General features: G+C 42.6%; 4 protein-coding genes, 1 non-coding gene and 2 pseudogenes across 7 annotated transcripts; 6 read left to right on the forward strand and 1 right to left on the reverse strand.

The window, feature by feature from the left end:
* The first annotated feature begins 135,900 nt into the window (after window positions 1-135,900).
* LOC126417694 (uncharacterized) lies at window positions 135,901-676,242 on the forward strand. 2 transcript variants are annotated; one of them, XM_050085139.1, is made up of 4 exons: window positions 135,901-138,755; window positions 387,268-387,453; window positions 661,864-661,915; window positions 673,584-676,242. In XM_050085139.1, the coding sequence occupies exons 1-4, from the start codon at window positions 136,117-136,119 to the stop codon at window positions 674,040-674,042; spliced, it is 3,336 nt and encodes a 1,111-aa protein (XP_049941096.1). In that variant the 5' UTR covers window positions 135,901-136,116; the 3' UTR covers window positions 674,043-676,242. The 2 variants fall into 2 exon arrangements, with proteins under 2 accessions (XP_049941096.1, XP_049941097.1); XM_050085140.1 differs by lacking the exon at window positions 387,268-387,453.
* Window positions 279,928-280,000, forward strand: Trnak-uuu (transfer RNA lysine (anticodon UUU)). Its single transcript has one exon. It is a non-coding gene; the product is annotated as a tRNA-Lys (tRNA).
* LOC126424878 (5S ribosomal RNA) lies at window positions 377,448-377,565 on the forward strand (annotated as a pseudogene).
* A 48,549-nt stretch (window positions 676,243-724,791) lies between the features above and the next one.
* LOC126417720 (small RNA 2'-O-methyltransferase) lies at window positions 724,792-726,508 on the forward strand. The gene has a single exon (XM_050085141.1). The coding sequence runs from the start codon at window positions 725,102-725,104 to the stop codon at window positions 726,353-726,355; it is 1,254 nt and encodes a 417-aa protein (XP_049941098.1). The 5' UTR covers window positions 724,792-725,101; the 3' UTR covers window positions 726,356-726,508.
* A 120,488-nt stretch (window positions 726,509-846,996) lies between these two features.
* On the reverse strand, window positions 846,997-963,708 carry LOC126456041 (conserved oligomeric Golgi complex subunit 3). Its single transcript, XM_050091799.1, has 15 exons — window positions 963,550-963,708; window positions 963,327-963,455; window positions 958,570-958,689; window positions 938,011-938,118; window positions 937,267-937,434; window positions 928,870-929,135; window positions 911,822-912,040; window positions 911,413-911,552; window positions 893,393-893,553; window positions 869,458-869,611; window positions 865,802-865,977; window positions 863,705-863,831; window positions 863,026-863,237; window positions 856,425-856,625; window positions 846,997-848,766 (listed from the first exon to the last, which is right to left on the reverse strand). The coding sequence occupies exons 1-15, from the start codon at window positions 963,706-963,708 to the stop codon at window positions 848,587-848,589; spliced, it is 2,520 nt and encodes an 839-aa protein (XP_049947756.1). The 3' UTR covers window positions 846,997-848,586.
* LOC126429006 (5S ribosomal RNA) lies at window positions 934,837-934,953 on the forward strand (annotated as a pseudogene).
* Window positions 963,709-990,917: 27,209 nt separating the features above from the next.
* Window positions 990,918-1,064,085, forward strand: LOC126417757 (sphingosine-1-phosphate lyase). 2 transcript variants are annotated; one of them, XM_050085142.1, is made up of 10 exons: window positions 990,918-991,362; window positions 991,442-991,657; window positions 999,641-999,849; window positions 1,020,440-1,020,676; window positions 1,020,851-1,021,060; window positions 1,036,477-1,036,612; window positions 1,036,882-1,036,984; window positions 1,037,057-1,037,203; window positions 1,046,270-1,046,390; window positions 1,062,831-1,064,085. In XM_050085142.1, exons 1-10 carry the CDS (start codon window positions 991,206-991,208, stop codon window positions 1,062,963-1,062,965), a joined length of 1,671 nt encoding a protein of 556 aa, XP_049941099.1. In that variant the 5' UTR covers window positions 990,918-991,205; the 3' UTR covers window positions 1,062,966-1,064,085. The 2 variants fall into 2 exon arrangements, with proteins under 2 accessions (XP_049941099.1, XP_049941100.1); XM_050085143.1 differs by having other exon boundaries at window positions 991,224-991,362; window positions 991,462-991,657.
* The last annotated feature ends 66,531 nt before the right edge of the window (window positions 1,064,086-1,130,616 follow it).

The raw sequence follows: 1,130,616 nt of genomic DNA on the forward strand, positions 1-1,130,616 counted from the left end.
GAGATTATCTTACAACAAGACGCACAGTTTAGCGCTACAGTACATGTATTTGAGTGATTAATTTTATACAAACATTTATTTTTAAAGGTTTTTGGATTACAAAGAAAGTTTTCCATGATACATTTTATTCCATTGCAATAATCTGTAACACCTGAGGGTTTAATTACATTAATCCTCAGAGGGGTACACGCTTACTTTGTGTACCATGTGTTTGGCAAGCACAAGGAGCCATAGCTAATATGGTATTTGCTTATACAACTTTACACATCGGTACCATATTTCTCTAACACACAAATTACACAGCTATCTGATCATGTAACTGAGAGATAAACATTTTTTTTACTACATCAGTGACACATGTTTACACAATTACACAGATGGGTAACTTCACACTTATGAAACTGTATTTTGTCTGTACTTTGTGAACTGTTCATATTTTTTCAGAACCATTGTGATACTATGAGAGCTTTGAATGATGTATTTGGTATGGGATCATGATTTTTAAAGTACGTTTGAGGTAGATGACACTTTTGACATGAGCAGAGAATTTTTTTAGGTTTTGGAATTACTGAAGGAAGCTACGACGATTTTGAGATTTGGCTGAGGTTTTTAAGATGTTATGATGACGATGTGTATTACGCTGTTGCGGTATGTTTATGATCAATAAGCTGATGCTATATGAGTTATCTGAGTATGCTACGTATCTGTTATGATGAAATATTGAAGAAGTGTCGACGAATAAGGTAAGGAATAATGAGTAGTGGTTAGGGACTCTGGTTTGTGAAAAAGGTTGTTGGAAACCAAGAATCGTACTTTAAGAGTTATGAAATGTATGTAAATGCGTGAATGTATTACAATGCCGACGAAAATTTTTTGGCCTCTGTTATATCAATAGGATTTTGTTTCTACAGATTTGTAACGCAAATTCTTGACCTGTGAAATATTTTTATATGAGACTGTCACTGTAGCGGAAACTTCTGTCATAAATATTTCCATAAGAAAGTTAAGTGACCACCTGCACGTAATGCATCGTGGGCAGCTGCGCGACAGTCACCTGGAAAAAAAGCCATTAGTGTGTGCCTTTCAGAGGCACAGGTAAAAAACAAAAAAAAAGAAGCCATTATCCTCGCTATTGACATTCCTTTGTCGAAAGCATCACAAATACGACACGCTCAAACTTGAAAACATATGATTACACTGTGGAGCTCTTAATTTATGATATTTACTAAAATGCCTAATGAAATGATGAGAAACATTTTTACATCTATTGTCTTTCTAGTTGAGAGGTTGCTCAATTTGTTTAATATCTAGTTTCTAGCTGCCCTGCAGCATTGGTTAAAATAAAATTTTATACATGTACTAATATAAATATTTTATGCCTACAGACCCAGTAAAGAATAACTTTATGATGTACTTCAAAAAAACGAAGGAGCACAAAAAGACATTTCCCTTCACAGGAATTGCATAAATAATTTTTTAATGACTTGGTAACTTTCTTGCAGAGTACGTTTTTGTGATGCATCACACTAGTGTTAAGATGTGACATAGGTATTAAACATGACCATTTTTACTGTGATATTTTTTCTGCTTGAGCTTTGTCATGTTTAGATATAAGTTATTGCATTTGCTGTTGCTGTTTGCCAGGCATAATGTTTCTGAATTTGACTTTGTATTACTCTGTTAAGCCAGTTTTACTACGAATTTATTTTTCTTGTTTGCTGCACAGTGCCTTATATTAGTTGTAATATTGCAGTTGCTTTGCCAATTTGAATTTTTTGTCATTGATGTTTGTGTTAATTTGTTATGTGCTGCTGCATTGCCTCGTCCCTTGGTATATATATCTGAGCTCAGTAGATTTAAGTTAGCTTAAGAGGGGGTAGACTATATAAGAGAACAAGTTGTGATGAATTGGAAGAAATGCATTGAGAAGTTATAAGAATATAGTTTGGCCAAAAAAAGTATTTTGAAAGAGGATATGAACCAAAAAAGTAGGGTTTAGGGACAACAGGTTTAGGTATGATTTTCTTGGAAATAAATGATGAGGTAAGATAATGGAAAATAGATAATGAGGTAAGAAATATGTGAATATATAAATACAGAAAGCATGCTTGGATAGGATTTTTTTGGTGGAAACAAATGTTGAAATAAGACGAAAGATCTATGGAATGAAGTTTTGGGTTGTACTGCAGTACCAAATGTCACACTGAAAAAGAACCCTGTCCTTTCCTTTTGTATTATTCCGCTATGTGTTTATGTACCCTTGTGTATTTATCTTTTTCCTGTCTGTATGTGTTTAGCAAATAAGATTCATGTTGTAGAATTTTTCTGATAATATGTTATTTACTTTGTAAAGATGCTTAGACATTATTTATTCTGTTCTGTTTTAATGTTTATGTGTGAAATTAATGTTTCGAAAACTATTCTCATTATTTTATGTATGTACTTATGTCATAATTCTTGTAACACTGATGTACATGTTTATTTCTATTTTTTTGTAAAGCCTGTATTACTACAAATGTTATCTGTATTGTTATGTCCTTTAATGATGTATTTTGTACCTTTGTAATTGTATTCTTATGTTATAAGATTGTAATTGACACCAGTTCATCATATTATTAACTTGTAAGTTACATTTCACTGCGCACGTTTCTGTTGGTCATAGTATATGGACAATATGTGAAAAGTAGGGACTGATAGTGTTTGCATGTGTGTTAATAATTCAGGAAGGGACTGGATAACATCATTGCTGGTTCTAAGGACAATTCCAAAAACTTTATGAGTGCACAAGTGGTGGTTATGGACTTGCTATATTATCCACAAGACTCTTCAATGGTGATTGTGCACCTGCACAGTCACAACAGATGGCTGCTGGCCATCTCTACAAGGACTACAGTGGGTCTACACCTTTGATGACCCACCAATACCATTATTTCCACAAGGACTACAGTGGGTCTGCACCTTTGATGACCCACCAGTACCATTATTTCTACAAGGACTGCAGTGGGTCTGCACCTTCCATGACCCACCAATACCATTATTTCTACAAGGACTGCAGTGGGTCTGCCCCTCTGGTGGCCCACCAATACCATACTCTCTACCAGGACTACAGTGGGTCTGCTCTGTGATGACCTACCTACCAATACTCTTCAAAATTTCGACTGACTCTGCTGTGGGTTTGCTCTGTTGTGGACCAATACCTGTCTGCATGTCAAGAGTCAGCACTGTCTTTCCGTTGGAAGGACAACACTACTTCTTCAAGATTGCATGGAAATCCACTACTTCCGTGTGCATTTTCTTCTACTGCTCAGAGTTTGAAAAAAACACTGCAATTTTACTGTGATGGACGATCACGACTGTCTTTATGGACTGTGAGAAAATTTTAGCTTTTGACCAACATTGTATCGATAAGTGTGTGCATTTGATTTCTTTGTTATTGTAATTATGAAAAAATTTTTCAAATGTGCATTGGCCACTGCCCAAAACAATTTGTAAAATTTTTTGTGGGGAGCATGGGGGCTATGTAAGTAGGCTGTCTTGGTTTTTATATTGGTAACGCCACGTAGCGCTCTGTATGAAAATCACTGGCTGTGCTGTGTGCAGTCTGTGGCTGGGTGGCATTGTTGTAATATTCGCTATTGTAGTGTTGGGCTGTTGGCTGTTAACAGCGCATAGCGTTGCGCAGTTGGAGGTGAGCCGCCAGCAGTGGTGGATGTGGGGAGAGAGATGGCGGAGTTTTGAAATTTGTAAGACTGGATGTCATGAACTGCTATGTATATTGTGAGTTTTCAACACTATTAAGGTAAATACGTTGTTTGTTCTCTATCAAAATCTTTCATTTGCTAACTATGTCTATCAGTAGTTAGTGCCTTCCGTAGTTTGAATCTTTTATTTAGCTGGCAGTAGTGGCGCTCGATGTATTGCAGTAGTTCGAGTAACCAAGATTGTTGTGAGGTAAGTGATTTGTGAAACGCATAGGTTAATGTTAGTCGGGGCCATTTTTTTGTAGGGATTTTTGAAAGTCAGATTGCGTTGCGCTAAAAATATTGTGTGTCAGTTTAAGCACAGTCTTGTAAAATTTTTCAAAGGGGACGTTTCAAATATAGCATCTGTGGAGGAGAAAAAAAATCTGAGACAAACATACTTTGTTCGATTATAAGCGACTGGAAAATTGGATGCAGCTGCTAGCTTCAGAAAAACACTCTTTGTTCATTCTGAGGCAGACATAGAGCTTTATACTTCTGATGTCACCTGCATCCTTTGAAATACATGTTGTTGCTAGTCAGGGTGTAGCTGTGGGGTGAAGACACTAACCTCGCCTTCTTTTTCTTCTTCAAGCAGGCTTGGTGCTGGTGGGTGCTGTGGGGCATAAAAGATTCTATGTAGCATATAGAGGGCCCTTCTGAAAACATGGTTTGTTTGCATGCAAGTGAATGGAAAATTGGAGACATCTGCTATCTTTAGAAAAACACACTTTGCTCATTCTGATACAGATTGATAGTTTGGCACGCTCAATGCCAGCTGCATCCTTCGAAATATATGTTGCCGTTTTCTTTAGGACAGAGCTGTAGGAGAAGACGCTAATTTCGAAAACAGATATATTGTTCGTGGTAGATGCCAAACAAAGCGCGCTTTGAGAATGCCTTTTACATTACAATCATCTCCCGATTTCCAACTACTGGCATTTTTGGTATACACTGTTCTCTCTTCATTCAGTTATGAACATCCTCCCGCAATTAACAAGGAATACCTTGGAATAAGAGAACACTGTGGAATATTACATCAAACGTGTTCTCAAAGCGAGCAACAACTCTACTTTAGTCCGGTGGCGATAAATTTGAAATAAGAAACAGAGGAAAGAATATTCATCTTCAAGTGATTTTCGTCCGAAACCTCACTATGTGCACCCGTCTGTGCCACATTGCAAAAGAAAGGCGGAAAGCAACATGAACAATCAAATGTGCTGTTAAGAAACAGTTTTGTGAGTCTCAAAGTATTTTCTTAGATTGTATGTATGTTTTCTAACATTACATGTATTTTATAGTGAAGTAAGGAAAAACCCACTTACAATGGTGTAAAATCAACAAAACATGTACGGGAAACAGTAATCCAGAAGAAATTGAATGTTGCACAAAGCGAAATTCTCAAAACACATTTACACGCGAAAGAAACTTTCAAACAAGAACAACCAATGATGTCTTAGCTCTCTTGGATCAGTAGGTACGGTAATGATCAGCTTTCTGTTAACTGAGGACACAAGACAATTTTACCGTGAGGGGAATGCAGCAACTGGCAGAGGCCGCTCGTAGCGGCGCTGGCACAGCTATCCGAGTTTTGCGCTTTACACGAAGTCGGAGGCGGCACTCTCAGAAATATTACCAACTTAAACGATACTTCCCTCGATTTGGAAATGACATATTCATGCTCGAAGTTTTATCTACAACTTATTTATTATTTATTTAGCGAACGTAATGAAATGTACGACTCAAAAGCACCCCGTCTTCAGGCCACGAGTGGCCTACCGGGACCATCCGACCGCCGTATCATCCTCAGTAGAGGATGCGGATAGGAGGGGCATGGGGTCAGCACACCGCTCTCCCGGACGCTATGATGGTATTCTTGACCGGAGCGGCTACTATTCGGCCGAGTAGCTCCTCAATCACGAGGCTGAGTGCACCCCGAAAAATGGCAACAGCGCATGGCGACCTTGATGGTCACCCATCCAACTGCCGACCACGCCTGACAGCGCTTAATTTCGGTAATCTCACAGGAACCGGTGTATCCACTGCGACAAGGCTGTTGCCATAAATGTACGACTTATGACACCATGAATCGAAAGTCAAAAACTGATTTTTGGGATCTGTTCACACATTGCACTTATTAAACAAAGCACAGCAGTAATGTTTACAAAGCATACTTAACTATGCCTGAAAGAATTGTAAAAATGATGTTCATTGAAGATCACTTTCGTTTGTGTTTGATTCAAGAACATCATCATCATCGTCATCATTGCTTGTGGGCATGATAATGATGATACTACATCGACGGCCGGCTCCATTATTCCATCTCGTGTTCAACACTCCTGCTCCTTCTGCTGCGCTTTTCTGCAGTAACCTTGCCAGGCCTGCGCAGTGACAGAAAGTAATGCAGCATTAGCAAAATTCTGCAATCTTTCTTCGATGTGTCACTAGTGGTGTTGTTCTTATTCAAATTGTGTTTTATTTTGGCCCATGCTAATTCTATCGGATTTAGATCGCAGTTATGGTGCGGTAAACGGACTACTCTGTGGCCTCTGCCCTTAGCGATTTTATCTGCAACGTAGTGTTTCACAGCTATCTTGTTTTCCCTTATTTTATATAATAGTTCAGCCTTTCACATTGAGTAGTTGCAATTTATTTGCCTTCATCGCAACCACTCTAACATCGTAATTCTGAAATCATATTTATTAGGCATTCTGTCGCACTTCCTGCTATGCTATGGCGCATTATACAAACAATCACAGAATTTGGTGGAATATTAGGAACCACCGTATCTGCATCACCCGTCGACGTCAGGTACTATCGTACACTTCAAGAAGTTCGCGAGTCTCTAGAAACAGTTTCTTGCATGAAACTTCCTGTGAAATTAAAACTGTGCCACGTGGGTTTCCAGGTCCGAGTACAGGCCAGGCACACAGTTGTAATTTGTCAGAAACTTTCAAATCAGCGCACACTCCGCTGCAGGGAAAAATTCATTCTAATTTCTTGCATCTTCCTGCAAGTACTTGCCGAATTTGTCATTTCGTGGAAGTTTTTCTCAAACTGACGGAAGTTGTGTGTGTTCAGTACTGGTGTGAAAATACCAGTGTCGAAAAGCAGAATGACACAAAGACAGATGGGCGAAAAAAAGTAGCATTGGAATCCTAAACAAAAATAATTGGCACCACCAGTTAAGGAAATGCACGACATTGCCAATCAATTTTTTTCACCAGTAGAGAAAGTAGAAGGGGAGCACAAACGACTTTAAATTTTAGCTGATTTTTTAATGTTACTGTAACAACAAATGCTTTACATTTTTGATAAAAGTAGTAAACACAGCTTTCAAAAATCGAAGAATAATTAAAACGTAGTCTCTTTGTGACTTACTGTGCCGCATTTTTGTTTCCTGGTATGTAATATTTGTTTACATATTAGACAAGAGATGTTCAAAATTTGCATATAAATTCTCAAAGTATTCAATCTAAGTGAAGTACTGTCATTTTAGTTAAATGAATAGTGTTTCTTTGTAACTTCAATATGTACTCTACAAATTTTTCTCTGTTTTTTAATTTTCGGATTTTGTCACGATTTTTATTCATTAATAATAATAAATAATAACTCCGCTTAAGCCAGTCGCAAGCATGGTTGGAATAGGAGGAGGGGGAGGAGTAACACCTCATTAAAGAAAAATCGTGGTTCATCTGACCCAGGTGAGAGTATCTTGCCATGGTTCCTTGCCAGCATGACAGTGAAGACCTCAACGGCAGTGATAGCGGAGATGCAGAACATCTGAACGGTGGAACTCGTGGAAGGGGCAAGCTTTATAAAGAAGATAAAGCATATTTAAAAGTCCAGATACCCGTGTGTGGTAACCACCGGTACGCTGGCCAGCGTCTGTTCATCATGTGAGGTGTGGCTGAATATTTACCTCCAGGAATTAACAATATCTGGTTCTATCCAACCAGCATTAGCTGGAACCTGATTACAATCAGAATGATTCATACAAGTAATATCAACATTACCCCATGTGGCCAATCCACTCGCCCTGGCCGGACGGGGTGGGCTAGTGGTTCTAGGCGCTGCAGTCTGGAACCGCATGACCGCTACGATCACAGGTTCGAATCCTGCCTCGGGCATGGCTGTGTGTGATGTCCTTAGGTTAGTTAGGTTTAAGTAGTTCTAAGTTCTAGGGGACTGATGGCCTTAGTAGTCCCATAGTGCTCAGAGCCATTTGAACCACCCGCGCTGAGGCGACAACCGAGCTATCGGATTCTGTGGAGCTTGGGCTCGTACGAGAAAGTAAGTCAGAGTTCTCTGGTAAACTTCCACGATAATTTCACACAAATCTTGGTACTTTTAACATACAAATACTTATTCAAACTGTCAAATTACAGAATCTTACTACAAAACTCAACAGACATAAAATTCAAGTCCTTGCACTTCAAGAGACTAGATGCACCGATGCGGAAAGAACACACTCCAACAACTACCGTATCTTTAAAAGCAAAACAGACATGAAATTATGCAAAGGAGCTGCATTATGTGGCATGGTCTTTATTGTGAATAAGGACATCCTTGACTCTGTTACAGATGTAAATCAAATCAGCAATAGACTAATGACCGTGCAAATTAAGGACAGCAACAAAACATATACAATTATTAATGTTCACACACCTACTAACAGTGACAACAGAAGAGAATTTTGGACATATCAATTTCAAGTTTTTCCAACATTTTTTCTGTCTTCTCAGAAGGAGGATGTAAAAATTCTTCTCGGTGATTTCAACGCACAAATTGGCAAAAACTAAATCATAGACTGGCTCATCGAGTTGTGCGAACAAAAACAATTTAAAAATCATGTCAACATAACTTTGAAAAAACCATAAAAACAAAGAACGTGGCGGTCCCCAATCCTTCAGCTAGGTGAATTTCAAATAGACCCAGTTGCGATCCCATATGATTTCCAAAATGAAATACACAACGTTCAACTCCGCAGAGGGGTAAATATAGATTCTGACCACTTTCCTACCGGAGTCCAAATTAAATTCACACCTAAAAGGAAATACCGAAATAAAATATCACTAATTCCCAAATTTGATTTGAAAACATCTAAGAATCGAAAATTACTCAAATATGGGAAAAACAATCAACAAACAACTGGAGAGATTTCCAAACGACAATTATACAGCAAGCAGGAGAACTGATCTCATTAAAGAAAGAAATCCAAATACCAATGGTGGAATTCAGATTCACATAACGCAATAAATGAGAGACAATGAGCATTCTTAAGCTACAACTGTGACATTCAGCAACCACACAACAGAAATTTTTCGAAGTCAAAAAACAAGCAACTAAAATACTTTGACAAACTAAAAGAAAATATCTTAATGAACAGCTAAACTCAATAGAAGAAGACTTTATGAACCTCAAAACACACGACTTTTGCAAAACGTTTGCAAACCAAATTAAAGGATACACTCCATGAAACCTCTGTTTCAGGAAACAAAAAAATGGAAAATGGACACTAACTAACAAAGGAAATCGTAAAGAATTAGCCATATATTTATCACAACTTCTGAATTGCCCACAACCAAGTACGGGATTCCCCAGATTACAACCAGAACACACGGATGAAACTTCACTACCGCCAACGCAAGAAGAAATTTATAGTCACATTGGAAAGTTCAATAATAATAAGTCATTGGGAGAAGATGGAATTGTAGCTGAACTACTGAAGAACCTTGGCCCAAATTCCTTAAAAGCGATCACGCAAATCATTCTAGAAATTTGGCAGACAGAAAATATTCCAGAGGACTGAAAATGTGCACTAATTCATCCATTGCACAAACAGGGAGAGAGATCAGATGTAAACAATTACAGAGATATCTCACTTTTGCCGGTCTGTTACAAAATTATATGCACGTGTCTCCTAAGAAGAGCACAAGAACACCTAGAACATACAATTTCAGATTACCAGACAGGCTTTCGACATAAGAGATCGTGCCCAGAACAGATCTTTAATCTTAAAACTATTTTAAAAGTTAAAGCAACCAGATAGAAACCAATAGTTCAACACATCCGTTGATTTTAAAAAAGCATACGATTCTATGGATAGACAATCTCTATGCAATAATCTACAAGAATGCGGACTAGACACGAGAACTCGAGAACTTAACGAGCAAACAATGACAGAATCCAAATCAAGAAATTAAATTCATAGATGAAATTTCAGAACTATTCTTAGTTAAAACAGGAGTAAGACAAGGAGATAGGATCTCGCCACTATTATTCAACATAGTGTCGGACAAATTAATTAAAGAATGGGAAATGGAACTAAGAAAACAAAACTTTTGGAATCCAACCAAGCTAGGACGAGGTCAAAGAAAACTGAACGTTCCATATTTAGCGTTTGCAGATGACTTAGCGATTCTAACCGACATTGAAGAAACAGCAGTAAAAAAATCGAGACCGTCAAAGAATGTGCAGGGAAGGTTGGCCTGCAAATCTTCTCTGAGAAGACTCAATTCAGGTGTTCCAAGTCAGATATTCCCAAACTTAAAATAAATTATCGTGATAGCAACAGAGTCAAACACTTCAAGTATCTCGGTGAAATTATTGAACCAACAGAACTTGAAAAATAGCACAAAAAAACAGATTGCAGAAAATCAGAAAAGCGTCCAGATTTGTTTCAAATTTGTATCACAAAAAATGCCTGTCAAAAGGCACTGAAGTCAGACGCTGCAACACAGTAATTAGACCGACAGTCACATACGCAAGGGAAACTCACTCATTGAATCGAAAACTAGGTTTACAAGAAATTGAGCAAGTAGAGAAAAGGATTATTAGAAAAATTCTTGGACCACAACACACACATGATGGATACAGACTGCAAACCATCGAGACAACAGATAAAGTACCAAACATCGAAACCGACATCAGAAAGAGACGAATGAAGTTCTGTTGACACCTATGTCTCTTGGACTATGTGACATCACTTTAAGCGTCAGTACCCTGTGTAACTGAAGTTGGTAGGATTTGACAAAAGCCAAAATTGACATAACAAACACATCAGTTCAGAAGCAAAATTGAGAAGTGGAAGTTTACTCCAGAGACAGAACCAAAATCATACCGACCAAAGTGGACTGAAGAAAGAAAGGCCTTTTGTGAGAAAATGAAGATATGTTGGAAAAATAAGAAGAACCCTAAGAAAGACTGAAAACCACCTGCTTATCTTTCTCCAGTGGGGACATTCGCTAATAATAATAATAATAATAATGCAACAATGCGGCATTAATAATAATGCAACAACAATGACATCTGCTCTGGTATTTAAGAATAACGGCACTTTCGCAACAAGTAGTTGTAGCAAATTCCTGAAGTAAACGTGCCCAGTTACTTTAAGAAGTTTACTTGATTAAGTTTTTGTTCTAATGTAAACTCCTCAGCAAGTGTTTACAGAAGTCACAAACCTTTCTTAATACTTCACGCCTAGGAGCAGCTTGACGTTGCCAGCGCTCGGAGACAAATTAATATCTTTCAAGTAGTGCAGATTTTCTCCGCTACTGGCAGCACTAGTGGAATCGTCAAGTTGTCGTACCAAACAGTATGAAAATGTTGTACGTTGATTTCAGAAAAGCAGTAAGGAACGTAAGAGTCAGAATGTCATTGAGTTTGTTTTCCTAATCCGAGGAGAATCTTCCTACAGCCATCAGTGCTGAGATACACATAATTTACGTGCGACTAGGATGACGGATTTAGTAGAAATTGGTACGATCTTTGTTCATATGCAACACGACCTGCGCGAAATTATGTTTCTGAGTAAGTTCTCAACGAAAAATGCGTGCTAGCCACGTCGATATACTTAGGTCAATAAGATATAACTGTGGGCATCGGTGGTTCAGTGGTCAGTTCCGTTTCAGCCGCGCTCGCGAGTGGCCGCTGTTAACTGTTGCGCTGCACTTCAGTGTTTACATCGCCGTACTTATGCTTCGCCGAGTGCCGTCCGTCCGTTAATCTCCGTGTTCCTTCCTGTTCCTTGTGATCTGATCGCTCTTTCTGGTCTTGCTGCTGCTACTTGGAATTTCGGTTGTTTAACCGAAATTGCTTCGCTGGATTAACCATGGCTACAAACCTCAGGAAGAATACTCTGGTATTTGCTTTTGACAAAGAATCCCGTCCTGTTCAGCCGACATCCCTGGAAATAGATGACTGGATTACACAGGTAATTGGTCTAAATTCTGAAACCGTTCATACCTGGCAACTGGATCAGAAAAAATACTGTGTTTTTGTCAAGTTAATCAGTGCTTCGACTGTTGATAAAGTGTTACGAAAGTGGGGCTATGAAGTAGATTTTGTGCATAGAAATGGTTATAAAAGTAAGGTTTCCATCTATAGAGCGGACATTCATTACAAAACCGTTCGTGTCTTGAATCTCCCCATTGAAATTGAAAATGATAAGATTAAGGAAGCTCTTTTAAACTACATCTACATCTACATCTACATTGATACTCCGCAAGCCACCCAACAGTGTGTGGCGGAGGGCACTTTACGTGCCACTGTCATTACCTCCCTTTCCTGTTCCAGTCGCGTATGGTCCGCGGGAAGAACGACTGTCTGAAAGCCTCCGTGCGCGCTCTAATCTCTCTAATTTTACATTCGTGATCTCCTCGGGAAGTATAAGTAGGGGGAAGCAATATATTCGATACCTCATCCAGAAACGCACCCTCTCGAAACCTGGCGAGCAAGCTACACCGCGATGCAGAGCGCCTCTCTTGCAGAGTCTGCCACTTGAGTTTATTAAACATCTCCGTAACGCTATCACGGTTACCAAATAACCCAGTGACGAAACGCGCCGCTCTTCTTTGGATCTTCTCTATCTCCTCCGTCAACCCGACCTGGTACGGATCCCACACTGATGAGCAATACTCAAGTATAGGTCGAACGAGTGTTTTGTAAGCCACCTCCTTTGTTGATGGACTACATTTTCTAAGCACTCTCCCAATGAATCTCAACCTGGTACCCGCCTTACCAACAATTAGTTTTATATGATCATTCCACTTCAAATCGTTCCGTACGCATACTCCCAGATATTTTACAGAAGTAACTGCTACCAGTGTTTGTTACGGAGACGTTAAATCAATTGCAAATGAAAGATGGTCGCCTCGCTTTAAACTGCAGTGTTTTAAGGGGGTCCGCTGTGTAGAGATGGACGTTAAGACGAATATTCCGTCTCACATAACTGTTTGTGGGTATAAGGCACAAATTGTTTATACAGGTCAGGAAGCTACATGTCATATATGTAACGAAACCGGCCACTTCAGACAGGAATGTCCGCGGCGAACTGTTGTGCTTAAAAGTAATTTGATACAGCGTCAGAAGCTTACCTTAAATGATCCATTACCAAAGAATAGCCCGGAACAACTGGTTGAGGATGTTAAAACAGCGGGACAAGCTGATGTCTCCCTTCACGATAACAGTCAATTTCCTCCGTTAATAACAAAAGGAAACCCCGTTGCCACTACTCGTGAAACTGAAATGCAACCGAAAAAACGACCTCTGGAGATAACTGATAGTTGTTCAGAGGACGAGCTGTCTTGTCCCACTCCCTCACTTCGCAAGCAAAAACAGTGCGATGAGAAGGCAGAGGAACCTGAAGGCAAAATGCGAATGGAAACTAATGAACAGAAAGATAATACACATACGGTACCAGAAAATGAAGAGGGTGTAAGCAGCATTAATTTGCAAGAAACAACAGGTGCAGTAGCCGATTGCAAAGATAAGAATCTATCTGTTAATAAACAAATTCAGGGAGAGGATGCAAAACTGCAGTCTCCATTTGTTTCCCTCGATCAGAAAGTGAGTGAAATTAATAAAGAACGAGGAAGTGGTGGCCAAACTGAAATCACGGTCAACATCTCAGGGCAGGCGCCGGCAACCGAAATTGCGAAAGCGTCTGCTGCTGCTCCAGATAAGCCGCGGAGTAAAATACCGACGCAACCAAATGAGAATGTAGCTCGTAACCAAGGGAAGGGAAAATCCAGTAGGGGCGACCCAAGCCCAAAGAATGTTCAGTCCGAAACGGTCGTACACGAATCACTGGAGGAAAAATCAGAAAGTTTACCAGGAAATCAGTCTGCTTGCGGTACAAGAGAAAACATCAGAAGTAGAAAAAAACGGGACAGTAACTAATAAACTGATTGAAGTGTTATTCCATGTTCAGCCTTCCGAGAAAACTGTTACAGCTTAACTGAACCCTGAACCACAGTAAACTAAATTAGTTCAAAAAAACAACTACATAGTGGCAGCACAATGACGCAATCTTATTCTGTCACCACTATAAACATAAATAAAATCACGACCGGTTTCAAATTATCGGCCCTTAAGGAATTTTTGTACGAATCCGCGACTGATATTGCCCTGTTACAAGAAGTTCTAATTTCGGATTTGGTAATTCCCGGTTTTGTCAGTTACATAAATGTGTCTCCCGAAACAAGTGTTGGAACAGCTATTTTGGTAAGGGAAGGGATTACAGTAAGCGAGGTGGAATGACTGGAATTCGGAAGGGGAATAGGACTAAATATCTATGATGTGACTATCATCAACTTGTACGCCCCTTCAGGAAGTTCTCATCGAGCTGACAGGGCACGTTTCTTCAAAGATGACTTGATATACTTGTTAAGGAAATCACCAAGACAGTTATTACTTGTGTTTTAAATCGAAAAGATCAGTTACCTAATTTTAATTTCTCAAGTGAACTAAAACAATTAGTTACTGGTTTAGAATTAAAGGATATATGGGAAATCAAATACCCCTCCACTGTTGAGTTCACTTATGTCACGGCAACATCACGTAGCAGGATTGATAGACTATATATTTCTAAAAATCTTGTAACTTCCGTGACAAAAGTAGAAACCATTCCTACGTACTTTTCAGACCATTCAAGTGTCTTAGCTTGCATAAATCTAACAAGACAGCCGGTTCGCAGATTCAAGAATCAGTGGAATTTGAACACTCCCTTGTTAGTTAATCATGATTTAGAAGATCTGATTAAAGAAACATGGGCAATATGCCTGCGAGCCCGTAGTAGATATGCCACTGCTATTGACTGGTGGGTTAAAATGGCAAAGCCAAAGTTGAGGAAAGTTCTTATTCAATACAGTGCCCAGAGCCCAAGGGAAATGAAATGCACTATAGAGTATTACTATTCCGTTTTGAGAGATCTATATGATCAAGTCTCAGCAGGTTCCTCACTTCGGATAGCAGACATAAAAAAAGTCAAAGCCAAGTTACTTAATATTAAGAGAAGTCAAATGGAAGGGTTGAAAATAAAATCGAAGGCAAATTCGGTGTCAGCAGATGAAACTACTTCCCTATATCATTTAGTGAAGCATACGAAAAACGGGAGAAGGACTTTTATTGAAGAAATTCGAACAAAACACGGCACGATTCTCAGAACCCAGCAGGATATCATGGACGAGATTTATCGCTATTATTGCGAGCTATATTCTGTACATCAAAGTAGTGATGCTTCCTTGGAAGAATTCCTTGACATCCTAGCCCCACAGCTGGCAGAAGATGACAACGAACATTTTCTCGAGGTTGTCAGTGAAGAAGACGTGTATGAGACTCTGTGCGCCTCGCCACCAAAAAAATCCCCAGGACCGGATGGTCTGCCAGCAGAGTTTTACATCCGTTACTGGCCAATAGTAGGTGCGAAAATCACGGACATTGTAAATGAGGTTATTCAGGGTAAAATGATTCCGGCTGAGTTTAAGGAGAGTAAAATTGTTCTGGTGCCAAAAAATAATGGAAACAAAGATTTAAATAATTTTCGTCCAATTTCACTGCTGAATTCTGATTATAAATTAATAGCTAGAATAATAAGCAAGAGAATTTCATGCCTTACAGATAAAATTATGAGTCAACATCAGAACTGTGCGCAAGGCAGAACCATTTTTCAAAAATCTAGCGGAATTCAGGGATATCATTGCAATAACTTCTGTAACAAACATAAAGTGTGCTTTATTGTTTTTAGATTTTTATAAGGCGTTAGATGTAGTAAACCATGAATATCTTCTACAGACATTGAAGAAAATAGGTTTCAACGATAGGGTTATACAGTTGATTAAGAACATAGCAACTGGAATAAATGCTAAAATAGCGGTGAATTGTCAACAATCCAGGCCGATGCAAATACAACGAGGTGTTCCTCAAGGAAGTCCTCTGTCCATGTCGCTCTTCGCAATTTCGCTGGAACCTTTCCTCCGACATGTCCATGCTACATTAAAAGGCTTAACATTATCAGGAAACAAAACAGTTATAAGAGCCTATGCTGACGATATAGGGATCATTATAAGGAATAATGACGAGGTAACCACGCTAGCAACAGTGATTGATTCGTACTGTAGAGCATCTGGAGCCAATGCAAACGGAAAAAAAAGTAAGATGTTAAATGTCAGAGGTTTTGATAATATCAACGTCGAGTGGGCAAAATTAGTCCGACAACATAAAACACTTGGGATCACCCTGACAGCATGCCCTATGAAAATGACGGCTTTAAATTGGAAAGTTGCAGCAGATAAAGTGCAAGGAGCCATTGTAGAGAATTTAACTCGATATATGAACCAAGTTCAAAGAACACAGTATGTCAACTCATGCATCTTTGCTAAGGCTTATTATACTGCCCAGCTGTTTCCAATACCGAGAATGATAGCGAGGAGAATAATGTCCAAAATCACAAAATTTTTGTGGAGAGGTGAAGTGTTCAGAGTACCTGCTAAAGTAGCCACTTTAGATCCTAAAAATGGTGGACTAGGATTAACTGATATAACGGATAAAGCCTCTGCTCTTTTTATCAAAAGGCAAGTTAATTTAATAAGAGACTCGCGAGAAAGCATAACCAGCCAACTTTTCGAGATCATTAAACCACCAAGCCTGCTTCCCCCGATTGACGTGCACAATATCAACAGTCGCTTACAGCACGTGAGGATTTTCTATGTTGAGTTTAGTTATGTCAGTGTCGAACTCAGGCAGTCCCGACCCTTAACATCGAGAGCCATAATGCGGGAACGAAAGAAAAGCGAAGGAAGAAACAAAATAGAACGACATTTTCCAAACATTGAGTGGACTGAGATTTGGAAAAACATTAGTTCTAATGTGCTCACGTCTAATATAAAAACGTCATAGTACAAGACAGTTAACAACATAGTTAGCACCAATGAAAGACTGCACGCAATCGGACTCTGTGAAACAAATTTATGTCAACAATGCCATCTAGTTGACACAGTAATTCATCGATATACTTGCAGTGGTCACATGAATAGTTGGAAGTGGATCCGGGAGCAAATAGCTCTGATTACAAGAACATCCCCTGAGTATATATCGCTGTCATTGATACACAGGCCTGAAGCACGCTATTTCCCAGAAGCAAAAAATAACGCTGTGTACTGGTTGCTGGGAAATTTTGTTAACTACGTCCTTAACAAATTAGGATCCGATAGCATCATAGAGTTCAAGGTACACATGCTGTGTGAGTTCCACAAAATTAGAAGCTATTCGAATCACAAGAAAAAGTTCGGTAATATGCTAAAAATCGTATTTGAAAGAATGGGCATTGGTTAATATAAAAAAGAAGACTGTGTTGACAGTGATGTATTGTAGTTACCTTAAGGATACTATTTAAGATTTTACAGTATATTTATGATGTGTGCTTTCTCTTCTTCAGAGAGTAGTTTTTTGAAATTTATAAGCTAATGTACAGAACTTATGTGACATTGAGATTGTGTGTCTAATAGTGCCAAACACAAAACATGAAAGGTGCATTATTGGCTTATACTAGAAATTTGGAAATAGACAGTTTTTATAGAAATCTCCTTATCGATTGGTTAAAACCATAAGATTCTATCCGATAAATGTAATATTCAATGGCTGGCACATTGCCCTGTTCATTTTTCCAGTGAAAGACTGCTTATATAGATCTGATCACTTCAAATACTTAGATTCAAATAATGTCCAGAAAGTGTAGTTGGAAGGCTAGTCAACTTTATTATATATCTCCTTTCCATCATTCTCAAGTATTTATGTTTAATTTAATTCTTTCTGGTGATTTAGTCAGTAACACAATCTCCTGTTGTCTTTCCTTAATGTCAGCGCAATTGAAATGATCAAACCGCTTTGTTTAAATAACTTCATGTATGTATAACTTAGTATGTATTTGCAATGTGTAACATTGTTTTTTTAATAAAGGTTTTATTAAAAAAAAAGTGGTAGAATGCTCGCCTGCCACGCGGGCGGCCCGGGTTCGATTCCCGGCCGATGCAACTTTTTTTTTTCTTTTCATTCTACACTAGAGGGAAGATGAACCTTTACAATAGGAACTTCAAGACATGCTCCCAGTTCTATATCAATGTTCATGTTATGTAGTAGCGGCGATAAACCAACATTTTTTACTGCTTTTTTTCAAATTTTCGTCCTGACCAACAACAATCTCGTAACAAATTCAATTCTTCTTCTGTCCTTGTTCTTTTCTATTTTTACAGTACTTCTTCATCTTCTCCCCATATTGTCTTTTACTTTACTCTGTCCATGATGTTCCCAGTTTCCTATTTCTTCTACGTTGAAATGCTTCTAAAGTTAGGATTTTGCTCTTAAAAAGATTTCTGTTTTTTTCCGATTCTTTGATGTTGTTTCTTTCTAGATCTTTCCTCATTTCTGCAATACACGCTATTGTCGATTTCTTCTTCCGGAAATACAGGAATATTGTATCGTGAGCCTGTTCTCATTCATTCGGTAGATGTATCCAAAAAAAGTTAATCTTCTTGTGGTAGTTTCTCTATTTCTTTTTTTTTAATATCTCCTCATTACTTCTCATTTGCCAGCCACCTGCAGTTTGTATTGCACCCATTATTTTTCTAACTATTCGTCTTTCAACTACTTCTATTTATAGTTCATTGTTAGGCATTCATACCCATAACAATATTCTGGTCATACCACCGTGATGTAGTGTTTCAATTTTGTTTTTCTAGATATGAATTACTTCTTAGAAATATTGTCTGTCAAACCATATGCTGTCTCCATTTCATTAACGCTTACATCGAATGCAAATTTTTCTAATCCATTCTATTGTATAGTTTCTCCAAGATATTTGAATTTACTTACTCATTTTATTTTAACTATTTATATTTCCATGAATTTTGGTGTATTTTTTATGCTTGTGATATTTTTTTTTTCAGCTGAAATTTTGACAACAGCTCTACTGTATTCCTTACCGAAGATTTGTTTGAATAAATTGCGTCCATCGGTTTTTCTAAAAGGGTTGCAAAATCATTTGCAAAAACCAGGCAGCCTACCTTAATTCCATTTGTTTTCCTTCCTAAACTCCGTCTGGGATCAGTTATCTTGCAACAGCCACTTCCGGTCCCAAGCCCAGATAAAGGAGGAGGGTTTTGTTACGAAATACAAACTTGCCTTGGAAGTGGATGGATACAATGGAATACGAAAACTGCAAAGGACAAACAGCATACGATTTAGAAATTTTAACTTTGGATCTTGGGAATGTTCAGAGCCTGTATAAACCAGGAACCATCCAGACTATGGTCTCAGAAATTAACCGATATAAACTGGACCTGGTGCTGGCACAAGAGACAAGATGGCTAGGAGAAGGAACTCACAAAGAGGATGGATACACACTATTCTAAGCCAGATGTGTAGATAAACACGAATTCGGCACTGGTTTTGTAATACACAACAAAGCAGCAATTTCGGTGAAGGAATTCAAAGCTGTTAACTAGAGAATATACTGAGTACTTTGAAACCGAGTGTCAGACGTCACATTCATCAATGTTCGTGCCCCAACTGAGGATGAAACAGACGAACCTAAGACTAAGTTCGACTTACTTCGTACACAAGAGAATATATAAAGGAACATGGTGTTCACCAGATGGAAGAACCACCAACCAGCGCTATAGCCATAGAGTCATGGACGTCAGGTCGTATAGAAGAGCCGACTGTGCGTCAGACCACTTCCTCATCGTGTGCACGGTTAAACTCATGTTCACCTACATGCACAAGAAGAAGGAGACACTAGAACCTGCTTTGAGTGTTGAGAAACTACGAGAAAGTGCCATTAAAGAACAATATGCTACAGAAATCAAAAACCGTTTTAAGGTCCTAGAGACCCTGAAACCAAGAGAGAACGTGGAGGAAAGGTGGAAAGAAATAATGTCCACGGTACTAAGTGCAGCGGAGGATATATTAGGAAGAAAGAAGTTAATGAAGAAGAGGAAATGGTTCAACGAGACATGCCAGAAGGCTACAGAAATGAGAAGGAAGATGAGTGGCTAGCTTACAAGGAGAATGAGCAGAAAAGGGAACATTTTTTCAATATCAGAAGGGAGACAAAGCGAATCCTAAGGACAGAGAATAGAATATATCTAACCAGTTTGTGTTAGAACAAGTTGCGGCAGAGAGCCAAAACAAGATCTCAAGGCAATTCTTCCAATACATAAAAAATTGGAAATGTGGGTTTCAGAGCCCAACGTTTTTCATTAGAGATAAGAACGGCAATTTGTAAATGATATCTACATCTACATCTACATCCATACTCCGCAAGCCACCTGACGGTGTCTGGCGGAGGGTACCCTGAGTACCTCTATCGGTTCTCCCTTCTATTCCAGTCTCGTATTGTTCGTGGAAAGAAGGATTGTTGGTATGCTTCTGTGTGGGCTCTAATCTCTCTGATTTTATCCTCATGGTCTCTTCGCGAGATATACGTAGGGGGGAGCAATATACTGCTTGACTCTTCGGTGAAGGTATGTTCTCGAAACTTTAACAAAAGCCCTTACCGAGCTACTGAGCGTCTCTCCTGCAGAGTCTTCCACTGGAGTTTATCATCTCCGTAACGCTTTCGCGATTACTAAATGATCCTGTAACGAAGCGCGCTGCTCTCCGTTGGATCTTCTCTATCTCTTCTATCAACCCTATCTGGTACGGATCCCACACTGCTGAGCAGTATTCAAGCAGTGGGCGAACAAGCGTACTGTAAACTACTTCCTTTGTTTTCGGATTGCATTTCCTTAGGATTCTTCCCATGAATCTCAGTCTGGCATCTGCTTTACCGACGATCAACTTTATATGATCATTCCATTTTAAATCACTCCTAATGCGTACTCCCAGATAATTTATGGAATTAACTGCTTCCAGTTGCTGACCTGCTATTTTGTAGCTAAATGATAAGATATCTATCTTTCTATGTATTCGCAGCACATTACACTTGTCTACATTGAGATTCAATTGCCATTCCCTGCACCATGCGTCAATTCGCTGCAGATCTTCCTACATTTCAGTACAATTTTCCATTGTTACAACCTCTCGATATACCACAGCATCATCTGCAAAAAGCCTCAGTGAACTTCTGATGTCATCCATAAGGTCATTTATGTATATTGTGAATAGCAACGGTCCTATGACATTCCCCTGCGGCACACCTGAAATCACTCCTACTTCGGAAGACTTCTCTCCATTGAGAATAACATGCTGCGTTCTGTTATCTAGGAACTCTTCAATCCAATCACACAATTGGTCTGGTAGTCCATATGCTCTCACTTGTTCATTAAACGACTATGAGGAACTGTATCGAACGCCTTGCGGAAGTCAAGAAACACGGCATCTACCTGTGAACCCGTGTCTATAGCCCTCTGAGTCTCGTGGACGAATAGCGCGAGCTGGGTTTCACACGATCGTCTTTTTCGAAACCCATGCTGATTCCAACAGAGTAGATTTCTAGTCTTCAGAAAAGTCATTATACTCGAACATAATACGTGTTCCAAAATTCTACAACTGATCGACGTTAGAGATATAGGTCTATAGTTCTGCACATCTGTTCGACGTCCCTTCTTGCAAACGGGGATGACCTGTGCCCTTTTCCAATCATTTGGGACGCTACGCTCTTCTAGAGACCAACGGTACACTGCTACAAGAAGGGGGGCAAGTTCCTTCGCGTACTCTGTGTAAAATCGAACTGGTATCCCATCAGGTCCAGCGGCCTTTCCTCCTTTGAGCGATTTTAATTGTTTCTCTATCCCTCTGTCGTCTATTTCGATATCTACCATTTTGTCATCTGTACGACAATCTACAGAAGGGACTACAGTGCAGTCTTCCTCTGTGAAACAGCTTTGGAAAAAGACATTTAGTATTTCGGCCTTTAGTCTGTCATCCTCTTTCAGTACCATTTTGGTTACAGAGTGTCTGGACATTTTGTTTTGATCCACCTACCACTTTGACATAAGACCAAAATTTCTTAGGATTTTCTGCCAAGTCAGTACATAGAACTTTACTTTCGAATTCATTGAACGCCTCTCGCATAGCCCTTCTCACACTACATTTCACTTCGCGGAATTTTTGTTTGTCTGCAAGGCTTTGGCTATGTTTATGTTTGCTGTGAAGTTCCCTTTGCTTCCGCAGCAGTTTTCTAACGCAGTTGTACCATGGTGGCTCTTTTCCATCTCTTACAATCTTGCTTGGCACATACTCATCTAACGCATATTGTACGATGGTTTTGAACTTTGTCCACTGATCCTCAACACTATCTGTACTTGAGACAAAACTTTTGTGTTTAGCCGTCAGGTACTCTGTAATCTGCTTTTTGTCACTTTTGCTAAACAGAAAAATCTTCCTACCTTTTTTAATATTTCTATTTACGGCTGAAATCATCGATGCCGTAACCGCTTTATGATCGCTGATTCCCTGTTCTGCGTTAACTGTTTCAAATAGTTCGGGTCTGTTTGTCACCAGAAGGTCTAATATGTTATCGCCACGAGTCGGTTCTCTGTTTAACTGCTCAAGGTAGTTTTCAGATAAAGCACTTAAAAATTTCACTGGATTCTTTGTCCCTGCCACCCATGATGAACGTTTGAGACTCCCGGTCTATATCCGGCAAATTAAAATCTCCACCCAGAACTATAACATGGTGGGGAAATCTACTCGAAATATTTTCCAAATTATCCTTCAGGTGCTCAGCCACAACAGCTGCTGAGCCAGGGGGCCTATAGAGACATCCAATTACCATGTCTGAGCCTATTTTAACCGTGACCTTCACCCAAATCATTTCACATTTCGGATCTCCGTCAATTTCCTTCGATACTATTGCACTTCTTATCGCTATAAACACGCCTCCCCCTTCACCGTCCAGCCTGTCTCTGCGGTATACATTCCAATCTGAGTTTATAATTTCATTACTGTTTACATCTGGTTTCAGCCAACTTTCTGTCCCTAGTACTATATGGGCGTTGTGACCGTATATTAATGACAGCAGTTCTGGGATCTTTCTATAGACGCTCCTGCAGTTTACTATTAGCACATTAATATTGTTATTCCCTGTTGCATTTTGCCTACTCCTACCTTGCCGTGTCTCAGGAGGCGTCTTGTCGGGCCTAGGGAGGGATTTCTCTAACCTAAAAAACCCCAATGTGCACTCCACACGTACTCCGCTACCCTTGTAGCCGCTTCCGGCGTGTAGTGCACGCCTGACCTATTCAGGGGGACCCTACATTTCTCCACCCGATAGCGGAGGTCGAGAAATTTGCACCCCAGATATCCGCAGAATCGTCTGAGCCTCTGATAAGGAAAGAATTGTAGAAAGCTGGAAAGAATACTTCTCAGAACTGTTGAATCGCCCAGACCAAGATGAGATATTACCTGCAAACACTACGGAGGAACGGAAAGATGAAGAAGAATGGGAAGTTAGTGAAGAAGACGTGAAGACTGCAATCAAAGGACTCAGGAACAACAAAGCCCCAGGGAAAGACAGAATAACATCAGAATTAATCAAGGAGGGAGGTGAGAGCTTACAGTTAGAGATATATAAACTGATCCAGTTGACATGGGAGAAGGAGACACTGCCAGAAGAATGGAAATTGGCTATAATATGCCCAATATATAAGAAGGAAAGCAAAATGGAATGCGGTAACTACAGAGGAATCCGCTTGTTGAATGTAACACATAAGGTGCTGTCCATCATTATCTTCAGAAAATTTCAACCATTCACAGAAAACAACATACAGGAGTACCAAGCTGGCTTTCGATCAAACCGATCGTCAATGGATCACATTTTCACACTAAGCCTATTGTTTGAAAAACACTGGAAATATGATAAAGATATCTACAGCCTGCTCATCGATTTTCAACGTGCATATGACAGTATCCACAGGAATAGCCTATACAATGCAATGCGTGACTTCAGAATCCCTGAGAAGCTAGTGAGAATGGTGCAGCTTGTATGGAAGGCTCAAAGGCAGCAGTACGTTTCCGAGGAGCCACATTCGAGATTGAGGCAAGCCTCAGACACGGGGATGCTCTCTCATGTGTTTTGTTCAATGTCATCTTAGAGAAAGTAATAAAAGAGTGTAGGCAACAGGTGTGGGCTGGAGTAGAGATGGACGGTAACTTTAACTGTCTCGCATATGCAGATTACATAGTACTACTAAGTGAATTAAAAGCACGAGTTGAAAGAATTGTACCAGAAAATGGACAATTATGCACAGACGATAGGGCTCAAAGTGAATCGAGACAAAACAGAGTTCATGCAATTAGGAAGAAGACAAGGGCAGGAAGAATTTCTTGACATAGATGGCAAGAGTTTCAAGAGAGTACACCAGTTCAAATACTTGGGATCTTGGTTTACCACGGTCAACAACATAAAAATGGACATCGAGGAAAGAATAACAGTGGGAATGAAATGCATGCATTCCCTCAGAGAGACGCTCGGCCCTAAATCGATCTCAGTGAACACTAAGACGAAAATCTACAACCCAGTGACATGCCAGCAGTAATATACGCTTCAGAAACATGGAGCATGACCAAGCGAGAAAGGGAAAACTGTTAATATTAGAAAGAAGAGTAATGAGGAAGATATGGGGACCAGTTTTAGACAACAGAGAATGGAGGAGGAAAAATGAGGAAATTTGCCTTCTGATGCGACAACCAACAATCCGACAGAAGATAAAGAGCAAAAGAATACAATGCGTGGGCCATGTAGCTCATATAACAGACGGAAGACAGGCGAAGATGGCACTAGCGGGGAAACTAAACACCAAACGCTCCATTGGACGACCAAGGCAGCGCTGGATGGACCACCTGGCGAAGGACCTAGCAGCCCTGGGAATTGAAGACACCTTGAGGAACCGGGCACAAAACAGGAAGGAATGGAGGCAGTTTGTGGGAGCAGCGCGTGGTCTGCAGGGCCTGTGATCGCTGAATATCTATCTATTCCTTCCTAGAATTATTGTCTCAGTTTTATGACTCTTTAGCTCCAAATTTCATATCCTTACAATTTTTTAAAGAACATTGTTTAACACTAAAGGTGGTAAACCATTCCGTTGTCTAACACCAGTTTTTATTTCAAATGGCTGAGATAATTCTCCCATAAGTGTAACTTTAGATATCTTCTTTGTTAGAGTTTCATGAATTATGTTTGCTAATTTTGCTTTAACACCAAATTCTCTGATGATTTTATCTATTGTTTCTCTGTCTACTGATTCAAATGTTTTTTTTAATCAACAAATGATACTACTATACGTTTGCTGGTTAACATTCTATGGCGAATTATTCATTTTCAGTTAAATATATATTCTACGCAGGATCTTCCCCTTCGAAAACCTCCCTGATATGCTGACTGTTTGTCTAAAGTTCCTACAGTTCTGTCCAGGAGAACTTATGATAAAAATTTTTATGGCACAGACAAAAGTGACATTCCTCTATATTTGTTGTCATTTTGTGTGTCTCCCTTTTATGTAATGGGTGGATGAACGCTATTTTTCATTCTTCTGAAATCTTTTCAGTTTTCCAAGTATTCTCAAAAAGCAGTTGTAGATCATTTATATTGGTTCTGACCATTTCAGCAATTCCTGCTGTAATGGAGTCTTCACCACTTGCTTTGTTGTTTTTGAGTGATTTGATGGCTTCACGAATTTCGTGCTCTATTGGTAGAAAATATTTCTCTAGATTTTTTTATATTGCTGGAAATTCCAATTTAATTGTTGCAACAGGACAGTTTAAGAGCCCGTCAAAAAAATGTTGCTAGTATATCGACATTTTCTTTGTTATTTAATGCTATTCTAAAACTTTCATCTTTGAAACAAATACCTGGTGCTTGTACATGTACAAAAGTTTCTTAAAACTTCATACTGTTATTTTTAGTAAAATTTTCTTATATTTCCATGGGCTTAGTGTGGGGCGGTGGATTAATAATAAGAAATATTGTTCACGGTCTTCTTATTTTGTTCACTGAAAGATATATTTCTACTCTCTCTTTATTCAGTGGAACCAGAAACTACAATTATAAATAAAAGTTCTGAGTTCTAACTGATTCAATTATATTTATGAAAATTTCACACGCACAGTATAGTAAGATTGCTAATGATAATAAGAGTAATGCTATCTCTATCATAAACAGCTCTATGAGCAGTTCAGTGGCGACCTCTACGGTAAGTTCCCAATAAATGGTCTTTCGCCCTGACTTATAATAATCTAAATTAACTTGTCGCCACAAAAGTGGAAAATAATCGCACTACTTGCCACACGTTTTTGGTATCATTAAAGGCGGCAGTTACTTATGCGAAATCTAAGAGATCCAGGACGGTATACAGTCTTCGCGAGTTCACTTTCTACTCTTACTGAACATGCTTTTATTTGCAATCTGGCTGTGACATCAACCGAGGCAATGGAGGCAATGCGTAAGCCAGCGTTCGACAGACGCGGACAGTGCGAAGTGAAGTCGTTGCCTTTTTTTTTCTTTATTGTTATTTCACTCCAGAAAATGGGGCGGGCTGGTAGCGGCACATTTACAGAAACAACATAGTCACATGAGAAAAGAACACATGACAGAGAATGGTATAAAGTGATGAAAAAAAACAAGAATAGAAAATTAGAAGAGTATAAAGTGTAGATATAAAAACAAAATAGACGAGACCCACATACACATACGAAGAATGAACACTGTGAGTCGACACAAAAAACAAAGAAACGAATTATGCTGGCGACACTGTTGGTGCTGGTGGAAGGTAGAACTGCACATGGCACTGGAGTAACACTGACACCACAACAGAAACGTTAAAAATCACTGCACCGAAGGGGACCTACCATCGGGAAAGGAGCTAGAAGCCCGGGGGGGGGGGGGGGGGTGAAAAGGAGAGGAAAAAGAAGGTGTTCGGCAGGGGAAAAGGGGGAAGAAAGGAAGGGGGACAGGGAGGGAGAGAACGAGCCCTGAGGAGGGGGGGGGGGAGGAGGAGGGGTTATATCTGGTAGGAGGAGGAGATGGAAGGCACGAGGACCGAGGACATCATCCAGGAGAGGAAGTTGAAGTCGTATTTATATAGGAACACAGCGGACTGCCGAAGGAACACCTGCAGTCATCCGCTCTATGCCCCGGTAGTAGCCTCTAAATGGCCTCTTTCTCGGACACATAACATTTTATAACACTGTTGAGTCTTAATTTAGATTCTTTGTAATTTTTGTATGAATGGAATTAAGTTGGCTATAATCACAGAAAAGAATTTAGCTCGCCTGCATTTAAATTTTGCCACCTAGAATTTTTGTAACGGAACTGACAGCAGAACAGGACTTCTGAACTACAAGTTCAAGAGATGTTGTAATGATTGTTATTTACATCAAAGTCTCGAAACTCGTTATAGCTCTATTATGTAATGGGTTTCATCAGCTACTGTAATCAAAAGTCTCTTGTCATTAATGGTACTTAATCTACTACAAATAAGGACGTTTTTGTTCCAAATATAGTTTTCAGTAAATTACTCGAAAACTATTAGAGGTAGCTCCAGGGGGTCACATAGTTACTGTTTTTATAACGAACTTAGGCTTCATACAAATTTTCATATTACTAAGTGTAATATTTAGTGCCTTCAATTTTTCTTACAAAATCCGATTTTGACAAAAATATTGTTTTGATCAAGTTGAAGCTTTCAATAGTTGATTTTGACATACATTTGTACGTTCTAACCAATTTTTGGCTTTCTAGCTTTATTATTTAGTATCACTTGTTTTTTACTTAAAATAATATATTTAGGGAAACATATTCATTGATCACTCTGAAATTTACCAAATTAAACATTAATATACTGAAGCATATGTTGACGAAGTTTGCAAAAGCTTCTTTAATTTTTAATTTCATTCATAAATTATGGCGCAATACTTAGTAGCCGGCCGAAGTGGCCGCGCGGTTCTGGCACTGCAGTCTGGAACCGCGAGACCGCTACGGTCGCAGGTTCGAATCCTGCCTCGGGCATGGATGTGTGTGATGTCCTTAGGTTAGTTAGGTTTAACTAGTTCTAAGTTCTAGGGGACTAATGACCTCAGCAGTTGAGTCCCATAGTGCTCAGAGCCATTTGAACCAATACTTAGTATGCTACGCACAGGCGCGTTATGATGACGTGGCGTTATTCGTAGAGAACTGGCACACTCTCTCGCCTCTGTATCTCTGACAATGATGCAACGCTTGTTTCCCCACAGCCCGTCAATCATCATCATCATCATCATTTAAGACTGATTATGCCTTTCACTGTTCAGCCTGGAGCCTTAACCGAATCCAGGTACCTTCTCCTCGGTCTGCCCCGACTCCTCCTACCCTCTACTGCTGAATCCATGAGTCTCTTGGGTAACCTTGCTTCTCCCATGCGTGTAACATGACCCCACCATCTAAGCCTGTTAGCCCTGATTGCTACATCTATTCAGTTAATTCCCAAATTTTCTTTGATTTCCTCATTGTGGACACCCTCCTGCCGTTGTTCCCATCTACTAGTACCTGCAATCATCCTAGCTACTTTCATGTCCGTACCCTCAACCTTATGGATGAGGTAACCTGAATCCACCCAGCTTTCGCTGGAATACAACAAAGTTGGTCGAAAGATTGAACGGTGTACAGATAACTTAGTCTTGGTACTGACTTCCTTCTTGCAGAAGACAGTAGATTGTAGCTGAGCGCTCACTGCATTAGCTTTGCTACACCTCGCTTCCAGTTCTTTCACTATGTTGCCATCCTGTGAGAATATGCATCCTAAGTACTTGAAACCGTCCACCTGTTCTAACTTTGTTCCTCCTATTTGGCACTCAATCCGTTTATATTTCTTTCCCACTGACATTACTTTCGTTTTGGAGATGATAATCTTCATACCATAGTCCTTACATTTCTGATCTAGCTCTGAAATATTACTTTGCAAACTTTCAATCGAATCTGCCATCACAACTAAGTCATCCGCATATGCAAGACTGCTTATTTTGTGTTCACATATCTTAATCTCACCCAGCCAGTCTATTGTTTTCAACATATGATCCATAAATAATATGAACAACAGTGGAGACAGGTTGAAGCCTTGTCTTACCCCTGAAACTACTCTGATCCATGAACTCAATTTACCGTCAACTCTAACTGCTGCCTGACTATCCACGTAAAGACCTTTAATTGCTTGCAAAAGTTTGCCTCCTATTCCATAATCTTGTAGAACAGACAATAACTTCCTCCTAGGAACCCGGTCATATGCCTTTTCTACATCTATAAAGCATAGATACAATTCGCTGTTCCACTCATAACACTTCTCCATTATTTGCCGTAAGCTAAAGATCTGGTCCTGACAACCTCTAAGAGGCCTAAACCCACACTGATTTTCATCCAATTGGTCCTCAACTAACACTCGCACTTTCCTTTCAACAATACCTGAGAAGATTTTACCCACAACGCTGATTAAAGAGATACCTCTATAGTTGTTACAACCTTTTCTGTTTCCATGTTTAAAGATTGGTGTGATTACTGCTTTTGTCCAGTCTGATGGAACCTGTCCCGACTCCCAGGCCATTTCAATTATCCTGTGTAGCCATTTAAGACCTGACATTCCACTGTATTCGATGAGTTCCGACTTAATTTCATCCACCCCAGCCGCTTTATTGCACTGCAATCTATTGACCATTTTTTCCACTTCCTCAAATGTGATCCTATTTCCATCATCATTCCTATCCCATTCTACCTAGAAATCTGAAACATTACTGATCGCATTTTCACCTACATTGAGCAACTCTTCAAAATATTCCCTCCAACTGCCCAAGGCATCCACAGGATTCACCAGCAGTTTTCCTGACCTGTCCAAAATACTTGTCATTTCCTTCTTACCTCCCTTTCGAAGACTGCTAATTATACTCCACAATGGTTTTCTAGCAGCTTGACCCATAGTCTCCAACCTGTTTCCAAAGTCTTCCCACGATTTCTTCTTGGATGCTGCAATTATCTGTTTGGCTTTCTTTCTTTCTTCAACATAACTTTCTCTGTCTACCTGGGTTCTGGTATGTAGCCATTTTTGATACGCCTTCTTTTTCCTTTTACAGGCTGCCTTGACTGTATCATTCCACCAAGCTGTTTGCTTCATCCTACTTTTACACACTACTGTTTCAAGACATTCTTTAGCCACTTCTAGTACTGTACCTTGTCCATTCCTTTTCCAATGACTGTAATTGACTACATTCAACTAACTGGTACCTTTCTGAGATCGCTGTTATGTACCTGTGCCTGATTTCCTTATCCTGAAGTTTCTCCACTCTTATCCTCCTACAAATGGACCTGACCTCCTACACTTTCGGCCTCAGAATCCCAATTTCACTGCAGATTAAATAATGATCAGTCTCATCAAAGAATCCCCTGAATACACGTGTGTCCCTCACAGCCTTCCTGAATTCCTGATCTGTTATTGTATAGTCAATGACAGATCTGGTTCCCCTACCTTCCCAAGTATACCGGTGAATGTTCTTATGTTTAAAAAAGGATTTTGTGATTACTAAGCCCATACTGGCACAGAAATCCAAGAGTTGTTTCCCGTTCCTGTTGGCCTCCATATCCTCTCCAAATTTACCCATAACCTTTTCACACCCTTCTGTTCGATTTCCAATCCTGGCGTTAAAATCACCCATGAGCAGAACACTGTCCTTGTCTTTTACTCTAACAACTACATCACTGAGTGCCTCATAAAAACTATGCATCTTATCTTGATCTGTCCCTTCACAATGCGAATATACTGACACAATCCTAATTTTCTTGCTAGACACTGTCAAATCTATCCACATCAGTCGTTCGTTTACATACCTTATTGCAACTACGATGGGTTCCATTTCTTTCCTGATGTAAAGCCCTACACCCCATTGTGCTATTCCTGCTTTGACTCCTGACAGGTAGACCTTGTATTCTCCCACTTCCTCTTCTTTCTCACCCCTTACGCGAATGTCACTAACAGCTAAAACGTGCAGCCCCATCTTACTTGCAGCCTCTGCCAGCTCTACCTTCTTCCCAGAGTAGCCCCCATTGATATTAATAGCTCCCCATCTCATTACCATGTGTTTGCCAAGTCGTATCTTAGGAGTCCCTGGTTTGTCAGTTAGAGGTGGGACTCCGTCACCTCCAAAGGTCCGAGGCATTTTGCTCTGATTATTGCCAGCATCATATATAAAGCACCAGGGAAGCAGGTTGCTAGCCTTACTTGCCCCGAGTCCCATTGGGTTCTACCCCTAACGGCTGAGGGACTAACCGGTGGATTTGGTAGTCTTTGCCGTATGAGCACAAAGGTGACCACGACTCAGAATATGTCCGAGATGCCCAGCCTTATTCCCAAGTAACTGGTATCCCGACTGTCGGGACCACTTACCTGGCCACTCATACGTTGCCCGTGGTTCATGAACTAGGACATGACTACAGGAACCCACACCAATCAGAAGAGTAAATAAATACAGTATCACCACACTTCGGTCACTTTTTAGCTTCACAATTTGCACGAGAGATGCGATTAATTTTGCTAACTCGCGCACAGAAGTGGCTTCGGAAGCTTCACCGATTTACGTGGGAGCGTGGAAGCAAGCCCCAGTTTCGTCATGCGAATGCGGAAGCAAAGATCCGTAAAATTCGTTTCATCGGTGTGAGACCTTTTGTTCCGTCCGACCGCCGAACAGTCATTCGACAGCCTCGAACGAGCCCAGTTCATATCTAATGCGTTTTACAAATTACATTTTAAGATATTTAGACGGGGCAGTCAAAGTAGTAATGAACATGCATCTCAAGTGCGTAAGTCGAAATCATTCCGCTCGACGATCGAGCAAGGTGACTGGAACCGGATGCAGTAGGCCTTTGGTTCAAATTCCCCAGCCGTCCACGTTTTGCTTTTCCGTGGTTTCAAATGCTCTAACGGGAGTGCTGCACTCATTTCTTCCACATCGTTTCCATCTGCAGGCTCGTGCACCGTCTCTAAAGACCTAGTGATGGAACGGACATTAAATCCTAATCTCCCTTCTTTCTTACTTTACGGCTTTTCCCCCATTTCAGGAAGTTTTTTTTTTTGTTTTTTGATTTTTTTTATGGTCTCCACACGGCTTCCTTCCAGCCACACTTCAGAACCTGAATTGTGGATCCAGTGCACTGTACGGACTCGTCCTGACACGCTGCAGCGACACAAAAACTGAAGCATCCCGAACGGAAAGAGGAAACGAAATCATACTTCACGGGTTTGAGGCGGTCTGAGCCCACTGATTCGATTGGGAAGCTATTCAGAAAGCCATCGCATGCTCTGCTGGGACAGTCTGGCCCACATCTGTCGTAACTGATCACTTCCCAGGTTTCGTCGGCGACAGACTGGTGGTTCTGCTGCCCACCGCAGTATCTCGACACCAGGCAAACGGTTCATAGAGACGTGTGCCAGCTGTGTACAGCTGAAAAATGGCGCCACGGTACTGTTGCACGAGAGCTAAGGCACGAGGAACACAAGTGGGAAAATTCAAAAGTGTCGTTCAGTGTACCTTAGACAAATATGTTCCGAGCAGGGTCATGAGAGAGGTAACACACGAGGACACAGGACGTACTTGATGTACCATTGTGCCCTCAGTCACTAGGCCTACCAACGGTATCCAGAAGTCATAACCTATTGCTCCCCGCACCGTGATATGATACCAGGGGAGTAACACCGCTGTCCCTCTCCAAAATGTTGAAAGAATGGAACCTCTGCCACACTCCCTGACGATGGTCATCAGGGGTCGTGCAGAACCGCGTTTCACGGCCGAACACAATGTGACGCAGCTCGTCAGCAGTCCGTGCCTCCTAGTAGAGGTAACGCTCCAGACGCGACCGCCTGTGTCGTTGTCTTGACGGCAGCGTGCGCGTGGGACAGTGATTCCCTAGTCTGGCTGCTGGCGACCTCCGACGGATGACGCAGATTGTTGCAGGGCGTGCACTACATGATCTTAGATACCAGGCATGGATGTGAAGAGGTTACCGAGTGTTCGGTCTACTATACGATGATCCTCCCTCGTGGTGGCCAGATGTGGTGGACCAGAACCTTGGTGACGAGTATGCCTCCCCTCACATGCCATACAGTCCAACATTGGGCCACTGTCACACCCGAACGCCCCACAAATCTGGATATTGCACGATTCGACCAGCTTTCAAGGAAGCTGCTTTCAAACTTCGCCAGGCGCCGATTAACGTCGTGTTACAGGAGCATGTGGCACCTGTAGAGTTCTTCACTATGACCACCTGACATGTGACGCTATTCACGCCCCTCATACACTACTGGCCATTAAAATTGCTACACCAAGAAGAAATGCAGATGATAAACGGGTATTCATTCCACAAATATATTATACTAGAGCTGACATGCGATTACATTGTCACGCAATTTGGGTGCATAGATTCTGAGAAATCAGTACCCAAAACAACCACCTCTGCCCGTAATAACGGTCTTGATACGCCTGAGCATTGAGTCAAACAGAGCTTGGATGGCGTGTACAGGTACAGCTGCCCATGCAGCTTCAACACGATACCACAGTTCAACAAGAGTAGTGACAGGCGTATTGTGACGAGCCAGTAGCTCGGCCGCCATTGACCAGACGTTTTCAATTGGTGAGAGATCTGGAGAATGTGCTGGCCAGGGCAGCAGTCGAACATTTCTGCATCCAGAAAGGCCCGTACAGGACCTGCAACATGCGGTCGTGCATTATCCTGCTGAAATGTAGGGTTTCGCAGGGATCGAATGAAGGGTAGAGCCACGGGTCGCAAAACATTTGCAATGTAACATCCACTGTTTAAAGTGCCGTCGATACGAACAAGAGGTGACCGAGACGTGTAACCAATGGCACCCCATACCATGACGCCGGGTGATACGCCAGTATGGCGATGACGAATACACGCTTCCAATGTGCGTTCACCGCGATGTCGCCAAACACGTATGCGACCATCATGATGCTGAAAACAGAACCCCCCAGGTTCGTCGTTGAGCACACCAGCACAGGCGCTCCTGTCTGTGATGCAGCGTCAAGGGTAACCGCAACCATGGTCTCCGAGCTGATAGTCCATGCTGCTGCAAACGTCGTCGAACTGTTCGTGTAGATGGTTGTTGTCTTGCAAACGTCCCCATCTGTTGACTCAGGAATCGAGACGTGGCTGCACGATCCGTTACATCCATACGGATAAGATGCCCGTCATTTCGATTGTTAGTGATACGAGGCCGTTGGGATGCAGCACGGCGTTCCGTATTACCTTCCTGAACCCACCGATTCCATATTCTGCTAACAGTCATTGGATCTCGACCATCGCGGGCAGCAATGTCGCGATACGATAAACCGCACTCGCGATAGGCTACAATCCGACCTTTATCAAAGTGTGAAACGTGATGATGCGCATTTTTCCTCGTTGCATGAGGCATCACAACGACGTTTCACCAGGAAACGCCGATCAACTGCTGTTTGTGTATGAGAAATCGGTTGGAAACATTCCTCATGTTAGCATGTTGTAGGTATCGCCACCAGCGCCAAACTTGTGTGAATGCTCTGAAAAGCTAATCATTTGCATATCACAGCATCTTCTTCCTGTCGGTTAAATTTCGCGTCTGTAGCACGTCATCTTCGTGGTGTAGCAATTTTAATGGCCAGTAGTGTATATCGTACCAGATATGGTAAAAACAATAAACACAAACACTAATACCCTGGTAACCAGTTATCCCAGTCACAGAGAATTCCAGTCCTAACCATTTTACACTTACATCACTTACATCCGACTTTGTCTTCTGAATGCAGGATGGGAGGATGGACACAGCCACGGCACAATGGGAACAAACTGTGACCTCTCCTTCAAAAGGCAACGATGCTGCAGGTCCTTTGGCTCTTGTGATTTCGTCGTCTCAGAAGGGACATATCTCTGCTCAAACAGGAACTGTATTTTAATATTTGTACACGGTCCCAGCTCACATTGCTAACAACACCTGCACCAGCATGTGATTGTGTTGTTCACGGTTTGTTCACAACAGTGCTTGCAGTCTTTGAGGAGGAGAGATTAACACGCTAGTCGATCAGTTAGCATAGCAAAATGTTCAAATGTGTGTGAACTCCTAAGGGACCAAACTGCTGAGGTCATCGGTCCCTAGACTTACACACTACTTAAACTAACTTATGCTAAGAACAACACAAACACCCGTGCCTGAGGGAGGACTCGAACCTCCAGCGGGAGGGGCCGCGCAATCCGTGACACGACACCTCTAACCACACGGCCACTCCGCGCGGCCTCACATAGCAACTACTGTAGTTTACGTGTTTAGTACACGTGTGTCAGCATTCTCATACACACACAGCAAAAACGAACGAAACCATTAATAATGGCGGAAGATTAATAAGTGATTTAAAATTTGTGCAATGGCTGAGACTTGAACCCGCATCTCCTTGCTTTTTTTCCCTAACAAAAGAAATAAAATTATAGCCATCCCTACGGGGCACCGCCACTTGTGTCCCTGCCAAACAAAAATGAACTCGTACCTCTTCAGGCGTTGCCTCCCTATTTATACGTACCCACCCACCTACCTCCCTTCGAAAATGTGAAGAAACTATACTAAACGGGACTAACGTGTGTACGCCAATCCACAAAAACACGATGAAAGGAAGGAGGGAAGAGTATTTCTAGGAGGGTGCGGAAGGTATATATATATATATAATTTTTTTTTTATTTATATAGATTGCAATGTGCGAACGGTCATAGTTAATCAAGCCTGGAAAACTAAAAGATAATGAAGACACCATCGAAGATAGTAAACATAAATAACATGATAATAAAGCTTCCACTTCGCAATTAGGCTTTCCAGCGACTGTATGATCGTTTGCACTTCGTTCTGACCTCATCGACCACTGCCTGGAACATTCCAACTACAAGGCGGGTTGTGAAAGGCACTCCATAGGTAGTTTGCGAAGTATTGTCAATATCTGGTATGCCCGGCAATAGCTTGATGTCTTTCTTGCAAATAGAGCCAGAAGTCAAGTAAATTCTTGTGTCCGTCACGATAGAGGTAATGGTCCGCGTATCCATGTATCTAGGTGACGGAGTAGGTCTGAGTCGTGGGGTAAAATGTCTCATCCGGAAACAATAACGTGCGTGCCGATATATGCTTCGGCGTAACTCGCAAGAGATAAGCTAGCATCTGCCGCACTAGGTGCGAAACCGGTTCCGCCTCACCACGGCTGAGGCGGTGCTCATCAGAATCTACTGTATTACAACCCACACAATTGGGAGATTCTGCCATGTGGATATTGTAGAGACGTTCTTGCGTCACCAGCTTCCCATTAACGACTACGTACCATTGGGAATCAACATCGGAATCAAGCATGGCATCATGTACAGTCTTCCACACCAGGCGCCACCGTACATAAGGATATTTTAGTTCGACCACATTTAAGGGGGCGGCGTTGCAACATGTCGTGATATAGGCGTCGAGTTGTGGCCGTTCGTGATGTCGTGAGGGCTACACTGGAATAACTTTGTTCTAAATAGAAACGTCCTACGTAAAAGAGGGGCGCTGGGATGTCCTGTAGCGGCACAGTGAAGCAGGTCGTAGCGGCGTCAGAAGTAAACTCATGAGGCTTGTAGGACAACGGCGCAGCAGACATAAATGTGAGCTAAAATGGAGGGCAATGGCCCTGTCATGGACGCTAACTAGGCCGAGACTACGTGTTTCCTTGGGGAGGGTAAGAGATACGTATCTGATCTTCGTAACTTACCACCGCTGACGAAGTACCCCTGCGCTGCCATAATGCTACGCGCCAAGGGGTTCGGAATGCGTAGCGTTTGGGCGACATGTGGTATGCGGAACGCAAGGTACACATTGGCATAATGCGCCCGCTGAACGCTGTTGAGGGATCGCAAGAGCTGATTTGCAATTCCGGCCCGAATATGGTTAAGAAGGCGTCGATAATTGAGCGTCGTCGTGCGTCGCATGTCGTTCATGAAATCTAAGCCCAAGCTGCGGATAGTATCACTGAAGGGTAAAGGGGCAATGTGTTCCTGCGGTAGCCCAATCCCGATGCCCAAGCCGACGGACTTCTCAACGTTGATTTGACTATCAGAAGCAGTACCGTAGGTTGCAATCCAGTCCAAAGCCGCCGCCACAACGTCAGCTCCACGTACGGCGATCATCAAATCATCCGCATATGTGGTGCAGTGATAGATGGAGCCGCCAAACTGTATCTCAGTGAGCCTGTCTCGGAGACCACACAACAAAGGTTCTAAAGCCAATGCAAATAACAATGTAGATAATTGACATCCCTGTCGTACTGATCGGCGGATCGGCATGGGTGGCGTCAGTCTTCCATTAACAAGAACTCGAGAAGTAGCACCATTCAGAAGGCGTGTCAACACTGTGATAAAGGGGTGGGGTAACCCATGGGCCGTAGAACGGCCGTGAGGAAAATGTGGCACACACGGTCAAAAGCCTGGCTAAAGTCGATAGACGCCAGAGCTGCCGGCAAACGTCTCACCCGTGCAGGACAGATGAAACCTCTGTAACGACATAACGCAGTTCTGATGTTGTTGGGTCCCCCACAAGGACGTCTGATCGCTGGACAGGACGTACAATAGTGTGCCGCGAATACGTTCTGATAGCAGCCTCGAAAAGATCTTGAAGTCGCAGTTCAATAACGTTAAGGGGCAATAATAGCGGACATGATTCCGTCCCTTCGGCTTATGGATGGGTACAATCAGTCCTTCCAAGAACGGTGCAGGCAATGGTATACCCGGGGACATCAATTCCTGACAAATTGCAACCCAACACGGTACCAACAGTTGTTTAAAGGCTCGATAGAACCCTAATGGTAATCCGTCGATTCCTGGTGATTTATGGTGAGCACCTTCACCAATGGCGTCGAGCACTTCCTCTTCTGTCACTTCTCCTAGTAAAGTAGGTACCATGTCTGGTGGAACTGTACCGTGGACATGTGCTGAAAAGGTGTCTACCGTCGCCATATCAGGGCGCACTGCTGAATAAAGGAGAGCGTAATTCCCACAGAAGGCTGCAGCTAAATCTGCTTGTTCTACCACGTATCGACCGTCGTCCGTTCTCATGTCGGTTACCAGCGCACTACGGTGCCTACTGCGCTCTAGGAACACGTGCTGCATAGATGTCCTTTCTGATTTTATCATGTCTGGAGCACGCGACCGTATAACAGAGCCCTGTAAATGATGGCACGCTAACGAGACGAGCTGCGCTTTCGCGTGATTGACTATGATCTGCCTGTCAGGTGAGAGCTCCATAGCAAGACATTCCCGTAGGACGGTGTAATAAAAGTTTTCCGTGCTCCTCCTCCATGCCGCCGCTTCCCGGCAGTGAGCCACGAAGGTGCGCCAAGAGCAGGCTTCGCACATTCAATCCACCAACTGAAGGTCGATCGGTAACGACCACGACACTGTAAGGACGCGTTCCACGACTCTTCGATAGCACCTTTACATGCCGACTCGTCCAGATGGGCGACGTTCAGTTTCCAGGGGGCCTACTGCGCCACACACGTGCAGGTTGGAGGGAAATGGTGCAAACATAGGCTGTGTGGTCGGTGAATGCAGTGGGCCAGAGCTCTGATCCTCTCGTCGCCGTCGGAAGGGAGCTTGTGACGTAAAACCTGTCAAACCGACTTGACGAATGACTTGTATAATGGGTGTAACCAGGAGCTGGGCCATGGATGTAGCGCCACGTGTCGAGCAGGTGGAGGTCACGCACTAGCATTTCCAATTCCGCTCACGGGACGTGATGTGGCTGCTGATCAGACGGAGATAAAGTACAGTTAAAATCTCTTCCGATCACCATATCGTCTATGCGGCCCGTAATATCTTCCGAAAAAAGCGAGCCCGATCTCTCCATCTCCCTGATCCTGAAGCGGCATATACATTGATGGGTCGTACACCGTTGACAGTTACGGCCATGGCTCTTGCACTCGGTAGGTACAGTACGCCCGTAGCCGCCAAGCCTTCCCGTAGCAGGACAGCCACACCACAATCGATAGAAAAGGCGTGGGAGATATGGGCGGTATATCCTCTGAAGTCAGGGAAACTAGCGACATATACTTCCTGTAAGAGAGCAACGTCGATGTCCGCCGCATCGAGCATGCGTTGTAGCATTGTCAGTTTGTGTGGTGCCCTTATCGCGTTGATATTGATTGTGGCAAGGCGAAAGTTGTGCTGCCTAGCCTCTTCACCTAGGGTAGACGCCATGACAATCAAAGATAACCGCAAGAGATGCCGGACCCACCGAACCCGTTACAGATTATGAGTCTTTCACGCTAGGAGTGGCATCCCCATGCCTTCCCCTCCTCTGTCACCCGTGCACTCTCCAGGAAGTTCCTCAACATCGTCCGACCACAGTGGGTGCAGCACGATGCTGTGTAGCTGATCAGCATCTATATCTCTCTCGCCCACGTTGTCTTTGGAAGAGGTGGACGAAGCGCCATCCATCGACGCGACCTGCTGCATCTGTGGTGCAAGAAGTAACTGGGCACTCGTAGTATGGGCAAGCGAAACGTCTACACCACTTAGATCCTCAGCAGACGCAGCATCCATGCCGTCTGACGAGATGTCACCTTCTTGACCGGCCGTGTGTAGAAGGGGTCCGCCGACGACGCTTGCGTCGTTGAGGTTCAAATGGTTCAAATGGCTCTGAGCACTATGGGACTTAACAGCTGTGGTCATCAGTCCCCTAGAACTTAGAACTACTTAAACCTAACTAACCTGAGGACATCACACACATCCATGCCCGAGGCAGGATTCGAACCTGCGACAGTAGCAGTCGCGCGGTTCCGGACTGCGCGCCTAGAACCGCGAGACCACCGCGGGCGGCAGTCGTCGAGGCGAACGTTGCTTTCAACCGTGGACATCCGTATCCGAACGTGGGAGGCAATCCAGCGTCGTATCGCCTTCCGCTAGGAAAGCCGCAGTCGGGACAATGTTCACGACCACGTCCATCTCGTCCTGAATGTTATGTTACGTCTGGACTCCGTGCGACTGTCGCTGCTGTTGTTGCTGTGGATGGGGCGACATCTGGGTTGGCATCGGGGGTCCTTCCTCTTCCTCCCTTGGTCCTTCTGACGTCGATGGATGTACCCGATCGCTCGTTTCGTCCTCATCTATGGTGCGCATCGTCGTTTGAGCGTACGTGAGGGGCAGGATTGTCATCCCCATCGGGGAAACGGAGTCTCCCACTGGTGTCTGCGTAATTCTGCGTTGTAAGCAGCTCGATCGAACATGGCGTTCCTTCCCACATCCGGAACAGGTACGCAGTTGACCGTCGTACATGATTGCACGACAGCCACCGATGCTCAAATAGGACGGCACATGTTTCTGGAGCTCAAGTTTAATTTGGCGCACATCATTGTAGACCTTATACGTCGAAAACGTTAGCCACTTTCCTGCAACGTGGATGTTGACATTGCCATATGGTCGGAAGGCGTCCTTGATAACCTCCTCTGGGACCTCGAAGGGGAGCTTAAAAACCCTTACAGTCCTCAGGCCCATGATCCACCGTTACTGCACCGATATGCCCGTCACAATGTTTGAATCTGAGTGAGTTAGCGTAGTTGGACACCACTGTCGCGCAGACCTCTGCACTGGTCATTTTAACATAAACCACGATCGCCGTTACAGAAAAATGTATTCCGGCGACAGTCACGTAGATTGTCGCGTATGAACCGTTCTATTTCAAGGCTCGAGGACGCGCGTGATCTGGTTGGAACGTAATTTTGATCGTATCGTGGCGTCATGTGTGTGCCATAGTCGCACTGAATTTGGGACAAATACAACTCGCGCCGCGAGAAGGTAAACAACACAAGCAAGCGCTCACGGTCGCGCACGGCGGGGCGCAGCTGACGTCCTCGCCCCACCGCAGCCGAAAGCAGACTGTTAGTAGGCAAGTATGTTAGCAATTACCCACCACAGCAGTATAGCTAACACCGTTTCACAGACTACCCTTGTCCAGTCGTCACTGAAAGGGGAAAATAAGCTGAAGATGTGAATTTTTAGAGAAGGCATTGCACTAAGGTAGTCTGGGCAGCTATGTTAGCTATACTGCTGTAGTGGGGTAATGGCTAATATAACTGCCCAAAAAAGACAGCACATCTGGGTGCAAGTCCTGGACATGGCATAAATTTTAAATTATTTCTTCAGCTTCCATCTTTATGATAGATAAAGATGAGACTCAAATGCCTCGAGGAAAATTTAATTATGCCGGAAACCAAGTTAACAAGGCGTTATCCAACGGTGTATGACAGGACGATGACACTTCGCAATGGTTTTGGTGAATCTGATTATTCAGAAAGATAATACTCATTTGACTGACCAACTGAAATTATATTGGACAGTGTAGTGGGTAAGAAAACGACTTTATAGGCGATAACGCGATTAATAGTGATTAAGACTGCTGTGCTAGGGGCAGCGGAGGAAACGGTACTGCTCAGAGAGAAGCTAACAGTTCTGGTGACTATCGATCTTCACCAGGAGAGAAATTCAATACCGTTAGTATTTTAATAATATTTTCTGAAGAACGTCTTGAATGTATTTAAGATGATTGCCATACACCTCCAAGTAAAATTGTGACCAACACATTGTAATTGAAGACACAGCCACCTATGGAAAGCACTTCGAATATCAAAGGAATATTTGATTATGCGGAGAGAAAAAGACGTAATGAACACCCATTTCGCGAAAACAAGGCAATCAAAGAAGTGAAGATTAAATAACACATTCCATCCCAATTTCACATAGCAAGAAATGAAGAAAAATTTGTCCATTACTGCACCTGAAATTTTGGGCAATTCAGAAAGCGAGAGGAACTGGGCACAGAAAGTTTAAATATTCTGCAGTTTTCATACCACGTCTCAAGAAAGTACACAAAATGTGCTGTAGACACATCACTGCTTCTGTGGCAGTCAGAGATTTGCAGAAAGATCGAGATATTTGCCAGTCTGGAGCTCGTTTAGTTGAAGACGTGAACAACGTTTGTCATTTTAATGATGCGCTTCTATATGTAATGTCCATCGTGGAGATCGACCAAAGCGTTCAGATTTTAGCATTCAGATCTTTGTTACAAAACTTGTTAATTCCACTTTAACAGTAAATCCTAAACTATTATAGATATGATCAATATTCAAGTTTTATTGGGATCACCATGAAAATTTATGAAGGATGGTAGATTCAAATAACTGTGGCTTAATTCCCTGAATTACTAAAGAAGTAAATAGTTTCCATAAATGTTTCCCTTTATGACCGGTCTTACGTCCGCCATATTTAACACTGCTACGTATCCTTGGCCACAAAAGCCTTCTACTGGGTTTCCCTATGACGCAGGTTCTCGTCTGCCTCACTCGTACACTACAGTGCTTAGGCCTCAAAGACAATAGATGCCTGTGCGTTTCCCCATCTCGTCGTGAATCTGCGCCCTTTGGGGCATCCGGTCCTGGACGACAGGGTTAGTTTCACAATTCCTGAATTCTGACTCTCTCGGCCATATACTTAAATGAGAGCGAAATGCTCGATAGCTCCCATACCTGCACTTCATAATACGTTGGCTTGCCATATATGTTATGAAGTAGCACCGAAATTTATAAGACACAAATTCATAACACAGTTACACAAATATCCTAAGTGCCAGATCAATAGTGTAATTATCTGTAGTGGTGTTGATGCAGCATGCTCAAAATTTAAAGACATTTATATCTAACATAAATTATGAATTGTGGCGTATTAATTAAATGCCAAGTAAAACTATACATTTATCAAAATAGACCGTCTATTGAAATGCCGCAGAAATATCAGCGCCACTGCCCTGACTTTCACAGAACGTTTTTGTCATAACGAAGTCTTCAGCGGCACTCCACAGATTCGGAGCCGAGTGCCCCGCGGAAATTCTGTATGGCTCTGCATTCAATGGCCAACGTTTTTCGGGAACAAATCTATTGAAATTCGAATCGGGTGTAGATACCAGGAAACAAACTCTTCCCGAAACCACCCAGGATCTGCACTGAACGGTGCGGTTCTAGGCGCTACGGTCGTAGGTTCGAATCCTGCCTCGAGCATGGATGTGTGTGATGCCCTTAGGTTAGTTAGGTTTACGTAGTTCTAAGTTCTAGGGGAATGATGACCTCAGAAGTTAAGAGGGGTAGCTATCGACTGGTTTCGATCATACCTAACAGATAGAATACATAGAGTAGAGATAACACATACTTCAAATAGATCTAAACATTTAGTAAAACACTTATCAGAACCAAAATACATTAATATAGGGGTTCCACAAGGTAGCATATTAGGACCAATACTGTTCCTGATATACATCAATGACTTTCCCAAAAAAGTCCTCTTCACTGATGACAGCATTATTAAAGTCACTGAGAAAACAAAAGAACTCCTTGCTGAGAAAGCAAATGAAACTCTCAAGGAAGTTTACGATTGGTCAATAAGTAATAAAGTGACATTGAACATAAAGAAAACTAATGCCATGAATTTCAGTTTGAAGAGGGAAAATGACAGTGTTAAATTAGGCCTAAATGTAGATGGCACTTCTAAAGACTGTGTAACAAATGCAAAATTTCTAGGAATGAATACTGATTTTCAGTTGAAGTGGTGTGAACACACAAAGGCACTTGCAAACAGAATGTCATCAGCTTGTTATGCCCTTAGAATCCTATCATCAGTGTGTAACATGAAGTATCTTTTAGTTACATATTATTCATATGTACACTCAATTGTTAGCTATGGCATTCTTTTTTGGGGAACAAATGCCCAAAATATGAACACAATTTTCAAACTCCAGAAAAGAGCCATAAGAATAATAACCAAAAATACTAGTAGAGCTCATTGTAAAGAATTGTTCAGAACACTGGGGATTTTAACTGCTCCATGTGAATACATTTACCAGTAAGTTGTAAAACACATTAAAAATAACATTGGTAATTACTGCACAAACAGCTCTGTCCACGACTATGCAACAACAGATAGACTCAACTTACATTTACCAAGAAAAAATAAACGTAAAATTCAAAACAGCATTTTCTATCAAGGAATAAAACTGTACAATAAATTACCAAAAGAGATTAAAGAAATTGCAAAAATACGCTTATTTAAAAGGCCAGCTAAAAAGTACCTGTTACGCAATACATTTTATACATTGAAGGATTACTTAGCTAAAGCAGAGTGATAAAAGAATGTTACACAAATAATAGTAATCATTATAAAATATCGAACATTCCACATAACATCCTCACTTTATGTTTTTTTCCTTCTTTTTTTCCTTTATAGAAATACTTACCCGCAAGCTATGCATTCACAACACTAATACCTCTTCCTCTTTCTGAGCTCAACATCTCAGTCATTATGGAGGGATGCTGACTCAGTTTTTCAGGATAGCAAATGGGAAGTTGCAGTGCAGAAAATAGCCCAGAGATGACCAGTGTGTGTGTGTGTGTGTGTGTGTGTGTGTGTGAAACAAAGTGTATGAAACAATGTGTGTTTAGTGCGTGCAGTGACTGATAATGAGATATGAATGAACAATGTGGCATTACATTATTTAATAAGTTATTTGTAAAAAAAGTATTGTATGCCCGGAGTTAATCAAATGATTGTCTCTAACAAGACGTCAGTAAAGATATGTATATACGAATTAGCTCATTTCAAATTGATCTAAATTTGTAAATACTTTGACATGTCCTATATCCCTGTAAAAAGAGATCTACCGATGAATAAAGCTAATACTACGTGCGTGTTAGCAATATCTACCTCAGCGTCGTCCATTATACCGGAGTCGACAGTCAGAGTAGATGGTAAATTAGATTAAATCATATTGTTATTTTGGGAAATGGAACTCACGTTTTCCGTGCTGCTTTGCAACTGTTTCACCGCAGAGTGGTTACTATCATTTTCGACATTGTTGTCAATAATCAGAAATTCATCCGTTTCGGTATCTTTAATCGTAACGTTATGCACCGGAACCCTAACACTTTTGCGCGGCATCGTAAATCAAATACAGTGTACAAATCCAAAGACAAAAAGTACTGAACAATCAAATCGATGGAAAACAAGGCGGAGCATAAGGATGCCGATGAGCTGTGAAAAAAAAAACTATTATTATTGCTACAGAGTGACTGAGGGAACAGAATATGTATATCTATTTTAATATCAAAGATTTACTAAGCGAACGACTGGCAGAGCTGCTGCCAATTGTAAAGTTCTTCAAAAATATTTAACATTAGATTATGTTGTATGAATGTCTGAACTGTAGAATGGAAACGTAACTCGAATTATCGTGCTGCGTGTTTTCGTGTGCTTATTCTGTGTTATTGTTAGCAAAACTTTACACGAATTGATTGCTCCATGAAACTCCCAATACCAAAAATGAAATACATTCACATTTCAGCCCCTTAGACACTGAATCCCCTGGCCATGTTCAAAACTGTTAACTTTGGTACCTGTGCACAAACAAATAAATTAAATTGACTTATCTCTAAAGCAGCAACGGTGGAAAGCGAAATATTCTGGTCTCTCATGGAAAAAATATGCTAGCTACAGGCAGCGGTGTGCAATGCTGGCTGTAATACTTTGAAATGTACACGACATTCTTTTGGCTGATAAATGGAAACATTTGAGAAAAATCCAACTTCTTAGAAATACATATGACCTGGCCAGGGAGGCGGTACTGATCGTGGTGAATTACTAACACTGATGTTTCTTCAGCAAAATTATGTTGTAAGTTGTCTTTTCAAAACATTTGACAACTAAATTTGTTCAGAAAAGTACATCTTACTTACTAATTGATGCACAAAGAATGAAGTTTATACAGCAAGTACTATCTGACCTCACTAAACCAGCATAAATAAAAATTATCAAATTACATATAGCTCTTTTAACTCATCTTTGAAACATTACAAAAGTGAAATATCTAACTAGCCTTTTTATCAAATCAATTTACGTACATTATGGGGTTACTCAACAATTACAGATTATCAGCCAACTCCTCTATACTAACGCGATGGCAAAACGAAAATCGTAATTATTTAACATCTTTACCTTGCTTTTAAGAAGACTTCTGCTTCCATGTTGTCGTAATTCCTACATTAATCTAACACCTGGTGGCTTCACAGAGCAAACCACAAAAACTGCCTACACCATCTTTCGCTCACAGACAGCTACCCACAACTGTGGACCAAGCCGAAACTACAATCTCACACAAGAAGCAATATCTTTGGCTCTGCGGTCGTACACAGTCAGCGATCCGCATTATAAAGCCTATCAGAGACACACATCGTTTATGATATACTAATTTCATTTTAATTTACATTAATATTATTGTCATATTCGCGTGCCACTTACAAGTGTGCCCCAGTTGACTCCTTTCAATAGAAGACAATCTGAGTAGCGCTTTTAAATTGTTCGCAGTTGATGATATCATTTACCGTCTTACGAAGTCATCAGATGACCAAAACGACTTGCAAAATGCTTTAGAGAAGATATCTGTATGGAGCGAAAAGTGGAAACTAATCCTGAATAAAGAAAGGTCTGAAGTTATTCGCGTGAATACTAAAAGGAAAGCGTTAAATTTCTGTTACAATATAAGTCACACAGATCGAAGTACCTAGAGATGAAATGAAATGATCGTATGGCATTTATTGGCCGGAATATCCACTTCGCAGTTCTGCCGCGTTACTGCAAGTCTTTTTAGTTGACGCCACTTTGGTGATCTGCGTGTCAATGATGATGAAAGACACACAACACCCAGTCCCCTGTCGGGAATCGATACCGGGCCCCCTTGCGTGGTAGAAATGCTACAAGCCATCCCAATGTCTAACCCAATCCTGCTTTCCTCTGCTTCGCTCCCTGTGTTATTGTCCTTCCGCCCTTCGATGGCAACTGGATTATGCTACGCAGGCGGAAACCTAGAGATTACAGTTACGAACAACTTAAACTGGAATGATCACATAGATAATGTTTTGGGGAAGACTGCGTTTTATTGGCGGAACACTTACAATATGCAACAAATCCACTAAAGAGACTGCCTGTACTACGCTTGTCCATTTTCTTCTGGAGTAAAGCTGCGCTGCGTGGGATCCTTACCTGATAGGATGGAAGGAGTATATCGGAAAATTTTAAAGAAGGGCAGTTGCCTTTGCATTATCATGGAATGTAGGGGAATTTTGACAATGTTGACTGGAATACTCTCTTTCAAATTCTAAAGGTGGCAGGGGTAAAATACAGGGAGCGAAAGGCTATTTACAATTTGTACAGAAACCAGATGGCAGCTACAAGAAGTCGGTGGGCATGAAAGGGAAGCAGTAGTTGGGAAGGGAGTGAGACAGGGTTGTAGCCTCTCCCCGATGTTATTCAATCTGTATATTGAGCAAGCAGTAAAGGAAACAAAAGAAAAATTCGGAGTAGGTATTGAAATCCATGGAGGAGAAATAAAAACTTTGAGGTTCGCCGATGACATTGTAATTCTGTCAGAGATAGCAAAGGACTTGGAAGAGCAGTTGAACGGAATGGACAGTGTCTTGAAAGGAGGATATAAGGTGAACATCAACGAAAGCAAAACGAGGATAATGGAATATAGTTGAATTAAATCGGGTGATGCTGAGGGATTTAGATTAGGAAATGAGACACTTAAAGTAGCAAAGGAGTTTTGCTATTTGGGGAACAAAATAACTGATGATGGTCCAAGTAGAGAGGATATAAAATGTAGACTGGCAATGGCAAGGAGAGTATTTCTGAATAAGAGAAATTTGTTAACATCGAGTATAGATTTAAGTGACAATAAGTCGTTTCTGAAAGTATTTGTATGGAGTGTAGCAATGTGTGGAAGTGAAACATGGACGATAAATATTTTGGACAAGAAGAGAATAGAAGCTTTCGAAATGTGGTGCTACAGAAGAATGCTGAAGATTAGATGGGTAGGTCATGTTGTGTCTAGACAAGACAGCCTAGACACAATGAGAGGAAGCCGAAAGGCACGCGCTAAGCTAAAGCAGGATGGCGTGAGGTCTGAAACAGGATACGTAATGAATGCTATAAAGAAAAGTACGTAGCTTCTGGAATACGTAACTTTAATCCATCCTTTTGGTACATCTGGAGATTGTGGCGATACAAGTGAGACTCTTTAGATACATGCAATGTTACTAATGGCGCCTTGCTAGGTCGTAGCCATTGACTTAGCTGAAGGCTATTCTAACTATTGGCTCGGCTAATGAGCAATGCTTCGTCCATGTAGTCTAGTCGCTAGCAAAGTCGTCCGTACAACTGGGGCGAGTCCTAGTCCGTATCTCGAGACCTGCCTTGTGGTGGCGCTCGGTCTGCGATCACTAACAGTGGCGACACGCGGGTCCGACATGTACTAATGGACCGCGGCCGATTTAAAGCTACCACCTAGCAAGTGTGGTGTCTGGCGGTGACACCACAGGTCACATAACTAATGAGGAGGTATTGAACAGAGTTGGGGAGAAGTGGGGTTTGAGGCACGGCTTGACAAGAAGAAGGGACCGGTTGGCAGGACATGTTCTGAGGCATCAAGGGATCACCAATTTAGCATTGGAGGGCAGCGTGGAGGGTAAAAATCATAGAGGGAGACCAAGAGATGAATACACTAAACAAATTCAGAAGGATGTAAGTTGCAGTAAGTACTGCGAGATGAAAAAGCTTGCACAGGATAGAGTAGCATGGAGAGCTGCATCAAACCAGTCTCAGGACTGAAGACCACAACAACAACAACATAGGGGAAAAGAGTGTGATGGATTAGATACGCGAGTTGGGATGGCAGTCAATGACACAAAGGCACTTCTCTTTGCGGTGAGATGTTTCCACGAAATTTCAATCACCAAACTTCTCCTCCACAATGAAATATTTTGTTGTTGCCCACCTACATAGGGAGAATTGATCATTGTAGTATTACAACTCGCACGAGAGATTAGTGTCATTTTTGCCGCGTGCTGTTCGAGAGTGGAACGGTAGAGAAATGGCATGGAAGCCGTTCGACGAACGCTGTTGCCAGTCCCTTAAACATTAATTTCAGAGTAGATGTAGATGTACACGAATCACCCTCCGCAATACTCGACGGTCCCTGCCAGTGATTTCCCTAAATCGTTCCAGGCAAATGCCGTGATGGTTCCTTTGAAAGGGCATGGCCGATTTCCATTCCATAGTCGTCACAATCCGAACTTGAGCTCCGCCTGTAATGATCTCGATGACGTCGACGGGACTTTGAACCCACTCTTCCTTCCTTCCTTCCTTCCACGCCACCCGTCAGTACACCACGTCTGGCTGGTCTCGGTTTAGCTGTGGTGTTCCTTGGTGCCTCCACTTCTCAGTCACATGGCCAGCAGACCAGTTGGCCACCTTTAGAGTGGCTGAAGTGTCTCTGATGAGTCTGGTACTCGGGTGACGTCCAGTAGACTGGACTGATTCACCCACAGACATAGACGTGGCATCGGGTGTACAACAGGGATGCATGTTGGGACCCGCTGTTCACGTTGTATATTAATGACCTTGCTGACAGTACTAATAGTAACCTCGGACATGGCGCAGGTGATGCAATTATTTGCAGTGAGGTACAATTCGAAAGAAGCTCCACAAACAGATTAGCTACTTCCTTCAAATGTACAGAAATGTAAAATTGTGCACTTCACGAAACAAAGTAACGTAGTATCCTGTCACTATAGTATCAACGAATCACAGCTGGTATCTGCCAGCTTACACTTTCTCGCGGAACATGCTATGATTAGATTAGATTAGATTAATTATTCATTCCATAGACCCATAAAAGAGGGAGTCTAAGCAGTTAGTTGGAAAAAGAGATGTATTATTTACAACAAACTTCATTAAGGAATAAATTGCTGAGAAGCTGCGGTTAATATGCCTAATTCTTCAAATAGGTTTCGACATGATGTTCTTGGATTTACACTACTCATTACTCTTATTATACGCTTCTGTAATCTAAAATTTTTTTCTCTGTTTGTGGAGTTACCCCAAAATATGATACCATATGACATAATGGAGTGAAAATAAGCAAATTGTGCTAGTTTCTTTATATTTTCATCTCCTATGTCTGATATCATTCACATTGCAAACACAGACTTGTTTAGGCGCTTTAGCAGTTTGTTAGTATGTTGCTTCCAACTGAGTTTATTATCTAGTTGTAATCCCAAGAATTTTACACTCTCAACTTCTCCTATTTTCATGTCATCATATTTTATACACACACCAGAAGGAAATCTCTTGGAAGTCTGAACTGCATATAATGGGGCTTTTCAAAGTTTAATGACAGTGAATTGGCTATGAACCACTTATTAATGCCAGTAAAAATTTGATTTGCTGCCCTTTCTAAATTTATATTTGATTTACTATTTATTGCAATGTTTGTATCATCTGCAAATAAGACAAACTAGGCATCTGGTAATATAACAGATGACAAGTCGTTAATATACACAAGAAACAGTAGTGGACCTAGTATGGGACCTTGGGGAACACCACATGTAATTTCTTCCCAGTCAGATGATGTCTGATTGCCAATTGCTCACGTGTTACGTAATGACATCATTTGTTTTCTATTAGTAAGATATGACTGAAACCACTTTGCAGCACTACCAGTGATGCCATAATATTTTAATTTACTTAAAAGAATGCTGTGATTCACACAGTCAAACCCCTTGGACAGGTCACAAAATATGCCAGTTGCCTCTAATTTGTTGTCCACTGAATTAAGGACATTTTTGCTGTAAGTGTAAATAGCTTTCTCAATATCAGAACCCTTAAGAAACCCATACTGTGACTTTGACAGTATGTTATGGATCTCCACTCTGTTGGTCCACCGTGGAAGGCCTAGACTCCACTCGAGACACTTATTCTGAACAGTCTGAAGACTTTTACTGTTAGAATTACAAACTGTCCCCCGCGCAAAGCTGCCGTAGAGCAAGGTGCGTTGATCTGTCGCCCTGTGTAGCCTAAGTGTGGTCGGCAGGTTAAGTGTTTACTAAGGAACAGTGGCATTAGTGCCCCAATTTACTTAAAAGAATACTGTGATTCACACAGTCAAACGCCTTTGACGGGTCACAGAATATGCCAGTTGCCTTTAATTTGTTGCCCACTGAATAAAGGACATTTTCACTGTAAGTGTAAATAGCTTTCTCAATATCAGAACCCTTAAGAAACCCATATTGTGACTTTGACAGTATGTTATGGATCTCCCCTCTGTTGGTCCACCATGGAAGGCCTAGACTCCACTCGAGACACTTATTTTGAACAGTCTGAAGACTTTTACTGTTAGAATTACAAACTGTATCCCACGCCAAGCTGCCGTAGATCATGGTGCTTTGATCTGTCGCCCTGTATAGCCTAAGTGTGGTCGGCGGGTTACGATGTTTACTAAGGAACAGTGGCATTAGTGCTCCAGTTATTTTTAGTGTTGACTTTTTCTTTTCTCTCACGTATGTCGTCAATAGGAGTCCTTCGCCTAATCACACACCCAAGTATTTCGTTTGAGCTTGTAACGGGATCCGTTGGTTGTAGATCGTTAGTTGTGTATCCAAGATCGTCGTCTTTTTAGTCAACAGCGCTGACACTGTTCTTGTAAGATTAATAGTGTTCTTGTTTTGCATCGCCCAAGTTTCCAGTAGGTCAAGTTACGTCAGATCATCTGAGGTATGTTTCGACCTGTGGTTAAAAACTAGGCGAGACGTTAGTGTCTAACAGCAAGTCATTTATCTTTATATTAAAAAGCAGAGGTCGATGTCACAGGGCGCTATTGAACCAACTCAGCGACCGGTTTCGAAACACAGTTTCGAAACACTTAACATGATGCGGTTGGAGCAGCTATGTCCTCACCTGGCAGCGATCTAACAGAACAGTTGCGGGGCTCTGAATGGCTTCAATTGCAATTTTAGCTACGGCGACGCTTAGTGTTTGTCACGTATGCGAAAGGGTAAGTCGTGTTAATAACGAGAAAGAAGTTGCACCAACCAGGGTTCAAACGCTAAACCTTCCGATTTTATGTTAACATACTCGCCAACCAACTGCCCGTTAAATCTCAGACGATAAAAAGAAAATGATAGTAGCTCATTGTCCCACAGCTGTTTGGTAAGACTGCTCTTTGCTATTAAACTGCTTGCGGTTTCAAGTGTACATATTTTCTAGACCATTTCTCTGCATTGTGTTTAAGTATAATTTGTGAGTTCCTGACTACCAACTGTCTCCGGCTGCGGTGGCCGAGCGGTTCTAGGCGCTTCAGTCCGGAACCGCGCGACTGCTGCGGTCGCAGGTTCCAATCCTGCCTCGGGCATGGATGTTTCTGATGTCCTTAGGTTAGTTAGGTTTAAGTAGTTCTAAGTTCTAGGGGACTGATGACCTCAGATGTTAAGTCCCATAACGCTCAGTGCCAATTGAACCAACTGTGACTTCCACGTAATTGGGATGGTTTTAAAGTGTAATACACCCTAACCGTCATTTTAATCGGAAATTTGCATCAATTCGGTTTATCGCTTTCATACTTTGCGATTACGGTTTACAACCTAAAGGTAATGATGAGTAAAACATTCGTGTAGCAGCTTTGCTCTTCTGTTGGATGTGTAAGATTTTCGAGTTGTTAGAATGTTGAATTTTTATGGTAACATGTAGTAACTTTCTTTATGGGTTCCAAGGAACGAATAAGGGCTTTTAATATTTGAATACAATAACGAAAACATATTACCCAAGGAAATCACAAAAGACCTGAACCTCACAGGAATTAGAAACTATACAAACGTCTGGTGTCACGGATACTCTTGTGCCAGTTTTGCACTTGTAATGACCACTTTTGAGCTTGCAGGTCCTAGTTTGCAATTGTTTAGTATCCGGAAGTCAGTTTTGTACTTGGTACAGTTGTAGCATATATATTTGCAATTATAAGTAACTTAACAAAGCGTTGACTCATTACGAAGTGTTTCGGAAGCTTTTCGCCAACATATGGTTTCAATTTAAACTCTTAGGTCAATAGCATTGCTCTCGGAAAGACAAACGTGGAAAATTCTAAAAAAAAATTGAAACTGTTGTGAGAAACAGAAACTTTCACTGACTTTGGATAGGCTTTCAGACTAAAAATAGCGTATTTTAAATTTTCAGTACCATTTCATTCGGGAAAAGCTTGTGGTTATCTGTAATAATGAAATCTCAATAAAATGTTTGTAAAAATGTATTTACTTGGGCTCAGAATCAAAACCTGTCTCTACGCACTTTCAATGGGAAACAATAAAGGAAACCGTAGGCTGCTAAAACGAATAGAAAACAAACTCGCTCTCCGTTTTAAAGAAGTCTTAAACTGGAGGCATATGGAATTGATATATTTCATAATTCAAATTCACGCACAGTTTCTTATCAGTTGAATAATGGGAATTGGCGATATATTGACTGTAAGTACTCACTCACAAAAACACATTTCCAAACGTGTGAAGTTTATACAATCTTGTATAAAAAGTGGGGAGGGGGACTGTTCAGTTTCACCGAAGGGAAAGAAAGTCCTAACATTATTAAAACATGATTTAAGACATTGACGCGATGTCCCATTGCAGAGGCTACGACTAGTTCAATGCTGCAATTCCTTCTTAATAACAGCGCCGTAGACCTTAAGTCTTATTTTCTTTATCGAATAAAGAACAAGTTTTCTGTTAAAAGCCACTATTGATTTGGAAGGAGTGACAGCATTGGTCGTATATTTTTGTTTACTATCGCAAAATCGATTTTCGGTCACTTAGTGACCATCTTCAGTGCTAGAAGTTAAAAATTTTTTTCACATTACGATCAGAGAGTATAAAACTGAAAATCACAATTACATCTGCATGTGAACATAACACTTGTTAGGAACATACCTGTAATATATAACTTAAATTAGTAAGCACTGGTGTCAATAAACTTACGGCGATCACATAGACTGAGGTCGCTGTTTACATGCACTTGTTCAGCAGACCTCGGTGTGACGGGGCTTGACACGCCCTCTATGTGACATGTGTCACGTGAAGACATAGTATTACTGGTTTTGCGAGATATTAACACTAAATAACTCTTGTGCATTTGTGAATCGTGCAGTAATTCAAATCTAAAATGTACGTACAACACATCGCAGACGAAGGGGGAAGGAAATATCTAAAATACATTGGCGTATTGTTTTTTCAAAAAACAAACTTATAAAACATAAAACAGATCGATGATAAGTTGTCAGAGTGCAGGACATATAAAAGAGCAAAAGATAATGAAAAAGAATAATAAATGAATAACATGAAATGAGGCGTAACACAGGTTTTTTAAAAAAACATAATACCCACCATCTGGCGTGGGAAATTAGAAGTACAACGTTCGTGATTTACGTAAAATGTTACGTTAAGACTAAGGAGTCCAATATATAAAAAATAATAACAGTACGAAACTGCCATTACTTAATAATTAAAATGCCGTGAAACACAATGTTCATTACAAAAATGTTTGTAGGTGTGGATAAACAATTTTGTTATCATATTTAACCGACATGCTGATGTACGTCTCGTTTGTCCCTTTGGGCAAGCCAGCAGTGTTATAACACTGATTATAGGCTTCCGCATAAGCACTGGGTCAGAGACCATCTCCCTGTCCTCCTCACCATTTCAGACGGTCGTCGCCCCCGCCCCGACCCCCGTAATGACCCTAAGTACGTCCGTGACTATTCCCGTGCCAACTGGACTGCCTACCGGGATACCCTTTCCACCCAGGTCGATAGCCACCCCTTCACCTACCACCACCCTGACGATGTCACCCATGCCGCCTCCTTTCTCCAGCAGACCTTGTCTGAGGCCGTGGAGGCCCACGTCCCTACTGTCGCCGTCCACCCCCACCGTCCTACCTTACCCCCACAGGCCCTCCTCCTCCTCCGTGAATCCCGTCGTCTCTACCGTGCCTTCCTCCGCACGCGTGACACAGACGCACTACGATGCCACCGGCAACTCCAGTGACACATTCGTAATTTGCTCGCGGCTAAGAAACGCCGGGACTGGTGACAGACATGCACCCGTTTAAATGCTACCCTCCCAATCAACTCGTCCAAGTTCTGGTCAGCCTTCCGTCGCCTTACCGGAACTAAACCCTCCCCCTATTATCCTCTTCTCCATGATGATCACCCTTTCCCTGACACCCTTAGTAAGGCCAATCACTTTGCCTCCTACCTCTCCGATGTATTTTCCATCCCCGATGATCCCCAGTTCGATTACCCCCTCTTCCCGGATATCCGCGATCGAACTGACACCTCTGTCCCTCCCTCGCTCCTGGTTTCCAGTACTTGGACAACATTGCACACACGGAACTCAATGCCCCTATCACTACATAGGATCTCATTGATACACTCCGCACAAAATGCAACACCGCTCCTGGTCATGATCGTGTCACCTACCGTCAGCTTCGTGAAGCTCCTGTCTCTTTCCTCTCCACCCTGGCCAGGCTCTACAATGTAGTCCTGTCCACCGGTTACTACCCCGAACTGTGGAAAACCTCCCATATCCTCATGTTCCTTAAACCTGGCAAACCGCCGTCCGCTGTCTCCTCCTACCATCCCATCAGCCTTACCTCGGTCTTCAGCAAGGTGCTGGAATATATCCTCACCCGACGCATCCACCAGCATCTCCGCCAGCACCGCCTCCTTCCCGTTACCCAGTGTGGCTTTTGACCGTCCTTCTCTTCCGACGACCTTCTCCTTCACCTCACTCATCTCCTTTCCGAACAGCTTAATTCCCGTCGCTCCGCAATCTTCCTCTCCCTGGACCTCGAATGTGCTTATGACCGCGTATGGCATTCCGGTCTCCTCTTCAAGCTCCAAACCTTCGCCCTTCCCATTAACTACGTCCGTCTGATCGGCTCCTTCTTTTCCGCCGTCCTTCCTATGTCACCATCCATAACTCAGATTCTTACACCTTTTACCCCTACGCCGGTGTGCCCCAAGGCTCCGTCCTCTCCCCCCTTCTGTACCTTTTGTACACAACGGACATGCCGCCACCGTCAGCCCCCGTCCACCTTCTCCAGTTTGCCGATGACACCGCCTTCCTTGCCCTTGCCCCCACCCTACAGCGCTCCCAACACCTTCTCCAATCCCATCTTGACCGGTTCACGGCTTGGTGCAACCAGTGGTTGCTCAAGGTCAATCCCTCCAAAACCCAGGTGATCATTGTAGGCAAAACCACCCCTTCCTTCCGCCTCCTTGATTTCTATATCACCATCTATGGCCGTCCTATCGCCCTCACTCCCACCCTTAAGTACCTTGGCGTCACCCTCGACCGTCGCCTCTCCTGGACTCCCCACCTCCGGACAATCCAAGCCAAGGCACGCTCCCGACTCAGTCTCCTCAAGCTCCTCTCCGGCCGTACGTGGGGTCTGGACCCCTCCGCCATTCTCCACACCTATAAATCCCTCATCCGCCCTATCCTTTGTTATGCCCATCCGGCTTGGATCTCCGCCCCCCCTACTTTTTACAAATCCCTCCAAATCCTTGAACGCCATGCTCTCCGCCTCGCCTCTCGTATCCGTCTCCCCTCCCCTACACGGCTCCTGTATGATCTCATCCCCTTCCCCCACCTCCTCCTTTTCCTTGAAAGGATATGGATCCTGTACACCTCTCGTAAACTCGATCCTCCTCACCCACTCGTCTCCCCGATCCTCTCCCACCCCTGCTCACTGCCGCGCCTGTATTCCCACGTCCCACCCGGTCTCCATCTCTCCACCCTCCTTACCCTCTCCCAAGGTGGCTTCCGCCAGCTCCCCCTCCCTGATGATGTCCTCCTCCCCTCCATCTACCCCTCCTACCAACTTTGATCCTCCCTCCCTCTTCCTGTATCTGTTCCTTTGGGCACCCTCCATCCCTCCTCCCCTTCTCACCACTCCTCCCTCGGGCCTCCCCTCCCCTGTCCTTCTACTCCTCCTCCCATCTCCTCAGCCATTGGCATCTCTGTTCTCCCCTCTCCACCCGCCCTCACCCTTCTTCCCCTCTTGGCAGGTCCCCGGACTCGCACACGCTACGTGGACTTTCACGCGCCGGAGATCATCGCCATCTGTGTCTCGTGTGTGTGACGTCGTTTTGTGTTTTTAGTGTCCGCCGTCCCGCTTCTACGTTCACTTCTGCCGTCGGATTCATCAGTGCTATCTGCGCCGTGTCAACGTGTTTTCAGTGTCGTTTTCGTCGCGTGTGAACGGCTCCGTGTTTTTTGTGTATCTGTGACCACTATTTTTTGCCCATCACTCTATTCATTTTAAATTCTCCATTCTTGTACTGTTATTGTCACCACTATGGCTGAAGAGCGGCGTAGCATGCCGCTGCCAGCCTACCTGATTGTTCAGGTGTTAAAATAACAATAAAGTAAAAAATACATACATGACATCAAATATACACGGTTGCTTACTGTAAAACATAGCCCCATCATTTGGCGTGGGAGGTTAGAAGTACATCGTTCTTGATTTACGTAAATATTACGTTAAAACTGAGAAGTCAAATATATAAAATAGTAATAGTACCTAAAAGCCACTAAGTAACAATTCATATGCCATTAAATAATAAACGTTTTGAGGGTGTAGAGTATCAATTTTGTTATCATATTTAACGGCGTGATAATGTACATATCATTCGTCCCATCACTGGTTGTACGCTTCCGCATAAGCACTGGGTCAGAACCCATATGTACATTCACAGGTTGATAAAACAGTAATGAAGTTGCCAAGCAACCGGTTTTGAATATTAATAAACTAATTTGATTTTACATAACTTATAGTAGTAGTGGGACCCATATGAAATACAAGCAGACTTGAGAAGTACCTATAATTCTAATTGTGTATTTGAAATAAATTTGAAAATATAAGGTGCGAACAGGTAGTATACATCAAACATCGAGAAACCATCATGACGAAGGACAGGTAATAGTGCAACTTATACCAAAAATATACATCATACTTTAGAGAAATTAAACATAGGCTATGCACGATATCCAGCACTTATTCAAACAGCAAAGGAATTGTTAACATACATTAAAAATAATTACGTAAAGTGATAACCGGTTCGTATTACTTTGTGTCAACGTCTACGAGATGTCGACTGTAGTAAAATTATGTTCAGTAGGCGTCCATGAGTTCTGCAAATTACGGAACAAAAAAGGAGCATCTTTTTTAAAAACCGAAATTAGTAATGTTATTAAAACAAACCGAAACATGTGTGTCTACGTGTTGAGATAGTTGGAACAGCGGCCATTGTAAGTGTTCTCGTAGCAGCTATGACTGAGGCGTTGTATATAAGGGATAACAAGCAACTGACTACGAATTGCTAATTGTGATAATTGGCCACAAGTTTACTTTTTTCATAGGAAATCGGAGAAGCATTCCCAAAAATGTGTGCTTCTCGATATCATCTGCTCGTTAAGTAGCGCGATATCTGGAGCTTTATTATGACAAAAGATCTCCATCTCTTCCATAAGGTCGAGGAAGCGACCTTTTTTACCCTTGTTGAACAACTTCAATTGCGATGTCAAATCTGGAGTTGTATGACCAGTTGCTACCAGATGGGCTGCGAAATTCGATTTTTCGGCAATATCTTTCCTCTCAAGTGCAACGTGCTCACGGAACCTTGTTTCCAATTTTCGTCCGGTTTGCCCTCTGTAACCTGCATTACACGTGGCACACATAAGTTTGTAAACACCTGATTCATGTAAGACGTTGCGTTCATGAATGTTATTCCTTAAAAGCACCCCTAGTCTGTTCGTCGTCTAGAAACCTACATTAATAGTCCTCTTCTTGAATACTGTGGCAATTTTATTGCTAATGGGACCATAGAAAGGCAAAGTGATAAATTTTTGATTTTTAGTTTCGCTTGTCTCATTCTGACTTAAATTATCTTTACTATATTTTTTTTGGATACCATCTCATAAATGTTCATGACGTATTTCAACGGGTAATTATTATTTCTTGCAATTTGTTTAACTATGTTTAACTCTTTCTCATGGTTTTCATTACATAATGGTAATCGGAACATATGATGAAATGCAAAATGGAAAAACGCTTTTTTGTGTTGGTCAGGGTGTTGTGAACCATAATCTAAGATGATATCTGTGAATGTTGATTTTCTGTAAATGTCAAATGTATGTTTTCCATTTTCCCTTCTAATGGTTAGGTCTAAAAAATGAATGACTCCATTCTGTTCTGTTTCAACTGTGAAAGCAATTTTGTTGTGTAAACCATTAAATGTACTGACGACTTCGTCAATATCAGATTGACTGCCATTAATAAGCAATAGCGTGTCGTCTACATATCTATAGTAGTATACGATCTTTTTAGCTAATGTGGGAAAATCTTTTAGTAATTTCAGTTCAAGATAGTTAATAAAGATGTCTGCCACAATCCCTGACACAGAGTTTCCCATGCTGAGTCCTTCCTTTTGGACATAAATTTTGTCGTTAAATGTGAAGTAGTTACATTTTAAGCAGAATGATAATAGTTCTATGAACTCATTGATTTCCACGCTAGACATATTACTGTGGTTTCTGAGATTAGCGTCAATAATTTGTATTGTTTCCTCAATCGGGATATTCGTATATAAATTGACAATGTCCAGCGAAAGAAACGTCATAGTGTCTGTAATAGGTATATCTTTTATTTTCTCTACTAATTGGGAACTATTTTTAATCGAGAACTGTTGCACAAATTTATAATGCTTATTCAAAATAGTTAGGCATTTTTTCGCAATATTCACCAACGGGCCCCCTCTCCCATCAACTACCGGCCTAATGGGATTAGATTGCTTATGAACCTTGAATTGTGATCGTAGCTTAGGAATTTCATTACCTTGAGATACTGTATCTCACGAGGGGCTATTACATTTGAAAGTGATTTAAGTTTCTCATTTAACTTTCTTTGAATCTCATTCGTTGGGTCTCTCGCAATTGTAATACCGTTTTCTTGAAAAAATTGTAAAGTTTTTTCTACATACATTTCTTTTGTAACAATAATAACAGAATTCCCTTTGTCTGTCTTTGTGACAATTGGATTACTTTCTTGTAATTTATTATTCAAGCTTTTTACTGTCAAATGATCCCTCCTGTGTATATTTGATGTCATGTATGTATGGGTTCTGACCCAGTGCTTATGCGGAAGCCTATAATCAGTGTTATAACACTGCTGGCTTGCCCAAAGGGACAAACGAGACGTACATCAGCATGTCGGTTAAATATGATAACAAAATTGTTTATCCACACCTACAAACATTTTTGTAATGAACATTGTGTTTCACGGCATTTTAATTATTAAGTAATGGCAGTTTCGTACTGTTATTATTTTTTATATATTAGACTCCTTAGTCTTAACGTAACATTTTACGTAAATCACGAACGTTGTACTTCTAACTTCCCACGCCAGATGGTGGGTATTATGTTTTTTTTAAAAAACCTGTGTTACACCTCATTTCATGTTATTCATTTATTATTCTTTTTCATTATCTTTTGCTCTTTTATATGTCCTGCACTCTGACAACTTATCATCGATCTGTTTTATGTTTTATAAGTTTGTTTTTTGAAAAAACAATACGCCAATGTATTTTATATATTTCCTTCCCCCTTCGTCTGCGATGTGTTGTACGTACATTTTAGATTTGAATTACTGCACGATTCACAAATGCACAAGAGTTATTTAGTGTTAATATCTCGCAAAACCAGTAATACTATGTCTTCACGTGACACATGTCACATAGAGGGCGTGTCAAGCCCCGTCACACCGAGGTCTGCTGAACAAGTGCATGTAAACAGCGACCTCAGTCTATGTGATCGCCGTAAGCTTATTGACACCAGTGCTTACTAATTTAAGTTATATATTACAGGTATGTTCCTAACAAGTGTTATGTTCACATGCAGATGTAATTGTGATTTTCAGTTTTATACTCTCTGATCGTAATGTGAAAAAATTTTTTAACTTCTAGCGCTGAAGATGGTCACTAAGTGACCGAAAATCGATTTTGCGATAATAAACAAAAATATACGACCAATGCTGTCTCTCCTTCCAAGTATACCCATTGTCTGGTCGCAGTGCACAGGACACTATGGAGTCGCCAATCAACACTATTTATTTATTTCCACGAAATGTTTCGGAGTTTTTAACCTCCATCATCAGATAGATTTATGTCGGTTGATATGGCATGTATGTGCTGTGTTGTTTTACGACTTAGACGTGACCTGTGTCACTGTGTACTACAGAAAGCAAGCACTATTTCAGTACGTGGCTTATAGTTTGTAGATGCCTTTAATGGAATGGATGAACGAAAATATAAATGTGAAAAAACAAAGAAAATTAGAACAAAGAAAAAAGAAAGGAAAGAGATAAAAATACCTCCAGTGGTCAAAGGCTCCTTTTTCTGTCGTGTTAAATCATCTACAGCACCATATTTTGTAAACACTGACAGTAATGGAGATGTCATTTAGAATCCAGTAAGTATAAAGGAGATATAACAATGCAAAACGTTATTTTGTAGCAACTCGCACAATGTTGTGGACATCTTTGGTTGCACAGATGAACAGAAATGTAAGTATGAATTGTGTCCATTGATCGCAGAGTCTTTTGTGTCAAGTTTACACATGTTAACGCATGCTACAAATGTAAGTAATCAGGGAGCATGGTAGAAGCATTAAGTTAGACTCCCAAGCTTTCAGTGATTGCCTCTAAGTCTGACTTAGCCGCTGACGACGACGATGAAGGTAATCAGCGAAAGCTTGGGAGTTTGTATGAATTTGGCGCGGCAGGTAATCCGAGAACCTCCTCTGTTAGAGCATATACACTGAAGAGCCAAAGAAACTGGTGGACCTGCCTAATATCGTGTAGGGCCCTCGCGAGCACGCAGAAGTGCCGCGACACGACATGGCATGGACTCGACTAATGTCTGAAATAGTGCTGGAGGGGATGGACACCATGAATCATGTAGGGACCGGCAGCGGTGGCTGAGCAGTTCTAAGCGCTTCAGTCCGGGACCGCGCGACTGCTACGGTCGCAGGTTCGAATCCTGCCTCGGGCATGGGTGTGTATGATGTCCTTAGGTTAGTTAGGATTAAGTAGTTCTAAGTTCTAGGGGACTTGTGACCTCAGATGTTATGTCCCATAGTGCTCAGAGCCATTTGAACCATCTGAACCAATCATGCATGGCTGCCCATAAATCCGTAAGAGTTCGACGGGGTGGTGATCTCTTGTGAACAGCACGTTGCAAGGCATCCGTGATATGCTCAACAATGTTCATGTCTGGGGGGTTTGGTGGCTAGTGGAAGTGTTTAAACACAGAAGAGTGTTCCTGGCGCCGCTCTGTAGCAATTCTGGACGTGTGGGGTGTCGCATTGTCCTGCTGGAATTGCCCACGTCCGTCGGAATGCAGAATGGACACGAATGGATGCAGGTGATCAGACAGGATGCTTACATACGTGCCACCTGCCAGAGTCGTATCTAGACGTAACAGGGGACCCATATCACTCCAACTGCTCACGCCCCACACCATTACAGAGCCTCCACCAGCTTCAGCAGTCCCCTGCTGACATGCAGGGTCCAAGGATTCATGAGGTTGTCTCCATACCCGTACATGTTCATTCGCTCAATATAATTTGAAACGAGACTCGTCCGACCAGGCAACATATTTCCAGTCATAAACAGTCCAATGTTAGTGTTGACGGGCCCAGGCGAGGCGTGAAGCTTTGTGTCGTGCAGTAATCAAGGGTACACGAGTGGGCCTTCGGGTCCAAATGCTGATGATGATGTTTCGTCGAATGGTTCGCGCGCTGACAGTTGTTGATGGCCCAGCATTAAAATCTGCAGCAATTTGCGGAAGGGTCGCACCTCTGTCACGCTGGACTGTTTTCTTCAGTCGTCGTCGGTCCCGTTCTTGGAGGATCTTTTCCCGGCCGCAACAGTGTCAGAGATTTGATGTTTTACCAGATATTCACGGTACACTAGTCAAACGATTGTACGGGAAAATCCGCACTTCATCGCTACCTCGGAGATATTTTGTCCCATCGCTCGTGCGCTGACTAACACCACATTCAAACTCACTTAAATCTTGATAACCTGCCATTGTAGCAGCAGTAACCAATCTAGCAACTGCGCTAGACGCTTGCTGTCTTATATAGGCGTTACCGACCGCAGCGCCAGATTCTGCCTGTTTACAGATCTCTTTATTTGAATACGCATGCCTTGGCGCTTCAGTGTACATACCGGGTATCAAAAAGTCAGTATAAATTTGAAAACTGAATAAATCACGGAATAATGTAGACAGAGAGGTACAAATTGACGCACATGCTTGGAATGACATTGGGTTTTATTAGAACCAAAAAAATACGAAAGTTCAAAAAATGTCCAACAGATGGCGCTTCATCTGATCAGAATAGCAATAATTAGCATAACAAAGTAAGACAAAGCAAAGATGATGTTCTTTACAAGAAATGCTCAATATGTCCACCATCATTCCTCAACAACAGCTGTAGTCGAGGAATAATGTTGTGAACAGCACTGTAAAGCATGCCCGGAGTTATGGTGAGGCATTGGCGTCGGATGTTGTCTTTCAGCATCCCTAGAGATGTCGGTCGATCACGATACAATTGCGACTTCAGGTAACCCCAAAGCCAATAATCGCACGGACTGAGGTCTGGGGATCTGGGAGGCCAAGCATGACGAAAGTGGCGGCTGAGCACACGATCATCACCAAACGACGCGCGCAAGAGATCTTTCACGCGTCTGATAATACAGCTTCACTAAAAGCGCCTTTTCAGGTAACGTCAACGTGCTGCGACTGCTGGGGCATCTGATTCTGTCTCTCATTGCAGCGCCTTTTATACACGATTGTCATGCGCAGTCACTGACGTTTTGCTGTCCAGCACCATCTGTCGGACATTTTGTGAACTTTTTTTTTTTTTTTGTTCTAATAAAACCCCATGTCATTCCAAGCATGTGTGTCAATTTGTACCTCTCTATCTACATTATTCTGTGGTTTATTAAGTTTTCAAATTTATACTGACTTTTTGATCACCCGGTATATTCGCATTGTTCTACACAACTAATGTAATTTACGTGTTGTACACTTTATGATATTATTTTGGTGCTATGCTAAAATTGGTATTACGCTTACAATGAGGAATGCGCCTCGTATTAATATCCAGGCGCACGTCGCGTGCTGACGCGACGAGGCCAGCCGATCCGCCGGCTGCTTCTCCAGTGCTGGATGCACTCTTGCGCAAGGTCTCGCTGCAATTATCTGCAGCGGTGTCCTGCCACGGTGGCTGCGTCATCCAGTCATTACCCACACTTAGTGCCCAACTAAGTGCAGTTGCAGTTCCTCCTCTGATGCCTATTAGTTAAAGACACTTCACTCTTCGCGAAAGTCACATTGGCGGAGAATGTTGTGAAAGCTTTTGCCCTTTTTTTTTTTTAAGTCTCGTCTCGTTACTCACAACGCGATTGTTGGTGTAAAAAACCCCTTACGTGGTTCAACAGCTTTGGTCTATCTTCTAGCCATTGCCGCTGTGGTATTTTGCATTACCTCATTCCCGCTGTGCTAGTTTGCATTTCCTGTCGGTCAAACTATTTATTATTATTATTATTTTACTTGTGTGAATGTGACGATGATGGATGACAGGAGCAACAGCTGTAAGGGTGCAGACAGAGCCAAATGAGAGGAGGCGCGGATCCAAGAGGTGAGGGTGGGTGCTTCATCAGGGTCAAGGCTCCCCACCAAAAACGGACACTTTACTAAATTTATTTACTTTCTGGATGCATCGACTTTCAACATTTTCAGTCACCTCTCGAAGAGCCTGCCAACAGACGCAGGTCGGACCTCAGCCAAGCCCCCCGGCGTGTTCTCTTCTGTTTATAACTTTGGGACGGTAGTGACGCCCACAAACCACTTTACTGATAATTTTCCTATCAAAATTCTACTGTCCTACATCGGCTCCTCCAGTGGAAACTCTACTGGAACACCATCCGAAATAATTCTCCCTCATTTGTTACTCTTATAAAATGTGTTTTTAACACTTCTCTAGCCGACCATTCCTTGGACTATACATCAACATCTACATCTATGAGGTGTGGCTAGAAACAAACCGGACTAGTACTGGTGAAACAATAAAACGAATGCAATAAGGCTGAAAGTCGCGGGGCCTGTCACGTGACTCTCGCTCCGCCTACTGCTCGAGTTTCATCTGCCTCCTGCACTCAGTCTGCCCGTGGCGTCTGTTTTAAGTAGTTGACGTTTTGTCTGTGCGCCGGAAAATGTTGAGTGTACAGAAAGAACAGCGTGTTAACATCAAATTTTGTTTCAAACTAGGAAAATCTGCAAGTGAAACGTTTGTAATGTTACACCAAGTGTACGGCGATGATTGTTTATCGCGAACACAAGTGTTTGAGTGGTTTAAACGATTTAAAGATGGCCGCGAAGACACCAGTGATGACACTCGCACTGGCAGACCATTGTCAGCAAAAACTGATGCAAACATTGAAAAAATCGGTAAACTTGTTCGACAAGATCGCCGTTTAACAATCAGAGCAGTGTCTGAGTTAACAGGAGTTGACAAGGAAAGTGTTAGGCAGATTCTTCATGAAAGTTTCAACATGAACAAAGTGTCTTCAAAAATGGTTCCAAAGTGTCTCACAATTGAACAGAAGGAACGCCGAAGAATGATTTGTTCTGACATCCTGGAAAACATTGAAAGTGATCCCACCTTCTTACAAAATGTTATTACTTGCGATGAATCGTGGTTTTTTACTTACCATCGCGAAACTAAACGCCAATCGATGCATTGGAAAACTCCTGGTTCTCCACGACAAAAAAAAGCACGAATGTCAAAATCGAAATTCAAGGCAATGATGATTGTTTTTTATGACATCAGAGGGATTGTGCACATTGATTGGGTACCAGAGGGACAAACAGTGAATCAGCATTACTACATTAGCGTCCTGGCTACCCTACGTGAGCGAGTACGGAGAAAACGGAACGATTTGTGGAGAAAAACGTCATGGATCCTTCACCAAGACAATGCCCCAGCTCACAGTGCGTTGTCAGTGAAGACGTTTTCGGCAAAACACAACATTCCCATCTTAGATCATCCACCCTACTCAACTGATTTGGCCCCCTGTGACTTTTTTCTTTTCCCTAAAGTCAAGTCAGCTTTGAAAGGAACTAGATTTGAGACTGTTGAAGCAGTAAAAGAAAAAGCGACGGAAATAATGTATGGACTTACCGAAAATGATCTGCAGCATTGCTATGAACAGTGGAAAATTCGTATGGAGCGGTGTAGAGACCGAGGAGGAGAGTACATTGAAGGAGATAACATGAAATTGTAAATAATTGTAAATAAATGTTTTTTCCAGCATCAGTCCGGTTTTTTTCTAGCCGCACCTCGTACATAGATACTCCGCAAACCACAGCACAGTGCGTAGCGGAGAGTACCCTGTACCACTACTAGACATTTTCTTCCTGTTCCACTCGTAAACAGAGCGAGGGAAAAAACGACTGATTATAAGCTTCCGTAGGAGTCCTAAATTATCGTGTCTCACACGTGAAACATATGACGGCGGCAGTAGTATCGTTCTGCAGTCAGCAGAGGGCATCACCTTCCCTTCATGGATTCCCATTTGGGTTTCTGATGCATCCCCGTAACACTTGCATGTTGTTTGAACCTACCAGTAACAAATTGCATCCAGCTTTTCGTTCTTACCCTCTGTATTTTTATCTGTAATCCTGATAACTTTCCGGTGCTGCGCTCTAAAACCTGCCGCAATGAATCGGTGTCGGTGGGCGCTCTCTCGTCCCACCTTGCGACAGTAGATGCCTCCGGCTTCCGCGCACAAACTCGAATTCCTATTTCACATCTTAATTAAGACTGAAATATTTCGTGATCTATAACTCCGATCACCATGCGGTTTTCACCAAACGCTGTTAAATAAATGACCGTACCCATACATGTTATGCTCTATCGTCTTCGTCTTATTACTCAGTTGTTACGATTACAGAGCCAAGTACAACGACAGTGAGAAGGACAGTAACTGTACCGATCACAGCCACTTCTCTAGTAGAGACCGGCCAGTACAAAAGAATGTGGGGGGAGTCCCGTGTTGCCAGCAGTAAGAGCAGCATGTCGCCGTCAGGTAACCTAACCGGCCTCAGACATGGACTAGTCGCTGAGTCTGCCTCCATAGCCGAGTGGTGAATGTGACAGACAGTCCCCCCACGGGGGTCCTGGGTTCGATTTCACGAGCTGCCAGTGGTTTTTCCTTGGTGGGAGGACTCGACAAGGGTGCAGTCAGCCTCGTGATGCCAGCTGAGGAGGAACCTGACTGAGACGTAAAGGGGCTCCAATGTCTCAAAGTCGACAGTGACTGGGCGTGCAGTGTGCTGACCCGACGTTTCTCCACAGCGCCACCGCCGATGAATGGCTGAGGATGACACGGCAGTCGGTAGACTGTCACGTGGTTTTCAGGAGCTGATGGCGAGGTGTCCTTTCCTTTTCCTAGTCGTTGGTTGTCACCAGAGTAACAAATCCATCAGGGACATTTCAGACCTTCTAAAGCTGCCCAGGCCGACTGTTGATGGCGTGATTGTGAGGTGGAAACGCCACAGTTGAACCGAGACCAAGCAGATCCCATGTACTGAAGGACAGAGACCATCACGATTTGCGGAGGTTGATTGTAAAGAAGCCATATGAAATCAGCGTCAGCAATCACTCGTGAATTCCAGAGTGCTACTAGCAGAAAGACAGGGAAAGAGTGGAAGATAGTGGTCAGGCAGCTCCTCAGAAGGCGCACATTTCTGCAGTCAGTGCTAAGTGACACATTAGCTGGTGTAAATGGTGATGCCAGAGACAATACACCACCGAAAACGAGTGATTTGGAGCGATGTACTCGTATCATGTTCTACGCTGTTGCAATCTGGTGGGTGTGTTCGGGTTTGGCGAAATCATGGAGAACGTTACCTGCCGAGAATGAAGCAGAGACGGGGTGGTGTCACGCATGGGCGTACATAAGGGGCGTGCGGAGGGTTCAGGGAGTCCGGACCTCCACCCGCCTTATCTTACGCAGAAAACGCGAATAATTCCCGAATACCCGCTTTGTGGAACTTCGTGCCCAAAGTTTAGTGATCACGCACCGCAATTGGTTGAGACAGCAACAAACCGTGGAGTTGTGATTCAACAAACGATAGCTGTGTTCTGAATTGTGTTTTGTCTTGGCTCCACCTCTCCCGCCCCCACTGCTATGCGCGCCGCGGACTGTAACCAGTCGGGTGTGTAGTTTCACTTTGGCTGGTCAGCAATTAACGGTGAAAGGTTCGGGTGTCGTGAATCAACCGAGATTAACCTTCGCGTGCGTGTGTTTCATCAATCACGTTTGAAAAACCTATGAAACGGACAAGTCAGAAATCTCACTTGGCGTTCGATCATCAGGGAGAATTTTCTTGAATTTATCTACATAGAAGATGTTTCAGCTCAAGCACTGGCAACAACGATAATAACGCATCTCATTTCTTGTAACTTGGATATGAATAAGTTTATTGGTCAAGGATTTTATGACGTTGCAGGGCTGGTTACGAGGCGTTTGAATAACAATTGCAGAACGATACCCAAGAGCGCAATTCGTACACTGTGGAGCGCGCGTTCTTAACTTAGTTGCAGCGCATTCATGCGAGGTACCTACGATATGGAACTATAATGGAGCTACAAAAAGTGTAGTAAACTTTTTTCGACAATCTCCACCTCGTGACAACCTTTGGAAGAAAACTGCGGAACAAATTAACTCCTCTTATTCGACGCTTGTCTCCCTTTGTGAGACGTGATGGACCGAAAAGCACGTGGCTGTCGAAAGATTTGCAGAAATGCTTCCTGTAAGTACGACCAGCATTTGAGGCATTTCAGGACGCTGATAGTAGGGATGTCGCCACTCAAGATACCAACTGCAGACCACCTTATAAAACAGTGTCGCTAGTTATACTAAGAACAGTTTTTTCATGTAAAGTGAATGTAAAGAAACCAATGCAGAAGGTCAATGTGGACTTGATCAACACTTGAGCTACGCGAAAACGATAAAAGCTACTTTGCAAAATATTCGGAATGAAAGTTAGTTCTCAGTCCTTTTCAAGCAGTCAAAGCAGATGAGTCCAAATGAATTTAGAATTAGTTTTAATACCTTCAGCTGCTGACGGGCATTGATATATATCAACGGGGACAGGTAAAAATGCGTGCCCTGACCGGGACTCGAATCCGGGATCTCCTGCATGCATGGCAGACGCTCTACACATCTTTACTTTTTTGTTTTAATCTCATTTTGTTCGGTTTTGTTCGTTGCGTTTGTTCGGGGCGGACGTCTCATGACACCCATTGAAGTTCAGCGTTGGTCAATGAACTTAGTTTTTTTAATACAGAGGGCATCTAACCCTCTGACCGAACACGCTGAGCTACCGTGCCGGCGGCCCATCTGAGCCACCGAGGGCACACAGGATAGCGCGACTGCAGGGACTATCTCGCGCACGCCTCCCGCGAGACCCACATTCTCACCTTGTATGTCCACACACTACATTCGTAGTGTCCCACCCCAACACACTCATTACTCGTGGAAGATATTCTTACCAAGCCCCGTAAGAGTTCGGGGAATATGTGTGCATCCTCACAGAAGAAGAAGGTCATGGCCGGTATTGCCAGAACGATATACTTATATGGATATGCTGTATGTTCTTTCGGACATGTCCGAAAGAACAGACACCATATCTATATAAGTATAGGGTCCAAGTGACGTCGTTGTTCCAAGAACGACTGGAAGGCAAAGCCAACCCAGCAGTGTACCAGGAGAAACTGCGGAAATATATCGCCACCGAAAGGTATTTCACCCTTCTATTGAACACGTGATTACGGTACTCGATACTCGTTTTAAACCACGTGAAGGAACGATCGGAGGGATTCAGAGCTTGTGCCTGGGAAAGCCAGTAATGACTCCAGGACAAAAGAAATTCTTAAAAATACAGCACAAATATTTCGGGGTGAAAATGCAGGCACAATATTTCCGACCGAGTATGGGATATGGCACAATCACTGTAAAACTGTAGAGAAAAATCGTGCCACTGCAATAGAAGCTATTGATCAGTGCTATGAATAGATTTTCCCTTTGATAAAAAAAAAGCTTCTCACCATTTTAGCCACATTCCAGGTGTCTACTGCGACCCCAAACAGATGTTTCTCCACTCTAAAGAGGCAAAAAACTTACATTAGAAACAAAATGGGAGGTTACAGACATACTGGTCTTGTTCTAACGAGTGTTCATCGTGATCTGCCAGTGCAACTAGATTACGAAGAAATTGTAAATAAGTTGGCAATAAGAAGTAAAAGGCTAAATATAATACTTTAAATTAAGTCATTTTTGTTATTTATTAAATTGCAGTAACTATTGCCCAAAACTTACAGCCAAATGCGAAAGTGCCACAAACGTAAACATAGAATACTGTAACAATATTGTGATATTTTATTTTATAGTATAATACAATTAATTATACAATTTAATAATATATAAAAAGCTATAATTTTAGATTTGTTTCTTTTGTCATCCATAAGTACCTTGTTACATACCTTACATAATTTTTTATTTGAAGGTGCCTAGATTAATTAGTGCATACCTGCAGTTTTACTAGCATGTGACGTGGATTCTAATGCGCTTGCGGCATTTTTAATTTCCAAGTGAATGATTTTATTGGGGGTAAACAACAATGTGTTTTTATGGCGTGAACGAAGTTACGGGCAAAATCTTGTATACCTTCGTAAAGTGCAGTGAGGGACACCCCTCTTTTAAAAGCTATAGGTACGTTAGTGGCGTCGTGGCGTAGGGGTGTTTGTCGTGGCTAGAATACGTGTAACGTAACACGTGTGCTTCAGAAGGCCCAGCCAGCTAAGGTAAGATGTTAAAATCTCAGGAGCACGGAAGTATCGTTCAGCTGAGGTGTCGACGGTCCGGTCACCAGTTCGAGTGGCGCCAGGGAAGTCCTGAGCCAGCGGTGGTCGGCCAGCTGGTGCAGACGGCTGGTCAGGCGGGCGGGGTGCTCGGCGAGCACGACAACTCACACTCGTGCTACTTTTGAAAGTGAGGGAGTCTCCACGTATTACAGACCCAGTTGTAATTCAGCCACTCATCGTATAACTAATCTGAGAACACAAAAATCACCAAGCACTCATAGCGCTTCTATTGAAACACTGTTACCTGTGATCTCTCTGATAATAAAAAGTTAGTTTTTGAAGCGAGCAAATCAGTCGAGAATTAAATAGAGTTTAATCTCGAGTAACTGCAGCATGCGGTCTTGACGGACATTGTGTGATTCTGGCTAGCTATTGTGAACGCTACAAGGGCAGAATCAACAAGTATTAAGTTACAAGATTTAGTTCATACCATAGTCGGGTCATGATGTCCTCCATATCAACGCAATCAGTGAACCTAACTCGATATTTTTATCATCAGTCATCCATGCATCCAAGTTGTTAATTATTTCTTTAATACCGTGCTGTGTGCAAGTGTGTTATAGAATGAGATTTTCACTCTGCAGCGGAGTGTGCGCTGATATGAAACTTCTTGGCTGATTAAAACTGTGTGCCGGACCGAGACTCGAACTCGGGACGTTTGCCTTTCTCCGGCAAGTGCTCTACCATCTGAGCTACCCAAGCACGACTCACGCCCCGTCCTCACAGCTTTACCTCTGCCAGTACCTCGTCTCCTACTTTCCAAACTTCACAGAAGCTCTCCTGCGAACCTTCCAGGAGTGCTAGTTCGCAGGAGAGCTTCTGTGAAGTTTGGAAAGTAGGAGACGAGGTACTGGCAGAAGTAACGCTGTGAGGACGGGGCGTGAGTCGTGCTTGGGTAGCTCAGATGGCAGAACACTTGCCTCCGAAAGGCAAACGTCCCGAGTTCGAGTCTCGGTCCGGCACACAGTTTTAATCTGCCAGGAAGTTTCAAGTATGTTATAATTATTTATATGAAATTATTGAATGAAATGTATGTTGTCTGGTACTGTTCGAAACGGAAAGAACTGAACTTTTATACGACGTATACACTTTCAGTGTAATAATATAAGGCAAAGCGTGGTGGTCCATTTTATTAAGCATTCCAGTTTGTTAAGCATCAGATGTGAGAGAGACCCCGTGCAGCCCACCTTGCGAGCACCTGTGCGCGGTCCCGCGCCTTGTCGCCGCTGAGCAGCGCTGGAGGTGTGTCCAGACCCCAGCTGGTGGCCGACGGACCGTGTGAGGTGGGAGTCCACGTCACGCGACTGAAGAGCCAGCTACGTTCGGGGAGTCGGAAGAACAGATTCCAAGTGATGGTTTAACTTGGCCGGTAGGCGGTCGCACTAGGCACTTCAACAATTGTCGGGAGTCTGAAAATGTTTGTATGTTGTGGTATGTAGTCAAAATTCAACCGAGCGAGGTGGCGCAATGGTTAGCACACTGGACTCGCATTCGGGAGGACGACGGTTCAATCCCGCGTCCGGCCATCCTGATTTAGGTTTTCCATGATTTCCCTCAATCGCTTCAGGCAAATGCCAGGATGGTTCCTTGACAGGGCTCGGTTGATTTCATCCCCCATCCTTCTCTAATCCGATGAGGCCGACGACCTCGCTGTTTCGTCTCTTCCCCCATGTCAACCAAACCCAACTCAAAATTCAGCAGTTGAGTCGAGCTCAATGAACAGCTAGTACTTGGGAATCTGATACAATTCGACATTAGTGCGCTATAGCAGGCTTCACGCATTATTGTGGCCAAGATAGACACAAAGCCCACGCCTACTACAGTAGTACAAGTTTATATGCCAACTAGTTCTGCAGATGACGAAGAAATTGATGAAATGTATGATGAGATAAAAGAAATTATTAAGGTAGTGAAGGGAGACGAAAATTTAATAGTCATGGGTGACTGGAATTCGTCAGTAGGAAAAGGGAGAGAAGGAAACATAGTAGGTGAATATGGATTGGGGCTAAGAAAAGAAAGAGGAAACCGTCTGGTAGAATTTTGCGCAGAGCATAACTTAATCATAGCTAACACTTGGTTCAAGAATCATGAAAGATAGTCGTATACATGTAAGAACCCTGGAGATACTAAAAGGTGTCAGATAGAGTATGTAATGGTAAGACAGAGATTTAGGAACCAGGTTTTAAATTGTAAGACATTTCCAGGAGCAGATGTAGACTCTGACCACAATCTATTGGTTATGAACTGTAGATTAAAACTGAAGAAACTGTAAAAAGTTGGGAATTTAAGGAGATGGGACCTGGATAAACTGAAAGAACCAGAGGTTGTACGGAGTTTCAGGGAGAGCATAAGGGAACAATTGACAGGAATGGGGGAAAGAATACAGTAGAAGAAGAATGGGTAGCTTTGAGGGATGAAATAGTGAAGGCAGCAGAGGATCAAATAGGTAAAAAGACGAGGGCTAGTAGAAACCCTTGGGTAACAGAAGAAATATTGAATTTAATTGATGAAAGGACAAAATATAAAAATGCAGTAAATGAAGCAGGCAGAAAGGAATACAAACATCTCAAAAATGAGATCGACAGGAAGTGCAAAATGGCTAAGCAGGGATGGCTAGAGGACAATTGTAAGGATGTAGAGGTTTATCTCACTAGGGGTAAAATAGATACAGCTTACAGGAAAATTAAAGAGACCTTTGGAGAAAATACAACCACTTGCATGAATATCAAGAGCTCAGATGGAAACCCAGTTCTAACCAAAGAAGGGAAAGCAGAAAGGTGGAAGGAGTATATAGAGGGTCTATGCAAGGGCGACGTACTTGAGGACAATATTATGGAAATGGAAGAGGATGTAGATGAAGATGAAATGGGAGATATGATACTGCGTAAAGAGTTTGACAGAGCACTGAAAGAATTGAGTCGAAACAAAGCCCCTGGAGTAGACAACATTCCATTAGAACTACTGACAGCCTTGGCAGAGCCAGTCCTGACAAAACTCTACCATCTGGTGAGCAAGATGTATGAGACAGGCGAAATACCCTCAGACTTCAAGAATAATAATAATTCCAATCCCAGAGAAAGCAGGTGTTGACAGATGTGAAAATTACCGAACTATCAGTTTAATAACGCGAATTCTTTACAGACGAATGGAAAAACTGGTAGAAGCGGATCTCGGGGAAGATCAGTTTGGATTCCGTAGAAATGTTGGAACACGTGAGACAATACTAACCTTACGACTTATCTTAGAAGAAAGATTAAGAAAAGGCAAACCTACGTTTCTAGCATTTGTAGACTTAGAGAAAGCTTTTGACAATATTGACTGGAATACTCTCTTTCAAATTCTGAAGGTGGCAGGGGTAAAATACAGGGACGAAAGGCTATTTACAATTTGTACAGAAACCAGATGCCAGTTATAAGAGTCGAGGGGCATGAAAGGGAAGCAGTGGTTGGGAAGGGAGTGAGACAGGGTTGTAGCCTATCCCCGATGTTATTCAATCTGTATATTGAGCAAGCAATAAAGGAAACAAAAGAAAAGTTCGGAGTAGGTATTAAAATCCATGGAGAGGAAATAAAAACCTTGAGGTTCGTCGATGACATTGTAATTCTGTCAGAGACAGCAAAGGACTTGGAAGAGCAGTTGAACGGAATGGACAGTGTCTTGAAAGGAGGGTATAAGATGAACATCAAGAAAAGAAAAAAGAAGAAAATGGAATGTAGTCGAATTAAGTCGGGTGATGCTGAGGGAATTAGATTAGGAAATGAGACACTTAAAGTAGTAAAGGAGTTTTGCTATTTGGGGAGCAAACTAACTGACGATGGTCAAAGTAGAGAGGATATAAAATGTAGACTGGCAATGGCAAGGAAAGCGTTTCTGAAGAAGAAAAATTTGTTAACATCGAGTATAGATTTAAATGTCAGGAAGTCGTTTCTGAAAATATTTGTATGGAGTGTAGCCATGTATGGAAGTGAAACGTGGACGATAAATAGTTTAGACAAGAAGAGAATAGAAGCTTTCGAAATGTGGTGCTACAGAAGAATGCTGAAGATTAGATGGGTAGATCACATAACTAATGAGGAGGTGTTGAATAGAATTGGGGAAGAGAGTAGCTTGTGGCACAACTTGACTAGAAGAAGGGATCGGTTGGTAGGACATGTTCTGAGACATCGAGGGATCACCAATTTAGCATTGGAGGGCAGCGTGGAGGGTAAAAATCGTAGAGAGAGATCAAGAGATGAATACACTAAGCAGAGTCAGAAGGATGTAGGTTGCAGCAAGTACTGGGAGATGAAGAAGCTTGCACAGGATAGAGTAGCATGGAGAGCTGCATCAAACCAGTCTCAGGACTGAAGACCACAACAACAACAATAGCAGGCTTCACTGTAGGATTTATTTTATTGGGAATTTTTAAAATAATTTATGTGGAGCCATCACGTTTAATTATTTCAAAGAGCTACTAGGTGAATCAACCAATAATTTCAGTTAATATCTTCTTGGTCGAATACATCATTTAATTGTGACATTGTCAGATGCCATTTATTTTATTTAACGCAACCAGTTGAACTTTATGTTGTTAATGATTTGCAATGACTAGCCAATGACAGGTAAATTAGGCTGTACTGTCAGTGGCAGCTGATGTATAACTTCTGACAATAAAGTTCGGCGAATAGCCCTGTAACATTAACTTAGATAAACTACGAACTACATTGATCGGTGACTCCATGGAGTGCTGTGTGCACAACGGGGGAGGAGGAGGAGATTACTGTTTAACGTCCCGTCGACAACGAGGTCATTAGAGACGGAGCACAAGCTCGGATTAGGGAAGGATTGGGAAGGAAATCGGCCGTGCCCTTTCTAAGGAATCATCCCGGCATTTGCCTGAGGCGATTTAGGGAAATCACGGAAAACCTAAATCAGGATGGCCGGGCGCGGGGTGGAACCGTCGTCCTCCCGAATGCGAGTCCAGTGCGCTAACCACTGCGCCACCTCGCTCGGTGTGCACAACGACCAAATATGTTAAATTAAAAGGAAGGTCAGCGTTGGCCGTAATATCGATGTTTTATTAATAGGAGAATCGATTTTCCATCACATAGTGATCATCTTCAGTGCTGTACAAATTAAACTCAGACACTGGTATCAAGTTATCAATAACCAAAACTGAGACAGTTATTGTGATCGCTTCTCAGTTTTGGTTATTGATAACTTGATACCAGTGTCTGAGTTTAATTTGTGCAGCACTGAAGATGATCATTATGTGATCGAAAATCGATTCTGCTATCAATAAAACATCAATATTACGGCCAACGCTGACCTTCCTTTTAATTCTACGAATTACAGTTACTTTACTGTCCTTCGAAATAGTCACCTCCCGTAACTATGCACCACTGCGCTCTGTGCTACAGGTCCTGGAAACTAAGCACGAAGCGTCCATTTGGGATGGTGTTCAAAAGCCGAGTCACGTTTCGTTGGATGTCAGCAATATCATCGAATCTCTTTCCATTCACAGCGACCGGCCGCTGTGGCCCAGCGGCTCTAGGCCCTTCAGTCCGCAACCGCGCTGCTGCTACGGTCGCAGGTTCGAATCCTGCCTCGGGCGTGGATGTGTGTGATGTCCTTACGTTAGTTAGGTTTAATTAGTTCTAAGTCTAGAGGACTGATGACCTCAGATGTTAAGTCCCATAGTGCTCAGAGCCATTTGAACCAACTTTCACAGCGAGTTTGAATCGTGGGAATAGGACTGAGATCCGGCGAGTATGGTGGATGTTCAAGTTGCACCACCCCCTTTTTGCCAGGAACTGTTTGACGATATTGGCTATGTGTAGGCGAGCGTTGTCGTCAACAAAAAACCAGGAACCTTGTTGTGCGTACTGGGGTCATACCCTGCTAGATGTTGCATGAAACGGATCAAATTTCAATATGCTGCAGCGTTCAACGTAGTTCCCTCAGGTAGAAATTCTTTGTGGATAATGCCTTGACTATCGAAAAAGGTGACGAGCATCATTTTGATACGTGATTTTTCGCCTCTGACCTTTTTCCGATCATTTGATCTCGGAGAACGCCATTCCACGCTTTGCCGTTTCGTTTCAGGGTCGTACCAGAGACACCAGGTTTCATCCTCAGTAACAATACGGTTCAAGAAATTGGGTGTCGCACCCACCGTTTCGACAAAATCCTGTGAAGTCTCTAAACGTGCCTGCTTCTGATCGTCTGTCAAGTGATGTGGCACAAGACGACAACACGTTTTCGTCTTCCCTAACTCCTGGGTAAGGATTAGTCGCACTGATTCAGAGTTCATTTGCAGGTCATCTGCTGTCGTCCGTACAGTTAATCGACGGTCGTTCGTGATTAATGTCCTCACTTTCTAAATGTTTTCGTCACTGACTGTGGTCGCCGGTCGTACACTACGGGGATGGTCAGATACACTTTCCCGGCCTCCTCGAAAACGGGCGAACCTCTCGTACACACGCTTCATTGGGAGTTCTTGATCCTATACACACATACCAGCATTGCATGCGTTTCTTTCAGTGTCTTGCCAAGCTTAAAACAAAACTTTAAATTGATGACTTGCTCGTTCATTGTCCTGTTTCAGTTCAGAACCAGCGCACTAAACAAGCACTTCGTCCATCATGTCTAACACGGAACACACACGATGCTCAACTGAACTACATTGGGGGCAGGCTGTCCACACCGGCCACTACGCAGGTGCAGCGTTGTGAGTCGCCAGTGTTGTCTGATCGACTGTTCTGACTACATTCACCGAACTTTATTGTCAGAGGTTGTATGTTATGCAGTACAGCTACTGCAGGGCGTTAAAGCTGACGTGCTTGGTGCGTGGTTCAACCTCCGCGCGTACAGAGAGCCAAATATCTAATCTGAACCACACATTACCCTATACAGGTCGTCATCACAGTCTTTCGCAGTAAGTCGCAAATGGTTTGTCTCATCCGGGATTATGAAATGCGATCCTGACTTTCCTCATTCTTTCCACTCTCTTCACTGGCATGCCGGGCAAGACCTCCTTACTGAAATTAAGAAAACACTAAACAGTGAAGGCTATGGACGAATTTTTCAGCAGTGTGTATTGCTTATAGCAGAGGAACGATTATTTTTGCATCAGCTTAACGATACACGCTGCCATAAAGCAGCACTTGTGAGGCATTAGTCTCTGGACAATAACCTTCCTGAAATGGACCAGCCTGCCGAGACATCCTACTTAAATCGAATGGAACACTGTTGGGGTGAATCATAACGTCGACTTCGGTCAAGACGCCAGCCTCGAACAACACTGCTTCCTCTGATTCCGGATCTTGAAGGAGATTGGGCTGCCTGCCGCTCCTCCACAGACATTCAGAGACTTCACTGAAAGTTTCGCCAGCAGTTTTGTGCGCTGTTATAAACGCAAAGGGTGCACAGAACCAATATCAATGCTCACTAATAAATGTCCAGGTCTTTTGATTGGGTAGTGAATGAAGTCCCCATCTCCATCATCCTTTAAGTGGTGATCAAACAGTTCCCTTTCGAGGGTCGTAGTGTGCAAATCAGTATGTCATCCAGGCAAAATCGCCGTCAGCATTGAGGCAATCACACCACTGACGCACCAGGTCGAAGGTATCCGTTTGGTTAGACACTGTGTCCTGCTACGTGAAGAAGTCCGTAACTGCCAGCTGCAGATCCTCGTCCGACGGGAATCGTCGACGCTTCGATGTCTTGTTTAAGGGATTGAAGGTGTGATAATTGCACGGGGAGAGATCAGAAAATTTGGGTGCTCCAGTGTCTGCTACTTGACTTGGCGTAACTTGTGTCTTACGACATTTCCGATTTTGAGACTTGCATTATCGCAACCAGCGCGGAATTTGGTGCACCAATCCCCAACAGTGGCCCTCGACAGACGTGCTGCCACATACACATCCCTCTTTCTCCAGTTGATGTCTACCAGTGTTTGTCCTTCGGCAGCTAAGAAAATGATAACAGCACATTGCTCCTCTTTGGACACATTTGGTAATAACGTCGTCATAGTTCGCATATCTGCATTTACAGCACAGTCATTGGAGAGATACAAATGTCAGATTCATCCCTTGCCTACATGTCGGTGCTCATATAACCACGTCAGAGTGAGACTGTGTTGCGTACACGCTGTGGCAACATCCTCAAATGGAAACTTTTTGATCACCCCTTAGACAGTGATTGCTGGATTCATGGCCGAACGACATACTGAGAAAGAAGTGTCTCCTATGGAAGCATCATGTACGATAAGCGCTATGGACAGAACGAAGCTCAGTACCGAGGTAGCTGGAGAGGTCGAAGGCCAAGGGGCAGCCGAGAGGTGGTGGTGCTCTCTTCTGCGATAGAGGAACCACCAGACAACCAACTGGAGCAATAACACAGCCACTAATGGTCACGGAAAATTCACTTGCTGTCCGTAGAAAAAAAAAACACTCCAGTAATCCTGCAGCAGATAACTGGCTACAGAGGGTAAGAAACTAGACACACAGAACTGAACTGCCAGCTCTGGCTGTAGCAGCGGTTCTCTGTCCCATTGTCACAGGATCGGAGTGAGCCGAGATGCCAGACCCGTTCCATCGTTCCTCGCTGCTGGAGCCCGTGCCGGCGACCACGGGCCGCAGTGGGCTGGCGAGAGGTCGCCTGCTGGCCGCGACCGCCTGTTGCCGGGCCGACGCTCTGAGGTGGATCGGGGCGGAGAATTCGGCGGGCGGTGTTGCGTTATCGTGCTGAAGGTAAATGTCACGGAACCCTCGAAAACAGGGCTCGCCTCCGGTCCTGAAACGTCAGAAACACGTGACACCTGCTGTCCAAACTAACCACGGCATCACGTTTTAATGGCCAGCAGTATACATCTTTAGCAAGCACAACGCTAGTTACTGAAAATCACGAACTTTTACAGTTTAATCTTTTTGGTACTAAAATCCTAAGGTTGTGATGTTTTCTCTTTTTCCATTCTCAGTTTAACCTTGCCGTAACTGTGTACTTTGTCAGCAAAAATTGTTTCAAGCTTTGGACTTGAGTTAACTGAAGAAACAAAAGAACCATGTATTGCAGGAAACAGCGATATGGTTTTATATCTATTTTTCTAGTGTCAGTACCACCAATCCATTTATGGTTTAAAATTTAACAGCTTTACAGTTTTATTGGTGATTTCATACTTACTTACTCTTTCCCTTTGTAACTCTTTTAAAACTTGCAGTAACAATAACTTCGTGAGCAAAAACACTGTACACTTTTGATGCCAACTACCTATAGAGTATTTCCGCCTATTGCAATAACTTTTCAGCGGTGGTACTACAGAAGAATGTTAAAGATTACATGAGTAGATCGGATAAGTAATGACAAAAAAGAAATTTCTGACACAACCTGACTAAAAGAAGGTGTCGGCTGATAGCTGATGATATCCTGAAGCACCGAGGAATTAGGTGCAGGCAGTTGCGGGAGGAGGGAGGGAGGGGGGGGTGGCAGGCAGGTACTGTAGAAGCAGCGGACCAACAGAAGCTCGGCTGCGCCGAGCGCCCTCACCTGCACTACTGAGCTGTGGCTGCGCGAGTTTTGCATAGATGGAGTGGCTCGTAGACCACCGACGTACAGATCTGCGCCAGGTCAGTCTTCGGACTCAAGGTCACAGCAGCAATAACAACACTGCAGAGTCCAAATGTACCATTTGTAAATTCAAAATAGTAGATAACGCCGATCTTAGCCACTAAAAACAAATCACAAGTGAAGACGAGCAAATGATAAATTTACAGTTATATTCAAATTTCTGTACGCAGTAACACTACAGAGGTGAGTTCAAGTTTATCGGGTGGAGAGCCTCGTGTTGCTCACATCTTTGAGGCACACTGTACTAAAAGGTCTTTCTGTACCAAGGGGGAGAACAAGTGCTACAGGTGACGCGCAATCTTCGGTCCAGGGTGGCGAACCCTCCCCACAAAGCCGCTTACGGTGAAGCTGGCGTTCCTGTCTCACCTTGATCATCGCAGAACAGGAAAGGGAAGCGTCTGACAGAGGAGGCCGCGCCTGCTCGCCATCACCGATTCCGTCCAGACTGACGGTGTGTGCAGGGCATGGCCAGAAGATAAGGTTGGTCAGTTGGGAGCTCGAGACGGCCGAATTGTTAGGAAAAAAAATACCATCTTTGGTGCATTTAATGCTGTATACTAATGACCTTGCAGACAGTGTTAATATTAACCCCACACACTTTGAAGATGATGCAGCTAACTCTAGTGAAGCACTGTCGGAAAGGAGCTGCATAAATATTCATCCAGACCTTGATACGATTTCAAATTGGTGCAAAGGTTGAAAACTTATTTTAAATGTTCGGAAGTGTAAAATTATGCACGTCACAAAAGTAAAAAATCTAGTATCCTATGATTTTAAATCAGTGAGGCACAATTGAAGCCAAATACCTGAGCGTAACACTTTGTACGGATATGAAATGGAATGATCATATAGGTTCAGTACTAGGTAAAGCAGGTGGTAGACTTTGTTTACTGCTAGAATACTGTGGAAAAAATGGTTCAAATGGCTCTGAGCACTATGGGACTTAACATCTGTGGTCATCAGTCCCCTAGAACTTAGAACTACTTAAACCTAACTAACCTAAGGACATCACACACATCCATGCCCGAGGCAGGATTCGGACCTGCGACCGTAGCAGTCGCGCGGCTCCGGACTAAGCGCCTAGAACCGCGAGACCACCGCGGCCGGCGAGAATACTGTGGAAATCCCAACAGTGTAGAAAGGAGACTGCTTACAAATCACTCGTGAGACCCTTTCTGGAATATTGCTCAAGTCTGTGGGACTCGTATCAGACGGGACTAACAGGGGATATTGACGCATACATAGAAGGGCAGCACGAATCATCACAGGTTTGTTTGATTCATGGGACAGTGGTACAGAGATGCTGGAGAAATTGAACTGGCAGGCTCTTGAAGACAGACGCTAACTATCCCGAGAAAGCCAATTTACCAAGTTTCAAGAACCGGCTTTAACTGATGACTCCAGAATACAGTACAACCGCCAACATATTACTCTCACAGAGATCGAGAGGACAAGATCAGATTAATTACTCCACGCTCAGAAACATTCAAACAATCATTCTTCCCACTCTGCCGGCTTGAGTGACCGAGCGGTTCTAGGCGCTTCAGTCTGGAACCGCGCTGCTGCTACGGTCGCAGGTTCGAATCCTGCCTCGGGCATGGATGTGTATGATGTCCTTAGGTTAGTTGGGTTTAAGTAGTTCTAAGTTTAAGGGACTTATGAACTCAGATGTTAAGTCCCATAGTGCTTAGAGCCATTTGAATCAATGTTTCTTCCCGCTCTCCGTACGTGAATGGAACGGGAACAGAACCCATCAAATGGCACAGTGACACATACCCTCTGCCATGCTCTTCAAGGTGTAGCTGTAGATGTAGATTTGGCGCGGGTATGGCGATGCATGAGCCATTTACTGTATGACAGCGTAGTTTCCAGGCAGCGGCTGTCGCAGCAAGAAGAGAGTGAGACGGTAATGCAAGGGTCGTGGGGGACGAATCGCTGTGTCAAAGTTTTTTAGACCTTCAAATTACTTACACTGAAAATAAACCGAAATATGAACGAAGTCATTGATTTATTGAGTTCAGTATGCTATAACCCTTTCTGGAAAATCATTGCCGGCAATCTACGTATGCCTACAAGAGACTGACCGAGGATTCAAAGACGATAGATTAGTAAGCCGCAAAAAATAAAAAAGTTGTCGTTACTTCGTCAAAATATGCGAAAGTTACAACAGCCTCATAAAAAAATGTTTTCGTCAAGTGTGATGAAGTTTTACGTGCTGGAGAACAAACTTCATCTGTTAACTGACTCGGGGTAAGACAATCGAATCTACAATCATACGGCGGGGATTTTCAAGTCAAAAAAAAGTTTGCTATCTTGCGGTGTTAAAGTGATTAACCGAGTGCACTCCACTAATTCAACCCTGCGATGTCGTCAGATAAAGAATTTGATCAAAAAGCGCCAGAACTGCTCTTATCTCATCGAGAGAGGAAACGTACCCACAACCGGAGAAGACTGCATCAAAATCCATTTTATTGCATATCAACAGCAATCCTCGCCGATATTTGGCGACACGGTGCGTGAAGCGTGCTTTGCTACCAAAATCTGCAATGCGATGAGAGCGAACCTTCAATGAATAAACCAAGTTTTGTTTTCCATAACGACTGTATAACAATCGTGCACTTGAAAAAATGCGGCGCTTATAATGTTTGCACGACGCCGAGGAAATTACTGCTTGCCCTGTTTTTACGATGAATACCACCCCAGCACGTGGAAATCATCAATTGTGAGGTCACAAAAATAGCAAATTTTAGGTACGAGCTGTCGTGATCGTCCTATAATCTCTTCGTGAAAATTTAAATGCCAACTTTTCCTTTGCGTTTTCTTTGTATGCCTTTTATGAAAATATTAATAAGTACAATATCCTGAACATTATATCGGTTTATTTGCAGTGTACGTAACGTAAAAATTGAAAATAACAGTTTCCGCATATGGAATTCCACCTCCGCCCCTCGGATTACCATTCTGTAGCCTGCTCTTTCCGCTGCGGCAACGGCTGCCTAGAAATTACGCTCTCAGAAATGGTCGATGCCTCACTTTCCTTTTTTACTTTCTGTGTTAATCAGCGTAAAACCAAGCGCAGCCGAATTCTGTGCATATTTGTATACATAGCTTAATAATGTACATTACAGGAAGAGATCTAATAGGGATACTACAAGGCAGCGCACTCATCAGCACTGCCTCTGGCTACACTGGGTCCACAGCGTAGTGGTCTTGTCACACCTATCTGATGATTAGCATGCAGCGGATCGAAAACGTGTTCGTGGTTGAACAAATCGTAAAAAAAAAGCGACTGGTTGAATATTTATTACCAGATCAATCGCCAGAGTAATTTCGGTCGTACCACGTTGCGGTTTTACATGGCCTTTCTTTTCGAGAGACAATACTATTATTATTTTCGAATATTCCCTTTCATGACAGCATTAGAGCTTGAGCAGTCATGATTTCCCCTTCGTCCTTCCCAAATTCTCTTTATACCCTCGCTGTTGCGTTTTTCCGACCTCTTATTTCCTGTTCTCTTTTCCATTTGTTTTTGTATATATGAACTGCTCTCGACTGCTCACGTTCTCTCGTGTGATTCACACTTCTGTAGTATCTTCTGCTTGTGATCCATTTTCTCTTGTTTCTGCTACTGTTTGCGATCCTATTGTGTTCTGCCCCGATAGATGTTCCGAGCGCGTAACTTGTGACTCCGCCTAATGCCGGGTTACAGTGGGGATATTGTGTGTACCCGTCCGCCCTCAAGCTGAGTGGTCAGCGCGACAGAATGTCAAACCTAAGGGCCCGGGTTCGATTCCCGGCTGGGTCAGAGATTTTCTCCGCTCAGGGATTGGCTGTTGTGTTGTCCTAATCATCATCATCATCATTTCATCCCCAATCGACGCGCAAGTCGCCGAAGTGGCGTCAAATCGAAAGACTAGCATCCGGCGGACGGTCTACCCGACGGGAGGCCCTAGTCACGCGACATTGATTCATTGTGTGCAGCTTTCCTCTCATCTACTGAGTTTTCTACTAGCGCTTTTTAGGCCTTTTTCTGTGAGCTTTCTTTAAGATTGTCCAGATCAAGTTTAGCTTCTTCTCTGTTGTTTATTAGAATAGCGAGATCGCCTGCGAACACTAGACACTTCGCGTTGATTCTCTGCTCTATTTTAATCCCGAGTTGGATTCCCTTTTCATCATCATCATCATCATTTAAGACTGATTATGCCTTTCAGCGTTCAGTCTGGAGCATAGCCCCCCTTATACAGTTCCTCCATAATCCCCTATTCAGTGCTAACATTGGTGCCTCTTCTGATGTTAAACCTGTTACTTCAAAATCATTCTTAACCGAATCCAGGTACCTTCTCCTCGGTCTGCCCCGACTCCTCCTACCCTCTACTGCTGAATCCATGAGTCTCTTGGGTAACCTTGCTTCTCCCATGCGTGTAACATGACCCCACCATCTAAGCCTGTTCGCCCTGACTGCTACATCTATACAGTTCATTCCCAGTTTTTCTTTGATTTCCTCATTGTGGACACCCTCCTGCCATTGTTCCCATCTACTAGTACCTGCAATCATCCTAGCTACTTTCATGTCCGTATCCTCAACCTTATGGATGAGGTAACCTGAATCCACCCAGCTTTCGCTCCCATACAACAAAGTTGGTCGAAAGATTGAACGGTGCACAGATAACTTAGTCTTGGTACTGACTTCCTTCTTGCAGAAGAGAGTAGATCGTAGCTGAGCATTCACTGCATTAGCTTTGCTACACCTCGCTTCCAGTTCTTTCACTATGTTGCCATCCTGTGAGAATATGCATCCTAAGTACTTGAAACCGTCCACCTGTTCTAACTTTGTTCCTCCTATTTGGCGCTCAATCCGTTTATATTTCTTTCCCACTTTCGTTTTGGAGATGCTGATCTTCATACCATAGTCCTTACATTTCTGATCTAGCTCTGAAATATTACTTTGCAAACTTTCAATCGAATCTGCCATCACAACTAAGTCATCCGCATATGCAAGACTGCTTATTTTGTGTTCACATATCTTAATCTCACCCAGCCAGTCTATTGTTTTCAACATATAATCCATAAATAATATGAACAACAGTGGAGACAGGTTGCAGTCTTGTTTACCCCTGAAACTACTCTGAACCATGAACTCAATTTACCGTCAACTCTAACTGCTGCCTGACTACCCATGTAAAGACCTTTAATTGCTTGCAAAAGTTTGCCTCCTATTCCATGATCTTGTAGAACAGACAATAACTTCCTCCTAGGAACCCGGTCATATGCCTTTTCTAGATCTATAAAGCATAGATACAATTCGCTGTTCCACTCATAACATTTCTCCATTATTTGCCGTAAGCTAAAGATCTGGTCCTGACAACCTCTAAGAGGCCTAAACCCACACTGATTTTCATCCAATTGGTCCTCAACTAATACTCGCACTTTCCTTTCAACAATACCTGAGAAGATTTTACCCACAACGCTGATTAAAGAGATACCTCTATAGTTGTTACAATCTTTTCTGTTTCCATGTTTAAAGATTGGTGTGATTACTGCTTTTGTCCAGTCTGATGGAACCTGTCCCGACTCCCAGGCCATTTCAATTATCCTGTGTAGCCATTTAAGACCTGACATTCCACTGTATTTGATGAGTTCCGACTTAATTTCATCCACCCCAGCCGCTTTATTGCATTGCAATCTATTGACCATTTTTTCCACTTCCTCAAATGTGATCCTATTTCCATCATCATTCCTATCCCATTCTACCTCGAAATCTGAAACATTACTGATCGCATTTTCACCTACATTGAGCAACTCTTCAAAATATTCCCTCCATCTGCCCAAGGCATCCACAGGATTCACCAGCAGTTTTCCTAACCTGTCCAAAATACTTGTCATTTCCTTCGTACCTCCCTTTCGAAGACTGCTAATTACACTCCAGAATGGTTTTCCAGCAGCTTGACCCATAGTCTCCAACCTGTATCCAAAGTCTTCCCACGATTTCTTCTTGGATGCTGCAATTATCTGTTTGGCTTTGTTTCTTTCTTCAACATAACTTTCTCTGTCTACCTGGGTTCTGGTTTGTAGCCATTTTTGATACGCCTTCTTTTTCCTTTTACAGGCTGCCTTGACTGTATCATTCCACCAAGCTGTTTGCTTCATCCTACTTTTACACACTACTGTTGCAAGACATTCTTTAGCCACTTCTAGTACTGTGTCCCTGTACCTTGTCCATTCCTTTTCCAATGACTGTAATTGACTACATTCAACTAACTGGTACCTTTCTGAGATCGCTGTTATGTACTTGTGCCTGATTTCCTTATCCTGAAGTTTCTCCACTCTTATCCTCCTACATATGGACCTGACCTCCTGCACTTTCGGCCTCAGAATCCCAATTTCACTGCAGATTAAATAATGATCAGTGTCATCAAAGAATCCCCTGAATACACGTGTGTCCCTCACAGCCTTCCTGAATTCCTGATCTGTTATTATATAGTCAATGACAGATCTGGTTCCCCTGCCTTCCCAAGTATACCAGTGAATGTTCTTATGTTTAAAAAAGGATTTTGTGATTACTAAGCCCATACTGGCACAGAAATCCAAGAGTTGTTTCCCGTTCCTGTTGGCCTCCATATCCTCTCCAAATTTACCCATAACCTTTTCACACCCTTCTGTTCGATTTCCAATCCTGGCGTTAAAATCACCCATGAGCAGAACACTGTCCTTGTCCTTTACTCTAACAACTACATCACTGAGTGCCTCATAAAAACTATCCATCTTATCTTGATCTGTCCCTTCACAATGCGAATATACTGACACAATCCTAATTTTCTTGCTAGACACTGTCAAATCTACCCACATCAGTCGTTCGTTTACATACCTTATTGCAACTACGCTGGGTTCCATTTCTTTCCTGATGTAAAGCCCTACACCCCATGTGCTATTCCTGCTTTGGCTCCTGACAGGTAGACCTTGTATTCTCCCACTTCCTCTTCTTTCTCACCCCTTACCCGAATGTCACTAACAGCTAAAACGTCCAGCCCCATCTTACTTGCAGCCTCTGCCAGCTCTACCTTCTTCCCAGAGTAGCCCCCATTGATATTAATAGCTCCCCATCTCATTACCATTTGTTTGCCAAGTCGTATCATAGGAGTCCCTGGTTTGTCAGTTAGAGGTGGGACTCCGTCACCTCCAAAGGTCCGAGGCATTTTGCTCTGATTGTTGCCAGCATCATATTTAAAGTACCAGGGAAGCAGGTTGCTAGCCTTACTTGCCCCGAGCCCCATTGGGTTTTACCCCTAACGGCTGAGGGACTAACCGGTGGATTTGGTAGTCTTTGCCGTATGAGCACAAAGGTGACCACGACTCAGAATATGTCCGAGATGTCCAGCCTTATTCCAAAGTAACTGGTATCCCGACTGTTGGGACCACTTACTTGGCCACTCATACGCTGCCCGTGGTTCATGAACTAGGACATGACTACAGGAACCCACACCATGAACCACTCCCTTTTTCTGTGTCTTCACAATTTTTTGCAGAACTCTGCTAAGTAGGTGCGAGGAGAATCCATCTCCTTGTCGGACACATGTATGGATTTTAAAAGCTTCTACAGTTTCTTCCACGAATTTAGCTTTGGATGTTCTATCTGTTAATGTCTCTTGGATAACTGCCCTTATTGTCTGACCGATTTTGAATTCCTCTAAAGTTCGGAATAATGTTTGCCTGTCTATCGAATCGCAAGCCTTCTTCAAGTAAACGAAAGTTATCATAGTCTTTCTACACTTTCTTATTTGCAAAATGTTCTTTAGTTCCATAACTACTGTATTCGTGATCGCCCTTAGCGAAATCCTGCCTGATATTGTCTTATTAATGGGTCTACCAGTTCTTCCAGTCTACTGAAAAGGACTTTTGAAAGAATTTTGAGCACAACAGGGAGCGGCGAAATTTCCCGGTAATTATTCGCATCTGTTTTATCTCCTTTCTTGTGACGACAATGACCTAATGCGCATTTGCACTCTGCATATATTTATCCAATTTCCCAAATGTTTTATATAATTCTGTGAACTGCTTGTGTGAGATTACTGTCATGTAATTTCTGCTATGATTCTGTCTTCCCCGGGACACTTGTTATTTTTTAAAGAATTCATTGTTTCCTTTATCTCTTCAAGAGATGGTGGTCACGAATCGAGATTGTACGAGAGTTTTCCAAAATCTACTTTTTCTAACGGGCGCTCGCAGTTGAGCAGTGAGTGAAGGTACTAGCTCTAAATTTGACAGTTATTTTTTATGTTGGTTTCCAGTGATCCGTGGGCCCGACAGAAACATAGGTTAGGTGCCTGATGGCCTATTAAGTTTTCTTTAAAAATTTTATAAAGTTTCTTGTGAGGTTCTTGATAAGCCTTCCTTAATATTATGAACTGTTTTGTATCAAACATCCCTTTTTCTCTTCACATCGACTTGGACGATCTTTCCGCATCTTTAAAAACTCCTGCCATTTTTCTGAGGTTTTGTTCGCACTGAAAGTTTTCCATATTTGTATTCTCTCTTCTATTTTCTGGTCACAGACAATGTTCCATCACTTCTGTTTTCTTTTCCTTGGCGGTTTTCCAAATGTCATAGTGTTTTCTGTAGGTCTACAAGTTCCTTCCAGTTCTTGGTATTTGATTGCATAATTGCTTGAAGAATGTGTTTCTTGTTGAGTTTCGGGTATTCTGGATAAATTCTTAGCATTTTGTTCATTTGTGTTTTTCTGTTAATTAGAAATCTAAACTTTATTTGCAGGAGATGGAATCTGACTAAAAAAAACCTTTCTTGTTCACATTTTGAGTATTTCTTTGTTATTCTCTTTGGATACAGCAAAGTGGTCTATCTGAAAGTCTCTAAAGTTAAGTTTGGACATTTCCATGTTTTAAGTTTGTCTGAAGTTTAATGAATTGGGTGGACTTGATTTTTAAACTCAAAAATATCGTACAAGTTTATTAGTATCTCGCCGGTTTTATTTGTTCTCTCGTGAGCCGTGTCAGCTCCTGTCGTTCCCTTATTTTTTCCTCTTTGTCGAGCTATTCACTGAATTCTTCTAACGGAGTTTTTACGTGGTGTTTACTGTTTTTTTTTTTTTTTAAGTTTCCTCCAATAGCCTCTGGACCCATTGTATTGTAGTCGTCTGTGGGAGCATGTGCATTTATCGGTGTGTATGTTTTGTTTGTAGATTTTACTGAAATTGTGGAGATTCTCTCGGATGTTGAGTTGAAGTTTACTCCTGAATGTATGATGCATTTGTGCACAGAAAAGCCGTGTTGAGCTGGATTGTAGGTTTTCCTTTATAGATTCTGAAGTTTTCTGCATCAAAATGATTTTCATCGGTAAATCGCGTTTCGTGAATCACAGGGATATTTACGTGAAATTTTTCCATGGTGTCTGCCAGTGGTTTGAATTTACCTGTTTTGGAGGGATTGTTCGTGTTGAGTGTTCCTATTTTGTTTTTCTGTTCCAGTCGTAGAGATTTTGAAAAGGCTCATGTCTTCTGCGCATGATTTTCCTGATCCCTGAGAATCCGATGACCAGGAACAGACTGAGGTGTGGGGCAGTGAATTTATTTCCTGTTGTTCCATGACGCTGATTCAAGTTGAAATCAATTTTTTGGGTGGTCTACCGTGCAACATCACATGTTTAGGACTTGGTTGTTGAGATCAAGAAATGTAACTAGGTGAACAGACGCTGGCCACTAAGTGCTGGATTCCGGGGGAGACGCTAGTAGACTGGACATGCGAAAACTGCGCCCAGTGAAATGCGCGCCCAACCAGGGATCTGTAGAACGTTCCTGGGAACACCTGCTCACCACGTTACGGCCTGTTCCTGGGAACTACCTGCTCACCACGTCACGGCCTGCCTTAAGACTCCTGTAACCTACGCTGAACTGTCCGCCCTGTTTTCCCCAGAGTATACGATATTCATACTTGTTTACATATTGTGTGTGTGTGTGTGTGTGTGTGTGTGTGTGTGTGTGTGTGTGTGGGATGGGAGCGGGGGAGGGGGGGGGGGGGACTAGAAACGACGGAGAGGATTCGTCCCGCCGTAGCCCTCAGTGGTACACAAACCCACAACAGGCCACAGCAGTCCACCCACCCCACCGCCTCCCCACACCGAACCCAGGGTTATTTTGCGGTTCGAACCGCATGCATGAGGCAGGCTTTTATGATACAATTGGTGCGTTCATTTTGGCAACAAGTTTTCCAGAACCGCCTATTACTTGCTTATGTTATATATAGGTAGAAGACAGAGTACAAAACTATTTATTGATACTTCTCTACAACTTCTTCACTGAGCTGTACAAACCTACCATCAAGTACACAAAATGATTACTGGTTAAATGAAAGATGAAACTATTAATGAAAATTCGTTTCACTGTGAAATGAAACATACTCCCCCGCCCCCCCCCCCCCCCTCTGTACGATGAAAATGACGTATTTGTTAAAGTACCTTCTTCATCATCATCGTCGTCTTGAAGGATTAGGTCTTCTGGCCTGTTACGCCTCAGATTTGTTCACGCCATTTCTTTACGCGACGTTCAACGTTCCTTTTCCCGATTTTGTTACACGGCATTGCCGCTTTAGATATTCTATTATTAGACATACGTTGGACATGGTCTTCCCAGTTCAGCCGGTATTTTTCCGTTACATTTCTAACAGGTTCAAAGTTTACTTCCTGTCTAAGAGCGGTATTTTTTCATGGTCCAACAATGAATATCCCGCTACAAAGCGGAGGAACTTCATTTCTGATGATACGATTCGTCGTAATTAATCAGACATAAGGGTCCAACATTCGCTACCATACAGCAGCAGAGGTAAGACTGTTATTTGTAGAGTTTAATTAATGTTACTTTCCTTATGTTTTAATGTACGTCGCATAGTTCCATGGAAATGTCTAAATCGGGCCAATTTCAGCTCAATCATCTGACATGGGAAATTTAAAATTGCATCCTAAATTTTTATGTTTTCTTACTTGTTCAATTATTTGTCCTTTTATAACAACTTTGGCTCTAATGGGTTCCAATCTTTGAAATGCCATCTGTTGGCATTCTCATTCCGTGTTTTGCGGCAGTTTGACTCAATTTGTGTACTGAAATTTGAATTTTTTTTCAGATTCTCCTAATATAATGTGGTCATCAACAAACAGCATCGTCATGAAATTAAAATCGTCACTTCTTAATGTGTCATTTAATAAAATCGACCATTTATGAATGATATCGTCAACGTAAACATTAAAAAGGCAGGGGGAGAGAGGGCAGCCTTGTCTGGGTCCTTGTCGCATATCAGCCGATTCTGTCTCATTGCTCACACTACAGATCCTCATTTATCATTCTTATACACTGATTCGGTTGCCGTAATCAGATGTGCTGAAACTCCCAATTCCTTAAGTGACTCCCATAGCATTTTTTGCTTTAACTCGTCAAATGCTTTACCTTGTCAAACACCTTCTCATAGTTAGAAATCTAAATTCCCTTCTTTTTTTCGGTTACTTGTGCCACAATCAGAACACACTCTACTTTTTCTAAAACCATGTTGCACCTTTAACGTATGTGTTTTTGCTACTATTGATACTAATCTCTTGTTTATAATTTTAGCATACCGTTTATAGCAGAAATTTAGTAGACTTATTCCTCGGTAATTTGCGCTGATTTAGCCTTGCTTATAAACAGGACATACAAAAGCTTTATTCCATTCGTCTGGCACTATTTCGCTCAGCCAGTGAACATACTTAAAATTCAAGAGTCTATGCTTCAGTTGATGAGATCCATATATAATCAGCTCCATGTTTATATTATCCGTACCAGCAGACTTTTTGTTTTTTGTGTCGTTGATCACGTTTTTTTTCATTGTTGTCAGATCTACAGTCATTTCTCGTTCTTTTTCATTGTCAGTTCACAGACATTTGAAGTATGTTAACCATTCTTTTTCAGATATTACCTTTAATTGTAAAGTAGCTTGTTCTTAGAATGAGATTTTCACTCTGCAGCGGAGTGTGCGCTGATATGAAACATCCTGGCAGATTAAAACTGTGTGCCGGACCGAGACTCGAACTCAGGACCTTTGCCTTTTGCGGCCAAGTGCTCTACCAACTGAGCTACTCAAGCACGACTCACCCCCCCCCCCCCCGTCCTCACAGCTTTACTTCCGCCAGTACCTTGTCTCCTACCTTCCAAACTTTACAGCAGCTCTCCTGCGAACCTTGTTCTTGTTTATTCAAGTCTTTCATTATCTTGTATGCTTTGTTTTATCCTCCATGAATATCATGTTCTATTTCACTCAGATATCGCTTCCTACATTCACATTTAATTTTCCATATTTCTTTCTTTATTAAAGCAGGTTTACTTTTATAATTCTCTCTGTAATTCACATTATTAGACGATGACAAAATTTTTAGATACGCTTCCGCTGTGTCTTTTATTAACTTGCTAATATGATCATTCCAAACAGTTAATTTCCTTTTAGGTATTTATTTTTCTTCGTTCCTAATGTTTCAACTTCTGTGTGCATTGTAATTTCTTTAAAAGTACTCCACTCTCTATTTATGCTGTTGCTTACTGGTTTCATTTGACGTTTCTTATTTTTTCTCTTTTGGCGTACCGTAGCTTACCTACTTATGATTAAAAAACAAGCAGTGCTTTTGCTAGAGCCTATATACGAACAAAAACTAATAAACAGTCAAAGGTTGTTACTGCAGCCATATTTGAAGATATTAGTACTGGCACTTGGGCATTTGGGCTTGTCAGTTTTTCTTCAGATCATGGCAAGCAGATTTAATTTCTGTTATTTCTCTGAGACTGCAAAGAACAACTTGCTCGCAACTCTATTTCTTTAATTCGGCTTTGACAATCATGGAAAATATCGTTCCATTCGCAAATGCAGTATTATCAATTTATGGAACGTCTGAATTACAAACATGATTGGTATTTGTAATGTAGGGCGTGGGAGCGTGATGAACCCATAACCCAGAAGCCCGTGGATCGAAACCACACTCTGCTACCAAAATCGTACACAATTACTGCGTGAGGCTATCTAGGAAGCGAAGTACTAGGTCAAAGTAAGAGCTGAACATCATTCGTGACGTGTGTTAAATTTATTGAACAATGTATGCTTAAAAGATCAGTCAAACCAGTTAAGAAAAATTTACTTGTAAACTTTCAACAATTAATTAAAAAACACGTTATGAACAACAACAACAATTCTCAAAATTTCATAAATGTGCACATCCCCAAACATGTGCAGTGTTAACTTTGCATTCAAGTAACACTTTACTACAGTATAGCACTGACCCACATTGTACATTAAAAACATAGGAAACCCAAAACGGTTATGGAAATATCTATGTTCAGAGACAACGAATGAGCTTTGCACTTAACTATCACAGTTATAGAGGCAAACACTTTCAACACCTCACATCGCAGAGTCAAAGAAATTTGTTGCAGTCCCTTGGAAATTAATGACTAAGTTTCAATTCCTGTAATGAGATACCATGTAGTTAGTAGGACCCAGATTTTTTTGGATACAGGCTTATATGACAGAAGAACGATGGAAAAATTTAATACAGTATCTATACTTCAAAACGACAGCTACAACAAGAAGAATTTGTGTCACAAACAATTTAGCGATTCACTTATCGTATTTTCTGACAGGCTGTTCACTGATTTACAATTGCTTGATATCACGGAATGTTCCACAATATTACTGACCAAAGGAATGAAAATTTACTAAAGCAGTGACCTTAAAATTTACATTCAGTTCTTCAAAAAGACACTCATCCATATTTGAAAAAATACATATTTTTTTAAAAAAAAAGACAAAGCGTTACAATGTTATGTCAAGCAGTTTTCTCGGCCCACGCAAGTCCTGTTGGTAAAGAGGCAGCGCAACCCGCGACTTCAAAATCCAGCAAGCTGTACCCAGGTAGTTACCAAGCGCAAAACAGGTATAGAAACCTAACAGATAATTTGAGACAACTCTGCGCATGGGGCTAGTAACTGGTTGTACTCATATTACCTGGAAAGAAAAAAGGATCTTCAAGTTCAACAAATAATCAAATCATAAATGATCTTTAATGTCTCATCTATGGAACCGAGCACATGCTACGAGCATAATTACACACCCACATGGCAATAAGGGAACACAAACTATGGCCTCCAGTGTTAATAGCAAAAAAAAAAAAATAATCAGTTCATTATTACTGAACTCACATCAAAATCTCAACAAGGAGATAAGAAGATTACCCCGTCAACCGCAATTCAGTTTCGAAACAACGATAGCAAAGGCCCGCCACGCGGGACGGAAAATCAACAAGATTTGAATGGACGCACACAGTTGGCAAACAAACTTCAATTACATTAACAGACAGTACCAAAAATATAAAGCAATTGGCACGAATTCTTTTCTATCAGAGTTAACAAGTTAACTGGCAAGCATCAGAGCCACTCACAGCAATAAATGCGGTAACTTAAGTCAAAGTCAAGAAAGCCATCACATAGCAGGTGGTTATAATTAAACTTTCCCTATTTAACACGTTATAACACGGAAACTAATTACCGTACGAGGACCAAACTTGGTAGTATTAATATCAAGGACATGGGGAAGATAAATAATGCAGAATCAATCCAACTGAAACTCTTTTAATGTTCTGCTACGGTACATCATACCATTACTGCTACAAAAGTGGCTCAATATGGCTCCCATCAGTGCCCAGAAGAGTCTGAAAACGCCGGATTTCATTCTGCACAGCAGAACGAAGTATGTCCGAAGGTGCACTAGCTACCTCTCTTGATATGCTCCGCTTCAGATCAGCTCATGTGTGAATGTTCCCCTGGTAAACCCTGTCCTTCAGGCAACTGCATAACCTGAAATCACAGGGAGTGAGAGCAGGCGATCGTGCCGGCCAAGGATTTGGAACCGCTAGGCTGATAATTCGATCGTTTCCATATGTGTTTCGGAGAAGCAGGTGAATTTCACTAGCGATGTGCGGTGAGGCCCCCTCTTGCATGAAAACTGTCGAGTTCAATGCGTCTCTCTCCTGTAGGGCTGGTATGACATGCTGGCGATGCATATCGCAGTAACGCTGGTCAGTCACACTGCACGCCTTTGGTCTTTGAGCGCCAACCTGCTCACGAAAGAATGTGCCAATGATGAAGGTAGCTGTTAAGCCACGCCATACGGTGACGCGTTCACCATACAGAGGTACTTCATGCACACTGACTAGAGGTGCAGATCCCCACACTCGGCAGTTCTGTATGTTCACCTCACCTGTCAGAGAAAAATGAGCTTCGTCTGTCCATAGGATTGTCCAGGGCCAGCCCTCGTCAATCCTTGTGAGAAGGTGGAGAGCGAAGTCAACACGTCGTTGCGCGTCCCTTGACGCAAGCTGCTGTTAGACAGGGATCTTGTACGGATACCATTTGAGAATGGTTCGAAGCACCTCCCGCACCGTGGACCACGGGATTTTCAGTTGTCGTGACACAGCGCTTGCACTGCCTGACGATCGGGAATTGTGCGCAGCGTAGTCTGCCATAGTAACAGCGACTTCATCAACCACCTGTGGTGCAACCGGTCGTCGACCTCTTCCCGGAGCTACGCCCTGTTCTCCTGTTGATACCGACTTCTTCGTCATGCTCCGCACAGCAGTTGGAGAAAGAACACCCTTCCATAATCCTTTCAGCCGGCGACATTCTCGAAGTGCAGTTGCAGCATTACTGTTGTTTTGATAATAGAGCTTCACCCTGATGCCCTGCTCCTTTTGTAGAAGCTCATGTTGACACGGCAACAAGTGCACTGCGGCTGGTCAGGTGTGTGAGACTATGAATCACGATGGCTGATCACGCCACCTGGTGGCTATAGTTGGAGCTGGACAGTGGCGCCGTGACGCATTGAAATCGTGCACCCCATACTCTGGAGTTTAATGCTGCCAGGTTTGGTATTCGTACGGTAATTCGTTTCCGTGATATAACGTGTTCAATAGGAAAGTTTAATTATAACCACCCAGTACAAGGAGGTAAAAACACAGTATGCCTTAATTGCAAAAAATCGCAAATTTACGCTGCTATAATAAGCAGTTGAGAAAGAAAACTGGCATTCTACGGATCTGAGCGTGGAATGTCAGATCCCTTAATCGGGCAGGTAGTTTAGAAAATTTGAAAAGGGAAATGGATAAGTTAAAGTTAGATATAGTGGGAATTAGTGAAGTTCGGTGGCAGGAGGAACAAGACTTTTGGTCAGGTGATTACAGGGCTATAAATACAAAATCAAATAGGGGTAATGCAGGAGTAGGTTTAATAATGAATAAAAAAATAGGAGTGCGGGTTAGCTACTACAAACAGCATAGTGAACGCATTATTGTGGCAAAGATAGACACAAAGCCCATGCCTACTACAGTAGTACAAGTTCATATGCCAACTAGCTCTGCAGATTATGAAGAAATTGATGAAATGTATGACGAGATAAAAGAAATTATTCAGGTAGTGAAGGGAGACGAAAATTTAATAGTCATGGGTGACTGGAATTCGTCAGTAGGAAAAGGGAGAGAAGGAAACATAGTAGGTGAATAAAGACTGGGGCAAGAAATGAAAGAGGAAGCCGCCTTGTAGAATTTTGCACAGAGCATAACTTAATCATAGCTAACACTTGGTTCAAGAATCATGAAAGAAGGTTGTATACCTGGAAGAATCCTGGAGATACTAAAAGGTATCAGATAGATTATATAATGGTAAGACAGAGATTTAGGAACCTGGTTTTAAATTGTAAGACATTTCCAGGGACAGATGTGGATTCTGACCACAATCTATTGGTTATGAACTGCAGATTGAAACTGAAGAAACTGCAAAAAGGTGGGAATTTAAGGAGATGGGACCTGGATAAACTGAAAGAACCAGAGGTTGTACAGAGTTTCAGGGAGAGCATAAGGGAACAATTGACAGGAATGGGGGAAAGAAATACAGTAGAAGAAGAATGGGTAGCTCTGAGGGACGAAGTAGCGAAGGCAGCAGAGGATCAAGTAGGTAAAAAGACGAAGGCTAGTAGAAATCCTTGGGTAACAGAAGAAATATTGAATTTAATTGATGAAAGGAGAAAATATAAAAATGCAGTAAATGAAGCAGGCAAAAAGGAATACAAACGTCTCAAAAATGAGATCGACAGCAAGTGCAAAATGGCTGAGCAGGGATGGCTAGAAGACAAATGTAAGGATGTAGAGGCTTGTCTCACTAGGGGTAAGATAGATACTGCCTACAGGAAAATTAAAGAGACCTTTGGAGAGAAGAGAACCACTTGTATGAATATCAAGAGCTCAGATGGCAACCCAGTTCTAAGCAAAGAAGGGAAGGCACAAAGGTGGAGAGGGTTTATACAAGGGCGATGTACTTGGGGACAATATTATGGAAATGGAAGAGGATGTAGATGAAGATGAAATGGGAGATAAGATACTGCGTGAAGAGTTTGACAGAGCACTGAAAGACCTGAGTCGAAACAAGGCCCCGGGAGTAGACAACATTCCATTAGACCTACTGATGGCCTTGGGAGAGTCAGTCATGACAAAACTCTACCATCTGGTGAGCAAGATGTATGAGACAGGCGAAATACCCACAGACTTCAAGAAGAATATAATAATTCCAATCCCAAAGAAAGCAGGTGTTGACATACGTGAAAATTACCGAACTATCAGTTTAATAAGTCACAGCTGCAAAATACTAACGCGAATTCTTTACAGACGAATGGAAAAACTGGTAGAAGCGGACCTCGGGGAAGATCAGTTTGGATTCCGTAGAAATGTTGGAACACGTGTGACAATACTAACCTTACGACATATCTTAGAAGAAAGGTTAAGAAAAGGCAAACCTACGTTTCTAGCATTTGTAGACTTAGAGAAAGCTTTTGACAACGTTAACTGGAATACTCTCTTTCAAATTCTGAAGGTGGCAGGGGTAAAATACAGGGAGCGAAAGGCTATTTACAATTTGTACAGAAACCAGATGGCAGTTATAAGAGTCGAGGGGCATGAAAGGGAAGCAGTGGTTGGGAAAGGAGTGAGACAGGGTTGTAGCCTCTCCCCGATGTTATTCAATCTGTATATTGAGCAAGCAGTAAAGGAAACAAAAGAAAAATTCGGAGTAGGTATTAAAATTCATGGAGAAGAAGTAAAAACTTTGAGGTTCGCTGATGACATTGTAATTCTGTCAGAGACAGCAAAGGACTTGGAAGAGCAGTTGAACGGAATGGACAGTGTCTTGAAAGGAGGATATAAGATGAACATCAACAAAAGCAAAACGAGGATAATGGAATGCAGTCAAATTAAATCGGGTGATGCTGAGGGGATTAGATTAGGAAATGAGACACTTAAAGTAGTAAAGGAGTTTTGCTATTTAGGGAGTAAAATAACTGATGATGGTCGAAGTAGAGAGGATATAAAATGTAGACTGGCAATGGCAAGGAAAGCGTTTCTGAAGAAGAGAAATTTGTTAACATCGAGTATAGACTCAAGTGTCAGGAAGTCGTTTCTGAAAGTATTTGTGTGGAGTGTAGCCATGTATGGAAGTGAAACATGGACGATAACCAGTTTGGACAAGAAGAGACTAGAAGCTTCCGAAATGTGGTGCTACAGAAGAATGCTGAAGATAAGGTGGGTAGATCACGTAACTAATGAGGAGGAATTGAATAGGATTGGGGAAAAGAGAAGTTTGTGGCACAACTTGACTAGAAGAAGGGATCGGTTGGTAGGACATGTTTTGAGGCATCAAGGGATCACAAATTTAGCATTGGAGGGCAGCGTGGAGGGTAAAAATCGTAGAGGGAGACCAAGAGATGAATACACTAAGCAGATTCAGAAGGATGTAGGTTGCAGTAGGTACTGGGAGATGAAGAAGCTTGCACAGGATAGAGTAGCATGGAGAGCTGCATCAAACCAGTCTCAGGACTGAGGACCACAACAACAACAACATAATAAGCAGTTAGTACAAACACGTGCAGGCCTCATGAACTCGCACTCAACGTACCCACGACCAGGCCTTCAAGCAAGCAGGAAGATTGGGGTGGTATTTTTACAGTTCTACACTGAAGACCCAGAGAAACTGGTATAGGGGTGCGCATTCAAATATAGAGATATGTAAACAGTCAGAATACAGGGCTGCGGACGACAACGTCTATATAAGACAACAAGTGTCTGGCGCTGTTGTTTGATCGCTTACTGCTGCTACAATGGCAGGTTATCAAGATTTAAGTGAGTTTGAACGCGGTGTTATAGTCGGCGCCCGAGGGAAGAGATACAGCATCTCCGACGTAGCGATGGAGTGGGGATTTTCCCGTACGATCATTTCACGTGTGTACCGTGAATATTAAGAATCTCATAAAACATCAAATTTTCGACATCGCTGTCGCCGGAAAAAGATCCTACAAGAACGGGACTAACGACGACTGAAGAGAATCGTTCAACGTGCCAGAAGCTCAACACTTTCGCAAATTGCTGCAGACTTCAGTGCTAGGCCATAAACAATTGTCAGCGTGCGAACCATTCAACGACAAATCATCAATTTGGGCTTTCTGAGCCCAAGGGCCAGTTGTGTACCGTTGATGAGTGCTCGACACAAAGCTTTACGCCTCGCCTGGGCCCTTCAACAGCGACATTGGATTGTTGATGACTGGAAACATGTTGCCTGGTCGGACGAGTGTCGTTTAAAACCATATCGAGAGCTTATGGACGTGTACGGATATGCATACAACTTCATGTATCTTTTGACACTGCATGTCAGCGGGGGACTGTTCAAGCTGGTTGAGGCTCTGTAATGGTATGGGGCGTTTGCAGTTGGAGTGATATCGGACCCCTGATACGTCCAGAAACAACTCTCCCAGGTGACACTTACATAAGCATCCTGTGCGATAACCTGCATCCGTTCATGTCCATTGTGCATTTCAGCAATTCCAGCAGGACAATGCGACACCGCACACGCCCAGAATTGTTACAGATTGACTCCAGGAACACTCTTCTGAGTCTAAACACTTCCGCTGGCCATCAAACTCCTCAGACATGAACGTTGTTGGGCATATCTGGGATGTCTTGCAATGTCCTGTTCAGAAGAGATCTCCACTCCCTCGTACTCCTATGGATTTATGGACAGCCCTGCATGATTCATGGTGTCAGTTCCCTCCAGCACTACTTCAGACATTAGTCGAGTACATGCCACGTAGTGCTGCGGCACTTCTGCGTGCTCGCGGGGGCCTACACGATATTAGGAAGGTGTACCAGTTTCTTTGGCTCTTCAGTGTAACAGCCGTGAAGCCGGGTAAGGCGCACAAGCAGACGGCGACTCACTGGGGAAGACAATAGAAAGGAACATTTTGCGAACCTCCAAATTCGCTGAACAGAAGGAAGGTACCTCACCATTTTGCGAACCTCCAAATTCGCTGAACAGAAGGAAGGTACCTCACCATAGCTGTAAGACGAGACGCTTGCCTCTAAACTGAGGCACCGTAACCACGGACTTCCGCAGTAGGAATAGCTTCGGCTCCCTCGTGTCGCTCGGAGCCACCAGGTTGAAAACATTCTCAGACACGCGGCCCCAAGCGGAATACCGAAGTTCAGTCGTCCGACGAAGAAACGGCAAGGCCCAAACCACAGCACGCCGCGCCCCTAGACCCCTCCCTGCTCCGCCGCCGACTGACTCACTCCTCGCACTGACAGCCTCTTACGTCAAAACGGCTCACCCTCCGCTAGAGGCGAGGATGACACGCTAAGGGCGCACCGCGACCTATCGACTAGATGCGGCTCAATTCCTAAAGCCGAGCAATGTCACATTTCAGTTTTCCTGTTATATGAAAAGGGCATTCTAAATATCTCTACACACATTAATTACTGTTCGGCACCATTCATACAAGCAGTATCAAATGTTTTATAAGAAATGTTATGCGAAGTTGCGTGAATACGTTAACCACCCTCAAGGTAACCTAAACATTGCCGAGTGCTCAAAGTTGGGGAAAACATGGCTGACGATTCTGCCCGTTATATAGGAGCTCTAGGCTACCACCAGACAGAGTCCTCGCTTGTTGCCGGCTGGTGTGGCCGAGCGGTTCTAGGCGCTACAGTCTGGAACCGCGCGACCGCTACGGTCGCAGGTTCGAATCCTGCCTCGGGCATTGACGTGTGTGATGTCCTTAGGTTAGTTAGGTTTCAGCAGTTCTGAGTTCTAGGGGACTAATGACCTCACATGTTAAGTCCCAGTGCTCAGAGCGATTTTAACCTCGCTTGCTCGACCCTCCCCCCCCCCTTCCCCCACCCCCCGCCCACTGTGAGGTGCATCACTGCTCTGTCTGAGTCGCCAGACGCCATGCAGATGACCAGCGACAAAACACCCTGCTGTCTGGAGAAGGGCAAGAGCGCCGCCAGTTCTCGACTTAACATTCTATGGCACGCCCTCTTATGTACGCACAAACCACTGGCTGTAGTTGTTTTGTCGTTCAAATCTTGCTTTTCCTTCTTTTATCATACATATTCTCTGTCCTAAAATGAAAAAGTTGCCACTTTAAAGCTTTTTGTTGAAACGTCCCCTTAGAAAAATCAAGAAAGACTGTGCTGGTAAACTTCTACGTTATTTGACACGACAGCTGAGTAAAACTGAACGTACTCAGACTGTTTTCTCTTTACTTATTCTGATCATCACTAACCTGACACACAATATTTTTAGCTCAAGGCAATCTGACTTTCAATAATCCCCACAAAAGAATGGCACTGACTAACAATAACCTATACCTTTCATGAATCACTTACCTCGCAAAAATCTCCGTTACTCGAACTACTGCAATACAGCGAGCGCCAGTACTGCCAGCTAAATAAAAGATTCTAATTACTGAAGGCACTAACTACTGATAGGCATAGTTATCAAATGAAAGATTTTGATAGAGAACAATGTATTTACTTTAATAGTGTTCAGAAGTCATCATATCCAACTTGACAAATTTCCTTTTTCTGACGGACACACGTCCAGATCTTCCGCTCATGTCAGCATCTCGGCATCTCTCTCCCCACATCCACCACTGCTGGCGGCTCCCCTCCCCCCCAACTGCCCAACGCTACGCGCTGTTCACATCCAATTGCCCAACACTACACAAGCGAATATTCCAACAATGAGTCCAACCAGCCACAGACTCCACACAGCGCAGTCAGCAATTTTCATACAGAGAGCTACGTGGCGTCACCAACATGAAAACCTAAACAGCCTACTTACATTTTTTCCTTAATACATAAATCATTTTTAAAGAATATTTTACTTAATACATAATTTTATAACGCTCTTATATCTTTCATTTCGCAACAACGACAATGGTATGAATAATCATCGGGAAGTATTGCTCCTACTTAATTCTCGCACTACTACGAAGATAACTGATATACATATTAATGCTGAGAAACAGCTGAAATCACCAAAACTGAACAAAGCTTCACGATCCCATGGAATCGCTATAAGATTCTGTAGCAAATTTGGAGTTGAGCTAGCCACTCTTTAACCATAATCTACCGTATATGCCTCAACAAAAAAAACCTGTGCAATAATAAGAACAACGCACCTGTCACACCCGTCTGCAAGAAGTGTATCAGAAGTGAATCACAAAATTACCGTCCAGTACCCTTGAGATCAGTCATTTGTAGAATCGTGGAACGTATTCTGAGTTGAAACGTAATGAGGTATCTCGAACAGAACCACGTCCTTCGTGGCAAAAAGTATGGGTTCAGACAACATCGACCGTGAGGAACCAAACTCGTGTTTTTTTGACCTGGTGTCCTTTCTAGGTACGGATCGAGTTAGTCGGGTAGGTGTAATTTTTCTTGATTTGTGGAAAGCATTTGACTCAGTAGCACACCTACCTTATTATCAAAAGTACGACTGGTTGGGGAATCAAGCGAAATTTGCGACTGGATTGAGGATTTCTTAGTATGGACGACACCATACGTTCTCCTGGAAGGAGAGTCACCGTCTGGTGTAGAAGTAACTTCGGGCATTCCCCAGAAAAGTGTGTTGGAACCCTTGCTGTTCACGTTGTATATTACTGACCTTGAGATCAGTATAAATAGTAACCTGAGAATTTTTGCAGATGACGCAGTTACCTATAATGAAATACAGCTTGAACGAAGATGCACAAACATTCAGTAGTCAGACCTTGACAAGGGTTAAAAGTGGGGCAGATATTGGCAACTTGCTTTAAATGTTCAGCACTTCACAAAACGAAAATACGGAGTATGCTGTGGCTGTAATATCAACGAGTCACAATTGCACTCTGTCAAGTCATACAAATACCTGGACGTAGAGATACGAAATGGAATGATCACAAGTAATATAGTTGGGATGGTTCTCGGAAAAGGTGTGTCGTTGACGACGTAATGAGTTTTCCCCAGACCCCTTCCTCACCCCCACAACCACCCCAATCCCCACCCCACAGCCAACCCTTCTGACAAAGGCCAATTACACTATTTATAAAATGGTGGGAAGCTAAAAATTTGGGGGGAAATTCAAAATAGTGAGCAGAAATTCAATAAAACAGCCCAATTGAGCTAGTGTGGAAATATAATTGCTGTCCTAAGTATAAATTGGGGGGAAACTCAAAATGGTGCATTGTCATCCTGGCTGACTTGAAATACTGAGACAGGGAATCTGACACTTGGAACACTGCTGACATCTTACTATGACGTCAGAACACAACATGGCGATGCAAGATGGTTGCCCTGCATAAAATAAGGGCGACCTGGAGTTTTGGTGCAATCTCAGTATGATGTAACAAGCCAAGACTTAGAATATTGATGCAGTCTTGCTAAGATGTCAGAATACAAAATGGTACCCGGATAAAATATGGCCAATCTGAATACGAAACTGCGGTCAAACTTCCGACAAACAGAACACGATCTTATGTCAGGGCTAGTAGTGCATTTTAAGTCCCTCATCAAATAAATTATAGATGTTTTGCACTGTACATGGAACATCTAACATTTCCAGCAACCACCACAGAATATTTGGTTAGATGTAGAATGTTCATTGGTGATGAAGTTGTCCTCAAGCAGCCGGTAGCGAATTGGAGGGAAACTTGAACTAAATAAATCCAACTACTACACGTCATTAGAACTAGAAATCGTATATACTATCGCAGGAAACATTAACTATAGTAAAATACATGGCAGGTAGCAGCTGGACCTAACATGATGTTGTTGCTTATGGGGTGTACGGGCGCTCAATGGCAAGGTTATCAGCGCCCTTACAATTATTAAAAGCAACAAATGTGGGTAAAATCGCTAAAAACGTTGGTGCACTCACTCACTCACCCACTCACTCACTCCTACCTCACTTGCGTTACCCCACACAGTCACCCCTATCACACGCTATAAAACAAAGGAGAAATAGTGAAAACAGAAGTAACGTGACAGAGAAGCTAAAACAATGGCACAGGAACATGTGACTGGCTGATCATTTACAAAAATAAAACAAAAAGTAACATGGATGAGCCAGTCACCATGTTAACATGAGAGGTGGCATGAGCCCCCTCTCATGTTTCTATCTTACTCTGAGTAATTCGATTTTCCTCTCTAATTGCATGCGGTGAAAAGTTGTTATTCCTTCACACGCGGACTTCCCACGCAGTGTCTCTCGTCACCCGGGTGGTCCGGTGACAGGCGCGTTCTGCTGAGCTTGAAAGGGTTAAGCCGGCGGGTGTGAGGGAGCCGAGTGGATGCTTTCCAGACGCCGACATTGTCATAAGAGCGGGAGCGACACGCCCAGAGGGGCCAGAAGGGGCGGCTGGGCTAGAGATTCCGTTACTTTGCAGAAACTTAGTGAAAAAACTTTCTGGCGGGCTACCAGCGAGGCGTGGGAATGACTTGTGTTCCTAGGCAGTCTTGGCGGGCAAATTCCCGCGTTTTCTGCAAAATCGTAACTGTGATTGGCTTGCTCAGGGCATAGCTCCGTAACGTAGCAAAATCGGCGCAGAAATTGCGCCAAGAATCTCCATTGGTGGAATGGTAGTGCTTCGGCAATAGAGTGGAATTTTCCGGCGGTTTTCGAGTTGCTGATTGGAACATTTAACCACGGCCACTGTCATGGGGGCAGGAAAGTTCTGTGTTCAGTTTGTACGGGTGCTCTTGAGAGAGTCGGCTCTCACCTTTCGGCCGGAGTAGGTTACAATACTGAGCTCTCGCTGCTCTGGACAGCCTGCCTTCCGTTGGCTGTCTAATATACTTTTATTTAATTGTAACTGTTTGACAAAGTTGCTGAATTTCAACTTCAACGTAACTTTACGAGTACAGTTGGCAATTGACCGTTTTGCATACAAGCGGCCTATGTTGTCTGTCTTGAGCAGTTTTGGCTAAAGTTGACTGTATCGGAGTTACTGTGTGACTTCGCTTGTTAAAATCAATCACTGTACTGTCAGTGATTGTGTGGCGGGCCTTCTTCGTCTCACTCAGAGGCGCATTTGTATTGATAGGAAGTCTTTAGTCTGGAACAACCAGACCAGGATAATTTGTTTCCGGCTATACTCGCGACATTATCATCACCACGACGGGACGTCAAAGCAACCAGCCATCGCTTCCGGTACACCAGATCGTGTCCTTGCAGTTAAGAAGACAGCTTGGTAATGTATGTCCGCAGCATCAGCAGATTAGGGAATTTTCTCTGTGATAATCAGAGCGCAGCAGAGCGCGCCTGGTCCCGTCTTTTCTTACGTGGTTCTGTCTTGGATGTTCATTGTCTGAGTTCTCACTACTGTAGCAGCAATTAATGGTGGGTTGACTGGGTGTTTCTCTCAAGATTTGAGTTGCAAGGAATTGGCTCCACATACCACTTTGTCATAAATGTCACAATCTAGTTTATAGACAACTTCACCTTCACAGCATTTATTTGAGTATCCAATTTGATGTATTGTAAATGTTTCATGTGTTTTGTTTATGATTTTGAGTTTAATCATAATAAATCAAATTGTTATTTTGGACAGAATTTTCATTCTGTTAATCAGTAGAGCAACCCTTTCATTTCTCACTACGATAATGAAACTTTCCTTTATTTAATTAATTTCCATCAAATTAAATTATTGCAGGTGCCAAACTCTTTTCTACTCCACTTGCAGGGTCTACTCCACTTGCAGGGTTTCTTCTTAATCCATGTGCAACAGCAAAAGTCGGAGTTAGAATAGGGGGGGCTTAGAGCATAATTTACATATGAAGATTCTAGAAGAATTTAGTGTTAAATACACTGCTAACCCTGGCACCTCGCAAACACATTAAGAAAATCCCCAACAAATATGTGGAAATAAGTTGTAAATTGACCACAAAACCTTAAAACTCAACAATATCCGTTTCACTGTCACTTAAAAAGGTGCAACTGCACTGGTAAAACTCACAGACTGGCAATCAGCCCTCTAAAGTATGGAACGCTCATATGGGGGGAGAGAATGCTGAGAGTAGCGTTAGTAATGATGGAAAATGTAGTTTAAGGTGCATTTTGCCACAACTGGCGTATATTGTGGTGGACAGTTTGGAGACATTTTGACACAATGTTTTTCTTTGCTGAAATGTGTAGGGGAGCTGAAGTGTTGTGTTGACTCCACTGATCAATTTCCTGTTTTCTCGAACTCCAAACTTCATATGAAGTATTTGAGATTTATCAGAACACTTTAGAAGTATACCTTGCCATGTATTTATCACATGTTACTCATGTATGGCATTCCAACACAGAAAACCCCTCAGCAGGATCCCACCACTCATTTGATGTCATAGGCAGCCTCCCCATAGCGATGCATATTGCAGAATACGAGTCTCACAGGTAGACCACAATCACATGTTTAAAGTTACATGACAGGGGCATAGAGCCGTTCTCCCATTGCTCCACACTCAGGTGGAATAGCAAAAGGAGTCAACTAATAGCGATAGAAAATATTCTCCACAATGTGCTATATGAAGGCTTGCAGAGTATACATAGTCGTCTTTCTAAGGTTTGAGGTTTAGCGTAAGTGGCAGCACAGTCTGTATCACCTGACACGACATATACCTCTCATCATCTATGAATTTTGAGGGTGTTTGTACAGGAAAATGTGCTATAATAGATCATACAGACGTGTGGGTCACTTTGGCTTAGTTAGCATAGTACCATACAAGCATCTGTAGTACTGGATTTCAGCTTGCATTAGGTTCCCAACAAACCATAGGATTCTCAGCCAGCTGTACAATAGCGACCCACGCATTCTTTTGAAGGGTGGCAGTAAAGCTTTTCTAACACCAGTCTTCACTATAGACATGCCTTGATATTGATGTAGACAAAACATTAAACTTCAGCATTCCTCCTATAAACATAACTTGATCCAATGTCAGGGTTCACACTGCTTTTTTAAGTGATTCCTCACATAAATTGTAAATGTTTTACGTTGCACATAAGTCACCTAAGATTTCCAGCAGATTTTTATCCACTACTCACCGTTAGTGTGCATGCTTACTAGCCATCAGAATGAAGTCTCTGCTATGAATTTCTAACACGTTATTCTCATATGACATTCCAGCACTGTAAACGACTGAGCGTGGTAACGGTATTTCCATGACGTCACCTTGCAGGTACTAATCTGCATGTTTCTACAATTAGAATCCATGATGACGTCAGTATTCAAGATAGCAGACATGGGAATATGAGGGCAGTCTGAGATAGTTGCTCAAATTCTGGTTGCTCTGCGATCGTCTGCTCCCCACCACTAACCCTCAGCACAGACTTACTAACAATGAAACGGAGCCAGCACTTGTGCTCATCATGAAGCCTCATCAAAGATACACGTTTCACTCTGTCTGATAAGAAGAATCAGATGGTGCAGTTTGCAGAACGAGCATGTGAGACAGTGCACACATTGATTGCTTGGGATTTTGCCTATTGTGCTGCACGTAATGGTCCGTGGGAACAGGCAGCCTGTGATCACAGTCGCTTCCATAGATGTATCGAAGACCTGTCCAAAATTTGGACCTATTTCTCCTTCTTCTGCAAACTGCACCTTCTGCTTCTTCTTATCAGACAGAGTGAAACGTGTATCTGCGGTCTCAGGTTCGAATCCTGCCTCTGGCATGGATGTGTGTGATGTCCTTAGGTTAGTCAGGTTTAACTAGTTCTAAGTTCTAGGGGACTGATGACCTCAGACGTTAAGTCCCATAGTGCTCAGAGCCATTTGAACCATTGTTTTTGAAACGTGTATCATTGATGAGCCTTCATAATGAGCACAAGTGCTGGGTCCGTTTCATTGTTAGTAAGTCTGTGCTGAGGGTTAGTGGTGGGGAGCAGACGATCGCAGCGCCACCGGAATTTGAGCAACTATCTCAGACTGCCTTCATATTCTCATGTCTGCCATCTTGAATACTGACGCTGTGGTGTCACCGCCAGACACCACACTTGCTAGGTGGTAGCTTAAATCGGCCGCGGTCCATTTAGTACATGTCGGACCCGCGTGTCGCCACTGTGTAATCGCAGACCTAGCGCCACCACCAAGGCAGGTCTCGTGATACGAGAGAGCACTCGCCCCAGTTGTACGAGAACCTAGCTACCTACCAGATGTACGAAGCTTTTCTCTCTCATTAGCCGAGAGACAGAATAGCCATCAGCTAAGTTAATGGCTACGAACTAGCAAGGCGCCATTAGCCATACAGTGATTGTACTTAAAGTCTCCTGTGTATCGTCAAGATCGATGTACCACAATGATTGAGTAAAGTTAAGTATAAAACCTGCTCCGTACTTTTCTTCCTAACATTAATTACGTATCCTGTTCCAGTACTTCACGCCCGTCTGCGTTAGTCTAGCTTGCCTTTTCAGCCATCTCAACTTCACGGTGTCGGCCCAGCTACCGACACAACATTGGCGACGAGGGAAAAAGAGTTCTTTCTGATTGCTTACATTTAATTGTGTCATGGCTTCGCCACATTCTCCAGATGTACTGTCCGAATTTTATCGCTTGCAGAATCAGCAGACGCAGGCGTTATTGGATGCCCTTGGACAGCTCGTCCAGGGTCAACGTGCGCTGCACACCGATGCGGCCGCCGCCGCTTCTTCGCTACCGCTGCCACTAAACGCTGTTGCACCTCCCTTTCGACCATACGTGGCAGCCGATGAGACCTGGCACGAGTGGTCTCGCCAGTTCAACTTTCATCTAGCGGCCTACAGAATTCAAGGTAAAGAGCGGCAGCCGTTTTTGCTTTCTTGTGTCGGTGTGTCCACCTACCGTGTGATAGTGAAATTGTTTCCCCGACGAGACGTAGCAACTCTGTCCTACGAGGAAATTTTATCTGCATTAGATGCCTATTTCAAAGAAACAGTTAATGTGGTTGCAAAACGGTATACGTTCTTTCGTACAAAACGTACGGCCGGTCAAACTAATAGGGAGTGGGTAGCAACATTGCAAGGACTTACTAGGGACTGTGCCTTTGAATGTGACTGTGATCTTTCTTATTCCGATACAATGGTGCGTGATGCAATTGCACAGAACGTTTCTGATGTTCGCATACGGGAGCAAATTTTGAAACTAGTTAATCCCACCCTTCAACAAGTGATAGACATATTGGATAGACAGGACACACTTGACTGTGCTCAGGAATCTTTTGAAACTTCGCCAGCCGTGTGTAACATTAACCGGCCCGCTGGACGCGCTGCGCGGCCCGGTAACCGGGCCTCGCGCACGTCCACACAGCTGCCGCCGCGCGCTAAGCCACGTGTGCCGCGCCAGCCCACAAATGTAGTGAAATCGTGCCCGCGGTGTGCTACTAGACATTCGCGTGAACATTGCCCGTCACGCCAAGCTATTTGCTTTTTCTGCAATAAGAAAGGACATGTTCAAAGTGTTTGCCAGAAAAAGCTCAGATCAGACAATCACAATCATTCCAGGCCCTTTGCTTCGCGCCGGAATCGAACCAAGGACACTCAGGCTCGTGGACCTTCGCCTATGGACATTCATGTCGTTAATTCCGCTTCGTCCGGTGACACTTTCTCTAACAGTGACTGTGATCGTCCCACAAAAACTGTGCGTCGGCGTCGCCGGAAATCCCGTCAATTAGCAAGTGATTCTGTACCAGTGTCTGTTCCAATTGCACAAAACAGTCGCTCTTGTCGTCAGCAGAACAATAAACTTTTTGTGGACTTAGACTTTGAAGGCAAAGTGATACCATTCCAGCTCGATACCGGAGCTGCAGTTTCATTGCTCAATCACGACACGTACAAACAACTGGGCAAACCTCCGTTGCGTTCCGCAAATGTTAAGCTAACTACATATTCCGGACAGAAAATTCCTGTGTTAGGACAGTGTAGCCTTCTTGCAACATACAAGGGACAAACAAAACTTGTGTCATTTTACGTTCTTCGTTCTTCTTCTGCAGTGAACTTGTTTGGTCTAGATTTATTTCAGTTGTTTAACATGTCTATTGTAAATCAGGTCCTATCAGTGAATCAGACTGTGCCTACAGACAGTGTTTCTCGGCTGTGTGACGAATTTGCAGACATTTTTGCACCGGGCTTAGGTTGCGCTAAAAACTATGAAGCACATTTGGAACTGGAAGGAAACGCGCAACCGAAATTTTTCAGAGCGCGCAATGTTCCCCACGCATTGCGTCAGGAGGTCGCAAGAACATTGAACAATGTAGACTCACACGGTGTGAGTGAATGTGCGCAATGCCTCTTTCATTTCAGCTCCGCTTCATCGCTTACGCCGTACAGGTGTTCCGTTTCTCTGGACGACGGAATGCGAACGCGCCTTTCGCCAGTTGAAATCGGCGTTGCTTTCTAATACTTGCCTTACGCCATTCGATCCCCAGAAACCCCTTTTGTTGATGGTAGATGCATCGGATTTCGGGATCGGTGCTGTGCTTGCGCACAAAGTTGGCTCCCATGATCGCCCTATTGCCTTTGCGTCCAAATTGCTCTCGTCTGCGCAAAGAAATTATTCACAGATAGAGAAAGAAGCTTTGGCTCTCGTGTTTGGTGTTACTAAGTTCAATGATTTCTTGTATGGTCGTCACTTTACCATCATCATAGACCACAAACCTTTGACATCGCTTTTTCATCCGACCAAGCCTGTACCTCCACGTACAGCGCAGAAATTCATTCGCTGGTCTATTTTCCTCTCGCAGTACCGCTACGATATCTTGTATCGGTCCACTGCTAAGCACGGAAACGCCGATGCGTTGTCCCGTTTGCCTGTTGCTGAGGATAAAGCATTCGATTCTTCCGAACTTGCTTGCATGTTCATTGATTCGGAAACAGATGAAGTGGTCGAATCGTTTCCGATTGATTTTCGTCGTGTCGCTACAGCCACAGCTGCTGACCCTGTCCTTGCTACTGTTTTACGTTTTGTTGCTACGCAATGGCCTTTGTCAAAGTCTCGGATCGAGGATCCGTTGGTTCGCCGATTTTTTGCTCACAAGGAGAGACTTTTTGTTCGACGTGGTGTTTTGTTGTTGCGTTCTGATAATGATCAGTCCAGAGTCGTGGTCCCACGTTCGTTACAGTCCTCTGTTTTACGGCTTCTTCACCAAGGACATTGGGGTATAGTGCGAACGAAACAACTTGCTCGTCAGCACTGTACTTGGTTCGGAATCGATGCTGCGATTACGAATATGTGTTCTTCGTGCCCGGCGTGTGCCGAACAACAGTCCGCACCGCCGCGGAAAGTCTTTGCGTGGCCAAACGCCACTTCCCCTTGGCAACGCTTGCACATTGATTTTGCTGGTCCATTCTGGAATGCTCGATGGTTGGTTCTGGTCGACGCCTTCAGTAATTTTCCTTTTGTTGTCCGGATGTCTTCCACGACGTCCTCCGCCACCATCCAAGCGTTGTCTGCTATCTTTTGCATTGAAGGTCTTCCGCAGACTATTGTTTCCGACAATGGCCCACAATTCATGTCCGCGGAATTTCAGTCATTCTGCCAGGCCAATGGTATTCAACATCTGACATCCGCGCCGTTTTCGCCTCAGTCCAACGGTGCCGCTGAAAGATTGGTCCGGACTTTCAAGTCACAGATGTTGAAATTGACAGAGTCGCATTCTCGGGAGGACGCATTGTTGCTCTTTTTGTCTTCGTATCGCTCTCAGCCCCGAGATGGTCGCTCGCCGGCTGAGTTGCTCCACGGTCGTCCTCATCGCACCTTGATGTCTTTGCTGCATCCGCCGCATCAGGTTCCTGTGCAGCGGCAGACTCCTGCTTTTGCTCCAGGCGACGTTGTATTTTATCGCAACTATCGAGGTTCACGGCGTTGGCTCGCAGGGCGCATTCTTCGCTGCCTCGGCCGCGCGATGTATTTGGTTTTGGGGGCCTCTGGTGAGGTGCGTCGGCATCTCAATCAGCTGCGCCTCTGTCGTCGCTCGGGTTCTGCCGCTCCCCGTCTGCTTTCAGCGACGGTGCCGTCCGGTCAGCGCCCTGGGGACCCATCTACTGGCTCGCCTCATCCCCAGGTGTTACCGACGATGCCTTCCATTTTGCCCCATGGCGACGCGCCGCCGCCGCCGCACCAGCAGCAGCCGCCGCCGCCGCCGCTTGTTCTCCCGCCAGCGCCGCCCGCATTCGACGCTTCGTTGCAGCCGCCAAGCGCCTCCCAGGGTCACGCGCCGCCGATCGCTTCCCGTGACCAGCTGTCCTCCGCCATGGAACTCCCGCCCGCTCCGGACCACGTGACGTCATCGCGCGTCGGCTACCCCGACGCAATGGAGGTTGATCCTTCGGTCCCTCCTGTCTCTTTACGGGCGCATACACCGCATGTTGACGTGCACCCTGGACTAGTTTTTCAGGCGTTTCCTAGCTCCCCTCGGACCGAATGGCCGGGTGCGGGTGGCACAGCCTCGCCTGTTGTTAGGCTCCCCACCTCATCGCATACGTCAACATGTGGTCCTCCCCACGGCGGGCGGAAGCCTTATCACACGACCGTTCGCCGATTTGCGGGGGAGGAATGTGGTGTCACCGCCAGACACCACACTTGCTAGGTGGTAGCTTAAATCGGCCGCGGTCCATTTAGTACATGTCGGACCCGCGTGTCGCCACTGTGTAATCGCAGACCTAGCGCCACCACCAAGGCAGGTCTCGTGATACGAGAGAGCACTCGCCCCAGTTGTACGAGAACCTAGCTACCTACCAGATGTACGAAGCCTTTCTCTCTCATTAGCCGAGAGACAGAATAGCCATCAGCTAAGTTAATGGCTACGAACTAGCAAGGCGCCATTAGCCATACAGTGATTGTACTTAAAGTCTCCTGTGTATCGTCAAGAGCGATGTACCACAATGATTGAGTTAAGTTAAGTATAAAACCTGCTCCGTACTTTTCTTCCTAACATTAATTACGTATCCTGTTCCAGTACTTCACGCCCGTCTGCGTTAGTCTAGCTTGCCTTTTCAGCCATCTCAACTTCACGGTGTCGGCCCAGCTACCGACACAACAGACGCCATCGAGGACATCATGGATTCTAATTGTAGAACCATTCAGGTTAGTACCTGCAAGGTGACGTCATGGAAATACCGTTACCATGCTCAGTCGTTTACAGTGCTGGAATGTCATATGAGAATAACGTGTTAGAAATTCATAGCAGGGACTTCATTCTGATGGCTAGTAAGTGTGCACACTATGGGTGAATAGTGGATAAAAATCTGCTGGAAATCGTAGTTGACTTATGTGCAACGTAAAACATTTACAATTTAAGTGAGAAATCACTTAAAAAAGCAGTGCGAACCCTGACATTAGATCAAGTTATGTTTATAGGAGGGATGCTGAAGTTTAATGTTTTGTCTACATCAATATCAAATTCCCATCATATCAAGGCATATCTACAGTGAAGGTTGGTGATAGAAAAGTTTTACTGTCACCCTTTAAAAGAGTGTGTGGGTCGCTATGGTACAGTTGGTTGAGAATCATACAGTTTCCAGAATGAAACTTTCACTCTGCAGCGGAGTGTACAGTGCTATGAAACTTCCTGGCAGATTAAAACTGTGTGCCGGACCAGGACTCGAACTCAGGACGTTTCCATTCCGCAGACAAGTGCTCTAGCCAACTGAGCTGCCTAAGCACAGCTCAAGACCCGTCCTCATAGCTTTACCTTCCTCCAGTACTTCGTCTCCAACTCCTGCGAAACTTGCAGAATTAGCACTGCTGGAAGAAAGGATATTGTGGAGACATGGCTTAACAACAGCCTGGGTGATGTTTCCGGGATGAAACTTTCACTCTGCAGCGGAGTGTGAGCTGATATGAAACTTCTTGGCAGATTAAACTGTGTGAAAGGTAAAGGTCCCGAATTCGAGTCTCGGTCTGGCACACTCTTTTAATCTGTCAGGAAGTTTCATCCTGCAGTTTGTTGGGAACATATTACAATCTGAATTCTTCATGGAACCTACTTTTTTAATCTATTGAATCTACTCCCACAAATGCTAATATGGTACAATATCAACTGAGCCAAGGGGACACACACATCTGTATGATCTATTATAGCACATTCTCCTCAAAATTCATCGGATGTGAGAGGTATATGTTGGGTCAGGTGTTAGAGACTGTGCTGCCACTCATGCTAAACCTTAAATCTTAGAAAGATGTCTATGTATACTCTGCAAGCCTTCATATAACACACCATCAAGAATATTTTATATCGCTGTCAGTTGATCAATTTGCTGTTCCATCTGGGTATGGAGCAACGGGAGAATGACTATATGCGTCTGTCGTGTAACTTTAAGCATTTGAGTGTGGTCTACCTAAGTTACTTGTACTCTGCAATATGGATCACTGTGGAGAAACTACCTATGGGGGACATATCATGACTGCTCTGAGATTATGTTGTCAAATGTGAAGTGGAATTCTGCTGAGGGGTTTGATGTGTTTGAATGTCATATGTGAATAGCACATGGGTTGTGGATGGTTCCAATAAACCTGACTCAGTTCTCTCACTGGGGGTCCACCTTTTAACCCTACCCCAGATGTACCGCTCTGCAAATCATTCTTTAGACACCATTATGGATATACTGGATCCAGCTTCGAACCTTGCCCCGGACGTAACACATTAGGGATCCAAATCTAGGCACTGTTCCAGTTACAACGCGTGGTGAATCCACATTCTAACACTAACTCAGGCCTACCCTGGTTCATTGGATCCACCCTCAACACACGCAAAATGCAATGCATCTGTAGAATATTTTGTTGTGAGTGACTGGGTGCATTCGAGAACAGTGCCATACTACACTGTCCGACTAATTGACTGTTGTACGTAAGAATAATACTCACGAAGGACTGTCTCCATCCTACCAGCGGACATATAGCACACGAAATGGTGCAACTGGGGTGATCATGTGCCATCATCGTGGGTCTTTAAGAGTACAAAAGGAGGTGTGATAGGTGCAGCAGGATGCCTTGGTTTGTTGTTATTACTGCAGAATCTAGAAAATATTGTTACGAAATATCGGCAATATAACTTCCATCGAATATATTATGCCCTTTAGCAGGATGTATTTAAATATGCTTACTTCCCCTACAGACTCGTTTTGCGAAGAGTTTTCGCTATTTGCGGGGCTGTAGCACTGTTGAAAATAACATGGTTGAAATCGAACTTTCGCGATTGGTTCAAAATGGTTCAAATGACTCTGAGCACTATGGGACTTAACTTATGAGGTCATCAGTCTCCTAGGACTTAGAACTACTTAAACCTAACTAACCTAAAGATATCACATACGTCCATGCCCGAGGCAGGATTCGAACCTGCGACCGTAGCGGTCGTGCGGTTCCAGACTGTAGCGCCTAGAACCACTCGGCCACTCCGAACGGCTCGCGATTGGTAATGTGCGTGCATAGTCTCTATATGTATGTATGTAGAGGTGTCAGTGGCGGACTGTTCACCTATAAAACTTCCTGGTAAATTAAAACTGTGTGCCGGACCGAGACTCGAACTCGGGACCTTTGCCTTTTGGGGGAAAGTACTCTACCAACTGAGCTATCCAAGCACGACTCACGACCCGTCCCCACAGCTTCAATTCTGCCAGTACCCCGTCTCCTACCTTCCAAACTTCACAGAAGCTCTTCTACAAACCTTGCAGAACTAGCACTCCTGGAAGAAAGGATATTGCGAGGCACTGCTTAGCCACAGCCTGGGGGATGTTTCCAGAGTGAGATTTTCACTCTGCAGTGGAGTGTGCGCTGATATAAAACTTCCTGGCAGATTAAAACTGTGTGCCGGACCGAGACTCTATCTCGGGACCATTGCCTTTCGCGGGCAAGTGTTCTACCAACTGAGTTACCCAAGCACGACTCAGGCTGTGGCTAAGCCATGTCTCCACAATATCCTGTCTTCCAGGCGTGCCAGTTCTGCAAGGTTTGCAGAAGAGCTTCTGTGAAGTTTGGAAAGTAGAAGACGAGATACTGGCAGAACTGAAGTTGTGGGGACGGCTCGTGAGTCGTGCTTGGGTGGCTCAGTTGGTAGAGCACTTGCCCACGAAAGACAAAGGTCCTAAGTTCGAGTCTCGGTCCGGCACACGGTTTTAATCTGCCAGGAAGTTTCATATCAGCGCACACTCCGCTGCAAAGTGAAAATCTCATTCTGTTCGCCTATAAATTACGCTGGCGGGGATGCGCACTTTGTAGGTAAGGAGAAGGGAAACTCTCACTTTCTACGATGTTAAGTGCAGTCGACACACTGTCAACTAACGAATAACGTATTACCACGATAAAAAATACCCAAAATTTACAGGTTGTAGATGTCCTGACAGGGTTGTGGGGACGTATTAGAGCTGTAAGGTATAAACAAAACTATCGAAGCTCATCTAGTAAGCAATAAAGCATGTGTGATTCTTCAGTGTCTCCTGGCGTATTTCTTGCTCGAACAGTCCACGGGTGTACTGCTGGTCCATAGTGTCCAAGGGGCACAATATTTCGGCGATCAGACATGTCGCCATCGTCAGGTGCGCTGACGAACTGAGCTCCTGAGGGCGGGCGGCCGTCTTAAATTCCCCCCCCCCCCCCCCCCCCCCCCTTCGAAACTGGCATATACCAGATCCCGTGTCAGTGTGGGAAGACTTATATTGGATAGACATTGCGCACCATCGAAGATCGTTGCCGAGAACATCAGAGACACACTCGACTTAGGTTCCCAAACAAGTCGGCAGTCGCAGAGCACTGTTTGTCCGAAAATCACGAAATGGATTACCAACATACCAGGGTCGTGGCACAGACATCTAATTACTGGGACAGCGTCGTTACAGAGGCTATCGAAATTCGTACCAGGGACGGACTCATCAACCGAGATTGCGGCTATAACCTCAGCGGGGCATGGGGACCAGCACTGAGTCTAATTAAAAAGGCGCTCAGCAAAGAAAACGAACAGGCGACTAGGGCGGATGAGGCATTTACACCGACGCCACCACAGACGCCGAAGCCAGCGTCTCACCGACCACTGACGAGCGGGCGCGGACCGCGGAGAAAACGCCTCACAGGGGGAGGGGATTTAAGACGGCCGCCCGCCTCCTATTAATGTTTTGTTTTTGTTTTTTTTCCAAAAACCTGTAGTAACGAAATTGTCAACCATATATAACACCGCACTTGCAGGAAAAATAAATTGTATCAAATAAAAGTAAATATGTAAAAACCCTACGGCTGAAAAGGGACGCCAGCATGCCCTCAAACAGCCAGCCTTCCGGCTTCAGAGGAGGGAATGAAAAGTGCAAAAAAAAAAAAAAAGAAAGAAAGAAAAACCTCAGGAGCTCAGCGCACCTGACGATGGCGACACGTCTGATCGCCGAAATATTGTGCCCGTTGGACACTGTGGACTGGCAGTACATCTGTGGACTGTTCGAATAAAGCATATACTTATGGGAGAAAAAAATATCAGAACAGCAGCAGAAATCAACTCTGTACCCATGTCAGCTCCCTGCTACAGATCTCTACACGGTAGAGTGGAATTCAAAAGAACGTGAAGAATTGCACCAGAGTTTGAGTTTCCATCAAGTGCATCGCTACATGAGTCTGCAGACAAGCTCTCTGATGTGCCACAGCAGTACACGGATTTGTTTCCAGACTTCGAGTACCCAATTTGCATCACTCGCGGAGGCTCATCTGGGTACGAGACGAGTGTTACTATACTTTTCATGATCTTCATGTCCAAAATGCATGTGTGTAGTCCAAAGAGGGGAATTCTTACAATTTTGTAGTAGGCCGGTGTCTGGACACGCAAATATCCTCATATAAAATCAAACAAAGCATTGTAATGCCAGCAATATGAATATATACATACGGAAAACTATCGAAAAAATATGAAAAAATGACATAAAATCGGTAAAAATCGAAGTACAATTACAACAAATTGACGTGACATACGTAAAATTGATGGAAATACGACGAAATATATAAAATCGCGAAAAACTTGCAAAACTACGTAATTTGACTGAGAATACATAATATTAGAGGAAAGTAGCATGAAATGCGGGGAACTGCGGTGGGTTCCGGGTACTGGGTCACTGAAGACCGAGAAAAGCTTAAAAATTATACTCGTGTGTGCATTCAGTTTTAACCCTCCCCCTCCTTCTATAAACTACCAGGGTTTTCGTTAACACATACTTCAAAAAAGGCCATACAAGTATTACACAGAGGCGCTGTATTAAAGCAGGAGAAGCATATGTATCCCAATCCATAACTGTGTTCTCACACATGAAATCGAATATATATATTACCAAATTACGTGTGGTTCTCACAAGCAATATTATTCGTTAAGTATTAAGGAGAAAAATCTATGCGTTTATCAGACTTAAGCCATTCCCTACCGTGTTCTGCAGGAGATGCTACATATATCACCCTTAATAGTGTGAGAAGGGTGTACTCGAGAGACATAGGGCTAAGACTAAATTGCTGTATTATCCTACACATGAGAAAAAACTACTTAACATCACGCCAGGACTTCTTTGTGCAAGATTAATGCCACCAGAGCTGTGTCGATGCTACTGTAAACAGCAATAAGACTTACATCTCCTTTGGCTACTGATCGTGATGCTTACTCCCTCATAAGAAGTTGGTGCTTCTTCGTGTGCATTGTCGTGCAGCAGGGCGTGGGCAGTGATTCAATGTATCAACTATCGAAATATTCATGTCGTTTTCTCCTCGATTTATTACCTAGTGAACCATCAAAACCGTTACTTCTACTAATAATAAGCACGACTGACACGGTAAGTGTTATTGGGGGTAAGCACGTTTCCAACTTAAAGAGATGTATAAAACCCAATAATTTCCTAAGAGGCAGAACAGCAGTCGCCTGACTTCATTCTAGTTGGTTAATAAGCAGCTCGAGCGGCGGATATACACCGACGATGCCTTCCTATGACACCAGAACAGTGTAGAAGAAAATATTTTTGTCATTTTAAAGTTTGTCACCGTAGTGATTGCGGTAGAAAACTTGCAGGGTGGTTGTATGTCTGGTGTCCTGCATTAGTAATTACTTACGATTTGCCGATCTGCGTTTCCTCACATCTCGTCTGGAAACGTAGATCAGCAAATCGTAAGTAATTACTGTTTTTACAAAAAATCGCGAAGTGAACTGTTTGATAATCTAACAAAACTGTATCGTTATAGATACCACTGATGATGCCTTAGAACAGGAGAAGGCGAAACGCGTGTGGGATAAATGAAGTAACTAGCAGCAGGAAAAGGCAGTTTGATTTGCAAAACAAGTATTTATATGTTTGCTGTGGAGGGTGGCCACACAAACAAACTTGCTAGTATATCGTACTTGCAAAGTAGTGGAGGGGTGACTTAGTGATGATACAGAAAGTGGGAAGCATTCTGCTGTGTCATTGGCTTCATGGAACAATTGGTAAATGGAAATTCTTTGTGGCTAGGGCCTCCCGTCGGGTAGACCGTTCGCCTGGTGCAAGTCTTTCGAGTTGACGCCACTTCGGCGACTTGCGTGTCGATGGGGATGAAATGATGATGATAAGGACAACACAACACCCAGTCTCTGAGCGGAGAAAATCTCCGACTCAGTCGGGAATCGAACCCGGGCCGTTAGGTATAACATTCCGTCGCACTGACCACTCCGCTACCAGGGGCAGACGGAACAATTGGTAAAATTGCTAAAATTGATCGTGCTATCAATTGCGTTGCTTATTACAGTACATCGTCCCATATTGATGGTGTCTTTCACACCTCGTCCATCCATTGGTACTCTGCTGATTACCACATAATGACTGACTGACGCCACTTGGTTGGGATGGAGAGAGCCTTGGCGGAATACTGGACATCTGCTACTTGTCACTGTGGAGCACAGGATTAAATGTAGAGGTCATCACCTTCAGACAGTTGTTTGGAAGCGTTCCTCAATGCTGCAGACTCATCCTATTTCTGTATGTTATGATGACCTCCACATTTTTTTCACTAATGAGATAACAGTGCTTCTTTTTATTTCTACTACCCACACATGTTGTGAATAGCATCTTCCAGCGATGGTCAACCCTGGAACAGAAATCATGCACATGACTGTAAAATGAGGAAATAATGCTCCTCAAAACAAAACACTGAGACATCTGCTATCCTGTCACTGTGGAAGATTAGATTAACCGTATAGGTTATCACCTTTGGATAGCTGTTTTGAAATGTTCTTCAATGCTGTAAACTCTTCCAGTTTCAATTCATTGCAATGTCTTCCTCATTTTTGTCAATGAGAAACATTGCCTCAGTGTTTTATTTCTACCATTCTGTGTGCTGTGGAGGCAGCATAGTTTACACAAAGACGATATTCGGCTTTCTGTGAGAGCCAATGGATCGAAATGTGTTAATGTCAGATTAGCACCTGACACAGACTCCGAATCATGGTAGAAAAACAAAGTGTATGGTGGTGAACAAAGCTGTAGTCATACATTTCTTGGATGTGTTACAGCTGAAAAACCAATGTATTAAATTGCTTGTGAAAGAACAACAAAGTAACCCACTCTTGAGATTGGTAGTCTGTTGGATATGGTCTTTCTCCAGTACAGGTGACAAAACTTTACACAGGTCTGTGCAAGCGACTTCGACCACTGACCACTTGCTCCAATGGAGTGATACATGTGTGTGTGTAATATGCACGATGTCAACACTCAGACGGTATTTGTTTTTCGATATATCGGAAGTGAGATAGCTCTGAGCACTATGGGACTTAACATCTGAGATCATCAATCCCCTAGAACTTAGCACTGCTTAAATCTAACTAATCTAAGGACATCACACACATCCATGCCCGAGACAGGATTCGAACCTGCGACCGTAGCGGTCGAGCGGTTCCAGACTGAAGCGCCTATAACCGCTCGGCCACACTGGCCGGCTAGAAAAGAGAGATGTGGTAAAATCTTATAGGACCTTCTATTACAAGAAGTGGTATAACTGGTTAAAGTCTGATGCAGATAGTTTGCAGTTTTTTATCTACTCTAGATGTTACAAAATAACGACGGGGAGTGCTCTCAAATGTACAAAATGCTGATCTGTATCGGTATTTCATACATCTGAAATTAATGTAATGCCCTCATACACGACAATTGGTAATTTGAACACACAGAATGCTTTCAAAACTACATCAATTTTGCTCATAAAACTAGTAGAAATCAGTTATGTCTATTCTCGTGGAATCATGCCTGTTTTTATTATTATCGTCATGACAGCGCATTAAAAAAAAAGGTGTTACTGCAAGTACTTCATAATCTCTAATTATAAAGTAGACACCACTTGAATTATAGCTCGTTGTGCAACCTAGAAACGATAGTGTTGTTCCCTACATATGTGTAGACTGCGTGTAATAAGCTGTTCTGTGATGATCAAATTGCTTACGAAACTAGAATGCAACAATCTGCTGCTATTGTGAATGACTATCTGCTGGATGACAAAACCTTACACATTGGTCGCTAGAGGCGAGTTATGGAGCAAAAAATGTCAGATGTCATCTTGTTTTTGATGTATTGGGTGAATCTTACGGGGTTCTCTAATAGGTGATGTTACAGGGTTATTACAAATGATTGAAGCGATTTCACAGCTCTACAATAACTTTATTATTTGAGATATTTTCACAATGCTTTGCACACACATACAAAAACTCAAAAAGTTTTTTTAGTCATTCACAAATGTTCGATATGTGCCCCTTTAGTGATTTGGCAGACATCAAGCCGATAATCAAGTTCCTCCCACACTCGGCGCAGCATGTCCCCATCAATGAGTTCAAAAGCATCGTTGATGCGAGCTCGCAGTTCTGGCACGTTTCTTGGTAGAGGAGGTTTAAACACTGAATCTTTCACATAACCCCACAGAAAGAAATCGCATGGGGTTAAGTCGGAAGAGCGTGGAGGCCATGACATGAATTGCTGACCATGATCTCCAACACGACCGATCCATCGGTTTTCCAATCTCCTGTTTAAGAAATGCCGAACATCATGATGGAAGTGCGGTGGAGCACCATCCTGTTGAAAGATGAGGTCGGCGCTGTCGGTCTCCAGTTGTGGCATGAGCCAATTTTCCAGCATTTCCAGATACACGTGTCCTGTAACGTTTTTTTCGCAGAAGAAAAAGGGGCCGTAAACTTTAAACCATGAGATTGCACAAAACACGTTAACTTTTGGTGAATTGTGAATTTGCTGCACGAATGCGTGAGGATTCTCTACCACCCAGATTCGCACATTGTGTCTGTTCACTTCACCATTAAGAAAAAATGTTGCTTCATCACTGAAAACAAGTTTCGGACTGAACGCATCCTCTTCCATGAGCTGTTGCAACCGCGCCGAAAATTCAAAGCGTTTGAATTTGTCATCGGGTGTCAGGGCTTGTAGCAATTGTAAACGGTAAGGCTTCTGCTTTAGCCTTTACCGTAAGATTTTCCAAACCGTCGGCTGTGGTACGTTTAGCTCTCTGCTTGCTTTATTCGTCTACTTCCGCGGGCTACGTGTGAAACTTGCCTGCACGCGTTCAACCGTTTCTTCGCTCACTGCAGGCCGACCCGTTGATTTCCCCTTACAGAGGCATCCAGAAGCTTTAAACTGCGCATACCATCACCGAATGGAGTTAGCAGTTGGTGGATCTTTGTTGAGCTTCGTCCTGAAGTGTCATTGCACTGTTATGACTGACTGATGTGAGTGCATTTCAAGCACGACATATGCTTTCTCGGCTCCTGTCGCCATTTTGTCTCACTGCGCTCTCGAGCGCTCTGGCGGCAGAAACCTGAAGTGCGGCTTCAGCCGAACAAAACTTTATGAGTTTTTCTACGTATCTGTAGTGTGTCGTGACCATATGTCAATGAATGGAGCTACAGTGAATTTATGAAATCGCTTCAATCATTTGTTATAGCCCTGTAGGAAGTTCTATTACAAGACAGGCTCTCACGATTTTTTTTTTCGTGCATGCCAGCATGATATAGCATTGCACTGGTAAAATGGGACTTGTCGTAGTGTATAAAAAAAAAACAATGTCCTCTTGAATTATAGCTTGTTGTTGTCAAATGATCGTGTTTTTTCTGACATGTGAGCAAATGGCGTGAAACAGGCTGTTCCGAGATGTTATTTCACATGTCTGAATTGTCTGTAATACACATGTGCATGACAATTTATTTACTGATACTGATTTGAAAGTGAGGGACGCTCTCAAGTCATGTAATTTGTCCATCAAGAAATTGCTTAATATAGATGTTTTTTCTTCAGAGTTTAAATTCTAGCTTTTTCTTTACTCCAGTGGCAGTTTCGAAATAATAAGGACATTCTGCATGATTGGCAGTTTTTGCAGCAACTTTGTTGGATATCGCAAAACAACAGAGAGAGAGAGGCGTGAATTGCATTCTGTAGTCAAACGTAAAAACTGAACAGAATTTGCTCATAAAACTAAATGAAAATGGACTGTGTCTATTTTCATGGAAACAGGACATTTATTAACGTCACCAGTGTGTTTTCCTTATAGTACGTGCATTGACGTTAAATAAAAGTGTTCTCCATCACAGAACGGGGAGTGCTTGCAGAGGCGTGTTTAACTAACAAGTGAGTTGTACTTGGGTTTTCCGTCATTTATCTCACTTTTTTCTGTAGGCATTATGATGGCCTTTTTTGTTAGCGAAGATCCGCCGCCTCGACCACAAAGCCACGTGCTCCACTGGGGAGGCTGCTGCAACTGCAGCTGGTCAAAGATTCTGCTCCCAGATACGGCAGGGGCTGCAGCCAGCAAAGGTGGTTGCAGCTGACTTTGAAAAAGCGTGTATCCCCCACCATAGGTGGAGGGAGAGGGAGGGATGAGGGGAGGTAAGAGTAGCTCCAATTTCACTAGTTCCTGACTCCACACTGAGGGAACGCATGTTCAACTGCTGCCCCTCTCTCCTGGTGCAATCTTTTGGGACGACGATTTTCCCCAGTCCCCAGTACATGTGTTGGATTATGACCCATTGATTATGAGTGCTGGCTTTTTAACGACAATTTCGATGTGTAATTAGAACAGTGAAGCATTTTCCATCACTTGTGGTAGCATGTGTTGACTTCGATTATCTGGGTTACAGGATGATTGTCGAGCAATGCAAGGGGAGGCACCTGTAGCGAAATCTAACACCAAAAGGCGATAGATACAGTCCTCTGTTGTACGGTTGCTGGTAACACACTCATTTAACCGCTCTCTGTCCAACACCAGCGTCTCATCAGTTGAACATAATTCCCGCCAACAAAAATAAAGATAGTACCTCCCTTGCAGCCTTTTCCTGTCAGCTTGTAGGTGAAGGATAGGGTTTGAGCCGGACGGAGTGGCCGTGCGGTTCTAGGCGCTGCAGTAGGTTCAATTAGTTCTAAGTTCTAGGCGACTGATGACCTCAGAAGTTAAGTCGCATAGTGCTCAGGGCCATTTGAACCATTTTTTGATAGAGTTTGAGAACATCTGCCACCAGTTTCAAGTGATATTGAGAAATTTTTTCCAGCGGGATAATACCAGTTCTATGGCAACGTAAATTTTTGAGCTGTATTGTGATTTTAGGAGCTCCTTGTGTAGCGGTACGTATGTACACTGGTGTCCAAAATTAAAGCAACAAACTGTTATTACCACATCCTGTGTTTAATTCATGATATAATCATACAAACTGTCAACAGATATCCGTACGATCGTGTTCTGCATGGAAAATAGCATTCCGGTTAATGGACAACCACGCCAGCAATGTTGTCAGGGCACCTATGAAGCGGGATAGTGTTTGCAGTGTAGTCCCACATCCACAATCGCCGTGTACGCAGTTACAGACAGTGCAAATTCCACAAAGAAGAAGCCTACAGACTCCATAGGAAGAATGGAAGCAGGAGACATGCAAAGTGATGTGGCCCTATGGCTTAATGTGAATCGTTCTGTTGTTTCTTGGATAAGGCGACAGTTTATGGAGATGGAAACTGCATTCCGGAGACTAGGACAGGGCCGACCACGTGTGACGTAAGAAAGAGTGGACCGTTATTTGGCTGCAAGGGCACAACGATACTGCCATACTACTGCACTGCAACTGGCACCTGACCTCGCAGCATCCCCTGGACGTGTTGTATCGGGGCAAATGGTGTACAGAAGGCTTCAGCAGAGGGTCCTTAATTGTTGGATACCTGCTGTGTATTTACCTCTGACGTGTCTTCACAGAAGTGAACGTCTAGAGTGGAGCCTTCAACGTGCCACCTGGATTGTCGAACGGTGGGCAGATGTCCTTTTCACAGATAAGTCCTGATTTGGCCTGAAGAGTGATTCTCGACGGATTCGCATCTGGAGGGCACATGGAACACGATTTCGGGATCCAAGCATTGTGAAAAGAGACCAATATCAAAGGGGATTCTTAATGGTGCGGGCAGGGATGAATTTGACCACTCGAACGACTCTTCATGAAATTGGATGGATGAATCAGCAAGATTTAACTGCTGTTAGGTACCATGAGGAGATCGTGGGATCTCACGCGCAGTTGTTGCGACGTGCTGTTGGCCCAGACTTCGTATTGATGGACGATAATGCTTCACCTCATAGAGCACAGATGGTTGGTGTTCTCTTGGAAATGGAAGATATTGCACTCATAGTGTGGCCTGCTTGAGCTCCCGATTTGAATCCCACAGAGCATTTCTGGGATACATTATGGAGATGGATTGCATCACATCAGCATCCACCAAGCACTCTACAAGATTTGTGAGCAACTCTGCACAAAGAATGGGCATTATCGCCTAAACATGAGATTGATGACATCATTCCCAGCACGTCCCGACGTTGTCAGGCCTATATTGGTGCCAGAGGTGGCTACATTAACGAGTTGTCAGAATGTGTGTGCAAATCTATTAAGTTGGAAAAAAACAAAGAACATTTTTGTCTACCATTATGCATGTTGCAGCTGATTACATTCTGTACTTTTTACAGTGTTTCTGCTTTGCTGTGTGGGTGTTATGATGACGAGTTGCGCAATGGATTGATCTGACAAGTACCCTTTGGCTCCTGCAAGAAGCAATTTCCACTTCACGCTACTACAGAAGTCAGACAGGCGCTCCTAACGTACCAAAACGAAATGCCTGAAAAACTTTCAACAATAAATATCTTCTGGAGTCTTCGGCTTTAAGGAAAAGACACAAAAATATTCTATTTTCTTAGATAACTAGTGGGGTACTTGGGTAGTGGAGTATTGCTAGTTAGTTTAAGAAAACGAACAGACAATATTATTTATTGCAAAATTTAAGAAAAATCAGATGAAACTTTTATTTATAAACTGATACACAAATTTCCAGGTTCTTTTCAGAATAGGAGGTACCCCTTACGGATAGGAATCCTGTTAATGACATTTATATACAAAGTGTGGGAAAGCTGTTTTATCCCTTTTCTTTAAGAATGTTATTAACTCGGTAGAATGGCTGAGAGCCACGCCTACTCAAATTGAATAATTATCCGATTGAATTTTTCTAAGTACAGTCGAGGCTGTTGCGTGAGAAATGTAATGGGGTGACGTGAATGAAGTATGTTATTTCTAATGGAGCAAAGATGGGGCTCGCCTACGCTGTAGCGCACAACACTGTGAGCTGCGACGACTGCTGCCTGCTTCGTTTGCCACTGAAAAATAACAAAACTGTCTCTTTCTATCTGGATTGACCTTCGCCAACGCCTTGATGAAGTCAAGGATTTCTGTCTGCCCCTAGTCTAACTGTTGGCGTGGTACACCGGTCAGATAACCAGTCCACCGCGATGCCACTCAATGTTTGCTCGCAGGCTCTACCTAATACTCTCTCTGTGTTCACACGTTAAGTGATGCGGCCAACACAGTGAACAAAAGCTTAATCGTGAGGACTCAATATAGAGTATCACTCCGATTCACTAGTGACAGAGGTGCTCTCTCAGTGCAGTACTGAGTAGAGATTTTGTTCCTCGCTCTCTGCATACACGCACGAGCGCACTCGCTCCCGCTACGTGTTCCCACTGCAAGGGCGTCACCGGAACTACTCCTCTCCACACAAAAAGCAAAAGGGTATATCATCCGCTGTCTTTCCCTCACTCCTCCAGCGCATTGCATCAGAAACAGTTCGCCAATCAGCGTTATTCTTACAAACGTGAGAATGGCTAAGCCGACCAATCCGGAAATATATAGCATCTGCGTTAGGCATTTACTGTCCACAAGTGGACTAATGGACTGAAATTGTGCACTAGGTCCATCAAAAAATGTGTATACTGCGGCTCTCCCAAACAATACAACGGGTTTTGCTTTTAAGGTGAACACGCAGGCCATTATCCCTTTTCTCTGGCAAAAACTGTTTTGGTCTTCGGGCGGTCGGCCGGACGGCGCACCTGCATTCTAACCCACCCTCCTACAGACTTTCCGGCGGGCTGGTTGCTTCTGCCAAACAAAAACTCTTGTGGCCGTCGTGTCTTGAATGTTTGTGTACGCCAGCCTCGACTTTTTAATCTCAGTGCGCACACGCGATTTATTTATTAGATTTACATATCGATTACATGGAAATATGTAAAATTGACTCTACCCTATCGAGTTTGGGCTCGAATGAAACGTCTTGATACGCAGAATACGATGGTGAGGTCGGAATATGTAAGAAATGAAGGTCAGGAGACCACGCAACCTTACAGTATTTATATTGTTTTTCGTCAAAATAAACGCAACTTTGCAAAATTTCAGTTTGTTGCTTTAGTGTTGGACACAAGTGTAGTTGTGTCATTGGAACCAATCTTTATGATTAATTATATAATTTCGACCGATCTTTATTTCAGTTTCCCAACCAAAGTAAAGAAACTACATTAACCTAACCTTCTTCTCCTGCATCTGGACAGTTTCCATATGTTTGGGGAGGAGGGGGGGGTTGCACCTGGCTTTCTCTCCAGAAGGACTGGGGTACGAATCCCAGAAAGGGCACCGCAATTTTTAATTTCCCATATGGAGGGTAGGGGGGAGGGACCTCATCACATCCCTGGGACAAAGAAATTGCCACCAAAATTTGAAATTCCCGCCAAAGTTCGAAATTCCTGCCAGCAGGTTAGTTGGGGAAAGGGGGAGGACGTTGTGACCCACAAGCCGGCTGGGAAAAGCACATGACATCATGAGAGATGGAATTGGGGTGGAGGTAATTAATTGATCAATTTAATTAAATTGCATATCAATTTGATATCAAAATTGGGTGGTGCCACCCTTACCCCACTACTTGTTGCCCCATCATGCTGTCATGTTAGTGGCCGGTAGAAGTCCAGAGACAACCCAATCTGTGCAACACAGTGAAACTGTGCTCCTGTCAAGCTGACTGCAGCTGTCAACACGAATCTGACCCGATCTTAGCCGCAGCCTGTGCGTCTGAACTGCTTATTATCCGTATTTCACTTTCCAGACAAATATTTTCAGAAAAGACCTCATAAGTCTTACATTTATACGAGATGTTAACAAACTGCCACTCGTGACGCAGGTCTTATCAGTAGCTTGGACGACAATGTGGCCACTGTTGCGGACAGTGTGCGCTGAGGTCTGCGAAGCCACCTTTAACAGAATGAGAGGGAGGAAAGCCACCTAGGATGCTTAGCGCAGGTGATTATGGGATCGAGAGGAGAAGCTGCGATTCATGGGAAGTTAACAATAGAGCACACACTTTAGGCTTCAATTGGAGAACAATATATTTTCCCGATGGTTTAGCCTTATCTGGAGAGGTGTCTTCCAGTGGCTGTATATCTTTGCAAATCAATGAGCACACCCTACCACCCTACATGTCAGGCCTTATTAGCAAGTCCCGGTTTCTGAGCTCTAGTCTGCTCTGCTTGCGACTCGTTCTGACAATACACAGTCAAATACCTTAATCACAATTGGAGACAAGTGCGAGAGAGCACTTGTTCCTCTTTATATTATGACAGACAGAAAATGTTAACTGTTACTCACTGCGATTCACGCTGCAGGTGACTTGTTCATACTATGTGACCACCTCACCTCGTATGTAGTTCTGGCCTGGAAACCCGTTTCCTGTTGTCCATCGCGAGACCGCCATTACGTTGTCTTAACATCGCTACTTAATAAGGTTCCTTTTTCGTAGCATCCACGATAGTTCTTCCATTAATAAAACTTGACAGCCTCGACAAATTCCTCTCTTTCAGAACTGCTTTGCGTGCCGTACCCTGCTGCATTTTATATTTTTTTTCTACTTCGCTTATCATTAGTTATTTTCCTACCCAAATAGCAAAACAACGTTTAGTGTGTAATTTCCTAATCCTAATTCCCTCATCATCACCGGGTTTAATTTGACTACATTCCATTACCCTTGTTTTACTTTCGATGTAGTTCATCTGACAACATCTTTTGAATACACTAACCATTCCTTTCGTCAGCGCCTCCAAGTCCGTCGCTGTCTCTGACGTAATTACGTCACCTGCAAACCTTATCTGATTGTTGTTGTTGTGGTCTTCAGTCCTGAGACTGGTCTGATGCAGCTCTCCATGCTACTCTATCCTGTGCAATCTTCTTCATCTCCCAGTACCTATTGTAACCTACATCCTTCTGACGATCCCTTCATCTAGTCAAGTTGTGCCACAAACACCTCTTCTCCCCAATTCTATTCAATACCTCCTCATTAGTTATGTAATATACCCATCTATTCGTCAGCATTCTTCTGTAGCACCACATTGCGAAAGCTTCTATTCTCTTCTTGTCCAAACTATTTATCGTCCACGTTTCACTTCCATACATGGCTATATTCCATATAAACACTTTCAGAAACGACTTCCTGACACTTAAATCTATCCTCGATGTTAACAGATTTCTCTTCTTCAGGAACGCTTTCCTTGCCATTGCCAGTCTACATTTTCTGTCTTCTCTACTTCGACCGTCATCAGTTATTTTGCTCAACAAATAGCAAAACTCCTTTACTACTTTAAGTTTCTCATTTCCTAATCTAATTCCCTCAGCATCGCCCGACTTAATTCGACTACATTCCATTATCCTCGTTTTGCTTTTGATGACGGTCATCTTATATCCTCCTTTCAAGACACTGTCCATCCCATTCAACTGTCTTCCAAGTCGTTTGCTGTCTCTGACAGAATTACAATGTCATCGGCGAACCTCAAAGTTTTTATTTCTTCTCCATGGATTTTAATACCTACTCCGAATTTTTCTTTTGTTTTCTTTACTGCTTGCTCAATATACAGATTGAATAACATCGGGGAGAGGCTACAGCCCTGTCTCACCCCCTTCCCAACCACTGCTTCCCTTTCATGTCCCTCGACTATTATAACTGCCATCTGGTTTCTGTACAAATTGTAAATAGCCTTTCGTCCCTGTATTTTACCCCTGCCACCTTCAGAATTTGAAAGAGAGTATTCCAGTCAGTATTGTCAAAAGCTTTCTCTAAGTCTACAAATGCTAGAAACGTAGGTTTGCCTTTCCTTAATCTTTCTTCTAAGATAAGTCGCAAGGTCAGTATTGCCTCACGTGTTCCAATATTTCTACGTAATCCAAACTGATCTTCCCCGAGTTCGGCTTCTACCAGTTTTTCCATTCGTCTGTAAAGAATTCGTGTTAGTATTTTGCAGCTATGACTTATTAAACTGATAGGTCGGTAATTTTCATATCTGTCAACACCTGCCTTCTTTGGGATTGGAATTATTATATCCATCTTGAAGTCAGAGGGTATTTCGCCTGTCTCATACATCTTGCTCACTAGATGGTAGAGTTTTGTCAGGACTGGCTCTCCCAAGGCTGTCAGTAGTTCTAATGGAATGTTGTCTACTCCCGGGGCCTTGTTTCGACTCAGGTCTTTCAGTACTCTGTCAAACTCTTCACGCAGTATCATATCTCCCATTTCATCTTCATCTACATCCTCTTCCATTTCCATAATATTTTCCTCCAGTACATGGCCTTGTATAAACCCTCTATATATTCCTTCCACCTTCCTGCTTTCCCTTCTTTGCTTAGAACTGGGTTTCCATCTGAGCTCTTGATATTCATACAGGTGGTTCTCTTTTCTCCAAAGGTCTCTTTTATTTTCCTGTAGGCAGTACCTATCATGGAAACTTTAACAGGTTTAGTGAGTACACGAGCGACTGTTGCGGTCTCTGTTATCTGGTTTGACATTTCTTCGCTGATTGTTTGGGGGGCAGCGGCTCCACTTTGGTTTGTTCTCTGTGTGGCTGACTCTACTGCATACTCTACAGCAAGTGTCTTTGAAAAAAGTGAATCTGGGCAGAGACACAGAGCTATAATGATATTCCTTATAAGTCCAACTACTTTCCTAGATTTCAGTCCCGAATTATCCGAGCTGGTAGATCTGCTTTTCCTTATTCGTCTGAGATAATGCCCAGAAAATATTAGCAGGTTTCTGGGAATCAAATCAGCGAAATTTGAACTAAAATTGTCCCAAAATCACAATCCATTGATATAAATTGACTCTAATTCGTTTTTACAGCAGTATCGCGTCTTAAAACAGAATTAGAGACGGAAATTACTTTTTTTCCTGTCGCTGGTCTCTCTCTCTCTGTCTGTCTGTCTCTCTCTCCCCCCCCCCTCTCTCTCTCTCTCTCTTTCTCTCTGGTTCGTGCAGAGCTGTCTCATTAGAACCGGAACAGCAATACCGACCGAAGATATTTAAATATTTTCTCTGGTGAACGAAGATTAGCTTTAGCTGAAGCATTTACTTTGTGGTTTGTTTCCGAAAAAGGCAATGGATCTCAGTTTGATGACCTGGAGGCTAACACCCAAACCTCCAGATGTCAGACACTCAGGTCGGTACCAAACGTTGTGTGTCGATAGAGTATCAGCCAAAACACCAATTTGGGTTGTGCTGTGTGCTGTCGTCCGGTAGAACACACGTAAACGGTGATTAAAAGTAACACCAGAACTGCGGATTACAGGGAACATGCATCTGTGAGGTGTAAACGACAAGATACCTGGTAAGTCACTCGTTAGAGTGTCAGATAATCGCAATGAAGTCCCGATTCGAAAACCACTGAAGGCGATTTTTTTAACTGTTTACGCATGAAATTGCTATATGGGAGAACATTTTCTGACTTGTAAAAGGACGTTTCGAAGTTTGTAGAAATGTTCTTTCGGCAGTCTGCTTTCGCTTCGTTAGCTGAAAGTAGTAAACCTATAGAGTACATTTGTATAGACTGGTGTGGTGTTATCTATTCAAATGTACGCTATAGATTTACTACTTTCAACTTATGAAGCGAAAGCAGACTGCCAAAAGAACATTGCTACAAACTCCAAAACGTCCTTTTATATGTCGAAAAAATGTTCTCCCATATAACAATTTCATGCGTAGGCTGCTCGAAAAGGAAAAGTCGCCTTCACTGGGTTTCGAAAAAAAAAATGGAAATTTGTGGTAAGTCCTACGTGACCAAACTGCTGAGGTCATCGGTCCCTAAGCTTACACCTACTTAACCTAACTTAAACTAACACAAAAGACAACACACACCCATGTCCGAGGGAGGACTCGAACCTCCGACGGGAGCAGCCGCGCGAACCGTGACAAGGCGCCTAAGACCGCATGGGCTTCGAACTCGCGACCTTCAGTCGTTAATCTGAAGCTCTACCAACTGACCTACCACGTTTCCTACAATCCGTAGTTCTGGTCTTACTTTTAATTACCGTTTACGGATGTTCTACTGGACGACAGCACACAGCACAAACTAAATCGGTGTTTTGGTTGGTACTCTATCGACCACAACGTTTGGTACCGATCTGAGTGTCTGAAATCTGGAGGTTTAGTGATAAGTACCAAACAACAAATTCTGAGTTTTAGGCTTTGATATTACGGCCGACTCTTGGATATTTTTTGAACGTAACATGGTCAACATAAATGGCAGTGATTGGTGTGTATGAATAGTTAGTGCAAATGCCGCAGTGGTTTAGGTTTGATGTCCAACTTGAATACGATGCACGCTACTGTAGCTGTAAGGAGATGAACACGCCTAGAGTGACGAACTGTCAAACTAGGCTACAACAACAACAGGTATACATTTATTCAGTTTAATTCATTCATTTTCTCCGGTTTCGTTTGCGCATCGAGCACTGGAAGAGTGATCGTTTCATTGGCTCTATGAGCTTTGTAATTTTGTCTTCCCAACCACTACGGTGACCACACATAGAAGGCTGTAGAATATTCGTAAATTACTAAGGTAATACTGGATCTTGAAACTTGGTAAGTTTTCGCCGGATAGATGGCGCCCGTCTTCAGGCGTCTGCCAGACGAGGTTTGCTCAAAAATTACTTGCTCAAAAATTACTTGCCCTTGAGTCAAAATTAGCAAAATGCAAAAAAAGCACAAGTGACCATTGTTACGTGCATTCTGTACATATGTTGTCCACACGTTCTTCAGCTGTCTTGTACGAAAGTGACGTTCCAGAATTGCTTCCGGTTCTGTCACCTTCCATAGATGTATCGGTAAGCAAGTAAATTTAAAACTTGTTAGAGGCCGTTACTTAGTTTAGGACGTATGTCAATTGAATACTTTTGCTGATGTAAACCCCTTGAAACGGTAAAAATTAGTTAAAAATGATGTGGAGCAGAAGCGTAAAAAAATGAGTAGATAAAAATAATGTAGGGCTTAAGCGTTAAGGCAATTCAGCAATTAAACACAGTCACCGATAGATCATCGGTCGCTTGTAGTGATGACAACTGCAACTTCCAGGAAGGAAGGAAGAGTGGGTTTAACGTCCCGTCGACGTCGAGGTCTGTAGAGACGGAGCACAAGCTCGGATTGTGTCGAGGATGGGGAGGGAAACGGGACGTGCTCTTTCAAAGGAACCATCGCGGCATTTGTTTGCAGCTACTTTAGGGAAATCACGAAAAACCTAAATCTGGGTGGCTGTACGGGGGTTTGAACCATCGTCCTCCCGAATGCGAGTCCAGAGTTCTAAAAAGACTGCGCCACCTCACTCGGTGCAAGTGCCAGGCCTTAGGAAATTTTGTACAGTAAATTGATTCCCTACCTTGTGAAGAACAGATCATGAGAATATCCACAGAGCAAAACACGCTCATTTGTAAATTATATGCTAATTTGACCAATGAGTAAAACACTGAGCCAGTCCTTCAACATTTGAACAATTTATGAAAGAGTTAAAGCATGAAATCACAGTGTCAGTTCACATGGTTTTTGATATTTTGTTTTATGTAGGAGGCAGGAAACTCGAAAACTGTGTTACAAAAGCAGCATGAACAGTAAACGAAATTTCTGTACTAAACTAAATGTAGCTGAATACAAAATGATTTTGACATCTCCGTTGCGCCAAAGTCCATTTTCTTGTGCCTTAGCATACGTTTGTGCTCAAAGAAAGGCAGCCTAACGTATAGCGCAATCCTGTTTTCTCCTGTGTTAATAAGGAACACAAAGAACGAACGGGTGAGCATTGTCATAACGTGTAACATATACTGTGAAAAGAATGACACTTTTTTTGCATTCATGTCAAGGAAACAGATTCGCGTATTTCCGCTTTAATCGTAGATATGTACCTGTTCACATTGACTTCGGTTTCCAGTCTCTCTCCTTTTCTATTGCGCACACACACACACACACACACACACACACACACACACACAGTCATACCTCACACAGATAAAGAAAGTTTGTTTACATGGCGTGAAATTTCTAATACCGCGCAATTGCAATACACGGTGTTTCCAGTCTATCGAAGCTGTTGAGGACAAGTGACGACCGAAAAGCGACTGTCGCAGCTGCAGACACCGGAACGTGGGTATCGATTATCGCTGCCGTTCCTCTCGATAGCGTAGCTATTATCGACGCCTGTTATTTTGTACAACCCTACCCATGGTTCGCTGTGGATAGTGGCCATGTTGAATCGGGTCTGTTGCAGTGTGTTATGAAGTGTGTGACTTGTCGGTATTTTTTGTTCGTATAAACATTGATTTTGGAGCTTATGTTTCCCGTGGCCCGACTTTTAAGTGTCATGGATTATGGTTTTCCTTGTGTTTATTGGTGTAGATGACGGTTTGAGGAGTACAACTCCTCAAATCTCACTGTGTTCGGGAGGTGGCCCGTTTTCGACAGCCTAACATGGCTGATAATTTAAGTCAAAAATCGCCAAAGGCAGGTGAGAAAACAAAAGTTAACAGCGTGTTGACACGTATCAACAGTGACGTCGATAAAAATCTAACCACATCAGCAGCATCTCCTGTCACAACACCGAGTCAGAGAAAGAAAACACCAGCGTTTCAAATAACGAGTGTCACAGTTTTGCCTAGTATAAGTGCAGACGGAGGCGAAGATTCAGCTGACGATTTGGATGAATCTCACACGGATGACACGTCCGACGTCGTAGATAATTCCAGAATCACTGACATAGAAAACGAAACTCCAAGTTTTTCGGAAGACACCTTTTCCAAAGAAGACGTATTTTTCAACGCCACTGCAGCATCTTTGGGATCGGCTCCTGTTATTCCTACAAGTTCACAATACGGACTTGCTATTGTCGCTAACGAAGCCGGCAGTGCAACTTCTAATAACGGTAGTGTACCAGCATCTAACGCCGCTGCTAATACAACAGGTGACGTAAAGGCAGGTGCCACTGATTCCACAATTGCTGTCAGCAATTCCAATAGTGTAAACAAGCAAGAAACAGAAATGAGGGACGTCCACGCTCCAGCTAGTAGGAACGAACGTTTTAAGGTGGTTAAAATTGAAAGCACTGTACCCTTTAAGAGGGGCAGGTGGATGTGTATGGATTATTTGGACCATACGATGTCGCAGAATCAACAAAATTCGCAACAGGCTATCATAAACGTTGTTAAAAATGTGGATGGTGAAACAAATACCAGCTCTGTAAAGTATGGAACTGATAGTGGAGTTGTGATTACAGATGGTCTCATTGTTCGCAGCATAGACAGTCAAGGTATAACAAACCAGGATTCTTCGAAATCTGTATTTGTTAACGAGCAGCAGCAGCCGCCACCAGCTGGTTATATGACACAACAAGGAACTACTGGGAACTTTACACCAGGCCAGAGTGTAAACATCTCTCTTTCTCCTGGACAAACACTGCAACAGCCGTATGTGGCAACAAGTCAGCAAAATAACACACTTATTACACAGGTTCCACAGCAAAATTTGCAGCAACAACAGCCACAGCAACAGCCACCGATGTTGCAGCATCAGATGTCAGTGATAGCTCAACAACAGCTACAACAACAGCATCCAGCACAGGTACCAGCCCAGAATGTTCCCATGCATCACACCCAGAGCATGTCACAGGTCCCTATGCAGCATAATGTAATACCTGGTCAACATCAACAGTCTGCTCAGCACCAGAGTTTACCTCCACAACAGTTTCAACAGGTAATGTCTACTGCCAATTCCCAATATATTCATCAGCAGCAGAACTTGCCAGCAGGACAACAGGTGCACCAGCCTCCAAATATAACTGCAAATCAGCAAATGTACCATCAGTCCCTGCCACCAGCCTCTTCGCAGCAGCAGATTTCACAAGCAGCATACATACCACCACCTACACAACCAGTGCAGCAGCAACAGCAGGTTCCTACTGGCTTGATAACTGTTCAACAAGGTCTTCCACAACAGATAATAGTTCAGCAACAACCACCACAACAACAGCAGCAGCAGCAAATGCAAGCCACTTATTATACCCCACCACCACAAGGTGTGTCTGCTCAGGCCACTCAGCAAGGAGTAATCACAATGGGCCAAGTTCAGCAAGGAGTTAATGTTGTTTCACAGCCTCCGTCAGTTGTGTCACAGCCAAGTATCATCCAGACTTCAGCTGCCAGTCAGACGAAAGTGCCAGTTCAAGGTCAGCAACAGCCACAAACCATTCCTTTATCTCAGCCGTCTGCTACACAGCAAGTATCAAACAGTGTTCCAATGTCTGCTCCAGTGATTTCACAGAAGGCACATCTTCCACCGATTCAGATAGTGAATTCACAAATCCCACCATCACAGGATCAAGTACAACAGCATATTCCTGTCTCACCGCAGCCTCAGCTGCAGCCACAACAGCAAATACCATTACAGCCACAAGTACCAGTGCAACAGCAACAGATGGCACCTAATCAGCAACATATTCCTCAGATCCACCAGCAGCAAATTATTAATCAGCAAATAACTCCACAGCAACAGCCACCAGTACACAGCTCAAATTTGCAACCTGTGCAGCAACAAGTGCATAGCATACAGCAGCCGCAACAACAGCAGCCGCCTCAGCAACCAACGTCACAACAGCAGCAGCCACTGCCTCAGCAACCACCTCCACCACAGCAGCAGCAGGGACAGCAGCCAGCCAGTGTTATGGGGCAGCAGCCTATGATTCCTGTGCAAACATCTGTTCCTATGTCCACTATTACTGGACCAGCACAGCAGATGTATTCAAATAGTGCTACACCAGTGCAATCGTATGCAAATCCACAACCTGTCACTGTCACAACTGCTAGGACTCCAGTTAATCCAGTGCTGCAACATCAAGTCTCTGCAAGTGGTGTTGGTGCAACAAATATAAGTGTGGCTTCAAATTTACCAAATGTGGTGGATCCAAACTCAGGTACAGTGATTGGTATTGTCAGTAATCCTGCTGAAAACCAAATTTCCCAGCCAGAAATTAATGCTGCCAAAACTGAGTCCCATGAGATTGGAAAAAATGCCGAGGAGAAGCAGACTGCCATTGCCCCAGTTGAGGACCAAGAAAGGTAAGCTCCTTTTATTTTTCTATTCTGCTGCTGTTTCTTCTGCCGTTGCTTGTTAGTTTGTGCTAAGTTTTGTTTTTTATGAGAATGAAAATAGCATTTGAGATTAGGCATAAGTGCTTAAGACCTGTTTTGTGATCACATCCATATAATTTCTATATTTCTAAAGTTTGTATCTTACATTGAATGATCTTATTTTCTGGATGAAGATGTTTGTCATGTTGGCCTAAACAGAAACATTTTACTGTGTCAGTCATGGGACTGACCTCATAAATTCCAACACATTCTGGAGAAGATTAATGCAGATGGTTTTTGTTTGTTAGAGATTTAAACAGTGCTGTGACTATTCATGCTACTGTAATATTATTGACTGTGACACAAATAGGGCCTACTGTAGCAGATATAAGTTGCTTAGGAATATTGCCATTGTACTGTGAAAATTATCTACTATGTTGTATGTGTATACAATTTTCTTTGTTACACACCATCATTGAACCTAAATTTTTACTGTAGTGTAAACACTGATTCTTTTTGGATGAATCAGCATTTATCCCTTCATTTCTCTTCCCTCTTTATGATGTAAGAGGCTACAAATTGCCCAGTAGGCTTTCACATATTAGTGATGTTCGTCTATCTTATGTTTCATGGAATCCTGTGTATTGACAACCATTTTCATTCAAATTTATCTTGTGTGTATGGGATGCTATGCTGTGCACACCTGTGGTTAATGTAACAGTCTAAAATTTTAACTGTTAATTGTACAGTTTATTTGTGGCATCCTGAAGTCATGCAGCAGTTGCAGAAATTTTATATACAGTCTAGTCAGTATTTCTATCGTTGGCTTAAAGTACGCATTGACTCACAGGAGCCTGTCATTAAACCACCCCTGAATGTGGCAAAAGGTTTATAGTTCTGTTACTTTCATATTGGCCTAGGTAGTTTCCATGCTATGAATTTTGTCCACAAAGCCAAAGAGAACACACAGTTCAAATTTTGCATAAAGTAATAAAAACGTACATTGTTATCAAAACAAATTATGTAAGAGTGTGTCAACTGAATTTCTTCATCATTACAAAAATAGAAAAATTCTTCAAGAAAACAAGCTGTTGCTAAAATAATTATCCAGTAAGGAAAAGAAAAAAGTGTTGACAGGCTGTTTTTTTTATGGTGCAATGTCTCATGATTTTTGTCACTCCAATATATGATTGTAAATATTTTTGTCTCAGTAGCTGTAGCAATCATTGAGTGAGAGTGGCACAATTTCAAACTCTTTGAAACTTCTGTTGAAGAAGTGTACAGTGCTCAGTAGAACAAAAGTGGATGGCAATTTCATTACTATGCTATAAAAGGCTGAGTAGTGTTTAACTCTATAAATTGAGTGTGAATAATAGAACTTTGATTGACAAAATAAGATTCAGAACTGGCAATTGAAAGAAAACAGCCCTCGGTCACTATTTTTAACGAGGGCTGTTTTCTTTGAATTGTAACTATTCACGGTCTCTGAACATGCAGCCATGTAAATAATAATAATTCAAAACTGGGCTGACAGTAAAAAGTGATCACAGGTTGCAAGCAATAAAAACTTCTTAACCAGAAGTGTGATAGTCCTATTCAGAAATGAAGTACGCAGGCACAGGAAATCATTTCAGGGTAAAGTATACATGTAGGTTTTGTTCATAATGTAGAAACAGAAATAACATCTCACATATAAATAACTTACTGTAATTATGAATGATGATAGAAAGTTGTCTAAATACTATGCAGCATAGATTGATAGACTTAAAAGTGCTTACTGGTTACTAGGTTTCAAACCCCGAATTCTTTTTAATACTGGAGTCTTTTTTTCAGTTGCAGCAGTGTTCAAATCCTTGTCCAATCATCCAGAATTAACTTCCCGTAAAGTTTTAAATCTCATATAAATGTGATTGCAGTGGTGGTTTCTTGTAAAACTTATAACTGGTTTCCTTTATCATTATTCTATCTGTGTGTGAACTCTGTTTTTGACTACCTCATCAGTAGTGAGGTGTTAAGCTCCAATGTTACTTTGATCCAAAATTCCTTTTGCTAGAAAAAGATATAATGGTTTGGAGGCCCTGGAACTTTAACAAGGTTCAAGGGAGACAGGACAGGGCAAGTGGAAAACCAACCCACCTGGCCAGTATTTCAAAATTCTGAAAGTTAATGATTGTGAACTTTTGTATTAGGTATGTGTATACATATATTCTTGTATCACTTCTGACCTAGTATATAGATAGTAGATATTTACTACCTTTATTCACTTGCATTTTCACTCAACTTACTTTCTTCACATGAATGTTACACATGTGTATTCCATTTGTCATCTACCATATGCACCCAGTGCCTTACCTTTTTCTGCAATTCAGAATATCAAAAATTTTGTTGCTTTTCTTCAGTTTCATTAATTCCTGCAAAACAAGTGATTCTGGATTGTTGTTAATGGTCCATGATCAACGTGTTTTGCAAGTCACCATTGATGACAATGTTATCATAATTTTCAGGTTTTAAATCTCTTCAGAAGGGTTTAAATATTCTATTAAAGGCAGTGTTCTAGGACAGAGTTGTACATAAAAGATTTAGGTCCTCAAAGTTTGCTTGCATCAGCTAAGAGAGATCCCTAGATAGCTTTTTCGAAAAGTTTTAAGCGCATTTTCTTCCCTGTCCTTGTCCATTCCAAGCTTGTACTCTGTCATATTTTAAAGCATCTTCAGTGATCACTGTATCAATATGGTTTCTGTTATAAATTTGTTTGCCAAGATTAGTTTGTCATATTTTTTTGTTTCCCCACATCATTTCTGATGTTCTTCTACACAAAGGTGTTTTAGTACCCCATATTTCACTGACATGGAATGTATTTTTGTTTTCTTGACGTATAGATCCTCTTAGTCTGTGTCTCGTTATTACTTTACTATGGTACTGTGGTGGCTGATTGTGGGTGGATATGTTGCCTGGTTTATGTGATACTGATTTTATAATAATACCTAGATGAGTTTCTATTTATCTACTATATGTTTTGTTGGTTTAAATAACATTTTAGTGAAGCCAGACCTTGTGATGGAGGAGGTAGCACTGTTAATGTAGTTTATTAAATAAATGTTTTTAAATAAAAATTGTTTGCTGCCTTGACTGCAATTTTCCTGTTCTTGTTAAAGTTTGATAACTGGCTCCAGTTGCTACCTGCAACTATCTTCAGACCTGTAAACAAATTGAGGAAAAGAAGCCTAAGAAAATTTTGTACAAGTAAGTTGTAAAGGTGAGCAAAGAATGTAATGGGGAAACAATCCTAATACTAAAAGTGATCAATTGGCAGACCCCTTTAACAAAGCAGTACAAAGTATGGTAATGCTAATAAGATAACATACCATTCAAAATGTAAAAAAGAAGCTATGAATATGCATTGGAAAGCATCATTAACTGTAGTCATCCAATGTCTTGCATTCATAAATGCCAAGGTAATGACAGTATGTATTTAAAACAATATAGGTAATAAAGGTATGAAGTTAAAATTACAAGGCAGGGATGCTGTATTAAGATTTCTGTTATAAAATTCTTTCAGCGAGTCTACAACCTGGCTTGATCACGGTGATGTTTTTAAACTACATACTGTCATTGTTTTGGTATTTACAAATGTACGACATCGAGTGGCTACAGCTAATGACACTTTCCAGTGCATATTCACAACCTTTTTTTATGTTGTGAATTGTGTGTTATGTTAAGAGCTTGAACATATTTTCTTTTACACTGTTACATGGATTTGTTAAATGTTCACCCTTCTTATTAGAATTGGCTCCCCATTATAATTTTTGGTCACCTTTTATAAAGTTTTTTTATATCTTACTTGATTGTTCAAAATTTTGTTAGTCTGGTTTTCCTCCATTTGTTTAGAGATCTGAAGATGGTTGTAGATAGTTACCAAAACTAGCTACTATACTGTGTGTCAGGAAAATTGTGATGTAGGCATTAAAAGTTTTTTTTACATTAAAAAATTTTATTTAATAAATAATGTTTGGTCCCTAATATTTGTCTGGTCATTTATTGGTGTACCATCGACTGGGGGGAGGGAGGGGGGTCTCATATTCATTCGTCTTCGAGTATTGTTTTTGTCTTCTTTTTGTAAAAAAAATTAAGTGTTAGGTGTTATACTGCTTTGTGCTACATTGTTTTATTCCTTTTGCTGCTAGCTATAGAATGCAACTACAGAAGTATCTTTTTATGTTTGCTCTAATTGCACCGTTGATAAAAACATTTATGAATATTAACCACAGATGAAAATACTCACTCTTTTCCAAAAGAATTTGTTTTTATATTTTGAAAGGATCATGATGTGTATGTGATGGAGGGGGAGGGGTTACTGAAAATTCGTGACAGTTGCTATTGGAGCAAATGAAGTGTAGATTCTAAAAAAGAGTCATCTACAGTTATATTCTTTGTTGTGCCACTTTCTTTTCTCATACTCTAGGGTTTTTGCTCTGAGCAAATATCTGAGAAGTCACTGTGATATATAACAAAATGCAAATTTCAGAGCTGCCCACTTACAAAAATGTGTATCATTATTTAAAAACATGTTGACGGTACAGGAGACCCTAATCTCATTAATCTTCCTTTGTGCCTGTCTGCAAGAGAGAAATAATCCTGAATGACAACTTTACAGAGCTAGATGTGATGAATTTAAAAGTTTCATGTAGCTCTACTAAGTCATCCTACAGTTTTTCAACAGGTCTGTAGTTGCTGCACTGTTAGTCATAAAATGTGTACCACTTGAATTCGGATACTTTCATTTCAGTTTTCAAATAATTTATATGTGTCATTTTTTCCATTTTCTGTCATTCCTTGGTTGCTTCAGATGTCTTTGCAACTAAATGAAAGGCAGTTTGTTTTTCACAAAAACATTCATTCAGTTCAAAAATGGAACATACCTCCATAATTTATATACTTTAGAAAATCTGAAGGTGGCAAGCAGCACTGATATTTGGAATGTTTTGACTTCTTTATGCTGCTGAATGATCATCAGATATGTAGGAACTGCTAGAGAAGTAGCTACCATAGGAGGAAGATCACCATAAGCTATGCCGAGACACTCTGTTACTTACTATTGCCTCATCCGGAACAGATATTTCGTATTAGTAGTGACATTTGCTTTGGCATGGGCACCATTCACAGCTATTTAATTGTGAATAGTAGTATAACATTAAGAGTTTCAGTTTTAATTGGCAGTAAAAAGCAGTGTTCTTGTGAGGCCAAATTAGTAGTTTTATTTCTTAACACCCTCTCTTTACCTACTGGTACATCACATAGGTGTTACATGTCACTCATCTATATAGAATAGGTTACACAGATCTCTGAAGCTAGTAGTATCATTTTTTACCAGTTCTAGTACCTTTTACATATTTCAAGTCTGTACAGCAATAAGTTTTTAATACATTCTTACATTTTAGTGTAGTCCCTGACAATGATTAATTCCACTACATTTCAAAATATATATTGCTATTAATTTGTTTAGAATCTTACATCGCATCCCCATACATCTACCCTTCATGAAATTTTTGACCAGTAATAAAAATTAGTTATTGGTGGAACACGGTTTTTAAAGGCACGCTAAAGGCCAAAAATTAATTCCAAGCTGATTTTGCCTGCTTTTTTAGGGCTCAGAGTGCAGTACAACATTCTGTCGCAGGCTTCTGACAGGTGTAAAGTAAGAAACTAAGAATTTCTGCAGTCTAAAGCCAATTAAAACATTGCTACTAACCATACGTACAACTTCTACAAATTGTCTTATTACAATACTGTGAAAAGGATAGTTGCTACTCACCATATAGCGGAGATGCTGAGTCGCAAATGGGTACAACAAGAAGATTGTCGGAAAGTGAGCTTTTGGTCAACAAGTCCTACGTCAAAAATACACACACACACACTGGAAAACACAACTCTCACACGCGTGATCACACTGAGTGAGTTGTGTTTGCATGAGAAATGTGAGTGGTCTAATGGTCTAATTTCTCAATTTTCAATTAAGCCCTTGTTGGCCAAAATCTCACTTTCTGATAGTTATTTTTTTTGTGCCTATCTGTGACTCAGCACCTTCGCTATATGGTAAGTAGCAACTATCCTTTTCAATATTGTTACAGTCTATCGTGGATTTAAAATTGTCTTATCGTGTAGACTGTGTTTTGGGAACTTCTTGCACATAAGGAGTCAGGTAAGAATGTTCATTTTAAACATGTCTATTCATATGACATGTAGATAGCAGATATTCATCAGTAGCCTATTTATTGATTGAGTCATGTAAATACTAACAAGCAAGTATAAGTACGTGAACAGCAACTGTTGTTGTTGTTGTTGTTGTTGTTGTTGTTGTTATGCCTGCACCAAGCCTCTTCATCTCCAAAAAACTATTGCAACTTTCATCCATTTACTGTATTCTTGCCTCGGCTTCCCCTCTACAACCTGAAACCACACACATACACTTCCCTCCATCCCCATATTGCCCTTTCCTTGATGCCTTAATGTGTGTGCTATCAACTGATCGATTCCTTCTTTTGGTCAAGTTGTGCCATGAATTTGTTTTATCCCCTGTTCTATTCTGTACCGCCTCATTAGTTACCCAGTCTACCCATGTAATCTTCAGCTTTCTCCTGAATCACATTTCAGAACTTCTGGTCTCTTCTATCGTGTGATGTGGCACAGTGGTAAGCACACCGTCAGGATGATGGTTAAAACCCGTGTTCGGCCATCCTGGTTTAGGTTTTCTGTGACTTCCCTAAATCATTTCAGGCAAATACTGAGATGGTTCCTTTGAAAGGGTAAGGCCAACTTCTTTCCCCATCCTTACCTAAACCGATGGGACCAATGGCCTTGCTGTTTTGTCTCCTCCCCTGAATCAGCTGACCAACCAAGTGATCTTCTTGTCTGCACTGTTTATGGTCCACATTTCACTTGCATACAAGGCTACACTCCAAAAAAATTACATTTACATTCGATGTTACAAAATGTCTTTCTTTCAGAAAGGCATTTCCTGCTCTTGCCAGTGCTCCCCCCCCCCCCCCCCCCTCCCTCCCTCAGTTATTTTGCTGCACAAATTACAAAAATAATCTACCATTTATAGGCTCTCATTTCTTAATCTAATACCCTTAGCATTGCCTGATTTAACTATACTACATTCCATTATCCTTCTTATACTTTTGTTGATATTCATGTTACTACCTCTTTTTCAAGTCGCTATCCGTTTTGTTCAACTGATCTTGGAAGCCCTTTGCCATCTCTCACTGAAGTACAGTCTCATTTGCATACCTCAAAGGTTTTATTTCCGTTCCCTGAACTTGAATTTGCTCTCCAAATTTTTCTTTTGTTTCTTTCATAGCTTACTTAATGTGCAAATAGAATAATGTGGGGGACAGGCTACGATGCTCTCTCACTTCCTTTCATGTCCTTTGCTAAGTACAACAGACAAAGCAGCAGCTCTACTACACAATTTTAAAGTTTTCATAATAGCCCATGCAAACACAAGTTACATTTAAAGACAGTTATAATTATTAACACAGCATATTAAATTAGTTTATTACAGCTCATCAGATTTCTTTAAGGTGTCCCTTCACTAGTTCCATATTGTTGATAGTCCTCCATTATGGGATCCATAAAGTGGAAGGCTATATGGATGCTGCTACAGGTGGAACAAACTCACCTATGTTGTATCTCATTTTGACTAAGCCTGTAAGGCAGTATTGACTTCTGTACGGCTACTCCCCAATTCACATTTCATTGTTTGGCAGACTATTTCTCAGCTCTTCACTCTCGAATAGGATGTAGAAAAAACGAACATCCAAATATTTCAATACGGTCATGTCTGTGTGTGTGGGTGGGAGTCAACAAAACATTTTAGCATTTGGAGGAGAAAGTTGATGACTGCAATTTCATGAAAGAATTTGTTTTAATGGTTCACACTCCAACTTCCTTATCATATCCTTGACACTCTCTCCTGTTTCACAATAATACAAAATGAATTTCCCTTCTGTGAACTGTTTTGGACTCCTCTGTTATTTCTATCTGGTAAGGATCCTGCAGCAAGTAGCAATACTCCTTAATAGAATGGACAAGTGTTGTGTAGGCAGTCTGTTTAGTAGGTTTGTTGTGTCTTCTGAGCATTCTGTCAATGAAAGATAATCTATATCTTTGCTTTGGTTCCTCTTTGAAAAAAACATTTTCAGTGTGATCGTTCCAGTGTAAGTGCTTTGTAATTATAATCTCTAGGAATTTACTTGAAACTACAACCTTTCAACATGGTCTTTAAGTATGTCTGCTAACATTTGTGAGATTCTCATTATGGTATACCATGTTAATCACACACATTCATTGCTGGTAAGATTTTTCCACTGCCAAATCACCAGCTGGATTCGTTAATGTTCGTTGGAATACAGAGGATGGGAAAAATAATGGGAATTCTAGAAACACAACTCATTACCATGCCTAATATGGTATAGGAAACCTGTTGGCACTCAAAACATATTCCAATTATCTCAGAATGGATAAATACAGGTCATGTATGGTTTTTAAGGGAGTCGTATACCATTCTTCTTGCAAAATAGTGGCAATTTCAGTTAACAATGATGGAGGTGTATGGTGACCACTTGCCCTTCTCTTCAAAGTAGGCCACAAAGGCTTGATTTGAGATCAGCTAGCTAGTGGAGATGTGAAAATCCAGTCCTGTGCTCACAAAACCAATCCTGGACTAGGAGAGCTGTGTGAACGGCGGCCCTGTCACCATGGAACACAACTTCACTGTTGGGGAACAAACATTTGCACCGTGGAATGGACCTGATCAGAAAAAAGGGTCACATAATCACTGGCAGCAATGCAACCTTACAGGGTAACCATTGAGCCCACAGAATACTACTATATGGCTGCCCAAATCATCACCGAACCCTGGCCACATTTCCGTTGTGGGACATAAACTTAGTCAGAATTTGGAAACAGTGTGAAACAAGATGCATCTGACCAGATGCTTTTCTTCCATTGCTCCATAGTCCAGGTTTTATGGCTTTGGCACTACGTTTTCCTGTTACGGGCTTTTGTGTCGCTGATGAGTAGCATGGGAATTTCACCTCACTCAGCAATTGCCTGCTTATGGAGCTCCTCTCGCATTTCGGTACTGGCCAGGTTCGTGATTGTGACATTCAGTTCGGAGTGGCTTTGGAGCTGTCGTCATGTTATTTTTTGTCACAAGCTTCTTCGATGACCATACGTCACAATCACTCAACACACACTTTCGTCCACGTTGTGATGCAGAGGACGATGTTTCAAAGCTTTTTCCTGTATGTGGTATAAGTCTTTGATATGGCACGTCTTGAGAGCCCAGAACACTTCGGCTCCTTTGGCCTCATGTCGGAATTCCCTTAGTTCCAAAATAATGCTTTCACATCTACACAAAACAATCTACTGACAATGACTGACACTTACAATGTATTGAGGAAATTACAGAAGTGCTGTTCGTGGTGAAGTACTGCAATCTGCAGCTTCGGCTAGCATCTGCATTTATATTCAAACATGCATTTCTTGCAGTGTTTCTATATTTTTGTCAAACCCCTCTAAATGCACTGTATATTTTCAGGTATTTTGCATTGGCAGGTTTTCAGCAAGTTGTTAAGGTGTTTCTGAGAATGATGGTTCATCCTACATTTTACATAAGTAACTACTCATGTGTATCTTGTGTTTGTGTTTAATGCATATAGGATTTCCTCTGTTTTACATTTGAAGTATGTCATGAGGCAGTTGAGGATATTGTTGGTGTGGCGGAGAAAGACGTTTTAAATTTTGTTAGACTTATACATAAATTTACATTCCATAATATACCTCTTGTTATTTGACAGAGGATACAGTGTGTACCGTAATAGTAGAAAGTGACTCACCTTGTATTACATTGATGGATAATTCGTGGAAAAAATGAAAGTGTGTAAGTTTATATTATTGTAATTTTATGTTGTTACCCTCTTCCTATGTGAGAAGTAATAATATTGACATTGATTTGTCTTGCAAAATAGGTCTTCTGTATTTTGCACTCAGTCCTTTTCAGGGTTCTGTACCTCATTTAGTAAAAATGGAACCCTTATAGGATCACCTTGCTGTTCATCTGTCTGTTCATCCTAACTTCAACCCCCATTTTCTTAGTGATGGGTATGGGTATCAAGTTGAAATTTATGCCATGTATTGGCATCTATGGTCCCTTGGTGGAGTAAAAAATTTAAGCTTCTAAGTCACTGCAATTGAAAGATTTTCTCAGGATTGGGTGTTGGTATAAAGTTGAAATTTGTGTCAAATACTAAGGTCTACAGTCCCTTGGAGGTGTAAATAATTTAAGCTTCTAAGTCAATGCAATTGAAAGTTATGGCCATATATGTCACATATTTTGATACTCGCGTACTCACTCATCAAAACCTGTAGATGAAACATCTGTATAGGCATCAGGCCCATTGGTGTAGCAGTGAGGTGCGTTCCTGGAAATCAAGAGGTCATGGGATTGAATCTCTGTCATAATGTGGATTTTTTTTTAGTCTTCGTTTTAATCTGGCCTTCATTGCTGAACAGTGCGAGGAGTTGCTGGAAATACCATGTGGTCTAGATTCCACATTAAATTGTAGTCCTCTTTCCCCGGTCGGGTAGCTGGGGTAGGTTTGCCATGTGCAAGTCGCCAAAGTGACGTCCAATAGAAAGACTTACACCATGCCATTGAGCCACACGAAACTATTGTTATTATCTACATACATAATTAAGAATACTCAGAGTGTGAGTCCAACTTACACTTGTCCAGTTTTTTTTTTTCCCCCTCCCTGAAGCATAACACTTAGCATTTTTTTAAAAAAGATTTTATCCAGTCTTTTGGTGCACTGTTCCTCTTTGAACTTTATCTCCCATCTGTTAATCCTCTTTGGTAATGGGGAAAGATAGAGGTACATCCAGGGTATTATTTTCTCTCAGCATATACAAGGTGTCCTAGGAGGAATGGTCAACATTCAGGTATATGACAGGAACAATCGTTCATAGCAAAACAATCTAGTAAACATGGGCCTTAAGGTGCATACCTTAACCACTACGAGCACTTCTTCTTTTTCGATACTGTGAAACAAATCTCGACTATAGCAACCTCGTTGCTTTCCATATTTTGATCGGTGGTAGTGTGTGTCATATCTAGAAAAAATGTCCGGTAAACATGGGCTATAAAATGCATACCTTAACAGCTATGAGCAATTGTTCATCCTTCCCACTGTGAAAGACCACTTGTTTACTGGACACTTTACATCCCCCCCCCCCCCCCCCCCCACTATCACCTTTCAGAATATGGAACGCAAGGAGCTTGTTTCATGGAATCTAAGATTAAAAATGCTCATAACTCTGAAGTATCCACGGATGTGCCTGTCATGTCACCGAATATAGATCGACCCTCATGAATACCCTGTATATTAATTCGTTGCATGTAAAAAAAAAGCTATGGTATTGCAGCATTTTATAAGAAGTAAACGTTTATTAATAATTGGTATGAAAAGGACATGTACTGAAATTTGAGAGAACAGGAACACGTACTTGCCAACCATTGGAAGTGGGAACAACTGGCACTCACCCAACAGAAACACAAAGCTAAAAATATAGATCACTGAATTTCTGAAATGAGAAAATAGGACAGGGTAAGTTAAAGAAAAAAAATCCTCTGAAAATTCTGAATTGTAGGTGAAGGATGCAAGGAATTGATTTATCAGGAGACAGACAAATATTGAAATACAAATAACAGTTATCAGTATTTCAGATTAAACGCTTGTCTGTAACTTCTTTTCTATTTATTTATTCATTATGAGCCAGGCTTGCATCTTCAAACTTTACGGACACCTACAGTTTATTATAAGGGGCATTCTGGGATTTGAACCTGGGCCTTTAGTGAGCGGTTGCTTGCCATCTCCCCCCACACCCCCCCTACCCCCACCCCACCTGTTTCCCTCTCTCCCTCCCCTCTCGCACCCCATCCCCAATCCCCGCCCACACCCATACCCCACCCCACCCCCACACCTGATGCACTGTTAATCCACAGTTTGGAGTTACTTTTCATCCTATTATATTACTTGTTCTTCTTTCCATTGAAGAAATTTTAAAAAAAAAAAAAAAGAAAAGAAACTGTGGAAGCTTATCTAATTTGTACATTTAAGTGTGTGTGTTTGTGTCTCAATTTCCTTTTTCTAGTAAGTTAATGCTAGTTGTCTGTCATAGCTATTCATCAATTTTTGTTTCTAGTTTTATTTTGAATTTTGAATAAATGAAAGTGATGTTTCCTGATAAATTTATAGATTTTTTCCTGGGACATATACCATGGTTTGCCGAAGGGAATGCCACAGTATTTAAAGTTCTATTCTGGTTTGTGCCTGTAAGTATCCTATATCTGAACTGATGTTCTATACTCATACCAATCCAGAATAACTGTGCACATCCAGACTATACACCTGTGGAGTTCAGGACAACGTCTTTTTGATGAAAGATTCTAACTTGGCACTGCTGTTTACTTTCTGTCATTAATTCAATTCAGATTGGGGTGGAACATGATAGTTTTTCTTAAGATCTCAGGCTTTACAGGACTGAAAAATGAATTTGCCAGTAGCTGAAATTTGTCTCATGTTAATTAGGATTTCTTGTTGTACTTTATTAGGGAAAAAATCTGTTTTACTGCTTTTATGAGTAGAAAATGTCATGTTGTTTCTAATAATTATTTTTAGTTACCACAGGCCACACCAACTAATTAACAGTAACAGAGATGCATTCCATTGAATAACATGACCTACTGCAAAGTTGGAGGAATCTCAACAGAACACTCTTGGGCACCTGCGAGTAAATGCACGTTTTCATTTATACTGATCCTAACTTTACAGTCGCTACAACAGTGCTGTGGAAAGAGCTTCTGGGTATTTCTGGAATAGTCGAGAAAAAAAGTTTCATAATAAATTGTTAAAAGATTTTGAAAATAACTCCTAGTTTCCTTCAAGTGATAGCGAATCATATTTTTTAAAATTTCTGGAACCCACTTGTCGCAGTGCAAAAGATCAGTCACAGTTCCTCTGCTTTGAATATTTTCAATATTTGCCATTAATCCAACACTAGATGTGTCATTGTACTTCACCACTGTTACAGGGTAGCATGGATAAGTGTATCAGCAACAATTTTCCTCTGTGCAGGAGAGTTGATTTATTTTTTATTAAACTGTTTAATTTTGTCTCTTAAGTTGTTCACCAGTCTCGCAAACATGACTTGAAAGACTGCAGCTGGGACTTACTGATTCCCAGATATAAAATTTGTCATTGTCTTTACGTGGCAGAGTTCTCATCGGTATGGGGATGGACATTTGTATTTTTGCGTTTCAATTACATGTGATTCTAGAAGACAATTAAGTCAATGACAAATGAAAGTTGTAAGTACTAATCATTTTCAAGGAATTAATATTGAGCCGGGACTTTGTTAGTTCTATCATTCTTTTGTGAGAAACTCAGTCGTCAGCTCTATTGATGTCATGGCTGTTAAACCATAGTAATGTCGTTATTGAGAAATACTGTTTCAAATTAGACCTCTTGTGGGACCAGTTTATGTCATGGTATGCTTTTTAGATCTCGTGGAATGTATAAGCTACCTAGTTACCTTGACTGTCTCACTGTTTCAAAATTTTTTTATCTATTCATTCACCATATCAGTTTCTATAAATCTGGTTTCATCTGTACATCCATGTTTTGCGTAATGTTACACAGTGTACTATCAGGTGCCTATATACTGGCAAAGTCAAAACTTATTTAATGCGTACTTTTAGAGGCAACTGAAATTCAAATAAATGAGTCCAAATATTCTGATAAATTGTAGGAGTGGCTAACAAGCTGCTATTTCACATTATTTTTTAAACTGAGCTTGAATGCAGTTTTGTAAAGCCACAAGTGTTGCAAAGTGTGCAGATTATTGGGGAATCAATTTTTGCAAGTTAAAATTCTTTGATCTTAATTTGTTTTTATGCGGGTGGTGTGATAAGTCTGATAAAGAGGTCTCGCTTGATTGACGTGCACTCGGTTCAGCGATCCTCTCGTTGACTACAACTAGCACTTTCTCATTTGATTAAAATTCCTTCCCAGCAAGTCAAAGTTTCCCCCAAGTTAGGAAACAGTAAGAAGTCATTTAGGCCAAAGTCTGGTGAATAGGATGGGTGATGAACCAATTCAGAACCCAATTTATGCACTTTTACCATTGTCACCGTTAATGTGTGGAATGGTTCATTATCCTGGTGAAAGAGCACTTCTTTTCATGCCAACCTTGGTGTTTTTTTCACCCAACACGTAATTCAAATGGTCCAGCAATGAAGCATAATAGGACCCGGTTATGGTTCTTCGTTTTTCCAAGCAATATATGGGGATTATTCCTTGGGAATCGGAAGAAAGAGGGAATCACCTTACCAGCTGATAAAAATGGTCTTCGCCTTCTTCAGTTTACTTTCACCAGCTTTATCCATTGTTTTGACTCTGGTGAGTAATGATGGCTCCAGGTTTTATCAACCGGAACAAATTGTCCCAAAAAGACTTGCAGATTGTTATTAAAAATCGCCAAGCATTGTGTTGAAATGCTGTGCCAGGAACACATTTGGTTAACTGTGAGCAATTGCTTCACCCACCTCACACATAGCTTCCTCATAGTTAATTCTCCGTGCAGGATGTTATGCATTCACTTAGTTGAGACGTCTACAGTGTAAGTAGTATCACGAATTTTTATTCGGCGGTCTTGCATTACCGTATCATGCATTTTGTGAATGGTTCCCTTTGTGTTGATCTCAGCTGGACGGCTGGAGTTCGCTTCATCTTTGGTGCTTGTCTTACCATGTTGAAATTCATTTAATCCCAAGGTAAATGCTGTTGCAGCCATCCAACCATTCAAATGAAAATGTTTACAGCACAAAACTTAGTTTTCTCCGTTTTCAATCGCAGTCAACACACGTCCAATTCAGACGCCTGTCAACAATGAACTGTTCGCTGTACGTGGTTGAAATTCTTTATACGATCATTGGAATAATTGAACTTGCAAACCGTGTAGTGCAACAAAAAATGTTCCATTCTTTCATGGAAATTTACCAAACTTACGAAACAACTGTCGTAAGTTGTTACATAGTGTCAGTCTTCTATTAATACTGGTAATATATTTCTGTTGTTTACAGTCTTTGTGACAAAATCATTGCTGTCAGTACAAAAAATATTTGACTTTTTAGTGAAATAGTGAACTCTTTGAACAGTTTGAGTGAACATGTTCTGTCATCATTGTAAAAAAAAAAAAAAAAAAAAAAATTGAAAATCTTTAGTATTTACGGAGGAGAGTTCAGTTAATTTTATTCCAATGTAAATAAGGGTTTTGAAAAGTATTTATAGCAGTTCGAAGCAGCACAAGTCTTTGCAAACTGTTGATGTGGCAACAGTTTCTTTAATACAAAATTAGTATTGTACCTACTAGTGTGTGGATGCTACAAACTGTAACATGTTTAACGCTGCTGCTGCTGTTGTTGTAGTCACCATCTTCAGTCAGAACACTGGTTTGATGCAGCTGTCCACACTATATCCTGTGCAAGCTTCTTCACCTCTGAATAACTGCTGCAACCCACGTGAATTTCAACTTCGTCATTGTTTTCATGCCGTGGTCTCTCTTTACAATTTAACTCCCCACTATTAACTACAGTACCAGAGTCACTATTTCTTGATGTCTAAGGATGTGTTCTGTCAACTAGGAGGAGGAGGATATTAGTGTTTAACGTCCCGTCGACAACGAGATCATTAGAGACGGAGCACAAGCTCGGGTGAGGGAAGGATGGGGAAGGAAATCAGCCGTGCCCTTTCGAAGGAACCATCCCGGCATTTGCCTGAAGCGATTTAGGGAAATCACGGAAAACCTAAATCAGGATGGCCGGAGACGGGTTTGAACCGTCGTCCTCCCGAATGCGAGTCCAGTGTGCTAACCACTGCGCCACCTCGCTCAGTTGTCAACTAGGCCTAATACTTTCTTTTAGTCAAGCTGTGCCAAGTTTTCCTGATTCAATCCAGTATTCTTCATTGCTTTTCACTCTATCCTTCTAGGTTCAGCATCTTTTGTAGCATTACATTTAAAAACTTCTGTTCTCCTCTTGTCTGAACTGGTTATCATTCACCTTCAACCTCTGTACATGGCTACCCTCCAGACAAATACCTTCAAAAAAGACTTCCTAAAACTTTGATTTGTATTAGGTGTTAACAAATACCTCCTTTTCAGAAATAACAATGGTGTTATGAAAAATATAGATTGCTACTCACTATATAGAGGAGACATCGGGTCACAGGCAGATGCAACAAAAAAATGCTATACATTTAAGACTTTGGCCGAAAGGCCTTCTCCTGACGTAGAAAAAACATACACAATCACAAAAGCACAGTTCACACACAGATGGCCACTCTCTTGGTCCCATTGAAATTAGATAGTAGCTGCAGGCTAATTAGGTTGCTTTGTTTTATAACCAGCTAAGGTGTAGAGGGAGGTGGGACAGACATTGTGGATTTGAAAAATATTTTAGTTACTTCTCTGAGAGTTATTGTCTGATTACTGACGAATAAATAACTACTATTTTGTTTTTCTAGTTACTCTTTCTAACTACTTATCACAGGCCAGATTGTTCCTACGATGTTCCAACTTCTGTGTGCTCATCATATATTTCTAGATATCCACTTATCATTTGTGTAAAACTTGTTAGTGACAACTTGGAACAAACGTGATTTATTCCAGTTTCCAGTCACCATACTAAAAATGTTCAAGTTTTCTACATTTGATCCTTAACTCACAAAGAAGTTCACTCCTGTCTCAGTGTTAATCTGTCTCGCTAGCTCTCATAGTTAATTTTTGTCAACAAATGTAACAAACTGTATCCTGTTGGTTTCAGCAGAGCTGCCAGATTTTTAACAGTGGTATACATTCCAAGCTCGTGACACACTGAGGCACCGAGAATTTTATTTGTGCAAATAATATTTATTGCCTATTGCTCACAAGTATTTGCTTCTGATTTCAAACAGTGAGAGTACTGACAATGTACTGAACACCGGACGGAGAGTCGTCAGCAGATGTAGAAGTAACTTCTGGTGTGCCCGAGGGATGTGTATAGAGACCGTCAGTGTTCGTGGTTTGTGTTAGTGACCTGGCAGGCAGTATGAAAAGCAAAATCATATATTTTCTGGATGATGCAGTTTCCTCTGATGAAGTACTTTTAGTAGAAAAGCTGCACAAATATTCAGTAGGATCTTCATAAGAGTTTAAAGTAATGCAAAGAATGGTAATTTGCTTTAAATGTATAAAATGTAAAATTGTGCAAGTCAGTGAACAAACAACAGTTATATCTTACGATTACAACATCAGTGAGTCACAGTGTGCCTCATTGTGACAATTTGTACGGATATGAAATTGAATGGTCACACAGGCTCCGACAAGAGTGTGATGGGTTATGGCTTGTTGGCAGAATGCTGGGATGGTGCAGTCATTCCACAAAGGAGACTGCTTGCAAAATACCTGTGAACGCCATATTAGAATATTACTGAAGAATGAAAGACTTGTACCAAATTTAACAGGGGGTGCGGAAGGCATAGAAAGAAGGCTGGCACGAATGGTGGAGATGCTCACAAATCTAGGATGGCTGTCACCTGAAGATGGACACCAATTATCTCTACTTGCAATGTTTCGAACACAAGTGTTAAACAAAGATTCTAGAAATATACAGTGTGCGACAAAATTAAAGGATACCGTTTTCGAGATCCTGTAATTGTCTTTTGTTGCGGTGCAGGTGTTTGTAATTTTGTTCGGAGATGCCTACAGCCTTCCTCTATAATGAAGCGAAGACGTGCCGTCCTGTGGCTTTATCCTTGGGCTCGGCGACGCTCCAAACAGCGGGGTCTCGACACGTTCGAAAAGAGGCCACAGCTCAGAAGTTCGTGTGAGGTGTCACATTGATACACAGCTCCGTGAACTTGTCACACGACGCGAAGGTCATCAAACCCCCTCTCTTACATTTCACACCTTGTTTTGACGCTTCTGCGACGGAGGTCAGGACGACGATACCTAGGGTTGATATCACGCGGTTTTCTTTTGTGTGGCCGAGGCAAGAATTACACATATACCGCCGCTCACAATCCTCAGAAAAAGGCCTCAGGGGATGGCATAAAGGGCGCAGTGAAACCGTCCTTCACTTGGCGCGTCAATTCCCACACATTTCGTATTCAGTAGTTGCTTGGAAAAACAACAAACTCTCTTTGACCACCAAAATTCTTGTATATCAAACTTGCGTCCTCAGCATCCTTTTGTATGCATCGGAAACATGGACTACCTATGCCAAACAAGGACGTCGCCTTAATGCTTTCCACATGCGATGCCTGAGATCCATCCTCGGGGCAACGTGGAAGGACCGAGTGACAAACGAAGCAGTGGTATCTAAAACTGCAACAGTATTTCAGCTATCTTGAAGCAGAGACAACTCCGCTGGCTGGGACACGTCCACCGTATGGATCCTGACAGATTACCACGTGAGGTGATGCTTGGAGAGATCTCTATAGCCAAAAGACCTGTAGGACGCCCTGTATCGAGGTTCAAGCACTCCTGTAAACGAGATATGGAGAGCTTTGGAATCGACACAAACAGATGGGAGGCACGGGCTAGCATGAGACCAGAGTGGCGTGATAATGTATCATCTGGAATGTCGAAGCACGATGAAGGCTTGTTTGACAGATTAAGGCAAAAAAAGCTTCGCAATGCTACCACTGCACCTGCCTCAGCAGCCAGATACACTTGTGATAATTGCTGCCATTGGCTTGACAAGTCATATGAAAAAATGCATAAACACACAGACACTGCAACAATCATCTACCAAGATGTCGTGGCCAATATATATATGCTTCTGCCTGTCGACGTATGACCTGACTAATTGCACGTGCGTGATTGGTACCCTTTATGTTTTGTTTTACGAAATATGCTGTGTGAATGATTACAGTGTGCTATCTATACGCTCTTTACAACCATTTGCAAAGGCTTTCTTAACGTCCTCAGAGTACGAACGTTTGTATCACCCCTTTGTGCTACTTGGCCGTTATTTCGTCCGTGCAGCAGAAGTTACCGTTTTAAACATCGGGAAGTGTCGCTCAAGCCTATTCTCCGAAACAGTCATAGACAAATTTCTTCTAATTGACTCGTTCTCTCCTTAGAGAGTGTTTTTTTCCCCAGTTAACGACTGACATACGGTACTTCCGGATTGTGCGTCACTGATATTTGAAAGTACTCAAAGGCCTACCCAGCGTAGCAAAGCAACTCTGACAAAGCAAAGTTAAATAGAGGCATTCGATGGCACTCGACTGCTAGTGGACTGGGACTGCTTCAGCCGTCAGTAAATACCGTATATCATTGGAAGCCTGGCAGTGTCGGGTCTCGCTGTGGTTCCACTTCCTCTGCGCAGAGGAGGAAAGTTTCCAGGGCGCATGGAATATCGCCTGTTTCTGATTTCTATAGAATCTTGCTTGACGTTGTCATAAACTTGTACCGTATGTCAAGTTCAGAATTCTTGCTTGATTTTGTAGGAGGTGCACACTTTAAATTTCCTAGTTTCTACCATGTAAATATTGACAAAATTCTAAAAATACATCGTTTTCCGAAGCTTAAATATGACAGACGCAAGTTGATACACAACTTTGAAAAGATCTGTTACCGACTAGATGTACTTTGGTAGCAAAAGAGAAAAATAGTAGTATTTCAGTAAAGTCCATAGTTTTCGAGATGTGAAGACATCAGAGCTCTTTCCAGGACTGGAAAATTCCACCAGTTTCCAAAAAATTAACGCAGCTGTGGTCCAGACTAAAATCAAGATAAAAGTTTTTATGGTCTTAGAGACTCTGTAGCCTCTATACCGTGCGTAAATTTCGCATTTTCTGTGTGATTTTCGTACGAGGTAGACGCTTTAAAGTGTTACATCTTGTGGGTGTACCCGTACCAACTTTGCACCTTAAACATCAAATGCCACTTAATTTAAATCAAACTGTAGCTATCACGATTCTCCGAAGCATTCTAGACGTGTGGCGGATGTATATTTTTGGACGCATGTGCACCACACAGTATCCGCATTCATCTGCCACGCAGAAGAAACAGCTGAGGATGAAGGGGTCTGTGTGTCGGTGGGGTAACCAGTCTGACGCTCGGCGTGTGTGCGGAGAGTGCTTGCCTGTGACAGCGGCCGAGTCAACCTCGTGGCACGAGCGTTCGCACAGTGACTCACCGCTGCCTGTCTGGAGGCAGATAAACCTGTTTGGAATGGATAGGACCGGTTATTTATAGGTCCAGTCGTTTCAAAGTGCGCTGCTCTTCACATACACTCTGGAACCAAAAATGCAAACATTTAGGCAGAGAAAATAGTCGGTGTTATTCGAGAATGCATCTGTGAAAAATCAGATAGGCGGATCTTCTCGTCATATGCGTTTTAGTCTGAGAACTGAAAGATTTTGTGATTGCGTCTCAAGCTTAGCAAAAAGACAGTCTCGTTTTCTCTCATCTGATAATAACGATATCTAACCTTCGGCCGTACTATTTTCACAATACACAACAGAACGATGTTAAACACAGTATTCAGTCACGTCGTATGTGTTGTGAGATGTGTGAGCGCTTACGAAATACAAATTCTGGGAGGCGAATTCGTATACAGCTCATTCAGCTACCTGTAATAATACATTCAGGTAATGTAAGACTGCCTTAGGACCTCTTGCCCGTCTAACTGAACCTCTGTCTATTCAGTACTCGAATGTTCAGTTGTACTTCAGAGCTTGAGTTCCCTGTGGTAAAGAGCGTTGTGGACGGTTCTATGTTAGACTTAATGTACTGAGGTAGCGGTAAGCTTAAAGTGTCGTTTCGTGGTCAAATGCTTGCGTCAGAATTGATATATTGCCCAGAGATAAGTTATTACTGATGCGAAAAACTAACAAACCAACCACGAGGTGGGTAGAGAGAGCTTTGTTTGAACGGTACGGTCTATATCATTGGAAGCACCATGCTTCGGAAGTAATGTTAGAATACTATTGGCAAATGGCTGATCGATGGATGGCGGCAAGCAAGTTGCACATACTGTATACTCAGCGGCTGTCTGTTTTCTGCGGCTTACTAGTATTTCTAATTTTGTCGAAAAAGGGGAGTGCAGTTTTCATGTTTAAGGTAACGGCTGTTTCCTCCATAGCCCGAAAACCAAACGTAGGTCGTAAAATATGTGGGGAAGAAGTCATACATAGGTCTGCCACTTTCGCACTACAAACCTGATTGGCGCAAGAAAAGGATATGTACGGTAAAAGCAGAGTACTGTTGTGTTGTTGGACGGGCTCCCCAGCCTTCAGGTAACCTTTGCCTGTCCCAGTAGTTCTATTTCTCTATCTGAAGGGGGGGGGAGAGAGAGAGAGAGAGAGAGAGAGAGAGAGAGAGAGACGCGGACGTGTGTGTATGTACTAGCCCTGGACAAATGAAACTAATGAGAGAGAAAATATTTCTCAACGGCCGTGAAAAGTATGAAATATACCACGGTAGACGTAGTTATGCTGTTAAAAGGAGATGGGGGGGCACACGCGCAGAGATCCTGACAATGTTGATCTTGTCCAAAGACTACTTTTTACCCCCTACCTCTACACACACACACACACACACACACACACACACACACACACACACACACACACCTCGTGGACAGTCGAACAAAAAAAATCGAAAGTAAAAACGTAGTAAGTTGGCAACACTCACGAAAACAAATGACACTCAAGACACAGAAAATGGCTGTTACATGCTTTGTTTCGAAAACAGCGACCACAAGAAAAACTGCAAGCTTTCAACCAGTTTTCCAGGTGAGAGGAAGCTGTTTGGCTGACAAATAATGAATCAGAACCTAATCTGTAAGTACCTTTCCATTTCTGTATAAAAACTTCCACGGACTGTGTTAAATATGTGCAAGCGAAAAAAATAATGTAATATTTCAGAACACCCACTTAATATATGCAAGCGAAAAAAAGTGTTATATTTCAGTACACACCCTGAAGATGCCTTGTAAATAAGGCGAAACGCGTCTAGCTGCGCCGATAAAATAAAAAAAAAATGAATGTGTAGCGTGCAGGAGTAGTTTTCTTTTAAGCTGCTAGAACGTATATATAGATGCTGCGAAAATGGTCACCAAAAGAAACTTATTAATTGGAGTTATTAAATAGTTCTTGAAATATGAGAGTATTTCACCGTCTCTCATATCCTGCACATAAGGTGGGATACTTTTGTCATGACTGGCCCTTCGAAAGATTTCTGTATTCTGAGGTAATGTGTAGGTGGGTGACTGCACATAACTGTCAGTGCAACTGGTTAGCATTAAGTTAGGAAAGTGACCAGACACCTCAGATGCTTCATTTCTTTTTCTTTTTGGAGGTAACCATCACCATCAGCCGCCCGGACAAAAATTATCACCACACAGACGATTTCCCAACATCTGCCTTAGCCACACACATTCCATCGTATAAACTATGATCGTTTGTTAATAAAATGGAGAGTTGGACGTAAAATCTATACTTCTGAAAACAAGACGGTTTAAAGATACAGGCTACATACTTTTAACATTTGTAATATATAACCATATCATAATATTAATACGTGAACATCGTAAATTGGAATGCTGATTTTTTAATATTAATTGTACAAGGACGCCCACTGAAACTTACATAATTCGAGGGTTATGAGTGTCGATAACCGTTAAGAGAGGTAAAGGGAAGTAAACATACACACAGGAGAAACGTTTTCCTGTTTCTCACACAGCTACCAACTTCTACCCCGGTACCAATCACTTGTGGCAGAACTGACTCACGAAAGTAATAGCGTTTCGTATTTAAATCGCGTTGTAGGTATTTTCATGTTTAATTGGTGCCAACGGTTAATTTGCTGCAACGCACGCACCGGTAGCTACAGTGGCACAACTGCCGAGTCGTTCATGTCGTCGACAATGAAAAACCAAACATCGTAGTATCGAAGTCTCACACAGACTGTGCGTAATGTTGTTTATTTGCTTCGTTTTTATACTTTCCTTTGCTTAAGAGTAAACCGAACTGTGTGTTCATTTGTCGCCGTTATCACAAAATTTGAGGTAAGTTCCTAATTTTCAATTCCTGCATTTTGAGTAGGTTCGAGTTCGCAAGTTATACGGAAATAATATTTGTTTTAGGCTATGGTTCGAAGAACACAAACGTGCTCGAACGAAAGACAAAGAGCTAGAGGAACACTTTTTGCGTAGAACACAGTAATAGGAATAATGTGGACGTTTATAATGATAATTCTATTGTTGTTTTGAAAGATACACTTACGTGTGTACTCAACGTAATTCCATATAATTTTGAGAGTTATAATAGCGGTTTGATGAATTTACAGTGCAGTTTTTGTAATGCATAACATTTCGCATCCGATACAATGGCATACGCATTGTGTCATAAGGGTAAATTTGGTTTGCCGCCGTTAACAGAAAATTTATTTTTCAACGCACTGTATCAAGGATCCACTCCAAATGATCGAACAACAAAAGAGAAATCGAAAACTTGTTTCAGTAATATTCGTAGCTACAATGCAGGATTTGCAACTGTCAATTCTGAGGGTAAAATTATATACCAAGTTTTACTTAGAGTGCATCACGTTAAGATACACTACATATATATATATATAAGGCGCACGGTTCCGAAATCCGCCGTATCCACTTTTGCAAATTTTTCAGGAAACGAAAAAAAGTTCCTTGCTTGCCTTCAGTAAAATAATATATTTATTTATGTTTAATTATCGACGTTCTTTTATTGTTTATGTATTTGAAATCACAAAATATTTCAATCATAGTATATAAAAATATGAAATGCCAATAATTAAACTCAATATCAATCATAATGTAACAAAATTTTCCAAAGATGACAAGTAAATGTTGAACGATGCACATTACTTAAAGTGTAATAATGTGTATCCAGAAAATAATCTAAGTGCTGATTTAACAGCAAATCATTCATATTCTGAAGTCAATGTCTTCTTCATCACCACATTCATTTTCCCCACCGTCTAGCTGTTCAGCGAAATCTTCATTCTCTGCTTGTTCCTTTTTCATCAGGCTGGAATACAAGACGAGGTCCTCATTACTTTGCCACGCTTTGCCAAACCGGTTCGAGAGCAGTTTATCGATATCCTTTAGTTTTTCCGTTTTTGGTGGCACATCTTTCGGTAGAGTACTTAAGGTAATGTTGTCAATTTTCTGATGTTTTTTCAAGAGAGAACAGAAAACATCAATGTCACATATACAGGGTGTTACAAAAAGGTACGGCCAAACTTTCAGGAGACATTCCTCACACACAAATAAAGAAAAGATGTTATGTGGACATGTGTCCGAAAACGCTTAACATCCATGTTAGAGCTCATTTTAGTTTCGTCAGTATGTACTGCACTTCCTCGATTCACTGCCAGTGGGCCCAATTGAAGGAAGGTAATGTTGACTACGGTGCTTGTGTTGACATGCGACTCATTGCTCTACAGTACTAGCATCAAGCACATCAGTACGTAGCATGAACAGGTTAGTGTTCATCACGAACGTGGTTTTGCAGTCAGTGCAGTGTTTACAAATGCGGAGTTGGCAGATGCCCATTTGATGTATGGATTAGCAAGAGGCAATAGCCGTGGCGCGGTACGTTTGTATCGAGACAGATTTCCAGAACGAAGGTGTCCCGACAGGAAGACGTTCGAAGCAATTGATCGGCGTCTTAGGGAGCACGGAACATTCCAGCCTATGACTCGCGACTGGGGAAGACCTAGAACGACGAGGACACCTGCAATGGACGAGGCAATTCTTTGTGCAGTTGACGATAACCCTAATGTCAGCATCAGGGAAGTTGCTGCTGTACAAGGTAACGTTGACCACGTTACTGTATGGAGAGTACTACAGGAGAACCAGTTGTTTCCGTACCATGTACAGCGTGTGCAGGCACTATCAGCAGCTGATTGGCCTCCACGGGTACACTTCTGCGAATGGTTCATCCAACAATGTCAATCCTCATTTCAGTGCAAGTGTTGTCTTTACGGATGAGGCTTCATTCCAACGTGATCAAATTGTAAATTTTCACAATCAGCATGTGCCGGCTGACTAGAATCCGCACGCAATTGTGCGATCACGCCATCAACACAGATTTTCTGTGAACGTTTGGGCAGGCATTGTTGGTGATGTCTTGATTGGGCCCCATGTTCTCCCACCTACGCTCAATGGAGCACTTTATCATGATTTCATACGGGATACTCTACCTGTGCTGCTAGAGTACGACACAACATGTGGTTCATGCACGATGGAGCTCCTGCTCATTTCAGTCGAAGTGTTCGTACTCTTCTCAACAACAGATTCGGTGACCGATGGATTGGTAGAGGCGGACAAATTCCATGGCCTCCACGCTCTCCTGACCTCAACCCTCTTGACTTTCATTTATGGGGGCATTTGAAAGCTCTTGTCTACGCAACCCCGGTACCAAATGTAGAGACTCTTCGTGCTCGTATTGTGGACGGCTGTGATACAATACGCCATTCTCCAGGGCTGCATCAGCGCATCAGGGATTCCATGCGACGGAGGGTGGATGCATGTATCCTCGCTAACGGAGGACATTTTGAACATTTCCTGTAACAAAGTGTTTGAAGTCACGCTGGTACGTTCTGTTGCTGTGTGTTTCCGTTCCATGATTAATGTGATTTGAAGAGAAGTAATAAAATGAGCTCTAACATGGAAAGTAAGCGTTTCCGGACACATGTCCACATAACACATTTTCTTTCTTTGTGTGTGGGGAATGTTTCCTGAAAGTTTGGCCGTACCTTTTTGTAACACCCTGTATAATTGGGCTCACCTCTAACCAAAACTGAAGACTTGCCTTTCTTGAAGATAATTCAGAAGTGAAGTCGGAAATGCCATCAACTTTGAGTTTTATTTATTTAAGATGGACCATGTTTCCAGTGTTGTACGAGAAGATCACTTCCGAGCCTTACAACAGCACCTTCCTCCTCAGACAGTTCAATATATTCTCGAGGATTCACAATGACATTTCTTCTCCGCACCTTCTTCTCTATTCTTCCAAATACACGGCAATATATTCTGCAGGATCCACAGTGATATTTCTTCTCCGCACCTTCTTCTCTGTTCTTCCAAATACACGGTCTGGAGGTAGGAAAGAACGCCCAACAACAGGAAACGTTAGATATACTTCGTGAATGTTACTGGAGATTCAAGCTGCAACCAATAACACAGCATTCCAGCCATTGCAGAATTCTTATTTTGGCCAGGGCATCCGTCTGCATATATTTCAACAGTTGTAACATGAAGACCATATTCTTCCGACAGTCGAAAGAAAATTTGATCGCCGCTGACTCTTCTTTCTGTAACAAGGCTTTAAAAGCAGCCGCTTTGAGCTTATGGACACGAGATTTTGTCATTGCAGATAACATGTCTTTCGATGATAGGTGGGCTGACGTCATTTGCAGGGCGAGGAACTGACATTCAGACATACATCAGTAGCTGGTGTCTTGAAACTAATATTATAATCAGTAACAAAAAATTATTCTGGTATAATCATACTAGAATCTCGTAGATTTGCACCTACATTAGTGAGAATCGACTGGCTGTAATTTTTCAATGAAGATTTTAACCTCTTCTCGTATTTTGAGATACTTGGGAGACCTCGTGTCACCTCCTCTACTCTCCTTTGGTGTCAGACCTGGTTGAATGATTTCGTACACACTCCTTTCTCTCTGTCCTTGACTATGTCCAGTTTTGATAAGGTCTTCTGACAAGTCTGCGCTAATGTGGGTCCACTGCTTGCCTTGACTCTGATGACAGACACGCATTTCCTGGAACTGTTCGGCTTCACAGCTCTCTCTCTTTTAGGCGCTTCTTGAGTTGTGTAGAATAAATTAATCTTGTCTCTCCTTGTCACTAATTTCCTAATACGCTAGGTGAAATCGCCTTACATCTTGCATTTTAAGTTCATTGCACTCGAAGACAGTTTTCGCGTGTTTGCAAGTGGGCATTGTTGACATACGTTTTGAAACATACCTGAAACGGAGGAATAAGAGTAAGGCGGTGCTATGGTTTACGAAATAAGTCTAACCTATTTCTATAGTTTTTATAAGGAGAGACTGAGACATACGAAAGGTTATGTTGAAGCCCGTGCGGCTGGTCCCAGCGGAGGTTCGAGTCCTCCCTTGGGAATGGGTGTCTGTGTTTGTCGTTAGGATAATTTAGGTTAAGTAGTGTGTAAGCTTAGGGACTGATGACCTTAGCAGTTAAGTCCCATAAGATTTCACACACATTTTTTTATGTTGAAGCAAAATATAGGTAAGCGTGTATTCTTTTTCCATCTTGAAGGATCTCTTGTCTTCTTCCTGCTATGTACATGGCTGATCTCCAATGCACTTCTGTTTTCCATTACTACAGAAAATAAGGTACACTGTTTTACCGAAACTCGTAACACCACTGATACGCCTTACAAACACGTGCGTGTGAGAAGGTGGCGCGAAATGATCGGGAACAGTACTGCCAACTGTTTCAAAGAATACACAGTGAACTCGACACTTCATGAAGATCGTACTAATGTTTATTTCATTCAGTATTATTTGAGATACATTCCAGATGCGGTAACACGTGTTTGGAGGATAAGGCGGGTTTTGGAAACGTCAACTGAATTTGTGCTATATTTACATTGGGAAAAAGCGAGTTTAGGAACAGTTTTCGTTCAAACTGTAACAGAAGCCCGAACGACAGGGGACCGACGTACAAGGACGTGCACTGATACTATGCAATAGTGCATTGATAATGGCTCGGCACTAGCGAAAATCTAAATTTGCCTAATAAAACCTGAAAGAAAAGGACGACTGAGTGTTGTGCCCTATCATTTAAAGTCATATCACATTCGTTGAGTGCACCCACATTCCTAATGGAAGGTAACTTGATTTCCTTTTTATTTCTTTGTTTATAAATGAGTGGAATTGTAAAACAAGGGATGATGTAAATTACTTGTAAAAGTGGTCGATTTACCAATACGTTTTGAAATGGTCGTAGCATGAAGCGTTACGTTTCGGAACGTGGTTTGCAATTCGAAATATTAGGTGCTCAGCATTGGCGGCCGAAGACCTCCGGCATAAGAAGTCACTCTCATTCTGCCAACGGCATTGTCAAGGAAGAGGAAGGAGCCGACAGAGGTTCAGGGCACTCTCGGTCCTTGGAGTGGGAAACTGCCCCTAAAGGCGGAAGAATCAGCATGATCAACGGCATGAGGATGCAGAAAAGAATGGAAACCACTGCATTAAAGGCACGTAACGTGTATCCACAGGACATGTGGCCTGTAATTGAAAAAAGTGTCATGATGATCTCTCCATTGGTAAAAGATTCCGGAATAGTCCCCTCATTCGGATCTCCGGGAGGGGACTGCCAAGAGGTAGGTGACCACGAGAAAAAGACTGAATAACCAACGAAAGGATAAAATTTTACTGGTCGGGGCGTGGAATGTCAGAAGTTTGAACGTGCTAGGGAAGCTAGAAACTCTGAAAATGGAAATGCGAAGGCTCAGGCTATATACAATTGGGGTCATTGAAGTGGAATGGAAAGAAGACAAGGATTTCTGGTGAGATGAGTGTAGCATATGTAGAAAATGGTATAGTGGGAGTAGGATTGGTTATGCATAATAAGATAGGGCAGAGAGTATAGTGATAGGGTTGTTCTTATCAGAATTGTCAGCAAACCAACACCGACAACGATAGTACAGGTATACATGCCGTCGTCGCAAGCTGAAGATAAAGTACGAGTGTATGAGGATATTGAAAGGGTAATACAATAAGTAAAGGGAGATGAAAAGCTAATAGTCGTGGGGGACGGGAACGCAGTTGTAGGGGAAGGAGTAGAAGGAAAGGTTACAGGAGAATATGGGCTTGGGACAAGGAACGAGACGGGAGAAATATTGAGTTCGGTAATAAATTTCTGCTAGTAATACCGAATGCTCTGTTCAAGAATCACAAGAGCATGAGATACACTTGGAAAAGGCCGGGTGATACGGTAACATTTGTTATATTGCAACATGATCAGGCTTACCCAGGAGAGATATAGACTCAGATCACAATTCAGTAGTGACGAAGCGTAGTTTGAAGCTTAAGAAGATGATTAGACAGGAAGAATCATTATACAAAGAAGCGGGATACGGTTGAAGTTCTCTAAGGCTATAGATATAGAAATAAGGAATAGCTCATTAGACAGCACAGTTGAAGAGGAATGGACATCTCTAAAAGGAGCAGTCACATAAGTTGGAAGGAAAAACATAGGTATAGAGACGGAAACTGCGAAGAAACCATGGGTAACAGAAGAAATACTTGAGTCGATAGATGAAAGGAGGACGTACAAAAATGTTCAGGGAAATTCAGGAATTCCGAAATACTAGTCGTTGTAGAATGAAATTAATAGGAAGTGTAGGGAAACTAAGACGAAATGGCTGCATGAAAAAGTGAAGAAATCGAAAAAGAAATGTTGTCGGAAGGACTGACTCAGCATATAGGAAAGTCAAAACGACTTGGGAGAGTGGTAATATTTAGAGTGCAACGGGAGTTCCACTATTAAATGCAGAGGAGAGAGCGGAGATGTGGAAAGAGTACATTGAAGGCCTCTATGAGGGGGAAGATTTGCTTGATGGGATAGAAGAGGAAACAGGAGTGGATTTAGAAGAGATAGGGGATCCAGTATTAGATTAAGAATGTAAGAGAGCTTTGGAGGACTCATGATCAAATAAGCAGAAGGGATAGAGAACATTCCATCAGAATTTCTAAAATCATTGGGGGAAGTCGCAACAAAACTACTGTTCACGTTGGTGTGTAGTGTGTATGAGTCTGGCGACGTACCGTCTGACTTTCGGAAAAATATCATCTACACAATTCCGAAGACTGCAAGAGATGATAAGTGCAAGAATTATCGCACAATCAGCTTAACAATTCATGCATCAAAGTTGCTAACAAGAATGATATACAGGAGAATGGAAAAGAAAATTGAGGCTGTGTTAGATGACGATAAGTTTGGATTTAGGAAATTTAAAGGCACCAGAGAGGCAGCTCTGACGTTGCGGTTGATAATGGGAGCAAGACTAAAGAAAAAGTAAGACATGTTCATAGGATTTGTCGACCCGGAAAAAGCGTTCGAAAATGTAAATTGGTGCAAGATGTTCGAAATTCTGAGTAAAGTAGGGGTAAGCTATAGGGAGAGACGGGTAATATACAATATGTACAAGAGCCAAGAGGTAATAATATGGGTGGACTACCAAAAACGAAGTGGTGGGATTGAAAAGGGTGTAAGACAGGGATGTGGTCTTTCGCCCCTACTGTTCCCCCTACTGTTCAATCTGTGCATCGAAGAAGCAATGACGGAAATAAAGAAAAGGTTCAGGAATGGACTTAACATTCAAGGTGAAAGGAAATCAATGATAAGGTTCGCTGATGACATTGCTATCCTGAGTGAAAGTGAAGAAAAATTACGTGATCTGCCGAATGGAATGAAAAGTATAATGAGTACAGAATATGGACTGAGAGTAAATCGAAGAAAGACGAAAATAGTGAGAAGTAGCAGAAATGAGAAGAGCAAGAAGCTTAACATCAGGATTGATGGTCACGAAGCAGGCGAAGTTAATAAATTCTACTACCTAGACAGTAAAGTAACCAATGACGGACGGAGCAAGGAGGACATCAAAAGCAGACTAGCATTGGCGGAGATGTCATTCCTGGCCAAGAGAAGTCTACTAGTATCAAAAATAAGGCTTAATTTGAGGAAGAAATTTCTGAGAATGTACATCTGAAGCATAGCATTGTATGCTAGTGAAACATGTACTGTGGGAAAACCGGAACAAAAGAGAATAGAAGCATTTGAGATGTGTTGCTACAGGCGAATGTTGAAAATTAGGTAGCCTGATAAGGTAAGGAATGAGAAGGTTCTGCGCAGAATCTGAGAGGAAAGGAATATGTGGAAAGTATTGACAAGAAGAAGGGACAGGATGATAGGACATGTGTTAAAACATCGGGTACTGACTTCCATGGTACTAGAGGGAACCGTAGAGGGCAAAAACTGTAGAGGAAGACAGAGATTATGATACGTCCAGCAGATAATTGAAGATGTAGGTTGCAAATGCTACTCTGAGATGAAGAGGTTGGCACAGGAGAGAAATTCGTGGCGAGTTGCGTCAAACCAGTCTGAAGACTGATGACTCAGAATAAAAAGTGCTCTGTGCCCCTCTACAAGTCCTAGAAGTTTGTAAGGGGCTTATTGGAGCAGCCTAAATAAATAGCACATCCTATTGCAGCAGAGAAAAGAACAGAACAAGCGGAAGAAATGCTAATATGTACATCTTTAATAGTGGAGTACTAGCTGCCGCATCAAAAACTTTTACGTGCAATCGTATTCGCGCATTTTTGTGATGAAAGAGAGTAGGAGAGAGACTGTGACGGTGGAAGAGGGGGAGGAGACATTGAAAAGGAAGTGAAAGAGAGATGAAGTGGGAGTCAATGAAACGGGAGATATTGATGGTCAATGAGAAACAGTGACGATAGGAGAGGAAGAGAGTTGGTTAGAAGCAGTGAGAGCAAGAGAGAGAGGTGACAGTGGAAATGAAAAATAGATATGAGTGGAGACCGTACATAAGCTTGGGAGTGTGGACCCTTACAGACCGGCGAACCTTAACACGTATGTATAGGGGAGGGCGCATGTTGAACCGAAATTTTAAACACGTTCGTATCGGAGAAAAAATAAGTTGGACTTCTAAATATTTCTGGGCAGCCCAGGTATGGTGGAGACATTGGCTGAGGGAAAGAAAGAGAAAAGGAGATAGTTGAAGTGAGAGGGGAGACAGTGCAAGTGGGATATACTGTACATGGATGGAAGAAAGAGGAGGCAGTGGGAAAGAGACATGTATGGACAGTGGCAGTGAGACGGAGATGCTGGGTATGAAGGCTTAACTACAGAGAGAGACTGGAAAAAGGATTTAGAATGGTGTGTTTTAAAAAGAGCGCGAATATGTTCGCATGCTAAAACTCTTGCTGAGAGGGGCGGAATGAGGACTGTGAGAGCTGATGCCCCACTTTTCTGTCAGTCTTTCAAAGAGGGGCGCATACGCTTTTTTCCCACCTCCGAGATGATCAATAGTAATCATGTATTAAATAAGAATTTATTTTCGTGACTGAACTACAATCGAACTCTTTTTTTACCCGGCAGAAAATTGCATTTTACACCCTGGGAACCGTGGGAAGCAGTCGTCAGTGAGTGGCTTCGTCTGGAGAAACTTGTGGAACCTCTTCGTCTGCTGGGGGCGGCCAGTGCCTACTGCCACATGCGGATGGTGAAACTACTACTGCCAGTAATTATTCTTTACCGCTGACCTGACCTGACACGACCCCGAACACCTTGCACGACCCGTCTTGGACTTGTCGCTGTCCCACGGAGACTCAAGTGCCTCAATGACCTAACGGGCTCGTCCAATTGCGGCCAATTACCCGTGAGCCTGCAATTTGGCGAAGGTTTGTTCCTGCGCGCCGCGCCGCGCGCCCCCTGCCCTGGCAGGGAATCCACGCACTCCTTCAAGTCGCTCCTGTACATTTCTGAAACGATGTCCTCCACCTTCGACTGCTCCAGCTGTAATTATTATATGGCCAGGTTTAGTAATTAAGAGATTTCATGGGTATGACGGCCAAACGCGAGTTTACGTCTGTTGTGCAGTTTTTGTGTCGACACGAACGAGAGTATCGCATCGACGTTTACTTAATTGCCGAGGTCAGCTCGTTGGCAACTGCCGTTGCTGTGACGGCTTATTTTATTACAACTGTACAGCGCCGGGTAGTCTCCTCGCGTCAGCAGCTACTTTTAAAATGTTTTCGCATCAGTCGTGTAGTGACTGCTTGCCGTTAAGTTTTGTGTGCGCCCGCCATATGCTGGTGGCTGATAGCTTGCGACATTCGCGTTATTTAGTCTAACAACTGAAAATGGCCGATGATGAAAATAAATATGTCGCCGTTTCAGGGGCCTTTTTTCTGTGCCCGTAATCCTGTTTTCTGCGTTGTTTCTTATCGAACCTTGACCCAAGTAAACGCAGTCATCGTTCCAGTTGGAAAACTTGTCACTTGCGATCGAAAATCCTTGTGTCGGATTGTTCTGACTGGAACTCGCCAGCCGGCCAGGGTGGCCGAGCGGTTGTACGCGCAGTCTGGATCCGCGCGACCGCTACGGTCGCAGGTTCGAATCCTGCCTCGGGCATGGATGTGTGTGCTGTCCTTAGGTTAGTTAGGTTTAATTAGTTCTAAGTTCTAGGGGACTGATGACCTTAGAAGTTAAGTCCCATAGTGCTCAGAGCCATTTGAACCATTTGGAACTCGCCAATGACAACGAAAAGGTGGGGGAGAGAGAACACTGTGGCAGTATATCCTGTACGTGTTGCTGAAAAGGAATACGTAAACATCCTGATTTTACTTCAACATTGAATGATGACAAATGTCGATATGTAGAGTATTTTTAAAACTTGTCCAAAGGGCCTGTATAATATCATCTCTCACGCACCAATTTTTGTTTCTGAAGAAAATAAATGCCTGTTGAAGTTTCGCGCGTAACATGCTCCGTTGACCATAAGAGCGATAAACCGAGAGTTCAAATGTGCGAGGAATTGATATTTTGTTTACAGTTTCGTGTTAATGAAGGGATCTAAGACACATAACGGACACAAGTGTTTCTTTGGAATTAGAAAAGCGTGATGATACAGTACTGTCATAACGGAGAAGCTGTAATTGTGAAAATACCATAAAATGTTACGGAATTAGCGCCGCCAGGGCCGCCGGCAGAAACAGTTAAACCGTAGTGAAGTAAAAGATAGCGTAGACCGACTTCGGGAGTAAGTTCGTATAGCTCCACATGGTACACAGGATTCAGAGTTGAACAGTGATTCCACGTAACCATATTTTAGGATGTTGACGTGCTTCCTTCGTGGTGTGCTTTCTGAGAAAATTGAAGGGATATTCCTACTTAAATAAGACACCATTTGTTTAGTTTTTCTTTACTAAAACATTTTTCAGCATCTTTGTGCCAATTACAGCGGACTTGTTATCAATTTTTCAGTCTTTACATGACACTAGAAGGTACTTTTGTGGTGGTAGCTTTATTACTACCACACATCTGAATATTTCGTCCATGAGGGACGGCGTTATGAGGGCTGCAACTTTCGACAAATACAAATAAAACAGTTTCTGCATCAGTCACTACATGTTTAGATTGTTCACACCATCATCTTCAGGTGGAGAATTTTGTGAAGAGTGCAAACGTCTTTTCACGATGACAGAGGGCGGTGTTGGTTATTTTGCGTCTTTTGCTAATGATAGAAATTTTTTATTTAGAAAAGGCACTTTAGAGGTTAAAAAACGTCAATTTCTGACAGTGTATTATACTTACAGGACGATAGAGCTATAAAAAGTCGGTATACTGGTGCCAGATGTACCTCCTCTCCACTGAACATTGCATTTACACTGTCACTTCAAAGATGATTGTTACATGTATGTTTGTTTATATTGGATACAGAGATAAAAGATTAAATGGTTTCTACACAAATATGATTTGTTTCACACATTTGCATCCTGACATTTTAATTATGTAGCCTTGTTTCCCGTTAATTTCGATGTGTTTGGACACCCGTTTTCTTTGCCAACGGCAGTTTTGATGGTTACACATGTATTTTTACGTATCTTGTCACAAAACACAAGGTTCCAATTGTAATTTCACATTGTCTATTGAAAGTGTCGTTCATTGTGGATCGCCGCTGTGTGCCCTGTCAAGTACTCGAATGTAAGAACATAGCATCTCTGTGGCTTTCAGAAAGAATATAGGGGGAAGCAGGTTAAAAGCAGGTACCTTCACTTTTAATTCGCGCAGATTATTTTCAGTGATCGATACGTTGTCAAATCAACGTTATTCAAATCTTTTGTACGAGATGGTCAGAAACACCCTGAAAAGCTGTAAGGGTTTTGCAGGGTAGGTTGTGCTGAGAAATAATCGTTGAGAAAAAAAAATCTGTACGTTGTGCCGTTTCCGAGTAAATAACGTTGAAGTTGGCCAATCAGGCAGTCGAGCGCGCAGTATCAAGCGGCTCGTAAGATACAGTGTCAGTTGTTTTGTACCGTACGTGAGTAGCGCACGTGATTGCTCAGCCTTTGGTTCCGCTTCGATCCTTACTAACACCCCATGCCCAGTTCTTGTATCGCTCTTGTGTTCGGTTTTAGGAAACCAAACGAAAGAACACGTTTGACGACACCGTCTATGGCGGGCCGCTTGAATTTACGCGTGCAAGGGCCTGATTGGCTAACTTCGATGTTAATTAACAGGGAAATGGTGCAACGTATAAAATTTTCTTAACAATAATTTCTCAACACAACCTTTTCTGCAACGCCTTCACAAGGTTTTTAGTCTGTTTCTGGCCGCCCTGTATAAGAGGCATTCAAATAAAAACGAGGATGGAAAAAAGTAAATTGTTTATTATGTCAAAAGTAATCGCTGTAACAGCCAAACATTTATCCCACTGTGAGACAAGACGGTCAGTGACTTCATGGAAAAATGTTTGCGATTGTCTACGTAACTATGATAGTATCCAGGCGTGCACCTCTTTGCGCGAAGAAAAAGGACGCCACGAATGTCTTTCTTCAAAGCTCCAAAGGTATGAAAATCGCACGGAAGAGATCGGGACTGCATAGAGGATGAATAACGGCTTCCGTGCGAAACTTCTGCACCGTAGTCCAAACATCCAGGAAAGTTCATGGACGGCGTCATTGTGCTGCAGAAGAATGCCCGCCCACGTGTTTCCAAGCTTGTTTCGACTACTCTGCGGAAGTTTCGCTGTGAAGCCATTATTGGCCCCAACCGCGAGATAAAATGGGTTTACTCATTTAAGTAAAAGGAAGGGAACGTGAAAACAAAAAAAAACGTTTATTCTGCTATAAAAAATGTGAAAACGTGTAGGAATCTTTAAATATGCTACCAAACGGTGCGATAAACCTATCTTCAGTACGAAAACTGGTTTTTAACAAAAAACTTAGAAAACTGAAAATATATCGCTAATATAGGCAATGTTTTCAATAAGTGGTCTTTACGAAAAAATCGAAAACACTTTGTGAGGAACAGAAGTTACAGACAACGTACATGTCCTCTTCCTCGGGACTGGAACATTGTTCATGAGCCCAGCCACGACACGAGATGGGCGCTGGATCTGTCCCTGCATTGGTAATGAGCCTGAATATAGCCCTTAACAGAATATGCACGCTACGTCGGGGTGTTCTTCGCCTTCGTTAGTTTGAACTTTTTCTTTCTCATAAACACTCTTCGTTTTGAGTTTTTCTTTTCCTGGCTTTTTTTTAAACTTCCAAATCATTTTTGTATGGAAAGGAAATCAATATTACTGATTTGCCCTTTCTCCTATAGGTGATTTTCTTTGCACTTTCTACGAAATCAGCCTTTGGAGGAGGCATTAGAAGCTTTTGTGACAGATCGCGACGATGGCGTACTAGCAGTTCCAGCAATCGCATCCCCTTCCGCCAGATGTCACTTCCAAAGTTCCAGAAACAGCGATCAGTTAGTGTTATGGTTCCGGAGATCATACAGTTGTAGAAGACTAAGGAATTTTGTCTCTGAGCAGATTGGTTTTGGGGGACGGCATCTTTAAATGTCAGCTTCTGATAATTTCACTGCGGTGCTTTGCCTTGTGTTTCTTCATTTCGAGGCACTACGCCAACGGCTGCACCTGTTGCGACTCTTGAAGGCTGCGGAGCTGGCGGTTCGTGGTTTCTGCTGGGGCAAACCAGTGATGTGGGAAATATGCCTGTTTTCTCTTCTCTGAGACTCCAAGTCAGGTGATCGAGCGTCCAGTCAGATCTCTATTTCATAGTATGCGTTCAGAGACGTCTAACGGTTGCAAATGATGTTTGATGTAGGACGGAAAGGACAAAATAATTAAATTTTTTTGTCCTAGGTAATTCAGGAAGAGCAAGGCCCATTGCATGTGTTGAATGACGGTCTAATATTAACACTATGTCGTCCGGCAACACCACAGTGGTGTGCGCGAAATAGCTGTCAACGGCCGGCGACACCACAATGTTTGCCGTCCGCACGTCTATATTTAGTGCAAATTCATTCACATGGCGGCGGCAGCGCTAACTCGGATTACTTGGCTTGTCGCTGCCGTTCTTGAGATTATCGGAAGATTATAAATTTAAAATTATAAAGAATGTAGCAACCAGTCGGGGAAAGATAAATAAATTATCTTGTTACAAATCGATTTCGACTGATATCAGTCATCATAGGTGCTAAAACAAATACAAGAGACAGGGTATAAGCAACAACTACTTTAAAAAACGAAAAATAACAATAAAACATAGTTACATCAACTACAACGTATACAGATGTCTGAAACTAAAATTCAAAGTCACAACATACCATTTTTCTAACCGGTACATGCCATAAGTAGAAGTACTGTCCTTGGCAGATTTCTATTACGAAGTGGCACATCATAGGTCAAACACTACAACAAGACAACATGAGGTAATGTAAAATACAAGCAACAAGGAATATATCACATTACAAAAAATGTATATAGTGATGGTAATTGATAATACCAGTTTAAATAATTACAAGTGAAAATTTCTGAAAATTGTTGTAATCTATTACAGAGATCGTTCGCGTCGTTTTAATTTTCGAAGTTCTCCATACCTGTGCGAGCAGTTCACTTTTCTATTGATGAAAAGCTTCAAACACAATGACTTCTGCGTGCTTTAATTTTTCTGTAAATCCTCTATTTTGCCGTATCGTTACACAAACTCGAAGTTTCTTTTCAAGTAACTTCTGCAAGTTTTACACTTATAATAAATGTCATTGTAGAGGTGATGCCACTTTCCTTAAGTAGATGCCAATAGTTCCATCACTGTTTTTGCTAAAGGCTCTCCAGTACCGGAATATATCTTGAATGAGGAAATGTAACCCGTACTCGAATCATACAGCATCCGAATGAGTATGGCATATTTCGTAATTTTCGACGGATTTGAAACTTTAAATTTGAACCGCCCACGCCACAGTATCATTCCTTCATCAATTGGATGTTTTGACTTAGATTAAAAGTTTCTTTAAACTTTTTCGAACAATAATCACTTACGAATTGCAGTTTGAAAAGCCGGTCGGCATTATCCGGTTTATTGTTATTGTCGGAAAAATATAAAAATGATATTTGTCTGAATCGGTTGCGGGACATCGTTTTGCGAAATATCGGTGTGTGTATCAACGAATTCACTGACCAATAATCGTCGATCCTTTTTTTTTTTTTTTTTTTTTTTTTTTTTTTTTTTTTTTTTTTCCAGTTAGCATAAAGATAGCAAGCCAAAACCATTTTCTAAGATCGGGCCCTGTAACGTCGACAAATTTGGCATTTTTAAAATCCAATTTTTCTTCCATTGCAATTTTGACTGTAGTATTGGTTGGTTTCGTTGCTAATATATTCAAATAGATCGGTTCCAATATACACACATCAAAATAAGTTTTGCATCACCGCAGTTCCCAGAACTCCTGAAGATAGACGTTGACTGTGGATATTGTATCACACACACAGTCCCTTTGACTGTTGAGAGATGTCACTAAACTCGCCCAAAGATGTTAACAACCATGCTTGGGCAGCGCCTATTAGACGGAGGAGGTCCGGCAGCCGATCAGTTCCAGTCACTCCACCAGGAAGGAGGTACACGGATCGTGTTGTCTGTAGTTCAACCATGCCTAGACGGTCAATACCGCGGTTCGATCGCGTCCGCGTTGTTACTTTGTGGCAGGAAAGGCTCTCAACAAGGGAAGTGTCCATGTTGTTCGCACATGGAGGAGATACAGAGAGACAAGAACTGTTGATGGCATGCCTCGCTCAGGCCGCCCGAGGGCTACTCCTGTAGTGGATGACCGCTACCTACGGATTGTGGCTCGGAGGAACCCTGACAGCAACGCCACCATGTTGAATAATGCTTTTTGTGTAGCCACAGAACGTCGTGTTACGACTCAAACTGTGCGCAGTAGGCTGCATGATTCGTTACTTCACTCCCGACATCCATGGCGAGGTCAATCTTTGCAACTACGACACCATGCAGCGCGGTACGGATGGGCCCAACAACATGCTGAATGGACAACACTGGACTGACATCACGTTCTCTTCACCAATGAGTGTCGCATATACCCCAACCAGACAGTTGTCGGAGATGTGTTTGGAGGCAATCCGATCAGGCTGAATGCCTTAGACACTGTTCAGAGAGTGCAGCTAGGTCGGGGTTCCCTGCTGTTTTGGCGTGGCATTGTGTGGGGGTCTACGTACGCCGCTAGTGGTCATGAAAGGCGCCATAACGGCTGTGCGATACGTGAATGCCATCCTTCGACCGATAGAGCAACCATATGGGCAGCATATTAACGAGGAATTCGTCTTCATAGACGACAATTCGCGCCTCCATCGTGCACATCTTGAGAATTACTTCCTTCAGGATAACGACATCGCTCGACTAGAGTGGCCAGCGTGTTCTCCAGACATGAACCGTATCGAACGTGCCTGGGATAGATTGAAAAGGGCTGTTTATGGACGCTGTGATCCACCAACCACTCTGAGGGATATATGTCGGATCTCCGTTGAGGAGCGGGACAGTCTGGACCAACAGTGCCTTGATGAACTTGTGGATAGTATGCCACGACAAATACCGGCATGCGTCAATGCAAGAGGACGTGCTACTGGGTATTAGAGGTACCGGCGTGTACAGCAATCTGGACCACCACCGCTGAAGGTCTTGCTGTTTGTGGTTTCCATGAGGAATAAAAAGGACAGAAATGATGTTTATGTTGATCTCTATTCCAATTTTCTGTACGGGTTCGGGAACTGTCGGAACCGTGGTGATGCAAAACTTTTTTTGGTGTGTGTATTGTTCTACGATACCCTCGACTCTCTGTGTACCTTTGGGAAATATGGTTGGACCCGGAGATCCTTCAGATTTATTATTGGGTCTCAGTAAATCAATGTCTCACCACTGTACACTGTCTTCTTCGTCTGATTCATCCGAATCAGTTGGCAACGGTAGCGTCCCCGAATTCTTGTTGGACGTATATCTCTATCTTCCGACGATTCTGCTTCACTCTCATTTTTTTGATATCCAGTATCTTCTTCCCAATCGGCTAAGTCTCTTCTGTTTCATCTGCCATGATGAAAGGGCACAAGTACTTACAAAAACGAAAAACTTGTTGACGTGTGTAACGTATTGTTACCTAAACAAAACACTAAAAGAATGCAGAAGATACTAAAGTGCTGTCGCCGGCCACTGCGTGACACTATGCTGGCATCACTGTGGTGTCGCCGGCCACTGCGCGATACTATGCGCACCACACCACTGTGATGTCGCCGGACGGCACAGTGTTAATAAGCCTGGATTGTTCTCTGGTGTATTTGAGAACTCAACAAATATCTCGGACCATAATATGATAGATTATTTTGTTATCCAACCACTTTCACGATAAGCAGCAAACGATCCAGGTAGTGCGTCGTCCATTATTATTTTACTTTCTTTCTTCCGGTAGAAACAAACATTAGGGGGGGGGGGGGGGGGCATGAAGCTCCCCGAAGCATTCGTGCAAATCTCTACAGTAACTAAAGCTTCACACTCAGCAGAGGATGTGGTTTCTTTTTGAACTGTGCATATTCCCGTTTCATCTACACTGTAAATTTCAGTGGGCTGGTTTGTATGGTTTTATAAATTGACTCCAACAATTCAGTAATTTGCCCGTTGATACTTTATTAAAACCCTAGCTCTTACGAGAAAAGTTTTTTCAGAGTAGGGAAATTTGCGACCGTCTCTTGAGAAATCCATACATCCAGTCTTTACCTGCCATTTGCGTGTGTTTGTTAAAAGAATGTCGGATACCATTCCTGTTGTCAGCAACAGATATTTAACAAGTTGTAATTCTCGCTCATGTGTAAACATTTCCGCCTGCCCTCGAGCACCTGCGGCCTGCTGTGCCACAGGCTCCCCTTCATAACAGCAGACGTGACCTCTTCTGGCTGTCGGTCTTACCTACGTACTTCGTCGGCGTCGCTTCGTAGACAAAACCAGCCTTTATAATTTACTATCAACGGTTTTGTACCTATAATACGTCTTAGAAGAATAAATGGCGAAATTGTCGACTTTTTTATTTCTTAATGCTTAAAAAATTCCAATTAAAAATTGTTAGCTGACGAATACTCCAGTAGAAAAAGTTTAAAACAACTTTGAGAACAACTGAACACCGATGTATTATTAGTATCCTTTAAAGGACGGGGCGAAATCGGTTTTGCCCCACGCAGTGAATCCGATTTTGCCCCATAGTCCAGTGTTGAATAAAACACAGCATTGGAAAGTTAACATTGACATTATCTGCATCATACAGAAGAGCGGAGAAAGTTTCAGCAAAAATTTTAAAAATGTCTTGAAGAAAAAGCATCAGGTGCCCGCTGAAGACGGTTAGTTCGACTCTCAAAATGGCGGTTACTCGTAATTCCGAGTGTTATCAGACCTATGACAGCACTATTCGCGGAAATCGGAAACCACCCGGTTTGACTCGCTTACTGGATTTTACCTTGCTTTCCCCGAAACAGTCTAATAACAGTGTCGTACCTCGGAATCTGTACACTTTTTCTATAGTAAACATGAAATTGTCACCACCTCTGCTTATCATCGCGTACTTCACATTTGGGGTGCAGCGTTAGCATGTGCTTTAGGTGTGTTCAATATATTTAGACAATTTCTACGTTGCCTACAAACCCATATTCATTTTTACTGTTCACCCAACTTCGTCCGGTTCCGTTTTACCCCAGTTTTATATTAGGTAGGAAAAAGGAATAAAATCTCTCTTTAGTTATTTACATGTTTTGTAAGTGTATTCAGGATCTGTTGTCACTGATAATGGGGATTGCAAAGCTGAGATCCAATAGGCGAATTTCTATTACTATAAATTCTACAGAAAAGCTTACTGTCATGTGGAAGGACACCTCAATCACTGCCAAGACAAACGGTCGCCCTCATCCAAACTGTAGTCGTGAACCAGAAGCAGAAACTTGGATGTTGCGGGCAGCGGATTGTCGCTGGATTGATGCTGTGGAAATGTGGTTCTTAGAGGATCACTTCGAATACCGTAGCCAGCACATCGAACGAAAGAGTCGATCCTGAGCCAACTCTACAACAGAAAAAAACCGTCGACTCTTATCAATCAAAATCGGTTGAAATATCTTGGTTACATTGCCAGAAGCCGAGAGAGAATAGGAAGAACAATGATACAGGGAAAAATCGGCGGCTGAGACCTAGAGGACGTACACTATTGAGGGATGGACTAGCTTAAGACCGTGACACAGATGGGCTTGCGGCAAGCGAGTTACCGTACCAAAGACAGAGGCTTTTGGAGGTAGGTCGCCAGGGGGCTTACCGCGTAATATCACTACACTCTTGTGTAGCGTTAGACCAAAGGTGTAGGAACACGATATACATTTTATAAACATGTTTTTTTTTTATTTACTCAGTGGCAGCTCTGCGATTGGCAACATATTGTAACCCTTTCTTATCTTGTAACTGGAAATAGGTTGATGGCATTGTTATTGTGATGCAGTCGTTGAAGAGGAATAAGCACAGCTTAGTGCAGATATCCAGAGATGAATAATCGTTAGAAGATACATACATAGGAATATTTTTTTGCTTCTCTTGTATCTTTAAGCAGATTCTGTTCTTTTGACTCGACCAAAATTGATAGAACTGGATTTAGAACTGTCACTAATTATATTAGCTACCCATAAAACTATGGTGTCCTCATTATATCGCACGTTTTTTGTTTTTCTGCAAGTCCTCTCCCATCTCACACTCCAGCCCCAGCACATATGGTAGCCGATTTCGATTATTTTTCCAAATCATCTTCCCGCAATAGCTCACAGCAGTGCCATAGTGACTTATCCGTACAATATTTTTTCCCCGGAAAGTAAGCCCTAAGTGTAACAGTTTACGTTGGAGTTCCTCGGAGCGTTCCAGTTGTGCTTTACTTCACCACCCCTTTTCATCCACTACTCCCGTCTGCGGGGGCTAAATGCTATTGGGTCTGTCGCAGTTGGCCCATCAACACCGAACATTATGCATATCCTTAATTTTCACTTACTTTTACATGTCACACCCTCATTTGCTTAAACAAAAAGTCATTAGGTGATAAATCGAGTAAATACGGATGACGAGACATTCATTCAAAGTTTACTCTCGTCAAACAAGTAATATTTGAGGATAGGAGGGCAGGCTTCAGAGAACTTTGACGTTGAGTATCAGGTTACACATCTGGTACCGGCCAGAGTGGCCGAGCGGTTCTAGGCGCTACAGTCTGGAACCGCGCGACCGCAACGGTCGCAGGTTCGAATCCTCCCTCTGGCATGGATGTGTGTGATGTCCTTAGGTTAGTTAGGTTTAAGTAGTTCTAAGTTCCAGGGGACTGATGACCTCAGAAGTTAAGTCCCATAGTGCTCAGAGCCATTTGAACCATACACATCTGGTGTCAGATTACACACTTGGGATTCTTAATGAAATTGTCCGAGCTGGGCTGGCGACTCTTATCAGAACTATTTTACAAGTCAAAGAGTGCAATGGGTGAGTGATTTGTTACCACTTGTTAAAATTTCCATCGACTGGAGAGCGAGAGCGACAGCAGCAGACCTCGGCTTACAACTTCACGCCGGAAGCGTCGTAACACTGCAAGCTATTCGAAAGCAGTTGCATCTAAACAGGCGCCTGTATCGAGATTTCTATGTGAATGTTCATCAGCTGACAGGTTACCGCCCGTCTGATCGTGCTCGAGCCGCTGGCTGCTAGCGCAGAGGTCCCGAGTTCGATTCGCGGTGAACCCGTCAGGATTTGTTGTTGTGAGGACGTCTGGCTGGTGCTGCAGGATGAATACCTGCTTGCTTAAATAAGCAAAGAAATGGAGTCACAAATCTCAAAAGTTGCGCAAAATCGAAAGGACCACGTGCATTTAAATAATTTCGCTTACAACTAATACTACGCCGATGGAAGATGTGCTGGTGAAGTGTTTCCTTATCAGACCGGCAGTACAACTAAACGTGTACTCGTGTCTTAGCAGTCGTCTCACTTTGAAAGGACTTGATTGGCGTGTAATGCGTATTATGCTCTTCGGCATATGGATTGACCAACGGATGACTTTTCAAACTTATTGTTTCAGTTTTTACTGTCATTTCAGTTCATGTAATGGAGCAGTCGGGCAGTGATTTAAGCATTCATTTCAGACAGTGAGGCTTACTTAAGTCTGACGGTTATTTGATGGCAGTGTTGCTTAGTGCTAGATGTCGTTATGGCGAGGGAGGTGAACGAAGGGCATGAAAACTTGTGACAGCGGAGAAATTACTGCCGTAATACGTTCAGAAATATTGCATTGGCGCTAAGTGCTGGGTGGTGAGTCGAAGTAGGATGAAGAGAGAATGAGGTTAGAATATAGCTGGTACGATTAATGTATTTCACAACCGTTTCATTGTTGGAAACTAGCTCATAGGGTGTCAGACTACAAAACCAGCTGTTTGGGGGCTCGCTTTTCAGTCGTTATAACACGATTGTCGTCTGTCGCAGTTTTTCGTTTATATAAAAATGCTTAGTGCCAAGTTAAACTGTGATCTTATAATTGGCCGGTTCAGCTATTTCCCACGTCAGAAACAACCCAATAAGGCAGTGTCTAGTAAACCACTGTGGTATATAAAACAATTTTCGAACTGACCACTAGTTAATGATATCTACATAATGGTAGGTGATGACAGTGTCATTTGGATATTATTAGTAGTCGATTAGGATATTTGTGTAACACATTGAAGAGGTGGTCGTTTCAGATTAGCTTTCTGTGTGTGGACAAACCGACTAGTTAACTGAGTTGCTGGTCGATGGAAAGAGAGAAATCACAACGTCGACATCACTAGTCGTTCGACCGTAAACAGTACGGTAGGTTTTTCCGATTGATGTAGTCTTCTCACTTGTTCGGTCATAACAAAGACACGGAGCACGGTCGGTAGCAACGTAACCTTTGGTGTCATTGAAGTAAGACGAAGGCACGGAATGTAACAGAAACGTGCCTGCCGGGTGGAGAATACATGGGAGAGAAGTGCAAAGTCCCCTGCGGTCCACTATGTAAACTCGGGCGTGGACAGTTCAAAGGTCGCTGTGCCGCATCCACTCCAACGATGACACATTTGTTTAGTCGTGGAAACATCCGTAACCCGCGCGAACTTCTCGTTTGAAATTCCACATTTTCCAGACACTTCAATTTTCACCAACAGCACATACCGAGTTGGCCGCAACGAATAAGATTTATCGATATAAGGCACAAAACCGAAGTATTAAATATGGAATACTCTCTTTCAAATTCTGAAGGTGGCAGGTCTGAAATACAGGGAGCAAAAAGCTATTTAAGTTTGTACAGAAAACGGATGGTAGTTATGAGTCGAATGGCATGAAAAGGGAAGCCGTGATTGAGAAGGGAGTGAGACAGGGTTGTAGCCAATCCCCGTTGTTATTCAATATGTATTTTGAGCAAGCAGTAAAGGCAACAAAAATTTGTGGTGAAGAGATAAAAACTTTGAGGTTTGCCGACGACAGTGTAATTATTTCAGAGGCAGCAAAGGACCTGGAAGAGCAGTCGAACGGAATGGACAGTGTCTTGAAAGAAGGATATAAGATGAACATCAACAAAAGCAAAACGAAGAAAATGGAATGTAGTCGAATTAAATCAGGTGATGCTGAGGAAATTAGATTAGAAAATGAGACATTTTAAGTAGTAGATGAGTTTTGCTATATGGGGAGCAAAATATCTGATGATGTTCGAAATTGAGAGGATAGAAAATATAGACTGGCAATTGCAAGGAAAGCGTTTCTGAAGAAGAGAAATTTGTTAACATCGAGTACAGATTTAACTGTCCGGAAGTTTTTTCTAAAAGTATTTGTATGGAGTATAGCCATGTATAGAAGTGAAGCATGGACGATAAATAGTTTAGACAAGAAGAGGATTGAAGCCTTCGAGACGTGGTGTTGCTGAAAGTGCTGAAGATTAGATTGGTAGATCACGTAACTGGTGAGGAGGTACTGAATAGAATTGGGGGGAAAGGAATTTGTGGCACAACTTAACTAGAAGAAGGGATGGGTTGGTAGGACAGGTTTTGAGACATCACGGAATCACCAGTTTAGTATTGGAGGGCAGCGTGAAGGGTAAAAATCGTAGAGGGAGACCAAGAGATGAATACACTAAGCAGATTCAGAAGGATGTAGGTTGCAGTAGTTATTCCGAGATGAAGAGGCTTGCACAGGATAGAGTAGCATGGAGAGCTGCATCAAACCAGTCTCTGAACTGGAGACCACACGCGACAATCTTACCACCGTACTTTCGTTCGATCGCCGCGCAGAGTCGCAAGTTAGTGACACTGAACTGAGAAACACTCCCTTTATTGGAAAACGATTGAAACTTTTCATAACGAGCAAGGTGTCAAGACCTGACGGAATTCTATTGCATTGTTATTGACTGCGCTGAGGAATTAGCCACTTAGTTATCAAGAAACTCTCGCGCAATAGAAACTACGAGACCGGAAAAAGGTTGCAGGCACTTTTATCTACAAAAAATGACAAAAGGACAGTATTGCTAGCATCTGTCTTTCGCAGGCTGCTATACGGTATACTAAGATGGAACGTTCTGACGCTTGTAGAGGAAGAGAAGCTCCCATCAGACAACTGAAATCCACTCGTGTGCGGCACAACCTCACATTGCAAGAGCTACATTCCAGACTCCCCGATTTCTGAAAGGTGATCAGCACTCTCCCGTATTGTCAACTGATAACCAATGTACGAACACTAGGAGTAACTTTTCGAATTTCTGATAGATTCTAAGAATTTTTGTATAGTACTATAATCCATTTCTTTAAACGACATGGTGAATATTCACCATAAAAGAAAATAACATCTATTATACCCTAAGAAAACGAACAGAACTGCGTACATCAGCTATATATATATATATAAACGATTTTTCAGACAGGAAGTGTAACCGCAGGAAGATTGCAAGGAAATATCCATTGACTTGGACAAATTCTCCACTTGGAGTACTAAATTGGCCACTTTCTTTAAATGTGAATAAATACGAGGCCCGTAATCGAGAGAGCTAACCCCAGTAGTATTTATTTACAAGACTAGTCGTCAACTCCTGGAGCCTGTGACATCGTTTAAATGTTGTGAGAAACTGTAAGAAACATCTCTAACTCGCAACATCAGTAATAAAGAAACTGAATCGAAGATTTAGTGCTGTTGGGAGAATTAGAAGCAAGTTCGGTGCATCTCGAAAAGAAACTACTCCGCTGTTTCGAGTCTTATCGAGCAGTCGTGACAGTAGCTAGTAGCTACTGAACGAATTGAGAGCCGCACACTTTTTATCGTAAGTAGGCGATATAAGAGTCTAACAGAAGTGCTCTGGGAACGTAGATGGTAATGGTAGGGGGGGGGGGGGGGGGAGACGCTTGAAGGATTCGGCTGTGGCCTCTAAAGGTACAACCACCCTTTGCCTGCAGAGATTTAGGGACATTGTGGAAACAGAAAAATCTTTACCGGTTTCTGTAAGGCGGAATGTGGGGGCCAGTCCAGCATTTGCCCAAACGCCCATAGGCCACATTCAGTTTGTACGTGGTCGTTAATCGGTCGGGTGCGGCTCACTGTTCCACTCTGGGAGGCTAGCGCGCTGTACGAGCAGGTCCACAGCCACAAAGACAGAGAAATACCACAATTTAAAGAGTAAATCATCAATATTGTAAACACCATTGAAGCATTGTGTCTGCGCCCAAAATTTCCTTTACCTTCACGTTCTACATGTAGTAATAATTCGATTCGTAACCACGCACTAAGAAAAAACTAATTGAGTTTTTTTTATGATGTTGGGCCGTACTGATGGTTGAAAAATTGTATCAATCTCAGGTCTTTGGCACGTTTACATACTAGACAGTATTGTTGATTACTAAAAGTAGAACAACTTAAGATCTGAAAGTAGTGTGGTGAAGAGTTTTGTTACCCTAACTAAAGAAAGAGGTTGTGAAGAATGCGTCCAATAACAATCACACAAGTGTCGCTCCGAATAACAAAAAGTTCAGTTTTCCTTACTACTGCTTTTATCGAATGGCATCCATTGCCCAAGCAGTACATAAATCTAATTTATTCGAGTACCCGTCGAGTTAATCTGGTGTGCTTGTACGTAGAACAGACGTCGCAATGTCTGAATACCACTAAAATTTCCTGTTAACCTACAGTATTTAGTATTTGATGAAGTGGTATGTCTTCTTGGAACACTCTCATGAATTTAGTATTGATATGACAGTCTTAAAAACGCAAAAACAGAGTAGAAAAAATACGTATAGAATGTATAGACATCAGTAAAAATAATTTTATTTGTCCAGAAAGTTCGTTGTAAACATCTGAGAAAAAAGCGAGTGCTTTCCGTAACAGTCTATAGCTGGGTTAGGGAAGCATACGTGCTCTTTCCAGAGCCATTGATAAATAGAAATGTGTTATAAAACAAATTTTCGTTCTGATTATGGCACTTGTAGAGGAAGTTCAAAATACCACTTCCGTTCATGTTAAATCATGCTTTTGGCATTAAATCATCTACTATTTAGGTACTGTTACGGTTTTCAATAGTGTAAACGTTATAGACAACCACTTGGGTCATGAACTATTTGTAAGCGTTACGTTCACGCAGAACTTACAACTTTGATTTGTTAAATACCGCGAGGAAAATAACGTTACGTGGAACAGCTTCGCTACCTTCATATCACACTTACAGATGTGCTGCATAGAAAGACACAACTTAATTTAAATTTACAGAAGTTTATTTTAGCTGTCTGTTTATTAAAAGTTTAATTCAAAATATACAAGTGATTCGTCGTGTGACATATTTGTGTTGTACTGCGTTCAGTCTCACTGTCACGGTTTCTCTGTTGATTCTCTCTCTTTTTCTATCAGCTGCTATCACTGTCACTACATATGTGTTAAAAGCGTCTTGGGTAGCGGAATAAGTCTGCTAAGAAAATGAATCGTGCGATCGAGAGCTGCTTTTAAATAATAAAATTGGTATTTTTTTCTAATTTTGTTTTTTCTCTGACCGTGTCCGCGTATCTTTAAATCTTTAATGCTAATATAAAAGACGGCATTCGCACGGATTCTTTCTGTGTCTATATTTATTACGGTCTGTCCATAGGAACGTAATTACGGCTGCTACCGTACTTTGACCACGGAGTATTGACTCTTAATGAGAGTATAGGTTTGAAATTATCGTCATTTTTTTCCCCTTAACGACAGGATTAGCTTGTCGTTCACAAGATTTATATCAGTTTGTCGCGGCACTGTCGCGTATATCTGAGCTTCACTCGTTCATCTCATTAGAATCTTTCTCATTTTGTACATAGGCTAGTTTGAAACGTCGCTTCGTCTGTTTCCAGTATCGTACACCTGGCTTTTTGCGTTTTCCTCATTGCTCTAAGTGCCCCTGCCAAATGTAAAGCGCGATTTAGATGGAAAGCGCCGTCTTTGTGTTTTTATAGCGTACTTGGCTTCCATAGTCGCCCCAACTACAAGGACGAACATTAATACGCTAGACATAAAGTTTTGTAAATGTTCTCGTAAATATTCATTCCTACGAATAATGCTCGTAGTATACAGCAGTCTCCGGTAGTAACGCTGGCACATTCGCCTCCTTCCCGGGGACCGTTAAGAATGCAAAATGTGATTCTTCTTTAATCATTAAGACCGCTTTATTACCCAGACATCCATTCATAATGGTTTCTCGTATTTACGGGCAGCAGTCGTCTGTCGCCTTGGTTTCGTACAGTATTCCATTGGAAACTGATTTTTCCCGCGACCGAAGCACAATTCCTCCCAAGGAAAAATTCGCTGACGGTAGTGAACAAAAAACAAAACGTATAATATTTGCTTCGCCCTGTTCCACTTTCGTACCCTTTCGAGGCAGAGTACCGATCGTACATGATTTACGTTCGTTACAGTGGCGCTTACCAAAGAGTGAAGTAAACGGGGAAGTCTCTTAGCACATGCATATTATGTAGGCTATTACTGGTAACTCCGTACTATATCAGGTAGTAGCTGCTACGTGCCCTCGCCAGTCTGCGAAAAAGTCGATGGCTCATGTCGTACTTGGGGTATTTCTACTGTTTTATCATACCAGTTTTAGAATTTTATAAATGCATTCCAAAGTTTTTATTTTTTATGTTGCTCATTTTAACCACACTAGGTTTGACGGGGAAATATGCTCATAAAGCCCCCACGCTCTTTAAAATTAACTTTCTTCCTAGCTGCTTATAAATGGTGGTGTTGGTATGAACGGAGATAGGAGATTTTGTTCGGAAGGGAGAATGACGCGTATTATTTTAAAAGTTACATCTGACAACAATTTGTTAGCTTAAAAGATGGAAGTCATTTATATTTTGTTTAAAATTAATAAAAGCGTTGTCTTTAGCACAGGACACAAAAACACATCTGAAAGTGAGATACTATTTGAAATTTGAAATATTATTTTCTTACAAGCGCACAATAATTACCAGTAGTATGTTGATTACTGTTGTAAAGGGACAGATGTGAAATAATTGACGGGATGTATAAGAAGTACTTTTACAAATTTTAGATCGTATTCCTCACAACAAGATAAGGAAAAGGTCTCTGTAAACAAATGTCTCAACTACATGTTCTCAAGTCAAGAGAAACTTCTGTCATATATTAAGAATGCCCTCCGCTTGCGTCTAGCACGCAGAAACTTGTTGGATCATAGATTCACAAACTCGTTGGATCATAGATCTCTACCTTTTCAAACACGCCCCTACGTGTGGTTTAGTATCTTTCAGTTTGGAATTTCTCACTATTCTGAAGAATTCTGTTGGAAACAATGGCACTCATCCATACACATACACTATACGTTTTACATACCTGCCAACGCTCCCGATTTAGGCGGAACACCCCCGCCTCCCAATTATTCCTCCCGATTTTTACTAATCAAACCTAAGATATTCGTTACGAAAACCTGTCATTTCAGCCTTTTTTTCCAAATTGTTGGAATTTGTCTGATCATTAGTCGATTGTAATCGATTTACATATGTGTTTTCGTAGCCATTATATTGGTTTGTAACGTATTAGAGAAAGACTCACATCAGTCGTCTTGGGTTTATACAGAAAGGGGCCGCGCCTTTTTGATCACGCATGTCTCCTGATTTTTAATGATTTTTTTGTTTTGTTTTTGAAGGTTGGCCAGTATGCGTCTAGATACTCCGCACTGCACCTTACGGTGGCTTTTGCAAGCAGTCGCAAATACAGCGAGGGGAAAACGACTGTTCATACGGCTCCGTACGAGCCGTAATTCCTCATATCTTCATGTGTTCTTGGTGTTTATGGGAACTTTACCTCTGCAGCAATGGAATCGTTCTACAATAAGCCGAAAAAGCCGGTTCTCTAAATTTCTAAAATGTGTCTCGCGAAAAGAACTTATTCATCCCTTCATACCACGAATTATCATTTGAATTCACGAAGCGTCTCTGTAATACTGGCTGTATTGGTCGGACCTACCCGTAAGAAATCTAGCAGCACGCCCCTGAGTTGCGTCGATGTTTTCCTTTAACGCTACCTGGTGGAAATCCTGAACACTCGAGCCTTGTTCAAGAATGGGTCGTTCCCGTGGTCTATACGCTGTCTTCTTTGTAAAATAACAAGCCGCGCTTATCTAGAACCCTCCAATGAACCGAAGTCAACCATTCGTCGTCCCAACTATCTTCCTTACACGCTTGTTCCATTTCATATCGCTTTCCTACATTACGACTAGATATTTAATACCCGCGACAGCGTCAAACAGTACACCAATAAACTGTATTCGAGCATTACAATATTGTTTTTCCTACTCAACTGCACGAACTTACATTTTTCTACATTCACAGCAAGCTGCCATTCTTCTTACCAAATAAAAATTCGAAGACACATACGAGATATTTTCAAATAACAACGAGAATTTTTGTTTTTTGGAAAAAAATTCATTTGTTCGTTTACATCAGATCAAAATATTTCCTGTCACTTATATATTTATGCCAGCGCATTTTCCAATCCGCGAAACACTTCTGGAAATTCATCTACGTCTACGTGACTACTTAGCAATTCACATTTACGTGCCTGGGGAAAGTTCTTTGAACCATTGTCAGAGTATTTCCCTACTACCATTCCAGTCTTCGGAATAGCATTTAGATCCCTCAGCGATGTTTTAAATCTCATCTATGCTTGTAAGACGATGGCTCTTTTGGGGTGGTGGTTTTTTCTCCAAAGAAGTATGAGCGCATGCATTATCGCGCTGGAAAAGCCATGAATTGTTTCGCCACAGATCCGAGCGTTATCCTTGCGTACTGCCTCAAGCAAGCAGCGTTGAAATTGTAAGTAGTAGTGCTTATTTATCATTCGACCTTGTAGCACAAACTCTTTGTGCTCTACGTATTCAACATCGAGGAACACAGCGAGCATAACCTTCACAGTTTAGCGCACTTCTTTCCGTCTTACGGATCAAGAATGCTTCTGGTGGGACAGTGGAGCTGTAGTTTCAACCCATATCCGTCACATCACCTATTGTGACATGTTCCACCAGTCTGTATAGTCGTTGTCATTTAGCGACTTGTGTCCATGCTGCATTCGGCACTGATTTTGTTCGTAATTCCGTCACGCGTATCATATTATCAGTACACTAACGTAGATTGAATCAGTGTCTTGTTTCTCTCGAGCCGTTAGCACAGATGATGGTGAAACGGAATCAGTAACATTCCCAAAATCTTTTGATCCTAGACAAATTGGCAATTCATACATAGTACATAGTTGTAGAATTTCATTCATAACTTATAAATTGCCCATTGTGATGTATCTGCTCTAAAGCCAGGATATTTCGTTATTTGAATGTGTTGATTATCTGTATGAATTAATTTTAGTTGGTGGTTACAAACCACAGTTAGTGGGTTTTCTCTTTCCAATCGTTTATGTTGTTTCGATTTTAGGAATTCACTTCGCTAATTTAAAAATTGTATACGATGCACCTTCTATTTTAAATACTCGCAATAGCCTTCGTTTTTCGTTGTATGTCGTCGTGTGTTCATGTTTGTGGCTTCCGCAATATTTGGTCGGCTACGTAACGTATCTGTAGAGGAGTAAGATGGGCATGAGGAGTTTTATCGCTGAGGTGCACTTTTTATTTGTCGCGAGATACGTTTGTTTGAAAGTTTCAGTCGAGTGCAACTCCTAGATAGTCTTTCTTAAAGCGCTGAGCTGTGTGCTGTAATCACGGCTTTTAACACGTTATCTTAGTAGTGCGTGATAACCGGAACCCGTACCACTAGAGCAGCACGCGTAGGAGTCGATAAGAGAGCCTTATCGTTACTTCAGGAAGAGATTAAGCGGAAAGTCGCGTCGGTGAAAATGTTTTCCACTCCTGCTGTCAAGTTCTCGTTTACGAAAGACCAGAGAAGGTTAAGTCCATGTGCCATTTAGGCATATGGTCTCGAGATTTTAACGCTTTTTAAGTCTGCTGTGGTTGTATATATATACGTCTGTCTTTCCCCATATCATTCCAAATATTGTAATCTCCAAATCCTCGAAAAATAAGCGAAAAATATACCTATTCAAAAAAGCAGATAACAACTCAGTTGACGCCTTCCTGAGAGACAATCTCCACCCATTCCAAATTAATTATACACTACTGGCCACTAAAATTGCTACACCACGAAGATGACGTGCTACAGACGCGAAATTTAACCGACAGGAAGAAGATGCTGTGATATGCAAATGATTAGCTTTTCAGAGCATTCACACACGGTTGGCGCCGGTGGCGACACCTACAACGTGCTGACATGAGGAAAGTTTCCAACCGACTCCTCGTACACAGACAGCAGTTGACCGGCGTTGCCTGGTGAAACGTTTTTGTGATGCCTCGTGTAATGAGTTGAAATGCGTACCATCACGTTTCCGACTTTGACAAAGGTCGGATTGTAGCCTATCGCGGTTGCGGTTAATCGTATCGCGACATTGCTGCTCTCGTTGGTCGAGATCCAATGACCGTTAGCAGAATATGGAATCGGTGGGTTCAGGAGAGTAATACGGAACGCCGTACTGGATCTGAACGGCCTCGTATCACTAGCAGTCGAGATGACAGCATCTTATCCGCATGTCTGTAACGGATCGTGCAGCCACGTCTCGATCCCGGAGTCAACAAATGGGGACGTTTGCAAGACAACAACCATCTGCACGAACAGTTCGACGGCGTTTGCAGCACCGTGGACTATCATCTCGCCTCGAGTCAGGATGCCGCGCCAGCCAGCGTGCTACGCCGCTGCTGCCTCCAGGGGGACGCCCATTAAAGCATTAAATGGTTACAATGGTTACCACGAAGTTTTCCTGAACACCCGCGAAAAAATACCCTGGATCTTGGTTTCTTCCTGCGCAATGCCACGTGTGTAGCGTACTTTACGCCAAGTTGATGATTTTGACATTTTATTTACTTCGAAACATACGTAGGAAATACACTCCTGGAAATGGAAAAAAGAACACATTGACACCGGTGTGTCAGACCCACCATACTTGCTCCGGACACTGCGAGAGGGCTGTACAAGCAATGATCACACGCACGGCACAGCGGACACACCAGGAACCGCGGTGTTGGCCGTCGAATGGCGCTAGCTGCGCAGCATTTGTGCACCGCCGCCGTCAGTGTCAGCCAGTTTGCCGTGGCATACGGAGCTCTATCGCAGTCTTTAACACTGGTAGCATGCCGCGACAGCGTGGACGTGAACCGTATGTGCAGTTGACGGACTTTGAGCGAGGGCGTATAGTGGGCATGCGGGAGGCCGGGTGGACGTACCGCCGAATCGCTCAACACGTGGGGCGTGAGGTCTCCACAGTACATCGATGTTGTCGCCAGTGGTCGGCGGAAGGTGCACGTGCCCGTCGACCTGAGACCGGACCGCAGCGACGCACAGATGCACGCCAAGACCGTAGGATCCTACGCAGTGCCGTAGGGGACCGCACCGCCACTTCCCAGCAAATTAGGGACACTGTTGCTCCTGGGGTATCGGCGAGGACCATTCGCAACCGTCTCCATGAAGCTGGGCTACGGTCCCGCACACCGTTAGGCCGTCTTCCGCTCCCGCCCCAACATCGTGCAGCCCGCCTCCAGTGGTGTCGCGACAGGCGTGAATGGAGGGACGAATGGAGACGTGTCGTCTTCAGCGATGAGAGTCGCTCCTGCCTTGGTGTCAATGATGGTCTTATGCGTGTTTGGCGCCGTGCAGGTGAGCGCCACAATCAGGACTGCATACGACCGAGGCACACAGGGCCAACACCCGGCATCATGGTGTGAGGAGCGATCTCCTACACTGGCCGTACACCACTGGTGATCGTCGAGGGGACACTGAATAGTGCACGGTACATCCAAACCGCCATCGAACCCATCGTTCTACCATTCCTAGACCGGCAAGGGAACTTGCTGTTCCAACAGGACAATGCACGTCCGCATGTATCCCGTGCCACCCAACGTGCTCTAGAAAGTGTAAGTCAACTACCCTGGCCAGCAAGATCTCCGGATCTGTCCCCCATTGAGCATGTTTGGGACTGGATGAAGCGTCGTCTCACGCGGTCTGCACGTCCAGCACGAACGCTGGTCCAACTGAGGCGCCAGGTGGAAATGGCATGGCAAGCCGTTCCACAGGACTACATCCAGCATCTCTACGATCGTCTCCATGGGAGAATAGCAGCCTGCATTGCTGCGAAAGGTGGATATACACTGTACTAGTGCCGACATTGTGCATGCTCTGTTGCCTGTGTCTATGTGCCTGTGGTTCTGTCAGTGTGATCATGTGATGTATTTGACCCCAGGAATGTGTCAATAAAGTTTCCCCTTCCTAGGACAATGAATTCACGGTGTTCTTATTTCAATTTCCAGGAGTGTATAATAACCCAAGAAAGAGAGGGTTTACAAAACACTTGTTGGACTGATCCTTGAGTGTTGCCCACCAGGCTGGTACCTGAGCCGATGTGCATCACGAAGAGGTCTGCTGTTCAAGTTCCGATAAAATATGTTCCGGGAAGAGTCGGATAATTTTTTCTTGTTTTTCACATAATTCGTGCGAAGTGACACAGTTAGAAAATCCCAGAAATTAGAGCTAATACGGAGATTTACCCACAGATATTCTCTCCATGCACCGTTCGCGGGTGTAACAGGGAAGGGGGGGATCAGATAGCGTACCAGAAGTACTCTCTGCTGTGTACACAGTAAGGCGTCTTTGGTATTATAGATTCAGAGTCGCTTAAGAAGGGGGCAGGGGACAAATCATGAGCGTAAGGGAGAAAAGTCCCAGTAGTGTTATGCTCAAGTTTTTGAAGAATTACTAAATTGATTGGCGACTCCATGTTGTCTTGTGCACTACGACCAGATAACAGGTATACTTGAAAAAAGAGACAGCATTGGTCGTATATTTTTTACTATTGCAAAATCGATTTTCTGTCACTGAGTGACCATCTTCAGTGCTATATTGTATAACTTAAATTGGGATGCACTGTTGTCACTAAGCTTACGGCAATCACATAGCCGTAAGCTTAGTGACAACAGTGCATCCCAATTAAAGTTATACAATATAGCACTGAAGATGGTCACTCAGTGATAGAAAATCGATTTTGCAATAGTAAAAAATATACGACCAATGCTGTCTCTTTTTTCAAATTACTGAATTGTTCAAGTTCCGGAAAATGCTTTAGAAACCGAAATCCTAATTCCACAATTCCAGCTTTCAACGGTGGTATTAACGTCCTTGTTGATTGTTGTTACATAGGGACTTGCCTGTGGTGTAGGGCATGTTTCTGGGCATAACGGTTCACCTACTAATGCGGGAGACATCGTAAGCTGCAAAGACTCGTAGAGCAATTCCTGAACCAAATAAGGCCAGTGCGGGTTACTGAGTTTACGATGATGTCTCCTGCTAGGACGTGAACAGTTATGCACAGAATCATGCCCTATATCACTGTCTAGTCCCTAGTTAAGAAAAATGAATAACATAGTAAATTTTAATCACCCAAAGTATATATCTGCGAAGCGCATGTAGGAAGAAGGAAAGAAAGAACGTTTTCTTTCTTGTACATTTCATGTAACAGAAAAACATGATTGTTTGTTCTTATGGTGGATGTTTGAAAGTAATTGGTTATTTGTGAATTATACCACATAACGCTAATCGATAAGATTATACACTAAAATGCGAAGAACTTCGGCCTGCTTTTATTCAGCAAGCCTACACGTTGATGTCAAAGCTGTAGATTCTGAACGGCGATCTTATATAGCACTAGGCCTACTAATTTTGGCGTTGGGTCTTCCTTACCTTCATAATGTAACCTCGCGTCGACCTATGCAGGTGGTAGCTTGGTGAGAACGATGAAAAAAAAATGAGGCGCACTTTGACAGGTTTTTTAAATGTATTTCGATTACTTAAAAATTCGCATTTGCTTCCCTTTTCGATTGATTGGTAACCACAATGCTTCATTTTCTGGAAACGGCATCACTCTCTGAGGATTAACCAATAAGCTTGAATCCTGTAATGGAAGAACAATTAACAGAAATTTGAAGTAACTGGATGCCGCCATCTTTCAGACTGAACTTTTAGTTAATTTTTCGTCAGTTCTTTGTAATTTGTGTACATATCATAATTTTCATGTAAGACGCACGTTGTAGGACACTCTGAACATCTCTCTTTTAGCCCCACACTCCTTTATTTTGGCTTTGGGTTACGACGACCATGCAGCGAACAACGGTTGTAAAGTGCCAAAGAAACATAATGGCAAAGAAGCAGAATATCACAAAATTACGAAGTTAGCATACAAACACACTCTTAAAGTAAAAGAAAAACGTAACTAGACAAACACCAGACAGCCGACGGCAGTGATGACAATGACATTGAAGCAGAATTACAAAAATCACTATACAGCAACATTATGACAAACATACATACCGGTTCTAAGCAAGGAAGAGAAAGCAGAAAGGCGGAAGGAATACATAGAGGTTATATGTCTATATAAGGGTGATGTACTCGAGGGCAATATTATGGAAATGGAAGAGGACGTAGATGAAGATGAAATGGGAGATACGATACTGCGTAAAGAATTTGATAGAGCACTGAAAGACGTTAAGTCGAAACTAGGGCCCGGGAGTAGACAACATTCCATTGGAACTATTGATAGCCTTGGAGAGCCAGCCACGACAAAACTCTACTATCTGGTGAGCAAGATGTATGAGACAGGCGAAATACCCTCCGACTTCAAGAAGAATGTAAAATTCCAATTCCAAAGAAATCCAGTGTTGACAGGTGTGAAAATTACCGAACTATCAGTTTAAGAAGACACGGCTGCAAAATACTAACACGAATTCGCTGCAAAATACTAACAGGAATTCTTTAGAGACGAATGGAAAAATTGGTAGAAGCCAACCGTGGGGAAGATCAGTTTGGATTTCGTTGAGATGTCGGAACACCCGAGGCAACACAGACCGTACGACTTATCTTAAAAGATAGATTAAGGAAGGGCAAACCTACGTTTCTAACATTTGTAGACTTGGAGAAAGATGTTGACAATGTTGGCTTGAATAATCTCTTTCAAATTCTGAAGGAGGCAGGGATCAAATACAGGGAGCGAAGGGCTATTTACAATTTGTACAGATACCAGACGGCAGTTACAAGAGTCGAGGGGCATAAAAAGGGAAGCAGTGGTTGGGAAGGGAGTGAGACTGGGTTGTAGCCAATCCCCGTTGTTATTCAATATGTATATTGAGCAAGCAGTAAAGGAAACAAAAGAAAAATTAATGGAGTAGGATTTAAAATCCATGGAGAAAAAATAAAAAGTTGTTTGCCGACGAAAGTGTAATTCTGTCAGAGACAGCAAAGGACTTAGAGAGCAGTTGAACAGAATGGGCGGGAGAGCAGTTGAACAGAATGGGCGGTGTCTTGAAAGAAGGATATAAGATCGGTAGTCGGCAGCCGGTGTGTGGCAACACTGTAGCAGCAAGTGACAGACGTCAACTGTCAATGGGACTATAGTAGTTGTCTTGGCTTGTGCTTGCTAAACCTGATCAAGGCGTAGGTTCCGTTTCCAATGCTTTGTGTCGTTGTTTTCTAGTTGCGCGCGTTTGTTTTATTACTTACGCAGGGGCGGAAAATATTTAGCATGAGTAATTAAAGCATAATGAGACACTTACTAACAACCAGTTTTTTCATCACTTTCGTATAATGAAAAGAAACAAGCGATCATAGTGGGCTACCATGCCCAGCTCTCAAGATGTCAAAACGTGTGCAAGGTGCGAGAGGAGACTTGGAAAGCCATTTCCGTAGAGCAGTGTATGATTTTGCCGAACGGCTTCAAATTTAACAAATTTATTTCGTCTGCTACTAGAATTGATATTTTATTGGAATGCCGACGAAGATCTGAAATCGAGCTGCACAATAAAAATGTCAGGGAGATATTAAAGATGCTTGTTAATGCCGAATATTGTTCAGGGAGACAGGATTTGCGATTCCGAGGTCACAATGAAAATGAATAGGCCTTTGACAGGGGGAATTACATGGAATTTCGTATTGCCAGTGCTGAGTTTGATTCTACACTGAAAGAGCATTAGCAACTTTCAGAGCCTTCTGCGGAACCCCAGCGAGTATTCAGAATGATTTAATAATTTTTGTGGCTGATGTTTTGAGAGATAAGAATTACAATTAAGTAAAGAAAACGGATTTTGTGGCCACCATGCTTGATGAGACATCAGATGTGAGCACCAAGTCTCAGCTCTCGACAGTGATGCTATATTTTCCTTTTTTAAAAAAAATCCACTTGCAGAAAGACTTGTTGGATTCGTCCAGAGTCCAACAAAGAGGTAAAAGTCTTCCCCAGTGGTCTTAAATCCGTACCATCTTCCTTTTTTCATTCTCCTAAAAGGCTGCACGAACTTTCGGTCTTCATGTCTAGAAAGCTTCGGTCAGTACCTCATACACGATGGAATTTTCCTTCGAGGCTTATCCATACAGCAGGTAACAACAGAGAAACATTGATAATGTTTTTAGAACACCTCTGTGAAAGTGGAGATTTCGACAATTTGACTGAAATGTTAGCTATAAGACTTTATAGCTTTTTGATAGAATTCAAAAATATATTTTTAATAGAAATGTCGTCAATCTTGCTGGCATTTTAAAATGTACTGTTCTGCGTATTCCAAATTAATGTTGACGTTTTGTGTTGTTGTAATGAAATAGTTGAGTTACAGCAACAGTTGCAAAAGGAGAGAGAGAACTTTGAATCGTTGGGGTCATCTGTTTTGGATAAAACTTTGAATGAGGAACTTACACCAATGAAAAGAGGAATGCTGAATGATGAATCTTATGGGAACTATTTTCGACGACTGTATTTGGGAATCGTACGTAATATCAGCAATCAGATAGAAATTACATTCCCATCTTTTGAGACGTTGCAGTACTTCAGTTTGATAAATCAATCAGATATGAACTACCTTAAAGACAGAGAGAATTTTTTCCGTGTACTGAAAAAAGTTACAGGGAATATACGGTGATATTTTCAATTTGAGCAAGCTCCAGACCGAACTTTTCGTGTCATATACTTCTGACGAAGGATCGGACAAAACACCAGTTCAGATTGTTAATTATTTGCTGGGAATTAATATGCAGAGTGGCTTTACAAAAATTTACAAACTTTGTTCATTGCAACAATTTTCTCCACGACATCATCTGTGGAGAGGTTGTTTTCGTCCTTAACCGAATTCACACAAACCCAGCATCGCATGGATAATCAAAGCCTCGCCAGTATTGAGAAACAGTTAATTCCTAAGATACTAGATAACAATTAATCCAAATTCTACAAATGTCAGACACTTAAATGTGATTTGCAGAGTATCCATGTAGGTGTAGAAGATGTGACCAAGAAATTCTTGCAGGAAGATTTGAGTTAAAATTCAAATAACCACGTGCACGATTTGTTGCTGTTAATTTATGTCTTTTTGTAATTTTGATCTTTTTTATATTTTGATCTTTTTTTATATTTTGCTAAACGTTTAACGTCACACTCGCGCAAGAAGGCATTCGGGGACGCAAGGATGGGAAGAAAATAGGACTGGGAAGGTTGCATCCATGGCTTCAGCATTCGCCTGTTGTGGGAACGGCAAACCACGGTAAACTACTTTCAAAGCTGCAGTAACGACAAATCAGAATTTGAACTGATAAACAGTTGCTGCAAGGCAGTGGATGGCAGGCGCGGTTGAAGCGTGGTGAAGGTCGTCGCAAAGAAATACAACTGCGCCGCGGCGGCCGGAGGTCGTGTTCGCGTCGCAGCCGGTACAGCTGACAGCGGGTATGGCGTAGGAGTGTCCGTCCACAGGGGCTGATCTAAGCACGAAGCAGGCTCGTTGTCCAAAACATTGATCCTTAAGCGAGTCAGTTTTTTCCGTTTGTTCCATCGTTGCGGGGGGCGATCGTTGATTCACTTGCGTGTGTCATTTTTTACCGTACCGGTACGTTAGCAACTGCTTCCCCCCCTCCCACGGTAGTCTGTGTGCTTCATCCCCTCCGTCCTCGAACCACAGCGATTGGAGCTCAGTGTAACTGTTATTCGTTCACAAGACGCCGCTGGTCTGCAATGAAGTCGTTGTCGACGGATCTTTAAAATCGAGTCTTCTTTTCTTCCTCCAAAGAAATGTCAAGTGTTCACTCTTAGTGAAATAACAAACTGGACATAATAATCATTCAGTCTGTTTTCCTTTTTTTTTTTGCCACACACACACACACAATTCTGTTGACTGTAGTTAAGTTGCCCAGACCTGGGCTAACAATAAAGGGAGCTATAATAGGTAAATGAGAGGCGTCTCCACAGTATCACTTGTTGAAAGCAAGAGTGCATTCGTAGGTCAGTATCGAATGCTTGGTTGCTATATAGTTTATCAAACCACATACAGTCGCGTTTAGAGTTTAGGATTCAGTTTGTGATAGGCTGAGTTGCTTATTTATACAGGCTGTTTCACAATTCATGTTACACACTTTGAGGTTGTTGAGGGGACTTAGTAGATCGTGTTTTAAATAGGAACCCATGTCCAGAAACGCCACCGAACGACGCTGCAGAGAATCAAAGCTATAGGCACCGGCACCTGTGAATGTATATATAGAGTGATTCTGTGATGATGATACAAACTTTCAAGGATGATGGAGACGGATAAATGTATTAATTTCAGGTAAGCGGTCCGGGTCCGCAAACGACCGAGTCGAAACTTACAAGCGAAAACTGTTGTGATACCTCTCGAGAGTCGAATACAAGTACCGATACTGTTGTTGCTAAGATTGTAGCTTAGGCAACTTTCAGAGGTGGTAATATGGACCAAACAGTGAACATGGCCTCTAAAATGCATATCTGAAGAGCTATGACCACTTGTTCGCCGTCGCTGCTGTGATACGTATCTCCTCTGTTTAATAAGTGCTCATAGGTCTTAAAGTGTGCTAAAAACTATTCAGCAGCCAAGATCGTGTACTTTTTATTAATGTAAAATAACTGGTTCAACAGACTATGCTTCAGATCTGTAAGAAAGTGCATATACAGGGTTATTACAAATGATTGAAGCGATTTCACAGCTCTACAATAACTTTATTATTTGAGATATTTTCACAATGCTTTGCACACACATACAAAAACTCAAAAAGTTTTTTTAGGCATTCACAAATGTTCGATATGTGCCCCTTTAGTGATTCGGCAGACATCAAGCCGATAATCAAGTTCCTCCCACACTCGGCGCAGCATGTCCCCATCAATGAGTTCGAAAGCATCGTTGATGCGAGCTCGCAGTTCTGGCGCGTTTCTTGGTAGAGGAGGTTTAAACACTGAATCTTTCACATAACCCCACAGAAAGAAATTGCATGGGGTTAAGTCGGGAGAGCGTGGAGGCCATGACATGAATTGCTGATCATGATTTCCACCACGACCGATCCATCGGTTTTCCAATCTCCTGTTTAAGAAATGCCGAACATCATGATGGAAGTGCGGTGGAGCACCATCCTGTGGTACGTTTAGCTCCCTGCTTGCTTTATTCGTCGACTTCCGCGGGCTACGCGTGAAACTTCCCCGCACGCGTTCAACCGTTTCTTCGCTCACTGCAGGCCGACCCGTTGATTTCCCCTTACAGAGGCATCCAGAAGCTTTAAACTGCGCATACCATCGCCGAATGGAGTTAGCAGTTGGTGGATCTTTGTTGAACTTCGTCCTGAAGTGTCGTTGCACTGTTATGACTGACTGATGTGAGTGCATTTCAAGCACGACATACGCTTTCTCGGCTCCTGTCGCCTTTTTGTCTCACTGCGCTCTCGAGCGCTCTGACGGCAGAAACCTGAAGTGCGGCTTCAGCCGAACAAAACTTTATGAGTTTTTCTACGTATCTGTAGTGTGTCGTGACCATATGTCAATGAATGGAGCTACAGTGAATTTATGAAATAGCTTCAATAATTTGTAATAGCCCTGTACATGGAATATACACTCAAGCGCCAAATAAACTGATATAGGCATTGAAACACATACACATGTAAAAAGGCAGAGTACGGCGCCGCGGTCAGCAATGGCCATATAAGATAGCAAGTGTCTGACGCAGTCGTTACATCGGTTACTGCTGCTACAATGGCAGGTTACCAAGATTTTATTTGAGTTTGAACGCGGTGTTATAGTCGGCGCAAGAGCGATGGGACACGGCATCTCCGAGGTAGCAGTGAAGTGAAGTGGAGATTTTCCCGTACAACCATTTCACGAGTGTGCCGTGAATATCAGGAATTCGGTAAAACATCAAATCTCCGTTTTCCCTGCGGCCGAAACAAATCCTGGAACAATAGGACCAAAGACGACTGAAGAGAATGGTTCAAAGTGATATATGTGCAACCCTACCACAAATTGCTGCAGATTTCAGTTCTGGGCCATCAAGTGTCAACGTGCGAACCATTCGACGGAACTTCATCTATATGGGCTTTCGTACCGTTGATGACTGCACGACACAAAGCTTTACGCCTCGCTTGGGCCCGTCAACATCGACATTGGACTGTTGATGACTGCAAACTTGTTGCCTGGTCGGACGAGTGTGGTTTCAAATTGTATCTAGCAGATGGATGTTTTCGGGTATGGAGACAACCTCATGAATCCATGGACCCTGAATGTCAGTTGGGAAATGTTCAAACTGGTGAAGGCTCTGTAATAGTGTGGGACGTGTACAGTTGGAGTGATACGGGACCCCTGATACGTCTAGGTACGACTCTGATAGGTGACACGTACGTAACATCCTGTCTGATCGCCTGCGTACATTTATGTCCATTGTGCATTCCGACGGACTTGGGCAAGTCCAGCAGGACAATGTGATACCCCAAATGTCCAGAATTGCAACAGAGTGGCTCCAGGAACACACTTCTGACTTCAAACGCTTACACTGGCCACCAGAATCCCCAGACATGAACATTATTGAGCATATCTGGGATGCCTTGCAACGGGCGATTCAGAAGAGATCTCCGCCCCCCTCGTACTCTTACGGATTTATGGGGAGCCTTGCACGATTCTTGGTGTCAGTTCCCTCCAGCACTACTTCAGACATTAGTCGAGTCCATGCGACACTTCTGCGTGCTCGCGGGGGTCCTACACAATATTAGGCAGGTGTACCAGTTTCTTTGACTCTTCAGTGGATATAAGTTAAGATGTAACATTTGATACAAAAGTTTTAGATATGTACTGTACTACAAAAACCGGAAGTGGACCTGTTCATTTACATATCTTAAAATCTTTTGTTGTGGAACGTGTTCATTTTACGCTGAATTCACGCACAACATGTCCAGTGGTTAAAAATCCGCGCACTAAAAAGCTTTGTCATCGCTAAAATATTTAAAAACATAAAGCACCTTGTTGTGCAACAACAGGCTGTGTCCATATACATATTGCTCGCAGTTGCTTGTTGTGTCGTACAAACACGGTACACAATAACAAAACTGCTTACATGTGATGGACATATTCTAAACAGTGCAAATCCAGTTTAAATGGTGTATAAGGAACGACTGACAGGTATTATTGTAAACATAACCTTTGTGTAGTGTCTTGTATCACTAGATGGCTCTCACATCGGAACCATGTAACATATTGTAAATAATTATCTTTTCATATTTAAAATTAACTACTTAGGGTGTAGCCTAATAGAATGGTAAAGATTACAAAACTAAACTTTACTAACAACTGAAACACATATTTAATTCTCAAACTCACCATTACGCGTTGTTGTTAGTGCATGCATAATATGAAAATTAAGGTATTTACTCTGCAGTAGTTAATTGCGTTGTAGCTGTTGCGCTCACCCGCCGCAAACGCGACAGACGGACAAACACACCGCCTCTCGCAGAACACACACCAGCGAACAAAAAATCCCGTACACACCTCTCCCAAGCAGACCGCAGAACCCTGAGGCAGTAACGTGCCTGCTGCTTTTTCAAGGTTTGAGCATACAAGATCACAAATATTTCTAATAAGGGTCTCGGCACAGTGACAGCTTGCAGTGTATATTATTTCTACACCTGGCGGAGCGCAGCTAAAGGTGTAACCTAGAAGTACCATCATTTTTGTGCAAAATATTACAGAAACTAAAAACAGAAGAGTTCAATATTATAAGATAATAGTCACAGTAGATTTTTGCTCTGTGGAAAGTGTCGGGTAATGATACCATCATCTTGCGTATAATAATATTAAGGATACAAAGTGGTGGTGCATTTTCTGGCATGCTAATATTTTAGAACCCATGTTTACTTGATATTTTTTTCCCCTCGCCGTACTAACACCTCTAAAAGTTGCCGTAGCAACAACACTAACAGTATATGTATTCCACTGTCAGAGGTATCAGAACGGTTTTCGCCCATAATTTTCGAATCGTTCGTTTCCGATACAGGTTCCCCATTTGTCCTTCTCCATCATCCTTGAAAGTTTGTAACATTATCACGGAATCACCCTTTATGTATGTTTACAGACCACAGCGCTTATAACGTTGACGCTCTATAGCGTCGTTGGATGACGTTTCCGCAGATGAGTTTCTGTGTGAAACATGATCTACTCAGTCCCCTCTAAAACCCTTAGCAAGTGAGTAACACGAATTTCGGTACCCGATCGTTCACTGAGAAGTACTCGTAAAAAGAAGTGAGCTTCACGGTAGCCATAATGGCTATCCTTGGCCGTACCGAGACCGTGAGGACTTCCACTCCGATGATAACACGCCATAAACGCCTGAGGTGTGCAAAAGAGATCAGTAAATTTCGCGTATTGCACGTTTCTGACTTGGCGTAAGAACTCGAGTCCTAATAATGCAGTGACGTAGAAATCCACATTAGCATACTTCTTAAGTATTAGCGTAGTGACGTAGAAATCTACATTAGCATACTTTTTAAGTATTAGCCATTGAAAAGGCGGCAGACGGGTTTTATTAGCGAGTTTTAGACTACGGGAATGAGTTTATTTAGACCCGGACATGCTTTATGTAATTGATAGGGGGATTTTCCTTTGCCTGCAATTCCTCTTTAATTGGTGTCTATGGCGCTGGCGACCTTGCCGCGTCACGCGCCAGCTGCTGCGAGTTGCGTGACTGCCGGTTTCCGTGGGAGCGCCCACGCCGCTGAAGGGAAGCGGGGCCTCTACACCGCACCGGGCGCGGCGAGCAGCGCAGAGCGTTGCACCGCGGCCCGCTTTCTCCGCCACCGCAGCGACGGGCAGCACAAGTAAAAAGGCGAGCAGCGGCGTATCGTGGGGAGCTAAAAATAGCAGTCGGTGCGCATGCGCGTGGCTGTAGAGCGGCCAGCCTGGGCGTCTGGGTCGCGTTTAACTCAGTCTGCCGCGAGGCAGTCCAGCCGTCGGAGCGCTGCCAAGTCAATTCACCGAGCCATAGATCCTCCAGCAACAGCCCCCATATCCACGGGACGTTAATCTTCCCTTACGTGGTTAATAGTCCTACTCCAAACCTGCACTAACTAAGACGATTAAATTGTTATCGATAGCTACTTCGAATGCTGTTTAGGAATACTCTTTCAGTGACCTGAATGAAGATATTTTAAGGTTTACAGCAGTTGCTCGTCACGTTAATCTTCCCTTACGTGGTTAATTGTCCTACTCCAAAGCTGCACTACCTACGACGATTAAATTGTTATCGATAGCTACCTCGAATGCTGTTTAGGGAATACACTTTCAGTGACCCGAATGAAGATATTTTAAGGTTTACAGCAGTTGCTTGTCGTATTTTGTGACCGTACACGGGTTAACATTTCAAAGCTCTCATTTGTCACCATAGAGTCGGGTTGTAGTACGTCGGTCGTGTCACAACGAATTCGCCGACGGCGGTCTACTAGCCTAAGAGCAAGATCGATCCTACCCTTACATTTCCGTTATCATACATAACATTAGCTACACAGTGTGGGCTTCACACTGATAACGACTGGATATATTCGCGTAGGTTGGATCTTAGCAGTCATAAACTGCACCCACCAAAATGTTGACGTGAGAACCTGGTGTACATCGGTACACTTTCCGTACTTGTACTGGACTGATGGGACAATTTCCCTGTTTTTACTTGTCTCCCACAATCTTCAACTATCCCGCATATCGCTTACTTACAATTGTATCAAACAATGAATGCACTGTGTCGCGATGAAATAGAATTGTAGGCAGTAATTCAATTAAAAGACACATTTTTCACATCTCTTCAATCCCACGTCGTATCTTTACAAGAAGTTGATTGTTTATTTTTCGTCTTAATTACGATGTTAAGAGCTTAATGTCTCCATTCACACACAATTTAAGGCTTTTGCATTGTAAAATGTTCCCAACCAACTCTGTACATTTAGGTCATACATTATTGCCTTCGAAATCTGACTTAAACTTCAAAACTGTTTTTAAATTTGGAAGCTACATCGTATCTTCCTTCGACCACGAGTAATTTCGTTTACCAACTTGAATCGCATCCCGAACTCGACAGTTATTGTATGTCTCGTTGAATTTGCTAGACGCGTGTCTCCAGCGTGATTTGTATATACTTTATCAAGTCGCAAACAGAATTACTTTCATTTTTTAAGAGAAAATTTAATTTACACGTACAGGGGATGGAAAAATCGGTTTATTAAAAATATTGCTTTAATTGTATAAAATTAATGTTTATCTTCAAATGAAGTGGGTTGAAAACAAATTGTGTACCACAGCCAAGTGCAGTAATTCCTTATTAAGGATAAATTGTTTCCCGGGGATGCGTGTATGTGTGTGTGTGTGGGGTAGAAGTGCATGGGAAGTTTTGTCGCCGCATTGTGTTCATACACCTTTTCTTCATAGGTTTGCAAACTGAAGTTCGAGCAAGTAATTCCACACACTAGCTACGTTACAAGAAGCAACTACGGAATGTTCCACAAAGTTGTACGGACCTTCCATAGAGCGCTTCATGAATCACTAGCGATGCAGGGTAGTGTTCATTTTGCACTAAATGCGTTAACATTACGTGGATAACAGACACGAGTTACTAATCTAATGCTAAAGCAAGTAACCCGTATGGACAGAATCTGCGTTGTTCTACGCTACTAGAGGGGAAACTGACTCTTAGGAGAGGTCCCCAGCAGCGGGCTCTACTTTTTGAAACGGTCTGTACTGTGGTGTGGGGTAAGGTCCAAGGAATCGCACTCTGCAACCATTCATCCTGATGGACTCACGGTTAATTTCTTCACTTGCTCCTATTTCTTCTTCCTGTCATTCTTTTTCCTCTTGGAGTCTTTGTGGATGTGAATCTAACTACTTTTATTTATCTAACATAGTGTTTAAACATTTGAAAATGCCGATCTTCAGTTTAAAAGATTAAATAATCTGTTTGTAGTGGCTGTGCAATGACATGAACAATCTGTTTTTCGTTACAAGGTGGCAGTCATCATACAAACATTTAAAACATAAATTCTAATTACACTACGGACAAAATAACGAAAGCAGGAATTGTAAGCAAAACGAAATCCAAGGAAAATGAGAAATAGAAACAATGAATGCAATAACATGGACGGAAATGTCAGATGACAAAATGGAAGCAATTAAATCAATTTTAGTACGTAACAGTTATCAAAATCGCACGAACAAGGATTCCAAGTGGAAAACGACTGATTATATATTTCATACGACGACTAACATGACGCGACATATGAATAAAAAAATTACATTTAATCCAATTAACTAAATAAAAATAATGATCAAAGGCATTTCGATAAAGATTTAAAACTATAAAAATTTCAATGTAGAACCGACAACCATTGACATGTGAGGTCAGTACCTTAACTACTACTCTATGCAACCCATCTGTAGATTGTTACCATTTTAAATTCTGTACAGCATCATGCGAAATTCCGAAATTCCTTTTAGTCGATTGTTCGCAAATGAGGGACCGCCTTGGTGAATGGCTGCCTACGTCACCGTATAAATTGTTTCCGAAAATTCGATCCCATTGCCTGAGACCTCTCCTTGTTAGTCAGCCTACGTGGCAGTTTTAGTGTTCTCCATGGAAAGGCAAATTCCCCCGCCACGAGTGCTGCTTCCTTTTCAGTTTGCACGCAGACTATACCTCCCCAGCATTTCCTGTCCAGTTCTATTACGTGAAAAGACAAAGTAACTTCACTGAGCAGTGAAGTGAGCTGTTGTGTAAATTCCAACTAGAAATTTCGTCTAAGTCATCTTGGATCCTCCTGAGGTCACTCAACTTCGACATTTCCCGTAATCACATCATCAGCAGAAAACACCAGCAGATTGCTGCCCACCCTGACTGCCGTATCATTTGTATCTACAGAAAGTAATGGCCATCCTATCACACTTCCCTGGGGCACTCCTGGCGATACACTTTTCTCTGATATACACTCGCCGTCGAGAACAACATACTGGATTCCATAACTTAAAAAGCCATCGATGATGATGTTTGGTTTGTGCGGCGCTCGACTACGCGGTTATCAGCGCCCGTAAAAATTCCCAACCTTTGCTCGGTCCAGTTTCGCCACTTTCATGAATGATGATGAAATGATGACAACACAAACACGTAGTCATTTCGAGGCAGGTGAAAAACATTGACCCCGCCGTAAATCGAACCCGGAACACCGTACTGGGAAGCGAGACCGCGACCGCGAGACCACGAGTTGCAGACAGAAGTCTTCGAGCCGTTCACATATCTGTGATCATGTTCCATATGCTCGTACCTTCGTTAACAACCTGCAATGGACACAGTGTCAGGCGATTTACGGAAATCTAGAAATATGCAGTCTACCTGTTGTTCTTCAAGCGTACTTCGCAGCCTGTCATGTGAGAAGAAGGCAAATTGGGTTTCACACAAGTGATGCTTTCGAAAACCGCGCTGATTCGTGGACATAAGCTTCTTGCTCTCAAGGAAATTTATTATACTCGAATTGAGAATATGCTCAAAGATTCTGTGGCAAACCGATGTTACGGGTATTGGTCTGTAATTTTGCGGGTCCATTCTTTTGTACTGCGCGTTTTTTCCACTCGCTTGGGACTTTGCGCTGGGCGAGATATTGGCAATAAATGCAAGCAAGTAAAGGGCCAATGCCGTAGAGTACTCTTTCAAAAAGCGATTTGGGATTCCATCCGGACCTGGTGCTTTTTCAACTCCCATCAGTCGTTTCCCTATGCCAGGGAGGTCACGCATATTGGACTCTGTCCGATTGTTAAATGACGGTGTGTGTACGATTCTCCTGCGTGAACAGTTTCTTGAACGTGAGATTTAAAATTTCGGCTTTCGTTTTGCTGTCTTCGGTTGCCACACCAGACGGGTCACTCAGTGACTGCATGGAAACCTTAGACTCACTTAGCGATTTTACATAAGACCAGAATTATCTCTGGTTCTCTGTCAGATCTCTTGCTAAGATGCGACGGTGTTGGTAGTTGTATGCTTCGCGCATAGCTCTTTTTACAGACACACGAATATCTAACAACCTTTGCTCTTTGTCATTTGTGCGTTCTCTCTTGGACCGAGACTGCAACGTCCTCTGTTTCCTCAGCATTTTCCGAATCTCGTTATTAAACCATGGTGGGTCTTTTTCGTCCTTAATCCGCTTGCTAGGGGCATAATTCTCCAGACTCGATTTACAATTCAATTCACTGTCTTAAGTGAGAGGCTAAGAAAATGCTTGTATACTTTTTCTAGTAGAAATACTCTCCTAGCCTTCTAGATTGACTTATTTTTTTATCTTTCGTAACCGCAGTTACTATAATGACCTCGTGATCGCTAATCCCGATTTGTGTAAGGATGTTGTCGATGGGGTCCAGCCTGTTTGTAGCTACAACGTCCAAGATATTTCCATAGCGTGTGGGGTGCCGAACTAGATGCTCAAGATAGTTTTAGAAAAATGTGTTCAAAAGTACTTTGCATGTCTGTTTGGCTGTACCCTCTGCAATGAATCAATTGAAATCCCAGTCTATATTCGGCAGGTTGAAGTTTCCCTAACAAGTAATGTAGATCTGGGTATTTACGAGCTATTAACCATAAACATTCTTTGATTGACTCTAGAAGTGTCACGGCAGAATCTAGTGGGTTTCACCTAGACATGTTATACGCGACCAGACAACTTCGATGTCACATTCAACTTCGTCCTCAACAGAGGCAATATTTTTGTCAGCTGCAGTGAACACTCCTCCTCCAATGGCCTCTAATTTCTCTTTCTGATGTACGTTCCGTGGCCCGCTAAATATCCCCAGCTTTGCAGTTCGGGTCCAGCCAGCTCCCGATCCCGAGAATAATTTGAGCACGAGAACTTTTCTGGAGGGCCGTAAATACGGGAACTTTGCTAGGAATATTCCGCCAATTTACTGATAAAATTTTGACAGTGGAAGTGCCTTTACTCGGAACGCTGCCCGACTTCCCCTACTGCGTATCGACTGGCGAGTTTTCATCATAATACCTCAAACTGCCGCCAAGCCTAAAAAACCCTCGTGTGCACTCGACAAGTACTCTACTGCGTCAACAGTGAATCGTAAGGCATGCTGTAGAGGGTCCGTATAACTTTTGCTTCTTATGACTTTGCGGGGCAGGTAGAGTGGGGAATCACCTGCTCAGTCTTCGATTTTCAGAAGTGAGTAGGAGGGAATTGCACGAACGCTTCCCTCGCACTTGGACACCACGTATCTCCCCCCCCCCTCCCCCTCCACCCTGTTACACTCTCGGAAAACTGTGATTGGCTTAGATTGGTACACACATTTAATATTTATTTTTAAAGATAAACATTAAATACCATTAAATGCTCCCACCCCACACCAACGTTCACACCCCACCGGTCACGGTTTTTAATATGTTGATCAGGACACTGCCTCCTAACTCTGTTCAAAGATTTGCAAGTACTCGACTTTTTCGTAATCGACCTTTTTTTGGGCTTCGTTGACAGGGCTACGTTCCAGGAAAAATAAACGTGTATTAACTGGGCAATATACACTCCTGGAAATTGAAATAAGAACACCGTGAATTCATTGTCCCAGGAAGGGGAAACTTTATTGACACATTCCAGGGGTCAGATACATCGCATGATCACACTGAGAGAACCACAGGCACATAGACACAGGCAACAGAGCATGCAGGGTGGTTGACTTACACCTTCTAGAGCACGTTGGGTGGCACGGGATACATGCGGACGTGCATTGTCCTGTTGGAACAGCAAGTTCCCTTGCCGGTCTAGGAATGGTAGAACGATGGGTTCGATGACGGTTTGGATGTACCGTGCACTATTCAGTGTCCCCTCGACGATCACCAGTGGTGTACGGCCAGTGTAGGAGATCGCTCCCCACACCATGATGCCGGGTGTTGGCCCTGTGTGCCTCGGTCGTATGCAGTCCTGATTGTGGCGCTCACCTGCACGGCGCCAAACACGCATACGACCATCATTGGCACCAAGGCAGAAGCGACTCTCATCGCTGAAGATGACACGTCTCCATTCGTCCCTCCATTCACGCCTGTCGCGACACCACTGGAGGCGGGCTGCACGATGTTGGGGCGTGAGCGGAAGACGGCCTAACGGTGTGCGGGACCGTAGCCCAGCTTCATGGAGACGGTTGCGAATGGTCCTCGCCGATACCCCAGCAGCAACAGTGTCCCTAATTTGCTGGGAAGTGGCGGTGCGGTCCCCTACGGCACTGCGTAGGATCCTACGGTCTTGGCGTGCATCCGTGCGTCGCTGCGGTCCGGTCCCAGGTCGACGGGCACGTGCACCTTCCGCCGACCACTGGCGACAACATCGATGTACTGTGGAGACCTCACGCCCCACGTGTTGAGCAATTCGGCGGTACGTCCACCCGGCCTCCCGCATGCCCACTATACGCCCTCGCTCAAAGTCCGTCAACTGCACATACGGTTCACGTCCACGCTGTCGCGGCATGCTACCAGTGTTAAAGACTGCGATGGAGCTCCGTATGCCACGGCAAACTGGCTGACACTGACGGCGGTGGTGCACAAATGCTGCGCAGCTAGCGCCATTCGACGGCCAACACCGCGGTTCCCGGTGTATCCGCTGTGCCGTGCGTGTGATCATTGCTTGTACAGCCCTCTCGCAGTGTCCGGAGCAAGTATGGTGGGTCTGACACACCGGTGTCAATGTGTTCTTTTTTCCATTTCCAGGAGTGTATTTCTGAAGATCTGTTCGCATAAGAAGCCTGTTGGTCTCTCGTGGGACTCGATTTTTTCGCCTTCAGTGCAAACTAGTAGTTTATGGAAAAAATGTCTGTAACAAATATTACTACATATAATTAAAGTACGGTGACACTTGTTAGAAGCATTATGGTGCAGTACAATAACATTTTTCAATGCAGCCGGATTCCTAAGACCGTATATTCAGAAAATAAAAGCAACTGAAACGGAAAGAATCCGTGATAAAAAATGTCTTGTAGGTATTTCAGTTTCCCGTTGATGTGTATCCTTCTGTCATTTTATCCCTTTGCTAATGTGCTACACGTTAGAATTATAAAGTAAGTTCAGCACTTCCACTCGATACGTTTTAGCCGCAGATGCGAGGCGTACTCGGGGGTAAGAGCTGCAGCCAGCGGTTACGGAGGGAGGAGACGAGCGACTCTACCTCGGCTCGGTAGCAACAGTTGCTCGCATACCTGTCGCGGGTACAGAAAATATCGCAGAACGAGCTGCCATACCGCGATAATTTCTTCCTGTCTTGGCGCTATTTCTATTTTCGTGCTTCGCTCGTGATCACTCAGTCGTCATGGATTTACCGATTTCCTCCTGCCGGCCGCTGTGGCCGACCGGTTCTAGGCGCTTCAGCCCAGAATCGCGCTGCTGCTACCGTCGCAGGTTCGAATCCTGCATCGCGCATGGATGTGTGTGATGTCCTTAGGTTAGTTAGGTTTAAGTAGTTCTAAGTTCTAGGGGACTGATGACCACAGATGTTAAGTCCCATAGTGCTCAGAGCCATTTGAACCATTTTTTATTTCCTCCTGCAAATGTCACGCTCGTCACCGACCCTTGCGTTGTAATTTACACTCCCCAGATCCCACGTCGTCGTTACGCACTCGGAGTAGGCATAGACCACCTTCATTGGCCACATGGCTTTGAGTACCGTTTCCAACAGTTATCGGCCGACTGTGAACGAGACCGGCATAGGTAAACCTAGTTGTTTATGAATAATCGGAGAAAAGGCCATTGTGGGGTCAGCGCTGACCCCCACGGTATCTTGTATGGAAGTGCTCTTTCTAGTAGGAACGTGGAGACCGCGTTGGGGAAAAGGGTATTTTCGTAGGCGTTTAACCTATTACCCAAGTGTTTACGCACTGCAGCGGCGTTGGGTCTGCGAAGACCCCACGGTATCTTACGTGTCCCGTTTCCCTGCTGTACCGTCGGAGGGTTACGGTACGTCACATGTGCGTAGATGCGCGTCGCCGCTGGAGCCGTGGCACGGTCGCTGAACGACCAGCGTGCTGCACGCGCCACGGGCACCCGCCATCGATTACACCATCCAGGGGCAACCAAGATTTGAGTTTAAGTATTTCACATACTTATTGGCCCAATTAAAAATTTAAAATGCCCTCATTTTCTTCTCAGAGCTATAATTTTACGATGAGACAGGCACGTGTGATTTGTGGAGTATCAATGTAGATGAAGATATTACAGTTGAAACTTGTGTAAGAGGTGATTCCGTGTTGACGTTACGCAGAAGGGCAAATGTATCGGTTTGGCGTAAGGGACCCTGGTCTGGAAACGACCGGGGCGCTTCCGACAATGGAATACGTGTACTGGTAGTGTTCTCTGTAAGACTGTAGGGTAGGCAATTTCCAGACGGACCAAAACGAGAAAAAAATGTCTACTTTAAGAGTATGGGAACTTGATGTAGGAGAGGATGTGTATCAACGATTTTCGCTTGCATCTTTCGACTTTATCGTTTCCGGTCTACGGGCTTTTACCTCAAATGATAGATTTACTCTTTTCCATCGTCCCTGGAAGTTTGTAAGTTCGTAACATCACCACGGAATCACTCCGTGCCGGCCGGTGTGGCCCAGCGGTTCTAGGCGCTTCAGTCTAGAACCGCGTGACCGCTCCGGTCGCAGGCTCGAATCCTGCCCGGGCATGGATGTGTGTGATGTCCTTAGGTTAGTTAGGTTTAAGTAGTTCTAAGTTCTAGGGGACTGATGACCTCAGATGTTAAGTCCCATAGTGCTCAGAGCCATTTGAACCATTTGAATCACTCCGTATATGTGCTGAGACTGTATAATTCACGCGGACGCGCAAAGACCCATGCTGAATTGACCCAGTATTTGAGAAAGTACAAACTGTACACATAATTTGACAGCCTCGCGAAACTTTTTCTTGCTTGCAGCTTAACGTCAAACATTCAGAACACCCACAAAACTGATTCTGGCAGGGGAAATATGCGCTCTTACATTTTCGAAATTATTTCGTATTCTGAATTATAACTGTATTATTCTAAATCAAACAGCGGGGGTAGTTGGGTACACAACAAATCAGCACTGAGTGTTTTCCGTTGGAGAACCTGGATGAGTTCTCGACTTGAAAATGGTTCAAAACGTAACTTCGATTGCAGTGTGCGGTTTTATCTGTCAGACTTATCATTGTCATATTCAAATTCATTTCAAACTAATCAAATGAAACCGTGGTTGTAGAAACCCTTGCAGTCTCAAACACCTATGATATATACGGACTGAAGTGATGACTGAAAACTTATACCAAGACGTCCTCCCCCCCCCCCACCCACACACACACACAAAGAGAGAGAGAGGTGGGGAGGGGGGAACTGTGGAGAAGCGGCAGGGGGAGAGGGCGGAGTGTTGTTTGATGTACCGAAAACTGCGCCCACAAAGGGGCGAAGAAGGGTCCGCTAATCCCCTTTCCCGGCAGGTAGAAGAGCTGAAGGGCGCTTACTTTAAAGGCTTCCGAGCTCGCATTTTCAAGTCATAATATACAGACCGCTGCGTACTAAAATGGTCAATGTTACGAGTGCATGGACAGTTTTCTATAAGAAATCGATACACATTGTAAAACCATGGAACGAATGCTGTTTCACATACTAGTCACTTGATTAAAACTTCAGAAACGAAACGTCTCACGATTATACGAAAATCTGTTGAGAGTTATCATGAGGTTGCTGCAGACGTATCTTAGCATAAATTTCAGGACTAAGATATTTTCCCAGACTGTTCCCAACTTTATTTTGGCGCTTAGATTTTTCTAAACTTTGTGTGTTTCGATAACGTTGTGTAAGAGATTTATTTTTTTATCTTGGGTTCAGTATGAGTCAAGCATGACTGACTAGTGTTTAAGCAATAAAAAACGAGCTAACTGAAGAAACCGATACTGATTAGGCAATTTCAAAATTTTCAGCCGAAAAAGAAGGAAAAAATTATGAGCTATGTGCTATTCACCTATCGCTAAGGAGATCTTCGGTTACTTGTTCTGCTTTCTTCATAATCAGTTAAACTCTGTTTTTTTACTATTTGTAAGTTGCTATCAACATTTCGTACATTTTTGTATCCATACACATCTTTCGATAAATTTAGTCAAGTTTTTGTAGGTAGGAGTAGCTTTTAAACAAGCCCTTATCTCACCATCCTCTTAGTACTATTTTACTATTTTTTCCAACCTTTCACGCGGATTCATATGGACTGCTTTTTTCGTTTACCTTCCGTACTGAGCTCTGACCTCATTAACGCGCACGCTGAATTTTCTGCTTCTCTTTTCATACATCTAATTAACATAATTAATGCATTGGTTTTCAAATTTTATTTAGCAAGAATGTTGTTAATTTTGTGGAGCCAGCCTTCGACAGCGTTGGTCGTTCGATGGCGCAGTCTGTAGCAGCTCCAATGGTTTTTCCAAACCATGCATCTACAAAGTTGTCGAAGAACTCGAATGCCTGGGAATATCCGGTGCCTGTATCTCGAGCCAGCCATTATGTACATCTTCAGGCCGTAGAAACGCTAGTGCAGCACACATGCGAATTTGTTGTCTCACTTCTACGTATTCATGAGTAAGTTCTAGATCTTGCACTTTTCCTCAGACAGATTTTTTTCATTTGGAAATAACATCCATGCACTTCGGCTGTCGGAAGTACAACTTCAGTCGCAGAAATCGCTGCTGATTCGAGGTCTGCGATCACGTTTGCAGGTTTTTCATTCTGGAATATTTTCCACCAACCTTCGGAAAAGACGGATATATGTGGCTTTTCTTTTGTTTGGCAATAATTCAATGGCAGCTGGATAGATGCTTCTCTCATTATGTGTACACTCAAAGTCTGCGTGAATGGTGTGGATTTGCTAAAACTATTTGCTACAGCACTTGAACGTACCTTCGTTAAAAGTCTTGTTTACTTAGAGCTTCTCTCCCTGCCCTTCCTCTAAAAATTAGTATCTTTTCTCCTAATTTGTCGTCGCTTAACAGGTAACTGCTGGCATCATTCATAGTTAGTAATTCTGCTTTGGGGTCAATTTCTTGTCTTGTTTGCCAATCTTTCTCATTACCTCGCGATTTTCCCGCTTGGAATATAAAGTTCTCTTTGTTGCTTGCTGCTCTGGCCTTTCAGTGAAAAGATCATACACTCGATTATGGAGGCAACCCAGCTCCTCTGTATATAATTTGGAAACAGAATCTCTTCCTCTCACGTCCTTTTCTTTGGTTGGTTCAGAGTGTTCCTTACTTTCTACGGAGCGTCGCCCGAAGCTCCACGTTGATGCTAAAGTCAAAAAGCACCGTCGAATCCTCGGTTTTAAGCATTCTTCGGCAGTGGTTTGTTTTCTGTCTCGAACAGCGCCATGTCACAGTCCCACCTTCTTTTGTTCTCTTCACTATGTAAGAATTGTTGTGCTGGCAGAAGAGCCAACACCGTGTTACTAGAGGAGGCCGAAATGCACGCGTTTTAGATCACGCAGGCTGGCGTGAGGAGGGAAGGACTCTACTGACGTGAGGTCTGGAACATGACATGGAATTAGAATTCAGAAAGCGGACGTAATTAGTTTGATAATTAACTTTAATCTATTAATGATGAACGTCACTCTTGAAGGAACATGATTCACAATATTATCAGTTCAGAATACATTCTTGAAGAATATAGCGCCTTGCCAGGTCGTAGCAAATGACGTAGCTGAAGGCTATGCTAAACAGTCGTATCTGCAAATGAGAGCGTATGTAGTCAGTGAACCATCGCTAGCAAAGTCGGCTGTACAACTGGGGCGAGTGCTAGGGAGTCTCTCTAGACTAGACCTGCCGTGTGGCGGCGCTCGGTCTGCAATCACTGATAGTGGCGACACGCGGGTCCGACGTATACTAACGGACCGCGGCCGATTTAAAGGCTACCACCTAACAAGTGTGGTGTCTGGCGGTGACACCACAAGAATAACCTTCATAGTGGTAGTATGGCTTCCGCGAATAGTCTGTGAAACTTCCGTATGGAACTATTTTGACAGAAGTATACAAGTCACACGATGTCAATACTGCGACACCTACAGTGGTACCTAGGCTGTTTGCTCACACAGTCGGTTACTGTGCAGAGGAGGTCTCTTGGGGCGCAGTTGGGCCGTGTCTGGGGAGCAGGTAGTCTAGGGCAGTTCCGACGGTCCGGGCGCAGGTAAGCCGTGACACAAAGGGAGCAGGTATGGGGAGCAGATTTCACAGATTTCTGGTTGGGCGCAAATTTCACTGGGCAAATTTTTCACGGATTCGCGTTGGTCACCTGAGGAATGAGATGCCTCTCGTAAATTGAGTGACACCTCACGCCAGAGTTTCTCCTGCCGGCCTGGCCTAGGGCTCGCTGCACGGCCGCGCCGGCTCTCCTCTACTCGTCCCTTCCGTTACGTAAATGGCCTTCAGTTTGTACTGCGCAGCTTCTGCGGCACATGACTCACTCTAATGGCCAGCCGGCGTATTTATTTGGGCACTAAAATCGCGCCCTGTCGAAAAAAGCGCCAGTCATCCGAATCTGTATAGGCAGGTGCTGAAAGAAGGAATTTTCTTCCGGGAACTGATTTGTCTTCTTTTGAATGGCTGCTATCGTAGTGCCACGGTAAACTCTCGACGTAACGAATGTATCATAAACGAATACATTGGGAATCGTCAATTTTGGGGGGTAGTTATAAAGTTGGTTGTGCTTACCACCTCGGAAAAATTAATTTACAGTTGTAATTACTTGTTTATTGGGTGCAGTCCATGTAGACACCGGAATCCCCGCGGCGTAGCACCGCAACACGCCACTGGAGGGGCTCCGAAACAAACTGGCGCAGACCGTTAGTGGAGTGGAGTGGAGTGGAGTGTGTTAATTGGCAGACGTTGCAGTCTCTGCCGTGTTCGTCAGTCACTCTGTTCAGACTCCTTTGGTGGCGTGCCGCAAGTTCTGCACACAATAAGCAAACAATTACACGTGTTAATTTACGTTTTGTATGTGGTAAAGTTTTGGCTAGCCCTCGTTTTTATTTGTTGTAATAGTCATGTCGTCCAGTTAAGTCTTACATACTAGAGTGTAGGTAGCTTAGCAACGTTTCTGTGGAGTTTGTAGTTTTGTACCGTCAGTTGACAAAGAGCTGAATCGCTGATTCATTTAAGCACCACTTTTGGCAGCGCCCTTCGAAATGAAAAATGCAAATTTATAAGTAGTAGCGATCTAGTCATCCACGTCTGTTCTAATAGAACTAGGTGACGACGAGACTTGTGTAAAACTTGGATCAATCTGTGAAAATTCCCATCGGGTCTCTGATCAGAGGGTCAAGAAGTACACACGAAGCAAGCGTGCGAGAATAGTTGACTGCCCGGAACTGACAGCAGTGAAGCAGCCGTAGCCACGGCGTCCAGGTAGTGTGTGTGTGTGTGTGTGTGTGTGTGTGTGTGTGTGTGTGTGAGAGAGAGAGAGAGAGAGAGAGAGAGATAGAGAGATAGAGAGAGCGCACAATTTCCAGACCTATAGTGGCCGACAGTTGTTCTCTCCCCCCTCCGGGTGGACCCAGTACCGCGTCAGGTCATAGGGTAAAAGCAGAGCTGGTGTCGCCTTTTTCTTTTGTATTTATATTTTCCTGTTGATTTTCCTTTTACGAGACTGGTTCTTTACCCACATCCCGTTGTTTGGAAGGAGGTATCTCTAACGCTGCATGCTTGTCCACCTCCTCCCGATGTCATTTTTGGCTACTGAAACAACTTACTATGCTCTTTGCGGAATAAAAATTAGATTAAATATTTTCTGGAAGTTAAAATTGTCTGCCATACCGGGGCGGCCACTTGTAGCGCACTACCTGGGAAAGGCAGGCGTCCAGGGTTCTGCTCTCGGTGCGGCGTACCATTCAATTTGTCGCGAACTGTTAATTTTCCCCGTGTTCGCTGCGAAATTTCACAAGTTAGGACCCACCATAGAACAGTGCGCGTTAATGTCTCTTCAGAATTGCGTCATCGATATAACAGCCTATTCCGGATTCTCTAGCTGGTAGCAGTTTACCTGTGATTTGTTCAGGAAAATAGGAAACAAACACGCCTAACTGTATTTTCAGTGCGCACAGAGCCGAGACGATAGTTTACCGACACCATTCGTGGGAATTCCATTATGTGCTCCGAAGTTTGTAGCACCTTCATATAACAAACAAAATGATTTTTCCTGCCAATCTGGAAATTGCACTTTCCTCGTTGAGTTTAATGGACTTAATGTGAACACATTATACAAAGTACTACAAAACATTTACTGTTCTCCGTTCTCAAATGAAATGGTGACGACGTGACCGCTTTTACATCCGTACTTCTCCTAGCATGCAGAATATGACCGTCACTTCAGAGATAAGGGATCTACACTTATCTTAATAACGAATCCGCATTTTATCAGATATTATGATATAGGTTGCTTAATCACTAATTCCCAATTCGTGGCCCTAATAGATAGTGAAGGAGATCCCTGAAGTGCATCGGACTACAACAGAGCTTCGTGATGTTCATTTGTGGTATTCACATAGAGTTTTGTACGAGCAAATCGCTAGACGTTGCTACACAACGATGCCGCCATAGTGTGGCTGCTAGTGTTGCTTGCTTTTGCAGGACGTCCGCATTTGTCGTACCTGAGTCGTTTACTTGTTCGAAATAGAGTATGTAACTCTGTGTATGAAAAAGCGGAAACTGTTAAAAATTAATTTTTCTATTTGTTTACATAGATTTCGGCCACAAACTGTGGACCAGAAGCTAATTCGCGCTGCCTCTAGGCTGACACTTGTGTTTCTGTAAGCTTTTGAGCAGATTTCACATCTGGTGCCTCGGTTACGCCTGTAGGTTTCATTGGAATTGGCAGTCATCTTTGTTTAAAGAGATCTGTGTTTGGTTGGGTGACTTAATTTACTTTTCACATTTCTACTTTTGTCGCCTGCACAGGAGACACACAAAATATTATGTTACTCTAATCTTTATTCCAAATTTGATGATGGCAATCGTTAAAACGTCGTAATAAATTTGTTTGTTTACAAAATAATGTTACTGCTACCATTTTTTTGTATTCATCCGGGCCCACTGCGTCGTATATGTTATATAAGGACATTATATATTAAGCCTATGTTATGTTTACTTATATTGTTTATTACTATAGGTCTATTTCGGCGTGATTCCCATCTTCAGGTTATAAACAGGTGGTCTTGATATCTAATTGACATCGACGTCTCAGTTGTTAAACGTTAATTGGAGCTGTTATTTGTGTTTTTGTCGAATTATGATATTTTATTTCATAATGACTGCTCCAACAAAAGTTTATCATCTGCTGTAGCTCCATTAACGTCAGAAGAGCAAACTTACACAGTACTATGACAGCAACGGAGACATCAGTGTCATATGGACATCAAGACTCCCTGATATTAACCTGAAGATGGCAGTCGCGAAGAAATAGCCCCATAGTAATAGACAATGTAATGAAACGCAGCAGCGTCTTTGGTCTCGTAACATAATATATAACGTCCTTTTCTGCTAACTGTCTTGATTTTTTTTTTTTTTCACGGCACATTTCGGAAAAAGATTCCCATTTTCGAGTATGTTTTTTGGATGCCGTTGTGCTGTTGTAAAATAGTCGTTTCCCGAAATCCACCGAGTAAAGTGTAAGTAAAAAGAAAATCTAGACTGTTAGCAGAAAATTTATTTTATACGCAAACCTATGTTCTTACAGTAGCGTATTTTCACTAACCTTCTCTAAAGGATAAAAATCAAAAACGTCGCAAGAAATGAAAATGTATTAATGTATTAATCTGTGTAGGCGCTTTTATTTGTTAAAAATCATCGCAGGAGGATATACTACCGCCTCAGCTCGTAAACCACGCGTCAGATGAGGGACGGACAGTTGTCACATTTGCCGTTCCGAGTGATGTCGGCACTGGTGGAGAGCGATGTCGCTAAATAAATATGCATGATTTTGTAGGTGGAGGTGTGGAAGTATTTTTAAAGTCTTGGACGGCAGCTCAAAGCCTGGCGGCATTGTAATCGGTTACTCTCGCCCAGCTGTCCCTGTGGCATAGTTTGAAGCGTTAAACTAACAGGGACATGAGGCAGCGCAGAGGTGCAGCCGCCTCACGGGGCGAGTGCGTTCCGTGCCATGTCCGCAGTGCCGATTTAGTTTGCCTTGGGTTTCTCCTAATCACTGCCTACAAATAAAGATACGCTGCTCTCGGCAAGACCACAAACCCTCTCTCACCCAGTGCTCTCAAAACTGAGCCAACTCTTGTGGATCAGCGATACTGCCAAAAGAGGCAAAACGAAAACGAAGTGAAAAGGATTAATAACTTTCAGAATTCAGATTGTTTTCATCCGGACCTCACTAGGTCCATTGGATCTGTATACCAAATATTACGCGCATCGGTTTTCTTTGGTTTACTCCAGAGGCCATAGATATCGTCAAAGTAAAGGGAGCGCCAAAACATCGTCCCTAATTTAAAGTTCAAATAAAAAAATAATTGCATCAAAATGAAGAACCAGTATTAACACGAATAATATCTATGGAGTGGGAAATTTCATTGATATGCATTGCCACATGGAAACGTTGACAATGATAGTTTCATGTTCCATGGATCATTAGTGCAGTTAATCGTAATGATATCAAACCAAGAACAAGGATTGAGTAGGATATTGGATACGTGGAACTGAGATTCAGTTACTGCAAACTGTGATCTGTTTGACAAATTCCAACCTTGCCGTGGACCGATGAAAAACGTATAGACTGCGGGATCACTTCTGATATACGGTTATTTCGTTGTCCCTGCCAACGGTGCTTTCCGAAGACGCTTCCTCATTCCCCTGGAGGGGTTGTGCCACATCGGAAAACCACTAGGTTTGTGGATATCCGACTTCGGAGCAAGTGGTGACTCGGTTAAAAACACGCCGTGTTCGAACTCTGGGAACATTAGTCCAGTAAGGCGTTCATTACAGCAGTCTCGGCCGGCCAGAGTGGCCGTGCGGTTCTAGGCGCTACAGTCTGGAACCGGGCTACGGTCGCAGGTTCGAATCCTGCCTTGGGCATGGATGTGTGTGATATCCTTAGGTTAGTTAGGTTTAATTAATTCTAAGTTCTAGGCGACTGATGACCGCAGAAGTTAGGTCGCATATTGCTCAGAGCCATTTGAACCATTTTAACAGCATTCTCCAGACAGATATGTAGCTCTTCAGGTGTCCGAGCGGAGTGTGCGTCAGATTTTGCAACAGGGCGTGCGATTTCATTTGTTGTTCAACTATGAACACGATTGTATGTGCCGGCTGGTCCCGGCGGAGGTTAGAGTCCTCCCTCGGGCATGGGTGTTTGTGTTTCTCCTTAGGATAATTTAGGTTAAGTAGTGTGTAAGCTTAGGGACTGACGGCCTTAGCAGTTAAGTCCCATAAGATTTCACACACATTTGATTTGATTGTATGTATCGTGTGAGATCAAATCCAAACATCGTTGAATACGTGCCTGAGGGTGCTGTGATCCTTTGCAGTGATGAATCACATTTTCACTTATCGCGCTGCGTCAATCACAAAAATCTGCTATATTGGAATAGACAGAACACTCGTGAATTTCACGAATAAATCAATAACGACTGTGTTAGAGTTTGGTGCACGATTGGAAGGGTGGATGTAATTGGCCTTTACTTTCTCGAAGAGGACGATGCTACTATCACCCGTCTCAGTGTGCATTCGCATGGGCACCGACCCTCGATCCGCTGCAGGCTGACGAGGGTGAGTTTCTGCAAGAGGGAGCCACTCAGGGCCTTAATTACACGCAGTAGGGACATCTTATGGACCAGGTGTTCGAATATCGGTCGAAAACTTCTCCAGGCCCGAGAAAAACGAGACGGGAAGAAGTGAGTGGTGCCAGTGTCCGGCGGTCAGCGTCGCTGCCCCTACGTCCGGCGGTCGCGCGTTCGATTACCGGTCGGCTCCGAGATTTTCTTCGCCCGGTGACTGGGCAGATAGTGTCATCCCGTCTTCGCCTTTACCAGAGTCGCGAGTGGCGTCAAGTAGTAGAAAGACCAATCCCAGGGGGGGGGGGGGGCGGGGGGGGGGGGGGGGGAGACACACGACGACCCCGGCCAACAGTACGGTCGTTTCATTTCTCAAGAAGCCATCTTTAGAGTCTTGCAGAATTTCCAGAGTCGAATTCAGTCACCGTGGAGACACCATTTAAGTGACATATTGTTCAAAAAATGAACCATTTAAGTGACACAGTGTTCAAAAAATGAAAAATTTCCACTCTGTAGCTACCATTCGTGTTTACGTAATTTCTTTAATCTGATACACACGTTTTTTGTTTTGACTTTGAAGTGGGAAGATGTTGTGCAGCTCCCTATACAACGAAAGCAGGAAAATGACTTAAAATTTGAGACTATTCTGGAGCTGCTACAAACTCATTGACGCGGGTTGAGAAAATAAACGCTGACAGAGAGCTCTTGGGCCTGTCACCAGTCGGCTTGCTGGCCCTTCTCTGAGGTGAGGCGAGGTGCACGTGAGCGGAAATTGCGACACTGGCTACCTAGTCTCCCCCCTCCCACATTTCCACGTTGTTGTGCAATTTGTTTCTCTAGGTTGGGGCACAGCCCTAGTCTTCCAGCTTTACATTTCTTAGTTAGTTTCATATTCTGTTTCGTTTTCTATTTCACCTCTGTTTCTGGAGAATTTTCAGTCGTTCTATGTGTAGTGTACGTATGGCAGTTTCTTTTTATTTAGCTCCCTTACTTTGAGCGCTCATTCTTCTCACGATGTTCATCTGCATAGGCATGTCTTCACCGGAAACAGTTGTCCGTTAAATAAACTAGACAGCTTTTGAGCCGTGTTCTCTAAATATGTACGTCACTGTGATCTTTATTCTTCGTTGAAAAACCGATTTGTGAGTCGACATTTCTGTAGTTTCTTCTCAAACTTCACCCATTACTCTCATGTGTTACTATTCTCGTTTCCATTTGGCTAGTATTACTGATTTACCCTGCTGCAGGGAAGACAAAGACATTGGCACCCCCCAGTTCTTTCCTGTGGCAGCAAAGTACGGATCGCGAATGCCGGCAACAGATGCCGAGTTCGACAAGCCACAGCAGCGAAGTCGCTGAAAGCGAACGAAGGCTGCATCAGCGTGCATCGCATACGCAGTGAAAACGCAAGGAGGGAACTGAGGACCTTCTCAGTAGTAGTAAATAACGGAAGAATATATGCCAAAAATTGATCGGCTGTGTCATTCGAATGAGCAATAAGCAAATACCAAAACAAGCTTTGAGTACAAATTAATATACCTTTCGGCGGACCATGGAAGAGGTGAACTGAAGGACCGCAGCAAGCCTACAGGCCCAGTCTGCTGGCGACAGTTTCACTGAGGTGCCTGAATTCGGAGATGATTATTATTATTATTATTATTATTATTAAGCATTACAATCCATGAAGGCTTTTTGCTGCAGAATGGACAATGTTGAACCACTTTGCTCTGTCTTTACAAGTAATTTGCCACTGTCTGTCATGTCCTAGTTTTCTGAGATCGTCTTGAATATTGTCCAAGTATCTCATGCGTGGGCGTCCAAGAGGTCGTCTTCCGGTGGGAATCTCTTCAGTCACTTTCTTGATGGTCCTGTTTGGTGGTGCTCTGATGACATGCCCTATCCATTTCAGTCTTTTGGCTTTAATTTTGGCCACTATATCGGAGTCTTTATATAATTTGTAAATTTCATTGTTATTTAGCAATCTCCATTCATCACTGATCCTATCTCTTATGGGTCCAAATATTTTTCTCAAAATTTTTCGTTCAAATACTCTTAATCTGTTTTCCTCTTTTTTTGTGAGAGTCCAGGTTTCAGATCCATAGGTGAGTACTGGTATAATCAATGATTTGTATACTTGTAGTTTGGTGTTCCTAGAAATTAACTTGCTTTTGAAAACTGTCAAGAGACTATAGTAGCATTTGTTAGCCTTCTGAATTCGTGATTCTATTTCAATTTTTATGGAGTTGTCAGAGGTTACTATTGTACCAAGGTAATTAAATTCATTTGTCTTTGTGAAAGCTGTGTTATTAATTTGCAGTACATTATTATTTGATGGATAGCGGGATAAGATAAAGTACATTGTTTTGTCTGTATTCAGCTGGAGGCCTGTGCCATTTGTGGCTTTAATTAATTGTGCTGTAAGAAGCTTCAAATCATTCTCACTGTCAGATAATAATGCAATGTCATCAGCGTATGCTACAATGTTAATTTTGCTTTCCAGTTGTGCTCCAATTTGTAGTAGCTTTACTTTTTGGATTATTCTATTGATTACTATGTTAAAAAGAACTGGTGAGAGTGAATCCCCTTGTTTGACTCCAGTTTTAACCTCAAAGTCTTCAGAAAGTTTGCTAGCTACTTTTATTTTGTATTTTGAGTTTAAAGTGCAAGATTTTATTAAATTTATCAATTTGTTAGGGATGCCAATCTGCCTCATGCACTTCCATAAATATTCCCTGTTGATACTGTCAAAAGCTTTTTTAAAATCAATGAAAAGCATATGTACATTTTGATTGAATTCATATTTCTTTTCACCCAACATCCTTAGGACATATATATTGTCAATAGTCGATCTGTTAGGTCTAAATCCACATTGGGCATCATCTAGGGAGTCTTCAACGTAAAGGCTTATCCTTGCTAACAGTATATTTGTCAGAATTTTATATGTTGTGTTTAGTAACGCAATTCCTCTGTAGTTTGAACAATTTGTTGGGTCCCCCTTCTTGTATATAGGGCACACAACTACTTCTTTCCAATCATGTGGGACCTGTTCCTGCTTCCAGATGTTGGTGATGATTTTGTGTAAGCAGTTTACAAAAGGAAATTTACTGAGCTTCCATATATCTGTGTCTATACCATCACTTCCAGGAGCTTTATGTCTCTTCAGCTTCTTGATGCTTTCTTTAATTTCTGCTAAGCTGGGCTCTTCGTCCGATGGGTCAGCAGTAAGATATTCATTGTCATCTTCCTGAGAGACGCTTATAGTTGGAGCATTTAGTAACTCATTAAAATATTCCTTCCATCTGTTAGCAATGTCACTTCTTTCTGTTAGCAAGGAACCATCTGGGTCTGTTATGAACTGTCCATAATTTTTTATGTTCCCACTTTTAAACATATTTATGCTCTTGAAAAATCCTCTGGAGTCTGTGGTACGGTCATTCTCAGCTCTTTTTAATTTGTAATTCATAAAATCCCTTTTCTTTTTCCTAATGAGTTTCCTGGCAAGTTTCTGTTTCTCTTCAAAAATAAGTTTGTTTTGTGTTATTGGTTTTTGTAGGAATTTTTCCCTTGCTAATTTTCTATCTTCGATAGCGTTCGAGCACTCGGCATCAAACCAGGGGTTCTTAGTTGTAGTAAAATGTCCCAAAACTGAGGTAGTTGCTCGTGTGATATTTTCTTTCAGAGCGTTCCAGGCTTGATTAGTATCATCATTGTTAATTTTACTTTCCACTTCAGGTTTGTGTGTTTCTAATTCTCTAATGTACTGGTTGAGAATGTTTGGGTTTTTCAGTTTCATTGTATTAAACCTAGGAACACCATTTAATTTAGACCATTTATGTCTTGAGAGTGAGATCTTGAACTTGGCTTTTACAAGAAAGTGATCCGAATCACAGTCTGCTCCCCTTTGACTTCTGATATCATGTATGCATTTATGATGTTGTTTTTCGATTAATACATGATCAATTTGATTTTTTGTGATGCCATCTCTTGAAGCCCATGTTTGTTTATGTATATCTTTATGTGCAAAATATGTACTTTTGATCAACATGTTTTTGGAAGTGGCAAAGCTAATAAGTTTTGTTCCGTTTTCATTACTCTGCTGATGTAGACTATGAGGTCCAATTGTAGGTTTATAATGATTTTCATGTCCTAACTTGGCATTGAAATCTCCTAGAATTATTTTAATTGAATTTTTCGAGAATGTATCATATACCTGTTCCAATTTGTTGTAAAATTCTTCTTTAATATTGTCCTCTTTATCCTCTGTTGGAGCATGGCAATTTATAACATTTAAAGTCTTATATTTGCATTGAATCGTAATGTGAGATATCCTTTCATTCACTGCCTCAAATTTCCTAATAAAAGGTAACAATTTGTTGTTTATTATAAATCCTGTCCCTAGTGCATGTATTTGTGTATCATTTCCCCCATACATTATTGTATACTTATTTTTGTTTATACTTCCATTACCCGTCCATCTGGTTTCTTGTACTGCAACTAAATCCATTTTATACCTTTCAAGTTCCTGTATGACATTTATCAGTGATCCTGATCTATAGAGACTTAATACATTCCATGTTCCCATATTCATAACCTTTAAATTTTGCAAGTTCGTCATCAAGTTTGGTGGCCCAGCATTCTTGTCATTCTGATTCGTAGCAATCCATTTTCTCCTACAGGATCCTGTGATAGGGTCGCTGGCCCTAAGCACAACCCCCAACCTGGAGGACCAGGGTCTTGATTTCGGGGATGCCTACCCCTAGAGCAGGTGCTTTCACTTCAGCTAACGAACTTGCTCTGCCCGGCCTGTTGGTCCGCGGGAGGTATTTGATTTCCCTCCTACCACCCATATCTGGGAGGCGTTCCCCGATCCGCCACCTGGGGACGCGCCCTCTAGGAGTTACAGGCTCTCCCGAGGGAATTCGGAGATGATGACTGATATATATGAATTCGTACTCAAAAGCTTGTTTTGGTATTTGCTTGTTGCTCATTCGAATGACACGGTCGATCCATTTTTGGCATATATTCTTCCGTTATTTGCTAGTACTGAGAAGGTCCTCAGTTCTTCCTTAAGAGAGCCAAAGACGGAGAAGGTAATAACGTTGCACTCTGGCGTATGGAGGAAGTCCACGTTGTAACCACGTCCCAATGGTGCCCCATTTTTGGTACCCTGTCATGGCCAGCCCGTTTCAGGAATGTTACTGTACACAGACCATTGTCTCACAGCTTGCTTTATGACAGGTTACATTGCTGTGCTGATAGTCAGTCAGTCATCATCTTCGAAATGTTCATCCGCTGCACACAGAACACAATACTTTCGCATTTAGCGTACTCGTAAGTGCAATAGGGGGACCACGCCCTAACGAAGAAAAACTCTCCCATACCGTAACACCACTTCCTCCGTACTTCACTGTGGCCGCGACACACGATGGCAGTTAAGACCGTTGCGCCCCTTTCTTCTTAACTCCCTATACGCAGTCGTTGGGCTAAATGGACTGCAGGTAGGACTGTGGAACCGAAGAGTCATTCCTTCCGCAGATTTCACGTGGCTTTTTAGAACCAGCCTTCTCAATGCTCGACGGTCCCTCTCCGTCAGTAGACGAGGTCTCCCTGGTCTCTGTTTAGCTGTGGCCAATCCTCCACGACTCTACTTCACAGTAACATCACCAGCAGTTGACGTCGGCAGCTGTAGAAGTGTTGAAACGTCCCTGATGGGTTTGTTACTCGGGCGACATGCAGTGACCAGTCCACGTTCGAAGGCACTGAGCTATCCTGACCGAACCATTCTGTTGTTCTGCTTCCCTGCTGGGAATACAATACTCCCCGCCCCTACCCAGGTCGGTGCCAATGACTGCCTTCTAAAAATGGGTGTGGCTCGTAACATTGTTTTACACCAAGGTTGGAACAGATTATCACCTTAGCTGTTTCTGGCTTCCTTTTTGTCCACCTATCGACGACTTTACCCATTTCTGTCACTTTGGTCTAATTATAATGGTGTGATATTTTGTGTTACTTCTTTCATTTCTGGTTTACGTAATATATTCGATACCGGTGACAGGAACGTTGACTCACATGTTTTGCGTCGATTGGAAAACATTTGATTTATAGCTGTGCGGTGAACTGGTTACATTTAAGAACTTGGTTATACGTTTGTTAGTAGGTAACTTAGACTCTCACACTGGTGTCAATTAGCGAAACTTGTCACATGTTCTTGCAAACTGAACTCATAATTTTTTATTTTTTCGTCTGGGTTCCCACTTCTCAGGGTCTCATGACGTAATCCTATAAGACCATTAGTCAGGCAACGTCAAGTTGCGAATCTTTAAATGACGCAGACTGTGCTTAAGTTCATATTGCATATCCTTTCTCTTATTTCATGCTGTGAAACAATTATGGGCGGATGACTGTATTCTTACAATTTTTGTCAGCTTTTGGTCTGAATACTCAGGAAATTTTTTTGTAGTTTTTGCGTGATGCTGGAATACGTAAGTAGTTTGGAATAATTTTTTTCTCTTTGGATTACACTCGTTTGTGCGATTAACTACGTAGAGTAACGAAGTAGAGGACGTTGAATATTGTTTTATGTGCAAAGAAGGAAATACGTTAGTTTTTATTCACATTTGACTTCTTTGCTCGATGACGTCTGCTGTTACGTTCTTGTTTCCATCCTCCTCCTCCTCCTCCCTCCCCCCCCCCCTCTCTCCCTTCCTCCCACAACGCGAAAACTAAGGTGTATACACGTAGTTCTGGCAAATTAGATGATCTAAGTAGCCGTTGCTCGGCACCTAACGACGCCAGTGACCGGTGCAGCAGATTAGAGCAAGTAACAGCCTACAGTCGAACGGTGTTAATTTCAGAAAGTAACCATTAGCACTTTGTTGCTCTTCAAAGTGAAGAATTTTTTCAATGCCTCGTGCGTCTGTGTGGAACGTCGGAGACCCGAAGCGACTACTTAAAAAGATAGATTGTAGCGTTGTAGTCTGTACCGTTGCCGCTTAATGTTACCGAGACTGCCATGCTTGGGAGACGTAGTTTGTGAATAGTTACAGATATGTTGCTCGGACTTTCCAAATTGTGATGTTGTGGATTTTGTATAAATCCTTAGACGGACCTCGCAGTTTCCTACGATTACGTCGTACATACAACTGACGTGAGCCTCAGGCAAGCAGCCTCTTCCTGTAATGCCGACGAATTATGGGCGCCCATGTGCTGTACAAGTTGCGTGTGTATTTAAAAGATGAGTGCGTTCCACACGGTGTGCTGACGTTGAAAGCAGTGACCGGGGTGGCCGCGATCGGGTGCTCTGGCAGTCCGAAGAAATGCGCTGCGTGGTGATGGAGGCGGCGCTGCTCGCGAGGTCGCAGGTTCAGCCTTCAGTAAGGATAATTTGGAAGTGTTGTGTTAACAGTTATGACTGGAAAAAATATTAGGCGTCAGTGACCCACCGTGTGCATCAGGAGAGCGACACAAAATGAGTACCCGCGACGTGCGGAGATCAACCTCCTGTGGGACGTATGTTACACTCCCCAAAATGGACATGGTCGACATTCAAGAAATGTTCAAAGTAAACCATTAACTTGCACCACGAACACGAAATGAAAAGTGTATGCGCCACAGTGATCACAAACGTTCGCACCACCAAGAACGAAGGCGAACTCCTTAGAAGTTACGAACCGTGCAGGACTTTCAGCTAGGTATCCAGCCTTAAAGAATGCATATAGAATCATATTGGTGTAACAGGGTGATGAGAACTGACCTAATGTGACGGCAGGTAACCGAATGCGAAACAAACTGGCGTGGAGCTTATCGTGTAACAGGCTGTCCTTCAAGGCGTAGCTCCAGTTAGTGCGATAATATTATAGGCACGGAAAAACAAACGTCCGGGAGCTGAATTTGGCCAGTGGTTCCAGGCGGTATGAAATTCAGTGTTACACACTTTTCAGGAGGGTTAGTTTGCTCTAAATGAGTGTGATTTTTATACGCAGACCAGGAATCAAACAAAAGCAAGTTATTTTGACCAGTTATTGCCCAAAAGCTGGACTTTTACCCCCATTTTCCCCACACTTGCTTGTTATGACGTAAATATTCACTGCTACCCTTGCTAGATCGCCCATACGAGAAAGAATCGTAGAGGGCAGAGCACCTCAAACTTCTCGCAGCTCAATAAATAACTTTCCAGCCAATTTACCGTCCAGATTAATAGTCGGAACAGTTGTATACGAATGCGACAGGGCATTGATGTTAGTTTATCTTGATACATCTCTCCTCGTTCGTCTAATTTCCAGGTTTTCTTTCATGAGCATTTCCTCTTCAAATCCCGATTGGTCGGAGTTGAAAACAAATTCCTTACTGAACGATGGGGTAAGTTCGTTTATCTCCTCCACAAATTTTCGGGCCAATTTCGCAGTTTGATGTAAATCGTCAAGTTGACGCTTTGTTTGAAATTTCATTCTCTTACATCTCCCAACTCTGCAGCACAACTGTTCGAAGTTATGCAACCATCCATTACTTCCCTTGAAATTACTGTAATCTATGTTGCTCGCAGTTTGATGCGCATACGTAGTAGGTCACTATCATGCACATTTAACGAGACTTGTCTGCTTGAAGTACATGTACATGATGTTCGCGATTAAAGTTAAGCGAAAGACACTAACACTGGTATCCTATCCAAATGTCACGCAGATTTCAGTCCCATATCCTCTTCCTTTGCCTGATGTTCTTGCTCTTTCGTTCCCTTGAGTTTATTTGCCAGTTAAAGAATGAACTTCCTTTCCATTTTCTTGTTCGCTACTAAGTTAAAGATGACCCAAGCATATATTGCCGCCATATCCAGTATGTTGTAGAAGACATGCATTGGCCATCTCCTACATGCAACCTTCGTAGTACATTTACGGATCATTTGATCAACCACGTCCACACCATATTTTGTTGAATTGTAGAACGTTATGGTTTCAGGTTTTTTTCTTTCCTTCCTTCCTTCCTTCCTTCCTTCCTTGCTTATTGCCACTTCAGCATGCAGCGTACTCAGAAGAATGACATTTTTATTCTTCTTTCCTTGGTATACAGTCAAGGTGCAGTCTGTGTTGCCACTATTGTCCAGTATTGTGGCGGAGTGTATTTCAGCATTCGGCTACTACACTTCATCGGGGATTTCACGGCGGATTTTGTTGATTTACAAGTGGCTCCATGAGACGCAGAAAGACGTACTCTTCCAAGTGGATTTTTCTTTCTGTGCTTCTCCTCTTTGCCGAGGTATGGGAAAGGATTACATATATACTTCGTCGTTACGTCAACAGACAGCCGATCGTAATGTGAGACCATATTTGTCTGGTTTGTGTGCCATGAATTGAGTAAACCAGCATCTTGCGTTGTTTGGTAACAACTGCTCGTCAATGGCTGTATTTTCTCCTCGGTGGTAAGCACGAATACTGTTTTCAATGAACTTTCACCAAATTTCAGATACAAGACCGAATTTGTTGGCTGCAGGCGTTCAGCCTGTGTTGACTTTTCATCAAAACAGAGAAATCTGAGAAGCTCCCGAAATCTGTCCCTTGGCATAATTTCCTTGATAAAAGCAGGCCCCCAAGAGTGCGACCAGAGGTCATCCACAGACATACCTTTTGTGCACAATACACCCCGAACATATATGACGGCTATCAGTTTCTCCAATTCCTCAAGGGACACAGTCTAGTCGATGTTTTTTAGTACTTTTCGAGCATTTGATTTTGTGTGTTTCTTAACGAGACACACAGCATTGCTTCATCAAAAATAAGACGGAAGGCACTGATGACAGAGCTGGTTACTCGTTGGCAAACATAAGCAGTGGGACCTGCTCTCTCGTTCAGAACATTCACAGCTGACCGCATTCCAGAAGATGAATAATTTCCAGTCTCCCACATGATTCCATCCCTTGCAATCATGTTTGTAGACGCTTCCAACTGTACCTGCTGTGGTGAAAGAAGTGATGATTGACGTACATCAACATCTGAATCATCTTCCACTAATCGCCCCCCGTTCACAATGCCATCTTCAATTCGGCGACGATACATGTTCGAAAACGTGTTTCACGGACGACTGCCTGAGTGACAGAACATAAGCTGTGGCGAACTGGAATGTACACGTGCCAAAAAGTTGCAACTATGAGGAGCAACTGCTCTGCGTCACTGCTCACTGTTGCTACTGTATTGTTGAGTAATTTACTTGTATTCAGAAGAGAAATTACAGTGGGCTCAAATTGAACCCTTCCGCCGTTCTAGGTATACTGAATGAAATGGCGAAGAAAATTAAAATATTTTGTTAATACTAAAACATTTTCAGAAAGAGGAGAAAAAATTATAAAAGTCACATAATTTCGTCGTCGTTGTTGTTGTTGTTATCTTCAGTCCAGACACTGGATTGATGTAGTTCTCCGTACTACCCTATCCTGTGCAAGCTTCATCATCTCGAAATACCTGTTGCAACTTATATCCTTCTAAATATGCTTAGTGTTTCATCTCTTGGTCTCTTTCTACGATTTTTACCCTTCACGCTGCCCTCCAATACTAAATTGCTGATCCCTTGATGCCTCCGAACATGTCCCATCAACCGATCCCTTCTTCCAGTCAAGTTGTGCCAAAAATTCCTCTTCTTCCCAATTCTATTCAGTACGTCCACATTAGTTACGTGATCTATCCACCTACTTTTCAGCATTCTTCTGTAGCACCATATTTCGAAAGCCTCTGTTCTCTTCTTGTCTAAACTATTTATCGTCCATGCTTCACTTCCATACATGGCTACACTCCATACAAATACTTACAGAAAAGACTTCCTGACAGTTAAATCCATACTCGATGTTAACAAATTTCTCTTCTTCAGAAACGGCTTCCCTGCCATTGCCAGTCTACATTTTATATCCTCTCTACTTCGACCATCATCAGTTATTTTGCTCTCCAAATAGCAAAACTAATCTAATTCCCTCAGCATCAGCCGATTTAATTAGACTACATTCCATTATCCTCGTTTTGCTTTTGTTGATGTTCATCTTATAACCTCCTTTCAAGACACTTTTGTTGATGTTCATCATATAACCTCCTTTCAAGACACTGTCTATTCCTTTCAACTGCTCTTCCAGGTCTTTTGCTGTCTCTGACAGAATTACAATGTCGTCGGCAAACCTCAAAGTTTTATCTCTGCCCCATGGATTTTAATTCCTAATCCAAATTTTTCTTTTCTTTTCTTTACCGCATCTTCAGTATACAGATTGAATAACATCGGAGATAGGCTACAACCCTGCCTCATTCTCTTCCCAACCACTGCGTCCCTCTCATGCCCCTCTACTCCTATAACTGCCATGCTTTCTGTACAGATTGTACTTGTAAATAGCCTTTCGTTCCCTGTATTTGACCCTTGCCACCGTCAGAATTTGAAAGAGAATATTTCAGTCAACATTGTCAAAATTTTCTCTAAGTCTGCAAATGCTAGAAACGGAGGTTTACCTCTCCTTAATCTTTCTTTTAAGATAAGTCGTAGGGTCAGTATTGTCACACGTGTTCCAACATTTCTACGGGATCCAAACTGATTGGCTTCTACCAGTTTTACCATCTTTCTGCTGTACCTTCTTTGCTCAGAACTCGTTTTCCATCTGAGTTCTTGATATTCACACAAGTGGTTCTCTTTTCTCCAAAGGTCTCTTTAATTTTCCTGTAGGCAGTATCTGTCTTACCCCTAGTGATATATATGCCTCTACATCCTAATATTTGTCCTCTAGCCATCCCTGTTTAGTCATTTTGCACTTACTGTCCATCTCTTTTTTGAGACGTTTGTATTCCTTTTTGCCTGCTTTATTTACTGCATTTTTATATATTCTCCTTTCATCAATTAAATTCAATATATCTTCTGTTACCCGCGGATTTCTACCAGCCCTCGTCTTTTTACCTACTTGATCCTCTGCTGCCTTCAGTATTTCATCTCTTAAAGCTACCCATTCTTCTTCTGTATTTCTTTCCGTCATTCCTGTCAATCGTTCCCTAATGCTCTCAGCGAAACTATCGACAAACTCTGGTTTAGTCAGTTTATCCAGGTCCCATCTCCTTAAATTCCCACCTTTTTGCAGTTTCTTCAGTTTTAGTCTAAAGTTCACAACCAATAAATAGAGGTCAGAGTCCACATCTGCCCCTGGAAATATCTTACAATTTAAAACCAGGTTCCTAAATCTCTGTCTTACTATTACATAATCCATCTGAAACCTTCCACTGTCTCTATGCCTCTTCCACGTATACAACGTTCTTTCGTGATTCTTAAGTCAAGTATCAGCTATGATTAAGTTATGCTCTGTGCAAAACTCCACCAGGCGGCTTCCTCTTTCATTCCTTACCCACATCCCATATTTACCTACTACGTTTTCTTCTCTTCCTTTTCCTGCTATCGAATTCCAGTCGCCAGTAACTATTAAATTTTCGTCTCCTCTCACTACCTAAATGATTTCTTTTATCTCATCATACATTTCTTCAATCTCTCCGTCGTCTGGGGAGCTCGTTGGCATGTAAACTTGTACCACTGTGGTAGGCGTGGGCTTCGTGTGTGTATCTTGGCTACAATAATGCATTCACTCTGCTGTTCCTTGTAGCTAACTCTCGCTCCTATTTTTTTTTTTTCATTATTAAACCTCACCTGCATTACCCTTATTTGATTTTGTGTTTATAATCCTGTATTCGCCAGACCAAAAGTCTTGTTCCTCCTGCCACCGAACTTTACTAATTCCCACTATATCTAACTTTAACCTATTCATTTCCCTTTTTAAATTTTCGAACCTGCCTGCCCTGCATGACATCCCACGCTCTGATCCGTAGAACGCCAGTTTTGTTTCTCCTGACGACGTCCTCGTGAGAAGTCCCCGCCTGGAGATGCGAATGGGTGATTATTTTACCCAAGAGGACGCCATCATCATTTAACCATAGAGTAAAGCTGCATGCCCTCGGGAAAAATTACGGCTGTAGTTTCCCCTTGCTTTCAGCCGTTCGCTGTACCAGCACAGCAAGGCCCTTTTGGTTAATATTACAAGGTCAGATCAGTCAATCATCCAGATTGTTGCCCCTGCAACTACTGAAAAGGCTGCTGCACCTCTTCAGGAACCACACGTTTGTCTGGCCTCTCATTAACGAAGTAAATAAATTGTATATGACAATGAACGAAAAACGTATGAGAGGAGTCATTTGACCCCTTCCGCCTTTCTAGTTTTATACTAGGATGTCGAGGTGGGTGAAGAGGAAGTGAATGTGGTTGTGGGAGTATGTGGCTTGGGTTTTCAGGTGGAATACTAAGCAGTTAACTAGGGAGATTTGCTGAGGGATATGGGGCCGTTGGAAGGGGTGGATACTTGGGAGGACGATGGAAAGGAAACGGGCAAGGTCCTCAGTAGTGCCGGCTGGGTGGAGGAGTTGTTGGAATGGTCAGTAGGGCAGACAGACACGGTTAATACAGGTTTGGCCTTGCACTTGGCGGAGTAAGTAGGGTGAGCATCATTGCAGGTGTTGGGGAGCTAGGTTGGGGCATAGTTTAAATCGCTTTCCTCTGCTCGTCTGTTACATCGACCTCTTGCTGTGGTGGCGCTGCTAGGCGTAGTGACGGTGTGGCTACGTCAGCGCTTTCCATTCTTCATTTCAGTGTGGAGCGAGCCATCGTTATCTTCTGTGGTATCGATGCGAGGTGAACTGCGGTCTTTTGACGATACCACTCCCATAGGACCTCGCTCTTCTTTTCCTAATTTTGGCCTGTAATTTTTCAACGTGCTGTTAGTTCTTGATATAACATCATCTTAATACCTTTGTTTTTCGTGATTTTTCCCTTCTATTCTGCTGATGGTAAAATTAGTTTCTCTGATGCATATCTACATGTTGCCCTAATTAGTGTCTCGTATTTATATATTTATGCATAATGATTTTTTATCGTAAACCTCTTTTATTAAAAAATGAGATGCTAAATCCATTTTCCATAATCTTGTTTTGATGGTTTCTTCTTCCTCTGCATTAGGCTCCTCTATACTTAAAATTTGTCTGTTCTTCTAGAATTTCCAAACTTATTACGTAATTTTGACGGTGCTGTATCCTTTCTCATTACCTCTGTTATGTCGGAAGAGATGTAGCCCTGCTGTTCCTATTGTTTAACTATTTCCGTGCGCTTTTGTCCTACTACTCCACAGTCATCTGAACTCTAGATCATCTGCAGTTACTATTAATTCGGAATTGAAATTGTCACTTTTCCAGTAAATTTTGTATTCCACTTTCTGATTACTGCATTGTTATAATTATATTTGGTATGGTATAGCGAATGCTTGCTTACGGACAAATGGGCTATTGACTTAGGTAGTTGATCTGTGAGTGAGTGTGTGAGAGATAGATAGAGAGATAGATTGAGAGATGGTGTAGCACGTCGTCAGATCTTCGTGACGGCCGAGCGCCTGCTTACGACGGTTGTAAGCGCGGTGTTGTCAGCGTGTTCTCGGCTCCCGGCTCGACGACCGCCTGCCGAGGTCGCGCAGGCCTACGACGTGGCGCCGAGTCCCTCCTCCACCGCGGCTTTCCTTGGCCCTCCCTACACCACACGGGAGAAAGGGAGAGCGTCAGCGGCAGAATGAGCGCACCCTGTGTTCGTTAAAGTCGTGTGTCATCCTGCTGACCACAATGCTAACATTTTGTTTACTCCATGCTTCTATCATAGCAACTGTTGTCGCACGACAATTGGAATATTTTTTGTATACAGGGTGAGTCAGGAGGGAAGGTACATGCTCGAGGGATGATACTGTTGTTGATTCTGACCAAAAAAACTTCATCCGAGCATTTGCTCTTTCCTTAACCGCATTCGACGTACAGCTCTTTCAAAATTGGGGGCGTCAGTCTCGTGTCGTCCTTCACCAGCATCCACACGCGAATGCGACCAAAGCGACATTAGACTACGTTGTGTTGTCTTTATTGACCGAAGGTCATTTCAATGAAACTACATGCCCCCCTCCCTCCCCCACACACACACTGAGATAGTGGGCACGCTGCTTTCAGCAGTAGCGTTCCGATATGTCTTCGTGGCAATTGACTTGATCCAGATTCGACTCCAACTAAGGACATTTCAACGGAGACAATAGCTAAGACATTCCGTAGTACATGGAACGTCTCGCTGGTATTTTAAGCACGTGCGCTAGAATTAAGGACCGCATGAATTACCTCAGATGGGCAACACAGTAGCAGTCTACAAGAGCTGCAAAATGCGTTGCCGTTGCCGGTGAACTTTCGAATGTCTCTTGCGAGGAAATGCACACAATTAAACAAAACTGTAGTTCACAATGTTTCATTTACTATCACCTGCATTGCCCCCGTTCCCCAGTGTTTTCATTAGTATTCCCTAACTGATAAGAACAGGACATACGTTCATATGACGGTTTTTTGTTCAGAATCAGTAATACAATCACTCCTCAAAGCTTGTACAATTGCTCCTGTCTCACCCGGTGAACGAATAGTAACGGAAAACATTCAAAGTGCCAATTCTGACATTTGTCAGAAGAATGAAAGAGAAATGTGTGTCGGTGCGTAACTGTTTCGTATAAAAAAAAAAAAAAAAATTGGAAAGGCACTCTGATACCGCGGAATTGTGCTGTCCACCGGATGACATTATTACTAAACGACATTTGTGAAATTTTCTGGCCGGCCGGAGTGGCCAAGAGGTTTTAGGCGCTACAGTCTGGAACCACGCGACCGCTACGGTCGCAGGTTCGAATCGTGTCTCGGGCATGGATGTGTGTGATGTCCTTAGATTAGTTAGATTTAAGTAGTTCTAAGTTCCAGGGGACTGTGGACCTCAGATATTAAGTCCCATAGTGCTCAGAGCTATTTGAACCATTTTTTTGAAATTTTCTGCGGAATGCTGGGACAGCGAATGTAGTGTGCCACAGTTTGTCGTCACATTACACAGTATTAAATGTTAGTAATCAGTTTCTTTTATCTAATGTACGTTAATTCGCCATAATGTTGAAAGATTGCAACGTGTAGTACTTGTCAGGGTAGCTAGCGTTACACGATTTCTATCGAACGTGATATACAAACAGGAATTAGACCGTGACACGAGGGTTCTAATTGCCGGAGTACCCTAGAACACCTGTCATTCCGCTTTTCACGGGCTGTCGGTAACTGCGTAAGTGACCACTGTTACTGAAAACTGAGCAGGGTGTACTCAGTGTGCGTTTTATTTTACGGGAAACTTTGATTGCGTATTCAGCCCTTCCGTGCGTCAGCAACGTAACTGTACTCTCCATTAAGGCTATTATAGTTAACTCTTCCCCGAAAGTGTGACGACGGTTACTCTGAACGATGACAGCAACAATATTAATAATTAATATCGGCGGCAATTAATGCAGATGGGTGAAAATCGAAATATCGACATCGTTATATAATTTGTAACTGCAGAGTAATTATTATCGCCGACATTGTGGCTATCCGCGTCGACGTAAGGTTTTATACGCAAAGTATTTGCTGTTGCGGACGTTCGCTAGATCTCTGTGCGACGGGCAGGAGCGAAGGAGAGAGCTCTACACGCACGCTGCCAGCAGGTTTGTTTACGGACCCGCTAGGCGGCGGACCGCTGAATGGGCGGGGGGGACCTTGCAGGCAGGCGCGTTTCAAGAATAGCCGCGTAGCGAAAGTACTCGCGGCGCACGCAGATAACGGGAACGTGGCGGCCTCCGGCATCAGGAGGAGGGGGGAGGGGAAGAGGGCGGTAGCGCGGCTGCACCCGAGGGCCGCCGGCGCCGTGCAGGGCTACCAACACAAGGAGGAGGTCGTCTGTGGGGAAGGAAACAGCCCAGTAGAATCCTGCACAGATTACAGTATAGTCGTTGATGATGCACCTACTTTATGAATCGTGTTATAAGGTTGCCCGTCCAAAACGTTCCGAGACATTTTACTTCTGGCGTACAAGCGACGTCAGGGCAGTAACTAAGGTGGCAGCTTTAACTGACAACTTTAAACAACGCGTGAATTCGACCAGTCAGTATGAGCAGGCGGTGTTCACTAGCGGACGTGCGGCACGGAACACAATGAAGCGACGTATCTACATCAAGTATTGAAGACGTTTTCCAGAAGGTTTTGAAGAAGAGAAACGTGTGCGCAGTGTTTGTCCCGCGCACCTCGACTCCCGAAAAAAAGCGACGAAGCATGAACGTCTGCAGCGACTTGATTGAAACGCAAAACGCGGAAAATTCTTTTCTGGAAATAATCTTCAGGGCTGACGAGTCTTAGCAATACGAACCTCTCGCAAAAGACACGTCGCAGCTCTGATGGTTCGCCGAGACAGAAGAAGAGCGAAAGTGATGCGCAAGTTGAGCAACATCATCCCCCCCCCCCCCCCCAAAAAAAAAACTTTTCTCTCACCTTCACGTGTTTATACCGAACGTCCTGTAGCATTGTACTTACGTGGGAGGGGAGGGGGGGGGCGGCTACTTAGAACACTTAAAGCGTTAAAACCACCATTTTAACGTCTCTCTACATTTAATTTTTTTTTTAGTAATCCAGTCTCAAAACTTTTGGGACGAGTAGGGTAGACGGAAGAGATCACAAGCGTTAAAACCACCATTTTAACGTGTGTCTATATTTAATTTTTTTTAGTAATCCAGTCTCAAAACTTTTGGGGCGAGTAGGGTAGATTGTAAAGATCAGAAGGTATTGGAAGGTTGCGATTGATTATATAATGGGAAGACAGACATTTAGAAACCAGATTTTACAGTGTAAGACATTTGCAGGAGCAGATCTGAACTCAAAGCATATTTTGTTCTTTATGAACTACAGATTAGAAACTGAAGGACATTGCCGAAAGATAGGATACTAAGCAGGTGGGTTCTGGACAAACTGAAAGGCTCACAGGTGGTTGATAGTTTCCAAGGTAGTATTCTGCAACTATTGACTGAAACAGCAGAAAGGAATATGATACCAGATGAATGGTAACTTGGAGAGATAAAGTTCTGAAGGCAGCAGAGGCTCAAATAGGCAAAAGACCCACTAGAAACTATAAATAAACTGTACATATCAGAGCTGTCAGTTTAACAGGTCACGGTTGTAGAGTACTGGCACGAATTAGTTACAGAAGAATACAAAAACTGTCTGAAGGTACCAGCGACAACATACAGGTAGCGAAAGATTATCTACTACTTGTACAGAAACGAGATGGCAGTTATATGAAGAGGATATGGAAGCGAAACAGCGGTTGAGAAGGGAGTGAGACAGGATTGCAGGCTCTCGTCGATATTTACTCAATCTGTACATCTAGCAAACAATAAAGGAAACCAGGGAGAAATTTAGGAAGGGAAATGAAGTACCAGGACAAGAAATGGACACTGAAGTTTGCGAACAGCAACAGAAGTAAAACAAGGGTAATGGTATGTAGTCGAATTAAATCAGGCGATGCTGACTGAAGTAGATTAGGAAATGACACACCAAAAGTATCAGATTAGTTTTGTTATTTGGGCAGCAAAACAACTGATGATGCCGCGGTAGTGAAGTTACAAAATGCAGACTGTCAATTGTAAGAGAACCGTTTCTTAAAGAGGAAATTGTTGACATCTGAGTTAAATTTAACTGTTAGGAGGTCTTTTTCTGAAGGCATCTGTCCAGAGTGTAGCATTTTACTGAAGTGAGAAGTTGACGATAAACGGTGCAGGCAAGAGGAGAATAGAAGCTCCTGAGATGTGGTGCTTTAGAGAGATGCAGAATATTGGACGGCTAGGGTGGATAACTGCGAGAAATGACAGCGACAGCAAGGTAGAAATAAGAGTAGAATGCGACACATGAACTTTGTTTCATGCTTTGCAACGGTTAAAGCTCTTACAGACAATTATGTATGGGAATGATGTGGCATAGAAGCTGGCCAGAGAGGCATGTAGACCGCAAGTAAATGTTAGCAGCAGCAGATGTCCATAGTAGTAATTCCGAGTATCTTAAACTACTAGTGCAATTCTTCCAATTGGACGCCACCTAGGCCAGTTGCGGGTTCCAACCGAGGAAAGGGAACTTAGAGATTAGCTTGAAATCCGGGCCAAGTGTTGTTCCTAGTGATTCTCCCCTTTGTCAAAAGTTGAAGGCTGGATTAAAGTTCTATGATGTGACCGAGATTCGATCCTGTGACCTCCGCCACTGCCAATTCAGTACTGAGGGACGCTACAGAGAGAGCAGTGTAGATGGCAGTAGTGAGGCAGCGGCAGGCACGGCACAGCCTGCGCTCTACATCATACGTACGTACTCCGCGAGCCACCGTACGGTACTCTGCGGAGGCTACCCTGTACTACTTACAATCAGGTCTTTTCTTGTTCTATTCGCAAATGAGAGCGAGGGAAAAACATCTGCCTAATATGCCTTCACATTTGCCCTAATTTGTCGTATGTCTTCGTGGCCGTCGCACGAAATGTACTTTGCCGGCAGAAGAATCGTTGTACAGTCAACTTCAGATGCCGGTTCTCTAAATTTTTTCAGCCATGCTCTCGAAAAGATGATCTCTTTCCCTCCAAGGATTTCCATTTGAGTTCCCAAAGCATCTCCGTAATACTTCCGTGTTTTAATAAATCTAGCAGACCGCCTCTGAATTGCTTCCGTGTCTTCCCTTAATCCGACCTGGTACGGATCCCAAACACGTGAGCAGTACTCAAGAATAGGTCGCACTAGCGTCCTATATACGGGTTGTTTTACCAATGAACCACACTTTTCCCAAATTCACTCAATAAACCTGTCATACCGCAATCCTCATATGCTCGTTGCATTTCATATCGCTTTGCAGTGTTACGCATAGACATTTAAACGACGTTAGTGCGTTAAGCAGGACACATATAATGTTGTAGGCCAACATTACGGGTTTGTTTTCCTACTTATCCGAATTAATTTACATTTTTCTAAATTTAGAGCTAGCTGCCATTCATCACACCAACTAGAAATTTTGTTTAAGTCGTCTTGTATGCATCTACAGTCACTCAACTTCGACATATTTTCGTACACCACAGCATCATCAACAAACAACAGCAGATTGCACCCACCCTAGCTGCCAGATCATTTATATGTATACAAAATAATAGCAATCCTATTCACATTTCCCTGGTCCACTCCTGACGATACCTCGTCTCTGATGATGGACATTCGCTGTCGAGGACAATATAGTGGAGTCTATTACGTAAGACGTCGTTGAGCCACTCACATATTTGGGGACCTATTCGATATGCTCGTACCTTCGTTGAGATTCTGCAGTGGGGCAACGTGTCAGATGATTTCCGGAGATCTAGAAGTATGGAATCTGCCTGTTGCCCTTGATTCACAGTTCGCAGTGTATCCTGTGAGAAGAGGGCAAGCTGAGTTTCATAAGAGCGATGCTGTCTAAAAACGGGCTGATTTTTGGACAGAAATTTCTCGGTCTCTAGGACATGTGTTATAACCGAACTGAGAATATGTCCAAAGATTCTACAGCAAACCTATGTTAAGGATATTGATGCGTAATTTTATTGGTCCGTTCTTTTATACTTCTTATATACAAGTGTCATCTGCGCTTTTTTCCAGTCACTTACGACTTTTCACTCGGCGAGAGTTTTAAGATAAATGAAAGCTAGCTAAGGGGCGAGTGCCACAGAGAACTCTTTGTAAAACCGAATTGGGGTTCCATCCGGACCTAGCGACGTATTTATTTTCATATCTTTCAGTTGTTTTTCTGCGCAAGGGATGCTTATTACTGTGTCGTGCATGTGGGAGTCTGTGCGATGCTCAAATGACGGTATGTTTGTACGATTGTCGTGTGTGAACGATTTCTTGATTATGAAATTTAAAGCTTCGGCTTCTGTTTTGATATCATCAAATGTAACACCAGATGTTTGGGGAAGTGACCATATAGAAGCATATTGAAGTTTGTGCTAGGAAGGACATTGGATTTGTGTATTCTGTGCAGCAATGTTAGCTATAGTGCTGTGGTGGTGTAATGGCTAGCATCCCTGCCTAGTAAGCGAGGATACTTGGGTTCAAATATGGATTCATTATCGTAGATAAAGATGAGACTGAAATGTCTCGAGGAAAATTTAATTATAAGCTCTTTAAATATTTCAGACAGTTGGTGGCCGGCAGCTGTGGTCGAGCGGTTCTAGGTGCTTCAGTCCGGAACCACGCGGCTGCTACGGTCGTAGGTTCGAATCCTGCCTCGGGCATGGATGTGTGTGATGTCCTTAGGTTAGTTAGGTTTCAGTAGTTCTAAGTCTAGGACACTGATGACCTCAGATGTTAAGTCCCAACGTGCTTAGAGACATTCAGACAGTTGGTCGATTAGAACATGCATTCAAATTTGACCTCATATTGCCACAGGATTTTTACATTTCCTCTAAATAATTTCCAGTGCTTGTTTACCAATTTTTTCCAATATTCCTTTTGCTTCCATATTGTTGTTCTCATATAGGAGACACAGTAGCTTCGCCTTGGCACCATGTTTTGCTGAGATGAACTAGGAGAATTTGTCTTGTAGACGATTTTTAAATGCAGCACAGACTTCGTTCTTTAACATTATAGATCACCCATTACCCAACACATGTACGGCTGTAGAATTATGATCATGAATTGAAAAACATCTTATCTTCGTACCAAAGTCTGCCGGCCGTGGTGGACGAGCGGTTCTAGGCACTACAGTCTGGAACCGCGCAACCGCTACGGTCGCAGGTTCGAATCCTGCCTCGGGCATGGATGTGTTTGATGTCCTTGGGTTGGTTAGGTTTAGTTAGTTCTAAGTTTTAGGGGACTGATGACCTCAGAAGTTAAGTCCCATAGTGCTCAGAGCCATTTGAACCAAAGTCTAAGTTGTCTGTATCATTTTGTCAGAAAACTTGTCTTAGTTGTGCGAAAATCTTACGCGACTTAACTGCTAAGGTCAGCAGTCCCTAAGCTTACACACTACTTAACCTAATTTATCCTGGGGACAAACACACACACACACACCCATGCCCGAGGGAGGACTCGAACCTCCGCCGGGATCAGCCGCACAGTCCATGACTGCAGCGCCCTAGACCGCTCGGCTAATCCCGCGCGGCGGCATAAAATTATGTATTTTACTTAGTTGTTCTGTACAGTTGGTTGGATGTGATGTACTATTTGCATTGGAGTGACATCTGGCATATGAAAGACACGGAGGATGATGCTTTAATTAACACATTCCACAAAATTTCCTCGATATGTAGATGTTTTGGTGAGTAGATAAACACTGTGCACGTTCATGTTGCTGGTATTAATACGGAAGTATGGTTATAGATCTCTGATTGTAGTGAAAAATGAAAGTTTTGCTTGTATTATTTATCTAAATATGTAGGATTTCGAGTATAAGCACACGTATAGCGCTAGTGTTGTAACATACTGGTTCTGTAGTTGCACGAAATTAGACATGAATCACATATTAGCTGTACTGGGGTTGTGGGTGACAGTATGCATACATGATCAGCATGATGTATACACTCTCTCGCAAGTGTTCCGGTACTAAAATGTGGTACCACTGTTTACCAATTTCCAACATGCCAGATGTTGAAGGGTCAGCAACTTGTGATAAAATGGTTCAAACGGCTCTGAGCACTATGGGACTTAACTACTGTGGTCATCAGTCCCCTAGAACTTAGAACTACTTAAACCTAACTAACCTAAGGACATCACACACATCCATGCCCGAGGCAGGATTCGAACCTGCGACCGTAGCGTTCACGCGGTTCCAGACTGTAGCGCCTATAACCGCACGGCCACTCCGGCCGGCTCAACTTGTGATACTATTTCAGTATGACAAAGAGCCAAAGTTACAAAATAGTTCTTTTTATTACTTGATGATGACTAGTTTCGAGTTTTTATTCATAACCCTTTCTAAAATTACCCATCCAGTCAGAATAAATATTACTCCTCATAGCAAAAAATCTTGGCGATCCCCATCCAAAGGAGAACAATGCAAATGATCATGAAACTGGATACAAACAGAGAACTAGATGCTTTTATAAAGGGGCAGCCATGTCAGCGTCATCATACATGTGGCGTAGCGATCGTAATAATATGATAAAAGAGATATATACCTACAGAGGCATATAGGCAATCATTTTTTCCCATGGTCAGTATACGAGAGACATAATAAAGAAAATCGATGATACTGTTACAATATATATCCTGCACCATCGTTGTACAATGGCTTTTGGTGTATGTCTTGGGATGTAGATGTAAGCTGCTTGCAGATGGTGTAGCTTTCTTGGAGCAGGATAACGTGTGTGTAGCTAGTAGACGTCCGGATGCTTTCGATCAGATATTGTATGCACGTCAGTCACACAGCACGTGTATGGGGACTGGCATACGTAGAAAAAACAACTACCACGAAGGAAGAAAAATTGCTTGTGGGAAGAGAGCAGACCCTTGAAGATGTGCAAGCAGTGTTTACAAATTACTTCCAATGTGAATGTGGAGGGGACGGAGGTTGAAGATTGTAGTGCACTGCACCAGACATCGTAAGGTGATCTGAAGGGGTTTCACATCTGATTTTTGGTACAGTATTCGTAAAGACAGTATTAGCGTCTGGGAAACAGTCGTACGTACAATGTCGTCTGTTGTAAACAGTATAGGGAGGACAGGTGTCAAACGCTGGGTGTGAAGACGGAACAGCAGTGTGTGCCTCCCAAAGAATCATTGTAGTTTTTAGCGGTATATTCTTCTCGTTGTGATATCAGTATACATAGCCGGCGACCGGTTGGGAGTCGAGAGATCTTCCTGTATAATGTAGTGGTGGTGTTGCACCGTGATAAGGATCACATTCTTAGGCAGCAAGACGAGGAAACTCGTGGAACAAAATCCTGTCTGATAGGGAATCCGTACACGTACAGTACTATAGAGGAGGACTGACAGGTGTTGCGTAGCCCGTCTCTTTTTAGTAGATTTGCCCTATATTCAAAATGTTCTGGCAATAAAACACTGTTCAGTTATGTTCTTTTTTAAAAGGAACCATCAGTCTCATGTGGTATGAATTCTTTACAATATCAGTGACAACGGTCGAGTTGTGAAATGGGGGAGAGCACGGGATCGTGACCCCCTTAATGTGCTGTTTTCGGTTATAGTGGAGAAAAAACTAGACCTTCAGTTTGGGGATGGGCGGACCACAGCCCGGACCAGAGACGTCGGATGTCTTCTGGGGCGTTCGGCGCGCACTGCACCCGGCGTGGCCTCGCGCTGCAGGTGTGCGGTAGGGACCGGCGGTGATGGCTGTGGCTGTGCAGCGTCGTCAAGGTGGGCGGCTCGGCACGGTGGTGGGGCTGGCGGAGCGCCTACTAGGCCGAGCCGAGGGGAGCTGACACTAGCTCACTCAGAGCGATTTAACTTGAGAACCGGGTGGATCAGTTATAGTGACACGGTACACTGCCTTTAAATAATAAATTTGTCAGAATTACCTTCCCGTGATATACATTTTTGTGCGGGAGGCCGACATTGGGGGGGGGGGGGGCGGGGGGGGGGGAGACCATACCTGCCTAAAGGGGAAGCCGCAGATTGATTTTTGTCGCACGGCGGGGGAGTGTGGAAGGGGAGACGGTTGCCGCTGACTGGTTCATTTGCCGCCGGCGTTCGGCAGACGAGGTGAGCACGTGGTGCGGGCGCCTTTTGTTCGCAGGCCGCTGCATGGATCAGACGCTTCTGCATAATAAAGTCTTTTGTAATTGCACCCTTTCATTCCCACAGTGTACTTGCTAAAGTGAAACGCAGTGGAAATGTGCCGCAAGTGTGTATAATGTAATAAAGACACTGCAGTTGTATCCTTCCTTCTCGACCACATTCCCACAGCATAACTGCTAAAGCGAGAGCGTATAAATGTGTATTGTGTAATAAAGACTTTAAAACACTTGTTAAACTGTGAAAAAATCCGGTATTGTAATACCCCATACAGTCAGTGTAAGTGTTCTTATAAATCATCCGATCCAATAAAATTTGAGCTTGAATTTGGGCACAGTCTAACCATTGTAGGTCAATTAGACTAGGTTCGGTTGGATCTGGCAACCGTGCAGTCTGTGCCAGCTTTCCTATCCGGTAGGATAAGGTCCGTGTGATTTTCAGGCGCGTAGGAGACGAAAGGGTGAAGTTATACTGATCTTGTCGGAGTTCTGGTAAAACTGCATGCAATGGTAGCTCTGCCATTGCCCCATTTTGAGTTTCGTAGCTCACTTTGCAAATCCAACTGCCATCTTGTGGCACGTTGTGAATTCGACAGGACACGTCGTCCAGTATAACCTGCTCCTTGCGGGGAATGTTGTAACTTCGGGTGTGCGGTACTGGATTTTCCAGACCCTTTATGCACGTGGGTGCTACTGATCAGTGAGCGTATGCCTCAGAGTGTACCATGGAGGCACCATAGTGAACGGAAGTGTGTGTCTGCAGTGGACACACGAGTGTTTATTTGTTAAGTTCTCTGGAGTAGCACTTTGCATGTGATGAAATAAAGCATTTTTGCGTAGCAAGTAGTGTTCCGTCTCATTATGGACCAGAAGTAAGGGGAGGGCAGTAAGTGCTCTCGTACCGTACACACGAAACTTAAATATTCCAGTGCGTGACCGGAGGCGTGCAAGGGAACTGCGCACACTTTATGGTCCACCGGGTCTGATAGTGAACACGTGGAATGGTCGTGTTCGCGCGCTTGTTTGTCTATTTCGGTGTTTATGAAAGTGTAAAAAGCGCGAGAAACTAACCACGTGTGAGTTGCACACATTCTCCGTTTCGTCGGTCAGTGCTACCGAGTGTTCTGAGGCCTTACCACTAGTGTTCGGAGTATTTTTCGCCGATAGTTAATATGTCTCGTCGAATGCAAACAATGGGTAGCTCAGGCACGACCGCAAACTACGGGTAGTTCAGGCACGGGCGGCGCCAACTGTCTTCTGCGACATCACTCGCTTCCGTCAACACCCGCTCCATCGGTCACTGCAGCCGCGACCGCGCCAGCTGCTAGCGTCTGAGGCGCCCTCGCTGTTCCGGTTCGCGCCGACTACAGCCTGGTGAGTGCGACTGCTTGTCCCCGAAATGGAATCCTCTGAGAGAACACAATTAGTCGAACGGGGGTTGCAAAAGCCGCTCTCGCACGATTAGGAAGTTTTTTTTTCACACTGGTGACAGTGCTAGCATTGAAATGCTGCAATCAGAAAGTAAATACGGCGCGGGTTCAGATATGTTCAGATGTGTGTGAATTCCTAAGGGACCACTCTGCTGAGGTCATCGGTCCCTAGACCTACACGCTACTTAAAGTAACTTTAACGTATGCTAAGAACACACACACACACACACACACACACACACACACACACACACACACACACACCCGCGCGCGCGCGCGCGCGCGCGAGGGAGGACTCGAACCTCCGGCGGGAGGCGCCGCGCAGTCCGTGACATGATTCGTCTGAGAGTCGGCTGGAAACGGAAGACGAATCCGCGGATCACTGTATGGACAGGGAGGAATTCGAGAATTCCTGGGACTTCATTGAATCTACTATCGAGGGGTTAACGAAGAGGCACGTTAAGCCACTACAGCCTGGAACGGAATCCGAAAGGCAGTTGTCAGTACTTGAAACTACTTGCTGTTAACTTGCCTAATTTCAAAAGGGACTGCCTTGTGTGGTCGTCCTACAGAAATGCCTTTTTGAGCATCATTGTGAATAATAATTCAATTGATGGCGCTAAAAAACTCTTTATCTAAATTCCTCTTTGCGAGGTGAAGCAGAGGACCTATTGAAACATATACACTCTGCAGAGCTATGATAATCCAAAAATAATTGCAGTCAGACATGTAGATGCTTTGTAGTCCTTGCCTAGTGTCGACCATGGCACGGAAACCGATTACAGGCAATTAATTTATCACGTGTGTAGCCATTTGACGACCTTACAGGGTCGTAAACTTGACGTCATTCTTTAGGAGACTGTTCTGACTTGTTTGCGACCCGCAGATCGTCGTGAGTTCGAGGGTTCGCTTTTCACTGCACAATACACACAATGAAAAAAAAAAAGATGGAAGTGTAATGAAATTTGACTCCTAAACGAGTGGGTGTACTCTTGCATAAAGCACTTGTCGGTGAAGAGAAGCGAACATGATTGCTGCAGGGAACATTGCAGCTACTCCCTCACCTGCCTGTAACTGGTGACATGGTGTCATTGCTGCGATGTTTTTTAACACACACACATGCAGCTCACGCTGCCTGCATCGAGTCAGTTTCGGATTATTTTTCACATATCATGCAGTTTCCGCCAGGAAGTCAGTGTGCAGCTGTGTTACATTTTGTTTGGATCCACATTCACCACGTTGAATCACCTAATAGATTTCTTGGAAAAAAAAATGTCAGGCTCTTGAGTTGATCAGTTTAGGGACATCACCTCAGAGGGATCCGCATGGAAATGCCTGTGACGCAAATCGAAGGAGACATGTGAGGAGGCTCATCTGGCTGATGCTGATGCTGAAGGGCCATGTAAATTTTATATTGAATCTCATGCTATCAGCAAATTCAAGGGGTTTCAGGCAATAGGTATCGACGATCGATACCTATTGTCTCGAAAAATAAGCTGTGTTTTTTGTGTAACTGCCCAGATCACTTTGCTAGTACGTGCAAGGCTCATATTGTGAGATGTGTAATGGCAGGCACGATACATTGCTCCACAACTCAAGTTGATTCAAGGTGTAGTCAGATTGATGATTGTAGAAGCTGCTCCTTGTGCTATCGGGTTACTAAGGGGACACTCCATGGCAACTGCAATGCATTGCTGGCAACAGATGTTGTCAATATTAAAGACAGCATGGGCAGACAGCAGTCCTGTAGGGTGCTGTTACACAGTGCAACAAGCCAACGGTCATTTATTCCCAAGCGCAGAAAAAAAACTGTCATTCCCAGTGACTAGCTTAAACAATAGCCTTGCCACGTCTGCTCTTAAACTTGTAATGTCAATGTGTGTTAGGAGCTTAATGATTCTCGCCTTATAACCACTTGTGCTGTCGCAGACAGTGTCAGCAACGAGTTGCCGTCTAGTTGCGTGGACGCAACAGGTTGGAACATTCCGTTTGGTCTGCCTCGAGCTGATTCGGACTTTTACAAGCCTGCCGTCATAAATACGGTTGTGAGGGCAAATGTTTTCCTCGATGTTGTAGGGAAGCCAAAGTACCTGAAACTCATCGAAACAAAATTTGGTTGGATTTCATCAGGTAGATTTTCTCCAACTCTGCGTGCTCTATGCAAGCAAAATATGTTGAGTGAGACATGCAGTCTGCAGCATACAGCTATTGAAGGGATTCGGAGATTTGTAGGCGGGTTTGGTAAATCGCCGAATTCCTCTCGGCGATTGGAAAATCTGATATTTAATGGGGGAACCCCCTTTGTGTGTATCTTCTGTGCCTCAAACCCTCTTTCCTTGAGATTCCCGCCAACATGTTGCACAGATGACAACTAGTACAACGAAGGAATCAGTCTTTGGAAGAGGTGACTTACATCAGCTGCAGCAACACAGTTTTGGACGTGCGAAGGAGCGTGGTAGCGCCAGATCGGCCTCTCGTCCTGGCCAGCAACGAATCAAGTGATTTGTCCCCCTCTTATTTGTGTGGTGATACGCAGTGGAAGCCCATCGCCAAATTGTCGTTGTCAGCAACAAAATCTTTTTTCATAGTACCAGCTTATGAAGCTGTGTGTGTGTGTTTTTTTTATGGACTGACTGTTGTCAGTACTGATTTCATAAGTTTCATATACAGTGTGACAGTAATATTTTAGTCACTTTTATGTGTTAAATGTTAGTTCCTTTCATATCTCTTATGGAGTGTGACAATAATATGTATTGTTTTTTATATCAAACGTGTGGCAGTATTTTGTTCATTTTGTGTATCCTAAATGTTACTTTAATTCATTTTTATATGCCTGGATATTGTGTCTAGGGGTATTCATTTTCATTGTTTTCCTTCGTTGGAACTGTCATTTTCATTTGTTGCGTGGTAAATTTATGTTTATCTTGTAAAATGAGAAGTCTCATTTTAGAGTGAGAGTATGTTGAGTTCCATGTTTGCCACATCCTAGTTCATTTAGTGTATCCTAAATGTTACTTTAATTCATTTTTATATGCCTGGATATTGTGTCTAGTAATATTTTAGTCACTTTTATGTGTTAAATGTTAGTACCTTTCATATCTCTTATGGAGTGTGACAATAATATGTATTGTTTTTTATATCAAACGTGTGGCAGTATTTTGTTCATTTTGTGTATCCTAAATGTTACTTTAATTCATTTTTATATGCCTGGATATTGTGTCTAGGGGTATTCATTTTCATTGTTTTCCTTGGATGGAACTGTCATTTTCATTTGTTGCGTGGTAAATTTATGTTTATCTTGTAAAATGAGAAGTCTCATTTTAGAGTGAGAGTATGTTGAGTTTCATGTTTGCCACGTCCTAGTGGACTGGCCAAGGTGGCCTGGACAAGGTGTCCAGTATAACCTGCTCGCTGTTAGGAATATTTGAGTGTGCGGAAGTGGACTTCCCAGGTACTGGAGAGCGGATGCGTCAGGGCAGTCTTGACACACCGTAGCGGACGAAAGAATGTCTCGACCAGCCGAACACTGCGGCGGGCACAGGCGTGTAATACCGCGGAGTAGCGCCTCGTGTGCTACGAAAAAAATATTTTTGCGTGGAAAATTGTGTTCTGTCTCATCACTGTGGACTGGAAATACGGGGAGGGCAGTGAGTCCTCTCGTACTGCAACTCAAAACTGAATGTACCAATCCAGGACCAGATGACTGCAAGTGAACTTCGTACGCCCCATTACTCGTAGTTTTTATAATGAACTGAATGATCTTCACCTAGAATATTGCAACAGCTCCTGCACCGTCTTCATCATTCATCAGCTCATCATCACTCTATCACTCAGGACAGCATGGACAGGGGCACAGGTGATCCATTTTCTGTTTTCCTCAGTATTCACATTGTGTTCGTCGTTTGAAAGACCACATTTGACAGGGTCGTCCCTGGATTTACAAACACCCGATCTTAGCCGGCTGAGTGCTCTCCAAGTGGACTAAAGTACTTCTAGGCCGTGGACTGAGTTCGTTACATTCAGGTTTGATCACATCTAGCTTCCCACAGTCGTTCTGGCAAAATGCGGAGGTGTAGTTCAAACTTCGCTATTTTAATCTAGATCTTGGTGGTTGATGACGCCGAAGAGGATATAAATGGTTTAGTTCAATCTTTCTAGTTTCAGTGGCTGGAGCTGCTTTGCGATGTACATAAGGTGGTGCAATACCTGCCAAGCAATAAACGTTGTCCATAGGTGTCAGTTTCAGGCATCCAATTGTCACTCGTCAAATTTCATTCTTTTCCTCGCAGTTGTCAGTCGTGAAATTTCATTTATTCTTTTCCTCGCTGTGTTGAAACCTCAGTGGCTTTTACAGGTCTCTTGCCGTGACTGCTGACGCAACTCCAGCCTTTATGGCACCCTCTCCTTGCTTCGTGCCTGAGCATAATATGGTTTTTATTCTTTACAGATCTCTAAGTTGTTTATGCGACAGTTGAGACTATTGTGTTTCAACTTACGACACTAGTAGACTTTTTTTGTTTTCAGTGAGTGTTACAAATTATGCACATTGAATTTATTCACAGTAGGGACCGTAGCTCGTTAGAACGTGTTCATTAACTCATTATCGGTAATCATCGTCATTCCATTTCACATTGAACCCTATCAACACGAGACGCTACAGCAGTCTCTGTCGACTCACACTCCACTCTGAAGACGTGTAGGATACTGAAACTTCACAAACTGCTGCGTTCATCTTGTGTTATTTATGTTTACTCTGTCTTTTGTTATGTATCGTGTTTTCATGCACTTGTTCCTGTGTCCGAATCGAATTTGTCATGCATCAGAATGTATCGTGGTCGTGTTCTTATGCTTTCTTCGAATAACTTATTTCCTTTTTCTACCTCTCTCGATATTGTTGTTCAATGGCGGTGATAAATTCCTAGTTAAATTGTACTCAATTCAGTGTTCTGTGTCAGGCGTCTGCAGGTCTGCACTTCCCCTTTCCTTGTTACGAGCTCTTTCACTTTTTCGGTATTTGATTTTCTGCTTATATTCCATCTTTTTTTTTCAAATTTTAGATTTTTGTGTGACACAGCTAGTACATTTTAACTGTAATCATACTTCAGGTTTGGCTTATTGACTCTTATTTACGGTAGTCATTTTGCATCTGGTACAGCCAAAAGGTAATTTTCGATGTGAGGTTATTCGTTTTAGATGCTTATTACGTTGTTTGCAAAAGTATCTCCAGTCAATTTGGGACCTACACTAGTAGCTGCTGTGATAATGTCTTGCATAGAAGCGGTAAGTTAAATAAAAAAGCCACCTTTAGAACAGAATGGAATTTGTAGCATTCTCTGTAATCTGCGTCGCGGATTACATGTAGATCAGTCCGGTAGTGCTATAACTACTAGAATGAATGTGCATGAAAGGAGCTGGAGACAGGAAAAGAAAGATTCCACCTTTGCTGAACATGTTCTGAATGAATGTCATTCATATGATGTCAAATGTGATATTCTCTGTAAAGGAACCAAAGCCAGAAAACTTCTTGTTGTTGTGGTGGTCTTCGGTCCAAAGACTGGTTTGCTGCAGCTCTCCATGCTGCTCTATCCTGTTCAAGCCTCATGTCTGAGTAACTACTGCAACCTACACCCTACCGAACCTGCTTACTGTTTTCATCTCTTGGTCTCCCTCTCTGATTTTTACCCTTCACGCTTTTCTCCAGTACAAAATTGGTGATCCCTTGAGGCTCAGAACGTGTCCTACCAACCGATCCCTTCTTCCAGTCAAGTTGTGCCACAAATTTCTCTTCTCCCCAGTTCTATTCAATACCTCCTCATTAGTTACGTGATCTACCCATGTAATCTTCAGCATTCTTCAGTAGCACGACATTTCAAATGCTTCTATTCTCTTCTTAGCTAAACTGTTTATCGTCCCTGTTTCACTTCCATACCTGTCTTCAGTCCATAGAAATACTTTCAGAAGAGACAAATTTCTCTAGTTCAGAACCGCTTTTCTTGCCATTGCCAGTCCACATTTTATATCCTTTTATATACCTTGACCATCATCAGTTATTTTGCTCCCCAAATAACAAAACTAATCTAATACTTTTAGTGTCTGATTTCCTAATGTAATTCCCTCAGCACCGCCTGATTTAATTCCGTTAAATGAAAACTACATTACCTTAAATTGTGCCCATGAACAAACACCAATCGAAGAATCCTGACCTGGTTCTTAATGACCAAACACAGTTCCATTACCTACCCATGTAAAAGTAGCAGCAGCCAGTTATTATTTCCCTCACCATTACATAATAAACTTGTTTTAACTATTCTTCATCCATACTCCATATATTTCTTTCTCCCCCTCCGCATTTTTTGATCTGTAGAACGTTTTTGGTTTCTACATTCGTACAGTTTTAAAGTTTGAATATACTGTGATATAAAATCTATTTGTTCAGAGTCTCATTAGGTATTGCATCATGTTCGTGTTTTGTATCAATATACTTGTAGTCATAAAATGTTACATATCTTTGTGCAGCTATGAATTCTCGCTGAAGTTGTGTGGACTATCTGTTTGGTATTAAGCTATTTGACGGTGGCCTAACACGACGAAAGCTAGGCGCTTTTCCACCTTAATGTTGGGAAAAGCCCATCGTTATGTTCACAAAACTACTACATTTGGAACAAAGTTAGCAGGTTTGAACGACAAATGGTGTACATGATTTCCCTTCGTGTAACAGACGAACTTATCAAGAGTCAGAATTATCTGTATCGTCTATAGTAATAATTAATCTGTAACACTGTCGTATCTGTGTGTTTAACACGCGTCTCCAAAGCTACTAGACGAATTTTCGTGGCGTTTGCACAGTTAACTTAAGCATATCTTGTGGTAACCGTATAGGCTTTATTTCATCAAAACCGGATCTCGGAGGGGGAAAAGGCATATCGTACCTGAAATTTTATCCATACCGATGTTATAAACGCGAAAGGGCCGTCGCATGCCAAGTGGTCTGATTTCGTAAAAAGCCCCTGCATGACCGTCACCGAAATTTGCTGAAGTTTTGCCTTTACATTCGCGTACATGCTCGGAATGCACGTTGGTAAAGTTTCACTTTTGCCAATTCAGTACTTGCAGAGATACAGTCATTTGTTTCACCCCATAGAACAGCTGTCAGCAGTGCACCCGTGAGTTTGCGGCAATTTCAGACGTAATATCTCCAGCAATGTTTTCTTCACAGGAAAATCTTGTACAATTTTTTCCACTTTCTTAAGCGAAATAAAGATTTCCCGAGCGTTTCGCATATTTATAATTTGCAGCAAAACCTGCATAAAAAATAGACGCTTGGAAAAAAATGCGGAGTTCAGCATTTATATCTCCGAAAGTAATCTCGGGTAAACCTGAAACTTGGAGCCTATAAACTTACCAATGTGATGTCTCAGAATATAAAATTTCATTCTTCTACTTCCTTTCAGTAGTTTACAAGTTGAGGGCAAAGTTGACAGTGTTTCTAAAAACGCCAGAAAGGCTATTTTTGGTCCACTTTTACAAAGAGTCCTCTGCCAGCTCTTTTAAAAACCTTTTTCATTAGAAAGACCATGTTTTAAACCAACCAAAAAACTATATTTGGTTTTGCAAGGCCCTAAAAAACGACGACAGGTTGAAGGTGGACTGAAAATGGGCTCATATTCCGGTGGCACTCAAATCTAACATATTTTATTGTGTTGTGCAGATGTTTAGTACTGATAATATAAAAAGTTCTGGTGACTAGTAAGTTACCTTGAGTCAGAAAAACACCAAGTAAGTAGTCTCTTTTGATTTTTTTAGACATCTCTACAGCATTCAGCTCTAAAAATTTCTTTTTATAAAAATGAAATGGAATGGAATAAGGAATCCAATACAGAACTGTCTATCTTTTGTGGCTCTAATAATTCGAGGTAATCACATATGAAAAAATTAATCTTTTGGGTTCTGTCTTATCAAAATGTCTTCTCAAACAAAGACATCAGTGACATCTATGGCCGGCAGTATAGCTTTCGTCCTGACATTCTGCAACAGATTAATGAAACCTGCAAAAAATTCAAGTAGCTTGAAGAGACCTCTCCTGTCTCTGGTCCTGATGTATATGCAGTCCGGTGTCCTGTGTGAAGAAACCCTTTTCAAGCTCGGTAACCAGTGGCTCCGAAACCCACCTGTGGCTGCTGTTGCACGGATGTCGGGCGTGGCGCCCATGGCGGTGGCGATGCTGGTTTTGTCGCTTTAAAAGGAACCAGCAGTGATTAAGCCACCGTAAACCATAGCACACTAATGTTCCACATAAACCACAGACTGTGCGAACTGTAAGTACACTGTACCTTAAACGGGAATTAAAGTTGCACATCAATAGAATTACACAATAAAAAGACATGTTGTTGTTGTTGTTGTTGTCTTCAGTCCTGAGACTGGTTTGATGCAGCTTTCCATGCTACTCTATCCTGTGCAAGCTTCTTCATCTCTCAGTACTTACTGCAACCTACATCCTTCTGACTCTGCTTAGTGTATTCATCTCTTGATCTCTCTCTACGATTTTTACACTCCACGCTGCCCTCCAATGCTAAATTTGTGATCCCTTGATGCCTCAGAACATGTCCTACCAACTGATCCCTTCTTCTAGTCAAGTTGTGCCACAAATTTCTCTTCTCCCCAATTCTATTCAACACCTCATTAGATATGTGATCTACCCCTCTAATCTTCAGCATTCTTCTATAGCACCACATTTCGAAAGCTTGTATTCTCTTCTTGTCCAAACTATTTATCGTCTATGTTTCACTTCCATACATGGCTACACTCCATACAAATACTTTCAGAAACGACTTCCTGACACTTAAATCTATACTCGATGTTAACAAATTTCTCTCCTTCAGAAACGCTTTCCTTGCCATTGCCAGTCTACATTTTATATCGTCTCTACTTATACCATCATCAGTTATTTTGCTCCCCAAATAGCAAAACTCCTTTACTACTTTAAGTGTCTCATTTCCTAATCTAATTCCCTCAGCATCACCCGACTTAATTCGACTACATTCCATTATCCTCGTTTTGCTTTTGTTGATATTTATCTTACATCCTCCTTTCAAGACACTGTCCATTCCGTTCATCTGCTCTTCCAAGTCCTTTGCTGTCTCTGACAGAATTACAATGTCATCGGCGAACCTCAACGTTTTTATTTCTTCTCCATGGACTTTAATACCTACTCCTAATTTTTCTTTTCTTTCCTTTACTGCTTGCTCAATATACAGATTGAATAACATCTATGTAAAATGAATTCATTCCAAAAAATACAAGGAAGACTAATAGAAACGTCTCCAAAATTTACGCAGTGTGGTAATGGTATAAAACCTAGGGTTCCTTCCGTATCGAGCGCGGGAAGAATAATTGATTGAATGCCTTTGAGTCTTAATAGACTTTCTCGGAATAGTTAATAATAATCTTCAAGAGTTTCCCAGTTCAGTTTATTCAGTATCTCTGTGACACTCTCCCACGGATTAAACAAACCTGTGACCATTTGTGCTGCCCTTCTCTGTATATGTTTGATATATCCTTGTTAGTCCTATGTGGTACTGGTCCCACACACTTGAGCAATATTCTAGGATGGGTCGCACGAGTGATTTGTAAGCAATCTCGTTTGGAGACTGATTGCACTTTTCCTGTGTTCTACCAGTAAACCCTAGTTTACCACCTGCTTTTCGATGTATGCTACAACTGCTTTGCAAGAATTTTACTACCTTGATTTCCACTCCCAAGGTAATGCACAGTTAAATCGTGAAGTTTATAACCAGTTTGATTCTGTAGTTATGGCAGGAAAAGTGACTGAAATACGTCATGATGGGTCGTGACAAAAGACACCCCTTTTTATTTAAGTTTTGCGAGTTAGTCTTTATCTCACTTCTTAGTCATCAAGCTTTTTGATATTGCCTTCTCAAGAGAGTATTAATGAACTGTAGAATATAATAAAAGACATCAGCCTTAATTTGATTACCACAGGCATGTGGACCCATTGTCAGTGCACATTCAACTTGTTGTTTTTTAGGACTCGCATTGCAAAACTAAACATAGATTTTTGGGTGGTTTAGAACACGATGTTTCTAATGAAAACGGTTTAAAAGAGTTTGCAGGTGACTATTTTTGTAAAAGTGGACCAAAAATATCCTTTCTGGCATTTTTAGAAAAACAGACTTTTCACCAGATTTTTAAACTATTGGAAAGAAGTAGGAGAATGAAATTTTATATTCTAAGACCTTGTATTGGTAAGTTTATACGTGCCAAGTTTCAGGTTTATCCCGCAGTTACTTTCGAAGATAAAAAAAGGTAAATTTCATATTTTTTCGAGCGTCTATTTTTTCGGTTGCCTTTGCTTCACATTATCCATATGAAAATTGCTCTGGAAATCTTTTAGATTATTTCGTTTAAGAGAGCGGGAAAAGTTGTACAAGATGGCCTAGCGGAGTGGCCGTGCGGTTCTGGGCGCTACAGTCTGGAACCGAGCGACCGCTACGGTCGCAGGTTGGAATCCTGCCTCGGGCATGGATGTGTGTAATGTCCTTAGGTTAGTTAGGTTTCATTAGTTCTAAGTTCTAGGCGAATGATGACCTCAGAAGTTAAGTCGCATAGTGCTCAGAGCCATTTGAACCAAGATGGCCTAGTTTTGTTCGTTTGAAGAAAATGTTACCACAGATACTACGTCTGGAAGTTGCCGAAAACTCACGGGTGCACTGTTAACGGCTGCTCTATTGGGTCAAATAAATAATTGTGTCTCTGAAAGTATTGAATTATTGATGACGAAACTTTGCCAATGTTCACTGGGAACATGTGCGAATGTACATACAAAATTTCATCAAAATACATTGTGGTCATGCGGGAAGCACTAGACCACTTGGAATGGAATGACCTGAAATTAGTTGTTACGTTTTCATTACAAAACCGCTCAACATATTTCGATGAAATTTGGTATGGAAATTGCTTGGACTCCCAGGAAGAACAGAGGCTACTTTAGAAAGTGTGTAATACAAGACACTTACTGAATTGAAAAATGTTACACGAACTGGGGAAAAATATTTACTCTATGAAAAAGCTATTTCCTCTTGGACTTTTGTTCTTTATTAAATTTGTAAAAACGCTTTTATTGGTTGACATGTGCTACGTGATATGACTCAAAGTAATTGTTTAATCTGTACTTCCACACTGTATGTTGCATAATGTGTGGCTGCTTTTGCTTTAGTAGCACGATGGTCTCATGCCTGTAGGCCCCCTCTGTATGCTGATATGATAAAACTGTGGCCGTGCGGTTCTAGGCGCTCCAGTCCGGAGCCGCGCTGTTGCTACGGTCGCAGCTTCGAATCCTGCCTCGGGCATGGGTGTTGTGTGCTGTCCTTAGGTTAGTTAGGTTTAAGTAGTTCTAAGTTCTAGGGGACTGATGACCACAGCAGTTGAGTCCCATAGTGCTCAGAGCCATTTCTTTTATGATGAAACTGTACAACATGAAAGAGACTTTCAAAAATTTAATGTGTTTTGTGCAATTTCGCGGGAAAAGGTGTATGGTCCATGTCTCTTTGCCGAGAACACTGCTCGGCAGCGAAACTGCGCTTGCCAGTCGTGGGGGGGGGGGGGGGGGGGGGGGTTGCACATCACGAGCTGTGCTTACCCGAGCAGAGAGAGACGTGAGAGCAGCTGACGTCCTTTCAGGTACTCGAGTGTTCTTACTCAGCACCACAAAACTGCTGATATGTGAACACAGCCGTCTGCAACAGCAATTAACAGAAATAAATACAGGGTGTATCAAAAACAATCATCCGATCTAATAATAATAATAATAATCATAACTATTATGTTACTTGAGATATGTGCGTGAACAATACACTGATGGAAAGAGCAGTCTGGTATTTTACATGGCTTCCACAAGGTGGTAGCAGTGTGCCCTCACTTCAGTTGTAAAATAGTGTCGGGACAACAGAAAGCGTTTTATGTTCCACGGTTTGCGCAGTGCGGGTCAGTAATTACTGTTCGGCGCGACTTTCGTACTGGGTATGATATGGGCCCTCCTACAGCACAGAGCGTTAAACGATGGAATGAACAATTCCGAGAAACAGGTTGTTTGTGTAAAGACAAGTCACCAGGCCGTCCCCGAGTGTCTGACACAGATGTTGAACGCATCCGCCATAGTTTCACAAGAGGTCCGCAGAAATCCGTTCGCCGAGCAGCTCGGGAGCTCAGTATGCCCCCGATGTCCGTCAGGCGTGCGTTGCGTTGATGTTTACACATGAAACCGTACAAAATTCAGCTCTTCGTGAAGGTGACGAACAGCAATGTGTGGGGTTCTGTAATTTTGTTCTTGGCGAAATGGAGGATGACAGTTTTCTTCCACGCTTAGTGTTTAGTGGCGAGGCAACAGTCCATTTAAATGAAAAGGTGAACCGTCATAATGTGAGAGTATGGGGTGCAGAGCAACCACATGAAACTGTACAACATGAAAGAGACTCTCAAAAATTTAATGTGTTTTGTGCAGTTTCGCGGGAAAAGGTGTATGGTCCATGTCTCTTTGCCGAGAACACTGTTGCAGAAAGCACTTATCTGGATATGTTTGAGAGCTTCCTTTTCCCACAGTTGGAGGCTGATCAGACCGACTTCATTTACCGTCAGGATGGGGCACCGCCGCAATGGCATATGGAAGTGCGGGAATTTTTAAATCAAAGGATTACTGAACTATCGATCGGTCACACTGGACCAAATGATTCAGCCGTACATTACTGGCATCCGAGATACCGGAGCTGTCTGTATGTGATTATTTCTTGTGGGGCTTTATAAAAGACTCTGTGTGTCTCTGTTACCAACAACAATGAATGAACTGAGACATCGCATAACAGCAGCTGTCGACAAGACATGCTCGCTGCAGTGTGGCATCAATTTGAATACCGCATTGACATATGCCATGCATCTAAAGGGAGGGGGAGGATGGTCAACCCCTATGAAAATGTATGAAAAAAAATCTTTTTGAGTTTCCCGTTCGTCAAAAGACGAAATTCATTGTATGTGTGTGTTAGTTTCAGAAATATAGATGTGCTAAATCGGATGGCACCTTTTATAAAATCATGCTTGGGTGATTACTGTTTAATAGTGAACCTTGCCACAGCAGGATATTGGAGAGAGAGAGAGGATGGGGGGAGAGGAGGAGGAAGAGAAGAAGCAGAAATATTGCTGGGATAGAAATGATGTCCAATCACTTTCGTTGTGCCTGGTGTACTGCACAAGGTTTCTCATTTTTGTTCAGCTATTAATCAAATAATTTTCAATTCTTTTGCAGCATTTTAAGTTTGTTGATCATGCTTAAACATTCTTGTGTTTGTCTTTTATAACAGGTAAGCTGCTCGTCCACCGGCGTCGGTAGCGTCAGAAATTTGCTGGGGTGAGGTCCGAAAACAACTGTGAGCAAGTCAGTCGTAAATTATTTTTAAACAGCTAACCAATGTGCTTTGTTTACTACTAATGTTGGAACTAATTAATGCCAGCTTTTGTAGATACGTAGAGATATTTTCACTTCGTGCATTTGTTTTACGAGGGTCATTTGAAACAGGGTCAGCTGGGTCTCTCAGGTTGAGACTTTATTCCACATACAATAGTTCTGGTACACGGCTGCCTTAGTGAGTGTTGGAATAAATTGTTTTCGTAACATACTGGTAATGTTGAGAAGTAATTGAGTACCACTGCCGTACTACTACATATGTGAATTGGCCATGAAGGTTCTTATTACAGTGCATTCGAATTATTCTCATAAATATGGCCCGCATTTGACCTTTTTCTATTTGTCGTTCCAATGTTGAGCGTTATGTCCGTAAGTAAACTATGAGATAGCGAAAGTATCCTAATGTTGTCGTTTCGAGCTGTCCACTGTGCGTCATTTGTGCTTATGGATTCTATGATTTTCGCTACGTGATTTATATTTTACTCTGTCCTTAATCATTATACTGCTTTTATACTTCCGTTTCATCACTTATTCTTCTTGAACTATACGTTTGGAAAGTTGCTAATGCCGGCCGCGGTGGTCTAGCGGTTCTAGGCGCGCAGTCCGGAACCGCGCGACTGCTACGGTCGCAGGTTCGAATCCTGCCTCGGGCATGGATGTGTGTGATGTCCTTAGGTTAGTTAGGTTTAAGTAGTTCTAAGTTCTAGGGGACTGATGACCACAGATGTTAAGTCCCGTAGTGCTCAGAGCCATTTTTTGAAAGTTGCTAATGGTCTCAAATGTCGAAAGTGGAACAGGCACTGAGTGTTATGAACCACACTGCTGCACGTCTCTCCAAAGTGTCGATTTTAATACGCGACAGACGATAGCTTCTTAAACAGCATGATAGAACCTCGTTTGTAGCAAAATTTAGACAAGATTCGGATACTTTCCCGCAAATCCGCATCATTGATAATGTTATAACGAACTACCTACCCCGTGTGAACAGTGTAAAATAACGTTATGTGAGAGACGTCTGATAGTTAATGGTTTTGTTTTTAACTGTAGAAATTACCCCACGTAATACGGACACTGTAAGATATACATTAGAAGAAGGCGTTTTGCAATATAGCCCACGGTAGTAACTTTCTTGTGTAGTGAAAAATTTTTTAGTTGAACGATACTCATTTTTATAATGCAGTTGCATTTGTAAATTTTGTAGGAATAATTTTAAAAATGTCTTAAGAGACAGTTCATCAGCGTACACATTTTAGAGGCCCCTGCAGAGAGAGAAAATTGTTTATCAAACAGACTGTGCTGCTTCGTGGAGTTTAAGTTTTGGAAAGCCTCGCTTCGGTAGTGGCCGTCTTGTCCTCGCTTGCCGAGCGTAACATATGAGTGATTCCGAGTAGTTGGTACAATTTCCAGGAGATTGTACCTCCGCGGGCCGTAAAAACGGCCAAACGAAACGTTGTATTGATTGGTACAAGGCAGGACACACCCAGCTGAACAATTTTTTGCATTGGAAGGAAAACAGCACTAGACGTAAATCGTATCAGACAAAAGACGCTGGTGCGCAAAACTTCAGAACGAAAGCAACTTCCGCATGACGTGTCACTGCGAGGTAACAAAGTTCTGTGAAACCTGGACCAGACGTAGAAAGTAGTGATACACTACACTTCGGGAGGTAACTGTAAGAAGTACGCAACGGGACGAAGAGAAATTACACTGAATTCGCCACTGTATATCACGGTCCCTCGGACATTACAAAAGGCGGCACGTGGTTCGTAATAGTGTGTGTGATCACCACGAACAGCAGTGTACACGCTTCAACGACCTCCCACGCTGGCCACAAGGTTCCCCTACGCATCACAGGTGCTCGATGTATTAAGTTGGTGGGGGGGAGGGGAGGGGGGGGGGGAACGGGCAGGCCAGTTAATTCGTCGAATATCTCCACCTCCGTTGTTCGATGTGGTCGCTCATTGCCGTGCATAAAAATGAAATCAGGGCCGAATGCACCCCTGAAAAGACGTACAGGAGGAAGGAGTAAATTGTTTCAGTAACGTTGAGTAGTGAGTGTACTGTGTTGGGAGATTTGGAGGTCGGTAGACCCACGCAATATTGTGCCTCCCTACACCATAACACCGGGACCAGTAAAACAATGGTGTTCGAGAAAGTTCCTAGGTGCATTGCGTCATGCCACCTCTCGCCGTGTGAGCATCAGTACTAATACTGAATCTGCTCTCAGCCGAGAAGAGCGCGCGACTCCACTCCTAATTGGTCCAGCCCCTATATTCTTGACACCTTCGCAAACGGTGCCACCGGTGTGGTGGTGGTTGTACGTGGCTGCGCTGCACCCGCTCTTTGACACGGCTCCTCTGTTGCCCAGTTACCTGCTGATGCAGTTGACCGTGGTCGACCACCTCCTCACGTCGCGGCAGCAGTGCCTTCGGTTCGGAACGCGCCACACGCACATGGAGCGATACTATGACCAATTCCAAACTCGTGGGCTACAATCGTCACACGTCGCCCTCCATCCAGTCTCCCGGTGACTGTTTCCTGTACGAAGTCATCCAGATGCTGTGCCCGGGCAGTGCTGTAATGAACAACATCAGAGTAGTGAGTAGACCTTAACTGCCCGCCGATTGTGTCCCGTTCGTTCAGCTGCCTCGTGTCCCGGGGCCAGCCATAGTCACGCTGACGTCCGACGTTCGTGCACGTCAAATGTTGAGACTGGGCGCCAAAACACGTAGCTTTGTTTGTTTGTTTTTTTAAGTCGTTAACACACTGCTATCTACAAAAGAAATGGGATGACCTCACGAGATGTCAGTTTTCTGTAGCAATGCAATGCTACACTTATACGAACGAGCTGGCCGATAATTCACATTTTGTAGCAGTTCGGAGCGACACCTAACGTGACCGTTTCGATTCTGGTTTTATGTTGTTTCCTAAATGCAATTCGTTAGCGTTGTTGCGTACACCTGCCATCAAGATCATATCGGATTGTTTTCTTGTCCGTAACATTTCCATTGCCAACTAATAATAATAATAATAATAATGATTCTCGCGTTCGACGAATAGCGCTATCTTTTAAAACTTTTGCCATCTCTTCGACATAGAAACGAACTATGGCTTACCTTAACTTCTCAGCTACGTAAACTGCTGCGGAATTTCACACAAATACACTACTGGTCATTAAAATTGCTACACCACGAAGATGACGTGCTACAGATGCGAAATTTAACCGACAGGAAGAAGATGATGTGATATGCAAATGATTAGCTTTTCAGAGCATTCACACAAGGTTGGCGCCGGTGGCGACACCTACAACGTGCTGACATGAGGAAAGTTTCCAACCGATTTCTCGTACACAGACAGCAGTTGACCGGCGTTGCCTGGTGGAACGTTGTTGTGATGCCTCGTGTAAGGAGTTGAAATGCGTACCATCACGTTTCCGACTCTGATAAAGGTCGGATTGTAGCCTATCGCGATTGCGGTTTATCGTATCGCGACATTGCTTCTCGAGTTGGTCGAGATCCAATGACTGTTAGCAGAATATGGAATCGGTGGGTTCAGGAGGGTAATACGGAACGCCGTGCTGGATCCCAACGGCCTCGTATCACTAGCAGTCGAGATGACAGGCATCTTATCCGCATGGCTGTAACGGATCGAGCAGCCACGTCTCGATCCCTGAGTCAACAGATGGGGACATTTGCAAGACAACAACATCTGCACGAACAGTAGACGACGTTTGCAGCAGCATCGACTATCAGCTCGGAGACGATGGCTGCGGTTACCCTTGACGCTGCATCACAGATAGGAGCGCCTGCGATGGTGTACTCAACGACGAACTTGGGTGCACGAATGGCAAAACGTCATTTTTTGGGATGAATCCAGGTTCTGTTTACAGCATCATGATGGTCGCATCCGTGTTTGGCGACATCTCGGTGAACGCACATTGGAAGTGTGTATTCGTCATCGCCATACTGACGTATCACCCGGCGTGATGGTATGGGGTGCCATTGGTTACACGTCTCGGTCACATCTTGTTCGCATTGACGGCACTTTGAACTGTGGACGTTACATTTCAGATGTGTTACGACCCGTGGTTCTACCCCTCATTCGATCCCCGCGAAACCCTACATTTCAGCAGGATAATGCACGACCGCACGCTGCAGGTCCTGTACGGGCCTTTCTGGATACAGAAAATGTTCGACTGCTGCCCTGGCCAGCACATTCTCCACATCCCTCACCAATTGAAAATGTCTGGTCAATGGTAGGCGAGCAACTGGCTCGTCACAATACGCCAGCCACTACTCTTGATGAACTGTGGTATCGTGTTGAACCTGCATGGGCAGCTGTACCTGTACAAGTCATCCAAGCTCTGTTTGACTCAAAGCCCAGGCGTATCAAGGCCGTTATTACGGCCAGAGGTGGTTGTTCTGGGTACTGATTTCTCAGGATCTATGCACCCAAATTGCGTAAAAATGTTATGACATGTCAGTTCTAGTATAATATATTTGTGGAATGAATACCCGTTTATCATCTGCATTTCTTCTTGGTGTAGCAATTTTAATGGTCAGTAGTGTACATTTCCTTTTAATTTGCCAGACATGTTTGCAATTAGTGTCACTGGAACGTAAAATCCTGAAAGAAGAAACATGGGGGGGGGGGGGGGGTGACTGAAAACGGACAATGAGGAATAATCATCTCATTCTCAGTATTAGAAATGAGAGTTTGGACACGTGGGGCACAAGTCACGCTATTAATTATGTGCTGATGGGCAGTTGGGGTTTTGCTGCAGGCGACTTCAAATCCACAATCACAGCTACAACCATGGAAACATCCTGGAGCTTTTCAGCAAGCCGGAACCGAGGAGAAGGAAACACTCAAAAATAAAAAAAATTCTTAGCTCTCCATTCTACTTTGTCTATTTTTTAACCCTAGATGCCACAAGTTACAAAGTGCTTCATCTATTTCGTACTTTTTATTAAGCTTGTAGTTGTTGGGACACTAATTCTATCAATTAACTTTTTTTTATATTTTAATCATTTATTATTGCCGATATCGTGTGTGTTGAACATTTCTTCTTCTGATATTCCTCCTTCATCGCTTTATAAATCGCTTCACACGTTTCTTGAATTATTTTGTTTATTGTGCTCTGTGACATTGAAGCGCGCACGGAGGCTTTCAGACAGTCGTTCTTCCCGCGAACCATACGCGAGTGGAACAGAAAAGAGAGGTAATGACAGTGGCACGTAAAGTGCCCTCAGCCACACACCGTTGGGTGGCTTGCGGAGTATAAATGTAGATGTAGATGTAGATGGTAAGCTAGAATAGCTCTCCCATGTAGCAAAAAATCGCAATGTTATGGTGATCCTGGCCTGTGCACATATAGCGTTTCTGAATTGGGTACTTTGTTTTCCAATATGAGGAGCCACTTGACTGAGCAAATACTGAAATGCGCTCTCATCCATTCGTAAGTAATTTATATAAAACTGAACGTCCTCCACTTGCGACTCTCTTAAAAAAATTTGATCAATGCTTTTACTAACTTGACGTTAAAATCAATTGTGGTACAGGCAACTGCAGCGCATAGTAACAAGTTGTTGTTTCAAAAAAAATTTTACGAACATTTGATAAAACTTCCTTGTCAGAGAAATACGATAGTGTAATACCGGTAAGAATACCTCAACACACTGACACGCCTTCTCCCCGTAGCAGCACTTGTGCAGTAGGCACTGTTAAGTCACGTGCACAGCCACTGGCATTGCGTTTGTGCACAGCATGTACCTTAACAGCGCGTTGGTGTACAAATACATCATCAGTTCTATGTGACACACACACAGCTTGTATACGATACCAGAGATGTGTGACTGCGTATGCTCTACGAAATCCACTTCAGTTCCAGTATTTATTTTACCTCATTCTCGTAGAATGTGTTCCAATTACGGCAGATGGCTCTTCCTTCGTGTCAGTTCCAGTATCGTAGCGATCAGACACATGTACACACTGTTTCACTCCTAGGAATCGTCAAGCATATTTCATTTTCGTCGTCAGTTAGAACAATTCGTCAATTGCGCACGGAAGGAATGCATGCCAGTCAGAATTTTTGCGCTATAGCGTAATTCCATAATCTTATTCGTTGGATTTTGTCAACGAGTCAACAATGTAAATTTGGTCTGCCTGTATATATTCCATAGCTGAACTGTTGAACGAAGATGCTAAATTACAAGTTAACTGCGTGTTGCCGATGTTTAACATTTTCTTCCAGAAGTCATGGAAAAAATCTTGGAACGTTTGTATACTTAGTTTGATGCTATCTATACACGCTGCTACATGCTATTTGTGCAGCGTCATTTATTAGTTAACAATCTTTTGACGAATACGAAATATAATATAAATACATTGCAACCTGCTTTCGTGGCTGATATATTCATTTGCTCTTTTCTTATTTTTAGGATGGAAAGGAAGTTTGTCTCTATCGATCAAAATTTTTGAACTACAGAGCAATGTTATAGCATTATTCACAGGACTTTATCTACAAGTCAACAATGTGAAATTGTCTACTTATTAAAATGTCTATCCATCCATTTATAAGCGCACAAAACTCACGGACGAACGTTGTCCCTCGCTGCATGATTTGCATCTAATTTAAATTTCTTACAGACGTCTTGTTGCGTTTTGCACAGTCAGTACGGTTTTTGGAAACGGAAATGGGAATGGCCCTCTTATCACCATCGGGTTGTCCAAAATTATCCGCACATTTTTCTATAAAAGTAAACAGACGTATTACAAAGCCTATTTATTTTTTATTCGATATCTTTAAAGCGCAGTTTAATAGAAGGTGTGCCAACTTTTGATGTCCGAGTGCTGCTGCTTCCTGCATGGCGTGGTTTTTTTCTCCAGTATCTGCGCCTTTGAAAATTCATCTATTAAAACTCCTACTATCGATATATAGATATACCCCACCATAACATATTTATCGAGAAAAGTCGGAAATGCCGCTGCTGCTGAACGTCTCTCGGTAAAAAAAAATCATCTTATTAGGTCCTAATTTTCTCATTGCAGACACTTAGCGAGATGTGTGTGTGATGGTGTAATATGTTTGTCCACAACATCAAAAGATTAACCTCTGTGCCTCTAACTTTTACCGGGATGGTTCCTCTGAAAGGGCACGGCCGACTTCCTTCCCCATCCTTCCCTAATCCGATGAGACCGATGACCACGCTGTCTGGTCTCCTTCCCCAAACCAACCAACCAACCAACCTCTAACTTTTATCTGAGTATCGCTTATCCCCCCCTCCCCCACACCCACTATTATCATAATTAACGAATCTTCCACTCTTCTATATGGTTTTTACGTGTACCTGATTTTGACGTGTAAGGCTGATTCTAATGTCGCCAGCCAAGTCGAGACCTCTGCTCTTTATGTTACGTTGAGGAGAATTCTGCTGATTTTGGCAGATATCAGACTGACATATGGCAAACACGCAAACTTCTTCGTCTCTTCTAGTACCTCTTCAGACACATCTGGTGGGGAAACAGGATGCAGTGCCCTTGAACATCTCCAGATGTGTATCCATTTTTGTAGAACACAGGTTGTACATGTTCTGTCTCCACCGTCAAATTACTAGGATCTGACGGAGTTTGTGCCCAGTGAACCAGAGTTCTGAGTATTCCATTTTTCTTTGCTGGATGGTGGCAACTGCTGGCTTGCTGGATGGTGGCAACTGCTGGCTTGCTGGATGGTGGAAACTGCTGGCTTGAAAGGTACACGTCAGTATGAGTGGGTCTGCAGTACACACTGTGACTGAAGGTACCATCTGCCTTCCCCTTGACTAGTACATCAAGGAATGGGAGCAGTCAATCCTTCTCCAATTCCATGGTGAACTTAATGTCAGGATGGCTCGAGTTTAGGTGGTCCACGAAAAATCGAGCTTATGGGGCCGTGTAACAAAGGATCCACGTACCTATAACAGCTTTCAGTTAATCTGAGTTTGATGTGTCTCCACTTCAAAGGTCTCCATAAAGAGATTGGCCACCACCAGTGAGAGAGGGCTGCCGATGCCACCCCTTCCGTTTGCTCGTGGAATCGATGCTCCCATATACTAAGTACGTACGTCCATATGTGGCTGAATAAGTCCAAGAGAGCACTGTCGAACTTTTCTACAGTCAGCTCAAGTGAATCATTCAGTGGTAAGCGGATGAACAGGTAGAACTCGTCGAAACTGACCATAATGTCAAGAGTCCCTGATTTATATCTGCCTGAGGCGCTGTAGGAAATCCTCTGAGTTACAAATGTGATGGTAATACTTCCGCAAATATGGCGAGAGCATCTTGCTAAGGTGTTGAGCAGAAAAATAGGTGACTGCACCAGTGTTGCTGACTAATGGACGAAGAGGAACCCCTTCCTTGTGTACGTTAGGCAGTGATTATGCCCTTAGCTGGTTAACGATATTTTCTGGAAGGCTAGTTTCCTTTAGCAGAGCCTTGGTTTACATTACATTTATCATTTTCCATGGATCCCTTGTAGAGAATGGCGGTAGCCTTCTCCTTATCTGCTGGGAACACCACAGTGCTGTCGTCTCCCCGTGGTTGGTATTGGTCGGCGCGTACCACGGACAGAGCGCCCGACGTGGCGCGGACAGCAGACGGAGCGCCTAGCATGACTTAGGCGTAAATACTGGACTCGTTCCACAAAATAGACCAGGCAAGGCACTACAAGTATCAGAATTACAAAAGAAACGAGATCAAGAGATCTCCAAAAGTCAAGTGAGTGACTGAAATCAGTATCAGCCAGCTACAAGCTTAATAAAAAGTACGAAACAGATGAAGCACTTTGTAACTTGTGGAATCTAGGGTTCAAAAATAGACAAAGTAGAATGGAGAGCTAAGAATATTTTTTTATTTTAGAGTGTTTCCTTCTCCTAGGTTCCGACTTGCTGAAAAGGTGCAGGATGTTTTCATGGTTGTAGCTGTGATTGTGAATTTGATTTAAATTCTGAGTTAGTCTTCGTATTTCGCCCGTGCGAGAATTAACTTTTAGCTTCGGCGCCTTTTTTTTTACAAAGTCACGTAGACAAAGTTTCTCAGCTGGGATTTAGGGTCGGTACGAGCAAATAATAGTTGGTATGTAATCCAGAAAAAGCATTCACTGACCAGAGGGTAATTCAGACGTAAACTTGCGCACCTTGGGTCTACTAAGAGTTTTGTTTCAATACAAACTTAGCAAGAGTATGATACGAATGTAGATTTTTTGTAAGCGTCATACGGTTGCAAAAGTGCTGATACAAGATTGAGTTAATTACCAGAGTATGATTTCAGCTATAAGTATGAAATTTTTCTACCAAACTGCGACGGAAGAATCCATCGACTGTAACGAACTACGGAATAACACACTGCAGCGGCAAGGCCGCTGGACCGGATGGCGTACCTGTTAGATTCTGTATTGATTACGCAACAGAACTCAAAGCTATTCCGGCAGCTGTTTATCGAATGTTGCTAGAGCAACGGGGACAGCCGAGTGGAGAACTAACGCTGGAGTGACGAACAAAACTGCTTACATCCATCACAGATTAATTTTCTGCAGATCGAACAGCTCCAAAGCAGGGCCATACCGGTTGAGCAGGGGGGGGGGGGGGGGGGGATGACGAGATAGGCCATCTCTTAAGGCACAGCCACAGACGGGGCGCAAAAACTGACAAAAAGAAACAGTTCCCGTCTTCTGCCTACGAGGAGCTGCCTGTCCCAGGTCTTGTTCACGTAGCTGCCGCCTAAACATCCCGCTCGTATTCAAGAATGGAGGACTTGTTCCTTTTCTGTGGGTCTCTAAGATCAGCGAGCATTGCTCTTACATCTGGCGTTGTTAGGCTGACAGATGCAGGCCTTATATCCTTATATATGTGGTCTGTATTTTGATGTTACCGTAGCGCAACTGAAACATTAGAACATGCAAAACATCGGAGCAGCGAAGTTTGTATGCTAATTACTGTGCTCAGTGTTTAACCTATGCAGTTCTTGTATCAAATGTGTAAGGGTGATCGATTTTGTAGGGCTTCAATTATATTTAACATACTTACAAAATTAAAAAGAATTGGCTAAATCTGTGTAGAAAAAAGTTGCAGGAAAAAGGAGAGGGGTAGCTTCGGCCAGGGGCAGAGGCAACTGATACACTCATGACCACTGTTTGGCTGCCGAGACCATAGGCAGCGAGAGACAGTGGCTCTGTGTGTGTGTGTGTGTGTGTGTGTGTGTGTGTGTGTGTGTGTGTGTGTGTGTGTGTGTGTCCGTCCTTTTGGCCAAAAGCTTACTTGTTTAGCAGTCTTTTTGTTATGCCTGTGTGCGACTCAAACATTTCCACTACATGGTGAGTAGCCATCTGTCCTTTCATAACGCCATCCTGGATTTTCCACTGTAGGACAAGAATGTTACATATTTGTTACAGCACTGCCGGAACTGTAAGGCCGGGCGAATCCTCCACCGAATACGTAGTGTGAAGTGAGGAAACTGAATGTTCCGTACATACGTCCCAACACACAATCCACTACATGAGTCCAACGTTACATAGGCGCTAGTAAAATACGCCCGAAGCTGTACTTACTGCTGCAGAGAAGTTGGCCTGACTTCGTCATTCTACATCTACATCCATACTCCGTAAGCCACCTGACGGTGTGTGGCGGAGGGTGCTTTGAGTACCTCTATCGGTTCTTCCGTCTATTCCAGTCTCGTATTGTTCGTGGAAAGAAAGATTGTCGGTATGCCTCTTTGTGAGCTCTAATCTCTCTGATTTTATCCTGCGGTGATAGACGAATACCGGAAGACACAGACACTGTCAGGTGCCGGAAAAGGGGGGTGGGGGGGCTTGACGGACCGGGATAACTGGTCAGCAGTTAACTCAAACCGTACGATCGTTTAAGCTTTGTTGTCTGTTTGTCGCATCTATTAGCTCCGACCTTAAAACACGTGTAAGATCACATGAACATACAGTTAAGACAACACTGTTCCACTGGATTTTCGAAAATTACATTCAGCAACGTTTCGTCAGTTGGTGTTAATATATACGACCGAGTGACCGCCGTCTACTTTCAACTCGACGTGCAGTAACAACTCAAACAGGGTATGTGGCAGCACTAGCAGTGGCGTGGACGGGGGTACGCGGAAAACAGTGCAGTCGTCCTCGTAATGCAGAATCGGGGCGATGTATCTGAGTCCTAAAGAGTATGATCGAGGGTGGAAGCACTTGCGAAACGTCTACATTCGTAAACTGTTCGCGTGGCGCCACGGTTAACGTATACTGTGCACGGCGAAATGGTGCTAACGAAAAGCGGCGCCGAGGTAACGGTGGTGCACCGTAGGCCATGGATGACAGGCGTGAAAGACGGCTGCAGAGACGTGTACGGGGGAATAGACGTGAAACTGTTGACAAACTGACTGCTACTGACAGTATCTCCGCGACAACTGTTCAGGGAAGGGTTCTGCCTACAGGCCTCCGCAGCAAACACGCTGACAGATGTTCGTCGGCGAGGGCGGCTAGAATTTGCACGCCAGTGGTGCAACTGAACGTCCGCCGAGTGGCGACAGGTCACGTTTTGTACTCCGTCGGACAGGCTGCCATTGGCGTGTACGCCACGAAACATCTGAAAGCAAACAAACTGCGTGCGATATGGTGCGGGGAATCCCTGGGTGATCTCTTCATTCTGGAAGGCAAAATGCGTCAGCAAAAGTATGCATTTATCCTTGGGCGCCGTGTCCTCCCCCGCCCCCCCCCCCCCCCCCCCCCGCCCCCCCGGCAAGCAGTTCGTGTTTCCTCGGCACAGTGACTACCAGCACGGCAGTGCAGTGCAGTGCACGTGCGTAGTTCGAAGAGCACCAGGCCGTTTACCGTATTCCTCTCGCCTAGCAATCGAGAATCTGGGCTGTTCGCGACACGGATCCTCAATCGAAAAACCTAGCACGCACTGGCTGGAGTTGTGGCGCCACATCCCTGTCGGTACCTCCCAGAACATCACCGATCGTGTCGCAACGGCATGCCCTGCAAAAGGTCATTACTGAGATTTTTTGACAGTTGGCACATTAATGTGGCTGGACACTGCGTAAGGGCAGTCAAATGAAAACGAGACAGAGAGAAAAGAGTAAATGAACTGTTTATTATTTCAAAAGTTATCGCCATAACTGTTAACGCATTTATTCCTCTGTGAGACAAGACGGTCGGCGCCTTCGTGAAAAAACGTTCGCGGTTGCCTACGGAAAACTGACTGTAGCGAGGTGTGCACCTCTCCGTCCGAAGCAAATCGACGGCCCCAAGTGTCTTTCTTCGGGGTTCCAGAATATGGAAGTCGTGTGAGGAGACCTCGGGACTGTGTGGAGGTATCTAAGGAAACTTGTACAGCGTGGTTCAGACGCCCAGGGATGTTGTACGCATCCTCCTTACACTCCCGATCTCTTCTCGTGCGATTTCCATATTTTTGGAGCCCTGAAGGAAGGCACCTATTTGCACGTACGAACAGGTGCACGTCTGTGTACGTTTTTCCACGAAGACAGTGACCGTCATGTCTCATAGTAGGATGAATGCGTTAACAGTTATGGCGAATACGTTTGAAGTAATAAACAGTTTACTAACTTTTTTTCCATCTGTCCCGTTTTCGTTTGACTATTCGTTACACTTTCGCGAAACGAGTAATACTTGCGACTTATTATTGGTATGACCCCTACTGCCATTATGGCATAGAAAAATTAAAAGGCTGATGATTTGGTTTCGAGACAGTTGACAATTTCGTTCTCGCGCGGGAGTTGGAAGATCTCTGTGCGATTATCAGGAGGAAGCTCTTCGCGGGGCCGTGTCGCAGATTGCTACAAAGCTATGGACGACGCGGCGTGGAGGTTTTCAAAAAAAAAAAAGAAAAAAAAATACAGCTCAGAGGTAGCAGTTCCTACCCACCCCTTTTTCCACGTTACAGTAAGGCAAATTCTTCGACGAATAGATTGAGTTGTCAAGGAGAAACTTTCTCAATTTATCAGATTTTATCTGTCGGAAATTTTATATCCCAGGGTAACCGATCAAAAAGTTTTTTGGTAGCTTTGCGTGCTCCTGTCTGTGCCGAAGTAGTGTGGAGTAATGAATGTCTTTTGCCTTCTGGTATTGTAATTATGCACCTCATTGTTCCTTTTGAACTGCAGCGGATTATTTATAACAAATTTCATGAGGGAATAAATACACTGCAAAGCAGTAGTCAGAATACCAAACTACTTAAACAGAAGTCTACAAGATGATCGTGTGTGAGCCCCACATATTATTCTTACTGCAAGCTTTTTCACAATTTTCTTAAGGACGAGTTACCCCTTTTTAAAATGGGTCGTGAGACCATTCACAAAAAACCAGTCAATGATACTTCTTAGAACATTATTTGCCATTTCTTCTGTTTCTGTACGCATGCTTGGGTCGATTACAGCGCTAGTGTCATCTACAAAAAGAACTGATTCTGCTTGTTATTTACTAGACTGAAGATTGTTTACATATATGAAGAACTGTTGTGGACCTAAGATATAATCTTGAGAAACCCCATAAGTAATTTTTCCTCAGTTAGTATTATGTCCCTGGACTATATTGCTTTAATTGCTAAGTACAGCTTTCTGCATTCTTTTGGTTGGATATGACATATTCATTGGTTGGCTATACCATCAATCCCATAAAACTGCAATATATGTAGAAGAATGCTATGATTCACACTGTCAAATGCCTTAGAGAAGTAGCAGAAAAGCCCTACCGGCGTTATTTTATTATTTAATGTTTGCAAAATTTGGCGAATGAACATGTAAATAGCTTTCTCAGTACAGAAACCCTCTGAAACCCAAACTGTGATTTGCTAACGATGCTGTTGTTGCTAAGATGAGATACTATTCTGAAATACATCCTGTTTTCAAAAATTTTGGAGAATGACGACGGCAGTGAAACAGGTCGCTAGTTATTGACATCTCTCTAATCACTTTTCATAAATAAGGGTTTAACAATGGAATATTTCAGTCTCTCTGGAACAACATATTTCAAATAAGACTGTGCTTATTACATGGAATAATTTTATTACTCAATTGGAAACACCATCAAAACCAGATGAGCTTCTATTTTTGAGAGAATGTGCAATCTTAATTTCAGAAGGACAAGTTTGCGATACACTCGTATGATTGAATTTTATGAAACTTACGTTTTCAACATATTGCTGTGATTTTGTCCTTGAATTGTTTGTCCCTATGCTTTCTACTATACTTACGAAATGATTATTAAATACATTTGCTATCTGTGACCTGTCATTTATAGTCCTTCCATTCATTTCAGTGGTGGTAATGTTCTGTCTCTTGTTTAACAAATTCCATATAGCCTTAAGTCTGTTGTCAGAAATACTGATTTCTGAATTATGTGCTTTTCATTTGATTTTTAGTGATATTTCTTAGTTATTTTAAGTAGTTTTTGTAGTGTGCAACTGCTGCAGGATCCCTACTTGTCCTTGTCAAAAGATACATTTCCTGTACAGGATACTGTAATCCCTCTAGTGAACCATGGGTTTTTAAATGACTTTTAGAGTCCTTTTTGTTTAGCTTATGTGGAGACCTATTTTCAACTAATGATATTAATTTATTATTTAATATATTAAATTATAATGTTGGCACTTGGTTCATTAGAAATTACATCCCATGTCACCTCACATAAACTATTCTTAAAAACATTTGTCCTGGAGTCCGTAATTATTCTAACTGATTTCCACTGAGGAGTATCTGTACTACAAGGCACTTTGTTATTTATCCTGATGAACTGTGCGTCATGATCAGAGAGAGCATTTGTTTCTGGGTAAACAGTTGTTTTCTTTGATGAAGCTCAATTTAAGAAAACGTTATCTGTTAAGGTTGTATTTAATTTCAGAATATAAACATTGTTGGTTGTGAAATTATTTATATTCTGGAGTACATTCGAAACTGGTTACTTATCACACTGCTGCAATGGAATGGAATAATTGTTAGTGTCCTATTGTCTTTATCCACCGGTGTTGGACTATCAGAATCCTTTTAGAAGAACTACATTGAAGTCTTCACAGACTATTAACTCCTTGTTGCTGTCTGACAGGGAGCAAAGTAACGAATCCAGATTACGCATAAATAATTCAAAATTTCCCAGTGGCAATCTATATACAGGTACAATTAAAAGTGAACTATTTTTCATCTTTACTTCACAAACACACACACACACACACACACACACACACACACACACACACACACACACACACACACACACACACTTACTTCTGTGTACAGATCTCTACAAAATCTATTTGTCTCAATGTGTTTGAACTTTTGTCCTGTCGTAATGTATGTAACAACTCCTCCTTTTCCTGTCTTATTTCTGCATTAGTAAGCTGCTAGAGTGTAATCTTCTATATGTAAGATACCTAACCCTGTGGTTATGTGGTGCTCAGACAGGCACAGGATGTCTATGTTTTCAGAGCTCTCTAAATTTTCCGAACAGACAAGCAGCTCTTCTTCCTTATTACTCAGTCCTCTAATATTTTGATGAAATAAGCTAACCTTACTTTTCTGTGGAATATTAAGAATTTTGTGGAGAAGTGAAATCTATAATTTGTTATTTTACATCAAAACTGGTGTCACTGTAGGTGTAGGAACCGTAGATAAATTTTGTGTTTGGAAACGGAGATACCAATATGAACGAGAAAATGAGTATTTACTACGGCGCTGTAGACTTTTAACGGCCGACAAAGTATGCGGTAATAATGCTTGCAAGGAAAATAGAATACACAGCACTGAACACGATGCAAATTTCAAGTGATTTGGTAGTTAACTTTTTACCATTATTTTGCTTATATTGCTGCTCCTATGTAAGTGAGAAATTCTATACGTTCAGTTTTTTTATTTATTTTTTCCCCCCGCACAGATACAGGCTGGAAACTGTTGTAATAGTACAGGAAGAGGGCAATGGTTTTGGCTCGGGGGCACTTTGTGGAAACAAACGTTGGCGGAGGACCACACCTTTTTAAACAATTGCATGCATTAGATAACTTTGCATTTCAGGATAGGTATAAATTCTTACGTAAAAATTCTGACTATCGTGGTGATCCACACAAAAGCCCGGACCGCCATTTGCTCGCACCTGGTATCGTACTAGCTATGAAAATGTGTGACTCCCGCAAAAGAGGGAGAAAAATGTTTTCAGAATCGTTCCAGCTATTCGGCACGGAAAAAAAGTAAAGAAGATAAGTTTATAGGGCAGAATAAATAAGATAGACATGGACTCTACAGTAGTCGAAGTACGTATAAAATTTGATACAAAATATATGTTGTCCTACAGTCTTTCAGTCGTATTATTGTTTTTTACTTATAGCGAATATCCTCTTGAATGGAACTCCGGGCCAGTGAAGTACAATTTAATGTATTCATACATCCTTAATACCCTATGAAGAATATCCTCTTGAATGGAACTCCGGGCCAGTGAAGTACAATTTAATGTATTCATACATCCTTAATACCCTATGAAAATGTGATTTTGGAAGAAAAAGTCTGAAGACGTACCCTGCTATTCTCAAGAAATGGTTCAAACAGAATAAATAGTCTCTGGGCTGTTATAATATGTTTCGTACAGCGTGCAGCCTCGGAGCCCGGATAGCTCAGTCGGTAGAGCATTAGGCTTTTAACCTAAGGGTCCAGGGTTCGAGTCCCTGTTCGGGCGTTATTTTTTTTCTTCAAATATTTTTCATTCTTCGGTACGAATGAACTATAGAATCATCAAACTTTCGTCTTATTTCTTTTCCTATTTAATTTACGCTCTCTAATTGAAACAAACCATAAAACATTTACTAGTACTAGGTTTGTTAAGTTGAACCTTTATCAATATCAGTCGAACTGAACTGATTGTTTCGGAACACCCTAAATTTTGATGTAATGTACAATGCAGTATATTTTGTTATTTACGGGTGAGCAGCATTGTTTTATACTTTCAGCTTAACATGCAGCCACAGTTTAAGGGACGTATCTTCCAGTTACTACCGGATTTCATGAATATGGTTAAAATGTTACCATTGTTTAGAGCCCTATAATCATGTGCTTACGCTACGGAAATCAGTGTTTGTGGATACGAGAAACTTGATCATGGCTATCATTGTACTTAACTGCTTGGGCGTAGAGCGCAGCACTTGCTCACTGCAATGCGACTTGGCGCAGGTTAGGTTCGACTGGTGGGAGTTCGCGGTGTCACCGGCAGATAGCAGCACATGGCAGCGACTAGAGGTGCTTGCAGCAGTCGGGGGTAGAGCGCGCTGACAGTCATCGAAACGCTTTTGTAACTACAGACACACAAGCACTGTACCTTCCCGTAAAGTACATTTATATTCTAGTCAGATTATGTTTTTACCAGCAAAGCTGGGTGGTTTTGATTCCTTCCGTTTCATTTTACATTTATTTTATATCTTACTTTATTCTTTTCTGGGTAGGTTGGGCCTTGCTTAATCCCAGTGTGAGGGTTTGCGAAAAATTTTAGTGGGCCAACATCGAAAAAATGTAAAAAGGGTAAAAATCTCATTTTGGAGGTTTTTTCGCGTGTAACTCAGAAACTACACTCACATCTGCATGACTACTCAGCAACTAACAAGTAAGTGCATGACACAGGGTTATTCGGAGCGCTTTCAGACTACTGTTGAACTGTAAATTTGACAGACGGACCACAACCCGGATGCAGCGCCCAACAGGACGAGTGCAACAGAAAACTTATGCGCTACTGTTCTGGCGTCTCGTGTCCACAATTTTTTAAATTCAGATAAATATGATAGTATAAAATTATTAGCATCTGCTGTATAGCAGTTATATTCGTAAACGTATTTATACAGTTTCAGCCGCAGGCGATAACATCAATGATAATAATAATAATAATAATGTGCAGAACTTGTCTGAAAAAAGGAAGATTTTTTTTGTGGAATTTTATTGTTTTGTACGTAATTTACTACAGTTTAAGGCAAGAACGAAAAAATGTTTAAGCTTTCGCTACTCTCCGTTTCGCATTATTTGTGTATGTGGGAGTTTTCGCGCTTTGCTGTTTCTTCGGACAAATGTACAACATCCCTAACTCATGTATTAGTCAACGAATTAACTTCTGGGCTGAAAATCAGGAATTCTTACGTTGCATCCACATAACGACTTACGCTTATTATACACTTCATTGTTAAATGTTCGCTTGAAGTCACGCGTATTTGATTTCGTTACTTTCTTAGGCAACGAATCTGGTCTGGAATGCCCTAGTTTCTTTGCGGCTAATTTTTACTAGTAATTCTATTTTATGTTAGCGGTTAATACAGGTTCAACAGAGTTCATGTTGAAACTCCACGTGAAAACCGATTCCCGTACATTAGAGAGTCAAAACACAAACTGCCGTTTGCAGCAATGATTAAATTCTAGTAATACTGTCTACCAATAAGGTCAAATTAGGCGCTGAGAGCCATAAGGGCCAAAGCACAACCCCTCCCCCTCTTTCTATGTAAATGAATATCAGAGTAATCAATGAGACAGTTTTTCATTATGTTCAAATAACAGGGTGATTCACGAAGATCTGCAAAGATTTTTATTATGTTATCCTACAAGCAAAATAAAAGAATTAAGTTCATACAAACATGGGTCCGGAAATGTTTAATTACGGAGTCACAGCTAATAAAAGATTTTGCCTGAAATTTAGCAACTTCGCTAATATGAAGCCATCGCGAAACTGTACGAGGTTAAAGTAAAGCACGATTTCCATTTATTTTGTTGTTATTGGTCTCGTGAATCTAATAAAACATGGCCCAGACGTGTGTCTGCAGTAGTTTTCCAGAATATCCAAAGAAGCAAAGATTATTCATCGTCATCATCATCATCATCATTTAAGACTGATTATGCAAAGATTAGTATACAAGTAATTTTGTTTACTTTCCATTAAGAATGTATTTGTTGGCAACCGTTAGTGAGTTGTTTCAGTCGTTTCCTAATCTTAAACGAGTTCGTTTTCTGTATTATTGAGTGAAAGAATATAACAGCAACAGTGTCTTTAAGTGAAACCACATAGTAACTGTCGTAGTTTGTAGATTATTTATGAAATAGGGATGCCTTTCAAATTTACGACATAGGAATACGCCGATATGGTGTTTGTTTATGGCAAATGTGATGGTAATGCTACGGCTGCAGTTAACAAATACAGCGTACGTTATCCAACTCGGAGGATTCCGAATACACGAACTATCAGTGCAGTATTTCGAATGTTTCGGGATACATGTAACCTGCATAGCGTTCATAATCAGTACGATCACTCGACACATGAAAACGATGATGAGGGTATTATGGATGCTGTTCAATGTAGCCCAGGTACCAGTACACGACGTATCTCTCAACGATTACGCATCGCACAATCTAAGCTATTGGGTCACTGAAGTACAATAATCTGTATCCTTATCATAAACAAAAAGCGCATCATTTACATCCGCGAGATCCTGCCCTTTGCTTGGAGTTGTGCAACTGGTTAAATACTAATCGACAGTTACTCAAATACATTTTATTTACTGATGAGCCACAGTTTACTCGAGATGGTATAAACAGTTTACTTAACGAGCACGCGTGGTCTGAAGCAGACTCACATGCAACACTGCAACGCAATTTCCAGCAGCAAAATCTGTTCATACACGTGCAGCTAAATGCGTTGAACTCGGTGCAGACATTTTTGAACATTTATTGTCAATATATTTTGAAATTATATGTACACTGTACAACTTCCTTAACACTGAGATTTTTTCGGTTTAACATGTATTAATAAAAGCAGATTATCTGACACATTCATACAGCTTCAGTTAACGAAATTATCATCATTTTTCGAAAATTAAATTCTCCAAAACCTCTGTTGAAAACTTTGTGCAGTTGTCTGGAATTTAAAAAACAAATTGGGCCGAGAAGTAATAAATTTAACGAAATTGGTTCTTTGCTTCTCTGGATTTTCTGGAAAAATACTGCAGACACACGTCTGGGACATGTTTCATTAGATTCACCAGATCAATAACAACAAAATAAATGGAAATCGTGCTTTCTTTAACCTCATACAGTTTTGCGATGCCTTCATATTAGCGAAGTAGCTAAATTTCAGGCAAAATCTTTTATTAGCCGTAACCCCGTAACTAAACATTTGCGGACCTATGCTTATGTGAACTTTATTCTTTATCTTAACTTTTAGAATAACATATTAAAATATTTGCATATATTCGTGAATCGCCCTATATGTACACTGTGGGCCTGCAGTACAGATAAACCATAAGATCAACAGATGGATCGGTTATTTATGAAAGGGCTCATGTCACTTTTTTTTCTTTTTTCTTTTTCTTCAAATACGAGTTTGTCATGAAAATGTATTGTGCCAACATCCACGCATCGTTTACTTATGAAAGGTCTCTTCTCGAACCAATACTTTTCTAGATACAGCCATTGCAAAAATGTGTCTAGTTATGAAACGGGTCATGTCAATGACAAGAGACCTTTCTTAAATAAAGTATCGTTGGTAGCAGTGGTCTGGTAACCAGCTGTTTCTGTTTACTAGTCTGTGTAGTGTACAGTTCTATTCCTCTCTCTTCATTGTGATTGTTATTGTTGTTGATTAGTTTCACGGGATATCTTTAACCTAAAATAAATTTAAGAGTTGCTAAGAAGATTTCGTGTGCTCCTAAAAAATGTAGAGTGGTAAAGACGACGTGGAAGGTAATAAACGTAAAAGAGGAGTTCGTATGACCGAGGTCTACAAAGTAAATCGTGTAATAAAATCAAGAATCCGTGGTGAAGAGTATATTAATTAGAAAGGGAATGTTTCTCAGGCACGAAGAACAGGGACACCATGCTCGTAAGTTGATTTATTTAGTTTAAAATACCTTAGATCTAGACAGTTGTGTAGGTTTGTGTTGTAGGTTATGCTTCAGTTTATTGCGTTTTGTTGTTCTACGTGAGCCATAACTTGGCCTATATCGTAAAGTCTTACATTTCTAAACTGATTTTAAAAGAAATGGGACTAAGTTATTCTGCATTTTGTAGGTGCAGAACGAAATGTTTCAACAAGTTTTCTGAGGAGGACCAAATTGACATTCTTAGCAGAGGCAGAAGCTTTGCAAGCAAATATGAACAAGACATATTTTATCAGTCATTAATAGAAGATCATCCAGTGAAAAGTAGAAGGTCTAGGTTGAAACCTAACCCCACAGATGACAAAGAAGAGTTTACTAAGCCTAAGCATTCTGTTGAACATGTGAGCTCATTTACGTTTCACGTTATGGCTAGTGAACAACGAGCTAAGGTGTGCAAAAAAGCGTTTCTGAGTTTGTATGACATAGGGGACTGAAAGAGCTAATTTTAAAAGCTGAGTCGCCTAGAGATTTGAGAGGACAACGGAAGAACCATAAGACTTTTCCACAAGATTATACTGACCAAATCAAAGATCACATTAACACATTCCCCCTAAAAACTAGTCACTACTCGTCGAAAGAAATACAATATTTAGACGCAAAACTTAAAATATGGGAAATGCACAACATGGTTTTAGAAAAAGTTATGGTTGTGAAATAAAATATAGCTTTTATTGTAACGTATTCAACGAACATTTTAACTGCCGGTTTGGAAGGCCCCAAATTGACACTTGCTGTGAGTGTGAGATATTTAATACACGAATCAAAAACCCTCAGCTTAATGATACAGCAAAACGAGTAGCGGTTGCACAGTTACTCGTGCACAAAAGGCGGGTTAACAACTTTTATACTTCATTACGTGAAACAAAACAATACTGTGCAGGACATGATAATGCTGTACTTTTGTGCTTTGACTACATGGCAAACATTTCTTTGCCCACAATTCCGATTCAGGATGGCTACTACCTTTGGCAGCTGTCAGTTTATCCATTTTGTATCCACAACAGCAGTACTGACATAGAATCCTTATACTTGTACCACCAAGGTTTTGCAGGAAAGGGCAACAGGGAAGTTTGCTCTTTTATAATGAAGTATATCAATGATAATATACCAGAAAATGTTGATGAATCGTACCTGTACAGTGATAACTGTACAGGTCAATACAAAAGTCACGCAATGATTAGGTTCCTACTTTCTCTTACAGACAGTGGAAGATGCAAAAAGATTGTGTACAGACTGCCCATAAGGGGCCACTCTTATCTGCTCTGTGACAGAATCTTTGGCCTTGCCAAAAGAAAATTAAGAAAATGTGACCGATATTATACAATAAAAGAAGTATATGAAATGATATTAATGTGTACAATACAGGGAAAGTTTAGTTTTGATTTGATAAAAACAAAAAATATTTTGGATTTTAAAAAATGGTGGCCTCAGTTCTATAAGACATGTACTGTTTCAGAGGAAACCAAATCTGAAAAGAAGGGAAAAAGAGAATATTTTACTATTTCCAACTATAAACTCTCGTTCCAGCAGTCAAGTAAAAATAACAGTATCAGCTTTTATTAGTGGAATCCTCTACAACACATTCAAACTAGCTATCCCAAGCTGTTCTGACCGTTTGCTTAGCTTTGATGTGGCATCATACATACATAAATAAATCCTTGTTCCATAGATCATGAATACGACATTTCGTAGTGATGTGGAACGTGTCACCTTAACATAAGTTTTCTTTACAACAAAATAAGTAATTTTTGTACAGTTACTACTACATATCTAAGAATTTATCTATTGAGTAGAAGGAGTTGTCATTTAGAAATTCTTTTAATTTGCTTTTAAACGTTGGTTGGCTATCTGTCAGACTTTTAATACGATTTGGCAAATGATCAAAGATTTTTGTGGCAACATAGTCACTCCTTTCTGTGCCAAAGTGAGATTGATTCCAGAATAGTGTATAACATCCTTTCTTCTAGTGTTGTTGCTATAGCTACTTCGCTGTTATTTTTGAATAGGGATGGGTTATTAATGACAAATTTCATAAGCGAATATATGTATTGCGAAGGCACTGTGAATATCCCGAGTTCCTTAAATAAATGTCTGCAGGGTGATCTTGGGTGGGCTAAAACTAATATTCTGATTACACGCTTTTGTGCAATGAATACTTTCTCTCTTAATGACGAATTGCCCCAAAATATGCCATATGAAAGCAGTGAATGAAAATAGGCATAGTAGGCTAATTTACTGATATGTTTATGCAATAAACCTAATAGCATAAGTAGCTGAACCTAACCGTTTCAGCAGATCATCGATGTGTTTCTTACAATTCAATTTCTCATCAGTGAACACACCCAGACATTTTGAGTATTCTACTATAGCAACAGACTTCCGTTCATAGTCTATATTTATCAATGGTATTATGCCATTTACTGTACAGAATTGTATAAACTGTGTTTTCTCAAAATTTAGTAAGAGTCCATTTGAGAGAACCACGTAATAATTTTCTGAAAGAAATTATTTGCAATTTCCTTAGCTGGTTCTTGCTTCTTGGGAGTGATCACTATACTTGTATCACCGGCAAAAAGAACTAACTTTGCATCTTCATGAATATAGAGTGGCAAGTCGTTAATATATATTAAGAGCAATAAGGGACCCAGTACTGAACCCTGTGGGACACCATTCTTGATACCTCCCCAGTTAGAGGACTCTGCTGGTTTTTGTAGACTATCTGTACTGTTAATTTCAACCTTCTGCATTCTTCCAGTTAAGTATGAATTAAACCATTTGTGCACTGTCCCACTCATACCACAATACTTAAGCTTATGTAGAAGAATTTCTTGATTCACACAATCAAAAGCCTCTGATGGACCACAGAATATCCCAATGGGTGATGTTTGGTTATTCATTGGATTTAATATTTGATCAGTGAAAGCATATATAGCATTGTCTGTTGAAAAGTCTTTCTAAAAACCAAATTGACGTTTAGTTGGTACTTGATTTCTACAAACACATTTTTACAGAAGTCCCTGTCACCGGCAAAATCTTTCACTTTTCTTCCTATGGTGGCATTGTGAGCCGTTTTGCAAAGGCAGGTGACTGGGGGCCTACTGGTTCTTCATTTTTCTGTGCGCGGAAAACCAGGTGTTGTATTAAACATAGTAATTCAGAATGTCACTTTTACGGATCGTAAATATTATAGCACCGTGAACCCCCAGTGTTACATTGAAGAAACTAAACTGAGTTTCAGGTTCACTCTTCTTCGTCACTGTATCTGTTACACGTTCTGCTCGTCTTACATTTCCACTACCCAAACAATACTTGAGAACAGTGGAAACTGTAAAATACATTATTAGACCTCATTTTTTAATGTTTATAGTAGGATATGCGTTTCCAATCATAAATATTTATCTAAGGTTCGTACACTTACACTGATATCGGTTTTGATGGAAAGTATCTGCCCAGCACATCCTGCATTCTCTATGCTGGAGATATTAACCTTCCGTCGGGCGCGGCTGTTCAAATTGATACACCTCTAAGTTTACTTTAAATCATTTGTCAACGAGTGGCAGCACTGACGCCTACTCGCTAGTAGCTAGCCTTTTCCGAACGCTTGTCATTGTTGTGTGCTTCATTGTCGATACGACTGCTCTTTTGTCGATAAATGTGCTGATTGATCAGTTTGATACACTGCGCCCGTTCGTGTTGCATTCCAACAATTCATTTCTTTGGTTATCAACATAACTTAGTAAGAAGTACAATGTTAATAAACAATGTGTAATGCATTTATTTTCTTTTTGGACCGTTTAATCGTCAGTTAAGAATGTTTGAGTATTAGGTATCAAATTGATACACTGCGCCTGACTGCGTTATTTTATAGGAATTTTATCATTTTAGGTGTGAGACACTTGATCACGGCAGGCTACAGTAAGACGTACAACCTCCTTGGCCCAAATCATGTTGCAGAAATACAAACAGTGTTGTTCGAAGAGGATAATGATGAAGTTCAAGAGGATTTTGAAGATAAAGTAGACACAGATTGTGATGACGCAGTTGAAGTTCGGCAGGAAGATTCAGAAACAGAGGGAAACGGCAGTGAAAACGACGAGGAAGTACTTGAAGAAAGCCAGCATTATTATACTGGAAGGAACAAAGAGACAAAATGGAATAAAGCTCCACCATCGCAGAGAGTACGTTTCAGGGCCCACAATATTATTCGAAAGTTACCTGGTCCTATAGGTGCGGCGAAAGCATTGAGAACGCCTTTGGAATGTTGGAATTGCCTCATAGATGACGACATTTTGCCGATTATAGTTCTGTATACCAATCAGTATATTGAGAGCATCAAAGCTTCTTTTCAGCGAGAGAGAGAGACGTAAAACCTATAGATATTATTGAATTAAAAGCTTTCATTGGTCTTATGTTTTTGACTGGTGTTAACAAAAGTAACAGACAAAGCTTAGAAGATCTGTGGGGAAGTGATGGGGATGGAATTGAAAAATTTCGTCTCGTTATGAACATACAACGTTTCAAATCATCATGCGGTGCCGTAGATTTGACAATCGTGTGACTCGCGATGAAAGGAGAATATTAGACAAGATAACAGCGATTCGGGAAATGTTTTCTCTGTTTGTACAGAACTGCCAGAAATCCTACACCCTCGGAGAAAACGTTACAGTAGATGAGAAACTTGAAGGATTCCGTGGAAGGTGCAGTTTTCGCCAATACATACCTAGCAAACCAAACAAATATGGAATTAAGATATATGCTCTTGTGGATTCCCAGGTATTTTATCTCTATAATCTGGAAATATACGCTGGGCTGCAGCCAGAAGGATTGAACCACGTTAGCAATAAACCTTCAGATGTTGTTTTGCGACTATGTGAACCAATTTATCAGTCAGGTCGAAATGTGACAGCAGACAATTGGTTTACTAGTATTGGTTTGATAGAAGAGCTAAGAAGAAAAAATCTTTCTTTTGTTGGGACGATGAAGAAAAACAAGCGTGAGATTCCTCTGGAGTTTGCTACCAGTAAAGGCAGGGCTGTCCATAGTTCTCTTTTAGGCTTCAAGAAAGGTTGTACTTTAATTTCCTACGTTCCTAAAATGGGGAAGTGTGTTATCTTGGCATCAAGTTTGCATGAAGATAATTCAGTAGGTACTGACACTGGAGATAAACAGAAGCCCTCCATTGTAACATTTTACAATAGCACCAAAGGTTGAGTCGACACTACAGATAAGTTGACCGCTTCATACAATGTAGCAAGAAATGTGTGCCGTTGGCCCATGGTCATATTTTTTGCAATGATCAATATGAGTGGAATCAATTCACAAGTAATTTACTATGGCAACAACGAGAATTTTATCTGAAGAAAAGGATTCCTAAAGCAACTCTCACATGTGTTAGTTCTACCTCAATTGGTTCGTAGATGCTTGGACACCTCAGAAATTCACAGAGATCTTCAACTGCGGCTATGCCAATATAGGCCAACGTGTGAAGAAGAAGCAGAAGACACAAGCAGAAACGAAGAGCAAGGGACTGGGATCAAGAGGAAAAGGTGTAATACCTGCACAGAAAAAAAAGACTGACAAAGTATCGTTGCAAAATGTGTCAGAAGCCTATCTGTTTGATACACATTGAACCTTTTTGCTCTGAATGCGGAAAAATTCCGTATTTGTTACCACAATGAAAAAGTGCGATGAAACAAATGAATGAGTTGTAATGTCATTGTTGTTCTGCTCCAGTGTCATAATAGCCTTTTTGTAAAGATAATTGTCATTTGTAATGTGTTTTATTAGTGAAATATAATAAAGAAGCAAATGAAAAAGTGACGTTTTTATCATTTGTTACTAAAGCCCAACATTGACGATAAGAAATCTGAATGATGAATATTTCTACTGCAGTTGTGCTCGTATGTCATCTTTGTCTTTCTTTAAATATATTCGGCACTTATAATATGTTTTGTGAACAGAATTTAATAAATGATCACGTGAATAAACGGTGTGATCAATTTGATACACCGCGCCCGATCTCGCTGCGACAAGCACTGCGCCCGACAGAAAGTTAAGCTTGTTTTTCTTCCTGTAAATACTACTGTCTTATTGCAAACCACGGACCAAGAAGAAATTAGTCTGAAATGCCACTGTAGTAAGCTCATACTACGGAAAATAATACAACCCATTGAGAAAAAGCAGGATAATTCTATTAACTGATGGACACGATACAGTATACAGCCACAGCATTATCAGCGGTTGGAGCCGGATCACAGCCTAAACCATGAAGAACTGTTTCCGCCATGCGGGGATCACAACTGAAGGAATAAATGTCGCCGAAACAGAAGACAATTTCGATGACACTGATGATCTGCATTGCTGCCAGAAATCAGCTGTGACATTCTCAAACACTGCGGCTATGAAATGTATGCAACGGTAGATGATGGGTGTGTTACAACCGAAGCAGACCTTGAGTTGAGCGAGGGAGATGAAGAAGAGAGGAAGAAGAAAGAAAGAAATTGCCTATCCCTGCTATGAGTGACGCTTTAGAAGCCATTACAATTGTGAGCATGTTCTATAAAGTTAGGATAGGAAGATGTGAAATTGCAAATGGAGTAATGAACAGAATGTAATGTCAGCTTAAGAGAGAATACCGTGTGTAAAATACAACAAGGCTAAATAAATTTGATCTTTCCCATTTGCCACCACAGTAGACTGAAAATACGAATCTCGGTTACAACGACACTCGTTTATAACAACGTAATTTTCAAGATCCTTTGAATGTAGTTATAGCCAGGTACCATTGATTTTCTCTACCTAATCTCTTAACGTGCGTGGGAAAAATGAACACTTAAGTCTTTAAGTACGAGACTTGATTTCTGTATTGCTGACACGTTCCACATAATTACGAAGTGTCGCATTCATGATCTACGGAACAAGTATTAATCTAATCTAATCTTATCTTTTATTATGATTATCATTTCTCCCTCTGTTGTTTGGTGACTGAAATTTCGCGAAAAGATCTCACCGCAACGAAAAATGTCTTTGTTTCAATGATTGCCATCTCAACTCTCTTGTCATATCCGTGACATTCTCTCCCCTATTTCGCTACAATGAAAACGAGCTGCCCTTCTTGGAACTTTTTCGATGCCCTCCGTCGGTCCTACCTGGCAAGGACCCCTTACAACACAGCAATAATCTATCAGTGAACAATCCTGCCAATAAAACGTCGTCTTCGGTTTGCCGTCCGTACAACATTATCTATGTGATCGTTCCATCTTAAGCTGTCGTATTTAGTCGAATTGGGAACCTTTAGGTTTGTGTGATGCATCTTGTAATCGAAATTTAGCGGATACCTTTCAGTGCTCATTTTGATGACTTCACACTTTTCCTTATTTAGGGTCAATTGCCAATTTTCGCAACAGTCAGATATCGTGTCTTAAGTCATTTTGCAATTGGTTTTGATCTTCTAATGACTTTATTGAACGGTAAATGACAGCGTCATTTGCAAACGATCTAAAGTGTTCAGATATATGTACTAAATCGTTATAAGGAATAGGGACAGCACAGGGCCCATAACATTTCCTTGGGGGACGCCGAATATCACTTGCCTTACTCGATTGCTACGCACTGTGACTTTCTGCGAGTAAATCTCAGATCTAATCGCACAGCGTAAACTCCATAGGTACCCAGTTTGATTAGAAGTCTCTTGTGAGGAACAGTGTCAAAAGCTTTCTGAAAATCTAGAAATATGGAATCAATTCGACGTCCTCTGTCGGTAGCACTCGTACTTCGTCGGAGTAAAGAGCTAGTTGAGTTTCAGAAGAACTTTATTTTCTGAATCCGTGTTGGCTGTTTGTCAATAAATCGTTTTCTTCTAGGTAACCCACAATGTTAGAACAATCGACGTTAGTGGTGTTGGTCTGTAATTCCGCAGGTACTCCTGCTTCCTTTCTTGGCTACTGGTGTGACCTGTGAAACGTTTCCGTCTTTAGGTAAGGATCTTACATCGAGCCAGCGGCTGTACATTATTGTTAAGTACGGAGCTATTATATCAACATACTATGAAATGTATCTAATTGGTATATGTTTTGGACCAGAAGACTTAATATAAGCAAGTGATGTGAGTTGTGTCATTACACCGAGGATATCTACTCCTGAGTTAGTCATGTGGGCAGCAGTTCTTGATTCGAATTCTGAAATATATACTTCGCATTCTGATTGCGTCTTGTCACATGTGTACTTTACACTTGACTAGAATCTCTGTGTCAAATTTCGAGACAGAGTTCAACGTCTCCCAATTGGAAATGAAATTACATAAAATTTTCTACACATTTCACTGTTTAAGCTATTTTCTTCCGCAAACCGTTGGGGCTAAAGCTCTAGATGAAAATTGGCTCCTCAAAAGCCCACTTTTCCCACTCCAAAACTCTAATTTATTATTAAAGGCTGTCAGTGGATTCCTCCCAGTTCTCTGCTTAATTCATAACTAAAGGCTGTCAGTGGATTCCTCCTAGTTCTCTGCGTATATTTTATTTAGGCCTTCTTTGTAGAGATAGACGTCATTTTGTAAGAAATACATAAACCCCAGTTTGATTAAGTCCGATATTGTACAAATACAGTTACAAAAAAACTTAAATTCCAACGAAAAATCTTGAGAGACGATTACATATTACTATATTACACATGATTATACGTATATTACGTTGTTATGTAAGCAAAGCATCACGGTTGAGGTACTTCGAAGGCGGCAGGTCGCGGTACGGCTTCGGGTTGTTCCGCGCTTGTTCACACAGAAAATGACAAGAGGTGGCGATAGAACAGAAACTAGTGATCACATCTCAAGGAGAGAGGAATTCTTACGAAGTAGATTGTGAGGTTAGACATACATTCCGCATCGTGTAAGAGTCTTCAGTAGGCCTACGTTCTCGTCTCTCTCTTCGGTCTCTTCTTCATCTGCAACACTGCTGTCTTTCGGGGACTCGACATTTTCACAGAGTTCTTCTAACGATATCGATATGCATATCGGGATGCAGTGGAGACCTGCCTTCCAACATCCACGGTTGTTTTGGCAACCTTTTTCACATTTACACGGAATGTGGCGGAGTGTCGAGTCCGGTGCACGGTTCAAAGTGGTTGATACTGGCGCGAGTTGTTTTCCACTTCACTCGTTCGGATCTCTCTGTTGATCATGGAGCGTGCTTTAACCGGAAAACCATTGCTGCACCTGAAAGTAAACTCTCAGTGAATGATGTGCAACAGCTTCAGGGGGCGGGGGGTAACGAGGCAATACTGGTTTTACTTTTGTACAGTAAAGATGTGTATTGCCTGTATCTCAAATCATTCAAGCAAGTCTCTATTTCCCATAAAGGGCCACGAGAAACAAGTTTCCTGCTTCGGGACCATCTCGTCCTGGTGTGCACCGGGTCGTTGAAAGCATCAGTGACTGGTTGCAAGTCATTGTGCTTCTGCAGGAGTTCGAGAGAATTCAGTTCTCTGATTCAACAAATCAGAAGTGGTGTCACAACCACGTATCGCGTGCAGGAACAATATATGGTCTAATAGGGTTTTGTCAACGGCAAAATGAAGATTGTAGAGTCTATTAGACGCCTTTTCCTATTCCTAGCTGAAAAAAATATCTTGATGTTAGGACTACACAGGCCAATCAAAATCACCCAAACGTTATTATCTTCTCCCACCACTGTCACATATCCGTTTGACGGGGCAACATAAAAGCTGTTGAGATAATCAAGTTAACATCGATTTTTCGCATTAAATTTTTCCGTTAGCGTAGCTAACTCTTGTTTTTGGAGTTTGCAAGAAAACTCATGTGCAAAACAGTGGGCACCGTCGATTCTGTAAATGGTACTGCATTGCGTTCTTTCCAGTCGTTCTGTGCGCTTGGTGCTGTCAAAGTACCCATCAGAAATGGCACGGTATTTGTGTTGGAGTTTGATTTGACTTAAGACACATGACTACTGCAAAGTTCTGAATGTCTGGTCTGGTGACATTCGACTCGATGTAACACAAACAATCCGTCGACATATCTTGTATAGTTCAAGTACCGTACGCCTGTTCAATCGCTACAAATGCCCTGCACAAACTTGATTTTGTTCCTTTCCCCATCCCGTGCTCATCAAAAAGGGAGAGAGGGTAGGGGCGAAGTTCGTTCGTAGTTCCTCATCTGAATATGTCCCGATGGTCATTCATTGGAAAAGTGCGCTTGTTTGACTACAACCCTGTCTTGCACCTGAATAGAGCTGCTTAAGATCGTAGGAGGCTGCTCTCTTTCGCTCGATTTGGATTTTACAGCTTGAAAATCAGCTTCGACAGTGCGTTGTATACCTTTGGTGCCCATCTCCTTGGACAAGTGGCAGTCGATCCTGTGCTTAGTGATACTAGGTCAATGTTCTCTGGCAAATGACGATGCAGCTTAGCGAGGGCGGACGTATAAGGTTTTTGTTATTACCAGCTCTGACGCTCACACGCGCTTTCACTCGCAGATTCGTGCGCGTCTCGTTGCCTCGGCCACAGACTGGGTGTGCATAGACACACTGCTGCGAATGCGATGCGACTCGTTGATACGTTACAGTTTCCGCGACATATCACACCGAATGCCAGTAAATATGGACGCACAACAATATATACGTTACACACTCATCACTATTGTAAATTATACACACGAACCCTCGTTGTGAATCAGTCTTACCTATTCGTGAAGAGCGTACCGAATCTATGCAGTAGGTGCTGAAATTAGCATTAACAGCAGACTAAAAATGCGGCGTGGGACTTTCAATTAGTGATATTTGTTGATACAGGTGTCGTGTTAAGCTTATTACGCAGACGCACGTAGGCACTCGCACCTACTTACCTCCCTTCCTACCAACCTTACGTTTCGTGGAGAAGGCAGTCGAAGCACGCACCATTTTGCCCAGAGTACTGGTGTTCGGCTCCTCTACAGCGCAAAGTATGCCCCTTTTTGTATTGATTGATGCGTCAGGTAGTGATTTTGGACTAAGTTACTTGGAAATATATTTAAAAAGTTGCTTTATTTAAGAACGAAGCCTCTCTGAATGCCACATCGATGTCTTTTCGAAGTTAACTACCTTCCCCGCCTTTAATGTACCGTTTCAATTTTGTGTACATTTAGGGGAGTTATTGAGCTATATGAAATAAAACCACAATAACTCCTGAAGGGTTTGCGTTAGGACGTTCAAACTGCACCGTTGGCCGCGGTGCATGATGGGAATTAATATGGTTTGGTTTATCGAACGAAGCCCACTTTCATTTTTCGTCAATAAGCAAAATTGGCGCATTTGGAGGACTGAGAATTCGCATTTCGCGATCGAGGAGTCTTTTGCAATGGGTAACTGTATGGTGTGCAGTGTCCAGTCACGGAATAATCGGTGCGATGTTCCTCGATGGCACTGTGACTACCGAACGGTACTTGAAGGTTCCGGAAGATGATTCATTTTCAAAATTGAGCCGGATTTCGACAAGATGTGGTTCATGCAGGACGGAGCTCGACCCCATCGAAGCAGGAGTGTGTTTGATGTCTTGGAGGAGCACTTTGCGGACCGCTTTCTAGCTCTGGGGTACCCAGAGGCCACTGGCAAGAGCCTCGATTGGCCGCCATATTCTCCGGATCTGAACACACGCGATTCCTGTTCGTGGGGCCGTATTAAAGACAAGGTGCACAGCAATAACCCCAAAACCATTGCTGAGATGAAAACAGCTATTCAAGATGTCATAGCCAGCATCGATGTTCCGACACTTCAGCGGGTCATGCCGACTTTCGCTATTCGTCTGCGCCACATAATCGCCGATGATGGCAGACATATCGAACATGTCTTAACCTAAATACGAATATCTGTGGTGACGTTTACATGGTGAGTGAAGTGTGTGCACCCCATAGTTTGTACCTAATGCACTTTTTTATGTAGTTCAGTAATTGTCATCCTGTAGATGTCTTTGTTTATGCACTTTCAGCTAATTTAACCAGTCTTACAATTTATGCCACAGAAGATAAAAATGGTTCTATATTATTCGTTAGTGTGCCTTTTTTGTGTTTGTCTCATGATAAGATTAATCCAATTAGTGGCCAAATGTTTGGTAATGTGGTTTAATCTTCTTACATTTCTTCGTGTGTTGCCACGAAGAGAGACGCCTTCTTAAGACTAAACCTGTTTGCCAGTTTTCATTGTTAAGATCTGTTTCTATTGCACGATCATAGTACGGTGTGTGTCTGATACAACTAACAGTAACAGATTGTACTGTGTGTAAAACGAAGACATCGAATGTTTCAAAATGACGACAGGATCTCGTATGGTAAATATAGTCTTTTCTTAGCATTATTTCCTATTTGTGGCTAGCAAGCTGTTAGCACTACTGTTTTAGAAGTGGATAGGTACTGAAACGACGACCTAGTGTGAGTTAGGTAGATAGATGCCTACTTTTAAAGAGCGGAAGCGATTCGGGTGCGCGTCTGGAAAAACAACAGTGCGTGAATGAGTCCGAAGGCAGTCGTTTTTCACGAGGGGGTGCGAAATGGTCAGCGACGTGGAGGTAAGGCGACCGCCAAGAAACACGTCTCCAAGTGTAGGTGGAGTCAGCCCAAACGAGACTGCTGATGGGATGTTCTCAACGGCCCACATTGTCCAAGTAGATCACGATTATACACAAATGGTTGTGTAATTGGAATTTTATGTTCTAATTGGATAGGATAACACGAAATTAGTGTGACACGGAATTCGAGCCAGAAACTTTTGACGCCCTTAGAAAAGCACATCGGTTGGAGTGTGACGGTGTTTGTGCATTTACGTGATTACTCTGCAATTGACACTCGAGTGCGTGGCAGAGGATTCTGCCATTGTGTTCTGGAACAGCAAGTGTCAAAAGGAGACACCTAAACCATTCCACGCGAGCACAGATTACTTGTATTTTTTCGTGACGGTCATTTTCTAGCTGAGTCGGTGACAACTGGTACCGTGCGGTCACGTGACCCACCATCGTGCCAGTCAAGTTAGCTGACAGTGACAGAAAGCAGCTGTCGTGTTAGAAAATGGTGGTGACCATGTTGTCGGTGGATAAAGTTGCACCTGATTTGTCGTCTTGACGCGGGCTGCCCGACGCGTCCTCATTCAGTCGTGTACGAGTCGCTGCCGTGTAACAGCAGAGATGGTAAACGACGGAGAGCGGAGATGTGCTGCGAGTCCGTCTCTGCCAGTTTCTTTTCGTCCTGTGGTGGTCCGATGTGACGCCAGTGCTGTACAGTTTGGTCGTCGCGAGGTTGTACTGATGTCAACTTGAAATCGAGTGTTTCAATGTTTCCAGGACTGGCAGCAAACCGTGAAAAATACTAATTCACAGATGTACTAAGTTAGCGCCCAACATAAATTCTAGTAGCACTCTTTTTTCCTGATTTGGAAAACTTCAGAGCAGGTAAATACTTTTGTTGTAATACCATTTAGAGGGAATGAAGTAATATTTTCATCTGAACTTCAAACCAGAGCTCAGTTTCTTGAACTCCACGAAGACAACGAACTCAGAGTAAGATGTTAACTAGCAACATTTTGTCGAAAGTTTTAGCATCTCATTCACCTTTTCGGGGGCGGGGGTTAATTATTTATCTTTTCTCATTTACAAAAAAAAAGAAAAAAAAAAACTTTTTCCAAGCTTAACTTTGTAGCGAGCGTTGGTTGACACACACACACACACACACACACACGGGGTGGGGGTGGGGGGTGTTACCTGTCTTAAAACTGTTGGGAGCCATTGGTTTAGCATAATAAATGGTGTCACACACATGACATTCTGCGTTCTGAACGAACGTAGCACGTCACATGTTGTGCACACCACTACACGTATCGTTCAACATTTGGCGTCCATAATAACATATCTTTATGCTGAAGGACACTGTTCTGCTTACGCATCTTAAACTTGTAAGAGTGATGGTAGTATTACGAAACGTATGACGGAAGAATGAAGTTCCGCGGACGTGCTACCCAGCGGGAACGCAGTCCAGCCTTCTGCCGCTAGATGTCGCTGGCGTCATCTTGAGGAGGCACGACTTGCGGCACAGTTCTGCGTCAAGTTGTTAGATGGCGTTGACGGTTCATACGTGGGGACACTCGTTAAGAGTAATGGTTCTCGTGGGCCTCCGAATAATAGCAAGCCTTTGTTTTCCACTGGGCGCAACCTGCTGGTGTTTCGCTCGCATCCCCCCCCCCCCCCCCCCCCCCCGCTCACCACACACACACACACACACACATACAGAGTCGTCACTGTACTATTTGTGGATAGTCAGAGATTTAAAAACACTATTCCATTAAAACCGTCTTGCCTGGTTTTCGTATGTCCTGGGATTGAAGTAGTAATTTACCAACTTATGCAAATCGTTTTCAGACGTAGTTATACTGATATCCTGTATGTAATAAATTTTTGTACTGGACTGTGTAGAGAAATTCACAGCACTTAGAAAAATATTATTTATAGAGTTATTGCATTACTACATATGTTGTTTCAGGTTGGCCTTTATCTCAGATAGCTTACGTAATGTATTTACAAAAGGAGTGCAAGCAGAAAACATAATTAGCGAAGCATTGTTTATTTCGAATTTCGTATGCACCGCCTCCTGCTGCCGCTGCTGCTGCTGCTGCTAAGTGGCGAATATATCTAACCATCGAACTATGAAGCAACGTCAATCAGTTTGAGATTTTAATGACTGTACAGATTGTACTGTCACCTTGCACTTCAAATCATTTTGCGACGGAAATTGTTATTAAGGAGTTTTTTGACAGTTTTTGCGCAGTAGGAGAATTGAATATTCCACTTAAGTGATATCTTTCAAGCATCACAGTCACATCCGCTAAAGGAGCGGAATGTTCCTGTCAATGTTATCGTAGCAACCGCCTTATCGCAGTGACTTTCTCATTTGTCAGGCGCGGCAACACATATATTGAGCTTAATCGATAAGTAAGGTTTTAATATCGAAATTACACTGTAAGGTAATTACCACGCTTTGGCGTTACAGATTGACTCACTGAAGTTAAATCGTAGCGAAGAGTTTCGCTCTTGGGGTTGTAACAAGGGCGAATCTAAATCCGAATCCAGTTTTCGTGATTTTCCTTTCACGTATTAGCCCTCGTTCTGGACTGGTTTGCTGCGCAAGGCCATACCGGCTTCTCCGTCAGATCCTCGCCGAATTCGCTCATTAGTGCGCCTCAGTCTGACGTGTGGACGTCATACAGTATGGCTGTATACTGCATACCGACCACATGTGTAGCTGTGTAGCGCAGATTCATTATTTAAGAGCGTCGTGCGCGTCGTATTTGACAGCTGTTCCCGAGTAATATGAACATTATTTTTTAAGCTTAATTAAAGGCTTCATGTGTACTCACCCTCTCAAAGAGAGAGGGGGGGGGGAGGGGAGATGGAGATGCTCGTACGTCGTTAATGGCATACGCATGAATTTTGATTTCTATGTCTGTGTAGATTAACAGCATGTTTCGTGATAACAAATTAAGGATTTCTTGCAACGAATGGATTTCTCTCCCCTTGCGTTTTCCCATATTAAAAAAATAACTTAATCATTACAAAGAGCAAATAAAATCAGTGTCTAATAACAGCTCTAAATTTCGCTCCAGGGACGAAAATAGGAAGTGCACAGGGGAAGAAATTACAAACATCCCCAGGTTCCTTGTGTTGGCCACTACAGCGACACATGTCAAACCTTGACTATAACTATTACACACCAGGAACTACAACGAGTGACTGAAATATAGCCCAATATTTGAACAAATATCATTCCTCACACTAGCAGAATTCCAGGCTGTTAATTCGACTGTTACACTGACCGACCTCGGCATAAAAAAAAGAATTTCTTCGTACACGCAGGCTACACGTGCTCCACACAACAAAGTGTCTGAACAATACAGTGGACGGAGGTCACGTACGTTCGCGCAGTTAAACATTTATTACTAATTATGGAAACTGAAAATCCGTAGGAAGATGAAATTAAGACCGAGGATGATATTAAAGCCCCTTACCTTGTAGTGCGGTTCTCTCCGCCAAATGTCAGATGACGAAGAAAAATGTGTATGGTATCAGTAGCCACGTTGTTCTAAAGTGCTACTGAAGTAAGAGACAGAATTATTACAGTGTGTTCGAGTGGAGGAAGTAGTACGTAGTATAATCAATGAGTGAATTAGAAAAGAAAGTTACTGTTAGAAACTTATCGTTTAGAGTTTTGGGGGAAGGGGGGGGGGGGTAATATGGACTAAATTTTTGTTTCTTTGCGCTGTTCAGCAAATTGTCCTTCAGCACCAAAGAAAGGAACATTAAAATGACGACTGTGTTACACAGAAAACTGGGCAACCACAAAGCGCGTCAATCCGAACTGCTCATCCTCATCTCTGTTTTCCACAGTTGGAAGACTGAATGATTTCCCTGGTATAATTGTTATATCTACACCTCCGTAACCCTTTCGTTGACTGTCCATTATGACGTAATGAAAGGAGAAGTTGTCTTGAGGAGCTTTTGTGCTGCTAAGCCAAAGAAACTGTTGCTCTAACACTGTTGTTAGATGACGTACTGAAGCGAAAAATTTGTCAGCATTGTATAGTACCATATGTATGAAATGGGCGCATTGACGATTTCTCGTGTACGCAGTTCACTTGCAGTCCTCTGGTCCTGCATTGGTACGTGTAAGTTTTGAGGTGTAGTACGGTAGGACTGGTCGGCCGCTGCGGCCGAGCAGTTCTAGGCGCTTCAGTCTGGAACCGCTACGGTCGCAGCTTCTAAGCCGGCCTCGGGCATGGATGTGTGTGATGTCCTTAGGTTAGTTAGGTTTAAGTAGTTCTAAGTTATAGGGGACTGATGACCTCAGAAGTTAAGTCCCATAGTGCTCAGAGCCATTTTGAACGACAGGACTCATTGCTCTCCCCTTATTTCCAGTCTACAGTGATGAGGCGCAACACAACTTGGCACGCAAAAATATTTTATTCCGTAATACACGAGGCGCTAGTCCTCAGTACTTCACAAATTAACACGTGTTTGCCCCCCGCAGTGCTCGGCTGGCCGAGACATTCTTCCGGTGTGTCCAGACTATCTGACGCGTCCGCTCGTCAGTACCTGGGAATTCCAGTTCCGCACACCCAGATATTGGCGACAGGGAGCGGATTATACTGGACGAGGTGACCTGTCCACTAGGGAGTGGCAAACCGAGTTGCGGAATTCATAACACCAATTCTGTACGTCTACAAAAATCTGTTTTGAACGGAAGTCAAACCATTATCTAAGAACGGAGAAACAGCACACACATCGTAAAGGTTACGGCCTTGTTAACATTAGTGGAAAGTTTCGTAGAGTTCTAAAGTATAAGCCAAACCTGTTCTTCCTATCGTTACCCGTACGATCCCTGGACAGAAAAATACCGAACCTCTGTGGCAATGATAACCTTCACTCTAACTGAGACCTTTGCCGTCCATGACCAGAAATGCGCCAACTCAGCTGTTGTTATACGTCCGAAGGAGAGACGCAGACCTCCTATCGCCAACGTCTATATCTTCTCGCAGACTGGTATTTCGTAATTGGTCGATGCCTACCATCGTGTACGCAGATTTCGCTGAAGAATGCAGTTACCAAATCGCCACGACCTGCACGTAATTTAAGACCGTTGTCATTTAGAAAGTCTGCATCAGCTGTCTGTCGATCAGGCAGTAGACTGAGAGTCACGGCTGTGACACTGGCTGGCGTAATGCCCCGCGATGCGGGGATATTTGACTACCTCTGGCCGGCCGCCATCGCACTGCCCAGCGTGTTCTGTTTGCCGCACAGTGATTAGCGCGTCGTCCCACTGCCAGCAGATAAGGCGCACCTATCAGCACGTGAGAAAGGTTTTTGTTTTCTGTACTGGCACCTAGCGCATCCTTAAACAGATCCGGCGTCTCGAGAATGACAACACCTCTCGTTTGCGGCTGCGGTCGTGACACACGAGGAAGAACACCGGCCGCTCCTCTAACTCAGTACTACCCTTTAATAACACCCGTTTCGAAATGAGTACTTGGCTGAAGCAATTGCTTGTGGTTACGAGGTAGTACGTAATGACCGTATAATGTAGCCTGCTGTATGAGGAAGAAAAGGACAAGAGAAATAAATCTCCAGTCGTCTTTCTCTGGGAATTTTCGCAGCTAATCGTGAAATACACTCCTTCCAGAAGTACTGTACAAATATTTTTTCTCCCTTCTTATTTCATAATCTCGGGAGAAAACAGCGGAGTAATGTAATGCAATATACTTAACGCGTTAGGCGTGATTGTAGAAAACCGTAAGTACTCGCTTTTTTATTTTTTTTCATTTATGTATTAAAACCGTAATTTATATAATTATCTTCAGATAGCTTTTTGTGGAGCTCACGTTAATTGTCCTCTTTTCTGCGTTTTTGCTCTTAATGAACAGCGTGTTCCCTACGCAGCACTTGCAAATGTACAGAGGGAAACTTCCCTTCACAGCTTATTTTTAATGAACTATTGGTTCGAAGAATTTTTACGACGGTGTTAAAGTATATAATACAACAGGATCTCTTTCAAGGGGGAAGGGGAGCTACTAGAATATCACTATGACAGACAGCTGTTGCCCAAATGAAACCCTAGAAGGTACAACTTTATCTCTAAAGTATATCATTTTTCTCTCTTCCGACGAGAGTAAAATTAAAACTTATTGCAAGTATCCAACCTTTTAGCTTACCAGCTATACCACATTGGAAAAAGACGAGTATTTTCGAGCCACATATAGTATACCTAACACTAGGAGAAAAAAAAGCGGTGAACCAGTGAAGGAATAGCATTGTGTGGCCGGAGTTTTCATATGGAAAATATTCAGTTTATCATAACGTGACCAGAATTTTATTGAATACTTTTTTTCCCCGATTGGGTCCCTTTGTGACTTTCTTGGGCGGGTTGGACTCCCCTACTTCAAGTAATTAACTGATTGGCTCATGAATGTTACAGTATGTGGAAGAAGTACTGGAGCTCTCACTACGGGTTTCTTTCGCAGATTGGCCGCTTATTTTGTCCAGAGTCTTTCGCGGCTGCTCGCCTGAATAGTCACTGTATTCAGTTCGCGTCATTTCAGTTTAAATTTTGGAGCTTACCTCTGCTGCGTTCGCAATCTTCAGAAACAAGTAAAGCAGATCGTTACAACTAGCGATCTATGTTCACTATGAAGAAGGTAGAAAGGTTTTCATTACCGATGAAACTGTAGTCAGCCGAGGGCTTGTTACCGTGTCGTTAAAAAGAGTCGCCTGATTGTTTTTGCTAGTAGCGAACTGCGGGTTCACTAATATTTCTGGTGTTGTATTCAGCTTAGGATCGTCTCTGTGCAAGAGGGCAAAGGCAATACTCGTTTCGCCAAAACAAATGTTGCCTTTATTGTGGTACATCGTAACCAAAAAAATTATTATATTAACAACAACTGATAATTGCCAGATCTACATTAAAGAGATATTGTTTGTTGCTGACGAGGGTGTTTTGCTTCGGCGAAATAGCGAGCAGTGTGTAAACCAGTTTCAAGGTTGCAAGGGAGAAGTGCTATAAGCACGTAACTGTTTGGCAGGTAACTCTAGAAATTGCCTATAGTATTATAGCTGCAAATTTTTCTCGGTTATTGTGTGATCGAATTTTAGAATAAAACATATGCATTACAGGACTTCGCCAATTGTGTGTCTGGACGGGATACTTGTACGCCATATATTCTAGATATGAAAGTTGAACATTGTATGACAGTACTACAGTACGGTGATAATTTTTGTTTTGGGATCGTCTGATTCCAACTGAATGGAGCACAATTTTTTGCCATACGGGTTTCGCCTTTATTCTTTGTAAGGCATCTTCAGTGGCAGATTTCGTGGGTGTTGATCTACATGTGCTGTTTTTGTTCCTTTGTTATCGATGTTCTGCTTCTTATAAATGCCACTTGAAATTTTGTTTTCAGACTTCACAATACTAGGAACTGAGCACTCGTCAGTGTGTGTGTGTGTGTGTGTGTGTGTGTGTGTGTGTGTCTGTGTGTGTGTGTGTGTGTGTGTGTGTGTGCGCGTGTGCGTGCGTGCGTGTGTGTGCGCGCGCGCGCGCGCGCCGGGACGCTACACGGCTGACATTTTGCGGACATTGCGTGGCGTCACAAAATGTCGGGCGCTCACTTGTTGCCGTGTGATCTATGGCGCCATTGTAGCCGCATTGATTTGTGGGGCGATCGTGCAAGGTGACCGTGTTGGCGGCGGCCTCGCAGAAGCTGCGAAGCCTTCGCGGCAGTGAAAGGGGGACTCAGCTTCCGACGACTTTTGGCGCCCGACGTGTGAGTGGAAAATAACAGACCCAGCAATAGAGCTGAGGAGGAAGCGAGCGAAGTCTGTGAAGATGCCGGCAGGATTCTACGACGCGGATAGACTGTTCAAAAGGAAATACTCGAACCACAGAAGAAACAGAGACTCACTGATTACTTCATGGGCGTAAACGACTGGGGCAACGAAAAGTTCTTTCTGAAGCATTTTATTTGCAATACCCTCAAAAAAGCCTTCACACGTTTCAGATCAGCATCTAGTGGACACGATGGTATCACAGCCCAGATGATGAAGCTTATTATTGGCCCACCATTGCCCACCAAAACAGATTTCTTCAACCACTACTCAACGGCAGTTGCTCTCCCCGAGGCTTGGGAACAGGGACTAATTAATAAGTCACTACCTGAAAAGGACGTTTCCACAGCACCCTCTGACTACCGACATATCTGCACTCTTCTTGTTCTGCTGATGTCTTTGAATATGAAGTCCACGACCAGGTAACAAGCTACGTAACCGCAAACAACTTACAATACAAATACCAAACAGGTTGTCGTATACATCACACCTAAACAGGTTGTCGTATACATCACAGCACTACTTCCGCCTTAATAGAGCTAAGCTTGCCGTGGATGCACAAGCAGCAACTTCAGCAAACCCTTCGACACGGTCTGCTTCGAGATTTCATTTGCCAAACTTAGCAGCCTAAATTTCTCGCCAAGTGCACTGCAGTGGTTTCGCTCATACCTGACATCTGGCCAGGAATGCGCCACAGTGGAGACAGGTAGTATCAGGCGTACCCCAGAGTTAGTTATTAGTTCCTGTACTCTTTCCATTGTGTGTGATTGATGAGTTATCAGTTTTATCCAACTGCAAATACCACATGTATTCTGACGATCTCCAGTTGTATCTGTGTGCAAATCCAATAAACCTGAAGACAGCTATCGAGAATCTCAATAGCGACCTGTGAGCACTGTGAAAATGTGCGCAGGATGTAGCGTTAAAGCTCAACCCATTCAAAACCCAAGCGTTAACTGCTTGGCCATTCTAGGCTCATTAGCGCGAATCACTACCCCCTTTAATCATAAATGGAACAAATAAAAGTTTCTCTCCTTCGGCAAGAGTGTTGGAGTAATAATAGGATGAACATCTAGGGTGGACATAGCACGTAACTGCAATCTGTAAGAAGGCAACAGCGTCTCTCCATTCTCTACAATAATGTAAATAGTTCTTCCCTCGTCATCTGAAAAAGAAACTTGTACAAACACTTGTAATTCTAATTATTGATTACAGCGATGTTATGCTGCTATGTCTTCGTCAGGAAAGCTCGCGGCGCCTGGAACTTGTTACGAATGCCTGTGTTCGTTATATATGTGATGATCGACTCTTCGATAACTTTTCGTCATCATATTCACGGGGATATCCTTGCTGAGTGCAGACAAGCGCAGGGATTTCGATACCCTGTATCTTCTGTACTGCCTTACCAACGTTCACTGTCCCTGACGCGTCTCCTCTACCTTAACGCTCTTGTCCGAACAACATCGCAGAAACACCTGCTCCCATAAAAGCAGAAGCCTTTCTGTCCTAGCAGAATCCTTACTGTCCCTCTCCGTCGTTCAGCCACTTTCTCTTCCTCAGCAGCAGGAACCTGACTCCCGCACTGTATTACAGGAACTGAACAATGTCTCCAGCTGCAGAAGACAGTTACCGGAACATCTAGCACAGCAGTAATAAGGATTACCATTGTCCCAGTACGCACTCATTACCTTTGTACATCCCTCTTTCCGACCTAATCTTCCTCATTTCTCAGTATTCTTAGCAGTCTCCTTAAATTTTCTTTTGGCCAGAACTCACTATATGAGAAAACATCTATTTTGTACGCCTGTAAATTCTTGTAGATTTGGCACTATCATTGTTATTATTGTCATTATTTGTATTATTACTAATATCAGTATTAGTGGCAGCAGCTGTAGTACAAACACGTCCAGTATTAACTTCATTAGTTCATAGTCATCGTAATTGCCTCACACTGCCACTTAAGACACTCAAATCATTATAATACTAGTTGTGATATTAAAATTGTTGTTTCTCAGGTAGCTATGGTGTAAGAAAAGGTAGTGTACGTATGAAACACTGGTCCGATGTAAGAGAGGGCGTGATGGCACTGATCAGATCAGGTTCAACAGATAAACAAACATATGAAAATAAATAGTGCTTGTTGTAGGCGCAGAATGCTGTTTTGCAGCTGGGACTCGCACACGGAAGCCAGTGTGTTGCAGGAGGTACTGCGCCAGTAGGCCGTTATCGCGATGATTTGGTTCGTTCAAGTTGGAATCTGCATAAGATTGTTGCCGCAGTAGGTGGGGCCACCTTTTCCGCGAAGCCCGTGCAGCCTGTGGCGGATGGCCCGCTTGTTGTAGGAGTCGGCACACTGGTCGTAGAAACGTCTCGCTAACTCACGGTAGCGCTTGGGAGGCGATGCAGCAGGTGTGTCGGTAAGCGCAGGGTGGGCCGCCGGCGGTCGCACGAGACTGCGACGTGGCTGGCTGGGCAGTCCGTGACACTGGGTAGGCGTTGCCGAGCAGCTGCAGGGCGCCTCACTGTGATTCGCCGGAGTGCAGCGTTGCTTACGATTTGCTGCATTGAACGTTAAGCTCCACTTCGTGACCCAGTCGGCCAGGTCGTAACGAGGCCAGTGTAGCGACTCGTGTCGTCGGTGTACGAAGCTGGTTACACTGTCTAGAGTTTTCGAGTCGATGATTACGTCGCTCGTCGATTCCAGAAACTATTTCTTTTTATCGATCAACGTTAGTATTGCTTGGAATTTTAGATATAATAGAGATGGGGAGTGCGTTTGTGAGGCTTAGCAGGAGGAAGAGCGATTACTCAGTTTGTGCAGAGACCGTTACCGACTGCATTTCACTTGCGATTGGCGAAAGGTGGACGAGATAATCGGCTTTACCCTGGCGTCTCGTGTTTGGGGTGAAGACAGTAAAACGGGGAGAGGATTCGAAGCTTTGCCTGTCCCGAATGCATAAATGAAGTAGCTGCACTTGAGACTGTTCAGCAGCGTCGTCTGCTCAGACGGATCTACGAGCCACGAGTGGGAGGACTGTGAAAATGGTTCAAATGGCTCTGAGCACTATGGGACTTAACATCTATGGTCATCAGTCCCCTACAGCTTAGAACTACTTAAACCTAACTAACCTAAGGACATCACACAACACCCAGTCATCACGAGGCAGAGAAAATCCCTGACCCCGCCGGGAATCGAACCCGGGAACCCGGGCGTGGGAAGCGAGAACGCTACCGCACGACCACGAGCTGCGGACGGACTGTGGAGAGAAAAAAAAAAAACGATGTAACGTGAACATTCATCGTCACATAACGTCCAAGATAAATTATAAATAGCTGTAAATATGTGACCTTTGTGTCGTTTCAGATGTGTTGTTTTAGATTAGGTAGCTTTTTATGCTTTTAAAAATTAGATTGTGCAAAAAGTACTCTTCTGAAATGTTCCATAAAATAGACCTGCCTAATTGAATTCACAGTGCTGTGTCACGGTTGATTAGGTAGGGAGGCTGACATCGAAATAAGTGTTCAAGGAATAGAAAAGCAACTGAAATCACTCAACAGAGGAAAGTGCACTGGACCTGACGGGATACCAATTCAGTTCTACACAGAGTACGCGAAAGAACTTGCCCCCTTCCAACAGCCGTGTACCGCAAGTATCTAGAGGAACAGAAGGTTCCAAATCATTGGAAAAGAGCTCAGGAAGTTCTAGTTTTCAACAAGGGTCGTCGAGCAGATACGCAAAACTATAGGCCTATATCTCTGACATAGATCTGTTGTAGAATTTTAGAACATGTTTTTTGCTCGCGTATCATGTCATTTCTGGGAAACCCAGAATCTACTCTGTAGGAATCAACATGGATTCAGGAAACAGCGATCGTGTGAGACCTTTATTTGCTCATGAGACACAGAAAATATTAGATACAGGCTCCCAGGTAGATGCCATTTTCCTTGACTTCCGGAAGGCGTACGATACAGTTCCGCACTGTCGCCTGATAAAGTAAGAGTCTACGGAATATCAGACCACCTGTGTGGCTGGATTGAAGAGTTTTTGGCAAACAGAACACAGCATGTTGTTCTCAATGGAGAGACGTCTACAGACGTTAAAGTAACCTCTGGCGTGCCACAGTGGTGTGTTATGGGACCATTGCTTTTCACAATATATATAAATGACCTAGTAGATAGTGTCGGAAGTTCCATGCGGCGTTTGGCGGATGATGCTGTAGTATACAGAGAAGTTGCAGCATTAGAAAATTGCAGCGAAATTCAGGAAGATCTGCAGCGGATAGGCGCTTGATGCAGGGAGTGGCAACTGACCCTTGACATAGACAAACGTAATGTATTGTGAATACATAGAAAGAAGGATCCTTTATTGTATGATTATATGAAAGCGGAACAAACACTGGTAGCATTTACTTGTGTAAAATATCTGGAATATGCGTGCAGAACGATTTGAAGTGGAATGATCATATAAAATTAATTATTGGTAAAGCGGGTGCCAGGTTGAGATTCATTGGGAGAGTCCTTAGAAAATGTAGTCCATCAACAAAGGAGGTGGCTTACAAAACACTCGTTCGACCTATACTTGAGTATTGCTCATCAGTGTGGGATCCGTACTAGGTTGGGTTGACAGAGGAGATAGAGAAGATCCAAAAATGGTTCAAATGGCTCTGAGCACTATGGGACTTAACATCTGAGGTCATCAGTCCCCTAGAACTTAGAACTACTGAAACCTAACTAACCGAAGGACATCACACACATGCCCGAGGCAGGATTCGAACCTGCGACCGTAGCGGTCTCGCGGTTCCAGACTGTAGCTCCTAGAACCGCTCGGCCACACCGGCTGGCCGAAGATCCAAAGAAGAGCGGCGCGTTTCGTCACAGGGTTATTTGGTAAGCGTGATAGCGTTACGGAGATGTTTAGCAAACTCAAGTCGCAGACTCTGCAAGAGAGGCGCTCTGCATCGCGGTGTAGCTTGCTGCCCAGGTTTCGAGTGGGTGCGTTTCCGGATGAGGTATCGAATATATTGCTTCCCCCTACTTATACCCCCCGAGGAGATCACGAATGTAAAATTAGAGAGATTCGAGCGCGCACGGAGGCTTTCCGGCAGTCGTTCTTCCCGCAAACCATACGCGACTGGAACAGGAAAGGGAGATAATGACAGTGGCACGTAAAGTGCCCTCCGCCACACACATTGGGTGGCTTGCGGAGAATAAACGTAGATGTAGATTATACCGGTACCGTGTGAAATGCCTCAAGAGCAGAAGCGGAAGCGGGCGGCCACGAGCTCCGCGCCGCCTGGGGGCCTCTGCTCTGCGCAAACAGGAAGTCCGGCTTGGCCGCGGCGCCAGGCTGGCCGGCGCTTCTCACAGCTGGGAGTGAGCAGTCGAGTGACTCGCCGTAGGCCTTTTTGTGCTACACGCATTTGTCTCACGTTCCCGACATTATATGCGACGCTTACCTTGTCCTGCTAAAACAGTAACGAACAGTTTCACATTGTATCGACAGCTCTTTCTCTCTATAATCGTCAGAATAACAGTTCTTTGACGAATTCCAATATTTGTTGCCCTGCGAGACTCAACAAAGTTCACAGCTTGCACAGGAATATTTTAGGCAAAGAAGACAAAGATTGAATATTGTAATCCCCAGATCCTCCAAAAATAAACAAAAAATGTACCTATTCAAAAAAGCAGATAAAAATTCACTTGACGCCTTCCTGAGAGACGATCTCTACTCATTCCAAGATAATAATATAAGTGTAGACCAGATGTGGCTTGAATTCAAAGAAATAGTATCTGCAGCAGTTGATAGATTTATACCAAATAAATTAACAAACGACGGAGCTGATCCTCCTTGGCACACAAAACGGGTCAGAACACTGTTGCAGAAACAACGAAACAAACATGCCAAATTTAATCAGACGCAAAATCCCCAAGATTGGCGGTCTTTTACAGAAGCTCGAAATTTAGCGCGGACTCAATGCGAGATGCCTTTAACAGTTTCCACAACAAAACTTTGGCAGAAAATCCAAAGAGATTCTGGTCGTATGTGAAGTATGTTAGTGGCAAGAAATAATCAATGCCTTCTCTGCGCGATAGCGATGTAGATACTATCGAAGACTGTGCTGCCAAAGCACAGTTAATAAACACAGCCTTCCGAAATGCCTTCGCAAAAGAAGACGAAGTAAATATTCCAAAATTCGAATCGAGAACAGCTGCCAACATGAGTAACGTAGAAGTAAATAGCCTCGGATTAGTGAAGCAACTTAAATCACTTAATAAAAGCAAGTCTTCTGGTCCAAACTGTATACCAATTAGGTTCCTTTCGGAGTATGCTGATGCATTAGCTCCATGCTCAACAATCATGTACCTTTCGCTCGACGAAAGATCCGTACCCAAAGACTGGAAAAGTGCACAGGTCACACCAGTATTCAAGAAAGGTGATAGGAGTAATCCACTAAATTATAAGCCCATATCGTTAATGTAGATATGCAGCAGGATTTTGGAACAGATATTGTGTTTCAAACATTATGAATTACCTCGAAGAAAACTGTCTATTGACACGCTGTCAACATGGGTTTAGGAAACAACTAGCTCTTTATTCACATGTGACAAGGGATTTCAGATCGATTCCGTATTTCTGGATTTCCGGAAGGCTTTTGACACCGAACCACAATAGTGGCTTGTAGTGAAATTGCGTGCTTCTGGAATATCGTCTCAGTTATGTGACTGGAATTGTGATTTCCTGACAGAGAGGTCACAGTCCGTAGTAATCGACGAGAAGGCGTCCAGTTAAACAGAAGTGATTTCTAGCGTTCCCCAAGGTAATGTTATAGGCCCTTTGCTGTTCCTTATCTATATAAACGATTTGGGAGACAATCTGAACAGTCGTCTTAGGTTGTTTGCAGATGACGCTGTCATTTATCGGCTAATAAAGTCATCAGAAGATCAATATAAATTGCAAAACGATTTAGAAAAGATATCTGAATGGTGCGAGTATTGGCAGTTGACCCTAAATAACGAAAAGTGTGAGGTCACCCAAATGAGCGCTAAAAGGAATTCGTTAAACTTCGGTTACACGATAAATCAGTCTAATCTAAAAGCCGTAAATTCAACTAAATACCTAGGTATTACAATTACGAACATCTTAAATTGGAAGGAACACACAGAGAATGTTGTGCGGAAGGCTAACCAAAGACTGCGTTTTATTGGCAGGGCACTTAGAAAACGTAAGAGACCAACTAATGAGACTGTCTACACTACGCTTGTCCGCCCTCTTTTAGAATACTGCTGCGCGGTATGGGATCCTTACCAGATAGGACTGACGGAGTACATCGAAAAAGTTCAAGGAAGGGCAGCACGTTTTGTATTATCGCGAAATATGGGGGAGAGTGTCACAGAAATGATACAGGATTTGGGATGGACATCATTAAAAGGAAGGCGTTTATCGTTGCGACGGAATCTTCTCACGAAATTACAATCACTAACTTTCTCCTCCGAATGCGAAAATATTTTGTTGACACCGACCTGCATAGGGAGAAACGATCACCACGATAAAATAAGGGAAATCAGAGCTGGTAAGGAAAGATATAGGTGTTGGTTCTTTCCGCGCGCTATACGAGTTTGGAATAATAGAGAATTGTGAAGGTGGTTCGATTAACCCTCTGCCAGGCACTTAAATGTGATTTGCTGAGTATCCATGTGGATGTAGATGTGCCTGCTACATGATCCGGTACAGATGCCGGAACAATGTCGAGATAACAAACGTAATACATTAGAAAACTCTTGTTGTGAGTTACATGTTAACGTTATGTTGTCTCAAAGTCTTAGTCATTCATCGAGTTTTACATTTGAGTACCAACGTACTTGTACTGGATAGACATATAATGACGCTCTTCGTTCCGTTCGTAATATTTAGCTTCAAATAAACATACTCAAATAGAAGACCGTCCGCATCTGCACGGTAAAGTTATCACTCGTTGACTTTCTTTCGGCCTGTAGCTGCATGACTTACTCCCCAAAAGTGATTGCATTCTTTACGTTTTTACAACTTGCAGTAAGCAGGTTCGAACGGATGTATCCTGCAGTAGTTAGGCAGAAGTGAGAGCCTTGCACAGGATAGAGAGCGCGGACTCCGCGAATACCGTATTGAATGAGAATCAACGGAGAAATGTCTTTTTGCAGCTTCCACTCTGTTTGAATCGACGCTAAGATAACACATCTAATTTAAATTTTGCCGCGTAGTTTGAACATTTCGACATTAAGACGACCTGTTACAAACTATGCTAGAAATACGTCTGCAACTTTACTTTTCAAATTTACGGTATGCTGCGACAGTGTAAATATTTTTATGCCAAATACCACTGTGTCCATTGTTGTCTGTTGCCAAGTCATTTGAAGGCCGCCCCAGAAGGAAGGAACCAGGAGAGGGGATAATGCGCGATATTAATATAATGTTTTTAATGATGAAAAATCGTGCGGGAGGAGAATATGCGAGGGAGGAGCTTATGCAATAAAATACGATACCTAAACAGTCTTGGCAACAACACTGTCCAGTCGCTCTATTCGTGAACTGCATAGCCAGAATCGACGCCATGTCTCCGTGGCTTCAATTCATCCCTCACTGATCGTATTAGTCACCTTAGCCCGTGCAAGTACCGCCTCCTGTACTAGGGCGGTGTAAGAAAAGCAACTTCGATCCGCTCTGCTTCTTTGTGCTTAAGAATGTAGCCACTATCGTGAAATGTTTCCTCACTTCTGTTCGTTCCCAATCACAATGCAAGTTACACTTCAACGAAAGGAAATAATATCTAGTTTCCAAATAGACTTAACGGACGTTTCGATCAGTTCCTAGATTACAGGGCTCTTTCTGCAGCTTTAGCATACGTTTGGTTCCAGTATGCGGTTTCTATATCGATAAAATGAGAGATACGAGTACTTTTGATGGTTTCATATGCCCACTCGCACATACCTTTGTAGCTTCTGGATAATGCTATTATAACCTTTATTTTCGACGACACAGATTACATTATGTGATTGCAGGCGCTCTCGGCTGTGAAGTCTTGTGGGGTCATCAGCCGAGTGGTGTGGTCGTCGTCTTGTCGCCACGTTTCAGTGCGTTCCATATCCATCATTTTCAGGCGAAGTCGCACTGAATCCGTCGTAACATTGCGACAAGACGACGACACCATTCGGCTGATAACCAAACAAGATTTCATAGAGATTACATTGTCGGCTATCACCACCACCATTCTCACATTGTTAGTCTGTTCTGGCGTAGTAGTAACGACTGATGGACGCTGACATGCCGTGTGTCAAACACACACACACACACACACACACACACACACACACACACACAGTGTAATTTCCCGTTCTTACATGGGTTGGTTGCTTTTCGTTCTGTACTGCTGCATTTTGTTCGTTGGAGCCTTCCCTTATATTTGTATTTATCTGCCACTAATTAAATCGAAGTTATCACTGCCCTAAGAGAAGAGTAAATTCTTATTTCGTTTTTGGTTTCCTCGTGCAACGCACTAAACTCTATCTTAGGGAGGTATTATGCACGTTTCTGATACAGTGTATTCAGATGACGTTCTCTTTACCAATTATTCCAGTTTCAAGAAATACCAATTTGCCTATATAGTCGGTACTATACACGCCATGTATGGTTTGAAAAAGCGTGTATATGTTGTCGAGGCAGACTCCTTATTTTGTGATTCACTATGACAGATCCACCGAATTATCCTTATTGCTCTGTTTTGAAGTTAAACTAATTATTTTAACGAACGTGTAGTTTCAGAAAACATCACACAATTACTTAGCAGTTTAAGAATATGTGGTCAGTAAGAACGTAATAGTCTTTCGATATTAAGACACACTTGAGAATCTTAAAACACAACACCGCTGTTCAAATTATTCGTCAGTATTTGCAAAAGTGTATTTTTCGATCGTAAATCGTACTCCGAAAACTTTTGTACATTTTTATAGTTTAAAACACATCGTTGCATGTTTTTGCTGGTCGCAGAATAATGCGGTGAGAGTGGTTGGCGCTCTGAGAAGAGAGGGGTGGAGATGGGAGAGGGGGGGTTGTAAATTCCCGTGAAAACTTGCCCATTATTTTAGTTTAATGCAAGCGTGACTCAATAATGCTACGGTCTATTCTCTTCACGCCTTTGTCAAACTGAACTAGCAGTCTGTAAAGTGACGTCTGCGAGACGTTGAACTGGCAGTTCCTCCTTTTCATATCTCTGCTTGACGTAATCGCCTCCAGCTTTTTCCTGCTAGCATGAAGAGAGTGGATGATGTCTCTTGTTTTCTCACACATCAGAAAACGTACAGAATCGCACAAATTTGAAACTGTGTTGGAGGAAACTGGCCAAACCAGTACACTTGAGGGTAGACACGAACGATTTACTTCAGAACATGTGCAACTACGGAAGATTTGGATTTTCGTAAAATCGCTAGAGGCGAGGCTAGTGTCTGTCCTTAGCTGTTTTAGTGAGAAGCATCAAGTAGTGGTCGCCTTCCGAATCACTACTGCCATCATTGTTAGCAAAAGCTAGTTGGCTTTGTCACTTGTCTAAACTGCTGCAAAGATGTACGAAATTTGGCCTGTTCATTTAATAGTCCTTTATCTTAATGGTGATTCAAATGTTCTATTCACATTAAGTGAAGACAAAAATAAAATAAATAAAAAGCATCGGCGATAAGACTTCATTGTCTCAGGATAAGACCTACCTTTTATTTATTTGGGTTAAAGAATCACCTATCATAACCACTTTCGTTATTTGAATATCTTACGAGGAATGCTCAGTGAAAGCGTCAATAGATGCGTAGCACTCCCCCAATGTTGTTATATGGGTCACCAGTTACTTGCGTCTCTGTCGGACGGCAAACGCCGTCTCCTTCCGTTTGGCACTTTTTCTACACACACAGTTTCCTAGCACGTATTCCATTTTTATGAAAACTTACCTATCCAAGCTTGTAAATTTTTGTTCTGTTCCGCAACTCGTTTTAACTCGAACAAATTTAACCCGATTTCCAGTGCTTGCAATGTAAGCGCGAGAGTAATGTACCCAAAGCCCTGGCACTAAACTAGATCATTTCCCTTGTCTCCGCGTGATATAAAGCCACATGTTGGCAAGCTAAAACCAGATATTTATGGCCGTGTTTATCGCATGAATACTGCCTGAATCTGCGCAGAATTTTTAGAACGACCTTGCTGCGTGCTGTGAGAGAAGTTACGGCGTCCTTGGTGTGAGCCTGGGCGCAGCCAGCGCGACCAGCCGGTAGCTTTCCGCCTCTCGTGTGTGTGTGTGTGTGTGTGTGTGTTTTTGTTTGTTTGGCTGGGGGTAGCCGCCGTCACTGTGAGCGAAAATGTGGCGGCGCTCTCGCTACGCCGCGCGGACGAACCTTCAGGGCAAGGGGGACAGTGTAGGTGAACCAGTCTTGAGGTTACCAAAACTCAAAAGCAAGTTGACAGTCTTGAAGGAGTGTGACAGAGTTATGCAAACAAAGATGGACAGTGCGGTGATAACAGGGGAACTTGTAGTCCGTGTTGGCGGCGCAAAAAGATAAGTAGCAGCTTACTGAGTTACGAACGAGGTGGTGAGCGCATTAGAACGGCATTCCGTAGGACAGCGGTCGATAAAGCTGTCTGGCCGCCCAGTTGTACATATGTAGCTTCCCTCACTCGATTAAGGCAAATGCCGGAATGGTTCTTTCCTACTCTGTCTTTCCCTCAATCCGACTCTGTTCTCTTTCTCTAGTGACGTTAAACCCTAACAACACGGCTCATCTAGGGGTGTAAGTTGTATGAAAGTTATCCGTGCAAAAGCAGGGCAGCCAGCGCTGACTAGGAACAGAAGAACGTAGCTGCGGACCTAGCGCAGTACATACTTCTATTGTTGTTATTGCTGGTGTCTTCAGTCCTGAGACTGGTTTGATACAGCTCTCCATGCTACTCTATCTCGTGCAAGCCTATTCATCTCCCAGTACCTACTGCAACCTACATCCTTCTGAATCTGCTCAGTGTATTCATCTCTTGGTCTCCCTCTACGATTTTTACCCTCCACGCAGCCCTCCACTGCTAAATTTGTGATACCTTGATGCCTCAGAACATGTCCTACCAACCGGTCCCTTCTTCTTGTCAAGCCGTGCCACAAACCCCTCTTCTCCCCAACTCTATTCGGTACCTCCTCATTAGTTATGTGATCTACCCATCTAATCTTCAGCATTCTTCTGTAGCACCACATTTCGAAAGCTTCTATTCTCTTCTTGTCCAAACTATTTATCGTCCATGTTTCACTTCCATACATGGCTACACTCCATACAAATACTTTCAGAAACGACTTCCTGACACATAAATCTATACTCGATGTTAACAAATTTCGCTTCTTCAGAAACGCTTTCCTTGACATTGTCAGTCTGCATTTTATACCCTTCCTACTTTGACCATCATAAGTTATTTCGCTCCCCAAATAGCAAAACTCCTTTACTACTTTAAGTGTCTCATTTCCTAATCTAATTCCCTCAGCATCACCCGACTTAAATCGACTACACTCCATTATCCTTGTTTTGCTTTTGCTGATGTTCATCTTATATCCTCCTTTCAAGACACTGTCCATTCCGTTCACCTGCTCTTCCAAGTCCTTTGCTGTCTCTGACAGAATTACAGTGTCATCGGCGAACCTCAAAGTTTTTATTTCTTCTCCATGGATTTTAATACCTACTCCAAAATTTTATTTTGTTTCCTTTACTGGTTGCTCAATATACAGATTGAACAACATCGGGGATAGGCTACAACCCTGTCTCACTCCCTTCCCAACCGCTGCTTCCCTTCTTCTATTAGCTTTCTCAAAATCCGTCAGTGGTATCGGGCGTTGTTTTGCTCTCGAATTACGTCAGTGATCTTGGCCACAATACCACAAATACTTTATTTTCTTCTTAAAGTTCGGCGAACGCTACTGTCGTGTCGGCTCGGCTCACTTGTTACCTGTTACCGTTGTCAAAGTGCTTCCATCGCTGCTCCTATGTCGGCAGAAACCGAGCAGCTTGCGTGCTGCAAGAAGATGCACACGGCACTGCCGCGTACCCATACAAAGCGACGTACAAATTGTTGCTTGCGCGTCCGCCACTGCCGAGCAAGGAGGGTGTCAGAGGGTGAATTAAGGAAGTGTTTTCACGCTACATAAAAAAGTTACTTGTAAAATTATCGGTTCGCGGAAACATACATAAAGAATATCACAGTCACGATACTGTTTGCAGTTTAGTACTGGAAACTCATGCAGGCAGCGGCCCAGCGTAATCGTGAATGAAATACAGAACCTGTATTACTTTTTCATACCTTAGCTTTAGCCAAACAGACCGGCGGAATAAATGATAGGTTGTGCTGGTTAATCGTCAATGAAGAAAATGAGAGGACGTATTTTGCTCTCAGCTTAGTCAAATACCGTTTGTTGCGATTCGTGCACTGCCTCGTATTTAAGTTTTATGTGCTTCTGTAGTATATGATTTTGTAGTAGGGGGTTCGCCAATCAGTGAGAATCAGGTCACGTTGGCGACCGATCCAGATCTTTGTTATTCAGTGTGTGTTGGTATTACAGTGATACACCTGAACAATACAAAAATAAGAAAGATCGAATAAATTTGATTTTCAAATTACTAATATATATTCCCACGAAAATGTTAGGTTCTGTCGATTGCTAGGTAGGAATTCTTGCGTTGCTTTACTTTTATCACTGAAGCAAATTACGCGAGATGATTCGTGAGACCTGCCGCTTCCATACTAACAAGGGGGCAACGACGTTGGGATCACAGATTTACTTCGAACTTTGTGCACTTTTGGCAGGCCGTTAAAACAACATAAGGTGCAAGCAGTAAGGTGCACGACTCTGGGAATTCCGAGAATATCACGAGAGAAGTTTAACGCATCTACTGTGTAACTGATGTATCAGTGCGTAGGTACCGGACGTTAAGAGTTTATGGTGGTCAAGTGGTTAGTCTTCCAGCTTCGTAAGACGAAAGTGTAGGAGGCGACGATTCGACTCTCGCTCAAACTTAATTTTTAATCCATGCTATTGGGAGAGAGAGAAATTTTTCAAAATATCAACGAGGTGTGTTTTCTCTTAGAAACGCTAAACATTACCTGTAAATGCGGGAAAATTGCATGCCGTTTCAATTTATGTTTACCCTGTCTGTATGATAAATTCCATCCTGCAATGTATGAGCACATCCGACGAGTAATTGTACATTACTCTTGTGGTCTGTCACGTTGTGACGTACTACGTTACTGAATAACGTCGTTCGCATCATTATTTATCAAGGTTTGAGTTGGGCTTTCCAAGCCTGTCCGTCGTCCTGGAAAATTTAATTAAAAGTAGTAATTACACAAATAACATCTGGAATTCACTACTTCATGAAGATGCACGTGGGTTTTTTTCTCATTATATTACCTGTTCAACGTCATATAGATTAAATAACTTGTCCAGTGATGAAAAAAAATAAATGACAGAATTCCTAGCGTCGCCTCATCTACGAGTCTCTTTCTATCTTAATCTATAAACACGTGACGAGAATGGCTTTTTACAGCCCGTACCTTCGCACAGATACATCAGCTACATTATAGAAGCGTAAAACTTGTCTTGCGATTTTCTCGGAATTTCCAGAATAGTGCTCCTTACGACTTGCACATTATGTTGTTTTAATGGTCTACTACAGGTGTACAAAGTTTGAAGTACATCCGTGATTCCAATGTCGTGGCCTCCCCCTGTAAGTTGTCATTCTGTTAAGAGGACTTGGGAGGATAAAAGCCAAAGTTCATTCCATCTTCCCTTTCTCCGTCTCTCCTTTCATTGCTCATTAATGCCTTTAAATGTTTACGCCCAACCATTCGCATGAAAAGCAGCTAATTGTGTGATACAGACGGAGGACTCCACCAATTTAGCCGGACGAGGCGAAGCACGACCCCTGTGACGTCTAGGGCAAGCTGCGTCCTGCATCGTTTGCATCGTTGAAGTTAGGAGGCAAACAGATAGAGCGCTTTCCCTGTTGAAGGTACGTGAAAAATGAAGTGTGAAGCCCAGTATGTTATAATGCGTCTTATTGTGTTTTCGACAACGAAAAGTGTTTTCCGGGCAAAGTTCACATCAAGTAATTAACCAGTGCAGCGCGCTGGTGTGAGTCAAGCTGTAATATAGCTATGTGTCAACCACCTCATCGGGTAGGTTGGAAAGGGCAGCCGTAAATTTGTAGCACTACCGACGTCGCTCTGCGTACAGACAGGGTCCCTTTTAAGGCGCAGGCGGTCATTTGTGCAGTGCTGCATCGTAAGTAGTCGCTGGAAGTGTACAAGATAAAACGTTCCGCTGAAATTGGCTTCGCAAGGCGACCGTTTGTGAGATAATTACGGCCCGCATCTCGTGGTCGTGCGGTAGCGTTCTCGCTTCCCACGCCCGGGTTCCCGGGTTCGATTCCCGGCGGGGTCAGGGATTTTCTCTGCCTCGTGATGGCTGGGTGTTGTGTGCTGTCCTTAGGTTAGTTAGGTTTAATTAGTTCTAAGTTCTAGGGGACTGATGACCATAGATGTTAAGTCCCATAGTGCTCAGAGCCATTTGAACCATTTTTGAGATAATTACGAATGAGACGCTACCGACTTATTGTCTTACCACAGACGCGTTTAAAATGTTATCTTTTCTGTCATGTTCGCACGTAATTAGAGCCAAATTTTACCCAATGTGTGTCGTAACTTGCGCAACGTAGCAATTACGCAGGACTTCACTAATAGAATATTTCTCTTTTTAGTTTAACACAGATATTAGAGGGGTAAACGGTATTTTTTGTTCTTGTTCCTCTTTTACCGACGGAAAGAAAAATAATTTTTAAACTGTAGAATAAAAAGGGTCCATTATCAAACTAAAAAATAACGGGAATTTTATATCCGTATTCTTTCTCGTCATTAAAATAGATAGCATATTTTTATTGAAGTTAGAACAGTCCAGTAGGTCTAGCTCTATCTGTTTTCACTAAAAGCTTGTAAATATCTCAGGAATGACGTTAAACGGAATAATATATTAAAATTCGTTTGTGTTATAGAGAAAAGTCTTTGTAGAGCTTATTATAAAAGGGAAAATCGAGCTGTTTGCACGATCACTAGACTTAGATTTATTCTAGAAAGAGCCAGCAAGAGTCCGAGACGAGACACTTAATGCCTGAAGCAGGAAGGGGAGCCAAAATGATTTGTCGCTTGTGAGAAAGAATGTTCTCGAACCGGCCGTTGCTACAGAAAGCGTTTCTGTGAACTTAGCGGGCGTTAAAAGCGTGAAGGCCACAAGTGATGAGCGAGGATGAAAATTTTTCTCCTATGCCATTGTAGCGGAAACAAGAACTGCGTTGATGACAACTGCAGCATTTCAGATAAGACCTACAAGAGCTGTAATGAACAAAAACCGTATACTACTCGACCGCGATGATACTGCATTCGGCCTCCCGTGCTCGTTATCGGAAACAGGCGGTCACGTTACAGTAAACAACTACAGAATGACGCACCACGCTGCGAATGCTTCCGCGACACCGAGAAATGGTCCAGCGCGTCCTCGCGGAATATCGCGATAAGCCGACCGAAGCGTCCTCATTACCAGGTGCAGTAATACTGTGGTCGACTGATAATCTCGATGGGGTAATACTTGTGGTACGTTTGTAATCTGAGAGCTCGTTCTAACACGTGACGTCGGTCGGCGAAGAATAAACGCTGTCGTTTGTCGTAGAATATATTGGAAATGCAGTAAGCGTGGATATGCAGTTTTTAATGGCTGGCGTGTCGTTTCGCAGCAGGCGGAAACTGAGCCGAGGTGTGGAGCTGGCAACGCCCGCCCCCGCGGCCGCTCCCCTCTCGGTAAACAGCCGGCGGCTCGGTTGCGTGAGGAGCGGCCCAGCTGCTCCAGACTGCAGCTTACCCAGGTGTAGGCGAGGGCACGGCACGGCACCTGCTGTACGCCGCATCTCTGTGTCCAGTGAAGACAGTGGTTGCATTCCACTGCAATACTGTGCGACGCCTTCTGTCCGTCGAACTTCGTAAATAACTGTGACAGGTTTACTACGCCGATGGAACGGTAAATAACTTACGCCATAGCGAAATGTAAAGTGTTACAGATAAAGCTGCTGTAGACTTCGGATAATCCGTAGGTGAAACTTCTTAAAATTTAATGGAATTAAACAGTCGCTGAATTTGAACCAAAGATCGTTAGCAAAGTGGAACTCCCTGAATAATAACAAGAAATTTGATTTTTCCGATTTTACCCACGATTATTTCAGTAAAAGTTACAAAAAAATCCACTTTGGGAGCCGGTTAGGTTTCGTATTACATTGACGGTGTTAAATATTTACCTGCAGCCCTGACATACGTTTAACTGTTGACCGAGCAGAGCCCCCAGCGGGATGGCGCTCAGTCCCCGATGACCTCGGCCCCGACGGCACTTAATCCCTGACGCGTAGTAGTCTGCGTTGTGTACCGCTGTCACCTTGTAGTGCAGTCTCCCGTGGAAGCTCGTGAGCGATTCTTGCGAAGTTATAGTGCCGACCATTGAGGCTCAACTTTTCTCTGCAGTTTCGACGCTGTAACGACCCGATGTGGACGAGCAGCATGTGGTTATGCACGTGTTTCTTGTTCGCACAGGAGAACTTTTCGCTTTGTCGAATGTGTTATTAGGCGGTAAAAAGTACAAGAAACGTCTTTTTGTAGTCGTTTTAAAACTCCTTCCAATTGCGTGCTATAAAGAAATATGGATCATCTCGTCGTTTTACTACTAATTACTCATCAGTACCGTTACCGGATGCGCAGAGCCGCGGATCGAACGCTCGACGGGGTGGTGCAGCGGCTACACACACTAGCTGCGCCCGTCCGGCACAGGAATACTGGGTTCGTTCCTTTGATAAAGAACACTTACCATTTTTTTCCCTATCACTTCACGAATACGATCTCGCGCTCCGCCACTAATGCCATTCTCGCCGTCACGAAGTCAAACCCTATTCTTCTTTTTGTTTTCGCTGACCCCTCAATGACTTACATAATGTGAATGGAGATGCAGCTGCCCGCTTCGCTAGTGAAACTGGTGAGAGTCAGCTTAACGGCCTCGACCGACGCACAGTATAGTTGCGACCCCAATAAAACCGCCAAATGAGGAAGTGCGTGGCGTGTCACAGGTCAGACTGCTCGGTAAAACAGCTCTAAACATTGTCCTCAAACGATATAAAAGAAGCTACTGAAAGTGTGCCTTCTGTTTGTGCCGAACTCAGCCAATAAAAATGTACTTTCGGTTCAGAATAGGAGCGTACATTTCAGAGCGATTATATATTCGTCTACTGAATCTTCATTCAACGGACAAGAATATAATTCCTTCGAAATGTGTACTCCCAAGTAAGAGTAACAAGATGTAGCTGCTCGTACTGCGTAACATTCTTCGAGGGGAGCTGGGGACACCCCACGGTGTACGATTCGCAGACAGCTGAAAGTGCGATTACAGGCAGAACAAAGTTTACCCGACTGCCTCGCCTCACAGGCAACTGACGACGGGTGGACAGCAGGGGCAGGAAGGTGTCCGGCGAGCTAAGTAACTCGAGAGTACAGCAGTGCCGGCGGCGAAGATCAGTAGTCTTGTACACGTGGGTCCCCAACCGCTGCGACTTCCCTCGGGAAATCAAATGTGTTTTTGAGCAATTGTCGCACTCGCTGTGAGCATTAAACTCTGTATAAGCGGTCGGAAGCGGAAAGGAAAAGGAAGAATCCGGTTTTACGTGCTCTCGACTTCCAAGTCCAAGTTGTAGGCGGACTGCTAGCTGTTATTGAGGAAGAATAAGGAAGCAGATCGCCAGTGTCCTTTTCAGAGGAACCATCCCGGCATTTGTCTTCAGCTGTAGAGGAAAATTTAAACCTGGATTTTTGCACATGAATTCAAACCGAAGACTCCTCGAATGCTGCGCATTTAAGTGCTAGCCATTAGTTTCGTCCTGACAGGTGCGACGAGAGGCCCAATAAACAAAAAGTTTCCCTATTTGTCCACACCAGTGTTCGGCTCACCTCTGCGGCGTGCTTCGGATCATCTTGTCACTAATAACAACATGCGTTACGTTCAAGTTGATCTTTCACGCTCGATTATTCGCCGTTAGGTTCAAATGGCTCTGAGCACTATGGGACTTAACATCGGAGGTCATCAGTCCCCTAGAACTTAGAACTACTTAAACCTAACTAACCTAAGGACATCACACACATCCATGCCCGAGGCAGGATTCGAACCTGCGACCGTAGCAGTCGGGCGGTTCCGGACTGAAGTGCCTAGAACCGCTCGGCCACAGCGACGGGGCATTCGCCGTTTGACATTTTCCACATTGCAGGGCTGTGTTGTCCTTACGTTCATTAACAAGCCATATTCAGCCCAAATGAAAACATGTTAGATGGATGTACTGGCACGGCACATACTAAAAATAGTGAAAGCTTGTGGCGCATCCTGTTTCGGATGTCGATATGTATTTTATCCTTGGCAACGGAAAGCTATTGTTTAGTTGTACCCCATTGCATCGAGGCTTGCGACGAACTAACGTAAAATAGGTACCGATAATACTACGTCAGTCACGAACAGCACTTTGTGTGTTTAAAAAACTTAAGTCTGTTCTGTAACATTTGCGGCTCTCGTTTATAGACGTTAATAGCTGACAGCTGAACCAATCTTAGTATGTACAATATTCTGCTTATTACGAAATTAAGTTATTGATAATTTCTATTTCACATCTATACGTAGTCGTGACGAAAATAAGTTCCAGAAACACATTGACGTATTAACTAACTGTCTGTGTACATCAAGTTTGATTTTGTTACGAACATTTCTGAGATAATACGTTTCATTCCTACGCACAAAGAGCTAGTAAGCCTGAAAAATACAACTTGGGACATAATAGTTTTTATGTACCATTATGTTAAAAAACTTTGTAATTGTGCGTCACGCCGATAAAGAAAGACCACTTTTGCTTCCAGTTGATACGCCATGTACGGTTAAAAGAGTGCGTAACGAATGCACCTCTGCATTTTCTTCGTGAATATCATTCGTTAACGTCCTTTCACATTTTCCACCGTTGGTTATCTTCTCTTCTCTCAAGGTAAAATATCAATTACTGATTTCACAGTTCCATTATCGCGTTATGCGTGATATTGAAACTAGTCCTTATAACTTCTCCTCTTTTTTATAGCGGATGTCGGCTTTGTGAACAACTATAATGTAGACTTAGTTTCAGCGACAAAAAATGATTTCATAGAGTCACGCTTATTATTCAGTTTTTTCATTACCATGTTGATCTGGTAAAAATACACTTCCTTGTAAGGTCTAGTTGTTCTTTTGCCCATTATTTGCTGTGCTTGCAGCGAGAGGCAAAATTTTGTGAAACAGACGTGTTACGTTGATTTTGAAGCCCCGGACAAGTCGCTGCGGTTGGTGGTGGTGCTATTAGTCAGACAGAGGCAGAAATTGTATTATTTACAGAGTAACTTAAAACTAGCAGATATTACATATTTCACAGCGACTCCATTACAAATTTGGCTAACTAAACAAACGATAGAAGGGTACCAAGTATTTTTGTGCACTTTGGCTATAGTGCAAAATTCTCGTAATTAAATGTACGGTTTTCTGATATTGCGTTGGTTTCGTATTTTAAGTAAAAATTAAAGTACACATCACTCGATTAGCAGAAAATGTTCTCTGCAGTGGCTCAGCCAAAATAGTTCAAATGACTCTGAGCACTATGGGACTTAACATCTGAGGTCATCAGTCCCCTAGAACTTAGAACTACGTAAACCTAACTAACCTAAGGACATCACACACATCCATGCCCGAGGCAGGATTCGAACCTGCGACCGTAGCGGTCGCGCGCTTCCAGACTGTAGCGCCTAGAATCGCTCGGCCACTCCGGCCGACATGTCTCAGCCAAGTCCGTCGATTATTCCCTCAGAATTGCTGCCCCTTCGTTCTTGCAAATGCGATTAATACCTAATATGACGATATATCTTTTTTCCAGTTCTTTCTGACAGGATATATAAATGATGAAAATGCTGTAATTTGTAATCGGAACAATTCTGGAGGACTTACATTTAACGCTGGCGAAACTTTAGCTACACTATCCGAGCAAAAGTAGCCGGACACGTGCCCACCCTTCCCCTTGGTGACGGCTCGGACTCTGCTGGCGACAGTGTCGAGGACGTGTCTGGGGAGGAGTGGCATCCCGTTCTTACTCAAGAGCCGAAACCAGAGGACGTAGCGATGGTGGGCATTGGGTGTGGAGAAACGTCAAGGTCGTAGATCACCCCAACGTTGTTCCACTGGGTTCAGATTGGGACTGTAGGCCGGCAGTCCACTTCTGGAATGTTGTAGTCCGCGAACCACTGCGTCACAGACGATTCTTTGTGAAAGGGTGCGCTGTCAAGCTGACACCAAGAACCATCGTCTCCGAACTGTTCCTTTACTGTACGCAGTACACACTGCTGTAAAACGTGTTTGTGTCCCTCCGTATTTAGCGTTTTCGTAAGCGTAATAAGATGACCACACACTAGCCACAAAAAGGACCCCACCACCACCACCGTACTTCACTGTCGGCACTACACGTGGTGGTCACGTGACTTACTCCAGCCATCCCCACAGGGTACAGCGTGATTCGTCCCTCGGCGCCATTCGTTTGCAGTCGTTTACTGTCCAGCGGCTTCGCTCTTTGCACCACATCGAGCGTCGGTCAGCGCTGACAACAGATATTTGTGGCTGCTGGGCCATTGTACCCCATTCTTTTTAACTCCATAATTCCAATCTTTGCGTTAGTTGTACTACTGGTACCACTACCCTAATCGGGTAGTTGTCCTATTGATCTTCGTACATTTTTTATTTTCGTCCTCATTTTTCGTAGCGTTTGTAAACTTCCGAGTTGTTGTTAGTAATTCATTCATTTGCGACACCATTGGGAACTGTGTACATCATATTTCCGTAACTAAAGTTAGTTGTCATAACGGTCTTGTAAAACTATCGACCTCTGGTTCCTCCTTTTTTTTTTTACAGTAGTCTTTGATTTCAACATTTCCTACGCATACCTCTAAATTTTGTAACTTTCTACTTTAATTGCTATCGGAATTTTAAGTAAGCGCGACCTCACCAAATGCTTTTATTTCAAAGTAATCTTGGATTTGTACTGCCCCGCTTTGATTAACAACAGTATGGCATCTCCAGTGAGTTCCCTCGTAAAATAATCGTACACATCCATCATACGTATTTTAGTCATACTTATACCAGTTGTCATGTAAGATACGAGGGTTATTCGAAAAGTAAGATCCGATCGGGTGCGAAATTCAAATCGTAGTGAAAATCCGGTGAAACGTTGCGCAGATGTGTTGGGCAGTGTCCGTAGTATGCCCGTTGATCGCATCACGTCGTTCTTTTGTGTTCTGAACGCAAGGTGAGTACGTAAAAATGCTAGATAAATAGCGTTTCCCGGCAAGCATTAGACCCTGGTGAGAGATTTTACCTGAGTTATGCAGCCCACATAACAAGACTCTCGTGCGTTTCCTTCGTGGAAACTGTCGGCTGCACTCGGGCAGGGTCATTGAAGATGCTCCTACAGCGTTTACGGTGGGAAGTGTTTGATCACTGAAAATACAGCCGGCAACTAGCTCCCCCTGAGTGTCATCTCTGCTCACACGAACCGGTGGCTATGTAGGCATTTTGCCACGACAATGATACGCAGAGTGTAGAGAACTGGCGGAAAGCTTAGCCGGCTACGTTCTGTGACGAGGGTACTGGAAAGTTTGTTCAACACTGAATTATTTCCTGGATTGTGTGATCGCGCATTCAGATAGGTCGCCGTCAGTTTTCGCCGTCAGATTTCTTCAACTTTTCTACGTACCGTTTCTAATCACCCTGACTAGTCGACGTAACGTTGAGTTGTAACCTCTTTCGGAAGTTGAATATCCAGAAACTGCATACACTGGCGCTTATGTTGTCTGCCCGTGTCAACGATCGCCTCATTCTCTGTCTTCCACAATTCTTTCATGCCAACAAGATATTGGTGATTTTTAAATACTCTTACTTCTAAAATACTCCGGTATTATGACACACACACAGAGACTGGAACAGTTCTCTGCGGCATTTTTGGGCCCTAACAGGTGACTACGTACTCCTCTGAACCGAGGTTCCCCTTCCAGCTGTAGGCTGGAGACTTAGGTGTACTGCAGAGCGGTTGGCTCACCCTTCTTATTACGGCGACCAGTCAGCCACAGCTGCGTGCACTAACATTTTTGTTCTTGCCACAGAACTTCATTTTTACTACAAATTTGAAAACCGGCAAAATGCATGATTGCTGCATCTCTCTCTCTCTCTCTCTCTCTCTCTCTCTCTCTCTCTCTCTCTCTCTCTCTCTCTGCGTGTGTTTTAGCTTTGTAGCGTATCATTTCCTGGGCACGACTGTGTGTTCGCCCTGTTCGCCAGAATGGTTGTCAGTCACTTGGCGGTAGCCAGGGAAAGGAGTGTGGTGTGTCTTCCTCCAGCCCTCTTCACTGGCTGGCGGTTTGTGCAGTTTAGGCTTGTTATTTTCCCGTGACTCCACTGTTTTCCGGAACATGGTAGAGGTAAACTTCTGAAGTTCCTCGGCGGGTAACAGCGCTGTGTGGAGCAGTTCCGTTAGCGGGACAGGCAATGGGCCAATGGAAATACCTACATTCTGCTGCGGTGTCTGTGTGGCTGAAAGGCTGGAATGTTAAGACGCTTTCACGGGCCAGATGGGAGCTCGAGAAATGAGGATTCGCCCAGCTGTCCGTCGTGTCTCCTCCTTCGTGATCGTCCGAGTTATTTCTTCGAGTAGGAAAGGGTGAGAGGATCAGAAAGTGCGTACTCGTCCGCGGCCGTGGTTTTCCAGGCCAGTGTTGCCGTTTAACGAGCTTGCACGCTTTCAGTAGGTAGAGACTTGAAATCGGGATATGGTCTCGGGTGAACAGTTGAACGAGGCGTACTTGGCGAGATTTTTTACTGAAGCCAATGAATTGTATTTGTTTCAGTGATTATTTGTGCGCCTCGGAGATCACGAGCAGAAGTTGCTGGTAGCCAGTTGCTGGTGATGTGTGAACTTACAGCCCCGTGTTTGGACCTCAGATACCTCATAATGGATTGATAAACTATAGGGCTCTAAGTTGTCGGCTTTGGAGTAATGACAAGTGTAACTCTGTCTCGCGGTTCATAGCGCGGTCTGAGGCCGTTATTTGGAACACTTTATTATTGAGGCAATGCTGGTAATTTATCCGCGTTCGCCACACAGTCGTGGCCAGGAAATGATACGTTACAAAGTTATCTCTCTCACACAACCACAGACACGCACACAACAGAGAGAGAGAGAGAGAGAGAGAGAGAGAGAGAGAGAGAGAGAGAGAGAGAGAGAGATATGCAACAATCATGCATTTTGTCGGTGTTAAAATTTGTAGTAAAAATGAAGCCGAGTAAACCTACGGTGCAACACATCCCGTGCACACCACACCCTACTAGTAGTGAGCAGACGCCGGCCTCGGTCGCGACTGTGATTTCGTACGACTCCACGGCACGTCCGTGGACGGACGCGGGAAAGTCTCAACGCGCAGATTGGCGGCGTGTCGCAGAAGCCCGTGCAGTACGGGAGCGAAGAGAGCCGCCGTCCGGGGTCGACGGCCGCGGACTTCCCGCCGCCCAGCTGGGTGCCGGCCGCCTCGTCCATCCATCGATCGGCCGCAGCGCGCGGAGGTCACTCACTCACTCTCGCCTGTGTTTCCCGGAACCGGTTGCGTAAGGCCGCCAAATTAGCCGATCAGGTGGGATCGATCTGGCCGAAGTGGTTCTCATCTGTGGGGCGTGAAAGGGCCAGAAACGCTCACGGTATCTGCTGAGCGCGTAGCCTTACTACTTCCAGTATCAGACGGCGCGTGTGTCTCTGAGGTACTAGGCCACCTTATAATCCAGGTGTCACTGTGCGGTGCTGCGGGAGGTCTCTTAACTATGGGTGCTGCCTATTCTCTTGCGTTAGCTTATTGAGCGAGGAAAAAATTGCTGTCCGTGTGCTTGCGTACGGCCTCTCCATTCTCACGAAGAACAGAAAGTATAAAATACTCGCCGCGGGCATAACTGGGCGACGGCTCTGTGACAGCGCTGAGTAGACGCCTTAATTTTTCCAGTCCCGCGAAGTCTGCCAATTTTTGATATTATTAGTGGAACGGAGCAGTGCATTCGTCATCCCTCGCGCGACGCTGCTGAGAACGTCAGATTAACCGCCGACCGTATTACTGGCGAAACTCTAATATTGGCTTACGCTTACTGCTTGAGGGCGACGACTCGGGTGTCTTACTGGCCGACAAACTAAATGCCACCGTAGTTCTGAAAACTAAAGACTACCCACGGAAGGTGCTGCATTTATTAGAAGGTGATGTGTACCGGAAGCTTAGCCGCGATCCGACGCAGGCCATCATCAGGAAGACAGGGAAGTTATTAAAGGATTCTTGTTTACCAGACGGAGGCAGGATTCGAACCTCCGACCGTAGCGGTCGCGCGGTTCCAGACTGAAGCGCCTAGAACTGCTCGGCCATACCGGCCAGCCCTCACTGTGAAAATAGACAGCAGTAGTTCGTCGATCACATGAACAGTGCCCATCCCAACGCCAAATTTACGATCGATATAGAGAAAGATTGCAAGCTACCGTTCTTGGATGTTTTCAGTCAAGCGGAAAGCAGGACACCGGCTTGGTCATTCACTGTACAGGAAACAGTCGCACACCGATCGATATTTGAACGCCGGTAATTGTACACGAGAAAGCGACCCTGAACAAGTTAATGCACACAGCAAAAGTTATTCCTGATGACGACCCCCTACAATTTCAAGTGCAGCACTTGAGACACGTGTTCAGAGGGAATGGTTATAGCAGGAGAGACATTGCTGACGATTTCAAGTCCCTCCGAAGAAGGACGTCCTGTGAATCGGTTGAAGAGGCCAAGCCGGTGGCTTTACTGCCGTACTGTGGGGCAACGAGCAGCAAGTTAGGGCCGTGTTCCGGCCCGCCCCCAACATACGAGAAATGCTGCGCCTTGTTAAAGACGGCGTAGCCATTCGTGTGTCCGGTGTCGCTAGGAATGCGGCAGCATCTGTGTAGGTCGGACAATTCGCACTGTTGCAGAGCGTTGTACCGAGCACAAGCGACATATCAAACAAAGGGAGCTCGACAAGTAGGTCATAACTGAGCATTGCCTGGAAAGCGCACACAAAATACCGTTTGAAAAGACGAGAGTTTTGGCTCATGCGTCAACATACTGGGATTTCATTACAAAAGAGGCGGCTGAGATCATAATGGACAGCAATAATTTCAACAGAGACCAGGAGCGTGCGGGTGGGCTTTAGACGAATGCGTGACGCCTGTAGGGAGGCGGGAGCGGCAGTTTCAAACGTGGCGCCGGCCCCTCGCGCCACCTGCCGTCACTCGGTCCCTCGGCGGGCCGGAGCTGCTGTGAGCTACCCGATCATCTTCCGCGCGTGGGTCGTTTCGGCCCTCTGTGATCGGTGCCAGACACCGAGTCGTACCGTGCTAGGCAGTCAGTGGTTTTACTCCTGACGACATTACCGATGGAAGCTCGCGCATTTTATTCGAATTGACGTGGCTTGAAAACCGAGAAAATCCGAGCACCCTTTTTTTCCCTCCATTTCCTTTCAGTTATCCAACCCTGCAGTTTGTCGGTTTTATTAATTTTCATCATTTATAATGTGAGTAGTACCCGCCTCCCATGTACTTTATAAGGCCTACTGATTCCCACTGTAAGCTCTTCTCGGTACTACTGGATGCTTATAATTAAAATACAACTACTAATAAAGGTCCATTGTGGTCTGTAGTCACTGTATGGCAGTGAAACTCGTTAGATACGCCATTACTTTAATGCTGGAAAAATTAGTTCCAATTTTGGTCCCCAGGTGTGAAGCTGGCGCTGTACAGCATCTCATCGACGTCGCCAGCCCTCATATTGAACAAATCGTGCAAGCGGCGGTTAATAATAAAATCAAAACTTTTCCTGACTCGTTTGATCTTTTCTGCCCACGTCCCGTTTCTAATCCATTACACATGCAAATATTTCTATACGACTTTCGTGCATTTATACCGCCAAAACTGCAACCATTTTTTTTTCAGCGGAGATCTGTTCCGCATTAACGCATTGGAATATCTACCAACTTCCGCTGTCATACAATGCTTACAGCTCACAGAGGATCTCATTGAGTATCTGCACTTTAATTACGCCACCCGGTATTTTGCCTGGAGTTGTCCGGGCAGTTGTCGATAGAAGCCGGGCTTGTTGTGCCGACGTGCCACGGTGGTTTCTTCGTCGCCTAGTGGTGTGTGCGCCGCGGTGTACCGCAGGCACCCTCGCCCACGCCTGTCACAAAAGCAGCTGCTCTCGGGGAGCCCACTGCGTATTCAGCGGCCTTAATTACAGTGCTGTCTGTGTAAAAACCAGAAACAGAATCTTACTTGACCGTTGCCGACAAGCAGCTCTTTGTTCCGCTTTCAGTATGTGAACAGCAACATGCTGTTGAAAATCCGACTACTGTTAGCGGTGCTAATTCCATTTGTTTCCTTCTTAAGACTGGCGCGTTTGAAGCGTTTGTTGGGTCGAAACCAAATTCAAGTAGCGGGCGGTTGGTCAGGTTTTGCGTGTCCAACACGTAACGTCGTCACCTATTAAGTAGAACTTCCCAAACACTGTTGGTAGGGTAGCAATCATTGACAATAAATGTCTGTGGAGCTTAACTACATTCCTCACGTCAAACATTGATCTACTGCACTACGATCCTCGCTGCAGAGAAAACAATTGTTAAAAAAATATAGGAATGCAGCTGATAAAGCCACAACTAAGGAGGGGGCTACATAATCTCCATGTGTCTTGCCATTGGTAGAATACTGCAGACTCCAGTCCTTCTCAGAAGACTCGTACAGGAAGATCCATGAACACCAAGGAAGATATGTTACATCTGCCCTGAACTGAACAGGAAGGCTAACCAATCCTGCAGTACCTGCAAAAAGTGTCAAATGTGGAATGCGCAATGTTTGTGTTTGTAAAGTGTGTCTCACAAAGTGAATGAGAATCGATACAAGATAACCTTTCCAGTTTGCTTAATTGTATATAATAATTTTATTTTTCTTCTTCTAACCATTGTACGTCCTATAAACTTTACTGATTATCCACAAGCCTTGCAGAATCGTCAGCGAGCTCATATACACTTATTCAAAGTTAGTGCAACACAACTTCTGTAATTCTCTTACAACATTATCTCTTACATTGTCTCCTGTCTTTTGTATACTTGCCAAAGGATCACGTAAAATTTTTCTAATGGTAATCTGGAATGTAATACTGTTTCCCCAATTTAAAAAAAAAAAAATTGGTCATTTTGATCGCCACCGTACTATTTATGCAACAACAGTCGTCCATACTATCCAATGTTTAAATTGGAAACAAATGGAATTTTCACTGCTGTTAGTCGTCTTGTTTTCTGCAAGATGCTGCTGTTCACATACTGAAAGCGAAACAAAGCGCTGCTTGTCAGGAACCGTTACGTAATGTTCTGTTCCTGGTGTACCCCAGAAAACAACGTAATTAAGGCCGCTACGTAATTCTGGAGGTATACTTAAAGACGTTTTAAAAATTCTACTGCTCTGTTGCTAATAAGTTTTCTGCTTTTTAAATTATTTGTTATAATTAGCTCGACCGGTTTTTGATCAGACATACGTGTGTTTCCGCGTACAAGCAGGGACCGTTTTCGATTTTCAATAGTGTTACAAACACGGTTCTCCTTCATTTTCTTCGCAATAACTTAGGATACGCTTCACAATAGCTCACCTCGAACTACACTCCTGGAAATGGAAAAAAGAACACATTGACACCGGTGTGTCAGACCCACCATACTTGCTCCGGACACTGCGAGAGGGCTGTACAAGCAATGATCACACGCACGGCACAGCGGACACACCAGGAACCGCGGTGTTGGCCGTCGAATGGCGCTAGCTGCGCAGCATTTGTGCACCGCCGCCGTCAGTGTCAGCCAGTTTGCCGTGGCATACGGAGCTCCGTCGCAGTCTTTAACACTGGTAGCATGCCGCGACATCGTGGACGTGAACCGTATGTGCAGTTGACGGACTTTGAGCGAGGGCGTATAGTGGGCATGCGGGAGGCCGGGTGCACGTACCGCCGAATTGCTCAACACGTGGGGCGTGAGGTCTCCACAGTACGTCGATGTTGTCGCCAGTGGTCGGCGGAAGGTGCACGTGCCCGTCGACCTGGGACCGGACCGCAGCGACGCACGGATGCACGCCAAGACCGTAGGATCCTACGCAGTGCCGTAGGGGACCGCACCGCCACTTCCCAGCAAATTAGGGACACTGTTGCTCCTGGGGTATCGGCGAGGACCATTCGCAACCGTCTCCATGAAGCTGGGCTACGGTCCCGCACACCGTTAGGCCGTCTTCCGCTCACGCCCCAACATCGTGCAGCCCGCCTCCAGTGGTGTCGCGACAGGCGTGAATGGAGGGACGAATGGAGACGTGTCGTCTTCAGCGATGAGAGTCGCTTCTGCCTTGGTGCCAATGATGGTCGTATGCGTGTTTGGCGCCGTGCAGGTGAGCGCCACAATCAGGACTGCATACGACCGAGGCACACAGGGCCAACACCCGGCATCATGGTGTGGGGAGCGATCTCCTACACTGGCCGTACACCACTGGTGATCGTCGAGGGGACACTGAATAGTGCACGGTACATCCAAACCGTCATCGAACCCATCGTTCTACCATTCCTAGACCGGCAAGGGAACTTGCTGTTCCAACAGGACAATGCACGTCCGCATGTATCCCGTGCCACCCAACGTGCTCTAGAAGGTGTAAGTCAACTACCCTGGCCAGCAAGATCTCCGGATCTGTCCCCCATTGAGCATGTTTGGGAGTGGATGAAGCGTCGTCTCACGCGGTCTGCACGTCCAGCACGAACGCTGGTCCAACTGAGGCGCCAGGTGGAAATGGCATGGCAAGCCGTTCCACAGGACTACATCCAGCATCTCTACGATCGTCTCCATGGGAGAATAGCAGCCTGCATTGCTGCGAAAGGTGGATATACACTGTACTAGTGCCGACATTGTGCATGCTCTGTTGCCTTTGTCTATGTGCCTGTGGTTCTGTCAGTGTGATCATGTGATGTATCTGACCCCAGGAATGTGTCAATAAAGTTTCCCCTTCCTGGGACAATGAATTCACGGTGTTCTTATTTCAATTTCCAGGAGTGTATTTCCACCATAGTGTTGCAGCTGGCATTTGCTTGTGGTCTTCGTGGACTTAAGGCACTATTTTCCTGTGCTTGTAGACAAGGAAAATTTCTATCACCAAGGAGTGTACTCTTGTGTCTTATGCCATCGGTCAATTGTGAAAAAATCGTAAAAGCGCAGTTATTTTTGAAGAAAAGTTTATTAACGTGAGAGTGGTTGCTTTTCAATCAGTAGATAAAGTAACGAGAGATATCTGAGCAAGTCCATTAGCAGACACTGTAAACATCTCGACGAGACCGAGTATGTTTTGGAAGACGTAGTGGCGTGTAGGAAAACAGACATTAACACTGGCACTGTAGCTACGGACGCTCTTCCTTAACGCTGCGCCACCTGAAGTGAAGTGCGCTTGCCGGCGTACTTTGCTACTCGTGCGACAGGTAGGACCGCAACCTCCCGCACCGTGGTCCCACCTGCTGCGCCGCGGTCGACAGGAATAGCCGCGGCGCAAATAGACGTGAAATAGGCCGGGCTGGGCCAGGACAGGACAGGACAGGACAGGACAGATACTGCCGAATTCAGTTATCTCGGACCGAACGGTATTTTGAGGGGCATGCGTCGAATGGCGTCGCTAAAATGGAGTAACGTTTCACTGAAGTACCTGTCCATCACCTTGAGACGATGCTCTTGACAGTCGCCGAAGAACCCTAGCGAGATATTAACTGTGCTCGAGTGTTGTACCAGCAGTAAACATCTTCACGTGGAGATAAGGAGCAGGTACCTGCGAGAAATATTCCGTGATTTTGGCGACACCGACTAACGCAACGTGTGAGAATCCCGGTAACTTATATTACGTCGGGAAATCCCTATTACCGCACAGAATTTCTGATATAGCGTCTTCCGCAAGGAAATACGAAATACAAGTATATTTCACGTTTTCGGTGATACGGTCAATCAGTGTGTTTGCTGTTTGTTATGAAATGTGAATATAACTAAAAAGAACAGCACTGTTTGTTTCTACTCTAGCGCCTCTTTCTAATTGTTATACATTGTTGGCCGGGCGGGGAGGCCTAGCGGCTCTAGGCACTACAGTCTGGAGCCGCGCGCCCGCTACGGTCGCAGGCTCGAATCCTGCCTCGGCCATGGTGGATGTGTGTGAAGTAGTTGTAAGTTCTGGGGGACTGATGGCCACAGCAGTTAAGTCCCATAGTGCTCAGAGCCATATACATTGTGTGCGTCTTTGGAAGATTAGCGTTTAACGTAGCGCTGACGGCGAGGTCGCTCGGTGCAGAGCACAAGCACGTGCTCATGGCGAGGACGTTCGCCCCTGATCCAGCAGCCCACACTGTGCAAGCCTCTTCATCGTTGCATAACCACTGCAGCCTACATCCTTCTGAACCAGCTTATGGTACTCGTCTCCTGGTCTCCGTTTGCAGTTTTTATCCCCACACTTTCGCCCATTACCAGACTGACGGTTCCTCGATGGCTCGAGACGTGTTCTTTCAACGGATCCCTTCTTTTAGCCAATTTGAGCCATAAATTTCTTTTCCCTCCAGTTCGATAGCTTTACAGTCTTCAAATGCAAGAACTCTAGGGTCACGAATATACAGTCGTGTGCAAAACTTAAAAGCAACTTTCGCATAATGTCACTGCCAAGTAACATAGCTGTATGAAATTTGAAACTTGAACCATGCGTGCAAAGAAGTGCTACGGTGCAGTAGAGAAGGAAAGTGAAAGAAATACACAAGAGACGAACAGAAATGACAATTTTTTTAAAGACAATAATTACACGGGAGTCACTGTGATTCACGATGCTCCCCTGGACATTACAAAAACCAGGACGTGGTTCTTAATAGGGTGTGTGATCACTGCGGACGGCAGTGCGTGCTCTGCAACGTGCTCCCATCCTGGTCGGTAAAGAGTTCTGGTTACTCCACCAGCGCGGTTCACAACTGCTGGTCGTTGGTGCATGTGGACGAGCTGCAGTGCGTCTCGCCAAAGCTTCCCACTCGTGCTCGATGGGATTTAAGGGGACCACACCGTGGTTCGTGTCTAAAAACTGCTTCGGTCCAGATATTTCTCCAGACAATTCAAGATTCGACTGTGCAAAACCCTGATCCAGCCTTTTGTTCTAAATGGCTGTGAGACATGGAGTGTCCGGAAACAGGACTTCCATAAGCTCTTTGTTTTTTAAGAGAAAAGTGCTTCGGAAGATCTTCAGTCCGGTTGTGGATGCAGATACAGGGGAATGGGGGATCAGATACAACCAAGAGCTTGAGGAACTATACCAGCAGCCCAACATAGCAGGAACTGTCAAAGCCAAACGAATGCAGTGGGCCGGCCATGTGGCCCGGATGAAGGATCACAGATGGCCTCGGAAGCTCCTGGATTTCACACCTACAGGAAAGAGACAGCCAGGGAGACCCAAGAAGCGTTGGAGGGATGGACTCCATGAAGATTTAAACCAAGTGTCAATAGATGTGAACGGATGGCGGATAGCAGCAATGGACAGAATACAGTGGAGGAGGAAACTTGTAGATGAGTTCGGTCTATTGGGCATGATCACGTAGTAGTATAAGTAGTATTGAAAGAGCATTTTCCTACTACGTGTGTTTATGTGCCACGCCCACTTGTCTGCCACCCACTTTTCTGCATATATTTTAGATCTTTATATCCCCTACATTGCACTTAGGGATTTTTTTTTATATACTCCCGAGTGTGTAGGCTATCCTTGGTATGCAACGGTCGGTATTCTTTTGTTTCTTCAGTTTGTAAACAACACGCTTTCAAAGACGCGATTAGTTTTGTTCAAGTGTGATTACGAGTAGTTGTTATAGAAAACTTGCAGGTATACTATGGGCAGGCAATTAGAAGAAATAAAGAAAATCTGGAGGCAATGAAGGGAGATGTTTGGGCCATATTCTTCCGTAAGTACTCTACTGATGATAAGCCATGTCATGGGTTGTGTCCAGCAGGAGAAAATTCGTGGTGCAAATACAATAGGGCTCAGGCAACTGAAGAACATTATTCTCACCAGCATTCTCTTCCTGCTGCTGTTATTACAGCAATTAAACCTATTTTCGGAGACTTGGCTCATCCTGACCTCCTAAGGAAATGTCTGCATGGGCAGACACAGAACCCAGATGAATGTGTCAACAGCATAATTTGGAACCGCCTTCCTAAAACTGTATTTGTAGGTAGGCACACAATGAAACTAGGAGTTCATGATGCTGTTATTACATTCAGTTGTGGTAATATTGGAAAGTGTTGGGTACTGAAAAAACTGGGAATATATCCTGGTGAAAATATGATCACTGGGCTGCAACTTTGCTATAAAATGAGGATAGCTGATGCAGACAGGTCTGCATCTAATATGGCCTAGAAAGCAATACAAACATCCAGGAAGGTGAAAAAGAAGCTGGAAGACCTGCCAGACGGCAAAGAAGGACCATCATATGCAGCAGGACAGTTTTAATTAACTGTAAATAACAAATTTCAGAAGTTTTTTCTTTAAAGTAAATTTCTCGCAAACTAAAATTTTCAGTACATATGTCCCATTATATCAGAAACTATGGTAGATAAATGAATGAAATTTTCAGACTCTCTGCATAACATAAAAAGCCACCTCTGGTCCTACATTCATTAATATTCCTCCATTAGGAAGTTCAAAAAAATATTTTCTGCAGAAAAAACTTAATATTTTTGTTAATAAATTTAAAAAAGTATTTCTTAAAAACTATAAAATTAATAAAGTAGATTTTAGTACAGTTGACTCTCTTAGCATCATGTAACATACAGTAAGGTCCTGCATCAAATATTTTTTTCAGAAATGGTTCAAATATTTGCCTAAATTAAAATGGGTTAGATAGGCAAGGTGTGGTCCCCTTAATTGAAGGGAACGGGCAAGCCAGTCCATTCGCCGAATATCTACTCGTTCCAAGAGCTCCCCCACCAGCGTTCTTTGAAGCAGCCGCGCATTGCCATCCATAAAAATGAACAGGACCACCTAAACGATCATGTTCGACAATTCTGGACGTACCCTCATGATGTGGAAGGGGAGAGAGAGAGAGAGAGAGAGAGAGAGAGAGAGAGAGAGAGAGAGAGAGAGAGACTTGCACGTGAAAGGCAAAGGTACCGGGGTTGAGTCCCAGTCCAGCACGTACCTTTAATCTGCGAGTAAGCTTCAGTTCAGTGCACACTAAGCTGTAGAGTGAAAAATTCTTTCTGAATAAGTAATCATGTTACTTGGTGTCATTAATTCTTTTCCATTTCCTTTGTGGCGTTACCCTTATTTATTGTCGCTTCATACGCGTAGCCCTGGGTATTACTCGGAAATTGTAGATTAAATTGAGAAAACTGGATATTTTGTGTCTGTATGACAGTCTAAGTAGGGCTGTTTTAAGCTGAAGATGCCTCAGTGAGCAGTGGCCAAAAGCTACATTACCTGTTTCTAATGGATAAAATGGAAAATCCAAGGTTCAAATGGTTCTGAGCACTATAGGACTCAACTGCTGTGGTCATAAGTCCCCTAGAACTTAGAACTACTTAAACCTAACTAACCTAAGGACATCACACACATCCATGCCCGAGGCAGAATTCGAACCTGCGACCGTAGCGGTCGTGCGGTTCCAGACTGTAGCGCCTTTAACCGCTCGGCCACTCCGGCCGGCGAAAATCCAAGGTTATTAATGTAAAACGCGGGGTACGGTGCCTCAGTGAAATTGTTGTTGGTGTTTTTTTACTACCACCACCTCTTTTCGCATTCCGCTGTGCCCCACGTTTCGAGTTACACCTTAATCTGTTGCTATTTCTGTACTATTGTGTGGATAAGTCCAGCGATAGGACGCAAGAAGGCTAGGGTATACCATCTACAGTAGGAGCCCTGACTGCCTAATTGAGTCGTACGTCAAAGACGTCAAAAACGTTTATCAGGGGGCTTTGTGTAAATAGTACGTCGCTTGTAAGTTCTGGCCTCAAACTTATTTCAGTAACCCTTTGGACAGTCTTTACCGTGTGGCCAACTCGTTTATATGAAATATTATGCTTCTTTTCAGAGTCACTATAAACAGAAACTGTATACGCCGCAATCGATGTCAAGCTCAATATCTTTCCAAACATTATCGACTACAAACCTCCTAGTGCCACCGAGAATGGGATGAATTTTCACCGATCTGAATAATACTTTTGCACCCGTCATAATACGGAGTTAGAAACAAACAGCGTAGGTAGAGTAGTAATTAGGAAGATTTTTGACATGGACGGCACAGTAAAGGTTGAGCTTAGAGTTCTACCCGCATAGTTGTATCGTCGTTATTTGTAACCCACGAACGGGTCGTTGTAGTAAATTACAGACGCAGTGGTTGGAATTCATTATCTGCCGAAATAGGCGACAGTCACGAGGGCTTCATGACGCAAACGCGACGCGACGGGATCACTGTGGTGATGCCGAAAGTGAAGACCAGGTAGTACTTCATGCGCAGAACTGGCTTCCGAGTGGTGTGGTGATTTCTTTCTAGGCGGTGGCGTGTGAATATCTGTTAATGCTACCGTTTTTCCAGAGTTCATTGTAATACTTGATGGCCGTGCTTAATGTTCTACGATGTAGCCAGTAAAGATCGTTCCATTTTTGTCCTGTCAGTCTTCGCAATTAATGGTTTTTAATGGTCTCTGAACAGAAAACGTCATAAGCAGTTCGCCTGAAGCGATTCCTAGAAAGCACGAAAAATTTGAGTAGCGTTCAGGAGGAAAAGGGAAAAGATGCAGCCCTATCGTCCAAAATGATTTGCAATTTGTGGGTGTAAATCAGCAGCTACTGCCTGCTGTGCCGGAGGTTTTGAAAGCGTGTATCAGTTCACGGTGTGCGACCCTTGTTGACACACAGGCGGAGTGGAGGAACGCCGGTGGCAAACGTCGTACCGTGTATCGAGAGCTTTTACCTGGTACTGTGTCCCAAACTACTGTATGTTGGAAACACGTGTGTTCGGTAGCCCTTCACAAATTATTTCGCACATTCTTGGATTGTCTCACTGAACATTCAAAAACAAATGCAGCTTCATCAGTGTCGCATCGCGATAATTGTCATGTGCGGGCACAGATGAGATCGACCGCAAATTGATCGGGAATTTACTATGCGAGTAATGGCCAGTTTGCAGCCGTTGTCGTAGGATTTTTATTTTATTCTTTTCCGTGTTGCTGCATGTACGTTCTTGTAACTAACAACACTGAAAAAGTGGGGTTACTCCAGTTCGAAATATACTTGCCCAGCAAAGAGCAATGATCTATCTCTACATTTTTGCTGTACTTCTTAAGCAACGCTCAATATGGCGTCTGTACTTAAAATGGAAGCGGTAGATAGTTAAAAACATGGTGCGACCATTCCACAGTTTCTCTTTTTGTTGGGAATGATACAAATGCATGTTGTACGCAGTAGGTTGAAACATTGGCAATGACATTTTACGAAATGGACGTGTTATGTACGTCTTGAGGCACATCACATATTAAACCTATTATTTGACAACATACCGTGTGCTGTATTAATGCTGCAAATTTCGGTTTGTTAGACAGAAAAAATTAGCAAATGGAGACGTTTTTTAATAGCTATGATAAGACGTCTGTCAGTAATGATGAAATGGAAAAACACTTTAGTTATCAGTCCGTTAGTCAGAGGAGAATTACTCTGATCTGTGTTGTGAAAAATAAAACTTATCTCGTGTACGCGCATTAACACAGCTAATTTATTTATTTACTCGAGGCATGAAATCCTCGTCATAAATAATGTCACGACGATTGCTTTGAGTATTTGTGTGTACAACAGCCGGATTACAAATACCTGTTACGCAGACAGCTTGCCTTCGGTCAGGTTTCTGTGTGGCGGCCTCTGCTATCGATGTGATAGCTGTTATCGCAATGTTTAGGCTATCTCAGCCTGGCTTTGTACGCATTCGCCTTTCTGTCGGCACAACGATTTATACTTCGCGTCCCGTCGTCAGCGCAGTCTCAAAAATTAGACCCTTCTTACTGGTTTCTGTGTCAGCGATCGTTTTTCCCGTAACACGAAATAATCGAGCTAAGATACGTTAGGCGCAAATCGTTCGCAACATCGTCCCACCTCCCCAGCCAGAGCGCGCCTCACGTCCACACCACACCACGGACTGCACGCTGCCAGCTCAGTTTTTATATTTTCGTTTCTGTCAACCTAAGTACATCGTAAGTCATTCTTCAATCACATGAGGTTTCCCGTTTTTGCATTCACTGCTAATATTATCGAAATAATGGAAAATTTACTTTAACGTCTGTAAGATGAGGCGACTGAAATATGTGTTCCAAGTTCTTTCGATTACACTGAATGATAGGTACCATAATTTCGGGAAAATAATGCTAATTCCCTTTTATCCCAGTCTGTTTTAGCGTGTTCACATTGCGGCATCCAAAAAATTGTACTTTGACTGCAATTACACTAGCTCAGTATATTCATTGGCTCACAGAAAATCGTCTTGGAATCTAGACACATAGTTGCCGCTTTTCAAATACGGTCGCTGTTAAAATCTATAACTGGTGAGAATATTGATTAGTATCACTGGGCGAGCAGTGATAGAAGAGCAGTGAAAGAAGAGTGCGGCCGCGGTGGTCTAGCGGTTCTAGGCGCTCAGTCCGGAACCGCGGGACTGCTACGGTCGCAGGTTCGAATCCTGCCTCGGGCATGGATGTGTGTGATGTCCTTAGGTTAGTTAGGTTTAGGCAGTTCTAAGTTCTAGGGGACTGATGACCACAGATGTTAAGTCCCATAGTGCTCAGAGCCAAAGAAGAGTGAAAATGGCATGGAGCGCTATTAGTAAATTAAACAGATGTGCCCTTTGGGGCTTTCCCGTCGCTTTTTCTAGCTATGGAACGTGTAAACTGGCGAACTGGCTGCATACAATCACCCGGAAGAGGCGAGCAGCTGGCAACTGACTCGTTTATATATTGCTCTGCTTCCACACCGCCATCCGACGGAACGCCCCAGAACGTTTCGAGCAAATTAAATGGAGTTTTTAAAAATGGTTCAAATGGCTCTGAGCACTATGCGACTTAACTTATGAGGTCATCAGTCGCCTAGAACTTAGAACTAATTAAACCCAACTAACCTAAGGACATCATACACATCCATGCCCGAGGCAGGATTCGAACCTGCGACCGTAGCCGTCGCTCGGCTCCAGACTGTAGCGCCTAGAACCGCACGGCCACTCCGGCCGGCTGAGTTTTTAAAGCGGAGCTTCCAGTGTGTGTGTGTGTGTGTGTGTGTGTGTGTGTGTGTGTGTGTGTGTGTGTGTGTATATATACTGCCATTTGTGACTTATTGCGCCGAGACCTGAAACCCACCCATAAGTTGAGGATTCTGAACAGTCTGCGGGCAATTGCATGTTAGATTCTTATTCACCGTTATGCTGTCTTAATGTGAGAACTCAAGCCGCCTGCGTAGTATAGTGATCAGCGTTACTGCCTACAGACTCAGCCGTTTGGGGTTCGATTCCCGGTAACCTCTTTAGATTTTTCTTTTCTTCCCTCGTTAGGCCAAATGAGAACAAACAGCGCAACTGACACGCCCAAGTGGCGTCAAATTGAAAGACTTCGAACCACACGTCATTTAATTAATTAATTAATTTGCTATAGGAATTCATCTCGTGACTCAGGTCGTTGCTGCGGAGAGTGAACGTCTCAGCCGCTGGCTTGCCGCATTGTGTAACACCGGCACAGAGCGTCTGTAACGATGCCATTATCACGTAATGGCACTGTTGTCGACAACGTTCCCTGCACACACACACACACGAGATAGAAATAACAAGCGTTTTCTACTAACATTCTGCTGCCTCGAAAATACAGTACTTTCTCTGAGTTATTAAGTACATTAACTCCAACATCATAACGTCTACAGAAACACAATGGACGACGACGCAATTTCTCTTCTTTTCTCTCATTTTCTTTTTGTTTTGCGAGGGATATTAGATACACCAGTAAACCCGGGGAACACTAACAGATGATCACAGAATCGTCAGACACTGTTCGCAGTTTATCGGTGACGTTCTTTGCAGTTTGTCTGTTGAGTAGTGCTTAGCTCCGTGTCGACTTGACTTCCTGGGAATTGAATGTCTTATGTTCAGAGAGTATTGTGTCGTGTTTTAACTGTCGGTTCATTCCACCCACGCGACTCGCTCCCCGGTTTGCCGAAGCGTAACTGGCTGGGAGCTGCAAGCGCGGTTACTCAGCCAACACGTAATATGGCAATTAACTTTTACCTTCCGTTTTAATGAAGTAAGACAGGGAAACCTTGACGTTTGTTTTCCCCTTTTCGTTATTGTTGCAGTGAAAGTGGCGGAAACAGTAAATTTAGTTATCGTACAAGTCCATAACGTTAATATCAACGGTAAAAAAAAGAAACTTCTGTTGCATTCGAAAGTTGAACACAACATTGCCACGCGCTAAAGACCCTGCTATTTTGACATAGGCCCACAGGAACATATTTTAATTGATAAAGTGATGACAGTTCGTGGTTTTACCACAGACAGGACAGTCATCATTGGCGATGTTTTTTTATCAGTTGAAGAACGCTGACAACTTTGCTTAGCCACGCCAATTGTCACTCTGCGGCATTCTGTAACAACTCCCTGTACCATATGACGTAGCATTATATAGACCAGAACAGGCAACTTAAAGGTGTGTGTCTCTAGTCGCTACAGCGTACTATTGCACTTTTCATTCAGTTTTAAAACTTGTATGTAAATACCTGTAATACTGTATGAATAGGTCAGCGAATTACATACATTTGTTTGGTACATCAAAAATGCATGGTGCCACTCCCATACAAAGCATGGCACACACATTTTTTTAAGTAACTCAGTGGGAAGTTGTAGCGCACACGGTAAATCTTATACAAGTGATACTTCACGCGCTTCCAAAATTTAAGGAATGTACTTAGTGTATCAGTTAGTAGGGCTTCTGCCCACCCCATTCTCGCAGAGAGCCTGGGACTTCATTAAGTAGTTTAAACATTAACAAAAGGACAGCAAACGGTTGCAAAATCCGTCTTTTGTTGGAGCAGATCCAGATTTTGACTATTGATCTGTCATCAAGGGTGCTACAAAATGCAAAGATAGGCCGAATCAACAACAAAATATATAAAATACGACAGGTACAGGAATCCATAAGTACATACACAGCAAAAACATACCAGGTAAGATTGATCGCAATGTGTCACTGTATTAACACTAATAAATGATGTGGGCGTGCATGTGACTGACACAGAACTGAGTGAGGCCTTTGCTTACATCATCCTAAGCGGCGTGAACATACGTACATCGTCGAGGGCCTGCGGTAACCTCTATTGGTATATACATCGAAAAATTATTTTTAAATTAAAAAAAAAAGAAATTGTTCAATAAAACCGTAACATATACGTAGAACTAAAGTGTATATCCAGGGTTTACAAATTCATAGAAAATATATGATCCGTGAAAAAAATGTCATTTTACATGTAAGTAAAGGCTCAAGGACGTGCAGAGATGGAAATCAGTGTACGACAAGTGCATAATTCATTTAATATTAACACTAATGGATTACAATCCATTCATACAGTAATAGATTTGAAGTTTGTGGAGATGCTTAAAACCATTTAAAACTCCGAAATACATACAGTGAGGTAAAATAACGTACAACTGTGCCGTCTGGGACTTCAGGCGCCTCCTCTGGGCTTACAATATAGTGTGGTGCTAATCAAAGAAGCATTGCGTTACGCAACGATAAATTCAGAACCACTGCATGAGAGATATATTTAAATTATTATAAAACAGACTATGTGAACAACTTAGTGAATAAAATATGCCATAAGTAAAATAGTAAGGTACGTAAAGTAAATGCCATGGATGCCTCAAGCCGTCCTATGTTGGCTACCAAGGGAACGTCCAATCCGACATGTCGAAACCTGCCCTGAAACTTTTTATACACGAAAGATTCACCGAAAGAAAAATTTCAAAATTTTAACTAGTGCGACACGCTGCATATATTTAAAAAAGCGTTGAAAATTGCCAAATTCGTAGCCGGTCAGACGGCTGGAGAAGTGGCTCCCCTGCCGCAGCTGTAGCGGACAGCGCGACTGGCTCGGGCTGACGGCGCGTTGGCACTGCGCGATCGCGATTTGTAAAGCGAATTTCAGTTTCTGTCGACAGTTTCTGTGACACACTTGTTCACAGTTAGCATTCGTTGGAATTTACAACTCATTTAATATCCACCATAATTTGCGGTTGCTTTTGCGCTATCACTAAGGGTAAACAAGGATGATGAGGAAAAAATACAATTACTTTTTTGTGTGTTTTGTTCGTATGTGCTTGTTAATAGCATCTGCCATTGTGCAGGTACCAAAGTTTCACAGTAATGTGAAATCCAGTTCATGTTTTCAACCTTACAACTTTTGCACAAATTAAATACCGTTCCTGAAATATGCGACACGAAGCACGTACTTAACAATAGTACATCTTTCGAGGAAATTCACCTCATTCTGATTTAACGCATATACACACGGGCATACAGTAAGCTTGTATTACTACTGCTACTTAATATTTTTCTTTTTCTTGTTACGTGTATGTCGGAATGGCATGTTTCGTCGTAGCTTATCATGTTAGCTGAGTCTGGTGTAATTGTGAAAATGGTTCAAATGGCTCTGAACACTATGGGACTTAACTTCTAAGGTCATGAGTCCCCTAGAACTTAGAACTACTTAAACCTAACTAACCTAAGGACATCACACACATCCATACCCGAGGCAGGATTCGAACCTGCGACCGTATCGGTGGCGCTTTTCCAGACTGAAGCGCCTAGAACCGCTCGGCCACACAGGCCAGTTGTAATTGTCATTGCTGTTGGTTTAGCTTAAGGCTCATTTCGTATGAAGTGTCCTGAGTGTCCGTACTCGACCGTCCGCAATTTTGATGAAATTTTTGCAGGTGGTACATACACGTCTTACACGAAGCCATGCCAAAGTACAGCTCAGTAGGTAATATGATGCGGCCACTTGTCATGCTTTTCTAAAGACCCGTTTTTTCACATCGTGACACGTGTGAGTGAACCACCTCGTTCGCTGTACTGTTGCTCTGCCGTGCTGATTTTGTTCGACTTTGAGGTACAAAAGCCTAGTTGCTGAACAGATGCACACTGTACAGCAGATTTACCATACTGTGCTTTCAGAGTGGATCATAAATCTTATGAGTGCTTTGGAGCATGTTGTGGCAGCTTGTATCTTGTGATAGAATGACTGTCTGATGCTGATTTTTTCATCATTTGCAAGCAGCCAGCATGTGATACGGCTGTGCAAGTTGCGCTTGTTTACTCAAATGGTTAATTAGTTGAATGTATCTGACATTGTCAAAATAGGAGAAGGTGATCTTAAGCAGGTAATCAGTTGTAAAACTATTAAAAAAAATTTCTATATGTTGTCTCGATCGATAACTGAATATTGCTGTTTGAGGGGATTACGTGTCCCCCAGAGTACATATATTTACAAATTACCCGTTTTGATGGGTAGATCACGTAACTAATAAGGAGGTACTGAATAGAATTGGGAAGAAGAGGAATTTGTGGCAGCAACTTGACTGGAAGAAGGGATCGGTTGGTAGGACATGTTCTGAGGCATCAAGGGATTACCAATGTAGTATAGGGGGGAAGTGCGGAGCGTAAAAATCGTAGAGGGAGACCAAGAGATGAATACACTAAGCAGATTGAGGAGGCTTTAGGTTGCAGTAGGTACTGGGAGATGAAGAGCTGCATCAAACCAGTCTCTGGACTGAAGACAACAACAACCACCACCCACTGTGACGATGTACATATATTTTATATATCTTTCCACATCAAACAAAAGAACTCTTTTCAGTTGTTCAAATAAAAATTTAAACCTGAGCGGATGCTTTGTAGATATACCCTTTTGAAAAAGAGACAAAATTGATGAACAAATTTTTGAGTCGACTTTAATCTTGAATATCTCACTAACGATTTCAGTAATTAAGACGCCACTTGCACATCTGTATGAAATGAGGATAAAATCAGCATTAGAAAGTCATCTATACTAACAATAAATGTTTAAAACTGTTGTTTATCAGTTTTCTGTTTAAACACGCTTCACCAAAACTACTAGACGAATGTTGATGGGGTTTTCGCAGGAAACTTGAGAGTAACTTGGGACACCGTATAGGCTTTATTGGTCAGAAATCAGATCGCGGAAAAAGTTATGGTAGTTGAAAGTTTTATCCGTGCTAGTACGAGGGTCGTCCACAAAGTAAGTTCCGTTTCTATTTCTATTCGCGGCTGAGCTACGATCGCATTTCCGAGCATGCGCGGTAGTTAGTCTGACTCAAGGAAAAGACATGTACGCCATTTTCAGATCGCTGCTGCCGACGTGTGCTATTTAATGCTTCTTTATAATGTCAGCCGTAATTGAAAATGCCGCCGCGTGTGAAATCAGATCTGTGATTCGTTATTTAAATGCAAAGAAAGTTAAACCAAAGGAAATTCATCGGCAAATCTGCGAGGTTTACGACAGAATGCTATGTGATTCAATGGTTAGAAGATGGGTCAGACTGTTCAATGAAGGAAGTGATCAAGTGCACGAAGGAGAACGAAATGGAAGCCCGTCTGTGTTTACTGATGACCTGGTTCACACAGTTGAACACAACATTAAGCACAACCGTAAGTTTACACTTAGTGCTCTTGCTGTGGAAGTTCAGCAAATCTCATAGTCACTAATTCATGAAATTCTTACTGAAAAACTTAAATTTCGAATACTTGGCTCACGTTGGTACCGAGAATTCTTACTGAACAGCACTAGAAACAAGGGATGGGCAGCGCACTTCAGTGTTTGACACGGTACAAAGAAGGAGGCTATAGTTTTCTTTCTCCGACAGTCACAGGGGATGAAACTTGGGTACCGTACGACACTCCTGAAACAAAACGGTAAGCAGTGGAATGGAGGCTCACTTCATCCCCAACGAAGGTTAAGCCTAAGCAAATCTTGACACCTCGAAAAGTCATGTGCGCCGTTTTTTGGGACAGAAAAGGCATTTTGCTGGTTGATTTATTACCACGAGGCCAAACAATCAATGCAGATGGTTACTGCGAGACCATTAAGAAATTGCGCCGCGCAATACAGAACAAGCACTGAGCATTACTGGTAAAAGGTGGTGTTTTTTTTTTTTTTTTTTCAACGATAATGCTCGACCTCACACGTGAATGTGACCAAACAACTCTTACGGAAATTTCACTGGGACGCCTTTGATCATCCTCCGTACAGCCCGGACCTCGCTCCTAGCGACTTACATCTCTTCTTACACCTAAAATCTGTCCTTGATGGTCAACGCTTCAACGATGATGACGAGCTGAAAGACCATGTTACCACATGGTTGAATGCACAGGCAAATCTCATAGTCACTAATTCATGAAATTCTTACTGAAAAACTTAAATTTCGAATACTATGAACGTTCTATGAAGAAAGCATACAAAAACTTGTGCCACGCTATGACAAGTGTCTACAAAATTTTGGAAGCTATGTAGAAAAGTAGTTTAACAGTTGTAGATTTTTGTACAATAAATGTTTTTTATGTATCTGTACACGTTTGTTTTGTATAACCATACGGAATTTACTTCGTCGAGGACCCTCGTATTATAAATGCGAAAGTAACTCTGGTACGTTTTCACCAGTAACCCCGCTCAACCGATTTCGATGAAATCTGATGCGGAGACAGCTTGATCCTTGAGGTAGAACAGAGGCTACTTTAGAAAATGTGTAGTACGAGATACTTGTTGATTTGAAAAATATTACGCCAATTAGGGAAAAATATTAAATCTTTGAAAAAGCCGTTTGCTCTTTGACTTTAGATTTTTATAATAACAGTGAAAATGCTTTTATTGGTTGACATGTGCCGTGTGACACGATTCGAATCATTGAACACAGTGCTTATAAAATCTTCAGTGTGTGTAATCCGTACTTGCACAATATTTATCGCCTAATGTATATGCGTCGTTACACGTACACTAGTATACGTAATCACTAGCACTCAGAACAACAGAACTACTGATACGTCAGCACAGCCGCCGGTAACCGCAAGTTCTGTTATAGACTGAGCTAACGAAAGTCACGGGGTACCTCCTAATATCGCGTCCGACTTGCATTTGCCCGGCGTACCACAGGAAATCGACGTGGCTTGAAATCGGGACTCATCTGATCAGGCCATGGTTTTCCAGTCGTTAGGGTACAGACTATACGGTCAAGATCCCAGGAGAGGCGCTGCAGGCGATATCGTCCTGTCAGCAAAGGCGCTGGCGTCAGTCGTCTGCTGCCACAGCTCATTTGCTTCAGATTTCGCCGCACTGTGCCAACAGATACGTTCGTCGTACGGCCGTCATTGATTTCTGCGGTTATCTTAAGTAGTGTTGCATCTCCGTTAACACCGACAGCTCTACGCAAAAGCGGCTGTTCTCAGTCATTAAGTGAAGGTCGTCGACCACTGCGTTGACCGTGGTGAGAGGTAATGCCTGAAGTCTGGTATTGTCGATACAGTTTGACACTGTGTATCTCGGAATACTGAATTCCCTAACGATATCCGAAATGGAATGTCCCAAGGGTGTAGCTGCAACTACCACTCTGCGTTCAAAGTCTGTTAATTCCCGTCGTGTGGCCATGATCATGTTGGAAACCATTTCACACGAATCGCCTGTGTAGAAATGACTACTTCGCCTGTGTACTACCCTTTTACACCTTCTGTAGGCGGTACTACCGCCATCTTTATATGTGCACATCGCTATTCCGTGGCTTTTGTCACCTCAGTGAAAGTTACAAGCTACCAGAACATACTTCATATTTGTTGTAACAAGGTTTATGTGAGCCACTTCGACAGCACGTTGTGGTAAATCTTCAGCAACTAAGCTGTTGTACCAAAGCGTTGAGCAGAATGACCAAATTCCAATGTGGCAGTCCCCGTAGAGCTTTGACCGTGAGCAACAGTAAAGCGAACTTTGTAATTTATTCGTGCCAATAACAGCAATGTGGAAAAACTGACCTGTATAAAAGCTTGGCTAGTGACTTCACCATACAAGGGGCGACATTAAGTAGTTCAAGACGTTTTTTTCCTTAGACAGTTTCGGTTGAAAAAAATTCGGAATTATGATGCCTTCAAAGTAGCGTCTGTAAAGGATGTGCACATCAAGCAGAGAGCTGTCACTGAGTTTCTTTTAGCGGAAAACAAGAGCATCGCAGATATTCGCAGGCGCTGGAAGCATGGCTACGCAGACCTGGTCGTGGACGAGCAGACTGTGGGCGATGCGTTTATCAACGCAAGAAGGCCGCGCAAACCTGTTCGATCTCTGGCCGCACACAGCTGTGACTGCTGCAGTGTCGGATCGCGCAGACGCTCTGATTCGAGGTGATGATGTATCACAAACAAACACTTCGCAGAACAACTGCACGTCTCTGTTGGCAGTGCTGACACAGGGGTCTACCGGTTGCGATACCCTGAGGTGTTTGCCCGCTGGGTTTCTTGCCGCCTAACAGAAGACCCATAAAGAGCAACGAACGACCATCTGTGTGGAGTTGCTTGCGTTTACGGGGCTGAGCGTGACAATTTTTTGTGAATATCGTCACATGCGATGAAACATGGGTTCATCACTTCGAACCGGAAAGAAAGCGGCAATCCGGGGAGTGGCGCCACACTGCCTCTCCTCCGAAGAAAAAGTTCGAAGCCGCATCCTCAGGCGTGAAGTCGTGATGACTGTCTTCTGGGACTCTGAAGTGTTTATTGTGTTTGATTGATGTGCTCCCTCGTGGTGCAACGATGAGCTCTGAAGTGTATTGTGTTACCCTCAAGAAACTGAAGAAACTTCTTCAACGTTCTCGTAGCCACAAGAAAGCAAACTAGCTTTTCTCGTAGCCACAAGAAAGCAAACTAGCTTCTTCCTCAGGACAATGCAAGGCCTCAAACAAGTCTACGCACCAGAGCAGCCCACAGAACTTCATTGGACTGTTCTTCCTCATCCACCGTACAGCCCAAATCTCCACCTTCCATCTTCCATCTGTTTGCCGCAATGAATGATGAACTCTATGGAAAGTACCATACAAGACGTTGGCTCCGACATCGACCAGTAGACTGGTACCCTGCGGGCATACAGGCCCTCCCAGTAATGTGGCGTAAGGCCGTCGCATTGAACGGAGATTATGTTGAACAATGGGAACTTTGTAGCGAAAAGAGTGGGGTATAATGTGGTATATCGGAATCCTGAATAAAACCAGTCTGCTTTCAGAAAAAAGTGTTGCAGCACCGCTTGTACTTATCGAGCTGTGTTTGTGTTTGGCTTGGCTTCAAGTAATATCCATATGTATAGTCTGCTAAAATTTCATCAAAGTTGGATGTAGTCTAGTGGAAACGTTGACGTAAGGCTAGTAACTGTCGTAATATTTGGATTAATTTGCATTGTAGTTCTTGTGGTTTTCTGACAATAGACTACTCAGCTGAAACCTTTCTTCGGATAGGTAAGGGAATGTCAACTCCGTCCGTTACGAATGTCGATCGTGGCTCCATGGCAGCCATATCTTGCTTTGAGAGTGTCTTTGCCAAAACATTATCATAAAGTCTGCAGCCCCAATGTATGCTGGATAGGATTAGAAGATTCGATGACCTTGGTCGCGTATGATTACATACAGTGATTTTTCCTCAATCCATATGCGCATAAGTAAGGTGGACAACGGCGTCTAGCTTGTAGTATCTGCCACTGGATTTGGAAGGGCATCTCCATGACGCTTTAGTCCTTATTTGACTAACGAATCGCGTCGAAAACCGTATACAAGAAAGCAGCAACCGCTAGTATTTTGAATTCGTGCCCTAAATTATCAAGCATTTTGATCAGATAAGCGACATTGTGTTTGTAGGCAATAAATGGATTTGGAAGCAAGATCAACATACAGTTAGTCTGGACAGGCAGTTGTGTTTTGAGGAGTCCCATCTCAGTGGGAAACTACTCACAGCAGAAGGCAAATTCGAATATTGCCCTGTCGAATTACGAAGAACTGACATGACAGGCCTATTTGTTTACGATGAGTCCATGAGTTTCGGCTACTGTGTACTTGTTATCAGGTGTGTCGGAGCGCGATATTCCCCGGAGTGCTGCTTAGGTCAGGGAGTGCGGGAGCCGCCGCGGTCGCGGCTGCTGGCTCTCCTTGAGCCAGCGCGCCTGCGTGCTGGCCACCTGCCGCGCCGTGACGTCAGAGGCGGGCGCGGCGCCCGGCAGTCTGTGGCGGCGGCGGCCTCGCCCTACTGCGGCCCTCTGCGCGTGCGCACCCGCGGCGGTCGCGCCAGCTGTTATCCTTGCGGCCGTTTGCCGCTCTCTTCCCTCGCCATCGCCGCTTCTCTCGCCTTCCGACGCGCGGAACAATCTTGGCGAGTAATCTAATTGGCCGTAGGATGCTAGGAACTCAGTAGAAAACTTGCGGCCGTGTGCCCTTTAAAAGTGTGACCTCATTTGCTTCCTTTCGTTAGGTTCAGCACGAAAGTAACAGAGAAAAGTTAAAAAAAAAAGGTAGCGACTGTACTTCAAGCGAGTAGCTCCTATTAACAGACTAACAGCGGATATTGGTGGCGTGTCCGAGAACTTATACTTTTAATTATTTGGCCTTCGACATTTACAGCTGTGGCAAACTGCTGCTGAAAGTTATAATCCTGATTTGCATGTTCTACGAGAGGTAATCAGAAGCGAAACAGATAGGTGCTTCAGGATTTGGCTTGCTTACGGACCTGGAATGATGCAAAATATACCCAGTGCTGTTTTTCTGGGGGAACGCCGGGGGATGCGTACCCCTAAACTTTTTCGTCGACAAAGTAATTTTTTTAAGATTTTGAGAACTTGGAAGAGTGCGAAAGATTTATTTCACGGACGTAAATTTCTTATTTCACTTTTTCGTGTTGGTAATTTCAATACGAACGATACCAGTGCAATTTTTGGTGGGAAAACCGATGTCATTGACTGTTTCAAGCATTTCGAAGCTGCGGCAACAGTTTTCGAGAACTGAATCGCTGGCAGCCAGTTTGACAAGCATGTAGTGCCTTCGCCCGCTGATAATGGGCGATGGTAGTACTAAACGCGTATGCGTACGCTCAAATCACATGCTTCATTTGAGGTGATGTAAAGTGTCCCAAGTGTGTCAGTAACATTAAAAAAACTGGAATTCGTTGCTGAAAGTGGAAGTGACGCTATGATGAGTGCTGAATGCTTATTTACACCGTTTATTTTAGAACGCAATTTGCCAGTCAGTTGCGGTGGCCGTCCGAGTCACCTGTCCTCGAAAATGTTCTGGATAGCAATATAGCGAAATAATACAGATGTGCAAGTAAAGAAAACTGTCGCAGTTCCAGCATAAATGGCGAAAAAGGAGAAAAGATAATTCGCAGAATCTTAGAAAAAGTGGCCATTTTCTGTTGCAACAGGCACTAGTAACAAAGGCGATTCTAATGCATATCCTGTAGTTATCGTTTATAATAAGACGACCCAAAAAAATTGAAACAGCTTATCATCTTTCCCTAACTTCAACAGGTATTCCTCTGGTGTCAACATAGGAACACTTTTTCATAACATTGTGAAGAAGAGTAAAAGAACAGTTAACACAGATTAAAGAAGTTGAACGTAAGAAGGTTAAAATTTATAGTCGAAGCGTTACAACGGGAATTAACTGCCTTCTATCGCGTGCTTCTGTGCACCACGCGCCAGTCCAGCTTTAGGGAAGTGGTTGCCTTTCCCTTATTTTACAAATCAACGTTTTGGTTGATTCTAGCTTTTTCAGTTGCGTTTTTATAGCCGTTGTACAGGTTTGTGACACCGTAAGGACATTTTGCGCTGTTTCTAAGGATAAACAACGATGAAAAAATCAGTTAATTTTGTGGGTGTTTTCTTGGTACATCCTTGTTAACAGCATCTGCCTTTGTGCAGGTTCCAGAGTTTCAGAGTAATGTGGAATCCAATTCATGTTTTCAGTCCTTCAAAGATGAAAGACAAAGGACGTGGTATGCAATCGAAATCACCTACATTTTCTGAAGACGTACGTATATGTTATTTATTAGTTACTTTCTTGGAAATTACTTCGAGTGCTGTCGATCCACAGAGAAGCAACAGTGTGATTCAGCCTTTCCCTCGCTCCTTTTTGGTGGATCAGGAAAGACAGTGCCTGGCAGTGGTGCAAGGTGCCCTCCGCCACGTACCATCTGGTGGCTTGCAGAGTTTGAGTGTAGCTTTAGGTGTAGTAACCACCACACGTTGTGTAGTTATTTCGTATTCTGTACGAAATTGTAGACGTTAGCAGGATCAACAGTTGTGCCAAGGTGATTTTCGTCTTGATGTAGGGGTGCGCGTTTCGCGGAAGCCGCAATGTGTGTTGTTTTGTTGTGTGCGTAGCCACTGGCAACGGCTGTGCCCTCGACCCGGTTTCGGAACACGTCACGTGGTGGTCTGACGCTCCCCCCTAACCAGTCCTCCTCCCTCTCCCCCCCCCCCCCCACCCCACCTGCTCTACCACGTAACGCCAGCGATCTGCTGATCCCCTCTCCTCTTTCGCCTCCTACTGTGCCAATTGAACGCAGCGTTTCTCAGAAGCCCTATGCACGTAAGGAGCACGTGGGCTCAGTGGACAGAAGCGAAACCCTCAAAAAGGAAAGAAAAAGAACCGGAAGGTGAAATGTGTGTGGACACGAAACAAGTAATGGCCACTGACGGGGCGAGCTTAAAGTCGGCGGCGCAGGGACGGGTTCATTCAAATGTAGAGCGTTGAGCGTGCGGAGTTGTTGACGTCATAGGGTGGAAAAAACATGCTGATCACTCGTTATGAACGTGCAGCACGTCAGATATTCGGAACGTGCGTTTGAGCGTAGGCCGAGGAGGTAGAACAATGCCACCGCCATCTTTCATCAGTACAGAGTCGCGAGACGCCTTTTTGGCTTTCAGTCGAAAACCCGTCGTTAATTGCACGATCTGTTGTGATAAAATGGCGGAAAACCTCATATTGGCGGTTAAAGAGCTGTTGTAACTTGCGTTTACAGCAGTCTGCCGTTTCAAAGCTACGGGACATTATTCTTGATGCAATTTGTTGTAATTAAATATCGGTTGATAACATATTTGCGATTAAAGCTGTCAGGAGATGTTAAGATGCAAGGTATGGTCGTACGTCATTTATGGTCGGTGTAGTGTAATGACTAGAGATTCAGATTACTAACGTAATACATGAAGTGCTGCTGCTTCACGTCCCACTGGAACCAAATTTATTATTTATTTATTTTCTTATTAGTGTACTAGAAGAATATTCAATGTTATGTAAATGTAAGTGCGCTCTTTCTGAGTAGTGAGTTTGTTCGATTGGCTTTATCTTAAAGACAGCTTGTAGTAAGATATTTTGCACTTTGTAGTGTCATGTTTTGTATTTCACATGTAAAAATTGTGCTAGAGGGCAAGAACAGTGATCAAGTAAGAATGAGGTTAGGGTTTTACTAAAAAGGTAGAATGATGAAATACTTTTTATCTTAATGACGAGAAGTATTGTAAAGTTGTATCGCAGTATTTGTAACAGATCTTTTATAAGCCCATGTCCGTATTGGCTGGACATGGAACTTTCCTTTTTGCCTTATACCAAGTTCATGGATATAGGAATTTTTATTTGCGTACACTACAGACAGAACACCATGGCTAGCTTAGATCAAGGGAGGAAATGTGCATTTGAACACCGGTACATTTCGTGAACAGTGTGATTTGCGAGCCAGTTACAGCGCGCTGTGAAAGTGTGTACCACGTTGAAGCAGACGTAACGTATGCACGAGTCGCATCGTTTCTGGCAAGGAAACTCTCCATCACACCCCCCTCAGATTTTGTGATAAAATGGCGCAGTTCTGTAGGGCATGTCCGGGTAAAGCGAGGGAAAGACGGTGGTTGAACGGCAGAAAACGACGCTGGGTCCTTACGGAATGAGTGCGAGGAGGATCTTTATACAACACACTTAGTAGGGGGTTCGCATCTTCCCTCCTCGAAAAGACACAGGAACACGAGCAGTCCGTTTAGATATCGAGTTCTATTGCTAGTAATGTTAGAAAGAATTAACCTGCTATCATCTGTAAAACGTGAGGGCAACTGGAGACAGTAATGGAGGTATAGCTTGGGTTCTTATTAGTGTATAGTTTCTTCTGATGTTTGCCTGTCTGTTTTGGCGACGCCATGTAGAGACGGCTTTGTCGGCATTCTTCGCTTGTCGTGGTCTTAAAACAAAGTAGCTGACAACGACCCCTTCTCTCTCTCTCTCTCTCTCTCTCTCTCTCTCTCTGTGTGTGTGTGTGTGTGTGTGTGTGTGTGTGTGTGTGTGAGAGAGAGAGAGAGAGAGAGAACATTGTTGTATGCATATTTTTTGAAAATAAAATCATTCCTCAGGTACATAATTGAAATATTTTATTTCACTTATCGGCAACCGACAAAATAGCCTGTGAGCTTCCGAAGTTCAGGAGTAACTTATAGGATGGAAAATCGAACGTCGAATTCAGATCGGACAATTAAGAACTATTTGCTGCAGCTCGTTGTACAAATGCATTTATTTATTTGTTTGTTTTGCCTTTACTAGGTTTAAATGGCCTTGGACACGTTCATTAAATTAGTAAAATGCAGCCATTGGAAGAGTGACGGAGTCGCCGTTAAAGAGTAACGATACAGTAAACGTCGTTAGTAACGTAATTACAGTATGCGGTAATGGCAACCGTGCATGGTGTACAATACAGCCTCGGAGCCGAATGGTTGTCGTCGATGTCTTCAATGCGGCACGACCTGGTTTCGATTTCCGGTACCATGTTGCATTCTCTCTCTCTCTGGTGGTCTGGAACGTGGGTCGAAATGAGGAGTTGAACGTTTAGAGGAAGAGCGCCTCTGCCGTCGGGATCAGTCTGTTGGCAGCGACGACCCTACGCAGGCCTGCGGTCACATTCCGCCGCTCGTACCGGCGGAACGGGCCCGACGCCTAGACTGTGAGCGGTATTCGGTCACGGTACTTTACTGTGCGTCACAACTAACAAGTTACAGATGGACAGCTTTGCTGGAATAAGCAGAATAATTATATACGGAAAGGGAGAGACAGTAAACTATTCTGCAAGTTTGTATTCTGATGTAGGAACCACTGTCAAAAGAGTAGAGAAAGGAATTCGGTGATGGCAGATACCTGGGACACTTTAAAGTTCTACGCTTCGTTCCTTGTTCCACACAGTGTATCAGAATTTGAGGGTTGCTTCAGTAACTCGCATTTTGTTGCGGTAAACGAGGCATCTCACAGTACACTACGTGATACGTTAGCTGCAATAATTGTGCATTTTGAGACGCTTGTGGCCAGACATTTTCTTTGTTGGTGTGCGAGGAATTCATTCATCAATTATCTGCTGTGTATTTTGGTACTGTTTCATTACTGCGATTGCACTTAATGTTAGAGAAAATTTGGAAACGTTGTAAACTGTTTGCGGATAGCGAGACAGGAAAAAGAACTCGGACATGTACTGACGTGTCGCTAGTCTGCGTCGCAGTACGGCAGCTGCACGAACGCCGGTTCTGCGCGGTCGTCTGTGCTCTGCCTCAAGGGCTGCGACCTCAGCGGGGCCGCCGCGGTGACGTCACCGCACTGCGGTTCCTGACGGGGAGTCTGGTGCGGCACAACTTGGGACAGGTACTCAGTGACAGGTCTTGCATAAGCCGCTTCAAAGCGCTAGCATACGGAAACATCTTGAAAGAAACAAGATTTGTTGTAATAAAACTTCACGTACTACGCATAAATGATTAGAACGTTTTTCGCATTTGACGCCTTTCGTGTTATAGCTTGTGTTCATTGTACAGTTTGCTATGGTGCAATATCAAATACTGACATTATTAGTTTCAGCCTTCAGACATTGTCAGATTCGCGTGTGGCTACTTCCTTTGGTTTTCTGCACGCTTCTGGAACTTTCTTATTAATGCCATAGAAGTAATATCCGCGATATTCGATGTTAATTTTTAAAACAAATGTGCTCGCTACAATTATTATTGCCTAGGCCAGTGACTGGAATGTTTCCCTTGCGGCCGGAAATCTTTATGACATTACCTGTCTGTCGTAGTTACACACTACAAGTTTCTTCTCTTATTCGACGACCACTAACGAGAGTTAACGCTCCTATCCTTACGTTCGTCCATTTTGGTGAAGGAAATGTGTTGTTTGCGCGCCAGAGAGCGCTGCGGTCACAGCAGACGGCGTGCGACACGTCCCGTGTGAGGAAGGCCGGGGGCGGGTGACGGCAGCCGCCTGCCTGCCTGCAACTGGGTCGCGACCGCCCGCTCTGCGCCGCGCGCCAGGTGGACGTGTTCCATCGCCGTTTTAAAACTGCTGGCGCTGCAGCCCGCTGGCCAGACTAATGAGCTGCGCACGTCTCGACCACCAGCCTGACACCCTAGCCAAGTTCCAGCGCTCTTCTTGCCGCTGTGTGCGGCCACACGATGTGCCAGAGGCAGTTGTACAGAGATTTTCAGTAAATTTTGGTACAGGTCCTACACTGTAATAAGAAATTACGACTGAAAAACGTGTGCATCACAGTAAACAAATTATTACGTTTGGCTCTGTTGGTGCCCGTGTAACCAGCTCTTGACTTCACATACTGCCAAGAGCTACCACAGACTGACGGTATCCTTACTGTTGTTGTTTTGGTCATCAGTCCAGAGACTGGTTTGATGCAGCTCTCCATGCTACTCTATCCTGTGAAAGCTTCTTCATCTCGCAGTACCTACTGCAACCTACATCATTCTGAATCTGCTTAGTGTATTCATCTCTTGGTCTCCCTCTACGATTTTTACCCTCCACGCTGCCCTCCGGTACTAAATTGGTGATCCCTTGATGCCTCAGAACATGTCCTACAACCGATCCCTTCTTCTAATCAAGTGCTGCCGCAAATTTCTCTTCTCCCCAATTCTGTCCAATACCTCCTCATTAGTTATGTGATGTACCCATCTAATCTTCAGCATTCTTCTGTAGCACCACATTTCGAAAGCTTTTATTCTCTTCTTGTCTAAACGATTTATCGTCCACGTTTCACTTCCATACATGGCTACACTCCATACAAATACTTTCAGAAACGACTTCCTGATACTTAAATCTGTCCCCTATGTTAACAAATTTCTCTTCTTCAGAAACGCTTTCCTCGCCATCGCCAGTTTACATTTTATATCCTCTCTACTTCGACCATCATCAGTTATTTTGCTCCCCAAATAGCAAATCTCCTTTACTACTTTAAGTGTCTCATTTCGTAATCTAATTCCCTCAGCATCACCCGATTTAATTCGACTACATTCCATTATCCTCGTTTTGCTTTTTTTGACGTTCATCTTATATCCTCCTTTTGAGATACTGTCCATTCCGTTCAACTGCTCTCCCAGGTCCTTTGCTGTCTCTGACAGAATTACAATGTCATCGGCGATCCTCAAAGTTTTTATTTCTGTTCCAGGGATTTTAATTCCTACTCCGAATTTTTCTTTTGTTTCCTTTACTGCTTGCTCAATATACAGATTGAATAACATCGGGGAGAGGCTACAACTCTGTCTCACTCCCTTCTCAACCACTACATCCCTTTCATGTCCCTCGACTCTTATAACTGCCATCTGGTTTCTGTACAAATTATAAATAGCATTTCGCTCCCTGTATTTGACCCCTGCCACCTTCAGAATTTGAAAGAGAGTATTCCAGTCAACATTGTCAAAAGCTTTCTCTAAGTCTACAAATGCTACAAACGTGGGTTTGCCTTTCCTAATCTATCTCCTAAGATAAGTCGTAGGGTCAGTATTGCCTCACGTGTTCCAACACTTATGCGGAATCCAAACTGATCTTCCCCGAAATCGGCTTCTACCAGTTTTTCCTTTCGTCTGTAAAGAATTCGTGTTAGTATTTTGCAGATGTGACTTATTAAACTGATAGTTCGATAATTTTCACATCTGTCAATACCTGCTTGCTTTGGGATTGGAATTATATTCTTCTTGAAGTCTGAGGGTATTTCGCCTGTCTCATACATCTTGCTCACCAGATAGTAGAGTCTTTTTACCTATTTGATCCTCTACTGCCTTCACTATTTCATCTCTCAAAGCTACCCATTCTTCTTCTACTGTATTTCTTTCCCCATATTCTTGTAAATCGTTGCCTAATGCTCTCCCTGAAACTCTCTACAACCTCTGGTTCTGTTAGTTTATCCAGGTCCCATCTCTTTAAATTCCCACCTTTTTGCAGTTTCTCCAGTTTTAATCTACAGTTCATAACCAATAGATTTTGGTTAGACTCCACATCTCCCCTGGAAATGTCTTACAATTTAAAACCTGTTTCCTAAATCTCTGTCTTACCATTATATAATCTATCTGAAACCTTCCAGTATCTCCAGGGCTCTTCCAAGTATACAACTTTCTTTCATGATTCTTGAACCAAGTGTTAGCTATGATTAAGTTATGCTTTGTGCAAAATTCTACCAGGCTCTTTCATTCCTTACCCCCATTCATCTACTGCGTTTCCTTCTCTTCCTTTTCCTACCATCGAATTCCAGGCACCCATGACTGTTAAATCTTCGTCTCCCTTCACTACCTGAATAATTTCTTTTATCTCATCATATATTTCATCAATTTCTTCATCATCTGCAGAGCTAGTTGGCATATAAACTTGTACTACTGTAGTAGGCGTGGGATTCATGTCTATCGTGGCCACAATAATGCATTCAATATGCTGTGTTTAGTAGCTTACCCGCATTCCTATTTTTTATTCATTATTAAACCTACTCCTGCATAACCCCTATTTGATTTTGTGTTTATAACCCTGTATTCACCTGACCAGAAGTCTTGTTCCTCCTGCCACCGACCTTCACTAATTCCCACTATATCAAACTTGAACCTATCCACTTTCCTTTTTAAATTTTCCAACCTACCTGCTCGATTAAGGGATCTGACATTCCACGCTCCGATCCGTTGAACGCGTTTTCTTTTCTCTTGATAACGACGTCTTCCTGAGTAGTCCGCGCCCGGAGATCCGATTGGGGGTCTATTTTACCTACGGAATATTTTACGCAAGAGGACGCCATCGTTTAATCATACAGTACAGCTGCATGCCCTCGGGAAGAATTACGGCCGTAGCTTCCCCTTGCTTCCAGCCGTTTGCAGTACCAGCACAGCAAGGCCGTTTTGGTTAGTGTTACAAGGCCAGATCAGTCAATCATCCAGACTGTTGCCCCTGCAACTATTGAAAAGGCTGCTGCCCCTCTTCAGGAACCACACGTTTGTCTTGCCTCTCAACAGATGTGGTTGCACCTGCGGTACGGCTGTCTGTATCGCTGAGGCACGCAAGCCTCCCCGCCAACGGCAAGGTCCGTGGTTCATGTGGGGAGGGTATCCTTACTGTGACGCTTTATTATTGTTGTGACGCCACAAAAACGACAAACACGAAAGTTCCGAGCGGACGCCGGGACTCAGTTGTATCAATAGTTCAGTGTGAATGGAGTCCAGGCAGCGAGTGTAAGCAACAGGTACTGGCAGTACCTTAAGAAGAAATATTGTGGACAGAGTGGAAACGATGACGCGCATGTTCATTCGGAAGCTCACCATTATTAGTCCTCACAGGTGGCAAGATGTTTTACTTTCTGACATTTCGCCATATCAGCCTTCGTTTGTTAGTTCAAACTTCGTCCTCTCTAAGGAAATTCCTTAGGGTTCTGAAGACGTCCTTTATTCCTGTTGTTGTTTACCTCAGATTTCTAGAGTTGATGTATAGGGTATAGACGGCTGTCCGTTTCATCAAAGTAAACAAAAAAAAAGTATCTTTGACTGAGTCACACTAATTGAAGCAACGAACGGAGGTGGCGCAATGGTCAAGGCGTTGACTCGCATTCGCCAGGAGCGTGGTTCACAATCCGTCTTGACATCGTGATTTAGCTTTCCGCGGTTTCCCTAAACCGGTTAAAATTATGTGATCGGAGGCTTTGTCAGTATGGCCTCTTTGAGAAATACGGCACATTACCTTCACCAGCCCTCGTGCAGCGCGGGCTTGTACTCCCTACATTCTGACGTCGACATCGATAGGACGCTAAACACTAGTCTCTCTCTTCCTTTCTCACCAACGAGATATTTTGCTGAATCTCACAGATATAGATAGCAAGTACATATGAAATGCCACATTCGTGGAAATAATGTGTATGACTGATTGTTTGGTGTTACGTAAGAATCTGAGTACGGTATTGGAATACGATCATTATTCTTCTGCACACACCGTAATGACGACGTGCACTTTCTGTGGGTCCTTAGCCGTGATGAACACGTCGGATGGTTAACACCTTTAAATCCTTAAACTGGAGGCAATGGTTGGATGGGTGGTGCAGTGCGCGATGCATTCTTGGGGACGCACCAGCTTAAATGTATTTTAATGATTGCACCCGTAGCAAAACCAAGCGTATTGCTGGCCGTTCTGTACCCACACACATTTAGGTGATATTAGCATCGTATTTTCGTACATCTATCCGTCGCCCTCTAAAATGAATCTGTGTGGAAGGAATTGTCGCTTCTCTACTATAACTCACACTTGTCAAGTCTGGGAAATGTTCTGGATGTCGTCGCATCCTGTACTTAATTGGGTAGTCACTGTCGTGCAGCCGATGCTTACAATTTGGGAACAAAAAGTAATTACGGGAAGGCGATATTTTTTTCGTGTGAAATACCATTTAACAAATACATCAAAAGACAGTCCAATATGCCGGAATCGTTCAGACCGATTCTTCTCTCTTTTTTTAGTACCTTATTGGGATCCACAATTCAGGATGACCTGTTGGCAAATTAAACTCTGCCAGTAAAGAAAATTCAAGAAGCGTTCTTCTTTTTTCATGTAAATTTTGTAGCTTATTGAAGCGACTTCAAAAAATAATCAGCTACAAAACTGAACTGATAGATGGTCACTCGTTACAACTTGTACCAAGCTGTAACTCCTGAAGCACAGTTTGTTCAGACCAGTTGGCTTGTACATACGTCGCACAAAAAATGGCCATTTCGACGACCCGCAATTTGTAACCTTCTCTCGTGTGTTATGTTTTTCGCCGTACACTGTTAGACGTCATTGTACCTTCCTAGCTTTCGAAGTTGTTGATCAGTGAGTTTACATTGTCGAAATTCGTTGATTTGATTCAGTGTATGTCGGAAATTTTACGAGGATTTGTGAGTACTTATCCCGAATTACATAAGGTAAGTACAACATCAGGAACAGTTTGAAGAAACAATATTGTTTCAAGAGTTTGCGGTAGTATAACGTACATAATATGGCTCTGAGAACTATGGGACTTAACATATATGGTCATCAGTCCCCTAGAACTTAGAACTACTTAAACCTAACTAACCTAAGGACATCACACAACACCCAGCCATCACGAGGCAGAGAAAATCCCTGACGCCGCCGGGAATCGAACCCGGGAACCCGGGCGTGGGAGTACATAATATGTCCCGCCAGGTATTTGAATTTTTATTTTATGTTGTTTTGGACGAGTCCGAACGACCCAAATTCCGAAGAAGAATTTAATGAAAATGCTTGATCAAGAACTAGATGGAAACGGATTTGACAATGATTCTGGTTCGAACATAGAAATTCATTATGTGGAGATTCTGACTGATTCAAATCGTGAAGACATTCCAGGACCAAATATTGACATTAGTTGAAGCAGTCTTCGAAAATATTTGGGCGTGGACGAAACGAAAACGGCATGAATCTGAACATTCCTAAGAATCCAATACTGAAAGTGAAGAAGATGATAGAATTTCCGCACCGTCAAGAAACGGAAATATTGTGTTGCCGCCAAAAAAGATTCTAAAAGGGAAGAACAGTTACCGCTGTTCCGCAATATCTGCTAGTCGTTCGAGTTGTCACATGCCAAGCAAAAACATTATCCACTTTATTCAGACCCTCACTGGACAGCCTGAGGCAGCGAAGACACATCAGGAGACATTTCCTTTATTTTTTTATAGGTGATACAATAGACTCTATATAGTGGCATAAAATGGTTAAAATGGCTCTGAGCACTATGGGACTTAACATCTGAGGTCATCAGCCCCTAGATCTTAGAACTACTTAAACCTAAATAACCTGAGGACATCACACACATCCATGCCCGAGGCAGGATTCGAACCTGCGACCGTAGCGGTCACGCGGTTCCAGACTGAAGCGCCTAGAACCGCACGGCCACAGCGGCCAGCTGTTGGATAAGCACAGACTCCACTGTGATCCAAAGATTTTTATCTCGGTCACGTATATCGAATAGCGAGAGATGTCGACCTACCGTTGCATTTGCCAATCGTTAGGCATATTCTACAAAGAATAAAATTGATTTGGATCGCGATTAACCCGAATGCCTCGTTCGCTCGAACCAGACCTCGGCTTGTCTGACACAGTAGCGGCGGAATGACGTCAGCGGCCAACGCGGTGTTGCGTGCCACCCAATTAGCCGCGTGGTTTCACCGACCGCTGGCGCGCAGTTTCCTCGGCACGCTTCACGCCCCGCCGCTTGTGAAACTGCGTCGTGCACTAGCCGGGGTGGGGTTGCGCGTCTCACAGCATCAGGGAGCCCCTCCCATCCGGATCTGCACCTTTCTAGTTTGTCGCTCAGTGCATCGGTTAAGATTTGCATTGTCCGCGTTTGTCTCAGTCTCCGGAAGATTTTAAGGTACGGGGCTTCAGCGGCGACGTTCAACACCTCTCGCAGCGTCGTCAGCCTTACGAAACAATTTTGTGTGCGTTAATACCTCCCTTATCACTCCAGTAGTCGCGTCACTAGGAGGAACATTTGTGGTCGCGTTGTATCTGTGAGATCATCGTTGCACCACCATTAGCTTCATTTAACCTCAGATGTTGGCTTCAATAAGTAAACAAAACGCGGAACAAACGGTGTATGTATTAAAATAATAGCAATTGAACGTTTGCATTTGTTGTATCAAAATGAGCACTGAAACTTTTATTCATTAACATTTAGAAACTTTACTCAGAATACAGTATTTGTAGCTAGAATCAAATAATGAAACATGTACGAAATTAGTACAAAATAAGGCCCCTTTCTGAGGAAGTAAAATAAAAGTGAAAGACGTATCACCACCCGTCGTCTTCGATGTCTTCATCGACGTCACAGGTATCGGGACAAAACATTGCGCTGTGTCGTAGACATAAATATTAACCGCATTTATACTGGGCATGATTCACATACTTATTTAAGCTCGCGGACTGCCTCGTCACGACGCAACAGCAACACTCCTAGCGGATAAAGTCAAAACTACAGCGTCCATGACCCTAATGTTTATGGGGCAACGCACCGATACGAATAGCACCCCTTTCGCGACTCGACACGCCAGCAAATTACGCCTCAAAACACGTTTTTGAGATTAGATTTATATCCACCCGGTATTTCTTCCACGGTCCGGATTGAAATCGCTCGCAGGCAGATGATTCCCGGCCGTGGCACACAAGGAAAGGAGTTCATCCCTTCTATTCAGTCCAGCTGTGGGATAATGAGAATCTCGAGCTGGTTGGAGGACCCTGCCCATAATATTGCAAAGTTTCTCAGTTAAGGAGAGATCCAGAGACCCTGCTGGCCAAGGTAGGGTTCGGCAAGCACGAAGGGAAGCAGTGGAAACTCTCGCCGTGTGCGGGCAGACGTTATCTTGCTGAAATGTAAGTCCGAGATGGCTTGCTAAGAAGTGCAACAGAAGGGGCGCAGAATATCGTCGACGTAGCGCTGGCCCCTAAGAGTGCCCCTGTGACGATCGCTCGGTCCTCACCCTCTGTCGTGTCTCTAGGTCGACCGCTTCCTTCTTAACACTGTGTTCGGCCACTGTTCGTCCATACCTGCCAGCGTCCTCGAATAGTCGCATCGCTCCCATCGAAACGTCGAGCGATTTGCCGGGACTCCAGCCTGTTTCTCTGAGGTCAGCTGCGCGTCCTTGTTCAAATGCTGACGTCTGCGTATATTATTCACGCGCCTGTCTGCCAGGCATAGATACTGTCCGACAGAGAACATGGAATGAAATTAGAAAAGAATTTATGCCCTGATATAGACATGTTCCCTGTTTGCTGTTTCTACCAGCTGCATGGTGAAATTGCTCTTAATTGTCACACATTCATCCGTCAGCCGCGAAGTTTACAATTACCTGTTTACAATTACCTGTACGAATATAAGTTTGTGACCAGTTTGCATAGCTCCTTCGTAGTCCGTCTTCCTAAGAATATGTTTCAGATTCGCTGCTCAGAAAGATGCAGAAAGCAACTCGTCTCGACACTAAAAGGTAAACAATAAAAGTTGTGTCCGAAAATGTAACTCACAAACTCCTGAACATACATTTTTATCAGTGTGCTCGCGATTCTTGTTTCTGTGTCCTCCCAGCACCTTTAACCCGTTACTCGAGGGTCGTCCTTCCTAATCGTGCGTAGCCAAGAATCTCGCTGGTACACATGCATCATCGTCAGTAAGGCGTGACTCGTTCGTACTGCTTTGGATTAGTGAAAATGTTTGGCTTAAATGTTTCACGGTAAGTTGTCACCTGACACCGAGTTGTATAAGTCTTCCTGGGAGACTCGAGGCCCACGGTTCACCCGTGGGCTGTCCCGCTACCTTATCTAAAGATCGTTCAGACCCGAACACTCGTCACAACTGTGCAGCTGTATTGCGGATGTGTCGAACTAGCTTCGTGGTCGGTTCGGTATCGAAGTTAAGCTTTCAGTACGGTGTTTGTGGTCCGCGGGAGGTACTTAGTTTCTTCCCGCCCTCGGACTGCGGTTTGTCGCTGACGACGTTCTCCTATCCGACAACTGGCGCCGCGTCGTCTACCGTTAAGGCTCCTCCCCGCGGACGCCAATTTGCCAGTAACGTGTAAAGAAACTAAAGAGCTCGGCGTTGCAACAAGGAGCACACGCGGACGAGTAGCAGGGGCGGGCTGACGGGCGCGTTTCGCCGCCTCCGGTCCGCCCACGCGGCGCTCGGCGCCGATTTCGCCGCCGCCGCTGCCTGCCGGGCGGACAGTCGTTGAACCCGGCGTGGCGCGACCACCGCGCACCGTTAGCGCCCACACCGCAGCTCTGAGCTCCTGCCGCCGGTCGCTCTGTCTGTCTCACAGGCGCACCTCCAAAAATGACGCTAGGAGCGTGCAAGTTAACGCGAAATATTTCCGTACGTTATAAAATGTCAGTACATGTTAGGAAGTTAGTCGCTTGTAGTGTCAGTTTCAGCAAGATACTTTCGGGTGTTTGCTCACAACTATAGAATCGACGGTTTGTGACCGTCTTTGTGGTGTTCCACGTGAGGACGACCAAACTGCAGTTTGCCGTCCTGCAGTGAACAGGGGCGAAGACGGTCCAAACGTTCGTTTTATAGTCGTTTTAATGTTTCATAATGATACCGTTTTTATTGAAGTAACCATTAGTTGGGTTTACATCAGACATAGCGTCGCTTTCTGTGCTATTTGCGAATCCACCTGAAAAAAAGCTGTCGTACACCGCAGTACCGTCTTGTTTGCAATCGAGGCCTAGGAATCTGTATCCGGTACGGTATAGATTCATTTAGCGTCTCCAAACTACCGTCACCACCGTACGAAGTCGGGTGGACTAGCGAGGTGGCATTGTAATCGCGGTGCTCAGTTCCCGTTAGGTTATTCACTTCCAGATTTCCCCGCGGGTTACATATATTGATTGACGTGAATGCCGGGATGCTTCGTGTATATACAAGGTCGACTTCCTTCCCCAACGTGAGTGTCAAGATCTGACTTTCATGATCGCCGGAACACAAACCTCCACATCACATTTTGTTCCTTCTCAGAAAAGACCGTTCGTGAAGACTCAGACCCTCCGACCACACGCTCTGTCCATCTTCGTTTCTCTCTTATTGGACTGTGCAGAGTTAATTCTACCCAGTGTTGTTGAAACGAAGTTTGTTACTCAACGCTCTGTCTCGATTATTGAAGCACATTACAGCAATATAAGACGCGTAAATTTGAACACATCAGAATGGCGTATAGCTTTTTCTTTAGTTTTCGGCTTCACAAGATGAGATTTTTGCCCCTAGTTCCTGCGCCACTCATTAGCTATTCACTTCTTGTCATACTGTGTATGAAATCGAAGTTACCCGATTTTTACCGCCATTATCATTTCACTAGGTGAGGTTGGGGGGAAGGGGGGGGGAGATATATTGTGATACTCTCCTTGGAAAATGCGTTCTCCAAATTCTCCGCAACGCGCATTTTATTCTATGTAGCACCTGCCACAGCAGTTGGATGAGTAAATCGGTGAGACGCCGGATTCTTATCCTGGCTCTTTCCTAGGAATTCTTCCAATCAACCCGTGTGCCAATTGCCATCCTCTGACTACTGCTATTACGAGTTCGTTTCATTTTAAATTGTTCCTAGAGCACATTTGTATATATTTCAGCGCTTTCATTGTTTCTAGTGACGATAGGAAATAGCGTAGTCCAACATGATCTGTCTTTCCGCTCACTTATGCCCAGTGCGTTGCGCGAACTTTGCTGACGGTGATATTTCCAGTTCCGCCACCAAGCGTCCATCCTCTGCACGGCTTTCTTTTTTTCGCTACAGTTTTCTGGCGTTGTGACTTTTTGTACTCACCAGTGTGACATAGTAAGCATTTCACGAAGCTTCTGACATTCTGCACTGGCTAACTGACACACCGGACTGTAACCCCACCTTGTACTACCCCTAGAGCAGCGTCACGCGCTTGTACTGTTGCACTCGTAGTTGTTACATTATTCTTTTAAATGACTTCATCTTCCTTTCTAATTACAACTGTATCTCTTTTGCTATTGCACTCTTGGCACTTGTATGACTTTAAAGTACAAGATTTGACGTTAAATCGTAGAATAGGTTAAAAATACTGTTCTTGTAGGACTGTTACTCTTGATGATGATATATTCATTGACTGTTTATTAATGACGTGAGTAGCATTGTCATTGACGTGCATGTTGATGGCAGTCAGCGTCGCGCAGATATTATTCTGGTGACGTACTCACTTGTTTGTATAAATTTTGTCTTTCATTTACTTTAAGTTCCAAGATGAGATACATCCCCATGGACTGTTGTATCTCTCGCAGAGTGGCAAATATTTTAATAAAACATTTAGAGAACCTGTTCATTGAAAACTTTACTAACACGGCTGGCAATGTGATCCTCTCTCTCATGTGCTTCTTTTGTCAGAAAAGTTCCAGTATATATTTTTTTAAAAAACAGAAAAATGCACTCACCAATTAATGAACGCACCTCCTATCGAAGTAGTCCCCTTCGGTATCTATACACAGTTGCCAACATCTTTCGAAGTCTCGGAAGCGACGGGGAAATTTTCAACTGCGATCCTTGAGGTCGTTGGTAACAGCCCGCTGGATGTCTGCGATATCTTGATGAAGCTTTCCTCTCAGTCGCATTTTCACTCGCGAAAACAAGGGATGATATAGCGAATGCTGGACGGCAATAAAAGGACGTCTGGCCAGATAGAGCAGTCAAGCAGTAAGAACCCGTCCTGAGAATGCCACAAATCGGGGTGGCGACGTCGAATTGCTTGTCGCAAACGTTTCAAGACTTGGACGTAAAGAGTTTGGTTCACTGTTTGACCTGAAGGAACATACTGACGGTGAACTAATCCCTTACTATCAAAGAATGCGAGCAACGTTGTCTTTGTTCTCTAAGGTTCTCACTTGACTTTTTCGAGGCTGGTGATACACGACGCCACCATTCAGCACTTTGATACTGGTAGCGCCAACTTTCATTCCCAGCAGTAATCTTGGACAGAAATGTCGGATCACGTCACTCAAGGCAAATACCTTCAGGTCAGACTTCCTAACACTTAACTTTATATCAGATGTTAACAAATTCCTCTTCTTTGGAAATGTTTTACTTGCTATAATAACTCTGCGTTTTATACCCTCTCGATTTTGACCATCATCTGTTATTTTGCTGCCCAAATAGCAAAACTCATCTATTTTTAATTTTGTGAAAGAAAACGTTGTTCGTAGTAGGCTGTACAGTTATATCCTTCCAGCAGTTTAATAGGATTTCTTCGTCTTTCCTCCTTCCGTTCCTCTGTTAGTATGACAGGGACGAGTTTTGTGTGAAGTTTCCATTTCCTTAAATCTTCATCGCTGTGTAGCTGGCTGTCCAGGTTTCGAGAGGGTGCGTTTTTGGATGAGGTATCGAATATATTGCTTCCCCCTACTTATACCTCCCGAGGAGTTCACGAATAGAGAGATTCGAGGGCGCACGGAGACTTTCCGGCAGTCGTTCCTCCCGCGAACCATACGCGACTGGAACAGGAAAGGGAGGTAATGACAGTGGCACGTAAAGTGCTCTCCGCCACCCACCGTTGGGTGGCTTGCGGAGTATAAATGTAGATGTAGATGTAAACTCTCGTGACACACGTCACAATTCAAATTAAGTCTTTCTGATGTCGCACCATAGTTATATGACTTCCTTCTTGCAACAACTGCTTTACAGGTGCCACGTTTGCATCGGTATGCGCTGTAGGCTGGCGACCAGCTCTAGAATCGGCTTGCAGTGAATATCTGCCTTCACGAAACCTTTTGTGCCACTTAATCACTGTCTACGTTTCACTAGGGGTTTTCCCGAGCTTAACGCGTAACTTAATGTTCACTCTTGCCCACAATCAGCATCCATTGTGTCACCGTAATTAATCAGCCATTGCAGAGCACAGTTCTGCCACTTCGTGAGTTTGCGCGGAAACATGGTCAAAGTCACTTCAAGAACGCACACATACCAGGTAACACAAAAACATAGTTTGTTCCTTTTCGAGTATCGCCGGTTCAGAAATAATAATAAAAAAAAAACTGTTCTGGAACTTCTCTGACAAAGGGAGTATGTATGAGGTGTGCTGATGACACTCGATTGCTGAAGTCGAGAGTTTGGTATCACAATTTAACAGTATACAGCTACACATTGCTTCTACTAAGGAACTAGAGAAATAATATCCCATTATTTTTTTTAGAGTTGAAGATAAAGAACGACAATGGCACCCGTAAATTCAAAAAATACCGGGAACAGTTCGGCCACCCAGAGATGCATAAGACAAGCTTTTTCCCACTTCGTGATCATCTGATGATTAACAACCCTTTCGAGCAAACGAAATTAGTGAAGAGTGCTTAAATATATAGCAACCAATAAGGACTACAGTGCTGATGTTGTAGTGTTCAGTCCGAAGACTGTTTTGATGCAGTTCTCATGTTACTCTATCCTGCGCAAGCCTCTTGCGCTCCGAATAACGGCAGCAACCTACAGCCTTCGTGGTTATCAACCCCCACACTTCCCTCCAGTACTAAATTGGTGATGGGTTGATGCCTCAGAATGTGTCCTACCAACCGATCCCTTCTTCTTCTTTCTCTTTTTCTTCTTCTCTCCCCAATTTTATTCAGTACCACCTCATTAGTTACTTACTCTACCCATGTAATCTTGAACATTCTTCTGCAGCACAACATTTCAAAAGCTTCCACTCTCTCCAAGATGTGTATTGTCCACGTTTTCCCCTCCGCAAAAGCTTACACTCAAGGCAAATACCTTCAGGCCGGACTTCCTAACACTTAACTTTATATCAGATGTTAACAAATTCCTCTTCTTTCGAAATGTTTTACGTGCTATAATAACTCTGCGTTTTATACCCTCTCGATTTCGACCAACATCTGTTATTTTGCTGTCCAAATAGCAAAACTCATCTACAATTTTTAATTCTGTGAAAGAAAACGTTGTTCGTAGTAGACTGTACAATTATATCCTTTATATGTTGTGCGATTGGGCAGTTTCGACAGTTAAGTATTTTCAAGCACTTACATATAAGCATTGTGCAACATGTAGTTCGTTACGTGGCATAAAGTCGATAAGTCAATTCCATATGTGAAGCTCTACGTCAAATAATCGATCTACGTTACAATTTAAGAAAGAAAACATCATCGTAGGACAATCTAACGACGACATACAAAGCTCGAACTACAACAGTTCCACATACAGTATATAGGAGGAGATGGAGACAGAAGATGGACAAGCAGAGAGGAAGGAGTAGAGCGAGAGATGCGGGACAAAGGTATGGACAGAAAGATGGGAAGGCGGAATAGATGGACAGGAAGGGAAGAAGATATGAACAGAGGGAGGCTGGAGGGAGAGGGGGAGGAGGAGATGGGCACATAGAGGTGGCTGGACGACGTGGACTGAGGGAGACGGCGAGTAGAAAAGGGGAGAGGGAGGGAGAAGAAGACGTGTGCAATACTTGGTTCGGACGCAAGCACGATCGAAGCCGCGGGCAAGAGGCTAACAACATTGCACCGTCTGTAGCAGAAGTGTCCATTCCGTGTTTCCGGACGTCGTCCTGAGTCGTGGCTGGGGAAAGAGCAAGATAGCTGACACACGGCACTGTTCGTGGCGGTCACTGTGGTGTTACTTGTTGTGCACAGAACGCAGTCGCTGTCCTCTGTTATGTCGCCTCTGCTGCTTACTAGCACGTTTTTAACATTTTTACAAATCGTCGTTAATTGCGTAACTCCAGTTGTCTCCCGAGCTCCAGGGAAAACTTCTTTCCAGTTGTTGGAAAGAAGGCCGCCGCGCGACAGAATAGTCCCGTTGAAGTGACTAATTCAGAATGGTTTCTTATTTTGTGGGGGCATCTGGCAGCGAGTTCACGCTTTACCACTGAACTGTTACTCGATCAGCGAAGTGTAGAGCATCACATTGACGAACGGCGTTATTTCACTCTCTGCCTAAAGCGGAGCTGGACGTCGGAACTGGAGGGGAATTTCGTCACCACACCACTATCCCGCTCCTCACTGTGATTTACGAAATCGGAGGCGTGGAAAGAGGAAATTATTCGTGCAGCCAGGGCCCGACTATTCTGTTCTTTATTCTCCATCGCCGGATTTGGTAGTCCTGTTGTAATGTCGTGACTGAAACGTCAGCAAGAGAAAGTAGTAGAGCACGTCGCTGCGCTCTTCAAAACTGCTTCAAGACTCGGCTGACACCTTCCGTCACTTTAATTATTATTCAACGTCCAAGACTGCCAAACAGAGTTCCACTAGGGTGAGCTCTGGGAGAAAGCAGACAGGCCACTGCCGGAGATCCGGGACGTGGCGTTCTGCAATCTGTCGCTACTTCTACCCTTATGCTTGTGGGTCGTGCACGACAGTGAAAATCCGCGAACGTGGAAAAGGAGTGGAAAACGTTAATGGACAGTGAAGCGTATTTGATTAATGGTGTGGTGAAGAACGTAGTGAAAGCGTATTGATGAAGAGCGAGATTTAAATCCGGTCTACCATTCTGATCACAATTTTCCATTTCTTTATCAAATGACATTACGCGAAAGCTGAACTCAACCACCAGTAATTGCACCCGATGCAGTTGCTAACTTCAGAAGTCTGGCAACATGGTGAACATCGAACGAATTGCTCACTGATCAGTGTTCAGCTGTTGTTCTCTCTCTCTCTCTCTCTCTCTCTCTCTCTCTCTCTCTCTCTCTCTCTCTCTCTCTCTTTCAGTCCGAAGACTTGATAGCTTGATAGAGCTGTCCACGCTGCTCTATCGTGTGTAGTCTCCTCATCTTTGCACAGCTACGGAAACCTATGTCAATCTGCAAAAACTACTCACCTGTATTCAGAGAGAGAGAGAGAGAGAGAGAGAGAGAGAGAGAGAGAGAGAGAGAGAGAGTGAGAGAGAGAGACAAAATCACACCCATTACAAAACATACGATACCTTTATTGCTCAGGAAGTTTCCTATTTATGGATCCCTTCCTTCAGTCATCTTGTGCCGTAATAGAGCTGTCCACACTACTCTATCCTGTGCGTCTCTTCATCTTTGCCGCCCACCTCGCCTCCCCGAATTCAGTTCGATATCTCGTTAGTTACACAATCTGCCCATTTAATCTTCAGCATTTTCTGAAGCACAACATATCAAAAGTTTGTATTCTCTATTTTGTCGGAAACTCTCATTCTTTCTTTGTGTGAATTGCTTATCGTCCACGTTTCAATTCCGTACAAGGCTACAGTCCAGAGAGATTGCTTCAGAAAAAAACATTCTAACATTCAAATTTATGTTAGAAGTTAACAATTTTTTTTTTATTTTTTTTTCAGAAATGGTTTTGTTGTTATCGCCAGCCCGCATTTTATATCTCCTCTACTTCAGCCATCATCAATTTTTTGCTACCGAATTACCAAAACTCATCTACTACTTATAGTGTTTTATTCCGTAGTCTAATTCTTTCAGCGTCATCCTCTTTAATTCGACTACACTCCATTACCATTGTTTAGTTTGTGTTGATGCTTGTCTTGTAACCTTTTTCCAATACACTCCCCATTTCCTTAATTGCTCTAGCAAGACCTCTCCGGTGGTTGATAGAATTACAATGTAATCCGTAATCCTCAGAGTTTTTATTTCTTATTCCCTCTCCAAATTTATCCTCGTTTTCGGTTACTGCTTCCCCAACGTACAAAACGATAACATCGAGGATTGGCCGCAACGCTTCTCACTCCCTTCCCAACCACTGCTTCCCTGTCATGCCCCTCGACTCTTACGACTTCCATCTGGTTTCTGTAGAGGCTGTAAAACCCCTCTCGCTGACTGTATTTAACCCTGCGTTCTTCAGACTTTCAAATAGTGTGTTCCAGTGACGGTTGTAAAAACCGTCCTCGAAGTTTACAAATGCTGTAAACGTAGATTTGCTTTTCTTTGGCCTATCGTCTAAGTCGTAGCGTCAGTTTCGCCCCGCATATAGGATTAGACTTCGTAATTTGGGGAAGCCACCTGCAGCTGTTCCGAGTCACGGCCGCGACGTCCGTTTGGTCATTTACTGCTGGGTTACAGCTTCAGCTCAGTGATCGCTGTGCGCTGACCGCACTTACTGGAGTGGTACCGCCAGAGAGCGGCGCCTGCTTTTCCCGACCCTTCCCCCGTATCGGCGCGTGGGCGGCGGCAGCAGCTGATCGCGGATGCAGACGTGGAAAGCGGGCGTGGCGGCCAACTGTCGTGCTCTGCGCAATTAGCCCGATGTGTATCTGTAGTGTGTGTCGTCTGTCCTGAAGGGGGGCGTCAGCTCGTTAGCATTCCGGCCATTTAGCGATACATCTAGATTGCAACTTTCTTCTCTTCGAGAGAAAGCACAAAATATTCTCTCAGATACGAATCAGAGCGTCGCAGCTATTTCCCCTCCAAGCCGAAAGTCTGATTTTACTAAAGTCAATCCGAAGCGTACACTTTCACTTTATGCACAAGATTTAATTTCCATCCTCTGTCATTGTAATAGCTCTTTCTGCTGAAGTCACAGTCTCTCGATATTTGTTACAAATCCTTTTGCCATTTCATCGGTCTCTGAAACACTTAAGCATAAGGAGAGGTTGGTTACTCGAGTGAAATGAACAGAGCTGTACATTTTTACCCCATAGCACGCAGACATTGCCTCGGTACAATTACGGTGAAACTGATATACGGGAATGTAGACTTTCTCGGCAAATCTCGATGATGAGTTTTTATTGGGTCATAAGCCGAGTCGTGGCGACGTTCTGCAGCAACGCCGTCTACCCCTGAAGATGACGAGTAGAAAACTTGCCTAAACGTTGCCACAGAACGACACCTTGACTCGGCAGATAACGCGAGAAAACTTCATCATTAATTTGTCGGTAGTTACACATTTGTAGTTTCTCCTCGGCGGCAATATATGGGTTGTCATAAATAATAAAGAACACAAATCTTTCCCCTCCGTTTGCGAGAGAAGTATCACGAACGAGAAAATTATTTGAGACCTGAATTTCTCCCGACGTATATGTTTGCTATTGAATTACCCAAGCTATTTAGACATGTGTTGACTTCTCATTCTTCACTCAGTAAGCAGACCGATGGAGTTGCTATGGAAAGCTCGTTGTCATCAGTTATCGGTAATTTATGGAAGACTTCGAGGACTTTGAGTCGGAGGTTTTGGAATGTGAGAGTCTTTTTTCAGGTATGTAGCCGATACTTTTGTCTTTCGGCCCCGTGGCAGCGCCTGCCGTCCATTCCTTCACGTGTCGATCAGGAGGAAGGTGGATGGTGCATCGGGTCTCGCTGTGTGTAGGTAGCCTACTCACACGACTAGCTGATAGTGGTCAACATCCGGCTCAGCGTGAAGCGTTACTTCACACCTTGGTTCGTTGGGCCCACGTCACCTCAGACCCAGAGGTCTGAGTTAGCCCATCTCGAGCTCACCTTTCGTCAGAACGGTTGTAGTGAAATACAGATCAGACACATGTTGCACTACCGACCAACTGTGCACGGATTGAGTGGTGGTAATACCGAGTGGGGACGAAGGACGACAGCCTTTGCGCCTTATGCAGAGAACATTTCTAACAAGATTGGTCGTACTTTGCGGAAATATGATGTGAAATGTGTTTCCTGACCTAGACTAGGGTCCTTTTAGAGTCCGTTGAGCCAACGGCCTTGCCGCAGTGGTAACACCGGTTCCCGTCAGATAACCGAAGTTAATCGCTGTCGGGCTGGGCTAGCGCTTGGATGGGTGACCATCTGATCTGCCGAGCGCTGTTGGCAAGCGGGGTGTACTCTGCCTTGTGAAGCAAACTGAGGAGCTACTTGATTGAGAAGTAGCGGCTCCGGCCTCGTAAACTGACATACGGCCGGGAGAGCAGTGTGCTAACTACATGCCTCTCCACTCCGCATCCAGTGACGCCTGTGAGCTGTGGATGACACGGCGGCAGCTCGGTACTGTTGGGCCTTCCAAGGCCTGTTCGGCCGGAGTTTAGAGTTAGATTCTGTTAAAGATGATCTTGGTTTGTGTAAGGCTGGTGTCTATCGTATTCCTCGCAGTCGTGATATGTCATACATTGGTCAGTCTATCGGGACTGGGAAGAACTGTGTACTGAGCTTAAGCATCACACACGCTTACAACAGCCGAGAAAATCTTTCATTGCAGAACATTGTCTTGGTACCGGTCATCCTATGAAATATGACAACACGGAGATTCTGGCATACACATCCAGCTATTGGAATAGTGTTAGTGAGGAAGCAGTTAAAATTAAATTAGCTTGTAACCTTGTAAACAGAGATGGAGGATTTTTTTAAATTCTGCGTGGGACCCTGCTCACTACCTTGTTTAAATAAAAAAAGCTTAGGGACAGAGTGAATGCTACCTCACCTGTTGGTTAACGATTTTCACTATCAATAATTTCCGGAGTCGGTCGCGTAACGCCGCTTGTGTTTACTGTGTGTGTGTGTGTGTGTGTGTGTGTGTGTGCGTGTGTGTGTGTGTGTGTGTGTGTGTGTGTGTGTCGGTACTCAGTTCCTCGGTCTGCGACCGCGTCAATAACCACGTCCTGTCGACTCGAATCTTGGAAACGGAACTCGTCGCACCCATCAGCAGAAGAAACATCTGTCGATGTCGTATCTCATGATAAAACTAGCCATGTAACAGGACCATCACGTCCACTCACTGTGCCGGGAAAACTGAACTATCGCCAGCGGTTAGTAGGTAGAGTTTCATTTCTGTTCTTCGTTTTCAGGGACTCATCATCTCTAACTATTATCCAACTTCAGACCAAGTAAGTTGTCGTTCGGAATTCGTACACTGCTAGGAAGGGGCGGACCCTCGGAGTTAAACCGCCGTATATCGGAATGATCGTTGATACTCTTCAGATACTGAGATGGTGACTTCCTGTTCTCAGCTGGGGATCTGGAGAGCAGCATCCCACACTTCAGATGTTGTACATTCAGCCTGGCGAGTAATAGTTAACTTCTGTCGTAACTCGTAAAATATATTTATATTTGCCGTTAGACGTCTAACGAGTACCTTTTTACGAGAGCGAACTGAAACTCTGTTACTCGTACAATTCTACAGACGGTGCAACTGAGTCCATTTACTCCTGTCGCTAAAATTTTGGTTGTCACCTCAGCTGTCAGTGATCGGTTTATGTGCGATGCTATATTTTCATGTTGCATTTGTTTCAAAGACGAGATATTTCAACTTTGTTCACAGTGTTTTATTGCTTAGTAAGTGAATAATTCTTGCATCCTCTTCTTCCTGCATTTGATTTTAAGTAATTCAGTATGTAACGTTGGCCGGTGTCGATGACTGTAGTGAAGTTCCTCCTTTTCTTGTTAGGTGAGCCCGGCTGATTCCAAAACATTGGTTTTCTCTTTTTATGACTGAGTTTTCTTCCATTATTAACCTACAGAAAGAAAATTTGCTTGAATCTTGAACACAATTTAATTACATATGTCATATCTCTCCCGTACAAAAACGTGAGAACACACATTTGTTGTTACTGCTGTGTGGTACAAATTAATTCTTTAAAAAAGTGCAACAATTCTTGCGTTCTAACTCGTCCGTGACTTAAATTCTCTTGCATACTGTGCTTTGTTTGCTGAGCCCCCTACAAAGCTTTCTTGGCATCAGCGATTTATTGTATTCACCGTATCCTTACCATATCCTCACCAAAATTTAAAACATTAAGACTAAACAATAAACTAAAGAAAATATTGACAATAAACCATCAGCTGTTAATTATTAATATCCAGTTAACAATAATTATGGCAGCAATCAATAAGCATATACAGTGAGTGAGTGACAAACTCGTATTCGTATATCAAATGTCATACCTGTGTTTATGTTTGAGAAACTGCACAAAAATAAAATACAGAAACGCTGACCATTGGCATAGATACCACTATAACTTGTACAAAAGACCTATTACCTTAGTGAAGCAAAATACTAATTATGACAAAAGTAATGTTAACTGCTATACAAATTATTGCGTTAACACTACTGCCACTTTTATATCTAAAAAAGGCAGCCTCGCAGTATATAATTACTGTACATGTTTTATCGTAGCTTGTCACAGAATACAAGAATTTAGATAAGCCTATCGGTAAAACGGGAAGGTGCTTAAAAGTAATGAAAAGTACGCACAAAACCTACATCACTAGTGAAGGATTTGTTTTGAACACTAGTAGCAAAAGAGAACAAATAAACTGTATGCTTACATTAGCCAGCCAGAACATTTCGACCACCGACGTACTATGGACATAAACTCATCCAGGCGACAGCAGCATCACATGGCAAAGAATGACTGCTAGTTAGACACACGCCACGGTGCACGTGGTATGTCAGCGGGCTGTCCGTGAGTAGAATGGGGAGGACGCGCAATCTATCTGAGTGTGCGTTTGACTGAGGGCAGATTGTGATGGCCCGGAGGCTCGGCACGAGCATTTCGGAAGCAGAGTGTCTTCAACACGTGGCGATACCAAGGTGAAACCATATCCAGACGTCGTAGGATTGAACGCCGTCCCTCATTACAGATGTCTTGACGTCGTAAATTGGGCGGAGTGGTAAAACAGGACAGCCGGCGAACTGTGGCGCAACTAACATCAGAATTTAATGTTGGGCAGAGTACAACTGTGTGTGAACACACAGTGCATCCAGCACTCCTAACGACTAGCCTCCGCAGCTGAAGACCCGTGCATGTGCCTGTTTAACATCACGACATCGGCAACTACGACTGAAATGAGCATGTTACCGTCGGAGCTGGACGTTTGCGCAGTGGCAGAGCGTTCCACGGTCTGATGAATTCCGATACCTTCTTCATATGCTGATGGGAGGGCGCGAATCTGTCGTCTTCCAAGGGAACAGCTCTGAGACACTTGTACTGCGGGACTGAGACAAGCTGGCGGCGGCTCCATTATCCTCGGGGAACATTCACGTGGGGTCCGTGGAGCTCGTGCGAGGCACCTTGACTGCCTAGGAGTATCGTATACTGTTGCAGACCACGTACACCCTTTCATGACGATCGTTTCTCCTGACGGCAGTGGCATTTTTCAACAAGATACAGCGCCACGTCACAACGCCAGGAGTTCGGTGGAGTGGTTCACATTTGGTGATTGAACGTGGCGTCAGAGCTTAAGCCCCCCCTCCCCCCACCCCGCGGTATTTACGGGAATCAGGTGACTTGTGTGTACAGATGTTGACACTCCCTCCATACCCTCACTGCTTCCATGTCACGACTCGTCGCCGCTGTTATCCGTGCCAAAGGTGGACATACCGGCTATTAAGTAGGTGGTCATAATGTTGTGGCTGATCAGTGTATGAATTCTCTGGTGCACTATCTCCTGGACACCGATCACGGCCCTCCAGCTCCTTTCGGCGATCGATTGTGTGCTGTGTCTCGTTCATGAGGCGGTGGCCGATTTGTTTGATGATCTAGATGGGTTATGTTTTTATTTATTTATTTTTTTCATGACGTCGTATCTCGTCGATTGAATCTACTTGGTCTTTCATAACGGCGAAGTTCCCTTCGCGGTTAACCAGTATTGCGGTTCTGACGATCGTCGTTAGTTCTCTCTCTTTGTTGTCATTCTGCTGAGAATATTTATTTCGATGATCTTTAAGCCATTAAGCACACCTGTCCCGTATTCATATGCGACGTGAGTGCCAACTTCTCACGTACCGCGAGTGGTAGCTTTAGTGTTAAAATTAACGTCAATTCTTCCTCGTTAACTGGATCGTCGAGGTAGGCATTGCCACTCCAATATTTTGTGTCTTGCGTCTATTTTGGCGGTGCAGGAATGTTTGATTTTATGTCCCATTGTTTTTATAGTGATCAAAATGTATTTTGTATAGTCTGCAATTGGTCGCAGATGAAGGAATTAGAATACAGAGTAAACCAGAAATGAGCAGAAATCAGTCTTTCTTCATTTAATAATCCATTGTTTACGCGTTTCGGCGTTAAGACATCATCAGAATCCTGGTTCAGATAGAAACCGGAAGATTACAGAGTTACACGGTTGACTTGCAATGATCATGATTCTGCTTATTCACCATGGTCGCCTTCCTCTTGGGTGTCTTTATGGCACACCTTTGGTACAAAAGATGGGCAAGAACGATGTTACAAACTCTTTGTATATGGAATAATTTTCGGAAATAGTGATACCCCGTATGCAAATATGTGCTTCACTTTTCATGTAGCTGATGGACGTACTGTCTATTTGTGCCATTTCTGTATAATGATTCGGAAATGCGTTTTTTAACTGCTTAATAAAAGTTACGGCATGGATATCTTGTTGGGGTTCTTATTCTGGGAAGTTTCCTGCACTCATCCCGTTGTCTGTAGTTACTTGAAGCACGTTAACGATGTTGCAGTCGGTTACACGTAACGCTGCATCAACGTCTTTCTGTACAAGCTTTTCGTTTACTTCGCCCACTCGTAGTCACATAGTAAGACTTTTGTCTACCTCGTCGCCAGCTCATTGCCCTGGATGCACCAGTTAATTCAATAGTCGTCGCAAGCACTCTTTAGGTCCGCAGTTTCACTATCGTGGGCATGAATGATATCGTGAGCCTCGTTAACCAGCATTTTCGTTTGCTTATTTTGTTGTGCAGTTCGTTTCTTAACATCTTCAGTTTCGAGGCCATTAGGTTTGAGAGTTCATTTTGGTTTGCATGAAACGTAAGAGCAATCAGCGTTCGCCTACTACCAACTGCCTCACATGATTTATTGTAGCCGTCCTGCATTTCCCTTTCTATTTCTCGACTATAGTTTTCAATTTCTTGATTCATTTCCTGACGAGACTTTTTAATTTGTGGAAATATCTGAAACATTGAATCATTACTAACGTGCTTGTCATGTTTTCTAACTGTCGGTGTCGACTGTGCATTGCCGAATCTACACAGCACTCGTCACTTCTTCTGTTTGACGATATCCGGAAGTAGCGAACTTTAAAACATCTGTTCTATTTTAACGGAAATGTTCAGCTGTCTTTCGTTGAGAATATCGCTGTCGTTTTGCTTTCTGTCGACCATTGCCATAATGTTCACTACTATCAACGTTCGGTACAATTCAGTTGTACACAGATTTAAACATTTCCTTCAGAGACCAAAAATTGTTAAAACAGTTCGCAGTTTCTTTCTTATTCACTCCTAAACAACGTTACCTGTTCTTCTCTAAGTGCCGCTGTTGCAAATAGCTGTTGCACTCATCGTATCGATTTGTCGATTTCTCGGACCCATGCCGCGCGGGAATAGCCGAGCGGTCTAGGGCGCTGCAGTCATGGACTGTGCGGCTGGTCCCGGTGGAGGGTCGAGTCCTCCCTCAGGCATGGGTGTGTATGTGTTTGTCCTTAGGATAATTTAGGTTAAGTAGTGTGTAAGCTTAGGGACTGATGACCTTAGCAGTTAAGTCCCATAAGAGTTTACATACATTCGAACATTCTCGGACCCATCCGAAAACAGCGTCGAATTGAGCGCCCTGGAGCAGCTGTCGCCGCGTGTAGCGTTCGCCGGCGTCGGTAACCACAGTGATTTTGCCCTGTCCTTGTTTGGTTAGCTGCGTTTATGTAGGCGCGAAGTTTTCTACTGGTAAATTTTAAACATTCGCTTTAGGCGAAAGTGACATACTCTTCCCCATCAGAAATTAGCTCTCCATCGTACAAACACTTCAGCATATGCCTTATGTTAATACTGTGTGCCACAAATTAAGTGTAAACGCGAAACAACGTTTGCATCTTAACTCTTAGGTGACTCAAAAAAGCTTCGCAGACTGTCCGTAGGCGATCCTGCTGCAAAGCGTTGTTGACTTCACTCGTGATGTTGCATTGTTTACATGCTAGAGCCCCGCAGCCGTGCAGCTACCTGTGCGGTGCTGCTGCTGATTTACGGACAACGAAGCAAGTCTTCTCTGTCTCGTGGTTTTCATAAGCTGCGGCTGGAGAGGCGAGCGTCGTGCGGTGTTTTCTGGTGCTATTCCGGGATCACATCCGGCCACCCGCCGGCCACTGACGTCATCCGCCTTGTGGCCGCGGTGAAAGCAGCAGTAAGCATTGCAACAACTGCTTCCCCAGGCGAAAGCCGGGCTGCGTAGTGCGGCACTTCCGTGCAAATTAGCGGCGTCACTCTTCCACGCCCACTCCGTCACAAACCACGCGCCGAGCTGAGCTTTCCTACGCGTGTTGCGGGATGCGGAATTCGATTTCATTGCCGCCATCTCGTTGTTGACGAAGACGCTCCTGGGGCCTCACTGTTCACATACGGCTGGTAACCCAGGTTACGTTGCCGATTACGAGAGCCGTCCACAACTCCATTAAGTACGCTGCACTTGAGGCTTAACGGGTAGCAAAGTGTAGTGATATAACACGTAGCGTCAACACATCGTTACTTCTGGTACTTTATTGGACTTGAATTTTTTACCGTGTGCTGCAAAGTGCACACTAACACTTCTTTATGTTTGTTAGTTTGCAGGTTACTCTTTCTTAAGACAGACTAGGGGCGAGTAATAATGGTGTTTTCTTCTTAAAAATTCGGAGTTAAGTCGTTGTAGTACAGCAAGTTGTCGATTGCTGCGTCGCTTGTACCAGTGATTCTCAACCTGTGGATAACACCTCTCCTTCCACGTTTCCAGTGATGTAATATCCTTATAAATAGGACTGTACCAGGACTGCACAACGCATTTAATAATTATGTTTTAGTACTAAATTAAAAACAAGTTTTGTAATTATTTGTGACTTCCTTGTGCCTGGCCAGCGGAGCAAAATTTTTTAAGTAGGGTTTAATACTAGAAATAGAGACCCCGAGTTGTTTTTCTATCTTTATCTGACATTTATATTTTGTCTTTTAAAGCAGCCAACGCAGAAAATCCGGTTTCGCAAAGATAGGATGTTGAAAATAATAATACCATACGAAGTGCTCTTGTTTTCAGTGCAGAGAAATCATCAATTCACACTGTCCAAAATTCAAAGAGCGATTTACTACTAAACTGTCTTTTCATTGCGTCTCTTGCGTGAAGTGGACAAAGACTTCTTCGGCTGTTAATAGAGCTTCGGGAGTAATTTCGCTCGCTATATGTATGACGGAAGGCAGCTGAGGGCCATCGGTTGTGGCTTTGTCAATGTAGCGGTTCGGGATTACGAAGTAACGGTAAACTTACTTATTCTTCGTAATTTTCAGACTTTGGAACTTTGTAACAGTAGCGTCAAAGTAATCAAAATACATTATGTATGAATACAGGGTTTAAAGATATAAGTGCAGATGTTTTTATATATGGTACCTAACGTGAGCGTGTTGGTTGTTTTTGCTGTGCGTCGAACAGTATTCCTACAATGACGAGTTCACGACCTGACGTTTCTTGCACGGTCGTTACTGCACCACTAAAAGGACTACGCCTGTCAATATAGACCAACCGTTTTGCGTCCACACTTCAACGTCTGACCTGCTGCCCAGCGGAGTGTGTAAGCGATGTAAATATTGATGTTATGTTCAATACGCCACGCCGTCGTCAGTCGCACACACACACACACACACACACACACACACACACACACACACACAATAAAAGGGATGGGGATGGGAGGGCGATGCGATGAAAATTATGACCGAAAATTGGATCGCGAATACTTGAAGGTTGAGAAACGCTGGCTTACGCAATCAGCTAAATGTTTTCTAATATAGCGCTCCACACAATAAAAGGGATGGGGATGGGAGGGCGATGCGATGAAAATTATGACCGAAAATTGGATCGCGAATACTTGAAGGTTGAGAAACGCTGGCTTACGCAATCAGCTAAATGTTTTCTAATATAGCGCTCAACTAAAGACACTGGTGCCCTGGTTTCTCAGTGTCATTCCAGGATAAAGTCTAGCGCTGTACACTTTAATGTATTTCGTAATTATTTTCGGTAAGTGAAATAAATATTTCTATTTACTATCGACTAGTAGATTACTCTGTTCTTTAAAAATACTTATTGCGCAGTTGAAACGTATTCCGTGGGTCTTTCTGAAAACCAGGTATATCGTGGTTTAAATCACTTTGCCCAGCGTTTGGTTGTAAAACTTGATTTCGATTCATTACGTATTTGAATCATCATTCATAAAGAGGCAATTTAAAATACCTTCTGAAATATACTTCTAAAATTATTCATGACCGAGAGAATATTTTTTGTCGTCACAAACAGTGCTAGTTGGTTTACCAAAGAGTACAAAATGATGCCACACATTCAAAAACTTCCAGTAATGTGAAAGCACTTACGTGTACTGTATCTTGGCGAGAACTTAACTGATAACAACATTGACATCGATATTACAATTGTATTTTAAAAATTTATTTTAATTTTCTTATTAGTAATAATAGGCGCAGGAGATTTGGCGCGACTTCTTGCTGCTGTAGACGGCCGTCGACAGTATGAAGATTTTATCGGGTGACTCGCAATCCCGGCAGCGTCAGCTGTCGCCCGATCTGAGCTTCGCTCCTGCCACAAGATGAACACTTTGCAGTTTTATGTTAAATGATTACAATTGTGTAAAAACCGTAAACATTTACGTGTTGTACAGCAAACTGTGGAGGCAGAAAATTCCGCAGTGGTAGCGCTGTCATAGGGGAGGAAGGCGCTATCGAGCATATTCTCTAAACAGCCAGCTGCCCTCACCTGTTTGCGTTATTGTCGACTGGTGAATGATATTTCTGCAGAGTGGGAACTGGTCCTTTTGCAAGTATTTATAGGATCATTAATTTATAGAATGTTCAATTTACCTCTGGTGACTTCGCTTTATACGTTGTCTCTCAGAGTATTACCGAGCCCCTACAGTCGTCTCGGCATACGCGAAATAAAAGAAATTCTGCAGACAGCGTAGGCGTCGTTATTAGTGTCGTTGTCAGGCGTAGAACGGTAAATAAAATATCCGAAGTACCTGGTTTTCGTACCACATTGTGTTTTATAGCGCAGGGTTGTACACAATTACCTCAGGGTTTCAGAAGAAAACTGCACGAAAACTACAAGACATGCAGAGAAATGAGACATACCAGTCGATCGAGCATTGGCACCAGCAGGGGGCAGGCGTGTCAGTGTGTAGAGAATGCTCCGCTTAGTACTGCAGCATCCTGCAGATGGGCGACCAAGTGGACAGATTTCCAAAGTGGACTGCTGTGGCGGCAAGCAGCAGGCAGCGGGGACTCGAGCGAACTGCGCGCGCCCACACACACACACACACACACACACACACACACACACACACACACACACGTACGCTGTGCCACAAACAGTGCTCCTGTCAAGCACCTGTGAAGCGAGTTGAGGGCGTACACTCGGTCCGCTGTGCGTCTCGAATTTTCTCGCAGTTGCCTTCTGAAACCCTCGACGTACTTGTAAATACCACCCGTGCGGTGAGTCTTGTAGTTAATTAAGCAGAGCTGAGACGGCGGCCGCTGTGGGCGGGGTGAGCGGGACGCGGTGAGCAGAGCTTGTGTTTTGTGTGCAGCGTGAACGCCCTGGCGGTGGCGGTGGCGCTGGCGCCGAAGCGTCCGCGGGAACTGGTGCCCGATGCGGGGGCGGCGGGGGCGGCGCTGGGTGCGCGCGGCCCGCCCCCCAACACGCCCCTCAGCAGGGCCGCCTCCCCGGTGCCGCCGGCGGACGCGCCCGCCGCCGACAAGCAGCAGCAGCACAGGTATACACGACGTCCGTGTCGCATGCCAGCTTCTCCCGCCGTCCTGTACGCAACTCGTCAGACGCGTGAAACGTTGCTCGTCCGATTCGTAGAGACCGGCTGCGCCACTTGTTCAGATATTGTACGTTGCAGTGGAATCCTCAGAGCGACTAGACGTCCCAAAACTTCCCATCTAAAAAAATTATGCTAAAATTTCATCAAAATACATTCCTCGATTACTTGTACGGCCAGTAGTAAACGTGTGAATATTTTGTGTTTCACAGAAAATGTCGACCTGATTCATTTAGCTCTCCTTAATACTGGTCGTGCCCGGACTGTTTAAGAGCGAATTGCTGTAAAAAAATTCCTGCGACGTACATTTTTACTGAAAGAGGTTTCACTAAATATTCGTAACTTATCCGTATACGTAGCAGTGGCGCAGAAAAAATTATGCGGTCTCTGAAATCAGATGTGTCGTGAATATTGTTTTGTTGTGCATCAGTTTTCTCGTTTCAAATTCCTGTATTGTACATATTCTTTTCTTTGTGCCTGTTTGATCGTTACGAAGTGCTGAATGTCGGAAACCCATTATTGACGCTATCAGTGTGTGGCATGCGAATGTGTTTCAGTTTTGAACCTTACATTTTGTTTTTATGTAATGTGTGTACGAGGCGAAGGCATGTAGCCTCTGAATTTTTGTTGGTGTCAGTTAAGTGTTTATATTATTAATGCACTGTTTTAAAGATAACGTCCGATTATAAATATTATCTTACGATCACTTCAGTGTTGCCAGGAATCTGACGATTGTGATCCGGTGAATGCAGCTGTCTCCCACACATTCTGTACAGGTTTAAGATAAGCCAGACTCGAGTGAAGTATTGTCCACAAACCTAGAGAAAAGGAACCGCAGTTTTTTAATTTTACTGCACTACTGGCCATTAAAATTGCTACACCAAGAAGAAATGCAGGTGGTAAACGGGTATTGATTGGACACATCTATTATACTAGAACTGACATGTGATTACATTTTCACGTAATTTGGGTGCATAGATCCTGACAAATCAGTACCCAGAAAAACCACCTCTGGCCGTAATAACGGCCTTGATACGCCTGGGCATTGAGTCAAACAGAGCTTGGATGGCGTGTACAAGTACAGCTGCCCATGCAGCTTCAACACGATACCACAGTTCATCAAGAGTAGTGACAGGCGTATTGTGACAAGCCAGTTGCTCGGCCGCCATTGACCAGACGTTTTCAATTGGTGAGAGATCTGGAGAATGTGCTGACCAGGGCAGCAGTCGAACATTTCTGCATCCAGAAAGGCCCGTACAGGACCTGCAACATGCGGTCCGTGCATTATCCTGCTGAAATATAGGGTTTCGCAGGGATCGAATGAAGGGTAGAGCCACGGGTCGCAACACATTTGCAATGTAACGTCCACTGTTTAAAGTGGCGTCGATGCGAACAAGAGGTGACCGAGACGTGTAACCAATGGCACCCCATACCATCACGCCGGGTGATACGCCAGTATGGCGATGACGAATACACGCTTCCAATGTGCGTTCACCGCGATGTCGCCAAGCACGGATGCGACCATCGTGATGCTCTAAACAGAATCTGGATTCATCCGAAAAAATGACGTTTTGCCATTCGTGCACCCAGGTTCATCGTTGATTACACCATCACAGGCGCTCCTGTCTGTGATGCATTGTCAAGGGTAACCGCAGCCATGGTCTCTGAGCTTATAGTTGATGCTGCTGCAAACGTCGTCGAACTGTTCGTACAGATGGTTGTTCTCGTGCAGCCGTCCCCATTTGTTGACAGGGATCGAGACGCGGCTGCACGATCCGTTACAGCCATGCGGATAAGATGCCTGTCATCTCGACTGCTAGTGATACGAGGCCGTTGGGATCCGGCACGGCGTTCCGTATTACCCTCCTGAACCCACCGATTCCATATTCTGCTAACAGTCATTGGATCTCGACCAACGCGAGCAGCAATGTCGCGATACGATAAACCGCAATCGCGATAGGCTACAATCCGACCTTTATCAAAGTCGGAAACGTGATGGTACGCTTTTCTCCTCTTTACACGAGGCGTCACAACAACGTTTCACCAGGCAACGCCGGTCAACTGCTGTTTGTGTATGAGAAATCGTTTGAAAACTTTCCTCTTGTAGGTGTCGCCACCGGCTCCAACCTTGTGTGAATGCTCTGAAAAGCTAATCATTTGCATATCACAGCATCTTCTTCCTGTCGGTTAAATTTGGCATCTGTTGCACGTCATCTTCGTGGTGTAGCAATTTTAATGGCCAGTAGTGTAACAGTTTTGGTGTTGCCTCCTTTTTCTCGCGAGCCCGACGTCGATTCGATCCGTATCCGTGCCACGAGCCTGAATCCACTGTTCAGAAGGTCGCAAAAAGACGACGCCGTACGTCTGTTTACGAAAGGAAGTACTGTGAGTGGCCCTACTTGCAGCCCTCAGCTGTAGCCAGCGGTCTCTCTGTGATGAAGTCCTGGCCGCCTCCGAGTTCACATATACTCCTTCGGATGATACGGCCGACGTGTGGCGTCGTGGATCACGCACACTTGAAAGAGAAGCTTTTATTGTCCGTGTACATTGCGCATATTATCCTGTGGCGTGGAATCTATTATTTGCTGATAATTTGGACGAGTTACTGTCGAAAGCGATACAATCAGACCTTAGGACGATCGTTGGTGTGGACCGAAACCGTTCATTTTAGAGATGAAAGCGGACTATACAGACAATAAAATACGTTGTACATGTGATTGCAGGTTTTCGCGAAGGACAATATATCAGATTTTAGAGGCTCGGGAGAACCATTTGGAATGCTCGATAGACGTTCAGGGACGTACAGACGTTACGGCGGAGGTCGAAGAAAACGGCTCTGTCTCGATGTGCCTGGCGTGTATACTGTAAAGGGAACTGGCGCACACGGGCCCACACCAGCCACCAACGTCCGTTACGTAGAGACGCGATGTAGCTCTCGATTGGAGGCTGGAGTTGCTGTGGGAGGAATAGGGCTGCCGGTTTAACATCCCTAAATCACTTCTGGTAAGTAACTGCCGCCGAATCTCTTTCTGTCCGGTCGCCCCCCCCCCTCCCCATCTACCCCTCCCAATTGACTCCCGCCGCAATTACTCGGTCCGAGCGTCTGCTCCGTCTGTAGTCTCCTGGACGTTGACGGGACGCTAAGCTCGAGCCTTGTGTTCTTTCTTATCAGTTTTCGATTGCCTGCTCCGAAACTGAGCCACTTAACGGAAGATTATCAGATTAAACGATCCTATGAACATTTCATTTTATAGCCTAAAATTGCAGTGTCGCGTGTTGTCACACAAAAGGCAGACCGATGCGCGAAGAAGCCTCTCGGGACCACCAGCCAAAAAGTTTTCAGCTCTTGTCACATATGTGACAAACTGACAAACATTATGCACTGTAGAAAAATTTACACAAAGGATATCATCGCCTTCGCTGTGTAGAAAAATCACGCTTCGGGCAACGCATATTGGAAAATGGGCAAATAATTGTTTGACGATACAGTTGGTTGAATTGAATCGAATTTCTTTTTGAATACATTCACAAAGTAGACAACAAAGAAAATATGTCGACTCTGGTTGGTAGTTCTGACAACGTCAAGGGAAGACATTCACGATCTGCCTTGGATGAAACTTAAAAAAACTCCATTATAATCTACAGAACTTTTTAAAGTAATACAACGCACGAAAGACGACTTGTTACTTTATTTAACATTCAAATCTTATTTTTCGAACGTTAGAATGTAGATGAATCACCACACCACCATCAACAACCATTTCACATGTAGTATTGTATTGGATGAAGGCTTTTTCCGAATTACTTCACGGTTTTCAGGTGTGAGTCTTGCGCATTTTGCAACGGTGCGTACTTCTGCGCGCTTTCTAATATCATCAACTTTTCTACTATTAGATCGTCGCCTCAGTCTCTTCTTACAACTTTGAATACAGAGAACAACTCGTTCGTTCGATAAACTACTCACTCGCATGGATAAACACAATCCATTTTATTTTCATCGTTGTCAGAATTTTGTCTTCCTCGTCATTCGGTTCAAACAGTATCTAGCTCCCTCCCCGACCCCCTTAGTGCCAGCATGCTGCTTTCCATTACTCATTGAGGATCCCAGAGTGTTGGAAAGGCTCTCTGATGCGTCAGTAGATCATCCGTTTGCATTTTTTTGGTGCAGTGGGGTTTATGGTATACCGACTGGTTAAAAGTGACTGGAGGGTGGTCGTATTTGAAGATGTACGCGGTACGGCGCCAGAATTCTGCGCCTTCATGTTGCGAGCGCAGACCCGCTATCCGAGCTGTCTGTCACAGATATGTAGTGAACTCGGCGACACGGAATTTCAACGTGTGACGATAATCGACAGGAGACCGGTAGGCCACGGCGTGTAGGACGGATGCTCGGTACTGCAGAGAGGACGCGTCCAGGCTTTTCCGTTCACTGCGACGCCGTTTCGAGTGTGGAACGTGAGGAAACTGGTGGTACCGGCACTGTACCGCGACAAACGCAGCGACCGGCGCGGGGCCAGTGGAAGCTGTCGAGAAAATCCCACAGCTGAGTTGTATGAGAACGACGTCTCGGACTGTGAACTCGCCGGGCGCGCGGCTCACCACCTGTCGGGGCGGTTCGGCTGCTGGAAAGCGCCGACTCCGCTGAGGTGAAACGAGCCTCTGCGGCCTGGATGCGAGCCGAGCCGGGGTGGGGCGGCAGATGCGACCCCAGATAGCGACCGGCGTGCCTGGGCGATCGCGTCACCGCCGCAGCCGAAAGCCGCCCCGCGGCGGCCTGCTGGAGCGCGGCGGGGGCGCCATTCGCCGGCTGTCGTTAACCTCCAGCCCCGAGTGCGTTTCGCGGACCGACGATGACGGAACTTTCGTTGTCACCTCCGAGCGCGAAAAGACCCGCCGGTCCCACGTCAACATTGTTTTCTGCAGCTGTTGATATATCATCACCGGAGGTAAGGAGCATCCCTCGAAATTAGAATACGTGAAATAAAACTTGCATTATGTTGGGAATGCTTACTATTTTGAAGTGATTTCATATACGGGACGAAATGAAAAATAAATAGCGCGAAGTCACAGGGGCACACTGACGGGAGTTACCGATTATCGATTAGTTCAAAATTACACGTTCTCGAGATTAGGAAATTTAAATGATGAGGCGGACACCATAGTAATACCGCCGACTGCAACGAGAGTGAGTTCGCAGAAAAATTGTTTCGCGCCAATTCCCGCGCCTCGCGCGTACCTTCCTAATGGTGTTTCGGGGCAGGTTCGCAATTTTGATCAGCTGGTGACAAACGAAGGCTGAATTTAATGTCCCATCGGCGACGAGGCCTTAAGAAACTGAGTACGAGCTCGGATTGGACAACATTTGGTAGTAACTAGCCGCTATCCTTCTCAAAGGAAACATCCCGCCATCTAAAATATGATTAATAGGGCCTCTCATTCCGAAAACACATTTTGACACGTCGTAGACATTTTTGGGCCCGAAAATGCGTACCAGGAAAGCACGTTGTATCGTACTACATAATATATGACGTCCCATTTATCGTGACTATCGCAGATAGCACAAATTAATAAAAATTGACTAACCTCGAATGCTGAACAAGCTACACAGAAATTTTAAGGAGCGGCGATTCGGAACATATTCAACGAACATTTGTGCTGTCCCCATCGTCGCGAGAAATACGTACGGTAATCTGAAGTCGTACTGACAGCTCCCCCAAAGCGCAACGTCTCTAATAGGCGCTGAAGTGTCTCTCTTGCATCCTGAGACTGTTTTGCCACCTATCTGCGTCCGCCATTTGCATCACCAGTCGATCGTCCAGTTGAGACTTTTAAGTGCTGAGTGCAGAGGACAGACGTGGAAGGAAGCAGCTGCGGAAGACCCGCCTCTGGCCCGCCCCACAGCTCCAGCTCCTGTCGGTGGGCCGGCAGTCAGCTTTCGCTGCTGCTACTTGCTAGCGTAGCCGTCCTCGCCATCCGGCCTAATCACGGCTGCTAACGCCAACTAACAACTGGTGAGGAGGCTAAAGCAGCTCACCTAGCCTCTTTATGTCACAACACTGAAATGAATGCCAGGGTACTATTAAACTGCTCAGTAAATCACAGTCAGTAATAATTGCCATACATGAGAAAATAACAGCTACCCAGAGGCAGAGAGAGAGATATATTGTGAGATGGTGCTATTTTTGGCGTTACCCCAGTGAGTGCCAGCGTGAACGACTCGGAGGTTCGATACCGGTCGCTCACTAATCGAATTGTCCCGTGCAGCGGGTAAGAAGAGCGTACGAGGCTTCAGCACTCGGGAACGCTGCTGCAACGTCGCGCTTAAACCGTTGGCCCATGGAATCAGAAAGCTTATACACACGTCAAAAAAAGTTTTACATCACCTCGGTTCCGAGAGTTCCGGAACCTGTATAGAAAATTAGGATAGAGATCAACATAAACATCATTTCCACCCTTTTTATTGCTCATGAAACCCACACATTGCATGTTGTACCACCATACAGGGAGACCTTCAGAGGTGGTGGTCCAGACTGCTGTATACACCGGTACCTCTAATACCTAGTAGCACGTCCTCTTGCATTGATGCGGGACTGTATTCCTTGTGGATTACTACCCACAAGTTCATCAAGGCACTAGTGGTCTAGATTGTCCCACTCCTCAACTGCGATTCCGCGTAGATCCCTAAGAGTTGTTGGTGGGTCACGTCGTCCACAAACAGCCCTTTTCAATCTATACCAGGTATGTTCGATAGGGTTGATGTCTGGAGAACATGCTGGCCACTTTAGTCGAGCGATGACGTTATCCTGAACGAAGTCATTCACAAGAAGTGCACGATGGGGGCGCGAATTGTCGTCCATGAAGACGAGTGCCTCGGCAATCTGCTGCCGATATGGTTACACTATCGGTCGGAGGATGGCATTCACGTATCGTACAGCCGTTACGGCGCCTTCCGTAACCACCACCGGCGTACGTCGGCCCCACATAATACCACCCCAAAACAGCAGGGAACCTCTACCTTGCTGCACTCGCTGGACAGTGTGTGTAAGGTGTTCAGCCTGATCGTGTTGCCTCCAAATACATCTCCGACGATTGTCTGGGTAAAGGCATATGCGGCACTCATCGGTGAAGAGAACGTGGTGCCAATCCTGAGCGGTATATTCGCCATGTTGTTGGGCCCATCTGTGCCGCGCTGCATGGTGTCGTGGTTGCATGAGATGGACCTCGCCATGGACGTCGGGAGTGAAGTTGTGCACCATGCAGCCTATTGCGCACAGTTTGAGTCTTAACACGACGTCCTATGGCTGCACGAAAAGCATTATTCAACATGGTGGCGTTGCTGTCAGTGTTCCTCGAAGCCATAAGCCGTTGATAGCGGCCATACACTGCAGTAGTAGCCCTTGGGCGGTCTCAGCGAGGCATGTCATCTACAGTTCCTGTCTCTCTGTATCTCTTCCATGTCCGAAAAACATCGCTTTGGTTCGCCGGCCGGAGTGGCCGAGCGGTTCTAGGCGCTACAGTCTGGAACCGCGCGACCGCTACGGTCGCAGGTTCGAATCCTGCCTCGAGCATGGATGTGTGTGATGTCCTTAGGTTTGTTAGGGTTAAGTAGTTCTAAGTTCTAGGGGACTGATGACCTCAGAAGTTAAGTCCCATAGTGCTCAGAGCCATTTGAACCATCGCTTTGGTTCACTCCGAGACTTCCCTTGTTGACTATCACCTGTCCTTTTGCGCAAGAAAAGGTTGCGCTAGCAATCTCTGAGCTGAAAAACAAGAAAGCACCTGGACCAGATGGTATCCACTCGGAAACACTGAAAAAACTAGCACCGCATATCACCCCGTTCCTAATCTATACCAATGACCAACCAATTGAGCCTGTCACAAGATCTTTCATCTATGCAGATGATATAACAATTGCTGCCCAAGGAAGAACCTATGAGGAGGTGGAAGAAAAACTAACTACAGGTCTTCTAACACTGTCTGCCTATTATGATCACAATTACCTGAAACCATATCCCTCTAAAACTCAAGTGTGTGCTTTCCATTTGCGAAACAGAGAGGCTAGAAGGAACCTAACGTAACCTGGAGAGGACAACAGCTGACCAACTGCAATACCCCAAAATACCTGGGAGTAAAACTAGACCGTTCCCTCACTTTCAAAGTCCACTGCAAGGACACTAAAATGAAAGTATCTGCTAGGAGCAGCATCATTCGGAAACTGACAGGTAACAATTAGGGCGCGCAACCAAATGTTCTTCGCACATCTGCATTGTCCTTATGCTTCTCCGCTGCTGAATATGCAGCATCCGTGTGGCTGAACTCCAACCATGCCAAACAAGTGGACATTGCCCTTAATGAAACAGGACACATTGTCACTGGCCGCTTGCGGGCAACTTCTATTAATAAAATATATCATCTGATGGGCATAGCACCTCCACATATCAGAAGAAGAACAGCAGCAGAAAGAGAGAAGCGCAAACAGGCGACAGATCCAAGACACCCTTTGTTCGGATGTGAATACCAACATCAAAGACTAAGATCAAGAAAGTGTTTTCTCCGTTCAACAGAATTACTTTTTACGTCACCTGCAAATCGTCGAATACAGCTTTGGCGTAACTCACCATCAGAGAGGTACCGGAACAACCCTAAAGAAGAGCTTGCTAAAGGACGTCACCTCCCATATAAAACATGGACGGTCCTCATCGGGCTGAGAACTGGTGTATCCCGATGCAAGGTCAATTTGAAGAAATGGGATTTCTCTCCAGGAGATTATCTATGCGAATGTGGCAAACAGCAAGATCAACAACACTGCTCAACTGTAGAAACCCTCCAGCCCTATGCCTGATGGACGATCTGGTTATCGCCAATGATACAGCAGTTCAAACGGCGGAATTTTGGATGTCATATGGAATTTAATCATGTACTTATATTGTTTGTAAATTGCTGTCTATCGGCTATATGTGTATGTTATGTTCTGGACACGAGTAAATAAATAAATAAATGTTACTGAACGATGCCTTATGGCGGAGTAGGGTACCTTCGTTATGGAAAACCTCCAAAGCAGTCATTATTAAAAAATCAGGGGACAGGGTAACTTGAGATCCAAAGACTTAAGGCCAAATGCCTAATAAACACCCTAGCAAAGATTCAGGAGAAGCTACTGTGTAAAAGCGCCTGCAAACACACACAGCTCTCAGGGGTATGAGCCAACACCAATTCGGCTTCAGAACTGGCAGATCAATGGATGATGCCATCAACCAGGCCCTACACATAGTTAATACTACAAAACAGAAATTCGTCATGGCAGTAATGATTGACATTGCCGGAGCATTCGATAATCTCTGTTGGCCCGCACTCTTACAAAGGTTAAAACATCTGGAGGTACCGCAATTACTGTACAACAGTTTCCTAGACTACTGTAAAGACCGAGTAGTCGAATGGCATATGGACAGCCAATAAGTAATTAAAAGAATTACCCAGGGCTGCCCTTAAGGGTCGATTTGCGGCCCCATCTTCTGTGACATAACAATCGAACCTCTCCTACAACTTGTGAATGGGGATGACAGGTCAGACGAATTGTCGCCTACGCAGATGACCTATTAGTTGTAATCATTGCAAACAACAGAGCCCAGTCAGAAGAGAAAGTCAGTGGAATACTACAAACAATTACACAATGGTGTCACAGCAATAAACTCAGGATAGCCTAAAACAAAACAACATACACATAACTGAAAGGATCACTCCAAAGGAATCCTTCGGTTAAAATTGGGGACACAAACATCAAACGAGCACACGTTACGAGCTACCTTGCGGTATACATAGATGGAAAAATTGTATTTCCACGAACACATAAGGCTAACAACAGACAAAGTAGAAAAATACTACACAAACTGGTGAGGCTAAATTCAAAACAGTACAGATTACCTCTACCAGTCATACGGACATATCACTGTGTGCTCTTCGAATCAGTACTCAACTTCGCATCTAGCACGTGGGCACATAGACTGAACGTGGTCACCAACAAAGCATCAGTCAGACGAGGCCAGAGAAGTGCCCTACTTAGGCTATCTGGAGCCTTTGGCACCACCTCAGTGGATGCACTGTGTGTGGTGCTCGGAATATGCCGCATAGATATCACGATCAAATACGGAGCTGCAAGGTACTGGTTAAAGATGGGAAACTAGATAAGGTACACATAACTGGTGTGCCGATAGAGAAGACACGTCACCTTAAAAGTTGGCGTTTGGATACATGGCAAGGTAAGTGGGATGTAAGTGACAAGGGACGTAGACTGCACGACTTCCTCCCTTACATAAGGGAGCGGTTGAGAATGAAACATATCGATCCCAGCCGTGGTATGGTACATTTCTTAACCGGACACGGACCTTATCCCACGCACTTGAACCGCGTGAATCTGAGGCAGACACCTACATGCCTATACGGGGAAGAAGGTTCCACAGAACACTGTCTTTTTCTGCGGGCAGTACGCGAACGATAGACATACACTATGCTTAGACTACATAGAAACAGACATAGATATATACACAACAATAAGAGACGAAGAACAGTGGGCACAATTAAACGTTTTGACAAACAGTATTGCAAAAACAACACATAAAGAGCACATGCGGATACGACATAACAGACATTCCTATGACCAACATGGACAGCGATACTCACAGTGACAGCGAAAACAGAGACAATGAAGAGGAACAGGAGGAGGAAGCCGAGATGTGACAGTAAGCAAGCATAAGGTGCTGGCGATGGAGCCAAGAAATCATCAAATGCTGTACACGGATGGGCACCTAAAGTTAATACCGAGGATTAGTAATAAATAGGATCAGCAACACTATTTCTTTACTAATAACCATTGTGTGTGTGTGTGTGTGTGTGTGTGTGTGTGTGTGTGTGTGTGCGCGCGCGCGCGCGTCTGGCAGTCAACGGCTCGAAGAAACCATTCCGTGATCTTCACCGTCATTCGGTGATGGTACTAAGAAATCTCACCTCTAGCCTCTCATTTTTATAATCTTCTTAATAAACAACAAAATTTATTTATACTTCAACCTTTAAATTATTGTTATTTTGAAAACTATCATTCTTTGTAAATGTTTAACACAAAACAAAAGAAAACTCTAAAAAGATGAAAAACGAAAAATTGTAAGATGTACGACCTGTTTTTAAACATCAGGTAACAGGTCTATAATTTGACAATAAATAAATAAATTCCCTTGTTGAGTGCCGTTCCTGGCACAAAGTAACAATGCGGACGCGATCGAACCGCGGTATTGGCCGTCTAGGCATGGTTGAACTACAGACAGCACGAGCCGTGTACCTACATCGCTGGTGGAATGACTGGAACTGATTGGCTGTCGGACCCCCTCCGTCTAATAGGCGCGGCTAATGCATGGTTCTTTGTATCTTTGGCCAGGTTTAATGACATCTCTGAACAGTCAGAGGGACTATGTGTATGATACAATATCCACAGTCAACGTCTATCTTCAGAAGTTCTGGGAACCGGGGTGATGCAAAACTTTTTCTGATGTGTGTACTACCTACCGCGTAAACGTGAAAACCACTGCTCGCTTTCGGCTCTACTTAAACCTCGGCTCCCAAAGATAAGTCCTTGGACAGAACGAAGTGTCACTACTTTTTATGGCCAACTAGTCTTTTGGAACACTTCTGGAAGGATCACTCTGGGTCGTTAAGTTGCGTGGCGCTAGCGTCTCCTAACGGTCAGCGTCACCTTTCAGGTGTATACCTGCGCTCGAAAGCGTTCCACTATCTACAAGACTCTGTTCTAATAGAAATACCTCTGCACCAATGTATCACCTGTACCTGTTTATCATCTCCCGGCTTCCCTCGTATCAGACAAAACTGGTATGGACATTTGCGCACTCATTAATTACTTAAGTTTCTCAATTTCTTGGCTCAGTTGCTTGGAATTATTTAATCTGAGCAATGATGAAGTTTTTTGCCATCCCTTGGAGGCGTGGCACGGCATAGGCTTATGGAAATGAATCACCTGTTGTGCGGATATTATAAGCCACAATATTACCGCTGGCGACACAGTTGGGTGCTCACGGTGTAGCCGTCTGGCTAGCCGACCGTTGTCTGCAAGACTGCGGCACTCGTCTCCGATAGGAGAGAGGAATGGGCGGCTTCTAGATCGTCGTCAGCTCCCTTGTCTGGCAGCGACTCATACCTTGTACGGGGCGCTTGTAACTATTCTCGATACTTGAGAGTCCCCTGTGAAAAACAGTGATCGTAGGACAGTGAAACTTTGTGGGAACATTTGTTGGGACATGCTGAAGAGAAATAACGAGTAAATCTTTAAAAGATACACATCTTCATTTCAACACGAGAGCGTAACATGTTCACGTTCCAGGTTACAAACGTTGCTCAGTGTGGCGACCATCTGCGTCCACAACGGCCAGGAACGGCACTAGAGATACCATTTCACAATTCTTCGCAGCATTTTTCGAAAGGTGGACCAGGGGATGTTCAGCTGTCGTGACATAGCTCGTACCCTGATCGAAAATCACACACTGCGTCCAGCATTCTCAACGATAGTGTCAGTAGCGTCTTCAACAATTTGTGGAGGAATCGGCCGTCGGCCCCTCCTAGGAGCATTCCCCAAATCGCCAGACACTTCGTACTTCCGAATAGTGTTCTCCAACACCGGTGCGGAAAGAGGACCTCTCCGTATTCCTCTAATGGGTCGATACTCGCGAAGAATAGTAACACTGTTGCTGTGATTTTGATAAAACAACTTTACGAGTTGCTCGCCTTGACCAGACCCATTTTAACTGTCTGTAAATGTAATGCGCGGTGATGTTTGTGATTCAACGGCCGTACCAATACCGGCGCCTAACGGCAAGTCATGACACTTAACACTAGCTAATGCCAACTGAAGTTCCACAGCGCACCGTTTAAACATTATTCCTATCAAGTTTCGTACCATGCGGTAAGTAGTTTCCCGTCTACATTGGCTGAAGAGGCGACTGTTTAATTGTAAGCACCCGGTGTATAGTTGTTCGGCGGGCATATAGTTGCTCGGCGGCCGATTGAAGAAGGGGCTGCGCGCCGGTGGCGTCGCTTTCCGGTCACGCGCGGGCGGGGCTGCCGCCAAGTCACGTGACGTCACAAACGGCAGGCACGCAGCTGTGTTCCGCACGTGCGTGCTGCGGCGCAAACAGAAGCTAGCTAGCCAGCCGCATCTGCGCGCCCTCTTGTTCACCACTGGCACTAAAACGGAAGAATTATCGATGATCTAACTTTTTATCATTCTGTTTGCTGCCGCTTCTCTTGGGGAAAGACAGGGTCAGCAAGTGCTTGGATCTAAAGCTCTCTACATCTACACATCTACATCTATACTCCGCGAGCCACCTTACGGTGTGTGGCGGAGGGTACTTATTGTACCACTATCTGATCCCCCCTTCCCTGTTCCATTCACGAATTGTGCGTGGGAAGAACGACTGCTTGTAAGTCTCCGTATTTGCTCTAATTTCTCGGATCTTTTCGTTGTGATCATTACGCGAGATATATGTGGGCGGTGGTAATATGTTGCCCATCTCTTCCCGGAATGTGCTCTCTCGTAATTTCGATAATAAACCTCTCCGTATTGCGTAACGCCTTTCTTGAAGTGTCCGCCACTGGAGCTTGTTCAGCATCTCCGTAACGCTCTCGCGCTGACTAAATGTCCCCATGACGAATCGCGCTGCTTTTCGCTGGATCATGTCTATCTCTTCTATTAATCCAACCTGGTAAGGGTCCCATACTGATGAGCAATACTCAAGAATCGGACGAACAAGCGTTTTGTAAGCTACTTCTTTCGTCGATGAGTCACATTTTCTTAGAATTCTTCCTATGAATCTCAACCTGGCGCCTGCTTTTCCCACTATTTGTTTTATGTGATCATTCCACTTCAGATCGCTCCGGATAGTAACTCCTAAGTATTTTACGGTCGTTACCGCTTCCAATGATTTACCACCTATGGCATAATCGTACTGGAATGGATTTCTGCCCCTATGTATGCGCATTATATTACATTTATCTACGTTTAGGGAAAGCTGCCAGCTGTCGCACCATGCATTAATCCTCTGCAGGTCCTCCTGGAGTACGTACGAGTCTTCTGATGTTGCTACTTTCTTGTAGACAACCGTGTCATCTGCAAATAGCCTCACGGAGCTACCGATGTTGTCAACTAAGTCATTTATGTATATTGTAAACAATAAAGGTCCTATCACGCTTCCCTGCGGTACTCCCGAAATTACCTCTACATCTGCAGATTTTGAACCGTTAAGAATGACATGTTGTGTTCTTTCTTCTAGGAAATCCTGAATCCAATCACAAACCTGGTCCGATATTCCGTAAGCTCGTATTTTTTTCACTAAACGTAAGTGCGGAACCGTATCAAATGCCTTCCTGAAGTCCAGGAATACGGCATCAATCTGCTCGCCAGTGTCTACGGCACTGTGAATTTCTTGGGCAAATAGGGCGAGCTGAGTTTCACATGATCTCTGTTTGCGGAATCCATGTTGGTTATGATGAAGGAGATTTGTATTATCTAAGAACGTCATAATACGAGAACACAAAACATGTTCCATTATTCTACAACAGATTGATGTAAGCGAAATAGGCCTATAATTATTCGCATCTGATTTATGACCCTTCTTGAAAATGGGAACGACCTGCGCTTTCTTCCAGTCGCTAGGTACTTTACGTTCTTCCAGCGATCTACGATAAATTGCTGATAGAAAGGGGGCAAGTTCTTTAGCATAATCACTGTAGAATCTTAAGGGTATCTCGTCTGGTCCGGATGCTTTTCCGCTACTAAGTGATAGCAGTTGTTTTTCAATTCCGATATCGTTTATTTCAATATGCCGCCACGAAATCTTTAAGCGGTTTAGAGACAAAATGAAAAGTTGTATAGTATCTGATCTGGAGAACACAGCGGTAGAATACCGCAGGGACCGCAAAAAAAATAAATTTTTGGTAGGATGTGGGGGTGCCTACGGCGGAGGCGCTATTAAGTCACTGGGTAATAAACTTTGTAAACAAGCTCTGACTCGCAAACTTAACACACATACGGTGTCGCTAGGCAAACAACTAGCTAAGAAAGAGTGGTGACACACAGCTGAAAAACTGGATCACTATAAATAAAGGAGCCAAGTGCGCAGCAGACTAGGTATTTCGTTTCCTCCGCCCGGAGTTTTTTCTGCAGGCAGGCTGGCCGCTACTACTACTGCGGACGCAAACACTGTACTCCTTTGTCATTTCCTCCCTAGCAACTGGACACGGGGCGCCGCGCGCAGGCAAATGAACTGGCTGTGAAACAATCTCACGCGGCTCAATTTACATTCGAGACAAATAGCCGCGCTTCGGAACTTAGCAAGTGCAGCTGACTTAAGCAGCAGCTTCGGGTGACACAACAACGTCCGTACAAACAGATGAGTCACACTAAATCCATAAAATTAGGTGGCTGAAAAAAGCACGCACTGAACTATTTCGCCAGAGTAAAATTCCTCTTACTGCGGCGTGCTTGAAGACACACGAACTCCGGTAACGTGTTCACCATAAAGTCCGGTTCTAACTTCTGCACTGCTGTATGACTCGATTTTTTTGCTATTTGCCTAAATCACCCCTGCCGAATGTTGCAATAGTTCCTTTACGAAGGATGCGGTTCAATTCCCTCACTGAGTTAAAGATGACCTCATGGTCAACGAGGTGTTAGCCGTTTGCAAAGAGAAAGCAAAGTGATGCCCAGTGCAGCTTCCCCCTCAGTGAGTTTGATTAAAGAGCTTACGACGAAAAACTATCGATGAAACATATTTGTTGTACTACTCTTCGGACCTTTCAGAAATCTGTAAACTCTGTGTTCGAACACGGGAAATACTCTTCCGTGGTTCCAAGCGAACTAGAAGCACACTAACCCAGGGTTCAAGCAATCGCAGTTTCTTTGTAAATGCAGTCCGCAATTTTTATCAAAGATTAAGAGCAAGGTGAAGAAACCACCATAGATGACAGGTAGACCGCCAGAGAATCAGCTGACGCTACGTCTGCTCGAGTTTTGGTCACTCAGGATCATGACACCCATTTGGCCTTCCTATAAACATCACTAGCAGGTGACAATGAATATTTGCAATGAAAATACGGTCTTCACACGGATATGTCCTTTTAAGTGAAGGAAAAGATACGAAACCAAATTCGCGATAAGAAAAATAAATGGCGTCAGTTTTGTTCTCTTGAAGGAAACGAAATTCATTACTCTCAGTTCAGAGCCGGCCGCGGTGGTCGTGCGGTTCTAGCGCTGCAGTCCGGAACCGCGGGACTGCTACGGTCGCAGGTTCGAATCCTGCCTCGGGCATGGATGTGTGTGATATCCTTCGGTTAGTTAGGTTTAAGTAGTTCTAAGTTCTAGGGGACTGATGACCTAAGATGTTAAATCCCGCAGTGCTCGGAGCCATTTGAACTCTCAGTTCAGTTTGTATCAGTGGCTTCATCACAAGCCGTGTTGGAAGTGAAATTTAAAAATTTGTATCGTATAAGCAGCAATCATTTGCAGATACTGGCTGCTATTTACGACATTAATGTGCAATTGGACGAGATATAAACGCAAGGCATCCGTGAGAAATTTTGAATCGTGTTACATCTGTACTAGGTGACTTGCTTTCGTCTACTGTTTCGTGGTTTGGCAGAGACTCCAATACATCATAATACTAAAACTTTCTCCCTCTTATTGCTGACTTGCGGCTAGATGGCAGCTCCATCAAAGCCAACAGGTGTTAAATGGTTTAAATGAACTGGCGCTGAAATTTATTATATTTCTTGTTCTGTGAATCACAATACAAATATATTTATTTAGCATAAAACATAAGCGAAGTTGTGAGAAATGTGTCTGGGAATCACAAAAATTTACGAGTTTACGTTTTGCTTGCCCAACGATGAGTACTTCGTTATGTGCAGAGTGGTTACCCAAGTATTCCACTGCTGTGCGTTGCTTCGAATCACAGTCACTGTAATCTAAAAATCACTCTGCAGGAAGACATTATTGCGTCAAACGGGCAACAGCAACTACTGGGGTAATAGTCATTATACCGTGACATTTCCTCAGATGTGCACTTTGTCTGGAAAATATGGAATACAACAGCTCAGTGTCCTTAAAGGAAGAGGAAGGAGCGAGTTCCGCTTACCTACACGCGTTAGTAGTGTTGGAGCATTGCGTAGGTATTTTATTTTCCGGAATTCTCGCACGTCTAATCTGACCAGAGTAAAGGTTGTACCAGAACCCGTAACGGGTTTTAGTGGAAACTGTGACGATGGCACAGTACGTGCGGCAGAAGCGGAAAGTAGAAAATGCGTATGCAGGGATCCGAAAGGTAATTTCACGACGCTACACTCGTTATCAACGAAAAGAAGAGAGACGTGGAAAGGCGACTGGTGCAAGTTCGTTCACGAGCAACTACACCCAGAAGCGATCATTATCTGTTGTTCAGGGCAACAGAATACGATGGTGTAGTGTGAGCACTGCAGACGGGAACAGGACATAAAACAGTGTGTGTCTGCGGCACTCTCAGCGAGCGAGGCCTCTACTTAGCTTCTGTTATGGACGGGAGCACAGTGAACACGGGCAGAATTTACAAAGACAAAGGGACAAACGGAGTGAGGAACAGAATCGAGTGCACACTTTTGGGAGTTGTGCGAAAATATTACGGTGGCGTAGTGACAGCGAGCGACGGAAGGAGCCTTAACTAACAGACGATCGCGTCACTAGATATAGTTCTCTGAAGATACGTGTGTGTGCCACCCATCCGCAGTTCTTCCCTTTTTATAGAAGACAACGCGCGTTACAGCTAGTGTGGAAGGAAGACGGAGTTTTACGGCCCCCTGAACGACGGCGTCGCCTGAGAAGAAGCACAAGCATGGAGGGTGGAGAAGGAAATCGACCGCGTCCTTTTCGAAGGATCTATCCCGGCGATCCAGGGAGACAGCTAAAACAGGTAAATGCGGATGCCGGACGTAGATTTGAACCACCATCCGCTTGAAGGCGAGTCCATCGCCCTCGCTCCACAGACCATTCCATCTTCCAGCTATCTCTGGACTGTGTCTATTCCCTTGTGGAGATAATTACACTCGAGTAGCGGTAATTTTTTCAGACGATAACTGTACGTCATAGCAATGGCTAAAGGCAAATAACCAAATAGGTATAGCAGTGATGCGACTCGACGCAAAATACACAGGGCGCCAAGTACGAGTCGGGTAGGGGCACGAGGCAGTCTGAACACTTGGCCTAAACACGCAGTCCTGCTCCTTCCAGGTGGTGTCCAGATGCGCGCTGCACCGTTCTTTCTGCAGCCAACGTGCGTCTTGCACAGAGTGTTATAATTAAACTTTGGCCAGTATAGTGGTGTAGTGGAAAAACTGCTTACCCTATAGGCACCCAACTTTATAGGAATGATGTTCAGACTGTGCGCTGCAGGATTCGCGTTATCAGTAATGCCATAAGGTACCAGTAATGCTACGGCGACGTAGAATTGAAACACAACTATTATTGTGCATCATTGCAGACTGTGTGAATAAACGTCTGGACAAGATGAGCAGCTGTTTTATCCAAACAACAACAAGTAATGCCGCTGCTCTTCGCGATTATCGACGCATTAAAGGAATATGGAGAGGTCCTTTTTCGGCACCTGCGTTGAACACCGTCATTCGGAATTTCTAATTAATTGGCGATCTGGGAAATGCTCCTGGGAATGGCCGACGGCCGATTGCACCACAAATCTTTGTAGAAGTTACTGTTGCCACGGTTGAAAATACTGGAAGGAATTCGCGATTTCATTACAGTCACAGTCACTCCTGACGAAGTCCGCGTCCCCAGTCAGTGTTAACTTCGGCGGCAGTCAGATTACTGCTCTAACGTCAGGAGAAGCCTCGGCACTTTGAGGATGTGAAAACTGATCCGCTAACAGTTAGACGGCTAATCTCGCCCCCTCCCCCGCGGAGCTGTGGACATCTCGCGCCGTCACCACGTAACACGTTTTCTAGTGTTTCTAGAATTTTCACTGCGACAAGGTTTGCAGCTGCGCTGAATTTTTTGAATGAATTCGTGTGCCTTCAGCTGGCATTCTCTTTATTCGATTACCACCGTACAATTTCGGCCTTAGGCCGTTTTCAAGTATCTAAAATGGAAGCTTTATACTTTGGCTGCATTGGTATTACTTAAGATTTTAACATAGGGACAAGTGATACTGCTTTATAAACGATTTTGTAATGGCATACGAGGATGGTTTGAAAAATTCTCGGAGCGGAATAGGAAAAAGTACTTACATCACTGAAACTTTTTAATTTTTCAGTGTAGTCTCCTTGTAGATTAATGCACTTGGTCCATCGATGTTCCAGTGCCTTGGTCCCATCTCGAAAATGAGTTTACTCCAGGGCTGCAAAATTGGTGCCAACTCCGGCTATCTATTCTTTGTCTGAAGTGAATCTTCGTCCAGCAAGAAAAATTTTCAGTTTTGGGAAGATATGGAAGTCTGACGCAGCCATATCAGGTGAATAAGGCGTTTGTGGCAACAGTTCATACCTTAGTTGGTGTAATTTTGCCGTGGCGATGGCGCATGTGTGCGGACACGCATTGTCTTGATGGAAGATGACTTTCTTCTTTGCTAAACCTGGCCTTTTTCCGCGTATCTTCTGTTGCAATTTGTCCAGCATAGTATTCTCCGGTAATTGTTTGCCCAGTGGGGAGATAATCTACAAACACAATCCCCTTCGCATCCCAGAACACTGATGCCATGACCTTTCCCGCCGAAGGAATTGTCCTTGCTTTCTTTGGTGTCGGGGAATCAGCATGTTTCCACTGCTTTGACTGTTCTTTTGTCTCTGGGGTATAGTAGTGCACCCAAGTTTCAACTGTGCTCGCAAAAAATCTTCTTCGCTCCTTCTAAAACGGGCCAAACATTTTTCCGATTATGTCCATGCTCGTGCGTTTTTGGTCCAGCATCAAGAGTCGCGGCACCCATCTTGCAGATAATTTTTTCATTTCTAATTCTTCAGCTAAGATGTGATATTCCCCTTCAGATGACATCTGGCAAGCGTGAGAAATTTCACGCACTTTCAATCGGCGATCCTCCATGACGATTTTGTGCACTTTTGCAATGATTTCTGGAGTAGTGACGCATCTTGGCCGACCACTGCGCGGATAATCATCTAAGCTCTCCCGACCAAATTTAAATTGATTTGTCCACTTGGCAACAGTTGAATATGAGGGACAGAGTCACCCAGTGTATTCTTGAAATCGGCATGAGAGTCCTTTGCTTTCATACCTTTATTTACGAAGTCTTAATCAATGTTCGAATCTCGATTTTTTTCCATCTTCGCAAGTCACTACACGGGAACAACAACAAAGCCAGGTTACCGTCGCAGTTCTCTTCCAAGAGCGCTGACGTGGCACGTGTTTACAGGCAACAGTCCAATGAATATCACGTGAACAACCCGTTGCGCTGATCTCTCGTGATGATTCCGAGAAATTTCCAAACCACCCTCGTATCATGCCATGTACGTCCTTGCTCCAATTACTACATGTAATTGTCACAAAGTACATTAGGAATAGTTTTTACTATTTTAGGAGCACGTTATGTTTTCCAAAGATCTTACATATAAGATCGATGTTTTTAACGCACTTAGACTAGCGAGATTATGATTATTTTATAGACATTTTTTCTTGAAGCTATATATGTTTTCCTTCACAATTATATACACATCAAAAAAAGTTTTGCATCACCCCGGTTCCCAGAACTCTTGAAGACAGATGTTGCCTGTGGATATTATATCGCACACAGAATCCCTTTGACTGTTCAGATATGTCACTAAACCCGCCCAAAGATGTAGACAGCCATGCATGAGCAGCGCCTATTAGACGGAGGGGTCCCACAGCCGATCAGTTCCAGTCACTCCACCAGGAAGGAGGTACACAGCTCGTGTTGTTTGTATTTCAACCATGCCTAGACGGTCAGCACCGCGGTTCGATCGCGTCCGCATTGTTACTTTGTGCCAGGAAGGGCTCTCAACTAGGGCTGTGTCCAGGCGCCTCGGAGTGAACCAAAGTGATGTTCGGACATGGAGGAGATGCAGAGACACAGGAACTGTCGATGACATGCCTCGCTCAGGCCGCCAAAGGGCTACTACTGCCGTGGATAACCGCTACCTACGGATTATGGCTCGGAGGAATTCTGACAGCAACACACCATGTTGAACAATGCTTTTCGTGCAGCCACAGAACATCGTGTTACGAATCAAACTGTGCGCAATAGGACGCATGATGTGCAACTTCACTCCCGACGTTCATGGCGAGGTCCATCTTATGCAACCACGACACCGTGCAGCGCGGCACAGATGGGCCCAACGACATGCCGAATGGACCGCTCAGGATTGGTATCATGTTCTCTTCACCGATGAGTGTCGCTTATGTCTTCAACCAGACAATCGTCGGACACGGGTTTGGAGGCAACCCGGTCAGACTAAACGCCTTACACACACACTGTCCAGCGATGCAGCAAGGTAGAGGTTCCCTGCTGTTTTGGGGTGGTATTATGTGGGGCCGACGTACGCCGGTGGTGGTTACGGAAGGCGCCGTAACGGCTGTACGATACGTGAATGCCATCCTCCGACCGATAGTGTAACCATATCGGCAGCATATTGGCGAGGCATTCGCCTACATGGACGACGATTCGCGCACCCATCGTGCACATCTTGTGACTTCCTTCGGGATAACGTCATCGCTCGACTAGAGTGGCCAGCGTGCTCTCCAGACATGAACCCTATCGGACACGTCTGTGATAGATTGAAAAGGGCTGTTTATCGACGACGTGACCCACCAACCACTCTGAGGGATCTACGCCGAATTGCCGTTGAGGAGTGAGACAATCTGGACCAACAGTGCCTTGATGAATTTGTGGATAGTAATCCACGTCGAATACAGGCATGCATCAATGCAAGAGGACGTACTGCTGGGTATTAGAGGTACTGGGGTATACAGCAATCTGGACCACCACTTCCGAAGGTCTCGCTGTATGAAAGTACAACATGCAATGTGTGGTTTTCATGAGCAATCAAAAGGTCGGAAATGATGTTTATGTTGATCTCTATTCTAATTTTCTGTACAGGTTTCGGAACTCTCGGAACTGAGGTGATGCAAAACTTTTTTAGATGCGTGTATTTAATTATCGTTCATCATTGGAGTAAATATGACTGTATTTATTTTTCTTTGAAATAAATTGTTAATATTTGTTCTTTTATTGTCGGAACACGTAGTGTGATGGAGAATAAGTTGGAGGAAAAGGTGAGGAGCAAGAATTGAAATTAAATTGTGGGAGGGATGAAGGATGTGATTTTTTTCAGTTATTTTGTATCTACGTCTACATCTATACTCCGCGAGCCACCTTACGGTGTGTGGCGGAGGGTACTTATTGTACCACTATCTGATCCCCCCTTCCCTGTTCCATTCACGAATTGTGCGTGGGAAGAACGACTGCTTGTAAGTCTCCGTATTTGCTCTAATTTCTCGGATCTTTTCGTTGTGATCATTACGCGAGATATATGTGGGCGGTGGTAATATGTTGCCCATCTCTTCCCGGAATGTGCTCTCTCGTAATTTCGATAATAAACCTCTCCGTATTGCGTAACGCCTTTCTTGAAGTGTCCGCCACTGGAGCTTGTTCAGCATCTCCGTAACGCTCTCGCGCTGACTAAATGTCCCCATGACGAATCGCGCTGCTTTTCGCTGGATCATGTCTATCTCTTCTATTAATCCAACCTGGTAAGGGTCCCATACTGATGAGCAATACTCAAGAATCGGACGAACAAGCGTTTTGTAAGCTACTTCTTTCGTCGATGAGTCACATTTTCTTAGAATTCTTCCTATGAATCTCAACCTGGCGCCTGCTTTTCCCACTATTTGTTTTATGTGATCATTCCACTTCAGATCGCTCCGGATAGTAACTCCTAAGTATTTTACGGTCGTTACCGCTTCCAATGATTTACCACCTATGGCATAATCGTACTGGAATGGATTTCTGCCCCTATGTATGCGCATTATATTACATTTATCTACGTTTAGGGAAAGCTGCCAGCTGTCGCACCATGCATTAATCCTCTGCAGGTCCTCCTGGAGTACGTACGAGTCTTCTGATGTTGCTACTTTCTTGTAGACAACCGTGTCATCTGCAAATAGCCTCACGGAGCTACCGATGTTGTCAACTAAGTCATTTATGTATATTGTAAACAATAAAGGTCCTATCACGCTTCCCTGCGGTACTCCCGAAATTACCTCTACATCTGCAGATTTTGAACCGTTAAGAATGACATGTTGTGTTCTTTCTTCTAGGAAATCCTGAATCCAATCACAAACCTGGTCCGATATTCCGTAAGCTCGTATTTTTTTCACTAAACGTAAGTGCGGAACCGTATCAAATGCCTTCCTGAAGTCCAGGAATACGGCATCAATCTGCTCGCCAGTGTCTACGGCACTGTGAATTTCTTGGGCAAATAGGGCGAGCTGAGTTTCACATGATCTCTGTTTGCGGAATCCATGTTGGTTATGATGAAGGAGATTTGTATTATCTAAGAACGTCATAATACGAGAACACAAAACATGTTCCATTATTCTACAACAGATTGACGTAAGCGAAATAGGCCTATAATTATTCGCATCTGATTTATGACCCTTCTTGAAAATGGGAACGACCTGCGCTTTCTTCCAGTCGCTAGGTACTTTACGTTCTTCCAGCGATCTACGATAAATTGCTGATAGAAAGGGGGCAAGTTCTTTAGCATAATCACTGTAGAATCTTAAGGGTATCTCGTCTGGTCCGGATGCTTTTCCGCTACTAAGTGATAGCAGTTGTTTTTCAATTCCGATATCGTTTATTTCAATATTTTCCATTTTGGCGTCCGTGCGACGGCTGAAGTCAGGGACCGTGTTACGATTTTCCGCAGTGAAACAGTTTCGGAACACTGAATTCAGTATTTCTGCCTTTCTTCGGTCGTCCTCTGTTTCGGTGCCATCGTGGTCAACGAGTGACTGAATAGGGGATTTAGATCCGCTTACCGATTTTACATATGACCAAAACTTTTTAGGGTTCTTGTTTAGATTGTTTGCCAATGTTTTATGTTCGAATTCGTTGAATGCTTCTCTCATTGCTCTCTTTACGCTCTTTTTCGCTTCGTTCAGCTTTTCCTTATCAGCTATGATTCGACTACTCTTAAACCTATGATGAAGCTTTCTTTGTTTCCGTAGTACCTTTCGTACATGATTGTTATACCACGGTGGATCTTTCCCCTCGCTTTGGACCTTAGTCGGTACGAACTTATCTAAGGCGTACTGGACGATGTTTCTGAATTTTTTCCATTTTTGTTCCACATCCTCTTCCTCAGAAATGAACATTTGATGGTGGTCACTCAGATATTCTGCGATTTGTGCCCTATCACTCTTGTTAAGCAAATATATTTTCCTTCCTTTCTTGGCATTTCTCATTACACTTGTAGTCATTGATGCAACCACTGACTTATGATCACTGATACCCTCTTCTACATTCACGGAGTCGAAAAGTTCCGGTCTATTTGTTGCTATGAGGTCTAAAACGTTAGCTTCACGAGTTGGTTCTCTAACTATCTGCTCGAAGTAATTCTCGGACAAGGCAGTCAGGATAATGTCACAAGAGTCTCTGTCCCTGGCTCCAGTTCTGATTGTGTGACTATCCCATTCTATACCTGGTAGATTGAAGTCTCCCCCTATTACAATAGTATGATCACGAAACTTCTTCACGACGTTCTGCAGGTTCTCTCTGAGGCGCTCAACTACTACGGTTGCTGATGCAGGTGGTCTATAGAAGCATCCGACTATCATATCTGACCCACCTTTGATACTTAACTTAACCCAGATTATTTCACATTCGCATTCGCTAATAACTTCACTGGATATTATTGAATTCTTTACTGCTATAAATACTCCTCCACCATTGGCGTTTATCCTATCCTTGCGGTATATATTCCATTCTGTGTCTAGGATTTCGTTACTGTTCACTTCCGGTTTTAACCAACTTTCCGTTCCTAATACTATATGCGCACTATTTCCTTCAATAAGAGATACTAATTCAGGAACCTTGCCCTGGATACTCCTGCAGTTTACCAATATTACGTTAACTTTTCCTGTTTTTGGTCTCTGAGGACGGACGTTCTTTATCAACAATGATAATGTCCTCTCTGGTAAGCCGTCAGGTATTTTATCGTTTCGCCCAAGGGGGGGTCCCTCTAACCTAAAAAACCCCCGTGTGCACGCCACACGTACTCTGCTACCCTAGTAGCTGCTTCCGGTGTGTAGTGCACGCCTGACCTGTCTAGCGGGGCCCTACAGTTCTCCACCCAATAACGGAGGTCGATGAATTTGCAACCATTATAGTCGCAGAGTCGTCTGAGCCTCTGGTTTAGACCCTCCACACTGCTCCAAACCAGAGGACCGCGATTGACTCTGGACACTATGCTGCAGATATTAAGCTCAGCTTGCACTCCGCGTGCGATGCTGGTTGTCTTCACCAAATCAGCCAGCCGCCGGAAGGAACCAAGGATGGCCTCAGAACCCAAGCGGCAGGCGTCATTCGTTCCGACATGTGCTACTATCTGCAGCCGGTCACACCCAGTGCGTTCAAAAGCTGCCGGAAGGGCCTGCTCCACATTACGGACGAGACCCCCCGGCAAGCACACCGAGTGCACACTGGCATTCTTCCCCGACCTACCCGCTATTTTCCTGAGGGGCTCCATAACCCGCCTAACGTTGGAACTCCCTATAACTAATAGGCCCGCCCTCTGTGACTGTCGGGACCTTGCCGGAGAATCGGCCACTGGCCCAACAGGCGAGGCATCCTGTGGTGGCTCGGAAACGATGTCATCACCACTAGGAAGCACCCCGTACCTGTTGGAAAGGGGTAAGGCAGCTGCCACGCGGCCAGATCCCACCTTCGCCTTTCGGCCAGGCACGCGCGAGCCCACCACTGTCCGCCATTCACCCTGGAGTGATGGCTGACCGGTAAGATGCTCACTGCCGGAAGACGCAGCGACATCAGGGGTTCCATGTGATTCCAAGGCCACCGAAGTAGGCATAGGTCTCACCACAGTTGCCCCAACGCCACTACGAGCCGACGCCTGCGCCTCGAGCTCGATGAGCCTAACAGACAAAGCCTCCACCTGCCCCCGAAGAGTGGCCAATTCTCCTTGCGTCCGCTCACAACCACCACAGTCCCTACACATGACTATGTTTACCCTACTCTATACGGTGACAAATTCCCAAGATAATCTTCTGATGAGCTACTCTGATAATCAAGAAACACTCACTGAAATACGAGACGCGAAAACTACGCTAGGTTTTCCCAGAAAAACTATTTAAAAGCTAAGCGCAGCAAATAAGTACAAAAACGCTTTATACAAACAGTACTCGCTGCTGCTGCTGCTCTTGCTCTGGCTGTCACAAGACAACTGCTGATTCAAGTGACTAGTGGCTAACGGCCGCGAAACAAACAAAAGACGGTTTTAGGGCGCTTTCTGTTCTAAACGATCAAGAAAACACTAAGAAATCTAACACAAAAACTACGTAAAGTTTTATCAAGAACTGTTAGTTACTATGCAGAGCAGATAAACACAAATAGAATCCCTTCCTTAGTGGAAGGTCGTAAACAAAATGCAAAATAAACGCTTTATACAAACAGTACTCGCTGCTGCTGGTGCTCTCGCTCTGGCTGTCACAAGACAATTTTTATTTGGTCACTGAGCAACAGAAAATTTGTGTTAATGTTTTGTGTATGTGGAAATTTTCTTGAAAAAGGGGTAGGTTTCTGTCTTTATTGATTCGCATGATGTTTGCATCTTTTTCAGTATTCCTTGGTCTGCGGTATTCTTGTTTTAGATTATCTGCCAGTGTTGAATGGTTTGTACCATATTTCACTGCTCTATGTCTACATTATATTATTTGTTTTATAAGCAATGTTTATGCTTTGTTTTTTGAACATCTTAACTACTTTGTGTGAATTTGTTGTGGAAGGCCATTGTATTTCATTTTTTGTAGTAGTGCTGGTTGTATGTTTTGGTTAATTTTTTTTTTCGATATATATGTGCCTTTATTTTTATGTTTAGTTTATCTGCCATTGTTTCTTCGTCTCATGTTCATGAACACACAGATGAAACCATTACATTGTTACAGGTAATAACTCGACAGAGTTATTTTGAATTCAATCAAGAACACTACATACAAGAAAAAAAGTTTACCCCCAGGTTCGCCTGTATCAGGAACAATAGCCAACATTTTTCATGAATCATATAGAACATTAATATTTGAAGACACAATAACAAAGAAAAGCTATTTTATCATCTACTAGTTAAGGTACATGGATCACATAACATGCACAGTAGATGAACCTAAAAATAGAATACAGCAGCTACATAGACACATAAATACTGTACACAAAAAGATGAAGTTCACAATAGAAGAAGAACAGGAAAACCCACAAGAACTGCCACTATCTTAAATACAACCTCAAATCTATACAGGGTCAGAAACAGGATGCAATCGGATACATGTTAAACAGGCTGAACAGGATCCTCCTAAACACTTAAGATTTCCTAAAAGACTTGGCCATTATAAAAGAAATAGCATTAAAATATAGACAGAAAGAAACAATGGTAGACAAACTAAACAGAAAAATAAAAACACAAATAATGAAAAAAAAAACTGACCAAACCACACCAACACGCGCAACCTGCACTACCACAAAAAATAGCGTACAGTGACTTTCCATGACAAATTCACACATAAAATAGCTAACATATTCAAAGAGCAAGGCATAAAAATTGCTTAAAAAACAAACCATTCAAGACAAAATCACAACCCAAAACTGAAATAAAACCAGACAGAAACCGACAACCTGGTATCTATCAGCTCGGTTGCAGTGTTTGTGAAAAATTATATATTGGAATGACTGGCACGACATATGACTCAAGACATAAAGAACACATCAGAGCATTGAAATACGGTACAAACCATTCAACATTGACACATCACCTAAAACAAGAATATCACGGACCAAGCAGTACCAAAATAAATGTGCAGCCATAAATTGAAAAAGGTATGAACATCATAAAAATCAGCAAAGACAGCACATCCTCTCTTTCCGAGAAAATTTCCACATACACAAAGCATTAACACAAAAATACAGTTGCTCAATGACCAAATACATATTGGAATCCAGACACTATATGAAATAACTGAAAAAAATCACATATAAGAACCTTTCTCATCCTTCACCCTCTCCTAACCAACCCCCGGCCCACTCCTTCCCCTTAATTTCATTTCACTTCTTGCCAGTCACCTTTTCCTAAGACTCATTGTGTGTCACATTGCTATACAGTTTGTCCATTTATCCTTGCCTGTCCCTCCCCCACTTATAAAATAAAGAAAGAAACAAAGGATCCCACTGAATCACTATTCCTTCTGTACTCTTACACAGTATGTAAATACACAGCAACAAAATAAAATAAAATAACATACATACAATTAACTAAAAAAAAGGTATGTCAAAGACAAAGTAGTGAAAAGGTTATGTTGGCAGTAGTACAAAACACAATACACACTTAAAAGTGTACAAATAAACAGTAAATAGTGGTGTGCGATAAAAGCATAAGAAATGCATAGTTCTGCAGAGCAACGAAAAATTAGACTACAAGCATCACTGTCTTATGAAGAAAAACACCAAAGACGTGCTAGAAGACACCATTTCGTGATTTAGGCAAGAAACTAAGCAGAAATCACCGAAGTAAAAACGAGCCAGTTGTTAACGAACTGTTTTTCGATCTTAAAAACAAATTTAATTGTAAGTATGTTCAATTACAAACCACGTATGATGCCTTACCTCAATAGAGCGAAACGCGTCTGGTGGAAAAGAAAACAAGTGTTTTCTTGTAGTTGTAAAGACGGAACGAAAATACCGTCAGGAATTGTAAAGCAACTACGGACAATATGGCCACACAAGTGAAGAATTTATCTAATACATACCTGGAAATACCTATTAACTTCTCATTTCTCGTCCCGGCACGCAGCGTTTCCCACACACCACTGCCCGTGTGCTTGGCTAAGGTTGGTCCACCGTGGAGAAGGGGAGGGGGATGGGTGAAATCATGTCTGTCTTCGCGCTTCTGTCATGAAATTGCAACTGTCCGATGTGCACGGTGCGCAGTGAACATGTAACAACATTGCAGAAAAACATAAACGTTTATTCTTCCTCGCAAACAGTGGGTATTGCACAAGTCCATAAATAAACGATACACCTAATGAGTCACAGAACCGTTCCTGACATCGGAACAGTTGCTGAATACGACTGTTCGTTCTTCCTGCCGTGGTTATTGCTTTTGTGCCCCGTTGTTTCCTAGCAAGTGATTGACCTTCATTGTTGCTGCTACTTTACAACTTTTTTATGATTCATATGTAGAGTATGTCGTCGTTTTCGTAAAAGTACGTTTGTTGTAAAAGCTAGATGCATGGCTTGAAATTTAAGTGAGAATGCATAAGTGCCACTTCGGCTGTTTATTCAGCCACAGTACTAGATTTCAGCGTGTCTGATTATCTCTCTTGTCTTTTATCTCTATACATTCCTGTCTGGGAGACAACATTCTTTTATCTCGTGTAGAGGTCCGCTCTTGTTGAGGGAGTTCCCGAGTACGATTAAGTTCAATTTGACATTTATGTTTCAGTCCCCTTGGTGATATTTCATTTCCTCAGGTGTATTTCAGAAGTTCAGCCACGCTTTAACTCGTTCCATCCTAATGGAGAACGAGATTGACAGTAACAAATTTCATGAGGCATTGAATGTATCACGCACGAAAGTTATATATTATCCATAACTGCTCTTAGATGCGTACAACAGTTCCGTGTAAGGTACCTCCATATAACTGATCTTATTGCTTGTAGACTCACCGGAAATGTATTTGGCCTGAAGGGAGGCCACTGTTAAATATATATGCTCTGCAACATGCTGAATAGTCCGTAGAAACACGTGAAGAAATAAATGCATGAAAAAACGTTAACTGCACAAATATGTTACTGTTCTATTTGTCCCTGAGGGTGGCAACTAACTTATTTTTCATTTAAACACAACATTTCGTTTTATTTTGCACACCATTATCCGCTACGGTCGCAGGTTCGAATCCTGCCTCGGGCATGGATGTGAGTGATGTCCGTAGGTTAGTTAGGTTTAATTAGTTCTGAGTTCTAGGCGACTGATGACCTCAGAAGTTTAGTCGCATAGTGCTCAGAGCCATTTGAACCATAAAGCTGCTGTACTTAAAGACATTAAGCATCTCTACAGTTTTAAAAGTAAGCCTGTTTCTGTTAGGAGATAGAATGTCTTTGTAGATGCTAAAGCTTCTTTCGACATCCACAGACACCAGACCTTGTATTGACTCGGAATGGCGATTCTGCAGATGTGGCGAATTCCTCTATTCTTCTGAAGACTCGACTCAAGTTTGTCTTTAGCAAAGCCACCTAACTGGTCCCTCACGTTGTTTTTCCTTTTTCAGACCTTGTTGTTCTAATCGTTTAATAGGTACAGTCAGTTACTTGTAACTGTGGGCACAATGTAGTTCTCCCTGCAAAGTTTGCATTTTCTGCGGTAACAGAGGTCGCTGTGCCTTGGAAATTGCACCTGCGTCGGCTGGATCGGAAGAAAGCGCAAACACTGTAATTTTATGAAAATTCTTATCAACATAGCAGCACACTCAATCAGTATCCCCAACGAGTAATGACCGGGAAATTGGGAAGGGGCAGACCAGTGGTTTCCCTGTAGGCGGCAACACGACTCGGAGCTTTCAGTAGGATCTCCTTCAGGGCAGAGATGAATGGATTTGCGATGTCGTATTCGTTCCTTATGGGTTCACAAACTCTGTGATGGGCATTAACCAAACATGTCACATGCTTCAACTTAGGAAATAAAGGTTTCAGTTATTTAGCAAGTGCAACCATGTATGGAGTCTCGTCCGTAACCACAAGAAGTAGTTTTTCAAACTCGATACCAGTACGCTACAGTTTTTGGCAGAAGTCCACAATTGATTGCACTACTGTACTGGCATTGGCTTTCTGCGGCTCTTACACTTTTAACAACATAGGCTTAATTTTCTCCTCTGCTAAGGGAAAAACTAAAATATTCAAAACATATCGTTCCGTTGAGTCTATGGTTTCATCCACAATGATTCCAACATCGCAATCGTACGCTTCTCCTTGATCCTTTCTCCGGTTGCTTGGTAAACAGGTTCCTTGTGGTTTTTAAGTACTCTCATTAGGCATTGACATTTCTGCGCATTTTTCAAGAAATCCCTTGAAGGCAGGATGGTTCACCTTAGTGATTAAAATTCGTGCTTCTGTAAAGGGGCTGCACTAAGACCCATTTTTAATTCCTTCAAATTTTCGCTTTTTGAAGAACTCTGTTGAAACGCGTTTCGTAATAGAGGTTTTCGCAATTTGTTTGCTCGAAGAGTCTTATTCATTTGATGCTTAGAGCTGGAAATGTGTTGTTTGATGCGATGTCACTTATGCTTTTCATCTCGTAAAATTTCTGACTTGCTAATAGTACCTTGCATAAGCGTTCCATCAGTGTCAGCCACAGATGGACGAAAGAATCAAGAACAGGTCGCTTCTTGGAATCTGTTAAACGTATTTCTCAGAAGCACTGGAACCTCCGCCCCCCCTCCGTAGCAACAACGAAATTCCGGAGAACCCTCCAGAATGTTTTTTTCTAAAGTCCAGTGGTTGGGAAACGGGCACCAACCGACGAGCAGGCAGGCGCGGCCGGCCGTAGCCGAAGGCTCTGCTTCTGCGGCCGAGCTGGCTGTCTGGGCAGTCGGTGCTACAAGCTGTTCACTCACAATAGGCCACGACGCCTGCAGGCCACAGAACAAGCCTAGGTAAATGACAGCTACCCCGACCGCGTGGTCTCTGCCTAAAAGCGCAGCTGCGGCAGCACTCGCCCTGACACGACCAGTTGCTTCTGCTGGCGCCCACCATTCTGCGAGAAACAATTCACTGTAACAGTTGTATTTAACGTTAACGCACCTCTTATAAGCGAGCATCTGTTAAAAAAAAGACAATAAAGAACAATCTTCTTTAGACGAAAATAGGCGCAGTCCGTTTTCTTTCAGTTTTATGAGCAAAATCGGTATAATTTTTTACGTTCGATTGCAGGATGCAGTTCACATCTTTCTCCCCGCCTCCCATTACTTTGTGACATCCAACAATGTGGAAAAAAAAACGGAGCATTGCCGCCGGTTACAGAGGTCGAAACTATATAGCTAAACATCTGACACATGTATTAATTTATCTCACATCTCCTACACATGTCCACCCTGCGTAAAATCGAATAAAGTTCCATATTTTGCTGCGAAAACTACCGATCACGTCCTCGGTTTTTCCAAACTTTCATCGGAGTAAAGTAAGAATTTAAACTCCGAAGGAAAAAAGTATACAGTCTAATGAAACATCTGTATTAAGCTATTTCTTTCAGTTTGGTGACAAAATTACACGATTTGAGAGCTTTCCAGGCGCTCTAATCAGTGCCCGTAAATAAAATAATCGTGTACGCGAGTATTAAAAACATTTCAGACACGTGAAATAATATTACAGAATACAGCCCTTCACTCTGTTTGCTCACATGTCGTATAAAACACAACCATTTTACATTCGGCAAGAAGCAACCGTAATTCGAGAGGATGTTGTTTTGTACGCCGTAGCAGGTCTTCTTTTACCAGTACAATGGTATACTGTGCTGGCGTTTACGAAATGTGAAAAGCAGATTGTGAGAGCATGCCTTCTGATAAAACCTCTAATGCCACCTAGTAGACAACACACGAAGACCACTGATACATCGAAACAAACTCACGTTCACCAACAGCAGGCGACTTATTCTGGTGGAGCAGAATCACTCATTGTCAGTTCTATTATTGCTGGATACTTAGTAGCTGTAAAGCGAGAGAAAGAAGTTTTACTGAACACATAGTTATTTTCCATTGTTGCAGGTATGGTTTTAGCTGTCGTGCGGCGTTTACTGAAAGAGGTAGGCCGCAAGCTAAGGAGGCGTTGATTGAAACGTAAATATTTTATATTAATTAGAAATCTTATAGAATTAATTGGAATGGAAGTCAAGAAAAGAGAGGGAAAAGGGGGATTATGGACGCAGTTGGGGGAAAGGCACAAAGGTCCCAAAAAAGGCGCAAAGGTGCGTGAAAAAATGTCTCTTTTTCGCTACTAGAACCAAAATTTCGCATTGTGATATTTTTCCAACCATTTTAATCTACCCTAAGAAAAAAAGGTGCGCACCTAAAAAATCCTAACCCTGATCGTATTATATGGGTTACATAAATCAAGGAAGAAGAAAAATGGTGGGGGAGCAAGAATAAACTATAACCTAGTTAGTGTGGCCGAGCGGTTCTAGGCGCTTCAATCTGGAACCGCGCGACCGCTACGGTCGCAGGTTCGAATCCTGCATCGGGCATGGATGTGTGTGATGATGCCCTTAGGTTAGTTAGGTTTAAGTAGTTCTAAGTCTAGGGGACTGATGACCTCAGATGTTAAGTCCCATAGTGCTCAGAGCCATTTTAACCATAACCTATTTAGAAACGTGCGTAGATGGTGTTGTCTAAGGTCTCTGATTCGACTATGAAAACTCTGTACGGGACAACAGACTCTCCGAAAGCAACGAATGTATGAAGAGAATTTAAAAATTGAAATAGGCTGTAAAGAGCTCCAGCTGTTACGTAAATAATGGGCTTAAGAGCATAGAACTGCAGCCCAAAAATAACTTGCGCATGGATTGTTGCACGATGCTACCAAAATGCTACCAAAGAAACGTACTGTCTAAATGAAACGAATGTAATGTTTTGTGTGCCTTGCAATTTAAAAACAGAATCGCAAATTGCTTGTAAAATATGTTAACCACGAAGAGTATTGCTTTTGTGATTAGTGTTGTGAAACAAAACATCCTATCTCTTAACTGTCACAGACTAGCTTACCACCCGCTACTTCGCTCGCGTAGACTGTTTGGCCGGGAGAAATTTTTTGTTTTTATTTAATCGAATTTTTGTGTTGTTCACAAATTGCAACAACATCTAAGCTTTTCACGGTAATTCTGGCAGCTGGAGCCCAGAGTTTTTGTTAATCGTGCCTTTTGCCTACTTGTGGACATATTTCCATAGCAGTTCTCACCGCCTAACAAATACTTCTTTATATCTGACGTGGAAGTGGAATACCAATTTTCATAAATTTTGCGTTATAATTTTTAAAAAGGTTTTTTAATGTAAACAGGTATTTTGTTATAAATCTTCATCCTTTATTGCATTCACTTAGGGCTTGAATCTCCAGAAACACTGAAACATTTATTTTTTTAAATTTATAGCCTTGAAGTTAAATACCAATTATTGTAGATGTAGCCTTAAAAATGCTTAATTTATTTTCTAAAATAGCTTTTGTCCTTGAGTGCTTGAATTTCCGAAACTGTTGAAACATGTATTTTTTTTTTATTTTCTGACTGAGAAACCAAATACCAGTTTTTGTAGTTCTTGGTTCAAAATTTTCTTAATAGCGACATAATTTCAGAAAGCCTATCATACCCTATTTCACTTCTTTAGGAGTGAAATTTTGGACAATGCCTTTGTAAACGATGTTGTCTACAATACAAGATCCACACCCTCTCCAAACTTCAAGTTTCTGCCCTCACCAGTTTGGGGCTGGGCGATGATGAGTCAGTGACTCAGTCTCACCCTGTTGCACCCCTTAGGGTTGAATTTCCAAAAACAGTGGAACACGTATCTTTTCATCTCTAACCGAGAATCCAAACAACAATTTTCAAAGATTTAGCTTTAAAAATGCTTTTGCGGTGAAATATTTTCATAAAACGTTTCATCCGCTATTTCACATCTTTGGGGATTGAATTTCCAGAGAGACATGGCTATGTTTTATTTCTAACAGAGAAGCCAAATACAAATTTTCATAGTTTTAGCTTAAAAAATGCTTGGACAATGAAAATTAAATACTTCCATAAAAACTTACATCTTCGTTTCACCCCCGTAGGGGATGAATTTCCAAAAAGCAGTGACCAACGTATTTTTATCATTTTTAACTGAGAAGTCAAATTTAATTTTTCATAGATTTATATTTAAAAATGCTTTCATAATAAAATATTGTCATAACAAATCTCATCCCCTATTTCACCGCCTAGGGGTCCATTTTCAAAAAAACACTGACACAGGGCCGGCCGTTGTGGATGAGCGGTTCTAGGCGCTTCAGTCCGGAACCGCGCTGCTGCTATGCTTGGCGGTTCGAATCCTCCCTCGGGCATGGATGTGTGTGATGTCCTTAGGTTAGTTAGGTTTAAGTAGTTGTAAGTGTAGAGGACTGATGACCTCAGATGTTAAGTCCCATAGTGCTCAGAGCCATTTGACCCACTGACACAGGTATTTTTTTGCCTGTAACAGAGAAGTCAAGTATCAGTGTTAAGAGATGTAGCTTGAAAAACACTTTTTCATTTCCTTAATAATTATATATATATATTTTTTTAAAAAAAGCTTTCACCTACCATTTCACTCACATAGCATTAAATTTCCAAAAATGGTCAAACACGTATTTTTTTATTTCTGATTGAGAAACCAAATGTCAATTTTCACAGGCCTAGCTTGCCTTAATATCTACATTTTTCGAAAAAGGCCTTCATCACTTATTTCACCTACTTAGATTTGGAATTTTGAAAAATCCCTTCTTAAAACGACACGTACCCTATAAGACCCACACCTTCTGCAAATTTCAAGTTTCTGTCGTTAACGGTTTGGGCTGGGCGATGATGAATCAGTCAGTCAGGACATTAACTTTGTGCTCATCAAGTGCGAATGAGGTGGCTTAACAGGTGGAACTAGTTTCTCAAGAAAGAAATAGCTCACTTTTACTACATTGACTAGACTATTTGTTCTGCAGTAACTGACACGCTGTTGCGTCTGAATTTCTTGTATAAAAAAAAAGCTAACTGTGCTTGAAATTTGTCGTACGTAACTGTCAGAGACCTTACGCCTTATAGTGGAAGTATACACTATTAGGAGCCTTTTTTATTTTTTATTTTTTTTACTGGACAGGAGGCATTAATATACTGTAATGACGGTTTTAATTTGTTCAACAAAGTAACTTTGTTATAGTTGTTTGTATAGAACTGTGCCACGCCTCGAACAGAGAAGGTGCCTGCAACAGTGAACTGTCTCGTTTTCCCAACGCGATTTGGTGAAATGATGCAGAAATTACCGAGGCGTACATCACGGAACGAACCCTGAACTACTGGGTAAGTCACAGGGTTCTAGGTCTGCGTCAGTCCGATCTAGAAAGACGACTGAGAACCGTACAATGTTTCGACACAGCCAAAAATTGACCTAAGAGGTTTCGTAGGTATATCTAACGTTGCGCGGTTTAGAATCTACTTGTTTGCCAGTATCTGGGAGTTGACGTGTTGCCCTTGGCGATATTGGGCGGTGTGCGGAAAAGAAAACAGCCCAGACGTCAGCAGCGGTGCCTGGCCAGCTTAGCATCAAGTTGGCCGTGTAAACAGTGATGTCACCCGCACAGGCGGAGCACGCGCCGGCGGCGTGAGACCTGCGCCTGCGCAGTCGGGCCCCGCCCGACGCCTGCGGCCGTGACCGAGGCGGCTCGAGGTGATGCCAGGACGGTTCCTAAGGGAGCGGCCGAGGCCGATTCCTTGCCCATCCTTCCCCATTCCGAGTTTGTGCTCCATCTCGGACGATCTAACTCTGTTCTTCCTTCCTTCCTTCCTTCCTTCCTTCCATCATTACCTTTCTCTAGGGTTTAAGCTCTCGCCTCCGCTTTTTTGGTGGCTGAATCGCTGTGAAACTGTATCCTCGAAATAGAGGAAGCTGTTGGAATACTGGTACTCGAAAGATAAGTCGCGAACTTAATTTGGAGATCTATATTTCTGATCGTGATTTTGGGTGACAAGAAGTGGTCACGAACGCGGATGTCAAGGCGCCTTACACAGTGCTTTATTATCCGTTTGCCTGTGGAATATGTCAGTAACGGTCTACCCGACGGGAGGCCCTAGCCACACGACATTTCCATCTTATCTTCCTCTAACCTGTAAAACGTCTTACCCAGTCATTTGAGGTACACGCAGTGATATTACTCGCATACATTACACTTTTTCAAATGGGAAAGTTGTTACAGGAAAGGTTCTAGGACCGAACAGAATCAAACCACTTTTTTTGTTTTTTTTTTTTTGTTTTTTACAAGTTGTTTTTAGTTACCCACTGGGTCAAAGGGGGCACTACGCGAAGTACCCTGGATCAAGTTCCAAGTATCTTGTTGTGTCTGACGTCGGAATATTACAGCTACTGTTATTCAGTTTGATGGAGATGAAAACATCAGCACCTCCACTAAAGGTTAATAATAATAATAATAATAATAATAATAGAAACCACGTGGTGACGCTATGTTTGCTCGGGTGTCAGTGTTTCTCACGTTATCTCCGCTGAACTGTGTGTCGTACAATGATATAATTTTTGCAGTTGCATTCAGCGGTATTCTGTGTAAATTAAAACGTCATGTCTGATGCTCAAGTTCCACGGCATAAAAAGCGAAAATTTAGTAAACGACACACTTATTGCCTCATAATTTTATGGTGTGTGTCAGCGAAAAATGTTTAACAAAGGTTTCAAGTTGTGATTAAAGTTTCTTGGAAGCCAGTAAGTGCGATCATTTTCAAATACTGTACGAATGTAGTCTGGGTAACACCGCACCACGAGTTACGCTGTCTCGAGCCATGTACTCACTCTGTCTTCAGGCCACGAGTGGCCTACCGGGACCTTCCGACCGCCGTGTCATCCTCAGTGGACGATGCGGATAGGAGGGGCGTGGGGTCAACACACTGCTCTCCCGGTCGTTATGATGGCATTCTTGACCGAAGCCGCTACTATTCGGTCGAGTAGCTCCTCAGTTGGCATCACGAGGCTGAGTGCACCCCGAAAAATGTCAACAGCGCATGGCGGCCTGGATGGTCACCCATCCAAGCGCCGACCACGCCCGACAGCGCTTAACTTCGGTGTATCCACTGCGGCAAGGCCGTTGCCCGAGACATGTACACAATTTCTAACTTTAATATTTCCTTTTAACATTAGATTATTCCTGTTAATGAATAGATTATGTCAGCATTTTAAATTTTGAATTCGGTTGATCATAAGAAATACTGAAAAATAATTTTATTCCTCTTGAAGCCATTAAGTGGGCAAGCTACAACTAGGCCCACACACCTTGAGCCATGAGCCGGCTCATCCATTTCGCAGTATTCTGGGTGATTCAGTCGTCCCTACCGGCGGGTTTATACAACCTGCAAAACCTTCAAAAACCGTGTGGGAGACACACATTCTCTGGCTTGCTACACACACACACAGTTACTTGTAGAGAAAAAAATGAATAGGGCCTTTTTTCACGAAACACAATGAAGTTCAATTTTGTACTGGGATGTGATTTCACTGAAGGCCACAGTTTTCTAGTTACTGAAGAAAAGCGTTGGAAGGTGACCTTCAGATGCACCTTCACCCCCACACTCGTCCCTCACCAGTCAGGATTTCTAGATATGTTTTTCGCGGCACTTCCTCCTGCCACTGCACGAATATTTCCATCTACACTATACATTTTCGATATTCGACATTTTTTGATCTATGTTTATTGGGGCTGTTACACCGCCAGTATAGTCGGTTGTTGAAAAAAACTACTTTTGTAAACGTTACGCTAAAACTAATTCGTTGATAGTTTTGTCCTAAGTAACCTTTACTAGCACAGTTGTTTCGTGTTGAGAAAGCCTGATGAACGTAATTTATTTTCTGCTGCTAAAATTCACAAAATCACTAGGTAAAATTTGCGCAAATCTCAATATTAAAATTTGTACGTTCCCAACAAAACCAGCTGCGTAGTAAGGCCAGTCAGTAAAAAGTAAAAAATACTAAAAAAGGCTCGAGTGTGGGAAATGACTTGTGCAGTGTAGTAGTAGCAGCCCTTTTTGAGTGGCGACAGGGAGTGCCATGAACAACACACTAGAAATCCTGACCGCTGGGGGCTGACTGTGGGGTAGGGGGTGCTTTTTGAAGGTCACTTTTGTACGATTTTCTCGACCAACTACGGTCTCTAGTGAATACTAATTCTGGTAATTTCCTACAAAAAGGTCCTGTTAATTTTTTCCTTAGGACTAACAGTTTGCATGTAGCGAGCAACAAAATGTGAAAATCTCGCTCGTAGTTTCTGAAAGCGTTGCGGGTTGCATAAAACTGAATCACCCCTCTATCCGTCCGTCATCCGCGCTGCCCTCCGTCTTTCAGCGACATCGTCGATGGCGAGAACCAAAAACCTAATCTTCCTAATTCCCTTCCAAATCACAAAGTTGGGATCACGCTTAACCGGTGGAAGTATTTGTGACGCGCCTACCGATTGTCCCTCCAAATAGTCGTCAGGCGCATTTTCTCTGTTGTTCCGGCCGATATTAGCAATTAAGTTTTTTCAGAGTGTGGCTGGAGTCAGCCCAAACAAATACCGATCACCACGTCTTTCGCGCGACGCACAGTGTTGACGGAATGCGTCTTGTTTCCCGTTACAAACAAAATTATGACTGCAGAGAAATGTTATGCGCCCATTCGATGGAGCGGTCCCAAATTAGTCTGGTGCGATACTGGTGTCATCAATGTGTATAAACAGGGATAGTAAAACATGGAGAATAACCAGTACTCCAGAAGCGACTGAGCAGCATTGCTGCTTGGCAGTAGCAGGCAACGCGGGCCAGGCCAGTGCGGTCGCCTTCCGTCGACACTGTACGTCGCGCGAAAGACTTGGTGATCAGTATTTGTTTCGGCTGACTCCAGCCACGCTCTGAAGAAATTAAGTGGCAAATAACTGCAGAAACATAAGAGAAAATCCGCCTGACGAGTCTTACGAAGAACACCGTGCATACTACTTACTAATTTGTGTTTTTGTTGCTACACCTTCCTCGTTCAGATACTAAAACGATGTATAGCGTCATTGCTTTGTACAGTAAATTGTTTTACAGCGCAGTTACCTAAATTATCTGGAACACGCCACTGAATAATACAAATTACGTATTTTAAACAGTTACTTGTTTGTGTTAGGTTTAGCCGGCCTTGGTGGCCGAGCGGTTCTAGGCGCTACAGTCTGGAACTGCGCGACTGCTACGGTCGCAGGTTCGAATCCTGCCTCGGGCATGGGTGCGTGTGATGTCCTTAGGTTAGTTAGGTTTAAATAGTTCTAAGTTCTAGGGGACTGATGACCTTAGAAGTTAAGTCCCATAGTGCTCAGAGCCATTTGAACCATTTGTGTTAGGTTTAGTCCCAACCGCAGAAACTCTTTGAGATTGGTTAAGACACCTCTACGCCACATTAAGTTTCGTGGCTAGGGGATCTCTTTAGAGACGTAGGTAGTGACATGCTCTGTGGCCCGCCGTACTTTTCGTGTTGTTCCTCTGACAGTGGAAGGGCGAGCGAGTATAACACTTTATTGTTGCATCGCGTTCGTGATGCAAAATCGTATTGAATTTGAAAGCTGCTTAGCACTAGTCATCCGACTCGTTTCTAGTACACAGTACAAAATCAGAGCAGCAGTGTTGTGTTTCGACACCACGTGCTGTGACCTAGAAATGTGTCACGTTCACACGTTTCACCTGCTGTATTTTGACCTTTTTGTTGCGTCTGCTTTAATTATTTAGGACGACAAGGCAGCATTATTAATTTAGCAATGAATCTGTTAACGTCTATCATATGTGCGAAAAAAAAGAAAAAAAGGCTGAAGCGGAGCATATTTAACGGAATTAGAATGCCAGCACCGCCTAGCAACAAGTGTCACATTGGACTGCACAGTGATAAGGTCGTATAACTCGAGCCGTGTGTAAACAGATAAACGGGTGAGCCGTTGCTCTTTGCCCAGAGATTATAGAGCGTAAAAATGAGTGCGATAGCGGCGTAACGAGATGCCGCAGCTGGCAGACGGCTGGGCGCCGGTCGGAAGCTGTTCGTGTCACGTCAGCTTAGGAGTGGACTCACCGCGTGCTCCTTCCGCCGTTCCTGTCCACTGCTGCGGAATCGACTGGTAGGCCAGCGGCTTCGGCGGAGCCAGGTGGTGGAGGGCCGCGGCGCAGATGACGAGCCACCGAGCTCAAATGCTAACGCTGGTCAGTCGGAACGCTTCACACTATGATTACCGGGTGTCGGAGTCCGTATACTGAGGTCCATGTTTTTCCATTTGATAGCTTGTGAGGCACCGTATACACGTAAAGAGGTTGGTTGTGTATTTCGATTGGAGTCAATAAATAATATACATACAATAAAAGATTCAACACAGAAGTATAAGGAAAAAGATAAGTGTGATAAAGACACACGGGGAAAGATACTCGCGAAAGACACTGAAGAAGAAAGGTGATGGGCAGAATTACTAAACTGTGGCGACACCGTTGAGTCTCTTCCATGTGAGATACTAAAGACCGTAAAGACCGAGCTAGAGATCCTCAATGAATAGGAAACTCCACAAATAATCAAAAATAAGGAACGGAGGACCGGTACTGTATTTAAAATATTTACAAAACTGTTAAAGAATATTTGGGTGTACGAGAGATTGCCTAACGACTGGAAAATGGCCGTAATCAGTCCAACACTAAAAAAAGAACGATTCCTCGGTAAGTGCTAATTACAAAGGAATTCCACTCCTTAATTCCTGTAAGTGTCAGGAAGTCGTTTCTGAAAGTATTTGTATGGAGTGTAGCCATGTACGGAAGTGAAACGTGGACGATAAATAGACAAGGAGAGAATAGAAGCTTTCGAAATGTGGTGCTACAGAAGAATGCTGGAGTTAGATGAGTAGATCACATAACTAATGAGGAGGTATTGAATAGAATTGGGGAGAAATTTGTGGCACAACTTGACTAGAAGAAGGGATCGGTTGGTAGGACATATTCTGAGGCATCAAGGGATCATCAATTTAGTATTGGAGGGCACCGTGGAGGGTAAAAATCGTAGAGGGAGACGAAGAGATAAATACACTAAATAGATTCAGAAGGATGTACGTTGCAGTAGGTACTGGGAGATGAAGCTTGCACAGGATAGATAGAGTAGCATCGAGAGCTGCATCAAACCAGTCTCTGGACTGAAGACTACAACCACAACAACAACAACAACAACAACAATTTAAGCTACAAAATTCCGTCTCATTGTCTATTGAAGAGAGTGATCCAAAATTGCAGGAATTATAGGAGACTATCATTGTCGTTTCAGAAGGAACAGATCAACTATAGACCACCTTTTTACGCTGTGGCATGTAACTGTGAAAGGTTGGGAACATAACGTTGACATTCACATTGTTTTTGTAATTTCAAAAAAGCTGATTACAGATCAGGAGCACAATCGCCAATGTATTGCTAGAGTTTGTTTCCACAAAACTTAAGAAAGGTGGTACAAATGTGTTCAGAGGAAATTAATTGCAGAGTAAAGATCGCTGCAGGAATATGAGAGCATTTTGGAGTCAGCAGTGCTCTTAGACAACGAGATGCATTAGTGGATAGCAGAGAGGACTTGTAGCTCATGACGAGTTGCTACAGAAATGGACCTATTGCAAGAAAAGCAGGGTTACAAATTAGCGAACAGAAGACTTACTACATGGTCACGAGCAGGTCAGACAATGATCAAACCCCATTGATAGTATGTTAATTCGCTTTTAAAAGAGTAGACATATTTAAATATTTGGGAAGAATTTTTAGCGAGCAGACTAGAATAGCAGAGCTATACTCACAAGCTGATATTGTCCGAAGCATGGAAGAAAGAAGATCGATATGAGCAGGTCTCATAGTTAGGTAGGAAGGGGAAAGAGGCCACGGAGAAGATGGAACGACGATATCGACCGGTACACGTAGGGACGGACCTGAGAAAAGGACAATGTCCCACGAAAGCGAGAGGTGGAGTGGTGTAGAGAACGCATGTGGTCTCCCAGGCCAAAGCGACAGTTTAGAGGAACAACAAGAAAAATCTCTTTGAGATGCTGAAACTATCACTCTAACCAGAGGATCAGTGGCCAAGCAGCACAGTAGGTATCGGCATTAATCGGCCAGTTTTAAACAACAAAAGAGTGGCACATGTTCGAAATTTCTCCACGTTATGTTCAGAAATTTATCGTGTAACTAGGATCTCCTAAATTTCATAAATCACACAAATCTATATGCTGTAACATCAACTAAATACAATTACAAATAACTTAAATTGGACAGTCACATAGATAATGTTGTGGCGAAAGGAAACCAAGGACTGCAATTACTGGCAGAACACTTAGAAAACACAACAGGTCCGCTAAAGAGACGGCCTACTCTACGCTTTTCTGCCCTCTTCTGGAGTAGTGGTGTGTGATCCGCATCAAATTTGATTGACAGAGGACATCGAAAAAGTTCGAATAAGGGCGAGTATTATCGCGAAGTACGGGAGAGAGTGGCACGGATATGATGCGCGAATTGGAAATGGGGGAGAGTGTGCCACGGATATGATGTGCGAATTGGAGAGGCAGTTATTAAAAGAACGGCATTTGTGGCCGCGGCATGTTTTTGTCATGAAATTTCAATTACCAACTTTCTCCTCAGAGTGTGAAAATACTTTGTTAGTGATAACCTACGTACAGAGAAATGATTATAATGATATAGGAAACCATAACTTGCACGGAAAGATTTCAGTATTCGTTTTTCCCGCGCGCTGTTAGAGAGTGCAACAGTAGAGAAGTTCGATGAACCCTGTGCCAGACACTTAATTGTGAATGGCAGAGTAATCAAGTAGATGTAGATATAGAAAGGTCTTGAACTGCTCTTCAGCATACTGAAATAGGCAGATTCCTAAATCGTGTGATTGAAAGTGTTACATCCTGTGCTTCTCATGGAATCCGGAAGAACTCTCTCCACGTCTGGAATGACTCAACCTGGTACACCCATGGAGTGCACATTGGCTGTCTTCCCCTCCTTGGCAACCATGTCCCTAAGGGGCCTCATAACATGTCTGACATTGGAGCTGCCAACTACCAATAATCCCACCCTCTGTGATTCCCCAGATCTTGCAGGCTGAGAGGTTCCCTGTGAAACGGGACAGGCGACTGCATGTTGCTGAGCGAGAGTGCCAGCCACACATAGGATCCCCACAGCTGGCTCACAACAGTGGTGCCCATTCACTGCAGCTTCAAGCTGTCTAACCGAAGCCATCACAGCCTGGATATGAGAGTGAAGTGTCACCAACTCGGCTCGCATCCGCACACAGAAATCACAGACCGTATCCTTACTTAAGACCGTGGAAAACTACACTACACAGACAAACAAGGACTATTGACTAAGGAACTCTACTGTAGACACGGAGGAAAACGCAAGAACTGTGTCTAATGAACTAGATTAATACGCAGAAATTGAAAAACCGAACTACTGAAGCACTCAGGTGAGACTAAATAATTCGCCCCATTTAGGAACTTGTATATATCCCAAAATCAGTTTACTAACGAAAACGCGAGAATTGTGTCTATTAAATATTAAATTAACACAAAGAAACTGAAGAAACTAATTACCAGAGTACAGAGATGAACCTATATAGTCCGCTCTTGGTTAACAACTAGCAAAAGTCACAAAATCGGCTGCTGCTAGTATCTCGGCCGGCTGCTGCTGCTGCCTGACTAGCCGACTAATGCCAAAAACCGGTCACTAGCTTTCAAAGCAAACTCTCTTCCAAGTCCTTTGCTGTCTTTTACAGGACTGCAGACTTTAAAACTTCTTATTTTTTCTCCCTGGACTTTAATTCACACTCCAGATTTTTCATTCTTTTCCTTTACTGCTTGCTCATTGTACAGATTGAATAATATTAGAATAGTCTACAACTCTGTTTCCCTCCCTTTTCGACCACTGCCTCACTTTCATTCCCCTCGAGTCTTTACAACTGACGTCTGGTTTCTGTCCAAGTTGTAAATAGCCTTCCACTAGCTGTATTTTACCCCTTCTGCCTTTAGAATTTCGAACGGAGTATTCCAGTCAGCATTGCCAAAAGCTTTCTCTAAGTCAACAATGCTATAAACATAGGTTTGTTTCTTCGTAACGTACGTTCTAAGATAAATCGGAGGGTCAGTATTGCTACACGTGTTCCCACATTTCTCCAGTATCCAAATTGATTGAGGTCGGCCTCTACCAGTTTTTTTCCATTCTTTTGTATGAATTCGTGTTATCATTTTGCAAACAAGACTTATTAAACTGATAGTTAGGTAATGTCCATACCGGTCAGCACCTGCTTTCTTCGGAATTGGGATTGTTATGTTCCTCTTGAAGTACCGGGGGCTTCGTCTGTCTTACACATCTAGCACACCAAATGGAAGAGTTATGTCATGGCTGGCTCTCCCAAGGCTATCAGTAGTTCCGACGGAATATCGTCTACCCTGGGGCCTTGTTTCGACTTAGATCTTTCTGAGCTCTGTCAAATTCTTCACTCAGTATCATATCTCCCATCTCATCTTCATCTACGTCCATTTCCCTTTCTGTAATATAGCTTCAAGTTCATCTCCCTTGTATGGACCCTTTATATACTCCTTCCACCTTTCAGCTTTCCGTCCTTCGCTGAGGACTGGTTTTCCATCAGAGCTCTTGATATTGATGCAGCTGCTTCTCTTTTCTCGAAGGGCATCTTTAATTTTCCTGTAGACGGTGTCTATCTTTCTCCTAGTTGTATGTGCTTCTAAATCCTTACATGTGTACTCTAGCCATTCCTGCTTAGCCATTTTGCACTTCCTGTCAGTTTGGTTTTTTAAACGTTTGTATTCCGTTTCGCCTGCTTCACTTGCTGCATTTTTACGCTTCACTTGCTGCATTTTTACATTTCCTCCTTTCATCAGTTAACTTCAGTATCTCCTATGATATCCAGGGATTTCTAGTAGACTTTGCCTTTTTACCTAAGTAAATGCATAACTACGTTTTCAGATCGCGCCATAAACTCTGACGGGTTTTAAGGATGTGCTTTCTTTCCTTTTCTGCGCTAAGAAATAAGGAAAACTGGGTCATATTTCTTGGTAAACAGAAAGTCGCCGTAGAACGTTCTTAGATTCGCCCTTCCCGCATTGTGACATTCATTTGCTGCGCTTCAGGAAAATGATGTCACAAAGGCTGGACGAGGAATGTTTTTTAAACTGCTTCGAAATACGGGGGGTCGAACAAGATTTCTTTTCAGACAGTGTTTGATACACTGAGCCTGGTACTGAATGGAATCTGGAAAAGGAGAAATTTGTGCCATAACTTGAGTGAAAGAAGGGATCAGTTGACAAGAGACTTCCCGAAGCCTGAAGAAATTGTCAGTGAGGCGACGGAAGGAATTGTGGAAATTAGAGATTGTAGAGAGGGACGTAGGCGCGATAAGAGTAAGCAGATTCAAAGTGCAGTAGGTATTCGGAGATGAAGAGGGTTCCGCAGGATAAATTAACTTGAAGAGTTGCATCAAAGCAAAGCAGTCTTCGAACTGACGGCGATGACAGCAACAATTACGTTTATCATGAGTTGTAGGCTTTCACGGCCGGCGTCTTCTTTAGTTAAAACTTCCGGACTCAGAGGCCGTGGTCGATCTGGGAAGATGTTGGCAACGAAACGTCAGGAAGAATAAGTTTTAGAGATCGACCACGGCCTCTCAGCCCGAAAGTTTTAACTCATGAATTAGGTTTCACTTTAACCAGAACTGCTGTACAAGATTTCTGCAGTACCATATCTCTGCAAATAGCAGAAACTGTGATGTACATTTCGTTATTGTACGCGGTCCATGTTGCCTGTATTTGGAGATGCACAGAATTCAATATTACAGGTACATCTTTCAGGTTCCGTTATTTCTATTTTCCCCGTCGTAATTTGAATCTGCCTTTGCTACGAATTCTCAGCGACAGCTCAAAATGGTGACGGCGATGCGCGAGGCACCTGCAGCGACTGCCGGTGCGTGACGCTTTCTCGCCGCTGTATCTCGTGTCCTCCATCTGCAGCTGGCTGCGAGCGGCCAGGCGCGGGGCCGTGTGTGTGACGCAACCGACGCCAGCGCCTGTGTTGTGTCGTGACTGCCTGCAGTCGCTCACAGCTGGCCGTCACTTTTCTGCCATTCCACTCGCGCTTTGAGTGACGTCTGTAACCAGAGTGGCGATACCGACGCCTTGCGTCGACAAGAAATATTGCCTCGTGCTTAAGATACCTGCAGGTCTCAAAAATGGTATCACCGACTGCACTTCTCGTTCTGTTTCATCTTTTCCCTTGCGGTTTTTCTTCTTCTTTTCCTTCCCCTTTTTTTTGTCCTTCCTCTTCTTCTTCCGTGCTTAAGATATCTACAGATCTTAAATATAATATCGCTGACCAGCTACGATTCATTTCTCGTTCAGTTTCTTATTATCCTTTCTCTTCTTCGTTTTCTTTTCCTTCTTCTTCCTCGTTTTCTTTTCCTTCCTCTTTTTCTTTTTCTTTTCCTTCCTGTATTTCGTTTTCTTTTCCTTCCTCTATTTCGTTTTCTTTTCTTTTCTCTTCTTCGTTTTCTTTTCCTTCCTCTTTTTCTTTTTCTTTTGCTTCCTCTATTTCGTTTTCTTTTCCTTCCTCTATTTCGTTTTCTTTTCCTTCCTCTTTTTCGTTTTCTTTTCCTTCCTCTTTTTCGCTTTCTTTTCTTTTTCACTTTTGTTTCGTCTTTTTCTCCTTCTCCTCCTCCTCTTAATTCATTGCAATAAGACGGCTGTTGCAAACTGAAATGGTTCAAATGGCTCTGAGCACTATGGGACTCAACATCTTAGGTCATAAGTCCCCTAGAACTTAGAACTACTTAAACCTAACTAACCTAAGGACATCACACACATCCATGCCCGAGGCAGGATTCGAACCTGCGACCGTAGCAGTCGCGCGGCTCCGGACTGCGCGCCTAGAACCGCGAGACCACCGCGGCCGGCGCAAACTGAAATGATAACGCTTGTTAAATAAATATTAAAAATTAATGTTTGGAGAGCGCTGCGTCTTCAAGCTATAAGTTCAGCTACACCTGGGACACCTATAAGTTCACACGAGAGTAGGGATAAAATTTCTCGTCCTGACGCGACGATATCGATGGAAATTTGTTATTGCAAGAAACACCCAACGTCAGCTTCACCTGTTTATAGGACTTTTTGCAGGATCATGCTGTACGTTCTTCATTCGACTGGGTAATTTATAATGCAGACTCACAAAATTGTGTTTTAACTGTATTTGTCAGTGAGAGAAGTTTGTGTGATGTTGGCGACGGTTTATAAAGTGTGTCTTTCTTCAATTTCAACATTAAAAAAAGGCCATCTGAATGACGTCTGAACACAGGTACTACCCTTGAAAACTTCGAGCGAGAGATTGCATTGTATGATATTGGTTGATGGTTCGTATGAAATAGCTGAGTATCACAAGAAAGAGTTTAGTGCGACATTTGTTACATGATGTCCATAAACCAGAAACAGTTGCGAAAAATGATTGCTATGCCATGTTTGGACCATTCCAAAAGAATTAGTCTGATTCCGTTCAGTGATCTTCGTTATTGTGCACGTTAAGTTCGCCGATCACCTCACGAAACGAAACAGCAGCCAAAGCAATTTGACTAAGGCTCTACATCGTGTAAACGGCTTCCTAGACACTAGGAATTCCTTTTGGACAAACTGGACAAAAAAATATTTGGGATGTAGTGTGGATTGCTAAAGAAGTCATATTTCGGTAGGTCAGTGCCACAAAGGCAGTGGGAAATCTGAAGAGCTTCAAGTACGTAACATTGGAGTAGCCTCGTTTTAACAAAATTTGGTACAGTTTTGCGTCCACCTATTGCCACTAGTGCAGAGGTTGTGGCGTTTAGACTCCGATGGCAGCCCTGGACAGGTACCCGCAGTCGTGCCTGAGGGACGGACTCTGCTCCCTGCGAAACGTTGGCATCTGGGGAGGCTAATAAGTGCATGTTTGACGTCTTTCACTGCCTGGTCGATACATGTTCGCCTTGCTCTTCTAAATGCGCTTTCTCGTGGTACGGAGTCTGTCATAAGTTAGTGCGAGAACAACATACAGTAGCCAGTGACCGCTACGAATCTAGGAAGAAAACCACACCCACAGTGCTGTCCAACTTAGTGACATGGGAGTGGATCGAAACTAGCTAAATTGAGACAAGTGCAATGCCCGAATCTTCTTCGTTTTTAAGAAACAGTTGTCTTCTCCTTTCTCGCACGGAATTACTATTGAGAGTTAAAGCCATGCCAGAATGCTAGAAATGTTGAAATGAAGCTGAAAACGTGTACAGATTCTCCTTTTACCTCGTGGCAACAAATGAGGGAAACTTGTGTGCGGTAGGAAAGTAAGACTCACTAGACACTGGTCTGCTGCGGCTAAAGGAACTGACAGTATTTTGTAGCGCAGAGACGATAGAAAAGAACACTTCTTCTCTTTGTTACGCGTAAGTCAATCACTAAATACCTTCGGTGTATCCATAAAATCATTTCGGATGGTGCAGTCGTTTTCGCGTCCTCCGAGGCGAAAAGCTGTATCTAGCAACACAAAGAAGTACACATTCGAAGGGAAAAAGGCGATCATTAGCCTCAAAATAATTGATTAGTACCACATAGGTGCTCGAAACGATAGGGCGCAGTAAGACGAATACTAGAACAGTGTAAAGATGCTCAGTGATGTAAAGCCTTAATAGAAGGGTTGGTCTGTACATTCCAGATTTGTGAATGAGAAGAGTGTGTTCCTGTCGACCCGACGATAGGCGGATAAAATTAGGTTCTGCGTGTGACTCAGACGTGTTAATTGTCTCCGCAACTCCTTTGGCCCGCTGACGAAGGCGTAGGCAGCGGGCTCATCAGGCCGAGTTGTGCAAATAGGCTGGCTCGCCCGCCATGTGAATCAGCGCGGAGGAACATTCTCAGCCGCAGGAAGTGGCCGGCAGCTCAGAGGCAGCGCCTGGGCGGCGGATCAGGCGGTGGGCGGCGGGCAGTCCCAGCCCCCTGTGTGTGTGTAAGCGCCCGCTTCCTGTCGGGACGCGCTCTGCCGCCCGGGGCTGACTCACGCCTGGCCCCACAACACGCACAGTAGCTCGTAGTAAGTTCTGTCCCATAGGATCTGTCTGTGCTTAGAAGAGAAGCGATCTCCAATCCACAGAAACTTCGGGCAGTAGGAGGCGGGATCGAAAAAGTAATGCCTCCTGCGTCATGAAGTATAATAATGAACATATAATGGGGGAATTAGTGCAGACCGTAGCCTTAACTGTCCACTATCAGCATAGTCACTCTGCACATTTAGACGTTTGCGCCACCGTTAAACGTAAAGGTCGAAGCCACTTTCCAGAAATTCGACGTTTCGCTTTTTTACGTATCATTTTAAAGTTATTTTAAACTCATCCGTGAAAAAAGTGTACGGGGACGCTGTAACGGACGTCGACAATGTGCGGCGTTGTGTGAAGTACTCGTAGTTTGGTAATGGAGAAACGGACATAGCAGACAAACCGAGCAACGGTCGGCCGACACCGTACGTCACAGAGTCCAGTCGAGGACGTACTGCTGAAGTGATTCGAGGAGAGGAGGCAGACGCGTTTGATTTAACATTCGACAGCTTTAAATTCATTCTGACAAAAACAGGTCCAGAAGCAAAATTTTCCAAACTGCTTTTAGATGCCTGCGTTCAGCGATGGCGCAAGTATGAATAAATGCGTGGTGACTGTGTTGAACGGCCTGTGGACAACAGTTCAGCCTATGATCTGTACTAATTCCACTTTTATATGTCCATTATTAAATTTTGTGTGACACAGGACGCACTACTTTTTGACCTACTCTCGTACATTCAGTTTTAGATTTGATTGCATCTCCAGTGTCACACACTAGAGGCATCCGCTTCCACAAATAGTCAGACTATAGGAAAGCATGTGGATGTCTAGTTTTAACAGAAAGCACCTAACTAGTTCACTCTCCACCGTAACTGCATGAGAATATTGTACTATCACTAACATGACACAGGTTTTAGTCCCAACCAAACCTCACGTAGTTTGTTTTTTCTGTACTTACGTGAAAAATGATTACGAACTGCGCTGGCAACTACAAAACGATATCGTAACTGGCCCTCATAAGTGCAGTTCAGTGCAGTGTCGTGTTCAGACTTTAAATTAATTACATCCGCTTTCACACCCACTCAGTAAAATAAACTTCTTTCATTCAACAGCGCTTTCAGAAATATTCTTACAGGAAACTCCATTCGCTTCTCAAGTCTATCTATTCCACTTAACGCCATACCCGAAATCCTGTATTCATACCTCAATTTCAGAAAACGCTGTCATTAAACAAGACTTAAAATGAAAACGTTCAAAATAACAGGCTCCAATTTTGTGAATCGATGCCCGCATTCCCTATGCACAGCTAATCACGGACCACATTTTCGAGAAGAGACAAAAGATACGTTTTTAAAACGTCACCGATGCCGCGAAATTAAACTGTCCCGAGTCTCACCTCTGTGTCATCGCCCACAGCTGGAAGGTGGCACTCGCACCGATCGGGAGTAGTGTACAGCAGTATTAGCAGCGCAACAAAAAGAAGAAACCTCCACTACGTTAGTTACCATCTAGTAAATAAAGTAAAACAATTAATGTAAAATTATAATTTCTTTCGTATGCTGAGACGATATCTTCACGTCGTACGGAAAAAAATTTAACATACAAATCCTCACCAGAAAAAAGCCCACATCTTACACCACCACAAGTAGCACTTGCACGTCGGTTCGTATCCTCTTTTTCAGCTCTTGTCTCCGACTTCACCACGTTTCTGCGAACACAGTGTCGAGCGCACAGTTACCTAATGCCAGACGGTTGAAGAGCATCAGGTTAACGCTGTATTGGGGCCAACAGCCGATGAAGAACCGCACTTTGGTGTGCAGGTGCAAGTCGTGATGGTACTGGGACAGGCGACGGAAGTGGACGGTTGTAAAGTTAGACAAGAATTTATGCCCAATATACTTTCTGCTGGATTCCACAACAGAAAAGTAGACAGAGACGATGAAGTAGTGGCAGGTGGGTCTCAGGCATTAGAAAAGGTGCAGGAGCGACATTGGTGCTCCTAGCTGAACGCCGTATAGCGCGCATAACACTAGAATAGAGGAAATCATTTATCTACCAATCGATGTTAATGGTGGATGATTGTTTAACTGATAAAAAAAACATCACCCGAAATTATCACAATGCTAAATATCTTTCGCTCATTAGTATCGCCGGCCGCGGCGGCCGTGCGGTTCTAGGCGCTGCAGTCCGAAACCGCGGGACTGCTACGGTCGCAGGTTCGAATCCTGCCTCGGGCATGGATGCGTGTGATGTCCTTAGGTTAGTTAGGTTTAAGTAGTTCTAAGTTCTAGGGGACTGATGACCTAAGATGTTAAGTCTCATAGTGCTCAGAGCCATTTTTTTTTTTGTAGTAGTAGTATCTAAGAATGGTCCAACTGTTATTTTTAACACACTTGGCGTGTAAGGTTTATTTAAAACGTATCTGGTTTATGTAGGATTGATCCAAACAACCGTTTGTTTGCTCGTTATGTTTGTTTTGAGGTCTTACATAATCTGGGAAAATCCTCAGACTTCCGCACAGTATCATGGCTTATTGTGTTTTGTAGTTCCACGTAATCTCGCGGAAGTTCTGCACTACGTGTCACTGTTGGTGGTCGTTTTTTTTTCCCACTGGAACAATAATGTGGGGAAACTATTTACGCCCTCCAATGATATGATAGATTTCTCTCGTGTAAACGAAGAAAAGAGATGTGTGTCAGTACATTTGCTGAGCTACTGCTCCGTCCCAAGATGTTGCAAAACAGGTGCGGTAGGTTGGATGTGGTTGGCCTTGCCTGTAGAGATTCTCGGTGCTGATAGCACGCCTCGTGTTACCTCGTTACAAGTTCCTCTGGCGTCGGCAGGAATCGCAAACACACGCAGACATCCTTTCACCAAACTCGTCAAATGACTTGTTTTCGCCCGTTGGCTGATCCTTACTGATGATTACATTGTGAAACATGTTGAGGAAGACTGCAGGCATACCAAGAAAAGTTTTTACCAAAATCTTAAAACCACGGGGTTGGCGCTAGGTCTCTGACTTCGAAATTTTTGTGATGAGCCCCTTGTTACGAATTATATTATTGATGAGGGAGAAAAAAACTTACCGGTAGAAACTGCGAACAGAATTAGTTAATCCCAACTTTCACCTACATCTACAGCAACGTGACTACTCTGCAGTTCACACTTACGTGCCTGGCAGGGGGTTCTTCAAACTGTTTCTCTACCGATCCACGCTCTGACAGAGCATGGGAAAAATGAACACTTAAATCATTCTATACGAGCTCTGATTTCTCTTACACTCAGGTAACAGAAATCATTGGATAGCGATGTGCCCATATATAGATGGCGGTAGTATCGTGTACACAAAGTCTAAAAGGCCGAGCTGTCATTTGTGCTCAGATGATTCATGTGAGGTTTCCGACGTGGTTATGGCTGCACGACGGGAAGTAACAGACTTCGAACGCAGAATGCTAGTTGGAGCTAGACGCATGCGTCCATTTCGGAAATCGTTAGGGAATTCAAAATTCCGAAATCCAAAGAGTCAAGAGTGTGCCGAGAATACCAAATTTAAGGCCTCACCTCTCAACTCGGACAACGCAATCTGACAGACAAGCAATACTGCTTGAAATAAGCCCAGAAATCAATGAGGGACGTACGACGAATATCCGTTAGGACAGTGCGGCGACATCTGGTGTTAATGGGCTATGGCAGCAGACGACCGACGCGAGTGTCTTTGCTAACAGCACGACTTCGCCTCCAGGGATCGTGACGGTATCGGTTGGATCCCAAGATGACTGGAAAACCGTGACCTGGTCAGGTGAGCCCCGATTTCAATGGGTGAGCTCTGATGGTAAGGCTCGAGTGTGGTGCATGGACCATGTTGTCAACAAAGCGCTGTGCAAGCTGGTGGTGGCTCCACAATGGTGTGGACTGTGCTTGCATGGAATGGGTTGGGTCCTCTGGTCCAACTGAAACGATCACTGACTGGAAATGGTTATGTTCCGCTACTTGGGGACATGAAGTGCAAGAATGGCTGCTAATGGTTTCCAACAACGATGGAGTTTTTACAGATGACAACCCGCCATGCCAACGGGCCTCAGTTGTTTGCGTTTGGTTTGAAGAACATTATGGACAATTATAGCGAATGATTTAGACACCCAGATCGCCCGACATGAATCCCACCGAACATTTATGGGACCGAAGCCACGTCGAATTGCTACACTACGCCGGACAAAAGGAGGTCTGACACGATTTTAGTATGTATTCCATGACTTTTATCACCTCACTGCATTTTATTATGATCACCATTTCATCCTAGGTAGGCAGGCGACAGTAAAATATCTTCACATACAGAGAAGAAAGTTCGTGAAAAGATCTCGTCGCAACGAAAAACGCCTCTGTTTTCATGATTGCCATCCCAACTTGCTTCTAATATCCGTGACACACACACTCTCCTTTTTCGCAATAACACAAAACGAGCTGCCCTTCTTTGAACTTTATCGACGTCCTCCGTCAGTTCTTTCTGGTACGGATCCCATACAGCACAGCAATACTGTAGCAGAGGACGAATAAGAGTAATGTAGGCAGTCTCTTCCCATAACATTATCTATGTGGCCCTTCCAACTTAAGTTGTTCGTGAGTGTAGTTCTGTGTATTTAATGGGATTGACAGCTTTTCAATTTGTGTGATTTATCTTGTAATGGAAATTTAACGATTTCTTTTTGTGCCCATGTGGATGACCTCACGCTTTCCCTTATTTGGAGACAGTTGCCACTTTCGCACCATTTAGATATCGTATCTATGTCATTTTGCTGTTGATTTTGATCATCTGATGACTTGACTTGACTGTAAACGACAGCATCATCTCCAAACAATCTAAGAGGGCTGTTCAGTTTGTCTCTTAATTCGTTTATGTAGATCAGGAAAAGCAGAGAGCTAATAACACTTCTTTCGGGAACGCCGGATATAACTTCCATTTTACTCGATTTTCCGTGGTTATTACGTACGATGACCTTTCTGAGAGGAAATCTCGGATCCAGTCGAACAGCTGAAAAATGTTAGTCCATAGGGACGCAGTTTGATTAGAAGTCTCTTTTTAGGGACAGTGTCAAAAGCCTTCTGGATACCTAGAAATATGGAATCAGTTTTAGACCCCGTGTCGATTCCACTCGTTACTTCGTGCGAATAACTAGCTGGTTGTATTTCACAAGAACGAAGTTTTCTGAATTCGTGCTGACTGTGACAATAGACCATTACCTTCGAGGTAATTCACAATGTTCGAACACTGTATATGTTCCAAAATCCTACTGCAAATCGACGTTAGCTATTTGGGTCTGTAATTCAGCGGATTACTCCTGTTTCCTTTCTTGAGTATTGATGTAACCGGTGTGTCCTATTCTTTTGATTCTTCCCTTTCGTCGAGCGAGCAGTAGGATATAATTGCTAAGCATGGGGCTATTGTATCAGTATACTCTGAAAGGAATCTAATTGGTATACAATTTGGACCAGAAGTCTTGCCTACATTATGTGATCAAAAGTATCCAAACACCCGGCTGAGAATGATTTAAAAGTTCGTGGCGCCCTCCATCGGTAATGCTGGAATTCAAAATGGTGTTGGCCCACCCTTAGTCTTGATGACAACTTCCTCTCTCGTAGGCATATGTTCAATCAGGTGCTGGAAGGTTTCTCCGCCACAGGCCGTGCGTTATGAACAAGTGGCCGATCGTGTTGAAAGATGCAATCGCCTTCCCCGAATTGCTCTTCAACAGTAGGAAGCAAGGAGGTGCTTAAAACATCAATGTAGACCTATGCTGTGATAGTGCCACGCAAAACAACAAGGGGTGCAAGCCCCTTCCACGAAAAACACGACCACACCATAACACCACCGCCTCCGAATTTTACACTACACACGCTGGCAGATGACGTTCACCGGGCATTTGCCATACCCACACCCTGCCATCGGATCGCCACATTGTGTATCGTGATTCGTCGCTCCACACAATGTTTTTCCACTGTTCAATCGTCCAGTGTTTACGCTCCTTACATCAAGCCAGGCGGCGTTTGGCATTTACCGGCGTGATGTGTGGCTTATGAGCAGCTGCTCGACCATGAAGTCAAAGTTTTCTCACCGCCCACCGAACTGTCATAGTACTTGCAGTGGATCCTGATGCAGTTTGGAATTCCTGTGTGATGGTCTGGCTAGATGTCTGCCTGTTACACATTTACGACCCTCTTCAACTGTCGGTGGCCTCTGTCAGTCAACAGACGAGGTCGGGCTGTGCGTTTTTGTGCTGTTCATGTCCCTTCACGTTTCCACTTCACTATCATATCGGAAGCAGTGGACCTAGGGACGTTTAGGAGTGTGGAAATCTCGCGTACAGACGTATGACGCAAGTGACACCCAATCACCTGACCACGTTCGAAATCCGTGAGTTCCGCGGAGCCCCTCATTCTGCTATCTCAATGATGCTAATGACTACAGAGGTCGCTGATACGGAGTACCTGGCATTAGGCGGCAGCACAATGCACGTAATATGAAAAAAGGTATGTTTTTGGGGGTGTCCGGATACTTTTGATCACATAGTGTATATTAAGTGATATGAATTGCCTCATTACATCATGGATATCTACTTTTAAGTTACTCTTACAGGCAACAATTCTTGATTAGAATTGTGGAATACTTTCTTCGTTTTCATTGGTGAAAGAATTTCGGAGAACTGTGTTTAATAACTCCGCTTTAGCGGCACTGACATCGGTAATATTACCATTGGCATCGCGCAGTGAAGGTATTGATTGCGTCTTGCCGCCGCTGGTCTACTTCACATACGACCAGAATATCTTTTGAATATAAGGCATATAACGTGTAAACTAGTTTTCAGATTCAAAGACTTCAAAAGTTTAAATTGATTATAGCAATTATTTCATTAGCAGGAAGGAAATCAATTGCACTGAAGGAAGTTTATTGTAAAGCGAAGAAATGCTCATCATTTCCTTGATAATAGTTGCAGTAGAGAAATATTTAGCACTTAAACGTTCCCAGCAAAATTAGTAACGTGACTGGTGCTTTTTTGGGAATCTGAAAATGGATTCTTATGTTTTGTTTGTACAAAAATACTTTTTTAAAATACTGTGTATGTCGTGTTTATTTCTTTTTTCTCTTTTCGTATATTTTAGGGTTTGCCGATCGTAAGTGAAGTGTAGGCACATGTTCATTCCAGACTTACTGTAGAAAGCATTTGTTCTGTTATTTTGTAGCTTGAAGAATTAAGAGAAAATAGATTTTTTTTAATTTCTTCAAACCATGTCATTTGTACTGAGCCTGGCCTTTATGACTATACTAATAATACTGTTCTTTTTTTTAGGTACGTTGAGACCGTGTTAGATGACGTCTTTACGGTAAGATTTTGTTACATAATAATTTCCACTGTACCATCTAACCCATATTTTACAGCATTCTGAATGCACAAATAATAAATTATGTTAAATAACGAGTAAGACGGCTACATTTGGGGCAACTTTTACATCATTTATTAGAAATCCTATCTGTAGAACAGGAGGCTCTAGAGGATGATGTAGGACCACAGCGGATAGTCGCTGGTTAACAAGGGGACGATTGTAACCTCTAGTGTGTGATGTAACCGTTGTACTGCTTTGAGTTAGAGTAGGATGCAAGTTGCAGGTATATTCATTAGTCAGCCAACCGGGTAGTTTGTTTTTTGTGTTATGTTCAAAACTTTTTGACTCCGTGAAATGGTTGACGTGAACAGTCGTACAAAAAAGGTCATATATCAGTTGTTTTCAAGTATCTCTAGTGTCTGACTGCGTGATAACATCGACGTATCTCTATTAACGCTTCAGTATCCTTTTGCTGAGCAGGTGTTGGAGTTAGTTGTGTCATTCACTATCTGATAGTTTCCACCAAATTTACGGCGAAGGGTTTCGTACACAATTCATTTCTAATCGATCATTGCGTACTTTAAAACAGTCTTTAATTATGTTACAGTCTTGGTTATGTTGCATTTCACGTTGGTTATATCATAATTAAATGGGATGACAACCATATTTCCTTAATGACTGCATACTTTTGAATGGATATGTGTTGTTATTGAGTTATTGTGACGCTGATCGCTCGTGTCTTTTTTACTTACGAGTAACAAAATGTTGCGTACCGCAAATGGGTCAGAAAAATGAATGATTTTAGAGCAATTTATATATATTATTTACGTACATAAGAATAATTCATTTACTAAAAAAGACTTGATTTTGTGATACATCCATAGTAACGTGCTACCTTGCGTGTAACTGAAATGGGTAGTTCATACACACACCGAAAGCTCTGGAAAGTCACGTTAATTGACGATCGATCAACAGAAACTACACACGTGTGGAGATCACAGGAACAGAGTCCAAGGAATGAGGCTAGCTGTGTACTGCACCTCCGTGTATGTCGAACCAAGCCCAAGCCTTTCGGAAATTATTGGACTATGCACTACTTTCCTGAATATAGAGGTCTTCTTTTTATATGATGCTGTAGACGAGCTGAAGGGCTCTCTCTCTCTCTCTCTCTCTCTCTCTCTCTCTCTCTCTCTCTCTCTCTCTCTCTCCCTCCCTCCCTCCCTCCCTCCCTCCCTCCCTCCCTCCCTCCCTCCCCCTACCCCTCTGTATCGTTCACCTGTGAGGGTGGACAGCAAAATTACAAGGCTACAATTTTTATCCCACGTCAGAGTTATAATTAGCCTACGAGAACTCTACTATCAGCGAAAAACATGTCCACTAAGCAAGGGATTCATCGCCTAACGAGCATTTTGACGCGCTCGTGCCTCACCACTGGCAAGCACGTATATAATTTCGTAGAGTTCCGCGGCGAGAGTCAGTTAACATGAAAGTTTTGTAACCCAAGAGGAGGTTACAGTAACCGTAGTCGAAACGGTGGTTTCATCAGTGATAGTTGTCTACAGTATGACGCGATACCATACCAAATAAACTTCCACGTCAAGTATCAGTTTGTATGACCTGTCAATCTAATAGTGGCCTACTGTAAATTAGGGCTGATAATAAAATATCCATCAATCGATATTTTTTCCAAAAAAACTGTATTTACCGCGATTATTTTCCCCGTACATATCGATATCGAAACAACAATATGAAGTGCCGATATTTTTATGTTTTATTTTTTCACAATTTTTGGAAAATTTTTTGAAGTCGTTCTTTTGATACTGTAGTAGGACATAATTTTCATTCCACTGTGTGAAGATGTCTTACTATTTTTTGAGCTTTCGTCTCATCCAATCTTTCTCTTTGGCTGTGTAAAACAAGTAAATCTGGCACAAAAGTAGAACACCGATTGCACTGGGGGTGGTGGTGTGAATGGATTATAAAGATTTCCAACGTGAAGAATCCTTACATTGTGTACCAAGGGAGTTGACCCTGGCGGTACCTGTTGTTCTGGGTCGTCTTAGTGATCCCTGTAGACCCTTGGAACTGTGGTCCTCGTTATGCTTAACGGGGATGCAGATCTTGCCAGTAAATGTCGACTGATTCCTCATCCGCTGAGCTCGCGATTACGTACTAGTTTTTACATTTCAGAATTGTTTACATACTTAAGTTCGATGTGATATCTCACACAAAGCTTCTAAATTAAGTAAGTAGTGATTCGCCAGGGATCGGTGTTAATTTTGAAGGACACAGCAAATGTTTTAAAATTCGTACTACTTTTTAGACTTTTTATTTTTAACGATGACTCGTGGTACATAGACGGTTGATGAGGATCGAACATGTACGGTGATAAAATGTAGTTTCTGACTGGTGTTAACTGGTTTGTAATTCAGTAACTCCGTTAAATGGCGAGTATCAATGACAACGACGGATTTTCGTCAGGTTCCTTGGGTCCCACTCTGGAGGACCTGCATTGAAATCAACGTCTCACGTAACTCGTAAATCAGTCTAGGAAAAGAACAAGATGGTTCCTTTTTCATGAATCCCGGTCGATGTGTCGGTGGTGTTAAATTCTAATGTGCCTTATCTCTGGCTCTGTCTACCATGAGGTAATCAGCTAGCTAGAAACTAGTGTAGCACATCCGCGAAGTAAATGTTTGGACGTCGGCAAACATTTTATGCATTTGCTACGTTTTAAGCATTTTTCTGCTCTCATCAGATGATTTCGCTAGTGTCGTCAGCGATGCTGGGAAGATTTCCCCCTACTGGCTGTCTCCTCCGGTCACTAGCTGCTACGGACCTGTCCAGTAATTACGAGTTGAATCAGTGACAGAAGGGGAAAAAAGAGGCTTGTGTGTTTCTGCAGAAGGAGATCGTGATTTCAGCTGTGCTTCCGGCTACTTCGATTGTTTGATTTTTGTAAAGGGTAACCATCGCTGTCTGTTTTAAAACGTAAATAGAAATCGAAATAAATCGAGATGAACAATTTTGGTAAAAATTATACCAAAATTCAGGAAATAAATTTGTTGTTTACTGAACCTATACTAACAAAAGTGGCAAATAAATATTACAATCCCGGACTGGTCACGACTTCAGAACCTCCAACCACGTCGAATACGACAAAAACCAGATGTTGAAATGAAATTTTATACGGATACAAGCCCGAGGAAGGAAATGAAACTTACTGTCAGATTATAACTCTGTGCCAGACCGAGGCTCGAACTCGGGACCTAGACCTTTCGCGAACAAGTGCTCTACCGACTGAACTACCCAAGCACGAGTCATGACCCCTCCTCACAGCTGTACTTCTGCCAGTACCTCGTGTGTTACCTTCCAAAGTTCTCCTGTGAAACTTGGCGGGACTAGCACTCCTGAAAGAAAGGATGTTGTGGGGACATGGCTAAGCCACAGCCTGGAGGATGTTTCCAGAATGAAATTTTTTCTTAACAGCGGATTCTACGTTGATATGACAGTTTCCTGGAAGATTAATTCGAGTCCGGGTTCGGCACACAGTTATAATCTGTCAGGAAGCTTCAAATCGACGCAGAATCCTCTGCAGAGTGAATAATAATTCTATAAGAAAATTACCTCTGTTACTGAAGAAAATCCATTGTGTCATTAATTATAAAGGGACGTTTTCCCCCACTGACATTATTGCATTTCTCTCTTTGCATGTTAAATGTAAATGCATTTGAACAGGAAAAATTGTGTAACGTTCCTCAGCAGAGGTGTCAGATCGTTTTCTTTCCTTCTTTATCATTTGATCCATTTCATTGCGCTTTTCATTAGCACACCTAAGGTGCAATTTCTGATAACTGCACCTCCGGGATGAATGGACATCGTGTACGTCTGCTCGGATGGTGACTTTCGTACGTCTTTGTCTGTTTCCTTTTTTTTTTTTTATCAAGTATTTGACTAGTCATTATACAAGCTTGAAACCCCCTGCGGGTCCGGGGATTAGAATAGGCCCGAGGTATTCCTGCCTGTCGTAAGAGGCGACTAAAAGGAGTCCCACCCCCTCAAGGGGGTCGTTAGCGCCTGCGTCCGGAGACGGACGGTTCCACGACCTCTATTTGCGGTCATTTTGCTTTTTCACTTCTCGTTTCTTCCTTCCTTTGGTTGGTTCCTTTCTTTGCTCTTTTCCACCTCACTGCCTTCCTTACTCTTTCCTTGTCTTCTTCTCCTTGCCTTCTCATTGCCTTCTTCTCCTTGCCTTCTCATTGCCTTCTTCTCCTTGCCTTCTCATTACCTTCTTCTCATTACCTTCTTCTCCTTGCCTTCTCTGGTCTCCGCCTCGGCGTTTGAGACAGTCTGTCCTCTCTCTCCTCCTTTTCCTCTTCTTCCTTCCTCCCTGTGCGTGCCTGAAGGCCGACCCACGCGTTCGCACGCGTAGCCGGTGACGGGGTAACGCGTAATTCCCCGCCCTGGGTAGACATGTAAGGCACGCGCGTACCCCCTGGTAAAGGCCAGGCCCGGGGAGGGGTGATTGCCTGAGCTGATACCTTCTGACCATGCCGATTGGTCCCTCCGTCTGGTTCTCGGGAGGTGTGACCTGAGGTGTAAACATTCACCTAAGGCGGGAGTGCCCTCTGAGAGGGTCCCCACAAGGAAGGAGCGCGCCATCGGAGACGCTGGCAATCATGGGGGATTCCTCCGCAATGGATTTCACTCCATCTGTCTCGACTTCTGCCCAAAAACGGAAACGTGACCAGCCATCAGTGACAAAAGTACTACCGCCTGCCCCACAGTTCCTCGTCGTTTCTCGATCTGAGGACGGAAAGGATTTTTCCTCTGTCAACCCTTTCGTTATCCAGAAGTGTGTAGATGCCATAGCCGGATCTGTCAAATCTTGAACCAGGTTGCGTAACGGTACCTTATTACTAGAAACTGAGAGCGCCTTTCAGGCACAAAAACTGCTTCGGGCCACACTCCTGTACACGTTCCCTGTGCGGGTGGAGGCTCACCGAACTTTGAATTCGTCTCGTGGTGTGATCTATACTAGCTCCCTCGACGGACTGACTGACGAGGAGATTCAATCTTTCCTCGCTGAGCAGGGCGTGACGGCTGTCCATAGGGTCATGAAAAAGGTCAACAATGACCTTGTACCGACCCGGACACTTTTCTTGACCTTCGATAGTGTTAAGCTGCCATCGCGCATCAAGGCGGGCTACGAGGTTATTTCTGTTCGCCCCTATGTCCCGACACCTACGCGCTGTTACCAGTGTCAGCGTTTCAATCACACTCGACAGTCTTGTTCCAATGCGGCTAAATGTGTCACTTGTGGCAGGGATGCTCATGAGGGTGACTGTCCACCTCCGTCTCCTCGTTGTGTGAACTGTCGGGGTGACCATGCCGCATCCTCCCGCGACTGTCCTGTCTATAAGGAAGAACGCTGTATCCAAGAAATTCGGGTCAAAGAGAAAGTGTCCACCTCGGCTGCTCGCAAGCTATTGGCTAGTAGGAAGCCCACGCTGCTCCCAGCGGGGAAATACAGTACTGTCCTTGCCTCTCGTCGGACTACCAGAGAGGTGGCAACCCAGACATGCGATCTGACCTTCAGCACCACGGTCGTCCGTTCGGCCAGTGCTAAGATCGCCCGGTCGACGTCTCCTCTTCCTCCCGTCACCCCTCAGACACAAGCACCTTCATCAGCTTCTGCCAAGACGAAGACCCAGAAGTCAGATGCACGGGCCTTTAAGAAGGAACCGCCCCGTGCAGACTTCCTACGTACCTCGACCTCCCAGCCTTCGACCGGTACTTCCACCAAACGTCCTTCCAAGAAGGCTCCTAGGAAGCACAGTTCTCCTTCTCCGCCACGGCGCATTTCTTCTCCTGCGCCACCCAGCGGTTGCCGCCCCAGGCCGTCATCCGTTTCGCCTGGCCGCACCGCTGGTAGCCGAACATCTGGCCGTTCACCGGCGGAGGAAGCTCCCCCTCCCGGCCATCTTCCCAAGATGGCCGATGAACCTATAGACCCAATGGACGAAGACTGTCCGCCTACTGATAGCGGCGGCAGTGCTCGCTCGAAGCCAGGCCCTCCGCGGCCTTCGAGGTGACCCCTTCTTTTATCTTCCTTTTCTTACGATGGCACTTATTCACTGGAATATTCGCAGCATTCGCTCCAATCGAGAGAACTTGAAGTTGCTGCTCCGCTTGCACCGTCCGCTCGTCGTAGCCCTCCAGGAAACGAAGCTACGCCCATGCGATCAAATTGCCTTGGCGCAGTACCCCCTGTGGTAGGTATCCCGGCTCATGGAGGGGTTATGTTGCTGGTCCGGGATGATATTTACTATGATCCCATCACGTTGCACACCGGCCTGCAGGCAGTTGCCATCCGCATTACTGTCCCCACTTTTACATTTTCCATTTGTACCGTTTACACTCCATCGTCATCTGCCGTTACCAGGGCAGACATGATGCAACTTATTGCTCAGCTACCTGCACCATTTTTGTTAACTGGAGATTTCAATGCCCACCATCCCCTTTGGGGCTCTCCAGCATCCTGCCCGAGGGGCTCCCTGTTAGCAGACCTTTTCAACCAGCTCAACCTTGTCTGCCTCAATACTGGCGCCCCTACTTTTCTTTCGGACACATCTCACACCTATTCCCATTTAGACCTCTCTATATGTACTCCTCAACTTGCACGCCGGTTTGAGTGGTATGCACTTTCTGATACATATTCGAGCGACCACTTCCCGTGTGTTATCCATCTCCTGCAGCATACCCCCTCTCCATGCTCCTCTAGTTGGACCATCTCCAAGGCAGTCTGGGGGCTCTTCTCTTCCAGGGCGACCTTTCAGGATCAAACCTTCACAAGCTGCGATCGTCAGGTCGCACACCTCACGGAAGTCATTCTCGCTGCTGCTGAATATTCCATCCCTCACCCTACTTCTTCTCCACGTCGCGTACCGGTCCCCTGGTGGACTGCAGCATGTAGAGACGCTTTACGTGCTCGTCGACGTGCTTTACGCACCTTTAAACGCCACCCTACAGTGGCGAATTGTATCAATTATAAACGATTACGTGCTCAGTGTCGTCGTATTATTAAAGAAAGCAAGAAAGCCAGCTGGGCTGCTTTCACAAGCACCTTCAACAGTTTTACTCCTCCTTCTGTTGTCTGGGGTGGCCTGCGCCGGCTATCTGGCACTAAGGTCCACTCACCAGTTTCTGGCTTGACGGTCGCGAATGACGTCCTTGTGGCCCCTGAGGCTGTCTCCAATGCCTTCGACCGCTTTTTCGCCGAGGTTTCGAGCTCCGCTCATTACCACCCTGCCTTCCTCCCCCGCAAACAGGCAGAGGAGGCTAGGCCACCTAACTTCCGCTCCTCGAATCGTGAAAGTTATAATGCCCCATTCACCATGCGGGAACTCGAAAACGCACTTGGCCGATCACGGTCCTCCGCTCCAGGGCCTGATTCTATTCATATTCAGATGCTGAAGAACCTTTCTCCTGCGGGTAAAGGTTTTCTTCTTCGTACTTACAATCGCATCTGGATTGAGGGACATGTTCCCGCATGCTGGCGCGAGTCTATTGTTGTCCCGATTCCTAAGCCGGGGAAGGACAAGCACTTGCCTTCCAGTTATCGACCCATCTCGCTTACCAGCTGTGTCTGTAAAGTGATGGAGCGAATGGTTAACTCTCGATTGGTTTGGCTGCTCGAGTCTCGACGCCTACTTACCAATGTACAATGTGGATTTCGTAGACGCCGCTCTGCTGTTGACCATCTGGTTACCTTGTCGACCTTCATTATGAATAACTTCTTGCGGAAGCACCCGACCGCGGCTGTGTTCTTTGATTTGGAGAAGGCTTACGACACCTGTTGGAGGGCGGGCATTCTCCGCACCATGCATACATGGGGCCTTCGCGGTCGCCTCCCTCTTTTTATTCGTTCTTTTTTAATGGATCGACGGTTCAGGGTACGTGTGGGTTCTGTCCTGTCAGACACCTTTCGCCAGGAGAATGGGGTGCCACAGGGCTCAGTTTTGATCGTCGCTCTCTTCGCCATCGCGATCAATCCAATAATGGATTGCCTCCCAGCTGATGTATCAGGCTCCCTTTTCATGGACGATTTTACCATCTATTGCAGCGCGCAGTGTACACGTGTCCTGGAGCGCTGTCTTCAGCGTTCTCTTGACCGTCTTTACTCCTGGAGTGTCGCCAATGGCTTCCGTTTTTCTGCCGAGAAGACGGTCTGTATTAACTTCTGGCGCTACAAAGAGTTTCTCCCACCGTCCTTACGACTCGGTCCCGTTGCTCTCCCAATCGTGGAGACAACAAAATTTTTAGGTCTTACATTTGACAGGAAACTTAGCTGGTCTCCACATGTGTCATATTTGGCTGCCCGTTGTACCCGTTCTTTAAATGTCCTCCGTGTTCTCAGTGGTATGTCGTGGGGAGCGGATCGAACCGTCCTGCTTCGTCTATATCGGTCGATCGTCCGCTCCAAGCTGGATTATGGGAGCTTCGTATACTCCTCTGCACGGCCATCCATCTTACGCCGCCTCAACTCCATACAACATCGGGGTTTACGACTTGCGATCGGAGCGTTTTATACTAGTCCCGTAGAGAGTCTTCATGCTGACGCTGGCGAATTGCCACTCACCTACCGGCGCGATATACTGCTTTGTCGGTATGCCTGTCGGCTACTGTCAATGCCCGACCACCCGTCTTATCGCTCCTTTTTTGACGACTCTCTCGACCGTCAATACGGGTTGTATGTCTCTGCCCTGCTACCCCCTGGAGTTCGCTTTCGTCGCCTCCTTAAACACCTTAATTTTTCACTCCCTGCAACCTTTCGAGTGGGCGAGAGCCCCACGCCACCTTGGCTCCAGGCTCAGGTCCGCGTTCACCTTGACCTCAGCTCGCTCCCAAAAGAGGTTACCCCCGGTTCGGTCTACCACTCCCGTTTTGTTGAACTTCGTTCAAAGTTCATCAATAGGACCTTCATTTATACAGATGGCTCAAAGACCAATGACGGGGTCGGGTGTTCTTTTATTGTCGGGGCACAAAGTTTCAAATACCGGCTCCATGGCCATTGTTCGGTCTTCACAGCTGAGCTCTTTGCCCTCTACCAGGCTGTTCTTTACATCTGCCGCCACCGACATTCTGCTTATGTCATCTGCTCCGATTCCCTGAGCGCCATCCAGAGCCTCAGTGATCCGTATCCGGTTCACCCTTTCGTGCACCGGATCCAACGCTCTCTTCAGCAGCTGGTGGACGTCGGTTCTCCGGTTAGCTTTATGTGGGTCCCTGGCCATGTCGGTATCCCTGGGAACGAAGCTGCAGATGCCGCGGCCAAGACTGCGGTCCTCCAGCCTCGGACAGCTTCTTGTTGTGTCCCTTCCTCAGACTGTAGCAGGGTCATTTGTCGGCGCATTTTATCGCTGTGGCATGCCGATTGGGCTGCACTTACAGACAACAAGCTTCGGGCCTTGAAACCTCTTCCCGCGGCTTGGACGTCCTCCTCCCGCCCTTCTCGGCGGGAGGAGGTCGTTTTGGCCCGGTTACGCATTGAACACTGCCGGTTCAGCCATCGCCATCTGCTGACGGCTGCGCCGGCGCCGTTCTGCCCATGTGGGCAATTGCTGACGGTCCGCCACATTTTAATGTCCTTTCCGGATTTCAACACACTGCGTCTCGATCTTAACCTGCCATGTACTTTAGATGCCATTTTAGCAGATGACCCACGAGCAGCTGCTCGTGTCCTTCGTTTTATCAATTTGACACACCTCTCTAAGGACATTTGATGATGCTGTTTTTTAATCCTCTGCCTATCAGTCTGTCTTTTATCGTGTTTTCCCTTCTAGTTGTTGTTTTAAACTTGTGCCTCGCGGTGCATTCTTAACGTAGTAAGGGCGCTAATAACCATTGAAGTTGTGCGCCCTAAAACCACACAAAAAAAAAATAAGTTTGAAGAATAACTATTGGGTAAGTATTACAATCGAAAATCGTGGAGAGGAATAGACGGTTCGGAGATTATATTAAATTAGAGGTAATGCGAAATTGCTGGATAACTCATACTCACCATTTCTTTACTCGTTCTTATTTACCAAAAATGTGCATGGGAAAACTGTGAATAAAAGGAAATGGATTACAATATAGATCACCAAAGCGTGATGTTGTTTGTAGGAGGAAATTTGATGATTTATACGTGAGATGGTACCTATTACCGGCTTTCTCTTCAGTGTCTTGTAATAGTGAATCTGGAAGCGATGAAAAGCACATCCATTTTGTCGCGTGCCCAACAGCGAGGCTCCTGCGACTAGTGTGCGTTGTTTGGACTTTTAGGCTAATCACTGGCGCCAGCCAATGCCCGGTGATCGGTACGCTTGCTGGAACTCGACTTCGCGGTGTTCAGATAGAGAACTGATCCAAATTCGTGAATGCAACGGTAACGTACTGGAACGCATGTCGCTGAATGAGGTAGTGTGCCCTAGCTGTAGTTGTGTGGACGCGTGCATGAAACAAGGAATTCCTGTTCTAGTAAGTATTCCGTTTCGCTTTTGGGGGGTTCTCTCTGTGGATCCGCACACTCGTGGCAGGCAGCTACTGAGATAGTTCGTCCCAGATGATTACGACCGGTCCGTCTCCAAACATATGAAGGAGTGGGCTTCTGTGGACACGTGACCGTCCTTCTGGTTTCCGGAAAATCCCTTTCGGGAATGCTGGGACTGTTGCCTCCAGAAGGCAGCGGCCGACCCGCTTCCCAGTGCCTTTCCGTCTGGGCTGGTGCTGTCTAATTTGTATTGATCTCGATATTTACAAAGTTTTAAACTTCTAACATAGCTTGTTTGCTCTATAGAAAAGCAAACGAACGATCTAGGCCCGTATATGATGATTTTGCGGTGCACCGCGTGAGCACTGTGTAACATGTCAGCTGGCTAAGTAAATTTAATGCGAAATTACCCAATGACTAAACGAAAGGCTTGTGCTTTAGGGGTGGTTTTTGACGTTGGCAGTCTACCTCTTTCGCTCTCCACTTACTTAATTATACTATTTTTAGGGACAATCGTTCTGATTTAATGTAATTTTGCACGATATCAGTTTCCAGAGATCGATGGGCAAATGTAAATTAGTCACTTCTTCGTGTTAACTAATTTAATTGGATAGTTTATATTGAGTGTGATAAAATTGATGGAATATGTTCATATTTATATTCTTACTTTTTCCGTCGCAGTATCGTTCTCTCTTCCAGGTTGTTCTTTGTAGTGGCCAATAAATAATATTTTCCGTGTAGTCTGCAAATTCGATGGCGCACTTGATTGTACCTTTATGGCGTGCCAGACGTGAGGTTCTATAGTGGAACAGGGAGCACGTTTTCGAAGTTGTAACTGTGCCAGTTCAATCTCGCCGGCTGTCTACCGCCTCTATCCGCAGCGCCACTGTGCGTGCGACTGCCGCGTCGCGCCCACCAGCCAGGGAGACGACGCCGCCGCTGCCCGCCGTACTTTACCACGCTGCTGCCGGCAGCCTCAGCCACAGAGGAACCTGTCGCCGCTGCGGGTTGGGTAGCACGTGCAGTATTGGCCTCTGACACTCGGCGTTGCCAGCAACGAATTGATACTTCTTCATGCACCCTGGGGGGTTTACGTCCGATTGAGGCAAAGTTCTTTAAGGCATCGAGCAGATCTGACACGAATTTCAGAAGCCGCCAGAGGCACATCAGAACCCAACAAGTAAATTGTCAAAGCTGAATCTGAACCAATTTCCTCTAAACACCACTTTTTCTGCTGCGTGTGTGCCAGGGGAAGCCAAAGGCATACCGCCTCGATTAAGACTAAGTCTAGGACGGTAATGAAGTGAAGTGTTTAAATCAACCTTCGAAATGCGGGTACCCTTACTTTTGATGTGTGACTAGTAACTCGGTAAAAGAGAAACTCTACACCCATTATTAAGGAACAATGCGTTGTAGCATATTAGTGTGTGACTTTTTAGTGTGACTTAGGCTGTGAGAAGATTGATCTTAGTCCATCAATTCGATGGCAGTGGACGGCTTACTGTAGGCCTAGTCTTGCTCTCTGATAGAAAAGTACAAGATGTGGCACAAAAGAAACAAGACTGACGCTGAAAATTAATGCATTTACCAAATGTACTGTGTTAGTGATGGTCGCATTGAAAGTACGAGCCGTTTGAGATCACGCACGTGCCCATTCGTTCGTACTTATGCTCTGAACAATTCTGCTTGAAATTTCGTGTGGGGTGTGACGGAGTCCAGTCATTTTTGCCTGCTGGTGGAACATAAGGACACGTCTGTAGAAAACTCCTCTACACTGCCACAGATTGAACCGATTCCGATAAAACTTGTCTTATAGCAGGGACACAGTTTTCGGTCGTTACGTAGTTGTGCAGTAAACGCCACAACAAACAGTTCTCCAGTACAGAGAGCAATCTTCTTTCGTTTGTGTGAGTGAATTACGTTTGTTGTTTTTTTTTTTTTTTTTTTTCAAAATCTAGAACTTGCACAACTTACATACAGCTTTCACACCCTTCCTTTTCTCTAGTGAAGTGTCACAATGGCTAAGCCCCCCCCCCCCCCCCCCTCTGCCAGCCAATTTTGCATTCTTGTGGTTTTTCTAAATATCTGGACAAATGCCTAGGTCTGTATAAAAAAAGTCGACGTGATATTAATCTGTAACGTAGCGTAGAGTGGAACATTAGTTTTGGCACAGGATTTCTGTTCAGGAATCACCGCTCGACGACCTGAATTTTTTACGTTTTTCGTAATTCCCATAAATAACTGAAGGCAGAAGCCGATGTAGTTCCTTTACAAAAGACGGCGACTGATTCCTTGACCACCGTTTGTGGAGTTCGCGATTTCCGTTCCTAATGACTTGTCGCGAAGGAGGGGTCGATCCTTAAATGCTATACTTCTGTTCTGACCTCCGTTCCGTGCACGTTGTGGCGCTCCCGAGGAACGACGGTGATGTCCTTCCGCAGTGCGACTGTGACACTACATGTAGCCACTGCAGTAACATGTTCTGTCCCGAGAATCTTCCGCGCACCATGATTTGTTGTGTGTTATTTGACAGGTACGCACTCATTCTGTAGTCAATGTTCCGGTGTGCCAATCTTAACGCCCACAGTAGAAGAATTCCCCAGACTGACCTGACTGATACGCGTGTCGCGTTTCCGCCAAGTTGACGACTAATACCGTAAATCTGCATTAGTCATGTGCAGCCAATTGTGGTCGCATTTCGTCATGGTCAGCTGCTACGGATGCAGAAATCGGCACCGGAAGAGCGTGTGTCATGTCGTTTGCGTCACGCGGAGACGCTTCTTCCTGAGAGAGCGCTGGCTGTATCCACAGACGTTTGCACTTTGAGAAGGGCACAGAAAGGCGCCGTCATAAGGAACGACCTGCAACGGACCTGCGCCGGCTTGTTGTTAGTTGTGTGGAACTGAGACCGACCTACTCTGGACAAGACGGAACGGAAGGGAAGGAGACGCCAGATGTGTGGAGCGCCGCCGTGTCTGTACGCCGAAATGTGCACAGGCTGTCAGAGATATTCAGTAGTTGCTGAACAGTTCAAAGAAAACCTGGGTCTCGTTTCAAATACGTACCCCATTCATACAATTGTAGACGGTGGTGACTTCAATCTACCCTCGGTATGTTGGAAAAATTATACGTTTACAGCCAGCGGCAGGCATAAAACATCATCTAAAATTGTACTGAATGGTTTCTCAGAAAATTATTCTGAACAGTTAGTTCATGAGCCCACTCGAAGCGTAAATGGTTGCGAAAGCATACTTGACCTCTTAGCAACCAATAATCCTTGACAAATAGTGAGTATCAGACGAATACAGCGATTAGCGACCACAAGGCAGTTGCTGCTAGGCTGAATACAGTAACACCTACAACCATCAGAAAGAAACGCAGAGTATATCTATTTAAAAAAAGCTGATAAAAATGCTCTTAACACCTTCTTAAGAGACAGCCTTCACTCCTTCCGATCTGATCATATAAGCGTAGAAAAGATGTGGAATGATTTCAAAAAGATATTATCGACTGCAGTTGATATATATATATATATATATATATATATATATATATATATAAGTGCCGACCGGTGTGGCCAAGCGGTTAAAGGCGCTACAGTCTGGAACCGCGTGACCGCTACGGTCGCAGGTTCGGATCCTGCCTCGGGCATGGATGTGTGTGATGTCCTTAGGTTAGTTAGGTTTAAGTGTAGTTCTAAGTTCTAGGGGACTGATGACCTTAGAAGTTAAGTCCCATAGTGCTCAGAGCCACTAATAAGTGATCGTACTGATCACTCATGGTACACAAAGCAGGTCCGATCGCTATTGCAGAAGCAACGAAAAAAGCAAGTCAAATTTAAAAGAATGCAAAATCTTCAAGATTGGCAAAGTTTTGCAGAAGTTCAAAATGTAGCGCGTACTTCAATGAGAGATGTTTTTAATAATTTCCACAACGAAACTCTGTCTCGGAATCTGGCAGAAAACCCAAAGAGATTCTGGCCATGAGTAAAGCACACCAGTGGCAAGACGCAGTCAATACCTTCACTTTGCGATAACAACGGTGAAGTCATTGATGACAGTGCCACTAAAGCAGAGTTATTAAACACGGCTTTCCGAAACTCCTTCACCAAAGGACGCGAAGTAAATATTCCTGAACTCCGATCAAGAACAAGCGCCAAGATGAGAAACATAGAAGCAGATACAAAAGAAACCATCAGCCTCGATTGCGGCAAAGAAACCAACCTTTACCTAGGTTTCATTACCGTAATCGAGGCTGATAGTTTCTCATATATTAGATTATCACGATTTCTGACTTTGCTGCAATGTTGAAAGTACAAAAATAGAAGTAGATATCCTCGGTGCAGCAAAGAAGCTTAAATCACTTAATAAAGCTAAGGCCTCCGGTCCAGATTGTATACCAGTCAGGTTCCTTTCACAGTATGCTGATACAACAACTCCATATTTAGCAATTATATACAACCGCTCGCTCACAGAAAGATCCATACCTAAAGACTGGAAATTTGTTCAAGTCACACCAATACCCAAAAGGAAAATCCACTGAATTACAGGTCCATATCACTAACGACGATTTGCAGTAGGGTTTTGGAACATATACTGTGTTCGAACGATTTATTGACACACAGCACGGATTCAGAAAATATAGTTCTTGTGAAACACAACTAGTTCTTTGTACTCATCAAGTAATAAGTGCTATCGACAGGAGATGTCAAATTGATTCCATATTTTTAGATTTCCAGAAGGCTTTAGACACCGTTCCTCACAAGCGTCTTCTAACCAAACTGCATGCCTATGGAATATCGCCTCAGTTGTGCAACTGGTTTCGTGATTCCCTGCCATAAAGGTTACAGTTCGTAGTAATAGACGGAAAGTCGTCGAGTAAAACAGAAGTAATATTCGGCGTTCTCCAAGGAAGTCTTATATAGGCACTCTGTTGTTCCTGATTTATATTAGCGACATAGGAGACATTCTGAGTAGTCCTGTTAGATTGTTTTCAGATGATGCTGTCGTTTAACGTCTTGTAAAATCATCAGATGACCAAAACGAATTGCAAAATGACTTAGACAAGATATCTAAATGGTGCGAAAAGTGGCAATTGACCCTGAAGAAAGAAAAGTGTGAAGGTACTCACATGAGTACTAAAAGAAATCAGCTAAATTTCGATTACGCGATAAGTCACACAAATCTGAAGGCTGTAAATTCGACTAAATACTTAGGAATGACAATTACAAATAACCTAAATTGGAACGATCACATAGATAATGTAGATAATGTTGTGAGCAGTGCAAACCGAAGTCGGCGATTCACTGGCAGAACGCTTAGAAGGTGCAACAGGTGTACTAGAGAGACTGCTTACAAGTTCAAAGAAGGGCAGCTCGTTTGTATTATCGCGAAATAGGGGAGATAGCGCCCCAGACATGATAAGTGGCAATCATTAAAACAAAAACGTTTTTCGTTACGACGGGATCTTCTCATGAAATTTCAATCACCAGTTTTCTCCTCCGATTACGAAAACATTCTGTTGGCACCCACCTACATAGGAAGAAATTATCACGATAAAATAAGGGAAACCAAGGCTCGCACAGAAAAATTTAAGTGCTCGCCGTTCGAGAGTGGAGCGATAGAGAGACGACATCTTGAAGGTGGTTCATTGAACCCTCTGCGAGGCACTGTGTTGTGAATAGGAGAGTAATCACGTAGACGAGTCACAGCGTCGAGGAACTGCCGACGGTGGATGAAGAAGAGAACGACTTGATACTGGATGTGTCCGACAAAGGTTATCTGATGAATTCTTAGCACTGTTAAGAACTGAAATAACGAAAATGTTGTTCTGCCCACATTTCAAAACAAAATTTATTTCGTTGTAAATAGAACATCGCATTTAGAAGACAGTACATGTCGCTTCTTTGCGTTAACCTTGTGATTTCATTACCATTTATGCACGACGTAATGTCAAAAAATGGAGTCGACTGTATCACTGTCGAAACAGCCGTTCAGGAGGCGTGTTTATGTTTTTCTTCATTCACAGCGTAGACTTTTTTTGCCTCCATGTATTGGAGAAGTCATATAAGTTTGCTTTCGTGTTAGAACACCCTGTTGCTCCCGTCTTGAGAGGGTCTGCCGGTTTCCTCCTGCAGTCTGAACTGGTGCTTCATCTCTAATGTCATCACCGACGACGGACTTGACCTTTGTTAACGAATAGCAAAACAGCGCGTCAAAGAAAACGCTCGAAACCCGTGGGAAACGCGTCTGCGCGTGCACATTCCCCGCCTGCTCTTTCTCGTGTTGAGTGCCGGGGAGAGAGAGAGAGAGAGAGAGAGAGAGAGAGAGAGAGAGAGAGAGAGAGTCGGCTGGGTGTAGCGCGAGTGCGTTCTGCCGGACACCTCGGCCCCCTGTGATTTCTGTCTGTGGGCCAAACCGGAGGGCCAGGCGTACTCGAACCATCGTCACGCACTGGAAGATCTACGGAGGAAGCAACGCCTCAGGTAGAGCGGAACTGTCGCGCGTCCCTTTCAGTTCACAGCGGTGGCCATTGCCAACATCTTCCGTCATGCTCGTAACGAGAGGGTGGCCCGGAAAGTACTTACGATAAGACTGACGCGGTATTCACCGTTGCGCCCAGTAAGGGCATCCGAAATAACTTGCCTAAGCATTTTAAATGAATCACTGAACCTGATATTGACCACTTGGAATTTTTCAAACTTTCAGATAAATTTGTATATTTCATTGCGAAAGTTTTCATTTTCTAAGTTGTTCGTCATTCTAATACGACTTTGTGTGTTGACTAAGGTATTTGTAGGCCTATACATCTCTACATTTCAGTTTCAATTTGAACTTTATTCATGATAAGGGGTTTGTCTACACCTGGAACGATTACTATGAACAGGTAAGTCCGTTTTATTGAAGTTTTGCATTTTGTTTACTTTTGCATGTTACTAATTGAATGGTAATTTACCACAGCTCTGCAGACATTGCATACAGTGATTTCTATTTGTTTAGGAATGTCTGATTATTATACGAAACCCTAATACTGCCGGACTTACGGCAATATTGAATGAAGATGAACTTCAGATTGTAGACGGCATTGATTTCACGTACATTCCACCAGATGTTGATCGATCACAGATGAAAAGATACCGAAGAGTATGTTCTTTATTGAAGAAGGGGAAGTACCTGATATCGCTGGTACATTTGAAATACATGCACATAGTGAGCGAGACAAAGTGAATTCAGCTGTAGGGTCAGAACTCAGTGCACTTGCTAAGAAACGAAAACGAATTGGTGGTGAAAGTAACGAAAAGAAATGACAATGTCACAAATTGAAAGACAGTTCAACCAACTTTTTCACTTCTTCACCAATAACAGAGGAGCTAACCGAGACAGAAGACATAAAGAGTAGAGTAGAGGGTCTATCACCTTACGAAATGTTTTCACATTACTTTGACTCAGAAGTGTTTTCAAAAATTACTGAATACACAAATAAATGGGCACAAGATGATGATCGCCATTCCTTCCAAATAAATGATGCATAGCTGAAGCATTTTATTTCTACCTACAACGATACTGTACTGATCGGAAGATGACGAAGGATTACTAATTGTAAGAAGTTGCACGAGTCGTAATAAATTCTTGTCATCCAAACAAACATCCATTTGTCTGATTATGACAAACTGGATAAAAATGATAAGTTTTCTAATGTGATACTAATATTTGTTGTAATTAATGAAAAATATCTACAATTTGGAATATTTTCATTAAATTGTGTATTGACGAGGAAATGGTCCCTTATTTTGGGAGACACATATGGAAGATGTACATAAAAGGAAAACCTGTCAGATTTGGCTTCAAATTGTGATGTTAGTGCAGTTAAAACGGTTACTCGTACAAATTCATTGCTTATGGTGGGGAGATGGCAGTTTGTGAAACATCTAAATTTTCTTTGCGTGAGCAAGTAGTTATAAATTTGTTTTCAGTTGTTGAAAACCCGTCTCGTCATTGTATATAATTTGATAATTTCTTCTTTTTCATTATTTTGTATTTCAAAACGAAAGGGATGTTATACCACTGGCACTATTCGTTTGAACCACACTGCAAAATGCCGTTTGGAATCCGCCTCAAGCATGAAGAAAAAAGGCAGAGGTGTTTTTGAGCTCCTTTATGACGATAAAATTGAATTCATGATGGTAAAGTAGAATGACAGTTCCACTGTGACATTAGTTACCAGCAACGGTACCATCCAGCCTTTAGTGAATGCAAAAAGTTAAGTCGGAAAGAGAAGAAAAGTATTTCTGTGTCCCAGCCCAGGTTAATACCTTAGTTGAATCAACGTATGGGTGGTGTTGATTTATACGATAATGCCAGTGCTATTTATTGAATTCGAGTTAGAGGCAAGAAATGGTGGTGGCCTCTCTTCACCAACTTGACAGACAGTGTAACTGTCAATTCATGGAAAATATACAATCGTGGGAATGAAGAAAATATCTCAGAACTTTGAATTTCCATCATACTAATGGATGACCCTAATGAAAGCAGAAGATACTGCAGCCGAGAATGAAGGAAATATAGAAACTGCAAGACCTCATGACACAGGGAAATACACTCACGGGCGTCCCTTCAAAAGCTCTCTTGCGAAAGAAATACGCAATGATGATAGCGGCCAAGTAACAATAGAGGAGGAAAACAAAGCAAGATGATGATGTCGATCATGTAAAGTACAACTATTTACAATTGTAGGAAATCTTAATGTACGTCTCCATTCAAACTTTTTTTCAAAAATAATAAATGTAAAGCACCAGTTTGCTTTTGTTCTACAATATTTTTTTCAAAAATTTCATAAGAGAACGAAATAAGACATCTTATGAGTAAATACAACGTTTTGCTGTACTTTAATTAGGATATGTATATTTCTTTTTGTATATTTATGTCTATATTAGTATACAGTTACATCAAGTAAACATTTTTTTTAAAAAATCGGTTAATGAACGTCACGGAAGATTCTCGATGTTGAAAAATTAACAAGTTTCCACCACAATGTGGAAGAGGACGATCAGTTTCAGATATTTTTCTTTTCGCACGGAAGAAACGAACAATATCTTCTACTTCGCACCAGGCGGAGTCTATACTCGACGACTCGACGAAATTGCTTTCAACTTTCATTCAGAGAGGACAGCCTGGAGTTTTTTCGAGCTACATCTAGAGAAGAGTCGGTCACAACTCGAACCTATACTGTCTAACGTTGTCCCACGAAGTAACTGGAGTACTTTGCTGAAAACATGGGCGGTTTTCCGTAACGTAGGTCTAATGTAAGGCAAGAAATTCGTCTTCTGCTACGCTATAATATTGTTCTCAAATTGAGAAGGTCTCTTAGATCAGCAGATTTTCCATACCAGAAGTAAGACGTCGACCAGATCAATCTGGAACGTGTGGCTTTGAGTGACGCTTAATCACGTGTTCAGGGTAAACAGCCTGTAGAGAACCAGCCGCCCTCTGGTTGTATTGGGATCCCTCATCTCGCGGGACCACAAAGAACTCGGGGTTTGGTCACGTACAATACTGATCAGCTGGAATAAGGCTGATCGGGTAGCTAAACGTCAAGCGCACGCTACTGATAATATTCAAAGCGTGCTTAATGACGGCTTTGCTTATTTTAAAATGTGTGTTTAATAGTTGCAAGAGGAGGAGTATTTGAGAAAGTATTGTAAATTCATAACGCGTTAGAAGCAATGATCAGAAAATTACGATTTTTGTGAAGGTACCTTTCTGATTGTAAGATCAGTGTGTTAGCAGAGATGAAATATTTTTTAAATACAAAATGCTGGCTGAATAACGTCTAATAGTAGAATGTATAGGGTTAAGTAAAGGCTTTAATCCTCGCATAGAAATGCTTGTAACATAATGAAGGTAAGGTAGTCCATTGGATCGGTTTCAAATTCGGAAAACACGATAAGAGTTGATGGCAATGTGGACAAGACTACAGCGCTTGGACCTTTTAAGTCACCTGTATTGATCGAGTAGATTAGTGCGTATTTCCCCCACCCGTCGGTACGACTAAAGAGACGAGGGAAATTTGTGGCTTTGATGTTTAAAGAAAAGTGGAATCCTGAGATGGAGCAATGTTAAGGAAATCTAAGTTGTTATCGCTCGAGTTTGGTGCCGGGAGCTGTGTCTGGCCCTCCGACTAACCCGACCGCACGAGTGGAGCCTCGCGGTGTGGTGCCTTACATCGCCTTGAAATTGCCGGCTGCACTGGAAGACGCCATAGTCGTTTCAGCGGGTGGCGAGACGTGAACGCGGGTGGCGAGCGGCATTCACTCGGTAACCGCCGCCGGCCTCCCGACGTGCAGGGAAGATGCTGCCCCCGCGGGCCGGAGTTTTGGCGCTGGCCCCGGCCCCGGTCCCGGTCCCGGCACGGCGCACACCACGACACAACACAACACACAAGAGCAGCGCGCGGGTCGCGGCCCCGCCACGCCCCGCCCCGCTTTCCCCCGAGAGAAACTCTCGCCGCTGCTCGGGTGCGCCACACGCACGCAAATCAGGGAGAGTAACAGTGCGTTTCCTTCTGGGTGGGAAAAAAAATGCCGTTATTTTGCGGCCTATCGGTCCTTGCAGTCACTGCACTTTGTCAGCAGCTTCTCAGGAGCAGAAGTGTTACTGAGGTGGCTGTACTATGCGCTGACAACGCTTCACTGTTTTTCATACCGAATGAAACATATTTTCAAGCTGGGCAGGAAAACGCTACATAGAAACTGCTTCAAACCCTACGACAGTTTTGGATACCTTCCAGCTTCTGTTTGCACAAATTACGACTGCCCAGAAACGTCTGCTCGTTCGTCTTGTGGAGGTTTTTGTCCACGTGCTCCGAGGCTGTTTTCTTATTTTTCTTCCAGGGTTTAAGGTGGTTAAACAAAGGGAAGTGCTGGAATACGTGTACGTTCGTTGCCACTCACACGAGAAAGCGTCTATCTGCAAACAAGACGTCTTCGTTACTTGCGCAGATTTATTAAGCGAATTATTCCGTAGCACATCACTCGTTGTCAACGTAGAATTAATAGTGAAAGCCATCAGTTCGCACTGACTGAAATTTAAGCGAACTTACGTTACGTTAGTAGTAGGGATATAACTGCAGCGAGTGCTGTACGGATGCGCATAAATAATAGTGCACAGCGCGTGTTGCTCAGGTCCGCCTTTCGAGACACGCCACTGTTGCGTGAACAGCGGGAAATGCGTGTAGAGAATTAACAGTACAGATAAACTCTACATCATAATCGCAACTGCAAAGCAACGAGTTGGTGGTTGCGAGAACATCACTTCTCAGCTGTACAGCGCAGCTGTTAGCGTAATACAGGGGCGCGATAATCCAGTATAGAAACTAATGTTTACCATAGCGAAGGTAGAAAGTAGTTGTTGTGGCTAGGTTCCTGCTTGACAGCATGTACAGTTAAGAGCACTACGTCATTGCGCGTCGTTGTGGTTGATTGTTGGATATCGAAGAAGAAAAAAAATTTAGTATCATTTTTAAAAAATATATAAAAATTATGCATACGTGCGCGTTTTCATAATTAGCAGTTTTTCGAAAAAGGTGGTGTATACGGTAGTCTGTCTTTTCTTCAGTTATCGATCGACAAGCCTCGATTAAAACTTACGTAATTGCTTACAAGTCGATAGCAGTGGGGGAAGTGGACTGGTGCTGTATCGTGTCAGCGCGGCCGTCCAGGGCTCCCAGAGACAGGAGCAACAGTTGCCCGTCACTATGGCGCCTTCACCTGGAAAAGAACTAGAGATAATCCGAGAGATCGTCACAGGCGTGCGTGCTCGACAAACTCCAGTGGCAGACCCTACAAACAGGAACGTTCACAACGGGAAAATTGTTCTACAAACGCGACATTCGCGAATGGGGAGGGGGAGGGGGGGGGGGGAGACGGTGGTAGCAGAAGTAGCCTTCGCCACACACTCTAAACGGCCGCCAACTTTATCACCTTGCGTTCCATCTTCTCCGTCACTTTTTGTCGGCATCGAGGCAGGGAGGTTAGGTTGGGTTAGCTTAGGTTAGAATCTATTCTGTGAAGGAGATTAGAACCTCTTTCCTCGGTAACTATTGTTCCGGTGGCTGGCCTAGATGATGTGTTTGCAGTCCGGAAAACACGAAGTAGAATGTCGCGTTTAACGCGCACAAGCGAATGGCGGGTGTAAAAAAAAAAAAAAAAAAAAAAAAAAAAAAAAACTGACGGAATTTCTGTCACCTGTTTGGGAGTCATTCAAAGTTCAAGTTAGATACTATATCAGACCTCTAGTAGAGCGGCATAAATCTTTTCACATGTTGTTTTCGGTACTAATTAATTTCACAGTGCTAGTAAAGCATTTTAAATTACTAGATCTACTTTCATGTTTGGAAAAAGTGTAACACAAAAAACCGAGAGACGTGACCACAATGAAATTTATTCTACCGATTTGGAAGATGACACTAAACAAATGGTTAGTGTTATAGACCTGTACATGCGCTGCGACTGCGGAAATTAAGTATGGAGTAGCGTCACCACGTGCTACAGTCAGAGCCGCTAGACTTCGTGGCGAGGAATCAACGAGCCCCTTAATATGCTGCTGGGAAATACTGTACTCCACCACGTGGTTTCTCGGCGGGCCACAGAGTACCAACTGTAGGTGGAGGAGGACCTGGAGGAACAAGTTGCCAACCGAACGTATCCCTCACATGTCAGGGCGACGGGCAGACCAGCGTCGTTCTTCGAAGAAAGCTCGCTTATTTCTTGCCACGTGGGGCCGGGCGTGCCCTGCTGCTGTGTGGCATCTGGAAAAGCCTGCAGGAGGGACGGTGCCTGGGGTTTTAAAACATCTCTGATGTCGCGATAGCTGTTCAGCTTGCCCCGAGATCGCTTGTTATTGGTAACGGCGCCCGAAACACACCAGGCGTTTGTCCGCTATGCCGGCCAACACTACTGTCTGCCCGATTGCGTAACGACGGCGGCGTCGAAAGCGTATGCGGCCATCACCGTAGAACGAATTGAAACGGGACTCGTTCCAAAACGGGGCATTTTGCCACTCTGCATGCAGCGTCATGGTTCGCGCGCCCACTGCAGTCTGAGAGGCATTGGTGGTCAATGGAAGTCGACGCGATGGCAAGCGTGTAACCCGTTCAGTCCGCAGAAGACGGCGTCGAACCACCGACACAGACGTGTCCATATCCGCTGCTGTGCTCCGACGTCGCCCAATAGTGTGGCCGAAGCTGTTCCGTTCGTTACGGCCGAGCAGACAAGATGGCGGTCATTCGCGCTGTGGTCGCATTGTGTCGCCCAGTAGCCTGTACGCTCTGTGTGCGGCCTTGTTCTCTCCGCTGCTTCCACGTACTCCGTCAGTGTTGAAGCGGCGCGCCCTGTACCAGCCGCAGTGTCACCGAACGACAGACCCGCCTCTTAACGACCAATCGTCCTGCCCCTCCGAAGGTGCTCACGTGGCGATATTTCACCCTGTGGACTCGCCGCGAGGCATAGTGGCACTCAAGTTACACTTTCCCACTACGTACGACGACTCCGCACCCGCTGAGCATTGTGTAATACTGACCTGTTTGGTCACACGAAAGAGGGCGCTGTTGGATCTAGGTGCGCGCTACTTCTCTACCATTTAAGTCACTAGTTATGGTTCAGCCGTTCTAATTGTCCTCCTATCGTGGCGTGTTCCAGACCATTGCCACTGACAAGTTCCGTATATAAAACTACCTCTGAAGTGTAGGTCTGGTCTACAGATAGTGTATAAACTGACCAGAATGAGTGTATCTTGAGTAAAATGGGTAGTGACCATTTTCAATTAACCACCAAGTCGCGTGGTTCTTGTTTTCTGAGCAAACTCCCAGATTACGTAAAACCAAAGGAAACTTACTACCCTCAAATGGTTCAAGTGGCTCTGAGCACTATGGGACTTAACATCTATGGTCATCAGTCCCCTAGAACTTAGAACTACTTAAACCTAACTAACCTAAGGACATCACACAACACCCAGTCATCACGAGGCAGAGAAAATCCCTGACCCCGCCGGGAATCGAACCCGGGAACCCGGGCTTGGGAAGCGAGAACGCTACCGCACGACCACGAGCTGCGGACCATTACCCTCTTGGACGCCATTCGGCATAAGGATCTAACAGATTATAATATAGGGTGTTCCATCCGAGAGGTTCCGTGTGAGAAAAAATGAGTGAGATGGCACGGCGGTTCAGGTCTCTAGATTCAAGTTTTCCTTGGTTTTCCTACGAGTGAGGGAAATGCCGGACATAGCTGGTTCCCTTCTCAATCTTTCTTCCCAGTCCGAGCTTGTTCTGCGTCTCTTACAATGATCCCGTGGTCGGCGGGACGTTAAACTCTATAATCTTGCTTCCTTGTTTTGAAGGTCACAGTAAGGTTGACGCGCCGATATTTTCCCGCAGTCATCAGCTGTAGCCCCACTATAAATCTTACACGATAATATTTGCATACTCGCTGAGTAATATCTGCTGAATTCATACGGAGTAATTTATTATTTTCTGAATATTTGCCGAAATAAACGCAATTCTGCTTTCTAAGGATTCTCTGGTATTCAGAAGGCTAACTACTTTATAATCATCTGATAATTGTCATTGTGTATTTCTTAAGACAATATATAGCTGTCGACATGACATTAGCGAAAGAGCACATGGCTCCAAAGCAGAAAGTAGCGTCAAGATACACATGGGAGCTCTGAAGTATTCTAATTCGGGAGATGGTCGGCCCCGCCGCAGAGGCGTCGCGCCCCTGCTGTGGACCAATACAGCCAATAATAGCGCATTGACGGCGACGCGTGTGGCGGCTATTCTGGACGGGTCGCTCGACGGACAGTTCAGGGCTGTGTGCGGTGGGTCAACTGGGAGGACCCCCTGAATCGGCATGCGCGCGGGAACGACGCGCTGCAGGCCCGCCCCAGGCTTCTGGGAAGGAAGCCCTGGACTACTCCCGTTCATGAGGAAGCAAACAGAGTGGATGCGCGAAGTTACGGGTCAGTAGTTGCTGCTGCGGGACCCTCGAGCGTATTCGTTGTAAGGTGTAACAAGTTTCCTAATTAGAGGAAAGCTTCTCTCCTTAAACATCCGTGGATTTTAGAAAAGCAACTTTCGAGCGAAACATAATTCGCCATTTTTACAAATGGTATCCTGCGGACCTTGCATACAGGCCGTATGGCAGCTTCTCTATTCCTATATTTCCGTAGTGTTCAGCAATATGCCATACTGTGGACGCTTAAGAAAGGTCCGCGCGTGTTGAATGGGACTTTTTCAGTAATAGAACGCAGCACAGTGTCTCGAACATTGCGTATTCTTCAGAGAGGGCCGGCCGAAGTGGCCGTTCGGTTAAAGGCGCTGCAGTCTGGAACCGCAAGACCGCTACGGTCGCAGGTTCGAATCCTGCCTCGGGCATGGATGTTTGTGATGTCCTTAGGTTAGTTAGGTTTAACTAGTTCTAAGTTCTAGGGGACTGATGACCTCAGCAGTTGAGTCCCATAGTGCTCAGAGCCATTTGAACCATTTTTGAGCCTTCAGAGAGGAAAGTAGCGTCAGGGGTACTCCAGGCAAGTGTGACAGGACCACTCGTTTTGTCCATCTACGTAGGTAGATCTGTACAGGGTGAATTGCCTAAAACTTGCACCGCAAGTATTGCGGAAATGGAAAGTGCTGTTGATGTGCGGTTTTCACAAAATGGGTTGGTAGTCAGGGACTCATATTGTTAGCCAATCAACGGATTGTAATAATACTTAGAAAGTACATGTTATGTGCAAACAAATACTGTTTTTAAATGGAACAGTGTCTATTGACATTAACAGACTAAAAGTAGGGTAAACTAGAATGTCAGTGCTGTTCGTTGCAGGATTGTAGTGTGAGTCGTTTACGAGATGTCGTATTTTGAATAATTTCCACACCGGCACTTGTACAGTACCTGTGGTAGCACGCACTGAAGAACAACCCAAGTCCATACACCAGTTATGTGGTTTCTGACCGGTAACGAGACAAATGACCATCACAGGTTGTTCAAACTGACCAACAGCAGCGGCAATACACCCCTAGAGTGTGGTATGGAACGACTGCTGACGCGTGATACCATTTCAGCGGAGATGTCAGAGCAAGCTACAGTATTATGTCGCTGCATATTATTGTGTGTAGTTATGTCCTTGTAGACAGCGTCTTTCCGCTTTCCGCACAGAAAAAAGTCACAGGCGTCAAATGCAGGGAGCGGGCCGGCCAAGGTAAAGGTTCTCTGCGTCCAACCGGCGATTTGGAAACAATCCGCGAAGACGTGCTGTAATACTTCGTGCACTGTGGGCTGGACAGCCATCGTGTTGGTTCCACACGTTCCTCCTAGTCTACAGATGAACGTCTTATAGCACCTGTCTGTTAGGAGGCTCCGATACTTGTGGGCGTTCAGTGTTCCGTCTAAGAAACACGAGCCTATGACCTGATGGTTCTTCATCCCGCACCACACGTTTATACTCCATAGACGCTGACGTTCCATCAAACGAAGCCAACAGGGATTGTCATCAGTTCATGTCTTGGCGATTTACATGCCCATGATTGGTAAATATGACTTCATCACTAAACAAAATACATGGTACATCAGGAGTACTCTTTTTTAATGTCCATGTACAGAATTTAACACGATTTTCATAATCGTTCCCACGCAGCTCTTGATGGAGGGAGATGTGATAGCAGTGGAACCTATGTCGATGAAAAATGCTTAGGACACTTGGCTGACTCATGCTACTTCCTCGTGCGATTGCGCGGGAGCTAACGTGCGGATCAACTGCAATAGCAGCAAGAACATTAATTTGCCCCTCTTATGTCGTCGCTTGTTTCCTTGTGTTACGTTGTCTACACTACACTACACTTTTACACTACAACTTTCACGTAACTGGCTAAAGAGGCTAATAGGTTATTGAGAAGATGGTTGACTCCTGTTGTGATATCTTGCCTCACAGTGTACAAGAAGAAACAGCGTTCTTGCTACTCTCTCCATACACCACGAGCATGCCGGCTGTTCCTGCATTGGTAAAATCACGATCCTACTGCTTGGTCTCTCACACACTGAGTATCAAGTCACACAAGCACTGTAAGAAAACAAAGCAACATCGTACCTAGCAACTGCGCAGGTTGAATGGCACAAAGAAGAGTCGGTGTGGAAACTTTTCAAAATACGATTCTCGTAAACGACTCGCACTAGAATCCTGAAACAGACACCGTTGACACTCTTAATTTATCCTACTTTTAGTTCGTTAATATCAATTGGCATTGTTCCATTTAAAAAAGTGTATGTTTGTGCAAAAAATACGATTTCTATGTGTTATTACAATCTGTTGATTGACTAACAATACTAGCCCGCGACTAGCAATCCGTGACCGCACATCAATAGCACTTTCCATTTCCGCAATATTTGCGGTGTCAATTTTAGGTCATTCACCCTGTGTATGGAATGAATTAAATGCGCTAAAGCGAAATGAAAGTAGTGATGGGCCTTTCTTCTTAGTGTGGGCAGCAGTCTGAGACATATCGCTTGTGACGCTGTTGTGTGCACATACGTGATGTGTGGTGGAGGGTACTACTGTCACTTCCCGATTCCAGTCGCGTGTGGTCCGCGGTAAGAACGATTCCTCGTAAACTTCCGTGTGGGGTCGATGTACATGCAGACATACGTATGTGGAACCAATACATAGGCTGACTCTTCTTGGAACGCACGCTCTCGGAACATCCAACAGTGCAGCATACTGTAGGGAGCGACGTCTCTCTTGTAACGTTTGCCACGGGAGTCGGTAAGTCACCTCCGTGACGCTCTCGCTCCACATAAATGAACCTGGAACGAGACGTGCTGCTCTTCCGTGGTCCTTTTCTACTTTCTCTGTCAATACTCACTGGTATGACAAGAATTTGTTGAACGAACGACTGTCTTGTAAGCTACTTCCTTTGTTGATGGACATTTCCTGAGATCTCTCCCAATGAATTTCAGTTTGGCATCTGCCTTACCCACTGTTAATTTTATGCGGTCATTCCACTTCAGATCGCTCCGTATGCATACTCCTAGATACTGTATGTGTGAAACCGTAGTCTAATGTAAGAGAGGGCCTGATAATCCTAGTCAGATCAGGTTAAATAAATAAATAAACAAAATGTTGCAGCGCGTCCATCCAGCAGTTGCCAACCTCGCTGGTGGACAAATTGAATGCCTTACCACAAGAACTGCTTCACAACGTTGTGGCCAGCTTGGGGATCGTTGAAGAGCATGCATTGCTGTCCGTGGGTGTCACACACGCTATTAAGAACCATGCACCGCCTCTTGTAACGCCGTAGGGACCATCATGAACCACTGTGACAGTGTCATTTCTGTTCGTATCATTGCATACTTCTTTCAGTTACCTTCTGTACTGTACTTTAGTGTTGCTTTTTTCTGTATATGGTCCGAGTTCCATCGAGCTGTGTCACTTGGCAGTGACATGTCTTGCGAAAGTTACTTTCTTCCCGAGACCTTGTACACCTGTGTTCTATTAACGATATGCTATCTGACTGTCACTTTGGTTAAATGTCGAGGTATAATATTGAGAAAGGATATGAAACGGAACAACCAATTGACGTCAGTTGTGGGGATGGCGAATGCCTGACCAGGGTTTGTATCAGATGTATTGTGTGAAAGTGAACGGGCCACGTAAAGTACGGATGCGTAATCTGTTCAGTTCTTCAGTACTGGTCGATTAAAATGTGATGTCGAAGCTATTGGGAAGCGTGGCGCTAGGTTTGTCACAGATTAGCTACATGCTAACGGAAATGAGCGAGAACGTTCCGCCGGCCGCTGTGGCGTAGCGGTTCTAGGCGCTACAGTCTGGAATCGCGTGACCGCTACGGTCGCAGGTTCGAATCCTGCCTCAGGCATGGACGTGTGTGATGTCCTTAGGTTGGTTAGGTTTAAGTAGTTCTAAGTTCTAGGGGACTGATGACCTCAGATGTTAAGACCCATAGTGCTCAGAGCCATTTGAGAACGTTCCAACGACCTGAGCTATGGGAGGGGGAAGGGAAGAGTTATGTACTTCCAAGATGGGGTATTAGTTTGGAGAGGTCACTAATGTAGGTACACCTGCTACTAGTCAGTATCCGTATGCCGCCTTTCTTCAACACTGGTACTGAATGGATACGTCTGTCTGGCAGGGCGAGGTTGCGAGTTAGGTTTGAGAAGAGGTGTTCTTTCTTTCTCTCCCTCTTTTTTTGGAGGGAGGGAGCCACGTGAATGTTGGAGGGTTATTATACTGACACTATATCATGGCAGTTTTAGGTGGGGAGTGATTTGAACTATGGTTACTAAGATACCGGTAGAGGTCGACCCTGCAAACAACTGTATTGTGGTCACTACCAAATGCTTTTTTTACTCCAGTTTGCATTGTGTTGTGGATTACTTGTTTATTATTATTACTACTATTATTATTATTATTATTATTATTATTATTGTTATTTGAAATGAGTGAAGAGTCTAATCCTGGCGCATAAAAGGATTCGAATGCGGCTCTCACTACATCAAAAGGGATCAGCGATCCCGATACCCGTTATGTTGGTTCTGCTTTCTTGGAAGCACAGAACGCGGACGTAGGACGGCAGCCCTTCCAGAGGGAAGAGGGCTTATTTCCCCGCAACGCTTCTCTCCCCCCGGGCAGACCAGGTTCTCGTTTGCTTACAGTCGCGGCCGACTGCCACAATGTACTGTCCGCACAATAACTGCCCTTCACTGGCGCTAGCTGGATACGCGCTTGGAAAGAAGAGTAGACGGGAATCCTTGGGAGATGATCATCTTCTGGCGAAATGCCCTTGAGAATCAGCAGTGGACAAAATAGGGGAAGGAAAGGCGTACGTGCTGTCGTTTCTCTTTGCTCCATTTGCCCATTGGAGCAGGTTCGAAAATGACTGAAGGTTGTGTATAGCTCCCTCCACTGTGCACTGTATTGTAAATGTAGACCGGCTACAGTTTTTTTTTTGTTTCCTGTACACACTTTGTTTCTTTTGGATTGTTTTACGAAATAAAAAGAAAGCGAAGTGCACCTTGCTCAGCGGAACTGGCTACGTATCGGTGAGGAGAATGGCTCTGTTGAAAAGTAACACGTGCGTCGTATAAGTGAGGGTGTTTTTAATAGTATCATACAAGATTTTTTTCACACTCTCTAAGTTACTGACAGCACTGGTTGGATGCCGAGATTCAGTCGTACGTCAAACGTTATCGTTGAGATGGGTCGAGGTGGCCGCAGATGGACTTGGACCGAAGAGGACTGATGTTGAGCCCCTGGCTGGACAGCTCGATTCACGCTCCTTCCGGCAACAGTAAACCAGAGTAAATATTAATAGTTCCACGTTATCGCTTGCAGGTAGGGAAAACAGTAGTGTATGCGTGAACGTAGAGAATGACAAACTTAGATTCACCGAAATGTAAATACGCATCACCGCACAATATTTTTGTCTGTGTATTCGATATCTGTTGATGCCATAATGTACTGTGACCGGTATTGTAAATATTTAATAATGATTTGCGACGCTGTATTCATGAAGAACTGAGTGACAAAATGCTTGCTGGTATGCCGGCAAGGCTCCCTAAATGAAGCCGACTCCGCAGTCCGAGCTTGCGTTCAGTGTCCGATGACCGCGATGTCGAAGGGCCATTGTACTGCGTCGCTGCTTTCATTCGCGTGGACGAGTTGAAGCCATCCACAAAATGCTAATAGCGATACATGGAAGACGATCAATAATTTTCTGAAAGCCATCGATCTTCGATGTTCTAGCAAGATAGTCTATTCACACGCATGTAGTTCGATATCAAGCAATAGTTGTTTGAATTAGCAGTTATTGGACGATTGTACGACGGAATTGTATGCACGACGTGTTTTTCTTCATATATCGAACAGCCGACAACGAAAGTCCTTTCACTCGATCGTTAAGAGTAGATGTTACGCAGGTCTCGCTCGAAATCGCGAAAATGACCTACATTCGCACAGCGGTCGCAAGCAGAGATGAGTCACCGGCGTATAGATGCGCCGCGAAACAAAGCCACAGTGTGCGAGAATGAAGGCGTCTTTGTCTGACCGTGCGGAGGTGACAGCAACGTGAGCGAGGAAGCAGAACGTGTAGTCTGCACCCTGTCGGTGGTGCAGCTTCACCGCCCAGTGCGGGAGCTAGGCGTGTCACTAGTTTGTTTAAAGACCGAAACAACGAAATAAATGCCGAGAAAAGTGTTGCTATTACTTTAGTACTCAGCCAAAAAGAGATCCTCCGAGCGTGTAAACTCTATTGCGAATATAAATGTGATGGATGACACCGAGATTTCCTTAGCTGTGATGAAACCTCAGAATAGTTATCATTAGAGTTCCCAGTAGATTTCGCATGCCATTCAGCAGACGGTGAGTGTGAAGTTATGAGGTGAGGTGATTTGTGCACGGTCAGCGGCGCCAAGGGTCCGCCTCCCGGCGAAACGGGCCACCGAGTAAATAGCCCCAGTAATGACGTTATGGGAGCCATCAGTATACCAACCGATAAAAGTGGGTGATTTACATGAGAAGACGTAAATTCTCCTCTCAGTTGCACACAAGCATTGGGATCTGTTGACAACATGCTTTGGATATGGTATCTACACTCCTGGAAATGGAAAAAAGAACACATTGACACCGGTGTGTCAGACCCACCATACTTGCTCCGGACACTGCGAGAGGGCTGTACAAGCAATGATCACACGCACGGCACAGCGGACACACCAGGAACCGCGGTGTTGGCCGTCGAATGGCGGTAGCTGCGCAGCATTTGTGCACCGCTGCCGTCAGTGTCAGCCAGTTTCCCGTGGCATACGGAGCTCCATCGCAGTCTTTAACACTGGTAGCATGCCGCGACAGCGTGGACGTGAACCGTATGTGCAGTTGACGGACTTTGAGCGAGGGCGTATAGTGGGCATGCGGGAGGCCGGGTGGACGTACCGCCGAATTGCTCAACACGTGGGACGTGAGGTCTCCACAGTACATCGATGTTGTCGCCAGTGGTCGGCGGAAGGTGCACGTGCCCGTCGACCTGGGACCGGACCGCAGCGACGCACGGATGCACGCCAAGACCGTAGGATCCTACGCAGTGCCGTAGGGGACCGCACCGCCACTTCCCAGCAAATTAGGGACACTGTTGCTCCTGGGGTATCGGCGAGGACCATTCGCAACCGTCTCCATGAAGCTGGGCTATGGTCCCGCACACCGTTAGGCCGTCTTCCGCTCACGCTCCAACATCGTGCAGCCCGTCTCCAGTGGTGTTGCGACAGGCGTGAATGGAGGGACGAATGGAGACGTGTCGTCTTCAGCGATGAGAGTCGCTTCTGCCTTGGTGCCAATGATGGTCGTATGCGTGTTTGGCGCCGTGCAGGTGAGCGCCACAATCAGGACAGCATACGACCGAGGCACACAGGGCCAACACCCGGCATCATGGTGTGGGGAGCGATCTCCTACACTGGCCGTACACCACTGGTGATCGTCGAGGGGACACTGAATAGTGCACGGTACATCCAAACCGTCATCGAACCCATCGTTCTACCTTTCCTAGACCGGCAAGGGAACTTGCTGTTCCAACAGGACAATGGACGTCCGCATGTATCCCGTGCCACCCAACGTGCTCTAGAAGGTGTAAGTCAACTACCCTGGCCAGCAAGATCTCCGGATCTGTCCCCCATTGAGCATGTTTGGGACTGGATGAAGCGTCGCCTCACGCGGTCTGCACGTCCAGCACGAACGCTGGTCCAGCTGAGGCGCCAGGTGGAAATGGCATGGCAAGCCGTTCCACAGGACTACATCCAGCATCTTTACGATCGTCTCCATGGGAGAATAGCAGCCTGCATTGCTGCGAAAGGTGGATATACACTGTACTAGTGCCGACATTGTGCATGCTCTGTTGCCTGTGTCTATGTGCCTGTGGTTCTGTCAGTGTGATCATGTGATGTATCTGACCCCAGGAATGTGTCAATAAAGTTTCCCCTTCCTGGGACAATGAATTCACGGTGTTCTTATTTCAATTTCCAGGAGTGTATTTGCACACTAAGCGCGCTGTTTAGCGGGGAACACTTTTACACGCAAGTTTTATGCAGCGCGTCTATTATCCACTTCTTTAAATTGACAACATTCATCATTGCACGGGCACAGCTTAGTGAAAGAAAACATATCCTTTCACATAGAAACTTGTCTTTAGTGGACACGGAGTGCGTAGTAGTTATGGAACAGCAGAGTATGTAATATGCTTTCAAAAACACGATCATTCAGAAGTGTCCCGTCCTTGGCTGCTAACATTTCCGACGGCTCGTTTTAGTGTAACGAAAAGCTACACTCGGCTGTTTTACGGAAACGGGACGAGGCTCCAAAGCCAGTCGCGAAACGGGCGGCCAGAAAGTGTTTTAGCTGTTGCGAGAGCTTTGAAACTGAAGCTCGTTCGTCCTAGATAGGGTACTATTATGCTGTTAATGAGCTTCTAAATGCTTTTTGGAAAAGTATGTTTTGTATTCATTTACTTCTATAACTGCGGCTTTACTTCCACAGGCAGTCCGTCGTTATTGGAGAGGTCATTCGAAAATTGCAGTGGCTCTGGGCACTATGGGACTTAACTTCTGAGGTCATCAGTCCCCTAGAACTTAGAACTACTTAAACCTAACTAACCTAAGGACATCACACACACCCATGCCCGAGGCAGGATTCGAACCTGCGACCGTAGCGGTCTCGCGGTTCCAGACTGTAGCGCCTAGAAAATTGCAGTCTCTGTGTTTATTGGTACGAGAGGTTAAATTGGCCACGACCTTATGAGAATGATGTCACGACGTCATTTGCAAACGTTAGCTAATCGAAACCATGATGCCGTGGTCAGGATTCGAAAGGGGGCTTTAGCCGACTCGACTGGCACATCTCACTGCTCGGCTCCTGATAAAAGTTATCATTTTAGAACACAATGTGCGAGCAGGAGCGACGTCCGCCGCCTGGTGTACATCAGATATTTGATAGCTTCTGCAGGAAGAGTGCGTGGCGATAATTCGTATGGTGGATTCCCGATGCCGACCAAATTATACGCTGTAAACTAGTCGTATACGTGAATGCAGAACCACCATAATATTACAGAACGTGTGCTTGAGAAATTATCTGCACAGAAGTATCCAGGGATGCGTTGGTTTATCTTTGCCTACGAACTGAACGTAATGAGAGAATGCGTTACACTGGTATCAACCTCGTGGTGTTCGGAATGCCGTATAAAGTACATTGTCACTTCTGCTACAAGTGGAATGCGACAGAGGGTTAGTCCGCATCTGTTCGTGATTTAAATAGTAAAACACTACACCAGTTTACCGAGCGAGGTGGCGCAGTGGTTAGCACACTGGACTCGCCTTCGGGAGGACGACGGTTCAATCCCGTCTCCGGCCATCCTGATTTAGGTTTTCCGTGATTTCCCTAAATCGCTCCAGGCAAATGCCGGGATGGTTCCTTTGAAAGGGCACGGCCGATTTCCTTCCCCATCCTTCCCTCACCCGAGCTTGCGCTCCGTCTCTAATGATCTCGTTGTCGACGGGACGTTAAACAATAATATCCTCCACTACACCAGTTACGTATTTTTTCGTACTTACAATTACGCGTTTCGAAAATTTATTGTTGTCGTCAGCTGCAATTATCTGTTTGAGTATTTCGCGTGATTTCTGCTTGTATGTTTCCCGCTCTCATGTGGCACTGCAGTTGTGTTTTTGTGGTTATAAGGCAGTTCGTAGAGCACGGGACACACGCAAGCTGGCACTCACACTTTATGTTTTTTAAATTAAAATCTCTCTCTCTTTCCTATAGCAGAAAAAGAAGAAACAACAATCCTTCCATTCGTTCTGCGTACGTGCGAGAAGTGCAGTGAGAATTGTGTAGGTGTCAGCCCCACCCACCTCGCCCTCCCCTCCCTGACACGTACACAGAGCACGATGCTGGTACACCGACGAACACGGGAGGTTTTGCTGTCTGTACTCGAAGCTGTGGCGCGGAGTTGTGCACTTAAGGACGCCGTGTATTAGCGAGATGGACAGACCTTAATTTGAAAATGTTATAGAATGTTAAAAATCTGTAATCGTAATAATTGGAGCCCAGTATAGAATTCTCAGAACATTTTACGAGGTAGTGTGTCCACAGGTACCATCAGATGAGTTTTTGAAACAGTGTGCTAAAATAATTGTTAAGCCAGAAATATTCCGGTAATAAAATATACGAAACCTTTGGTAAATGGAAAAGTGCACTATTTTGCAAAGAGCAATGTTCCCCAGTATTGCCAGTGAAAGGACTACACTTGAGGGCAAAATGCCATCACTAACTTGGGGGGGGGGGGGGGGGGGAGTGTGGAGCATGTCAGTGATGTAGGTAACGGCGAGCGTAAACATATACCAGCGAATAACGCCCGCCACCGTCGTAAGTATTAACGCCAAACTAAACTTATAATAAAAAGGAATTTTTTAAAATGACGAAACATGAATGATATTCAGGTCTTGTAGGTATTTTATTGAAACGGTAACTAATGAGTCAATGAGACAATTGGTTCTGCTTTATCATTGACTTTAAAATGTATACACTATACTGGCTTTTTGTAAATGACACGATTGCTGTATTCCTTAGTTATGAACTGACAGAAACTGGAAGACGTGAAGCTGCCAGCGCTTTTTGTCTGACCACTGCCACGAATAGGAATAATACTAGGTAGGCCTTACAGTTACTGCTATGTTGTGGCTCTGAGCACTATGGGACTTAACAGCTATGGTCATCAGTCCCCTAGAACTTAGAACTACTTAAACCTAACTAACCTAAGGACAGCACACAACACCCAGCCATCACGAGGCAGAGAAAATCCCTGACCCCGCCGGGAATCGAACCCGGGAACCCGGGCGTGGGAAGCGAGAACGCTACCGCACTACCACGAGATGCGGGCACTGCTATGTTGTGCTTTCAGTTAGTTTATTATTGTGAAGTAAATAATGAAGCAGTTTCTGATCGATTGCAGCAAGTAAGTAAAATTTCAAGAAGGCAATGTCACCAGATATTTAAGCATAAGTGGCGTGTACGTCTCAGTTTTAATGCTATAGATGCATGGTACAAAGTATATGTGTAGTGGATGGTCTGTTGTCAGGAAGATGTTGATCATACTATCGTTTGACAAGCTGTAACTTCCACACGCGTCAATGCTAGTATTTGACAAAAATGTGTTAGGAAACAGTGACAATGGTCCATTCCGCCACCTGCTGCATGTTCGTTGGTGCACGAGGACCGTGCTACAGTATGTATCCCCGCCGTATCCTACATGTGCGCGATGGATTAGTCGGGGCGGGGGGGGGGGGGGGGGGGGGGGAAGACGGTCAGGCCAGTCCATTCGCCGAATATTCTTCCGTTCCAAGAGCTGATCCACGTGCGCTGTTTGATGCGGTCGCGCATTGCCAGCCTTGAAAATGAAGCCCCGCCTCCTCCTCCTGAAAAGACGCACACGGGGAGGGAGTACATTGTCAGAGTAATGTTGACTGTCGAGTGTACCGCATTCGAAGATTTGGAAGGCAGTAGGCCAATGCAACGTTACGCCTCCTCACAAGATGACACGCAGTCACCAAAACGATGATGTTGGGCTGTGCTGGACGTACCCTCTTATGACGAGAGGTGGGAACACGTCACACGCCCAGGAACGTTTATCACACACCACATTAAGAAACCAAGTCCTGCCTTTTGCAGTATCCAGGGGACCATCTCGTTTCGCAGTGGCTTCAGTGTAATTATTGCCTTTGAAGAAAACTGCTATTTGTTCTCGTCTCTTTGTTTATTTCTTTGTTACCTTCTCTACTATACTGTAGCAGTTCTTTCTGTGTATGCTCCAAGTACCTCCGTCCTTAAGTTTTCCACACCAGTCGGTTACAGTACCAAGCCCGTAAGAAATAAGGTTTTGCTATCTACTTACGTCAGAGAACTAACTATTGTAAGTAACTGTACTGCTATTTTAAGGATCGTGCGTCATCGTGTTGCACAGATGTTATTCCGCAAGAAGGATGTCCTATTTAAAGATAACATTTGGCTTGTGCTCTGCGAAACGCAGCTGCCCTATTTTCAAATTGAGCAACAGGAATTGCAGCTCCTTCCATTGTTAGCTTAGTCACGCGACCTAGACGTTATAATAATTGTCGCCAAAAATGAGAATATGGAGCACAGCGGAGTTACCATGGAATAACGTTAGTGCCGCACTTCGCGAAAAGCAAAAAAAAAAATCAAATGTTTCTTGAAGTTTCCCCGGCGAATAGGATATTCCCTCATCTGTTCGAAGTAGTAGTAATACTGTCCCAGATACACGCCCGAATAAAGAAAACATAATCTTATTTGATAAAAATGCGAATGCGTCATTCAACATGTCTGTAAAAGGACGAGAAGGTTTAACGTAAACGTAGGCTTCCGCGGCCGTTGTCTCAGTCAAGAAAATTTTTCTGGGTTTGTGACCGCATTGTCAACTACAAAATTCCGACGTTTCGGCGACTATTGCAAGACGTCTTCCTCAGCAATACAACCTGAAGAAGGCATCTTGCAGTAGTCGTCGAAACGTCAGAATTTTATAGTTGACAATGCGGTCACAAACCCAGAAGAATTTTCTTGGCTACGACGGGAAGGTTTGTTTGCATGGCATGGTGTGTGAGGTTCCATGGCAGTTAGGTTAGTGGTGACAGCACTTGTTTTATTCAGAACGCCCCTCAGGTGGCCTCACTAGGCTGTTGGAAACTTCCCTGTTAGAAAGTGCAGCCTACAGCAGTGGCTGAAATCTCTGTACCACTGACATCAAACAGGCTTTAAGGCCTAGAGAAACCGCAGTTTTAGTATGAATTAGTACTGGAAGTCAAAGAGTTACCCCTTATCTCTTATCTCGTAATAATTAAATTTATACATTTAATCCTGATTTTACATTGAATGCTGATTTAGGAAGGTACTAGGGACAGTGACGAGATTCTCATTTACAGGCTTTTCATAGTTGAAAAATAAAAAAAAGTACCCTCTTTGTTTGCCGGTTTCGTACGAGAACAGGACTTAGTATGTTTGTATATGCTAGGAAATATTTAATCAGCTAAAAAGGTGTTAGGGTGAGTTTTTTATCTCGAGTCAACAAAATATCTCAAAAACTACGCATCAGATTAAAAAACAGACAGACATATGTTTAGTATAAGTATTTTTAAATATGCCATCCGGCGATACCAATTTTGACTTCCCCTGTCTCACGCGAGAGAGTGGGTCGAGGTGGTCAACTTCGAACTCTTAGACACGAACATCCCATGTTTATTGTGGAATCGGATTCTTCGGGAAAATATACGTAACTTTTGTGTGTAACACGTTCGTCGTTGCGCAATAGATGGCAATGTAATGGACTAATAACAAAGTGAGTTCAGAAACGGCATTATCTCAAGAAAAATGCATCGAGTAAAAAAAAAAAAATAAAATAAAATAAACCAAATGTATTCAGTAATTGTGAAAAAAGCATGTTTGGGTGGTGTCCTCTGATCCGTCATCAATGGGATGCATGTTTGCAGGAAATGTTTCACATTAAGTACTCAAAGATGTCACTGCCGTCTTTGGTGCACTTAGTTATCCGCGCATGGAATGATTCGACACAACTGAGAAGTGTTCTCGATATAATCTAGTAACGTGCATTGGTGATACGCTGAATCATGTTGTCGCGCGTTGTTTGCACTTCATTACGAACTTCACTCTACAAGTAACCCCAAAAGCAAAAGCCAGGCGAAGTAAGATCTGGCTATCTTACAAGCGAAGACAATGGACCGCCTCTTCCTATCACCGAGGCTGTACACGCGATCTAATACTTGCCGTCCTGCTACAGAATAATGTGCTGTGTACAACCATCGTGTTGAAACCACATTTTCTGCCGCAAATCCACGGGAAGGTCTGCAAGAAATACTGGAAGAGCGTTCTCCAAGAATGTTCGATATCTATCACGGTTTAAGGCGCAATAGATAAAGAGCGGACCAATGAGTCTTATCACCTTATTCAGCGCCAAACACTTACTACATTCCACGGACGCTGATGTTCGGCGTGGCTTAACCACTCTGGGTTTTGCACATTCCAGTAATGCATATAGTGTTCTTAATTGTAGCATGCTTCGTAGAGAACTACTCTTCAGAGAAGAATACCCGTGCAAAGGAATTGGGGTTTCTCTGTATCTGCTGAAGCGACCAGTGGCAAAATGTTACTCGGTTATGGAAATAATCGCCATGAAGTTTCTGATGTGGGGAAATGTGGAACAGATGAGGTTTTTTACGTTTCAAAGTTCAGCAAATAGTAATGACTAATTTGGGATTCACGACTTAATTGACGAATACTAATTGTGGGTTATGATTTAATGCGGCAGTTTCACTATTCTCTCCAGCATCTGTTCTTCGACGGTTTCTTTCTCGTTGTTGTGCAGTTCACTCTGTGAAGAACCCGACAAGAAGAAGGGCGTGATCGTATGCTGCATGGAAAACGTTGAGCATAATAAAGGGTTACAGCATTATCAACATTCCTGATACCATGCCCGCATCTCGAGGTCGTGCGGTAGCGTTCTTGCTTCCCACGCCCGGGTTCCCGGGTTCGATTCCCAGCGGGTTCAGGGATTTTCTCTGCCTCGTGATGACTGGGTGTTGTGTGATGTCCTTAGGTTAGTTAGGTTTAAGTAGTTCTAAGTTCTAGGGGACTGATGACCATAGATGTTAAGTCCCATAGTGCTCAGAGCCATTTGCACCATTTCTAACTAATAACGCACTCGGGTTTTGAAGGAACGACGGGCACGCAATGATATCAAATAGAAATAACGATTGGATGAAACTTTCAAAACAGCTACGCGGAGAAAACTACAGAACACCCAGAAGTTGTGTTTTTGATCGAATACATTTTTGTCAACATAATACCGTTTTAGAACTCAGCTGTGTTATTTGTTGATTAAAGCACTATTTATCGCACAACGACAAAAGAGTTGCATACAGAAGTTACGTATTTTTTCCGTAGAATCCGATTCGACAATAAAAATCGGATGCCCTCCGCCGGGGCGGGGCAGGGGGATAAACCTTCATACCGCCGGACAACATTTTTAAAAATATTGAACCGGTATTTCATCATTTCTGAATTCTATGCACAGTTTTTGAGGTATATCATTGTCTCAAGTTAAAAAAGTCACCCCCGTAAAAGATCTTCCAAAAGGAGAAGAGTATTATATTTCCCCGGATGGAGTTTCTATCTTTCTAATTCGGCCTCGTGAAATGATTCCAAGAGTGATAAAAGCCAAAACACGTGTCACGATTAGACAGTATCAGGTGCTGTACCAGTGAAGCTCTCGGCTAAACATTTGTAGTTGTTAGCAGCTACCAATTAATTCGTCTGCACGATGTCACGAGGTTACTCGCCAGTTTCTTCTGTACCTTGTTGTGAGGCTTCAGATGGTACAACAGCGTAGAACATTTTTTTCTGTATGTTGCTTTGAACATCTATGACAAATTTCTACGCTCATTGGGAATGCACCCGGCAGACATATACCGTGTGTGCGAAACGTTCCGAGACTGACTTTGTTTCTGGCGTGCGAGCGACATCAACGCACAACTGCGGTGGCAGGTTGAACTGACAATTGTAGACGGCAGAGTGCTTTCGACCAGTCAGTTGTCAGCAGGCAGTGTTAAGTAGTGGGCGTGCGGCTGTAGTATGTCACAGAAGACGTTCTCCGAAGTGTTCGGAAGAAGAGCGTTTGCCCCGCACACTTTGACTCCCGAACAGAAACGACGACGCTTTACGCCTGCCGCGCCTCGATTGAAATGCAAAAAAAAAAAAAGGAAAAATGTTTTCTGGAATATAATATAATGGGTAACGAGACAAGGTGTTACGAAACACAGGGGAGACAACAACAGACCTGTAACAGACAGATAGCTAAAAGATATGCCCATATATTCTCTTAACACATTGAAATGAGAGGCAGTCTCGATACAAACAGATGGTTACTAGCCAGTCCATAATTTCTGACTACGTGGGCAACCCACAATCTTGCTGTGGGCCAGGTACATGAAAAGACGTAAAATACGAACATTCCAGTCCCTAGAGAGAGTCTTGATGCAGCTTAATATAATCGATCTCCAAGATTCGAATCACAAATTACGTTAAAGTGCCATGAGTAGCAAGACGTTGAAAGCACAAGCAAAAAAATGGTTCAAATGGCTCTAAGCACTATGGGACTTAATATCTGAGGTCACCAGTTCCCTAGAACTTAGAACTACTTGAACCTAACTAACCTAAGGACATCACACACGTCCATGCCCGAGGCAGGATTCGAACCTGCGACCGTAACAGCAGCGCGGTTCCGGACTGAAAGCACAAGCAAAAGGACACGGAAAGCACTACAAAGACTGCCGGATTAACGTTAGTAAAACCGTGAGGCTGATCTGTCGCGGTGTAAACAGAATATCCGCGTCCTAGAAACGGTCGGGTTTACATTGAGCGAGCGTTCTACTGCCAATGACTGGATGAAAAATGAGCGTAACTATGCACGGTTGAGTCCAAGGTGGTGAAAATCTACACATCAGTCGCAAAATGGCGGATATTGCTGCGCGACGCTGGTCACGATGTAAAACCTATCAAGTACTGCCACGAATTGGGGGGGGGGGGGGTTCCTGGTGGCTCACATCTCTCTTGTTAGTACGTGGCTGGCCACGACGGTGCCCCAGCTCTTACAGCGCCTCATCCCTTCCGTGCTGCAAGTATAGCTTTCTACTATTCTTTTCTCTCTCTCTCTCTTTCTATTGGACGGTGGTCTTGGTGCCAATTCTGCATGGATCTGGTTAGTGTTTAGGACACCATCTTCTTACCCTCAGGCCTTTTACACCTTTTCATTATTAATTATATGATCCCCTTGTTGGGATTGTCTTGATAATTATTTTATAGACGGTCGCCCAGGGATATATTCCACCTTCATGTCTATCTCTCTCTCTCTCTCTCTCTCTCTCTCTCTCTCTCTCTCTCTCTCGACCCTTCTTTCTTGCAATGGTACTATCCCCAAAACCCAGCACGGTAATAATTTCGTTGTGGCGGAGGTGGGGAGTGGAGAATCTTCAATTACATGCATGATGGCAGTCCCCTGACTTCACAGGGATCACACTGTCTGTGCTGAGCTGGAAACTCTCCAAGCAAGCTAAGGAGCATGTGACAGTCATGGCTGTGGCGGCACGGTGACTCCAGGCAACAGTTTACTGGGTGGTGCGTATGAGGAGAGCTCGTGTTTAGAATGGATGGTACCTTGGCAGAAGATTCACACGAAGCAAATTAAACTTTCTTCTGCTGGTGGCAGCACGGCCTCAGCAGACATTATAATTTAGAGAGGTATGACCCCAAAATGCTCCCTTCCCTGTCTACACCCTGGGAGGAGCATAGGGCTCAGAGACAAGAAGGGGAATACTCCCCCGATACTTTGTTTGTTCTAGGACGGACAGGGATTCGTTTTTGGCTCGTAAGCCTTTGTTCTTTGTTCAACACCTCTAGGACAACTTTGAGGAAGCGGCAGCGACTTCAAAAATGAAAATTGGCTCCCGTCTGCTTTAAATGGACTCCGCCGATCATTCACGAGCGCTGCTCGCCTTCGATAAGCTGGATAATATTCCTATATCTATAACCCCCCATAAAAGTCTGAATTTAATACAGGGTATCATTTTCCATCGAGATCTCTATTTACGGACTGATGACGAGTTGCGTGCTACTTTGGAATGAGAGGATGTGCATTTTGTCCATTGTATCCATTCGGGACAGAAAGACAACCCAGTGGATACCAGAGCCTTCATCTTGGCCTTTGAAGGTGACTTAGTGCACGATAAGGTGAAGGTGATGACATATCACTGTGATGCCATCTGTAGATTCCTCCTCCCGTGAGGTGCTACAAATGCCAGCCCAGTCTTTATGGATTGTGAGTGCCAATTGTATGAGTGCTCCTTGTGCCCTTCCTGCCATCTTTGTAAAGTGTGGGAAGCATCACCCTCCCTGTTCTTCGAGCCACTCACACACCTGTGAACTTACTCCATACGCTCGTACCTTCGTTAACAGTCAGCAGTGGGGCACCTTGTCAAATGCTTTTCGGAAATGTAGAAATATGGAATCTGCCTGTTGCCTTTATCTGTAGTTCACAGTATATCAAGCGAGAGAAGGGCAAGCTGAGTTTCGCACCAGCGATGCTTTCTAAAACTGTGCGGACTGTTGGGTATAAGCTTCTCGATCTTACGGAGAACTCAGAATATGTTGAACAATGTTTGTGGGTCATTATCTTCGCCCATATTATGTACAGGAGCACTTGAGATTTTTCTAGTCACTTTGGACCGTTCGCTGGGCGTGAGAATCGTGATAAATGGAAGCTAGTTAAGGGGCCAGTGCGGAATTGGGATAGGTTGCGAATTGTTGGATGTCGATATGAGGTCACCCTTTGCGAGTGCCTTACAGTAAGTGTAGGATAGTCAGGTCAGCGTAGCGTCGCGTCGTACACGTACACACTATTCCCATGTTTGTATGCAGTTCTCTGTGACAGAATGACCGCCAGAGTGTAGTAATGTTGCTTGTGTTACGTGTTGTACGAGGTATCGTACGGTATAAAACGGGGAGGGGGGGGCGAACAGCGCCAGATGTTAAGTGAACAGTGTGGAGAACACGGAAGTCGTTAAAAGCATGTGAGAGAATTTGAAAGCGCCCTCATTGTGGATTTTCATTTGGCTGGCCGGTCTATTCGTGCAATACCCAGATATGTGGTGCATACGGATGTGACTGGCCCGATGTAGTGCTTGAGAAAACGAGGCCAGGCACAGTCGTCGTCAAGTTTCCAGACGACCGTGTCTGTCACGACGTTGAATCGCCGTATCGTGCACCGAGCACATCGGTTCCTCTTCACGTATGTGCCTCGTATCCGAGGACAAGTTACGAGCTCCACGCAATGTCCTGTGTCATCCCGCACACCTGGCCGGAGGCGAGCAGCAGTCGGACTGGGCAATAGGCTGCAAGCGACACCGCGACGCGCGGTGCCGTGACCGGGAAACGAGGGTTGCTCACGGACGGCGTCGCACAGTGTTCAGCAGTGTGTCGCGGTTCTGCACTACCCGGGATGACCGTTGTCGGCGAGTGTGGTGGCGACGTGGAGGGAGGTCGGGAGAGGCACGGCAGAGTTACTGCTGGCTTCACGGTGTGTAAGGTCGCGGCCGGCAGTGCCCGGGGAACGTCACACCGGTACGTCCTGTGTCATCTTTCATCAGTGTCGTGGTGCCTTGTTTCAATACGACAATACTCGTCTGCATACGGCACGCGTCTCTGTGAAGTGTCTGTTCGATGTTGAGGTTCCCGTCGCCAGCGAGATCTCCGGATCTGGCCCCGGCAGAACATGTGTGGCACGAGCTCGGACATCTGGCATGTCGAGGACCAGCTTGCCTCAGGAGAGGCTGCAACAGCTTTCTGACACCGTTCCGGACCGAAACAGCGCGCGCATTCGGGCCAGAAGGGGTGCAACGTCGTACTGATAAGTCAGCTCGTACTGCAGAGTTCTTTGTAAATTTGACTCGATTTTGCAGTCACTTAACACCACGTGCCCTTTCAGCACGCGAATTTCAATTAGTTTGCTTTTCCCGTTGTGGGTGCTTAATTTTTTGTCAGAAAGTGTATGTTCCATAACTGCCATGCCACGACGCGGCGGCGTGTATTCTGCTCCTTACAGGAGAAGGGCGAGAGCGTGTGAACGTCCGCTCGAGCAGGCGCACACACGTAACACCCTTTCACGTCAAAAGAACCGTCTAGCCTCCAGGTTGCCTCGTCACTTGTACCACTGCGCCGTAGCATGCACGCGACGTGTACTTACAGAGCACGGCGCCTCAAGCAAGAGACAGAAAGTCCATTTCAGCTCTGCGTTTTCGTGCTCGGTCCTGTTCCACCACAGAATCTCGCTTTGAATCGTTGTCTCTACCTTCCTCTGCCGGTATCCTCAGCAGATGTGTTTACAGGTTGCTTCGAAGGAGGTGTTTTGATGTGGGTTTTCCTCTTGTCTGTGTACTAACAGGTGCAGAGATCTCCGTGCCAGCGGCGGAACTGTTAAATCGGCTTGTTACAATTACTCTTTTCTGTTACAGCGTGAATTTGATATAGCTCGATCTTTGGGCATCACAAGATAAGTCATCGTTGTGCGAAATGAGCCATTAAAATTCGGGATGTTTTCACATCAGCAGTAGAACATACCGAAGTTGTCAGCTGTTTTTTGAAGATAAAATGAAATCTCTGTTATTACTGTGACGGGTATAAGCCTTGTCACCGTTTCAAGAGCAACGCCCTCTTCATTTGTCTGAGAAAGGCAAATACTATAGATCACACTAGAATACGTGTTATTCGGACTGACCGTCGGTTGTTATCGTTCTCTAGTTCCTCAGAGACAGGTGTACAGTTTATTAGGTTCCTTGGAACATTCGTGAGAATATGGGAAGCTAACTTCTCACGGTGAACATCGTCTGTCTTCTATAAGTAAAACTTACTGTTTCAGATGAGCAGCACTCTACGGCGTGTCTTTTCACGGCCAAAGTGCGCTATTCTTCCGCCACTATCTTGGGCTCGCAGTGAGCGTTTCGTCACTCTTCCCGTTGCGAACGTCCGCGCTGTGGCGGCTATCAGCTGGCTGGCACAGGATGTGGCCGCGTCCACTCCCTGTACTGCAGCGTAGAAAGCCGCCTGTGCACGGGAGGAATGCAGCTTTCAGCTTTAGTCAGATCATATTAAGAGTGAAGGAAATTCAGAAAATAACCAGTTGGGCAAGAGTCTGCCGTTCACCAAAATTGTTCTTACTTCAGATGAGATAAAATGGAGTGGTTATCAATGGGCACCTACATGTTTGATCTGTGTTGGGCTAGAAATTGAACACGATAAGACAAGTGTGATGTATTGTCTGTATAATGAAAGGAATGCCGTGAATAGAGACTACGACGACGTTTTGGAAGAGTCGAGAATGTCGCATGGTTAGTGCTAATGGATACGACGATTCGGGGGAAAAAAAGAAAAAAAAAAGAAAGAAACATTGACACGGTCTTGTGTTACCACTTTTCCGCTCTCCGACAACGACTTCTGAGTTTGATGAGACAATTACATCACGATAACATGAATTTAATCAGTTGAAGGGATTAGACGGGGCAGGAGAACTCGATTCTAGTTCATTAATTCTATGAATTCTAAAACTTGACTTTTCACGTCTTAAGTGTTCTCTTGTCAGTGTGACGCTATCTTATTTCGCCAACATTTTATTTCTAGTTTCAAAAGCGTTAAAAACAACCCACACTGGACAAAACAAAGCCAGCATTACAATGGCAAACGACTTGTGGGGTTCCGCTCAAAACACGCACACCAAATTTGAAAAGCGCATAAGCTGCCATATCTCCTTCGAAGTGTATTACTTAAATGGCAGTAGGATTGTCATCACAGTACAAATTCACAGAGAAAAATTAATGACAGGGTTGGAATCAATTTCTGTACCAAGATTAATTACATAGATGTATTAGCTTTAGAGAAATTGTACCTAAAGCTAACGGTTTAATACTGGCAGGAAAATATATTTAAAGTTTTTGATAGGATCTGTTCACTCTTCGTTCAAAGTTATGTCTTACCAGGTTCATAGCTGTCATCATCGTTGTTGGTTTCTACGTCCTCCAGCCTACGTTAGGGAGCCCTTTTTTCTTTTTTTTTAAATTCCGGTCTCTTTATGGGACGCTATCCTCTGCTACCCATACAGTTAGCTCGTCAACTGACAGAAGCGCATTCTTCATGTGCACCCCAGCTCCTGTGTCTGTATCCTCGAGAACTTTCAGCGTGCTGACTGAACCATCATTGAAACATAACATTGCGTTCATGACACCAGTTGTTAGGGGTTTGAGGCCCACAAATACTGTTTCAGGCAAGCGTTCCCACACACAGTTATTGTAACTTTCATTTGGATTTTGAGTCCTCCCAAGGATGCATTTAGCAAGAGAGTCTTTGATAGCTAAGTGTCTGTATATAGGATTTACGCCATGACTCGGGGCCCTTTGGATAGAGAGAGTGACAGGGCTCGTCTGTAGCAAATCTGTGGATTAAGGTAGCCAGCATGGCTTCTCGGATTTTTTTCTTAGTTCTTAGCTTTTCTCAGTATTATTCTGCCCATACTTGATTTTTATACGGATAAAATATAACTATAAACACAATAAGATTACTTCTTGAAATGAAGCGTCTCCTTCAAATCACGACAACGTGTAAAACGTAAATCTAACGCTGAGTTGAGTTCAGCTGTTAACCTACACTGGCTTAGCAGCGGACTTACAAACTTTAATAGCAGTGGTCCAAGAGTAAACAGACGTAGAAACTGCGCTGCAGCCGAGCTGGATAAACGCAGCTGAACTGACAACAGGTAAAAGGAGGCAGGGCAAAAACCATTCACATTCTTGATCAGAAAGGACCAGAATTAACTTAACACAGTAAAAAGAAAAATCATTATTTCGACGGATTTTCACTTCCTGGTTCCCTGGTTGAAGACTGCAGGAAGCATGCAGGGTCGTCTTCCATGCATTAAGTTGAATATCATGATATTTAGAACAGCTTTGGAAAGCTCGTGAACTAACAATTGATGAAAAATGTAATTATTAGTATGGTGGTGGTAAAGACGATCGTGAAGGTGTCTTCAAACCCACCTTAAGTAGTAGGGCAGAGACAGCATCACCCCACTGTGCACTGTTGCCAAATTTATTCAAGATGGAGTATCGAAGATGGCGGCCATAGATGCGATATCGTCACCCTTATGTCATGGCGGGAATTTCAAATTTTGGCTGCAAAATAGGTCAATCGGGCTACCTACGCTAACCTAACTCCACCCTCCCTCCCCTCGTCCACCTGCAAATTGGCGGGAAAATTTGAGTTGTCATGAACAGTAGCTCCATCCAGTGTGTTCATCTTGAGGTTTGCAGTCCAACTGACCTAGTTCACAACACCACCATCAGAGGGCGCTGTTGACCCTCCCCGTTCCCCACCCATGATGTAATCCAAGGTGGCAGTCCAGGGAGAAAAGGGTGGGAACCAGTAGGAATGCTCAATCCAGTCACACAATAGGGTTTGGCCAATAGGATGGCAGTATCTGGTGATGTTATTGGAGGAGATACAGGGCGGGTTCAGTAGCTTTGTGGCCTCAGTCTCATTCGATCAGCCACTAGCAGCAGCAGCAGCAGCAGCAGAAGAAGAACCATGAAGCGTTAACACCATCTGCAGTCGAGATCCAGCACATCCCTAAAGTACAGGAAGAAATGGAAAAGTAAGTATCCCATATCACATCTTTGCGTGTCTTGCTCCATATGTAATGCTTCCTCTCCTGGTTCAGCAGTAGTCTTCAACACGTCGAGGCTTGCAGAGACGAGCAGCATCATGTCAACCTCCGCCACATCCGGACCCGCAGCAACCTCAGCTGCCATCTTCTCGAGACCTGCACTGACCTATGGACCTGCAGCAGCAACAACCTCCAGCATTGTAAACCTTTAGCGACCACATGGGATCCTATAGCACAGGTTGTCCACCTGTTGGAGCAGGACAAGAAACTGTTATTGTCTGGCGCACTTATCGATTTGGGTCATAAGGACGCCCTGCCTGTTCCTGATGTCTCGAATGTTTCTGGTGGTCTTACACAACAACAAGATGGAGGTCAGTATTGGTCACCAACATACCGACCCATCCCAGCTGAACATCCCTGTGCAAGCACAGGGACAGAGTGCAGATGCTGTAAATAAGAAGATATCACGTGTGCCCATGCTTTTCAGCTCTACATACAATTTAACTCCTAGAGGAACATAACGTGCAAATGTGGGTATAGAAGTACATAATGACTGGAGCTTGCAACTGAGGATAGAACCTGAAAATGCATCGAAGGGTGTTAAAGTGCCTATTTCGCAGTTGGACAGCGATAAAATATATTGTGCAGAATGCTACATCAATCAGCAGATGACCACAGAATGTTATCCAACTCGTATCTCACCCATCCTCGCCGCAGACATTCGCCTTACTGGTGTGACACACAACAGTGTATAATGACTCTGAACTATGTATGAAATCGCTTGACAAACGTGTTTTATATATGGCACGCCGCACTTATGAACTTACACGATGTAGATACTGTGCTATACCTTGCTTTCGAGGGACTGAGTCATTGGTTACCAAGCATAGAATCCACATAAATTGATATTGTAAACTTTCTACATGTGCGTAATGTACATAATGATGATTTGGAGCAACCTTTGTTTCTGCATGAACGCAGAGCCAAAAGAGAAACAGGTTACATGTGTGTGTGAAAAATAGAATACTGTGAGTTACCCATCGGTTTGAAGGTGATAAAAACGGAATTTATTGCACATCAAAAAGCTTTATTTGGGCGATTTTGTACAGGTGCAAAGAAGATATGGAAAGAGTCTGATGATTTTTTAAAAATACTACATCTGATGTACGATATTTAAATAAGTTATATATATAATCTCAAACTGTGTTTGTGTTTTATTTCCTACCTCTCTAATTATAGTTAAAGTATTACACTTATTAACATCATTATTTTAAATGCTGTACCTACAATCATGCAGCAGCAATTGCCTCATACACTTTCTCACTGTGTGTATGTGTGTGTGTGTGTGTGTGTGTGTGTAAAAAGTAAAGCCAAGCAGTGTGTTCATATTTGACGATGTTATATTTGATGATGTTACTGTGAAAATCAAGATCAAATTAAAAAATATTTCTGTTTCGGTTGTCATATGGGTGCTGAAGCATTTTTTCTAATCCACATATATTCCAGAATCCCAAAACAGTTGCTCGGGATAATGCATACCTCATCATAGCCTTCAAACAGGACAATCTGAATTTAAAACACATTTACAAAGCACATCTAGGAACTGACATGTCGTTCTATGATTTTGTACAGATATGCGCCAATTGCTGGAATCATTCCCAGTATGGGTGCCACGTTATTGATAAAACAAGAAAACTGAATGATGCGAGGCATAGACGAAACTTTCAAGCGTTTCTGTATATATATAGCCCAGTAAGAAAGGTGAGTACATCAGTATACATTGCACCTCTGAACAAATTTGGGTGCATGTCTGGCGTACATAGACAAAACAATCACTTGTACATGAATACAAAAATTCAGACTATCATGCATAAAGTTGGAGGTATGTGCAGAGAGCTAAGACACACATTATTGGACTCTTCTGAGAATGATCAATGTGTTAAATGAGTTAGGTAATGAAATCTGCAAGAAAGTAACCGACTTAGCTGAAAAGGTTGAGGCTATTGAGGGGAAAATAGATGTACAGCCCTTTGTTATTGAGAAGGGGAACAGGCACATAGTAATAGGAAGAAGAGTGGATATATAAAGCCTTGCGCTGCAGAGAAGTCTGATCAGTATACGTCGAGATGTCAATGAAGCAGAAAGTCTTTCAGGCGTGGAAAGTCGTTCGAGAGAAATTACAATTGATACATTTAGGGCACATGGATGGGCAGCGAGCATTAAGAGAAACATTTAAGCCAGTTACTGAAACTCTCAGGCAGCTCTCAGCAAAAACTAAACCACATGATAATGATGGTATTGCCATTGACAAATTCATTATCTGTCACGCCCCTCCAGATAGAACATCCGGCGTTAGCGGGGGAAGATCGTACATGCTGGGTACGTAACCTATAAATGTAACTGATGACGCAATACAGATTGGTGATAGGCGGTTTGAGAGATCACCTGGCTTAATGAATCTTATTTTCCTAAGACCCACGAAAAAACCCATAAATTATTCAGTTATAATAGGGATATGTACCGTCAAATACATGGCTTATGCACATAATATCACAAAAAGCAATAAGAAATATAAAACCAGTACTTGAGGGTGTGAACAACAACAGCAACAGCAGTGATGGTACTTAACATTGAGAATAAGAAGTGAACAATCGAATCCCTCAGTATGTATGTTACGACGACCACAATGAGCTAACATATCGACTATATCTGCTTATGGAATCAGCTGCTGCAGGTAATACAGCTCATTTGAATGAGGTTGTTTCAGTAATCTACAAGTTCAGAGAGAGAGACAGAGAGAGGTGTCATCGAATAAGTATGGAGACGGTAGTTTGGAGAACTGCACAAACCAACATACAAAACATACCCTTTTAGGCATGCTGTGATCAAGGATTTGGATGACTTGTGGCAGGCTGATCTTGTTGATATGAGGGATGTCAATGGAGAGTTTTTCAATAGGTATTTAAAGACCGCGATGTAGCGATATGGAATGCATCACTACTTAACATTCACCCACCAGTATGGTATAAAACCAGTGGACGCAATCCACAGCACGTTACTTCACTGCCAAGCCGCAAAGAGATAAGACGTACAAACAGCTTCATACATCAGTTTGCTTGAAAGCTGGCAATGAAATCCTCACTCAATATAACCAGTCCAGTAAAGTATGATGAGCGAATTACACATCAGGAATACTTCTCGCATAAACCTTATGCTTCAACCACGGGAATGATGAAATTAGGGTTGTCATCCAGCACAAATACGCGCTGATGCTTCCATGCAACAGTTTCATATATTTGGATGGATCATTCAAGAAAACCGACAGCTTCAATGGAATCCAAGCTTACACGTAACGCTTTAGCACTCCTGTTTGAAGAGAGATATGCTATGAACTCTATGGATCTGAGATCGACCACACATGCAGTGTTGGCAGAACATCAACCCTAGAAAAATATGTCTCTGCATCACCCACAGATTTGAATTGCTTAGAAAATGTGTTCATAGACAATCCAGTCGATAGATCATTTGCAGAATAGAAACGATTTACTGCATGCATACCTCTAAAAATACTTCTGGGCTACTCTGAGGACATGATGTAGATTATTATGAATGCTAAACAGGAACTCATTCTGGCACGGAGTGTGATGGATAATAAATATATTCAAGGATGCTCAAAAGGAAAATATGATCACAATCAGTAAGATAATATGGAAAATGCATCACATCAGCATATCAGACAAGGAGCGTTTGAAGCTTTTAAAAGTTCTGAATTCCAGTCCGTGTCTGTCACAAACGTCCTACTCTTGGGAGGTTTTCGAGTACGCAGTGCTACCGACTGCAAGCAGACAGACATGGTCTATCAAAACCTCTTCGCAGCTGGAGATGCCTAGATTCATCATACTTGCGTTTCTCACTGGTAGAAGAAGGAATGTAGCACGTGATTCCGCTGTATGCGATAGCTGAAAGTTAACTATTGCCAGACTCTACTTGAATTCCGAATTCTACCCATATAACAATGGACACCTGCAATGTGATGGAAATGTATACAGTCTAGCATATGACTTGTATGCAAGATTTTGCGCTTCTTGCTATGAAAGTACTGAAAGAGGAGGAGGGTGTCCACTCAATCTATGGAAATTCAAGAAACTGTCACCGATCATTGTAATAGATTGCTCAAAACAGAATGAGATAGTTAAGTCTGGGCCTGTAGACGTATGAATTGAATTTGAATCTTAAGCAAATTTCTCGGTGCCCATTGTAATGTTTGCTCTAGTTCTACGTGACCGTGCGATTGTTTACTGGCCACTCACTGATGTTGTGTAATGAGCTGTATAAATGAACAGGTGCTGCGCCCTACCCAAAGCATTCCACAATGGTATCTGAAAGTGGATCATCATTGCAGATACTCAGGGTTTCTATGATGATGAGCATAAACAGCTCATATTTAAAGCTGCCTCTTGATCATGGGGTCCCAAGTTCGATTCCAGGCCGGGTTGGGGATTTTCTCTGCCTGGGGACTGGATGTTTGTATCATCATGCAAAGTGGTTAACGCATTTCTACCCTGGAATTCGCTGGGATGGTTGTGGTGTACTGTATAAAGATACGATGTCAATTCGATTATTCGACCACACGGATAACATCAACTACGTGAAAGGGAAGGAAAAGACCTCATGGATGTGTCGAATCTTTTCAAGTGTACTGCTATTCAAGACCTGGAATTCTGTGGGTCTCCTGCTCTCCATGGACTCAAGAAGGAGATACATGAAAATAGTGTTGCTGTGTCTGCTTATGAAAATGTAAAATTACTTTTAAGTTGGATGAGAAATAAATGAATTTTTACTTCGTAATATGTGTATGATTTCTCTTCAACCTGTTTCCGCTTTGATACTATGTCTGTGGTTTTCTTCAAGCACAGGAGATATGATTTTAGACATGTCTGCTATTTGTCGGCGTAATTCCATGGAAGCATTCTATATATTTTATCTGTCCTCTTAAACTTCACCTCCTTAATTGGAATCATTTTCAGAAAAACTAATGTCACACACACACACACACACACACACAAACACACACAAATTTTTTTGTAGATAATAACAACAAAGCCGTATGGTAAAGAATTTTTTCGTGTATTCAGTTTTGAGGTACAATATAGTTCTTGAGGTGCAATTTGACTCTAATATTCCAATGCAGAGATACTTTTAACTGGCATGCTACAACAGTAACACTGGTTCAGAATATTTTGTACAATTTCTTTTCCAGTAGCACTGGATGAGAATGTTTACAATTTTTCCAGATAAGTAAATCTACACTAAAAGCAAATATGGAGATAGTTTGTTTTTTACTGCTGCAACTAAATTCCACAGCTCCAGTTGCATAGCTTCTACAATAATTCTGATGAACAATGTACACTTAGAAACCACACTGAAGAGCCGAAGAAACTGGTTCACCCGCCTAATATCGTGTAAGGCCCCCACGAGCACGCAGAAGTGCTGCAACACAACGTGGCATTGGCTTGACTAATGTCTGAAGTTGTGCTGGAGGGAACTGATACCATGAATCCTGCAGGGCTGTCCATAAATGCGTAAGAGTATGAAGGGGCGGAGATTTCTTCTGAACAGCATGTTGCAAGGAATCCCAGATATGCTCAATAATGTTTGTCTGGGACGTTTGGTGGCCAGCGAAATTGTTTAAACTCAGAAGAGTGTTCCTGGAACCACTCTGTAGCAATTCTGGACATGGGGGGTTTTGCATTTTCCTGCTGGTATTGCCTAATGGACATGAGTGGATACAAGTGATCAGACAGGTTGCTTACCCACGTGTCACCTGTCAGAGTCGTATCTAGACTATAAGGCACCCCATATCACGGCAACTGCACACGCCCCACACCATTATAGAGCCTCCACCATCTTGAAAAGTCCCCTGCTGACAATGGATTCATGAGGTCATCACCATACCCATACACATCCATCCACTTGATACAATTTGAGACAAAACTCGTCCAACCAGGCAACATGTTTTCAATCATCAACAGTCCAGTGTCGGTGTTGACGGTCCCAGGCGAGACGTAAAACTTTGTGTCATATAGTCATCAAGGATATATGAATGGGCCTTCGGCTCCGGAAGCACATATCAATGATGTTTCGTTGAATGGTTCGCATGCTGACTCTTGTTGATGACCCAGCATTGAAATCTACAGCAATTTGCGGAACGGTTGCACTTCTGTCGAGTTGAACAATTCTCTTCAGTCTTCATTGTTCCCATTCTTGCAGGATCTTCTTCCAGCTGCAGCGATGTTGGAGATTTGGTGTTCTACCGTATTCCTGCTATTCATGATACTCTCAGGAAATGGTCGTACGGGAAAAACCCCACTTCATCGCTGCCTCGGAGTGGCTGTGTTCCATTGCTTGTGCGCTGACTACAACATCACATTAAAAACTCACTTAAATCTTGAGAACCTGTCATTGTAGCAGCAGTAACCAATCTAACTGCGGCAGCCACTTTTCGTATATAGGCAGGCGGTGCCAACTGCAGCGCCTAATTCTGCCTCATTACGTATCTCTGTATTTCAATACACGCGCCTATACCAGTTTCTTTGGCGCTTCAGTGTAATTTCCACAGCCCCAATAGGAAAAAGGTTCAGATGGACTGTGAGCTATGTAGATACATACACTTAAAAACTAATCTAACTTAAAAGGCTAGCAGCAGGTGAAAAGCTTGACACATATGGTGGGTCGAGATGTCTGTGTTTACAGGGTACACACAAATTGCGTATGAATAAATAAATATACAAATATTTTTTTCTTTTTATGCTCGTTAAGAAATGTAAATTTTATTTTTTGCGATACTTTTTTAATTTTTTTTATTTTTTGCGCGCGCACGCACACACACACACACACACACACACACACACACACACACACACACAAAATTGCTTTCGCTACGATAAAAGGGTCATACTACTACTCTGCAGACTCTCTCTCTCTCTCTCTCTCTCTCTCTACATCTACATGCATACTCCGCAAGCCACCTGACGGTGTGTGGCGGAGGGCACTTTGAGTACCTCTATCGGTTCTCCCTTCTATTCGAGTCTCCTATTGTTTGTGGAAAGAAAAATTGTCGGTATGCCTCTGTGTGGGCTCTAATCTCTCTGATTTTATCCTCATTGTCTCTTCGCGAGAGAAACGTAGGAGGGAGCAATATACTGCTTGACTCCTTGGTGAAGGTATGTTCTCGAAACTTCAACAAAAGCCCGTAGCGAGCTACTGAGCGTCTCTCCTGCAAAGTCTTCCACTGAAGTTTATCTATTATCTGCGTAACGCTTTCGCGATTACTAAATGATCCTGTAACGAAGCGCGCTGCTTTCCGTTGGATCTTCTCTATCTCTTCTATCAACCCTATCTGGTACGGATCCCACACTGCCGAGCAATATTCAAGAAGTGGGCGAACAAGTGTACTGTAGCCCACTTCCTTTGTTTTTGGGGTTGCATTTCCTTAGGATTCTTCCAATGAATCTGTCTGGCAGCTGCTTTACCGACGATCAACTTTATATCATCATTCCCCATTTTAAATCGCTCCTAATGCCTACTCCCAGATAATTTATGGAATTAACTGCTTCCAGTTGCTGACCTACTATATTGTAGCTAAATCATAAAGGATCTTTCTTTCTATGTATTCGCAGCACATTACAGTTGTCTACTTTGAGATTCAATTACCATTCCCTGCACCATGCGCCAATTCGTTGCAGATCCTCCTGCATTTCAGTACAATTTTTCATTGTTACAACCTCTCGATATACTACAGCATCATCCGCAAAAAGCCTCAGTGAACTTCCGATGTTATCGACAAGGTCATTTATGTATATTGTGAACAGCAACGGTCCTACGTCTCTCTCTCTCTCTCTCTCTCTCTCTCTCTCTCTCTCTCTCTTTCATTTTCTCATTCTCTCTTCACCATACCTCCTCTTGCTACAAGTGAGTAGTGTGAGTACGAGATAGTTTGTCCTATCGTCACAAATGACCCTTTTGTTGTCGTGAGGTGACAGACCAATTTTAGACTGCAGCACAGTGTACATCTCATGATCGAATACTAGTTTGCCGTGCAATATACGGTGGCCGCGGTAGAGCACTGTGAACACCACTGTACGGGCAATGCAAATAATCTTCAATAGGGAGGGCTCTTGATGCCATAAGACAGACATCTTTAGCCCTTCTCTGGGTGGCATCTTCCGGTGTGCGATATGCATACATTTTTTATTGCAGACATACAAACTCTACGATCGGCAGTCCATTCGCCTTGTCTTTCGTAAGGCCGATAAGCTTCTTGTTCTGTGGAACAATATCTTAAGGATTATCGGCCGTGTGTGAGGGCATGTCGAATTCACTATTGTGGTACCTCATTACTTCATATGGATTACAGTACTTCAACCAAAGATGAAACCGTCTGTATCCACATAAAGTAATTTAGGATCTGAAAAATGAATTTTCGGAAACTCGTAATGAAAGCGGTACATGTGTAGTTTGGATAGGTCCAGTATGAACATCCGCACGTAAGTAAGTTTTGTAAACCCTACTTCAGTCTTCGCCATCTCCACAGCAACAAAGTTCTTATTGAATAGCCGTGCGGTCTGATGGCACCTTGTCACGGTTTGCGCGGCTACCCCCGCCGGAGGTTCGAGTCTTCCCTCGGGCATGGGTATGTATGTTGTCCTTAGCGTAAGTCAGTTTAAGTTAGATTGAGTAGTGTGTAAGCTTAGGGACCGATGGCCTCAGCAGTTTGGTCCCATAGGATCTTACCACAAATTTCCAAAATTTAAAAAAATTCTTACTGAATATGGTGACCCGCTTAAAATTTGGTCTTGCAATGGATTTTCTTACGCCATAACGCCCATCTGATTGGGTTCTAATCAAATTTTCACGTCGTTCCATCAAATTTTCTATTGTTTTGCCGAAGATCTAATTATTCTTTAATTTATAAAAATCTTTCTCGAAGTCACACACTGCGGAAGCTTTCTGTCTTGTATTCAAATCAGTATTCTCCTTCGACCATGGGGACTGCTTGAAGGAGAGGGACCAGGTGATTCTAACCAGTTCCATGCCCAAGCTGAGACACTGCTTGACAATACGATAATGAATAGTGTATTCACCAGTTTTGGGGTGGAGGCTCCTCGTGGAACTACACTGACGTCTCGAATGAAAGTGTTATATCCGTTCGTGTCACTGCGTATTTCTAAGTATGGTCCAAGTTTCATCGAGCTACGGCGGCAGCGACACCTAACGCGGAAGTTGCTTTCGTTCTCAAGTTTTACACACCAGTATGTATTCATGTTATTGACAGAAGAAAGGAAAAACTGGTAGAAGCCGATCTCAGGGAAGATCAGTTTGGGTTCTAAAGAAATGTAGGTACACTTGAGGCAATACTTGACCCTAATCCTTGCGCGAGAATAAAGAGTGAGGAAAGGCAAGCCACATTTGTAGCAATTATAAATTTGGAGAAAGCTTTTAAAAGTGGTGACGGGAATACATTTTTTAAAAAATTCTGCACGTGTCAAGTATAAAGAGCGATGTACAACCTATACAGAAACCAGAGCCGACGGGCATGAAAACGGAGCCTTAGCAGAGAAGGGAACGAGACGGGGTGTAGCCTATCCCAGTGCTGTTCAAACAAACAGTAAAGGAAACCAAAGAACAATTTTAGCGAAGGAATTAGAGCTGATCCAAAAGAATTAAATACACTGTGGTTTTCCGACACTGATAGGAACAGCAAAAGGACGTGGAAGAGCACTTCAACGGATTGGACAGTGTCTTGAAAATAGGATGCGAGATGGACATCAACAACAGTAAAACAAAGGTGACGGAATGTGGTCGAATTAAATTAGGCGATGCTGAGGGCATTAGCTGAAGAAAGGAGATAATGAGTAACAAAATTTAGGAGAAGAGAAACGTGTGTCACAACTCGACTAAAGGAAGGGGTAATGTTGGTAGTGCACATCTTGAGGGGGATCGAGAACTCCTCAGTTAGGTAACGAAGGTAAGGGGCATTGTAGAGGAAAAGCGAGGTTTTATGATCACGGTACGCGGGGTCAGACGGATGAAAGTTGCATAAGTTGTGCAGACGAGAAGCGGCTTGCACGGGACGGGCTAGCGTGGAGAGCTGCATCAGACGAGTCGTCGGACTGAACAACGTTAACAAAACGTTAACCCAATAACTATCACCAAAACTGGTAGAAAGTCTTCGGAGCGTATAATGAGGGCCTGCACGCTACGAACCTGTCCCATTAACTATTACGTCGGACAGTGTTAGTTGCTTTGAACGCCCACGGTGAATCTGCACTCAGCAGCGGAATGTGCTCTGTTACGGAACGTCGTGTGGCGAACCCAGGACGGGAAAAGAGACTATGGCCCTTCACGGGAAACGGAATGCGGAGTAAGTGTTGTAACGCGCCGGGGTTACAAATGGGTGGGGTATCTTAAACTGTTTTCTCACTTCGGACCGTGCGCCCTGTCCCACACCACGTACCTGATAATCCCGCGGCGGTCGAAGTGTTCTGCTCCGCACTTGTGCTGGCTTGCCTGAAATTATCTATCGAATTATGCAAGCGGGTTTAGGGGAGCCACTCAACGTTAAAACACAACACTGTTCTACGTCTGGTATGAACAACTATATTCTGATACGATAAAAGAAAATCGCAGGTTGCACTGTTTACATTCTAATCCATAAGTGTTTATCCCAATTAATGGATGAGTATCTGTCCACAAAAATCACTAGGACGAGCGTATGCGTAATCAAACACGGCGCGGATGATTGTTGCTGTGCTACACGCAACCAGAGGATGCACAAATACGTTATCGGCGGCGCTGCTCATTTTTAATTACATCTTGACGCACTTTCCTCTGAATCACTTCCATATTTCATCATTTTACTGTAACAGCACTTGTAGCAACACTTCAACTTCCGTACTAACAATGTTTATCACATGCAGAGCTACCCACAACACAACATAACAGTTTCGTGTCCCGTGCTCGACTCTGCAGACGCGGCTGCCCGCGTAGATATTCCACAACTAAGCCAGCGATATGACCATACCCTTACAGTGTGACGAGGAACACAAGTCTGCGTATACTGAAATTTTCTATGAAAGAATCTCCCGTCCTACTTCAAAAACCAGCGGAGGTCTGCCCCGATATATGACAACATCTGTTCGATACAGAGATGTTTAGAATGGTTTATCCGTTATCGCGTGCTCTGATCTCATAGCATCGTCGAACAGAGAATGACAGGATTTTTCTTTGCGCACTGCACTGTGTGCGATTTTACCGACTGTTTCATTTGTCCAGGTTGCAGAAGACGTTACTCGAGATGTGGAAGCTCCCGAAATTCGAAGTGATTGCAGGGAAGCAGCCTCGGCTAACGAGGAGGAGCAATCTCGGGTCGCAGATCTCCTGTAGATTTCCGGTAACGCGTGGAAGTAAGTCGTGTCTCTTTTGCCGGGCGAGACCGGCGGTCGGAAAGTGGCGATGTGCGCGCATGTGTTTACCACGGTTCCTCGCAGTCTGCGCCGGACCAGGTTCTGAGTGTAGTGCGTCGCGTGCTGCCCCGGTTTCTCGCGTGCGCCGCGTTGCGCCGGCAACTTTCGATACCATGTTGCGCCCACAGTTGTGCTTCTCGTGGAACTGGCCACCGGTGATTCTGCTTCCGGGGTCTGCTTCCGTGGCGCTCAGGTCTTCAGTGGACGTTAGCAGCGTACGGAAAAGTTTTTTGAGTCGCCGTGTTTCGTTGGCGATCGGAAAGTGCCGGCCACTGTGGCCGAGCGGTTCTAGGCACTTCAGTCTGGAACCGCGCGACCACTACGGTCGCAGGTTCGAATACTGCCTCGGGCATGGATGTCCTTAGGTTAGTTAGGTTTAAGTAGTTCTAAGTTCTAGGGGCCTGATGACCTCAGATGTTAAGTCCCATAGCGCTCAGGGCCATTTGAACCATTTTTTGATCGGAAAGTATAGAAAAATAAATGACCATAAGTATCAGCGTATGTAATAACGGAAGTATATTGTCAAAAAATATGCTGCTGATCTGTTACAGGAGCACGTTGTAACTGTACGTGCCAAGATAAAAAAAACAGTGTGCCTGAGGAGACTGGAACCTGTAGACGCGGCTTTTGCTCTACCAATCGCACCGCCAAGGCCTAAGGAAGCCACTCAAAAGTTGTCATTGTTCGTCGCGTTTCTGTCGTCTTTTTGTGCAGTGAAATTGTCAGTTAGGATCTTCAAAGTTTTGAGTATTTTAATTTAATGCGTCGTCACTATTGTTATCGTGACTGTATTGCTTTCGTAAGATAGAAAACAATCCGCCTAAATCAATAATCGCGATTTTTATTGCACTACTGATCCATTTAGAGCCCTTCTAATTATTGCTAATATTTTATTTCGCCACATTGGTATTTTGTCGAAGAAAATGTCTTAGTTTCTAAAATTAGTACCGTTTGAAGGAAAAAAAGTTTGTTCCAACGTTCTTCGGAAACAGCAATTGTAAAGGTAACAATATACTGTTCGCTTAACCAAATCTGCAAACTTAAGGCCACGAAACTAAATATCTTGTTATTCGTGAAATTTACTATTTTCTGGAGGACGCAAGTGAATAGCATGTTCCAAACTTACTGTCCTTCATTAATTTCGCTCTTTATTGAAGTCCAGCTGCAGGGGCTGAGCCGGTGTGTCCCAATTTTTGGTTTTAACAAAGATTAGTTACGGATTTAACGTAGTTTTAGTATAAATTGAGCACGCATTTCCAGATGAGTTTCTCATATTGCTGTTATCACAGGTTGAAAATCGCACTTTGATAGTCGCGGCATCGGTTTTTCTCAAAATCACGCATCGTATTTTATTGCCCACGTACTGTGTCCAGTAGCCGTGATGTTCCTGTCGAAAACTGATAATAGTTTCACCAAGAAAAGAGTAGTCCAGTTGCCAAGTCGCCAGTAAAATGGTTCAAATGGCTCTGAGCACTATGGGACTTAACAACTGAAGTCTTCAGTCCCCTAGAACTTAGAACTACTTAAACCTACCTAACCTAAGGACATCACACACATCCTTGCCCGAGGCAGGATTCGAACCTGCGACCGTAGCGGTCGCGCGGTTCGAGACTGAAGTGCCCAGAACCGCTCGGCCACCCCGAATCGCCAGTACATGTGTTTGATTTACCGACATTCTTTGACGACTAGGTGAGAGTTACGCTTTCTTACTTTTTGTACTGTACCGTAGCTAATTCATTTTGGTCGCTGCAAATACTTGGGGCTGCTACTCCTGCGCTATATACAGGTAGAAATTTGTTTGTATTTCAGTACTTGTTCGAATATTACTTTTTATGTTGGGACGGTTTCCCGGAGGTAAACGAGAGAAGCCGGTCGTTGTGGCCGAGCGGTTCTAAGCGCTTCAGTCGGGAAAGGCGCTGCTGCTACGGTCGCAGGTTCGAATCCTGCCTCGGGCATGGATGTGTGTTATGTCCTGAGGTTAGTTAGATTTAAGTAGTTCTAAGTTCTAGGGGACTGATGACCTCAGACGTTAAGTCCCATAGTGCTCAGAGCCATGTGAATGATTTTGAAAGGAGAGAAGTACCCACAGCAATTCAAGGATTTGACTCATCTGTAAGGAACGAAGCTCGGTATGCTGCAGGCGGCGGGTAGCGTACCGTATCGTGTTGTGACGTGCCGTGCCGTGCTCGGAAAGCTTTCTCGCCCTTCTGACGGCGGCGTGGGCGGAATGCGATGGGACGGGGCGGGACGAGACGGCAAGCTGGCGTGCGGTCGTTCGGTGGGTCTGCTGGCCAGCGGCCGTCGTGTTGCGCAGGAGACAGGTGTATCAAATCGAAGTGCTTGTGGAAAAAATGAAAATCAGTTAACGGGTGAGTTCTCAGTATCTGCAACGACATTTTAAAGGTGAAAAATTTCGCCGCCCGTTGGACTCCAGCACTACTGACACAAATTCAAAGAAGCCCGCCTAACCGAGTCAGCGACAAAATTGTAGTTGTTCAAAAATGGTTAAAATGGCTCTGAGCACGATGGGACTTAACATCCGGGTCATCAGTCCCCTAGAAATTAGAACTACTTAAACCTACCTAACCTAAGGACATCACACACATCCATGAGGCAGGATTTGAACCTGCGACCGTAGCGGTCGCTCGGTTCCAGACTGAAGCGCCTAGAACCGCTCGGCCACATCGTCCAGCAAGATAACAAGTGTCTGGCGCAGTTGTTAGATCGGTTACCGTTGCTACAATGGCAGGTTATCAAGATGTAAATGAGTTTCAACGTGGTGTCATAGTCAGCACACGGGGGATGGGACACAGCATCTCCGAGGTAATGATGAAGTGGGGATTTTCTCGTACGACCATTTCACAAGTGTACCGTGAATATCAGGAATCCGTTAACACATCAAATCTCCGACATCGCTGCGGCCGGGAAAAGATCCTGCAACAACGGATCCAACGACGACTGCAGAGAATCATTCAGCGTGACAGAAGTGCAACCATTCCGCAAATTGCTGCAAGTTTCAATGCAGGACCATCAACCAGTGTCAGCGTGTGAACCATTCCACAAAACCTCATCGATTTGGGCTTTCGGAGCCGAAGGCCCACTCCTGTACGCTTGATGACTGCACTACACAAAGCTTTACACCTCGCCTGAGACCGTCGACACCGACATTGGATCGTTAATAACTGAAACATGTTGCCTGGTCGGACGAATCTCGTTTCAAATTGTATCGAGCGAGTATGGAGACAGTCTCATGAACCGGTGGACCGTGCAAATCTGCAGGAGACTGTTCAAGCTGGTGGAGACACTGTAATAGTGTGGAGCGTGTGTAGTTGGAGTGATATGGGACCCCTGATACGTCTAGATACGACTGACTGATAATACGTACATTCATGTCCATTGTGTAATCCGACGGACTTGGGCAATTCCAGCAGGGCAATGCTACACCTCACACGTCCAGAATAGCTTCAGAGTGGCCCCAGGAACACACTTGTGAGTTTAAACATATGTGGGATACCTTCCAACGTGTTCTTCAGAAGAGATCTTCACCGCCTGGTACTCGTATTTTCATGGTATTAAAATTTTCTTACATATTTTACGCATTTTCATTACGTAAGTATGGGCGCATTTTGTGCGTTGATATTACATTAGTATCCAGCCTCTGCCTATCAACGTAAGACGTATTTTCGAGAAAATACGAAGTAAGTGACCTGTTACAGTCAGACGTGTAGTCATTATAAGAGACGAATTCTCCTAGAACCAATTACAGGAGAGGAAAAAAGACCTGCAAGGCGCTTCTTAATCTAGGACAGAAAGAGATGAGGTGTATCAATTAACACTTGCGTATTAGAGATGCGTATTTGAGATCTTCATAGGCCCTTCAGATCGCAAGAACGTGCATTGTCAATATTAGTCTTTCGTGTGGGGTTTTAGCTTAGCCAATGATGATATCGTGTGTTTTTGAATTGTGTTAAGGGTGATCGGAGTTTCAGATATCTGTCTCCGTTGATCCTAAAGTCATGCGTATGTACCGTCCACTCACAGAATAACTTTAAGTGAGAATACTTTAACCAATCTTTACACCACACACACCACGTCTCTTTCATCCCATCACATCGGTGAAGGCGCTGTAAATGATTAAATCGTCGTTGTCGTCCGATCTGCACATATTCGAAGCATAAACTGATAGTTGTATAACCATGCTTTGACCCTGGATTTGTGCATGCTTGCACGAAATGCTTCATCATGCATGCTCGTCAAGCTTAGCGTTAAGCTAAGGCCGCCGTATCTGGCTGGAACCACGTCGGACATTCTAAGATGGGATGTAGAAAGGAAGTAACAAATTTATGTAATATGATTTCTTTTTATTTATATACAATGACATGGAACTTGTTGCGGCAGAAGTAGTTGGTAAACCATATTTTTCGGAAGATTTCACCTTTTTCAGCAAGTCGTTTTTTGCCTTTTACGTATTTATGAAACTCCATGCCAGTCAGCTTGCGGTTAAACTGGCACTGTGAGATTGATTCCACAGTCCCTGGCAGCAGTCGTTCATGAGTCCATTGGGCGGAATCACTCTTTCCACAATGGCGTTGTGTGTGGGAGCAGAAAACAAATACTATATTTGCGTTCAGGATTTTTTACTTCTTTGAGAAAGTAAATCCACCATCTATGGGACGACTTTGTCAACTGAGGCTGTATTTACATGTTGTACAAACAGATGGCTTTACCTAAGTATTTCGAAAAATCGGGACTAAATTTTTTCTTTTTTTTTTTGGGGGGGGGGGGGGGGGGGAAGCTGGGACAAGAAGCTTCGTAACGGTGACGGTCCCGATATATCGGGACGGATGGCAACCGTATGTTAAGCGTGTGTCCAAATTCAAGGAAGTCTCAAGCACGGGTTGATAGGCCTATGTGTTGACCTGACAGAATTGAAAGCGTCAAAAATAGATTTATAGTGGACACGTGTAGTAAACTGTGCTCTACGGATATATTTCCGCAACACACAAAGTTGCAAAATTTTCTTAGATGAACTAATATTTATATTTGTGAGGAAGAGACAGAATGTCACTTCTGATAAATTTATGGAAATATTAAGTACCTGAAACTGCGTCTACGTCGGCAAGGGGTGAACGGAAATATTGAAACAACAGAAAGACACGCCTAATGCTGTGTAGAAAATCCGACCCGTTGGCATTCTGAAGACCTTCGTCTCGGAAGGGGTAAATACGGGTCCTGTACGGGTTTCGATGAAATCTCAAACCATTATTCCTGCAAATAATGGTAGTTTCAGCTAACGGTGATGCAGGTAGACAGCGATCACGCATCCTACAACTCCTGAGTAGACTACAAAGGCCCAATATTAATGCGACCTGTTGACTGCAGGGGCAGGGGAGGTGTCACAGTTTGATCTTGTGTGAACAGGCCCACTGTCGTCAAAAAAAAAGGTATGTAGGTGCAAGACGGTGTTCGTAATAGATGTGCAGCGAGTTAATAGGGCGACTATGCAGCGGGCGAGCAGCGATGATGAGCGCAGCTTATCTCCCCCTCCCCCTCCCCTTCCCCGTCTCCCGGCGGCCGCTTGGCAGTCGTTCAGCATCGCTGCTGGCGCACAGCGGTCTCGCCAAGGTTGTCCGCTACCTGCTGCCCGCTGCCTGCTTGCCCCCACCCGCCGCTAGGCGCAGTCTCCTCCGCGATCCGACGCCGAGAGCAGCGCGCACGTGGAGTGCGACACAACACGCTTGTTTGTTGTGGCGTCTGGAGTGGAGCGGCGAACAGGTTGGCAGCATTGCGTGACTTCATCAGAGGGCGTCGTTCTCTCACCACGACTCACCTCACTGCTGAAGGCTCGCGACCCACTGCTGGCTGCAGCTGTCGGTAGCGAACGGGTTCTGCTTGTCGCTGCTTCGGGACGCAGGCTTCGCACCACCTTCATTCCGCCAGTCTCACTCGAACGGCCGTTTGCGGTACGTGCTGCTTCGGTTGGTAACACTGTTGACCTTGGCGTCTCGTAAAAGAAGCGCCAAGTTCAAGTGGGTGCAACTGTAGGAGTTCTGTTTGCACCGTAGAATTGGGAAGGAATAGTCGGGTGTCGGTTTTATCGGAAAGATACTGAGTTAGTATCGTCGTGGAAGTTTGGAAGACTTTTTAAGCTAACAGTGTTGTTTAAGGTGTTCGTAGGGATTACTTTAAAAGTCACCTTGACCAGCTACGTGTTTTTGGTACATCTAATTTTTGAGTGCTCTTCGGTACCGCGACACATCTGCGATGTAATATTTCGATGAGCACGGTTAAACGTGTGGCGGTAACATTTCAGTTTTGTGGACGCGGGAAATTGTTCCCACCGGTCTTAATGGTGAAAAGCTCTTCCAGCGGGTTGTGCTTATATAATAATAATAATATATATACGTCAATGCTCACAAACACGAGGGCGAATGTGATTGCAGGATTCCATTAGGTAATTCTTTTTCTAAAAGCGGACATCACGAAGTATCTACAGAAGTAGGAAGTGTGTCGGCAGTACCTCTTTACGTACTGCCTGACTTCGACAATTAGCGTCTACCATTTCACTTGCCTGCATATAATCAACCTCGTTCATTTTGTTTCCCTGTCTTTCTTAAATCGGGGCGCCGCAGTTAACAATTGACGAGTGGTTTGCTTTATTGAATACCGCCAAGCTGGATCTGTTTGCCGAAGTTTCAGACGGTTCACTTTGGCAAACTTTGGATGGTCAGGTGACAGTGGTTATGTATATTCTGTTTCCCTGGCTGGTTCTCGTTGCATATCTCATCTTCGTTGTGTTAGATGTTTAACGAGGATCCCTGACTGGTGTAGTGCCAACTGAACAGACATGATAGCATGCTTGTATGTTCTACTGCCATGGCTATTTCTAGTTCTTTATCTAATGTTCGTTCTGCTGGGTATATGAAAAAGTAACTCATTGAGAAGCCGTCATTCTAAAGTTCTCTGTCATCGGACTGCTAACCGGAAACCGTTGTTCGAATGGACTTACCAAATCTATCTCGTGACGGAGTGTTTTCCCTTAACCTTGCTCCGAAGGGAAATTCTCGAGTACCGACGATAGAAGATTCGTTGCTATTCATCACGAAACACGTCTTCTGGTGAGGAAGTTTGCATTTGGTTTGTGTGGAGATGGTCGTGTAATGTGTAAGCACAGTGGGAAGAGAGAGCTGCAGGAACTGTTACGTAATTGTCGTATATGGAAGTTCCCGAGGGGTGCCTGTATTTTGCAACGTGGCAGCAGATTGCAATGATCTCCCTTCTACTATAAACAGAACTACCGCTTTTTGTGGTGAATTGTGAATTGTTACCAGTTGTCTATTAACTCGCAAGACTGACTCGACAGGAACACCGTGGCGAGTTGGCATTACGTTATCGAATGCCAGGTTTTGAAAATCGATACTCGCCAAAATATGGCGTTGATCTCATTCAGACTGGAAGTCTGTGTGAAGCTGGCAACTACACCTGGTATACTTGCTTGGTAACGTGACGAGACTGATGCACGAGCCCGGCGGAAAAGAAATTGGGCAGAGTTGCAAGTTTCACTGGAAATGTTGGCGCAGTTTTCGTGGGATCGAGACAGGATTGTAGTTGCGTGTCGCAGTAGGAAACGACGCATTTTGAAGTGTACAGAAGGGAACTGTCGCGGTTTCTGAGTCGCAACCATTTAAAGGCCCACGCAGTGACAGTGTGGAGAGGAGGGCTGTTAAAATACCTCGACGGGTGCGAGGTGGAGAGAAACAGGCAGGGCGCTGCAGAGTACGCCGCGACCTGGGAGCGTCCCCGGACACGTGCGAGGAGAGTATAGTACGAGGGGCGGTCGGCGTCAGCTGGGTGGCCGCCGCTGCTCGTGCGCCGTGCGGCCGATCAATAGCGCCGGCTGGGGGCTGGCTACTAGCTGGCTGCACAGTGTGGAGGCAGAGCGGGCCCCGCCATGACGGCCGCTGCGGGGGCGGCCGACGCGCGCTCGCTGTCCACGCTGCTGCGGCCCGACAGCCTAGACCTGGTCGCCGTCTGCTGCTTCGTCAAGGACTTCATCGGGTGAGTGAGCTGCCGGCTCTGGGTCTGGGTCTGGGTCTGGGTCCGCCCGGCTGGCCGCCCGGCGTGCACACTGGGTCTCGCCGTTCACATTCACCCTCCGCATTTACTACGTGGTTCCCAATGCAGATACGTCTTGCTGTGGTCTTCAGTCCCAACACTGGCCTGGTGCAGCCCTCCACGCTACTCTGTCCTTTGCGACCCTCCTCTTCTCCGAATAACTACTGCAACCCACATCCATTTACAAAGCCACTTGAACTTTTCATGCTAGTACCGTGCTTTTGCATAGTGCAGTGATTGTCAAGAGAAACTGTCGTAAGGAAACACCGTCTCACCTCGGGAAACCAAAGGTTTTCAATGTGAGGCTACATTGGGCCGCTGATCGATAATGCGTCTCTGAATTTCAAAACAAAACTGACTTTTCACGCATTTCATTTTCGTCTGCAGCAGTTTAATATATTCCCATATTACGTACCTCCGTCGCGCCGGCCGGAGTGGCCGAGCGGTTCCAGGCGCTACAGTCTGGAACAGCGCGACCGCTACGGTCGCAGGTTCGAATCCTGCCTCGGGCATGGATGTGTGTGATGTCCTTAGGTTAGTTAGGTTTAAGTAGTTCTAAATCCTAGGGGACTGATGACCTCAGAAGTTAAGTCCCATAGTGCTCAGAGCCATTTGTACCTCCGTCGTCTTATCGATATTCGTTGCATGTGGGATTTTCTGCCGCACCGATCCTACAGAGGTGCGCGGGGTATAGTGTGTGGTCCAACCTTTTCGAATAATTGATGTAACATCCCTTCTCGAAAGATTCTTGTGCCTGTACCATTACGAATACAACAATAACACGTTTTTATGTCGAAGTCTAGATACATAGATTCTCTGTATCTATCGATATTTTCCTCTACTGTACGAGTGAATAGGATTTCACGGGAAAGAACATTGCTGCCACACATTACCATTTGGACATGGGGCGTAATACTACTGACGAGGAACATCTATTCAGAATACTGGTTTCGACAAAACTGTGTTGCCATCTTCAGATATTATGCACTGCACTTCAGAGCGACTCGTCCATGTGTGCAGTAATTAGTCACATAGAACATGCATTTCACAGCATACTGGCGTGTCAAAGGTAAATATCATTACATAAAATACACTGAACAGCCAGAGAAACTGGAACACCTGCCTAATATCGTGTAGGGCCCCCTCGAGCGCACAGAAGTAGTGCCACAACACAACATGGCATGGACTCGACTAACGTATGAAGTGGTGCTCTAGCCAACTGACACCATGAATCCTGCAGGGCTGTCCATAAATTCGCAAGAGTACGAGGGGGTGGAGACCTCTTCTGAACAGCTCGTTGCAACGAATCCCAGATATGCTCAATATTGTTCATGTCTGTGCTGTTGGGTGGCCAGAGGAAGTGTTTAAACACAGAAGAGAGCTCCTGGGGCCACTCTGAAATAATTTTGGACGTGTAGGTTGTCGCATTGTCCTTGCTGGAACTGTCGAAGTCCGTCAGAATGCACAGTGGTCATGAATGGATGCAGGTGAACAGACAGGATGCTTACGTACGTGTCACCTGTCAGAGTCGTATCAAGACGGGGTCCCATATCACTCCAACTGCACACGCTCCACATTATTACAGAGCCTCCAACCAGCTTGAACAGTCCACTCCTGACAAGCAGGGTCCATGGATTCTTGAGGTGGTCTCCATACCCGTACACGTCCGTCCGTTCGATACAATCTGAAACGAGACTCGTCCGACCAGGCAACATGTTTCCACGCATCAAGTGTCCAGTGTCAGTGTTGATGTTCCCAGACCAGACGTAAAGCTTTGAGTTGTGCAGTCATCAAAGGTACACGAGTCGGCCTTCGGTTCCGAAAGCCCACATCGATGATGTTTCGTTGAATGGTTCGAACGTTGACGCTTGGTGGTCCAAAATTTAAATCTGCAACAATATGCGGAATGGTTGCACTCCTGTCACGCTGAACGATTCTTTTCAGTCGTCGTTGGTCCCGTTCTTGCAGGATCTTTTACCGGCCGCAGCGATGTCGGAGATTTGATTTTTTGCCGGATTCCTGATATTCACGGTACACTCGTGAAATGGTCGTATGGGAAACTCGACACTTCATCGCTACTTCAGACTCTGTGCCCCATCGCTCGTGTGCCGACTGTAACACCACGTTCAAACTCACTTAAATCTTGATAATCTGCCATTGTAGTAGCAGTAACCGATCAAACAACTGCGCCAGACACTTTTTGTCTTGCATAGACGTAACCGACGGCAGCGGAGTATTCTGCTTCAAATGGCTCTGAGCACTATGGGACTTCACATCTGAGGCCATCAGTCCTCTAGAACTTAGAACTACTTAAACCTAACTAACCGATGGACATCACACACATCCATGCCCGTGGCAGAATTCGAACCTGTGGCCGTAGCGGTCGTGCGGTTCCAGGCTGAAGCGCCTAGAACGGCTCGGCCACATCGGCCGGCCAATATTCTGCCTGTTTACATATCTCTGCATTTGAATACGCATGCCTGTACCAGTTTCTTTGGCGCTTGAGTGTACCATACACAGTGCACCGAACATACAAACTCATGCTACGTTAAAAGCCGCGTACCACTGGTTTTATGTGAGACTGAGTATGTATATTTGGTGCCCCGTGCAGTGGTATGCGGCTTTTGAGCGAGCATGACCGTCTGTAATCGGTGCACTGTGTATGACATTTTATACAATGATAGTTTTACCTCTGACATGCGGATATACGAAGCCGTTCATATTCTGTGAGACAAGTTGTTATACATTTGCACGAGTCGCTTTGAAGTGCAGTACATGAGAACAGAAGATGGGAGCATAGTTTTGCCGAAACCCATATTCGTAAAAGAAAAGAAAAAGAAGGATGCTTAGTTACACGTGCGCCGACAGACCGCCACCGCACCGCCGCTAATAACGCCAGTTGCGTCACGGATCAGGCGGTGGCCAGAACTGCGGCGCGGCGACAGGTACGATGCTGTACAGTGGAGTAGAGTAGTAGCTGCTAACCAACCGGGGTGCGTGACGCCATGCGGCGGGCCACTAATGGCTGCCACTTGGCAGGTCCTTCCCCACACTGGCCCGAGGAGCGCGTCCTCCGTAGTCTTAGGCTCTCTGGATGTGCTCGGCGTTCCAGCTTTTATTCGCTATTTGACTGAGTACACGGCGGGTGCTCGTATCTCTGTACAGAAAAGGCAACGTTCTGACTGACTGGCTCGTCGTCGCCCAGCCCAAAACCGCTAAGGATAGAGAGTTGGAATTTGGGGAGGGTGTGGGTCTTATACTGCAGGCATCGTTTAAGAATGCGTAGTCCGAAATTCCGCTCCTGAGGAGGAGAAATAGGGGATTAAACGCTTTTTGAAATTAATATTAAGGAATTTTGAATATTGAGGGAATTTTGAAGCAGGAACTAAGAAAACTGGTAATAATTTCTCTGTCAGAAAATAAAAAATACATCTTTCACCATTTATGAAAATTCAACCATTAAGGGGTAAAATAGCGGATGTAAGTATTTTTTAAATAAATATAGAATTTTAAGGCTACATCTGCGACAATTGATGATTGACTACTCGGTTGGAAATTAAAAAAAAAAAAAAAAAAAAAAAAAAAAGTATTTCAATGTTTCTGAAAATTCAAGCCCTAAGGAAGTGCAACAGGGAATGAAAATTTTTAAGACAATTTTTCGTTACATTAAAAAAATTTAAAGCTAAATTTATGAAAATTGGTATGCCACTTGTTTGTTAGGTATAAAGAAATATTTGGCAGGAGATGAAAGTTGCTATGGAAGTATCTCAACAAGAACCCAAAAGGCATGATTAGTAAAAACTTCAAGACTCCAGCTACCAGAAACGCGTTTTGGTTAGAAATACACTACTGGTCATTAAAATTGCTACACCAAGAAGAAATGCAGATGATAAACGGGTATTCATTGGACAAATATATTATACTAGAACTGACATGTGATTACATTTTCACGCAATTTTAGTGCATAGATGCTGAGAAATCAGTACCAAGAACAACCACCTCTGGTCGTAATAACGGCCTTAATACGCCTGGGCATTTAGTCAAACAGAGCTTGGATGGCGTGTACAGGTACAGCTGCCCATGCAGCTTCAACACGATACTACAGTTCATCAAAGTAGTGACTGGCGTATTGTGACGAGCCACCATTGACCAGACGTTTTCAGTTGGTGAGAGATCTGGAGAATGTGCTGTCCAGGGCAGCAGTCGAACATTTTCTGTATCCAGAAAGGCCCGTACAGGACCTGCAACATGCGGTCGTGCATTATTCTGCTGAAATGTAGGGTTTCGTAGGGATCGAATGAAGGGTAGAGCCACGGGTCGTAACACATCTGAAATGGAACGTCCACTTTTCAAAGAGCCGTCAATGCGAACAAGAGGTGACCGAGACGTGTAACCAATGGTACCCCATACCATCACGCCGGGTGATACGCCAGTATGGCGATGACGAATACAGGCTTCCAATATGCGTTCACCGCGATGTCGCCATACACGGATGCGACTATCATGATGCTGAAACAGAACGTGGATTCATCCGAAAAACGACTTTTTGCCATTCGTGCACCCAGGTTCGTCGTTGAGTACACCATCGCAGGCGCTCCTGTCTGTGATGCAGCGTCAAGGGTAACCGCAGCCAGGGTCCCCGAGCTGATAGTCGATGCTGCTGCAAACGTCGTCGAACTGTTCGTGCAGATGGTTGTTGTCTTGCAAACGTCCTCGTCTGTTGAGTCAGGGATCGAGACGTGGCTGCACGATCCGTTACAGCCATGCGGATAAGATGCCTGTCAGCTCGACTGCTAGTGATAAGAGGCCGTTGGAATCCAGCACGGCGTTCCGTATTTCCCTCCTGAACCCACCGATTCCATATTCTGCTAACAGTCATTGAACCTCGACCAACGCGAGCAGCAATGTCGCGATACGATAAACCGCAATCGCGTTAGGCTACAATCCGACCTTTGTCAAAGTCGGAAACGTGATGGTACGCATTTCTCCTCCTTACACGAGGCATCACAACAACGTTTCACCAGGCAACGCCGGTCAACTGCTGTTTGTGTATGAGTAATCGGTTGGAAACTGTCCTCATGTCAGCACGTTGTAGGTGTCGCCACCGGCGCCAACCTTGTGTGAATGCTCTGAATAGCTAATCATTTGCATATCACAGCATCTTCTTCCTGTCTGTTTAATATCGCGTCTGTAGCACGTCATCTTTGTGGTGTAGCAATTTTAATGACCAGTAGTGTACATTCGGTAAAGACTATGCATAAATGGCCTGAGTTACCGTGAAAAGCTTAGAAAGTGTTGCAATTTCTTAACAATGTAAAAATTCGATGAAAAAAAACTGTGCAGGGCATGCAGTGTACACTAGCGAAGCAGCGTGTGCTTAGCTAGAAGATGTGTAAAAGAACGATTCTCGTGCTCTTGTAATTACTGGAGTACTTGTTAAGCTAGTTCAGCGACATCACAGCATCCTGCACGTGTCCCCACTACTCCACACATTGAAATGAAGCTGTTCTTTATCCTTACTGCTTTACCTTTACTTCGTACAAACAAGGTTGAAAGGTTCACATGAGCTACTTTTACAGTGAACCATTTATTCGACATCGACGACGCCAAATGGGCTTCTCAATAAAACCACAAACTGCCTTAGGCTGTAGCAAGAGATCAGGGTACGCTGGAGGCAACTGGGCGAATTTACTGAATATAAGGTCCGTCTGTCTTCCTACGAACTTCATAAGGTATCTTTCGGAGGGACTTGACAACATCCGTACATATTTTCTGTCTCTTATAGACTCTTCCACTTTCCCTAAGTGTCGCGAAGATTACAAACTGGAAATGCTTTAATCTCTCTCTCTCTCTCTCTCTCTCTCTCTCTCTCTCTCTCTCTCTCTCTCTCTCTCTCTCTCTCTCTCACACACACCTCAAAAATAATTTGTCTGTGTGCTACTACATAATCTGCCTTTTGTTTGACATCTGGACGTATGCCGTAGATTGCAAAAATACATAAATTGTCCAGTTATTTATGCCCTTCCATGTCTATATTGGCACATATTGACGTTATTAGATTATTAGACAATAATGTGCATCCACTTTCACTACTGGCGTGCGTGTGTGTGTGTGTGTGTGTGTGTGTGTGTGTGTGTGTGTGTGAGAGAGAGAGAGAGTGGGAGTAAATAAATTTGTGTATAAAAATAACGGTCGCCCATGACGAGTGTTGAAATATGTCACACAAGAACAAAGTATGCATTCCGGAACGAACAGTTCCATTGAACCGACTGATACGCACCCTCGTCCTCCACCAATAGTTAAACTTTACACAACAACAGTGAATAATAGTTGGTACACGCTGTAGACATTTCCAAGTAAATGGCCTCTTCTTCTCAAAGTTTAACCGTGACAACGGCAATGTACTATTACCATCACAGGAACAGGTAACACAAGCTTACCAAAGGAACAGTAATATAACAACACTGTATCCGTGCAGTATATTACACAACAGTACGCAAATAATTCGTGACAGAAGCTTTTCATCGTGTCAAGCAACATTATCATATACATGCATATATTATCAAGAGAAGGTTGTAGAAGTGTCGACAGTGGGCTGTGTAACACGCTCAATAATCCCAGGGGGTGTCCTAAAATATAGGAGGTCGTGAAAATCTTAAGAACCAGCTCTCTACGAATATGAACTGGAATTTCATAAAGGAAACTGTTCTCATAACCACAAAGGTAGTACTCTGTCGGTGTCACGTCTGGTGACTGAGTTAGCTGTCGGACAGGAAAACCACGACCAGTTCGTTGCTGCTCAGATGTAGTTCCTGACACCGACTGCCCAGAGTGCCTCCTCTTCGTCATTATGAGTACTAGTGCACGAGACACTTTGTACACTTACACCTCACCACAAAATTGATGATAGTACCGAAATATACAGGAACTGGACAAAAATATGGACACACCGCAAGAAATGCATGCTTGAACGTAAATGCAGGTGGTAGCCACGCCTGAAGGTGGCGCTGTTGTGTTTGACCACGAACGGCACCTGTGCAGTGTCCTCAATACGTTGCAAGCGTCGGTCATGGTGAGAACATTGTTCTATACTTGTCACTGCATTATGTCGATGCGAAGTGAATTCGAACTTGGACAACTTGGTGCCGCTATGCTGAGCGCTTTCCATATCCAAGATAGCCAAAGTGTTTGCTGTTTCAAGACGCACCATGTCGAAGATTGGTATCGCATGCAGGGTGAGCGGAAAAACGGCATTCGCGGAAGAAAGAATGTGTTGAGTGACAGCGACAGACGGTCATTGACACTCGCGAACTCTATCAGCGCCAAAACAATACGAAAGGAGCTGAAAAAGCAGGGACTCGCAGGGCGAGCTGGAATTCCAAAACCGCCCATCAGTGATGCAAATGCCTGTAACGGGAAAACGTGGTTCCGAAGCCATAAAGCCTGGACTTTGGTGCAGATGCGAGATGCGAGAAAGTCATTTGGACAGGTGAGTCTTGTTGCACACCGTGTCCAACTTCTGACCGACTTTATGTCTCAAGAGTGAATCAGGCGAGTGTTTCACGGGCCCTGTACTTACTCTGCAAGGTCGCATTACTGCCAAGAATTATGTTATTTCGGCTGCTGAGGTCCATTCCATGGTTTAGTGTTTGTTCTCCAGCGGTGAAGCTGCGTTATGAGATGACAAAGCACCTGTTCACACATGTGGCACCTCTCCTGGGTACTACTGTCACAAGATCACTATGTTATTCAGCACTTTTAGTCTACTTTGGAGAGAAGGATGCGAGATTGCTCTGCACCTGCATCATAGTTACCTGAAAATGACATTGTTTTGCGGGAGCAATGGTATAATATCCCCTCAAAAGCCATACGGGACCTGTAAGAACGCAGAGTCTCGTGGCAGTGGCGTAGAATAAAAAATTCTCGGGCGTCCAGCCGCTTCAAGTGATTAAAAATTACACGAGCTTTCGCCCGAGCACTCGTTGGCCTTTGTCAAGCGGTACGACTGCTATGGGCTGCTGGTACGCTCCCGTACGCGCTAGCTGCCGGCTGTGCCGTCACAGGTGCTCGCTACGTCGCCGTATACGGGCACACTTGACCCGACATTGGATTCGACCGCGCGGTCGCTGGATCTCCACGCCGCGCTGAACTGCAGGCAGCAGTCTCAGTTAAGGCTTTTATCGTACTTAATTATTTCTGTGGCTCCTTTAACCACGGAGTCCCAGAAGCAGCGACAGAAGTCCCGTCAAATTTGATCTGGTGATTGTTTTCTAAAGCATACTCAATTAAAGCGGATTTCTTTGGGCAGCGAAGGCAGTAAAACCTCTGACGCTCTTCCCTGCGTTGTTCTAGAATGCGTATTGTTTGTCCGACGTAAGACTGGCCGCATTTGCAAAGTATCAGTGTGTGGATCCTTTATTGTATGATTATATGATAGCGGGTCAAACACTGGTAGCAGTTACTTCTGTAAAATATCTGGGAGTATGCGTGCGGAACGATTTGAAGTGGAATGATCATATAAAATTAATTGTTGGTTAGACGGGTACCAGGTTGAGATTTATTGGGAGAGTCCTTAGAAAATGTAGTCCATCAACAAAGGAGGTGGCTTACAAAATACTCGTTCGACCTATACTTGCTCATCAGTGTGGGATCCGTACCAGGCCGGGTTGACGGAGTAGGTAGAGAAGATCCAAAGAAAAGCGACGCGTTTCGGCACAGGGGTTATTTGGTAAGCGTGATAGCGTTACGGAGATGTTTAGCAAACTCAAGTGGCAGACTTTGCAAGAGAGGCGCTCTGCATCGCGGTGTAGCTTGCTGTCCAGGTTTCGAGAGGGTGTGTTTCTGGATGAGGTATCGAATATATTGCTTTCCCCTACTTACACCTCCCGAGGAGATCACGAATGTAAAATTAGAGAGGTTCGAGCGCGCACGGAGGCTTTCCTGCAGTCGTTCGTTCTTCCCGCGGACCATACGCGACTGGAACAGAAAAAGGAGGTAATGACAGTGCCACGTAAAGTGTCCTTCGCCACACACCGTTGGGTGGCTTGCGGAGTATAAATGTAGATGTAGATGTATCACGTACATCCCTAGTGTTCCGAGATCTGCTGAATCTTTGAGTGGTCTCGGTAATTGCCGGATTTTTGTCGAAGGCCAGAAGATCGATTTGCTCTGGCATCTTCTCAGCAGGCAGCTTATCTTGCTCGGCACGGAGCCACAGAACGGCAGGAAACCAAGTTTCTTTTGAAATGACTTCATTTAATTGGTGAGAACGTTGTACCCGTCGTTCCTGAAGACCTCGCGTCGGTGGTTCAGATGGGAAAGGCTATCGGCGTCTGATACCATTCTTGCAGGAAGCGCCAACGTTTGTAAGAAAGTTGTGAAGCTGATGAGGCTGATGGCGTGCAAGTACAGTTCGGTGTGGGTGGGTTTTCTGTAGATGCTGTGGCCAAGGCACCCATTTCGTTGCGGCGGACGAGGACGTCGGGAAGGGCAATGCATTGTCTTTTTCTACTTGGATGGTGAGCTGGATGTTTTCTTAATGCTATTGAAGTGTTTCAGCAAGTCGTTAATGTGTTATGCATACCGCGTGATGAATTAATCAGACCTCGGCTGCATACTAGAGGCTCTGACCAGCAGTGCGACTTTGGAATAAACTCTAGCACGTCCCTGTTAAACATATTACTTCTATGTTCATGGAGGGTGCTTGGAAAAGGCTGGAACCGTTTCTTTGCGCTATATGCATATTGAGCAACGGTAGAGTGATTGTAAGCACTCACTCTAATTTCTTTGACTGTATTCCTGTGACCTGTTTGAGAGATCTACGATGGTGGCGATAGAAGAATTATCTCAAAGTCTACCTCGAATGCCCATTTCTTAGCGGTCCTATGCTCTCATTGCTATCCAGAAGTCATAGGAATCCACCCATTTCGTAGTTGTGGAAGACGTTTAACGCTACAGAAACGACGAATGGTGGGTGCACTGTTGGAGGATTGTCAAATTGAGATGTGGCCGTTACAGAAAGAAGAGTTAAAAAAAAGTGCTGATGTCAATAAGCAAACTTCATTTCAAAATCAGAAGGATGAAGTGGGAGGTGCATAAGCTGTCTATCTCTAAGGGGTAGTTTTACTGAAGCATTTGTCAATCGTAAAAATGCAAGGAAGGGTAGTGCCACGTCGAAATATTCTAAAACTGGGCTGAAAGGCATTGTGCAGGCCATCTCTTTTAGTACAGCTTTGCTGCATCTACTATATATTCGGGCAGTAAAACGTATTCTTTGACTTGTAATTCGACATGACCTTAGCACTGTTGCACGGGGTAATCACATTATTTCGTCTCGTTTTTCTACCTGTGTATAATGTTTTTTTAGAAATAAGATTTTAACTTAACACAAGGAATATTGCACACTAGGTGTGTTGAGAAAAGAGGAACTAGGTGTGACAGTGGTCGAAGCCAGAACATGCCTGGCTGCGTGCAGTGCACTACTACAAACACGATGTGATTGTTACTCGTTTAATCTAGTTTAGATGAACGAAAGCATCTCGGAAGTGTTGGCTGTACGAAAGGACGGTGTTGTGGACCAGAACAAGGGGCTGTGTGTTCCCTGCTGCTGCTACTGCTGGACTCAGTGGGGGCGAGATATTTGTTACGTGTCGTGTGTGCGCCCCAGCAGTGGCCTTTCCACGTGCACGCACTTCCGCCGGCAGTCGTAGAGGGCTGGCGGTCAGGGCGGCGGCGGAGAGCCCTACTGCAGGGCTGTTTGTTTGTAACAAGGACTTTTGTCCTCTCGTAGTGGTGGGAGCACAATTTAGCTATGTCTTGTCTGCTTTTTATGATTTCCTGCCATTATTTACAAGTCTACTATCATCTTATTGTCTCAGTCATAGAGTGTAGGCCATTGCTTTGTAACAAACTAATAATGCAGTGAAATGTAGACTTGGTATGCAATAAGAGTGTATTTCTGTATTTATGCGAGTCTGTGGACGAGCATCTCGAAAACGGGATAGTTGGAATACTGGGAGAAAGTCGTCAAAATTGCAAGAAATTGCCGTCAAACTGAAAATAGCACCATGCTAGATCACACATCCACTGTAGTGTCAAAGTGCCTGATACCATTTTAGGTCATAAATTACGCATATTAGGGTAAGGGTGACCTAAATATATAGTCAGCCAATTGGACATCACCACTTCAAAATACACTGCAGTAGCAAAGTCTCGGGCCTCATTTTTAGTGATAAATCGAAGTAACTCAGTCCACACAGTTGCTGCAGAGGAGGGGGAAAGAGAGGGGGAGGTGGGGTCTTGAAAGGGGTCAAACAGATAAACATCTTGGAGATAAGTAAGTAACCGTTAAGAGCGTTAACGCACGGTTTGTTTACATTAGGGGCTCAGTGAAATGACCAGTTTGCTTATGTGGGGATCAAATGATCTGATGGCCATGTAGTTTACATAAGGGCACCGACGAAGTTAGTGGTTTGTTTACATTCAGATCATAAGTTAATAGTGTGCAAATATAGTTTAAGAGCACATGCGTATCGTTTGTTTACATAAGGAGAACAATGGAATACCCACTTTGATCCACTACCAGTTTTAATTTCTCGCCATTCTATACTCAGTGATTGCCCGTTAGCTTATATTGCGACTTCTCGTCTACATACCCCTGTGGCCATGCCCTCGCAGCTACACTACTCATATTCACGTTTTTGTAAGAATTTTAATACTCCGATGTGTTTCACATCTCACAAAATGATTGTTTTTTGACCTTCCTACCAGATGCATGTTTGGAAGTGGGAGAGGAAGTAAGTTCCTGAGGCATATAACATTGTTCGTAAACGTGTTAGTAATGATGACCTCGAGTTTAGTCCGTATTGGGCAGTATCTTACAGAAATAAACATATCTTGTTCAATCAGTATCATGTTTTTTGAGGAGAGTTAGACTTGCTGTTATAACCGGTCAGGTGAGACAGTATGGACACCTGCAATGATCATATATTGTTACACGCACAGAAACTCATGTGTTGAACTTCCATATCAGGACATGTACTGTAGTTCTTATCGACAATATCTTAAGATTATTCAACCTTTCTCTAATGAGGGTGTGCTCGGTGAGGTCATTTTAAGCTTCTTGACCACTTTTACGATGCAGTATATCTTGGAACAAGCATCCCCGACATGGTGACTATGTATTTGTTGCTTTCTTCTTAGACAGTTTTTGTGAGTTCGTTTAATTGTGCCGGTTACACTGGTAGGTAGCGGAAAAATCCTCGTTTCCTTCTCCTACGTAGTAGATACTACGGATAAAATGTTTCGCCTCATATGGAAGCGCATCATGCAAAATACCTCCAATTTGTTGCAGATTTAATTCAGCGTGGATGTAGAGTACTATTACCTGATTTTGTTCACTGACTGCTTTAGACGCTGTCCATCCCGAAAACAACTATTCGGCATACACAGCGAAACGCTTGCATGGTCACTTCACACTATTAAATACTACTTCAGCCTCTCATCAACCCACTTTCGGAGAATATGCAACAACATTGTTCCTGTATAATTTTTTAGACTTTCCCGGCGACTCGTTGTCATGTGGTACAGTCGGGTGTACCGCCGGCGGTCCTCGTCTTCCCAACACTGTATTTCGACGTCGTAACTCTGCGTCTTCATCAGGCTGGCAGTACACTCGATTTTGCGAGATGACAACACTGTTCCTGTTTAAAATATTACAAGTTACGCAGGTGAAGTGTCAAGTCGGTCACATACACCGGCGCGTCTTAATTTCACTAGATCTGAGTGACGAGTAAATCCTTTACAACCACTCAGAGAAAGGCAGTGAGTTTTTCAGTTCCACCCCGTCGAATTATTTGCCCCTTGTATAAATTTTGCTAAAGACCGTTTACAGTAAGTACGATATATTTTGGTTAACTATACGAGCAGTGAAGAAAGAGAAGAAACTTTAAAACTGATTCCTACTGCTTGCATATCAGGACAACTCTCAAATAACGACGCAGGTGTGCTGCACTTGTTGTTTTGGTCAGCAGCGCGAAGGCGATTTGGTGCAGTTCCTCGTTGCTGACGCTTGCTAGCTGGCACCTCTATTTCAGAAAAACTGTTGCCTCATGCGTCGTTGATGATCCGCCACACACACTCGTACCTGGTCCTTCCCTTGCGACTGGCCTTCCACGAACCCTTCACCAGTTTTCAGCAACATCTCACAGCGTTATACGCCCCAACGATTCTGCCTTTTGTCATCCAGAATGTTCATTATCAGGTATTTTTTCTTGTCTATTCGTCGCAGGACGCTTTCATTCCTTCGTCTGATGTAACACCATGTTTCAAACGCTTCTGGTTGTTTAATTTCTGTCTTGCGCATTGTGAACGTTTCGCATCCATATAGAGTTAAGCTACAAACCTATCTTTTCGTGCATCAACAGCAGCTTCTTTTCTTGAGAAACCTTGCTGGCGTGTCTTTCTTGCATCTTTCTTCTTTATCCTGTCTTTTCTGAGGTGCTTGATTTCATTCGCCTCTTGTCCGTGTTTAACTTTTAGCCACTCAGCACGTCTACTTCATGCACTTGCCACTGTCGCACTTTTCCCTTTGTTCACCTTCTGATTGTGACATCCACCTAGTTCCCGTTCCAGTTCATGCAGCACCAGACGCAGTCAGTCATTGGTCACTTTTGGCACGGAATGTCATCGTCGTACCGTACCACGTTGATTTTTCTGTTATTGTGAAACAGTTGTCATGTCAATACATATTCCTTTGTTTACCATACTTTCTCTTCAACACAAAAATCAAATATCAATGCCTTAGTGCTAATAGAAGCTACAACAAAACACAAGACATGTTTTCAATGAACGGCCACAAGAACGAACGGCAAAAGCGAAGTTTTAAGGCTCTCTGTGGGACTTTTAATCGTAAAAATGAGCGATGTGCATTTATGCGTCAGGAAGTGATACTCGATAATGTGTTTTTTTTTACTAAAAACTCTCCATCTTCCCCAGCATTTTCACAATTGATGTTGTCGCTTTCATCCACGTGTTAGTTTCGCGAATACTTTTTCAGTAAGTATTGATGATGATATAAAATACCTACACGCATATGTTTATCAAGTGCTGTTAGTGAGGGGAAAAAGCATTACCCTAAAGACACGCCGTGTTAAGTAATAGTTGTCCCACGACGGGACGTAGAATTGTTTCGCGTATGAATTTCCTGGTACACGAATACCTGAGATCAGTCAAACTAGGTAAATTTGCTTCTGACTGACTGACTGACTGTCCTACTGAGAGAACTGACATGTCTTTACAAATTCTCCCGTCTTGCTTCTGACTGACTGACTGACTGTCCTACTGAGAGAACTGACATGTCTTTACAAATTCTCCCGTCTTCAATATGAGTTTCTTTAGTGTTTAGCGCGATCATCATCGCCCGAAGCGAAGCTGAACCGGTTTGAGAATCCTGCCTTGTCAGACCGTTTCATTAATAATTGGTTTCGCGTGTGCGCTGTTTCGACTCGACACGAGGAGAAAGTGGGCTAAGGCAGCCGAGGTCACAGACCCTGGCGCAAAAAGCTGCCCCCACCCGTACACACACACACACACACACACACACACACCAGCGGTGCGCTCGGCCGCCACCGTTACATCACTGAATTCCGTAGAAAACAACGTTGTGTTCTTTGCAAGAAACTTAACCAAGTAGTTGTGGTGACTGCAAGGCGGTTGTGGTTTTTTAAATGAATTTAATGTATTGATTGCAAGGATTAGTAACTAAGGACGTTCTTTGTGTGTGCTCCAAGTCACGAGCATGTGCATTGCCTTCTACAAAGCTCACAAAACGAGTTTACAGACGCTCTACAAGGTTCGGACAGGCTAAATGATGTAAACAAGCTATGGCTCACAATGAGCCACCCGCGACAATACATTTTCTGAATTACATTTCCTTACCGAACAAAATCGCCTGTTGAGCTTCCCTGTTATAAGAGTCACACTACGTATGCAACTATTTCGCAGTAGTAACTGCATCTGAACAATAAACTTTATGCATCGACTCTAATACGAACTGGTATTCGTTTTAGTGTGAATTCTGCACGGTCTGTGTACGAAGAAGAGGACTGAGTTTGACGGTTGACAGATTATATGAGCAGCGACACGTGCCTGGAGAGTCACTCATAGGAAGACCTGAAGAGGTCAGGATGCTGCACGCCGCACTGCTCGTCACTGCATGTTTGTATAGTGTTTGTGGTGGAACTGTGTCGCCAGAGGCCAGCGGGCATATTGTAAAGTTTCGTTGATACGTAGGTGACGCACACCCGGAGCGAATTAACTTGTCGGGTTAATGGGCGCGGTTGCTGCGGGGCAGTTCAGGGAAATGCTGGTCGCGGCATCTATTTAAATACAGAAACATATACGGGCAGATACTGGCAGTGAGATGGCGACGCGGTCCCTTTTGCTGTCCCAGCCGAGACCACAGTTGCGTACTCTCGTGCGAATGATAGCCGACAGTGCAGCAACCAGGATGAAAATGCGAACTCAGAAGCGGCGGGAACAGCGCCGAGAAAAGAAGTGCTGCTCTGACTCAAGGGCAGCTGTAACACTGATCGAAAATTTTCGTGCCTTCCAGATATTAGTTTAGGCGAATACTAGGATAGTTTCTTGAAAACAATCGATTCGATTTCGCTGTTTGCCCTTGCCCAGCTGAGGTAATGCTTCCTCAAGTACCGTCTCTACATTCAGGTGGTGTTCCATCTTTTGGATGAAGTTTTTGTAGTTTCACGAAATGGAACGACGGCCGCCAGCTTCTTTTTTATCCGCTTAAATGTGGCAGTGTGTGGCCCAGGTTTGGTCGCCATATCGATCACGGGCAGCTCGGCAAAGCATGCGGCGGCCTGTGGCTGCTGACGCATTGCGTAACGCAGCTGCGCGGCGACTCGCCGCCGTCTCGCCAGCTGGCCACGGTTGCCTGCAAACGTGCGCTTCAGTTAGTCACGCCAGTGTCGTTCCTTTTGTATCGCGTGTCATCGGCAAGTACTAGCTGGCAGTTCTTTGGAAATGTAAACATGGTGGATGCTCCGAGTTCACGTCTCCTCTACAGTTAATAACAGTTCAGATGGCATTAATGTGTGAAAATCTGAATATGAAGGTCCAGATGATTACCTTCGAATCAAATGTGCATTTACAATTTGGGTACTGTATTCTATTCTGCTCCGTCATGAAACTGAAGACGGGTACAAGTCCGAAACCGATCGTGCAGTATGTAGAGAGACTGCCTTCAGTTGCGGCAGCGGCTTGTATTCTGTACCAGCCTTTAAACGAACAGTCACGGAGTTAAGCAGCATCCGTCAGGGGTGAAATAGGCGCTGCTTCAAAGTGAATATCAGAGTTTTAAGGCTTTGTAGCATTTAGCACATTCAGCTTACCGTTGTAAATAATACATCAAATGAAAGAGCAACTCAAAGAGCTTTACCTACAATTGTTCAGTGTGAGCACCATTTGCCACACGGCACACTTCTAATCGATATATGCCAAATTTGCAAACGAAATGTTGCTGCACGACGATGAAGATTTTCTGTAACGTGTCGTCTACGGTGATGAATCGACGCTTCAGTGAAGTTGAAATCTGAGCACACGTGTGTACTTCTGGGAGTCGGCAAATGCCCACGATATGGTACAGTTTGCATCGAGACTCTCCCAGATCGGACGTAAAGTTTATGGGCCTTCCTTTTTCAGTGGAGCAAGTGTAACTGATATTTGTCGTCTCCATGTGTTAGAACTATGACTCTTTAGTCTACTGAGAGAAGCTGATACACAGACCTTTATATGGCCACAAGCAGTCGCACGGTCTCCACGTTCACCCGATGTGACGTCGCGGTCGTCATGCAGTTTGAGGGTTCGTAAAGGATCATCTGTATGTGGCTCCGCTGCCAGCTGATCTACCTGACGTAAGAAACAGGACTGAAGCAGTTGTTGCAACGAGTAGTCCAGACACAGTGTTCGAGGTTTGAGAAGAACTTGCCTATCGACCCGATGTGTGCTGCGTGACGAACAGTGTTCACACTGAACATTTGCAAGGACGAGGTTTTGAGTTGCTCTTTCATTTGATGTATTATTTACAATTACTGGCTGTAATGAATGCTACAGTGCCTTAAAACCTGGATATTCATTTTGGAACAACCTGTACACTTAAAATACCAATTATTGAGAGAGAGTGAGCGTAAAACTACTGTGTGAAACGGAAGCGGTCGACGCGTCAGTCATCCATGTCATGCTAACTACAGGGATCAGGTACTTCACTGAGACTTAGTATAGCTACACAGCATCTGCGGGAAAGAACGAACTATCGAATAATGTATTTCATTGACAGCTAACTAAGCGATAGTTTCTTAAATGACAGCAACAGCTTTGCCCTTTTTACTGGCCCCACGGTGGCAATAATTCTGAGAAATTTTCTACTTACACATACAAAAACCGCCTCTGCAGAGAGCAGCACGTCAAGGGGAACACATTTGGTCGTCTCTAGCGATGGAGGCTCAACACCAACAAAAAGTTTGTCGGAATGAAAGAATGACGACCAGTCGACGGCCCGGTCATTAGACAGGAAATGGACAAAGACGGCACCGAGAGGCGGTTGTTCTAGTGCAAAAGAGCCGTCCGAACATTCGCCGTAACTGATTTGGTGGAACAGTGGACGTTTGAACTTAATTTTATCCGTCTTATATACATGTAAATCGCCGAAGTATTCGTAGCATAATTCCCGAATTTACCACCTTCCACAAAAGTTCGCGCCCTCAAATTATTCTCGGGACCGAGAGCTGGCTGAAACCTGAAGTGGAAAGCTCTGAAATATTTAGCGAGCCATGGAACATATATCGGAAAGACAGATTACAGGCCATAGGAGGGGGGACTGTTAATTGCAGTCACGAAAATACTGTCTCTATTGAGGTGTGACATTGAAGCCACCTGGTCACATACAGCAGGTGTAGGTGAAACCCAAGTTAATTGTTGGATGTTTTTACCGGCCACCCGATTGTGCTATGTCAGTTCCAACAGTCATTCAAAGAAAGTCTACGGTCAGTTGCGCGTAAATACTCAGATCATGCAAGACTGGTCGGAGACGATTTTAACCTGCCGAGTATAGACTGGGATGTGTATGAATTCATTGCGGGGGATACAGACATGCGAAATGCTCTTGAACACTTTTCTAAAAACTATCTTGAGCAACTAATCCGGCAGCCCACACGCAGTGAAAATTACGTAGACCTTGCAGCTACAAATAGGCGGGACCTTATCGACAGAGTCAGCATAGAAACGGGGATTTTAGATCATGATGTTGTTTTAGCAGCTATGGTTACGAAAGAAAATAAATCAGTCAACACAATCAACAAGGCTCGGAGAGTGTTTCTGCTAGAAAGAGTAGATAAGCAGTGGTTAACACCTTACTTAGACAGTGACATCACTTAGTTCCAGTGACGTGTATGTAGAGAGGAATTATGGGCGAAGTTAAAGCAGATTGTGAATCATGGTCTAGAGTGTTGTGTGCCTGTTAAGGTATTGAGGATAGCAAAGACTCGCTATTGTGTAATGATGGAATTTGGTAAATGCTGAGAAAGCAGAGGCCGTTGCACACTGTTCAAAAGAGAACGCGAAAATGACGAGAAGCTGGCGTTGGTACAAATTCGTGCGTCTGTGAAAAGATCTGTGCGCGAAACATACAAGTACTATCACCCTCATACCTTAGCAAAAGATCTGGCAGAGAACTCGAGAAAAATATGGCACTGTGTGTTATCGCTAAGCGGGTCAAAGGCGTCCACACAAGTCACTTGTTAACCAGTCACGTATAGCAGCTGAAGATAACAAAACGAAAGCCAAAGTTATAAATTTCGCGTTCAAGTAATCGTTTACGCAGGAGAATCATAGAAACATACTGTCGTTTCACCATCGATTACTAATACGTATAACTGGCATAGAGAAACTACTGAAAGATTTGAAAGCAAATAAATCACCAGCTCCGGATGGAATCTGAGTTCGATTTTATGAAGAGTACTCTACCGCATTGGTCCCTTTCCTAACTTGTATTTATCTTGAATGTCACGGCCAGGTCAAAGTCCAAAAAGACTGGTAAAAGCACAGGTGACTCCAAAGTATAAGAAGGGTAAAATAAAGGACACGCAAAATTACAGACCAATATCGCTAGCATCGGTTTGCTGCAGAATCCTTGAACATATTTACTCTCATTTCGAATACAGTACATTCCCTTGAGACCTAGAAGCTTATGTCCACGAATCAGAATGGTTTTAGAAAGCATCGCTCATGCAAGGCCCAGCTTGCCCTCTTTTCACATGATATACTGCAAATTACGGATGAAGGACAACAGGCAGATTCCATGTTTCTAGATTTCCGGAAAGCATTTGACGTTGTGCTCCATTGCAGGCAGCTAAAGAAGGTACGAGCATATAGAACAGGTTCACAGATACGTGAGTGGCTCGAAGGCGCGTGTTCATCAGAGACAAGGGTATCGTCAGGAGTGCCCCAAGGAAGAGTGATAGGACCACTGTTATTCTCTATATACATAAATGATTTGGCGGACAGGGCGGGTAGCAATGTGCGGTTTTTTGCTACTGATGCTTAGGTGTACAGTAAGGTGTCGAAGGAGGATACAAGATGACTTGGACAAAATTTATTGGTGGCGTGATGAATGGCAGCTAGTTGTAAATGTAGAAAACTGTAAGTTACTTCGGATGAATGGGAAAAAGAAACCCGTAATGTTCGGATGCAGTATTACTAGTATCCTGGTTGACAGTCACGTCGTTTAAATATCTGGGCGTAATGTGGAAAAGCGATTTAAAATGGAACGAGCATGTGAGGACCGTGGTGGGGAAGGCGAGTGGTAGTCTCCGGTTTATTGGGAGAATTTTAGGAAAATGTGGTTCACGTGTAAAGGAAACCGCACATAGAACGCTGCTGCAACCTATTCCTGAGTACTAATCCTATTTTTGGGATCCGTACCCGGTCGGATTAAAGGAAGACAGCTAAGCAATTCAGAGGCGGGATGCTTGATTTGTTTTCGGCAGGTTCGAACAACACGCATTATTACAGAGATGCTTCGGAAACTCAAATGAGAATGCCTAAAGGAAAGGCGAACTTCTTTGCGAGGAACAGTATTGAGAAACTTTAGAGAACCGGCATGGTGTACCCTCCGTCACGCGCCATACCGTGGCTTGCAGAGTATTTTTCATCTGAGGGCAGCGACTGTATTTTAGAATTTTTATGAAATAATAGGTAGTGCAGCAGTCACTAGTTGCTAATATTTTATCAGCAGGACGCTTTTCGTCAACAGGCTGCCTTTATCAGGGGCGCTTGCTGTTAGTTTTACGTTGTAATTAATATGAAGTAAGGTTAATTTCCTTTGCTGTTGTGCCAGCAAGGTTATGTGTTGAAAAAGACGTCTGTTTATGAAGATAAATACGTTACCGTGTCTACATTATGTGATAAATATGATTTGTCATTTTGTTAGTGCATTTAATCGTGCTTATCACATAAAGTACACACTACAACGTACTTATCTTCCAGAACAAGCGTCTTTTTCGACACTCAACCTCACTGGGAGACGCAGCAAAGGAAGTTGACGTAAGTTCATGTTAATTACAATGGAAAACTAAGTGTGAATGCACCTGATGATGGCAGCATACTGCCGAAAAGCTTCTTGGTAATAAAATATTAGAAAAAGGTGACAGCTGCAGTATATGTTATTTCAAAAACAATGGACAACTTGAATCTGACAGACCTGACGATAATTTGAACACCGATCCTGCCCGTTTCCACATCATCACTGCACCACTGCGCTCAGTGAGAGTCAGTAGGTGTAAGAGGAAAGCGAATAACCGAGAACCGTTAACGGAAAAATTCAGCCTCCCGATACAACCCGTCTGCTGCGAGCCGCGATATCAACGAAATGGAGATACGCACCGTAACAACAATTATAATCGTATTGTTGATTTGACCAACTCGGAAGCAAACATCAGTTTTGAACGTAATCTACTAGACCTCAGGCGCCATTCCAGATGAGTATTTTCTCAACTGAAATTTCGCTACGCCAAGTCAGAACCTAATTGCCGTCTTCCAACGTAATCTATACCTCATGCTTCAGATCGGTCCATCGCCAGAATTCGTGTGAAAAAGAAAAATGTAAAATAGTGTAAGTATTATTTTGTCTCTGCTGCCGTAAGCTGCCCAAAAATAGTTTACTGAATACATACTTTAATTGACATAAGTCCAGCTGACGATGGAGGCATAATCCTCCGAAACGTGGAATGTAAATTATACTACAATAAATGTGACTGGTTACAGCAGTTTGTATTTTCAGTCGATATACATGAGGGTGACGGTCGAGCGTAACCTTAGGTATTCACATTTAATGCTGTCTGCGTGGTGCTGTTGTATGTATATTTGCGGACGTATGGCACCGCGCGCCACGTCGTCATTGCATCGCGATAGAAATCCTTCGTCCCTTGTCGGTAGATGGAACCCTTGCCCAATGAGAACTGAGATAGATAACTTGTGCGTCTTCCCTGGGGAAAACAGCGAACAATTTTACGAGTCGGGGAAGTTTGCTGGATGAGGTTCCAAGCAGTATAGGACTTAGTTCGCATTTCGGAAATGTCGTGAAATGAAGGGCGAACAAGACGACAAACTGTAAATTAGTGTCCGGGTGAGAGAAGTGAGGAATGCCGCCATTGCCTAGGAGAAGCCGCGGAGGACTGTTTGGCTATAGAACGCGGAGCGATTTGGACGGTGCTCAGCAGCAGCAGCAGCAGAAGCAGCAGGCGGGCCAGGGCCGCAGGGCGCGCGCGCAGCCGTCCAAGTGAGGCGCTGTTGTGGTAGGCGAGAACATCGACCCGTCCCAACCCGCCGCGCGCAGCCGCTCCCGGCCTTGGCCGAAGCCACGCCCTACAGTCTACACCCTGCCCTACCGGAACACGCGGTGCGTCGCGTTGCTGCTGCCTGCGTCCCTGTCAATGCCGATGCGTGTGCGAAACTGCTTGCTAGCTGCTGCGGCGGCACGCCGAGCGGCGAGGAGGCGCACGCAGCGGGTTCACAATGGAGCCCTGCGCTCGCTTGGCCCGCACCGCGCCTGCCTTGTTCGAGTGAGGGCACTAATACGCTTCGCGAACGTTAGCGGAAGTTGCCGAAGGTTACCGATGCTAATGGCAGCCGCGTGAGCCACGCGGATTTCACGCGCCGCACAGACTGCAGATTTGCAGTAACGCATGCGCGATGCACTTTGCTTACTACCAGACTTCGGTGAAATTTTTGCGAATGACGAATAACGAATACAGATATGAATTATTATTCGTTATTTCTGAGTTACAAATATTATTCGAAACATTATTCGCTTACACAAATAGAAAACACGTATTCGTCATCTGTGAATAAAAAATGTCAAGAATAATAGATAAATTCTAAATCAAATTCCATTTACAGCTCCAGTTCTTTTTTATTTCATGTACGAATGTACTTTTCGTTACTTTTGAATCGGTTTTCAGAACAACTTTCTCTTTTTTTCCATGTACGACTATAAGCTCATAATCCTCTTCAGCAAAAATTGAGAAATCATCAATTGTGATGTAGTTTTTGGCAAACAATTCGCTGCATTTCTGCTTCAACTTAGCTTCCAAAATCACATTGATGATAAAATCTTCTTTTTACGTCGTAATGTCATTCGAAACTCGTAACCCGATTTCTTGGACATCTCTGGCTGTTACATGTCTGAAGTTTGCTGCAAGTCTCCCTTGGTGAGGGACAGCAGTAAAGGTGAACTACATGTCTTTAAAGCATGGGTAAGATGTTACTGCAATGAATGCATTTGATGCAGAAAGGAGACAATCGTCTCTTGTCACTTGCACAATACACAAATTGCAAGTATGCTGCGATGTTATATACTGGAACCCAATGTCTCTACCGAAGCTTTCGAAAGCCAAAGTTCTACGCAACTGCACAGACGGATGTCGGAGCGAAAAACTGTTTCATATTCTAACGGCAAGCTTACTCAAAGTTAATCGTAGAAGATTTTCGAAGGCTCTGGCCGTCCAGCAGCATCCCGTACACGTTTTAGGAGGCTTTGGATTAAAAGTATGGTAATGCTAATCGTTAGGAATCACTGAGTTCTTACTTGATTCACTTATTTTATAACACTACGACACAAGTTGTGTAATTACAGGACGGAGACACACATACCCGATATTGTTGGCAATCTAAGAAAGGTTTCGATAATTGAGAGTTTTTGTCAATGGATTGTAATAGTTGGCTACTTACGTAGAGCTCTTGCGCTGCGTTAGCAATAGGAGGGGGAGACGTATTGCTAGATGCAGAACCAGATGAAGAGGGTCGAGTCGGTAGTGTAGTAGGGCTGTAACGCACTAGGCAGGCAGCCTGCGGAAACTAATAAAAAGAAGTTACACCTTATAACCCGCGTGTTGGGTCGCTCCAAAAGGTAGGTGACTCCTCGCTTCCAGTTGTGAGCAGGTTGTCTCGTGAAGAACTTATGTGGGTGCCTTCAGTGTTCAGTTTTGAACGGCGCCGTAAAGCCGTTGTATCCTCTCCAGAGTCAAGACGGCCGACAACTGTTGTGTGACTGGTACTCAATATCCTGGATACTAACACTGGCACAGAGTTGACACCGAAGCACTGTGTATGGTGGACAGGTGTGGGTATCTCGCCACTCTCGGGAGTACCTGACCGTCACGCAGACACGTCACAGAGACAGGCGCAGTGTGTGGGTAGCATTCTCCTGGTGGAAAATGGCACTGTCGCACGAGGACGCGGGGTGTCGGCGGCGTCAGAGTGGGCTCGGCCGCCGCCAGCCCCGACGTGAAGTCACTCCCTGTGGCTGTCCGCGTCGTGGCGCCGGCAATGGCGACCGCCGTGCCTCTGGCAGAGTGGGAGGACGCCTTCCCCGGTCGCCAGCAGTGCGTGCCTCCCCGTCCCGGAACCATCTGTGTCGTGGTGTTTGCGACGGGGCAGCTCACGCGTGTGGCAGTGGTTCACTTGCCCGGCTGGTGCTGGTCTCGAGCCAGTGGTGCGGGGCGACGCGGAATGTTGCTGCAGACGCAGGTGGGAAGAAGGGTCACGGTGTGCGGTGCGGCGGCCCCGCTGTGTGGCCAGCCGTGGTCGACCAAGACGTTGGCGACGGGCGTGCCAGCCCTGTACGTCGCCGTGACGTCCAGTACCGGGCATGCGTAACATCCCAATGCCGCGCAAATCTGGATATTGCGCGATTCCGCCAGCAGACCGAATGGCGCCCCACGATGAGGCCCGTTTGAGTATCCGTCGCGTGCTCGTGTCGGGCGACGTTACCTCCGTGTCCTTCGCGATCGTCCCTCCACGTCTGACGTCGTTCACGCCCCGCACGTACGCTACCGGGCCCGCTAACAACACTAAACAGGAACAACTCTAATGCACTGTAGTGGCCGCTCTACGGGTCTGTGAGAGTTGCAACTCTAATCATTTGCGTACCCGTCGGTGGCGTGCAGACGTACGCAGTTACACTAGTATTCGATCTTATCTTCGGTTTGCTTCACTTTTCGTGGCAAGTAGCGTACGTTACAGGCGAGGAGTGATTCAGTTGCCGTTGATGTGCAGCTGCCTTCCTGGTACCATTGCGAGCAGCTCTAATTGACAAATAGTTTGCGTTGAGGGGAGCAAATAAAAGCACACTGCAGTGGTGCACATAGGTGAAATAGTTTGTACGGGGTAGTGCAAAACCGAATGTTTGCCGTCCAAAGCTCCCGAAAAGAGCGGTCCACTTCACTTCAAGATCTCATGCGATGTCGAACCACTGCTCAGTAGAGTTTAGACTTTAGAGGGTCAAGGTAAACGGAAAAGACTAAAAAAAAAAAACAAATAAACGCTTTCGACGGTGTAAGAACCTTCCCCAGACCCAGAAAAACACACACACAACTGCGTATTCAAAAATGAACACAGATTCGCATATTCTGTGACTACTGACTGAAACGTTAAGTAGAAATAGTGTTTCGTTTTCGAGAGATAGAAACGTTATTATCTGCCTAGGTTAATGTAGCTTTCTAGGAATTTCAGGAGAACTTCGAAGGCTATGATGATATATTTCGACGCAGTAGATACCTTGGACAGGAACTACAAACTGGGGCAACTGTCCATGGTAACAAAAATGCTAAGTCTCCGAGCCAACCTTGTCGCCTCAGGTAAAGCGTCTCTGTACCTCGTATTTATCTTCGCTGTTAGCGACCGAACAGGGCGTAGTATTACTCCGAAATCGCGAGTACAATCATTGAACAGAATACTACTTGCCATCTTTACCTCTTCCACCACGCTCACACACGCATTAAGCAAAATGCAAAAACGCTTGCCTCTACGATTTCGTCTTAGTCCCAAAAGATACAGTAGCTGTTACCAAAGGGGACATCTCGACCACTGGGAGAGTGTCCACGGCTCTATCTAAGCACGAATGGAAGTACACAAGTGCACATGTTGGGCAGGAGGGGTGCACCTGCACACTTGCCTATGCTCACAGGCGTAAGAGTAACTCGCCGTAGTCGACCGGCGCAACAGTACGCATAACTCGATGTTAGCGAGAGTTCGGTTGTCGCGCATCTGCGTGCTTACTCGACTAGCCACCTGACTGTGTATGGTGGAAGGTACTTCTAGTACCACTTTCGTGCACCCTTCCCTGTCCCATTCGAGAATGGCGCGTGAGGAGAACGAGCGTCGGTAAAATACTGTATTATCTCTGATATCTCGTTTCATTTTGTCGTCTTGTTTCATTTCCTCGTGGACATTTCACGAGATGTACGCATGAGGAAGTAATGGGTTGCACGACTCCCGTTGGACTGCGCCGGAATGTCAGCAGTAAACCTGTGTGTGACGCACGCCGCTTCTTGTAGCGCCTGCTGCACGAAACTGATGGGCCGCTACGTCGCGCTGCCACGCTCGATGGGCGGCCGTCTGTCCCTTGGTCGCTGTACTGTACTGTCGAGGTCGAATGAGCGCCCCGCAAGCCACTTCTTTCATGTGTGAATTACATTTCCTTAGGTTTGTCGAGTAAATCTGAGTCTTAGACCTGTTTCTCTTACTATTTGTTTTGCGTGGTCATTCCACTCCAGATAGCCGCGGACGGCTACTCCCAGGTTATTTCCACTGATTTATCACCAATAAGCTACGCCTGATTTGGAATAATGAAGTTTCAGAAAGAGCAAAATTCCTTATGTACAAGAATTATTACATCCCTATTGCCACCTATGGTGGAGAAACATGGACAATGACAGACAGGGACTGGAGCAGACTGCAAGCAGGGGAAATGAAATTTCTCAGAGCAGTTAAGGGAAAAACAAGAATGGACAGAGTAAGGAATGTAGAGATTAGAAAGGACCTTAAACAAGAAAGTATGAGAGAAGAAATTGAAAGAAAGAGATTAAGATGGTATGGGCATGTTAAGAGGATGCATGGGCAGACTCTCCCCAAAATTATGGAAGAACTAAAGATGGATGGGAAAAGACCTAGAGGGCGCCCAAGAATACGGTGGAAAATGGGAGTGAGAATATCTGTAGAAAGGAGAGGTGTGACCTGTTAGCAAGTGGAGGAAGAAAAGTGGTGGGAGGACCGAGCCAAATGGAGAGGACTCATCAGCACCCAGACCCGGCAGTAGCTGGAGCGGGATTCGGATATAGATAGATAGATAGATAGATGCTACGCGAACGGTAATGGACCCTTCTACATAATTCCGCTCAATCTCTTCCATTTGAGAGTCGGCAGTTAAGGTTACCTACCGGCCCGTGCGCCAGCATTGGAGCCTGTGCAGTTTGACTACAGTCTTCTAGTGTTGCAACATTACTACAGACAGCCGCATCGTCTGCAGAAATCTTCGTAGAGCTTCCGGCGTTACCCACTAGATCATTTGCATCGGTTGTAAGCAGTAATTGCTCTATAAAACTTCGTTGTGGTAGTCCACAGCTTACCTTTAGATCTCTCTCTTACATAGTCTCGAATGAAATCACAAATGTGGTCAGATTATCGGCAGTCTCATATTTTGTTCAGTAAATGAAGAAGTGACGTGGCACCGACCTGGGGCCCTATTCTGTATCGTTCGTACCGATCGGCGCTGTAGGTTGCCTCGGTAGTCACGCTATTTTCGGTTCTTTATCCGAAGTTACTATTCTGTAAGCCTCTGAGAACTGTTACCGATCGGTCCTGCCGACGATCTTCTGACAACTGTACCGGGAGGTCGATAGGTTTCGATATGGCTACTCGTTCGATTTGGTGATTTCTTTACAGCTAGAATGTGTTATTTTAGAATTATTGAGTGGTTTTAGTTTTGGATTTAGTCTTAATGTTTTAGTGAAGAATCACGAGGATGCATCCGAGTGGGCAGTGAGTTCATAATAGACTGTTTTCCTTTGTTAGAAATATGGTTTATATTGTTGTTACTGTGAATGATTATAACATGAGAAAAAAATTTCTGTCTGTATTCTCACAAAATACCTGTTATTTTTATGTAATTGAGAGTTTAAAAAACACCAAATTTCAAAAGATAGCTCTGTTTACGTATTTCACATGAGTGTAGGTTGAAATTACTAGTGACTTCGCGTACTTTTTTCTGCGAGTAGATTTCTTATTAATTATCAAAACACGTTCAAAACTTTAAAAGTAACAATAGAATGAAATTTTGTGACGTCTGAGAGAGGAAACATAAAATTTCATGCATTTACAGCTTACACCCCAATCATTCGGCAACGAAGTCAGCCTGCGTCTCTCTCTCGATCAGAATTAGAAGGCACAAAGCATAGAGCATCTTCACAAATAAAAGAAGCGAAACGCATATGGCAATCAACAAACTGCCTTCAATTAGTTGGACAGACGGAACATACCTCTATGAATTTTGAAGCAACTAAGGTACTACGGAAAACATAAAAAATGACGAATTTTTCGGGTGTTTTTATAGATGTGTTTGTGCAGTGTGGTGCTCGTATTTGGAAACGTAAAAACCAAAGCAAGACGTCGATGTGAATGAGAATAAAATGACATAATATGATAATTATGAGAGTTTCCAGAACACAGTTATTATGCATGCATGGAAACACGTTGTCAGTTAAATTTGAACAGTATTCTAAACACACTTTTCGGTACTGCGAAGAATAGCGTGCCTGTGTCGTCTGCTAGCCACTTCCGGTCCCTGCCGCTGTTGTGCGCATGCGCGGATCCACGGCAGATTGCTTTTGATTAGTTGGCGCGAGGAAACTGACAGCAGCTTCTCAGTTCGCTAGAACCGTACGGCATCGCTTCCGAAATGCACACAGAATTAACGTGGCGCCTCTCCTTCGGTAACAGCGCCGCTCGGTGCACTCGCCTATCCATCCTATCGGCAGAGCGGCCGAAAGGTATGGATAGGGGCCCTGGACGCCGACGGCTGTGGCGCTCTCGGTATCGTGCACCAGCAGAGCGAGCGCAGCTGTTTATTCCTCTACCTCGTCTGCCCCGTCGTTAAGTGGTCTAAGTGTCCGGTTGCTGATCAAGAGGTCCGGAGATCAATGTACGTTCGATTCTGTGATTCTGTGTCTAACTGTAACCCTGCTTTCACATATAGCGGAAACGCCTTGCGCATGAAAATGGCAAGTTGAGCCGTGATACGAAGTCTACGTCAAACTTTCTATTCCTCCTGTAAACGGTTGGCTAAATCAGTTCAACGGTAGGAGGTAGACAAGGACATACCAGCTCAAAGACGGCCGTAAAATGTTGAAGGCTTCTGTACCCAACAGACTTCCTTACGCTTTATAGCTGCGCCATGTTATAAAGGACTGAAGGAAGTAAACACTGGTCACTTGTACTCGGCCTGCGTGACACACGATGTTAGTGTGATTAAATTCCTCGCACAATGCATAGCGACTCTCACGACATGGACTAGTCGCTATTTAAAGAGCACGTGCTGCGCGCGCATACACTGACGCCTGGAGAGTGTGTCACGTCCCTGTTGTGGGAATAAGAGACACAGTGTTACTTCGGTGCTGTCAGCCAGTATCACGACGTCTCAGGAAGCTTACATGCAACCGTGGAGCACACAGTATTTTAGAAGCAGTGCATAGGAAGAACAGACCGTTGTACGTTGCAATGCATTCCAGCAGAACTAATCTGAAATTTTTCAGCAGTTGAAAAATTGTGTTTGTGTCAAGCAGTGGACTGTGCTTTTTTCGAGGAACGTCTTAAGGTATTCGCGTGCGGTACAGGCCGCGGGCTCGAATCACGATTGACGCACTACGACGATCGTGACATTAAGGCTCTTCTTCTCGGACGTCTTCGAGGAATAAGTGGGCTTTGGGAACCGGCAGTTTCGTAATTAAAGGTACGTCCATCCTGATTTCCACGATTGTTGTGACCTGCTACTGACTCGGAGACCACACTTGACTGTTGAGCTCGTAACAACTGAGGGCATTTCGATGGAAAGTAGGGAGCACGCCTGCTGTGCTGCAGTGAGCTATCCTGGAGACGAGCGACGGTGTCTCGGCGCGTGAGCGTTTGTTGCGGGCCGCAGGCGCTGCGCGAGAAGCGCCGCAGGGTGGTGGGCGCCGCCGGTCCCGTTACCTACCTGTACAGTACTGCCGGCCTGCGGAGCGCAGACTTCCAGAGAAGCGTGTCGGCTTCTCGTCCGCCACAGCGATGTTGTGTTTCCAGTCTGTTTCAGTACCGTGACGTCGCCCTCACGTAACGCAGTGACTGACAGTTACTTGTTTACAAAAGATCTACAGCCGACCGGAGAGAACGAGTTCGGTCGCTACTCCTGCTTTTTCCGCCGTTGTCACATCGCTCTGCAGACGACAGTGAAGCGATAGGGCTGCTAACGTAACTGTTGTGATTCGTTTTCGTCATATGCTTTTGTTTCTTTCTGCTCATTTTTTTTCTGTAATACGCAAAAGAAGTCCTCGCGCTACCAGCGAAATTTAGCAGCAGAGTGACGGATCTGATCCTACAAGACAAACTGTTGATTCCATTTTAACGGGAAATAAACAAAGGAAATCAGTATCGCATTGCACAGCTATTGATGCCGCTGCCGTATTGGTGTGCGGGGCAACGGTGAAACCTCCAACGTTGTTATTCTGATCCAGGTATAGGTGTTTTAATTTCATTTCTCGCCGTCATAGACCAACAAAATATCGTATTTAGCCAGACGATGTGCAGGAATTTGGGGCGGCCAAGACGGAGCAAACGAACGCAAAAACACTGCATATCTGACTCGCACCGCACGGGAGAGCCGTGCGGTCTAGGCCCTAGGGGAGCCTTGCCACGGTTCGCGCGGCTCCCCCCTCCCCCCTCCCTCCCCCCCCCCCCCGTCGGGTGTTCGAGTCATCCCTCGGGCATGGGTGTAAGCCTAGGGACCGATGACATCAGCAGTTTGATGGTCCCATAAGAACTTACAACAGATTTCGTATTTGATTCGCCTACCGTACATTCGTCGTATTCGTAGTTGGAGCATTGTGGGAGTCGAGGATCATTAGTGTTGCAATGTTCACAGTTGGAGAACGTAGTGTCCAAGTCATTTTCCAAAATTTCTACAAGTACATAATCCCCCTTTCTCCCACCCCCCACCCCCACCCCCGCTCTCTCTCCTCTCCCCCTCCCCCCTCCCTCTCCCCCTCCCCCTCCCCTGTGTGTGTGTGTGTGTGTGTGTGTGTGTGTGTGTGTGTGTGTGTGTGTGTGTGTGTGTGTGTGTGTAAGCGGTGGTACAGTGATTACGACTCTAGATTCATATTCGGTACGAGCAGGTTCAAATTCACATGAAGCCAACTTGGTTTAGACTCTCCGAGATGGTTATAGTGGGAAAGAGAGGCTATGACGTGTTTTTTTCTGGCATTTGCCATGAGGTTGTTAGTGCATGAAAGGATGCGTATTCGAGCAGACTTCCACACTGATCGTCAAGTGACCTGCATACGTATGACTCTGGAACCTATCACGAAAAGTCAAAGCACGCTTGTACGGATCAGCTGCAGCCAGTTTAGTGGCTTGTTGACACGCAAGGTCGATGCTCCCGTGCCATTGTGCGATTCCCGTTTCCGATCCTGAGCTTGGAAAAAAATAAAAATTTCTTCTGCGTCTTCGAGGGGGCCACATTCTTGCAGAATTCCTAGCGTGTCAGTCCCTTTACTGCGTGCTAGGTGGCGCAGTGGTGAAACACTTATCGACCGCTTAAGAGAAATGGTCTTCACATCCCTGTTCGTGATAAAGATCTAGGTTTTTTTGTGGTTCTCCAAATTATCGCAGGAGAATACTTGGATGATTCCTTCGAAAAATCAGCTGTCATTGTAGTGTACAGTCCGACCCTATCCGGCGTCTCTGACACGTCGTCCTGTGATGGAAGTTTTTTTTTCTTTCATTTTTTTAAAAGACATGTATTGACGGTGAATGTATGTAGAACAGCCCTTACTACTGTACACACCTTAAGCGTCAGATGTGTTTTAAAGTGCGCAAGTAATTCTACTGTTTTTACATTGTCGATCAAAAGTGCATGAAAAGAGAGATTTACTTTTAAAAAATTACGACAGGAAGGAAGTGTGAAATGCACACACTACTACCAGTAGCTATGTTATCTGTGAGTTTATCCACTTGTTATCGATGCAGTACTCAGTGCCTTGTGATGGCGTGCCGAGACCTGGAGAATGGTCATTCTCTGGAGTACCTTCAGCAAAAGTTGGAACCATGTTTCATGTTTACAAGGCAGCATGGCAGACATATCGTGCGAGGACAACACCAGGGACAAGGACGCCAATACAAGACTCTTTTTCGGTAGGGCAGGACACGAAACTGTTCTGCTGTTGGTGGAGCAGGTGTCGGGAAAATAGATGCCATGTCAGTAGTCTAGAGCAAAGTAAACGATACAGCTTTGACCTTTTCCGTGGTGAAATGGTTTGCTGCAGTGTCACTAATGCATTTGCTTCCAGTTGTGTCGATAATTGATTATATCTTTCCTTCATCGAATGCCAAACGTTTATCGATTATGAAGGTTCCTTCTCACTGTGCAGGGCGTTAGATTGGTGGTTTCCGTTTTCAAGCGAATACGTAGGTAGCTGCTGGTTTATTTTTCCAATCAAATTTCCGTTTTACGCAGTCATCTTAAGAAACGTAGAAATCACTTTGTAGTCACCTGTAGTGAAAGAACTTGACAGTTAGAACGGTTCAGTTACGTAGTTAATTAATTTTGTTTTCGTGTTGACCAAATAGCGTAACGTAACAACTACAAGTCCACCACTTTCTGCGTCGTTCCCTTCTGTATACCGGAGTCTTTAATGCTCTTTGTTTCTGGTTCTTTTCTTATTTCTGCAGTGTGTGCTATTGTCGTTTTCTTTTTCAAAGATGAAGGAATATTTCTTTCGTTTTTCTGTTCTGATTCACGTGGTAGAGATATTCGAAGAATATGAACCTTCGCTTTGTCATTGCTTCCAATATCCTCTGTACATGTTCGTAGATGTCCTCGTTACTTCTAATTTTCCAACACTTTGGATTTCAGCCATTATTTTTCTAACAATGTGTCAACTAGTATCTCAGTTCTGTCCAGTTTATAGTACCCCAGCTAATAGTACACCGTAAAACATTGACATTGGTTCATATGAGTGATTTTTAGCTCCACATTCCAGACCGTTACACTTTTTTTCCCCTAAAACATAGTCAGACAGTAAAGGTGATCAGCTGCCCCCTAGTCTAACATTAGTTTTTATTTCAGATACTGCTCTCATAAATTTCATAGTAGATATCGTATTTACAGAGTTCTGCAAATTAAGTTTTATAATTTTGCCGTAACACCAAATTCCCTAATGATTTTAACTATTATTTCACCGTCTACAGACCAAATGCTTTCGTGCAGTCTAAAAATGATGCTATTACAGATTTGCTGGCTAACTTTCTGTGGCGAATTATTATTTCTAAGCTAAAAACCTGTCACCTGTAAGCTGCTCCTTTTCGAAAACTATCCTGATATACTCCCGGTTACTTGTCTAAAGTTTCTACAGCGCTGGCAGAAGTGACACTCCTCTGTAATTGTTGACATTTTATTTATCTCCCTTTTTATGTAGCGTTTAGAGTAATGCTTTTTCCACTCTTCTGGATCTTTTTCTGTTTTCCAAGTGTTCTCGGAAAGTAAGTGAAGATCTCTTACAGTCTTTGGTTCTGACCACTCTTAATTTTGCTCTAATGGAGTCTTCACACCACTTCATTTTTTTATGGCTAAATGAATTCTGCACTCTGTTGGTGGGTAATCTTCAAGATTTGGTGATATTGCTCAAAATTAATAATAATAATAGTAATAATAATCGTCTCTTCGAAAAAGAGAAAGAGGAAAATGCAGTGTGTGTTCTTGATTTTTCAGGTCTTAACTGCCACCCAATTCATGAGTTTGTTATAGATGCAGGCGTCGTCTGTTTCTGTAGAAATCATGAAATATTTAACATCTGTCGAGAAGAGTTATCAGCGCCCTTTGTAATAAATAGTACAGACACGTGACGTTTACCTTTTCCCTCCCAAAGATTTTAGAATTTTTGTTTGTGTCCAAACGTACTGCTTAAGTATATGGAGTCGGGTGTAGCTTGCGCATTAGTCACCAAGCTTACACGCGCAAGTGTTTGCGTTGTGACTGCGGGTGGCAGGGCACCTGCTGTCTAAACATACACCGCGCGCTGTGGATGAGTCACCCAGCAAGTGCTCCGCCCATGTGTTAACCCTTCCCTTGCGTCAGCTTGTGCGCGTTCTTGATATAGCTCCAACTCCTCCTATGGTGCTATACTGTGGTGTTTACTCCTTAATTCTGACTGTTCGATAGAACCTACAGTTCGCTATTAAATACAATTATCTAAGTCCGCTGCTCACCACAGATGTTAAGCTTTGCGATAATAGTCCACTATTGCCTGCAAGGAAGAGAGTTGAGAAACAGCAGTAGACCGAGGGAACAAGTAGAACACAAGTCGGTTGGTAGTAATGTTATTTGTTAAAACCTTACAATTGACACTGCCATCCACATTACCATTAAGTGGCACTCGCAGTAACTAGCAAAAGTGCGGTCATCTTCCTCCAACCGTGACGCTGCTCAGCTGAAGGTTAAGGGGGGATGTAACGGAAAATGTAAACATTTATTTAATAAGTCATTCCAACCATATTTACTAATGGAAAAATCTAAAATTTCGCTTGAGTACAGCAAAAGGGCTGTGCTTTAACGGAAAAATATAATAAAATATGCAGGATTAATATTTTGCCAGAAATTTGATTTTTTATTTTTTATTGTCTTTTTTTTTTATAAAAAGCCATAACTTAATTCTAACCACGCAATTAATCTGAAAATTTTATTGTATTCGGAGAAGGTTAGAAGACCACTGAACTGCAGTTATTAATCTATGGTACAAACTGTATCATTAACAGTTTCTAATTTTGCACATCCAAAATTAACTTTTTTTCTACGTACAACCATCTAAAAGTCAATGTAATTGCAGGATCTTATATTTGTTTAGTTCCAGGGAGACAGCAACACGTTGCGCACAGTTTCAGAAAATTTCAAAGCATTAGCGCATATACTTTTTGAAAAAAGGCTTCTAATACCGTAAAAAATGTAAAATAGAGATAATCCTCATATTCCAGGTTTCTCTTCAAATCTGCCTGACCCGTATTTGCGGGTAAGACACTGATCTGTCAGCTGTCTTGGCCCTGCTCTTGTTGATGGTGTAAAATACTTTTGTTGCCAACACACCAGGATCTATAGCAGCTATCTTCAGCATTTCAATTCTGCCATTATTTCCGTTATTGTAACATAAAACTGCATTATAGACACCTATTTTGAGTGCTTCAAGTCCACAGAATGTGCTTTGTGAGCATCTAATCCAAATTAAATTATTGAGGTTTTCATTTGCATCTTGTGTCTTTCCGTGAAGACACTTCCTTAATAAATCAGGGTTTGCAAGAAACCTGAATGTGGGCTCAATTGTATTCATAACAGGTTCTGGTAATGAGTGTTTATGTGAATACGTCTCATTTCTGTTGTTGAACTTACACCAGTCGTCTTTCGGACACAGACTGTGCATTGGTTTTTCGTCAGTGGATAGCTTGTGGAAAGAACTGCCCACACAGCACGCCTCATTGCCTCGAAATTATGTGTGTTTTTTCTGAAGTGAATGAATTTCACCTTTCTTCTCTTCCAGCTAGCGACGAAGCCTACCAACAAGCCTCTTTTGGATCTGGAGGACATCCTCACAACTGCAGCAGCCTCCATGCCCCCATTTGAGCCACTAGAGCATGCTAGTGCATGCTTTTCTTGTCACAATTTCTCACTGTCTTCATTGCTGGACATTTTCCTTGTTACACGCTAGTGGCAGTATTTAGACATAATTTCTATATCCAGAACTGTACCTGAGTCAATACCAACAACAGATGCAACTCAATACATAGATGTGACCCCTTTTCATCCAGGTCCCATCTTCAGACCCAAATGGTTCAAATGGCTCTGAGCACTATGGGACTTAACTTCTGAGGTCATCAGTCCCCTAGAACTTAGAACTACTTAAACCGAACTAACCTAAGGACATCACACACATCCATGCCCGAGGCAGGATTCGAACCTGCGACCGTAGCGGTCGCGCGGTTCCAGACTGTAGCGCCTAGAACCGCTCGACCACCCCGGCCGGCCTTCAGACACACACAGCCCAGTAAAGTTTGTAGGAGGTTTACTGTCATGAATATCTACCCTGGATCTATTTCTTTTTGGTTTATTTCCACCAATTCCTCCACTGCATTCTTCATAGAAACTTTGGCTGCATCGCATACAGCATCAGACATTTCTTTATTTGTTTTTTTCAAACCTTGCACAAGAGGAGCATATACTAACCTAAAATTGCTTTCATAGGTACCAAAGTCAGTTTTTTTTGGAGGAGGAAAATGAAAATTCATAGCCACACGAATTACAAATTAATTAAAATCACAAACTATTCTCACTCTTCTTTCTTCAACAACTATCATGCATTCCGTTGAGTTTTTTTAGACTTCATAGCCTGGCAGAGAATCTCTAAATCAATAAGTCTGAATCCAGTGGAATCCATATCATTCATGCACGTATACAATTCTCTCCCAAATTTCAAGGCTGCAGCTGAGAGCTTATGTTATTCATTTCGAGCTGCTTCCTCTTTTTTGCTGGTAAACCGATTGCAGTGAAACCTCCGTTTCCTAAACACAGTCTTTCCACTACCCATCATGCATAAATCTTGACTTCCACGTAAAGGCTTGCGAATTCAACCTTCTACCTACTAAAATGTGTTGGTATCGTCAAAGCGTAAATAAACCACATGCAAGAAAGTTTTCAGGCAAAGATATAGTCAGCCAAAGATACTGAAAGAAGATAGCCTTCACACTGACAAAAATTCCGCTGAAGCATGCAGTTTCTCAAATGTCGGAAAAGGTTGGAATGGCCGCCAGTGCAGAGTTAATCAGTTTAACATTTTAAAGGCATTTCTAAAGCTGCCATCACGATAAAATTCGCACACAACACAGATTAAACTGTGTAGATCAAGAAAATAACATTTTTGAAAAATCGATTTTTTTTGACCAAAATCCATTACCCCACTCGCTTAACTTCGTGGGCCCGGATAACTCTGTTACGTTGATGTCATGTATTTACAACAATCCGGGACGCGACCCAAAATAATCTGCTCTTGTTATACGCTTGAGAGATGCGTGGCGTCCAATCACGTCGCTGATGTTCACCTTTAGCGTGAGTCAGTTAGTTCGTGCTTTTGGAAAGTAAGTCGTTCTAAGGGGAAAGGTGAGTGATACGTGTTGAAATATTGTTTCCATTTCTTCTAGAGACAGTCACAGTACACACTTCTAGTCGTGACCGTTTTCAGCCATACATCTTCAGATAATATGTCTGCGACATGCATCGTCGTAAGACGACGTTTCTGAAGATGGGCAGTATATAGCTGAAACTGGTCACGACTGGAAGTGTTTTCGTGAAGGTGTGTGGATTCAATAAAAAGGACTGTATACTTGCGTACTTTGTTTTTAAAATATCGTCGTTGAGTAGAAAACGTGTTTGATTTTTGTAAGAAACTTCCCGGCAAATTTCAGCCTATTATAGACCGTCAGGGTATGCAGCGGTACCTAATTTACCCTGTAGTATTAATCCCGTAGGTAGCTCCCTTGCAAAAGTAGGATTTCGCGGCGCCAGCTAGCGCCTCAGAATGCGAGCAGTCAGCGGCCCGGCGTGAAGCTGGGAGGTGGACAGCCGTGGACTTGCGGAAGTGTGCGAAACTTAAAAAAACTGCAGTTGTCGCGGGTGGAAGAGCTCGCCTAATAGGTATTGCACTTGTGGAGCAAAGCGGTTGTCAACGTAGAGGTCGGTTTCAGCAGCAGAACGTTTTATCGAGCACAGTGGTATTGGTGGTACGGTAGGGAGGATAAACTACGTAGTTACCAATATCTTACGAGGCAGAGCAATATTGCCGGCCGTTGTGGCGGAGTAGTTGGAGGCGCTTCAGTCGAACCGCACGACCGCTACGGTCGCTGGTTCGAATTCTGCCTCGGGCATGGATGTGTGTTATGTCCTTAGGTTAGTTAGGTTTAAGTAGTTCTAGAGGACTGATGACCTCAGATGTTGAGTCCCATAGTGCTCAGAGCCATTTGAACCATCAGAACAGTATTCCGTCAGTGGAACAGTGTAAGGTAATTCTTACTGCTGTTTGAGGAACGCGAGATGTCGTTTATTCTTCGTCTAAAGTCTTACGGCTCCGTTCCACAGTAGGAGGGAGTAATTACTGTATTAGAAACTGTAGCGTCACTTAACATGCGATCGCATACTTCATAGTGTCTGCGGGTCGACTAACGACTTTTAGTAGAATAATTGAGATGAAAGTAATGTAGTTTGTTGCAACGAGCTTCGGATTGTGTGTTTAGCTACGATTACGTTACGTGATTCTACTGTGGTACAGCCGTTCCAGTTTACTTAAATGGCGTATAAGAGACAGCGACGGAGGGAAATTTAGACACAAATTGTGCTCTCCGCCCGTTCCTATTACCGGCTACGTATCAAACTCTTTAGCTTTAGAGGCACATCTTATCCGGTGTTTAATTTTGTTGACGCTTCCACCCAACCTGGTGAAGGCCGGTGATGAGCTGCGGCGTCGTGAGGATCGTCCACCTGCTGGTCGGACGGGAGGCGGCAGTCATTTCTTTTCGTTATTGTCGCGCTTTTCGAGTGGCGAACCTTATCAGGTGTTCACGAGTATACGAATTTGTTGGGGAAAGGCGGGAACACCTGTGTCGAGATCATTTCGTCGTGGAAGTATCTCCTATAGACGAAGTGCGTTACTGCCCCGCTCAGATTTTGCTCTGGGGCTATCCCTTTTGTCTCACTCTACACCTCCCCTTACTTGTCGCGCTCCTATGTCCTCTCTCCTCCTCAATCATTGTTGCATTAGTGGTCCAGTGATACAGCAGGAAATTCCCTCTTCATCCAAAGCAAAGTGTTTGACTTCATACGTAAATTGAGAAAAAGCAGTAGGTTTCCATTTCGCTATATCGTGGCCGATGACTCTGAGACCCGGGCCATCACGTCAAATACACTCATCTCGTGTGAGTTGCAGTAACGTCTGTTGTTCGCTATTGTAGCTTTCGTAGGCTGAAAAGCGAACATATGAAATGACACGGTAAACTTTGCCAGTAAAGTTACCCACCTGTGGGTGCCACGTTTATGAGAATACGTAGTTGCGGAAACTGCGACAGCCGCGCGGGGTGGCCGCCCGGTTTGAGGCGTTATGTCAACGAGTCCTCCCTCGGGCATGGGTGTGTATGTTGTTCTTAGCATAAGTTAGTTAAGTAGTGTGTAAGTCTAGGAACCGATGAACTCAGCAGTTTGGTCCCTTAGAAATTCACACATTTGAAACTGCGCAAATTTTAGTGCGCTTGCTGGTATGACGCTTTAGTGCTGGTGTTGCCTGAAATAGCGGCAGTACAGTATGTCGGCGACCCTAGCGTGACGTTCGCGAGAGAAACCGCGACGTACGCACATTTGACCTCCGTGTTGTGTTGGGGCCGCCGAGCTCACGTGCGAACGAGGCTAGCCGAAGTGTCAGGATATGACAAACCCGTCTCCCGGAAATAGTATGTTAGACTTCCTGTAAATTCGCATGCCGATACTGCTCCTTTTGATGTGGACTACGCATACTCGCCGCTTCTTCTTCGGACACTTCCGTTTTGTGCAATTGCCCGTCATTGCACAACCTTAGCGTGACACGAATGTTATCCGCCACACGGGAGACCACTCCTGGAATACGTATTTGCAGTTAGGATCACTTATTGCACCATCAGCCGTGTATACATCCTACGAGTTTGGATTTGCTCTCCCAGTCCCATCTGTGTGCTGTATTTTCACGTGTCTGGGTTATCGTAAGGGTTTATAACCACTGAATGTAGGCTTTTCATATTTGAACCCGGTTACTAGCCGCTTTCGACAGTTTTGTTTCGACAACTAGCCCTAAAGCTCGTACAATTCACGCCGATGAGTTACTAATATAATTTAGTTAAGCCAGAATTCATTCCGTAGCCCGAGCTTTTGATTGTCGTCTGTCGTCACCGTGTACCTGGTGTTACGAGACCGTGCAGATAGCTTCCCACCTCCCTACCAGTTTTACTTTTACTTTTACTTAAATTTCCTTCCTCAACCTCGTCGAGTGAGGAGCCCCACGTTAGGTGGTCGTGACGTGCGACGCAGGGGACGCGTAACGGCCAGACGGCCTCAGGTGGAGGTGGAGCTGGAGCTGGCAGTATGTTAATAATCCCCCCCCTCCCCCCCCCCCCCAATCGCTCACCAGTTTTCAGTAGGATGAAATGCAGAGTAATGGAATGCGTTCACTCTTCTCAATGTTGCAAATTGTTGACGGAACTTTCGTGTTTTATATCTGACCGCTACAGTGATGGAAAAAAAGAAAAAAAGAGAACCGAGGAGGGGACAGTGCGGTTTGAGGCCGGACGGCAGAGAAAAGCGCAGCAAATGGCACCGATAAGTGGGGGGGGGGGGGGGGTTTAAAAATTACGCAGCGACTCTCAGTGTGGACTACGGTAAGCAGTAGTCGGTTCACTTCTCTAGTTACGTCATTTCAGTATTACATGTTACACGCGTGTCTACTTGTACAGTTAAAAACTGACGCGTCCCAAATCCCGACTCTACGTAGTGGTTGGAATTAGCCATTTTAAGTTCTGTTCTGTACCGCTATACTATACAGAGAACTTGGCGGCGGAACAGAACCATGCGGCGCAGACACTCGATCCCATTGTCTGTAACAGACGCAGTTGTCGGTAGGCCGGGACAGGACGTTACAGGACCCTTTCTGTGGACTCGCATTCACGTCGCGACCTGTCAATGCCAGGACGACGGAACTTACTGAAAGCTGCGGATCACAAGAGACGTTGCCTTAGAGGGTTTACACAAACGGTCAACTCCGAGGACAAGTTTCTGCCCACCAGTTACCGGACACTTTCCGTGGGCGCCGTGCGCGTATAGTGAGCTCAGCTTCCCACCAGTATCTCGAGATGTTCGCAGGGACGCGTGGCGAAGGCCTGATTTAAATCTAGACTTTTTTGGTTTGAACTTAAGATGGAGCCCTGCAGTTGACGTTCTTTATGAAATCTGACATTTCGAGTACGCTGGTTTTCACTCACTCCTATCTCGTAACAGCCAGTGCAGTACTCATTTTTTCTTACTTTTAGCTGGACAGTAATACCTACAGATCCACTGCTTTACTTTGAAGAATTTTTTCACTGCCAGCTTTTCATACTGTCCTCGTGGTTTCAGAGGACTGCACCTCAAATTCTCTCTTAGCTTCCACTGGTAGACTTCTGTTTTCGCTTGTAGAATAATCACAAGTTATTCGTAGGGGTTGCTTTCTGCTCTTGAAAATATTAAAAAAACTGATTCCTCAATTATTCCTTATCTTCTCGTAGTTGTTTTGATATGATCGATCACTCGTGCATGCTCGTTCTAATATATGTGATATTCCTTGCCCTTTACAAAAGCTGAGTCGCAGAAACAGCAGTGTGAAGTATGAAGCAACATTTAAACAGTAATAGATACGAAAAATTTCGTCTCACTGCCGTATACTAAGTTATTCGCTTCCTTTAAAAATTATTCACCTACATTTTAGTAACTGGCATCTTGGGTGTACCAAATTTGACGATAGTTTTCCTTGTTGTCATGACGCATTTGCGTGGTATCCTTCGACTTCAACACGGGAACTAAATCAGTACGTCCTCTGCTTAAGAGGGCAGAATTACTAAGCACGGTTTTCCGAAATTCCTGCATTAAATAACACGAAGTCAGTATTCCAAAATTCGCATCAAGAATGATTGCAAACATGAGTAACGTATAAGTAGTTGTCCTCGGTGTAGCGAAGCAACTTCAAGCACTTTAGAAACGTCCATATAGTACACGTCAGATTCCTTTAACAGTATTCTGAAACAATACCACCATATTTAGCAGTCATATACAACTCCTCGCTCTTAGAAAAATCCGTACCTAAACACTGGGAAGTTGCACAGTTCACACCAACACTCAATAAAGGACGTAGGAGTTTTTTCGCGTGAATTACAGACACATATAGCTAATCTCCATTTGCAGTAAATTTTGAAACGCAGACTGTGCTTGAAAGTTATGAATCACCTCGAAGAAACCGATTTATTGACAAATAGCCAACAAGCATTTAGAAAGTATCGTTCTTCTCAAACATGGCTACCGACAGTTGATGTTAAATTGATTCCATATTTTTGATTTCCAGAAGGCTTTTGACACCGTTCCTAACAAACTATTTCAAATAACAAAGCTTGCCTATGGAGTATCGCCTCAGTTTTGCGGCTGGATTCTTGATTTCCCGCCCGAAAGGTCACAGTTCATAACAGCTGACGGAAATTCATTGAGTAAAACAGAGGTAACATGTGGCGTTCCTCAAGCAAGTGTTACCCTGTGTTGTTCCTGATGTACATAATCGACTTAGGAGACAATCTGAGAAGCCCTGTTAGATTGTTTGCAGATGATGTCATTTACCGTCACGTAAAGTCATCAGGTCATTTACCGTCACGTAAAGTCATCAGGTCATTTATCGTCACGTAAAGTCATCAGATCATCAAAACGAATACCAAAATGATTTAGGCAAGATATCTGTAAGGTGCAAAAAGTGGCAACTGACTCTAAATAATGAAAAGTGTGAAGTCATCTACATGAGTAGTAAAAGGAATCTGCTAAATTTCAGTTACACGATTAATCAACCAAATCTGAAACTTCCTGGCAGATTAAAACTGTGTGCCCGACCGAGACTCGAACTCGGGACCTTTGCCTTTCGCGGGCAAAGGCAAAGGTCCCGAGTTCGAGTCTCGGTCGGGCTCACAGTTTTAATCTGCCGGGAAGTTTCATATCAGCGCACACTCCGCTGCAGAGTGAAAATCTCATTCTGGAAACATCCCCCAGGCTGTGGCTAAGCCATGTCTCCGCAATATCCTTTCTTTCAGGACTGCTAGTTCTGCAAGGTTCGCAGGAGAGCTTCTGTAAAGTTTGGAAGGTGGGAGACGAGATACTGGCAGAAGTAAAGCTGTGAGTACCGGGCGTGACTCGTGCTTCGGTAGCTCAGTTGGTAGAGCACTTGCCCGCGAAAGACAAAGGTCCCGAGTTCGAGTCTCAGTCGGGCACACAGTTTTAATCTGTCAGGAAGTTGCATATCAGCGCACACTCCGCTGCAGAGTGAAAATCTCATTCTGGAAATCTGAAGCCTTTAATCTCAACTAAATACTTAGGTATTACAATTATAAAGAACTTAAATTGCAATGATAACATAGGTAAAGTTGCGGGGAAGCTTAGAAAATGAAACAGGCCTACTACAGAGACTGCTTACAGTACGCTTGCCCGCTGGCGCCCACCTACATGGGCAGAAAAAATGTTCAAATGTGTGTGAATTGCTAAGGGACCAAACCGCTGAGGTCATCGGTCCCTGGACTTACACACTACTTACACTAACTTAAACTACCTTAGGCTAAGAACAACACACACACACCCATCCCCGAGGGAGGACTCGAACCTTCGGCGGGAGGGGCCACGCAATCCGTGACATGGCGCCTCAAACCACGCGGGACATGGGGAGAAATGATCATCGTAATAAAATAAGAGAAGTCACAGCATGCGCAGAAAGATTTAAGTATTCGTTTTTTCCATGTGCTGTTCGAGAGTGGGAAGGTAGAGAAATACCTTAACGGTGGTTGGAAGAACCACCTGCCGGGCACTTAATGTGAATTGCAGTGTAATCGTGTGGATGTTGACAAAGTGAACGTAAGGTTCTGCCACATATACAACGTCATCCCAGCCAGACGGTTTTGTTCTTAGATAACGTGAGGTGTGAGGACTTGACAGTATCGCAAGTTGCTGTTTCCACTGCGTATTATCATGTTGACTTACGAATCATAGTTCTTCCATCTGGAGCGGACATATCATACTGTAGCAAAAGAATTCGTATTTGATTCCATTTTCAGATGTTTTATTAAAATATTCTTATTTTTTTCTAAAATAATCTTTAAACTAATGTTCTTTTTTCTCTTTTTGTTTCAGGTGAGTTTCCCTACGTTAGACCAGAATGTTTGCGATGCAACATGGTTAACCTAGAGGACATTCGTTGAAATGGTAACAGTATTTATATGTAGCTACGTTTAAAAATATCATAAAACCTATCGTTTTTAAACAATTTCCGGTATTCACACTATCCGCATAACAGCATCAGAACCTTACCCTTCTCTTCTAACTGTGTGGTTAAAACGTAGCTGTATTCATTTACTATCGGAATGAATCAGTTATATTTATTCTGAAGAGTAGGTAAGAAGTATTTGGCGTAGTAGAATGACGGTTGCGATCGTCTCCAGTAACTTGTCCAACGATATGAGGTATTATTATATTTCGTATGCATTTCGTCTCGGGAAGTAACCGAAAAACCTGAAACATGAGATGCCTGTTTCCCATTAGCACACAGGATAGAAGCAGGCGGTTAGAATTCCGCCGCGTTAACACCAGTCGCCATCACCTCCAGATGTTGAATATTCACGCGCAGCAATCGGTCGCTGCCTATCACTTATGCTCCGTCATTTCAGAATATATTTTTCCGAGTGATTTGCCTTTAAAATCAAGCCAATTTATCCTCTTCGAAGTACTTTTCCACTGAAAATTTATGTTTCGTTATTTGGAGACAGTAGTATTGTATTGTATGTTAACCGGGGACCTAGAAACGACGGAGAGGGTCCATCCCCGCCGCAGCCGCAGTGGTCCACTATCCGACGATGACTACCGCAGTCAACTTCACCCCTCCGCCGCCCCACACCGAACCACTCTTTCAGGGTTACCGGGCGGGCTGACAATAGTATAGTGAAACTGTTTTTGAGCGTCATAATTAAAAAAAAAAATTATCCCAAGAGAAGTACGAAGTGCATAATAGCAATACCAGTTGCTTCCAAACCGTTACTACTGAGTAGTTTGTGTGTTTAACGTAGCACGGCATTGAATTACCATATAAAAACAGTTTTGGTCGCAGTTATTGTTGACTATTCTGCTGGTCAAGCGATAAATGTGGAAGTCGCGTTCATTTACGTAGTGCCACGTGCTAATGGCAATGCAGACGATGCTGGAGTAAAGGCTTTTTGAACAGACCACCGAAACTCTTCCTCTGTTGTCCCTAACGTCTCGTTAACATCGTCCGTGTAAGTACAAGGTTCGTCTGAGAAGTTCGGTGAAGGGTGTCGGAAAATAAAGACAGCAAAATACATTTAATCAGTTTCAAAGTAGTTTTTTCCGCATCAGTAGAGGAGATGAGACCCGTTGCTACCACAGTCAGTTGCATACTGTTAGTAGTCTTCCCCCGGGTAAAAGTCATGATCGATGAAGCCCTTGCTGTCGAAAACGGGCGATCACATCATCTAAATCTTTGCTTTTGTCAGCTGATATTCTTGGGGAGGCGGGGAAGACTACGAAGAGTCTGCCACCGACCGTGGCTTCGTCTCCGGGTCGCACTGGTAGCAATAGGTCTCACCTCTTCTAAAGATGCGAACACGTGACCACGGCGCGTCGAGCGGTTCCACCAGAAGAATTTGCTGACTGTTCCCAACAGCTTTACAACTGGTAAAGGCGACCACTTTGAAGGCCAGCAAATGTATTTTGCTGTCTTTAATTTCTGACATCAAACCTTGTACGTACACACACAGACGGTGTTGGGGGGGGGGGGGGGGGGGGTAGGACGTCAAACGGGCCGACTTGGAGCAGAAGAGGCACCACAGGACATTTTAATTTCTACTGTCTATACTTTTACAAATAAATTCATAAAACTTTGTCAGCATGACCAGGAAGGATTGAGGACTCACACTCATAGCAGTGGAAGTTCAAAAACGTAGCAAAATACTTTTTTTTTACATGTGAAACTTCATCGTTTTTTTCACTTACTACTGGCTGCATTTGTTTCTGTAGGTACACTTTTCTTCCTAAGTAAGAGAGATTCTTCGATGAATTTTGCACAGCATACAAGCAGTACTTACAGGTGTGTGAAACTGTAGAATTTTCCAAATCTATTAAAAATTGTGGTAAAAATTGAGATAATTAACTATACAATTTGAGTTTTTTCGAAACATGAAGTTTAAAATGTAACAATTCATTAATTTTTTCACAAATTAAATAAACTCTATAGTTTCATACACATGTAACTATAGTTTGTATGCTGTGCAAAATTCATCAAAGAATCTCTCTTACTTAAGAAAAAAAGTGTACCTATAGCAACAAATGCAGCCAGTAGTAAGTGAAAAAATGATGAAATTTCACATGTAAAAAAATGAATTTTGTTACGTTTTTTAGCTTCCACTGCTATGAGTGTGAATCCTGAATCTTTCCTGATCATGCTTTCAAAGTTTTATGAATTTATTTGTAAAAGTATAGATAGTGAAAATTAAAATGTCCTGTGGTGCCTGTCCTGCTCCAAGTCGGCCCGTTTGACGGCCTACCTCCCTTAGCGAAACTTCACGAACAACAAAGGAAAAGGAAGACTTGTGGTATTCTGTTCAATAATCGTTTACTCGAGTATCATCTGATGTAGCGGCAGGGAACGGTTCGCAACCGCCCCCCCCCCCCCTCCCCCCCGATGTAGCTGCTGCCGTTCTCGCTGGGCCCACAGTTGGTTTTCAGACAATACTAAGCTTTTTTTCCCACAAGACCGTGCTGCCTTTTGTTAGAGGCATGTGAAATTTCTATATTTGTTGACTGGTGTGGAATTGTTTCCTTACTCTCGATGCCTATTTTTATTCGAGTCAGGAACAAATACAACACATCTTAATCGTACCATTAAAAACAAGTTACAATACTGATGAACGAAATCTTGCAACTTCAATTGCGCCGTGCATAGCAAGCAGAAGCTCTCCTTCTGTGCAAGATACAGGACATAATTGAGAATCCAGTCGGTGTTTCACGGCCTGTGGTTCTCCTCAGTCACAGTTAGTGGTATCCACAGGAAAGTGCCATTTCTGGATGTTGCTCCCGGATTTTTCAACTCCAGAACGAAGTAGTCGAATGACCTCCGCACGATCCAATCCCGTTCGTGCCCAGGTGTGACGGTTTCCGAAGGGAGACGTTAGTCTCGAGTGGAGAAATACACAGTTGTTCAGTCACTATAACTGCTGCTGTTTGCAAAGCTGAAGTCGTCTCGAGGAAACTTTCTCCTGTGGACTTCAGCTTCGTTCCTGTTGAAACACACCCACTTTTCACGACGAGTATCCGGTGGTGCTACGCCTGCGAATTGGTAAAGTTTTAGGAGTGCCTTAGGTTTCAGACAACCTCTAGTAATCGTACACATTTCCAACTTTTTTTAGTCCTGTCTTCTTCGGTTGCGTGTAATATTACGGTATATTGATAATTTTTACTTATGGACCGCCTGACAGCAACCGAATTAAACACAATTTTAGTGCCATACGCGTTTCGCCTTTTTTTCTGCAAGGCATCATCAGTGGCAGGTTGCGTGGACAATTTCTTACATATTACGCTCCTGTTGCATTTTTGGTGTTGTTCATCTTCTTACGAATGCCAATTTGCGTTTTTTTCCCCACATTCCACAGCACTATGAACTGAACGCTTGTTTTCAATGCAGTGTTTTGGTTTGAAACAAGTGCTGTGGAATATGGGGAAAGAACCGCAAATTGGCATTCATAAGAAGAAAAACAACACCAAAAATGCAACAGGGGCGTAACATGTAAGAAATTGTCCGCGCAACCTGCCACTGATGATGCCCTGCAGAAAATAAAGGCGAAACGCGTATGACACTAAAATAGTGTTTTATTCGGTTGCTGTCAGACGGTCCGTAAGTAAAAATTATCAATATACCGTAACGTACACATTTCGTTTATCACTTCGTCGACGATGTTTGCGTGCGTGGAAGCAGCTCACCGCCCCCGCCCATCTCCCTCCACGGCTCCATTTTCCTTTGATCAGTTAGATACAGCGGGCGGCGCGCCCCGGCCCCGAGCATTGTCGGTGTGTTGTTGTAGAGCGGCCGGGCGCGGGCGGCGGGCGCGCCGGAGGCGGGCCACGGTGGAGGCGGCGGCGCCCGTGTCGGCGCTGATGGCGGTGGCGGCGAAGGCGGCGTGGCGCGCGCACGCGCGCAGGAGTAGCGACCACAGGTTGTGCGTGCGCGCCCTCCCCTCCCCAGCTAGAGAGCCCAGAAAGTACTCTGTTGTGCTAGAATTAGCTTGGCTCTAGATCTTAAAATTAGCTATAGTCGTGGAATGCAGGTTTTCACGGCCGGTGTTTGCGGTAATGCTGATGTTTGATATTCTTAAAAGTAGGTAAGAAGTATTTGGTGTGCTAGAATGACGTTTGCGATCGTCTCCAGTACCTTGTCTAACCTGACTTGAGGTATTATTACAGGGTGAAAAGCATTTAAACCGACAAACTCTGGGAGGTTGTAGGGGACAACAAATATTTTCCCCTAATTTCATTTTTTCCTATGAGGAGTATTGAAACCGGTAGAGGAAGATTTATCTGGCGGCAAATTAATTAAACCAACAAATATTTTTCCATTTCTTATGACCAAGAGACAACACATCAACACAACCCAATTTCAATTACAGAACATTTTCAAAAATGCCTCCATTGACACGTAAACAAAGGTTACACCGTCGGATCATGTTCTGTCTGACACGGGCAAAACCCCAGGAGTATCCTGAATTTTTCCTGCTGCTGCTACTACTATCCGGGCAACCAGATCCTCTTCTGATGCAACAGGAGTTGCGTAAACAAGGTTGCGCATCTCTCCCCACACAAAAAAGTCCAGAGTGGACACATCTGGGGATCGAGCAGGCCATGGTACAGGACCACCTGTGCCAATCCACGTTTCTGGGAACCGTCGGTCAAGGAATCGACGCACATGACGACTGAAATGTGCCGGCGTTCCGTCATGTTGGAACCACATGTTGTGTTGTAGGGAGCGGGACGTCTTGCAGAAGTTCTGGCAATGCTCTGGCGAGAAAATTGTAGTAGTGCGTGCCATTTAATGGTCTAGGTAGCAGATACGGCCCAATTAAACAGTCCCCAATAGCACCGACCCACACATTAACGAAGAACCGCACTTGATGAGCGCTAGTAACTGTGGCATGTGGGTTATCCTCACTTCAGACATGCGAATTGTGCATGTTGAAGACTCCATCGTGCCCGAACGTTGCTTCGTCGGTAAACAACACAGAGGATGGAAATGTAGGATGCATTTCACGGTGTCCCAGGTACCACTGCGAAAAATGTGCTCTGAGTGGATAATCAACTGGTTCCAGATTGTGGACACGCTGTAAGTGAAATGGACGTAACACTTGCTCTCGAAGGACTGTTCTTTGCGCGACTGCTGATTGAAGGATTTCGCTCCACATGCTGCAAGACAGCTTCCTCAAATTGCAGCGTTCTTACCGTGCGACTGCGTCCCTGTCCAGGTAATCTGCTAAGTGACCCGGTCTCACGCAGACGTTGGTACACAGCAGCAAAGGTCGCATGATGCGGGATACGGCGATTAGGATATTGTTGTTGATAAACCCGCTGTGCAGCTCGTTCGTTGTGGTGCGCTATGTAGTACGCACCAAGCATGTCGGTGCACTCACTCGAGGTGTATCGATCCATTAGTAAACAGAGACAATGAACTACTACACTGGTGGACAGCAGTTGCCTACAACTGAAGAGCGTAATATCGCCTCCACTGGTTTAAATAATCCTCATTGGAAAAAATGACATTAGGGAAAAATATTTGTTTTGATGTCCCCTACAACCTCCCAGAGTTTGTCGGTTTAAATACTTTTCACCCTGTATATTTTTCGTATGCATTCCGTCTCGGGAAATAATCGAAAAGCCTGAAACATAAGATGCCTCTTTCCCATTAGCACACGGGATAGAAGCAGGCGGTCGTGGCCTGAGGCATAATTCTCTGCCTGAAGTTTGGGCTTCCACTACTGCAGACTTCATCAGATGCTTTAACGACTCAGAACGCTGTTACAGAGTCAGAAAGAGCTTAGCGAGCCGAACTGTTTACACGTATCCACGCAATGGTCAGTTCGTGAAGTCTTCAGACGACTGTCGTAAGATCGTGAATTTACGCCGACGCGAGCGGATACGTGTAAACAGTTCGGCTCGCTGATGTCGTTTTGACACTATAACAGCGTTTTGAGTCGTTAAAGCCACTGATGAAGTATCCAGCAGTGGATGCCGAACTTTAGGGAAAGAATTATGCTTCGCCCCACGGCCATAAATCAAATGTAACCAGTATACATTGAAACGTCCCCTTTGAACAATTTATACAGGACTGTGCTTAAACTGACACACAATATTTTGTTAGCGCAACGCAATCTGACTTTCAAAATTCCCTACAAAAGAATGGCCCTGACTAACATTAAACTATACCTTTCACAAATCACTTACCACACAAAAATCTTCGCTGCTCAAGCTACTGCAATACAGCGAGCGCCACTACTGCCAGCTAAATAAAAGATTCAAACTATGGAAGGCACTAACTACTGATAGGGATAGTTAGCAAATGAAAGATATTAATAGAGAACAAACAATGTATTTACCTTGATATCATCATGTATAAATATAGCAGTTCATGACAAATTACAAATCTCCGCCATCTCTCTCCCCACATCCACCACTGCTGGCGGCTCACCTCCAACTGCGCAACGCTACGCGCTGTTCACATCCAGCTGCCTAACACTACAATGGCGAGTATTACAACAATGTAAAGCAGCCACAGACTGCACACAGCACAGCCAGTGATTTTCATATTGAGCGCTACGTAACGTTGCCAATAAGAAAACATAAACAGCCTACTTACATAGAGAAAACATAAACAGCCTACTTACATAGAGAAAACATAAACAGCCTACTTCCATAGCCCCCATGCTCCCTACAAAATAGTTTACAAATTTTTTTTGGGCAGTGGCCAATAATGATTTGATAAAATTTTTCATAATTACAATAACAAAGAAATCAAATGCACACACTTATTGATACAATGTTGGTCAAAAGCTAAAATTTTCTCACAGTCCATAAAGACAGTCCACATTGTTCATCACAGTAAAAATGCAGAGTTTTTCTCAAAGTCTGAGCAGTAAAAGAAAATGCACATAGAAGTAGTGGATTTCCATGCAGTCTTGAAGAAGTAGTGTTGTCCTTCCAACGGAAAGACAGTGCTGACTCTTGACATGCTGACAGGTAATGGGCCACAATGGAGCAAACCCACAGCAGAGTCATTCGAAGTTTTGAAGAGTATTGGTTGGTAAGTCATCACAGAGCAGACCCACTGTAGTCCTGGTAGAGATTACGGTATTGGTGGGCCACCAGAGGTGCAGACCCACTGCAGTCCTTGTAGAAATAATGGTATTGATGGATCATCAAAGATGTAGACCCACTGTAGTCCTTGTAGAGATAGCCAGCAGCCATCTGTTGTGACTGTGCAGGTGCACAACCACCATTGAAGAGTCTTGCGGAAAATATAGCAAGTCCATAAACCACCACTTGTGCACTCACAAAGTTTCTGGAATTGTCCTTAGAACCAGCAATGCTGTTATCCAGTCCCTTGCTGAATTATAAACACACGTGCAAACACTAACAGTCCCAAATTCTCACATATTGTCCATATACTATGACCAACAGAAATGTGTGCAGTGAAATGTAACTTACAAGTTAATAATATCATGAACTGGTGACAATTACAATTTTATAACATAAGAATACAATTACAAAGGTACAAAATACATCATTAAAGAACATAATAATACAGATAACATTTGTAGTACAGGCTTTACAAAAGAATAGAAATAGACATATACATCAGTGTTACAGGAATTATGACATAAGTAAATACATAAAGAATCACAATAACTTTTGAAACATCAACTTCACACATGAGCATTGAACAGAACAGAATTAATAATGTCTAACATCTTTACAAAGTAAATACATATTATTAATGCCAATTATATTCGAGGATAACAGTATTCCTCATCATAGTGAATGTAGCTTAATATTAAAAGAAGAAAAAATTCTATGAAACTACACAGAGACAGGAAGAAAACAAATACACAAGGGTACACAAACATGTAGTGGGAGAACACCAATAGGAAAGGACAAGGTTCGTTTTCAGTGTAACATTTGGTACTGCAGTCCAACCCAAAACTACATATATCTTTCCTCTTATTTCATCCTTTGTTTCCACCAAAAAAAATTCTATCTAAGCATGCTTTCTGTATTTATTTCACATATTTCTTACCTCATTATTTATTTCCAAGAAAATCCTACCTAAACCTGTTGTCCCTAAACCCTACTTTTTTGGTTCATATTCTCTTTCAAAACACTTTCCTTTTTTTTGGCCAAACCATTTTCTTACAGCTTCTCAATGCATTTCTTATAAATTTATAATAGTTAGTTTCTTATATAGTCTCCTCTTAAGCTAACTTAAATCTACTGAGCTCAGATACTAAATTAAGGGACGAGGCAATGCAGCAGCACAAAACAATTAACACAAGCAGCAATGACAAAAAATACAGATTGGCAAAGCTAGCAGCATAAATGAGCAAAAGTCAAATTCAATAACACTATGCCTGGCAAACAGCAGCAACTTATACCTAAACATGACATAGCGCAAGCAGAAAAAATATTACACTAAAATGGCCATGTCTAATACCTATGTCACATCTTAACATTAGAGTGATGCATCACAAAAACTTACGCTAGTAGATAAGTTACCAAATCGTAAAACAATTATTTATGCAATTCCTGTGAAGGGAAATGTCTTTTTGTGCTCCCTCATTTGTTTTGGATAGATCATAAAATTATTTACTGGATTATTAGTACATATATTAAATTTTATTTTAACCAATGCTGCAGTGCAGCTAGAAACTTGATATTAAACAAAATGTGTAAATAAATACATAAAGCAAGCCATATGGCATTTTTCTTAACTAGCAAGACAATAGCTGTGAAACGTTTCTCATCGTTTCATTAGGCATTTCAGTAAATATCATAAATTACGAGCTCCACAGTATGCTTTCAACAAGGAGATGTCAGTAGCGTGGACAATGGCCTTCCCTTTCTTTTTTTTCTACCTGTGCTTCTGACGAGGCACTCACACTAATGGCTTGTTCTCCAGGCGTCTGACACACCTAGGTGCCCATGACGCATTATGTGCAGGTGGTCACTTAACTTTCGTACGGAAATATTTACGACAGCAGTTTCCGCTGCAGTGACAGTCTCACATAAAAATATTTCACAGGTCAAGAATTAGCGTTGCAAATCTGTAGAAACAAAATCCTATGAATATAACAGTGTCCAAAAAAATTTTCAGTGGCATTGTGATACATTCACACATGATTCACACATGTCATAACTCTTAAAGTGCGATTCTTGGTTTCCAACATCCTTTTTCACAAGTCAAGAGTCCCTACCCACTATTCATTACTCCTTACCTTATTACACATATACGTATCCATCGACACTCGTCAATATTTCGTCATTATAAATATGAAGCATAATCAAATAACTCATATAGCCTCAGCCTATTAATCATAAACATACCTCAGCAGCATAATACACATCGTCGTCGTAAAAATAACATCATAACACCTCAGTCAAATCTCAAAATCGTCGTAGCTTCCTCCAATAATTTCTAAGCCTAAAAAAAATTCTCTGCTCATTTCAATAGTGTCATCTACCTCAAACGTACTTTAAAATCATGCTCCCTTACCAAATATATCATTCAAAGCTCTCATAGTATCACAATGGTTCCGAAAACTGTGAGCATTTCTCAAAGTACAGACAAAATACAATTTCGTAAGTGTGAAGTTATCCAACTGTGTAATTACGTAAACATCTGTCACTGATGTAGTAAAAACGTTTGTCTGTCTCAGTTAAATGATCAGATAGCTGTGTAATTTGTGTGTTAGAGAAATATGGTACCGATGTGTAAAGTTGTATAAGCAAATACCATATTAGCTAGGGTTCCTTGTGGTTGCCACACACATGGTACACAAAGCGAGCGTGTACCCCCCTGAGGATTAATGTAATTATACCCTCAGGTGTTACAGATTACAGCAATGGAATGAAATGTATCACGGAAAACTTTCTTTGTAATTCAAAAATCTTTAAAAATAAATGTTTTAAGTACAAAATTAATGACTCAAATATGTGTACTGTAGCGCTAAATGTGCCTTTTGCTGTAAGATAATCTCTGTGGAAGTGCCGTAGTTATTGTCCTCCGAAAGCTAAGTTCTGCAGAAGTCAATGTACTTACCTCATAATACACAAAAGTGAAATGCTTTGCGTATAAATGTCTTAGTTATTACGCTTATTGCCGTGATGAAGAAAGTACTGTACTGTAACGTATTGTTGTGCTACGGAAAAGGCAGTCTCATTGTAGCTATACTACAAAAGTTACTACTAAAACCTGTTTTTCTTTCCAGAAGAATTCAGAAAACTGTGCAGATATAAAACAGATACACCGCAAAAGCAACATTGTAAATTGTCACTCATTAGTAGCGTCGTGATAACATCGTGTAGCTGTCACATAAACTAACCACTGTGTCCTCTGGTGTCTCACAGAAAGTACTTTACACCCAGAATGTATTTTCAAGTAAACCAAAATGTTGCATTAAAATCTTATTAGCAGTACTGGTAAATGTTCAAAGTATGTAAGCCTTATAGTCGTTCCATAATCGTGCAACTAACAAGCAAGAATGTACACACACAATAACACTGTGACGTCTGTTCACTATAACAATGCATTCGTAATTTCTGTTTCAATAAGTTCTTTTGGTTCTTGACTGGATATTTAACTTCAAACATTGTTGCATGTTAACAGATTCTAAGTCTGACAAGCATACTAGAAATGTGAAGTGAAAAGTTTTATGGCAATGACAAAGTTAAAAAGTAGATTATCTTTCAATAAACGGTTTTACATGTGAAATGTGGTGTAAACCTTTACTCTTCCTAGTACGCAGAGTTCAACTTCAAAGCAATTATCATGTTGTATACATCGGTAAAGAATGCTAAAATTTTTCTCCAGGCTAGCGTCTTATGTTATTTTTCTCGGAGCCAGCGGGCGCACGCGGCTGCTTGCTGTGCGAGTCATTGTCTGTCTCTTTGTTGGCGCGCGCCGTTATTCGGGTTCGGAGACCTAACTTCTACAAATTCGCCTTGCCGAGAGGGCCCTGCTCTGTTTGAATCCCGCCAGTTCTGATGCAATTGACGTCTGTCGTTATGATCATATCGTCTGTCGTTATGATCATATCGTCTGTCGTCATTTCGGTAGATTCCGTAGTTTCTTCCTTGTCGGTCACGTGGTGGAGGATTTCTCCCTGAATCGTAACTCCGCGCTGAACTGTTGCGTCTGAAGTTATTCTGTCTCCCCTGGTAATAATTGTTTTGGTTCCCATATTGTCTGTTTCTGTGGCTATCTCTGTCATATTCATTACTACGGAAATGCGATCTTTCTCTGTAACTATTATTACACTGCCAGTGGTTGTCATATGGGTGGTGTCTGTTTTGGTCACGATTTGCGTTGTAAGAATAGCCTTGTCGTGTCCAGTTATTGTTTCTGTCGTCACGGAATTGTGACGTATGTGACCTGTAGTGATTGTTTTCCTGTTTTCGCATCCGGCGACTGTCAGTGTCAATTTCTAATTCTTGTAAGAGTCCCTGAAATGCTTCAATGTCGTCTTTGCAGCGTCCTGCCAAAATAATATGTCGTAAATGTTCAGGCAGTTTGATTAAGCAAATGCGGATGAGTTCTGAGGGGCTGTATGGGTTTGAAAGATACTGATTCTTATGCAACATGTCTTCAAAATATTTCATAAGACTGGAAAATTCAGATTGTTCGAAACGTTTCATCATTATAATGCTATGTTTTACACGGTCTTGTGTGGCTTGAGACCAATATGCTGAGAGGAAGGCATGGTAAAACTCTCCTTCACTGTGACAATCGTGAATGACCGATCGCATTCTTACAGCTGGTTCATTCTCCAAGTAGCCACACATAAATTCTAACCTGTGCTCCAATGACCAGTTGGGAGGAAAACAATGAGAGAATTGATGGAGCCACGCTTGTGGATGAATGTCGTTGGCAGAATTCTTAAACGTTTTGAATTTACGTGTAGTAATGAACAGCTTATAGTCAAAATTATCATGTCGGCGAGTCGCATGTCGGTCATTGTTACGTCGCTTTGGCGGTTCCAACTCAAAATTCAATGCGCCTTGCCAATTTCTTTCATAATTTCCGAAGTGTCCTGTGTTATTGTTTTGTGGTTGTTCCTTATTTCTATGTCCCTCTTCCCGTATTGGAGCGCGAGTGTCCTCTGAAATACGTAATTCTTGTATTACCTGTGTTTGCTGATCTTGTACTTCCCGGATTTCTCTTTGGTGTTGCGTATCAATTTGATTCAGATTTTGTTTCAGTTTCCTACTTTGTTCGCTCTCTTCTGTGTTATTAAAGACTACCGGTTTTGTGTCATTCAGATTATCATCTACCTTCATAGATAAATTATTTAGCTCATCCGAAAGTTCAACTACTTTCTCTGATAATGAACTAATTTCCTCCATGTGTCTTTCTACTTCCTTTAAGTTTTCCTGAGTTTTTGCAAGTTGCGTAACCGAATCGGTAGATGCAACTGAGTCAATTTTAGCTTGCAAGGTCTCATGATTTTCATGAACAATAATTTGCAGTTCTTTTATGGCTGCTTCGTGATTCTGTAATGCATTTTCATGCCGCGAAAAAAATAGGTTGGAAATGCTCACAAATTTGTGTTTTTACGTCATTACAGACCTTTTGACATTTCGATTCGATGTTATGTAACTCAGTGGTTAAATCTTCACGTGTTTGTTCAAGTGTAGTGTCTAACTTTTGAAGATTTTGTTCCATTGTGTCTAACTTTTTGAGATTTTGTTCCACTGTGTCTAACTTTTTGAGATTTTGTTCCACTGTGTCTAACTTTTTAAGATTTTGTCCCATTTGTCTCTGATTTTGTTCCATTTGTTGCATTAATTGCAATAATAATGTATTAGTGTCTGGAATCTGTTTCTCTACGCTTTTCGGCAGTGCATTTGCACCGGCAACATTCACATTTTGACAAGCTGAAAATGTGTCTTGACTTATTTGAGAAAACGGTGAGGACGCAAAACCTGAATCTACAGTATTTGTAAAATTGTGTCCTGTCATTTCGGATTCCTGAGGCGAGCTGTTGCCGACCGATCGATCGATAATGCTTCCCTGTTCACTACCTGTTTCACTGTCTACACCATTGTTTGCAGCCCGCTCCATTTCCCTATGCACAGTTACCAAATTACTACTTTGAACATCAGTTAATTCATTACTCGGTGGCGCTAACACACTGCTTTCATTTTCACTGTCATTTCTCAGTTTACTTTGGAGCCTAGTATTACGTTTTTCACATGCCATTATTGTCACAGTATTTCACACGACAACACAGAAAAACACAATTTGAAGATCAAAAATAAGAGAACACATTAACATAACACTGAAAATAATATCTAGTTAATTGCAGCTGCGAAATACTTGGTGCAAATCTACATGCATTCCACAACTGTTTTACTGTACAACAAGGAAAAACTACAACTACAATGGAAACTCTCTCTATAATTACGCGCTAGCAATAAACAAAAGCTACACTAATCACACAAACTACAAGAAAAAAATCAGAAGATTCCAGTGAGGTATCCTCGGCTAAGGGTCGACATATGAAACGTCCCCTTTGAACAATTTATACAGGACTGTGCTTAAACTGACACACAATATTTTGTTAGCGCAACGCAATCTGACTTTCAAAATTCCCTACAAAAGAATGGCCCTGACTAACATTAAACTATACCTTTCACAAATCACTTACCACACAAAAATCTTCGCTGCTCAAGCTACTGCAATACAGCGAGCGCCACTACTGCCAGCTAAATAAAAGATTCAAACTATGGAAGGCACTAACTACTGATAGGGATAGTTAGCAAATGAAAGATATTAATAGAGAACAAACAATGTATTTACCTTGATATCATCATGTATAAATATAGCAGTTCATGACAAATTACAAATCTCCGCCATCTCTCTCCCCACATCCACCACTGCTGGCGGCTCACCTCCAACTGCGCAACGCTACGCGCTGTTCACATCCAGCAGCCTAACACTACAATGGCGAGTATTACAACAATGTAAAGCAGCCACAGACTGCACACAGCACAGCCAGTGATTTTCATATTGAGCGCTACGTAACGTTGCCAATAAGAAAACATAAACAGCCTACTTACATAGAGAAAACATAAACAGCCTACTTACATAGAGAAAACATAAACAGCCTACTTCCAACATTAGATAACTATTCCTTGTGGGCGGAGGGCGGGTCATTCTATCAATGGAGAAAGCGACTGACAAAATTGTACAGTTATTTAACAAAATGCGCTCTCAATGCTGATTGGTTTCGGACATTCTTTGGTCATCTGGGTTTATGAAGATGATCAATGTGTGGCCGAAACCGGTTATGGTTAAAAGCGTGTTCTGTTATTGTTCCCATCCGAAATAAAAAGAATCGTGTGGTTTGGTCAACTGTATCGCAAACTGCATAAAACTGAAGTGTGCTGCAGCTTTCACAATTGGATTCTAGATGTTCCGCCTTTCAAGAAGACTCTAAGCTGGGCTTAGCAGCTGATGTCGCTTGAGGCTAGCGAGTTATTTTTTGTTGTTTATTGAATGAAAAAGCTGAACTCGGCGATTCCATTGGTTCTCTCCGGCACTGTGTAAATTTCGTGCTTATTAGTCGCTAGCCCTATTTCTGACTTGAATAATTCTTCTTATCGAACGCGACTCGGAGGCTCATTTCCGTGCTGAATGGTGAGTTGAGTCTGGGTGTATCGTAACGAGCCCTGCAGTACGTTCAGATGACCACAGCTCTCCGTACGTAGTCTCTCTCTCTCTCTCTCTCTCTCTCTCTCTCTCTCTCTCTCTCTCTCTCTCTCTGTCTGAGCGTTCTACTGATTAACAATGTAGGCGACCTCCCTGGTACTGTTTTGACGTGCAGCTTCGTTTGCACTTTAGAAGAACTATCTTCCCTCAGTTGCTTCCCCGTGCAATGCTTGTTAAACGATGGGTGATGCAGAATACGCTATGTGATGACTAAACAAACTAAAGTAAGAGCTCGAATACAAGTTCTTATCAAAGAAGCATTCATGAAACTTTTCATACAAGTAAGCATTGTGTTATCGATGCTTTGCCCGTTGTATTTTACCATTTTTGCTCTGAATCTTTTACGGCTGCATGTGGCACGTACCATACTAATTGTTTCATACAGACATGCATACGTTTATTCCTTTGTAAACGCATGACTTAACTTTCTGCAGTTGACTATTTGCAGACGTACTGTTATCAACAGTTGAACTGCATGGTGACGGTTTCTCTAACATTCCAAACTGGGAGCGCCAACCAAAGGAATTGCTATGTGTTGGTGCACAGGTATCTAATTTAGAGGCCCACCGCCGTCTGGATTCGGCAGTAGACTCTGTGGCAAACAGAAGCATCCTTCCGTGAGCTGCTAGCCTAGTCGTATTTCTCTTTACGGATTAATCACTTTGCATGCTCCTTCTTTCCATATCTTTGTCTTCCAATTCTTGTAACTGTCAGTCTCCGAAATGTTTATCCAATTTCTTGGGGACAGTATTCTTGTCGTACAACAATAAGGCCATTCACCACGCATATGTCAGGGGCGATATGTGTGGGTGACCTACCTGAAAATTTTCACTTTTTCTGGAGCCTGACAGACCTTTATTATTTCGATGCTTAACAACTGTCAACTAGATACTCTCAGTTTTGCAAGAAACGAACTATTCCTCCGACACATAGTAACCGCAGGAATTAAAATATACGACTGTTTTATAGCGCCCGGATAGGGGAAGGGTAGTCCCGTCATTCCACGTTGGTATTCAGATGGGAGCGGAAAAATTCGTTAGTTGTGCTAGTATGATTAAATTGGAAAAATTTCTCTTGGGTAGTGGTTTTCTCTTGGTGGTAGTTTCTTCGAAAATTTCCAATTGTCATAAACCGCATGACGTAGCCCATGCTTCGATGACAATACTTTCGCAGAACCACTCGTATACCCTCAGATACACTGACCGGAACGAAAAACGCAACACTTCAATTTCTTACAAAAAGTGAAATTTGTTTTAAATCTGAAAAAAGAAACACTGTTATAAACAAATTTAACAAATTAAGCCAGAGATAAAGACTTCAAGGAAATTTTGAGTAAGTTCATAAAGGTAATGCATATCTATTTTGATGATGTACTTTTCACACTTCAAAAGCGTATATTGCCACCTCGTGCACCAATGACGGCGTTCAACCTTTTAGACATAGACGGTATTCAACATTTCAGGCATATTCCTGATGAATGTGGTAATGTCCTGTTGATGAATCATTTCCCATTCTTCCAGGAGGGCATTCCGTAGATCCTGTAGAGTATCTGAATACTGCGGACAGGTTCTTCTCCCCGCCCGGTCCCAAAGGTGTTCAATAGTATTCAAATCTGGGCTTCGAGCAGGTCAGCCCACAGCATGAATCCCTGCTAATCCAAGAACTCTTGCACAATTCTCGCAACATGTGGGCGTGCATTGTCGTACGTTAGTGTAAAATGGAGCGAAAGGAACAACCTGCTCCAGAAAGATTTCCTCCACATACTGATTTGCTGTAAGGCTCCACTACTCCACCAAGACCAAATCCGTCCTTGCAGCTGTGTTGATTCCTCTGCACACCATCACAGAATCACTCTGAAAAGGCGACCTGGATGAGAATGTCCAAGGGGAATTCGTGTCCCCTGGCCTTCTCCAGACCCTCTCTCTTCTGTCAGGTGATCGAAGGCCAAATCGCGACTCATCGGTGAATAACACTTGATCCCGTTGTTGTATTGTCAAGCCAAGATGTTCCCTTGCGAAACGTGCAGTGCTCTCTCGTGAGTTCAGGACCTGTGGCAGGCCTTCTCGACTAAAGATCGGCTTCTTCCAGTATTCTTCAAACGGTTCTCACTAACGTTTACCCCTCGAACTTGGTGGAGTCGATTTTGTGCTTCAGGAGGGCAGGTGTGATGGTTGCGGAGAACTTGAAGTTGTAAGGAGCGGTCCTCTCTCTCTGACGTAGCTCTTCTCGGGCCTGTACCTCGTCTCCTTGCAAAGCTTCCAGGTTCTCTGTGTCTTCGTAGAGTCCCAGAAATCGTGGTAAGTGTAGTCCTCAACACCTCTGCAGTGTAATGCATGCTGCAGCCATCTTCCACCAAAGCAACAGATGGCTCTGAGCACTATGGTACTGAACATCTGAGGTCATCAGTCCCCCAGAACTTAGAACTACTTAAATCTAACTAACATAAGGACATCACCCACATCCGTGCCCGAGGCAGGAGTCGAATCTGCGACCGTAGCAGTCGCGCGGTCCCAAACTGAAGCGCCTAGAACCACACGGCCTCCGCGGCCGGCACCAAAGCAAAAGCTTTTGCAGATTGTCCAAGGCTTAACGGATTCTTTACTCCTGAAAGCCGATTACGACAGTGACAGAAAGATTCTACAAACGCGTGTATTGAAAGGGAAACAATTCAGGGCGCAAGGATAAGCGCTACAAGAGCGGGAAAACATTATTCGCTCAGATTCAGTGATGTATTTTCCAGGTTGCGCGGGAAATAACAATTGAGGCTAATGCAATAAACAATTAACACTTCATTGTTTGTTGGCAAAGCAGCGCCAATAACGTACTCTGTCTAAAAAAAAAAATGGGTGAAGTGCTTCACTTTGATTAAATAGATATAATTACATAATAATTGCACATCATTTATTGTTTCGTCTTCCTTTTTAGGTAATGCTACTGACTTCCATTTTTCACTTTTTTCCGATATTGATGTAAGAGTATGCCATCGTTTTCTATAGTAGTAGTGTCCCGGGAAATTCCATTCACAGATTCTTCTGGGGAATAGAGACTGCTTACGCTCTTCCGTGATTATGGAGTTATGGTCCATGAACGATACCATGAGAATACTTACGGGATAAACGTCAGTATATGCTCTTGCTAGAGATTATTCTTGATATAGATATTCGTATTGTTATTTGTAAGAATTTCCTCTTACTGACACGACTGAAAGGTTTATCCTAGCATTCTGTCGAAGCGATCGAGATAAATTATCGCTACGTACTTCTTAGCTACCGGGTCGAAATCGGAAACATATGCCTTCCAAATGCATGTGTATTGCTTCAGCTTCGATAATACCACGTTTAGCAGAGCTTAGAATTTTTCAATTAAAATTGTTGAGGGTTGACACACTGATAAACAGTGTTTTGCGGTGCGGGACCTTTTTTCACGTTTCTCGCACACGACATCTACACTGTACCTACCTGTATCAACTTCTCTCTCTGTATCTACCTAAACAAGCTTGCTAAAAGTGAATCGTGTGCGGTTGGCTCGTTTAATGTTTTGCCGGCAAACAAAGAGAAGACTGCCTCGCTAGGAGCAGTACTACTACTTCGTCTCGGTGACACTGCTGCGTGCGTCAGGTCGCGCGTTCGCAGTGTACTTAAATGCTACTGACTGAATGCCGGCTGTTACTCAGTGTGTACTCCCTACTTGTCGGTCGGCTTACGGCTGGTATGGATAAGCTGTTAATTGGATTACTCGCACCCCCTCTCCCTATGTGTCATGGCACTCTTTTTGCTCATCACTTGAGATCTGTTAAGAGTAGGCACGTTATCGTTTGCAGGCTTATGAATTAACTGCGGCGGTTTGTGAGTCGTTGCCGAAATGTAGCGGCCGAGACCGCGGGTGTAATAGACGTTTACGCCTCCGGGTCGCCGAACTGAATTTGCTTAAAGCCGTATAAACTCAGTCCAAAAAGTGTCCAGTTTATAAATTAGGTACACTATCTTAAGAATTTTGATCCTGCCACAGTTCGTAGTGCATTGGTGGCATTTTTCGTTGTAACCAGTGTTGGAAATGTATACACGTTCACTAACGACAGTTTTTAAGATAAGCTACGGTTCGCGCACGAAGGTTTTCTGGGTGTTTTCCGTACTAGGACAGATATTATGCTTTCCGCCTGGTAATAAAGTCGGGTACCATTGTACAGCTTAGCAGCACTCCGTTTTACAATAATCAGTTTCCATTAGGTCCATCATAGTTTCTCTGTTACTCCCAACGTCATCTTGTTAGTTAGTGAATCCTAACTTGGAAGAAATTGTTTATGAGAATTGTCGTTTGTTGTATGCAAACAGGGAGTTGCCGTGTAGGTAATTAATAGGAAGGAAGAATAATTAGGGTTTAAAGTCAGCGACGATGTCAGGAGAGGCGGAGTACGTGATACAGTCGGGAAAGGGTATGCAGTGAAGGAATTGCTCACATCGAGCGACGCAGGGAAACAACGGTTGGATTGGCAATTATCCCATCCACCGCACCCCCAAGTGAGTCTGTTGTGTAATTAAAAAGGAAAATGGCGTCAGTGGCCGTGTTGTGGTTTCACACGGCTATCCGTAAGGAGCAAACTGATGTCGTGGTATTTCCGGAGCTTATTGCAACTGTCCCCTAAGCTCTGAGTATAAGAAAACGACACACGGATTGTCAGCCTCGTTGATTACAGGACGTGCAGTATGAGTGCTGATGGTCGATCGATGTTTTTTCGGTGACGGCTGACGACCGATGGGACCGACTGAAGCCAGCTGGTGAGGTGTGGGTGTAGAGGGCGGCCGGCAACTGCCCGCTGTGCAGTTTTAAAATAGCGGAGCGCGCGGCAGCGGCTGCCGCCGGCAGAAATAGGGGGGCCTTGGCTCCCGCCCACGCCCTGCGGGAATCTGCACAGCTCCCTCCGTCTGCGCAGCTTTCCCACAGAGATCCTCCGCATGGAGCATCGTCCGATAAGAGAGATGTGCAAAAAAAAAGCCCTCTCGATTTCGACCTAGTCCAAAGCTGTTAGGTCAGGTGCCGAAATAAGAATATATTTTCTGACTTTTCTCACGCGATTACTTAATGTTTCGTTATCATTTTCGGCCGATTTAACGTGTTTTCCATTTTTGGCGCACGAATGATCCGCTCATCATCATCACGTGCTGCGAGTGGTAGGATACGTTTGGTCGCTGTGTACAGACGTACTGCACGAGCCAGTGTACAGTGTCGTACCGACATGAGGAACGTTGTGGTCCCCTCCACTCGCGTATGGAAACAACGAATGGGGAGCTGTTGCCATATTATCGTGGTCCCTTTGCGACGTACCTGATACAGACTGTAGAGTAGTTGCACTACCTCCATCGAATACCGAGACTTTAAAACATACGCGACAGTGTTTCGCTAGAACGGTATCCCGTTTCTTCCTCACATCGCCGTTGACATATGCTGAGCCCCTCCGTTGCACTCTGGCGTGGGCTCTGCCAATCTGCCACTGTCTTTAATATCACGTGTCGTCCTTCGTTTGATTTTTAGTGTCACACCTGCTCGATAAGAACTTCAAACGCTACAGCAGTATCGTCGTACTTAAGTGCGTCATACTAGCGTCTTGTTTGTCGTTTCCTTTTCAGATAAATCGCTCTGTTCCAGAACTCTACCAACAACCCTTATCAACAGCGAGAGAAAATGGTATAACGGGAGTAGGATATGGCAGAGAGCGAACCGCCGCGAACATCCTTGCTCACTTACGCTGTGAGGGCATTAGACTGCAGCCTGAGAAATGTTTTAATGTCTGGCGTTTCCTCTTGTGACGGCGGAGACATTCACACAGACTACAAAACTTCCTTAGTTGATTTTCGAACGGAAACAAGTTCGAGAAGCCCAACTGTCTATACGTAGCCGCACAGTCATCGACGTCGTTAATAACGGGCCGCATTACTGTGAACAGTCGATTGACACAATCACACTCGTCAGAATCGACATCGAATCGACGCCGACGCCAACAAAAATAGTTCAAATATACAAGTCGACGTCACAAGCAGAGGATAAAGGTGAAAAGGTAGAGAATTGAGAGCACTGAACGGGTAACTCAGAAAGTAAATGCCCCGACAGAATATTTAAAATCACGAGGGATTTGAACGCTATAGCAGTGGCAGGGGAAGCAAGCAAGTTTACAGTAGACAGAAGAATACCAGCTCAGTAGCAGTAATGACGAGTGTGTGTGTGTGTGTGTGTGTGTGTGTGTGTGTGTGTGTGTGTGTGTGTGTGTGTGTGTGTGTGTGAGGGGGGGGGGGAGGAGACTGTAGACGCAGAGGACAGAGCGGGGAGCTGGAAAAAAGAGTAGGTGGGATGCAGTGGGAAACTGCCAACCGGCGAAGAAAAAAAAGAAGCGGCTGTTGATTTGCGAGAAATACGGGATCCAGAATGAGAGTTGCAGTTCTAAAGAGCTGTAAAAGACGTGTCGTCAAACAAGAGGGAAGGCATACATAACACGCCTACAGAATCTGTAAAAGTATTGAGATAAGTGACAGGCAAACAAATGTTGACGTTTGTGTGCAGGATTTGTGAGACTGGAGATACATCACTGGACAGTCTGAAGAATATCAACCGCAGAATCCCAAAGATATCGAAAGGCAGATAGTAAATACGAGATCTATCCCACAATCAACCTATCAACTCGTGCACACAAGCTCCCGACATGAAATAATATACACAAGAATGGAAAACAAAGTTGTGGATCGATTAGATCGTCCTCAGACAAGTATTTGACAGCATAAAATGGTGGAAAATGTCTGTCACTCTCCCAAAATTAAGTTGTAAACTGTAGAGGAAGACAGGTAATATAAAATACGTTTAAAAACTAAGAGGGATAAATAAGAACGAAAGACAAACAACGGATTACTCGGATTAAAAGGGGTGTAAGATAGCTATGTAGTCTTTCACCCCTTCTGTTCAATCTGTATATCGGACGAGCAGTGACGGAAACAAAAGAAAGGTTCAGGAGCGGCGTGAAAATCGAGTGAGGAAGGATATCAATGATACGATTCGCTGGTGGCAGTGCTATCCCTACTCCAATTGAAGAAGTATTAAAGGATCTGCTGAATGGAGTGAACAGTCTAATGTGTACAGAATATGTATTGAGAGTAAATCGAAGAAACACGAAAGTGAGGAGGAGGAGAAGTAGTCGAAAGCACAATCGCTTCCAACTTAACATCAGAATGTGCGACCACAAAGTAGACGAGCTTAAGGAATTCTGCTACAATGGAAGCATAACAACCCAGGACGGACGAAGCAACGGAGAGAAAAGCAGATTAGCCCAGGCAGAGAGGATATCGATTGTAATCCGAGGAATGAGTTTTTTAGAGTGTACATTTGCAGCACAGCAAGGAACGGTACTGAATCGTGGACGGTGGAGTAAGATAAGGAACAAGGAGGTTCTCCGCAGAATCGTCGAAGAAAGGAACACGTGGAAAATACTGACAAGAAAGGTCAAAACGATAGGACATGTAATAAGCATCAAGGAGTTATTTCCATGATACTCTAGGGGACTGCAGAAGACAATAGTTGTAGCACAAGACATAGATTCGAATGTATCCGTCAAATAATTGAAAAAGTAGCATGTTAATGTTACTCTGAGATGAAGAGGTTAGCAATGTAGAAAAATTCGTGGCGGACCGCTTCAAACCAGTCAGAAGACTTCGGACGCACAAATGAAGTGTTATTACCTCCCTAAATAAACTATGTTACAACTTAGCACTAATGTTGTGATGTTGATAAAGTCTTCGTAATATTATGCGCAGAAATGAAGCCGTCAGCTCGGCTGGAGAACTGTAAACCTGCATCAGCTTAGAGTCTGTTTTTCACAGTGAAATCGTCGAACCGGTCTGTACGCTGCAGGGCACGGTAGGGTAAAGGTTCCCCTGTCGCACCACTGTCTTATCATGCTCATTTGACGTTGCCTTGTGGCAGCTTAATTATCGATCTTCAACTTTTGCACGGATCATGTACTTTTGAATTATTCTTCGAAAGATATTATCTGCGATGCTAAGTCCGGTATCTCCATACGGTAGGCCCGCTGTGTTGTTCTCGGTTGGTTGTTTTACGACATATCAACGGCTATGATGTAAATGTAGATGCTACGTTCAAAATTAGGCTGCATTTGTGTACATGAGCCATGGAATAATTTTCCACGTACAAAATGTCTTACGAAGACGGTTTGTGATGACGACTGCCGTGATCAGCACGTCTCGTAGCCTGGTTTCAGCTCAGAATCTTTCCAACCTCCCTCACACTCTCTGTCGGTCGTCACTCCGGAGGTGTAAGTGCTGTATCCGAGACAGCATTGAAGGATATTCCAATGTGTTTCCCCTGATCTTCTGTCTGCTAAGATTTCAGCATATTTCAGTCATTAAAGCTGAAAATATTGCGAATTCGTAATGACAGCTCAAAGTTCGTGTCAGACCGGGACTCAGTCGTGGATTTATTGTTTATGGCCAGCAGCCCCGTTAACCGTGAGGCTGTCTGGTTGCGGCTGCCTTTCGCGATAAGTGGGTAATCTGGGTTCGAATCTGTCTGGCACGAATTTGCTCTCGTCTCGATATATTTTGTACAGTAGAGGGCGACTACGTCGGAATAATTGTCACTGATATCACGTCACTGCATCTCCATTGATTTTGTTCCAATAAATCCATTCGTTTAATTTAAGTGCGCTTTATTCATTTCGTTAATTGGTGGCCGCCGAGATTTACGAACAAAATACAAGGAAAAAGCTGTCGACGGGTGCTACGGCAGTTTCTGATCAGCCGAGACAGAGGAACAAGTTTACGTAAGTAAGCAACCCATTGAGTCAACTGGTGGACAATGTCCTCAGTGAAGAGAGAAAAAGCGTAGTGGGAACAGGTACCCAGAGAGAAGGAAATGAAAATAATGGTGAAACAAAATTGAGATCCTAACAAAATATTCCAGGAATTTGTATGCCGATGTGAAAAAATACTACAGTGTCGGTACTTTAATTGGGTAGTGATAATTATGATGTATCCTAATATTAATCCCAAAATAGTGATGTTAGAAGTTGGTAATACTTTGGTATTAGAGCTTTCTTTAAGTAAGCTAGTTTCATTTACCGCGCCGATAGCAAGTCTGTAGGTGTCGTCGCATGATAGTCGCTGTGATGAGTAATTCAGTAGAACTTCGCCGTTTTAATTTTCCAGTCTTTATCTCTCATCTGATCGATAGTTGTTCTCTCGCGTATATCCGTCTTAACTCTGCGTGCAATTCTCATGTGTGTTACGTTAACTCTAGGTTGTTACGTTTCGAAATATTACGTTGCTTCAGATCTCCAACTTGATACATCGTCATTTTCTGATCTTTCATTTGAAGTTACTGGTAACTGTTCTACAACTGAAATGTAAATTTGTTGTACAACTGAATTTTAAATGTGTAAATTTGGACGATCAGCTTCTATAGTATATTGGCGTTCTATGATTAATAGTATTATGGTATCCAAAATATTAAAATAATAATAATAACTATAATAATGAATCTAAATAATAAATTAATCTCAAATATTAGACGACGAACAATCTTAGCAATATGCAGTAGTCGTGTCATGTCTCAGAGCTTCTGTTTCTGGCATCATAGTGTGACGGTGTGTTTCACTAGTACGAGCTACAGTAGCTGAACACACATTATCGCCGAGTCTGAGAACGCACCGTACCCACTAAACGCACCGTACCCACTAACCTAAACTTCAGTTCGCCCCGTTGTTTGTCCCAAACAACGACGATGCGGCACGCCACGGCGTCGCTGCGCAGCAACGTGAGTGTTGCTCCCGACCTAGCGAGCTACCCGGGCCGGTGTGCCGACTGCTGCAAAGTGTGTTGGCCATTGAATGACGAGGTTTGTCTTCGGGTTGACGTTTCAGGTTTCGTGTTAGTCTTAGTGGCTGGTCGCTGACGGTGAAACGAATGATAAACTTTATCCGTCTAATGTCTTTTCAGTAGCGTACTTCTTCGCCTGCATATATTTCGAAGACACCATCGTCGTGCCTTTAGCTTGCTATCGAAGGAACTCGAATGCTGTGTCAGCGCACCAGAACAGCGTTTCTGTGAAGTTTGCTGATTTCTGCTGTGTGCGATATCGCGATGAGGTAACTTCCACATATTGTTTATACAAGTATACGAAGATGTCTACTTTTCGCAGACGACGCTGTGTATGTTCGTATACTTACTACTGTAGAGATATGGAAATTACCTCCTTGCGCTGTTGTGTACAATAGAAATATGCAGAACAGGCATATGCATGTTTCTGATGTGATGACATTACAACGAAGATAACCATTGAAGTGGTGACGGTTGCTGTTTTTCGGATTCTGTATTAGCGAAGTAAATACGCCGCTGAAGAGAAAGTGGAGTGACTAGAGGCTCGGAAGATTCGCGTTCAGAAGTGCCATCCAGAACCGTTAATCGCCATTGGCTAGTGCCTCGTGACTGTTGGAAAGAGCTCACCGTCGAAGCTAGTTCTATTTACTTTTCTTTCTCGAAAGTACTTCGCTGGCTTTCAAGTTTCTACCACGAAAAGCAATTTCTTCTTTTTCTTTTTTTAAATTAATTCTCGTTTCGGTGTTTTAGCGTGGCGGAACGTGCGTCGTGTGAAGAGTAGTTGGACAGGTGGGAATGTTCTGCAAGCAGTGAATTGAAATAGCGGAGGCGGCGTGGCGGCGTTGCGCCACGGCCGCTGCACCCCGCCGCGCCCCCCCCCCCCCCCTCTCTCCCCATGTCGCCTCAGGATTAGCCCGAGGTGGCCGGCGGTCGCGTCCGGCCGCCAGTTCGACCGACGCCGAGCGTCGCGTCCGTCCGCCGTGGTCGCGGCGCGCCGCTGCCCAGCCTATAAATAAGGTCAGTCGGTGTGCGAGTCTCTCTAACACCACACTACATCTCAAACGACGCGCGGGCTCCCCCGGCGTGACGCGAGGGCGCCGTGTGCCTCGCCACATCGGCAGTTCGTCCCTCGATGAGCCTCACTCCAAACATGCAGACCTGGCTTACGGGTCTCGGCTTGACACTTTGTGTCGATTAACTTTCCTTCTCGAATTTTAACGTCTCTTAAGCGCACACCCATACGCCCCCCAAGTCTCTCTCTATCTCTAACCAACTTTGCTGTTTCCACGTAACTATTCTGTTTTCCGCAAATGTATAGAATGCCAGTGTAGATTACGCATTGGTGTGTGTGTGTGACTTAGTGTTGGAGCTAAAAGCTGGTATTGTTGTAACCCGTAGATTGCGAGCAGCTGCGTCGGAAGGAAGGCTGGGTTGTCGGTAGCGAGCAGCGGGTAGCGGTTTGAGTGTCGCGTAGCGTAGTGAGAGCCCGTTGACGGCACCGTGGCTGTGTTGCGAAGGTTGCAGCAGCAGCAGCAGCAGCAGCAGCAGACGTCGCCGCCGCTGGAGCTGGAGCAGTCGGCATCGGCGTCGTCGCCGGCGGGGCAGCCTCCTCCAGCCGGCGCCACCCACGGCCGCCGCCCCCTCAAGGCGGGGGCGGCTCTGCACTCGACGGTGGCGCACGTGCTGCGCAGGTACCGTCACAGCATCGGGAGCACCTGTGTCACCTGACTCCTGTTCTTCCCTGTTTTACACCTAACGCCACTCGGTCGCTTGTATGTCTGATGTTTCGAATACAACGGCCTCGTGTACCGGACAGTTTGTAGTGTAATACCGGGTTTCTTCTTGTAGTTTTCTTTTGTTGTTGTTTTTGTTGATTAAGATGATGACAGGAGAAGGACGGCGAAACATTAGACTCTGCTCTGCAGTAATACCGAGGGGGCTTCCACAGTTTAACACTCCCATCCCACTCACAGATCACCATCGAGTCGACTCGAGCGCCGCCACCAAAGCGTGCCTGAAACCCGTGTCACACGGAGTAACTTTCGCCACACGTTTGCCTCGGTGCACTGTACACGGTGTTGAGGTATGCAGCGAGACTGATGTCTGGAGTACATACGCATGTTGTAATAAATGACAGTTTTCTCAGGATGTAGACAGAACTCAGCCCCGTAGGCGTCAATTAAAGCGATAATAACTTTTTCTCTGCAATGTGGAGTATTTCGCGCCAATTAAAGGGCGCTGTGAACGTAAGTTCAACCGTGATTGACCAGCGCTGCTAGCTAGCATTCAGGGAACCGTCCGAAAAACATAGTCGTAAGAGCAAGCAGCCCAGCAGTGAACAGTGTGTGCTCGGGATTCGCTGCGTGAAGCAGCAAATGCGTACGTAGTACAGCAAATGTGACAAAAGCCTTTAGCTGTCCCTTGTTACGGAGACTGGTGCGTCTGAAAGACCCGAATCGGACCGTGGGTCTGACACCTACTGAAAGGCGTGGCGAGTGGAGCAGCGATTTACCGAACGAGAGTCACACTCGTTCAGGCAACGGACTTCTTTTCCCGAGGGTCGTCGCCTTCTGGCTGTTTACTGTGTTGGACCGCCATGAATACTCGTGTTATATGAGTTAGTGCTCCTTCAGTTTTCTGCTGGCGTCTTCGGAAATGTGACCGCGTCAGGTTGTCACGGAGGTCTGATGTTCGTTCTCTTAGTACGGTTTGACAGCTGCCGCCTGCGTCACGTCGGCTCCCCAAGAGCTCAAGTTTCGCCTAATCTACTGCTTTCCTACTCACTCGCACGATCCACGTTACCACCTGCAGTGAATGCGACAGCAGGAGTGAATTTCGATCTGCCTCTGCCTTCAAACATTAGAGCCAATTCCTCAGCTTTCTTAATGTGTCAGTTTTTTGCGTGATGCTGTTTTTCCCGGTGTTTCCACCACCATCCGAAACGTAGACCACGAATTCGCCCGTTCAGGCAACGGACTTCTTTTCCCGAGGGTCGTCGCCTTCTGGCTGTTTACTGTGTTGGACCGCCATGAATACTCGTGTTATATGAGTTAGTGCTCCTTCAGTTTTCTGCTGGCGTCTTCGGAAATGTGGCCGCGTCAGGTTGTCACGGAGGTCTGATGTTCGTTCTCTTAGTATGGTTTGACAGCTGCCGCCTCCGTCACGTCGGCGCTCCAAGAGCTCAAGTTTCGCCTAAGCTACTGCTTTCCTACTCACTCGCACGATCCACGTTACCACCTGCAGTGAATGCGACAGCAGGAGTGAATTTCGATCTGCCTCTGCCTTCAAACATTAGAGCCAATTCCTCAGCTTTCTTAATGTGTCAGTTTTTTGCGTGATGCTGTTTTTCCCGGTGTTTCCACCACCATCCGAAACGTAGACCACGAATTCGAAAAGCTAAGTCCTGTTCGCTGATATTCAAGTGTTGGCAGTTCTGAATAAAGATGTACGAATGCAGCGCCATCTGTCGCTCGTTGACAGAGACACAGAAGTCGTTGCTTCGTTTCAGTAGTCGTTTGTGTCTGGATGAAGGCACACAACAGAGATTGCGGAAATCGTTGCTCCCGCCAGCATGTAACTGCTGCTTTCGGACCAAACATCGCAGTCTGCTCTGGCCGACGGACTTGCTCGTCTCGGACTCACTACTGTTTACGCGACTGTTTCGGAAAATCTGGGATATCGTAAATTGTGTGCGACGTGGTTTCATTCACCGACCGACATGAAGAGCAACGAATGTCGAGCGCAGAAACGCTTTTGCACCGCCATTTGTTACCTCAGTTTACACTGTTACGGGCAATAAGCCTCTGATATCTCAGACTAACACAGGACAAAAAGAATTGTCCGTGCAGTGGCTCCGTTCAATTCCACCAAAACAGAAAAAATTCGAGCAGTCTCCTCGTTCTACTGGAAAAATTATAGCTACTGTTTTGCTACATTTCGACGGCGCAGGAAAATCAGTCGTGCGGGACAGTATTCCGCACTCCCAGCCTCTGCTGCAGACAGTGGCTCTTCCTTGACCGCGGTTTGACGACCAGTAGCTCAACTTGCCGACGCGGGCAGAGGCAGACGGGTTGCAGGAGCTCGCGCCTTGTCAGGAGCGACAGCTAAGTTGTTGGAGGGCGGTGCTGGCCGCTACAGAGAGACAAAAATATTATCGGCCAAGTAAAAGCTAGTGACAATGTTCGCAACACCACAAAATACGATACACACTTCGAAATATATAAATAAACAGTGAACAGTAGTTGACGAAATTTTGCTGTGTAAACGTTAAAAATGCGTTGGTCTTCAAAGGAACTTAAAATTAGATGACAGTTAACACTGCCTAGCGAAGAAAGGAACCAAAAACGTGCTAGCAGACGGCATTTCTTGTTGTAGGCGAAATACCGACCAGAAATGAAGACTCAAAGTAATTAGAGACATTGGCTCCGAGTGGGCATTGATTTAAATCAATGGGGAAGGTTGAAATTTTGTGCAGGGCCGTGTTTCGAACCGGGGTCTCCTGCTTACTAGGCAGATGGGATGACTACTAGGCCATTCGGAAACCGTGCTCAATGCAACCGCACGGACGTCCCTAACACGCCTGTCGCCAGACCCAAATTGTCAACCTGTCCACACACTACTAATGTTGTTGTTGTTGTTGTTGTTGTTGTCTTCAGTCCTGGGACTGGTTTGATGGAACTCTCCATGCTACTCTATCCTGTGCAAGCTTCTTCATCTCCCAGTACCTACTGCAACCTACATCCTTCTGAATCTGCTTAGTGTATTCATCTCTTGGTCTCCCTACGATTTTTACCCTCCACGCTGCCCTCCAATACTAAATTGGTGATCTCTTGATGCCTCAGAACATGTCCTACCAACTGATCCCTTCTTCTAGTCAAGTTGTGCCACAAACTCCTTTTCTCCCCAATTCTATTCAATACCTCCTCATTAGTTATGTGATCTACCCAACTAATCTTCAGCATTCTTCTGTAGCACTACTACTAATGTAGTATCCTCATTTCTGCGGCCATTCGCCGGTTACACTAAGTGTTCGAGCTTGGTGTATCAGACGCCACTTACATGCAAGCATAAATTACCGTACGTACGGACCAACAGTTTGTCAACGAGCTGTTTTTCGATGTAGAAAAATAATCGCATTGCAAATATCTTTAATTAGAGAGCCGGCCGGAGTGGCCGAGAGGTTCTAGGCGCTACAGTCCGCAACCGCGCGACCGCTAAGGCCGCAGGTTCGAACCCTGCCTCGGGCATGGATGTGTGTGATATCCTTAGGTTAGTTCTAAGTTCTAGGAAACTGATGACCTCAGAAGTTAAGTCCCATAGTGCTCAGAGCCATTTTTTTAATTAGAGAGCACTGATTTTGCTTGTTGTAACGACGGAACGAAAATACCCTCAGAAATTATAAAGCAACTACGGACAATAGGGCCACACAAATGAAGTTAATAATTGATTAAATAGGCCAGAAGTTAAGGTCCAAATGATTAGAATCGCAGCCAGCTCTTACCGTTCCTTTTACCGTTTTGAGTTTCGCGTCTTTCTTCAGCAAGCTGAACGTCCTATAATTACGATGCTAGAAATTTTGGCGAGTCTTGGAACAAACATTGCAGACTGTTAGTCATCGTTTAACGTTAGCTTTAAGTTCAAAATGGTTCAAATGGCTCTGAGCACTATAGGACTCAACTGCTGAGTTCATTAGTCCCCTAGTACTTAGAACTAGTTAAACCTAACTAACCTAAGGACATCACAAACATCCATGCCCGAGGCAGGATTCGAACCTACGACCGTAGCGGTCTTGCGGTTCCAGACTGCAGCGCCTCTAACCGCACGGCCACTTCGGCCGGCAGCTTTAAGTATATACACCTTTGTTAGTCCACCTCTAGACATGGTGTGCAACGTGTGTTAAAAGGAAATTTCTGTTTCCGTAAGGAATTTTATTGATTCGTCAACATCAATGTTACCTCCTTCAAAGCACTACCCATTATACATTATACACTTACGCCAACTTTTTTGCAATCCCAGAAATATTTCTGGATCTCTCTTCGGAGTAGCTTCCAGCTCCCTCAGCGATGCTTTTTTTTTTTAATTTCTTGAACGAGTGTAAGAAGACGGCTCTTTAATGCGCTCTTTTCTTTGGGAACAAGTCACACGGGGCCATGTGAAATGACTGTGGAGGCTGGGACATCGTTACCGTGTCGTTTTTGGTCAACCATTCAGGAACGAGCAACCAAGCGTAAAGAGCTACATTGTTGTGGTGCGAAGCGCACAAGATGTGTTGCCACAAATCCTGTCGCTCTTTCCGTACTGCTTACGCAAACGACGTCGAACTATACAGATCGTTGTATCTTGTGGCAAGAACCCGTGGTGCACGATGCCGTCAGAATCTGAGAACACACTGAACGTGATCTTCACATCTGAACATCCTTGTTGAGCTCTTTTTCACTCTTGGCACCCAAAAATCCCAAAAAATTTCATAGACATGATCCAATAGACTCGCCACCATCGTCATCAGCGCTTCCCCTGAGTGTGATTCGGAATTTCTTTCGTCTTTTCCACTATTTTGTCATTTGGCAACGTGTTGCGGTACCCACTGCCCCCGTAATCTTCACCGTATTCACGGCATTCTGCGAAGCGTTTAAACCAGCCGTAAACTATTGTTTTCCTCATAGCAGACTCGCCGAGAGCAGTACTCAACATTTGTAAACTTTTGTTTCACTTTACGGCGATCTTGTAGCAAAATTTAGTACGAATTATCTTATTCGTCTTTATGCAAAATGAGTAATCACGGGTACTACTAAAACTCAAGTGTCTTATGAAATGTAACAGTGCACAAGTACTGAGACCGCTACAGACGTACAAAAGACTGAACGCGGAAGAGGGTGAGGCCTTCAAAACGACTGCTTGTCTGCCATTTCTTCGAAATAAGGAGACACACAGTAATCTTTCAACCTCATTCAAGAATATCAGCGCTTTTGGAACCCTTCAAGGACAACTTAAAGTTGCGCAAAGTAGGTGTTTTGTAGGATTCCTTGGGAATGGGGCACAGAGTCGCGGGCGGTCTCAGTGAGGCTGACACACGGGCAGAAACACCGGAGCTGTTTACGTAAGTCGCCGTTGATTGGGTTGAGTACTCCTGTTACGGTGCTACTTTGACTTTCACAGAAACGATTTATCTTCAACATTATCACAACTTAGACTCAGTGCAATTTTTTACCGCTTCTGGCAATTTGCAAACGTTGTCGCAAGGAGATCGTATGTTTCTAAATTTGAAACATACTGTCTTATTTTTCTGCTTCTTCTTCTTCCTCTTTGGCGTGAAGTTTCACTCCGAAGCATGCGTGCCCGAATAGTATCTGTTAGAGTCTGTTGCCTGCCAGAAAACTGTTGGGTGCATGCTTGTATGGTGTGTGTGTGTGTGTGTGTGTGTGTGTGTGTGTGTGTGTGTGTGTGTGTGTGTGTGTGTGTGTGTGTGTGTGAGAGAGAGAGAGAGAGAGAGAGAGAGAGAGAGAGAGAGAGAGAGAGAGAGAGAGAGAGAGTGTGTGTGTGTTTTGACATGGTCTTAGTATGATCTAACGTCACTTCTAATAATTGCTCGAGAGATAACTACTAATAGTGTAGTGTTATCTTGACTAAAACAGCTACATAGCAGACCAATAATCATTTTATCTCAATCATGAACGTTGGTAAGTTACAACATATTTGTTCCATTGCTAGCTGACAAGAAGAAAAAGCTTCTATATCGGCTTATTACAGTCCCCAAAGACATTGGTCCTTCGATAAACTGCGTGTAAGGTTAATTCATACGCTACAAATGTTCAACAGAAATATTGCATCACTCTAGTTTGAACAGAGGGGATTGTCCTAAGTGGCGTTATTCGGAACCGATTCTCCTATACTTTCTTTGTTTAATTCAGTACTTTATTTTTTACAGTACAGAATGCTACGTGACGAAAACTATCGAACTGTTACCGTCATCTGGCGTACGTGACCTGTTATCTGCTGTTTTGGCGTAGCGAGGCGTTATCTTTGAGCGCTTAAGTGTGAACCTCATTATATTGTCTCTTATCAGATGTCGGTTTGATTTGCTAATCGGCAATGTTTCTGAAGCACTAAAAGGATTTCGTTCTGGAATTACCGAACTTCGGTCACTGGACTGAAGACTACGTGGAAAATTTCCAACTGATGTATTATGATGAGAGTGTGACTTGGATTTTCTTTAAATAGCTCTCCACGTTATATTCGTGTAGTTGTTGATAATCGTCTGCCGTCACTTGCACCCTTGCGCTCAATGTGTGTGTGTGTGTGTGTGTGTGTGTGTGTGTATTGTGAGGAGTGGTCACGAGATATTTTCAACATATATTTATTTAGTTCCGTGTTGTGCCATTCGTGTTGTATAAAACACACTCGGATTTTTTTACCACTTTCCAGCTTTGGACGATTACCTACATCGACTTCGTAAGGAGCGACTGACTGTCGAAACTGCTGCTTTGGTGGCCTTATATAGCCGATAGAAGGCATCTGATTGGTCGGTAGTTACGTAATGCTGTCGCAGATGGTGTGAACATCTGAGCTGGTGGCGCTATCTCTCAAGCCGTAGCGTAAACGGTGCGACGAATACCTATGCCCCCCTCCGTGCATCGAGAGCTCGCTTCCGTGCACAGCTAAGACTGTATCCGCTGTCACGATTGAAGTTCCTGTCCCACATTCATATCTCTACAGCCCCTTTAAATTACAGATTCCCATTATGTGGGTGTCTGGGAGAAAACTTTTCTTTCGTCAAACAGTGTTCTGTGTTTGAGAGTCTATGCTCAGCAACTGAAGATTTCTCCACTTCTCGACTTTTATTATGCCGTTGATGTTCTGCACAGTGGTCGGAAACGGTGCGGATGGACTCACCGACGCATTGCTTCCGCACAAGGTCTGTTAAAAACCCCAGCGATCCTGAGGCCGGCGCTGTCCTTAACAGGACGTAACATCTCCCTTATTTCATCAGGAGGCCGGAAAGTAGATTTAACCTAGTCTTCCCGTGATTCTGTCTATTTTGCTGGATGTAGCGCCACAGAAAGGAAGAAATACAGTCGGTAGCTTATCACGTGATTGTTCTTTTATTTATTTTTTTAATTTTTTCTCCCACTGGAGTATCACGTGAACCGTAGCCGGGGCCGTTCTTTCGAAACACGTACTTCAGGTAATCAATTTCGGAATCCGAGCGGCTCTTGTCACAAACAGTTTTTGCTGTGTGTACGAATGTATTTAAAACTGCTCTCTCCTGGACTGGATGAAGCAAACTGGGCGCTAACACACAAATCAGTGTGCGTCTAGGTTTTCGGTACACTGAGTGGCCGAGACGTCTGTCCGTCTTTCGTTTTACCAACACATCTAAAAATGGCAGCCTTCCTTCCTTCTCATAACGTTCTATAAAAACGTGGCCACTGATAGGGACTACGAAGAACCCATAGCCATTCCGTCCGTCATTTCGTAAAATTTACCGCCATATAAGAGGTAGTTGGTCGTGCTAACATGTGCCAACAACTTTATCGTTTCTGAAGGAAAATGCTCTGTCAACAGTTTCAATGTGTCCTCCACAGGAACTTTTGTAAATACTGAGATCACATTCAGGCCGACTAAAATATTGTTTGGGCCAAATGTAATCCGTCTAATTTTCGCAATGAACGTCTGAGAGTTAACGTCGTGAGTTTTTGATGTGATGTTCGCAGCGGCCAACTTTCGGAGCCATCAGCTCGGTTAGATATTAGCGATAACAGTGGGCCTCAGTAGAACACCCTCCTTGTTGGGTCCCATTTTAGGCATATGTATGTACTGTCTTCCAACAACAATGCCACTTTGCTGTGATATTGGGCGTCATCTTGTGACAAGGACGCCGCACCGCCTGTTCAACAGTGCGCATTGCAGCAGCGACATTCAGTCCTGTACTGAGGGCCGAGATGGCAGACATTTGACAATAGTCTAGGCTCGAAGGTGGCGTGCATTGACGTGCATGCTGCATCAAAGAAAAAAACCGACAGAGTACAGTGGTTACAATGGTTCCATCAGTATGACTTGATGTCCCACGAAGTGCTGGCAGAGTTTGTCACAGTCTTTTTTAAACGAATCATCTGAAGTGGTTATTGGAATAACCAGCCGTACTCCTGAAACGTTCGATGTTAGGTAAATGTGCAGACTGCGAAGAATCGTCGATGTTATCGTTGTGCTCTTTAGTCTAAAGACTGGTTTGATGCAGCTCTCCACGCCACTCTATCCTGTGCAAGCCTCTTCATCTCCGAGCAACTAATGCAACATACAACCTTCTGAATCTGCTTAGTGTATTCATCTCTTGGTCTCCCTCTACGATTTTTAACCCACATGCTTCCCTCCAGTACTAAATTTGTGATCCCTTGATGGCTCAGAATGTGTCCTACCAACCAATCCCTTCTTCTAGTCAAGTTGTGCCACAATTTCCTCTTCTCCCCAATTCTATTCAGTACCCCCTCATTAGTTACGTGTCTACCCATATAATCTTCAGCATTCTTCTGTAACACTACATTTCGAAAGCTTCTGTTCCTAGAAGTGCTTTCAGAAAGGACTTCCTGACACTTAAACGTACATTCGATGCCAACAGGTTTCTCTTCTTCAGAAACGCTTCTGTTGCCGTTCGCAGTGTGCATTTTATATTCTCTCTGCTTAGGCCTTCATGTGTCATTTTAGTGGCCAATTAGCAAAACTAATCTGTTACTTGTACTGTCTCTTTTCCTAATATAATTCCGTCAGCATATCCTGATTTAATTCCGTTACATTCCGTTAAGTTTCTTTTGTTTTTCTTCATGTTCGTCTTCTTTCAAATCTTAAAAGTTTTTTATTTCTTCCTCCTGAACTTTAATTCCATCCCCAATTTTTTTTTTTTTTGTTTTTTTTTTTTTTTTTTTTTTTTTGTTTCCTTCACTGCTTGCTTAATTTACAGACTGATCAACATTGTGGATGGGCTCAACTCTCGTTTCACTCACTTCTCAGTTACTGCTCACTCATACCCTTCGACTCATATAACTTACAACTTCTGGTTTGGATACAAGTCGCACATGACGTTTCGTTCCCTGTATTTTTATCCCTGGTATGTGTGTCCCACACAAGGTTCTCGAAATCTTTCTGTAAATTTACGAATGTTACAAACAAAGTTGCCTCTCTTTAACCTGTCTTTTTCTGTTTCAGTTACATGATAAACCGCACAGATCTAAAGGTTGTCAGTTCAGCTAAATGCGTATGGATTACAGTTATTACGAACAACTTCAGTTGGAACTATTACATAGATAATGTTGTGGGTAAAGCGAACCAAAGACTGCGTTTTATTGGCAGAACACTTAGAAGATGCAACAGGTCCACTAAAGAGACTGTCTACACTACGCTTGTCCCTCCTCTGCTAGAGTATTGCTGTGGGACTTGGGATTCTTACCAGATTGGATTGACGGGGGTAAAACATTCCGGAGGTAAAATAGTCCCCCATTCGGGTCTCCGGTCGGGGACTACTCAGGAGGACGTCGAGAAACAAACCTTGCGTTCTACTGATCGGAGCGTGGAATGTCAGATCCCTTACTCGGGCAGGTAGGTTATAAAATTTAAAATGAGAATGGATAGTTTAAAGTTAGATATCGTCGGAGTTAGTGAAGTTCGGTAGCAGGAGGAATAGGACTTCTGGTCAGCTGATTACGGGGCTATAAATACAAATTCAAGTAGGGGTAATGCAGGAGTAGGTTCAATAATGAATAAAAAATAGGAACGCGGATAAGATACTATGAATAGCGTAGTAACCGCATTATTGTAGGCAAGATAGACACGAAGCCCACACCCACCACATTAGTAAATGTTCAAATGGTTCAAATGGCTCTGAGCACTATGGGACCTAACATCTGTGGTCATCAGTCCCCTAGAACTTAGAACTACTTAAACCTAACTAACCTAAGGACATCACACATATCCATGCCCGAGGCAGGATTCGAACCTGCGACCGTAGCAGTCCCGCGGTTCCGGACTGAGCGCCTAGAACCGCTAGACCACCGCGGCCGGCAGTAAATGTTTATATGACAACTAGCTCTGCAGATGAGAAGGAGATAGAGCAAATGTATGATGAAACAAAAAAAAAAATTATTCATATAGTTAAGGGAGACGAAAGCTCTAAAATTCTATAGTCATGGGGGACGGGAATTCGATAGTAGAAAAAGGAAGAGAAGGAAAAGTAATACGTGAATACGGACTGGGAGAAACGAATGAAAGAGGAAGCCGACTGGTAGAATTTTGCACAGAGCGTTATTCAATCATAGCTAACTCTTGGTTTAAGACTCATGAAAAAAGGCTGTTTTCGTGGCACAGACCTGGAGACACCAGAAGGTTTCAGATTGATTATATAATGGTAAGACAGAGATTTCGGTACCAGGTTTTAAGTTGTAAGACATTAACAGGGGCAGATGTCGACTCTGACCATACTTTATTGGGTATGAACTGCAGATTAAAAATGAAGAAACTGCTAAAAGGCAGGCAGCATTGGGGGACGATTGACAAGAACAGGAGAAAGGAATAAAGCAGAAGAAGAATGGGTAGCTTTGTGAGATGACATAGTGAAGGCAGCGGAGGATCAAGTAGGTAAAAAGACGAGGGCTAGTAGAAATTATTGGGTAACACAAGAGATATTAAATGTAATCGATGAAAGGAGAAAATATAAAAACGCTATAAATGAAGCAGGCGAAAGGGAATACAAACGTCTAAAAAATGAGATCGACAGGAAATGGAAAATGGCTCAGCAGGCTAGAGGACAAATGTAAGGATGTTGAAGCATCTATCACTAGGGGTAAGATAGATGCCGCCTACAGGAACATTAGAGAGGCCTTGGGAGAAAAGAGAACCATCTGTGTGAATATCAAGAGCTCAAATAGAAAACTGGCCCTAAGGAAATAAGGGAAAGAAGAAAGGTGGAAGGAGTACGTATACAGTGTGTCTGTACTTAAAGCGATGTACTTGAGGGCAATATTATGGAAGTCGAAGAGGACGTAGATGAAGGTGAGGTGGGAGATACGATACTACGTGAAGAACTTGACAGACCACTGAAAGACCGAAGTCTAAACAAGGCCCCAGGAGTAGAAAACATTCCGTTAGTGCTACTGATAGCCTTGCGAGAGCCAGCCACGACAAAACTCTTTCATGTGGCGAGTAAGGTGTACGAGACAGGTGAAATACCCTTAGATGTCAAGAAGACTGTAATGATTCCAATCCCAAAGAAAGTAGGTGTCGACAGGTGTAAGAATTACCGAACTATCAGTTTAATAAGTCGTGATTGCAAAATACTAACACGAACTAGTAGTAAGTGGGCAGGATCAGCGCACTAGGAGATAATTTTAACGATCAAACCCACTCAGCCACAAAAATAAGATATAAAAAATTAAATCAATAATTTGAGCACCCTAGAATAAGAAACACAAAAAATTGACTGCAAAAAATGGAGAACCGATTTGAGTGCACCAGAATTTGGGACATAAAATTGGAAAACAGAAGTAGATAGCAAAAAGGAGTGCACTTGATTTCGGAATACAAAAAATGGACAGCCAAAAGTGAATAACAGATTTAAGGGCACTAGAAATTGGGGAAGCAAAAATGCATAGCAAAAATTGATTATGCATTTGAGTGTTCTAGATGAATTGGGGCACAAAAATTGACACAAGTAATGGACAGGGACAGCAAAAATAGGCAGAGAACAATCGATAGCAAATTTGAGTGCACTTGAATTTAGGACACAAGGTACGAACAGCAAAAACAAACACAAAAAAATTGACAGTAAAAACTGCCAGCAAATTTGGATGCACTACAGTTTGGAACACACAAATGAACATCAAAAATAGACGCAAAAAATGGACACAAAATATGATGCACACAAAAAAGACAGAAAAAATTAACAACAATACTGGACACACAATATGAACAGCAGATATGGGGGTAAAAAATGGACAGCAAAACTGATTGAAAACTTGAGCACACTAGAATTTGGGACACAAGAAAGAACAGCAAAAATTAACAGAATAGATGGACACAAAATAATGAATAGCAAAAATTGACAGAAGAAACGAACAGGAAAAATGGACACAAAAAAGGTACAGCAAAAGTGGATAGAAAATTTGACCGGACTAGCATTTGCTACACAAAAAGTGGACCGCAAAAAATGAATACAAAAAATGGACAGCAAAAGAGGCAATGAAACTGCACATCTCGAAGACAAATGATGGTTAACGAAGCTCAACAAAGATCAAACGCAAGTCAAACCAAAGGTAAACGTCTCTAAGTACTAACAACGTGTAACATCAACGTTTTTTACCGTTTACCCTTGGTCAAACCATTCAAATCATTTAATTGTCCTGTCGGTGGTATATTTTTTTCCCTCTTTACACTACTTGTGTGCCTTGCATTTGTCCTATTGCAATTCCTGAACTTTCTGGTGATTTCATTTTTTGCGCCAACTTCCGCCTGCTTCATTTGCTGCATTTTTATATTTTTTTCTTTCATAATTTAAATTCAGTATCTCGTGAGATATCCAAGTTTTTCTGCTAGGCTTTGTCTTTTTACTTGTGTGATCCTTTGGTGCCTTCACTATTTCGTCTGTCAAAGCTTCCTACACACCAACCTGTTGTATTCCTTTCTCCTATTTCAGCTGATCGTTTCCTAATTCTCCCTTTCAATGTCTCAACAATCTCTGGTTATTTCAACCTTTATTAATCCCATTTCATTAATTTCTTATCTTGATACTATTTATTCAGTTTTAATGTACAGTTCATAGTCAGTCATGGTCAGGGTCCACATCTGCCTCTGGAAGTGTTTTGCAGGTTAAAATGTGGTTTGCAAATGTATGTCTTACTGTTACGAAGTGTTTTGCAGGTTAAAATGTGGTTTGCAAATGTATGTCTTACTGTTACGAAATCTGTTCAAAAGTTTACGGTGTCTCCGCGTCTTTTCCACTTATACAACCTTCTTTCATAAATTTTAAACCACTGATGATTAAATTATGGTGTGTGAAGAATTCCAGCAGGCGGCTTACTCTTTCATTCCTGTCCCGCACCCCATATTCTGTTGTTTTGCCCTTTCTCCATTTTGCTGCTGTCTAATTGCAGTCCCCCATCGCAATTAAACTTTCCTGTGTCTTAAACTGAGTAATTCCTTTTAACTCATCATACGTTCTTTGAAAATCTTCATCATTTGCGGTGCTACTTGACATATAAACGTGCACCACTGTAGTGCATGTTGGTTCTTACGTCTGTCTTTGCTACGATAATGCAGTCACGCTACTGTTCATTCTAGGTTACACCATTCCTATTTTGTTATTTTTATTAGACCTACTTCTGCGTTACTTGTATTTGACTTTGTATTTGTAATCCTGTACTCACCTGATCGGGAGCCTTGTTTCCCCTGCCGACGACGTTCGACTAATGCCCAGTATATCTAACTTCAACTTAAGCATTTTCCTTTTTAAAGTTTCTTACTCAAGACCCGTTTGAGGGCTCTAACATTCTGTGCCCCGACAATTAGAATGCCAGTTTTGTTTTTCCTTATGTAAACATTCTTCTGAGTAGTCCCCACCAGATATCCGAACGGGGGACTATTTCACCTCCGGAATATTTTGCTCAAGAGAATGCCGTCACATTTAACCGTGGAGTCGATCAGCATGCCCTCCGGAAAAGTAAAAGCTGTACTTTCCCCTCGCTTTCGGCCGTTCGCAGTACCAGCACAGCAGGGCGATGTTGGCCGATGTTACAAGGCCAGATCAGTCAGTTATCCAGACCGTTGCTCCTGCAATTACTGAGAAGACTGCTGCCCCTCTTAAGGAACCACATGTTTGTCTGGCCTCTCAACAGATAGACCTCCGTTGTAATTGCACCTACGGTAGGGCTGTCTGTATCGTTTGAGACAAGCAAGCCACCCCTCATTGATACGCTTCACTAATTTTCCCCACTTGGTACCATCGTTGGCCTGTTGGTATCTGTCAGATGAAGATGTAGCGCTTCCAGTACAGACCTACCACAATTCATAGCAGTCGAGATCCTAACTTGTATTCATTGGCGCTCCAAATTGTGGCAATATGTTGGGGTTTGCTTTGATGTTTAAACTTGCTTTGGTGGCTTTTTCTGGTTCAGCGTGGCGTAACGACGCGGGCATTGGCGCAAGTCTTGTGTTTCAGGTCCCAAAACAAATGCATTTAGATTCTGCTCATTGGCAGAGTTTGAACTTGCTCGGACCATACTTTCTAGATGCCGCAATTTTCACACACGCTCGACAGTGACAGTATAATGCGATAACCAGAAGCACTTTCTTCTGGTTTTTACTGGCCCTCATCCCGTACCTATGCAAGGTGTCAGTATTTCCAGTGCTGATGGCAGACGCTGGCCGGACGCTCATCGAGTCGCCAGCCGCCAAAAGCGTGCGATCTCGGTGTACGACTCTTAACCACTTCGGCCTAGATGTCAGAGAAGGCAATATAAAATAGGCATGGCGGTTATCCGATCGCTTTTTTAACGCCACTTTAACCTGAGTGTTAAAACCGCTCAGAAATCCGGTTTTTGAAATAACCGAATTTCAGTTTTTTATTCTTGTTATTTCGTAATAAACACAGAAATTCAAGAAAGATTGAAGAATTTTGACTCGCCTAGTATCAAGATGCATAGTCAAAATACTAAATTAAATAGGCAAATAAAAGAAAATTTAGTCAGTCGATCGTTTGCTGCTTTTTACGAAAAATGATATGCAGTTGACTGCTATAAAAATATCTCCAGTGTTCTTGTGTTGATTATAATTTTTTGAAACTCTGCTCAAAAATCATGTTGTAATCAGGGATTAGCCACTATTTGGCCATTCGAATAGTCATTGATAGACGCTGAAAACTGAGGTGGAAGAACTCTTTATTTTTCGTGTTCATTTGTCCTTTCCAGGGGCTACAAGCAGACAAACACCTATTACGTAGGCACAGGCAACAGATCAGGTACTCATAATTTTTATTGTAAACTGTGGATGAATTGTTTGGTTTTTAGATGTCGCAAGTTTGGTGTGGCTTCTCCCGTTCTCAATCTGTTAAAGGAAATCCACGTATACCATCTAGTAGACCTCGCCACATGGTAACAGGTCCGTTATTATACCTCGTGCCACGTGTCTGTTGCTCGTTTCTGTCGTCATCTTAAAATAGCACGAGGAGTTTCCAATTTTCTATAATAACGCAATATTTCAAAGCAGTGGAAATATACCAATAAAAATTGCTCGTTTTTTTTTAAAGGTTTATTTAAAGATCAAAATTTTTAGCATTGCCGGCCAGTGTGGCCGAGCGGTTCTAGTCGCTTCAGTCTGGAACCGTGCGACCGCTACGCTCACAGGTTCGAATCCTGCCTTAGGCATGGATGTGTGTGATGTCCTTAGGTTAGTTAGGTTTAAGTATTTCTAAGTTCTAGGCGACTGATGACCTCAGATGATAAGTCCCATAATGGTCAGAGCCATCTTTTAGCATTGCTGCCTCGGGTAATTGATATTTCGTTTTTTTACCCAGTCATTTGTTAAAAAAACGCCTGGTTTAACGAGACGAAACAAATACCGAAAAGTACTGGTTACTCAGAAGTAAAGTACCAATATCGGGTTTAACCATTCGGTTTTTTCGGCTCTCTGATGTAAAACAGATTTATTCTTGTTTGTAGAATATCTAGCGAACACACTAACCTGAATGCCAAAGACGTCGAAGGCTTTGAGTGACATTGGAATAATAACAGCAGACGAGGAGAATTTAGCACTGAAGTTAATTTTCCGTTTCTCCTTTCTCTAGATATATGAGGTACATACTAGCACAAGGATGTACGAAACCTACTTTTCATTATGTTTCGGTATCGTTACACAGAGAATTGACGGCTTATGTCTCATAGGCCGATTCGTTAAACGTCCGAATGGTTACCGGAAGGTGACTTTCCACATCCGTTATTATCTGCGACTTCCACGTTATGACGATGCTGTAAATAACGTGAATGACGCATCGTGTCACGTGTTTTCGCTTCGACCTGTAGTCAGCCTCTCCCCGACCGCAGGGGGCTACTTCACTGGTGGCCGATCGAGGTGCCCACCGGATCCGACGAATGTTTGGGCGGGCCATTTGCCATAGTAGGAAAATGTCCAGCAAAGCGCTCTGATGTGGAACTCGAACAAGGGACGCATCGTCGGTGATCGGTGATCATTTCTGTTCCCACAGAGGTGTAACCGGTTGCATCTAGCTAATCAAGTGGAAGAGATACGACGTACGTGACTTGTCTTGACACCAGAAAACATCATCAGAGGTAATTTATCTTTATTTTACGTGTCAGATAAATGGATTCCTTAATTTATCATTGTCTCGTTATCTAGGGCGAGACGGCAGAAGGCATGCTGGTTGGCCCCGTGTTTCCACGGTTGTACAGGGTGTCGCGAAGCTCGGCGATAGTTACGTAAAGTTAAAGAGGGTGATTAATCAACTTGTGTCAGGTATTCTGTAAAACTCCAGCGCGTAAGCGACATGAGATAAAGTAGAGACACGTCCAGATTCCCACCTCTGCTGAAGAGATGGCTGCGCGTCACATTTTATTGTTTAAACCTCGTATCGTGGCTACTTGGGCACTAGCCATACGATTACTTTTAATTCGAGAACTCTCGTTTTGCTCCATGTTTGTGATTTAATGAATCTGGTTAATGGTTTCTTTGTATCTGGTCGATTTTTTTAAAATTTCTGTAACTGTACTACTTTATTTTAGAACTCGCGCTAAATTTCAAGTGTATAAAATGAGTTTGTCAGTTCTATACAGCACAAGTAACGTGAGAATCACTCCAAGTAGTGCTACGGCGCGCTCTTCGGCTGGTGGTGCGGCAGTGGCCGGCGTTGCGATCTAGGGCCGTCCACTGCGACAGATACTGTCTGCCGTTGAATGCGCGCGGGCACAGCGCGAGGCCGGGAAAAAGTAGCAACACCAAAAAATAGTTAATGTAGAGTTATCAAATTTCGGAAATACATTGTCTAGGTAACAAAAATTGGTTCAAATGGCTCTGAGCACTATGGGACTTAACTTCTGAGGTCATCAGTCCCCTAGAACTTAGAACTACTTAAACCTAGCTAACCTAATGACATCACACACATACAAGCCCGAGGCAGCATTCGAACCTGCGACCGCAGCGGTCGCGCGGTTCCAGACTGTAGCGCCTAGAACCGCTCGGCCACTCCGGCCGGCTGTCTAGGCAACATTTCTAACTGATAAACATTGCAATATCACAGGTACAAATGTGAATTGCTCTTACAGTAACAACAGGTGTAATCGCCAGAATTTTAATGCAACCATGCACGCATTGTGTCATACAGGTGCCGGTTGCCAGTTTGTGGGACGGAGTTCCGTGCATGTTGCACTTAGTTGGTCAATACAAGCACAGTTCATACTGTTCGTGGATGACGCTGGTGTTGTCGTCCCATGATGTCCCACATGTGCTGAACTGGAGACAAATTTGGTAATGGAGCAGGTCAAGGCAACATGTCGACACACTGTAGAGCATTTTGAGTTAAACAGAGGTATGTGGGCGAGCGCTATCCTGTTGGAAAACACTCCTGGAATGCTGTTCACAAATGGCAGCACAAAAGGTCGAATCACTAGACTGACGAACATAATTGCAATTGGCGTGCGTGGGCCAACCACAAGAGCGCTGCTGTTGGCTTATGAAATCACACACATACCATAATCCAGTGTGTGTAGCACGCAGGCACGTTGGCTGCAGGGCCCCAGCTGGCCTTCTCCCAAAAAAGACATGGCCATCACTGCCACTGAGGTAGAACCAGCTTTCATCAGAAAATAGAACAGACCTCCACCATGCCCTCCAATGACCACGCTACAGAGCGTCAGGCTCGGAGCCACCCTTGAAGTAACCGATTTGTAACAGTTGGTTGTGTCACTCTGGTGCTAACTGCTGCTCAAATTGCTGCAGCTGGTGCAGTATGATACGCCAGAGCCATACGCCGAACTCGATGATCTTCCCTCCCGGTAGTGTCAAGTGACCGTACGGAATACATGAAAAGATAATTTCTTATGATGGAAGAAATTCACCACTTCACTCTGAATGCGGATAGAAACAGAAATATGCTACACTGCCTGCTGAGAGTAATTTTCGTATTTTGCTGATTAAGAACAGGGTGAAAATTCTTTGATAATGTTCCATTCCAGATGTCCTCTATTAAAAATACGACGGACGTACATTCCCGTGACCACCGCTGCCAGTAATCGTGTACAGTGGCTACATTCCTGCCAAGTCTTTCTGCAATATCGCAGAAACTACACCCAACGTCTCGTAGCCCTGTTACATGCCCCTATTCAAACTCAGTAAGGTGTCTATAACGGCGTCTTTCACGACTTAGAGGCACTCTTCACCATCATCAACTCACCACGGCCAATCTCAAAGTTAAATAATGCTCACGATCGTTACAGCTTGGATTTAAAGCAAACCCGATTTCCATTCTCATAGTGGCGCTACTAGTGCAACTGCTTAGCGACTGACGCAAATCTGAATAGACATCACCTTTCGGGTGTAGAAACACGCCTGCTGACTTTCGTTAATGTCGCACGACTCCTCCTTGGTGGTACGATTTTCCGTCAGTGTACTATGAAGTCGTTAACTGTGGGAACAGAAAGGAAGCCAGTACTGCGCTGTCCAGCGCAGCTCCACGCGGCTACGGGTGCGGCCAGAGGACGCTGGTCGAGTTGCGGCGGTGCCAGCCAGTACGGCTGAGAACGTTTCGCGCTCGTCTGTTAGCACTCCGACTTTCACCACACGATATTACCGAAACTATTCATTACCGAAAATTGGTTTTGACGTTTAATTTTATATGTCGGCTTCATCGTGAGTTCGCATCGTCTCGCCAATTGTTTTAGTTATTGTGGTATTGACATTTAAGGGATACAATGCGCGAAATTCGAAAAATAAGGGTCGCTATTTTTTTAAGTTTGTTGCATATTAAACCGTATGTTGATGTGTATGTAAATTAACTAACATACCGAATTTTTCTTTAGTCTTGAGAGGTGGTCCCTATCTGTCTCCAGTCTCGAGAAAATTGATTTTACGTAGCAGACTCACTTCCGATCGCGCACACACAAGAATGAAGTATTCATAACATGCCCCATAGCTTCTGAACCATTGGAAATACTGGAACGAGCTTGCGGCTAATGTTAGCACACAAAGAGGAGAGTATTTTTCCATATGGTCAACTTGTGGAACTTCTTTATCTTCGTCGATGTACCCGAGTCTATAGCTTTTACTTTTTTTTCATTTCTGTACTCCAATTACTTAAAAAAGTCGTCAGTAGCTGGTGAAAAGAGAACTTTCTAGTATGAAAATAAACATGAAAGTCCTTATGTTACCGCAAACCGACACAATGAGGTTTTCTGTAGGGTATTGACCTCTGTGATCGTTTATTGATTGTTTAACAGCATTCAGGAGGACGACGGTTCAAACCCATCTCCGGCCATCCTTGTTTAGGTTTTCCGTGATTTCCCTAAATCGTTTCAGGCAAATGCCGGGATGGTTCCTTTCAAAGGGCACGGCCGATTTCCTTCCCAATCTTTCCCTTAATTCGAGCTTATGCTCGACCTCGTTGTCGACGGGACGTTAAATACTAATCTCCTCCTCCTTGTTTAACAAGACACGCTGTTTCAAGATTCTGTCGTAATATTTACTGCAACTTGGGTTTGTGCAAATTATACTGCGGTTTTGGAAAATAACCCGTCGTATTTTTAATAGAGGACATCTGGAATGGAACATTATCAAAGAATTTTCACCCTGTTCTTAATCTGCAAAATACGAAAATTACTCTCAGCAGGCAGTGTATCATATTTCTGTTTCTATCCGCATTCAGAGTGAAGTGGTGAATTTCTTCCATCATAAGAAATTATCTTTTCATGTATTCAAGATAGATTGCATACAGTATATTTAATGAGTAGCCTATGCGGTTTGTAAAGTAATGATTTTCATGTTTTCGTAACCTTATTATCCACAAATAAAGAGGCATAAAATTTGCTTTTTCAAACAGAACAATGCTGCATTTCTGCTGCAGAGTAGAACTGACCCAATAAAACTTTAATGACTCTGAAGCTGTGAACACAGTCAGTTTTAGACCAGCACTAGGAACTGAACACTTGTTTTGATGCAATGTTTTGGTTTGTGTGTGCTGTGAAATGTGGGAAAAACCCGCAAATTGGCATTTATAAGAAGAGGAACAACACCAAAAATGGAACAAGATCGTAACATGTAGAAAATGGTCCATGCAACCTGCCTTGAAGATGCCTTGCAAAAAATAAAGGCGAAACGCGTATGGCACGAAAATTGTGTTTCGTTCAGTTGTAGTCAGACGGCCCATTAAGTAAAAATTATCAATATACCGTGAAGAAATATTGTCTACAGCAAAGGATTGAAACTAATATATATATGGAATGGCATATTCATGGAGAATTTCACCATTTGTATGAAGCATTGAAATGTCAATCTTTGCTATTCAAGGAGTATGCTCGAATGTTACCTACAACGTTCGATTATATCGTGGACGCTATAAAACCTGTTCCGCCATTAAATTCAACTAATTTCCAGCAACCTATTTCAATTGAAGAACGGTTGATGGTGACTTTAAAGGTAAGAACACAAACGAATAATAAATCAGTCCTTTACTTCTTTATTCACATAACTGTCTGTACATAATCTTTTACGTTTCTCAAACATTAGTAAGATCTGAATGATCAGCTTGTGGCACCTGTGGCGTATTTAGCTTCGACAACTCCTTTAATAACAACTCCTGCATTTGTGTTCTAAAATGTAATTTATTTAATGGTGGCAACTGTTTCATAAATGGCAATATTGTCTTGAACCACAGAAGGTCTTCAACATTGTTATCTTCTTGGTCCATAAATGGCAATATTGTCTTGAACCACAGAAGGTCTTCAACATTGTTATCTTCTTGGTCCTGACGCATTATTTTAATTTTCTCTCTCTCTAATTGGAGAAATGCATATAGCCCATCTTCTTTTTTGCTTGCGTTTATTTCTCGTTGCAGCCGGTGGATTTATCGAGCCTGAAAGGACGCTATCATTGCGAGTAGTTTCTGTTGCTTGGGAAATCAGCAGCATGGCCTGATCAACTACAGGAACCTGAAGTTCAAGCTCATCGGTGTCGTCAACAATACTATCACTGAGAGTCTCATAACTGATACTGACAGCACTTTCAAAGGCATTTTCTGTGTCCCTCACATCCATTTCGTCTTCCATAGTAGTAGCATATGTAAAGTCCAAAAAATCCGAAGACGTGCTCGCTGCTGAGTGTTGTGGCTGAATGTTACCTTCTGTTTTTCGTTGTCAAAATATGTTTTAAAAATAGCTTGGAATCAAAAGTGCCTCTATATACTGGTTCACTGTCGGCGTCATCTCCAGAACGATGCTTAGGTATTTTTTCAGTTCTTTTGCAAACGTGTCCTTTAATTTTTCCATTTTTTCTTTGCCGCATCATCTGAAGTAAAAATTTAAAAAGAAAAAGGCTTCATAGCACAACGGTACTAAAAGGTTGTTACCCTGTCTTTTTAACAATTGCCGTTTCGATGGGGAAAGCTACGAATTGACTTTGTAAAGCTATCTGGGTAACACTCTTAATGAAGCACATGCCTGACCCAACAGAAGATGACTTCAAAAAAATAGCACAATGTTTTTGGGACGGACGGGAATTCCCTAACTGTCTTGGAAGTATAGATGCGAAACACATTCGTATTAAAAAAAAAAAGTGAAGCTGGTTCCATGTATTACTACTACAAATCCTTCTTTTCCATTGGATTACTAGCCGTCACCGACGCAAATTATAGGTTTGTCATGGTGAATGTAGGCTCCTACGGCAAAGACAATGACGTAGGTGTGTTTGATGAATGCCCCTTCCGACATGCAATAGAAAAGAGAAGACTGAAACTACCTGAAGAACAATTTTTGCCGGGATCTAGTATCAAGTGTCCGTATGTTTTTCTAGGTGATGCAGCATTTCCACTAAAGGAATGTTTAATGAGGTCTTTTCCAGAAAGAACGACGACTGCAGGTGACGATAAAGAAATATACAACTATCGGTTATCTCCGGCAAAAATGGCGGTAGAATGTTCATTTGATTCTATAACATCTAAATTTAGAATTTTGCATAAACTTATCGAAACAAGTGTGGAAAAGGCAGTACATGTTGTTAAAGCTATAACTTTATTACACATCATCCGTGATCTTGAAACAATAAATGAGCCAGTGGTGGCATTTTTCCAAGATGTATACTGAAATATACCAAATATGCACAAAACAATTTACAAAAGAGATACAATGCATCATCACTAGCAGCTGTGCAAGTGAGGGATAATTTTAAGCCGGCCGTTGTGGCCGAGTGGTTCTAGGCGCTTCATTCTGGAACCGCGCGACCGCTATGGTCGCAGGTTCGAATCCTGCCTCGGGCATGAATGTGTGTGATGTCCTTAGGTTAGTTAGGTTTAAGTAGTTCTACGTTCTAGGGGACTGATGACGTCAGATATAAGTTCCATAGTGCTCAGAGCCATTTGAACCATTTGATAATTTTAAATTGTATTTTGAACAAAATCCTGTATAAAGAATGTAGCGTACACAGATTAAAAATGTGTTATGTGCACTTACTTGTAGTATCATTTATATTGGCAATGAAGAAAAAATTTAATTTGTTTGTTGAACAACATATTGCTCACATAAAGTAAACAACACTGCTTAATAAATGTATGTTACATATGTACTTACTTCTAGTACCGATTATTTTGGCAACTTCCTCCCATTCGCGGTATGATATTAAACGTTTAAGATAATTTTTATTTCTCTTATCCCACAATACACGCGGTTCTTGAACACCACTGATCAAAATTTGAGCCATTTTAAGTTGTAAAAACACACTGCAAATCGCGTCCGCTTCCCCACAATTCGCGTCGCACGCTGCCCCGCACGTGCGTGCACACGTAGGACAATTTGACCGTTGGCCATTGTTTGACATCTCCGCGCGGTCGCCGCACCGCAGAGCGTTCGCAACAGTTCGCTCACGTAGGCACCGCGGTGGCAACGAGCGAGATGCGAGGGCACAGCGTGGGAGGGCAGGGGAGCGGACTGGTGTTTACCGGGACCAAGCTGGGGCGAGTGGGCGCCGCCGAGGAGCGCCGGAGGTCGCGGCCAGTGTCAATGCGTGGGAGTGGGGGAGGGGGCGAGGACGCGGCCGCCGAGCGGCCTAGGCCCCTGCCGGTGCGCGGATGACGCGTCGCCAGTGCCTCCTGCTCTCTTGGCAGCACTAGCCTCGAAACAGGAGAAGGAAGTTACAAGCAACACACAAGGCCAAGCACGGCATTTGGTGACAACGGCTGCCGCAGAGGTCGACGGTGTCGTAAACGAGGTACCTGTGGCCCAACCTATACCCGCACCTTAGTCGACCGTAGTTTAAACACCAGTCCGCACGGTATCAGCGCACGTCTGCCGCGTCCGAGCCCCGTAGCTGTTGCGACGTGCAGCCATTTCAAGCTGGTGCTCTGCTTCTACAGTTTTCACGCTCCACTCTTCCGTCCGTTGCCAAATAGACTGCTGCTTGACGTCTCAACTTGCTGTCTCCATTCTCGATCCGCTGTCCTGTCAAGTTGTGCCACAAACTTCTTTTTCATTATCTCATGACTTGCTCGACTTACCCATCTAATCTTCAGAGTTCTTCTGTACCTTCACAATTCGAAGCCTTCTGTCCTCATCTCGTCCGAACTCCGTATCATTCACGTTCCACTTCCCGTGCAACGTCTAAACTCCAAGCAAATACGCCGAGAAAAGACTTCGGCGGTAATAAATGACATTAACTATAGGGTGACAATTATCGAACTATATGAAATAAAATCGTCATAACTTCTGAACGATTTGCGTTAGGATGTTCAAATTGCAGGTTGGCCGCGGGGCATAGTAGGAATCAGTATGCGCATTTTCATTTAGCGACGAAGAATACTTTCATTGGGATGGGTTCCTCAATAAGTAAAATTGGCGCATTTGGGGGACTGAGAATCAGGATTTGGCGATCGAGAAGTCTCTTCGCCCTCACTGGGTGACTGCGTGATGTGCAATGTCCATTCACGGAGTAATTGGTGCAATATTTCTTGATGGCACCGTGACTTCCGAACGGTACGTGAAGGTTCTGGAAGATGATTTCATCGCCATTATCCAAAGTGAGCCTGATTTCGACAAGATGTGGTTCATGCGAGACAGAGCTCGACCTCATTGAAGCAGGAGAGTGTTTGATGTCCTGAAGGATCACTTTGGGGACCACATTCTTACTCTGCGGTACCCAGAGGTCACTGGTATGTGCCTCGATTGGCCGGCGTGTTATCCGGATCTGAACAGATGCGACTCCTTTTTGTGGGGCTATATTAACGACAAAGTGTCCAGCAGTAACCTCAAAACCATTGCTGACCTGAAAACAGCCCTTCAGGAGGTCATCGACACCATCGATGTTCCGACACTTCAGCGGGTCATGCAGAATACCTTTATTCGTCTGCGCCATATTATCGGCAATGACGGCAGGCTTATCGAACATGTCATAACCTAAATCCGAATATCTGTATTGGCATTTACATGTTGGATAAAGTGTGTGCACGCCGTAGTTTGTAACTGATTTAAGTTTTTTCGTATAGTTCAATAATTCTCACCCTGTATGTACAGAAATATTCCTCGCGAAGCAGTGTGTCTACTAGTGGAAATCGTAATTCCCACAGTAGCGTCTGAGGTTAGACTTCACATACACACATTCAAAAGCGCCGCCACGGACTTCAAATTCGTTATATGCGCGTAGATATTAGTGAATTATTTTTTGCCGGCCGGTGTGGCCGAGCGGTTCTAGGCTCTTCAGTCTGGAACCGCGCGACTGCTACGGTCGCAGGTTCGAATCCTGCCTCGGGAATGGATGTGTGTGATGTCCTTAGGTTAGTTAGGTTTAAGTAGTTCTAAGTTCTAGGGGACTGATGACCTCAGATGTTAAGTCCCATAGTGCTCAGAGCCATTTTTTTGAATTATTTTTTTCTCAGAAACACTTTTCTCGCTCTTGGCAGTCTGCGTTTTATATCCTCGGGCATCATCAGTTATTTTGCTGTCCAAATAGCAAAACTCGCTTACTGCTTTTAGTGCCTAATTCCTTCTCCATCGCCCGATTCAATTCGACTGCGTTGCTGCGCGTCTGGACAAGTGACGTAAAGAGCTCGAGCTGCTCACTGTCGGTGGGACGGCGGACCCTCGGACGCGGAGCCCGTCCTCTGGCCAGTGGGCCCACTTAGGCAGCGGCAGCGAAACTCAACACTAGGACGCAGGCTTGTGGCCTCTCGCGGCGTATGTGTCGCGTACTGAGGTATCACACATTTCTCCACTTATAGTCCCTGCCACCGTCTCCGGCATCCCACCCTGTCGACGAGTTTCTCTCGGCTCCTTTCCGTAACGTGAGAACACTGTCCTTCTTCGCCGACGTAGAGAATATCCGCAGCAGAACAACGTACATACCGTAGAAAATACGCCAGGAGGTTCTTCTTTCTCTAGTAAATTTCACGCACACTCCAGTTTACATCAGCTTCCAGAATTTTGTCGTTTCTACTGTAACTCGAGAATTATTTACAAGCCAGGCCTTAACTCCGATGCTACAGACGACGGAACTCGGTAAGTAACTAAAGAACGTTTCACTCCTTAGCTTGGGCGTTACAGTCGAGTGCGTACAAATCCAGATATGCAATAAAAATATCTCGTCCAACTTGACAGTCATTAATTGCAAGTGGGTGCACAGTGTCCGATTTTAAATTCCTCCCTTCGTTTGCTGTTTTCAGGTGAAGAGATTCGAGGTAGCAGTATTACAGTAGAACGACATACGTTTTAATTTAGATGCTCAGTATTATATTTTAACAGTGCCGGTTAGAGGCGCTTACCGTCAAGAGCTATTTTTTTTTTTTCGAAATTTGAGTAAGTGGCAACATGGTAACATGTTGTTAATTGCTCCCGGTCTTTGAGAGTAATCAGTGTATTCTTATATGCAAGAAGTCTTCTGCTTGAAACTTCCTGGCAGATTAAAACCGTGTGCCGGACCGAGACTCGAACTCGGGACCTTTGCCTTTCGCGGGCAAGTGCTCTACCATCTGAGCTACCCAAGCACGACTCACGCCCCGTCCTCACAGCTTTACTTCCGCCAATACCTCGTCTCCTACTTTCCAAACTTCACAGAAGCTCTCCTGCGAACCTTGCAGAACTAGCACCTGGAAGAAAGGATATTGCGGAGACATGGCTTAGCCACAGCCTGGGGGATGTTTCCAGAATGAGATTTTCACTCTGCAGCGGAGTGTGCGCAGATATGAAACTTACTGGCAGATTAAAACTGTGTGCCGGACCGAGACTCGAACTCGGGGCCTTTGCCTTTCGCGGGCAAGTGCTCTACCATCTTGAACGCTGGATTGATCTTGATTTACAGAGCTGCAGGTATCCTTTGGTCTACTAATAATACACTATGTGATCAAAAGTATCCAGACATCCCCAAAAACATAAGTTTTTCATATTACGTGGATTCTGCTGCCACCTACTGCGTGGTACCCAATATTAGCGACCTCAGGAGTCATTTGTTAGAGAGAAGAGGGGGGGCGCTCTGCGGAACTCACGGACTTCGTACGTGGTCAGGTGATTGGGTGTCACTTCTGTCATACGTCTATACGCGAGATTTCCACACCGCTAAACATCCCTAGGTCCACTGTTTCCGATGTGGTAGTGAGTGGAAACATGAAAGGACACGTACAGCGCAATAAGTGTACAGGACGACCTCGTCTGTTGACTGACAGAGACCGCCGACAGCTGAAGAGTGTCATAATGTGTACCCCAGTTGAAGAGAGTCATAATGTGTAATAGGCAGACATCTATCCAGACCATCACACAGGAATTCCAAACTGCATCAGAATCCACTGCAAGTACTATGACAGTTAGGTGTGAGGTGAGCAAACTTTGATTTCATGGTCGAGCGGTTACTCATAAGCCACACATCACGCCGGTAAATGCCAAACTACGCCTAGCTTGATGTAAGGAGCGTGAACATTGGACGATTGAACAGTGGAAAAACGTTGTGTGGAGTGAGAATCACGTTACACAATGTGACGATGCGATGGCAGGGTGTGAGTATGGCGAACGCCCGGTGAACGTAATTTGCCAGCGTGTGTAGTGCCAGCAGTTAAATTCGGAGGCGTTGGTGTTATGGCGTGGTCGTGCTTTTCATGGAGGGGACTTGCACCCCGTGTTGTTTTGCTTGGCACTATCGCAGCATAGGTCTACATTGATGTCACTGTTCATAATGCACGGCCTGTCGCGGAGTGGTTACATGACAATAACATACCTGTAATGGACTGGCCTGCACAGGGTCCTGGCTTGAATCCTATAGAACACCTTGTTGCTCGAATCACTTTGGGGTCAAAAAAGACCCCAGGCATACAATGTTTTTATATGTTATACCAGAGCTGCCTTCAAAACATTGTTCACCGAATTCCCGTCGTCATGCGTATTTTTAAGAACATTTAATGACTTCTCGATGCGGTTTTTTTTAGTTTGCAGTTTTGGCGAAGGTACTGAAGCTGTATGTTGATCTCAGCACGGTGCACGGTGCTAGCGCCTCCTCTGTTCTTCTCTCAGTTCAGTAAAACACACGAAATTGCAGTGTAACTCACCAGTATTTGTCAACCGCTGGAAAGCAACGGAGAAGCGCAGTCGGGCTTCCGGACTAAGCCTTCGTAGCGGGGCGTGGAATCTTCCACCGGAGCGGACTTTCGCCGGTGCACTTGAGTAATCGCAGGGCCGGGCAGGTAGCCAGCCAGCGCCCCGCTTTGTCCTCGCCGTACCAGCGCGACCAGTGGGAAATGGTGAATCGGCATTCGCAGCGCTTTACGTGTCAGTTCGAGCAGTGATGGAGGGATTTTAAGGAACACTGCGTCCTACTTGTGCACACGCTACACACTTTGTCACAGTACTGCAGTAACGTCGCAGCTCAGCGTCCTCACCAAGGAAATTAATACGGGCCTAAAGCGGAGTGAAAAGGAGACAGCCATTGTTTGTATTGAAACGAAGATGTTGCCAACAAAAGAACTCGGTCGTTGTCATCTTTATAAAGCTTTCGAGCTGTTTCTTTTAAGTGGTCATTACACGTGAATACAAAGAAAGAAATGTTTGCGGAAAGTTCGCGGTGCTTGTCGAAATAACAGCAACTGAGAAGCCAAATAGCTGCAGTAGGTTTCGTGTGACAAATTGTACAACCTGCCTGCCGCATCCCGACAGTCGCACCGCTTTCCAAGTCCGTCAGCCGTTTGCAGTGCTCCTGCCTTTTGTAGAGTCCACCTTCCGCTGCGTACCCGCTCCGGCGCTTCCCAGAGATTCGAGCAGTAGCTGCCGCACGCGTGTGGTTAGGTCAGATGTATTCGCAGTAATCACCTGGCCATTCCGTTGTTACGTGGCAGCCCTTAAATTGCCAATGTGAGTAGGTTCTACAGTTTTCCTGAACAGCAGTGCTCGTTGTAGAAGGTGAAAGGTGCAGCGTCATTTCGTTGCTGCCAGTGATGCCAGGCGCGCGTTGCGGGATGACTCTGGCGCCCTTCTCAGTTCCGTCTCTGACCATTTCTTTCGGAACAAGGCTGAACTACAATATCTCATTCGTAAACGAAGTACAAACAAAATTCTGTTGACGCATACGCACTACAAGGATGAATGAGAAGTCACTGAAGATGATCGCTGATGTCAGTGTTATTTGTAATGACCGCACTCTTTTAGTGTGACGTACTTTCGTACCATTTCCAGTACAGGACGTCCACCGGCTCAACGAAGATTGTCTCACGAGTAGAGGCAGCACCTCGTCGTTGGTACGACGTTGACGTCGTTTACTCGATGAGTTAGGCTGAAAAGTCTGACTGTAGTCCTTCGTCCCATCTCCTCGCTGGTCTTCGCAAATACTTTATGCCCCACGACCCCCTTTAAACAGCTACGTGGACATGCCCCACTGTGGCTCTTTGTTATATTTGTGCGTAATCTGGCGACGTCACGGATCGTCTACTCGAGGTGGTGTTCTGCGCCGGTACTTGGCGGCTGATCAGTTGTGTCGCGTGGCTACGTGCCAAACTTGCTCCGCGTAACACAGGCAGAACAAAATATAATGTTATTTTGATACAAATTCTCTCACACATAGGTGAATTGTTGACAACGCTATGTAAACCGCCTTTAGTCCGGAGACGAGCAGTGACTTGTCTAAACCTGTCACGGCAGTGTGAAATGGTTACGTGGTTCTGTCGTAAAAAGTACGAAGAAAGGGCTAACCCTGGTCTGAGTAAGGATTAGTCTGATCGAGTGACCTCTTGTGTTTTCGAATGCATCACGTGCTGGTAGTAAGTAGTTCCACATGTAACGCCAAAAATACTATCTACGGGAAATAGTACATGGTGTTATTGCATTTTTGTTCTAGCATTTGAATTTAGCCAAACATGTAAGACGCAGTAACGCACAGTATGTATGCTCTTCTGGGTCAGCACTTTCTTCCACCGACCCCTTCGTATATAACGTAAAAGAACGTATTCATTTTAGCTATTATTAAGACCCACTGCCGGCCGCGGTGGTCTACCGGTTCTAGGCGCTCAGTCCGGAACCGCGCGACTTCTACGGTCGCAGGTTCGAATCCTGCCTCGGGCATGGATGTGTGTGATGTCCTTAGGTTAGTTAGGTTTAAGTAGTTCTAAGTTCTAGGGGACTGATGACCACAGATGTTAAGTCCCATAGTGCTCAGAGCCATTTGAAGACCCACTGCTGCTCTTCGTGGTCTCACTTTCGATGCCTGTGGTCACGAAAGAAGAGATAGCAATGTCGGGATGCAGTGAACTCGACGACGTATCGAATTTGTCGTATACAAAATGTTCCGCTTCAGTTCAGTTTTGTCGTGTCTCTTGCAGCAGACCCTAGAGGAAAAAATCGTCGTGTTTCGCAGCACTAGGCCAGGCTGCTACGAGTAGTTTAGTTGTAGTCCTCTCGGCAGCCCTGTGGCCGTTTGCGAGCCGTCAACTGCTGCCACTGGCGAAGTTCCGCTGCAGGGCTGGCGTGTCTTGCAGGTGTTCCACAAATACGGAGTGACGTCACGGCTGTGCACTCGCCGTGACTCTGCAGCGGCCCACGGCCCGCAGCCGCTGCAGGCCCGACAACTGAGTTCCTGCAATGGCTGCAGACGCTCTGCGTGCTGGTGTACCGGGATGCAGTAATAACTTCTTCGACTCTGCCCCGAGATGTAGGTCGTGTACATCAAAGTTACTTCTCAACACGTTTATCGCAACGTATTTTCTATGACAAACTAGCGGTACTTTGATCTATTAGCAAGTTAGATCTTCGTCAGCGTATTGACAGAAATCTAGAATAAAGACGTTGCCCACTTCTGTTATTATTCCTCCCCGCTCCGTTCGTGGTCGCGTGAATTGTTTCTGATTTCTGCGTTCTGACGAGCCGCTTTCGGATCGAGCGACGTCCTGTCACTGACACGGTATGAAGTGAAGTGACCCAGGCAGGTAAGCACGCAGTTACCCGAGTGGGCTGACGTCATTCGGCGGGCCTGCACGCCAGACTCAGATGACGGACATGGCGACACGGCTTTCTTCGCGTTGTCGTGGCGCGAGTTAAAGGTCTCGTGCGCTGTGATGCCACACTCGTGATGTAAGACCGTTTGAATTATTGCCAGAACTTTTAAGGCAGCAGATTGCGACCTTCACCTCCGATATAAGTATATTTGTTTTCGAGAGATAGAGCGGAGTTTTGCCAGCGAAGAAGGCTCCGCTGTTTTCTCGAGTGAATTTCAAGGACAGCTAACGAAAAAATCTGCGACGCCGACAAAACGTGTTGGTGCGTAGCGTTGTCTTTGGTGGATCATTATCCTTGTAACCGAAATGTTTGAGTAAAGAATGTGGTACTGTGTTGCACTGAGAGTTACATCCGTACAGATACTTTAGCCTGCTGTGGAAGCTTTCTTTTCCATTCGAGAGTCTAAAAACACCATTATGCCACCGTTTGAGGTATTTTTTAAAATGACCACTTCTGCCGGTTCTCCGTCTAGTACTGTTCATGCTTGTAATATCGTTTTCTTTTTCTTGAAATTGAATCCAAAAACTTTTCATGACTTCTATGTTCAGCCTAAGCAGTTAAATTATTTTTGCGTACGGACGTAGCTTGTGTAGATTATCAAATGTCGAAAAGTTATCTTTGTCACAGATATTATATTGAAGTGGATGACCCGCCAGGTTAGCCGAGAGCGCTAACGCGCTGCTTCCTGGACTCGGATCGAATCCGCCCGGCGGATTGACGACGACGGCCGGTGTTCCGGCCAGTCTGGATGTGGTTTTTAGGCGGTTTTCCACATCCCGCCAGGGAAATACCAGTCTCGTCCCCACGTTCCACCTCAGTTACACGTCTCGCCGACATTTAAAACACGTTCCCACTATTTCACAATTTACACTCGCTCAGTCGACAGAGCACTTGCCCCTGAAAGGTAACGGTGCCGAGTTCGAGTGTCGATCTGGCACACAGTATTAATCAGACTTTAGACGCTGAAATATCATTTATTCTAAGATTCTTGTTGTCTTTGGCTACTTTGTTTTTGACAAAGGCCCAAATAAGTTCAATGGCGTTGAAGTAGCAGTGCGCCACAGCCAACCACATAAGTTTAATTTCCGTGTACATGAGCGCAAAGGGTGATCAAAAGTTTCCGTTTGGTGGCGGTGCTGCAGCGCATATGCAACGCAGCGGGCCTCCGATGCGGGGCGTGTAGGCAGGCAAGCGATTTGTGTGGCGTTCGTGCCTTTCCGATGTGCGTGTGATATATGAGGAAACTAGAACTACGGCGACGCCATTAGCAAGTGCGTCCAAAAGGGACCAACGTGCTGTTATTCTTTGTTGGCTGCCGGCGGTCAAACACCGGTAGACATTCATCGGATAGTGGAGAATGTGTGTGGGATAGCACGTTTGTCGAGAACGAGCGCTGTGGAATGGTGCGCGTCTACGGGTGCCGCTGCTTCATGACAACGCCCGTCCCCGACCGTAAATGTCGTAAATCGCAAGTCACGACGAGTCGTGTGGGAGACACTACAGAGCGCCCGCCCTTTAGTCCTGGTCTCTCCCCACGCGAGTGTCACACCTTCGGTCCCTTAAAAAAGGTCTTTGACGCTAGGATGTGCAACAGGCAGTTAGGCTCCAAGTTACTGCTTTCCATCCATTCGTGTTAGAACCGTTTGTCCATTGCACAGATGATTTTTGTGACATCGTATTTACCATCGCGAGCTACGGAGCCTGATCTATAACAATCGCAGATCTGTTTGCTAATTTTTCGAGAACGCTTATTAACCATTCTTCTTAGTGTCTGGCGTTCATCTCAGAATGGTAATCTGCGCTTACTGTCTTCGCAAGAGAACATAAGCAAGCATTTTTCGCGAACCCATCTCCGTTCCCAGTGTGGCACTTATAATTATTTTTCCAGACTCGGACGATGTAGGAATTAATTCTTTGACACCATTCCACTCTGGAACACTTCCTCTGTGGTAATTGTATACGTTTTCTGGTACATAGGTATCTTTGTGTTTGCCAGCCACACCTGGGGCTATTTATACCACACCAGCCCTCATCACCGTAATAAATAATCCGTATGGTGTTTCGCAGGTGACATATTTCTCGCAAGAACTCGCTTGTTTTTCTGCTTTTCGGTAATTTTCCATCGGCACAGGTTTTGTGTGGAACTTTTTTTGTCTCTGAAATCTAATTTCCTAATAGTACGCTAAAGGGTTGTTTCATCCGTGTCGCAGAAGACTCCATCTTTTCCAGTACAAAGGGTTCAAATGGCTCTGAGCACTATGGGACTTCACAGCGGAGGTCATCAGTCCCCTAGAATTTAGAATTACTTAAACCTAACCAACCTAAGGCCATCACACACATCTATACCCGAGGCAGGACTCGAACCCGCGACCGCAGCGGACGCACGACTCCAGGCTGAAGCGCCTAGAACCACTCGGCCACTCCAGTACAGATGCTTTTCGGTATTGAAGTCGTGGATTCCCCTCGCACGGCTGCGTGTGCAATCCCGTCCAGTGGAAATTTGTCGCCTGCCAGTACTCTTTTTGTAGTGAAACAGGACATGAAGTTTCTGTATACTATCTCGAAATTCGCTTCGCCGTGCTTTCACTAATAACGAGACATTCGGCAGTTCTCTCTACCGGCTATGGGCTGTGATACGGAACTAATCGCGACACTTTCTCAAGCGCACCGATCACAACTGCTTCGTAAACGGTGCACGGTTAAGTACAGGCAACTACTTCCGTCACTAAGGGACGAGTACACAACAACGAATGGCAGCACGGTTGTTTCCTGTGTGACGGAAAGCCTCGATGGAAGCACCGCGACGATGAGCAGTGAAATGGGGATATTTCCCAGAGGCGCATGACGACACGAAAGCAAATAAATTTGACATGTGATATTAGCGCTTTGTGTAGAGTTAAGCGCATAAAAACGTAACAGCTGTGAAAGGTAATAGCACGTACACTTTTCGCGTTTTCATACGTATCGTTATCAGGCGAAATTATCAGGCGAAATGCGGCCATTATTACGAGAAAACGACTAATCAGAAAGGAAGAAAAATCCGGCTGTAAGTAGGTAATAGTTATATCTTTAAACTGTGCGAGGGAAATTGTTAACGTAATTACGGTCTTGTTTCTGCCACTCTTCAAAGCTGACACTCTTCAAAAAATGCTGAAAGAAGCACGTTTTGTCTTAAATCACACCGTTTATGCTGCCCGCCTTTCAAGTAAAATATAATATTCGTATACCAAATACAAGTAGACATTTGCACTTTCCGGCAAGTTACAAGATATTGATGTTTTTGATGAGTATGAGGTCAAAGTCGTGGGTGAATCATTGTGAAATGGTGAGTAGTCGGGAGATTTCAGTGACAAAACTGTGACCAAAGAAACGTACTTTTGCAGAGGTTTCGGAAAGCGTGGGATTGTGACCAAACTTGTTGGCGATTGTATGAAAAACCTATCTAGGAGGTCTTCCGCGTCGCGTCTTCCGTGTTCGTAGCGTTATTATTAATATCCCACGGATATAAGAGTGATAACTGAACAGTGGATTGTCTGGAGTTGGTTGAAGAACTCTTTGTACGTTCCACCCTGACAATAACAGTGACATAACTGAAAAATGCAGTACTTCAGAAAACTCGGAGGTAGAGAATTAATTATATACAACTTTATTGAAACCCTATAAGCGTCGTATAAATTTCAAGTAGTATTGGTGATAGTAAATTCTGTTACATTTTTTGTGAACGTTGGAACACTTGACACGTATTTTTCCGAAACATAAAACTATAGGTGCCGGTTTTTTTTTCTTGTTGAGGTGCGATGTGGGTAAACAGGCGGTAGCAGAACATGCACCATTTGCGAATTAGGATCACAGAAAAGTTTAGTTTTACCAGGACGATGGCGTGCTTATGTATATTCATATACGTGTAAAAGAGCGAATAGTTCTTTAGCTTTAAAAAAAAAGACAACATTTGTCGGGTAAAATATTGAAACTGTTTTTGAAGAAAACCAGTTATACTGGCTCAAGAACCCACAGCGGGGCATTCATCTGACTCGTGTCGTCGGCGTAACGGACGGAGCTTAGAATAGCAGACAAATTCAACATCAAAATTTTACGTTTTAAGATCGCGATCAGACGGCATGTCTTTGATTTATTTACTAGTGTTGAGTTTCCGACGCCGTAACATGTTGTGGCATTAGATATTGCTCAGAGGCTATTCTTGCGCAGTTACCGTATGATATCCTGTGTGAACGTAGTCTGGCTTCGCTTGTGCTCTTTGGTGGTCGACAACGTCGTTACGTCATTCTCCGCGTTGTGCAGATGACGTTCCGTCGGGGGCAGCGAGCTCAGTGTGTGGCGTGTTGGGGGGGGGGGGGGGGGGTAGCGGCCTGGCCCGGTCGCTGGCGTCACCGCCTAGAAAGTTCTACCGTCTTCCGTTGGGAGCGTTTTGCAGCGACGGATCAGCACATAGTGTCAATTTCGCGACGAATCCTGTGCATGAAGTCGTTGGGAGATATCACAAATTTTCCTGATCTATTCCCCACCCAGAAAGGCATTTTCTTGCCAGCAGTAATTGGCAGAACTCGATGTCATTTCGTTGAGAGATACGTTACGTTGTCGATTGCGGTAGTGGATATTTCAGCAGAGGATTCCACACAACGGTAAATGTGTTTATAATTTATTTGGCGATGGCCAAACCGCAGAAAAATATGACATAAAACTAATGTGCGGAGGTATTACCAAACAGGTACAACAAGTGGTGGTGTTGTTGTTGTGGTCTTCAGTCCTGAGACTGGTTTGATGCAGCTCTCCATGCAACTCCATCCTGTGCAAGCTTCTTCATCTCCCAGTACCTACTGCAGCCTACGTCCTTCTGAATCTGCTTAGTGTATTCATCTCTTGGTCTCCCTCTACGATTTTTACCCTACACCCTGCCCTCCAGTACTAAATTTGTCATCCCTTGATGCCGCAGAATATGTCCTACCGACCGGTCCCTTCTGCTAGTCAAGTTGTGCCACAAATTTCTCTTCTCCCCAGTTATATTCAATACCTCCTCATTAGTTACGTGATCTATCCATCTAATCTTCAGTATTCTTCTGTAGCACCACATTTCGAAAGCTTCTATTCTCTTCTTGTCTAAACTATTAATCGTCCACGTCTCACTTCCATACATGTCTACACTCCATACAAATACTTTAAGAAACGACCTCCTGACACTTAAATCAACACTCGATGTTAACAAATTTCTCTTCTTCGGAAACGCTTTCTTTGCCATTGCCATTCTACATTTTATATCCTCTGTACTTCGACCATCATCAGTTATTTTGCTCCCCAAATAGCTAAACTCCTTTACTACTTTAAGTGTCTCATTTCCTAATCTAATTCCCTCACCATCACCCGACTTAATTCGGCTACATTCCATTATCCTTGTTTTGCTTTTGTTGATGTTCATCTTATATCCTCCTTTCAGGACACTGTCCATTCCGTTCAACTGCTCTTCCAAGTCCTTTGCTGTCTCTGACAGAATTACAATGTCATCGGCGAACCTCAAAGTTTTTATTTATTCTCCATGAATTTTAATACCTACTCCGAATTTTTCTTTTGCTTCCTTTACTGCTTGCTCAATATACAAATTGAATAACATGGGGGAGAGGCCACAACACTGTCTCACTCCCTTCCCAACCACTGCTTCCCTTTCATACCCCTTCACTCTTATAACTGCCACCTGGTTTCTGTACAAATTGTAAATAGCCTTTCGCTCCCTCTATTTTACCCCTGCCACCTCCATAATTTGAAAGAGAGTATTCCAGTCAACATTGTCAAAAGCTTTCCCTAAGTCTACAAATGATAGAAACGTAGGTTTGCCTTTCCTTAATCTATTTCCTGAGATAAGTCGTAGGGTCAGTATTGTCTCATGTGTTCTACAGAATCCAAACTGATCTTCCCAGTTTTTCCATTCGTCTGTAAAGAATTTGTGTTAGTATTTTGCAGCTGTGACTTATTAAGCTGAGAGTTCGGTAATTTTCACATCTGTCAACCACTGCTTTCTTTGGGATTGGAATTATTATATTCTTCTTGAAGTAGCAGGTGAAGATTTGGAACCTTTATTAATTCCACAGTTCCATGGTAGCTGTGTGTTCAGGAAGCTTGTCCACGCAGTAGTGTTGCAGAGTCCTGTATGAAGTCGCTGCAGACCTCTTACCGGGCACTGACGAGTAACGTTGTGTGCTATTTTAGCAGTTGCACCACAGTCACTTTCAAGGGTGTGTGCGAGCCACCCGCGCCCTCCCCTCTCCCTCCCCCTTTATGATGAAGGGGTGGTGTCCGTCCTGGATGGCTGGTTGCGATGCCGTTGAGGCCCCTGCAGGCTTTGTCGGTAGCTGCCGGCTTGCAGCGAGTACTGGTGGGTCAGTGTGGATCGGCAGTCTGCAGCTCTCTTCCAAGTCGCGAGAAATTTGTTGCTGGAGGATTCTGACATCCGACACAATTCTGCATGTAACAGGAGTCCTACCGACGTGTTGACGTCTCGTTTCAAATGATTCAAATGGCTCTGAGCACTATAGGACTTAACATCTGAGGTCATCAATCCCCTAGAACTTAGAACTACTTAAACCTAACCAACCTAAGGATATCACACACATCCATGCCCGAGGCAGGATTCGAACCTGTGACCGTAGCGGTCGCGCGGTTCCAGACTGAAGCGCCTAGAACCACTTGGCCACAACGGCCGCGTCTCGTTTCCTCGGGAATCATAAATCGTCGACTGTGGTCTAGAGCGATAAAATAAGGGAAATCAGAGCTCGTACGGAAAGATATAGTGTTCATTCTTTCCGCGCGCTATACGAGATTGGAATAATAGAGAATTGTGAAGGTGGTTCGATGAACCCTCTGCCAGGCACTTAAATGTGATTTGCAGAGTATCCATGTAGATCCTCAGGCGACGGAGCAAGGTTTCGCACTTTTCAAAATGTAAGCTTTATTAAATTATGTAGGAACCCGTGCGGAGTAGCGCTAGGACAAAGACTCTGGTGAACAGACGGTGAGGAGAAGTTACGTGGAAGAACAAATGAAGACGCGCACACACAGACACGCCAGAGTGATTACTTAGTGAACGCATACTACTGGTACAGCGGTGTCAGCTTTGGACGCTGGAGCAGCTGTTGGCGTTTCCAGCCGGCGGCCGTGGCGCGACTCCCCCACTTGACCCTAATAATCGCGGGCAGCGGACAGCGGGCATCACTGACCACCGCCGGGCTGCCCGTAGGGCGTCTCTCACTGTACCGCGGCGCTCTCTCTGATTACTGTGACGCTTCGGAGCTCTACTCGTTTTTGTACGTCATCCTAGTGCTATCTCAGAAGCGATACCTGAGTGGCCAGTACGCAGTCGTTACAGTCGCATTGCCTAGAACTATTCGCGTGTTCCGTGCCTCGCAGCTACCGTGACGTCACGCGAAGAGGCAGTCGCGGCCGCGGCCAGAGTGTGTGACAAACTGAGCGGCGTGCTGCTCCGCGAGCGACCGCCGGCAGCCTCGAGACGCGGCCGGTGAGAGCTGAATACACGGCCTCTGAGGTAATCACCGTAGTTAACACACCAGGAGAGTCAGCGCCCTAGCCGAGTCCGCCGCCCCTGTACGACTCCACCCGCGGCCAGCTCTCTGCTCTGAGGACTGTCCCTTTACCGAGACAGTCGGCGCTCGCTACTTCGCGACGCTCGCCGAGAACAGCAAACTTCTGATGGCGGTGGGGTTCCTCGTGTCTTACCGCCTGCTGGCGGCTCGTGAGGACGCCGCCCCCTCCGCAAACAGACCACGGTTCGAACTGCTGCAGTGTTTACATTATCCCGAGGTGATATGATTGTGCCGTGTGAATGACGTACAAAGAGTCCTTAGACATCACATCCAAATTAAACCACCATCCTGTAACTACCGGCACTGTGGCCCATCGAGCCCCACTTTTCGGGTCCTATCGGATCCACTCAAGTGGAGACGAAGTACAAAATTCACACGCTTGAATTCCACAGAGCAAAATGCATGACTCTGTGCTATGTAGGCTTAACAGCGACAGCGCTCGTGATATACCGCAGTCACGTAGCCAATTACGGTGGCAGTGGCACGATTTCTTACTGGATAACAGCTCGTCCAATTGCCCTCGGCCTACCTTTGTGGAGTTGAGCCTTCACTTATCCAGAGAGAGAAAAAGAGAGGAAAAAAAAAGTTGCGAGGTCGAGAGAACGTACTGGCCGAGGAATGTCGTGCCGTTGAGGGACCAGACGCCCTAGAAACACTCCCTGTATCAAGTTCATCGATTCTCTCGCGTTATGTACTGCGGCACAGTCTTACGCAGATGACTCCATTTCTTGATAGGCTTCAGAAAGTTGTACAAGATACGAAATGGAAGTTACTACAACTACTTAACCTCACCTTTATTATACAGTAATAAAAAAAATTTCCACTAAACAGATTGAGGCCTGTTCGTCCTGCGTATCTGCACAGTCGGACAACTGAAAGTGAGCATCGATCCAGAGGAGAACAGCGGTGTACTGTCCACGTTTGCGTCAGGTGCTGTCCAGCCGTTTGATGACAAAGGTGCACGAGCATCACATTCTGTAAAGTGAACTGCTAAATGCGAAGTAGTCGCTGTATTATGTTTAGAAGTACCCACAGTATTATCCCGCCTGTATGCTAAAAGTGTGTTACGGATCTACTGTAACATTTGGTTGCCAGTACTTAAAGTGATGTATGCCAGGAGATTTAACACCTTTGAACTTCAGCATCGTGCTTAAACCAAGAGTGAGAGCAACAGTGTGATTATACAATTTCCGTCGGGAGATACGTCACTTCGGTAAATCGACAACACTTTCCTAGAATAATGTGGCGATTGAAGTAGACTGGCAAATTCTACTCAAAGCAGCAACATGGACTAAGATCGTACTGTTACTTCCGACAGTATTTATATTTTGTAGACACGTTTTCCTCTGAGTAAGTCGTAATTGCGGTCTAGTTGTCACAGGTGTGTCAGTGCAGTCAGTAAACGAAAGCTGTGGCCACCAGAAGCTCTATATCTCGATAAAAGAAATAAAGTGTCCTGTTGGATTGTAGCCACACCTGAGTACCAACTTGTGTTACAGTAGAGGATCTCGTGCTTATGTGTCGTCTTACGCTTCATTTTATTTCACTTAGTTCTCATAACACATTGCTAATATTCGATGACGGCTTGGATGTTTTTTTTAAATTGACTGCTCTTCCACTGGAGAGCCCAGGTATCTGAAAGCCAAAAAATAACGGAGCAAAGGTGATGTGTACATTGCGTACGTATTAGAGATGGGTCGTTCGCGAACTAACGGGTCCAACAGAACGGTTCACCAAGATGAACGGAACGAGCGAGGAACGAATTCTACGGAACGGTCTTTCATAGTTCATTTCGGTCGTGGCTTTCTGCTTATAGTTCCCGCGAACGGGAAACGGTCGGTCTCGTTCCAGCCTTGGTCCCGTTCCCGTCTGTCTCGGTCTCGCTCGTCCGGACTCGTCCCTCGCTTGGCCACTCGTCGCAGTTCCACTGCCGACTGCTCCTAGTTAGTTCAGTATCGAGTTATTATTCCTTTCGTTCGCTTCGCACGCCCAGCCTAGATCTTTTTCAAACCTTTTTTTGAACGTCTGGTTCTTTTCGTATTTATTCAGTGTCCACGACCGGTAATTAAAATGTATTTTATAATTACATAAACTATATAAAAATTACGTGGTATGCTGTACATACAGTGGTGGAAATATTTGTTGCATCACCTCCTACAATTAAAAACTTCTGTTACAATCATTGAATAACTGAACTAAATTTGCCTGATTTCTATCAGAAATGAATACACACAATGATTTTTGTCAATTTGTTTTTATTCTTAATTTTTGTTTCTATAAAACTGTTTGTTTTTTGTAATTTAACACTTTCTTGAAAAACGAGTGTAAGTGGATATGCCAGCTATTCTGAAATGTGAATACTAATGTAGAAAGAAACACTGGGTATTAATGTTGTAACATAACACTGATGGATTTTAGTGTTTGTATTGCCTCATATGAACACGCCGTGCATTTAATACTTTGTTGCTCCACCACGCGCCTTAATCACCGCTTGTCATCGTGAAGGCATTGAAAGAATTAACTTTGTAATGTACTCCTCACTCTGTTCGTGAAACAACACTTGCAGAAGGGTCTCCAACAGCTCCCGTTTATTCCGTGCCTTCGTTTTGGTGATAGCATTTCCCATAACCTTCCAACAGTTCTCAATAGGATTGAGATCAGGACTGTTTCCAGGCCACTCCAATACTCGAACCCCATTTTGTCGAAGGAAAGATTTTACCTGAAATGTAGAAGTACGAGATAATTAACCAAGAAAGTAATCTGCTTCGTGTTTGGTACAAATATTGGTCATATGATTCACGTTCAAAGCTCTATGGCAAGGAGCGGAGTCATCCTGAAAAATGCAATTGGAAACATCTCCAAACTGATCTCTAATGGTTGGCATAAGCTTCCTTTAAAGGATGCTTATGTAGGCATCTGCGTTGACAGTGCCATTGATGAAGTCCAGACGACCTACTCCGTGACTGGAAGTGCACCCGTAGATCATCTGTCCTTGTGCGTGTTTGTATATGTTATGCATGATAGCAAAAATTCTTTACCTTTTCTTCGATGCACGAACACTTTTACACCTGAACCATGCAGATTAAATTTGGGCTCGTCTGAAAAGATAACTTTGTTCCAAATTTCTGGTGTCCATGTCGTATGTGCCTTTGCCCATTGTAGTCGCTGTTGTCGCATTATCTTGGTCAATAAAGGCTTCCTTGTACGACGACGGGCTAAGAGTCCAGCCTCCAGTAGTCTATTTCTTACAGTTACTGAGATGTCGCATATTTCTTCCCAGTCTCGCTTTAGTTCAGTTGATGACAGGCGACGATCGTTGAGCGAAAGCCTTTTCGATACCCTGTCCTGTTTGGCAGTAGATGCCCTTTTCCGAATTCTTCCGTTTTCGCGATCAACATTTCCTGTTTCCTTGTAGTTTTTCAGTAACCTCGAAATCGTACACCGATTAAATCCTGTCTTAGAGGCTATCTCTCTGGTGCTGAGACCAACAGACGAATAAGCAAGTATAGCTGCTTTCTTTTCTGGCGTTAATTCAACTGACCTGCCAATCTTCTCACTGCAAGGTCTCAACTCAAAATGGGAATAGAAACACTGGTTTCATTTGTAAAACCAAACGACAACAATAAAGAGTTGTGTATTGTTGGAAAACATGCGTGAAGAAGTCAGATTATTAAGGCAAGAATATGTCAACAAAGTTTAGCAACAATGGGACTGGTATAACCTGAAGCAAACTGCTGCAAAAGACAAAAAGACGAAGTAATCCATGATGATGCAATAAATATTTCCACCACTGTACAGCTTTTCAGGTAACAAAACGGCGTATCAGCTTACTTCACTATTTCGATAAACAGGTGAAGAAATACTTGTAAAAAGGCAAATTTTTTGATATTACACATGCAAAGGACGTCTGCAGAACACACACGAGTGGCCATTTTCCGTCTTTTTTTGATCCAAGCTAAAAGAGCATGTTCATTGTTATGAAAGGCAGTCGAATGAAGCGCGCGCTTCGTAATCGAGTTTACGGTGCCACATTTTGTAAAGAGAATATGATAACTCACAATATTGTTTCAGTGGTACAAGGTGGCGCACGAAAAATCGGCCCCGAATACTAGACTGCTGATTGTCGCTTACCAATCGTCATCTCTTGTTTCGAAGTTGTTTGGATTAGCTTTTTATTTCTTCACTGCCTAATTATTACATGTTTATCTATTCTGCTCGTAGCGGTCAACAAATCGTGCGTAATTGGCGAGCAGTCTGTACTCGGAGCTGTTTTTCCGTGACCCACGTTATTTCACTGCGATCAGCCACATAACGCTACACTTGGTTAAACGAGATGTTTTGCAGAATCACGAAAATTACAAATGTGTGAGAATTCTGTTATGAATAAATACTCTGTACTCCAGGGGGGGGGGCGGGGGGGGGGGGGGCAAGTGCCCCTTCTCGGCGCCTTCCGTTCTACAGTCACCTATGCTACTAATTTTCAGTTTTTCATAAGAACCATATTCCAAGCACAGTGAGCGGTGAACGAGTAAAAATGAACGGTTCCTAAAAAAGAGCGATCACCAGTGAACTAGTTCCCAAGGATGAACGACTTTGCCCATCTCTAGTACGTATATACAAAGAACATAAATTGAAGAAGGAATTTCCGTATAATAATCTTTTATTAAGTGAAAGAAACTGTGTTGAATTTCCTCCGAAGGAAAAGAAGGATAAACTAAACGAGCCCCACATATTCCATAATGCTATTCGACGTGTCTTATTTATCGTTTCTCCTTGTGAAATAGATGTCGATGTTTTGAAATTTCGTTTCGCCTGTCAAGAGCTTAGTGTTCAAAACTGATCGAGAACACCTGTTGTGAAATCAGCTTTGGCCCTTAGCAGACATAATAATGCCTAATTCCTAAGCGAATTGACATCGTGTTAAAGAAGCTACTGGTAAGCTACTGGTGTGAACACTCCACCTTTTCCTGTGGCGCCCAGTGTAAATCGGCGTTACTCCGCCAGACTTCGATTACGGCAGTGCAGTTTCGAGTAGGTAGACCGCAAAGTTGCGAGTCCTGCCCTCCCGGCGGCTCGTCGACGCCTCCGGCGTGACGTCAGCGTTATTCGCGGTTCGCTTCCTACCTGAGCCCCGGCGCCCTATATCGCGCGACTACTTCCCCACCTCGCGGCGTACTGTTGCCCAAGCTGCACAAGGGTGTAATTCTTGTTGCCAGCGTTGTTGCGCTGTTATACCTCCGGTCACCTGCATTTGATTTTCACTCGTTTTGATTCGTGATTAACGAGATGGTGTGTGTACGTCCAGACACTGGAGTTAAGTTCCGTTATAAATGATACATTTACATCTACGTGATAACTCTGCTATTCACAATAAAGTACCTGACCGAGGGTTCAGTGAACCACCTTCAAGCTGTCTCGCTACCGTTCCACTCTCGAACGGCGCGCGGGAAGAACGAGCGCTTAAATTTTTCTGTGCGAGCCCTTATTTCTCTTATTTTATCGTGATGTTCATTTCTCCTTTTGTAGGTAGGTGCCAACAGAACGTTTTCGCAACCGGAGGAGAAAACTGGTAATTTGGTAATTGATATTTCATGAGAAGTTCATGTCGCAACGAAAAACGCCTTTGTTTTAATGATTGCCACTCCAATTCACATATCATGTCTGTGGCACTATCTCCCTTATCTCGCGATAATACAAAAGGAGCTGCTTTTCTTTGTACTTTTTCGATGTCATCCGTCAGTCCCACCTGATGCTGATCCCACACCGCACAGCAATACTCCAGAATAGGGCGGACAAGTGTGGTGTAAGCAGTGTCTTCAGCAGATCTGTTGCACCTTCTAAGTGTTCTGCCAATGAATCGCAGTCTTTGGTTGGCTCTATAGACTTACCTGGATGTGTCAGCAACTAAAGTAACGGAGTAGGTACAAATGGCGAGCGTATTTATCTCGTTGTTCAACGAGGGAGAGCACTGTAGGGTTATGATATGGAAACGTCCTGCCACGCAGAATGCCGAAATGTTGTTTCGATGAGATTATCGTACAAGTTCGTAATGTACATGTAACAGTGAACGTTATTCCATAAATTACATTAGGCTTATTAGAATACTGCCTGCGAGCTGACGTACATTTCCGATTTGATATTTTACGAGAGTGGTTAGAAATGTTAACTTCTTCCGGATGTATCGTCTAATTTCATCCGTACAGGCTTACCAGATATCCATGTATCTTAAACGGGAGAGTTGTAAGAGATTTTTGTCTTCTCATGCAAAGCGCAGAAAAAAAAGTGGAGGGTGATGAGCTGCAATGCCTGGAACGTTGAGTAGCTGTACACTTGCTAGATGTGTACCGCAGGTGTCTGTTTGAAGAAAGCACACCAAAGGAGAAAAGCGTACGTGATGCAGGGCGAAGAAATAGTGCTGGTTAACCCGTAAATCTGGTGGTCCTCTGCGAGATCCGTTTTGTTAGATGGTAGCAGCGGTCGGTTAACTATGTGGTGTGTGATCATATACGCAGGAATTTACTCTAGAACCTTAGCAGAGCTAGCAAGTACGCAATGGTCTCCACATCTGTCCTCCGGGTGCCACCTTACGGTGTGTGGCGGAGGGTACTTGCGGTACCACAATGTTTCCTCCTCATCCTAGATTTGCATTTGGAACGAGAAGGCCTCCGATCCCTGTCCTTGTATACGTGTTTATTTCCCGTCGTATTCGTCGATCGCCCCAGGCAGGTGTCGTGGCCCCATTTCGAATAATTCCACTTCACCAACCGTAACTATTGAACTCTTCGTCGTCACGATGTTAAAATCTTCATCAGAAAAGAGCTGGTGCACATATGTAATCATTACACTGTGAGGAATTTCTGCGTGTAAAAGATTTATCATCGACCAGCCACAGTTTCTTTTAAAGCAATGGGGTCATTTTACAACGTGTATAAAATTCACTCGTTATCAGCCTTCAGAATGTTGTAGATGTGATTCTTCAATACTAACGCCCGCTATTCAAGCAAATTGAAGTAATACCCCAAAACTTGGTTGAACTGCGGAGTTGAACGTACTTCCACTGTGGAACGGATGCCCGGCATGTCGAAATAGTCCACGGCGTGGGCGTCTGATGGAATTACCGTCGTTGCGTTAAACAGCGCGAGAAGCGCCGGAATATATGTTGTTTATCTGCAAAGCGAGCTCGTAAAGCCAGCAGAGTGACGTACGGGCGGCTGGCGAATTTGTCTTGGCACGTGCGGTCGCCTCTCGCACCCTGCTCTCTTGTTCCTCGCTTTTTTTATGACGGCTGTCGAGCGCGGCGAACGGCGCGAAACGCTAGACTGCCGAGAGTCGCACGCAGTCAGCCAGGCCGCGCGCGCTCCTCTTCCTCCGTTTATTCTCGGCGTCTGAAGTAACGCCACCGCTCTCTCCGGTGATGTCGGACGAGGCAAAGAACCTTTAGTTTCATCTGCCCCCGGCCAAATCTGTTTCGAGCTATGCCGTTTGTCATTGGGATACTGACCCGTAAGTGTTTCTCTGTCTGAACTCGGTCGGATACCAATATATTTTTTGTTTCGCGTGGTTGCCGGCTCTCTACGGTATGCTCATTAGCGTGGATGCATCGAGTGAATGATTTTCAAGTTTTCGTTGTTTTCAGGATATTGTATTTAGTTGACGTGTCACGACTAAATTATGCATCTTCCAACCATTTTCACACTTTTCTAGCTACAGTTGAACCACGTTCAGCAGGCAACTCTGCGCACAGAATTGTTGTAATAGGAGATGGTACGACAGTGGGCCGAGTCACCCGGTCCGCAGCTCGTGGTCGTGAGGTAGCGTTCTCGCTTCCCGCGCCTAGGTTCCCGGGTTCGATTCCCGGCGGGGTCAGGGATTTTCTCTGCCTCGTGATGACTGGGTGTTATGTGATGTCCATAGGTTAGTTAGGTTTAAGTAGTTCTAAGTTCTAGGGGACTGATGACCATAGCTGTTAAGTCCCATAGTGCTCAGAGCTATTTGAACAATTTCGAGTCACCCGCGTGAAGCTCGCGCCGCAGCATGGAATCACGGAACCCGTACTACTTTGGAAAACGTGTGTCGGCAGTGGCTGCTAGACGTCGATCGAAGCCACCCAGTCACGTGTCGCGCTGGTGGGAGCGCCCACGTCGACTCAGGGCAGTCGAGCGACGACTGGCACTTGCCTGTCTCCTGCAGGTGCTGCCCGTGTCTCCCTCGCCAAGATATTGCGCTCACTGTGCACGGAAAAGCGAGATACACCAACTTGACACAGTGCCAGTACCTAAGGAACACACTCCAAGACAAAGAAAAGGTGCACCCAAGACGGAATTATCTTGCGGGGGGGGGGGGGGGGGTGACATAACGTTTGCGGAGACACTTATTGACGTACTGTAAGGTGGTATTTGTTTAGATTCTGACACTGACACTTTTGTATGTACCAATCATAGCCGGTTTCGACCTTATAAGGCCATCTTCAGATGTTACGTTAGGGAACAGAAAAGCTTAAATTATGACGTGAAACTAGTGCAGTTATTTTCACTATGTCTGCTTGTAAGCTTACTGAACTGCTATTATCATGCATATAGTCATAGAAAAAGTATTAATACATTTTCGTTCGTGTAGAATAACGTCATTTATTAAAAAATGGTTCAAATGGCTCTGAGCACTATGGGACTTAACATCGGAGGTCATCAGTCCCCTAGACTTAGAACTACCTAAACGTAACTAACCGAAGGACATCACACACATCCATGCCCGAGGCAGGATTCGAACCTGCGACCGTAGCGGTCGCGCGGTTCCAGACTGTAGCACCTAGAACCGCTCGGTCACCCTGGCCGGCTTTCGTTATGAATTTTTCATTTCAAAGGCCTATAAATCAAAGTTAACCTCTCAATATCGGCGTACCATTTTCATTAGTTTCACTTGCTGTTTCATCATCATTTCCGAGAACAAAATTGGGATCTGCATCACTATAATGTCGTCTGCAAATGAAGCAGCATATAAGAAATTCAAACTAGATTAGCCGAATAGTTTTTAAAATATTTTTAGTCAATAAATAAACAAATATCTAGAAAGGTTACTAACCTGTACTAACCTGACTCAAATAATCTTCACATTGATGAATATTTTGCAATGAACTTTTAACATTCGATGTTTTAAACAATTCTCTTTCAGTTTAAAAAACAATGAACTGGTTCAAAACAATGAGAAATCATAGTTTTAATGTAAACACCAAAATGCACTTTAAAATGAACTGTTAAGTTTCAATAACACACATCAGTTTGATAAAAACGTGTGACAGTAATGCTCGTTACCTAACAACAACAAAACAATTTGCTCCTTTATTTTGGTGGCGCAGGGATCCAAGTGACAACTTGGACCACTTGCGCTCCAAACGACTAACTACTATCCCGAGTTGGTTTAGGTAGCAGCACCTGTCAAGATATGAGCTTGGATCTCTTTTTCCAGTCAACAGATATGATTTTTTACTATCCATTTCTGCACTTCATTCTGACAAAAATGTCATTTGGACCCCTTGGCTTCTAGGCGCCACACATACATTCTGTGCCAGATGGCTTCATATATTGGGGAAAAAGTATTCATACACACACATAAAATTACAATATACATAAATATAACGACAATTTCGGGTGATGCTGCGGGAATTAGATTAGGAAATGTGACAAAGTAGTAAAGGAGTTTTGCTATTTGGGGAGCAAAATAACTGATGATGGTCGAAGTAGAGAGGATATAAAATGTAGACTGTCAATGGCAAGGAAAGCGTTTCTGAAGAAGAGAAATTTGTTAACATCGAGTATTGATTTAAGTGTCAGGAAGTCGTTTCTGAAAGTATTTGTTTGGAGTGTAGCCATGTATGGATGTGAAACATGGACGATAAATAGTTTGGACAAGAAGAGAATAGAAGCTTTCGAAATGTGGTGCTACAGAAGAATGCTGAAGATTAGATGGGGGTCGTGCGGTAGCGTTCTCGCTTCCCACGCCCGGGTTCCCGGGTTCGATTCCCGGCGGGGTCAGGGATTTTCTCTGCCTCGTGATGGCTGGGTGTTGTGTGATGTCCTTAGGTTAGTTAAGTTTAAGTAGTTCTAAGTTCTAGGGGACTGATGACCATAGATGTTAAGTCCCATAGTGCTCAGAGCCATTTGAACCATTTGATTAGATGGGTAGATCACATAACTAATGAGGAAGTACTGAATAGGATTGGGGAGAAGTTTGTGGCACAACTTGACTAGAAGAAGGGATCGGTTGGTAGGACATGTTCTGAGGCATCAAGGGATCACCAGTTTAGTACTGGAGGGCAGCGTGGAGGGTAAAAATTGTAGAGGCTGACCAAGAGATGAATACACTAAGCAGATTCAGAAGGATGTAGGCTGCAGTGGGTACTGGGAGATGAAGAAGCTTGCACAGGATAGAGTAGCATGGAGAGCTGCATCAAACCAGTCTCAGGACTGAAGACCACAACAACAACAACAACAACAACAACGACAATGTTAATAACTTGTAGGCAGTTGTTTTATAAGAATTAACCTGTGTGGCATGGATTGAACCAGTTTTTTGGTAGTCAGTGGGATAAAATTTTGCCATTCTTCTGTAGACACTGTTCTGAAACAGCCTTATTTCGTATTTTCTGACCATTTTTCGATCGTACTTCAGAGATTATCAATTGCATTAAGATCTGCACTCTGTGCTGGAAACTTGAGGACGTAGAGGGAGGGGGGGGGGGGGAGGGGATGTCAGGTACAGCCTCCATTGACGAATAAATTAGCGTCATTGTCTTGTTGAAAGGAGTAACCTATGCTTAAAGCCAAGCTGTCAACACTTTTAAGCCGATTTTTCGTTGGCTTATTTAAATACTGATATCTGTTTATGTTACCTACAACAAAAACAAGTATTCCACCACCAGATGTAGTCATACATCCCCCATACATGAATCCTTCAACACCGTGCTTTACTGTGTGTCGAATGTTCTCGAGATCCAGCTCAGTATTTTGTCATCTCCTCATCTAATTTCTGCCATTATTTATCTGGAGCCTTCAGCAGGAAAATGTGGAAGGAAAAAAGTGTGATCATCTCAAACGTGTAACACTACATCGGAAACTGTATGGAGTAGCAATTCTTGGAAAAGACGTACATTTTTGTGACCAGCTTCTCGTTTATTGTGAACTTACTGTGTGTTTTAGAGGTTTAGTCTTACTCGTATTCAGAAAATTTGTTAAATCTTTCTTAGGACTGGTGGATCTTTTTAAAGATTCGTCTTTTGAAGGACTGGTGTGAATAATGCTCTTTGAGGGAGCAGAATGATTATTGTGTGTATGGATGTCTGGGTGCTTGTGCGTGGTTTTTTTTTCTCTGCAGTCGTTAGGTTCTGTGCCTTTTGTGTTTTCATGTGTCGGAAGTTTATTATTTCTCCGTTGTTTGCCGATGTGTCGCGTGACTCGGAAAAGTGCTCGAAGAGAGTTCTGTAAGTACAGTATTGTGAATGGAAAGAGAGGTAGGTGATTGCTGTAAAAGGTCAGTCTACGGACATTTTTTGTGTCTTGTCTACGTGCTGTCTCGGTTCATCGCTGCTGTATGTAGAGACAGAATCAGCTTGTAAAGATTGGTATCGAAATAGTCATGGGGAACTCACGACGTAATTGAAAATGAAAGCGAAATGGTCGCTATGGAAAATCCGTTTACGAACTGTGACTCGTTTGCTGAGGTTCGATACGTCACACTTAAAGGAGTACGAGAAATGTGGCAAATTATGGGGGAACGCACGAGTTGTTTTTGGGGACGGCAGCACACGGGCTGGCCGGCCAGCTGGCTGGCTGTGGAGTCGGCGCGCCGTGCCCGGGAATAGCCTGCCGGAGGCGCGCACAGCACCTGCACGCTTGCCGCGCGCCCCACTGCTGCTTGGGGGGGGGGGGGGGTTCGATGCCTGAGTGAGTACAAAAGATTAAAGCTTACTGTGGGCCCACTTCTCTGTATGACGTTACGTTCCTCCTGACCTGCCTGCATATTCGGTTGGGAATGGTGTCTCAAAGCAGTTGTATACTCTCCTTAGATCCTGAATACTGCCACTGGGACGCAGTTGACACCGAAGCTCGTTGCATACACTGTCTATGGCGGACGGGTGTGGGTTTATGGGTTTATCGCCACTCTCGGGAGCACCCGACCGTCACGCAGACACATCACAGAGACACGTGCAGTATGTGGGTTGGCATTGTCTCGTTGGAAAAGGGCACCGCGATACTGCCGCACGAGGACGCGGGGTGTCGGCGGCGTCAGCGTGGGCTCGGTCGCCGCCAGCCCCGACGTGAAGTCACTCCCTGTGGCTGTCCGCGTCGTGGCGCCGGCAATGGCGACCGCCGTGCCTCTGGCAGAGTGGGAGGACGCCTTCCCCGGTCGCCAGCAGTGCGTGCCTCCCCGTCCCGGAACCATCTGTGTCGTGGTGTTTGCGACGGGGCAGCTCACGCGTGTGGCGGTGGTTCACTTGCCCGGCTGGTGCTGGTCTCGAGCCAGTGGTGCGGGGCGACGCGGAATGTTGCTGCAGACGCAGGTGGGAAGAAGGGTCACGGTGTGCGGTGCGGCGGCCCCGCTGTGTGGCCAGCCGTGGTCGACCAAGACGTTGGCGACGGGCGTGCCAGCCCTGTACGTCGCCGTGACGTCCAGTACCGGGCATGCGTAACATCCCAATGCCGCGCAAATCTGGATATTGCGCGATTCCGCCAGCAGACCGAATGGCGCCCCACGATGAGGCCCGTTTGAGTATCCGTCGCGTGCTCGTGTCGGGCGACGTTACCTGAGTGTCCTTCGCGATCGTCCCTCCACGTCTGACGTCGTTCACGCCCCTCACGTACGCTATCAGGCCCGCTAACAGCACTAAACAGGAACAACTCTAATGCACTGTCGTGGCCGCTCTACGGGTCTGTGAGAGTTGCAACTCAACCCTGCGATGGTGTGTAGACGCACGCAGTTATACTGACATCCGACCGTTTTATCTGGGTACTTCACTCAGTGTATCTATCAGAGCAAATCTTGACGCTCAAATATGTGTCCGGCCACCATTCCTTTTTTGGCAATTACGTTAATCTGTGAACACTAGAGTATTAATCCTGAGACTAGATGCTGCTTTCATACTGCATACTTGTGATATCACGATTTAAGTAATAGACAGAACAACGCCCCTAAAATGGTGGAGAGACACTACGAGAAGTGTAAAGTAACAGTCTTTGGGCACGTACTTAGGAGGGCGACGGTTCGAATGCGTGTCCAACCATCCAGATTACAGTGTCCCTCGATTTTCTTAAAGCGGGACGGTCGCTTTGAAAAATGACACGGGCTATTGTCGTTGCCACCTTCACTAATGCCAGTTGTGTCCTTTTTCGTCGACGCAACCTTTAACTGTAATCCTCCTCCCTCGTGAAACTGACAGTGCCCGCACGGCGCTGTGATGAACTGACACAGCCCTCTTACAGATGGCGCAGATTATTGTGCTGTATCCGCTTTTACTGTGCACAAGAAGTTATACCGTATAATGTCTGGCTCAGAGGTTCATTGGAAGCGTGTTAAGAAAATGTAATGCACACGAGAGAGAAGTGCATTACAGAACAGTTTGAGACAGATATTCGAGTTTTCGTCATCAATCTGGGGCCGTTAGCGGCTAGGATTAACGTAAGGGTGGTGCGTCACGGAAGTACTCTGCAGGGCAGCCGCTACCAGAGAGTAGTCGTCTGTCACGGAGACACTGTCTGAACTGCGGCGAATCTACGCTCTTAGAAGAATCGGGCAGCATTTTACTTCCCCCGGCGTAGATCTAGTAAGAAAAATAGCAGCTCGTCACACGTTGTTCCCGGGCGACCAGGGAAGGGGACAAACGGCAGCCGTACCAGAAGTGCTCTCCGCGGAATACGGATGCGGTTGAGGCACGTAGATTAACTAAAATGTAGTGCAGTGCATGGTGTACGAATGTCGTTTGCTCAGCTGCCAGCGCTGTTTGGCACGAGTTAAAAGAGAAGTCAGTGCTGGAGTTGTGTCACAGCATCCAGGGAGGAACTGACAGTTTCTATTCGTGGTAAGTGTATAAGACTGAAGTATTTTTTATTACAATATATTGCGCAGATGTGTGCGAAATCTCTCAACGTGTAGGGTTTTGTGTTTGGTTGTGCGCCACTGTGTGGCGTTGGCAGGCGTAGTGCAGTTATTAAGCTAATAAATAGTGTCCGTACAGCGCCGAGTCTATTTTGGGAATTGCTGCAATCAAACGTCAGCCAGTTTTTGCGAGGTTATATTCAGCGCTTCAGCCATTTCCAGTGCCTGTCCTTCATCGAATAACGGCCACAAGGTTCAGTAAGACCCGAAGTGTACAAGATAATACTGACATTCATTTAAGCGAATTTTGCAGTGAACACATGGTGTGTCCAGAATGAGATTTTCACTCTGCAGCGGAGTGTGCGCTGATATGGAACTTCCTGGCAGATTAAAACTGTGTGCCCGACCGAGACTCGAACTCGGGACCTTTGCCTTTCGCGGGCAAGTGCTCTACCATCTGAGCTACCGAAGCACGACTCACGCCCGGTTCTCACAGCTTTACTTCTGCCAGTATCTCGTCTCCTACCGTCCAAACTTTACAGAAGCTCTCCTGCGAGCTTTTATATTTTATGGAAAGAACGACCATGAGAGCAGATCTTTATTATTTTTTATTGGTTGTGACAATGATTTTTATCTGATGGTCTGCCTCATGTGCCATGATGTCCATACGGTTTTATAAATATTAATCCACGTTTCAGGTATGTGGTTTTGTAATAGTTGTAATGTATATAGTTAACTCATGTAAGCCCTCCCTCAGACCTGTTATGTTACACCTTCACAGATCCAATGATGGCACCTTCAGAGTGCTGAAACCGATCATGTAGTAAACGATATTAAAGCGATCGTGGCTTTTCAATTATTTAAAAAAAATATAAGCGAATGTTATGTGTGGAATGAAAACGTTATTTCACGATTAGGCCAAGTCCGTATACTCGGAAACAGCGCATTTTTGTTGGAGCAGTGATACCCGTGAATCCGTCGTAATCGTATTACAGGCCGGCTAGAGGTGGTGTCGTCCGTTTTCCTTGTGAAGTAGCTCTGCGGAGAGTACGAGTAGCGTGTAACTGGTCGGGCGCTGTGTGTCTTTCCGGCTTACCACTTTTGGCACGTACTGCAGTCAGTCCGTCGCCCCGTTACCACCGTTTCCGTGGAGACTGCTGCTGTGCGTCTAGTGAGGGCAGATTGGCTCGGCTGTCGGATGGAGAGGAGCGCCCGTGTCGCGGCGGCGGGGCCGGCTGACGGCTGCTGGCGCGAGCGCCGCCAATTAGCGCGCCATTTGCGTCGCGTGTCCGCTCTCGCCGTGGGGTCGCTCTCTCGCCCGCCGGCAGTCTGCGAGTGGGCGGCCGACACTGGACAGGCGGGCGCCGCGATGCAGCAGCAGGGCGGCGGCGGCGGGCAGCGAGCTCGCGCCCTCAGCCAGGGCGACGGCCTGCTGGCCGGAGCAGGGGGCCGGCAGCGGCAGCGCGAGGGGGCGGCGGAGCGCAGGCGCACCGTGCGCAGGGCCAACACGTGGGCGTGAGTACACGGCAGGGGCAGACACTAGTCTACAGCCTGGAAACTGCCTCGCGGATCCCACACAACTCGTCTTACAGTCCAAAACACACCTCTTAACGAGTCGTGTCCGTAAACCGATGAACTCCCGAATGTGTTTGCTTCGCTGTTAGGCAATTCTGCGGTCCACTACCGAAGTTTATCCTTGACGAGTGGTAACCCGTCCATTCATCTTGTAAGACGAACTCAGCTTTTCGGATTTTTTTAAATTCTATTTGATTCTACTGGAACACAGTTTATGAACTTAAAGTGCACGGTCACCTCTTCAAAGGACTCGCTTCTCGATCCAGATCACAATAGGTTAAAGTTTGCGAAAAAGTCGCTTTGGTTTCGAATTAGCTAGGAGAAAGGTATTTAGTGGTGACACGAAGTGCGCTAGTGCGCCCAGTACATGTGCAAAGTGTGTATATACACTGACGTGACAAAAGTCACGGGATACCTCCTAATACCGTGTCGGACCTCCTTTTGCCCGGTTGGTTCAAATGGTTCTTAGCACTGTGGGACTTAACTTCTGAGCTCATCAGTTCCCTAGAACTTAGAACTACTTAAACTTAACCAACGTAAGGACATCACACATATCCATGCCCGAGGCAGGATTCGAACCTGCGACCGTAGCAGTCGCGCGATTCCAGACTGTAGCGCCTAGAACCGCTCGGCCACTCGACGTGGCATAAACTCAAAATGTCGTCGGAAGTCCTCTGCAGAAGTATTGAGCCGTGTTGCCTCTATAGCCGAAAATATTGCGAAAGTGTTTCCAGTGCAGGATTTTGTGCACGAACTGACCGCTCGATTATGTCCGATTCGAAGGGATTCGTATCGGGCTATGTGAGCGGACAAATCATTCACTCGAATTGTCCAGAATGTCCTTCAGACCAGTCACGAACAATTGTGACCCACTGACATCCACAAACAGTCCATCGTTGCTTCGGAACATGAAGTCCATGAATGGTTGAAAATGGTGTCCACGTAGCCGAACACAGCCATTTACAGTCAGTGATCGGCTCAGCTGGACCGAGGGATCCAGTATGGTTCATGCGAACAGATCCTCACCATTATGGAGCCACCAAAACAGTTTCGGCAGTGCCTTGTTGAGAACCTCTGCCCGTGGCTTCGTGGGGTCTGCGCCATACTCGAGCCCTACCATCAGCTCTTAACAACTGAAATCGAGACTCATCTGGACCAGGCCACGGTTTTCCACCTGTCTACGAACCAGTCGATAACTTCACGAGCACCCGCATCGCTCCTCTGCTGCCACAGCTATCAACATCAAATTTCGCTGCACCTCTCTAACGGATACGTTAGGCGTTCGTCCCACGCTGATTTGATGCGGGTATTTCGAGCAGTGTTCCTTGCCTGTTAAGACTGACAACTCTACGCAAACCCCGCTGCTGTTGGCCGTTAAGTGAAGGCCGTCGGCCACTGCGTTGTCCGTGGTGAGCGGTAATGCCTGAAATTTGGTATTCTCAGAGGACTGTTGATGTTGGGGATCCCGGAATACTGAATTCCCTAACGATTCGCAAAATAGAATGTTTCATGCATCTAGTTCGAACTAGCACTCCGAGTTAAAAGGTCTGTTAATTCCCGTCATGCGTTCATAAGGACGTCGGAAACCTTCTCACATGAATGACCTGAGTACAAATGACAGCTCCTCCAATTCACTTCCCCTTTGGACCATACGTATGCGATACTACAGCCATTTATACATGTGCATATCGCTATCCCAGGACTTCTATCGTCTGACTATGTATGTTCCATCTATAGTTAAGTATCTGACAATGGGACCTTCCCCTACTAAACTTACACAAGGTTAAATCACCTCCCGCTGTGCAAATATTGGGTATGTTTGATCAACGATTAATAAATGTGGTAATCAGATCCCAGACTTTTTATTTTGCCCAGTGGACCACACAATTTGCCGCTGTTAAGTGTTTGTTTTAAATGCTTCTTTGAATTGCAACAAATATCTACATCCACATCCATACTCCGCAAGCCACCTGACGGTGTGTGGCGGAGGGTACTTTGAGTACCTTTTATCGGTTCTTCCTTCTATTCCAGTCTCGTATTGTTCGTGGAAAGAAAGATTGTCGGTATGCCTCTTTGTGGGCTCTAATCTCTCTGATTTTTTATCCTCATGGTCTCTTCGCGAGATATACGTAGGAGGTAATAATATACTGCTTGACTTCCTCGGTGAAGGTATGTTTCGAAACTTCAACAAAAGCCCATGCCGAGCTTCTGAGCGTCTCTCCTGCAGTCTTCCACTGTAGTTTATCTATCATCTCCGTAACGCTTTCGCGATTACTAAATGATCCTGTAAAAAAGCGCGCTGGATCTTCTCTATCTCTTCTATCAACCCTATCTGGTACGGATCCCACACCGGTGAGCAGTATTCCAGCAGTGGGCGAACAAGTGTAATGTAACCTACTTCCTTTGTTTTCGGATTGCATTTCCTTAGGATTTTTCCAGTGAATCTCAGTCTGGCATCTGCTTTACCGACGATTAATTTTATATGGTCATTCCATTTTAAATCACTCCTAATGCCTACTCCCAGATAATTTATGGAATTAACTGCTTCCAGTTGATGACCTGCTATATTGTAGCTAAATGATGTGTGATCTTTCTTTCCGTGTATTCGCAGCACATTACACTTGTCTACATTGAGATTCAATTGCCGTTCCCTGCACCATGCATCAATTCGCTGCAGATCCTCCTGCATTTGAGTACAATTTTCCATTGTTACAACCTCTCGATATACCACAGCATCATCCGCAAAAAGCCTCAGTGAACTTCCTATGTTATCCACAAGGTCATTTATGTATACTGTGAATAGCAACGGTCCTACGACACTCCCCTGCGGCACACCTGAAATCACTCTTACTTCGGAAGACTTTTCTCCATTGAGAACTACATGTTGCGTTCTGTTATCTAGGAACTCTTCAATCCAATCACACAATCAGTCTGATAGTAGATATGCTCTTACTTTGTTCATTAAACGACTGTGGGGAACTGTACCGAACGCCTTGCGGACGTCAAGAAACACGGCATCTACTTGGGAACGCGTGTCTATGGCCCTCTGAGTGTCGTGGGCGAATGTACTGCTTTCATTTAATGTTTGGTCATTATTACCGGAAATTCGTTTCGAGTTTGCGCGTATGCAGTACAAATCTCGTAAATCAGCTTTTTTTTTGTTTAGTGTTCTGCACAATTCACTTAGTTCGGTGTGCTCTCAGGCCTAGAGGTCGCGTCCAACAAGCTACGTTGTCGATCGCGGAAAAGGCTGCAAATCGCCGCTGGCCGCACATTAACGCAGAACCGCACTGATTGAAGGATCCCGCTCCACATGTTGCAAGGCAGCTTCTTCAAATTGCAGCATTCTTACCGTGCGACGGCGTCTCTGTCCAGGTAATCTGCTAAATGACCCGGTCTCACGCAGACGTTGGTACACAGCTGCAAAGGTCGTATGATGCGGGATACGGCGATTAGGATATTGTTGTTGATAAATCCGCTGTGCAGCTCGTCCGTTGTGGTGCGCTACGTAGTACGCACCAACCATATCAGTGTAATCACTCCAGGTGTATCGCTCCATTAGTAAACAGAGACAATGCACTACTACACTGGTGGACAGGAGTTGCCTACAACTGAAGATCGTAATACGACCTCTAACAACTGAAGAGCGTAATACGGCCTCGACCGGTTTAAATAACCCTCATAGGAAAAAATGACATTAGGGAAAAATATTTGTTTTGATGTCCCCTACAACCTCCCATAGTTTGTCGGTTTAAATACTTTTCACCCTGTATACGTCTACGAAGGAAAAAAAAAGGCGGTATATCAATATGACACGCACATCGGAAGGACTCGTTTGGGATTTCAGTGGCGCGCACGCGTCGGTGTAGGCAGCAGTGGCGGGTGCCGGCGGCGGGAGCGGAGAGCGAGGGGGCGGCGTGCGACCCGCAGCCTCAGCTGCCGGCTTCCTGGAACTGAGGCCGGCAGCGCTTCCCAGGGCAGGCAGCAGGTTGACGGCTGCCTATGTTCACTGGAGCCGTCACATTCTGCCCGGAGTAGGCCGCCGCAGACGTTCAGTGGCAGTTAGTTTACGCGGCTCTGCACCCACAAAACTCCCTGTTAACATCTCACCGGCCTTAAACTTTTCATCTTCGTATATCCGTAATTGAAATGGACGACTTAGGACGTCAGCTAGTATAATACTTGTTAAAAAATGACGATATTCCTCCAGCTGTATTAAGGTGTTGGTTTTATTGGCAACTACACTCCTGGAAATTGAAATAAGAACACCGTGAATTCATTGTCCCAGGAAGGGGAAACTTTATTGACACATTCCTGGGGTCAGATACATCACATGATCACACTGACAGAACCACAGGCACATAGACACAGGCAACAGAGCATGCACAATGTCGGCACTAGTACAGTGTATATCCACCTTTCGCAGCAATGCAGCCTGCTATTCTCCCATGGAGACGATCGTAGAGATGCTGGATGTAGTCCTGTGGAACGGCTTGCCATGCCATTTCCACCTGGCGCCTCAGTTGGACCAGCGTTCGTGCTGGACGTGCAGACCGCGTGAGACGACGCTTCATCCAGTCCCAAACATGCTCAATGGGGGACAGATCCGGAGATCTTGCTGGCCAGGGTAGTTGACTTACACCTTCTAGAGCACGTTGGGTGGCACGGGATACATGCGGACGTGCATTGTCCTGTTGGAACAGCAAGTTTCCTTGCCAGTCTAGGAATGGTAGAACGATGGGTTCGATGACGGTTTGGATGTACCGTGCACTATTCAGTGTCCCCTCGACGATCACCAGTGGTGTACGGCCAGTGTAGGAGATCGCTCCCCACACCATGATGCCGGGTGTTGGCCCTGTGTGCCTCGGTCGTATGCAGTCCTGATTGTGGCGCTCACCTGCACGGCGCCAAACACGCATACGACCATCATTGGCACCAAGGCAGAAGCGACTCTCATCTCTGAAGACGACACGTCTCCATTCGTCCCTCCATTCACGCCTGTCGCGACACCACTGGAGGCGGGCTGCACGATGTTGGGGCGTGAGCGGAAGACGGCCTAACGGTGTGCGGGACCGTAGCCCAGCTTCATGGAGACGGTTGCGAATGGTCCTCGCCGATACCCCAGGAGCAACAGTGTCCCTAATTTGCTGGGAAGTGGCGGTGCGGTCCCCTACGGCACTGCGTAGGATCCTACGGTCTTGGCGTGCATCCGTGCGTCGCTGCGGTCCGGTCCCAGGTCGACGGGCACGTGCACCTTCCGCCGACCACTGGCGACAACATCGATGTACTGTGGAGACCTCACGCCCCACGTGTTGAGCAATTCGGCGGTACGTCCACCCGGCCTCCCGCATGCCCACTATACGCCCTCGCTCAAAGTCCGTCAACTGCACATACGGTTCACGTCCACGCTGTCGCGGCATGCTACCAGTGTTAAAGACTGCGATGGAGCTCCGTATGCCACGGCAAACTGGCTGACACTGACGGCGGCGGTGCACAAATGCTGCGCAGCTAGCGCCATTCGACGGCCAACACCGCGGTTCCTGGTGTGTCCGCTGTGCCGTGCGTGTGATCATTGCTTGTACAGCCCTCTCGCAGTGTCCGGAGCAGGTATGGTGAGTCTGACACACCGGTGTCAATGTGTTCTTTTTTCCATTTCCAGGAGTGTAGTTTCGACGTTGTTACATCATGATCTTCAGGCCCATACTTGTTGACAGCAACGGAAGGCATGGAACACGCCTATCTCACCACTGACTACTAGTGTTAGACACGTACAGTTGCTGTCAACGAGTATGGGCCTGAAGATGATGATGTAACAACATCGAAACTAGTTGCCAATAAAACCAACACCTTAGTACAGCTGGAGGAATTTCTTCATTTTTTAACATATATTAAACTTTTCTGTTGCGTCATTTTATTTTATTTTATTGCGGGGCAGGCGGTGGTTAGAAGGTTAATGCGAAAACCAGCCTCGTAGGCCGATACCGAGATAAGTAGGTGCAACTCGAGACCACTGACACAAGGAATTTATCTTAAACGGAACTTTTTGATTTGGTGATAAACACAGTTGCCACAGTAGAACAGTTTTGAAAAATTAAACTTTTTTATTTTTACTTAATTGTTCTCAGACAAAAGCAGTTAAAGCGAATATTGTGCCAGGTTACGTGGTGAGAACGATTGGATTCCTACACCGATATGTGTACGTCGAATATAACTTACAATTTGTAACATAAAACTCAGTTATATAAATCTCAGGTGTCTGACGTAAAGAGGCAAAGAATTACATTTGACTGACTGGACCATCAGAATGTAAGACTCAATTCGTAACATAAATCCTAAACATACAGTGCCTGACGACGACAAAAAAAAAAGGAAACAGCCAGGAGAGAAGCAGGAGATGGTAAACTGAGTCAACAAAGAAGCTGCGCGGTAGGAGGATACTGAGAGCAGAGTGCCCTCCTCTGGCGTGGGTGCGCGCTCTGACTGACTGCTGGGAAGGCCCTCGCACCCTGGCCCTCGACTGTTGTAACTGGTCCTCGGTACGTTGGGGGACCTCGCTGGCCGCCGGAACACCGCAGCAGCGTCCAGCCAGTTCATAGAGACACGTGGACCTTGGACGGCAAGTGTTCTGCTGAAAAACGCCACCGCCATACGTCCGTATGTCCTATGGACCTGACGAATACAGGTCACAGCTATGTATTGGCTGTCGAATACGCCATACAGTTTATTGATCTTTGTTTACCGTGCATAGTGGCAGCCGTATCATGTATGTGTGGTTCAAATGGCTCTGAGCACTATGAGACTTAACATCTAAGGTCATCAGTCCCCTAAAACTTAGAACTACTTAAACCTAACTAACCTAAGGACATCACACACATCCATACCCGAGGCAGGATTCGAACCTGCGACCGTAGCGGTCGCGCGGTTCCAGACTGAAGTGCGTAGAACCGCTCGGTCACACCGGCCGGCCCATGTATGTGTGATACGTCTTCATATCTTGTTTATAAGAGTGGATACGTCATTTCAATGACGACGTGTCATTTAGGCGGTTCGGTCATTTCGTGCCGTTTCAAACTGCGCTCGATGGTGGCTGTGAAGTAAATAAACAATAGTTTACAGTCAGGTGGCGGAAATCTCCGTAAACGTTCTTGACTGTGTTTCCCCAAGCGGGAAGAATTATAATTTAAAAGTCATTTTTACTGGGACGATTGAACTGGCAAGTGCATATAGCATGTGCTCTATTGGACTAATAAAGAACCCGTCCGAGATAAAAGTAAGCAGTTATTGGAACACGTACCGCTCAGCTGGTCTTGCGGACGTAGCTGGTGACGGTATGTTACTACGTCGGCGCGTTGCTCGGACTGTGCCGGTCGGCGAATGGAAGTGAGTCGTAGGAAACCTCTGTCCGGTTGACTCCCAGTACTTGTGTTACGTCATCAGCACCTGCTCCTAGACCTGTGCAGAAACTCGAGCTGAAACCTTAACAAGTGACGACAGTCCAGCGACTCGCCAAATCTCACACAGTTCGTTGTTGCTCGGCGCCAGTACTGCAGTCGGTTAGAGGCGATCCTCAAGTGTTCTTCTGTTCCGAAGGAGGATTTCTGCATTTATCATCGTACGTGGACTCGTAGAACAAAAGACGTAGCAGTTTTGTAAGTGTTTTCGCTTGTTCTCATATTTTTCTGATTATTATTCTTTAACATCGATTACCTACCAAGATGCCAGCTGATTGTCTGATAATTCTCGTAATTTTTGCAGTTTTCCGCTCGTGCGTTCTTATTTCTCAAAACTTTACTGAGAATGTAATATACTACTCTTTCACTCACTTTTGATACGAAGTTAAGTGACTAATTTACGTAAATCGCTTCGAATTTAGCAGTTCGGACTGTACGTTAGAGACAAGTGCTGATTTGCTAGAGCAGGAGTTATTTAGCGTGCACGGACAACTTGTGCGCCCGACTATCACTCGCAAGCCTTCCGGACCGAACTTGCTCCAGTGTCCTACGAACCGCCTCGGTGCTGTACGTTTCTGAAGTGCTTCTTCCACGGGCGTAAGAGAGGCCTCTCATTTCAGTGATTCAGATTAACATTTGCGTACAGTCTGCCAGTAGGCAAAGTAGATTTGGCGTTGTTTTAATCTATCTACCGGACCCGTACTGCCAGCGTCTCGGCACAATCTTTGCCATGGTGCATTTAACGTGGTGTATGAATAAGGCGAGTTTTTCCAGAGCTATCCGTGCCGTTTTCCCCTGCCTGTCTTCTGTACTTACAGCGTACTCGTCGGTGTCATTGTTGCCCTTTTTTGTCGTATTCCAGCGATCTCTACCGAACTACCCGTATTGCTCGGACTTGTGTGGCCTACTCTTCTCTTTCTGAATGTGTTAGTATCTGAACTTCTCACAAGGCCCCTTAACTTTGCCGTTGTCTCGAATTTCGTCACAAATAGGTTATTTCACGTAACCTTGTCTTTGCCTGAGAATACTTTGTTTTACTGTGTTTGATTATTAAATTTTTGTGTGAAGTTACAATAGGTAATCCGCGTACACACTTGGGGACGCATTTATCGGATCATCCTTTGTCTTCCCGCGTATATCACTTCGCACACGGTGAAGACAAACTATTTCGTCGACGTAACCAACCTATCCAAATCGAATTTTTGTCTCCAAATGTCACAGTGTAGTATGTTTAAGGGACCCAGAGAAATATGTAGTTGAGCTTTACGAATCGCTTTCCTTGTATAGTTGGAGACCATGACTTGTGTCCCCGTTCGCTTCGTTAAGGGAGCACGGCATGGAGCCGGCCTCTCTCTGGCCCAGCATGTAAGCCAGCGACAGAGCCGAAAAGTAGTGCCGTGGCTTCCGGTAGCGCGCAGAGGGGTCGAGCTAGGGGACCGCGGATGCAGTTGATACATGTCGGGGCAAAGTATGACCCGACAGCTCTCTCTCTCTCTCTCTCTCTCTCTCTCTCTCTCTCTCTCTCTCTCTCTCTCTCGTGCGCGCGCGCATACTCCAGCAATCGGAGCCCACGAACGCCATTCGGAGAGCGTCGCGTCATGAGAGACAAATTGTTATGGGACATAGGTGCACCACTGGTTAAACGCTAATCGGCGGACCCAGCGCTGCTACACCTGAGGAACCAGTGTGCACAAGCGGAGGTGCACTCCGCCCTCCGCCTTTCCTGTTCCACTCGCGAGTGGTGCCCGGGAAGGAAGACTGTCAGTAAGCCACTGTCTCAGCTCCAATACCTGTACCTGTACAGTTATGCTCTTTTTCGCGGAATACACGTAGCAGGAAGCGCTACATCAGTTGATACTTGCACCGCGATACACGACGCCTGTGTTGCAGTGCCTGCATGTGGACGCTTTCTCGAAAAGCGCTGCTCTCTCTGGGTCTCCTTTGGCGAGGCTAACGGGCTGGCGAGCGATATTCGAGTGTCGGCCGAGCGAGGGTTTTGTACGTGGACTACCTGCTTCCTGGGTGGACTGCGCTTCCCGAGTCTCTGTGTCTGGGATTAGTATCACCTGTAGTAGAACAACAGTCTGAAACCAGTGCGTCAAAAGTCGACCAACTTCGCCTCGAGTTTCTACGGAAACGTACGCTGTTTTATCGCTCTGCTGCCAAATTCGTCTCCGGCTCCTTCGTCGCTAATCACCGGAAGGGCGTCCCTAGCTCGCGACACACTCGACGACGTGTCACTCAAACTTCGCGACGGTGGCTCGCCGAGTGTAGCCTGCATGTACGTGTGGATGCAGTAGCAAGAAATTCTGCAACATATCACCTTCGTAAAAGAAGACTGACTACTTATTTTCCGGACAGACCTACTATACAGTTGCCTCAAGTGTTGAAACTGGAGGAGCAAATCGTAGTGCTGTGTAGACAGCCGTTCAATGTAGACATCTTCTTTCTATCCTAATTTTCGTAAATGCGACCAACATGTGTTGTACACCGAAGATTCCTAAGATTTCGTACTCATTCCGCTGTTGCAAAAAGCTCAGCAAGCAGTCGAATCGCCTGTGAACTGTATCGAGATGTCGCATAAAGTAGAATGCTGTTTAAACAACGCAAACTTGCTGAGTTGGACAACTAAAAAAATAGAGTGGAAAGAGATGCAGTTTCTGAGCGGTTGGAAGCGACACACCTCACCCCACCCCCCTCGACACGCAGTTGACGAACCCCGACCCGCTGCTCACCCGGCGTCGTTGTGCGTGCGCCGCCTCGCGAGGCAGATGGCCGGCCATAACAAGACAGCCGCCCCCGCAGCTTGGCGCTGCTTCTCGTCTGGCAGTCAGGGGCCGACCGACCGACCGCCAGGTCCTCCTTCTCCACCAACTCGCCGGCCTTGTTCCCGTCTCTTCGCTGTACTGCTGTTACTTTAAACTGAGAGACCGACAGACTTCGCGTTACGTCTCCCAAACATTACCCACATGCGCTGTCGTTTTGATTCCCGTTGTCACTGCCGAGGCCTTCATAATTCTGTACTGTCTGTGTTATGTGATTTGAGAGAGAAATATGATGCCCCTCTTTGTATCAACTGTAGCTGCTGTTGGTCTTCAGACTTATTAACCTCAGAAAAAGAAGACAAAGCCATTCAGAGAGGGAGGGAGGGGGGGGGGAGAGTTAAAATCGATACCCGTATTTTAGTTCTGAATAACCGGTATTTTTCGGTACTTGTTTCGTCTCCTTTGTAACAGGTGTTTGTTTATTTTTTACTAATAACAGAGTAAAAACACCGAACAATCAATCAGCCATAGCAGTAGTGCTAAAAATTTTCGTTTTTAAATAAGCCTTTTCAAAAAACTGAGTAGTTTTTAGTCATAAAATGTGCATTGGTTTGACATATTGCGTTATTATGCAAAATGGGAAAATCGACCAGTACTATTTTAATAACAAAACCGACAGAAACTAGCAACAAACATACGGCGTAAAAAATGGTACGGCATTGCTGAGGCAATAGCGTCCCTCTCGCCGTGTGTCGTGGCTTAAGGTACGCGTTGTACGTGCTCTGTGCGGGACTCGCCCCCCACCTCGTCTGTACGGTAGTTTCTCGCTGTCGTCGGTGAACGTCCCCTGTATTGCAGAATGGTATCAACCCTAAACTGGAAATATTTTTACAGAGTGACATAGCAGTGAAATACAGTGCTTCATATGGTTTAAAAGATTAGAGATCTGTCTACTAGATGAAGCAAATTACAGTAACAGAAGTAAATTAAAGACTTGACAACAGTTCTTTCATAAACAAAACAATAAAAATACAAAGTAGATGATCTGCTGCCTCTGTCCACGTAATATGTCTTTTATCTGCTTCTTGCCCTCGGAAACGGACAAATTAACAAGAAAACAGAGTTCTTCAATGTCAGTTTTCACCCTAGAGCACTGACTATTCGTAATGCTCAAACAGATTACAACATGGTTTTTGAGCAGATTTTCAAAAAATTAGTATCAGTAGGAGAATACTGGTGATTCGAGAAAAGCAACAGACGGTGGACGGACTAACTTTCCTTTTCTTTGCCTGTTTAATTTAATATTTTTGCTCTGGGTATCTTGAAACTGAGAGACTCAACATTTTTCAACCTTTTTCAATTTCTATGTTTATTACAGGAAATAATGGGAGCAAAAAACCGAAAATTGGTTATTTTGGAAACAGTTGTTTTGAGCGGTTTTAACAATCAGGTTAATCTGGCGTGGAGAAAAACTGATATAACCGCAAACCAGTTGTTTCAGCGATAACCTCCATCCCTGATAAGCAGTGCTCGCCTCGATTACTGGGCATACCATTTCAATTTGGGGCACTACTTTTGAATAATCATCGGTGCCTGCACGGTGACGGTGAGGTGCCGACGCATTCTCTTATGCTGCAGCACGATATTTGCGAGGCTTTTAACGCCGTAGACTTAACCGCTTTGCGTCTCTGTCCTCGGTCTCTTGCGGAACTCTGCATTCCCGCTCTTTAATTGACATCCACTGAGCCCGTATTGGCGTATTGCTCGCAGTTTCGCAGTTGGGATGAACTGCCTAGGTTCGGAGGGGGGGGGGGGGGCAGGTGATGGGTCTTCTGCTGTACTGTCCGTGGTCGGCGTTGATTTCCCTTCATAGTCTCAACACAGTTTTCATTGCCTGTCTAGAAACAAAGAGGGACCTCTGCCACCCAAATGAAGTGCAGTTCATTCTCAGGAGAAAGTTGCAAATGCAGTTAGAGTTTGTAAGAACCTGAATTTCGTACTCATGTCGGGGTGTTCACACAACGAGTTGTCTCTCTTCAAGTCTGGCAACCTTCTATATTCTGAAAATATTATCCCTGAAAGTTGAGTTTTCTAAAGAATAATCATTCCTTACTTCATTAGCGAATTAAAAACGTTCTGATGATTATCATTAACAAGAAAGAAATAATTCAGTCTCAGTACATTACGCTATTTTTTTTATTTTTGCCGTTCGTAAGTTCTTACGCGAGTTTTGCAACGTACGTTGCTTAAAACCGGAATCTGTTCCCTTGTGTAGCTAACTGTGGGAATTGCCCAGTAGAACGCGCCCTCAGCTGTTGTTTCTACAGAACGAGTTGTTTGTTTCGCGAGTTAGACCATCGATTATTATAATTATCTGTGTGTGCTAGCGGTCGGTTTGTGGCGATGACGTAGTCGTTAACCCGACTCCTTATAAGTGAACCCGCCACTGCAGCTGGTTTTATCTTCTTTCCCTTTTCTCCTCTCGAGGCCTATGTTTTCCTGAAAGGAGGGTTAGGGAAGCGACTACTTCTTCTGGACAAATTCTGGCGCACGATTCTACTCGTGACGTTGTACCAGACACAAAGATGTACCACACACAAAATTTCAAGATGGCGCCGGTGGCTTGCAAACAATTTCGTGGCGCCGAAATGTAATCACCAGTTATAGAATCGCAGAAATTGTTAATAATAAGTATGTAAACTAACGGAGCAACCGCGGGAAAAATGGAGTTTTGGATGGAAAGAAATTAAGATGTACGGTATGAGGATGGGGAGAAACTAAGATGTACCGTATGAGCCTGAGGACCACAGTAATACTGAAATATGGGGAACTCAAGAGACAGGAACTATATATAGCTAAAAATGACGAAAAATAACGAAACTTTGAATCGACACGTAAGTAAATCCTGACGTAAGATTCAACTCATCTGCTTTGGCCAGTTCATCAACACACAACAAAAGAAAGGATACATTTTTTCGGTTCTATGTTGTATGCATTTTCTCCTTTTCGCGCGAATGTTAATAATTGCAAGCCCGTTCCATTATTTAAACAGTACACTCGATTGACGGATTTATTGACTTATTTTTTATTTTAGCGTATCGTTCGAGGGAAGAAAGCAGGATTCCAGACACTGCCTTTGTGAAGTGAAATTCCAGTAGGAATACGCGCGCCATCATCGGGTAGAATTTGTGAGGCACGGTGTAGTGGAAGCCGTGGATCGAAGCGTTCGCAGTGGCAGATGCTAGCTAGTGTTTGCGACGGCAGCAACCGGTTCTTCGGCGGCATTTTGCCCAAGTGGCCAGACGTGACGTGGGACAGGAAGATGTCAGTCGCTGATTCTTGTCACGCATTCACTGTGTTCAACTGTTACTGCAAAAGGACAGTGAAGCAGGAAGGGGGGGGGGGGGATACGTTGCAGTGAAACGCCTTGAGGTTACACTGCTCATAACTGCAAATGTAACTGCGAAATAATCGCGTATGTAACGCTTATGCAAATTTTGACAGTTTTTCGGTATTTTTAAAGTATTTGGTTGTTGAATCTGAAACTACGTAAACTCTTTGTATTGTATTTGGTTGTTGAATCTGAAACTACGTAAACTCTTTGTACGACCAATGTATCATGAGTGAGTGGTGAGTTAGCGCGTACTTACATCACTCAAGTGTGTTGTCCGAGACACTGGTGTCAGTTTTTCTTCCCAATCAGTACTTCGCACTACATAGCGCTGACGTGCGTGGTTGCGTTGTTTCGCTCTGTAAATAACGAGGATGCGTACAGCAACAATGGCCAACTCGCACGAGCGTGAATTTGGCGTTGCTGTACTCAACTTCGAACTTTCACACTTAAATAACGCAACATCGTTAGTTGCGAAAGAAGTCCGACGCAAGATATTATTCGTGCTGTAATAAAGTTCTAATTTGACGGAAAAAGCGTAAATACTGAAACTAAATAGATTATTATAGCTTCGACTCCATATCAGTGTTTTTCTACTGCACTGCTAAATACTGATGAGATGAGGTCTGTCACAGAGTATTATCTAGCAGCGAGTCTTCTTTTTAAGTGATGATGTTATCTGATACGTGACATCCGTATACTTAATATAACCTGTGTGTAATTTATTAGTGGAAATTAAATTGAAAATACTGCTGTGTTGTGGTAAACAAAATATAAAAGAAGAATAAAAACCGAAATCGTTAGACTTACGACTCTCCATTCTTTCCAGTATAATCAAGAACAGCGACAGGAACTGCTCGAAATTTACATTGATACCTTACGTGACAGTTGTACTTAAATGTATTGCGTAAAAGCTAGAAATGACAATTGCCTTCTTAGAACTCAGTTAGCAGCTTTTTTGATTATATACCAAGTTTGTACTTACGAAAATAGTTGTCACTTAGAATGCGTATGAATTTAATTTGCTTATGACGACTGGCATGCTGTAAGACATGCAGAACGTAGAGGACAGTCATTTCAAAGAACGATGTCACATTGAAGCACATTTCGATTTTTGTAGAGATGACTCGAGAATTACGTACTCTGTAGTGAAAAGTGGGAAAAAATACTAACGCTGAGATTTGACGCTTCAATCGTTGAAGTTTTATGACTTTTCTCGGCGTCTCTACGTTAGAAATTAAGGCGGGTTGTTAATGGCGAGCCGGCCGGTGTGGCCGTGCGGTTAAAGGCGCTTCAGTCTGGAACCGCGTGACCGCTACGGTCGCAGGTTCGAATCCTGCCTCGGGCATGGATGTGTGTGTTGTCCTTAGGTTAGTTAGGTTTAATTAGTTCTAAGTTCTAGGCGACTGATGACCTCAGAAGTTAAGTCGCATAGTGCTCAGAGCCATTTGAACCATTTGCTAATGGCGAGCCTGCCAGGTTCACTTAACAGTTTATGAAAATAAGTGATGAACATCATATGGGATACATCGAATGGTGTTAGGCTGGCCGGTGACGAGCGTTAATCAAATTGTCTTCAGTTTCGAGCTGGAGTCTACAGAAACCTGATGTTGCGTCACCGTTCTCCGTACTAATTATAGGCAACGCAGGCACTGATAAGTTCGTGCTGCAGCAGTTGTTGTATCAGGAGCTGCACGGCACGTGCAAGATGTTTTCTCTGGCGTGGACAGGGGCGAGTTATTTACCCGGTGAGAAGAGAAGGCGATAATGAAGAGAATAACACAGCGGGCGCCTCGCTCGTTCTCGTTCTGGTCGCGTCCCGAGCAGCGCGCGCCTCCAAGGACAACTAAGGTCCGGGAGTAGTGGGCGGGCAGAGATCACACCACTGCGCAATTTTAACTTAAATAAGAATTCACTCCCTGACACACACATCACAGTGGGCTGCTTAAAAATTGTTACTTGTGAGGCAAAATATAACGCAGTTCAATCTGCAGCTCTTTCACGCAACGCGTTCACAGAGCCCCTATTGTGTGCCACTGGAAATACTTACGTTATAATGCCGGTCGTATGTTTTGACGTTCCCCGCCACTTTTGGAAGAGTGGTCGTATCCAGCTGTATACGTACTTGTTTGTCCCAGTTATAGATTCTCGACTCGCAAGCTAGAGTAGCTCTACATGTTCATCCACTAGAATCGGCTCTTACGGTCTAATCACTGAACGTTTGAATTTTGTGATGAAAGTGGCACGATGTAACTGAATAAAACAGAACTGCTATCCGGCGTTCCCCAAGGAAGTGTTACAGTACCTTTCCTGTTAATAAACTCTTTAAACGGTCTGTAATGCATTGTGAAGAGACGATGTACGTATGCTGTCCTTTACCGTCTAGTAAAGCCATCAGATGATCAATACGTATTATAAAATTATATAGTCAGGAAGTGGCAATTGGCCCTGAACAATAAAGTGTGAGGTGCTCCACGCGAGTGCTAAAAGGAATCCGGTAAATTTCGGTTACACGATGATAATACTCGTTTAAAGGTCTTCGGTTAAACCAATTACCTATTACAGTTACGAACAACTTAAATTGGAAGCATTACATAGAAAACTTTGTGGGTAAGGCGAAGTACAGAATGCGTTTCACTGACGGAACACTTACAAGATGCAACAAATCTACTAGAGAGACTGGCTACACTATGCTTGTCTGCCCTGTTCTGGAGTGTAACGGTGCAGAATTCCTACCTGATAGGATTGACGGAGGACATGGAGAAGGTTCAAAGAAGGGCGGCTCGTTCTGTATTACCGCGAAATATGGAATAGTGTGTCGCGAATACGATACACGAGACGAGGTTGGCAGTCATGAAAACAAAGATATTTTTCTTTGCGGGGAAATCTTTTAATAGAATTTCAATCACGAACTAATTTTCTACTCCGAATGCGAAAATATTTTGTTTATACGGACTACATAGGGAGAAACGACCATCGTAATAAAACAACAGAAATCTGAAAATATTTTGGTTCAAATGGCTCTGAGCACTATGGGACTCAACTGCTGAGGTCATTAGTCCCCTAGAACTTAGAACTAGTTAAACCTAACTAACCTAAGGACATCATACACATCCATGCCCGAGGCAGGATTCGAACCTGCGACCGTAGCGGTCTCGCGGCTCCAGACTGCAGCGCCAGAACCGCGCGGCCACTTCGGCCGGCGGAAATATTTTGGTGTTGATTTGTCGTACTTGCTGGCGGAGAGCGGATCGGTCGAGAAATATCCTGAAACTGGTTCTGTGAATCCTGTGCCAAGCAGTTGGATGAGGTGTAGTGTTAATGAATGTGTGCAATGGTGTGACACCACGGCGGCATGAGCGAAAAACTACGTTACTGGTGGCTCATCGTAGTGTGTGTGTGTGTGTGTGTGTGTGTGTGTGTGTGGGGGGGGGGGGGCGCGCGTGCGGGGCGGCGGAAATAAAGATGTTGAATGCTGTAAACAGCTATCTCACTAGAGCAGGAATAATTGAGGGTTATTGCTAGATTCGTCGCTAGTGTACTGGTCTGAAAATTTTGTTCCGATAGTGCCTCTCTGATTGTAAGAAAGGGCAGTAAGGATCATTTTCGAACTGGTAAGTGTTGGAATCGGCCGAGAAGGCAGTTGCGAATCGTCTGCAGCCGTAAGCTCGCGCTCGCTCAAGCTGTGCGTTTTGCGGAAGCCGAGAGGCGGGTTGTCGAAGTGAAGAACTTTCCGAGCTGTCTGCTGCGCGGCCGGGCTGCGCTGGTCGGTGACGACTCGCGGGGCGCGGTGACGTCACGGCAGTGACGTAGCGCTCTCGTGGCGCCGCCGCGGCCGCCTGCTCAACTAGCAGTCGCAGCTAGAGCGTCAGTCGCTTGCCCGCCGTCGTAGCTGCGGTGTTTAGCGCGCGTGCGTCCCTTGACAGTTAACGCCTCTGCGTTCGCCATTGACGGCGTTGCTTCGTCTTATCGGTAACATTGCTTTCCAACAATGAAGGCCAAGGTTATTAACAACGTCGACTACCCTTCCGTCGTCATGAAGCAGGACCTGCTGCGGGAAGTCGTCATGAAGTACATTGACCACTTTTTTCCTAAGTAAGTACAAAAGGCAATAGCCGTGTGGCTAGAGACACGCTTTCCGTCGCCGCTAAGGCGCCAGCGCACACCGTGTTCTTTGTGTCGGCCGTGGCGCCCGCCATGGCTGCCCGCAGCGCTGTCCCGCGGACTTTTCCAGAGCTGCGCCACTCGCGGAGAAAGCGGAGGTCGCTTCCTCCTGTGTTCAGCTTCCCGTCTCTTCAGTATCTGCATTGTTTGTGCCAACAACAACAACAACACACAAATTCCCGGAGTCGCTCTCGAAATGAGCGCTACGTTTTGCACATACGTAGCACTCGCTGGCAGGCAGCTGGAACAACATGGTGGCGGGCGGACGCCAGTTACATCATATGTACAGTTAAAGCTTCACCTCTGTTTTTTATTTGACCCTTTTTCGAATTGTCATGTAGCAGTATTCTACTTGCATAGCAGAGTCAATTGCAGCAGTCAAATTCTCGAATATATATAAACAGTTTCAATAATTAACTTCCGTAGATGACAGCTACTTGCTATTAGGGTATTTGTACACTTATAATTTGGTCCTTGGTTTTTTATCGGTATCGACATGGAGGGGAAGCACGTATATTGGAATAAGGCAACGAGAACTCTGATGCAGCACACGTTATATGAAATTTTAGAGGAGCACGAATCGCAGCTGTAAGCGGAGGTTTCCAGGTTTTTCAACGGAGAGACACTCGTGTCTCACCCACAGTTGCATTGAGGATTCCGAAAACAATTTCTGTGGCATCTTAATTTCTTCCGAAAATTTTAGCGTTACTGTCGCCGGAAGGAAGAAGTGGCTTTTCGAGCCGCACGCAGTCACGTACTGTGTGTGTGTGTGTGTGTGTTGGGCGCAGCCCTGCCGGGGCGCTTTGGCAGCAGCAGCAAGAGAAGACAGGTGCCGGCGGGGCGGTCGATATTGTGCATCGCAGTGCGCCGTTGCGACACACCCGCCTGCGTTTTCGCGCCCTCTAGCTTGGCATTTGCTCTCCCGCAGTGTTGTGATAATACTGACTGTCAGCACCCTGACAATCTGCCCACTGCTCGTCAGTTATCCTTGAGATACTTACCGGCTGCAGTTCGACAGAAATCAGTGCCCACCGATATTCACTTCTCTTTTTGTGTTTCCTGTAACGTGTGTTCCATTAAGAAATCGTTGATGTTTTAGGTTAAACAAAATTTCATTTTGGACCTTTAAGAAGCATTGTTATGTGATCCTGTTGAGTGGCTGAACGGTCGTGTGTATGATAAAAAAAGAAAAAAAATCCGGAAAAGTACTGAAAGTTATTGATAAGCATGACCACAAAGTCTTCAAGAAAAGAATTCTTAGATTCGCCACCGCCTGAGATTCGCTGACTGCCCAACTGAGTTTGGATTGTGCCATTCATAATTACCTTATTTCGGGATTGTTGTTTTGTGGCCATACAACTTCGTAATTTTCTCGACAAGGATTGCATACTGAAACAATTTCAAAATAGTTTCGTAGAAACCAAAGCTATTGGCGAAATTTGAAGTGCTAATTTCTCTCCTTCGTAATATGGCACAATCCTTGGTACTTGTATCATTACCGTGTCTCCTTAACTGTCGTGACTTCCCAAGAAGAAATAGCCTCCTAAGTGAAATGTCGTGAGAATTAAGCCTAGCATTGAACCTAATGTCAACGTGATTTAATCGCTGGATTGTATTCTGAAGCGGCAGCGTCGGCCACGGCTTGACGCTCGCGAAAACTGGCCGCTCCATATTTGGCGAGAGACTCCCACCGCGCCCGCCATTTCGCTCCCCTCCGCCGAGTTCTGCGCGTTTTGCCACGTCGCGCTCGCGGCCTGCTCGTAGTATTCTCTTGTGTTGTAGAGAATTAGCATTTCCAAACATCCGTTACAGCTAGCCAAGGCGGCAAAGAGCAATTTTCTTACAGTTCTGCCGTGAGGCAGTTCTAAAGGCAATCTTTACGCCGTGTCTGGCTTTCAAGGACACTACTGCCTGAAAACGTCTTACAGGTACCACAAGTCTACCTATTACCCATGGAGTAAAATTTTCCCCAGTGTTTTATTCTACTTCACAGTAGCTGAGTGATTTTTCGCGTAGTGTATGGCATCAGATGTTGATGTTTTTAGTGAATTACGTACACTTCTTAAGCAGTCGCAACTTTGGAACACTTTCAGCTAACTGAATATTATTTATACAAAGTTGTAACTGTTAATTGGAGGTTCGGAGGGAGGGGGGTGGGAAATCCGAAACAGATTACAAGTCCTGAGTTCGATTCGAGATCGGTTGAGTGATTTTCTGCTCCTGGCACTTGGCCATACTTTTACCTCGACGAACAACTTGGACGGGTGAAAGGTTCCACGTTTCGTCGTGTCTCTGTTACACATTAAACCTCATCCTCCGTTCCCTTTCTATTAGTAGTCGAGGCAGTTGTCTTTTTGACAAAAGGCGTCTTGCGATTAGACCTGGTTGTACCTAGTGAGGCTCGAGTGTCGAGAGCAAAATTTAGGTTGATAACTGAGTGAGGTGAAAAAGTACGTAACCCGTTACATGACTTTGTATGTTCACTCATGGTCCTGTAGGTCCCGGGAACGTTTAGTATTCCTACCAGTGTAGTCAGACTGGGATTGAATTCCTTAGCCATCAAACTGACTTCCTGGATTTTCCTTTAGTATCGTACTGTGAATTTCAAATAGCACACGATAACAAGTTTCGTTGTTTGTTACGCACCTGTTCATTAAAAATCTCGAAGTAATTAAGCACACCGCATGTACTTACTTCAGTTTTAAACAACTCTTGAAAGTATTAATATTACTACCATTAATCTGTGAGTTTTCTTGTTCCAATAGGGCTTTTTGTAGGTACTTTATACATCCCTATTCTTTAAGTCAGTGTTAGTAGAGCAGCTGGTCGAGCATCAGGGAAAGTATTTCAAGTTCCTGCCCTAGCTAGATTAATATGTACAGTAGCTATCATACCCTTCACATAGGAAAAAAGTAGCACCCATGTTGCACCATTTCATAAAATGCGTGGGCCAGTTAGTTAATATGTCGAAGGAGGAAGTCGCCGTTGCTGTATCCTGTAGGATCAAATCTAACCGCGAAGTCTGGTATTCCGGCACAGTAACTACGTGTATTTAAAGGAGAAGCTCTCATAGTGAACGCGCCTGTCATGTCGGAGCCGGCGTACCCTGTCCTTGGTGCGACCTCTGAACCGACTGAGCCACCCGGTCACAGGGGGGCCGTGCCGTTGTCGAACTCCGGACCGCGGTGCAGCTCGGCGTTTACCCTGCCGTAATTCCCCGCGGTAGAGTCGGCGTAAGACGCAGCCACAGACTGACCAGGCTGGCTCCCTGCAGCAGACAGTTCCGAGTTTGTGCGGAGCCGGTGGTCGGCCGCCCCGTTGTGTCAGCCACGCCACGCGACCCAGAAACGCCGATCCGACCGCCCTTGGGCCTGGCAGGGCCGCTTGGCCTCGCCCTGAGGGCAGCCAGCCCTCCAGAGTAGGCCCGCGCCGCGTAAGGTAGCGAATGCGCGCCAACCCTGTGCTTCACGTGCGTCGGTCTGCGAGCAGTCTCTCGCTCGTCCTGACAAGATTTATCTGCACGAGGTGAAACTGTCACGAAGTATTGTGAATGGCGGTTGAAGCAGCTGTAGAAATTTTCTCCGAAACTGGACATGTAGGAGCTGCGGGCTTCAAGCCACGTCCGAGTGTTACACCTTATTTTTTCCAGATCATCAAACAGCGACGTCGTTCATATGCCTTTATCGAGCAGACTAGTACTCGTTCTCGGATGCTGGACGGCGTGCAAGTGTTTAACGTAAAACTTGCTGTATTTCAGGGGTCGCGAGCTGCTCCCTCACGTCCCAGAAATGGGTCAAATGGCTCTGAGCACTATGGGACTTAACATCTGAGGTCATCAGTCCCCTAGACATAGAACTACTTAAACCTAACGAACCTAAGGACATCACACACATACATGCCCGAGGCAGGATTCGAACCTGCGACCGTAGCGGTCGCGCGGTTCCAGACTGAAGCGCCTAGAACCGCTCGGCCACACCGGCCGGCTCCCAGAAATGGTTTGGCCCGAGGTTATAGGAATCGCTCTACGGGAAACGACATCCCTACCAAAGTGGGGTCATTGCGCTGCCCGTATTCTTACTTTCTACGTAATATTATGAAGTTTCGCGAAAAATAAAACGAAAAAAAAGTGAAATGTATGTGCAGCCACTCGAAAGGACCACTCGTTTCTTTTGAAGAAGTTTTCTGTTTTTGGCCCGCCAATCGCTGAAATTTGGGAGCTGAGGCAGCGGCTCGGTGCTTGCCGTGGTGTGCGGTGCCGAGCCGCGTGTTGCGATCTGAGAGAGCGCCGTCCGCATGTGGGTCATTGGGGCGGCCGTTACGACGCGCAGCCCGCGGCTCCGCCCGATCACCTCAGCTCGAGTCTCTGCAGTCGCCGTGAGCCGTAGCGCGGCCTCCCGTCCAGGCCCTGGGAGGACACAGGTTCAAATCCCCGCCCCGCCATCCTCATTTCGACATTCTGTGACTGTCGTAAACTGTCACAGGCAACTGTAGAGCCCCGACCGATTACTCCTTCCATTCGTCAAATCAGCCACAGTGCTCCGTCGCTACGAGACTTCCAACTCTGACCTATCTTCCACCGTGCCAAGCTGTTTACTATTATCGCCTGTTTTTCCGTGTTTTCAGGGGCTTTAAATATATCCATTACGTAATGAGGTGGGAATACGTCAACACTGTAAAGTCGTATCCCGAAAGTCCTCCATCCGTACATGGAAGACTCTGTGAAGTTGCGCAACTATTCCTGCGTTTACTCTCTTACACCAGTATATGTATATAATGTATCTATCGTCTCAGCAAAGAGTTAACGACACACTTCTCCTTGAAGAGAGAGTAACGAAAAAATGAATAGGAGGAGGGAGGATATTTTAGTGCAGACCTTGGCTACCACAGAGGGCCGTATCGATCAGTTGCCACTGCCGCAGCCGGTTGCAGGAGAAAACCGCCCTTCTACGGATAAACCGCCCGCTCGTGTTCTCTTTGGCGATGCGATTTTCGGTGGAGGTGTACACATTAGTGCAAAAGTATGTGTGTATGTAGAGCGGAAAAAAATTACAGTAAACGGACGGAGGTGCTTTGTAAATTTCGCTTTCTTGCATTATCAGAGACACCGTCTTTCTGTTGCTCGGTACTACTATCACTAAGCTACGGGGGGGGGGGGGGGTCCTTTGTGAATTTCGGCTTCTTGCGTTATCAGGAACACGTCTTTCTCTTTTGCCCAGTGCTACTTTCTTTAAGCTACTTTGTACGACAGTAAAGTCTCAATAGAATTTTGACTTGGGCTTGTTGTGATTTTCCGGAGATGATAATGCCAATTTTTAGCTCTTTATGACTAGTTTTTGTGTTCATTCGATTGAAAGACTAGGATGTACAGTATTGTCACAAGAAATACTTACATCAACGCCGCAGTTCCATTTATGTGCGCACGAATAAATGTTTTACTGACTTGTTACTTAAGTAATTGGAAACGTTCGTAAGTAAAGAGAGATTTTTGTTTTGAATCTGTCGCACAGTGGTGGAGGTTTGTCTGTACTTGTGTTGTGGACCGTTAAGTCCGATGACAATATAAGGCGCAGACTGGTTGGTGTTGTAACATGTCTTTCGCAGTTTCCGGTGTCTACTCTGCTGTTTCTGTTATGAAACGTTCGAGTAATCTTCAGGCGGAATGCAGTTCTTCTCGCACTTAGCGACAGTGTTGAAGGTTAAAAGGTGCTGGCGCCACAAATTAATGCTCTGAAATGGATAAAGGACTCGTGATTATAGATATTATATCCGAGCACATAGTATCGCAGCATAGGAATTTTCTCCTCGGATATGCAGTCAAGACGCTCCTTTCGTGATGATTAATGCATCCTACAGAACTGGCTAATTAAGACCTTTACTCTGATATCAGCCACTTTTCCAACGTACCAGAGCTTCTGATCAGTAAGGTTGCCAACTTTCCCGCGCAGCATTTTTGTCATTGCTTTATAACGAATTAAATTATCAAGTAATCACAGTTATATTTTTTAAAAAGTATTGATGTTTGCAGTTTTGTCAGATGTATGTGTACCTAACATAATTTTTCTTCTTTATGTTCACAGTGCCTCCGGTACCAGCGCAGTTGCCATCGATAACAAGATTGAACAAGCAATGGTAAGTTGTCATCATTGCACCCGCCCTATGAGAATAACGTGTTTGCTGCTGTGGCCGGGCCGAGTGCAGTGGGTGCCTGCGGGTTAGGGCAGAGAAGGAGCCGGACGCCGCTTACTGGCTAGCGATGGGGAAGGAAAGCAGTTTTCTCAAAATGTAATGTCAGCTGCAGGCACACACTCTGCTTGGTACTGCCGTGCCTTGGAATTTAGCAGTAGGGTTGTCAGCTTCGTGTAATATAAAACCTTGTTGTGGCTCCTCACACGCCGTGATCAGCCGTCAGACTATACAACTGAGCCGATCGTATCTTGTGATAGGGACCGGTGACTACATGCGCGTTACAGAACCAGCGAAGCCGACCGAGTCTGCAGAGTGGGGGAGACGGGTCACTCACTAAGGTACAGTTGGCGTGTATTTCTGGGGAAAGCTCCCTGTTCGTCGTCTGATTGATATCATTTGATGGCAGGAAGCGGCTGCGCCGGATCACACTACTTCCAGAGTATCGTTGTGTAACGACTCGATTAATATTTTCAGCCTTGGCAGCGGCGGGATGTTGTAGCAACGTTCGTACAACGTACGTGAATGGATATAACGAGGAAAAGGGACATCTGCATTTGCATGTTTTGAGATGTACTGTACCTGCCGGGAAACGAATGAATGCGAAAACGGGGGAAAACGGCTTCGCTGCTTTAAGAAACTCGCTGAGCATCTACTTCAGGTTTGAATTCATTTCGGCGATTTGCATCCTCGACGACGCTTCGCGCAAGACATCGTTCTGCGAAAGCCAGAGAATTTTTCGTTAACATGTAAAAAGCCTCTTTCTTTTCCTTCACGAAATGCAGACTTTGAGTCCTAATACAGTCAGTTTTTCTGGCTAGTGACTTACAGTTAAGTCAGCAGATGTACAGCAGAGAATGAGTGGCAACGCAAAGCGGAAATTATTTATGTTTTTTTCATTTATTTCTTTATACCAGAGGCTGCACTGCGAACTATTAAATTAACTGGAGTCTGTAAAGCAAACATTAGAACGGACTGTTGTTAAAGATCAGTTTTTGCATCGCCGAAACTTGTTGTAAATGAAAAGCACAATCTTTTTGTGTTCTATGGGATTAATTTATTTTGTTTACAGGTTTTCAGCCTACAAGGCTACATTATGTTGATGGTCTTGTGAATCGAAAACTGGCTAAAGAAATAAATTAATCTCCTAGAAAATACACAGTATTGTGCTCTTCATTCATAATTATGGTGTTGTGCGAAGAAGCGACAGAAGAATGAGCTACCATTGCATCTTCTGACGCATGGTCATTGTAAGGATGATCGAATGTTTTATTTTTTAGTTTCAATTCAAACTGTACCTAGTTAAAATATTTTGTATCTCCGTTAGATAGTGGGCCACAGAATTAGTTCTCTCCGCGGTATCCTGGTACTCTGAAGCTCTGAGGCGTGCACGGTTGGCTTACACCTTTCACTGGTTTGTCATGTGCTTCAGTCTTGTGGCTCAGTGTCAGAGTGACTGTGTGTCAGACCACAAACCCAGAGGGCTGTAGTTCGATCTTCAAATTATTTCTCCTACTTTTCTTAAAATCTGGTCGTTTTACCTAAGGCAATGGTTTATTAATGTGAAAAATGCTGAGTTTCACCGTGGTTTGGCGTCCACATTTAACTTCAGCCCTGAGCCCCCACCACCCACCCCACCCAACACCGTAACTGGCTGTGTGAACCAAGTCGAAAGAAGGTAAGAGCAGGGCCTGCCAACTGCTTTGTTCAAACGGACCTTCGCGTCGAGGGTTGCTTTAATGTAAAGTCGTTCAGTTTAATGGCCACGGGCTGCGCTTAATTTTTCTCGATATACAGGGTGTTACAAAAAGGTACGGCCAAACTTTCAGGAAACATTCCTCACACACAAATAAAGAAAAGATGTTATGTGGACATGTGTCCGGAAACGCTTAACATCCATGTTAGAGCTCATTTTAGTTTCGTCAGTATGTTCTTTCACTTACGCTCAATGGAGCACGTTATCATGATTTCATACGGGATACTGTACCTGTGCTGCTAGAACATGTGCCTTTACAAGTACGACACAACATGTGGTTCATGCACGATGGCGCTCCTGCACATTTCAGTCGAAGTGTTCGTACGCTTTTCAACAACAGATTCGGTGACCGATGGATTGGTAGCTGCGGACCAATTCCGTGGCCTCCACGCTCTCCTGACCTCAACCCTCTTGACTTTCATTTATGGGGGCATTTGAAAGCTCTTTGTCTACGCAACTCCGGTACCAAATGTAGAGACTCTTCGTGCTCGTATTGTCGACGGCTGTGATACAATACGCCATTCTCCAGGGCTGCATCAGCGCATCAGGGATTCCGTGCGACGGAGGGTGGATGCATGTATCCTCGCTAACGGAGGACATTTTGAACATTTCCTGTAACAAAGTGTTTGAAGTCACGCTGGTACGTTCTGTTGCTGTGTGTTTCCATTCCATGATTAATGTGATTTGAAGAGAAGTAATAAAATGAGCTCTAACATGGAAAGTAAGCGTTTCCGGACACATGTCCACATAGCATATTTTCTTTCTTTGTGTGTGAGGAATGTTTCCTGAAAGTTTGGCCGTACCTTTTTGTAACACCCTGTATAGTAACGCAACGTGCGTATTGAAAATAACAAAACCAAATAATGTACCTCTTGCTTTAGTAATTGGTGTAAAATTTGTACCCTTTTTGCTTTATTGTTCCGGAAGTGGGTGTGGACAGCGAGTTATAACACGATAACCCGACACAAGTTGTTCTGCCCGTCGCTGCTAACCGTACGTGAACACGAAGCACGCCACGACTGATACGGTGGGGGTGAGCTATGTCCTCGTGCGCGCCGGTGGAGAAGTGCGGAGAAGCAAAAGTGAATCCACTGCGGGACGACAGAAGTCTGGCAGACGGCGTGGCCTTGCCGTGGTGGAAGGGCCGCGGGCCGACCGCCTTGCCGCAGCGCGATCGATGTTGCAGGCGGCGGACCGGACGAGGGGGGTGGGGTGGCGGGGGCTGTCTGGCAGTGAGTGGGGTGGAGTGGAGCGTACACCAGCCCAGGCCGGCTCGGTTCACCTGCGGGCAGACGGCGCCGGCGAGAAAAAAAACACGGCCTCACAATAACTGTCTAGATCTCCCAGTCACAACTATCGTCGTGCGATACGCTGTATTGAAAACTCCAGCCGTTTTGAGTCGACAGTAAATGCTTGACGTACACTTCTCTTTAATATTTCTCCTCATCGTAGTCTAGTACTGTCAAGGTTCAAAGTTACCACTCCGAAGTTACTTACCGCTCCTGCACTCTAGGAGTGTTCAGATTCTGACATTTAATGTAAACACTGCGGTCATTACTGTCGCCTAGTAACGATCTCAAGATTCGTTGGCAGTAGCACACCTCCACTCCTCTTTGCCCTCTGTTAGTCTACTCATTTCGCCTGCACCGTATCCGATCTGCCCGGAGTGTTGCAGTCTAGATCTTCAAAGGTTCATATGGCTCTGAGCACTATGGGACTGAACGTCTGAGGTCATCAGTCCCCTAGCACTTTTTTTTTTAAATTTCTTTATTAACCATCAATAATGATTATACAACATAACCCACTTCCTTATATGATTAATGGGTCTTACTTTCTAAGTATGTTAGATACAATTTGCAGCTAATTACAATGCAGTGGCTTGTGAGCTACAGCTATACTCTAATTACAATGGGCAGCTATTCTTACACATATTAGTATTTAACTCCTATGATCTTAACTAACTCTACTACCTGCAGCGTCACAAATGTGTCAAATATATGTTGTTGTTGTTGTTGTGGTCTTCAGTCCTGAGACTGGTTTGATGCAGCTCTCCATGCTACTCTATCCTGTGCAAGTTTCTTCATCTCCCAGTACCTACTGCAACCTACATCCTTCTGAATCTGCTTAGTGTATTCATCTCTTGGTCTCCCTCTACGATTTTTACCCTCCACGCTGCCCTCCAATGCTAAATTTGTGATCCCTTGATGCCTCAAAACATGTCCTACCAACCGATCCCTCCTTCTAGTCAAGTTGTGCCACAAACTTCTCTTCTCCCCAATCCTATTCAATACCTCCTCATTAGTTACGTGATCTACCCACCTTATCTTCAGCATTCTTCTGTAGCACCACATTTCAAAAGCTTCTATTCTCTTCTTGTCCAAACTATTTATCGTCCATGTTTCACTTCCATACATGGCTACACTCCATACAAATACTTTCAGAAACGACTTCCTGACGCTTAAATCTATACTCGATGTTGACAATTTTCTCTTTTTCAGAAACGATTTCCTTGCCATTGCCAGTCTACATTTTATATCCTCTCTACTTCGACCATCATCAGTTATTTTACTCCCTAAATAGCAAAACTCCTTTACTACTTTAAGTGTCTCATTTCCTAATCTAATCCCCTCAGCATCACCCGATTTAATTTGACTACATTCCATTATCCTCGTTTTGCTTTTGTTGATGTTCATCTTATATCCTCCTTTCAAGACACTGTCCATTCCGTTCAACTGCTCTTCCAAGTCCTTTGCTGTCTCTGACAGAATTACAATGTCATCGGCGAACCTCAAAGTTTTTACTTCTTCTCCATGAATTTTAATACCTACTCCGAATTTTTCTTTTGTTTCCTTTGCTGCTTGCTCAATATACAGATTGAATAACATCGGGGAGCGGCTACAAACCTGTCTCCCTCCTTTCCCAACCACTGCTTCCCTTTCATGCCCCTCGACTCAACTGCCATCTGGTTTCTGTACAAATTGTAAATAGCCTTTCGCTTCCGGTATTTTACCCCTGCCACCTTCAGAATTTGAAAGAGAGTATTCCAGTTAACGTTGTCAAAAGCTTTCTCTAAGTCTACAAATGCTAGAAACGTAGGTTTGCCTTTTCTTATTGCCTTGCCCATCCCCTAGAACTTAGATCCACTTAAACCTAACCAACCTAAGGACATCACACACATCCATTCCCGAGGCAGGATTCGAACCTGCGACCGTAGCGGTCTCGCGGTTCCAGACTGAATCACCTAGAACCGCTCGGCCACTGCGGCCGGCAGTCTAGGTCTTCCTCTCCGTCTATTGCCGAGAATCGTTCTTTCCATTCGATTAACCAGAAAAATACTGTGTTGGCAGAGCAGGCGAATTAATTGACCCCTTCTCGGTAGCACCGATCCTTTTTTGCCTCCTCTTCTAAGAATTTCTCGTTACAGTTACTGCTGTGACTTTCTCGTGTCTTGTTCCTTGATATTACACTAACATTTGCAGACATCGAAAAAAGGTTTTCAACAGGTGACGGTAGGGATAGGGGCAACTAGTTTTTTCTCTGTGCTCGCGAATTTGTCAGCAGAAACATTGGAACTGATAATGTTTCTCAATCGAATTATGCGTTTCTGTACACTACTACAGCTGTCTCAGGTGTTTGGGGAAGGGGAGGGGGAGATTGGCCAAATGCGAGAAGCAAGATTTCCCACACCGTGCTTTTCCAGACGCTCTGGAAAATAAAAGAAGCGCGCAAGAACAGAACGTGTGCTCTTTCGGCAGTGTTACGTTCACACTGAGCACATTTTCGGCCAATTTCGCGAATTTTCCGAGTAGATATTAACAAATACTGAGATACAATATCTTCCTTTCCGAAGAATCTCAAAAGCCCTTAACATTGGTAAATTCTTTCCTCGAAATACGTTTGCATGACTGTCACGGTAGATGAATAAAATTAAAGCATTGACCGTGTCGGAAATATTGTTTAAGTGTATTTAATTTTTCATGATATGTCAGGAGCGTTCACTTGTTCTTGTGATGCCTGCATGCTTAGCGAGAAGTCGACCTATGAAAAATTTCACTTCTTAGAAAAGAAAATGAAACATTGCAGGTAAAAAATTGTTCTAATTGAGTGTATCACTGATTTCAGTGAAACGTTCTCACCTCGCAGCTTTGGGCTAAAGCTCCCGTAAATCACAAGGCTGCGTCACGTTTTCAAGTCTTAAAGAAGGGGTTTGCTCTTAGTTATTGATGGGGTTTACACTGTCAAGAGATTATGTAGCGCGCGCGCGCGCGCGCGCGTGTGTGTGTGTGTGTGTGTGTGTGTGTGTGTGTGTGATGACATGACAAATGAGTGTTTGAGGAACAATTGCGCAAACTGATTTTCGTGATTGCGCTCGTTGACATCCTTATTTTTTCTGTCGATGCCCCTGAAGCAATGATGGATTACCTGCATGCACCTATGATGATACGTGAGCCATAGAGTGACGTGGCAACTACACATTTGGAATCGGGGGGAAGCTGACTGTATTACACAAACTAAAAGGCAGAGGCGCCCAGATTTTTTTCTTCTGTGTGTTACTGGTCATATTCCTGTTTTCGCTAGTTTGGTTCATGCCGCACCGTTAACAGCCCACGTCCGTGGCAGATCTGACAACTCTCAGTTCGCTTCCAGACGCTTTACAGTGCAGGGCTGACCGCTGACAGTGCCGTCAGGTGAAACAGAAGGGAGGGGAAAAGGGTCTGCTTCGTTCCATTTCAGTCCAGAAGTATGTACTTGCACATATTCGGTTGTTCAAATGATTGATGTACACCGATGACGACCTTGAGGAATGAGTATAAAGCTGGTATAGTATGTTCAAAATCTTTGAAAATGGCGATTTTTTCGGGTAAAATCGAATTTTCGTGCTGAAACAAGAAAAGAAAAAATAAATAAACAGCGTTGTATTTAAAAAAGGGACTCGTGACGTATCAGGCTTTCTCCGCGTTGTTAATAGTGTGGTTCGAGGTGTTTTATCGAGTTGTTGCCATTTTGCGCTGTACATAAATATCCGATCCGTTCAGCGGGATACAGTGGCCTCTGGGCAGCATATCGCATTTCCCCCGTCTTTGCGTTCTCGGAAGGTTTCTTCTCGCGGAGAAGTTGAGCCTCGAGTGCAGGGACAATAAGCTCCGGTGGTAAACATATTTACTGTCTCTGCACAATGAGAGCCGTAATACCTTTGCCGGGGTGTCGGGTACAAAACACGCCGCTCCATTCGTGCTTGCACAATAAAGTGGCGCGCTGTTGTGCGCCTCTGGAAGCTGGGAATTGTGCGTGTGGTGTCGATGTTGCCCTCCGTTACGATTTCCGCCTTCCAGTCGCTGTAGGTGAGAGCGCACAAACTCTTTTCGGTGAGAGGGGCCTCGAAATCCAGAATAGCGACGGCCCTGCCGAGATCCCCTAGAGGGCGAGGCAGAACGTCGACGAAGTGTCCAGCCGTGTGAAATTAAGTTAAACGCTGCGCAATGGTAAACGGTTGACACAGACTTGTTTTCACGATGACAGTCTCCGAGAAGAGATCAGTGACTGTTTAAATGACGTGCGATCCGAGAGGGCAGCCGCCGCCGCCGCCGCCGCCGCCGCCGACACGGGCTGCAGCTTGTAGAGTCAGTGTCTGATTCTCTGTTAAGTCGACAGCCGCGGCGGTTGAAGGCACTAGACTGGCATTTGCGTGTAGCTGATTTAAAATCCCTGTCCAGCCGTTCAGACTCAGCTTTTCCGTAGTTAACGCGAATGCTGGGATGACTGCTTTGAAAAGGCTACGGGACATATCATTCCACGCCCTTGCCCAATCCGATATGGCGCTCCTCTCACTGTAATGATTTCTGTGGCGAAGGGGCGTTAAACCCTGATCTTATTTTGTTCCGTCACGGAAATTCTCGTTAGTTAAATGATTTTGGGGACGGAATTGAAGCAGATCCCGTGCACGCGCTGGTGTCATTTAACAGCTGCTACGTTTGCTCGGGGCAAGTCCGCATGCAGAGCGAAGCTGAGAAATAACGAGGAAACATGTTCCGTTCCAATGAAATTGCGAGAGCACTTTTCACTTCGCTCCAGGAAGGCGTGAAAAATGTGGAAACTACAGTAGAAACGTGACCCCCGTGTCCGTGCTCGCTGTCAGTCGTCTGCAGAAAGTTACGGTAATATTTGTTGCACTTAGTAAATACTACGCTTGACGATTTATTCAAAATTAATCGTAAAATTTATTAAGATTACTTAAAATGCAGTGCGCTTACAAGATTAGTGCCGCAGCTCGACAGGGTAAAACGGAATAAAAATTTTGTAAAACAAAACAGAGATGTCTGTTCTGCCACCCATCGATGTTATTTATTTGTGAAACGCAGCATTTGTGCACAGACCGCACAAAGCTGTTGCCAGAGGGGTCACAAGAGTCTTACATTAGCACAAGCAGTACTTACCCTGCCGTCTTCCCCAAGATACAAGATGCTGCGTTGTCGTACGGTCTTTCCTTATTCGTCAGTAAAGTGCGCATACACACAAAGTGTCTGTTGGCTTCTGTCTCGGGTTCTTCGGCCGGCGTCTCTTGGATGACTTTTTGACTTTTCTCTATCACGAATGGTTGGCATTGTCAAAGCTTCAATCTCCATTACACTACTTCAGATTTACACTGAAAAATATGCTGTAGCGTGTCCACGTGTTGCATTCTGCTGTGCCGAAATCACTTAACTGACACTACACATTTCCACATCCACATCGAGAAAGGGAATTTCTATTTTTGGAATATTACCATGTAAGTACTGTGCGTATTAACGTATATTACTTCAAATAGGTATTTGGCTTTTGGTCAAACGATAGCAAGCAAGGACTTAGGTAATTGGATTAATCTCTATTTTAGAGTACGTGTGTACAAAACTTAACCACATGATGCCTTTCCAAAACTGCTGCCATTTACCTGCGGAGAGTTAGAAAGTAGCTGTTGATGGTTACTCGAGCTGCGTCGATCTCTTTCAGGTTCGTTGTTTGTTCGCTGGTTTTATATCCTGTGGGATTACCCGTCAAGACAATACATTTCGGATGCAAGATTAGCATTCTGCACTGTACGAGCCACCTTCAAATGACTGCCACCGCTCCGCAGAAAGGTTTTCCTTTCCCCAAACATGCCCTCATTTACATACTTGGGTACAAACGGTGCCACACTGGACTGTTAGGCTCGTGGTATAGCCCACTGTCACTCGCTCTTGGTTTCCCGAAACCACTAGATTTGCGTCTGTCTTTCACGTTTGTGACCAGAGTGACAGTTCCCGCCTGCAGTCTTAAAAGTTCAGTAAGTTCAGTGGAGTTGTAGACGGGAAGTTTTACTACTGCAGATAAATCACTAGTGATCGTGGTAGATGGAGACCCGACGGAAGGGCACCTCCTGTCGCGTCGCTCGTAGTGACAGAACATAATTGTTTGTAGCAGAAGCGTCGGGCGATCGCATTTTTTGTTTCTCTTGACGTGTCTTTATTGATGCTAGGGCGGCAGTGTGTGGCGATGACTGGCAGCGGTTGAATATGTCCACGCACCGTAAGACAGTCTGTATTTTGTGCCTGTGCCGGTATTTATTTACCCGCTGGCTGTCAGCGGTGTGCACGCGGCTTGCGGACGGAAGCGTGGCAACAGCGGAGCGCTTGCGCTTTTTCTGTATTTGTTTGGCTCTGAAGGTCAGCGAGTTGCCCAGCTGATAGCAAGGCGAGCTTCACGCTGACCGTCATAAGTGTTGGCACCTCATTCCGTCCCCTGTCCTATCGTCTGTTGCAAGGTGTGCTCGTGTCAGCTATGACCGGTTCTCGCGTTTTTCCTCTTAGAGCGCGCGCGCTCGTGTGTGTGTGTGTGTGTGGGGGGGGGGGGGGGGGGAGGAGATATTGCCAAAGAAACGAATACCTTTTTCTATAAAAAGATGTGGCGCGATGTGACTGTTTTCACTGTGTTTATGAGCTGTACGTCGGTCATTTTTACAATTGTTTTGTCAGCAGGTGATTTAGTGGGAATGATTGTACAATTTAACTTTTTCGTGTTCAGGCGAATCTAAAAGTAAAAATTGAAGTAATTTCAGCATAAGGAAGTAGCTGAGAACACATTCCGTAACTCTCCTAATTTGTTGTTAATCTGGCTTGTATAATCAAGAACTTTGTCACATGGTTATTACTTCAAATGGCTCTGAGCACTATGGGACTTAACGTCTGAGGTCATCAGTCCCCTTGAACTTAGAACTACTTAAACCTAACTAACCTAAGGACATTACACACATCCATGGCCGAGGGCAGGATTCGAACCTGCGACCGTAGCGGTCGCTCGGTTCCAGACTGAAGAGCCTAGAACCGCTCGGCCTCTGCGTCCGGCTGGTTATTACTGCCGCCGGGTTTTGAAGACACTCGTTGTAAGGCATCGATTTGTCCGACACTTTTTTCACGAGTATATCAGTTCGCGTCATTTATGTTCGTGCACAGTTTCTAAGATGCTGCGTTCTCTTATGAAATTACGTCCTTTGAGTGACGCCTGTCACACTGATTGATGCTTCGGTAGTTAGGTTTATCGACACAAGTGTTAAGGCGGGAATTGACCAAGCGATACAGTCGCGAGTGAAATCCAAGAACCGAACCAAATAATTGGCAGGTGGGTAGCATCCAACTGAGTTTAGGACGGTAATGAAGCATCTTTGAGGTACACTTTTCCTTCCTCCGCTTACTGCGTACCCGTGACATACACACGTTTTATCTGTTTGGTTACAGATTCTTTTCCGAAGCCGTATCCGTCGGACGTTCGTAATAGATGTATTACGAACTCGCTGACGATGACAAAAGTAGTCCGAACGTGGCCGAAACTTGTTACGAATATACCTCCTGTGAAACTTTGCAACTTGTCCGAGGTACGACGAATAAACAAAGGAACGTATGGGAAGCGCTGAGGCGAGGCGCCAGCGGCGCGAGTGTAATATATGGTGGCGGGTGGAGTGGAGTGCGAGTGTCGCCTTATCAGCAGCACCATCCGGCCGCCTTCTCCGCCAGCTGCGAGCGTATTGTTTGTCGCCGCTCGAGGGAGGGGGGGGGGGGGGGGCCGATACGGCTGCGCATATATGTGCGAGCGGCGGACGCGGCCCGCAGTTAGTTAGCCAGTCAGTCAGCCGGCCGAGATGCTTCAGCGCAACGCGCCTTCCGCCTCCAGCAGGACGCTGGCTCGCCGGTCTTCCGAGTCACTACTGTACGAGGTGCACCAGCGCGGTCAGCCCAGGCCCTGCTACGTCATCGTCCCAGACACAGAGGTGCGCTCTCCTCCTCGCCCCTTGACTCTGTCTGTGGCGCTGGCCGCTTCTCTCTCTCTCTCTCTCTCTCTCTCTCTCTCTCACACACACACACACACACACACACACACACACACACTCACTGTTCATTCCGCCTAGGGAGACGAGCCATTCGTCGAATCGAAGCTGCTCCCGTCTCTATCTCATCAAAATGGAGACTTATTGGTATTTAACATTCGCTACATTCGATCGTGCAGGTTGTTGCTGCTGTCATTGTGGATGCTTATCTGGCAAACTGGTAAAACATTTCTCTCTTGGGAGAAAATGAGTGACCGCATTTGTAGCTCAATATTTACCGCCAAATATGATATTTTCTATTCTTACTTTGACATTTACCTGTGTACCTAATATTTGTCACACGTGCCTTCAAAATCGAGTGTCGAGTGTTTCGCTGATGACTAATTCGTTCGGTGCCTCTCGTGTTATTAAAGATTTTACTATTTTTTTAACGTTTCATTAATTGTAGAGTCAAATGTAGTGTTTGTCACACGCAGTGGTGAGCTGTGACTCTTTTTGTAACACTGCCTTTTTTTACTTTACAGGATCTCGTGAAAAGCCACCTCATGTTCGCAGTGAGGGAGGAAGTCGAAGTACTGAAGGAACGTATCGCAGAGCTCATGGACCGAATCTGTCAGCTCGAGACGGAAAACACGATCCTGAAAGCGCACGCCTCTCAGGAAGCCCTGGCGCAGTTGGGCCTAAATAATCAGGGCCAGCAACAGCAACAACCTCCGTCTCAGCAGCAGCAGCAGCAGCAGCTACAACAGCAGCAGCAGCTACACCAGCAGCAGCAACAGCAGCAGCAGCAGCAACAGCAACAGCAGCAGCAGCAGCAACAACAGCAACAGCAGCAGCAGCAGCAATTGCAACAACAACAACTCCAACAGCAGCAGCAGCAGCTGCAGCAACATCAGCAGTTGCAACAACAGTCGTCAGTGCAGCCACAGCAGCAACCTCAGCAACAGCTGCAGGGAAAGGCACTGAATGGCACTCTCCCGTAATTGTATCCTAAACCCCACTGTGGTATTCTTGTTCCCACACACTAGTCAGCTGGGAGCTGGCAAAAAGGGCAAAGACTTTATGCTTATTGCAGTTCTCCTCAGCCTGTCAGCTTGCAGTGATACTGCTCCACTGTTTGTGTAAATCTGAAGATGCTCGTTACTTTGATTGTTTTAGTTAATATATGTAATGTCAAGTTTTCCAAGTATTACTGTACTGTTGAAACGGCAGGGAACCTGGTTGCTAAGAAATGGAGCACTCACACTAGTAGATATCCCATACCATACGTACTGCAAAACTTGTGGGTATCTTCTGTCTGCCTTTCTTTGCTCTGAAAGAGAGAGAGAGAGAGAGAGAGAGAGAGAGAGAGTGTGTGTGTGTGTGTGTGTGTGTGTGTGGACACGCAGGTGTGTGCACATAATAGAATCTCAGTTTCTGTTTAAACAGTTATTTAAGGAAGGACTGTGGTGCTGCCATTATGTATGAAGTGATTGGTTTGGAGACAGGAAAGAAGACTGTTTTATACTAGGCATTTTATGTAAATTAGTGAGATGCAGAAATTAATGTCTCGGAAATGTACACGAAAGGAGTGTATTACGTGTTTGAAAGAGTATTGCTGCGTTCACTTCGAGAAACTGGCTGTTAGTAGATGTGTAATAGTCTCTCTGTTGAATCTATCAACTGCTAAAAATGTCCACTGTTTTATGGGTTGAGTAAGTGTTGTGTATTTTGGATATTAAGTTTTCATGTTTATGGATTTTTGCTGAAGAAAATAACATAGCTTTGGTGGTGTTGAATGAATTTTACTGAAATGTGGTCTGAATGTAGAAACCACATGACTTCAAAGATGATATTCTGTCAGCTCAGATTTCATTTCAGAACAACAGTAGTTGCAATGTAACTGGAATGGAGTGAGATTTGCATTGAACCCTCATACAGAGTTTAAAAAATTAGTACATGCTTTTGCCCCACAATTATGCTAACTTGAAACACTATTGTATATTTATGGAGGGCATGTCACTATGGCTGTGCTAATAAGATAATTAATTTTTTAATGGTTCTCGTGTAAATATTGTAGTGTCGAACAGTGTAAATCCCGCCCTCCATATAGTATATTGTTAGTGGTACATTTTGTATAATTGAGTTAGGATAATTCGTTTTCTTCTACCGTGTAAGCACTAACTGCTCAAGAAATGTTAAACTTTAATTCACCAAAATGTTGTTGAAGCAAGAAGTTACAGAAGCAGAATTGATTACTTACTGCAGTTAATGCAACTAACGACACCTAATACAATATAAATCTTAAATTTTCTACTGTTTATAGGACACAAAAGTTTTGCGGCATATCACATTGTAATTCTAATGCGTACTTTTAGAAGTAAAATAAAAAAAATTAAAAAAAATATAATTTCTATCTGCCACATACTACTCTGTCTGGTGGAGCACATAGAAGAGGTTTCTTGTAATTAATTATGATTGTTTGACACTTTCTAACCATAGTTTTTCCAAGTGAGATTTGCCTTATACAGTGCTGCTTATGGTTGCTTTATTGAGCTCCACAAAATGTGATTTAATGTCTTTAATGCGAAATACTTGCTTTCAAAAGAGTAGAAATTTGTAATTTTTGATTGAGCAAACACTGTAAGTTACAGTAACTGAAAAATGACTTCTCATTATGCCTCTGAAAACTCCTAAGAACCATTCTCCGAAGCAGTGCAGTACTTATTCACGATTATTAAGAAATGTGTGACATTATTTACCATGTGCACAGTTTTATTTGACAATGAAAATTCAACAGTAACAATAACGAAAATCACTAACAGTCTTAATCAATGTAAAAATATGCTAGTGTCTTATAGAGTGAGACGTATATTTTAAAAAAAAGTGATTTTTAATTGTACAGTGTGACTGTGTACAGATGACTGTTCGAGGCCAGCTGTGGACTGTTGCTGGGCCTTAGTGTGTTTTGTAATTAGTGTCAGTTGTTACATGTTAAGTTATCATGCATTGGAAGTATTGGAAGACAGATGCTTTATCTTCTTTGTGGCAACATATACAAATGTATTTCTGTATATATACTTTTATTCAGCTACTTTTGTCAACTGGCGATAAAACTGATTTGAGCAAAACAATGCTTGAGACATGGTTCCTTATTATTATTGTCAGCTTGATTATTAATAAAAAATCTTTAAATAAATTTTATTTGATTGTTTTTCAATTTTTGTTTTCATATACCTTTTGTTGTCATCACTGCCCCAAGTTGCAGTAGTTTATTGTTACCTGATCAACACCCAAGCTTTATGAGGGGCACACTGCAACAAACCTCTCCTTCAAAAGTAAGTTAAAATTGTTTGACTAATGTGTTGTTTGCTTTCAAGGTTGATCTCAGGAAGAGTGTGGCTCCGAAACACGAGAAAGAATAAAAAAGAAGACACTATTTTGTGTTAAGTACTTGTAATTCAGGCTGGCACAGTATATGGCAAAGCAGTTGCAGCAATAATAGCTTCAGGTGATACTTTTATTGAGAGCATTTGTGCAAAAAACTGTCAGTGGTACTCTCACTCAGATTTCTTAAGCTGAATGTCCAGTTGATGCTGCAAATACTCACCTACACTGAGAGCTGGAGAATACCTAGCAGCAGTGAAATAATGATTATGGTAACAGTAATATGTATTCTATATGAAGAGACAAGTGTACAGCTGTTTAAAGGCACAGTGTTGGTGATGCTAATTGCCATTGTAGATTTGTTGAATATGCAACAGATTATGTACACAACAGTTCATAATGATGAAGAAAGTGAAGATGAATAATGTATTTTGGCATTGAAAATGTGCGGACTTTCAAGAGGAAAATACATGAAAAAACTTTGTAACTGGATGTATTGATCATCAACAATATAAGAAAAAGATAGATTGCTACTCACCGGGAAGGTGACAAGCTGAGTCGCAGGCAGGCACAATGAAAACACTCTTGCACATCAGCTCTTGGCCAAAGCTTTAATCAGAAAAGAAAGCTCACACATTCATTCACACAAGCAAGCACACCTTATGCACACATGACTGCCATCTCCCACAAGTCAGGCTTGAATGCAGTTGAGTTGCATTCCTCCGAGCTGTCAGAGTTGGTGGTCATGTGTGTGTGAGGTGTGCTGCTTGTGTGAATCAATTTGTGTGTACGTGCTTCCTTTTCTGATGAAGACTTCGGCCAAAACTGACGTGCAAGTGTCTTTCCATTGAGCTGGCTGCAACTCACCGTATTGATCTTTACACTGAGAAGCAATCTATTGTTTCCCTATATTTTTGATATTACAATCTGGAGTTTCCATTGTTTGTATGGAACATTAGATGATGAATATGTTACAATGAAGTGTAAGCTCCAAAGTAATGAATTTAAAGATATGTACATAAACTCGTGAACAAATTCTGAGTACTGTAAATATTCCAGTAGTCATTCTGGAAATGAGTTACTGAATTCAATTTGTCCACATACTGCCTTTAATTTACTTGCTAAAGTTCTTTGATAATTTTTTTAGTTAATGAGAATACACTTAGTCATATTTATGGTCTTGTTTCATATTCAACCTGGAAGACACTGCAAAACCAACTAAGTGTATATCTAAGACACACTGAATACATGTTATGACAGGTGGCACAAATTTGTCCAAAACAGGCTCTGTTGTAAAGTAAATACCTCCTTAAATATCATGAACTGGTTGTAGTACTTTCACTGATGGTGTGGGTAGTGTAGCATTCACAAAGACAGTATTCAGTGAAGCACAATATTCAGGGTAATGGAATGTTGTATAAAAATTACAACTTTGCAGGTATTTTGAGGATCGCAATCTCATTTACTCTTTAGTTTTAGGAAAGGTTTATCTACAGTAAATGCAGTAGAAATTCTTGTTACAGATATTCTTCATTTTGAAAACAATTCTTTCACTTGTGCTTTACTACGGGATCTGAACAAAGCATTTGACACTGTGTCACATGATTTCCTCATTTATGAGAGTGAGTGATAGAGAGAGAGAGAGAGAGAGAGAGAGAGAGAGAGAGAGAGAGAGAGAGTGAGTCTCAGCACTGTGGTGTCATCAGTAATGAACTAGCAGTAATTAGATCATACTCGACTACCAGAATTCAGGTGGTTATGGTAAATAACCATCAAACAAATTACGTATCAGTTGTTAGTGGTGTGCTAGGAGGCTCAGTGCTTGGACAAAAAAATAAAAAACAATGCTTGAAAAGTGAGATTGTATCTGTCAATCAGAAACAGCTGTGAAGTTGATGCTGTAGCAAAACACAAGAAGTACTGCGTAATATTAAATATAGTAATATGGACATCAGAGCAAATACATGTGAGACAAAGATAATCACATCAGATAAGAAAATAAAGAGTGTATGGGTTATAGTGGAGGAGGAGTCTGATAGAACTAGGCATGAAGGGGACAGATGGAATAAATGATACATTGGTAACAGATGTGTGCAGTGTTGCAAAAATTTTTAGCAACAATATTAGGAAAAGAATAGATTGCTACTCACCATGAAGATGACTGGTGAGTTGCAGACAAGCACAACAGAAAGATGGTTACACATTATAGCTTTTGAACAAAGCCTTCTTCAGCAAAGCGCGCGCGCTCGCGCGCGCACACACACACACACACACACACACACACACACACACACACACACACACACACACACACACACACACACACATATATATTCATTCATTCACTCAAGCAAGCTACTCAGTGTAAAGATCAAGCAAGCATACACAATTGCTACCATCAGCAGCTCCGACCGGAATGAGACTGTCACTTGAATCGCAATCTTGAGTTGTGGAGGGAAGGGGGAGGAATAGCAGGATACAGGTGGGCAGAGAGAAGAGTGCTGTCAGAGGGGGTAAAAGGTGAGGGGTAGGGAAGGGGAAAGGCAGGTGGCTACATTGGCACAGGGTGCACACACAAAGAGGGTGGAAGATGAGAATATGGAGATGGGCGTGGGGGGAGGGGGTTGGTGGAAACGGTTGGATGGAAGGTATAGGGACAATATCTTTCTGTTAGCTGTTAGTTGAGGGCAGGATAATTTAAGGAGCAAAGAATATGCTGTAAGGGCAACTCTGTGCAGTTCAGAAAATCTGATGATGGAGGGGAGGATCCGGATGGCCTGTGCTGCGAAGCAACCATTGAAATCGAGCGTGTTATTTTCAGCTGCGTGTTGTGCCACAGGTTGGTCTACTTTTCTCTTGGCCACAGTTTGGTGGTGACCGTTGCACCTGGTGGGTAGGTAGTTGGTAGTCATACCAATACAAAATGCTGTACAATGATTGCAGCAGAGTGGGTATACAACACAGCTGCTTTCACTGGTGGCTCAGCCTTTGATAGGGTAAAATGAGCCTGTGACAGGACTGGAGTAGGAAGTGCTGGCTGGGGGGATTGGAGAGGTCTTGCACTTAGGTTTCCCATCGGGATATGATCCTGGAGGCAAGGGAATGGGACTGGAAGTGGCATAGGGTTGAACTAGGATGTTGTGGAGGTTGGGCAGGCGATGGAACACCGCTTTAGGAGGTGTTGAAAGGACTTGGGTAGGATGTCCCTCATTTCAGTGCATCGTGATAGATAATCAAAGTCCTGACGAAGTGATTCAGCTGTTTCAGCCTACTAGGTACTGGTACTACGTAACAAAGAGGCCACTCTTTTGTGGCTGGGTCTTATGGGTCGTGGAAGGATTTAACAAACAGAGAACTGTTACTGGAAAGATGGGGTGTCAGATTCAGTAGATGCTGCCACAAAATGCTGCAGACAGGACAGTCCACATAACTCCCCTAGTACAAATATGACTATTACTGCCCCAGTAAAAGAAATGCCCACCATAAAATCCTTAAAATCAAAATATTCTAGTGGTTATGATAAAATGTCAAAAAAGTTAATTAAAGAGTATGCTTCTGAATTTAATAACACATTAAGCAATTTCTGTAACCATTTATTGCTCAGTGGAACATTTCCTGAGTGGCTGCAATATGCTGAAGTTAGGTCTTTGTTTAAGAAAGAAGATAAAGAAACACCATCAAATTTCTACCCGTTTCACTTTCGCCCGGATCCTCAGAAGTTTAGAAAATGATATAAACAATTGGCCACCTAACCATCTGACAACAAATAGTAAACCAATATCAAGTATAGATTGAAATACTGACAATTATGAAAACTACAGAGTAATACTCTCTGTAAAGATCTTACAGTGGATAGCAAGCTATTCTTTTCATAATTCTTGGCAACAAGTAATATGTTTCCAGAGCCACAGTTCCGATTTCTAAAGAGTTCTGATATTGAGAATGCTATCTACAGATACACGATATAGACGATAAATTATGGGCTACTTGCATATTTTGTGATCTGTCAAAGGCATTTGACTGTGTAAATTACAATATCATTTTAAGTTATTTAGAATGTTATGGTGTAACAGGAAATGCTGCAAAATGGTTTACAGCCTATATGTCTGACAGGAAACAAAGGGCTTCATTAGGGAAGAGACATGTCTTAAGCCATTGGGCATCATTCAACTGGGAACTAATTCCACGTGTTGTCCCACATAGTTCCATCTTAGCACCCATACTTTTCTTGTGTATATCAATTATCTTTTATCAGTAACAGTACCAGATGCCAGGTTTGTTTTATTTGCAGGTGATACAAACATTGCAATAAATAGCAAATCAAGTGTAGTCTTAGATCAGTTAATGAAATTTTCATGGACATTAAATGGTCCCTAGCCAATTCTTTGTCACTAAACATTGAAGAAACTCACTGTACACAGATTAGAACTTATAAGAGGTTTCCCATGAATATGGCTAAAATGTGATGACAATCAGACAGAAATGGACAAAGTGTAATTCTTGCAATTACAGCTGGATAATAAATTCAGCTGGGAGGAGCAAACATCAAGACTGGTGAAGTGCTTCTTTGCAATGCGAAAGATGTCAGGCGTAGGGGATATAAAAATGAAAAAGCTGGGATACTATGTGCACTTGAGTCCATAACGTCATATTGGATTACTTTTTGGTGTAATTCATCAAATCAAACTCAAGTTTTCTGGGTACACAAAAGTGTAATAAGAATTATTTGCAGTGTAAGCTTGAAAACATCCTGCAGAGGCCTTTTTAGGTAACTAGGGATATTAACCACTGCTTCTCAATATATTTATTACTTAATGAAATTTGTCATTTAAAATATATCTCTTTTTCAGACCAACAGCTCAGTTCATGGAATCAATACCAGAAATAAGAATGATCTTCACGAAGATTTAAAGTCACATACTTTGGTCCAAAAAGGTGTTCATTATTCAGGAATACACATTTTCAAAAACTTGCCAGTAGCCATAAAAAGTTTAACTACCAGTAAAGTTCAGTGTAAGAGCAGCCTAAAGGATTTATTGGCTGCCAGCTCCTACTTCACTGATGAATTTCTTGGTAGAACCAATTGATGTATGTATGTGTGACACTAATATAGCAAATAAGGTATTAGTACAATCTGACTTCTGAACAGATTTGGTTCAGTAATGCAACTATTGTAAATAAGAGTTGTAAAATGATTTTTCTATTTAGTGTTTATTACCTCATAATTGAAAATATGGTTAAAATTATTTTGACTCATTCCACATCCATGGCTATCACTGCTTTTGGGATCTGTGGAAGGTATATTAGCATATTTGTTTTTATTTGTAAATATTAATTCTTGTTTTTCTGACATATTCTACATCTTGGAGTATCTACTCACTGTGGATCAGATGGACTGAAAAGTTCATGTAATTTAAACTGAAGCTATGGATTTCTTTGTGCACAAGTCAAGTGTGATTCTGTCAGACTTCTTGGAATCCATCCGTATCCCAAACTGGCTTGATACAACCACACCAAACAGTTGTTTATGGAACTATCTACATTAGTCTTTCTTTTAGGCAAATTAAAAACATTAGTTAGCAAACAGTAACTACTGTCTTTTTACTATGCCTTCTTTCAATCTGATTTGCAATATGTAATAAAACTATGGGGCAAGTGTGCTGCTTCTCATACAGTGTTCATGTTGCAGAACAAAGCTACTGGAGCATATACAGGAATTACAAACCAAGAATCATGTTGAATGTACTTTAAAGATACAAACATTTTGACTGTACTTTCCCTTTATATCTAAACATGTCCCCCTCCTCCCCCCCCCCCCCCCCCCACACACACACACAGAAAGAAATTGCCTTACGGAAACTAGAAATAGAAATAACCTAGAGATAGAATTTACAAGACTGTGAGAGATCCAAAGTAGTTTTAAACACAGAGGAATGGAACTATATAACAAGCTGCAATCATCAGTGAGAGATTTACATAGTGATATTTCCGTGGAGCACCTTCATAAGTCGTTATTTGTGGAGTGAGTTTATGGTGGTAAGAAATTATTTAGATCCCGAGTTGGTGACATGCTGTCAGATCATTCTGAGCAGGAGGGTGGTGTCCCCAAGGCAGTATTTCAAGTGTTACCCTCTTTGCCATAGCTATAAACAGTATAATGTCAATGTTAAGGAGTCATGTAGAGTGCCCCTTATTTATGGTAGATTTTGCAGTTTTCTGTTTTCCCTCCACTGTTGGAACAGTGACTCATCAATAGCAGCTTACAGTGCAGAGGCTAGGGGAGGAGCTGCAAAGACAGATTTTTCAGAGAGAGAGAAAGTGTGTGTGTGTGTGTGTGTGTGTGTGTGTGTGTGTGTGTGTGTGTGGTTGTTTTTATGTTTTAATCATTCTTGTCGTATTTTTAATTTACCTCGCTTGCTTATGATACATTTCTACATTTTAAAGACTCATTGAGGTTTCTGGGCTTCATTTTTAACTCCAAATCGTCATGGTTGCCACATATGAGAGACCTGAAAGCCAGAACACAGAGTGTACTGAATGTCATGAAGTGAAGTGCCTTGGCCACAAGTCTTGGGAAGAGGACAGGATGCATGTGCTCCAGTTTTACAGGGCTTTTGTGCATTTGCAGCTAGACTGTAGGTGCAGAATACGTGGATCAGCGTGGCCCTCTTGTCTGAAGATCACTGTCACTACCCACCGTGAGCTGACAGTCGGTGCCTGCAGGACCAATCCCATACCCAGTTTCTGTGCAGTGGCAACTCCTCATGGTGCATCAGGCATGTAAGTTCCTTGCAGCTCCGAATTCACATGCACACTGCCTCTGGAATGCCTTTTCTCCAATCGCCCATGAGAAGCAAGGCTGTTAGGGATATGTGTGTGGTGCGTGCAGGAATCACTCGGTGTGGACAAGTGCAACCCAGTTCCGAGGTTTTAACCAACTGCCACTCTCGTTATTGCAGAGGGCCAGAGTAATTTTAGATTTAATGCAGTACAGGAGAGGTTGCACTCCTGCATATGTTTTTAATACATGACTTAATGACATTTTAACTGAATACCACAAATGAGGACTCCATTGATTGCTGTTTTTTCCACGATCGTGTGCTTGAGGTCCGACTGCCTCGAGACTTTACTGCCTTCGATGTGGGATTATATGTGATCTTGCGGTCACTGGAGCAGAAGTTCTAAATTACTTGTCTCTTCTGATTCTCTGAGTGTCCTTCACTCTCTACACTGCTGATACCCAGCAGATAAAGTTGTCCAAAATATCCGAGATGCCCTCCTCCAAACGCAACAACTGGGAAGAGGTGTCTTTCTGCTGGGTGTCATGGCACACGGATATTGTGGGGAACAAAAGGGTGGATGTAGCAGCAAACGAGGCACGTCATGATACTCAGTTTGGTGTGCCATCCCCCTACATGCTACCACCTTGCTGTTGAGTTACAGAGTCATGTGTCTGTGGGAGAATGAGTGGCTGGAAGTGACAGACAATAGGCTCCATCTATTAAAGCCCACGGTTTGGCTGTTGCGTACATTCTTCCAGCCTCGTAGACGGGACGAGGTCCTCCATAGTCATCTTCATGTAGGCCACAGCCCTACGATGCGTGGCTGCTTCCTCTGGTGAGAGGGCCATCCAGTGTGTGGTGCTTGTTACAGATCACTGTGCACCACTTTTTATCAGACAGTATTTTATTTTCAGACCAGAGGGTGGCGACAGATTTTCTGATAGACTTGCCCTCTATTTTAAGTAACTTTCAAACAAATGTGCTTAGAGTCTTATTAAAGTTTTGTGAATTGCCCAACATCTTAAGATTTTTGACTACATGGTCTTACTGTGTCAACAGGGTGACTGGCTTACCTGTGGTTTTGTAACTAGTCAGCCGGTCGCACTTCCGCGTGCTGTTGTTTTAGTTCCTCTGTCATTTTACTTGTGTTTAATCCCTGGTATAGCACCTTTCACCCATTCTCCATTGGCTCAATGTGTATGGGATTGAGTGATTGTGTGAGTCAATGTGAGTGAGATGGGAGCGAGTGCATGAGTGTCATTTAGTAGATTTCATCCTCACTGTGTGCAACGATTTTAGGACATTCATCCAGATTTGTTTCTTTTAATATTTTGTCAGGGCGCTGATAAACTTGCCATTGAGCACCTGTTACTCATAGGGAGGGGGGGGGGGGGACACTTTTAAGGAATTTAAATGCACTCATTCCCAGGAATCATTCAAACCCATCAATTACTGTAAAAATTAAGCCAAGAAAGAAATAAAAATTCATTATTGTGTATTCGTCAAACTGTTAAAGTGTATGCAAAAACTTCAGATTTGTATAACAAAGGGCATATATAGTCTTTCTTACCAGTTACAAGTGCACCTCATCAATTTGATAGCTATAAAGCAAATTTCTAGCAATAATATGGTAAACTATTAAGTGTGATGTAGAACTTGAATTGTTGCAGTGATGATTTAAAGCTGATCTAGAAAGGCACACTAATCTACAATACTGAAAACTTGAATGAAACAGTGGAAACTCCAGGGAGGAGTATTAGCAATGTAGGAAAAGACAGACTGCTACTTACTGTAAAGGAGACACATCAAATTATGGATAGTAACAATTAAAAGATACTTACATATAGTTTTTGGCCACAGCCTTCATCAATAAAAGACACACACACACACACACACACACACACACACACACACACACACACACACACACCATTCACATACACAAGTGAGCACACCTCATGCATACACGACCAACAACTCCAGCATCTTGGACCAGAATGCAACATCACGTGGGATGCAAGCAGCCATCTGGAGGGGGTGGGGAAGGGGATGGGGAAGGGATAGTAGTGTACTGGTCGGGAGAGAGACAAACAGTGTCTGGCGGAGTGTGCAGGGTTGATGGTCAGGGAGTGGGGAAAAAAGGCCCAAAAAGGAGAGGGGCAGGGAAAGACAGGTAGATGCATTTGCAGAGGGCTATAAACAGTGTGGGAGATGAGAATGGGGAAGATATGATAGGACAAAGGTGGTGGAAACTGTTGGGTTGAGGCCGGGTTAATTACGGAAGCGGAGAACATATTGTAAGGATAACTCGCATTTACGCAGTTCAGAAAATCTGGTGATGGAGGGGAGGATCCAGATGGCCCTTGTTGTGAAGCATGTATTCAAATCGAGCTTGTTATTTTCAGCTGTTGTTGCGCCACAGGGTGGTCTACTTTGCTCTTGACCACAGTTTCCGGTAGCCGTTCATCCTGGTGGACAGCTGATTGGTAGTGATACCAATATAAAAAGCTGTGCAATGATTGCAGCAGGGCTGGTAAATGACATGGCTGCTTTCACAGGTGGCCTAGCCCCTGATGGGGTAGGATAAACCTGTGACAGGGTTGGAATAGGAAGTGCTGGGTGCGTGGATTGGGCAGGTTTTACACCCGGGTCTTCCACAAGGATATGATGGTTGTGGCAAGAGGGTGGGATTGGGAGTGGCATAGGGATGGACTAGGATGTGGAAGTTGAGCGGGTGACAGAAGGCCACTTTAGGAGGGGTGGGAAGTGTCTCGGGTAGGATACTGCCACAGTCAAAACTTTTTATTTGTAATGAACTAAATGTGCTCGCTATTGACAGGAAGTCGGGATTCGAGTTCCAGTGAGGCACAAATTTTCAGTAGGTAGTACATGTACACCTAACAAACCAACACCAAGCTCCTCGCATTCAACGAATTTATTTTTAATTAATTTTAGATGCCTATCTTTTGTTAACAATGACTGTTAATCCAGACGTGCAAATTACAACATAAACACTTGCACTGTTGTGCAGATAAGTTTATAGCCATACAGATGCAAGGGTAAATGTGGGCAAAAAATCTCTCTCTCTCTCTCTCTCTCTCTCACACACACACACACACACACACACACACACACACACACACACACACACACACAAAGCACACTTCCAATTCCTGTATCGGCTCTTGTGAACAGATGATCCAGGAATGCAGAGATAATCAGCTATGGCCTAATCAAAGGAACCACTCAGGCAGATCAAATTCCTAGATAGAATAATATATAAAATAAAAGAAAGGCAACCATCGCCCATAGCTGACTGATGTGTGGTGCATAGAAACATGTAAAAGAAAACAGTCCTTACATTGGCTTTTGAGTTATTGTTCTATCTCTAGAATAAGTACACACATTCCTGCACATATCCACAGTCCAAAACAAATTGTGTAACTGCTGAAACACACATCTGGCAAAAGAATGACTGGATATTAACAAAAATGCTATGCTGAAATGATATTCTACAAATATGGGAAATGAAATCAAACAATGGAAACTCCAGATCAGAATAACAACAATATAAGGAGTAGAACAGATTGCTACTCACCATAAAGATGACCTGCTGTGTTGCAGACAGGCACAACGAAAAGACTATTACACATGCACCTATCGGTCAGAGCCTTCTTCAGCAAAGAAACACAAACAAGCACACCTCACACACGTTCGGCCACCACCACTGGCAGCTATGACCGGAGTGCTCTTTGCTGAGGAAGGTTTCAGCTGAAAGCTCAGTGTGTAGCTGTCTTTTCATTGTGCATGTCTGCAACTCACTGAGTCTTCTTTATGGTGACTAGCAAACTGTCTTATTCCTAATATTGTAAGTGACTAAGTTTTGTAATGTACAGTACCTGTAATTATAATCAATAGTACTCGGAAGAGACAAGAGCTGTGAATTAGTTTTGAACTGCTTCATTGTCTTCTGTGAAGATTGTAAGACATCTGACTATGACTTAACTGTCTATTATTTTTATTCTGTTCCACAGGTATTACTGCTTACTGAGTAAGACTATCAACAAGGATTCACTCACTCACATACCACGTGTTCCATGGATCTCTTACAACATCAAGGACATGGATGTAGTCACAATATAAATTTCCATAGAGGCTTGCCATAAGCTCATGCCATGCTCTATTATAACATAATAAGGGCTAAAAAATTAATTTTTTTACATAATTAAAAGAAAACTGAATACTTTGAACTGATAATTTTCCATATTCTGCTGCTATTTGTCTGCTCTTGATGTTTAAGCTGTGTGAGTATATTGATGGCCATGTTCAGTCATTGTTCATGCACTCATATTTGGCAACAAACTTTGCTAAAATTTTTATATGGTATAACTGATCAGCCAAAGAATGAAGCAAATTTCACTGCCAAAAATTCATACAGAACCAGTAATTCTCCTAGCACAACATCTGAGAAGAAATTACACTACTGGCCATTCAAATTGGTACACCGAGAAGAAATGCAGATGATAAACAAGTATTCATTGGAGAAATATATTATACTAGAACTGACATGTGATTACATTTTCACGCAATTTGGCTGCATAGATCCTGAGAAATCTGTACCCAGAACAACCACCTCTGGCCGTAATAACGGCCTTGATACACCTGGGCATTGAGTCAAACAGAGCTTGGATGGCGTGTACAGGTACAGCTGCCCATGCAGCTTCAACATGATACCACAGTTCATCAAGAGTAGTGACTGGCGTATTGTGACGAGCCAGTTGCTTGGCCACCATTGACCAGACATCTTCAATTGGTGAGAGACCTGGAGAATGTCCTGGCCAGGGCAGCAGTCGATCATTTTCTGTATCCAGAAAGGCCCATACAGGACCTGCAACATGCGGTCGTGCATTATCCTGCTGAAATGTAGGGTTTAGAAGGGATCGAATGAAGGGTAGAGCCATGGGTCGTAACACATCTGAAATGTAACGTCCACTGTTCAAAGTGCCGTCAATGCGAGCAAGAGGTGACAGAGACATGTAACCAATGGTACCCTATACCATCATGCCGGGTGATGCCAGTATGGCGATGGCAAATACACGCTTCTAATGTGCATTCACTGCAATGTTGCCAAACACAGATGCAACCATCGTGATGCTGTAAACAGAACCTGGATTAATCCGAAATAATGACATTTTGCCATTCGTGCACCCAGGTTCGTCATTGAGTACACCATTGCAGGCGCTCCTGTCTGTGATGCAGCGTCAAGGGTAACCGCAGCCATGGTCTCTGAGCTTATAGTTGATGCTGCTGCAAACGTCGTTGAACTGTTCGTGCAAATGGTTGTTGTGTAGCAAACGTCCCCATCTGTTGACTCAGGGATCGAGATGTGGCTGCACGATCTATTGCAGCCATGTGGATAAGATGCCTGTCATCTCAACTGCTAGTTATATGAGGCCATTGGGATCCAGCATGGCGTTCCGTATTAGCCTCCTGAACCCACCGATTCCATAGTCTGCTAACAGTCATTGGATCTCGACCAACGCGAGCAGCAATGTCGCGATACGATAAACCGCAATTGTGATAGGCTACAATCCGACCTTTATCAAAATCGGAAACTTGAAGGTACGCATTTCTCCTCCTTACATGAGGCATCACGACGACGTTTCACCAGGCACCACCGGTCAACTGCTGTTTGTGTATGAGAAATCGGTTGGAAATTTTCCTCATGTCAGCACGTTGTAGCTGTCACCCCTGGTGCCAACCTCTTGTGAATGCTCTGAAAAGCTAATCATTTGCATATCACAGCATCTTCTTCTTGTCGGTCAAATTTCGTACCCGTAGCACGTCATCTTTGTGGTGTAGAAATTTTAATGGCCAGTAGTGTAAATTCCAGAATCAACCTAGGAAAATCTCTGATCGTACTGATTACTATTGAAAGACAACAATTATTGTGTACTACATGAATGGAGGTCTGTACACAGTTAACATTGTTTCTTACATATTTAACAGAGACTTGACCACTTAGAATACAAATATTCAGATTATTTATGGAAGGATTTGCAACATAGGAAAACTGAAGGAATTGAAAGAAGATCAAAGTGCTGTTATTTTTCCCTCTTCCATCAGCAATAGACAAATAGTTCTGAAAGTGGCAGACTATCACAGCATCAAACTATGGTACCCACAGATTTATGTTGAGTTGGGTAAGGGCTTTGCCAATAATATCTGAACTGTTACCCAGATAACAAAAGACTGCTCAGGTGAACTTCGGTTGCACTATCACTGAAGTTATATGGGTTGCCTTGTATCTTATGTTATAAAATTACCCATTTAATGTAAAAACTGTCAGATGAGAGAACTACATACAGTACCCTAAACTGGGAGTTCATATTGTTTTAAATAGTGTGTCAATGTTTATAACAGTGTTCTGGTTTCATATAGAGGGTAAAGTGACTAGAATCTGACAAAGATCGGCAACGATGCCAAGAATGCACAGAGACCAGATGCCAGAGTTGCCACCGGCGGCTCACTGAAGACGACGACAAAGAATGGACAAGTGGGGGTTGAATGAGAAACAAACAAGTCCAGCAGGTAACTAAGGCTTAGCAAAGTGGAAAATGAGAACGACAGCGCATTACAGTTAGCAGAACAAGCGTGAGTCGAATACACCGTCGAAGGTGGAGCTGCAACATGGGGAGCGTAATACTACTGCTGTGAGCATTAACTGGCTGGTGAGATGGGAGTGGCCTTATGACACATTAAGGACAGAGCTGTGAATGGCAAGGCTAACACTCGTAGTTTTAACAGTGCTGCCTATTGGCCGACACCGAATTCCACGCCTTCCAACAGGCCTTCAAAGTCACCAGACTGGGATATCAGATGGGACGTCTCTAAATAATGTCTCTGTGAAACTAAATCTCTCCTTAATTAAAACTGATAGAAATAAATTTTGTGGGTAATGTGTCAGAAGGTAGTGAATAACCATTTTTTTCAGAATGTAAACAGACATGGCAGTACCATTTGAAGAAAGGAGGTGGGTGTTGGGAAACCACCACATTCACAGTTACCAGTTATAAGAATACAAGACAAGTCTGAAGTCAGTGGAAAGGTGCACATTTGTGAGAAAGGGATGCTGAGCAGATGACAAAATTGTTGATGCAGTGATTGAGATGGACTTAGTGATGGAAGCCTTACATTCTGAAACTTCTGCTTACTCTGAACGAAGATGATCCCCACAGATAAAATTAATTTTATGAGTGTTTCATTAACATGGGTGAATAAGATGGACATTTCCAAGATCTAATTCTTTGGTCACATGAAGTCACCTTTAAACATATTGGAACAATTAACTGCCATAATTGCCTGTACTGGTCTAATGAAAATCCTTATGTAACTGAAGCAAGGCACTTTACTCTACCAGAAATATCAGCGTGGTGTGGTCTGTCGTTTGGAGGATCAATCGGTCCAAATTTTCTTAAAGAGATTGTCATGGGTAACAATATGTTTGTAAATGGGAGGAAACTAATGCAGATGAAGGTGTATCCCAGTATGACAGGCTATACGAGAATTATCAGAAAGTACAGGAACTAAGTCCAACTAGGAGACACGTTTTCAACATGGGGAATCCACACTGAAAATATTTGTTGAAGAATAATTTTTGACATAATCTTAGAGAGGAAAATGTTAATACAGTAAATGAAAATCTATTATTAAGAAATCGTGTGGGCTCATCTATCCACTGTGTACTAACCTGGGGTAGTGCTTCCTGTGGCCCTATACAAAGCCTGGTTGTTAATGTTTCAGAAGAAGCCGTTAGATGTATTGTGAAAACTATCATCAAGACAGTTAAGTAAAGATGAATTCAAATCCCTCAGTGTATTACCTGCCCCATGATTGCATATACGTGAAATAATTGTAACCCCAAAGATACGTAGCATGGCTTTTTCGAAAGAGAAACACCAGACTGTAAAACTACAATGATCTTCCCTTGGTGGGAGGATCACAGTCATATACAATGTTTTGAAAGATATTTCTGCCATTTGACTATTAATTGTTCATTTATTTTACACAATCATGATTTTTGATTTGTAGCCATTGTCAAGTGCATACCAATATATTAAAATAAGTCTGACTTTTGCTGTTAAATATGCCATACTAAATGTCCGATGAAGACATGTTGGAGGCAGGGCAGACTTAGTTTAACATTACAACCTGAGTATGGCTACAAAGATGAAATCATGATTGTATAATATAAATGAACAATGAACAGTTCAGCTGACAGAAAAGGCTTTAAAAAATAATACTATAAGTGCAGGTTAACACTACATAGAAAGCAAATACCTGAAAGAATGGAAGAGCTATTAGATGCAGACAGCATTTCCTACAACATGTTCTAGATAACAAAACTGTATTAAAGCCATATAAAATCTTTCAGGACCTGCCAGATTCCTGGGAAAACAACGCCAGACTAACCAGATGCTCCTGCAGAGGGAAACAGAGGGAATTGGTTATGACTAGTAAGGAAGTGATGCAGACTAAAAAGAGAAAATAATACACTATGTGATTAAAAGTATCTGGACACCACCAAAAATAAATGTTTTTCATATTAGGTGCATTGTGCTACTACCTACTGCCAGGTACTCCATATCAGTGACCTCAGTAGTCATTAGACATCATGAGAGAGCAGAACGGGGCACTTCACAGAATTCGTGGACTTCGAATGTGGTCAGGTGATTGGGTGTCACTTGTGTCATACATCTGTATGCTAGATTTCCACACTCCTAAACATCCCTAGGTCCACTGTTTCCAATGTGATAGAGAAGTGGCAACATGAAGGGACAAGTACAATACAAAAGCGTACAGGCCGATCTCATCTGTTGACTTACAGATACCGCCGACAGTTGAAGAGGGTCATAATATGTAATAGGCAGACACCTATCCAGACCATCACACAGGAATTCCAAACTGCATCAGGATCCACTGCAAGTACTATGACAATTAGGCAGGAGGTGAGAAAACTTGGATTTCATGGTCGAGCAGCTGCTCATAAGCCACACATCACACCGGTAAATGCCAAATGATGCCTCACTTGGTGTAAGGAGTGTAAACATTGGATGATTGATCAGTGGAAAAATGTTGTGTGGAGTGACGAATCATGGTACACAATGTGGTGATCCGATGGCAGGGTGTGGGTATGGCGAATGCCTGGTGAACGTCATCTGCCAGTGTGTGTAGTGCCAACAGTAAAATTTGGTGACGGTGGTGTTATGGTGTGGTCATGTTTTTCATGGAGGGGGCTTGCATCCCTTGTTGTTTTGCATGGCACTATCACAGCACAGGTCTACAGTGATGTTTTTAGCATGTTCTTGCTTTCCACTGCGGGAAGAGCAATTTGGGGATGGTGATAGCATCTTTCAACACGATTGAGCATCTCTTCGTAATGCGCAGCCTGTGGCAACATCCCTGTAATGGACAGGTGTGCACAGAGTCCTGAGTTAGGAATGGGATTATTTGACATCAAAGAAGATTAAACAAGGACACAGGGATCCTTGATTAGTAATCCACTGTGCCTTTCTATGCAACATTGATTTAACAAACAACCAAGTCAGTTTGCGTACATTGGTAGTTGACAAACAGCTGCATCAAATCGTTAGCATTAGTCATTAGTCATTTGTGCAGGTAATAAGTTCCAAAATTTTAAGAAATTAGAATGGACCTTGATTCTTGAAACAGAAAATGTAAACAGTCACTAAAATTTGGTTTATAAAAGAACTATGAAATCCAAAACTCTTTAAATCTCACGACTCTGGAAGAAAATCAGTATTATTAGTAATAAGAATAGATACGCTACAAGAGCTCAAAGAAACAGCAGTGACAATAAACACAATAGTTTGCTGAAATTACAATTGATGCTGCCTTTACCCATTCGTACAGATAATGTTTCAGTGGCACACATTCAGAAAAGTGATGCGGGCTCTGTCACACCAGGCTGAGGTAAAACATCTCAGACAGCTACTAGCATAGTCCACCAGTGTGCCAAGTTACTTTGACACATGCAATTACAACAGACTTCTACAACAAATCTCCCAAGATGCGCGCAAAAGGCCAAAACAGTCAGTGCGAAAATTTGGCATGTAAGTAAATCACCACTGCATTAGTTAACACCTTAGTGGTAATACCATGAGTGGGCAAATATTCATAGTTCAATGCTCAGATAGTGCATGCTGTCAGCCACACACTTGGTAAACACAATGTGCAATGCCACGCTGTAGTAATAAGTCCTCACAGCTTTAATTCCGCCAATACCTTGTCTCCTACCTTCCAAACTTCACAGAGCACACTCTGCTGTTTCATTCTAGAAACATCCCCCAGGCTGTGGCTAAGCCATGTCTCCGCAATATCCTTTCTTCCAGGAGTTCGCATTCGGGAGGATGATGGTTCAATCCCGTCTCCGGCCATCCTGATTTAGGTTTTCCGTGATTTCCCTAAACCACTTCAGGCAAATGCCGGGATGGTTCCTTTGAAAGGGCACGGCCGATTTCCTTCCCCATCCTTCCCTTACCGAAGCTTGCGCTCCGTCTCTAATGACCTCGTTGTCGACGGGACGTTAAACACTAATCTCCTCCTCCTCCTCCTTCCAGGAGTGCTAGTTCTGCAAGGTTCACAGGAGATCTTCTGTGAAGTTTGGAAGGTAAGAGACGAGGTACTGATGGAATTAAAGCTGTGAGGACAGGGCGTGAGTCGTGCTTGGGTAGCTCAGTCGGTAGTGCACTTGCCCACGAAAGGCAAAGATCCCGAGTTTGAGTCTCGGTCTGGCACACAGTTTTAATCTGCCAGGAAGTTTCATATCTGCGCACACTCTGCTGGGTGAAAATTTCATTCTACACACAAATCTTGTAAAAGCATCCGCTCTATGAACACAAACCTATTTTTGCCTTTTGTGTGAAAGGGGACCCAGATAATCAATAAATAATTTATTGACTAAACTCTCTGGTGGAATGCAGGAAACTCTGGTCAGAATTAACATCGGGTTTCTCCTACCTGCACTCCTGCAATTTATCTACCAATTCCTGTATCTCATTTCCCATCCCCTTCCAGTTTGGATGCCCCTCAATTTTTATTTTTGGTTTTTAAGTGCCCAGATTCCCACTGCATGACAATTGGTGGAATAAGGTCAAGACAGCCAGGACCAGGCTTCTGGGGAGGCATACCTTTGATCTACTGTCACATCTCGCATGGTAGCACATCAGCCCCTTCTGTAAAGAATACCCATCAACAGAACGTCCTCCCTCTACCTCCTTCCTGATACTGCCAAACTCATTGTGCTTTCTCTGCTCTTCCTCTAGGTCACAAAATAGGAAAGGGATCTCGGTTAGGATGGCAAGGGCCACTTTGGTTTCCGATACCGCAGCCCTGATGGCAGCTAACAGTATCCCTGTTCACCTTTCAGCGCCTCCACCTCTTCCTCTTTCTCTCTGAACATTGGACTAAGGGTGTCAGCGACCTGATTCTGCGATCGCTTAACGTGAACAACAACAAACTGAACCGATGATATGCACACGGCCCACTGTGCCGCCCTTCCCATCTGGCATGACTGGGCCAGAACCCAACTTGAGACTTCCTTGTCAATTTCCAACTTAAACCTCCTATGTTCCAAATTGGAACTAATTATCTCCAAGATGAATAACACTGCCGGGGCCTCAGTTTTACACTCAGAGTAGTGACTTTTTGGTCTCGACAACACTCTTGTTGTGTATGCTAATTGCCAGCACTTACCTTCTTGCTCTTGCACACAGGTGTTGCTGACGGTGTGTTTTGGGGAATTCTTGGAATCACACCACCAAAACTTTTCCCCTTCCCTTCGGAGTTGATTCAGAGTTACTTGAAGTGCAGAATATGACCTCTCAACTGAACTGCTGTGCAGTGTCCCCCGCCCTTCCCCACCCGCCCCCTCCCTCAGTGTAGCAGAACGCAGGCAGGCATTATCGAGGAGTAGCATCACTTCACACAGTCTTTCTCGCCATTGCTCTTGGGTTGCATCTGCAATACATTTCAGTTGTTGACAGTAAATGTCAGCAGTAATGGTTACACCTTGGGGAGACAATTCGTAGTACGCCACACCGCCGCTGTTCCACCAGATGTGTAACGTTATCTTTTGTGGGTATGTGCATGTCTTTGTGCAGGGAGCTGTTGCTCTGTTTGGGCTCAACCATTCCTTTCCTTTCCTTTTGTCAGCATAAAGACACCATTTCTCATTGTCAGTAATGATACAGGATACTAATGGTGAGTGTTGTTCACAAGCAACTTGATGACGAGCAAGCAGAGATGCTCATATGGCCATCTGCTCACTTTTGTGACTTTGGCTTAGAGCATGCAGTACCCAAACATCAAAATTTTGGAACCTTCCTTATTGCGTGAATGTGTCACAAAAATGTTGGATGATCACATTTCATCACATTTGCCAGTTCTTGAGTGCACTGGCGTGGATCATTGTGGATAAATGCATTTAAATGATCTTCATGAACTCTGAGGGTCTTTGTAAATATCAAAACAATCTTTGTTAAAATGAGGAAGCCATTTTCTTGCCACAGTCTGTCCAGTGGTGTTATCCTCATACCCAGCACAAATGTTTATGGCTGACTCTGTTGCTGTCACCCCTGTACTGAACTCGAGCAGAAGAGTGTGTTGGAAATGTTCTGATTTTTCCACTAGGCACAGCTTTTTCTAGTGTCCACAGCTCCACTCACTATCTCCAAATAACAAAAGACAATTTGTAAACTCAAATAGCATTGGTGAACTACAAATAAAAATGACAATAGATAAATAAACCCATAGCAACTGGAATATCAACATGCTAAACAAAAAGGTAACAAACTCGTGCACCTACCTAATGTGTGCCCCAAGGATGAGATTTCTCTCTGGACCACTGTTACCTTTGGTTGGCTTGACCATCAGGCCTCCCTCCCTGAGCTGCTCTAAGATTGCCTTCAGATGCCTTAGACGTTCTTTGGAGTTAGCACAATGACTGAGTATTCAACTTTGAACTTTAAGTCTCCCAGCACTGAGTCCACTAGGTGGGACAGGACCGCTGCTCCTGTGCATAACCCAAAAGGCAACCTGCTGAATTTGAATAAGTTATAGTCTGTAGAGAGGATGGCCAGTGGTTTGGGTAGTATGCTTGGTTTAAATCTAGCACACGAAAACCTGTGCCCATGCGAACCAAGTGAAAGAGCTCTGCAAGTCTGGGAGAGCAACCAATTCTAGCAGATTCTGGTTCAGATTATGACAGTCTATGACATATCTGTAGCCAGAATTGTTTGGTTTGAGCACCAACAAGATAGGTGTCATACATGGAGAAATAGATGGCCTAACAACTTCATCCCTCAGAAACCGGTAAACGATCTCGTGCGGCTTATGCATTTTGGCTGTGATAACCAGTAAGGAGCTTACTACACTGGAACTTGGCCAGTCAGCTTGATCTAATATTGAATCTCGTGCATGACTCCCAATTTATCCATCAAAATGTAAATTGTTTCAATAAGTGCACCAACTGCCTGGCCTCAGGTTCATGAAAATACCCCACATCAAACCCCCAGCTTGAACGTGGTCCAATCTAGGTGAGACCTGGTGTCTGCACAGTGGGTATCTCTTCTCAGTACAAAACTTAAAATACAGCTCTTTCTGTGAATAATCTAACATACACTGAATCCCCATTAAAACGTCACTCTCAATGCCACATCAATACAAAGACCCTCATTTACTAAAAACTTCAGAGGCCAGGTAAAACTGCCAATCCTCAGCTTGCAACTAACTGCCAACAACCTTTTACTGGTCTTCGGGCACTAACTGGCAGTTTTGTCCAGCTTTCCACAGCTGCAGCAACACGGCGACCTGTTTCTTTTCACTGAACCACTGGAACCAGTCAAAATTGAGCAAGGAAGCACTACTGTCAGAATCGATCAATGCACACACCAGTTCTGAAGGTGCAAACAGCAAATGCTTGGAGTTAACAGCACATATCTTACGGCAGCTGGTACAGGTGTCTACAGGAATGCTGCCCCATGCCGACCTCCAGCGTCAACAGTTCGGACACCACCTCCGCAGTTCTTTGTACTCTGACCAAATGCTGCCCACTCCTCCACCAAAAATACCCATGTCGCATGTGCCCTTTTACACTCAACTCAGCAGGTTCCTGTTTACAATGCAAATCAAGTCTTCTTGGATGGTGTACCACCATTCCATTTCTCAACTCCGTGTCTGACACTCTCAACACTGGTTACCATTTTGTCTACATCGGAAAATGAGCTCGGCTTATCCGTGAACATCACACGCTAACTGTCTTGTGGTTACACCTCCTCAAAAACGTTCACAACCATCTCACTTCCTGTATAATGTACACACAATGCCACTTTGGCCATCTGCACATGTTCATTGTAATCAGCTAGTGTTTAATCAGATGCTTGCATCCTATAAAGGTATTGATTAATTAGGTTCTTATTTATACTCACTCCCAAGCATTCAAACAGAATCCCCTCGTGGAACATGATAAGGGGACCACCACTTTGCCAAACTTCAGCTATTAACCTACTTAAACGCCCCTTAGCAAGAAGGTAAATAGCTTGACACACCACTTCATGTAGAATCTGCAATGCCTGGGTGTGGTTTTTTAGCCTTGCAGTTAACCAAAACAATTTTTTTATGCTTTTTATGTGGTCGATATCACTAATTGACACACAGTTTAATCTGCCAGGAAGTTTCATATCAGTGCACACTCCGCTGCAGAGTGTAAATCTCATTCTGTAAAGCTTGGACACTTTGGGTGACAGGAGGAAGGGGGTTTGGAAGATTACCAGACTTGTTCCACATGTCTGTTCCCTTCCTAGAAACCCCTGTACCACTTAGTTCTCGATTTGTCCCCCCTTCTTCACTTCCTTCCTGCAATTTAAGAAGGGACACTCCTTATTGCACTGAAAGAATTTCGTCTTGTAATTCTGGTATGTCAGGTACAAACTTATGCTCATTGTTAATTCACAGATATACAGATATCCTTAACCCTGTTGGCAGTATGGTTGTTGGTTGGTTGTTTTTGGGGAAGGAGACCAGACAGCGAGGTCATCGGTCTCATCAGATTACGGAAGGACGGGGAAGGAAGTCGGCCGTGCCCTTTGAAAGGAACCATCCCGGCATTTGCCTGGAGCGATTTAGGGAAATCACGGAAAACCTAAATCAGGATGGCCGGACGCGGGATTGAACCGTCGTCCTCCCGAATGCAAGTCCAGTGTCTAACCACTGCGCCACCTCGCTCGGTGGCAGTATGGTCTACCAGTGTGTGCAACCTCATCAGCTGAGTGTGTGTATGGGGGGGGGGGGGGGGGAGCATCTCCTAACAAAGCAACTCGTTCCTGAGTGACACCTAGTGAGGAATGACATGCAACGCATGTCGTGCTCACCTCCCCGACCTCCTGTGGTGTGATGTTTACTGGTCTGTACAATGGGGCCTGCAGCTGCTGGCACAAATGAGCCAAGTGGGCCTCCTCAAATTCACCTTGAATCCTTAATTCGTACTGTGAGCAGTCTTTCTGCAAGTACTTCAGCCTCAGGACAGGTCTCATTTCCATAGCCAGAGGATTCTGCAAACTCACAGAAAGCTATAAATGATAATTATAAAGAACTATAACACAGCGTGCAAGATTACTACTACTTATCCCATAAACAATAACTTTTCAGTACCACTGTAGGCTTTTGCCCAGTAATAACCACATTTTCTGCTACCATTTGGTACATTAGGTGTTTGGAACAGGATTATTTGACCTTGGAGCAGGTTAAACCTGGATGCAAGGATCCTTGATTGGTAAGCCACTGAGCCCTTCTACATAACATTTATTTAACAAAGACTCAAGTCAGTTTGCGGTAAGCATGATCAGAAAGTCACAAAATGTAGTAATTGACATGTCAAAACTAACATTTACAACAAAAAGCAATAAGCATTAGTGCATATAGACAATGCATTCAATATCTGAAACCTGTCAGTATCTCCAGGCTTCTTCCATGTATACAACCTTCTTTTGTGATTCTTGAACCAAGTGTTAGCTATGATTAAGTTGTGCTCTGTGCAAAATTCCACCAGGCATCTTCCCCTTTCATTTCTTAGCCCCAATCCATATTCACCTACTACGTTTCCTTCTCTCCCTTATCCTACTGCCGAATTTCAGTCACCCATGACTATTAAATTTTCGTCTCCCTTCACTATCTGAATAATTTCTTTTATCTCATCATACATTTCTTCAATTTCTTTGTCATCTGCAGAGCTAGTTGGCATATAAACTTGTACTACTGTAGTAGGCGTGGGCTTCGTGTTTATCTTGGCCACAATAATGCGTTCACTATGCTATTTGTAGTAGCTTACCCACACTCCTATTTTTTTATTCATTATTAAACCTACTCCTGCATTACCCCTATTTGATTTTGTATTTATAACCCTGTATTCGCCTTACCAAAAGTCTTGTTCCTCCTGCCAGCGAACTTCACTAATTCCTACTATATCTAACTTTAATCTATCCATTTCCCTTTTTAAATTTTCTAACCTACCTGCTCGATTAAGGGATCTGACATTCCACGCTCCGATCCGTAGAACGCCAGTTTTCTTTCTCCTGATAACGATGTCCTCCTGAGTAGTCCCCGCCCAGAGATCCAAATGGGGGACTATTTTACCTCCGGAATATTTTACCCAAGAGGACGCCATCATCATTAAACCATACAGTAAAGCTGCATGCCCTCGGGAAAAATTACGGCTGTATTTTCCCCTTGCTTTCAACCGTTCGCAGAACCTGCACAGCAAGGCCGTTTTGGCTAGTGTTACAAGGTCAGATCAGTCAATCATCCAGACTGTTGCCCCTGCAACTACTGAAAAGACTGCTGCCCCTCTTCAGGAACCACACGTTTGTCTGGCCTCTCAACAGATACCCCTCCGTTGTGGTTGCACCTACGGTATGGCTATCTGTATCAATGAGGCACGCAAGCCTCCTCACCAATGGCAAGGTCCATGGGTCTTGGGGGGGGGGGGGGGGCAGATTCAGAAGGATGTAGGTTGCAGTAGGTACTGAGAGATGAAGAAGCTTGCACAGGATAGAGTAGCACGGAGAGCTGCATCAAAAATCCAGTCTCAGGACTGAAGACCACAACAACAACAACATAAATTCTCTCTTTCATATGAACAGAAAAGAGCACATCAGTGCAGAGGTTGATAGTATGACATCACAAACATATTGCAACAGCCAGTGATTGCATTCTGTCAGATGTAAAGAAGCCTAGTGACTGAAAAAGTTTCTGCAGATATATACAGGGAGTTCAATGTTAACACCAGGTTACGAAAACTCTAAGAAATTAACTATTTGTTTATTGCCTTGAGAAGTGTTGTCAGCTGATGCATCCCAAGGCAAAGACAGTAATATTTTTAGTACCAGAGGCAGTAAACCATTTACAGCTTTGTTTAAGTAACTTGCCAGACTTTCTCATATTTTGTTAGGAATTTCTGAACTTGGAGTGAATCTTTTAAGATTTAGTGAAATGTTATTTTAGAGTGCTTTTTGACTTGACTCAACCATTTTCTAAATGCCACTACACCTAAGTCAGTAAGTCAGCCATGATGGAGGCCAAGTTAGCAATGGTGATACAAATGAAAGCTATGTGAAACCCATTTCCCACTACACAAGTACAGAAAGTGGCAAAAGAACTGGATTTGGAAGTAGTATGCAATTAAAGGATGTTGTTGTTGTTGTTGTGGTCTTCAGTCCTGAGACTGGTTTGATGCATTTCTAATATACCAAAAATGGGCTCTTCAAAATTTGTATAGTGATTCAACGTCAAGAGTAAAACTTTGTAATAGACTATCTCAAAGGTTTCCAGTCAACAAGGGTTTGTATCATGGCTGGTCTGTTGTGTGATATCTATCCTATTTAAAGTATATGCCTCAAAAGTTCATATCAATTGAAAAGGAAATGCAGAGGAATAGGTATAGATATGGATCCAACCTCTTTCAGGACTTTGCAGTTTATGGGTGATCAAGTTGTAATTGCCAACTAAAAAGGTGTTCTAGAATATATGGCATGAAAACTACAGGAAGATTTGAAAGACGGAAGTTCTAAAAAGTTTCGGTCTTGTGTTAAACTCGTAAATGGATCAAAGCCACCAGTCCAGACACTCTAGGTCCATAATGACACTTGGTGCAGCAAAGGCCAAAATACTAAGCATCTTTTTGCAAAACTGCTTCACAGAGGAAGATCGCATTGTAGTTCCTTGTTTGAATTGTCAAATGAATGATAAAATTACTAATACTGAAACAAGAGACTGTGGGATAAAAAAGCAACTGAAATTGCTCAACTGCGGAAAGGCCATTGGTGCCAATGGTGTACCAGTTAGATTTTACACAGAGTGTGCAAAAGCAGCTGCCCCTCTTCTCACAACAGTCTACCGTAGGTATCTGAAGGAGCAACGTGTTCCTAATGATTAGGGGGGGGGGGGGGGGGAAAGCAAGCACAGTTGACTTCTGTTTTCGAGAAGGGTCATCCAACAGATGCACAGAACTGTAGGCAATATCTCTGATGTTGATTAGTTGTAGAATTTTGGAACACTGTTTTATGCTCGCATGTGACGACATTTCTCGAGACTGAAAATCTCCTCTGTAGGAATGATCATAGGTTCCAAAAAAAGGATCATTTCAAACCCAGCATGCTCTGTTCGTGAAGCTCAGAAAGTAGTAGATACAGGTGGGCAGGTAGATGCCATGTTCCTTGACTTTTGGAAGGCAGTCAATACAGTTCCACACTGGTGCCTAATGAACCAAATATGAGCAAACAGCATGTCAGACCAACTGTGTGATTGGATTGAAGAGTTTCTAGCCAACAGAATGCAGCGTGTCATTCTCAGTGGAGAGAAGTCTTCAGACGTAACGGTAAAAGTAACAAGGGAGTGTTACAGGACCATTAGTTTTCACAGTTTATACAAATGACCTAGCAGACAATGTCAGAAGTTCCACGGGGCATTTCATGAGCAATGCTCTCGTATATATAGACGTCGCAGTTCTATAGAATTGTAGTGAAACACAGGAAGATGTGCAGAGGATCAACACTTGATGCAAGGAGTTCCAACTGAACATCAACATAAACAAATGAAATGTATTGTTTATTTTCTTGATTGCAGATCAATCACTGAAAACAGTTACTGCCATAAAATATCTAGAAGTATGCACACATAGGCTTACCAGGAATCATTCTTCCCATGAAGCATTTGTGACTGGAACAGAAAAAGGTCTCAATTTGAATTGACACGAGTTGCAAGTAAATAAGGGTTCTATTTTGTAAATCAGTGATTTATTTATGTAACATGTACTGGATTTAGTTCCTGCCTGTATTTTGTAATTTCTGTTTGAGACATTCATTGGGCTTCACACTTTGTTGTGGCTGCAGCGGCAGATGCTCTGACATGAGGACAGGTGTAGCAGCGAGACCTCAGTGCCGTTCATCCTCCTGAGTAGTAATTATTATTATACAAATAGTTAACATATATAAATATTATTGCACAGGCATTGCTCAAATTGTACTCATTACACAATCAGTTTTGTGATACAGATTACATTCATCACAAATTACATTGTAGCCATAAGTTACAATTTTATTTCTGCACAATGACATTTTAGTAATATATCATCATTTTTCATTACATATAAATTTGTTTGTATTACAGAATGCTTTTCCTTTAAGCCATGTTGCTACCATAATTTTAAATTTATTTTCATGCACTTCCTGGTACCATATGGTATATTGTTGAAAAATATTTTGCTGTCACGTAAAAAATTATTTTGGATTTTACTTAAATGAGTCCAAGGAATGTCCAGCAAGTCACTCTTTCTGGTTGTGTATGAGTGCACATCTGGTCTCCTTTTGTATGTGTGGACATTCTGGTTGGTATGCTAATGTACTTTGAACATGTAGTGGCTAGAGACTGTAACTATTTTGTGCTCGATAACTACAAGAAGTTAAGTTGCTCAAACCAAAACACATCTAATGGCTTTCTTCTGCCAGAGGAAAACCTCTTTTGTCACAGCAGAGTTTCCACAAAGAAGTATGCCACAATGCTGCAATGTGTGTGAAAAAAGGCACAGTATGCCACGAGTATGATCTCTTTACTTACACAATCCATCACTTTTCTAAGTTTTCTTGCCAACTTATTGCAGAGCTTTTCTGTGTCAGTATTCCTACATATTTAACAGAGAAGTATATGACTAACAATTTTACAGAATGGACGAGTCCATTTTGTCCATTAATGTATTTTTAAAGGAAAACAGGACATTTTCAGATTTGTTGTTGTTGTAGTCTTCAGTCCTGAGACTGGTTTGATGCAGCTCTCCACGCTACTCTATCCTGTGCAAGCTTCTTCATCTCCCAGTACCTACTGAAACCTACATCCCTCTGAATCTGCTTAGTGTATTCATCTCTTGGTCACCCTCTACGATTTTTACCCTCCCCGCTGCCCTCCAATACTAAATTGGTGATCCCTTGATGCCTCAGAACATGTCCTACCAACCGATCCCTTCTTCTAGTCAAGTTGTGCCACAAACTCCTCCTCTCCCCACTTCTGTTCAATGCCTCCTCATTAGTTATGTGATCTACCCATCTAATCTTCAGCATTCTTCTGTAGCATTACATTTCGAAAGCTTCTATTCTCTTCTTGTCTAAACTATTTATTGTCCGTGTTCACTTCCATACATGGCTACACTCCATACAAATACTTTTAGAAATGACTTCCTGACACTTAAATCAATACTGGATGTTAACAAATTTCTCTTCTTCAGAAACGCTTTCCTTGCCATTGCCAGCCTACATTTTATATCCTCTCTACTTCGACCATCATCAGTTATTTTGCTCCCCAAATAGCAAAACTCCTTTACAACTTTAAGTGTCTCATTTCCTAATCTAATTCCCTCAGCGTCACCCGACTTAATTCGACTACATTCCATTATCCTCGTTTTGTTTTTGTTGATGTTCATCTTATATCCTCCTTTCAAGACACTATCCATTTCATTCAGCTGCTCCTCCACGTCCTTTGCTGGCTTTGACAGAATTACAATCTCATCGGCGAACCTCAAAGTTTTTATTTCTTCTCCATGGATTTTAAAACCTACTCCGAATTTTCTTTTCTTTCCTTCACTGCTTGCTCAATATACAGATTGAATAACATCGGGGACAGGCTACAACCCTGTCTCACTCCCTTCCCAACCACTGCTTCCCTTTCATGTCCCTCGACTCTTATAACTGCCATCTGGTTTCTGTACAAATTGTAAATAGCCTGCCGCTCCCTGTATTTTACTCCTGCCACCTTCAGAATTTGAAAGAGAGTATTCCAGTCAACATTGTCAAAAGCTTTCTCTAAGTCTACAAATGCTAGAAACGTAGGTTTGCCTTTCCTTAATCTAGCTTCTAAGATAAGTCGTAGGGTCAGTATTGCCTCACGTGTTCCAACCTTTCTACGGAATCCAAACTGATCTTCCCCGAGGTCGGCTTCTACTAGTGTTTCCACTCGTATGTAAAGAAAGTATTTTGCAGCCGTGACTTATTAAACTGATAGTTCGGCAATTTTCACATCTGTCAACACCTGCTTTCTTTGGGACCGGAATTATTATATTCTTCTTGAAGTCTCCGGGTATTTCGCCTGTCTCAGACATCTTACTCATCAGATGGTAGAGTTTTGTCAGGACTGGCTCTCCCAAGGCTGTCAGTAGTTCTAATCGAATGTTGTCTACTCCTGGGGCCTTGTTTCGACTTAGATCTTTCAGTGCTCTGTCAAACTCTTCACGCAGTATCGTATCTCCCATTTCATCTTCATCTACATCCTCTTCCATTTCCATAATATTGTCCTCAAGTACATCGCCCTTGTATAGACCCTCTATATACTCCTTCCACCTTTCTGCTTTCCCTTCTTTGCTCAGAACTGAGTTTCCATCTGAGCTCTTGATATTCATACAAGTGGCTCTCTTTTCTCCAAAGGTCTCTTTAATTTTCCTGTAGGCAGTATCTATCTTACCCCTAGTGAGATAAGCCTCTACATCCTTACATTTGTCCTCTAGCCATCCCTGCTTAGCCATTTTGCACTTCCTGTTAATCTCATTTTTGAGATGTTTGTATTCCTTTTTGCCTGATTCATTTACTGCATTTTTATGTTTCCTCCTTTCATCAATTAAATTCAATATTTCTTCTGTTACCCAAGGAGTACAGAGTTTCTCCCTGAAACTCTGTAGAACCTCTGGTTTAGTCAGTTTATCCAGGTCCCATCTCCTTAAATTCCCACCTTTTTGGAGTTTCTTCATTTTAATTTACAGTTCATAACCAATAGATTGTGGTCAGAGTCCACATCTGCCCCTGGAAATGTCTTACAATTTAAAACCAGGTTCCTAAATCTCTGTCTTACCATTATATAATCTATCTGAAACCTGTCAGTATCTCCAGGCTTCTTCCATGTATACAACCTTCTTTTATGATTCTTGAACCAAGTGTTAGCTATGGTTAAGTTGTGCTCTGTGCGAAATTCTACCAGGTGGCTTCCTCTTTTTTTTCTTAGCCCCAATCCATATTCACCTACTACGTTTCCTTCTCTCCCTTATCCTACTGCCGAATTCCAGTCACCCATGACTGTTAAATTTTTGTCTCTCTTCAATATCTGAATAATTTCTTTTATTTCATCATACATTTCTTCGTCATCCGCAGAACTAGTTGGCATATAAACTTGTACTACTGTAGTAGGCATGGGCTTCGTGTCTATCTTGGCCACAATAATGCATTCACTATGCTGTTTGTAGTAGCTTACCCACACTCCTATTTTTTTATTCATTATTAAACCTACTCCTGCATTACCCCTATTTGATTTTGTATTTACAACCCTGTATTCACCTGACCAAAAGTTTGTTCCTCCCGCCACCGAACTTCACTAATTTCCACTATATCTAACTTTAACCTATCCATTTCCCTTTTTAAATTTTCTAACCTACCTGCCCGATTAAGGGATCTGACATTCCACGCTCCGATCCATAGAACGCCCATTTTCTTTCTCCTGATAACATCATCCTCTTGAGTAGTCCTCGCCCGGAGATCCGAATGGGGGACTATTTTACCTCCGGAATATTTTACTCAAGAGGACGCCATCATTATTTAACCATACAGTAAACCTGCATGCTCTCGGGAAAAATTACGGCTGTAGTTTCCCCTTGCTTTCAGCCGTTCGCAGAACCAGCACAGCAAGGCCGTTTTGGTTAGTGTTGCAAGGCCAGATCAGTCAATCATCCAGACTGTTGCCCCTCCAACTACTGAAAAGGCTGCTGCCCCTCTTCAGGAACCACACATTTGTCTGGCCTCTCAACAGATACCCCTCCGTTGTAGTTGCACCTACAGTACGGCTATCTGTATCACTGAGGCACGCAAGCCTCCCCACCAACGGCAAGGTCCATGGTTCATGGGGGTTTTTCAGATTTATTTTTATTTAATGTCAACCTATTTTTATGGAGCCAATGAACGACTTTGCCACAGTGGAAACACCTGTTCCCATCAGATCACCCGAGTTAAGTGCTATCGGACTCGGCTAACACTCGGACGAGTGACATCCGAGTCTGCCAAACACTGTCAGCAAGCGTGGTGCACTCGGTGCTTGGGAGGCCAGCTGAGGAGCCACCTGACTGACAACATCTGGAAGAGCAGTATGCTGACCGTGTGTCCCTCTGTAGCCACATCCAGTAATTCCTGTTAGCTGAGGACGACACGGTGGTCGGTAGGTATTGTTGAGCTCTCTGATGCCTTTCAAACAGTGTTTAGTTTGGTTCTAGTATTTTCGTAGAATCACTGAGCTGTCTTTTCTATCACAGAGTTTTTACTTTTGTCAGCAATATTCACATTGTTATGTGATATGTTACACCATGGAATTATAATGCAATAAGTTGGGCAGGTCACTCACATAGACAATAAATAAGAGGGGTCCGAACACAGATCCTTGCATGACTCAGTATTTTACTTTTAGAAGGTTGATTTTTTTTTATTTGAATTTACAACAACCATTTGGTTTCTGTCTGTCAAGTATAATTTGAGTAGTGTTAGTTACATTTCAGTTGTTCCATATCTTTCAAGCGCGTTAATTAAAATGCCATGTGAGACAGTCAGATGCCTTGGTTAGATGTACTAGAGTGGCATAGGTGTCCTCCCTATCTTCAAAACTATGTACTACTGATAATACAATTTCTTGAACTGTCTTAATTGTTGATAGTCCACTTTGTAATCCACACTGGACCTTGTTAAGTAGATTGTTACACTCAAAAAATCTTTTGATTGCTCTTTCGTCAAACTTTCAGTAATTTTTGATATCGTCGATACTACTGCTATAGGTCTGTAACTTTGGGGTGAATTTCTGTCTTCTTTTTCTATATGGGCAAGACAGTTATCAGCTTCAGGCAGTTTGGAAATGTTTCTTCTGTAAACATCCTGTTAATAAAGTGAGACAGTGGAATGCATATAGTACTATTATCTTCTGTAGGATAAAATTAGAGAAAGCACATGTCTTCAGTTCCAGAGTTGCTCAGTGATCTGACTACATTCAGTATATCCTTAGGATAAGTGTTGTAGGAAATTTCTGGTAGAAAGTAAATACTTCAGGATTAAAAGGTGCCACTCAAAAAAAAGTCAAGAAAAACCTTCATGTTTCTGGTGCTATGTATACAATAAATTTATGGTATGGCCTGCTGGAATAGAGATATTACCTATGTTTCTTCAGCATCTGAACACACTCCATCTGAATATACAGTTCACAGTGGAAGTGGAGAAAGATGGGATCGAAACATTACTGGATAATTACAATTAGAAGAAAAGCTGATGGTACACTGGGAAATAGTGTCTACCTCAAACCTACTCACTCAAAGCTATACGTGCAGTTAGGGTCACCAGACGTCCAGATAAATCTGAACCTGTCCTCCTTTTTATCTCTTTGTCCAGGGTCTGCACGGATTTTTATGTTGTCCTTTTTTGCAGAGTTGATGGTAATAAAATTATATTTTCTATTATTCCCATTCTTCCATTCTTTTCTTAAATATCTTATCTACAGCTGGCGGCAGGATTCTTGATTTTATCTATAACATTTTACATAATGCAATTCAGTATGGAGCCAATAGTCTTTCTGTTGATTAGGAGCATGTCATCATGAAAATTCATAATTATTTTTTTCTATTTACTCCGTTAGAACAGAACAGTTACAATCTTTCTGTGAATCTGTTGAGATAAATTATAAAAAACAAGTCCTGTCTCATGTGAAAACTAGGTGGTTGTCTCTTTTCTCAGCCACCGAAAGGGTACTGGAAACACATGCTGCCCTGAGATCTTACTTTCTGTCTGAAAGCAAACCACCAAACGTTTTATTTCAGTTGTTTGAGAATAGATTAAGTGAAGAATACTTATGACATTTGCATTCATTGTTGTCTGTTTTCAATTCAAATATTCTACAACTAGAAAAGGAGGACAATTCTGCACTTGAAGTGTTTGAAATTTTAGATTCTGTATGTAAGATGCTGGAGGAGTGCTTAAATGAACAATTCATTTGCCTAAAGGTAAAACAGAAGCTGGACATTGCAGCAGAGGAAGGATTTGATAAAGAAGTTAAACTTTTTATGGAGGAATCAATGTTGCTGTATCAGTTGTGGTATGAATATTTAAAATGATGGTTCTGTATGTTTGACAACTTTTACTGTTTCAAATGGATGTCTCTTGAAAAAGATGTTAACTGCAGTGATGTAGAAAAAAACATTTTGCATTTACAAGATAAATGTAAAGTTTTTCAAACTGAAGATGTAAAATGTTTTGACAAATTCTTTAATTTTAGACAGTTTCTGAAACAGAATAGTAATGATCCTGAATTTAGTGATTTACCTTGTATTAACGATTGGAACAAGTATTTTGATGAAAGTGTCTGTTGATTGTCATTCAGAATGGTTAAAACTCTCCAAATATGTTTGCACTATACCAGTGCACAATGCAAATATAGAAACAGTATTTTCACTCATTACAATACAGTGAGCTGATGTGACACGGATAGGTTGAATCTTGAATCTGTTAAAGATATTTGGATGGTCCAATGTAATTTAAAAGAATTTTCCTGTGTATCTTTTTGCAACTATCTTCTAAGCAAGCCTACATTTCTACAGAAAATAGGGCCTACAGAGACATACCAATAAAAGTTCAGTAATATATGTTATGTCTGTTAATTAATTCATTTATTAAATTTGAATGTATGTTTCTGCATGTCCTCTTTTTTCTAACTTTTTCCTCCTTTTTGAAGCCGTTTTTCCCCTTTTTTATATGTGTGCATTTGGTCACCATATTTGCAGGCCACAAGCTGTCATCATCCTGGACAATGGAGCAGTATTGTACGTTCTTTGGTACGTAGAGCACTTGAGGTTTCAGATACAGACAGTCTGCCTGGCGAACTACAACACCTAAGAATGGTGTTCCAACAGAAAAGCTGTTCTGATAGACAGATACACCACATATTGTGTTTTATGAAAGTTCAGAGCAGGGGTGTAAATGAAGATACGGAGGCACCTACTCCAGCGGCCTTCTTGCCATATTTTGGCACGTCTTCAAGAATAAGAAGAATCCTGGAGAGACATGACATCAAGGGTGTTTTTCCACCACTAGCAATATTGAGGAATTTGTTGTATTTGGCCAATGATTATTTTGGCATTATGAAACATGGTGTATATCAGATCCCATTCCAATGTGAGAAATCTTATTTTGGGCAGACATGTTGAACTGTGCAAGAATATTGTGTTGAACACCACTGTCATACTTGCTTGTGCTGATCTGACAAACCAGTGGCAGCGGAGCATTGCCCATACGCAGGGCATCACAGTTTTTTTACAAGAAGACTGGAGTTTTGTCCTCAGCATAATCTTTCTGGGACTGTGTTCATAAAGAGACCATACATACCCATGCAGTGGATAATTCTGTCAACGGGTATGCAGGTTTTCAGTTAAGTGGCATCTGAAATCCAGCACTGGCTGTCATTAAATTAAAACAGAAGAAACAAAAAGTTCTTATTCATTACCTGACACAGCTCACTGCTGAGATTTAATTCAGCTTTTAACTGCGGGAGCATCCAGCAGCTCGGTTACTGCCCACCACGCACACATGGGAGGCCTTCCTGCAGCTCCCAGCAGGGGGGCACTGTGAGCACCACTTCCCACGCACACCTATTGCCTTCTCCTGGCCTCATAAATTTTGATGCCCCCTCTCCAACAATGAACAGATAAGCTGCACTGCTATGTACTCTCCCCAATTAAGGACTGAGAGAATTTCAGCAGACTGTAAATTGTTTGTTTTGTTATAAAAACATGTCTTTCTTCTCCTTTTCTTAATTTTTTCTATGTAAATAAAATTACTGGAAGGGAATTATTAACTTTAAATGTAGTATTATTGATCCAACATTAGGTACAGGCATTTTTGTTTCACTTAAACTACTCTTTCTTTTAAATTAATGCTGCTGCAGCTGCATGTTTATTGTGTAACTTTTCAGAGAAGGCGTTACAAATACATGGGCAGTATTCCTTTCTGAATGAATTTGCATACCTTAATGTTTGATATGGTCACAGGTGTAAATCATGATGTCTGCCATTAGTTTCTGGGCATTGACCACTTGTTTCCTACTGGTCTAAATTTCCAGTGGAGGCAAGCTGAATGTGACAGCTGTCGAAACATGCAGATATGGTACTTGGAGTTGTGTTACCACTCTTTCTCAAGTAATTACTCAGTTGCTGATGATTATAGGGATAAGTGAACAGATTAGTGCTCTAATCTTAAAGTATTGATGAGACCAGTAACAGAATTGTGTGTGATATACATATTTTAGTGACTAGGTTGAAACACATTCCCCACATCAACACAGTTCAGAAGTAAAAGGTGTTCTTCTGGGGCAGAATAATCAGACATCAACTCAGTTAATTATTTCTAATGAAACCTCATATAAATACACAGTCTATAATCTCACAAAGTACCATTTTCTCCACAACCCAAATGCCACTCCCGTATACCAATATGTTTATTCCTCCCAAAATTCACACACCCCAACTCCAGTTTGGGTTTATTGATGTTATCTTCATGATCTGCACTCAAGGCCAAATAACCCTATCTTCATTCCTTTATGGCTTCAGCACCTTCTTCCGCACCCACTTCCTCGGTCCTCCTCTACTGACAAGGGAACCTCCTCATTGCACCCCCTCAGATTTAGCTATAAGTTGGCACAGTGGATAGGCCTTGAAAAACTGAACACAGGTCAATCGAGAAAACAAGAAGAAGTTGTATGGAACTATGGAAAAAATAAGCAAAATATACAAACTAAGTAGTCCATGCGCAAGGTAGGCAACATCAAGGATAGTGTGAGCTCAGGAGTGCCGTGATCAAAAGTATCTGGCTGAAAATGACTTACAAGTTTGTGGCGCCCTACATTGGTAATGCTGAAATTCAGTATGGTGTCACCCCACCCTTAACCTTGATGACAGCTTCCACTCTCGCACGCATTTGTTCAATTAGGTGCTAGAAGGTTTCTTGGGGAATGGCAGAACATTCTTTACAGAGTGCTCCACTGAGGAGAGGTATCAATGTCGGTCGGTGAGGCCTGACATGAAGTCGGCATTCCAAAACATTCCAAAGCATTTCTATAGGATTCAAGCCAGGACTCTGTGCAGGCCAGTCCATTACAGGGATGTTATTGTCATGTAACCAGTCCTCCACAGGCCATGCACTATGAACAAGTCCTCAATCGTGTTGAAAGATGCAATCACTATCCCCGAATTGCTCTTTGACAGTGGGAAGCAAGAATGTGCTTAAAACATTAATGTAGGCCTGTGCTGTGCTGTGATAGTGCCACGCAAAACAACAAGGGGTGCAAGCCCCCTCCATGAAAAACACGACCACACCATAACACCACCGCCTCTGAATTTTACTGTTGGCACTATAAATGCTGGCCAATGACGTTCACAGGGCACTCACTACACCAAGACCCTACCATCGGATCACCACATGGTGTACTGTGATTCATCGCTCCACACAATGTTTTTCTACTGTTCAATCATCCAATGTTTACGCTCCTTACACCAAACGTGAGGCGTCATTTGGCATTTACTGGTGTCATGTGTGACTGATGAGCAGCCACACAACCATGATATCCAAGTTCTCTCACTTTTGTATGTCCATCCTTTTAGCAGGAGGTTTCTGGGATGACAGCCATTTACTATAGTGAGAAAATAAAAACACCTACAGCCGTCCTTATGATTTTGAAGTATTGAAACTGGTAGCAGCAAAATAAATTGAAATCATAAGGATGGCTGTGGGTGTTTTTATTTTGTCATGAAAGTTCACTCACCTCCCGCCTAACTGTCATAGTACTTGCAGTGGATCCTGATACAGTTTGGAATTCCTGTGTGACGGTCTGGATAGATGTCAGCCTATTACACATTATGACCCTCTTCAACTGTCGGTGATCTCTGTCAGTCAACAACAAGGTCAGCCTGTACACTTTTGTGCTGTATGTGTCCCTTCACGTTTCCACTTCACTATCACATCAGGTACAGTGGATCTAGTGATGTTTAGGAGTGTGGAAATCTCATGTACAGATACATGACACAAGTGACACCCAATCACGTGACCACGTTCGAAGTCTGTGAGTTCCGTGGAATGCCCCTTTCTGCTCTCTCGTGATGTCTAATGACTGCTAAGGTCACCGATATGGAGTACCTGGCAGCAGGTGGCAGCACAATGCACAGCTTTTTATGTTGGTATGAAGATCAGTCAGCTGTCCACCAGGATGAATGGCCACCATCAATCTGTTGCCCAGAATAAAGTCAGACACCTACTGGCAAAACATACAGCTGAGCACAACATGCTCAATTTCACTGGCTTCTTCACTATCCGGGCCCTCGGTATCCCTCCCTCCACCCCCAGCTTCTCTGAACTAAGCAGATGGCAGTTATCCTCACAACACACCCTTCAGTCCTGTAATCGTCCAGGTCTCAATCTCCGGTAAGCCATTGTCTCCACAGCCTCTACCCAATAGTTTCCATTTCCTCCATCCTGTCATCCCCTCCAAGTTTGTGTCCCCACATCATCTCCAGCATACGTCATCCTCACCAGTTGTGAGAATCGTGGATCACACACCTATGCAGTGTACCCGTCACACCTCCCTCCCCACATTCGTATCTATCCTCCATCGAGCTACTAGTCATCCACCCTCAACCCCTCTCCCTGCTGCCCACCCCTCTCCCCCCTCCCCCACCCAACAAATTCGACACAACCCCTGCCATGACATAGTCCATAGTCTAACTGCTGAAATGCAGTGCTGGCACTGTTTGTCCAGCTGGTACCAGTGAGTGTACATGTGTGTGCTTTACTCTAGTTTGAAAAAAATATTACCCCTAAAATCGACGACTCAGATTCTGTTTTTTGTGAGTGATTTCCTTTATCCAGAAGTATTTATATCCTTAGGATATAAGTTTTGCAAGCCTGCTGTTAGCTCTGTTTCTTGCGAATTGGGATAGCTCTCCTCATTGTCATCTAAATTACTTCCAACAGTCATGGCTAATTTTCCAGAATTTATGGAACTATTCTGTAGCTGATCTGCACTCTAAGGGACAGGTAAATTTTCTGCAATTAACACTGTTTCTGCATTAACTATTTTCCAAATTGTTTTGCATTTGTTACTGGACTCAGAAGTATAGTTTCTTTGGCCTTTTTCTGTGCAGAAATGGCATCTTTTCTGTAAAAACTTTTTAACTTGGCATTTGAATGTCTATGTCATAGTGGAAGAGAAAGATTAGGGAAGGTAAACCTTCCCTAGTGGACGTACACCATCACTAAAATGATCAGTGAGAGCTTACCATAAACTGAAAAAAACACATCCACTAGTGAAGGTGAACCATCATAGTACTCAACTAGGGAAAGTGTACAATAGCATATTATCCACCAGTGGAGGTGTACCATCACTGCTCCCAGGTTCTTAATGTTGACTCCAACGGTGCTACCACACATCAGCATGATTGTAATTGTCGTCAGTCCATTATTGTTACATTATACAGCAGTGCAGTTATGGTTGTCGGTAGTGCAGTTAAGGTTTACATTAGTGGAGCTATGGTTGACAGTAGTGCAGTTACGGTTGAGTCAGTCAACTTCTACGAACATATTAGAGTGGAATAGGAAATCTCAATTATAATTCTGTCTTCATGGACCAAGGAAAGTAAGAATCACTTATCAGCAAGGCTGAATCACTAAAATCTGGATGAAAGAGGGACAGCAATGGCTACAAGTTTTTGAAGAGATATGAAGTGCTGGAAGTGAGTGGAGTAACCAAATGAATACAACCTGTAACTGAAGAAGGTAAAATTAAATACTATGTTTATGATGAAGAACTGTATGATATTCTGTGTGATGTTCTTGTAATGACTGATTACGGTGGGTGCAACCGAGTGCTGAAACGCTTGAAGTCAAAGTTCTGTAATATAAAATACAGAGACGTCCAAATTTATCTTAGTTTGTGTGAGCCTTTTTTACAAAAGCAAAAATGTCAGAAAAAAGGTATAGTAGTGAATCCAGTGCTATTCAAGGATCTAAATTTCAGATCTCAAGTTGATCTCATCGACTTCCAATTGCAACCAGGTGGAGATTACAAATTTGTAATGGTTTATCAGGACCACCTCACTAAATTTGTTGTTCTCAAGCCACTGAAGTCCAAAACAGCTGAAGAGGAATGCGATAACATTATTGACATTTTTACGTTGTTAGGTGCTCCCTCAGTATTGCAGTCTGACAATGGTAGAGAGTTCTTAAACAAATAATGAGCAGCTTAATTGAACTATGGCCCAATTTTAAGTTTCTCCATGGCAGACCTCGACAGTCAGAGCCAAGGCAGCATAGAACAAGCAAATCAAGACATAGAAAATATGCTAGTGATGTGGATGAAGGAACACAACACTGTGGAGTGGAGACGTTCTGCAATAAATGAATTGTACATAATATGACTATGTTTTCAAACTACAGGTGATAAATGCAACTTTTGAAGTAAGACTGTTTTATTATTACAGCCATGGTTCACATTCCATATATCTTGACAGTGAAGGTATACATTCACTAGTAATAGTGCACTATCCCTAGACAATGTGTATTGTTTGACAAAACTGGAATTGGTAATCCACTTTCACTAAATGATCAAGTGAAGGTCACTATCACCAGTGATGATATAGTTTCCCTGAAATTTCCATTTCCACTATAACATCTTCACCTACCAGTGCTGCACTTACTACATTAGTGATGTCACCTACTGCACCACATCAAGATTTTGTACAAATCTGCCATGCCCATTGGATACATGGGAATGCTGCCATTGTCCATTGTTTCACCTCATTGCCTCCGCAGCGGCATTGAGGATACTTTGCGAACAGTACCACAATGTGATAGCAACATTCTGTGTAACATTTTATAAAACAGTCTCTGACCTGGACCAAGTGGAATCCACAGCAGCAATTTGGACAGGAACAATGCCAAGTGGAATTACAAACAATGGCATCTTGTTTGTCCTGCAACTGCTACCTCGTTTGTTCCGAGGTTTTTCACTCAACCTACTCCCGTGTCTATTTGCTGACTTCTGAACCATTCCAGTGACTTTTTGAGTGAAAATCTCCAATCACAGTGTTATAGAGACACCCCTAACAGTGCCTTTATCACACGTCAACAATGGACTGTCAAACAATCCTGCCATTACGTTGTCTACCCCTTCAGTTCACAGACAGAAAATTCTGGTGGTTCATCCCTCCATGGTGTCTCGGTCTCATGTTGCACTTTTTTCTACATCACCCCATACCAGCCACGAGCTGGGGAGCCAAACTTTAGGCGAGGCTGTGCCACCCGCACCCTGCCATTCAGACCGCGGGGAGAGAGGAAATGCCTGTGTACCTCCTCCAGGGTGCACACCAACATGAGGTGTTAGTGCCCTTAAAGCTATGGGAGGGGCCAAAGGGTCGACCTCCATCGGGTTGGGGCACCCGACAGGCGAAGACAACACCATTTCTGGAGTGTGCAAAAGTTCCACTCCGAAGGACAAGTGTTCACATGGACCGATCTTCTTCTCTTGACCCAGAGGGGCACCAGGAGCAAAAGTAGGAGTCCGCCGTGGCAAAGTAACACGATGCGGTGGATGTAACAACGTGATCAAAGTCCAATGGGGCAGCCATGGAGCAATTCAGCCGGCAAGCGGCCATCTCGGTGCTGAGAGCGATATGAGGATAAGAAGAGCAACAATGCATCCTCCCGAGAATGGGAGTCTCGCAACTTTAACATCTATGATTTGAAAGTCCTGACCAACCTTTCAGCTGCACCGTTGGACTGTGGCGAAAACGGCACTGACGTCAGATGTTGAATACCATTGGTTTTCCAAATGATTGAAACTCTACGGACATGAATTGCAGCCCATTGTTGGAGACAATTGTCTGTGGAAGACCTTCAATACAAAAAATAGCAGATAATGTGTGGATGGTGGCCAATGATGTCGTGGAAGACAACCGGACAACAAAAGGAAAATTACTGTAAGAATCAATCAGCTGTTCTTCTGTCATTATAGCCAGGCGTGTAGAGCAGCTAGACACATGATACCTGTTACTAGTCCGAAACATCAACGTTTGGCGAGTGTAGGCACAATAAATAAAACCTGTGACTTTCAAGAAGCCGCCGTCAAGAAGTTTTCTCTCGGAGTAGAAGAAAGTACTGCTGATGTGATTCAGGAGGAACTTACGGCAGCAAAAAGGTTTCTTCGTAACTGGGAGACAGTCGTAAAATCGCTCACAATGAAAATGGCCGGCCGAAGTGGCCGTGCGGTTAAAGGCGCTGCAGTCTGGAACCACAAGACCGCTACGGTCGCAGGTTCGAATCCTGCCTCGGGCATGGATGTTTGTGAAGTCCTTAGGTTAGTTAGGTTTACCTAATTCTAAGTTCTAGGGGACTAATGACCTCAGAAGTTGAGTCCCATAGTGCTCAGAGCCATTTTTTTGAAAATGTCTAGTGACGGTACTGGTAGTGAATATAAGAACTGCTGCATTGTGCTGAAAGTGCCTTCGCGCGTGAAACAACACTAGCAAATGTTTACAACGGCTGTGTCTAACAAAACCAACTTTGAAGTGATTGCACGTGACAAATGTACCCATACGATAATTCAAACATTGCGAAAACCAAGTGTATCTTTAGATACTATGAATGTTCCCCTGAAAGTTCCTGAAGTGCTAAGTAATTATACAAAACTGAATAAAAAGGACAATATGAAGTACTGTGACATAAGTTATAAAGACAGAAATATGCTAGATTTAGCTGATAACCATGGACTAAATATTTCGAAGACGCTTAGTGAAATGAACATTAACATAACATCTTTCGTAAATCTAGGTGCACCTATTTATGAAGTAACAAAGGACTGCAGTAAACTATTGGATATACTCACAGAAAATGACGCCGTTATCTTCATAGAAGCTTCTAATTATGTGTACCATAATAATGCTAAACAGTCTGTTAGAGAAACAATGTATGTCATGAAATTTATGAAATGTAAACGTGATCCTCTCGAGCATAGCGACAAGATATGACTTAATTCATACATCATGTGTCAACAAAGAAATCAGAAATACTAATATAATCTAATCTAATTTAGTTGGCGTACAAATTGAAACGCAAGGTCAATCTAAAACACTCTCTTATGCTGAACTTGTGATTTCAACTACAAGATTAACTTCACCTGCAGAAGGAAAAAATGTGACATCTACAGGAAAAACGGAAATTCCACATGCAACAAATGTGAAGAAATATTCATCATGCAATCCAAATAAAAGGTTGTTGGGCAGAAGAAATTCTGAGCCGCCTCCTCATCTGAACGATTTTTTATGTGCGAGCCTGAAGAAAAAGAAGGGACAACAGTAGCTGGCGTCAAGGGCCTCCTCCCTCCTGTCTCAAGGCAGACTCCAGTGGATTCTCAGTCAGCTAACGAAAGCACTAATAGAGCAAAAAGCAAAGAGGAAGGCATCTTATTCTTTCATCAAAATATAAGAGGCCTCTTAAGCAAAACAGATCAACTACTTATTAACATTAATGAAAAGGACTGTATAAATATTGCACAGATGTTGTGCCTAACTGAGCACCTTGTTACTAATAAATGTGCCTTGTCATCTATAGTAAGTTATAGTTTAGTGAGACACTATTGTAGCAAAAGATATAATGGTTTTGGGGGATTGCAAAATAATGTTTTTGACAGAAAATAAGAATAAAATTTACTTTCAGATTGTGATGACCTTATATAATCTGATATGAGTAATAAACTTTCCGACAAGAATTACATCCAAGTCCCAAACTATGATAGATAACATTTTTTTAGATGTGAGTAGTCATCAGAATTATACTGTCAGATCATGACGGACAAATTCTCACTCTTTATGGTGTTAATCTGTTTAAAAAAACAATTTACTCAATGGAAGTTCATAAGAGTAACAAACAAAGAGGCAAAAGAAATTTTCAACCATAGGTTGCAGCAAATGGATTGGTCTTCAGTATGTAGCCTTGATAATATTGATACTAAATTTAACAGTTTTATAAATGAATTCTGTACTCTTTTTGAAGATATATTACCAAAGAAATGGGTGAGAAACAGTGGTTCCAATTCTGTAAGCCTTGGATTACGAAAGCTATAAAACAGGCATGCAAAACCAAAAGGGAAACTTATGCTGTAATAAGATTATCTAAATAGGTGGTAAAATGGGAACACTATAGATTATACTGTAAAATTGTAAAGAAACCAATACAGAAATCAAGAGCCCTTTATTATGAGAAGAAAATGGATAATTCTAATAATAAAATAAAAACACTTTACAGCATTGCAAAAAAGAACGAGAAAGAGAAACAACAAGCAGAGAAGATGTAAATAAAATAAGACATGGAGGAACCCTAGTATATAACCCAAAAAGTGAGGCTAAGATATTTAATAAGCACTTCCTATCAGTAACTTAACAGATTGATTGTAAGCCCGATGTTGATGAGCCATAACTCTTTGTCAAGCAGTATATCCAAACACAATTCCAGAAATGCACCTTAATCCTATCACTGTAGATGAAATTTAAAAAATCATCAAGTCTATAAAAAGTAAGAACTTTGCAGGGGCTGATAATAGTTCTAATAATTTATTGAAATATTCTTGTATGTGGATAATGGACAGTCTCTGTCATATTTCCAATGCTTCCCTTCAAAAAGGTGTTCTTCCCGGTAGACTTAAATACGCCATTACGAAGCCCCTATACAAAAGGGGTGATAAAATTGAATTAACTAACTATTGACCTATCTCTTTACTGACGGCTTTCTATAAAATCCTAGGAAAGCTAATACATGCAAGAAATACTGGTCCTCTCATGAAGAAAGAGTTCTCACCAAGAGCCAATTTTGCTTTCAAGAGGGACGTTCAACAGAAGATGCAATATATGCACTTGCAAATGAAGTCCTGGAAACCCTTAATGAGAAAATGCTAGCAATTGGTGTCTTTTGTGTTGATCACCAGATTCTTTTGCAAAAAGCAAAATTGGTAGGAATAAGGTTAGGTTAGATTAGATTAGATTTACTTTCATTCCAACTGATCCATAGTGAGGAGGTCCACCAGGATGTAGAACATGTCAGAAAAACAATAATACATGAAAAATATTTACGACTAAAAGAAATAAGCTAATGTACCATCCACAGGTCCAAGTGGAAAGATTGCCTTTTTTTTAATGAATACTATATGAGAGGACCATTTTACAACACTGATTTACTAAGTCACATTAATGCACTGGATTTAAAATTAAAAAAGTTTTTTCTTATTTATAAGGTGGTTCTTGTTGTTATTGTCTTCAGCCCTGAGACTGGTTTGATGCAGCTCTCCATGCTACTCTATCCTGTGCAAGCTTCTTCATCTCTCAGTACTTACTGCAACCTACATCCTTCTGAATCTGCTTAGTGTATTCATCTCTTGGTCTCCCTCTACGATTTTTACCATCCACACTGCCCTCCAATGCTAAATTTGTGATCCCTTGATGCCTCAGAACATGTCCTACCAACCAGTCCCTTCTCTTTGTCAAGTTGTGCCACAAACTCTTCTCCCCAATTCTATTCAATACTTCCTCATTAGTTATGTTATCTACCCATCTAATCTTCAGCATTCTTTTGTAGCACCACATTTCGAAAGCTTCTATTTTCTTCTTGTCCAAACTATTTATCATCCATGTTTCACTTCCATACACGGCTACACTCCATACAAATACTTTCAGAAACGACTTCCTGACACTTAAATCTGTATGCGATGTTAACAAATTTCTCTTCTTCGGAAACGCTTTCCTTGCCATTGCTACTCTACATTTTATATCCTCTCTACTTCGACCATCATCAGTTATTTCGCTCCCCAAATAGCAAAACTCATTTACTACTTGAAGTGTCTCATTTCCTAATCTAATTCCCTCAGCATCGCCCGACTAAATTCGACTACATTCCATTATCCTCGTTTTGCTTTTGTTGATGTTCATCTTATATCCTCCTTTCAAGACACTGTCCATTCCGTTCAATTGCTCTTCCAAGTCCTTTGCTGTCTCTGACAGAATTACAATTTATTTCTTCTCCATGGACTTTAATACCTACTCCAAATTTTTCTTTTGTTACCTTCACTGCTTGCTCAATATACAGATTGAATAACATCGGGGACAGGCTACAACCCTGTCTCACTCCCTTCCCAACCGCTGCTTCCCTTTCATGCCCCTTGACTCTTATAACTGCCATCTGGTTTCTGTACAAATTATAAATAGCCTTTCGCTCCCTGTATTTTACCCCTGCCACCTTTAGAATTTGAAAGAGAGTATTCCAGTCAGCATTGTCAAAAGCTTTCTCTAAGTCTACAAATGCTAGAAACGTAGGTTTGCCTTTCCTTAATCTTTCTTGTCTTAAGGTCAATATTGCCTCACATGTTCCAACATTTCTACGGAATCCAAACTGATCTTTCCCGAGGTCGGCTTCTACCAGTTTCTCCATTCGTCTGTAAAGAATTCGTCTAAGTATTTTGCAGCCATGGCTTATTAAACTTATAGTTCGGTAATTTTCGCATCTGTCAACACCTGCTTTCTTTGGGATTGGAATTATTATATTCTTCTTGAAGTCTGAGGGTATTTCGCCTGCCTCATACATCTTGCTCACCAAATGGTAGAGTTTTGTCAGGACTGGCTCTCCCAAGGCTGTCAGTAGTTCTAATGGAATGTTGTCTACTCCTAGGGTCTTGTTTCGACTCAGGTCTTTCAGTGCTCTGTCAAACTCTTCACACAGTATTGTATCTCCCATTTCATCTTCATCTACATCCTCTTCCACTTCCATAATATTGTCCTCAAGTACATCGCCCTTGTATAGACTCTCTGTATACTCCTTCCACCTTTCTGCTTTCCCTTCTTAGCTTAGAACTGTGTTTATAAGGTAATAAACATGTAATAGAACTACTATGATACTTATTTATTATGAACACATTACTGCACTGAAATGGTGCAGAAGTTAGATTGTACTTTACACACACACACACACAAACACACACACACACACACACACACACAAATCAGTTGGTTCTACTGAGAAGTTCATCAACGGCAAGGAGGAGTGGGCCACCAATAAATCCTTTAGCCTTCTCTTAAACTGAATTTCATTGGTTGTTAAGCTTTTTAGGGCTGCTGGCAAGTTATTGAAAATGTGTGTTCCTGAATAATGCACACCTTTTTCTACAAGGGTAAGTGACTTTAAATCCTTGTTAAGATTATTCTTATTTCTAGTACTGATTCTATGAACTGAGCTGTTGGTTTGAAAAAGTGATATTTTTAATGACAAATTTCATTAAGGAATAAATATATTGGGAAGCAGTAGTTAGTATCCCTAGTTCCATAAACAGGCCTCTGCAGGATGTTATTGATTTCACACCACATTTAACTCTTATTGCACGTTTTTGTGCCCAGAAAACTTTGGCTTGGCTTGATGAATTATCCCAAAAATAATCCCATATGACATTGTGGAGTGAGAGTAAGCGTAATGTGCTAGCTTTTTAATTTTTAAAACCCCTGTGTCTGACAGAATTTGCATTGCAAATAGAGATTTGTTTGGACACCACGGTAGTTCCATGGTGTGCTCCTCCCAGTTGAATTTGTTATCAAGCTGTAGTCCAAAGAATTTAACACTGTTCACTTCTATCAGCTTATCATCATGTTTTCGACATATACTCGTGGGACACCCCTTACAAATTCTAAACTGCATGTAGTGTGTTTTTATAAAGTTTAGTGACAAAGAATTGGCTAGGAACCAGTTAATTTATGTCCACAAATATTTTATGAGCTGATCTTTCTAAGACTACACTTGATTTGCTACTTATTGTAATGCTTGTATCATGAAGATACGAAACAATCTTGGAATCTGGTAATGTTATTGATGAATGGTCATTGATATATACAAGAAAGACCAAGGGCCCTAAGATGGAACCTTGTGGGACCCCACATGTAATTAGTTCCAGCTGGATGATGCCTGATAGCTTAATACATGTCTCTTTCCTAATAACACCCTTTGTTTCCTGTCAGAGATATAAGATTTGAACCATTTTGCAGCGTTTCCTGTTACACTGTAATATTCTGATTTACTTAAAAGGATATTATGATTTACACAGTCAAGTGCCTTCGACAGATCACAAAATATACCAGTTGCCTGCAATGTTTTGTCTAATGCATTAAGTACATTTCCACTGTAAGTGTAGATAGCCTTCTCAGTATCAGAACCCTTTAGAAATCCGAACTGCGACTTTGACAGTATGTTATCTGTGATAAGATGGTTATGAAGCCGATTGTACAGTTTTTGAGAAAGCTGGGAAAAGTGAAATTGGACAGAAATTTGATGCTACTTCTTTACATCGCTTCTTAAACAGTCGCTAACTTCAGTGTATTTCAACCATTCGGGAAGTATTCCACTGATAAATGACTGGTTACGCAGATAGCTTAAAGTGTTACTTAACTCAGAATCACATTCTTTAATTAACTTTGTTGATATTTGATCATATCCACTAGATGTTTTTGATTTTAGAGATTTTATAATGGACATTACTTTTGCTGAGGTAGTGAGGGTTAACTTCATATTATGGATGTTACTCGAAATGTCTGGTCTGAGGTATCCCATGGCAGCATCTACTGAACCAGACAACCTCATCTTTTCAGTAACAGTTATAAAATGTTTGTTAAAAAGCTCTACAACATTATACACATCTGTCACCAATGTATCATTTACTCTTAATGCTATTTGCCTCTCTTCAGGTCTGGTTCTACAGGTCTCCTCCTTCACTATATCCCATATTGTCTTTATTTTGTTGTGTGAAATGAATATCTTTTCGTTGTAATTTATTTGCTTTGATGTCCGTATTACAGTCTTTAATATTAAGTGGTCTTGCAGGTAATTCGCTACAGTCGTATAACCAAGACGGAAAACAGAAAGTTATCTTGAATAGCTCAAGTGGAGTATATGATTTTTCTGCACATTTTCAATGGAGTTCCAGTACATATAAAGTGCCTCAGGGCTCAGTTCTTTGACCGCTGTGAGTCTTGGTTTTTAAAAATGATCTATCATCTTGTATAAGCCTGCGATATAAATTTACTTTATTGGCTGATGACACGAAATTTTTATGAGCAGTGGAACAAACAGATAATAATCTCGAGGAAACCATTAATCACATACTTTCAGATGCGGTTAATTGGTTCAAGGTGAACAGTCCCTCATTAAATTGCAGTAAGACCAGTTTTATTCAGTTCTGTATGAAAACAGAGAAGAGACAGAATTGTGACATGTGGTAATAATTGTGACATGTGGTAATCAGCCAATAGAAAGAACAGAAACAACAGAATTTCTTGGAGTTCACATTGACAAGAAAATGAACTGGTCTTCGCATACAATAGATCTCTCTAAGAGGCTTAGGTGTGCCACATATGCTTTACGGGTTGTCACTACAGGTGTTGAACCTATATATAAATATAATACAAGATGTCATAATGCCACTAATGAAATTATTTAAATTGAGTTCTGTATCCATTTTTGCTCTGTATCTGTTTTTCTGTAGTGCTTTGATGATTCTAAGAAAATCTGTATTTTCTTTTTCTCTTTATTACTACTCAAAGAAATTACTGTATAAATTTTTATACAGACATCATGTCTGTGTATATATATTATGTCTGTATATGCTATAAGAGTATCATATTTTATACGTAGAAAAACTGACTCGTTCCACGACCTTGTGAGCGCAAAACTGTTGGACATATGGACCACGAAATAAAATGAAATCAATCAAATCAGATGCCGGGCATTTTATTGGCGGAAATAAAACGCCAAACATTTGTGACGTCCCTCTCGTCCAAAGTAGTTGGTTGGTACGAGATAATGCACGGCCGCCTGTATTAGGCCGTGGATAATCCATAGTCTTCGAACTAAACACTTTGTCGTAGGTGGTTGTGTATGTACGAATACCGGGTGGTGTTGTGACACCTGAGGAGTGTTGTTTTTAAATAAGAGTATTGTTGATGTAGGGAGATGCTCGTTAAAGTGGTTCATTTTATTGAACAGAGGAGTCAGAGTTTTTGGCGCCACATAACGCTCGTTAAAGTGGTTCATTTGATTGAACAGAGGAATCAGAGTTTTTGGCGCCACATAACAATGATAAGACGAAGTTTAATTGCTATTTGTAGCGTGTAGAGTTGATGGAAGTACGTGTTACTTGTTAGTAGAATGATTATTACATTTCATGTAGCTCTGCTTGAACTGTGGAATGTTGTAAAAAACTGTCTGGATATAGGTAAGCACGAAGTTGCGGACACTGTGATTTATCCCGGTGTATCGAGATATAGTGTACATGGTGTTGAATTCTATCCACCTGTGAATGTTCAGAGACAGGAAGCTGTGTATCAAATTATCAGTGACTTCAGTTCGCGTGCAAGTGTTAAAAAAATTGTTGATTTTGGCTGTGGTCGCTTTCAGTACTTCAAATTGTTTAAGAACATAGTTGGTGTAGAGGAAATTTTGGAAATCGATGTGAATGAAGAAATGTTGTACCATGAGCACTCTCGTATTGCTCCTACTGCAAGTGACTTTCTGACACGGCGCAAAGTGGACTGTAAAGTGCAAGTTCTGCAAGGAAGTATTTCAGACTTGGATTGTCGCTTGTTGGGAGCAGATATCTTCGTTTGTATTGAAGTTATTGAGCATTTGTTTCCTGAAACTCTTGAAAGTGTGCCATATACAGTATTTGGTTTTATGAAGCCTCAAATCGCCATCTTCAGTACACCTAATAGGGATATCAATATTCTGTTCGATATGCGGACACCTTTTAGAGATGAAGATCACAAGTTTGAATGGAGTCGAATGCAGTTTAAGTGCTGGGGGAATAACATTGTTCAAAGGTATCCAGAATATGAAGTAAGTTATTACGGTATTGGGAAAGGCCCAGAAGGAGCAGAATCGCTGGGATGTTGTTCCCAACTGGCATTATTTAGCAAGAAACTTGAAACAACGTATCCTGGTTGTGAAAGACCTGAGGGGCAGCTTATATACAAATTAATTGCCGAGTATAACTACCTTGCTAATAGTCACGATGAGGAAGGCAAAAGTGTTTTAGATGAAGTTTGGGAAATAATACAACATATGAATTTGTCCAATGACTATTATGATGCTGACCTGTGTGTGCCACTGTCGCTTCTGCATTCCAAACTTAAATCAAACACTCTCACCATTTCGGAGTTGAGAGAGGTCTTAGAAAATGGAATGTGGAAAGTGAGGGATTGCTCAGGAGAGACATATGTTTTTCCATATGCTGAAAATAATAATGACTCTGATGACTTTGAAGATGACCAATATGCAGATGAAAGTGGTCTTTCAGTCGTTATAGAACAGACTGAAGGCTATGAGAGTAGTTGGGAGCAATGTGTTCCAGAAGAAGAACAATGGTCCGTAGAGGATGAGGCAAGTGTGAATGAAATATCTTAGTGGCAGGTGTTGGTAATGGAGCACTGTATAAAAACTTAAGCCCCACATCACTAACTTCTGAAGAATTACAGTTATTTTTCACTTAGTTGTGTATCATCGTCGTCATTTGTAAATAATGCTTTTTTGTTATATTAAATATTGTGTGTTAATTTATTTCCTCTTTTGTACCCCATAGTGCAGAGGATTGTTGCTCTATATTTATTTTAGTGTGTCTTGGTTGTAGTGGAAAACTATTTATTTCGAACTCTCTGATTATACGCCATACTTGCATTTTGTAGTTTTCCACTATAACCTCTTTACTCCAGTAATCCTTACAGTACATAGCAGTAATTATGTTTTCTTTCTTCCCATTTCTTTGTAGCTTAAATGATCTTTTACTGGTCCTTTCACCAGGATTACACATGCACAAATTTTGATCTCTCTCATATTAGACATACAAGTAGTGAAATCCGTTCATAAATGTGGTATGTATACAACAGTGGTTCAATGAAATAGAGCTGATGTTTGTTTAGTAGTATTTGTAACCGATTGCTCAGTTAATCTTTAGTGTTTGTTGCCTCGGGAAATTTTATATTGTGGATAGTTCAAGGAACATAGTCTTGTACTGTGTGTGAAACATAGATTACTATATAAACAGTTCTTTGATTAGAAGGCACAAAGGACCTACTTGATAAGATAGTTTAACTTTATTCATTATCATCATCATCATCAGTCTTCTTCCATTGTCTTCAGGTCTACATACTTTCCCTTTATGTTGTCATATCATCTTGATGTATCTTAATGCTGGAAAGAAAGCCATACTTGTTCTACATGAGTACATGTAGGTGCCTAGTTATTTTGGTGCTTCTTGGTAGAATTCTCTGTGTGAATCCTGTCATTTGTGGATTTTTGATACTTTTCTAGGCTGAGGAGAATTACCTGCATTAAAATTAAGTGACTGTATGACCCAGTATATTCTGTAATGTATATCTCCCTTTTTTCCCTCCAAGCAGAGATTATATTGAGGTCTGGATTACCCATTTCTGTTGTAGTATGAAATGGATGCTTAAGTTTTATATGAATTTGTTGTTAGATTTTCTGTTGTGTTCGAAGATAGCATCAACAGTTTGAGACCAGTGTGACAGCCATTTTCATACTATTAAGTGCTGTTACATAATAGTCATGCTTTGGACTTGTGTGGTATATTTCTTATGATAAATTATGGCTTCGGTAGTAAGTGACAGCTCAGGGAGTCCTTTCCCATTAGGGCAGTTCATATCTGTTATAACTGTGTTAATACTGTGCATTTATTGTTTTATGTCATGGTCAGCACTTTCTATTTATCACTGTTCTGTTGTGTGCATGTATTTTTTGTCAAACATTGACAACAGTATTGTAGGACTTAAAAATTGCACCTCACATACAGTAGTTGCATATTTCAATTCCAGTTTATTTTGTTTGGTTTTCCACAACTAAAATGACTGGTCTGTATTTATTTAACTAGCTTTTTATCCATGGCTTTGCCCACATACATGCATATAACATATATTGCACATATTTCCCCCTCCCCTTCTCTCAATGTCCATCACTTCCCCCCCCCCCCCCCCCCCCCCCCCTTCCCTTTACTCTTTCCTCCTCCTCCTTTCTGTGTCTGCCCTGTCTCTCTGCCTCTCCCTCAATGACAGGTGGTTCTTACCCCGCACTGTACTTCTTTCCAGAAAGTAGTTGATTTGTGTGCCAACTCTGGTTGAAATCAATCCACTGTTTTACAAGGAGATGTGGAACATAGACAAATACAAGCATTTTTGTGATACACAATGTAAAAAAATGTCAACGATGCAATTTAAAAGAAATGTGTAGCAAGAGGTGATGGAGAAGTGAAAGGAACATGTTGGCATTAGAATTAATTCAAAGATTTGCGAAGGGACGAACTGCTGCAAAACTAAGTGCTAATTATGGTATTGGGTTGCAGATTGCCTTGTTTGGATGGATAACCAGTTTGTCATCATCACGAGATTCGTGAACTTACTGTCGAAGAGAGCAGCTTAGTTCAAATGTTGCACCTGCTGATTCCTTCTGGGAAGTTTTCCAGAAATTTGTGGAAGAAGAGAATTTCACAGCAGACCAAATTTATAACACGTATGAAAGTGGTCTGTATTGGAAACGTCTGCCAACCAGAGCCCTTGCATTTAAGAGTGAAGTTTATGCTGCTCCTTGTAAGTCATGTCTGCCAACTAGAACTCTTGCTTCTAAGAGCGATGTTTGTGCTCCTGGATATAACTTGCCTAAAGAACACAATACTAGTGATTTGGGGGGGGGGGGGGGGGAATCAAACATTTCAAGCTATCACTGCTATCATCGATCTCCCTGTGCATTATTGCAAACAAAAAGGGGCATGACTAAATAGCGACATTTTCAAAAACTGACTCCACACACATCTTGTACTGCAAGTTTAGCAGTTTCTAGAATAGAAAGGATTACGAAAGAAGGCTGTTCTATTACTTGATAATGCCATCAGCTCCTGATCTGAGGACTCTCATATCTGATGATGGTCTCACTGTAATTATATTTTTACCTCCTAATATGACTGCCATTACACAGCCAGTGGAGCAAGGTGTAATTGCATTGGTAAAATTGCAATACTGGGCTGTTCTACTCAGAATGTCCTAATTAATGACGATTTGGGTTGATGAGGATGATTTTTGGTGTTCTGGAAGAAGTTGACAATTCTAGATGCCATGCTCGGGATTTCTGATGCCTGGCAGAAGTCGAGCCACATACACTAGTTCGGTCATGGTGGAAAAGTCTTCCAGATCTGGAAGAAAGTGATTTTCAAGGTTTTCATGGTGAAGGAATAACTACATTAATAATGAATCTGGAAATGGGTGTAAATGGTTTTGAAGATGTCAACAAAGAAAACTTGAATCGGTGGCTGAATATCAGTGCATATGAACCCAGCTTCAGGTACATTAGTGATGCTGAAATTGTGACTGCTGCTTCACAACCAAATGAAGAGAACAGTGAATGTGAAAGTAGAGGAAGACAGTGACCTTTTCAGTCATTGACCACATTGTAGCATGTTGATACTCTTCTAGATTATATGGGACAGAGGCACTTTCAGTGCAATGGCATTATTGCTGCAAGATAAATTCGAAATGGTTTGTGAAAAAAATCAACTCCTCTCAGAAGCAAACCAACATCACAGGCTATTTAAGAAGTAAATAGGTCTACAGAACTTAGATAAACTTTCGAACAAAGAGTATCAATATATAAGAAACTATCGGCCTCGATTGCGGTATTGAAACCAACCTTTACGTAGGTTTCAGCCCAAATAATTGAGCCTTCTTCATAAGATATACCTGAATCTATAATTTGTCTAAGAGGGCATGGTCTAGAATTAAAACTAAACCAGCCTGAATAGGCATAGTCACATTTTACTAATGCGGTACATAAGTACTAGGTCAACACCAAGACTTAACTTAAGCTCTGGCGTGCGCCTCGTCTCCATGGACGCCAACCTAGGTAGAGGTTGGTTTCATTACTGCAATCAAGGCTGATAATTCCTTATACACTAGATTATCACGATTGCTGACTGTGCTGCAATGTTGAAAGTACAAAAGAGTATCAAGTTTGAAAGTATATCGATTATTTGTGTTTTTCAATTATTCCTGCATCTTCTCCCCAACATTACCCTGAATATTTGGAGTATATTGATGATTTATTTATTGATCTCTGATTGCAAAGTGTACAAAATATATTGGACCATTTCTTAATTATCATAAACATTTCTTGAAATTTTTACACACATTATTTTTATCAGAAAGTAATATTGCACAATACTTTAATATTCTGCACAGTTTACAAAGAAATTCTTAATTGTTGAATTGGCGTTACAGTTTGGTGTTTGTAGATACTCCCTTACAGTGTAGAAGCAATGCGGAAACATTCCACGTGGGAAAAATATATCTAAAAACAAAGAAGATGTGACTTACCAAACGAAAGCGCTCGCAGGTTGATAGACACACAGACAAACACAAACATACACACAAAATTCAAGCTTTCGCAACCAACGGTTGCTTCATCAGGAAAGAGGGAAGGAGAGGGAAAGACGAAAGGATTTGGGTTTTAAGGGAGAGGGTAAGGAGTCATTCCAATCCCGGGAGCAGAAAGACTTACCTTAGGGGGAAAAAAGGACAGGTATACACACACACACACACACACACACACACACACACACACACACACACACACACACATATATCCATCCGCACATACACAGACACAAGCAGACATTTGTAAAGGCCAAGTCTTGTAAGTCTTTATGCTCCCGGGATTGGAATGACTCCTTACCCTCTCCCTTAAAACCCACATCCTTTCGTCTTTCCCTCTCCTTCCCTTTCCTGATGAAGCAACTGTTGGTTGCGAAAGCTTGAATTTTGTTTTTATATTTGTGTTTGTTTGTGTGTGTATCAACATGCCAGCGCTTTCGTTTGGTAAGTTACATCATCTTTGTATAAATTTGTCTTGGTTGGTGGCTAAGTACAGATTCGTTATGGTAGATGCAGGGACTGTTACTGTTAATTTTTTTCTTTTATAATTACTGTATTTTCTAGTATGAAAATATGTGAAAGTGGCTTTTTTTCCTAAATATTTCTGTGCATGATGATCTTTGTTAGTACTGAGGGAGCATAAACAAAATATATGGTGATCTACATCTATACTCTGCAAACCACCGTGAGGTGCAGGCCAGAGGGTACATCCCATTGCACCAGTTATCAGGGTTTCTTTCTGTTCCATTCAAGTATGGAATGTGGGAAGAATGATTGTTTGAATGCCTCTGGTACTTCTAATCCTATCATCTGTGCTTCTAATCTTATCATCACGATCCCTAGGTGGGTTGTAGTATATCCCTAGAGTAATCATTTAAAGCCGGTTCTTGGAAATTTATTAATAGACTTTTTCGGGATAGTTTATGTCTGTCTTCAAGAGAGTGCCATTTAAGTTCTTTCAGCATCTCTGTGACATTATCCCACACATTAAACAAACCTGTGACCATTTTTGCTGCCCTTCTCTGTATACGTTCAATATCCCCTGTCAGTCGTATCTTGTACAGGTCCCACACACTTGAACAATATTCTAGAACTGGTCACACGAGTGATTTGTAACTAATCTCTTGTGTAGACTGATTGCAGGTCCCCAGTATTCAACCAATAAACCAAAGTCTACCACCTGCTTTATCTACTTTATTATGCAGTTTCTTGATACTCATATGACAATACATGTTGTACTCATTTTTCTGTTTGTATAGTCTACATGTGAATTGCATTTCACGTTCCATTGTATTCACATAGTGAAAAATTTTGTTCTGTCTGTTTGTTTATTCTAATGAGGATTGGCTAGTATCACATTCTGGATGGTTAATATGTCCATATCAGTAGCTTTTTCCTGGTTTAGAATGAAACTTCGTGTGTCAAAGTACTTTAGTGTGTTATTTGTGACAGCATTGATCTTATTTTCAGCGGTTTCTTATAGTTAAGATGCTAGTGCCATCTGCAAATTATATTAAAAATGTTACAGCAAGTTGAGTGGTAGCTCCCAGCTGTAGATGTATCCTGAGTGCCATTTCCTCACTGTGTTATTTGTTTCGTAGGTGCATGCAGAGACTCATCATATGTGGCTTGCCGTATGCTGGCAGCACTGAAAACTATCAGTCAAATCACAAATATTCTCTTCGAGTTTTAATTCATTGAGTTTGCCCATCTTACTCAGCCTTTTCTGTGCTCAATTACCCTGGCCATATAACAAGTAAATCTACAAATGGTCTTTTCATGGGAATGTAAGACCTTCAAGTAAACAAAGCTGTCCACTAGAAATATATCTCAGCTTTATTACTGAAATGTGGATATAACACCGATTTCTGTAAAATATGTGACACACAAAATGTTAATGTATAGTTTGTTGTTGTTATGTGGTGTGCGCCTTCTATGAGTCATAAAGTGCATTATACCTAATGTTTTAGCAGACAATTTAAGTTTAGTTTCTGCAGTGTATAGTGCTGTCAGCCCAAACAAATACTGCTTTCATATGCCACTCAGTGTTGACAGAATGCGATGGTTTGTTTCCTATTACAAACAAGATAATTTTTAAAGTGGAGTGTTATGTGCCTGTTTGATATGGGTGGTGGCAAATTGGTGTAGTGTGATATTTGTTTTATTAATATGAGGTGCTGAGAACCATAAGGGCCTAAAGCACACTATCATTGCTTTGAGATTTTAGCATGTGTGCATGTTACTGATATCTGTTGATCTTATGGGGAACTACTTTTATCTGTATCTGTAGGTCCACACTGTATGAATATTTATGAAAAGCTGTAGCACTGATTTCTCAGATAATAGTATGAGAAGGAAAGTTGCTACTCACCACATAGCAGAGATGCTGAGTTGTAGATAGGTGCAACAAAAAGACTCTCACAATTAAAGCTTTCGGCCATTGGCCTTCGTTAACACTAGACACAGACTCGAGTCGTGTATGTGAGCTGCGTTTCCGTGTGTGTGTGTGTGTGTGTGTGTGTGTGTGTGTGTGTGTGTGTGTGTGTTGTTGATGAAGGCCAATGGCCGAAAGTTTTAGTGTGAGATTCTTTTTGTTGTGCCTATCTGTGACTCAGCATCTCCACTATATGGTGAGTAGCAATTTTCCTACTCATAATTTTGTTACATTCCAACCCAGATTTTCCATTGTTTGATTTCTCAGATATTAATTTCCATATGTGCACGAAGCTACAAACCATAATTATCACGTAAGTAGCAGCAGTACTTCGTAACTGGAGGTATATCGGCTGTTTTATCTGAACCTCAAGCCATAGAATGTGCTTAATGAAAATGAGGACCATGAAGTTATCATTGTGTGTGTGTGGTGCATTTAGTATATGTTCTTTATAATCTGATTCTAGTTTCACATTGATCACAAACTTTATAACTGTCAAAAGGTGCTATCTCATTAGTCTGATCATGGAAATTTTGTAAATTAACATTAATAATAAATATAATTGTAAAATATTAATTAAGTGGCAGCAGAACACACACATAAGAGGGTTGTAATTAGGCAAGCTTTCGGAGCAAGTGGCTCCTTCTTCAGGCAGAAAGGTTGATGGGGAAGGAAGAGGGGTGAAAGAAAAGGACTGGAGAAGTCTAGGAAAAGGGGTAGATTTTGGGAAAGTCACCCAGAACAGTGGGTCAGGGGAGACTTACCACACGGGACGAGAGGTAAAGACTGATTGTTGGGGACTGCATAGAACGAGATTTGAAAACCTGAGAGCTTAACTCACGCATGACGTTTAAGCAATAATTTCTGTCTTGCGTATTACCATGTTTTCCATCTTTAAGCTCTCAGGTTTTCAAGTCTCATCTTATGCGGTCCACAACAGTCTGTCTTTCCTTCTCATCCCACACGGAAAGTCTTCCCTGTCCCATGGTTCTATGCGACTTTCCCGAAATTTACTCCTTTTCCTTCATCCCTCTTCCTTCCACCCTCTTTTATGTGTTTGTTCTGTCACCACTTGGTGGGTAGTTTTTTATCTATCCAATTAATATCTCATAACATGAAAGTGGGTACATATTTTTTTCATAGGAAATGTAGGAAGTCGAGGGTTGGTTAAAAAACAAGTCAGGGATATAAGACTGGTGGTTTGTTTACAAATTTGATTTTTACAAACATCTATTTCTTTTGAAACTTGTGTCTGTGCTTTCGGCCCTTAGAGTTCTCAGTGCCTCTTAATTATTAACAAGAAAATTAAAACACAATGAAGTAACCAGGAGCTGAGCAGTGCTGCTGCACGGTGATAGCAGTCGGCACAGGCCGGGGTGGGGCGTGCATTGCTGCTGTGGCACTGGTTATTCTGTCAATAAGACCTGGATAAAATGAAAATTGCACTGGTCTAATTTGGTGCTGCATTAATGAATGGACGCGTAAATTTCCATCTTGAAAACAATTTTGTTTCTAATGTGAAACAAACTGATGCTTTAATTCGATGCTGGGTGTCATAAAATAAAACTTAATCTGTTTACATTTTGCTGATTTTTCTTGAAAAGTTCGATTTGAGTACTACAAAAAAATTCAGCACTGTACTCCTAATGATCTTAATTTTTTTTAATCTCTTTTAAAAAATCACATTGCAATCGAGGATCATACCACTATTTGGTTATTAAATAATAAGCTTTTGTGTAAAATTTATATTTCTTTTTTTTAATACTTTGAATGAAAAAGTCTTTTTTTAGTCAAATATATATACCTTTACTTTCTAATGGGAATTGGAATCCAACTGATTTTTTGCTGTCAAAACCAAAAATGTTCTTTCAGAAAATTCCAATGAACACTTGACAGTGTGCAAAATATAACATTTATTGGGAATAATTACGTGACAATAGTTAAAATTTCTGATGACATTGTAATTCTGTCAGAGACAGCAAAGGACTTGGAAGAGCAGTTGAATGGAATGGACAGTGTCTTGAAAGGAGGATATAAGATGAACATCAACAAAAGCAAAACGAGGATAATGGAATGTAGTCGAATTAAGTCGGGTGATGTTGAGGGAATTAGATTAGGAAATGAGACACGTAAAGTAGTAAAGGAGTTTTGCTATTTGGGGAGCAAAATAACTGATGATGGTCGAAGTAGAGAGGATATAAAATGTAGACTGGCAATGGCAAGGAAAGCGTTTCTGAAGAAGAGAAATTTGTTAACATCGAGTATAGATTTAAGTGTCAGGAAGTCATTTCTGAAAGTATTTGTATAGAGTGTAGCCATGTATGGAGGTGAAACATGGACGATAAATAGTTTGGACAAGAAGAGAATAGAAGCTTTCGAAATGTGGTGCTACAGAAGAATGCTAAAGATTAGATGGGTAGATCACATAACTAATGAGGAAGTATTGAATAGGATTGGGGAGAAGAGAAGTTTGTGGCACAACTTGACCAGAAGAAGGGATCGGTTGGTAGGACATGTTCTGAGGCATCAAGGGATCACCAATTTAGTATTGGAGGGCAGCGTGGAGGGTAAAAATCATAGAGGGAGACCAAGAGATGAATACACTAAGCAGATTCAGAAGGATGTAGGTTGCAGTAGGTACTGGGAGATGAAGAAGCTTGCACAGGATAGAGTAGCATGGAGAGCTGCATCAAACCAGTCTCAGGACTGAAGACCACAACAACAACAGTTAAAATTTCAATAAAGAATTAATCCAGTGGTGAATATTTGTTGTCCAATCTGTTCATAAATACTCGATCTATAATGTGTTGAGCTGCAAGGTGACTACTTTCATCACAACAGTATCATTCAAAGATGACATAAATGTTTAAGAACTGACAAAATGTACTCCAAACTCGAATTTTTTTGTTTTTTAATCTAAAACTAAAAATTTTAGCATGACTGCTCTGGTGAATTGATACATCAGTTATGTACCTCGTCATTGCTCAAAAAAAGAAAAATACTGGTTTTGTAGAACTAAAATACTGGTATTGGTTTTTCCCATCCCTAGGGGATTATTCAACAGGAACCAAAGAAGTTCTGAAATCTCTTTCCTTCTCACTTTTCATATCAATGAGAATCAGATGATTGCATTCAGTTGAAGCATAAACAAGAATTAGTCTCTTTCTATGCTTGTTTCTCCAGTGTTCGGAAGCACCGCACAAGCAAATCCAGTTGTTTTAGGGATGAGAATTGACAGTGTGTCTTGGGACCCTTGAGAGTTTCACTATTTGTGTCTTGTAAAGCATGACTCTGACACTGTGGACATCTACATCCATACTCCGCACGCCACCTGACGGTGTGTGGCGGAGGGTACCTTGAGTACCTCTATCGGTTCTCCCTTCTATTCCAGTCTCGTATTGTTTGTGGAAAGAAGGATTGTCGGTATGCTTCTGTGTGGGCTCTAATATCTCTGATTTTATCCTCATGGTCTCTTCGTGAGATACATGTAGGAGGGAGCAATATACTGCTTGACTCTTCAGTGAAGGTATGTTCTTGAAACTTTAACAAAAGCCCGTACCGACCTACTGGCGTCTCTCCTGCAGAGTCTTCCAGTGGAGTTTATCTATCATCTCCTTAACGCTTTCGCGATCACTAAATGATCCTGTAACGAAGCGAAAGCGCTGGCAGGTCAATAGACACACAAACAAACACAAACATACACACAAAATTCAAGCTTTCGCAACCAACGGTTGCTTCGTCAGGAAAGAGGGAAGTAGAGGGAAAGATGAAAGGATGTGGGTTTTAAGGGAGAGGGTAAGGAGTCATTCCAATCCCGGGAGTGGAAAGACTTACCTTAAGGGGGAAAAAGGACAGGTATACACTCGCACACACACCCATATCCAACCGCACATACACAGACTGTATACCTGTCCTTTTTTCCCCTTAAGGTAAGTCTTTCCGCTCCCGGGATTGGAATGACTCCTTACCCTCTCCCTTAAAACCCACATCCTTTTGTCTTTTCCTCTACTTCCCTCTTTCCTGATGAAGCCACCGTTGGTTGCGAAAGCTTGAATTTTGTGTGTATGTTTGTGATTGTTTGTGTGTCTATCGACCTGCCAGCGCTTTCGTTTGATAAGTCACATCATCTTTGTTTTTAGATACATCTAATTTGTTCCTATTTAATGTTTCCAAAGCAGAAATAAGGGGAACATGGTATGCCACTTGAAGTATGAAATATTTCAGGGCACTCACAACTAGTAGCTCCTCCTCATGGGTTAATAGGCAGGTAGTAGTAATAATAATAATAATCCTAATCATTTTTTGGGGTTGAAACTTCTTTTTGTATTTTCATTAGGGATAAGACCTTTTAATTATGTTCACATATACATTAGTACTATTTAGCTGCTTTTCTTACTCGCCTGCCTATAGTCTGTTTATCTTGTAAATTAAGTCTAGAATTATTTTGAAACCTAGATTTTTTTTGCTTTGGATCTTATTCAGGAAACTAATCACGGTATTAAGAAGAATGTGCACTGCATATAGTTGTTCCCGTATTATGTATTTTACAAATAATAGTAATTTTGTGTTGCTCAGTGGCTGAATCCAGCTCTTTCTATTGGGTGTCGCTTTGGTGATTTCCGTGTCCCTAGCCCACCCCAGTTATCCAACCGGGGAAAGTTTAGTGTGCATTTCAAACCTCATGTCATTCCTGATGACACCTCATATCATTGAGAGGTGAGTGCTAGATTAAAGACAGATTGAAAATTTCCACCTTCCAACTTGGATAGGACCTGTCAGTTCCCAGGCATGCGCTTAGCTCCCAGGCCACAAGGCCCGACAGTTTTTACAGCTAAACTCTGCAAAACATTAAAAATGAAACATCACATCAAACAAAGTGAAGTGTCCACAAAGTTCGCAGATACTTAGTTGTCTTCTTTGTCGTGAAATTCTTGTGCTAATGTTGATTGAACATATCTGAAAATACAGAGTAGGTGAATATTTTGACTTATTCACACACACACACACACACACACACACACACACACACACACACACAAGGGAAACTCCACATCACAATATCCCTCAGATTTAGTGGTAAGATGGTCCAGACGATAGCTTGTCAAAAACTGAACACAGATCAAGCATGAAAACTGGAAGGTTTATTCAACTGTGGGGGGGGGAGGCAAAATAGAAACAGGGAATGGTCCAAGGACAGGAAGTGCAATATAGAGCAGTCTATATGGGCAAGGGCATCGTGGTAAAGATGTTGGACTGTTATGCTGGTGAGCCATGTTCAAAACTGCCTCACGATATTTATTTATTTATTTTCTCAACATTGTGAACTCTCCGTCCAGTCATTGAAAGCTGCGCGGTCTGAGGCACCTTGTCATGGTCCGCTCGGTTCCCTCTGTCGGAGGTTCGAGTTCTCCCTTGGGCATGGGTGTGTGTGTTGTTCGTAGTGTGAGTTAGTTTAAGTTAGACTAAGTAGTGTGTAAGCTTAGGAACATGACCCCAGCAGTTTGGTCCCATAAGATCTTACCACAAATTTCCAAATTCCAGTCATTGAAATGTCTGTTTTCTTTCTGTAGTCTTGGCAGTTGTCGTGATATAGATTGGTTATACAATACGAGTCATGTTGTAAGAATATGTTACCTTTGCAAGTAAACATGATGAATAGTGAAAGCAGTCAAGATACCACATAAACGTCTCACAGAAATGAAAACAACAAGTAAATGGGTGTGAACTATGTTACAATGAAGGAATTCTAGAATCAAAACATTAAAACCATATGTTTTGTCAGAGTACAGAGAAACTGTGTGATTGTGAAACTGCTGCATTCATTTGTTGCAACTTATGTTCTTATGTGACAGACTATTATGTTTCTTTCGCTTCCTTGGGAGTGATTGCATTCACATTCATACGAAAACCTAAACCGAGCAAGGAGGCATATCTCACGGTTCACTTACCAAGCACACAAATTAGGTGCATTGGTAAGAGACTTCTATCATATGACACACGTACTGTCACTAATGCAGTGTATGACACACCTGACGTGTTTTCCTGTGGAGGATTTGTTGGACTTGCCACCTTGTCCTCAAACATTTGTGGCTCCCATTGAAAAGTCACGTAATTTCAGCTGCTAATAGAGTAGTTGTGCAGAATCAACTGTCATTACAGGTTCCTTCCTTACACCACAATGTAGACACAAATATAAATACAATGAACAGGGGAGGGGGGGCGGAAATAAAGGCACGAGGGAGATTTGAACACTGCTCGCCCGCTTGGCAGCCCAACACCGTGACCACTGAGTCAGACACTGTTGCTTATAGAGGCTGCTCTATATTGCAGTTCTTGTCCTTGGACCGTTCAGTTTCTTTCTTTCCTTCTTTTTTTTTTTTTTTTTCCAAGTTCAGTACACTTTCTTCCTGTTTTCGTGCTTGATTTGTGTTCAGGTTTGGACGGGCTGTTCACTGGGCCCTCTTACCACTAAATCTGAGGCACGTGCAACTGGGAGTTTCCCTTGTAGGTGACAGCATAAACGTGTCTTGTTTCTTCTATGTAAGTAGTATTTGGAATCATTTATTAATTGACCCTATCAGTTTTGATGATGCTACTGTCAATGTTTCTCCCACAGTTTTCTGGAAATGGCTTCATAATTGCTTTTATTTGGAAACTGATTGCTGTTAGTGCACAATCGTGTGATGTTTCAAGAGTTTTCAACATATATAAATTAGGAGACTAGAACGTCCTCATATTCATCTGTTCCATAGTGTTGTACAGCAACCACGCCTTAGTATTTATCACAGAATGCTTAGTCCCACTGTCTGATATTAGAAATTAAATTGGTGTCACCTATGTCTGTATAGTGGAAACCACCCTACGGTGCAAGGTGAAGGGTACATCATGTACAATGTTTCAACCCAAGCGTAAGGTGCAGTGCACGATTGTTAATTTTCCGTGCATAACAACCACGCTTGAGACCGAGATATGTCTGCAGTATGAGGCATGCCTAAACCTCAGAGCTACATTTCCTGGCAGTAGTACTTACTGGAGCAGTACTTTGATTTGTATACCCTTGGAATAGAGGGCAGAACAGTTAAGCATTTCTTGAGACTTCAGGAAACAGGTCCAGTTCCCGTCCTTACCGCCTCCTCCTACTGACTAACAAATGCCACTGCTAATAGCACATCACATAGCTCTTTGTTTACCACAGACATACAAAGTGATTTGTTTGTAAGACCCCGCTCAAGTGTATTAATAACAATTTCCATTCCCAGTATATAGATTCACTATCATGTGGAGAAATTTAGAGACGGCGGAGTTGGGTTGGGTTATATTTGGGGGAGGAGACCAGACAGCGAGGTCATCGGTCACTTTGCACTTGCCCGCGAAAGGCAAAGGTCCCGAGTTCGAGTCTCGGTTGGGCACACAGTTTTAATCTGCCAGGAAGTTTCATATCAGCGCACACTTCGCTGCAGAGTGAAAATCTCATTCTGGAAACATCCCCCAGGCTGTGGCTAAGCCATGTCTCCGCAATATCCTTTCTTTCAGGAGTGCTAGTTCTGCAAGGTTCGCAGGAGAGCTTCTGTAAAGTTTGGAAGGTAGGAGACGAGGTACTGGCAAAAGTAAAGCCGTGAGCACCGGGCGTGAGTCATGCTTCGGTAGCTCAGATGGTAGAGCACCTACCCGCGAAAGGCGAAGGTCCCGAGTTCGAGTCTCGGTCGGGCACACAGTTTTAATCTGCCAGGAAGTTTCAAGATGTTAAATGTTCATAGGAGTAACTTATGCTAATCAACATGCGCTAACATTTTTTAGAAGTTTTTATTAAAAAGCCTAGTGGTTGATGTGGTTATGATAATCCAGTCCATTTAACATTTATTATTCGTTTAAAGACTTGATAGATACACTTATGTTTATAATTATATCAACTAATGAGTGAACTTTACTAATTATATTGTAGATTGTGATTTGTTACTGATGAGAGAAATCTGTCCTCTCATTATTCTGTTAATTCTTCTGCTATAGGCTTCACTGCCTCAATTCTTGTGCTCTATCTTGTTTCAGAGAGTACATGAAGAGATCAACCGCCAATGTATTTTAATAACTCTTCCCATCTCTGTGGGCTTGGACTGAAAAAATTATACAGGTGGTTTAGCCAGTCGAAGAATCTACCTACTACTTCGTTACTTCTTGTACCATGTAGTCCTACTAAGGTCATATGAGCTGCAAAAGGAGAAAATGTTGCTAGCAGATAAATGTGTGTAGTTTTCTCTTACACACCTTTTATTTGCCCAGCCATATTTGAAAGCTCATTCTGCATTCTCAAAGATAAATAGTGTGTTATGTTTTCAACTTTCTCTTGTCAGCTGCAAAACATATTTTGTATTTGCTTAAAATGGGTCATATTTAATCAGTAACTCAATTAACACCAAGAAGTCATCATTATCTGTTTCACTTAAGTGGTGGCTACAAGGCAAATTTCGCAAGTCTAAAAAGATAGTAACATCCAAAATTCTTTTCAATAACTCATGTAAAAAACCTTTCTTTTTGGAATGTGGGATGCACACTACTACCTACTAGGCTTTGCTCATAACATCTCACAGCTAAATGATTATTTTAATACAACAAATTACTCTCATGATCAGGAATTCACTTTGCAAGTTGTTTTGTGCAATCAAAGCTTTCATGTAGTTAGCTAACCTAGATGTAACAGGCTTCTTGAGATCATTCTGAAATGACAAGCATTACCAATAGAAGAGTTTTTTCTCTGGCTGTCTGTAAATGCTAACCAATCTCAAATTTGGTAAATTTTCTTCAAACAATGGAGACTCCAAGTTGGAATTTCAGAAATGTATGTAAAAGATGACACGTCACATTACAAATTGGCACACCTAAAAGACACTTGCACATTAGCTTCCAGTCATAGCCTTCATCAGAAAAGGAAACACACACACACACACACACACACACACACACACACACACACACACACACACACACACACACATTCATTCACACTAGCAACTACATTTCACGCACACGACTGCCGTATTCGGTAGCTTGGACTGGAATGCAGCTGTCACATAGTGTGGAAGCAGCAATCTGAAGGGGATGGGAAGGGGAAGGGATAGCAGGATATGAGTGGTGGCAGATAAGAGTACTAGACTGCCAACAGGCCCAGTGTCGTAAGGCTGTGGACCAGGCAGGTGGGGGCGAAGGGAGGAAACGGAGGAAAAAAGGAGAGGAGCGGGGAAAGATGGGCAGGTGCATTGCCAACAGGGTGACACATGAAGAGAGTGGGAAACAAGAATAGGGAGGAGGTGGTAGGACAGAGGGGGTGAAAACTTGGGCAGACAGTTTGAGGACATTATGTTACCATAGGTTGAGGATGGGATAATACAGGATTGGAGAATGTGCTGTAAGGATGAGTCCCATCTGCACATTTCTAAAAAGATGGTTGGGGAAGGGAGGATCCAGATAGCCCGGGTTGTAAAGCAGCTATTGAAATCAAGCATGTTTATTTAGCAGCATGTTGTGCAACAGGGTTGTCTATTCTGCTCTTGGCCATAGTTTGGTGGTGGCTGTACAGCCTGATGGACAGCAGATTGCTAGTCATACCAGTATAAAAAGCTGTGTAGTGGTTGCAGCAGAGCTGGTATGCAACATGGGAGCTTTCACAGGTGGCTCAGCCTCTGATGGGATAAGATAAGCCTGTAGCAAAACTAGAATAGGAAGTGCTGGATGGGTTTATTGGCCATGTTTTCCACCTGGTTCTTCCACAGGGGTATGATCCTTATGTCAAGGAGTTGGGATTGGGAGTGGCATAGGGATAGACTAGGATGTTGTGGAGCTTGTGTGTGCGATGTGACAACACCTAAGGAGAGGTGGGAAGGATCTTGCATAGGATGTCCCTCATTTCAGAGCCTGGTGATAGGTAATCAAAGCCCTGGTGAAGGATGTGGTTCAGTTGGTCCAGTCTGGGTTGGTATTGGGAGACTCCTATTTGGCTGGCTCTTGGAGGAGATGGTAGGATCGGGGATGTGAGGGGAAATGACGCAGGAGATCTGTTTACAGACTGGGTCTGGGTTAGTGCTTGTCTGTGCAGGCATCAATGAGACTTTCAGCATGCTGGGAAAGGGAGTTCTGGTCACTGCAGATACGCTATACTCAGGTTGCCAGGCTGATAGGAGGGATTTTTTTTTGGTGTGGAAGGGATGGCAGCTATCACAGGTACTGTTGGTGGTTGATGAGATTTTTATGTATTTGTGTGTGTTTTTGTGTATTTGTGCATGTTTTTGCTTGCTTGTATGTATTTTTAGGCATTTTTTTCTGTTACCCAGCCCCCCTCATAACCACTCAATGTCTTCATTTGCCTAGTTCCTACATCATTTTCCGTTTCCCCAACAACAACCCTGGCACAGTGGACCCCTGCTCAATCTTTCTGCACCAGTTCAGAAATATATTCCTTTCCCTGGCTAAATCACAGTCCCAAAAATCCAGTTCCTTAAATGCTGTCTAAACAATGAAATACCCTGCCTCCTCCCCCCTCTCCATGGCCTAAACATAAAAATCTCTTTGTATGGATCCCGCCCCTCCTTTAACAATGAAATTCACCTTTTAATATTCCCCAGTCCCTGTCCCTCACGAACCTGGTACTGCAAAAACAAACATACATTTCTGTGGCACAGGCATCCCAGAACCATCTCTGCTCTTTCTGCATATTGCTATGTGCAATCCTTACTATGTGCATCACATTTTAGAAATTGATTCCCTTGCTCTTCTGGACCTGGATGAGCATTCTAGACACCACCTTTGTAAGGTATCCAATCTGCTGACATCCTGTTGCTGCCTTAGGATACCAGTATTCAACCCCCTTCTACTTACAGTGTTCCTCCTCATCAACCTCTCAAAGCATCCAGATCTTGCCTTGCAGACCTTTACAACTTGCCACATCACCAAAAACTCCCTACCATCACTCCAAATCCCAAGCTGAAACAATCCCGGAACACTATTGTTAATGTTTCCATCTAAACCCTGAGCCCCACAGAAATTTCAATCCTATTCAAAGGCCTCAACTTTAGCCCTACACACAAATTTAACCACATTGGTCTTGTCGAAGACCTACTCTCCTTCTCCCGATCTCTGCCGTGGAAACACTTCTTCACCGCCAACCCATCTAACCAAAGCCAACCCAATTCAAACATCCAATCCTGCTTCTCCCTGTTCACACCACCATCCAACTGTCATCCTCCCTCCCTCCCTCCCTCCCTCACCCCACAACCTTCTCCTGGTCACCTTTCAAGAATTCCTTACTCTCAACTTTGGCCTCACCATCCTTTCTCGTGTGTGTTCCTAAGAACACCAACCTTTCAGCAGGGGAAAGGACAACCATACAGTCTTGAAAGAGGTAATGAAGTGATCATCCTCCCTGCAGTTCAATACCTAAAGCCTGGAAAATTGCTCAAGTCACACCAATACGCAAAAAGGGAAATATGAGTAAGCCGCTGAATTAAGGCCGATATCACTAACATTGATTTACAGTAGGGTTTTGGAAAATATACTGTGTTCGGACATTATGAAGTACCTTGAAGAAAACGATTTATTGAAACAAGTCAGCACAGATTCAGGAAACATTGTTCTTGTGAAACACAACTAGCTCTCTCTACTCATGAAGTAATGAGTGCTATCGATAGGGAATGTAAAATTGATTCCATATTTTTAGATTACCAGAAGGCTTTTGACACTGTTCCTCACAAGCATCTTCTAACCAAACTGTGTGCCTATGGAATAGTGCCTCAGTTGTGCAACTGGATTCATGATTTCCTGTCAGAAAGGTTACAGTTCGTAGTAATAGACAGAAAGTCATTGACTAAAACAGGAGTAAGATCCGGCGTTCCCCAAGGAAGTGTTAGAAGGCCCTCCATTGTGCCTGATCTATATTAACGACATAGGAGACAATCTGAGTAGCTCTGTTAGAGTATTTACAGATGCTGCTGTCATTTACCGTCCTGTAAAGTCATCAGATGACAAATGATTTAGATATGATATCTAAATGGTGCGAAAAGTGTCAATTGACCCTGAATAAAGAAAAATGTGAAGTTATTCACATGAGTACTAAAAGAAATCTGATAAATTTCGATCACGCGATAAGTCACACAAATCTGAAGACTGTTAATTCAACTAAATACTTAGGGATTACAATTACAAATAACCTTAATAGGAAGGATCACATAGATAATGTGGGTAGAGCAAATCAAAGACTGTGATTCATTGACAGAACACTTAGAAGTTGCAACAAATCTGCTGAAGAGACTGTTTACACTACACTTGTCCACCCTATTCTGGAGTATTGCTGTGCGGTGTGGGATCTGCATCAGACGGGACCGACGAATGACACCGAAAAGTTAGAAAAAGAACAGCTCATTTTGTTTTATTGCCAAATAGGGGAGATAGTGCCACAGACATGATAGGTGAATTGGAGTGGCAATAATTAAAACAAAGGTGCTTTTCATCCTGACGGGATCTTCTCATGGAATTTCAATCACCAGTTCTCTCCTCCAATTGCGAAAACATTCTGTTGGCACCCACCTACGTATGGAGAAATGATCATCACGATAAAATAAGAGAAATCAGGGCTCACACAGAAAAAATTAAATGCTCATTTCTCCTGTGCACCATTTGAGAGTAGAACGGTAGAGAGACTGCTTGAAGGTGATTCAATGAACCCTCTGCCAGGCATTTAATTGTGAATAGCAGAGTAATCACTTGGATGTAAATGCAGATGTAGACAAATGCTCTGCCAGTGTTGTCATGAGTCGCAGCGACTACCTGGAGGAAGACGTCTGCCAAATGTCAGACTCCTCCACATGTCAACTCCGCCAGAGTGATCCCATCCTAAATGCCCAACATAACCTCCAGTCCCTGATTAAAACTTAAAGCCTTTCCCAGAACCTCTTGCGTGAATCCATTTTCCTCCTCGCCCCTATGTCATCTGCACATCCACCATCTTCATGCTCCCCAAAATCCACAAACCCAACAAGCCTCGACGTCAGATTGTGGCTTGTTATTGTGCCCCTACTGAAGGATTTAAGTCCTCATTGACCAACACCTTCAACAAATTGGTGGTAATCTAGCTTCTCACTTCAAAGACACCAACCATTTTCTTCACTGATTCTCCGACATCCCCACCCATTTACCTCCTGAATCCGTACTCGTCGCTATTAACACTCTCTCCCTACACGCTAACATCTTATTGAACGCTACCTTTCCGAACATCTTTCAGATTCCAGACCCACTACCTCATTCCTGATACACCTTACTAACCTCATACACCTTATGCTAACTCAAAACTACTACTCCTTTGAAGGGTAGTATACAAACAAATCCATGGCACTGCCATGGGTACCTGCATGGCACCTTCCTATACCAACCTGTTTGTGGGCTGTCTAGAGGAGACCTTTGTAGCCTCTCAGAAAGCCAAACCCCTGCTCTGGTTCAGATTCCTTGATAATATCTTCACGGACTCAGGGCCACGACACCCTATCTTCATTCTTTCAGAACTTCAACACTTTTGCTCCCATTCACTGCAACTGATCTTTCTCAGCTTTGCGTGCTGCCTTCCTGGATGTTGATTCCTCTCTTATGGCTCCAAGCAAACCTCTGTACACATTAAACCCACCAACAGTACCTGCATTTTGACAACTGTGATCTGTCCCCCACTAAAAACATTCAGGTACAATGTATCTGCAGTGACAGAACACCCTTCCTCTGTATGCTTAGTCTCACCAAGGCCTTCACAGACAGGCTCTGTCCCCAAGACCTAGTCTGCTAGAAAATAAATCGCTCATGGAAGTGACAAGGTTTCTTAAAACTGCATTAAAGCGGCATTCATTTCACAAGTGGTACTTATTTGGAACAGTGAAAGTGATATGAAATTAAATTAAGGCCCACAACTCAAGGTCAGATAATAAGCAGAGTATTGCGTTAATGGCTACTGCATGGCCACTCAGAGTCAACTGGTATAATCTGATAGCTGTGACAACTGTAATGGAAACTAAGGAATTCTGTCAGTGAGTGCAAGCAATACTAGGAACATTGCCCCAAGAAATGTTGAGCAAGCTATAAGATCTTTTCGTCGCATTTATTTATTTTTTCTTATTTGAAATTTATAAAGTAACAAAAGCATCACTGGCTACGTTGACCATATGTGCTTGAATGATCACCCAGCTAAGACAGTTGAAAAAAATCATAATTGAATAAAGAACAAAAAACATGTAGAGATGTAATTTTTTTTCCATGACCACATCCCCCAGTGTTTGTCCCCGCTGGCAGAGGATTCATCAAACCACCTTCACACTATTTCTCTACCGCTTCACTCCCTAACTTAGTGCAGGAAAAAGAACACTTAAATCTTATGACCTATTATTTTGATAGTCTACTGTGATAATCATTTCCCTCTATTCAGGTGTGTGTCAGGAAATATTTTTGCATTCGAAGGAGAAAGTTAGTGATTGAAATTTTGTGAAAAGATCTCATCACAATGAAAAAGTCTTTGTTTTAATGACTGCATATCGTACCTGTGATGATCTGCCCTCATTTTATGATAATACAAAATGAGTTGTCCTTCTTTGAACTTTTTCAGTCTTCTCCATCAATCCTATGTGGTAAGGATCCAAACAGCACAGCAGTATTCTGAGGATGAACAGTGTACTGTAGGCAGTCTCTTTAGTACATCTGTTACATCTTCTAAGTGTTCTGCCAATAAAATTCAGTTGTCGGTTTGCCTTCCCAACGACATTTTCTTTGTGATCGTTCCAATTTAAGTTGTTCATAATTGTTATTCCTGGGTACTTAGATGAACCAACAACCTTTAAATTTATATATTTATCACATAATCGAAGTTTAACAACTTCTTTGGAGTACTCTATGTGGAGGGTGTCATGCTTTTTATTGTTTAAGGTCAATTGTCACTTTTGACACCATACAAATATTTTGCCTAAATCATTTTTTAATTCATACTGATCTTCTGGTGACTTTATTAGGTGGAAAATGACAGCATCATCTCTGAAATTATTTACATAGACTAGACGGTCTTTAACACTTCCTTGAGAAACACCAGATATCACTTGTGTTTTACAGGATGTTTTTCTGTCTATTACTACAAACTATCCAGGACTGAAAAGGAGTCCAATGTGCACACACTATGTCTGCCAGGCAGGCCTCATCTGAGATGTGATGCAAGCAGAGGTCACAGTTTGCAGCATCATACCCGTAGTTGATTGGAGTGCTTTGTTTGGAGCTGAATGGGGGGTCTCAACCAAAGGCTCCATAGGTTTTGTGATAGTGTTGGCTGCAGATTTTTGGACCTGCATCATGCGATGGAGAATTGTAGGACTCCCATGGGTTGGTCAGGTGCGCACTACACAAATGAAGCAGGTATTCAGGCAGCAGAGTACTTTTGGAGTACGCATTGGGATTTTAAGCTAGGCAGTAGTTTGGGGTCCTGTGATCAATGCTTACTAATTGATACACACAGCAAAATCAGAGCTGTTCAAAGTAAAGATACTGACTGTCAGAATTTTAACAGTAAATTCTCGAAGTATAACAAAGTTCCTGAATTTACTGTCCTCCAGGAAAGTTGCCACTCTCAAATTATTTTGAGAACCAGGAGATGGCTGAAACCGAAAGTAGAAGCTCCGAAATATTCAGCGAGGACTTGTAGGTACAAACACACACAACCTTGTCGAAAGCATCAGCATAGAGACGAGGATTAGTGATCAAGATATTATGATGATGGTTACTACTAAAGATAATAAATCCATGAAGAAGACTAGGAGACGATTTTTGCTTGAAAGAGCATGTAAGCATTTGTTAGCATCACAATGAACGGATATATTTTAGTTTCAGTATGATGGCTATAGAGCAATTTTGGGCAAAGTTTCAACTGATTGTAAATTGGGCCCTGGATAAGTATGTGCTGAGTAAATGGATTAGGGATGGGAAGCACCCACTGTGGTTCAGTAACAAAATTCAGAAAATGCTGATAAAGCAGAGACTGTTGCACTTACAGTTTAAAAAGCAACCTGCAAATGTTGACAGGCAAAAGTTATTAGAAATTTTTGTGTCTGTAAGAAGATTGACGTGAAGTGTAAAATTCCCATTGCCATACCTTTGCAATAGATCTGGCTAAGAACTTGACAGAATGAAAGCTAAAATTTTAAATGTCGTATTTAAGAAATCCCTCACACAGGAGGATCACACAAACATAGTGTTGTTTGATATTTACACAGACTCCCGTAGGGAAGACACCAGTAAGAGGCATCTCTGGTGTGGAGAAACATCTGAAAGTGTTGAAAACAAGTAAGTTGCCAGGTCTAGATGGAATTCCAGTTCGGTTTTCCAGAGAGTACTCTATAGCATTACTTAGCTTGCATTTATCACAAATATGTCATCAAGTGCAAAGTATGAAGTGACTGGAAGAAGTCACAGATGACTCCTGTGTATAAAAAGGGTAAAAGAATGGAACTGTAAAATTACAGACCATGTCCTTAACATGGGTTTGCTGCAGAATACTTGAACGTATTCCAAGTTTGAATGTAACAGAAAGTATTTCTTCTGCGAAACTCGGCTTACCTTTTTCTCATATGGTACCCCGTGGATTCTTGATGAAGGCCAACAGACAGATTCCGTACTCCTAGATTTCTGAAATCATAGGACTTGGTGCCTGCTGCAAACTTAATGATGTCTGAGCATAAGGATTTGGTTCCCCAATAAGTGAATGGCTCAAAGACTTCTTAAGTAATGGAACCCGGTAGGTTGTCCTTGATGGTGACTGTTCGTCAGAGACAAAGGTATCATTAGGAGTGCCCCAGGGCAGTGTGATAGGACTTCTATTATTCTCTTTATACACAAATGACCTGACGGACAGGATGAGCAGCAGTCTGTGGTTGTTTGCTGATGATGTTGTGGTGTATGGGAACGTGAGATCATTGAGTCACTGTAGAAGGATACATAATGACTTTGACAAAATTTCTAGGTGCTTTGATGAATGGCAGCTTGCTCTGAATGTAGGAGGACATAATTTAATGCAGATGAGTTGGAAAATCAATCCCATAATGTTCAAATATAGCATTAGTTGTTTGCTTCTTAGAACAGTCAGTTCGATCAAGTATACAGACGAAATGGTCTGATGCGATATGAAAAGGAATGAGGATGTAAGGATGGCAGTAGGGAAGGCAAATGGTCGAGTTTGGGTAATTGGGAGAATTTTGGGAAAGTATAGCTCATCTACTAAGGAGACCATGGATAGAAAACTAGTGCGACCCATTCTTGGGTACTACTCAAGTGTTTGGGCTCACCACCAGCTTGGATTAGACTAAGACATGGAAACAATTCAGAGATGTCCTCGTACATTTGTTACCAGTAGGTTAGATCAGCATATGAGTATTACTGAGGCACTTTGTGAACTCAAATCGGAATCCCTGGAGGGAAGACCAACACACTATTGGGAAAATTAGAGAACTTGTATTGAAAACTGACTGCAGAATGATTCTGCTGTCACCAATGTACGGTCTCAAGTCTGGCCATATGCACAATCTGGTGACATGGTAGGACGTGGAAGTGTATGGAAGAAGTGCTGTCATTCTTTAGCGAGCCATTACAGAATTGTGTATGCTCGTGGTCTAGCGGTAAATGTCACACAATGTAAATATATTTTTAAGTTGTGAGTTTCAGACTCCTTGGTGTCTTATTTTTTAAAATTTTATTTCTGCTGTCTGCCAAAGTCATGTCTCATGGAACCTCAAAGTTAATTCGCTTCACTGTCTAATCCACCAGTAATAGCAAAGCCTTCCCCAAACAGTTCTAACAAAGAGCTTGTGGCTGCGTCAAGATCAGAACAGATCTTGTTCAAGAGTCTCCTCGACCTACACTGGCCTCCAGCTACCGGCCAGATGCCATGTGCCATCCAAGCAAGCGAATGTGGTGCTGCAGTGCGGGTGTATTATCAACTGTCATTTTCTTATTTTCAATTCTAGTATTTATCTTGCAGTTACACTTAGGTTTGAAAGTTATGAATGAATGTTGTTCAAGAGCTGTGAAATAGTCACATGTGTAAAAAGGTCCAACTTTTGAGACATATTATTCGCTATGGCTTTAATAGAGGGGTGAAGGCAACAGAGCTAGCTCGAAACCTATGTAATGTGTGTGGGGTTAGTGCTTTTGAGGAAGCACGTCAGAAAAGGATTTTCTTTTTTCAAGAGAGATTGTTGCGACATGAATGATTATCCACCTTCAGGAGGTGTGAATAACAGACATAAGTGATGAACTGTGACCATTTAAACATTGTGCAGCATTTGCTTTTAATTGGCATGGTTCAGAAGTCGGAAGTAGGAGTACTGCATGCTCTAATTCATAGAAACAACGCCAAAGGGATGACTGTTGCTGCATTTCTGCTTGAACATCATCAGTCCGTTCATTCAGAACTGCTAAGCAATATTGTTAGTAGTGATGAGTTATGATGCCTGTATGTTAACTTCTTAAGAGGGAATTAATGGCTGGGTCCTAACTAAAGATATAATCGAGGAAAGTGCAGTCTGTATTGGTGGCTCAAAAACAATGTGGTGCAATACAAACTCGTATCCAAGCGCATCTAGTATTTGTTGCCAACAACTAAGATATCTTTCTGTAGCAGTGTAACGGAAACAGCTGACAAAACTGCATCACATGTTGCTTTTATGAGATAATGCTCTCTGATGTTTCACAAAAAAAGCTATACAGGAGTTTGTTTTGAAAATCGTCCCTCACACGCTTATTCTTGTGATCTTATACCCTCAAATGTTTACTTTTCTTGCCCTTTACCGAAAACCCAACAAGAAAATACCTTCCTGGATGAAAGTGCACTTCAAACATGGTTTGACAATATCTTTAACTGAAATTGAGTACAGTTCTACAGGTGTGGAATTGGTAAACTACATGAGCATTGAAAGTACACTGCCCGCATCTCGTGGTCGTGTGGTAGCGTTCTTGCTTCCCACGCCCGGGTTCGATTCCCGGCGGGGTCAGGGATTTTCTCTGCCTCGTGATGGCTGGGTGTTGTGTGCTGTCATTAGGTTCGTTAGGTTTAAGTAGTTCTAGGTTCTAGGGGACTGATGACCATAGATGTTAAGTCCCATAGTGCTCAGAGCCATTTTTTGAAAGTACACCCTCCACTGCAGAGTGAAAATTTTATTCTGGACAACTGACCGTTGTCAGACTGTTTTAGATAACGTGAGAGAATCGTCTGTTGATAATTAATGGAAAATGCTATTACGTTGTGCACTGTAATAATACAAATGAGATACTGCTTACCACAACAACCACACACCGTAAGTCTGTTGTAATAAAACATAAGGTATCTGTAATGAGCATGATCCTATATCAGCCCAATTAGCAAGATATTATTTACAATGGACTTCAAAATGGTTTATGTTTACTTGCTGTCTTGTGTCATTCTCAAAGTAGTACTGAAATGTGGAAGTTCGTAAGTAAAATAAGTAAGATTTCATCATTGATTTTCAATCTGGCTGCCTGAAGGTCACAAAACTAATAAAAATCTGGCTTTCACAGAGACTGGAAATGCAAGCCGAAGCAGCCTTCATTTCCCAGGTGACGACATTACCTCTGAGGTATGGCACTCGGCTCACCCTTGTTGACCCAGCGTCGGTTGCTGTGACAGCTAAATTGCAATGTAAAAGATGAGACAAGTTGTAATTCCCATGGGGAACGACTTTCCTAGTCTCAAAACCATAAATTGATGAACTTATCTCACATCTTATGTACCAATAACTCAGGTTATTCAGCCATCCAGGAAGTAACTCATCATTCACAGAGTTGGAAAATGTTTCCTGTTTTCTATATTCAGTTATATTACCAGCAGTAAGAATACCAGCTGATGTGTTCCTAGAGTCGGTTGCGAAGTGACTAGAGATTCTCAATGATGCAGCTGCTGAGTGTCAGAATACCAGAAGTATATGTCAGTGAATCTTATTCACATTGTTGCAACGAGTTTGTGGACTAGAGTGTTGTTACTTATAATATTGAGATGCACCAACTGCAAACTAACTATCATACATCAATGATTATTAGAGATATTTGTGTTTTTCTTGTTAAGTATAATGAAAACTAAACTACTATCAACATTTTGAGGAAGACAACACATCTGAATTAACACAGTTACCAGGCTCTGTGCCTGCTTGGCGTTAATGAGACACGTGCTTCCTATATTATATTGTACAGACAGACAGACAGGTGTTTACCTACAAATGTTAGGAGTTTTTGGTTCCATTTCCTGCCTGTTCTTGAGAGAAAGGTGAGGCAACGTAGAAGGTCAAGTGTTCCTAGTTGCACATAAGTGTTTAATGTATGCTTGCTTACATAGTGGGATGAAGTAAGTAGACCTTAATTAGAATTGTAGCCCATAAGAAACGCCGTCAGCCCCTCACTGTCTTTATTTAGGTAGTCAGTGCTTGAGTAAATGTGGTACCAGTAACATCATTTAAACCATGTGGGCAGCGCAACACCACCACCGTCACTGGACACATGTAACACTCAGATCATACAGTTGTTACTACCATTTACACACAATGGTTTCAATATAATTGCTACTGATGCTTTGCCAGGAAAAGTGAAAGTAGCCCTATGAATGAGAATTTCTATTTGCAATATACCTAAGACAGATCCTAAATGGTAGGAAGAGGTTAACAAAATGGAGCAAGGTGCACAGCCTTTTATGTATTTTATCAAGTTCTAGTAGTTTGTTCTTAATTCCTGATTGTTACACTCTAACAGGTCCATTAGCTATGAGAATATTCGTATTCCTATTATTGAAGTTCAATTGCTTCAACACTCAACTGTTGTAAGTAATACACCGTTTTTGGTTTAATGTGATTCTGAATACGAAGTTAATTTTACTTTCACTCCATCTTCTGTCGACTTACAGTATGATGTCTGAACTATTAGAATAGTTTTGTTCCCTGTTGCTTGAATTCCTTTTCTGCATGATCACCATACCAATAACAGAAGGTTTGTTCTGCTAAAAAACTCAGTGATTGCAAGAACTTAAATAAGACTCTGCTAGTGATAGTAATGCATGAAAGGAAACAGTGTGGAACTTGGCAGTGTACTGTCATAACACGGTGCACTCTTAAGCTGATTACTGCCCATCTGGAGATGGTGTGTGGTGCAGCATACCTGAAAAGAATGACTAGGCATTGATGGAGTGCCTACACAGGCCTTATCAAGTGGAGAAGTGGCAGTGGAGGATCCCCCGTCTCAAGTGAGAGAGACAAATGATGTCTGTCTGACTGCATAGTGCCATTCTATTTCTCAGTTGCCGTCAAATGAGATAGATTCCTCATTTTCCTGGAAGTGCATGAACTGCAAGAAGGAGACTCTATGATAATTGTCATTTATGCCAAAGAACTGCTACACAGCAGTGCTTGGCCGTTTGTATGAAGATCAACCACATGGCTTTTGTGGAAGGGCATATTTACTTTGTCTGGATCAGAGTCATATTTTCTGACTACAAATTTCTGCAGTTACCAATGGCCCAGTTCTGGTGAGATATCAATAAATTGATTGTGTATAGTGTCGTAAAGGCACATGTTTTAGATAAAACTGGCTTTATATTATCGTAGTGCAGAAAGCTTACTATAAAATCTGTTTCCTCATTTTATAGTTACTGATGTTGCATCTTGCATTTGTCACAAATGATTTCTTGAGCACATACAGTTTTGTTATTACCAGCTTTAATCCAAAGTATCTTGTGGAAAGGAAGGGAAGTGGACGCTTTCCTGTTGGTATGTGGGGTTACATCTTGGCTCAGTGAGCAGGGTGCCTGTGGAGATCTGAGGCATCCTGAATGGTGAAGTCTATGTTAATATTCTAGAACACATAATGAAGCCAAGTATGGAGCTGTTGTATCTTCAAGCAGACATCTGTTTCCTGCAGATAAGATCAGAAAATAGATTAAAAGTTTTTTATGGTTTTCAAATATTCAACCATTCATTTCCAAAGGCAACAACTGGTCGAAGCAGCCATCCCACTCTGTCATGTGGTGTGCTCCTGATGTCCTCAATGTTGTTGCTGCATGTTGTTCTGGTCATCTTGTCCTGAAAGTAATTTCCTGTTTTGCCTTCATAGGTTCTAGCCACATGATGATGTCCCGAAATACATTGATGAGGAGGGTGATACGTCAAAAGGTGCATTGAATGAATTGCTTCTTCCTTTTTTATTTTTGTCCATTTCCTTTCTTTGTTCCTTCTAGTGCTTTCAGCTTTTTTATTGTTTTCATCTAGATTGTTCTGTTCTTTGTGTTGTCCTTTGCACATAAGTTACTGTTGCGTCCTACTAGTTCTCTGCGTATTCGTCAGGCTTCATAGAGATGTAAATTGCATACTGTTGATTTTGCATTGGAGCTATGTATTTTCTCTGGTATGCTAAATTGTGGGAGTATCTAAACATAAATGTTTGTTTTGTTATTACTGTTCTTCTATTCACATGCATTAAGCATTTGTTATAACTATAGGACTACTTCTGAGATAGTTAAACAGTTCGACTTGATTAACTTCAGTATGCAGTGTTTCTACGTCTATGTTGATCTCTCTGCCTTTTTCCTCACAAATGTGAATTCCATGTTCAGATTTTTTAGAAGGTACTTCAAATTCCCTCTTTCATGTTGGATGGATAGCACCTATGTAATCATGTTTCTTTTTTGAATTCACAACTACTACTATGTTATATTCCTCAAAATTTGCAATTTAGAAGTTAAAATTATCTAATGTTTTATATTTCTCAGTTTGATATGACATCATTTGTATCTGATTCTGCCGATTGGCCTTCATGTGGCTCTCAGTAGGCTACGACTCTCTCATTGGACTGTTTAAGCTACATTGAGGTGACAAAAATCATGGGATATCTTTTAATATCTTGTCGGAACTCCTTTGGTCGGGTGTAGTTCAGCAGCTTGACGTGACATGAACTCAACAAGCCATTGGAAGTCTCCTGCAATAATATTGAGCCACACTGCATGTATAGCTGTCATTAATTGTGAAAGTGTTGCTGGTGCAGGATTTTGTACATGAACAGACCTCTCAATTATGTCCTGTAAATGTTCGATATGTCGCCAAATGAGTCACTCAAACTGTCCAGAATGTTCTTCAAACCAATTGTGAAGAATTGTGGCCTAATGACATGGTACATTATCATCCAAAAAAATTCCATCACCATTTGGGAATATGGAATCCGTGAATGACTGCAAATACTCTCCAAGTAGGCGACTGTAACAATTTCCAGTCAGTGATCGATTCAGTTGGACCCAAGGACCCATTCTATTGCATGTAAGAACAGCCCACACCATTATACAGCCACACTAGCTTGCACTGTGCTTTGTTGACAACTTGGGCCCATGGCTTCATGGGGATTCAAACCCTACCATCAACTCTTACCAACTGAAAACAGGACTCATCTGACCAGGCATCAGTTTCCACTCGTGTAGGGTCCAACTGATAGGGTCACGAGCCCAGGTGAGTCATTGCAGGCGATGTCATGCTGTTAGCAAACGCAGTCACTTCAGTTGTGTCCTGCCACACCCCATTAATGCCAAATTTCACCGCATTGTTCTAATGGATACATTTCTTGTACATCCCACATTGATTTCCATGGTGATTTCATGCAGTGTTGCTTGACTGTTAAGCACTAACAACTATGTGAACCTGCTGCTCTCAGTCATTAAGTGAAGGCCGTCGCCACTGCGTTGCTGTGGTGAGAGGCAATGCCTGAAATTTTGTATTTTTGGCACACACTTGATGCTGTGGATCTCGCAATATTGAATTTCCTAATGATTTCGGAAATGGAGTCTTCCACGTGTCTAGCCCCAACTACAATTGGAAGTCTTCAAGGTCTGTTAAATCACGCCAGAAACCCTTTCACAAGAGCCACCTGACTACAAATGACATCTCCACAGACGCATTGCCCTTTTATACCTTGCATAAACCATACTATCTCCATCCACACGTGTGCGTATTGCTGTCCCATGACTTTTTTGTCACCTGTGTGTACATCTCTCAATTAGGATAGGACATGAATTCTTAAATGCTATAGAAAATACTAAGACAGTGTGCCAGTTACAAACACATTTTTTAAATACAAATAGACGTAATATATAGACAACAATTTATTTACAGCTCCATCCATCAAAGCAAAGCTTTCCCAGATTGGTTTCAGGACCATGACAGCATAAAGCTAATGACATTCATTCCATGATTTCCGGATCTCAACCTGATAGAGAATATGTGGGCAGAGGTGAACTAGCCAGAGACCTAAATGCCCAGGTGGGAAAACAGATCTGTAGACCAACAATCAGTATCTATAGCAAACATGCCATAAGTAATGACAACAGGACAAGGTTTATACTGTTTTCAACATCTAGAAATATGGTGGTGGGCTCCAAGTTGTCCCCACACAAGAAAATACATAGGGGAACATGGACAGCACCAGGTGGAAATATAGTAAATCAGATTTACCATGTGCTAATTGATGCAAGGCCCAAGTCAGACCTACCGGATATAGGGAGTTTAAGAGGTCCAAGTATAGACACAGATTACTTCCTAGTCTGGGTGTAGGTGAGGGCAAGAATATGTAACACAGTGAAAGGAACCTGGCTGAAGACACAGAAATACATCACAGCATTAGAATCAGAGGAATCAAGGGAATAATTCAGGCCCTTGAAAACACTGGAAAATGTGACAACATTGAAGATCAATGGGAAAAGATGAAGACAGTGCAGATAGCAGCAGGTGAGATACTTGAAAACAGTTTGAGGCAAACAAGAACCTTGTGATTCGATATCAAGTATGAGAGAGTAACAAATGAAAAGAAAAGAAGCATACAGAAGGACATTAGAACCACATTGTACCAGGAGGATAATGGAAGAATATAAAGAAAAACGGAGAACTAAACAAAGGCCCCATCAAATTAAAGAAAAAACTGAGTGGATGAAGAGAAATATTGAAGAAATGGAGCTTTGAGAAGTGCAAATGAGGGTAGGCGATCTTACAGAGGTGAATAAGGGGCAGGACAAGTTTAATAAAAGACGAGAGGGGTGAAATTATCAGTGAAGGAAAGGAGACATGAGAGAGGTGGCATTGCCGCTTTAATAAACTTCTTTATCCAAGAACAGTTGTACTAAGGAAGGAGAAAGAGGGGCTCAGGTAACAGTGTGGACTCACCTAACTTAGAAGAGGTGTTAAGTCCAGGGAGAAAATTCAACAGCAAGAAGGCAATAGGAATGGACAGCACTCCACCAGAACTTTGCAAGAGAGGAGACTTTGAATTGGAAAGGAACATCCTGGAACCTGTTTATCTAAGAGGAGGGAATGCCTCAACATAGAAAGAGGGAATTATATGCCCTGTGTGTAAGAAAGGCAACCAGATGGATTGTGGTGACTATAAAGGAATCACACGTCTTAATCTGGGATATAAAATCCCCTCTAACATACTGTATGACCAACTCCTTCCAATAGTACAGAGGAAAATGGGGCTAATGTGGATTTATCCCCAGTAAGTCAACTATCTACCAGATGTTTACCCTAAGACAAATTCTGAAAAAGAAGGAATATGGGGTCAGAACATACAATCTTTTTATTGATTTTAAAGTAGCATAAGATAGTATACACAGAGAGCAACTGTATGGCGATCTAGGTGAATTGCTTATGCCAAAAAAATTGAGGGTAATAAGAATAACAATGAGAGGAACATAAGGTGGCATAAAAATTGGATAAATGTTGTCCAACACTTTGGAAATTAAAAGTGGAGTACAGCAAGGTGATGAGCTGGCATGCCTGCCATTTAATGCCACCTTGCTGGTGATGAGAGAAGCAAATATCTTGAATAGGGAAACATTTTCATAAATCTGCGCAGATACTGGCCTATGCTGATGACATTGACATAGTATTAAGAACTCTGATGACAACTGAAGAGACAGTCACCGTACTTGAATAGTCCAGCAGAAATAAAGGGCTAACGCGCTTAAGGAGAACACGCCAGCTGAAATAACGATTGGTGTTGTTGTTGTTATGGTCTTCAGTCCTGAGACTGGTTTGATGCAGCTCTCCATGCTACTCTATCCTGTGCAAGCTTCTTCATCTCCCAGTACCTACTGCAACCTACATCCTTCTGAATCTGCTTAGTGTATTCATCTCTTGGTCTCCCTCTACGATTTTTACCCTCCACACTGCCCTCCAATACTAAATTGGTGATCCCTTGATGCCTCAGAACATGTCCTACCAACCGATCCCTTTTTCTGGTCAAGTTGTGCCACAAACTTCTCTTCTCCCCAATCCTATTCAAAACTTCCTCATTAGTTATGTGATCTACCCACCTAATCTTCAGCATTCTTCTGTAGCACCACATTTCGAAAGCTTCTATTCTCTTCTTGTCCAAACTATTTATCGTCCATGTTTCACTTCCATACATGGCTACACTCCATACAAATACTTTCAGAAATGACTTCCTGACACTTAAATCTATACTCGATGTTAACAAATTTCTCTTCTTCAGAAACGCTTTCCTTGCCATTGCCAGTCTACATTTTATATCCTCTCTACTTCGTCCATCATCAGTTATTTTGCTCCCCAAATAGCAAAACTCCTTTACTACTTTAAGTGTCTCATTTCCTAATCTAATTGGCTAAGCATCACCTGACTTAATTCGACTACATTCCATTATCCTCGTTTTGCTTTTGTTGATGTTCATCTTATATCCTCCTTTCAAGACACTGTCCATTCCATTCAACTGCCCTCCCAAGTCCTTTGCTGTCTCTGACAGAATTACAATGTCATCGGCGAACCTCAAAGTTTTTATTTCTTCTCCATGGATTTTAATACCTACTCCGAATTTTTCTTTTGTTTCCTTTACTGCTTGCTCAATATACAGATTGAATAACATCGGGGAGAGGTTACAACCCTGTCTTACTCCCTTCCCAACCACAGCTTCCCTTTCATGTCCCTCGACTCTTATAACTGCCATCTGGTTTCTGTACAAATTGTAAATATCCTTTCGCTCCTTGTATTTTACCCCTGCCACCTTTAGAATTTGAAAGAGAGTATTCCAGTCAACATTGTCAAAAGCTTTCTCTAAGTCTACAAATGCTAGAAACGTGGGTTTGCCTTTCTTTAATCTTTCTTCTAAGATAAGTCGTAAGGTCAGTATTGCCTCACGTGTTCCAGTGTTTCTACGGAATCCAAACTGATCTTCCCCGAGGTTGGCTTCTACTAGTTTTTCCATTCGTCTGTAAAGAATTCGTGTTAGTATTTTGCAGCTGTGACTTATTAAACTTATAGTTCGGCAATTTTCACAACTGTCAACACCTGCTTTCTTTGGGATTGGAATTATTATATTCTTCTTGAAGTCTGAGGGTATTTCGTCTGTTTCATACATCTTGCTCACCAGATGGTAGAGTTTTGTCAGGACTGGCTCTCCCAGGGCCGTCAGTAGTTCCAGTGGAATGTTGTCTACTCCGGGGGCCTTGTTTCGACTCAGGTCTTTCAGTGCTCTGTCAAAATCTTCACGCAGTATCGTATCTCCCATTTCATCTTCATCCTCTTCCATTTCCATAATATTGTCCTCAAGTACATCGCCCTTGTATAGACCCTCTATATACTCCTTCCACCTTTCTGCTTTCCCTTCTTTGCTTGGAACTGGATTTCCATCTGAGCTCTTGATATTCATAAAAGTCGTTCTCTTATCTCCAAAGGTCTCTTTAAATTTTCCTGTAGGCAGTATCTATCTTACCCCTAGTGAGATAAGCCTCTACATCCTTACTACTGACGGCCTTAGGAGAGCCAGTCATGACAAAACTCTACCATCTGGTGAGCAAGATGTATGAAACAGGCGAAATACCCTCAGACTTCAAGAAGAATATAATAATTCCAATCCCAAAGAAAGCAGGTGTTGACAGATGTGAAAATTACTGAACAATCAGTTTAATAAGCCACAGCTGCAAAATACTAACACGAATTCTTTACAGGCGAATGGAAAAACTAGTAGAAGCCGACCTCGGGGAAGATCAGTTAGGATTCCATAGAAACACTGGAACACGTGAGGCAATACTGACCTTACGACTTATCTTAGAAGAAAGATTAAGGAAAGGCAAACCTACGTTTCTAGCATTTGTAGACTTAGAGAAAGCTTTTGACAATGTTGACTGGAATACTCTCTTTCAAACTCTAAAGGTGGCAGGGGTAAAATACAGGGAGCGGCAGGCTATTTACAATTTGTACAGAAACCAGATGGCAGTTATAAGAGTCGAGGGACATGAAAGGGAAGCTGTGGTTGGGAAGGGAGTAAGACAGGGTTGTAACCTCTCCCCGATGTTATTCAATCTGTATATTGAGCAAGCAGTAAAGGAAACAAAAGAAAAATTCGGAGTAGGTATTGAAATCCAAGGAGAAGAAATAAAAACTTTGAGGTTCGCCGATGACGTTGTGATTCTGTCAGAGACAGCAAAGGACTTGGATGAGCAGTTTAATGGAATAGACAGTGTCTTGAAAGGAGGATATGAGATGAACATCAACAAAAGCAAAACGAGGATAATGGAATGTAGTCGAATTAAGTCGGGTGATGCTGAGGGAATTAGATTAGGAAATGAGACACTTAAAGAAGTAAAGGAGTTTTGCTATTTGGGGAGCAAAATAACTGATGATGGTCGAAATAGAGAGGATATAAAATGTAGACTGGCAATGGCAAGGAAAGCGTTTCTGAAGAAGAGAAATTTGTTAACATCGAGTATACACTCCTGGAAATTGAAATAAGAACACCGTGAATTCATTGTCCCAGGAAGGGGAAACTTTATTGACACATTCCTGGGGTCAGATACATCACATGATCACACTGACAGACCACAGGCACATAGACACAGGCAACAGAGCATGCACAATGTCGGCACTAGTACAGTGTATATCCACCTTTCGCAGCAATGCAGGCTGCTATTCTCCCATGGAGAAGATTGTAGACATGCTGGATGTAGTCCTGTGGAACGGCTTGCCATGCCATTTCCACCTGGCGCCTCAGTTGGACCAGCGTTCGTGCTGGACGTGCAGACCACGTGAGACGACGCTTCATCCAGTCCCAAACATGCTCGATGGGGGACAGATCCGGAGATCTTGCTGGCCAGGGTAGTTGACTTACACCTTCTACAGCACGCTGGGTGGCACGGGATACATGCGGACGTGCATTGTCCTGTTGGAACAGCAAGTTCCCTTGCCGGTCTAGGAATGGTAGAACGATGGGTTCGATGACGGTCTGGATGTACCGTGCACTATTCAGTGTCCCCTCGACGATCACCAGTGGTGTACGGCCAGTGTAGGAGATTGTTCCCCACACCATGATGCCGGGTGTTGGCCCTGTGTGCCTCGGTCGTATGCAGTCCTGATTGTGGCGCTCACCTGCACGGCGCCAAACACGCATACGACCATCATTGGCACCAAGGCAGAAGCGACTCTCATCGCTGAAGACGACACGTCTCCATTCGTCCCTCCATTCACGCCTGTCGCGACACCACTGGAGGCGGGCTGCACGATGTTGGGGCGTGAGCGGAAGACGGCCTAACGGTGTGCGGGACCGTAGCCCAGCTTCATGGAGACGGTTGAGAATGGTCCTCGCCGATACCCCAGGAGCAACAGTGTCCCTAATTTGCTGGGAAGTGGCGGTGCGGTCCCCTACGGCACTGCGTAGGATCCTACGGTCTTGGCGTGCATCCGTGCGTCGCTGCGGTCCGGTCCCAGGTCGACGGGCACGTGCACCTTCCGCCGGCCACTGGCGACAACATCGATGTACTGTGGAGACCTCACGCCCCACGTGTTGAGCAATTCGGCGGTACGTCCACCCGGCCTCCCGCATGCCCACTGTACGCCCTCGCTCAAAGTCCGTCAACTGCACATACGGTTCACGTCCACGCTGTCGCGGCATGCTACCAGTGTTAAAGACTGCGACGGAGCTCCATATGCCACGGCAAACTGGCTGACACTGACGGCGGCGGAGCACAAATGCTGCGCAGCTAGCGCCATTCGACGGCCAACACCGCGGTTCCTGGTGTGTCCGCTGTGCCGTGCGTGTGATCATTGCTTGTACAGCCCTCTCACAGTGTCCGGAGCGAGTATGGTGGGTCTGACACGCCGGTGTCAATGTGTTCTTTTTTCCATTTCCAGGAGTGTAGACTTAAGTGTCAGGAAGTCATTTCTGAAAGTATTTGTATGGAGTGTAGCCATGTATGGAAGTGAAACGTGGACAATAAATAGTTTGGACAAGAAGAGAATAGAAGCTTTCGAAATGTGGTGCTACAGAAGAATGCTGAAGATTAGATGGGTAGACCACATAACTAATGAGGAAGTACTGAATAGGATTGGGGAGAAGAGAAGTTTGTGGCACAACTTGCCCAGAAGAAGGGATCGGTTGGTAGGACATGTTCTGAGGCATCAAGGGATCACCAATTTTGTATTGGAGGGCAGCGTGGAGGGTAAAAATCGTAGAGGGAGGCCAAGAGATGAATACACTAAGCAGATTCGGAAGGATGTAGGTTGCAGTAGGTACTGGGAGATGAAGAGGCTTGCACAGGATAGAGTAGCATGGAGAGCTGCATCAAACCAGTCTCAGGACTGAAGACCACAACAACAACAACATTCTTACATTTGTCCTCTAGCCATCCCTGCTTATCCATTTTGCACTTCCTGTCGATCTCATTTTTGAGACGTTTGTATTCCTTTTTGCCTGCTTCATTTACTGCATTTTTATATTTTCTCCTTTCATCAATTAAATTCAGTATTTCTTCTGTTACCCAAGGATTTCTACTAGTCCTCGTCTTTTTACCTACTTGATCCTCTGCTGCCTTGACTACTTCATCCCTCAAAGCTACCCATTCTTCTTCTACTGTATTTCTTTCCCCCATTCCTGTCAATTGTTCCCTTATGCTCTCCCTGAAACTCTGTACAACCTCTGGTTCTTTCAGTTTATCCAGGTCCCATCTCCTTAAATTCCAACCTTTTTGCAGTTTCTTCAGTTTTAATCTACAGGTCATAACCAATAGATTGTGGTCATAGTCCACATCTGCCCCTGGAAATGTTTTACAATTTAAAACCTGGTTCCTAAATCTCTGTCTTACCATTATATAATCTATCTGATACCTTTTAGTATCTCCAGGGTTCTTCCATGTATACAACCTTCTTTCATGATTCTTAAACCAAGTGTTAGCTATGATTATGTTGTGCTCTGTGCAAAATTCTACCAGGCGGCTTCCTCTTTCATTTCTTAGCCCCCAATCCATATTAATCTACTACGTTTCCTTCCCTCCATTTTCCTACTCTCGAATTCCAGTCACCCATGACTATTAAATTTTCGTCTCCCTTCACTATCTGAATAATTTCTTTTATTTCATCAAACATTTCTTCAATTTCTTCGTCATCTGCAGAGCTAGTTGGCATATAAACTTGTACTACTGTAGTAGGTGTGGGCTTCGTATCTGTCTTGGCCACAATAATGCGTTCACTATGCTGTTTGTAGTAGCTTACCCGCATTCCTATTTTCCTATTCATTATTAAACCTATTCCTGCTTTACCCCTATTTGATTTTGTGTTTATAACCCTGTAGTCACCTGACCAGAAGTCTTGTTCCTCCTGCCACCGAACTTCACTAATTCCCACTATATCTAACTTTAACCTATCCATTTCCCTTTTTAAATTTTCTAACCTACGGGGCCGATTAAGGGATTTGACATTCCACGCTCCGATCCGTAGAACGCGAGTTTTCTTTCTCCTGATAACGACATCCTCCTGAGTAGTCCCCGCCCGGAGATCCGAATGGGGGACTATTTTACCTCCGGAATATTTTATCCAAGAGGACGCCATCATCACTTAATCATACAGTAAAGCTGCATGCCCTCGGGAAAAATTACGGCTGTAGTTTCCCCCTGCTTTCAGCCGTTCGCAGTACCAGCACAGCAAGGCCGTTTTTGGTAGCTATAGCTTTGAAAGAGCTGATCATTTCAGTTACCTGGGTTCAATTGTAAAGAGCGTAAATAATAGCTCCTATTAAATAAAGCAGAGACTAATTGCAGCGAATACTGCTTATTTCGCCTTAATAAAACTTCTATCTTCAAGGTTGCTGACTAGGACCATAAAACTAATGACTTACAAAACGCTGATCAGACTAGTGCTTACATATGCCTCTGAAACTTGGGCTCTGATAGGAAAGGATGATGAATCACTGGATGCATTCAAGTGAAGGGCACTAGGAGAATCATCGGCACAACTTACGAAAGGGGAAGATGGAGGAGGAGATATAACAGTGAGTCGTATGCTATTACAAAGATCAGTCTGTTAGGAGAATTGTGAAGTCATCTAGGCTGAGGTGGGCTGGACATGTGGCACAGCTGAATGATACATAAACACCAAAAATGGTTTTCAAGGAAAGCCAGGTGGACAAAGAGGAATTAAACCACTCCAAGGAGCTTGGCTGACCACCTCTTGGCCTCCTGCTGTGAGGAGATCATTGTAATTAGCTTGCGTATTGGGCACTTGTTTTAGCCATTACAATTTGTTAGGTTGTGAACCCACACCACTTTATGCTCATTGTTGTCAGCTGTTGATAGTTCGCCATTTCCTGACCAAATGCCTTTTTTCTAACCACTTACATTCTAGTGTATGTTTGCCATCAGAGTTACTGGCCATTTTAGCGAATTGTGTGCAGGCTGTTGACCTTGTTAGACTTTTTATCTGGTATAGCAATGTGGCAAAGGACATTTCGTGTTTAGTTATGGACCTCTGTTGTCTCTACAGTATATTCTGTGGAACCTTCTTCAAGAGTATGTCCTTGTTCTTAGCTCTGTTCCCTTCCATCTATTTGGCTTAATGTGTAGTTGCTTTTAACTTCTTTTTCATTTTAGCGTTCTAAGATTATGACATGGGCGCATATGATGTCAGTTGTTTTTGCATCCTAAAACTAAAATTAAAAAAAAGAGAGGACATGGTAGACCAAAAACTAGATGGGAGGACAGAGTCGTAGAAGACCTTCGGAAGATGGGCTACACGTATTAAAAAATGCTAGCAAGGAACCCGGATAAATGGAAGGAGATAGTTGAAGAGACTGAGATTAATTGTGATCTGTAGATACTCGGAAGAAGATGAAAGGAAAAAAGGCATCATGTTCATTGCCATGTGGACCTACAAAAACAAGTGGTATTCAGATGAATATAGAAAACTTGTGCCAGACGCAATAAAAATTTCATTAAATATCACTGAAATATTTTAATGCAATGGGAAGTTACAAAATAAATTTTTACTCAAAATGTGTCCCACTTGTTATGTTGACTAAATATTAGGAGTGTGTATTATCCAAAATATACCATGGTGTCCAAAATTAAAGCAAGAAACATAAATTTTCCAAGGTTGTGTTTATCTTGCCATAAAACAGTATGAACAGGTGATAGTAAAGTAATAAACAATGTAAAGAGTGCGGAACATAAACAACTGCAACGTGCATAACAGTAGACAGGAATGTTCTTCATTTTTTCCAACTTAACAGATTTGCTTACACATACCTACAAGTGCTTAATGTGCTCAGTTTAGGGTGTGACCACCTCTGGCAGCAATCCAGATGTGACAATAATGTCACATGCTGTGAATGATATCAGTCTCATGTTGAGGCAATAACGCCCATTCTTCCTGCAGAGCTGTTCGCAGTCTTGGAAAGTGGTTGTTGAATGCTGATGTGGTGCAAGCAATCTGCCTAGAGCTCGCCAGACACACTATGGGATTCAAATGGCAAGAGCAACAGGCCACGCCATACATGCAGTAGTTTCTATTTCCAAGAAAACATCAATCGCCTGTGGTCTATGAGGTCGAGGATTAGAGTCCATCAATACAAAGTCTGGGCCCCAGCACATTGCAATAACCGCAAATGAGGATCCTTTCATGATAACTGCCACCTGGTACACCTTGGCAATTCACCCATACAATTTCATGAAGAGGTGTTCAAGTGGCCAACGTAATCCCTGCCCACACCATTAGGGATCCTTCTTGATATCGGTCTCTTTCCACAATGTTTAGGTCCCAAAATTGTGTTCCATATTCCCTCCAGATGCAAATCCATCGAGTGATCTCTCCAGACTAAATTGGCCCACTGTTTGACCAACCAGATGGCAAGATGATGACTCTGTATGTTCCCTTCTGTAAACATGCATCAGAGGTAGACATACAGCAGGTCTCCGACAACAAAGGCCACTCTGCTGAAGCCTTCTGCAGACAGTTTGCATTGATACAATGTGTCCAGTGGATGCTGCAAGCTCACATGCCAGTTGCTGTGCAGTACTAAGGCGGTACTGTCATGCCCTTACAGCCAAGTAGCGGTCCGCTCTTCTGAAGTCAAATGTGGTTGGACCTGCCCTGGTCTTTGGGGTACGGTTTCGGTGCCTGTACACTGTCGCCACATCCAAGAAACAACAATGATTCACACTAAGCCATCAGACCACATCAGTTAGCAGCTGTCCTGGTCTCTTCCTTTCTCTGGCCGTCCACCGCAGAGTGTGTGGTAAGCATCTTCTGTGTGCCATATTACACCATCTGTGACTGTGTACATAGCGATTGCGGATGTGGGGCTACGCGGCAAACACTACCTCGTTTCATATGTGCCCTGACGCCATCGTTGGCGTGGTTGTCCATTGACTGAAATGTCATCTTTTGTTTGACTATACCATGAATTAGGCACAGGACAGGTAAATACAGTTTGTTGCTTTAATTTTGGATACCAGTGCATTTAGCCTTCATGTCCTGTTTGGGCGGAGTTTAGTTTTAGTATTTAGCATAGACAAGTACATTCTGGAGGCCGTCATTTACGGCAGGTGTAGCAATAAGCACTGCCCAATTTCTTTATATTGCCTGGCCGACTAACACTGCAGCATAAGCTATGATATAAACAAAAACGCATCACCTTGCCTCCGAATGCAGTCTGCAGGAAACACAATCTGCATGTTAGTCGAGTAGATACCATGAAACACTATTGACAGATTCGATGGAGGAAGTAGAACCCGCATTGTGACATTAGTCATCAGAATACTAAACAGTGACAGACTGTCCACTCACTTTTGATTGCAAAGAAAACTATAGTTGCGTGTACCAAAATTTACACATCACACAAAAAAGAATAGAGGAGCTTCTTTGCAAATGGTTTTACTACACCAGTAAATAATTTTTTCTCAGAGGTATATAATTCATTACCTCCTCTTACCTCATAGCACTTGTTTTAGTATTAATGTTTAGTATCAACTGAGAAAATACATATTTCTCGGTTCTGGCTCATAATATTACATGAGATTCTTACTGTAACCCCAATCAGAAACATTGCAAAAGCCAGGGAGTTCTCCATTCTTCCATCCAACAGGCAGTCTCTTTCATGCATTACTACTGCTTGCTGATTCTTATATAAGGACCTGTGGACATCTGGTCTTTCAGCAGAAAGAGTCTTATGTTAGTTTACCCATTATTGTATAGGGAACATGCAGCAGAGGAGTGTAGCCCTTACGGCAGTATCGATCTTCGTGCACATCTGCATTCAGCACTGACACCAGATGCCCCAGCTCTTTCCAGAATCCAGATGACAGGCAACACAACTGTCAGAACAGTTCAGACATCATTCTGTAAGTCGTCAGGTGGTAAACTGAGAGTCAAATTAACTTCGCATTCAGAATCGAATTAAATCAAAAGTGTTGTATTACTTACGATATTTGAATGTTAAACCAATTAAACTTTGATAATAGCCACATGAATATTCCAATAGCTAAAAGGACTGGTTAGAGTGCAACAATCAGAAATTAATTAATATCAAATTACAAGAACTCGGAAAAATACATACAGGCTCTGCTCTTCGCTCCATTTTGGTAACCTCTTATTGTTATCTGGGATCTCAGACTTAGGCATATTGCAAATAGAAATTCTCACTCGTAGAGCACTTTTCGCTTTTTGCAGAAAAGCATCAGTGGCAATTATTTTGTAACCATTGTGTGTAGATGGAAGTAACACCTGTATGATCAGAGTGTTACATGTGTCCAGTGACTGTGGCTGTGTTACGCTGCCGACCTGGTTTCAATTATGTTAATGGTACTGCACTTACACTAGCACAGAATGATTCACGTCTTGTCTCATTACCACCAAGCAGGCACAGAGCCTGGTAACTGCGTTAATACTGAAGTGTTGTCTCCTAATAATGTTGATAGTAGTTTAGTTTTCAGTATGCTTAACACAGAAAAAGACAAATATTTGCAATAATTATTGATGTATGACTGTTAGTTTGCAGTTAGTGCTTCTCACTATTATCAGTAACTATGCTCTAGTCCCTAAACTAGTTACAGAAATGTGAATAAGACTCCCTGACATATTACTTCTGGTATTCCGACCCTCAGCAGCTGCATCTATGAGAGAGAATATCTAGTCACTTAGCAACTGACTCTAGGAACACATCAGCAGTTATTCCTCCTGCTGGTAATATAACTGAATATAGGAAACAACACAGGATATGTTTTCTAACTCTATGAATGTCGTCTTACTTCCTGGATGGCATGGAATCATCATGCTAAATTCATTAGATATATTCATATCATTTTCATTGAATAACCTGAGTTGTTTGCACATAAGAAGTAAGATAAATTCATCAATTTATGGTTTGGAGACTAGGAAAGTCGTTCCCTATGGGAATTGCAACTTGTCTTGTCATTTACATTGCAATTTAGCTGTCATAGCCACCAATACTGGGTCAACAAGGGAGAGCCGAGTGCCGTACCTCTGAGATAATGTCGTCGCTCAGGAAATGAAAGCTGCTTTGGCTTGTATTTCCAGTCTTGGTGGAAGCCGGGATTTTTATTAGTTTTGTGATCTTCAAGCTGCCAGATTGAGAATCAATGATGAAATTTTACTTATGAACTGCCACATTTTCATACTACTTCAGAGTGGCACAGGATAGCAAGTAAACATAACCCATGTCGAAGTCCATTGTGAATTATATAATGGTAATTCATGCCAATATAGGCTCTTTCATGTTACAGATAACTTTTTTTTCATTACAATAGACTTAAAGTGCCCGGTTTTCGTGGTAAGCAGTATTTCATTTGTATTATTACAGTGCATAATCAAATAGACTCTTCCTTTATTTTACATTAGAGAAAAATCAACCATCAACAGACTATTCTCTCACATTACCTAAAACAGTGTGACAATGCTGAGGTATCCAGGATGAAATTTTCATTCTGCAGCAGTCTGTGCACTTTCTCCCAGGTAGTTTTCTGATTCCACACCTGTAGAATTGTACTCAATTTCAGTTAAAGATTTTGTCAAACCATGTTTGAAGTGCACTTGCGTCTAGGAAGGTATTTTCTTGTTGGGTTTTCGGTAAAGGGCAAGAAAAGTAAACATTTGAGGGTATAAGATCACAAGGATAAGCGTGTGAGGGATGATTTTCAAAACAAACTCCTGTATAGTTTTTTTGAGAAACATCAGAGAGCATTATCTCATAAAAGCAACACGTGATGCAGTTTTGTCAGCTGTTTCCGTTACACTGCTACAGAAAGATATCTTAGTTGTTGGCAACAAATACTAGGTGCACTTGGATACGAGTTTGTATTGCACCACATTGTTTTTGAGCCACCAATACAGACTGCACTTTCCTCAATTATATCTGTAGTTAGGACCCAGCCATTAATTTCTTCTTAAGAAGTCAACATACAGTCATCGTAACTCATCACTACTAACAATATTGCTTAGCTATTCTGAATGAGTGGACTGATGATGTTCAAGCACAAATGCAGCAACAGTCATCCCTTTGGCATTGTTTCTATGCATTAGAGCATGCAGTACTCCTACTTCCGACTTCTGAACCATGCCAATTAAAATCAAATGCCACACATTGTTTAAATGGTCGTAGTTCATCACTTATGTCTGTTATCCACACCTCCTGAAGGTGGATAATCATTGATATCGCAACGATCTCTCATGAAAAAAGAAAATCCTTTTCTGACGTGCTTCATCAAAAGCACTAACCCCACACACATTACATAGGTTTCGAGCTGGCGCTATTGCCTTCACCTCTCTATTAAGCCATAGTGAATAATATGTCTCAGAAGTTGGACCTTTTTCCAAATGTGACTATTTCACAGCTCTTGAACAACATTCATAACTTTCAAACATGCAAAAGACCTAAGTGTAACTGCAAGATAAATACTAGAACTGCAAATAAAGAAATGACAGTTGATAATACACCCACACTGCAGCACCACATTCGCTTGCTTGGATGGCGCATGGCATCTGGCCGGTAGCTGGAGGCCAGTGTAGGTAGAGCAGAGTCTAGAACAAGATCTGTCCTCATCTTGACGCAGCCATGAGCTGTTTGGTAGAATTGTGGTGTGGCAAGTTTTTGCTATTGCTTGTGTATTAGACAGTGAAGCGAATTAACTCTGGTATTCAATGAGACATGATTTTGGCAGAAAGCAGAAATACAGTTTAAAAGAATAAGACATCGAGGAGTCTCAAAAGCAGAACACTATATCTACATTGTGCGACATTTACCACTAGACCACTAGCACTTACTTCTCTGTAATCTCTTTCGAAGAATGATGGCAGTTCCTCCATACACTTCCACATCCTACCGTCTTGCCAGACCGTGCATATGGCCAGACTTCGATTTCAGAGGGAGTTACAGTGGCCGCCTTAAGTGAACAACACGAATTTGTGGTGGCCGAATTTTATGTCTTTGATTGTACATTTCCCATGAGGATTAGGATCATAAGATAAGAGGAATCAGGGCTCATATTTATGATAGTTCTGGCGCAAAGAGCATATTGGATTAAAAAATTCCAGGATGCTAACCAAGAGTTTAATTTCACAGTATTCCCCAATCCCATCTTAGTTTGCCTGTACTGATAAAACAAAATTCTCATTTTCTCATTTAAAATTTACAAATTTAATAAATGTCATTCTTTATAAATAAGAGCCACTAAACTTCATTTGTCTGTACAAAAAGCCAAATTCTCATTTTCTCATTTAAATTATACAAATTTAATGAATTTTATTCTTTATAAACAATAGCCATCAAATCTCAGCTTTGTATACCATTGATTGAAATTTAAATTAGAAAATCTCAAAGGTTCATTTTAACTGTAAAAGTGTTAATATCAAAAACTCCAATTTCATTGTATACAAATACAACCAAAACAAAACGTACAACAAAGCTGAGCTATTTAAAAAGTTAGAATATTCTAGTGAAGGAAAGTATGGATTAAATTATAGAGATAAAGAAAATTATTGTACACAAAATGTAGTTAGACAAGACCTGATAGAATTTATTGATTACTTCTATAAGAGAGAAATTAAGAAGAGAGAACTACAACATGAAAATATAAAAGAACTTAAGAAATAGAAAATGAGAAAAATTATTCCAAACTTAATGAATAAAAATTGATATTATTTTAAATCTGTTGACAGTATTAATAACAATGATAACGATAATGAATTGAATAAAAAATATTTAAAAGAACCTCACCAAATCTTTAAAACAAACAAATAAAAAAATATTCTAACCTTAGTGAAAAACAATCGATATTACGAAAAAATCTGAAGGTAAAACAATAACAATAACGATAACTATTTGAGTAAAAAATTATTAAGTGATCTTTGCGAAATCTCTAAAACGAAAAATTTAAAAAAATTATTCTGATCTTAATAAACAACAATTAATCGATCTTGTCAACAGATATGAGGCTAAAAGTAATAATAACGATAATGAGACATGTTTTCAAGAAATTGTAGTGGATAAATATGTTTAAATTAAACAAAAGAATTGTCAGAAACATTTACAAGGCTTAAATATTCTAGATGAAGATTTTTTCAAATAACCTAAAGGAATTTATAGAAAACCTGCTGCTTTTAAATCAAAAATAACAACTTATTGAATTAACAATAATGATATTGTTGAAACATAGGAATTTTTAATCAAATTAAAGAAGAAATAATTACTACATAAAAGAACACTTCTATACGAAGAAGAGTGATTAAAGGAAACATGAAATTTTACTGTAATTTTAAAAGACAAGATGAAATAGAAGAAATTAATTTGAAGGCAACTAATGGTTCAAATGGCTCTGAGCACTATGGGACTTAACTTCTGAGGTCATCAGTCCCCTAGAACTTAGAACTACTTAAACTTCACTAACCTAAGGACATCACACACATCCATGCCCGAGGCAGGATTCGAACCTACGACCGTAGCAGTCGCGCAGTTCCAGACTAGCGCCTAGAACCGCTCTGCCACTCTGGCCGGCGAAAACAACTAAGCAAATGTTATTAAGAATAACTTATTTTGAAGGTTATTCCCAAAAATTAACAAATAAACTATTAACTGAAATGGAAGAGATGCAAAGGAAAAAATCTGATTGGCTTTGTTTTATGTAGATTGTTTAATATTATGTGTTAATAAACACAATCAAATTTTTTGTTTTTCTTATTGGACATACAAAAAATAATTAAAGATAAAAAACTGCAGTTAACATAAAACACAGACTAGAAATGTTTTCTGTGGGCTATAAATTCTGCATTATATCCCATAGATATGCAGAAAGAGATAGTAAAAATAAAAATATTGGATTAGAATAAGAGTATTTAATTTTCATATTCAGTTCACATATGTTCCAAAATTTCAAAAAAAAAAAAAAAAACTATTTCAATTCATGTTTATGTATATGATAGCAATGAAGAAGAAGAAGAAGAAGGAAAAAAGAAACAATTATTCTATATCATCTTTACCATAAACAAACTAAACATTAAAAACATGTTAATCTTCTTTTAATAAAAGATGATAATAATTGACATTATTGTTGGAAAGAATCTATTTATAGTAATTAGTTCACAATCAAGCAAACACAATGGAAAAAGTTATCTTTGTGATAGATGTTTACAATATTTTGTTTGATTCACAAGAAATGTTCAATAATCTGTAAATATGATTGTAAAGAACATAAGTAAAAATAGATATGCCTTTTGAAGTTAAAAAAATTAAGATTCAAAATTAAAATCATTCAGTAATGGTACCCTTTGTAATTTAATGCAAATTTCGAATGTCTATTAAAATGCGTTAGCACCTGTCACCAAATCAAGTTTCATTCAGTTATTATGTTAAATATTCTAATAGAGATTATAAAAATCATGTTATGTATTCTGGTAAAGATGCAGCAAAACAATTGTTGAAATGTTAAAAGAAGAATCTAGAGAAATTGCTGAAATATATGGCTGAAGTATTTCATAGATAATGTCAAATGAAGATAAAATAAATATTATAAATTCAGAATCTTGTTTTATTTATAAACATGAATTTAGATTTGAGAAAAGACAGTAAGAGATCTTTGTCAGTTAACAGGAAAATGCAGAGGTCCTGCACATGAAGACTGCACTCTTAATTACCAAAATTCTAAATTAGTTCAGTCTATATCGATACTGTAACAAATTATGATGTTCATCTGTTTATCAAAGAATTAGCAATAGATGTTAACGATATTGATGCTATACCAAATAATGAACCAAATTATATTTCTTTCAGTAAATATGCTGAAGATGGATTAACATTAAAATTATTATATACATTTAAATGTATGGCCTCAAGTATTGATAAATTATCTTCTAATCTTACAAGAATTTAGAGAAAGAGCAAAATATTTTGAGGGATTTAATAATTAAATCGGAATTTATCATTATAAATACATGGATTCTGAAGAAAAATTACAGGAAACTAAATTACCTGAAAAACATATTGTGGCGTAGAGCGCCATAAAAATCGATATTTGTTCTGTGCGTAAGTGTGCTATCTTTGAGGAGAGGGCTTTGGAGAGCATGTTGGACGCTAACGGCAGTTAGCCTCCGGACTTGTACCGGTGTAGACGCTAAGTGTGAATAAATCTGTATATGAGAGAATTCTAGTTGTTTACCTACAACTATACCATATTCCCTCACTGGTGACCCCATTTTTGTGTAATACGCGTCCGAGTTACCGCCTGAAGGTTATTTACGTGCCTACCGTGTCGGGTTTCTCCGCGATCGCAAGGGCCTTTGTTCAGCTCCAGACAATGGCCTTTCAGCATTCACCGCTGCCCGGATTTCAGCAACATCTCTCCACCACTCCTGCCATCGTAGTGGACACGCCGCAAGAATCTTTGGAATCCTTCAGCCAAAACATGCAGTGGAATTCATCGAGTGCCACCAGTTTCTTCCAACCGCCAACGGTCGTGGACTCTGGCTTTGTTAGCCTGGACCTTCCCACGTGTTCTCCACAGAGTGTTGGTCGGAACATTTCTACTCCTGTGTCGAACACACAATTCAATACAGTTCGTGGCGTCGAGCGAGGTTTTGCTACTTTGTAAAATCCAGTAGTAAATTCAAACTCGAATCAGTTCCCGCCACGTGTGTATCCTTCCGCGCCGGCTAGTCAACAGGTGTTCAATGCTCGCCAAACAGCAAATATCACACCGAGTGTGCATCCTAGTGGACGTGTGTGGAATCCTTGTGTTGCTTCTAATCAGGTCAACAATTCTGTGCTGGATAGTAATTACTCCGACATCTACAACCAGCCCCACCACTTACGGTCGAGTGAATACTGTGTGCATAACGGCCACTCACTGGCGTACTTAAGCACTTGTGGCTTCTCTCTGAGCTACCACGTCAATGAGAATGCACATTTTGACTACGATCCTCACACCGTTCGAGCGTCCGTCGCTTCTCAGCCGCCCCACCGGCGTCAAGTGAATTTCGCGATTCCCGCATTACGGGACGCCAACAATCCGGACTCGCAATCGTCTGCATGGTCTACTTCCGTCCGAAGTAATAGGCGCACCTCCGCAGTGACTGCTGTGCCGAATCTGCCGAAATTACCAGACTTCAAACTCGCTCACCCGGAGTTCTGGTTTAACCTGGTTGAGCAAACATTCAATGTCTGTGCTTTGGACGACGACGCAAGCTTCGCCTGCCTCATGAACCATCTTCACGACCGCGTCGATTTAATTTATGATCTGGTCAAAGCACCCCCCCTAGCAGGGAAGTATGCTGTGGCGAAACAAACGATACTGGAGCGCGTCTCTAAAACCAGGAGAGAAAATGTGGGACAGCCCATCTACGAAGAGCGTCTCGGCGACAGGTCTCCGTCCCAGCTGTGGCGGTGAATCCGTCTTCTCGTCGATGAGCAAGTTATGCCTGATGACACGCTCGCAGAAATCTGGACTGAAAAGCTGCCTTTGCCTGTCCAGACTGCAATCTCTGCGTATGAAGATAGGCCAGTAAATGAACGTTTACGCGCCGCCGACAGAGCATACTCCGCCAGGCAACGTGAGCTCCGTGCACTGCATTCTGGACGTGACCGCACTAAGACGCTTTCTGATGCCACGCCCTTGTCTGGTGCTGCTGATAAGTTTTTTAAACTAGCCGCCCTGCCTGCACCTTCAACTCCTCGCGACGACAGTGCATCGGCCTCTGTGGAAGACTCTGGGGCACATACTCTGTCACCTAGCAACTACCCACAAGGGCACAGGCCCGCCCAACCTTACTGTTTCTTCCACGCGAGATTCGGGGAGCAAGCTCGCAAATGCCAGTCACCGTGTTCTTACCCAAACTCCAACTGCAGGTAGGCTATGGTGCCACCTCCTGCGATGTAAACAACGGGCACCATCCCATGTTGCACTCCGTTTCGGACAATAACAGTAAGTGTGGTCGATTCTATGTTCGCGATTTACGATCAGGCGCAGACGTCTCTTTGCTGCCGGTTCGCCTAGCAACCAATAAAGTGCAACCACACAAAACAGTACTTCGTGCAGTAAACTTGTCTACCCTACAGTGTTCGGGTTCCACTTTGTATACAGTGAAACTTTCGTCCGAGTGCAAGCTGGAGTGGACGTTTCTAGTGTCAACAATTGAAGAACCTATTCTCGGAATTGATTTCCTCAAGCACTATCAGTTGTCACTAGATTTTGTGCAAAATACTGTGTTTTACCCCTCCCTTAACAAACATATTCCTTTCACTTCGCCGAGTGATAGTTCGGCTAACACCAAACATGTGCTGTGCTAAGAAGTGTGTAAACCTATCCTCGGAGCTGCAATCTTGGACAAACAAGTGGCTAGTGGAGTGCGCCAAGTCTTCTAAGTTGTGGATGGAACGTATGGAAATGCTGCTGCATCTCCGCGACATACACCACGAGTTGGCCTCCACACAACAACGCTTCGTGGCACTACAAGCAGACTCGTTAGCTACAGACAAGGTCAGTCCGTGCCAATTTGGTGTTCCTGTGCCCGCGCACGTTAACGACAATGTGAACTCTGTAAACTGTGTCAGCACCCCCTTTCGTAATGATAGGGTATGCCCGAGTGCTCATGCTCCTTGCGTTCTGAATGGAAAATTAACTTGCCAAGCTTGTGGCAATGAACTACGGCCATCTGCTGTCCGGCCACGCCCACTCGTGCCTACAGCGCTCGTAGCGGCATGGCCCGCTACCAAGAACAAGTGTACCAACCTCACCCATGTTAACACGTGTGGGGCCTTTACGCAGCCTACGAGTGGGTGCCACACCTGTACTTCCGTGCCCTCAGCGCCACAGCTTGGCCCGTCCGCCACTGCCTGCTCCGCTTCACGGACATCTGACTATCATGCCGCGCCACGTATTGCAGTAGTCACTAACGGCACAGTTCATCGGTTACGTCTAACCGATGGGCCGCCCATATCACAACGTCCATGCCGGCTCAAGCCGGAATTCATGAAAATTGCCAAAGAACAATTGGACGATCTGTTACAAAAGGGAATAATTGAACCTTCTTCCGGTTGCTTGGCTAGTCCTATCCTGTTTGACCAAAAGAAAGATGGTACTTGGCGTATGGTTGGAGACTATAGGCGTTTAAATGCCCACACCATCATTGATAAATATCTGGCCCCACACATCGCAGACTTCAATCATGCGCTCGCAGGTGCAAAGTACTTCTCTGTTTTGGACTGTAAGCACGCATTTCATCAGATTCTTATGGCTCCAAAGGACATCGAAAAGACTGCCATAACCACTCCCTTTGGGCTGTTCCAATACAAATTTATGCCGTTTGGGTTGAAAAATGCACCCCAAATGTGGCAGCGTTTCATCAATCAAACTTTATCCCATCTAGACTATTGTTTCGTATATATGGACGACATATTGGGTTTTGCTTCTACTTTAGAACAGAGTGAGGAGCGTGTTCAAGTCGTGACAGATATTTTAGCAGCCGCTGGTATTGAACTGAACAATAAAAATACTCAATTGCACCAGTCATCCGTCACATTCCTAAGTTATGTTGTGTCATCGGATGGTCTGACACCACCACAGGACAAGATCAAGCCTGTTCTCGAGATGCTACGCCCTCAGACCTACAGGGAATTACGCAGGTTCATCGGAACAGTTAATTATTACCGGAAACATTTGTCAGCCGCTTCTGCGGTGCAGGCTCCTCTCACAGATGCTCTCGCTGGCCCACAAACTTCTGGCACCCGCCAGGTACCATGGACACCAGACATGGACAAGGCATTTAATGAACTCAAACAGCTGTTGGCCTCCGCTGTCACTATTGCTCACCCACGGGCGGGCGCCACAATGTTTATCACTACTGACGCTAGTGACAATGCTATCGGCGCAGTACTGAGTCAGACATACAACGATGTTACGACCCCCCTGCAGTTTTTCTCAAAAAAGCTAAACAACGCGCAGAAGAAATACTCAGCATTCGACAGAGAACTTCTTGCAGTTTACGAGGCCATAAGACACTTCAGAACTGAAGTTGAGGGACGAGATTTCTATGTGCTCACTGATCACAAGCCGTTGGTTCCTGCCATAAAAAATCCTGCGGCTGATCCGCCCCCACGACGCTTTCATCACATCGATTACATCTTGCAATTTACAAATGACATTCGCTACATCCGAGGAGCGGACAATGTGGTCGCTGATTTTCTCTCGCGTGTTGGTGCTGTCACAACCTTAATTGACTTAACGGACCTACCTCGGTTGCAATCGGCAGACCCCGATACCATGCAGTTAATTTCAGACCACAGCTCCTCTCTCCAACCGGTACGCTCTACTTTCCCTGGCATATCTGACTTAGTGTGGTGTGATGAATCGACTGGTACGTTGCGGCCATTTATTCCTAAGCCCCTTCAACGCCAGGTCTTTGACAAACTACACACATTAGCACACCCCGGTGTCAAAGCCTCCACCCGTCTGGTAGCTGAATGGTTTGTCTGGAGAAACATGTGTCGTGACTGTGTCTTGGGCAAGGGCATGCATGGTGTGTCAACAGAACAAACTTTCCAGGCACACTTCTCCACCCTTTGGCTGTTTTGCCCAACCTCCAGGCCGGTTTCACGATGTTCATGTCGACCTCGTAGGCCCTTTGCCCCCCTCGGAGGGTTTCCGTTACTTGTTTACAGCTATTGACAGGATGACTCAGTGGGCTGAGGCTGTACCTATTCCGAACATTACCTCTGAGACAGTGAGTCGAGCATTCTTAGATTCGTGGATCTCTAGATTTGGCTCACCTGTTTACCTCGCCACTGACCAGGGGCGACAATTCGAGTCTTCAGTTTTCTCTGACTTATGTAAAATGTGTAGCATTGTCAAAATTCATACTTCTGCATACCACCCCCAAAGCAATGGGCTTGTCGAGCGATGGCATCGCACCCTGAAGTCTGCCCTGCGTTGCCATGGCTCACTATGGACAGAGGCACTGACCTTCGTGCTTCTTGGCCTTCGTGCGACTTTCAAGGAAGACCTCAAGGGGTCCGTAGCCGAGTTTGTTTATGGCCAACCTCTGGTTTTGCCTGGAGAATTAGTCACTCCAACCCCACTTCCACGGCCCTCTGAACTCCCTTCACTTCTCGAGCGGGTGCGCTTGCACTGCAGCAAAATTCAGCCGCCACCTCCGGCTGCTCATACACCTCCGCGCATTTACGTACCGCGCACGCTAGACTCATGTGAGTACGTGTTTCTCAGAGACGACTCAGTCAAAGCCCCGCTTCAGTCGCCCTACACAGGTCCTTACAAGGTCGTCAAACGCTTTGAGAATAACATGGATCTCCTGATAAAAGACTGTAACCACGGTCTTACTCAACTGAGTGAAACCAGCTTTCATTGAGCCTCAGGTGAACCTCCCTGATTCTGCCCCTATTTCTCCCACTCCTGCTTCAAGCGGCCATCCATCTTCCCACACCATGCATTTGGGTATTGATTTTCCACAGCGTGTTTCTCTGCCGAGCACTGCTCCTTCTCCGCGTTCATCTAATTCGAGTGGCCAATCTTTTCGGGGCTTCACTCCTCACAGCCCTCGCAGTCGAACTGCCAACCACTCGGATTCTACCATTGTGTTACCATCTTCGTGTGACAGCTCTTTGTCACGCCGTTCAACCCACGCTGGCTCCTCGTTGCCTTTGGTCACGCTCCCTCGTCTGTCAGCTGAACACCTGTGGTTGTCTCCTGCACAGTCTAGCGCACCTGCCACCCCCTTCTTAGCAGATGCTTCCCCCTGCCATGGCTTTCCCACACCTCCCTGCCTCCCTACCATTGCTCGTACAGGTGCCATCCAAGAATTCACAACACATGTGCACCATGATGACATACATAAATTATCTGTGGTCGTAGATGGTGATACAGTGTGTGTGGTACTCGCGTGTGACAATATTGAGGGAAGAAGTGCAGAATCTCGTGTGGTGCGCCGCTTTAAACTGAGCAGAAGTGCTGCGTGTGGCAATTTGCGTGCCTTTGTTAGGCCTTCTGGCAAGGTGATTCTCCGCCTGCCACCTGACGAAGTGCTACACCTTCACTCGAGGACGGGACGTTGTCTTCAGCCACCGGCGTCGCTTGCTGACTTCACCGTCGACGTACCGGGCTTCACCCCCCGGTCTCCTGCCAGTCGACCGTTTCTGCCTGACGCAGAAGAACTGTGCGTTACCTTCCCAACTTCTCAGCCCCCCCCCCATTCACAGGGACGTACTCCATAATGCGCGGGGGGGGGGGCTATGTGGCATAGAGCGCCATAAAAATCGATATTTGTTCTGTGCGTAAGTGTGCTATCTTTGAGGAGAGGGCTTTGGAGAGCATGTTGGACGCTAACGGCAGTTAGCCTCCGGACTTGTATCGGTGTAGACGCTAAGTGTGAATAAATCTGTATTTGAGAGGATTCTAGTTGTTTACCTACAACTATACCATATTCCCTCAATGTCTACTCGAGACTTAATAAAAGTAATATTTGTGATGAAGATTATAATCGAGTAAAAACAGTTTGGTAAATATTCGATATTAAAAAGTTATATGAATATATAAAGCTATATAAGAAATTTGATGTTTTAATTTGAGCAGACATTTTTGAAAATTTTTGAGATACATGTATTAAATCTTGTAAACTCGTTCCATCTCGGTATTTTATGCACCATGATAATCTTGCAATTCTATAATAAAAATGACAAAAGTTGCATTAGATTATTACATGATTATGATAAAGTTTTATTTCTTAAGAAAGGAATTCGAGTTGGAATTTCTAAATGCATTAAAAGATATCCTAAATCAAGTAACAAGTACATGAACAATTTTAAGTCAACAAAACAATCAGAGTATATTGTATATTTAGATGCAAATAATTTATGTAGTTAAGCAATGCTTGGGTTTTAACCATTTAAAAATTTCATTTGGTTAGAACCAAAATATTTTAATTCTGAAAAAATACTTAAAATATCAGATGACAATAAATATGCTTATATTTTAGAAGTAGATTTAGACTAACCAAGAAAATTATATGACTTACATAATCGTTTACTGTTTGCACCAGGAGGAGGAAATAAATGATTAAAAACTTGAAATAATAAAGAAAAATATGTTTTACATTATAGAAATCTTAAACAATGTTTAAATCTTGGATTCGAATTAAAGAAAATTCATAGAATCTTCTTATTTGAACAATCAGACTGGTTGAAGAAATTCATTGATTTTAATAAAGAAACGAGAAAAAAGGCAGCTAGCTATTTTGAAAAGAGATCTCTACATTTCTATGAATACTTCTTTATTTGGAAAAAGAATGTAAAACATTGGAAATAGACAAAATACTAAAATAACACATCCAAGAAAATTTACAAATTATATTTCAAAACCAAATTACACACTACTACTGTGTTTTCAAAAAATCTAGTAGCCGCTCATATGACAAAATTAAATTGATCTTCAATAAACCAATTTAGATTGAAATGAGTATTCCAGATATTTCGAAAATAAAAATGTACGATTTTCATTATAATGTTATGAAACCAAAATACAGTGAAAATAATGATTTTGTTTGTATGGAAGATTCTCTCATTTATGGTTTCTAAACAAAAGGCTTCTATAAAGAGAAGAAATCGTTGATTGATTACTTTGACACAAGTGATTATCCAAGGGATAATATTTAGATACTTCAAGTCAATAACAAAGTTTTAGGAGAAAGTATGTAGGAGCATGTTAGTTTAAGACCGAAAATGTATATTTATGAAGTTGGCGATAAAGAAGAAAAAACTTTCAAAGAGTTAAGAAATCTGTTTGAAAAGTATTCTTTCCATCTTTCTACAATTCTTTCCTTGTCATTTATCAGGCTGCCCTACTTATGTCCAATTAAAAAAATTGGGCTCTGAAATTCTTGTTTCTGTTTTTTTATATATTGGAAGAATTGCCCTGAATCTTGTACTGGCTCTCTGCCTCAACTCGTTTAGATATATTCTCTGTTCTGCTATTAGGATTAACTTTATCTCCCTTCTAACATTGGTAAAATGTTCTATTTTCTGCTCATTCTCCCCGTCTGCTAGCCACTTCTCCCTCATCTTCCTTCTCTTTTCTGTAGCCTCGTGACATGTCTCATTGATCTATTTCCTCTTCTTTATTATCTTCTTTCTTCCCAATATATCCCTGGTACAGTTAGTACCATGGACTTTATTTCCTTCAGTTTTCCTCCATGTTCTCTCTTACTTTCAGGGTCTCCAGGAGCTAAAACGATTTTTGATTTCTATAGCATATTCTTATTTAGTGGCAGTTTCTCGTAGTTTCTCAACATTCAAAGCAAGTTCTAGTGTCCCCTTAATCTTATGCATGTAGGTGAACATGTGTTTAAGCCTGCACACAATGAAGAAGTGATCTGACGGGCATCCAGCTCCTCCATACTACCTGACGTCCATGACTCTATGGCTATAGCACTGGTCGACCAAGATGTGGTCTATCTGGTTGGTGGTTCTTTTATACGGTGAGCACCATATTCCCTTATGTATTCTCTTGTGTTCGAAGTAAGTCGAACTTAATCTTAGTTTCTTTCAGATATCTGTGTTTACCATCCTTGTTTCCAGTAGTTCCTGCTTATTTTCCTATTATCTGTTCATCGTGTAAATGTTTCAATTTGTATGTGATTGGATTAGAATGAATAATATCTTGAATTTCAGAAATTTCTGTCGACCAGTTGGCAGTATGTCTATTTTCAAAAATTCTTTATTTACTATTACTTTATCACCAATTGTTTATTTATGTTCAGTTTCTAACGAATTTGTTACATAACAATTTTCAATAAGATTTTTTCAAATTTCTTTATTTACATCTTTTATCGTTAAATGTTTTGTGTTATTATATTTGCCTGCTACTTTTGAAACTAAGTCGACCTATTTACAGTTTCCTTGAAGAACAATTTTCTTCCACATCTCTTCTTGCGATGTTCTATTAAATCGTTCAACAACAGGTGCTTTTAATTCACTAAAAGTTAAGTAATGATTGTGTTAAATTTTTTAATTAATTCTTGAAATTCTTTATTATAAAATTCTTTTCTATTATGTGTTTGTAAATTTTTTGGCGATCTAGTGATGAATATTTTTTCGAAGGATCAAAATTATTTTTACCAGTTTTATTTTTACCTGGAATAGATTAAGCAACTTTTGAAAAAACATATATGTGTTAATAAATATTTATATCCCTTATTTATTTTTGAATTTCCATTTAATTATCCAGAATCTATTTCGCCTAAATCAGCTTGCCATAAATCATCCATTCCAAAAGGAATTACATTTTTCCTTTAAACTTTTTTGATATTGGTTTATGTAGTTCATTGATAATTTGTTCAGGAATATTTAGACCTTCACCTACAAAATATTTGTAACGAATTTTCTCTTTTTACTTTTACATACTTTACAAAGACCTTCAATTACTTTGTCTTTCATTACATTTTGCACTTCAAACTGTAGATGTGATTATCATTCTTCATTTATATATAATAAAAAACAATTTAATTATTTCACCAAATGCAATTACCTTTACAGCAACTGGAACAGTTTTGGAGCGGATTAACAGAATATTTTAATGATACAGTTAGAAAATTTGATTTGCACAGTATTTCTATTGCTTGAACTGCAGGATTTATTTTGTAAAGTTTATCAAGAACACTCATCCAAATAATCGTTAAATGTTAAATTTCTGTTTATGTTTTCACCAACAACAACTACTTTTTTAGGAATAGAATTATATTCTTTGAAATTGTGCGTTTTTTCCACACTTCTAGTCACAAAAGTAATAATTTGTTTATCATAAACTATATAATGAAGATTTCTTAACTTTGTTGGACTTAAGTCTATTATTGAAATAACTTCTTCAATTTTCTTTTTTTGTAAAGTATTTACTTAGTTCTTGTTTAGTAATATAATTATTAAGTTGTGTTAGGATACTTATATATTCAGATTTTGCAACAAGATCGATAACTCATTCTGTAAGTATTGTTTGTTCAGTACATCGTTTGCATCTGTTGAATCAATTACATTCGCAATTCTTTCATCTTTGAAACCAAGGTATCCTATAGCTACTATAGAAATGACATGTAATTCTTTTTGAAATTATTTCATTACATTAATTAATTTTTATTTTAAGTCTACTGATGATTGCCGCATGGAGTGGCCACGAAGTTAAAGGCGTCATGTCACGGATTGCGCGGCCCTTTCCGCCGGAAATTCGATTCCTCCCTAGGGCATGGGTGTGCGTGTTGTTCTTAGTATAAGTTAGTTTAACCAGTGTGTAACTTGAGGGATCAATGACGCCAACAGTTGGGTACCTTACGTATTTGCACACATTTTTTCTACTGATGATTGAACATTTTTTATTTTTGGAGTAAATTCATTATTAATTTTTCGTTCTAATGATTCAAAATCCTTTATTTTTCTAAATTGTCATTAAGCTTATCTCCAAAAATGTCAACTTAATTTTGAAAGACACAGATTACTTTATTAAAGTTTTGTATTCTGTCGATATTGTACAATAGATCAATTTTTCCCAAATAGTTAACTAGTTGTTTAGGTATATTTCCTCCATATGAATTAAAAATAAATTTTATATCTTTATTTTTATAGTAAGGAGTCCAGTGATTACCAACATGATCAGATTTACCTAAATTTACTATTCCACATTCTAAATTTTTTGGCTGATTAGGTAATATATCAATCATAGAAACCCTACAAAAATATTTAATTTTTAATTGTTTTAACTAATTCTTCTATGGCACAATTAGATAAAGGATTACTAAATTCTGTGATTACTAAATTTTGTTATTGATTTTAAAACGTTTTCTCCCGATACTTCAATTCCTTGATTAACTTTTTCAATTGTATCGTTAACTAATTGGTCTTCTTAAAATTTTTTGTATTTGTTCTTGGTTGTTTTTTCCATTTCTTAAACTGTTCTCTTAATTGTTCCTTTTCTTTTTCATTTCGTCTGCCTTTTTTAACAACTTCTGGATCATATTTTGCAAATATTTATTAAGGATATAAATATGATAATCATTATTATTCTCCGTTTATCATTTGTGTGCAAGATGTTTATGTTCTACGTTTACATTCAACGTTTTTATGTTTAAGGCTTTATGTTTGAAGTTTAAAAAATTCATAATCTTTTCTCCTAATTTACCTCCATTATTATTTCTTGTCATTTCATTGTTACATAATCAAATTTATCTTTATTCCAACATTTACTACATATTTCTTTAAACTCATCAAATCTTAAATCTGCACTAACAAATTCATGATTAATATAATTTAAATTTGTATCATCTTCTCTAAAAATATTTAAAAATTAAAATGATCTCTAATTGTTTTGGTAGTTTTGAAAATGTTTGACTTAAATAAATGCAATCTATTCCTTTACGTCTCCTCTAATAAAACAGTGTCTAATTATATCTTGATTTTCAAGAATGAAGTCATCAGAAACTACGACTGTATTCCCATCTCATTCATGTAATGGAATAATTTCATCACTATTTCCAATAAAACTAGCAGTTTTTTCACATATTCTTACAAATTCTTTATATTCTGTTTGATCTAAACTTTTACAGTAAATGTACAAATGACTATTTTTTTCAGTTTAACCTTGCTGGTACTGGAATATAGTTTTCAATCATTAATGTTGTTTTTCCACAACCATTTCGTTATAGAATTGCACATCGAATAGAATTTGGTAAAAGTTTACAATGTTATTTTTTGATTTCTTTTATGGAAGTCTTATTTTCGGTTCCCAATTTGTCACATATTTACATAATTTTTTCTAATATAAATCACTAGATTATATAAATTGAGTGGTAATTCGTCTGTTCTGAAAAAGTTTGACTGTTCAAATAAGAGAAACTTATAAAAGTGTTTCACTAGTTGGTTTTCATTCAACTTTTTTACCTCTGAATATTACATCGAATAATAATAAACTATACAGGTGTTCAATACAGTTCAAAAAAATTATAAAAATTTCTTCATTCAAAAAATCCGAATATTCATTTTAAAGCAAATGACATTTTAAATAGCATTGTTATCAGAAGTGATAAAAATTATACATGGATATAAACAAATATAATAATGCAAATGTGCTAGGAGTTAACTATCACATTATTGAAGCTAATTAAAAAACAGTTTAAAGATGTTCCTTAAATGATTCTACTTGAATAAATAAATATGAATTTTAATTTGGCTGATGGAAAGTTTGTTAAAGATAGTGGTCGGTTTCATTGAGAAACTAATATTATTGCTTCATTTAAACCTAATGCAGTATTTGGTGGTCCAATAATTTATGAACTAAACCATCCTATAAAAATTCCAATTTTCGATACTATTCAGAATTTAGAAATGACTATAACTGATGAAAATGATAATTTGATTGACTTTAATGCTGCGTATGTAACAGATGTTTTAGAAATGGATTAATAAATTGTTTCCTTTATAAATTATGAACCAAATCATGAGTTATCAATTTTACTCATTTCCTGTTAATGAGAAAACTAAAAATAATTTTAATCTTCCTAACAAGGAGACAGAAATTAAAATTAATATTGGTGATGGATGGATTCATCCTAATAGTTTAAAACTTTTATATGACTTCCGATTATTCACACAGATGGAACACGTTTTTCACCGTATGATGGTAAATCTAATAAAAAACTAATTGATAATTATGTTTTCAAATTGTTTGATGTTATTACAGTTAAAATAGAAAAAATATTTTATCAAGAATTGAACATGAATTTATTTCTTCCTGAGTTCTTATTTGATTAAATTCAACCCTATCAAATGAATTAAATATGGAAGGACATACTCTTAACAATGGTAAAATTAAAACCAAACAAAATGAAGTACTTTTTCCATTACAATTATTTGGGGGATTTTTAAACATTATAAATAAATTATGTGGGAAGGTGATTTTACTGTAATTTTACTTGTAGTTCAAGAAAAGATCAAGACGAATCTGTTGTCCATTGAACTACTCATAATGATAATAGTACTCTTCTAAAAGAAGATAAATTTTTGTTAAAAGTATGGAAATTCGTGTTCCTGTTGTTAAAAAAGAAGACTAAAATATCCAAAAATTCAAATTTCTTTCTTTGAACTGCAAACAACTGTATTTGCTGGATTACATGGAAAAGGAAATTTTGAACAATGTATTACTAATTCTTATAATTCTACCGAATTTGATATGCCTTACTTTATTTTCGCTATTTTCCAAACTATTCGAAAAAATTATCTCTTAAATTGTTGTTCGTTATTCGATCATGTTAAATTACGAAATTTCTATGTTAAAAATGGAAGAAATTAAATTTTACCTTAAGAATTATGTAATCTTGATTCACAAATTACTTCTTAAAAGCTTACAATGCTTTTACACACTTTAAAAGAATAATCCAATTAATTAACAATGTAAATGAATTCTAATCTGTTTCATTCAGAATTATCATATTAAATGTAAAAAATATGTCTAGACGAATGAATGTTGTAACTACTCAAAATAAAACTATGAAATATTGTGAATTCTTTAATGAAGATGTACCTAATAATGCAATTGCAAATTTTGTTATGTATGCTAAAATGAATTTGACTCATGATTCACAACATAGAATGCTCACTGAAAATTTCTTATTACATAAATGAGTTAAAAATTAGAACTGTTTAAAGAAATTTTAGCTTCCTGTTTTCATTTCTTTTGAAATATTTTCACAAAAATAGAGAAGATGCAAACTGAAAACTTTAGACTTTCAAAAATTTAAACGTTCTCCTTAAACTTCTTAACATTTGTTTCCTTAATTTTCTTCTATATAAATAAAACCACAACAAAAGGAAGACAAAAGGTATCATTGAAAATCTGTGAACCGAACTTAACAATTATAGTAATGGTTGTGCGGAAGTGTTCTCTGAATTATCAGAAGTGAAATAAACATAAACCTTATGTCATTTCAAAAACTGAAATTTTATCTACTAAAATTTGTGATAAAGTCTTATTACTTTTATATGATAAATTTAAAATTACTCTTCGAGAATGTTATACTAAAATCTTTAGTAATGGTGGTAAATTAGAATAAAATGTAATCCTAAGATTTTATCTATCAAGGTAAGAGGCAAACAAAGAACGTCCAATTAATGTTACTGAATTTAAATAAATTTTAAAAATTGTTTTTTTATTTTTTGATTAAATGAAAATTTCGTTTTGTGGGTGTAGATAGATTTTGGTTGGGGGATCCTGTGAAAATAGAATTTTTTTTCTATCCAGGAATTTTAAATCCAATATGCTATTTTGCGCCAGAACTCTCAAATATACTACTGGAAGCATATAAACAGTCATTTTCACCCTCGCCCTTTTTGCGAGTGGAGTCAGATACCTAATTACTAGTATTGGCGACTCGTGGACTAAGTGTGTAAGTGCTCCTTGTGCACATGGTTTGTTTTATTGCAATTATTATTAATGTAAGACTTTTTGCAGTTGATGCATTTATTTTTAATTGGCAAACTCAGAAACTGATAAATGTGTATGGGAATTGGATATGCATACTAAATTCCCTCTCTCTTTCCATTTCCTAACCCCCCTCCCTTCCCATTCACAGACACACACCGTTTGTTGGCCCATTTTCTCGACCTTGAGCCTTGTTTCTTGTTGTCAGAAATGGAAGGGATATGAGGGGGACCTCGCCTGGTGTTGGTTCTGTGTGGATAGCAGCGTCAGCGACAGTATTTAACATAGTTGTAATCCACATATGGGTAGGGTTCCAGCGTTTTGGATGCTTTAAATTATGTAGTAGTATTCCAGTCACAAGCTGATAAGCCATACATGCATATTTCTGTTTTGTGTGAAACTGACACCAAGGAATACATTGTTGTGTATACACTGTTTTGTTTGAAATTATGTAGAAGGAGAAACAATATGCATGCAAAAAGCAATTTGTCTAATGGTTTACACATCTTCCTGTAGTACGTGAGAAAGAAAATGAAACCACACACTTTCACAGCACAGCATTTTCTTTTCCACAAAACCTTGAAATTACTGGGTTAAAAAAATATGTAGTCTATGCCAGTTTTAATGTTTACTACTGTATCATGTAAAATTTTGAAGTAAATCAGGATATATATTGCAGGATGTAATGGGCGTAAGAGCTGATATTTCTTCTGGTAACTGAAGACAGTGTAGTGAACATTACATCAGTATTTATGTCTTTTTGAGACTAATAATTTGTAGTTATTACAAGTCTTATGTTCTTAGGTTGGGTAATACTGCACATACCCATGGTGCAAGCGGTCCATTAATGTCTGTTTCCCCTTTATCAGGGTATGGGCTGTTAAGGGGGGTAAAATAGTGTGGATGCCTCAGACTAATGACTGTGTGGGTCACTCTCCCACAAGCAACAATAAATGGAGGAATCTGTCAGGGCTTGTACATACCCCGATAAACATTATTTGTCATACACACATGCTTTGTGTGAAATAACCATCATTTGTCAATAGTTTTTATGCTGTCTATAACGCACATTACCACAAACAAGGGCAAAACCGAGTCCAAAAATATGAAAATGTTTAACTGAGGATTTAAAGCTTACCCTGGCATTGCCAATGCTTATCCTTGCATTGTTTTGTTTAATGTGTGTAACTGATGTGTTATGCAGAACAACAGAACCAATGGAAAATGGGAAGACAAGGTACATAATACAGATGTTTCTCTATAATCCCAAACAAAAGAATATTCCTAATTGTGTGGTTCGTAAAATAATCAGAAGATACAAAAGTAAAGCTCTTGTGAGCTTCCATATAAAAACAACTTCATGATTTCCACCACATCATTGAAGGCAAATGTTGGAAAAGGCCTCCCTCAGCTGCATGGTAAGCCTGTAAGCTAGGATACCGCAATGCTCTAACCAGTCCGCATACTTCAGCTTCAGCACTGATGATTGTGACAACTACTTGGATTCCTTATCTTAGAGTGCCTTCATCGTCGAGACATCTCTGTAGATAGTTCATTGACGTGCTCACACAAATAAAAATCCTGTGGATTTAAATGGGGGCAAGGGGGTGTATCTGGGCAGCCAACACACAGGGCTCCCCCAGCCACGTACTTCTTTTTCCCGTGTTCAGTTGCAGGCAATAGTGCCATGAAACACTCACGGGTTTGTTTCGGTAATCCTCTTCTCTCTAAACTTGTGTTCATTTCCACGCATGCGCATTGGTTTTTCCAGACACATGACTAAAGCGATGGATGGAACATTGCCATGACGTTCGCTCACTTATTTCACGCCACTCACCTTTTGTGCGTCAGTCATGTTTGTTTCTGATTGTGTGACATTTTATAACTTTTTTAGCATGTGCTGTCGCTTAATATGGAACTTTTGAAGGGCATACATGGTGATATTGTGGAAAGTTGTAAAATACACTCCTGGAAATGGAAAAAAGAGCACATTGACACCGGTGTGTCAGACCCACCATACTTGCTCCGGACACTGCGAGAGGGCTGTACAAGCAATGATCACACGCACGGCACAGCGGACACACCAGGAACCGCGGTGTTGGCCGTCGAATGGCGCTAGCTGCGCAGCATTTGTGCACCGCCGCCGTCAGTGTCAGCCAGTTTGCCGTGGCATACGGAGCTCCATCGCAGTCTTTAACACTGGTAGCGTGCCGTGACAGCGTGGACGTGAACCGTATGTGCAGTTGACGGACTTTGAGCGAGGGCGTATAGTGGGCATGCGGGAGGCCGGGTGGACGTACCGCCAAATTGCTCAACACGTGGGGCGTGAGGTCTCCACAGTACATCGATGTTGTCGCCAGTGGTCGGCGGAAGGTGCACGTGCCCGTCGACCTGGGACCGGACCGCAGCGACGCACGGATGCACGCCAAGACCGTAGGATCCTACGCAGTGCCGTAGGGGACCGCACCGCCACTTCCCAGCAAATTAGGGACACTGTTGCTCCTGGGGTATCGGCGAGGACCATTCGCAACCGTCTCCATGAAACTGGGCTACGGTCCCGCACACCGTTAGGCCGTCTTCCGCTCACGCCCCAACATCGCCCAATTAATTTTATAGACTGGGACGAAATTAAACCACCTCGCTACATTTGATGAATTTATAAATGCTTCATACCTCGTTTCTTTTCCTTACAAACTCAATTATTTGTGCAACTTTTGGTCAATGTTCGGATGTTTTCGTCAAGCCAGAGTGAGCGTCTGTGGTGTAAAGTGTATTACAGTTCTTGTTTCATTCCTTATGGTAAGTCTATGCGATAAACTGTGTGAATACTTTGCAATGCATGCTCTGTAGCAGTGCAGGAACACTGCACATTTGGAGTTCCATGTATGGGTTCATGAAGTATTTAATGTTGATCGGAAGTGATAGTTAAGGTCATCAGATTTAAACCAGAAATAATTGTCGTTTTGGAGGTTTCAGAGAATGGAAAGGAATTGCTAACGCCAGTGTTAGAAAACGTCTACAGTTAAATGCTATTGCAAAAATTTAGAAGAAGGGAACTACACTCCTGGAAATTGAAATAAGAACCCCGTGAATTCACTGTCCCAGGAAGGGGAAACTTTATTGACACATTCCTGGGGTCAGATACATCACATGATCACACTGACAGAACCACAGGCACATAGACACAGGCAACAGAGCATGCACAATGTCGGCACTAGTACAGTGTATATCCACCTTTCGCAGCAATGCAGGCTGCTATTCTCCCATGGAGACGATCGTAGAGATGCTGGATGTAGTCCTGTGGAATGGCTTGCCATGCCATTTCCACCTGGCGCCTCAGTTGGACCAGCGTTCGTGCTGGACGTGCAGACCGCATGAGACGACGCTTCATCCAGTCCGAAACATGCTCAATGGGGGACAGATCCGGAGATCTTGCTGGCCAGGGTAGTTGACTTACACCTTCTAGAGCACGTTGGGTGGCACGGGATACATGCGGACGTGCATTGTCCTGTTGGAACAGCAAGTTCCCTTGCCGGTCTAGGAATGGTAGAACGATGGGTTCGATGACGGTTTGGATGTACCGTGCACTATTCAATGTCCCCTCGACGATCACCAGTGGTGTACGGCCAGTGTAGGAGATCGCTCCCCACACCATGATGCCGGGTGTTGGCCCTGTGTGCCTCGGTCGTATGCAGTCCTGATTGTGGCGCTCACCTGCACGGCGCCAAACACGCATACGACCATCATTGGCACCAAGGCAGAAGCGACTCTCATCGCTGAAGACGACACGTCCCCATTCGTCCCTTCATTCACGCCTGTCGCGACACCACTGGAGGCGGGCTGCACGATGTTGGGGCGTGAGCGGAAGACGGCCTAACGGTGTGCGGGACCGTAGCCCAGCTTCATGGAGACGGTTGCGAATGGTCCTCGCCGATACCCCAGGAGCAACAGTGTCCCTAATTTGCTGGGAAGTGGTGGTGCGGTCCCCTACGGCACTGCGTAGGATCCTACGGTCTTGGCGTGCATCCGTGCGTCACTGCGGTCCGGTCCCAGGTCGACGGGCACGTGCACCTTCCGCCGACCACTGGCGACAACATCGATGTACTGTGGAGACCTCACGCCCTACGTGTTGAGCAATTCGGCGGTACGTCCACCCGGCCTCCCGCATGCCCACTATCCGCCCTCGCTCAAAGTCCGTCAACTGCACATACGGTTCACGTCCACGCTGTCGCGGCATGCTACCAGTGTTAAAGACTGCGATGGAGCTCCGTATGCCACGGCAAACTGGCTGACACTGACGGCGGCGGTGCACAAATGCTGCGCAGCTAGCGCCATTCGACGGCCAACACCGCGGTTCCTGGTGTGTCCGCTGTGCCGTGCGTGTGATCATTGCTTGTACAGCCCTCTCGCAGTGTCCGGAGCAAGTATGGTGGGTCTGACACACCGGTGTCAATGTGTTCTTTTTTCCATTTCCAGGAGTGTATATTAATCAACATTTGCAGTTCATAAACAACCTCCTGACATGTTAGACCTATATGACGAACAAAGCTCAAATTTATATCGTTGACAGTCGGTTTGAATCTTTTCAGGATCTATTTTACAGTGAAGCACCTTGGCATTTGCAAAGCAGACACCCATGACATTAACTTAATTTACTAAGTCGAAATCGGACGAAGATTGATGTTTAAAGGCATTCTTCAGATTTCATATAAGGAATTTTTACTAGCAGTTTGCAACTCCATTAATTAAAATGGAAAATAAAAGGTTGTAGTCAGCGGCTTCCACCGAGGTCATATAGTCCGAGCACCGCAACGCACAAGGGAACCTCTTTTTTTTCAATTTTGCTTTTTTTCTTTTACTTTTTTTTTTACGATTACCCCTTTTTTCTCTCTTATTTTAAAGCCCCTTAGGAAAATGGCACTAGAAAAAGAAACTAAGTGCCACCGCCACTTTTCATCCTATAACAAAAACAAGTCTGGTCCACTTAAGGCGTTGGCTCCTGACTAAACATACCCTAGAGAGCTGCCTATATACCAGGGGAAATATGGGAATTCAAGGTTATGGCTATCCTTACAAACAAGGAAAATTTTCCTTTTTCTGAATTTTATTTTATTTTTAATTTATTTTTATTTTTTTTATTTTTGTTGTGTAATTGATCAGACGCCTTATGCGCCTCGCTGTCTTCTCGAAATTGATGTGTCCTGTTCAATAGTTCAGAAATGTTCATTGGTTCAAACAGGAAACCTTCTTCACTCTTGGCTTAACACATTCCAGCTGCGAGGCGGGTCGTGGAAAGCACTCCCAAGGAAGTTCGAGAAAAATTGTCTGTATTTTGGGTGACGGACAACGACATAATGACGGTCGTTGAGGTATGTCCAAAAATCTAGTGCAGAATCTACAGTTTGTCCAAATAGGTAGTGAATGGCATGTCTGCGAATCCAATTCACAGCATTGGTCTTTGTCCGAGGAAAATAGTCACGTCCCAGAACTAATAATGAAAGGGGAGTATTCCGATTCAGAATGTTCCGCGTTAGAAAAGCCACAATACGACGAATAACCTCTGAGCTAACGACACACTGGCGACAACAGATGGACTATAGTCACTGCGATTTTGCCTGAGCCTCAAAACGCAACCTTAAAACACACAAACAGGTGTTACTTATGTGAAGAACGCCGTTCTTGGAGTCCATAAATTAAATATACTTTCCAAGTGTCTCATCTTACAGTGGATTATACCGTACGAGTCTTCGATGTGAAAAACTAATGTCAATTGAATTTAGCGAGGTAATGCCGGTCTAAACCCGGAAGTAAATGCACTATCAGAGTGTTGACAAATACTTGCTACGACGCTGCCATTTCTCGGCTCTCTTACGAGGCAGCTCTTCAGCGAAATGCTTGCCGTGATTCTCCGATACGGTTCTTCAGAGTGGACGTTTGGTTTTTATGCAGCGTTATCCCCTGATGGTTTCTGACGTCGCCTTGTGGGCTATGTATACATTTGAGACATTCAATTATCATTAATCCAGAATGGTACAAGTTTCCGCTGCCGTCGTGGAAGAAGGCTGTTGACTCCGACATTATACCATTTCAACGTAGAGAAAGCAAAACGGGTCATTCAATGTTTCTCATTCAACATAAAGCATGTGAGATAATTTTCCGTAACGTTCATAATCATCTAAAAATACAAACGAAGTAAAAATACATCGGAAGCTTATTCGAATTGAATATAATGTAAGATACCAAACGCTTTGCACCTCGATGTCGAATTTGTCCACGTGCAATCTTTTGCAGCATACACACAGAATGTCATGATTACCACGAGAATGAAGAAATATGTTGGTAAGGATGGAAGCAAGAAGAGACGCAGTCAACAAATATTCGATTCCACATGGCATTCATTTCATTTGAGACGTAAGAAGAGGTAAAGTGGGATATTACTTTCGTTAACACGAAAGATATGCCGCACATATTGATAACGAGGAAGTCTGCGTCTTCATACGTTTCCTCCTTGAAATATGTATGCTCTATTATATACTAAGTAGCCTGATCATTGTTTCAGTGATGTTACCCTCTTGTTTGACCCCGTAACGATGAACAGATTCCAAATGCATGTCTATGCATGAAAGTAGCTGTTCGAACCCTTCCTGGGTTGTTTTTTGTGTTTTATTGCTTGGAATTCCTGAAGCAGACCGCTGTGCCTTCCCCCCTCGTGGGTTAGGTCAGGTCTCAAAACTAAACCGCTTTTTATCCAATGGCATAATTTATTCAGACAGCATCAGCACTAGACTATCAAACAAAGCCTTCCATTTACAGTTGCAACACTCTAACCAGCACTGACCGAAGTGTAATCCACGGTCATGGTCCGAAATTAGCAGCTGTCTGCTACTGTGGCAAAATCCGTACTACACTTTCGATTCCGCAGCACCATTTTATCTGGTAACACTGTGTAGTTGCAGAGTTGTGCCAGCATGTCTGTCCTCACACTGTCAACTTTATGTATCTCACTTCTCCTGTAGCGTTGATCACGAGGAGCCGAAGTAAATGAGTGTATTCTGCATGACGTAACATTCAGTATTCCCTTCTTTCATAGCCACTCTTCATGTGCACCGATACTAAATAATAATCGTAGCAAGAACAAGCAAATAATGAATGCTGTTTATTCCAACGCAGAACGAGAATGACTTTAAATACAAAAATCTATATCTATATCTATATCCATATCTATTGATCTTTGAGTTGGCACAATACAAATATATTCTTAGCATTTAGTTACTGAATTTAGTTCTGGATGTTTGCAGAGAAAAGGAAAAGTCGGTACTCCTCGCTGGTGTAATATAATGTGAACCAGCAACTACCCTTTCCTTAGAACACGATTCAAACAGGTCCCCAAGTAGGTACCAAGGCACTGCTGCATTCTGTTCCCTGACATTGCTCTGATGACGGTTAATGCAGATAGTTCCGATTATGAAATACAAAACGTATTGCAGGTTAGTTCCTAGGATAGTAACATTAAATTTGCTTTTAGACGGCACATGAACGTGACGACTATCCACATTACTCATCAATACAAAAAGACAATATTATGGGAATTTAGCAGGATTACTCAACATGAATTTTGAAATTGGGTGACTGACCGCACAGGTGCTAAACGTCGTCAAGAGTATACGATGTCCTAATCGCATTAGGAATATGAAGATCGTCTTCGACAGCTCACAACTTTCACATTGCTATCTCCACCCTACTTCAGACAGCCCTCGGTGGAGTTTCACTACGCTGCCGATGTAATGGAAGGCCTTCAAACCGACAGCAGACCACATATTGAAAAATACAAGCGAATTCTCTTGCAGCGTAAGCTTATTGTAACTAATCTAAAAATTATTGTAGAGGAACATTGTCCTATTCAAAAAAAGTAAAATTTTACACACTGTTGACGTCAAACGTTCATTATCTATGTCCTGTCTTGTGTCCTACTCATCTATAATATCAAGTGTACTGTCAAAATGATTATATATAATGGATGATAATGTAATGCATTGATACCAGATGGTGGGTTCACAACAGTATTGATGCGAAAATAAAACAGAAGTTCGCAAAAGTGCAGTTGTGCATTTTCGTACGTTTTCACCTCGACATGAACAGTCGTGCTCAAAAGTATCCGAACGACCTGAATTGCATTTCGCCTGATTCGCATGCAAACGGCATAACGCAGCTGTCTAGCAGGTCCTCTAATCGCTCCTTGGCCGGCTGGAGTGGCCGTGCGGTTCTAGGCACTACAGTCTGGAGCCGAGCGACCGCTACGGTCGCAGGTTCGAAGCCTGCCTCGGGCATGGATGTGTGTGATGTCCTTAGGTTAGTTAGGTTTAATTAGTTCTAAGTTCTAGGCGACTGATGACCTCAGAAGTTAAGTCGCATAGTGCTCAGAGCCATTCTAATCGCTCCTTGGTACAGTCGTTTGACTATTGAAAATGGTTCCAACAAGTCACCACTAGAAAACACTGCTCTGTATCGCAATAACTCAAGATGTAAAGCCCGCATCTCGTGGTCGTGCGGTAGCGTTCTCGCTTCCCACGCCCGGGTTCCCGGGTTCGATTCCCGGCGGGGTCAGGGATTTTCTCTGCCTCGTGATGGCTGGGTGTTGTGTGATGTCCTTAGGTTAGTTAGGTTTAAGAAGTTCTAGGTGACTGATGACCATAGATGTTAAGTCCTATAGTGCTCAGAGCCAGCCAGCCAAGATGTAAAGTAATACCACGATACTACAAACATCAGGGAACACCTTATCACAGATAAGACTGTCCTTAAGGCTTGTGGGCTCACATTTATTACAATAAATGACATACCTGAAATGTTACCACTCTTATTATTACGTCAGATTGGTAATGCACGTAGTAAGTTCGTCGTATTCATGATTTCCTCTTCAAAGTAATATATCGTACTTATTATTTAACCCAAAATGACATTAAAAATTTAAGTTATTCACGAGCAGCTAGTTGAGAATATGTATGAACTTCAAATGACACGACGAACCGTCTTGTTCCGTATATTTATTCAAACCCAGCTCATGCAGAGTAAGCAAAGATTTCGTGACTGACGGAAACTAACAGTTATTCCTGATAAGGCATACAGAGAGTGATATACCTCGATTTTAGACAGTATCAGTTAGCAAATATCAACTTTAAATTGCATAACGCAAACATTTTTAATGTTCCTACCCAGCATCTATTGTCCCTGTTAACGAACTACGAGAGATGTTAAATATTGCTTCTTCACAAGTAACTTACTTGAAATGCCGTGAGGTAAAGCTTTGTGTTGGACACGGATTCGAACCCAGAACCTAATCGGACTGCTATCGAAGGACAGTCAAATGTGACACATCGGATTTTCGCGGCAGTAGCTAGATGTTTTAACTGAAATGACGAGACGAAACATAAATTTTTTCCTTCCCAGGCACCAACCCGGCACCTATCGTTGTTATATTCTAGAGAAAACGAACGTTAAATATGTGTATGTTGCACCAGCAGTGACATGTGAGCATGTTTGAACTAGAAATACTATGACGAAGAGTTCAGTGCTGACTGGGAATAGAGCCCCACACATATCGTTGTTGACTACACACAAAGAGACGTCAGCTGCCGAATTTTTCTCCACCAGCTGCTCAGAATAACATCTTGAACTTACAGTCATCTCGCAAATAGTTCTGTGTCTTACTGGGAGTTAAAAACGTCAGATATCGTTAGTGTTGACAACGAATGAAAATACATTAAAAATCAAAATAATTATCCACCAGCAGATAGGTGTTCTCATGCTAGAGCTTGATAATACATAATTAAATCTTTAGTGCCGGGCCAGGATTCGATCCCATTGTGGAGATGTTGAGGAATCTGCAGTTTTGAACAAACAACAAATTGTAGCCGAGCTGTATTGTCACGAAGGGATCAAATTCCGCGTTAAGGGCGGTCTGAGTTGCATTCCCAGTTCAGAACCAATTTTATCGACATACAGAAGCTCAGATAAAAGATGGAATAAGTGTCCTGTGACCATACATAGCGTTTGTTTCGTCACTTGATTTAAATAACTAGTATAAGAAAGGTTACTGGTGATAGAGTTTCTACATGTCGCCACTCCAGACTTTATTGTGGCTCAACCTACCGTCTACTTGGTAGAGAAGGAATATCATCTTTAACGTGATTTTTCAGACCACACCGCCATTATATCTTCTTCACTTGGTGTAGCCAGGAGAGAATGGAATCTGTCTCTCTCTCTATCTAAGATCATTGACAGAAGTGGGAATCGAACCCAGACCATAGGTATAACAATCTACCATCCGCCCAACAGACCACGAAATCCTCTTCTGCGGCTCATTTTTCTATCGTAACGCCGTTGCGCCACACTGGATGAGAATTCTGACACACAGGCTCCCTGTAGTAATTTGCAGCATGTTCAGAAAATTCATTTACTTGGTTGACCGAATCGCCATGAACTAGCTGCCTCGGCTACCCAGTGCATACATTCGACTCTATTTTGTAATCACCGAGATAAAATCACGTAACTGCCACCTACACAGAACTGCCAACAGTGTAGGATGCAGAAGTTTAAATAGGAAGTGTTCCTTTCCACTTGAGCTATTCTATTGCGCTATCTGTTTGTAGAAAACGTCGTTCAGTCCAAAAGAAAAGCTGTAACTGTTTGTCTCTCAGAAGTCAAGACCTGGCCATATGCATAATGTCTCAGTGCTGTGGAATCCAAAAGTTCTGGAGGAATAGTTGTCGAGCTCTGGAGCTGTTGTAGCTACGTGTCAGCTAGTAGCGTAGATAAGATGTCGCGAGTTCGAATACATTCAGTGCTACATTTTTTAAAACGCAATTATGCTGTCTGCTGCAGTTATCAATCTAATGGAACTTTGAACATAATTCCCTTCACTTCTCAACCCGAAGTAGTCGCATGTGGAAAAAGGGCTAACTACTGTGACATTTTGTTCTATTCAGGTTTAATAGACACCAGGCAGCAGATGCATCTCGAAGATATGTAGGGAGAGTGCATCATGCCATAATATGTCAGAAAAGTATTTTCTACATTAGCTGTCGTGTGGTAGTGAGATTTTATTCTACTTCAAACTTTGTTTGACACCTTTAACTCTATTATAAGAAATCAAATAAAACTAACCACGATAACCTTACGACGAAAGTCTGTTTTAATAAAACCGAGTATCTGTACACAAGTGTGCCTCTATGGCGATGAATTAGTAAAATACTACTCACTTAGATTTTGATTGGGTCAGTGTTTAATTGGTATGCTGTGTCATACTCAAGAGGTATGCAAATGTGGCATTTCATAAATATAGCTACGTATTCCTAGAAACCCAAAATTCGCTTGTCAGCAGCGGAAAGAGGCGTTACCTGTTGTGCAGCATTGTAAGTTTTTCAACATTGCACTATGAGCCGAATGTCTTTTCTTGCGATTTGCTTATCAATGTTTGATCCGACTGCTTGTAGCTCTATCACAGAAGGGATAGAAACGTTGCAATCAGTGAGACTGGAACTGCGAACCATAATAGACGCGTTTTCACAGATCAGCACGTTACCACAGAGCTGGCGAAGAGGTATGGGTCTGAGCTTCCTCTTACGAGGGCAATAGTGCCTAGAACTCGTAAACCGCTATTTAAAGGTCGAGATTAGTTGCGATTTCCACCTGCAACGACTTTCCTGGGCTGAAAACCGTAAATTTACAATCTTTTGTTACACTTAAAGCGATAACATCTCAGATTATTGAATGGAAATGACAGGTAAAATCAAGTGAACTTTGAGGCTTAATTCCATGCACACCAGGAAGTAACTCGTCGATCACAGAGTTGCCAAACATACGTTGCCTTGTTGCCAAATCTCAGTTACAGTACCAGCAGGAAGAAGACGAACCGATGTGATCCTACAGCGGGCTGGGAAGTGACCATAGCTGGTGTCTCCAAGTCGCGGGTGCTACGGTCTGGAATACGTAATGCGTCTGATACGCATTTCTGTAACTAGGTTTAGGGACTGGAGCGTAGTTACTAATAATACTCAGAACTGACTGGAAACTAAGCATCATAAATCAGTAACTCTCATTGTTGTTTTTATATTTCTTTCGTAAGTGTACTCAAAACTAAGAAACTCATTCACAGTCGTTTTCGTGCCTCGCCGATAGTCGAGCACAACAAACAAATAAAAAGAAAAAGGATGTGTGTGTGTGTGTGTGTGTGTGTGTGTGTGTGTGTGTGTGTGTGAGAGAGAGAGAGAGAGAGAGAGAGAGAGAGAGAAATAAAAAAGAATGAGAGTGTAAAAAATTGTTGTAAAGAAATTTAATCGTGGTATTTAAGGAAATCTTTCATTAAAATGACACATTACACATCATTACGAAATGTGGTATTCATGATGTATGGAACAAGAATTAATCTAATCTAATCTAATCACATCATATTGATGACTAGCCATGAAGCGTCATGAATTACCGAAATTTTTACGAATACCAGTAACCAAATATAAGCTTGAAAATAAAAAACGACAATTTTTGTAATAAACCGTGACTCCTATCAAGCCCCGTTCGTCCCTGTTGTCTTACCACGAAAGATGTCTGATATACCTCCATTCTGAAGTAACAAAGTGTGCATGCATTTAAAGATGAAGTGCATGATGTGAATTTCTGTGACGGAGATACGAACCCAACACGTAATTGGATTGTTAACTAAGAAAAATCAAATGTTACGTATCGGTTTTTCTTACGAGCCGCTAGGTGTCTGAATCTAAAATAAGGATACAAACTTTTGTGCCTAAGCGACAATCGAACTGCACACCTACCGTGCATCCACGAACATAGCTTAAGTATCAGTTGCTTACTCACGAACAGTAAGATGTGTGCGTGTTTGACCAGAAATAACGACACCTGTTGCGATTGTTGGCAACACATGAACAGACATTAAAAATGCGCGTTAATTTTCACTAGCAGGTGGGTGTGCACTTGATAGAGCTTGAAATGAAATTATGAATATTTTTGTACTGGATCAGGGTTCAGACCCACATACTTACCTTCGGAGGAGACCCAGAGAAGATTGCAGTCTTGGGAAAAGGAACGAAATGATTGAACTATACTGTTCCAAGAAATTCAGATCCTCGAAAGAGGAGATACGGATTCGAATCACTGTCCAGCACCAAATTTTTCAACGTCTCTAGTTCAATCAAGTACAAGTAAAATAAGAGCCCTGTCCCTCTAAATGGCTATCGGTTCATCAAATAAAATAAAATTTTCTAATGTAAGAAAGCTTACTGGCGACTGTATTTCTGTTTACCATGACTTCCGCTATGTCATTTCCCAACGTAAACCGGCTCTGCCCAGTTGGTAATGAATGAACGTTATGTTTAATGCGGATTCTGGATTATAACGTCTTTCTCTTGAGGTTACCAGAGGTAAAATAAATCTGTTAGTGCCTCTTAAAAGTAAATGCCTGAACCCACGCATTGCACCTGTGATAGTTCGTTCCACCAGACCATTGTGTCCACATTTCCCAGCCCCAGGAGTGTGCTGTAACTGATGATGTGCTTAGCTTACAAAATTAGTTACGGTGGAAAAAATGCCAGTCTATTAAATGGTCAAGTAGAAGCAAGCTTCTGACGCAGAGATTATGCTATTCTCATGTCAGCAGGATGTAAAGACTCTTCTAGGCATCATAGGCTGGATGTGAAGCCATTTTGAATTTTCAAAAATTCAGCAATTTTCTTAGATCGAGAAAATCCACTGTGAAGTGTGAAGTTGCCGGATAATTCGATTATTACTGTTATTATTACTATCATTTTATTCATACCGCTGCTGGAACACAAGTGCTTGAAGATCATTTAATGCCTTTTGGTCACTATAGAAGTAGTTTCCCAAGAACAGGTTCTTTCCCTGTCTACGGAATCCTTTTCATGTTAATATCAAACATCAGCAATTACTCGTAGATTACATTAAAACTGAAGTAATTGACGAAGACGTTACTTGATAACAAAAACGCGCTGCCTTTCTTCATTTACTTGCGCCTAGAAATGGCTATCGAGTACTGACAAACCAAAAGGCAAGAGATCTTACTGCCTTCCGATATACATCGCTGTTAGTTCTTCCACATGATTTGGTCGACGTGACCTGTTTCAAGTTGTGTATGAAATACAATGTTTTAGAAAATCTATTGTTTCCCTTTGAAATAAACAGAAGTATTTTCATTCTAACCTGTCCAAGTACAAAATTTTCGCAATATAAGTTCAAATTTAATATTCTCTTCTATAATGTAGGAAAGTATTTCACAGTTGCAAAACTCGCATCCGAAACATTGACCTTACACTTAGTCGCTGACCATAAATTCTAGCTCAGAGTGACACCAGTTTAAATAACCTAATGTAGCGAAGACTGTTTGCCAGCGCTCTTTCTCACCGGAAAATACGCAATTCACTCATTTGGCTCCATAAGTACACTGTAACAGTAATTTCTGTGTGAAATTTGTCAGTAAGCTTTTGCCTTCCAACCGGCGAAATACGGCAGAGTACGGCCAGTAAACAATTCAGAAACCACGATTTAGTGTCGATAAGACGATTTCTTTAAACACTGTCGAAGCTGAGGGAATTTAGTTTCTGCTTAAATCGTCTTAAGCAGCAACGTTCACAGATATCTCAAATAGGAAGAAGCTCATTATCCAGGTACAAAGGTTGTAAAACAGACATCCCACAGTTTGTGTCTGGTTGATCTTTTCGTCTGATAACACTGCTTAAGTATTTTGTCTAGGAGGTATCACACGTAGTGTTCCTGTAGCTGTGGGAATCATTGGATGAAAACGAGTTTAACACCAATGGGTACAGTGCTGCTAAATATTCAAAATTATTATCAACCAAGTCTGAGTTCATCCACAAACTGAGGCGTATTTATAATATTGAAGCTAGACTGTGTATCCTTGTCTTCCTTGAGGGTCATTGGAAGGCGTTTACACACACGTATACAATACTATGAATACTTCGAACGCTATGGTTAACGTTGCTCTCATAAACTACTTTTGTTTTTTTAATTCTTCTGGGTCTTCAGCGTACAATATGTGTTGTAGATACAGTCTTAGACCAAAAAATTGACCTCCGAGTCGTTCACGTAAGGTGGACAATACAGTCGTGCTCCTCTCAGAATTCTGTGTCTGGCAATATGCTCCGATCTGGCAACATGTAGACTGCAGCACTTCCCAGAGGAAGACTTGACTCCAGTCTTAGTACATTACTCTAGACTACGACCGTAGGCACTACAGTCTGGAGCCGAGCGACCGCTACGGTCTCAGGTTCGAATCCTGCCTCGGGCATGGATGTGTGTGATGTCCTTAGGTTAGTTAGGTTTAATTAGTCCTAAGTTCTAGGCGACTGATGACCTCAGAAGGCAACGTATGTTTGGCAACTCTGTGATCGACGAGTTACTTCCTGGTGTGCACAGAATTAAGCCTCAAAGTTCACTTGCTTTTGTTGATATGTGCTTTCGGTCGCCAGACGTCATATTAGCTGGTCTCGCGTTTTACCTCAAGACTACGGTCGTGTTCCATCAGCGGTATGAATAAAATGATAGTAATAATAACAGTAATAATCGAATTATCCGGCAACTTCACACTTCACAGTCGATTTTCTTGAACTAAGAAATTTGCTGAATTTGTGAAAATTAAAAATGGCTTCACATTCAGCCTATGATGCCTAGAAGATTCTTTACACCCTGCTGACATGAATATAGCATAATCTCTGCGTCAGAAGCTTGCTTCTACTTAACCATTTAATAGACTCGCATTTTTTCCACCGTGACCAATTTTGTATGGTCACTTCCCAGCCCGCTGTAGGATCACATCGGTTCGTCTTCTTCCTGCTGGTACTGTAACTGAGATTTGGCAACAAGGCAACGTATGTTTGGCAACTCTGTGATCGACGAGTTACTTCCTGGTGTACATGGAATTAAGCCTCAAAGTTCACTTGATTTTACCTGTCATCTCCATTCAATAATCTGAGTTGTTATCGCTTTAAGTGTAACAAAAGATTGTGAATTTACGGTTTTCAGCCGAGGAAAGTCGTTGCAGGTGGAAATCGCAACTAATCTCGACCTTTAAATAGCGGTTTACGAGTTCTAGGCACTATTGCCCTCGTAAGAGGAAGCTCAGACCCATACCTCTTCGCCAGCTCTGTGGTAACGTGCTGATCTGTGAAAACGCGTCTATTATGGTTCGCAGTTCCAGTCTCACTGATTGCAACGTTTCTATCCCTTCTGTGATAGAGCTACAAGCAGTCGGATCAAACATTGATAAGCAAATCGCAAGAAAATACATTCGGCTCATAGTGCAATGTTGAAAAACTTACAATGCTGCACAACAGGTAACGCCTCTTTCCGCTGCTGACAAGCGAATTTTGGGTTTCTAGGAATACGTAGCTATATTTATGAAATGCCACATTTGCATACCTCTTGAGTATGACACAGCATACCAATTAAACACTGACCCAATCAAAATCTAAGTGAGTAGTATTTTACTAATTCGTCTCCATAGAGGCACACTTGTGTACAGATACTCGGTTTTATTAAAACAGACTTTCGTCGTAAGGTTATCGTGGTTAGTTTTATTTGATTTCTTATAATAGAGTTAAAGGTGTCAAACAAAGTTTGAAGTAGAATAAAATCTCACTACCACACGACAGCTAATGTAGAAAATACTTTTCTGACATATTATGGCATGATGCACTCTCCCTACATATCTTCGAGATGCATCTGCTGCCTGGTGTCTATTAAACCTGAATAGAACAAAATGTCACAGTAGTTAGCCCTTTTTCCACATGCGACTACTTCGGGTTGAGAAGTGAAGGGAATTATGTTCAAAGTTCCATTAGATTGATAACTGCAGCAGACAGCATAATAGCGTTTTAAAAAATGTGGCACTGAATGTATTCGAACTCGCGACATCTTATATACGCTACTAGCTGACATGTAGCTACAACAGCTCCAGAGCTCGACAACTATTCCTCCAGAACTTTTGGATTCCACAGCACTGAGACATTATGCATATGGCCAGGTCTTGACTTCTGAGAGACAAACAGTTACAGCTTTTCTTTTGGACTGAACGACGTTTTCTACAAACAGATAGCGCAATAGAATAGCTCAAGTGGAAAGGAACACTTCCTATTTAAACTTCTGCATCCTACACTGTTGGCAGTTCTGTGTAGGTGGCAGTTACGTGATTTTATCTCGGTGATTACAAAATAGAGTCGAATGTATGCACTGGGTAGCCGAGGCAGCTAGTTCATGGCGATTCGGTCAACCAAGTAAATGAATTTTCTGAACATGCTGCAAATTACTACAGGGAGCCTGTGTGTCAGAATTCTCATCCAGTGTGGCGCAACGGCGTTACGATAGAAAAATGAGCCGCAGAAGAGGATTTCGTGGTCTGTTGGGCGGATGGTAGATTGTTATACCTATGGTCTGGGTTCGATTCCCACTTCTGTCAATGATCTTAGATAGAGAGAGAGACAGATTCCATTCTCTCCTGGCTACACCAAGTGAAGAAGATATAATGGCGGTGTGGTCTGAAAAATTACGTTAAAGATGATATTCCTTCTCTACCAAGTAGACGGTAGGTTGAGCCACAATAAAGTCTGGAGTGGCGACACGTAGAAACTCTATCACCAGTAACCTTTCTTATACTAGTTATTTATTTCAAGTGACGAAACAAACGCTATGTATGGTCACAGGACACTTATTCCATCTTTTATCTGAGCTTCTGTATGTCGATAAAATTGGTTCTGAACTGGGAATGCAACTCAGACCGCCCTTAACGCGGAATTTGATCCCTTCGTGACAATACAGCTCGGCTACAATTTGTTGTTTGTTCAAAACTGCAGATTCCTCAACATCTCCACAATGGGATCGAATCCTGGCCCGGCACTAAAGATTTAATTATGTATTATCAAGCTCTAGCATGAGAACACCTATCTGCTGGTGGATAATTATTTTGATTTTTAATGTATTTTCATTCGTTGTCAACACTAACGATATCTGACGTTTTTAACTCCCAGTGAGACACAGAACTATTTGCGAGATGACTGTAAGTTCAAGATGTTATTCTGAGCAGCTGGTGGAGAAAAATTCGGCAGCTGACGTCTCTTTGTGTGTAGTCAACAACGATATGTGTGGGGCTCTATTCCCAGTCAGCACTGAACTCTTCGTCATATTATTTCTAGTTCAAACATGCTCACATGTCACTGCTGGTGCAACAAACACATATTTAACGTTCGTTTTCTCTAGAATATAACAACGATAGGTGCCGGGTTGGTGCCTGGGAAGGAAAAAATTTATGTTTCGTCTCGTCATTTCAGTTAAAACATCTAGCTACTGCCGCGAAAATCCGATGTGTCACATTTGACTGTCCTTCGATAGCAGTCCGATTAGGTTCTGGGTTCGAATCCGTGTCCAACACAAAGCTTTACCTCACGGCATTTCAAGTAAGTTACTTGTGAAGAAGCAATATTTAACATCTCTCGTAGTTCGTTAACAGGGACAATAGATGCTGGGTAGGAACATTAAAAATGTTTGCGTTATGCAATTTAAAGTTGATATTTGCTAACTGATACTGTCTAAAATCGAGGTATATCACTCTCTGTATGCCTTATCAGGAATAACTGTTAGTTTCCGTCAGTCACGAAATCTTTGCTTACTCTGCATGAGCTGGGTTTGAATAAATATACGGAACAAGACGGTTCGTCGTGTCATTTGAAGTTCATACATATTCTCAACTAGCTGCTCGTGAATAACTTAAATTTTTAATGTCATTTTGGGTTAAATAATAAGTACGATATATTACTTTGAAGAGGAAATCATGAATACGACGAACTTACTACGTGCATTACCAATCTGACGTAATAATAAGAGTGGTAACATTTCAGGTATGTCATTTATTGTAATAAATGTGAGCCCACAAGCCTTAAGGACAGTCTTATCTGTGATAAGGTGTTCCCTGATGTTTGTAGTATCGTGGTATTACTTTACATCTTGGCTGGCTGGCTCTGAGCACTATAGGACTTAACATCTATGGTCATCAGTCACCTAGAACTTCTTAAACCTAACTAACCTAAGGACATCACACAACACCCAGCCATCACGAGGCAGAGAAAATCCCTGACCCCGCCGGGAATCGAACCCGGGAACCCGGGCGTGGGAAGCGAGAACGCTACCGCACGACCACGAGATGCGGACTTTACATCTTGAGTTATTGCGATACAGAGCAGTGTTTTCTAGTGGTGACTTGTTGGAACCATTTTCAATAGTCAAACGACTGTACCAAGGAGCGATTAGAATGGCTCTGAGCACTATGCGACTTAACTTCTGAGGTCATCAGTCGCCTAGAACTTAGAACTAATTAAACCTAACTAACCTAAGGACATCACACACATCCATGCCCGAGGCAGGCTTCGAACCTGCGACCGTAGCGGTCGCTCGGCTCCAGACTGTAGTGCCTAGAACCGCACAGCCACTCCAGCCGGCCAAGGAGCGATTAGAGGACCTGCTAGACAGCTGCGTTATGCCGTTTGCATGCGAATCAGGCGAAATGCAATTCAGGTCGTTCGGATACTTTTGAGCACGACTGTTCATGTCGAGGTGAAAACGTACGAAAATGCACAACTGCACTTTTGCGAACTTCTGTTTTATTTTCGCATCAATACTGTTGTGAACCCACCATCTGGTATCAATGCATTACATTATCATCCATTATATATAATCATTTTGACAGTACACTTGATATTATAGATGAGTAGGACACAAGACAGGACATAGATAATGAACGTTTGACGTCAACAGTGTGTAAAATTTTACTTTTTTTGAATAGGACAATGTTCCTCTACAATAATTTTTAGATTAGTTACAATAAGCTTACGCTGCAAGAGAATTCGCTTGTATTTTTCAATATGTGGTCTGCTGTCGGTTTGAAGGCCTTCCATTACATCGGCAGCGTAGTGCAACTCCACCGAGGGCTGTCTGAAGTAGGGTGGAGATAGCAATGTGAAAGTTGTGAGCTGTCGAAGACGATCTTCATATTCCTAATGCGATTAGGACATCGTATACTCTTGACGACGTTTAGCACCTGTGCGGTCAGTCAGCCAATTTCAAAATTCATGTTGAGTAATCCTGCTAAATTCCCATAATATTGTCTTTTTGTATTGATGAGTAATGTGGATAGTCGTCACGTTCATGTGCCGTCTAAAAGCAAATTTAATGTTACTATCCTAGGAACTAACCTGCAATACGTTTTGTATTTCATAATCGGAACTATCTGCATTAACCGTCATCAGAGCAATGTCAGGGAACAGAATGCAGCAGTGCCTTGGTACCTACTTGGGGACCTGTTTGAGTCGTGTTCTAAGGAAAGGGTAGTTGCTGGTTCACATTATATTACACCAGCGAGGAGTACCGACTTTTCCTTTTCTCTGCAAACACCCAGAACTAAATTCAGTAACTAAATGCTAAGAATATATTTGTATTGTGCCAACTCAAAGATCAATAGATATGGATATAGATATAGATATAGATTTTTGTATTTAAAGTCATTCTCGTTCTGCGTTGGAATAAACAGCATTCATTATTTGCTTGTTCTTGCTACGATTATTATTTAGTATCGGTGCACATGAAGAGTGGCTATGAAAGAAGGGAATACTGAATGTTACGTCATGCAGAATACACTCATTTACTTCGGCTCCTCGTGATCAACGCTACAGGAGAAGTGAGATACATAAAGTTGACAGTGTGAGGACAGACATGCTGGCACAACTCTGCAACTACACAGTGTTACCAGATAAAATGGTGCTGCGGAATCGAAAGTGTAGTACGGATTTTGCCACAGTAGCAGACAGCTGCTAATTTCGGACCATGACCGTGGATTACACTTCGGTCAGTGCTGGTTAGAGTGTTGCAACTGTAAATGGAAGGCTTTGTTTGATAGTCTAGTGCTGATGCTGTCTGAATAAATTATGCCATTGGATAAAAAGCGGTTTAGTTTTGAGACCTGACCTAACCCACGAGGGGGGAAGGCACAGCGGTCTGCTTCAGGAATTCCAAGCAATAAAACACAAAAAACAACCCAGGAAGGGTTCAAACAGCTACTTTCATGCAGACATGCATTTGGAATCTGTTCATCGTTACGGGGACAAACAAGAGGGTAACATCACTGAAACAATGATCAGGCTACTTAGTATATAATAGAGCATACATATTTCAAGGAGGAAACGTATGAAGACGCAGACTTCCTTGTTATCAATATGTGTGGCATATCTTTCGTGTTAACGAAAGTAATATCCCGCTTTACCTCTTTTACGTCTCAAATGAAATGAATGCCATGTGGAATCGAATATTTGTTGACTGCGTCTCTTCTTGCTTCCATCCTTATCAACATATTTCTTCATTCTCGTGGTAATCATGACATTCTATGTGTATGCTGCAAAAGATTGCACGTGGACAAATTCGACACCGAGATGGAAAGCGGATGGTATCTTACATTATATTCAATTCGAATAAGCTTCCGATGTATTTTTACTTCGTTTGTATTCTTAGATGATTATGAACGTTACGGAAAATTATCTCACATGCTTTATGTTGAATGAGAAACATGGAATGACACGTTTTGCTTTCCCTACGTTGAAATGATACAATGTCGGCATCAACAGCCTTCTTCCACGCCGGAAGCTGAAACTTGTACCATTCTGGATTAATGATAATTGAATGTCTCAAATGTATACATAGCCCACAAGGCGACGTCAGAAACCATCAGGGAAGGACGCCGCATAAAAACCAAACGTCCACTCTGAAGAACCGTATCGGAGAATCACGGCAAGCATTTCGCTGAAGAGCTGCCTCGTAAGAGAGCCGAGAAATGGCAGCGTCGTAGCAAGTATTTGTCAACACTTTGATAGTGCATTTACTACCAGCTGTAGGCCGGCATTACCTCGCTAAATTCACTTGACATTTGTTTTCCACATCGAAGACTCGTACGATGTAATCCACTGTAAGATGAGACACTTGGAAAGTATATTTAATTTATGGACTCCAAGAACGGCGTTCTTCACATAAGTAACACCTGTTTGTGTGTTTTAAGGTTGCGTTTTGAGGCTCAGGCAAAATCGCAGTGACTATAGTCCATCTGTTGTCGCCATTGTGTCGTTAGCTCAGAGGTTATTCGTCGTATTGTGGCTTTTCTAAAGCGGAACATTCTGAATCGGAATACTCCCCTTTCATTATTAGTTCTGGGACGTGACTATTTTCCTCGGATAAAGACCAATGCTGTGAATTGGATTCGCGGACATGCCATTCATTACGTATTTGGACAAACTGTAGACTCTGTACTCGATTTTTGGACATACCTCAACGACCGTCATTATGTCGTTGTCCGTCACCCAAAATACAGAAAATTTTTCTCAAACTTCCTTGGGAGTGCTTTCCACGACCCGCCTCGCAGCTGGAATGTGTTAAGCCAAGAGTGAAGAAGGTTTCCTGTTTGAACCAATGAACATTTCTGAACTATTGAACGGGACACATCAATTTCGAGAAGACGTGACTCAACATATTACCAGCGGGGCGCAGAAGGCGTCTGATCTATTACACAACAAAAATAAAAAAAATAAAAGAAAATTAAAAATAAAATTCAGAAAAAGGAAGATTTTGTTTTGTTTGTAAGGATAGCCCTAACCTTGAATTCCTATATTTCCTCTGGTATATAGGCAGCTCTCTGGGGTAGGTTTAGTCAGGAGCCAACGCCTTAAGTGGACCAGATTTTTTTTTTGTTATAGGATGAAAAGTGGCGGTGGCACTTAGTTTCTTTTTTTAGTGCCATTTTCCTAAGGGGCTTTAAAATAAGAGAGAAAAAAGGGGTAATCGTCAAAAAAAAGTAAAAGAAAAAAAGCAAAATTGAAAAAAAAAGAGGTTCCCTTGTGCGTTGCGGTGCTCGGACTATAAGACATGGCAGTTCCAATCTCGGTGGAAGCCGCTGACTACAACCTTTTATTTTCCATTTTAATTAATGGAGTTGCAAACTGCTAGTAAAAATTCCTTATATGAAATCTGAAGAATACCTTTAAACATCAATCTTCGTCCGATTTCGACTTAGTAAATTAAGTTAATGTCATGGGTGTCTGCTTTGCAAATGCCAAGGTGCTTCACTGTAAAATAGATCCTGAAAAGATTCAAACCGACTGTCAGCGATATAAATTTGAGCTTTGTTCGTCATATAGGTCTAACATGTCAGGAGGTTGTTTATGAAGTGCACATGTTGATTAATATAGTTCCCTTCTTCTAAATTTTTGCAATAGCATTTAACTGTAGACGTTTTCTAACACTGGCGCTAGCAATTCCTTTCCGTTCTGTGAAACCTCCAAAACGACAATTTTTTCTGGTTTGAATCTGATGACCTTAACTATCACTTCCGATCAACATTAAATACTTCATGAACCCATACATGGAACTCCAAATGTGCAGTGTTCCTGCACTGCTACAGAGCATGCATTGCAAAGTATTCACACAGTTTATCGCATAGACTTACCATAAGGAATGAAACAAGAACTGTAATACACTTCACACCACAGACGCTCTCACTCTGGCTTGACGAAAACATCCGAACATTGACCAAAAGTTGCACAAATAATTGAGTTTGAAAGGAAAAGAAACGAGGTATGAAGCATTTATAAATTCATCGAATGTAGCGAGGTGGTTTAATTTCGTCCCAGTCTATAAAATTAATTTCGGGCCATACTCAGCTCTTGCCGCTTAATGTAATACAATACCCGCCTACTAATCAGGGCGTCTGTCTCCGTTGCTTTTGAGCGTGAATGGAAATTGTAGAAATTTTCTGTGGAGCAACATTTAATAATAAAGCGTTTTAAATCATCAAAAGCGATGAGCGGTAGCAGGCGTTTTCCATAAAGAACGGGGGAGTGCAGCGCCGCTGCTGTTGCCACGGCCGCTGCCGGTAGCCAGCCAGTGGATCCCGGAGCTTTGCCGCATACGGCGTCCAGAGGAGGACAGTCTGCAGGAAATCTGCCGTAAAATCGTTACTGGATAAAATTTTGATATCGGTGCGTCAGAAAGCGAAATAGATTGAATCTGCGCTACCATTACATTCACGTCTCCAGCATTCAGACAGAAGAGGCTATAAAAAAATTTTATGCCAGCTGCTCTCGATCCACTAACATTATGAACAGAAACAACGCACGCTACCGCTAGACCACAGGCGTAATCAGCCTAGGCTTTCTCTATCATGGGACAAGTTTTCCTCCAGGAAGTGCCGCAGTCTACAGTGTTGCCAGATTGTGCAGATAACCGGACTTAGAGAATTAGCGAGTTGGCCAGTTTTTTTGTCCCATGTCGCGATCGGCGCGGACTTAGCCTCTGAAGTGGCCGGCCGCCGGTCTAATTTTATTTCAAAGAGTGTACATGCTAATGCGAAGCAAGTGGAAAGACTGGACAAAGTTATATCTGCACTGATGTTATTTGTAACTGTAAAGCTGTTTGATAGCCTTACTGTGATCGTTACAGGAAAAGTAACCGGTTAAATAAAAGACATTCGTGCTAGGCACCAGTCTATTTTAACGGATAACCTAGTCTATTTTAATGTATGAGTTCATTATTAATGTAGACAGTGGTTGGGAGGTACCTTCTTCAAAATCAAACAATGTCTACCTTGTGATGTTCACTGCAAGTGTAAATTAGTGTGCAGTAAATGTGAAGTGTGCATTCATCGGTATAAAATTAAATATGTGTAATCACATTCATATTGTTTGCCAAACAGAAAAGAAGAGCAGAGGTGAGGTTCCCTTGGAAAATTGTGTATTGTCAGATGCTCTTGTTATTGATGTTGAAGATGTGTCTGTGACTGATGAGAGGGAAGCAATTTTAGACCAAGTAAGCACAAATGCTGTCTGCAACACACAAGAAACATTGTCAGATGAAAAGAAAAAGATTGTCTCAGTGTTTTCGGAAGTCATTGCTGGCATGTCAACTGCTGAACTTAAGCTAGCCAAAAAAATTGTGACAATACTGAAGGCGAATGTAGGTGCGTTAGAACCCATAGTGGCACCTCTTTCATCAGCCCAGAAAGGAGTTGCAAAAGGAAACTCATGCCACAGAGGCGGCTCTTTTCGACCAAGAAAAGGAAATCTTTACACCACATGTCTATGGCTGTTCCTGATGTAGAAGAAAGCCATGGGATATTGAGAATACTTCTTGGTGAAGGTTTGTATTAGCAACCATTTCATCACAATATTTTAATATCTGAAATGCTCACGTGCTCAATTCTGGTGCATTAAGATCTACACAAGGATGTATGTACATTATCAGCCATTTACCCATTAACACTCTCTTAAGTTTGATTTTAAATTTATTTGTAGTGCCCAACAATGGTGGTGGAGTTACTGTGGAGAGGGACCATTCCACAATTGTCTCCAGAAGACACTGGAAACAAACCAGTTGGTATGTGACTGAAAATTGTATGTAGTTTGTAACATTGATGTGATTTATCTTTTATTTAATACGTGTATAATGTTGCTTTCCTGTTCTAATGTACTCTATCTGGAACCTGAACTAAAATTTAGGTAAATGACCTGTCAGTGCGCGTGTGGAAGAAAAGTATTTAGTAGCATGGCAGCAAGATCTGGAACGCAGGACACCAAGTATGAGCTGAATTCTGTGGTGTACTACACTGAAATGCAGAGAGATTTGTCTGTGAATTCATACATGCACAATGTTACTTTTCTATTCCAATTTACTATATCTAGATCCTCACCTTAAATTTATTTACATGGCCTGTCAGCTAAGGTCGATGCTGTTGGATGGTGGGGAATCTTAAACAGAGTTGTTAGGAAGGCCTGTCGGGTTCCCTTCCCCAGGTGCGCAGCGTCACTGATCGGGAAACACGATCAAAATTAGCCATGCTCAGGTTGGAACTAGTTGATTTATTTCTATCAAATATCATAAAACTTTTTCAAATGCGTACATCCATCAGACAGATGGTGGGCGTCTAACCCGTGGTCCTTGGTATATGCATTCTAGGCCTGTGGCCCAAGTTGTGTAAGTCACTGGCTATGCTGCGGTGGCTGTGCCATCAACCTGCCCCAGCAGAAGCTGGTGATGGAGCTGTGGCATTGGCATCTGGAGAGCAAACCTCAGCCTCGGACTTCTGGCTTTTAGTCTCTGGCAATGGGACTTGGTAAGTGCATTGGTGTCTGTGAGGATCCTAGTTTGTCACTCCTCCCATAGGAGCCAATGCTAGACTTTTTTGGTGGCACCACAGATTGCTGACTGTGTAGTCATACCAGTGTACTGAGGCTGGCTGTGATGGTGAAATCCTGCAACAGCTGCTTGCTGCAATCAGTGCAGTGACACAGTGGTGGCCTGCACAAACCTGCATCATTACACCAGGTATGTAAGAGTGAATCTCATGGTAGTGCACTACATTACAGATAATGATGATTTTTTCGAACATCACACTAATTCACTATTCTGCATTGCATTGCGTACCATATTTATTTTCCATATCAAATAATGTGTATGTATTATAAATTAAAACTTATTTGCCGAGTTTGGTACTAATTAGAGTAGCCCAGTGGAGCAGTGTCATCCCATGCTGTTTTACCCACAGCTGCATCACAGTACGCTGGGTATATAACGGAAAATTACTTGGTAGTATATGAAATTACAATGCTTATGATGTTACTATAAAACCTTCACTATTGATTCAAGAAGTTCTAGTTCACTCTTGGGTCCATGTGGTGCATGTTTGCTTACAAATAAATTTGTTTTTGGACAGGTTCTGCCTCGGGCAAACACAGTTTCTTCTGTAGAGGACAAGGAGTTATTGTTAGGAAATATGGTGCAAAATTGTGATTTAGTGTGTTTCAGTGCGCGATGCGCCAGCCTCACGGCGGACGAAGGCTGGCCAGCATGTTATGCAGGTGACACAGTTTTGCAATGATTGTCGGTATGTGTGTACGTGCACGGCAGCCATCAACAGGCAGAACGCAGCATTAGCAGAATTACGCAGGCGCGGTGCATCAGCCAACTCATCGAGAACCTTCTAATAAACACGGCGCCACGTAACCGGCGGATTCAGCAGTGGTCTGCACTATTTAAGGGCATCAGAGGTGGGTGTTGGCATTTGATCACGTCGTCGTCATCAGTGACTCTGTCCCCGAGGACCAGCCAGTGGAGGGCATTGCCCGCTGCTGCACCGGCGACTCTCAGCATCGTCACGAGCCGCCGCGTCTGCAGGAGGTAGGCTGGGCCGGGCCTCGCGCCACTGACCTCCTACCGCCTGTGCAGCCGCTGACTGAGCACGGTGTAGTGTTCCCCGGGCTGCGTGCATCAGCACGTCTCCACCACGACACGAGCAGTGGGGCTGAGCTACAGGAAAATATATTGGAAGAACCAACAATAAAGAGGAAGACTGCTAAAAAACAACCACCTTCTTCTACCCAGCCATGCCCTACAACCCCAACCATGCCATTCGCTCTGGTCATCCTATTACAAGTGATGTCAGTCAGGAAACCTGCGCATCACACACTCCTGTTACTATTGGTGACAGTAGTGGTCTTCTCCCTGGATTTGGAGGAATTGTGGCTGGTAATTGGCACCTGAGAAGGGCAACAATGGATCAGCAACTCCTGCAACATGACAAGTGCCAATTTTTCGTTTGGTGGTTTGTCTGAACCTGTAGCATAGTCCGTCTTCCCTTCCTGTTCTTCTTTCTGGGCTTACTGTAGTCTTGATTCGATAGCTGGTAGTGATCGAGCAGTCAGTGTCAGCCGAGGTGGCTATTCAGTAGCTACTTGAGCGAGTGTCGGAATTAGAGATAGAGCTTGCTCGGTCTGAAGAAGTGAGCAAGTAACAGTTTACTGTTAATGCAGTAATTCTTGACACTAACGCTGCGTCTTCGGTCACCCCTTTCTCGGGAAAAGCTGGGGAGGATGTTATGATTTTGTTTGAGAACCTTAGCACGGCTGCTAAATTGGGGTGCAGAAACACTTTTGCATGTGGCTAAGTTGAAAGTAACTGGGGATGCCAGAGCGGACGTTACATGCCGTGAAGAATTAAGGGATGCTCGGACATTTGAAGTATCCATAAAGGGGTTGCTGGAAAGGTATCGGAGGAAAAATATGTCTAGATATTATCGGGAACAATTGAATAGAATGTATCAAAGGAATGGGGAATCAATAGAAGCTTTTGTAGATCGAATTCGAAAAATTAATGTTAATACCTATGAGCTAACGGATTCCGATTGGGTTAATGAAGCCATTCTGCAGGAAGCTGAGCAAAGGGCACTAGATGCATTTTTGTGGGGAATACAACCTGAAACCTCCCGCAAGATTAGGATGGAATTCCCCAAGACTCTCAATGAGGCAGTCGGAATCGCTGTGGTGTTTGAGGAAGTTGAAGCAGTAACAAAGACACGGGACAGGAACGCAGTATTTAATGCAGAAATAAAATGTTTCAGATGTGGTCGGATGGGACACATTAGAAGCGATTGCAAGGAAGTGTAGTGCAGGAAATACAGACGTTGGGGTCATCGGGAGTGTAATTGCAATGGCTCCTGGCAGAAACATGGTAGGAAACCGCAAGGTGGGCCTCACCCCCCTCAGTTAAATGGGGCTGGGGGTGGTGTGTCCACTGTGCAACACCCCCGGTAAGGATTAATGCTAGTACAGAATCAGTGGCAGACTGTTTTCCCGACCGGCTTGGTGAGGGGCAGACCGTGCAAATTTTTATTGGATATCGGGTCTCAGATATCCGTGGCGAGTAGAAATGTACTCCGTAAAGTAGAATTAAAACCACCATGCTGAGCGTCAAGTGGCGTGGGTGGGGGACAGGTGAAGTCACTCAGATCAGCGGTGTTAAACTTCAGAGTGGAAATGAGGAACTTCCAGGTGAAGAGTCTGTCAGCTGGTCCACACTAAGGGGTAAAGTAGCACATTTAGAAGGGCAAGACAGAGAAGTCATGGAGAACCTTTTGACAGAATATAAAGAGTTATTTAATTCTCATGGTCTACTGCCTGCCACACCATTAGTTCAGCATTACATCCCCACTGGGAATGAAGCACCGGTGTATAAACGTCTGTATCATGTTCCAAAAAGTTTACAGTCTGTCATGGAAGAATTTATTAATCAACAGCTTAGGAATGGGATAATAGAAACCAGTAGTAGTCCCTAGTCCACTCCTGTCATAGTAGTGGATAAAAAATCACCTGATGGGCACAAGGCATATCATATTTGTTGTGATTATCGTTTCCTAAATCAAAAAACTGTATCGGATTCATACACAATGCCTAATATCACTGAAACTCTGGATAATTTGAGTCAGTGTCGGTATTTCACAACCTTGGATCTTGGAAGTGGGTACCACCAGTTGGAGGTCGCCCCGGAAGACTGACCGAAGACAACTTTGTCTACACCTACAGGTCATTTTCAGTATCGGCGAATGACTTTCGGACTCAAAAATGCTCTGGCAACCTTCCAACAGTTACTAGATAGTGTGTTAGAGGGCTGAAACCTAATCAGTGTATGGTATATCTGGACGACATAATTGTTTTCTCAAAGGGCGTGCAAGAACGTGTGCCTTTTGCGTGAAGTTTTCGATCGTCTGAAAGCAGCGCAGTTAACTCTTCATATGGAAAAATGTCATTTTTTGTTGCAAGAAGTCTGTTATTTAGGTCATATTATAGGACAGGAGGGTGTCAGCAATGAATCCAAAACTTGTAGAGGGGGTAGTGAATACAAAAGTAACAGAATTGCAGTCTTATTTAGGTCTCGCCAATTTTTACAGGAGGTATATTCCAAAATTTGCGAATATTGCAAGGCCCCTCACGCAGTTGTTGAAGGAGGGGGCAAAATTTCACGGGTCAGCATGTAACAACAACGACCCTATACTATTGTACATATCGATAAACTTGTGTAATTGATGTTCTGATTTCATTTCTTTTTGTTTCATGCCATTATGTTAAGAAACCTGTAAACAAGTTTCAATGTGAATATTAATGTTTACGTCAAATGTCAAGTAATATTGTAATAGAATTGAAATGTAACAAATGTTCAAACTGTTGTAAGATGTTTAAAATTGTAACTGTGCATCTGGTCCATACGTAGGCAATGTGTTGGGATATGTAGAATGCAAAACCTCGGGTGAATACCCGGTCTGTCAGGGAGCGGTAGAAGGTGGATGGCAGGTGAGCACGGAAAAATATGCGCAGGCACTGCACGGCACAATGGGCTCAGTAGTAGTTGGAGTTTGGCACTGGTTTGAGCAACACCTTCTGGAGTGAGGAGGCTTTCCTGGAAGACATAGCTTCACTGAGCCTCGGGTATGCCGTTCCAACGCCCACACAGCATGGCAAAATTCCATAGGCACTAAATGGATAAGTATTGCTATGCTAAGAAGAATTAAAGTGCCGATACGTCAAGAGCCATAGCTGTGGTTGTATGTATGCTCTGTGCCTCGCCATCGCGCCGCCCGCCAACCGCCGCATCGATACTAGCATGTTGAAACTTTTAGTACTGTTTCCGTATGGATCAGAGAGTGAACTCTGTTTGTTTGGTGCAATAATAACTTAAATTTTACCAGAAATTTTCCATCATTTAATTATCCTCACAACTAACCTAGACAGGGTCCTTTCCAAACATTGTGCAATCTGAGTGTCCCAAAATGAAAATTGAAAATTTTGTTAATAATAATTATTTGCAGAACTAGCTATCTTAGAATGGTGTTTAAAGAAATGTTTTGTTAATGAACTTGTGAATGAATAGCGAAGGTCTAACGAAGTCGAAAGATAACTTTAGTATTGATATAGTAATGAAGTTTATTATTTCGAGACACATTTAAAGGCATTTAAATGAGCAGTAAACAGGATGAAAAGAGTAGTAACTTATATACTGGAAATCTTGAATGAATAAGAAATTCAGTAATCAATTTTTTTGAATACAGTGATCATAACAGTTTCAGGGTCCCCCCCCCCCCCCCCCCCCCCTCATTCATTTGAATTCTAAAGTGTTCTAAATTGGTTTGACCAGCAAAAGTTAAAGTCAAAATTTATCAGTGTTTTATCTTTGTCAAAATTGACATTTTGTGTGTGTGACATGAAAGTACAATTTATAGGCTAACCTACGCCCAATTTTAATCAGATTAACAGACAGTATAAAGTGTTGTAGTATACAATATAGTGTAGTGTTATGTATTCATGGCTTTCCATATCAGTACAGAACGTGAAACTATCAGTTCAATAGATTTTCTGGTTCTAAAATTCTACTATATTATGCAGTGTTACAACTTCTTGTTTTGCATGAATATATACCAACTTGTACAGGGAAGAAACTCAGTTAATGCCTAATTAGGCTGACGACCGTATTATTATCAAATTGGTAGCATCTTCTGGGTTGCTCTTGCTCCATCCTGACGTGTAATTGCATTTCGGACTTACTTGACGGATCATTGTTATTACAGAGTGGATGTAAGTCTGATTTGCCACCATTCAGGTACACGCGGTCAATAACTATACGAAAATCCTTTCTCATAAGGTGAATCCCACTCACTCACCATAGCACAGGCTTTAACGAGTACTGTGTCACAGGGATTACAAGCAGAATGTGAAGAGGCTTCTCAAAAGTTAAAAAATTTGTTAACATATAGTCCGGTTTTGGCTTTTCCAGATTTTAGTAAACAGTTTATATTATCTTGTGACTCTAGCAATTTTGCTTTGGGTATTGTATTATCTCAGGAAATAGATGGGCAGGAACACCCGATAGCATATGCTTCCAGACAGCTAAACAATACAGAAAAAAATTACTCAACAACCGAGGAGGAGTTATTGGCATTAATTTTCGGAATTACCTATTTCCGGTGTTATTTGTATGGACGATGTTTCAAGGTGATTACTGACCATGCAGCACTTAAGTGGTTGTTAGGGCTTAAAGACCCAACGAGTAGATTAACTAAATGGGCTTTGCGTCTTAGTGAGTACGATTTTGAAGTGATTCATCGACCGGGTAAATCGCACGGAAACGCGGATGGTCTGAGTCGTAAAGTATGTGCCATTGAATGCACAGGAATAAATGAGAACGAATGGGTGGAGGCACAAACCGCCGACGCAGATTGTCAACGATTTACCTCACAGTGACAGTTCGTTGTGGAAGACGGGATATTGTACCGTAAAACTAGGAACGGTCCATGCATAGTCGTACCAGAAATATTGCGAAGCAAAATTTTAAGGCAAGCACATGATTCAATGTTTTCTGGTCATTCGGGTCGAAGAGCAACGGAAAGGAGGGTAGCACAGAGTTGTTGGTGGTCAATACATAGGCAAGGTGTCGATCAGTGTGTAAAAAATTGCATTCTGTGTGCTCAACGGGCGGAATTGAGTCATCAGAAAATTGTGTTGCAATGACTACTGGAAGCGGATAGACCTCTCCAATTACTTGGCGTAGACGTCTTGGGACCGTTTGTGCAAACACCAGCGGGTAATTGCTATGTTTTAACAATAATAGATCATTTTTCGTGCTGTGTGTCTATGACAGCTGTTCCGGACCAGCAAGCCGAAACAGTGGCTCATGCCATGGTACATCAATGGATATTGAAATGCGGAACACCTGAAACTATAATTACAGATCAAGGGACAAACTTTATGTTCAATTTGATGAAACAGGTATGCAAGTTGTTGCATGTGAAGAAATTGAGAACGAGCGCGTTACACCCGCCTGCTAATGGCCGGACCGAGAGAGTTCATCGTACAGTACCTAAGATGTTAAGTTATTATGTAAATTCGCAACACAACAATTGAGATACCCTATTGGCATTTGTACCCGCAACGTATACCTCAAAAGTGCATGAAAGTACAGGATTGTCTCCGTATGCAGTACTGTTTGGTCAGAATATGCCATCTCCGTTTGAATTGCTCTAGACCCCACCAGGAACCAATATTTCAGCTATTAAGGATTTATGCACAAAGCTGAAAACAATCTGGCGGTGCCGAAATATCACGTAGGACAATGGGTGATGATGACTAATCCGTATGTGCCAAAAGGCAAAACGAAAAAATTTGTATGCCTTATCAAGGTCCTTTCCAGGTGATCGAGATGACATCGCCGGTGAATGTAAAATTACAGCTTCCAACTCGCCCTACTATTGTGCATGTGTGCCGAATTACGCGTTTCAAGGGGAATTTTGAGGAACTTCCTTCGTTGTCTGCAGTAACTTCTAGTGGAGAGAAAGATGAATCTAAGAAAAAGAATAAGAAAGGAGTAGATAAACAAGAGAACCAGGGTAATTGTGGAAGCGATCACATATCCTATTATGCTCTTAGGCCATGCGTAAAAGGGAAGAGCTAATGTGAGTTGTTTTTCTTTGGTTTCTCAGAAGGCGTGACGTTCTGATAAGACCACCAGTTCCAGCGTCATGGGTTGCGCTGAAGAGGAAAGAGGAAGGGTGTGCATTACCTCTCGGTATAGTTATTCTGTTTTGCTGTTGCAACTTAGATGAAGCCTTGAAGGTACCTCCTATATCAAGTGGTGTTTCATTCTCATGACAAGCGGACGTAATTATGTCCGGACATCAATGGACCTTAGAGTGGACTGTAATATTTGGGTGGTTGAAGACAAAATCTGTAAATTAGAGGATACATTTAATGAACTTCATTCCATGATGGCTAATCAGTCAAGGTTTAATGACACACAGGGCGAATATCACCTACTACGATCAGCTTTTGCGCGCTTCCAAGCTCAGTTGTGGCAAATTGCTGGGTTAATCCCGCACGTCCGTACGAAAAGAGGATGGTTAGACACAGGTGGCCGTACCCTAAAATCTGTTTTTGGGACTGCTGAAACGCAGAAGATATTAAAAGTATTAATGGAACGCTACAGCAGGTGCAGGATAATGTGAATAGCAACCAGGGAATGCTAGATCTTCACACAACCCAATTAGAAAGTTTGGAGAAAGATGTAGTTAATAATATGCGCCAATTGCGAGCTTTGGCCGCGACCTTGATGTCCCACATTAAGGTCACAGCCGACACAACCAATCACGACTTGGGTATAATCAAGTACCGGTTGGATAACATCTATTTGCAGCTGATAATCGCTAAGCTACTCAGTTTTCTTGCTGATGGTATTACGGTAGCACGCATAGAAGCCACGGAACTACAGGAGGCTTTGTTGCACGCAATGCACAGGCACCTAACCCCAGTACTGTTATCTTTGGAACAACTTTGGGAAGAATTACGGAAAGTTCAATCGGAATTGCCTGCATCCCTGGAGCTACTGACGACATTAACAGACGAACACTTATCTCTGTACTACAAAATGGCCACTGTTACCAGTATGCGGACGGGTACCCTGCTGAGAATTCCTCTCATAACACCATTAACATGTAAGGATTGTAAATTTGAATGTTACGCCTTGCATACGTATCCAGTGAAGTGGGAAATTTTGCAGAAATTCGTACAATTAACCGTACGGGAAATACTGTCAGTGGCACGTAACAGACAAGCTCATGCGTTCCTCACTGCACAAGACTTGCTGCATTGTCGAATAGGTCCAGTTACCATCTGCTCCGCGAAATTGTTACACACTGTTCCCAAATCTTGTGAGTGTTCTCTATCCCGCTCTCAAGAACCAGTTGCAGAGTGCCCTAAGGAAATTATAGCAGGCACGGTGCAGTTTTTTCAGCAAGTGGGTGCATATTGGGTATTTTCAGTAATGGAAAACACAGTCGTTATTTGCGTTTGTTACGAGCAGGGTAAGCAAGGGAGTACGCAAAGAATAGAATTTCAGGGGCGGGGACTGTTAATTAACGGCACACAGTGCGACATTTCAGGGCCAACTTTCCGTTTACCAGCCATGATTACTGGAGCTACAATTATGAACATAGCACGCACATTGATCTATGTACCCGAACAACTGGTGCAATTCGCCACAAAAGAATATCTCAATCTTCTGAATAGCACATTAGACCCGACTTTGCTCGCCTCTTTAGACTGGATGCTAGCAGCTCAGGATGGACGTATAACTGTGGAACATCTTTTTCAATGAGTGCATGAGTACTGTAATGAGCATAAGCAATGCTTACTAGTTATTGGATCAACCACCAACACCACCTGTATTTTTATCTTTGTCGTAGGATTAGTGTACTATCGGCTCAAGAGGAAGGTAGCCCAAATCCCGCCCCTTCCAACCTTTAACCTAAGGGTCCAGACAAAATCACTGAACAGTTGTGAGGCACGGCAGCAGAACACTGAGTAATGTTTATGAACAACGATTAGACTGAGGATAGAAGTGAATGAACACATTGTAAATAGTGAATCAATCGCATTTTGTGGTGTTTGTTAAGTGAAATGTAGTCATTTTGACTTTTTGGTTGAATCGGGGACAAATTCTTTTCGTACGAGAGAGGAATTGTAGAGGACAAGGAGTTATTGTTAGGAAATATGGTGCAAAATTGTGATTTAGTGTGTTTCAGTGCGCGATGCGCCAGTCTCACAGCAGACGGCGGATGAAGGCTGGCCGGTGCGTCATGCAGATGACACAGTTTTGCAACAATCGTCGGTATGTGTGTATGTGCGCGGCAGCCATCAACAGCCAGAACGCAGCATTAGCAGAATTACACAGCCACCGGCCGCGTGTGGCGTGGTTGCGTTAGCCGACTCATCGAGAACCTTCTAATAAACACGGCGGCGGCGCGTAACCAGCAGATTCAGCAGCGGTCTGCACTATTTAAGGGCATCAGAGGTGGGCGACAGCATTCGGTTCGACCGATGGGGCGTTCGGTCGCTGTTACATCATTGTCATCAGTGACATTGTTCCCGAGAACCGGCCAGTGGAGGGCGTTGCCCGCTGCTGCACCGGCGACTCCCGGCGTCATCACGAGCTGCCGCGTCTGCAGGAGGTAGGCTGGGCCGGGCCTCATGCCGTTAACCTCCTACCGCCTGCGCAACTGCTGACCGAGCACAGCGTCGCGTTCCCCGGGCTGCGTGCATCAGCATGTCTCCACCACGATGCGAGCGGTGGGGCTGAGCTACCGGAAAATGTATTGGAAGAACCAACACTAAAGAGGAAGATTGCTAAAATACAGCCACCTTCTTCTACCCAGCCACGGCCTACAACCCCGACCACGTCACCTGCTCCAGTCCTCCTATTACACTTCTTTTCTTTATGCAGACATTTCATTGAAGTTACAGCTTCATCAGTGGTTTTTTATTTTCTCTCTATTAAATAACAAGTAATTGCTCTTTTAAAATAGAAATTTCAATTTTTAAGGAAAGTAGTCACAAACTTGATACCAGACAAAAAAATTATGTATATCTTCTTAACCATGTTGTTTTTGTGATTTTCTGTTTTTCTTTCACAGTTTGTCTTATTAATTTTCAAGAAGATCTAAATGATTAATGGAAAATCTCATATAAAGATGTGAAACAAATACTAACAAAGAGATAGAGGGGCTGGCCAGTACTTACCTCAGCTCAGTACAGCCGATAGGTACACAAAACAGAACAGAAAATTTGTCATAGCTTTCGGAACTTTGTTCCTTCGTCAGGGATGAGAGAGGGGAAAAAAAGGGAAGAAGGGAAAGTGGATTCAGTTACTCACAACCCAGATTATGAAGCAACAGGGAAAGGTAAACAGGGAGGGTATCAAGGATGGAGGCATGGTTGTCAGAAGGAAGCCAAAGATGTTCAACTGTAAGTACTGTGCCAGTTTCAAACCAAAGAGGGTGCATACAGAAGTAAAGAGGTATATAGTATAAAGATAAACACAACTACATAGGATGAAAAGATGCGTGAATGGCTAAAGAGGAAAGGGAAAAAGGAGAAGACTGAAGAGTAAATAGGAGTGAGGTTGGTTAATGTAGGTTCAGTCCAGGTGGATGGCGGGATGAAAGTATGTGTTGGAGTGCAAGTTCCTATCTCCGCAGTTCCGAGGGACTGGTGTTGGGTGGGAGAAGCCAAATAGCACGTATGGTGTAGCAGGTTCCTAGGTCCCTAGAATTATGCTGGAGGGCATGCTCTGCTACTGGGAATTGGACATCTCCTAGGTGGACAGTTCGTCTGTGCCCGTTCATGCGCTCAGCCAGTTTAGTTGTCGTCATACCGATGTAAAAGGCTGTGCAGTGCAGGCATGTCAGCTGATAAATGACGTGTGTTTTTTCACATGTGGCCCTGCCTCGAATTATGTATGTTTTACCAGTAGCAGGGCTGGAGTAGGTGGTTGTGGGCAGATGCATGGGGCAGGTTTTGTAGCGGGGTTCTGTTACAAGGGTAGGAACTGCTGGGTAGAGAAGGTCGTCTAGGAATATTGTAGGGTTTGACAAGGATGTTATGGAGGTTAGGGGGGTGACGAAAGGCAACTCTGGGTGGTGCGGGGAGAATATTGTCAAGGGATGATCTCATTTCAGGGCTTGACTTGAGAAAGTCATATCCCTGCTGGAGTAATTTGTTGATGTATTCGAGGCCAGGATAATATTGGGTGACAAGGGGGATGCTTCTGTGTGGTCTGGGGGTAGGAGCATTGTTGTTGGACGGGGAGGAATGTATTGCTTGGGAGATCTGTTTGTGGACAAGGTCTGCAGGATAGTTGCGGGAGAGAAAAGCACTGGTCAGGTTATTGGTGTAATTGTTGAGGAATTCGTCACTGGAGCAGATAAGTTTGCCACAAATACCTAGGCTGTAGGGAAGGGAGCATTTGATGTGGAATGGATGGCAGTTATCGAAGTGAAGGTACTGTTGTTTGTTTGTGGGTTTGATGTGGACAGAGGTGTGGATGTGAGCTTCGACAATTTGAAGGTCAACATCCAGGAAAGTGACTTGGGTTTTGGAGAACTACCAAGTGAAATTCAGATTCGAAACGGAGTTGAGGTTATGGAGGAAATTAAGAAGTGTTTCTTCACCATGAGTCCAGACCACAAAGATGTCATCTATAAACCTATACTAGGCCAGGGGAAGCAGCTGTTGGGTCTTCAGGAAAGCCACCTCCATGCAGCCGATCAAGAGGTTGGCATAGGACGGAGCCATCTTGGTTCCCATGGCCGTTCCCCTGATTTGTTTGTAGGTCTGGCCTTCAAAAGTGAAGTAATTATGGGTGAGGATGAAGTTGGTAAATGTGATAAGGGACGAGGTTTTTGGAAGATCTTCGGGTGGGCGTTGGGAGAGGTAGTGTTCAAGGGCTGAGAAATGGAAATGCCGTGTGGCTAGGGCCTCCCATTGGGTAGACCGTTCGCCTGGTGAGGGACCATGGGTATGTGGGATGTTTGTGTAAAGGGATGTAGCATCTATGGTGACAAGAAAGGTTTCAGGTGGGAGGGGAGTGGGAATGGATTTGAGGCATTCTAGGAAGTGGTTTGTGTCTTTGATGTAGGATGGGAGTCTGCGGGTGATAGGTTGGAGTGTTGGTCTACCAGAGCTGAGATACGTTCTGTTGGGGCTTTGAAGCCTGCCACAATAGGACGGCCAGGATGGTTCTCTTTGTGGATTTTGGGTAATAGGTAGAAGGTAGGGGCACGTGGCCCAGGTGGAGTGAATAGGTCTATGGAAGCCGTTGTGAGGTCTTGTGAGGGACCTTGGATTTTTAGGATTTTCTGCAGCTCAGTCTGGATGGAGAGAATGGGATCCTGGGTAACAGCTTTGTAGGTTGAGGTGTCGGAGAGTTGACGCTGTCCTTCTGCCACATACTCCACACAGTCATGTACCACAGTTGTGGAGCCTTTATCCGCCGGGAGGATGACAATAGAGCAGTCTGTTTTCAGCTCCTTAATGGCATGGGGTTCAGCTGGGGTGATGTTGGGGGTTGTTGGGATGTTCTTCAAGAAGGACTGGGAGGCAACACTAGACGTGGGGAATTCCTGAAATGTCTGCAAGGGATGGTTTTGGGGGAGGGGAGGAGGATCCCTTGGAGAATGTGGTCGGAACTGACATCTTTGTGGTCTGGACTCATGGTGAAGAAACACTGCTTAACGTAAACCGGCATAATATGCACTATTGGGCAACGGAAAATCCACAATGGCTGCGACAAGTGGAACATCAGCGACCTTGGCGGGTTAATATGTGGTGCGGCATTATGGCAGGAAGGAAATTGGCCCCCATTTTATCAGTGGCAATCTAAATGGTGCAATGTATGCTGATTTCCTACATCATGTTCTACTGATGTTACTACAAGATGTTTCATTGCATGACAGAATGGCGATGTACTTCCAACATGATGGATGTCCGGCACATAGCTCGCGTGCGGTTGAAGCGGTATTGAATACATATTTCATGACAGGTGGATTAGTCGTGGGAACAGCATACCATGGCCCCCCATGTTCACCGGATCTGACGTCCCCGGATTTCTTTCTGTGGGGAAAGTTGAAGGATATTTGCTATCGTGATCCACTGACAACATGCGTCAGCGCATTGTCAATGCATGTGTGAACATTACGGAAGGCAAACTACTCGCTGTTGAGAGGAACATCGTTACACGTATTGCCAAATGCATTGAGGTTGACGGACATCATTTTGAGCATTTATTGCATTAATGTGGTATTTACAGGTAATCACACTGTAACAGCATGCATTCTCAGAAATTATAAGTTCACAAACGTACATGTATCACATTGGAACAACCAAAATAAAATGTTCAAACGTACCTACGTTTTGTGTTTTAATTTAAAATACCTACCTGTTACCAACTGTTCGTCTAAAATTGTGAGCCATATGTTTGTGACTATTACAGCGCCATCTATCACAAAGCGAAAAAAATGGTTCAACTAAAACATTCATATTTCTTTACGTACTGCACAAATATGTAATAAATAATGGGGGTTCCTATTTTTAAAAAATGCAGTTGATATCCGTTTGACCTTGGCAGCGCCATCTAGTGGGCCAACCATAGCGCCACCTGGCTTCCCCCTTCAAGCTAGACAAGTTTCATTCTTTGTAGTTTTTTTGTGAGATATTTGGCCCGGTCACAATCAATGGACCACACTGTATATCTCACACACATGTATTATTAAGCATCGTGCCACCTAATATGCCCTCACATTGTATCGTCAGCACTTTTTTCAGTGAAGTTAATGTCACATTTATACTATGGAATGTACAGTGGTACGAAGCACAGTGGGATTGGCTGACATCATATTATAGCAAACAATAAAGAAAGAAGTGCTTGTTACAAAAAGATGGATTTCAAGTCAAAGTCATGCAACTGCAATACATATAAAGTTCATGCAAGAGTACAGAAGAATTTAAATATTTTCAGGTGTGAGCACTAAGTAAGTATCCTTGCTTTTCCACCAAGTTGGAAGACATATTACAAAACGGAAAACTTTCTGATTTGGTTTCACCTGTGACAGCAACTTCTACAGAAAATGTAGGTGAAGATGACAGCACCTGAACTTACACCAGATTCTTTAAACACAAGTACTCGATATTTAGGTGAATAGCTTAGGAAGAAGTAGATCTCAGTGTGATGAAAAGCAAAAACTGAAAACTGTAACCTCAATGCTTGGGGCAAATTTGTGTAGCACAATCGAAACAAGAATGAGAAGAACATGGAGAATGTAAATCAACGTACTAGCTGAGAGGCAACTGTCACAATTAAGACAGTATGTGTGACAAATTACAAATTCTGGCTGAAGTCTGCAGGGGATCCAAATCACTGTATTGCTGCCAGTGAAACCCAAACTTTTTGTGTATGTGATTCACACAGTTTTAAGTTATGCTGCAAAGTTTTAAGGGTGGAAAAAGAATTTAACAATGCAATCAAGAACATTGGTTTTGGCCATAAAAAAGCTATGTAGTACTTCTTTCATGCTGTTCCAATCTGTTAATGTGTTTCTTACATCCTTGTTCCAATTATTAAATTGAGATTGGATTCAGTTCATAGACCCAAAAATGAGATGATTCTCATGGGTGTAGAACAACTCAGAAAGTGTCAAATAAAAGCCCAAACATTTCAATACTCACTACCCTGATCATTTATCAGGGGGTTGTCAAACTGCGTGAATACATTACAGTAAAGTGGAAATGCCAATATTTACAGAATCAATACACTGTCAGAATGAAACATAGATATGCACTCGCAATAAAATTATCATACACAAGATACCTAATCTTGACTGTTGTGACCAACTGCTGTCAAAACTGATATCTAACAGACATTAAAGTACGATAAGATGGGTTGGAATGACACTGACAAAATTATGTACAAATGTTTAACAATATGCAGCTCTAAAGATCTCAAACACTGAAGGAGTAATCTCGTGTCTGCTATAAGCAAGCAGTCATAAGAGTCCACAAGTAAAAATTCACCCAGTACACATGCAAATACTAATGAAGAATGTCATGGGTATAAATATCTGACTGCTTGCATTACATATTTCTAAATTATCTCACTCTTATATTCTGTAATCAGAAACAAACCAAGACATTGACTTTGCCTTGTTTATGCACAACATCGACTTCAGACAATTGAGATGATGGACAGCATCCTTGGCGATATTACCACTTAATATTTCCCAACAGAATTTCTACAGTAAGCGAGTTGACTGAAATTGGTGCTCACTGCAGTTAACAAATACCACATTTTTTTGATATACTGCAGATGAAAGCTTAGGAAATAAAGAACAGTATGGATACCATTTTTATTTCTTATTGATGATTTTTCAACTCGCATATTGAATGTAAATATTCCTATTTCTTTTCACAATGGTATCGGAAAAAATGATTTTCGCACTTACTACTGAGTTTCTCCCTTGTTGTTATGACTGGCATATCTGTGATACGAACAACTTTGATGTTGGAACATGCGGCAGTCCATGGGCGGGGCTTAGGATCTGCATTGGTGTGGAGGGGGGGTGAATGGGCAGCGATCTGTTACCACTTTCCAGTAGTGTGTTTTTAAACTTGGCTGTGAAGTTTAACTGGTTTGTGCCGTCAACTACAAAATTAATAGAAGTGCTAATGGGGCATTTTACAATGTGAGGCACTCTGAGTACAAAAATAATTAAGAACACTGGAGAGCTACAAAAAAAAAAGATTGGTGAGATCATTCGCCGGGTGCATGGATGACGCTATAAAAAAAGGAAATTAATGGTCTCCGCTCAAGCTACTCTCACGAGAAAGCAAAAGTACTTATCGACGTGCTTATTTCATTTCATTTATGCAAGTAATGTTTAAATGACATACAAATAATTTACATAATTTTGTTAACTGCAGATACTTGAAGCACACAATAATGTTTATGTAACATACGAGTAATTTACATTTTTATTAATATTATTGCAGATGCTTAAAAGCAAAAGTGGAGCCAGTGCACAGGCCGTTTATAGTCCACGAGTGTAGTGGTTCCCATTGCTGAAGTAACTGGACTAGGCCACAGAAATTGGTAGTAAACGAGGAACTCCCACGTTCGAAGAAATGCTTGAGGTGGGTATACCTGTTTACTTTTTACATTATGAAATGTGATTGTCTTGCCAGGGCACTTTCCTGCTCCATTGTAAAATGTTTTAAATCATTCTGTAACTGCTGTCCTATATACTGGATGCCCAGATGCAGCTTGGCAAACTATTGGTTCCATTCGCTGTAGGTCCTCAGTGCTTTGAGACTGAAGATAAGTGCAGTTTACTACTACTGCAGACACTCTTTCCTGATTGTACATGTGTTTTCTTCTCTCTCTTAACAATTTATGCAGTTTGCAGGCAGCCAGTGTAATTGTAGTAACTGTTTCTTGAGGCAGATTAATGGGAGTAAGAAAAATCCTGAAACGACTAGCAAGAATGCCAAAGCTACTTTCCACTAATCCTCTTCCTCACGACATTCTGTAATTGAAAACTTTTCTTCCTTCCTGTTTCCCTTTAAGGGGTATAGCTTCATATTGTAACTCAGAGGAAAAGCATCATCTGTCAATACAACTATTGCAGTTGTAATATTTGTATTCCCAAGCTTTCTGCCTTCTGGAATGTTCAGAATAGATCGGTCAATGAGACACTCGCGTAGTTTGTTTTTTAAAACCACTCTAGCATCTCCAAAATGCCCATTAGTTCCTAAATCAACATACAAGAATTTTTATGTAGCATCTAGAATGGCAAATTAAATTATACTGTTAAAGGATTTAGAATTGAAAAAGTGAGATCCACTAGCTTGTGGGCATTTAATGTGAATATGCTTTCCGTCCATTGCTCCTAGTGTTATAACAGTTCCACTTCTCCTCGACATCATTTGCAATTTGCTCCCACTCTTCTCTGCTTGTGGGTACCTGTAAATTAGATTTATGTATGTGTAAAATAGTTTTTAACTAATGGTTTTCATTTCTATATTTTATAGCATGAAGTACAAGCTCAGTACTTATCTCAAGAAGAGACTGATGTCATCTGCAGTGAGCCACAGCTACAGCCACAGCTACAGCCCCAGCATCATGAGCGGCCTCCCACAAGGAGAACAAAACTGACTACAAATATTCTTGTGGAGGCCACCAAAACATGAAACGCTTTGGCTGATATGAGCAAAAATCAGCCCTAGCCTCGTATAGAGCCCTTGCCACCCACATCACAGCTGAACTGGCGGGAGATGGAAAATGTGGGTGGTAAAGCATTTGCAACGGGCACTATGCAGGGTTTAAATTACTTTTTGATGGACAGGTGGGATTTGTTGTAGGCAACAGTTCCACAGCCACAACCATCCACCTCTGGATATATCCAGGCAGCCCTCCAGCAAGCTGGTATACGGGACGACGAGACACTATTATACAGGGTGTTACAAAAAGGTATGGCCAAACTTTCAGGAAACATTCCTCACACACAAATAAAGAAAAGATGTTATGTGGACATGTGTCCGGAAACGCTTAATTTCCATGTTAGAGCTCATTTTAGTTTCATCAGAATGTACTGTACTTCCTCGATTCACCGCCAGTTGGCCCAATTGAAGGAAGGTAATGTTGACTTCGGTGCTTGTGTTGACATGTGACTCATTGCTCTACAGTACTAGCATCAAGCACATCAGTACGTAGCATCAGCAGGTTAGTGTTCATCACGAACGTGGTTTTGCAGTCAGTGCAATGTTTCCAAATGCAGAGTTGGCAGATGCCCATTTGATGTATGGATTAGCACGGGGCAATAGCCGTGGCGCGGTACGTTTGTATCGAGACAGATTTCCAGAACGAAGGTGTCCCGACAGGAAGACGTTCGAAGCAATTGATCGGCGTCTTAAGGAGCACAGAACATTCCAGCCTATGACTCGCCATTGAGGAAGACCTAGAACAGCGAGGACACCTGCAATGGATGAGGCAGTTCTTCGTGCAGTTGACGATAACCCTGATGTCAGCGTCAGAGAAGTTGCTGCTGTACAAGGTAACACTGACCACGTCACTGTATGAGAGTGCTACGGGAGAACCAGTTGTTTCCATACCATGTACAGCGTGTGCAGGCACTATCAGTAGCTGATTGGCCTCCACGGGTACACTTCTGCGAATGGTTCATCCAACAATGTGTCAATCCTCATTGCAGTGCAAATGTTCTCTTTACGGATGAGGCTTCATTCCAACGTGATCAAATTGTAAATTTTCACAATCAACATGTGTGGGCTGACGAGAATCCGCACGCAATTGTGCAATCACGTCACGTCATTAACACAGATTTTCTGTGAATGTTTGGGCAGGCATTGTCGGTGATGTCTTGATTGGGCCCCATGTTCTTCCACCTACACTCAATGGAGCACGTTATCATTATTTCATACGGGATACTCTACCTGTTCAGCTAGAACGTGTGCCTTTACAAGTACGACACAACATGTGGTTCATGCACGATGGAGCTCCTGCACATTTCAGTCGAAGTGTTCGTACGCTTCTCAACAACAGATTCGGTGACCGATAAAATGGTAGAGGCGGACCAATTCCATGGCCTCCATGCTCTCCTGACCTCAACCCTCTTGACTTTCATTTATGGGCGCATTTGAAAGCTCTTGTCTACGCAACCCCGCAACCAAATGTAGAGACTCTTCGTGCTCGTATTGTGGACGGCTGTGATACAATACGCCATTCTCCAGGGCTGCATCAGCGCATCAGGGATTCCATGCGATGGAGGGTGGATGCATGTATCCTCGCTAATGGAGGACATTTTGAACATTTCCTGTAACAAAGTGTTTGAAGTCACGCTGGTACGTTCTGTTGCTGAGTGTTTCCATTCCGTGATTAATGTGATTTGAAGAGAAGTAATAAAATGAACTCTAACATGGAAAGTAAGCGTTTCCGGACACATGTCCACATAACATATTTTCTTTCTTTGTGTGTGAGGAATGTTTCCTGAAAGTTTGGCCGTACCTTTTTGTAACACCTTGTATATAAAATTTTCTGAGCTCTCCAGTCGTCAATCTATTTTTGCACTCAGGATGCCTCACATTGTAAAGCACCTCATCAGCTTCATGCATTTCTATTAATTTTGTAGTTGGGGGAGACACAATGTAATTATTACGTGGAGCTATAATAAAAAGAGTTCTTAAAGTACATAATGTGCATTGAACATTTATTTACCTTCAGATATTGGTCCTTTAGTGCTTTATAAATTACTTCACACATTTCAGGTATTATTTTCGTTATGTGCACTGTGGTATTCAAGTGCTGTGCTGTAAGCTAGAGTAACTGCCTGCTACAGGAGAGAATCAGAATATTATTTTGAGACTGTCTTCTGCAGATATAGCAGTTCTTAAGTGAGTATTGTGCTTTGTGATATGCGGAGACACTTCACTGAGCAAATACTGAAATGTACGCTCATCCATTCTTAAGCAATTTATGTATGACTTGATGTCCTCCACTACAGGCTCGGTTTGTCAAGAGGTTAGGAGTAACTTTGAAATGTTTGGTGACAGACAGATCATTGTAATGCTCAAAATTTAGCTCTGTAATATCAATAAACACAAACAGTAAAATTCAATGAAAACCCGTGAAGAATTTGGTGAAATTGACATGCATTTCGCAGAGCTCTTAGTAGTAGTTGTAGATATACATAACATTTTTCAAATTGGGAGTGTTTTTCAAAACTGCTCTGTAACAACAATCTGCACAGCATTTTCAAATTAATAAAGTAAACATTGTCATAGAGAATCTCCTGTTAACCATCCTAAAGTGGCATATACAATGATTACCCTTGAATAGGCAAATTATAATTCCTTCATGTTGAAAGCCTCCTTAAAAATTGAATATGCGGTATGATATACACAATGGCAAATTGTAAAAATAAACACTGCACACTAATGCTGCGTGGCTGGTTCCTGAAGCCCTATCAACATCTGAATGGAGAATATTATCAAACTGTCAATATTTGACCTCACACGTTCAGTATGTATTGACAATACCGAGAATATTTTGAGGTCCATCAATACCGCTCATCAATACTTCTAGTATTGACAATGTGTCAGTATGCAACCTCAGGCGGTAAATATATTGACAGCTTGATATTATTATTATTGAACGTGTGAGCTTTATGAGCTGTACTTCCAAACAGTAGATAGCTTCTCTGTGTATTACATGTTCATCGAGCTCTTAGTCATTGGTTGTGGGAAAGTCACCATGACGTCATTAAAGACTATTGACAAATAGTTAGGAGGAAATTCCAAACTGTAAGTATGCTAATACAATGCAAGAGGCCAAAGTCCGTATGTCTGATTTATTAAATGAGCTGCCCCATCATACAGAGACCCTGGCAATGAAGATAACAAGCACCTGTCAGCCTCGCAGGTAGCTTTAATGGACTAAGCAGAATATCTCCGAAGATCCCAATCCACATGTTTCGAGCAAATCTGCCCAGTTGAGTGGTGTGATGGTTTTCATCTGCCCAGGTGTGCAAATTATGAATATTCATATGACCTTTGTGAGAGAAAGTGGATTTATCTCTCACCAGTACTTCCCGAAAAAACTTTGTATTGTTTCTACACTGTTCCAAGAGCCAGGTGCAGAATGTACTCTTTGTGGGTCATCCACTTCATGAAGATGGCTAACTCTCTGGTGGTGATAAAGATGCAGTACGGTAACTCTTCATGAAATGTGCAATGAACAACCATATGAGATTTTCTCACCTGCTTTGCAACACACAATGAACAGTCATGCGAGATGTTCTCATGCCAAGCTTCTTGTACTTACCGTGGGTTGTTGTTCAAGTAAACGTAGAATGTCCTCGTCATGTCTTCATGCTGTACAACTTCACATTGTGGTCCATGACCCTCGCATTGAGGGCGAAGAAATCCCATCTTTGCATCCATATCTATACTCTGCAAACCATCGTGAGGAGCATGGCAGAGGGTACGTCCCATTGTACCAGTTATAAGGGTTTCTCCCCATTCCATTCACATATGGATTACGGAAAGAGTGACTGACTGAATGTCTCTGTGCTTGCAGTAATTATTCTAATCTTATTCTCATGATCCTTATGTGAGTGATACATTGGGGGTAGTTGTTATATCCTTAAGACTCATCATTAAAGCCAGTTCTTGAAACTTTATTAATAGTTTCTCGGGATAGTTTATGTCTGTCTTCCAGAGTTTTCCAGTTAAATTCTTTCAGTATCTCTGTGATACTGTCCCATGGATCAGACAAACCTGTGCCCATTTGTGCTGCCCTTCTCTGTATACATTGAATACCCATGTTAGTCCTATTTGGTATGTCCCCCACACACTTGAGCAGTATTCTAGAACCAGTCACATGAGTGATTTGTAAGCAATCTCCTTTGTAGACTGATTGAACTGCCCCAGTATTCTACCAATAAACCAAAGTCACAACTGAACTGATGTAATCATTCTATTTCATATCCCCACAGTGTTACACCCAGGTCTTTGTATGAACTGGCTGATTTCAACCGAAACTCATTGACAGTGCACAGTTTTACTTTTCTGAACATTTAAAGCAAGTTGCCAATCTCTGCATCATGTTGAAATCTTATCAAGATCTGACTGAATATTTATGCAGCTTCTTTCAGACAGTACTTCATCATAGATAACTGTATCATCTGCAAAAAGTCTGAAGTTATTATTAATATGGTCTGCAAGATCATTAATACAACATGAACTGCAAGGGTCTCAACACAGTTTCCTGAGGCACACCTGAAGTTACTATTACATCTACGATGACTCTCCTTCCAAAATAACATGTTGCATTCTCCCTACCACAATCCAATCACAGATTTCACTGGATACCCCATTTGATCGTACTTTTGACAAGATGCATAGGTGTGGTACTGAATCAAATGCTTTTTGGAAATCAAGAAATAAATACTGCTTTGATCCAAAGTTTTCAGTATGTCATGTGAGAAAAGTGCCACTTCGGTTTCACGATTGATATTTTCAGAATCCATGGTCACTGGCAAAAAAAATTCCACAACAAATCGATAACAAGGATATTGGACTATTGTTTTGTGGTTCTCTTCTACTACCTTTCTTGTAGATGGGTGTGGCCTGTGCTTTATTCCAAGAACTGGGCACAGTCTTATGTTCGAAGGATCTACAATAAATTATAGTTAAGAAGTGGAGCTAATTCGACTGCAAATGCAATACAGAATCTTATATGGATTCGATTGGGTCCTTGTGCTTTGTTCAGTTTCAATGATTTCAGCTGTTTCTCAACACCACTAACACTCAATTCATTCACATTTCAGTAGTACTCAGATTAAATTCGGGCAATTCTGGGTTTTCCTTTGTAAAGGAACATTTGAAAATGGAGTTGAGGATTTCAAATTTTGTTTCACTACACTTAATTTCACTTCCTGCCTCATTCGACAGGGCTGGACACTAATTTTGGTGACAGTAACAGTCTTTACATTTGACCAGAATTTCTTTGGGTTTTGTGAAATATCACTTGACAATACTCTGCTATAGTAATCATTGAGGTATCACACATTACTCTCGACAGCCAAATGCGTTTCATTCAACATCTCTCTATCTACAGCCCTATGCCATGTTTATGCCTGTTACACAGTAATCTCCATTTCTTTACAAGTTTCTTTACAGTGCATACCATGGAAGCTCCCTCCCATTATGAACTGTTCTACTGGGTACATATCTATCCAGTGCATGGTCAAATATTCTTTTAAACTTGAGGCATAGTTCCTCTACATGCCCCTGAGCTGTGCTGGAAGTTTCAAGTTCCTGTCTCACATATAAGACTATTGACTTTTTATCTAGTTTACTGAACACATATATATCTTTCTGCAAGTTTTAGTTGTCCTTTGTACTTTGGTAATCACTGTTGCCACAACCACATCATGATCACCGGTACCAGTTTCGATGTGGACATCCTCAAAGAGCTCATGTCTATTTGTTGCCATTAGTTCCAATACATTGGGGTTCCGAATTACCTGTTCCGGGTAGTTTTCAGATAAAGTATGTAGTAATGTTCCACAGGATGTCTTACACCCACCACTAACAACACTGTAATTTTCCCAATTAATTGTTGGATGATTAAAGTTTCCACCAATGATTACAGTATGATGGGGGAACTAATGTACAAACAAACTGAGGTTTTCCCTAATCTTTTCGGTTACATCAGGAGAAAGATCTGGTGGGCGATAGAAGGATCCAATTATCATTTTATGCCAACCCCTGATGCTGAGTCTTGCCCAAATAATCCCACATACAACTTCAGTTTCTATCTCGGAGGATTCGAGTTTCTTGTCTACTGCGACAAATACACCACCTCCATTTCTCATTTCCCTATCCTTTTGATACACACTTAAATTTTCCCCAAAAACAACTACTAACAGTTTCAGGTTTCAACCAAGTCTCTGTACCAAATATTATGTGAGCTTTAATGCTTTTCAAAAAGCGATTTAACCTCTGTTGTTTGTTGTGGATGCTTAGGCAGTCACTAGCATTTTAATACACTGAGCTGTGAGAGGGATTTCTTTCAATCTTGTACTGATCCTTCTGGGTTTACTTCAGCTGTTATTATCTGGTTGGATGGAGGGTCAACTTATCTAAAATAAAAATATCTTGTGTGCACCCTGCACACAGTTAGCTACCCGAGTACAAGCCTCTGACATGTAGTGCACACCTGACCCTACAGTTCTCAACCCAACAGCACAAGTCCAGGAAGTCGCAACCTTCCTTGTCACAGAACCTTCAAAGTCTCTGGTTCAACTCTTCCATTCGATTCCAGACCAATACTGCAAATTGTAAGCTTTGCTGAACCTCCTTGCTCAAGACTGGTCTTCTCAACCTTCCCTGCCAGACACTAGAATGACCCAAGTACGACGTTTGAGCCCAGATGACAGGCATCATTTGTTCTTAGCCCACTGATGATATGTTAATTTGTTGCACTAAAACATTGTAATTCCCTAAAAGAATTGAAGCAAATACACAAAATGATAATGCAACATGAAACACTGTGACAAAAATTACTAGTTTCCTAAAATGGCTTTTCCAGGTTAATTATATTTGTTGGCAAACTCAAAAACAGGGTTAATTTATGATAAATGCAGGTAATGTATAGGGCCACTCCTCTTTAAGAGGAAACTAGATGTAACATAATATGTTAGATAGAATATCTGCTACAGTAACTAAATAACAAACTCCGATTTACTACAGATCACTTGTAGATTATGTAAAGGACAGTGGTAACTTCCAAAAATTCTATATGCATCGATATACAATGAAATTCAGGAAGGGTATATATTTTGGCAGTAACTGTGAACCACAAATGGTGATTTAGATTTGTAAGCGTTAGAAAATTCTCAAAAATAACCTATTTCTCACATAGGTATATAATGAAGTTAGAGAATGACTGTTTTGAATGAGGACAGGCTTACTGAAACTTCCTGGCAGATTAAAACTGTGCGCCCGACCGAGACTCGAACTCAGGACCTTTGCCTTTCGCGGGCAAGTGCTCTACCATCTGAGCTACCAAAGCACGACTCACGCCCGGTCCTCACAGCTTTACTTCTGCCAGTATCTCGTCTCCTACCTTCCAAACTTTACAGAAGCTCTCCTGAGAACCTTGCAGAACTAGCACTCCTGAAAGAAAGGATACTGCGGAGACATGGCTTAGCCACAGCCTGGGGGATGTTTCCAGAATGAGATTTTTCACTCTGCAGCGGATTGTGCACTGATATGAAACTTCCTGGCAGATTAAAACTGTGTGCCCGACCGAGACTCGAACTCTGGACCTTTGCCTTTTGCGGGCAAGTGCTCTACCATCTGAGCTACCGAAGTACGACTCCCGCCCGGTCCTCACAGCTTTACTTCTGCCAGTATCTCGTCTCCTACCTTCCAAGGCAAAGGTCCCGAGTTCGAGTCTCGGTCGGGCACACAGTTTTAATCTGCCAGGAAGTTTCATATCAGCGCACACTCCGCTGCAGAGTGAAAAATCTCATTCTGGACAGGCTTACTGTTCACAAAAATTTTAAAAGAGCACAGTTAAGTTTACTACGATCAATGATAACAGTACAAGTTTACCGCATCACTTGCAAATGTTTGAAATTTCAAAATATATCACACTACAAATGAATACTGACACAATCAATGAAAGATTATGCAGAAGTGGATGCGAACAGTAAAATATACAAATCAAGACTTCAGATTGGTGCACGAATCTTGTACATATGGTCTTACAAAAAGTAAAATTCCGAAGTCAGCTTTTCTACATAAATACATGTGCATATTCCACAGATTTTTCACTTAGCTGTTTTTGTGCATACTTCTACACTGGCATGACAAAGAACAACACTTCAGTGCGAGTTTATCTTGGTCAAAATTGCTAAACTGTGCAGCGCCAAGAAAGCACATCTTCCGCCTACTGTAGCTAACAATGAATGGTTATTGGTGCACTGCAATGTAGTTTTTTTTTTTAATTTGGAATGCGACGAGCTGGGAATCTGAGACGATACACCTCTCTTATCCATACCACAGTTTGCCTAGGCTTTCCATAAATTAGGTGCATATCATCTTGTTCTGCAGTGGTAGATGCCTCCGTTATGCTGGAGCTGTGTTTGTGTGCTTTCTGCTAGGCTAATAGTCCTCCAGTACATGGGCAGTGGGCTGTTACTGAGGTCTGGACATGAGGAAGTAAAATGAATAGTCTACACTGGCAGGTGCTGTTCACTTTGTGGACCAGATACAGGCATGCAGAAAACATCAGGTTGTAAGGTTTGTGATGTACTTGTGGGAGAACTGTCGGACACAGAGAAACAGCAACTAACACACTGATGTGTGCACATATTAAGGTATCGCATATAGAAATATCAGGACTGCCCTATTCATGTAAAAAATATATAACCTATGTCTGTCCAAATGTTCATTAGGGTATCGTCTAGAAATTTGAAGTAAAGCAATCGAGAACAATGAGATTTTTGATAAAAAATTTGCCCGTTATATTTAACATACATATCTATAAATAATATCTATTTTAAAAAAATTTGTAGAGCATTTGAAGTAAACTGATCAAGAACTTTGAGATTTTTGGTAACAACCTTTCCACGTTATATATCATGTGTCAACACCACAGCCAAACTATGTTTTACAAGATTTAATCCAAATCTAGGGGGGGGGGGGGGGGGGGCAAAAAGAAAAAAAAAAAGAAAAAATAATAATAATAATCCAGATTTCCTGGTTAGAAACACTGTTTTGTCGGGTGATAATACACTTTTTCCATGTTAAGTGACAATATATTTTTCCCTCAGAGCTCTAAAACTTATTGATCCTACGAATAGTAAAGGTTATATGCACTGGCATAGAACTTCCCGACACTTTACGACATTAAACCCACCAGAAAACAATGTATTTTGGAAAAATCTTCGACGTGCTGCAACTTGTACACTGAATATTTTCATGTTACGAAAGTATAAATATGAATTCCACCAAACACAGCATGGGAGCTTCCGCAGTACTGAAACTCAGATAGTGATGCACTTTTATCATCCAACCATAGCTCACATCACCTGATCTCGCCAGCCGACAGCAACATCACTATTCAGTGATGCGAACACACGAATGGGAATGTTCATGGTTTAAATCAATATACATACAGCATAGCTTTCACATATAATACCGGTCATTTTAGCATGTGTTACCCTTTAGGACGCATCAAAAACAAATGTATCAGTAAAATTTTAAATAATAGTATATATGGCTGGTCTCGTGGGCCTGAAATTTTCCTACATGGCTGGTCCTCAAAGTGTTAAGTTTTGTGTGCGGGTCAATTGCCCTGTGATTTAAGAAAACCATCACACATTCTCAACCATAAGACTATTTGTACTGCCTAAAAGGAAATTTACTTTAAAAGTTATGCTTCTCCAACCACTGTTTGCAATATTTTCCCACAACCTGATACGGGCCCCACACACGAGTGATGGATCACCGCAATCCATTGAGTGCGATATTTCTTCTCATTGGTTGCTCACCTTGACACCCCACGCACACAAGCGATTTGCCAAGCAATTTCAATCAGTATTATGAACGTCACTGAGTCAAAACTTGATCTGACCATAAATTCTACTTCTGTAGCACAAGCTTCAAAATGCTAATCACTGCCAATTTGCAGGGTGTATTTTGTATTACTTTTTTATATTAATGACATCTCCAGCTTCTACTTCACTTTTAAGAGTAGTTTGCAGTCCCTGGATAGGTATAAATTCAAACATAGATTTCTTACTCAACGTAGGCAAAATGAAACGAAACAAAACTGCACAACCAAGATTAATAAATAGAGAAAGGAATAGCTGTCATATTGTGTTCTTGAATTCTACATCTACATCGATACTTCGCAAGTGGATGGTAACACCACTAGTCATTTCCTTTCCTGCTCTACTTGCAAATAGAATGAGGGGAAACATGACAGTGTCACTATGCCTCCACATGAGCCCTAATTTCTTGTATCTTATCTTCATAGTCCTTACACACACACACACACACACACACTACATTCGCAGCAGTAGAATCATGCAGCAGTAGAATCATTCAGCAGTTGGCTTCAAATACCGGTTCTCTAAATTTTTTCAACAGTGTTCCTTGAAAAGAATTTTGCTTTTCCTCCAGGGATTCCTATTCGACTTCCTGAAGCATCTTCGTAAAACATACATTTAGTTTGAACCTACATCTATGTGAATTACTCTGCTATTCACAATAAACTGCCTAGCAGAGGGTTCAATGAAATACCTTCAAGCTGTGTCTCCACTATTCCACTCTCGAACTGAACGCAGGAAAAATGAGCACTTAAATTTTTCTGTGCGAGCCCTGATTTCTCTTATTTTATCGCGATGATCATTTCTCCATATGTAGGTAGGTGCCAGCAGAATGTTTTCGCAATCTGAGGAGAGAACTGGTGATTGAAATTCCATGAGAAGAATCTGTCACAATGATCATGTCTGTGGCACTATCTCCCCTATTTTGTGATAATACAAAACGAGCTACCCTTCTTTGAACTTCTTCAATGTCTTCAATCGGTCCCATCTGATGTGGACTCCACACCGTACAACAGTATTCCAGAATAGGATGAACAAGTGTGGTGTAAGCAGTCTCTTTAGTGGACCTGTTGCATCTTCTAAGTGTTTTGCCAGTGAATCGCGGTCTTTGGTTTGCTCTACCCACAACATTATCTATGTGATCATTCCAATTTAGGTTATTTGTAATTGTAATCCCAAGTATTTAGCTGAATTTACAGCATTCAGATTTGTGTGACTTGTTGCATTATCAAAATTTAGTGGATTTCTTTTAGTTCTCGTGTGAATAGCTTCACACTTTTCTTTATTCAGGGCCAATTGCCACTTTTCGCACCATACAGATATTGTATCCAAATCATTTTGCAATTTGTTTTGGTCATCTGATCACTTTACAAAATGGTAAATGATAGCATCATCTGCATAAGTCTAAGATGACTACTTAGATTGTCTCCCAAGTCATTAATATAGATCAGGAACAATAGAGAACCTATAACACTTCCTTGGGGAACAACGGATATTACTTCTGTTTTATTCGATAACTTTCCACCTATAACTACAAAATGTGACCTTTCTGACAGGAAATCAGTCATATTTGTAGCTACAAGAACTAAGGTATGTCTATTGCGGGTGGGCTCCAAACTAGATGCTCAAGACAGTTTTCAGAAAGTTAGACAAGTATTTCACATGACTGTCTGTATCCCCTGCAAAGAATCCATAGACATCCCAGTCTATACTTGATAGGTTAAAGTCACCTTCAACTATACTGCATGACCTGGGTATTTCTGCGCTACTGACTGTAGATTTTCTTTCAACAACTCAAACTGTCACCATGGAGTCGGTTGGCCAGCAAAAACATCAGCAATTATTTGACAATGAAAACAATCAATTATTGATCAAACTATTTAATTGTATATAAAAACAAAGATGAGGGGACTTACCGAACAAAAGCGCTGGCAGGTCGATAGACACACAAACAAACACAAACATACAATGAAAAATTACCTACCAAGTGGCAGCACAGCACACACATAAATGACTGTTGTGTTTGGCAAGCTTTCAGAGCCAGTGGCTCCTCCTTCAGGCAGAAGGGTTGAAGGGGAAGGAAGGAAGGTGAAGGAAAAGGATTGGAGAGGTCTACGAAAAGGGGTAAATTTTGGGAAAGTCACCCAGAACTGGGGGTCAGGGGAGACTTACCATATGGGATGAGAAGGAAAGTCTCCTTCTGCGCCCATGACCGTTAACAGAGTCAACGAAGCCTTCGGTTGGATTGCATTGAATCCATCAGATTAACTGCGAACTACAAAGCGATCGGCTACCCATGTGACGGATCACTACGATTTGTCACTCGTGTGTGGGGCCCTTTAGAAAAGTAAACAGTTGTGACATCATGCTCATCTAACGCAGTTTATTGTTACACAGTACTACACAGTCTTCATCCTAAAGCTTTTGACACATTTTGCTGTCGGCAGACGCTTGTGTGTGTGCATTGTGTTTTATTGATATAAATGGTGCTTTTTTTGCAACTGAAGTTTTATTTTGGTGTTATTTTCTAGTTTGTCTTCCTGCTGCAGTAGTGGGCTGAAGTAAAATTCTTTGTTAATAGGTTCTTAGTAGCCAAAATTACAAAAATTTAACCTGAAAATTAAACAAGGAAAAATGTCTGGAAGTCTAAAAAGTTCCTGAGTTTTTTTGAGAATGAAAAAATTCCCAGTTGTCCTGGCGCATATACACACCAATAATATGTGAGGAGGGGATTTTATAGGGGCTACAGTATTTATGGACTTTCACATCAGTGAATGGGCCCACATGATATGCCTATGGCAGAAGTGTTGCCATCAACAGGAGTAAGTTGCGGCCATGGTACAAAGCTTGAGTATCTCTGACCTTTCCTCCAAATCGACAAGAAGGGTGAGTGGGGAATCTGAATCACTGTTGGATACTAAAAACTACCTGCACAAACAAAATCTTTGAAGTAGCCACTGGAAACTAACAATGGAAGGCCACACATCAAACACTTGAAACCAAATGTATGGAGAGGTGTCTGCTCTGCACACTATCAATGTCACTTACCTGTAAATCTCTGCCTTTGTGCACAACAACTGTTCAAATACCTATCCAACACACACACACACACACACACACACACACTCGCAAATGGAACTCGCACACAAATTACTGCAAGTCTAAGGCAACTGTAGCCACACTGCGAGCAGCAGCACCAATGCATGATGGGAGTGGCGACTGGGTGGGTTTTTGGAGGAGGCTGGGGCAGGGAGGGAGAGAGATAGTAGGGCAGATGTGGTGGATAGTTCAGTGCTGCTAGGAAGCACACGGGGACAAGGTGGAGAGGGTAGAGCAGCTATGCGCAGTCGGGAGGTTAGACGGACAGCAAGGGAGAGTTGGGGAGAGGGGGTAGTGGAAAACAAGAGAAGTAAAAGGATTGGGTGCGATGATGGAATGAGGGCTGTGTAGCGCTGGAATGGGAACTTGCCGTCCACCTAACCTCCCAACTGCACATAGGCCCTACCCTCTCCACGTTGTCCCCGTGCACTCCCTAGCAGCACTGCTCTGGCTGCTACCCCTACCCTACTATCCCTCCCCCTCCTCGCCCCAGCCTCCTCTTCACCCCCACCCAGTCGCAACTCTCATCATGCACTGGCGCCGCTGCTTGCAGTATGGCTACAGTTGCCTTAGACTGCAGTCGTGTGTGAGAGTTGCGTTTGCATAAAAGTGTGTGTTTGTTGTCTATTTTTGACGAAGGCCTTATGAGCTGAAAGCTTTATGTGGAACAGTCTTTTTGTTGTGCCTATCTGTGACTCAGCATTTCTTGTACTGCCAAATTTGATGTATAACTTTTCTTTTTTTTACACAGCTCAAATGTCTTTGATTTTTCACACTTACTGATAAACAGCAGGAATGATCAGTATTTCGTAATCTGCCTTTGCTCTTACATGCAACCCACTTTCAGCACTGTAGTGCATCATTTGATCACTGTGGAGTTCTAGCACTGGACTACTGCAACACAGGCACACCAAAAATAAATTAGCGTGTCTACGGGTTGGCCCCCTTCTATCTGCTGGTTTTAACGGCTTTGTCAAAATTTCATTTTTACACTTTGATGATGATTAAGGGAAGAATGAATGTTGACATAGCATTGTCAATCTTGGGAAATAGAACTAAGTACTGCACACTAACTAACTGACTATTGTTTCAAGCAAATGATTTTGCTTATTTTGCAAAATAATATCTTGTTTATGAGTCTGAGGTAGTGTTTTACACAATGACCTTGATGGGTGATGGAACAAAGAGCATTTCATATAATGCAATGTAACACAATATTTTACAATAATGTTTATTCAGTTTTAGCTTTTTGTGCTGGGATATTTACCTTTTAAGTTATGCGAGTTAGGAAAGTTACCTTCTTAACCAAACAAATTTTATTCAGATCACACAATATACTCAATACAAAGTAAAAGTAATGGCCTTAATCCTGTGGAAAAGCCAAACTCTTCACAACATCCATTCTCTGTGATTTGGAAAAGCCAGTGGCGAGTTTCCGTGCAATGGAAAGATGCAGTTACAAGTTGGAGCTTTCACTCATTGCTGAGATGAACTCAGAACTCTCCCCAATAGGCAGGTATCTGCATTTTAAGTCTTAGTCTGGCACACAGTATCAGCCTACGCGAAATGCTCTACAAAGACAGTAACTTTATTTCTGAAAATCATTTCTTTTTTATCATCACTGTACAAATTAACTATTTTTTCCATTCACACAGCACCACAGTATTTAAAGTACAATAACTTACATATAAGGCAACTTTACACACAGCATTCCTGGTCATAAAATTTTAAGGCAAACATACAAACATATTCTTGCTAAGATACTGAAGAGCAGCTGGCAGTGACATAGCAGCAAAAACTTGTGTATTGCAAGTGCCAACTTTTCATAAAAGTCTACACGATTTGTAAATTTGCAAGAGCTACATTAACCATCAGGGACAAAATATATTTTTGTAAACCTAATACAGACAACTCTGTGGTTTTACATAATTGAGAGATTACAGACATCCCCGTGTCACAAATCTCAATATGTTTATTGATTTTAAATTGAACATATGACTGTTGTATGATTCCTTCAGTTTGAAGGATTTCAGTCAAATGTTGTTCTCATGTGCGAATGTGTACATTCATCCCTCTCCCTTAAACATCCTGAAATTTCAATTTCTTGTTACACCTTGAAACAGTTGCTTTTATTATGTTAATGCTCTCACAATATGTATTGACTAGTTATTATTTCCATTTATTTGTGTTGACACTTGTTTTACACAGTGGAAAACCAAATCTATGAGTAAAGACATAATATAAACTGCCTCTTATGTTGTTTACAAGCACGGAATCAGTACCGTCTTGTACAAGTAGCAATTTTTGCCTCGAGTAAATCCATTGTTATTGTGCTGTGAGATAAGTAAATGAAAGTAGCCGTATCACATTTCTGATCTTCTGACATGGAATTGTAGAATTCTACATGGCATTTGTTCTATCCAGCATATTCTATTGATGGTGATGGATTCTATTCATGTTTTGTTTATGTGATACAAAAGCTGCCAAGTGTTATATAATTCCTTTTACATCACCTTTTCTTGTACTTGACACAACAGTCCAGACTAAACTGCTGTTTTCAGAACTGGCAAGACTGCATGCATAAGAATTTATCAACCGGTAAGAAATAATTATAATTTAATTTACTTTCAAAATTCTTATGCCATTTACTTTTAGTCAATACTGATAATATGCTCAGAATACTAATTACATGTCAACTTAAATTTTAAATACAAACAGGTGATATTATATCTTAGGTAATAAAAGCACAGCCAGGAAGAATGTTGGTTCTTTAGTTTCATGTGTATTAATTCTCATCAGATATAACTTTTGAGATCACCAACATTCACTAGCAAAAAAGATAAATTTGGCTTATATAAGAGTACATGAAAGCAGTTATCACCACTACGTTGTTGCGTCAAGCTGCTCCTCACGAACTGAATCTCCAGGCATCAATGATGCTGATGAAAGGAGGACAGCTGCCTGTTCTGGTGTAGGACAAGCAATTACTAAGAGGTCTTCAGCTGAGTATCCGCCATTTGCAAGAATCTGCTCCAAGCGTGCCAGTAATGCTAACACATTGTTCTGAAATAATAAAAAAGTGCATATTATTACACCATTAGTGTGAAAGGTACCTTGTACAGAAATTCTAGTGGTTTTACCCAGTTAGGGAGTAACACAAAAAATCTCAGGACAGCAATGTGAGACATCTGTCTGCTTCATCTTTGGGGTCCAGTCCTACAGACAAATCAGGGAAACAGCTATGGGAACAAGAAGTACATCCCCAACCTCTGCCTATCTTTTCACAAGCTCCTAAAAGCCCCTCACTCAATTGTACAGGATGGGCCTATGGGCAGGCAGTGGGCGTTATGGAATGAATAGGATAATATTTAGACAAAGGTCATTTATTGGCGAAAGCTTGTTAAAAATGGGTCACATAACCAGGCCTAGGGAGGCGACGGTGAGCCAGAGCATAGAGTTTGACGAAACACAGTTTGCGAAGCTAACGAAAGTTGGCGTCTGCCAATCGGACCAGTCCGAGCGGCAGGCATGCTGGCTGCGAAAACTAAGTCCCCAGCACCGCAGCACCGGTAGAAGCGGGGGATGTTCACTGCTACAGGGCACACGTCCAAGATAGTGAGAAGACAAGAGTACAAGAGAGTGGGCCCAGTGACGGGCGGCCGCGTATATTCGACGGATCACGCGGCTTCCTCCGCCCTGATTGGTCAGAACCAAGAAACCCGTGGGGGTGGCAATGGAACTTTCCAGAGCATTGCCCGCTAAGCGACGCCTGGGGCGGCGTTACCTCGTCAGCACGCGAGGGAGGCGCGTGGCCAAGGTGCCCTTCCATGGTGCTGACTTCCTGTTGCTGGACTGTGGGATGAAAGAATTTACAGGCAGCTAACACTGTCAGCTGTGGCTTGGCCGTAATGAAAAAATGAATTTACTGTTTGAAAGCTCATATAATAAAGTAAACTCCCCTACTGTCTGGCTCATCCTTTATACAATACAGATTAGTGGAAATTTTTGTGGTCTGGACGTGTGGTGAAGAACTAATCCACTTCCTGCAACAGCTTAACTTCTCTTCCCAACCAAAACACATACTGTTTCTTTTTTGGTGTCGTGCTACTTTTGATCTCATGAGCACCTGGCTGCTTGTGTATGAGCCAGCAACTCTGCTCCCTACCACCGTCATCTGTCAGCCACACAGCAATTTTAATTGCAGCTTCATCGACGCATGAACTGAGATCATCTCATCCTAATATCCACCAGTCACAATTCACTGCTCTCTTACCTTTTTTGTCAAATTTTATGGCATTCCCATACCAATATCCTCTATATAACAAATTTGCTAATCCTGCAACCCTTTCCACAATAAAAGCTGCCCCGTGCATCCCTTTGTTATGACTTACTTCAGCCCACAGTGGGTGGAATGCTCGAAAATGTGGCAAAAATCTGAAGATAAGATTTTGTTGCAGGTGGATTGAAGGAATACAAATTTTTGTATTAAAGGGTACTTGACCAATGAACACGCTTTTCAGAGCCGTGTAGTAAAGTGTTCAACTAATGTGTCTCAGAAGATATCAGTACGAGGCAAAATGGGCAGTATTTTTCGATGTATTATGATGATTACTGCTTGTGGAAGTAAGTAACATGCATGTGCACCATCCGGCCATTTTTGAACTATGTGAACCATTCATAGCACTGAGTATGGCTTAAGCACTCACCATTGTGGGCTTCCTGCATCATTTGGTGGGTCTCTGCAAAAGTTTTGCTCAAGTTTCATGGAAAATGAAATGCACATATGCTGCTCCTCTAGCTCTGCCATCTCAAACTTTACAAACCATGCAACACAACCTTCTACTCAATACAGCACTGAACAATAACTAGCACAGACAGAACGATGAAATATCCTGCAGTTACACATTAAACACAGGCATGTGAAGGGACGACAACTGCATTTCACTCCAATACACCATATTTTGTAGTCTAAACAGATTGTTTACAGGCAGGTGATCAATGAAAAATTCATGACTTTCTCTGAAGTGTTATATACTCTGAAACAATATACTTATGATGATTATTTTATGGACGATACATAGGCAAATTACTGATTTAGCTAAAGGTTAGGTTACTAATTTTTTTCAACAAAACATGTACTCGTACATCTCTGAACTACAGCAGACATCGTGTTCACTACACAGGTATCAAGTGAAGTAACTTCGAAGTAAAATACAGTAATGCAATGAGATATTCTTTTTTCATCTGAACTGAATAAACACTTTGTAACTGTTCTTTATAAAATACTGATTATTGCTGATCGTCTTTATTTGAGAATACTGCAAATGCAAATATGGCAACACTTCTACAGCAATTTTTATGATTAAGACAATCGAACTGAGTGGCACTTGCGAATCTCCATTTTCAATGTTGGCGTTGCCAAATCTACTTACATTGTGTTCACAAGGAATTTATGTTTTTTTATTACTTTATCACTATGATTTTTCTGATCCCCCCCTTTTTCTCTCTTTAATTTTTGAATTTTTCATCCTACCTTGTATCTTTCTTCCCCTTTTAATTAATTTTTATATTTATCTCATCTTCTCAATGGCCCTTCTACCATCTTCAAGTGCAGAAATCACAGTGCTTGCTACTGCAGTACCTTTAAATCTCATCCTCTCTAAGGGCCTCTTTCAAACTTAGGGCAAGAGAAGAAAGTCAAGAGGCATATAAACACAAAATACCCTCACAACGTACGAGATACATTCATGGGTCAGACAGAAGGTGCCTTTACTTAGTGGAGAGTAACTGCCACAAAATTCAACCTTTGATGATCACTGGTGCATGCCACATTGGACTAAAAACCGAACTGCTGCATTGTAATCTGTACTGGATCAATGCATTCAAAACAGCCTATGGTCTACTCTTGGAAGCAGTGGAGATGCCTCTTGATATTTGCTACATGTTGCTGGTGGACTGAAAGTTGCAGAGAATGCAAACATTGCCTGCTGCCCACTCCTCCCCCAATTTCTCAGAAATTAACTGAGCTATGTGAGCTCCACTGGACTCATTATTTGCCTCTTCAAACTAAAAATACTAAAAGTGTACTAAAAGTACACTGCTCAATAGTAACTGCTTCCTTACTGTCAAGTTCACTGGACAAATCTGCACTTACTTTCAGCTACTCAATTCATTCAATACCCATCTACTTCTTTTGTTCTGATTTCAAAGTGGAACAGTCAGACTACTCCTCTTCCTCTCATAATATATCAGTGTTGATGACAGACACAGGCAGAGACAATTGTGCAAACTCTCCAGTTTGTAAAGCTACTTTGGACTGAACTAGATCGGTATCATAAATGGCTCATCAATTCTAACAGCCCAGCAATACAGAGGAACACAGCGATCATCTTATGAACATAATGCACACATAGTTGTTGACCTGCAGCATTATGGAACTTCAGCACACTTTCTCTGTTTCACTTACACCATGAAAGCCTCCAACAAAGTGAATATATGGACATCTTCACAAAGGTCATTGTGCATACAATGAGCACTTACTTATCCCTGATTTCAGCACATTCAACTACATCCCCGGACATGACGTGAGGATATATGATGCACAAAAAGAATACCGGGAAAGTACATGGAGGTGGAGGGTGTCAGTACCTTAATGTGATACCCCAGAAGATCATGTTTTATGAACTGAACATGCAGCAGGCGATACCTTTAGCACATGATAAAGGTGCCTTTCTGTCACACAAGCTTTGCCAATCACCTATAGGACTGGTGTTGGCCACTCGCCAACATGTTTGTGTGACTCAGCATCAAAATGAATGTATTCTTTGTGTGTGTGGTACGGCATTTGGTTACTGCCTTCGTGCAAGATACTACAAACAAACAAACTAACTTCCTATTAATGTCTTCATGTCATAAGATGCAGAAACTTACAAATTAATCTTTCTCTTTTGGAAAGATGTAATTACCAGCTACTATGTACTCTGTATGTACTAAAATTAAGTAGTTGTAATTATAAGTTTTACTAGAAAGGTACTATAAGACGGACTTGTATGTAGACCCGATCCTAATAAAAGTAAACAAACAAACACAATTAGGTTCAGAGAGACCTGTCAGTCCCCCTTTCCAATCCACCCCAACAAATTTCTCTTTCTTTCCTGAAGAAGGAACTTACTGTTTCAAAAGCTAAGTATAATGTTTTTATTTCAAGTGTTCCTGTCAGCAGTACTGCAAGTTGTGGCTCCTGAAGGTAAGGAGATGTTAGCCTTTTCTGTCTTATGATTTTTACAAACATCTAAATACTATTGATTAAATAATCTCAGGATATCAGCCGAATGGCAGTATCTTCTTATCAAAATCCTTTAACCAGTTTCCTACTTGCAAATTTCAGGGTCCTGTGGCATCTGATCTTTTATAGCCGCTCAACTCCAGACTCTCCTGCCAAGTGCATAACAGCCAAGTCAATTGTGTGCCTGCGGAGGAGTGTGTGTGGTGGAGACCACCTGACTGGATGAGGGGGGGGGGGGGGGGCAGCAGGGGTATGAGCATCAAGTCGTGGTGTCGCTTGCTAATTCTGTTCCCTTCCACCACTGCTTTAGGACTGGAGCTTCTTGGTGGATTTTCACTCTCGCCTGATCCCACTCAGAGCTTACTTGAAACCTGTTGTCCAGGTTGACGAGAGTGTTTTGTACTCTTATTTCCACAGTCTCTTTGAAGACAGATGGACAGGCAACGGAAGGACTCGACACCCAGTCCTGACCCCTTCTCCACCATTGACTGAGACACTCCCTTCAGGAGTCACAACTAACTTGCCTGGTCTGCAGTCCAGTGGCTACACAAGACAGTTCAGCCTCAAGAATCAAACATTTTGCCTGAAGACTTGAATAGGCAACTTTCTGAAATGATGGTATGAGATGATGCCCCAATTCAACTGATGCCCTGAAAAGATTTCAAGAACAAAATTTGCTGAGAAAGCCTGCAGTTCCATATAAAACACTAATTTTACGATAAGATCACACTAATCACAAAAATACAGAACATAGAGCTAACAGTGCACTTAGTGTGATATGCAGTAGACTTGGATACAATTGGCCTCGGAAAACTGACAGAGACCCAAAAATGTAGCACCTATTTCTGGCAGAATTCACAAATAGAATTTTTTCTTATTAGATGTACAAATTTAAAAGGTTGCCACACCATGTAACTGAAGATGAGGCCTTAGTGCTTTGAAACTGACTGTTAAAACAATAAAAGACGAGATTGATTAGCTTTTTGACTGGAATGTTCCATTTTGCAATTAAGCACTTTTTTCCCAAACATTCTCTGCTTGTCTTTTTCTTTTGGCTCTATTTAAGCTTTCAATAAATGTCTGTTTCTGCTGAGAAGCAGCAGCATTTTCTCACCAGTGAACTGATTGCTCCTTTTATTTCAGGTTTAACTTGCCTTTTTTCTTTTCTCACCCAATTCATTAATTACAAAATCTGCAGCATATTAATTTTAACCTTTTGTGGGCTCTTGTATCCGAACTGTACTTGACAATGCTAGAGATAGAACCGACAAGAAACTCTGCACAGAAGTAGAACAGACAATAATTTCAACAATGGAAATTCTGGTAGGAATATCAACAATATAGGAAAAGACAGATTGCTACTTACTGTAAAGGAGACAAGCAAGTTGCAGACAGGCACAATTAAAGACATTTACATAAAGCTTTCGGCTGCAGCCTTCATCAGCAGAAGAGAAACACACACCATTCATACACACAAGAAAGCACATCTCATGCACACAAGACTGCCAACTCCAGCATATCTGGCCAGAATGCAACTATTATGTGGGGTGCAAGCAGCAATCTGGATGGGATGGAGAAGGGGAAGGGATAGTAGTGTACAGGTGGGAGGAGAGACGAACGCTGTCTGGTGGAATGTGCAGGGACTAGAATGGCAACAGGCACAGCGTTGGGACTTGTGGGGCAGGGAGGAGGGGAAAAAAAAGGAGCACAAAAGGAGAGGAGAGGGGAAAGACTGGTGGATGGGTTGGCAGCGGTGGCAACGCAATGTAAGTGTCTTAATTGTCTGCATTTTAACTTGTCTTCTTCATGGTAAGTAGCAATCTGTCTTTTCCTACATTGTCGAAATTAATTCTACTCGCACTTTAGTGGCAGAATTTCGGTGCTGTCAAAATATGTTGACAGGTTTTGCTTTCTGGTCGCTATAGTGCAGACTGCAGACATCATAAACTGTTGGTCATCTGAAAGCATAAATGAATGAATGAACACACACACACACACACACACAAAAAACAACAACAACAACACGAAGCGTTCAGCAACAACTACCACACAATTGCTTGCTAAGGTTGGCAATGTCGTAAGTGTGATAGTTCAGGTTTGACCTCTACTGCTATTTCGTGCAACCACAGTTCTAAACACCTGTCACCCAAAAATTGCTGTGTTAAAGTGTCTGTGTTTACCAACTTTTGAACTATATCTAGCAGACAAATGTATGGGTATATTTGGTCTAAGGTGCTATGTTGCATTACATAGCACGTACCTTATACAGACCAGACCATTCAACCATCCACAATTATGTGCCTCTCAATCATTGAGCACTATCTTTCCAAACTGGACTTCATTAGATGATGTGCAATACCAGTAACTAAAAACTGAATACATTTTTGACATTAAGATGCAGAAAATAAAACTATTTCTAACTAAGCCTGATAAAATAGTTAATCTGGATACAATTCACTATGAAATAGCATTTATTACGTAATTTCCTATTTTCACATTTTGAGACAGAATTCACATTTATCATAAAATCTGAATTTTTCAGGTCCCTACTGAATGAGGGAAATGTTAAACATCAAAAGAGCAAGATCCTGTTATTAATGCTGCAAATTCTTTAGTTAACAAGGATGAAGAGATTCAAGTTTAAAGATTAGAATGACAGCACCAAAAGCACATTTATACAATACATTCACCCATATTGCACCAGCGACTTGAAAATTTTACTTTACCTGGAACTGAAACATCAAAAGTTCAAAGTAAGTGTATAACATTTTCTTTCTTTGACTCAACCATATGACCTTTTTTACACTATATCAACAGGAAAATTTTCCTGTGACCTATTAAGGCAAGGACATATTTATTTATGTACTACGTTTATCAATAGATAATTCATTTATTCACCACATTCATTTCTCTCAATTTGTTTGTTGTGATCTAGAGAAACAATGGAAAACTAAAATTTGAATGGCTAGATAGAGGTATGAATCCCTCTTCTCAAATAAGAGTCCTGGACCACAACACCACTTCATTTGGTCCCTGTTTGCTGACAGAAACCATGTTCATACAATGACATTATTTATGACCAAACTGTAATAAAGTGAAAGAAATAAGTTATAAATACGCTAGATCAAAAACTGTCATTGTGAGTGGAATGATACTTATGTGCAAGCAACATCAGACACATTTATACTTTGAAACCAAATGTTTTTCCTTGGCCACGCACAAACAACAAATGGTTGGGGGAGATAATACACAATGTAGATGCTACAAAAATACGGAAAAAGTAAATAGCAAGTACTTCAACTTCTCTATTAGTTACCTAAATAATTTTGGAACACGTTTCTCTCTGGAAACAAAAATACAACCACATTATTGTGTCCAGTGTTGTTCACTTATATGTTCTTAAGTCATTTCAATAGTTAGTTATGTGACAGCATACCTTTATTGGCCTGAAAAGTATGAACTCAGTCTCCCGGTTTGCCAAGTAGAGCTGCATGCTGCGCTGGACATTTGGCAGTTTTGCTTTTATAAGTCGTTTTGTCTCAGCAACAATTTCACTAACTGCTGCTGGATGTGCAAATGGTTGTTGTGAGAGTTTTACATTCTGTACTTCTGCACTCATGCTGGAGAATACTTGTGCCTGTAACAGAATGGTAAAATACACCACCAGCGTACGCTTAGAAAAATGCGTACAAAACACATTTTATATAAAGTTGTATTGCACATTCACAATGTGTGTCAGGACTGGCAACAGCTGACATCATACTGTCGTAGTAACACAATGTGGCACCTGGCTACTGTGTGCAAGACACTTTGTTCAGAAACTCTGCGACTGATCTGTAAAGACACACAAGTCCAATTTCTGCAGTTCTGATGTAATACCCACACTGCTTCATGTGGAGAAGAAGGGCAGTAGTCCAGTTCCACCCCATGGCCAATTCAGAAAGTGTTAAATGGACATGCACCCTTTTAACATGTCCTAAACTGGATACTGTGTGCATATTACAAGTATGGTAACAAGTCCAAACTGCAAAAATTGGACTTCTGACCCATTTCCTCTCAGATATGGAACTGTTTATCTTGCAGGGTTATGTAGTAGCAATTCTAAAATATGCAATGAGCATTATAAGATTATCTGATGACAGCCATGCAGTGGGGATATTTTACATATGCACTACAAAAATTAAAAGAATGCATGTACATTATGTGATCCAAAGTATCCGGACACCTGACTGAAAATGACATACAAGTTAGTGGCACCTTGCATCGGTAATACTGGAATTCAATATGGTATTGGCCCTCCCTGAGCCTTGATGACAGCTTCCAACCTTGCAGGCATACATCCAATCAGGTGCTGAAAGGTTTCTAGGGGTATGGCAGCCCATTCTTCACAGAGTGCTGCACTGAGGAGAGGTATCTATGTCTGTCGGTGAGGCCTGGCCCGAAGTCTACGTTCCAAAACATCTCAAAGGTGTTTCTCTAGGATTCAGGTGGGGACTCTGTGCAGCCTAGTCCATTACAGGGTGGTGGTGGTTGTGCAACCACTCCGCCACAGGCCATGCATTATGAACAGGTGCTCAATTGTGTTGAAAGATGCAATCGCCATCCCTGACTTGCTCTTCAACAGTAGGAAGCAAGAAGGTGCTTAAAACATCAATGTAGGACTGTGCTGTGATAGTGCCAAGCAAAACAACAGTGGGTGCAAGCCCCCTCCATGAAGGCATGACAACACCATAACACCACCACCTCTGAATTTTGCTGTTGGAACTACACACACTGGCAGATGATGTTCACCGGACATGCATCATACCCATACCCTGCCATCGGATTGCCACATTGTGTACCGGGACTTGTCACTCCACACAACGTTTTTCCACTTTTCAATCGTCCAACTCTTACGATCCTTACACCAAGCAAGGCATTGTTTGGCAATTACCAGTGTGATCTATGTCTTATGAGCAGCCGCTCGAACATGAAATCCAAGTTTTCTCCCCTCCCTCTGAACTGTCATAGTACTTGCAGTGGATCTTGATGCAGTTCGGAATTTCTGTGTGATGGTCTGGATAGATGTCTGCTCATTACACATTATGAGCCTCTTCAACTGTTGGCGGTCTGTCAGTCAACAGACAAGGTCGGCCTGTACGCTTTTGTATTGTAAATGTCCCTTCACGTCTCCACTTCTCTATCACGCTGGAAACATTGGACCTACGGATGTTTAAGAGCATGGAAGTCTCGCATACATATGTATGGCACAAGTGACACCCAATCACCTGACCATGTACGAAGTCACGAGTTCTGTGGAACCACCCATTCTGCTCTTTCACAATGTCTAATAACTACTGAGGTCGCCGATATGGAGTACCTAACAGTATGTGGCAGCACAGTGCACCTAATATGAAAAATTTATGTTTTTGGGGGTGTCCGGATACTTTTGATCACATGGTGTATTTTTACATCCAAAACAATCTACTAAATGTTCCACTCACTGTTAACAGATTTGGGTGGTGGTGAACTGGTATGGTACTTTTTTGTTCCAGCTGAATACACTGCCACAGAAAAATGCAGCTACTTATTTGAAGAAGCTGACACGTTATACAGCATAATCAATACTCTGTAGGAGCTCAGCGAAATACCAGGGATAAATTTTAAGCAGGTCCCAGATAAAATTTCTTAACTCTGTAGCATAATGCTAAAAATACTCCCTCTGCGAGATTTATGTTGCCACATGTCCAATGGAAGACAAGTTATTCCTCACTTAAGTGTGATCATCTGCTTTTAATTTTTCCAAAGAAGAAATTTCTGAAAATAGTTATCTGATCAAATTACACACCATATTCAAGTGATGGTAAATCTGAACAGCAATGAGAATGGGTTTGAAGTCCCAACATTTATGCACATTTCATAGATACATGAAGACCTACTACTGCACTCTCCCACCAAACCAAACAGCAACTTGCTTGTGACCACATGGGATCAAAGACAGTAACTATTTAAAAATTCAATAAAATAATTTTGTTCATGCATACACAGTTGAGTCAAATTATGGTTTTAATCATTAAAATTACAATCACAATCTTGCTTCTCATGAACTGTGAATATTAAACGATGGGATCTCCAGGTTGGAACATTGACAATATTTGGCAAATGACAGATTGCTACTCACCATAAAGATGGCCTATTGAGTTGCAGACAGGCTCAACGAAAAGACTGTTACACAATATAGCTTTCGGCCAAAGCTTTCTTCAACAAATGAAACATTTACAAAAGCGACCTCATGCACACAAGACCACTACCACCGGCACCTCTGGTCAGAGAGCAACCGTCACATGAACACCACTCTGGAGTGGGGCAGGGCAGCAGCAGGATAGCAGGGTACGGGTGGGGGGAGAGAAGAGCACTGTTTGGCAGGGGGTGCAGGGACTAGTTGGCGGCCTGACCAGATTGCCAGTGACACTGTGTTGGGATGTAGGGGGCAGGGTGAGAAGGGAGCACCCCCAAAGGCCAGCTACAAGAGTGCCCCCTTCGTCACCTGATACCAACCTGGACTGGAAAAACTGAACCACATTGTTCATCACAGCTTTGACTATCTATCATCATGCAGTGAAAGGAAGGACTCCTACCCAAGATCCTTCCCACCCATCTTAAAGTGATGTTTTATTGCTGACCCAACCTTCACAACATCATAGTCCATCCGTACACCATTCACAATCCCATCCCCTTGCCGCAATGATCATATCCCTGTGGAAGGCCCATGTGCAAAACCTGACCAAACCACTCACCCCGCCTATTCCAGTCCTGTCACAGCATCAAAGGCCAGGCAACCTGTGAAAGCAGGAACGTCGTATACCAGCTCTGCTGCAGCCATTATGCAGCTTCTTTACATTGCTATGACTAACAACCAGCTGTGCATCAGGATGAACTGTCACTGGCAAACTGTGACCAAGAGCAGGCCAGACCACACTGGCACAACACGCTGCTGAACACAACATGCTTGATTTCAATCACTGCTTCACTACCCGAGCCATCTGATTCCTCCCCTCCACCACCAACTTTTCTGAATTGTGCAGATGGGCGTTATCCTTGTAACACACCCACTGCTCCCAAAATTACCCCGACCTCAACCTACGGCAACCTACTGCCCCCAGACCCACCACACAAAATATCCACCCCCTCTGCCCTATCTTCTCCCCCCTAGTCTTATCTCTCACCCTCTGCCAATTTACCCTCCAGTCATTTCCCCTCTCCTGATCCTCTCCGTTTCTACTGCCACATCTTTTCCTCTCCCTGCACCACCTCCTGACACTGCACATGATAGTCTCATCGGGCCGCCATCGAGTCCCTGCACACCTAATGCAGACAGCGCTCTTCTTTCCCCCCACCCATACCCTGCCACCTCGACCCCTTTCCCCATTCCATTCCATATTGCTATTCACATGACAGACACATTCTGGTAGGAGCTGCCAATGGTAGCAGTTGTGTGCATGAGGTGTGTTTGCTTGTGTGAATCGTGTGTGTTTCCTTTGCCACAGAAGCCTTTGGCCAAAAGCTCTCACGTGTAACAGTCTTGTTGTGACTGTCAGCAACTCAACAGGTCATTTCTATGATGAGTAATGTATTTTTTTCAAATTGTGAATATTTTTATTTCTTTGCCTTAGGAAACAACTAGTGACCCATAAAGGTAGCACTAATTATCTACGCCAGATGACTTGTCTGGTGTAGTGGTAATAAATTATCTTAATCAGTCCGTCTGTTAGTAAAAACTGAATCAAAATTCCGACAATAGTACCCGAGGTCTTCACATAGACACACAAAAACATGGTGGAGACAATTTACTAATACGTATAGGTGCAAATGCTTTGAGCCAGATAGGAACAATGTGTTGATTGACCATATTAACAATAGTCAGATTCTGGCTCTCTGATATTAATTCTATGGTGGTTAGGCAGAACTGTGGACATGGTGCTTAATGTTGCCGCATTGTCACACTGCTCATTGTGCTTATATATGTGCATTCTCATAGCAGGTGTCTGAACAGATTAGTTATTGCTGATTCAGTCTGAAGTACATTTTATTGCACAGAAAAAGTGTAAACACTTCGTTTTACTCTTTACAATACAACTTCGTTTGATATGCCGTCTGCTGAGTTTATAGGAAACAATAAAATGTGGTGAAAGTCCACCAATCTGGCTGACAACAAATTTAGGCAAAGTCATGTACTGTACATTAAAATGCTGTCTATTCGGCTAATGGTAAATAACAGTCATGGTGTGTGACTGCTATTGACATAACTGCAGTTGCACTTTGTTATGATGATGTGTGTGTGTGTGTGTGTGTGTGTGTGTGTGTGTGTGTGATGAAGATAAAGTATATGAAATACACCACACACACAGTGACATAGAGTCTTGCCAAACTGAAGTACAATTGCATCACCAAGCCACAACAAGAAGCCTCAAATTTGTGTACCCTAACAATGGAGCTCATGCTATCAAATATGTATTAGTCAATAAAAATATAAATATACATGTGACTAACTTATTCATAAACATATGTACTGCTCAACAAAAGATCAAATATCACCTGACACCATTACAGGCATATGACACAGTACGGAAAGTATGTAAGTGGAACAGAGATGAGTAGGGAATCATTCTATTGAATATAAGGGCAGCAAATGTGGAAATCCACTGACATTAGTGACACTGACAAAGGGGAGGTTGTTACAGCCCAGCATCTGGAAACAAGCATCTTGAAAATGCTGAACTGAATGAGTATTTGCGTGCTACTGTTGTATGCATCTATGGAAAGGGGTTGAAGGGTGGTGAAACAACGAGTAGGTGATAATGAATTGATTGTCCGTGCCTCATCACACAACACAGTCAGAGGCTTACCCACTCTGTGTGAAGCACAGTAGCTGGCAATATACAGAAGATTTAATGACTGAGTACTATGTTGGTGGAGGCACAAATGTTTTGGAACACTGTCCCATGCATATTGTCAAACACGGGGTTCTGCAGCAGATGACCTCTAAATGTTCTGATTTTGACCCAACCACATCAAGAATGGACTGTGGATCAACAGAAAATTGTTGCCAGTTTGGATGAATCATGTTCCCTGTTACAATGGGTCAATGGCCGAATCCAAACACTATATCATCCAGACAAACCGTTGCTCGAAACATGCACCTCGCCCAAATGCAGGCTGGTGGGGACAATATTATACTCTGGGGACATTTACCTGGGATTCCACAGGACCTGCATCGATAACTGAAGGCACCACGCCAACTGTCAACTATGCCAACATCATTGGAGGCCACTTGCATACCTCCAAGGTTGATGTCTTCACCGACAGTGATGGTATCTTCCAGCAGATATCTGTTCGAGTCATGAGGCCAGAATCGTGCTACAGAGGTTTCAGAAGCATGCTACTGAGCTCACGTTGATATTTTTGCTACAAAATTTACCTGGTCTGAATGTGTTGAAACATATATAGAAAGCTATCAGGCGCCAGCTCGCACCCACAAACCAAAGGCTCACAATTTACAGGTACTGTGTGACCTGTTTGTAGGCATTTGGTGCTCTATACATCCAGGAAAACACCAAGGACTTGTCAAATTTGTGCTGTGCTCATCACTGCAATAATGTGTCTGGTAGACGGACCAACATGCCATTAAGTAAGTGGCTCTCATGTTTTGACTCATAATGAAGCATCATCAGCTCATTGCAAAAAAGTTAACAAATCACTAATTACCAAATGAATAACAATTAGAATGACAGAGCCATGTTTGAAAACTATGAAAGATAATGAACACTTAGCAGTTCACAGAAGAAATCAAAGATATAAAATTATGTAGAAATGGGGTAGGGGTGGATAATTCTATCCGAACCTTCGGGGCGGGGGAGGAGGAGGAGGAGGATGTGGTGAGGAAGCTGGAAAGAAAGACTTCTCGTAACTTACTTTTGGTTCATTGCCTAGACTTTTCTACTATCACTGTCCAGGGAGAATAACAAATAGAATTACTTGTCAAAATTTGCTTTGTATACCTTCTGCAGAAATGCAAGAACTGGATCTGCCAACTGTGATGTGGCGTGATTTATAAAAGCCTCACAGGATGCTTTAAGCTGACGGTCTACTTCCTTTCGAGAATCTAGCAGCTGTTCCTTCACTTGGGGTGTGCCTTCCAACAAGAACTCAAGCAGTGCATTATTTGTCCCCAGGGAAAACAGGCGGCGCTTCTTTTGGAGAAGGCTGAAAGCTGAACAGAGAAATACAGAAACAAGTTATTCACATAGTTATCTGATTGTACTTCAACATAATTCAACTAAAGGATTTTTTTTCTTCTGTTTCCAATAATGTTCATAGAAAGATTATCATCAGAGTCAATAAAAACTTTTTGAACAAGATTAAGTGATAAAGTGAGAAATTGTTTAAATATATCACTGTCAGAACAGTGAATACAAATGTCTTAAAAATAAGAAAACAACAAAATGTGACATTTATATCAATGTAATTACTTGAGGAAGATTACTGTGGAAAGCATATTATTCCTTGAATTTGGGAAGGGGTCTAAGGTTAGGGGAGTGGAGGGGAGGGTCATGTGAGAAATGGCAAAAACTGGAAGTAACGAAATGAGGGAGTGCGTTGACTGAAAATGGAAGTGCATGGGACCAATAATTGCAACCACATCACTTTACAAAGTCAGATGCAAAAATTCACACTGACCTGCAGTTTTCATTTTGCTAAAATCCAAACTCATTTCCTTGATGGTAAAATCAACTTGAAATGGAGCTATCTGCTCTCTTAAGATGAGTAAATGCTTTATTTGGAAAAGTTCACCATCAATAGGACTCTGAAACAGATAACACAGTACATATATATCTCTACTCCCTTTCACACACACACACACACACACACACACACACACACACAGAGAGAGAGAGAGAGAGAGAGAGAGAGAGAGAGAGAGACAGTCATCATCACAATTCAATGTTCACTCTTTCTGAAATGTTTATGCAGTCTTAAATCTGATTCTGACGTAAAGTATTGTCTCCAGAATCTTTCCTAAGTTTAAAACAAAACTTGCTTCTCTTTCAGATCAGCCAACTAAAAACTCAAGCAAACATCAAATATCACACATGGAAATACAATCACCAACAACTAACCAAACCACTAGTCCTGCAGCTACTTGCAACACTGATTCTAGAAGGATGTATGTACACTATGTGATCGAAAGTATCCGGACAGCCCCAAAAACATTTATTTTTCATATTAGGCGCATTGTGCTGCCACCTACTGCCAGGTACTCCTTATCAGCAACCTCAGTAGTCATTAGACATCGTGGAAGAGCAGAATGGGTCGCTCCTCGGAACTCACGAACTTCGAACGTGATCAGGCGACTGGGTGTCACTTGTGTCATATGTCTGTACGTAAGATTTCCACACTCCTAAACATCCCTAGGTCCACTGTTTCCAATGTGATAGTGAAGTGGAAACATGGAGGGACACGTACAGCACAAAAGCGTACAGGTTGACTATGTCTGTTGACTGACGACTGACAGACAGCCGACAGTTGAAGAAGCTCGTAACTTGTAATAGGCAGACATCTATACACACCATCACACAGGAATTCCAAATTGCATCAAGATCCACTGCAAGTACTATGAGAGCTAGGCGGGAGGTGAGAAAACTTGGATTTCATGGTCGAGCAGCTGCTCATAAGCCACACATCACACCAGTAAATGCCAAATGACGTCTCGCTTGGTGTAAAGAGCATAAACTTTGGATAATTGAATAGTGGAAAAATGTGGGACATCATCTGCCAGCATGCGTAGTGACAACAGTAAAATTCGGAGCTGGTGGTGTTATGGTGTGGTATCACAGCACAGGCCTAAATAGATGTTTTAAGCACCTTCTTGCTTCCCACCATTGAAGAGCAATTCAGGGATGGCAATTGCATCTTTCAACACGTTGGAGCACCTGTTCATAATGCACAGCTTGTGGCGGAGTGGTTAGATGACAATAACATCCCTACAATCGACTGGATTGCACAGAGTCCTCACCTGAAACCATAGAAACACCTTTGGGATGTTTTGGAACGCTGACTTCATGCCAGACCTCACTGACTGATGTCGATACCTCTCCTCAGTGCAGCACTCCGTGAAGAATAGGCTGCCATTGGCAAAGAAACCTTTCAGCACCTGACTGGATGTATGCTGAGAGAGTGGAATATTGAATTCCAGCTTATCGATGGAGGGCGCCATGAACTTTTATGTCATTTTCAGCCAGGTGTCTGGATACTTTTAATCACATAATGTATAAGGAGACACCCTGTGGCATTTCAGACTACACTTACCCACCTGAATACAAAATTCAAATTTTAGAAACTTTTGGATACCTCATGAGAGGCAAAATGAGGTGAAACTCAATCAGTTTCCCATCAACACTATTTATGAAACTATAAAATGTGGAAGAGAAAAGTGCCCTACAAAGACAGAAAGAACTTGCTAACAAGTGGCAGCAGAAACTGGCGTAGGGAAAATATGAAACAAATGCTATCTTTCAGAAGCATTTTCTCCTGCATTTGGCAACAGATAATGGAACAAACTTGAAATGTGATTTCTCTTTCTTACATTAATCTTTATTCCTAATTTTCTATAAGAAGGCTTAGAAGTAAAATTAGCACATGACTGGTAGAATGTGACAGAAAGCAATGGTATTCATTGCCGTGAACTATTTTAAGAAATGTTTATAATAGTTGACACTAACACAGTAAAATCCCTAAAAAACTATAAACATTTATATTTATGTTTTGTAATAATACCTTTCTTGCAGTAATTGCTTGTGATGCTGATGCCACACTTTGGATGCACACAGACAATGCCTCCTGCGAAAGACCCTGGAAAATAGTTCTGTCAACACAGCGGTAGAGACGAGACAGACAAACTAGTGTTCTTCGAACAGTTGGGTACCACATTCCATGCAGATCTGCTGGCGAATCTGTAAACAAGACATTTCTACATCAACATTTGTTGGAGCACTGTGTGTGGCCAAAAATACAAGTTTATTTCAATAAGAACTCTTTATGTACGTTAACTCTGGTAGCCCACAATGCTGGATCTGCTATAATTCTTTTGCAAAACTGTTTCGATGAATGGACGTTTTGACAACCATATAATAGAATTTTTGTGCACTAGATTGCAAAAGCGTAGCAATTAAGAATGACAAGTGATCTTAAAACAGTTTGTATTTAATAACAATTTCTCCGTGTGTCTGATGATGTGAGAATGCAGGAAAGGGAACTGGCCTTCATCATTATCTTCAGATGACAGACAGAATTATTCCTGGCAAGGTTTGGTTGTATATGACATCCAAGGTGCAAAATAGTACTTTTATGTGATGTGCAACATAAAGAGACAGGAACTTATGGATAAACCTAAATGTAGGGCTTGTACACACCTAGATTTCCTCCACAGTATGGCCTTGGAGTGAATGTTCACAAGTTTATTCAGATTAAGTTACCTGACTGAAGGCCATTTTTTTCTGTATTATGGCAAGGCAAGGCGTCATGGCAGTTGAAAAATGAGCAGGCTTTTTAGACCAGACATGTGTGCTCATTGAACAGGAGACAAAGCACTTGTGAGGAGGAGAAGAGAAAACAATTACAATTCTGATACCTATGATATCAGACAACTACTTCAAATTCTACTTTTAAATGTTTAATTTTAAAAATAAATTAATCCTCACTTATCCAATGATACGTGCAAAAACTCATTCCATAACTAAAAAGCTTCTGGTCAGACGGTCAAACTAAACCAAAGAAATTAAATTTAAAAATATGTACAGTTTGCAAATGTGTTGTTTCATGAAGTGAATCATGATTTGTTACACTTTTAACATATATCTGATTCATATTCATACATTCATAATAAAATTTCATCACAAACTGAAGTGATGCTAATAACAATATCCTAATAATAATAACAATATAAAGAAAAGACAGATTGCTACTTTTCGTAAAGATGACATGTTAAGTTACAGACAGACATCGGAAAAGGAAACACACACATGACTACCATCTCTGGCAGCACTGACCGGTCTGAGCTGCCGGAGATGGCAGTTTTTTGTGTGTGTGTGTGTGTGTGTGTGTGTGTGTGTGTGTGTGTATGTGTTTCCTTTTCTGATGGCAGCCGTAACCAAAAGCTAACGTGCAAGTGTTTTTCAGTTATGCCTATCTGTAACTTAACATGTCATCTTTACGGTAAGTAGCAGTCTATCTTTCCCTTATATTGTTGATATTCCAACCTGGAGTTTCCATTGCCTAATTAAAACAAAATTTTCAGTTTATATTACAGGAATTATGCTACTGAATAGTAACATTTCTCCCACAAAACATCTGTAAACTTACTTTTAGGTGATCTAGCTTCTTGTTAAGTGTATTTTTGTCTATGAATTTATATTTCCATCCTCATATAAAGTGGAGACTGTACATATAATATCACTTGTTATGCAGGAATGGTAAATTCTCGTTTCTCATGTTGTAAGTGTGGCTAAAATTATTCTCCTCAAATAATATTTGTCTACTGTGTAAGATTTGAATTTCATAAATTATAGGAAGGGAACAGTTTAAGATTCACAGTCTCTGAAATAATGATTATGAGATTCTTTTAGCTTTGCAACATACAAGTAATGACAGTTGTCTTTTGCAGTTCCAGTATCTGAGATATGTCACATGAACTTCCCCAGAAAATCAGACCGTATCAACGTCTTCCACAAGTAGATTGTTATGCTATATTTTAAACTCTACCATTTGGAATGTTTAATTTTGAAATGTACCATATGGGTTTATGAAAGGTTCAGTTTCAACCATTTAACTGGATCCATTTTTCTAAGGTTTCAAGTGTCTGTATAATAGAGCTCCGAATATTTTCTGCATTATAAGCCTCTATTAAAACAGAAATAGCATCTGCAAACAGTACTGATGGGGAAGTTACACTTGTCAGCACATCATTCACATGGAACAGAAGAAGCATCTGCTCGAGAATGCTGGCATATCTTGTGATACTACACTGTGTTTGAAGTGACAGTTACCCTTCTCTTTGTTTCCTGTTCTGCAGGAACGATATAATCCAATACAGAGCACTATCTATTCTGCAGGAATGATATACCGAAGATAAGAGCACTAACTAATTTGTAGATAAGCAACGACTAGTTTACTGAAAGGCTTTTGTAAGATCGAAAAGATACCTGCAGCTTTACTGCTCTGATCTACTACTTTGCTTATATTTTCAATATAGTTACTTGTTATATCCAGGTTTTTTCCTTACTTGAATCCAAACTGGTTGCTTAGAATAATGTTTTTTTTACAATAAAATTTTGTAATCTGGACTGTAGATGCTTTCTCCAGCAACTTTAAGACAATTGAAATAATAGAAGAAATAAGATAATAGTTCCCCCTGTCTTTCCTCAATCCTTTCTTGAAATTCAACACACCAGGATAGCACCTCTGTTCAAAAGAGAAACTGATTATTTGATTTCATGGAGGTGCTACTACGTGGTACAGTCCGTTAATCACTTTAGTGGGTATCACACTCCATGCAACAGATTTATTGTTTTTTAATGATAGTATTTCATTTTCCAAATTCTTTATCAAAATGTTCTCTTTAAATCTCCATGTACTCAGCTTCTTGATAAAGTTCAGAGGGATTTATTTTACTCTGATAATCTGCTACACCACCACCTGCCTTCAATATGTTCATGAAGAATTCATTTATGTTAACTGGCAAACACAATGCTAAAGAGTTGTGAAATATTGAGAGAATATGAATGACAGAGTGATTGAGTGGAAGAAAACATTTACAAGAACACAGATTGCAGAAGAGACCGTAGTATGAGACTGTTGCAACTAAAGAAACAAAACATAGCACAAAGAAATAAAATGAGAGGGTGCAGCCTGACAGAAATCAAAACACACTTATGCCTGGTGTAAATTTTTTGGATTATGTAATGTGTAACTACAGTGTTAAGAAGTGGGTTGGAGACAAAATATGTACTGAAAGTAGTGAAAAAAAACTGAACAGGAAAATATTTGAAAAGAAAACAAAAGGAAGATTAGAGTTACATGTTCTGTCAACAATGAGGTCACCAGATACTAATCACAAGCTTTGACGAGGGATGGATGGGGAAGGAACTCAGCCATGTCTTTTCAAAAAACCACGTAGGTGGGGTTTGAACAATCATCCTCACAAATGCGAGTCCACTGTGCTAACCATTGCACCACCTTGTTAAGTGGAAAGAAAACTGCAAAAAAAATTGCAAAATGGGGCTCTGTTACAATGGGTACAAGAAAAATGTTTAACTTAGCTTGAACAACTGTATGTCAGAAAACAGACCAATTAGAGCAAGAACAGTATGTTTTTGTGAAACAAAAAACAGTTCTGCAAGAAGAGAAACACATTATGATGTTTGGACTATACTTACTACCCGTTCTCGAGCGAGGTTGTTCTACTGTATTGTCACTGTTGATGCGTGCAACTTCTTGAGATGTTGCAGAACCTACAGAGACGATGGATGACCTCGAGTCTGAACGCCTCAATGACTGTGGAGTCTGATCTTGCAGTGACTGGGCTATACTCTGTAAATAATAAATTGAAATATTCTCACATTAGTATATGAATGAGACGGTAATGCAAGCTGCATGCAAGTTATAATACCTACAACTTTTTTCCTCACAAACTAAAAAGACAAAAATTGTGAAACTTTTATCACTTATTCACATAAGCTCATTCCAGTTGTACACATTTTTCACAAAGCTGACAGCACAATTCCAGGTCTGCTGCAGATACTTCTTTAGGAGTCCGGTCAGACTGCTGGAAAATCATTAATGCAACAGGGGCACAGCTAGTGAATGTGTAATCGCAGACTGTCTTTCATCGTCTGAAATGGCCAAAAGTTAATAGGAGCCAAATCAGGTGAGTAGGAGCACAAGAAATCACTTCAAAGTACTTGCCACGAAGACACTGGGGCGTCGCTTTCGTCCGATGCGCCGGTGAACTGTTCTGGTGAGAGGGCACATGTGAGCCTTTACCAACCATTTTTCGGACAATGCTGAAAGGAGTCCATTCTTCAAAACATTTCGGTATGTTGCACCTATATCACAGTAGTGCCCTTTGGAATGAAACAAGTAAGGATTACCCCATCGCTGTGCCACATTGAGATCACCTTTGTTTGTTGTCACACAACTTTCCACCTCCTTTGAACTGTCACCCCCCGCCCCCCCCCCCCCCTCCCACTAGACACATCTGTGACACCATCATGTCTCACTCGAGTGGCAATGGGTTTCAATCAGCGTCACACCACACAAATGGACAAAACAAATGATTACACACTGTTCTCGTAATGAAAATGTTGCCATTTAAGTTATCTAAAACAGTTCTCACTCCTGCTGTTACCACTAGAGTTGTGTGTGCTGTACAATGCTGCCATCTCCATCACGCGTTCACAAGGGGGCATGCGAATTTTAAAACATACTGCACGTTTCTATTTGTTTCCAGTCCTGCAGATAAAGATTGGAGGTGTTATAACTTGAATGCACCTAATATAAAAAATGTAAGTTTTTCAGTTGTAAATGCTTGATGATACTTTTGTTGCCTGACGACAGACGTAACTGTGCAGTGGATCAGTAACTACTGGAAAAATAAAAATGCTTCATAATAAATACATATTTCTAAAAACAAAGATGATGTAACTTACCAAACGAAAGCGCTGGCATGTTGATAGACACACAAACAAACACAAACATACACACAAAATTCAAGCTTTCGCAACCAATGGTTGCTTCATCAGGAAAGAGGGAAGGAGAGGGAAAGACGAAAGGATGTGGATTTTAAGGGTGAGGGTAAGGAGTCATTCCAATCCCGGGAGCGGAAAGACTTACCTTAGGGGGAAAAAAGGAGACACACACACACACACACACACACACACACACACACACACACACACACACACACACCCATATCCAACTGCACATACACAGACTGTATACCTGTCCTTTTTCCCCCCTAAGGTAAGTCTTTCCGCTCCCGGGATTGGAATGGCTCCTTACCCTCTCCCTTAAAATCCACATCCTTTCGTCTTTCCCTCTCCGTCCCTCTTTCCTGATGAAGCAACCGTTGGTTGCGAAAGCTTGAAGTGTGTGTGTTTGTCTGTGTGTCTATCAACATGCCAGCGGTTTCGTTTGGTAAGTTAGATATATTTTTCCCACGTGGAATGTTATATAAATATATATAAATATATATTTCTTAAGAAGTAATGCTTACTGTACAGGGTGTCCACAAAAGAATGTTCCAGTTACACTGGTTTGTTACAGCAGTTTAATTTACAATATTTACAACAAATCACATATCAAACTGAAGGTAAAGTAACCCATTTTTCCTTAAAAATGTTCAGTACATGGACCTGTAGTTACATGGCACACATGCAACCTTTAATTCAATTCTTCCCGCCAAATGGTTAACAACTTTGAAGTAATGAAAGTAATAGCCTCTCCAATTCAATGACTCAACTCTAGAAATCATTAGGTAGTGGCAGAACTTAGACACAATCTTTTATAAAGGCCCAAAGGAAAAAAACGCATGACACAAGGTCACGTGAATGTGGAGGCCAACCAATCAACACTCAGAGTCTTCAACATTCAGCTACTCTTGAACTGAGAGATGTTAATAGGGAGTGGGGAGATGCAAAATCCTGTTGCCAAATACGGTTTTCAGGTTCACTTTCTATCTGGGAAAAGAACCATTCTTGCAACATTCCACATAGGCTCCATATAACAGAGAGAGAAAAATCCTACAACAAGAATGGGGATTGAGCCTCAGAACACTGGATCTGTAATCTGGCACTTACCAACAGAGCCGTATCTTTTACATGTAAATATCACTAATTATCCTGAGAATGCTTTTATTATGGTACTTATTAAGGTTGTTCTTGTGCTAGTCATGAATGTACCACGAGAAAGACAACAGCTGATATGCCTCTATACAAGCTGTTCTTTGCCTGCTTTCACTTTTACTGTCTTTACAACACAGAGAATTTCATCGACCCTACGAATGGTTTGACACAATCCCTACTCCTGTTACTTGCTAGCTATCATCTTCATTTCAGAAAACTACTGTGTCCCATGTCATCAATGACCTGCTTTATATGCTCATACCTACACCAAGACCCCTTGGTTCTTTCCTACCATTAGCCCCTTAACTACAGTTTTAATATTTGTCAAAGCATTCTGTATCATTAATCAATTAAGTTTATTGGCATTTTACTCACTGACTCTTGGCAGGTAAGTCTACATTACTCGATCAATCCATTCAATTCAACACCACATTTTAACAGCTTCTAAGTGTTTCGTTTCTGTTCTTGCCATTGTCCATGTTTCACATCCATATACAGCAGAACCTTGCACACGGCTTTCCACAAATCTTTTGCTGGTCTCGAGGTTTATGTTTTTAGATGTCAGCTCTTGTTTCTTTTTATAGAAAGCCCTTTCAGCTTGTACAATCCTTGCTGCTACATCTTTCTTCCATTTTCTTTCTTTATCTATTCTATGAGGGTGTGCTGAAAAGTAAAGCCTCTAAATTTTTAATGTGGAACATTACTTTATTATTGTACAACTTTATTCTTCAAATCAACATATTTGCAGCAATCTGCCGCTAGAGGGCTCCAAACTGTAGCACGTAACATGGCGGTGTGCAACGTAACTATGTCGGTGTGTGAGAAGCAGTGTGGTGTATTTGAGTTTCAAATTTGTGGAGTTTGTCCATACACAGAACACCTTCTCCTCCAGCACAACTATGCGAGACCACGCACGAGCCCTGTGACATCTGCAACAATCTAACACCTAGAGTTGAGTGTCATCGACCATCCTCTGTACAGTCCAGACTTCGTCCCATTCGATTTTCATCTGTTTCCAAAACTTAAGTACATCTACGAAGACTTCACTTTGATAGAGATGAAGTGGTGCAAGCTGAAGTCAGACATTCTACAGCGACAGTATCAACAAACTGGTCTCTCATTGGCAGAAATGTGTTCATCGCTAGGGTGACAAAGTTAAGAAATAAATGTGTAGACATGAAAAATAAAGATTTAAAATGTTAAAAACATTCATCTTATTTAAAAAATCTTAAGAGTTTTCACCAAAAATTTGGAGGAATTACTTTTCAGCATGCCCTCGTACTTCTCAGATACTAAAATTAATCCACCTATTCAAGAGTTTCCTGTCCAGTGTTGATGTTTAACCACCCTGCATTTTTATGTGTTGTGTGCAACATAACATTAGTTTTGTCCTAAATACTGAATTAAATTTTTCTCTGATAGCTCCTCCTGAGCAGTATCCACCTGGAGAACTATTTGACCCAGGAATCAAAACTTTAGTGAAGAACTGCAAGTACTTGGGGAAGTAATGTGTTTCCTATCTCCTTCCACTTTGCAGTACTGCATTCATTAAAGCTGTCTCTACCATGCCTGCAAGTGATTTCATAATTTGAAAACAAATCTTCACAATTCCAGTCACCTTTGACAAATGGAGGAACTGCTGCCTTGATCCAGGATAAAGGAAGCTTCTCTGTGTACCTACCCCAGCAGAGAGGGCTGCTGCTGCTACCACCACTCTGTGAATATTACTGGCGATCTGGTCCCATTCATCTCTTACACCACTGTTGTCCTCAGTTAAGCCGGAAAGAGGCTCTTACCAGGAACCACCGCCACCGGCTCTAATTATACAAAGATTTTTTAAAATGTGTGTTTCTTCTCCGTAACTATCCCTCTATTCTGGTTTATGATAGGTAGAGCCTGGACTCTCCAGAAAGATGACATGTTGATGCTTTCTTCAATCTGGATGGACAGTGAAGAGAACATCGTTTAGTAGCAGATGAAGATCTGAATATCTAAAAGAAATCACTGACAATGTTGGGTAAAAAGCCTAGCAGCAGATAGGAAGATGTGGAGTATGACAGAAAAACTGTAATAAGAAACAGCGATACCATTGGAATTTGGTAAGAAGATTACCACTGTGAACTCTGCTGCTATAATAGTGATATGTATATATTTTAGTATTTTATCCACGATCAGCAACTGTATTTCTATTTGTTGAAATAATGGGCAACTAGCTGCACAAAAGAAATTTTATTCCTTTACCAGTCTGAGGCACCTAGTGCCCTTCCTCCAAAGGCTTATTGGCAGTACATTCCTTACTAAAATTAATGTGCTTGGAGATTTTGAGAGTCTTCAGTTTGTTTTTCCTGTACAAGTAAACAGTTCTGTGTGTCTTGCTTGATGTTAAATTTAGTATTTCATCCATTATCAGTAACTGTATTCCTATTTGTTGAAATAATCCACAACTTGGTCCACAAAAGAAATTTTATTCCTTTCAGGCACTTAGTGCCCTTCTTCAAAGGCTAAATGGTGATACAGATGCTGATGACAGATAAAATACTAAACTTAATGTGAAGCAAGAAGCACAGAACCACTTACTTGTACATGAAAAACAAACTCAAAACTCTTAAGATCTCCAACCACATTAATTTTATTATGGAATGTGTCTCTTATACTGCATAAGGCATTTAGATCTCTCATCACTCTTCAGCAGCAGCAGCAGCAGCAGCAGTAGTAGTAGTAGTTTCCTTGAAATCCATAGATGATAAGTCATTCTGCAACATTTCCTCTCACCCTGCCACTATCCTAGACATAACGTAGCTTGAAAATCACCAAGTTGTACTGTTGTTTGGATACTGTGTTAAATTGTATGTCTCCATATAACTGACTGGGAAACTTGGTTCAAAGATCAGAGAAAGGCAAAGCCGTACCATACCTAGGGCCACCTAGTAAAGCACTATGGGATTCAAACTTATCTTTGGGTTGGTGGCAGCTTTACTAGCTTGCATGCTTGCTTACTAGTATTCTGTGCCCCCTCCCTCTTTCTCATATATGATAGAATTTAATTATTTATGTTTATTTTTATTTCTCCACCTTTTTTTAAATTTAAAACCAAAATTTTCCTTTTTTCTTAGTTAAATTATTCTTTTCATTTCTCTCTCTTTCTCCTTTAATTCATATTTTATTCTCCCCCTGGTCCTATCACCTCTGAACTGAAGCTGGCCTTATGCGCAGCTACCTATATTAGAGGCTGGAGGACTGAACTGTGGCGACATTGTATTAAGGTCTGCCACATAGTAGAGTAGTAGAATATAAGGGTTTGCTGCTGTACTGTTGTACCTTTTGAGTAACCCAAATTTATGGTGAACTGTGACATACTGGACTACTGTATGTGGAAATATACTACTAAGTAGTGTCTACAGTTGAAGTTGAAATACAAATTAAGTATAGAATTCTGTAAATCTCTTAAATTTTTACATGGACATACATAGTGGTGCTATTTTAAAGATATTTTAAAGACTTGCCAACAGAATTGGAACAAAACTTATAGACAGAACTTTATAATAGCGTTTTGGATTCATAAATTTAGTATCCGAATCTTCTCTCAAGTGGTTATAAGTATATATTTAAAATATATTCTTGGATCTTAGTTTCATGAACAACCAAGTTTGATGAGTAAGTGGTACAACAACGCAACCTATCAAAATTATTAGCTGATATTTACATGTAATAGCTGTCTGACTCAGGATGTTAACAGATAATAAATTATTCTATTTTCAGATGCTGGAAAATGTTGTATTCCTGGTTACAAATCCAGCATAGAACAGGGTTCTGTATCAGTGTTTGGATTCTCTACTGAAGAGGAAAACAGGAAACACTGGAAAACAACCCCTACAGAAGGGACTGGTATCCATCCAATGGACATGTTGTTTGTATTAAACAAACTGAAAAAAGTGATGTGTCAAAGATAGAAATTATCAGAAGTTCCCTTGTCAGATGCCACAACTTTTACTAGTATCCATGCCAAAATTATTTCCTGGGTAACCATCATACTTAAGTAAAGGAGACACTTCAACTAGGCTTGATCCAGAAACAAGAAGAGATGTGCATGTAAAGAAGAGGAGGAGGACGAGCTGGTTAAAGGAGAACATTATACCAAATTTTCAAAATTTGCATGCTGAGTACCAGGAAGGAATAAACACTAGGAAAGTAGAGTAAGAGCTAAGACAGTAAAATATTCCTTTATACTACAGATTTTTGGGGACATACTTCAGGTCAGAGTGAGTATGTATGTGTGAATGGTTTCAATTCTATGATATGGTGTGGTGTGGTTAGCTGGATTTCACTTTCCTCACTTAAAATTAACCCGATGGTCACAATATAAAAGATTTTAATTAGATTTGTTAACTGTGACAGACATTTCCAGGGGCAGATGTGGACTCTGACCACAATCTATTGGTTATGACCTGTAGATTAAAACTGAAGAAACTGCAAAAAGGTGGGAATTTAAGGAGATGGGACCTGGATAAACTAAAAGAACCAGAGGTTGTACAGAGATTCAGGGAGAGCATAAGGGAGCAATTGACAGGAATGGGGGAAATAAATACAGTAGAAGAAGAATGGGTAGCTTTGAGGGATGAAGTAGTGAAGGCAGCAGAGGATCAAGTAGGTAAAAAGACGACGGCTAGTAGAAATCCTTGGGTAACAGAAGAAACATTGAATTTAATTGATGAAAGGAGAAAATATAAAAATGCAGTAAGTGAAACAGGCAAAAAGGAATACAAACGTCTCAAAAATGAGATCGACAGGAAGTGCAAAATGGCTAAGCAGGGATGGCTAGAGGACAAATGTAAGGATGTAGAAGCCTATCTCACTAGGGGTAAGATAGATACCGCCTACAGGAAAATTAAAGAGACCTTTGGAGATAAGAGAACGACTTGTATGAATATCAAGAGCTCAGATGGAAACCCAGTTCTAAGCAAAGAAGGGAAAGCAGAAAGGTGGAAGGAGTATATAGAGGGTCTATACAAGGGCGATGTACTTGAGGACAATATTATGGAAATGGAAGAGGATGTAGATGAAGATGAAATGGGAGATATGATACTGCTTGAAGAGTTTGACAGAGCACTGAAAGACCTGAGTCGAAACAAGGCCCCCGGAGTAGACAATATTCCATTGGAACTACTGACGGCCGTGGGAGAGCCAGTCCTGACAAAACTCTACCATCTGGTGAGCAAGATGTATGAAACAGGCGAAATACCCTCAGACTTCAAGAAGAATATAATAATTCCAATACCAAAGAAAGCAGGTGTTGACAGATGTGAAAATTACCGAACTATCAGCTTAATAAGTCACAGCTGCAAAATACTAACACGAATTCTTTACAGACGAATGGAAAAACGAGTAGAAGCCAACCTCGGGGAAGATCAGTTTGGATTCCGTAGAAACACTGGAACACGTGAGGCAATACTGACCTTACGACTTATCTTAGAAGAAAGATTAAGGAGAGGCAAACCTATGTTTATAGCATTTGTAGACTTAGAGAAAGCTTTTGACAATGTTGACTGGAATACTCTCTTTCAAATTCTAAAGGTGGCAGGGGTAAAATACAGGGAGCGAAAGGCTATTTACAATTTGTACAGAAACCAGATGGCAGTTATAAGAGTCGAGGGGCATGAAAGGGAAGCAGTGGTTGGGAAGAGAGTGAGACAGGGTTGTAGCCTATCCCTGATGTTATTCAATCTGTATATTGAGCAAGCAGTAAAGGAAACAAAAGAAAAATTCGGAGTAGGTATTAAAATCCATGGAGAAGAAATAAAAACTTTGAGGTTCGCCGATGACATTGTAATTCTGTCAGAGACAGCAAAGGACTTGGAAGAGCAGTTGAATGGAATGGACAGTGTCTTGAAAGGAGGATATAAGATGAACATCAACAAAAGCAAAACAAGGATAATGGAATGTAGTCTAATTAAGTCGGGTGATGCTGAGGGAATTAGATTAGGAAATGAGATGCTTAAAGTAGTAAAGGAGTTTTGCTATTTGGGGAGTAAAATAACTGATGATGGTCGAAGTAGAGAGGATATAAAATGTAGGCTGGCAATGGCAAGGAAAGCGTTTCTGAAGAAGAGAAATTTGTTAACATCTAGTATTGATTTAAGTGTCAGGAAGTCATTTCTGAAAGTATTCGTATGGAGTGTAGCCATGTATGGAAGTGAAACATGGACGATAAATAGTTTGGACAAGAAGAGAATAGAAGCTTTCGAAATGTGGTGCTACAGAAGAATGCTGAAGATTAGATGGGTACATCATATAACTAATGAGGAAGTATTGAATAGGATTGGGGAGAAGAGAAGTTTGTGGCACAACTTGACCAGAAGAAGGGATCGGTTGGTAGGACATGTTCTGAGGCATCAAGGGATCACCAATTTAGTATTGGAGGGCAGCGTGGAGGGTAAAAATCGTAGAGGGAGACCAAGAGATGAATACACTAAGCAGATTCAGAAGGATGTAGGTTGCAGTAGGTACTGGGAGATGAAAAAGCTTGCACAGGATAGAGTAGCATGGAGAGCTGCATCAAACCAGTCTCAGGACTGAAGACCACAACAACAACAACAACAACAACAACAACTGTGACAGATCTACACCTTTTGGTCCTGTTGTAAATGAACTGAAGAACATTGAAAGGAAACTTACTCAGTATTCAAATTGCTGTACCACCCTAGTTTTTGATGGAGCAGGTAGATTTGTTGAGAATGTGTAAGTGGACATATTCAGCACTTTGCTCAACCAGATAACTAATGTGAAACATATCAGCAAATTTAGTCTTCACTGAACATAAGCCCCACCTACAAAAAACAAAATGCTCCTATTCTTAAAATTGTTGAGAATAAATTAGACAAGACAAAAAAGATTTGTAATTCTACAAGTGGATGAAATTTATATTAAGCCTTATATTCTGTTAAAGGGGGTGGACACACAACAGATATGCAGAAACAAATGCCTCATCAAATGCAACAACAGTGCTTGCCTTTCTCACATTTTCTTAGCACAGCAGTTTCAGAGAAGTTGTTCACTTGGTTCCAGTAAAACATTCATCAAGCTTAGACCTCTACCAATTAACACTTAATGCGTTGCAATTTCTTTCTTCTTGTGGTCTGACAGCAAAGCTGTTATATATAACAGCAACAATAAAATCACCAGAATAATGTTTTCACTCTTAACAAAAAAATTCTAGCAGTACAAATTCTTTGTCATGTGGTTCACCTGGAGTGGGGGCTGGAGGGGTTTCTTGCCCATTCTCATATCCCACCCTGTTTATTTGCCACTCCCTGTTAATGCTTCTGGCCATATTTCCCCACTCCTTTCTTTTTTCACTCCTTTCTTCTCCACCTCTCTGCCTCAAAACCTCCTGATGCTGCACTTGTTGTCAGTCTAGTCCCTGCACACTCCACCAATGTTCATCTCTCCCCCTACCCAAACATTACTACCCCTCCCCCTTTCCCACCCCCTCCAGATTGCTGCTTGCGTCCCACGTGATAGTGGCATACTGGCCTCATGTGTGCATGAGTTGTGCCTGCTTGGGTGTATGAATGGTGTGTATTTCTCTTTTGCTGATGAAGGCTGTGGCCGAAAGCTTTATTTAAGTGTCCTAATTGTGCCTGTCTGCAACTTAACGTATCTTCTTTACAGGAAGTAGCAATCTGTCTTTTCCTACATTGTTGAAAAAGACTGGTTTAGCAATGGAATATGAAGTCAGATTGGTTGCATATGCTACAGGAAACTGCTTGTGATTTTTTCAAAATAACCTGAAGTCATAAAGTGAACCACAGAAAATGTAAACATGAATGACTGGAACTTGATTTGGGCTCCATTTCTCCTGAATATGAGTCCACTGTTTTAACAAAGGCTGTAGGAAAGTTCTGGTGTAATGTAAATACTTTGCTTAGCCTTTGTCGTGAACACACACACACACACACACACACACACACACACACACACACACATGCACGCACGCACTCTACATGGTGCCGGCTGTCAGTGCTGCATTGTGGCAGGTGGACTAGGTTGTGGTGGGATTATGTTGGGTGGGGTGGGGTGGGGTGGGGTGGGTTGGGGTGGGGTGGGGTGGAGATAGATAGATAGAGGGGGGGGAGGGGAGAGAGAGAGAGAGAGAGAGAGAGAGAGAGAGAGAGAGAGAGAGGAATTTAGGGTGGATGGCTAGTGGCTTGGCGGGAGACAGCTGGTTTGCCAGCTAGAAATGTGGGGAGGTAGGGCTGGAAGGTACATAGGCTAGGCATGTGATGATGCACAGTTATTAGAGCTGCATGGGAACCTTCTATACCAGGCTGCTAATGAGCCATCTAGAGGAAACCTTCCTAGCCTCTCAAAACTCCCAAGCCCTAATCTGCTTCACTTTGATTGGTGATATCTTCATGATCTGGACTCGGGGCCATCCTCATTCCTTCACAAGCTCAACACCTTCCCTCCCATCCACTTCACTTGTTCCTTTTCAATCCAATGCACCACCTTCCTGGGCACTGATGACCCACTCTCTGATGGCTCCACACACATTGAACACACCAACGGTACCTGCATTTTGACAGCTGTCATCCCTTCCACACCAAAGCATCCCTCCCATACTGCATGGTCATGAGAGGAGGACCTATCTGCAAAGGCTAGAACTCGGTTACCCAGGATGCTGAAGGTCTCACGAAGGCTTTCACAGGGACGCATTAACTTCCAAACCTAGTTTGCAAAAAGATTTTCTGTGCCATACCCTCATACACCCTCAATCCTCCCAGTACTCCCAAGAATCTGCTGCAAGGGAGTGTCGTCCTTGTCACACAGTATCACTTTCAACTGGAAGTAGTAAGCCACATCCTTCGTCAGGGCTTTGATTCTCTCTCATTATGCCCTGAAATGAATGACATTTTACTCAAAATCCTTCCCACCTCTCCTAAAGGGATATTCTGTCATCCACCCGACCTACACAACATCCTAGTCCATCCCTACACCACTCCCACTCTCCCAACCCCTTGCCACAGCAGTCATAGTCCTGTAGTAGACCATGGTGCAAGATCTGCCCAATCCACTCACCCAACACTTCTTACTCTAGTCCTGTCACAGGCTTATCCTACCCTATCAGAGACTGTGCCACCTGTGGAAGCAGCCATGTCATACTATCAACTCTGCTGCGAACACTGCACAGCTTTTTATGTCAGTAGGCTTACCAAGTGGCTGTCCACCAGGATGAATGGCCACCACCTAACTTTTGCCAAGAACCAAGTTGGTCACCCAGTGACAACATGCGCTGAGCATAAAATGCTCAATTTCAATTGCTGCTTCAAAGACCCAGGCATATGTATCCTCCTCTCTACTACCAGCTTCTCTGGGCTACACAGATGCGAATTATCCCTGCAACACATCCTTCATTCCTGTAATCGTCCGGCTTCAATCATCAGTAACCCAGTGTCCCCACAACCTCAACTCAATAGCTTCCCCTTCCTTCATCTTGTCACTCTGACAACTGGGCACCACGCTCCTAGCCTGTACACCTGCCAGCCCTTCTTCCCACGTTCCTTGCCGACAGACCAGCTGCCTGCCTCTGAGCCGCTAGCCATCCACCCCAGTGAGCCACTAGCCATAGATATATTTTTCCCATGTGGAATGTTTCCCTCCCTCCCTCCCTATATATTTATATATAAAAAGATGATGAGACTTACCACACAAAAGCGCTGACAGGTCGATACACACACACAAACAAACACAAACATACACACAGAATTCAAGCTTTCGCAACAAACGGTTGCTTCATCAAGAAAGAGGGAAGGAGAGGGAAAGACGAAAGGATGTGGGTTTTAAGGGAAAGGGTAAGGAGTCATTCCAATCCCGGGAGCGGAAAGACTTACCTTAGGGGGGAAAAAAGGACAGGTATACACTCGTGCGCGCGCGCACACACAAACATATCCATCCGCACATACACAGACACAAGCAGACATTTTTCATTGTCTGCTTGTGCCTGTGCAAAGATGATGTGACTTACCAAACGAAAGCGCTGGCACGTCGATAGACACACAAACATACACACAAAATTCTAGCTTTCGCAATCAACGGTTGCTGCGTCAGGAAAGAGGGAAGGAGAGGGAAAGACGAAAGGATTTGGGTTTTAAGGGAGAGGGTAAGGAGTCATTCCAATCCCGGGAGCGGAAAGACTTACCTTAGGGGGAAAAAAGGACGGGTATACACTCGCGCACACACACACACATCCATCCACACATATACAGACACAAGCAGACATATACAGAGGCAAAGAGTTTGGGGAGAGATGTCAGTCGAGGCGGAAGTGCAGAGGCAAAGATGTTGTTGAACGACAGGTGAGGTATGAGGGGCGGCAACTTGAAATTAGCGGAGATTGAGGCCTGGTGGATAACGGGAAGACAGGATATATTGAAGAGCAAGTTCCCATCTCCGGAGTTCGGATAGGTTGGTGCTAGTGGGAAGTATCCAGATAACCCGGACAGTGTAACACCGTGCCAAGATGTGCTGGCCGTGCACCAAGGCATGTTTAACCACAGGGTGATCCTCATTACCAACAAACACTGTCTGCCTGTGTCCATTCATGCAAATGGACAGTTTGTTGCTGGTCATTCTCACATAGAATGCGTCACAGTGTAAGCAGGTCAGTTGGTAGATCACGTGGGTGCTTTCACACGTGGCTCTGCCTTTGATCGTGTACACCTTCCGGGTTACAGGACTGGAGTAGGTGGTTGTGGGAGGGTGCATGGGACAGGTTTTACACCAGGGGCGGTTACAAGGGTAGGAGCCAGAGGGTAGGGAAGGTGGTTTGGGGATTTCATAGGGTTGAACTAAGAGGTTACAAAGGTTAGGTGGACGGTGGAAAGACACTCTTGGTGGAGTGGGGAGGATTTCATGAAGGATGGATCTCATTTCAGGGCAGGATTTGAGGAAGTCGTATCCCTGCTGGAGAGGGAAACATTCCACGTGGGAAAAATATATCTAAAAACAAAGATGATGTGACTTACCAAACGAAAGCGTTGGTATCTTGATAGACACACAAACAAACACAAACACACACACAAAATTCAAGCTTTCGCAATCAACGGTTGCTTCGTCAGGAAAGAGGGAGGGAGAGGGAAAGACGAAAGGATGCGAGTTTTAAGGGAGAAGGTAAGGAGTCATTCCAATCTAGGGAGCGGAAAGACTTAACCATACGGTAAGGAGTCATTCCAATCTCGGGAGCAGAAAGACTTACCCATAAGGTAAGTCTTTCCGCTCCCGGGATTGGAATGACTCCTTACCTTCTCCCTTTCGTCATCACATCCTTTCATATATATATATATATATCCCCTCTGTCCACCCCACATGACAATGGCCACTACAATCTTGTCTACCTGCCGAAGGCCAGCACTGGCACTGTGCTTCCACCTGGCGCTATATGGGGGCAAGGTTGGTTGTGTGTGTGTGTGTGTGTGTGTGTGTGTGTGTGTGTGTGTGTGTGTGTTTTTCTTCTTCCTGTGTATGTCTAATGAAGACTCATAGTTTTAATATTATTTAATTGGATAGGTAAAAAATCTACTCACCAAGCGGCGGCAGAACACACACATAAAAGACTGTTGTGACAGCAAGCTTTCTGAGCCAGTGGTTCCTTCTTTAGGCAGACAGGAATAAGGGTAAGGCACAAGGGTGAAGGAAATGAATTCGAGAGGTCTAGGAAAAGACTTTCTTCTCGTCCCGTACAGTAAGTCTGCTCTGACCTGTGGTTCAGGGTGTCTTTCCCAAAATCTACCCCTTCCACGTTCCATATCCTTGTGATTGACTCACTAACTGGATCTAGGGAACAAGAAATAAATAAATAAATAAATTTCCCAGACCGCTCCAGTTTGTAACATCTCCATGTAATGATCAGCATTGACAGTTATTGTGCTTCCCTTTTCATTTTTGAAACAATACAGACCGATAATCCCACATGACGAAACACCACACCATACTGTCACTTGGTGTAAAGGGCACACATGAACATCATTAGGATTTGTGTTTGCCCATTAACAGTAGTTCTGTTTGTTCACATAACCTGTGAGATGAAAATGTGCCTCATCTGACATCCACAACTTGTTTAGAAATTCATCGCCATTGTTTATTTTTGTTATCATTTGTTGAAAGAATCCTAATCGTAACCCGCAACCGTTGGCCTTCAATTGTTGCACCATCTGTAGTTTCCATGGATGAAATTTTAAATCAAGACGATGAATTCTGCGAACACTTTCCCGGGATATTCCAACCACTGCTGCTTGGTTACAAACTGAACACCGTGGACTCAGTATGACAGACTTCCGTACAGTAATGTTCGCTGGAGAACGCACACTTATTTGTCATATTGTTGGTTTCTTGTTGAGGGCAGATCCAGTCTCTTCAAAGTTATTAATCCAACATTTCATCGCCTGTTCAACGAAATGGCATCATGACATCCTAAACTATAAAAACATTGAAACTCCCTGTGTGCTGCTACCAAACTATCATTGTTTTTATAAAATTACTGAAATGGCGGACTGCGTACTCACCATCATGAACCCGCAGTAGTGCCACATGCCCATGGCTGTCACTACTCATTTCAAACATTCCCGTTATTCTGTGTCACTCTGTACCTTTCTGTTCTGGACTACATCATGGTCATGGGGTACAAACATTCTCATGGAATCAAACGTTCTAAAATAAATATGCTATCTGAAGAAAGGTAAGACAAGTAAAATTAAAAAGAAATGACAAATGTTAAACAAATATAGCTGGGACATTCTGCTAGAATGTAAATAATTTAGGATTACGGGAGACCACCCATCAAACATTAGCACACATGAAAGAGAAGGAAAATTGATGGCTCCTTTCTCTTTACTGTGTGTGCCAATATTCAGTCAGTGGTCTCCTTTACTCCCAAAATTGTTTAGATGTTACACAAATTCGCGCTGGTAGAAAAAAAAGCAGGATACTCGCAATATCCAATAAAAGAGGATTGCTAACGAAGTCCAATAAATGTGGAAAGAAAGTTATTTTTTAACAGAGGCAGCACTCTGCGTTTGAAATGATGCAATTCACAAAGCCTCAACAGAAGTATTAACTGTGTTATAAAGTGAGTTAAAAGTTACTATTTTGATGCCGTAGCCTACCGAGTATAACAGATATGCTGTAGTCCAATAAGAATACAATTTTTTTGGACTAAATTTTGATGAGCGATGAAATTTATGAAACACTGATGTAGTAGATATAAGTAATGAAGTATAGATATCATATTTGTTTTTTTCCACCTCTTTGCTTCTCAATCTGTCCTCTTGTCATTTCTGGCACAGTGATGACACGCTCTGTGCGATTCCGCTCCTTTCATTCCTGTCTTTGCCTCGTCCTCACAACAGGTAGCCCCCCCACCCCCAATGTGAGTGACCTGCCACTCCTTACCAATACTCCCCGACCTGTTTCAACATGATTAGTCACAAGACATTTTCTATAAATGGAAGTGACTACACACAATCTACACTAAAACAAAAATTTAATTTTAATTTACATTAAAGGAACAGTTATTTGTTGTGACCTTTGTATTAAATTATAAATTATTTAGGAATAAAGGAGATGACTCACCTAAAGGCAGAAGCACTATGTCATCAACAGGCACACAAACAAAAGGTATGGTGCTTGGCTAGCTTTCAGAATGCACTTCCTTTTTCTACAGGGTGTATACGCGGACAAGGAAAAAAAATTCCCAGATCTCCCAGTTAAAAAAAAAGTTTCTCTCAGGTGAAAATACACTTTTTCCATGTTAAGCAACAGTATACTTTCCGTCGGAACTGTAAAACTTATCAATCCTTTGAATGGATATGGTTTTATACAGCACCATAGAATTTCTCAGAACTTTAGAAAACGAAACTCAGGGGGAAAAACACATTTTGGAAATATCTTTGATGTGCAGCAACATGTACACTGCAGATTTTCGTATTACGTAAGTATAAATTCAAATTACACAAACAGAAAAAGTTAATGGTTTAAGTTACTGTACAAAGTGTTGCTACAAGAAAAGCAAGGCTTTCGCATATAATATTTGTCTCGAAGATTAATAAGCTACAAGAGAAGCTAACCTTCCACATATAATGTTGATCTGTTTAGGGCATGTTACACTTTTAAGATACATCGCACAAATACACCAGTAAAATTTTTAATACTAGTATAAATCTCTGATCTTCTGGGCTCGAAATTCTTCTAAATGGCTCATCATCAAAGAGTTGACTTTTAAATGAGAACAAATGCTCTGTGATTTAAGAAATTCATCGTACATTCTCACACATAGTTCATTTGCATAAAAAGTAATTTACTTTGAAAATAACAGTTTTCAAACCACAATTCAGAATATTTTCCCGCGACCTGTTAGAAATAGATTCATTTCAGCAGTTGCCAGAGTGCACCAGATAACAGATGGCACCGCGCTTGCACACCTACAGTGACATAGGAAGTCCGTATGTTCGTACATGTAAAACATTAAAAGATCTTTCTTCCATTGTCATAAAGGAAGCAAGATATCAGAGGATACTCCAAGAGTGTCAGAATTTCGTGAACCATACTAAAATGCATAGTTTGCCTTAAAGCGCACATTTGTATGTTCAGATTCCCAATGATGTAGGCCTCAACCTGATATTAAGCTTTTTGGTGTGGTTTTCAGGACGTAAATTTTCTTGGAGTACCAGTACTGTATTATCTCATGTTTGGTTCTTTATTATGGCATAATGCCACATGTGCTACAAGACAAGAACGTGCACTTGAAATGCAGCGAACAGTTGAAACTAGTCAATAGTGTGGAATTAAACATTTCGTTTCAAATAAATTTACTGCCTCAGCAGGAAAGCTTAATAAAAGCCAAATTTCTTTAGCAAACTGACAAACATAACTTTACTGTTCAGCAAGGCGATTAATACTTGACTGTCAGAAAGGTGCAAATAAAATAAAATCTGAAACTAGTAACATATTTTAGCCTTCTGTAATTATGTGAATGTATTTTAATTCACTTGATAGCTCCCAGCCACAGAAATCCATCTTGTTTTCATTTGACATGAGAGCAGTAAACGAAGAGGCAACAGAAAAATAACTTAATGTAAACACGGGTCACATGGAGACTTCCCCCCCCCCCCCCCTCCCCCACCACCACCACCACCACCACCACAACTCAGACTGCTCTCGCATCAGAATGTCAAAAATTTAAAAAAAAAGAAATGACTTTTCAAAAATAAGTTCATTTTGTAGCGCACATCTTTCTGAAGAGTCTGATAAATTAAACATATATTATCGAGGAAATGTAAGACATGTTATTTGGTCTTAACTGTGCCGAAGTGAAGTAGGTTCAGATACCCCAATTTGCCGCCCCACCCATGATGTTACATTTGGAATGGTGATACACACTCATTCCATAGCTAGAGAATGTTGGGCCTTGTAGTCAAGTAGTAAAGTGTGTGCCTGGAAACAAAGAGGTCGCAGATTTGAATCCCAATCAGAACATTATGAATTACGTCAAAGAAAATGGTCTATTGACAAATTGTCAACACGGATTTAAAAACAGCATTCTTATGAAACACAATTAGCTCTTCACTCGCATGAAGTGTTGCGTGCTACTGACAAAGGTTTTCAAAATTATTCTGTATTTCTGGATTTTCGGAAGGCTTTTGACACTGTACTACACAAGCGCGTGTAGTGAAATTGCATGCTTATGGAATATCGTCTCAGTTATGTGATTGGATTCATGATTTCATGTCAGAGGGGTCACAGTTTGTAGTAATTGATGGAATGTCATCGAGTAAAACAGAAGTGATTTCTGCTGTTACCCAAGGTAGAGGTACAGGCCCTTTGTTGTTCCTTATCTATATCAATGATTTGGGAGACAATCTGAGCAGCCATCTTAGGTTGTTTGCAGATGATGCTGTCATTTATCGACTAGTAAAGTCATCAGAACATCAAAATAAATTGCAAAACAATGTAGAAAAGATATCTGTATGGTGCAAAAATTGGCAATTAACCCCAAATAACGGAAAGTGTGAGGTCATCCACATGGGTGCTAAAAGGAAATCGTTAAAATTCGGTTACACAATAAATCAGTCTAATCTAAAAGCCTAAATTCACCTAAGTACCTAGGTATTACAATTACGAACAACTTAAATTGGAAGGAACACACAGAAAACGTTGTGGGGAAGGCTAACCAAAGACTGCGTTTTATTGGCAGGACACTTAGAAAATGTAACAGCTCTACTAAATAGAGTGCCTACACTACACTTGCCTTCCTCTTCTGGAATACTGCTGCGAGGTCTGGGTCTACCAAATAGTATTAACAGAATACTTCGAGAAAGTTCAATGAAGAGCAGTATGTTTAGTATTATTGCGAAATAGGGGAGAGTGTGTCGCAGACATGATTTAGGATGGATGCCATTAAAACAAGGGCATTTTTCATTGCGGTGGAACCTTCTCACAAAATTTCAATCCCCGACTTTCTCTTCTGAATGTGAAAATATTTTGTCGATGCCGACCCATATAGGGAGAAATGATGACCATAATAAAATAAGGGAAATCAAGAGCTCGCACAGAAAGGTGTGTGTTCATTTTAAAACATGCTATACAAGACTGGAATAATAGAGAATTGTGAAGGTAGTTCGATGAACCCTCTGCCAGGCACTTAAATGTGATTTGCAGAGTATTGTAGACCACAGAAATTTTCAGTCTGCATTTAATCTACACTCCATCTCTCAATGATCTGGGGAATTACTACGAACAACACTGGTTCGGATTCCATGTCAAAGTGTACACCCTCTTTCCCTGGTTGGATAACTGCTATAAGGTATACGGTCATGCAAGTCACTGAAGTGGCATCCAATTACGCCAACTGAAATAATTGCACCAAGCCAGTGAGTTACACTAAGTTGTTATTACCAAGGAATAGCAGCACATGGTAGTGACTTTAAAAACAAACACCAAGTAAGACAAACTGGAACAAGGAGAATCCAGCTATACTGATTAATGCTTGTCATGAATTGGTATACAACAAAAGAGAAGTGTGGGTGTTGACCATTTCTGATACCACAGATATGTTCAAAACAGTTCGTTTTTTACTAGCTGAATCTGTGCACTTTAAATGCCCATACTGTCCACAGAGAAGAAGGCATCTCAAAATGTCAACAGAACAGTTTCTGTCTGTGGCAAGAGAACTTGTTCAAGCTTATGTCACAGAACAGAGGAAAGCTGGCAGAAGAATCTTTTATTGTTTAGCATTTTCCAAATTTTCCAATTTATTGAGAGAAAACACCAAAACGATGCCACCACATTGTTTTGCAGTTTGCTCAAAACAAAAAGTTTGCACAGAAATCAGTTAAGACAGCAGAATGTGCGATATATCACGGTGTTCTGCCACATTTAGAGCTTATATATATAATCTTTACTGTCGCCAACTGAATAGGAAATATGAAATTATGTTGATACTGCTCTAAAAGCAAATAAAACAATTAAAAAATATAAATATTTTTAACTTTGTCAGTGCCAATCTAAAGTGTGGATCAGATATAAGGACGGAAATGATATACAGATGGTGTAAAAGATATCTGTAAACTTAGAGTTCTTGACTTTGAAACTTCTGCCCAAATGAATTAACGTACTGAAAAAATACAAATTTCACAGTTTTCAGATGCTGTAATATTTATTTACTACATGAAGTACAAAAATTAAAAACACATGAGACATTTACATGAATAGTATTCACATCTTTATTTTGTTTTGGAGGCTGCGGAAGTAAATTTTATTGGATTTATGTGCTTGAAATATATTGATAAGTGTCTACAGAATTTTCCAGCACCCGTCCCTCTTGAAATTTGTTTATAGAAGAGTTATTGTGCTAGTGCAGATGACACAAGCAGTTTCACTCTCCCGATTCTACAGCATTTATTTCATAACCTAGTTACAGGAAATGAAAAAGTATTGCTGCACCAAATAAAGCTCCCTTTTAGACAGTCAACCATTTCTGGTTATCAAGAAGTGATTCAAAATTAAACCAGCCCTTTGGTTGGCTACTGTGCAGGATGTTGCCACATGTGCCTTACTAACATTGCTTATACAATGTACTTATTGCACTACATTGCACAAACACCATCTGGCCACCTGTAACTAAACATGCAGTTTGTTGTACCTTGAGGAGCAAATCTTTCATAATGGCTACCCTGGAGCATGTCCAATTTGAAGGTACCTACCTCAAGACTACTGGGCAGGAGGATCAGTACTTCACACTGTTAATGGTTGAATTTAAAATGCTTTCATACTCAACTCATTAAGAGCTATAATACTACGTTAAAGGTTTAACACAATAAGTCAAGTATTAGAGTTAGAAACTTGAGGTAGCAAAACACACTGCACACAAATTACACAATGTTCATCCAGTGTTGTGGGGGGAATGAGAGACAGTATACACATATGCCACTAAATGTCCTGCAAAATTATATACAACATACAGATCAGGATACCTTCATACACGGAAGTTCAATTCTCTAAAGAATCGGATGAAGGTTTGCTGGTTAAACAGAGTTATCAAAGTGGAGGAAAAAGTTTTCACTGTGACTCACAGCACATGCCTAAGATTTACAGCAATATGACAATTGGTCACCATATCCCTTTCACTTATAGTCTATGTAATAAGACGTTCTGAACTACAAAATCACCCTACGGTAAGCTATGGGTTGTTTTATTCTTTCCTGAGTTAGTACAGTGAGGCATACATGGAAAAGAACAGGAATTATACATGGGCAGCTAATACAGAAAACTGAACTACTTAGCTGAATGTAAAGTTGCATGTCACTTTCACCATATGCTACCAAAACTGTGTCACTACTAGAAAGATGTAACTCTTAATGGGTAAAACATCTCTAATGGCATTACTAGCATGTGAATTAATTCATCTGCAAAGAAGGTTCAAAGTCAGAAACTTTGCATGTCCAAATAACTTGCACACACAGTGTGATATTGTATTAGCAATGACAAAACTAAGAGCAAGAGACAAAACTAAGAGCAAGAGACAAAACTAAGGGCAAGAGACAAAACTAAGGGCAAGAGACAAAACTAAGGGCAAGAGACAAAACTAAGGGCAAGAGACAAAACTAAGGGCAAGAGACAAAACTAAGGGCAAGAGACAAAACTAAGGGCAAGAGACAAAACTAAGGGCAAGAGACAAAACTAAGGGCAAGAGACAAAACTAAGGGCAAGAGACAAAACTAAGGGCAAGAGACAAAATTAAGAGCAAGAGACAGAATTGCAACAGAGCATTTGAAATAACATTTTGTAAATGGTAAGGCAGATCACTTGGGTAACGTGGCACTACATACCAATCGGAGCAAGAGGCAGTTAGTGAGCAGGTAATAGTGCCATGGTTGACGTGGCAAGCAGCAAGCGTGATCTGCAGCTGCTCCCTTACTTCTTCTTCATTTTGCAAACTAAATTTTATAAAAGGCTACAATGAATGAATTAATTTGTGAACAATTTCATTAATTAGTACCTCACAAGGTGAACTTCTGACCTGGTCAGTGTTGCAACACTACATTCTTACGAGCAGACCGCCACCACAAGATACACAACTGGCAAACTTTATGTCTCCCTGCACACGTCCATGTAACTTTTTTTCATTTTTGACGTCAAATATTTTGGAACCTGCCTTGCACACACTTTCTTGAACATCAGTATGCCACGGATAATATGGTGGTCTGATCAGACACTAACGTTTATCATTGCTGCAGTATCAAGAACCGTAATACGCTTGTTTTCCTGTCAACTCCCACAACGTTGTTCTCCATGACTGCACAGACAGAGCGTCCTGGGAGCATCAAATCATCGACGCTTGCTACACCTCATTTGGATCTGTGTGTCCTCTCGTACCCTCGTGTTAGACTCAAACAACTTTCACCATCTTGTACTGTCATCTGGCAGAAATTTCAGTTGGTTTCAACCCTTCACCTAACTGAAATCTTTGGAGATTCTGCTGCTCCACAACGAGGAAAATCTGCAGTAGCGTTCACGGGGCTGGCGTGTCGGTCCTGTCTGATAATAGTTTTAGGACACCACCAAAAAATAACAAAGAAGCACAAACTCTGTCAAAGTTTTGTATTTTTTACACAATTTTTTTGGTTATTTATTGAATGGATCTTGTAAGTTCTTATTCCTCTTAAACAGCATGATGGGATCACAATACATCTTCAGTAATAATTTGACTGGCAATAATGAGTTCACTTTTTTAAATCTTCTAAATTATTATTGAAATTCCCACCAATTACTGTAGTGTACAAATTTCTGATAGCCAATTTGTCAGTCTGACAATGTCTCTTTCTTTTGGTAAAGTGGTACTGGAACAATGATCTTGAGCAGTTGTGTACATTCAATAACTTAACCGGTGCTCAGTTTTTTTATTAGCATATAAATTATTTTTAATAAGTTATTGTGCCTCTTCTTAGAGAGCTGTTAAACTAAAGATTCACAGTATCTGGAGAAGCAAGGGCTGCTCACTGACTGACTGTTTTTGATACTGTAATTAAATTAATAGCTACTTTTAATACTATTGTAATTAAGATATGTGTAGATTTTAATTTCAAATAGAGAGTCTTGTTAATTATACTGTTTGGACTTACTTTAATATTATACATGAAATGGATAGCTCCATCTTATCTGTGGGGTTGATTTGAACAGGCACTTCTAATATTTATGGTTTCATCACAGTGTATTCATCCTTGTCCCATTTGATAAATAACAAGTTGTCACTTGAACAAGAAAATGAAATTGACTTAGCAATAATTGTGTACCTACATGTATTTGTGAGAGGTATCTCTTAAATAACTATTTCATTAGCTGTAGAAATGCCTCAATAACAACTTCAAATTGTTTGCATCCAATATTATTCGGAATATAGGTTTTTAAATTGAATAGTCATTCTTGATATGAGAATGTTCCTTAAGTGCCAATCATAAAATTAAGTATCTACTTTTCCTGTCCTTCCCCTTGACATCTATTTAGGTACCACACCAACCATTTCCTGTTTGGTACACCAATGTTGAGGCATCCGTTTAGTGGCTTATCACACTGTAATTAACCAGTCAGGTACAACTTCGTATTTTATTAATCTCAGAAGTACTTGTATTTATTTATTTATTAGACAGTAGGTTACTTTGACTCCTTTCCATAATATTTATTTTTATAGCACTGAAGATGACTCATACTGCCCAAAACTGGTGATGTTCACATGAATCAATAGGCAAGTATAAGTGTCAAAGAACAGTTTTAACTCAAATAGATTCTGAGAGCATCTATGACAATAAGTCTGCCAAATAAGTAGATACTTAAGTACTCTTAAGTAGCTCTTAATTTCCTTAACAAACAGATAATGTGGTTATTAATTTAGACATCTTTTGTAATTTCTCAAAAAAATTCTGACCTCCATCATCTCGAGCTTCTCAGGGTAGGCGAGATCTCCAGGTGCAGGACGATACTGTAAGATATCAGACTGCAGGTAACAATGGGCACGAAACACCAGACGCTCCTGCACATCCTGCAGCAGCTGCCATGCAATTTTTGAAAATGCTTCCAGAGGACCAGCTGGAACAAATATCTATTTTCAGTTGACGCATTGGTAAATCATGGTGAACATAAGGAAAATGATATACGACAGGGTACAGCACAAAGTAACTTTTACATTGGATCAGTGTCATGTTTAAAGAGAAACAAAAATCATAACTATAATTCAATACTGGAAATTACTGGTTGGAACAAAATGTGAAATAAGGGAAAGGCAACGACTCGCCTATAGCAAACCTATGTGTAGAATGCAAAACCCCGTAACAGAAAACAGCATTCACACCAGCTTCTGAGCACTAGCTCTTTTTGTAACAAAAATACATTCATTCATATACACAACCACACAAATGCTCCCGTGGCCACAGCAAGCCTTGCTACGAAATGAGCTATTGCTTGAAAGCCAGTGTGAATTCTGTTTTCTGTTATGGGTTGCTGAGCTCCACGCATTGATCTGCTGTAGTTTCCATTCTCTTATTTTACTTACACCTGAAGGTCATTTTTTCACAGAAGAAAAAAAAATTACTATCACTTTAAAGCATAACAATGCACAAGCAGTGGATACTACTGCAGCTGTTCATGAAAGTTGTCCGCCCCCTGGAGTCACTGACGGTGGAGAGGAAAAGCGGCAACTCGTAGCAGTAAGCTCACGAGACAAATTACCAGTCACATGTGTCATTTCCGAGTGCCAACTGGACTGACTTAAGTTGTAACAGTGAAGATATGTGTACATGCCAGTCAGTAGCATGGCATCAGCACCATAAGATGAGTTGACATGGAGAATGAACAGAGTGGCAGAAAAGAGCTGTCGCATTTGAACGCATCCGTGGCCACTCTGCAAATGTACTCCGTCAGTCCTATCTGGTAAGGATCCCACACCGCACAGCAGTATTCTAAAAGAGGATGGACAAGCATAGTATAGGAAGTCTCCTTAGTAGGTCTGTTACATTTTCTAAGTGTCCTGCCAATAAAACGCAATCTTTGGTTAGCCTTCCCCACAACATTTTCTGCTTGTTCTTTCCAATTTAAGCTGTTCTTAATTGTAATACCTAGGTATTCAGCTGAATTTACGGCTTTTAGATTAGGCTGATGTATCGTGTAACCGAAGTTTAAAGAGTTCCTTTTAGCACTCATGTGGATGACCTCACACTTTTCGTTATTTAGAGTCAACTGCGACTTTTCGCACCATTCAGATATCTTTTCTAAATCGTTTTGCAGTTTGTTTTGATCTTCTGATGACTTTATTAGTTGATAAACGACAGAGTCATTTGCAAACAACCGAAGACGGCTGCTCAGATTGTCCCCCAAATTGTTTATATAGATAAGGAACAGCAAAGGGCTTATAACACTACCCTGGGGAATGCCAGTAATCACTTCTGTTTTACTCGATGACTTTCCATCAATTACTACGAACTGTGACCTCTCTGACAGGAAATCACACATCCAGTCACATAACAGACGATATTCCATAAGCACGCAATTTCACCACAAGCTGCTATTGTGGTACAGTGTCCAAAGCCTTCCGGAAATCCAGAATCGATTTGAAATCTCTTGTCAATAGCACTCAACACTTCATGTGAATCAAGAGCTAGTTGTGTTTACAGGAACGATGTTTTTAAACACATGTTGACTGTTTGTCAATAGACCGTTTTCTTCGAGGTAATTCATAATGTTTGAACACAATATATGTTCCAAAATCCTGCTGCATATCAACGTTAATGATATGGACCTGTAATTTAATGGATTACTTCTACCACCTTTCTTGAATATTGGTGTGACCTGTGTAACTTTCCAGTCTTTGGGTACAGATCTTTCGTCGAACGAACGGTTGTATATGATTGTTAAGTATGGAGCTAATGCATCAGCATACTCCAAAAGGAACCTAACTGGTATACAGTCTGCTCCAGAAGACTTGCTTTTATTAAGTGATTCAAGTTGCTTCACTACTCCGAGGATATTTTCTTCTACGTTACTCATGTTGGCAGCTGTTCTCAATTCGAATTCTGGAATATTTATCTCGTCTTCATTTGTGAAGGCATTTTGGAAGGCTGTGTTTAGTAACTCTGCTTTGGCAGCACTGTCTTCGATAGTATCTCCACTGCTACCACGCAGAGAAGGCATTGATTGTTTCTTGCCGCTAACATCCTTCACACACGACCAGAATCTCTTTGGATTTTCAGCGAGGTTTCAAGACAAAGTTTTGTTGTGGAAACTGTTATAAGCATCTCGTATTGAAGTCCGCGCTAAATTTCGAGCTTCTGTAAAAGATCGCCAATCTTGGGGATTTTGCATCTGTTTAAATTTGGCATGTTTGTTTCGTTGTTTCTGTAGCAGTGTTCTAATCTGTTTTGTGTACCAAGGAGGATCAGCTCTGTCTTTGTTAATTTATTTGGTATAAATCTCTCAATTGCTGCCGATACTATTTCTTTGAATTTTTAGCCATATCTGGTCTACATTTATATTATTAATTTGGAATGAGTGGATATTTTCTCTCAGGAAGGCGTCAAGTGAATTTGTATCTGCTTTTTGAATAGGTATTATTTTCACTCATTTTTCAAGGATTTGTGAATTTAATCCCTGAATTGGTTTTGATGCTCGTTATTAACTCACGATTATTTTTTGGTAAGATGTGAAGTGTTTTCAAAACCTTTTACTATTCGCATGGGCTCATGAACTAAATGCTCGAAATAATTTTCAGAGAATGCATTTAGCACAATTTCGGATGATATTTTACGTACACCTCCTGAATTAAACATGTATTTTCGCCAAAATATTGAGGGTAAATTAACGTCACCATCAACTATTATCATAGGAGTTGGGTACGTGTTTGAAATCAAACTCAAGTTTTCTTTGAACCTTTCAGCAACTGTATCATCTGAATTGGGAGGTTGGTAAAAGGAGCCAATTATTATTTTATTCTGGTAGCCAACAATGACCTCTACCCATTCTAACTCACAGGGAGTACCTACTTCAATTTCGCGACAAGTTTAACTACTTCTAACAGCAACAAACGCCACTGCCAACCGTGTTTTGCCTATCCTTTCAGAACAGCGTTAGGTTCCTCACAAAAATTTCGGCTGAGCTTTAGCCAGCTTTCAGTGCCAGTAAGTATTTGAGCATCAGTGCTTTCCCAACAAGGCTATGACAATTTACAATTTTATACCAATGGTTCCTGTATCTACGTTCGTCCTGTGTTCAGCCTGCACCATTTGTGCCTGAAGCTCTTCTTGTGTTTTCCTGAGACCCTCTAACCTAAAAAACCAACCAGTCCACACCACACAGCCCCTGCTACCCATGTAGCTGCCTCCTGCATATAGTGGACACCAGACCTATTCAGTGGAACCCGAAACCCAACCACCCTTTGGCGCCAAGTCAAGTAATCTGCAGCCTACACGATCTTAGGACCATCTGAGCCTCTGATTCAGACCCTTCACTCGGCTCTGTACCAGAGGTCCGCAGTTGGTCCTGTCAACTATGCTGCAAATGGTCAGCTCTGCTTTCATCTTGCAAGCAAGACTGGCAGCCGTTACCACTACTGTAAGCCACTCGAAACCAGAGAGAATCTCTTCTGATCCAAAGTGACACACATCATTGGTACCAATGTGAGCAACCACCTGCAGTTGGTTGCACCCTGTGCTGTTCATGGCATCCGGGAGGACCCTTTCCACACCTGGAATGACTCCATCCGGTATGTACACGGAGTGCACATTGATTTTTCTTACCCTTCTTGTCAGCTAAGACCCTCAGGGGTCCCATAACGTGCCTAACATTGGAGCTCCCAACTACCAATAATCCCACCATCTGTGATTGCCCTGATCCTGCATGCTGAGTAGTTTCCTCTGAAACAGGACAGGCGACAGCATCTGGCTCAGCGACAGTGTCAGCCACAGACAGCACCTGGAACCTGTTTGTCAGACAAACCAGGGAGGCCTTACGTGTGGCCACCTGGGAAGTCTTTCGCCGCCTGCTTCGCCCTGGGGCGACCTCCCACTCGACCACAGGTGAGGGGTCAGCCTCAGTGCGAGCAGTAACTGGGTTGGCCACCGGTGAGGACCGATCAGAAGATTCTGACGCACAGGACGTCTGTTGGATCCCCACGGTTGGCCCACAACAGTTGTGCCCATCCACTGCAGCCTCAATCTGTGTAATGTAGTGGGACGAAATTAAACGTCACCCATCCACCAAGTCAGCCCAGTTTGCAGGTGACTATAAGTTTAATTTAGTTTTTGTTTATGTGTTTTCTTATTATTTGTAATAAATGTGAATTATCTAAAAGTTTTGTATTTTTTTTATGTGTTTCATGTACGGAGAGATCGGCGCAACGAACGGGGACAGCATCTTCGTTGCCGCGACCAGAGAGGAAATTGCTGGCCGCTATACGTCGCGGGTCGACAGCCAAGGAGCAACAGAAGATCCTGGAACCGAGTTGTTGCGTCGTGTTTCTAAAAAATTAAAAATGAATTTTTATACTCTTTTTGTACAACAATGACATCAAATAGATCTTAGTCTTATTGAAATGTTAGTCACTGTCTGTCAACGCTCAAGTTCACATCTGTATGTGTAGGAAGCTAATAAAATAGTGTATGCTACTAAAGTTGAAACACGTGTCTTGAAGATTTATTTATGAAGAATTGTGTGAACGGATTAATAATATATTTGACAAGATTAGTAATTCTTACGTCGTTCACCGAAACTTTGAATCTAAAAAGTTTATTTAATGTGTGATTCTGATATCGATTAGATCAAGATAACGTGTGTCTATATAATTTTCTGAGGAGAAACAAACGAAATTTAAATTCGAAAAAGTTACGAAAACCAATTGGCCCAAGTGATGTAATTCTCCGCAAATGACTCAACTGATGTTTTACAGTTTCGTTCAAGAACCATTCTATGACAATTTAAAAAGAATATGAATCATTTTTGAAGTGGGTTGTAACTGACGTAGGTGACGAAGTCTGCACATGGTCATACATATATCAAACGAAAACCTAAAATACGTCGTTACACCGCACCGTGGCGACCTTAGAAACAGGACTTGTGTGCAACTAAGGCACACAGGTACGAAACAAAGCATCAAGAGTCCTTTCGGAAGTCAACGCGAGTTTTCGTGGAGCCTTCACCAGCCAGCGGCGACTTCGTGGGTGTGGGCATCTGACGGAGCCGCAGCCAAGCAGTACGGTCACGCAGTTGTTCCACGAGAAGGCGCATCTGTTGGGCAGCAGCTGAACGCTGCAAACCCCGACAACCTTTTTTCTCCCTAAACTAATAGGCCCAGTACGTCAGCTGCGGGGCGTTCCTCCGGCTGGTATTAGAGGTGTTGCTGAGGGCTTCGCCTGTCTACGGCGGTGCCGGGCGTGGTTGTAGCCAGCGACGTTTCCGGTGTTCGACTCAGCGTCCGGCCGGTTGCGGAAGCGGGGTCGCAGCATCTCAGCGGCTGCATCGACGGCTGTTACATCTGCAGCCCATAGCAGCACACTGATCATCGAGAACTACAAATTACAATATTAGTGTCCGGTGAGTTTGTTTCAAGTTGGAAGTGGAGTGTTGTACATAGGAAGTGTGCTTTTATAGGATTGTTGATTACAAGTCTGCGTGTGTAAATAGTTAATATCTTACAATAATGTCGGGAAGTGAAATGTCAGACGAAGAGCAATCTATGTCCGATAGGAGCATGAGATCCCTTTTTAGGGCGATAGCTAAATTAAAACAATCTAACGGGGATTTCCTAGCTGAATTAAAACAGTCTAACGAAGAATCTACTGCTAGATTAAAAGAGGAATTAAAACAGTCTAACGAAGAATCTATGGCTAGATTAAAACAGTCTAACGAAGAATCTATGGCTAGATTAAAACAGTCTAACGAGGAATCTACTGCTAGATTGAAACAGGAACTAAAACAGGAATTAAAACAGTCTAACGAGGAATCTACTGCTAGACTTAAAGGGGAGCTAATAAAATCAACAGACAGGTTGCAGGAATATCTTAATGAAACCAGTCGAGAATTAAGTGATAAAATAGAGTCTTCTAAAGTTGAAATGCAAGAAAAACTAGTAGGACTTAGTAATAAGATTGCTGATAATTGTAAAAGGTTAGAAGAACATATCCAGGAATCGCGCGAGGAAAAAGCTCGCATGCGACACGATATTACTGACTTATCCGAGAGACTAGATAGTGTCAATATCTTAGCTGTAAATGAAATACAGAAAAATAACGATATGTTACGAGATGAATTTTCTATGCAAACAGAAACTGTTCGCAGAGAATTATTGAAATCTATTAAAGAGGTCTCTACCAAACCTGTAGAGATTTCTTCAATAGATAATGTAGAATTAGAGACATTAACTCATCAAGTAGAAAAGGACCATACCGAAATCGAAAACATGAAATTTTTAATTACTGAAATATGCAATAATCTTGAGACTGCCAAAGATAATAATATTGACGAAGGTATAGAGCGTTCACATCGTGAACACAGTGAAGAATCGATATTAGCTAATCGCGTATCCAATACAGAAATGCGGATACAGGAAATTACTAAACGATTATCGGAATTAGATAATAACGAGAACATTTCAGGTAGCAGAGGTAATAACATAATCAGAGACAACAGTCGCATCGAATTTGCTAGCACGGATGACAACAATATGAATAAGGCAATCACGGCAAGCCAATCCGATGCAACTCCGTCTCTGCAATCTAAACAAAATCCGACTATTTCTCTCGCAGAATGTCTGGATGACATAACGACAAATTCAAATGTAGCAAGTCGATTTCCTGTATTCAAACCAGGAGGTGAACTTCATCCTATAATCTTTATAAAAGCTTTTGAAACATCATTATCTCCTAAATGGAGTAATGAGAAACGCATTCAATTTGTAATAGGACATTTAGAAGCAGAAGCTGCGGAATGGGCAGTACTGCATAGAAATGAATTCAGGGATTGGGATGATTTTGTTAAGCAGTTTAAACAAAATTATTGGTCAAGACGAAAACAACAACACTTAACTTTAGAGTTGATAGCCCCTCCTCCATATTCTAAACGGTGGAGAGGTTACAGGAATTATTTTGAATGGAATTTAAACCGTGCTAAATTAATTGAAAGTCATCTAATACGAGTCCTAAGTAGTAGGTTACCGTATTACATAAAGGAAAGAAAAATGTTATTCTACGAATTATACAAAACCTTAATAATGGGGACGAAACAGTTAACACCCGGGGTGTGTGGTTATATTTTAACGACTTGTTGTATTGGAAAGCACAGAGGGAACACCAGAGATGGAAAGTCTGCATTCCGAAAACTGTTGTGGACGAGTTAATTACTTATATTCATGAAGGTTACGGGCATTTTGGAATTCATAAATGTATTAAACATCTAATGAAGTATTATTATTTCAAAAATATGTCACGTATTGTGAGAAGTATTATTAGGGCTTGTGAAACCTGTCAAAAGGTTAAAGTTAATAACAAATCCAAGCGTTATAAATTATATGCTGTAATTCCTCGAGGTTTGTGGGATCTACTATCATTAGATTTTTTCGGCCCTCTGCCTCGGAGTTCAGGAGGATTAACATATGTGTTTGTTGTAATGGAATGTTGGTCCAAACATGTGAAACTATATACTTTGAAACGAGCGAATACAGCAAGCGTTATACGCTGCCTCACCCGAAATTACTTTGTTAACTGGGGCATTCCTAAACGACTTATGTCTGACAACGGTAGTGCCTTTATTAGTCAAAGATTTCAAGATATGATAAGACAATATGGAATCAAACATATCTTAATTTCGAAATATCACCCTCAAAGTAATTTAGTAGAAAGAGTCATGAAAGAATTAGGACGATTATGTAGAACTTATTGTGCGCATAAACATACTCGGTGGGCCAAACTAATGCCTGAATTCGAAAAGATATTAAATGAATTGCCTCACCTAACGACGGGATTATCACCTATAGAAATTTTAGGCAAACGAATTATAGGTGAGCCTTTACTAGCTGCTTTACCTTGGCCACCAGTAAATGAGATACAACAATGCATTCCAGACGAAAAAGTTTGCGAACAGATTGTAAAAAATGCCGAACGGAGAATTAAAAGCTATAATCAACAGGCTGTAGAACCCTCATTTCAGGTAGGAGATCTTGTGTTAGTACGATCTCATCCTAAAAGTTCTAAGATCGATAAGGAATGTAGAAAATTCTTCTTTATCTTTGAAGGTCCATATGTTGTACATAAGATTGTGCATCCCAAAGCATTACTTCTTATGGAACCTTCATCAGGTGTAATTAAAGGATTATATAGTGTTGATCAAATGAAACTCTTCATTCCTAAATAAGTTAATATTTAGTATATGTTACATACGGAAGAGCGTTCATAGTTTGTTCATGTGAAGTTTTTCGTGATAGTTACGTATTATTTTAAAGAATGAAACAGAAAGCTTAAACAGGTGTTCTACAATAATCTACTGGTACTTCAAAAAGAGAAAGATAATCAAAAGGGGGATTTATATGGAAGAAATTTTGCTCTTAGGTCTAAAGGAATTTTGCGTATTTTGAATTTACTCGGATAGTAGGAACCAAAGGGGATGGTTAATAGTTTTAGGGACCATGGGCGTCCAGAGCTATATAGCTCACGAGAACATAGCAGAGTGCCTTTAATAGAGGTTTGTAATAGTGTTAATATAGAACACACCAAACGGGGCTCTCTCGCTTGTTTCTCCTAAATAAATTGCCATTACCCAACAAGGTGTCCGAAGGTAAAGAAAGCCGTGCCGAGATTCTAAAGAAAGTTTTGCTTGATTTCTTCTTGACCTCAGGCATAAATAAGGCATTAGGGAAGAGAATGACGTAAAGTAAATAGTACTATTAGATATTGTGAGAAACTTATTAGTAATATACATTCTTGAAAAGAATAACTCTAGTAAATAAATGAAACTGAAATTAATCTATCACAATTTGAACGCTCTGTCCTAATGTACAACGTTAAAGAACGTACTAAATTAGTATTTATTAGCAACTATTAACTGAAGAGGAGCAATCTCCCTATATTCGGTTACGAATTACCATAAGAGCACAATTAAGAGTAAATGACAAATAGTCACAACGGTATCGTGTTAAAAGGATTAAATCTATCTAATAGCAAGGACTTGAGGTTACGTAAAATGTGAGGAAAATGTATTAACAGTTAAATATTGTATATTGAACAGTTTTAATTCCGGTTAAAACCTGACAAACTGAGCTTGTGGGTGGGGTATGTAGTGGGACGAAATTAAACGTCACCCATCCACCAAGTCAGCCCAGTTTGCAGGTGACTATAAGTTTAATTTAGTTTTTGTTTATGTGTTTTCTTATTATTTGTAATAAATGTGAATTATCTAAAAGTTTTGTATTTTTTTTATGTGTTTCATGTACGGAGAGATCGGCGCAACGAACGGGGACAGCATCTTCGTTGCCGCGACCAGAGAGGAAATTGCTGGCCGCTATACGTCGCGGGTCGACAGCCAAGGAGCAACAGAAGATCCTGGAACCGAGTTGTTGCGTCGTGTTTCTAAAAAATTAAAAATGAATTTTTATACTCTTTTTGTACAACAATGACATCAAATAGATCTTAGTCTTATTGAAATGTTAGTCACTGTCTGTCAACGCTCAAGTTCACATCTGTATGTGTAGGAAGCTAATAAAATAGTGTATGCTACTAAAGTTGAAACACGTGTCTTGAAGATTTATTTATGAAGAATTGTGTGAACGGATTAATAATATATTTGACAAGATTAGTAATTCTTACGTCGTTCACCGAAACTTTGAATCTAAAAAGTTTATTTAATGTGTGATTCTGATATCGATTAGATCAAGATAACGTGTGTCTATATAATTTTCTGAGGAGAAACAAACGAAATTTAAATTCGAAAAAGTTACGAAAACCAATTGGCCCAAGTGATGTAATTCTCTGCAAATGACTCAACTGATGTTTTACAGTTTCGTTCAAGAACCATTCTATGACAATTTAAAAAGAATATGAATCATTTTTGAAGTGGGTTGTAACTGACGTAGGTGACGAAGTCTGCACATGGTCATACATATATCAAACGAAAACCTAAAATACGTCGTTACACCGCAGTAACCGAAGCCATCATAGCCTGAAGCTGAGAGCGAAGCATCACCAACTCGGCTCGCATCCGCAAAAACAACTATCGCAGTACCTGTCCATACTAAAGACCATGGAAAACTAAACTATGCAGATAAACGGACTATCAACACATGCTGCGCAACTCTACTGTAGACCCTGACAAAAACGCACGAACTGTGTCTAGTAATATGCAGATATTCAAAAACCTAACTACCGAAGCACTCAGGTGAAACTAAATAATTTGCCCCTGATTAGGAACTTGTAATGTAACAAAATCGATTAATTTCCTATGCAAATGAAAATGCAAGAACAGAGGGTATTAGATATTAAATTTACATGCAGAAACTAATAATATTAGACAAAGTGCAGGACCACTAAGTGCCATACAATGTTGTACGTATGTTTGTTAGTGACAGGTCTCCATACGCTACTCTGTTAGGAAACTCTTGGCCATCACCTGATCTGTGTGCAGTGTCAGGCACATAAGCTAAGTATGGTTGACAAATATGGGACGACAGTTACGTCTGATTTAAATGAAGTTGTGACAATGCTGAAGTCAGCATTCCTAAACACTTGGAAGTGTAAACACAAGGAGATTCAATTTTTCAAGTTGAAAAATAGAAATTCAAAGGAAGCAAAACATCGTCCTTTACCTGCAGTCAGTGTTCTATTGGCAAAGCTGCTACTTAGATATTGTTGGTTTCTTTTAAGTCGTCAGAAATGAGACACACAAGCAACAGTGGTGTAAATTTTATACAGAATGTTAGAGACAGCCTTGTGAATAGCATTTACACCCATACGGTATTTGGGAGAGATCATGCCAGGCACCTTGTAGAAATTCTAACTTTACTTCAGGGCTCAAAGTATCCAAAGTCACATGTACATTATCCTAAAGTTGATCATCTAGGTTCAATCTGAGAATTATATGTGAAGGACAGTTTTCAGAAGCTATACAAGCACTGCCATGCTCTAACTACTTTAGAAGAAGATGAATGCAAAAATGTGTTTGGGAGGGCATCAAATTCTGCAAAAAGGAAACTTGCTACACTGGGAAGCAAAGATCCAAATCATTAAGAGTTTGAGGCAACATCTCAGACATTTTATAAGAGGAATGTGATTTTAAACAATACTGAAAAAAGCAGCTCAAACTGCCACATTTGTGTTTTTCAATTTTTCCATGGTATGTAGTGGCTAGTAGCTATGATTTTCTTTTGAGAGGCTGTAGAAAAGCAGCTACAATAAAATGAAAAGCTGACATAATAAATGTTTTGAACGCCATTTGGAGTGAGCAGAAGTATGAAATATTTTTTTAAACGTGGTTTAGATCTGTTGTGGACTGCAACAAACAATGTTGGCAATGAGCTGATGTTATCTCACTACAATATTGTTGTCAAACAATGAAAACTTCAGGCTGGAATATCAACAGTTCTAGGAAAAGGACAGATTGCTACTGACTGTAAAGATGACCTGCTGGGTTGCACACAGGCACAACAAAAATACTTTTACACATTGAAGCTTTCGGTCAAAGTCTTCTTCAACAAAGAAAACGCACACAAGTTCACAAAAGCAAGCACACTTCACTTACGCACAACCGCTACCACTGGCAGCTCTGGTCGGAGTTGTACAGCACACAACCGGACAGCGGGTGACTGGAGGAGAGTACTGTAGTCTGACATGCCACAATTTTGTTTTTGTTTTCTAAATTGTGTGAGGTAATGGGTGCACCGATGGCACAACAAGGGACATGGAGCACACAGCTCTGGCCGGCAGAGGTTCTGATTTTTTCTCTCCTTTGGAGGACTTGAGCCCATTTATTCGGGCTTACGTAAGTGTAAACCGGAACTTTTTTTCAGCAGTCTCAGTAACCAAGTTTTGCTCTTTTCCCTATATGTTCATGAGGATTATGTTCTGGACACAACCATTTTCTGGCTCGCCAGGTCCAGAGGGCCGCATGCACATATTCCCGGTTAGACAGACACTTGGGCACAATCATACCTACAGTCACCAGCCTACTAAATTGCACAATCTCATTCCCACAGAGAATGCCCAGGAGCAAATGGTGAAATGTAGCAATCAGCATCCCTGCAATTTTGTGGCTCACAGGGATTTGATCCCCAATGAGTGGTGTCTCGGCTGGACATGCTGAACTATAAGAAACCTGTGGACAACTACTCTGAGGCCGATCAAGATGTTTTTGAAGCTAGAGGTGGTGTTGCTGGTATTTATGTGGAGGACACGTGGGGAGGGGAGAGAGGGCAATAATTTTTGCCTGGTGTGTTTAACACTTCCCTCACTACTTCAATACTTGCAAGGTATTGTGTGGATAGATGCTTTTAGATATCATGAGAGGAAATATGCCATATGGACTCAAACAGATTTAAGTCTGGTGAAAGGTTGTGACAAATCACAGCACCAAAGACATAAATACACAACTACAAAATATCAACCAAGTGAAAAATGTTTTTAAAAGTGACTTGGAAATGCATTATCCTCGTCTATTCATTTTTCCTGACTGACAAAATGTATTATGTTATCCCTTCAAATGAGACAATTGTTTCTTCCACATCTTATTGTACAAAACTATTGTATTTAAATGGGCAGGCTGCAGGCAGCAGGGGCAGGGGGAAAAGACCATCTGGGAACTAATTTTTGACAGGAGCAGTAGGGTAGTCATTTGTGTAGGTCCTAGAGCACTGCATCTGCACAGCCGAACCACGTGCGCAGAGTTCGCTGCCCGTCACTTGCTTTGTACACGTGGAAGCAAGCAGGTGACGGTTTCTGCACTCAGTATCATGTGGCGTGCACTCACTGAGTGCCCCTGCCACATGACTAAGAAAAGATTACACAACTTCATCACAATGCAGTGGCACTAATGGGCCTGGCAAGTGTTGAAATGCATTTAAAATTAGAATTTCTTTCACTTGTCAGTTTTACATGTTTTCTACAGAAAAAGTTTATGCTGTTTACCGGAGACTTGTCAAGTATTACCACAGTGATTGAGTATGATAATGTACAACAAAAATTAAAGTGATATAACGAAAATATCAAATACTGAATGTTACTGAAGGTCATTGCTTTAGCTGTGGAGCTAAATCTGTGTGAAAGAATAACTTATGAAATAATGCTCACATTTACTCTGCTGCTAAAATCATGCTGTCATTGAGACATACTTTGGACAGAACAAATGAAAAACATTTATGCTGAGTAGCACAACCGTTCACTTTGTTAAAAAAAAAAAAAAACAACCTTCACTCCAGCTACATTGTATTTAATTACTCTACAAAGCATATCATTCAAACTAATTTATTTGTGAATACATTATTTGTAACTTAAATAATTAGTGGTTGTTACCTTGGCTCAGTGCAAATTCTATTCAGTAAATAACTTATAAATGGACTGGACGTAAATGTGTCTGAATGGTTCACTCATTCAAAAAAAAACCCCGAGGTGATCTATCCCAAAACAACCAGAAAAATAATGGGAACAATGTTTTCAATAACATCCTACCTCTGCAGTAAGCACTGCTTTCTACAGTGTTGTCAATGGGACTATTCCTACTGTAGAAAAAATTCCATAAAATTAAGCTGCAAGTGACTCCTCACTGTCGTTATTGCGTTTATTGAATCTGTGGAACATTTACTTCTTTTTGGAGATAAAATACAAATTGGGAAATGGACGAGGAAAAAAGTAGCATTCATGAACTAAACCACTGCAAATACTCTAACAGTGAATGATGCCACTACCATGCCTACAACCTTTACCAGGGTGTAAAACACATTAATCTTTTAGCTGACGTCTGATGAACAGTAATTCTCCTAAAGGCATGTGTTGAAAATAGTATTTGAATTTATATGAAAACAAAAGTTTAAAGCTATTATCCTACATTTTTTTAGGGTGGAAAAACTAAATATGGGAAAGCAGTCATGAAGAGAATAATAATAATATGATGATAGGTTCACTCTGCCTGCAAGTGGATTTCCATTCTTTCTTCCCTTTTACATAAATATTATGCCCACAATTCAGGGATACAAGAAGTGCTTTACATATGCAAAACAGACAATATTATGCTGTTCATGAATTTAACTTTATTTCATCTTTCATTATTTCAGCACCTACCGCCTTTTCTGGGCACTAATATTAACTATTTCAAGGAAGTTTTCTTGCAACTCGGTCTCACAGTTTTGTCCCTAAAGTCAAATTTTTACTTTCAAGTAAAACTTTCCATCCTTTGTTAAGAAAAGTAAGCATTTATTTTTATTTACATTTCAAGAGCTCCAAAATAATACTATGAAACAGATAAAGTGCTAGGCACCACATAAATGACACGTCGAACTGCGGACAGGCACAATAGAAAGAATGATATACTTTTTGGCTTGCATAGTATGTATGTAGGATAAAAAAAGTGATTCAATTTCCAGACTACAAAGCCTAAGATTGTGTGTTTTATCACCATTTCTACAATTTTTTTCTGTTAGTTATCACTTCTATCATCTCCAACAACGAGAAAAATGTCACGTCAAGTAGGCATAATCTATATGTGCATGCTGACCTGTAGGTTCTCTTCTAACTGGCTGTGTGAGTCAGTTTGCAGATGGAAGGAAGTCAAGGACACACCGCCATAACTAGTAAAGCAACACACTACTCAAACCAAACTGTGGGTTGAGCACAGCTTTACTTGTTTTAGAGCACAACAAATGCAACACAAAAATACATCACAGGCAGACAGACTCAGCAGATACACTACCAACGCGGCCCAATTAAACTGACTACAGTTGCCAATACTACTTGCCGACCCCCCCCCTCCCCTCCTCCCACTAACTTGTGGAAGTGCTCAACATAAGTAGCGAAAGGTGAGACTGCATCCAACAGAAACACTTAATTTGCAGCATCTTCCTCCATTGTACTAAGATTATTAACACTATTAGATGTATATGTCTTTATTACACAATTCACTCATGTTGGAAATGCTACAAAATGATTGCGAAAAGTAAAAACTCAGTTGCAAACAATTATCATCAACAGACTAAATCTAAAGAACTCCTCAAACATTTATGGAATGCTGTTGGTTGGATGCCCAAAGTTATCCAAATGTATTTTACGATAAACTCTTGAGTAAATTTTACATTAGAATTGAAGTAGTTTCACAGCTACATAGAGCTTTGACATTCTAAAATTTCAAAAGAAACATTAGTCTTGAGTACATACTGTGAGTTCATAACACTGCAGTACAATAGCAACTTTTTGTATCGAGAAAGCATGAACAGACGATTAGAAGACATATTTTGACTTTCTACACCAATCGCAATTATTGCAGCAATGTCTTGCACACAATTTAAAAACAAATAGTTCACTTATATTGCTCTCTATGACCAAGGGATGCTTACAACAAACTACAGACATACAAGAGTGAAAGAAAGTTGTTGAAATTAGGATACGAGCTCCGAATGATATTACAATGTAAAAGAAAATTTTATTATGAATATAATTTGAGAATTGAAGGTAATGTGGAATCACAAATTCAAGAGATATAACCCACTGATATCCCCTTTGCATTTGTGGGACATTTTCTTTAGTGTCTCAGTGGCAAATCTTTGAAAATCAAATAAAGTTTCTGCTGAGATGTCTGACATAACAGCTGTTCTGAAAAGCTAATTTAAAAGCAACAAAAAGTACATATGTTAATAAAATAAAAATAATTGGAGCAATAAGTATCACTGGGTTTCAGATGTATCCATTATGTGTAACACTTTGTTCACAGATGAGGAATACATGTCTTTATCATTGTGAGTGAAAAATTATTTGAATAGTATTTGTTGTTTATGAACAATGAATACTGATTTTTAAAAACAATGGAAATTCCTGGATAGAATAATATGTGAAATAAAGGAAAGGGAGCCACTCATTCACAGCTGGATAATGTGTGGCACAAAGAAACACATAACAGAGGGCCATTTGTATTAGCTTTCGAGCTGAGCTTTTGCTCTTTCTCTAGTGGAAAAACACACATCTGTAGCCACAGCGAGAGTGACAGTCAGTGCGTCAAAGGGAATGTGGTTTCGGTGTCTGTGTGATGTGTTTATTTTCACAAGAGAAAGAGCAAAAGCTTGAAAGCTGGTATAAATGGCTTTCTGTTGGGAGTTTCTATGCACTACCAATCATTCAGCTATAGGTGACTAGTTGCCTCTCCTTTATTTTACGAATAATAATTTCTCTCTGCATTTGTTACTCAACATTTGAATAAATTTCACCCAACTCTGGGTAGTAGGCGAATAACATGCCACATGGGCACAATGCAAATTTGCAGGCTACATGCAATTTAGAATGTAGGCATGCAACATCTGTATGGCCATGGACATGTGCAAATTTGTCTGTGTCATTCATGTCGCCATGTACAAGTGCTCACTCGACTGGCATTAAGTGATCTTAGGCAACTTCCACCAAAGTATGCAAAGTGTATTCTCTCTCTCTCTCTCTCTCTCTCTCTCTCTCTCTCTCTCTCTCTCGCACTATAGCTGTGGGCCCTAACAGGTACTAAGGGATGCCATTTTGTAATGGACTATTTTATCATGCATACTTAGGCTGTAGAGATGAGAACTGTTGAAGTGGACTGGATGGCAGTTGTCAAACTAGATATATTGCTGCTTGTTGGTTGGTTTGATGTGGACCAAATTGTAGAGCCTCAACGAGAATGGACGTCAAATCCAGGAAAGTGCCACGGAATTTGGACGAGCAGCAGATAAACTTCAGTTGGGAAAAAGGAAATCAGTTACTGAAGGCAGAGGAGGAGTTGTTCAGCATGATTTCAGGCCACAAAGATGTTACTGATGAAGCTCAGGAAGAGGATATAGTCCGAAAATTCAGCAACATTTTCAATCTTGGTTATGTGCCTATCTGATTGTTCAGCATCTCAACCATATGGTGTTATTAATTTTACTCCTTCCATTATTTCAATAATAGTTTTTGATTTCCTCTAATAACCAGTTGAACACATGGGAAACCAGCAGTTCAAGAAAATGGCTATCAGTTACTTGTTTACTCATTAATCACATCAGACATTTCATAGCCAAAATGGAAATGATCGTATGGCATTGTTGGCCGGGAGGCCCCATTCGGGGGAGTTCGCACGCCGTATTGCAAGTCCTTTTCAGTTGACGCCACTTCGGCGACTTGCAAGTCAATGATGATGAAATGCTAAAGGACACAAAACACCCAGTCCCCTGCCAGGAATCAAACCCGGTCCCCTCTGTGGTAGGCGGTAATGCTACGGAGGCGGACATAGTCAATAAGACACCTTAATACAGGTAATACACACATTAATTTACAAGTTTCAATTTACATCGTGTTAAGTATGTGCTGCGTTGAAACTTCCTGACAGATTAAAACTGTGTGCCGAACCGAGACTCGAACTCACAGCTTCAATTCTGCCAGTACCTGGTCTCCTACCTTCCGAACTTCACAGAAGCTCTTCTGTGAATATCCTTTCTTCAAAGAGTGCTAGTTCTGCAAGGTTCGCAGCAGAGCTCCTGTGAAGTTTGAAAAGTAGGAAACGGGGTACTGGCAGAATTGAAGCTGTGAGGATGGGTCGTGAGACGTGCTTGGGTAGCTCAGTTGGTTGAGCACTTGCCCGCGAAAGGCAAATGTCCCGAGTTCGAGTCTCGGTCCAGCACACAGTTTTAATCTGTCAGAAAGTTTCATATCAGCACACACTCCGTTACAGAGTGAAAATCTCATTTTGGGCTGTATTGTATGAACAATAAACACTTACGGTTATTTTGAACATGTTCCTCCAACATTTCCAGTCTCAATATGCTACAAACTTCTGCTAATGTTTCCAGATGATTTATGTGGATAATAAATGGCCGGAGTACATCATACAATGATGTACAGAGACCCTCAAGGTACGTTCTGAAAGAAAGAATTATAATTTCTTGTGTGCTCGTGAAAAATTACATGTGCAGTTAAAAACAAAATAGTATAAAAATGTGAAACATTTCTACGATGAAATTTAATTCTTACTAATTTCAAGCTGATTCCCTGCAATATCAACAACTATTGTATCTTTCCACATAACATACTTCAACAGCAAAAAGAAGGAATAATGGTTTTCAACATTATTTGCATTCTGCAAGAACTTTTCACCATATTTACATAGCACAGTACTGATTACAACTCACGTGAGCTGTGGTGTATGGAGAGTGAAGAACTGATAGAACAGCTGGTACTCGTCGTGACACACATGTACGAGGAAAGCACACCCACTGCGTACGAGGGAGCAGTGGTCACCACGATGCTGTCCTGCCAGCTCACTAACTGCGGTGGCGACTCCAGTTCCCAGCAACTGTTCTCGTTGTGAAAAGTAGCTATGGTGGCATTCTGCGAGTAAATTTTCGTATCTGCAACAGATCGTAGTAAAGATAAGAAACTGCAAGTGTGTCAAAGGGAATGCTAAGGGACAAGTGGCTGATAGACGTGGAGGAAAGCATTCAGGAGAGAGGAGAAGAGATGATGACAACGACGACGATGCCAACTGGCACAATATGAACATAAAAATTTTTTTTTTCACATGCCTGAACAATTTTTGAATGAACAATTTCATTCTTATTTATGAAATGAGGCGATTTATGGCACATCCCATTTTCCTACGGACATTTTGCATAATTCATCCCCCCACATCTCAGGGGCTTCCTTTCATGTTCTCCACATGTTATTTTTCTGACAACTTCCTGAATGTCAGCCTTCCATTTCCTAAGGTGATGATTATTGTAATTACTTTTCTTTGGGCAAGTACTATAGTGTTATAAAATTTCTGAAATGACAACATTTATCTCCTTCAACAGCTGTATTATTTATTTTCCACTACTGACCCATTTCAGCTATTATGCCATTTTTAAGCATTAGTCGGCACGTGTGAGTGCGAGTCACAAAGCTGTCCATCCACCAGCATATAATAGGTGAACATTAAACTTACAACTGTAGTCATGCATACTACTGGTAGAAAGGATTATGCAAGTAGTAACTGATGTCAGAACATTGATCAGTGTGAGTAAACTTTTAACACCATCAGCATCCGAGTGCATGTTGAGTCACTACTGTCACTTACGTTAACACAAAGACTGAAGATCTACGTCACCATGTCACCTTAATCACTCTACCTCTAGATACTTTGATAGTTACACATACACTACTATCATGTGTAAGGAAAGTAATTTGTCCAAATTACAAAACACGATGTATCCTTGGACGTGCAGTATACAAAAAGAAGACCCTCCAGTGCAGCATTACACAGTTCAAATGACCCAGTACACAGGGCATATGCCATTTGGGATGGAGACAGTCTCCCAGCTCCGCTGCAACACCCGAGAGATGTGTTTTGCCAGAATGGGTACAGTGAAGCACAGTTTGGGCATGCACTCCAGAAAATTTATCTCCTATATTGGGCCTCCCTCACCCAAAATGGCGAGAAGCCTCGGAAACAACGTCAATGTCTTCTTTTGATCACCACACAAAATGAAAGATGTGCTAGGCTCAGAAAAGATCAAACTACAACTGCAATTACCTGATATACACAGCATCTCTTGTCACTGTGCCCACCACCTCATCACGCACACACAGCTCTGCATCTCACAATGTTGCATGCAACGCATTACATGGTTACGAAGATACACCAGCAGTGACAGAACCCTGCCTCAACAACCAACATACATTCTAATTTGAAAAAAAAAACTGTTGTGCCGAGCATGTGGCTTTTGGGAAAGAATCACCAAATGATATACTGAGATAAGGTTCCATAAACTCTCATGAACAGGAACAAGAGCTACCAGCTAAATTCGGCACTGAACCCTGCACTAGCAGCTTTGCAGAAAGAACCCACCCAGTAGTTGACATTTTGAGTCTCACCGAGACGAAATGCACTGAGAGTTGAACAGCAGTCCCCCCTACTCCCGCCAAAGTTCGCCAGACTCTGGCCTGTCAGACGATGTCTGGCACTAAAGTATACATATGGGTAGATGATGAGCGTGACACCATTAGAAAAATCATGGAAGTTTGGTACTGTCACCCAGATGGAAGCCCAAGAAGGTTTCATCAGAATAATAATGGCTGAGGCTTTCTGTCATCTTCTTCATTTCTCTTTTAATCAGCAAAAAGGGCAGGTTGGGACATTTGTGGCACCTCTCCACTTTCCCTCACATTTCCACCATTCTTCTTCTTCTATAACTGTTTCATTCCACTCCGGATGCTTTTTTCAACTGGTCTTGATGAAGTCAATCCATCTCACTCTGCGTCTCCTCTTGCCCCATCTTGTTCTGCATCTCCTCTTGCCCTCAGACTTGGCTTCCATCATTTGTTTGTTTTAGTATGCTTCCATCTTCCCTCTGTGTGTCCAAACCATTTTACTATCGGTTTGTTTTAGTATGCTTCCATCTTCCCTCCTCTTTGTGTGTCCAAACTACTTTACTATCCGTCCCCCCACACTTCTCAGTCCTATCAATCACCTTTTCTACCACCATTTCCTTCCCAGAATCTCCATTTATCACAAACACTCTCCTCATTTGCCCTAGCATGTTTCTCAGTAATTTCATTTCACTGACTGGGCATCTACTCTCCTCTCTTCTTGTCATTGTCCAGATGTCTGATGCACTTCCTTACACTTCATTGGCATCTCCCTTCTCCTGACTAAGCCCCTCAAACACGGCATCATTCTGTTGCACTTTTATGATAATTTCTGCCTCCATCCTTGCATTCTGCACTATCACACTATCTAAATATTTAAGTTGTTCACAACTTCAATAACCTGTCCTTTACTATTAATTTGTCACAACTTCACTTTCTACTTTGGTTACTAACACAGTCTTGTTTCCCTATACACTGCATTTCATGCCACACATATTGATTTCTTCATTCAAGATTTCTAGTTCTGCTTGTACATCCATACTGTTGGTTCCCCACAACCCAAGTGCACCACAAATAACAATACCCTTTCCTCTATGAGTCAATGCCTTCATGATTTAATACATTATAAATGATGATAATGACACCACACTTTCTTGCCTCAATCCCTTAACAACTTAAATCAGCCAGTCCTTCCTACCTGGATCTGGACACAGCTGAAACTTTTGTCAACACTGCTTGAAGAATTTCAATTGTTTGTTTTAACTCACTTTTTCCCTAAGTTTTCCCATACCTCTTCACTAGGAACACAACTGCAAGTGTTCACCAAGTCAAGAAATATCACCACCAGATCCTTCCTATACTCCCAATGCCTTTCCATCAACTATCTCATACTAAAAATTGGGTCCACTGTTGATGTACCATTTCGAAAGCCATGCTGCTCCTCTTCTAAGTGACCTTCCACTTTTTCCCCCCTCAGTCTTCTTTCCATTATCATCTCCAGCATTTTTGCTACTAGTGATACGAGTATATCTCGATAGTTATCACACACCTTTCTATCTCCCCTCTTGAAAACTTGCATTATTATTCCCTTTCAACATTCTTAAAGCACACATTTCTGAGTCCATATGAATCTTAGCAATCTATTTCAGGTCACCATAGACAAGATTTGTGAAATGGTGTAGTGTGTTAACTGTTTGTTTGCCTCTGTGATAAAAACATGTAGCACCTGAGGTGATAGCACTATTTTAAAGGACCAACCTAGAAATTATGGATCTGCACGTCACTGATGTCTGATTTGAGATCTACTTTTGAGGATCTGTGAAGACCGACTGACATGCCATAGTAGAACAGTTTGGCAGTTTATGTGGCTACTAGTCAACTAGACTCATTTCTACCTCCAAATTACTGTGAATCCACATTCTTATGAGGCCGTAGGGCAGATAAATGGTTTATATACACCCCTGCTGAAGGGGTGACAAAAGAGAAAAAGAGTAATTTTATTGACTATCAATTGTTTGCATCATCATCGTCGTCGTTATCGTCATAACTGTAACCACCACCACCACCACCACCACCACCACCTGCATTCTTCCATTTGCAGTTATATTATGGATTTCAGGTTTCTTTGATTACCTCCTTTTTCAATGTGAAAATTTAAGTCTTGACACAAACTTCTCTTTACCAACTGATCAGATGTATGCTACCCATATGTACTAGTTTCGGATTCTGAATTTTGAGTAGCAGTCTGCAATCTGCATAATCTGCCTCAGTGCTCTGTGGTGTATATGTGGTCTGTTAATTTGCAGAGACAAGTGCATATGATCCACTGCTTCAAAGGCTCCTCTTACAAATCTATACCACAAAAATACATTTAACCCACATCCTCAAAGTTAGAGTGTCCAGATCACAACATTGTTATATAAAGAAAGCAATGCTACAAAAGTGTAACTTCTCTGGCCATTATCACAGTCAATAAAATTCTTCTGGGTCTGTGACCATATTATCAACATGTTGGTTGGTTGGTTTAAAGGTGGGAGAAGGGACCAGACTACGAGGTCATCGGTCCCTTGTTCCTAATAAAACAATGCCACAAGTGTGAGAATATAACGGACGAAACATATAACACAAAACAGAAAGAAAGGAAAAGCCACAAGGACGAAGGGAAGGCTATGAACAATAAATGGAACTAAAGAGGGCAAGAAAACAACAGAGAGATGCTAGAAACAGAAGAGAGTAAAACATGAAAGCAGAGTACAGTGGCTGGCCAAACACGAGAGTAAAAAGGGAAAGCCAGCCACTCTGCAACACATTAAAACCTCCACCCTAAAAGCACTAGGGTGGAGGGGACAGAGGGACAAAGGACATGCACTAAAACCTACATAGAAGTATAAAACCCACTCTCACAGATAAAACATAAAACTAAAGCTGCTGTAAAGGCATTGTCACCCAACACCAAAGACAGGGTGCTGGGAAAGTTAAAAGTCTGCCGCATAGTGGCTACAAGTGGGCAGTCCAGCAAGACGTGGACGACTGTTATTTGGGAGACACAGCGACACTTAGGTGGATCCTCACGACGGGGTAGGTAACACTGCATTATCCACGTATGGCCAATGCGGAGCCGGCAGAGGACAACTGATTCCCTGCGAGAGGCCTGCATGGAAGACTTCCACACATTCATAGCTTCCTTAATGACACGCAGTTTGTTGTGTGTGCTGTTATGCCATTCCATCTCCCAAAGCTGGAAAACCCTGTGGTGTAAGACAGAATGCAGGTCAGCTTCAGAGATGCCTATCTCCAGAAGTGGTTTCCACGTCACTTATTTGGCCAGCCTGTCAGCAAGTTCGTTGCCGGAGATTCTGACGTGTCCTGGGGTCCACACAAACACCATAGAACGAGAGGACTGTTCCAGGGCATAGATGGACTCATGAATGGACACTACCAGAGGGTGGCGAGGGTAGAACTGGTCGATAGCTTGTAGGCTGCTCAATGAGTCAGTACACAGGAGAAACGACTCACCAGGGCATGAGAGGATGTACTCAAGAGCACGAGATATGGCCACCAGCTCTGCAGTGAAAACACTGCAGCCAACTGGCAAGGAGTGCTGCTCAATACGTCCTCCATGAACATATGCGAAGCCTCGTGATCATCAGCCATTGAGCCGCCGGTGTAAACCACTTCAGAGATCCGGAACACGTCAAGAATCAAGAGGAAGTGACAGCGGAGAGTGGCAGGGTTAACGGAGTTGTTAGGGCCATGCAAAAGGTCCAGATGAAGCTGCAGCCGAGGCATACAACAGGGAGGCGTACATGAACGAACCGCAAGTGGAGGTGGTAAAGGGAAGGACTTCAGTTCGGAGAGAAGAGACTGCTCGCGAACTGCAATCATTAGCCCTGACCTGGGCCGCTGATGCGGGAGATGGACTGCCGCGAGCGGGAAAAGGAGACAGTAATTCAGATGCTCAGGGGAACTGTGAATGTGTGCTGCGTAACTGGCGAGCACTTGCGCACATCTGATCTGCAGTGGAGGGACACCAGCCTCCACCAGTACGCTGGTCACCGGACTCATTCTAAAAGCTCCTGTCACTAATCGAACCCCACAGTGGTGCACAGGGTCAAGTAAATGCAATGCTGAAGGCACTGCCGAACCATAAGCCACACTCCCATATTCAATTCAGGATTGGACAAGGGCTCTGCAGAACTGCAGCAGCGTACAGCAATCTGCATCCCAATTGGTGTTGCTCAGGCAACGGAGGGCATTAAGGTGCTGCCAGCACTTCTGCTTAAGCTGACAAAGATGAGGCAGCCAAGTCAATTGTGCATCGAAAACCAGTCCTAGGAATTGATATGTCTCCACTGCAGTGAGTGGATCATCATTAAGGTACAGTGCGGTTTCTGGATGAACGGTACGACGCCGACAGAAGTGCACAACACATGACTTTGCGGCTGAAAACTGGAAGCCGTGGGCTAGAGCCCATGACTGCGCCTTGTGGATAGCTCCCTGGAGGTGCCACTCAGCAACAACAGTACTGGAGCAGCAGTACGAAATGCAGAAGTCGCCTGCATACAAAGAAGGTGAGACGGAGGGTCCGACAGCTACTGCTTGACCGTTAATGGCCACTAAAAATAGAGAGATACTCAATACAGAGCCCTCATTCTCCTGGACATCAATGGAACCATGGGAGTCACCAACTTGGACATGGATAGTATGGAGCAACAGGAAGTTTTGGATAAAAATCGGAAGTGTTCCCCGGAGACCCCAGTCGTACAATGTGGAAAGGATATAATGTCGCAAAGTTGTGTCGTATGCTTTATGTAAGTCAAAAAAGATGGCAATCAGGTGTTGCCGTCTGGAAAAGGCTCTTCGGATGGCAGACTCGATGTGCACAAGATTATCAGTGGTAGAGCGACCCTGGAGGAAGCTGCCCTGACATGGAGCCAGTAAGCCACAAGACTCCAGGACTCAACCCAACCGCCGACATACCATATGTTCCAGCAGCTTACGCAGAAAGTTGGTGAGGCTGATGGGCCGATAGCTATCCACATCAAGTGGGTTTTTACAGGGTTTGAGCACTGGAATGATGGTGCCCTCCCACCATTGCGATGGAAAGACACCATTGCACCAGATCTGGTTGAAGATGATAAGATGTCGCTTGTAGTCAGATGAGAGATGTTTAATCATCAGGCTGTGGATGTGATCAGGCCCAGGAGTTGTGTCGGGGCAATGTGCAAGGGCACTGAGGAGCTCCCACTCTGTAAATGGGGCATTATAGGATTCACTGCAGCATGTAGTGAATGAGAGGACGTTCCCATCCAGCCGCCGTTTGAGTGTGCGAAAGGCTGGGGGTTAATTCACCGACACAAAGGCTCGAACAAAGTGCTCAGCAATTGCATTTGCATCAGTACATAGCTTGCCATTTATGGTAACACTGGGGACAGCTGTTGGTGCCTGGTACCTGAAAAGACATTTGATCTTTCCCCAGACTTGGGAAGGTGAGATGTGGCACTCAATGGTGGAGACGTATCTCTCCCAACACTCCTCCTTCCGTTGTTTGATAAGGTAGCGAACACGGGCATGGAGCCGTTTAAAGGCTATGAGGTGCTCCAGGGAAGAGTGCCACTTATGCCGCTGTAGAGCTCGCTGACGCTCCTTAATTGCTTCAACTACTTCCGGTGAGGACCAAGGGACTGCCTTACATCTCAGGCCCCCTAAAGAGTGAGGGATCGTGTTTTCTGCCATGAAAACAATTGTGCTAGTCACCTGCACAACCATCACATAGATGTTACCGTGTGGGGGAGATTCAGCGGTGACAGCGGAGGTGAAAGTTCCCCAGTTCACCTTGTTCAAAGCCAATCTGGGCAGGCGTCCATGTGCCTGACGCTGGGGCAGAGACAGGAAGATGGGGAAGTGGTCACTACCACACAGGTTGTCACGTGCTCTCCCGTGGATAGATGGGAGAAGTCCTGGGCTGCAAAATTGATAAATCAATGGCCGAGTAACTACCATGAGCCACACTGAAATGTATGGCAGCCCCAGTATTTAAAAGGCAGAGGTTGAATTGCGACAGTAAAGTTTTGACATCTCTGCCTTGGTCAGTAAGCATGGTACCACACCACAAGGGGTTATGGGCATTAAAATCCCCCAGAAGTAGGAAAGGTTCGGGAGTTGATCAATCAGTGCAGCTAATACATTCAGGGGTACTGCACCATCTGGAGGAAGATATACATTCAGGGGTACTGCACCATCTGGAGGAAGATATACATTGCAGACAGTTATTTCCTGCGCCATCCTTATTCTGACAGCCACAGCTTCAAGAGGGTTTGAAGGCACACATGTTCACTACAGACCGAGTTTAGGACATAAACACAGCTACACCTGACACTCGATTACAGTCACTACGGTTCCTGTAATATCCTTTATAGCTGCGGAGGGCAGGGTTCCGCATTGCCCAGGTTTCCTGGGGGGCAATGCAGATAGCAGGTGTAAAGCTTAACGGTTGTCGAAGCTCAGCCAGGCGGTGGAAAAAAACACCGCAATTCCACTAGAGGATGACATCGTGAGACTGGAAAGGCATAGAACATTCAATGAGGCAGTTTACGCCTCAGGTTCACCTGCTACCACCGACTTATTCCCTGAGCAGCTGAGCAGTCTATATCCATTGTGTCTGAGGGTCTGGCGAGATCTAGGTCCACAGCGGATGCCAAAATCTCCACCCCATCCTCAGCCGCAGAGCTTGTAGGTAACGGTGGTGGGGGTGCCACCGCAATTTCCTTGGTCTTAGGGGTTTTCTTTCTGGATTTCTCTCGCTGCTCCTTGGGTTTCCCTGGTTGTGAGGACTTCACTGGCTGAGTCGCCGGGATTGAGGATGACCATGAAGCCCTACGACCAGCTGCTTTTGAGCTCTTCAGCCACTGGTGGGTGACCTCTTTCGCACTAGCAGAAACCTGGGAAGGGAGCGACCCAAGGGACCCTTTCCTAGCAAGAGAAGCCAAAGAAGACTTATGACTCTCTGGCTTAGAAGTGAGGAAGGATGTCAAAGATGGTTGGGGGGGGGGGGGGGAGGGGGGGGAGGGAGAGGGGGTGTTGCTCCCAAAGTAGGTGGTGCAGGAGCAACAGGGAGGAAAATGCCCCCCACCATCAAGGGGGCAGGTGTAGTCTTAGTCTTCCGGCTCTGAGAGGTGACCTGGGTTGGTGGAGCTGATGGTGCCAGAACTGTTGTAGCAGCGGCGTAAGATGTCATACGCACAGGATGCAGGCTTTCAAATTTTCTCTTAGACTCAGTGTAGGTCAGTCTGTCCAGGGTCTTCTACTCCATGATTTTCCTTTCTATCCGGAGAATCCTGCAGTCAGGCGAGCAAGGCGAATGGTGCTCTCCATAGTTGACACAGATGGGAGGTGGGGCACATGGAGTATTGGGATGTGATGGGCTTCTGCAATCTCGGCATGTGATGCTGGAAGTAGAGCGGGAAGACATACGGCTGAACTTCCAGCACTTAAAGCACTGCATCAGGGGAGGGATAGAGGGCTTTACATCACACCGGTAGAGCATCACCTTGACCTTCTCGGGCAATCTACCACCCTCAAAGACCAAGATGAAGGCACTGGTGGCAACCAGATTATCGTTCGGACCGGACATGCCAGATGAAATGTACACCTCACCGCTCTAAATTGGTTTGTAGCTCATCGTTGGACTGCAAAAGAAGGTCTCTGTGAAATATGATACCCTGCCCCATAATTAAGCTCTTGTGGGGCGTGATGGTTACAGAAACATCCCCCAGCTTCTCACAAGTGAGTAACTCCCGTGACTGGGCAGAGGATGCTGTTTTGATCAAGACTGACCCAGCTCTCATTTTGGACAAGCCCTCCACCTCCCCGAACTTGTCCTCTAAATGGTCAACAAAAAAAACTGAGGCTTCATCGTCATGGAAGCTTTCCCATCAGCTCTCAAACATATAAGGTACCAGGGCGAGTAAGATCCGCTGCCATCCTTAGCCTGACATTCCTCCCATGGCGTGGCCAGGGAAGGGATGGCAGGATGGCCATTGCCGGGAGTCCCGATGCCCCAGGGGGGATGGGCATCTACCCCTTGGCATACGTGGGGAGTTACGGCGCAGGCACCAGCAGAGCAATCCCTGTGTGATCAGGGGGCTACAACCAATAGGTACACGGTGGCCCCACCAAAACAGACTGGCTACCGTGCTGGATATCAGGTGCAAAGAAGTCCATGGTCATCGTCGACGCAGAGATCGACACTGCATAGTGCATGGTGGAAAACGCACCCAGGAAGGTGTCCTCGCCGAAGAGATGGAGAACGGGTAGGACTGCAATGCGATGATGAGAAAGTGGGCTAAAGATCAATGCATGATGGACACAATGCGCCTTGTAAGGCGTCCTTCACCAATTGGCTCGCTCTTCGGGAAAATTTTGAAGAATGGAGGTCAACCCTGCAGGGGACAATCATATAAAGGTCGAACATATGAAACTCCTTTTAGCCGCCTCATACGACAGGCAGGAATACCTCGGGCATATTCTAACCCCGGGACCCACAGGGGGGTAACAACGTGTGGAACTTCCGACAATGACAATGCGGTCACAGACAAAAAAGAATTTTACTCCATGCTACAAGATTTAGGAATATTATGCAAACAAATTCTGTCATAATGTGTACAAAATGGTCATCACTATTAATAGGGCAAGGGGTTTAACAATAATAACACTGCAACCTGGATGGAACACTAGAGGTTTAGGTAGCATATGCTGGGAAAGCCTACATTCAGCCAATACAAGAGAAGTCTGAGGATTGTTTTGTTTTACCTTCTGATGATGCAAATACTGAGGCACTGGGTGCTAGTTATGAGTCTATGGGAACTTGCACAACAAGTAAAGCAAAGTAAATGAGCTCTTAGCTGAATTTTTGTATCTGTAATTTTATCAATGGAAACATCTGCTTGAGAAAACAAAACTTACATGGAGAATAGCTGGCCAGTAATTGCCTCAGGAGGCAAATTTCTATGAATGTTTAGCATATTGCAGCCCCGTAAGCAACTGTGATGGACTAATATTTTGAGGACTCAGCGTCAGTTGCACAAGACCAGAAAATTTGTGCAACTGAGGCTGATTCCTCAAAATATTAGCAAATTTCTATGTCCATAAATTTAGACAACAGTCTATGGAGTGCGGCAGTCTGGTGCTAACTTTGATAAAACAGTCACGATCACAATAACATCCGTTTATTATTAATGGTTTTGGCTTATGTTAAAACCATCCTAAGAGTTTTTAAGCCCTGCAAATGTAGGAACAGCAGAATTGCAAACAGTCCTACTTCATTTGGAGTTAAAAGAAATCAGAGAAATACTGTAGCGTTTACCACTATGGCTGGTGCTGGCGGCTCCTCAGTTCTTCACGAGATACCACGATCGTACACGGTGACTAACAGCTGTGGAGACACAGATTAAATAGTGTGCAATTCCTGCGCCAACTAAGAATTCTGTCAGCAACAACCAATGGCAAACGCTTCACAAGAATTGAAATGTTGCTGCTGCACAAATTTGCAAAGTAAGTTCTCATAAACCAAGTACGAGTACATAAGTTAAAATATTATAAACCACCACACAAGCAATCATTTATGTTAACATAAAATACACAAACTTACAGGACGAGAGATGAAAAAGGGTCATGTTGTGACAAACACATTGTTCTTAATATTTCGTTGAAAAGTGAATAAACTAGAGAGCAGTTATTATAAGCACATACAGATATTACATACAGACATAACAGCAGATAAAATTACATTAAAAAGCATAACCATTAAAAGATATACATGTCGTCGTATATTTACTAGGCAGTTCCATCTGCTAGGAATTCAAAATTACGCTGTTGTCTACGCAACGTAAAGGTCAAGATGGCCGCCACGAAATCATGGAAGTGTGTACTGAAAGGGGTGCTGTTGTCATGGCAATGTAATGGCCAAAGTTGGAACTGAGAAACCAAAGATATACACATGAGGATGCAGACTGCAATCACGGTATCGATCCAGGACGATATCGTTTAAGGTTGTGCAGACGACTCATAAATTGCTGGAAAAACTGGAAAACATCGCTGTCTTATGACGACGTGTGTCACATATTTGGCGCAATATGACAGGAATTTTTTATTTTTTATTTTAATGACAAACTAGGCACTTAAATGGAAGTGATCATATTACATCTACATCGATACTCCTCAAGCCACCATAAGCCACCATACAATGTGTGGGAGGGTACCCTGTACCACAACTAGTCATTTCCTCTCCTGTTTCATTTGCAAATAGAGTGAGGGAAAAATAACAGTCTATATGGCTCCATATGAGCCCTAATTTCTCGTATCTTATCTTCATGGTCCTTATGCGCAATGTATGTAGGCAGCAGTAGAATCATTTGGCAGTCAGCTTCAAATGCTGGTTCTCTAAATTTCCTCAATCGTGTTTCTCGAAATGAACATAGCCTTCCCTTCCCACAGATGGCTGCCCACCCTGTCTGTTAAATCATTTATGTATATACTATACAGAGAACAACTGTGGTCCTATGACACTTCCCTGGGTTCACTTTTGACGATACCCTTGTCTCCGATGAACGCGTCGCCATCGATGGCAGCATATTGGGTTCTACTACGTAAAAAGTCTTCGAGCCACTCACATATCTGTGAACATATTCCATGCGCTCGTACCTTCGTTAACAGCCTGCAATGGGCACTATGTCAAATGCTTTCTGGAAATCTAGAAATATGTAATCTGTCTGTTGTCCTCATCTGTAGTTCACAGTATATCACGTGTGAAAAGGGCAAGCTGAGTTTCGCACGAATGTTTCTTTCTAAAACCATGCTGATTTGTGGACACAGGACTCTCAGTCCCAAGAAAGTTCATTATTATCGAACTGAGAATATGTTCAAGGATTCTACGGCAAACCTAAGAATATTGGTCTGTAATTACAAATGTTATATAAATGTTACTTAGTATCCTCCAGCACCAAATACAGTGACACATTAACCACTAGAGCATCTGCTGTTGTCAAAGCGTCATGGTGACAAAATGGCACCTGTGTGTGGATGCTTCCATGGTATGGGCTTCTAGAAACTTCAATACATATACAACATCGTATCGTTAGTAATCTGATGGTAAAAGGCTATACAGGTCTTAAAACTATATGGATACATTAATGTTATCCAATTAATTTACAGAAATGGAAAGATAACATGTTAAAACATAGATGAGCATCAGTACTTATTAACCTAGCAGGTCCCAAAGTACACCATAAAATGAAAACTATGTGAGATAAAAAGCTAGTTCGTAACAAAGTAGTGCTAATATACACGTGAGAGAAAATAAATAGTGGTAATGTAATTCATTTTCATAAAACAAAGATAAGACAGGATACAAGGCAAAAATCGCAAATTAAAAGAGGAAATGCAGCATCCTTGTGTTCAAATGATATTCTGGAAAAGATCAAAACGTGCTTTATCTCATAATTCTGTGTGTTCATTAAGAAGGGATGGGCCCCTTTCTTTTTGTGGATGAAAATCTCATCAAGTTCTGCCAAGGTATCAAACAAGATGCGTTTTTGGACAGTATGTAGGATTTGCATATCATGTTCTATATCACATTCTGAATGGTTATTACTCGTTAGGTGTCGTCCAAATGCAGATTTACTGCAGGCTGTACCCTCCATATGCTCTTTGAATCTTGTCTGGAAACTCCTACCAGTCTGTCCAATACATACCTTGTGGCAATTCTTATATGTTAATTTATACATCCCAAATCATGAGAATCAATATTTTGAATTTCCAATAGTATGTTTCAGCTTTTTGCAAGTATGTTTGTGGTAGAGAAAGCTAATGTTAGGTCAGTATTTTTTAACAACCTTTTTATCCTATCTGATGCAGTTCCCATGTAGACAATGTAATCTACTCCTCCCTCACATCACTTGCTGATTGTCACTGACTTCAAGCAAAACTTTTAATAAGCTTCAAGAGGAGTAAGATATACAATAAACTTTTATACTTATCTTCTTTTCTCATAGGTGGCTCCAGTTCTTCATGTCTAGGGGCTGATTCTTGAAGCTGAAATTTTTTGATATCCTATGTTCTCATGGTTCCAATTGATGAGATAAGTACTGAAGAATTGCTTGTTTTTATAATGATTTTTATTCTTTCATATTTTTCTATATCACACTGTCTTTACAAATTCCATTCAAAACTGAAAATTACGTTGTTATTGCCGAACACAAAAACACATCCGAAAACATCTGATGCATACCCACTAACAACTCATTCTGTTGTACTAACAATATTCCAAAGAGTTTACAACTTTTCTGATGAATGACTTCCTATTAATTTATACCATTATTTCATAAATGAATCCAGAAGTAAACATAATAAATATTGTCTGATTGCACAATTAGTAACAGGAATTTTAAGTGTGCCAGATATTTCATAATTTCAAATGTTTCTAAATGAAAAGTAATCTTAACTGTACATACAGAGTTAGTACATATCGATTGTAACAACAGAAATAAAGTAATTTCTTTTTGAATATTTTAGCCTGAAATGTAATACACTATGTACAAAATCATATACAATTCTCTCAGTTAAACAGCTGAGACAATTTTAGTACCTTAACCATCAGCTGTAGCAATTTATTTGAGAATAGAAATTTTTTCTCTTTGTTTTTGATCTGCTGAGTGTGGTAGCTTATTCATTCTATTCAACATCTGAACAGAAGAAAGCTCTTATATTTGTTTGGATGACATGACTTAGCACATATTATTGCATCAGGCATTGTACACTTTCTATACATGGTTCGTATAGAGAAGTCTCATGGTTTATAATATTTTAACTTCTTATGTACCGTACTCATACTTGGCTTACAAGAACTTACTTTACAAATTTCATCCAGCAGTGACATTTCAGTTCTTGTGAAGCGTATGCCATTGATTGTTGCTGACGGAATTCACAGTCAGCGTGAAAATTTGCCCACTATGGCTCCACAGCTTGGCCCCAATGTATGATTCTGGTATCATGTGAAGAACCAAGTAGTCGCCAGCTCCAGCCATAGGGGTAAACGCTACAGCATTTCTCTGATTTCTTTTAACGCCACATGTAGTAGTACTGTTTGTAACTCTGCTGTTCCTATCTTGCAGGTTCTAAAAAATCTGAGGATGGCTTTAATCTCGACTGTTGTTTTAATCAAATTTCTAAGTACTGTTGATAGGCATACATGGAAGTAAAAAAACTGTTCTATTTTTTGGAACTACTAGTTCCTTCCTCTGGGGGGGGGGGGGGGGGGGGGCTGGTTTGGAGATGGCTAGGAAGGAGCAACAGGTCACTCAGACCCCAGATTTGGTGAGGGCCGCTCCTGTCATAGGGATGAGGAGAGAAAAGTGGAAGTAGATAACTCCTACACACTGAATACTCAGACAGGTTGTCCCTTTCAAGTATTCCTTCATTTTATGATCAATAATGCTTACTGAGGACCAACTTTATCATTTTTACTAATGGACAGGTAACTAAGATACTGTTAGATGTATTAGATATAATGCCCTATGGGGAAACTTTTTTTTAGTTGAAATAATTTTCTTGATCTCTGCAAGGAAAAACCTCAAAGTATCAATAGTCTGTAAAGCCAGAAAAAAAAAAAAAAAAATTTACAGTGTGTCCCACTCAAACTTCCCTGATTTCAAAGACACAGGAGGAGGAGGAGGAGGGGGGGGGGGGGGGGGTCCCAGTGTATACGACAATGAAAAATGCACCACATTGTAGAGCATCTAAAGAAATTATTTATTTATCATCAATACACCCCTACATGTAAACCATCTGTAGCACGAAGAATACAGAGTCTATATTCCATTTCTTGCCAAGTTCTTTGTAACATTTCCTCTGTTGTTGTTGGAATCGCATTAGTGATACAATATTGCAATGTAGGCATATCGTCCACTTTGGTCTCATACACGCGGTCCTTCACGAATCCCCAAATGAACAAATCAAGTGGTATATGTTGGGTGAACGTGGTGGCCAGGCAACGGGTCCTCCACGTCCGATCCAATGATTGGGAAATTTCCTATCCAGGAACTTGCAAACAGCCGTTGACCAATGCGTCGGAGTTAAAAAACAATGTTGGGTTGCAAGTCTTGTACCTGAGGATACACAAACTGCTCCAATATGTCCAGGTACACTGACCCATTCACTGTTTGTTCCGCAAAGAAGAAGGGTTCAACAATCCTGTCATGCATTAGCCCGCACCAGACGTTTAGTTTAGGGCTATCACGAACATGTTCAATGACAACATGCGGATTTTGCGAACCACAAATCCGAGCATTATGCCTACTATCCCTTCCTGATAGATGAAAGGCTGCCTTATCTGAGAATAAACATCTATCCAGGAAGCTGGAATCCATATCAACATGCTGCAGCATATCCGCAGCAAATTGTTGTTGGTGTATCTTGTTGTTTGATGTAAGTTGTTGCAGAATTTGCACTTTGTAAGCACACATACGAAGACACTGGTGAACTACATGATGCAAAGTTGATCAAGTTACATCAAGTTCCCTAGATGCTTGATGAACTGATTTACGTGGGCTCCTAAGAAACGTTTGTCTGATGCCCTCCACTGCCTCTTCTGAAACTCCATAACATGCACTGCCTGGATGTTTCAGAACACTTCCTGTTGCCAGAAACTTCCTATACCATTGCTTAATTGTTTTAACATCAGGTGGATGAGATTCATACACACAATGATAATTTCTTTGCACAGTAATCGCTGATTTTGTTTCTGCAAATCACACTACTGCTTGTGTGCGCTGCTGTGGAGTCGTCATTCACACTTCATGTGACCATGCTGCGCTCTGGCGATGATACTTGGCACTTCTGGCGTGGGAATATAAATTCTTTGATATGCTCTGCAATGTGGTGCATTTTTCATTTTTGTAACTACTGTGGTTTTTCTCTCCTGGGTCCTTAAAATCAACGAGGTTTGAGTGGGACACCCTGTATTCATAAAACACGTGTATCATCAAAATGAACATGAAATGACTCCTTTTTCCTTGACTTGTGAACTGCACAGGACAAATACATAATCAGTGGTATCCTCTTATCAACAACGAATAAAAAGAGAGAGCAGAAATAAAACAGGTAACTGAGATCTGTAGTTAGCAATATACAGCTTGTCTACAGAAAATCAATGACCTGCAATCCAAAGAGATTTTTAAAAATCAAAATATTTAATCAGACTGTTAAAAAAAAAAAAAAAAAAAGAAGGGGGTGGGGGCAGCATTTCAAGGTTAATACATACAACAAAATAACTTACTCTTGATTTCTTGCAACTCTTTCCTCAATTTGGATTATCACTTGCTTGACTTTAGGCGCTGATGCTTGAAATTTACCATAACACAAAGCAAATGAAGTATCTCTCTCTAGCTGTTCTGTCTGATTACCACCAACAGCTCTTGGAGCCAGAACTTGCTGAGTGGCATGTTGGAATGCATCAATCACATATGAACGCATCAGCGCAATTGCTCTGGATAAACAGTGCTTATATTTAACAAGATATGTGTTAGATTCCTTCCATTTAATCTGAAACAAAGAAATTTACAGAGCTTTAGCCATGTGTCAAGGTTGTTTGAATCTGGAACATACCTCTTTCTCACATTAATTAAATTCTACTTTTGAATTAGAGATTAAAATTTTGGTTTATCGAACCAGTAAATTTTTTAACCATATTTATGAAGAGAGCAAATATTTGGATGAACTCATTTCAGGAATAATTTATTAAAATGAAATCAGAGTACAATAATGCAATAAAAATGGGCAGGTTTTCAATAAACCAATCATCTGTCAAAGTTTCAAAACATATCAACACATTGTTAACAAATATTAATCATTCATTGTTTTATTTGATGACATGAAAGGTGACCACCTTGCATTACACCTCCTTCACATGATCATATGTAGATTTTTCACATTATACAAGATTATACTTGACTGCAAATATCTGTACTATCAGTATACCGGTACATAATGTCAAATTATCAATTTTATCCTAATCAAAATTACTCGCTCCCCCTACTTCCCCAATAATACCATGCTCCTGTACAACATTGCTATTTCTTTATGTGAAAATTAGGGCAGAACACCATCTTCAGAGGTCATTAGAGCTAGTGTGTGACAGTTAAGAACAGTCATTTGTTTCCTCTCAGCTGCACTGACAGCCAATCAATCAATACCTTCACAGTGTGACAGCAACGGGAATGTTACTGATAACAGTGCCACTACAACAGGATTACAAAACACAGTTTTCCAAAATTCATTTACCAAAGATGGTGAAGTAAATATTCCAGAATTAAAATTAAGAACTGCTGCCCACATGAGTAACTTAGAAGTATATATCGTGGGTGTAATGACGCAACTCAGATCACTTAATAGAGACAAGTCTTCTGGTCCAGACTGTAGGCCAATTAGATTCCTTTCAGAGTGTGCCAATACAATAATCCCATATTAGCAATCATATACAACCATTTGCTCGATGAAAGATCTGTACCTAAGGACTGCAAAGTTCCATAGGTCACACCAATACTGAAGGAAGGAAATACATCGATGAAAATAATCAATTTGTGAAAACATAATTGGAGAGAGAAAAACCATCTCCTCACCATGCAGCGGCAGGAGAATACACTTATAAAAAAAGGTATTATGTATGCAAGCTTTCGGAGCCAATGGCACCTTCTGGCAGAAGGGTTGAAGTGGAAGGAAGAAGGGTGAAACAAAAGGACTGGAGAGGTTTAAGAAAAGGGGTAGAGTTCGGAAAAGTCACCCAGAACCCGAGATCAAGGGAGACTAACTGGATGACATGAGAAGGAAAGACTAATCTCGGGGACTGCACTGGACAAGATTTGAAACCCTAAGAGCTTAAGATGCAAGATAGGGTAATACACAAGGCAGAGATTACTTCTAAAACACCATTTATGAATTAGTAAGAACAAAATGCTAAGTGCATTACATGTGATAGAGGTGGCAGAGGGACGATGAAAAACAGACAGGTCAAGAAATGAAATATGTATAAAACTAAAGCAATAGTTACTGTGAAGAAATGTTAAGACCGAAGAAATTAACGTAAATACAGGCCAGGTGGGTGGTGAGAACCAAGGACATGTAGTGCCAGTTCGCACCTGCTGAGTTGTGATAAACTTGTCTGGGGGAAGAATCCAAATGGCAAGTGTGGTGAAACAGGTGCCAAGGTCACGATTATCATGTTGCAGTGAACATTCACAGCCACAGGATATTGTATGTTGCCAGAATATACCTTCTGCCTACTAAAGTGTAACAGCTGATTTCAACTATATCTGAAGTCACAAATACAAAACTGTAAAACATGAGTAAAAATCACCTTAGAAAATACTGTGGAAATAATAACCATGTAATACTGTCCTTTGTACTGAAATCTAGTGCTGACATTGGTAGGAATGAATAAGATTATCTGGCTCTTTTGTAATTTGCAAAAACATTCACGAACAATGAGTGATGCAATGTAATTTATCAAACATTACTGCATTCCTATTTCAATGTAATACTAGTCCAAATGTATTTCTATTAAATGTTCTTGAACCTTTTCATATGCTGAAAGCTGCAGAAACATGTTAATACAGTAGAGCGTCGATTATCCGAACGACCGCTTAACCGAACTGTGTACTTGCTCGCACCTGTTAGTCTCCCACCCTACCGTCCATCATCCCCCTCACTCCCAAACCAAGTTTCCCCACAGTAGTCGCCGCACTGGGCCACCGCTGGCGGGACATTGCTTCCAATTGGGCCTTTACAAGGCGCTGCTGACCGGCCAAGCCGCCAGTCGCTGTGTTTCAACAATCAGCACACTTCTGTCGGCTTGGCACGGGCAGTAGAAGTAGCGGCAGTATCAAAGCTGTTCACAGCAACAGCTGCGCCAACTTAGAGTTGAGGCGTGTTGCTCCGCGCAGTTTGAAGGATTGCGCGCCCCCAAGAAGAGCTTCTCACGGTGCAAACAGTCACCTTCTGTTCTCTGTAACGACCACTTGTGTGCTGCTGAGTGAAGAAGTGAACTTGACGATACAAAATGCTTAGACGTAAACGTATTGTCCTTTCTATGAGGGACAAGTACGAGATTATGAAAAGATTAGAAGAAGGTGAATCTGCAACCACTTTATCCAATGAACACAAGGTGGGGAAGTCAACAATTACGGATATAAAAAAACAAAAGACGAGCATAGCAAATTTTATAGCTATGCTTAATTCTACTGATGGATCAACAAGCCATAAAACTATGAAACTCGCCACTAATACAGATCTAGATGATGCTGTTTACAAGTGGTTTACACAAGAGAGATTGGCAGGAGAACCTATCTCAGGTCACATTCTGTGTGAGAAGGCAATGCAGTTCAACAAAAAACTTGGAGGGCCTTCGAACTTTAAAGTGAGCACGGGCTGGTTAAAACACTTGAAGTCAAGACGTGGCATTCGTGATCTTCCAATACAGGGAGAAAAACTGTCGGCTAATTCTTTCAAAGTCAAACTAAGGGACGTATTAAGGGAAGAAGATTATGTACTCGAAAACGTTTACAATACTGACGAAACTTATTTTTGGCAAATAAACATGTACAGTTCGATTATCCGAACAAACCAGTTTTCCGAACACCCATGTCCCCCAATTACTTCAGATAATCGACGCTCTACTGTATGTTAAAACTGTACAATTCGTGGTCAGACTATTATTAGGCAATGTAAACAAATCTAACTTTCTGATAACCATGCCAGAGGCATAAGTTCTGCCTATAATACAAAATTCTGTATCTAATTTGATCCCTCAGTATATGCTGGGAACTCTTTTTATTCACTAGTTTGGCTGTGAGCAAAGAAATAAGTGAATTATTGTTTAATTGAACATCTTTTATTTCACTACGAAAACAAAAATTACTGTGACCTTTGTATTTAAAAACATGTAACTGTAAATTAGAAGCATTTTACCGTCCAAATTGTCAACTCAATGTAAAATATTTGATTGTAACTCACTTAAAAGCTTGTTTATAACAATTAACCCATTATACTGTTTACTATAAATACTGGCAGAATACTGTAGCCAGCAGGTCAGTCTTACGAAAGATTTTGAGGGGAATCTATGTTTGTCATCTGCCCAAATAATGTGATAATAAACAGTATTATTTAAAACAGTGCAACTGTAAACTTGATTATTATACATTTCACATGTAAAGTCTATATTGGAAGAATTCCAGATTATCTACGAGGATCAGCTGTTGCAGCAAAAAAGAAAAAGAAGAAGATAAATAGTTGTACTTTGTTGAATTTTTGCCCCCATCTGACTAACTGTTCACAATATTGGCTGTTGTCACAAACAGTGACAAATTCTTTCACATTTCAGCAGATTTTGAAATGGTGTAACATTACAAACTGGTAGAGGAGCTGAGATTCGAAATAAGTCAGGCTACATTGCTGATACTAATTTCAAGTTTCAGGTGCACCAAGGATGCTCACAGAAAGACAAGGAATGAGAAACTGGGGACAACGTGTGTGGAAGCCACCAACAGCTGACTATGCACAACCTTGTTGCCACAGTTGACCCATAACCTGATCTGCATGCCATGGTTTCCACACATTGTAAAACAAAGTATTTGGAAACATTTTTTGAATGGCAGCAATAGTGCTAACATAATAAAGTAAGTCGAGCGGAAAAAAATGTGAATAGGAAATCTATTTTATTTATCTATTTTTAGTGACACAAAACTATCACATGTGACAAAGCAAATAGTGAAAACCGAAACTGGGAGGGAGGAGAAGATAACCCAGAAGATGTAGTTAATTTAACTTTTAATCAGTTAGAAAGCAGGGATACAAGGGGTGATGCAAGTAATGTTTTCTCTCTTTTCCATGCATTCACCACTAACGGGGAAGGACTCAAGACACCTGAAGTAGTAGATGAAGACGTTTGCCTGCTTTATTTCTTCGTTTGCTGTCCTCGGTGTCAACGTATTGCGTTGCTATACTGACTGAAAAATGGGGGGTGGAAGTCAAACACGGACTACTTTAAATGATGTAGTCGACAGGTGCACATTTGCGTTTCACAGTTGTTTACTTTCACTGTTCACAATCCTCCATATACACATTTAATATGGCCAGTGCACTATTGTTTAATTTTTGATAAGCCTCACTAATAGTTCGCAGGTGAACATCCACATACTACTATAGTTTACTACTGAACATCTACGGGCAGTAAAAACCTAACCACACAGTTCTTGGAGAATAAGAAGGTATGTAAGGATCAGACACTGTCATTGTTTTAACACACGGCCTAATTGTGTTACATTTATTTCACAGGAGCAATGTTGTTGATCTAACCAACACAGGTTCCTCATCTGAAACTCAGCCGTGGATTGACTGTCTCGTGACCAAAAACCGGGCCTTTATATATCCTCACAATAGTAGATACTGAAACTATACATTGTTTGAAGTTAAATTTACAGAAATTACAACTGAAACTTAACTCATTAAATTAACTGAATACATCGAAAACTTGGTTCTTTTTAACAGTTTCTTCTACTACAAGACTTAGGCCGAATCATTTGTTTAAATCATGAAATTAACAAATCTTGTTATGCAAACAACACTTTTGACAACACTATTAATTACTTTGGAATTAATTAAGGGCTGGCTTTGCTAACATGTTTTCAAATAGATCCTTTAAGAATACTATTAGTTGAACCTCCAAATGTTTAAATTTAGTACTGAATTTATATTTGTTTATAAATCAACAACAGAATTTAAGTTACAAAACGATTACTGATTTCACCTATAACAAAAGATACTAACTAGGAATAGTCAAAATAAATTAGAAAATCAATTACATGCATAAAACTAAGCACAAAATTAGATCTGGTGTTATATTCTTTAAAACTGAGGGCCAACCTCTCTCTTTTATGGAAATGCAGATTACACTCATATGTTAATGGTAGTTAGCCAGATACTAAAAAATGAATTTTAAGGAGGCAGATGGCAAAACAAGAGAGGAAGTAAAAAATCCCAGCTTCTTTCATCATAAGATGAATTTTGTTATTTGGGCAGAAAATAACTGACAATGGCCAAAGTACAGAGGATATAAAATGTAGACTGGCAATGACCAGAAAAGTGTTTTTTCTGAAGAGGAAAAGTTTGTTAACATCGAATATTGATTTAAGTGTTAAAAGGTCCTTTCTGAAAGTATCTGTATGAATTTTAACACTGTATGGAAACTCAAGGCAACGGCCTTGCCGCAGTGGATACACCGGTTCCCGTGAGATCACCGAAGTTAAGCACTGTTGGGCGTGGCAGGCACTTGGATGGGTGACCATCCCACCACCATGCGCTGTTGCCATTTTTCGGGGTGCACTCAGTCTTGTGATATCAATTGAGGAGCTACTCGACCGAATAGTAGCGGCTTCGGTCAAGAATACCATCATAACGGCCGGGAGAGCGGTGTACTGACCCCACGCCCCTCCAATCCGCATCCTCCTCTGAGGAGGACACGGCGGTCGGATGGTCCCGGTAGGCCACTCGTGGCCTGAAAACGGAGTGCATGGAAACTAAACATGGACTGCTAATAGTGTAGACAAGAAAAGAATAGAAGCTTTTGAAATGTGGTGCTACAGAAGAACTCTGAAGATTAGGTGGGTGGATCATCTAACTAATGAGGAGGTACTGAATATAATTGGGGAGAGAAGAAATTTGTGGCACAACCTGACTAGAAGAATGGGCTGATTGAGGGAACACATTTTGGGACATCAAGGGATCACCAGTTCAGTATTGGAGGGAAGTGTGGGAGGTAAAAATCATAGAGACCAAGAGATGAAAACCGTAAGCAGATTCAGAAGAACGTGAGCTGCAGTAGTTATTAGGAGATAATGAAACTTGCACAGGACAGTTGCGTGGAGAGCTGCATCAAAACATTCTTCGGACCAAAGACCACAATAACATTATTCAGAAATTGGTTCTCCATTGTATACTTTACTTGTAGTTGAAAATGAAATACCATTTTTATAAATAACAGAAGTAATTTAACTGGTCACTTTCAGTAATACTATGTAATTTACATTCCAGTATTTTCATAAGCTACATGGAAGATAGATGGCATAAGCACCACCCACTTCAAAATCATGGCTTGGACATTTAATGTTATTTATATCAAAACAATATGACTGTAAGAAGAAAAATAATAACTTATAGGGACCATATTAATGTAATATTTTTGAATGAAAGTAAATTCAGTAAAAATTGAAATGTTGAAATACTAAAGAGCACTTATTGTATGCTCTTTGCTATATGTAATTTTTTCACAGCAGTTCCATTCTGCACTCCAGGCAGACAAGATGCTTAGGTCATGATCATATGTTACGAAAAAGATGAAATTTTTGGAAGTAGAAAATGTTAGCAATATTTGAATGTTGTGAAAAAAAAACTGAAGGTAATTGAAAGAGAACACCTGAATAATTTAATTTATGACAGCTCATTATCAAGTCAAATTTCAATTTATTTATTTATCAACATATACTAAATAATGAACTTATCTCTTGCTGCAAGGAATCCTTCCCTAAACAAATGATGTGTAAAGAAATGCTACTGGAAAAAAAAACCAACAACAACAACCACCTGAGATAAGGAGAAAGCTTTTTCACCACCTTGATACAAAGATCTGTCAATTTTTTCCAAGTGCTTCCCACATTCACGGTATCTTTCATCTGCAAACATTCACAATATTATTATCTGACAATGTAGATTGGTTTACCAATCAGCATCAAATAACTGAAGGTGGCCAGGTTAGAAGTCATGAAATTATCTATTGGTGCTTTTAACTCTTCACATAATAGCAAAATACTTGTAGTAGGAAAGTAATTTCATCACATGAGTGTCAGATAACAATATTACAATTTGTTGCAATAGGTAGAAGTTAGGCAAGTTTAGAATTTACAGTAGCAATATCCAACCAAGCACTGAGTGAAATAATAGCTAAAAAATTAAAATATACTGCTCTGAATATGTACTTCACGAAGTAAACTACATCATCAATTGTGTAATACGTACACTGTGACAGGTTACAAGTAATTGTTTTACATTTTTACACATGTTTAGAACTCCTTATATTTTGATAATTTCTAGGGCTGGTCTATGAGGGGTCTTTGACTGAAATCTACCAACAACCCATTACAGACCTTTAAAATTATAAGTAGCTGCATTCTTAACCCGATCACTGTATTTACTGCTCTTAAGTTTCCACAAATGTGTATTTCAAGAAATGTAAGCAATGAACTCACTCTTACAAGCCACTTTAGAAGAGAAAGACTAGACAAAACAAAAGGCAGACTCAAAGTCATTATGCATGCCAGATTTGCAATGATCTCTGCCAACACACTACAATTTGTCTGTGCAGATGTGATTTATGCTCACAGAGTCGAGCAAATTTGCTAACATCTCCAATTCTAACTCAGATGTTTGGTTCACATATAATGGATGCGTCTCCATGATGCGCACAGAGTTTTGACCAATCAAATTGTTACATTTGGACTAGTCTTACACACATTCCAAAACTGTCTTCTTCACTCAGCAGTCAAAACAAATGCATGGGAAGGAATACATATAATATTTATAATGCTAACTGAAAGCTTGAACTGTCTTACAGGAAGAGTATACTTACATGAACAGTCATGTACTCTATGCACTCATCCAGACGATTTAAAATATCTACAAAAGCGTCACTCGCTACTGACAATGTCGGTGATGCCAGTCGGCTGGAAAGGCTGTCAACAGATGTGAAATACTGCAACCTCTTGTTCACTTCTTCATAAAGTCCATTCAATTTCACCTAAATGGAGAACAAAAAGCCATTAAACACACATTCTAGAAACACTGTCAGAAAAAAATGAAATGAAAATAATGAAGTAGTTCTCTCAAATTCACAGGACTTCATAGCTTCTAAAAGATCTAACACAGTACACCACAGATAAAGTAAAAGGAAGTGTTCTGAAACCTTTGGCCCTGTTCAAAAATGGTTCAAATGGCTCTGAGCACTATGGGACTTAACATCTATGGTCATCAGTCCCCTAGAACTTAGAACTACTTAAACCTAACTAACCTAAGGACAGCACACAACACCCAGCCATCACGAGGCAGAGAAAATCCCTGACCCCGCCGGGAATCGAACCCGGGCGTGGGAAGCGAGAACGCTACCGCACGACCACGAGATGCGGGCTTTGGCCCTGTTACTGGCAACATTTGTAACATTGGGTACACCCTGTTCTGTAATTTTACACCAATTAAGATTTTTTAATGAACTTAAATGCCATACTTAATGTCAATATATAAGAGAATTAACAAATGAAAGTACTATTTAATGAAATTATTGACTTGAAAGCCAGTTCTATTGAAGATGATAACGCACCTGGTCAGCCAAAAGTTGCTCACTCACTTGATGAAGTGAATTTGTTCTCGATGAAACAGACTGGTATTGGCCAGTAAGATGAGTTAGGTCTCCAAGTGCAGCTTCTATCTGGAATGAAATTTAAGCACCGATAAGGCTTCAGCTCACACTTAAACGATCTTGAGCAAATGTTTGTAACCACTGCTTCTTGTTCAATGTTAAATGAGCATTCTGTGTATAAACATCTACATTTCCACCAGCTGCAACAATTAATGTATAGGGATAATTTATTATTACTGCCCTGCAATGTAAGCAGAAAGTAAATACACTGGCTTTCATACAGTAAGTCACTGCCTTGCATTACATACACTGATTTTGGAAACTCATTATATGTAAAAATCAAGGCCTCTCAGAACATGATAGCTGTCTCTAAAGTCAGTTTCATGAAACACATCAAGCTTCTCTTAGTCAGTATCATTAAAGGTAGTGAGCATTAGTTTTAAAATGACACTCCAAGAAAGAATCTCCTGGGTGGAGAACAGTTTATATATTGCTACTGTAGCTGCTGCTATCATTAATTGAAGAAAAAAAAAAAGAGTGAATTACTGGACCAATGTGTACTCCCTGCTGCCTCTTCCAGCTAGCCATCAGCCACCCTCCCCCAGCCCTCTCCACTGCTCCCTGCCACCTTTCTCCCCTCACCCATACAACCTGGCTGACACTCCGCCACAATGTAGTAAGTCAACATGATGCAGCCGTGCGTGTACTTTACAGCTCGGAAAAGCATATGGTCCGAGAGCTAGAGAAGTTCTCTGTCTCGCTTACGTGGCTTTTGATAACTGAACATCTCTACTACTCAGTTACTCCTAAAATTATTGTGTTGGTGCAGAAGTTCTCAGCGTTTTTCCATAAGGTTAACAAACACAACAGATAAGCAAAACAAAAGTCTCTGTCATCAATAATGTATTCTCCTTCATTATTCGCATCAGTCTACCAACGCTGGGCTAACTTTTTGATTCTGCGACTGTAGAAATTGTGTGATTTTGGGGTGAAAAACTAGTTGAGTCATCTTTGGAGCACATTTTCATCTGTAAAGGATGTTCCTTTAAGGTTGTTCGTTAGAGGAAAAAGTGAAAATCTGAGGGCATGAGATCAGGTGAATAAGGCGGGTGCAGAATGACTTCCCAACTCAACTGCTGTATAGCGTTTTTTGTCAATCTAGCAGAATGCAGACAGGCATTATCGTGGAATAGCATCACCTCATGCAGTCCTCCCGGTTGTTTTTCTCAGACTGCATTTGCAAGACATCTTAGTTGTCGACAATTGATAATGAGGCAAGCAGAGATGCACATATGGGCACCTGCAGATTTTTGCGATTTTGACTTGGAGCAAGTGGTAGCCACACACCTGATTTTTTAACCTTTCCCACTGCATGCAACTATCACATGATGGTGGAATGTTCCTAGTTCATCACATTTGCCAGTTACTGAGTACACTGACGTGGATCATTATGATCAATGCATTGAAATGATCTTCTCCAAACCCCAAATATCTTCCTAAATGTACAGTGTCACTGATGTCAAAACACTCCTCCTTAAAACAATTTTCTTGACATACTCTGTCCATGGCATTATCCTCATATGAGGTGCAAATGTTTCTTGCTGTCTCTGCTGCTGTCATCCCTCTAATGAATTCTAACAAAATAATATGTTGAAAATGTTCCAATTTCTCCACTTGGCACTCCATTCCTAGTGTCCGTAGCTCTACTCACTATCTCCAAAAGAAAAAATGACAATATGTAAACTCAAATACTAAACATGAATTACAAATAAAAAATGACAATCGAAAAGTAACCTGTAGCAACATGCAAAACAAAATCGCTACAAACTTATACGCCAATTTAATACTTACATTCCACCAGTAGTTTCCATACCATGTTTAATCTAGAAGCAATTCACAATTTAATAATGTACGTGGATTAGAAGAAACTCTTTTGGTTGTTCGTGTATGTTACAGAAGTTTCCTGCAGTAACAGTTTCTGACGATGTATAGTTTAACTTGCTGCACATTCCTCAATGCTCTTCACAATGGAAGATGATGTGTGAATGAATGAACATGTATTTTTCTTACTTGCAACATACTTTCAAGTATGCCAGGAGGAAATGCAGAATAACAACAGATGACCATCAAATGAAAGTGTTAACAGTTCTCATGACTGTAAGCCCCTCTGCCCAACAACTGCAGGATATCCTGTCGGAAGCCATTTCAATGGAAAAATTAAAAAGTATAATGGCTACCATAATTATAAATGTCAATTAAAATTAAATGTGAAAAACAATTCTACTTAGATTTTGGCAGTATTACTACGGGAATTTTGTACAACTGAAATGAATTTTTAGGGTCTGGTGGAGAAACTGATGTGTGTCAGTATCAGCCACATAACTTTCAATACAAATGCAAACTATGCTGAGAGAGAATCAAATGTTCCAACAAAAACAGTTTATTCAGACTTATTTTTGAATCATGCTTTACAAATTACATCAAACTCTAATAATGTATCACTTTATATTCAACAATCTAAGGAGAAGTATAGGTTGCTACTCACACACACAAATGCAAGTGCATAACCCCCCCCCCCCCCACACACACACACACACATTCATCTACATCTACATTAGTACTCCGCAAGCCACCCAACGGTGTGTGGCGGAGGGCACTTTACGTGCCACTGCCATTACCTCCCTTTTCTGTTCCAGTCGCGTATGGTTCGCAGGAAGAACAACTGTCTGAAAGCCTCCGTGCGCGCTCGAATCTCTCTGATTTTACATTCATGATCTCCTCGGGAGATATAAGTAGGGGGAAGCAATATATTTGATACGTCATCCAGAAACGCACCCTCTCGAAACCTGGCGAGCAAGCTACACCACGATGCAGAGCGCCTCTCTTGCAGAGTCGAGTTTGCTAAACATCTCCGTAACGCTATCACGGTTACCAAATAACCCTGTGACGAAACGCACCGCTCTTCTTTGGATCTTCTCTATCTCCTCCGTCAACCCGATCTGGTACGGATCCCACACTGATGAGCAATACTCAAGTATAGGTCGAACGAGTGTTTTGTAAGCCACCTCCTTTGTTGATGGACTCTCCCAATGAATCTCAACCTGGCACCCGCCTTACCAACAATTAATTTTATATGATCATTCCACTTCAAATCGTTCCACATGCATACTCCCAGATATTTTACAGAAGTAACTGCTACCAGTGTTTGTTCCGCTATCCTATAATCATACAATAAAGGCTCCTTCTTTCTATGTATTCGCAATACATTACATTTGTCTATGTTAAGGGTCAGTTGCCACTCCCTGCACCAAGTGCCTATCCGCTGCAGATCTTCCTGCATTTCGCTACAATTTTCTAATGCTGCAACTTCTCTGTATGCTACAGCATCATCCGCGAAAAGCCGCATGGGACTTCCGACACTATCTACTAGGTCATTTATATATTTTGTGAAAACCAGTGGTCCCATAACACTCCCCTGTGACACGCCAGAGGTTACTTTAACGTCTGTAGACGTCTCTCCATTGATAACAACATGCTGTGTTCTGTTTGCTAAAAGCTCTTCAATCCAGCCACACAGCTGGTCTGATATTCCGTAGGCTCTTACTTTGTTTATCAGGCGACAGTGCGGAACTGTATCGAACGCCTTCCGGAAGTCAAGGAAAATAGCATCTACCTGGGAGCCTGTATCTAATATTTTCTGGATCGCATGAACAAATAAAGCGAGTTGGGTCTCACACGATCGCTGTTTCCGGAATCCATGTTGATTCTTACAGAGTAGATTCTGGGTTTCCAAAAACGACATGATACGCGAGCAAAAAACATGTTCTAAAATTCTACAACAGATCGATGTCAGAGATATAGGTCTATAGTTCTGCGCATCTGCTCGACGACCCTTCTTGAAGACTGGGACTACCTGTGCTCTTTTCCAATCATTTGGAACCTTCCATTCCTCTAGAGACTTGCGGTACATGGCTGTTAGAAGGGGGGCAAGTTCTTTCGCGTACTCTGTGTAGAATCGAATTGGTATCCCGTCAGGTCCAGCACGATCACCATCTCCGGCAGGTCAGAAAAGTGGCTTGAATAAATGCAAACTCTGAAGAGAAGTATGACAATATAAAAGCAATAAATGATTAAAGTTGCAGAGAAATGAACAGAAGTAGGCTTATCAGCACCTGCTACTTTACGATCAGAAATGTCAGTGCTGTGCCTTACCTCAGTATATTATGAACTATCGAGTGAAATGCAAATTGGATACAACTGCTAATATGCCCTGTTTCTGCAAAGAGACCAACATCATCAGTATGTGAGCTAGTCTGAGCAAGACAAAATGATTGGTCTCCAAGAAACCTGTTTGTCATACCAAGACATGGCAGCTCATACAGGGTGTAGTGCAACAACAGAGATGTACATAAGGAACCAATGGATAGAAGAGGGTAATACAAAGCAACGAGGACCAAGCAACGTGGCTATTACACTAGACATGGTTGTAATTAACCATTCAGGTTCATCATCAGTCTGTGCTTGTCAATGAGGCACAACAGGTGTGTATCTGCTGCCATGTCAAAGGTTCAGCGCTATCTGCTCCATGTTGGACTGGTAGCATTCATATCACTGAGTCTTCAATGGGTGTACGATCTCTGAAACTTGCATGCTGAATGGCAAGATGGGTCACATTTAAATCTGTACTATAATGTTGGTTAAACGCAATTTCAATGCCCACATCTTCAGAACAATTCGAAACATGGCTATGACATCAAGGAAGTTTCGATGAAAGTATTCCTTCTCCTTTATGCAACTCTACACAATTCTGTTTCAGCAGGAAAAGGAAGGAAGGTTAGGTCTCAATGTCTAATCAACAATGAGATTATAGGAGATCAGGCTAAGCTCGGATCGGAACACACGCATGCACAAGCGCGCACACACATGCATGCACGCTCACAGTCTCTGGGTGCCAAGGCCAGACAGCGAGGAGGCTGGAGCAGGAGCCGGGAATTGGTAGGGGTGGGGGACGGTAAAAATGCTGCTTGTAGGAGCAAGCAGGAATGAGGTGGGGAGACAGTAGGGCAGCTAGGAGCAGTCGGGAGGTTAGATGGAGAGCAGGTGGAGGACACTGAGGGGAGGGTGGGGGCAACTGCAGCAGAAAAGGAGAGAAGTAAAAAAGGCTGTGGGTGTGTTGGTGGAATAGGGGGCTGTGTGGAGGTGGAATGGAAAATGGGAAGGCATGGATGGGTAAAGGACGACTAGCAAAAGTTGAGGTCAGGAGAACTACGGGAACATAGGATATATCATAAGGAGGGTTACCACCTAGGCTGTTCAGAAAAGCTGGTGCTGGTGGGAAGTATCCAGATGGCACAGGCTGTGAAACAGCCACTGAAATAAAGAATGTTATATTCAGCAGCGCGCTCAGCAACTGGGTGGTCTGGTTGTTTTTTGACCACAGTTTGTAGGTGGCCATTCATGCAGACAAATAGCTTGTTGGTTGTCATGCTCACATAGAATGCAGCTTAGTTTGTAGATCACATGGCTGGTTTTACAAGTAGGCCCGCCTTTGATGGGACAGGTGGTGCTTGTGACCAGACTGGAGTAGGCAGTGGTAGGAGGATATATGGGACAGGTCTTGCATCTAGGTCTATTGCAGCGATATGAGCCATGAGGCAAGGGGTTGGGGGGCAGGGTTGTGTAGGGATGGACTAAGATATTACGTAGGTTCGGTAGGCATTGGAATACCACTGTAGGAGGAGTGGGAAGGATAGTGGGTAGAGCATTCCTCATTTCGTTCATGGCACAACGAGAGGTAGTTGAAACCATGGCAGAGAATGTGATTAAGTTGCTCTAGTCCTGGGTGGTGCTGAGTCACAATGGGAATGCTCCTCTGTGGTCGGACTGTGGGAGGTACTGGGTGACTGGAGACATAATGCATGGGAGATCTGCCTTTGAACAAGGTGGGGAGGGTAATTACAGTCTGTGAAGGTCTCAGTGAGACCCTTGGTGTATTTTGAGAGGGACTGCCCATCACTACAGATGTGACTGCTGCGGATGGCTAGGCTGTAAGGAAGGCTCTTCTTGGTACGGAATGGGTGGCAGTTGTCAAAGTGGAGGTATTGCTGGTGGTTGGTAGGTTTGATATGGACGGAGGTACTAATTTAGGCATCTTTGAGGTGGAGGTCAACATTGAGGAAAGTAGCTTGTTGGGTTAAGGAAGGTGAAGTGAATGGGAAAGAAGACATTGAGATTCTGGAGGAATGTGGATAGGGGGTCCCTCTCCCTCGATCCAGATCATGAAGATGTCATCAATGAATCTTAACCACATGAGGGGTTTGGGGTTCTGGGTGATCAGAAAGGATTCCTCTGGACAGGCTGCACATGCCATAACCATAACCTGGGTTTATTTTGTAAGTGATGCCTTCAAAGGAAAAGTGATTGTGGGTGAGAATATAGTAGTAGTAGTTGTTGTTGTTATTGATGATGATGATGATGATGATGATGATGATGATGACATGACGATGACGACGATGATGATTGATGCGTGGGGCATTCAACTGTGTTGTCATCAGCACCCGTACAAAGGCCCAATTTTAACACAGTCCAATTTCTTTTGCACAGTCCAGTCCAGCCACGGTCATGAATGATGATGATGACAACACAAACACCCAGTCTCCAGGCAAAATCCCTAACCCAGCCGGGAATTGAGCGCGGGACCCTGTGATCCAGAGGCAGCAATGCTAGCCACTAGACCATGAGCTGCGGACATAGTTGCTCATGGTGACTAGGAAGGAGGTTGTACGTTTGGAGTCCATCAGGCGTTGGGAAAGATAGGGATCAACAGCGACAAGGCCATGGGCATTAGGGAGGTGGCATCAGTAATGACGAACAGGGCACCATGTGGAAAAGGAACACACATGTGTGTGTGTGTGTGTGTGTGTGTGTGTGTGTGTGTGTGTGTGTGTGTGTGTGTGTACTGCTGACAAAGGCCTTAACGGCCGAAAGCTATAATTGTGTGAATCTTTTTGCTGTGCCTATCGCGACTCAGCATCTCCGCTATATGGTGAGTAGCAACTTTCCTTCTCTGGTATTGTTAAAATCCATGAAAGAGATTGCTTTGAATGATACTGTTTGCACCCATCAGTTTTTAAAACGAATAAGAACAAAGTTCAAACAGAAGAATGCAAGTACAACACCAAATACATGCAGTTGACTTATCACCAAATAACAGATGATCATGTCACTCTACTGCCTACTAAAATCTCCAACATAAAAGCTAGAATGCAAAGAATGCATAATGTTTTAACAGTTTTAATCACATTCTTCTCCTTATCAACTAAAATAGAGTGCAGGTTACCACATCACTTTGTCTCTTCTCTTGTCAGAATACAGAACACACTCCATTAAAAGTGCCAGCAACACAACAAATGGAGTCTTTCCTCTGGAGTACGTCATCACACACAACAGGACTGTCCTCCATACAGAGACGAGAGAGTTCTGTGACCAAGAGCAATGCCACAGCTGGATCACTGCTTTCACTATCTGCAGCTTATTGCCCTTCTCTAGCAACTCTTCCACATTTTTGCTTGATCCTCATGCTCAACAGTAAGACAAAAGCTCACAAGGGAATAGACTATCTCCGATTCTCTGAATCAGGCAGGCCGCCTCAGATACAACTTCAGCTAGCTCATTTTCTCTTTATGTGCCCTGGTAGCAGAAAAAAGTGGCCCAAACCTTATCCCAAAGCTGTTGAAACACAATGAGGTACTCCTGTATTTTCTGGACAATTTTCTCTGCTGGACACATTTGCTAGAGGGTCTGAAGAATGTAAAAAGAATTAGTGTGGATGAGAAACTTCATCCCTCTGTTACACTTCGGCTGCTCCAGTATTGCAAACACACATGAACTGTACACGATGTGCAGATCCTCAAGATATAAGCAGGAAAACCACTGATCTAAATTAGCTTCCCTGTTCAGTACAAATGATAACAGCACAGTGCTTTTTAACGTAAGTAACTCAGCAGACTCCCTTAAAAATTAAGTACTGCTTGTGACTGTTAAGGTCACATTATCTCCTGCATCCACACTGAAAGTGACTAAGGAGCTATCTGTTTTCTAAGATTCAGGCGAAGCAGTTGACTATCCAATCCACCATCTTTTCCATACAGTTAGTTTTACTACACACCAGGAAAATATACTAACTTAAAATATTAAATTAAGTCAAAAATATATTAAATTAAAACATTCAAAGATGAATCCCAGGCATTTTCACAGAGATACGATAACATACTGTTGAGACCACATGTTGTTGTTGTTGTTGCTGCTGAATCATGCTCCCACATAAAGAAGGGATTGTTGCAAACTTTTCTGTTAGCAGAAGTTAAGCCTGGAGCCCTCCTTGCAGCAATCTCTCAGTAGCAAAGGAAAGCTGGATAATGACTGGCTGTGATAAGGGCAGAATGCCACCTTGTAACACAAGCAAAAGAAAAGCTCCATGGAGCCCCAGTTTATAGAATAGGTAGATACTTTTAGGAAAATATATCAACAGGTAATTCCAAATAATAACATAATGAGAATGATGGGCAATAACTCGAAACCTCTGTGTAATTTTGTAAAAATGTTGATATCAATATTGGTAACAAATATCTGCCAAATTACATATATGATTACTTTATAAAAGCATTCAAAACACTTAGCTTGAATTGCACTAATCAGGATAAACTCAGGTTTTCCACACCAGCATACAGCATGAGGTTAGTTCCAACTAACGAGCTTGAAGTAGTAATGGTGATTAAAAGTCTCAAATGCAAAATGTTAGCTGATGTTCGTGAAGTACCATTGTCACTTACAACCCATAGTGCTTTGCAAATTGCAGAGCCTTTAGTCTACATTGTTAATTTATCATTCATTGAGGGTATGTTCAGTGAAAGATTAAAAATATTGAAAGTGATACCTTTATTCAAGTGTGGAAATAGGCAAAGCTGAAAATCACCGACACATTTCGCTCTTCTTGGCATTCTCTCAAGTAATTGAAAGATTAATGAAACAACGAACCACGAAGTACTTAATACGATCACAGACTACTCCACAATAATCACAATTACTTTCAACCAGGTAGAATTACAGAAACAATGATAAATGAATACACCGACAAAATGGTTAGTAATTTGGATAATGACAATTATCTTGCAAACTCTGTACAAGAGCTTCAGTGTAGTTTGGAAGGTAGGAGACGAGGTACTGGCAGAAGAACAGCTGTGAGGGCGGGTTGTGAGGCATGCTTTGGTAGCTCAATTGCTAGACCACTTGCCCATGAAGGCAAAGGCCCAGAGCTTGAGTCGCGGTCCAGCACACAGTTTTGCTCTGGCAGGAAGTTTCAACAACAACAGTGTTGTTAAAGTTACTTTTAGAGCTTTGTAAAGCTTTCAATACAGATAGTCATGAAATCCTTCCAGGTAAGTAGAATGCAAAGGAGATAAAAGAAAAAACAAATGGGATCAACCATATATGCAACGAAGATTACAGGTTGTGGAACTCACATCATCTCGTACAAATCACAAAATCAGATAAGTACCTGACACTAGGAAATTTGAAACAGATGTAGCCCACAGTAGTGTATTAGGCCCACTTCTGTTCCTTATTATAAGTAAGTGAAATACACACCACAGAAATGCTGCCACGATCATGTGTGCACACAACACTAGCGTAGTAGTGAGTGATGTTACAGAACCTCTGTCCACTACAACTGATACAGTCCTTAAGGCCTTGCACAGTTCAATCCCAACAGGCTAACCCTAAATGTGAAGAAAACCGATTATTTGCGAAGACGGGTCAAAATCAAAACCTCTATCTAGTACTGGGCAGAAATGAGTCAGAAAAGGAACAATGTATAAAACTTTTAGGAATGTATGTCTGCACCTGTTTCTGCACTGCACCTGTTTCTGCACTGTCGTGACAAATGGCATAGCAGACGGAAGCTGCTGTGCTCTGTACAAATGTCTGGTTTTCAATGAAGCATATTTTGTGAGACGTTTCTCTTTAATTTTTAATTCTTTCAAGTACACAGGACAATCTTAACACCAGACAGGGTGACTTTGGCAACAATTAATATAACATGGAGGAGTAAACACTTTTATGTTGTTCGTTTGTCGTGTTGTTGCGATCCTTATCCATGGGATGCTTTCTCTCAACATCAACATGATCCCTGGCCCTTACACAACAGTGTGGTGTGTCCAATTTTGGCACTTTAATCACACTAAACGATTGGGTAAGTCAATTCATTCCTCACAGATAACCATGCTTTAACAAATTCCAGATGATAGAGTGAGCTAAAGTCATTATATATGCATACTAGGTGATGACTCACCATGGAGTGGTAGCATGAAGGTGGTAGTTGTTGTGGTCTTCAGTCCTGAGACTGGTTTGATGCAGCTCTCCATGCTACTCTATCCCGCGCAAGTCTCTTCATCTCCCAGTACCTACAGCAACCTACATCCTTCTGAATCTGGTTAGTGTATTCATCTCTTGGTCTCCCTCTACGATTTTTACCCTCCACGCTGCCCTCCAATACTAACTTGGTGATCCCTTGATGCCTCAGAACATGTCCTACCAACCGATCCCTTCTTCTAGTCAAGTTGTGCCACAAATTTCTCTTCTCCCCAATCCTATTCAATACTTCCTCTTTAGTTATGTGATCTGCCCATCTAATCTTCAGCATTCTTCTGTAGCACCACATATCAAAAGCTTCTATTCTCTTCTTGTCCAAACTATTTATCGTCCATGTTTCACTTCCATACATGGCTACACTCCATACAAATACTTTCAAAAAGGATTTCCTGACACCTAAATCTATACTCAATGTTAAATTTCTTTTCTTCAGAAACGCTTTCCTTGCCATTGCCAGTCTACATTTTATATCCTCCCTACTTTGACCATCATCAGTTATTTTGCTCCCCAAATAGCAAAACTCCTTTACTACTTTAAGTGTCATTTCCTAATCTAATTCCCTCAGCATCACCCTATTTAATTATCCTCGTTTTGCTTTTGTTGATGTTCATCTTATATCCTCCTTTCAAGACACTATCCACTCTGTTCAACTGCTCTTCCAAGTCCTTTGCTGTCTGACAGAATTACAGTGTCATCGGCGAACCTCAAAGTTTTTATTTCTTCTCCATGGATTCTAATACCTACTCCGAATTTTTCATTTGTTACCTTCACTGCTTGCTCAATATACAGATTGAATAACATCGGGGAGAGACTACAACCCTGTCTCACTCCCTTCCCAACCACTGCTTCCCTTTCATGTCCCTCGACTCTTCTAACTGCCATATGGTTTCTGTACAAATTGTAAATAGCCTTTCGCTCCCTGTATTTTACCCCTGCCACCTTCAGAATTTGAAAGGGAGTATTTCAGTCAACATTGTCAAAAGCTTTCTCTAAGTCTACAAATGCTAGAAACGTAGGTTTGCCTTTCCTTAATCTTTCTTCTAAGATAAGTCGTAGGGTCAGTATTGCCTCACGTGTTCGAACATTTCTACGGAATCCAAACTGATCTTCCCCGAGGTCGGCTTCTACCAGTTTTTCCGTTCATCTGTAAAGAATTCGCGTTAGTATTTTGCAGCTGTGAATTATTAAACTGATAGTTCGGTAATTTTGACATCTGTCAACACCTGCTTTCTTTGGGATTGGAATTATTATATTCTTCTTGAAGTCTGAGGGTATTTCGCCTGTTTCATACATCTTGCTCACCAGATGGTAGAGTTTTGTCAGGACTGGCTGTCCCAAGGCCGTCAGTAGTTCTAATGGAATGTTGTCTACTCCGGGGGCCTTGTTTCGACTCGGGTCTTTCAGTGCTCTGTCAAACTCTTCACGCAGTATCGTATCTCCCATTTCATCTTCATCTACATCCCCTTCCATTTTCATAATATTGTCCTCAAGTACATCGCCCTTGAATAGACTCTCTATACACTCCTTCCACCTTTCTACTTTCCCTTCTTTCATTAGAACTGGGTTTCCATCTGAGCTCTTTATGTTCATGCAAGTGATTCTCTTTTCTCCAAAGGTCTCTCTAATTTTCCTGTAGGCAGTATCTACGAGGGCAGTTAAATAAGTAATGCAACACATTTTTTTTCTGAAACAGGGGTTGTTTTATTCAGCATTGAAATACACCAGGTTATTCCACAATCTTTTAGCTACACAACACTATTTTTCAACGTAATCTCCATTCAATGCTACGGCCTTATGCCACCTTGAAATGAGGGCCTGTATGCCTGCACGGTACCATTCCACTGGTCGATGTCAGAGCCAATGTCGTACTGCAGCAATAACTTCTTCATCATCCGCGTAGTGCCTCCCACGGATTGCGTCCTTCATTGGGCCAAACATATGGAAATCCGACGGTGCGAGATCGGGGCTGTAGGGTGCATGAGGAAGAACAGTCCACTGAAGTTTTGTGAGCTCCTCTCGGGTGCGAAGACTTGTGTGATGTCTTGCGTTGTCATGAAGAAGGAGAAGTTCGTTCAGATTTTTGTGCCTACGAACACGCTGAAGTTGTTTCTTCAATTTCTGAAGAGTAGCACAATACACTTCAGAGTTGATCGTTTGACCATGGGGAAGGACATCGAACAGAATAACCCCTTCAGCGTCCCAGAAGACTGTAACCATGACTTTACCGGCTGAGGGTATGGCTTTAAACTTTTTCTTGGTAGGGGAGTGGGTGTGGCGCCACTCCATTGATTGCCGTTTTGTTTCAGGTTCGAAGTGATGAACCCATGTTTCATCGCCTGTAACAACCGTTGACAAGAAATTGTCACCCTCAGCCACATGATCAGCAAGCAATTCCACACAGATGGTTCTCCTTTGCTCTTTATGGTGTTCGGTTAGACAACGAGGGATCCAGCGGGAACAAACCTTTGAATATCCCAACTGGTGAACAATTGTGACAGCACTACCAACAGAGATGTCAAGTTGAGCACTGAGTTGTTTGATGGTGATCCGTCAATCATCTCGAACGAGTGTGTTCGCACGCTCCGCCATTGCAGGAGTCACAGCTGTGCACGGCCGGCCCGCACGCGGGAGATCAGACAGTCTTGCTTGACCTTGCGGCGATGATGACACACGCTTTGCCCAACGACTCACCGTGCTCTTGTCCACTGCCAGATCACCGTAGACATTCTGCAAGCGCCTATGAATATCTGAGGTGCCCTGGTTTTCCGCCAAAAGAAACTCGATCACTGCCCGTTGTTTGCAACGCACATCCGTTACAGACGCCATTTTAACAGCTCCGTACAGCGCTGCCACCTGTCGGAAGTTGATGAAACTATACGATACGAAGCGGGAATGTTTGAAAATATTCCACAAGAAATTTCCGGTTTTTTCAACCAAACTTGGCCGAGAAAAAAAATGTGTTGCATTACTTATTGAACTGCCCTCGTATCTTACCCCTAGTGATACTCGCTTCTACATCCTTACATTTGTCCTCTAGCCATCCCTGCTTAGCCATTTTGCACTTCCTGTCGATCTCATTTTTGAGACGTTTGTATTCCTTTTTGCCTGCTTCATTTACTGCATTTTTATATTTTCGCCTTTCATCAATTAAATTCAATATTTATTCTGTTACCCAAGGATTTCTACTAGCCCTCGTCTTTACCTACTTGATCGTCTGCTGCCTTCACTACTTCATCTCTCAGAGCTACCCATTCTTCTTCTACTGTATTTCTTTCCCCCATTCCTGTCAACTGTTCCCTTATGCTCTCCCTGAATCTCTGTACAACCTCTGGTTTAGTCAGTTTATCGAGGTCCCATCTCCTTAAATTCCCACCTTTTTGCAGTTTCTTCAGTTTTAATCTACAGATCATAACCAATAGATTGTGGTCAGAGTCCACATCTGCCGCTGGAAATGTCTTACAGTTTAAAACCTGGTTTCTAAATCTCTGTCTTACCATTATATAATCTATCTGATACCTTTTAGTATCTCCAGGATTCTTCCATGTATACAACGTTCTTTTATGATTCTTGAACCAAGTGTTAGCTATGATTAACTTATGCTCTGTGCAAAATTCTACAAGGCGGCTTCCTCTTTCATTTCTTAGCCCCAATCCATATTCACCTACTACATTTCCTTCTCTCCCTTTTCCTACTACCAAATTCCAGTCACGTATGACTATTAAATTTTCGTCACCCTTCACTATCTGAATAATTTCTTTTATTTCATCATACATTTCTTCAATTTCTTCGGCATCTGCAGAGCTAGTTGGCATATAAACTTGTACTACTGTAGTAGGCGTGGGCTTTGTATTTATCTTTGCCACAATAATGCATTCACTATGGTGTTTGTAGTAGCTTACCTGCATTCCTATTTTCCTATTCATTATTAAACTTACTCCTGCATTACCCCTATTTGATTTTGTATTTATAACCCTGTATTCGCCTGACCAAGTCTTGTTCCTCCAGCCACCGAACTTCACTAATTCCCACTATATCTAACTTTAACCTATCCATTTCCCTTTTTAAAGTTTCTAACCTACCTGCCCGATTAAGGGATCTGACATTCCACGCTCCAATCCGTAGAACGCCAGTTTTCTTTCTCCTGATAACGACATCCTCTTGAGTAGTCCCCGGCCGGAGATCCGAATGGGGGGACTATTTTACCTCCGGAATATTTTACCCAAGAGGACGCCATCATCATTTAACCATACAGTAAAGCTGCATGCCCTCAGGAAAAATTACGGCCGTAGTTTCCCCTTGCTTTCAGCCGTTCGCAGTACCAGCACAGCAAGGCCGTTTTGGTTAGTGTTAGAAGGCCAGATCAGTCAATCATCCAGACTGTTGCCCTTGCAACTACTGAAAGGGCTGCTGCCCCTCTTCAGGAACCACATGTTTGTCTGGCCTCTCAACAGATACCCCTCCGTAGTGGTTGCACCTACGGTACAGTTATCTGTATCGCTGAGGCACGCAAGCCTCCCCACCAATGGCAAGGTCCATGGTTCATGGGGGGAGAGCATGAGGATAGAGGGACGAAATAGCATGAGGGACGAAATATTAGTTTCTGGTAAAGTCAATTCCCAATAAATGTACATAATTTAGGAGTATAGATTTATTATCTATACTCCTAAATTATGTACATTTATTGGGAAGTTACTTTACCAGAAATTAATAGATTTATTATCTATGCTTCTAAATTATGTACATTTATTGGGAATTTACTTTACCAGAAATTAATATTTCGTCCCTCTCTGTCATCCTGCATTAGGTTGCCAGTAACCCCTCTGTGTATAGAGAATCGGATTCATCAGTGTATGCATAACTGGAGCCATCAGTACCTGGATTCTGTGAATTTTTTGTGGAATGTGTACTCTGAAGACTTAATGACTTCAGTTGTTGCGTGAGGGATGAGGGATAGAGTAGCATGGAGAGCTGCATCAAACCAGTCTCAGGACTGAAGACAACAACAACAACAACAACAACAACAACAACAACAACAACAGATAATAAATCATCAAACAGTAGACATCTGTTGATCTTTCGTGGATACGGAAACGGGCCAGTCAGATGCTTACCAAAGGAAGTCCCCAAACAGCCATGTGTTTTCAGAAATTACTTTACTTACACAACCAGTTTTGGCATCTCATTAATGTCATCATCACGCAACAACTGAAGTCATTAAGTCTTTAGAGTACACATTTCACAAAAAATTCACAGAATCTAGGTACTGATGGCTCCAGTTATGCATACACTGATGAATCCGATTCTCTATACACTGAGGGGTTACTGGTAACCTAATGCAGGATGACAGAGAGGGACGAAATATTAATTTCTGGTAGATTTATTATATATACTCCTAAATTATGTACATATATTGGGAATTTACTTTACCAGAAATTATTATTTCGTCCCCCCCCTCCCCCATGAACCTTGTGTTGGTAGGGAGGCTTGCGTGCCTCAACGTCACAGATAGCCATACCGTAGGTGCAACCACAACGGAGGCGTATCTGTTGAGAGGCCAGACAAATGTGTGGTTCCTGAAGAGGGGCAGCAGCCTTTTCAGTAGTTGGAGGGGCAACAGTCTGGATGATTGACTGATCTGGCCTTGTAGCACTAATCAAAACGGCCTTGCTGTGCTCGTACTACGAACGGCTGAAAGCAAGGGGAAACTTTAAAAAGGGAAATGGATAGGTTAAAGTTAGATATAGTAGGAATTAGTGAAGTTCGGTGGCGGGAGGAACAAGACTTTTGGTCAGGTGAATACAGGGTTATAAATACAAAATCAAATAAGGGTAATGCAAGAGTCGGTTTAATAATGAATAAAAAAATAGGAGTGCGGGTAAGCTACTACAAACAGCATAGTGAACGCATTATTGTGGCCAAGATAGACACGAAGCCCACACCTAGTACAGTAGTACAAGTTTATAAGCCAACTAGCTCTGCAGATGATGATGAAATGTATGATGAGATAAAAGAAATTATTCAGGTAGTGAAGGGAGAAGAAAATTTAATAGTCATGGGTGACTGGAATTCAACAGTAGGGAAAGGAAGAGAAGGAAACGTAGTAGGTGAATAGGAATTGGAGGTAAGAAATGAAAGAGGAAGCCGCCTGGTAGAATTTTGCACAGAGCATAACTTAGTCATAGCTAACACTTGGTTCAAGAATCATGAAAGAAGGTTGTACATATGGAAGAACCCTGGAGATACTAAAAGGTTTCAGATAGATTATATAATGGTAAGACAGAGATTTAGGAACCAGATTTTAAATTGTAAGACATTTCCAGATGTGGCAGATGTGGACTCTGACCACATCTATTGGTTATGAACTGTAGATTAAAACTGAAGAAACTGCAAAACGGTGGGAATTTAAGGAGATGGGACCTGGACAAACTGACTAAACCAGAGGTTGTACAGAGTTTCAGGAGAGCATAAGGGAACAATTGACAGGAATGGGGGAAAGAAATACAGAAGAAGAAGAATGGGTAGCTTTGAGGAATGAAATAGAGAAGGCAGCAGAGGATCAAGTAGGTAAAAAGACGAGGGTTAGTAGAAATCCTTCGGTAACAGAAGAGATACTGAATTTAATTGATGAAAGGAGAAAATGCAAAAATGCAGTAAATGAAGGATGCAAAAAGGAATACAAACGTCTCAAAAATGAGATCGAGAGGAAGTGCAAAAGGGCTAAGCAGGGATGGCTAGAGGGCAAATGTAAGGATGTAGAGGCTTATCTCACGAGGGGTAAGATAGATACTGCCAACAGGAAAATTAAAGACCTTTGGAGAAAAGAGAACCACTTGCATGGATATCAAGAGCTCAGGTGGAAACCCAGTTCTAAGCAAAGAAGGGAAAGCAGAAAGGTGGAAGGAGTATATAGAGAGTCTATACGTGGGCGATGTTCTTGAGGACAATATCATGGAAATGGAAGAGGATGTAGAAGAAGATGAAATGGGAGATACGATACTGCGTGAAGAGTTTGACAGAACACTGAAAGACCTGAGTCGAAACAAGGCCTCGGGAGTAGACAACATTCCATTAGAACTACTGACAGCCCTGGGAGAACCAGTCCTGACAAAACTCTACCATCTGGTGAGCAAGATGTATGAGACAGGCGAAATACCCTCAGACTTCAAGAAGAATATAATAATACCAATCCCAAAGAAAGCAGGTGTTGACAGATGTCAAAATTACCGAACTATCAGTTTAATAAGTCACAGCTGCAAAATACTAACGCGAATTCTTTACAGATGAACGGAAAAACTGGTAGAAGCCGACCTCGGGGAAGATCAGTTTGGATTCCGTAGAAATGTTCGAACACGTGAGGCAATACTGACCCTACGACTTATCTTAGAAGAAAGATTAAGGAAAGGCAAACCTACGTTTCTAGCATTTGTAGACTTAGAGAAAGCTTTTGACAATGTTGACTGAAATACTCCCTTTCAAATTCTGAAGGTGGCAGGGGTAAAATACAGGGAGCGAAAGGCTATTTACAATTTGTACAGAAACCAGATGGCAGTTAGAAGAGTCGAGGGACATGAAAGGGAAGCAGTGGTTGGGAAGAGAGTGAGACAGGGTTGTAGCCTATCCCTGATGTTATTCAATCTGTATATTGAGCAAGCAGTAAAGGAAACAAAAGAGATGTTCGGAGTAGGTATTAAAATCCATGGAGAAGAAACTGTGAGGTTCACCGATGACATTGTAATTCTGTCAGAAACAGCAAAGGACTTGGAAGAGCAGTTGAACGGAATGGGCAGTGTCTTGAAAGGAGGGTATAAGATGAACATCAACAAAAGCAAAACAAGGATAATGGCATGTAGTCGAATTAAGTTGGGTGATGCTGACGGAATTAGATTAGGAAATGAGACACTTAAAGTAGTAAAGGAGTTTTGCTATTTGGGGAGCAAAATAACTGATGATGGTTAAAGTAGAGAGGATATAAAATGTAGACCGGCAATGGCAAGGAAAGCATTTCTGAAGAAAAGAAATTTGTTAACATTGAGTATTGATTTAAGTGTTAGGAAGTCATTTCTGAAAGTATTTGTATGGAGTGTAGCCATGTATGGAAGTGAAACGTGGACGATAAATAGTTTGGATAAGGAGAGATGGTTGCTTGTTTTGGGGAAGGAGACCAGACAGCGTGGTCATCGGTCTCATCGGGTTAGGGAAGGATGGGGAAGGAAGTCGGCCGTGCCCTTTCAGAGGAACCATCCCGGCATTTGCCTGGAGTGATGTAGGGAAATCATGGAAAACCTAAATCAGGATGGCCGGACGCGGGATTGAACCGTCGTCCTCCCGAATGCGAGTCCAGTGTCTAACCACTGCGCCACCTCGCTCGGTGATAAGGAGAGAATAGAAGCTTTCGAAATGTGGTGCTACAGAAGAATGCTGAAGATTAGATGGGTAGATCACATAACTAATGAGGAGGTATTGAATAGAATTGGGGAGAAGAGGAGTTTGTGGCACAACTTGACTAGAAGAAGGGATCGGTTGGTAGGACACGTTCTGAAGCATCAAGGGATCAACAATTTAGTATTGGAGGGCAGAGTGGAGGGTAAAAGTAGTAGAGGGAGACCAAGAGATGAGTACACTAAGCAGATTCAGAAGGATGTAGGCTGCAGTAGGTACTGGGAGATGGAGACTTGCACAGGGTAGAGTAGCATGGAGAGCTGCATCAAACCAGTCTCCGGACTGAAGACCACAACAACAACAACAAAAACAACAACAAGAGATAATAAATCATCAAATAGTAGACATCTGTTGATCTTTTGTGGATAAGGAAACGGGCCAGTCAGATACTTACCAAAGGAAGTCCCCAAACAGCCATGTGTTTTCAGAAATTACTTTACTTATACAACCAGTTTTGGCATCTCATTAATGTCATCCTCACGCAACAACTGAAGTCATTAAGTCTTCAGAGTACACATTCCACAAAAAAATTCACAGAATCCAGGTACTGATGGCTCCAGTTATGCATACACTGATGAATCCAATTCTCTATAGACTGAGTGCATAGGGGTCTGAAAATGGCATTAATCAAATGCTGAAACTGGTTGTGTAAATAAAATAAATCCTGAAAACATATGGCCTTCTGCTGATTTTCTTTGGTAAATAAAAACAGTAAATGTGTAGAGTCACTGACAGACACAGAAACAAGACTGAAAAATGTTGCAAACTTCTGAACAAATCCTATTACCCCATTCTTGGTTACTGCTACACCTTCTAGTTTAAGTTTGAAATAATGGACTAGTTGCCAGTTCGCTATGCAGAAAAGAGAAAACAGGGCATAAAATATGACAGAATAAAATGTGTGTGTTATGTATCAGGATTGCTTCTACATCTAACAGCCAAGACCCATGAACATGAACATTACGAAAATGTAATGAAGCACATCAGAATGTTGTAAATATAAACAAAAAAAAAGGAAAAAGGCATTGCGTGTAACAGTGATAGGTAGAGGAGCACAAGCTGAAACGAACAAGGATGGGAGAAGAAACTAGCCTTGAATGAACCACAACAGTATTTGCCCATAACAAATTTAGAAAAGCTACGGAAAATCTGAATTCTGATGGCCAAATGGAAATCTGAACCACACCATTCCTAACTGTGAGACCAATGCCGTAACAGTTCCACTATCTTTCTTTGTAATCAGTATTGATATCAATCCAAGTAAGTATTTTTCTCAAGAGGAGAGATGATTCAAGGGGACACCACCAATGCAGGAACAAATAACAAACATTTTTCTACTGCAGTATGCCACATGAAATCATTATTAACTTCTCTGACAATGTACGTAAATAACATTTACTTTAAACAAAGAAACTCCCCCTTTTCATATGGATTTATATAAAATATCCAAAGATGATAAAATTTTGAATGAGTGCAATTAAGAAATACAAGTCCATACTGTATCAACCATACAAGTATCAACTTGTCTTACTTCAACCAAATCTTTGTAAATTTTGTACACTTAAAGACTAGCTAACCTGCAGGCAATGAATTGCGTATTCAGTTAAAAACTAAGTAATTGTCTATTTCACAGATGTAGACTGCATTAATTACCTGCGTCAAGAGTACAGTGCACTCATCTTTTCGCTCAGTTAGCTGTTTCATGAACTGTGTGTACTGGACATCCTCCTCGTGTAGAAGTTCCTCCTCTACATCAGAATACCAAGACAGAAACTGGAAATAAAACAGAACATTTACAAACAAAGTTTATGAAAATGAAACCAGTCTAATCAACTCTCAAATTATGAATGACACACTCATTAAAAAGCAAGCCATTATTTTTTGCCCTTCTTCGTTAAAATTTGCCTTAATGTATATTGTTACAAGTATCTAATCTCACTATTTCCTTACTTTAAAGATTCTGAGTATTTCAGGTGTTAGCTCATCCTCTCCATTTGCTTTCCCACCTTTCAGAATATGGTAGTCTTTCTCGTATTCAACTACTGTTTGTTGTTCAATAACTATGCACCTTACTCCGCAAGGAAAAAGAATCCAAGAGAGAAGAGCAACACAAGGGTCTCAGCCTAATGCTGTATGTACCAAATGTTGAAGAGAATATATCAAAAATTAGCCAGCTTTATTGATGGACAACATTACTTTTGGGAAATAGTAATCTTGTGAAACTCTGCTCGATCAGTTCACCCACAAGGTCCAGATAGAAGTGCAGACCAATATCAAGGTTGATGCAGCGCTCCGGGGTTTCCAGAAAATGTATAACGCAGTTTTATGCTGTTGTCTAGTGAACCAAATACAAAATTAAATAATGGAATGTAACAATATTTCGGAAAGGAAAGTTGCTACTCACCATATAGCTGAGATGCTATCACAGCTGAAGCCACAGTGCAGCTTATATTGTAACAGTCTCTATATGATGAGTAGCAACTTTCTTTTTCATAAATACAAAATCAAAGAATATTGGAGCATCTTTGTGATTGGATTTCAGACTTCCTAGCAGACAGAACTCAACACCAACAGGTCTGAACCATCAGAAGTAAAGTAGCTTTGTTTCAATCCCAAGGGAGGGATCTAGGCACATTACTGTATATAACATATAAATAATCTGCTGCATAACATCAGAAACTCTGTGAAATTGTTCATGTATGATGTATAAGCATTAGTCACAAAGCTACAACTTGCACTGAAATCAGGAAGACGAAAGAAAAATTGATGCTTGGGGCACAAACAGAGTTGATATTCAACATAAATGAATGCAACACATTGCTTATAAATAGAGGGATGGACCCATTATTGTCTGATTACGTGTTTGTAAATAATCATTTTTACTGGAAACAGGACTACCTAGGGGTGTGAGGGAAGAAGCATGAAAGAAATTCTGGCCTTGTATACCCACCGTCCTCCCCCCTTATGAGGACAGTGCTGCTCCTTCCCAGGAAGTGAGGAGACTGATAGACAGCTGTTTGCACCTGAATGAACAACTGTTGGTTGATTTTGATGCAAATGCCCACAAACTGGTGTGCAGAAACAGTCACACTGACAGCAGAGATGAGTATCTACTCAAGAGTAACAACAAGCTGGGATTCCAAAGGAAACAGGAATGAAGACCGTCCAACTATGAAAGAAATAAAAGACAATGGGAAAATATCAGAAGGCCCCTGTCAAATACAACCTTGCAATTATGCAAGTTGAAGTATCATCCTGGAAGGTATTCTGTGAGGATGTGAAAGGTGCTAATTGCACTATACTTTATAAAATCCTCACTAGAATTAGCTAATCCACGAGGTACCCTAAGGGAGGAGGATGGTGGGTATACAAGGCCAGCAATTGAGAGGCTACATGTGCTCCTCGATACTCACTCCCTTCAGGTCACTCTAGCAGACAACACAGACCAAGAGTCGATTCCTGAGAGGCACTGGTTGACAGGTAATCAAAGGGAGAACTGGGGTCAACCAGAAAATGGGCTAACTTCAAAAACATCCAGTGGGTGGTGGGAAAATTTCAATTGTTCAACTCACCAGGCCCACATGGAATCTTTCCAGCTCTACTGCAACAAGCAGGAGAGGGATTAAGTGGAGTCCTATGTAGACTGTTTATGGTCATCTTAGCAGCAGGAATCATTTCTAATGCTTGGAGGGCAGAGAGGGTTGTTTTCATTTCGAAGCTAGGGAGAATTGATCTTACCAAGGCTAAGAAAATGAGACTAATCAGTCATCATCCTTTCTTCAAAAGACACTAGAAAAAACTGGCTATGTACACATTATGGAAAACTGATTAAACTGACACAAATATGAAGCAGGCAAATCACATGAAATAGCACTTCACCAACTTGTTGGAAAGGTGAAAAAAAAACTTAAGAAATTTCTCCCTGCATCTCCCTGGATCTTCAAATCCACAGAGTGGCAGAAGAGCATACTGCTGAAACCATCATATGCTGGTGGAGTAAGGCCATTCAGTGTAGACGAAATGTCAAAGCCACTGCAACAAATGAGAAAATAGTGATCAGTGCCGGGGGGTGTAGGGATTTTTGTCCCCATTACTGTGGAACCTAATAGTGAATGAACTCATGGAAGAGTTAAATACTAGAGGCTACTTTTGCCAAAAATATGCCGATGATTTGGTCACAGTAATATTTTGGAAATTTGTGAGTACTGTTAGAATAATAGCACAATGGCCCTCAACATTGTGAAAACCTGCTTCAGAAAACAAGATCTAAGGGTCAGTTCCAAGAATACTATTCTTGAGAAGGAGAATATCGAGAACACATACTGGACTATCTAGCTTCTTAACAAAACTCTACCAGCAGAGGGTGTAGTAAAGTATTCAGTAGTACTCTGGAGGCAAAACTATCATGAACCCCTCACATAGAGAATATATGGCCCATGGCATAATGTACTCTTATGAGTATTAGAAGGGCCTGTGGTAAAAACTGGTGTCTAAACACCATAAGTATGTACTGAATATATGCCATTGTAATAAAACCTATGATACTTTATGGGGCTGCAGTATGGTGGAATAAAGTAGAACAGAAGGTCCCTGCTAGGAAGGCTGGCAAGCTGCAAAGATTGGCCTGCTTAGCCATCAAAGGTGGAATCAGCAATACACACACTGCAGGAAGAGAGACCATGCTGGACATGCCCCCATTGCACCTCTGGGTTACAATGGAGGCACAGCACAAGCATAAAGTTTAAAAGCTGGAAATAATTGGAGATTTTTAGGATATACAGAATCCTACACCAATATAGTGAGCATGGTATATATAGGAATAATCATGGTAACACCAGCTGACCATACAATAACTTCCAGTTGCTTCACTAAACCTTTCAAGGTAACAACTGAAAGTTGCAGTGGAAGAATAAACTATGATACCATTTACAAGAGTCTGGTTTACTGATGGGTCAAAAATGTTTAAAGGCACTGGGGACATGTTATACGGAGTACAGACTAGACTAGAGTGTACAACCTCTCTACAGAAGGTGGCCACAATATTCCTGGCAGAAATATCCCTACCAGCTCCTGTAACAAAATCAAACATCATAGCAGAACACAATGTTGCCTTTATGAGACTAGGGAAAAGCAACAGGATAAAGCTGCTGTGGGTCCCTGGTCACTCAGGAATTAATGGCAATGGATAAGCTGAGCTACATCTACCTCAATATCCACAATCCACCTCATGGTGCACAGTAGAAGGTACCCCGTACCACCAGTAGTAATTTCTTTTCCTGTTCCACTTGCAAAAAGAATGAGGGGAAAAATGGCTGTCTGTATGCCTCCGTACGAGCCTTAATTTCTTGTATCTTAATTTCGCGGTGCTTACACACACTGTATGTTGGAGGCAGTCTGCTACAAATGCTGGTTCTCTAAATTTTCTCAATAGCATTCTTCAAAACGAAAGTTGTGTTCCCTCTAGGGATTCCCATTTGAGTTCCTGAGGCACCTCCATGACAGCAGCATGAATGATCACTGGTTTGCTTGACCCATGGGAGAGTGTCACCACGATGTTCAAAGAACTGAATCAACGAACTCTTTAAGATAGATGTAAACTTTCCCAAGAAAGTCTAATAAAGTTTAAGAACCAGTTTTAAATGATGACTTTAGTAATATATTACAAACTTCTACATATCGCTCACATTGGGATCATGAGAATAAGATTAGAATAATTACAGCAAGCATTCAAACAATCATTCTTCCCACACTCCATATGTGAATGGAATGGGAAAAAATCCTAATAAGTAGTACAATGGGATGTACAGTCTGCCGTGCACTTCACAGTGGTTTATAGAGTATAGATGTAGATGCAGACAAGTATGCACAACAGGAATTAACTACAAAGCCTCTCACACACTTGAGGAAAAGTCAAGACAGAATGTGTTACATTCTGACTCTTCACTCAGTTTCTCTGCTGCACCCTTAATTAACCAATTTGTGCTGTAGGCTATACTTGAGGGCAGAAATAAGTAAGTTCTGAATCGACTAGCACATTCCCTACCATGCCCTCTATTAATGAGATAGTGCATTGCCTTCATATTGTCCTAATTGCAATATCTCAGTCTCTCTTGACAAAAGAAAAACAATATTAATATCTCTACTTTAGCGGAAAACAGATCTTTGTTTCGCTCTGTATGCACAAGTGACTGCAACTGCACATTAATGATAAAGGAATCTGACAACAGAGAATTTCTCTGAAGTGACTGGGCACTTAACTCTGTGACACTCAGTTCCCTGAAACGGGCCAGTGGAACACTACTGCTACACGGTGAAGTAATGTGTAGGCTGTCGAGTAACGTAACCATGCTGAACCTCCTGTTTATCTAGAATTATTCTCTGATCACATGAGAATGTGGGGCGGATATTACCTGTCGTGTAGTTTCTATCCTGGACTTGCTCTGTAATAGATTAACAAAACACTTTCCCACGTCGCCATCGGACTGACGTACAACATTTAACGCCGACTGGTGTAAGTCATCTTCTTGAGATATAGACAACTGAAAAAAACACGAATCCTCGTGAGAAGAAACGTCTAACAACGAAAAACAATATCATTACACTAGTCATCTTATTCAAAACACTTTGTCTTACATCACCAAAAAATTCAAATTTACTGAATTCTTCTTCTAAATCTTGGAGGGCATCTATCTGGTCACTTGTCAAGGGGGCTACAGGATTTTCAGAACGTTCCCAGTCAAATAACTTGTCTTGAACATTGCGTATATCCTCATCCGTCACTGTTACTGCCATTGTCAAAGATACAAATGCAAATAAACACGCAAGCAAGATACACTGCGCTGCGTGGCGGCTGATGCCACGTAAACGGTTTGCAGACGACAGTGGTTCCCTAGTGTGTTATGTCGGCGCACAATTTTTCGTTGTCAACGGTGAAACAGATGCGTCGATCTATTATATAATTTTCATCGTTATGCACGGCTCATTCCCAGAGTTCAAGTACTGAAATAAGGAAAGACATTTTATAAGTAGGCCTATACCGCTCACCCATAGCCGACATAAAATCGGTTGTTGATTACCTTCTCTACTATACTGCACCTCTGCAAACCACTATAAAGTGTATAGCAGAAGTAACTTCCATTGTACCAGATATTAAGCCTTCTTCTCGTTCCATCAACGTACGGTATAGAGCGCAGGACGAATACTTATTTAAACGCCTCTGTGCATTCTGTAGTTAATTTAGTCATGTCTTCGCGATCCCTGAGGGAGCCATACGTAGGGGACTGTAGTATATTCCCAGATTCCCTATTTAAAGCTGCCTCTTAAATTTTGGAAGTATGCTCTATCAGGATAGTTTGCCATAATCTTCAAGCGTCTCCCAGTTCAGTTTCCTCAGATCTCCTTGACACACTTCCATGAATCAACAGATGTGTGACCATTCGTGCTGCCCTTTCTTGTATACGTTCAATATTCCCATTAACCCTATTTGGTATGGGTCCCACACCACTTGAGTAGTATTCTAGGATGGGTCGCACAAGTGTTTAGTACTATAAACGATCTCCTTTGTAGACTGATTCCATTTCCCTAATATTCTATCAAAGAACATAAGTTTATTTACGTCTACTCTCTTACTATACAATCACTGTGAAGTGTGGGGCACTGGTAATTTTTTTATTGTACCGTATATTAGGGTTTTATTCCTTTCTATTCGCAGATTGAATATAGAAAGAATCACAGCGTGTATGCCTCTTTGCAGGCCGTTATTTCCCTCTACACAGCCTCTATGAGATAGATATGCAGGGGACTGAAGAATATTCTGATCTGAAGGAAAGTTATTGAAGTTTTTAAAACAAGTCCCCGCAAACTGTAGCCTCATTCTTGGAGTGTCTGCTTCTGTTACACTCTTTCACCCATCAGACATCCTCAGATCTTTTGCAAGATATTTCTTGTATATACACCTTAGGCCCGTATTACACGATGTGCCTAAACCGTACACCTATGAACCAACGCCCCTAACGTGCATACCTGTAACTACAGACCTGTTCGCTTCCGACCTATTACACCATCCACGCGGGATATACCTAGCGCGCATGCGCAGCAGTAGACTGTACGCGAAAAGAAAATAGATGCTTTATGTCCTGATGTCTTGTAAAGTCGTTCCTTCTACCGCGCGCAACTCAAGGGCGACTGTATGATATACTGAAGCGTCATACGTTCAAATTATTTGTGACCTCAAGGTTCCTATTTACAAAGAAATTGTTTTCTACCATTATGTATTAAGTAATAGTTTTTCTCTAATGTAGGTTAGTACTGTTCTGAAGTACAGACGCAAAAGTTTCATATTACGACACTTGATTACACAGGTATATGTATATCGAAATTTACATTTATACAGCATATTGCACATCGAGGATCCACTAGTTTTTGAAGCTATTGCCCTGGCAGTGACAGTAAATCTTCGGATTAGGGCAAAACGGCGACGAAAACGAAAAGTCAAACGTTGTTGGGTTCGACCCTGGCTGGCAAGAAGGGTGGAAGGCAGGGAAATATATTCACTGTTAATGAAAGAACTGAGGCCCGAAGATCCGTAAGAATTTCGGGACTTCATTAGGATGGACATGGCCTGTTTCGAGAAGCTGCTGTCTATGATAGAAGATGGACACAGAAAGTGTGACACAGTCATGAGGGAGGCTATCTCACCTTCTAGAGAGTATGAATTATATGGTTATGTTTTGTGATCGTACCAGCCTAGATTACTAATAAAATACCGGTGTCGCCCTGTTTTGTTGCTGGCTGGTTGTAACATCACGTTTCCTGGCGAATGGGGAATCTTTTAAGAGTCTGGCTTTTAGCCACAGAATAGCACAGCCCACCATTTCAAAAGTTGTTGTGGATGTATGCACTGCAATTTGCAACACATTAAACATCCAATACTTAGGTGACCTTGTGTTATTTTTCCAAGTTTGGACTATACTCATAATTTTGCAGTCCTCGTCTGTCGTACTGGGGCAAACTGCAATGACTTTCTCCCTTTCACCGCCAGTTTCTCTTTTCTGGCATGTTGATATCAAGCAAGAGGTGCAATTAAATCAAAACTGAATTTTCGTAAACTAAGGCATTCGATACAAATCGAAAATCACCGTATAACGTTATATGCATATTCCTCAGAAAGAATCGATTTCCGACTACCTTATTATGATATAATGGGCCATACATACACCTTCCCTCGCTGTATGCCTGATTTCAGACGCTTAATTCCTCTCTGCTCCATTTCATTTCTAGAATACGACCTTTCTTTTCTGCATTTGTGAAACCTGTTTACTGAAAAAAATGCAGAAGATTCCCAACGCGAAAAATCCTCAACACGAACGTCTGTAATTAGCCACTAGACGCCTAACAACAAGCAGAAAGCACCATGGTACACCCTTCTGCGCATGCGCGAATTATCGCTGCCTACTACATATGCACGGATTGAGGCAGTTTACAACTGCTCTCTACTCCTGCGTGCAGATAATGTGTCTACTAATTTTCGTAGTTTCACCCGTTCTACCGCTAGATGGCTGTCGCGTTAGACCAGGACCGTTCGCGGCGGGTCGTCGTGCAATACTGGCTTTAGTCCGATCTAATTGGATGCCATACACTCGAGCAGTATTCAGATATGGGCTGTATAAGTATTCTGTATGCAATTTCTTTGTATATGAAGTTGGGGTGCTGTGGTGTATAAGTGATAACGACGAATAATTACAAAACTCAGATGCAGTAGAGCACACTTTTATTTACCATAGGAGTGTACACTTCAGAAGCATAGAAACCATGGAGGTAAGAATAGATAGAAACTCAACAAAGGCGGAATCACAGCCAGAGAGTTTCATGCGAGATGCTGGTAGATCGCTATCGATGATATTTGTCGATACAGTGTTCACACAAAGCGGACCTTCCGCCCTCGTCCCAATCTCCATAGTTTGAAGCACTGAGGGGGTGAGGCACGTGAAGTGGGAGGTGAGACTCATGGTATAGATCTCATGTGGTAATTTGACTGTCTTGTGGAAGTTCCATGCGACGGAGCCATCTGAAGTCTAGTGGTCTTTGTTCTGACCTTTGATGTGGAAGCCGTTGCCTTTGAGCTTGATGTTGAGTTCTTCAGGGAGGAAATCGTGGGTGTGTAGTCGCTAGTCGAAGGATGATGGTATGGCGGAGGTAGTGGAAAGATCGACAGATGTAGCAGAGGGGAGAGTTTGGCAAGTTTTGTTGTTCAGTGAAGTACTGTGTCTACGTAGGTTTGAGTCAGTGTAACAGTTTCCTGTTTAATAATGTGTGGAAGGTACGATTGTCTCTTCAAAGCACGTTGTGGGGGCCTGACTGTGGGGTTGTAGGGCAGGTTGTACCATGTCATCTTGTTATATTACAAAATCACAATGTTTATGTACTTGACGCAGAAAAACTTCAGGCACTTAGTGTGAAAGTGGTAAAGGTATTTGGAGGTGAGTAATGTGTCTCCTGACAGAGAGACCAGGTTGGGTCGGTTTGGAGACATAATTGATGGTTTGTTTCGTGTTGCTTTGTTTTAGGGTGCAATAACAATTAGGGTCATATGCGACCATGTCAGAACTATACAACATGAAGACAAAGAGAGGAGTTAAAAACGACTACACGTTTCCCAAACGACTCAAGGGAAGACAGCTGAAAACAGGGACGTGGAGAAACGTCTACGCCATAGAGAAACGGAGGTCCTGAACTAAAAATTAAATGGCCTTCGCCATACTGCTACAAAAGATAAAAAGTAAAACGTATTCGACAGTCCGCGGGTCGTTCGCTAAAACAGCCGATAACTGAGATGGCAAACTCAAACGAGAATGTAAGATGTTAAAAAAAGGGCATCCTGTCAGTAAATGGCGGACCATCAAAGGTTGAGCGCAATGAGTACAAAGTAGTGGCGGAGCACCATTTAACAAATGGCGATAGCTAAAAAGACGGTGTTCAATGTGCAACCTACCTTAAATGATCTCACTGTGAGAGGGTCGAGACAAGGTAATCCAAGATCCTGGGAGAGGCTTAATAACCCGGAGTTTGTTCCTGTGAAGGGAGGATCAGTGGTGATGCCAAAGGGATACCACCTGCTGCCAGATGGCAACACAGAGATCATTGAAGGGAATATAAGAACTAGCGGGCTTAGGTACACTTGGCAGCAGCGTTAGTAGCCTCGTTTCCTGTCAGACTGACATGAGCAGGAACCCGCGTAAACATCGCAATGGGTCCATCAAGAGTGAGCAAGTGACAGCTTTCCTGGATCCGCTGCATTAAGGGATGGATGATGTACAGCACACAGAGGCTTTGAAGGGCACTGAGAGAGCCGAAGCAGATGAAGCAATTGAAAAGCCTGTACTGTGTGGCCTGATACAGGGCGAAGAGCTCTGCAGTAAATACTCAGCAGTGTTCCAGAAGCCAATAACAAAAATCGTCGGTGGCAATGACGAAGGCACACTCGATACCACGGTCAGTCCGAGAGCCAGCAGTGTACACAACAGTACAATTGTGAAGTTCAATGCGAAGGTCGAGAAGCTTACAGCGATAGAGTGAGGCTGGAGTAGTGTCTTCAGGAAGCGAGTGAAGGCCAAGGTGAACACAGGCCACTGCACTAAGCCAAGGTGGTGAAGGATTCACCCCCATTGGGAAAGTAGCAGGTAGCATGAAGTTAAGCTGCCAGAGCAAGAACAGAAAATGAACTCCAGGAGGTAACAGAGAAGAGGGACGCTCTCCATACTGGCGATCAAAGGAGTCATCGAAGAAGGAGGCGCAGTGTGGGTGACCAGGCATGGAAGACAAACGGCATGTGTATCTGCTGAGGAGAAAGTCACAGCCGTATGATGGCGGTAGTTCGGTAGCTTCTGCGTACAGGCTGCCAGCCGGGCAAGTATAAATGGCGCCACTGGCCAAATGGATGCCACGATGGTGGATAGTATTAAGATGGCGAAAGAGGGATGGACGTGTAGAAGCGTAAATGAAACAACCATAGTCTAGTTTCGAATGGACAAGGGACTGGTACAAATGGAGGAGGTTGGTACGATCTGTTACCATGGAAGTATCACTGAGGGATGGCATACAGTGGGCTGCCAGGTAAGACATGTGGGAAGACCAGGAAAGTTTCCTATCAAGCATGAGCCCCAGGAATTTCGTAGTTTCAATGAATGGAAGAGCAATAGGCCCAAATGTAAAGAGGGCGGAAGAAGCCTACTGCGCCGCCAGAAATTCATACAAATTGTTTTTTTCAGTGTAAAAACGAAATCCATTGTCGATGCTCCATGAGTGAAGACGATCGAGACATAGCTGAAGACGGTTCTCAATAATACAGTCCGTGGAGAACTGCTATAGATGGCAAAATCGTCAACGAAAAGGGAGCTGGAGATGTCCGGCAGGAGACAGGCCATGGCAAGGTTAATGGCGGTAGCAAAGAGGACACTATCAAGATGGAACCCTGGGCACATCATTTTCCTGGATAAAGGTGTCCGACAAGGCAGAACCCACACTTACCTTGAAAACTAGGTCTTTTAAAAATACCTGAAGGAAACTGGGCAGGTGACCACAGAAGCCCCACGTATAGAGAGTATGAATGATACCAGTCATCCAGCAGGTGTCGTAGGCTTTCTCCAAATCTAAAAACAGAAAACCATTCATGACATGATTGGAGGATAAGTGACAAAATGGTCAACTGCAGAACGGCGATCTCGAAATCCACACTGTGAACTGATTCTTGGAGCACAAATTCCACTGGGAGGGATGGCTATCACCACAGAAGATTTGAGCCATTGCGACTCTGAGGTCAAATCTTTGTGCTGTGCAGGCTCCTAGAAGTATCCACAATAGTGCCTCAGACCACAGTTGGCTGTGGCTCGTAAGCGCCACCTTTAACTTACGGTACCACATCTCGACAAAACCATTGCTTCTCAGATTGTGTGCTATGGTTCAGATTTGCCTAGTGCCTGTCACATTGCACAGTTCTAGGAAGAGAGCATGGTTGGTTGTGATGAGGCAGCCAAAACATGAGATCCCCATATTCAATAAATGCTTTGGCAGTTGATTAAGGTGTTATTGCTTCAACCCATAAAGTGACATGATCAATCGCAAAGAGACTCTAGCGGTAGCCATTGGGGCATGGTAGGCGGACAACAGCACACACCTTACAATAAAAATTAGCTCTTACCAGGGAGGTACACAACAAATGGTCGTCTGGTGCTGGTATGGTGCAGACTGATGATATCATTATCCACCTTACCAACACTCACACTGAGGAATGCTCTGTTTTGATGAAACTTCCTGGCAGATTAAAACTGTGTGCCCGACCGAGACTCGAACTCGGGACCTTTGCCTTTCGCGGGCAAGTGCTCTACCAACTGAGCTACCGAAGCACGACTCACGCCCGGTACTCACAGCTTTAGTTCTGCCAGTACCTCGTCTCCTACCTTCCAAACTTTACAGAAGCTCTCCTGTGAACCATGCAGAACTAGCACTCCTGAAAGAAAGGATATTGCGGAGAGCTTCTGTAAAGTTTGGAAGGTAGGAGACGAGGTACTGGTAGAAGTGAGGCTGTGAGTACCGGGCGTGAGTCGTGCTTCGGTAGCTCAGATGGTAGAGCACTTGCCCGCGAAAGGCAAAGGTCCTGAGTTCGAGTCTCGGTCGGGCACACAGTTTTAATCTGCCAGGAAGTTTCGTATCAGCGCACACTCCGCTGCAGAGTGAAAATCTCATGCTCTGTTTTGATGTACGAAAGCTAGTGAGCTGATGGTGTTCCATAACCGCCACTGAGCGGGGTGCCTGTCATGAATGTTGGTGGGCATGCTCAGTGTGCCCCATTAATCAGTTAAAATATATGTTTCAAAAACAATAAAACTTACCAACAAAGGCACCAAAATATTTACATGTTGTGGACGTTAGTTGAAGGGGCGAATTTAACTACAGCAACCCGTTCTTCACGAATCTGAATAGTTTTGACACTGCATAAAGCAAAGAATAACGCTTTATAAATGAAAAATAAAAGAGATCTCCCCCTCTCCGCCAGTTAAACGTGGATCCATTTAATACGTTGAGAAGTTATGTTGATTTGTATCGCTCTAAAGCAAATTTTTATTTGCACCCTAATGAAAACTTCTTTCACTATAAACTGAATAGGTCACTCTCTGTGTAGTAGTAAATCATTATACAATTGTTTTTTGTGATCTGACAATGCCATGCTGTATGAGGGAACTTTGAGAAACAAAGAAGTCTGGGTAGTTACCCCACCTACCATTTCGATGAAGACTTTTCTGTCGAGAACCTAATCATTCACACAGTCCTACTTCAGCTGGCGACACTGCCTGAACCAAATCCATCGGTCCACTCTACCTGGACATCATCTGTTGTAACCTTCAAACAGTGTTTGCAGTGCCAACATTATGGTACAGTATTTATGATAACAGTTAAAATGATAAACCTTGCAAGAATCACAAATTCTTTCAAAGCTATAGTTCTTTAATAACTAATATGAAAATATATTATGTTGATTCAATCTCTCATGGTAAAAGAACTCTTATATATCTGTAATGTGAACAACTGAAGCCCCCAGTTTTCTGTGGGCTTTGCCCAGATTGGGGGGGGGGGGGCAATTGTTTATTTAAATTGTTCAGAGCATAATTGAATTTCCAGTCGTTCAAACTAATACATGACACATGCCATGTTACTAACAAAATACTAAACTGTATACTATAACTGTCTTATAAAGCAAGTGTCATAGGAAGAACATTGTATTATGTGTGTCAATTATTCTGGACTAATCACAACAACTTAACAAATGTAAGAGATAATATAACGTCGCACATAGTGTAATGTAACAGTGTAACAACATCCATGTACCATGTCACATAGCTGAATGGCTCTTATACGGATAACAACAGTGTCGCTGCCATTCAAGGAGGTGCTGTAATAAATTAATTTATTGTCTTTAAAAACAGAAAAATTCGATGTCCAGTGTAATACTGTTGTTACCTAAGATCTCTGCTGAATATCGACGTTCATTTCAAAAATATCTGAACCCTGATTCACCTCCTGCCTATTGTCACTCTTCTTCCTTGTTCATCTAGCATACTGTGAGCACTTCATATCGTAGCATATCTGAAATAATAACCATAAAACATAATTTATTTTATGTTTTATCTATAAAAAAATATTACCACCTTTTACGAACGCAGCATACAATGTTTTGTTAGGTTTCAGTGCTAATTACGTTAGAAAGCGTTGGTGATGTGTCGATTTGCGCTCTTCCATGCACCATTATGTGCAGATTTGCACGATATAAAAAAGACAAACCTTGCAGTCTAAATTTCTTGAATGAAGTCTGCTTCATGTTTTTTAGAGTGATGCAAATAATTTTGCTGCATTACACTTCATGCAACCATAGTCTGCCATCACCAAACTGCAATAAGTGCATTTACTTCAATAAATATAACACACCAAAAGAAGTCAGTAGCCGGGGTAGAGCGTACTACATTTTTGGGTGTACATATAGATGAAAATCTCAATTGAAAAATTCATATTTTGGATCTCCTAAAACGACTAGGTTCAGCAACTTTTACCATCAAAATTACTACAAATTTTGAGGATACAGAAATTAGTAGGCTAACACACTTTGCATACTTTCGCTCTCTGATGTCATATGGAATAATATTTGGGATAACTCAACAATTAGGCAAAAAGTATTCACATTTCAAAAGAAAGTGGTTAGAATAACGTGTAGGGCTCATAGTCACACATCTTGTGGGCCTCTGTTTAAAAGGTTAGGAATTCTTACAACAGCCTCACAATATATCTACTCAGTAATGGACTTTGTCGTCAGCAACATGGAGCAGTTTAAAAACGACAGGGACATTCATAATCATAATACCAGAAGAAAGAAACGCTTACTCTATCCTCTACTTAACCTACCTTTGGCACTGAAAGGTGTAAAATATGCTGTTGTAAAACTTTCGATAAATTATCAGATTAAATAAAATGTCTGACAGACAGCAGTAATAGTTTTAAAAATAAACAGAAATCATAGCTCCTTGACAACTCCTTCCATACCATAGATGTATTCTTGAATAGGAATAAATAAATCTGTAGGAATAAAATATGCATTTTGCAGCATTTAAGGGAATGGGCTAGGTAAAAAAATTAAGCTTAAAAAATCCTTGATTCATGTGTACATTTTTATGCACTTGGCACATTCCACATCATAGAGGTTATCTTGAGAGTGATCAGTGTAACAAGTAACTAATTAACTAACTTATCTGTTTGCCAACACAGATACTGGACATGATGACTGTTGAAGCAGGTAACAAAATCAATTTAAATAGACCATCTGTGGAATAAGGGACGTCAAATCAAACACCTTCCAGCCGTCTAGTTTCCACACTTATTTTATTTGGCTACCAGTTTCGGCAATTTACTACATCACCTTTAGGCCCAGTGCACAGACAACAATGGTACTGGTATGAAATAGATAACCAAAAAAGGAGGTGTGGTGGATGTCTTCAATAGAGTGGTAATATGTAATATCATAATAATACCAATCAGTACAGGAAGTTACACAAAGCTACAGATAAATTAAGGAATAATATAAGAGAACAGTTTCACACAGTATTAACTTAACCTAATGAGCAAAGTATATATGTCATATATCCATAAAAAATAAACCTACTAAATGGAGATCAATATTTCATATTATGCATAGATAATCACAGTATAATGCTAATGCAGTGCCTATGAAACAGTTGGAGTCAAACAATGTAGTCATATACCAATGAGTGCAGACTGAACATAAAACATTTGATTACACGCTGTCATATACTAGTGAAACATATCCCACTTACTGGAGGTCAACCCCATCATGTTCCATATACTACTAACAACTAATAAAAGGAGAATATAAAATACATCAGTGCAATTTATCACTCACAAACTCATAAGACACAACTTATTTAACAAAACATATCTAGTGAACCAGCACATGTTTGTAAATAAAGATGTTTCGATGTTGTGTCTTTGTTTACAAAGGTGCCCTTGCAGGACTCTTTAGAGCTCACTAGTTACAAGTTTGAGGAGGATATAGTGGCAGTACTCAAACATGTGCTTACTTCAACCGACTTCTTATTTCAAGACCAATATTTTGAACTAGTGGACGGTGTCGCCATGGGGAGCCCTCTTTCTCCTGTGGTGGCCAATTATTTTATGGAGGACTTTGAAGATAAAGCACTACAGTCAGCCACTCTCAAACCCTCTTGTTTTCTGTGGTATGTTGACGACACGTTTGTGGTGTGGCCACACGGACTGGATACTCTACCGACGTTTCTTCAACATTTAAATTCGCTCCATCCGAATATTAACTTCACTATGGAAGTGGAAAAAGATGGCACTTTACCTTTTCTTGATGTTTTGGTGCGAAGGAAAGCAGATGGAACCTTGGGACACAGCGTATACCGCAAGCCAACGCATACAGATCTATATTTGCAGGCCACAAGCTGCCATCATCCTGTTAAATCACGACGAGAAAGCAAAGAGCTTTCGATAATAGACCCGTCATAACTTTGGCAGCATGTTAGTAAACACAGCGTCAGCGCACGCGCAGAACGGCCGCTCTGCGTTTCCCGGCGGAGGGCGTTTGAGTCTGGCGCCATCTATCTGCAAAGTTTTGCGCATGCGTGGTTCCCGCGCCTGTGCAGTCTTGACGCGCGTGCTCTATATACAGCGGCGTCGACATGCGGATCTTGTCAGTCTTACCTAGCCACCAGTGAGGTTCAACCACCTGATGATGTCGGACAGTTGCTCCGAACAAATATTGTGGGATTTGCACAACGTCATCCGGCGGCACACCCATGAAGACTATTTATATATGTATCTGGTATACCACACAATGTGTAATATGTCAGTTAGTAGCTTTGTGATTAGATGGTTAGTTGAGAATGTGGATATCACAGAATATACCAGCATACTGTGTTGGGTATTACTGAGGCATTAGAGATTCAGGTGTGTAATCTGAATAAACGTCCATGCCAACTAATAAAACTATTAATAGTGTGGAAACGAACACTCATCATGTAATATGAAAACAGTGTAAAGAGGGAAAGAACTCACAACATACCAATCAATATAGTGTAGGAACTGTCCTGGTTACTTGTCGAAGAATGAAGGTAAGCAATTAAGTAGGTTGAGGCAACGGTAACCTAGGTCACCCAGGACTTGTCAAAAAACCAAGAAGCTACAAAAAACTAACGACATCTGTATTGTTCGAAGAGCAGTAAGTGCACAGTTGTAGTGTAGCTTAGAAAAGTGACGTTTCAAACGAAAGAATGAATATGTGTAAATAAAAATTGTGAGCAGTAGAAACAATCTCGTATGTCGTTACATGTTTATTGTACGAAATTGTTAGCAAGAAATACGAAGATCACAAATTAGAATTACATGTTCCTCATAGAGAGGTGTCTCATGTGTACAGTACACATGAAAGCGTTGCACTCAGTACTCAGTCATAACAAGGAATCTAGGCTGATGTGTTTTAATATACTGGTAAACTCAAAAGTAATGTAGAACCCCATTTTAATTGATAATGACCAAAATTATCAGAAATTTAAAACTTCCACTCTGTCATACATTAGTCTACAACCATACATGGGAAACCAAGTCCAGTATTTCAAGTACATCAGTCCTAAAAGAGAAAAGAAAGAATGTTTTGCACAAGCCATCGACCATGATTATGGTATAAAAGCACCTTTACATGATGAGTGTAAGTTTTCATGTGATTACTAATTTTATTAGTTGACATGGGTGTTTATTCAAATTGCACACCTGAACCTCTGATGCCTTGATAATACCCGACACAGTGTTCTGGTGTATTGCTTGATATCTACATTCTCAATTAACCATCTAATGACAAAGCTACTAACATTGTGCGGTACGCCCCAACACATGTGTTCTGATGGTTTTTCTGTTGTAGTTCATACTATCATTCTCCTCCCTTGCTTAAAGGCTACATGACATAGAGAGGTATATGCCTTTGATTGTTCCAATTGTAATGAGTGTCTTTCTAATATACTGCATATGCCTCACAGCACTTTTCTTTTAGGCTGATTTTATAGCTTGTGATTTGGTATATCACTAGCCACATGCCTGCTCACCTGCAGACTTATCACTGTCGTGATAATGTTGGTTTTGCCTTTTCCATATATTTCAAAACTTACTGCTTAGTGGGAATTCGTTACAGTATATTACATTAGATTCATTGTTTGGTTCACTAGAAATGTTTTGTTAAATAAGTTGCATCTTATTACTTTGTGATCGATAAATTGCATTGATGTATTTTTATAGTCTCCTTTTATTAGTTGTTAGTAGTATACGGAACATGATACAGATAGTTATGGGATTGGCCTTCAGCAAGTGGGATATATTTTACTACTATATGAAAGCATGTAATCATATGTCTTATGTTCATTCTGTATTCATCAGTAAATGACTATATTGTTTTAGTCCAATGGTTTCACAGGCATTGCATTAGCATTATACCATAATTATCTATGCATAACATGAAATATTGACCTCCATTTAGTAGGTTTCTTTTTTGACAATTGTAAGACATATATATATATATTTTTCTCATTAGTTTCATTTCATATGGTGTGCAACTGTTCTCTTATTGTATTCCTTAATTTGTCTGTAACTTTGTGTAACTTCCTATGCTGATTGGTATTGTTATGTTATTACATATTACCACTGTAAATAAGACATGGACCATGCCTCATTTTTTGGATATCTATTTCATACTGGTGCCATTGTTGTCTGTACACAGGGCCTGAAGATTGTGTAGTAAGTCGCCGAATCTGGTAGCCAAATAAAATAATTTCGGAAACTACACCCAAGCTCATAAATTAAGGATAATTGCAGAATTTGGTGGCACTACACAGAACTGGCACTAATAGCATAGGCACATACAGAACACACATGACGCAGATCTGTAAGTACATGGTATTGGTGATAAGTTGAGAAAACTGTCCCAAATCACATGGGCTACAAAACGCCACTGTTTCCTGCCCATGTATTCTGACATCAATATGGGAAATGATCACCATGCCCATGTACACAGGCCACACAACAGGTTGACATACTCTGGATAAGGTGGTCGAACAGCTGCTGGGCTATAGCCTCCCATTGTTGCACCAGTACCTGTCAGAGCTCCTGAAGTGTTCTAGGGGTTTGAAGTCGTGCAACAATACGACAACTGAGAGCATCCCAGATGTGCTCAATGGGGTTTAGGTCTGGAGAACAGGCAGGGCACTCCATTCATCTGATATCTTCTGTTTCAAGGTACTCCTCCACGATGGCAGCTTGGTGGGGCCGTGTATTATCATGCATCAGGAGGAAGGTGGGACCCACTGCACCCCTGAAAAGACGGACACACTGGTGCAAAATGATGTCCCGATACACCTGACCTGTTACAGTTCCTGTGTCAAAGACATGCAGGGGTGTAGTGCACCAATCATAATCCCACCCCAAACCACGACCTCCATACAGGTCCCTTTCAAGGACATAAAGAGGCTGGTATCTGGTTTCTGGTTCGCGCCAGATAAAAACCCAGCGAGAACCACTGTTCTGTCTATACCTGGACTCGTCTGTGACCATAACCTGGACCACTGTTCCAATGACCATGTACTGTGTTCTTGACACCAGGTATTGCGGGCTCTCCTGTGACCAGGGGTCAGTAGAATGCACCTTGCAGGTCTCTGGCCGAATAAACCATGTCTGTTCAGTCGTCTGTAGACTGTGTGTCTGGAGGCAACTGTTCCAGTGGCTGTGGTAAGGTCCTGAGCAAGGCTACCTGCAATACTCCGTCGCCGTCTGCGGGCACTTATGGTGAGATATCGGTCTCCTTGTGGTGTTGTACACTATGGACCTCCTGTACCGTAGCGCCTGGACACTTTTCCTGTCTTCTGGAATCGTTGCCATAAGCTTGAGATGACAATTTGTGGCACACAGAGGGCCCATGCTACAATCTGATGCGTTTGACCAGCCTCCAGTCGCCCTGGTATTCTACCCCTCATAACGTCATCAATATGTGTTCTTTGAGCCATTTGCAACACACAGTCACCATTAGCACGTCTGAAAACATCTGCACACTTACTCGCTGCATCATACTCTAACATGCAGCAACACACCTCTTCGTACGTGGACTGCTGCCAGCGCCACCATGCGACGACCGCAGCTCAAATGCACCGCATGGTCATACCCTGAGGTGATTTGAACCCGCAAACCGCCCACCAGAGCGTTGTTTCACCATGTATCAGCATTATCTTTAATTTATGAGCAAGAGTGTAGATTGCTGAGAGGTGTTAGATTTGACATCCTGTTTCGAATAGCCGAGTCCTGCAACCATCTCTGAAAAGATGGACAAACAGAGATCTCCAGGACAGGCTATTAAGAATTGAGATTACGTTACTATGCTTACCACATTCTGTTCCTGCAGTAGTCACTGTTATTTATCCTAACTCCTGAACAATTGTTCTTTCAAAGAGTACAATATTAGCATTTCAATTTAAATTCCAAAATCAGTTTTTCACATTTCTTATAGGCATATGTTACACCACACAAGTATACTGTGAACTGTGTGACATGTTGTATTGTCCTACTGGTAGACGCCATCATGCCAAGCAAATATAAATACATTCATGGATGAACATGGCCCCCAAGGATAGAGGCATACTTCTTTTAATCCATTGTGCCTTCCATAATGACGAGATCGTCCAGGGAATGCCACGAAAAAATTCCCCAAATCATAAAGCTCTCTCAGTTGGCCTGGATCCTTCTAACCACCGTTGGAGGATGTTTCACGCCGCGCACGCCATCTGTCCCATTGAGCGAAAAACTTGATTCATCTGGAAAGAATACCTGGCACTACTCAGTGGTTACTTGGTTGTGGTACTGGCATACAAATTCCAGCTTTTGTCGCCAATGAGCAGCATTCAGTGGGGGTGCATGAACCAGGCACCTACTGTGGAGGTCCATATGCAGCAACATTCTCTGAATGTTCATTGTGGAGACAGAGTTGGTAGCCCCTTGGTTCACCTGATGGTCAGATGCCCGACAGTTGCACATCTATCCCCCATACACATCTCTGCAGCTGTCCTTCAACCCTCTCATCTATGGCCTCTGGTGCACCACATTACCTTGTAACCAGTTTTGGATAACTCCATTTTGTCATGCACAGGATACTTTAACCACAGCAACAAGCAAACTATTTACAAACTTAGTTGTTTCGGAAATGCCTCCTCCCCTGAACTGAAAGCCAATAATCATGCCCTTTTGGTCGTCGGATACGTCGCTCCATTTCTGCATTGCGACAATGACTGTACTTTTACCCACATTCTCCCAACATGCTTTATATAGTATCCACCGTTAGAGCTGCCCCCTGCCGTCTTTGATTGGTTATTGCACATTGATGTCGAACATAGATGGTGGTCACATTAGTGAAACTGGACCATGTAGTTTGTTCCATTTGCTTGGTATTCTGTTCTATTTTCTCAGCGCTGTTCAAATGCCTTCTTCTGCATTTCGATTAATGTTGTGAATATGTCAGACTTGCACCTAATTTCTTCTCATCTGGGTGATCCAGGGTACCTGACGATCCAGCACCTGGACGTCCAATGTCTACTGAAAAACTACAGTCCCCTATTCTGGGGTCTTTTGACATCTTACTACTGCCTACTTCGCCTTTCCTCTGTAACGAATCTTCCCAAATGTGTCATTCATGGTCACAGTGGACGCAAGCAATACAGCTACCGTTGCAGCCCTTCAGCAAGCAGTAGATGGCGATATGCAAGAACTTCCTTTTATCTAGGAACAACTTACAGTCTCACTGTCAAAGTGGTCTGCATCTGACTGTGAACTCACTGCTGTGCATGAAGCAGTATGATACTACTGGCAGGACATTGAAGGCAGACAGGTAGTGATATACACAATCAATAAACCACTGGCAGATGCGATACACAACTTGTCCAAGAACATCAATCCCTGCACTTAATCTCTTAATATACAACCAATGGTCGACATTTGCATGGAGCTGATAATATTGGTGTGGATTACCTCTTACGCACTAACACCATCTCCTTCCACATAGAATATACCATCCTCAATTATGGCTAAGCGCTCGTCCCATCAGTCCCAGATTGTTGGACAGTACATCAAACTTACACATTGAGCAGTGTACTGTGCCAGGCACTGATGTCCACTTAGTGTGAGACGTCTCACAGAATTGGGTTAGACCCCTCATACCAGTGTCCATGCACTGCACTCTATTCAGGCAAACTCACTAACTGACCCATCCCGGTGTCTGATTAATGGTATTTTGATTACTGACGATTTGTGATGCCTAATTTCAAATGGGACTGTCATACCTGGGCGCAGATTGACCTATCTTGCCAACACATCAAGGCTAAGCATCACGCACAACTCGTCCTTGGTCACTTCGAGATATCATGCACATGATTACTTCAAATATATTTTGTTAATGATTGATGGAGTCCCTTCCTGGGTTGAAGCCCTACCCATCAAATTTATCATAGCAGACTGTACTGCTCAGGCCTTAATCGATGCGTGAGTGTCACGTTTCGACTGCCCTGAGACAATTACCACTGACTAACAAAACCAATTTGAGTCAGCCCTCTTTGATTCCCTCTATCACCTATGTGGAAGCAAACGAAATAGGCTTACCACTCATGAAGTAACGGTCTGGTGGAATGCTGGCACTGAGCTCTTAAGACTGCACTCATGTGCCACACAGACATCTGAATGGAGGCATTATCCTGGGTCATGATCAACACTTGCACGGCTTTTAAGGAAGACTACAAGCCTCTTTGGCAGAAGTACTCTGCAATGAAACCATCACCATTGTGGCAGACTTTGTCCCACCGCCAACTACATCTGTTCAAATCGAACTCCCTACTCTAGTACAGCGAGTGAAACAACACATTCACAGTTCACAGCTTCCACTCCTAATGGCATACAATACGTCAAGAACATTTGTTCACAAATCACTGTTGGAACGTGAATATGTGATGCTTCATGATGACACCATTCACCCATCATTGCAGCCTCTGTATATGGGACCAATCCAGGTCATCAGACGAGGACTGAAGATCTTTCATATTGTCCTTGAAGACAAAGTGACTGTGATATGTCTTCACAGACTTAAGCCAGCATGGATACTCTGGAGTTTCACTGATACAGACGAGGAGAATGCAGACACACCTTCACTTGATAATGATGACCAACTTCACCGTGACACAAACACAACCTCTACACCATTTCACACATCAGCAGTTATCACTACTGACCTTCACAATTTCCAGCCTGAGGTCCTCAGCGTTAAAATTATCGTTGATGATCTCATTATCAATGCAAGGCATGACCTTCTGGATGTCTCCACCAGTCCATCCAGCCACCTACTCACACATGCCTACTGCTTACACTTTCATGTTGATTGTGCCACCTATCATCGTACCTGCCTTCTGACAGGATCCTTTCCAACACCACACCGACTCAGGCCCCTGCCAGCTGTCAACCACTGTGATGTCATCAACTTAACTCTCTTCATCTGCAGCAACATCAACACCACAGAAACTCCAATCAGCACTACCTGATCCACCTGAGTTGCAGTTCTGCTGCTCACCATGAACATAAACTCACCTGTCTCCATATCAAGTATACACCATCTCCACCACATCACAGACACTAAGAAAAGGCGCAGTCGCATCCTGCACAACAGCTACCCTCAACACAGCTGGTCACCCACACCTGTGCCTGCACCAAAATAGAGCCGCCAAGTGTCAGTAACCTCTTCCCGTAGTGTACCAAATCGATATCACAGACCAAAGAGTCACAGCCCCAGCGTGCGGTACCTGTGAGACAGAGGGCTAAATACAGATCAGTTTAGAGCCTTGTATTGAGTAGGTATGCTGTAAGTTTCTCTCTCACAGTAACATATTGTTAACTTACAACCATGTCGCCAAGTTATTAGTACATCTCACCACAGCACTAGTAGAGATCTACCACAGAGGTAGTGACACAGCTGGCAGATCTACTTGTGCACCTAAAGTCACAACCCCCAAACCTCGCCCCACTCATAATATAGGTCCCCTTGCGTTATTGATGCTAGTACTATCCCTAAGCAAAGATGAATGAGGTCAGATTCATGTGGTGTTGATATCTATATTCTTACAAAGTAAACAAACTGGTGCACGTGACAACAGTGAGATTAGGTGTAAATCGCTACAAAGACTGGTTGCCAGGTGGGCACAAGCCCCAGCTCATTCCTTGAGGATACTTTCATCATCATTGGGAATCATGCCATGTTGGTAAGTGTATGTACGACCTCTGGCGGTTTACCGTGTTCACATGATCTGTAACATGCCTCAGTTAATTCAAGAGACCATTTTCCGTGCCTTGGGAAGCAGTGGCGATATTTCTGAGCTCATAGTTGCTAAGCCCTGTGACAGTGATTAGAGGTACATGAGTGGTATGTTGGCATCTGTAGCTGAAAGCGAAGAAGCATTTCTGGATTCTACAACTGCTCAGCAACTGTTGTTGTCTCACATTGAATCAGCGAGTGATTTGCCACACTGTGACCCATCTATATGTTGTTATGGTCTGTGACAGTCAATAGCATGTTATTGATCAAAGCTGTTGTTCTGGTACCTGTGGTTTTCCCAATGTTGGGAAACTCATGGTACATCTGTGGAAGATGAAAAGCCCTGTACCTGCACAATGTCCAAGATATGGTGTGTCCCACGTGTCAGGTACTCATGTACTCCCCCATGACAAAATACATTGATATTGCATTTCTTGGCTATCCTACTCATGTCTGCCATTCTGAAAACTGGTATTAGGTCTGAGAAAATTCCATTCAAAAGAGACACTTGACTATTCAGTTTACTGTATGTGCTTCACCTTCAACTCAGTAGCTGTCTCTAATTTAATTGTGTGTATGTGTGTTTTTTCTGCATATTATTAGTCTGTCAATATGTATTAAACGTTTCAACTCATTCCATGTCCATAATCACCATTTTAGTAACAATTTTTTAATTAACACAAAAAGTACATTAATTCCTATGTGGAAACAGATTTTTATGTTACGTTTAGTTTCGTTTTCCTCATCCATAGGTACTTCTTCGTTATTTGTTGATAGCAAAGAACATATCTCATCTCATCTTATCTTTTGTGATTCTGACAAAGTGATGAAAACACTGAAATTTAAAAATAATCATTGTTGAAAATGAAGTACATATTAAGTTGCAATGTAGACATCAGAAACATGACACTAAGAAACTAAACGTAGGCCTGTGTTAGAATTAGTGTGACTCTGTTGGAAATTGTAGAACGATCTGCAAGGAAGTGGTTTGATTTTACTATTGCATTTTATATGTTAAAGCACATTGAAGATGCACAGGAAAGCAAATATAATTCATATGGCAACTCTGATATCAAAATCAGTTTAAGAATAATGATGAAGTATATTACGTGCGTTGAAACTGCTGAAATATCATAGACATTTTACACTGACACTACAGTTCATGGTAGTATCAAGTATTAGTGCACACAAATGGCTGATATTATTACTGCACCGCAATATAGTCTGAAATATCAGTGTATTATTGTTAGATAAAGGAGACAAAATGGATTATATTAAACAGAGTTGTCAAGAAGAATGAAACTGTAAATGTAATAAGGTAATGCTCTGCATTTTGACCCTAGATGGGCTGGTCAGGACTGACTAACTGCCATGTCATCCCCTGCCAGTGGATGCATCGTGTACAGTATAGCTGGGCATGTTATCAGCACACTGCTCTCCTGTTTGTCGTAGAATTCCAATAATCGGTCATGTAGCTCCTCAATTGAACTCTTAAGGATGAGCGCACCCCACACCAATCCTTCCACTGAGGAAAATTTCCTAGTGGTACCAGGAGTCGAACCTGCTTGCTCCAGATTGTAGTCAGCTGACGATTCACACATGGAAGCGGACATGAATGTGATATATTACATTAATTTAGATGAAATGAAGAAATTTAATGAATGTAATGCTAATCAAAACACTGGCCATGGTCACATTAAGACACTGTTTTATATGGCGAATGAAGCTGAGCTATCTGATACCAATATTTGTACTAACCTGTCGGTTTACATTTATTAGCTATTATCAGAACCCTGTGGTAATTTTATTTAAATAACATAATCAATCTACAATGAAATCTCGAAATTGAAGTGAATAGTCTTTATTCATTAATTTATTTTATTGAATAGCGTCAAGAACAATGATGACTTCTCAGTGTTGTTTTACATCATTTTGAGACTTTATTGTAAAATACAAACAAGATATATAATTGATATAAATTAACAAACCTGCAATACAACATACAAACGAGAATGTAAAGCCACAAAATTAAGTATACAATTAAAATATTTCTAATTTTTAATAAAAACTGTGAGATCTCATGTTTTCAAACTGAAAATTCGGAAAGAGACAATAAAGATTTCTTTTTCAGGAATAATTTAAGATTCCTTTTGAAGATATCAGCATCACGTGAACATAAGTCTTTTGGCAGTTTGTTAAGCCAGATTTGATTACTGAAGTATGAGCTGTTGTCTGTTTTTATAGATTAGTTATTTGCCTGAAGTAGTCATTTTCAGTTCTAGTATTGTGGACATGTATGTCAACACATTTTCTAGAATATTTTTGATGATGTACAAAAAATAAAATTGCCTTATACAAATGCAAGGGATATACTGCAAGGTACTTATGTTGCACAAAAACCTCTCTACAAGAATCGTTATGACCTAATCCATGCATTATTCTAATTGCCTTCTTCTGCAGCAACATTAATCTATTGAGGTTTGTATCTGCAGCACAGCCCCATAATTCAATACCTAATTAAGTAAAAGATATATTGTTTGATAGTAAATAGTTTTGATAGTAGGGTTTGTAACTATTTTGCTGGGCATCTGAGTACACTATTAATCTTCCAACATGCAAAGTTAATATGATTTTATCATCTCAAGTTTTCATGTAAGTGTAGGCCTAAAAATTTGCAGGTGTTAGTCTCCATTGCTTTAATTCGAGATATATTGTTTATAGAGTCATGGTTCACATTAATCATCTTAAATGATAATAACTGTGATTTGTTAATATTTACTTGTAGATGTTACTCATGAAAATGTTTGCTTATATTTATTATGCCCTCTGTTGCAGGACATGTAAGTTCTCAGATATTTTTACCAAAAAAAACAGACATATGTCATCTGTGTTACAAACTATTTTGGAGTTTTGTGGTTAGGTGACATTATTCACATAGACTAAGAAGAGAAAGATGCCTTGAATTGGCCCCTGGGGGACTCATTGTTTCACTATAAGACAGCGGTACTACAACTTTGTCAGTAATTTGATATGTCATCTGAATAATTTGATAGATCAGCTTCTTGCACTGTTTCTGGTTTGACAGATAGTCGGTTAGCAGCAGCATTGCTGATTCTTTTACGGTATATTCCTGAAGTTAATTAGCAGATCAGTGCTTTAGTAAAATCAAGGAATATGTGATTGCAAATTCCCTTCATCCAGTGCACTAAACACGCTATGTAAAAATTCAGAGAGTGCTGTGATGGTCCTGCAGTTTTACGTGAAACTATGTTGGATTTCAGTGAGTAAATTATTTTTTGTCAAATAGTCACTGAGTTGTGAAAGCAACATATTCAGAGATTTTGCTAAACATGGATATTAATGAAATTGGCCTGAATTTTCACCCTGTTTTCTGGATGCTTTCTTATATACTAGTTTAACTAAGCACATTGTTAATGAGTCTAGGTAGGTATTTTCCTTAGGCAGTAATTAATGAGACATGTAATAGGTTTATCTAATTATTTGTGACATTTATTTGCTAGGGTACTGGATATCTCATTGTAGCTAGCTGAGTGCTTGGTCTTTAATGTGTTGATTATTCGACTTCATTCATGTTCACTTACAGTTCTGAATTCAAAGTAAATACTTTGGGTTAACCAAATGTTTATCAGACTGTTTTGGTCAACAGGTTGAGCTGGCATACTACATGGAGTGATGAAATATTTATTGGAAATATTACAGACTGTTCTTGGATCTTCTATTAATTTTCCCTCATTCAGAGTGCTTATTCCTTCCATGCTCATTTTTGATAATGCATACATACATACATACATGCTTTCCGATATTGATTAATGAGCTTCCAACATGTTTTACTCACAGTGTCAGATATAATGACTGAATCGCTGTGAACCTTTTTCCTGAAATTCGAGAGCTGTGCTTTAAACATTTTTCGTGTCGTTGAAATACTTTTGCTTGAGAATGGCATCCTTTTTAGATTTCTAAAGTAAGAACATATCATGAATATTCTGCTTACGTTTAACCAGACTACTGGGTAGTTTCAGGTTTGGATTCTTTATGAGTATTAGAGTTCTTTTAATATCTTTAACTGGGCAATAATCATTACAATGTCTCAGAACTGTTTCATAGGATTCATTCAATTTATTGTTTGATCCTTTTATCTTACAAACTCTGTTCCATTCCTTATGTTTGAGGCAGTTTGTATTTTGATAATTCAGAATTCGTTTCAGTTCAATAATGTTGTTGCTTCTGCTGTGTTTATACCCATGTAGACAAAAGACTGACAATAGCTGTCAGACTAGCGAAATTCTATATTACTGTCCTTAACACCGTTTGTAGCATGTTTACTGATTATGGCATAATCTATTTTGCAGGAGGTGTGGTTCGTCATTCTTGTATCAGTGATTACTATGTTTACACAGTTGTATGAATTTAATATACATCTGTCAGTCTCATGTTAGTCATGTTGATGCTGTTCACATTAATATTCTGACCCCCAAGTATAGTAAGGTTACTCATCTACATCTACATCTACATGGATACTCTGCAAATCACATTTAAGTGCCTGACAGAGGGTTCATCGAACCACCATCACAATTCTCTATTATTCCAATCTCATACAGCATGCAGAAAAAACCAACACCTATATCTTTCTGTTCGGTCTTTGATTTCTCTTATGTTATGGTAATGATCATTTTTCCCTATGTAGCTCGGCGTCAATAAAATATTTTCACATTTGGAGGAGAAAGTAGGTGATTGGAATTTCATTAGAAGATTCCTCTGGAACGAAAAACAGCTTTGTTTTAATGTCCATCCCAAATATTGTATCATTTAAATGACACTCTCTCCCCTCTTTCGCGATAATACAAAACATGCTGCCCTTCTTTCAACTTTTTCGATGTACTCCATCAATCCTGTGTGGTAATGATCCCCCACTGCTCAGTGTTATTACAAAAGAGGACGGACAAGTATAGTGTAGGCAGTCTCCTTAGTAGACCTGTTATATTTTCTAAGCGTCCTGCCAATAAGATGCAGTCTTTGGTTAGACTTCCCCACAACATTTTCTATGTTTTCCTTCCCATTTAAGTTGCTCGTAATTGTAATTGTATTTAGTTGAATGTATGGCCTTTGGATTTGACTGATTTATAGTGTAACCGAAGTTTAACGAATTCCTTTTAGCACTCATGTTGATGACCTCACACTTTTCGTTATTTAGGGTCATCTGCCAATTTTCGCACTATTCAGATATCTTTTCTGAAACGTTTTGCAATTTGTTTTGGTCTTCTGATGACTCTATAAGTCGATAAACGACAGTGTCATCTGCAAACAACCTAAGACGGCTGTTCAGATTGTCTCCCAAATTGTTTATATAGATAAGGAACAGCAAACAGCCTGTAACACTACCTTGGGGAACGCCAGAAATCACTTCTGTTTTACTCGATGACTTTCTGTCAATTACTTCGAACTGTGACCTCTCTGACAGGAAGTCACAAATCTAGTCACATAACTGAGACGATATTCCATAAGCACGCAATTTCACTAGGAGCCATTTGTGTGGTACCATGTTAAAAGCCTTCTGGAAATCCAGAAATATGCAATCGATCAGAAATCCCTTGTCAATAGCACTCAACAGTTCATACGAATATAGAGCTAGTTGTGTTTCACAATTACGATGTTTTCTAAACACATCTTGACTATGTGTCAATAGACCGTTTCCTTCGAGGTAATTCATAATGTTCAAACACAATATATGTTCTAGAATCCTGCTGCATATCGACGTTAATGATATGGGCCTGTAATTAAGAGGAATACATCTCATACCTTTCTTGAATATTGGTGTGACCTGTGCAACTTTCAAGTCTTTGAGTACGGATCTTTCGTCGAGCGAATAGTTGTATATGATTGATAAACATGGAGCTAATGCTTCAGTATACTCCGAAAGGAACCTAATTGGTTTTACAGCCTGGACCAGAAAACTTGCTTTTATTAAATGATTTAAGTTGCTTCACTACTCTGAGGATATTTACTTCTACGTTACTCCTGTTGTCAGTTGTTCTTGATTCTGGAATATTTACTTCATCTTCTTTTGTGGAGGCATTTCGGAAGGTTGTGTTTAGTAACCCTGCTTTGGCAGCGCTGTCTTCGATAGTACCTCCATTGCTATCACGAAGAGAAGGAATGATTGTGTCTTGCAGCTAGCATACTTCACATATGACCAGAATCCCTTTGGATTTTCAGGCGGGTTTCGAGACAAAGTTTCATTGTGGAAGCTGTTATAAACATTTCGCATTGAAGTTCGCACTTTTTGTAAAAGTTCGCCAATGTTGGGGATTTTGCGTCTGTTTGAATTTGGCATGTTTGTTTCGTTCTGTACAGTGTTCTGACCTGTTTATTGTACCAAGTAGGATCAGCTCTGTCGTTTGTTAATTTATTTGGTGTAAAGGTCTCAATTGCTGCTGATAACATTTCTTTGAATTCAAAGCACATCTGGTCTACTCTTATGTTGTTAATTTGGAAGAGTGGAGATTGTCTCTCAGGAAGGTGTCAAGTGAAATTTCATTTGCTTTTTTGAATACATATATTTTTCGTATATTTTTTGGAGGTTTTGGGGATTACAATATTCAGTCTCACTACGACAACCTGCGTTCACTAATCCCTGTATCTGTTTTGATGCTCGTTATCAACTCAGGATTATTTATTGCTAAGAGGTCAAATGTGTTTTCACAACCATTTACTATTCATGTGCGTTCATGAACTAACTGCTCGAAATAATTTTCAGAGAATGTGTTTAGTACAATTTCAGATTATGTTTCATACGTACATCCAGAATTACACATGTATTTTAGCCAACATATCGAAGCTATTTAATCTAACTACTGAGCTGAGACTATCAAAATCTGTTATAATCTATATTTGCTGAGTGATGAATTCCTATTACTTTGTACTTCGTGTAATTACTACCCTCTCCCTTCATTTCAACAGTAATTTCTAGATTTATTCCACTGATGTTTTTATCCAAGAATGACATTTTCGTAGTAATTAGTCCCTCTTGAACAAACATGGGCACCCCACCGCCTTAATGTTGCTGCCTACACTTTTAGTTCTTGACGTTTAAGACCATGTTCAGCAATCACATTGACGTGGGAGGCGTGTTGAGTCACAAAAAAAATGAGAAGGTCTATTTTATTCCTGAGTAACTGAATATTTAAGTGGATCAGTTTAAGGACTTGTTTCCTATCTCCTACATTACTGACTTGTTCAGACCAACGTGGCTCTCGCAACAAACCTTGTCTGCAGTAATAGGCAGATAAACTTAGTCTTAACATAGATCCAAGACTTGTAAAAAATAGATTTCAGTTATCAGTCGTCTTTTTTAAATTTTATTGGCAGATCTAGATTTCAGCTAGAAACTAGCCATCCTCAATACACTATCATTTTTGATCAATGCATGTAATGATTGTTGGTCGGACTTCATCCAAAGTTCATTTTTGATCAATGCATGTAATGCCTGCTGGTCGGGCTTCATCCACAGTTCATTGATCAAAAATGATAGTGGATTTAGAATGCCTAGTTTCTAGCTGAAATCTAGATCTGGCAATAAAATTTAAAAAGGGCGACTTATAGCTGAAATCTATTATTTACAAGTCAATATAACAGTCACTGCATGCAACAGCCTTCTGAATGGAATGTACCTAACCTGACAGATGCAAGATACTGAGACAAAAAGAAGTTTTATTTTTTTATTTTATTTGGATTCAGGCATTACATTACATTATTACGTGGTCCATAGATCATGAATACGACATTTCGTAACGATTTGGAATGTGTCAATTTAACAGAAGTTTACATTACTAACAAAATGGCTCAAATGGCTCTGAGCACTATGGGACTTAACATCTATGGTCATCAGTCCCCTAGAACTTAGAACTACTTAAACCTAACTAACCTAAGGACATCACACAACACCCACATTACTAACACTTGTATATTTTTGACAGTTACTACTTCATACCTGAAAATTCGTTTATTGAGTAGAAGCGGTCGTTAATCAATAATTCTTTTAATATGGTTTTAGATGTTGGTTGGCAGTCTGTCAGACTTTTAATGCTAATTGGGAAATGACCAAAGATTTTTGTGGCAGCGTAATTCACCCTTTTTTGTGCTAAATTCAGATTTAACTCAGAATAGTGTAGATCATCGTTTCTTCTATTGTTATAGCTATCCACTTCACTAATATTTTTGAACCCATTTCACCAGATACAAAAAAAGTATCTCTCCTCTATGTACGCCAGATGTTATGTTTGTATTTCGTGGAACTCCTTTCACTGACTGTAAAATAAAATATTTCAATCTGCTTATCGTTTTCCATTGTTTTTTACTTACAAAACATTCAATTGTATGTACCTTACACAAGAACGGTTTTTGAACTTCTCCTGAAGGGTTACCATTTTTTTCACTTTGCATTGTATCAACTGCAACTTTTTTGTCGATATGTTTACTCGATACTGTTGCGTAATACAATCTTTGGCTGCGCTTACTTCTATGCGATGTACTTGTACATTATTGCAGAAGCGCAAATCAGAGACAGGGGTGGAACCTGTCTAAAATTAATGAAAGTTCTATCAAATATACTGACTACTCTTTCTGAAATGGTTCACATTTTTATATTTTATCTTTGGTTTTCAGTTGGGTAATACAGGAAAATGCAGTGTCACCGTGCCATTAAAGTCGTTAAGTTTCGTAGATCACCAGGGATGTTTAACGTTTCAATGCGTTATCTTCCGTGACACCAGTCTTGCGGGTAGAACAGCTGACACGGGAGCTTTTACTTTGTGTCAGGATGGATCCGATTGCTAAAGGAAAATTAGCCGTCGAGTCACTGAAAAATTTTGTAAACAATAGTTTGTCCAATAAAGAACCCTGGCAGATAGTGACAATGACCACTGGAGCGGTATTGGCAAGCGTCTGGTTTTTCGATTTCATCAACCAAGATGAAAGTAATTTGAATGAGATTTTCTTTCATATAAGCAACAATGCTGCGTAACTTGGAGTGGTACAATCTTTTGACATTTGCAGGCGTTCCATCCCGTTTAAAGAAGACCGTGTTTCGATTAGCAAGGAAAATACCAGCAGTTGCCAGGAGAATTGACAGTGAGATGAGTAATATGAGAAAGACATTCGAAGATGAGGTCAGACATCGCAATGAGAAAATTGACTACATCACAAATTTGCCAGAGAGTGGAAAAAACAGCGAGGAAATACTCAAGCAAGTCAATGCCTATTTGGAACTAGGTAAGGTGGCAATCTCCAGCCTTAATTTTTGCAATCAGTTTACCTGTAATGTTGTAAACAGTCCGAAGAATTAAATTCAAAACGAGAGTTGAATTATTCATTTGTCTCAGCTTGTTAAAAATGCATTAGCTTTATTAACTATTTGTGCTTTCATCACTATCAGAATGACATAACTGCACTAATGTGTGTGAGAGGACATTCAAACTGTGCGTGTAAAGATGTGCACTAGGCCTGTGCTGGTCGACTGGGAGGAGTAAACGAAGAAAATATAATTTTCTATTTACTGCTATAGTAATGTGCGTGTAAAGAACTTGAAGAATCTCTTTTTGGGAGCTGCTAGTGCTTCACCCAGGAGCAGCTTAAACTTATATGGTTTGTCTTAGTTCATAACATATATAAAAAAAATGTAATCAGGAGGAGCTGACAGCTACTTCAGGAATTTAAAACATGTGCCAGCTGTATATTCTCTGAAGTGTGGTGTCACAGGTGATGTAGATGGCGCCTGGGATGGTTTTTTTGTCTGTATGTTTCAGTTGTAGATGTCATTCATATGTTTTACTTATACGAAGTCGTTTATTTCTTAAATTGGTGGTGGCATGGATCATGTTGTTTACCATATTGATATAGAACTAGTGGAAATGGCAGTGTATTGAGGGGAATGAAAGCTATTTTTTGAGACCAAGGTTAGATTGGAAGGTGACGGATTGATTGTGAATTAGTTAAGCCAACCAAAATTCTTCTATCGCAACACATTTCAAAAGCTTCTGTTCTCCCCTTGTTTAAGCGGTTTATCATCCATGTTTAGTTTCCATTCAAGACACACTCCAGACTATCTTCAGGATAAAAAACTTTGTAACACACAAACTTATATTAGAAAGTGGAGAAAGGCTAACCAGGAATGGCTAGAGGACAAATGCAAATCTCTAGAAGGATGCATAACTATGGGAGAGATAGATAGGAAAATTAGATACTCCTTTGGGGAAAGCAATGAATATATTTTGTATATGAATGTCAAGATCTCAGATGGCTAGCCAGTACTAAGCAAAGAAGGAAAAGCTGAAAGGAGTATACAGAAATTCTATATATTGGGGAAGCAAACTTGAAGACAATACTCTAGAAGAGAAGGGGAAGAAGATGAAGATGAAATGGGAGATATGATACTGCGAGAAGAATATGACAGAGCACTGGAAGAACTAAGCTGGAACAAGGTCCCTGGAGTAGACAACATTCCCTCGGAACTGTTGACGTCCTTGGGAGACCAAGCCATGACAAAACTCTTCCATCTGGTATGTTTGGGAGACACAGCCATAACAAAAGTCTTCCATCTGGTGTGCAATATGTATGAGAGAGGTGAAATACCCTCAGACATCAGGAAGAATGTACTAATTCAATTATAAAGAAAGCAGGTGCTGACAGGTGTCAGTACTACCAAGCTATCAGTTTAGTAAGTTATGGCTGCAAAATATTGACATAAATTAGGTGGAGAAACTGGTGGAGGCAGACCTTGGGGAAGAATTGTAGGAACATATGAAGCAGTACTGATCCTATGACTTATCTAAGAAGTTAGGTTGAGGAAAGGGAATCTTGTAGGTTAGGGAGAGCTTTTGACAAAGTAGACTGGACTAAGCTCTTTGAACTTTTTGAAAATACCGGGGATAAAACGCAGGTACAGAAATTTTAGGCCCTATTTGCAACTTGTATAGAAAACATATAGCAGTTATAAGAGTTGATGGACATTAAAGGGAAGGAGTAAGTGAGAGACTAGACTAGATTAACGTTGTTTTGTAGATTATAAATATGAAACTTTGTGATGATGTGGAATGTGTTACTTTAACAAAAGGTTTCTTTACATGCCATAATTCAAGTGTGTGTGTGTGTGTGTGTGTTTAGTTGTAAAATACTAATTTATATCTAAAAATTCTCTATTGAGTAGAAGGAGCTGACATTCAGAAATTCTTTTAATTTGTTTTCACCCCTTTCTGTGCCAAAGTTAGATTTAACTCATAGTAGTGAGAATTAGCCTTTCTCCTAGTGTTGTACCTATGCACATTGCTATTGCTTTTGAATTAGGATGGATTATTAGTAACAAATTTCATATTTTGCAAAGTTACTGTGAATGTCTATAGCTCCTTAAATAAATGTCTGCAAGATGATTTTGACCAGGCTCCAGCACTAACTCTGGTTATACACTTTTGTTCAATGAATACTTTTCTTCTTCATCATGAATGTATGATGCCATACATAAGCAGTGAATGAAAATAGTCATAATAAGCTAATTTACTGATATGTTTACTATCAAAATTTGCAATAACCCTAATAGCTGAAGTAGCCGAACTCAAACGTTTCAGCAGATCATCAGTGTGTGTCTTTCAATTCAATATCGCATCAATGCACACACACCAAAATTTGGAATATTCTGCCTTAGTTACAGAGTTCTGCGCAACCTGTACGTGATTAGATTAGATTCAGTTTTCATTCCATAGACCCAAAAATGAGATGATTCTCTTGGTTGTGGAATATGTCAGAAAGAATGACATAAAAAACAGAAAACATTTGAATGCAATACCTACTAACCTGATCATTTGTCTAAGAGATTGTCAAATTAGGTGAATACATTACAGTAAACTGAAACTTCTAATATTTACAGAATTAAGACATTGTCAGAATGAAACATTGTTATGCACTTTTAATAAATTTATCATACACAAAATATCTAATCTTGACTGTTGTGACCTGGTGCTGTCAAAACTGAAATCTAACAGACATTTTTACTTAAACTGGTCTAACAGTCCCTGTTAAGATATTCATCTGTAGGTTAGAAGGAGTTGCCTGTAAAAAAGTCTTTCAGACTGTGTTTAAACTGTGCTTTGCCTGAATCCAAATTTTTAATGGCTGCTGGCAAAGACATTATGTATTCATGGTGTTGTGCCATTTACAGTATAGAATTGTAGAACTGTATTAGCCTACTGAGTTTTATCAAAATTTAATGAGAGTCCATTTGCAGAACCAGTTAATAATTTTCTGATAGACATTATCTACAATTTCCTCAGCTAATTGTTATTTGTCAGATGTGATTTCTATACTTGTATCATTAGTGAAAAGTTCTTGGACTAAGCATTGCACGGCACTCTTTGCTGGCACTTTGACACCATTAAACTTCACAGCAAACTAGTGACCACACCATTCCCACAACTTCGTCATCACGTAACTTTCCACAAAAAACACCCACTGCTCCACCGTGAATATCATTGTCACCTTTGCACTGCTTCACTCACACTGACACAGCCTGCACTACACTCTGGACTGGTGTGGATCATGTGGTGGGCGTACACGTGGTTTGCACGTTACGGGATGTGGTTATATGCATACATTCATTTATGTTGTATTCACTTGTCTGAGCCACTTTATTTATTTGTCCCACCTTGTACATATTAAGAACAATAAGGGACCTGAGACTGAATGTTGTGGGACTCCTTTCTTGATACCTCCCAGTTTGAGGAATCTGCTGATTCGCACATTATCTAGGAAAATTCCATGACTTATACAATCAAAAGCCTTTGTGAAATCATAGAAAATCCCAACTGGTGATGTTTGGTTATTCAGAGCATTTAGTTTGTGATCAGTGAAAGCATATATGGCATTATCTATTGAAAAGCTTTCCTGAAAACTTGATTGCCATTTTGCTAGTACTTTATTTTTACAAATATGTGAAGCTACTCCTGAACAAATTACATTTTCAAGAATTTTGGACCAAGCTGTCAGAAGTGAGATTGGGTGCTAGTTGTTGGCATCAGGCCTATCCTTCTTTTTATACTACAGTTTAATGTAGCATATTTCAGTGTATCAGGAAGAATGCTCTGTTTCAGTGAGATACTACAAATGTGGCTGAGAATCTTACTTCTCTGTTGGGAACAAGCTTACAGTACTCTGTTGGAAATTCCGTAATTCATGCAAGCTTTTACTTTTGAGTGAGTTTATTATTTTCCTAACGTCAGAAGGAGACACGGGTAGAATTTCAGTTTTATCAAGTTGCATAGGTATTGCCTCTTCCATACATAGCTTTCCCTATTCTAATGAATAACTTGGTCTTATTTTCTCCACAACATTTAAAAAATGATTATTAAAATATTTTCAGCCCCTGAATTTTTGTAAATAAACTTTTAATTTGGTGCACTTAGTTTCCCTATTTCCTTTTCAACAATATTCCAAATTGTTTTCATTTTATTATCAGCGTTGCTGATCTCAGACATAAGGCATATACTTTGGACCTTGTAATAGCTTTCCTTACTACAGCATAGCAGTTTTTATAATATTTGACTGTTTCTGGGCCTTCACTCATTCTTGCTATTAGATACATTTCCCTTTTCCAGTTAAAAGGTATTTTTATTCCTTTAGTAAGCCATGGTTTTTATATGGTTAAGTGCTTATTGTGGGAGCATACAGGACTGAGGTGGGGAGAGGGTAAGGCAGCTAGGTGCAGTCAGCATGTTAGCTGGTGGACAGGAGGGAGGGGGCAGCAGAAAGTGAGAGAAGTAAAAAGTCTGTTGGTGGAATAGAGGGTTGTGTAGCACATGAATGGGAAGGGATAGGTAAGGAAAGGATAATTACTAATGAAGGTAGAGGCCAGGAGGGTTACAGGAACATAGGATACACTGTAGGGATAGTTCCTGCCTGTGCAGTTCAGAAAAGTTGGTGTTGGAGGGAAGGATCCAGATGGCAGAGGCTGTGAAAGCGGTCATTGAAATGAAAAACATTGTGTTCGGCAGCGTGCTCTGCAATAGGATGGTCCCGCTGTTTCTTGGCCACAGTTTGATGGTGGACATTCATGCGGATGGACAGCTTGTTGGCTTTCATGTCCATGTAGAATGCAGCACAGTGGTTGCAGCTAAGCTTGTGGATCACATGTACAGTTTCACATGTAGCCCTCCCTTTGATGGGATGTGTGATGCTTTTGACCTGACTGGAGTAGGTGGTGGGAGGATGTATGGTACAGGTCTTGCATCTAGGTCTGTTATAGGGATATGAGCCATGAAGCAAGGGGTTGGGAGCAGGGGTTGTGTAGGGGTGGACAAATATATTGTGTAAGTTCAGTGGGCGGAGGAATATCACTGTGGGAGGGGTGGGAGAAATTAGGATATTAGAGAAATTTAGATTATTACCACTTACGAAAAGTGAAAATTTAGTTTTCTATGAATGCAATGTTAAAGACCTGTTGACAGACTTGTCCACATATTGCACATGTGCACGGTGACCTATCTGAAGGGGAATGCCCACGTTATATTTAACAAAAAGTAATGAAACGTGAGAAGTTTCAATACCGCAATGTTCAAAATTGTAGTTGATTTAGAAAAGAATGCCTGTTATGGGACGTATTGTTTAATATATTCTTGATTGTAGTTAATACATGTGGCAAAGACCCACATTTTCCAGTTCCTCCATGTATCATCCAGAGCTTATTAATAGTAGAGGAACTAAAGAAATGCAGAATATTGTACATAATACTCTTACCCTTTGACAGAAAGTTGCTTAATCTGAAAGTGCAAGGTTACATCTACTTAGTTCAAGTTAGATCCTTCATTACATATATTTTCATTTCTCATCATCAGCATTACTGTGCTGTCAATTAGTATTCACTTCAATCATTAGAAACTGAATTCACTTTTCTATTCTGACACAAGCACACTTTGGCTACATATATTTACTCTGAATATTTTATCATCTCTAGTTTTAACAGTCAAGACTTTGAAATATAATCTGTTTGTTTTGTCAAGATAAGCATGTGTATGTATGTAGAGGATGCGTCTGACTGCAACATTTTCTTACTGTGATAAAATTTTACTGTAATTATAATAACCAAGTGAAGTGACACAATAGTTAAGAGATTGGGTTCACGTTCTGAAAGCCCTATCCCGTGCCTGTAGTTATCTACCTCTGAATTTGTAATGGCATATCGCTTTATTTGTTTGTGATAGTAAATGCCTAATGCAACATGTGGTGTGCATTACTTGAGTTACCAGGTAGGTTCCAGGTAGATAGTTCGGCTTATACATCTTGTTCGCTGCATGCAGTTAATGTCCTAATGCGTTGGAAGCTACGGCCATGTAAATGCTATCATAATGTGGATTACTGGTGGGAAATGACTTTTAGAAAGCAGATCTCACAGAGGAGCATTTACTGTTTGTGAGTCTATCACAGGTTCCTGTATTTCTCAACTTCACTTGTGCTTCACTGAGTGACTGGTTATAATTTTCTTGTGAAACCCATAAAATTGCAAGGAGACATAATGTCTCGCCAGTTCTTGCCTCCAGAGGGTGAAACTGTAAGTATACTGTCGATAGACACCCACACAGAAATAGAAAACAACTCTCCTAGCTTTCAGAACTGTTAGTTCCTTCTCAGGTTAGAAAAGGGGAACAGGTCACTCAGACTGCAGGTTGAGGGAGATCCAGTTAATCTAAGGGTGAGGTGAGGCAAGGGTCAGTTTTCACTGTTGTCCTCATACCAGGTGGTTCCATATCAACATGGGGTCTGAGTGATTTGTTCCTCCCTTTCTAACCTCACTCAACCTATGCCTCTTTGCCTTCCTGAGAAGGAACTAGTTATTCTGAAAGAGTTCTGAAAGCCGAGATAATTTTCCTACTATTGTTTTTATGTGCATGCAGGGTGTGTGTGTGTGTGTGTGTGTGTGTGTGTGTGTGTGTGTGTGTGTGTGTGTGTGCATGTGGTGGGGATTTTTAGAATATGTACTGTGTTCAAACATTATGAAATACCCGGAAGAAAATGACCTGTCAACAATCGGCCAACATAGAAACAGAAACACATCTGGCTCTGTATTCATACGAAGTAATGAGTGATATTGACAGGATTTGAAGTCAGTTCCATATTTCTAGATTTCCAGAAGACTTTTAACACTTCTTCAAAAATGACTTCTCTTAGATTGTTTGCTGATGATACTGTTGTCCATCATTTAGTAAAGTCATAAAAAGATCAAAACAAACTGCAAAAGACTAAGACGTGATATCTGCAAGTGACATCCCCCACAAGAGTACTAAAAATAACGTGTTAAATTTTGGTTACAGGTTAAAGGCCACAAATTTAAAGGTTGTCAGTTCAACTAAATACCTAAGTGTCACAGTTATAAACAACTTAAAGTGGAACTATCGCATAGTAAATGTAGTGGGAGGGGAAAACCAAAGACTGCTTTATGTTGGCAGAACATTTAGAAGACGCAACAGATCTACTAAAGAGACTGCTTATACTACACTTTTTCATCCTCTACTAGAGCAGTGCCATGGAGTATGGGATCCTTACCATAACTAGAGATGATAAAATATTCAGAGTAAATATATGTAGCCAAAGTGTGCTTGTGTCAGAATAGAAAAGTGAATTCAGTTTCTAATGATTGAAGTGAATACTGATGGAGGACATAAAAAAAGTAGAAGGAAGGGCAGCTTGTTTTGTATTATTGCAGGGTAGAGGAGAGTGTGTCATGCCTATGATACGTGAGTTGAGGTGGCAATTATTAAAACATAGATGTTTTTCATGGTACTGAGATCTTTTCACTAAATTAACAACTGCCAACTTCCTCCTCAGAATGCTAAAATATTTTGTTGACTACCAACTACATGGGAAGAATGACCACCATAATAAAACAAGAGAAATTGTAGCTCAAATGGAAACATTTAGGAGTTCATTTCTACCATGTGATATTCAGGAATGAAACGGCCAAGGAATAGTCTGAATGAAACGGCCAAGGAATAGTCTGAAAGTGGTTGTACGAAACTTGTGCCAAGCAGTGAAGTGTGAACTGTGGAGTACTTATGCAGATGTATCAACAGTGCTCAGAATTTCGCCTCTCGAAAGTAACTATTGGCCAGCCATTCTGATTCGTTCTAATTTTATGTTTATAATTTTTCACAAACATCAGTTGTGTAACAGCTTTACCTGGTTTTAACTTTAAATATTTTATTTTTTGTTTTGTAGGAGACTACGATTGGAAAAAAGGATATGTTTCAGGAACAGTGTACTTTCATAATCCTGAACTTATTGAATTACTTACTGAAGTTTATGGTCTTGCATCCTATACAAATCCACTTCACCCTGATGTTTTCCCCGGTGTCTGCAAAATGGAAGCAGAGGTGGTTAGAATAGCTGCAAATCTCTTCCATGGCTCCCCCTCTGCATGTGGAACTGTAAGTATATGTAATTCTTTTGTGTTGCACACAGTCTTGATGGGACCTTAAACCTTAATCTTCCTTCCTTTTTTCGAATGAAACTATATGGTTAAAGAGATGTTTTTAAGTCTCAAACATCTGTGATCTGTATAAATGCAGACTGAAGTAACAAATGAAAATTTGTACCAAGGCCGGGATTCAAACCCAAGCCCCATGCTTGATAGGTACAAGTGTCAATTCATTACCTCAGTCTCCATGTGGACATAATTGATGTTTGAGACTTGAAAAGGTCTCTGGAAACACACAGTTTCAAGAACGTATTCCTCCCGAGGAGATCATGAATGTAAAATTACAGAGATTCAAGTGCGCATGGAGGCTTTCCGGCAGTTGTTCTTCCCCGCGAACCATACGCGACTGGAACAGGAAAGGGAGGTAATGACAGTGGCATGTAAAGTGCCCTCCGCCACACACCATTGGGTGGCTTGCGGAGTATAAATGTAGATAGGTAGATAGATGTATGCCTGGGTTTGAGGCATTGTTGCCAATTTAGTTTGATGCTGAGTTTCCTATACAGTTGGAGAGCTTTTGCAATGCTGTTTGAGTTTGCGGGGAATGCCAAGTGGGCTGAGGCTTGAATGGGAGGTTGGACTGAGGAGGGAAGCATGCTATGGTAGTCCGTGCAGTTGTGCAGAGCCACTTTGCCAGGGTGGCGTAGGGTTGGCACACCTCCCTAGTTAGCAGGAGACCAGCATTGGTACAAATTCTTGTTTGTTGCTACAGCCTACAATATACATCTGTCCTTTTGGTTGTACTTGGCATGCAAATATTTATCACTGATTCCATGTAGTTTTTATTGGGAACTAAGTGGCTGTTAAGATTGCACATAATAATTGCTGCAATATGCTGTATTGTGGTTTACAAGTGGACAATAGTGCATTACTGGGATGATAAAACAAAGTAAATCATACTATGCTGTTGAAGCGAAGAATTCTGTTGTTATGAATGCCGAATCTAACATTTATATGGAGATTATGTTTCTGTCCCTGACCTACATGAAAAATGTATTTTGTCAGTACCTTGATGATACTGGTATATCATTCATTTAAGGTATAGATGCCCAAACACAAATAAAGACAGAAGATAAGGAGAGTTAAGCTGCCTCTGCAATTTACAATAAATGTGTTCAGCACTTTACTAGTAGGCTGTGCCGATGCCACTGTAGACTGACTGTGGAGAATGTGTCACACAGGGAACTACTATGTGGATAAAGCACTTACTTTTAGTGCATCGTGAGCTAATATTGCCTGGAGATTGTGGCATACATACTACTCTGTTTACTTCTCATTGCTCCTCACAGATGTAGTGTTCATATTGCGATGAAACAAGCTGGGATATTTTTAGTTCCCCGCTGGTTTTGCCATCTGCCTCCTTAAAATTATTTTTTTTTCAGTTTTGACTAATTACTATTAACATACGTGAGTATAATCTGCATTTCCTTAAAAGAGAAAGGTTGGCCCTCAGTTTTAAAGAATATAACACCAGATCTAAATTTTGAGCTTAGTTATGTGTATGTAATTGATTTTCTAATTTATTGTGACTATTATTAGTTAGTATCTTTTGTTATAGGGTGAAAGCAGTAATTGTTTCATAACTTCAGTTCTATTGTTGACTTATAAACAAACATAAATTCTGCACTAATTATAAACATTTGGAAGAACAACTGATAGTATTCTTAAAGGACCTATTTGGCTCTATTTGAAAACATGTTAGCAAAGCCAGCCCTTAATTAATTCCAAAGTAATTAATAGCCATGTCGGGGAAGTATTGTTTGCATAATGATATCTGTTATTTCATCACTTAAACAAATAATTCAGCATAACCCTTTTAGTAGAAGAAACTGTTAAAAAGAACCAATTTTTCAATGTATTCATTTAATTTTATGACTGATTTTTTAATTGTAATTTCTATAAATTAAACATTGAACAATGTGTAGTTTCAGCACCTATTATTGTGAGGACGTATAAGGGCCTGATTTTTGGTCCCGAGACAGTCAGTCCACTGCCGAGTTTCAGACGAGGAACCTGTATTGTGAGATCAACAACAATGCATGTTACATAAGTGTAACACAGTTAGCCCATGTGCTAAAACAATGACAGTGTCTGTTCCATACAGGTTTTTACTGCTCGTAGATGTTCAATGGTAAACTGTTGTAGCAGTATGTGGATGTTCGCTTGCAAACTATCAATGGTCCGCCCCTGGTAGCTGAGTGGTCAGTGCGATAGAATGTCTTGTCTAACAGCCCGGATTCGATTCCCGGCTGGGTCGGAGATTTTCTCCACTCAGGGATTGGATGTTGTGTTGTCCTTATCATCATAATTTCATCCCCATCGACACATAAGTCGCCGAAGTGGCGTCAACTCGAAAGACTTGCACCAGGTGAACGGTCCACCCGATGGGAGGCCCTAACCACACGGCATTTCCAACTATTAATGAGGCTTGTTGAAAGTTAAACAATAGTGCACTGGCCATATTAAATGTGTATGTGGGGGGGGTTGTGAACAGTGAAAGTAAACAACTGTGAAACGCAAATGTACAGCTGTCGGCTACATCATCTGTGTTTAACTTCCACCCCCCATTTTCAGCCAGTATAGCAGTGCAGTACGTTGATACCGAGGACAGCAAATGAAGGGAAAAAAAAGCGGGCAAACCGTCACAGTATGCTGTAATTAAAGGTCTTTACATAGGTGGGTAACTACCTGGTGTGTAAATTCTGGTGCTATCATCTCAAAATAAGTAAGGAATACCATTTGATATTATTTAATGGAGGCTGCTAATTGTACTGTCCTCTGAACATGTGCACTGTATAGATATTTCCTTATCATATCCAAACTGTACATAATACTGATCTTCTAAACATACCAAATAATATGATGTATGGTCCCAATCAGAGTTGAGCACCTGCTAACTTTGCGGATGTTCAAAAGTAGAATACTCTGTACAGTGTAATATTAGGCAATAATTGACTAATGAGCAAGAAAGGAATACAGTACAGTCAGGTTACCTTCCATTCGGAAAGTGGATGCACTCAGCGACTTTGTGTGACTTATAAATTATAGAGTGCAGCGATCAGTCGTCCCTTGTAGATTTTATTATGCAAATCCAGATTTCGGCTAGTAGCTAACCATTCTCATTGCGCTATTTTTTATTCTCAATGCAAGTAGCACAATGAAAATGGCTAGCTACTAGCCGAAATCTGGATTTGCATAGTAAAATCTAAAAAGGACGACTGTTCGCTGCACTCTATAATTTATATATATAAAAAAAATTACAGTGCAATGCTAATCAGTAGATTGTAAGGATGATATGGTGGCAGCAGAGAATCAAACCGGTACGGCTTTCTGGAAATCCTTAGGTAACACAAGAGACACTAAATTTAAAAGGAGAGTATATAAAAACGCAGTAAATGAAGCAGATGAAAGACAATAAAGATGCCTAAGAAATGAGGTTGGCCGAAAAGGCAAAATAACTAAACAGGTTTGGTAGAGGATGAATGCAAGGCCATAGAAGCATGTATAACTAGAGGAAAGACAGATACTGCCTACAGGAAAATCGGACACTTCTTTGAATGAAAGAGAAGCATCTGTCTGAATATCAAGAGCTCAGATGGCAAACCAGTGCTAAGCAAAGAATAGAAAGGTAGAAGGAATGTATGGAGGGGCTCTACAAGGGAAGTGAACTTGAAGACAATATTGTAGAAAGGGAAGAAGAAGCAGATGAAGATTTGCTGGGAGATATGCTTCCAAGAGAAGAATTTGACAGAGCACTGAAAGACCTAAGCTGAGACAAGGCCCCTGGAGTAGGTGACATTCCCTCAGAATTATTGAGATTCTTAGGTGAGCCAGCTATGATAACACCATTTCACCTGGTGTGTAAGGTACATGAGTCAGCTGAAATTCCCTGAGACTTCAAGAAGAATGTAACAATTTCAGTTCCATAGGAAGCCTACACTGACAGGTGTGAATATTACAGAACTATCATTTTAGTAAATCATGGTTGCAAAATGCTGACACAAGTTATTTACATAAGAATGAAAAAAACTGTAGAAGCTCACCGCTCGGAAGATCAGTTTGGCCTTGAGAGAAATTTAGGAACACGCAAGCCCATTCTGACTCTACGGCTTATTTTAGAAGATAGACTGAAGAAAGGGAGAACCTATGTTTATGGCATTAGTGGATTTAGAGAAAACTTTTGTAACAGAGATAAGATACTCAGGGAACAAAAGATTATTTGTGCAGAAATCAGACTGCAGTTATAAAAGTCAGAGGGTATAAAAGGGAAGGAGCGGTTGAGAAGGGAGTGAGGAAGGGTTTTAGTATATCGCTGATGTTATTCAATCCTTACATTGAGTAACCAGTAAAGGATACCAATGAGAAATCTGGGAAGTGGATTAAAGTTCAGGGAGAAGAAATAAAAACTGAGACGTTTGCTGATGAAATTGCAGTTCCATCAGAAACAGCAAACGACTTGAAAGAGCAATTGAAGGGAATAGGTAGTGTTTTGAAAAGTAGTTATAAGATGAACATCAACAAAAGTAGAATAAGAGTAATGGAAATTAACCAAATTACATCAGGCAATGCTGAGGGAATTTCACTAGAAAATGAGACACTAATAGTAGTAGATGTATTTTGCTATTTGTGCAGCAAAATAACTGATGGCTGAAGTAGAGAAGATACAAAATGCAGACTTGCTAGAAGAGGAATTTGTTAACATTTCAGTGTTGGCAAATCTTTTGTGAAGGTATTTGCTTGGAATGCGGTCTTGCACAGAAATGAAACAGATGGTAAGTGGTTCAGACAAGAAGAGAATAGAAGCTATTGAAATGTATTGCTGTAGAAGGATGCTGAAGATTAGATGGGTAGGTCAAGAAACTAATGAAAAGGTACTGAATAAAATTTTGGAAAAAATAAATTATGAGATAACTCAACTAAAAAAATCGATTAGATGGTAGGACACATCTTAAGGTATTGAGGAATTGTCAGTTTGGTGTTGTAGGGAGGTCTTGTGGGGGTGAGGGGCTCAAAAACTGTAGAGGGAGACGAAGGCATAAATATACAGTAAGCAGGTTCACAGGTTCAGATGGATGTAGGCTGCAGTAGTTATTTGGTGGCAAAGAGGCTTGCACAGGGTAGAGTAGCATGGAGAGCTTCATCAGACCACTCTTCAGACTGAAGAACACAACAAAACAACAACAAAAATTTTACAGTGAGCAGTTCCTATCATACAGTAAGTTGTGGCAGCAGTTTACCACACCAACTCAGCCTGTGCTCATCACACCGTATCTGTTACAGCATCTAGCACTTGTACTCTTACCAGTGACCTGCTCTGGCTTTGTGCACAGGCAGCACTAAGTTACTACAGCTGGACAATTTGTCTGGTGTAGCAGTATGGTAATGTTATTTGCAAGCCACTGTGTAGAGTTGTGCTTAAAATTCAGGGAACAGCTTTGGGTAACTGAATATTATCACTTTCGCATAACTGAAATGATTTAAGCAGTGGATGCCAGGAAAGTTCTCAAAAAACATGAACGTTATCTATTCCCTATGTAAGTGGCCTTTGCAGTGATGTCTCATGGCAGTAATGGAAGCACATTATGATGTGATCATTCAATTTACAACCGACATAAATATTCTATGTGATATGCTGGTGTAAGTGTGTGCATGATATTTTAACTCATAGCATATTGTGTATCAGATGATGTCTGAATGAATCAAGTCAGGCTTAGTAAGCACTGATACATTGTTGAGACCCACTGCTGCAGTTCCGTGTCGCAGACCTTTTTGCGGCAGTCTTTTTCGCCATACCACGCAAAGAATCATGTTCACATCAGTGTTTGATTCAAGGAAAGCAGGAAGTTGTGTCATCTCCTGTGCCTCTGAAAGACTTTGTGTAAACGAAGCAAAGATGCATCCTATGCTGTATTATTAGGTTTGTGCATAAGTGCATAGTGTTTTTCTGTAAGGTTAATAAACACAACAGGTACACATAAAATAGACTTTAGTCATCATTAATATATTCCCCTTCACTGTTTACAACGGTCCGCCAACATGGGGGAACTTTTCAATTCCATGACTGTAAAAATCATGTGGTTTTGGGGCGAAGAACTTGTCAAGCGAAGTTCGGAACACTTTCCCATCCGGGAAGGAAATTCCTTGAAGAATGTTCGATACAGAGTGGAGAAGGTGAAAATCTGAGAGTACACAGTCAGGTGAGTAAGGTGGGTGCTGAATGATTTTCTATCCAAAGTCTTGTATAGAGCTTCTTGTCAGTTTAGCAGAATGCATGCGAGTGTTATCATGGAGTAGTGTCACTTCTCACAGTCTTCCTGGTCGTTGTTCTTGGACTGTATCTGCAGGATGTCTCATTTGTTGACAATAAATGTCAGCAGTGATGGTTACACACCAATGGAGCAATTCATAGTACATTGCTGTTCCACCAGATGCATAACAATATCTTTTGTGGATGGGAACAGGTCTCTGTACGGGGAGTTACTGCTTTGTTTGGACTCACCCATGACTTTCTTTTCCTTATGTTAGCATAAACACATCATTTCTCATCACCAGTGACAATATAGAATAGGAAAGGTCAGTTTTGTTCATGAAACAATTGTTAATGAGCAAGCAGAGATGCATGTATGGCCACCCACCGATTTTTGTGATTTTGGCCTAGAGCATGCAGTACCTGTACACCCGATTTTTAGACCTGCTCCATTGGATGGAAATGTTGCAAAATGATGGAATGACCACAGTTCATCACATTTGTGAGTTTTCAAGTACACAGGCGTGGATCATTGTAGATTAATATGTTTGAACAATCTTCATCAAATCTGAATCGTCTTCCTGAATGTGGAGAGTCGCAAATGTCAAAATGATCCTCCCTTAAAACAGAAAATCATTTCCTCGCCATGGTCTGTCCAGTGGCATTAGCCGCATACACGTTGCAAAGGTTTCTTGCTGCTTCCTCCACTGTCACCCCTCTATTGAACTAAAACAGAAAAATATGTCATAAATGTCCTGATTTCTCAGCTTGACACTCCATTTTCTAGTGTCCACCACTCCACTCAGTATCTCCAAATGACAAAATGACAACTCAAATAGCAACATTTAACTGCAAATAAAAAAAATGACAGTCGATAAATACACACATAGTAACTGGAATACCAACATGCAAAACAAAACCGCTATGAATGTATGGGCCGAGCTAGTAGTTTTTCCGAAAGTACTTTCCTTTTTGGGAAAAAAAAAAACTGCACACCACAGATTTTGGATTCACATGTGTTCTCACTACACAATTGTTGTGAAATGATTGCAGTCAGTCAGCCATCACTTTGGGTCTTTGGTGACGTGCATATGTGTGTGTGTGTGTGTGTGTGTGTGTGTGTGTGTGTGTGTGTGTGTAATATGTAGATATTGTTGTATCAGTTTCACAGTGGTCAGAGACTTTAATTGATCATAATTCAGACAGTTTCCAAGAAAAATTTATATGTCATGTACATAAACCTTCTGCATGAGCCATTCTAACATTAGTCAAAACAGGTTCAAAATCCCTACAGTAGTTCTTGTAAGTAGCCTGAATATCAATGCTCATACAACCTTCAGTGGGTTTAATTCATTCTTCCACACTAATATTATTAAATGCCAAAGAAACGCAGTGTGTTTAGTTTTCACGACAAACCACTGATCCATGAAATTTGGTATATTGTTAGCTTGAACCCTGAAGAAGAACATAGACTACTTCAGAAAGTAAAAAAGAAAGAAAATGACCCCTAAAGCCATTGGCACAGGGACCGTGCTGTCGAACGTCAACGTTGAGCGTGCTGAGTTCAACGTGCTGCTGAACGCTCAGAAATGATGCGACTTGTGCACATGCTACATGGGCCCCAACATGGTATACGAGATCGCAATGCACTCCAGCGGCAGTTGCAGGATGTTTCTAATTCGTAAATCACACTGTTTGCTAAACGGGCGCGCGTAAAATTCCCACGTTATCTCCAGTGAAATGCACATTTCCCCCATTTTCCATATGCTAGTGACGTTGTATGTAATACACACAAATAAAAACTTCAATATCCATGTTTTAAGATGAAAAGGAAAGTACCATGTAGTGTGAACACAGGTTTATAAAAGTTCCATTACAAACAGTGCGATACAAATTTGCAATAGTTCTCCACATAATATAAACATTATTTCATCATTCTCACATTTTAGTAAAACCCCAAGGCCATTCTTACTTGATTACTGTACGTACCCAGTAACAGAGTCTTTGCAACACATGAATTACAAACATATAAAGATATTTTGCTCTTTTTTTCTTTTACAAATAGCGCAAGCTGTCCTGTAGATTAAGCCATATATATATATATATATATATATATATATATTTAACTAATAATAAAGCGTCAGAACCTATTAAAACGTGAAAGTTAGGAAAAAAATTTAGATGTGGCGAGATGCGAACCACCGTTGAATATGCATAAGTTCATCATCAGTAACGCTACTCGCTACGCTAAAACGACATAATTGTCTGGCAGCCAATTCTACTATGTTACCACTTGCTAAAAGCTTTAATTGCAGTTATGTTACTAATTGAAATTTAATTATAATAAATTGTAGCAGGAACAATGTGTTTTTAGTGGATCCTCAGCGTGTTGTTGCCTTCAAATGCCACACTCCTATAATACGAAAGTTAGAATAATTCTTTTGCCATGAATATGATGTTTCTGATTATTTTATTGCAATGAATCACACAGTTAACAATGAGTTTCTGAGTAATTCTCAATTTGCCTGCACTCAGAAACTGCATATATACATATAGGCTTGAAATGAATGCCAATATGACTCCTCACATCTCCGTGCTGAAGGGAGATGGCATGCAAATGATGTAGGTGGCGTTGTGCCATCTCATTGGTCAACACTCAGACGTACACTCAGAATATCTGACATGCTAGATATTGCTCTGCACATTCGGAAAGACTCCTGAACTTGCTATTCCACATTTTGACATCAGAAACTCGGCACGCTTGATGTTCAGGTGCATGGTCCGTGTGCCGACGGCTTAAGAGTGTAAGTAGGGAATGGCTCATCTTTTTTTTATATCAATGAAAAATATGACGTTCAAGTGTTATTAAATTTGTTGCATAATGTTCATGTTGTGTAATTTGTAGCTACTTAAGTAGCACAATGCATAGATTCGCACGCCTGTCCACATGGACAACCACTTGACAGTGTTGCTCTACGTACTGCCTCGTCATACGTTTGGAAGGTGGGGGGGAGGAGGGGGAGAGGCACATCATGAACTATGATTACCCGTGGACATGTAGAAAAGTGAGGGGAGCTGACGCTATTGCACATACAGTAGCTTATTTACTCAACATTGCTCATTGTAACAAAACTACAGCTATGTGAGTGCAGCAGTGGGTAAGTTATCTCTTATACAGAGAGAAAAGACACAGAAGAAGATAGATAGATAGATAAATGTATATATATGTGGGAACAGCAACTAGCTACCTCCCAGCTGCAGTGCTGATTGCTATACTAATGTGATGTCTTAAGGGTATACATCATAAACTAACTTTACTTGACTTAAAATGATCACAATAAATAAAATATCAGTTGTGTTGTGACAGAAACCATCACAAGATGTATGAAAGATAATGCAAATATTTGAGTTCTCAACACTACTCGTTTATTGTTGATGGTATAGCAAAGGGGACAGAGTTTTGGACATATGCTTGACTGGACCTTTAATTGAAAGGTTATCCTTTTTGTATTTAGAGAATAGTAGAGCAACATAATTGAAAAGTTATCCTTTTTGTATTTAGAGAATAGTAAAGCAATAAATATTGCTTCCGACCCATAGTAACAAATAAAGTTGTTCAGTGGCTGGTTCGTATGTGCACTTTATTATTGGTTACATGTATAATTCCTTAGGGTATTTGTCCCTATGTATGCAAGAATCACTTGGGCTAGGCATTTGAAGGCAGCAGGGTTATTATCTATCTCCATGCTATTAATGTTATTAAAATGGTTTTTACTCTTTAAAAGTCAGCCGGTGTTGGTGGGATGGTGATGTCACTGTCTTTAGTCATAATATTATGAAAAGCATAGGTTGCTATATTCACCAAATAGCTGAGATGCTGAGTTGCAAATAGGCACAACAAAAAGACTGCCAAACAATTCAGCTTTTGGCCAAAAAGTCCTTCATCAGAATTAGTCAACACACACACACACACACACACACACACACACACACACACACACACACACACACAAAAGCAACTAACACACACATGAGTGAGTTTTGTGTGTGTGTGTGTGTGTGTGTGTGTGTGTGTGTTTGTTTGACAAAGGCCTTGTTGGCCAAAAGCTTATTGCATGACAGTCTTTTTGTTGTGCCTATCTGCCTCTCAGCATCTCCATCTCCACTATATGATGAGTAGCATCTATCCTTCTCATAATATTGTCACTTTTCAGAATATTGTCATTATTCCATCTTGGATTTCCCTTTGTATTTAGCTACGCAAAGATAATGTGGAAGAGGCTTGTTAACAAAAAACTGAACAATTCTAAAACTTAGAAACTGTCTCTTAAAAATTTCTGATCAAAAAATAAGTGAATTAGCTCGGAGTCCCCAGCACTACTGTACAGTTTATCAGTGAATTAATGCTCCAGCTAGTAGCTCTCTACCAAGGGCCACAGTGAATGGTTGGATTTCACATTTAAGTTTAGTGGCCAACCAATCATTTGTAGCATTTGCCCCCAAAATCATCAGCTGAGAAAAAGGAACTTCCCATAAAATGCAGGCGGTAATTTGTGTAATGTGAGTTCACAACACTCATGGATTAAAGTATATAAAAAACTGGATTTTATTTCCTGCTCTTCTCACAGTAACAAGTTTATGAATTGCCAGTATTGAATGTTATCACGCCAGTGTGAGATCTTAAATAAACGCAGGCACTACCTCGCGCACTCCAAAATCTCTCAAAAATTCTGAGGCTCACTCACTTAAAATTCAAGTTAAAGTTCCTCATTTGCAAAATGGCAAAAATTACAAGACCCAAAGAAAAATCCACTTGCTAAGATTGGCAGTGAAATTTCAAAGTTCTGAATCATTCCCTGACAAAAAGGCTTGCATTTTCTAGCGATAAACACTCAATTTTTTTGTCACAGTTAGCCACTTAAGAAAATTTTAACTCTTTCACAAAGCCACGCATACAAAATTCACCACAATAACTGCCTCACGACTGCCAGAATCAGACTGTTCACCTCCTGGCACCACCAAAATCAGCCTGTCTGCACCAAGATGACTGCTGGGTATTTGTATTCTCGCATTGTAACATGAGTCAAAACACTTACTTTCTTTCTTCTGGAATATGGCAAAACTATAAACATATAGATATACATACACTGATCAGCCAGAACATTATGATCAGCAACCTACTATAGATATAAACCTGTCCAGGTGATAGCATTGTCACCTGGCGAGGAATGACTGCTAGTCAGACACATGCACGGTCCCGGTAGTATCAGTATCAGTGAGCAAGCTGTCTGTGTGGAATGGGGAAGGCGTGTGGGCTATCTGAGTTTGATCGAGGGCAGATTGTGATGACCCAGCATGAGCATTTCAGAAACTGCAGTACTTTTTGGGTGTTTGAGGAGTGCTGTGGTGAGTGTCTTCAAAATGTGGTGAAACCGAGGTGAAATCGTGTCCAGGCATTTTGGGTTCAGGTGGCCACCACTCATCACAGATGCCAGGCGTTGCAGGCTGGTAAAACAGGACAGGCGGTGAACGGTGGTGGAACTATCCAGTCTTTAATCCTGGGCAGAGTACAAGGTGTCTGAACAGACAGAACACTTCTAACAATGGGCCTCTGCACCTGACTGCCTGTGCATTTGCCAATGTTAACACCATGACATCGGCAACTATGATTGAAATAGGCATGTGACATGGGCACTGGACACTGGCGTAGCAGCATGGCATTGCAAGGTCTGATGAATCCCGATACCTTCTTCAACATGCCGATGGGAGGGAACAAATCTGTTATCTTCCATGGGAACAGCCCCTTGACACCTGTACTGTGGGTTGTAGACAAGCTGGCAGTGGCTCCATTATGCTATGGGGAACATTCATGTGGGCATCCGTGAGCCCAGTGGCGTTCATGCAAGGCGTCATGATGGCCAAGGATTGTCATAGACTGGTTTCAGACCATGTACACTGCTTCATGATGGTCATGTTACCCCAGCAGTGGCATTTTTCAACAATGTGGTGCATCATGTCACAAGGCCAGAAGTGTGATGGAGGGGCTCAAGGAACACAGTGGCGAGTTCCATTTGATGTGCTGGCACAACTCGCTAGATCTGAACCTGGTCAAATATGTCCAGGATGTGACTGTAGATGACGTCAGAGCTCATCAGCCTCTCCCGCGAATTTACAGAATTAAGTGACTTGTATGTGCACATGTGATGTCAACTCCCTCCAATGACTAACCGAGGCCTCATTGTTTTTCATGACATGACGCATTGCCACTGTAACGCATGCTGTAGATGGACATACCAGCTATTAGGTAGGTGGTCATAATGTTCTGGCTGATCATTGTATGTATAGTACATGAATTTGCATGCAAATTGTCTCACCTTTTCATTGCTGCCTTCAGTTTTTCTTTGTGTCACTAGTTTTATCATAAAGTCTAATTCTGTCATGGAAAATGTTGTTTGTTGTTTGAGATATAAACAATTAACAGTAAGCATACTCCTACTTCCCTAACTATGTTTGTTTTAGAGTAATGCAGCTATTTTCAACTTGTTAATTAATTTTATGGCTAAAATTCCGTATTTTCCTGTGTGGAATACACACTCCAGCCTTTATTTCAAAACTGGTAATGTTTACAAAAATTATGTTTTGATTGTTTGATAGTTGTCTATGAGACTTATTCGTAGACACTTCATTCATAAAAATCAGTAAAGGTGTCACCAAGTTATTAATTTTCAAAGTTTATAATGTTTGCAAAATATGTAACATAAAATAACTTAGAAGCTCTACATTGTACCGAGGGCATGCCTAAGCCCTCTCACTCATTGTAATTTTCCCCTGTTATTTGTAGTACTGGCTTTCCAATATCTTAATGGGTTCACTTTTTATTGAGATATTTTATATTCAGCATTTTAGCTGGTGCCCCTGGCCAGTCATGGTGGCCTATTCTTCCATTCTTTGTCCCCAATGACCAGCAAGTGTGGGAAATGTCTGCCAGTCTCCAGGATTTTTCATATTTCCAGAACGACCCAATAGCACAAGCTTAAAGAACATTGATATCTAGCAGTGAAACTTGAATAAAGCTGGTGCCACTGTGGGCAGCTCGATGTGGTCTCCCATGTGTCACATTTCCATGCCTCTTTTACAGTCAAACTCGTGCTTGCGCAGCTACAACTGTTATTCAACCCACAACGAACTGTGTGGGCACAGGCATGTCCACTCTCAAAGTATATGGACACCTTTTTTGGGGTCTGTACTGTCACAGGCTCATGTTGAGAAAACAGTATTTTTCTCTCAGTTGGTGTGGATGGTGCTGTGCGTATTCAGAGGAGATAAATTGTTTGCCCAACCAATTTTCCACTAGAAAAGGACAATTATATGACTAATCTGGATGATGTAATTGATTGTCACCTAGAAGTATTTTTCTTCATGAAAATCTCTAGATTTTTGTTCCAGGAGCAGGTATCAACTGATACTTTTTCTCTATTTGGGAAAAAATAGGTGCAGTAGAAGGACTGAACAAGTACCAATTAACAGTTGACAAGTTTCATAATTTAATTGTTGATTTTGAACAATCATTCAAGATGAATGAAAGTGAATGGGGTAAAAAGAAAGTATTCCTGTACCTACAGTAATGACTTTATTTCAGAAATACACCTGTAGACTGAAAGACTGTCTCTCTCAGATTATGTATGCCACAGTGAAACAATGGAAAATGTTGTTTTCATTCATTGCTGGTGTTAATATCCAAAATGACGGCATCCGCAATAGAAAATGCATACTGTGTCATACGATACGCAAAAATGTCATCTGTAATCATTGTTCATTGCTAAATGGGCAATGCAATTTGAGGAGACAGGATCCATATGCAAGAAGAAAACCACAGGATGATCATCCATCGAGAATGAAGTGGTGGAAAACATTTGTACGATCTACGAAAGAAGCTTCATAAAATCCATGTGTTATGCCAGCAAGAAAGTGAATATGTAGCAATCAAGAGTGTGGCATGTGCTATACTAGCATCTGCAGTTCAAAGTTTACAGAATTCAAAAGCTGCAAGCATTAAAACCAGCTGATAAACCAAAATGGAGACAGTTATGCATTGATTTTCAAGCACATATGGAGATGGATGATTTCACAGACAGACCTGTGTTCCATAACAAAGCAGTATTTCACTTAAGTGGCAAGGTGAACAAGCTTAATTTGAGAATATTGGGTACACTAAACCTACATGCCTCTCTAGAACATATTTACAATTCCCCGAAACTTAATGTTTTCTGTGTCATAATCTGTCACAGAGACTTTGGTCCTTTCTTCTTTGAAGAATTTACCATTACAGGCATAACCTACCCTCATATGCTTTCTCTTTGGTTGTTACCTCAGTTGACAGAAGAGGTACCCAACTACATTTTGCAACAGGACGGAATCTCACCACACTGACATAGCCTTATATGTAGTCACCTCAATGAACATCTTCCACAGCACTGGATTGGACAGATAGTGTTCATTAGATGGGCCCATGACTGTTTTGGTCTTATTACTGACACTTTGGTTGAGTCCCTCTTGTTGAGGAGTGCTCATCGTTCTACTTTAGAAAGTACTTTCTGGTTTACAAAGTGTCATAGTGCATAATATTCAGTCATCATGTTGTTTGGATCCCATCATGAGGGAGAATATCCAGGCACGTGGAACAGATCATGTGGACAACAAAGTTCTGGTGTTATGTGAGTCCATGAAGATGGAGGCAAAAACTTTCAAGTTCACAAAACCTTCAATTATTGTTAGAACTACGTCAGGGGGATAACCATCACTGTGACATTTGGAAGTCATTAAAATCTCAGGTTACTAAATATCATCTCATTCCCTTGTCATCGTTAAAGAAATTATATGGTGGTGTAACCTGCTTCAGATGAAGCATTCACTACTTAGTATCAAGCCATACTCTTAGGATTGCCAGCTAAATGTGGCGTCCACAGCAGGTGATGTGCATTGGTAAAGTTAGGTGTATAAGGAATCAGATGTTCAATGTTTATGCACACCAGTCACTGTTCACATGAGTAAATAAGTAATTTATCTGTTTCCCCACAAAAAATTCAGTCATTTTCTGCAACATGGTGGCCAGCTTGAAAGTTCGAGATGTTTCTCTGTGGAAAAGAGTTAATTTTGCCATTAAAAAGAAGGCGTGTGCAAATTGTAAAGGCAAAATCACGATGTTAAATGAACGTGTGTCCATTCTACAATTTATAACCAGTGCTCTGAAAGTGAATATCTCGAATTTTCAGCTTGGAAAAAGTGAGCTGAATACTCGACAAGTTCCACAAAGCATTGCACCTGCTAGTGAAAAAGTGGATAAAAGTCACTTACAAAAATAGCATGCAAGAACTGCAAAATCATGTAAACAGTAAAAGTACCAGCGACACAATCTTTGTGCATGAGAATCCTTTTGAAGTGCTTTCAGGTGTGGACTGTGATATCTCAACAAGCTGTGTCGAACCACATAGAATAAAAAAGGACATAAGAAACAAAGAACAACAGAGTCGCTTTCTACCACAGGAAAAAAACAATTCAACCATGAGTAGTCGCCGACAGTGAATCAAAATCAAGTGTTCCTCAAGCTGGATTATGACTAATATGGACAAAAAAGGCAGAACAAACAGTGCCACCATGCAACAATCAAGTACCGACAGGCCTAAAAACAGTTATCATCAACCAGGAAAAAAGTGTAAAGTAAACCTATTTGCAGATAGGGTCGGGACATAGCAGCCGAATTTCAGTCTAGAAGCAGCCACAAAATAACTAGCATAGTGAAACCAGGCACAAAATTTCAGGCAGTAACTTTTTCATGTTCGTAGCGGGAACAAATGACATAGCTAAAAACGAAACGAAAGACCTAGTGATCTCACTTAAAAGAAAGCTACATGGCCTGCGAAATTCAAACGTGATCATCTTCTCTGTTCCACATTGACATGACTTGCCGATCTGATGGTGTGTTAATAAAGAAGCGCAAACAAACAGATCCTAAATATATGCATGAGATTCAAAACTGTTACATTTGTGGACGTAAGCTGTGTAGGAAGAAGATTCTACACATCCCATGGCCTACATCTCAACAGATTAAGGAAGGACTTAGTTATAAAACGAATCCAAGAAATAGTGACCAGCAAATTGAATGTGCAGCATTGTGCTACAGAGGCCATCCCTTTCATGGACAAAAATAATGAACACTTGTGAAACAATATATCGGCAGGACAAGAGCGATGTTTTTTTAAGACAGTAAAACCTGCCAACAGCGCAACACCAGATGCAAGAGTATGTGTTTCATATGTGCCTCAAGCAGACATCTGTGGGAGGAGGAGGAGGAGGAGATTAGTGTTTAACGTCCCGTCGACAACGAGGTCATTAGAGACGGAGCGCAAGCTCGGGTGAGGGAAGGACGGGGAAGGAAATCGGCCGTGCCCTTTCAAAGGAACCATCCCGGCATTTGCCTGAAGCGATTGAGGGAAATCACGGAAAACCTAAATCAGGATGGCCGGAGACGGGATTGAGCCGTCGTCCTCCCGAATGTGAGTCCAGTGTGCTAACCACTGCGCCACCTCGCTCGGTAGACATCTGTGCACACGAGAATAATTTGTGACTTTTGCATTATAATGTACAGGGTTTAGGAAACAAAATAGATGCTTTTGAATCATATATCACAGGACTATCTCCACATGTAGTAATAGTTACAGAATACCAGAAAACAGTGAACAACATTCAATATTGAAAAGAAACTTGGATACCCACAACTGTGAAACAAGGCATATGTCAAAGGAGTTGCTTTTAATAACTTGTTACCAAATGAAGTTAAGATATTGACAGTGGATATTTTTAAAAAGCGAGTCAAGCAGTGGCTTATCCAAAAATGCCGTTACAACTTGAATTTATCATGAATTAAAATGTGATAAGAAATAATGTAAACTAAAAAATTGTAATTGCAAAAACTATATACTTAGTTGAAAATGCACATGCATGTAAAATTACATGTTACGAGCAATAAATTGAATTGAATTGAAATGAATTGAGCCAAAGGAGCAGTATTTCTAAAAAAAAACAGCAAAAATCTATAGAATGCCTCGGATGTCCAAGGTGAATGTCATCAATAATGATTCAGTGGAACAGCTCACTGTATGGGTAAATTATGAAGCAGTCAAAGCTGTCTACCACTTTACAGCAGGGAATTTTGTTGGGTATTGAATTCCAGTCATTTTACATTCAAACCACAAATTAATTTGTACATATTCCATTGTACATTCTGAGCATTTCTTAGTTAGACATTTTATATCACTGGATGAGTGATCAAATTGTGCACTCCTTTTGTACTAAAGAGAAGTTTGATGTGGAGTAATGAATGTCATTTTTCCTTCTGTAGTGGATTATTTATAACAAACATCATGACAGAATAAATACATTGTGAAGCTGTAGTGAGAATGCCCAACTCCTTCAACAGATGTTTACAAGATGATTGTGGATGAGCATCACATATTATCCATATGGGACATTTTTGAACAACGAAGACTTTCTTTCTTAAAGATGAGTTACCCATGAACATTATTCCATACAACATTATTGAATGGAAATATGCAAAATATGTCATCATATTGATTTGCCTTCCCCAAGATTTGCAATGATTCTAACTGCAAAAATGACTGAACTATGTTTTTTGGGAGTTCCAAAATGTGTTTCTTTCAGTTTAAATTCTCATTGATATGGGCAACTAAAAATTTTGAACTTTCCACCCTATTTATTATTTCCTCACTATGTATTACATTTACCACTGGTGTAGCACACCAAGATGTGCAGAACTGAATATGTTGTGTGTTGTGTCTTTTTAAAATTGATGGAGAGACCATTCGCAGAAAACCAGTCAGTAATAATTTTAAGAACTTCGTTTGCCATTTATTCTGTTTCTGTATGTATATTAGGATGTTTACAATACTAGTGCCATCTGCAAAAAGAACCAATTCTGCTTCTTGTATGTTAGACAGAGATTGTTTACATATCTACATCTACATCTACATTTATACTCCGCAAGCCACCCAACGGTGTGTGGCGGAGGGCACTTTACGTGCCACTGTCATTACCTCCCTTTCCTGTTCCAGTCGCGTATGGTTCGCGGGAAGAACGACTGTTTGAAAGCCTCCGTGCGCGCTCTAATCTCTCTAATTTTACATTCGTGATCTCCTCGGGAGGTATAAGTAGGGGGAAGCAATATATTCGATACCTCATCCAGAAACGCACCCTCTCGAAACCTGGTGAGCAAGCTACACCGCGCTGCAGAGTGCCTCTCTTGCAGAGTCTGCCACTTGAGTTTATTAAACATCTCCGTAATGCTATCACGGTTACCAAATAACCCTGTGACGAAACGCGCCGCTCTTCTTTGGATCTTCTCTATCTCCTCCGTCAAACCGATCTATGAGGAATAATACTGGACCTAAGATTGAGCCTTGGAGAACCTCATGCATGATTTCTCCACAGTGAGAATTGTGTCCCCAGATTATATTGGTTGAATTACTAAGTACAACATTTTGCATTCTTTTGGTTAGATATGAAATTATCCATTGGTTGGCTATAGCATTAGTACCATAAAACTTTAATTAGGAGAATAAATATTGGTGCATTGTTGAAAAAATCTTGAATTTGCTGGACAGTATTAAAACTGCAGGCTGCTGATTAACAATACCTAGTCTTGTGGTGCAACATATCACTTTGGTGAAATGATGTGTTGAACAAGCACTTTTCGAACCGATGAATGTATGTTTTGCCTATGCACATGTATTGTGAAGTGGATGGACACATTGTACCTGCAAGCCAGAATGACAATAAACATTGTACCAGTTTGTTCTGTGTGAATTCAACCATTGATAATAGCATTTCAGTGTCAGTACCTGGCATAAGTATTTTCGTATGCATTAACTTATTTGTTTTTAATTCATTATAAATTTTCATTCCTATACAATTTCTTGTCATGTGTGAACAAAATACTTTTGTGGATCTTGAACCGTGGTGTGACTCAGTGTTTTTCACATTAACAAACACTGCTGAGGTGGTAGACGTAGTAAGTGACAGATAATAATCCTCGCACTGACCAGGAATATGACCCCAGACCTTCAGACATCTAGTGTGGCACTTTTACCACTGGGCCACTTTCCTGGGATGTCACATTCATCCATACATGATGCACATCTGCTTCTGGAAGAATAGGATGTATTGAGATAATCTGCTTTGCTGTGGAGCTTGAAAAGCTTGCAAATGGCTGGAAAAGCACAGTCAGTACTCAGAGCACTATCTTTGCCTCCAAACTTTCCATGTCTTAACCCATCTATTGGGCCATATCAGTTTCTGTGTTCATTGTGTGAATATTGTGTCTTGCACTCTTTAATAGATACTGAAACCATGCAAACAGAATGTCTCTGGATATTGTTAGAGACCCTTTCAGCAACCGAGTCAATTCCAGCTCCTTTAACCACTGCTGTCCTGTGGATGTTAGTTACTCTTAATATCTATCCAAAATTGCACTTGAAACTGAAAACAAAAAACTTTGGAAGAAAGATGGCATTCCGGTGAAACTCTGTTGAGTAAATAGAAAAAATGTTATTTGAGGAAGACTGTAGAATGTTTCTGTTGTTCATAATAATATCTCATGCAGCGACCAGGAGACAGTTAAGTGAGACTACAGCATGAACATATGTATATAGTCAACATTTTTTCCGTTTGATTGATATGCAAATGGAATAGAGTAGAAAGTCACGAATAATAGTATGAAGTACCCACAGCTGTGCACTGTCAGTGCCTTGAGGAGTATGTATGTAGATGCTAAACGGAAATGTTGGCCAGAATGCTTTTCATCTGCAACTGCGTGTAGATTGAAAATTCACCCTTTGCGCTTAACCAATGAAGGACAGTGTAACAAATTGATGAGATATGAAAAAACAGTTAACAGTCAAATTGACAGCTTTTAGTATTGTTCAGAGTTTGTTCTTTGCTGTCCACCATTTCTGGGACTATATAGTGCAGAGCAAACGTCTGATAGGTAGATCTATTGCTTGATGTCGGGAAACCAGAAATTTATTCAAGAGTTTCTCATTACTTCTTCAGTGTTCTTGTGCCAAATAAGTCAGAACGTATAATGATGAGATATTGTTGGAATAGGGGAAAATTTCTTCAGCACTAAGATGTAGCTCGTAAAAATGTTTTCACTAAGTATTGTATTTTATGTTCTTAGAAACTTTTCTTAAAATGTACTGAAACTGTCTTATTGCTGCAGATGACTACAGGTGGAACTGAATCTATATTGATGGCATGCAAAGCATATCGCGACTACGCAAAATTTGAGAGGGGTATCAAACATCCAGAGATTGTTTTGCCAAAAACAGCCCATCCAGCATTTGACAAGGCTGCATTGTATTTCGGCATGAGAATCAAACATGTTCCTGTTGATCCTGCCACCACCAAAGTCAATATAAGGGCAATGAAGAATTCTATCAGTAAAAATACATGCATGGTATGTTACCCTGTGTAATTGCTCATTTCTGTTTCACTACATTCACTTTTTATTTTTTGTTGTAGCTAATGGGAACAGTACAATATGTGAGCATTTTCAGAATAAAGTTTTATTACTCATTGTTAAGGTTATGCTACCTGAAAGTGAAATGTTGAAAGTGATTTGTGTTTACAGCTAGTTGGATCAGTGCCAAACTTCCCCTATGGAACTATGGATGACATTGAGGCTATAGCAGAATTAGGAAGGAGATACAACATACCTGTACATGTAGATGCCTGCTTAGGAGGTTTTGTCATTGTCTTCATGCAAAAAGCAGGCTACAAATTACCACCATTTGATTTTTCTGTTCCTGGAGTTACGAGTATATCAGCAGATACACACAAGGTGAGTATAATCAGTAAGTTGCTACCTTATATCCTCTTGAAGACAGACAAACCAGTGTTTGAACTGGGAAACGGAAGTACTACAGTTTAGTGTGGGATTCATTTAGGATAATATTTATGGGCACAAATGGCACCATACAAAAGATCCAAAACTGATGTGCAGTATGTTATTGAGGATGCCATTTATTTAACCCCTTAAACAGTGGGCAATACTCGCAATGTATTCTTACATTCGGTAAGATCCATATGCCCTCCTGGTTGTGCCAAACAGTGAGCCACTGTGGGAACTCTGCCGGTTTAGGCGAGGTGTGGGCTTGGCAAATGTGAATATGTGGAAGAAGCCTGGAGATACTGGAAGGTGTCAGATAGATTATATAATGGTAAGACAGAGATTTAGGAACCAGGTTTTAAATTGTAAGACATTTCCAGGGGCAGATGCGGACTTGGTTATTAACTGTAGATTAAAACTGAAGAAACTGCAAAAGGGTGGGAATTTAATGAGATGGGACCTGGATAAACTGACAGAACCAGAGGTTGTAGAGAGTTTCAGGGACAGCATTAGGGAACGATTGACAAGAATGGGGGAAAGAAATACAGTAGAAGAAGAATGGGTAGCTTTGAGAAATGAAATAGCGAAGGCAGCAGAGGATCAAGTAGATAAAAAGACGAGGACTAATAGAATAGATAAAAAGACGAGGACTAATAGAAATCCTTGGGTAACAGAAGAGGTATTGAATTTAATTGATGAAAGAAGAGAATACAAAAATGCAGTAAATAAAGCAGGCAAAAAGGAATACAAACATCTCAAAAACGAGATAGACAGGAAGTGCAAAATGGCAAAGCAGGGATGGCTAGAGGACAAATGTAAGGATGTAGAGGCTTATCTCACTAGGGGTAAGATAGATACTACCTACAGGAAACTTGAAGAGACCTCCGGAGAAAAGAGAACCACTTGCATGAATATCAAGAGTTCAGATGGAAACCCAGTTCTAAGCAAAGAAGGGAAAACAGAAAGGTGGGAGTATATAGAGGGTCTATACCTACGTTGAAACAAGGTTCCGGGAGTAGACATCATTCCATTAGAACCACTGACAGCCTTGGGAGAGCCAGCCCTGACAACACTCTACCATCTGGTGAGCAAGATGTATGAGACAGGCAAAATACCCTGAGACTTCCAGAAGAATATAATAATTCCAATCCCAAAGAAAGCAGGTGTTGACTGATGTGAAAATTACCGAACTATCAGTTTAATAAGCCACGACTGTAAGATACTAACACGAATTCTTTACAGATGAATGGAAAAACTGGTAGAAGCTGACCTCGGGGAAGATCAGTTTGGATTCCGTAGAAATGTTGGAACACGTGAGGCAATACTGCCCCTACGATTTCTCTTAGAAAATAGATTAAGGAAAGGCAAACCTACATTTCTAGCATTTGTAGACTTAGAGAAAGCTTTTGACAATGTTGACTGCAATACTCTCTTTCAAATTCTGAAGGTGGCAGGGGTACAATACAGGGAGCAAAAGGCTTTTACAATTTGTACAGAAAGCAAATGGCAGTTATAAGAGTCAAGGGACATGAAAGGGAAGCAGTGGTTGGGAAGGGAGTGAGACAGGGTTGTAGCCTCTCCCCAATGCTATTCAATCTGTATATTGAGCAAGCAGTAAAGGAAATGAAAGAAAAGTTCGGAGTAGGTATTAAAATCCATGGAGAAGAAATAAAAACTTTGAGGTTTGCAGATAACATTGTAATTCTGTCAGAGACAGCAGAGGACCTAGAAGAGCAGCTGAACGGAATGGACGGTATCTTGAAAGGAGGATATAAGATGAACATCAACAAAAGCAAAACAAGGATAATGGAATGTAGTCGAATTAAGTCTGGAGATGCTGAGAGAATTAGATTAGGAAATGAGATGCTTAAAGTAGTAAATGAGTTTTGCTATTTGGGGAGCAAAATAACTGATGATGGTTGAAGTAGAGGGGATATAAAATGTAGACTGGTAATGGCAAGGAAAGCGTTTCTGAAGAAGAGAAATTTGTTAACATCGAGTATAGATTTAAGTGTCAGGAAGTCGTTTCTGAAAGTATTTGTATGGAGTGTAGCCATGTATGGAAGTGAAGCATTTACGATAGATAGTTTAGTCAAGAAGAGAATAGAAGCTTTTGAAATGTGGTGGTACAGAAGAGTGCTGAATATTAGGTGGGTAGATCACATATCTAATGAGGTGTTGAATAGAATTGGGGAGAAGAGAAATTTGTGGCACAACTTGACTGGAGACATCAAGGGATCACCAATTTAGTATCAGAGGGCAGCGTGGAGGTTAAAACTCATAGAGGGAGACCACGAGACGACTACACTAGACAGATTCAGAAGGATGTAGGTTGCAGTAGGTACTGGGAGATGAAGAAGCTTGCACAGGATAGAGTAGCATGGAGAGCTGCATCAAACCAGTCTCTGGACTGAAGACAACAACAACAACACAAGGCCAGCTGGGTGGTGAGAACTAAGGACATGTTGCACTAGTTCACAACTGTGGAATTCTGAGAAACTGGGGAAGAATGCAGATGATGCATGCAGTGAAATAGGCACTGAGGTCGCGACTGTCATGTTGTAGAGTATGCGCTGTAACAGAATATGGTCTGTTGCCGGTATACACCCTCTGCCTATGCTCATTCATATTGACTGATAACTTGGTGGTAGTCATGCCGTTGTGAAAGACCTAACGTTGTTTACGTAACAGCTGGTATATCGTGTGATGTTTCACAGGTGGCTCTGCCTTTGATAGTATATGTTTCACAGGGCGGGTATAGGTGGTGGTAGAGGGCTGCATAGGGCAAGTCTTGCAGCAGGAACAGTCACAGGGTGAGGGGCCATAGTGTAAGGAGATGGGTGCAGAAGGAAAACAGGGTCTAACAAGGATATTGCGGCGGTTGGGAGGGCAATGTAAAGCAATTCTAGGTGTGTTGAGCAAAATCTCAGACAGAATGGACCTCATTTCAGGTCATGTTTTTAGGAAGTCATGGCCTTGTCGAAGTAACTGATTAATACATTCAAGACCCGGATAATACTGAGTGACAAGTGATGTGCTCCTTAGTTGTTGTTTTGGAGGGTTATCTGTACGAGGACTGGATGTGATGGCCCGGGAAATCTACTTTTGAACTAGGCTCAAGGGGTAATTATGTCCAGTGAAGGTGGAGGTGAGAATGGTGATATATTGCTATAAAGAGTTTGCGTCCGAACAAGTATGTTTGCCTCGAATACCAAGGCTGTACAGGAGAGAACGTTTGACATGGAAAGGAACATAACTGTGAAAATCTAAGTACTGTTGTTTTTTAGTAGGTTTAATGTGGACAGAAGTGCGTAATTGGCCTTCAGTGAGGTTGAGATCAACATCAAGGAGTGTGGCATGGGATTCAGAACAGGACCATATGAAATTTAATTGGGAGAAAGTATTTAGAGATTCCAGGAATTTTATCGGGTCAGCCTCACTATGAGTCCATATGGCAATGATGTCATAGTGTATCTAAACTAAACCAGAGACTGAAGGCCTATGGATCCCAAGGAAGTCCCTTCCAAGCAGTCCATGAAAAAGTTGGCATAGGAAGGAGCCATCCTGGTTCCCATGGCCATACCCTGATCTGTCAGTGTGTCTGCCTCTCAAAGGTGGAGTGGTTGTTGGTGAATATAAAGCTGATTAAGGTGAGCAGGAAGGATGTCATAGGTTTGGAATCAGGTGGGTGCCCACTGAGATAATGTTCAGCAGGAGACAGACCATGTATGTGGGGGATGTTAGTATAGAGTGTAGTGGCATCAATGTGACCAGCAGGGTGTGTGGTGGGTGTGAGATGGGCATGAATTTCAATCTAGGAAATAGTTGGTGTCTTTAATATAGGAGGGAAGTCTTTGCACTATGGGTTGCAGATGTTGATCAACTAAGGCAGATATATGTTCAGTGGGAGCTTTGAAGCCAGCAACATTGTGACGCCCAGGATGATTGAGTTTGTGGAACTTAGGAAGAAGGTAAAAGCTAGGGTTGCATGGTTTGGATGGGGTGAGAAGTTCTATGGATTGAGATGTTAGTCCTTGTGAGGGGATTGAGGTTATAAGAGGGGACTGCAGGTAATTTTTAATTATGGAGCTGGGATCTTGATGGCAGATGTTGTATGTAGAGGAGTCCGACAGCTGGCATAGACCATAACTAACATACTCCTGCCAGTCAAGTACCACAGTGGTAGATCCTTTGTCTGCTGGGAGGATAATGATAGAATAATCAGCTGTGAGGAAACACAGAGCCTGGAATTCTGCAGAGGACAGGTGAGAGTCACGTTATAGGAATCTGAGGTAGGGTTGTGAAGCAATGCTAGATGTGAGGAATTCTTGGAAGGCTTGTAAAGGATGATTGTGACGTAGTGGTGATGGCTGAAGTTGGGATTGTGGTCTGAACTGTTCAAGGCAGGTTTCAATGACAGATTTGCTGTTCGAAAGGTTTTGTGATTTGGTTGCATAGTGTTATTTCCAGTTGACATTACATCTGAAAAAAAGTAGGCCCTTCACCAAAGCAGCCTGATTAAATACAGGTTTAGAGCTGAGAATGAGACCCTTGGATAATACGGATAATTCTTTCTATATTATATTTATGGATGTGACAAGTTTTCTAACTAACGCACACTAAGACTCTAAATGCTCCGAGTTTATCACAGTCAAGAAAGGCCGAAGGGTGGACTCAGTTTATATTGACTCCTTGCTGAATGAATGCTATATTTATTATAAAATGGGTGCTTTATGCAAGAAAACTAACTAAATTAGGATGTGTACTGAAAGCCACTCTTCCTGGTAGAGAGTAGAGAGACCAGTTGAATGATTTTTATTTATTGATGATTTCCCAGTTATTCTGTTCTATTTCCTTCCTCAGCAAAAAAAGTGTATTGACTTCAACTGAAAATTAAGAAATTGGAACAGTGTTTGAATGGACAGGTGTTAAATTTTCATCAGATAAAACCTTTTATGTCAATCATTCATATTGTTTTCTGAAATTATCTGATGCAAAATTCAATGGTAGAATTTAAAATTTTAATGACTATGTTACACCTTACACTGTCTGGCCATCCAGATTTAGGTTTTCTGTCATTTTCATAAATTGCTTAAGGTAAATGTTGGAGTGGATTCTTTAAAAAGAAAATGGCTGAATTCTTACCCCACTTCAAACTTGTGTTGTCTTTAGTGACCTAACTGTTGGTGAGACATTAACAACTTTTGACATCCTGAAATGCTTTAGCAGCAAATGAGCTTAGGGGTCTGAAGGGTTTTAATATCTTGTCAGCAACCATAGAAAGGCTGACCGTTAATAAAGTTCTGCTGAAGAGCCTGCAAGGTCTTATTGGTGGCCGACTCCTCGTACTCCATTGAGAAACTTCTTAGTAGAACTGATTTGTGAGTATGTCATTAGTAATATCAAATAATGTGATTGTTTCACACATCTTCAGTGCACTAATATGAACAAGAGAAATAACGTGTTGTAAATTCCTCTTCTTCTCCTTTTTAGGTTTATTATAAATGTATTATGTTTTCTTGTATTATCACATGTCTTACATGCATGAGAGTCACCTCACTATGGAACAAAAAGCATATCTAATCTAATCATGTCCTCATCTTTATTGATGGGAAGGAAAATAGTGTATTAGTGAGAAGATGAATCATAGTCACTTCATTAATCTTCTCCACAATTATGTTCAGTAAATCAGTAAAAACTAAGGATTACATAAGTCAGGAATTGAGTGCAGTGTTCTCGGCACTGTCATGGATGGCAAACTATTTATTCAAATGTTCAGGGTTAGTTTGTGGTTCATCTGAGCATTTTATTCTGTGATCTCTTATTTATTTGTCCAAGTGCTTTGTATATGTGAAAAATGCCAAGTTTTCCCATGGGTGCAGGATATAGGGTTAAGACTCACCCTATACAAAACTCAAGCGGTACTGGTTGGTGATTGTAGGCTCATTACTCAAAATATTTGGAATCCCTACATCTTTAACCCTAAGTGGGACAAATATCAGCTTGTCTCCTTCATTAAAGAGTCTTGGAGTAATAATACAAGATGTACAATTTTTCTTCCGCTGTTTGCTGATAGGTGGCGACAGTGGTAAGTAGCGGTTGAAAGAAACAGATCGCAGATGTCAACATGACCTCATTCAAACATTAGTCGATTTGTATCTGCATCATAAAGTTGTTCTTGATTTAAATAGTTTACGAGCCTAATTCTCGTAATTTGCAGGATGTGTTACTGTTTTGTTTCAATATGAAGAAAACATCAACTGAGTCTCATCGAATGCTCTCAAGTACGTATGGTAAGGACACTATATTAAAACAATGTGGAGCAGTTACAGTCAGTGTTCAGAGTCACATATGTAATGCATCACTAACTCAAGATATTTTCCCAGACAGGTTAAAATATGCCATTGTCAAGCCTCTCTACAAAATAGGGGACACCATAGATGCCAATAATTACCGGCCAGTATCCATGCTTTCAGCATTTTCAAAAATCATCGAGAAAGTAATGTACTCAAGAGTGGTCAGTGACCTCAACAGTAATGGGATACTTAGTAAACCGCAGTTTGGATTCCAAAAATGCTGTTCCACTGAGACAGCAATATACAATTTCACTGCCCACATATAGAGTCCTTAAATAGTAAGATGTCACCAATAGGAATTTTCTCAGACTTTTTCAAAGCATTTGATTGTGTGAACCATGACATTATGCTCCAGAAATTACAATTCTATGGTATAAATGGAACAGCACATGAATGGTTTAAGTCACATCTACAGAACAGGATTCAGAAAGTTTCTGTATATGGTTTAATGATTGAAGGAAGTTTGCCACTTCACCCAACTGGGGTGTTCCACAAGGTTCGACAATGTGTCACCTTCTGTTCTTGATATATGTGAATGACCTCCCTTCTTATCTGAAACAAGAAGCTAAACTGACACTGTTCGCTGATCATAGAAGCATAATTATTAATCCAGTAAAAGAAACTCCAACAGAAAATGACACAAATACTATAGCAATATTATGAAAAGGAAAGTTGCTACTCACCATATAGCAAAGATGGCTGACAGTGAACAAGTAAAAATAATACTGGCAATACTCGCACTACTGCTGCTGTTGCCAATAATAGTGGTAATAGTAATATTAATAGTAATAGCAATAAAAGTGACGATAATCATAGTGCCAGGTATAAGAAGGATGTATACAAAATAGGAGACTGCATCATCTAAGAAAATTGGAAAATGAGAAAGATTAGGTCAGACATGGGGATGTACAAGGATAACGAGCGCATGCGGGGACGATGGTAATCTTATTGTTGCTTTAGGAGATATGTCATTAACTGTCTTTTGAAGCTGGGGATGTCATTTTGTTCTCTAACATAATGCATGAGGTTGTTCCATAGTCAGGTTCCTGCTACTGAGAAGGGCTCGGAGAAAGTCCTTGAATGATGGTATGGGACAGAAAAGGGGGGGGGGGGGGGTAGGAGCAGATGTTTCTTCCATGTTGTTGAGACAACAGGAGTAAGGTCGAGATGAGATATGAAGCAGTGTTCATTTATAAGACAATAGAGATGACAGAGCATATTGAAATCTCCTCACTTGTCTGTGTGCAGACTGGGTAGCTGTGAATATGATGGTGAAACGTGATCAAAGAGAATTGAACAGCACAGATATAAGAAACACACGTATTCATACCCAGCTCCAAGTACCACGAACTTTCCTGAGAAGGAAAAAATCATTGCCGTCAATAATGACAGGAAGTATAAGTGTTTGTATAAGTTTCTTTTTCATGTCAACAGAGAAGAGTGTGGGCATGGAGAGAGGCTGATGCCTTCTTGCGCGCTGCAGTTATCTGCTCAGTCCAATTTAGATCTTCATTTACAAGGTGTACAACTTTGCTTCAGCAGTTTTTTCCCCAACATTTGAGGCTTTAATGAAACAAATTGGTTACACATGTATCATTCAAAGTATTTTCCATCGCTGGCCACTACTTCCTCCCATCTTTTGGGCAGTGTACGAATCCCGCGTCAAAAAACATGTTCATCTTTTGAAGCGATCCACAAATCGATCCAATTTGTGACATCATCATGAGATCAGAAGTGTTGGTCAGCCAGGCCATGCACCATTGATTTAAACAGGTGATAGTCAGAGGGGACAATGCTGGAGAATACGGTGGGTGGGGTAGGATTTCCCATTTTAACATTTCCAAGTATGTTTTGACCTCTTTTGCAAAGTGGGGTTGAATGTTGTCATGCTGCAAAATCACTTTAGCATGCCTCTCACTGTATTGTGGCCGTTTGTCTTTTAATGCTCTGCTCATACGCATTAATTGTGTTCGATAACGAGCACCTGTGATTGTTTCACTTGGTATTAACACCTCATAGTACATGACGCTGAGCTGGTCCGACCAAATGCACAGCATGATCTTGGAGACGTGAATATTTGGTTTGGCTGTTGATGTGGAAGCATGGCCAGGATATCCCCATGATTTTTTGTGTCTAGGGTAATCGTAATGAACCCATTTTTCATCCCCGGTCACAATGTGATGCAGAAATCCCTTCCGCTTTTGCCTCTGAAGCAACTGTTCACAAACACCGTTCAACGTCTCTTGGTTTCAGCTCACACAGGACCCAAGTTCCTTCTTTCTGTATCATGCCCATAGCCTTCAGACATTTTAAAATGGCTTGCTGTGTTACTCCCACTAATCATGCCCATTCTTCTTGAGTTTGACGTGAGTCTTCACTCAGCAATGTCTCCAATTCTGCATCTTCGAAAACATTCTCTCTTCCAATATTATGCTGGTCTATGACGTTAAAATCACCATTCTTGAAGTATTGAAACAACTCATGACACGTTCTTTCACTTACAAGGTGAGGAGTTTTCAATACGCTCTGTTGTCTTATAAATGAACACTGTGCTTCATATCTCCTCTCGACCTTACTCCTGTTGTCTCAACAACATGGAAGAAACATCTGCTCCTACCCCCCGTTCTGTCCCATTCCATCATTCAAGGACTTTCTCCGAGCCCTTCTCAGTAGCAGGAACCTGACTATGGAACAACCTCACGCATTATGTTAGAGAACAAAATGACATCCCCAGCTTCAAAAGACAGTTAATGACATATCTCCTAAAGCAACAATAAGATTACCATTGTCCTTGCATGTGCTCGTTGTCTGTGTACATCCCCCTGTCTGACCTAATCTTCCTCATTTTCAATTTTCTTAGCTGATGCAGTCTCCTTAAATTTCCTTTCCCCAGAACTCACTGTATGGTAAACGTCTATTTTGTATACATCCTATGATTATCGTCACTTTTATTGCTGTTACTATTAATATTACTATTACCACTATTATTGGCAACAGCAGCAGTAGTGCGAGTATTTCCAGTATTATTTTTACTTGTTCACTGTCAGCCATCTCTGCTATATGGTGAGTAGCAACTTTCCTTTCCATAATATTGCTATAGTATTTGTGTCATTTTCTGTTGGAGTTTCTTTTACTGGATTAATAATTATGCTTCTATGATCAGCGAACAGTGTCAGTTTAGCTTCTTGTTTCAGATAAGAAGGGAGGTCATTCACATATATCAAGAACAGAAGGTGACACATTGTCGAACCTTGTGGAACATCCCAGTTGGGTGAAGTGGCAAACTTCCTTCAATCATTAAACCATATAAAGAAACTTTCTGAATCCTGTTCTGTAGATGTGACTTAAACCATTCATGTGCTGTTCCATTTATACCATAGAATTGTAATTTCTGGAGCATAATGTCGTGGTTCACACAATCAAATGCTTTGGAAAAGTCAGAGAAAATTCCTATTGGTGACATCTTACTATTTAAAGACTCTATATGTGGGCAGTGAAATTATATATTGCTGTCTCTGTGGAACAGCATTTTTGGAATCCAAACTGTGGTTTACTAAGTATCCCGTTACTGTTGAGGTGGCTGACCACTCTTGAGTATGTAACTTTCTCGATGATTTTTGAAAATGCTGAAAGCATGGATACTGGCCGGTAATTATTGACATCTATGGTGTCCCCTATTTTGTAGAGAGGCTTGACAATGGCATATTTTAACCTGTCTGGGAAAATATCTTGAGTTAGTGATGCATTACATATGTGACTCAGAACATTGGCTGTAACTGCTCAACATTGTTTTAATATCTTGTTAGAGATATCATCTACTCCGACAGAACCCTCCCCCCCCCCCCTCCCCCCACAAAGGTTTAATGATTTTTCTTATTTCGCAAGAGGTTGTCAGGTGAAAATTAATCTGACTAAGGTTTCTCAAAACTGACTCTTCCATGTACTGCTTGGCTTTTTATTTTGGACTATGGTCACCAATTTTTTCACCTCCACTTAAGAAATTGCCATTAAGTATATTAGCCACTTGTGTACTGTTGGTTAAGATTGTCTCATCCTCTTTAATAAATAATACCACCTACTGCAGTGGTTACTTCTCCTGTCTACCTTCTAACAGCATTCCATGTTGATTTGATTTTGTTGCCCAAGTTGTTAGTTTCATCTCTAATATACAGGGTCCGGCATAAAAAACTCCCCAATTACAAAGTAACGTGCAGCGGACAGTAGAAGGAGCAGAGTGGTGGGGGGCGCATCGTTAAGTAGCTGCCTACGTGCCGTTTTCAGTGTACGCCATGGCGTGGTCTGGTGAACATCGTGCCTTCGTAGTGGAAGATTTTATTCAAAATGGCGAATCGCCTATTAATACTCAACGTGCTATTCGCGTTCGCTTTGCTCTCGGACGACGGGACCCTGTTCCCGATAAGAAAACAATTTATTCTTGGGTTGCTAACTTTCGTGAGACAGGTTCCGCATTAAAAAGGAAACCACCTGGACGACCACGGACTGCAACAGGCCCCGGAAATGTTGATGCAGTTAGAGCTTCAGTTCAACAATCTCCTTGACGATCCGCTAAAAAGCATGCGGCAGCATTACGGATACCTGATCGAAGTGTGAGAAGAATCTTGCATCGAGATCTTAAAATGCATCCTTACAAAATTGTAACTACGCAGGAACTGAGTGAACAAGACTGTGGTGTCCGTGTAAGTTTGTGCCAAGACCTTCTTCGGAACATTCGTCCCAACGATATTGTGATTTTTTCTGATGAAGCACACTTTCACCTTGCCGGAACAGTGAACAGCCAAAATTGCAGGTACTGGTGTGAACACAATCCCCAAGAACTTCATCAACGACCACTTCATAGCCGTAAAGTAACAGTATGGTGTGCTGTTTACAATTCCGGAGTGATCGGTCCTTACTTTTTCGAAGAAAATGACAGGAATTTAACCGTCAACAGTGAACGCTATTGTGCCATGCTCTGCGACTTTCTCCAACCGCAACTAAGGGAGCTTTTTGGTGAAATAGAGAACGTGTGGTTCCAGCAAGATGGTGCTACTGCCCACACAGCGCGGCAGTCTCTGGCATTGGTGAAGGAAATGTTTCCTGGACATGTGATCTCGTTGCGTGGAGACATTGGCTGGCCCCCACGATCGCCGGACTTAACGCCCTGTGATTTCTTTCTTTGGGGCTATTTAAAAGCAAAAGTTTATGAACAACGTCCACAATCTTTACGAGCCCTGAAAGAAGCAATTACACAAGAGGTTGAAGCTATTCCACCTGAAATGACTCAAAGAGTAATGAATAACTTCAGGGAAAGACTCAAACAGTGTGTCGACAGTGCAGGAAGCCATTTAAGGGATGTTTTATTTAAAAAGTAAGACCATAAGAGTATTTTCTAAAATGGCATAATATGTACTTTTATTTAGTATAAATAAAATTGTTCTACCTTATTTGTTTTTGTTTTTATTAGCTTTCCTTAAAGGGGAGGTTTTTCTGCCGGACCTTCTTTCTTGATTTTCTGACAACTTTTCTCAGTAAGTTACAATAATTTTATAGTGTAAAATTACATTTGTTCTTTACTAATTACTATTGTCTCATACAGATTTCTTTTCCTTTCTAAAGACACTTTGTATCTGTAGTAGTATAACATTTCTTTGAAAACTGGTGTTACATATAGTAGTTTTTTGTGCAAAAATGTTCAAAAAGGGATATAAATTTATCAAGAAATGTGTTGCATTTATCATTAGCATTTGGTTCATTATATGCATCTCCTCAATTAATATTTCTTAAACTTTCTCTGATGTGCTCTATAGATACCAGGTTGAGCAACCTTAACACTTTTACTTAATGGTTTCTGAACTGTGCGCCCTGATTGGTTTTGTAAGTTAATCAATTGTGCATCATGGTCTGATAATCCATTTATCACAAGGAAACCATGTGTTAGTTTTACGTCCCCTTGCCATACAAATGCATTATCTATTAGATTACTATTGTCTTGAGCTATATGTGTAGGTAAATTGATCACTGATTCTAAATTGTATGTCATTAATAACACTTCTAGTTCACTTTTCCTATCAGAATTGCTTAGAAAGTTTACATTGAAATCGCCACAGATTAATAACTGCTTCTTTTTGTCTGACAAATAGGGAGTCAAACTTTTTTTGAATAGCTCCCAGTCTAATAATGGGGACTTGTACACTTTATCAACACTGCATTATCTAGCTGTAGTTCACTTGAACAAACTTCGAAGTGTTGATTGACACAAAATTTGCTTACTTCTTCAGTTTTGTATGTATGTCCTTGTTTTGTGTAAATCGCAACTACTGCTTTATCCATGCCAGATCTGCAAGTGTAAGAATCTAAATTATAATCATTTATACTGACACCTTCCATCCCCACAGTTACATGATATTCAGACAGACAAAGTATATCAACCTCATTTTTATTTTTGACATTATCTAAACACACTAATAACTCATCTACTTTATATTTTATTCTCCTGATATTTTGATGAAGTAAGTTGATACTACCCTTAGCTTTATCCCTACTTACTGTACATGAAGCTTCTTCTTCCCCCTTCCTATTGAGGTGCAGGCCATGTGTTGTCTATCCCCACCTACCAATAGCATCAACTGGAACAATACTCCTGTGAGATTTTGTCGGTGTCTGGAGCATCATGTTCAGCTCAGTGTTAACATGCCTTACAACAGTGTTTACCCAGTGCTGATCATGGCACTGAAAGATCTCCACAAACTCCACATTTGTGTGCCCAGTTTCTGCTCCTATTTTGTCCATGTCACTCCTAATACTATATCTTGGATTCACAGCCAGGCTGTTTCCTGTTGGACTTGAATTCGGGAGGACGATGGTTCAAACCCATGTCCGGCCACCCTGATTTAGGTTTTCCGTGATTTCCCTAAATCAGTTCAGGCAATTGCCAGGCTGGTTCTTTTGAAGGAGCATGGTCAACTTCCTTCCCCATCCTTCCCTAATCTGATGGGACCGATGACCTCACTGTGTGGTCCTCTCCCCCAAATTCAACCAACCTGATCTTCCTTCTCGAAGTCCCTGTGTAGCTGATCTAAGTTTTCTGTTGCTCACTCTCGATGGAGCCACTGTGTTGTTTATGTGGGTTCCTGGTCACATTGGTCTGATGGGAAATGAGGCTGCTGATGCTGCTGCCAAGGCTGCTGCCCTGGAACCTTGGCCCACTAGTTCTTCCGTTCCATCTGATGACATCTGTGTTGCTGTGTGTCAGCAGGTGATATCACTTTGGCATCACCACTGGTCCTCCCTTCATGGGAACAAGCTCTGGGAAATTAAATCTTTTCCAGCAGCTCGGATGACCTCCTCTGGGCCCTCTCGCCGTGAGGTGATCATTTTAGCAAGATTGTGTATTTGGCACTGTCTTTTAGCTGGCACCATTTGTTAAGTGCTGCTCCCCCACCGCTTTGTGCTCATTGCCCTCAACCTTTGATGTTTTGGTGTTTCCTGACAGAACGCCCTTTCTTTAATCACTTAAGCTCCAATTTACGTTTGCCGTCTGAGTTGTTGGCCGTTTTAGTGAGCGACGTGAGAGCTGTCGACAGCATTTTACGTTTTATCCATCGTAGAAATATGGTGAACGACATTTAATCTTTGGTTCAGGGCCTCTGTTTCTCTATGGCATATTTTATGGATATTCCTCCAAGTACCTGTTTTTAGATGTATTTCCTTCCGTCGATTGGGCTAGATATGTAGTCACTTTTAACTCCTTTTTTTTGTCTTCATGTTTTACAGTTCTGACATGGGTGTGTATGGCCTTCATTTTTGCATCCTAAAACAAAACAAATGAACATGACATTACTATGTGAATGTTCCTTCCGCTACCACCACCTATGATTTATCATTACGTGCTTTTATTCCTTCAAGTTTTTTCCATCTTTGGTACTATTCTTGAACCTGTGAAAATATTTTCACTTTCTGACATTGTCGATTCTTGTGTGTTTGTGTGCTATCAAATCCAGTCGCTACCCAGAAGGATCTGGTGTTGTCTACTGGATCTGAAGATGGCTGTTTGAGAGGATCGAAACTGTTCATCTGTAAACATAATTGTGATGTGTTGGAAAATCAATAAAAGAAGTTGGCCACTGTTAGCAGTTTGTGATATGTTATCATTTTTCTTTTCTTTGGTCCTCTCCATAAGAATATCATTTGTCCCAAAGGGTTTTTAATGTTGCTGCCTGCTAAATTTGTTTGATTCTTAATCTATCTGTGAAAATTCACAACTTTATTTTAGTGGCTGTAATTTTACTTTTCTGTTTTGAGAACTTCAGAAAAGAACAACAGATTGCATCTAAGTAATAGCTGTGATACTGAGGCCAAGTCAGTCTGTTGCAACTTTTGTTGTTGTTGTTGTTGTTGTTGTTGTTGTTGTTGTTGGTGGTGGTGGTGGTGGTAGTGGTGGGGTTTGCAAGTCCCAAAATGTGGTGGCAAAGTGAGTAAAACTATGTGGGGTTAGGTGGAAGTAGAGACAAGCCAGTGGTGTGCTGAAGTTTGAAGTTAGTTCATTGAAGTATGTACAGATCAGTCAGTTGAGGGAGCGCCACCTATAAAATACATTTGAATTTGCTTCTGCCACAAGTACAGTGCATAGGCTACTGATTGTCTTCATCACGCTATTTGCTTCATTTGCTTATTACTCTCAATGGTGTAATGGGTAGAAAGAAAAAGACTTTATTTATCATACTATTGTTCCATAATTTATTAGATTTTTTCCAGTTGATTAATTGTGTTAGAGTCTCTTCTGCAAAGAAAGCAATTCTAGCATTAACTTTTCCGTACATAATTTAATAATTGAATGTTGATTAACTTTAAGTTCAGTAAAATCCTCTGGAGTGTGTGTGACTGTCAAGCTGTATTAGAACCATCATTTCACATGGAGCCTTATTCAGAAGTATATAATTTGTGGTAACTTTTGATCATAGAAACCAGAGGCTTAAATAAATTTGTGAGTAATATATTTACTTTTATTTTTAGTATGGATTTGCACCAAAGGGATCATCAGTTGTTTTATATTCTGAACCAAAGTACCGCCACCATCAGTTCACTGTTACCACTGATTGGCCAGGTGGTGTATACGGGTCTCCATGTGTAAGTGGCTCCAGGGCAGGAGGTGTGTACACTACATCTATGATAAAAGCATGTGTCTAATAAGGAGTTCATGGTATTTGTGAATGTACTGCAGCACCTCTGCAAGTCCTATGCAGGCACATGTTATCAACATGCATGCATATCTTACTACCTAGAGTTGTCAGAAAATATTTATATCCTAGGTTTTACTTATTTTAATATGCATAATATTTTAGGTTGTCTTGACATGTTTCCTATGAAAAGATGATGTATAAATTTAACATAACTGACTTTCTTATTTTGCTTTTGTAGGTATTATAGCAGCTTGCTGGGCTACAATGATGTACTTTGGCTTAGATGGTTATGTTGAGGCAACAAAAAAAATTGTATCCACAACAAAGAAGATTGAGGAAGGGTAAGTGGAAACAGTTGATTTCTGCCATGTTTATTGTGGGCTGGAACCTGAAACAATAATTTTGTGTTACAGATTGCGTAAAATGAAAGGGATATTTGTTTTTGGAACTGCTGACACATCAGTGGTAGCAATTGGCTCCAATGATTTTCATATTTATAGACTGTCAGATGCAATTACTAAACGTGGTTGGAATATTAATGCACTCCAGTTTCCGCCTGGGTAAGTTCCTGGCAATTTCAGTTGCTATTCATGTGATTAGTCCATTTCTCTTATTGAAAAGTTGCTTATGCATGCTGGAAGATTATTTTTCTTGATGATGAGATGTTACTATTTTTTAGCAGCTTCTTGTTGTTTACTTGCAGCCAGTAGTTCCTGAAAAGGGATGGCATGTGACAGCTGCTGACACAAAGACTGCCCGAATATAGTACTTGTTGCACTTCTCCTTCTTAAACCTTCAGAAGAGAATTTGATTCCCCTAAATGTCACAATACTAACTGTGAGATAGGGATAACACAATGTTGGCACAATTTTCATTCTGTCACATGCTTCCAGGATAATTTTCGTTCTGTCAGATGTTTCCACTTGAATTTTTCTATCACTTGAGTATGTGCTTCAAATTGTCTGTCAGTGTATAATTTGCAGCAGTTGTTGGAAGCTAAAGAAACAATATTTTGCTTTGTTTCGTAGTGAAATTTATACACAAATTGTATTCCACATGTTTTGTTCCGTAAATATGTTTTTTCTTTCTTTCTTTCTTCCTTTTTTTTTTTTTTTTTCGTTCTGCACACAGGCAACTAGTGCTCATATTTGAAAGTCTCTTGTAAATTTCACCATCTGAAACAAGGCACTTTGATAGTGGTAGTGGCAGAAGGTCTCCCTTAGTAGCTGAGGTTACTAACTCAATCTTGTGACAGCTGGTTCAAATATTGCTGCTCGAATGTGTGTTCATCACTAGTATGTAGCTGATAAGAGGACAAAAGATGTGGCAAGTTTCTGGACAACAGACTGTGTTCCAGTGCCAAAGGTTAAAATCAAAACCTTTCTGCAGTGTTTTCATGTGACAGTTATCAGTCCTCCTTATAGAGTATTCTTCAAAAGGGATGGACCACGTGCAACCACTAGGGTTCACCTTCATTCCATTATTTTATTCTGCACTAAAATAAACATGTGTTCACAGTCAAATACTGCGCAAGGCTCACCACACCACCCATGTGACACAGATATATTCTTGAAAAATCCAGGATGAAATAATGACAGTATTATGAAAATGATAGATTACAACTCACCTGTAGGTTCTGGTGGACATTCACTGTGATACATATTACCAATGTATGATAATTGGAATATCTGTGTCTTGACCACTACTGACTTTAGTCCAGTCTTAGCTTCCAAGAATAACAGAGATGTCCCTTTTACTGTGTAAATATTCCTGTAATAAAGCATTATTATCATTCTGTACCGTGTCGTACCTCTATTATATTGTACCTTCACCATTGTCACACTACATGGTTATCACTGATAGTGTGTTTTTTAATACAATATTTATTTTTACATTGAGTTGCAAACTTTCATAGGTATATAAAACATACAAAATACAGCTTGTGCAATTAATGTAACAGTGTTTGGAATTTTGACTTTAATTTAACTGATGCATGTGCCGAGTACACAGGCACGCATACGTCTTACCATTGCAAAAGCGACCTCACGAAGCCTTGCTGTACGAGTCTTAAACAATTCTGTTCCCAGCTGCTATTGCACTGCATATTGTTAAGTCACACTATAACAAACTTTACATGGTCTCCCTTTTAAATAATGGGGAATTATGACAGAAGACAATGTCATGATGTCAAACAACTTCCATCAGAAAGAGTTTTACCGTTTCTCATTTTGAATGGTCACTAGAAAGCAACTTTGCTGTAGTAGGCCTTGCAGGCAGTGTCTCGATGCAAAGCATTAATCCAACCTGTCCTCAGTTGCCTTCATGGTGATGACGTACTTGGAGATTGACCCATATTGTGTACTGTGGATATAATATTACTTTCAAGGGATGGTAGGAGGGGGAGGGGAAGGGAAAAGATCTATAAGAAATCATTAATAACAATAATAATAATAATAATAATAATAATAACTGTATTATTATTATTACACTCCTGGAAATTGAAATAAGAACACCGTGAATTCATTGTCCCAGGAAGGGGAAACTTTATTGACACATTCCTGGGGTCAGATACATCACATGATCACACTGACAGAACCACAGGCACATAGACACAGGCAACAGAGCATGCACAATGTCGGCACTAGTACAGTGTATATCCACCTTTCGCAGCAATGCAGGCTGCTATTCTCCTATGGAGACGATCGTAGAGATGCTGGATGTAGTCCTGTGGAACGGCTTGCCATGCCATTTCCACCTGGCGCCTCAGTTGGACCAGCGTTCGTGCTGGACGTGCAGACCGCGTGAGACGACGCTTCATCCAGTCCCAAACATGCTCAATGGGGGACAAATCCGGAGATCTTGCTGGCCAGGGTAGTTGACTTACACCTTCTAGAGCACGTTGGGTGGCACGGGATACATGCGGACGTGCATTGTCCTGTTGGAACAGCAAGTTCCCTTGCCGGTCTAGGAATGGTAGAACGATGGGTTCGATGACGGTTTGGATGTACCGTGCACTATTCAGTGTCCCCTCGACGATCACCAGTGGTGTACGGCCAGTGTAGGAGATCGCTCCCCACACCATGATGCCGGGTGTTGGCCCTGTGTGCCTCGGTCGTATGCAGTCCTGATTGTGGCGCTCACCTGCACGGCGCCAAACACGCATACGACCATCATTGGCACCAAGGGGCGTGAGCGGAAGACGGCCTAACGGTGTGCGGGACCGTAGCCCAGCTTCATGGAGACGGTTGCGAATGGTCTTCGCCGATACCCCGGGAGCAACAGTGTCCCTAATTTGCTGGGAAGTGGCGGTGCGGTCCCCTACGGCACTGCGTAGGATCCTACGGTCTTGGCGTGCATCCGTGCGTCGCTGCGGTCCGGTCCCAGGTCGACGGGCACGTGCACCTTCCGCCGACCACTGGCGACAACATCGATGTACTGTGGAGACCTCACGCCCCACGTGTTGAGCAATTCGGCGGTACGTCCACCCGGCCTCCCGCATGCCCACTATACGCCCTCGCTCAAAGTCCATCAACTGCACATACGGTTCACGTCCACGCTGTCGCGGCATGCTACCAGTGTTAAAGACTGCGATGGAGCTCCGTATGCCACGGCAAACTGGCTGACACTGACGGCGGCGGTGCACAAATGCTGCGCAGCTAGCGCCATTCGACGGCCAACACCGCGGTTCCTGGTGTGTCCGCTGTGCCGTGCGTGTGATCATTGCTTGTACAGCCCTCTCGCAGTGTCCGGAGCAAGTATGATGGGTCTGACACACCGGTGTCAATGTGTTCTTTTTTCCATTTCCAGGAGTGTATTTTCGATTATTCCCTTTTGAGAGAGCGATTGAACTTGAGTAGTCATGGTTTCTTCTTCTTTCTTCGATCTCCCCAAATTCTCTTCATACGTTTACTGTTTTCTCTCTTGCGTTCTTCCGAGCATCTTTTTCCCGTTCTGTTCTCTGTATGTTCTTGTTTAATTGTGTGTTTCTGTATGATGTTTCTAAACTTTCCTCTATTGTTTATGTTGTCTTGTGTGATCCCCAGTTCTTTAATGTCTTCTTCTGCTTCAGTGATCCACTTTGTCTTGTTTTTGCTCTTGTTTACCATCTGAAAGATTTGTCTTGTGAGCCTGCTTTTATTCACCCTGCTGAGATGTCCATAAAATTTCATCCTTCTCTTTCTAATAGTGTCTGTTATTGTTTGTATGTCTTTGTAAATCTCATTAGTTGACCTCGTCATCCAAATTCCTTCCCAAAACACTGGTCCACATATTTTCCTCAGAATTTTCTTTCCTGCTTTCCAATCTCTCTGACCTTAGTATGACCATGACTGACTGTAGTTTCTGCAGCATTAAGTGCTTCTGGTAGGACTACTGTGTTGCAATGCCTTAGTTCTGCATTGACAGAAATAGTTTTCTTATTATAGTGATTCCAAGTGAGTTTATATGCTTTTTGTAATCTGGAGATTGTATCTTTATTGGCTATTGAGCTCAATCCTGATGGTTGGATTATCTCTCCCAGATATCTGAAGTGGGCAACTTTTGCCACTAATTGTATTATTATTATTATTAAACAATGGAAAATCCCGGCTGGAATGTGACGGTATGACGACAACAGTAGCTGCTACTCACCATATAGCAGAGATGCTGAGTCGCAGAAAGGTACAACAAAAAGACTGTCGGAAAGTTAGCTTCCAGCCAACAAGGCCTTTGTCAAAAATAGAAACATACACACACATTCAGTGTGCCCATGTGTTTCTGTTTTTGACAAAGGCCTTGTTGGCTGGGAGATTACTTTCCAACAGTCTTTTTGTTGTGCCTTTCTGTGACTCAGCATCTCCACTATATGGTAAGTAGCAACTATCCTTCCATTGCTGTATTATTATTATTGTTGGCGAATTTTCCCTAAAAGGAAATCGTTAAGCTTATGACTTTGAAGGCTTGTTCTTCTTGTCCTTCCAGTACTCCTTCTTTCTCTTGGAGAGGGCCTCTTTTCTCTCCTCAGACCATTCTTGTTTGGTCCGCTGTTTTAGCGCTTCTGACTTTACTTCCCAATTGTCTATGTGTTTTCGGAAGGTGCTTCTGTCTGTGGTGTTTGTGGTGCCAATTGCTTGTAGGTCTTTTCGGACTCCTTCCATCCAGGGTGTCGAGACTTTAAGTGTCTTGATGTGTTCTAGAATTTTCTTGGTGAGTCTTGTTTCATGGAGTCTTATTATTATTATTATTATTATTATTATTGTGTGTGGCTCAGTGGCCTGGTGCAAGTCTTTCTATGGCAACTCACATGTCCTTAACCTACCCCAGTTATTGAACTGGGGAAAGAGGACCTACAGTTTAATGTGTAATCTGAACCATGTGTTTTTTCTGATGACTCCTCACATTTTTGAGAGGTGAAGGCTAGGTTAAAATGAAGACTGGAAAATCTGTAGTCTGACTAAGACTAGATCCTGCGACCTCTCGGTTTCTGGACTGTACTTTCCATTCAGCCACCAGGCTCGACATGTGTGTAGGTAGTTCATGTACATGTTTTGATGAGAGTTTGTGAGGTATCAAATTACCAACATCTACATTTACTTGATTATTGTGCAATTCACAATTAAGTGCCTAGCAACGGGTTCAGTGGACCACCTTCAAGCTGTTTTGCTACCATTCCCCCTTGAACAGTGTGGGGGAAAAAAGAAACACTTTAGTCTTTTTGTGCAAGCTCTGATTTCTCTTCACTTTGAAGAGAAAGTTGGGAATTGAAAGTTCATGAGAAGATCCTGCCGCAACAAAAAACGCTTTTGTTTTAATGATTGCTACCCCCAATTCCATATCTGTGGCACTCTCTCCCTTATTTTGCAACAGTGCAAAAGGAGCTGCCCTTCTTTGAACATTTTCAATGTCCTCCGTTGATTGTTTCTGACACAGATCCCACACTGCACACCAGAAGAGAACGTGGAAGTGTAGTGTAAGAGCCTCTTTAGTAGGCCTGTTGCATTTTGTCAGGTGTCTGGGTTCCGCCAACAGATCACAGTCTTTGGTTTGCTTTCTTGACAACATTATTTATGTGATCGCTCCAACTTAAATTATTCATAATTGTAATTTCTAAGTATTTAGTTGAAAATAAAATTTCTTAGTTGAATTTACAGACTTTGGATTTGTGAGATATATTGTCTAACTGAAATTTAGTGTATTTCTTTTGGTACTCATGTGGATGACTTCACAGTTTTCATTATGTAGAGTCAGTTGCTACTTTTTGGAGCATACATGTATCTTGTCTAAATCATTTGACAATTTGTTTTGATCATGTGATGACTTTATAAGACAGTAAATGACAGCATCATGTGCAAACAGTGTAAGACTGCTATGTGGATTGTGGCACATTAATTGACTCATCTTTATGTACTTCATCATGCTGCATTGGTTTTGTTACTTCTAATAACCTTAACAATAATTTTTACTGTTGTTACTGGCATAATATGGAAAAGCTCTAATAACACAAAAATAAATATTAAGTCCCTACTCTTGGTTCTAAATCATTATTCTACAGTGTATTATCCTTCTTTGGAATCTTTATTAAGCTCTGCACAGTTAATACAGTAGTTATTGACTGTCGTAATTTATGATAGTAATGCCTAAGCTAATTGTGGTATGAGATGCCGCTTAGGATCATCTGTTTCATCACAGTAAAACTTTTAATCCAGTATGCGTAATGCTTACATAACTATGATGCATCATGCACTTGATATTGTGAGTATGGTATTAAATTGTCCTTTAGGCAACAGCATGCTTTCACAGCAAGCACAAGGAACGACACACCATGTGTTTCCAGTGAAACTCTGCTACTTACTGTCCTGTTGTCTTGACAGACAGGTGACGAATACTGTTGTCTGCAGGCCGAGTGGAAAGCTAGCTACCTTCCTGCTTTTGATATCTGGGCCCTGCCAAGCTTGTGTTGAATGACCATGCCCCTTCTCTCTCAGTCCCAAATCCGCAAGTGTGCTTGCATCTGTATATTGCTCAGTTCTCTATGCGGCAAATCATCACATATGCAATGAAATACAATCCTTTGCAAAACAGAATTGAGTTTATATTAAGTTTATCTCAATTAGTTCTGCCATGATTGAGTTCAGCTTTTTGACAACATTTATTTTCTCCAACTCCATAGAATCACAAAGCATTTTGGCATCCTTTTCTGCTTCTTAATAGTAACCTGATTTTCCAATTTGACCTTGCTTCTTTGTGGAAATGTTTTACGTCCTTTTTAACCACAAATCAGTGCCTCATTTGTTCATATACACTAAACAGTGGCCAGTAAAATGAATTTGATGAACATCATTTCCATGAATAATGAATTCACAAATATCAAGGAAGACATGTGGTTTTTGATAGTACACATGGTGCAACAACTATTCATAAATATGATAACAAATTACAGAGTATAAATGCATTCGAAATTTAGGTTTTCTGTTTTGGTTGGCAGAAAGTTTATGTCTCTTTCAGTCGTGAAATTTTTTTCCAAGGTAGCAATCTCGTCAGTTGTGAATTTGTCCTTCAGTGAATTTGTCCTTCAGTGAATTTGGACAAGGTACAGTGGTATCAACATCTACAGGTATCCAGTCTAGTGTACTTTTATAGCTTTGCTGAAAGCTTGACTATGGCATCCTCTTATCAGTGTTGCTGAGGTGTGCCCATTAACAACACAGCAGCATTGTATGTGAAGATATTGGGTTGAATTGCATACAATTGTTTTTTTTCTGAGATTATTGAAAATTTAATGTCAAATGTAACAACCAGCACACATGGGATGTTTATCACATTGTGCCAATTGACCAATAATGACCCTAGGAAACCATTTTGATAGCTTGAAGATATAGGTGTAGAACACCAATAATGACCCTAGGAAACCATTTCGGCAGCTTGAAGATATAGGTGTAGAACACATTGTTCAACTCATTTTGCAATGTTATGTGACAGTGAATTGGGAACAGTTTTATGAAAACTGAAAATTGAACTCAGTAGAAGAAAGAGCTGAAAGCGTTAGGGAACACACAAAATTACAAACAGATTATCTATCATTAAACAATGGAAAGTAGGGGTGGAATACTGACCATCTCTGCAGTCATCCACCATCTCCCAAAGTCCCACGTTCAGTCACAGAGGAGCATTTCCCTCATGACTCAGTACCATACAGGCCAGGAGCAACAGAATCACATTTTTCACCAAGGTTTTGACCACCTCTCATTAGCAACAGAATCACATTCTTTGCCAATGTTTTGATTACCTCTCGTTGTACCCTAAAATGAGGAATGTCATACCCACTATCCTTCCCACCCCCTCCTACAGCGGTATTCGGCCGCTCACCAAACCTACACAGTATCCTTGTCTGTCCCTACACAACCCTGCTCCCAACCCCTTGCCTCATGGCTCATATCCCTGTAATAGATCTTGATGCAAGACCTGTCCTATATACACCCTCCCACCACCTATCGACTCCACTCACAAACATCACTCATCCCATCAAAGGCAGGGCTACCTGTGAAAACAGTCACGTGATCTGCAAGCTTAGCTGCAACCACTGTGCTGCATTCTACGTGGGCATGACAACCAACAAGCTGTCTGTCCGCATGGAATGACCACTGACAAACTGTCACCAAGAAACAACTTGACCACCTAGCAGTTGAGCGTGCTGCTGAACACGACATTCTTCATTTCAGTGACTGCTTCACAGCCTATGCCATCTGGGTCCTTCCCACCAACACCAGTTTTCTGAACTGCACCTGTGGGATATCTCCCTACGATATATCCTATCTTCCTGTAACCCTCCAGGCCTCAAGTTTCATTAGTCATTGTCCTTTACCCACCTATTCCCTTCCTTGTTTGCATTCAAGCACTACACAGACCTCTACTCCACCAACACATCCACAGTCTTTTTACTCCCCCCCCCCCCTCCATCCTGCCACCTGTCTAACCTCCCGACTGTACCTAGCTGCTGTACCCTCTCCCCACCTCGTCCCTGTATGCTCCCACAAACAACACTTGACAACTGCCCACCTCTACCCTGCTGTCCCTCCCCCTCTCCATTCCAGCCTCCTCCTTCCCCCCACCATCCAGTTTGCTTCTCCTATCATGTGCTGCTGCTCGCTGTCTCGCCTTGGCAGCCAGAGACTGTGGTCATGTGCATGTGAGTTGCATTTGTGTGTGCGCGTGTGTTGTCTAACAAAGGCCGTTTGGCTGAAAGCTTACTTGTTAAGCATTCTTCTTGTTGTGCCTGTCTGCAACTCAACAGCCCCTCTATATTGTGAATATTATCTATCATTTACTGAGAAAGTATTAGTACTTACCGATAAATGTCACTAAAACAGTATGTTCTTAACAAATATGCACATATGTGTCACAAATATTAGTACTGAAGAAGAAAGTAGTTTTCAGGGTGGGAAAAAATAGGAATAGAAGTTTATAAAAACCCGAGCTCAGGAGAGATTTTTTAAGGTTTTCGTATCTGCTCCATTTACAAAAACAAGATGGAAATTCTGAAAATGCAATGAAAAATACACTAACATTGACTGTTCTTTTTCATAATTTTAAGCTGCATTCTCTAAATTGCTCAAAATAGTTCATTAACTCGTGTTTTCCAATTTTTCCAGAATGCATCTCTGTGTAACGTACATGCATACTGCCGAGGGAGTTGCTGAGCGATTCTTGTCAGACATTCAGGAAGAACTAGAAAAAATCCTGAAAGAACCTGTTAAAGAAGTTGGGGGAAAGGTAAGTTCTTACTGATAAATGAAAATTTTTGTCATGAGGTGTGTGTATTTTAGAGTACTTAAAATACGAGAAACAGTTATTTATCAGTGTCTATAGTAAAAGTCTTGAGTTTTTGTATGAGTCTGCTTTTGTAGGAGATGTTCAAAATCACACAACATGTGACTTCAGATTGCTGGTTACTTCCATTCCACTTAAGAGTATGCCACTAAATAAAATTCTTGTGTTGAGGTATATGAGGTGTGTGAGAAAAGTAATGAACTGATTTGTTGTTGCGAAACTCCCTGCCCCTCCAAAGATTCCATCTGGTCCACAGTCCAGCACTGCCACTGCTGTATCAGCAGTTATTGCATCAAAACCTACTCAGACAAGAAAATAAAGGTCAAAGGTGAAGAATTGGCCATGACAAGAGACAGGAAGTACACAGTATGACAGTATCAATGTCATCCTCTCAGACATGTCTTTCAACTTTCTTCAGAGGTGGTGGACCTTGATGTAAGATGGGCGTTTATGTCGCCCGCAGACTGAGTCTCCACCCATTGCAGGCTCCCCTCCCTTGTAGAAAGTTAGGATGAAAGTGGTACCAATGTGATAGATGGCTCCCATCCTACAGTGGAACATTAATGGGTTCAGGACACATGTGGAGGAACTGAAACTGCTTGCACAGGTACGTTCCTTGGTTGTGCTTACAAGAAACACATTTTAAAGCCACTGATGTCCCTGTGCTATGGGGCTATACCATTCACCGTAAGGATGACCTGAGTGGGGATAGGGCCAAGGGAGGGGTCACTGTATTTGTCAGTAACACACACCACTTCTCTGCTTTCTCCTTGGTTACTGACTTACAAGCAATAACTGTTACTGTTTGTGTGGGGCAGAATCTGCTCCCCCCCTGCGGGTTCGGGGATAAGAATAGGCCCGCGGTATTCCTGCCTGTCGTACGAGGCGACTAAAAGGAGTCTCAAATGTGATGGTCCCCTCTCGGGTTTGACCTCCATCTTTCTAAATTATTCCGAAGAGCGAGCCAATTGGGGAAGGGCGCCTTACATGGTGCACTGTATCCGTCGTGCGTTGAGACCTTTAGCCGGCTTTTTCGTCGTTGCACTGGGGTCCCGCTCGTTTTCCATCTCTTGGGCAAGGATCCGTCCCTGGGTGCGATTCCCACGCTGCAATCTGCAGTGTTTCTTTTAACTGCGACGACGACCTTGGACAATTTTGCACCTAAGATCCAGCACGGTAGCCAGCCCGTTGTGGTGGGGCCACCATGTACCCTCTTGGTTGTAGCCCCCTGACAACACAGGGATCGCTGTACTGATGCCTGCGCCGTTAACTCCCCACGTATGCCAAGGAGTAGATGCCCATCTCCTTGGGGCATCAGGACTCCCGGCAATGGCTGTCCTGCCAGGTGGCTATTGCTGCGGCTGGGTGGCGCCTGTGGGGAGGGCCCTTGGTCGGAGTAGGTGGCATCAGGGCGGATGACCCGCAGTGAAGCGTGGTACATCATCTCTCGCTGGCGGCCAGCCGCCAGCAGTCTCTAAGCGTTCTTGGGCTCAATTTAATGCTGAAAAGTACAATCCGAAAACGTTCCCCTCTCTGGCCACACCGTGGGAGGAACGTAAATCTCAGGATGGCAGTAGCAATTATTCGCCCCGATTCTTAGTTTGTACGAGAGCTGATGGGGAGTCTTTTCTCTCCACAAAGCCTCAGTTCTTCGTCGAGCATTTAGAGGACAAGTTTGGGGAGGTGGAGGGCTTGTCAAAAATGCGCTCTGGATCGGTCCTGACCCAAACGCCATCCTTGGCCCAGTCACGACGGTTACTTGCTTGTGACAAGTTGGGGGATGTTGCTGTTACGATCACACTGCATAAGAGTTTAAATATGGTCCAGGGAGTTATTTACCATAAGGACCTTCTTTTGCAGTCTGATGACGAGCTGCGCGCCAACTTAGAGCGCAGAGGTGTACATTTCGTCCGGCGCGTTTATCGGGGTCCGAAGGAAAATCAGATAGCTACCGGTGCCTTCATCTTGGCCTTCGAGGGTGATACGTTACCAGAAAACATCAAGGTGATGGTCTACCGATGTGACGTCAGGCCCTATATTCCTCCCCCGATGCGGTGCTTCAAGTGCTGGAAGTTCGGCCATATGTCTTCCCGCTGCACTTCCAGCCTCACATGTCGAGATTGCGGACGCACGTCTCATCCCGATACTCCATGTGCCCCGCCTCCCATCTGTGTCAACTGCGGGGAGCACCATTCACCTTGCTCGCCAGACTGCAGAATCTTCCAGAAAGAACCCTGGACCGACTGACTTATACTGAGGCCAAAAGGAAATACGATCGATTACATCCCGTGAGAATGACATCATCCTACGCCGCTGCTACAACACCTGTGCTCGCCCCATCAGTTTCGCGACTTCCGGCCGGATCGCTGAGTGGTACAACTCCTCCTGCCCCCTTGCCAGTGGGGGGCTCTACCCACCGGGTTGCTCCTGCGCCACCTACCTCAGGGGCAACACCATCCCCCCCATCAGGGACGTCCGTCCCTGCTTCTAAGCCGGAGAAGTGTCCAACTTCTTCGGCTTCTCACGCTCGCAAGGGGTCCCTCGGGTCCCTCCCTTCCCAGGTTTCCACCAGTGGGAAGGCTGACGACCGACAGTGGCGTAAGTGCCCGCAATCAGCTGGTCGACGGGCTTCACGATCCTCCTCAGTCCCGGAGACTGAATCGGTGAAGCCCTCCCAGCCAGTTAAACCCAAGGAAGAGCGTGAGAAATCAAAGAAGAAGAGCTCTAAGCCCAAGGAACTCGCGGTGGCAGCCACCCCACCGCCACCTTCCAGCTCTGCGTCTGAGGACGAGGTGGAGATCCTGGCGTCCGCTGAGGACCTCGATCTCGCCGGTCCCTCAGACGCCATGGATAGCACTAGCACGGGTGCTCAATCGGAGGCAGCAGGTGGCCCAGCGGCGTAATCTGCCTTCCCAGTCCCGTCACGCCTTTCTCCGCCATGGACAATACCATCCTCCAGTGGAACTGCAGCGGTTTCTTCCACCATCTAGCTGAGCTCCGCCAGCTTATCAGCCTTCATCCTTTCCTTTGCATTGCTCTGCAGGAAACTTGGTTTCCGGCAATGCGAACCCCCGCCCTCCGTGGCTATCGGGGTTATTATAAGAACCGAGCAGCTTATGAAAGGGTGTCTGGTGGCGTCTGCATATATGTCCTTCACACTCTGCACAGCGAGTCTGTCCCTCTCCAGACGCCTTTAGAGGCTGTCGCTGTACGCGTGTGGACGCCACAGGCTGTTACCGTCTGCAGTCTTTACATTCCACCGGATGGTGATGTCTCGCAGCATGTCCTGGCTGCACTGGTCGCCCAATTGCCACCACCTTTCTTGCTATTGGGCGACTTCAACGCCCATAACCCTCTGTGGGGTGGGTCAGTGGCCACAGGTCGAGGCGCCATCGTTGAGCATTTATTGTCGCAGCTCGATCTCTCGCTGTTAAATGATGGTGCCTTCACACACTTCAGTGTGGCGCATGGCACCTACTCCGCCATTGACCTTTCCATCTGTAGCCATAGCCTCTTACCGTCTGTCCAATGGAGTGTGCATGACGACCTGTGTGGTAGTGACCACTTTCCGCTCTTTTTGTCACTACCACAGCGTCACTCTTCTGGGCGCCCTAGCAGATGGGCTATGAATAAGGCTGACTGGGATTTGTTCTCCTCCACTGCCGCTTTTGAGCCTCTCTCTACTGATGACATTGATGCGGTGGTTCAATCGGTCACCACCGGCATCGTTACTGCCGCCGCATCTGCCATTCCCCGTTCTTCTGGGTCCCCTCGGCAGAAGGCTGTGCCTTGGTGGTCCCCTGAGATCGCTGAAGCGATTAAAGATCGCCGGCGGGCGCTCCAGCGTCACAAGCGACATCCCTCCTCAGCCCACCTTATCGCCTTCAAACGGCTGCGTGCGCGGGCCCGCCTCCTCATCCGCCAAGGCAAGAAGGAGTGCTGGGAGCGGTATGTGTCCACCATTGGCCTCCATGTCACTCCCTCGCAGGTCTGGGCCAAGATTCGACGCGTCTACGGCTATCGGACCCCTGCCGGCGTCCCTGCGCTCTCACTGAATGGAGCCATTTGTACTGAATCCGACGTCATTGCAAATAGCTTAGCAGAGCATTTTGCTATGAGTTCCGCTTCTGCGAATTACCCCCAGGCCTTCCGCTCCATTAAAGAGCGGATGGAACGTCGGAGCCTTTCGTTTCGCACCAACCACCCGGAATCTTACAATGCTCCATTCAGTGAGTGGGAATTTCGCAGTGCCCTAGCTGCTTGCCCTGATACCGCTCCTGGGCCAGATGGCATCCACTGTCAGATGCTGAAACACCTTTCAGTGGACTGCCAGCAGCGGCTTCTCGATCTTTACAACCGTCTTTGGGTCGAGGGGGAGTTTCCGTCGCAATGGCGCGACGGCATTGTCATCCCCGTTTTGAAACCTGGAATGACCCCTCTGGAGGTGGACAGCTACCGTCCCATTAGCCTCACCAACGTTCTATGCAAGTTGCTTGAACGGATGGTGAGCCGGCGCTTGCATTGGGTACTGGAGTCTCGGGGCCTTCTGGCTCCGTCTCAGGGTGGGTTCCGTAAAGGCCGCTCCGCCACCGACAATCTGGTGAGCCTGGAGTCGGCCATCCGTACTGCCTTTGCCCGCCGTCAGCACCTGGTTGCTGTCTTTTTCGACATGCGGAAGGCGTACGATACGACATGGCGTCATCACATCCTTTCTACGCTTCATGGATGGGGCCTTCGGGGTCCTCTGCCGATTTTTATCCGCAATTTTCTGTCGTGTCGTACCTTCCGCATGCAAGTCGCGGCCTCGTATAGTTCCTCCCACGTCCAGGAGAACGGTGTGCCACAGGGCTCTGTTTTAAGTGTCTGTCTGTTTTTAATAGCCATTAACGGGCTTGCTGCGGCCATGGGAAATTCTGTCTCCGCTTCCCTGTATGCTGACGACTTCTGCCTTTACTACAGCTCTACCGGCATTGCAGCTGTTGAACGTCAGCTACAGGGCGCTATCCGTAAGGCGCAGTCTTGGGCTGTAGCGCATGGATTTCAGTTTTCGGCAGCCAAGACTCGCGTTATGCATTTCTGCCGGCGCCGAACGGTCCATCCTGAGCCGCGGCTTTATCTTGCCGACGAACTCCTTGCTGTGGTGGAGACCCACAGGTTTTTGGGGGTGGTCTTTGATGCCCGGTTGACTTGGCTGCCTCATATCCGGCAGCTTAAACAGACGTGTTGGCGGCATCTAAACGCTTTGAGATGTTTGAGCCACACCCGCTGGGGCGCCGACCGCTCTACCCTGTTGCGGCTCTACCAGGCATTAATCCAGTCCCGTCTGGATTATGGGAGCCTGGCTTACGGCTCAGCATCCCCATCTGCGTTACGGGTGCTGGACCCAATTCACCACAGCGGTATACGCCTTGCCACTGGTGCTTTCCGCACCAGCCCTGTGGACAGCGTACTAGTGGAGGCAGGTGTACCTCCCCTGCGGTTCCGACGCCAACGTTTGCTGGCCGCTTATGCTGCCCATGTTCTAAGCTCGCCCGGGCATCCCAACTATCGTCTCCTGTTCCCGCGATCGGTCGTCCGTCTGCCTGAACGTCGGCCCCGGTCTGGTTGTACAATAGCGGTCCGCGTCAAAGAGCTTCTCTCTGGGCTTCAGGTTTTCACTGTTCCACCTCCTTTCCGGGCTACTTTGCATACACCCCCATGGTGTGTTCGTCGCCCTTGCCTTCGGCTCGACTTGGCTAGGGCCCGAAGGACTCAGTCCCTCCAGAGGCCTTCCACCGCCGCTTTTATTCCATCCTGACCACGTATCAGGGCTCTGGTATTGTTTACACTGACGGTTCGATGGTTGCTGGTCGTGTCGGGTATGCGCTCACTCTAGGGGACCGTTCCGAACAACGTTCCTTGCAGGATGGCTGCAGCGTTTACACTGCTGAACTGGTTGCCATCTTTTGTGCCCTAGAGTATATCCGCTCCTGCTCAGGTGAGTCCTTCGTTATCTGTAGCGATTCCCTGAGCGGTTTACGAGCTCTCGACCAGTGTTTCCCTCGTTCTCGTCTGGTGATGGCTATCCAAGAGTCTCTGCATACTCTTGCCCGTTGCAGCCGCTCTGTGGTCTTTGTGTGGACCCCGGGTCATGTCGGTATCCCAGGTAACGAACATGTTGACCGCCTGGCGAAAGAGGCCACCAGTAAGCCATCTCTGGACGTTGGCCTCCCAGAGACTGATTTGCGGGCAGTCTTCCGCCGCAAAATCTTGGCGCTATGGGACGATGAATGGCGCGAACTGACAATGCGCAATAAACTCCGTGCTGTCAAGGAGACGACGGCTGTGTGGCGGTCATCCCTGCGAGCCACTCGCAGGGACTCAGTAGTTCTTTGCTGGCTCCGCATTGGCCACTCCCGGCTGACACACAGTTATTTACTGCGCCGGGAGAACCCTCCTCCATGTCGCTGTGGGGCGGCTTTGACAGTGGCCCACATTTTGATGGCCTGCCCCCTTTTAGCTGTGGTCAGGCAGACATTTGCGCTGCCTGCTACGCCCCCTGCCCTTTTAACAGACGACTCCACTATGGCTGACTTAGTTTTACGTTTTATTCGGGCAGGGGGATTTTATCATTTACTCTGAGTGTTTCTGTTTTATCTTATTGCTTTGTGTTGATTCTGGCCTTTGGCCTATGATTTTAAACTGATTTTTTAATGTGTTTCTAAGTGGTTGGCTTTTCCTTTTTTATTTCTATGGTCGGCCAACCACCGTCACACTCTGTGTGGTTTTAGTTCGTTTTGTCTTTTCTTTGTCTCAGTTTTTCTTGTTCTGTATCGTCTGTGATCTCTTCTGTTCCTCGTTTTTATTCTCTGTGGGTGTTCTTTGTATTTGGAAAAAGGGACTGATGACCGTAGCAGTCTGGTCCCTTTAATCCCCCAAACCAACCAACCAACCACAATCTGCTCACTGCAATTGCCTCCACAGGAAGCAGTAGACTCTGTGGCTCTCACAGGGCTTATTGAACAACTTCCCCACCCATTTCTTCTACTGGGTGATTTCAGTGCTCATAATGTGTTATGGGACTTGAGCTATACTTGCCTCAGGGGGACAGGGGGATGAGTCTTGGAACCTAATGTCTCAGGAGTTGTGCATCCTCATTTCTTAGCTGCTACTGGGTCGTCCTCAGCCACCAACCTCTCATTCTGCTCTCCCATCCTTGCAGACTCAGCTCAGTGGGAAGCAACTAATGACCTTCATTCCAGTGACCTTTTTCCACTGTGGATCTACCTTCTGGATGGAGGTTGACTTCAAGAGAAGCCACAGAAATGGATGATCAGCAGAGCTATCTTAGTGGACATTATCACACGAGTGATCTATCATGCCGCTGACTTATCGATCCCCAAAGTGCTCAGGTCATCTTTGGAAGTAACCTGTTCTTTGGTGGACTGGTGATTGCCGCTCAGTGGTTTGGGACAAGCCTGTGGCTCTTCAAAGGTTTAAATATTGCCCAACAGCAGACAACCTCACAGCATTTCAGGCCATGAGGGCCAACACTCCGCGCGTTATTAAGGAGAGCAAGATACAGTCATAGCAAGCATTTGTGGACTCCGTGAACCATTCCTTTTGTTCTAAAAAAAGTATGGGAAGCCATCCAGGATTTCTGGTAAACATAGTGATTTACTTATTGCTGCAGTGCTGAAACAAATTTGTCTCCAAACAACGCCCAGTGACATCGCTCAGACAATGACAGAGCATTTTGCAGCGACTACTGCAGATGCCACCCAGGAACCGGTGTTTCGCCGCTACTGTGCGACTGCGGAGAGGGGCAAGTTGGACTTCAGATGCCACCTATGCCTTACAAGTGCCCTTTTTCCATGTGGTAGGTGGAATCGGTACTGTCTGAGAATCGTGATACTGAAACCAGACACAATCAAATCCGGTACTGCATGCTTTGATGTTTGCCAGCAGTGTCAAAGGAAATCCTCCTTGAATGTTTTAATTTGATATGTCAGACAGACCAGTTTCCCAACTTGTGGAGAGAGGCTATTCTGATACCTCTCCTCAAATGAGGAAAGGACTGCACCTGTCCCAGCAGATACCAGAGCATCGCCTTTACGAGTTGTGTATGAAAGACCCTGGAATGAATAGTTAACCATCATCTGGTCTGGTTGTTAGAAACCAGGCTGCTGTTTAGTCACACTCAGTGTGGATTCCCGAGATTTCGGTCCACTGTCAACAACCTAACCCTACTAGAGGCAGCTATTCAGCAGACTTTCCTACATAAACATCACTGTCTCGCTATATTCCTCAACATCAGCAAGGCGTACCACACTACTTGGAGCTACAGTATTTGTGAACAGCTCTATCAGTGGGGCTTTTGTGGCCTCCTCCCCATCTTCATACGGTTCGCCTTGTCGAAGCACGTTTTTAGGCTCGAGTTGCTGACATGCTGTCAGATTATTTTGAGCAGAAGAATGGTGTTTCTTAGGGCAGTGTTTTAAACGTTGCCGTCTTTGCCAAAGCCATAAACAGTATCACGTCTATGGTACAGAGTTTTGTAAAATTCTACTTATTCGTGGACAGTTTTGCTGTTTTCTGTTCCGCCACCAGAGTTGCAACAGCAACCCATCAGTTGCAAGTTACAGTGCGCATGTTAGAGGAGTGGGTTGCAAAGATGTGTGTTCAGTTTTCTGTGTGTGTGTGTGTGTGTGTGTGTGTGTGTGTGTGTGTGTGTGTGTGTATTCATTTTAATCATTCTCATCATATTTTTAATTTACCTGGCAAATGAGGGACACCATTCTACATTTTGGAGACTCAGTGAGGTTTCTGGGCCTCATTTTTGACTTAAAATTGTTGTGGTTGCCACACCTGTCAGACCTGAAAGCCAGAACCTTGAAGGTATGGAACATCATAAAGTGCCTTAACCACAGCTCTTGGGCAGTGGACAGGATGCATCCGCTCCAGTTTTACAGAGCTTTTGTGCGTTTGTGGGTAGACTGTGAATGCTCAGTTTATGGATTGGCGAGGCCTTCTTGTGTGAAGATCACTGACGCTGTCCACCAAGAGGGGATTAGGCTCACCACGAGTGCTTCTAGGACCAGTCGCTTACTGAGTTTCTGTGCCAAGGCTGGTGAACCGCCACTTACAATCTGACAGCAACTCCTCATGGTGCACCAGGCACGTAAGTTCCTTGCAGCTCCAAATTCACCTGCATATCATACTGTTTCTCATCCACATCTAGAATGCCTTTTCTTCAATCATCCAAGAATAATAAGGCCATGTGGGATCTGTGTGCAGCAGTACAACCCCAAATAACCATGTGATGCTCTGATTATGGAAGAGGCCAAGGGTAGTTTTAGATTTGGTGCATTACACGAGAGACTGATTCCTGCATATGTTTTTAATGTGTTATTTTATGAAATTTTAATTGAGCACCACAACTCACAGCTGTCGTTATGGATGGGTGAAAACGCGGGGACTCTGTTGGATGCTTTGTTCTTTTCCCAGATTCCTTCCTCAAGATTCGGTTGCCTCCATAGTTCACTGTATTTGATGCCGAGCTGTCCGCAATCCTTAGGAAGCCGGCGCAGATGAGATGTGCTGTGCCTGCTAAATTCCTCGTCTGTTCCATCTCTCTGAATGCCCTTCAGTGTGTGCAGTGGTTGTACCCAGCTGATAAAGTAATTCGAGATATCCAGGATGTCTTCCTCTGGCTACGGTGGCTGGGAAGGAGGTTTTCTTCTACTGGGTGCCAGAGCACATGGGTATTGTTGGGAATGAAAGAGCGAAGGTAGCAGCCAAGGAGGCATGTCTTGATCCTCAGTTATTTCAGTGTGCCAGCGTTGCCTATGCTCATCTTACTGTTGAGGTACAGAGTCATGTGTCGGTGAGAAGACGAGTGGCTGATGATAAGCTGCATCTAGTAAAGCCCACTATGCAGCTGTGGTGTACCTCCTTTCAGCAACAAAAATGGAATGAGGTCCTCCTTACTCATCTTTGCATGGGCCAAAATCCTATGATGCATGGCTCCTTGCTCTGGCAACAGGGTCCTCCAGTGTGTGGTGCTTGTGGTGTACCGATAACTCTGTGCCACATAGGAGACTGTGTTTTATTTACAGACCAGAGGGCAGTGGCAAATTTGCCCTCTGTTTTAAGTGACAATGAAACAAATGTAATTAGAGTTGCAAGATTTTTGTGATGTGTCCAACTTTTATCCAGAAATTGTAGGGAGATGCTTTTAATGTGTTAACAGGATGACTGGCTCACCCATGTTTATTGTATATGGCCAGCCAGTCGTATTTCGCTATGCCTTCATTTTAGCTCTTCTGTAGTTTGATTTCTGTTTTAATCCCAGGTGTAGAACCTTTCACCCTTTTCTATTGTATTAAGGCCTGTGAGATAGAGTGATTGTGTGGATCAAAGTGAGTGAGGTGGGAGTGAGTGAATGACTGCGATTTTGTAGGTTTCCTTCTCACTGTGTGACAGAAATTTTAGACATTTGATACACATTCATTTCTTATAAAATATATATATAAGGGCGCTGATATCCTTTGCACTGAGCAGTGACCGTAAGTTACACAGACACACACACACACACACACACACACACACACACACACACAGACTTTTTGCATGATACCCCTACTGTCAGAAAATCAGATCAGCATTGTTTTGATCTTTAATGTGCTCATTCGAGCTTCTTCCAGTCAAGGAGATGTCTCATTGTGCCACTCATCACTCTAACGTTTTGTCTCAGGGTCATACTCAAAAATCCAAGGTTCATCACCTGTCCCTACTGAACTACTTGTGGTCATTGGCAGTCATCTGATGAAGATCAACGCACATATTTCTTTGATTGTCCTTCTGCTCAATTGTGAAGCTTTTCGACATCATTTTGGCACAGACCTTTTGCACTTGCAATTCTTGGGTAAAAATTTGATGTATGATGAAAGCATTTAAGTTTAACAGGCCACCCATCATCCTTATTGTTAAACATCAGTCTGATCTCGCAAAAGCATGCATACATTTTACGTTTTCATCGTTTTTGAAGTTGGTCTCACTGAGCGAGGTTCACCTTCATCGTGTTCTCAAGACTTTCAGAAATGATTTGTGCCAGTGAAAAACTTGTGCTGTTGATAAGGAATGTTGCCCATAGATCTGTTACAACCTTCCAAAGGTCACACTTGCATATTCCCCAAGTTTAACACAAAACGTGATGGAGTAACATTGCTCTAAATTCTGCTGCTCCATTTTCGTGACACACAACAAAAACACAGCTTCACTGATGGTGCTCTCAAAAATCATGTGATGGCTGTACAGAGCTGAAACTCGGATTGAGCATCTGGAAGGGATGAACACACCAGTCTACATAACTAGATCTCTGGCAGTGCTGCCAGTCTCATTACGTTTCTCACTCACTTCATATGCTGTCCCTACCAGCACTTGTATATTCTCAAAAATTAAAAAGAACATGTTTATGATTCTGTTTTCCCAATAAATGTTATTATATATTATTCTGTAGTGTAGATGTTTAATTTGAAGTGAGTCTATCATTATGATAAAGATTAGCATTTACTTTAGGTAAATAGAAAAAATTGCTTTATTTTACTAAAGAACATTCTTGGTTGTGTTTTATGGCAGCCAGGACAAAATGAAAAATAAAAAATATAGTTTTTTAAGTAATGCAAGCAAGTATTGACAGTTCTTTGATCCTCTGTACATATAAACTGTATGTACAAATATTACTTCATAACTTCATTTTTAGAGTACACCATATTAATTTGAGCACATTAATAGGATTGTGTAACAATTGAAATTGGCCATATTATTAATTTAATGTACATCTGGAGCTGTTACTTCATTCTGCTAGGCTTCTACCATTGCATTGTGTTCTAAATTTGACATTGAAATCAGAGACAAAACAATGATTGGAACTGGTATGAAATGACAAATTTCATTATATAGACTGTTTCCATCGTAAAATGTGATGTTTGAAGGAAGTTATTTGCATATTTCACAGATTATAACTGCAACTGCTCACTGTGATGTGGAACAAGTCAGTTTTACACCTACTGTATGCTTCTCAGCAAAAAACCTGGCAACATGCTGTTCATTTACGTGATTTCTTAAGTTTCTTTCCCCCCCAATTCAAGCATACAGTGATGGACAAAAATATGGAAACACCAAAAATGCAACACATTATGGTGCCTAATATGGTGTAGGAAAACTGTTGGCACTCAAACTGTCTTGAAATGGATAGATAGAGGTCCTGTATGGTATTCAAGGTAACCTTATACCATTCTTCCTGATGGAAGTGGATGGCTGCCACTCACCCTTCTCTCCAAATAAGACCAAAAAAGCTCAGTAATAATGAGAGCTGGTGACGGGTGGCTGGGGAGCTGCGCCAGTTCATCCTCGTGTTCACAGAAGTGTTCGGATGGACCTGATCAGTCAAAATGGTCACATAATCCTTGGCAGTTATGCGACCTTGCAGAGTAACGGTGTGGTTCATGGGATAGTACAATATGGCTGCCCAAATCATCACTGAATACCTGCCATGTTTCACTTATGGGACACGCCCAGAAAATGGAAGCAGTGTGAAACAAGACTCATCAGACCAAATGACATTCTTCCATTGCTCCATAGTTAAGGTTTTATGGCTTTGGCACCTTTTTTCCCTGTTACAGGCATTAGAATGACTGATCAATGGTTTTGGAATTCCAGCTGGCACTGCAACTTCGTGTTTATGGAGCTCCCTTCATATTTTTGGTGCTGACAGGGTTCATACGTGCAACGTGTTCTGCAGTGACTTTTGCAGCTATCATCCGCTTATTTTTCATCACAATCCTCTTCTTGTGTGTTCTTCATGATCTCTCAACACCTACTTTCGGATGCGTTGTGACTTAGACGATGACGATTTTCCACTTTCCCTGTATGTGGTTTAAATCTTAGATACAGTGTCCTTTGAAATACCAAACACTTCAGCTACCGTGTTTATGGAAGCACCTACCATAAGAGCACCAACAATTTGCCCATGTTCATGCATTATGCACTTGCAGTTACACAGAACACTGTTCTGATCACAACTGACATTTCCAATGTGTTGAGGACATTGCAGACATCATTTGTGATTGAATACCACATTGCAACCTACAGATTTGTCTAGCATGTGCATTCATGCAGTGTTTCCATATTTTTGTCCACCCTCTGTAGTTTACTGTATTCAATATCTCTCTCTCTCTCTCTCTCTCTCTCTCTCTCTCCCCTCTCTTTTCTCTTACTCTCTTACTCCCCCCCCCCCCCCTCTCTCCCTCCCACCTACCTACCCTCTCTATGGGTTTGAAGCTAATTGTCTTACTTATTAAATTCTTATATTACTCGGTATGTGTTTTATGGGTGGGCTGTGCACCACACTCCTTTCTATGCCCCACTTAAGGCTGAGCGATGGATAGCATGACTCGTTTCTCCATCTGGTATTATACTTGTGAATGTTGTTGTTGTTGTTTCCAACCTGTGACTGATTGTTGACAAAAAAAACTTCTTAAAGGAATAAATGTACTGGGTGGGTATTGTCAGTGTGGTCAACTGAGGACTGTGTGCAAGAGGTTCTAGAACAAACGCAACATATTATCCCTATTACACTCTACTGTGTAACAAACATTTTTTCCTCAACAAAAAGTGCTCCAAAATATAATGCCATAAGATGTTAATAAATGAACATAGAAAAAAGTCGACTTTTTGACAGTTTCATCTAAAATATCTGATATTATTCATGAAGCAAAAGTTGCAGGCCTTAGCAATGATGATGTATGACATATGACTTCAAAGATCCAACCAATGTAACCACCTAAGTGTTTTGAACATTCTGTATCATTTTGGAATGTGGTCAGGCCTTGCACAATACTATCCACATATTGTGTTTTATTTAAATTCAGTGACAGTCGGTTTGCATTTTGGAGTCATTGAGAAATCTTACATGGATAGAATGTATATCCCTAATAATACACTCCTGGAAATTGATATAAGAACACCGTGAATTCATTGTCCCAGGAAGGGGAAACTTTATTGACACATTCCTGGGGTCAGATACATCACATGATCACACTGACAGAACCACAGGCACATAGACACAGGCAACAGAGCATGCACAATGTCGGCACTAGTACAGTGTATATCCACCTTTCGCAGCAATGCAGGCTGCTATTCTGCCATGGAGACGATCGTAGAGATGCTGGATGTAGTCCTGTGGAACGGCTTGCCATGCCATTTCCACCTGGCGCCTCAGTTGGACCAGCGTTCGTGCTGGACGTGCAGACCGCGTGAGACGACGCTTCATCCAGTCCCAAACATGCTCAATGGGGGACAGATCCGGAGATCTTGCTGGCCAGGGTAGTTGACTTACACCTTCCAGAGCACGTTGGGTGGCACGGGATACATGCGGACGTGCATTGTCCTGTTGGAACAGCAAGTTCCCCTGCCGGTCTAGGAATGGTAGAACGATGGGTTCGATGACGGTTTGGACGTACCGTGCACTATTCAGTGTCCCCTTGACGATCACCAGTGGTGTACGGCCAGTGTAGGAGATCGCTCCCCACACCATGATGCCGGGTGTTGGCCCTGTGTGCCTCGGTCGTATGCAGTCCTGATTGTGGCGCTCACCTGCACGGCGCCAAACACGCATACGACCATCATTGGCACCAAGGCAGAAGCGACTCTCATCGCTGAAGACGACACGTCTCCATTCGTCCCTCCATTCACGCCTGTCGCGACACCACTGGAGGCGGGCTGCACGATGTTGGGGCGTGAGCGGAAGACGGCCTAACGGTGTGCGGGACCGTAGCCCAGCTTCATAGAGACGGTTGCGAATTGTCCTCGCCGATACCCCAGGAGCAACAGTGTCCCTAATTTGCTGGGAAGTGGCGGTGCGGTCCCCTACGGCACTGCGTAGGATCCTACGGTCTTGGCGTGCATCCATGCGTCGCTGCGGTCCGGTCCCAGGTCGACGGGTACGTGCACCTTCCGCCGACCACTGGCGACAACATCGATGTACTGTGGAGACCTCACGCCCCACGTGTTGAGCAATTCGGCGGTACGTCCACCCGGCCTCCCGCATGCTCACTATACGCCCTCGCTCAAAGTCCGTCAACTGCACATACGGTTCACGTCCACGCTGTCGCGGCATGCTACCAGTGTTAAAGACTGCGATGGAGCTCCGTATGCCATGCCAAACTGGCTGACACTGACGGCGGCAGTGCACAAATGCTGCGCAGCTAGCGCCATTCGACGGCCAACACCGCGGTTCCTGGTGTGTCCGCTGTGCCGTGCGTGTGATCATTGCTTGTACAGCCCTCTCGCAGTGTCCGGAGCAAGTATGGTGGGTCTGACACACCAGTGTCAATGTGTTCTTTTTTCCATTTCCAGGAGTGTACATATACTGATGTAGTAATTCAAATTTGGGCATTTGATGAACTCTGTGTTGCGTTACTTTGAGAAGCAAATTTGGATACTGTAGGCAATAAATAATTTTTAATCTGTGGCAGTTACTGTGTCATATAGCTTGCATACTGCCATATAATTTTTAGAGAGTTTGCAATTAGCATCAATGTGATATCCACATATTCATTAAAAAAAATCCTAGTTAGAAGTTCAAACATTTTATGTGATAAAATCCACTTCTGATTTCCCCTGGATTGTTAGTTCCTTATCTTCATACAGTTTTTACGCAATTAGCTTAGAGAAAAAAGTGTGAGAAATGTAATCGAATACTAAGGAATTTATTTTACCATCAGGATGGGAAAATCTAAAGAATCCTGTGTCATATTACTAGATTTGTATTTTTGATGTGGGTATGCTTATTTTTAATCAGACTCTGCCTCTTTGTAATATAAATGATAAAATAGTATTTTGTGAGGCAGGATATGTTTGCCAGTACAAGATGCCTGCTGTAACTTGACACCTTCAGTGAGGGATGCTGGGTGCAGAAGGTCATGAACTTCGCCTTCTCACAGACTCAGTTTATTCTTATGTTCTGTGCAGGATTGACATGTGCAACTAACAAATGCTTGAATGTTTTGTTTAATTACAATTGAAACTGAAATCACCATATATAGTTCAGTAAAGACACTTACCAGTAACAATTGTAGCTCAGCAAAATTAAAAAAAGGGTAGCAGTACTTCCACTCACAGTATCAATTGCTAACTAAGGTTGGCAATGACTGGAATTGAGACAAAAACTTGGTCAGAGGTCATTGGATTTTTACTGAAAGTGCCAAGTTGACCTTACTTTGTTAGCTTTTCTGTGTAATTATATTCAGCTTCTACATTGATGGTCCTCGTAATGGATGATTATTATTATTATTATTATTATTGTTGTTGTTGTATTGAAACAAACTTTTTTTTTTATAGTTTGCAGTTTATGGAATGTCACAAAGTGTTCCTGATCGTTCCATTGTGGGAGATTTCACACGATGTTTCCTGGACTCTATGTACTACACACCTAGTCAACCTAATGGTACAGCAAATTCAAAGAGTGTTGTATAGGTTTGTGTCTTACTTTCCACAAGAGACGAGATTCTAACAGAAAAGAAAGAACAGAAAACTCAGTGACCTGCGGATTTTAATTTCGTGTTGTCTTCATATCTAGTGCTTGTTCAGTATATATTAGCACCAAAGAAGTATTAGTGTACCTACTAAAATATTGGAAAACAGTATTCTAGGTGAGAATCAATTTTGTAATTGTGATTCTTGAATAATTTCAAAGTAAAATAACATGCTAAGGCTACAGCATAGATGAAAATTTTGAGTGCCTTTTGACAGAAATAAAGCCACAGCTGAACTATATTTTAAGAATGTTATGTTGGTCTATATCTATATTTGTAACCAGTGTTATTGTACAATGGCTGTTTCTATTCTCCTTCAAGTATCTGTCCTTAATAACAGAGATAAGTGTGTGCCATACAATCTAATATTCACAATATGTACCACATTTATTATATTTTATTATTCCTGTATTATATATTTTATATACTATATGAATATATGTAAGTTTTTCTATTTTACATAAGTGTTTCCATTCTGTGGTTGCCAATTGTGTACAGCAGAATTATACTGTTATAAAAAAAAAATTGTTAAAATTTCAGGTTGTTAACTTACTTTTTTGAGAGTTTACATATAGGGGTATGTAATGTTTTGGGAATTGTCTGATTTTGCATGACTGATAATGTCTGAGGTAGACCTGCCTGAAATTTTAGTTATCAGGAAGAACTATGATCACAAATACAGTGATGTTTTTACTCTGGTTTGTAGTGTCTAGTAACAAGTTATCTGCCATTTATTTCTTGGGCAGTACCAATACAAACTTAACAAACCCATTGAAAACCTTGTAGAGCCGGTCAAGGTTGTAGTACCTCAGTGTGATAAGTAAACAGTTAAGTACAGAAACTGAGTCATTTGGTGAACATGGGAGGTTAATAGAGCAATGAATCAATGTAATTTCCTGGCTTTCATTGTGTTAAATATTTGACTGATGAAATTTATGGAAATGTGTAATACTCATGCCAGAGTTGTGAAATTTACTGTATGAATATGTCTTTGATTTCGTGAATTTCTATTTTCCAAACTATGGCATTTACTAATAGAAAAGTGATGCATTTTAACGCAAGTTCTGTTCTCATAATTGATGCTCATGTCATTGCTTCTTACTGTGTTTTTAACCTTGCTACTCGATAAAGTAGCTAATGGTACATTTGCAATATTCTAAAAAAAATTAGCCTTTTACTGTTTACTTTATATCATGTGCTAATATATCTTTTTTTCTTCCAAAGTACTCACAATAAACAGTTAACATATATTTGCATTTTAAAGAATACTAGGTTTGGTAAATGGTCCATTTTGCACACTTTCTTCTATGGAATTCATGCCCATGAGATAAGAAAAATAAGATATACATTGGAGTTATGGCTGTCCCCACAGAAAAGCACCTTCATATTTGGGAATGAAAGAAGGCGCCAAAGGGACTAAGTTATGTTTTATTTTACTCAAATTCCTTCACACTAAAGAAGTGACAATTCTTGTAATACTGTGATGGTATGTGTAGCAGCAGAAAGGCAAGTTTTGATTTTGGACATTATTTGAACACTTTTTCTCTACATGAATACTTCTTGTGGAAATGTGTCATCTGTTAACATTGAACTGTTGGAGGACAAAAAGGAGGGGGGGGGGGGGGGGGGGGGGAGCACAGCAGTGCCTCTCCTGGTTGTTCCAATGCGTTATACGTTAATGCAAAATTGTTTGTAATGTTGTGAAAAACCTGATTCTAGGTAACTATTTCTGTCCTTAAAAAGGAGGTTTTGAGATTTTTCTTTTATCACTTACCTAGCTGCCTCAATGTTCTGTTGTGTCCAAGAATGAAGTTTCTCTCTGATTACTGAACAAATCATTTTGCATTCATCACAGCTATTCTTGCTTGCTTGCTTGCTTGATTGTGGATTATGATTGAACGGATCCCAGGATGTATTTATTGCTATCTTTGTATGTAGTGTTCCACACTTAAACTTTCTTTGAACTGATGAGATATCATTACATGTAAATTATGTCTTGATGGCTGCATGAGGTGTAGCAGACACGATAGCAGACACAGTTGTCTCATTCTTCATGAGAAAGCTGAGCTTCTTTCATTGTAGAGTGAATATGAATTAACCATGAGTACGTAGAATAATTTTGAGAGAGCAGCAAATATTTTTGGTGTTTGTTGTGCTGTGATTTTGAATGTTTCTCAGAGATCTCAACTTCAACTGAGAAGTGTGTAACCGAACAGCAATAGGTTGCTCCTGACATGTATGGGTAACAGGTCATTGCAGAAAGTTATGCAAGTTGTGGAAAGGTTCACTAAACTCACAACTACTTCTTATGTAACATTATGATTGGCTCAAAACGGAAATTAATAAAGAAGGAGGCAGAGAGATCTCTTAGGCAAAATACTCACTGAAGTAAAGGCAAAATACTCTGTATTTCCAAAATAAATCTGTAAAAAAACAGTAAAATAATTACGTCGTACATCTATTGAACCCTGCAATTTGTAAAGCAATAAATTTGCAGAATTGAAAGTTTACTCATTTTTCAGCTAAGCATTTCTTTTATTATTAATAACTTTATAAATTCTATTAATTTCTGTATAATAATGTTAACAGGGTTTGCATGTGATTTTTAAACCAGATACATTTCAAAAAACAAGTAAATTACTTAAAACTGACAGCTTTGTGGAGAGAAATATCACACCCAATGTATTGTGTTTTTTGATGTTGTATCCACTGTACCTAAAACGAGGACACTGTGGGGTAGCACTGACCACCGAGTATCAGTTTCGCAATACTTTTGAAAGACTGTGAATGTTTTTTAGTTGTAGTACTAATATGCTCACCAGATGCAGTTAACTGAGATTCCAGATTTTAATTAATTCGGTATTTTAGTGTTGCATGTTATGTCTGATAGGAATGCTGTTTATCTAGTTATTTTCTGTTACATGGGTTTTCCCAACCATTATGATGAGTGAGTGTTTGGATACATGAAAAAGTTGTAACATTGCTGAAGTGCTTGATTTATTATTGCCACTGATCTATTGCCAATGGGTAGAAAAGGCATTGTTATTTGGATATCTGTGATGTACTGGTAAGAATGTAAAATGATACAGTGTGCTAATTAAAAACAAGATTGCTATTTTTGTAAGCTTGTCAGATTCTCATTACTGTAACTTTTGTTGGCCCTCGTCTATGATGAGATCTGTAGTACACTTCGAGAAAAATGATGAATACCAAGTTCGGACTCTCTTCATCACTGAAAAATTAGTGTCTCTTGAAGATGGAAACTGCATGGTAATATAGCTTAGAACACAAGCTCTTTTTTATCTTAACAAGACTTTACTGGATCCCATATAACTTAATACTATAAATTATAAGATCAAGCATTGAAACGTAGAACAGTAAATGTTGATGCAGAATTAGCCATTTGTTCCTTTCAGAGCCTTAATCATTGTGATTTAGGGATTGGATAGTTTTGCTAAATCATGTTAGATTTTCTCTTTTTTGGATCCAGCTCCAAACTAATCTGATAATACCAGTATATTAACATTGTGGATACTATGTTAAAACTACAATTTTAAAATGTTATTTTTCCATAATTACTTACATTCTTCATAATAGTGGTACACTTTAAAATGAAATTCAAAGCATCCTATGACACAGTTTCAGTAACAGGAATGTTAAGCATAATTCCTTTCTTGAAGTGCAAGTTCTTTTTGACCAATGGAAGTTTGAATTTGTTATTTTTTGTTGCAATGCAAGAGAAAAATAAAAAAATCTATAGACAACCTAAAATTACATGACAATTTAAACTGCAGTGTTGTACAGAGTATAGCGCATTATCTTTAGATTGCTGTATCTCAGTAAATAGTATAAAACTTTGACAATGAAGTGGTAGACAAGGAAATGGACATGGTATAACAAACTTATGTCCAGTGGATTCTTCAGTAAGAAAGAAGGAATATATCCTTAAATAATTCACATAAAGTATTCACATACAGGGGTTGAACAAAAATATAGAAACACTGAAAAAAGGGCACGCTTGAACATAAACGCAGATGCTAGCCAAGCCTGCAGGTGGTGCTGTTGTGTTTGACCATGAGCGGCAGTGTCCTCAGTATGTTGTGAGTATCAGTTGTGGTCAGGAGTATTCTGTGTAATTGTGCGTGCATCGTGCCAGATCTAAGTGGATTGAAATGTAGGTGGTCATATGGTGGGTGCTCCTGTAACTGAGGTAGCCAAAGTGTGTGGTGTTTCAAGAGGCACCATATCGTAGATTTACACCTCGTACAGGGGAAGTGGGAAACATCATCTGCTAAGTCGCTAGTTGGACGACAGTATGTGATGAGTGTTCATAATGGACGGTCATTGAAGAGGATTCTGATGAAAAATGAGAGAACTGAATGATGCATTCACAAACTCTGTCAACACAATAATAACATGAAGGGAGATCCAGAAGCAGGGATTCGCAGGGTGAGGTGGAATTCCAACACCACTTCTCGGTGATGCAAATGCCTGTAAGAGAAAGAAATAGTATCAAAGCCATAAAAGCTGGGCTTTGAAGCACTGGAAGAATGTCATTTGATTGGATGAATCATATTTCACACTGTTTCTCCTGGCTGAGTTTACATCCCATATTGCATTACTGCTAAGGAGGACGTGACCATTTTGGCTGATTAGCTGTTCCCCAGTGGTGATGCTGTGTTCCAAGATGAAAGGGCCCTTGTTCAACAGCTGAGGATGTCTGTGGCTGGTTTTGTGAGCACGAGAATGAACTGTCGCATATACTGTGGTCTCCAATTGCCACATCTCAATATTATTGAGCCTTTATGATCTTTCTTTTTGATAGAAGGGAGAGTGGTCGCTGCCCACCCCCGTTGTCACTACCTAAGCTTGCCACTGTTTGGCAGGAGGAATGGTATAAGATTCCCTTGAAAATCATAAGAGACCTGTATTTATCCATTCCGAGATGGCTTGAAGCTGTTTTGAATGCCAGCAGTTTTCATAGACCATAATAGGTGTGGTAATGTGTTATGTTTTTTTAAGTTTCCACATTTTTATCCACCCCTTGTATGTGCAACCTGCTTCTGAAAATATAACTTGATAGATAACAAAATCTGCTCACCGAGCACCAGCAGGAGAAAACACACACACACACACACAAAATAGTGAAGGAAATGTGCAAGCTTTCGGAGTTAGGGGCTGCTCCTTCTGGTAGAAGTGTTGAAAGGGGCGGAAGAGGGATGAAGGAAAAAGCGAAGTTTTCAAAATGAGTAGAGCTGTGGAAGAGTCGCCCAGAACCCCGGGTCTGGGAGACTTAACAGTAAAACCCAAAGGAGTACTGTTGTATGTAAAGGCCGTTAGTGAGACTGAAGTTAGTGTCCTGATACTCATGGACGATGCAGGAAATGAAACTGAGGTTAGCAAAAAAAGCTGAAATGTTTAACTCATTTTTAAATGTTCCATTACAAATTCAATAAACTCCAGAGGCTGATGGAACCCCTATCAGATTCAGTACTGAATTTGAGGGTAAGGTAGCCCCTCTTTTAACAAAAAGTGTGCCAAGCAACATGTATGTAGAGGTAGTAGGAAGAAAGCACAGGTGACACCAGTCTACAAGAAAGGTAGCAGAAGGGATCTACAAAATTATCATCTTTATCATCCATTTGTTGCAGAATCTTAAAACATATTCTGACATCAAATGTAATGAGGGATATCATCATTGTGAAAGCCATGGATCAAGGCAGTCAGGAAGACAAAGTGTTTCTTGACTTCAGAAAGGCATTTTACTCCTTCACACATATCCTTATTATTGAAAGTACAATCATATTGGGTATCAAGCAAGATTTGTGACAGGCTTGAATATTTCTTGATGGGGAGGATGCAGCATGTTATCTTGGATGGGAAGTCATCTTCAGATGTGCACCGGGGAATTGTTTTGGAAGCATCACTGTCACATTTTACAAGTCTCCACTAAATAGTGAAGATTGTCTTCATCCTCTAAACAGTGGAGAACTGTTATCTCCATTTCCTGGATGTACTAATAAGGAAGTAGTCAGATGGTACGCTAGCCGTGAAGTACATGGAAGGAAGACACATACAGACCTGAACCTGCATGCAATGAGCTGCCACCATCCAGTGCAATGGCAGGCAGTGTTGAGCACCCTGGAACATAGGATGCATGTCATCTGCTGTAAAGAAAGTGTCCCAGACAAACTACAACACCTGAAGGATGTACTCCACAAAAATGAAAAACGAAGTGCAGAGACAAGATACTGGGAAGAGGAAGAAGAAGATAAGGGACTCACTTTCCTTCTGTACATGGGACTGCTCTCAGCCAAAATTGTGAGGCTACTTGAAAAATACAACATTAAAACCATCTTCCAATCACTGCTGAAGATGGAAGAGTGGTTTGGATCCCACTAAAAATGAACATACAGCAAAGCCTGCAAATGTGACCAACAGTAAATTGGGCAAACAGAGTGCTGTAATTCGAAATACTGCTGGAAGCACATCAGGCATATGTGACTAGGACAGACAGCAAAATCAACGATAGCAGAGTGTAGCATCAAGGAAGACCGTACCTTTGTCTTTCAGAACACAGAGGTGCTTTTCCGAGCATCTGGCAATTGCTGCAACATTATAAAGGAATCCATTGAAATGAGGGTTCGCGGCTCACTTGTCAACAGAGACAGAGGAAACCAACTAAGTGCAGTACGAAATCTTGAGTTAGTGGCAATACGACGAGAGCGTGACCAGTACTGTCCAACCTGAACGATGTGGCCAGAATGCCAGAACAGAGATGTGAACAGAGCACTGGCTACACAAACCACTGTAGCCTCACTCCCCTTTCTGTCCTCCTTTTGGACAATACACAGCCACCGTAGTCAGGTGGATGTGGGCACTCCATCACAGCATCTGCATATCTCGACACTTCACTGGAAGCAGATGAGTATGACACACATCAAAACATTGCGGTGTTTTAACACTGTCACCCGGCTGGAAACCTGAGAGCTTTTCGCCAGTTTAGCAGTGGAAAATGGAAATGATTTTATGGCGTTGTTGGCTGGGAGGCCCCATTTGGGAAGTTCGGCCGCCGTATTGCAAGTCCTTTTTAGCTGACGCCACTTCGGCGACTTGGGAGTCAATGATGATGAAAATGATGATGGACACACAACACCCAGTCCCCTGCCGGGAATTGAACCCGGGCCCCTTGCGTGGTAGGCGGTAACGCTACCGATGTGCTATGGAGGCGGACAGTATTAAGAGTAATCTCAGACTTTCACAATATTCAACCAGAGTGGTGCAAAAACCATTTTAAAAGTCCAGAAATGTAAAATTTTGCACTCCACAAAATGACAAAACACAGTATCTTATGATTGCAATATCAATGTCTGAGTCACAGTTGGCATTCCGACTCGTACAAATACCTGGAAATAACAATTTATGGGTATATGAAATGGAACAAACACTGAGGATTGGTTGTAGATAAAGCAGGTGACAGATGGTGGTATATCGGCATACTACTAGAGAATTCCAATCAGTCTACAAAGGTGATAGCATAGAAAACACTTGTGCAGCCTGTCCTAGAATATTTTCAAGTGTGTGAGACTTGTACCAAATGTGACTGACGGGGGATATACAGAAACGGGCAGCACGAATGGTCACAGACAGGTTTGTATAACACATGGGAGAACATCACACAGATGCTGGAAGAAATCAACTGGCAGATTGTTGATTATACATGCAAACTATCCTATGAAATCCTACTTTGAAGTTCCAGTTTCAAGTGATGAATCTAGGAATATATTACAACCCGCTACGTATCGCTTCGAGAGGGACTGTGAAGACAAGATTACACTAATTACAGTGCACACAGAGGCATTCAAACAGTTATTCTTCCCACACTCCTTACGTGAACAGAACAGAGAAAAAAACTGTAATAACTGGCACAGTGAGATGTACCCCCTGTCGTGCACTGCACAATGGTTTGCAGATTATAGATGTACATGTAGGAATAGCAGTAATCCGCACATGTTGATATTCTACGCAGAGGTAATGTGTTCTGTTTCTGTTCGCGAAAGAAACGTGGGAAGACAGGTGTTGGCACTCTGTTCTCCAAGGCCGTATTGTGGATAGGTTTGTTTAAATTCCAAATGTTTCCTCAATGTGAAAGGAGCAAAGCAAAAGAAGAGATCGATGGCAATGCTATGTGTGACAGCCCTCTCAAGCTATTCAAGTGGAATATGCTGTGTATCAGCACCAGTTTTGATATTCTTCCATTATTTGATTCCAAATTGAGTCATTTAAACACAAACAAAACACCACACTGTACAGTCATACTCTACGTGTTTGATGATCTTTTAGAGCTTGGGAAAAGTCATCGCAAAACCACTCTCATGTATAAAACGACAAAAACTTTTTTCCTCTCATTATACTGAGGGCAGGTGGGGAGGAATCAGCAAGAAAAAGTACTGAAAAGGTTTGAAATTATGTGTGAAGTTTGTTGGATGTCTCTAAGTTCTCTCGTTCTCAAATACAGAATGAATACGATTGGAGTAATTTGTGCACATTGACTTATGCTGCCTCTGAACATACACAGTTTCTAGTACTTGGCTTATTGTGTTAAAGCTTTAATGTAAGATTTTATCTGTTAATGAGAGATTATGGAAGCTTTTTAAGTTGTGTCAGTAACTATATGAAATACTGAAAATCAAATTTTTCTTGCCCCTGGAAGCTGTTAGGTTGGCAACTGGTGACTTAAGTCTTGCGGCTGTTTTAGTCATTTAGTAATATAGATTAGAATAAATATTATCATTCAGAATACACTATTGTGAATATTACTCACTTTTTACTGCCAGAAGATGACGTTGCCCCTCAGTTCTGTCGTAGGACATCCCCAAAATATTTTTCTGTATTTCCCATATTTTACGATTTTGGTAATTTCCAACCCACTGTTCCAGGCTTTTAACCCATAAGTAATGCAGTGGGCTTCCAAATATGACATGTAACATGTTTTTTAAACATAGTGAAGAGCAGCATCTGGTAAAAAGTGCACTTTTAGGTTATTCATGTTTTCCGTTTAGCTTTGCAATTTCGTGCCACATTTGCTCAGGTAGTTGGTAATTTGCTGAATAATTGTAATTTGTTTAGTTAGAAAAGACATACAAAATGTTTTAATAATAATAATGATATTGAACTGCAATTTCTTGGAAGTTGTGCGAAAGTGTGTTCTAAGCACTAATATAATAATAATAAAAAAAAAACTTTGAGAACATCATAGTGTGTATACTACTCTGATTCTAGTGACCCACCCTGGATTTTCGAGGGTCACCCTAAATATCTGTGGCTGGATGACTTGTCTTGTGTAATGGTGTTAAAACATACACACAATTCTTTCTCATGAATCTGTCTATCTGTTGGAGAAAACTGTATCGAAGTCCCTGCAGAATTTCCTGAGATAGGGTTTTACCGTCAGATAGGAAAATCCCACAGGCAACTTCAATCTGTAGTAGGTGTAGATACACGTAAAACCATGAGTCTTCACACAGAACTACGATTGTGAACACGGGTCTCCAGACTACAACTATGTGTGTGTATAAAAGGGTGGAATGCACTTTCCTTCAGCTTGTAATGACCAAATCATAAGGGGATTGCCAACAAATAATAATAATAATAATAATAATAATAATAGTAAGTCATCTTCATAAGAATTTTAACAAGTAGAGGCTAGGAACCTAGATGGAGACATGCAGTGCTTCACATTTTCTCCAGACCAATATGAGGTCACGAACATTAAGAAACCACTGATTTCTAGCTGGCTGATTGCAGGTAATAATGCAACATGGTCATATACTGTCTATAAGCAAACAGCCCCAACACAATATAAAGATGCCACCAATTGGTGAGCAGGGTACAGTTCAAGAGTTCCTGCCAGCAGATGAGCCTCGGGTGTCCGTCAGCCGACAGCAGAAAATTATGTGAGTAAAAGAATCTACACAATTAAGCTTGTACAGTGAGGAGGACTTGCATTTTCGCCTGTACTTACCTCTGGACTGTGGGTGGGTAGTCTATCGTGGCTTATTTGCACCTATAACTGATTGTCATTTACAGTGTGACACATGATGCAACCTGAGGGTTTGATTTGAGCAATAAGAATCTGGCCCCTTTTCAAGGTTTGAATCAAAGTGATAGGCCAGGCAGGTTATTTGTTCTAGTAATCTGAGTATCTTGTAAGCCTCATCTGTGTTATACGCTTGTTGAAATTGCGATCCGGTGTTTGTGCTCTTGGACTTGTTCGTGTAAACTCGGGAAGAATCAATAGAATCAGCCCAAGGTACCAACCCAGAAGCTTGGTTCCTCATTTCTACTTCCCTAGTCTGCTACCCAAGTCTTTCTGCACTGTGTCCAACCATAGAGACCCAATAAATCTTAGACTCTGTTGCCGATTTATTCCCTTGCATAAAGCTGCTCACAAGCCAAAGAGTTGGCAGACCTGAAAAATTCCACATCGCTTCCTATTTGAGTGATTGGGTTACAATAAGCTGTTCCTGTCTATTTTCCAGAAGTCAATCTTTCTGTTATTGTTTCATTAGTGATATGTCTTTCGTGTTTTGCCTTGAACTACCCAATTCCCTGTGGTTTTCTGTTTTACTTGTGGACTCACAAACTGCAGTGGATTTGTTGTTGATGGCAGGTACTGTCAGCCCGCAGGATGGGGGCCTTTACCTGGCTGCATGTTTTCTGCAGCTGGTCAGCACTCGGACTTGTCCATGTAGACAGGCCTTCATGGAAGTGAACGGATAGTATCCTGTGTTAAACATAGCTTGTCACATGGGCATATGGCTGGAAATGTGTTCCAAGGATTTAAACCCTCCGTAAGAGTTAAAAGGCATTTGCCAATGATCCTGGTACCAGCATCATGGAAGGGGCCTCCCAGTATGGGGTAAGCCAAACGACCCTGTGGAACAGTCTCCATGACAACTGCCACTCCCATATTCCTTTCAACATATGGAGGCATTGTTACCAATAGACTTGCCACTGTGGAGCCGGGTTTGTCTCCAGTTTTTTGCACAGGCCACCACAATACTGCAACTTCTGTCAGCCGCCCTGTTCACTGACAAAGCAGTCTTAACAAGGACTGGCATCGTCAACTTTCACATGTACTTGTGGGCTATGAAGATGTGACATGATATGGTGACATTGACTTGTCAGTACTGGTTGAGCCCCAGAATGTGGGCAGAGATTATTGGTGACTGTCTCGTGGGACCAGTCATCCTTCTACATAGCCTCACAGGCTATGGATATCTGAGTCTGCCTCGATAGCTGAGTGGTAAGTGCGACGGACTTGTCATGCCAAGGGGGCCCGGCTTTGATTCCCGGATGGGTCGGAGATTTTCTCTGCTCAGGGACCGGGTGTTGTGTTTTCTGCACCATCATCTCATCCCCATTGACGTGCAAGTCGCCAAAGTGGCGTCAACTCAAAAGACTTGCACCAGGCTACCAGTCTACCCGACGGGAGGCCCTAGCTGCATGACATTTCAATTTCTGTGGATATCTGAACTTCTGCTAGCGAGCAGCCTTGTACCTTTTCATACATGGGCTTCTGGCATCACATGGTGGCATGATGTGCTGCTACGTCGACAGGATGTTTCACATTCATGTGGGCAGTGTGATGTCTACGGTGCAGCAGACACATACTGGGTTGCTGCAGGGGTCAGCGTTCAGCCCCCTGCTGTACTCCATCTGATGACTCCAGATAGTGCAGAGTTGAGCCCTTGAGTCTTGCCTTGTGCCTTCTGTGCAGTTATTCCATACACTAACTCCACAAAGACTCCAGCATCCATCCCCTGAAGGACCTCTTCTGTGAGGATGTGCGAATTTTCTACGAAAGTGTTCAACATTCTGACAATGTCCCCATCCAGCATCTGGGTCTGCAGGTACATCTCCTGGAGATTTCACTATGGCCATATCTGCTGCATGTATGAGCCATACCTGCAGCATCAGAAGATGCCTGTCATGAAATGCACTCAATCCAGCTGGCAATCCATGAAGGCAGATCAAAATAGTCATTGCAAGACATCAGGTGTGCAGGAATAATACTGGATTGCTCAGCCTGTACTATGTGAAGTCCATTTGGGCTTGCCTTTCCTGAATGTGAATGTGAGTGTGGGTGATGGCAGCAGAGGGACGCAGACAGTCATCTGGAGTTCAACCACAGCATCAGCAGGTCTGCTGCCAGAGTTGAAGCCCTACCATCTAGTACAATGAGTGCCAGCCCTCACCTTCTGTGGTTGCCACCAAATTCATTACTCATGGATGTAGAACTTCTTGGAAGTATAGCTTACCAGTATTATGATTTTGATACGAAGTGATTATAGTTAAACATTGTGTCTAACGTTGGTGCTCATCAGAAGAGAGTTAAGTATGGTACTCAAAACTGATACACACATTTACTTCACCTGGCATGCCCTCACTTCTAGCCAGATATCCTTAGTGAGTCAACATTACAATTTGTATAGTGCATGAGCAATGCACAGGGCATCCCATTTATCTTAACTACACCAATTAATTTTCACCAGAGGCAAAATAAAAAAAATGTGTAAATGTCCTGCCTGAACAACATTAACCAGCACAATTACCACTCTAGTAACTTTGTTCATTACAAAGATATGAACAAATGTACATATATTTTTTTTAAAATGGCAGTCTGCATTTTTTATTCAGTAATCCCCTTTCTCTCTTTAAAAAGTATCACAGTGTACGATTTATGTAAACCTGACGTTATTAAAAACATGACAAGAGGTGGAATTTGACTCTCCTCTAGTAGCACACATGCAGGTAGCCACGGTGATGTAACTTGTCCACTTGTGGAGTTGACTGTGAACAAATGGAAACACAAGGAAAATATACACCGGCCATTGTCATCTGTCTTCAGTTGAAGGGTGGTGTGAGTACAGGGGGTACAACAATGGAAAGGCAGCAGATATGTTATTCATCTACAGAGAATGTAGGTTAGCAGAACAGTAATTGCAATAATATTTTCTTATTTACAATACTGGTACAATTAATCCAGTATTGTAGTAATTTGAAACCATATGTTGTGCAGTCTTATTAACATTAAGCAGTTTGGTCATTGTATTCTTGTCAGTTGTGAGTAGAGACATAACAGAAACTTGTAACAACAGCACAGAAGGAATTGATGGGGAGAAGAAGTTGCCTGGTTAGAGGTAGAGACAGAAGTAATAGAGTAAGATTAGCTTATTGGGCTGTAAATTACACAAAGAGATTGTCATGAAATTCTATACAGTAACGGCAGTTCCTGTGTTACCCTGTGGAAATGAAAGCTGGGCTGAAAAGAAGAAGAGATAGAGAGAATTCAAACAGCAGAGATGAGGTTCCTAAGAAAGGCAAAGGGCTGCAAAAGAAGACATAAGATTAGAGATGAAGTTATTAGAACAGAATTAAATATATTCAACATGAATGCAAAAATTCAAAAATATTGGGAGATTGGAGACAACACCTCATGAGAATGGCAAGTTCCAGGATTCCCCAGAAGATCCTGAACTACATACTGGAAGACCTTGAAAAAGATGGGAATGATTTTGTTCGTGAGTTCAGAACTGGCAAAATCCTAATCCTTGAAAATAAGAAGATGATGATGATAAGCAGGTGATCTGGAAGGAAGAAAACAGAATGGATGAGAAATGCACAGACAGTTTACATTCTGACAGAAATACTGGTTCAATCACTGTTTGGCAGACAGAAAACAATAATAACAAATGCCATGGATCTCTGATTAATATACAAACTTAATTTAAGTGGTACTTGTTTTTGTTTGTGTTAGTTTACTAGAAGTTTTTTTATTTGTAAAAATACAATTTTACTTAAACCAGTATTTATTATTAATGGCAGAAATAAGATTGTCAGCTAATTTGAACTACCAGAACATTTGAGACCTAGAACCGCTCGGCCACACCGGCCGGCTCCTGCGTTTTCGTCAGGGTCTGCAGTAGAGTTGCGCAGCACGTGCCGATAGTACGTTTATGTGCACAGGTTAGTTTTCCACTGTCTTTAGTACAGACATGGACTGTGATTGTTGTGTGTGGATGCGAGCCGAGTTGGTGACACTTCACTCTCAGATTCAGGCTGTGATGGCTTCGGTTACACAGCTTAAGGCTGCAGTGGATGGGCACCACTGTTGCGGGCCGGCCGTGGGGATCCAACGGACGTCCAGCACGTCCGAGTCCTCTGATCATTCCTCACCGGTGGCCAACCCAGTTACTGCTCGCACTGAGGCTGACCCCTCACCTGTGGTCGAGTGGGAGGTCGCCCCAGGGCGAAGCAGGCGGCGGAAGACTTCCAGGCGGCCGCACGTAAGGCCTACCCAGTTTGTCTGGCTAACAGGTTCCAGGTGCTGTCTGTGGCTGACACTGTCACTAAACCAGATGCTTTCGCCTGTCCCGTTTCAGAGGAAACCACTCAGCCTGCAAGATCTGAGCAATCACAGATGGTGGGATTATTGGTTGTTGAGAGCTCCAACATTAGGTGTGTTATGGTGCCCAATATGGACTTGGCTGACAAGAAGGGTAAGAAAACCAATGTGCACTCAGTGTACATACCGGGTGGAGTCATTCCAGATGTGGAAAGGGTCCTCCCGGGTGCCATGAAGAGCACAGCATGCAGCCAACTGCAAGTGGATGCTCACGTTGGTACCAATGATGTGTGTCACGTTGGATCAGGAGAGATTCTCTCTGGTTTCGAGCGGCTAACAGAATTGGTAAAGGCTGCCAGTCTTGCTTGCAAGATGAAAGCGGAGCTGACCATTTGCAGCATAGTCGACAGGACTATTTGCTGACCTCTGGTACAGAGCCGAGTGGAGGGTCTGAATCAGAGGCTCAGACGGTTCTACGACCGTGTAGGCTGCAGATTCCTCGACTTGCGCCAAATTGTGGTTGGCTTTATGGTTCCGCTGAATAGGTCACGTGACCACTATACGCAGGAAGCGGCTACACGGGTTGCAGGGGCTGTGTGGCGTGGACTAGGCGGTTTTTTAGGTTAGAGGATCTCAGGAAAACACAAGAAGGCTTCAGTCACAAAGGGTGCAGGCCGAACACAGGAAGAACGTAGATACAGGAATCATTGGTATAACAGTTGTAAATTGTCGTAGCTGTGTTGGGAAAGTACCAGACCTACAAGCCTAATAGAAAGCAATGATGCTCAAATCGTTATAGGCACTGAAAGCTGGCTAAAGCCGGAAATAAGCTCAACCGAAATTTTTGCGAAGAACCTAACGATGTTCCGAAAGGATAGGCTAAACACGGTTGGCAGTGGCATGTTAGTTGCTGTTAGAAGCGAAATTGAAGTAGATACTTCCTGTGACTTAGTATGAGCAAAGGCCATTGTTGGCAACCGGAATAAAATAATAATTGGATCCTTTTACCAACCTCCCAATTCAGATGATACAGTTGCTGAAAGGTTCAAAGAAAACTTGAGTTTGATTTCAAATACGTACCCGACTCATACGATAATAGTTGGTGGTGCCTTTAATTTACCCTTGATATGTTGACGAAAAGACATGTTTAATTCCGGAGCCCACACGAACGGTTGTGAAAACACACTTGACCTCTTAGCAACAAATAATCCTGAGTTAATAATGAGCATCAACACCGATTCAAGGCTTTATGAACAAAGGGTTGTCGAAGCGAGATTGAATACTGTAATCCCCAAATCCTCGAAAAATAAGAGAAAAATATACCTATTCAAAAAAGCCGATAAAAACTCGCTTGACGCATCCCTGAGAGACAATCCCCACACATTCCAAATTAGACCGGATGTGGCTTAAATTCAAATAAATAGTATCGGCAGAAATTGAGAGATTTATACCAAATAAATTAACAAACGACGGAGCTAATCCTACTTGGTACACAAAACGGGTTAGAACATTGTTGCAGAAACAACGAAACAAACATGCCAAATTTAAACAGAGGCAAAATCCCCAAGATTGGCGATCTTTTACAGAAGCTCGAAATTTAGCGCGGACTTCAATGTGAGATGCCTATAACAGATTCCACAACGAAACTTTTGTCTCGAAACCTGGCAGAAAATCCAAAGAGATTCTGGTCGTATGTGAAGTACGTTAGCGGCAAGAAACAATCAATGCCTTTTCTGCGCGATAGCGATGGAGATACTATCGAAGACAGCGCTGCCAAAGCAGAGTTACGAAACACAGCCTTCCGAAGTGCCTTCACAAAAGACGAAGTAAATATTCCAGAATTCGAATCGAGAACAGCTGCCAGCATGAATAACGTAGAAGTAAATATCCTCGGAGTAGTGAAGCAACTTAAACCACTTAATAAAAGCAAGTCTTCTGGAGCAGACTGTATACCAATTAGGTTCCTTTCGGAGTATGCTGTTGCATGAGCTCCATACTTAAAACTCATATACAACCGTTCGCTCGACGAAAGATCCGTACCCAAAGACTGGCAAGTTGCACAGGTCACACCAACATTCAAGAAAGGTAGTAGGAGTAATCCACTAAATTACAGGCCCATATCGTTAACGTCGATATGCAGTAGGATTTTGGAACATATATTGTGTTTGAACATTATGAATTACCTCGAAGAAAACGGTCTATTGCCGGCCGCTTGTAATATGTCAGCAAATTGGTTTACTTTCAGACGCAAATTTATTTTCAGACGCAAACGAAAACGCGAGAACAGTGGCTATTAGATATTAAATTTACAGGCAGAAACTCAAGAAACTAAACTGTTAAGGCACACAGATGATATAATAAAATTCACTCCTAGTTAGGAACTCTTAAATGTCACGAAAGCGGTTACTTCCCTCATCTCGTAATTATAAAATTCATCATCATTTTTTATGAATAATGCACGTCGTCTTGCTTCTAATAACTCATTGAACACGGAATTCCTGTTTCCATTTCAAATACAAATTCTTAATTGTCAATGTTTTATGAAATACTGTTCATAAAAGTTGTTTAAATTAAGAAAACATAACAATTAAATTTTTTAAGGGAAAAATGAAAACCAGATCCTCTTTATTTGGATTATGTCCATAGTTTCATACCACAGAGATAGATAAGTATCGTAGAAACATGAAAAACCATCATTTTCACAGCATCGAGCACATCATACATATGCTGCATTTTTACATTTGCTACAGTACCATTACAATATGGACCCAACAGAACTGATCTGGAGCCAAGCTGCGGGATTTGGGCCGGCCGGAGTGGCTGTGCGGTTCTAGGCACTGCAGTCCGGAACCGAGCGACCACTACGGTCGCAGGTTCGAATCCTGTCTCGGCCATGGATGTGTGTGATGTCCTTAGGTTAGTTAGGTTGAAGTAGTTCTAAGTTGTAGGGGACAGATGACCTCAGGTGTTAAGTCCCATAGTGCTCAGAGCCATTTGAGTCATTTTCGGGATTTGGCCCGAGAAGTAACTAGACCGTTAAGCTGCCAGACATACTGGAACTAACGCACCCAGGTTTTTCACACGTCGCTGTTGGCGGGATATAGAACGGCTCGTCGTAAAAGAAGAGAAAATGCTGCGCCTGGTTGGCTTCGTGGATTCTGTTGTTGATAGGCCCCTTATCAACGTAGCAGATGACACTTCCAGAAGTGAAATGTATTTCTCGGTTTCGGATAGGGAAGGAGCTAAGAGATTACCAGACGACTGACTGTAAGTAATACGTTCAGTGGCTTCAATATTTAACTATACCGTGAAATCCTTCAACGCTCTCTTACGTTACACACAGCTTACGCAGAAAAATTACGCTTTGGTTAAGAAAGGAATTTTCATCATTCTTGTTTTTAATAACAAATTATGTTAGCTAAAAACGATAACGTGTTGCAGTTTTCGTCTCGTCGTCTAAGGAGCGTCTTGTGGGAGATTTGCAGTGTATTATTTCATTCTGCCAAAAAATTAAATGACATTCGAAGCTGTATTGCTCCTCTGCTCGTCTAATTTTACGTGTGAACTGCAGCTGGTCACGTCACTGCAGTCAAGCTGTACCAGCTGACCGGCCAGTGCTATCCAAGTCAAATGCGCCGGTAAAGCTGTTGTCCCGTATTATCGCAAAGTCGATGTGTGCGCAAAGCGCAGCACAAAAGTACCCTTATTATCGCACTTGACAGTACTCGAGACAGCTTGGCTGCAGTCCCACGTGAAACGGAAATCCAATGACGTCCCAGAAAACGCGGAAGAATACATAGTGCAATGTTTACAGCAGGTTTATTGTTGTGATGAACGGGTTGTAGTGAGAAATGGCAGTGGTACACGGAGAACTCCCCGCCACACACTGTGGTGGAGTATAGATGTGGAGTATAGATGTGCAGGGGTTGGACACAAATGGGGAATCAGCGCGAAAAATGAATGCTTTAACATTAACGCTGATGCTGGCCAAGCCTGCAGGTTGCGCTGTTGTATCTGACCACGAGCGACGCTCGTGCAGTGTCCTCAGTATGTTGTCGGTGTCAGTAGTGGTCAGAACAGCGCCCCGTATGGTTGTAAGTGCACTGTGTCGCAGCTAAGTGAATTAAAACGTGGAAGGAAGGCTTTGAGCACTATGGGACTTAACATCTGAGGTCATCCCCTAGAACTTCAAACTACTTAAACCTAACTAACCTAAGGACATCACACACATCCATGTCCGAAGCAGGATGCGACCGTAGCGGTCGCGCGGTTCCAGACTGAAGCGCCTAAAACCGCTCGGCCACATCGGCAAGTAAAACGTGGACAGATTGTTGGTGGTGGTTGTATGGTGAGTGCTTCCGTAACCACGGTAGACGAAGCGTTTCGTTTTTCGAGAGACACTGTATCGAATATTTGTACTGCATACAGGGAAAGCGGAAAACATCATTCACTAAGTCACAACGTGGGCGAAAGTGTGTGGCGAGTGATCGTGAAAGATGTGACGGAAAATAAGACGACAGCTGCGGAATTGAATCTCACGCACTTCTGAAGCCGGTGAGCACAAAAAACAACGCGAAGGAGCCTCCGTAAGCAGGGGAGTGCAGTGCAAGGCGGAATTCCAAAATTAGTCGCCAGTGATGCAAATGCCCGTAACAGGAAAACGTGGTGCAGAAGTCATAAAACCTGGCTGCAATGGAGCAATGGAAGAAAGCCATTTGGTTGGACGCCTCTTGTTGCACACATTTCCAACTTCTGGCTGAGTTTATGTGCCACGGCGGACGTTCGGTGATAGTTGGGGCAGCCATTGGTCGCATTACTGCCAAGGATGATATGACCATTTTGGTGACCTGATCCATCGCGTGGTACAATGTTTGTTCCCCAATGGTGATGCTGTGTTCCCTGTCCACGCAGCTCGCATCTTCCAGGACTGGCTGTGTGAGCACCACGGTGAATTTTTGAATCTCACCTGGCCACCACTGTCAACAGAACTCAATATCCTCGACCCCTTGCGGTCTACGTTATAGAGAAGGATGCATCATTGCTGTCCATCTCTGTCATCGTCACCTGAACTTGCCACTATTTTGCAGTAAATGTGGTATAACATTCTCTTGAAAACCATACGGGACATTTACATTACTGGCCATTAAAATTGCTACACCACGAAGATGACGTACTAGAGACGCGAAATCTAACCGACAGGAAGAAGATGCTGTGATATGCAAATGATTAGCTTTTCGGAGCATTCACACAAGGTTGGCGCCGGTGGCGACACCTACAACGTGCTGACATGAGGAAAGTTTCCAACCGATTTCTTATACACAAACAGCAGTTGACCGGCGTTGCCTGGTGAAATGTTGTGATGCCTCCTGTAAGGAGGAGATTGCTTATCGCGATTGCGGTTTATCGTATCGCGACTTTGCTGCTCGCGTTGGTCGAAATCCAATGACTGTTAGCAGAATATGGAATCGGTGGGTTCAGGGGGGTAATACGGAACGCCGTGCTGGATCCCAACGGCCTCGTATCACTAGCAGTCGAGATGACAGGCATCTTATCCGCACGGCTGTAACGGATCGTGCAGCCACGTCTCGATTCCTGAGTCAACAGATGGGGACGTTTGCAAGACAACAACCATCTGCACGGACAGTTCGACGACGTTTGCAGCAGCATGGACTATCAGCTCGGAGAGCACGGCTGCGGTTACAAAAATGGCTCTGAGCACTATGGGACTCAACATCTTAGGTCATAAGTCCCCTAGAACTTAGAACTACTTAAACCTAACTAACCTAAGGACATCACACACACCCATGCCCGAGGCAGGATTCGAACCTGCGACCGTAGCAGTCCCGCGGTTCCGGACTGCAGCGCCAGAACCGCTAGACCACCGCGGCCGGCTACTGCGGTTACCCTGACGTTGCATCACAGACAGGAGCGCCTCTGATGGTGTACTCAACGACGAACCTGGGTGCACGAATGGCAAAACGTCATTTTTTCGTATGAATCCAGGTTCTGTTTAGAGAATCATGATGGTCGCATCCGTGCTTGGCGACATCGCGGTGAACGCACATTGGAAGCGTGTATTCGTCATCGCAACACTGGCGTAGCACCCGGCATGAAGCCATTGGCGAAACCCTATATTTCAGCAGAATAATGCACGACCGCATGTTGCAGGTCGTGTACGGGCCTTTCGGGATACAGAAAATGTTCGACTGCTGCCCTGGCCAGTACATTCTCCAGATCTCTCACCAATTGAAAATGTCTGTTCAATGGTGGCCGAGCAACTGGCTCGTCACAATACGCCAGTCACTAGTCTTAATGAACTGTGGTATCGTGTTGAAGCTGCATGGGCAGCTGTACCTGTACACGCCATCCAAGCTCTGTTTTACTCAATGCCCAGGCGTATCAAGGCCGTTATTACGGCCAGAGGTGGTTGTTCTGGGTACTGATTTCTCAGGAGGTATGTACCCAAATTGCGTGAAAATGTAATCACATGTCAGTTCTAGTATAATATATTTGTGCAATGAATACCCGTTTATCATCTGCATTTCTTCTTGGTGTAGCAATTTTAATGGCCAGTAGTGTATTTACCCTATCCGAGACGACTGAAGCTGTTTTGAATTCCAGCGGTTTTGATACACCGTATTAGGCGTGGTAATGTGTTGTGTTTCCTTGTTTTCACCCGTCGCCTGTTGATGGGTGTGTGATTTCGCTCCTAAAAGTTTGAGATATGATGTTTACGTGTGTGTTGGTGGGTGAACAGTCTTGAATTACTGGGATGTTGTGGTTTCGTAGCAACAGAGCTTCTATGCGACGGCGGCAGTCAAAATGCGAGAGGCTAAAAAAGAAATCGGAAATGAAAACACAAGGTGGCGGTGGGAATGTACGGAGGGCGTACAGCGGCTGCTCAGGTCGGGCTGTTTTATTTTCGGCGGTACTTAGGCCCTTATTATTTCAAGAAACGAGCTGCTTCAGAAGGCGCTCCTTTTTAAACAAACACGGTGCGCGCTCGCCGCTGGTATTTGCTTTACATTAACCGGCACACCTGCGAGCCTAATTGGAAAAGTGCGCGGCGCTGTTTTCATTCTGCGGCAGCGACTCCTTTCCCGTCCAGGGTGTTGGCGGCTCGCGGAAGAACGACACAGACTGGGGTGGGGGAAGCCCGGCCACGGCCACCCAGCTACGAGTCTGTTTACGAGTGCGATTTTCGTGTGTATGTGAAGTGGAAGATTCACACTCTTTGCTGATGATACTACCATTACCCGTATTTAGCAGACGTGGTCACTCTGTCCCACTAGCAGGTTGCCTAGCTAACGTCTTGCAGGGGCAACAAAAATTTCTGTTTCAGTATTTCACATAATTATTGTCCGAATTTGAAAATTTAAAATGCTCTCATAATCTAATCATCAAGGGGTATAATCTTACCTTATAGGCTTGACACAGTAAATCAAGTACTTAAATTAGTAACTGTGTACATGTCTGTAGATAAAGTACAAGGGTTGCCCAGAAAGTAATGAACGGTATATTTTTTTCTTCAACAATTCCTTTTTGAACATAATGAGAATTACACACACGAAGGAATGGTGTTTTATCTACACACCCTATTTTTCCACGTAATCTCCATCCCGTTCTATGGCCTTCCGCCAGCGCGAAACAAGGGCGTGTATGCCCTGTCAGTACGAATCCTTGTCCTGGTGGCGGAGCCAGTGTTTCACTGCGGAATCACCTCCAGGTCGTCCTCAAAATATCTTCCACGAATGGCGACTGTCTTCCGGAATGACAACATGAGCTCGCTGCAACATGTCAGATGTGACAGCCGTGGGTGGTCTACCCGACCGCTGCAAATCGTGGAACTCCGCCGAACCGCCTTCTGATGACCTCATCCCCCGTGGCCAGCGACTAATTCTACTTCTGTCGAGAGCAGATGTTCCATAGATTTTGCACAAGCATTTGTCAATATTCCCCACAGCTTCTTTCTCTGTAGTGAGTAATTCAATGACGGTAGTGGTACGTTGCTTGTAACGTACAACACCTACAGACGCTCTTTTGAAACCGTCCTGCAGCTACGCTATCTGTCGGAAGAGACGGAAACTTGGCGCGCTCACTCAGGAGACTTCAAATAATACATACGTAACGTTTCGCATTCGTTGCGTTGTTTTCGGCTGAGAAAAAAAATGCAGTGCATTACTTTCTGAGCAACTCTCGCAAGTCACGTCGCGCTAATTATCCAGACTATCGCGTGTTGTTACTTTCTCCTTCTTAAGCTTACTGCAGTCCATTAAAGAGAATTTTACGCCACACGCATCTCGCTTTGATTTACAAAGCGTCTTCTGTGGTCATTGGTGTTACTGTCTGGTCTTCACATATTCTGCAAACCACTGCTTTTTCCTTATTTGTTGGCGGACGTTGAAGTCGAAAGAAACTTGGTTGTACATAAAAACTTTGCAGTTTTTTTTACCTTCTTGCCGTTCTCTTATGCTGCATTGGTGTTTTTTGTTTTTGTTTTTTGCTCACTTTTGGAAATAGGACTGCAGTAACGTGTTAGCATTCAGCATAACGGACTGGCCGTGCAAACAAACAATTATCCAGACTGTATTCATGTAATATTTGGGAATGAGAGGAAATAGCGGCTTTCAGCAAATTTTACCTAAAATTTCAAACCTTTCCGGAACTGTTTCTCCCTGAAACACTCCACAAAACAATGAAAGGGAAATAGTTTATCGAATACTGCGTTTTCGCTGTTCATGCAGTAAATATGAGCTTCATTCGTGACGTTTTAATTTATTATTTCCCTACCACTGGCTCTTTTCGCAGTACATCTTCCACACAGCATACACATATACCATCGAATGTACCTGAAGAATTATGTCATTGTACGGCGTGTGTCCCTTAACGAGGCCGACGAGAAAGTTTGATGAATATATATATATATATATATATGTGTGTGTGTGTGTGTGTGTGTGTGTGTGTGCGTGCACTGCAAGAAACACGATTCACAGACGAAGACCATTTCAACACGGAGAATTTCAGAATATACAAAGGAAAACCATCGAGACAACTGAAAAACCTAAGGCTTTTTGGCACAGGATTTGCAGTACACAGGTCCATCACGGACAGCATAATCGACTTTTCGTCACCAAACGAAAGAATCAGCACCATCACAGTGAAATCAGCCAATAAATTCTACACAATAATCAACGCACATGCACCGACCAATGACTACAACAGGAAAAACCCGGACGAAATTGATGACTTCTGGACGACAATGGAAGAAACTATCAGAAAAATTCCTGCACATAGAGTCAAAATAATACTGGGAGACTTCAACGCTAAACTCGGAAAAGAAAAGATATACAGACATATCACAGGAAATCATACTCCACACAAGGACACCAACAAAAACGGAAAACATCTGATAGACTTTTGCAAAAGCCACGACCTCGCCATTATGTCAACAAAATTCAAGAAACCAACACGAAAACTTACCACATGGAAATTCCCCAGCGGAAAGCAAGAACTACAAATCGACCACGTAATAGTCCAGAAAGACTCACAAAAAGAAATTTTGATCATAGACACCCGTAAAGGCTACTTCGACTCAGACCACCACCTACTACAGATCAGGATTCGTCTTTTGCCCAAGAAAAAGCTCCATAAGAACAAAATTGTTAGACCAGATCCAGAATACGTTACTTTAAACCAGACACAAATATTACACAAAATTAAAATGGAGAGAACGACAGACTGGACACAACTTTCACGAAGAATCCGAGAGGCCATGAAACTAGCACAAGCACCACGCACACGGAAACACCGTTGGTGGAACCACACATGTGACCAAGCTATTGACCAACGAATCAGTGCATGGAAAAAATTAAGTAGCCATAAATCCCAAGAGCATTGGATGAACTTCTTGAAGACACAGAAGCAATCAAGCAAAATCATTCGCAGTGAAAAACGACAGTATGACAAACGGCGACTGACAGAGATCGAATCGGACTTCATGAAGAACAATACAAGAAACTTCTACAGAACGTTCAGAGAAAATATGACTGGATATCAACCACCCAACTTGTGCTTCAGAAGACCGGATGGAACCCTAGAAACCAATGCCAAAACAATTGTGACATTCTGGCAAAGTACTTTGAAAAACTGCTCAACATGGACCCCCCTATGGAAGAAATGATGACAGAAACGAGCACATACAATCCAGATAGTGAACCTCCAACTCTAGAAGAAGTTAAAGAAATAATCAAGTCACTCAAGAATCGTAGAGCACCAGGAGAAGACGGCATCATCGCGGAAATCTGGAAGTTACAAGACCCAGAACTCACCAAAGACATCCACAGGATCTGGGAAGACATCTGGAAGACCTTGAAAATTCCTGACGACTGGAAAACTGCCCTGATACACCCACTACACAAAAAAGGTGACAAGACTGACCCGAACAACTACAGAGGAATATCCCTACTACCGGTCACATACAAGATCCTCTCTAAAGCTTTACTGAACAGACTAGAATGCCAGACCGACCACTTGATTGGGGAATACCAAGCAGGCTTCCGTAAAGGGCGGTCTTGTTTGGTACAAATTTGGAACCTGAAAATGATTTTACAACACAAACAGAACCTGATCATTACCTTTGTTGACTTCAAAAAGGCGTACGACTCTATCGACCGGAAAACTCTCTTCAAAATTCTAGCAGAATACAAAGTAGACAACAGAACACGGGCTATCATAGAGCAAACTTTAACCAACACAACCTCCAAAGTAAAGTTCTTTGGGGAACTATGAGAGCCCTTTGAAATTCGCACAGGTGTCCGACAAGGCGATGGCCTCTCACCTCTCCTTTTTAATCTGGTGTTAGATAAGGTCATAAAAGAATGGGAAACATCACAACAGGGGATATCCTTAGGAAACCTACAGATTAAATGCTTGGCTTTTGCAGACGATTTGGCGATTGTCACGAAAGGTATAAAGGAAACAAAAGACGCTATTGAAAAACTGCACGAAATCGCTTCCAAAACTGGACTACAGATCTCTTACGAAAAGACACAGTTTATGAGCACAGAGAAACTCTCATCCCTGAACACAAAGTATGGCACGATTTACAAAACGGCAAACTTCAAATACCTCGGTGAAACACTACAAATGAGTGGACATAACAGAGACTCAAACGAAGAAAGAAAGACTAAACTGGACAAGGCATACAAAGTAGTGTGGAATCATTACAACAAGAAGTCTATCTCACAAAAAGCCAAATTACGCCATTACGACACGGTGGTGCTCCCAGAGGCACTATATGCAGCAGAGACCACACTAATCCTAGGGCATACACGTATCAGACAATTAGAAAAAGTAGAACGGAAAATACTTAGGAAAATATTTGGCGCAACTAACAACAATGGAATATGGATCAAGAAACCTACAGAGGAACTGTACAAACATACGGAGACAATCACAGAAAAGATTAGAAAACGCAGACTACAATTCTATGGACACCTGTACAGAATGCCATCACACAGGCTGACCAAACAGATCTTCGACTGGGTAACCACTAGAAACAACAAATGGGTGGCAGAGGTAGAAAACGACCTGAACCAACTCAACATAACAGCAGACACAATAAACGACAGAATAAAATTCAGAAACATCATTAAGAAAAGTAAACTATATGAGATACAATGTGACAAACGAACAGGCATAAAATGGACCGAAGAACGCAAGCAAGATCACAGCCAGAAGATGAAAGAAATATGGGCAACCAAAAAGGCAATCAAGATGAAGCCGAAGACACAAAGCCGACAAAAAGCATGGACAGAGGACCGGAAACAGAAACACAGCGAGCGAATGAGGGAAGTTTGGGCAGCAAGGAAGGCAGCAAAAGGAACTGGCCATGTAGTTTAGTCCAAATGCGCTCTTTAAGGGCATAACACCAATAATATATATATATATATATATATATATATATATATATATATATATATATATATATAATGTAAAATGAATGGATGAAAATGGGGAAGAAATGGCTTTAAATATTTTTGTTATTTACTCTTTCAGTACGAACTTTGTTGTAGAACCCCTTTTTTACGTGTGGTAATAAAAATTCATTTAGACAGAATTAAGCACATTTAAAATTACGTGAACTTTAGCAACCCTCTCATGCTGATAAATTCAAACTAACTGATTAATAACATTTATGACTTTGAAAATTATTTAAATTAAATTTTTTACGTATTTCGGCCTTGGCGCATATTTTCTAGATGCAGTGGGTTTTTCTTCCCCGGCGTCAGGTATGGAACACAAGACTGTCTCTGTTAGCATAAAATGGTTAAATATTGCCAAGCCGACCTGAACGTTTAATTATCATTGACAAAACACACTTCACTATACGTTTAAGTTATTTGCTTTAGAAATTGAAAGAACCAACAGATTAACAACTTCAACGTTAATTATCCGCCTATGAATGCACAAATGTAAAACCAGTAATAAATTCAGTCAGCCTCAGGATCGCTGTAAAAGAAAAATATTTCGTAATTCACTGCTAATTTTACCTGCTCCCGATTTACGGGTTTGGTTAATTTTATAGCGGAACAATTTTTTAAATGTGCCGCCGCTGCAAATCGTTCGGTCGCGGCACAGCCCAGCAACACCAACGATAATCGCTAAAAGTGCTGAAAATTCTTTAAAGAAATATTATAGATGACATGGGCAAACTAATTTACATTAGCAATACACAATTTTGGTAAATTATAATGTATTTAGACCATAACAATAATTAAAATTACACACCTTTATAATTTCTCCTCTAATGGCGGCACCGTCTCTAATGACCTCGTTGTCGACGGGACGTTAAACACTAACCTAACCTAACCTAATGGCGGCTAAAGATAGATACAGACAAAAGAAGTCTACTCATTCATATAATGCTACGTCACAGGTTCCTCTCTCTCTCAGCTCTCGAGGGAGACGACCAAGAATGCACATTATGTAGCGCTATTTATACTATTGCTGATTATGAATATCTCTCTGTAATCTTACAACATTATTTTCCTCTGTGGCTATATTTTACATTTTTTCATCGCAGATATTGACATATTTCGTAATTACATTATGAGTATAGAAATATTACAATCATAAATACATCGAGAATATTATTACAGAAAATATTACAATAATAACCAACGCCCTTTATACAAAATTAAATAATATTTTTTGTTAAACAATTACAGTACATACGAATTGCTTCATAGCGGCGTACATAGTACAATTAAACGTCATTTGAGTTGATTAACAGTGTGTGTGCTGCCAGGGAACGTTACAAAAGACAGGCAACGGCGCACTCCAGCGGGGAGTGAGTGACTATTTCGGACGATAACTACCGGTAAAGCTTTCGGGTTATATGGTTGTGCTCCACGAAACTCTTTTGTTCCTAACGTTTCGCCCAGAACTCCACTGGACATCTTCAGAGGCGTTGCTCTTACCCTGAGCCGGCAAAAGCCGACGGAGGAGTAGCGCCACTGAAGATGTCCAGCTCAGATCTGGACGAAACGTTAGGAACATAAGAGTTTTGTGGCCCACGACCTTATGTACCAAAAAGTTTGCCAGCAGCAATGTCATCTGGTCGTGAAAGTCTTAATATTTTAACCTAGTTTGATAATTCTTCATTGCTTGTTTAAATGCATGCAAGCTCTTGAAAGCACACAACAAAGTTAAGACTTTTAGTGGGTACCTCTCCACTGACGTATCGATTTCCCGTGGGCCCTGCACGGAGCCGAGCGTTCACGGAGTGTGGCAGACAAGTCGACTAGTGTGACGTCACAAGTTCGCTCAGATATGACGTCATAAACACTGAGATGCATGAAAAACTAACTTTTCTTAAAACGGATAGCAAATTACCCGCTTCATGTTCATCCAGTGTTTGATAATGAGAGCTTAGTGAGAACCAAAAAACTCAGCATAATTAGGGTTTTGCGTCTTCAACCATAAAATTTAACAAATTTATTCATCATTAAAGGGAAGCAAACGTTTGAAGCTGTTTTATGCACGGGAGTTGAATTCTTGAAAGAACTGAGTTCGGGGTTTACTGATGGCTAACTAACTAGGCAACAATAATCTTAGGCAACTGCAATGGCTTGATTCAAATGGGCTTTCTCTAAACGCAGACAAAACACACACATCATTCATTTCCACGAGAGTAAGAAATTGCAGGGACAGGTTGACATTAAATGTAATGGTCAGGACCTAATGAGTGTGGAGTATTCTAAATTCCTGAGTGTGAGTACTGACATAACCTTAAGTGGACTAATCACCTTCTTCACCTTCCAAAAAAACTTAGTTCAGCCCCGTATGTCGCCCGTATTGTTACTTCTATTTGTGCTATTGATACTGTCCAAACTGCACGCTTCAGCTACTTCCACTCAGTGCTGTCTTAAGGCATTATGTTCTAGGGGAACTAGCGACAGGCAACAAAAATTTACATCACTCAAATGAGAGTAATTAAGAGTCATGCACATTCGCACCGAAACCTGTCTAGAAAATCAGGAATTCTGACTGCAATATCCTAATATATAGGGTGATTAAACAGTAGATGTACACGCTTCGTGAGTGTAATGTATGCGCCAAAATGACACTAAAATGTTAAATAAAATTTTGTCTGAACAGTAAATACCCGCCGTATAAGTGCCGCTGCAGTGGTTCCTCAATCAACTGTATGGTGCATGCTCCAGAGACAGCAGTTCCTCCCATTTCACGTACAGAAGATGCAGGAACTGACACCTGTAGTCTATCCTAGACGTCATCAACTGTCGGTGGTTCCTCGAACACCACGCTGTCGATCCACTCTTCGATCTTCAGGTACTGTTTATAGATGAGAACCTCTTTACCTGTGCGGGTATCGTGAATGCTCATTACATGCAGGAGCGTATGTGTATGAGAATATTCGCGTAACCACAGTGAGAGGATAGCAACATCGTTCTGTAGTGAACATTTTGTGTCGTATAGTGGACGATCAGTTACACATGTTATTCCACAGCTTCTGATAAGCCGAGTGTATCGGCAGTTTTTGGAACATGGATTGAGCCATCTGCTTCATGATGTCCCACTCGCTACACGGACCAACTTGTGTTTTACGCACGACGGTGGCCCTGAAATGTTTAGATCTCTTTGAAGTATATGTTATCTCTACTCTTTGTACCCTATTTGTTAGGTATGATCGAAACCAGTCATTAGCTACCCCTCTTATTCTTAATGCTTCTAATTTATTTAATAGAATCTTGTGGTCGACTGTATCAAACGTCTTATAAAGATCCAAAAATATGCCTGTGACACACTCATCTTTATCAAGAGCATCAAGTACAACTTTTATGAATTCTACTATGGCTGACTCCATACTTTTGCCACTTCAGAAACCAAACTGTGATTCGCTTAAAAGATGTATTTATCCAGGTAATTCATTAATCTGTCTTTCATAATTGCTTCTACTATTTTTGAGAATGCTGACAGCAGGGAAATGGGCCGGTAACTTTCTGTCTTCTGCATTATCTTTCTTAAGCAAAGGTACAACTCTTACCTGTTTTAACTGTTTTGGAAATGTCCCTGGTGTGAATGATTCATTTATTATATTTGTTAAGGGGGCTTGTATAATCCCTATGCACTGTTTTAGTACACACATTGGTACTTCATCTAAGCCTACTGACGTTTGATTTTTTAGTTTTTGAATTGTTTTACTGACTTCATTCTCAGTGGTTGGAAGTAACATCATTGTATTTAGTGCAACATCATTTACAGGTGTTATATTTCTTTGGGGGAATTTTTCTGTAACTTCTCTGCAATACTTGAAAAATGCTCGTTTACATAGTTTGCTAAGTGCTGTGGATCATTTATTACTTTATCCCCCTCTTGTTTGTTATTCTGTGTTTGTTTGCCTCTCCCCGTTTCCTTTATTACAATAACCCAGACTGCTTTGCTTTTATTCTCTGCATTATATATTATTTTCATTAAAAGACTTTTTTGCAGCAATCAGCACGTCCCTATAGATCTTTTTGTATCTATGATAGAAATTTAAGAATTCTGGATCGTCATGAATCTTTTCCATGGAACTGAGGTGTTTAAGTGTTTGGGGGGACTTCTTAATACGTGCTGTTATCCATCTGTTTTTGTGAGATATTGATACAGACATGCATACCTTTGGAAATGCCTTTTCAAAGTTCAATTTAAACAATGTGGAGAATTTAGAGAATTTCGTATTCTCGTTGGTTTCCTTATACACTTCATCCCAAGTTTGTTTTACTAGTTCTTTTGAAAAATCTTTTATTTTGATTTCTGATAGATGTTGTTTGTAAGCTTTTGGTTTAGGGAATGATTTGATGCCTGACTTTACTGTTGTTATTTGACAGAGATGGTCTGATAGTCCGAGATCTTTTACGGCTAGATCACATTTTTCCCTGTCTATATTTGTGGCCACATGGTCAGTTACTGATGAAGTCGTTGTGGTAACCCTTGTGGCACTGCTGCTCAACAGGGGCATACCAAAACTTTGAAGGATTTTTATGAAGGTTCTGCTGGATTCATTTATGATGTTAGTGTTGATGTTAAAGTCCCCACACAGAATTATGTTGACGTTTGTACTTGAGAATTTATCTAGAACATCTGTTAACTTATTGAAAAAAAGTGTCCACACTACCACTGGGAGATCTATACACACACAAAATGATTAACTTCCTGGTGATATCAAGCACTGTTAATTCAATAGCTATATTTCAAAGCGTTTCTCTTCACTTACAGTACTGAGGTAATGTCTTGATTTAAACTGTGTTCCTTTTCTGATATAAATGCATAGTCCTCCACCCCTTGAAGTAGTTCTGCTGTTCCTGATCTATATAAATGATCTGGGTGACAATCTGAGCAGTTCTCTTAGGTCGTTCGCAGATGATACTGTAATTTACCGTCTAGTACGGTCATCCGAAGACCAGTATCAGTTGCAAAGCGATTTAAAAAAGATTGCTGTATGGTGTGGCAGGTGACAGTTGACGCTAAATAACGAAAAGTGTGAGGTGATCCACATGAGTTTCAAAAGAAATCCGTTGGAATTCGATTACTCGATAAATAGTACAATTCTCAAGGCTGTCAATTCAACTAAGTACCTGGGTGTTAAAATCACGAACAACTTCAGTTGGAAAGACCACATAGATAATATTGTGGGGAAGGCGAGCCAAAGGTTGCGTTTCATTGGCAGGACACTTAGAAGATGCAACAAGTCCACTAAAGAGACAGCTTACACTACACTCATTCGTCCTCTGTTAGAATACTGCTGCGCGGTGTGGGATCCTTACCAGGTGGGATTGACGGAGGACGTCGAAAGGGTGCAAAAAAGGGCAGCTCGTTTTGTATTATCACGTAATAGGGGAGAGAGTGTGGCAGATATGATACGCGAGTTGGGATGGAAGTCATTGAAGCAAAGACGTTTTTCGTCGCGGCGAGATCTATTTACGAAATTTCAGTCACCGACTTTCTCTTCCGAATGCGAAAATATTTTGTTGAGCCCAACCTACATAGGTAGGAATGATCATAAAAATAAAATTAGAGGAATCAGAGCTCGCACAGAAAGGTTTAGGTGTTCGTTTTTCCCGCGCGCTGTTCGGGAGTGGAATGGTAGAGAGATAGTATGATTGTGGTTCGATGAACAAGCACTTAAATGTGAATTGCAGAGTAATCATGTAGATGCAGATGTAGATGTAAGAGTTTGCCTTTTCATACAATGATAATACTACATGTTGGATTTCTGCGTCTCTACACCAGTGCTCAGTAATACAAACTACTGCGAAGTTCAAATATTGGAGCTCAACTTCTAATAGTTGTATTTTATTTTTTATTGATTGCATGTTTTGATGGAGGATTCTTAAGTCTGTGAAATGCCCCATGCTTCTCTTTCCAATGGTTTGTTTTTCTTAAAAAAAATGGTTCAAATGGCTCTGAGCACTATGGGACTTAACTGCTGCGGTCATCAGTCCCCTAGAACTTTGAACTACTTAAACCTAACTAAACTAAGGACATCACACACTGTAAGAGGGCAAGAACTATGCCCATTACATGAAGTCATTAGGTCACCTAACTCACGTTGAGCGAGCAGTAGGGCTGAACAAAATGACTGACAAGGCACAATGCATCTTGTGGAGGGTATAGTTTGGACATAGTGGAATAATTAACGTCGGGCGATGATTTTAAAGTAAGTCACATGACATGAAATTTTGTGGAAACGAGTCGATTTACTGGACGCTAGTTTACCCCAGGGAAGCATTTAGAGTTAAGCGTGGCCGTCCGGGGGAGCGGCTAATGGAAGCGACAATAGGCAGCTTAGGGTGGCTCAAGCTCTGAGAAAGCGGTAACGGTGCGCGGCCTCCAGCCACCTTAAGATGAGTGACAGTGAGTGGGTGGTTGACCCTGACTCCATGCTGCTGTACCGGGAAACAGATGGAGAACTTTACGCCTGCTGATAAATGTCCGTCGTCCCGTTTTCTGTGAAACATGCGAGAAAGCCGCGCAAAGCTACGGTGGTGCGGTCAACAGAGGTGAAAATATGTGTGTTCGTGACTATAGCAACTTCACGGTGAGTTCACGGTCCGCAGAGCCTGAAGTAAATCAGGTGAAGAGCGACAGCATGAAATACGCCGGCCTCCGATGGGAACGTAGGACCAAGGAATTTGAAGTTCTCTCCTGGGAGTCAGAATTCCGGAAAACTTGGTGTTTGTGCAGATGCTAACCTTGATGGGTGGCCTGGGGGGAGCTAAATAGAAGAAGTTGAGAGGAAGGGAGGGAAATTTTGTGGGAATTTGTTCACTTCCCAGAGCAGGCATTGGTCGGCGCTGGGAAGCGACGCATAATTAACGCGACTTGCGCTGCAATTGGCGTAAGTGATTTGCTGGAGGGGAAACCGAGGCGAGGAGCAGACTGGCAGAAGTCTCAGTAGAAGTCTTCCGTTCCCAGCTTGCCTAGGGTGTGGACGTGGCGTTCTTTACTCAGCTTGCCTGAGAAAGACTGAGCATCTCTGCAGTTTAGGACTTGGCAAATGGAACGACTGAGCTTGGAGATAGAAAGTTTTGGTTCTGCTATGTACTGAGCAAGATAGCTAGGAGTGAATAGACGAGCGCAGCCTTGCAGCACCACGAGGTCGGCCGACGTCCACACAACGACGCCGCTCCGCCACGCTTTATTCGGTGATATGGCGCCCGCTCCGGCCACTGATTAATTTGTTGGATCACGTCGGCAAAGTTTCCACGAGGGTTTCATGGGCCGTGTATTGTAGAATTGTTCTCGCACTTCGCATTATGCCTGGGTCAGTCGATAGGAATTACTTTTGAGTTATCGCGCTTTACTCCACACAAACGCAATTTATTACCACTGCCTGATAGGAGAGTCATGTAATGTGATGATTGAAGGTCGTGAGTTAAAATAAATCTGTGCCAATCGACTGCATCTGTTTTCAATCAAGTAGTTGAAATCCCAAGTCACTTTCATAATTAATTTTATGTTCAACATTTGCATCTGTGTTCAATAGCTGAATATAACATCAATGTGCGCCCCTTTTTAATTAAAAGTGATCAATTCTGAATAAATTAATGTCAACACTGCCACCGCAGTTCAATCAGGAGTCACAGGGCCATATTACTTTTTTGCGTTATCCGATATTGCGGCAGTTTTGCACTCTCTGTTGATCTGTTAGTCAATTAGTTGGGGTGAACACACGCCAAAACCAGCTAAGTGACAGTTGGGGTGTTACAACACATCCATGCCCGAGGCAGGATTCGAACCTGCGACCGTAGCAGTCGCGCGGTTCCAGACTGTAGAGCCTAGACCCGCTCGGCCGCTCCGGCCGGCGCCTGCAGAAAGCAAAACGCCATAGTGCCATTGTCATAGGTATTATATTATAGCTTACACGCCATCACTCTGTTTCTAAGCGCCAGCGAACTGAATCTGTCGGGTATGAATCGTTAATGGTACGATATGTTGTAATAAAACGACGAGAAACGTCATATTAGTGGTTAATGAATTTCGTATTTACGAATATTATCCCGTTATAACTCGTGTGTTATGAGATTAGGCAGTTTTAAGGCAACATCGACATTAAAGATTCGTGAAAATCGTGTCGGTCTTGTCAGGATTTGTTGCGATTAAATGTAAATTAATAACATTTCGGCTATTAAGTCCCAAAGAAGACTGGAAAACAAATTACGAAATCATTCATGCTGAAGCTACAGGCTCACGTAGTGAGCAGAGGAACCATGTGGTGAAACAGCCACAAGGTCGGTAGAGGCTTCGAGTCTTCCTGCATCTAACTTTTCTGTCCACCTTCGCGTTTTCTGAAACTACACTCCTGGAAATGGAAAAAAGAACACATTGACACCGGTGTGTCAGACCCACCATACTTGCTCCGGACACTGCGAGAGGGCTGTACAAGCAATGATCACACGCACGGCACAGCGGACACACCAGGAACCGCGGTGTTGGCCGTCGAATGGCGCTAGCTGCGCGGCGTTTGTGCACCGCCGCCGTCAGTGTCAGCCAGTTTGCCGTGGCATACGGAGCTCCATCGCAGTCTTTAACACTGGTAGCATGCCGCGACAGCGTGGACGTGAACCTTATGTGCAGTTGACGGACTTTGAGCGAGGGCGTATAGTGGGCATGCGGGAGGCCGGGTGGACGTACCGCCGAATTGCTCAACACGTGGGGCGTGAGGTCTCCACAGTACATCGATGTTGTCGCCAGTGGTCGGCGGAAGGTGCACGTGCCCGTCGACCTGGGACCGGACCGCAGCGACGCACGGATGCACGCCAAGACCGTAGGATCCTACGCAGTGCCGTAGGGGACCGCACCGCCACTTCCCAGCAAATTAGGGACACTGTTGCTCCTGGGGTATCGGCGAGGACCATTCGCAACCGTCTCCATGAAGCTGGGCTACGGTCCCGCACACCGTTAGGCCGTCTTCCGCTCACGCCCCAACATCGTGCAGCCCGCCTCCAGTGGTGTCGCGACAGGGGTGAATGGAGGGACGAATGGAGACGTGTCGTCTTCAGCGATGAGAGTCGCTTCTGCCTTGGTGCCAATGATGGTCGTATGCGTGTTTGGCGCCGTGCAGGTGAGCGCCACAATCAGGACTGCATACGACCGAGGCACACAGGGCCAACACCCGGCACCATGGTGTGGGGAGCGATCTCCTACACTGGCCGTACACCACTGGTGATCGTCGAGGGGACACTGAATAGTGCACGGTACATCCAAACCGTCATCGAACCCATCGTTCTACCATTCCTAGACCGGCAAGGGAACTTGCTGTTCCAACAGGACAATGCACGTCCGCATGTATCCCGTGCCACCCAACGTGCTCTAGAAGGTGTAAGTCAACTACCCTGGCCAGCAAGATCTCCGGATCTGTCCCCCATTGAGCATGTTTGGGACTGGATGAAGCGTCGTCTCACGCGGTCTGCACGTCCAGCACGAACGCTGGTCCAACTGAGGCGCCAGGTGGAAATGGCATGGCAAGCCGTTCCACAGGACTACATCCAGCATCTCTACGATCGTCTCCATGGGAGAATAGCAGCCTGCATTGCTGCGAAAGGTGGATATACACTGTACTAGTGCCGACATTGTGCATGCTCTGTTGCCTGTGTCTATGTGCCTGTGGTTCTGTCAGTGTGATCATGTGATGTATCTGACCCCAGGAATGTGTCAATAAAGTTTCCCCTTCCTGGGACAATGAATTCACGGTGTTCTTATTTCAATTTCCAGGAGTGTAATTTCTGTAATACTTCATGTTATGTAAGTATGATTGTGTTCTCTGTCAGGATTAAATTTGTCCAATTCGGTGAACTTTTATGAACTGTTGTCCTTACTGACTGGATATGTAGTTTCCCTTTTGTCTTGTTACATGTTCATGCGTATTGAAGATTTTATTTATGTATACCACAGGCAGAGCATATGAACAACGGGGAAAATGTTCCTTTTAATACTGCTAACGTAGGGATTTTCTGCGCATTCATTTTAGTGAACAAACTGTAATGTTTGTGAGCATGGGGGAAGACCATCCATTGTCTTGGAATGCAATATGAATATAGCTCGACTATCAACTGTCCGTCAGTCAGATACGTAAGTAGGACTTTGTAGAAGAACAATTATGGAGAATTACGAGGAAAGCTATTTGTATGGTGTACTAACATTTCACTAGACTTGGCAATTTATTAATCTACTGCCTATCAAGTTTGCCTTCCGAGTAAGCCGAAGACTTCCGGAAGTTTACAAACGTGCAATTTCTGCCCGCAGCACGCCAAACTGTCGCTTTCCAGTCGAGTCACCATTTAGACCAGGTTACGGTTGTATCTCCATGCAACGAGACATAAGAATTTTAGGAAACTGATTCTACTGATAATAGGTATGTCGCAACAGCTGAGGACAACGTTTTTTATTTTCAGACTGTTTATATTCGTGCCGCGTAGCAAGATCCCTCCTCTGAAAAGTTTTCCTCATAACGTCGCAGACCTGAAAATTCTTTAGGCAATGAGACCTGTTGCGTAACGTCAAGCCACGTGGATATACACTGCCAATCATTAAAACTGCAGTACCATGAAGAGGGAACGCAACACACATCAAACTGACCTGTTGTCTACTATGTGCGAGGATATGCAAATGATTGGCATGTCAGCAGAATCCCACAAAGTAGGTAGTATAACACGTAATTATAATATAATTTAAAGTCAAAGATATAATTATCTTACAGGGAGTACATAACTAGCATACGTAATAAAATGTCTCTAAAGTTCGCAAGTCATTTGTTTAAAAAATTGTTGTACGACTTACTCTTGTTTTAACAGTTGCCTTTCGCCGCTTATTGTCTCTTTCTACTGGGAGTGTAGAGGAGAAGGTCCTGTATTTATATTTGATATTTAGAAAAACTACTCTGTTTCATTCATTACCGCAATCATTATGATACTGCTGTACTAATTGTAAAAGCACTCCGTCTTTAGGCCACAAGTGGCCCATCGGGACCATCCGACTGCCGTGTCATCCTCAGTTGAGGATGCGGATAGGAGGGGCGTGTGGTTAGCACACCGCTCTCCCGATCGTTATGATGGTTTTCTGTGACCGGAGCCGCTACTATTCGGTCGAGTAGCTCCTCAGTTGGCATCATCGTTGGCCGTGCGGTTCTAGGCGCTCCAGTCCGGAGCCGCGCTGCTGCTACGGTCGCAGGTTCGAATCCTGCCTCGGGCATGGGTGTGTGTGATGTCCTTAGGTTAGTTAGGTTTAAGTAGTTCTACGTTCTAGGGGACTGATGACCACAGCAGTTGAATCCCATAGTGCTCAGAGCCATTTGAACCATTTAGTTGGCATCACGAGGCTGAGTGCACCCCGAAAAATGGCAACAGCACATTGCGGCCTGGATGGTCGTCCATCCAAGTGCCGGCCACGGCCGACAGCGCTTAACTTCGGTGATCTCACGGGAACCGATGTAGCCACTGCGGCAAGGCCGTTGCCTGTACTTACTGTAAACCGTTATATTATTTCAGTCAGATGAACCTGTTGATGCGATGACCTCACGCCATCATCGCACTGTCGACTGTGTGCTTACATTTTCGCAAGTAGAGCCTGCAGCCTTTAGGAAGTTCTATTATAATGGGTACTATAGTCCAAATTATTTGTTACATTGCAGCTTAATATTCTCACGGTTTTGCATCACCAACCTTTACTGCTCTCTGGCAATGACTTCTGCGCCTGCCTGTTTCAAGATTTTGAGCTGTCAGATATATGAATATTAAACGATACAGAAGAAATTTCAATTTTACCATTGATACAAAAATCTACAGCTCCATGTCATTATTGTACTCCAGCTGTTTTCAGTGTAGAACAATTAACATTAAGTGATCACATTATAAATCATAGTTACGGTAGTTATTCATGTTTGAGCGACGCTGTGAAAGGACTTACTTAATTTTTATTTACATTATGTGTAAACTATATTGTCATCATATTGTTGCAACTTTCCTTTCATTTCCAGAATAAAATTTTCACTTCCTAGCAAATTAGAACTGTGTCCCAGACCGAGACTCGAAATGAGGACTCTTGCCTTTTGCGGGCAAGTGCTCTACCAACTGAGCTACCTAAGCACGATTCGCGACCCGTCCTCACAGCTTTACTTCGCCAGTACCTCATCTCCTACCTTCAAAACTTTGGAGACATCCCCCACTCTGTGGCTAAGCCATACCTCTGCAGTATCCTTTCTTCCAGGAGTGCTAGTTGTGCAAGGTTCACAGGAGAGCTTCTGTGAAGTTTGGAAGGTAGGAGACGAGGTACTGGCGGAGTTAAAGCTGTGAGGACGGGTCGTGAGTCATGCGCGGGTAGCTCAGTTGGGAGACCACTTCCCCAAAAAAGGCAAAGGTCGCGTGTGTGTGTCTCCATCCGGCACACGGTTTTAATCTGCCGGGAAGTTTCTTCTGTATTTGTTTCATATACCAAAAAATTTAAAAGTAAAGGAGAACCAGAATATGTGACGGAAGTTACAAAACAATTGCAATTGAAGAACTATTTAACAGAAAAGAACAGTTTTTTTAAAAATAAACTGGATGCTATCTGCGTTTGACGTAGGACAAAAGGTAGGGGTAACATCGTTAATTCTCCTTTGCCTGCATGTAAAGTAGGTTTGCTGCACGCCTGTAGGCATTCAGTGCCAAATTTTGCTCGGTATTTGAGTATTTCAAAATTTCTATAGTAATTAACATTAACAACAATAAAACTCTGACTTATACAAGTTGGCTGTCTTTGTGTTGTGAGCTCGTGTAATGATGCAGTGGTTCTTTATTGTTTCATACCAGTAATGTTGCCTTTACAGAACGTTCTTATTCTGCAGTGTTGCTGTTTGCAGGCTGATATTAAATTGAAATACGTCATGATTTCCGTAACCTTTTTGTTATAATAAAAATATGGAAATCCACTAAAATGGAAACTGAAACAACATGTGAGATAGAATCCACTGCCAATGATAGCTTGGTGACATTGTTATTGACGGTGCAGACTCTTCAGCTTACTGTGGTATCACATAACGATACCACCTCACCGACATTCCACAGTTGGCAACGGAACAGCGAGTTCCCGTTAGGTGCTGATAACAGTTGTGCAGGATCCTGTGGACCCAATGGAGCACACCTGCAGGGCCATGCCTCCACCGATTCTGGACTAGGGGCACTCTCTGCTGCCACAGTACAGGTCGGCTGACGGTTGCCTCTCAACCCGTTTACACTTGGAGCCTCGTCATTACAAGACAGTCATTCGTGCCTACTACGGTGAGACTATTCCTTTCGGACGCTCTGGTAGCTGAATTCTGTTTCTTGCTGTTTGTTTGTAATGAGTCTTTGTATTCTTGGAGAAATGCAAATTAACTAAATCTTCTGTTTATTACGTTAACTTGCTTGTTAATCGTTTCTGCTGTATACCAAACAGTAGTCCACTTCTCCTTATCATTGTGTGTGAGGTCGTACAAAACACTTGCGAAACTGAATCGTGTGCTGAAAGCAATGTAGTTAGTCCTATGGTTAGTGCAATGGAAGATTCAAATGACTTAATGAATTGTAGTTTACAAGAAATGCTAGGGTTAGGTTTTGAACATACGTCAAATGAACTGGCAAATGGATTGTCACCTGAAATGTCATCCAATTATGATGAAATGCGCGATGAAATGTCACCTCAGTTTAATGAAATGGTCACTAAATACAGTGAAATATCCTCTAAATATAGTGAAATGTCTTCTACCACAGAAAATGTCAACTCGGTACAATGAAATGTTCTCAACATGTTAAAAAATGTTATCTAATATAAATCAAGTGTTAACTAAGCCAGATGATAGACAGTTTTTTAAATTTCATCAAGGAACAAGAGTGGCAGAATGTTTATGGTGCTGATAACATAGATGACAAATATAATATTTTCCTTAACACATTTCACATGCTCTTTGAGAGTTGCTTTCCATTAGAACGTTCTAAATGGGGTACTAGCAGTAAAAGGCAGCCTGGGTGGCTGGCTAGCGGGATAAGGATATCATGTAGAAAAAAGAGGTGATTATATCAAAATGTTAGAAGTAGTCACAATAAATCTACAGTAGCCCATTACAAACAGTACTGTAAGGTGCTTAAAAATGTTACTAGGAAGGCAATGCGTATGTGGTATGCAAATAGAATTAGATAATTCACAGGATAAAATTAAAACCTTATGGTCAGTTGTGAAGGAAGTGTTTGGTAAGCAGCACAGGGTCGACGATATAAGTCAACTAATAGTGAAAATATTTCTGTTACTGATAAATCAGATATATGTACAGTATTTAACAATCATTTTCTGAACATTGCTGGTGAATTAAATAAAAAATTTAGTTTCTACAGGGTATCATATAACTTTCTTGGCAAATGCCTTCCCAAGACTGATGTCAGAAATACTCCTCTGTCTTGCAGAGAAGGGGGAGATTGAGACAATAATTAAATCACTGAAGACGGAAGACTCTCATGGATTTGAAGGAGTGCCTAGCATAATATTTAAGTACAGTGTTGCACATATTAGCCCTGTATTTAGGCATGTTTGTATTTTTTTCTGTAGGGATGGTCAGTTTCCTGAACGATTAAAATACTCAGAAGTAAATGGCTTTGTAAAAAGGAAGAAAGGGATAATGTAAACAATTTTAGGCCTATTTCTACTCCATCGCTGTTTGCTGAAATTATTGAAAAGGCTGTGTGTGTAAGGATAATTGATCATTTTATATCACAAGATTTGCTATCAGATGTACAGTTCGGCTTTGGAAGTCGTTTAACAACTGAAAATAATCTATTCTCTTTTGTCTGTGAGGTACTGGATCGGTTAAACAAAAGGTTTTGAACGCTAGGCATATTTTTTAATTGTGTTGATTACAAAATATTGCTACAGAGTTGGACCATTACAAAATACGTGGAGTAGCTCCTAATTGGTTCATCTCTTATGTTAGCAACAGGCAGCAAAAGGTCATTATTAACAGTGTTGAGAGTGGCTGTGATGTGGGGTCTGAGTGTGGTACAGTCAAGCTGGGGGTGCCCGAGGGATTAGTGTTGGGGCCATTTCTGTTCCTTATTTATCGAAATGCTATGCTCTCTAATATTATGGGGAACCCTAAAATATTTCTGTTCGCTGATGACACTAGCTTGGTAGTAAAGGATGTTGTGTACAGCACTGACTCGGTTTAAAATAGTGCAGTTCATGACAAGAGTTCATGGCTTGTGGAAAATAAACTAACGTTAAATCTCACCAAGACTCAGTTTTTACAGTTTCTAACACACAGTTCAACAAAACCTGACGTTTTAATTTGACAGAATGGATATATGATTAGTGAAACTGAGCAGTTCAAATTTCTAGGTGTTGAGACAGATAGTAAACTGTTGTGGAAAGCCCACATTCAAGATCTTGTTCAAAGACTTAATGATGCCATTTTTACTGTTCGAACGGTATCTGAAGTAAGTGATCGTTCAGCACGAAAATTAGTCTACTTTGCTTATTTTCATTCGCTTATGTCGTATAGTATTATATTTTGGGGTAACGCTTCCCATTCTAAAAGGATATTTTTGGCTGAGAAACAGGCAGTTCAGACAATAAGTGGTGTAAGTTCGCGAACCTCTTGTCGATCCACGCGCTTTAAAATCAAAATCGAAGAGTTTCCTCACGGATTACTTCTTCTATTCTGTCGAGGTGTTCCTTGAAAAATTAAGCTGATTCTTGTTGTATTGTTGATTGCGTTTACTTAAACTTATGGCTTGACTTTTTTCGGGTTCATAAACATTTTATCCTTACCTGTTATTACTTTTATGTTGTAATTCATGTACCGACAAGTTCCATGACCTTGGCGATTTACTTCTCAATTTCGTCCTACGAAACTTCACGTATAAAGAAAAATAAAAATGATATGTCATCTAAACCAGATACAGTGTCCAATGAAATGTCAGTTAACCATAATGAAAGGTTATATTCAGAACTGACACATGTAATTAATTTATATGAAGCCGTTATCTCAGAAAAAAAACGCTTCTGAAAAAGTAACTTAGGCTGACGTGAACCCAGGGTCATGATTCATTAGTGTACAACAGCAGCCGTCTGTTGTCACAAAACAGTACGTGATGCACCACTCCTTGTTACAGTCAGTAGTGAAAGTATGTATCCCACACTATGTTGCAAAATGTTTAATACGAGGGGTGCCCAGAAAGTAATGTACTGCATTTTTTCTTCAACAATTCTTTATTGAACGTAATGAGAGCTACACACATGAAAGAATGATGTTTTATTTATACACCCTATTTTTTCACGTAATCTCCGTCACGTTCTACGGCCTTCCTCCAGCGCGAAACTAGGGCGTGTATGCCCTGTCGGTACCAATCCTTGTCCTGGTGGCGGAGCCAGTGCTTCATTCCTCGTCGTCCTCAAAATGTCTTCCACCAATGGCATCCTTTAGTGGCCCAAACAAGTGGAGCTAGGTCAGGGCTATAGGGTGGATACGGCAACACTGTCCAACTCTGTTTTGCGATTCGTTCAGCAGTCCTCAGACTTACGTGGGGCAGTGCGCTGTCAATGGTGCATCAAAACATCTCCTCGGTTGCTGTGGCGCCGAAGTCGCAAGTCTTGAGTTGTGTTAATGTGTTGGCATATGCTTCTGAATTAATGGTACGACCTCTTGGCATCACATAAACGAGAATCACACCTTCACTGTCCCAGAACACGGTGATCATGACCTTACCGGCGGAAGCAGTTGCTTTTAATTTTTTCCTTCTGTGGTGAGTGGGAATAGTGGCATTCCATTGACTGTCGTTTTGTCTTGGGCTCAAAGTGGTGAACCCAGGTTTCATCATCTGTCACAATCCGGGACAAGAAGGCCTCCCCCTCAGCTTCAAAACGTTGCAACAAATCAATACAAATGTTTTTTTTTCTGTGCGATTTGTGATCTACCGTTAGACAATGCGAGACCCATCTTGCACTGTATCCACATTTCCTTTGCTGACTGACAGATGCAGCGTCAACTGCCTAGTCGTAATGCGTCCGCCCTCGCGAATGACAACGTTAGCTCCTGCAACATGCCAGGTGTGACAGCCGTGGATGGTCTCCCCGACCGCTGCAAATCGTGGAGCTCCGCCGAACCGCCTTCTGACATTAACAAATGGTTTGAAGCTAATTCACTGTCATTAAACTTTGAAAGACCCACTATATGAAGTCCAGAACCTGTAAGAGGCTTCCTTTCAGCATGTGTATAACATATAAAGAAGAGGTTGACAGTGTTAAATTTCTGGGATTACAAATCGATAATAAATTCAGCTGGGAAGGCCGTACGACAGAATTGCTTAAGCGCCTGAGCAAGTCTGTATTTGCAGTGAGAATGATGTCAGATGTAGGAGACATAAATATAAAAAAAGCTCGCATACTTTGCTTACTTTCGTTCTATTATGTCATATGGAATCACATTCTGGGGTAACTCATCAAACCGAACAAAAGCTTTTAGCCTGCAAAAGTGTGTAAAAAGAATCATTTGCGGTGTAAATTCAAGAACATCATGTAGAGACCTGTTGAAAGAACTTTGTATTCTAACCGCTTCTTCTCAGTATATTTATTCCTTAATGAAATTTGTTGCAAGTAATATATCTCTATTTCCAACCAATAGCTCAATACGTAGTATCAATACTAGCAATAAGAACAATCTACATAAAGACCTAAAATCACTTACCTTGGTCCAAAAAGGGGTCCAACATTCAGGGACACACATTTTCAATAAATTGTCTGCAACCATTTAAAACTTGGTTTCAGATAAAGCACGGTTTAAAGAGAGTTTGAAAGACTTTTTGATAGGCAACTCCTTCTGCTCTATAGATCTTAAAAGAGACTGTTAGGCCAGCTTAAGGAAAAATGTCTGTTAGATTTCAATTTTGACAGCACTTGGTCACAAAAGTCAACATTAGGTATTTTGGGTGTGATAAATTTATTAATAGTGCATAACAATGTTTCATTTTGACGGCATATTAATTCTGTAAATATCAGCTGTTCCAGTTTACCGTATTGTATTCATCTATTTTGACAATCTTCTGACAAATGATCAGGGTAGAAAGTATTATATTCAAATGTTTTATGTTTTTTATGTTATACTTTCTAACATGTTCCACACCCACGAAAATCATCTCATTTTTTGGGTCTATGGAATGAAAACTGAATCTAATCTAATCTAATACAATCTGAGGACCTCACCCTCCATGGCCAGCGGCTACCTGTACTTTTGTTGATAGCAGACGCTCCATAGACTTTGCACAAGCGTTTGTGAATATTCCCCACAGTTTGTTTCTCTGCAGTCAGAAATTCAATGACGACACGTTGCTTGTAACGTACATCACCTACAGACGCCATTTTGAAACTGTCATGCAGCTACGCTAACTATCGGAAGTGACGGAAACTTAGCGCACTCCCTCAGGAGACTTCAGATAATGCGTACGTAACGTTTCGCATTCGTAGCATTGTTTTCGGCTGAGAAAAAAAAAATGCGGCGCACTACTTTCTGGGCAACCCTCGTAGCAAAACAAATCATGCGGGTCTGTCACCCAAGTACATATCCTGTGTGGAGGCAACACAACCTCCGTTACAGTCAGTTTTATCATCTGAATACCTATTCGAAAATGAATAAATTTAGGTGTTCACAACCAATATGAACAGTAAAAATATTAATAACAATAGCAGTGCAAATCACTTCTCTCTGCCATGAGGGAAAATTTACAGTCATGGATGATTAAAAGGATATTAGGTCATTTCTGTGACGCAACAAGTGTTTCCTCCATTACACAATGCTCAGTAAGATAAATGCAGCCTACCAGGTCTTATCAAGGTAACGAGGAATGGCAATAAGCATCAAACTGGTTACCATCATCAGACTGTAAGCAAAGCAGACTTACAAGAAATTTCAGTACACAACTGTACCATTAATACTCACAGACAAATACAGAAAACTGATGTATATATTATTGAGCTGATGGAAGAACCCCAGCCCACTATGCTGAATACAACAATGTAATTTCAGCTGCATTGTACCCGAAAATGTTGCCCATGGGGTGTTCTCGGGAAAAGTAAATTTATTAGATTTCAAGGATGACGTGGACATTAGTAAAGACTTAACTACTGAGCATTACAAATGCCATGATCATAGTGAAGAAATTATTTAAGCTACTGAACATTCTGCTGTAGGCAAAGTACTGACTACAATGTTTTAGACACTGGTGCTATGATGAATATTATGTCATCCAACTTATTTAGCAATATTGATGAAGTCACAAAAGAACTCATATTTTATGGACAAAATTGCAAGATTATTGGAGCTACTGACGTTATGTCGCAATATGTCAAAATGAAAAACAAAAAAAAAGTTACGGGACGATGACAGATTTTTTTGATGCGTTCTATTTAGCGACGAAGCGTCATTCACCAACAACGGTAGCGTAAACCGGCATAATATGCACTATTGGGCAACGGAAAATCCACGATGGCTGCGACAAGTGGAACATCAGCGACCTTGGCGGTTTAATGTATGGTGCGGCATTATGGGAGGAAGGTTAATTGGCCCCCATTTTATCGATGGCAATCTAAATGGTGCAATGTATGCTGATTTCCTACGTAATGTTCTACCTATGTTACTACAAGATGTTTCACTGCATGACAGAATGGCGATGTACTTCCAACATGATGGATGTCCGGCACATAGCTCGCGTGCGGTTGAAACGGTATTGAATAGCATATTTCATGGCAGGTAGATTGGTCGTCGAAGCACCATACCACCATACCGTGGCCCGCACGGTCATCGGATCCGATGTCCCCGGATTTCTTTCTGTGGGGAAAGTTGAAGGATATTTGATATTGTGATCCACCGACAACGCCTGACAACACGCGTCAGCGCATTGTCAATGCATGTGTGAACATTACGGAAGGCGAACTACTCGCTGTTGAGAGGAATGTCGTTACACATATTGCCAAATGCATTGAGGTTGACAGACATCATTTTGAGCATTTATTGCATTAATATGGTATTTACAGGTAATCACACTGTAACAGCATGCGTTCTCAGAAATGATAAGTTCACAAAGGTACATGTATCACATTGGAACAACTGAAATAAAATGTTCAAACGTACCTGCGTTCTGTATTTTAATTTAAAAAACCTACCTGTTACCAACTGTTCGTCGAAAATTGTGAGCCATATGCTAGCGACTATTACAGCGCCATCTATCACAAAGCGAAAAAGGTGGTCGAATAAAACATTCATATTTCTTTACGTACTACACGAATATGTAATAAAAAATGGGGGTTCCTATGTAAAAAAAAAAACGCAGTTGATATCCGTTTGACCTATGGCGGTGCCATCTAGCGGGCAAACCGTAGCACCAACTGGATTCCCCCTTCAAGCTAGACAAGTTTCGTTCTTTGTAGTTTTTCCGTTTGACGCTTATTTCGTGAGATATTTGGCCCGGTCACGATCAATGGACCACCCTGTAGATAGCTGCATCATCTGAAAAAAGTCTGTGGTTACTATTAATATTGACTGCAAGATCATTAATAAACAATATGAACACCAAGGGTCCCAACACACTTCCCTGGGGCACTTCTGCATCTGATAATGAGTCCCGATCCACGATAACACGCTGTGTCCTCGTTACCACAAAATTTCCGACGCAAGTTCTACAAAAAAGCTTGTGCTTACCTGAGGTGAAATGAGCAATCCGTTAATCACTTGTGATGTCGTGCAAGACGATGAAGTTTTCCTTGCATGAGATGGGATGACTTTTTGCAAACTTTCACACAGACACACACACACACACACACACACACACAAACACACACACACACACACACACACTAAGACTTCAGAGGCTGGACGCGCTGGAGGCACGACGGGACGGCGCAGGTCGCGGCTAACCCATTTGCGGGCCGGATGCCGGAGCCGATTGTCACAGTAAATACTGGGCGCAAAATTTCGATAGTAAGTCTCTCCGTGATGCATAACGCTTCTCTTGTGACGCCTGCCACTGGAGTACATACCTGTGACACTCTCGCTCAGACTGGACAGCCTTGTGATGTAACACAAGGGTGCGAACTAAGGTAATTATTTTTACCGACTGCCTTGCAGAGGGTTAGAATACTGACAAAGGTCAAGCAACTTTTCTTTTTCAGCTGGCTGAATAAGTACCTGAGCAGAAGTCCAGGATTTAAAACAAAAAAATCTAAATGAAAGGTGCTTTATCAATGGGAAAACCGAGATTTTCTAGTGTATCAATTTTTGGAGCATCCACCCTGTTTATCAGGTATTGCAGCCTTTGACTCGAAACTACACCTCATGACAAAAAAAAGTTAAGTACCCCGAAGGAGAGGACCAAACGGCATGAATCTTCACGCGTTGAGAGGGCATGCGATTACAAAATCGAGTCTGATTTACAAAGAACTTGGCAGTATGTGCCCACTTAGAAGTATGAGGTCGCATCCGCCCTCTGGCCTGGACGCGTGGACTGATTCAGTTGGGAAGTCCGTCACAAAGCCGTCGCCAGTTGGTCTGTGACTGTTATGACGTAACTGGTCCTCGACATACTGGCTGTCCGAGCTGATCCCACACACAGGGACAGATACGAGAGTCTCGTCGGCTGCAGGAGTACCTCAAGATCGCTTAGACAGTACGTAGAGATAAATACCGTGTACGGACGAGGCTTGCCTTGTTGAAAAATGTCACCACGGTACTATGGTGAGAGAGATAACACACTGACACGCGGGAAGTCCATGGTGTGCCGCTGCGCCGTCAGAGTTTACTACCAGCTGTGATCCGAACTCAGACCCTACGACTCCGCACCTCACGGCACCAGCAGTAAAGTCAAATTCGCACACGCAACAAAAGTGTCGCAACAGCTAGCGGCATACTGCAGATGCATTGCAGTTCCATGTGTGAACTTCAGTTTTAAGTGGCGCAACTTAAGATACGCAACATTTGTCACACCACAAAAAGTTGAGCTTGGTTGTACTTTTTTGCGACACTTCCCTACCACCCACGCTTCCTGGCCGCAGTATTGCGAAACACAAGCATCCTGTCGCAATTATCGTGCAGTAATTTGTTTTTACTTTATTTCTGAAAAAAGTGAAAACAGTAGTCGGCAGGTACAATTTTCCAGGTTCTAGAACTACAAGAGTAGCAACCTATGTTTGATTTTCTGCAGCAGTGTGTGTGTGTGTAAACCAATGACATATCCCACAAAGGAATAAATAAAGAAACTTAATATACGTAACCAAAAAAGCGAGTCGTATAAACTTCGTAATTTGTGAGTCAAAGCATTGTGTAAATTGTGGATTATATCCAGGAAATAGCCCCAAAGTGTGACGTGACAGCTGTTGAACTAAAACTTAACTTATTCAAATTGCCTATGTCAACAATACAATAAGATTCTGAAATCCCAGAAGAGTGGCTCGTCTGCTGATGATATTTACATGCCAACTGTTGGTTAGTTTTTCATTGCAGACAGCATTTTCGTCTCTGAGTGTCATTTATTTTATAAATATATTTGTTTCCCTTTATTTATCCCTGTGCGAAATCTGTTTTCGGATTTAGCCTTTGGTTTTCATCCTCCTTGTATTTAACTCTTGTCACAACTCTAAGGCCATAACCTCCACTATAACATTCATACCCACCCACATGATTTCAATTGACGCCAATTGAAAACTGTGCTCCTACGTAGAATTTGTGGCGTCCTGTGTGAAAGGTAGCTCACGAAGCCACTGCAGCAAGCCACAATTTGTGGCGCCACAGTAGATGCGTGTGTGAACCCAGCTTAAGGCCAGTATTACACTATCAAATTTCTTTGTCAAAGATTTGATCAAAGATGTGATCAAAAATTCGTCTAATATTTTTGACAAAGATATTTGACGTGGCGCTAAAAAGGGGCATTACACTGTCATCATATTTTTCGTCAAAGTTCAAGATGGCCGACAACAACAACTTGTTATTAACGGCAACAGTTGTTTGTACCACAATTGCACTGTGTGCTGAGATACTAGTTACAGCGCTCCTAGCGGCAACCAACGCTAACTCGGCCGCCATGTTCTCCTTAGTCAAAACATTAAGAAAGCGTTACTGTTGTTTGTGTTGGAAGTGTGTCAGCTGTTGTGATATTACTGCAATATTTAACTTTTCTAGTTGACTTTTTTGTTACAAAATATAAAGTCAACATGCCTGCAGTGTGTTCAGCGTTCAACTGCACAAATCGCAGCGATAAAACAACAAATATTTCATATTATAAGTAAGTATATTAGTACCGAAATACGACACACGTTTTTTAATGTTTATTAAAGAGTCATTTGCATTGGAACTGTAATTATGCTTAAGACAAATGCAGGAAGTAATTTATTTATCGTTGATTACAGATTTCTTTTAAAAGATAAGGAAATTACAAAAAGATGGGTTATAAATATGAAGCGAGAAAACTGGTTTCCTACTACAGCCAGTTACCTTTGTTCAGCTCATTTTGAAGAGAAATATATGTACCACACAAATGTCCAGAGGCGCCTTTTGTCTAAACCAGTATCTACTATCTTTAACTTTCCACCACATTTACAAAAGCAAGATAAAGTATTACGACCACAACCCAGAAAGCGATCTTTCGACAATTTGCAAGATAGTGCTATTACAGTGACATCAATAGCACAAAGTAAGTCAATAATTTAATTTTACTCCGTGTTCTTATTACTTTGAATTACATACTTTCTATTATAATCTTATGGTGTAACTCTGTTATAAACTTATGATGTAACTACATTCTTTCAGTGCCTGTCGGACCCACATCTGTTTCTGCTGATCACAATTACTGTCTACCAAGCCCTAAGAAGTTGAAAACACAATATAACAGAGTACAAGCAGAGAATGTGCGACTAAAGAAGCGGATAAAGCAAATGAAGCAACTTAGTGTACGACACAAAAGAAGAATAGTGCAGTTACAGACTTTAGTTGCTGGTTTGAGAAGAAGGCTATGTAGTTCAGTTTCTGATATGTTAAACAGTGAACATGTAGTTGGTTTGTTGAAGGAGCTATTGGAACTTCAGTGCAGTGCTAAAGTATGCCATTATTCTCAGCAAATAAGGAAATTTGCCCTGACCCTACACTTTTATTCTGCCAAGCCATACAGCTACTTTCGAAAATTTGTGAAATTACCCCACCCAAGAACGCTTCGACTTTGTTATTGAATTACTGTGCTTGTGTTAACTACTTGTAACACATATTTCAAATAAATTCTCGTTCACAGTGTACTGGTTTTTGAGGCTTTGACTGTTTACTTTGAAATAGCGACAAAAATATCGCATTTCTGCGCCCGTTACTGTTTCTAATAGTTAGCCAAAGCATGTTTAGAAGTTTCACCGTAATATTCTGGTGGTATGCTCTAATTGCATTAATTTGTGGGCAACAAGTAACGTTATAGTGGATGGACAGACTTATTTGAGTTGTCTTGTAGTGTTATCTACATCGAAAAGTTTAGCCATATTTCGACAAAAACATCCCTTTTTGCTGTCAGTGTACACTGAAATCACTGCTGTCTATTGCTTGTTTTAGAAAAAATAAAGCTAGTATGGGCTATTTCAAGTAAGTCAAACGCAGTTACAAGGGGGCGGGACACAGCAGACGAATGCCTTGACTAAAGAAAACATGGCGGCCAGAACTTCAATTTGCTTCAAACATGGGGGACCTATAGCCACTCTATGAAATTTTAACTCGTTGGGCTCGCTGTAACACTCCAATTCCTTGCTACAGCAGAGAGTTAGGTTAGGTTAGGTCAGGTCTCCAATCTTCTTAATCTATTTTTGTATTCAGGGTGCCTCACGTTATAAAGCGCCTCATCAGCTTCATACATCTCTAATAATTTTGAAGTTGTCGGTACACACCAATTGTATTTACCGGCAATGCTTATAAAAACACTACAGGTGACAGAACGCTGCAGCGATGCTAGCGCTCCACGTGGTAACATGTCACACTGCAGTGAACAGAAGACAAGCGACTTCTTTGATCAAATCTACAGCGCGGCCCTAGATTTGATCAAATATTTGGCGACATTTGATAAAGTTCCCTATTACACCATCAAATTTCTTTGACAAAGATATTTGACAAAGACTTTGATAGTGTAATACCGACCTAACAGCGCTGTGGCTCTCAAAAACACTGGAAGACTGGGACGCCTACCCAGGCCGCCAGCGTACTCGCCGGGGCAGTGCGAAACCGCTCTACGCCGCTGAACACAGGGCGACGCCCTTCGATAGCAGCCCGTGGTTCCCAGCCAGGGCACCACTCCAGACGCGACCGTCTGTGTCTTGGTGTTCAACGGCAGCTTACGGCAGTCTGCTAGTCCGGCAGCTGCTAGTTGCCGACCACTGCTGCAGGACGACACGGAGTGTATTAGTTGTTCGCAGGTGGCACGCGCATATGTGCAGGGGTCATGGCGTGCATGCTGCACACTTCAGCCATACAGCCTTGTGTCAACCGAATCCTCCGATGACGAACATGCCTTCCCTCACGTAGTCCAACATCGGCCCATATACACATCCGAATGCCCCACAAATCTTGATATTGCACGCCAGGGCCAGCCAGCTAAATAGACAGCTGATTTCAGACTCCGTCAGGCGGTGATAACGCAGTCTCACACGACTACGCGGCGACTCTGTGCCCTTCGTGGTGATCACTCGACATCTGACCCTCTTCGTGCCCATTATAGCCTATATGTCACACTAGATCTGGTAACAAGACAAAACACGAACAACACTAATCCAAGAAAGAGAATGGCTACACTTCACGCCAAATAAGGAAGGCCATGCGCAACTGTCATAACAAGAAGCAAGGCACTGAGGGCGCTGATGACGACTTTAAATCAACTGCGTTCCTTCCTTACGCCGGGAATGTGTCGTCGAAAATAGGCCGATTACTGAAGAAAAATAAAATCAGGGTTATCTTCCGTCCACCAGCAAAGAACCGAGCCCTGGTTGGATCCGTTAAAGACGATTTACAACTGAAGAAAGCAGGCGTCTACAAAATTCCCTGTGAATGTGGCTCTGCATATATTGGCCAGACGACAAGAACTGTCCATGAACGATGTACAGAACATGAAAGATACACCCGTCTGCGGCAACCGTCAAAATCGGCAGTAGCAGAGTACTGTATTTCTTTGGGACATTCAATGGAATACAATGGAACAAAAATATTAGCTCCGGTTTCCGGATTTTGGGATTCCGTAATCAAAGAATCAGTGGAAATACGTCTTGCCGATAATCTTACAAATCGTGACAACGGCTTTCAGCTGGATAAAAATTGGAATCCTGTTATTAAAATTATACAATCACAGCGGAATCGACAGCGACATTCGATACGCAATGACTAGATGATGTTTTACTTTCACCACTGAGGGCAGCACGTACAACTCGGTTATGCCCCGCATGTCAACACCTGACGCATGCGCTGTAGGATGCCAGTACATTTCGCATGCGCGAGTTCGGCATAAATACCGCGACTGCACCTGGGCTCTTCAGTAGTTGTGTACTCACCTGATAATGCCCGTACGTCTCTGGGCCGAAATATCGTGGCAGAATGTCGACGGGATCCGGCTGCATACCCGGAAATCATTAGAAGAACACTAATCCACCCTAACGGCCCTATACCTGACTGTAATCATTTACATATCCGCCGATAGCGTGTAGGCGCACTGAGTTGCAATGATATTCGACTCACAAAAAAGTCTGCTCCCTGTTCTACTTAAAGAATCTATATCCGACGGCTCCTGGAGCACGTGAACAGAGAGGGGTTGATTCCCGCACAGGAGTTCGATTTCCGGCAGTGCCATGGCACGCAACACCGAGTACTACGTGTTGTCGAGAGGCGATGGGAGCTCTGGAGCCTCGAGAGTACTCAGGGGCGGTATTTCTTGACCACAGTGACCGGACGTCCGGATTAAGCCGGACGTGTCCTCCTTTTTAGTTCTTTGTCCGGGGTCCGGGCGGATTTTTAGAGTCCGGCTTTTTCGCAAAGTTGAGCGGAATACAGTTAAATTGTCAATTCGTCCCGTTCTATTGCTCTTTTCTCAAATTCTTTAACTATTGGCACAGCCTTCGTGATAAACACGCACGAAGGCGGTATTAGTAGGTGGCGCCAGGATTGTCGTTGTTATCGTTGATTGATTGCAAATATCGATTATTTAAAATTTTCGTTTCGTACCTTCGCTTTGTATTGGCTTGGCTTCCTGTAGTGCACGTGTGATATGTGAGTGTAATTTTTGACCGAGTGAGTTGCGTAAAATATTTGGCTATGCCTAAACGAAAGTGTACATTTTCTGATGCCCTTTCATGCAAATATCCGGCTTTCAAGAAAGGGAGAAAATGAATTTGAAGCGAAATGTAAGATATGTGGAGCTGGATAGTACGTATCAGTGGCCAATAAAGCTAAGAAATAATTCGACAGGTTAACTGTCATGGTTTTATTTCATTGTTTCATAGTCTTTCAATTTATTTGTATTCGGAGGGTTAAAGAGCAGTTTACATGTCGTCAGCTGCTGCTTCAATTGTAGATGTTGGTAGCGGTGCGTCGAATGAAGGGAGGTTAACGCTCTTACGTTTTCCGCTTTGTAAACAATTCCGTGTTGTTGACATAACAAAACAATTGACACCACCCTGTCACAACAATCAATGTTTTTAATTTAGAATAAGAAAAATATTGCTCTGGGAATGACCACCTGACTACCAGTAACAATTAACTACTAGTTTTACCTATAATTCCCGGCAGTCACGTGACTTGTCCAAAGCTGACGGGTGGTATCCTCATCTGCAGTTGACCCGCTTGATGTGTCCTCTTTTTTCTTGATTTGTCCTCCTTTTTGAAGCTGTTTGTCCTCCTTTTTAAACAATTGCATCTGGTCACCCTATTATTGACGTCTGCAAGGCCTTTGACTGTGTGTGGCACGAGGGCCTCCTCATCAAGCATTTTGTACTGGGAGTTCCTATGTCAGACGTCAGACTCACCGCGTCGTATCTGCGTGACCGGACGTTTCTAGTTCGTGCCGAAGGCGGCATCTCAACAAATAGGCGGGAGTGCCGCAGGGGTCGGTTCTCGGCCCCCTGCTGTACTCCCTGTATACATCCTACGTGCCACGCTCCGACAGGGTATCCCTCGCTCTATATGCGGATGATACCGCACTCTAGGTTCGTTCCCTTAGGATTGAATCGTTTGCCGTCGCTTACAGGAGGCATGCGACGTCGTAGGAGCCTGGGCAACGAAAAAAAAAAAATGGCGCCGTAGGTTCAATGCCACCAAAAGGCAGGCCGTCTTAATAACGCGACGAACAGTACCCATGGACCTTCAGCCGCTGCTAATCATGGGAAGGCCTCTCCCCTGGTCTCACACGGCTAAATACCTAGGGATAACTCTCGACAGCCAACGGCCTTGCCACAGTGGTAACACGGGCTTCCCGTCAGATCACGGAAGTTACGCGCTGTCGGACCGGGCTAGCACTTGGGTGGGTGACCATCCGGTCTGCCGAGCGCTGTTGGCAAGCGGGATGGACCTCGGCGCTTGTTGGTGACGTCACGTCAGCTAGGCGAGGCGAACGCCAGGTCTGTTGCAGGCAGAAACGCCTGGGCGTGCTTATCACTATAAATCTCTTATTTTTGGACAAAATGTTTGGTATTGTTTTGGATTCTGCAGTTTTATTTATAGGAAAGATTTTCCTACTATCGTCAAGCTACAAATGAAGATCATAGTTCTGTATTACTGAATCGTGTCGAAACAAACGTAGATCAATATGAGAAGATACTTTACCCCATTGCAAGCTTCGGAAATTTTACATTCAAGTAACTATACTTACTAGATCCATTTTGTTATCGAAACTCACCCCAACCCCCTTACAATGAACTCGTTTCTTTTATTTATTTATTTTCGTTTGACATCGTCACTGGAAATGTGAACTAATTTACATGTGTAAATGTCCTACTGTTGTCAGTCATTAGATTAGAGTAGTTTTCAACGAAAGGAATTCTAAACAGGAAACAAAATAGCTTCATACATCGAAAATACTGCTGAGCTTAAACTTTTTAAACATGCACGTTAGAAAAGATAAATATTCCCCTCTTGCAACTGAAAGGATAAACTTTATAACATATAAAAATTTTATTTGATAAAACAAATATCTCTCTTTTGCCTCTTCTTCTGTCCCCCATCCCCTCCCTCAACGTTTACAATCGCAAGATATTTCATTAACATTCAGTGCTCCTCACCCCATAGTCAACCAAAATACCTAAAGAAGAGCACCAATATGTTCACAGTTTCATGTAAAAGCAACCCAGTACAAACGTAACTTCCTCAGACTTACAAATAAGGTAAAGAAGCACGAGTTCTGTTGCTGCTGGACCATGAAGTTGTTTTTGTATGTTAATCCTTAAAACAGGTGGAAATTTAAGTTCAGGAATACACTATTTGTTAAGAAGTGTAATGAATTGCACAATTAATTGATTGCAGAAATCTCTAAGAACAATGTGTGTTGGTCAACTACCGCCAATAGTTTCACATTTTCCTGTGTGAGAGAGGTAGACACCACCATTATGAGTATGCCTGCAACAGACCTGGCGTTCGCCGTGCCTAGCTGACGTGACGTCACGAACAAGCGCCGAGGCCTTCCTTTGAGTCGGTGTTGGATTGACTCAGCCCTTGTGAGGCAAACTGAGGAGCTACTTGATTGAGAAGTAGCGGCTCCGGTCTCAGAAATTGACATACGGCTGGGAGAGCGGTGTGCTGACCACATGCCCCTCCATATCCGCATCCAGTGACGCCTGTGGGCTGAGTATGACACGGCGGCCGGTCGGTACCTTTGGGTCTTCGTGGCCTGTTCGGGAGGATTAACTCCTGACAGGCGCCTCATGTGGAAGCTGCATATCCGTGACGTCTGGGGGAAAGCGCATGCACGTTTGAAGGCGCTGTATCCCTTACTCAGCCCACAATTGACGCTTCCTCCTCAGTGCGGAATTATGCAACACCTGGCACTGATCCGACCAGTACTACGGTAGAATACGCGTCTGCAGTGTGGGGGAGGCCGCGCGGAGTGGCCGCGCTGTTTGAGGCGCTATGTCACGGACTACTCAGCCCCTCTCACCGAAGATTAGAGTCCTTACTCGGGCATGGGTGTGTGTGTTGTTTTTAGCATAAGTTAGTTTAAGTAGTGTGTAAGTCTAGAGACCGATGATCTAAGCAGTTTGGTCCCTTGGAAATTCACACACATTTGAACATTTTGAGTGTGGGGGAACGCAGCCGACACACAAATACGTCGGCTCCAAGGGGTGCAAGGGAGAGTTCTGTGACTCGCCCTACACCTACCGCGAGACTACCCGACCAGGGCCTTGCTTGAGGAAACAGTGATCCCCGTGGTAAGGGGTCGCATAAAACAGTCTGCCCGACGGTTCTATGAAGAGTCGCGGAGTCTGACAATCATTTCAAGTACGGGAAACCAGCAGCACAGATGACGGACCACCAGGTGCCTCGACCTGCTTCGGCAGTGAGATAGTGATTACACAAACGCGCCAGTGCTCCAGACGCAAAGAAGACAAACACAACCGTCAGGGCAACAAAACACACTGAGAGGGAATGCAGGAATAGTTACAAAAACTTAGCCCGGACAAAAACAGACTGTAAGGGCTGTCCTTTTAGGAAAAGAGCAGGTCATGACATTCGACCGTGTCTTCTGGGTGCTGTACCTTTCTTGTCAGGCGGTGTACTCCCATATCTAATGAAACGTGAGGTTGAGTTGAGAAAATGTGTAGAGTGCAATACAAGGGTAGTGGCAACTGTAGAGGGGTCTCCTGCAGAGCTCCAATCGCACGTCAGGGTTCAAATAACGGGTGATCAAAAAGTCTGTATAAATTTGAAAACTTAATAAACCACGGAATAATGTAGATAGAGAGGTAAAAATTGACACACATGATTGGAATGACATGGGGTTTTATTAGAACACAAAAAAAACAAAGAATTGCTAGACGCCTGAAAAGATCGCTTGCGCGCGTCGTTTGGTGATGATCGTGTGCTCAACCGCCACTTTCGTCATGCTTGGCCTCCCAGGTCCCCAGACCTCAGTCCGTGTGATTATTGGCTTTAGTTACCTGAAGTCGCAAGTGTATCGTGATCGACCGAAATCTCTGGGGATGCTGAAAGACAACATCCGACGCCAATGCCTCGCCATAACTCCGGACATGCTTTACAATGCTGTTCACAACATTATTCCTCGACTACAGCCAATGTTGAGGAATGATGGTGGACATATTGAGCATTTCCTATAAAAACATCATCTTTGCTTTGTCTTAGTTTGTTATGCTAATTATTGCTATTCTGATCAGATGAAGCGCCATCTGTCGGACATTTTTTGAACGTTAGTATATTTTTGGTTCTAATAAAACCCCATGTCATTCCAAGCATGTGTGTCAATTTGTACCTCTCTATCTACATTATTCCGTGATTTATTCAGTTTTCAAACTTATACTGACTTTTTGATCACCCAGTATACTCAGTGGAAAGGCTAGTGTTACAAACGTTGACTGTAATCAAAAATGGTTCAAATGGCTCTGAGCACTATGGGACTCAACTGCTGTGGTCATAAGTCCCCTAGAACTTAGAACTACTTAAACCTAACTAACCTAAGGACAGCACACAACACCCAGCCATCACGAGGCAGAGAAAATCCCTGACCCCGCCGGGAATCGAACCCGGGAACCCGGGCGTGGGAAGCGAGAACGCTACCGCACGACCACGAGATGCGGGCACGTTGACTGTAATCCTGGTGTCCTTTCCGTCTGAGGAACGTCAAGTAAATATTAATAAATTTGTCTTTAGGTGTATTACTACAATATATTCACACAATATTCACTGTTTTTTATTTCATACGGTGTCTGCGACACCGTGGAAACGCGGTGTCTTCTCTTTCCGTTGATGTGAAGTTGTGCAGTTCCGGTTGTCGCCATGTTTTGGCCAGCGACCGGGCTTCGCAGCAAGACAGCAGCCGCAATAAAAGAGCCAATAAAGCAATGTAATGGATCCGTAATTAAAATAAAGCGACTCGTAGACGGGCAATACTATTCAATAATATTCTGCAATGTTAACTGAAGTTCTACTTACACCGCTCGGTAATAGCGTTCAAAATTTGACACGGTCGAGCAGCAGATGCTGCTGTTATTCGTTCAAGCAGAAAATAAAAGTGGTGAAAAATTTGTAAACTGTAGGTAGCGTGCAAAATTCACTCACGATAACTTATTAGGAAAATTGAGACTGAATGAGCTAAATGGTTGCGAGACTGCACTACGCGTTGAAAGTCCAACATTTGATATACAGGGTGTTACAAAAAGGTACGGCCAAACTTTCAGGAAACATTCCTCACACACAAATAAATAAAAGATGTTATGTGGAGATGTGTCCGGAAACGCTTAATTTCCATGTTAGAGTTCATTTTAGTTTCGTCAGTATGTACTGTACTTTCTCGATTCACCGCCAGTTGGCCCAATTGACGGAAGGTAATGTTGACTTCGGTGCTTGTGTTGACATGCGACTCATTGCTCTACAGTACTAGCATCAAGCAAATCAGTACGTAGCATCAACAGGCCAGTGTTCATCACGAACGTGGTTTTGCAGTCAGTGCAATGTTCACAAATGCGGAGCTGGCAGATACCCATTTAATGTATGGATTAGCACGGGGCAATAGCCGTGGCGCGGTACGTTTGTATCGAGACAGATTTCCAGAACGAAGGTGTCCCGACAGAAAGACGTTCGAAACAATTGATCGGCGTCTTAGGGAGCACGGAACATTCCAGCCTATGACTCGCGACTGGGGAAGGCCTAGAACGACTAGGACACCTGCAATGGACGAGGCAATTCTTCGTGCAGTTGACGATAATCCTAATGTCAGCGTCAGAGAAGCTGCTGCTGTACAAGGTAACGCTGACCACGTCACTGTATGGAGAGTGTTACGGGAGAACCAGTTGTTTCCGTACCATGTACAGCGTGTGCAGGCACTATCAGCAGCTGATTGGCCTCCACGGGTACACTTCTGCGAATGGTTCATCCAACAATGTGTCAATCCTCATTTCAGTGCAAATGTTCTCTTTACGGACGAGGCTTCATTCCAACGTGATCAAATTGTAAATTTTCACAATCAACATGTGTGGGCTGACGAGAATCCGCACGCAATTGTGCAATCACGTCATCAACACAGATTTTCTGTGAACGTTTGGGCAGGCATAGTTGGTGATGTCTTGATTGGGCCCCATGTTCTTCCACCTACGCTCAATGGAGCACGTTATCATGATTTCATACGGGATATTCTACCTGTGCTGCTAGAACATGTGCCTTTACGAGTACGACACAACATGTGGTTCTTCCACGATGGAGCTTCTGCACATTTCAGTCGAAGTGTTCGTACGCTTCTCAACAACAGATTCGGTGACCGAACGGATTGGTAGAGGCTGACCAATTCCATGGCCTCCACGCTCTCCTGACCTCAACCCTGTTGACTTTTATTTATGGGGGCATTTGAAAGCTCTTGTCTACGCAACCCCGGTACCAAATGCAGAGACTCTTCGTGCTCGTATTGTTGACGGCTGTGATACAATACGCCATTCTCCAGGGCTGCATCAGCGCATCAGGGATTCCATGCGACGGAGGGTAGATGCATGTATCCTCGCTAACGGAGGACATTTTGAACATTTCCTGTAAGAAAGTGTTTGAAGTCACGCTGGTACGTTCTGTTGCTGAGTGTTTCCATTCCATGATTAATGTGATTTGAAGAGAAGTAATAAAATGAGTTCTAACTTGGAAAGTAAGCGTTTCCAGACACATCTCCACATAACATATTTTCTTTCTTTGTGTGTGAGGAATGTTTCCTGAAAGTTTGGCCGTACCTTTTTGTAACACCCTGTGTTAACAGAAGTGGTTGCCTCTGTGTTTGTTCTTAAATATATTTCTTTAAAAGTTCATCAATGGTACCTACAGGGTACAGCTTTACGCATTAGGTGAGCAACAGCTCGTGACAGTTGTTCTTAATTTTCCAGTTTTTATATTCATATGCCCTTACATCCCATAACGCGCTCAAACATTTGTATATTTGATGCACTACAATATGAATGATCTTTCTTCTTGTTTTCAACTCATTTCAGTAGGTAAACACAAGAGGGAATACAAAGGTGCATAGGGACCGTACTTAAACAAAGCAGTTAAACGAGAGTCGAGGATGTTGTATACATTGCCCACAGACGGCACAGTGTTTCCTAGGTGGTGCAAAGTATTTCAAAATCTGCTCAGTATTATCGCGCTACCTCTTAACATAACTTACACACGCCCGCTATAATTGCACAACCAGAATTGTTGACCAACAACATTGACCGCCTACGGGCCGCCTAGTGACGATGTTCAGTTTGTGTTGGTAGCTGACTGACAGTCGACGTTCATATTGTGTTCAGATAATGCTTTCCCTAAGGTAGTCTACCTATTTGAAGTTTGTTAGAGATGGTTGCTGTGACCTTGGAGTTTAATCATGAATAGGTGAAGTAATAAAGAACGTCCTGATGTAGTTCAATTGTACTTCACACATGGACGAATTGTTGTGCAAGCCCACGGGCGACTGGTAGGAAAAGATACAACATACTTTTCTAAGACCATTCTTTTCCGGGTGGGAAGGAGCGCCGGTCCCCGGCACGAATCCGCCCGGCGGATTTGTGTCGAGGTCCGGTGAGCCGACCAGTCTGTGGATGGTTTTTAGGCGGTTTTCCATCTGCCTCGGCGAATGCGGGCTGGTTCCCCTTATCCCGCCTCAGCTACACTATGTCGGCGATTGCTGCGCAAACAAGTTCTCCACGTACGCTACACCACAATTACTCTACCACGCAAACATAGGGGTTACACTCGTCTGGTGTGAGACGTTCCCTGGGGGGTCTACCGGGGGCCGAACCGCACAATAACCCTGGGTTCGGTGTGGGGCGGCGGAGGGGTGAAGTGCACTGCGATAGTCGTCGTGGGGTTGCGGACCACTGCGGCTGCGGCGGGGACGGAGCCTCTCCGTCGTTTCTAGGTCCCCGGTTAACATAACGGAAAACAATGAACCGTGGTTTCATCAAGACGGTGCACTCTGCCGTACCCCTCGACAGAGTTCGACATTTCTTCAAGAGATATGACGTCTCGTTTTGTAAGTAGGCTGTTTAGGTTTTTATATTGGTAACGCCACGTAGCGCTCTGTATGAAAATCACTGGCTGTGCTGTGTGCAGTCTGTGGCTGGTTTGCATTGTTGTTGGCCATTGTAGTGTTGGGCAGCTGGATGTTAACAGCGCGTAGCGTTGCGCAGTTGGAGGTGAGCCGCCAGCAGTGGTGGATGTGGGGAAGTGAGATGGCGGATTTTTGAGAGCGGATGATCTGGACGTGTGTCCATCAGAAACAGTACATTTGTAAGAATGGATGTCATGAACTGCTATATATATTATGACTTTTGAACACTATTAAGGTAAATATATTGTTTGTTCTCTATCAAAATATTTCATTTGCTAACTATGTCTATCAGTAGTTAGTGCCTTCAGTAGTTTGAATCTTTTATTTAGCTAGCAGTATTGGCGCTCGCTGTATTACAGTAGTTTGAGTAACGAAGATTTTTGTGAGGTAAGTGATTTGTGAAACGTATAGGTTAATGTTAGTCAGGGCCATTCTTTTGTAGGGATTATTAAAAGTCAGATTGCGTTGCGCTAAAAATATTGTGTGTCAGTTTAAGCACAGTCATGTATAATTTTTCTAAGGGGACGTTTCAGTTTTAGAGTTATTAGCTGGCCGCTGGAGGTCACCAGATTTATCGGCACCTGATTTCCTTCTTTGGTGGTTTTCTCAAGGTCGATGTCTACAGGAATAGACGGCGGATACCTGTCGCCCTCAGACACAACATTTGCGTGGTAATTCGGGAAATTTCATAAGAGACCTCGCAGAAAGTCATGCAACATGTTGTGCTACTGGCCTGTTACTGTAAAAACGTGGTTGGTGGACATATGCCCAGTGTTTTTCACAAATTAAGTCTTGATTATAGTTTGTAAAATCCAACAGACATTTTAGTTCTAAAAATATTATTAAACAAATTATATGTTGTTCAAGAGGTACACTACTTCTGGGACACCCTGTAGTAGGACACAATTACAGAACAGTCAAAAGAGGCATCCTATCTTCACAAAAGTATGTTACAAAAACATTTATGGGAAAATATAAAGGCAACAGTAATGGTTCATGTCAAGAGTGTTAATTAATTTCCATCACGGAACATGAAATTATTTGAAATTCATCAAAAAGGAAAATATGAAATACAGGAATATTATTCACGTTTCTCATCACTGAATGACAGTTGTCTGTGACAATGAAATTCTTGAAGTGGTGTTTTGTTTTCCATTTTGAAAAGGAAAAGAATTTGCAGCCAAAGCTGAGAAAGTAATTTAAATGGAAAACACACAATATTACTACAATATATTTTACGTCATTACAACAAAAACAAATGTAAGATATCTGGAGTTTATCTGCATTCTTAAGAACCCTGACGCAGTTGATGGTTAAGAGTCTGAATTAATAAACAAAGACGACGAGTCATCGCAAAAAAAAAAAAAAAAAAAAAAAAAAAAAAAAAAAAAAAAAAAAAAAAAAAAATTAAAAATTACTGTGTTGTGGAGGGGGACTACATCTAAAAGCAAGTGTAATTTTGATTAAAACACTCCACCCCCCCCTTCCCACACACACACACACACACACACACACACACACACACACACACACATTTTCACTTTCAAGCTGAAAAATAATTTTCTTCGTATTTATTTATTTTGTCATTTTGTGTAGAAATCGGCGACATTTTTAAGGTATAAAAGTCAGTGTAGGTTCTTCAGTATTGAGAAATAGGAGGCAAATAGGTTACACATTACCAGGTTTTGTCTTCCCACAAAATGATACATGAATTACGTTGAGTTACATCGTGTATTTTCTTAAGAGGCTTTGAACAAAGACTGACAAATATTTACAGCGCTACATAAATTAATTAACAAGATCTCACATTCCAGAAAGTTTATAACGAATTCCATACATGTACATCACTTTCTCTTCATCACGCGAATAACAACAGTAAGAAACGATATTCTCAAGCACCTATCACACATCGACGAACAGCATTTATTAATCTATTAACACGTTCAGTCCAACGGGGAGACAGTTCCGTACAAAGAAGATCGTTGTAAGATTGCCCACTGCTTCACGTCCAAGCAGTGAGGAAGTCTCTGTACCATTGAAATGTTCAACATTAGTCGCCGCCACTTCACTAACTACACTGAAGTTTTAGTCGACATGCTCCGAAGTACAGAAATCTTGAGAGGCTTCCAGTGGTTTCACTTTTCAGTTACGAAGTTGGGCAGCACGTCACACCACGTTCAAAAGAAGAACAAATGCCAACTCTGAACACAAGGGTAATCCTACACAGCGTGGATATCCTCAATATTTCATAAACAATTCGACATATTGTGACAAGGTTTCCGAAAAGTGATACGCTGCTCAAGGGCGAGATTTTTCCGTCTGGTGGACTGCTGTAGCTTTAATATGTGTTGAAATACTCACAAAACTCGTAGGCATACTGTTGTCTCACGTTACGCAGCACCTGAACATTTTAAGAAGCGTGCCAGCGCTTGCAATTTGATTTGAAGGAGGCATTGTCGTCTTAGCTGGCCATAGTTGCCTTAACGGACATCGGGCAGTCGGCATTTGTGGGGGCCGCATGAGCAGCTAAAGTGCCGCATCGAAAAGCGAGGCGCGTTATGCGGAGAGCGGTGAATTTTCTACTGGTGCTGTATTGCATTGTGGTGTGAATATTGTGAAGAACTGGACTAATACATTTTTATATAGGTGTAAACTATCCGCCAACAAATGGAAAGTGTTATTGCTCATAGTGTTTTTTTACACGCGAACATGAATCATTATCATGGTATTTGTGACTATGTCACTGAGAAACTTCAGTAACATTACTAAACTGAACTATGCTTCTTGTGTGTAAATGACTTTTACCGATAGCACAACGCCAATACTTATAAACTTTAGTGCAGTACTAGGTGGCAAAAATATTCTGAACACACTCGTAAAATAATGAACAATCAATAACTAGTTTTTGCCGCATTTGTACGGTTAAGAGTTATCAAAAGTAAACTGCAGTTGTTTATTTTCATGGAAGGATTTTCAGACGATACGTGAGTGTATTTACTTAAGTTTGTGGTTCGTTAATCGGAGTTCGCGTTGCTATCTACGTAGTTAATACTTTCAGCTGTGATCTGTTGCAATGTGGACAGTCAGCGGTTGCAGCGTATGTACCATCGACAGGTGAGCGACTGATACAAACTGTGTTGTGCTCTGGTTGGAAATAGTAAATTTACAGATGCAGCACGCACGGTTTCTTTCGTAATGCGTCATGTGCAGGTATAGGCAACAAGGTCAAATATCATAATAAGAACACTGATATAAAGATATGTTGCAAGAGGCGTTTACAAACTCAGATACTTTTTAAACGCAACAACGTAATTTTTAGCGGTGTTTGTTTGCTTTGTTAAGAAATGAGGACAGTGACACAGTGCACGTCGAATTATTGAACCAAACGTTTCGTCAACATAGACGAGAAAAGTGTTGAACATGGGTCAAAAGGGGGTCAGAACAGTGCAATTTTCTTCATTTGCCAGATACATATAGGATCAGTGTAATGCAGCGGACAGACATTTGAAGATTGCTTTTGTGAAGAGAAAAGACTGAGTGTGAACTTTGGCTAGTGATGTGAGACTGTAAACGTGTTGACGAGCTGAAGTGAAGTCGTATAGCATTGTTAACTGGAAGACCCCGTGGACCGGTTGTTCAGTCGCCTAATCGGAAACGCGTTCTTACCTCGTGTGCAGTGCCATGCTTTTTATTTGCAGAGAGTTTAGGTTATGTGTTAGGCATATGTGTGGTGAGTGTGAAGAGAGTTTTTAGTGACATGTTTGTGTTATTGATGACATGAGAGAAAGAAGGCAGAGGGTGAAACCCTGTATGAGCACATTAGTAGGAACACTTCTTTATATCGAGTACCTTCATTTCGGTACCGATATTTTTTAGTTGATACTTTATATCGAATGGACCTAGTAATAATAACGTATTACATTTTTATTATTTACTCAAAATTTTGGCCATGTTACTCCCTTAGGACAACTGGACGTGCAGGCATCAACAGATCAACAATTGAATGAGTGGTTTCCTTATGAGCAACAGAGTTAGTGTGCAAAAACGTATGAGGCGCTTCGCCAACCTCGGCAAAATATCTTTTGCAGTTTGTTCTCTTGGAATTCCCTTGTTTTTAAATATTAGTGTACTTCTTTTTGTGTTGTTGTTTAAAACAGTTTATCTGTAAGATTTACTGAATCAGATGACAAAATGGCACCTAGCGTAAGTGAAACTTGACTGTATTTTGATAAACTGTATAGTAATGAAGTGAGGTGCAAAATATATTTATAACATTTAAAATCTTCTGAAAATGCTTCAGACATGGAGAAAGCATTTAAGAAAACACTTCATCACAAGAGCAGGACAAAATTATTTACTTTACAAGACAATAAAAAAGTAAATAGGGTGTTATTATTTGTCAATGTAAATGTATGACGACATGGCTGTAGGAAGGATGTAAACCAAAAAAATTTGATTTTGAGATAATCGTGATTCAAAAATTGCAGCTGTCCTGGGAAGTCATACATTGGCAATGCGATCTGCCTTGATAAGCTCGATTAGTGGAAGATCTGATCTAATCTTTTTAAATTTCCTTTAGGTGCCTTTTATAAATACTATTTCTTACAATACCACTCACGAGTTTATACCGAGACTTTTCGTTTGATACCGTGTGCTTATGCAGTTGCTCTACTCCTCTCAAATAGCACCAACGGGGGTGCCGATTGACAGGGCCACATGCCATTACTCGAGGAACTGCAGAGATGTGGAGTTTAAGCCAAGACATTGTCGAAACACGAGATGGTCAGGAACGGCACGCCTCCATCTCTCTGCTGTCTCTGTCGGCCATATACTCACGATGAAAATTTCGTCTTGTCAGCCGTCACAGCAGAAGAGTGCGTCAGCATCCTCAGCTAGGGAGGCAACTCTTCAGGCGGTATCTAATGCCTTAAAAAGCACATAGTGGAAAAAAAGTGTTAGATAATTTCCCTAGATGAAAACAGTAACCAGTATTAAACATTTAGCAATGTATTCGAAGATCTGTGTACATCCACTTCCTGAAAACTTTCATTCGACATATGGAAAAGTTTATGAAATATTGAGAGTATTAACGTTACATATTATTCATGCTGTCAAACTAGATCAATAGCATTATTTCGTCACATAAATTGTGATACGGTCAAGTTATGAATCACGTAATGTGGAAGTTCAATATAAATTTCATTCGTATTGATCGCAAGAAACATTTCTGAGTCCATTTCGAGCGTTAAGAAATCGCTTTTAGAGCATTAAAATTCAGCTAGAGCTGAGTGTAGTTACTTAGTGTGTACCAGTTCCTACCGCCTCCCCCCCCCCCCCTCCCCCACACCTGCTGCCCTTCTTCACTCCTGATTCTTTAAATAATCGAAAACTCTCGTGTATAAGAGAGCTTCAGACATCCGTGTAATTTGCGCTTTGTTTTAAGAAAACCGAGTTTCTCACTCATTTTATTATGACGTCATGTCTTCTAAACTATTTGTCGTATCATGATATAATTTTGCATGTACCTTCAATGGTATATGTGGATGCTGTCTACAAAATGAATTACAAACAGAGTTAGTAGTAAAAAAGTAATAAGTTACCATGTCATGACCGCAGCTGATGTTTTACTGCACGAACAGTAGAAATGTTGTAAGTGATAAATTTCTTCTCTTTGATTATATTGCGGGGAGTGTCAGTGAGAACAAGTTTCGAAAAAGTTTGGAATTCCGTGCAAAGTTTGTCGTAAGTCGTTAAGTGCTCTCATTTTCGAATACTGGATGAATGTAGGCTGGGGAGTTTGCGTGCTGTGAGTTCCGCTGCCTCGGGAGAAACAC

Source organism: Schistocerca serialis, chromosome 1 (genome assembly GCF_023864345.2).
Source record: "Schistocerca serialis cubense isolate TAMUIC-IGC-003099 chromosome 1, iqSchSeri2.2, whole genome shotgun sequence".
Taxonomy (NCBI): Eukaryota; Metazoa; Arthropoda; class Insecta; order Orthoptera; family Acrididae; genus Schistocerca; species Schistocerca serialis.

Bases quoted from the DNA above. Each gene is read 5' to 3' on its own strand.
- LOC126417694 (XM_050085139.1), top strand. From the start codon at position 136,117: ATGGCTGATAATTTAAGTCAAAAATCGCCAAAGGCAGGTGAGAAAACA. The intron at 138,756-387,267 runs GTAAGCTCCTTT...TTTTGTGTGCAG, and splicing joins CCAGTTGAGGACCAAGAAAG to CGTGAACGCCCTGGCGGTGG. The intron at 661,916-673,583 runs GTAAGTTGTCAT...TTTACTTTACAG, and splicing joins ACAAGATTGAACAAGCAATG to GATCTCGTGAAAAGCCACCT.
- LOC126417720 (XM_050085141.1), top strand. From the start codon at position 725,102: ATGATTATTACATTTCATGTAGCTCTGCTTGAACTGTGGAATGTTGTA.
- LOC126456041 (XM_050091799.1), bottom strand. From the start codon at position 963,708: ATGGCAGTAACAGTGACGGATGAGGATATACGCAATGTTCAAGACAAG. The intron at 863,238-863,704 runs GTCAGTGTGAAT...TTCTCTGTTCAG, and splicing joins TAGCAAAATGAAAACTGCAG to CTTTCAGCCTTCTCCAAAAG. The intron at 856,626-863,025 runs GTATACAAAGCA...ATTCTGTTACAG, and splicing joins TTCTTGCATTTCTGCAGAAG to GCACAAGTATTCTCCAGCAT.
- LOC126417757 (XM_050085142.1), top strand. From the start codon at position 991,206: ATGGATCCGATTGCTAAAGGAAAATTAGCCGTCGAGTCACTGAAAAAT. The intron at 1,021,061-1,036,476 runs GTGAGTATAATC...TTTTATTTTTAG, and splicing joins TATCAGCAGATACACACAAG to TATGGATTTGCACCAAAGGG. The intron at 1,036,985-1,037,056 runs GTAAGTGGAAAC...TTTGTGTTACAG, and splicing joins ACAAAGAAGATTGAGGAAGG to ATTGCGTAAAATGAAAGGGA.